Source organism: Choloepus didactylus, chromosome 1 (assembly GCF_015220235.1).
Source record: "Choloepus didactylus isolate mChoDid1 chromosome 1, mChoDid1.pri, whole genome shotgun sequence".
NCBI classification, from domain to species: domain Eukaryota; kingdom Metazoa; phylum Chordata; class Mammalia; order Pilosa; family Megalonychidae; genus Choloepus; species Choloepus didactylus.
The window spans coordinates 206,348,054-207,501,486 of record NC_051307.1 but is presented as its reverse complement, the minus strand read 5'-3'; the positions used below and the strand labels follow the sequence as shown (position 1 = coordinate 207,501,486).

At 40.7% G+C, this 1,153,433-nt stretch overlaps 7 protein-coding genes and 2 pseudogenes across 19 annotated transcripts in view; 5 read left to right on the top strand and 4 right to left on the bottom strand.

Annotated features, from left to right (window-relative positions):
* The window catches only part of CACNA2D3 (calcium voltage-gated channel auxiliary subunit alpha2delta 3), a 1,184,653-nt gene extending 819,148 nt beyond the window's left edge, over nucleotides 1-365,505 (bottom strand). For 4 of the 6 annotated variants that reach the window (XR_005210766.1, XM_037798412.1, XM_037798419.1 and 1 more), the window contains exons 1-2: nucleotides 364,398-365,505; nucleotides 169,057-169,138 (exon numbers count right to left, since the gene is read on the bottom strand). Coding sequence is in view for 5 of the 6 variants with exons in the window: in XM_037798412.1 (XP_037654340.1) it covers nucleotides 169,057-169,138; nucleotides 364,398-364,693 (378 nt within the window). In the remaining variant the exon portion in view is untranslated. Of the gene's footprint in view, nucleotides 1-169,056; nucleotides 169,139-169,804; nucleotides 170,052-364,397 lie in introns of those variants that run through there. The other 2 variants (XM_037798428.1, XM_037798434.1) reach the window with 1 other exon arrangement.
* Nucleotides 68,537-68,798, top strand: PPDPF (pancreatic progenitor cell differentiation and proliferation factor). The gene is made up of 2 exons (XM_037798487.1): nucleotides 68,537-68,669; nucleotides 68,707-68,798. Exons 1-2 carry the CDS (start codon nucleotides 68,537-68,539, stop codon nucleotides 68,796-68,798), a joined length of 225 nt encoding a protein of 74 aa, XP_037654415.1.
* LOC119505613 lies at nucleotides 326,659-328,007 on the bottom strand (annotated as a pseudogene).
* A 96,755-nt stretch (nucleotides 365,506-462,260) lies between the features above and the next one.
* SELENOK (selenoprotein K) lies at nucleotides 462,261-467,634 on the top strand. The gene is made up of 4 exons (XM_037798404.1): nucleotides 462,261-462,408; nucleotides 464,798-464,888; nucleotides 466,976-467,059; nucleotides 467,544-467,634. Exons 1-4 carry the CDS (start codon nucleotides 462,390-462,392, stop codon nucleotides 467,632-467,634), a joined length of 285 nt encoding a protein of 94 aa, XP_037654332.1. The 5' UTR covers nucleotides 462,261-462,389.
* A 7,534-nt stretch (nucleotides 467,635-475,168) lies between these two features.
* Nucleotides 475,169-491,846, top strand: ACTR8 (actin related protein 8). 2 transcript variants are annotated; one of them, XM_037798383.1, is made up of 13 exons: nucleotides 475,169-475,385; nucleotides 479,281-479,451; nucleotides 480,702-480,812; nucleotides 481,457-481,561; nucleotides 481,823-481,996; nucleotides 482,520-482,613; nucleotides 482,837-482,969; nucleotides 484,303-484,456; nucleotides 486,622-486,717; nucleotides 487,187-487,327; nucleotides 488,271-488,535; nucleotides 489,321-489,484; nucleotides 490,323-491,846. In XM_037798383.1, exons 1-13 carry the CDS (start codon nucleotides 475,263-475,265, stop codon nucleotides 490,464-490,466), a joined length of 1,875 nt encoding a protein of 624 aa, XP_037654311.1. In that variant the 5' UTR covers nucleotides 475,169-475,262; the 3' UTR covers nucleotides 490,467-491,846. The 2 variants fall into 2 exon arrangements, with proteins under 2 accessions (XP_037654311.1, XP_037654319.1); XM_037798391.1 differs by lacking the exon at nucleotides 481,457-481,561.
* A 1,353-nt stretch (nucleotides 491,847-493,199) lies between these two features.
* On the bottom strand, nucleotides 493,200-508,034 carry IL17RB (interleukin 17 receptor B). Of its 4 annotated transcripts, none has more exons than XM_037798364.1 (11): nucleotides 507,678-508,034; nucleotides 505,094-505,118; nucleotides 504,230-504,370; nucleotides 501,507-501,634; nucleotides 500,962-501,088; nucleotides 499,056-499,103; nucleotides 497,472-497,614; nucleotides 496,995-497,060; nucleotides 496,437-496,536; nucleotides 495,202-495,300; nucleotides 493,200-493,995 (listed from the first exon to the last, which is right to left on the bottom strand). In XM_037798364.1, the coding sequence occupies exons 3-11, from the start codon at nucleotides 504,351-504,353 to the stop codon at nucleotides 493,457-493,459; spliced, it is 1,374 nt and encodes a 457-aa protein (XP_037654292.1). In that variant the 5' UTR covers nucleotides 504,354-504,370; nucleotides 505,094-505,118; nucleotides 507,678-508,034; the 3' UTR covers nucleotides 493,200-493,456. The 4 variants fall into 4 exon arrangements, with proteins under 4 accessions (XP_037654292.1, XP_037654287.1, XP_037654275.1 ...); XM_037798359.1 differs by having other exon boundaries at nucleotides 507,718-508,034; XM_037798347.1 differs by lacking the exon at nucleotides 507,678-508,034 and adding an exon at nucleotides 507,501-507,595.
* On the top strand, nucleotides 507,734-584,772 carry CHDH (choline dehydrogenase). Of its 2 annotated transcripts, none has more exons than XM_037798317.1 (8): nucleotides 507,734-508,106; nucleotides 576,078-576,852; nucleotides 577,549-577,700; nucleotides 578,488-578,617; nucleotides 579,628-579,762; nucleotides 581,105-581,247; nucleotides 581,635-581,737; nucleotides 582,351-584,772. In XM_037798317.1, exons 2-8 carry the CDS (start codon nucleotides 576,135-576,137, stop codon nucleotides 582,767-582,769), a joined length of 1,800 nt encoding a protein of 599 aa, XP_037654245.1. In that variant the 5' UTR covers nucleotides 507,734-508,106; nucleotides 576,078-576,134; the 3' UTR covers nucleotides 582,770-584,772. The 2 variants fall into 2 exon arrangements, with proteins under 2 accessions (XP_037654245.1, XP_037654252.1); XM_037798324.1 differs by lacking the exon at nucleotides 507,734-508,106 and adding an exon at nucleotides 515,466-515,701.
* Nucleotides 584,773-587,000: 2,228 nt separating this feature from the next.
* Nucleotides 587,001-1,046,890, bottom strand: CACNA1D (calcium voltage-gated channel subunit alpha1 D). 3 transcript variants are annotated; one of them, XM_037798303.1, is made up of 49 exons: nucleotides 1,046,775-1,046,890; nucleotides 1,044,464-1,044,773; nucleotides 1,040,574-1,040,679; nucleotides 759,019-759,158; nucleotides 749,674-749,816; nucleotides 745,521-745,673; nucleotides 744,811-745,007; nucleotides 738,076-738,179; nucleotides 707,148-707,317; nucleotides 693,905-693,992; nucleotides 693,558-693,617; nucleotides 692,492-692,518; nucleotides 688,782-688,942; nucleotides 687,668-687,893; nucleotides 687,369-687,576; nucleotides 684,451-684,571; nucleotides 681,279-681,393; nucleotides 680,698-680,767; nucleotides 679,764-679,830; nucleotides 678,860-679,007; nucleotides 676,641-676,770; nucleotides 673,579-673,638; nucleotides 670,911-671,017; nucleotides 669,198-669,285; nucleotides 668,475-668,582; nucleotides 668,330-668,382; nucleotides 666,979-667,125; nucleotides 663,802-664,003; nucleotides 661,479-661,637; nucleotides 660,014-660,124; nucleotides 637,826-637,909; nucleotides 630,119-630,163; nucleotides 629,583-629,711; nucleotides 625,478-625,543; nucleotides 623,601-623,692; nucleotides 622,495-622,654; nucleotides 621,801-621,928; nucleotides 621,600-621,696; nucleotides 619,134-619,236; nucleotides 617,662-617,763; nucleotides 612,486-612,616; nucleotides 599,118-599,234; nucleotides 598,061-598,428; nucleotides 597,303-597,329; nucleotides 595,942-596,091; nucleotides 594,302-594,465; nucleotides 591,601-591,722; nucleotides 589,708-590,028; nucleotides 587,001-589,162 (listed from the first exon to the last, which is right to left on the bottom strand). In XM_037798303.1, exons 1-49 carry the CDS (start codon nucleotides 1,046,839-1,046,841, stop codon nucleotides 588,869-588,871), a joined length of 6,546 nt encoding a protein of 2,181 aa, XP_037654231.1. In that variant the 5' UTR covers nucleotides 1,046,842-1,046,890; the 3' UTR covers nucleotides 587,001-588,868. The 3 variants fall into 3 exon arrangements, with proteins under 3 accessions (XP_037654231.1, XP_037654239.1, XP_037654224.1); XM_037798311.1 differs by lacking the exons at nucleotides 693,558-693,617; nucleotides 738,076-738,179 and adding an exon at nucleotides 738,757-738,860; XM_037798296.1 differs by lacking the exons at nucleotides 630,119-630,163; nucleotides 693,558-693,617 and having other exon boundaries at nucleotides 1,046,775-1,046,841.
* Nucleotides 830,819-831,811, top strand: LOC119510220 (annotated as a pseudogene).
* Nucleotides 1,046,891-1,153,433: the final 106,543 nt, after the last annotated feature.

The following is a 1,153,433-nucleotide window of genomic DNA, read 5'->3' as shown; positions in this document are numbered from 1 at the left end:
TAAAATGGATTTATTCTCTCCAAAGATCCGTTGAATGAACAGATAAATGAGAATGGATAGACAAATAGACAAAAAAGTGAATGGAAGGCAAAGATCCAATGCAGTTCTCACTCACATGGAAGAAGGAAAAGAAAACAAAGGCTCTCCTCATATCTCAAACACCTGACTCTAAATGAATATAAGACCACAAAGGCCATCAGCCACCTGGCAAGAACTAAAAACCTCTATGCCCTACAGGAGACCTGCTGCCTTCATCATACTTCCCACCCAGGCAGCTTCCAGCTCTACCCATTTGCCTGATTTGTTTTTTTCTTATACTAATACTACCTTACACTTGAAATTCCCCATGAGCTGAATGAATAGCAAGAAAACTGGGATAGCAGAAAAATCTGAATTCACCATAGCCTGGATCATATCTGCAAAGCACAGGAAATGACGCAGTCCCATACCACCACCACCGTCATGCACAAAGGCAAAGTTTCTTCTAGAATTTCTTCCTGGCCCACGTGGTACCATCTACCCTCCCACAGTGGTCACGTAAGCAACCAGACCCGAAGGATGAGCCAATGACTCCACATTCTGGGAGAAGCAGAGGACAGCTACAGGAGAGTGGATGGGCAGCAGGAGAAGGGCACAGGTGGGAGAATGAAGTCTTTGCCTACCTCAAGGGCACACATCAAAATCTGTTCTCACGGAATGTCTCACTGCACACCCATCTATTATACAAGGCTTCTTTGGAAGGCTGTAAAAATACTCCTGTTGGTCTTTGGGCAGAGTTAAGTACACATATGCCCTATGTTGAAAATGAAAGGCACAGGGTGGCCAGAGATTATCAATGTGGTGTGGGCTCTTATTTGTTCTTATTCCTCATTTCCCAAAGCACCGGCACCTACCAGGGTCTCCCTTGTTAGTAACATCAAAAACCAAACTTCCTTATTTCCCCCCTTTCCTACTGCTTTCAATTTTCAGGACCAACTTTCATCATAACATAAGTCTTTAGAACATTACTTTTTTTTTTTTCTTCTTAACAAAGAGTCTTCCTCCTCTGCTTTTTTTAAAGAAATGCTTTCTTGGCCTTTCTTCCCCCAAACATGCCTTTAAATTTAAGTCCTATACTCCCTTGGGTGTATAATTTAATGAGTTCTGATAAATGTATAGAGCTTTGTAACCAGCACACAATCAAGATACAGAAGAGCTCCAACACTCCAAACAGGACCTCAATCTGCTCCTCTGCAATCAACCGCTCCTCCAAGTCTAACCTCTGGCCACCACAGATCTATTCCCTCTCCTACAGATTTGCCTATTCCAGAATGTCAAATAACTGAAATCATATATGTGGCCTTTGGAGTCTGGCTTCTTTCATTTAGCATAATGCATTTAAGATTCACTCATTTTTTGCACATATCACTAGTTCATTCCTTTTTCATGCCAAATAGCATTCTATTGTATAGAGGTATTACAGGTTTTTCATTCACCTGTGGAAGGACATTTGAGTTGTTTCTAGTTTTTGATGATTATGAATAAAGCATTGTTCTAGTTTGCTAATGCTGCCGGAATGCAAAACACCAGAGATGAATTGGCTTTTATAAAAAGGGGTTTATTTGGTTATACAGTTAGAGTCTTAAGGCCATAAAGTGTCCAAGGTAACACATCAGCAATTGGGTACCTTCACTGGAGGATGGCCAATGGTGTTGGAAAACCTCTGTTAGCTGGGAAGGTACATGGCTAGCGTCTGCTCCAAAGTTCTGGGTTCAAAATGCCTTTCTTCCAGGATGTTCCTCTCCAGGCTGCAGTTCCTCAAAAATGTCACTCTCAGTTGCTCTTAGGGCGTTTGTCCTCTCAGCTTCTCCGGAGCAAAAGTCCGTTTTCAACGGCCATCTTCAAACTGTCTCTTACCTGCAGCTACTCTCTCCACTTCTATGCATTCTTCTATGCAAGTGTCCCTCTTGGCTGTAGCAAGCTCGCTCTTTCTGTCTGAGCTTATATAGTGCTGTAGTAAACTAATCAAGGCCCACGCTGAGTGGGAAGGGCCACACCTCCATGGAAACTATCCAATTAGAGTCATCACCCACAGTTGGGTGGGTCGCAACTGTATGGAAACACTCAAAGAATTACAATCTAATCAACACTGATACATCTGCTCAAACAAGATTACATCAAAGATAATGGTGTTTTGGGGGACATAATACATTCAAACCGGCACAACCATCAATAACCATTCAGGCACAGATATTTGTATGAACCTAAGTTTTCATTTCTCTTTAGTAAATGCCTAGGAATAGAATGAATAGGATCACACGGTAGGTGTATGCTTAACTTATAAGAAACTGCCAAATTATTTCCCAAAGTGGTTGAGCCATTTTGCATTCTCACCAGCAATGTGTGATAGTCCCAGTTGCTTTGCAACCTCACTGATAGGTAAGGCAGAGGGGCAGTCTTAGGCATTCTCATAGATGTGTAGAAACATCGCATTATAATATTAAATATTCACTTGCATTTCTTTATTGATTAATAATGCTAAGCACCTTTTCATATGCTTATTTGCCATCCATATAGCTTCTTTGGTGAAATGTCTGCTCAAATCTTTCTCATTTTTATTGGCTTGTTTGTTGTCTTATGGCTGACTTTTAAGACTTCTTTATATATTCTAATACAAGTCCTTTGTCACATACGTGACTTGTAAAGATTTTCTCCCAGTTTCTGAGTTGTCTTTTTGTTTTAGTTAACAGGGTCTTTCACAGAGCAAAATTTAAAAATTATAATGAATTCCAATTTATTATTATTTTTTCTTTATATTCATACTTCTGATGCTTGTCTAAGACCTTTTTGCTTAATCCAAGGTCATAAAGACTTTCTTCTATGTTTTCTTCCAAAAGTATTATACTTACAATTTGCATTAAGGCCTCTGATCTATTTTGATTTAATTTTTGTATAAAGTGTGAAGGTTAAGGTTCATTTTTTAAATACATGAATATCCAATTGTTCTAGCCCCATTTGTTGCGAATTAATGGTTTTTTAAAACTTGATCTTTTTAGTCAATAATTACTCTCCTTCATTATAATTATCTGCAAGTTTAATCTCCCTTCCTGGTTATTAAGAGTTATATTCATTGTCCTACATATAACAGGAGCACACTCATCAGTTGAGTGAATGAATGAATACATGAAAGAATAAATGTGAATGCTCCTTCTTTGAACATCATTATCAATCTATCCAGCACTCTCATTCTCTGGAATAACTATCTCCACCAAATGTCTCCACTGCTCCAGGGACAGATCACAGTTTGGGTTTCAGGAAATGTCAGAAGTTCTCCCTCATTCCTACCACTAACCCATATAAAGTAGACAGTATACACTATGAATAAAAGCTACAGAAAACCAACTGCTAGCCAGATTCTGTTCTGTGCCAATGGGGAGAGGCATGCTTTTTTCTAAAATGTGCTCTTTCTCCTAAAAAAATCACAGACTCAGATTATTTAATGACACACAACACCAACGATTAAAATGACAGGAGATGTTGAAGAACTGAGGCTTGAGCTTTCAACAATAAGAGTGAGTGCGAAAGGAACAGGAAAAAAGACAATATGCTTCGAGAAAAAGCAACTTCAAGGGCTGTTTTTAAAGGACAAAAACAGGACAGTGTTTAAATATGGAGATGCCAGTTTACCCGCATATCTGAAGAAAAGGATATTAATCATTCCTGTAACTGCTTTTTAAATTTCTATGGCAGTGGTGGGGGCATAAACTTCTATTTTTTTTTAATTAACTAAGTGATAAATATTCACGGCAGGTAAAATAGAAAGTTGATATAAGCAATATACAAATAAGGATCACCTGCAAACCCACCCAGTCTGTTATAAACACCCATTTGTATTTTTGTACAGAAGCTGTCAGAATGTTTTCAATCCTCCTTTGTATATAGGTACATATTTTACTCATGCACTCCTTGTGACCTACTTTTTCCACATACCAAGAACATTATTAATACCAAAACTATTTGACATCATCACTATTATTGCTGCATGGCATTCCAGGGTATTCAAGGGCTGTAATTTATTTAACCACCCCCTTATTTGGGGGCATCTTTTACTCTTATAAATAATACTACAATGAACATCCTCCTCAGAAACTAATTTTAGAAAGATAATTGTGGCAGGCAATCTGATAACTGTTTTTTATTAAGAAGCACTAGTACTGAAGGATCTCTGGTCCAACCTAATTCCTTTTCTGTACTTTATTCCTTCACTGAAGTTGTTCATCAAGACAGAGATGTTTCCTGTTCAGCAAATATTAGTATCGTTCTTAAAAGACATTTTAATAACATTTTTTTCTTAAATAGATTTTTTTTAAATAATTTTAGATTTATAAAAAAATTTGCAAAGATCGTACAAAGAATTTCCATAAATGCATCAGCCAATAAACCCTAATGTTAACATTTTACACAACCATGGTACATGTGTCAAAACTAAGAAATTAACCTTGGTACAAAATATTTAAAAGTTTTAAAGATTTAAAAACAAAAATGGAACAAGTGTTCACATAACAGATATCTATGTAAACATGTACCTCAGAGTAGAACTTAAAAAAAAAAATCAGCTGTCTCTTCTTCCGGGGATGTATCAAAACATAGATCCCTCTGTCATCAGAGGATCCACACCCAGGCTGTCATTATCAACTTCCACAGTGTACAAGGGGATTATGCTTTACCACCCATTCATCCCAACTCATGGAATTACTCACATAAACACACTTGCTTTCTGATAACACTGATTAAATCACAACCCCAGAACATCGCTCCACACAACAAAAGCCAGTTATCACACAGTGAGCCCCTGAAGCAATTTCATCCCCCTTACTATTAAAGTCTAAAACAATTTACCTGCTCTTACTGTTATGTATCTGAATGTCATGCTTTTACCCATTTAAGTATCTTGCTCTCCTATTTAAACATGCAGATGAAAAAGCCCAGAAACCCAATCTTCACATTGGGCAATGTGCAAACACACTGCCTAGCATCCTTAGAAAGGTCCCTTAGAATCTATGTCCTCCTGTTCAGACAAAGGACTGTGACCAGGGGAGGGATTTACCCCAATGCCCTTGAAAGCCCAGATCACTGCCAGGATTAGAACCCAGGCCTTGGGACAGCTGGGGTCTTTTCCATGACAGATTCCACTTTCTCTATGAATTCTCTCTGGACAAGATCTCTTCCCACTGAAATTCTAGGAGTCATATCCTATAATTGTAACTGCATTTCAATGGCCCACTAGCTAGAAGCCCAAATCAGTCTCTTTTTTTTTTCCAAGGTAGATATTACTTTAGAGTCACATAAAGCCACATGCTTCAGCACAAAACAGCTTCATCCAAGGGTAAGTTTATCTTTAGAAATAAAGACCTATTTCTCACGTATATTGCTTCCTGTTTGATAACAGACCATAATCTACCAGCACAAACAATGCTAACTCCCAAGAAAAGGTCTGTGATGCAGCTCACAATGACCTTATTCCATTACAAACCAGTCAAAACTGAAAGTTTGTGCCCATTTTAGAGGGCTAATTCCTAGGGGAAGTGATGTCCTAGTCTCTCATATTGCAACTGGGTTTCATTGGTTGTCTCTCTCTATATATACATATAGCATTTATCACAATTTGTAATTTATTTACATATTTATCTGTTCAGTGTCTTTTACCTCAAGACACCACAAGCTCAGGAAGGTATAAATGTAGACGGCATATCCAGAGCCCAGGACACTGACTGGTGACTCCAGAGTCCTGAGGAGAGTAACACCCTTCCCAGAGCTGTCACCTCTCCTTCCGGATCATTTTAGATGTCTAGAAATGCACATGGTACTAACATGAAGACTCTAGGCTTCTATTCCTCAACTGCACAAGCATTTATTGGCCCCTGACTGTGAGACTGTTAGAGCCCCAGAATGATCCACAGAGTATTCCTTTGTCTGTGCCTTGACACGTCTGTTCTTCACAGTTAATGGCTTGTTATTTAACTAATGGCTACTATCCACCGGGGCTATTAGCCTGTCACCTAGTCTTATAAGGTGGTATAAATAGGCTTATCTTTATTCAATTCCACAGCCTACCTCTCCATGCCTTTGTTAGTTTATTATGAAACTAACAAATGGTCAATGAAAAATATTACAGGTCACCAAAATAGAAAAATTGGTGGTGATAATTCCACCAACACACCCCTCTCCCCGAGAAGCAACTTCATATTTTGGTGTGTGCCCTTCCCTTTTCCATGTCAAACATATATTTTAACAAATTGGGATTGTACCATATATGCCCATTTTATGAAGTGATTTTCACATATTATGGGATGAAAGCTTGCTATTCAATAAGTACTTTGGTTGCTACCATTGTGTTTTTTAGTCATGCTTTGATTTACTCAACCACCTAAGGAATAAACCCTTTCTGCTTAATACTATAAAGGTTAGGACAACAATTACTAGTTTATTTTACCACAGATGAAATAGTCCCCACTCTGTGCTATCTGCCGAATGGCGCTAACTCGCATCAGGACAACCTCACATAAAACCCACAGGGACTAAACATTCCCCAAAATATCCATTTATAACCACCAGGAAATTCAGTTGATTCAGATACACCTCTCCTACTAATAAGCTGCACTAATACAGGGCTTAAGTTCCTCATTTGCAGCTTGAATTCTGTACACAAAGTATCATTCCTTTAGCCCCAGGAAGAATCTGCAGAGGAGTGAGGACATCAGTAAAACATGACCGCACCAACTGGAAGTCCTGTGGGCTTCCTGAGGGGCATGAGGTGCTCACAAGACCACCAGAAACACACATCTGTCCACGGACACATATCTGTTTGTGTCGTTCTTGCTCAGCAGTTTAAAGAATGAAGAATCACCTCATTACAGAGCTGCCATGTTTGAGTGAGTGTCGGGGTCTTCCTTCCCTCCTCAGAGCCTGGTGGTCCCCTCCCCTTCACGGTCTACAGTGACCCCCAAGGGCACAGGCATAGGCTTGCCAAGGCCCCCCCAGACATACCCACCTGCTCTAACACAGTTACTTAGCTACCTGGATGTGCCATAGGTGAGATGAGAATCTACATAAAAGTACAATGATATCTTTATGTTTCAGAAAGAATGGCTTTAAAAAAAAGCTGGTTTGGAAGACACTGTTCTCAACGTTGCCTTCTTTTTAATCTACCTTGCTTTTTCTAGATCTAATTGAGAAGAGTGAATTATCTGCATACACTGTCATACTCCCTACAATCCCCTGCAGTGCTACCTTGCTCCTCCCAACTCCTAGTTTTTTGGGAGCCATACTCTCATCTAGCACTCATTCCCATATGTATCTATTCAGTAAATCCTGACCGACTATACCAGCCATGAAAATGGCTATTGGAAATAGAGGAACAATCCTTGCCAGCCAGGAGCTGACGGCCTCATCAAGGCTGTCACTTAACACCATCATGAGGGAAATACAGGAGCTACAGGCAATTTCTGGGAGTGGCACCCATCCCAGGCTTGTGGGTCACCAAAGGCTTCCCAGAGGAAGGGCTATCTAAGCTGAGACCCAAATGAGTAGCAGTTGGCTAAGATAGGTGAGGGTAGGAGGGTATGAAAGCATGATGGGGAGGACTAGCAATGCAAAGGCTCAAAGGCAAGAGACTCAAGGGTCCAAAAGAGAAAGTCGTCAAGAAGGGTTGTTACCACTGAGCTCAAAGGGGAAATTGCCAGTATAGGGCTGCAAGGCAGGCAGAGCCCAAGCCGTGAAGGGCCAAGTCCTCTTTAAGGACATGGGCTTTGTCCTGGGGGCCATGGAGAGCCATTGAAGGATTTCAGTGACGTGGACCCAATGTGTGCCTGCATGAGGAAAGTGGACTACTTCTTGGTATGCACTATTGTACACTACACATTGTCTCAGGACACGGCTGTCCGATCTGATCATAACCATACACTCCCAGAAGGCAGGAAGGAGTCTTGAACCCTTTGGTATCCCCTCACTTGAAAACCACCGCCAAATCAAAGAAGAGGAGGAGGCAGAGCTCCTCATGCCCTCCACACCATTCCCCGCGAGGCCAGGGAGAAGAAGGGCAGCCTCCATTCTCATCCCCCCAGCATAGCTCCAGAAGCTGGGTGAAGTAGACTAGATGCTTGTCTTCTTTGTGTCTCAGTTTCCTCATCTGTAAAATGGCAATGATGACAGCATGCACCTTGGAGTGAGGATCAAGTGAAATTATGTAAGTAAGGCATTTAGCACACACAGTGTATGCCCATGGGAGGGCTAGCTACTGTGAACTTTTTCCAAGAAAATATGTGTTGGGAAATTTTAATAAAAATTAATTTTGCAGATTCCTGACTTCATGTTCCAAGTCACTTGCCTCCTGTTTTCCTGCACCCTCTACTGCCCTCTCCAAATCATTCTCCTAGACAGCGGCCAGAGCGAGCTTTCGAATATGTGAAATGAAACGTCATTCTCCTGTTTCATTTGGAAGGAAATCCCTACACCTTACCACAGCCTCCACCTCCCTCTGTGCCCACATTTCCCTCCCTCTGCTCCTTGCTCTTTTGGCTCTGGCCACGTTGGCCTCTCACATCCTTATACCCTGCCTTGATGCTGCCTTAGGCCCCCACAGCCACCGTTTCCTCTGCCTCCAAGCCCCCCACACTCCCCCGGCCCCTCCCAAGACCAACTCTGTCTTATAATCAAGAACCAGCATTCATGTCACCTCTCCGAGGCCTGTCCTGATGATGTTCCCCTCATTCTCCCTCAGCTAGTATGCAGTTCATGTTCTTCACGGGACCTCACATGTTGAAATTACCAATTTACTTGGGTCCTCCCTTCCACTAGATTAGACCTTCCACAAGAACAGGACTTTTTTTTCCTATGTTGCTTCCTCTGCACACCCAGCACCAAGCCCAATACAATAGGTGCCAATAGTACTTGCTACGTGACAGATAAAGTCATCTTTGTTGGTTTCATTTATGCCTAGTTGTTCTATTAAAGAAAAGAAATCACTGTCAAAGGCTTTACAGGAGGATTGCCTCCACTGCTGGAAACTCAGGGTATAAAATGTAGCTTTCAGAACCTCTGTTTCATGTAAAAAAGATGTTGCAGGCTGCAGGTGCCTGTATACGAATGTGCACACACACACACACACACTCACTCACACACACACACCCAAAACCCAAAAACTCAGGTTATACCCTGACCACGGCCTGCTGACCACAGGGAGGTTGAAGCAGCTACGTCATGGCACGTAATCCCAAGCCAGGGTCCTCAGCTCACCATTTGAAGACAGAGATAGCTCCGTGTACAAGGCTAGAACTCATAAGAATTACAAATATTATAACCAAACCAGAGTTCTACTCAACCACTCATTCCTGAAGGCATAGTACTACTTGCACTAATTAGTGCTTTCCAGTAGACAAGAAAACAGGATGGGAAAGAAAAGATCTAGAAAATCAAACCTCCTCATGTAGACAACACCTCTATGAAAAAATGCTACTTGCCAGGTACAAGCTAAGAGCAGTTTCAGCAGAGCCATGGTCATCTCCAGGCACTGCATAATACTGAAGAGGGACAGACAGAACTTGTCAGGATTAGAATATTTAATAAATCCACCATCCCTGGGGAAATTACTCAGCTCTACCTGGGTATGCAAAATAGTCAGGCCACCACATTTCATCCACAGTCAGGCTCACCCAGGAAGTTCATCACTGCCCACTCACAGCCATGGCTAAAAGGTACCACTGAAATCACATGCAACATTTCAACCTTTAGTCAGAACCAGCACCTCACCAAGGTCTTGGATTTTTGCATTCCACTCATGTAACTGGAAATTAAATGAGCCGTCAAAGTGACACGGCCAATCTCTTCATCGCTGGAGCATAGCAGGGGAGGGGCAAAGCTTTGGGGAATAAGGAAACAAGTTCATTTATAGCAGAGAATTAGATATCTTCGCAGGATCCGTGCACATTAAAGAATACTAATTTGATTTCCATCAGCTCTGTAGCTGGGTCGTCAATATCAGCATGTTTTCAAAAGGTGAAAAAAAAAAAGTACAGAAGTTTAAAAAAAAAATGGCAGCAACACAGTCATGCAAGACCACAGGTGCATGCTTCCACTGGACTGGACTTGCAGGGACATGGCCTGAGGGACAGGATGGTGCCCGGAGTTTCCTGCAGACCCACCTCTACCCCATGGTAACACAGCACCGTTGCACCCAAAGCCGAGAGTCCACACAATACCCAGAATGGAATCAAAAGAAAATATCAAATGGCTGAAACAAAACTTTTAATTCCTAGAAAGCACCAGAGAAACGTATGTTTCCTGGATGGCAGTCATCATCAGTTCTCGAGGCACTGCACTCCTAGGAGAAAAGCAAGACAAGGCTAATCCAAGGGCCCCACCTCTTCACACTCATAGCACTCTGACTCATCGCAATGTACAACAGCATCATCCTTGTTATAAGGACATGTTTTGGAGTCAGGCAGGCTGGATGCAGTGGGCAGCCAATGAATAGTTGTTGAATACATTTGTGGAAGGTACTTAAATCCAGCCATTGTCATCTATTGGCTGTGGACCTTGGGTGATTGGCTTAAAAGCTCTCCACAAATTCATGTCATCATCTGTAAGATGGGAATAAAAGTGACCCCTACATCTTGGGGCAATTGTGAGGTGTGCATGAAATCATGTGCCTAAGGCTCCTCGCGCAGTCCCAGGCATTCATTCACTGCTCAAATGTGAGAAGTGGTATTATTATTTCTGGGGTTACTGCTGCAGCTGGGAATACATTCCTCTTCCCCTCTGGACAGGGGTTTCCTGCAAGATCACTAACAATTATGTTTAAATTCTACAGGGCCAAACCCAGTTCCTGGCAAACAGGCACTCAGGAAAGGTCTGGAATATCAGAAATACAGAACAGCTGGCCAGCTACTAGTAGTTTTATTTGGCCATGGGCTGTTTATTTCCACTTATTTTCTCTAGCCTGATATTGAAATGCCTGCACCCAGGGGCTCTGGGTTTCCACAGGGAGCACTGCTGAGTGGTAGGGTCTGGACCAGGGTAGGGATTCTTTGCTGACACTGGATTCAGACAGCTGACCAGGGCACCCGCTGCCTGGGCTGTAAGATTCACCTGAGACCCCAAGACTGGCAGAGTTCAGCTGAGAGAGGCACACAATAAATGTCAGTCCAACTGACGGGCTGGCTGGTTAAGATCTAAATACAACCCAAGCCTTAGCACAGACACATACATCATTCCAGAAAGCGAAGTCTGACCCTGAGACTCTTCTACATATATTTAAATATTTTTTTTTTAATTTTGGAATAATTAAATAAATGTACATTGAAGAATTTTCAAAGGGACACCTAAGTGTACTCTTTGATGAATCAGAATATTGCCAGCACCCTGAAATCACAAGAGGGAGGGACAAGTTCACAATAATAGTCCAGTTTATCAAACATCTCAGCCAAACACTTGGCATCCGTTCCCCCTCCTCCTCACAACCTTCCTGCACCCTGAGAGCCAAACCTCTTGAAAACTAGAATGAGTCACACACACACACACACACACACACACACACACACACGTGCTTGAGCCAACTCTTTAACTGTAATCAATGTCATATACCTTGGTGGGTATTATCAGCTCAACTTTACAGTTGAGAATTTGAAGCTCAGAGAGGTTAGTGACTTGCTCACAGAACAACTGTTGCAAAGCGAAGGACTAAGCCAGGACAGAGAAACTCCAGAGCCCACATTCTCTGCAGCACCAGTAGCTCCTCAGATTTCCTAGCCACAGGACCTTGCTCACAGGACAACCTGTGCAGCACCCAGTGTATAAAGCAGATTACATGGAGCCGCTCTGCAAGAAGACTGGGAGCCAAGGGCCGGCCCAGGAGTCCCAGAACTGCAGGCACGGCCAGATGCAGGGGTTCAAGCAAGGTCACTGGGCTCCGTCTCTCCCTGTCTGTCTTAGTTTGCCAGGCTGCTACCACAAACTGATTTTGGCTTAAACAATTAGCATTTATTGGTGCATGATTTCAGAAGTTTGCTGCGGCTAATTCTTTCAGATCCATTTTAGAGATGAGGCAAAAGAGACATGGAAGCTGCCGAAAAACCTGCCCAGGTACCTGCTCTTCACCAGTTCACATGCTTACCCGCATTTTGAAAAGCACATATTGCCTGAGAATTGTTCAGGGAGTTGAAGGATTTTCCAGGGGCTCTAAATGTCCCAGGAGAAGAATCCAACGAGATTGAGCCCAGGCGATTATAATTCACCGACACTAAATGTCCCAGGAGAAGAATCCAACGAGACTGAGCCCAGGTAATTATAACTCACTGACAATATTGAGTCCAGAAGCACAGCAGGACGTCTACAGCAATGCATGGGTGACCAATTCATTCAGTGGTATCAAGTACCTAGGCCCTGGGAAGCAAAAGTGAGAAGGAGATACCAGGTCTCTGCAAGGGTCAGCAGATTTTTCTGTAAAAGACCAGTTAATAAACATTTTAGGCTTTGAGGACCATGTGGTCTCCACTGCAACTACTCAGCTCTGCCACTCTAGCACAAAAGCAGCCACAGACAATGCATTAAAGAATGGGTGTATCCATGTTCCAAAAAAAATTTATTTAAATTTCATACACAAGTCCTATGTTACAAATATTCTTCTTAGCTCATGGGCCACACAAAAGCCATGGGCCATAGTTTGGCAATGCCTGGTCCACATAAATTATCACACTACATGGTCATCAGTGAGGAACCAACCAAGGTCTCCTCACAGTCAAGCTCTAACCTACAGACATATTTAGAGACTCAATAGTTAAGCAGCCAGAAAATGAACTATCTTCAGTCTGTCAGAAATACACACAGGCCAACTCCTTGAACATCCTCTTTCCCCATCTCTCTTGACTCTCTCACACAAGCCCTGCAGTTGTGCTTCTGCCTCCTTTCCCTCTCTCACAACTTCTCATTACACAACCAACGTAAGACGTCGCTGGTCTCTCCCTTTCCTCATTTTCTTATCAAGCTGCTCTTCCTTTTCCCTCAGGCCATCCTCATCTTCCTAACGTGAACCCTGCTGGCTGTTCCACTGCGGTGAGAGGTCTCCTCATCATGGTGGGGGGTTGGTGGGCAGATGGAGGCAGCTGCCCAATCCTCAGGGTAAGGGTCTTACCCAGCACTTCAGAGCATCCGAGAGAGAGAGAGAGAAGCTTGTCTGGATTTTCTCTAACCTCGCACGGAAATTTAGCATTCCTTTGAATTTTGAATGTTAGCAAATAAAAGTAGTATTAAAAGAATCTGAGACTTTATCACCAATAGAAACCAGGTATTTTCCTACCACTTTTTGGTTATTGCCAATATCTCAAAACAGTGTTTACTCTCATCACGATTTTGAAATTAAACCTGCTGCTGGATCTTGCTACTTAAGGTGTTAATAAAAAAGTACATGCCTTACTATATCACAAGTTTGGTTTTTATATTTTTAGAACTGTATTTCATTTCATTATAATTGGTTTTCCTTATAATTCTATGGCTTATAGATTTTATGCACTCGAAAATCGTTTTTTAAGAAGGAGTCTGTAAGCTTTAGACTGTCAAAGGGATCACTAGCATTGCTCCAACCTGACTGAACCCCCCCAGACCGAAAAACATGCCAGGCAAAAGTTCCCCATGAATTTTATTAGGGACTTACTTACAGGAGGATTTTTCCCAATGGTGGCCAGTTGGAAAATGGAAGTCAGTGATCCCGGCAATAAGAGGAAGAGGAGTACCTCATAGCTCGGCAGAGCCTCACTAGAGTTGGTAACAAAGAAACCTCAGCTGAGTCTCGTGAAAGTTGATTACCAACAGGGATTAGGCCCAATGACCTTCAACGTCCGTGCTCTGGTCATCCGGCACTCTTGCTCAAGGCTCCACCCTTTTCCCTAAGGCTGCCACAGGCATAAACAAACAAACAACAACAACAAAAAAAAAACAGTTAAGAGCCCCCTGCCTAGTGCAGGGGTGCATAAACTGAGATTTGAAGGCCTGAAAGCAATTAGCCAGAAAAGGCACAGAAGTGGGGTGGGGACGGAGGGCAACTGAGAGGGCGGCCCACCTTATAACAGTCCAAAGCCGGCACAGCAAGGCAGGGTTCTGAGGCCCTACCAGAACTGAACTAAATGTGGAGAGGAGAGGCACAAAGATGAATCAGGCAGGGCTCAGTCCAGTCGGGGAAAGACTACAGGCTCACAGACAAGCCTGTCTGTGGTAGGTGGTAGGAGCTCCAAGTACAGCCTTCAGTGATCCCTGCCTCCAGGTGTGTACACCAATGTGTATTCTCTTTCCCTTGAGCAAGGGCTGGACGTTGTGACCTGCTTCAAATGAATGGAATATGACAGGAGCAGTGGAATGTCACCTCCAAGATTAGATGACAGAAAGACTGCTTCTGCCTTGCTCGCCTTCTCTTGCAGTCCTACTTGACCACTCTGATCTAAGCCAGCCGTCATGGTGTGGGCTCCTCTATGGAGAGGCCCATGTGGCAATGAACTAAGGGGGCTTCCAGCCGCCAGCCAGCCAGGAACTGAGGCCCTGGTCCAACAACCCAGAGTAATCTTGGACACAAATTCCCCACCCGTGTTAAGACTTCTGACACCTTGACTGCAGCCTGTAAGAGACCCTGGGACCAAGGACCCTCCTGAGCCATGCTCAGATTTCTGACCCAAAGAAACTGAGATAACAAACGTACGGTTTTTAGCAGCTATGTTTTGTGGTAAATTGTTACATAACAATAAATAACTAATATGATGCCCCAGAGCACACAGGCATGTGCAGGAACAGCTACATGTTTGGGGAGCTGAGGAAGGCCCCTCTCCTTGAACTGGGAGCTAATCGTCCAGGGAGGTGTCTCAGGAGACTGGCACCCAAAGTGGGCCTTGGGGATGGGAACAGCCCGCAAGCTAATTCATTGGGAAATTGCAAAAAGAAGCCGAAAGAAAAGAAATCAGAATGGTTATAGCCAGAGGATGAAGTGATGGGTGGTTTTTGTTCTCTACCTTCTAAGTTTCTAAATTTTCTGGATATTCTACAATTGATATATATTGCTTTACATTGATTTTTTTTTAAAAAGAATGAGTAAACTTTAGATTTGTAGCTGTCATGAGAAAAGGTCATTTCCAGTAAATTGAACAGCACAAGTAAAGACAGAGGGACATAAGAGGAATACACATTTATTTAATTTATTCCAAGTTATTGGTACATTAAATAAAGCAGTGGGAAATAAAGCAGGGAAATTAGAATGGGATCAGAGGGGGGAGGGATGTGTGTGCATGCATGTGCATCTGTGTGTGCATGTGTGTGAGAGTGAGCAAGAGAGGGAGGAGCAAGAGAACTCTTTTCCAACTAACGAACAGATGAGAAAGGAAGAAGAAGGGCCGGGAACAGAAAGGAACAAGACAGATCCAAACCCTTCTCCCTAGCCAAGAAGCACAGCTGGGTGGGGGGAAAGAACAAACCTGAGGCTTTCATAAATTCCACAATAAGTTTCCTCACCAGAAGATATCCTTATATGGGGCATGTGGAACCACAAAAATCTGCCTTCCGTTCTCAAGTGATGTGTTTACAATGAGAAGTGAAAATATAGATGGAGCTGACTAATACTTTAATCTGTGAGCCAGTAGGAGGGGCTGGCTCCACTCCTGGCCCGCAGCAGAACACAGAACAAGACAGTCCAAGGCTTGGCTCTCAACTTTCACAAGTGTAGGGCTGGGGATAAACAGTCTGGGCAGAGCCAGGCAGAGCCCCTCTTTCCCACTCACCTGCTCACATGTGCTGGCCAGGGACCCGCACACAGTCCACCTAGACTGGAAGTGCTGGGGAGCTCTCAGGGAAACCAAGGGGCCAGACCCAGCTCTGTCGCTCAGAAGGATGCACGGGAAGGAGCCCCAAGCCCTCACAGCCCCTCCTAGGCCCAGTCCAGAGATGCAGGAGGGAAATGAATGAAGGAGCACCCAGACAAGTTTAGGGAACCTGAAAACAGGGGCACCTGTGCTTCCTGTCCCCCAAGCACAGGGCAGGAAGGCAGCCGGGTCCCACAGTCCTCCTGCAGCCAGCACATTAGGGGAAAAACACATGTGTGTGGCACAGGTAGGTTGAAGAGCCATAAACAGCCCCAGGGCTTCCCTGAGCCCAGAGGGATACAGGAGGAGTAGAATGTGCCCCTCATTGGCTGAGAGCAGCTTGAGAATAACACAGAGCCTCCAAAGCTACTCAAGACTTGGACATAGAAAGAGAAGAAACAGAGGCAACTCAAAATGAACCAACAACTGGGGCAGCAACTGGTAATGCTCACCTAATATCCATGCATCACCACACAAACATTTCCCAACCCTTCATGGCTGGGTGGGGCCATTTGTCCAGCTCTGGCCAATGAATATGGGAAGGTATGTGTAATATCCAGGCCAATGCATCTGAGAGCCACTGCATGGCCTTCCAGCTCTTTCTTCCCTGCCAAGTGATTAGATGCTTCAGCTAGTTCTCTTATCCTTGTATGGATGAAAGACACGCCAGAGGGTTACCTGGCCCGTGGAGGACTTGCATGACCACAAAGTAACATATACATTACATCACTGAGCCACTGGGGCGGGTCCACTTGTTAGCTAGCACAAGCTAGACTCTCCTGACTAAAAGTCAAAGACAACCAGGAGCAAGGATGTCTCTACAGATGGCATCCCAGACAGGTGACAGCAAATACCAGAGGCCCCTCCTCCACCATGCCTCAGGTGGATAGGGGCCATTGGAACTTAGATACAAACCCAGGGAGAGCCAGAGGAAGCAGCATGAATTGACTGGGATTTAGTTTCCACAATTTGGTAAGACAGGAGCTCAAACTAGAAATTAAGTTCAATTAGAAGTAAAGAAAGTGATTTTTCTACCACACCTCAATTTGTGGCTTGAAAGCTGAACCTGCTCCCCAGATGTCTGTATGACAAGCAAAGCAAAAGCCAACTGGCTCTTCTCTGGCTGTCTGCAATTAGACCGAGGGAGGTGATAATTTCTCATTTCAGAGAACCGTAGTGTTTCAAGATGAAACGGGACCTCCAAGTGCTGGGCTGACACCAAGGTTTCATCTCCAATGCCAACCCCAGTAGATTGCTGGTGACTTCCTGGAAGGCCATGTCAAAAGGATTCTAGGACCGCATCCAGGCTCAGTGGGGAAGAGAAGGCTGGTTGCCTGCCAGGGGAAAACAGAAGGAGAGCACATGGGCTGGGAAAAAGAAAAGAAGAAAAGAAAGAAAAACAAGCTGACCCCAAGAGCACAGCTCTCATTTTACAGATGGTGAAATCAGGGCCCAAAGTTGCCAGAGAACATGGTCCCAGACCTAGGACTTGAACCCTCACCTCCCACCTCCAGCTCATTGCTCTTCTATTACCAGCAGCTGTTGCTTAGAAATAATAACTTCTAAAAATGCAAAATGAGGTGTGGCTCTCCTGTCTTTCTCCAATGTCTCATGGTAGCTTACTGTTCTTGATTTTATATAAAAGCAATACATAAAACTCAATCTCCAAATGAGGGCCAAACAAAACAGAGACAAGAAGCTTTCTTTTTCTCACTCATATTTGCAAGTTTGGCACATGGGCAAGTGTGCTAAATGCTGCTTTCACAGTTAAACCTGCAGTACTCTTGAGGAGAAGGCTAAACGCAGGTACAAGGAGGCAATTCTGACAAGGCTTTGGAGCTCAAGCATCACACAGTCTACATTAAATAGTGATCGCAAACGACCTCACCCACCCTCAACCTCGGACTAGCTGCTTCACATTCTGGTATAATAAGCCAGATTCTGATAAACAATATTAGCATTATCATTACTTACTGATAACACAACATAATACCATGTACTGAGGCCTTTCCTTATGTGTCAGACACTGTCTTAAGTATTTTACCTAGTGTTAAATGTCTTTCATTAATCAAATTCACGAAACAAACAAAAATAAAAATAAAAGTTATTTCCATCCCTAAAACTGTTCAACAGAGCTACCTAAGGGAACTTGTCCACCTCCTTTCCTACCAGGGCTGGTCTAGATATTGCCACCTTCCCTGACCGCCATCTCCACACCCAGCCTGGTGCCAGCCGGACTCCACCATGCCCTGCCGGGCTTTCTCTCTGTGCTCCACACACTTTACATGATGATGATGGCCTCCCTCCTGTCATCACGCCAGAACAATCACATGCCAACAAGTCCACCTCAATTTCCAGAATGTGCAATTCCCCAGGTGGGATTAGACTTTGCATCTCTAGCTCTTAGTGCCTGGTACACAGTAGGTGCTCGATTTATTATTATTTTTACTCTTTATCATATCACAGAGGAATCACAAGGAAGAGAAAATACATAGGAATGAGAGTAACTATGGAAAAGGCTAAAAGTGATGGCGAAAATGTAAATCATAATATCAAATAGGGACTGACACACATTTCACAGAGATCCCACAACACTTACTCCCCTTTGGTGCTGCAGAACTCCAGGACAGAATGCACCTGCACCTGCACTGATCTCTTACATTTGGCCCTTCAAATTCAGCCCCCAGACCGCGGTTTGCCTTCTAAAATCACCACTGTTTTTCTTGTTGAGCTAAACATGGAATCAACCCATCCCAAAAGTAAAGAATCAAACCGGATCACAGGGAGTCTTTTCTCCACATTAGGTCCTCCTGGTCCAAAACTAAAAGGGATAGAAATTTAAACCAACCAATGGGCTTCCCCATCCCATGGATTCCCCCCTGCACTCACACACTTCTAGCTTTGCTACTTTCTCCCCCAAGCAACTGGGTCTCAAATACTGACCCAAGTTGGTGTTATTATTTGCACTTTTCTCCACATGCCAAGATCTCAACCCTATATGGCAGACCTGTCACTCCATGGAATGCAGCAGATGCCTACATTAAATGGAGCATCAAAAGCAATTTGCCTGTTTCCACTACCAAACTGCCAAGCTTCTCCTTGAAACCTAACAATTTTGGTGGGACCAGGTCATCTTCTATAGCAAAGAATGGTAGCGTGGCCTTAGAGCATTCTCCAACGGAGGCCCATTGACCCAATCACCTGTGATGCTCAATGAAAACAGATTACCAGGTCCCACCCCAGACCTACAGAATTACATTTCTGGAAGTAAGGCCAGGGACTCAGCATGTAACCTGCTCCTCAGAAGACTTACGCCATTTAAGTTTCAGAACCACTGCCTATCAAAGTACAGATTCCAAGTGCTTTGCTTCCATATCCCATTACATCCCATATACATATTCCGAAATCCCATTAGAAAACAAGGAGAGACCGAGGTTTAACTCTCACCTCTGCCCCTCACAATCCCAGAGGCCCTGGACAAGTCCTTTCACCTCACCAAACCTCTGTCTTCCCCTCTCTACAATGGTGACTCTGTCCCTAATTCACAGGGCTATCCTGAGGGCAAAGTGAGATCAGGCACAGACAACAGTGCAGTGCACAGCAGGTGGTACAGCTCAGTAATGGTGATGGGTGGCCACAACATCAGCAGAGACTGAATGACCCCTGACAGCTATTAAGAAAGGCTGTGCCACTCACAACAAAGTGTTTCTTACATGTGGACAGTAGCTTGTTTCCTAGCAAAAATTTGTTGTATGAGCTTTTCCTTTAAACCGTTTTCCCAAATTTCCATTCCACAGCTCAGAATATTAACATTTTCCAATTGTCAAAGCCAGCACAGTGTTCTGATTCTGAATATAAACACATACGTACTAACCCTAGGTTTCAGACCATTAACTTCTTTCCTTTTCCTTCTTTTTGTTTTATTTCCAATGCGGAGCAAAGGGATTTATAGTCTAAACATTACAAAAACACCCCCAAAATATCACTTGTGATTTTTGTGCCATTAGCATAAGGTCAAAGATCATTTTATGGATGAATTCCACACCCCCGAAAATCATGAGGGTATAGACTGGAAAAAATAACTCAGCGCAGCGGGCTCTGAAATAATCACTTAGAACATCCTCTCCTATCCCAACAAAACACTACAAGGTACCTCGTGTACTATGTTTTATTTAGGATATATTTGCTAAGTTTTCAGTCACATACAGCAGAAGAAAAGCTTAAAACCGTTGGGGTTTGAGTGTCTTTTACCTTAACATCAGCCTTCAGTATAAAAAGAATTGAATAATTTCAAACTCATATCCAACTTTGAATTTATGAAGCAGATTCTATCTGGTTCCAAGAGGAAACCTTTAATTCTTTTTTAAAAAAATTAAGTATCTACTATATTCGAAACTTGAGAGCTTTCATCCCAGTTAGTGGAGGAGAGGATCCACACTGCTTCTCCAAAGTTGATTTTATCCACTCTGTATAATCGTGAATTTAAATTGTAACAAGTAACTCGAATAGAAAATTCTGGTTTGTCCGAGCCTCCTTCGCAACTTCAACAGTCGTTCTCATTAAAGATTATATGTGAAGGGCTACGTAATGAGGACAGGTGCACATTGCCTACAGAAAACATCATTTTGTAAGTCCCAAGCATCAAAAGTAAAAATTCACAATTGAGGTTAGTGAATATGCAAAGACAGGGTTTCCCAAACTTCTATCATTTGACTCGCTCCAACACACTTGGAAATGTCTGAACACCACCTGCACTGTTTCTTTTTCAATCAACTCACATTTTCTTCTAATTGCTTACTCTAGCCTCATCCTTAAGCCTGAACAACCATTACATCATGCTTTTGCTGTGCTGATTATATTTTCCCGTTTCTCATTAAAATAAATGCAAACGACTGAATGTAAAATGTCTGTGGTCCATGATCAGGGCAAACCTAAGATAAAGTGTGTAGAGAACCAAGCAGTATTGCTAAAGAGGAAGCTGCTGGTCTCTCTGCTCTTCTTCAAGGGGCCTGATCTGCCTACCCTCTGCAGCCATTTAAATGTGCCCAGATTTCTGCTGATCAGGTTGCTTGGTGCCAAGGGCCACCTAAATGACAGTGCAGTGAGCCAGTCAGGCCCATGGTAACAGAAAGCTAGCAAGGGGCCTGGCCAAGCTGGATGTCATTGTGTGTCATAACCTTGCACTTCCCAAACCAGAATCTAAGATTAGAAAAGACATGTGCTGACTTTGCCAACATCACTCACTCTGGGCTTGAATTTTGTTCCATAAGCATGGACCAGACAGCTACTGCAACCATTCATTCACTCATTCAGCAAGTAGTATTACATAAAAGGTCTTTGCATGAACAAGAAGGTCCTACTCTCAATGTCCTGTGGTCTGCTTAAGTTAGACATCTTATTGGGTCCTCCTCATTTGTGTTCTTTAAGAGACAGCCCACTGTGAGCCAGTAATGCAACAACAAAGCCCTCTGCTCTCCATAACCATAATCCTACACTTTTAGCCAACCTCATTCTCTTTCCAGAGGGCACAATTAACCCCAGGAAACATTAAAGTCCAAAATCCAAAGCATGAGAATTCAGGAGTGTTTATGGGGCAACCAGATGTCCCAACACACAGCTCATTATTTTCCATTAAATTTATCTGGAATAATAGCCAGAAACATATCAGTAAACTTATTGACAGCAGCAAGCATGACATCAATTCTAATTTCATGAAGCATCAAGATCTCATGTTCCAACATCTCTCAGGTGAATTTCATACATCATAGAGATCATTAAAGGATCTTTCAGTTCTAGAAGGTTTGAGTTAGACTAGACCATTTTCTGGGTTTGGCAACCACCAAAATTTTCCGTGAGTCACTGATTTAAGTTCCAATTCTCTAGACCTAAGAACTTTCCCACTGCTTTTAAATATGATTACCCTTAAAGAAAAATTGGCCCATATTTTTCTAATTTCTATATCCTTCATTCATCAAATGTTTTCTCTAAGGGCTATCTGATATCCAAGGAGGCTTTAGAATATTTTATAAGTCAATTTTTCTCTGTCTTTGGACTAGAAAGCTGCTTATTTTGCTAACAGCAAACTAAACTTGAACCTCAAAAGGCTTTAGGTCAGTCTGGAAATTTAAGCCTCCTCAAACTTCAAGTGGGTTCTAACATGAGAGAAAAATATGCTTTCTTCTCTTAAATATAATTTTGCAGTGCTTCCCTCATATGCATACCAAAATGAGAAAGTCGTTATTTAAAAGGATGACATATCTTTTTTAAATGCGGTCTTTACATATTGAATAGAAGCTTGGCAGTTTTTGGTTCAACTGACTAAAAAGTAAAGGTCCCTAATTTAATTTACCCAAGTGTTCCAAAATTAAATAAATAAATAAATAAATAAATAAATAAGATCCAGGTATCCTTCACAGCAGCTGGTTTAAATCCACCGGCCATACCAAGCCTGTTACAGACTAAAACACTGGGTAAGGAATCTGCCAACAGCACCCGTGGGCTCCCCTTCTACTGCATGATTGATAGCGAATTAAAGAAAAAGATGAGACAATAAACCTTTCTCAGCCCTGCACTGCAAGATTATTCTAGATCCAAAGGAGGAGAAAAGATGAGCCTGCCCCCCTCATCTGAACCTTCAGGAGGTCAAGGCCAAGTGATTTACGCTTCTTTCTGTCCTTAACTTTTCTCCTGATTTTCAAAGCAAAAAATCACAGACACTATGATTATCTTTCATCATTACACAAGGCACATTAAGTGTAAAAGAACCTTTCCTTTACTTGGTTTTTCAAAATAAGAGCAGAAAAATCAACCCACAGAAGTGATCTGAGGACAGGAAGTAAGAGCAGTTTCCCGAAATGCCTGGGCTGTAATCTTTGCAATCAGCCAAAGGCACCGCCCACCACATCTGGGTGGGCACCAGAGCCAATTATGTTAATTATGATTGAGCTGGATGAATAGCGAATCTGCCATATTGTGGCTGGGCAGCAAGAGGGGATAAAACACAGGCATTCGGGACACGCTATCGGGGGCTTCCTTCCGCCTATACAGACGTAACGTAGATGGCGACATCACCACGGAACAGCATGCTCCCCTGTAAACATGCCAGGCACCCACATTAATAATACAGTTTAACAAGAGGCATCTAACACTTACAAAATGGAACAATACAAAAACACAGGCTGAAGACCACAGAACACCAGAGGTGGCAAGGTTCCTGCTGGATCAGGTATAGGCACCATTGTCTGCCTTTCACAGATGTCCTTCCATGTTATCCTACCTCACTGTTAGCTTCATGAGGCAGAGCTGTGTGTCCCACTCAAGCTGAAGAAACACAAAAGATGTGTTTGCTGAAACGATGGATTGGCAAATGCATACACTGACAATCAGCTCCCCAGCAAATAGCATACCATCTATCTCACCCTGCGTTAGAGGTCCCAGAGATCATAGGTGCTCTAGAGAACTCTTGGGCTCTCACATCACATGGCCTGGCTTCAAATCTTGGCATCCCAGCTGTGCCACCTTGGGCAAATTACCTTCTCTCTCTCCATGCCTCACCTTCCCTCATCTGTAAAACACTGATAACAATAGCATGTAGTCCACTGAGATGCTGTCATGATTAAATGAGATGATCCATGTAAAATATGTGGGACAGCATCTGGCAAACATGAAGTACTCATTATGTAATTAAGAACTATTATTATTCTTGGTCAGTAGGCAGTCACCAATTTACATCCTTCCAAGAAGAGTTACAAATAAGCACAACTTTCAGTATCTAAAATTAACCAAATATATTTACATGTATCAATATGAACTAATATAAAGATGTTCTACTGAATATAATAAAGTTGCAAAATTATATGTGTGTGTGTGCATTATAGCATATAGTAGGTGCTTAGCAAATATTTGTAGACTGAATGGATGAATTTAAGACAGAAATTCCAAAATCCTCTAAGCAATTTTATAATGTCTTTCAATTTTCCCTATTTTTTGAGGTACTAAAAATCACTTGATTATTTAACTTTCAAACTATGAGAAAAGACCTCTGAATCCATCCAGGTTCTTTCACCACTGTGTTTATAGTATAGACAGTTGTGAGATGGAGGACTAATTGCCTACCTTTGGCTCCTAGCTTGCCTATCATGAGTCCACCATGGGAAGAAACGTGTTCTTTCATCTTTCCACTTTGGGGAACACTCTCTGCCTAAATAGCGCTTTTCCTATTACGATTCCCCCATCTCACATCATGACCTTGGAGACACAATAAATAGCTTTCCTTCCCCAGCCTGAGATTGTGATATGATATGCAGACACGGTCTACTGAGTCTTGCAGGCTGAAGCAAACACGTCAGCAAAATCCACCCATCGTTGCTATAGATTTATGTTGGTCCAGCAATTATACAGCCTGTCACGGGTTCTGGGAACACACTAAAGTGGAATATAGAATTCCTTAGAGAGCAGCCACAAAAAAATCAAAATTCCTGCTCTCTTCCCTTCCCTCCTGTACCTGATTGTGGACACAGCCTCCAAGAAGACCCATGTGGGGCTGCAAAGAACCTCCTGCCTTAACTGGCTTATCGGGGCAAGTCATATGCAAGCACCACAGAGAAAGGATTTGTGCAATCCCTATGGGGAAGTACAGGGGACCACACCACTGCTTTTTCCAGGACTGTCCTGATTTCAAATGTTCCATCCGGCACATTGCCCCTCAAAGCATATTTGCATGTTGTGGACCATAAACTTGACTTTCCCCCTCCCTAAACCTAGGGTGGTGTGGGATAGAATCTAAGACACAGTGTCGCTGAACACGCAAGGCCTTGGATCTTGGTGAACTTAGACTGCCTATGCTAAAGGTGGGAAGACTTTACATATCATTGAACCCCTACAAGAGAATCCACGAATAAAGAATTTTTTAATGTTTCTCCAGCCATGAGGAAGGTTTTTGTCCAAAACGGGTTATTCTTTGTTTGCAAACTCCAGTATCCAATCCAGGCAGAATAAGGGGTATAGCCAGATACTTCCTCTGCCCCAACATTAGCCCCGTGGCCTAAGCATCCACCATGTACAAAGCATTCTACGAGGCTCAGAGGGCTCAGCAGTGAACTTGGCAGTCCAAGGAACAAGCTTAAGCGTCCAGCCAGTGAGGAAGACAGTAAACAAACAATCATGAAACCAGGTAACCCCCATGGTGGTAGGTGCTACAAAGGAATCTGGACACCAAAAAATGACACTGGACTCCAGAAGTGGAGAAAAGATAACTGGTATCACTTGCTCCTAAGGTTCTGAAGGACTGAATGAGATAATTAAAGCATCCAGCTTACTGTACAGTCTCACATTTGAATATCCCATTCCCTTTCCCTCTCAATGACAAAGAAGCTGGAGAGAGATGCTAAGATAAATTGCGTAACTTATTTGTATGAGCTCACTGCTCAAGAGAAATAGGTAGACTACATCATCATTCATTCTTTCTAGAAATGTAACTGAGCATCTACTATGTGCTGGGATGTAGGTGCCAAAGTTACCACAGAGAATAAGACAGGCTAAGCTCTCACTCTCATGTGCTTATACTCTAGTGGGAAGAAAGGGAGAAAAAACAGAAAGAGAGTCAGAATTTCAGACAAAGACTTTATGGAGAAAATGAGGCAGGACCATGTGATACAGAGTTACTGGGCAAAGTACTTTAGATGGCCTGGTCAGAGCAAGCTCCTCTCAGCAGATGACATCTGAGCTGACACCTGAGTGCTGAGTCGGGCATGCAAAGAAGTGGGAGAAGAGCCTTCTGGACAGAGGGAAAGTGAGGAAGAGACAAGGTTTTGAGCAGAAAGGGATTGGCATGTTTAAACAAGTGAAGGAAGCCCGCGTGGCTGGAGCCTTCTTGAACACCAGGGAGAATGGCAGGAGACACAGAGGGAAAGGAAATGGGCCACATCCTGGGTGCCTAGTTAGCCAAGGTAGGAGTTTGAGGCACTCAATTCTAGGGGCCAGGTCCCCAGAGGAAAAAAAGGCATTAATACGAGAGGTTCCAAAGAGTGACATCTCAGCCTGGACACAATAAATGTGGTTTCCATTTAGAAAACAGACAAATTTGTCACCTCCTGTTCCATATAACAAATGGCTTAAGCAGCTAAGTAAATAGCTGACTCAATGTTCAGAAACATCAAATGCTACTGTGTTCTTCTTCTTGGAAGAAGTTAGGGCTAAAGACCCTGGATTCCCGAGGAAGAGAAGGAGAAAACATATTTATTCAAGACTCCTCTGAATCTTAACAGAGCAGCTGGTCCATAAACACAACTGAAAATTCCCGAGCATTGCAAAAGCTGAGTGGCTAGAACATCGTGCTTTGCTTCAGCAGCTGCAAATTTTGTGTCTTCTCAGAAGTCCCTATTTTGCAGCTACATAAATGTATTGGCAGGCTTCTGATTTAACTAAACAGACTTTTAATTTTGTGTGTTTCCTACACAGAAAGCCTTTATAATATATATTTATGATTCTGTCATCATAAAAGTTACTCATGGGGACTCTTCCAGCCACAAGTGCTCCCAGAGACAACAGCATAGCCGAAAGTCCTGAGCACACATGGCTGGGTTTCTGCTCAGCCCTACCCTCCCAGAAGAGTTCTTTCCAACCCCAGTGCACAGTAAAACCCCTTCTATCCAGCAGAAATGAAGCCTCACCAATTAGGCTTAAGTGGGAGCATATTTCAAATTTTGTTTTTGGAGAGTGTATTTTTTTCCCCATTAAATCTATATACCTATTTAAACAAGGCAAAACTAAAGAATCAAGAACTCACAATTGTGGAATATATCAGCATCTGCTATGCCTGTCTCTCTCTCCACCACAACTCTCAGCTCTGCCTGACTTCACTCGGTCGACAAGCCATTGCTGTAGCCATCCTACCAGCTTAGCCATGGTGCTACAAAGGAAAATTTTCCCACTGGCTCCTGGAGAGCAGCCCTGGGGAAGGAAGGCTCTGATTGGCCAGCCTTAGTCAGAGGCCCATTTAAAAAAAAAAAAAATACAGTTTTACTGAGATATATTCACATTCCCTAGAATCATCCACAGTGTACAATCAATTGTTCACAGTAGCATCACATAGTTGTGCATTCATCACCAGAATCAATTTCTGAACATTTTCCTTACTCAAAAAGAATAAAAATACAAGTAAAAAAAGAACACCTGAAACATTCCATCCCCCCATCCCACCCTTTTTTTATTTAATTTTTTCCCCATTTTTCTACTCATCTGTCCATCTACTGGATAAAGTGAGTGTGAGCCACAAGCTTTTCACAATCACACAGTCACACCATGTAAGCTACATAGTTATACAATTGTCTTCAAGACTCAATAACAGGCCCGTTTTTTGAGCCAACTCCTGGGTCCAGGGGGATATGGAACCTTGGCAGACCAAACCTGGGCATCCTTCCTTCTTGTGGCTGGAGCTCATGGGGTTCCATCACCAAGCAGAAGGAGGGGGAGATTCCCAAAGGAACCCAAAAATGGGAGATGGGAAAACATGATAATCAGGCTAATATTTTAGCTACAGCAGTCCACAACCACAGGGGTGTGAGTGAACAAGGTTACCCGCCGTGTGCAACTGAGTAATGTGGAATCCTCCTCCACATCATCTGGGGCTTTGCAACTCTCTGAGTCTTACTATCATAGGTTAGGTTATTTATTATTAATCACTCCTGGACCCTTCAAGTGTGAGGAAAGTGTTCTATCAATACTTGCAAACATTTACATGGCTGAGTATAAATGGAATCACTTACCTCTAAAATCATCCCCAACATTCTCAGTTGGCTATTTTACATCGGCTCTTTCCCTTGCATGGACGCCAGAAGCATAAAATCTCCTCCTTCCAAATTATAGAAGGAAATTACTGCTACTATAACATTTCAAAGGGAAACCAAGTTTAATGATGAAAGTGGCCTCAGGCCCATGCAGGTGGTTGGAGTCAAACCTACCTTAGTTACTTTTGGCCTTTGTTCTCCAACATCAGACAGGCTTGCTGACTTCTATGATCCTCCACCCCTAACACTATTTGACATTACCTTACATATTTGTGTATAGTTTTTGTCTGTCTTCCTAAGCTTTCCCACAAGAATGTTAAGTTTTAAGGGTCCAGGGGTTTGGTCTCATTTACCTGGGTTGCTCCAGGGCCTAAAGTGTGCTTACCCATAGATATTGGTTGACTGTAGGATTAGTTGTCCACATAATCCCTATTTTTCTGATCAGTTTCACAGGATCCAATTCTGAAATGCTATAATAAAGAACTATTAAACAAAAAATTAATACGAAGCCCTAGAAGTACTAGCTTCTGACTTATCCCTAGAATTTAAGACTCCCACCTCCAAAAGAATATCCAAATAACCAGGGTTTTAGAAAGTCTTAGTGGCTCTGAGGGTTACTGTGCTTCTGCAACACTTTTTTAACTTCCTCTACCAGCTATGAATATGTGTACTTGATTTTCTTTTAAAAATATTTTAGAGCACTCTCAAAGCCTACGAAGGTCTTGATTTTATTCAACATAATCCCAGTGTGTTGATGAGGACAGAATATCCAGCAACTCTAAGGACTATCCCCATTTTCCTTCCTCACTTACTCTTCTTGACCTTTTATCAGGAGCATCCTCCTGATTTCTCTATCAACAGACCTCAAAAGACAATTGTATTCAGAAAAGTGTGCATGCTTCTTGCATTACCCTATTGTAGCCATGGAAGAACACTGGGCCCACTGCCATTTGCCTATTTTTTACAGTCACTGAAACCCTTTTGAGGACTTCTTGATTCAATATCAGCCAAGAAAGCCCCTCTTTTTATGAATAAGCTTTCAGATAAGAAATGTATTCTTGCTGCAATCAACCTTTCTAGAAGGAAGCCATTCTCTCTAGCATGACAAGACACACTAAAACCAACAACGTCAGGAACAGCAGCTGTACAACACTGCTGACACCTAAAAGAGTAGGAAAAGAAATAGCTGGTGGGGGAAAAAATAAGTCCATAAACATTGCAGAGACAAGGCTCCCCCAGCTCTCAAGCTACACTCAGCAACCAATTACTCTCTTAAAAGAAGAATGCAGGTCTTACATGAAGTGGAACAATTAATTTCACGCTTGTCATCCTGGCCTCAATAGTAAGGTTGATTTGAATCAGATATTTGTGGTACATTACAGCTTGCAGGGGACAGTTCTGGTGCCTCCTGAGCTGACGAACTGCCTTGATGACTACCATTGTAAAACAATCCATCAATAAGAGTAATTATGGTATTGATCAAAGTGGTTGGCTGCTTCAGATTGGAATCAATTCTCAGGAGTTGCTGAGAACAGAAACGTCTAATGGACTATTCCATCACTAGTCACTGCACCAACTGAAACAGCTAATATTCTGGAAGGTTCTAAATAATTACTCATTGAATCTGCATTTCTGCTTCGGTAGTCATAACTAGACCCTGCTTGAAAGTCAATCCAAGTGGCTAAAGGAAGGGCCAAATGCAGATTTATAAATTGGCAGCATTGGTCAAAAAAAGGTAAAACAAATAATGTGGAAAACTACCTTCAATAAATTTATTAAGCCTTGTTAATCAGAGAAGCTCATTATTTTTTTTTCCATAGAGTTTCTGGGTGAGAGAGGCACTGGGAAGAAGACAGCTCATTTTGTAGTTGCTGCTCTTACAGTGGTCCCTGATGAGAAAATTCTGCATTTCCATGTTGATGGCATCAGCAGCAGAGAACACAAAACTTTGCATGTGAAATCCTCAGGTATGCATTGTTCACCAGATTCTAGCTCATGCTGGGAAATCTGGACTCTCTGGGGAGCAGGATTAACTTGGGGAGACCCACATAAGGCTTTTCAGTAGTACATAAGCCTAAGAAACCTACTTTTTTGTTCCCCCTGCTCAAATGCCTATTGATTTATAATCAGACTCTGCTACATCCAGGGCAGCCCCTATGTGGCCAAAGAGGAACTCGGAAGCTGCCACATTCCTCCCCAGACAACCCTGTGGTCAGCACAAAAAGTGGGAGCGTAGATGTTCAATCTTGAGGACTTCCCTTTCCAGGTCATGGCAAGACTTGGAGTCGAACTTCACACCACACAGCAGAGAATATACACCTCCATGGTGACCAGATTGCAGGTAGGCCAAAAAAGGTGTTGCCAACCTCAGGTTTGGGGGCTGTTTTGGTTTGATAAAGCAGACAAAATGCAATATACCAGAAATGGGTTGGCTTTAACAATGGGGATTTATTAACTTACAATATATGGTTCTTAGGCCGTGAAAATGTCCAACTCAACAGATTGATACCTTCTCTGAAGACCAGTTATCAGCAAGTTTGGGCTCCTCTGTCAAATATGGCCAGAGTTTGCTGGTTCTTCTCTCCCAGGTTTCACTGTTGTCAGCTTTTGGTTGCTCATCTCTCAGCTTTTCTGGGTACTTCTCTGAATTTTATCTCTTAGCTTCCATATGTGTTTTATCCTCTTATTAATAAAGGACTCCAGTTAGAGAATTAAGACCCACCTTGAATGAGGTGGGTCACAACTCAATTGAAATAACCTAATCAAAATGTTTCATCTACAATAGGTCTGTACCCACATGAGAGGATTAAAAGAAAATGGCCTTTTCTGGGTATATAAGAGCTTCAAACTACCACAGGGGCCTTCCAAAGAAGGTATACAACCTTCTTTCAACTATAAGCCCAAGGTGAGTCTTCACGACTTACTTTCTGCCCCTAAATCTGACAGTGACATCCTATTTCCAACTATGCTTTTGCATTTTCATTTTTTTTTTTCATTAAGTATTTCGTTGCCCAACCAGCTCCGGTACTTAACAGATGTGCAACCTTCATTAAGTTCCTTAACCTCTCTGAGTCCCATGAATCCATTTCCACCTCTGTAAAAGAAGATGAAATGATTAATTCTGAGAGTGAACTGTTTAGACAAGCTTTAATGAAGGACGTTGCAATATCCTGAGGGATTCCTAGAGCACCAGGTGTGGAGTTGGGCTGTCTAGAGTAAACAACATAAGTAAAGGCCTAAGTAGGAGAATGTGGGTTCAACCAGCATGTTCTACAGCACAGGGAGGTTGGAATAGAGACCCAGAGTAGGAGAATGGACAGGGAAGGGCCAGGAAAAAAAGCTACAAATATCATACTTTTCCTATAGGCAATGTGTACCCGTGCTGGGCTTCTAAGAAAAGGATTAAACTTATGGGAGCACTGTTTTAGAAAAGGCAAACCCAGAAATTGTTGTGCAAGACAGATTGAAGTAAAAGGGAACAGGAGAATGGAGACAAGTTAGGAGGTTACTGCATTCATTCAGATGACCGGTGATGATAAAACACCAAATTATTTTGAAATAAGTCTTCTAAAATTGGGACGTTATTTCAAATAGCAAGTTGATTAATGCCCGTGTGGACACTTGCCAATGCAAGTTCTCATGCTGCATTTCATTCTGTTATTTGCAGCTGCAGGAGGAGCTGCAAGTGTATTAGGAATTTACGGGATCATAAGTTGTTGTCCTCTTATATATCAAAGCTCTATAAGATGCCTGAGTGAATTCCAAGTTCAGTTTGGAAAGTTTCAAGATAACAACAATATATTTATTTAAAAGCTTTAACACCAGACTGACTCTTAACTCTCCTCAGCTCCATAAACATTACTATTAAATCAAATATGATTCCATTTTAAAAGGGGGGGAGAGTGGGTAAGGTTTAGATATTTCTTTTTTAACCTGAAAGAAAAATGTGTGCAACAGAAACCAAACCGCCATTTCACATGGGAACACTTACAGATGTTCATCTTCCCTCAGCAACCAAATATTAATTTCACTGATGGCGAGATTAAGGAGGCAGACAATAGTCAACTGAGATTACTCCAGCACTTTTATCTGCAACTGGCAGAACCTTCAAGCTGGAGCTGGAGGGCAGGAAGATGTCCTATTAACGCTCCTTTGATAAAACCTCCACACTGTAGATAAGGATTGTGTTCATCCTGGGAATTGCAATGACTCCCTCAGAGTATGCAAAGCTGCTGTGTACAGGGTTCTCCCAAATCTTTCTTATTGATTCCTATGAATTTCTGACAAGGAAGATTTTTTACTTTAATTCAGATTTCAGATGCGTCAATAACAATAACACTAAGAGCAACAATCTCTTATTAGCCCCTCTTATATTGCAAGCACCCTTCTTAGTTAAGCACTCAGCATTTAATCCTCACAAAACCCCAAGCATTAGGTACTGTTACCTGTTTTTCATACAGGGTAACAGAAGCAGAGAGAGGTTAAGTAACTTGCCCAAGTCCCCATCTTTGCCTAACAATACCCACAGGCGCACACATGTAACCACAAAGAAACTACCAGAAGATTGCATTTGGTGGATACACCCTTGCACTCCTGCAGAGTAAATACATTGTATCACTCCAAAAAGCAACAATAGTTTATAAGAAGCTAACTGGCTGAATTCTCACTGGTCCCAAGGCCAGCACACCCACCCAGAGGGAAAAATGGAAGGGTAAGGATTGGATTGTGAGATAATAGGTCATGAATGTTCCAGATCCCTCCTGGAAATGAAAAATGACCTACAAGACAAATCAAGCACATCTGTCAAAGGTTGTCACTGGATGGAGAGTATCCCTTCCTTGGAGCAGTGCTTTTCGTGGTGCCTACAGCATCAACATCTCTAGGGAAACTTAGGAAAAATCCATACTTCTAAGCCCATCCCAGACTTAACCCAATCACTCGCGACAAGGAAACATGGGGAATCCGCATGTCAAACGTGTGCTTTTACAGAGAATCCCCTGTATGATTTTACAGAGAATCCCTGGATTAGACACTGAAGTTAACCCAATCTGAAAGGCACACATGCACACACAAACACAAGAACTGCCTCCAAACCATAACGTGTAACAGGAATAAAGAGACCCATAATAACCTTTCACTCTCAAAAGAATTAATGCCACAAGGCTCACTGAGCTGAGCAAAGAAACATCGTGGAACCCAGTACTGCTACAGTATTTCAAAATGTCATACAGACATGAAGATGCTGTGAGCAGCAGTGCCTGAAAGAGCTGGTCAAACTCGGGGCAGCTTTGAATCTTGAATATTAAAGGTCCCATTTCAGAGCTGCATGTAAACAAGAGGGGCCCAGAATGAACCCAGGAGAATAATAAAGGGGCCCAGGAGAATAATAAATCAAATCCTGACCTTAAAAGACCAGCCAAAGTCACAGGGTCACAGAAAAGGCAAACATTGGGTGGTACTTGGAGGACCAGCAAAGTCTCTGGAAGTGTGGACAGCCTGCTAAGGCCAGGAAATAATTAAGGTAACCAAGAAGCCTGAAAGCTGAAACGCAGCTGCACATCCTAGGGGGCTACTCCCCTTGCTGGCTCTGCCCTCCTGCTCCCTCCAGACTTCTCCACCTCAACACCCCTCTCAGGGTGCCCCCAGAGTGGTAGGAGCACAGAAAGTGTGCTGCAGAGTGTCCCTCAGATGCCCCGGCAGAACAGGCTGGGAGGCTGCAGAAAGAAGGCAGGGGAATGATGGAGAACACCTGGTCTCAGATGAGGACAAAGCAGAGACAGGCAGTTCCATCTCCCAAGCTGGGCCATCTGTGGGGAAGAGGGCAGGGACAGGAAAGAGACAACTAAGTCCTCACACGTACAATGTAGAAACTCCTGGAGAGAAAATGTCTAATTTTAAGGAATCATGGTCAAGTCACAAGTGACTGGCCAGTTGAGCATGTTACAGAGTAAATCCAAAAGCCCCTACAACACTTCTAAAACAAAGGAAAGGAAAATTGAAACATACAGGACCCAAGAGGGCCAAGAAAACTCCCTGCTCACCGCTGATCTCATGTCTCCACCACATTTCTATAGCTGACTTGATCTACCAGAAAGTGTATGTATCTGTTTATCCACAGTATGACTAAATTAATCTCAAATGATTTTTGGTGGAAAGCCCAGTTCAAGAAGCCCAAACTCAATCTCGGGCGAGTCTTCTGACAATCTCATCCCCAGACCATCCTGCAGGAAAGCAGAGGTTTTCTCTACCAGGATCTGCCTGAACTTTAGCAATCTGGTATAAAGGGAATTTTAAAAATGAATAAATAAATAAAAGACGACTGTATCAAAAAGGCAGCTCTGAAAAAAAAAGAAATCAGGACCATCAGGATCCAGGCACTTTGCATCATGTTATCTGGTGATCCCCATTAAGGATGATTTCTGGAGGAAGTATGGAAGGAATAAAAAATTTCATAAGTTGCTCATAGATGATATATAAATACTGGAACCAAGCAGAGTTCAACAGGAGATCAGAAACCATAAAACACTGGGGCCTTGCCATAACCCCGTGGGCCCTCAAATTTCACACTATTGTTCTGCTTTATAAGTGACAATATCATTTTGATATTTACCTAACTAGCCCCTTGAAACCAAGTCACTTTATACAAAATCTGCCCTGAATCATTTCTACACTCATGTTGCAACAGAACAACATTCATGGAGATTCGAGAAAGATAAAAATTTCAAGGACCAGGGCAAATGCAAGATAAACATTGTTTAAGGAGGCGATAAAGCTACTCCATTGCTGAAATCACCATAAGAGACAAACGAGTTGGGATCAGTGGGGAGGGGAACCTCCAAAAGCCCTGTTTGACCAGAATAGGTTGACATTTACAACTCCCACACAGCGTCTAGCACTCACCACAATGCCACATCTGCAGATCCTAATAAACAGTGGCGGATGACAGTAATGTTTCCAAAAGAATCCTGGATTTGTCACTTTATTCCATCCTAAATAATCTACAATTTATACACCTAGACTCGCAACCTTTTAACTTCAAAATACAAAAATACCGACTTTCATAAAACAGTTGAAGATGTTCTGCAATTATGTTTCAGAGGCTGACTCTACTTGCCTCCAACTACAGCAAAGTGACCTCAGTCTGACTTTCCTTCACCTCTTGCAGAAGTCTCTTCACTGCTCTCTCTGCTTTCCCCATCCCTGTCCCAAACCCACCTTATTCCCCTTTTCAAAACACTGCAGCAGGACCCATGCCTTGCAGGCACCAAACCAGTCTGGAATTTCTCCTGGACACATGCTCTCCAGCTTCCCTACTTGATCTGGCCCTAAGTCTCCTCCCTAACCCCTTATCACTCACCCCTTTGTATTATTACCACCACGACAGCCTCCTTTCTGTACTTCATGGTCTGCAAGCTGGTGCTGCCCCAGTGTATTTGTACCAACTGCTGCTTCTCCCTAGAATGCCCTTCACTCAGATCTTCATATGGCTCACTTCTTCTCTTCACTAGATTTCAGATTAAATGTTACCTTCATTGCAGAGTAACTGATACTTGCCCTGACCACTTAAACCAAGTGATTACCTAGCTGGTATCTAGCATATTGCCTATTTCTCTGTCTAGTTATAACCACTCTCTTTTTTTTTTCCTCATTTATTTCTTGTCCCTCCCTCACAAGACTGTTACCTAGGAACAGGCCTTTATCAACCTCGTAAATAAAATGGATTTATACTTTATGTTTTTCACTTATTAACCACATGTTCAGCATTGGCCACAAGACAGAATTCTGCCTGGAATTCCCAGTTTTTATATTAGAACCAAAAGAAACAATCATAAAAATCAAGTCAAAAAAAAAAAAAAAAGAAAGAAAGTAGCAGGGAAATAAAAAGGCTACTTTTGGCAAGGCTCTTGTTGATCGTAGCTGCTTTCTAACAGACTTCATACTTCACACGAATCACATGACAAAGGCATGTAATGATTCAAAGAAAAGCAAAGGTCTCTGGGGAACCTTACCATATGGATCTGCCCACTATAGTTTCAGAGAAGTCCTGACTGTTCCACCACTAATTGAGAGTTCAGGGGCTTCCAAGGGATCAAAAGTTTCATAATATTATGATTTTTTTCCCCAAATAACAAAAAATTGCACTGTGGACCACTTTTATATTATTAAAAGCCAAAAGGATAAATGGTCCTACTTGCCCAAATAAGTCCCACCAATTTTTGGTGTAGAATGTTGAATGTTTGTAATGTCATTTCCAGTCTTGTCCAGGCTAATATTCAGCAAGAAATAATTAAGGAAAATACAATTATTGTATTTCCCAGAAATTTCTGGGGATATTTTATTTATTCACAAAACATTGATCCATCAGACCAATAGTTTGAGCACATAGTATACACGAAGAAGTGTTCTAGGCAGGGCAGATATATGCAGTAATCAAACAAGACAACACTGGAGTATGTGTTGAGTGTTTGTCATTCTGGGTCACTGTCCCCAGGTGTGAGGGGTACTCTCCCAATGTGGAAATTCAAATTCTTTTCATTTCACACAATTTTCTTTAATTGTAGATTTAAAACTAGTTGTGTTCCTTGCTTCTGTTTTCTTTTTCAGGGACTCCTGTTATTCATGTGTTAGATCATCTTGCCTATCTTAATATTTGTCCCTTTCTCTTGAATTCTTATTTTCTATTTTTCTAAAATGTTCCTTGTTTTCACCTTCTATTTCTTTTAAGGCATTATTTGTTGTGGTTTTTGCTCTTGTGATCCTTCTAGTTTAATCTTTATTTCCATTTTTTCTTTTATTTCTACTGCTTGCCTCACTTCTGTCAATTCACTTCTCATTTTTTTCTATTTTATTTTATGTTATTCGTTCATATCTTACATAAATTTATTAAAGAATTTTAGTTCATTATGACAATAGTAGATTATAATTTTAGTCTGTTTTCTTTTTGGTGTGATATATACAGAAATGTTACTCTGTTCCTTATTCTCTTTCCTCATTTTATCTTTGTATGGGACTTTACATGCATCCTTGTCTGTGACTTTCGTTTATGTGAAATTAGTTTTCCTTAACTTTTAGAAGGAAGCATAGTTTACAGCAGCTTTTCAAACTTGAAATCCCTCTTCTGTTTTCATGGAGTGTTAAAAAATATATATGCAGATTAAGACGGTGGAATGAGAAGCTTCAGGGATCCACCCCCACAGAAGATTTGAACAACCAGCAAGGAGGTGATAGAGAGACAATGGTAAGTAAATGCAATACATGATCCTGGATGGGATCCAACAACAGAGGAGAAAAGGCTCAAAAGGACATTACTAGGGCATATGAAAAAATTGGAACATAGATATAAATTTTATATCAATGTAAAATTAATTGAACTTGATAACTGCACTTAAGGTGGTTATATAAATGAACACTCCTGTTCTTAGGAAATGTACATAACAGTATTAAGTGTTCAAGGACCGTGAAATATACAACTTACACCCAAGCATTCAGAAAAAATGGACTGATAAATAGATAAATATACAAATGGATAGAAAGAAAGAGATACAGCAAATGTGTCAAAATGTTAAAATTGGTGGATCTGGGTATCTCAGTGTTAAAATTGGTGGATCTGGGTATCTCAGGGGATGGGGTATGTTGGAGTTCTCTGTATGTGGTTTGTACTGTTTTTCTAACTGTCCTGTTAAGTTTGAAAGTACTTCAAAATAAAAAGTTTAAAAAAAATAGAAAAAACAAAAAGTAGTAAGAAGAATAAGGAAAAATATGTAACTGATTTTTGAGATATCCTGGCTCTACTTCCATCCCCATGTATACGTTCATTACTAGACTTTAAAAAAAATAATTAATTCTTTGGGAAACTAAGCAAAAAGAACGAGTGACTTACAAGGGAAAATATTAAAATCAGATGTTGAAAGTTATAATTTATGCAAAAGCAAAATAAAGTAACACATTTAAGATATTCAAGGAAAGAAAATATGAGCCAAGAATTTTATATCCAGCATAATTATTTTCAAATACAAAGGGCACAGGCAACATGCAAGAACTCAGGGAATATTGTTCCCATGAGCCATTTCTGAGGAACCCACAAGAGAATAAACTTCAGAAAAGTATAAAGTCTAAATAAAGAGCAGAGAATAAGGCTGGTGGTGAGCATTAAATATATAGATACTTATAAAACCAAAACTAAATGAAGGTTAAAAGGGACAGTACAGCAAGCAATGGGCACATGCTCTCAAAATACTGATATGATACAACTAGGTTTTTAATGTGGATAATGGGGAGAACAAATGCAAAAAATGTTTTAAGTATTTTAAGTAATCATAGTCATAGTAGTTATTCTGAGCTGTTTTATACATAATATGAGATCAACCAAACAGGTTATTATGAGATTATCTAATTGTATCATTCCTGTGTCATTAGAACCAAGTTTCTTGGTGTGAAACAAAGGAGACATAGATATAATATTAAAAAGGTTAATTGAAAACCCTGTGGTCCTGTGTTTGAATTGGAAGTATCATAATGAAATCATAAAGTAATTTATATATGTGTGAATGTGAATGTATGTGTGTGTTTGTATTTCTGGATGCCAGCAAGCTTTCAGCTTTGTCCCTAAAAAGGTCTAGAAATAATGATTAACCAAGTGACAATGACCATGCCTAGCACCCAGACTGTGGCCTTAGAAAACTATTTCCAAGTAGGAGAAATCAGGATATCTTTCCAAAAATGGCTGCTTACAGATCTAGGGCAGAAAATGTACAAGATGAGCCTGGAAAATCTTGTCATATCCCATAGCAGGGAAGCTATCAAAGATTCCCAGGGTCATGTCAAAAGGAGATAACTTGAAAAGGTTCTCACACACCAAAGACTTGAGTTTCAATAAAGACGATAATTGCAATTGATTGAAACTTATAAAATATGTTTAAATCCATTTGTTCAAAATGATACAGGAAAGCAAAGAACTCCCTGGTCACCTTCAAAGGATGATAGGGAAAAGATTCACTACCTTAAATGTGGATAAACAAAGACCAAGATTTATCCTGCCTGAGTTTTATAAACTATACTGAAGGAGTAACCAGAAAGGAGGTGAGGAAACATCTCTTTATAGAAGTATTCCAGCTAATAAATAAAAAATAAATCACAGAAGCAGAATATCACCACTTTGCAACTCTAGTAAATTAATGGATGTAGTCACTGAGCACCAACTGCTGTCAACGTCATGGAGAGGGAGAAAGCTGCAGACACCAAGCGCCTCTCAGGAAAAGAACACACTGCTGCCTGGAGTCCTGTCATAAGATCAACCTGAGTCTGGTCAAGCCTCTGACTACAGCTGCCAATTTGCAGGAAATATCAAGGACAGAACAGGTTGAACTCCACTATGAGTGAGCAATCAACAAAACATAGACTGGAAAACTCTGCACGTCAAATGGCCTGGATTTTAACAGATAAATTGTAAGAGAAAAAAGAGGGATGGAAGAGGAACCTGAAGATTAAAAAGACTTAAGACATTAAACAAAAAGAAAATGGGTAAGACTAAGCTATATAAGTGTGTAGGAAAGCACATTTGGGTGGTAAAACTGCAATAAATACAAGAGGGTAATTACTATAAAGAGAGAGAAAGAACATCTGTGCCTTCATTGAGCCTATGGTCTAATGAGGGGAGGGACAAATAAAAATAAATAAAAGGCACTTAAATTTCCAAAACTCTGGGGTTTATTGATAAAGATTTCCTGTCAGGAATTATTAGGTGACGATAATGACAGATATAATCTATCTAATCAAACCAATCATGACGATATACTCTAAAAAATATCCGTTTTTGAGCTGCATGGCCGTTTGAGTACTAGACAGTGGAATGGGCATTGATGCCCACTTTTAGTGTACAGGTGATCTCATTTTCTATAATCAGCAGCCATTTTTGATGACACTGGTGAGAGACTGAGAGACAGTGTAGACTTCCCAGAGCCAGGCCTTCTAAATAGATGCTCTGTTTCTTAAACTCTGCATTACCCCAAGTAACAATTTTATTACACAGAAAGTCAAAAGTTTTCTCTTGGAAAGCATGACCTAGCCCAAGGTGCTTTATGACCATTGCCACATTCAATGCCCACCAACAACCTGAATCGATTAAGGAAGTGGGAGGCCATTCGACACACCAGGCCATGGATGAAGGGTGGGAGGCCACGCATGGCCTTCGGTCAAAAGCCCTAGCCCTCAGATATGAGCCAACCTCACAGCCAGAACTCTGTTTTCTCTTTTCAGCACAGACTGACTTCTGGTGGTTCCAGCCAGGGAGCACACAAGGGAATAATCATTTTTACACATGTACACATACACGCATATGCAATCACAAACAACACTTAAAAAAAATTACTCTTTCACAATCCAACTACTTGTGGACAATGTATAATTTATTGTCCAAACTAAGAAACCGTTGAGAATGAAAGGGAGTGACAATAATTATGCCAAAAAGCTGATACGAACTGGGACCATCCATGGAAAATCAGAACAAAAGATTACCCTAGCTAGGACCCACCCAATACATTTTAAACTGCTCCAATATCACATAAATCCTTCCAAAATTCTTGTTTCGGCCTCCACACAAAAGGATAAACTATGTAATTACCAAACTCTCAATGGATTCTAAAGGGTATGAAAAAGATGATTTTAGGAGAAACAAGGCAATCACTTTTATTTTTTTGTTAAAAGATAAGCATTTATTAGATAAATATTTAAATGTGGATTTAAAATATGGGTAGCTAGCATATAAAACACATGATTTCAAAAACATCATTGAGCTTAATGAAACTAAAGTAGATAGTCTTCCAAAGTATTAGCTGATTTAAATTTAAAAGGTCTAGTAACCCTCTACAGGTGATATCGGTTATGGCATATCCAAAAAATGTGGATGTGGGATGTGGATACCTACTTTGGAGACTTACTGACATATTCAGCCCATCGGTCACCAAATCTTTATTGAGCAGTTACTATCAGCCAAGCAATGTATGTCTGCTCCCCACTTTGTAGGATTAAACCCAAATGGATATAGCAAGTTGTACAAGGTTTGCGGAAAAGGAATTTTATTTGTTGTGATCAAGGTTGGCTAAGGTTTATAAAATTTTTAAAAATTTTCTTATCAGAGAGTATCTTCATGCAAAAGTAGAATTTGGTTTACTCTCTGTTAAAATGACAAAATTTTCTCAGATTCTTGGTCAGCTCTTAAGAAGAGGGTAAAAAAGTTTTTTCTTAACCATCTGAGTAATCTGCCTAGCAAGCAAAGATTCCATATCTTGATCAGAATAATCTCATTGCGTGATATTGATCTTATTCTTTATTCTTTAAGAGAACAAGTCTTCTCACTTTTGAAAGACGTAGCTTTTTTACAGGCATGCTACCTCCTCTCTTTACTTATAAAATATTTTTTGCCTCTTTGGTTAAATAAGGAGCCATGTATTGTTTATAACGACATGATAACTAATTAACCAAGTGTTCAAACTTCCTGACAACTTCAGACATTTTGCTTTCCCAAAACCAAATCCTAAACGGTAACTTTTTTATCTCAAATTTATCTTTGGGATTTTCCAGAGGGCCCTGGAAAGTCACAAAGGATTTGTTCTTTCACTTTGTAAAGACAGAGATGCTAGAAATAGGTTTATTTGATATATTATGAGATGCATGGGAAACACTGTAAATTAAAAAGCATTTTCTAACCATTTGTTGGTTAAATTAGTATGGGTAAAATGTTATTCATATAAATATTTCAGAAATTATATAAAGTCCCTAGAGATTTGTCAATGTTCTCACCATCCATGAGATGTCCCAGTACTGACCTGCCTGATGTTAGACATCAGTATAGTTTTATTGGTCATAATTTCAGTTATTCTTAAAAAAATGTTTAATGAACTCTCACTATATTGTTCACTTTTGCAAAACAGCAGTAAGTTAACCATGCCATTTTAAGTCTTTTGTCATCTACAAGAAGATTTTTCTCTGACGTTTCCCTGAAAACACTTGAAATTTGCTACAGGCCAGAGTGCTTTGTCTTAGAAAAAAAGGACTGTCTCAGAGACCCAGGGAAAGGGTTATACCAGGTACTCTGGAGCACAGGCTTCTAAAGACTCCACTCAAATAACTTTGAGACCATAACACTGGACAGAGTCAAGATCTCCAGAATTCTGGTGAAAAGGACAACAGAATCATGAAATTGCTAACACAAGCTCAAGCAGAACAAGAATTAGTTACCAAGGCCTGAATGAGGTGATAAAGAATGATTACAGGTTTTGTTGGGATTATTGCTAACATTTTAATGTTCTACTTTCTAGATGCAAAGAATCCCTTACTCCATCCCTTAGGCTATCCATAATTCATAAAACATTTGCCTTTTTCTCCCTGCCTGATCCCTCTAGGATTTGGAAACTCTTATTGAATATTCCTATTTTTATGGCAAAATAATCATTTGCATAGGTTCAGTAAGAATCTGTCCTCCTTGTTAACAGAATTTAATTGGAGATACTGGTTATATAATCAAGGCTTTGACTGAAATGTCGTATTTTAGAATAATGCTCACTTAATCAGATACTTTAAAGAACAAGGTTGACTTTATGGAGCCAAATGCTTACAAAACCCTCTTGGAAAAACTGGCCTAGTACCTGGCTCCAGGGTTCCAGCCTTACAGGTGAGAAAGAAAGGTTATTTTCCTGTGGATATAGGAACCAGATTATACTTTGGGGACCTCGAGATAAAGGGAATCACCCAAATCTAACTACAGGTGAAATTTGGCGTCAAGCTCTTGGCTTGGCTTCCTAGACTCTAGAGGCTTTTAGAAGTCCAATCTGAGGTTCCTTATGAAAACTACCAGCAAAGTAAAGTTAAAGAGGCCTACACAAGAATCACAATTCTTGCTGCACCTATGTAAATAATTACGTCAAATCTAATGAAACCAGCCTCATTTTATGATCAAGAATAAACTTCCTTGGGGTTATCTTTAATCAAAGGGAGAGTGACTATAGAGAGAAATTCTGTGTTACAATAGAAAACTATAGCATTCTCCTGTGGGCTATCAGATTCTGCTCTGGTTCACTGTCTGAGCTATTTTGCATCCCTTTTGTAAACTGCAAAGAACAAATGCATGGTTTTGTTACCTACCTGTAAATTGGACTGGATTCTGTGATCTTGCATATATTATCTACCCTAAATGCCAGTCAGATGGCTAACTTAGGATCTTTTGTACATCGGGCCTCAAAACAACAAAAGCGGGATAATACCAATCCCTCGACCTATCGTAATACAGGGTTCCACTCTTTCCTGTGCACCATTCTACCTTCCCTAGGAACATACGGCCTGGAGAGAATGATAATAAATATATCTAGTGTTAGGAAACAGCTGTAACTCCACCCTCTATGCTCTTCAGGCCTCAGGCTGAAGCTGACAGCTTAGCATCAGAGGGCTTGCTAAACAGGCCCCAGGCACCCTGACTGTCCATGAACCGTGTTACTTTTATAATAATATGTCTGGCACAATGATAAATAACCTAAATATTTTAAAGGACCAAGTTAAGGTGTTTCGTGGTATCAGTCATGTTCAAACATTTCAATGGACAAGCCTATTTCCTGACCTAGCTTCTCGGTTTAGCGGCATATGGGGACAAATAATATACTTTAGATTTATGCTTTTAGTTGTGATTATCAGTCTATATGATTTTATTTCCTATTATACAAACCATTTTTCAAGATTCTGTTCAAATCCCTTTTCACCCCCAAAACAGGTGGCTGCCCTTAAGATAGCTGATCAAAATGAAAATGAGATAGAAATGGGTCTGCCTCTGTTGGGCCAAGACTAAAAATAAAAATTAAAATAAATAAAAATAAAAATGAAAGACACCCTGACCCAGAGAGAGGACCTTACCCATAATCCATTCAACTGAATAAGTAACCCCACTTCAAGGGTCTTAAATGTAATTGAGCATCTACCCAACAAACTTCACTACAATCAAGAAAGGAAACAAACAAGATAAACGAAAAGGAAAAAAGAAAGAAAACACACGACCTAGCATACTCAACCACCTGACAAGAAAAGAAATCAATGGTGGTGGCCAGAGTGTTGTGGTCAAATTTCCAGTGAGATCACTGGAAAAAGGACCAAAAGGGGGGACTTGTAAGTAACTTAAAATGGCCACCTGTATTGGACATTGACCAGAGGAGTAACTTGCCAAAAACAGATTTTTCAGAAGACAACAACAACTGACTTGTGGGGCTTTCCAAGAAAATGGAACAATGGAACACACCCTACAGAACTGCAGATGAAAAATACCTCGTGATAAGCCAATTTTGATCTAGGAGAGAAAGCTCAACAGAATGGACAACATACCATACTAATAAATGAATATCTACTCCCCACTTTGTACGAACCTCCCCCTGGGTAAAATGGAAATGTAACCTCAGCCAATCAGAATATTTCCTCACTTGCTTCCACGGTTGCCCTACATCAGCTTCCCGTACACACCCCCTCAATGGCACTCCTTTCCACACATGGTTTGGTTGCTGCCCAATTCATGAATTGTAAATTTCTCAAACTCCCATAAATAATATCTCTAAATTTTATTGTAACAATGTCAACATATTCTATTTTGATTCCACTGATACTGGGTCCTACGGTACTTTTTTTCTTCTACCAAGATACTGCCAAGTATGAAACCACCTCCAAAGTCTCTGAGGGAAAAGCCAGTCTTCACTTTGCCATGGACCCTCTGAGCAACCCCTTATAAAACCAGCCGGTGAGGGACTCGGGCAAGATGGCAGCATAGAGAGGAGTGGAAGCTAAGTAGTCCCCCTGGAACAACTACAAAAAACCAGAAACAACTAGTAAATAATCCAGAATAACTGCGGGGGGACAAACGAGACCATCCATTCATCATACACCAACCTGAATTGGGAGGAATGCCCGAGAACACAGCATAAAATCTGTAAGTAAAACCTGCGGAACCAGGTAGGGAGACCCCCTCCCCCATAGCCTGAGCTGCAAAGCCTCGTGGTGCCAGAGAGAAGCTCTCTCCCAGCAAGCGAATACAGCTCAGCTGAGCTCCAGCTGGGGGTTTTAAGTAGTGAGTGTGAACTGCTCACTACAGGTACGCAGCCCCAAAAAACAGACAGAGGCTTTGGGTGACGACTGACCTGGGAGAGCCGGAGGGTCGCCCTGGACTGGGTCTGAAGGGGACTATCTGTTTCTTTTTTGGCTCAGTGGAGAAAGCCCCAGTCATTTTCAGTTTCCAGGGCTGTGACTCTGGGAAGGGTGGAGACACCACAAGCAGAGAGCGAGACCACTGAAATGCTAATGACCTCCACCTGAGGGGTCTGTCTTCTCTAGGAGGAAAGGGGTGGGGCCCTTTCCATTCTGAACCAGACCCCAGAGCCTGGGGGAACACGGCCATACCTCCTCACATCAGTCAAGAATTATAGGCTAACAGGCGTCACCTGCTGGGCAGAAAAGCACAGTGACCTGAGGCATCACAGGGTGGAGCAGTTTTCTAAGACACACCCGCAGGGAAACCAGATACTGAATATTTCTTCCCTCTGGGACCTGAGCCTGTTCTGGTCTAGGAAAACCTGATTTGGATAACCAAGGAAACCATGCCTAGACAACAGAAAATTACAGCCTACACTAAGAAAAACAAAGTTATGGCCCAGTCAAAGGAACAAACGTACACTTCAACTGAGATACAGGAATTTAAACAACTAATGCTAAATCAATTCAAAAAGTTTAGAGAAGATATTGCAAAAGAGATAGAGGCTGTAAAGGAAGCACTGGACATGTATAAGGCAGAAATCAAAAGTTCAAAAAACCTACTAGTAGAATCTATGGAAGTGAAAGGCACAACACAAGAGACGAAAGACACAATGGAAACATACAACAACAGATCTCAAGAGGCAGAAGAAAACACTCAGGAACTGGAGAACAAAACACCTGAAAGCCTACATGCAAAGGAGCAGATGGAGAAAAGAATGAAAAAATATGAGCAACGTGTCCGGGAACTCAAGGATGAAACAAAGTACAATAATGTACGTATCATTGGTGTCCCAGAAGGAGAAGAGAAGGGAAAGGGGGCAGAAGCAATAATAGAGGAAATAATTAATGAAAATTTCCCATCTCTTATGAAAGACATAAAATTACAGATCCAAGAAGCGCAGCGTACTCCAAACAGAAGAGATATGAAGAGGCCTACGCCAAGACACTTAATAATCAGATTATCAAATGTCAAAGACAAAGAGAGAATCCTGAAAGCAGCAAGAGAAAGGCAATCCATTACATACAAAGGAAGCTTAATAAGACTATGTGCAGATCTCTCAGCAGAAACCATGGAGGCAAGAAGGAAGTGGTGTGATATATTTAAGATACTGAAAGAGAAAAACCGCCAACCAAGAATCCTGTATCCAGCAAAGCTGTCCTTCAAATATGAGGGAGAGCTCAAAATATTTTCTGACAAACAGACAATGAGAGACTTTGTGAACAAGATACCTGCCCTACAGGAAATACTAAAGGGAGCACTACAGGGTGATAGAAGACAGGAGTGTGTGGTTTGGAACACAATTTTGGGAGATGGTAGCACAACAATGTAAGTATACTGAACAAAGGTAACTATGAATACGGTTGAGAGAGAAAGATGGGGAGCATGTGAGACACCACAAGAAAGGAGGATAGATAATGACTGGGACTGTGTAACTTGGTGAAATCTAGAGTATTCAACAGTTGTGATAAAATGTACAAATATGTTCTTTTACGAGGGAGAACAAGCAAATGTCAACCTTGCAAGGTGTTAAAAATGGGGAGGCATTAGGGGAGGGATGCAATCAGCATAAACTAGAGACTGTAACTAATAGAATCATTGTATTATGCTTCCTTTAATGTAACAAAGGTGATATACCAAGGTGAATGCAGATAAGAGGGGGGGATAGGGGAGGCATGTTAGACACTTGACATTGGTGGTATTGTCTGATTCTTTATTCTACTTTGATTTAAGGTTATTTTTCCTTTTGCTGCTTCCTAGCTGTCATTTTTTTTGTTTCCTCTTTCTTTTGCCTCTCTACCTTCTTTCACTCTCCCTCCTGCCTTGTGGAAGAAATGTAGATGCTCTTGCTTAGTATGAGCAGAATGTTCAATTAGGATGAACTTAAATGTTTGGAAATGAACAGGGGTGTTGGTAGCAAGATGTGAGAATAACTAACAGCGCCGAATGGTGTGTGAATGAGGTGGAAAGGGGAATCTCAGAGTCATATATGTCACCAGAAGGAAAGTTGGAGGTCAAAAGATGGAAATGTATAAAACTGAATCCTATGGTGGGCAATGTCCATGATCAACTGTATAAATACTAGAAATCACTTCATGAACCAGAACAAATGTATGACAATACAATTAGAAGTTAATAATAGAGGGGCATATAGGGAAGAACTATATACCTATTACAAACTATATACTACAGTTAGTAGTATTTCAACATTTTTCCATAAACAGTAACAAACGTACTATATCAATACTAGGAGTCAACAATTGAGGGGGGTTGGTTAGGGATAGGGGATGTTTAGAGTTTCCTTTTCTTTTTTTCTTTTTTCATCTTTCACTTAATTTCTTGTCTGGAGTAATGAAAAGTTTCTAAAAATTGAACAAAAATGAAGTGTGATGGATGCACAGCTGTATGGGGGTACCCAGGGGCAAGTGATTGTACACTTTGGATCTTTGGATAATTGTATGGTATCTGAACAATCTCAATAAAAATGAAAAAAAAAAAAAAAAAAAAAAAAAAAACCAGCCAGTGAGAAGAATTCAGAGCTTAAAATCAATTTAGAGAATCACAGCATAAACCATAAAATTCTTCCCCTTACTACTTCCTTTCTCATCGTTAATCACTAAAGGGAAATACATCTCTCAGCCACTGATCCAATATTCTTTTTACTTCACCTAATTAGCATTCTGAGTGGGTACCTCTCACAAGAAAAATCATCCTGCAACTTCTGTCGTTCTGATTATGCTGAAGCAGCAGAAGGTTTTCAGTAACCGCCTTTGACAAGCATTATTATATCTCGTAATTACTGTTCTCTTGGGTAGGCTGGAGCAAAACAGACTGGCTTATCATCTCTGATCTTTCAACCCAAGCTGCGGGGCTTTTGACCTCCAACAACCAACCAATAGGATGTGCCAGGCCCCTTTGTGGCTCCTGTCTGGATTTGTTTTCACTTAAAAGAAAACAAAATCCATTTAATATGACCATCACCAGGTGATTCTTTTCTCATATCTTGAAGGGGTGAATATTCCAAATTTCTTCTTATTAAGAGAGCCCCTTCAACACCTTGGGCCCTGCCACAGATGGTCCTGGATAAATGCCAAGGGATATTTTATATCTAAAAATTGGAAATTAAGTTCTTCATATGGCTCTGTTTCCTACTATGTAGACTTTATTCCTGTTCCCCAAAAAGATCCCACAAGTGTTGTTTACAGTGATTATTATAATAGCTGATGTTTGGTGAGACTTCACCAATTGCCCAGCATAATGTAGTGATTAAACTGTAGAATTATTATCTGATTTTATTCTCATAGAAAATCTAGGCTGGTAGTTATTATACCAATAATATAACTATCCCAGTCTGAATGATGAACTGGAGATTAGGGACTCAGACAACTAGCCCCAAATTCCATGTAAGTTTGATATTTACCCACTATACTCTATTACCTTCTACGCCAATATTTTGAGCAAGGCTCAGATTTCCTGCTTTTCAGAAAATAAAGTTATGGCTCTGAATCATGGCAGCCAGTGGAACCACATTTTTCCTTCTCAAGCCTCTTCTGCACATAGTGACCCTCCCTTTTCTGACTCACATTTTTGGCCTGGACCCCCTCATTTAGCAACCTGGATCACAAAAGATACAGTAACGCTTGTCGAAGGCGGTTACTGAAAACCCTGGGCAGGTTCAGCATTCTTTGGTTTTTGCAATGCCATTGAACTTTATCATTGCATTATGTCTTGTCCCCCATCTGGATCACAAAGCAGACCAGAAGAGTTAGGTTCTTTGCTCTACAACCTTCCTTGGGCATGGTGGCTACCCTACAAATACCTGCTGATTCATTTCCATACTTAATCAACAGTAACGGCATTGTTGCTTGTAGGGCTGAAAGCAAAGTATTTCAAAAATTCAATCCCTACTTTTTTTTCTGCTCTTCAAGAGCCTTTGAAAGGTCTTGACCAAACTCCAAATCAAGTCTACCTCAGAGCTAGAATTTGGCTGATTCAATAGTTACTGTCCAATACTGCCTTGTACTCTGTATCTTAGACACAGGGCCAAACACCCACTCCTTTTTACATATCAAATAATAATATTTTGACAAGCATCAGGAAGAACAATTGATAAAGAATTTATGTGACTTACATCTCCAATGTTTACACTTTGCAACAATAAATACATCTATTGGTTTATATATTGTTGATAAATAGAATATTCAAAAAGATCTAAAAATCTCAAATGAGTTTATTGGTGCTATCATTTATATGTTTGGTAAACACTTCCAGAGGCAAAAGAAAATTAACTTCCTGGAACCACAACAGGAAAGAGGGTTGATATGAATCACCAAGTCTTGGCTTGACCCCCTCCATGGGCACTTTAGATCACGTTATGAGTCATCTTTAGGGGTCTTCTCTTCAACAGCTCTTGCAAAACCTCTCTTTTCATTATTTAGACTAAAACTTAGGAATGACCTTTAATACTTTTCCTTCTCAGAAAAACAGGATCTATTTGCTTAACTGTGTCCACTTTTCCACCAGGTTCTTTAAAAACTGGATGACTTGATATTTACTGTTTTCTCCCTAATAGTAAGAAGCCATATGATTATAGAAAGAAAATAATTTAGCAAGTGTATTAATTTTTGAGTTTTTCTCTATTAAAATAAGTCCATATAGTGGGACTGCCCTAAGGAAGCAATTACAAATACCAAATTGGATCTTTCCCGTAATCACTTGAGGTGATTTGCTCTCCTCTGGGCTCAGCAGCAATTTGCTTCTGCCTTCTTAGTATGCACAGGTGATTGACAACTCACTAATAACTCAATGCCAACACAGGAGATTATGTGACTAAAATAAAACCCAAAGTTCTACAGAAGTTCAACTATGCTATTTAAAAAATTACCAACATATAGATTGGAAGGGAAATGATATGAAGGAAAAATTTAATAATGTGTAAATCATCCCACAGATGAATGGTGGACACGAGAAGAAAGGCAGGTCTGAAGAGTGCAAAGAAATTGAAAAATAGTTTTTTAAAGTACACACGTCAGAATACTAATCATTCAGCATCAATCTTAAGAGATTCTGCAAGAAGACAGCTCTCATGGGAGTTTGGGAAATGAGCCATACCACATACTCCCTCAAAGACTCACAGAGCACATCAGCAAAGTCAAGGCTCTGAAATGTCCTGCAGTAAAGAAGCCTGAGTAACTTGGTCTAACTCTGTATTCTCTAAACCCATTTACCCATGAAACCATTTTTTTCTACCTAACATCTATTTTTTTTTTTTTTTTTTTTTTTAATCATCATTTTATTGAGATAGATTCACATACCACGCAGTCATACAAAACAAATTGTACTTTCGATTGTTTACAGTACCATTACATAGTTGTACATTCATCACCTAAATCAATCCCTGACACCTTCATTAGCACACACACAAAAATAACAAGAATAATAATTAGAGTGAAAAAGAGCAATTGAAGTAAAAAAGAACACTGGGTACCTTTGTCTGTTTGTTTCCTTCCCCTACTTTTCTACACATCCATCCATAAACTAGACAAAGTGGTGTTTGGTCCTTATGGCTTTCCCAATCCCATTGTCACCCCTCATAAGCTACATTTTTATACAACTGTCTTCGAGATTCATGGGTTCTGGGTTGTAGTTTGATAGTTTCAGGTATCCACCACCAGCTACCCCAATTCTTTAGAACCTAAAAAGGGTTGTCTAAAGTGTGCATAAGAGTGCCCACCAGAGTGACCTCTCGGCTCCTTTTGGAATCTCTCTGCCACTGAAGCTTATTTCATTTCCTTTCACATCCCCCTTTTGGTCAAGAAGATGTTCTCCGTCCCACGGTGCCAGGTCTACATTCCTCCCTGGGAGTCATATTCCACGTTGCCAGGGAGATTCACTTCCCTGGGTGTCTGATCCCACGTAGGGGGGAGGGCAGTGATTTCACCTTTCAAGTTGGCTTAGCCAGAGAGAGAGGGCCACATCTGAGCAACAAAGAGGCATTCAGGAGGAGACTCTTAGGCACAAATACAGGGAGGCCTAGCCTCTCCTTTGCAGCAACCGTCTTCCCAAGGGTAAAACTTATGGTAGAGGGCTCAACCCATCAAACCACCAGTCCCCTATGTCTGTGGTCATGTTAGCAACCATGGAGGTGGGGTAGGCGAATACCCCTGCATTCTCCACAGGCTCCTCAAGGGGGCACTATATCTTTTTTTTTTTTTTTTTTTTTTTAACTTTCCCTTCTTTTTTCAAATCACCTGTATGAAAAAAAAAGTTAAAAAGAAAACAAACATACAATAAAAGAGCATTTCAAAGAGACCATAGCAAGGGAGTAAGAAAAAGACAACTAACCTAAGATAACTGCTTAACTTCCAACATGTTCCTACTTTACCCCAAGAAAGTTACATAATATAGCAACATTTCAGTGAACTTGTTCCTACTACAACCATCAGAAATTAACAGACCATAGTCATTTCTGGGCATCCCCAGAACGTTAAATAGCTTATCTGTTCTTCCTGGATTATTGTTCCCCCTTCCTTAATTGCTCTCTACTGCTAGTTCCCCTACATTCTACATTATAAACCATTTGTTTTACATTTTTCAAAGTTCACATTAGTGGTAGCATATAATATTTCTCTTTTTGTGCCTGGCTTATTTCGCTCAGCATTATGTCTTCAAAGTTCATCCATGTTGTCATATGTTTCACCAGATCGTTCCTTCTTACTGCCACGTAGTATTCCATCGTGTGTATATACCACATTTTATTTATCCACTCATCTGTTGAAGGACATTTGGGTTGTTTCCATCTCTTGGCAATTGTGAATAATGCTGCTATGAACATTGGCGTGCAGATATCTGTTCGTGTCACTGCTTTCCGATCTTCCGGGTATATACCGAGGAGTGCAATCGCTGGATCGAATGGTAGCTCTATATCTAGTTTTCTAAGGAACTGCCAGACTGACTTCCAGAGTGGCTGAACCATTATACAGTCCCACCAACAATGAATAAGAGTTCCAATTTCTCCACATCCCCTCCAGCATTTGTAGTTTCCTGTTTGTTTAATGGCAGCCATTCTAACCGGTGTTAGATGGTATCTCATTGTGGTCTTAATTTGCATCTCTCTAATAGCTAGTGAAGCTGAACATTTTTTCATGTGTTTCTTGGTCATTTGTATTTCCTCTTCAGAGAACTGTCTTTTCATATCTTTTGCCCATTTTATAATTGGGCTGTCTGTACTATTGTCATTGAGTTGTAGGATTTCTTTGTATATGCAAGATATCAGTCTTTTGTCAGATACATGGTTTCCAAAAATTTTTTCCCATTGAGTTGGCTGCCTCTTTACCTTTTTGAGAAATTCCTTTGAGGTGCAGAAACTTCTAAGCTTCAGGAGTTCCCATTTATCTATTTTGTCTTTTGTTGCTTGTGCTTTGGGTGTAAAGTCTAGGAAGTGGCCTCCTAATACAAGATCTTGAAGATGTTTTCCTACATTATCTTCTAGGAGTTTTATGGTACTTTCTTTTATATTGAGATCTTTGGTCCATTTTGAGTTAATTTTTGTGTAGGGGGTGAGGTAGGGGTCCTCTTTCATTCTTTTGGATATGGATATCCAACTCTCCCAGCCCCATTTGTTGAAAAGACCATTATGGCTCAGTTCGGTGACTTTGGGGGCCTTATCAAAGATCAGTCGGCCATAGATCTGAGGGTCTATCTCTGAATTCTCAATTCGATTCCATTGATCTATATGTCTATCTTTGTGCCAGTACCATGCTGTCTTGGCAACTGTGGCTTTATAATAAGCTTCAAAGTCAGGGAGTGTAAGTCCTCCCACTTCGTTTTTCTTTTTTAGAGTGTCTTTAGCAATTCGAGGCATCTTCCCTTTCCAAATAAATTTGATAACTAGCTTTTCCAAGTCTGCAAAGTAGGTTGTTGGAATTTTGATTGGGATTGCATTGAATCTGTAGATGAGTTTGGGTAGAATTGACATCTTAATGACATTTAGCCTTCCTATCCATGAACATGGAATATTTTTCCATCTTTTAAGGTCCCCTTCTATTTCTTTTAGTAGAGTTATGTAGTTTTCTTTGTATAGGTCTTTTACATCTTTGGTTAAGTTTATTCCTAGGTACTTGATTTTTTTAGTTGCTATTGAAAATGGTATCTTTTTCTTGAGTGTCTCTTCAGTTTGTTCATTTCTAGCATATAGAAACATTACTGACTTATGTGCATTAATCTTGTATCCCGCTACTTTGCTAAATTTGTTTATTAGCTCTAGTAGGTGTATCGTTGATTTCTCAGGGTTTTCTAGATATAAGATCATATCATCTGCAAACAATGACAGTTTTACTTCTTCTTTTCCAATTTGGATGCCTTTTATTTCTTTGTCTTGCCGGATTGCCCTGGCTAGCACTTCCAGCACAATGTTGAATAACAGTGGTGACAGCGGGCATCCTTGTCTTGTTCCTGATCTTAGAGGGAAGGCTTTCAGTCTCTCACCATTGAGTACTATGCTGGCTGTGGGTTTTTCATATATGCTCTTTATCATGTTGAGGAAGTTTCCTTCAATTCCTACCTTTTGAAGTGTTTTTATCAAAAAGGGATGTTGGATTTTGTCAAATGCTTTTTCAGCATCTATTGAGATGATCAATTGATTTTTCCCTTTCGAGTTTTTAATGTGTTGTAATACATTGATTGTTTTTCTGATGTTGAACCATCCTTGCATGCCTGGAATGAACCCCACTTGGTCATGGTGTATGATTTTTTTAATGTGTCTTTGGATTCGATTTGCAAGTATTTTGTTGAGGATTTTTGCATCTATATTCATTAGGGAGATTGGCCGGTAGTTTTCCTTTTTTGTAGCATCTTTGCCTGGTTTTGGTATTAGATTGATGTTAGCTTCATAAAATGAGTTAGGTAGTGTTCCATTTTTTTCAATGTTTTGAAAGAGTTTGAGTAAGATTGGTGTCAGTTCTTTCTGGAAAGTTTGGTAGAATTCCCCTGTGAAGCCATCTGGCCCTGGGCATTTATTTGTGGGAAGATTTTTGATGACTGATTGGATCTCTTTGCTTGTGATGGGTTGGTTGAGGTCTTCTATTTCTTCTCTGGTCAGTCTAGGTTGTTCATATGTTTCCAGGAAATTGTCCATTTCTTCTAAATTATCCAGTTTGTTGCCATACAGTTGTTCATAATATCCTCTTATAATTTTTTTAATTTCTTCAGGATCTGCAGTTATGTCACCTTTTTCATTCATTATTTTGTTTATATGGGTCTTCTCTCTTTTTGATTTTGTCAGTCTAGCTAGGGGCTTGTCAATCTTGTTGATCTTCTCAAAGAACCAACTTCTGGTGATATTTATCCTCTCTATTGTTTTTTTGTTCTCTATGTCATTTATTTCTGCTTTAATCCTTGTTATTTCTTTTCTTCTACTTGGTTTAGGATTGGTTTGCTGTTCATTTTCTAGCTTCTTCAGTTGATCCATTAGTTCTTTGATTTTGGCTCTTTCTTCCTTTTTAATATATGCGTTTAGTGCTATAAATTTCCCCCTTAGCACTGCTTTTGCTGCATCCCATAGGTTTTGGTATGTTGTGTTCTCATTTTCATTCGTCTCTATATATTTAGCAATTTCTCTTGCTATTTCTTCTTTAACCCACTGATTGTTTAGGAGTGTGTTGTTTAACCTCCAGGTATTTGTGAATTTTCTAAGTCTCTGATGGTTATTGACTTCTAATTGTATTCCATTGTGGTCAGAGAATGTGCTTTGAATAATTTCAATCTTTTTAAATTTATTGAGGCTTGTTTTATGTCCCAGCATATGATCTATTCTGGAGAAAGTTCCGTGAGCACTAGAAAAGTATGTGTATCCTGGTGATTTGGGATGTAATGTCCTGTAGATGTCTGTTAAATCTAATTCATTTATCAGATTGTTTAGGTTTTCAATTTCCTTATTGGTCTTCTGTCTGGTTGATCTATCTATAGGGGAGAGTGATGTGTTGAAGTCTCCCACAATTATTGTGGAAACATCAATTGCTTCCTTTAGTTTTGCCAATGTTTCTCTCATGTATTTTGTGGCACCTTGATTGGGTGCATAGACATTTACAATTGTTATTTCTTCTTGCTGAATTGCCCCTTTTATTAGTATGTAGTGGGCTTCTTTGTCTCTCAAAACATCCCTGCATTTGAAGTCTATTTTATCTGAGATTAATATTGCTACACCTGCTTTCTTTTGGCTGTAGCTTGCATGAAATATTTTTTTCCATCCTTTCACTTTCAATTTCTTTGTGTCCCTGTGTCTAAGATGAGTCTCTTGTATGCAACATATTGATGGTTCATTTTTTTTGATCCATTCTGCGAATCTATATCTTTTAATTGGGGAGTTTAATCCATTTACATTCAACGTTAAAACCGTGAAGGCATTTCTTGAATCGGCCATCTTATCCTTTGGATTATGTTTGCCATATTTTTCCCTCTCTCTATTAATATCCTTTATTGTACCCATACCGAATCTCTTTAGTATTGAACCTTTCTCCAAGTCTCTCTGTCCTGTCTTTGTTTCTCTGTCTGTAGGGCTCCCTTTAGTATCTCCAGTAGGGCAGGTCTCTTGTTAGCAAATTCTCTCAGCATTTCTTTGTCTGTGAAAAATTTAAGCTCTCCCTCAAATTTGAAGGAGAGCTTTGCTGGATAAAGTATTCTTGGCTGGAAATTCCTCTCTCTCAGAATTTTAAATATATCGTGCCATTGCCTTCTCGCCTCCATGGTGGCTGCTGAGTAGTCACTACTTAGTCTTATGCTGTTTCCTTTGTATGTGGTGAATTGCTTTTCTCTTGCTGCTTTCAGAACTTGCTCCTTCTCTTCTATGTTTGACAGTGTGATCAGTATATGTCTCGGAGTGGGTTTTTTTGGATTTATTCTATTTGGAGTTCGCTGAGCATTTATGATTTGTGTATTTATGTTGTTTAGAAGATTTGGGAAGTTTTCCCCAACAATTTCTTTGAATACTCTTCCTAGACCTTTACCCTTTTCTTCCCCTTCTGGGACACCAATGAGTCTTATATTCGGACGTTTCATATTATCTATCATATCCCTGAGGTCCATTTCGAGTTTTTCAATTTTTTTCCCCATTCTTTCTTTTATGCTTTCATTTTCCATTCTGTCATCTTCCAGGTCACTGATTCGTTGTTCAACTTCCTCTAGTCTTGTACTATGAGTGTCCAGAATCTTTTTAATTTGGTCAACAGTTTCTTTAATTTCCATAAGATCATCCATTTTTTTATTTAGTCTTGCAATGTCTTCTTTATGCTCTTCTAGGGTCTTCTTGATTTCCTTCATATCCTGTACTAGGGTCTCATTGTTCATCTTTAGTTCTTTGAGTAGCTGCTCTAGGTGTGTCTCTTCTGGTCTTTTGATTTGGGTGCTTGGGCTTGGGTTATCCATATCGTCTGGTTTTTTCATATGCTTTATAATTTTCTGTTGTTTTTGGCCTCGTGGCATTTGCTGTCCTTGATAGGGTTCTTTTAGGGTTTGTAGACCAGTTGAAGTCCTTATCTCTAATTTATCAGATCTACAGCTTCGTGGAGTACACTTTCTCTAACTAACCAGCAGGTGGCGTCCACGAGCCACCTGTTCTCCACAAGCCAGATCTCCCCTGCTTAGCCTTTTTGGTGAGTGGGGGAGTGAGTCTTGTGGGGCCCAATTGGTGTCCCAAGCTTGCGTGTGTAGTTGGTGTTGCCTGCCCTGTATGTGGGGCGTGTTTCTGGGCAGTCGGGGAGGGGGGGTGGCCCTAACAATCAAATCTCCCTTATGATCCTAGAGTTTTAAAGCTACTGCAATAGTCTAATCCTTCAGTTCAGTCCTGCCACAGTTTGTCTCTGCCACTGACCCACAAGTCTTTGGTATTGGCGTATGGCTCCTGAGACTTGCAAGTGGGCCCCTCTTCCAGGCCGTGCACCCCGGGTCCTCTGTTGAGGGATGACTGTGCTATGTCACAGGTGAGTGCCGTCCCCCCAGGGCAGTTCTGGGCTGCTGGGCTGTGTTGGGAGGCTCCCAGTCTGCTCAAATGATGGCTGAATGGGGCTCTGTTAATTCACACTGCTCCCCCTTCCCAGCTCTGGGACATTCAGCTGAGGTTGCAGGGAAGGCTAATGTCCACGCCCAGTTTTGTGGTGTGTGCCTGTTATTTGAAGCACTTCCGTCACACTGGGTTGTCTGGGGCAGCTCTGGGCTATGGGGCTGGCGATGGGCAGGAGTGTTTCCTGTCCACCAGGATGGTGGCTGTGAGCGGACACCCCCCTTTTCTTGGGAAGTTGTGTTGTTTAGTGAATTTTCTCAGCCACTGGATTATTGCCTTTTGTCTCAGAGCTCTCTTAGTTCTGCTCTTGACTTGACGTGCCCAAATTTCAATTCTTTGAAGCTTTCTGTATTGAGCTTCTTAGAGTAATTGTTTTAGAAAAAGCAAAAAGGATTTAAAAAAAAAAAAAAAAAAAAAAAAAAAAAAACGGCCCTCCTCAGAGATCTAATGGGTTATTGAAATGCTAATAGACGAAGCAACCAGGGCCATTAAGGAAAGGTGCCCTGGGCAGAGAGATCAGCCTTGCTTCGGGATTTGCATATGCGCCTCAAGGCCTGATCTCCGCCCTTCCCCTTTCTGTGTTCACCAGAACTCCAAAAATCCTCTGCTTTTACTTTGGAGCTTCTCGTGTTGTTTTCCTTCTATGCCCGTCTCCTCTCTGCTGGGCTGGCTGCTCTCAGAGTCTCTGGTGTCTGGCCTCAGTCTATAGATTTCGCTGATCTCAGCAGTTCCACGTTTTCATGAGTGTTGTATGAAGTATGCCCAAAGACAGATTGCTCTGTGGTGTCCAGTCCACGCAGTTCCTGGCTTTTTACCTACTTTCCTGGAGGAGTAACTAAAACATACAGCTCACCAGTCTGCCATCTTCCTAACATCTATTAATAGTTGCTAAACTAGTGTAGCTCTGGGGAAACCCCACAATAGAAAAGGAAAAAAAAAAAAAAAAAAACTGGGAAAATGTAGCCAAGGGGGAACTGAGCCAGAGTTGGCATGCTTTGCTACAGCACATGCCAATAAAGGAAACACACTTGGATTTTTAATGGGGTAAAAGACTCTGCTGTAATAATTCCTGCAAGGCAAAAAAAAAAAAAAAAGCAATTAAAAAGTTGAGCCCATTAAATGAAGTCTTACTGGGTCAGCCTGCCTTCTTCTTCATAAAAGTCAAGTTGCAGAGATCCAGCTGCTTGCATAAAGATTAATCTTTATCATACAAATCCATAATTCATCTGCACAACTTAAATAAATCCACACTGCCCAGATAGTTAGATTAACAGGGACTACAAAATACTAATTTTTCTTAGATAAACAGCAACAGGGCCATCGCTTGGTGGATCTAGAGGGATTTGGGAAGTAAACAGGGTACCTGTACAGCCCTCTCTGAAATCCCGAGCTTCCAGGCTCTGATGTGCCCTGGTACCTCTACACAGCAAACTCTGCAAGCCCTTTCAGGCCTGATGTCTTATCCCTCCCCGAGGCACAAACAGCTTGAAAGAGATATGGTAATGTTTAACACGAATTATTTAATACAATTAATTCTTCCAGGGGAAATAGAAGTGTTGATAAGAGATATTTTGCAGGGGAAGAACTTCATCCTACCTTTGGAATCAGTCCAAGGTAGCCACTGGCATCATCTACTGCCCATTAGGCAAAATCATTAGACCATCGTTAATGGAATACTTTTTGCAGGTGAAAAGCAACCAAGTTACCATCCGCAACAACAGCTGCCATTTATGTCACAGTTAATGAATACCAAGTACTATGCTAAGTGCTTTACATACATTAGCAGCCTCATTTCATCCTTGAAACTGCCAATGATATAGCGTTACCATGATATTCATTTTATTGCTGAGATAACTGAAACTCAGAGTATAACCACTTGTGCAAAAATCATTTAGCTACCATGTCACAGGGCTGAGACTTGAACCCATGTCTCCTTAGGCTGCTCTTGGCTGTGACCATTAAGGAGACTTAGGTAACCTTGAGAATTTTGAGAGTACTGCTCAGGTATTTTGTAGACAGTCCCTCAACTGGGATTTGTCTGATGTTCCTCTCATGATTAGACTGGGGGTCTGGGTTTGGGGGAAGAAGACCACAGAGGTAAGGTGCTATTCTCATCAACATCATATCAGAGTTACATATTACCAGCATGCCTTATCACTGTTGACGTTGACCTTGATCTGGTTGAGGCAGGATTTGTCAGACCGCCCGTCTTTATATAAAGTTACCCTTTTATTTTCCCCCTTTCCAATCTGTACTCTTTGGGAAGAAGTCATCCTGGCAAAGCTAACACCTGAGGAACAGGAGTTTTACTCCACCTCCTTGAGTGTATACATAAATTATTTGGCATTCTTTTGCCTGGGAGATTTGTCTATTATCCCATATTTATGCATTTATTTATTCTATTATTTATTTATATCAGTATAGACTCATGGGTATTGATTTTATACTTTAGGTTATAATCCAATACTGCTTTATTTATGAGTTTGCTCGATTTTTCTAGCTGTGACCACAGATGGCTTCTATGGTCTTTCGGCATACCCTCCTTATTGTGAGGTTTTGCTGGTTGGTTGGATGGTTGGTTGTTTTGTTTTATTTTTCTTTTAACATCTCCTTACTTTCTGACACCACAAGATGTTCCAGGCTCAAGTTGTATTTTCCCTGCCCCAGTCCTAGAATCAGTCATTGCTCCAAGAAGCCTGGTTTCTTCAATTGGAGACTGTTATTTGAAACCAAGATCTAAGTGTTAGGTATTTTTTCATGTTCATAAAAATACGTGCATGGTTTTATTTTCACCAGTGGTTCACCCATCTTTACCCTCCGGATAGAATCAATTTCTGTCTAATGTAGCCAAACAATACAACTGAAAATAAATTATATGATAATCAAATCAAGAACTTAAAGCTTTCGTGCCTAATGATCCCCAAGGTTCATTTGAGTTGAGAAGTGATTCAGACGACTTCTTTGCAGACAACTTCTTGGATTAGATTGTCAAGTAGTCCACTTTGTCCAGATTGCTCATTTTACCAATGTTATAAGAATTTTGTCCCAATGAATCAAAGGTACCATACTCCTTTAGAAAATGGAGCATGCAGAGTCATTGCTGCACTCTACCAGTGCTTTTACTGGACATGTTTCCAAAGAGGCAGAAGCCAATAAGGTAAAGCAGCCTCTTAAAAAAACGTACTCAGGAAGCATTCATATGTGCTGTCTAGAGTCTCTGCCTCTGTATAAGCTGTTCCCACGGCCTGCACTTCCTTTCCCCACCCCTTTGCGGTATTCATACTTGTTTAATGGGCAACCTCTAAGGTACTATCTATCTGCAGCCGGTGGTTGATTGTCCTATGGTCCCAGTTAATGACCCCATCTATCACTCATTCATTCTACAAATCCATGGGCATTAACTCTGTGCCAGGCTGGTCCACACCCCAGGGATACAAGAGTGAATGCTAACAGACTAAGCCCCTGCTCTTGTAGAGTTGACATTCCATACAGGAGAAAGCAAAATGCCAGATGGCAATAAGTGCTATGAAGAGAAGTAGAGTGAATGAGGAAGGGGACACACAGTCTCTGTTCAAGTGCCTCCTTATTAGACGGGACTTCCCTGACTATACTCCTACAACTCTCCCTCTTCTTATCCTACTTTGTCTTTCTAGCACTATCAGAGCATTCACTATATTGGGTAAAAATATTTTCTGTCTGTCTGTCTCCCCAGTAGACTGTCAGTTCCTTGGAAACAGGTACGGGTTAGATTTATCTCAGCAGTACAACATTTTGCAGAGAGCCGGCAGCCAGTGAGAATCTGTCAAACTCCAAGGCAACTGATGGGAATGAGATCTGCAAACAATAGAGGCAACACAGCTTTGTACCCTAATTCCATAGTTTTAAGTCTGTAACTTTGTTATAGCCTCTTGTGCCATCATAAATCAAAATGTCCATGGGCTCTACTACATCTGCAGTTCAAAGACTAAGCTATTCACTATTAGGAAATGACTTACAAACGATCTTCTGTTGGTCTCAATCCCTGGTCCTGTGGGTGTGAACCCATTTGTAAATAGGACCTTTGAAGATGTTATTAGTTAAGATGGATCTTAATCCAATATGGGAGAAGTCCTTATAAGCAAAGAAACGAACACTGAAAGAGGAAGCCACGGAAAGAGCAAGAAACCAGAAGTCAACATATTCCAGAGGAGAAAGGAGGGGACATTGCCATGTGATAGAAAAGCCAAGGCACCCAAAAGACCGCGAGCAGCAAGCTCCAGTATGCCACAGTCTTCTGGGAGGAAGCATCACCTGGCTGATGCCTCAATTTTGGACTTCCCTTAGCCTCAAAAACCATGCGCTAATAAATTCCATTATTTAAGCCAACCAATTGTATGGTATTTGTTTTTGCAGCTAGGAAACTAATACAGTCACACAGGGTAAAACTGTAAACAACTGATGAGAAAGAAACAGACCCTGGAAGCATGGTGAGGTTGGGGAATATTCTCACAGTGGGGGTGGAGGAGAGCTCTTCTGAAAATGATGTTTCTGAGAAGGAATCTCTTAAGGCCAACAGAAAGAAACAAAAACCCTCCCACATTCATCTTTTGTGACACGTTTCCTTATGGGTTAACAAATCAGCTCATGGTATTGTTACGAAAATTAAGTAAGATTGTCTGCATAAGTGTTCCTAGCCCAGGACCCAGGTTCTAACATTCCTAAAATAAGTGCTGCTGATATGAGAGCTGCAACAACCAACACTCACATGTTTACAAATATCACTACTCCATTTGCTAAACCTTTGGTGGGCACTCACTCAGTTAAAGCTCACAATAACCCCATGAACCAGATGCTATCAACACCTCCATTTTGTAGATAAAATCCCCAAGCTCCAAGAGGATAGGTAACACTTTCAAGAGCATGAAGCAGCAAGTGGCTGACGCAGGATCAGAACCCTCAACCTGTTTGAATCTAGATCTGAGCTCTTCATGTCAGACAGACATACATGGCACACCACTGTATGATATCTGTATGGTATATACACACATACATGTGGGTACACAGCTGAGGCCACCCCTGAGGCTACAGTGGAGGCCATTCCAGTAAGACATGCCTGTGCTTGGATAACGAGGCAGTGGGCCTGAGGGTCAGGGACTGAGCTAAGCCATGCCACATGGGAACAAGCAACCCTAAGTACACCAATGGCAAGAGGTCTCATCCAATGCAACAGCCTTGGCACTACTGCCTCAGTTTTTGTGAACTCCTTGCCCCCTGCAAGACAATCCCTTCCATTTGCCATGCAGGAGCATGATATTAGGCAGGCTCTCTGCCTCTATGCAATGGAATATGGTAAACATGTCTCCACAACAATGAAGACTGTAACCTTGTACTCAACAAGACTACGTACCACTGACTACAATGCTTGTGAAAGCCATTCAACAAGTTTTTATGGATCCAGGCATATATTACACACTGTAAATGTACAGTAGGTGAACAAACTGGACAAAAATGCCTTTAAACTTTAAGAGGGTGTTTTGGTTTGGTAAACCTGCCAGAATGCAATATTCCAGAAATGGGTTGACTTTTACTATGCAGATTTATTAACTTAAAATTTACAGTTCTTAAGCTGTGAAAATGTCCAACTCAAAGTAGCAATAGGACTACACCTGAACTCTAAAGACAGGCTGCTAGCATCCGGGACACCTCTGTCACATGGGAAGGCACATGGCCAGTGTCTGTTGGTCCTTCTGTCCCAAGTTTCATTGCTTTCAGCTTCTGGCTTCAGTTGCTTTCTCTCTGCTCTTCTGTGGGTCCTCTCCTAGCGCCTCCAAGGTTTTCCTCCAATCTTCTCTCAGTTTCATCTTAGCTTCTGTATTGTTTTATTCTCTTATAAAGGACTCCAGCAAAAGGATCAAGACCCATTTTGAATGAGGCAGGTTGCATCTTAATTCAAATAACCTAATCAAAAGGTCCCACCTACAATAGGTTTGTACCCAGAGAAATGAATTAAAAGAACATGACCTTTTCTTGGGTACATAACAGCTTCAAAATACCACAGAGGGCATGCTAGCAGCATCTCACAAACTTTATATAACATGACTAAACGTTAGTTACATGTATATATGAACCTCTCACTTACAAGGCTGATCCTGGACAGTACCTGCTCTCTAGTAGATGCTTGAAGAGTGTTTGATGAATCAACTAACACATTAACTAAAATACTGCTTTTGATTTTTCAAGGAATGGTGACAATCGTCACTTTAAAGGGTTCCATACATTGACCCAAGAAACAAGTACCATTGCCCCCATTTTCCAAATGATGGATCCATGAAGTTAGCTGGCAAAGTGAAGAGTAGACGGTAGGCTTTCTAATTCCCAGCTAAGGCACAGCATTGGACTTCAGCAAATAGAAATCCTTTAAAAATACCCAGATCCTTGGCAACTATGACAACTGGGACACCTATTTCTTAGAGACCCAAGCCCTAGACCTCTGAGCAACCCCTCTTGCCATCTCAATCTCAGGGTACCCTAAAGGCACCATGTGAAACCACTGACCACCCACCCAGATTATATGTTGGCAGAGTGAATTTTTTTTTCAAACCACATCCTGTGGCCAAAACACTCAGGCAGAACCCAGAAATGGACTCTATCCAAGTCACCATGTGTCCCCTTCACCATCTATCATGTTTACTGGGACTGGATATCTTTTGGCAACAGATTCAATTTATGTGGTTAAAAAGAAGCTTGGAAATTTTACATCATTTCATTAATCTTTATGTATTTTGTCCTATTAAGCAGCAGAGAAAATGTTTAGAGCTCAACTGAATGAATTAGCAATTAGCAATTATAATTCTTCCTTTTACAAAGAGATTTTCCTACATCTATCTATATAAAATATTGTTGAAATAAAAATGTCAAATCTAGATTCCTTGGCAAGATAGGAGGAATTTTATAAGAATGTAGAGGTGACATGTGGCTTGAATAATCTCTCATATGAATTTACTGTGTTTCTTGAGCTGTAAGTATAATCTGCTTAATGAAGCTCAACATTTGCAACCTGTCCCCCACTGAGTCCAGCAGAGTTCGCCTTGAGAATCCCCTGTGTGTAACCATGGCTCAGAAACTATTTACATGTTAAGATGAGCATTTCATGCATACATCATAGTCTACATTCTTCAAAATTATCTACGAAAATTATTATGCCTTTTCAGAAATTAATGACTCCCAATTTACCAACTTAAACATATATTTGCTTAAATAATTCTGGGAAACATTTTCTTGGATATTAGTAAGGTTAAGTCAGAAAGGAGAGTTCAGAGAGTATCATCTCATCTTTTGGGGATCCAAAAAAAGAGGGAAAAAAGAGGAAATACTCCACTGTCAAGAATGTGAGGAGGAAAATGAAATCTGGCATAATTTCCCAACAGTAAAACTACACTAACTTTTTAATTCCTATCTGTTTCTAGGACCAAAAACTAGTAGCACTAATAGATTTAAAATATCTTAAACCATAAGGCAGAAGAAAAATTTAAGCTGAATTATAGTCAATGCTGTGAGCAAGTCCGATGATTTTGGTTTGTTGTTGCTGTTGTTGTTTGGCTTAAAATTAAACTTACCTTGGCATAGTTTCCTACTTGCTAATACTTTGCCATGAATGATCTTTCTTCTACTCTGGGTTACTTAGAAGTACGGTATGTTGAAGTAGCAAAGAACAAATGGCAAGAAGTTACATTAAGATGAGAAGGGAGGCTTCTGCAACCTGCAGGCATCCAAATGATTAAAAATTCCCTCTGTGTTGAAATGAGTGCTCTAAACAGGATTTAATAGAATGGATCCCAGAACAGTAAATTTGGCACATTAAATGAAAAGCTTGCCAAGGCAACTGATACTCAAGGGGGAACTGGCATCTTTATAACTGGGTAAATGCCATGTGAACAAAAGAGTGTAAGATAAAAAGTGAGAATGAACCTAGAAAAATCAGTAAAATTTTCAAATTTCCTTAATTTGTCAAAACACTTTCTGCATAGAAATCACTAGCCCTTCAGGCCTTAACAAAAATCGAGTAAAACAGAGCCACCTGTCATGGAACTAAAGGCCCAAAGAAGCTGCTTTTCTAGTTTAAGAGAGATCCACTCTCCTCCCTGATACTTCAACACAGTACAAAGGCAGCCTCTGATACAGTGGGAGTCACACAGGGCCCTGGAGGTGTCTAGGCCACACAAACACGCAGGCGCAACAGGGCCCACATTCCCACTTGGGAGTCTGCCAGAGTCAGTAATTATCTGTTCAATCATTTTAACATCATTTAGTGGTACCCTGGCAAGGTAGTTTATATGCATGTCAAAACTCAAAGAGGTTAATCCCTCCATAAGATCACAGCCCAATTAAGTGACAGAGCCAGGATTTGAACTCAGGTTTCTGAGCTACCCATTATGGAAACCAAACAGGAGATCTGTTAAGGCTCAAGATGTAGACTTTTGAACAGGTCTCAGTTCTCTAATCTATAAAATCAGGAGAAGGGACCAAATCTCTTTGCACCCTCGTGCTTTGAAAGTCCATTGCTCTATTGCTTCTGACATATGGGCTGCAAGGTAGAAATTAGATCTTAGCAAAGGTCACATGTCATTCCCCAGTCACAAACAGTTCTTGGAACAAAATCATACCAAGAAGATACAAGCCAGTTCCACTTGATCCAAGCTTAGCTGGCTTAGAAAAACAACTTCTCTCAAGATTGGTGAAAGGGTGGAACGGTAAAGACCAAAAGAGTCCTGGGAAATACATGAACTGTTTGGCTTTGCTTTGTTCCCTTTGTCCCTCCACTCTTCAATCTCCTGAAGATCGCTAAAAGCAAATTCAATTTTGTAAAAGACTAAAAGTTTATCTTTTCTTATTCTTTCCCCAAGTCAACAACTTTATGGTTAAATGATGCAACTACAAGCTTAGAAGATTAGTGAAACTTCCTAAGTCATTGCCCTAACAATTCATTTTCCAGCAAGCACATAACAAGGAATCTATCAAATAGTAGAAAACCAGTGGTGGAAATTTCCCCCAGTACCAACCACCCAACCCTGAAGATGAAAAAGTAGCCCCTACTACAAAGTAACATCTAATTATTATCTAAAGACCTTGGTACTTTTCAAAATAAAAGCTCCAAAGCATTTCTACAGCATACTCACTTCACAATGAGATTTTACATAGCATCATGTCATGTAGTATTCACAATGACCCTGCAGACATACCTGGGCAAAAGATATTAGCCCCATGTTTTAGGTGAGATCTTGAGTTCAGAGCTCTCTCCACCAGATAACAGTTGCTTCCTACAAAGATTAAAAACTCTCCCTGTATTTTGCTTTCTGCTGTGATGGACTAAGTTGTAGCAGATAAATGATATGCTGAGGACAACTAGGAAATCTAAATCAAATAGAAATAACATTTATATGGATGAATCATAGAAGACTAACAAGGCAGCCAGGACTTGAAAGGCCGAATTTCTGGAGAGACGGGAAACTCACTGAGGTGAACGCAACATATGACACATCTTCTATATGACGCTTTAGATAAATAAAAATCTGATTAGAGAGAGGCCAAGAAACTAAACACAGTTTGCAGCAGTGTTGTGGGATTATAGAGAAATACTGGAGTTCTGAGTTACTAAGGCAGCCAGGAATCACGGGCCCAAGATCCTACAGTAAAGGGAATTAACAAGGAGGAGAATCTGACAGTTTGAGCCACTTACTTCTTCTAGGGTTTGATTTGTTTAAGTATCATGGGCAGAAGGCAGAGAAGCTTAAAAGAAAGTAGCTATCAATAAGCAGAGAAACTAAGCAGAGCTATCATCATCAGTCTCACTAGACTGGGGAGATAAAAATTGGAGTTCAGGGTCTATCAACATTAAGAAACCCTGGTTAACATCTCATGCTTTCAGTTTGGACCACTGAAGAACTATACCATAGGAGTTAGGGCAATACAGAAATAGACTGGCCACACAAATATTGACAACCAGATTCCCATCAGTTCAACACCTGATAGGATGAATGTGAGTTGGTCCTACTCTGAGTTCTTGCCAGAAGCTAAAGAAAATCCTCTGTGGAGAAATATATCAATGTAATGATCCTGCCCTCTACAATTTCTCATATATAATATCAAGCATTCGATCTAAAATTACTAGGCAGATCAACAGATAAGACCAAGAGAAAGAAACATAATAGAAACAGACTCCCAGTGATACAGATTTTGAAATCATCAGACACAGACTTTAAAATAACTGCAATTAATATGTTTGAAAAATAAAAGATCGTGAATTCCACTAGAGAATTGTTCCCTATAAAAAACAGACATGGTAGAATTGAGAAATAATAAGTGAAATTTAGAACACAACAGATTAGTTTAATAGCAGATTAGACTCAGCTTTAAAGAATATAAGTACACTAAAAGACAGGTCAATAAAACATCCAGAAGAACACAGACAGAAAGTAAAAGATGTAAAACATAGAAAAGTACAAAAAGGTTACACAGGGTATTGTGAAAAAGTAATGTTTTAGAGTCCAGAGGGGAAGAAGAAGAGAGAATTTGGTGAAAGCAATGTTTGAAGACATAACAGCTGAAAATTTTCAAAAACTGATAAAAGTTATCAAGCAATAAATTCAAGAAGCATTAGGGTTCCCAAGTAGAATAAAGAAAACTACACAAAAGCACATCAGAGTAAAATGAAAGGGAATATCTTAAAGCAGCTAGAAATAGAAGACATAATTTTCAAAAGAACATCAATAAAGCCAACTTTTTAACACAAATGATAGAAGACAGAAGACAATGGAAAGATATCTTTAAAGTGCTGATATAAAATAACTGCCAACTTAGAATGTTCTATTCAATGAACTATCCTCCAAAAGTGAAAGGGAAATAAATATATTTAAAGAGAAACAAAAATTGAAAGAACTCCTTGCCAGCAGAACTTCACTGAAAGAAATCACTAAAATTTTTCAGGCAAAAGAAAAATAATCCCAGATAGAAATACTAAATGCAGGAAAAAATAAAGAGCAACCAAAAAGGTAAATATGTACTTAAGTTTAAACACACATTAGGTGCACAAAACAAAAATAATAGTATGGGAATTTAAAACAACATAGAACTAGCATACGTGACACAAGAGACAGGAAAGGGGAAAAGGGAATTAAGGTGTTCCATAAACTCTGAAATAGTCTTAAAGTGTTAAAAGCACAACTTAAAATAGTCAAAGATGCATTTTGTAATTCCTACAGTTACCACTAAAAGAATAAAATAAGAATATGTAATTAGTAAGGTAGTAAAGGTAAAAATTAATGGGAATAACATAAAATGCTTGATTAATCCAAAAGAAGGCAAGAATAGAGAGAAAAGGTAACATAGAGGGCATGGGACAAATTCTATTAAATGTAAATGGACCATCCCCACCCCGGCGCTGGCTCTCTGTGGTAGAGCGGTTCCCTGGGCAAATGGGCTCCATGACCTAGCGACCCTTCGCCCCCTCCCCCGAAATCGCACACCGGGGCCCATCAGCGGAAGCCTCTGAGGTTTCCATCAGCCCACACGCAAGAGCATGGCAGCCATCCCCTCCAGCGGCTCGCTCGTGCCCACCCACAACTACTACCAGTGTCGCCTGGCTTCCACGTCCAAGAACAGCTCCTGCGGAAGGACCGAGTACCCAGGCAAAGCCACTCCCCAGCACCCTGGTCTCCTCTAGGCTGACCCAAGTCACTGGCGGGCAAGCTGCTTCTTCAGGAAGTCCACCCTCCCGTTTATGGCCACTGTGTTGGAGTCCCCAGAGCACTCGGAATCCCCCCAGGCCTCCAGCAGCATGATCGCACGTGACCTGGAGAGGAAGCAGCCCGGCCGCCAGCCCGGCCAAGCCATGGGGGACCCCTTTCCTGAGGGCAAGGCTCTGTCACTGCCACCACCGGCCGCCATCCTTCCGGAGGCTCCAGGCTCAGTCCGCCCCACCCGGCAGACTAGGAAAGCTGCAGTAAGCAGAAGTAGTTGGGTTCTTTTTATGTCAACAAAGCAAAACACCAAAAAGAAAGTTGAGGGAACCCCACTCTGCTCTCCAAGCCACAGTGAGCTTCCTTGACACATGTAACCATTCACCAAGTGCAAAATAAACCCGAAGCAGCCTTGATAAAAAGAAAAAAGTAAATGGACTAAATACACTAATTTAACAAAAGCAAACAAAAAAAAAGTATATTGGCTACAAAAATTAAAACCCAATTATGTATTGCTTAAAATGGAAATATATAAAAAATGAGACTCAGAAAAGTTGAAACTAAAAGGATGTAAAAAGACATAACATGAAAAATCCACCAACAACAAAAATCCGATGTTCCAATACTATTATCAGATAAAGTAAATGTAAAAGCAAGAAGATTATTAGAGATAAAGAGGGACACTGTACAATGATGAAAGTGAAAATACACCATAAAAATATCACAACTCTAAATTTGTATGCACCTAATAGCATAGCTTCAAAATAGATAAAAAAAATATGGGAATAATTAAAGAAGAAATAGACAAATCCATAATAATAGTGGGAAATTTTTAACATACCTCTCTCCATACTGTTAGAAAAGCAGATAATAAAGACATAGAAAGTCTAAATAACAGGGTAAACAAATTTGACCCACTGACACATAAAAACTGTGCCTCCAAAACTTCATAATATGCATTTTTTAAATATACATGGAACATACACCAAAATGGATTATATAGTTAGCCATAAAAGCAAGTCTCAAGAATGTCCAAAAGCTTTAAATCACACAGAATGAAATTAAGGTAGAAATCAATGATTAAAAATATAGAAAATTTCTCAAATATTTGACTTAACTTTCCCACCATCACCATCACCACCCAGAAAATTAAAAAAAAAAAAAAAACAATAATTCCAGACTCAAAGTAACATGGATTTCTTCCAAAAACTTAAGTAAATAAGAAATGCCAATATTTCAGAGAACAGAAAGAGGGAATACTTCCCAGCTTGGTTTATGAGGCCAGCATAATTTTGTTACCCAGATATGACAAGATATTACAAGACAAGAAGATTTTAGGCCCATATCCCTTATGAAAATATATATGGAGTGTTGGTTCCACAATGGCGGTAAAAGGCTGCTATAGTCCATCCCTGACATTGCTTACAACTAAAAACTCTAGACAAAATACAAAAACACAACTATGTAAGAATTTTGAGAAGTAAGTGGAAGCATACAAATTGTGGAGGGGAATCAAAACTTGGAGAAGCAACCCACAGGGGGGTGGGTTTCTTGGCTTTTTCCTTTGTCTCTCACGCCTCTGTCCCAAGGATGGTCCTACACACGGAGCAACATGGTTGCACAGATGGCAAAGATGCCAATAACAACCCTGCCTTTCTGGCCAGAGGAATGAGGAAAAGAGGTTGTTACTGGAGGACCAGAAAGCGTGGGAGAATCCTGGAGAAAAAGGAGTCAGAAAAGGGGACCACCTAATTCTGCCTATAAACTTGCATACATCTCAGACTAATCCCTGAACTCAGCATGAGCAGAACAAATCCAAAAGAGTGTAGAAAAAGCTTTAAGAACTGAATTGAGTTTTGAACCATAATCACATTTCCCAGTCTAACAATGAAGACTGGATTGAGACCTGAGTCACTGCCCACTGAAGGAGCAACTACATCTAATCAGGTTGATTGTATGCTAAAACAAAAACATCCTCATTTCTGGAGTTTACATAACATCACATCCAGAATGTTCAGGACACAACCCCAAATTACTTGATATCCAAAGAATCCGGAAGAAGTAATCAATTCCCAAGGGCAAATACAATCAGATGCCAATCCTGAGATGATCCAGAAGTGGGATTTTTAAACAGAAACTTTAATACAGCTATTTTGAAACAAACTATAATAAAGAACCAAACAAAAAATTTTATAATGAAAAATATAATATCTAAAATAAAACGCTCACTGGATGGGCTCAACAGCAGAATAGAGAAGGCAGGAAAAAAAAGTAAGCAACTTGAAGAGAGATCAACAGAAATTATCTTCTCTGATGAACAGATAAAGAAGAGATTAAGAAAAAATGACCAGAAATTCAGAAACCTTTGGAACAATATCAAAAGGTCTAAACCTTCATGTCACTTGGAGTCCCAACAAGCTAAGAGAAAGACATTTGGGCAGGGAAATAAATATTTAAAAATTATGGCCAAATTTCATAAAAGACATAAATTTACAGATTCAAGAAGCTCAGCAATTCAGAAACAGGATATAATCAAAGAAAACTACATCAAGGCAGATCACAATCAAATGACTGAAAAAGAAAATAAAGGAAAACATCTTGAAAGTAGCCACAGAAAACCAATGCATCACCTACAAGGAAACAATGATTCAAATTACCACAAATTTCTCATCAGAAACTATGCATTGCTCATCAGAAAGTACAGAGACCAGAAAACAGTGGAACAACATCTCTAAAATACTGAAAGAAAATAACTGTCACCCCAGAATTCTATGTCCAGTGAAATATCCTTCAGGGATAAAGGTAAAATAAAGACATTCACAGATGTAAAATTTAACAAAGGTCTATGAATACTGAAACTTTTTATAATTATATATACATGTTTTTGGATGCTGGGGTGTTGGAATGGCTGGAAGGAGGTAAATGACATGGTGAAACTATAGCCTATAGTGTCCTTTGGGATTTGCTCTATAGCTGCTTGTTGAATTGTTCCTTGAAGGTCTTCACCTTTCTGTATATACCTTGTATTGCATAATAAGGAAAGAACCTAAACTGTGGAGCTTTACATCAAGAGATGACACTTTTCTGTATGTATATTATATTTTACAATAATGGAAATGGCTGAAGTTGTAGAACTGTGACCCATGACATTCTTTGAAATCTGCTCTCTAACTACTTGTGAAATCATACATTGAAAGTTATCAGAAATCATACATTGAAAGTTATCACTGTTACGTATATATGCTAAAGTTCTCAATTAAAAAAAAAGACATTCACAGATTGTGCCAGTTTGGATGTGTTATGTCCCCCAAAATGCCATGTTCTTTGATGGAATCTTGTGTTGGCAGATGTATTAGTGTTGATTAGGTTGGAATCTTTGATTGAGTGTTTCCATGGAGATGTGACTCAATCAACCGTGGGAGAGACCTTTAATTGAATAATTTTCATGGAGCTGTTACCCTACCTATTCAGGGTGTTTCTTAATTGAGTTACTGGAGTCCTATAAAAGTTTTCACAGACAGAAGGAGGTACTACAGCTAAGAGAGACATTTTGAAGATGGCCGTTGAAAGCTGATACTGACACTTTGAAGAACGCACAGGAGCTGAGAGTAGAGCTGGAACACAACCTGGGATCAGCAGATGCCATCAGAGTGTCTTCCCAGCTAACGGAGGTTTTCCAGATGCCACTGGCCTTCCTTCAGTGAGGGTATACTTGGGTTAATGCCTTCATTTGGACATTTTCATGGCCTTCAGACACTAACTTTGTCATCAAATAAACCCCCTTTATAAAAGCCAATCCATTTCTGGTATTTTGCATAATGGCAGCATTAGCAAACCGGAACACAGATAAGGAAAATTTGTCGCCAACAAACCTGCCCTACAAGAAATGCAAACAGAAATTCTTCAGAGCAAACAGAAATGATATGCAAGGGAAACAGGTCTTCAAGCATGATGAAGAGCAACAGAAATGTTAAGTAGCTGGTGAAATGTAGTAGATTATCCTTTTTACTCCTACTTTCTTTAAAATTTGTATGAATGTTAAAACAAAAATGATAACATTATCTGGTGTGGGTTTCTGTATATGTAAATGGAAAATGTGTGGCAGCTATAGTTTAAAGGTCAGTAGGTAAAGGGACTTGCAAAAAAAAATTCAGTTACAAAATCCTAGTTTATAAAATATTAAACAATTAATCTATTTCAGAAGACTTCCATTTGGATGGAAGTCTGTAACTTTCACATAGGTGTAAAGTTCACATTTCAAACAACCCCAAATAACTCTCATTAAAACTACCAAGTTAGAAGCTCAAAATTATGACTATACCTCATGCAGATACACAATTTCAAAAGAGGTTGAGTTAATCAACTTTAAATGCCTAGAGGAGAATAAACTACAATCATAAAATATTCTGGTAATCTGTAATGGAAACCAAATAATTAATGGTATTTTTTCAGTCATGAATGGGCCATTTTAAGATCCTACCCTCTTTTCTCTAACATTCGCATAGTCCAGCCTGTGTGCTGTATGAAGGTAAGGACCCGATGATTTTGCTCACTATATCCCAAAACCCAGCAAAATGCCTGCCACAGGGTAGGTGCTAATATTTACAGAATGAATGAAAGAACACCTCTCAGGGTGGTTGTGAAAATGAAATGAGGGAAAGCATTTAAAGCGCTTTACCTGGTTCCTGTCATGAGCAGGGAATCAACATTGGAAACTGAATAGCAAACTCCTCCTCACCTCCAGCCACCCACTTTCTCTCTACCTCTGCTCCCCACCCCCCAAGGCCTCTCTTGTGCAAACTGCCAAATGCCTGACTTTCTTAGATGAGCCAAAGGTCAACAGCAGGAAAGACAGAAAGTCGCTCAAACACTCACTCAACAGATGCTCCCTGAGAACCTACCGTGGGTCAAGAACTATGCAGGGCTCCAGCAAGCAATGCAGAGCAGGACAGCTTCAGTCCCTGCCTTCCAGGAAAGACAGACACAGAAAGGAAACAGCTCACACGCACGTGGTTGTGACCAGAGCCAATGAGAAGACTAACTGGTTGGGTGGTCGGAGAGGACTTCCCCAGGGGCAGACACTTCTGAAGTGAAGTCCTGAAGCCCAAGGAACTTCTTCATGGGCAGAAAACTGCTGTGTGGGGTTGTAAGCCTCCAAACCTCTCTGTCTGAAAGAGGCCACAGGTACAGTAGGAAGAACACTGAATTAGAAATCAGCATGCCTGGGCTGTGGGCCTTCTTGGACCCATTGTCACATCCAAGGGTGGCTGGATTTTCTAAGCAAACATCTTTCATTCTTTAAGCACTAAATGAGTATTTTAACTCTTGTAAATTCAGCCCTATTTTGGTTAATCCTCATTTTTAAGAAACATTTTAAAAAGTTATTTATACAGAGACTATTAGATAACAATAACACACCTAATTAATGAGGCTTTACTGAAAACCTAGCTTAAAAGAGCAATTACATTCCAAATGTGCTTGAGGTCTGTGAGATGAAAATACAGTTCTGATCAGATCATACTGAAACATTCAAAAGAGTCACTAAGGAACAATTAATCCAATATTGAAATCAAAGGAGAAAACTGCAATTTGTTAATATTTTAAATAGCCCATTGGATGGAAATTTTTGATCAAAAAGTTGCTTGAAATTCCTTAAAAAAATAGAATAGCAAACACAATTTTAGAGATTGAAAAGGCACAGTTACCAGAATAAAATGCCAAGTGTAAAAACAGGCTTGAGGTTTTGTTAGAATATTTATTCTATGTGAAATCTTCCAGTTAATAAAGACAGTTATTTCTTTTATTAAGAAGAATCCCTACTTAATTGCCACCACCTTGTTAGCATGCTTCAAGAGGTGCCCCATTCCACCAGACTGAGGGTTTTTAATATGCATAATCGCCAAGCTCTCAAAGCAACTGCCACCACCAGTAAGTGTGCCACGTGTCGAAGAGCACCAGAACACTGAGAGGGACAGTGATGGGCCTGAACACTGGCATGCACAGGAAACAAGTCCAAAATGCTTATGGAGAGAAGAGTTCATTTGTTTCAAGCCCACAAAAGATTACATAAGTTTCCCTTGTGCAGGGGAAGGAGGATTGTAATACCAATTGAAAATGAGCAAAAGTACCCCAGATTCTTTTGTAGGAAGAGAAATCCAAAGAGCACATGTTTCCTTATCCAAACCTGTAGAGCTCAGATGGGCATCATTCCACAAACGAGAGAGGGAGACAGAAGAATCAGAGACAAGAAGGAGCTAGGACAATGGAAGAAAGGTCAAAGCAGCTGGCAGGGGGCCACAAACCAAGGACAGCCTCTAGCTGCTAGAAAAGGAAAGAAACAGATTCTCCCCCAGAGCTGCCAGAAGGAATATAGCTCTGCCAACACCTTGATCTTAGCCCTGTAAGACCCACCTCTGACTTTTGACCTCTAGACCTGTTAAGACCATAAATTTATGTTATTTTAAGCCACTAGTTTTGTGGTACTCTGTTACAGCAACAAGAGGAAACAGAAACACTGACTTAAGCCTGGATCAGACTCTCAAAAATGGGGTAGAACTATGTATGCTAACATCTGACACAAAGAATAAAATACAAGCCAGAAGTTACAAAATAGAACCCTTCCCACCACCCTAGGGCCAAATCAGACTCCCCCCACCCCACCAATTACAGACGCTGTAGGTTTACAGAAAGATCATGCAGAAAACACAGGGTTCCCATATACCTGCCACCATTTTTAACATTTTGATTAGTGTGGGAAATTTTAGGTGATATCTTTGTTGCTAGCCCCAAAATTTTAAACACACACACACATACAACCATACAATGGTACAGCACAAACAGTGAACCCCCATATAAACTATGGGCTATAGTTAAATGTACAATTATAATCAATTGCAACAAACTTACCACGTTAATGTAGATTAAAACTTGAGCTAACATCCAATACAAGGAATTTCACATTTTTTTTAAAAAGCTAGACTTTCCCAGGCTTGTCTGGGAAAACTGCAACACCTGACCCCACTGGGCTCATGTTCCCACAGGGGTGGCAGCCATCCAGGCCTTGTGCCCAGCCAAGTGGCCAAGCTCTCCCCTGCCCGCCATCCTCATCCACGAGGCATCGCCAGTTTAGGTCCTGGAGGCCTGAGAGTGGAAGGCGCCCGCAGTGACGTAAGACTGGAGCATAAACAGGGGAGGGTGTCAGGGTGCAGTCCCACAAAGTCAGAGGGTGCCCATTCCTCCACTTCCATCAGCACCCACCCATGCTGGGATTTGGGAGGTGAAAAATAGTGGCAAATGACACAGCCCAGTCTCCCTCCCTTTCTCCCAAGCTGCTGTATTTGTTTGCTGTGGTTGTTGTAACAGACTACCACAAGTTAATGGCTTCAAACAACGCAAATTTATGCTCTTGCAGTTCTGGTGGCCAGAAGTCTGAAATAAAGTTGTCGGCAGAGCCACACTCCGTCCAAAGGCTCCAGAGGAAAGTCTGCTCCTTGCCCTTCCAGCTTCCAGTGGCTGCTGGAATTCCCTGGAGTTCCTGGCACATAGCCCTCTCCTCTGTGTCTGTTATCTCCCTTTGCCTCTCCCTCATAAGGACATTTGCTGCAGCATCTAGGCACACCCAGATAATACAAGATAATCTACCCATCTCAACATCCTCAACATTCACAAGTTCCTGGGAGCAGGACTTGATGTCTTTGGGTGGCCGTGATGCAACCATCTGCAGTACCCATCACCTCCCTATCCTAGTGTAGGGCATGGAGCAGCCAAAGGAGAGATGGAGCAGAGGAGAAGGGACGCTGCCTCTGGCTGAGGCTGCAGGGACACCAAGGCAGGTGGAGGCTCAAAGTCAGCGACCTGTTAGTCACTGTCCTGCTAACAAACCTTCTGGATGCTCTTCCTCACACCAGAAATAAAATCCTGCCTCCTTCTCAGATCCCGTCTCTCACTCTCTTCCCCTGTGCTTCACCCACTCCAGCCAGTCTGGCTCCGTTTATTCCAGGCGGGGCTGTCTCCTGCTCTCAGCTCCAACAGAACTTCCTCAGAAAGTCCTTCCTTCACCAACCTACCCGACATCACTCACTGCCTTATTTTATCTTCTTCGTGGGACTTGTCACTACTTGGAATTACCCATTTTGTTCCACTTAATTCTTGCTTGTCTCACTCCGCCGAAGCAGAAGCTCCAGGAAACCAGGGAATCTTGCTGAACTTGTTCCCACAGTATCCTTGAAATGCACAAGACTGAGTACAACATAACACGTACCCCTCCTCCTCAAAAAAAAAAAAAACCGATAGCTAAAATGAATGGCTGCCTGTTTTCTCCCCCACTTAGGTGATTTTAAGCCCTGGCTGGTTACTGCTGTCTTCTACTTGGGTTTACTTTTGACAAAAATAAAATAGTTAATGCATTATTTCTGGGTTTGCTTCAAATGTGCTCAATTAAATCACTGATGTTAAAAAGCTTTTCTAACCAGACAATTATGTTGTGCTGCCTTCCAGCTGGAGTGCAAGATGCCATTATGCTTTCTTTGAAATGCTTTCTCCTTACCTAATTAGTTTAAAATGTTGATATTAATCCAGAAGTTCAATTGCATACCTGACACTTTCATGCTCACAGCCCACCCCCATAACTTGGGGGAACAGCTGGTTAACAATATATCTGTTCAACTTTAAAGGAAAGCAGAATATTTCAATAAATATACAAATATTTGCTTTGTTTATAATTATATAAAGTACACATATATTTAGAATATCTGAACATCATCAAAACAGGAATTTTTAAAGAGCATTGAGATGTGAAGAAATAAATATATTATTGCAAGAAAGACTGATATTAAAAAGCCCAGTAGTTCATAATACAAAGATTCCATCTCTCAAGCCTCTGCTTCCTCAGTTATAAAATATTTCTGCAAATGGTAGGCATCAGGCTTCTTAAACTGCGTTCTGCTCCACCTCCATCCACCCAAACTGTAGGCAAATGAGTATAGATGCACACATACAGAGTCCACAGCTCTGAAAGGGGTCTGCAACCCAAAAAGGTGAGAAACAACTAAACTAGGGGACCAACGCAGGACTGACAGGTTTTATTTAACAAAGTAAGGACATTAAAGAGGAAAAAGAATGCACACACACACATTCATATTTACACACATCTATACATACTATGGTGATCATGTATAAAGGATACTTTAAATCAAAAAAGAGCACACTCAGAATAAAGGTCAGCCCTTGAATGGAGTATATTTACATAGATGGATGCCTTCCTGCAACTGAGATCACAGGACATTTCACACCACAGGCACCGGGCTGTGGTCCTGAGTTTGGAAATTATATGGGACAGCCCGTTCTAAGTATAGAAACTGATAACAGAGAAAAAGTAAAAGGTGTAATTGTCCCATCTCCACCTTTATCAGCTTTATTTATTTAGGGAAAAGGGATGGTCCCCAGTCAGCCATGGCAAAAACCAGAGAAAGACAATATAAATCTGGCTTCTAAGTCCCAAAAGGCAAAGCCCACAAATACATAGAATGAACAGAGACCAGTCAGGCAGAGCCTTTCACTCCCCTTTCTCCCATGGGATTCTGAGCTCTGGAAGTTGCTCTCCTGAGGGCTGACATCTGCTAAGAGAACAGGGTGGATGCAACATGGACGGCTGGGCCCAGGAGGGAATGGGAGGGTGTTGCAGCCACATCTCAGCTCACTGATGCACGGAAGAGGTCACATCTGAGGATGATGCCCCTCCAGGGGCCAGTGTTTTATTCAGGATCATTTTCCCCAATCCAGCTTGTTGGAAAGACTGCAGGTCTGCTCCCTGCATGTGGCTGGAGGTGGGTAGGGTGTTAGCATCTGAACACCAAAGAATAAGGACCACAGTGACCACCCATTACTCGGTCATTAACCCTGGTATTTAAGTATCATGAGAAATAATTATGTTTTGATAATGTTTAAATATTCTAAATATATGTGAACTTTATATAATAATAAACAAAGCAAATATTTGTATAATTATTGAAATATTCTGCTTTCCTTTAAAGGTGAACAGATACATTGTTAACCAGCTGTTTCCCCAAGTTATGGGGGTGGGCTGTGAGCATGAAATACCACTCTTGCCATTTTAGTCCGTGTTGTCACTCTAGACACTGGCCTGGCACACACATATCAGAGCTGCCTCTTGCTGACCATGCTGAGGCAGCCTTTACACAACCCTGGGATGTTGCGTCACTCCAAAACTGTGAGCTGTTTAGAATGAGAGGTGTGCCAACCAAGTCCCCTTTCAGCCCTAACACAGGCAGCATAAGTAGGTCCATGTACAACCTGTAGTAAAAAGCAATGGCTCATCAATGACAGTAATGAAGGCTACAGCAGATAAATCCATTCACCTCTCCAACTCACCTTCAGTGACAGCCTGCGGTGTAACAACCAGATTTTGCCCAGAGGCTCCAGATTTTGTCCCTTGGAGCCAAGGAGGATGGGCCTCCCACTTGTCTCCCTCAGTGGCTGTGATATAAAAGACAATTTTAACCCTCCTCTGTGTGCTTGCCAACCAAAAGAAAGGTCTGGGAAATATTAATGAAGTGGCACATGGAAATACTTGCAATATCCAAACTGTAAATACTGGGTGCTTGAGGCATGGTGACTGGTCTAACAAATCAATTAACTCAGCCAAAGGCTTTTGGAATATGAGAATTTTCCTTGATTCTTCAAGAATCATCAGAAGATGCTCCCAAAGCCCCATTACAATAGGGACTGAAGTCCGGAGTACAAGGAATTTCAGCAAATGCCTTCATCCTCGAATTTTGATCTGCAACAGCAAGACTCAGAGGACCCCCAGCATGGTAGGAATGCCCTGGGGTTGACCAGCTGCTCATCTGACTCCTGGGCTGCCTCTTTTCTGGGTATTTGCCAATTGAATAGACCCCAGCAACAGCAGGTACTGCAGAGAGACTCAAGGCCACAGGAGGCAAAACCTTAAACTTTGTTTTTCCCACCAGGATCCAAGGGGACACCGAGATAATTATACCCCTCCCCCCAGTTTGGATGTATTATGTCTCCCAAAATGCCATGTTCTTTGATGCAATCTTGTGGGGGCAGATGTATTAGTGTTGATTAGATTGGAATTCTTTGATTGAGTGTTTCCATGAAGATGTGACTCAATCAAATGTGAGTGAAACGTTTGATTGGTTAATTTCCATGGAGGTGTTACCCCGCCCATTCAGGGTGGGTGTTAATTGGATCACTGCAGTCCTACAAAGGAATTCACAGACAGAAGGACCTCAGAGCAACCAAGAGTGACACTTTAGAAGAGCTGCAGCCAATAGGGACTCTTTGAAGAATGCACAGGAGCTGAAGAGAAGCTGGAACACAACCTGGGATCAGCAGATGCTAGCCACGTGCCTTCCCAGTTAACAGAGGTTTTCCAGAGGCTAATGGCCTTTCTCCAGTGAAAGGTACCCTTTGTTGATGCCGTACGTTGGACACTTTATGGCCTTAAGACTGTAACTTTGTAACCAAATAAACCCCCTTTATAAAAACCAATCCATTTCTGGTGTTTTGCAAAAGGGCAGCATTAGCAAACTGGAACACCTGCTATTTGATTCCATTTATATTTCTATTCTAATTTCATTCTGCCATTATCATGCATCCCCATATCTATCTTTTCCCATTATTAGAGCTACACCTGACCACTGTGTGCTATTTGATTATCATGGGTCGTGCCAAACAACATGAGGGTAGGGGACTGGTAAAGGCAACAGAGCACTCCTTAGATTTAGCAGCAGGTCAGAAGAATTCCTTAATTCAGCCGAGATCCCCTGAGCCATGCACAGAAACACACCATCCAGGTGAGGGCCTCTGGAAGAGAGCAGGAATGCAGTTATCTCCCACAGCCAGCCTCTGATAGTGAACTGCAACCAAGGAAAAATACCCACATATTATCGATGTTCCCAGAGTGGGGGACAGGGCAGGGAGGGAAAGGGGCTTTAATGGCTCAAACCCACGCTGGTAAGTAGCTGCATTAACATTATAGAAATACACGAATTAATACAGCCCCAGAGAGCCTGACGAAAAAAGGCTTTATTATGTCTTTTTAAACTCTCCATTAACAACCTTCCAAATGGGTAAAAATAAGGTTTTCCAGAAAATACCTGGGTATTTTCCTAAAGGAAGGAAATTTGACCCAGTTTTAGTGACCGAGAGCCATAAGTGGAGCATTTGTTGGCTCTGGGCTCTCTTCCCAGCCACTGAAGCTACCCATCCAGAGGCTTCACAATCAACTATTGAAAGTGGATATTCAGATCACCAACTAAGGAACCCACATGATATGCCCAGACAAAATGCCTCTTTGTGAGGAGCCATGAAAATAACAAAGCTAACATACAAAGACGGGTAATAACAGCCCAGGTAGGTTCCCGAGCCCAGGCGCTACAGGAACTGCATTCATGCATTATCTCACTAATCTCCATAGAATATACTGTGAAGAAGGTGAGCATTGTCATCATGCCCATTTCACAGATGAGAAAACTGAAGCCTGCCCCAGAGCCAGAGATGGAGACCTTCCTTCCTCCACTACAGTCTGAGTACAGAACAGACACTCTTAGCTCTAAGCTAGTCTGCTGTGTGACTATTGGTAAGAATATTTTCCTGAGTCCTAAAACAGTAAGATTTCTTCAAGGTGTCTTGGGGATGCGTTGGCAAGGTAAAGGTGGGCAAAGTTAAGATTTCTGTAGCCAAATAAACTCATTCAGTTTCGACTGTGCCTTTGCTTCATTGTTTAGCTCTGTCTCTGTTTTAAACAAATCTAATATCTAAAAACCTAAATGTAAAAAACTAGAAAAACAATGAAATAATTTACATTTTATAAATACAGTTTTAACAAAGCAATTTACAAGTATCTTTAAATAACAGGTTCCCTTTCGCTAAGTAGGCATTAATTCATAGATTACTTTGGTAAAGAAGCTAATGACAGAGAAAATTAAAACTGAAGTATGGAGTAACTGTCAGCTAAGATAGCAATTAAGAATACCTAGACAGCAGGAAGAAGGTATATGGTTTATAGAAAAATAAATGTCTAGTTGAGTTTTACATAAAAAAATAAGGAATGCACCTAGTACAGAGTGGGCTCTGGTTCCTTCAGGGGTAAGGTTCCAAGCTCCTAGGAACCTGCTGTCCTGGGAGGATGCAAAGCAGAGAGGAGTGGCAGACCAGAGGGCCCAAAGGGATTCAGGATATCCCACCTTCTCAAAAACTGCATCCGTTTTCATTATCATGTGGGCAAAAAACTCAAAAGCAGCTAATACTCTATTCTGGCAAGGCCATGGGAAAAACATGATATCATCTATGGTTGGCAGGATATAAATCGATGCAACCCTATAAGGGTCAGGTTAGTAGGATCTACCAAAACTACCACACATACAGCATTTATCACTACATTTCCACTTCTGGGAATACATCCTAAAATAAACATGCCCACATGTGAAATGGCATGTGTGCAAATTATTCACAGCAACACTATGGATAACAGCAAAAGATAGGTCTTTCAAACGGACATGGTTAAAATATCAAGACTTGTTCAAACAATGCCATACTGTGCAGCTGTAAACAATACCAACGAAGTGCTTGTGCTCTAATATGGAAAGACTTCTGGGATGGTTAACTCTATGTGTCCACTTGGCTAAGCATATAGTGCCCAGTTGTTTGGTCAAAGACTAGTCTAGACATTGCTGTGAAAGTATTTTGTAGATGTGATTAACACGCACAAGCAGTTGACTATAAGTAAAGGAGATGACCCTCAATAATGTGGATAGTCTCATCCAATAAACTGAATGCCTTAAGAACAAAGAACTAAGGTTTCTCAGAGAAGAAGAAATTTTGCTGCAAGTCTACAACATCAACTCTCATCTGAGTTTCCATCCTGCTGGTGTGCCCTATACACTTCAGACTTGCCAGTCCCCACAATCCTGTGAGCCAACTCCTGGAAATAAATCTCTTTATATATATCCTACTGATTCTCTTTCTCTATATCTTCATATATATCTACTGATCCTGGAGAACCCTGACTGATAAACTTCCAAAATGCTTTGTTAACTGGAAAAGAGCAGGGCTTACTACCGCATATACTGTGTGCAATATATTACATGTAAAAAAGAGTGAAAACAAGAATATATACATATAGTGGCATAGGCATAAACTTATATCTAGAAGGATAAATTAACTAATATCAGTTATTATCTGTTGGGGTAGGGAGTAGGAACTAGGCAAATAGAAAACTGAGTTGAGAGATAAACTTTGTATATTTCTTTTTAAACTTTTTTTTTTATGAATGCATTACCTACTTTAAAAGTCAAATAATTTTCAATGCCTCTCCCCATCATTATATATAGAATCCCACCATTAAAACATCAGTATCTGGTCCCTATCAATCATTTACACACTACCAAAAACTACTGGAATTTATTTCCTCTCTTCTCTGCCTGGCTCTTAGCCTGGGGACAGACTGGGAGGCGTGAGAGCAAACCTCTCTGATGTGAGACCCTCCAGAGCGCACACAGGCCTAGAGGGAAGCCATGGACAGCAGAAGCCCCAGGGGAAAGAAGCCTGAAGGGCTTACTAAATCCTCCCCCAGGGGCTTCAGTGAATTACAGGGAATGCCACATACCCTCACTCTAGGACACCATGAGTACATTTCACAAAATTTTTTCATACCCGTCACCCCGTTTACTCTACCACTGCCAGTCCATGTGTGACCAGTGAGGACACTGAGTCTGGAGAAGTCCAATGTCCTCCTCCCCACATTCACATATGACCACAGAGAAAATCACAGATCTTTTTTAGTTAGGCCAATTTTTGCTCTCTTGTACTGCAAGATACATAGTTTTGCGTGTGTAGATTTTTAAACTGGATTTGTGAATTTCCCTACAAAGAAGTACCACAGATGGTTTTATTACCTAAGAAATAACAATTGTTAAGTTCAAGCTTACAAGACAATTACAAAACGAAGACCACCTCCTTCTTCAGAAAAACTTAGAAGTCATTTCTCAACATCTTAATTAATTAATTCTGCATTAATCTCTAAAGAGATTTTAATTTTTTAAACAAACTCTTTAGATATCTGATGAAGAGACTGAGGCAAAAAGAACACAGCAAATTTACACTGCCAAATTATAAAAAATTTAGCATCAACGATATTTAGGGAGAGTTAACATATACTTTAGATCATCCTTGGGAGCAGTCTATTAAGGTTATATAGCCCATTAATACAATCTAAGGAAACTGCTTGAGCCCAGGTTGTCAAAAATCTTTGTTCTTGGAGTAGATGATGAGACAAGAGATTCTACCATTACTGACTAAAGCTCCTGTCTTTCTTCTGTCAGAGTTAAAAGACTTTCACATAATGCTTTCTTTAAATAAAGCTGTAAAGGAGCATACATTGGAACGGAACACTGAAAATGTAATTTAATGGGTGAACTCATTTTGGCCTCACTCGGTACAGAATGGATACAGGGATAATTACTTTTGACCTCTATTTTCATCAGTTAAAAGTTCTGTAGAAAGTTCTTTCATATCCCACGAGACCCAGCCCCAGTTAGAGTTTTAATCTGCAGCAAAACCACCAGGTACAGAGAAGGACATAAGGCACAGGGTGGCTGAGAGTGAAAGGTGTGATCTGGCCTTATTAAATGGCCTCTCTGAGCACCAAAATTATTTCCCAATCTTGTTTTGTTAATCTCCAATTATTTCTCCTATTATTTCACTGCACATTTTGAAATCCTCTAAAAATGGTGTGAGTCCTTGGTTCAAGATGGGAACTGACACATGCTGAACTTCCCTCCCCATCCCATTCTCTACCCCAAACACATTGGGGTAAATTGGAAAATATACACTTTTATTAAAATTGCCACTCATGCAGTGATGCTCTAAAATGAGGCAGAGAAATCTTCCTGGACATGCATATCCGAACCAGACATGCCCATCTAAAATGAAAGCAGCAGAGAGAAGCCCACTGGAGGGCCCTAAGCACCACACCATGCTGAGAGCAGAGCCACACCTGACTGGCAGGAGCATGGCACAAGCAAGGCCACCCAGGAGCCAGGCTCAAGTACTCATTACCTAGTGAGAGTGGGGGTGACAGGTGGTAGAGGTACCACCCTAGTCCCTGGCTAGACTTGCAAGCCACCCTGGGCCAAGGTTGAAGCCACCTGAAGACCAATGCCTCCTACACAGCAGGAGCCTTCCCAGCACAGGACTTACACAAATCCGACGCTTTCAGTACCCCAGAGGCAAACCAACATCGTGAAAGACAGCTTACAAACAAGATCAACCAACGGAAAAAGTGCCAGAACACATTCATTACTCAGACTTTTTAGAAAAAGAAAACAGAGAAGATGCAGCATGAAATTGAGTTAACAACACTGAGTTAACCCAACTTCAAAAGGGGCTGGGCATCTCTGACCTCCAATTGCAGGGGACACGAGAAGTAGGATTCACACCCAGGCAGTCACTCATTCAGCAAGGCTCTAGACCACTTTTCTGGACAACACATAAGTTTCATGAGAACAGATGTGCCCAGAGAAGCTAACCCAAATAACCTTGCAGAAATGTTTACTGTCAAGTAGCTCTATCTCATAGCCCCCTGTGATGAAGCTGTGCAGAGAGGAAATTTGTTCTGCCCATGCGATCAGCACTTCCCCACTCTCGAGTGACCACGCTCCATGGCCATTCCATGGCGACACATGCACAGAGCCTGGTTCCTGACATTCCTGAATTAACTCAGACAAATGCATGTTCTTCCTCTTCAGTCTCCTGGAAGACTGGCACCTGGAATCTTAAACCAACTTCCATTCATCCAGGAAGGCCAGCAGGGAGAGAAATGCAATGATCGAAGTCTCAGGCATATATGGAACAAGGCATAAGAATGGGACAAAGAGATTTTTAACTTGGTCTTAAATTTCTTAATGCTCTTTCTTTTTTTATATGATTAAAACACAAGTAGAGTACCACCCAAAAGACCGTGGTATCAGATCATGCAGGGTATGCAGTGATCAGATAGTAAGCAAGCCCAGCTCTGCCACTTGCTAGCTATGTGACCTCAGCAAATGGCAATATCTTTGGGCTTCACTTTCAAGTAGCAAGAGGCAAGGTGGAGCACATTTCCCAGGATAAAGGAGACAGTGTGTGCAAACTGTATAGTTTGTTAACACACATAGAGCAAACTCAGCAAACACTACTTCATATGGCAGACACTGCCCAGAGGCTGACCTAAGACCATTCTACTTCCTGGGCACTAAAGAAGACTACATTTCCCAGCCTTCTTTGCAATGAGGTTAGGGCCACATGACTAGATTCTGAGCAATGAATGGGAGCAGAAGCCATATACATCACGTTCAAGCCTGGCCCTTAAAACATGATCATGTGCCTGTCTCTCCTCATTGTCCATGGCCGATTGGACAGAGGGAATCCAGCCAAGGGTTCCAGGAAGTTCCCAGATAAGAAAAGCCCAGATCCACAAGTCACCCTTTGCAAGTCAACTACCAGACTGCCACAAATAGGAAATAAACTGACATTATGTCAATCCTCTGAGATTTGCAGGACACTTGTTTCAGCAGCTAGTGTTAACTGCCCTGACTAAATCAGCTATTATAACATGGATCTTCATTTATCAAGAACAACCAAATCTCTAAACATAACTGGTGGTACAGCTCAGTACAACATGGTTACTCTATAGGTTAGTATTAGCTCTGTAGGTGACAGCAGAGTTTCACTGCTTCTGATTTCAAAGCCAATTGGTATACCTCAGGAGAATAAGCATGGGGGAGGGCAGAACCATCACAATTAGGAAAAGCCAATAGTAATGAGACCTTCCCCCAGGGACATTAAAGTCTCTAGTATTTTTCCAAACATATTCTCAGGTTGTGTCTTCTTCGTAGTAACATCCTAATAACTACAAGCTCAGTTTAAAATTTCCACCTGGTAAAGTTTTCTTACCTTATGCCCAGCACACAGAGAAAGCTGCCCCCTCCTCAATGCCCCAGAGCACTCAGAACGTGCCTCAAACCCAACACCCCATGGTCAGCAATGTCATTGTCCTACAGCTCTTTCTTTACCCCCAAAATTAACATATGCTGGTGGTAAAACAATTCAAATATAGTAACACAAAAGAAGAAATTGAGACCTCTCCGCTTTCCCAATGCCATCCCAGAGGTACCCACAACTAAGTTGATGTATCATCTCCAAACATTTCTATATATAAATAATTATAGACTCTATTTATTCCTATCAAGGTAATACATGCATATAACACAGGGTTGCCAGATTAAGCAACAAAGTGTACAAGTCAGCCAGTTATATTTGAATTTCAGATAAACAAAAATAAGTTTTCAGTATACATGCATCCTAAATTGTGCACAGGAAACACTTTTCAACTGGGCATCCTGCATTTTATCTGGCAACCCTAACATAATGGGGACTTGAATAAAGGAGGGCGTCCTTTGCCCCTGCCCTCCTTACTTCCCTTTCTGTCCTCCAACCAATCCTCCCTGTAGCATTCCTGCCCCAGAGGCAACCTGGTAACTTTTTCAGCTCTTTACTCTGGTATTTGCCTCCATGTTGTTAAATATTCAGAAGTAATAATGTAGGCACGCTATCAATTACAGACATTATCAATCGACTTCCTATTGTGGTAAATGAATATTTAGCTCTTATCACAACCCCCTACTTCTCCTCCCTCCACTTTCCCATAGAGTTTTCATAATTTTTAAATAGTCAGTGATGTAAATACTGACTATGAGTACATAATTCCAATGCTAAGTAATATACCATGATTACATTTCCTCTCTTGTATAGCTTTGATTTTCCTAGTGTTAATAGCTGCCTTATACTTTCATTTCCTGTCACTAATTCTTCCCAAATGCTCCAACAAATCTATCAAAACTCTATAAATATCTTTGTCCAAATATATTAGTTGACCTGTCAGCTCCATTTACCTTTTTCCTAGAGGCCTCACTCTGGGTCACTCTATCCTTCTGCTCTGACCAGGATGGCAACTGATGGCCCAACTGTCATCCTGGGGGCTTGCAAGGGCCCTCGATCCTATACCCTGCACTTGATGAATAAGAAAAAGAAGTAGGAACCCAACTCCAGTCATTTCTGACTTTTCATTACCCTACCTTTGCTCTTGACGGCAGTTTGGTAGAGTACAAAAGTTTAGTTTAAAAGTCATTGTCTTAGTTTGCCTGAGCTGCTATGACAAATGCCATAACTAGTTTTGGCTTAAAAGATGGGAATTTATTGGCTCAGTTTTGAGGCCAGAGGAGTCCAAACTTGAGGTACTGGCAAGGTGATGCTTTCTCCTCAAAGTCTGTAACATTCTGGTGCTGGCTAATGGCAATCCTTGGTGTTCCCTGGCTTGTATCCCTGCCTCGCATCAGATGGCAACGTCCTCTTCTTTCTCTTCCAGGATTCACTGATTTCCAGCTTCTGGCTCTCCCATGGCTTTCTCCTACATGACTAAATTTCTTCTGCTTATAAAGGATGCCCTCATTCAATTGGGCTGTGTCTTAACTAAAATAACATCTTCAAGAGATCATATTTACGATAGGTTCACACCCATAGGAATGTGAATTAAGATTAAGAACATGTCTAAATTGGGATACACAATTCAATCCAGCAGAGTCATATTTCCCTGTAGATTGTCTCCTAGCTGCCACTGTTACTGTTGAAAACTCTGATGCCAATACAATTCCTGATTCTTTCTCTGTAAGAAAGGGGAGTTCTGAATTTCACTCTTAGGTGCCTAGGTGTAGGCTCTCTATTCCTTCTGATCTTGAGGTTCCCGTCTTTGGTTCTGTCTTGTATTTATTTGGTAATTTCCTCCTCTCTATTTTCCCTTATGGAGCTGTGGTTAGTCAGACATCATGTCACCTAGATCAATCTTCTGGCTTTCATTTCTTTCCTTACCTGATTCCATGTCTTTGATATTGTTATTCTACTTATGGGGAATTTCCTTAATTTTATCTTCCAAATCATCTACTGGGTTTTTTATTATGCCTATCATTTTTCATTTCCAAGTACTTCTTCATATTCTCAGTGTTCTTATTTCACAGCTTCCCGCTTCTGTTTTACAGCCTCAATATATGCTTTTATCTTTGTGAATACTACAAGTTTTTTGGTTTTTAAATTTTCTTGTCTTTCATTTCTCCAGGATTTCTTTTTCCTAGTTATTTGGCTTGGCCTCTCTTTTTCATGTTGGCAGCTTTCCTCAAGTGTCTGGTTATCCTTGGATGTCTGTTCACATAGGACTGGGCTCCCAAGGCTGACTGGAAGCTCTGCCTGTGCCTCAGGTGCTGGGTTCCCCCAGAGCTGGCTTTTCTCTGGGCTCATAATTATCTCCAGAGAACAATCCTCCCACCTCCTACCTAGAGAAACTCTTTGTAGGGTAAAGGTTATGGGGGAGGGGGAGAGACACTATAATAACTACAATTAATAACTATGAATGACTATTAATAAATGCTCTGAGACATCAGGCATACACTGGGACCATCCTAGGACATATGTTCAATTACCCTCTAGTTATTGTCTCCAGTTCCCTGGTTGTCTGTGAGGAATCAACAATACTCTCACTTTGTACCTACTGTTTTTCTCTCAACAGAAGTGAGTCCATATTTTAGCTGTATAATTAAAATACATGTCCTGACGAATGCTGCCTTCCTACTAATCTTAGTAAATAGACCACATGCATGCACTTTTCTCTTCTTGTTGAAAACACATTAAAAGACAATAAAGGAATAATGTATATAAACTCACAGGATAAGAGATGTGGAGAGGACAAGAGTGAACAAGGTTAACACATTTTGGAAGACTGCATGCAGAAAACATGGTAACTGGGCCTTAAGACTGGATTTCTCCACTCTGCCTGCAGCATGAGGAAGCTGGCCAATCCTGCAGGATCCCAGACAGACTTAGCACATGGAGGTTCCCAGTTTTCCAGGAGGGCAAGGCTCAGAAGGGGTAATTAGTTGAGAGCATTTGCAGGACAGTTGAACCCCTGGTTTCTTCTCTACCCTGTGCAGCCCCATGACCCCTCAACTCCTCCTCCTTCCTTTTCCTTCTGCACACTGCAAGTTGGAATTCTCAGACCTTCAGTTGCCAGATACAATGCAGGATATCCAATTAAAGTTGAATTTCAGATAAACAACAAATAATTTTTTAATATAAGTATATCCCAAATATTGCATGGGACATGATTATGCTAACCATTATTTCTTGGAAAATGGTTTGACAGTTCTTCAAAATGTTAAACATAGATTTATCATATGCAGCAATTCCACTCCTCGGTATATACCCGAAAGAATTGAAAACAAGGACTCAAAACATACTTGTATACCAATTATCACAGCAGCATTATTCACAATTGCCAAAAGGTGAAAACAATCCAAGGGTCGACCAACAGATGAACAGAAAAATAAAATGTGGCATATCCATACAATACAATATTATTTAGCCATTAAAAGGAATGAAGTTCTGATACAGTGTGACACAACATGGGTGAACCTTAGTAACATTATGGCAAGTAAAATAAGCCAGACCAGACATAGGAGAACAAATACTGTATGATTCTACTTTTACTAAATACTTAGAATAGGCAAATTCATAGAGACAGAAGGTAGATTAGAGTTACCAGGGGCTGAGGAAGGGAAGATTGGAGGGTTATTGCTTTATGAGTACAGAGTTTCAGTTGTGGTGTTGAAAAAATACGGAAATAGTTCTGATGGTTGTGCAACATTGTGAATATAATTAACACCCCTGAATTATACACTTAAAAATGGTTAAAATGGCAAATTTTATGCACTATTTTACCAAAATAAAAAAAATTTGTTGTTTATCTGAAATTCAAATTTAACTGGGTGCCCTGTACTTTTATTTGTTATATCTGGCAACCCTGTTAATGAACGAAAGATTGGTGGGACTAAGATCCCACTGAATTCTGATGTTCATTAAATTCTGTCTTCTGAACCCTGTACCTTCAGGGATCAGGAGGAATCAAGGCAAATTCCCTATTTTTTTTAATCTCACTTGGTTGACTTCTAATTTTGTTTTGTTTCTTTTAAGGAATTCAACTCGATTCCCATCATCAATTCAATTTTTTCCTTTACAATTTCTTCTACTGCTTTTACTCTAAGAGCAAATATGTATTTGACTAGATGTCATTCTAGTTCTTTTCCCAGGTCTCACCTCTTACATTTATTTTTTTACTCTATCTGGAATTCATGTTGGGGTATGATAGAAAATAAGGCCCTAACTCAAACTGTTTACCAAGTAGTTTAGCAAATATAGATTGTTTATTAAATAATCTTACATTTCCCTAGTGATTTGAGGCCAACTTTACCTTTACCAAACACATGTAGTAGAGTTGGTTTCTAAGCTAGCTGCTGTGTTCCATCAATCTATGATTCTTGAGACAATGCTACCTCCCCCTTTTTGTAATGTTTATGTCACTATAAACATTATGGTAATATTCTTCAGTATCAAGTAAGTCAAGCTTCCCCATCATTGATCCAACCGTTCAAAATTTCCTTAATTATTCTTATTTTAATATTTAATACCACTGTCCAAAAGAAACATAAAGCTAGCCACAAAGGAATTTTAAATTTCTGGAAGCCATATTAAAAAGTAAAAACATAAAAAAACAGGCAAAATTCATTTCAATCTATAGTTTGTTTAATCTAATGCATCCAAAATTTTATCACTTCAACATGTTATCAATATTTTAAAATTATGAGACACTTTACATTCTTTTTGTTGTACTATGTCTCCAAAACCCATTGCATATTTTACACTTACAGAAATCTCAATTCAGACCAGAGACATTTCAAGTGCTCAGTAGTCATACGGAGCCCAGTGGCTTCTGAATTGGACGGTGCAATTCTAAGTAAACCACAGAAACATTTTAGCAAGTTGCCTCTCCCACAAAATATAATAATAATAATTTTAAGCAGTAAAAAAAAAATCTTCCCATCAAAATCTTAAAATCTAAAAAAAAATCTTCCTACTGTCCGAAGCACTTCCCTAAAATATGGGAAAATAGGGAAATAGAAAAGTCTATGGGGTCAATATAATCTTCTCGCTATTTGGTCCTAAATAATCAAATGATATGAAACAGAACACCATAGAACTGTTCCCCCTGCAGTGTTGCTCTTACTCTGACAATTACAGCAGGAATGGAAACAGAAATGAGAAAACCACAAGTATATGCTAGGAATCTTTTGCATTTTATTTTACCTTAATGTTTTCCTCCCAGCTGGATGTCTGCCACTAAACCTAGAGATGAAATTGATTTAATAACATAAAATCATCTCAGTATTCTATGTTAGGAGACCCTCAGAGTATTTTATTTGATGGTAAATTATTCAACTTCATAAATATCCTTCTTACATCTTTGAAATTACCTTTCCTCTAGTCAGTGTAATAATTTGAGGGGCTGGAGCAACAGAAACTTAATATGAGGCACTTTGTGCTAAATTACTGAAAACTACAAATTATTTCTGCTGGAATCAACAAATGTTCAATCAAAGTCTAGACTTGCTCCAGGATGGACTTCATACCCACTAGCTTTGTGATCAGGGCACATCTCCTCTCCCCAACTCCCACCCAACCCCCCTCCATATCCCCCTTCCCCTTGGCCTCAGTTATGTCACCTGCAAAGCAAGAGGTAGGGTCTGATTGGTATTTTCCAAACTTCATGTGCCAAGGTCATGATATTTGCCTCATCCATATACTTTTTAAACTAGGCATCAGCAAACATTTTCTGTAAAGAGCCAGATATTAAATATTTTCAACTTTGTGGGCCATAAAATTTCAGGAGTGCCTACACACCTCTGACTTAGCAACACAGAAGCAGCCATATGTAAACAATATGTAACAATACATAAACAAATGAGCAAGGCTGTGTTCCAATAAACCTTTATTTATAAAAAGCAAACAGTGAGCCACATTTGGCCAGCAGGCCATAGTTTGCCATCCCGTTCCATACTATTATTTCCCTAATATTTTTTTAATTGCTTCACTTTCTTTACCTGATATTAGTTATCATAAATGGAATACCAGTATCACTTGCCATAAAATAGAGTATATTCAGAAAAATAAATACAAAATATTTTGTTGAATGTTGCATGCCACTTCAATCACCTCATGCACTACACTTTGAGGAATGCTGATGTACATGACCAATAAGGGCCTCCTAAGAGCCAAAGCCCATCTCAAAAAGAGAGAACAGGAAAGAATCCTCTTTAAAAGATGCATGCTGAAATGCTGAGAGGTGAGTCGATATGATGCCTGGAAATTGTTTCAAAATAATGCAAGGAGTAGAGAGGAGGGAACGGTGGGAGTACAGATGAAACCAGATTTGGCCAAGAGCTGCTAACTGTTGGATGAGAATAATTTTATTATTTTGTCTTTTGTGTATGTTTAAAGATGTCCAATGTAGTTCATGTAGACTCAGGCCAACAAAAAGACATTTCCTGCCATTCCCAGGCTCAACCTCTCCAGGACCTTAATGCACACTCCAACAAACACCCCCTAACATTTCTAACAGATCCACTTTTCTGCCAGAAGAGCTCAGGATAGAGAACAGGGTACCCTAAACAAGAATTGTCTTTCAAAACTTGGTCTTTTGTATTAAAAAATCTTAAAATGGTTTACTAATAAGTCCTACAACAGCTTTTATATAAACATTAGTGGGGGAAAATGAAAACATTTTACATTGGATCTCATAAATAATGCAAAAGATCTGATTTACCATAATCTCGTCTGGCATTTATCTTCCGTCGATAATGCATCAGGCACACGCATTGTTTTATATAGAGACAATTGCAGGGCAGCAGGACTGAATCCATGTTTGGAATTTGGTAGATTTTGATGCCCTTTGAGCCCATGTGCAAAAAATGCCATCTCTATCTCCAAAGACATGCACCTAGGCAAAGGCTGGAAATGTCATCATTTTCTCTGAGAAATTAACTAAGAATTTACAGAAAATGCCATTTAAATGAGGAATTTTTTCTGTGACATAAATATTCATAACTTGCAAACTGACAAAGCCCTGCAGATACCATAGGAACCACTTCATAAGAAGAGCTGATTCTTCCAGATTCCGCTTGTCAGTGACAAGATAATTTTCATAGCAACAAATTAACATCTCAAAGAGAACTGGGAGGGCTTGATGTGTGAGCAGGAGGCAAGCCGGGGTCTAGCAAAGGCATTTCAAACTTAAGTTTTAATTTAACAACTTTCTTATGAAGATCCACCCATTCCACATCTCTCCCCTGAACTTACCGCACTCCCACCCTTGCTGATGCTTTAAGAGGCCTTATTTTGTAGAACAGTGGTTCTTAATCTGTTCAAACCCAAGACCTCTTTTTAAACAATCACTCTGAGATGTCTCCTTTACTATCCTGAAATGAAACTCAGATAATATCAACATATAAGACAATAAAAAAAATCAATAGTACCCAATCTATAAGATAAAAAAAAAATCAGAAGATGGCGGAGTGGTGAGGTGTGGAATTTAGTTACTTGTGTAGGGCAGCTGGTAAACAGCCAGGAACTGTAGGGAACAGCCATTTCAGAAATGACTGCAACTGATCACACATCGTAGACCAGTCTGGAATGGGGGAAAAGCTGAGACTGTAGTGAAAACATTAATGAATATGTTCAAGTGCTGATTGTGGTGATGAATGCACAACTATATGATGATACTGTGAACAACTGATAGTACACTATGGATAACTTTATGGTATGTGAATATCTCTCTATAAAATTGCAAGGAAAAATATAAACAGAGGGATGCAAGTGCTGGAGAAAACATGGAGAGAGGGATATATCTATTTACTGTTGGTGGGGAGGTAGAATGGTGTAGCCTTTCTGGAGGACAATGAGGTGGTTCCACAAGAAGCTAAGTATGTGGATGCCATAAGGTCCTGCAACCTCATCAGGGGGTATACACTTGGAAGATCTGAGAGCAGTGACATGAATGGATATTTGCACACTAGTGTTTATGGAGGCAGTATTCGTGATTTGCGATGGATGGAAGTGGCCTAAGGGTACATAGTCTGATTAACACAGTGGTGAACTGTGGTGTATGCATACAATAGAATATCGAGCAGCTGCAAGAAGGAATGAAGCTGTGAGACATGCAATGAAGTGAATGGATCTTAAAAACAGCATTTTGAGTATAGTACACCAGAAATGAAAAGACAAAGTTATAAAGCCTCACTAATATGGACTAACTATAATGTGTAAACCCTGAGAATTGAATCTTAGAGCACAGCTTATCAGGGGAATACTTATTGTAACAGTCCCTGGATTGTAAGCTCTTACAGCAGTCATACCTATTCCTGAATTGTAATGGCTATCTCCAAATTCCAAGATGCTGAGCTCTTTGTGTATAACCTGGTCGGTCTCTGGAACTTTGGGTATCTGTGTGACACCTGAAACTCAGCAGCTATGAATATCAGTATTACCTCATGCAGGAAATGTTCAAAAAGCTGAAAAAGAGTTCAGACTTCTATTAGAGATATGAATGAAGCAGATCCAGTTACGACTAATGCAAATCAGGTCAAAGGGTAAAGGATAATACTGTGTTTTAAAACTTCAACTTCTGTGCACGATGAAGGGAAGAGATGTTTATATGGTGCTGGATCTATACTTTCCAAGCAAACTAAATAATTTAACTTGTATGGTCAGTTTATTCAAACACCATAATTACATGGAACTTTGAATAAGAAGTGAGATCTGGTAGGTTTCTACAGATCAGTGTGAATTCCCCATTCTTCCCAAAGTAATTTGGGTAGAGAATAAAAGTATATTTGCAGGGCCCCCCTAAGGAACTGGGGGAAAATGTGGAGATGTTGGACTTCACCACGTGGGTTATTGCTGATATTCTCACAAACTTTGAGGACTAACAATTTAATAGGCTGAGCCCTCAATCTTGGGGCTTGACCTTTTGAAGCTTGTTACTGCAAAGGAGAGAGGCTAAGCCTACTTATAATCGTGCCTAAGAGTCTCCCCCTTAGTGCCTCTTTGTTGCTTAGATGTGGCCCCTCTCTCCAACTAAGCCACCTTGGTGGGTGATCTCACTGCCCTCCCCACTATATGGGACGTGACTCCCAGGGGTATAAATCTCCCTGGCAACACAGGACATGACTCCTGGGAATGAACCTGGACCCAAAATTGTGGAATTGAGAACATCTTCTTGACCAAAAGGGGGAAGTGAAATGAAACAAAATAAAGTTTCAATGGCTGAGAGATTTCAAATGGAGTCAAGAGATCACTCTGGAGGGCATTCTTACGCACTATATAGATATCCATTTTTAGTTTTCAGTGTTTTGGAATAGCTAGAAGTAAATACCTGAAACTGTCAATCTGCAACCCAGTAGCCTTGATTCTTGAAGACGACTGCATAACGATGTAGCTTACACAGTATGACTGTGTAATTGTAAAACCTTGAGGCTCACACTCCCTTTATCCAGTGTATGGATGAATGAGTAGAAAAATGGGGACAAAAACTAAATGTAACATGGAGTGGGATGCGGGGATGGAATGCTTTGGGTGTTCTTTTTTTACTTTTATTTTTATTCCTGTTTTCATTCTTTTTAGAATAAGGAAAAGGTTCAAAAATTGATTGGGGTGAAGAATGCACAACTAAATGATGGTACTGTGAACAGCTGATTGTGCACCATGGATGACTGTATGGTATGTGAATATATCTCAATAAAACTGAATTTTAAAAAAAGAAAGGAGAGAATCAAAGGCAACTGGTTTATAATAAAGTACTACATATTTCAGTAGGTAAATGCTTAGGCCCAACTACACTAAAAGGCAAGCACAGTAGGAAGAAGCTCCTACCTCTACACAGAATCACTGAAACTTCAACATTTGCACATGCAGACGGACACAGGTGTGCCTTAAGGGCTATGAATGGTGTCCTTGGTGATGAAATGGTCCAAAATATTGAATAACTTTTGGTGATCAACATGGTAGCTGTTCCTGGAAAATTCAGCATCAATTAAAACCATGCAATAAAAAGTGTGTGTTTAGATTCTAGGCTCAAATAATTATTATCAGGTTTTTCACCTACATGAATGTCTGGCAGGATGTCTCTCCTGTCCGTGAGGGGTTATGGGACAACTCCTCATTCAGTAAGGCTGACCTGCACACTGAAGGCCGTCAGGAACCCCTGAGCCCCGCACACTGCACACCAACAGTGCCCTCCACTTGCTGAGACAACTCACACTGGCACCACAGGAGTCCAAAGGAAGGTATCATGCCCCTGATACCTGGACTACCTGGGTTCCTCCCTCTGCTCTTCTCCTCACCAGTCACAGGACCTTGGGCAAGTTACTCAACCTCCCTACACCCCAGTTTCTGCATCTATAATGAGGGGGGGAAATATTAGCACTGACTAGTGCCTGGCACGTCATAAGCCTTCAGTGAATACTAGGTAGGATCACGATCTCTATCTTCGCATCAGTCTCTCCCCAAGCTCAATTTTAAAGGAAGCCAGGTTAAAGGAGAAATGAGGTAGGGGATGGGGACCTTGGAACAGAGCGAGTGGCCTAGCAAAGACACACAGGCAGAAAAAGCCAGGCTGGGGAAGTGGCTGGGGCAGACACTGCCAGCACATTAAGGAACTTGGATATGATCTTCACGAGTTAGGGTTTCACCCAGATCACACACATCAGAATCACCCGGATAACCACCAGACACTGCAAAATCCCAGAACTAACCCAGACCTACTGAATTAGACCACTGTGGGGTGGAACCCCAGAATGTGCATATTAGGCAAATACCTCCAAGTGGTTCTGCTGCCTTCTGAGGTTTCAAGAACAGCTGGTTGTCAGAGACATGGTATGACTCAGGACTTTTTTAGCCCAGGAGTAACCAGGTCAGCTGTGCTTTGTTGGCAGAACAACCTGATGGTTGTGTGAAAATGACTAGAGAGGGGGAGGCCAGGCAGAAGGCCAATTTGACAGCCCTTTTGCAGCAGTCCAGTTAAATGGTAATCAAGTAGAGAGGGGGAGACAGCCAGGAGAAATATGCTAGAAAAAATGTTGGAAAGATGGGGGGGGTGTGAGAGAGACAGGAGAGAAAATTGGTTCTGGTTTCTGGCCTTGGTAATTGGGAGATGGTCCCACTATCACATCCCTGCTCTCTACTGTGATTTAAGGATAACTCCAATGTATTGTGAGCTGCCCATGGGCCAGACCCTGAGTTCTAACATCACAGTAAGGCAGATTCTATTCTCCCCATTTTACAGGTGAGAAAACTGAGGCACAGAGAATCAACAACTTGCCCATAGCCACACAATCTGTAAATAGGGCAATCCAAATTGGAACCCAGGTCTCCCAGGCCATGGAGCCGACACTCCCAATAATACACTCTAATTCAGCCTGGAGGAGAAATTCTTCCTGCAAAAGCTCATCCTAGCAGCAAGGCCTAATGGTTACGCGTGGGAGCTCTAGACACAGGCTGACTTCGTTAGAAGGCCACTCACTGGTCCCAAGACCTCAGGCAAGTGACTCAGTTTCCTCATGTGGAGAATGGGAATAATCACAGTTCTTGCCTCACAGGGCCATTATGTAGATCAATGAAGATAAGTTGGAAACATTCTTAAAACAGTCCCTGGCAAGAAGAATTCAAATGTTTATTATTATTATATTATCTAATGCCACCATGGGGGTCAAGAGGGGGGCCCCACTGAATTTAATAAAAAACAAAAACTGGACCCTGAAAAAGGCACTGATTCGGCACATAATTTGTAAGGTGTGCAAAAGGCCCTTCTGCCTGCTTTCTCACTGCAGATTGGGCACAGCATGACTCAGCTCCTGGGTCACCTGGAGGAGCCTCCCTTATCCACGGCCAGGGAGGCAAAGGGCTTCACTGGTGGGCAAAGACTAGGAGAGTCCAATGAATAGGTCTTGCACAGGATCTGGGAACCTGTGTATAAAACCACTTTTTAAATCAAGAATTCCCAGGTGGTTCATGGGCTGAAACCAGGCCCCCCAACCTACTGCACGTCCTAGGGTATGTCACTTCACCCCTCTGACCCCCACGTCCTCACCTGCAAAAGGGGTTTGGCATTAATAGTTCCTTCCTCAAAGTTGTGGGGATGAAATGTGGATCATTTAGCATGGGCCTGGCAAAGGCTATAGGTTGAAGAAATGTTGACTCTAGTCATTACTAGCCTCCCGTCACAGTCACAGGAGGAAGAAATTTGAAGGACAGCCCATACAGTCCAGTAGGGCTATAATTAATATTACTTCACTGCATGGAATTCTTAGATTCCCACCTCCCCACCGTAGGTATCCAACACTGATCTGACTCTGAGTGATGGAGCAGCCCTGTTGGTTCCAAAACACCTACTTGATTAAAATTCGTCTTTCCTCATACTAGCTGCATCGCCGTCAGTGTGCATTTGGCTCATTTCTAGTCTCTCTGTTGGGCTGAGTTGCCTGGAGAGCAATATCAATTGTTCCCAGAGACGACTACAGACAGCATGGTGCAAACACAAATACATGCACACAGACTTCTGGTGAGAGGAAAAGCACATCGGGGGCTAAGGCTGCCTCATGTCTCTTGCTCTCATTCCCCATTTTACAGGGAAGAAACAGACCTGGAGAAGAGTCATTTGCCTAAGACCTCACAGCTGGTGACCAAGCCGAGACCTAAGGCTCTGATACTCAAAACACGTGCCCCCTGTGGTCTACTGGCTTCCCCTGTAAGTCTCTGGTTTTTAAATAGTTCCAAAGTCTGTTTGGGTATTGCTGTGGTTTCCATATTTTTTCAAAGATTAATCCACACATCACACTGACCCTGCCTCCAATATAAGTTATCAGCCCGTGTTGCACGGGGAAACCCAAGTGTCAATGCCCTATTGACAGAAGGAAAGACAAGCACCATTTGTAAAGCTAGCATTTCCCCTTTAGCATAAACTCACCACAGTGATATATTTTTGTCAAAACACTTCATTTATGTTAAAAAAGAAGTCTTCCCCTCCACCCCCAAGCAGTTTTTTAAAGAACTTCTGGGAAGTAGAAGGATGATGGGCCACCCACTCTTGAATCACTTGACACTGCTGACTGACAGGGAACAAAAAAACACTGCACCCCAGGTTTTGTCATTATAGATGTCATAATACATTCTAAAGAAAACTTGCAGGGAGAGCATGGATGTGCTAGAAGGCAGGAGGCAGGTCCTGAATGGATCCAAAACTCTTCCAAATAAACCCCCCACTTCCCAGTTCAGGTTAGACACGTGGATTAGGTTTTATTGTATAATGATAGCAGCATCTGACATGTATGGAGCTCTTCACTGCCTTCAGCACCTGGGCACTACATACCTTCTCATTAAATCTTTACAACAGCCCTATGGAGATAAGTATCATTATCTATCATCATCCCCAAATACCAGAAAACAAAGGCCCAGATAACTAGCCCACCCACACCCACACCCATCCCCCTTGCACGGCTCTGATCCCCAAACTCAGCTCTGCCCAACACCAAAGCTGAGCTCTTTAAAGCCAAACTGCCCGCAGGCTGCTGTCTATGCCACCCCACAACACCGGGAACGTGCATTAGCAGAGAGCATGTCACCAAGTTCCATATACTCGGTCAGTTCAATGAGAAAACTACAGACAAAAAACAGCATGTCTCCTTCCAAGGCACTCCCTGGATACCAGATCAGGAAGTTCATTTATCAGTTTGGAATGCTCAGCATGGTTATAAAACCAAAAATGCTAAACGGAGTATTATGACAATGATAATGATGTTGATGATGTTAAAAAAAAAAAAAAAAGTCATCAGAACATTAAATATGGCCAGAAGGCAAAAAATACTCATTTTAAAATCATTAATCTGATGTGATCTCCCATTACAAAAAAGACATTGAAGATTACATGTTTGCCCCATAATATTCTCCCTGCATGTTGAGCCTGCTCAACTTCTGCTTCTTTTTTAGCAGATGGGAAAGGCTGCTGCGGCTAAGCTCTGGGGTTATCCTCCATTTCCCCAGAGCAGGAATGTGCTTTTGCTCCATGTAAGTTCTTCAAAACTTTCTTTGCATGCGTTCACTGAGACTGATTAAAACAAATCCAACTCAATGAAGGAAACATTGTCTTCAGAATCGACGAACATTGATGAAGCACAACTCCACTCCAAACACTAAGCCAGGTAATATTATCCAACTGGAACCCTGAGACAGTACTTGGAGGATTTTCTTTTCTTTGTTGCTTTTAAACAGAGGTCTCCATTTTACACATGAGGAAACCGGGGTCCTAAGAGTTTAAGAACTTGCCCAAGATCTTATGGCCACCAAATGGCAGAATCAGAATTAGAACCCAGCTCTATAGACCCAAGCCCTACGTTCTGGACCCTCATGCCTCTGCAGTGGCAACCAATGCTTGTAAAATGTTTCTAGGATATTTTATTTATAATCTTAATAAGGAGAACTGGAAGAAAGAGATTTGCTTTCCCTGGAAGCAAAAGGGCTTATTGCCAAAGGCATCACTGTGAAAGAGACGAGAAAGCGCTCCAGGAGGGAGCACTTTGAGGATCACATTCAAAGGTTTCTATAGACAGAAACTCTGATAGTGACATGATTAGATTTAAGCTGGGGCTAGAAATCAAAGGTTAAAAGAATGTAAGGCTTTAAATCTTTGGATTGTGGAAGGAGGAAATTAGTGTATGTGCTCGTGGCGGGGTGGAGGGGGCATCACCTAGAACATAACCTTTAAACCTCTGCCAGTAGGTCCTTAAATTTGCTCTCTCTCATTATCTCTGCCTTCTGCAGAGGGAAGAAGTTTCAAGGAATATTCACCTTTTCTAAGTTCGTCACTACTGACATTGTGTAATAATTCCACCTCTGTGAGTAATACCAGGGAAACAGCATTTACAAGGATCACTGTTCACCCATGAAGATTAAAAAGTAGGAAGTTATGTGTATTCATTAAGTTTAATAACATGAGAATAGAATGTTGCCTTGATAAACTATATAAGATGAAGGCACGGAGGGTGTTAACTTAAAAGCCCTGAAACTGCAGCTGACATGGGAAGACAGGCCTGTCTGTGGGGCCCGGACACTGGTAACAGGCCTCTGGCTAACCCATGTCCGATGCCTTACCACCATGCCCGATGGGGAGGGAAAGGGCTTCCAGCAGGACTCCCAAAAGAGAGAAGATCCAGCAACTTTCTCCTCAAGCTGGGCAAGTAGCATCCCTCATCCCAGTAGCCTGACAATTCTATGCCAGAGCAGCCCAGCCTGCCTGCCTGTTCCACTCCATGCAGAACTTTCATCTCAAACCATACAGTAGGGCTATGACCTGCCTCATCAATTCCTGGGGTCAAGATCTCAAAGGTTGGGGGAGAGAGAGTTGAAAATAAGACTGCTTGGGGAGCCACAGACCACTTACTGCCTGTATGTTGGTTCTGTTCCAAACTGGCCTTATGGCAAAACTATCTACCATGGAGGACAGCTATGCAATGTCTATTAATGGATAGAAAATCTATTATTATCCATTGTACTCTCAATGGACTTGGAAACCCTCTAATCTCTATGAGGTCCTTGTACTTTGGTTATTTCCTTTCTGCACTAGATTATACCCAGGACTGGCTACATAACTTAAGGGACCCATTGCAAAATAAAAATGAGGGGTCCCTTATTTTAAAATCATTAAGAATTTCAAGATGGTGACAGCAGAGCATTAAGCCAAATACACACCATTCTGAGTGTGCGGCCCTGTGCGATTGCAAAGGCTGCACATCTATGAAGCCAGCCCTGACTATGCCGAATTCAGCAGTAACCCACAAAGGTCTGTGAGCACAATTAATTCTAGTGAGTTTGTTTTGGGATATTCACATGAAATTTTATAAAAGACGCAAGCCCTTACAGAACCAGAGAAACCACACACAGCATCAGTGGGGTGGTTCCATGGAAAGCCTCTTTTATCCTTCTAACTATGACTGTACAAAAAATATGACTTTTCAGAGGGTCCTCTTGGGGAACCAAGTCAACACAAAGGCTTCCCAGGACGCTAGCCAGGTGGGAGTGGAAAGATCAGGATTTACACTCACAAAATCCAAAAACTCCTTCAACAAATCTGAGACTTCATTCCCATCAGAACAGGGGTTACTTTAGCTAACGCTTACAATATGCAGAGTTGTGCTTGAGGCTCAGGCATCAGAGCCTCAGTTCTGACTGAGACTGGACATATTAAAGGAGGGGTACAAAAATGCTATCAACTTATCAAAGTCAGTCAAAGGCTGAATCTATTACCCTGAGTTGCTGGGGGAGACACACCACAAATGATATTGGGGTGGTCTGCCAAGTACTAAATGAGTGGCACTCTATATTCTACAGAATTTGGCAGTGTAACATCACCACTAATGCTAACTGAATGATAAGCAGAAAAACTGCCCATTTTGGAAGTTCAGGATCTGTGGGACTATCAGAGAAGGGGCCCCAAGCTCATTGCTAGTGACCTGGAAAAGGAAAGGAAATTGCTTATGTAGAAAGAAAATGCAAGTAAAATGATAATGTTGGGACAATTGTCTGGTAGGAAGCTCAGGGCACGCATGGCTTCCCACGTGCTTCAGCAGCAGGAGATACCTAGTAGCCTGAGCCCAATAGCTGAACAAGGCCAGCTCCAAGTAGTTGATCGCAGGGGAATGTGGGTTCAGAAGTACTTGACCTCTAGCTAAGGCAGATCATAGCCTAACTTGCAACCACCAGTCAAAAGTGGCTTGACATTATGTGATGATATTGTGAACCAGTGACTGTATACTCTGGATGGTTTGTGTCGTGTGTGAATATATCTCAATAAAATTGGGGGGAAAAAAACTGGCTTGGGTGCACTCCTGAGGGCCTGGTGAACACAGACTCCTTGCCGAGAATGTTATTCTTCACCTCTTTCAACACTCATAAACCATCAACAAAGAAAAGGATTTACCAGGTCCCAGAACTAGGTAGCATGCATGTTGCTGTCCTTGGTGCTGAAATCATCACTGCTTTCCTCCACAGTGTTGTCCCTTCAGACAGCCTCTCCTGCAACTCAGATTTTTTCTTAGTTTTCCTTTCCTAGCGTGATAAAAATGAATGTAATAATAGAAAAGATGGAAAAAATACAGCCATGACTAGTGTTTAACAATCTATATAATGAGTTCCATGTACGTATGTTCCACAACTAGAAAAGTTCTTCTGAGCAGCCTGTTGGGGCAGCACATACCTGTATTCCCATAATGTCTGTGAATATGACAGCTATTTGGGAATTCAACTCTCTTTGTTTGGAATACCTGGCATCCTGCCTCCCTATATGGTGAATATCAGATCATCCCTAAATGCCCAAGTCAACCATTCCAGACAGACTAGCGATGCCTTCCTCCCCACCCACAGTACTTTATGCATGCATTATCCCTCAGACCTTGCAGTTATGGGTTTATGTGTCCACTTCCTTTAGTCAGATATGAGCTCCTCAGAGAAAGGGCCTGCATCTTAATGAAATTAAGAACACAAATACGGTGTACAATTATTTCAACTCTCAAGACTTATAAATCTCTGGAGATTCCTTCTACCCAATTCCTACAAGATCAAAGTGAGAGAAAGGCATTTGATACTTAACTGAATACATGAACTTTTAATTGCTAAGATCTAAGACAACCCAGGAGGGCAATCAATCACTCCAGCCTCAGATGGAGTCAGCTGGAGGCTGAAGGCCAAGATGTCAAGTGACTCTCCCAAAGTCACCCCATCCATCAGCAATTACATGAAGATAGGACCTCACCACTGCTCTCCCTGCCAGGACTCAGAATGCCACTACACCCTGCAATCCTTCACAGAGATGTCAGCACAGCAGGACTAAATTGCTGAGAGCTTATCTGATTCCCAGCCCCTTTTCTGGGCTCAGGAAAGTCATCACATCATCTCTTCCAGGCGAATGCAGTTTAGAACTTAGGGAATGTCAGGCAATCCTTTCCTTTTCACTCTCCTCATTAGGCCAACTCAGAGACATCAACTACAGCCTGGAGGTCAGTGGGACTTCCCATCAGGGAGGCAGGTGAAAGCAGGGCTGTCTCGGCTTCAGACATGGGGAGGTCAGCCATTAGTGAGCATTTGGGTTGGATCTGAGATTTTTAGGGGTCATTCCCTTTTAAATCACCTACTTTATTTTAATATTAACTTGGTTAAACTTTTTGCAGAAGTACTAAAAAAGAGGGATATCATTAAATCCAGATACAGCAGAGAGCACATTAAAAATGCAGTTCTTATATTCTTAAACACTAGAGATATAATTAGAACAGTCAGGTAATAAGAAGAGAAATTACCAGAAAAAAAAATATTTTAAAGGCCTGGGTGAAAAGAGAAAAAGGCCTATATATTTTATCTCCATTACATGGGGGGAAAAGGAGAAAAATATGCCTTCAGATCTTTCAAATACTTCCCCATTGCCCTCTAAATTGCCATTTTCACATGGCTTTTCTGTTCCATGCACATAACTTATCACAGTGCACAGCAGACTCATTTCTTCCTTTCTTCACCGAAGAAGCATATATCTTGGGAGGATGTGGAATTCATCCCCAGATTCCATCCGAACAATTCATGTCTTTTGGGATACTTGGAATTATTATTTGAAAAGAGCATTTCCTCCTGATATATTTGCTATTAGCTCAAAGAGTTCACTCAAAAAAAACACTGTGTTTAGTAAACAAAACACTTGTATCAAAGTATCACAACATCACATGCATTCAGCAAGCTCACAGCAAGCACCCACAGTGTGTTGAGTGTTTCATCCTTGGGCTAGAAATACAGACCAGTAATAAGGTCTCTGCCCCCAAGAGCTTGCAGGAGGGGCAGGGGCAAGCAAGGAAATCGGCGATGGCAAAATAGTTGCTTAGGACTATGATAGAGGATAGAGGACCCCACAGAGTGCTATAGAAGGCCACAGGAGCAGCATCGCAAGCTGTCCTGTGAACTCAGGAAGGCCTCTGGGGGAGGGATGCTTGAGTCAGTTGGAGAGGCTGAGTAGGAGTTACTGAATCAAGAGAGGAGAAAAATTGTATTAAAGTCAGAGAGAATAGCATGCAACATGCAGCAGAGTGATCTGTAGATTCAGGATCTAATGCAGAGCCGATGGTTTTGTACATAAAGTTTTATTGAACACAGCCATTGTCAAAGGCAACAAAAACTATATGGTCCACAAAAGTCAACTATTTGCACCTTTACAGAAAAAGTTTGTTGACCTCTGGTCTAAAGAATTTGGCCTTGAATCTGTAGAATAATAGTTTACAAACAAACATAATTTAACTTTTAGAAGTCATGTTACTGATCTCTAAAACCTAAAGCCCATTTCTAGAAGTGTGCTTTGGGCCAAATTAGAATTTTGGATACTAAATAAGTTTGGGAAATGCCAGGGTATATAAAAACAGATTTCTTTCTCAGAACTTCTCAGTCTTTATTATGCAAATGAACCATCACCAAGAAAAGGATGGAGAGAAGGTAGAATTTTCCAAAGTTATTTTATCTAAAAACCCCTTTTTGGTGAAGAACTTCTCTTCTGCAGGAAAGCCATTTAATTCTAACATAAATACTCCTTTTTGTATCCTAAAAAGCCTACATGTCAGGATAAAGCAGAGCTTGGAAGTTTCTTGACTCAGTGAGCCATTTAGAAGAAATGCAATCTGGAAAGAACAAGAATCAAACTTTGTTGGTACTGAATAGGTTTTTCCATTACTTTGCCTTCCAAACTGACAGGGTTCATTACTGTCCTGCCAACAGAAGAATCCCAACATTTATGAACAGAACCTTCAGAAACACCTACACAAAGCTCTCCTGCTTCCAAAACACCTCAGCCTCTAGCCCAGGCCTTGGGACAGCAACACGATGCCAGAATAATTGTCTCTGCTCAGGACTTCTCTGCCTACAAGTCACCAGGTAATCTCAGAAAGTCATTCTCCTCACTGGAACTAGAAATGGTTAGGAATCTCACCCCCAGAATGTTGCTGACAGAGATAAACAGTGCAGCATTCTGCTGTTAGCTCTGGAAAACCCCAGAATCCCAGTTCCAGAGAAATACCTCCTCCCTCCCTTTGCCTACATTCACAACTCTGAATCAGAGGAAAATTAGAAATATGAGCCCCTCTTGGCAGCATGGTTAGGAAAGCAGCTCATCTTCTAAAATGGATTCGGTTTTACCAGGTACAATAATAACTCTTGTAAACCATACAGTGCCTCCACCTGTGATGGCTCATTTTACGTGGGAATCAGCTGTGAGGGTGAGGGGACAACAGGGCTGGGGGCTGCAGTAAAGCCTACAAGGGCTCCTTCAGCATGGGACAAATGCCCTGTTCTTCCCATTGCCAGTGCTAGGCATAGGCTGGGTTCAAATACAGATTTAGGGGCTCCTGGTTGGTGATCCTGAGCAAGTGACAGCCTCTCTAAATCTCATTTCTATGTCTCTAGAGATGGCAAGGGGAGTCACGAGGCCTTAGCTCAAAGCCCGGCACACAAAGGACAATCACAGAAACTGGCTAGAAGTCACTCAGCTATCTAAAGAATGCCTACCATAGTCTGGGGATGCAACAATGCCCAAGGTAGGCCCTACCCTCAAGGATTTGTCAAGCGTACAGTGAGCATTCAAAAGGAACCTCTTAGGGCTCCAATTTCCCCAGCAAGCCTAAAGCTCTGCTCACTCCATTTCTCCAACTCTGTAACAGCACTTGTTTCCTGCACTCAAAGAGACTGGTGGCAACATACTCAGGATGGTTATGCCGCCTCCAAGCTTGACTTCCGAGGGCTGTGTCCCATATAAACAAACCCATCACAAATGCACAGGGAAAAGTAGATGATTCTGCAATCAAAGCATGTTCCCTCAATTGAAAGGATGTGAGTCCAAGACAACAGAACTGCTCCCATCAGTCACTGCTGAAGTCCCCACTGAATGGTCATTTATTTTGTGGCTCTTCTTAAACTCAGGCAAATGTGAACCTAGAAAGCGAGAGAATGCAAAACACCGAGGCTAAAAAATCTATGGGCTTCCTGAAAGTAAAGTTTTGGAGAGGCGAAGGGCACTGTGGCAAACAGCCCCATGTGGCCCTGCCACTGACCTAAGCAGGTGGCCTCCCACCATGGGCTCCAGTTTGCACTCAGCCAAATGAGGGGGTGGCTGCCAGGAACTCCCCAACTGCCTCCCACTCTCAACATCTGCACTCTGCACTATCAGCCAGAATTGGATGCAAATTACTAGGGAATTACAGGGTCTCCCTCTACCTTTTTCAGTATATTTAGTATATTTATTTTTGAATAACAAAAAAGGAAGTTTTTAGCCCTCATTCTCCCAAACCCATTTTTGCTTCTTAACCAGTAGTAATTGTGATAGTTTTTCTTCCAATTTTGTTAGGGTCAAATTATATTTCACAGGGTAAAAAATGTTCTTTTGGGGGACAAGGTCAAATCCAAAGGGAAAAAAATGGAGTTTTGTAAAGCTTTGTCTCTGATTATTTCTCATGAGAATATGCAGATTGTATCTTTTAAATGGAGATGAATTGTAACTTAAAGAAATGTTGTCATAATGCGCTGTGAAATAAACTCAGAAATAGACTTTCTACTCAATGCCTAAAAGATTAGTTCCTCTGCTTGTTAACTGAATTTGTGTCTCAGCTTCTACTCATTGCTCTGATTGTTATTTTCAAATTGTCACTTGAGCTATATGGGACTTCCAAGATTTATTTTGCATCCGTGCCATAATAAGCAGTTTCTGTCATCCCGATGGAAACCTATAGCAAGGAAGTAAGCGCGAGGGTCCACTTTCCTAAAAACTATCCACAACATGTGAAGAGCACTCAGCTATAGCAAGGTAAAACCCAATAAGAATTAATTGTTAAAAGTTATCTAAATGTAGTTACTCCAAATCAAATATGAGAGAAATACCCATTTCAGAATTCAGTTTCTCTCTATAAAATATTAGAAGTGAAAATAAAGCAATTTTCTGTATTTTCAAAAGCAATATCAAATTCCTTCAAACTTACCATCAATATCCTCTTCCCCCCTGCCTAGTAAGAAGGAATGTATTTATTTATGCCAATAACAAATTGTCTCCAAGAATATGATTTTATTTATTATACTATCTGATTGCACAACTGTTTATATCTTTTTTGCACTTAAAATAAAGGGTGACAGTATTTATCAAAAAACTCATTATTATGTGAGACGAAGAGCTAAAATTGGATTTTCAAAATAAAAATAACAATCAAGCAAAATCCCATCTAAAGCAAATAGACTTTTCCACTCTGACGGGGTTAATGAATGCTGATGAGTTCCCCTCAGTGAGTACTGGGACAAGGTTGTACTGCTAAGTGGCTTACCCAAAACATACTCATTTTTCATCAAGCCTGGCATAGAAAACACAGGTATTTGCATTAAAATTATTTTATAACATTGGCTTCAGGGCAAAATAAAGCCGAACGCTGATAAATATTTTTGCCTGCAAATACATTTTGAGAAGGGTGTGTGTATTGACATTTCAAGCTCCACAAGATTATTAAAAATATCAAAACCAGCTTAAAATTTTAGAAGATGGCTTTAAAACGCTAAAAATATCATTTTAAAAATAGCTCCCATGCTCTGACGGCTCACTCTGTGCCAGACTTTGTGCCAAGGGCAGCCATTGTTTCATTTACCCCCCAGTCATGCGATGAGGTCTCCTACCATGAGAAAACAGGGGCTGACAGGGAATCAACTCCAAAGCCTCTTCCATAAAATGCAGCTCACAGGAATTTTAAAATAAATTAAACAGTTTCTGGCAAAGCACGTAAAAATTTTGGTATACATGGGTGACGAGTTCTAATCCTATCAGCTGTGACACTGGAGCAAGTCATGTGACTCTCTGACCTCACAAAAGTATTTTTTTAAATTATTTAATGGAGGTATTGATTAGAACAGATGTTAATAGGCATGTACATTCTAAACCCAAGAATTTATTTGGGATTAATCAAAAATACTTAGCAATATCTCCTGATGTGGGTATGCCCCTGTTACAACCGTTTAAATCTGGGGTTATTACTAACTTTTTAAAAGTCTAATTTGTAAATAGCCAATGTTCTTAATGGGAAGTTAATCAATGAATGGTGTAATTCATCCTTGGGAAGGTTTATTTACTTTTACAATCCCTCACGGTTCCTGTTACTGCGAAATATGAATATCTTGATTAATAGCAGCAATATAATTGGTGTCCAATATCTATTCATCATGGCAGCTCAATTTCTTTATAAAGTACCTCCTTATATAATAAATAAGACCCTCATGTTCTACCTGACAGCTTGATTAACAACCCTCCAGCCAAATCCTTTTCACACAGTGAGTGAAGGGTAAATATTGTGTCAGCTGTTCTGCTATTTCCACTCAGCCTCAGCCCAGCCACCAGTTACAGAGAAGAGAGACGACTCCAGCTTTACATGGTAGGGGCAGGGACCCCAGGAAAGCCCTTGTTTGTTATTCATAGCCATGGTGTCAACCAGATGGTCTGCTAGGTCTGAGAGTCTACTCAGAGCAGCTGAAGTGCTGCTCATCTACCACACAATTTACTGAGCACCTACTGGATGTTAGGGTGGAACACACAGCCCTTGCCCTCCAGAGCTCCCTCCCAAGCCAGGAGGTTTGACAGACAAGTACAGACAATATGCCTGGCTCTTGAATCAATGACCAAGGACATCCCAGCACCTCAGCAGGGGAGCAGCCAGGCCTGCTGGGGCAGGAGGCATTAATGGTTTTTGGAAGACTCCAAAGAGGGAGCAACACAGCACCTGGGCCTCAAAGGAAGACAAGACAGTAGCTACACATATAGCTAGTAACAATGATGGGGGTGGGGGGCAGCAACCGGCTGTCAGGAGGCCTGGGTCCTAACCCCAGCTCTGTGGCTAGGGTATTCTCAGACTGAGGGAAGTCTTGGGTGGGACTTGAGATTCATCGGTGAGTTCATGCATCTCAGTGGCTGTGGGGTGGGGCTTTAGGGTTCACAGTGCTGGACCACAACAGTTGCGAGCCACAGTTTCCCCATCTGTGAAACACCAGATGGTAACATCCATTCACTCACACAACAGATCTTTGCTGCGTGCCCACTATGTGTCTGTGCCCTCAGCCTATTGTGAGGAGTAAATGAGCTAATGCTTTTGGTGCTGCACCTAGCAAAGAGTAAGTGCTCAGCCAGTGGGCCTGCTGTGTGATTCCCAACCAGTAAACTGACAGCCTCACCCGCACTCCACCCACCTCCCAGCAAGGCTCGCAGAAACTTAGGGTCACTATGTCAAGCTAAGGTAGTTTATCCTGTTATGTCCACATTGCTAGATGATTTTCTTTTTCCTTTCACAACTAAGGCTTAACAAAGAAGACAAAAGAAATGAACATCAGTTAAGACCTAGAATTGAGGGGGAGGGGCGGGGGAGTACTCTCAGAAAGTAAGGCTAAGAAAATTTAGCTAGCCCCCATAAAGGGGTCTGACCCATAGACCTAGTGAAAGAATTCTGGGGCACCTCCACAAAATTCCTCCAATGTGAGGTCCCTCCATCATCAGGATGTAGGTGGCCCCTCAGCATATCTTGGCCAAACACCCTGGACTGAAGAAACAGCCTGGGCCAAAGAAGAACAGGGCCAGGTGCCCCAAGAGAGATCCCTGCAGAAGGGGCTTCTATGATGCACAGCAAGGCTGGCAGCTCTGGGTACCATCAGCCACCAACTCGAATCAACATGCAGGCTAATTTTTAGAACTGAGCTCGCTATGCAAAGGAAGCTTCAAGATCATCACCCAAAGTACCTTCCAAACACAGGCCATCTAGAAATTCTGGCAACCAGCCCCTCACCAATGGGGGCCTCAACCCTTAACTGTCTCTGGCCATTCCAGAAGATGATTCTTGTCCCAGAATCTGCCCTCCAGTACCCAGGAACCAAAAGCCCTAGAATCAAAGGAGGAAAATCCCACTCAAACATCCCACTTCATCCTTATTTATTTTAAAACCTCTTTCTTCAAAGGACATCATTTTTTATTTTGACAGATTATTTCTGTTAATGATATCAATTAGTCAGCTCCTGACCACATGTTCTGTTAAAGATGCAGACAGATTTAAATAAAAGCATAAAGCCAATTTCATAATTTCCAGGCAAACAACCCAGACAGCCCTGAAAAATAAGAAAGTGCGGCTCATGACAATGACACTCAACCTTGCCTTTTTGTTCCTGGGTCTGCTTACTAAAGCAGACAGAACACCTGAAAGCTTCTGCTGATGTGTGACTCGGGGAGGCTGAACTCCTGGCAAACAAAAGCTGGCTTCTCTCTTCCTGCCCACCTTGGGAGACCAAAGACAGAAACTGCCAGGCAATCAATACCTGATTGACTCAACTGCTTTATTAGAGACAATCTCAAAAAAAGAGACCAGATGAGTATCCAGGAGGGCTGAATCTGTATCTGAAGCCAATTCTAGAAGACAAAGAGAAGTGAGGAAAACAGCAGAGTCTCTCCTCTGAGGGCACAGGGCATTTTCTGAGTATTAAGCCCTGCGCTTTCAGCAAGTATTAGCATCATGGAAGGTTGGTGACCAAACTGACCAAACATACCCTCCAGAGAAAGGTCTGGAATGCAACCACATGGCAACTCTCCAACTCACTCCTTTATGGAATTGTATTCACCTTGTCTTCTACTAGTTTTGCTTCCATCTCTATGGAAACTGGAATGGGAATTGGGAGCCAGCCTTGAAAACGATCGTCAGAAACTATCGCCTAATTCTATTTCCATGGAAACAGATGACAAATCAGTGGAAACAAGGTAATATTTTTAAATAAAGTAATGCTTTAAAAAAAAAGAAAATTCTCCTTACCTAGCTGTCTACCGGTTTCACAGAGCTGGAATTTGAGAGTGTATATTGCTCATGAGCTACAGAAAGCAGCAACATTCTGTTGAAGGTAAAGATAAATGTAGGGGACAAAGAAGTAAGAATTCAACCATACAGGCAACCAGTGAAATTAAGGAAGTGTCACTGTACAGTCATGTTAAGAACCTGACATAGAATATGCTGCACTCATGAGGCAGTATCCATCTCATGTCCTTCACCAACTTGAATAATGATATGCCCACCATACATGGCATTTTTCACGAACAAAAGCACAGATGTTTCCTAAAAACTACACTCTATGGAAGCTTTACAATGGAAGGGTCAAGTCTGGAGACAGAAATAGTTCTCTGAAGCCAGTAATTCTCTAAAGCCAACTGTCACATAAAAAAGCCCAAGGAGTCGCTATAGTTTGACAGGATTGAAAAAAAAAAACAACACTTACTATATGGGCAGCAACTGGGTCATGAAATGTGACTATAACACCTACAGTTTCTGTTGTCAGGATTGAAACTGAGGAAAGTAAAAGGATTTGTTCTGCCAAATCCTTCTTGTGAGAATACTCGTTGGTCCATTACCCAAAATAGCGAGCCACAGATGAAGAACCTGAATTTGCAGGCTAGAAATGCAAAGAATCACAGCCTTTCAGGTCAAAAATAGACAGGGCTTATAAGAACTGGCACATTCAGATGGATGGTATTTATTCTCAAGTAGACAGGAGAGGCTGAATTTGTAGGAAAGGATTCAAGCTGTGAGCAGATATAAGGGTTTCACCACCTTCTCCTCATTATCATGGTAACAGCTGCCTTTTATGGGGTACTCACTCTTTGGCAGGCCTATGCAAAACACTTTGCATGCATTTGATACTCCAAACAGCTCCCCCTCCCAGGGAGGTACTATCAGCCCCATATTTAGAGGTGGAGCCTGAGGCTCCAGTCACTGAGCCAGGGAGTGGGCCCAACTTTTGAAAACCCAGGCCCCAGTAACTGCAGACTCCAAGCTTCCCAAGCCCTCATTATGCTGCCAGATATAGACATCACTCACACCACCCCGGTGCCCCACCCCAACTAAAGAAAAGCACACTCTCACACAGGCAGGATAAGCAAAAATCCAAGGAAATCAATGGAGGGAAATTTGTTGCACAGAGAAAATGTTTTCTGGGCAGAAATTAAAAATACATTGAAAAGAAAGAATTAAAAAAAAAAGATCAAGAGGAAAAATAGCATAAAAGAGAAGCAAACCATAAAGAGTTTTCATATTTAAATATATATATGGATGTATACATATATATACACACATATATATATATATCTCAAGGTTTAAAAAAAATAAACAGTGAACAAGGGAAAGCTTTAAATCACCCTTGTGATAAGTGAATGTAAAGTAGTTGTAGAAGTGGATATAAATATGCCAAAAGAAAATGTTCTTGCCTTTGATAACGGTGAGATGACAATGACATTGCAAAGCTACACAAGTTAATGATACCACAATATACAGATTCCAACCATGTAGGAAACAGATTTTAAGGCTGAATCAAAGAGAACAACTCAGGTGTGTGTGGGCCATTATGTTTCCAGCATAAGCCACAGTGTGAGCATAACTGAATTAAAACATTACAAAAATGCGCAAATGGGCCACCATCATTATCCCTTCTAAAGAAATCAGAAAATAAGATAATAGCAAGAAATTATCGTGACACAAAAAAGAAAAGCTTCAAGGACGTGAGCAGAAATACATTCTGAAAGCAGCATTAGTCGATGCATTCATGGCTGTGGTCCAGGGAAACTATTTCTTCCTTAAACACGTTAAAAGAAAATTTGAAACTAAGAAAACTATTGGGAAAACAGAATATTGGAATAAAAAAAGCAAAAATGATCATAATCTGGTCGGATGTATACAGACAGGACAAACTAACCCCACCCAATATTACACAACAAAAAAGAGTACATTCTCTCATACTTACTACTTAGAGAATGGGCCCCCTTTCCCTTCAAATACCTTTTAAAAGCAAATAAAAATTAGACATGATAAATGTAAGACAAAATGTGCCACAATGGCATTTGAAAGTGGTGAGAAAAATTAAAGTCGTTGAGCTTCTGTGGCCTCTCAAGGAAGAATTTCAATGTCCTAAGAAGTCACGGTATACTAACAAACCTAACTCAGTGATGTGGAATTTTCTGGGATGCAGGGCAGGGAGGTGGATAATTGCCAGTCACCAAAGGACATGCCCAACAGACACAGCAGGAACTCAGCAAAAAGGACCTAAAGTGGAAAGTGGAGCAGAAAAAAAACAGAAGGGTGACGCTACCTTGCCCGGGTGAGTTCCTTCCCAGTAGGCTCACCTGGGTGGGACCTGGTATTTCACGCCAATTAAGAGTGGAGTCCCTTCACAACTCTCACTTCCACAGCAGGGCACCACGTCTTGGGCTTGTGATATTTATCAGTCTTGCCCCAAGTCACCCCACCTCTGCCACCACCAAACTTCCATCTCCTCTTTGAAAAAAAGCCTATGGTCCTTAAAAACAAATTCACGTCATCAATTCACTTGTGTTATAGCCCCCAAGCCAGGAAATCACCTTATTCACAATTAAGATAGGTGGCAAGAAGATCCCAACTCACTTGGGTTGGCTGGTATCAGGAGGACAATTTTCCATTCCATCATTCAAAAGCACCCCCTACTATCCTTCCCCAGCAAAGGCATCTTATTTTTCTGCCTGTCTTCACGCAGAACTGAAGGGGATGTCTGGATAGGTGGTTGACGTTAAGCACAAACACCTTTGAAAGAAGAAGTCCCATTAAATGGGCAGCACTTAGTATATCCTAGAGCAAGGGTCAGCAAACTACAGCCTGAGAGCCAGATCTGGACCACCAGTTATTATGGTAAATGGGGTTTTACTGGTGCCCAGCTATGCCCATTCCTTTTCCTGTTGTCTATGGCTGCTTTCACGCTACAACAACAGAGTTGCAAAGCTAAACTATTTACTATTTGTCCCTTCACAGAAAAACCTTGGACAAGTGCCAACTACAATGAGCAAGCATCAAAATCAGTTGGGGAGCTTGCTAAAGAAGAAAATTCTAAGACCATACCCCCAGATATTCTGACTCAGTGGGGTCTGGAGAGAGGCCCAGGAATCGGCATTTTACCAAGCTCATGGAAGTTTACAAACCACATTCTGAGAAACTCTATAGACTTAAGACATGTCTTTAAAATTTAAACTTAAAGAGCCAATTACCATAATATTAACAGATTACTTTCCCTGTTACAGTAAGGAAGATTCAAAAGCCTGAGCTTCCTCGGCTGGTCCCAAATAAAAATTTTCTGGGGCTATAAAGTGCAAAGGCCAAAAACACACCTGTTCAATCTTTTAGGCTTACCTGCTTTGCAAACATTAATCATTTCCACTAAAGTTTGCTCAGCCATGCTCTCTAATTATTAGCAATGCACTGTTTTCAGATGGGGGAGACTGTTTCCGTTTCCATAACAACTTGGTTCAATGTTCAGTGCAAAAAAACGCACTTGCCAAAAGAGGTGAGCAGCCAGCCTCGCTGTGTGTGTGTCAGCCAGAAAAAAATAGCTTTGCAGTAGCTCACGACCCTCCAGAGCACATTAGCAACCCTTCTGAAAACCTTTTTAATCCCAAGATTGCATTATTATTACATTTTCTTGTGATGAGCTATTTTAACACTAATTTTTGCCCAAATCATAATAATATAAGGTAATAATGTGCACTTTAGCACAGAAAGTGATGCAATTTTTCCCCCAAAGGACACAAGAGGCAAGAACCAAAGATATTCACAGGGTATTAGCAAGAAAAGAGCTCAAAGGTAAAACAAGTTAGAGAAATCCTGGTTAAGGAAATTAAACAGCTTTCTCCACTCTGAGCATTCACAGAACTTTTATTTTGCTAATGTGCTTTTTGCTTCTCCTGGGGTTGTGGTGGGGGCATCATTTCTAGACCTAAACTCCTTTAGCCACAGAGTTGTTACTGCTATTTTTGCATGGAGCCAAAACAGCTCCCACGCCCTAGGGTGAGTGGGTCCTGGTTTGTCCAGGATGCCCAGTGCTAAAACTGGGAAAGTCCCAGGCAAACCAGGAGAGTCGGTCATCATGCGATGCCCTTAGCACACTCTGAAAGGCTTTCCTTGGAGCACCTGACCCTTATATTGGAGTTGGTTGAGTGTTCGTCTTCCTAGCTAGATGGCCGAGAACAGATGCCATTTCTCTTTGTAATTCTTAGTACCTAGCAAAATGCTTGACACAGGAAAGATGCTCAATAATATGCATGCCTTGACTAGATGAATTAATGAAACAGAACATAGAGAGTCCTTTCAAGCCAGGCCCACACCTTCTATTCATTCAACACTACTGGGTTGAACCATATGAAACTGCCACTTCTGTAGGTCAAAAATAGTCAAATATCAGGAATTTCATGTTCAAACCTAATTCACATACTTTTATTCTAGAACTGAGGTTATACTGTACAAAATAAGTTATATAGAGTTGATAGACAACATTGCACGTACTCAACACTAGGTACTGAGCTCACAGAAGGTGCTAAAAGCCTTACCTGGCTGGGACTATTGGGACAGTGAGACCACCCTTTAATGTACAAATTAGAGTTCAAAGGGAAAAAGCCCAGAGTTCTGCCACATCCTGGCAGAGCGCAGCAACACTGTGCATAGCGACCAGGGCTTGCCAAAGACTACATGTCAAAGGCTCAACAGCAAACAAGCACACAGGCCCAATGGGAATAACATGTTTTCTGCCAAATCAAATGAACATTTTTCAACATGGATTTACATTGGCAGCCCAGGGAGAGTAAAAACAGCACGGCAGGGCTTGGAAGGGAAGAGTGGATGTGGGGGAGCCTGAAGAGAGGCACTGGGAGGGCAGAGCTGCAGGGCAATCATTGCCAAGTCTCGCCACACTCAGCAAACACATGTTGGCAATGAGAATGCTTCACTGACCAGTGGCACTTTCTCAAAAAAAAGAGGCCAGCAGTGGAAATGACAGAGCTTTCTTGGCCATTAGAGGAGAGCACCTGGGGTCAGGAGAAGAGGAAGGACAGAGCATGGCCTTTGTAAGACTATGGCTGAGAAAGGAAGGACACCCAAAGACAGACAGAAACAGAGAGTTAGAGAGACAAACAGACAGGAAGAAGAACAGTGAGAGGGAAAGGGAATGGACAGAATGTGAAAAGGAGAAGAAGCCAAAGAAACGCATAAGGGGATTGTTCTGGTTTGCTAAAGTTGACGAAGTGCAATATACCAGAAATGGGTTGGCTTTTACAATAGATTTATTAGGTTACAAATTTATAGTTCTAAGGCCATGAAAATGTCCCAACTACAGGCATCAACAGAACACCTGGACTATGAAGACAGCCTGCTGGCATCAGTGGCTCCTCTGTCACATGGGAAGACACATGGCCAGCTTCTGCTGGTCCTTCTCTTTTGGGTTTCATTGCTTTCAGTTTCTGGCTTCAGTGGCTTCCTCTCTCAGCTTCTGTGGGTGTGTCCTTGTCTCTCAATTTCTCCAGGACTTTTTCTGCGAGCTTCTCTCAATTTCATCTCTTTACTTCTGTGTGTGTTTTATCCTTTCATAAAGGTCTCCAGTAAGAGGATGAAGTGGGTCACATCTCAATTGAAATAACCTAATCAAAAGGTCCCACCTACAACAGGTCTGCACCCACAGGAATAGATAAAAAGAACACGGCCTTTTCTGGGGTACATAACAGTTTCTGTGCTGGATTGGATATATCATATCCCCCAAAAAGAGCCATTATCTTTTAACCCAATCTTGTGGGGTAGAAACTTTTGATTGACTGTTTCCATGGAGATGTGACTCACCTGACTATAGTAATACCTTTGATTAGATTATTTCCATGGAGGTGTTACCTCACCCATTCAGTGTGGGTCATAATTAACTTACTGGAGTCCTATAAGAGCTCACAGACAGAAGGAGCTCAGTGCTGCAGCTGAGAGAGACTTTTGGAGAGACGCTTGGGAACTGACTACTTCAGAGATGCTAGACCAGAGTTTGCTCTGCAGAAGCTAAGAGAGACAAGCCAAGAGACATTTTGGAAAAAGCCATTTTGAAACCAGAACCCCAGAGTAGACGCCAGCCACATGCCTTCTCAGCTAACAGAGGTTTTCCCGACGCCATCGGCCATTCTTCAGTGAAGGTATCTTCTTGTTGATGCCTTAGTTGGACACTTTTATGGCTGTAGAACTGTAAAGTAGTAGCCAAATAAACCCCCTTTATAAAAGCTTATTTATTTCTGGTATTTTGCATAATAGCAGCTCTAGTAAACTGGATCAGCTTCAAAATGTACTCCTTATACTCTGGCTGGAGACTTGCATGTTTTGTGTCTTTAGGCTGTTTGTGAGTTCCACCTTAACTAATCCTTTGGGCTTCTGGGTGTCAAGAGACATCTGAGCTTCTTTCATTTTCTTCAATAGTTTTGGGCATAAAACATTTCACACCTGGAATTCGGGAGTTTGCAAACTACAGGCCCGTCCTGTCCAACAGTAATTTGCTTGTACATCTCAGAATGACCTCTGACAGCTCTGAATACATCCCAGCATACACATCACCACTGCCAAGGATCAGGCCTGCACCCCAAGAAATTCCAACCACAGAGACTACAAGGCCTACCAGGGGATCGCCCACAGCACCAGGAGCATTCGGTTTAGAATTCACCAATGCTCTGCCTTGAGCTCCTCTCAGGAACTCATCAAGATCACTCTGACACAGCAAATTAGTCAAAACTGCATGAAAAATATCAAAGTCTATGGAATACAGTTAAGAATGCAGGAAATCTCTTATTAAAAAACTTTGCTGATCATATAATTATCCCTAAGAAATGGCCATAATCTTCAAAATGTAAACAGAAGCTCATGAAACAGTCCTGCAAAAGTAACTAAAATAGAGAATTTTCAAGGTTCCAGATTGAAAGGACCTTCAGGGACACTTGGTCCCCATGCCCCCCAATCACACTGACAGGGCACCTCTCTGGGCATTCTCCATCCATGCATTAGTTCTTCAATTATTCAGTCCAAGGTCTTTACAAAATTTACTCCATCCATGCATTTGTTTTCATTTAAAACATCTGGCAAAGCCTAAAGGAAGACTGAAATCCCTTGACATGGCAAAATAAATAAAATCTACTCATCTCTCCAGCTGAGTTCAAGTTTGATGAAAATTTGGTTTCTTACACACAATAGAAGTTTTGAGCCTTAAAATACATACTTCTTGGACTTCCTATTAAAAGTTTTACTAACAAAATTGATTCCAATTGAAGAAAGGTTTACTCACTAATGTGAGGAAAGGAGGGAAGGGAGGAAGCAGAGAAGGAGGGAGGGAGGGACACTTCTTGACCCTCTATCATTCAAGAGGAGGCAATGTTTTGCAATTCCAAACTGTGCCTCAGCATGCCCTAAAATCTAGCCACTAAGCCTTGTTTGAATAAGGCTTGTACATTGTTTGATTTTTAATTATGCTTTAAAATTTGCTCATTATCTATTTTGTACCAGGAATTAGCAAACTTCTGTTCCTAATGGGTTTGACGTAGAAGGTCAACTACCCCAAGGTCAACTGGATCCTGGGGCCTCTTGGCATGAATCCCTTTTCATTGGGTCTCATGAGAAAGCTACTTCCATACCCACTGCTGGACTGGCCTATTCCCAGGCAGGAAGAGACTCCTGGGCCATATGTAGACCCCTGTGCCGTCTATGGCCCCCCATTCCTTACATGAAGCTCCTGGACAGGGAGACTGAGAGATTGCAATAAAGCCCCTGCATTTGCTTCAGTAGGCAGTGACCACTGCACACCCACCTTCTCACCCCACCCTGGCACAGCCATGGGTCAGAGGCTGAAAGGGCAAACAATTGATGGGGGTGGAGGTGGCATTCAGGGGTATTCATTCTTGCTAATAGAGTAGAGATTCTCTGCCTTGGGCATCTGAGCTAAGGCACGGGGCTAAATTGCTAGTCCATGGTGGCATCTGGAGGCCAAGACTCTAGATGCTGGGGCCACATGCAAACTAAGTTGCGGAGAAAGAAACAAGGTCAAAGAGGGAGCAAATGATGGGAGGCAGAACTAGAAGCTAGAAGCAAAACTCAGTCCCCTTTCACAGGGACCTGTGGCTTTGCTAATGAAGAGGGACAACTTGCTCAGGAGGTTCCACCCACTCTCTCCACCTCACTCTTTAGTTTGGATAGCTCAGTCTCATCGCCCAGGTCTTGGCTGAAATGACCCCCGTTCAGAGAAAGGGCTTCCTTCACCACTTTACATAAGAGATATTCCCCACCACCATGCCACCATGCACACATACACACACTCTCAGAGACACATACACACGTGCTCACGTACACGCACACATGCGTGCACACACGTGCACTATTCTCTATCACTATGCCCTATCTGTTTTCTTTAGAGCATTCATCACAATTTAAAAGGTTTATTTGTTTGACTATTTATTTTCTATCTCACCCAGTAGACTGTAAACTCCATGAGGGCAAGTATCCGGCACATAAGAAGGCCTCATTAATAAACTACATGAAGTAAATAAATGCATGACAGAGATTAGTGACGGAAGACCAAGTCCCGCCGAGCAAAAATGGAGCTCGGTCCCCAATCTCTTTCCACAGACCATAAGACATTATTTCCAGTCTCTGGAGTCCAGGAGAACACTCTATATCCTAAAAATGAACCCTCTTGACGTGGACTGAGATCAGCCCTGCCCCCACTCACACAGTCTTCTGTTTCCTTTACAGGTGCAAAACAGACACTGACTATATTCCAGTCTCGAAACTTCTGCTGAAATTTGAAGATGTTTTGCCTTTTTTTTCCTGTTTGTTTTGTTTTCGTCGTTTTTAGTTCTTTAGTTTATTTTTGAGACCGGTGACCCTCAGGGGTCACAACCAGTTTCCTATAGTAAGCAACATCCCCTGCTGGTTTCCACAGCACCTTTCATATTACTGATCATCATGAAATCTCCATTTCATTCTCACTGTCTTGGGATGACACAATACACACTAAAACTGGGAAGGATAAAACCGGCTGAAGGGATCACAGACCAGGGCACGGTAGAACTTGCCAGCAGGACGATGAGAGTTGAGGATCAAGCCCATAGGATGCAGTACTTACAACTTCAGCTTCCATGGCACGGAACGTTAAACCAGCTACAGCCCTGCAAGTCTGCTCTGCTGAGCCTTCGGCTCCCTGCAGCACTGGCCTGGACCACCTGAAGGGGCCTTTCCACCATCGCTCATTTGTATCAATTCATGAATTTATTTGCATGAGCAAACTCTAGAGAGACAACAATCCTGCTCCAAAAGTATGGCACAGCCCCGTGGCCCTGGGCCCGCTGCAGTAATACTCTCAGGAGTGCTGAGAAGGCTGCAGACCTTGGCAGATAGTCCTGCAATCTCGTGTGGATTGTAAACAGAATTAAGCGAGTCTATAGAAGGTGGCTTCCTCAGCACCCACTGCACCATAGGAGGTGAGCATCCTGTGTTCTAAATTTGGGCTTTCCATTTAAAACTGCAAACAACTCCCACCCCCAAAATCACCCTAATTAACTTATTCAACATCACCTCTAGATTGTTCGCTCATCTTCACATTTTAAAAGATAATGAGGGAGACAATGTGAAGGATATTTTTACATGAATTAATAAACACAACCTACTCACCAAAATGCAAATGTGAAATAATGTTAGCACAAGTGAATGAAACTTACAAACTCATTCATTCCACAAGCGTTTATGGAAAACTAAGTGTCCCAGATCCTGTGCAAGAGACTCCCACTGACCTCATTTTCACCAATCACCTTAACTCTTCCCCTTCTCAAGATCTGGTCCTTCAATCATAAGGATTTAAATATAACAGCCCTGTGCTGGCTCTATTGAAGGGTTCACTAATAAGCCAGATATAGGAAAGCAGACAAAGGAAGAGAAATGAAGAAGAAAAATAGAAGTAGTGAAACAAGGAGTAGCAAAAATGAGGAGTGGAGTAGCAAAAATGAAGAATGAAAGCAATGAAGAATCTAGAAATCCAGTGTTCATCCCTAATTAGCCAAGACTTACGCAAGCCACTCAGAATCACAGTGGAAGCCCTTTAAAGTCTTCTGATCCAATTATCCCCTGGACTGCCTTGCCTCCAGACTTGAAGCCCCCTACAACAATCACAGTCAAACGGCCTTCCATTCCAGCTCTGCCTAAGCCTCTCGAGTGACCACCTTCTCCCACCAGGCAGCCCCATCCATCTTAACTGCACTGGGTATCCGTTTCCCCACCTGAGAAACGAAGCCATGAGCAAGATGCTCCCTCGGCCCCATCTCCCTCTTCCACATTCTTGGATCCTTAAAGTTGTTTCACCATTAATCAAAGACACACTGATCTGAACATGGCACTCCTTGTCCTCACCAAGACTCTCCTGGTGTCGGCTATCATGAACACACCATCTCCCAAGCTTGACGTCAGTCACTGCACCTCTCCACAGACTACTGCATATGAGAGCCATAAATGCTTCAGGAGTATTAGGAACCAACAGGAGGATGCAATGTCTGAGGAGAGAAAGACAAAAAGCTGGGGCAGAATTCATCAGGGTTGGAGGGTATGGAATGCAGCCCACCTTTTGCAGGGCTAAGGAAATAATACATTCTTCCATTTGGCAAACCTTTACTGAAAACAATCTACTATGGACCAACTATGTGCCTGATTTGGGGACAGCTAAACATGTTCAGGGAGCTTATAGTATAATGGGGAACTTGGCAGTTTCAATAAGTAGAATATAAGGCAGACGGAATTAAAGATTCAGCCCACACTGTGTAAGAAGAAATTCTCATTTTGAATAGAGAGTGAGAGAAACTTCTCCTAAGACCTGAACAGTGAATTAGAATTCTTTTGCTCAAAACATTCTTCCTTGACTATTTTTTAATTCAAGAAAACAGCAATCCAGATAACAGTAAAAATCATAAACTCTTACCCCCAAATACTAACTTTCATCAGGATATCTTTCATAGGAGAAATGACCTAAAATCTATCATCAGTCAAATATAAATAAAGAAGTCATAATTTTTAGACCATTAAGTCAGCAATCTTCATCTCACCACACTAAAGCAAGACACAGAATATTGTCACAGAGGTCTCTTAAAACTCATTAAAAATGTTCCAGAAGGTTCATAAAATTGTCTTATAAATACAGCAAACTCTTCAAAATTCATTTTTTGATAAATTAAACACCACAGAGGCAGCAGTATCATTAACAGCTTTCTACCTAAGATGCTTGTGATTACAGGTACCCAGGAAGAAAAGAAAACCTTCCCCCAAATTACCAAATCTAAATAATTTAATTAGATGAAACTCCAAGGATAAAGGAAAAATAAAAGGGGGCAATAAACTCCCATATCTTGAAATTAACAATACTCTATTTTTCTACCACGTACCCAATTAGCAAGTGGTATGGGACAGTAGGGTAATTTTCTTTTCTATTCACAGGATTTCAAGGTTAGCAGCTAATAATGTGCAGTAAGTCGCTTGCTTAAAATGCATGGTATTCAGCAAGGAGCAATGGAATTTAGGGCTGTCAACCTCGTGAGAATGAATGGGTGAACAGACATGATGGACGTGGGTTGCTAAAGATCTTCACGACCACAAAGCACCAGCTGAAAAAGAAAAATACCACCAGGGTCAAATTTCCAACCTCAGACTTCCTTTCTGCAGTGTAGAGGTAGTGTGAAACGAAACGTAGTCAGCTCCACCTCGATTCACATGACAGAGAATTTCACTGGTTTGAACAAAGCACCTGCCCATCTCTCCAGTTCTTGGCAAACAGAGCAACAGGGATTTCTGAAGCTGGGCAGCTGCAGTCATTTCATGCCTGAGCTTCTTTCTTAGCTGCTCAAGGAACCGCCCTGTCTTCCTTTTTCTGGGTCTCACACTTCAAATTACACCACTGGAAATGAAATGTACCTTTGGTGATCACATGGTGGTTTCCCCCACTTTCCCAGGAGGGCATCCTATACTAATCGCCAAAAGTGTGAGTAGGGAATAAAGAGGGATCCTTAGAACAAAGTCAGTTTGGGTTTTCAATTGTCAGAAACCCCTTCCTCCCACACTAAACAGACAGAGGGCAGGAAGCTTCCAGGTCAGAGGAAATGAAATTGTCTCGGAATCACAGGAGCAGAGCATCCTGATGAACTAACTGTCCTGCTGGGTCTTCATCTTTCACCACCACAGAATATTAGAGCAGTGGATGAAGTCAGAGAGGAGCTAGTTCAGGGGTTCTCAACCCGGGACATCCAACTCCAGAGGGGCAATTAGAAATATTTGGTGGGGGGTAGAGGGAGGCAAATGGCATTTAGTGTGGACAACCCACCCAGCAAGGAATTGTCTCTCCCTAAATGCCATTAATGCCCTGTTTAGAAGAAAGGTTAAAAAAAAAAAAAAAAAAACCTGACCTTGTTTTACATAAAAGAAAAATGAGATTCAGAGAAGTCACATGTCTTGCCCAAATTCACTCAGCTGGTAAATGGCAGAGCCGTAACTAAAACTGGGCTTTTCTGGCATTTTCTCTCTATTCCACCACAAGAAAAGGTGGAAGCAGAATCACAGTGGTGACGGATATTGTTCATTGAGCCCTTCCCATGGCCCAGGCCCTGGGTTAAGTGCTTTAAACATTTTTTTCATTGAATTCTCCCAAGAACCCTGAGAGGAATTTAAGTCACAACAGAGGACAACAAATTTACCTGAGGCCACACAGCCTAGAAATGGCTGATGTGAAGGTCTGCCCTGCTCAGGAGCCGGGCACTACAGCACACACCACACAGAAAAGTGGGGAGTTTGGGGATCCCCCAAGACATCCTCCCCTTGTTACAAAGTGCCTCCTAAGGCCCTTAAGAAATGCCATGAAGACTGGAAAAACAGGTGACTTTACCCCCCACCACTTCCTGAATCCTATAATGATCTGAAAATTGACCCCAGAGGAAAAAGTCCCTCCTAAATCTTAGGGGCAGTCTGGATATGTTGCAAAGGATCTGGAAGGAAATGAAGGGGTCAAGAAAACAAAATGACAAAAGTTAATTCCAATTGAAACCCCAACCTGTCAATGACATGGAGAAGGAGAATGTGGGTAAGAAGCTCCCGAGCCACGGGGTGAGCCACGATCGTTTGCTCGGTGCATTCAGCCTTGCCACACTTCAGTAGTGTGGGGAGTATTATTAAGGTTGAGATGAACAGATTTGAGGCATGTGGAATCATGAGGCCTACCAGATAGGCACTCAGAGCTCCTAGAAGGACAGGTAGAAGTGTAAGGCCAGGTCCTGCAGGAAAGACAGTGAACATCTGGGCCTCAGCTCTGATTTCCCCAACACTTAGAAAAGGTGACATGAAACCGTCAGAATCCTGTTTCACCTTAGAGCCTTTGCATCCACTGGTCCCTCTGCCAAGATTGTCCTACCACTGGCTCCCCCACATCTCTTCCTTACCTAGTTGACTCCTACTTTATACAGGGTCCCTTCCCTCCCTGACCTACCTGATTGGGTTGGGCACCCCATCATGTGCTGCCATAGCCCCAGGACTGACTTCTATCCAGGAGGGGTCAGATTATTCACTAGACTTTTCCCCAACTAGACATGTGCTCTGAATGCCTCCCACCACACTTGACATTGTGCCTGGCATGCTGGATGAATGGATACACTGCCATCTCCTCATCCTGCATGTCTCCACTGCTCCATCGCTCTTGGGACCAGAGCACCATGGCCCTCTCCTTCCGAAGTCTCATTTTAGTTGCAATGTTATACTTTTGTTTCTCCAGATGATTTCTTGAAAAAGCAAATTAGATCATGTCATTGTCCTCATCAAAACCCTCCAATGGCTCTGAGGTAGAGTGTGATGCTTGTTCTTAACTGGTCTCTGCCCCTCCCTGTGGGAAGATTATTGCTCCCACCCCACTCATGTCAGGCTTGACCACATGACTTACTTTGGCAAATGAAACATGAGAAGCAACATGCACCACTTCAAAGCAGAAGCTTTATGAGCAATCGTAGATTCCACCATTACTCATTCCTCTGCCACCAAAACAGCAAACTTCCAATAAGGGGAGCTCCTTCAGTTGTACCCTGGGATGAAGAGGACATGGAGCAGAGCCACAGCTGGCTCATGACCAACGAAGGACATATAACCACATGGGTCTTGGTTAAAATGTTGGAAAGGTGGACTGTGGCCATCCCTTCAAGTTTCCCTTGTGGTCTTCCTTCACAGTACCTATCATAATTAGTTGTTGTTGTAGGTCACTGGGATTGGTTGTTACTGCAGCACAACCTGGCAAAAGCTGATTCTTACAGGTTCCCATCGCACTCTGTATCACATCCAAAGTCATCACCAGGAATTGCATGACCCAACATGCTCTGACCTCTTACCACTCAACCAACTTCATTTCCAACCACTCTTCTCCTTGCTTGTTCTGTTCTAACCATACCAACCTTCTGACCATTTTACAAACATACGAAGAGTATTTCTGCCTCTGGACCTCAGACTTGTTCTTCCTTGTACCCAGAATGTAGCTTCTCGGTGAGGCCTTCTCTAACAAAACCATCTAGAATGGTGCCTCCCATTTCTCACTATCCCTTTACCCAGCCTACTCTTTTTTAGGCCACTTATCAGTAAATGCCATATGTTGATTTCATTGTTTCTTTAAGGTTTTGTCAATAGCAGGTAAGCTCCTGGAGTCAGAGAGTGCATCTGTCTTATTTATCTCTGAATCCCCAGAGCTTAGGACAATGTCTGGCCAACCACAGAAAGGTGCTTAATAGATATTTGTTGAATAATTCAATGAATGACTATCTTCTCTGGTAAGTTATAAGTTCCATGAGGGCAGCACCTGAGACCCTCTGAAATAGACTATATTTTCCAAAGAAGGCCACAACAATATTGACCACCCAACATATTCTTTTAAAATCTTGAACCTGGATGGACCTTTCCAGCCTCAACCAATATGGCAGAACTGAGTCCAAGTCCTAAAGTGCCCTGCACTTCTGCCTTGTTTCCTTGGGATGCTTGCTCTTGGAAACCAGCTCCCATGCTATGAGAAACCCCAAACTAGTCCACATGGAGGAGAGACCACAGGGAGAGACCATTGGTAGGGTTCCAGCCCATAGCCCAGTTGAGGTCCCCATACATACATGTGAGGGAACCTGCCTCCTTACGATTCCAGCCCCAGCCATCAAGTCATCCCAGTCTTCAAGTCCCCCCAGCTGAGATCCCAGACTTGTGGCAGACAAACTACCCCTGCTGTGCTCTGTCCAAATCCTGACCTGTACAATCCATGAGCACAATAAAATGAAGATTATCACTAAGTCTGGGGATAGGGTGTAATGCAGCAATAATAACTGAAACATCTCTCCCCCCAGCACGTGACACAGATCCATACACAGTAGGCACTCAACAAACATCCCGAACGAAAGGCTGGCTCTGGCCCAGCTCCCTCGCCTTTCGTCTAGTCTCCAAGAAGTAGTGGGGATGAGCGCTGTCTCAGATCTGAGGTCTGGGGCTCTAATCATCTCAGAAATAGCCATGACCATGCATGTAAACCCAGTTTATGAGCAGATGAACCTCTGCACTATGACTGGGGAGGTATAAAAACACACAATGGCCACTCTCTGAGGAACAATCACTGCTGTCTGACTGCCAGGGAATGAAGAGGCTCAGAAGACCACCCAGGCTGGCTTTTGTTCAGCCTTTGCAATATTTCCTAAAGGAGTCTCTTGTCGAAGTACACAGTGGAAACAGGATGGCAACCCAAGAATGATGTCTTTCACATCCAGGCTCATGATATTCTGAAGGTTGTCAAGTTGCTCCCTCGAAAAGCAGCCATCATTTCACATACACTGAAAATGGGAAAAAAGGCAGAAATGTTTGAAATGATTTTTAAGTTTCTCGGACAGAAATGTCACCCATAGCTATTTTATTCCCCCTTAAGCCTCAATTTTACCAGTACACACAACATTTGGTTACTAATTAAATGCAAAACAAAGGTTGCTTAACTATGAAGCAAAAGAGGCTCAAGCTTTGGGAGCCTAGCAATGTGATCACATGGCATATGTTTTCGTAAAAATAACAAACAAAAATAAGATATTTTAACCTGGATTGGTTAAAACAGCCGCCTACTTAGTTCCATTGTCTTCCCAGCATTAGCATGGCCACAGAAATGAAATTGTGGGTATCTAGTGAAGGGGAAGTTGAATTGGAGATCCTTTTGGTTTGGGTGTAGAAAGTTATGTTTATGGCCCATTCCACGTATACTTAAGCCATTGCTGGTTAGTAAAATTGGCAGAGCTGAGAGTCACACGAAGTGGATGATGCCTCTGATAGGAACACTTTTACCACCCCATGACCCAACTTTCATATGCTTGTTGCTCCCTGAACTTAATGGCTCATTGTTCACCCTCCGGCACTGGCCAGCTCGTGACCCCTTCCCACTTGCACCCAGGCTTCCCGCCCGCACACTGCCTTCTATCCACACTGGACTCTTACCTTGCCGGACCTCCTCAGCTTTGCTCATGCTCTCCTTTCGGCTGGAAGGGTCTCACTAAATAACATACCTTTAGGCCATTTAATCTTATTCATTTACCCAAGATTTTGACCTCAGTGAAAATAACAAAACTCATAAAATGTCTCTAAAGTGAGGGCACCTGTTACAAATTGGCTAATGGGTGACTTCAATTCAAAGAGTATTTAAGATTAGTCACTGCACAGAAAACATTAAATGCCCTAAAGTCTCACAGCTCATGAAGGAAAGAAATTTGATAGAGGTTTTCCAAAATTTGGCAACAAAACTTTTTTAAACCATCCATGATGAAAAACAAAAGTTGGTCATTGATTCCAGTGCCATGGTTCTCACCCCAGGGAGCTTTTAACAAGGACTGATGCCTGGGTCCCAGTGGTTCCAATTTAATTGGTCTAGGGAGTATCCTAAGCATCGGGACTCTTAAAAGCTCAGCAAATTAATCTACTGTGCAGCCCACATGGAGAACCACTGCCAGAAAAGACTGAATCATCTCTCTATTCTCTCCAAAGAAAACGACATTACAAAATCATCATCGTATGGAGCACAGATCAATGAGCATTCAGCCAAAAACTGCAAGAAAGGAAACAGATTAGAGAGCATGCCAGGCAGTTAATTAAAATAATAACAAAAATAATAATTTTCCATTATTTTCTGGATTTGATCATCATTTGTGGTATGTTTGTTACATAAAGGACACTTTAAAATTTGATAATGTGCTGTGATTTTATAGTCTTTTTCATAAAGTGGGTGTCCCCCAACTTATATAAGCTTGAGTCCTCCCCTAGGAAAAGAGCTATTTTGGGGTGTTGTTTTTCAAAACAGGTAGACACCATTAGTCAAATAAGACCCCAAAAAACTTGGTGGTTAATACATCCAAACTAGTCCAAAAGGATTTGATAACGAATCAACATTTATCAGCTTCAAGCCCATGAGAATCTGATGATTCTGTCTTATTTATCCCCATTCCCGGCTCCCAGCACAACCCCAGTGAGTGGAAGGCAGTCTGGAGACAGTCACTAAATTTATTTTTCTTGACTTATCTCCTCTTCTTCTACAGAACATATTTCAACCATGCAGAATACAGTTTATATGGTTTTGAAGTTTAAAAATGTTTTACTTAAACTGCATCACTCATTACAGCCATTAAAAGGTGCCCTTATGAAGAGTGTATAATGAATGGTATAATGTCCATGAGAAAGGCCATAAAATTATACATAACAAATAACTGAAACCAAGTTTAAAAAAAAAAAATCTGCACAAAGAAAAAAATCTGAAAGAAAAAAAGAGTATTTATAGTAATGATGTCTGAATATTAAAACTATGGATTTTTTTCTCTTACTTCTGTCTACTTTTACCATTTTCCAAATTATCAGGATGATCATGTACTACTTTTATAACACTGCATCAATCAGGGTCCCAACAGGAAATAAAAGCTCAGGCAAACTAGGAAGATTTGAAGAGGGTTTGGTTCAAAAGGATGATTTAGAATGGAGGGGTTTAGGGGATCACAAGGGACACTAAAGCCCCCTTGGTCCAGGAATGGCAAAGCTTTCACCAGCCCTAAGGCTGAAGGGACAAGACGAGAGAGAGGTTCTGGAACCCAGAAGAGCCAGAGTCTATAGGGTCAGCTGCCTTGGGAGAGTCATAACCTTCTGTCGAGGGGGAAGCCAGTCCAAGGGGCCCAGGCAGGGAGGCAGCCAGAGGACAGACCCTCTGGCTTCACTCCCTGCCTGCCCTCCACCCCCTGCCCAGACTCCTTGCTGGCCAAATCCACCTGGAAGCCAGGGGCCCTGACAACTCTGCTGACACAGCCCTTCCAAGTCAGCCTCCTGGGCAGAGAGCAGGGAGGAGAGTGGGGGCGTACCCGAGGGGACAACAGAAGCTCTCCAGCCTGATGCACCCACACACACACACAAAAATAAGTCATTGGTTACTCTACAGTACCAGGCGGTCCAGGAATTACCCATTTTGACATCTATACTTCAAGTGGCCCGTGGCAAATCCTACAACAAAAACCAAAGAAGGTGAGAAGAGCAGAGGCTCTGCTCCCCACCCAAAACAAAACAAAACAAGCATCTTCTGTGAATCCATACAGACCACACAAATGGGGCTAACGTTCTGACATTGCCATCCATAAGGAATTTATTTTCGAGGAAGATGGTGACACAGATGGCCTCCAAGGCTGTCCACAGGTAGGACAGCCCACCCCCGAACCCGGCTGTGCTGTCCTCTCTAGCCCCCATGTTCTCCCGGGGTCACCGCCAGGTGGGTCACCTTCCTTCCTCCTCTACGCTGACTCCGGTCCCTGCTCTGGCTGCCCTTCATGGCTCCCATGCCTCAGTCTCGTCATCCATAAAATAGAGAGAGTAACATAGTAAAATACATACCACAGAGGAGCATCACAAGGATTAAGGGGGTTAATTTCTATGAAGTGTTTAAAACAGAACCTGACATCTAGAAAGTGTTCAGAGTAAAGTTTCCCCATTTTTCCTGTCACAGAATAAAACAACAAAAAAAATTAATTAAAAAATACCTCAACTCTTTGGATGCTTTAACCCTTATGTGATTGGCTCTCTACTGTTGTCTTCTTACTAATTTAAATTGTAAGATGTCTTTTACACACACATGAACCAGGCAGTATTAGTGAAATGTGATCAGACATCACACTCATTCATCAATTTAATAAATATTCTTTGGAAGTCTTCTATATGTCAAGTAGAGGAGCCAGGGCAGGTATACATCATTAAACAAGGCAGGCAATGCTTTCACCTCAAAAGCTTAAATTATTTTTGGGGTAGAAATATAAGTAAATATGTAATATAATTTAGATCATGTTAAGTCCTTTAAAAAGCAGCAGAAATGAAGGTGTCAGGGATTGATTTAGGTGATGATTGTACAACTATGTAATGGTACTGTGAACAATCGAATGTACGATTTGTTTTGTATGACTGCGTGGTATGTGAATATATCTCAAAAAAATGAAGATTTAAAAAAAAAAAGGCAGCAGAGCAGTGGAGGGGGCGAGGTCAGGGAGGAGGAAGGAAGAAGGGATGCGGGTAACATCTGGGCAGCAGCCTGGTTGAGGTGAGGGGTAGGCAGCAGGGACACCTGGGGTGAGAGTCCCAGAGAAGGAATGCCACATCCAAACTCCTGGAATGCAGCACTTCTGGGAAATGTATTCAAAGACATCTTGCTGGAAAAACATAATTAATCATCCAGTGGTCTTCAGGCAGCTAAGGAAGATTTTCTTAGAAAAACCTGAAGACAGAAAAAAAAAAAAAAAAGGTACTCACAAGTTTTTAAAAAAATCAATCAAAATCTTTATGGCCTGACCCCGCTGCAATGGCTTCTGCCTCTGAGGAGACAGGAAGCGCTCAGGGAGAAGACTCAGGCCCCAGTCAGAGGGGTACGGTGGCCGTAATGGGGCCTCTGCTCACACGGTGCCCAGGCCCGCTGCCCACACCCAGCCCCACTCTCCACCGTCTCCCCAATTAACAGCTGTGGGGTCCAGCCATAGAGCAGGCACCTAGAAGGGCTGAGAGCTGCCCTGGCTCTGGACTAGAGAGAAGGAAAAAACAGAGGGGCCAAGTCTGTAACATCCCCACTCCCACTCGTAGAGTTATGGGAAGGAGGGATGTAAGGCTTCCTCTCCTGACAAGGGCATGCTCATCACACATGGCTTCCAGTTTAAGACCCGGATGTCTCAGCTAGGGAGTGCTGAAGGTTCAAAGTGTCATTGGTGCCTGGCACTCAGCCTGTGGCCCCTCCAGAGCCAACCTTCCCCTGCCCACCCCTCTCCCCTGACCCCCACGTCTGGCCCTAGATGCCCTCCCAAGTCTCACCTACTCAGCAGGTTCTTCTCTTTAAGACCCAGCTTTGGCAGATGACTTCCTCACCACTTTTCTCCTCTAACCTGTGCTCTTCTTATAATAGTGTTCATTTGCTGATGTCAGAAGTCACAACCTGACCTCCATAGATGGACTATGTCTTCACATATGTTCTGTCTGGTCTGCACTGTTTCAAATTTTTTTGAGGCTATATATATAAATATTTAATTTCACGTAAGAATCAGAAGATCTGGTAACAACAGCAGGCCACAGTGACGAGTGCCTGGAGCCAGGCAGAGCAAATTGGTCTCTAGGCTTCCTTGGTACCCACCACTCACTACTGTCTCCCCAGTACTGAGATTGAAGGTCAGTTGCCATTTACCTTTCCTCTCGGCATTTTATAATGCAGAAATATTTGTACCCATGTCCCTGCAAAAAATAGATAAACTAAAGAAAGGGTAAGGCCAGATGTTTCTAGAACAATGGAAAATAGCAATTTTCTTTATAGAAGCGAGGGATATTTCCATATAACGACATGTAAACTCCTGGCCCTTGTCATTTGGGTCTAGAAGGACAAGAGAGTGGAGACTTAAGGGTGCTTTATGTGGCTGCTTGTTTCAACAAATGAGTCAGCCTGGAACCTGTGGTCATGCGGGTTCCTGGCCCCTGCTCATGGGCTCTAAAGGTGCTATGATGGTTTGCCTTGATTAACACCTTGACCAGGGTAGGGGGTGTACTAGGGTAGGCTTGGGAACAAACAACCCCCAAACCACAGAGGCTTAAAACAAGATGGCCATCGCAAGATGAGGTGGCTCTGTGCCATGTGCTCTTCCTGCAGGAGGCAGAAGGAGAGAGCTGCCATCATCTGGAACACCATCAGATGCTGTGCAATGGATAGGAGACATGGCCTTTAAAGGCTTCTTTCCAGAAGTGAAGCACATGACCTCCACTCCCACTTCATTCTCAACAGGATGGGAAGTGCAATTTAGCATGTGTCCCGAAGGAGGACAAAGGGAATATTTGTGGACATCACCAATGACCACTGCAGGGGCAGGACCCAGATAGCCTATCTCTTTTGCATTTATGCAGATGAGCAGGTCTGGCGTGATTCTCCAAGCAGCTTAAGTTCAAGAAGTGCTTGCTGGGTGAACAAATGAAAATCATCTCCCCAAGAGGAAGTGCTCTCTCTCCACTACCTCAAACAACACAGAGACAAGCACAGTGGGTAATGCCATGTGGGAACTGGACCAAACCATCACATGGAAGGAGAGAAGAAGAAACACCAACCCTAGAAAACTAAGCGTGGCCATCAGTTCCCAAGAAGCAAATTAAGCATCTATACTCTTATTACCCAAGAAACTGGGTTTTGTGTAAAGAGGAAAAGTTGGTTTATCCTGGAGAGAAGATGACACCACACAATTCTGACTAGTGAGGGATGAGGACGCGGGAAGCCCACAGCATATTGTTCTGAAAGCTCAGGATGAACTCCTTTGTCCCCACCTTTTCTTCCTGACAAGCTGTGAACTCGGGTATACTATTCAAAGAGACAATCGATATTGAAACATTTTCAAGTCAGCCCAGAACAAAATTTCCACAAAAGGCATCAGAAATAAAACAGTTCACAAAGGGACCTAAACTAACAGGTATGCAGATCTTCTGGCTGCTCCCAGGGTGACCTCATAGCTGCCACTAGAAAATACCCCCCCTAGAGAAGCCAAATAAAAGGTTGCAGAAATAGCAAGCCAGGGGCTCCTGATACCTCCCCAGCCCCTGCCAAAGAATCACAAAGCTCTACGGAGCCAAACAAGGAAACGGAGGCCAAAGATTACAGACAACACGGGACAGGGAGAAGCATCCGGCGCTACCAGCACCACAAAGCTGCTACTACTCCCACCCTCGCTGGCAATTTCCTTCTGAAATAGTGCAGCTTCTTTTAAAATTATACGTGGCATCAGACCCCTCCCCAAAGAACTTCTGAATACAGAGATTACAAGGGAGCTGCTAACCGTTGCACAGAGGGCTGCTTCTTCCTTCTTTCTGTTCCCACCAGTCACCGTCTTTGTCAAACATCACTCCTCACTTGAGGAAATCACTGGAGCACAGGGGCTGGGGACCTGATTTGCAAGCACTGAAACACTCTGGTGAGTGTATTAGTTATCTATTGCTTTATAACAAGTCACCCCAAAAACCTAGTGACTTGAAACAAAAATGACCATTGCATATTGCTCATGGTTTCTGTCAGTCAGGAATTTAAGAAGGGCTCAGGAGAGCAGTTCTCATGTGGGATCTAACGTAGTAGCATTCAGATCTCAGTCAGGAGCTCAGATCTCATCTATAGGCTTAAATGCAGTTGTAAGATCCACTTCCACAGTACTCACTGACAAAGCCAGCAAGGTACTGCTGGCTGTTGGCCAGGGGCCTCAGTTCCTCCCCACGTGGGTCTCTCATGAACACCTCTGAGGAGCAGCCCTCAGCCAATGACTGACAGGCGTTATTAGTGTATAAATGCCCCAACTCCCTCATAGCCTTGAGTGGGATCATTCCGCAGTGCATGTGCTACGCTGGCTCTCAGAGTTTCCCAACAGACTTAAGCTCCAATTGCCCACAAAGATAACGCACACCTTATTGGCTTCCTTCCATCCTGTCTCACTTCCCAACTCCCCTACTGGTGTTTCCTCATTTAACTTGTAAACTATTTGCACTCAGATCACGGTCTCAGGGTCTGCTGCTGAGGGCCCAGCCCAAGGCAATGCAGGGACTGACAGTCTCCTGTACTCACTGAGATTTTGACTAGCTGGGGATACATAACATATGCACATAATTCAGGTTGCATAACCTCAAAAAAAAAACAAAATACAAACTAATATTAGCAGTTATGTTCCTAAAGAGAGTACTATGTTTGGCAAAACCTCAGTTGGCAAGATCGAAATCACATGAAAAGCAGAGGATTAGTGAGAAAACAATTCAAGAGGCGTTCTATGTATTTTTAAACTACAATAAATAAAGGTTCTGGAAAGTACCTGGTCCAAAACAAACAAAATTTATTCATAGTGAATATCTGGTGCAGGAAGTAGCCCTGCTCTCGAACGACCTTCCTCAATTGGTTGATAAACACCACTCTGGTGCTGGGTCTCCTAACACAAGGTTACCTGCAGACTGGATGCAAGAGATCATGGCAAAGAGATGACACTTATCCATACCACAAGGGAGTTTTCCTCTTTACAACTCGCTTTCAATTCTTCTGTTTATGTTAAAGGAAAAAAAAAAACAAAACAAAACTTAATGTTGTACGCAAGTCTACCTTTAACAAAATATCCATATGTTACTCTTTATTTCCCAACGTACCTTGCGGTTAGGCTGAGACCAAGTAAACGGTTCTAGCCAATGGATGTGTGCAGAAGTTACAGACATTCCTTCCAAGCCAAGGCAGGTAGAAGCAGTGGGCATCCTCCAGCTCTCTTTACTCTTCCCTGAGATCCTAAGGTACATTTTTTGCAGCAGCATAACCTAGCAGAGCCCTGACCCATAAAAACTCCTCTCCAGAGTCCCTTTTTCAGAAAGACAGAACAAGTCTCAGGCAAAGAGGCTTCAACAAGCAAAAACATCCAGCTAGAATTTCAGACTGTTTTTTGTTTTCCTAGCCATTATTTCCACTACGGCAGGTGATAATTGTTAGCTATTTATTTATAGTACTGATAGAAGGTTTCCATTTAAATAATTTTATTGAAGTTTGGAAAAAAAGGTAAGTCAGTTTATAGAAAAGCAGCCAATATTATCAAAGCCATGAAAGTAAAACCAAATGACTAAAGAGTAGACAACACGGCATGGACCTCAGAGAAGGAGAGGCTAGAACAGCTGGTGTGTTCTTTTGTTTGATAGAACTGAACTGAACTCTGCATCTGCAGCAATATCACGGATTTTTTTTTTTAGTGAAGTTGAATAAACAGAATGCTATGTTATCTCAAAATTGGATTAGACAAACCTCACTTTGCTAGGCACTGCAGGCAGACAGGGTAAATAAGCCCAGAGAAGGGACCAAAGCAGGGGTGCTTAGAAGTCGGTGGCCATCCCTGAGACAGGCTTCCCAGAAGAGAAAAAATTAAACAGCCATGTTGTGGCTGAAGTTGGGAAAACAACAACAATTTGGGAGGGGAAAAAATGGAGTAAGGGGCATTAGAGGCATAGAATATACTGCTTTAACATAGGTACTAGCATACAGCAATATGGTTAAAAATGCAGGTTCCTAAGTCCAAGAGCTCGGGATTCAAATGTGACACCATCACTTGATCTTGAACCAATTACTTAACCTCCCTGAGCCTTGGTTCTCCACTGCAAAATAGTGATGATGATAATAATAGTACCTTCCTAATTAGGTTATTGTGAGGATTAAATAAGTTATTAAATTTAAGTGCTTAGAATAAATATATATACATGGCCTAGTACATAGTAGGAGCTTAGTAAACATTGATTGAATAAAAGAAAATAATGTTTGGAATGGCAAATAGTATTGAAATTAGCTAGTTGGATTAAGAGAGTCATTTTGTTCATCTACCCCATAAATTTTAAAATCATATGCCCTAGTAATCATATACTGATTCAAACTTCTGTATTTTGGAGCCAAAGGCTGTGACTAGGTCTAGAATTCAAGATTCAATTACAGTCTACTACATTACTTAGACTCTAATTCTTCACTGGCTGGACAACTATATTACCCAAAAAGAACTCCCAGAAATAGTTTTATATTATATTTCACTACACTGTGAAGAGTGCAACAGCCAAATTCCAGATAGGTATTGTTCTATGGAAGTTTTTGAGATTGCAGGTGGCATCCCATTAACAGGTAATAACATTACTTTAGTGGATTGGGACTATCATTTTTTAAATAAATAGAATAAATTACCTGTGCACTGCACATATAAGGAAAAAACTGATTCGTACACACACACACCAGTTTATTATATATTTCTTACAGTGGGTTATGCTTAAAAGTTCAAAAGGTGAATTATAACCTTCCTTAGAGGTTTCTTTTCTTTAGCTATTATATATTTACATCTTTTACTTTAGCAGCTACTCAGCTCCTCTCCCACCCCCTGCAATTAAATTCATTGAGGCCATTTTGTCTTGTTCACCATTCATAAACAACAGCACTAGCAAAGCACCTGACAAACAGAGATGCTCAATATTAATTGAATGAATGATATTTAAGTTATTTCACAAGTACCACAACCTAGAGTACACTCCTTTCTCAGTTAGCACATTTATTTTGACTCCAAAGGAAATATGTGTGCATTTCTCCTTTCCTGTTTCCTTTCATCATCCTAACTAAGGGATTCGGGTGGGCCACTGACATGAATGTATTGCTCTATCAAGCAGTGTGGTCACTGCTTACATATGTGAGCTTACCCTTCCCCAGGAGAATACTGTCCTCTTTTTATAGACACAGAATGAAGCTCAGAATAGTAAGTTAACCTGCCCAAGGTCACAGCTACCAAGTGTCTCTATGACCTGAGATCACCTGCCCTGCATAGTCTACGGGTCCTCAATACAAAAGAACCTACTTGAATTCTCCTCCAGAAGGAGCCTGGGGTCTCAGTGGACCTGTGACCCCTTTACACAATACAATGAGCTTATGAGGAAACCTAGTGTGGTAAAGCTTTCCCAAGGCCCTGGATTCCTGGCTGCTCGCTAGTATCATCTGGGTTCAAGTTAGCTGCAGTTCCTTCCTAGAGGGCCTCTCTTTGTTTCTCCAGCAGTTCATGAAGCAGGAGGAGCAGCCTTGGCAACCTGCTCATAATAAGTAAGCACCAAGTCACACAACCACATTTTTTTCACACTTAGATAAAAATTCTTCTGGTATTAAAAAGATCAATCATAGATTGTACTTTAAAATATCTATAAATGCCTCTTTAAAATATATTCCCTTTTGTTCTGTTCCATAAACACTATTAAAAATTAAGAAGAGCCAGGATGATTACATTATGAGGTTTCCTTGGCCTTTGCCTCTCCCTTCTCTGGGGCCTTCAGGATTCACTTCCTTCTCAGTTTTGTCCATCTCCCACCCCAGGACTCCCTGGGCCACAGTGTGGACAAATGAAACACTTCAGGAAAAATTAATTTAGTCCCTCAAAAATATCTGATGTACCTACCAAGTGCTAGACTGTGCAAAAGTTGGGTTCATGTGCCATTTAATTAGAGAAGGTTTTGAAAAGAAGCCAAACTCTCTAATGGATTTTTAAAAAGTGAGTACTAATTTAAAATCCTACCAAATAAAAGGCTCTATCAATAGAAATGCAGCTTTTAAAGAAACAAGGACAAACTCATAATCCAAATCATGCTAGGTGTGGCATTTAGTCCCAACTCAGCCACAGAACAAAGTCCCTCTCCTGAGATGAGAATGTGTTTCATTTAATGTCATTTGTTTCAAATCTGAAATATTAACCACCCGATGTTGGTGCCTGGACCCATGCGAGACAGAGGAGAAATGGAGGATCTCTGTCTTCCAGGAGCTCAGTGCCTTGAGAAAGAAGCTAAGGGCATAAATAACCACTCACAAGTCAACTTGGATCATCATTCTAACAGATGCAGGGACCAAGCCTGTCAGAGTGGTGTGGACAATCCCAGCAGTATAAACACACTTCTAATTCTAACCCCTTCAAAGAGCTTGGCAGAGGTTTCACAGAGGAGGTGACAGTTGAGCAGGGCCTACAGATATGTCAGGAATATTGGGGGAAAAGGGTTTCCTTATAGGGGATGGGGGCAATTGAGGCAAAGGGATGGAGGTAGAGTCCAGAGAAGAAGGCTGTAAGTAATCTATGAATAAACCTTGTCTTCACAGGAATGGCTGAAGGAACGGGTAGCACATCATAGATCACAGAAGAATAAATATGCCAAGAGCTGGGGACAGACAAGTTCCTTGTCTATTGCTTGGCCATTCCATCAGCACTGCCTCAAAAAAATATCTCTCAGCTAGGGTCACACTGCCCTAGGTGACCTTGCTCACTGTCTCAGCAAAGTGAATGGATACATGCACTTCTGTAAGGGGACAGAACAATTGTACAGGAGAATGGTGAAGAATTCCAGGGCCTCAGAGAACAGAGAACACAAGTTGTTTGAAGGAGCTAGTTGTGTTTGAAAAGAAATTCATCCGCCCATCACCCCTTCACCCATACCCCTCTCCTTCTTTCTATCCATCCATCTACCCACCATCCATCCACTCATTCATCCATCCATTCATTCACGCAACCATGCATCCATTCACCCATCCCTCTGCCTATCTCCACCCATTCCTTCCCTCTATGCAGTCATCCATCTGCTCATCCATTCAGCCACCCATTCATCCCTCCCTCCATCCATCTATTCACCTAGTCATCCATTCATCCACCCCTCCAGATTTCCCTCCATCTATCCCTCTACCCATCCATTCCACCATCCGTTTATTCATTCATCCATTCATCCACACAACCATCCATACATACATCCATCATGTATTAAGTAACATTTCTGCACCTACTTTGAGAGTTATCTCCTCTTAGAATATTTCCTCATCCTCCTGCCTGAATTAGAATTATCATTTTGTATGTTCCTCTTCAATATTTTTGTTTTAATATACGATTCATGCCTCTATCGGGGTAATTTGCCCATAGCTCTACCATATAAAGGAATTGAGCTATAGTAATTATAATAGAAAATTTATTGAGAATTTATCATGTCCGAAGTCATTCTGTGAATCCTCATTTTTTTCTCACAGGCACCTGTGTCATCCCCAGCTTAGACATCATGGGGACACTGTGTTGAAGGAGCAAGGCTGGAATGGGTGCCTGGGCCTGTCAAACCCCAGCCCATGTTCTCAGGACAGGGAAGGGGCAGCTGGGCTTTATTCATCCCTATCTGCCTTTCATTCTCATTATATTTTTCCTTCAAAATTCTCAAAGCATTTCCCAAAAGCTCAGACCTTCAATGCCTAAAGAAGAAACTGAAAGAAAGTAGAAAATGACTAATTCAGTTCCCAGCAGGCAAAATGCAACTTAACTCATTGGAGTTCTAGGGGCTTTTCATCTTTTTGAGTTTTGTTTTTCTCCCCAGGAAACACCAAAAGCCTCTCTCTCTCTCTCTCTCTCTCTCTCTACACACACACACACACACACACATATGCATATTTATATACATATTTATATTTATATATATATACATATCTTTTTTTACAGAGGGAAGGAGACCCTCAAAACTGCACTTCCCAAAAGAAGGTCAAATCTGCTTTTACTCCTTGTGTGTGAGCGTGTGTGTGTGTGTCTATATGAGAGAGAGAGAAAGCTCCTCTAAAAGAGCACCCTCGGTTAGTAAAACAAAACCAAGTGCAGCACCCAGTCAAGAACCAGACACCAAATCCATCTTCCCCTTGATTGAACTTCCGGTAAACACCAGAGCACGGGAAGTATGCCAGGATGTCCTGTGAGCACCCGCAGCTCAACATGCCTGGAAACTCCCTATAAATTGCCCCTCTTCCTGTGTTCCTTGTTTGGCTCATGAGCCCATCTTCACTGAAAGCCCTGCCTGCAGCCCCTTCCCCAGCTGCTCCTCCTGAGGGCAGGCAACACTGCCAGGACATGCAGCCTGAAAGCAGGGGCGGCCAAAAGGTGGCTGGTGGTGGAAAGGGAGTGTGCCCATAGCGCAGACGTATAGGCTGGCATGTCCACACATATGCAGGAGGCCCCTGGTAGTGCTGACAGAGCCAGGGGTGGGGAGGGGAGGGAGAGGAGGGGCTCAGGTCACAGCTGGGAACCTCCACTGGTGCTCCTGCCCTGAGCCCTCAGAGGTTAAGGACAGGCCTGGATTCTCCTCCAAATCATCTCCCCAGAGCCCACTCTCCCTGTTCTCATTGCCTCAATTAAGGCTCATCACTCAGCCTGGTATAAAACCTTCATCACTAGGCTTTCTGCCTCTCCAGGCTGCCCTCCTCCTCCTACAGCACAACACTGATCGAATCCCACCCCCACTCACCCAACACAGACACACACACATACCCTCCAACCAATGGTTAAGGCCTCCTCCTTAGCCTGGAAACAAGGCCACCATCCTGCACAGCCCACCAGCTCCAGCTCCTCCTTTTTCTCTCTACCACATGCAGGGATAAGCCCCACCTGCCTCCACAGAACATGCCAGAGCCCAAACTGCCCCCAGCCTGGGATGCATTCTCTGCTTCGCAAGCCCATCCCAGTTGCCAAGTCCCAATTCAACAGTTGCCCACCTCTTTGAGATCTCCTGCACCCCTGGGCCGCCCCAGGGAGATTTAACCAGGTGAAGTCTCTTTCTGGGGCCCTGGCCCATACTAGGAGGCATTTGCCAACTACTCTGAAGTCTGATTCTGTGTCTGCCTCACCCACTACCCTGTGAGCAATTCAAAGGGAGGGGCCACAGAGTAATCTGCACATCCTAGTACCATGTGTGGCACGCGGAGAGGCAGCAAAAATGAAGGATACATCCAGAAGTCATCCCAAATAAGAGCAGAGAGACTCTGGGGCAACTTAAGAAGCACCATGGGGTCATCAAGGATGTTAACCCTATAGAACCTTCCAATGGTAAACCTTTCTGACACCTTTGGAACAGCCCACGTAGCTCTTAAGCAGAGAGCCAAGCAGAACAATAAAAGCCAGCACTAACATAGTGCATACCATGTGTTAGGCTCTAACTGTATTAACACTGTCACCCTCACAATTATCCCCATTTTACAGATGAAGAAATGGAGGCACAGAGAGGTTATGCAACTTTCCCAAGGTAACACAGACTATGGAATTTGACTGAGATAGTTTGGTTCCAAAATTTGTTGTTGCTATAACCACACACCACCACTAACAAAACCAAAGAGAGATAAAGAAGGAAGGCCCTGTGTTGGTCCCTCTTTGATAGGTAAAAACTTAGTGGGAAATTCTCCAAGCAAGGGCTTCTCTAATTTCTTTCACCTAATTCCATTTATACCAAATACGAGGTTTTAAAGAATCAGAGAAGGTAATGGCTCCTCAAGGCCTAACAGTGCCATGTGCAGCTGACTGCCTTAAATGCACGAGTTCTGCCCTCCTCACAGTGGCCTCGTGACACTGACGCTACCGATGTCCCCATTTTACAGATGAGGACCCTGAGGCCCTGAAGAACGAAGCCACAGGCCCAGGTGACAGAGCCAGTTGACGGTGCACGGGGCATTCACAGCTGTACTCAGCCCCGGCTCTTTTTTGGTAGCTGTGCACTGGTTCTCTTGGAAAGAAAGATATTACTGACATTATTCACTAAAAAGGGGACATTTTCTTTCTTCTCTGGACCTGAAGTGAAGGCAAGAAAAGGTCAGGAGTGATGCGGAGCTTGGGCTGGGGCCGTGGCAGAGCCTGAAGCGTCCAGCCCAGCTCAGTCCGTGGCTACAAGACACAGACCACAGCCTCCGCATCTGACTCTTGCTGCCACCCTGTGACGAACTGCAGCAATCGCAGGTAGGAATCAGGGGCCGACCAGCCAGGCAGGGGACAGAGGGGGCCCCTAGCCATTGTTCCCCCAGAGAGTTCCTCAGGGTTTTCCTCCAAGAGACTCAGAGGCTCGGAAGGCTCAGAAAGACCAGGCCTGTCCCTGACCTTGGGGAAGCGCTTCCCAAACCTCACACCTAGGAGCTAAGCCTGCAGACCCCAGCAGCAGGTGGGGAGGTCATGCAGCCAGGGTGTTGGGACAGAAGACCGGAGGAGGGTGAAGGCAAGAGTACAGCACTTTAGAGGCCCCAAGGGATCCCCCGCCTCCTTTGCCGGGGTACCCAGCTCCTGCACCCTCTGAGGGGTGACGTCTCAAGTCTCCCTGTCAGGCTTCTGGGTGCACAACCGGATGCCATCCCCGAGACCTTGATAACCCTGATCGCTCTGCCACCACCCGTCCCTGCCACATCCCTATGGGGACACGAGGAGCACTCTCACTGCCTTAGGGGGACAGAGGTGGCAAGAAGGATGGGCTGAACTCTCCTGCCACACTCTTCCCTAAACATGCTCTGGGATGTGGATTCTTTTTCACTGCTAGATGAAATCAGACTTTATTAACTTTGCAGCCAGAACAGGGAACCCAGAGCCCTCAAGGTGGGGAAAACATCGTGGGTGTTGACCCAGCTCAGAACAGCAAGGAGCTGGGCAGATCCTGAGCACGCATCCCACCTGCTCTTTCCCTATGTGCCCCTGGCCTGTCAGCTCCCTAAGAAAGGCTCCTTATCTGTAAATTGAGAATCGTGAAACCTGTTCCTCGCTGCCCTTGGCAGAAAGAAGTGAGGAAATGAATAGGGGGCCCTGCAAACAGTGCTTAACACATGGTGAGCAAGTATGGGCTCCATATCACTCGCTGTTATAATGACTGTCTGACTCAAATTCCTCCTGTTTCCATTTAAAGCTAATTAAATTAATTACCTTCTTGCCTCCTCCTCTCCAGAGTCACTGCCTGGGGGGCCTTGAGCAAACTGCTTAACTGCCTGTACCTCAGTTTCCCTGTCTGTATAACAGGCATAACAAGAGTGCACCTATCTCAGAGGGAGGGAGGTGGTGAGGATTAAATGAAATAATGTAAGTTCAGGGCAGAACACACTGCCCACTGCCTTGCCCATAGAAAACCCTCAACATATGTAACTCTGCTGGGGAGACAAGAGCCAGGGAGGGGGGCACCAGCTGCAGCCCCCTGAGGATGGTGTGAGAAGCCTGGGGCCAGGCCTCGTCCAGCCCTCCCAGTCATGATGCCCTTGCAGAGAAAATGGGGCTCCAGCCTCAAGTCTTCTCCAAAAGGACACCCACCAAGCTAACCACAGGATCCTCAATTTGTCCTCCGCAGGAGAAAAGCGAACAGTCTCCCCACTAGGTTGCTAGGCTATAAACCGTCTCAGCCAGCCGGATGTTTCCTTCATGAAGAGAAAAGAGATTTACATAACAGAACAACGGAACATCAGTGGGAAGAGAGACAGTCAAAAGCTGATCCAGCCAGCGCAGGGCATCGGTCACCTGGAGGGGTCAAGGAGCAGAAATCAAAGTAAGGGCCCCCTTGGTTTTTGCACAATCCATCTCCAGTCCCGATTTCCACTGCTGGATCGGTGACTGTGGTCAGTGGTCGGTGGTTGAAAGAGGAGCCAAATGCTCTGAGTGGTGGGCCCCACCCAGTCTGGCCTGTAGGAAAGACAAGGGCTCTGAGCAAGCTCTGGGGTGTCTGGGAGTCGCTTTCCTTGAGGCAAAGCAGCAACACAAGTCCCCATGAGACAGAGGGGCTGCATTCTGGACAACCACCCCAAGGTCTAACCCCTAGCCCAGAATAGTTCACAAAATGCCACCGTGAGCTACCTAATTCTCCTAGCAGGTATGACCAGCACCTTAATTTCTTGAGATGAGGACAGCAAGGCTCAGAAAGAGTCAGTGGTTTATCTAAAGGCAGATGCCACATTCCATGCTCGTTGCCTTAGGCCCTGCCAGATGCATGGAGGGCCCCATGCTGGAGGGAGCCACTCATTAAAAGGGACAATGTGCAGGGACACTCCTGTCACCCAGCCACACCGGGCCACTCACCCGTCTCTCCACGTTCACATGTCAGCCTGTAGAATGGGAACATGCATCCAACCATCACACTCTCTGGCCTCACTCTCTCCTCCCCACAAAGGAAGATGGAGAGACACAGAAAGAGACACTGCTCCCCCTGTCCCTGGCTCCACGTTGGCCAGACAGGATGGGAGAAGCCTACCTACTCAAATGAGGATGGGGGAGGCCTACCTGCTCACCTGCAGCTGAGCCATCAGGCTCTCCTGGTGGTGGGAACCAGAGGGACATCCTTCTAGAAAGGCCTGCCTTTGTCCCCACAATGCCTAGATGTATCAGACCTGCTCTGAACCACATCTTGTGCTTAGGGAATGAGGGGCCAAGGTCACCTACAGTGTAGTGGAGGACCAGTCCAGAAAGAAGTGAAAAAACAAATCCATAACATAGCTACATGTGGTGACCAGTGTCGTAGAGGAAGCCCATCAAGGGCAGGAGCCAAGTTACAGGCCTGTGGATGGGAGGCAAGAGGGATGACCCATCCTGAACCAAGGACCAGCAGACATCAGGCCAATCTCACTAATAATAAGAATAGTTTTTCAAACAAAAAGTATAATAATTGAGGTTTTTAAAAAAAACAGAAGCAAGTTAAATAGGGAGATTAGACCAAGCTGAAGAGAGAATGGGTGAAAAGGAAGACAAACTGATGAAACTGTCCAAAATGCAGTGAAGAAAGATAAAAGGAAAATATGAAAGAGACATTAAGAAATGTGGAGGTTAAAAAGAGCAGCACCAATATCCATCCAGAAGAAGAGAACAACAGAGGGAATGATAAAGCAATAGTCAGAAAGATAACAGTGGAGAATCTTCTATATCTGAAAGCAGAGAGGCATCTTCACATGGGAAAGCAATTTGGTCTGTTTCCCTCAGTCAACTACAGGCAATCATGGATGCTGTGCCCGGGGGCAGGATGAGGCTCTGGTGATTACCACCACCCCAGCATTCAGAAAGCACCTGAAATTGCTCCCCTTCATTCTCTTACGTTTTAGTGATATTAAATGGCTGAGCAGGACACTTCCCTGAAGGGAAAAATCCTACTCTTGACAGTTCTAGAACTCTCATTTTTCAAGCTAGCATTACATGGCTTCTATTTTGGCATCCAGGCTCCAGAGGTCCATGTGTAAGCACCCAGGGGCTTTCATTACTAAAATGCAATGCCGTGGCCTCCTGACACTGTGCATAGCACAAGTGCACATCCACAACTATCTCCCTTCCTCTGGGATTTAGATATCACTACATAATTGGCAACTTACCTCATTTTAATTAGTCATTGTTAATTGCTATTATTACTGTTACCCTTAATTTACTTGACTGCTAAAACAACCACATTTGGGAGATTAAGGAGGCAGCCTGTTCGCCTGTTCTCAGTATATCTTTTTAAAGCCAGTCTTTTAGGGTAGGCACCAATTCAAAATTGCAAACTCTTTTGGGGTTACTATAAGCAGATGTTTAAGGTGAAGCCTGACACCCCAAAATCTCTCCTTAAGCCATACCATGAGTAGCTAAAACAAACCCACAGTTGATCATTAGAACATGTTAAAAGCTGTACTTGTATAAAATTAGTTGTTTTAAAAATATTCCTATATTCCTAAAACCTGAAGTTTGGAATAAGAACAAAAATTATAAAAATAACATTTCATTTGCCATTAATGAGCCCTTACCATGCGTTCGTGGTGCTAAGCACTTGACTTAGAGTATTTCATTTAATCCACACAATAATGCCAACAAGGGGATGTTATTTTTCTTGTGGCAAACTAAAGCTCGGAGAAGCTGAGTAACTTGCTCAAGTCCACACAGCAGGGGGGTGGCAGAACCATGAGACGAACTCAGGTATGCCTGACACCAAACCCTTGCTCTGAACTGCCAGGTGGATCGTCTCACACCATGAAGGGAGAGTAAAGGTCATTTAGTCCAACCAAGCCTCTCTGGTCTCCCAGGCAAGCCTGTGCCAGGCAGAGAGCTGGTGCTACAGGAGAAGCAAAGAGGACATGTGCAAACACAATGCAGCAGCAGCAAAACTCAAAAGCTCTTGCCAAGTTCAACCCTTTAGCACAGTGACTCCACTTCTGAGGATCACTCCGAGGGGCCTAACGGTAACGGAATTGAAAGAGGCAGACAACAATGATCGCCAAAGGCTTGTTCATACTGGGGTAAAACCTGACATTGGGGCAAAGGTGACATAAGTCACACCATATCCACATGTTATAATGTTTTGTAGCCAGAAAACATCATTTTAAGGACTATTTAATGATAAGGGGACATGTTCATGAGATACAGTTATGGGGGAAAAAACAAAACAACTTTATATCTACAGTATGATTCCAGTTTCAGGCAGCCTGAAAGAAAATGCTGCACATTTTAATGTGTTTAAAACATTCCTAATCATTACATTAGGAATAATTCTTTTCTTTTTGTACTACTCGGTACTTTCCAGTTATGCAAAAAAGACTAATTTTATTTTTCATAGGCAAAAGAATTCTTTTAAGTGATCCCTACCTTGGCTGAATCAGCTTTAAAATGCTTTTCCATTATAACATAGTTGGTGCAACATGATCTCACTTACGTAAAATAAATATTCATATATGCAAATAACACATGTGAAAAGAAAAAGACTGGAAGAAATGCACCAAAATATTAATAAGGATCAGGCCAGAATGATGAGATAATGCCTTGTTTCCATTTGTTTTTTTTTTTTTAATTTATCTGTATTTCTGAAATTATCCACAATAAATAGACACCACTTTGTGATTTTAAAACTCCAAGTTTATCACAGTTATTTCTTCCCCAAGTTGTCATCCGGCTCTATGAATGAACACTGCTGTGAAAGGAATTTCTTGTAACCGATCTTTTTGAAGCCTGTGTCATGTACAGAGAATCCACATCTGTAATAATGAACTTGGCACTTCTGTTGAGGGAGAGTCACATGCATGACAACTTGGACTGTCCTCAGGGCTTCTTCAATGCTGAGAAGAATAGCAACTAGGAAAAAAGAATGTGGCTGGAGCCCACGCAGGCCTCCTGGCCTGACCAAAGTGTGTGTGAACCTTGCAACTTACTTCCTGTAGTAGGAACAAATTCTGGAGCACAGGAATCTAGTCACCTCCTGCCTCTCATGCTACCTCGGGGGCCACTATTAGCTACTTAATCTTCCAACACCCAGGTTTGTACCTGGGCACACTCTGGGAGAGGGATGCCTTGCACCCATCACTAACACAATCATTTTCACATGTACAATTCCACAACTGCAGGCCTGCTAGGAAGGCATGGTTATGCTTACAATGGAGTCTAAATGCCTGAACTGGAATCTTGGCTCTGCCACTTCCTAGTCAAGTGACCTCAGGCTAGTTAATTAACCTTCTCTGCGCCTCAGCTTCTTCAGAGGTTAAACAGGAATAATAGAGTTTGCTAGTAGGATTGTTGGTAGGATTAAATGAGTTAATATTATCTGGTGTTTTCAATGGTTTGTGGCAAAGGTTTAATGAGCATGAGTGCGTTGTCATCATCATCATCGTGGTCGTCATCACCTCGACAAGGCTTTGCACTAGGGAGCCACAAGGAAAACAAAGATACTTAAGACAAAAGGGGCCTCAAAGAGGCTGTGGGGCTGAGGAAAAGGGTTTAAGGATAGCACAACAGTGGTTAGAAACCAGTCAAGTATAATGACTACAGGGAGGTGCAGAAGGCAAAAGAGGGCAGAGATTGGAATTGGCTTCCCAAAGGCAGCTGCAACTGAGGGCCCAACACTGAGCCCCTTGCAGGGCAGGAGCTCAAAAGCTGTTTCCTGAATCAAAGAAGCAGGAGGTGAAGACTGGGGAGAATTCACCAGGCACCATAGGGGCAGGGGCAGGAATGCGGGGCAGGGGGAACAACAGAAGCAAAGGCTGAGATGTGAAAAAGTACGGATGTGTTCCCGGGACCCAAAACTCACGCAAGGAGCTACAGCGCAGGCTGGGGTGGGGTGGGGAGGGTCAGGATGGGTCAGGATGGGTAAGCAGGTCCCCTCCTCTGCCTCCTCAGCACATTAGTTTCCGCCCTCCTCAGCACATTAGTTCCCGCCCTCCCTCAGGTCTCAGCAAAGCCTCCCCAAACCCTGAACAGAGCAGATCCTCCGACTATATGCTGTCAGCCTTCCTTCACGGAACTCACTGCAGGGAGACCTCCGTGAATCAGTCTAATTCTCTGAGAAATGCCTGATTGCCACACTGGATTGCAATCTCCACAAGGGTGTGGACTGTGATTAATTTTGCTTGTCCTTAAATCCCCAGAGCCAGCACAGTGCCTGCAATGGAGTAGAAAGATGCAAAAATATTTTTTGAATGATGAATGAATGAATAAGTGAATAAAGAGATCATGAAAATCAGGCTACTTTTTCATGCTTCTGCCGGGAAACAGCCAGGGTCCGAGGCAGCGGTGTTTTCTCTAGAGACACCCACCACTTCCTACACATGAAATAGAGAAATGGAGAAAGAGTGTATTATTGATGTATTTTGACATCCTGGACCAAAAGCTCATACGCCAGAAGCAAAGTATTAATAGCCGTCTTCTCTCAAATTTATACTGTACTAGTCAAGGGCTGAATTCAAAGGCTTTTTTTCAAAAGAATGGAAAGTACTACTCTTCACACTTCAGCCCCTCTGCCCCTCCTTCCCTTTCTCTCTTGGTCCAGCAGTCTTGTCTCTAAAACAGATTTCAGAAAGGATAAACAGTGAAGCCTCACATCACTACAGCACGAGGGTTTGTGGGGTGGGTTGAAAGGTTTAAATCCCCACTGCAACACACAACAGCAAGATAATACATGCACGTGCAGCTCAGAGGGAAAATATTCCCTTACCAACTCCCAGAAAAAGCACCTCAGATCAGGCCTTGATGGAGATGGACTATTTCAACAGCTGAGTGGGGTTCTGCAGTTAACTCGAAACAGAAGCGCTTTCAGGAAGATTTTTTTTCCCAAAAGAGAGAAGAGTTACCAGCAAGTCACTTCACTCCAGGATGAGAACAGACCAAATAATTCGTTTCTAAACAACCACACATAAACAAATTTCACCTTCAGATCAAGAGGATGGTATTTCTCCCAGGAGTTTAGGCAGGACTAAAGCGAGGAGCCAACAGTCCCCAACTGGCTGATGGCCGTAGCTGGAGACGGAGCAGACGTCATATCGACCTCCCTCTGCTCTGTCCCTTATAATCAGACTGACCTCACTGAACCTCCATTTTCTCAGCCTGTAAAATTCATTCATTCCCCAGGATCATTCATTCATTCATTTATTCCACAAATATTTACTGGCAGGGACTGTTACTAGAGTCAAAAATAGAGCAAACAAAAAGCAGTGAACAGCTCTGGAAGGCTGGCATTCTCTGGATGGGGTGACACCACTGAACTCAGAGGATGGGTATACAACCCAAAGACAGTGAGAATTAAAATAATGGTTGCTGCCGTTCCCTGAATTCCTACACATGCCAGATATTGAGCTAAGCATTGTACATGTATGATCTAATTGACTCTTGTAAACAGTAACAGTGAGACAGGGTCCATTTAAAGAAGAGGTGAATGTGAAATGGAGAAGCTAAGTAACTCCTCCTCCTGGAAGCCGTACACTATCCACAGGTGGGAGCCAGGATTTGAACCCACAGTCTGACTTCCTGGCCCACACATTTAACCCCTTGGCTCCACTGGCCATGTCCAGCCCAAGCAGCCAGTGTCCTGGAATGTGCACGTCCCCTTTCCTGAGCTACTCTGATTACTTCTCAGCCTTCCCTTCCCAAAGAGACCAGAGCTCTTCTTTTTTGGAACCAGCCTCAGCTGTGAATGCAGCACACTTATTGAACTGAATGAACGCTTGCTTGTTGTTGTGTTTTGGGTTAGTTTTTTTTTTTTTGATTTGGCAGTTTAAAGCAATTAACATCATTTAGTCAGGCGTGTTATTAAGTCAACATTTAAGGGAGGGTGGATCAGGGGAAATGAATATACCAGGTTATATAAATACTAATTTACTCACTGTCTAAAATATCGCAGAACTTCATCATATGTCAAATATTTTAGTCCCTTTTATTTTGGCCTTTTCCATTCCCACACACAACACCAGATCAAGTCTGTTGTGGACTGAATTGCATCCCCCACAATGTCATGTTCAAGCCCTAACCTCCAATCCCTGGAGCTTAACCCAATTGTAAGTAGGCCCTTTGAAGGTGTTATCAGTTAGGGTCAGGCCAAACTGAATAGGGTGGGCCTTAATACAGTATGACTAGGGTCCTTATACACAGAGGAAATTTGGATGGAGGCAGAGACTGACTTTTGGGTTGCCGGGAAGCCACCACCAGAACGCTATAGACATCAGAAAAAGCATGACCCTGCTGACACCTGGATTTTGGACTTCCAACATCAAAAACTTGAGACCAAAAAAAATGCCTGTTGTTTAAGCCAACTAGTCTATGGCACTTTGTTACAGCAGCCTTGGCAAACTAAGACATCTACGAAACAGGACTTCTGGGAGGTAACATCAGCAATAATATAGAGAATAATTTGCCAACACGGTATGTCATTTCTGCCTCCTCCATCATCGATGTTCCTTTATCTTCTCTTTGCCACTCAGCTAAGTCTTCCTTGCCACCTATTGAGTTTGCACTGGTGTGGGTCTGTGGTCTCTCTGAGATTCCAAGCATCTAGATGAAGGGCCAATGGCATCTCCAAATCCCCCTCTACTCCAACAGATGCCTGGTGCAGACAAAGGCAGGGCAACAGATGCTATGGAATGGATAGACACTGGGACAGAATGAAAAGAGGAAGGAGCAAGAGCCAAGCCCCCCATGGCAGAGCAGAATGGAAAATGAAGTAGGCGCTACCATCCTCTGGAACCACGGTAAGTCTCAGCACAAAGGGACCCTCATGCTCCACTGAGGGCAGGCCCTAGGAGAAGCAGCGAGCTGTCCAGGCCCCTGAGCTCACCAGTGTGAGACCCAGAGCCAGAGCCAGAACCTGGACCTCTGTGACTCTCGAGCCCGGTTGCATCATGCCCCCAACAACTGAAGGAAAAGGGAACCAACGTCAGAAAACCCAGATTCAGGTGGTAAAAAGATAAACTCTTTGGAGGAGGTAAGGTAACCAAATTAATTGTCAGAAAACAAAAAACAAACAAATACAAACAAAAGAGTCCCATTTGTATCTAGGGCTGGTGATCCTCCATCTGGCTTCTCCATCACTAGCTCTATGATCTTGGGTCCAGTTTCCTCAAATGCAACTTGAGGATTTAACACCATCTCATGGGCTCACTGTGGGGATTAAGTGAAAGGATCTCTCCTGTGCCCATTCATTCATCAAACACTCTCAAAGCTTCTCCTCACCCAGGGCCTGGGCATGCAAAGAAGGACAAGGCAACGTTCCTGGCCTCAGAAAGATAACCCCTGGTCAGAGATGGAGATGTGAAGACAAGTAATTGCCCAGCAGGTGCAATAACAAATACCAGATGCAGTGGATGTTCTAAGGAGGAGGCAGCCAATGTAATATAGAACCAAACACTTTAAAGTCTCAAAGTGCTGAGCAACATACCAAATAATCTTAAGACCAGTGCTCACCCTGTGGGTCCCAATTTCCCTCTTCCACTTTCCCCCCTTTCTCTCACAGTTCCTCCCCAGCACTCCCTATCATGCCACCCCCATATTCTGGTTGCCTCTCACTGGGCCTCCCACATTGCAGAGCCGGCAGTAATGCTCCAGACCAACTACAGCGGCTGCTGTCAACAAGAGAGGCCAATGCAAACATAGTTAACAATGCAGGTTTCACAGTCATATAGTCCTGGGTACAAGAGCCACCACCACCACCTAATAACTGTGTGACCTTGGGTAAGTCATTTCACCTCCCTCAACCCAAGAATCCTCATCTAAAAAATGAAGCTATCATAGTATATCTATCTCATTTTGGATAAGGTGAAATGCAATTTATACAGAGAATTTAGCACCGTGGCCAGCTGATAAACCTTAACTATCACCATTCATCATTATTCTTGGGGAAAATACAGGTTTGGTCTCAAAGATCAATGATGCACCTTCCAGAATAAATCTGAACTAGTCCATAATTTACCCTGGTAACATGTAGAGCATTGGTTTTTAAAAAATACTTATTAGGTTGTAAAGTCAATTTATTGGTCACAGCCAGCTTTCTAAATAAGAATAGAATAGAATAGAATATGATAGAATAGAATAGAATACGATAGAATAGAATAGAATAGAATACAATACAATACAATAGAATACAATAGAATAGAATACAATAGAATAGAATAGAATAGGACTAGACCAGACCATATTGCACTGCAGGGTATAAAGTTAAGTAATGTTTCATGAAACATGTTTCACATGTGAGGTTGTGAGTAATGGGTTGCAAGGAAAAATGTATTTCTTGCTATGGGCCACAGTCCAAAAGTTTGAAAGCTGTTGACTTAGAAAAAATGCAATTTTGTGCCCAACATCCCCCTGGGGGAGCAATCCTTGCACCAGGGAGATTAGGGGTAGTGTTTTATGGGAAGCAGATGGTGTCTTTCATATTGATGTTCACCAAACAATTTTCTGTGAAAAGGCTGGTAAGCACAGGTCCCAGTAACCCATTTGGTAAGAAAAGCCAATGGTGACAGGTCAACAAATTTCTCTCCATCTCACAAATTGGAGAATGGCCACTTCAACCCTTCTCAGTGATTTCTAAATAAATTTTTTCCAACAATCAGACGTGTACCTGGGTACCTTCTGACTTAAAAGATGAAATGTCTGACTTGTCCCAAAGCCCTCATTTCAATAGCAGAGAAAGTCTCCATTTGCACCATCCACACTGATGAAGGTGGGACCCAGTGCCAACTCATGCTTCCAGCTGAGTCCAAGGGTAGAGCGGTCACAACCTCCAATCACAGAGAGCACAGACTTATACACACACAGACATGCCGAGCAAGCCACTGTGATGGAAAGATGTGCACAGCCCAGGGGGCAAGGAGGGAAAGACTAGATCTCTGTAGGGAAAGCCAGAAGCCTTCCCACAGGAGGAAATGCAAGCAACATTTCCTAAAGCATTGTCGCTGGACTACCAACATCAGAATCACATGGGACATTTGTTAGAATGCAGATTCCTGGACCCCATGCCATGCTTACTGAATCAGAATCTCTTGGGGCGGGATGCTGGCATGGTGCATTTTAACAAGCTCTCTATTTAGCTCCCCATTTTAGCACACATATTCCTGCATGCTAAAGTCTGACATCCACTAGAATAGGGGTTCAGCAGCCAGACAAGAGCAACTGGGTCAGCAGTGTAGATGTGAAAATGACATGGGTAAAGACACAAAGGCGTGACACAGCCTGATGTGTCTGGGACTATGAGCAGTGTGCTGTCACTGAAGCATTCAGGGTGAGGATGTGAAAGGTGGCCACCAAGCAAAGGGATTTGGCACCCAGCACAGCTCTGCACACCTCATTGAGTATGCAATGGATATTTGTTAAAGCAGGAAGGGAGGGAGAAAGGAAAGGAATAAAGAAAACATTTCCAACATTTGGCCAAAAGCAAACGTGATCTTGGGAGTCAATTAAGATGGCTAAACGTTTTTCAAAATCATGATATTCTACCCAAAATGAAGCATTTGGTCATTTGAACCTCTATTGTGGAAAGGGTTTCCAGATGGGTTCTCAGTATTGAACATACACGTGACTAATATTCTGTCTCCTACTCACTTCATTAGCTAGGCAGATAGTGTTAATAAGGGGAATGTCCTCGGATGACATGCTGGGACAAAATATTTGGTTGTCGAAAAGAGATACACTGGGGGAGCATCTTCTTTAGGTAAAACTCAGGTTTAAATGCAATTTAATCTACAGAAAAATGGCAAACACCCTTTTGCAAGGGCAAGTAGTGCAGACTTTCTGTGGAGTCCAACCAGGGAGCTCGAAAAGGCATGGTGGAGGAAACAGAGGGACATGGGGCTATGGGATGCCTCTCTTTGTCCTGCAAGAAGCCGCTTTGGGACGTGGAGCTCCTGTGGCCTCCACACCCTGCCCCCCACCCCCCAACCCCTTGGTGGTAAGGTCAGGATGCCTGATTTACTGAGAGACCCAGGCAAGTCACCAAGCCCCACACACCCACGGTAGGAGGGGCTGTTTCCCTAGATCACCCCCAGCTCCCAAGGCCTCTTATACCCTTCTAAGTGAATAGGTCAGACCCAACAGGAAGGTGAGCATCAGATTCTGGTCAGTGCAGGGTCATGTTGCAATTTTCAGGCCTGATACAGCACAGGGAGCTCCAACTAGCAGAAATCATTCAGAAAGCTTCACAGCCTCCATAGAGTGGAGATGACCCAGGGAGAAGCAGGACATGAGATGCCTCCAAAACCCTCAGAAGACAATATACAGTGGGTCCTGATATTTGGAGGAAGCAGAGGCTTGGGATAAACATCTTTGGGCAATGCTGTCCCCCATAAATTCATGTAATTTAATTCCCACTTCCCAGCCAGCTGCTTCCCTCATCTCAGAGAGGCTGCACTTGATGCAGGCTCTGAGTACGTCCTCTGGCCAGGCCTGGGGAAGAGAATGGACAATTGCACCTGCAGGATGCAAATACAAAAAAAAAAAACCCAAACTTACTTTAAAGACTCTTGCAAAGATTCCCTTCTGCACCAAGGTGCTTGAAACAGCTCATTTCCAGTACAGCCATGATGTTACCCCTGAAATTGGGCAGCACCGTTCTGTTCTGTGGATGCTGCATGTATGTGCAGTGGACAAAGGAGAAGCAGCCTCTGGTTGTCTGCAATGCACACACTTGGAAATCCAGTCCCAGTGATTAAGTAAATAAATAAATAAATAAGGAAGGAAGGAAGGGAGCCCCAGACCAAGAAGGCAAGATCACACTCAGCAAATGCCTTCCACTTATCTTGATGCTGGCAGAGCCTCAGAGAAGGCCAGGTAACGACCCCACATGAAGGTGAAGGGGACAGAAATTAAAATTCACATTTCTCCCTAATGTCACTGGGAATGTGGCATTCGAGTGCTTTATGGAATTAGCTGCAGCAGCTTCCTAATTGCCTTTGCTGAGTTGCCTCCCCCAGGTTGGTGGTGGCGGCTGCGGCGGCCCCATCAGTCTCGCTTGATGCTCCTCATGCACCCGCCCGGCACTGCGATGCTCCCGCGGCAGCTGCTCAGCTCGGCTCTGCAGAGGCGCCCGGCACCCCTCAGCCCAGCTGAGATGCTTCTGGGAGAGATCTGCCCGTGTTTTCAGGGAGCCGACTGAGATGGGCTGGAACGCTCTGCAAGGGCAAAGAGGTGGTCGCCAGGCTGGGAGAAGTGAGGACCAGCTGGCTCGGCCGTCTGGCAGTCCCTGCTGGCACGGAGAGGGTTGTGGGCATGGGAACTGCCTGCAGGGCTTCAGAGCTGGGCTGCTGTAGCTCGCAGGCAGCCACCACCCTTTGAGGCATCCAAGCCTGATGCTGGGGCTCATAAAACCCAGCACTGGATAGTAAATGGGGTACAGAGTGTGAAGGACTGGTGCTTTGCCTATGCTTAATAGCATTCTTAGCTCATCAAGGGAAAGGTTCAGCTCAGATATTCCTTCCTTTGTTTATCCATTCATTCATTCATCCATTCATTCATTCCACAACCAATCACTGAAGCCCACCCCGTAGATAATTCTGTGCTAAGTACCAAAGGGGGCACTCTCCCCATCAGAAAGAGCAAGCCTGTCCTCAGGGAATTTAAAATCTATCTCACCAGTCTCCTTCTCAGTCCATTAGAAGGAGATAAGGGGTCCTGAGGATATCACACATCCCCAGACATGCCAGGGGCGTGGATGTGTCTATTGAACTCATTCTACAAAAAATAAAACTGACACTACTGGGTCCAAAGGCTGTGGCCTTCAAGTTAGCTGTCAAGCAGGTGCAGAAAAACAGAACTGTGGCTTCACCGAGAAAAAACAAATAAGCACCAACGAACATCCAGAAAGATGGACAAAGAACAGGAATTACAAAAACAGAGGAGCTAACATTTCCTGGGTGCCCAGCTCTGTGCTAAAACCATGACATGCCCACGTGCCTAAACCTCACCATGACATTTTGCAGATGAGGAACCTGAGGCCTAGAAGTGAAGCTCTGGTCTGGGACTCCCCAGTCCTCTAACCTGAGCTGGCTCTTCCAGCACTATCATCCATTAGGATAATGGGGAATACCCAAAGGGAAACTTAACCAAATTCAATTAGATTCTCAGAAAGGCTCCTTAAGAATCAAACCTAATGAGGGGAGGGCTGACCCTCAGAGGAAATCAAAAGACAAGCAGCCTCATTTTATTGTAAAAAAAAAAAAGAGCAAACGACAGAAAGCTAGAGGGTTTACTGGGCCCTTTTGAGTTCCAGCTCTTGTTCCTTTTTAATTCGGCATTATGGAAGCAAATGACAATGCGCCCAAACAGCAACCAGATGAGGAATTCCCGTGGGGAAATGATTAAGGCTGGGAAGAAGTGTCCACCAACCACGCTGATGAGCCAAAACCATGCTGAGACCACAGTGTTGGTGAAATGGCTGGTCCTGGGAAGCAGCAAATGCCATTCCCCTGACCCCCCTCACCCCAGGCTCACACACATGCGCACGCAAACACACATACACACACACACCCTTTACAGGTTACCTGACAGTGATCCCCTTGAAGCGTGCCGTCTGTGCCAGGGTGCAAAAGCACAGCATTCTGTCAGAGGCCCAGGCCAAAGTTGAGAAGACAGCATATTCAAACTTCAGCATTACCATCACAGAAGCCAAATGACTATCATTTATGTCAGTGGGGCAAAAATCTATGCCCCTTGAGCTGTTCGTATATGATGTAATTGTATTACATTAATAGAAATTTCACTGATAAAGGAAACCATTAGGAGGCTAAGAGTGAAGCAGTATGTTATGACATGCAGCTGAAAACTACCTGCATCCAATGGATCCACTGCCACCCACACCTACTATTCGTTTACAATATTTTTCAACCTCTGCCTTCATAAAGCATAATGGAAAAGGCATTATGGATAGCACAGGTACAAAGAGCCAAATACCTGCCCCGTATTTCCGACTTTCACCTTGCTTTGCAAATTACAGTACAATGTTAGAGCACGAGCAAACCTTGAATCCTACAACTGCCCACCTTTACTGTGCAAGGGACAGGGTTAGGAGGATTTGGGAAAGGAAGAGGAAAAAATAAAATCTCCCTGGGGACATAACAAATGCTACTCTTTGCCACTTGGCCCTCTCACAGTAAATGTGTGTGACATACATGACCTTTATTTTATGAACTCATCATGGGATCAAAATAAAAGTTCCAGAGCCTCTCTTGCTCTTCAGCAATAATGTAACAGGGGGGTGTTGGAATGGCTGGAAGGAGCTAAACAACTTGGTGGAACTGTAGCCTATAGCATCCCTTGGGATTTGCTCTATAGCTGCTCATTGAATTGTGCCTTGAAGGTATATACCTTGTATTGCATAATAAAGAAAGAACTGAAACTGTGGAACTGTAACCCAAAACAATTTTTAAAATTACATATATGACTGCTTGTTGAGCTGTTCATCGAGAGATGATACCTTTCTGTACGTATGTTATATTTTACAATAATGGAAATGGCTGAAGTTGTGGAACTGTGACCCATGACATTCTTTGAGATTTGCCAACTAACTACTTTTGAAATCATACATTGAAAGTTATCACTGTTATGTATATATGTTAAAGTTAACAATGAAAAAATTGGAAAAGAAAATGTAGCAGGACAGAGTGAATGAAGAGATGGCCAGAGACTTAAGGCTCCCCATGTGCCACATAGTGTTCTAAACTACTTCACAAGTATTATATTGTTTAACTCTCCCCAAAGCCCTATGACATGGGTGCTTTTATTAGCTACATTTTATCAATGAATAAACCAAGGCCCTGGAGGTTGAGCTAGCAAGCAGCTGGACAGAATTCAACCCCAAAACCTGTGCTCTTTATAAAAAAAATTCTCTTTTCAGTTGTGCAAGGCTCCCTGTAATAGAAATCTAGATCTTTCTAAAACTGAACACTAGGTTCCTTCCTGGAAACTGAGAGTAAGCAGCTGTCAGAAATAGAGAAGGAAATTCAGAGTCAAATTTACTGCATGAGGGGTACACACTTGGGAATTCCCACAGGCCAATCATCCCATTTCAACCTTTACACCAAAGTCTCAGGAAAATAAGTCAAATCATTATATTCTGGACACACACACTCACCATACATATGGATCCAACTAAAAGATGGTTTGCCAGTTTGACTTTAGGGGAAAAATAAGAGGGGAAAGTGCCCCTGGTTTTTGCAAAAGAGTCAAGACCTCAGATCTTAGCTGAGAGAGGATACTGCTCGAGATTTCCACAAGGCTGCCTTCTTCCCGGGCTGCTCCACCTTTCAGGCCAAGAAGAGTCAAAAAGGCTGCTGGACACCAACTCTCCCCCACCAGCCAGGGGAGCCCTCAGTCAACCCTCCATTAGGAACTGTTCCTGTCCCATGGCTGGCATAAGGCCAAATGGAAGGGGGTGAGGAGTCACTCTTAGTCTCCTGGGGGCCAAACAAAGCTGGTCTTCACTGCCACCTGAGAATGTGTCTGAGAGAAAGAAAATGGCAAAGGTATGGACACTCTCCTACCTGCTGCAGCTCCTGCAGACACAACTCCAGACAGTGCTCAGGTGGGATCAGCCAGCACAGAAGGCATGTGCCACAAAGAAAAAGGTACAGGCTCAGGAGCCCAAACAAACCCACATCCAGCCTCTCCACGTGGCAAGCTGTTCCATCTCCCTGACCCACCTACCTGTTAGAGGTAAATGGTATGAGCCACTTGCAAGTGGGGCTAAGGACCAGATCCTTAACACAGAAAACGCTTGGCTCAGACTAAACATTCCCCCAAAATGTCCATTTCCTCCCTCACCAGCCACAGTTGACACCTCTTGTCTACCCTGGTGGGTTTGGAGAAGCTGCCAATGCAATCAGACCCTGTAGTTCTCTAACGTTTGCAGATATAAGTGGCTTTTGGGTACTCTTCTGAACTATTCAGCCCAACTGGAACCAAAAACGCCTGTGCACGTTCACGTTCATTTCTGACTTCTTACTGACTTTCAGTGCTGGCTGTAATGGCTTTATGTATCAACAACTGTTTAAAGTTACGCTGCTACAATAGCAAAAATCCACCTTCATGAATTCATAGTGTTTACACAGACTGAGATGGCAAGTTTCCCTCATTCAGCATCTTCAAGAAGAATAGCCTAGGACTGCAGATGCTCACAGGCAAAAATGCAACATCAAAAAGTGCCAAGGAGATTCTGATGATCAGCAGGGCAGTACCGGCAGGAAGAACCAAGGGGCAAGAGGTGTCAGCTCCCTACCATTTGATGCCTGCGAACTGGTGACAGACAGTAGTCCCCAAGCCTTGGCCACCCACCTACAAAGTGTGCTGACCCTCACCTGGTCTCCAGCACGGCTCCTGGGGAAGGCATTGAGAGAAGACTAGAATTCTTACAGGAGAAAATGTGGAATGCTGTCCCAGAGAGCATCTAGATTAATGGACATCCGTGCCTGGATTCTGGATGTGCTCCCATCGCAGGGCAAGTGGCTGGGTGACTGGGCTCTCCTGTGGCTGAAGAGCCTCACTCTGGGCTGTGGGGCAGATGCAGCCCTTTCCTCAGCCTTCTCCACTGACGAGGATGCAGGACCGAGTGAGGGAGGTGGGAGGGCAAGAAGCAGGAAGACTCAGTTCCTCAGGATGTCTCCTCCTGCTCTGAAGCACTGGGTTCCCAGAGCTCCTCCCCATCAGGTATCAGGCTAGGACCACGCCCCGATCACGTTCCTATGTCCCAACACCTGCACTCACTCACCAACTCATTCCCTCGCTCATCCACTTAATCAGCACATATGGATGGAGCCAGGCCCTTCAGATGCTCAATAAAGGTCATCTGAAGAGCTCATATCTGTATAATGCAACTAATGATAACCACAGCAATTGGCGGGAAGCTTTCATGTGCCAGGCACTGTGCTAAGAGCTTTTACATGTTTTCTTAATTTTTTCCTCACCACAACCTGTGAGGGAGAAGGTATCAGTCTCCTTTGACACTTAAGGAGACAGTCCCAGAAAAGTTAAACCCCATGTCCAGTATCACCCAGCTAAGAAATGGCAGATATGGGGCTCAAATCCAAATCTGTCTGACTCTAAGACTCAGTCCTCTCCACTATTATCCCAGGCTTTAATGGTCTATGAAGTCATTTCCCAGATGTTAACTCATTTAATCCTCCCACACACCTGTGGGGTAGAGAAGTGCCGGTACTATTCACATTTTGTCAAACAAAGATGAAGGAATACAGCACCATGGTCAGGTGGGCATGCTGGAAGCCCAGCTCGGCCACCCACTAGCTGGGTCACCTTGGGGAGGTTGGCGTCGGCTCCCAAATCTGTGAAATGGGATGAATCTGCCTCACTAGGTTGTTGGGAGAAGTTAATAAGACAAAATATGTCGAGTGCTTGGCCTAATACCTGGTGTGCTGGAACTGCAGAACAAGTGCTAACTGTGATTACTATTAGATCAAGCGATTTGCCCAAGGCCACTCAGGATATACATACAGAAAAGATAAGAAGGCAGATACCATCGCTTCTAGGCCAGGGACTTTTCTTTTAACAACTCAGCATCTCCAAAGACGTGCATCTCTGGAAATGCTCCTGTTCTCAACCTATTGCTATGTAGCTCATAAAATAATAAAATAATTTCATTGGTGAAGGAACAAAGGTGGACAAAGGAAGCTTCCAAGACTGAATGGGTCCAGGAATGTTAAGAGGCTGGGAGGACAAGTTACCCAAAAGAGAAAAGAGAGAGCCAAAATAAGGACAGCCTGTCCCACAGGACAGGCCCACTTCAAGGACCCCACACTTGGTTTAATGCTCTGCTGTTGTCATCTTGAAATTCTTAATTTTTTAACAAGGGGCCCTGCATTTTTGTTTTTGCCCTGGTCCTGCAAATTATATAGCTGGTTCTGGTCTTAGCTTAGATTCTCAGTTCTTAGGTCCTCAGATTCCTGCTGCCTTCAAAAACCCACACACTGGACAAATCCATGACTGGTAGACTGTGCCACTCAGCTCTGGCCCAGCACCCTGATTTGCTCTCTCTAGCAGCTGAAGAAGACCAGAACAGTCTTCCCCATCAGCAGGCAGCACCTGGCACATTCTGCAATGAGCATCATACATTTTTATTGGTGCACACATACACATATGTGCACAAAAAATTGGTAAGTATAATGGTAATGACACATCTACAGACCCCAAATATCAATTGCCAGTCGTTTCACCTAAGGTGGATAACCAGAGGTCTGCTTTGTGAATCCACAGTCACTTACCACCCTAGCCAACTTGTCTGTCCAGATCATTTACATAAATAACAGCTCTTTTAACCTTGGGAAGTTTTCCAATACAGGTGCCAAGACAGATAATCTGAAGTGCACAAAGTGAAGAAATGGCTATCTATTTCTTGTCAAGAGATAAGACTCTCCTTTCTAATATGGCCTTGAAATGCCCATTAATAGTTTGGTTCTGAGTTGTTTATTTTCATAATCTTGATCTGGGGTAACTGGGAAGCTACACAAAATGTACAAATTTAATACAACTTATAAATTTAACGCCATATCTAAACAGCTTTGGAACAAGATTCCAAACAGTGTTGTTCAAAGCAAACAGAAACAGAAATGTTTACCATTTATTAAAAACTTACTGGACCCCTTTCAAAGTTGTATTTGTAACATAACTTTCTTCTGAAAGGCAGACGTGCTGGCTACACATGTAGAAATCCCCTGAAACACACCAACAACACAAATGCCTCACATGGCAAGAGTACGTGGTAGCACAGGTGGGAGGACTGCACTGCAAAGGGGTCCCTGAGCCCACCTTTACATTTCAAGAGCAGCAACGTGCAATGGAGTCTTCTGCTCACTAAGACTCAACAAAACCAAGAGAAACCAAGTGCCCTCCTCTTCCTGACTATGTCAGTTTCTCCCCTTGAAAGAGAAGCTAAGTTTTGTTTAATGAAGCAAAGAGCGCTGATAAAGATTTTATCAGTGTTGCCAGAAGCCTGACATTAGGAACTTTTCTTCTCTCTGAATGATACGCAAAAGCATCGCTGCAGTCTCCTGAAAAGGAACACAGGCCATTATGTCTCTTGTATAAAAATTACATTAAAAGGGACAAAAAAAAAAAAAAAAAAAACAAACATGTGTTTTATGTTAATTCATAGGCTGGCATTTTACAATATCTATTTCATTTTTTTCTCAGTCTAAGCCATGGCAAACCTCTAAGTCAAATCATTAGTGTTCTAGGGTATCCACAATTTGCTCAAATTCTCTGTCTAAAAGATGCTCTGGGTCTCAACTCTAGAGGCTCTTTCAGCAAGGGTTGTGACTATGAAAGATGGGCGACCCCTAAAATAAATGCTGCTCAAATCTGATGGAGGATAGGTGCTTGGATAAAGAAAAAGCCCATGTGCTGGCATTTATGGTTGCAAATCTGGATTAATGATAGACCAGAAACAAAGGGCGCTGCAAGAAAATGCATGCTCCTTTAAGTAAGCACAACACACCAAGTCATGTATTGATCAACATAAGTGGGAGCACTTAAATACCAAATGAGGATCAATCAATGACCGAAAAAGGTTAAAATCTCAAACTTGCTCTTTCTGTAAATATATGCTTCAAACTGCAGGAAAACCAAATACCTGGAAGGGCCATAGGTGCTTAGGGTAACAGCTTCACATTTCTATGACTTCTTTTCCTCTGTAAACGGCAAGGTCTTCATCACAAACTGGACACATTTTTTGGCTTGCCCACGCCAGACAGATTTCATAACTATTATTTGGTTGGGTATTCATATATTTGCCTAAAAACACACTGATAGTAACTTCATAGTGAAAAAGTTAGTAGAACAAAACCAGCATGAAGTCACCACACTGATCAGTCAAAATTAGTAACCAACATTGGAATAAAAATCTGAAGTTTTCCTCTGATAAGAAAACCATGCCGATATTTTCATAGGCATCTGTATATTTTCATCCAGCAGCTGTAAATCTCCTGACCAACAGACTTTGTAGCAGTTTTTAGATGAGAGAAAGATCAAAGAAACATTCCCAGCAGAAAAGAAATTTGAAAGAAGAAAAAGAAAGAACTAATTAACAAAAGAGGCAAAGAAAAAAACTTAGCAAATTCATACAAAAAGAACTTTATCTAGACAGCAAGTGACCATTATGAGTTTACAAGTGAAACTGGATATATTGGGTAAGATGCACAAACTGAATCCTAATTGGTTTACCCTGCTCTGTTAATGTCCCCAGTTTGGGGGCTAATGAGGTCTATAAACTGCCTGCAGAGATGAAATCTGTCTTTTCAGAGATTTCAAGATTTTTTAAAAATAATCTTCTGGGGAAAGGTCCAGTAATTTGCAGTGGTGCCATGAATTAAAGAATCTGCAGCACAGGAAGAATGCATTAATCTTGCGGGATGCCAAGGAACCATGTTTATTCACCAACAACGTTCTGCGAAGTAGGCCTCCCCCATAAAAGCAATCTGTAGAGGGTCAGCCTTCCTACAGGCCACACAGAACTGCTACCAAATCCCTGATAGGTGACTTCTTCTATTTAATTATTTGAGCCCCACTGATTTCCACACTGACGAAAAGTCATAATTATCAAAACAGTTTAAAGAACCAATCTTTTGCTTTGCTGACTCTATCCTGTAGAAAGAGACATCAAGTTTATGTATTAAAGCTGCCCTCTCAATAAATAGTTGATAACACAAAGCCTGGTTGCACATTCCCAGAAGTGCATGCTCAGTAAGTGCTGCATGAGGCGTCCAAGGTAAATGTCAATTATTTTCTAGCATTAATGGAGAGACACACTTTACCTATATTTCCGCCGTGTATTTATCATCACGATTCTGGAAAAATGTAATTGGAACCCTTCATTCCTATGAACATTCATTCCCTGAATGCGGGTCTAAGTACAATGAAAAGCCCAGCTCCTACAAGAGTCTCCCCAAGGAGGAGGAAATAAGAATCACACCCTTTTAATATCTTTTATTTTGAATGTTAGAGGTGTGGAAACCAGCGAATTTAACAACCTAGGTTAACAGACCTACTGGAAAGCTTCTCACTGGATCCCAAAACATAGAGGTAATGAAACTACGCCTCCCCAAAGGAACCCAAACAAAGCTCATTCTTTGGGGAAAATGAAGAACGATAGAGGCAGCTGAATGCTGGCATAAATATGTCAAATAGGAAAGTTAATTAAAAGTTGAAGTGAATCGAAACCCCTGCAGTATCTGCCAGCTAAGGAAGAGAGCGTGCATGCACACAGCAGCTCACCAGTGCTGTCCTTTCTGGGGCTCATTATTCTACAACAACCATAAAACCTCGCAAAATCCCACTCCAACAAGCACGTCCTAGGCTATTCCATTCTGTACTGAAAACACACAACTTTGCTAAAACATGGTTTAACAATGTTTTATGAAATCAAAAGTGCCCTCTTTATAAGGAGCTAATAGGCTGCTGTCCCTGAGTTCAGCAAAGACAAAAAGAAGCAAAAATAGGGAAAGTCTGATATCAAATATCTAATACATTAGCTAAGGTATCGTAGTGAAAGCCGTGGTATTAGACACTGAAACAATTGATGAAATATTCTCCTTTCTGAAGCCGTGACAATGAGGTACATTATTAAATGTTTGTAGTTACATTGATGAAGTCAGAAATAATCATGCTACCTCAGATTATATTACCCCTAAAAACCTGTTACCAAAATGGCAGTTTTCCCAGCCTCCAAGCACCTTAAAATAGATGGACTTTTATTATTTAACTCGTTATTCACAATATCTACTTTATAAAGTTTTTGCCTTAGCACAAAAATTACTGAATTCCCATTCTAGAAATGAACATATTACATCGATTCACGGCATGAAGTATCAATTAGAGAAACTAGATATAATACATAAAATTATATGGTGGTATATAGCATATCTTACTTAACTGAGAATCATATTTAACAACCATGCCTTTAAAAGTGCAATTACAGTCTATTGTACAACATGATATTGTTACCTTTGAGTCACCTTAATACAGTGTTAATGCATTTTCCAACCAAGTTTCCTAACTCATTTTGAGAGCATCTTAATTGTTGAGAACACAGTGATGTGATAAAAGGGTGGACGGAGTTTTGACTCAGAAGAGCAATTCCTTGCAACCTCATGCAAATGACCAGAAACATGAAAATGCACAAGTAAGAGGCAACTGTCTCCCTGCTTTTCCGAATGCTGGTATGCCTCCCACATTCTGAGCATCTCAGGTCTTTTCCTATCCATACTCTGAACTCTCTAAACCAATGTTGTTTGCTAATTTTTAAAATATATTCACATTTTGGAGGCAATAGACCAAGACAGCAAAAAGATACCTGTGAAAATGCTCCCCAAGTTGTCTAATATATCCTACCCATCAGTTATGGAAAGTCCTTGCCAAGCAAGCCAAAGCCAGGGGTATTTTAGGACCCCTAAGGCAGACAACTGTAATCCAAGTGTTAGAGCCCATGCCCACCCTGGAATCTAATGCCAAGCAACACCTCACCTTCCCCTTGCATCAGATTACAAAATGCCAGGCAGCAGCAAGAAATGACAACAATGCCATAAACAGCTGGAAATAATTACACAATTGTCAAGCTGCAAACATGACAAAGGCTCATGAATTCAATATCAGAAAGGATGCTGATGAGAAGGTAAGAGAAGCATTTTAGCTGTTTCCAATTTGCTATTTTAGAATAGCTGATAATCGAGTTGATGGGGTTTTGTGCAGTGTGTGTGTTAACTTCAGAGAGAGGGGAAAACATTTTTCATGTGTGCCTAAAAAATGTGAGATAGAAGCTATATAAGCATAACTGAAAAAAAATAAAATAAAAAGCCACAGGCCCTAAAGGCATTCTTTCAGAGTTGCTACAACCAAACTACAATATACAGATGAAAATTATTTCTTTAAAGTTATACAAATGTTCTCTTCTTTAAAAGCATAAGGAAAATACACAGGCAATGTGATAGTCCAGAACTCCACACACAAACATCTGATACACAGGCAAAATGCCAAAACTTGGTAGGGACTTGTCCACATTAAAAGACTACTAGGGAAAGAAGCAATTCCTATAAGCTCTGAGGTGGGTTGCAGGTGTTTAAATTATCATCTTCCATAAAGGCACATTGTAGCCTCAAGTTTTTATCAACTGCCTATAATTCAGTGAACTCCTTCCCAAATAAAAGTTAAACAAACAATCTTTCCAAGGTTTCAGGGAATGTGGCTATTGGCAATTTTTAAGCCAAAATTATTTCTATCATTCCATTTTGGACTGATGCATTATTATAATACTGGATTGTGTGTGACAAAATGTTTCATGTAACGTCCCCCAAAATGCTACTCTTTGAAGCAGAATGCCATAAATAAAATACGTACTCGGTTACCAGGCAGCATGCATAACACATATGGTACATTGGCCCAAAAACCACATTTAAAAATGCTTAAAAGTTAACTTAACAATTTAAGCTGCTTGTCCCCATTTTCAGAGAATTATCCCCCAAAGGCCAATTTATTTTCTATCCTTAAGAGAATATGTGGATTAATTCTATTGATTTGCAAACTTGAAATTCTTTGAGCCACTCTAATCTCTCCTCTCCAGCCCATTTTATGCTTATTTCTTGGAGGGAGGGGAAAGGACCATATATCTCACAATGTAATTTTAAGCATAATGCTGCCTGTTTGAATTAAAATTGATGCAGCTTCTGATAAGAGCCTAATGATCATTCTCCATTCTCATTACTCTCCAGAATTATATGGACGCAGACCAATTTCTTAAGTTTGTGGACCCCTCTCATAGGTTATTACCCGGCAGTGCAGCTGGGTGGAAAGATAACCACATTCATTCTCCTTATCTGTAATGATGTAATGCATCCCAGCCCTGAGTCTAGATGATTGGGGAATAATGGGATTGTACAACTGCAGGGATGACAAACAATAGTGCAGTGTCTTTCTCTGATATGCTGAACCCCACCACCAATGCAATGCGAAAGGCATCATAAAATAGGCACTAATTCTGCCCCTTGGATGAAGTTAGCATTTTTTTGGCCAGAGGAGCATCTGCTTTCACACTGAAACAGCAACACCGACACTGCGAGGAGAGCCATGCAAAAACGCTCAGTTTCCGAGCCCCAGCCAGGACAGTGCGAGTTAGTATCCGGCTTTTCTTTGTGTTTAGAATCAAGTGTCATCTAAAAATAACCGGTTGGTAGAGAGAAGTCACTGCACAGTACAATGCCAGGAAACGGGGAATCAGAGACACCTCTCTGATAACTGATGCTGCTAGAAGCTCACATTTGTTTGGAAAACTAAATCTGCCTCCATTTTCTGTGCTGGAAAAATCATCGCTTCCTGTCACCACAGAAACCTTACCTTTTGAAGAAGCTGGGAGCCAGAGTACTTAGCAGCGATGGATTTTATCTCCCCACCAAAAGCCGAGGCCCAGAGCTTCACCCTGTAGTGAGAAAGGGTACAGAAAGAAATGTAATACCCGCGTCACTGGCAACACGCACGCACACATAGGCAGTGGCTGGAGGAACACAGCAATAAAACATTTTTAAAATATATAGAAAAAAAGGAAAAAGCGCTTTGGTAGAAACTGCCAGGTCCAAACTGCAGAGTGCAGCGCGGGAGGGGCCCGAGACGGGTCATATAGTTCAGAATGCGCAGTCTCCCGGTTTCTCTAAAAAGACCCCTGAGCTTTATTTAAATAGTTGCCTGAAGACTTGACCACCCAAACTGGCCATTACCCGGCAAATTTTGGTCAAAGGACTTCACCCATCCCCCCTTCCTCCCCAAAAAAAGAAATGAAACGGCAAGATAGCAAAGAGGGGTAATTAAATGGCCCGTGGAAGTTGGATTAGGTAAACAGGCTCCAAAGTTGTTGCTGTCACTTGAGGTGAGCTTCTCCAGGTTTCACTCGCCAACCCGAGAAAGGGGCAAGCGGATCTCTCCCCAGCCTCCCCGCCCGACCCGGGTCCTGTAAGGCAGGTGCCAGAGGCGAAACCAACGCCCGCGGTAGGTCCTGCCCAGCCGCACCTGCTGGCGCTCAAACTTGGGCACAGTGGGTCGGGGGGGCTGCCGGATCTCCTCCCCAGGCGGCGCAAAACCCGGCACTTACACGGAGAGTGGGATCTGCTGCTGCGAGCGCACCACGTCCCCCAGCGCAGTATAGAGAAGGGCGGCGGTGAGGAGCGCCGAGGCCCCCCGGGACGAGCGGCGCTGCAAACCCGGCCCGGCCATGCTGGGCTCCCTCCGACGCGCCGGCGGCGGCAGAGACGAGAGCCGCCACGGGGAGCTGCACGGAGCGGGCGGCGGGCGAGCGCTCTGGGCTGCCTGCTCCGCACCGCCCCGCCTGCCTCTCGCGCGCCCGGCTCACTTGGGGAGCAGGAAAAGGAGCGAGGGGTGGGGGGTGGGGGAGAGGTTGGAAGGAGGGAGGAGAGGAAGAAGGAAGCGAGAGAGGTGGAGAGGGAGGCGGTTGGGGGAGGAGGGAGGAAGACGCGCTTCTCGCCGCGGCGGCCACCCGGCCCCGCCTCGGCGGCACGGGGGAGTCCGGCGAGCCGCGGAGGGAGGGCGGGAGGCGCCGCGCGGGCGGGGACTCGCAAACTCCAGTGTCCTTGGCCGCGGCGAAGCGCGCCCTGCACCGCCCCGGTCCACTGCGGCCGCCGAGTTCTTTACAACTCTGCAGTCCGCCACCGCGGACGCGAGTCGGAGACTGGCCCCGGGCCCTCACGACCCGAGCAGGGAGTGGGGGTGGGGGCGCAGGAGGGAGGCCTGGGCCCCGCGCAGCGCCCTGCACTTTACAAGTGCAGCTCTAAGCTTAAGCTGTGCGTCCGGTCCGCCTGTGGGCCTGGCTGGGTCAGGAGCAGCAGGGTCGCATCCTGCCGAACTAGGGGTGGCGTGAGCCCCACCCCCGCCGCCCGTTTTTCCGGACGGAAGGCGGCCGGGTAATAGGTAGAAGTCTGGGGAAGGAGCCGGGGCTCGCGGCGGCTGAAGGGGTTCACATGGGGCGGAGAGGGGTTGGGATAGTACTGAGGACTCAGCCGGTTCTGGCTAGGGCACTGCTGCGTGGCCGCCCGTTGCTGCTTCTCCCGCAGTAGCGCCGGAGAGGGAAAGGCGCGGAGGGCGGTGCTGCCACCGCGGCGCAGGCACTCCAGCGCGCGGGATTCCCCGCAGCGGCCCGCAGCGGCGCCGCCCCTGGCGCGCCCGAACCCCGCCTGGGCAGCATCCGAGCACCTCGCGCTCCTGCCGGCTGAGACCCGGGGACCGTGCAGCTGAGGTGACTGGCGGCGGCCTGGAGATCAGGGCTGGGAGGGGACGCACATGCAAGTCCATCCTGACTGGCGGACTGCCTTGATTTCGGGAATAAAGGATTACTCTGAGTCCCGGGGGTTCACCCGCTCCCCACTCGGATTCCCACCCCCACTGGGTCAGAAGGCTGCTGAATGGGCGGGGGCGCATTCTGCCCGCCCGCAGAGGAAGGGGCGAGGTGAAAGGAAGCTGGAAAACCCCTTGGTGTCCGGGAAAACAGGCTTCCCCCGCGGCCTCTGTCACCGCCGCCCCCCAGCCCCGGACCCAGTTTTTGGAGTCCCTTGTCCCCGTGCAAGGTTTGGGGTGTGACTGGGAACTTTGTGGAGCCTTCGCGCGGGCTGGCAATGAAGACCGACCCGAGTGAGGCTGAGTCATCCTCACCCGGCCGAGCGCAACTCGAGTGACCCTGGGAACCGCGCGCTCTGACAGCGCGCCCGCTGCCTGGGTTCGGTTTATTTACAGATCTTTTTGCAACTGGGGCTTTGCGTGCCTGTCACCCGCCCTCTTTCTCAGCACTCTGAGGTTCTAGAGACGTGGATAAAGGTGTGCTCCAGCCTCCGCCGGTGGTTGGGCGAGAATCCAGGCCGACTGCTGCCCACCAGTCCTAGGAAAAAGTTACCCCAACAGATGCCGGGCTTGATTCAGAGTTGGCTGCGCCAGGAGGACTGCTGAGGGGCCATTTGCTACTTTTTCTGAGGGTGGGAGACTCTGGTCTCCTGCGGGATTCTCCGGCCGCGCTCCCACCCGGGGGCGCAGCGCAAGGAATAGGCCCAGCCGGGGAAGCGCCAGGTGCGCCCCGCCCACGGGCAGCGTCTACAATCTCCACGGATGACTAACTGGTTATAATGAATTCTGCTCTTCTGTGCACACCTCCCGCGGATGGTAGCGTGCCATCCTTTCCCAAACCCAGTCAAGCGCGCGGCCTGACCCCGGGGCAAGAGATCGGGATGACTTTACCGCTCAAATTGGGGGCTGGGAGAAAATTAATTTCCTTGGTTGTCAGAACACAGGAACCTTCTTTCTAAATGAATGAACGAACGAACGAAGGAAAGAACGAATGAATACTAACCCTTATCGTGCCAAGTGCTTCCATTCGTTATCTATACAGCATCTGTGTTACAGCTCTTCATGCATTCACCCATACAAATCAATAATCATCAAGCATCTTCCATGTGACACGCACAGTAGGAAGTGCTGGCAATCCATGTGGTGAACAAATCAGGTGACTTACCCTCCTGGAGCTTATACACTAAGAAGGGAGACAGGCTTTAGCCCTCTCCCCCCCAAAAATATGATAATAAATGCATATTTATAAACTGACAAGAAATGGACAATAGTGTGTATGAAGAAAAAGTATCCATGACATGCATACTATTGTTATATCTATTAATTGATGGGGAAATTGAAGCACAGCAAAATAATGCAGCTTGGTCAGATTAAAACAACAGCTTAACTGCTGGGCTATATTACACTCAGAGAACTAAAGACCACTTGGGTATCAAAGTCATGAAGATGTTTTAGAATGAAGGTGACTAGTTTCAGGGCAACTAGAGAGTTACAAGAAGAGAAGCCTCATCACAGGGAGTCCCAGACCCCAGACCCAGGAGAGTAGCATCTTGAGTATCTAGACCGTCTTAGAGAGTGATGCACTTTACATTTAAGATGGATCACACTGAACATTCCTACTCTCTTAAAAATAAAAATATTTGAACAATCTGCTATTAATAAACTCAGAACTCAACAGTGTCAGGAAGCTTTGGGGTTCTACCAGTTACACAATCTATCAGCCCTTCCAAAATCACAAAATTCAAGGCCGAAAGGGATCTCAAATTTAAGTAGTCCCATACTCCTATTTAACAGAGGAAGACTGTGAAGCTCTCACAGGTTTTGCCAATTATCCAAACACATACAATCATTTTAAATAGGGTCTCTTGACTTTGGTCCAGGGGGCTTGTGCAGCCACATCAGGCCAAGGGACCAGAAGCACGTTCCAATACGCCACACGCAGCACCAGAGCACTGGGTCCCACTTGCCGTTTTCATGTAAAGGTCTGTATTTCAACACCCTGCTCTCAGTTGGAAGCACTGAATCAGCCAAATGAAACTTTCATTGACAGAACCGCATGCTCTGTCCCGGCGGACTGAGGATGTTGCACTTTGCCCGTGACAGTGAGGAGCTGCTGGAGGCATTTGAATGGACGTGAAAGGTGGAAACACACATGAATATTTTAGAAATGTTCACCTGGTCCCACTATGGGGAATGGATTCCAGAGAAGGCTCCAGAGCAGTGGTTCTCAGGGCAGGAGAGGGCATTATGCCCCCCCTCCCCCAACAGCATTTTGAACCGTGAGGGGCTTTGTTTTTTATCAGAATGACTTCAGACTCTACTGGCATTCAGTGGATGGGGGCAGGACAATCCCTTACAAGTCCACTGGACATTCATGGAGGTGGAAAACCTGCTTATAATCTGAATCTAAAACTTAATCCATTTAAAAACAAAGGATTTTTATATGGTTTTAATAAACAGCTAATTTTCCAAGAATATAACTACTATGTAAATAAAGGGAAGGTTGTTTTCTGTTTGGTTCACAACCTTACCAAGAGTTTTTTTGTTTGTTTTTTACCATTTTGGAAAAGATCCTGAGTCACAGCACACCTGCAACAGTCTGCATTTGGGGTGTGGCTTCACGGTGTTTAGCATAGAGATGCAAGTATCTGACGCCTTCACTACACCTAGCTTAATCATGTGCATGTGCAAGCATTCACATAGTGAAATACCTCTTGTTTTACTATAAATTATTTTATTTCTCTTTGACATTATTAAAGAGGGCATTATATTGATTTCTTCTTTTATGCTGACTATGAGTAGGTTGTATTGTCTCTGAATTTCATATCAGGATAGTAAAGTTGGGTCTAACTGGGTGGAGATCTGCTTCAGAGTTGAAAAAGACACCAGCTAAAAGGCTGTGATGTTGCTGGTAGGGATGCAAAATGGTTCTTCCCAAAGGAGCAAAATGACAAATGCCTTTAACCTTTGACCCACAATTCCTCTTCTGGGAATTTATCTATAGCTAATAAATGAGGTACATATATAATTATTCCTTAGCACATTATCTCTAAGAGCAGAAGACGGAAACAACCTATCTGATTATTTGTTACATGATAAATAATGAAACTGGTATATCCACACATGGAGTACTATGTGGCCACTTTAAAATGATGCTTTCTACATACGGAAATGAAAAGATCTCATATATAGTAAATGAAAGGAAAATGCTAGGGACATGGTGTATATGGCATGATACCTTTGTGTAAGAAAGGGGGAAATAAGAATATTTATTTGTGTGTGCTTGTGTTTGGTTAAAGAAACAATGGAAGATGCACAATAAACTAGCAATAGTTATTACCTGTTGGGGGTTAAGGGGAAAAGACCAGATGGGGACAAGATTGAGAGCAACATTTCATAATGTATATCTTTTTTAAATCATTTTGACTTTTGAACCATTTGAATGTGTTACTTACTAAAAACAATTAGAATAAAAATTTTAATAGCTATTGTAACAGCTTAGATAAAAGGCTGGGCTAGAGTGGAAGGAGTGGACATGGGAATGACATGTGAGAGACACTTAAAGTCATTAATTTCCTACAGAAGTGGTTCTCCAATCCTCAGAGGTTCTGAATCAGTAAACTCAAGGTGGCAGGGAAGCGGGAAAGAATCTGGATTTCTAATAAGCTCCTCGGGGATTCTGACGCCAGTGGTCATGGACCACTTTCTGCAAGTACAAGCTCCTGTTACATGAAGATCCTGGTGGCTTATGAACTTTTGGATCAAACATAACCAGGTTCAAGTCCTGGCTCTCCTTCCTAATAGCTGTGTGATGTTGGACAAATCACCTAATCTCTCTGAATCATCCTTTTCTCAACTGCAAAAGATGGGAAACAAAAGAACTGACTTCATGTGGATATAAGGATGAAATGGGATAATGCAGGTAAGTATTAAAAAGAAAAACATTAGTCACCACTTTCATTCTACAAGACCAAAAAGTATTTCCAAACGGGGGCTGCTACTCTGCTTCTTGTTCGCTTTGGAGTGCCAAAGTCACAGGAGTCTCAGCTGGGACCTAGCTTCCTCCTTCACCATCACGATGTGTGTGTACACACATGCACAAACATCCATGCACATGCATGCACGCATATGTGTGCACACACTTGCAGAACCCATCTCTCCATCCCTGCCACCAATGCCTGGCCAGACGTCTGTCATGTTACCTAAACTCCTGCCACTGCCTCCTAATGGGTCATCCCTTCTCCTCTTGCCTCCTTTAAGCACATTCCTTCTTTCCACAATAGCCAGAGCCATCTTTTTAAAAATCAAAAATCAGACCATAAGCATCCTTGCTCAAAATCCTCCCGTGGCTTCTGTTTTAAGCTAAAATGCAAACTCCTTGCCAGGGCACACATGCCCTTGGCTTCCCCCAGCCAACCTCACTTTGGATCCGTCTCTCTATTGCTCATTCTGCTCCAGTCACACTGGTCTCCTTGGAGTTCCCAGAGTAAGCTGAGTTGTCCCCACCTCAGGGCCTGTGCATGTGCTGTACCCTTTGCCTGGAAACTCTTCCTCCGTATCTCCCCACGGCTGTTGCTCAATATAGTCACATTTCTGCTCAAACTCAAATGTCACCTCCATTGGGAGAACCTCCTCTACCGCTCCAGGTGAAATGGCCCCCCATCCCTGTACACGTCTATGCTCCTACCTCACTTCATTTTTCATCCTAGTAGTTAATCATTACTGATACAGTGACTTATTTGTTTAATATGCATCTGCTCCACTGAATGGAATGTGTCCATTTTCTACATCTATGTGACCATAATGCATTCAGCAAGGCCTTTGATGCTGTGGGTGCTCAATAGGCATCTACTAATTGATGGGATGGGTGTCAGCTTGAAATTCCTTTCTCTTGATGTCCCTGCCTATTCCCATTCTTCATCAGGCTTGCGCATCCTCCTCACCCAATACACAGAGCCTTTTCAAAAGCACTAGATTTGCCAAGAAGGAGAGAATCAGGGAAACTGTTTCTCTAAAGAGAAATCCTCACTTGCATTTCTGTGGGAGGACACCAGTTGGGGTAAGAAGAGAAGGAGAAATAAGAAAGTCATTCCTTGAAGGTTTAAAAACACTGTGAAAATGCTGTACTGAATGCTGTTTTCCAAGCTTACTGGAGGAAAGATGTTTACTTGCCATCTTCAAAATTCTATTTCATACAGCAGTGACGTTGTTTCTAGCCCCTCAGTGATGCTCAGGGGCCAGAATATCCTGACAAGACTACTGTGCTACTACAGAAGAGTGTTCTGCTATCAGGAGCAGGGTGGCTATGTCTGAAACCCACTCCTAGCAAAAGATAGTCCTGAAGACAGAGCCAGGTCATTGTGCCAAAGCTCTTTGCCTTAAGGCAACTTCAGCCGAATTCAAGAAAACTGGATGCTCCTTTAAAACATTTCTAAGTCTTCCAATGACTGAGCAAAGGGACCCTTGGGTCCCTAACATGCAAAATGGTGATGGATGGAAACGCAAACCAAGTGAGCTCCCTCGACCACGGAGTTGTTTCCAATCTAAGACAGCTGTCCTGGGTAGTGGCACAGACCCAGCCCAGAGGGAGGACTCAAAGGATCAGCCAGCCCACGGCTGCTAAAGCCAGCTCACCCACTCCTGCTGGTCAAGGGCGAGGACCAAGGACTATGGCTTGCAAGGCTTGTGTGCTCCTCCAGCCATCCCCTGCGCTCTTCCCACCCCGTGCCCTAGCACAAGGTCTGGTGTACGGTGAGCCCTCACAACATTTCATTGAGTGCAATGATCATATGTGGGTGTATATATGGGCAGAATATGTCTCAGTCTGCGGTTGTAATTTGAGTGTAGGTATCTGTGTGTGTGAGTGTATATGTGAGCCTGTATTTGCATGTGTTTGGCTGGCTACAGATGTGAATACACATGTGTGAGTGCCTGTGTGTAAGGGTGTGTGTGTGACTATATATATAAGTGCATGTGTGTGCTGTTTGCATAAGTGTGCCTGCATGTGTGATCACCCATAACATTTCAGTTTCCTTGTCTGCAAAAAGCAATCTGTCCTAGGGTAAGGCAGACCTAGTATTTGTGGGGATTCCTTTAAACCAATATCTACTCACCACCTTTGTCCCTGGAGAACAGTGGCCACTCATGCACATGGCCACATTCACACACACAGTGATGCAATTTCTTGGCAACCAATCTCTCTGGACAGGAGAAGAATAGAATGCTCATGTGAAATGTGCAGCCCTTAAATGAACAGTCGCAACATATGCTGAGGCTACTATTCTGGTTTTGTTTTACGTTCAAAACATTGAGCCAACTGGAGAAAAAAGAAGAAAGTATCCATGCATAACACACCTTCTCCCTCTCTAAATCTAAAGTTGCCCATTTTCATAGAGGGCAGATTGCCTTCTGGAGGCTAGGGATGTAAGAAAATGTCTTTACAGGACTGGATCAGTTTCTTTGAGGATATTTTAAGAAACAGCAAGGTTTCTTAGTGTCCATCAAATGAAGACTAGTAAAATTAGACACATTTGTCATATAATAGAATTTTATGTCACCATTATGAAGGATGAAGCAGACTTCTATGTACTGACATGCCTACATGGCAAGCTGTCTATGATAAGTGGAAGCATTAAGCAGGAAAGAGAACTGCTTGTAGAACAATATGTGTAGTATGAACCCATTTCTGCTTTTTTTTAAAGCATAGGTATATAGCTTGTGATCGTGTAAACATGAAACGAACTGGAAATTCACAAGTTAAACTGTTAATGCTGCTCCTCTCAGACCCTTTGGATGGCAAAGGGTCCCCTCATCAGATGACCATTCTGTTCATCACGATCTCGCATCTGCACGTTTCCTATTACACGCATTGGCGCGGAGTTGACCCCTCATCATATGATAATAGCCTAATTGTTCAAATATTCTAAATGGTCGAATAAATGTGGTCTTTTTTTTCTATAATAGAGCTTTAATAATCACATATTTAAGGATAAATGTTTGAAGTTAAGAAGTACGGCACCTAAAGCACAAACTAATTTAAATAATTAAAATTTACTTGACAAATTTATTCTTTAGATGTTTTGGTGGTTTGAAGCTGTAGGTACCCCAGAAAAGCATGTTCTTAAACCTAATCCATTCCTGTGGGTGTGAACCCATTGTAAGTTGAACATTTTGATGAGGGTATTTCAATTTAGGATGGGTCTTAATCCTATTACTGGAGTCCTTTATAAGCAGAATGAAATTCAGACATAGGGGGAAAAGCCACAGAGGGAGCAGCTGGAAGCTAAAATCAGTGGAACCCAGAAGATAAGGGAGAGACCAGGAGAGGCCACCACGGGCCTTGCCGTGTGACAAGATAAGGACCAAGGATTACCAGCAGCCAGCCCCAGAATACCAGTCTTATGCCTTGATTTGGACTTTTCTCTAACCTCAAAACTGTAAGCAAATAAATTCCCATGGTTTAAGCCAAACCATTGCATGGTATTTGCTTGAGCAGTCAAGGAAACTAAAACAGATGTGAATTAAAGTGACAATATATCATTTAATCCCCAAATTTGAAAACTCTTGGCAAATTTTAATTTTAATAATTTATCTTAGGAAATAATTATGAGCTCAAAAATACTTAGCTCTAACAGTATTTATTATAACATTGTCTATAATAGAAAAATAAGGAACAACTTAAGTACCTAAAAATAGGGTATTGGTTAAACAAATCATGGCACATTTATGTAATAATATGCTGCTGTTACAAATACTACTGATTCTACCTTAACTACAAAAATCATAATGATCTAAAAAATAACTCAGTCATATATATTTTTGCAATAGCAATTCAATGCTTTAAAACAGTTCTTGCCAAACAAAACATATAGACAATGAAAATCTCTCATATATCTTTATTATCAGTGAAATCCCTGTTTTCCTTTCTCTTTTTTATTCCATCACTTCTTTTAAATTATAGAAGCAATGTGTGAGCATAATTTTAAGAAAAGTTCAACCAGTACAGAAAAGTAAAAATGAGATGTAAAGTCCCCCTTCTCTCCACAGGAAATGATTGTTAGAAATTTCTGTTTTTAGTTCTTTTGCAGTTTTCATAATGGCCTTAAATAGTATATTAATATTTCTGCATTTTAATTTATTCACTTATTCTTCCACTTTGCCATGTTTTGGTGCCCTTCCCATGTGCAGGTGCAGTTACAGATGTGGAGGGTGTGCAGGAATAAGAGAGAAGCAGAAATCACCACAGGCACAGCATTAGTATAAAAGTTCTAACTTTGAAAATGTGAAAAAAATAACAAAACTTACTAAAGAACAAAGAGTACTCATGAGGAAAATGTTGCCAGAGAGCAGCTGAAAATCCTAGATAAATATTTCACTGTGCATTTAAAAACCAATGAAGCAGTCTCTCTCAATGCTGGAATCCTACCACAATGCAGAAATGCAAGAATTGGGGAAAGATATGGTGAAACAACAGGAGAGGATGAAATATGAGCTTCAATAATTCAGGAAAAAAATTAGACATAAAAGATAGAGCTGCCAAAGAAATAAAGATTAAATTGGAAGGGACATAAGGGAGAATAACACTGCAGAAAACAAAGTAAAGGACATAGCAAATAAAAATTATAGAAGCAAATAAAATAGAAAGGAAATAAAGAAAGAATTAAAAATATTACCAAGAAAATAAGCTTATTAAAAGCAGGCAAAGGAAATCCAACATATGCATGATTGTAGAGTTCAAAGAAGCAAACAAAGACAATGGGAACAGAACAAATGTTTAAAGATATTATTCAAGAAAATTCCATGGAAATATAAGAAAACTTGAATCTCCATATAGAAATGGCATACTGTAGTATATCAGGAAAAGTTTACCCTAAATGGTTAGCTCTCAGACATGTCAAGATAAAGAAAGTATCCTTTGGGTAGCTAAGCAAACAGACCAAGTTGCTTGTAAGTGGGGAAATCAGGCTGGCTTCAGGTACTTCCTCAACAACATTCAAGGCCTAAAGAGAATGGGGCAAATGCTACTACATTTTTAAGGTAAAAAGTCTAGGTCAAGTATTTTACATCCAGCCAAACTGACATCTAGTGTAAAGGCTACATACAACAGTGTTGAATAAGGAAAATCTCAGGGAATGAAATGAGACCTTCTCACAAAAACTATCAAAAGACAAATTTCAGCCAAACAAGAGATGCTTGGAGAAACTATGGCAAAAGGGAATGGAAGTTAGTGTTGAATGTATTTAACAGAACTAAGACCAAACAATTAGGGCGACAGAACAGAAGGTAAATGCTATTTATGCTAACAATGTAGAAATGAGGGACCTAAAATTTGGGAAGGCAAAGGAAGAAAGAAGGGAGGAGGTAGGGAAATTTGCTGATTGTCACATCTAAAACAGCAGAGTCAAAAGACATCTTTTAAAGATATCTTTATCTTTAAAAGAATCTTGTAATGTGAGTATTGGCATATTCAATAGTACCAGGGTAAACACTAAAAAAGCTAGTAATTATTGCCTAAAATCAGGTGGTGGGATAAGAGAAAAGGATAGGGGGAAGAGGGAAAGTTAATTTTATCTTGGCTCATAATATGTTATTAAATAGATACTGCTCAATGAAATAAAGGACTAAGAGTATTTTATAAACTTAAAATTATAAAAGTAACTGCTAGAACAAAAATCCAAACCTTTCTAAATATTAAAAGAATTACATACTAAGTGAAATAAGCCAGACACAAAAGGGCAAATATTGTATAATTCCACTTATATGAAATATCTAGATTAGGCAAATTCACAACAGAGACAGAAAGAAGACAAGAGGTTCCCAGAGGTGGGGGAGGAGTCAAAAAGGGGGAGTGAAGTTATTGCTTAATGGGTACAGACTTTCTGACGGGGGTGATGAAAAAGTTTTAGTAATTGATGGCGGTGATGGCTGTACACATTGTAAATGTTATTAATGCCCTTTAATTGTACACTTTAAACTGGTGAAAATGGCAATTTTAAGTTATCACCACAATAAACTTTTTAAAGTAAATAAATAAAAGAACTACATAGAGAAATAAAAAAAAAAAAAAAAAAAGAATAGGCCATAAATGAAAGGTTTATTTTTAAAACTACTATATAAACTGAAAAGATAAAATAAAATAATATGAGAAACTAAGATCAAATGCATCATCACATTTTGATAGTTTTAATTCTCCTTTTTAAAAAGAATTGAAGATTGGATTTAAGATTGGGTAACAAAAATCAAAACTTAATCTTAACATAGATGCAAAAAATATTTTAACAAAATATTAGCAAGTTAAATACAGCAATATGCAAAAAGAGTAAAATATCATGACCAAGATGGGTGTAACCCAGGAATGCAAGTTATTAAAAATCAAACAATGTACAGAATAAAGGAGAAAAAAACAAACAAGCATGTGATCCTCTTAATAGAAGCAAAAAACATTCAGCAAATTGTAAGATACAAGAATAATTCTGAAAACTAGGAATAGAAGAGTATTTCCAATCTGATCAACAGCATATACCTAAAAACCTACAAAAAACTTCATATTAATGGTAAAACGTCAACACTTTCCCCTAAGACTTGGAATAAGGCAAAGATGTCCACTCTCACCACTTCTATTTAGCATTTCGGTAAAATTCTTAGCCAGTGCAATAGGCAAGAAAAAGATTGGAAAGGAAGAAGTAAATTTTTCATTATATGTGTACGTAAATATGTGTACATAGAAAACCATATAGAATCTACAAAAAATACAAATATAAAATCAAAAATGGTTCAATAGGTAACCTTAGTATTATCACAGAGCCAAAGTTAATATACAAAATCAATTGAATTTCTATATATTAGTAACAACAATTGAAAATGAAATAAAACATTTATAATAGCATTAAAATATCAGATAGATAGGAATAAATCTAAGAAAAAATGTGCAAAACTTCTACACTGAAAACAACAAAACACTGTTGAGAGAAATTAAAGAAGACCTAATAAACAGAGATATACTATCAATATTGTTAAATATCCATGTTCTCAAAAAGTTATCTCTAAATTCAGCAAATACTGAATCGAAATCCCAGAAGATATTTTTATAGAAGTTGACAAGCTGGTTCTAAAATTTATAGCGACATACAAAGAACCTAGAATAGCCAAAATGATCCTAAAAAAGAATTTGGAGGACTAATACCATCTGAGTTTAAAACTTACTATAAAGCTACGATAATCAAGATAATGTTGCATGGTGTAGGCATAGACATAAAGATAAATAAAAGGAATAGAGAGTCCAGAAAAAGACCCACACTTATGCGGTCAGCTGATTTTCAACAAATATTGGGACGGTTCAATGTGGAAAGAATAATCTTTGGAACAACTGGATATCTGAATGGAAAAAAATGAACCTCGACCCTTGCCTCACACTATACAAAAAAATTAACTGAAATGGATTAAGTCTAAAAGCTAAAATTATAAACTTTCTAGAAGAAAATACAAGATAAAAATCTTTATTTTTTTTGTTGGTTTTGGCAGAGAATTCTCACATAGGACACAGTGAACACTAACCATAAAAGAAAATACTGATAATTTGAACTTTGTCAAAATTAAAAATATCTGCTCTTTAAAAGACACCTTAAGAAAATGAAAAGACAGTATCTGACAAAGAGCTTGTGTCTAGAATATATAAACTCATTTACAACTCAATATTAAGAAGATAATTTTAAAATGGGCAAAAAATTTGAACCTATTTCACATATGAATATTTACAGATGGCAAGCACATGAAAAGATGATCATCATTAATCAAAAGGAAATTACAAATTTAAAACTACAATGAGATACCATTAGATATCCACTAGAATTGTTAAAATTTAAAAGCTAGACAAAAGCAAGTTTTGGTGAGCAGATGGAGCAACTGTTACTCATTCATTACCAATGGTAGGGTAAAAGAGGACAATCATTTTGGAAGTGTGCAATTTCTCCTACATAGACCTATTCCATCACCAAGCATTTCCACTCCAGATAGTTACTCAAGAAAAATGAAAACAAATAGCCACAATTGTACATGAATGTTCATAGCCCCAATATGGAAACAACCCAAGAGTCCATCAACAAGCCATGGATAAACAAATAGCAGAATGTTCATACAATGAAATGCATTAAAAATGAACTACTAATACATGTACCAAACAACATGAATGAATTTCAAAAACGTGCTTGAGTGAAAAATCTGGACACAAAAGAGTACCTACAATTCCAAAATATGTGAAGTCCAAAAACAAGCAAAAACTCATCTGTGGTAACAGAAGTCAGAAAATGCTTGCCTCAGTCAGGGGGACATGGGATGATTGACTACAAATGTTACAATGACACTTTCTAGAGTGATGCAAATGTTCCAAATCTTGTTTTGAGGGGTGTTTGCACAGGTGAATAATCTTATCAAAACTCAACATTTAAGATCTCTGCATTTTATTGTGTATAAGTTACACCTCAATTTTTAAAAAATTATGGTCATTAGATTTAACTGTACAGTATTAGTGTCCAGCAATAAACATGTCATTTTCAAGTGGTAGTAATGGACACTCTTGCGTGGTGATAATTGCCTTTTTGTCTTGTAACTGTTTGTTACTTTATGAAGTCTTCATAAATGTGATGAAATAATAAAGTTGTGAAACATTTTAAAAATGACAACTGACAGGGTAGGGAAAACATTTGCAACTCATCTCTCAGAGGGCTAAGTGCCCTGATATGTAAGAATTCTTAAAAATAGTTCTTAAAAATACCATCAGTTATCAAAGTAAAGACAACTTTTCTCTAAGAGTAGAATGCTTTTTATCATAAGCGGATTCCTCTCTTGGGTGTAGCCACTTTGTTTTGGGTTTTACTTCCATCTCTCTAATGGTAGACTGGAAGGAGGGAGGGAAGCAGGAAGGGAAGGGGAGGGGGAGGGGAGAGGGGAGGAGAGGAGAAGAGAAGGAAAGGGAAAAGGGGGAGGGGGAAGGAAGGAAGGGAGGGAGGGAGGGAGGAAGGAAAAAAAAGACATACAGATATACCAACATATTAATAAAGTACTGGAATTAAGGGAGATTTTTTTCCTCTTATAGATTATCTATGTATTCTATAATGGTCATATATTACTTTCTACTCATTTAAAGGAAATGCTCTCATGCAAATGAAAACTATTTTTAGCGAACCTACTATAAGTTCAAGTCTTTCATTTTTGTGGTGTTCAATTTATGAGTTGAAATTTTATTCCTTCAATAGGCAATGCTTTTATTATTCATTTATCCCCACCCACAGAACATGGATGAATTAAGAGAGCTTCATGAACTTTTTACTTATAAATGCTGCATAATTTTATATTCCAATAGCAGAGAATATTTTTTTAAAGTTCATTTAAATCTACCTAATTTATAGTTGGAGTTTTCTTCCATACTTTTCACCAGAAACAGTATCCATATTATTTCTTAAAAATAAATAGAGAAATGGAATCCACTGGCAATTTATTTGTCCTTTAAATTATAAATTATTTCAAACATGCAGAAATATAGAGAATTGTTTAGTGAACTTTATATTACCATCATCTAGATTTAACAACTATTTTGCCATATTTTCTTCATCTTCAAAAAAAAATTAGAGACATTATTACATTTCACCTCCAAATACTTTAGCATGTATTTCTAAAATTTCTTATATAACCACTAAACCATTTTCACACCTAACAAAATTAACAATAATTTTCTTAATGTCATCTAGACCATATTCAAATATTCCCCATTTATCCCCCAAAAGGTATTTTTGAAGCTATTTGTTCATACTAGGTTTCACCTAAGGTCCAACTGACCATTTCCTTTCTAAGGTCTAGTCTTTTTAAAATCTAGAAGAGTCCCTACCACCATCGCCACTTTTTTAAAAAATTATTTTTGACTTAAGAAATTTCTCTGGTAATTCAAAGAAATTATTTGGGAATACCATCAAAGAAGGGAATGCAAAAATCGCTATCTCTAAATACATCAGATTTGTATTTTAACTTCTAAATCTTGCAAAATCTTGATCTTGGACATTAAGACTTCATGGGGGGAGGGGACCTTAAGAAAAATACTGTGAAACTAGCATACAGGTAGACTGATCTATATTTCCTTATTTTTTGTTATTAAAGCCCTGTTTATAAGAAGGAAGCTGCCTTGTCTTTGAAGCATCTCAACCTGGAAGAGATACCGCAATTTCCCTTCTGGCCTGAATGAACACAATCTTAATATAGCTTGCAAGAAGCCTGACTTGGACTAGTTTTAACACCCCCAGAAGGAGTTAAAATGTGAAAGAACAGCGCTTTCCCTTTCAGGAGGCCTATCTTACAACAGGCTATAGGGATAAGATAAAACATTTTAAGCTAATGATGTTTACAGCAAACCAGATCTGGTTGAAGCAATCCACTGGACTCCAGTTTGCAAGTCTCATTTCTTGTAAGGTTCATTTATCTTAGAAGGCTCCACCACTAAAAATACACCAACTTCACATTTCTCTGAGTATTAAGCTAGAAAATGAACTCTTCTCCCAGCTGGTTAACTATCTTTAACCCTCCAGGCTGTGACAATATTGTGTGCATTAATTCAACTGCATTACAAATTCTCTAATATTCAACAACAGAGACAAATATTAAATAAAATGAAAAGAACGTCACTTGAGAGATTTTTATATGATGCAACCAAGAAAGTCTTCCATGAATAGAAGGAAGAATTCTTAAATCATCCAATATGCAATTATTGAGCATCTATTGACAGGGTCGTGTACTGTTCACGGGGGCCTTGTAGAGGATGTGGCTTTCTTGCCAGGCCTGGGTCACATGTCCACCCCTGAGGTCAGAGGTGGAGTCAATGACATCCAAACCGAATGTTGAGAGTGGGAGACAGAGCATTCCCCAAGGAAAACCAGAGAGCAGTTACCAGCAGAAATGGGGCATGGAACCTGGTTAGGCAAAACCAATAGATGGGCATCCATAGAGAGAGGGTTAAGTGAAAATGGAGCTCCAAAAACACAAAGAGGTCTATGCCAGTTTGAATGTATTATGTCCCCCCAAACGCCATTATCTTTGATGTAATCTTGTGTGGGCAGATGTATCAGTTTTGATTAGATTGTGATTCTTTGAGTGTTTCCATGGAAATGTGCCCCACCCAACTGTGGGTGATGACTCTACTTGGATAATTTCCATGGAGGTGTGGCCCCACCCATTCAGGGTGTGCCTTGAACAGTGGAGCCATATAAACAAGCTGACAGACAGAAGGAACTGAGTGCAGCTGAGAGTGACATTTTGAAGAGGAGCTACAGCCAAGAGGGACACTGAAGAATGCACAGGAGCTGAGAGTAGCTGCAGGTGAGAGACAGTTTGAAGATGGCTATTGAAAGCAGTCTTTTGCTCTGGAGAAGCCAGGAGAGGATAAACGCCCCAAGAGCAACTAAGAGTGACGTTTTTAAGGAACTGCAGCCTAGAGAGGAATGTCCTGGGAGAAAGCCATTTTGAAACCAGAACTCTGGAGCACACGCCAGCCATGTGCCTTACCAGCTAATAGATGTTTTCCAGACACCATGGGTCATCCTCCAGTGAAGGTACCCAATTGTTGATGCATTACCTTAGACACTTTATGGCCTTAAGACTGTAACTGTGTAACCAAATAAACCCCCTTTATAAAAGCCAATCCATTTCTGGTATTTTGTATCCCGGCAGCATTAGAGAACTAGAACAAGGTCATTATTGGTTATCGACCCCTCTTGCCATCTGAATGCATGGGTCCCTAATACTTTTTAACTAACTAGCCTCTGCCTTCTCCCAATGGTGCCCCTTCTCTTAGGACCCTTGGTTGATCAGGTTAGTTGGCCTAATAAACAAGCTTTCTTAATGTATCTCCTCTTCCAGGAAGAAAAACCTTATCACCAACTAAATACATTTTATAAGGTCCTCAAGGGAATGACCTTAATGGGAAGAGTTTTTTGCTCCCAATCCCTGAAAACACATCACAGTCAGCCATCTAGGCTGATGAGTTTAGTATTATTGGGAGAAATCATGTTTTTCTTGATTTGTTCACTCTAGATGTCAGGAGGCAATATAAGAAGCATCTGATTTTTCAGTGAAAGATGAAACAAATGCCTGGAGTTTTCAAGTCACTGCACAGACTTGCCTTTCCAGCAAAAAGAGGTTTCCTACCCTGTTAAGTCTGCTTGGTCCTTGCCTTCTCTTCCCCTCCTGCAAGCAGCTCAGAAGCACCAGGAAAATTGTAAACATAGGCATAAGACAACACCAAGGTTCCTCAGGCCCTCCCAGGGTCACCTATCAGAGCCTTCCAAAGAGAGCTCCATGTGTGCTGAAATGTGTGTGACAAATAATAAAAAGAAAAATAAGTACCATTTGCAAGATATATGTTTATGCAAAATATCTGTGGAAGCATGGCTTTCCACTTTGGAGATTCTAATCCATCACCATGACACTAATGTTGTAAGGAACAAATCCCTTTGGTGGCGACCATCACTTTTTAATAGAACACTCCATTTCCAGAAATTGCACTAACAAAATCAGGACATAGCCCAGTCCGCTTGCAGAAGATGCAAACTCACAAAGATTTTGCACATATGCCCCTATGTATTCAGGGCTTGCTCACAGGTAGTCGAGATGCAGAACAGGAGAATTGTCAAGGGAACATCCAATATGCAGATTCTTCCAGAGCCCAGCCAAGGTCTGTGTGGTGCCAGCACACCAGGGGCCAAGTTTGCCTTTGTTTTTCATAAAGCTGTTCTCATTTTGCCCAGAAAGGCTCTGTTCAAGGGCTGGGTATTTGGCCTTAAATTTCAGGTTATTTAAGATACTAAAACACATGATCTGGATCACAGAAGCCAGAGTATGAATTTAAAACTGCTTACCAAAGGACACTAAAGAGAGAGCTTCCTCGCTCTTTTCTCTTTAAGTCTCTGCTCTATTTCTGATCACAACAAAATATGATTTTCATTCATTCACTAATTTGACAGTTACCTCCTAAGTGGTAGGAACTTGTTATGGAACATGGAAATCCATAAGTTCTTGTCCCTGTCCTCAAATGAAGGGGAAAGACACAAACTATTGGTCATCATAAACATCAGAATTAATTAAGTATAAAACCAGAGGTATAAGTAAGGAGCTGGGGGAGCATAAAGAAATAAATGACTCACAAAGCTTTTTTGTGAATCCAGAAAAACTTAGGGAGTTTTCTCCAAAAGTTTTTTGGAGCTTGACCTTGAAAGATAGCTAGGAGTTGTTATTTTTCTTTTGCTGTCCTCCTATTTCAAAAGCAATATGTTTATATTATAGTACTAGATAGTTGGTCAATAAAAAAAAAAAAAGAAAGAAAAAAGAAGTTAGTGTGAGGAATTTTCAAATCTGATAAAATCTCTGCCTGAAAAGTCTTATTTTAACTTAGAGCACTATTCTTCTGGAGCAGGGCACAGTCTTTTCTGTGACTGTGTGCTCCAAGTCAGTGTTCTGATATAAGCCGACATCCTAGCGCATTATGTAAAATTTCTAGTTTCACATTCTTGAACGTGGAAGAGGAACTTAGAGATACTTGCAGAGCAATCTGGGTGCAAAACCTGCTAGATCTTTACAATTCTCTTCTGGTCTTTTAATTATTTCATCCACCTTTTTTTTTTTTTTTTTTTTTTGGTGACTACCATTTATCCATTCTTTCCAAAACATTCCTTTTTTTTTTTTTTTTTTTTTTGGTGACTACCATTTATCCATTCTTTCCAAAACATTCAATCTCATTATGGTAGAAAGATTAATGGTCTTCATTTTCACCCACTTCCTTCCCCAATTTACCTAATATTTTAAAACATAATTAAACTCATAATTATAATAATCAGTACACCTGGGCTTCAATAAGTTTAGAGAACATGACTCAACCAGCCAAAGCAGGAGATTAAAGTCACCAGCAATTAAAGCACTCAGGCTGCCATGGGCTTCAGTCAACAATTTTTACATATGAAATCTGTCAAGTCCACCAAGTTGATTAAAAGTAATTTTTACTGAATATGACAAACCTCATTCTATGCCATTACTTTCTATTGCTGTCATAATAAATTAACCCAAACTAAGCAGCTTAAAACAACACTATCTCCTAGTTCTGTAGGTCAAAAGTCCAGTGGGCTCAACTGGGTTCTCTGTTTGGGATCTCACAAGACCAAAATCAAGGTGTCAGCCAGCTGCGTTCTTTTCTGGAGGCTCTCAGGAAGAATCCACTTCCAGGATCATTCAGGTTGTTGGCCAAATGCAGTTCCTTGTATGCCTCGGGTCCCTGTTTCCTCGATGGCTATTAGCTAGGGACCTCTCTGAGCGCCTAAAGACCATCTGAATTCCTTGGCATCTTCAAGTTAATAACGGTGTGTCAAATTTCCCTCATGCTTCAAATCTGTGACTTCTCTTCTGCTACAGAAGAGAAAACTCCCAGCTTTTGAAAGGGCTAATGGTCAGGCCCACTTAGATAATCCTATAAAATCAACTATGCCATAGGCCACATGTCCCCCACAGATGCTGGGATTAGAACGGGGAATCTTGGAGGCCACTTTTAGAAGTCTGTCTACCATTGCCATTAAAAAGGAAACAGAAGGGACAAGATGGCGGAGTGGTGAGGTACAGAAGTTCGTCTCTCCCCTAGAGCAGCTGGCAATTACCCAAGAACTATATGAAAGAGTGTTTTCGGGGTCTCCAGTAACCAGTCACACATCAGACGCAAGTTTGGAATTGGAGGAAAAGCTGAGATCGCAGTGAACATTGTAAGTTCCCCGGACCAGGGGTCTGGCACCCCTCCCCACCCAGATCTCACAGACTGTCTTGCTGCTGGCTCTCTGAAAGGGTCAAAAAAAAAAAAAAAAAAAAAACAGCAATCTGCTGACGGGGAGAAGGGAGGCTCAACCCAGCCTCAACTGCAGAATTAATTAACAAATTAATTAACTAATTTTGGGAGCTGGGGGTGCTAAAGAAGGGCTAGGCTCTGAGAAGTGGGGGCATGTAAAAGTGGGCATCCATTCCCAGGCTCCAAAAAAAACATTTTTTCCCCCCTACATTTTGTCCCTTCTGGCTTCTCAGTGATCCCTTATCTTTTTGCATTTCAATAGCCCCTGGCAGGGGTGGAACTGAAGCTGTTGGAGAGTAATTATCAGACATTAGCCCAAAGTATATCTTTAAATGCTCTATTCTGACACTGACAAAACTTCCAGGATGGAGAAAGACTTTTAAAAGGGACTCCTTTTTTTTTTTCCTTTTTCTTTTTCTTGTTTTTCTTTTCTATTTTTCTTTAATCTAAAAGTAACATAGGTGGTTATTTTATATTGGTAGGCCCAGGTTGAGGGACTAGGCTGGGCTTGGGGGGAGACAGAGTACCCACAGCGTCTTTGAGTTCTGGATTCATTTCTGAAGTCTCCACCCCCTTCTATATTGGCAACTCAGGCTGAACAAGGAATCTAGCTGGAGAAACCCCAAAGAGGAGAGGGGAGAAGGGAATAGTGCCCCTGAGAGACAACTGGAGTTCTGAGGATTGGGAGAGTGGAGGGAAGTCCAGCTCAACTGGCAGTCCTCCTTCTGGGAACTCAGACCCCAGGGGCTGGAATTCAGATTCTGGCTTCAGTCAGCCACGCCCCTTACAGAATCAGAGTCACCAGGAGAACTAAAGTCTCCATACCTCCTTACACTGGTGGGGAGCTGCAAGCTGGCAAGCACCACCTGCTGGACAGGAGAGGAAAAGCACCAATTCTAAAGGACTCAGGAGGGTCTCATTCTCAGCAAAACTCCATACCCTCCCAATGAGACCTGGGCCTCACTAGACTGGGAAAATCTGACTAGGGTCGACCATATCTGAGGAGACCCACTCACAAAAAGGCTACATGGAGGCAGAGCAAGAAACAGAAAAAACAAGAGGGGAAAAATTCTGATCAACTAAATAGAACCTAAGTTAGAGGTCTAGAATAAGTTGAACTGAATAACAGAGGCCAGAGAACAAAGCCAACCAACAAGAAAACCCCCCAGTAAAAGATAGAAAACAAGCTCCAAAATAAACTAATCAAGAAAATCAGATGCCTAGACAACTTAAGATAACAAGCCATACCAGGAAACATGAAAATATGGACCAGCCAAAGGAACAAACTAATAGCTCAACTGAGAAACAGGAGTTGAGGCAACTAATGCTAAATAAATTCAATGAAATGAGGGAAGATATAGCAAAAGAGCTGAAGGATATAAAGAAGACACTGGATGACCGTAAAGAAGAATTCATAAACTTAAAAATCAAATGGCAGAACTCATGGGAATGAAGGCCACAATGGAGATGAAAAACACAATGGAGGGACACAACAGTAGATTTGAACAGGCAGAAGAAAGGATCAGTGAACTGGAAGACAGGTCATTCAAATTCATACACACAAAAGAACAGATGGTGAAAAAAATGGAAAAATATGAGCACGGCCTTAGGGAGCTGAGTGACAACATGAAACGCACAAATATACGTGTTATGGGTATCCCTGAAGGAGAAGAGAGGGGAAAAGGGGCAGAAAGAGTAATAGAAGACATATTTACTGAAAATTTCCTAACTCTTATAAAATACAGAAAATTAGAGATTCAAGAAGTACAACGTATCCCAAATAGAATGTATCCCAATAGACCTACTCCAAGACACTTACTGGTCAGATTGTCCAATGTCAAAGACAAAGAGAGGATTCTGAAAGGAGCAAGAGAAAAGTGATCCATCACATACAAGGGAAGGTCGATAAGACTATGTACAGATTTCTCCACAGAAACCATGGAGGCAAGAAGACAGTGGCATGATGTATTTAAGATACTGAAAGAGAAAAACTGCCAACCAAGAATTCTATATCCAGCAAAACTTTCCTTCAAAAATGAGGGAGAGATTAAAACATTTTCAGACAAAAGGAAACAGACAGAGGCGGGGCAAGATGGCAGACTGGTGAGCTGTATGTTTTAGTTACTCCTCCAGGAAAGTAGGTAGAAAGCCAGGAACTGCGTGGACTGGACACCACAGAGCAATCTGACTTTGGGCATACTTCATACAACACTCATGAAAACGTGGAACTGCTGACATCAGCGAAATCTGTAAGTTTTTGCGGCCAGGGGACCCACGCCCCTCCCTGCCAGGCTCAGTCCCGGGGGAGGAGGGGTTGTCAGCTCCGGGAAGGAGAAGGGAGAACTGCAGTGGCAGCCCTTATCGGAAACTCATTCTGCTGATTCAAACTCCAACCATAGATAGACTGAGACCAGACACCAGAGAATCTGAGAGCAGCCAGCCCAGCAGAGAGGAGACAGGCATAGAAAAAAAACAACACGAAAAACTCCAAAATAAAAGCGGAGGATTTTTGGAGTTCTGGTGAACATAGAAAGGGGAAGGGCCCTGAAGGGCATATGCAAATCCCGAAGAAAAGCTGATCTCTCTGCCCTGTGGACCTTTCCTTAATGGCCCTGGTTGCTTTGTCTCTTAGCATTTCAATAACCCATTAGATCTCTGAGGAGGGCCCGTTTTTTTTGTTTGTTTGTTTGTTTGTTTTGGTTTTTTTTTTTTTTTTTAATCCTTTTTTCTTTTTCTAAAACAATTACTCTAAGAAGCCCAATACAGAAAGCTTCAAAGACTTGCTATTTGGGCAGGTAAAGTCAAGAGCAGAACTAGGAGAGCTCTGAGACAAAACGCAATAATCCAGTGGCTGAGAAAAATTCACTAAACACCACAACTTCCCAAGAAAAGGGGGGTGTCCGCTCACAGCCATCATCCTGGTGGACAGGAAACACTCCTGCCCATCACCAGCCCCATAGCCCAGAACTGCCACAGACAACCCAGTGTGACGGAAGTGCTTCAAATAAAAGGCACACACCACAAAACTGGGCGTGGACATTAGCCTTCCCTGCAACCTCAGCTGATTGTCCCAGAGTTGGGAAGGTAGAGCAGTGTGAATTAACAAAGCCCCATTCAGTGATCATTTCAGCAGACTGGGAGCCTCCCTACACAGCCCAGCAGCCCAGAACTGCCCTGGGGGGACGGCACTCACCTGTGACATAGCACAGTCATCCCTCAACAGAGGACCCAGCGTGCACGGCCTGGAAGAGGGGCCCACTTGCAAGTCTCAGGAGCCATACGCCAATACCAAGGACTTGTGGGTCAGTGGCAGAGACAAACTGTGGCAGGACTGAACTGAAGGATTAGACTATTGCAGCAGCTTTAAAACTCTAGGATCACCAGGGAGATTTGATTGTTAGAGCCACCCCACCCTCCCTGACTACCCAGAAACACGCCCCATATACAGGGCGGGCAACACCAACTACACACGCAAGCTTGGTACACCAATTGGACCCCACAAGACTCACTCCCCCACTCACCAAAAAGGCTAAGCAGGGGAGAACTGGCTTGTGGAGAACAGGTGGCTCGTGGACGCCACCTGCTGGTTACTTAGAGAAAGTGTACTCCACGAAGCTGTAGATCTGATAAATTAGAGATAAGGACTTCAATTGGTCTACAAATCCTCAAAGAACCCTATCAAGTTCAGCAAATGCCACGAGGCCAAAAACAACAGAAAATTATAAAGCATATCAAAAAACCAGAAGATATGGATAACCCAAGCCCAAGCACCCAAATCAAAAGACCAGAAGAGACACAGCACCTAGAGCAACTACTCAAAGAACTAAAGATGAACAATGAGACCATAGTACGGGAGATAAAGGAAATCAAGAAGACCCTAGAAGAGCACAAAGAAGACATTGCAAGACTAAATAAAAAAATGGATGATCTTATGGAAATTAAAGAAACTGCTGACCAAATTAAAAAGATTCTGGACACTCATAGTACAAGACTAGAGGAAGTTGAACAACGAATCAGTGACCTCGAAGATGACAGAATGGAAAATGAAAGCATAAAAGAAAGAATGGGGAAAAAAATTGAAAAAATCGAAATGGACCTCAGGGATATGATAGATAATATGAAACGTCCAAATATAAGACTCATTGGTGTCCCAGAAGGGGAAGAAAAGGGTAAAGGTCTAGGAAGAGTATTCAAAGAAATTGTTGGGGAAAACTTCCCAAATCTTCTAAACAACATAAATACACAAATCATAAATGCTCAGCGAACTCCAAATAGAATAAATCCAAATAAACCCACTCCGAGACATATACTGATCACACTGTCAAACACAGAAGAGAAGGAGCAAGTTCTGAAAGCAGCAAGAGAAAAGCAATTCACCACATACAAAGGAAACAGCATAAGACTAAGTAGTGACTACTCAGCAGCCACCATGGAGGCGAGAAGGCAGTGGCACGATATATTTAAAATTCTGAGTGAGAAAAATTTCCAGCCAAGAATACTTTATCCAGCAAAGCTCTCCTTCAAATTTGAGGGAGAGCTTAAATTTTTCACAGACAAACAAATGCTGAGAGAATTTGCTAACAAGAGACCTGCCCTACTGGAGATACTCAAGGGAGCCCTACAGACAGAGAAACAAAGACAGGACAGAGAGACTTGGAGAAAGGTTCAGTACTAAAGAGATTCGGTATGGGTACAATAAAGGATATTAATAGACAGAGGGGAAAAATATGACAAACATAAACCAAAGGATAAGATGGCTGATTCAAGAAATGCCTTCACGGTTATAACGTTGAATGTAAATGGATTAAACTCCCCAATTAAAAGATATAGATTCGCAGAATGGATCAAAAAAAAATGAACCATCGATGTGCTGCATACAGGAGGCTCGTCTTAGACACAGGGACACAAAGAAACTGAAAGTGAAAGGATGGAAAAAAATATTTCATGCAGGCTGCAGCCAAAAGAAAGCAGGTGTAGCAATATTAATCTCAGATAAAATAGACTTCAAATGCAGGGATGTTTTGAGAGACAAAGAAGGCCACCACGTACTAATAAAAGGGGCAATTCAGCAAGAAGAAATAACAATCGTAAATGTCTATGCACCCAACCAAGGTGCCACAAAATACATGAGAGAAACACTGGCAAAACTAAAGGAAGCAATTGATGTTTCCACAATAATTGTGGGAGACTTCAACACATCACTCTCTCCTATAGATAGATCAACCAGACAAAAGACCAATAAGGAAATTGAAAACCTAAACAATCTGATAAATGAATTAGATTTAACAGACATATACAGGACATTACATCCCAAATCACCAGGATACACATACTTTTCTAGTGCTCACGGAACTTTCTCCAGAATAGATCATATGCTGGGACATAAAACAAGCCTCAATAAATTTAAAAAGATTGAAATTATTCAAAGCACATTCTCTGACCACAATGGAATACAATTAGAAGTCAATAACCATCAGAGACTTAGAATATTCACAAATACCTGGAGGTTAAACAACACACTCCTAAACAATCAGTGGCTTAAAGAAGAAATAGCAAGAGAAATTGCTAAATATATAGAGACGAATGAAAATGAGAACACAACATACCAAAACCTATGGGATGCAGCAAAAGCAGTGCTAAGGGGGAAATTTATAGCACTAAACGCATATATTAAAAAGGAAGAAAGAGCCAAAATCAAAGAACTAATGGATCAACTGAAGAAGCTAGAAAATGAACAGCAAACCAATCCTAAACCAAGTACAAGAAAAGAAATAACAAGGATTAAAGCAGAAATAAATGACATAGAGAACAAAAAAACAATAGAGAGGATAAATATCACCAAAAGTTGGTTCTTTGAGAAGATCAACAAGATTGACAAGCCCCTAGCTAGACTGACAAAATCAAAAAGAGAGAAGACCCATATAAACAAAATAATGAATGAAAAAGGTGACATAACTGCAGATCCTGAAGAAATTAAAAAAATTATAAGAGGATACTATGAACAACTGTATGGCAACAAACTGGATAATGTAGACGAAATAGACAATTTCCTGGAAACATATGAACAACCTAGACTGACCAGAGAAGAAATAGAAGACCTCAACCAACCCATCACAAGCAAAGAGATCCAATCAGTCATCAAAAATCTTCCCACAAATAAATGCCCAGGGCCAGATGGCTTCACAGGGGAATTCTACCAAACTTTCCAGAAAGAACTGACACCAATCTTACTCAAACTCTTTCAAAACATTGAAGAAAATGGAACACTATCTAACTCATTTTATGAAGCTAACATCAATCTAATACCAAAACCAGGCAAAGATGTTACAAAAAAGGAAAACTACTGACCAATCTCCCTAATGAATATAGATGCAAAAATCCTCAACAAAATACTTGCAAATCGAATCCAAAGACACATTAAAAAAATCATACACCATGACCAAGTGGGGTTTATTCCAGGCATGCAAGGATGGTTCAACATAAGAAAATCAATCAATGTATTACAACACATTAACAAGTCAAAAGGGAAAAATCAATTGATCATCTCAATAGATGCTGAAAAAGCATTTGACAAAATCCAACATCCCTTTTTGATAAAAACACTTCAAAAGGTAGGAATTGAAGGAAACTTCCTCAACATGATAAAGAGCATATATGAAAAACCCACAGCCAGCATAGTACTCAATGGTGAGAGACTGAAAGCCTTCCCTCTAAGATCAGGAACAAGACAAGGATGCCCGCTGTCACCACTGTTATTCAACATTGTGCTGGAAGTGCTAGCCAGGGCAATCCGGCAAGACAAAGAAATAAAAGGCATCCAAATTGGAAAAGAAGAAGTAAAACTGTCATTGTTTGCAGATGATATGATCTTATATCTAGAAAACCCTGAGAAATCGACGATACAGCTACTAGAGCTAATAAACAAATTTAGCAAAGTAGCGGGATACAAGGTTAATGCACATAAGTCAGTAATGTTTCTATATGCTAGAAATGAACAAACTGAAGAGACACTCAAGAAAAAGATACCATTTTCAATAGCAACTAAAAAAATCAAGTACCTAGGAATAAACTTAACCAAAGATGTAAAAGACCTATAAAAAGAAAACTACATAACTCTACTAAAAGAAATAGAAGGGTACCTTAAAAGATGGAAAAATATTCCATGTTCATGGATAGGAAGACTAAATGTCATTAAGATGTCAATTCTACCCAAACTCATCTACAGATTCAATGCAATCCCAATCAAAATTCCAACAACCTACTTTGCAGACTTGGAAAAGCTAGTTATCAAATTTATTTGGAAAGGGAAGATGCCTCGAATTGCTAAAGACACTCTAAAAAAGAAAAACAAAGTGGGAGGACTTACACTCCCTGACTTTGAAGCTTATTATAAAGCCACAGTTGCCAAAACAGCATGGTACTGGCACAAAGACAGACATATAGATCAATGGAATCGAATTGAGAATTCGGAGACAGACCCTCATATCTATGGCCGACTGATCTTTGATAAGGCCCCCAAAGTCACTGAACTGAGTCATAATGGTCTTTTCAACAAATGGGGCTGGGAGAGTTGGATATCCATATCCAAAAGAATGAAAGAGGACCCCTACCTTACACCCTACACAAAAATTAACTCAAAATGGACCAAAGATCTCAATATAAAAGAAAGTACCATAAAACTCCTAAAAGATAATGTAGGAAAACATCTTCAAGACCTTGTATTAGGCGGCCACTTCCTAGACTTTACACCCAAAGCACAAGCAACAAAAGAGAAAATAGATAAATGGGAACTCCTCAAGCTTAGAAGTTTCTGCACCTCAAAGGAATTTCTCAAAAAGGTAAAGAGGCAGCCAACTCAATGGGAAAAAATTTTTGGAAACCATGTATCTGACAAAAGACTGATATCTTGCATATATAAAGAAATCCTACAACTCAATGACAATAGCACAGTCGGCCCAATTATAAAATGGGCGAAAGATATGAAAAGACAGTTCTCTGAAGAGGAAATACAAATGGCCAAGAAACACATGAAAAAATGTTCACCTTCACTAGCTATTAGAGAGATGCAAATTAAGACCACAATGAGATACCATCTAACATCGGTTAGAATGGCTGCCATTAAACAAACAGGAAACTACAAATGCTGGAGGGGATGTGGAGAAATTGGAACTCTTATTCACTGTTGGTGGGACTGTATAAAGGTTCAGCCACTCTGGAAGTCAGTCTGGCAGTTCCTTAGAAAACTAGATATAGAGTTACCATTCGACCCAGCGATTGCACTTCTCGGTATATACCCGGAAGATCGGAAAGCAGTGACACGAACAGATATCTGCACGCCAATGTTCATAGCAGCATTATTCACAATTGCCAAAAGGTGGAAACAACCCAAATGTCCTTCAACAGATGAGTGGATAAATAAAATGTGGTATATACACACGATGGAATACTACGCGGCAGTAAGAAGGAACGATCTCGTGAAACATATGACAACATGGATGAACCTTGAAGACATAATGCTAAGCGAAATAAGCCAGGCACAAAAAGAGAAATATTATATGCTACCACTAATGTGAACTTTGAAAAATATAAAACAAATGGCTTATAATGTAGAATGTAGGGGAACTAGCAATAGAGAGCAATTAAGGAAGGGGGAACAATAATCCAAGAAGAACAGATAAGCTATTTAATGTTCTGGGGATGCCCAGGAATGACTATGGTCTGTTAATTTCTGATGGATATAGTAGGAGCAAGTTCACAGAAATGTTGCTATATTATGTAACTTTTTTGGGGTAAAGTAGGAACATGTTGGAAGTTAAGCAGTTATCTTAGGTTAGTTGTCTTTTTCTTACTCCCTTGTTATGGTCTCTTTAAAATGTTCTTTTATTGTATGTTTGTTTTCTTTTTAACTTTTTTTTCATACAGTTGATTTAAAAAAGAAGGGAAAATTAAAAAAAAAACAAAAATAAAAAAAACAAGGAAAAAAAAAAAGATGCAGTGCCCCCTTGAGAAGCCTGTGGAGAATGCAGGGGTATTCGCCTACCCCACCTCCATGGTTGCTAACATGACCACAGACATAGGGGACTGGTGGTTTGATGGGTTGAGCCCTCTACCACAGGTTTTACCCTTGGGAAGACGGTTGCTGCAAAGGAGAGGCTAGGCCTCCCTATGGTTGTGCCTAAGAGCCTCCTCCCGAATGCCTCTTTGTTGCTCAGATTTGGCCGTGTCTCTCTAGCTAAGCCAACTTGAAAGGTGAAATCACTGCCCTCCCCCCTACGTGGGATCAGACACCCAGGGGAGTGAATCTCCCTGGCAACGTGGAATATGACTCCCAGGGAGGAATGTAGACCTGGCATCGTGGGACGGAGAACATCTTCTTGACCAAAAGGGGGATGTGAAAGGAAATGAAATAAGCTTCAGTGGCAGACAGATTCCAAAAGGAGTCGAGAGGTCACTCAGGTGGGCACTCTTACGCACACTTTAGACAACCCTTTTTAGGTTCTAAAGAATTGGGGTAGCTGGTGGTGGATACCTGAAACTATCAAACTACATACAACCCAGAACCCATGAATCTCGAAGACAGTTGTATAAAAATGTAGCTTATGAGGGGTGACAAGGGGATTGGGAAAGCCATAAGGACCACACTCCACTTTGTCTAGTTTATGGATGGATGAGTAGAAAAATAGGGGAAGGAAACAAACAGACAAAGGTACCCAGTGTTCTTTTTTACTTCAATTGCTCTTTTTCACTCTAATTATTATTCTTGTTATTCTTGTGTGTGTGCTAATGAAGGTGTCAGGGATTGATTTGGGTGATGAATGTACAACTATGTAATGGTACTGTGAACAATCGAAAGTACGATTTGTTTTGTATGACTGCGTGGTATATGAATATATCTCAATAACATGAAGATTAAAAAAAAAAAAAGACATAATGCTGAGCAAAATAAGCCAGGCACAAAAAGAAAGATATTGTATGTTACCACTAATGTGAATTCTGTGAAAAATGTACAATGTTTTATACTGTAGAATGTAGGGGACCTAGAGATACCAATTAGTGGAGGGGGAATGATAATCTAATAAGAACAGATAAACTATGGAGGGTAATCTCAATGTTATGGGAATGCTCAGGAATGATTATGGTTTGTAAACTTTCTTGGATATAGTAAGATCATGTTGGAAGCAATAGAGTTATTTTAGGTTTTTTTTTTCTCTTATTCCTTTGTTTTCTTAGGGGTTGTTAATTTTCTTGGGGTATGGTAGGAACATGTTGGAAGCAATGTAGTTATTTTAGATTATTTGTTTTTCTTACTCCTCTGTTTGGACATGGTTTATTAATTTTCTTGGGGTACGGTAGGAACATATTGGAAGCAAAGTAGTTATTTTAGGTTATTTGTTTTCCTTAATCCATTGCTTTTTTTGAAATGTTGTGGGGTTTTTTTGGTTCTTGTTTGCCTGTTTGTTTTTAATTTTTTGATAAACAAAGTTAAAAAATTGAAAAAAAATCAGTAGAAAAATGGGAGTAAAAACTAAGTGACAAATAGGGTGGGATGGGGGATGGTTTGGGTATTCTCTTTTCACTTTTATTTTTTATTCTTATTCTGATTCTTTCTGATGTAAGGAAAATGTTCAGAAATAGATTGTGGTGATGAACGCATAACTATATGATCATACTGTGAACAGTTGATTGTATACCATGGATGACTGTATGGTTTGTGAATATATTTCAATAAAACTGAATTAAAAAAAAAAAAAAAAAAAAAAGGAAACAGAAGCGAAGAATTTTCCAGGCTAAATGAAGAGCATAAGCAAAGACTCAAGGGAATGATAGGGCATCAGCCAAATAACTTGGGGACACAATCACATATGATGTCCCTTGGCTTCTATCTTTCCAGCTAAAAACTGACAGAAGAAAGTGAGGTAACGTGGATGTGCTTGTTTGAAACTGTCATGTACCCCATGAACGGTCATGTTCTCTTAATCCATCCCTGTGGGTACAGACCTATTGTTGGGTGGGACCTTTAGATTGGGTTGTTTCCATGGAGATGTGACGCAGCCCATTCAAAGTGGGTCTTAATACCCTTGCTGGAGTCCTCTATGAGAGGATAAAAGGCAGATGAAACTCAGAGAGCTTAGAGAAGCTGAGAGATAAAATCTAGAGTTTGCCTGGAGATGCAAAGAAAGGACCCACAGGAGCTGAGAGAGAAATCCACTGAAACCAGAAGCTAAACCTGGGAGAGAAGGACCAGCAGACTCCAGCCATGTGCCTTCCCATGTGACAGAGGAACCCCAGATGCCAGCAGCCTTTCCTCAGAGGAGGAAGCCTCTTGTTGATCCCTTAATTTGGACATTTTCATGGCCTTAGAACTGTAAATTTGAAACCTAATAAATCCCCATTGTATTTTGGTATAAATCCCCATTGCATTTTGGTATATTGCATTTTGACAGCCTTAGCAAACTGAAACAATGAGAAATCCAAGTATGCTAAGATGTCTCAGTAATATTTCCATGGGTCACATTCTATAATTAGTTTAAGAAATGAAGAGCTAAGAATCTAAGGAAGTGACATCACATTCTTTCTCCAGAGAACAAGAGCAAAGACTTAGAAACAACATCCAGGAAAGAGATGTAGTCAAATCATCCTTTCTACTGAAAAAGAATGATATAACCATATCAAAATGCACCCATTTTCCAGCCATTCAGGTAGAAAAAAGTTTAAATGATAATTTCAATGGTAATGCATGGTAGTAAAACTGATACAGTCAAAACTTGCTGGGGGCAGTGTAAATAAGTACAATCCGTTAAGGATCCAAGTTTGCAATATGCAAAATAGGATAAAAATATGTGTACCCTTTGACCCCACTTTGAGGTCTTCATACCAAAGAAATAACCCCAAAGAATAAAAACAAAAAGCTATGCAATAAAAATATATTTTGCACCAATATTTTTGCAGAAAATATGCTTCAGCAGGAATTTTCATAAGTATGACACCTTAAGTTTTAAAGTAAAATACAAAAGTTTACCTACCCTACTACTACTACTGTGTAAAAATTACTTCAATGCATGAACAAGATTTGGAAGGTAATTCTAAAAAATGAAAACAATTGATCAAGCAGGATTGTGGGTGAATTTTTTCTTTCATTTTGATTTATATTAATAGTGCTATAAGGTTGTTTGTGCAATAAATAATAATGATAGTAAGCTTTAAAAAATCATATATGAACTTCGAAAGACTGACTACTGTGAATGTCTCTGTCTTCTCACTGGCTTTAAAAGGACCAGGGGCAGTTAGTCAAACAAAATATAGATTACAAGTCAGGGCCATCATGAAACAAGCCCTCACCTCTGAGCCCACTGTCCCAAAGCAGCCTGACAAAAGGGAATTGTAAGTACATTTCCCTTCTATGCCTTTTTCATTTTATTTCAGGGAAATAAGCACATGTGGTATTGAAAATTGTATCCTCTGCCATGTGGAGCAATGAGGACTATGGGGGGTAAAAAGAATCAATACAACCCACAATTCCAGGAAAGAGAAAAAAATTGGGGCTATTTGCAAGACTGTGTTACAATGAAGACGGACTAGTGCCTCCTTAATCAGACCTGTCAGATAGAGAGTTATTAATTAAAAGAGGCTTTGTTTTTCACTCATCACTTGGGAATTCCGGTTAACTATATCTCTTAAACAAATTCACACACCTAATCTGGAGTGGGTAGATGTTAAATTCAACAACTGGGAAGTGATTTCAAAAGCAAACAAACCAAATATCATGCCATTTGGCCAAAAGCCGAAACAAACTAACCGTCCCTCCTGTTGTATAGATTTCATTATTTGCAAATACACAATAGTGTCTTCCTCCTCCATTCAGAGATGAAAATTGTTTTCATTCTGTTTTCCTGGGAACTGGCTCTTTTTTTAAATGGGTCTTGTGCTGCAGTGCCCTGAACCCCGAGTCTGGAAATCCGTGAGCAGACCCGTCACGGTGGAGAGACATCACAGTACTCATTAAGGTCAGCACCTCATTCACCTCAGCTCTGTTGGCTTCTAATTCCCTCTGGTTTTACTTCCATCGAAGAGGCAAACATCGTGAGGAAACAGTTCTATTACCATGTTTTAAATTCCTCCACTGCCCAGCAGCACTCAGGGAAAAGTCATCTTCTCCCGTTTTAGGGAATCCATTGCAAATCCTTTAAATTGTCATATCATCGTCTCATTTGCCTCTATTTTAGATTAAAAATTAAACTTTCATTTAGAAGCATAATTATTTTAAAGGATGTCTGGGCTTTGTGTTAAACAAATTTACCTCAGCAAATAGAATGAGGATGTGGAATTTCAATTGGTGAGTTAATGAAATAACTATAATTTGGTTAGGTGAAGCAACCTACATCATCTTATTCATTTAAAGAGATTTTGCTCCTTATTTGCTCAGTTGTCATGTATGTAGCTGTGCTACTTATTTGGTCAGTAAACGTCAGCTTCACAGAGTGAATCAGAGAAACATTTTTGTTTTAAATCAGGACAAGGATTTTCAAGATACATGAAAATGAAAACTAATTAATGTGAATTCCCTCAAAGACAGTGGGAATTTATAAATCATAAAAATAGCAATAATACTAATCTGAATTTCTAATCCTTAAAAATTCCCCATGTGACATGAAATTTTGTTCTGAATAACTGAGATAGACTAGTTTAGAATTATGAGTTGAAGAGAGCCAATGCCTAGCCCTGTGCCTGGAAAGCTCTAGGTTGAATGAATGAATGAACAAATGAACTAATGAATGAATTAACTTTGACAGGCAGCCTTCTAAGATGGCTCTGATGATCCCTGACTCCTGCTATTCACACTCTTGTGTGATCCTCTCCCCTTGAGTGCAGGCTGGATCTAGTGACTTGTGTTCAATGCACAGAATGTGACAAAACTGATGGGTTGTCACTTCTGAGATTAGGTTACAAAAGACTATGACTTCTGCCTTCTGGTACTCCCTCTTTTCTTCTTCCTTGCTCTGATAAAGCGAGCTGCCATGTTTTGAGCTTCCGTATGGAGAAGCTTATGTGGTAGCGGACTAAAGGTGTTCCCCGGCCAATAGCCAGGGAGGAGCTAAGGCCCTCAGTCCAATAGCCCACGAGACACTGAATCCTCCCAAGCACCATGTGAGTGAGCTTGGAAAGTGGATCCTCCCCCAGCTGAGCCTTGAGATGACTGCAGACCTGACCTGATTGTAGCCACGAGAGACCCTGGACCAGGGGACCCAGTTTCCTGACCTACAGAAACTACGAGATGATAAATCCTGTTAGTTTTACAAGCCACTAATTTGAGGGTAATTTGTTATACAGCAGTAGATAACTAATATACTCAGCAAATAAATTCATGCATGATGGATCATCTTTCCCATAGACACATTCATATTGAAATCTCGGGGCTCCATTCAGCAGCTAAATCAGAATTATTTCAGGTGATATGATCTCCAGGCTAATCCACTGAAAACTGTCTAAACAGTCTGGTACCAGGGTGGTGAATCCAGAAGCTGATGGGAAGTGAGGTCACTATGGGGATCACAACTGATACACAATGTAAGTGCTAGCTCTTTATCTCTTCTCCCTTAAAATTGAACCCCCAAATGTACTAGTCCAATAGACCTACCAGATTTAGGCCCTCCCCTAAATTTCTGGGCACAAAGGGAGACTCACATACTCCACATTTACATATTTAAAAGTTATAATCAAGCTACACTTACAGCAACATGTACATTCTCACTGGGGGCTCTCCCACTTTCCAGCTTTTTGCCTCATAGCCCTCTTCTGGCATGGCCACAAGAGTCTGCTCTCTGCTTCAGGGCCAGCCCTTTAGCTTGTGAGCCTGAGTGGGAGCATAGATATACTGGAACAAGGCAGGGAGGAAGCCAAGCTGGTCTCCAGGGCTGTGACTGCACTGGCCCCAATTAGAGGTGCAGAATCATCAAGTCAAGCTCCCCAGGGAGCCAGGTGTGGCCATACAGCCAGTGATAACCGTTATGCTGAAAGACCAACCCACTGAGGGCTGCCCCACCTGCTGGCTCATAAAGACAATGCATGTAAAATCTCAAAACGGCAAGGAGAGCCTGAGGGAGGATTTTACAAAGCAGCAACCAGTTGCTTCACTGGGGAGAGCACAGTGTAGCTTACAGCCTAGTGGGTCTTTCTGTACCTATCAGGTTAATATTCTGAAGAACCAAAGTATCATGCATGAAAGTCTACTTTTATTCAAGATAAAATGAATTTTTAAAATTAATAGTAATAATAACAATAGCTAATGTCCAAAGAGCATTGACTGCATGCCAAGCACTGTGCTGCTTCTTCCCCAGATGACTTGATGACTCCTGGGGACACCCCTGCTCCATAGGGAGAACCGTAAGAGGAGGAAGCAGAGCTTTTGCAGACTCAGTTCCTTGCCCTAGTGAGTGGCAGAACAGGAAAGTCAGCATCATTCAGGAGTGTGCACCCTTAGCCTGTACACAGATCCCCTCATCACCCTGTATTACAGAAGAACACACCATCCTCCAGGGTCTTCCCCTTGAATGAAAGAACATATGCCCTAAGAGAGAAGTAACTTGTCCTAGGCCATACACCCCCTAGCCACTGCTTTCTTCTCCTTCCACCTACTCCTACTTAGTCAAAGGGATGGAGCAGAGCCCTTGAAAGTGAGAACACACAAAGCCTGCTCTATAGCTGACTGGCTGAGAGACCTTGTCAAGATTTCCATGTCCATTGAACAGGTATGATGAAACTATTGGCTCATCCATCTAAAAAGGAAGTACCTGGTCATTTCACAAATGTACATTCCCATTTTAAAGAATTACTTATTTCACATTTATAAGAATATATATAAATCTTATCCAAGATACAGGTCTATACAAAGTTTCCCTGTAAAGTCCAGTGTTTTATTCCATTATCCATAATATACAGAAAAGGGATCAATGACAAAGGGGCTAAATTACTTTCCCAAAACCTCCTAAAAAAGTTAACAGTTGGGCTCTGCTTCTGCTTGGCATCTAGAATGCACTTGATAAACACTTGAATGAAAAAATTGAAAAAGCTTAGATTACATATAAGTTCTATCTAACTAGAGTATATACCATAAAATCAACATACAAAATTTGATTAATATTAACATTTATATAATGTTTGATTAATACCTCTCATCCCCACTAAACTCTAAGTTCCCACAGGGCAGGCCTGTGTCTGCTTAGAAAACCTGCTTTGTATACCTAGAACAGTGCCAGGCACGTAAAAACTCAATATGTACTCAAATATTTACATGAATACCCCCTGTTTGGGATTGACTCATGTCCCCCATAAAGATATGTTCATGTCTTAATCTGTGTTCCTGCAGGTGTGAACCCATTTGTAAATAGGACTGTTGAAGATACTATTACTAGTGAAGATGTGGACTCATTTGTGAATAGGATCTTTGAAGAAGAATTTAGTTACATGAGGCTACATTGAATCAGGGTGGGCCCTAATCCATATGACTTTAGTCCTTATAAGGTAGAGGAAATTCAGGCACAGGCAGTCAGAAGAAGCCAGAAGTCAGCAGAAGCCAGAATCAAGAGAATGAAGCGAGAAAGAGAGATTGTGTGTCAGCAAATTGCTGTTTTGTTCACTGAGGAACCCCAAGCACCCGTAACAGTGTCTTGCATTTTGTAAGCATTAAATTACTGAATAAACTAAACGGACATCAGGGATGATGGCTATAGGATCCTGTATCAAACCCACCTGCTGTAGAGTGTGGGAAGCCATTCTAAAATGGTCAGAGGTACAAAAATGCTTATTTCCAATAGATTCTTCACAGAGTAATCTTTCTGGAACTATTCATGTTTAATATGCTTGCACCACCTCTACCAAGTACAATTACTTTGTCCCACAAATGGGACATATACTAAGGGCAGCCTGTGAGATGATTTCAGTGGAGATTCTCTTTTATTCCTTCATAGTATTCAAGAAAAAGCCTCATTTGGAGATAGTAAGTCTTTGACACTTCTCTAATAACTTGCTGGAATCTGATTTTAAGAAAGTGAGAGCAAGTCTTAGGGTCAACAACTGTAGGTGGCAGCAGAATCTAGCCAGACTTGAATAATATTGTTTTATTTTTAAAATAATCATTTATGGAAATGCATACTGTTTTGCCATTTATGGTAAGCTTATACATTTCCTACAATTAAAAAAAAAAAAAAACGAGTAGCTTTAAACAAAATTGTTATGTCCTCAGATATGAAAAACCCACACTAACATCATACTCGATAGTGAAAGACTGAAAGCTTTCTCTCTAAGATCAGAAATAAGACAAGGATATCCACTGTCACTACTGTTATTGAACATCATACCAGAAGTTCTAGCCAAAGCAATTAGGCAAGAAAAAGAAATAAAAGACATCAAAATTGGAAAGGAAGAAGTGAAACTTACCCTATTTACAGATAACATGATCCTATATACAGAAAATCCTGAAAAATCCAAAACAAAATTATAGAACTAATAAACAAATTCAGCAAAATGGCAGGATACAAGAAAAACATGCAAAATTCAGTAGTGTTTCTATACATTAGGAATGAACAATCAGAAGAAATCAAGAAAAAAATTCCACTTACAATAGCAACTAAAAGATTCAAATAACTACAAATAAATATAATCACAGATGTAAAAGGCTTGTACACAGAAAATTACAAAACATTGCTAATGTAAGGGCATTTTGCATTCATGGACTTGCAGACTAAATATTGTTAAGATGTCCATTCCACCCAAAGCAATTTACAGATTCAACACAATCTCAATCAAAATTCCAAAAGCTTTCTTTGCAGAAATGGCCAATCATCAAATTTATTTGGAAGCATAAGGGGCCCCAAATACCCAAAGTCATCTTGAAAAAGAAGAACAAAGATGGAGGACTTACACTTCCCAATCATAAAACTTATTACAAAGCCAGAGTAATCAAAACAGCATGGTACTGGCACAAGGACAGACATAAAGACCAATGAAATCAAATTGAGAGTTCAGAAATCAACCCTCATGTTTATGGCCAATTGATTTTTGACAAGGGTGCCAAGTCTACTCAATTGGGAAAGAATAGTCTCTTTAACAAATAGTGCTGGGAAAACTGGTTGTCCATATTAAAAGAAAATGAAAGCGGACCTCTACCTCACACCATATAAAAAAACACCTCAAAATGAATCAAAGACCTAAATATAAGAACCAGATCTGCAAAATCCTAGAGGAAAACATAGGGAAGCATCTTCAAGACCTTGTGTTAGGCAATGGTTTCTTAGATTTTACACTAAAAGCACCAGCAACGGTAGAAAAAAATAGATAAATGGAACCTCATCAAAATTTAAAATACTTGTGCATCAAAGGAGCTTATCATGAAAGTAAAAAGACAACCTACACAATGGGAAAAATATTTGGTAATCATATGTCTGATAAGGGTTTAATACCCAGAATATACAAAGAAATCCTACAACTGAACAACAAAAAGACAAACAACCTAATTTAAAAATGGGCAAACTTTGATAGGCATTTCTCCAAAGAAGATATACAAATGGCCAAAAACACACAAAAAGAAGCTCAACATCATTAACTGTTAGGGAAATGCAAAACCACAATGAGATACTGTTTCACATCCCCTAGAATGACTACTATTCAAAAAACAGAAAATTAGAGGAGTTGAGGATGTGGAGAAACAGGAAAACTCATTGATTGTTGGTGGGAAAGTAAAATGATATAGCTATTGTGGAAGACAGTTTGGGATCACTTCTAGATATATCCCCAAAGACTTGAAAGCAAGGGTCCAAACAGATATTTTCATACCAATGTCCATAGAGGCATTATTCACAATTGCCAAAAGATGCAAACAATCCAAGTGTCCATCAACAGATGAATGGTGTTATATCCATACAATGGAATATTATTCAGCCATAAAAAGGAAAGAAGTTCTGATACATGTGACAACATGGATGAACCCTGAAGACATCATGTTGAGTGAAATAAGCCAGACACCAAAGGACAAATATTATATGATCTCACTGATTAGAAATAATTAGAATAAGCAAATTCATAGAGTAAGAAACTAGAATATAGGTCACCAGGAGCCGGGTAGGAGTAGGGAATGGGAAGTTAATGCTTACATTGTACAGAGTTTCTGTTTGGGTTAATGGAAAAGTTTTGGTAATGGATGATGGTGATGGTAGCACAAAATTGTGAATGTAATTAACAGCATGGAATTACATATTTGAATGTGGGTAAAAGGGGAAATTTTAGGTTATATATATGCTACTAAAAAAAAAAAACAAACCTTATAGGAATGTACAGCACAGTGGACCCTAATGTAAACCATGGACTATAGTTAATAATACGATTATTAAAATTTTCTTTCATCAATTATAACAAATGTACCACACTAAAGCAAGGTATAAAAAAATAGAGTGGTATATGGGAACTCTGTATTTTATGCATGATTCATCATAAACCTACAAATTCTCTAATAAAAATAAATAAAAATACATAAATTTGGGAAAAAACGAGCTAGAAAAAAAATGTTAAGCCCCATGTCTGTCTCTGAGCCTAAACCCCTCCCCCACCTCCCCCAGCCTCAGGGTAATCTCATCACTACACCCAGCCAGGCCAAAGAGAGCTTTTCTCCACCAACCTCGGGGCCATAGCTAATTGGCCCATGCTGGGTAACATGCCTTCTCTGCTATGATCCCCAAGCCCGGGATCAAAGGGGCTTAGGTCAATGGAGCCCCCTGCTCCCAACCACCACCACCTCAGAATGAGGTTACCCCCAACCAAACCACACCGCCTGGGAAGAGAGGAAGCGTCCCCCAAAGGAAAATCCGGGTGATAGTCAATGAGTACCACGTACTTGGTGTGTGACCCGGGCTACTCCTGACTTCTCTGTGCCTAGGCTTCTTCATTCTGACCCTAGGGGTGATGCACCTCCTGGGGTGGGAGGGGAGGGATGGAGTTGCAGGTCAACCCTGCCACCGACACAGCTGGGCAATCCAAAGCTGGTCAGAGCGTGGTGCACAGTAGGTGCTCAGGAAGTGTGCATACAATCCGAGAACAAATGAATATTCCGAACTGGTTAATGTCCCCCTGTATCCTGTGTCAGCATTTTGTGGGATCTTGACCTCTCTGCCTCTATCATTTTATAAAAGCAGGGATGGTGCTCCCAAACCTCCTGGAGCTGCGGGGTGAGTTCACACACATCTCTCTCACAAACTCTGCGAGAGCCCCAAAACTGCAGATGCTAACCTAAAGGCTCACTGCTGCCCTCATGGGGCGCTCTGGGCGTCTCTTCTCCCATTGTCCCGCGAGCTCCAGCCCCAGGAGATCAAGGCTATGGCCGCTTCTCCACGTGTATGGATGCTTTGGCGTTTTGCTTGACATGAGAATGTCGGGATTTATAATACAAGACTGGGGATGGAATGCAGAAGTAGGGGAGGGAGAGTCGTATGGTGCCCTGGAGAGAGGAGGTCTCAGATGGTGCAGGAAGAAAAGCCATTAACAAGGAAATAAAGAGAACAGTAAGTTCATTAGCAGCAGACCTATATTTCGAGAGAGCAAGCAGCCATCGAGGGTCCACAGCAGTAAACATGGAATGCAGGGTGGCCAGCCTGGACCTGTAGGGACTGATGGGGCATGGCCACCCGAGGGGGCAGCTGGGGCCATGCAGGGCCACCTCAGGCGCACAGCCCTTCAGGTGACCCTCCTGCCTCGCCATCCCCGGACCCACACCCCATCCCCCCATCCGGGACTTGAAGCTGCGGGTTGGACACCCTGACTCCCAACTCCTGGAACGTGCTTCCTGTCTGAACTGCCTAGTACCGAGAATCAGGGGCAAAGCGGCTTTTTTTGAGGGGTGGGGTATTAGAGCTCAACAATCCAGAGCTAGCCAGAACCCAACATACATCTCTTTTCCTTTCTTTTCAATATTTCTCTCGTTGTAGCCTCCTTCACCCCTGCCTCAACAATCTCTTAAGTGCATTTAGTTGGAGGAAAAATTGACCCGCAGAAGCCTCTTTGCACTGCACCCAAGACAGTAATTGAACTTCCTAATGGCCCCAAGAATACCCTCAGGGCCCTGCTTCTAATAAACCAAACCTTGGAAAAAAGCGCAGAGTCTTCGACACTGCCAACCCTCTTCAAAATTTATAGTCAATGCAATGGGCCGCCCATGGAGTGCCTGGCTCACAGCTGTGCGGCCAGGCATGGGACCTGTCAGCTCTCAGCAACCCCAAGCCATACCACCTTCCTTGGAGTGTGCATTCACCAGGGCTAGGCCTGTGCCGGGCATTCTGCACAACAACCATGCGCCTAGAGACTACTATTAAGCCCATTTTACTGAGAGGAAAGTGGGCCTCAAGGGGGTGAGCCCCTTGTCCAGGGTCCCCTCTTTGGTAAGCTGTGGAGTTGGTCTGGAACCTCCATCTGTGGGTCTCAAATGCTCTTACACCTGGTCCCTTGCCCCTAAAAGATTCTGTGGGTTATCAGTGATTTTAGTTATCATCCAATTCAATGAAATCAGCTACAGAGTGACTATTATTTTCACTCAGTGACTGCATTGATCAATCACCTTTTGTAGGCCACTTGCAGGCAGTTGCAGTTTCTGGAAGGCTGCATTAAAGAAGGCCCTGATTCCTTTTGTTGACTCTCCATAGCAGACATTGGTAAATTTTCCTGCAGGCTAGTACATCTGGGTGTTATCTGGCACTTAAGTGTGTGCACTTTACATAGAAATGCATCTGCCCCCACTGACGTCAGCACCACAGAAAAGCTTAGAATCATGTAAGCACGTTTCCTTGCTTACATGTTCTCTTTAAATGTCCTTGGGCTTAAAGCCTTCATAAAGCATTGTAATCTACAGACACAAAGACAATGTAAATTTCCTTTTCAAATGTGAGAAATGAGAAAAGCCATAATCATAGATTAGTACTTTAGTTTTAAATGGAGCATCTGTCCAAATCTGAGATTTAGAGCAACGTCTTTACCGATTCTCCAGTTTTCCCCTTGAAGAAAATTTTCCATTCTTGCAAGACCTGCTTATTATGTCAGAAAAAATCGCCTGTTTTCTTTAGCTGCACTTCTTTGTTTTGCTTTAATTATGTGGATAAAAACTAAATGTACTAATAAAGGAATACCAAGGTGTCATGAAAGCAGGAATAAAAGGACTGGCAATCTAAGGTAAAAAATTAAATTAAGACAATGATGCTAGTCGGTGATGAACAAACCCCTCACCTCCCTTGTGTTTAATGAGTATCCATCATGGGCCAGATCCAGGGCTAGGTACTGGTTAACAAAGTAGACACAGCCCCTGCCTTACTGTCTCCTATCTGCCTTGTACCACAGGAACCTATTCAGTGGTGTAGACCACAGCGGGTAAGCTCCATGAGAGCAGGGATCACATCTGCTTTTGCTAGCCAATATTCCCAGCACTAGCACAAAATAGGTTCTTACTAAACTTTAGCTATTTCTATGTTGTCACAAATCCTCATGCTTAACAGTCTCCTTTTCTCTACATTTCCTTCCCCCCTTCTAACTAAATCCCATTTTCCTCTTCCTGATTTGAAGATCATGGATTCATAAGGTTTCTCTAAAATATTCTTCCTTGTTCTTTCTTCCCACTTTATCACATAATGTATTTAACAATTCCTTGCAGTGCCAAAAAGAAAAGGGAAACCATCCAACCAGAATATAAAGGGGGAAAAAACAACGCTCTTGTCTCTTAAAGAAATATCCATTCACACTAGGACAGCTCAAATCTGGGCAGGGCTGGTGGGTATTTACATAACCAACTGGCAAAATAAGGAGGACTTTCTAGTTTGTGTTTTAAGTGACAGGTAATTTATACCCAAAGGAAGGGCTCTAATTCACTGCTGAGCTCCTCTTCATTGATTATGATGCCAAAGCTCACAGTGGTACACAGATATTGTTATGTGCCCCCATGTGCCAAATTGGTCCCTCTGGGCCTGGGAAAGCATTTGGAAGTCACACTGAAGGTTAAAATACACACAATTTTCAGGCAACAAAGCTCATCTTTCTACTGTGGCAAAACTCACCAATAACCTTGACTTCTAAAAAAAAAAAAATTGGCATTGCATACTTTCCAGATACTCATGCATATGTTGGCTTTTGTTTTGTTTTGTTTACAAGTACTTTGGATTCTGGGAGATCTTCCTGGAAACCTACTTGATAAACAACACATCTTGAAGGTTTATTTTTAAAGACTGAATTGCCCAAGTTCCTCAGCCTTCTGGGACAATCACCCTTTCTTTAATATCCAAGAAGATTTACATTGTCATCCAACAGTTGGCAGCAAGTTCAAAGACTTCCCCAAGAGATCAAGAACACAGGTTTTGTCCCCTCTTGCCCAGAGTTCCTGCCCAGAGCTTAAGTCTTCAGCATTTTCTCCTCAAGCCTGAGCAACGTCACCTCCCTTTCATTTTCCCAAACACCACCAACCCAAGGTTCAGTGTATAACAGACTTCATAAAATCTGGGATGAACAGGACAGAAAAAAAAAAAATTGAACTGAATGCTTGATGTTGATAATTCTGAAAATTCATCTACCATCTCCCAGTGAAGAATTCTTCTACTGGTTTTAAGTCTCCCCAGGCTGCAGGTCACTGGCCCTGTTTCTTTCACCTCCTGAGAGCTTTTCTCCCCTCTCTTTTTAGCTCCAGATGAGCTCTGCTGTTCCCTTATAATTCAGAAAGCAACTAAGATATTTCATTTCCTCAAATAGCAATATTTTCCTCTCTGTTGCACATTTACTAAGGGTCTTTCAAGAAGAGGAGACTGCTTTTAAAAGCCAAAACCTACTTCTGTTTCAAAAATTCAATAGCTTCCTACAGCCCAGTCATTCTGCCCCTCCATGTCTCTCTCCCCTTGAGAATATTTCTAATATAGATAAATGGCTCTAAAATTGCTATTTATGAGAACTTTCTAGGTACCAGCCACTTAAGAAATCTAACCTTATTTAATCTTTAAAACAGCCCTATATGATTGGGATTATTCTCTCCATTTACACGTTAATTATAATAGAGCTAAGATTTGTTAAGTGCTTACTGTGATCAAGCTCTAGGCTAAGCATTTTCAATGGATCATCTGCTGTATCCTCACAACTCTATGAGGTTGGGATCATTACCATTCCCACGTTACAGACGAGGAAACTGAGGCTCAGAAAGGTGAAATGATGGGTTGACAGTGTTCCAAACAAGAACAGAGCCCAAGTCCTCAAGACACCAAAGCCTGTGATTTTTCACTCCACTATAGCAATTTAGTTGATTGAGCTACTAGAATTTCAGAGAATCATAAGCAACTATCTAGCCCGAACATCTTCCAGGAGGGGTCTCAGAGGAGGCCCTCAGTAAGCAGTTGTCCAATGGATGGGATTCTGGTTCAAGTCCAGAGACCACTCATTTTGGAGTCTTATTGCAGACTCCCAGGAGCATCACTCCCAGTTAAGGGGGCTTGCCCCTCACACTGGACCTTTTCTTGGTTATCAATCAGCATCCCCTGAGATGCTTCAGTTGAGGGAGTGCCCATCTATTAAGGAAAAACCTGCTTGCTAAGAGTGTGGCATTAAATTTTCATGGGGAGAAAAAGATGAATAGTCATTATGGCTAGAATAAACTAAGCTTTTTTTCTAATGAAACTTGTACCAGTATCATCCCTGATTTTCTTGGATCTCTTTAAAGCAGGCTGGACTGTAGCATGATGAAAACACACTATTATTCTTGAGATGCTTGAGAGCTCTCTGTTCTCTGCAAAGTCAGTCTCAGGACCTGCACTTTTATGCTCCCTCCCTTTCCACACTATGTCAGGAACCTGGCATCCTAAGCACACTCACAGGAACACCAGCCTGGTACTAAAGGGAGAAGAAGGTACCTCCCCTGGAACTGGAGACTGGAAAAAATGAAGTACCTGGTCCTTCCAAATCCAGGGTCTGGGTTCCTGCTGGGGGCACCTGCTGCTCTGGTCAGACCCAGAACGGTCTCCTTGTCAGGGAGCCTCTGATGAAGGGAACAGTAGAAACCAACACGTTTTCTTGCCTGCCACTCTTGGCAAAGCTACACCTCCCTGCCCTTTGGATGGACAAAAGGAAAGAAAATGCCAATGACCAGGGTTAGGAAGAGTCTAGAGGAAGAGGCCTTCTGGAGACTCAAGTCACACTAGCAACATGTCAAGGAGCATTAAAATTGCGATTTCGTTTGAACCACAATTCCACTTCAAGGAATTTATCCAAACGAAATGATTCAGAATGTGCAAAATTTTAGCTATAGCAGTGTTCATTCACTGCAGTGTTTCTATAATAGTGTAAAACTAGAAACAACCTAAATGTCCAGCAACAGAAAACTGGTTCCATTTATTTTGATTCAGTCCTAGAGTGGAATACTCAGCACCCATTAAAGCAATTATGTACGGCTCTGTTTGTTGATGTAGAAGGATATGACATGGTGTTCAAGTGGATTGATTCAATATGGTTCCAGTGTGTGTGTGTGTGTGTGTGTGTGTGTGTGTGTGTTACCAGCGATTATTGGATTATGAGAGTTGTAGGATTACGAGAGTTTTTGTCTCTTTATACTTTTACGTATTTCATGAAAATTTTGTAAGCATGGAAGGATTATATCATGAAAAAAATCAATAATCTGTAACTACTTCTTTGTTTTTAAAAAAGGCTACTTATGAAGAAACCCAAAGACAAAGATCAGTCCCAGGATGGTCCCTTACAGGGAAGTCTGTGGCCTCTTAAACCTGAGACTTCCCCCACCAAAACGATAGAAATCAGATTGCTGTTGAATATTTGACAGAACTGAGTTCACCCTCTACTCTTAGGATAGTAAAGCACTCCTTCTTCCACTAGACTGTGCAATCAGCATGAACAATGAGCAAGAGTCTGTGACTTCCCACCCTTCTGCCTGGAGGCCTGGTATACTCTCTAGGAAGTCATTCATCCTTCAAGAATTTACTGAGCACTCTCCATGCCAGGCACTGAGCTGAGTACCTGGAATTTGGAGGACAGGAAGATACAATCTCATGATCAGGAGAGAAGCAGCCTTCCTAAGCCTTCTCCTTGGAGTGTGTTCCCTCTCTAGAATCCCTCTAGCACATGATCTACATCTCTGGGGCACTTTCCCTTCCCACCTTGTTTTACCTTTGTCTTCTGCTTCAAATCCTCTTCCAATCAGGCCATCTGTCCCTTGAGGGCTGCTTCTGAATCTCCCACAGCATGTAGCAGAGTGAATGGCACAAAGCAGAAGCTCAATAAATATTTATGGATTGAATGACTAAATGTAATTACTACCAGAAAAACATATTTTATTTCTTTTATTTAGATTTATATGTGCCTGATGTCTGATATCCGGTGCCAGTTGGAACTTCTATTCAGATGCAAGTGACAAAAAATGCAAACCAAATCATCTTAAGCAAAACAGGGAATGTAATGTCTCTCACCACTATAAAGTCTGTCAGCCCCCCTTCAGGCATATCTGCATCCAGGGGCTCAGACAATGCAGGATTTTGTCTCTTTCTCTTAGCCCTGCCTAATCCATGCTGGCTCCATTCTCAGCAAGTCTTTTCCCTCAGCAAGAAGGCTTCCAGCAATTCCAGGCTCTTACAGATCTAAGTCTAACAGGAGTGAAAAAAAAAAAAAAAAAGAGTGCATCTCTTTTGAAGTCCAAGCAAAGATGTCCAGATTAGCTGATTGGACCTGATTTCTTAGCTCAGGTCAAGTGCCCATCTTGAACTAGTCGCTGAGCTGGTAACACTATGTTCTGACTGACAGGCCGGGGCCACGTGCCAGCAGCAGCTCATGCACTCAGAGTGGGTGACTGGTATCTGCTCCCCCAGCCACACTCAACATGCTGGTACCACAAGGAGAGACGACGGAACTGTGAGTAAAGCCAGTGCCCCTTTCTGACAGAAAGTATCTTGCCTCCGTTCCTTAGTTTGAAACTAAACCCACTCCCTTTTAGCAAAAGCTTCTTTGGTTTCTCCCCCTGCCCAAGCAGCAGAACTGCAACAAGTCCATGTGGGAAGACACGCCTGTCTCTAGCTAAACCTCTTCACTGTAGCCAAACGCCACCCATGGATTTGTGTTTGCATCTTCCAGGGCTTAAAGTACCTGGACATGCGAAGCAATCATTCTCCACCAATCCCAGCTGCATATCCTAATCATCTGGGAGGAGAAGAGTGGTAAAAAAGCAAATTCCTGGGTGCACCCACCCCCGTTCTGATTCAGGTAGTCTGGAGGTCTCCTCAGGTCACTCAAGCCCCTCTGCTGTGAATATGGAGCAGCAAAGGAGAGACAGCCTTGCCCTGCATTCAGGCAGTGCTGAGGGTAGCACACTGCTCTGCCACTTACTAACCCCGAGACAGTGGGCAAGTCTACCTATCTCTCTGAACCTCAATTTCCTCATCTGTAAAATGGGAATGATAACCCTACTTTGCAGGGAGGCAGTGAGGATTAAATGAGCTAAGGCAGATATCACTCTTAGAACAGTGCCTGGCACTGTTAAATGCTCAAAGATTCTGCCATTTAGATTCCAATCAAGATTGTCAAGGGGCATCTATTACTCATACGTGCAGATGCAAACCCTGCTTTGTTCCCAAGTAACTTGTTTTTCAAATGCCAGCCACTCATTGCATGCTTCATCAAGGAAGAACAGTTTGTCAGGATGCTTAATTTAAGAAATCCCTCTTAATATTATCATAATGTGAAAGGATATTAAAAAAGAAAAGATAGTGTGTGCCATGCTCAGATAGCATGAAGTACAAAAGAGACATGCATATGCAAATTAACCTTATAAAAAAGTTACTCCAAAGACACTTTCTGAATAATCAATGTGAATAACGGTGAGGATGTTTTTACCCAAACCCCAAAATCTGTCTCAGAAACTTCAAACATTTGTTATATATTTTGTTGACATTATATAAAAGAAAAGGTCACAGGTGAAATGTAAAAAGATTTTACTATTTGAGACTGTTGCTAGAACAGCCTCCCTCTAGCACAGGAATATGTAGAAGGGTCAAATGTCACCAACAGTCTCAAAATTATTGCAGTGGATTTGCAGAAAAAGGGATATAGAGGGCCTTTTCCATTTAAAATGTTCTTTGATTTTCAGTTGTAGCTTTGGTGGTGTTATTGGCAAGGGAGCGATTACAGGGGAACATTGATCAGAGGGGTGGCGAGAGAAAAGGCTGGGAAGGCATTTGCAGCCGTTTACACATGAAAGGAGTTTTACCTCAAAGAGAAGTGCAGACCAGCCAGCTGTGCTCTCATTGTAGTCATTCTGTTAATTTCTAGAAAGAAAGGAGTTTGAGAAGAATTCTTTGGAGCACTCTCTCCTGCAAGAAAATCATCCTTAAAATGCTGTTGGTAGCCAGGTCCACTCTGCTTGCTCATCCCACAAATACTGACTGATGCTTGCGTGGGCCAGGCCCGGGCTGGGCTCCGAGTTACATCAGGAGATGGCACAGGGTCCTCAAGCAGCTCAAGGTTTAGTGGGGCCTACGAGGGCCATGAGAACGAGCCTGCAGACCTCCCACTACAGGGAGCATAACTGAGTGTCCCAGGTGCTACCTCTGAAATCTTGCCCTGTGTTTGCATTAAGGCTGGGCCTCCCACGGGAGACACAGGGACTCCTCTCACGGCCAGCTGTGGCCCGGAACTCCCCCACGTCCTTGCCGAAATTGCCTTGGACGGCATGGAGTCCTAGAAGGCTTCCTCGGAAGCTTCCTTCCCTCTCTCCTCCACTTGAGGCCACACTGGCCTCGTGGTCCAATGGCTCCCCCAGCCTCTCCAAGCTCTCGCCCCATTTTTCTCATGCAGGTATTTCCCCTAATTATAGCCTCTGCCTATTTAATCCTATTTTGGCATCTGACTCTCAGAGGACCTGGACTAACATGTGGCCCCACAGTTAAACTCACAATTGAGAAACTGGCAAAGAAAACACGAGCCTAAGGAAAGCTTTCTATGTACCAGGCACTGCTGAGTGCTTTATGTTAACCCACTGCCATAATGTTCCCAATACCCTCTAAGAAAGGTATTGCTACATTTCTGTTTTACACAGGAGGTACAAAGGTACAGAGAGGGCAAGTAACTGTGTCCAGCTGGTAGGTGCAGTGCTAAGGTTTGGACCCAGGCCTGAATGGTTAGCTAGTACACCACTGCAGAAGCACCAAATTGAGACACATGTTGTTTCCCCATGGCCAGCAACCCTCCCCACTTCATCTGGTAACAGAACCCCTTTTTCCTAAGGGAACCCATTCATTATGGGGCTGACCAGAATGTGCCTGCCATCCAGGCACATGGCCCAAGCAGGGTCAATCAGACTTCTCTCCAGGACTCCCCTGACCGCATTTTCCACTACTGCTGCTAAGTTCATAGATTCTGAGACTTGAGCTGCCAGCAGCCATCATGACTATCAAATTGAGAGAGCCTGTCCACAGGATATACAGAGAGACTGGGCTGTGATAGTATCACTTGATCCAGCCATGCCTGAAGCTGACCCATCATGGGATAACATGAGATTTTCAATTACAGGTATTGCTGGTTCCCTTTTTGTTTATCTTAATTTGAGTTGGGTTTCATCCCTTATGATCAAAAGAGATCAGAACAAGATAGGTGCACTTGAGTAAAGATTTTAGAGAACATGGGGAACCTTCTTCTATAGCCTAGAAGAGAACAAGTAACTGGATGAATAAGAGTGAAGAATTGTTCTCTATTCCCACTGAGGACAGGCTAAGAGAGAAGGAAAAGATTGCAGTTAGCAGTGCAGAACAACTCCCCTCCTAGTAAGGCTGAGAAACAAGGGAACATATTAACAAAAGAGAAGGCATCTCCATTCCTAAAGACCCTTAAATTAAGACCTTTTATGTAAAAGTACCTGACTTAAGTGCTGTGCATAAAGGAGGTGCTCAATCAGGCAGGTCTGAATTTTGTTCCACTAAAACACTCTGATGTATATATCATATTACTTTATATTTCTAAATCAAATTAAATCCAATTCCCCACTCACTGAGATGGTGAGAAATACAGTAAATTCAATCTCAGTTATAATTAAAGCTTCCTCCCAGCACATCGCTCCCTCCACCAATGCCATTTGAAGGTTCCAGGTCATATCTGATCTAGAACATTCAGAGGGGGCCTTCTGGTCTTGAGTCATCACTGATCATTGCTGCTACACTCAGATCCAATCCAGCACAGTCAATGGAAGGCAGAGGCTCTTCTGGTCCAGGGTCAGGTCTGGGTCCAGAGGTCTTCAGAGAATCACAGTGCTTGTGCCCCAGCCCTCCAGGACCACTGTGAAGCCATCTCCCTCCACTGTGTCTTCACCACAGTGTCCCTAAGGGAACCAGGTCCATCCCGCACTGATACCCTAGGACACAATTCCTGAGGAGGATGAACAAGGGTGATGCTTATGGCCTGGGGCCAACCCTGAAGACAGAAAACAGACCCAAAGCATCAGGATCAAAGAACCAGACAGATGGAAAGTCCAGAAGGCTCTGGGTCATGATGTGGGAAAACCTGCCATTAGCTCCTGACTCTCCAGGCTGGCCTGTGTAGTGGATGCTGCCATGTTTCCACCAATAACGTCTTTACCATTCCCTGGTTAATGGCATCTCTATGTCCTTCTTGAACTCTCCTCTCTCACTGAAGTGCATGTGTTTTTGGTAGAATTGAATCACCCCTGATCAACCTGGTGTCAAATTACCCTAGCAAGGATGGTTGGTTCAAGAATGGGCTTGGGACCCAGTGCCTTAATCAAGTCAAAGAGATGTAGTGAGACTTCTGTAGTAACTATCAAGTAAGACACAGGCCCTCCTTTCCCACTGGACTTGGACCTTTCAGGATGCAGACCTGGAGCCATGGGCATTTATCTTGTTTGAGAAGGAAGCCAACAGGGAGAACAGAACTGGGAAAAGTTTGTATTATTTGAGCCTCTGGGTCCAGCTAAGCCTGAGGCCAGATGCTGCTGGATTTCTCAGTTACCTCAGACAAGAAATCCCATTTTATGTTTTAGGCAGGTTGAGGCTGGTTTACTGAACTTGCAGTAGAAAGCCTTTCAGCTATCCAAGCCTGCCATCCCACATTTTGTCTGCGCCTTCTAACTTTCCTGCTATACCTCAAGGGCCTGACACCCTCGAAGATCCCAGACCTCCCTTTGTGCTCCTAAAATCCTCATCCTTGCCTGAAGATAACCAAAGTCAAGATAAGCAGCACCTCTGGGCCCTTCTTGCTGACCACCTTCTAGGAACTGGTAATACTGGTGACTTTGGCCATCCTGCCCTCTGCCTGTGTCCCTCCTCTCAGAAGAGGTTCAGACTCAGCACCAAAGCCTGAGGTTGCAGCTGGGGCCAACCCAAGGGTTCCCCTGACAAAGTTTAGCCCCTTCCCCCAGATCTTCAAATTGCTGGATGGAGGAAGGCAGGCCTCAGTCAGGCTAGAACAGCAGGCTCTATGGAGGGTCCCAAGGCTCTGGGCTTTTCACTAACGAGGGGCAGGTACATTTACGGAGCAGTGACCACCTGCCAGGCATGGGCTGAGCCCTGATACTCACAAACACCCCCTGATGCAGGGTTATGATTACCCCATTTTATGATGAGGAAACAAGATTTAGAGAGAAGGGAGATTTGCAGAACTTTCTTGTCCCTTACCTAATCCATTAAAACTATGTACCATTGTTACTTTTATCTTTAAAAAATTAATTAATATAAATGCATAATTTTAAAAATCCAAACAGTACATAAGAGTATAGAAGTGAAATGTCTCCCTCCCATCTCTGCCTCCCAACCCCAGTGTTTATTAAATGCTTGCTAGGTGCCAGACCCTCTGCTAAGCTTTTTACATTCTTCATTTCATTAAATTCTCACAATAACTCTATGTGGTGATTACCATCATCATCATCATCATCATTATTTTTAAGGCTGAAGAAGACGAAATAACTTTGCCAAGGACCCACAACAGGTAAGGACAGAGCTGGGCTGCCAATCCTGTCTGCCTTCGAAGCTCCTGCCCTCCACCTTTCCTGTCAGGCCAGACTTTTCCACTGCAGATCCTGTTTGCAAAAGGTACTCCCAAGCCTAAGGTCACTTGGTTCTCTGGATTTATTTCAGAAATAAAAGCAAATTTCTTCCCACTGCATCAGAAAGACCTGTGCATATCTCCTGCCATTCCCAGCTCTTCACTCCAAGCCTGTGTGTGCCCTTCCCCATTCCAGGTCAGCACCTGTACCCAGCTCAGGGGTGACTGGATGCACAGCAGCATTCTGAAGCTTCCCTCCTTCACTGCTTGGGGAAAGATAACCATCTCCAGTGATAACTGGGTCTTCTTTAAAGTCTTCCTGGCACTCTGCCATCTCCACCCACACCAGCAGCCCACATGTGGGTATGGGAGACTGGAATAGGCCAGTTAATTAATACTTGCATGGCATCGTGAGTGATTCCATCCTTTTCCTCTAGGCAGAGGGGGCCAGAAGGTGAAAAACCCTGGCATCCCTCCGGCTCACAGTCAGCGGGGCAGGGCTGGGGCCTCAGCACAGTCTTCTTGGTAGGGGTGAGAGAAAGGGTGGAGTTATTTCCCCTCAGAGCCCAGCTTGGTCTGCATGCCCCCTGGCACTTAGCAGCAAGTGGCCAAGGCACTGAAGACATCTCTAGTTTCCACCTAGACAGTGTCCCAGGTGAGTGAGGGGAAAGAAGGAGAGAGAAGTAGTATCCTGGCTGCTCCATATTAATTAAATTGTAGAGAGTCAGGAATGCAGTGAAGATAAAAAGGCTGTGGGTGGTGAATCGAGTGTATCTGACTCCTAGGAACAGATTGGTAAACCTTTGTTGGGAGGAAATACTAATAAAGGGTGACAACTATAGAACAGGCCATGCCAACTTGCTTGTTGGTGGAACTGAGCCCGGGATACATGTTCCCTAACAATGTACCTCCTGGAAGCCCATCTTCTCCTGGTGCCTAAAGGCAGTGGTGTGCTGGTAAGTGTTTAACAACCAGCTCTGTAGCAGTTGCTGGTGTCCAGATAGTTTCACCATGGTCAATTTCAAGCCATCAACATGAAGTCACTGAACTTGGAGTTGGGAAGAGAAGCACAATAGCACACCATTATATGGTCTTTCCACCATCCAGATACAATAGAAATAACCTCAGGAGCAGAGACTATAGAAAAATATATAAAATAATGAGGGAGTGATGTGTTTCGAGCCTTGTTTCCTTTGTTTGTAATATACTTTAATTATAAGTATATATTATTTAATGTTTATTAATGGCTATGCTTAACAATTGGGTCTCACAAATCCAGAAAGTTGAGCAACCAATTCTTGTGAGCCAGTATGAGGCAGCCCAACGTATTATACAGGAAAGGAAATTGTATTTGACTCTTCAAGGAGTATCCTAGTGACGGGGGTTGAGCATAATGATATGCCAGGGAGTGAAGTAGCCCCAGACACCACCTTAGCAGCCACAGGCCATTTGGGTTTCTAATAGTGGAATGGATACTGGGCCTGGTGAAGAAGTGGAATGATAAACCTGGCATGGCTGTGGATTCAACCTGAGCCCTAGGGACCCAACTCTGAACATTCAATACTATGGAGCACCCCTACTGGAGAGTTTGTACCAAGGCATCTCAGGCGGAGCCGGCCTGCCTTGGGACCACTTTATTTCCAGATGCCCACAGCTCAGGCATCCTCCCTGGTCCAGGAAGTTACAGGGATGGTCCCAAGGGACACACACAGCTGAGTGCTAACAACTTGGAGCAGAAGGCGCCTCTTGGGGCCCTTTCCTCAGACCAGGCTGTGGGCAAGATGGGACCTTGGAGCATCACAAATCCTCTGCTACATCAAGAGCTCTTCCTCTCATCTCACTGGGGAAGTGCCATGAGGGCCCCCTTCAGGGGGAATTCAGGCTCATTTGGTTCTAGAACTAATTTATGTTTCATTGCTAAGTAAATAGAGGGTCAGTTGCTGCTAGACGTTGTGGACCCTGAAATTCAGACACCTGGAGGTAAACACATTGTTTCCAGCCACTACTAGGCTGTGTTTAGGAGAGAAATGCACCATCTTTCAGGTCAAAAGCTAAAGCTGCTATTTTCCATGCCGTGCCCTCTGCCTAAACTGTTGCCGAGCCTTCTTCTCCTTGGTTCCCCGCTTGCCTGCAAACTAACTCCCACTCACTTTCAGGTATTTTGCTAAAATTTAAAAACTGAAGACAACATAGTATACAAAGCATGGTCTCAATTTTGGCATATACTCACACATACCATACTTGCATAGAACTAGAATAGGCATACACCAACATGGGAGCAGACAGCATTTTTGTGTGGGGGGGTGCTTTTCTGTATTTTCTATGTTTTCTCTACTGAACATGTATTGATTTTATGACCAAGAAAACAAGTTTTTTGAATGCTCTCCCTCATTTTCTCTGTGAAGCTTTCTCTTGTGCCCTGCAGCAAGCAAATCTGTCTTCTGCCTACCATCTCTATCTTATGCATCCATGCATAATTGCTTGCACCACAGTGGGTTGTAATTAGCCATGTAACCACCTATGTCTTCCACTAGATCTGAGTGACCTCCCCCAAAAGGGCCGTGGCTTGGCCGCCCGCTCCCACACCAACCTCAGCATCTGTCCCAGTGCTTGGCACAAATAGCCCTCAGTGAATGACTAGAATAGAACCGGATCAGGGCAAAGTCCAACATGAAGTCTGCTTCAGTCTACACCAGAGGAAAGAAATGGTTAACTCTGACTTTCCCAATGTTTCTATATTGGAATATAGATAACATGATTCTATTGAGGCTACAGACTTCATTTATTTTGATCTTCTCATCTGCGCAACCATTTCAGAGATGAGGAAATGGGGGCCCAGAGAGGTTTAGGAATTTTTCCAAATCACACAGCAAGTAAGTGATGGAGTCAAGAGGAAATTCAGGTTCTTTAGGTCAAATAATGATAATAAAAGCTCTCATTTATTAAGAACTTTCTGTTGCCGTTTGCTAGGTCTTTCTTATGTATTACCTCATTTAAGCTACACAACAGCACAATGAGACAGGTACTATTATCACTCTCATTTCACTGATGGGAACACTGAGGTTGGGTAACTCTCCCAAGTTCGCGTGGCTGCTCAGGCTTAATCTATCCTGGGTCCAAGCCCCTGTGCTATTAATCTCTAACGAAACTAAAAAGCCAGAGCTGGGCAACGTAGAAGTGCTGCCCTCAGGAAGACACAGGGCCTCTAGAAGGCTTTATTAGGATTTGGTTGGTGAAGATCAGATCCAGTAATAGCTGGGGAGCAACAGGCAGTCACACCAAACCAGATGGGTCAGAATCACATTTCTCAGAAAAGCTAAGAGGCACCAATAAAGCTCAGCCACATCTCACGTTCCCTTCTTCTTGGTGTCTTTATCCTCTGCTCCATTATTTTGCTTTCCTTTCCTATAAGCTTTGCTCCTTTGGCTTCTCTCCTCTGCTCCCCCCAAAGCCACAGACCTGAGCATCAGCTGGACCCCTCTCATCTCTGGGCTGAGCGGTAGTTCTCGTACAGTATATATTACTCACCCTTCCTAGGATCCTGGCTTTTATACCCTTCCATTTCTTACTTCTTCACTTAGCCCAGGACTCCTTTGTTCTTCTGCTTCAGACTTATATCCCAATATGAGCAGCCATCATCACCTCCCTGCTTCAGTGTCTTTGATGGCAGCTCCCAGGCCTTTCTTTGCTTTAACTGACCTTTTCTTTTCATCCTCATCATTGTAAGCTCAAGACTTCAACAGCCTTTCTCATTTCATCTTCAAATCCTTACCATTTAGGAATCTTTTATGATTTTTGGTACAATGGCCAAAATAGAAGCATTTCTAGCATTTCATAAAATAAAGTCACTAAACTTTCCAAAGTTTGTGGGAGGTTAAAAAAAATGCCCCCAGAGATATTTCCTTAGCACAAAAATCACTTTTTTATACTTAGGAAATATTTTAGATCCTTGTGTCCAAGAATGAGGTGGCATGATGTACTGACAATCTAGGCAGACCTCATTCAAACCCAAGCTCTACCCCTTTTCTGCAAGAGGCAGCTTCTCTGTGCTTTAATTTCCTTAACTATGCAATGGGGATAATCATGGCTGCTCTTTAGGACTTGAGATAATGGCTGGCATACTGCAGTTAGCTAAGAAGAACTGCTGCTCTTGGTAAATTCTTATTCCCTAGAAAACCAGAAGTTCATTTTGAGGGCACTACTTTATGTTTATAGGGCACTTTCCCATCCATTATCTACCTTAGGCCCATATACTCATCATGGCTCAGCTGTATAGAATATGGAAGAAAGTTATTTGAGGATATTAAATGACTTACAGAATCACTGGAAACTTGAAGAAAATGACTCTAGTTTAAGTTTTCTAGAATGCCAGGGTTAGATCCTCCAAGGGACTTCTGCCTTTTCTATAACAGGGAAGCATTGGCTGACCTGGAAACTTCCATTAGAACTACTGGCCCTTTAACCATGCAACCACTACCATGATCAGATTGCCACCACAGTCAAGAAATCTCCACTTCTGCTGCCATCTCCACTACTACACTGCCTGCTACAATCTGCAGCACCAAAATGGAAGCCTTATACATTGCCTCTTAATATACACAAAGCAAGTGCTAATCCTGTCGCACACACACACAGCTTCCTGCCAGAAGCTGCAGAAATATAGCCTCCACCTCCTTTCTACCTTCTAAATCCCACCTGAGTGTTTTTGCTTGGCTGACATTGGATCACACCTGGAAATCTAGGTGCAAGGGAGTCTGGGAAGTGCCATCTTCACCCTTCCAGCCTCTGCAGTACAGGAAGATGCACTACAAGGATGTCAGAATTTCAGAATTCATGCTGAGGGCCAATCTTCCATTTCTGCAACAGCCTGACAAATGATCTTCTGGTAGAAATCCTCTGACATGGGTCCTTATGCATTTGCTTTTTCCCTGATGGTAGTACTACCTGTTCTGGGAGCTAAGGGGTTCCTTGGGGCACAACCTATTTCTGAAATCTGGCTGTCCTCCAAAACACAGCTTTCCTATAAATATCTCAAGTGGGAGCTGCTTTATCTCCCAAACCTGAGATATGTAAACTTCCTTGCTCCTCATTGCTACTGCTAGACCACTTCTCCTTTCTCTCTCCAAAACCCCATGAAACCCAGACCCTCGTGTTCCATTCAACTCTGTAAAACAGTTTTAGTACCTTATCCATTATCTTTCTCTCCAGTTCTAGCTTTTCATCATTTCATTATTTCAGCCACATTTCAGATGATCATTTAGCACCCTCGCCACTGGAGTTCCTTGGTCTTGTCACTTACGCTGGTCTTTCCTTCTGCCCAACTCAGCCACCATCCCCTCTGTACACCTTGTCATTTCCAATATCTGCACTACTTCAAGATCTCCACTTCATCCATCCTACTTTCTGAACATCACTTCCTGTGTTTCCAGCTAACTTACCCAAAGATATTCACATTCTTTGAACCCACCAGAACCTCCAATCCACTGACCCTATTGCTTTTGTATTATTCACCATGCCCTTTCCTTCCTCACTCTTCTGCTTAGATCCCACAGCCCATCACTACACAAATTCCTTCACTCTATCCCATTCATCAAATCACTAAACTTTCTGACTCTCTATCCCATTCATCAAATCACTTTACCAAAACCCCAATCTTAATTAAACCCAACTCACCTCCCACTCTGCACCTGAACAGCTGAATTTGGCTGTAGGGAAACGCACCACATCAACAGGTCCCACTTACCTGTACGACAATGTATCTTAGCACCACCAAGCAATTTCCCAAGTAAGTTTCCCACCCCTTGAAAATATTTTCAGAACTTCTCTTTTCCAGTTAAACATCCCAAATTCTCTAGAAGAGCATTTAAAAGAATAGGTTCCTGTCCTCTTCACACCCAGAAAACTTAAGGCTGCTAGCTGTACCCATGGATGCCACCTTCCTCTTGTTATATGGTTGACCCTCTTCTCCTCCTTGCCGAACTATATCCATTTCTTCACCTTCCATTAATTCCTCTTTAACTCACTCTAGTCAGGATGAATTGCATTGAATCCACAACTGTCAATGTCACCAGGGACCTCAACTTTTGTTCATCTTACCCATTCTAGGAATGGATTGCCCAACCACTACCCTCACCCCAAAAAGCCACTTGCCTGCCCTAGAGGGTGCTTCCCTTGTTGTCTTACCTTAGGAATGCCACTTCCTCCTAAAGACATTTCAGATTAAACTGAATATCCAGACCCATAGGGCCACACACACAGACCCCTAACGGGCCCCAGTCTCTCAAGAGGACCCTGTAGTGCAACTGGGGAGAGAGGAAAAAAAGTATATGTCCACATTTTCTGAGAATATGCCTACCAGAGACAAACTGCCAATCCAAATATCTCTCTTTGGGCACAGCCATAAAGCTAGCTACAAACAGATGAATTTTTAGAAGTGGAAACTCCAGGGACTTCCAGCATCAGAAAAGACTCCAGGGACCATACAATCTAGCCCTCTCATTTTGCAGAAAAAGAACATGAGTCTCAGATATCCAGGGATTTAGCCAAGGCCATACAGACAAGGCAAGGTGGTCCTGTTTCAGTAAGAAGGAGTCTTTCAGCAAATCAAAGCTGATTATTCATACTGGGAGCCAACTTAGCATAGGGGTCGTCTTTGGTCAGATTTCTTAGAAGTGGAGCTTGAGAGGGGATTTGCGTAAAAATCATTTATTAAAGGAGTGATCTCAGGAGAAACCTATATGAGAGGGAGAGAAATACAAGAGGGAAAGGGAAGAGGTTAAGCCAGGATGTAGTTTAGGGGAAGTCTAGCCTTAGCCCAATCCTGTGGGATGCTCTAGAGCATAAATTATATCACTGGGCTTAAAACAACTTAAAACAAGGGAACTGGACTTTTATACTTCTACCCAAGCTAGTCATTGGCTATGACTACTTGCGGGGGGGGGGGGGGGGGGGTTGGGGGGGCAGGGTACTCCAAGTTACCTCCAGGTAAAATGGCTCTAATCTCTACCCTCCAGAAAGTTTCAGTTATGAGCTATTAGCAGCAATACCCACAGCAATCTTGGAGTACATTGAATGGAAAAAGGGATCCCAGGGGAGCTCATTGGGACACCAATAGAGTCTACGACAATGATAAAGAGAAAATCCTCTGGAAACTAGCACAACTGGAAGTCAATGTCAGCCGTGTTACTGTGAGTGAGCAAGTCACTTAACCTCTCTAAGACTCAGTTCCCAAATCTGAAAATTAGGAAAATAATAATCCCTCATAACAACTCTCTTAGGGTTGTTGTGAGCATTCAGTGGGCTAATGTGTATGAGGTACTTAGACCAGCAACTGCATTCAGTAATAATTGCAATTATTAGTAATTATTATCAATATGATATTACTATAATTACTATAAGTAATTATAATAACAAAAATTGATGACTCAAAAAAGTAGAACCTATCTGAAGTCATCATCCATCTCTTACCATCCAAAGGATATGTATCTGTCCACATCTCAACAATGAAATTAGGATCATCCAAGGAGTGGCATTATTTTTATCCACAATGTGCATGTAAATGTGTGCCTTTGGTGCTCCCAGCTCACCACTGAGATAATTAACCAGAAGCAATTACAGTGCACTTGGCAAATTGCAGCTTTGCCCTCTTTGCAAGGGACGTGTTTTATTTATACTTCCTCCCTTGTGGCTTGCTGACTGATCACATTCCAAGTCCAATATTTAAAGGTGAGCTGCTGACACAGACTTTACCTGGGTTTCCCTCAGGATTCTCACATACTGGGGTCTGAACAAGAAATTTCCCCACATCTTTATGAACATGGCCATCCCTCGGACAATCAACACGTCTGGGCGGAGCATGATGCCCCCATCCCAGGCACATGTGCAGAGGCCCTCTTGTCAGGTATCACCAGCGATCTGGTGCAATGACCCGAGCTAGACACCTCCTCTTCTCTGCCAAGTCTTCTTCAATTTCAGAACTGCAGTAAGCCAATGCACTTTTAGAATACGGAAATCACAGAAGGTTTTCAAAAACTGGACATTGAAAGTAGAGATCCCAGCCATTCTATTTCTGGGAATCTGTCTGTAGGATTTAACCTGGACTGTGGATTTATGCTGAGATTTATGTGCGAGATGATCATATAAGCATTATTCACACAAGCAAGTGATGGGGAAAAAAGGAATTGTCTTAACAATTTAAGATTAGATGTGGTATGCAGACATTAAAATGATATAAACAAAAAGTGTTTATGGATACAGGAAAATATTAACCAACTGCTTTTCTGTATAAAACAGATTTCCTTTCCATATTACCCCCAGACCATTTGTATTAGTATTTTTACTGAAAGAAGTTTGATATTAATTCTTTGAAACCTAGAGAACTATTAGCATTTTAATATACAATACTCTTCATATGTACTAACGGTTCGAAATATAGAAATGCATTAATTTCTTAACATAACACCTGTTTTTGTTCATTAAATGAAATAGAAAAATAGTACCTATCAGAAATACCATACCTTGCCTATATTCTCATTTCACACAATAATTCACATCCATAGTTGTCCTTTTTCTGTGCGAAAAGAGATTTACCTTCATTGGGTACCAAAGGAAGAAAGAGAAAGGGGGCCCAGGGTTACCTTATCTCCCCATGAGATCTGCCACAATAATGTAGTAAGTTATCATTTAACATCCTGGTATCACAAACTAACAATCACCACATCCTATGCTCCTCTTGCCTCCACATTCTGACCACCTCCCCTAGTGATGTTAGCTATAAAATACCATCTATATACAAGAAAATACTTAAACACAGATAACACTTTCGATTTTGAACATTAAATTTCACCTTGATATGCGAGCAACTAACCTCTGTTTAAAATGAGCTTCAGTTCCTCTAGAAATTATTTATTGAACACCTACACATTCTAGCAATATATCAGGCCAAGGAAATAAAATAGTAAGCAAATCTCTGGCCTAACGGAGCCTAGAGATAGTGAGAAAAACAAACAAACATTAGTTTAAAAAGAGGCTAGTGAATAAAGAATAAAAACCACCAGGTGATAGAGAGGAGAAGGACAGGGATTTGACCTAGTCAAGGAAGTGAGAGCTGAGCTGGCATTTGAAAGAGGAGGAGTTAACTAAGAAGAGAGAGGAGAAGAGGGAAGAGTATCTCAGGAAGAAGAAACAGCATGGGCAAAGGCCCTGAGATAGAGAATAGAATCAAGAAAGCAGGGTGGGAGTGAGGGGTGCATGGTGCAAGGCGAGGCTGTAGAGGCGGATAAGGAGGGTAGGGGCAACATTGTGAGGCGACCTTTCCCTGGGCAATGTTGGTTGCCTACAGAGAATCCACCCCCACGTTTCCCAACAGAATTACAATGCTATTTAGGTATCTAACCCACCCCATGCAGCCTATGTGATGCAGAAGCTATTGACCCTACCCTCAACTCTAGGGATGGATTCTGATAGATTTAAGCCAATTGTATGATTGCTTCCAGATCCCAGGATTAAACACTGCATGAAACAACTGTTAAAGGTCTGAGGTAGGTATATAACCTGAACTGGACTAATTGGATCCCCTTTTACTCTGTAGATGGTTGAGAGGCTTCTTTTTCTCTCCCCCAAGGCATAAATAGGAGCCTGTCGTCCGCATTGTCATTGTCAGCCTTGGGATGATGCCAACTGGGTGGACTGCAGCAAGGAGAGATGGGAAGAACTGTGGTCCTTGAGGACATAGTCATGTCACTACATCAAGCAACCCCTAATCCTGAGTTGCCTCTGGACTTCTTATAATGTGGGATAATAAATTCTTACTGTTCAAGCCAGTTTGAGCCAGCTTTTCTGATAATTGCTTCCAAAAGTATCCCAGTGGCCACAACCTTATGACTCAGGATTGCTTCCTCTATCACAAGAAGAACAATGTTCTGGAATTTGGGTGCCAGTTTGCATGATTCTACGAAAAAGGTTATGGTACATTATGCAGTACTGCCACCCAAAATACTCTAATGTGTTTTAATTTTTCAGGGATGCTATGACAAATACCACTCACAGGTTGGTTTAAACAATAGAAATTTATTGTCTCACAGTTCTGGAGGCTAGAAGTCCAAAATGAAATTCTTGACGGGTCATGCTTTCACCAAAGTCAGTATCATTCCGGTGCTGGCTTGCCTCTAGCCTTGGGGTTCGTTGGCTTGTATCTTTGCCATCTCATGGAGATCTGCCTCATTCTCTGGCTTCTTACTTCTGCCTTCTCCTTCTGTGTCCAATTTTCTTTGCTAATAACAACTTCAGCCATATAGATTGAGGCCCACCCTGATTCAATCTGGCCTCCTCTAAACAGGATCTTCAAAGATCCTATTCACAACTGATTCTACATCTTAACAAATAACATCTTCAAAGATCCTATGTACAAATGGGACACACCCACAGGACCAGGGGTTAGCACTTAACATGATTTCATGGGGGGCAGGAGTCAATCTCCAACATAATGAAAAATGTAGAAGATAAAATTCCTTATATGTGATTTCAACTGTGTTAAAAAGAAAATGTATTTAAAGAAAGACCGGTAAGAAAAATATTACGTTAAGTGATTGCTCCTAAGTAGTGAGATTAATGCTAGGCTTTTTAGTCTGTTTTGTTTGGTTCTTTATATTTTCCACTACTTTCTGATTTTTCTACAATTAATATGCTTTACTTCTGTAATTAGATATCAAAGGCAGTAACTGTTTTCCATCTAAATTTATATTACCTATACCCAAAAAGGCTACTTTTATTTTTTTTTAATGCAATGGCCAAAAGAAAACTAAAAGGTAGCGTATCTAACATAGTCTATTGGTAACAGAGAAACATTTCTATTCTTTGTGTACTGTGTTCAGACAGTTTAGAATTTATCATTGGGTCATATAATAGAATAAAATATCTTGAGAGCAGGAATACATCCAATTTTCATTTTAAATCCTCCATTTATGAAATAATTACTCTTGCTCATTTTAAAGTCCTATTATATAAAATAAAGACAGTTGAAAATTTTGAGACCCTCAGGAGATATCATTTAGCATCTTTGGAAAACAAAATATTTAATTATCATAGCATGAGGTACTTTTAATGGCACATTGCAACATTGCAATTGAAAACTGATTTCTGAGAGGCAAATTAAGTGACATTTCTATTCACATGCCTGATTTAAATACAACCTATATGCATAATTATCTCTGATCCCCACTGTCACTTACAAACAAAATATGGAAGTGAAAATATAAGATACTCATGGATTTTTTTTTTCCTCAGTAACCACAGTCAGCAAAGAAGTGATAATTACCAAATACCCCGAATGGTTCGTATCTGGTTTAGGAGCCCTGTTTGCTGACTATTATCTACCATAGGATTCAGCTTCCAAAGCTAATCTTCCTGCTATCAGAGCCACTTCAGGTTAAGTTTTATTCCAGGAATGAAAATAGTATTTTTATTAATTACCCTTAAACACAAAGTTTGCATTTTTTTTGTTCAACTATGCACTCCTTCCTTTTGTTCTAAAATCAATCAATTTACCTTCTTATTTTGCATTATCCTTTTGCTCTCTAAGATAGCAGGGACCGATTTAGAGAGACCACAAAGCCAGGCAGCCTAAGGGGGGGCCTCAGAGGCAGGATCTCCCCCACCTGCCTTTGCCTCTGCAATGATAGTGGTGAGATGCCAAAGGAAGAGGTAGTGGGCATTATATTCCAGTTCTCCACCTTTCTGGGGACGTGATAGGATTGCACTTCCCCATCTCCTTTGAAATTAGGATGGCCATAGAAATGGTTTGTGTAGAGTAGTGACATGTGTAACTTCCAGACTGATGCTTAGAGCCAAGGCATGAGTCACCATGCCCCCGCCCGCTCTCAGGGAGACAGTGGAAGCACATGTCAAGGCTGAGCCTCCATCAGCCTGGGTCCTTAAGTGACCACAAGGAGCAGAGGCCCCTTCCCAACTGGCTTGGGAGAAATGCCCTGTGTTGAGGTAAGGCACTGAGATTTGGAGATTGTTTGTTTCTGCTGCATAATTAAGCCTATACTGATTGTACAGAAAGAAAAAAAAAAAAGGAAAGGAGTCCTTGAATTCCTTCAAAGGCCTTCTATGCTCCTGTTGAAGCATTCCTTCCTCATTTGGTGAACTATAAGTAACTCCTTTGCAAAAGTAAAAAATCATTCTAAAAATGTTTAAAGGTCATGACGATATAGTCAAAAGTCTAAACCCATATGTTCTGGTTTGCTAATGCTGCCAGATTGCAAAACACTATCAATGGATTGGCTTTTATAAAGGGGGTTTATTTGGTTACACAGTTACAGTCTTAAGGTCATAAAATGTCCAAGGTAACACATCAACAACTAGGTACCTTCACTGGAGGATGGCCAATGGCGTCTGGAAAGCCTCTTGTTAGCTCGGAAGGCACGTGGGTGGCGTCTGCTCCAAGTGCTGGTTTCAAAATGGCTTTCTCCCAGGACGTTCCTCTCTAGGCCACAGATCCTCTTCAAAATGTCACTCTAAGTTGCTCTTGGGGAGTCTGTCCTCTCTTAGCTTCTCTGGAGCAAAAGTCTGCTTTCAACGGCTGTCTTCAAACCGTCTCTCATCTGCACCTCCTCTCTCAGCTCCTGTGCGTTCTTCAAGATGTCCCTCTTGGCTGTAGCAAGCTCGCTCCTTCTGCCTGAGCTTCTAGAGTGCTCTAGTAAACTAATCAAGGCCCACGCTGAATGGGCAGGGCCACACCTCCATGGAATCTATCCAATCAGAGTTACCACTCACAGTTGAGTGGGTCACATCACCATGGAAACACTCAATGAATTACAATCTAATCAACACTGATATGTCTGCCCACACAAGATTACATCAAAGATAATGGCGTTTTGGGGGACATAATACATTCAAACTGGCGCACCATATTTAATCAAAGTGGGTTGAATTTATGGGCACCTACAAACTTTCCAAGAGGAGTTTTAACTTGGGCTTTTCATGTTGATGATTAAAAATTGCTAATATGAGCATATTCTGAATCCCTTGGATGACTACCCTAACCCAGGCAATGCCAAAGCCCAAGTTTGCATCTGAATTTACATTTAATGTTGACACCCCAATGGTACTACTCTGTCGAGGGCTACTTAGAGAACAGCCGAGATGGATGTAACACAAAAGCACCATGTTTGTGCCAGTGGAGCTCACAAAAAAAGCCAAGGTGGCTGGTACCTTGTCTTGAGCAGTGATTTAGTTTCAGAAAAAAAGACATATCATCTTTCACATTAAATTAATATTGTTAATTTGAATTTTACTGGTTGTATTATTTGGTTTTTAAATTTAACACTATGGGTTAAATGATAGTTTTATAAAACCTGCAAACATAAAATGTTTATATCTGTTTTTCGGTAACATGTTAGAGTAATTTTATAATACAGAGAGTAAAAACCTACACTTCCGTGATGCTAAGAGTCTGGTTCTGAGATCAATTTTCCTTTAAAAGGCTTCAAACATTGTTCATTTCAGGCCATGCTCAAAGTAGTTCTGTTTCTTTAAAAGGGTATATTATTGGATTATTTGAATTTATTCATTCAGATTTTATTTAAAGGAAATATCTGAACACAAAAGAGATATCTCTAGAGCTCCATGAATCTCCAGCTTGTGTTTCTGACAGAGGAAGCCAGAGAAAGAAGAAAGAGGCAAGATGCTGTGCAAACCAAGACAGAAGCAGAAATAATGAAATAAAGGTATTTGTGGCTCTTTTCAAAGGCAGGACCTATTGAAGCAAAATATATCATTCTTTGCACTGACATTAATGGGAAAGGTGGCTCTCACCATCCTTACATACATGACTCTTCATTATCTTGTGAACAGCAATAGAGGATTAATGTGACAGTTAAGAACTGGCATGTTATCTGCTGAAAACTGACCAAAATAGGGTTAACTCAGAGTATTCCGATCAGACATGTCATAACTTTGCTTTTAGAAGTCTTTTCTGTTTAGTTTCTTTTTCTATTAGATATTGTTTATATTATTTTTTTTTGCTAAGTGATCTAACTAATTTCTCTTTTACTTATTTAATAAACAATAATCTTATCTCTTGAGACATGTTTCCTCACTGCACCTAAAATTGCCCATGCCTAAAGATGTGCCTGGAAAACGAACAGAACCAGAGGTGGCTCACAGAACCTTGCAGCAGGGGCCAGAGAAGACAGGCCAATGAGGACCACATCGTAAATGCCAACAGCACCAGATGGAGAGCACAATTGTATACCTTAGATAGAATCATGCCTGTGAAAGTACTTAGAAATTGGCACAATGCTGTCCCAACATAAGAGGAAATCATTAAAGAGAAGAAAAAGAAGATGACAATGAAGGGATGACAATGATAATAATCTGGATTGTTTTCATGGGTTCAAAATCACGCACCACTCACTCTAGGGGGTGGCGGGTGGGGGGAACATGTAAGACACGTATCTTGCCCCCAATGAGCTTCCAGGCCAGGAAAAGAGGCAAAAGCAAGCAAATACATACAACGTAGGTGAAAACTAAAGAACATACAGGGATTACTCCTGTTTAGAACAAAGGTTCTCAACCTTTTTGTTTTCTGGGGTAGTTTGAAAGTACATTTTACACACAGAGCCTAGTCCCTTGGTCACTCTTTTGCTGCCGTCTGACTGGTTCATTCATTCATTCATTCACACATTCATTCATGTCACAGTTAATGATTTGTTGCTGTGCCAGCCCTGTGCTAGGCAATGAGCACCCAGTGCTAGGGGGAAAACTGGATTTCAAGCAGAGCTGCTTGAATAAAAGTGCTTCCTGCCCTGACCACACTCTGTTACATGTTCATGAAGCAAAATTCTCATACAGTTCCCAAATTACACTACCTTTCTTTGGGGCCAGTTTACTATCAAATTATGCCTTTTACTTCCCTCTTGTAGGAGGTGGTAGCTGTGACACTCATCTCTATATTCTGTTTGCTAAAATTTCCTCGGTATAGAGCAAATTACCTCAACACATTGATCAACATTTGACGGGTCACCTGTAAAGGATTGAGGCCGTGCACACCAGTTGAGAACCACTGTCCTAGAAGTATGGGGAGGCATTTCTGCCCTTATCCAGTATGCTGTATTTGAAGAGCACTTCTGCAAAACGCTTCCTCCACCTTCTTAAATCTGTTCAACTCTGTATTTTAAAGGTAAGATGTAATTCATCTGATCCTGATTTGTTTGCACTTAACTCATCACAATGTTGTTTTGAAAAGCTGATGTACAAAAAGCCTTTTCATCAGCTTTTTGAAGAGCTTTTTCTATTCAAGGAGGAAAAAAGAAAATCAGACCATGTTTGCCAATGGTAAACAAACTAAAGCCTAAAAAAAAAAAAAAAAAAAAAAAAAAAAATCAGGTTTCGGTCTCAAGTCTGAACTTACCAAAGGTCAAGGAGGTTTGAAACTTACAGTCGCTGCTCCCTCTCTTGGAAAAGAAGTGTGGCCCGGAATGAACTGCCTGGCCTTGCAGGCTGAAGCCAGCAAGGTCAGCTCTCTTTGAGCAAACCCCACTGAATGCTCCAGAGCTGAGATGTGTGCTTGCTGCAGCCAATAAACACTCCTAATGATGCTCTCCACAAAAACCCGTATTTTGAGCCTTGTTTTCTCTCTTCTTTTCATGTTATTTCTTTCCGTGAAAAGATCAAAGCAATGAGGCTATTTTCCTCCACTCAAATAGACAGGAGTTCTTTGAAGTAAATATGTTTTTTCCTTTGGTATTTTTTTTTTTCCTTTTCTCCTTAGAAAAGAACCTTTATAATCAGAGGCTGACTTTGTAAATTTTCCCTCATACTAGTCCCTTAACAGGTGCACATGTATCTCAAAAAGCAGAGCCTGCAATATCTCTTTCCTTGGATTTCCCCTTCTTGTTTTTCACTTGATGAGAGCCACCGGGTAGATTTTAATGTGCCAGGGATGGAAGAGAAATCTAAAGACATTAATCCATTCACCAAAAACACATGAAATAGAAGACACAAGAGTTCAGCTGAAAAGAAAACTAAATCAGGGAATTTTGAAAAGGCATTTGTAGTTACTGCTTAAGGCTGTCTTGAAAAAAAAAGTATCAAAATAATTCCATTAACGATCATTTCAGAAAGCAAAATGAAGCTGAAAGCTTGCTACTTTGGTTCTCACTTCCACAGGGAATTCAAAACCTCTTATAAAATAGAATGGAATGGTGAATTAAAAAGATGCAGAAGTCAAGTTGAGCATGATTTTTTCAGGAGCCCTTCAGTGGCATATACTGGATAAAACCAGAGGTTCTCTAAGAATGGGTATTTTTCTAATGGTTGATAAATAATAATAGCAGTTAAGACATATTGAGCCTTTATTATGTGCCAGTCATTGTACTAAATGCTTTCATGCGTGATCTCATTTAATCTTCATACAAACCCTATCAGGTAGGTGCTTTTGTTGGCCCCATTTTGCAGAAGAGAAAACTGAGGCTCAGAATACCCACTATCAACACAGCTCAAAAGTGGCAGAGCTAGAACCCAATTCCAGGTTTATTTGACCATAAGTCCAAGCTCTTAACCACTCTTATACTCTTTCCAGGCCCTAGAACTGCTCTGACTACTTAAAGGCTGACGTCACATCTGGTTAAGCAAGCTGAAGCAATAATCTAACTTGGACTAAATTCCATTTTCACTGCTAATTAACTCAAAGAAAGCAGAATTGTTTTACACAAGTCTCCAGACACTGCCTCAACACTCCTTTTTTGTATAGTGGTAGAATAAACCTACTTCCCTGTACTTTTTCTCCATCAAAAAATTAATAAAGTTGTGAAAACCTATCAAACTATACACCTAAATGTAGGCATTTTATCATATGTAAATATACCTCAAAAGTGTTGTTTCAAATAAAGATCCCAGAACACTCACTGTTCAATGCTCCCAATATGTTTGTGGCTTCACTGTTTCCTAGATTTCATATCACATTATTATGTTAAATGATGTGAAATTGCCATATGTGCATGCCAGGACCAGAAGGATCAACTTTTTAAAGCTTTTTAATAGTGTTAAGACACTTGTCCCATGTAATACGTAGCTATTCTCAACCAGTTCTCAGTAATACATTTTGATTTAGATAAAGATTTTCTTTAACAGCAAAAGCACTAGGTAAAAGCAATTTCTTTCATTTTCTTCCTTCCATTCTTCCTTCCAGCTTTTTTATTTTCCTGGACACTCAGCTGGACTACATTTCCCAGTCTCCCTTGCAGTTAGGGTGTGGCCTTATGACTGAGTCCTGGCAAAAGAATGTGAGCTGAAGTGATGTGGGCCATAAAAACCTCCCACAAACTATACTCCACTCTTTTTCCCATTCCCTGGCTAGAAGTGAGGCATTCTGAGGCCTTTGGCTGAGGCACAAGATGGAGAAACCTGGGTCTCTGAATAAGAGTGTGAGAAATCATGTGCTACACCAACCCTGTTAGAGGAGAAAGAACTAAACTTCTGTTGTAGTAAGCCACTGAAATATGGGGATTTATTATTGCAACCAGCCTTATTTTTACTAGTAGTCTTTCTTTTCTTTTCTTTCTTTCAATAATATTTACTGCAGATTTTCTATGTCCTTCAGAGATTAGTCAATGCATGAAAATTAAGCAAATGGCTCTTTAAGGAAATGATATAAAACTTTAGGAAATGGATTATTCAGGGTCACTGCAGCAAATAAACTTCCCATTTGTAGAGGATTTCTGTTTTATGCTGCCTGTTATTCATTCACCCTCTTCCTAGGAACAGCTTCCCCATATTTTCTTTGGGAAACCACCCCTTCTTCATTCTCAGCCATGTGATACAGTTGAAACACCCATCAATGTGTGAGTCCTGACTGGTTTAGGCCAACCAGTACATGCTGTCCTTCTGGCTGCAGGAATTGTCCTAAAGAACAAGAGTTGATGGGGATATATCACTAAATCCTCTAATAAAGAAAATCCTTTGCAAAACTAAGTGCAAGACACTCTCTCTCTCAATCTGTAGAGTGCACTGCAATGATGTCAAAGCCTGGAATTGTGCAGCCATTTTGCTGCTGCCAAAGAGAACCTGAACTGCTGGGATCACTGTATGAAGCCAACAAATGAAGATGCTGCTGCATAAGGACAATCAGAGAAACTTGGAGAAATAGGTCTTGGAAAACCTCTTCTCATAACCTGAATCAATACTGGCCTGACTTCTCGTCTTCTGGACTTCTCAGTTTTATGAGGCTCTTATTTCCTTATTGTTCCACCAATGAGAGTTGAGTTTTCAGTCTTACGTTACACAATTTTGCTATTAATGAAGTCATTCATTCATTCATTCTGAGTTTGGCTGAGTAAGGAAAGATACCTGTTAGTATGATTTTGAAAATGGGCCAAAGAAATCACAATACTGAAAATACTTATTGAAATGTGTATATTATTTTCTGTCTTATGAAGACCTTTTTCTCTCTTCTCACAATTTCTAAAGCTTCCAAACTGAGTCTAACTATAGTGATCCAATCACTCCTGCAGTGATAATTGAACCTCAGCATTCAGGAAAAATTCAAGCTAGACCACTGCTGATTGTCAAAGAAATCCATCTTTACAGGTATTGCATTAATTTGTGCATCCTGTATTGTGATACATACTCATTATGTAAGTTAGAGTTATAATCATTTTATTCTAACACATCACATTTTCAAATATTACATAGAAAATAACATGTAGCTATAGCTCGGATGATATTGCAATCCTAAAACCAACTACTCTTGTATTATTGCTGAATCATGGTTCATTCTGCCCAGGACTCTGGCCTCCAAGGCCATTCATTTATTCATTCATGCTGAAATTTGGTGGATAAAGATTGACGACTTAGAAACAATAGAAAATTTGACTGCAAAAGGAACATATGATACTGGGCATACCATTTGTGGTAGGTTGAATTAGGTACCCCTTCGAAAGACATGTTTTTAATCTTAATCTGCATTCCTGTAGGTGGGAATTTATTTGCATATAGGACCTTTTGAAGATGTTGTTTTCAGTTAAAAGTGTAGCCTAACTGAATCAGGGTAGGCCTTAATCCATATATTGGATTCCTTCATAAGCAAAGAAATTTAAACACAATCAGGGAAGGCCACATAGGAAGAAGCCAGAAGCCAGTGGAAACTAGAAAAACAATACAGGAGGAGAGAGAGATCACCATATGACGAGTCCTGAGATGCCAGCCAAGGAATCCCAAGGATTGTGGCAAACCAGCACCAGAACACTATAGTCTTGAGGAAGAAAGCATGGCCATGCTGATGCTTTGATTTTGGAATTGTAGCCTCCAAATCCATGAGCTAATAAACCATGAACATTGTGTAGGCCAACCCATTGTGTGGTATATTTTATAGCAGCCTGGCCAACTAAGACTGCATTGAGTCTGTATCTGCTTTCATTTTGTTTTCATTCAATTCTTTTTCATCTTTACTTCTTATATAAATCAATGATCTTTTGGTGTTAAATGATCAAAACAAAACAAACAAAACAAAACAAAAAAACAAAACAAAAAAAATTACCATCAAAAAAGAAAGAGAAAGAGGGAGACAATTTATTAACTCAGGTGATTGAAATATCCTGGGGTAGATCTGGCTTCAGAAGTGACTGAACCCAGAGATTTAAACAATGCTATCAGATCATCCCAATCTCCCTCTTGCTGTCAGCTCTGCTCTCTTCTGTGGCCACTCTCAGGCACATTATCCTCAGGTCATGGTCCTCAGCAGTTTGCATTTTGATCTAGCTTCAAATCAATCAGAAAAGTGAGCTCAAAGCCTCTGCTTGGCGCAAATGCCCATTCCTAAACCAATCACTGTGGCTGGGGAGATGCAATGCTCTGATTGGCCAGGCCTCTATTACTTACATATCTTCCGGAGCATACAGACTGAGAGAACAAGAGTGTTTCCCTCAGGCATGGGAATGGACACTGGATGTCTGTATTAGAGTAATTAACATTAGCTGCCACAACAAGCAACCTCAAATATCTGTGGCTAACAAAATATTGCATTTTTACTCATGTGAAGTCTAATAAAGATTTTTCTGGTCAGGCAGCTCTCCTTGGCAGCTCTCTGCCAAGCACTGACTCAGGAATCCAAGACTCCTCCATTTTGGGAATGCTGCTATCCTCAACAGTCGCCAAGGTAGTTGTGGAAGGGGAAGTGAGCTGGAAAAGGCATAACTGCTGTCAGCTGCCTTGACCTCAAAGTGGCTTATCAACCTATTCTTGCATTCACTGGTGAGAACTTAGTCACATGGCCCCACATAGATGCAAGGAGATTGGGAAATTCAGTTTAGCTCTGTGCCTAGGAAGAGAAAACACCTCCTTGCCCTGTACATGCCATGACCACCAACTTGCCAAAGCTTGCTCTTATCAAGCATGATATTGCAGAAATGTGGTGGGTTTCATAGCCCAGTAGACCTGAGTTCAAACCCTAGTACCATCTGTTTCTAGACTGGGCAAACAGTTAAGCTCTCGGAACCTCAGTTTCCTCATGTGCCCAATCCAGAGTAGAGACTCAACAAGCATTAGATTTCTACTTTCTTTTCGTGATTTCCTACTGCAATACCAGTGATACTTAGAGTTTTCCAAGAGTGATAATTAGCCATCTATAGGTCCCAGGAGTATAATAGATTTTTTCCAATATTTTATGATTAAAGTACTAAAATAAAATATACATCTAGTGAAAACTATACAGGCTCTAAGAGTTAGAGAAAGTGTCTCTTAATAGAGGTGAATTCACTATATGGTAAACCTTTTACTCCCAGAAAGTACTTTGCTGATTCAATCATCACAGTTCCTGTTTAAACCTGGCTAGTAAGCTAAAAATGGAGAAATGCAGATAGACCAGCTCCTCTCCATATCTTGAGCGAGGATAATAATCTCTCCCTAGGAGGAAGTGGCTCACGACTGAGGAACTGCCACCTAGTGGGAAGCCTCGACTTTGCCATTTGAACAAGACCCTAACTCCTGCCTGAAGCTTTAAGCAAACTGTTTAACTCTAGGCTTCCATTTCCCGTAAAAGGAAACTAAACTATTTGCAAAGGCAAAGCCTTGACCAGTCCCAGCAGGGCCAGAACAGGAGACCAGCTTTGTTTCCAACCCCCTAAATAGCCACTCCAGTGTTCCTCCCTACAGAAGTTTTCCCACCCCAGGCAACCCCCAACCTCAGGATTTTTCTTCCCTTAACTCATCAAGACTTATTTGTTACATGGCTCATTCCTCAGATCTTTGCCAAGCATTTGATCAGCCAATCAACTTGACAGTGTGATTCATGGTTGCCCGTGATAATGTCCAAACAACATATGTTCCTTTAAACAAAACAACTGCCTCAACATAAAAGAGTACATCTAATAATGCTGGTGAAGTAAGTTTGGTTGAGAAGACATTTCTCTGTCCTAGAAATTCTATCAGTTGAGCGTTAGCTAAAGTATACCATCTATGGATAAATTTGCAAAAGACAACTGCCTTTCCATTTGGCCTTGGGACTTGGGATTAGGAGCAGATAATAATTCTGCAAGGACCATGGCTGCAGATCCTAAATTCTCACATTACATTACGGTAAAGGAAAAGCCCACTGGCATCATAACTGTAAAACTTCTATCATTTTTTTGCATTTGACTGCAGAACTACATAAAAGGTCATTGTAAAGTTTTTATTTGATTTGAAAATTTCTCCTTTTCCTCTACCCATACTTACATAAACATTATGGTTTTGTCTTCCTGAAATAAGCTTTTTGTTAGGATCTCCTTTTTCTCCTCCTGTTTCCTTTAACTGACTTTCACGGACTGACCCATAAAGTGTGTAGGAAGTACAGCAAGCCAAAACTGAAAAGAAACAGGTATTCACTCCACACTGGGCTACTCTAAAACTCTAACTTCTGCTTTTAAAAAGTGTATAGCAATATTACTATGGTGGGGAGATTTCTGTTCAAGATCTTTTCTGATAGACCATAATTCACGGCTTACTGGAAAAAAAAAATGTAAGGGAATACTTCCTGGGGGAGCTTACCACCCTCCCATGGGCCCCAAACCTTGGTGACTTGCACCCTCACTGTTGCCTGATTTCAGTTCCAATCATACCTGGATCTTACTTGCAATTCAGAGATGTCTGAATATTAGGGACAGTTATTAGAAACCGACCTGCTTAAACTTCTATTAGGCTGGTCAGAGAGAAGACAATGACATGACTGAAGCTGCCACCAATTCTGAGAATTGATCTCTAAAAAGCAAGGGCCCTTGCCTTTGTCCAGGTTCTGAGGGATGGAATCTCTGGCCATTCAAACCTCTATCTCGGTTCATACAGTGGAAAAGCTCTGGCTGAGGAGTCAAGAGACTCAGGTTTAAGCCTGTCCTCTGCTACCAACCAGATGCAGTGTGACCTTCTGCAAATTACTCTCCAAACCTCAGTTCCTCTGCTGAAAAATGAGGTGGGGTGGGGGGAGTTTGGCCTAGATCAAACTTGACCTTTTTGTTGGTAAGGGGTAGGGGGAAAGTTTCTCTTTTCTCTCACTAGGAAAATATACATAGACCCAAATGCTACATACAATTGATGGCCTAGTTACATTGAATTGCTAAAGAACCCCCAAGCAAACTACCTACAAAATGTTCTTTATCCTAGTAGAATGACAATAAAACAAATAGTTGATTCTTCTTTCCAAAAATCTGACGGTCATCCCAAGTCTTCTCTTTCTCTCACTTCTGCTCCTGCCACCCCCACATCTAATCCACTGTGGTTTCCTGTCAGTGCTAACAACAAAAGATCCAAAGTGTCCTTTTTTCTTCACCGCCACTGCCACCAGCCGAACCCAAGTTGCTGCAGCATCGCTCACTCGGACGTCTCTCACTCCGATGTCTTATAATCCATTACCTGCCAGCAGCTACAAGGAGCTCCTTCCAACATGTGGCTCCTCTGCACCTTGGCTTCCCATTGCCCTGCTTTATGAGGTTCCGGTCTGATGTACCTGATCCACCACTCTCCACTGTCCAGCCTCGCCTTCTTGATATCTGTTTCTTGTTTTCTCCAAACTCATTCCTGCCTTCACATCTCTCTGCCTAAAACCACTCTGTCCTCAAAGCTTCACTCAACTTTAAGGTCTCAGTTTAAATGTCTGTCTCCTCCTCTTCGGATCCCCCCCCCCTCCCCCCCGTCACTAACTTCCCCATCCACCTGGCTTGTCTTAGGGGCTTCACAGCTTTTGTCAATGTCCTGTCTGTGTATTACAGCCTTGTTTATGCTTTGCATTGCTTCTCTCCGTCTCCCCACCCTTGTCAACGAAATGTAAGTTCTACCAGGAAAGGGTCTTTGCCTGTCTTGTTCACCCTGTACCTTGGCCATAGTAACTGTTTAATATCTATTTGCTGAATTGATTAGTTAAATAACAGTATAGCCATTGCTTTGATTCTGTGGTCTAGCTCCTGTTTTTAAAAAATCTTACTTGATTCTCTTGAAAACATCAGTAGAATGCCATTAATTTAGGCCCTAGAATTATTTCTCCAGATTAAATTACACTTATTCCTTTGAGCTTTCTCACCAGTCTTCCTATTATCCTCTTAATTACCTTCCAGGACCTTCCCTGGAGGTTCTCCAATTTCTCTTTGTCCTTGTGAAAAGCTAAATAACCTTGTTGTTAGATGGACCCACTGTGAACTTTCAGAGGAGGTAGGGAAATTATTCTGAATGGCAGAGGGATTAAGAGTTTGGGTTTTTAACCAGACAAATCTTCAGCTCCAGCCATTCTTGTAAGAAAGGAATAAGTTTCGTTTTCACACAGAGACAGCATGGAATAAGGGAAATGGAGGCAAAACCAGTTTAAACAAGCCCCAGACAAAGAGAAGAGAGAATCTGCCTGATGTAAAGAGACATGAGGTAGTATCAGAGGCGGGAACTCACAGCAAAAAAATAAAAATTTGGGGGGGCATTGGCTAATCAGTTCAAAATCTCAATAATGAGCTAGTTGGCTCTCTGGGATTGGCTGTACAAATTAAAATCTCAAAAGATGAATTAGTTAGTGTTCTCGGATAGGCTGTAACCTCTGTAGTACCCAGTCAATGGGGAAACAGGGGAGGGACTTGCGAATTAGGAGTAGGAGATTTAAACATCGCCATTCTCTTCCTCTGGCGCGCCAGCCTTCCACGTGTTTGGCTGGACGCCCCATCTTGCAAGATCGGAAATAAATTCTTTTCTCCTCCAGAACCGAGAGAGCGTTTATTCCCTTACAGGTACCACTTTATTTCCGACAACTTGGGGGCTCGTCCGGGATCCAAAGCTTCGGAGGGGGACCCCCGAGGTGGACAAAGGGAAGGCGCGCCCCGCTGATTGAGCGGTCTCGGACTCCGCCATTGGGGACCCATCTCCGGCAGCTAAAGGGCCCGAGACCAGATGCTTGGATCTGCCGGTTGTGGATGAGAAAAGGGGGAAAAGAAAAGGCCTGCCTCTGGTTAACCAGGCAACTCCGTGCACGGACCAAGGTAAGGAAAGAAATATTATATTACCTTGGTGGTTAAAGCATTCTGAAAGTCTGGGGCTGATCCTGAGGGAAAGATGCCCAAACAAGACTCAGAATGGGGACATTCTGATGAGCCTAGAGCTGATCCTAAGGGAAAGATGCTCAGGCAAGACTCAGAATGGGGAATAGAGGCAGTCAGCCGGCCGGGAATAAAGGGAAGGGGGTACCTTTAGGGTCCCCGGGGAACATTCCTCTAAATAATCCATTGGGAAACATGTTAAAACATTGGGCTAAAAGTAATTGGACCAAGGGAAAGGGTAAAAGAAAATGATCAAATATTATTGTTATGTTTAGACAAAAAAAAAAAAAAAAAAAAAAAAAGGCATTTTGCTGCCAAATATATTCTGGCCAAAATATAAGGCAGATAAGAGTTGGCTTTGTGCTGACCTCGTGTGTCATGTTAATAAAAATAAACCTTTTTCCAAGGCAGAATTGAACTGTGCCATGTGGTGGCTGCAGGGAAAAAAGAAACTAAAACCTGGGATAAGCATTCCCCCACCTTATGGTTTCCCCTCCCCCACTGGGGCAGGAACCATTAAAGCCTGAGGTTTTGGTGGAAGCAGTCTATGCCCCCAGGCAATTGGAGAGCCAGTTAATGCTGACTGCTCCAGTAATTACAACCCACCAAAAGTTAAAAAAAAAAAAAAAAAAAAATGGAGAGATTTCCAAAAGTTTCTGTTTCTAAAGGCTCTTAAAGAAAGGAAGGTAAGAATCATTAATAAAAAGCCTAGCAAGGCTAGCTGAATAACAATTAACTCGATTCTTAAAATCTGGTTTAAGTAAATATCCCTTTCTTCGGAGAAGAAAGGGAAATGGGAAAGAGGGCGGCTATGAGAGAAAGAGAGAGACTGCATCCACCTAAAATAAAATTGGCTGTACCCATATCCCCAAAGAACGATGAAAGTTGAGGTCTGAAGTCAAGTGGTCTCAGGCTGGGAGAGTGGAGTGGCCCACATGCATGAAAAGGGTGAGTTTGCCCTGCGGGTTGAGGGTGGGCCTTCCGCCTCAATGCTCTAGAAAAGTTTTGCCGCCTCAGGACCCAGAGGGTGGAGCACATTCCCAGGGGAATGGGAAAAGCCTGGCTGCCACCCCACTGTTAGGTAGAGCCTTTACCCCGAAGAGGCAAAGTCTGGGTGGCACCCCGATGTTTAAGAAGGGTGGGGCCAAAAAGGTAATCTCCCCAACATCACCCCAGACTTTGAAAAGAAAAGGGCTGCCACAAAAGCCTCTAAAAAGGGTTGGACTCCCACTCCCTCAAGCCCCAAGAATACAATGTCATTCTGTTAATAACTCAGACTTTAAAAGGTCAGCTATATAAAGGAATTTTAGCCTAATATTCAGAGAAGATCCAAAAATCGATGAATGGCTGAATAAGCCATTAGAGGAAATATTCAGAGAGTCAACAAGCCAGGGAGGAAACAGACAAAAGTGAGATAAAGTAATTGGAGCAGTTTAAAAAAAAAAAAAAAAAAGGAGGAAGGAAATTTGTAGCATGGGGTTTGTGTGATTCTCTATTCATATACTTATGTGGGGCTAAACAGGTATTAATAAATACATTTACATATTTTAGTGTGCTGTGTAATTAAGTCTAAGGCATGTGGAAGCTACATTTAAAGTCCCTTAATGTGTGTATCAGGGTATATAGAAAGTTATATGCACATTTTTTAGGACTGTATTTGGATGCATTCTGAGAGTTAAAACTTCATAAATCTAATGGGAGTTTAAGTTGTATGTTTACACAGGAATGTGGGATAGTTGTATTTGTATGTAATAAAAGCATGTAATATAATTACGTAGGAGTCTTTCAAACTGTTGAAGTTTGTCAGTGTGTAATTTAAAACTTGGCAAAAATTTCCTGTGTACTCATCTATAGTAAACTGAAGCTATTTCTTTGTGTCTTTATAGCATATACTAGTTTGTGTGTACTCTAAAGCTGGGCAATTGTGTGCAGTTTCACAATAGTGTGAAAAATGAAAAAAAAGTGAGAAAAACTGTGTAAAAGTTTTCTATGTATGTGTAACAGTAGTGTATTGGCTATACATGCTTGTAAATGGGAATGTATGTCTGTTTCGTATGGTTATGAGTGTGTATGTAAGTTATATGTGTCTGTATTCCAGATATATGAGACTGTGTATTCTTGTAAAAAGCAGAATAATTTTTCTGATATATTTTGGGCAAAAGCAAAAGGTCCATACTCAAAGTGCAAGTAAATGTTCCTATAAAAGGGTTTAAGGTTCACTAAAGCTGAATTAAACAAACTTAGAACAGTGAATGGTTCATATCTCTTCCCAGGTCTCCATTTGGTAATGCCAGGTTGCTATCTTAACATTAAGTCTAATAGGAATAAAGACACCACATATATTGTCAAATACTACACACCAAGGCTTGTCCTCCTCTCCCTGGAGAGTGGGTTTTTACTCATCTAACAGCAAAACTTGTGTGTATGTTCAGGGTATGCATATATGTGAATCACGTATATTCAAGCATCACTAAACTAGGTGTACTAAAAACTGAATTTTAAGTTAGCATTTAAGAGTGGTAAGCCTTTTTATGTTTATTAATCTTAGGTTATTGTAAATTATTGTTGTCCTTTAGTCTAATTGTTCTAGCCTGAAATGTTGGTAAGTTCTTGCTGCTCTTCATGCACATGACTTCAGGAGTGTCTGTACCTAAAGCAGGTATTAGCAGTTTTACACTAGGGGAGTCATTAGAGGGGTGCAAGCCATGTGTAATTTAGTATTTAGGCAATTACAAGGTGTAGGCCTTTGGTTTTTGGTTTGCCTTTCCCCAGGAGGACTGGAGAGCTCCCCTCCCTAGACACAAAGGATCTTTTTCTTAAGAATTATATACTGGCCTTGTCTTCTACTTTATCATCTCTCAGGCACCGTGGACTGCTGGCTCAGACCCCGCCTCTTGAATTTGCTGCCCATCGACATCAGCCTGGCAGCTGGGTTCTGATCCAGTCGTAGAAAGAATCCAAACTTCAACCGATCTGGGAAGGACCCTGTCAAGTCTTGCTGACAACTGAGACGGCAGTCCGAATGGCAGAGAGGCTGGACTCATTACACACGAGTGAAGGGACCGGTGCCTGAACCAGACGATAAGTATCCAGCAACTCAACCTGAATCCTGGAAAGTGACTCCTACCTCAGATCCCCTAAGGATCACTTTAAATAGGCAACAGTTAAAGGAACATATTAGAAGGGAGAAAGGGCTGGATTAAACCCTATGTTTGCATTGTGCTCCGTGTATAGCTTAATGATGAAATTGCTTATGCTGATCATAATGTTCTATATTCAAGGAGTAACAGGTTCTGCTAAGCTGGTTATAAGTGTAGTCAAAGGCTTAAAGTCTCAAACTGTACAATTTGATGTTTGTCAAGTAATGAGCTGTAAAAATCTAAAACATCAGCAACAACTGAGGGAGGAATATAAGCATTTATGTAAGCAGACTGTTCAAATAGAAAGCAAGATTGTTGGGGGGCGAACATTTGAGAGTATAACTTATGAGACACCTAACCCCTGTTATTCTTGGAACACTGCTTGGTGGACCACACAGTATGAGGGATGGGTCTTACCCAGGTTGGAGAAAAAACCATTAAGGGAAACTTAGCTGGAATTTAACTCTCCAGTACAAATTGACCCCAAGGTCATTAGAATACTTAAGACCAAAGACTTAAAGCAAACCACAGAAATAGACAGGTTATGAAAATACAAATGCCTGGGTAGAATGGGGCAAACATACCATCCAGAGTCTAAACAGAAGTGACTGTTATGCTTGTACAACCAAACAACCCACTGTTCAGATTATGCCCTTCCCCTTGGGGATGAAAAAGCATGAAAGGGAGTTTAAATGTATAACACTCCTCTTTCAAAATGCTACTTCTGGTGAAAGTTGTAGTACGTTGTCTTCCCTTTTCCCTCCAGTCCAGGAGGGAAGTGTCAAAGCCATACCAGCGTCTCACCTTGGTCACGGAAACCACTCTGCCTATCTCTCCAGATGGGAAGAAGGGCTCCAGGATCTTGGTACCATGGCTTTGTGTACACAGGTGTGGAATGTGAGCAAGGATAGTACTGGCAACTTCTCCAGCCTAACTATACCCCGAGCAGACCTCTGGTGGTACTGTGGGAAGGGCATCCTCTGGCCAACACTACCTGAAAGGTGGGGAGGAACCTGTGCTCTGGTTCAATTGGCTATCTCATTTACCCTGGCATTTGAAAGTAATAAAGTACCAACCCAAGGCAAAGGAGAAAAGAAAAATGTACAAAGTGTACCTAGTTCCTTCAATAAAAAAATGTTTGTAGATAGTATAGGGGTTCCCCAGAAAGTTCCTAATGAGTTTAAAGCTAAAAATCAATTAGCTGCAGAATTTAAATCGTCCTTATTCTGGTGGGTCACCATCAATAAAAATGTCAATCATCAGCTAAAATTTATCAACTATACCAGGAATGTCATTAAAGAAATAGCAGAACAGTTAGATGCCACTAGCCGAATGGCATGGGAAAACAGAATGGCCCTAGACATGATGCTAGCTGAAAAAGGAGGCGTCTGTGCTATAGTTGGGGGAAATTGTCGCACATTCATCCCCAATAATACCGCACCTAATGGAACTATCACCAAAGCCCTACAAGGCTTAACAGCCTTATTTCAGATTCTAGCATTAACAACCCACTCATAGAATGGTTGGAAAATTGGTTCGAGAAATGGAAAGAAATTGCAACATCTATTTTAATTTTCCTTATCATTCCAGCCAAAATGTTTATAACAGCTGGGTGCTACATAATCCCGTGTGCTCAAAGGCTAGTTCAAAAAGCCATCAAAACCACTAGAATCAAAAATAAGAAAGATCCCTATGATGAGGAATGTAAAAAAGCCCTTAGCAAATTTGAGAATCTAAAATGTGAAAACTAAAAGTGTTTAAAAAAAAAGAGGAGGGAATCTGTAAGAAAGGAATAAGTTTCGTTTTCACACAGAGACAGCATGGAATAAGGGAAATGGAGGCAAAACCAGTTTAAACAAGCCCCAGACAAAGAGAAGAGAGAATCTGCCTGATGTAAAGAGACATGAGGTAGTATCAGAGGCGGGAACTCACAGCAAAAAAATAAAAATTTGGGGGGGCATTGGCTAATCAGTTCAAAATCTCAATAATGAGCTAGTTGGCTCTCTGGGATTGGCTGTACAAATTAAAATCTCAAAAGATGAATTAGTTAGTGTTCTCGGATAGGCTGTAACCTCTGTAGTACCCAGTCAATGGGGAAACAGGGGAGGGACTTGCGAATTAGGAGTAGGAGATTTAAACATCGCCATTCTCTTCCTCTGGCGCGCCAGCCTTCCACGTGTTTGGCTGGACGCCCCATCTTGCAAGATCGGAAATAAATTCTTTTCTCCTCCAGAACCGAGAGAGCGTTTATTCCCTTACAGGTACCACTTTATTTCCGACAACTCTCCAACTCAGTAACCTTGGGTGAGCCCCTCCTCAACCTTGATTTCCTCCTCTGTAAAATGGGGATGACAAAAAGATCTCACAAGGCTGTGGTGAAGATTCACGAGCTTTCTCCTGCAAAGTACTTATCACAGGGCCTGATACACCCTAAGACCCCAATAAATAGCAACTAGTATTACTAATAATTAAGCTATGACCATAACTACTTTCCAAAAAATAGGAGAGCTGTGGAAAGGAACTGAACTATATATAGAAGTTGTACTATATGATTTCAGATTTTGTAGGGAAGTAAAAGCAAAAGAGGAAAAGTGTTATTCATTGAAACAGGGGAATTCCTAAGGCCAAGAGCCAGAGCAAGCCCAAGACAAAATGCAAGTTCAGAAAAGACAGAGAGGAACCTGCATTTCGCATTCACCTTGGGATGACCTTCTTGATGGGAGGGCTAAATTCTAAATGAGAGCACCAACCAATGCAGAGTCAATTCTCAGAGACCTTGAGAGGAGTATTTTTGTTTTTGTTGTTGTTGTTGTTTTGTTTTGTTTTGTTTTCATTTTTTTTATTAAATTCAGTTTTATTGAAATACATTCACACACCATACAATCATCCATGGTATACAATCCACTGTCCACAGTATGATAACATAGTTATGCGTTCATCACCACAATCTATCTCTGAACATTTTCCTTACATCAGAAAGAACCGGAACAAGAATAAAAAATAAAAGTGAAAAAAGAACACCCAAATCATCCCCCCATCCCACCCAATTTGTCCTTTAGTTTTTATCCCCATTTTTGTATTCATCCATACACTAGATAAAGGGGGTGTGATCCACAAGGTCTTCACAATCACACTGTCACCCCTTGTAATCTACATTATTATATAATTGTCTTCAGGAGTCCAGACTGCTGGGTTGGAGTTTGGTAGTTTCAGGTATTTACTTCTAGCTATTCCAATACATTAAAACCTAAGAGGTGTTATCTATATAGTGCATAAGAATGTTGAGAGGAGTTTTTGCCTTGGTTTGTTTGTTTTTGTTACTTCCTGATATGCAAGGAAATCTCTGTCATATCACTGGCTGGATACAAACTTAAGGTTCAGATAGCTCAGAGATTAATCATCCCAGATTTAACAGTTTAAAATATTAAAATGTACAGTGTACAACAAAATATTATAAGACAAACAATTAAGTAGGAAATGAAGGCCTATGCAAAGGAAAAAGATAAAATTCCAGAAATCCTGAATGAAGACCAGACCTTGTATATACATGACAGGACAAAGACTTAAAAAAAAAAAAAAAAGATATTCTATATGCTCAAGGAGATAAAGGAAAACACAGGAAAAGAACTAAAGGATATCAGAAAAACAATGAATGAACAATAAGATAATCTCAATAAAGAAATACAAATTTTTAAAAGGAATCAAAGAGAAATACTGGCATTAAAGACCACAATAACTGAAATGAAAAATTCCCTAGACAGTTTCAATAGCAGATAGAGGTGGCAGAAGAAAGAATCAGTAGACAAAACAATTGAAAGGATTCCAACTGAGAAGCAGAAAGGAAAAGAGTTTTTAAAAAGTGAACACAGTTGAAGAGACCTGTAGGACACCATCAAATGTACCAATATACATATTATTATGGGAGTCCTAGGAGAAGACAGAAAAGAGCAGAAGGAATATTCAAAGAGTTAATGGCAGAAAACCTCTCAAATTTAATGAAAGTCATGAATACGCACATTCAAGAATCACAAGGAACCCCAAACATGATAACTTGAAGAGAATCACGCCTAGACACATAGAAGTTAAACTGTCGAATGCCAAGAACAAGGAGAGTTTGGAAAACTGCAAGAGAAAGGCAACATGTTAAGTACAAGTGAGGCCCAATAAGATTAAGTGCCTATTTCTCTTCAAAATCCATTGAGGCAAGAAGGCAAAGGGATGGAATATTTAAAAGTGCTGAAAGAAAACAATTGCCAAACAAGAATTTTTAATCCAGTGAGACTGTCTTGCAAAAATAATGGAGAAATTAAGACTTTCACAGATAAACAAAAGTTGAGGAAATTCATCACCACTAGATCTGCCCTACAAGTTATGGTAAAGTGAGTTATTCATTAAAAGGAAAGGACACAGACAATGGATCAAAGTGGCATTAAGAAACAAAGAGGAGACGGGGCAAGATGGCGGAGTGGTGAGGAGCAGAATTTCGTCTCTCCCCTAGAGCAGCTGGCAATTACCCAAGAACTATAAGAAACAGTGTTTTCGGGGTCTCCAGTAACCAGTCACACATCGGACGCAAGTTTGGAATTGGAGGAAAAGCTGAGATCCCAGCGAACATTGTAAGTTCCCCGGACCAGGGGTCTGGCGCCCCTCCTCACCCAGACCTCACAGACTGTCTTGCTGCTGGCTCTCTGAAAGGGGGGGAAAAAAAAAACCAAAAAACAGCAATCTGCTGAGGGCAAGAAGGAAGGCTCAACCCAGCCTCAACTGCAAAATTAATTAACAAATCAATTAACTAACTTTGGGAGCTGGGGTGCTAAAGAAGGGCTGGGCTCTGAGAAGTGGGGGTACGTAAAAGCGGGCACCCATTCCCAGACTCCAAAAAAGCCTTTTTTTTTTTTTCCCCTACATTTTGTCCCTTCTGGCTTCTCACTGATCCCTTATCTTTTTGCATTTCAATAGCCCCCAGCAGGGGTGGAACTGAAGCTGTTGGAGAGTAATTATCAGACAATAGCCCAAAGCATATCTTTAAATGCTCTATTCTGACACTGACAAAACTTCCAGGCTGGGTAAAGACTTTTAAAAGAGACTCTTCTTTTTTTTTTTTTTTTTCCTTTTTCCTTTTTCTTGATTTCTTTTCTATTTTTTTTTTTTAAATCTAAAAGTAATATATGTGGTTATTTTCTGTCAGAAGGCCCAGATTGAGGGACAAGGCTGGGCTTGGGGGGAGACAGAGTACCTCCAGTGTCTTTGAGTTCAGTATTCACTACTGAAGGCCTCCACCCCCGTCTTTAATTGGCAACTCAGACTGACCAAGGAATCTACCTGGAGAGGCCCCAAAGAGGAGAGAGGAGAAGGGAATAGTGCCCCTGAGAGACAACTGGAGCTCTGAGGGCTGGGAGAGTGGAGGGAGGTCCAGCTCAACTGGCAGTCCTCCTTCTGGGAATTCAGACCCCAGGGGCTGGAATTCAGATTCCGGCTTCAGTCAGCCACGCCCCTGACAGGATCAGAGTCACCAGGAGAACTAAAGTCTCCACACCTCCTTACACTGGTGGGGGAGCTGCGGGCTGGCCAGCGCCACCTGCTGGACAGGAGAGGAAAAGCACCAATTCTAAAGGCCTCATAGGAGGGTCTCATTCTCAGGAAAACTTCATACCCTCCCAATGAGACCTGGGCCTCACTAGACTGGGAAAATCTGACTAGGGTCGACCATATCTGAGGAGACCCACTCACAAAAAGGCTACATGGAGGCAGAGCAAGAAACAGAAAAAACAAGAGGGGAAAAATTCTGATCAACTAAATAGAACCTAAGTTAGAGGTCTAGATTAAATTGAACTGAATAACAGAGGCCAGAGAACAAAGCCAACCAACAAGAAAACCACTAGGTAAAAGACAGAAAACAAGCTCCAAAATAAACTAATCAAGAAAATAAGATGCCTAGATGACTTAAGATAACAAGCCATACCAGGAAACACGAAAACATGGACCAGCCAAAGGAACAAACTAATAGCTCAGCTGAGACACAGGAGTGGAGGCAACTAATGCTAAACAAATTTGATGAAATGAAGGATGATATAGCAAAAGAGCTGAAGGATATAAAGAAGACACTGGCTGACCATAAAGAAGAATTCATAAACTGAAAAAAACAAATGGCAGAACTCATGGGAATGAAGACCACAATGGAGGAGATGAAAAACACAATGGAGGGACACAACAGTAGATTTGAACAGACAGAAGAAAGGATCAGTGAACTAGAAGACAGGTCATTCGAATTCATACACACAAAAGAACAGATGGTGAAAAAGATGGAAAAATATGATCAGGGTCTTAGGGAGCTGAGTGACAACATGAAATGCACAAATATACGTGTTATGGGTATCCCAGAAGGAGAAGAGAGGGGAAAAGGGGCAGAAAGAGTAACAGAAGACATATTCACTGAAAATTTCCCAACTCTTATAAAAGACAGAAAATTAGAGATTCAAGAAGTACAACGTACCCCAAATAGAATAGATCCCAATAGACCTACTCCAAGACACTTACTGGTCAGATTGTCCAATGTCAAAGACAAAGAGAGGATTCTGAAAGCAGCAAGAGAAAAGCGATCCATCACATACAAGGGAAGGTCAATAAGACTATGTACAGGTTTCTCCGCAGAAACCATGGAGGCAAGAAGACAGTGGCATGATATATTTAAGATACTGAAAGAGAAAAACTGCCAACCAAGAATTCTATATCCAGCAAAACTTTCCTTCAAAAATGAGGGAGAGATTAAAACATTTTCAGACAAACAGACACTGAAAGACTTTGTGAATAAGACACCGGCACTACAAGAAATACTAAAGGGAGTGCTACAGGCTGATAGGAAAAGACAGGAGAGAGAGAGTTGGAGAAGAGTGCAGAAATGAAGATTATCAGGGAAGGTAAAAGGAGAGGAAAAAATAAGATATGACATATAAATTCCAAAAAACAAAATGGTAGTAGAAAGTACTGCCCTTACAGTAATAACACTAAATGTAAATGGATTAAACTCCCCGATAAAAAGACACAGACTGGCAGAATGTATTAAAAAACAGGACCCATCTATATGCTGTCTACAAGAAACTCACTTTAGACACAAGGACAAACATAGACTGAAAGTGAAAGGTTGGAAAAAGATATTTCATGCAAACAACAACCAGAAAAAAGCGGGAGTAGCTATATTCATATCAGACAAGTTAGACTTCAAAAGCAAAACAATTAAAAGAGACAAAGAAGGACACTATATATTAATAAAAGGGTCAATTCATCAAGAAAACATAACAGTCATAAATATTTATGCACCAAACCAGAATGCCCCAAAATTCATGAGGCAAACACTGCGATCACTGAAAGGACAAATAGATACCTCTACAATAATAGTTGGAGACTTCAATACACAACTCTCATCAATGGATAGAACATCTAGACAGAGGATCACTAAAGAAACAGAGATGTTGAATTGTATGATAAATGAACTAGAGTTGACACACATTTATAGAACACTACATCCAACAACAGCAGGATACACTTTTTTCTCAAGTGCTCATGGAACATTCTCTAGGATAGAACACATGTTGGGTCACAAAGCAAGTCTCAACAAATTTTAAAATATTGATATTATACAAAACACTTTCTCAGACCACAATGGAATGAAGTTGGAAATAAATAAAAGGCAGAAGGTCATAAAATTCACAAACACATGGAGACTAAACAACACCCTCTTAGAAAACCAGTGGGTAAAGGAAGAAATTACAAGAGAAATTAGTAAATACCTCGAGGCAAATGACAATGAAAACACAACTTATCAAAACTTATGGGATGCAGCAAAGGCGGTGCTGAGAGGGAAATTTATTGCCCTAAATGCCTATATTAAAAGAGAAGAGAGAGCAAAAATTGAAGAGTTAACTGCTCACCTGGAGGAATTAGAGAAAGAACAGCAAACTAATCCCAAAGCAAGCAGAAGGGAAGAAATAACAAAGATTAGAGCAGAAATAAATGCAATTGAGAACAGGAAAACAATAGAGAGAATCAACAAGACCAGAAGTTGGTTCTTTGAGAAAATCAATAAAATCGATGGACCACTGGCTAGGCTAACAAAAAAAAAGAGAGAGCAGATGCAAATAAATGCAATCAGAAATGGGAAAGGAATTATAACTACCGACCCTGCAGAAATTAAGGAGATAATGAGAAGATACTATGAGCAACTATATTCTAATAAACTAGACAACTTAGATGAAATGGACAACTTCCTAGAAAAGCATAAACAACCAACATTAACTCAAGAAGAAATAGATGACCTCAACAAACCAATCACAAGTAAAGAGATTGAGTCAGTCATCAAAAAGCTCCCAAAAAGGAAAAGCCCAGGACCAGATGGTTTCACATGTGAATTCTACCAAGCATTCAAGAATGAATTAGTACCAATCCTGCTCAATCTCTTCAAAAAAATTGAAGAAGAGGGAAAGCTACCTAACTCTTTCTATGAAGCCATCATCACCCTAATACCAAAACCAGGCAAAGATACTACAAAAAAAGAAAATTATAGACCAATTTCTTTAATGAATATAGACGCAAAAATCCTCAACAAAATACTCGCAAATCGAATCCAGCAGCACATTAAAAGAATTATACACCACGACCAGGTGGGATTTATTCCAGGTATGCAAGGCTGGTTCAACACAAGAAAATCAATTAATGTAATACACCACATCAATAAATCAAAGCAGAAGAACCACATGATCAGCTCGATTGATGCAGAAAAGGCATTTGACAAAATTCAACATCCTTTCCTGATGAAAACACTTCAAAGGATAGGAATAGAAGGGAACTTTTTCAATATGATAAAGGCAATATATGAAAAACCCACAGCTAACATCACACTCGATGGGGAGAGACTGAAAGCTTTTCCTCTAAGATCAGGAACAAGATAGGGATGCCCACTTTCACCATTGTTATTCAACATTGTGCTGGAAGTTCTAGCTAGAGCAATTAGGCAAGAAAAAGAAATAAAAGGCATCCAATTGGAGAGGAAGAAGTAAAACTTTCACTATTTGCAGATGACATGATTCTATATGTAGGAAATCCAGAAAAATCTACTGCAAAGCTACTAGAACTAGTCAATGAATACAGCAAAGTAGCAGGCTACAAGATCAACACGCAAAAATCTGTAGTGTTCCTATACACAAGTTATGTGCAAGAAGAGGAGGAAATCAAGAAAAAAATTCCATTTACAATAGCAACCAAAAGAATCAAGTATTTAGGAATAAACTTAACCAAGGACACAAAAGACCTTTACATAGAAAACTATAAGAAACTGCTAAAAGAAACTGAAGAAGACCTGAAAAAATGGAAGAACATACCATGTTCATGGATTGGAAGACTAAATATAGTTAAGATGGCAATTTTACCTAAACTGATTTACAGATTCAATGCAATACCAATTCAAATCCCAACAACTTACTTTACAGAAATAGAAAAACCAATAACTAAATTTATTTGGAAGGGTAAGATGCCCCGAATAGCCAAAAATATCTTGAGAAAGAGGAATGAAATGGGAGGTCTCACACTACCTGACATTGAAGCATATTACAAAGCTACCGTGCTCAAAACAGCATGGTACCAGCATAAGGACAGATATACTGATCAATGGAATCGAATTGAGTGTTCAGAAGTAGACCCTTACATCTATGGACAACTGATCTTTGATAAGGCAGTGAAGCCTAAGCAACTGGGAAAGAACAGCCTGTTCAATAAATGGTGTTTGGAGAACTGGATATCCATTTCCAAAAGAATGAAAGAGGATGTCCATCTCACACCTTATACCAAAATTAATTCAAAGTGGATCAAAGACCTAAACATTAGCACCAAGACCATAAAACTCTTAGAAGAAAATGTAGGGCAATATCTTAAAGATCTTGTGAAAGGAGGGGGTTTCTTAGACCTCACACCCAAGGCACGAGCAACCAAAGAACAAATAGACAAATGGGATCTCCTCAAAATTAAACACTTTTCTACATCAAAGGACTTTGTCAGAAAAGTAAAAAGGCAACCTACACAACAGGAGATGATATTTGGAAACCACATATCAGATAAGGGTTTAATATCCCAAATATATAAAGGAATCCTGCATCTCAATAACAGAAAGACAAACAATCCAATTAAAAAATGGGCAAAAGACATGAACAGACATTTTTCTGAAGAGGAAATACAAATGGCTCAAAAGCATATGAAAAAATGCTCAACTTCACTGGCTATTAAGGAAATGCAAATCAAAACCACAATGAGATATCATCTCACACCTACCAGAATGGCCATTATCCAAAAAACAGAAAATGACAAGTGCTGGAGAGGATGTGGAGAAAGAGGCACACTTATTCATTGTTGGTGGGAATGTAGAATGGTGCAACCACTCTGGAAGACAGTATGGAGGTTCCTCAGGAAGCTAAATATAGATTTGCCATATGACCCAGCTATTCCATTGCTGGGTATATATTCAGAGGAACTGAAACTTAAGACACAAACAGACATTTGTAAACCAATGTTTATTGCAGCATTATTCACAATTGCCAAGAGATGGAAACAGCCCAAATGTCCATCAAAGGACAAGTGGATAAACAAACTGTGGTATATACATATGATGGAATATTATGCAGCTGTAAGACAGAACAAAGACATGGATCATGTAATAATGTGGATGAACCTCGAGGACATTATGTTGAGTGAAGTTAGCCAGAAACAAAAGGACAGATTCTGTATGGTCTCACTAATATGAACAGACATTAATGAACAAACTTTGGGAGTTAAAAGCTGACAACACAGGCGACCAGGAGATAGAAAGAGGGCAGAGATCAGCCATTTGATGCTGAAGGACTACAGAATGTTTAGGATTGATTGCACAGATCCAGAAATAGATAGCATAATACTGTGTGATGGTAGCACAGTATTGTAAGTACACTGAACAAAGATGTCTGTGAGTAAAACTGAAAGAGGTGGGATAGGAGAACGTATGACACCAGAGGTAAAGATAGATGATAAAGACTGGGACTGTATAACGTGGCAAAAACTGGAGTGGCCAATGACTGTTACTAAATATACAAATATAAAAATGTTTTTGCATGTGGGAAAGCAAATGAATGTCAACCATGTAGAAATTTGAAAAAGGGATGGTATTCAGGAAAAAACATAATGAAAGCAAACTGGAGTCTATGGTCAACAGTAACATTGTAGTATACCTCCATTAAATGTAACAAAGGCAATATTGCAATGCTAAATGTATATGAGAGGGGGATATAGGGGAGTAATATGGGATTCTTGGTAGTGGTGTTATTTGCTGTCCTTAGTAGTATATTGTATTGTATGACATGTTATTTTTCTTTTTATCATTTTATCTTATTGCTAAAAAAAAAAACAAAACAATTTTTCTTGTAGTAATCAATATGTTCAAGTGCTGATTGTGGTGATAAATGTACAACTTTATGATGATACCATGAACAACTGATTGTACACTGTGGATAAATGTATGGTATGTGAATATAACTCTATAAAATTGTAGGAAAATATATATATAGGAGTAAAAGTGTTGGAGAAAACATGGTGAGAGGGATGATGCCTCACCAATATGGACTAACTACAATGTGTAAACTCAGAATTGAATCTTAGAACATAGCCTAACGTGGACACAATAATTGTAATAGTCCCTAGATTGTAAGCTCTTACAGCAGTTAACTCTATCCCTGAATTGTAAGGCCTATCTCTAAACTTTGAGATGCTGATCCCGTAGCGTATAACCTGATTGGTCTCTGGAACAATGCATATCTCCGAGACATCTGAAACTCAGCTAGAGCTCAGCAGATATGAATGTCAGTATTAGTGCATACAGCCACTGTCAAAAAAAAAAAAAAAAAAAAAAAAAAGCTGAAAAAGAGCCCAGACTTCAATTAGTGATATGAATGAAGCAGGTCTGGTTAAGAACAGGGCAAGCCAGGCCAAAGGATAAAGGTTGAAATTGATTGTGTTTTAAAACTTCAACTTTCATATGAGACCAAGGGAATAGATATCTATTTGGTACAGGATCTAAATTTTCTAAATGGTACAACTCTACAGTCGATTTGTTCAAACACCACAATTGCATGGAACTTTGAATAGGAAGTGAGATACAGTAGGTTAGTATAGGCTGGAGTGAAATAGTGACACATCCTAGAGTAATTTGGGCAGATAATAAAAAATATATTTACAGCCTCCCCCTCCCCAGCCCCGAGGATCTGGGGAAAGGTGCGGATGTCTTGGACATCCTCACCTGGACTGGTGTTGATGTTGTCACAAACATTGGGACTGGCGGTTTGATGTGCTGAGCCCTCGAGCATGGGACTTGCCCTTATGAAGCTCATTACCACAAAGGAGAGTCTAAACTTGCATGTAATGGTGCCTAAGAGTCTCCCCCTGAGTACCTCTTTGTTGCTCAGATGTGGCCCTCTCTCTCTCTAACTGAGCCATCTCGACTGGTGAACTCGCTGCCCTCCCTCCTATGTGGGACCCACTCCCAGGGATGTAAATCTCCCTGGCAATGCAGAGTATGACTCCCGGGGATGAATGCAGACCCGGCATCGTGGGACTGAGAGTATCTTCTTGACCAAAAGGGGGATGCAAAATGAGACGAAGTAGTTTCAGTGGCTGAGAGATTCCAAATGGAGTCGAGAGGTCACTCTGGTGGACATTCTTATGCACTATATAGATAACACCTCTTAGGCTTTAATGTATTGGAATAGCTAGAAGTAAATACCTGAAACTACCAAACTCCAACCCAGCAGTCTGAACTCCTGAAGACAATTATATAATAATGTAGATTACAAGGGGTGACAGTGTGATTGTGAAGACCTTGTGGATCACACCCCCTTTATCTAGTGTATGGATGAATAGAGGAATGGGGATAAAAACTAAAGGACAAACGGGGTGGGATGGGGGGATGATTTGGGTGTTCTTTTTTCACTTTTATTTTTTATTCTTGTTCTGGTTCTTTCTGATGTAAGGAAAATGTTCAGAGATAGATTGTGGTGATGAACGCATAACTATGTTATCATACTGTGGACAGTGGATTGTATATCATGGATGATTGTATGGTGTGTGAATGTATTTCAATAAAACTGAATTTAATTAAAAAAAAACACTGTTCAACTTACAATTATACCTCTCTGAGTAGAAACATTACTTCTAATTAGCATAATTATCTAATGAACATTCAAATAGGAAAAATTAATTACTAGAATCATAGGCTCTCTGATTTGGAAGGAACCTCCCAGGTCAGGTGTAAATAACTTCCCTATCTGCCCCCACCCTACTGGTGCAAGAATCCCCTTTACTATAATCCTATCAGGTGGATGCTAATTCTGCTTGCACATCTCCATTGAAATAGCACATTCCATTTCCGGATAACTACAGATATCAGGAAATCTTGACTCCAGTCAAACTTATACACCTTGGCACCATGTTTGCTCAAATTTTGCCTCTGGAGCCCCATAAATGAGCCCTCTTCTGCATAACTAGCCTTCTCATATTTCGAAGGTGAAGTTATACCCAGTGGCAGACATACTTGGTCACTCACCCAACAGCCATTTCTCATACCCCCTTCTTCCCGGCTAAAAGAACACAGATTTTTGTTATGAGGTGGGGCAGCAATGTGTTTGAGGGAAGAAGTCCCCTTCCCCAGAACTAGGGATCAGAGTCAGTCTTTGTATTAAAGAGCCAAAGGGATAGCCACATGACACAATCGAGCCACTAAGAAAAAATGGAAAGTCTGCTAAGAAACTTCTGGAAAAATTTTTGTTTTCTGACAAAAACATTATGTGTTTGAGAAGAACTTCCTGGCTCTGCCTCTTCCCACTTCTCTCTACCTTGAATGTGGTTGTGTGAGAGTGTGATGCTTGGAGCTATGGCAATCACTTTGGTACCAAGAGGTGACAAACTAAAGGAAGCAAAGCCAACATGCTGAGGATGCAAATCATACATCTAGAGGGAGCCTGGGTCCTGGATGTTATCATTAAGCTATTTCTGCTCAAGTTGGAATGGCCTCCCTCCAAACATTTTGTTGTATGTGATGACCATGTTTTTATCATCTAAGCACCGCCAGTTGAACTTTCTGTAGGTTGTAATGGAACATGTTTTAACCAATAACATGACTCACAAGAGCTTCAGGACACTAGAAGATTTGTGTGACATTTCAGCCCTTTCATCCTGGGTTTTCTCCTCAATACAATCCCTGATTGTCAGGTGTGGTGAAAAAACTCAAAGCAAGTGCCTAGTGATGGCCACCCAGAACAAACCTGGGTCCTCCTCACTCTAAAAATATCCCAGATCTCACTAGCTTTCTTGGAGGCCAACTCACACCTTAAGGTTGTACTTTAATTTACTACGGCTCATGACTCTTTCCCAGACTCAGACTGGGTCCCCTCTCTGCTGCCCTTGTGAACTTGTTGTTTGGACCCAAATGCTGGACTTTGTATTTATCTCTGTTATGGTCCAGATTGCTCCATTTGACCTGGCTTCCCTGACTGTCAACACTGCTTTGGCTCATTATTCTTTCATCCAGTGTATTAAGCTCACTTCCAGTCCCATGGCAGCTTGAAAATGTGATCAACATGCCATCAATATATCCACCCACACAGCTCTAAAAAAGAACTGAATAAGATAGCAATCAGAGATTAAATTCAAACACAACACTACAGTTGGTCGGACAATGATAACAGTGTCCCCATCAGTGTCTCCAAAAATACACCAACTTGATATGCATTTGGATTGAACCTTTCTGTTATTAATGCCAGCAGGAGAAGGCAGCAGAATTCATCCCACAGGAGCTAAAAGTGCTGAGGGAAGAATGATTCAGGGAGGTCAACACCTCCCATGGGTCATTATTATGGCAGCGATCAGTCTCTCCATTCTGGCTATCCTATTATTGCAGCTTGTTAGATCATATACAACACAACATAGGTTGAAAAGAACTCCCAGGATTTAAGAGTGTTGCTCTGAAAAGACTGAATTTTATAGGATGCTGGCATTTGTTCCATGACAATGGAACAGACTTATGATTTATAAAGCAAAAAAAAAAAAAAAAAAGAGAGAGAGAGAGAAGTGATCTGCAATCCTAATAATATATATTTTTATTCTAGACATAAAAAGTAAAACAAAAAACAAAAACAAAAAACACAACAACTCCTAGATGAAAGCAAGTATCCAAGATACTAAGACCATGGGGGATAAAGAGAGAGAGAGAAAGAGAGAAAGAAAGAAAAGAAAGAAAAATAAATTCCAGAATAACCAGAATAACTGCTTTTGCATCACTGAAAATCTGATTTTTGGTCTTATCCACTTTTGAGGATTGACTCATGTTTCCCATAAAGACATTAAAAAAAAGTCTTAAGCCCTGTTCCTGTGGGTGTGAACTTATTTGTAAATAGGACCTTTGAAGATGCTTTTATTGATAAAGGTTTGGTCTCATTTGTGAAGAGAGTCTTTGAAGACCCTATTTTGAATGGGGCCAAGTTGAATCAGGGTAGGCCTTAATCCATATGATTGGAAGCCTTATAAAAAGGGGTAATTCAGGTGCAGTCAGAGAAAGCCAGAGAAGCCAAAAGTCAGCAACAAACAGATAAGCAGACACAAGGAGAGAGAGCTCACCATGTGACGGGAGGCAGAGATGCAAGTCAAAGAACTCCAAGGATTATGGCAAGCCAGCACCAGAATGTAAGGACTTTGGGGAAAAACCCTGGCCTTGCCAGTGCCTTGATGTTGGACTTCTAGCCTCTGAAACCATGAGACAATAAATGCTTATTGTATAAGCCAACCAACCTATTATGTGGTAAAAAACTGTCTTAGTCTGCCAGAGCTGCTACGACATCCAGCATGTTCAGTATCATCTCCAACACCATCTCTCCACACTGTCACAATTCCCAGCAACATCAACACGATCACTGCCATCATTACCATCAAGCCACCCCATCACTCCCACTGCTACCACCAACACCTATACCATGACTACCACTACCAACACCACTAGCATTGCCATTACCACCACCATCACTACCATCTCACTACCACTTCACTGCCACTACCAACAACAGCCCTATCATCTCACTATTACCACAAATACCATCACTGCCACTACCATCACCACCAACCCTATCATTTCATTATTACCAACAACCCACCTCATTGCCTCTCCCACCACCAACACCATCACTGCCACTATCATCATCAGTGCTATTACTTTATTCCATTTACCACCACCCACATCACAAAATGTATCACGTGCCCTGAGCATTGCCCCAGGTTCACTAGAGGACAAGGAGAGCTGGGTTATAGTTCTGGCTCAGCAATTAATTGAACTGGTGACCTTGGGCAAATCTCTTTACCTCTTTACATCTCAGATCAATAATTAAAGGTTGAGTGAATTAAAGAAAGAATTATTATCAAATGGACCTATTTTGTGTCTGTTGTTCTTAAGGTCAACAGTAATGCAATACATATTATACTAAGCTAATATCTGTCTAGTGCTTAAGGTTTTCAAAGTAAACTTTATATACATGATATCATTAAATACTACCCATAAAAGAAACCATGAATTAATATTCCCCTCGGTGTCCTCTATAAGAGGGTTGTTTATTTATTTTGTTTTTGATCCAGGAGCCAAAGATCACATATGGCAATTGGTTTTCTGCCTATTTACCCTGGAATAATTACCCCATTTTTTTGTGTGTTGCTTTTCATTACATAAATATTTAAAGGAATCCAATCTGTTTTACAGAATATCCTCCAGTTTCTATTTGTCTGATTTATTCCTCATGATTATATTCAGGTTAAAAATTGGTGGCAGGAATACAGCATAAGTTAGATTGTGTCCTCCTCAGTGCAAGACATCAGGGGGCACTTCTAATTTGTCCCATTTTTGGTGATGGCAAGTTTGATCACATGGTTAAAATGGTGTCAGTCAGATTTCTCATCATAAAGTTACTGTTTGCTCTTTGTAATTAAGAACTAATCTGTGGGGCATAAAAATATTTTTAATACAAAGAGCTTAAGAAATATATGAGATGCATAAAATACTTTTTAAAAAGAGTTCAGGAAATCTTAAGTGCTATAGAGGCAAGAATTCAGTTCCTACCCCCAGAGAAAAGGCTCTGGGTGAGCTGGCCCTCATCTCCCTGTGTCTTTCTATTCCTCTAGGATAGCAGTTGCTAACCAAGAATTATGAAATCCCCTGAAACTGTATGCAGAAAAGGGTGTGTCTCAGAGACAAGCATCCACAGCTTTTAGTATATTCTCAAAGTGGCCCATGTTCCCAAAAAAACATTAAGAAACTCCTAAATGCTAATGTTGCGTTTGTTTGTTTGTTTGTTTTAATAATAAAGATCTAGAATTCAGGGAGGGAAGTCAGACTGGGGTTAAAAATGAGTTTGGTTTTTGACTGACTGATTCAAAGTTAACATAGGATCATCCAAGTGACTTGTCCCACATGTAGTTGGAAATACTCATTTCTTTCATGGCATTTGATATTTTGAAGTCATTTTTTGTTTACTTGTTTACTGTCTATCTTTCCTCTTAGAGTGAGGCTCCTGGAAGGGAAAGTCTATTTATGAGTGTCTTCTTCACACTTGTATCACTAGGACATTGCAACCTCCTGGCACACAGGAGGTTCTTAATTAATATTTTATTGAAAAAAATAAATAGCTGCATCCATGAGAATAGTTGAGTGTAGAGAAAATAAAAACTGGGAGTAGAAAATGGAAAATTTTTACGTTTAAAAAAGATTTTAAATAAATGAATGAATTCATACATGGGCAATTTTTCTGCACAAGAGATGATGGAAAACAGTTAATATGAATCAACTTCAACCTTATGCGGCACACTGAATTTTGGTGATAAATTTTGATACCACTTGAACCTGAAATAGAAATAAATTTTTATTATATCTCAGATACAACTAGAAATTTTCAATTTAAAATGATGACAAAATTAAATGCAGCCCATGCACAAGAAGTCAGGCATTTTGGTAAACTGATGACCATTAAGAAGAGTATTTTCAGCCCTACTGGTAAGGTGGGCAACATCCCAATAAAAACTTCCCAAACCCAACTATTCCTGTCTGGCTAGGGCCCTTACTGCAAGGGAGGGCTGCTTCACCTGCTTTCATTCCCTCGCTCACAGAACAGGGAAACTGGACTCTGGGAAGAGGATTAGCTTGCTGCCTGAGGACCTGGGGTTAAATGCCTGTCTGCCCCAAACCAGCCAAACGACCCTGGGCAAGCCATTGTCCTCTCCAGCCTCGCCGTCCTGCTCTGATGGATGGCTGGACGAGATTCCTAAGATCGTCTCCAGTACCAAGTCCTCTGACTGTCTCAATGAAAGGCCAAACTAGCAGCCAAGCATCCCTCCTCCCTCCTTCCTCCCCTAGGCATCAATGCCAAGGTCTGATGCAATGAGTTTGGTCAGGAATTCCTTTACTATTTGTATCCTGGAAGCCAAGGGAAAGAGTTAGACTTTGCCTCAGGCAGTGACCTTCTTCATTCAGGCTCCAAAATGGATTGTTTAGAGGGGGAAATCCTTCAAAGCAAAACTGGTGAAGTTTAAGTGCAGCCACTCACATTGACCTCACAAAGCCTTTAGCTAATGTACTAATTCTACATTAAGTCAAGAGTTCATTCCAGGTGCAAGTTCGTGGAAGACCCTAGCAGTGGGTGGACTGTTAATGAGAGGAAACCATCTCACCTCCCTGGCTCCCACCAAAGCGTGGTTAAGCCCGCGGGGGAGCCAAGTCTGGGTCTGCCGCCTGGCTTCACCACTGAGGGTGGTTTAGCCAGACTCACCTCCCCGCAGAGAGAGCAACCCTTCCCTGGAACCCCTGTGTAAGGGAGGCTCTCCTGCACCAGTGAAATTGCCTTTTCCCATTTCACATGGCAGCCTGGGATTCAAAGTCAAAGTCTTCAGAAATGATGCTCTCCTTAGAGATACTCTCATCCCTCTTTCTCTACTCTCATCCCTCTTTCTCTACTCTCCATTAACCTGATTCCCTACCAGGTTGTTCTCAGTAATTTGAGGAGATGGCAAAATGTAAATGTTATTCGTTGCTCACTGAGCATTTTCCACCTGACAGACACTGTTCTAAGTGCATTACACGCATTAAACTCATTGAACGCGAGGTAGGTAGGAATTATCATCCCCGTGTGTTTGAGGAAGCTGGGGCCCAGAGAGGCCAGGAAACCAATAGCCTGGGCTCTGTTAAAGACATTGGTGAACAGACCTGCCTTGAGGAGGCAGCGTTCTAAAGTGGGGGGCCAGAAAGTAAACAAGACAGTTGCAGGAATAAAGAGCGATGAAGAAAGCAAATGGAGGAGACTTGTCTGACCTCACTCAAGGTCACTTAAAGGTTAATGAGTGGTGGGGCAGGCCTGGAATCCAGGCTTTCTGACTCAGGGATGGCCTCTGAGCACCCACATGTTCTTCTTCTCAAAAAAAAAGAGCTTATCTGGCATTTCCAAAAGGCTCCTTTGGGGGAATTAAAGTGAATCACTACATACAAAACAATGCATAAAAAATTTCTTCTAAAAAACTTTTAACATAATAACCAGACAAATGGAAACCTTCTGTGCCAGTTTGGATGTATTATGTCCCCCAAAACACCTTGTTCTTTAATGCAATCTTGTATTAGTGTTGATTAAGTTGCAACCTTTTGATTGAGTGTTTCCATGGAGATGTAACTCAATCAACTGTGGGCAAGAACTCTGACTGGATAATGTCCATGGAGGTGTTACCCACCCATTCATTAAGGGTGGGTCTTAATTAAGTCACTGGAGCCATATAAAAGAGCTTATAAACAAAAGGAACTTAGTGTTGCAGCTGAGAGACACATTTTGAAGATAGCCATTGGAAGCTTATGCGGACATTTTGGAGAATGCCATTTTGAAATGCAACCTGGGAGCAAGCAGATGCCAGCCACATGCCTTCCCAGCTAAGAGAGGTTTTCCAGATGCCAATGGCCTTTCTCCAGTGAAGGTACCCTATTGTTGATGCCTTACCTTGAACACTTTATGGCCTTAAGACTGTAACCATGTAACCAAATAAACCCCCTTTATAAAAGCCAATCCATTTCTGGTATTTTGCATAATGGCAGCATTAGCAAACTGGAACACCTTCTCACCTAAATATTTGGCTTTGGACTCATATTTCCTTAAGATGCAATTCTAGGACTAGGATTTCTGGTTCCAAGGTTATACAAAAATCCCCCCCACACACACACACACAAAAGTTATCTAAAATACAGATTCTTGATACCAACTGTTAAATTCTTCTCCAGAAAGACTATACCAATGCACAGGTCTGTCAGCACCCCTGCCAACACTGAGTATAAATCACTTATATAAACAATTTGATGAGAGAAAAATGGCATCTTATTGTTGCTTTAATTTGCATTTCCATGATTATTAATAGATGTTTTAAATCTTGATTTTAAATAATTTCTCTCTGACATTAACTGAGAATTTGTAAACTCTGTGAGAGAGCATTTGCAAAGGGGATAAGCACCCCACATTTCTAACTTAATCACTACACCATTATAATAAGCTCTGCACCATGGATCAGAAAACAAGCTTTCATCTGAAAGACAGATCACGGTCGATATGTCTTCTTTTCCACATCAGACAGCTGAAGGCCCAAGCAGAGCTGTGTCCTAGAAGCCGGCATTGAACTCCAAGAGGCCTCCTGGGTGAAGACCATGTCAAGCGGCTCTTTGCCCGCTCACAGGAATGCCCATCTCAGTTCTTGAAAGCACAGTAAAGTTTTTAAGAAGAAAGAAACAAAAAGCATGTCTCCAGTTTTCTCTATGGCTAATTTAAGTTGTAGTAATGCAATGATATTTTTCACTTGAATAGCCTTTAAGATTAATTTTGAAAACAGCAGTAACCACCTGGAGACATATTTATTGTGAGTTTTCAGCACTACACCAGTGGGAGTAACAAGAAAAATTCTAAAATAACTTCTTATAAAGCTTAAATGAATTTAATTAGACTATTAACAATGAAAATATACTAAATTATAAACCATTGTAGACATGATTAATTACATTTGCATTATGCAGAAAGCATAGGAATGAAACTACCCCACAGCTTTTTCCTTCCAATTTCAGGGGTATAAATTGTTGCCAGCAGGACAGCTCCTAGGAGAGGCAAACCTAGACTCAGTGCCTGCAATCAAATCAGTAAGAATCTTGAACAGAAGCAGCCTCTGCCTGCCTCTTCAGCCTCCTGCCCACTGAGGCCCTCCTTCCTTGGGCTGTTCACTCGGCCTGCAATCCCTTCCCCACCTGCATTCCGCAGTCAGATTTTGAGCCTCCCCCAATGCCGGGCCAGGCCTTTCATCATTCCCCCCTGCCCCTCTGGACCCAAGATACACCACTGCTTTTGATCTGTCCTGCCTGACTCATTACAGTAGGTGCTCAGTAAATAGGTGCCCCATATATTTTCAGTCATTCATTCAACAAATATTTATCAAGCACCTGCTATGTGCCAGGTACTGCTTTGGGTGATGGGAATATAGCAGTGATCAAGACAGGCAAAATCTTGCCCTAGAGGAGCTTACATTCTAGTAAAGAAAACCAGATGATAAATATAATAAAACAGTAAATCATACCATATGTTAGAAGGCAATGAAGGATATAGGTAAAATGATAAAGGGGAATGTGGTGGGGAAGGCCAGGTGGGCATGAGGTTGTAATTCTAAATGGAGTGGCCAGGGATGGCCTCCATGGCAAGGTGACTTGGCAGACACAAGGGAACGCTCCAGGAAGGTGCCTGGGGAAGGAGCTTCTCTGGCAGAGGGAAGAGCCAGTGCAAAGGCCCTGAGGTGGGAGTGTGCCTGGCACATCTGGCCAGTAGTGAGGCTATAGGAGCAGAGTGAAGATCCAGGTCACCCAAGGCCTTCGAGGGCATCAAGGGAATATAGATCTTACTCTGATAAAAGCAGGGTAACTCTGGAGGGTTCAGAGCAGAGGAGTGGCAGGATTTAACTCATTTTTAACGTACCACACAATTCACCTATTTAAAGTGTAAAATTCAATGGTTTTTAGTATATTCACAGGGTTGTGCAACCATCACCACTATCTAACTCCAGAACATTCACCAACCCATGAAGAAACCCTGTACCCATTAGCAGTGACTCCCCGTACTCCCCAGGCCCTGGGAACCATGAATCTACTGTCTGTCACTGTGGATTTGCCTATTCTGAACATTTGATATAAATGGCCTTTTGCATATGGCTTCTTTCACTTACCATACAGTTTTCAAGGTTCATCCATGTTGTAGCATGCATCAGAACTTCATTCCTTTTTTATGGCTGAATAATATTCTATTGTATAGATACAGCACATTTTGTTTATCCATTTTTCAGTTGATGGACCTTTGGATTGCTTCCATCTTTTGGCTTTTAGAAATAATGTTGCTATGAACATTCGAATATGAGTTTTCAGTGAACATATGTTTTCAATTCTTTGGGGTATATACCTAGGACCGGAATTACTGGGCCACTTGGTAGTTCTATGTTTAACATTTTGAGGAGCTGCCAAACTGTTTTCCACAGCAGCTGCACAATTTTACATTTCCACCAGCAATGCAGAAGGATACTAATTTCTTCACATCCTTGCTAGCACTTATTATTTTCTGCTTTTTAATGGTAACCATCCTAGAGGGTGTGAAGTGCCATCTCAGTATGATTTTGATTTGCATTTCCCTAATGACTAATGATGTTAAACATCTTTTCACATGCTTATTAGCCATTTTTTGGAGAAATGTACATTCAAATCCTTTGCCCATTTTTAATTTATTTGTCTCTTTATGACTTAGGTTTTAAAAGGCTTATACTCTGACTACTGTGCTGAGGCAATGTATACAAGGGATACCTATTACTTTTGAAAAGGTAAGAACAAAACATAAAAGTTATTTTTAGAAAGGCAGTGGTCTTGGAATCAAAGGAGTTGAGTGCAAGTTCTGGTTCCCACTATGCCTCACAGTCCATCCTTGACCAGGTATGGATTCTTGACCAGGTATGGGCCCAGAGAAGCAGGTCCTCTCTGAACTTCGGTATCCTCATCTATGAAATACAAATACTGAATCCCAATTAGGACATCATACTGATGGAAGGCTCAAAATGAGGAAGCTGGGATAATTAGGCCTTGCATACCATAGCAAAAGACACAAGGGCAAGGAGGCAATCTTAAGAACTTTAGACATATTTGATGATTGTATGGGAACTGGAATCTGCCCACTGAGTCACTGAGATCAAAGGTCTTCTGAAACCAAAGAGGTATAGAATAAGAGCTTTGTAGTTTGATCATCATGTTTAACATTGTTCTGGAATTAGATGGTGAATCTGGTCTCACCAATCCTGAAGAAGGATCATAACATATAAGGGAAAGCACAAATACCTAAGGAGAGGATGGGTATGTAAAAATGACAGTATACATACACATAGGAAGGGAAACTAGGAGAAAATGTATGTAGTAGTTAAGGAAAACTGCTATCCTAAAGAGATGCTACAATTCACTGGCCTGAAGTACAAAGAAATTTATTCTCTCTCATGTAACAGTTTCAAGGAGAGTGGCAACTCCCCCAAAGCAGTCTTCCCTTCCCTTCTATGCTCCACCCCCATGGCACTGTCCTCATGAGTGTGGTTGAAGCTGGGTGGCCGCACATGCAGGTTCCAGCCAGCAAGAAGGGGAGAGAGTGTGTGGAGGAGTCACTGCCCTATCTCCAACCCAGGCCTATGGATGGCCTGTTTAGTCTCCATCCCTGTTCCATCCACTCACGCTCAAAGGTGAGTGGCTCCTGTTCACACCTAGTTGCAAAAGAGCCAGGCAGCTGGGCAGTCATAGTCTGGCTACAGTTTTATTTCTATGGAAAAAGGAAAGAATGGCTTTCAGTAGATACCCATAGTCTCTCCCACGTAGACCAAATGCTCGCATGGCTGTGACTATAAGGTAGGATGACATGTATGTTTATTTTCTCCTTTACATAGGTATCTGGATTTTCCTAAAATTGTCATATTGCCCTCTCAACTGATGTGTAAAATAACAGTTGTGGTTATAATCATGGGTTCTGGAGTCAGACTGAGCAGATGCAAATTACCCTTAGTAACTAGGTGACCTTAGACTAATGGCTTACCCTTGCTGTACAGTGAACAGTGTTGGGGGTATCGTTAGCATTACCATAATTATAATGGTGATTATTACTATAAGGCCACCTAGTACACAGGCCCTGGTTGTGTTTGGAGCCCCACTCCCCATAAGTTGCCACCTCCTTTTACTTCTCTCTCCTTCCTTCTCCACATTCCCTTCAACAAATTCATTTATTCAGTAAACACTCAAGGCCCCTTCCTCTCATCTCTCCCACTGACTTTTTTGTAATCATCATTCTCCAACCTGCTTTCTCCTTCACCTCCCTGCAGATGTCCAAGGCTGAAGGTGCACCCATGGGCCTGCTTGGAGATAGACGTGGTGACCTACTTTCAGGTCCCAGAGGCTATTTAGATCTGATCTCAAAGGGTGAAACAGTGCCCCCACTAGCATCCCTGGGAAGTTCTGGAGAGAAGCTAAGCCCTGAGTTGGTCCCCTTCCCGCACCCAAGTTACTGGGACTGAACCCACCTCTCCCGTCAGCAACTCGTCCCCTTCTCTTCTTCCTCTCCTTTCATCCCTACACTCAAACAGGTGCAAGCTTGGATGAGCACAAGTTGAAGAGCCTTTTAAACAGCTCACTTAAACTATTAAAAGCTGGTAATTGACCTTGGGAAATGACAATGCAATAGCTTTGTTAAATTGCTTGTGGAAAAAAAAGTTCAAAAGCCTGGCTGTCTCACTACTGCTTTCTCAGAGTTCTCCATACAAGCTTCTAAATTTGGATCTTAAGAATTACTGAGCTTATACTGGAAAAATAAAACCAGAATCTGAAGTCCTGCCAAAGCCCAGAGTGACTCTTCAGCTTTCTCCCAAAGCCCTTGGAAGGGGAAGAGGCTGGGTTGTTAGATTTGGGGGAAGGCAAGTGGTCGTCGTTGTCATCTTTGGGTTTTGATGAGAGAAGGTGCATGTGGGAGTTGAGGCTTCCCTACTAAACTGACCTCTGACTTGACAACCCTGAACAGAATTTCTACTGACATTCTTGATTGACAGGGAAGTGGAAGGTGAACAAAACACCACAACCAACCTGCTAAAGAAAAATAAACGATCTAAAACATACTTCAAAAACAAAGGCCCAGAAGCAGTTTTTTGTCGTTTTCTAACAGGAGTGTTTTGGAGGTTGGGGCTGGGTTCTTGTAGAAAGGAAATGGGAGTGAACTGAAGACACACAAGTACAAAAGCCCATGTGTGTTTGAAGGATCCAGGCTGGCTTGGTCTGGGTGGCAATGAGGGCCTGAACCAGAGTTCAGAAGACTCCTTGTCCACTCTTCCCAAAGGCAATGAGAAGGGTGAACCCTGGACCTCCAAGATCCCATCACCTCCCACAGTCCATGAAGTTCACTGGATCAGGGTCCATCAGCTTTCCTGAGCACCTCCGTGCCCCATGACCTGCATCAACCATGCCCTTGGGCCCTCGGTACCCACCTAAATCCTCACATCATCCCCCACCAGAAGGAGCACTGGCCCCCATCTTCCAGAGCAGAAGACTGAGGTAAAGCGACTTCTCCAAACCACCCAGCTCTGAAGTGGCAGTGCCAGGTCTCATATCCAGTATGAGGTATGCATGTGTGCACACACTTTTGTTGACGGGCAGAGATGGTTTCTGCCCCATTCACCCAATCCCATGCCTCCTTCTTTGCTTCCTCAGGGCCTTTTTTCTCTAATATTCAAACTTTGACCAAAATCCTCTTTGTGGAGGATCCTGGTTAACGTTCCCTAATGGGGACCAGACAAACTGTAGTCTGGGTCCTGAGCCTTCGTCAGGAGGCATAGGGCTTGGAGGGTCCCCAAGATGATGACCTGTAATTCAGTTTCCACTGAGGAATGGCTAGAATGAGAATTGACACACTCATGTGATTAATGTTGTAAGACTAAAACCAGATACTTTATGTGGAAGGTGAAGTGTGCAAAGCAATAAATATTTCAGTGAAGTCAAAGGAGGTGTTTGACAGAAGAACTCTCATTTAGAAGTCTGAATTTGACAGATTCGTGTCTCTGGGTTGACTCCTCTTTTCTAAAGCCCAATCCTGCCTTATTTTCATCTCTTCATCCAATAATGGAAGGGGGAAAGGGAGGTAAAACATGTTTTCCAATAACATAATAACTGAATTATGAAGTGAAACCTCTTGCGGGTATGACTCCTCGGGAACCCCGGGCTTTGTATCCCACCTCCCAGGCTGCATCCTCCTTGGCCTGAGCCTTCTGAACCTCTTGCTCACTCAGGTTGCCAGGCAACCAGGAACGACCTGTGATAACCCTCTCCTTGCCTTTAAATCCATCAGGAGAGACAAATTGCCATTTCCAGAAGTTCTATAAGTTGACTCCAAGTAAGAAAGAAGGAATGGATCTAGGAGGAGGCTCACCTTTCAGTTTGGGGGTGTCTTGCAGGTTAGGCACCCAGGTTAGCAGGGGAGCCTGGAAGCAGTTTCTGAAAACAGATCACTGACGTTCAAATCCTGGCTCCTTCACTTCCTTGCTAGGTGACCTTAGACAAATTTACTTCCTGTGCCTCAGTTTCCTCCCTTTAAAAATTATATAATGCTACTTTCTTTGTAGGACTATTTGAAGATTAAGTAAAATAATTATATGTGCTGAATGTTAGTTGGCAATATTCTTCCTATGCAAATTTCTTCTTTTATCTATAGCCTTAGGATTCTCCCTGACCCCATCTTCTTTCTAAATTTAATTTAAAGAAATGAAAACTACAATTAGATACCATTTCTCACCTATCAGTCTTTTGGGGAGGCTATGAAGAAATCGATACTCTCATTCATTGCCCATGGGAATGCAAAATGGTACAACCCTTTGAAGGGGAATTTGATAACATTTAGTAAAATTACACGTCCTTATCCTTTTACCCAACAAAATCACTTCTAACAATCCCGGAGATGCACTGGCAAAAATACAGAAAAAGACATAAGATGTATCAACCAATTGCACTGTATGCACCTTATTTGGATCCAGATTTGAACAAACAAATTGTATTTTACAAGCCAATCAGGGGAATGTGAACACTAGTGGGGTATGTGATGTTCCTAAGTAATTATTATTAATATTTTTAGTGTGATTATGATATTGTGGTTACATTTTTAAGAGTCCTTATCTTTTAGAGATACTTAACTGAAATATTTATGAATGGAATATGATGCCTTGGATTTGTTTCAAAATAATGCAGGAGGAGAGAGTGGATGGATGACAGGTACTTGGGGGTGGTGGTATTAAACTGTCCTATTTTTGTATGTGTTTTAAAGTTACCATAATAAAAATAAGACATTATACAAAAAGCTGGAAGCCCCTTGAGCTTTTGAGCCTGCCCTGACCCCTCCTCCTCCCCAGATAACCACTGGGTTTTCAGTTTGCTCTGAAGCCTCCCACACTTTTTTATGGGTATTTAAGTATTACATATACACCCACATGGGTGAGAGGAAAGTTTATTTTTTTAGAGGACTGCTTTTTCCCATTTACAGTAATGATGCCATCCTGCACGTGTTCTCCTGCCTCATGCTTTCCCCCAGCCACATGCCTTGGAGAACTTCCGTATCAGCACACAGAGATCTAGTCCATTCTTCCAACACTACACAGTGTTCCATGGTTAGTGTACCACAGCTTCCCATGACGACGGGCATTTATGTTGTTTCAATGTTTTACAATTACAAGCATTGCTGCAATGAACATTCTTGTACATATCTCCTCATGCACAAGAGAGTGTTTCTATAGGGTAGACAGTAAGAAATAAGGTTTTTTCAGCTCTGCTTAGAAATTAACCTTACCTTCCCTTTACCCTGTCTTCTAACACTAAGGTCTCTGAATCTTGGGTTCCTCCTAGAACAAATGGAGCTCTCAACAAATGGGAATGCTATTTTTATTACTTTCAGCATTCCTATATTTTCATTTTGTCCCCAACTCACCTCCAGCCTCCTTCATCTCTTAGAGTAATTGCTCTAGGTTCACACCTCTACCCCTGGCTTTGTGATCCAATCAGTTCAGCTCCGCCCTCCCCCCAACCTCCCCTCCTTGTTCTCCAGAAGACTCCTTGCCATGGCCCATGCTGGGCCCCCACCTACCTCTCCAGCCTCATTGTGTATCATGAACATTTCCCCTACTTTCTGCCCTCAGCCACACCAGCCTGTTACTCCTCACATGCACCCTGACCCATCCCACCTTGAGGCTTCACACACACTGTTTCCTCTGCCTGGAATGCTCCTGACCTACTCCATCTAGTGACCCCTACTCTTTCTTCTGCTGTCAGCTTAACTGACACCTTCTCAAGGCAGCCATTCCTGACCTGCTTTGGAAGTGCTGGGAATCTTTCATTATAGCACTTAGAGCATTTTAAATAATGCATATATTTTTCAATTAATCTGATCATTAGGACATTAATCTGATCTGTGAGGACAGAAATTGAGTGCATTTTTGCCTACCACTGTATACCCAGCATCCAGCAGTCCCAAGAACACATGAGGGTCTCAAAAAATATTTGGTGAATATGTGAAGGAATTGTGGAACACCTATTCACTATGGACAATGCCCTTCATTTACATATTCTTACTTGTCCCTACTTTTATCAAGTAACAGTTCACCCACTAAGTCCAGTGGTAGAAGAGAGTCAAGTATCCAGTGGGGCTGCTGGCCTGGGTTCCCTTCAAGGCCCTTTTCCAGATCTGAAGTTCCATGTTTTTTATAAAGCAGCAGTTCCTTCATGAAAAACTCCTCCAGCTAGGAATACACTTCACCGTTGTCTCTCAATTTTATCTAGTATACCCATAATTCACAGTAAGGCCTCCTTGACTAACAAAGCTGGTGGTCAGGGTCTGAATCTGAGTCATCTTTGCCTCTCCTGGACCTGGTGGGTGCATGACTCCTAGTAAGTATTCAATAGCATATCACTGAGTGGGAGAGAGTCAACAACTGAATGAAGGAATGATTGCAGGGCCCTTAAGTACCAGTTCCATCCAACCGTGGGATCTCAGCTCAGCTTTGGCCTAAGAGGTTTTTAAGAAGAAAATCCTGGCCCTCTGATTCCTCTCTGCAGCTCAGTCCACTTCTGCCTGGCTGGAATGCCATGCCGGAAAGCCTGTTTATTCCCACAGTGCAAAGGGAGCCCTGTCCCTTGCTGCTGGGCCTGCCTTTGCCAGCAATTCAGAATCCCTGAAGGTGTTCTGTAAGCATGGGCATCTTCTCCCTATGAAGTTCCTTCTTTAATTTGGCTGCTAGAATGCTGAATGCCAAGTTTTTCTGGGCAAGCCCAACAACTTTCTTGGCTGGCATAACTGTTTTCTTCTCCTTAGTCTCCATTTTTTTTCCTTTGAAAATTCTTATTTCCTAAATTTTATTGTTTGACTTTTTTGTAAATTAAAACAAATTTTACAATTCATTTTTTAAAAAAGAGCTAGATAAATGTACTAAATAAAATTTTACATCTGAAGTTTCTACTTTCTGGTTCTATCACATGAACTTAGAGTCTCAAGATTGTAATGACCTCTGAGGACATGCAGTTTATTCTCCCCCTTCTGAAAACTGGACCATTCTTTGGAGAAATGGGTAACTCTTGGGCTGGGACACAGAAAGCACAAGATGAACCTGGAACATCTTCTTCTGCCAGAAAGTAAGGAAATGCTCAAAAAAATGATAAGTATATTTCAAAATTTGGCCAAGCTTGAAAGGGACAAAGCTCAGACAATATGAACATCAAAATAAATAATGATAAATAAGTAAATAAATAATGATAACAAAGGAGCATAACCCATTGAACAAAATAAGAATGAATAAGTCTACTTTCAATTAATTAATAAGATGGAGGGGTTCTCTTTCTAATGGTAGAAAGACAAATAAAAAAAGTAAAAGGAATGATGGAAGTAGAAAATAACCATTTGGTAACCACCATATTAATGATTTTCATGCAAGATTTATCAATGGATGAAAAAAAATGATGGATAAAAGTTGGAGGAGTAAAGATATTTAAATAATCTAAAATTAACAAATGTGGACAGCTGAATACAAATTAAAAACACAGACAAACCCCTAACAAACAACAAAGTACCCTGAGGTCACTCCCAGTGGAGACGAGGTGAAGCTGGCGGAAAAAAAAAAATTAATTAAAAAAAATGTATAGAGGCTTTTAGAGACAAATGACCTTAGAGAGCCACAAAATGCCTGTACCCTGGGAAAGGGAGCCTAGAAGACTAGTTGCTCTCTCTGACTGATGGGTGAAACTGGGGGTCTGTGGACTGGCTCTGAAAAGGGGCTTTCTTTCCTGTTTTCTCTCTCTCAATCTGAGTGGCTCAGTGGAGAAAGCCTCAGCCATTTCAGTTCACAGTGCTCTGACCAAGACAGGGGTGGAGTTAACAGAGTCAGAGAGACAAAGGAGTAATTCAAATGCAGAGGATAACTCCCTAGGAAGTGTATCTCCCCTAAGAGGAAAGAGGTGGGGCCCAGCTCTAGCACCTGCCCTCCCTTCAGAACTCAGACCCCAGGGCCTGGGGGAAAACAATTAAAACAGAAACAACTTAAGCTGAGAACCAAAGGGACCAGGAGTGACAGGCACCACCTGCAGGGCAGGTTAGAAAAAGCACAGCAGCTAGAGGGCTCACAGGAAAGTCTATCAATCTTCAAAGACACACCCTCAGGGAAACTTGACACTAAATATAGCCCCATTCTGAGATCTGAACCCATTCTGCTCTGGGAAAATCTGATTGGGGAAACCAAGGAAACCAGATGTCTAGACAACAGAAAACTACAAATTACACTAGGAAAAATGAACACATGGCCCAGTCAAAGGAACAAACTTACACCTCAATTGAGATACAGTTGAGATATTGTTTCACTTTAATGAAACAATCAATTAAAGATTTTCAAATAAATATGCTAAATCAATTCAAAACCCAAGTCAATATTTTCAGGGAAGATGTGGCAAAAGAGATGAAGGATATAAACAAAACACTGGGCAAACATAAGGTAGAAATGGAAAATTTGAAAAAACAGCCGGCAGAATCTATGGAAACGAAAGGCACAACTCAAGAGATGAAAAACACAATGGAGACATACAAGAGCAGATTTCAAGAGGCAGAGAAAAACATTCAGGAGCTGGAGAATGAGACACTTGATATCCTACACACAAAAGGACAGGGAAAAGAATGGAAAAATATGAGCAACATATCAGCAAATTGAATGAAAACATGAAGTGCATGAATGTATGTGTCATGGGTGTCCCAGAAGGAGAAGAGAAAGGAAAAGGGGCAGAAGCAATAATAGAGGAAATAATGAAAATTTCCCATCTCTTATGAAAGACATAAAATTACAGATCCAAGAAGCACAGTGTATCCCAAACAGAATAGATATGAATATATCTACACAAAGACACTTGATAATCAGATCACCAAATGTCAAAGACAAAGAGAGAATCCTGAAAGCAGCAAGAGAAAAGCAATCCATCACATACAAAGTAAGCTTGATAAGACTATGTGCGGATTTCTTAGTAGAAACCATGGAGGCAAGAAGGAAGTGGTGTGATATATTTAAGATACTGAGAGTAAAACCACCAACCAAGAATCCTATATCCAGCAAAATTGTCCTTAATACATGAGGGAAAGTTTAAAATATTCTCTGACAAACATACAATGAGAGAATTTGTGAACAAGATGCCTGCTCAACAGGAAATACTAAAGGGAGCACTACAGACAGATAGGAGAAGACAGGAGAGAGAGGTTTGGATCACAATTTTGGGTGATGGTAGCACAATGATGTAAGTAGACTGAACAAAGATGACTGAGTATGGTTGAAAGAGGAAGGTTAGGAGCATGTGGGACACCAGAAGGAAAGAGGATAAAGATAAAGACTGGGACTGTATAACCCACTGAAACTAGAGTGCTCAACAATTGTGTTAAAATGTACAAATATGTCTTTACATGAGGGAGAACAAATGAATGTCACCCTTGCAAAGTGTTAAAAATAGGGTGCTATTGGAGGAAAAAAATACAATCAGTGCAAACTGACACTATAGTTAACAGAAACATTGTATTGTGCTTCCTTTAATGTAACAAAGGCAATTTACCAAAGCTAAATGCCTATAAGAGGGGGACATAAGGCAGGGGTATGGGACTCCAGGAATTGGTGGTGTTGTCTAACACTTTTATTGTACTTTAGTTTAATTCTATCTTTCCTTTTGTTGCTTTTTGGCTGTCATTTCTTTCTCATTTTCTTTTGTCTCTCTACCTTCCTTGACTCTTCCTCCTTCTTTGTGGAAGAAATGGAGATGTCTTTATATATAAAGTGGTGAAGGTTGTGAATGCATAAGTACATGATTATACAGGGAACCATCAATTGTTCACTTAGGATGGAAAGTATGGTGTGTGAACAAAACAGTCTTTAAAAAATGGGTTGATGAAGAAACCTTGCAGGCACTATATTGAGTGAAATAAGACAGACACAAAGGACAAATGTTGTTTAGTCTCACTGATATGAAGAAATTATAATTGTAAACTCATAGACATGAAATATAGGGGATTGGGGAGCAGTGACTTATTATGAGCAGAATGTTTAACTAGGTTGAACTTAAGTGTTTAGAAATGGACAGAGGTGACAGTAGCACGTTATTGTGAGAATAACTAACACAGCTGAATGGCATGTGAATATGGTGGAAAGGGGAAGCTTAGAGTCATGTATGTCACTAGAAGGAAAGTTGGGGGTTAAAATATGGGAATGTATAAACAGTGAAACATGTGGTTGACAATGTCCATAATTAACTGTATAAATCTTAGAAATCTCTTTCATGGGCTAGAACAAATGTATGACATTATAACTAGAAATTAAAAATAGAGGGGCATCTAGGGAAAAAATAAACCTATTGCAAACTATGTACTACAGTTAGTAGTATTTTAACATTCTTTCATCAACAGTAATACCAATACCATAAGTCAATAATGGAGGGGGGTCTAGGGGTATGGGAGGATTTGAGTTTTCTTTTTTGTTTTTATTTCTTTTCTGGAGTAATGAAAATGTTCTAAAAATTGAAAAAATAAATTAATTGTGGTGATGGATGCACAGCTGTGTGATGGTACCACGGGCAATTGATTGTGCACTTTGGATGATTGTATGATATGTGCACAATCTCAATAAAATTGAATAAAAAATTTTAAAAAAAGTATGGGAGGGCAGGTCTAGATGGTGGGGTGGTGAGGTGTAGAATTTAGTTACTCCTCTAGGGCAGGTGGTAAATAGACAGGAAATGTATGGAACAGCTTTTTGGGGGACTTCTGTGATCATACATGCATCATACACCAGTCTGGAATGGGTGGAATGGCTAAGAACACAGTGAAGACCTGAAGGTTCCCCAGCTAGGGGGCTGGTGCCCTCCCCACCACCAGTAATGGCAGACTGTCTTGGAGCTTGATCCCTGAGAGAAAAAGAAACAATCTGTGCTGGAAGCAAGGAGGGGAACTCGACCCAGACTGAAATGCAGAATTAATTAACAAATTCGGATTGCTGAATAAAAGCTCCAAGCACAGGAAAATGAAGAGTAGGCATGAAAGGAACCAGGAGGAATAGGTCCGGCAGAGAGGAGATGGGACCAACAACAACAGGGAAAAAGGAAACAAACAAACAAAAAAACAAAAAAACACAAGAGACTTTTGGAATTGGAGGTGTTCAGGATACTGGAAAAGGGCTGGGAACCAAGAAAAAGGGGCACATAAAAATGGATACCAAATCAGGCTCTTGTTTGCAAACCCCTGGAGCTGGGATCCATCTCTGAAAAGGGGTTTTTTCCTTCTTCTTCTTTTCTTTTCTTGCTCTTGGACTCTGTATCTTTTTACTTTTCAATAGCCCAACAGAATTCCTGCTTTAGCACTGCCCCAGGCAAGGGAGGAATTAAAGGTGTCTGAGAGTACCTATTCAGGCAAAAGAGATAATAGCATAAAGGGCATATCTTTAAATAGCCTGTACTGGAACTGACAAAACTTGGGGGATGGGGAAAGGCCTTAAAAAGGGATTTCTTTTTTCTTTTTTTTTTTTTAATAACTCTTCTAAGTAGTTCATTACAGAAAGCCTCAGATATTTGCAATTGGCCACATGATCAGACAAGGGTGGAGCTAAAATAGGTCTGAGCCACAAAGCAATAAGTTTTGTGGGGGAAACAATTCCCTAAAGGGCATAACTTCACCAAGAAAAGGGGGGCATAGCTCAGCTCAAGTGACCACCCTCCTTCACAGAACTCAGATTCCAGGGGCTGGAAAACAGAAGCAGAATGAATCAGCCACACCCCTGGCAGGGACAGGGTCTGCAGAAAATTCCAGTCACCTGTGGCACCTCTTTACTCTGGTGGGAAGCTGTGGGCTGACAAGTGCCACTTGCTGGACAGGTTAAGCTTCACAGGAGGGTCTGACAACCAAAAGAAAAATCTAACACTTCAACTGAGATACAGGAGCTGAAACAACTAATTAAAGATATTCAAACAAATCTCCTAAATCAAATCAGTGAGTGGAAGGAAAATGTGGCAAAAGAGATGAAGGATATAATGAAAACACTGGATGAACATAAAGAAAAATTCATAAGCTTGAACAAATGGCAGAACTTATGGGAATGAAAGGCACAATAGAAGAGATGAAAAACACAATGGAGACATACAACAGTAGATCTGAAGAGGCAGAATAATGGATCAGTGAAATGGAAGACAGGACATTTGAAATAATACACACAAAAGAACAGATAGGGGAAAGAATGGAAAAATATGAGTAGGGTCTTAGAGAACTGAATGACAATATGAAGTGCATGAATATATGTGTTATGGGTGTCCCAGAAGGAAAATAGAAGGGAAAGGGGGCAGAAAGAATAATAAATAATCACTGAAAATTTCCCAAAATTTTATGAAAGATATAAAATTACAGATTCAAGAAGTATAGCATACCCCAAAGAGAGTAGATCCCAACAGACCTACCCCAAGACACTTACTCATCAGATTGTCCAATGTCAAAGACAAAGAGAGATTTATGAAAGCAGCAAGAGAAAAATGATACATCATATACAAGGGAAACTCGATAAGACCATATACAGATTTCTCTGCAGAAACCATGGAGGCAAGAAGGCAGTGGTACAATATATTTAAGACACTGAAAGAGAAAAACTGCCAACCAAGAATTCTATGTGCAGCAAAACCGTCCTTCAAAACTGAGGAAGAGGTTAAAATATTTTCAAACAAACAGAAACTGAGATAGTTTGTGAATAAGAGACCTGTGCTACAAGAAATACCAAAGGGAGTGCTACAGCCTGATAGGAAAAGACAGGAGAGAGAGGTTTGGAGAAGACTGCAGAAATGAAGACTATCAAGAAGGGTAAATGGAGAGTATGAAAAAAAAATAAGATATGACACATAAAACCCAAAAGGCAAAATGGTAGAAAAAATTACTGCCCTTACAGTAATACACTAAATGCTAATGGATTAAACTCCCTAATAAAAAGACACAGACTGGAAGAATGGATTAAAAACCAGGACCTATCCATATACTGTCTATAAGAAACTCACTTTAGACACATGGACAAAGATAGGCGGAAAGTGGAAGGTTAGAAAAAGATATTTCATGCAAACAACATGAAAAAGTGGGAGTAGCTATATTAATTTCAGGCAAATTAGACTTCAAATGCAAAACAATTATAAGAGGCAAAGAAGAACACTATATATTAATAAAAGGGACAATTCATCAAGAAAACATAACAATCATAAATATTTATGCACCAAGTCAGAGTGCCCCAAAACACATGAGGCAAACACTAAGAACACTGAAGGGAGAAGTAGATACCTCTACAATAATAGTTGGAGACTTCAATACACCACTCTCATCAATGGATAGAACATTTAGACAGAGGATAATAAGGAAACAGAGATATTGAATTTCATGATAATGAACTAGACTTGACAGACATTTAAGGACATCCAGATCCCAAACAGCAGGATACACATTTTTAAAAGTGCTCATGGATCATTCTCTAGGATAGCCCACAAGTTGGGTCACAAAGCAAGTCCCAACAAATTTAAAAATATTGATATTATACAAAACACTTTCTCAGATCATAATGGAATGAAGTGGGAAATCAGTAACAGGCAGGTCAGAAAATTCACAAATATATGGAGGCTAAACAACACACTCTTAGATAACCGGTGGGTAAAGGAAGAAATTACAAGAGAAATTAGTAAATACCTCGAGGCAAATAACAATGAAAACACAACATATCAAAACTTATGGGATGCAGCAAAGGCAGTGATGAGAGAGAAATTTATCACCCTAAATTCCTACATTAAAAGAGAAGAAAGAGCAAAAATTGAGGAATTAACTGTTCACCAGGAGAAACTAAAGAAAGAACAGCAAAAGAACCCCAAAGCAAACAGAAGGAAAGAAATAACAAAGATTAGAGCAGAAATAAATGAAATTGAGAACAGGAAAACAATAGAGAGAAGTAAAAAAAAAAAAAAAAAACACAGAAGTTGGTTCCTTGAGAAAATTAAAAAAAAAAAAAAAAAAAAAAAATGGATGGACCCCTAAACAGGCTAACAACAAAAAAGAGAGCGGATGCAAATAAACACAATCAGAAATGGGAAAGGGGACTGTGCCAGGTTGAATGTATTATGTCCCCCCAAACACAATTATCTTTGATGGAATCTTGTGTGGGCAGACTTATCAGTGTTGATTAGATTGTAATTCTTTGAGTGTTTCTGTGGAGATGCGCCCCACCCAACTGTGGGTGATGACTCTAATTGGATAATTTCCATGGAATGTTGGCCCGCCCATTGGGTGGGCCTTGATCAATGGAGCCATATAAATGAGCTGAGGGGCAGAGGGAACTCAGTGCAGCTGTGAGTGACATTTTGAAGAGGAGCTACAGCCAAGAGGGACACTTTGAAGAATGCACAGGAACTGAGAGAGGAGCTGCAGATGATGGGACAGTTTGAAGACAGCCGTTAAAAGCAGACTTTTGCTCCAGAGAAGCTGTGAGAGGAAAAAAGCCCCAAGAGCAACTAAGAGTGACATTTTGGAGGAACTGCAGCCTAGAGAGGAACGTCCTGGGAGAAAGCCATTCTGAAACCAGAACTCTGGAGCAGATGCCAGCCACGTGCCTTCCCAGCTAACAGAGGTTTTCCGGACACCATTGGCCATCCTCTAGTGAAGGTACCAATTGCTGATGTGTTACCTTGGACACTTTATGGCCTTAAACTGTAACTGTGTAACCAAATAAACCCCCTTTTATAAAAGCCAGTCCATTTCTGGTGTTTTGCATTCTGGCAGCATTAGCAAACTAGAACAGGGACGTAACTACTGACTTGGAGAAATAAAGGAGATAATGAAAGGATACTATCAGCAACTACATGCTAATAAACTAGACAACTTAGATGAAATGGACAGCTTCCTAGAAAAGCATGAACAACAAACATTGACTCAGGAAGAAATAGATGACTTCGACAAAAAAATAACAAGCAAAGAGACTGAGTCAGTCAGCAAAAAGTTCCCAGAACAGAAAAGCCCAGGGTCATATGGCTTCACATGTGAATCTACCAAGCATTCAAAAAAGAATTAGCAACATTCTGCTCAAATTCTTCAAAAAATAAAATTGAAGAGGGGGAAAAGCTACCTAACTCATTCTGTGAAGCCAACAGCACCCTAATACCAAAGTCAGACAAAGATACTACAAAAAAAAAAAAAGAAAGAAAGAAAGAAAAGAAAATTACACACCAATCACTTTAGTGAGTATAGATGCAAAAATTCTCAATAAAATACTTGCAAATTGAATCCAGCAGCACATTAAAAGAATTATACACCATGGCCAGGTGGGATTTATTCTAGGGATGCAAGGCTGGCTCAATACAAGAAAATCAATTAATGTAATACACCACATCAATAAATCAAAGCAGAAGAACTACATGATTATCTTGATCATTTCAGAAAAGGCATTTGACAAAATTCAACATCCTTTCTTGATGAAACCATTTCAAAGGATAGGAATAGAAGGGAACTTTCTCAATATGATAAAGGCAATATATGAAAAAGTCACAGCTAGCATAATATTCAATGGGGAAAGACTGACAGTTTTCCCTCTAAGATCAGGAACAAGATAAGTATGTCCACTGTGACCATTGTTTTTCAATATTGTGCTGGAAGTTCTAGCTAGAGGAACTAAGCAAGAAAAAGAAATAAAAGGCATCCAAATTGAAGAAGCAAAACTTTCACTGTTTGCAGAAGACGTGATCCTATATGTTGAAAATCCAGAAAAATCTACAGCAAAGCTACTAGAGCTAATCAATGAATAGAGCAAAGTGGCAGGGTACAAGATCAACATGCAAAAATCAGTACTGTTCCTTTACATAAGTAATGAGCAACAGGAGGAGGAAATTAAAAAAAAATGCCATTTACAATAGCAACCAAAAGAGTCAAGTATTTAGGAATAAAACTTAACCAAGGCCACAAAAGACCTATACAGAGAAAACTGTAAGAACTGCTAAAAGAAATCAAACAGGACCTAAAGAAATGGAAGTACATACCATGTTCATGGATTGGAAGACTAAATATTGTTAAGAGGTAAGTTATACCTAAACTGATTTATAGATTCAATGCAATACCAATTAAAATCCCAACAACTGACTTTGCAGAAATAGAAAAACCAATAACCAAATTTATTTGGAAGGGCAGGGTGGCACGAATAGCCAAAATATCTTGAGAAAGAGGAACGAAGTGGGAGGTCTCACACTACCTGACTTTAAAGCATACTACAAAGCTACAGTGGTCAAAACAGCATGGTACTGGAATAAAGATAGATATACTGACCAATGGAATTGAATTGAGTGTTCAGAAACAGACACTCTTATCTATGGACAACTGATCGTTGATAAGGCAGTCAAGCCAACACAACTAGGTTAGAGCAGCCTCTTCAATAAACGGTGTTTGGAGAACTGGATATCTATATCCAAAAGAATGAAAGAGGACTCCTATCTCACACCTTATACAAAAATTATCTCGAAATGGATATAAGACCTAAACATTAGCGCTAAGACCATAAGACTTGACTTTTAGAAGAAATTGTAGGGAAATATTTAAAGATCTTGTGATAGAAGGTGTTTTCCTTGTCCTTACACCCAAAATGCAACAAATGAAAGAAGAAATAGATAAATAGGATCTCCTCAAAATTAAACACTTTTGTACATCAAAGGACTTTGTCAGAAAAGTAAAAAGGCAGCCTACACAATGGGAGACAATATTTGTATACCAGATATCAGATAAGGTTTTAATATCCAGAATATATAAAGAGATCCTACAACTCTACAACAGAAAGAAACAACCCAATTTAAAAATGGGCAAAAGACATGGAAAGACATTTTTCCAAAGATGAAATACAAATGGCCAAAAAACATGTGAAAAGATACTCAACTCACTGGCAATTAGGGAAATGCAAATCAAAACCACAATGAGATATCATCTCACATCTACTAGAATGGCCATTATCAACAAAACAGAAAATTACAAGTGCTGGAGAGGATGTGGAGAAAGAGGCACACTTCTCCACTGTTGGTGGGAATGTAGAATGGTGCAGCCATTCTGGAAGGCAATGTGGCAGTTCCCTAGGAAGCTAAGTATAGAATTGCCATATGATCCAGCAATTCCATTACTAGGTATATACTCAGACGAACTGAAAGCTAACACATGAATAGACATTTGTAAACTGATGTTTATAGCAGCATTATTCATGATTGCCAAGAAATGGAAACAGTCCAAATGTCCATCAATGGATGAGTGGATAAACAAACTGTGTTATATATATGAGGGATATTACGCAGGTATAAGAGAGAACACATCATGGAACATATAATAAAGTGGATGAACCTTGAGGACATTATGTTGAGTGAAGTTAGCCAGAAACAAAAGGACAAATACCATGTGATCTCACTAATATGAACTAACATTAATGGGCAAACTTTGAGAGTTAAACTTGAGAACACAGGTTATCAGGAGATAGAAAGAGGGTAGAGATGAGGCATTTGATGTTAAGGGAGTATAGAATGTTCAACAGGACTGAACTGCTATCCAGAATGGATAGCACAATACTGTGTGATGGTAGCACAATACTGTAATTACCCTGAACAAAGATGTCTGTGAGTAAAGTTGAAAGAAGAGGGCTAGGGTCATGTATGACACCAGAAGAAAAGATAGATGATAAAGACTGGGACTGTATAACTTACTGAAACCTAGAGTGGTCAATGACAGTGATTAAATGTACAAATATAAGTGTTTTTACATGTGGGAGAACAAATGAATGTCAACCTTCCAAGGTGCTGAAAAAGGGATGGTATTGGGGAAAAATATAATAAATGCAACTGGAGTCTATAGTTAACAGTAACATTGTAATATGCTCACATTAAATGTAATAAAGGCAATATACTGAAGCTAAATGTATATGAGAGGGAGATATAAGGGAAAGGTATTGGATTCTTGGCAGTGGTGTTGTTGTCTGACCTTATTGTTGTATTTTATTTTATTTTATTTTTTATTTCATCTTTTTATTATTCTTTATTTTTGAGTAATGAATATATTCAAGTGCTGATGGTGGTGATAAATGCACAACTATATGATGATACTGTGAACAACTGATTGTACACCATGGATGATTGTATGGTATGTGAATATGTCTCTATAAAATTGCAGGGAAAAAAATAAACACATGCATATAAGTTCTGGAGAAAACATGGAGAGAGGGATGTACCTATTCACTGTTGGTAGGGAAGTAGAATGGTGTAGCCTGTCTGGAGGACAGCGCGGTGGTTCCACAAGAAGCTAAGTATGTGGGTGCCATAAAGTCCTGCAGCCTAATTATTGGGTATATACTTGGAAGATCTGAGAGCAGGGACATGAATGGACATTTGCACACTGGTGTTTATGGTGGCAGTATTAGTGATTTGCAATGGATGGAGGTGGCCTAAGGGTATATTGACTGATGAACAGAATGGTGAACTGTGGGATATGGATACAACAGAAAATTGAGAAACCACAAGAAGGACTGCAGTTGTGAGACATGCAACTAGGTGAATGAATATTGGGGACAGCATATTGAGTGAAGTATGCCAAAAACAGAAAGACAAACTTTATAATGCCTCACTAATATGAACTAACTACAATGTGTAAACTCTGAGAATTGAATCTTAGAGCACAGCTTATCAGGTGAAAGCTTATTTTAATGGTCCCTAGATCGTAAGCTCTTACAGCAGTCACATTAATTCCTGAGCTATAATGCATATCTCAAAATTCCAGGATGCTGAGCAACTTGTGTATAACCTGGTCAGTCTCTGGAATTCTGGGTAACTGTGTGACACCTGAAACTCAGAGCTAGAGCTTGGCAGGTATGAATGTCAGTATTACCTCATAGAGCAACTGTTAAAAAAAGCTAAAAAAAAAAAAAGAGGTTACACTTCAACTAGAGATATGAATGAAGCAGATCTGGTTAGGACTAAGGCAAATCAGGCCAAAGGGTAAAGGATGATACTGACTGTGTTTTAAAACTTCAACTTCTGCCCAGGGGCGAGATGGTGGAGTGGTGAGGTGTGGGTTTTAGTTACTCCTCCAGGGCAGTAGGTAGAAAGCCAGGAACTGCTTGGACTGGACACCGCAGAGCAATTTGACCTGGGCATACTTCAAACAACACTCACGAACATATGGAACAGCTGAAATCAGCAAAATCTGTAAGTTTTTGCAGCCAGGGGACCCATGCTCCTCCTGGCCAGGCTCAGGCCTGTGGGAGGAGGGGCTGTCGGTGCTGGGAACCAGGAAGGAGAACTGCAGTTGCAGCTCTGATTGAAGACTCAGACTGCTGATCAAAAACTCCAGACACAGATAGACAGAGACCAGACACCGGAGAATCTGGGAGCAGTCAGCCCAGCAGAGAGGAGATAGGGTTAGCAAAAACAGAAAAAAAAAACCCAAAAGTAAAAACAGAGACTTTTTGGAGTTCCAGTGAACATAAAACAGAGAAGGGCAGGGCTCAAACAGGATCGGGTGCATATGCAAATCCAGAGAGTGAGGACCCTTGTCTGAAGAGCTGGTTTCTCTGCTTTCTTAATTGTTGGCCCTAATCTCCTTGTCTCTTAGCATTTCAATAGCCCATTAGACCTGCAAGGAGGGCCCTTCTTTTTCTTTTTTTTTTTTTTTTAATCTTTTTCTCTATTTCTAAACCAATTACTCTAAGCCCAATACAGAAAGACTCAAAGACTTGCAATTTAGGCCCAGGCAAGAGCAGAGCTAAGATAACTCTGAGGGACAAAGCAATAAGTCTAGTGGCTGAGAAAATTCGCTAAACACCATAACATCCCAAGAAAAGGGGGGTATCACCTTACAGCCATCTTCCTAGTGGGCTGGGAATACTCCTGCCTGGTGCCAACGCCACAGCCCACAGCTGCCCCCAAACAACTCAGTGTGATGGGAAGTGTTTCCAGCAACACACACACATGCCACAATATCTGGAGTGGACAATAGCCTTTCCTGCACCCAGAGCTAATTGTCCCAGACCTGGGAAGGAGGAGCTGTGTGAAAAAGGGTAAATTAACACGCCCCATTCAACCATCCTTTCAGAGGCCTGGGAACACCCCTACACAGCCCTGCAGCCCAGAACTTCCCTTGGGGGATGGTGCTCACCTGTGACATAGCACAGTCTTCCCTCAGCAGAGGCCCAAGGAGGGCACAGCTTGCAAGGGGGACCCACTCACAAGTCCCAGGGAGTATACACCAATACCAAGGATTTGTGGGTCAGCAGCAGAGACAAACTGTGGCAGGACTGAACTGAAGGATTAGACTATTGCAAAAACTTTAAATCTCCAGGAACACCTGGGAGATTTGATTATTAAAGCCACCCTCCCTCCCTAACCACTGAGACATATGCCCCACATTCAGGGCGGGCAGCACCAACTACAAACACAAACGTAGTGCACCAATTGTACCCCCACAAGACTCAGACCCCCCCTCACCACAAAGACAAAGTTGGGGAGAAATGGCTTCAGGGGACTAGGTGGCTCATGGACGCCACCTGCTGGTTAGTTAGAGAAAGTGTACTCCAACAAGCTGTAGATCAGACAAATTAGAGATAAGTGTTTGAATCAATCTAAATATCCTAAAAGAACCCTGTCAAATAAAGCAAATGCCAAGAGGCCAAAAACAACAGAAAATTTTAAAGCATATGAAAAAACCAGATGATATGAATAACCCAAACACAAACACCCAAATCAAAAGATCAGAGGAGACACAGTACTTGGAGCAATTAATCAAAGAACTAAAGATAAACAAGAGCATGGCATAGGATATAAAAGACATGAAGAAGACCCTAGAAAAGCATAAAGAAGAAATTGCAAGAATAAATAAAAAAAATAGATGATCGTATGGAAATAAAAGAAATTGTCGACCAAATTAAAAAGATGCTGGATACTCATAGTACAAGACTAGAGGAAGGTGAACAGCAAATCAGTGACCTCAAGGATGACAGAACAGAAAATGAAAGAACAAAAGAAAGAATGGGGAAAAAATAGAAAAAATCAAAATGGACCTCAGGGATATGATAGATGATATAAAATGTCCAAATATAAGAGTCATTGGTGTTCCAGAAGAGGAAGAGAAGGGTAAAGGTCTAGGAAGAGTATTCAAAGAAATTGTTAGGGAAAACTCCCCAAACCTTCTAAACACCATAAACACACAAATTATAAATGCCCAGCGAACTACAAATAGCATAAATCCAAGTAAACCCACTCCGAGATATATTCTGATCAGATTGTCAAATACTGAAGAGAAGGAGCAAGTTCTGAAAGCAGCAAGAGAAAAGCAGTCACCACTTACAAAGGAAACAGCATAAGACTAAGTAGAGACTACTCAGCGGCCGCCATGGAGGCGAGAAGGCAGTGACATGACATATTTAAAATTCTGAGAGGGAAAAATTGCCAACTAAGAATTTTTTATCCGGCAAAGCTCTCCTTCAAATTTGAAGGAGAGCTTAAATTTTTCACAGACAAACAAATGCCGAGAAAATTTGCTAACAAGAGACCTGCCCTACTTGAGATACTGAAGGGAGCCCTACGGACAGAGAAACAAAAAAAGGAGAGAGAGAGATGGAAAAAGGTTCAGTACTAAAGAGATTCAGTATGGGTACATTAAAGGACATTAAAAGAGAGAGGGAAAAAATATATCTGACAAATACAAACCAAAGGATAGGATGGCTGATTCAAGAAATGCCTTCACAGTAATAACGTTGAATGTAAATGGATTAAACTCCTCAATTAAAGACATAGATTCGCAGAATGGATCAAAAAATATGAATCATCAATATGCTGCATACAAGAGGCTCATCTTAGACACAGGGACACAAAGAAATTGAAAGTGAAAGGATGGAAAAAAATGTTTCATGCAAGCTACAGCCAACAGAAAGCAGGAGTAGAAATATTAATCTCAGATAAAATAGACTTTAAATGCAAGGATGTTATGAAAGACAAAGAAGGCCACTACATACTAATAAAAGGGGCAATTCAACAAGAAGAAATAACAATCATAAATGTTTAGGTACCCAATCAGGGTGCCACAAAATTCATGAGAGAAACACTGGCAAAACTAAAGGAAGCAATGGATGTTTCTACAATAACTGTGGGAAATTTCAACACATCACTCTCTTTTACAGATAGATCAACCAGACAGAAGATCAATAAGGAAATTGAAAACCTAAACAATCAGATGAATGAATTTGATTTAACAGACATATATAGAACATTGTATCCCAAATCACCAGGATACACATTCTTCTCTACTGCTCATGGAACTTTCTCCAGAATAGATTATATGCTGGGACATAAAACAAGCCTCAGTAAATTAAAAAAAAAATTGAAATCATTCAAAGAACATTCTCTGATCACAATGGAATACAATTAGAAGTCAATAACCATCAGAAACTTAGAAAATTCACAAATACCTAGAGGTTAAACAACACACTCCTAAACAATCAGTGGGTTAAAGAAGAAATAGCACGAGAAATTGCTAAATATACAGAGATGAATGAAAATGAGAACACAACATATCAAACCTATGGAATGCGCAAAAGCAGTACTGAGGGGGAAACTTATAGCACTAAACACATACATCAAAAAGGAAGAAAGAGCTAAAATCAAAGAACTAATGGATCAACTGAAGAAGCTAGAAAATGAACAGCAAACCAATCCTAAACCAAGTACAAGAAAAGAAATAACAAGGATTAAAGCAGAAATAAATGACATAGACAACAAAAAAACAATAGAATAAATAACACCAAAAGTTGGTTCTTTGAGAAGATCAACAAGATTGACAAGCCCCTAGCTAGACTGACAAAATCAAAAAGAGAGAAGACCCATATAAACAAAATAATGAATGAGAAAGGTGACATTACTGCAGATCCTGAAGAAATTTAAAAAATTGGAAGAGGATACTATGAACAAGCGTATGCCAACAAACTGGATAATGTACAAGAAATGAAGAATTTCCTGGAAACATATGAAAAACCTAGACTGACCAGAGAAGAAACAGAAGACCTCAACCAACCAACCATAAGCAAAGAGATCCAATCAGTCATCAAAAAACTTCACACAAATAAATGGCCAGGGCCAGATGGCTTCACAGGGGAATTCTACCAAACTTTCCAAAAAGAACTGACATAAATCTTACTTAAACTGTTATAAAACATCAAAAAAAAATGGAATACTACCTAACACATTTTATGAAGCTAACATCAATCTAATACCAAAACCAGGCAAAATGCTACAAAGAAGGAAAAGTACAGGCCAATCTCCCTAATGAATACAGATGCAAAAATTCTTAACAAAATACAGGTAAATAAAATCCAAAGACACATTAAAAAAATTATACACCATGACTACATGGGATTCATTCCAGGCATGCAAGAATGGTTGAATATAAGAAAATCAATCAATGTATTACAACACATTAACAAATCAAAAGAGAAAAATCAAATGATCATCTCAATAGACACTGAAAAAGCATTTGACAAAATCCAACATCGCTTTTTGATAAAAACACTTCAAAACGTAGGAATTGAAGGAAACTTCCTCAATATGATAAAGAGTACATATGAAAAACCCACAGCCAGCATAGTACCTAATGGCGAGAGACTGAAAGCCTTCCCTCTAAGATCAGGAATGAGACAAGGATGCCTACTGTCACCACTGTTATTCAACATTGTACTAGAAGTGCTAGCCAGGGCAATCCAGCAAGACAAAGAAATAAGACATCCAAATTGGAAAGGAAGAAGTAAAACTTTCATATTTGCAGACGATATGATGTTATATCTGGAAAACCCTGAGAAATCGACGATACAGCTACTAGAGCTAATAAACAAATTTAGCAAACTAGCGGGATACAAGATTAACGCACATAAGTCAGTCATGTTTCTATAAGCTAGAAATGAACAAAGTGAAGAGACATTCAAGAAAAAGACACCATTTTCAATAGCAACTAAAAAAATCAAGTACCTAGGAATAAACTTAACCAAAGATGTAAAAGACCTATACAAAGAAAACTACATAACTCTACTAAAAGAGATAGAAAGGGACCTTAAAAGATGGAAAAATATTCCATGCTCATGGAGAGGAAGGCTAAATGTCATTAAGATATCAATTCTACTGAAACTCATCTACAGATTCAATGCAATCCCAATCAAAATTCCAACAACCTACTTTGCACACTTGGAAAAGCTAGTTATCAAATTTATTTAGAAAGGGAAGATGCCTCAAATTGCTAAAAAACACTCTAAAAAAGAAAAACAAAGTGGGAGGACTTACACTCCCTGATTTTGAAGCTTATTATAAAGCCACAGTAGTCAAAACAGCATGGTACTGGCACAAAGACAGATATATTGATCAATGGAATCAAATGGAGAATTCGATGATAGACCCCAAGATCTATGGCTTACTGATCTTTGATAAGGTCCCCAAAGCCAATGAACTGGGGCATAAAAGCCTTTTCAACAAATGGGGCTGGGAGAGTTGGATAGCCATATCCAAAAGAATGAAAGAGGAATGCTACCTCACACCCTACACAAAAATTAACTCAAAGTAGATCAAAGATCTCAATATAAAAGACAGTACCTTAAAACTCCTAGAAGATAATGTAGGGAAACATCTTCAAGACCTTGTATCAGGTGGCCACTTCCTAGACCTTACACCCAAAGCACAGGCAACAAAAGAAAAAATAGATAAATGGGAACTCCTCAAGCTTAGAAGTTTCTGTACCTCAAAGGAATTTGTCAAAAAGGTGAAGAGGCAGCCAACGCAATGCAAAAAAATTTTTGGAAACCATGTACCTGACAAAAGACTGACATCCTGCATATATAAAGAAACCTTACAACTCAATCACAATAGTACAGACAGCCCAATTATAAAATGGGCAAAAGATATGAAAATACAGTTCTCTGAAGGGGAAATACAAATGGCCAAGAAACACATGAAAAAATGTTCAGCTTCACTAGCTATTAGAAAGATGCAAATTAAGACCACAATGAGATACCATATCACACCAATTAGAATGGCTGCCATTAAACAAACAGGAAACTACAAATGCTGGAGAGGATGTGGAGAAATTGGAACTCTTATTCATTGTTGGTGGGACTGTATAATGGTTCAGCCACTCTGGAAGTCAGTCTGGCACTTCCTTAGAAAACTAGATATAGAGTTACCCTTTGATTCAGCAATTGCACTTCTCGGTATATACCCGGAAGATCTGAAAGCAGTGACACAAACAGATACCTGCATGCCAATGTTCATTGCAGCATTATTCACAATTGCCAAGAGATGGAAACAACCCAAATGTCCTTCAACAGATGAGTGGATAAATAAAATGTGGTATATACAGATGGAATACTATGCAGCAGTAAGAAGGAACGATGTTGTGAAACATATGACAACATGGATGAACCTTGAAGACATAATGCTGAGTGAAATAAGCCAGGCACAAAAAGAGAAGTATTATATGCTACCACTAATGTGAACATTGAAAAATGCAAAACAAATGGTTTATAATGTAGAATGTAGGGGACCTAGTGATAGAGAGCAATTAATGAAGGGGAACAATAACCCAATAAGAAGATGAGCTATCGTGGGTAAATCTAATGTTCTGGGAATGCCCAGGAATGAATATGGTTTGTTAATTTCTGGTGGGTATGGTAGGAACAAGTTCACAGAAATGTTGCTACATTAGGTTATTTGCTTGGGTTAGAGTAGGAATATGTTAGAAGTAAAGTAGTTATTTTAGGTTAGTTGTCTTTTTCTTACTCCCTTGTTATGGTTTGTTTGAAATGTTTTTTTACTGTATTTTTTTTTATTTTTTTATATAGTTAATAGTTAACTTTAAAAAAAGAGTTAAAAAAAAATGAAAAAAATATTTGTGCCTAAGAGTCTCCTCCCGAATGCCTGTTTGTTGCTCAGATGTGGCCCTCTCTCTCTAGCTAAGCCAACTTGGCAGGTGAAATCACTGCCCTCCCCTCTACGTGGGATCTGTCACCCAGGGCAGTGAATCTCCCTGGCAACATGGAATATGACTCCTGGGGAGGAATCTAGACCTGACATTGTGGATGGAGAGCATCTTGTTGACCAAAAGGGGGATGTGAAATGAAATGAAATAAGCTTCAGTGGCAGAGAGATTCCAAAAGGAGCCGAGAATTCACTCTGGTGGGCACTCTTACGCACAATATAGACAATCCTTTTTAGGTTCTAATGAATTGGAATAGCTAGCAGTACATACCTGAAACTATCAAACTACAACCAAGAACCCTCGAATCTTGAAGACAATTGTATAAAAATGTAGCTTATGAGGGGTGACAATGGGATTGGGAAAGCCATATGGACCACATTCCCCTTTGTCCAGTGTATGGATGGATGAGTAGAAAAATGGGGGCAAAAAAAAAAAAAAAAAGGCACCCAGTGTTCTTTTTTACTTTAATAATTCTTTTTCACTTTAATTTTTATTCTTATTATTTTTGTATGTGTGGTAATGAAAATATTCAAAAATTAAGTTTGGTGATGAACGCACAACTGTACTGTGAACAACTGATTGTACGCTTTGTATGACTGCATAGTATGTGAATACATCTCAATACAATTGAATTTAAAAAAAAGAGAGAGATGAAGTCCAGAATTTGCCCTGTAGAAGCTAAGAGAGGACACCCAGACACTTAGAGAGAAATACCTTGGGACAACAAGCAAAGATGCACAAGAGCTGAGAGAGAAGCTAAGAGAGACAGAAGACAGAGACGTTTTGGAGAAAACCATTTTGAAACCAGAACCTGGGAGCAAAGGACAAGCAGACGCCAGCCACGTGCCTTCCCAGCTGACAGATATGTTCTGGATGCCATTGGTCTTACCTCAGTGAAGGTATCCTTTTGCTGATGCCTTTGTTTGGACACTTTTATGGACTTACAACTGTAAATATGTAACCTAATAAATCCTCTTTATAAAAGCCAAATAAAATAAAATAAAATAAAATAAAACTTCTGTGTGTGACCAAGGGAAGGGATGTTTATTTGGTGCAGGATCTGTATTTTCTGTAGCACACTAAATAATTTAACTTGTAGTCAGTTTATTCAAACACCATAAGTACATGGAAGTTTGAATAGGAAGTAAGATCTAGTAGGTTTATACAGGTTAGGCTGAAATCCTGATACATCCCAAAGTAATTTGGGCAGAGAATAAAAATATATTTGCAGGGCCCCCCTTTGGAACTGCAGGAAAATGCAGAAATGTTGCACTTTCCCAACTGGGTTATTACTGATATTCTCACAAACATTGAGGCTACTAATTTAGTAGCCCAAGACCTTGATCTGGGAGCTTTCCATTATGAAGCTTATTACTGCAAAGTAGAAGCTAAGACTACTTATAATTGTGCCTAAGAGTCTCCCCTAAAGAAACTCTTTTGTTGCTCAGATGTGACCTCTCTCTCTAAGCTGGTTACTCGGTTGGTAAACTCACTGCCCTTCCCCCCTACATGGAACATGTCTCTCAGGGGTGCAAATCTCCCTGGCAATGTGGGACATGACTCCCAGAGATAAGCCTGGATCCAGCATTGTGGGATTGAGAAAATATTCTTTACCAAAAGGGGGAAGCAAAATGAATGAAAATGAAGTTTCAGTGGCTGAGAGATTTCAAATGGAGTAGAGAGGTTACTATGAAGGGTATTCCTATGAGCTATATAGATATTCCATTTTAGTTTTTAGTGTGTTGGAATGGCTCGAGGGAAATACCTTCAACTGTTGAACTGCAACCCAATAGCCTTGATTCTTAAAGATGATTGTATAACTAGGTATCTTACACAGTGTGACTATGTGATTGTGAAAACCTTGTGGCTCAGACTCCCTTTATCCAGTGTATGGAAAGATGAGTAGAAAAATGGGGACAAAAACTAAATGAAAAATATTGTGCGATGCAGGGGATGGAATGTTTAAGTGTTGTTTTTTTTTGTTGTTTTTTTTTTGTTTTTTTTTTACTTTATTTATTTATTTATTTTGGAGTAAAGAAAATGTTCAAAAATTGATTGTGGTGATGAAAGCACAACTGTATCATGGTACTGTGAACAACTGTACACTGTGGATGACTATAGGGTATGTGAATATATCTCAATAAAACTGTATTTAAAAAACAACAGTATGCTTTAATTGTGCCCTTGGTGCCCCCACCTCCTCCATCACTACACCAACTTGGCAAAGAACTAGCCTGTGCTCCCAGTGTGGGTCCCTGGTCCCAGTTCTGTAGGGAGCAAACTAATCTTTGTGCACATACTAGGGTGCATGTATGAGTCAATCTGTCTGGTGGCAGCCTGAAGGACTGAACCAGGGCACATGTCTCAGGCTCACCATCCCAGAACTTGCCTTGTTTATAGAGGTGGTTCACAGAGCTCTTAAACAGAATGCTATAGAAGAGTCAAATCACAGTTGCTTGGGGTAAGGAACTACATGCTGTGAGACATACAGTGTGGCATTTGGGACCATGAGGGAACAATGTTTCCTAGAGGAATGGGGACATTTGTATCCATTTAAATGCGGGAATTGTTAGTGATATGCATGCCCAGGAAAATATACATGCACAGAAAAGAGCAGGGAGGACCCTATGCTTTTCATTCAGGCTGTTTTCTAAACTCATTATTAGGATGACTAACTTCTGAAAGAGAGCACTCCCATAGGCCAATTTATAAAGACTGAGAAAGATGTTTCCCTTTCTTGTTTTTCAGGGATTTTTTTTTTTTCATTCCTTCTTGGCAGTCAAGGAAATCTCTGTAATAACACTTGTAGACTATAAGCTTAAGGAACATTTGCCTCAGTGTCTAAATTCCAGGGATAACACATTAAAATATCAAAATGTCTGGGTTGCAACAAAAGATTACAAAGCATACAAAGAAACAGGAAATGATGGTCCATGCGAAGGAGCAGGACAAGGCATTAGAAACCATCAACTAGGAGGACCAGACATGTCCTGAGACATGCCAAACAAAAAAACTTCTAAAAAAAATGGTCCTAAATATGCTGAAAGAGGTAAAGGAAATCAGGAAAATGACAGATAAACACAAAGAGTATATCAATAAAGCAGTTCAAATTATGAAAAGGAACCAAATAGAGCTGAGGACCACAGTAGAAGAAATACAAAACTCCCTAGAGAGTTTCAACAGCAAATGGGAGCTGGCAGAAGAAAGTCAGTGAACTTGAAGATAAGACAATTTAAATCATTCAGCCTGAGGAACAAACAAACAAACAAACAAAAGAGTGGAAAAAAATGAACACAGCCTGAGAAACCTGTGGGAAATCATCAAGCATACCGATACATGCATTGTAGGATTTCCAGAAGGAGAAGAAAGAGAGAATGGGACAGAGAGAATATTCAAAGAAATAATGGCTAAAACTTGACAAATTTAATGAAAGGCACAAATACACACATTCAAGATGCTCAATGAATTCTAACACAATAAAACCAAATAGACCCAAACCAAGACTCAACATTTGTCAAACTGCCAAATACCAAATATAAAGAGAGAATTCTGAAAGCCAAAAGAAAAAAGGAAGGCATCACAATAAGATTAAGTGCCAATTTCTCATCAGAAACCATGGAGGCAAGAAGTCAGTGGAATCACATTCTGAAATGCTGAAAGGAAAAACTTGCCAAGAAGAATTGTATGTCTGAAACAACTGTCTTTCAAAAAAGAGGGAGTGATTAACACATTTCCAGATAAACAAAAGCTGAGGGAGTTCATCACTACTAGACCAGAAGAAATGCTAAAGGGAGTTCTTTAGGTTGAAAGGAAAGGACACTAGTAACAGAGCAAAGCTACATGATGAAATAAAGATCTCCAATAAAGATAACAACATGAGTAAATATAAATGCCAAAAATACTGTATTTTTGGTTTATAACTCCACTTTTTACTTCCTACAGCATCTAAAAGCAAATGCATAAAAAGTAATGCTAAATCAAGGGGTTTGGACTCATAATGTATAAATATGCAATCTGTGACAAAAACTACATAAAGCTAAGGGGAGGAAGGGGTATAGAAACATAGTTTACGTATACTATTGAAGTTAACAATGTTATAGTAGATAAAAGATGTTAAATTTAAGCTCCATGGTAACCATGAAGAAAAATATGCACAGAAGGCAATGAGATGGGACTCTTAAGGGTTCACTACAAAAGGTCAACTAAATAATAAATGGGCAGTAATGGAAGACATGCGGGACAAAAAAGGTAAAAGACTTACAAATACAAAAGAGTAAAATAGCAGAAGAAAGTGCTGCATTATCAGTAGTTAGTTTAAATGCAAAAGGGTTAAACTCTCCAGTCAAAACAAGAAGTTGGCAGAAGGGATAAAAATGCATGATCCACCTCTATGATGTTTACAAGAGACTCACATTAAAGTCAAAGAAACAAATAGGCTGAAAGTGAAAGGATGGAAAAAATATTCCATGCAAATAGTAATCAAAAGAGAGCAGGAATAATTATGCTAACATAAGACAAAATAGACTTTAAGTCAAAAAACTATTAAAATGGACAAAGAAGGACAAAAGGTCAATTCACCAGGAAGATATGACTATGCTCCAAAATATATGAAGCAAACATTGACAGATTGGAAGGGAGAAATAGATGGTTGTACATTAATAGGAGATTTCAATACACCACTTCCAATAATGAATAGAACATCTAAACAGAATATCAGTAAGGAAATAGAGGACCTGAACAATACTATACACCTATTAGACCTAGTAGACCTGTATAGGGCACTTCATCCAAAAACAACAGAGTACACCTTCCTCTCAAGTGCATACAATCATTCTCTAAGACAGATCGTATGCTGGGTCACAAAACAAGTCTCAAGAAATTTAAAAAGATTGAAATCATACAAAGTATCTTCTCCAACCCCAATGGAAGGAAGCTAGAATTTGGTAACAGAGGGAGAACTGGAAAATTCACAAACACATGGAAACCAAACAATACAGTCTTAATCAATAGGTCAAAGAAGAAATTTCAAGTGAAATTAAAAATACCTGAGACAAACGAAATGAGAACAAAACATACCAAAAGTTATGAGATGCGGAAAAGGCAGTGACAGAGAGAAATTTATACCTCTAAATGCTCATGTTAAAAAAAGAAGATCTTAAATCAGTAATCTAATCCTATCTCAGGAGGATCTAAAAAGAAGAGCTAACTAAGCCCAGAGTGAGCAGAAGGAAGGAAATACTAAAGACTAGAGCACAGATAAATGAAATAGAAAATAGAAAAACAATAGAATCAAGAAAACCAAAAGTTGGTTCTTTGAAAAGACCAATAAAATTGATGAACTTTCGGCTACACTAACAAAGGAAAAAAGAAAAAGGGCAGCAAATAGCAAAAATCAGAAATGAAAGGTGGGACATTACTACTGACCATTCAGAAATAAAAAGAATCATAAGAAGATATTATGAACAATTGTTACCAAAATATTACACAATCTAAATGAAATGGACAAATTCCTAAAAACACACACTTCCTAAACTGGCTCAAGAAGAAACAGAAGATTTCAACAGATAAATAATAAGTAAAGACAATGATTCGGTAATGAAAAACCTCCCAACAACAAAAAAATTCCAGGAACACATGACTTCACTGATGAATTTTAATAAGCATTTAAAGAATCATTAACACTAATCCTTTTCAAACTCTTCCAAAAGAATTGAACAGGAGACTTCCTAATTCATTCCATGAGGCAGCATCATCCTAATACCAAAGCCAGGTAGAAATATTACAGGATAAGAAAATTATAGATCAATATCCCCTATGAATATAGATGCAAAAATCTTCAATAAAACACTAGCAAACTGAATCCAACTGCATATCAAAAGGATTATGCACTATGATCAAATGGGATTTAATCCAGGAATGCAAGTGTATTCAATGTGAAAAAAAATCAATGTAATACATCACATTAATAGAATGAGAAAGAAAAAAACATGATCATCTCAATTGAACAGAAAATGCATTTGACCAAACCCAGTACCTTTTCTTGATGAAAACACTCAGAAAAATAGAAAGCGAAGGGAATTTCCTCAATATGATAAAGGGCATATATGAAAAATCCACAGTTAACATCATACTCAATGGTGAAAGACTGAAATTTTTCCTGCTTAAATCAGGAACAAAACAAGAATATCCACTATCACCATTGCTATTCAACATTGTACTGGAAGTGCTACCCAGAGCAATTATGCAAGGGAAAGAAATAAAAGGCATCCACATTGAAAATAAGTAAAATTATCCCTATTCACAAATGACATGATTCTATATATAGAAAATCCAAAAGAATCTACAAGAAAGCTATTCGAGCTAATAAATGAATTCAGCAAAGTGGTGGGGTAACAAGACATTATACAAAAATTAGTGCCATTTATATACACCAGCAATGAACAATCCAAAAAGGAAATCAAGAAAGCAATTCCATTTATATTACCAACTAAAAGATAAAATACCTAGAAATAAATTTTACCAAAGATGTATAGGAATTGTATGCAGAAAACCACAAATCATTACTGAAAGAAATTAAAGACATAAACAAATGGAAAGATATTCCATGCTCATGGACTGAAAGACTTGATATCATTAAGATGTCAATTCTCAAAGCAATTTACAGATTTAATGTAATCCAACCAAAACTCCAACAACCTCCTCTACAGAAATGGAAAATCTAATCATCAAATTCATTTGGAAGGTGAAGGGACTCCAAGTAGTCCTAATTATCTTGAAAAAGAAGAATGAATTTGGAGGACTCACACATCTCAATTTCAAAACTTATTACAAAGCTATAGCAATCAAAACAGTATGGTATTAGCACAGGGACAGACATATAGACTGATGGAATAGAACTGGGAGCACAGGAATAAACTCACATATCTATGACAAATTGAACTTTGACAAGGAAGCCAAGTCCACTAAATGGGAAAAAAAAATAATCTCTTCTGCAAATGGTGCTGTGAAAACTGGACAGCTATAAGCAAAAGTATGAAGGTGGACCCCTACCTCAGACCATATACAAAAATGAACTCAAAATGGGTCAAAGACCTAAAGATAAGAATCAAACTATACAGCTCCTAGAATAAAACATAGGGAAACAACTTTAGGATATTGTATTAGCCAGTGGTTTTTTAGACTTTATACCAAATGCATGAGCAACAAAAGAAAAAATAGATAAATGGGACTTCATAAAAATTTTAAAATTTTGTGCCTCAAAGGACTTCATCATGAAAGTAAAAATGTGTAACCTACAGAATGGGAGAAAATATTTAGAAACCAACTATCAGATAAGGGTTTAGTATCCAGAATATATGAAGAATTCCAACTCAACAACAAGAAGACAAACAATCTAATTAAAAACAGGCAAAAGACTTGAATGGACATTTCTCCAAAGAAGTTATACAAATGGCCAAAAAGCACATTAAAAAATGGTTAACATCATCAGCCACTAGGAAAATGCAAATCAGAATCACGAGATTACCACTTCACACCCACTAGAATGGCTACTATTATAAAACAAAGAAAGAAAGAAAGAAAAAGAAGTGCTGTCAAGGATGTAGAGAAATAAGAACTCTCTTACATTGTTGATGGGAGTGTAAAATGGTGGTTCCCCTGCGGAAAAGTTTGGCCATACCTCCAAAAGTTAAGTATAGAATTCCACATGACCTGGCAATCTCACTTCTTTGAAATAATCAAAAGCAGGGACTCAGACAGATACTTGTGCAACAAAGTTCATAGTAGCATTATTCACAATAGCTAAAAGGTGGAAGCAACCCATATGCCCACCAGCAGATGAATGGAAAAACAAAATGTGGCATACACATACAATGAAATATTACTCAACCTTAAAAAGGAATTTCTGATGCATGCTTTGACATGGGTGAACCCTGAAGACATTTTTAGTTAAGTAAGTCAGACACAAAGGGATAAATATTATATCATTCCTCATATGAAATAGCTAGATGTGGAAATTTACAGAGACACAAACTAGAGTACAGGTTATTAGGGATGGGGATGAGGGAGAATGCGGAATTACAGCTTAAGGGGTATAGGGTTTCTGTTCGGGGTGATGGGAAAGTTCTGGTAATGGATAGTGGTGAAGGTAGCATAATATTGTGAATGTGATTAATTCTACCAATGGTATGCTCAGAAGTGGTTGAGATGGGAAAGTTTATGTTGTATATATGATTCCACAATTTTTAAAAAAAGAACAACTGAAGAGACAATAGGAATTAAATACAATACATGATTCTGGACTGGAACTAATAATGAAGGGAAAAAGGCCCAAGGATATCATTGGGACATATGAATAAGTTTGAATATAGACTGTAATATTTATGTTAAGTTTCTTGAACTTATAACTGTATTTAAAGAAATGTGTATGAAAGTATTATATATCTCAGGAGATGGACATGGTAGTATTCTGTGTTCAAGGAACATGATGTATACAACCTACACTTAAAGGCTTAGAAGAGATGATAGATGATGAACGATAGGTAAGTAGGAAGATAGGTAGATAGATAGATAGATAGATAGATAGATAGATAGATAGATAGATAGACAGACAGGCAGGCAAGCAAGCAAGCAGGGAGGCAGGGAGGCAGACAGGCAGACAGGCAGGTAGGCAGGTAGGCAGGCAGATAAAATATAACAGCAAATGTGGCAAAATTTTAAAAGTTGGAAGATCTGCGTATCTTGGTAAGGAGTATGTTGTAGTTCTCTGTTGGGGGTTTGTATTATTTTTGCAACTCTCTTGTAAGTTTGGAATTATTTCAAGATAAAAAGTTAAAAAAGAAAAAAATCCCTGGAAAAGTTTAACAGAAACTGGTATCATCAATTGCCTGATTGTCAGTAGGGAGAACTGGATGGTAGAGAGCCAGGTAAGAGGAAGAATTTTCACAGTATAGCCTTTTGTATCTTTTGAATTTTGAAACAAGTAAATGAATTGCATAAACTAGAAGCAAATAAATAAAAATCTAAAAGAGAAAAAAATAACTTAAAAGAAAAAACTAAAAAGAAAGGGAAAGGTTTGCACCCAGAACTCCTGCCCTGACAGGTGGACATACTCCAAAACTTTACATGCTTGAGGGGAAAACTTTACATCCTCTCTTGGGAGCCTAGGCTGATTTCCACACTCACTTTCAGTGAACACAAACATAAGGCCCTTCCCACTGTAATGTGAACTCATCCCAACTCCACTATCTTTTCCTCCTTGCCATTGCATGCCTCTTCTTCACTGCACAGATCACATTGATTCATGTCATAACTGGGTTCAAGTCTGTCTCTCTTACTGCAGCATAAGTTTCAGGAAAGCAGGGATTGTGATTGACTTTGCTGAAAATTGTGGAGGCCTGTGTTAAAAAATTATTAAGAATTTCAAGATGGTGACAGCTGAGAATTGAACCAAGTGCAAAGTACTTCTGCACATGGGGCCCTGGGCAGCTGCACAGGTCACGTGCCCAGGAAGCCAGTCCTGGCCAGCACAGTGCCAGGCTCAGTAAATGTTTGTTACAAAAATGAATAAATGAGTAAATAAAACTGAAGTCTCCTGTAGGCAAAACTTCCATATTGGTAATTGAAGTGGGCCTTCATGAACCATCTCTGAATGGATTCTGGACTGCAGGGGGTGTTGATTCCTACCACACAGTGGAGACAGTGTTTAGCCTCGAGCATTCCACATCCCTGCAGCCGCAACCGGGGCAGATCATCCCGGGCTCTCAGACCTTCTGAATCCTCACGCAGGAGCACAGCTTCGCCCAGGCTCCCCTCACAGAGTCTGCTCTTCCCATCTCCCCCTCCTCTGCGTCTCCTCTTCCCACTCAGTCCTACTCAGAAGTTTCTAACTAAGCTAAGCGAGCCCTCTGGGGTGAAGGCACCAAACCCCACTTCACTTGTGACCTACTTTGTCATGGACCGTTCATTCTGGACCTCGAGGGGGGAAATGTTACCATGACAACCACTGTGGGAGCTACAGGGATACAAAACACCTAGTTTAAAAAGTTCACTTACCCATATTGCAAATGGACTTCATTAGTTGTATCTAAATCAACTATCCAAACAAGGTAGACTGAGAAGAGAATATTTTTAAAGGGCAACTTCAGATCGTAACACCAGAGCTACCCATTGAGATATCCAAGAGTGAAGATGGAGTACCATGGTTTTGTTGTTTGGTTTTGTTTTATAAAGACAAATGTTATTACAAATTAGCAGTGTGCTCACTGGTTAATGCGAACTTGTCCATATGGAAAGAAAACCCAAATCTATAAGCAAGGGCTGATTCTCTCTCTTCTCAAACTTCCAGCCTTGGTTGGTTTCTATAACATTCTCCTCAAGGCTGCCTTGTATTTCTAGCTTTTTCCACTGCACCATCCAGCACAGTCTCAGTGTACAATAGAAAGAGAATGGGGTTCTTAGGTGTGAATTCCAGCTTTTGACCCATGTGACCTCAGGCAAGTTATTTCCTTCCTGAGCCCCAGTTTCTTCACTGGAGACTTTTATTTATTCATTCATCCAAACAATTACAAATATTTCTGGAGCATCTACTAGGTTGTTAGAACCTTAAAATAAATGTAGATGTCATGATCATTTGCTATCTTTGTTTTCCTTCTGCAACCCACCACCTAACAAAAGTTAGTAACAGCTTCCTCTGCCTTCTCATAGCACCACCCTAATTTGACTGGTTTATAGTTATTTACTCTGTATTTGAGCAGGCTCCTCAAAGGCAAGGATTGGCTTCTGATCCAGCTTTGGCTCCCCAGGGCCTGGCACATCATAAACCAAATTCTATATAATTGAGGTAGCTGTAGAGTCAGTGTCAGTATGTGCTTTTACACTTTTTTTCACGTTCCTAGTTTACTTACTTTCCAGTGGTAGCTCCAGAATTCCTATATGGGGTTGCTTACAAGGGGCATTTGGTTGGGGTCTAGAGCACATATGGAGAGTAGCACTCTTGTTTTAAGAAGATTGCACCAACATGTCTGAGGGTGCTTGAAGCCATATTTGCATGCTGAGCACTCTGGTTTGGGCTTGGATTATTTGTATTTGGGGTGACTTGGGTGAGGGTGCATGGAGATTATGAATGAGCTTAAACCCTAACCGCCTTTGGGGACCTCAGTCCTTGTCATCTCCCACCTGACTGTCTATTATCTGAACACCAAACAAGACTCTGTGAATATGAGATAGTGAACTGTGACTCTCCTTGCCACCTTCCTCCAAAAGCACAACTTTCTTTCACTTCTTTACTTGGCTGAAAGCCCAATCCCATATGAGCTCCACAGAGAAAAAAACATCTAAACAAAGCAGGGCATCAAAGCTCTGGGAACATGAACCCGAAACCATGTCACCCTTTCTTAATTTCAGAGTCTCCCTCCCTAGCAAGGCTTGTAGAGAAATGTGGAACATCATTCCAGTAATCCCTTCCGGACACAATTATGTTCCAGTTACTGCCGACAAGGACTTATTTGGTATTTCTCATCTTATCGTGGTTGCATTCAAAACTTGATTAGATTCTATTGATTCTGTCATAAAAAAAATAAGGTTGGCCTGATTTTCCCCCTGTAGTCTTTCACTTGCTTAATATAAAAATCTCACCTGTGCCTCATAGGCTTAAACCTACATGTCTTTGCTCCACTCCATTGCTGGTTCTTTCTCTGAGAGCTGACATTTCCCTTTAGCCTTGTGAAGGGGCTTTAGTTTTTATTGCTGTTATTTGCTTCTCCGTTAGGGCTATTTGCTCCCCTAGCTGCCAGAAAGAAAAGGAGACATAGTTCTCCAATTCCCAGATAGTATCACTGGCCAAACAGTTTTTCAATGATTTCTTCTATATTCATGGGCTCTAAGTGTCTTCCCATTATAAGCAAATTCCCTTAGATGAGGGAAAGTCTGACTGTGACCTGCACTTGGGTTCAGGTGCCTTAAGGGTCTCCCTATTCCCTCCCTCTGTTATGTGGCAAATGCTTTTAAGATCCAACTAAATGTCCCTACTGTGTGAAGTTGAAAGCAGATGAGAAAGAAGAAAGATCAAGCTGAGATCCTAAAATGGATCCATGAATGAGGATCAAGGATACAGCTATAAAGAGCTCACACTGGTAAATGATACCTGAGTTAACCCACTTTTTCCCAATTTTCAGTTATTTTTATATCATGTCTTGATGCTTTGCCATATCAAAATATCACTTAAATGTTAATTTACTTACAATTTTTCTTAATATCTCCTTGTTTTTTCAACTTTCTTTACATAAAAATATTTTTAAAGAAATCTTAAAATGATTACCAGGATCTCTTGCCATAACGAGAAGGTAACTAGATAATTAAATATACATATAAATAAAGAAAGCATAACAATTGGATTAGATTTTAGCCTGCTGGGACTTTGACCCCAGGACCTGTTCCTCTCCATGTCAAAAAGAGATGTTAGAAAAATGCTAGGAGTTAAAGATAATCCAGACTTTCAGTCCACCAACATGGTGGTGTAAAACATGCCACGGTGCCATTCCCCGACAGAATCTTTGAACAACTGGCAAATCTGGCAGAGACGTCTACCTCAAAACTCCAGAAAACAGTTAAAGGGTAGCAGTAACTGAGTAAGTGCTAAATCAAGGAAACCCAACTTAAAACCAGTAGGAAAAGCTCACGGCACCCTTGCTGCTCTTCTCCCACCCTTCCCTGGTACAAGGTGGAGTCAACCTGCCCTCCTGTTGAGGGTCCCTCTCCCTGTTCTGGAGGGTGCAAAGGAACCCATATATGCATACTAGGATAACTCATATGCCAATATCAATGCCAATATATAGGGTGGCAGCTTGAAGGAATGAACCAGAACACTTGTTTCTGGATTGCCCACCCAGAATTTACCCCACAAGCAGAAGTACCTTGCAGACAGCTAAAGCAGTGTAAGAAACAATTAAGTCAAAGCAACCTGGGTTAAAGGATCACCTGCTTTAAGATATATTATAAGACACTCTAGTGGAGGAGGGGGCATTTCTATTTCACAGGGAGTAGAGGGGACATTCGAATTCCTGTAAACAGGCGAATTCCAAGGGCAATGAGTGCCAAGTCAGGAAAAGACACAGGCTCAGAAAAGATGGAAAAGATCCTGCATTTTGCATTCATCTTGGGCTGATCTTCTTGATAGAAGGGCTAAACTCGAAAGGCGTGCACCAGTCAACAGAGAGCCAATTTTCAATGAATATGAAAAATGCTTTCTGCATTGGTTTGCTTGTTTTTGTTAGATTCTGGCACTCAAGGAAATCTCTATCATATCACTGGGTGGACATAAACTTAGGGAACAGACAGCTCAGGAACTAAATCTCAGAGTTAACTCATTAAAATATCAAACTGTCCATGTGCAACAAAAGATAACAAGATAAGCAAAAAAAAAAAAAAAAAAAAAAAACAAGAAATGATGGCCCAACCAAAGGAACAAGATAAAAATCCAAAAACCATCAATGAAGAAGACCAGACTTTGAATGTACCAAACACTTTTAAACAAATGATCTTTAATATACCCAAAGAGCTAAAGGAAAATATGGAGAAAGAATAAAAGGATATCAGGAAAACAATAAATGAACAATATGATAATCTCATTAAAGAGATAGAAATTTAAAAAGGAAACCAACCAGAAATTCTGGGGTTAAGGACCACAATAAATGAAATTTAAAATTCCCTAGAGGTTTTCAACAGCAGATTAGAGCTAGCAGAAGAAAGAATCAGTGAACTCAAAGATAAGACAATTGAAATAATTCAGGCTGAAGAGCAGAAAGAAAACAGAATGAAAAATAAAGAAATGAACAGAATCTAAGAGACCTGTGCGACACCATCAAGTGTACCATTAAATTCATTATGGGAATCTCGGAAAGAAAAGAAATAGAGAAAGGGCTGGAAGGAATATTAAAAGAAATAATGGCAGAAAACTTCCCAAATTTAATAAAAGACATGAATATGCACATTCAAAAAACCCAGTGAACGCTAAACAGGATAAACTTGAAGAGATCCATGCCCAGACACATTGTATCAAACTAGCCAATGCCAAGAACAAGGAGAGGTTCTGAAAGCTGCAAGAGAAAAATCAATGTGTTATGTTCAAGAGATCCCCAGTAAGATTAAGTTCTTATTTCTCATTAGAAACTATGGAGGCAAAAAGGCAGTGGGACAAAATATTTAAAATGCTGAAAGAAAATAATTGCCAACAAGAATTTTATAACCTGCAAGACTTGTTCAAAAATGAGGGAGAGACAAAGACATTTCCAGATAAATAAAACCTGAGGGAATCAGTGGTGGGACAGGGAGGATGTCTGATCTTGGGAAGCCCCAATCTGGGCATGTAGCCTAAAATGAGCTCAGTCCTGGCCAAGCCCACTCCCACCCTCCTAGTCATTCCCACTGCCCGGTCTGAGCCACAGACACCTGTCCACCCACAGTGCCTGGCAGGTCAGCTGCATCAGAGGGCTGTCCACCCTCACAGCAGCCTGCAGGGAGGCCTTCCCAAATTCTGCTGCCATGTGAGTTCTGGTTGTTTTTGTAATGAGACTGTTGAATAAAATCACCACCACCCACTAAAAAAATACAAAGCTAAAGAGAGTCCTTCAGACTGAAAGGAAAGAATACTGGACAATTAGTGGATTAATGCAGCAGAAAAAAATAAAGAACTCCAGTAAAGGTAATCATATGGGTAATTACAAATACCAGTACTATTGTATTTTTTCTGTACGTAGCTCCACTTTTTACTCCTTACAAGTTCTAAAATGCAAATACAAAAAAAGTAATGATAAATCTATGGTTTTGGACATACAATGTATACAGATATAATTTGTAACAAGAACAACAAAAAAAGCAGAGAGTTGGAGGATTATAGGAGCAGTATTTGTGTATGCTATTGACGTTAAGTTGGTATCAAAGTGAACATGATTGCTATGGATTTAGGATATTAAATTTAAGCCCCATGATATCCATAAAGAAAATAGCTGAAAATATATAAAGAAGGAAATGAGAAGGAATCAAAACGGTACAGTACAAAAAATCAAATAAATTTGAAAATAGGCATTAACCCTAATGTAAACTATGGATATAGTTAACAGTATAACTATAATAATATTGTTTCATCAAGTTTAACAAAAGTAGCACACTAATGCAAAGTGTTAATAATAGAGAAAACTGTATGTGTTTGACGAGGGATATATGAGAAATCTGTACTTTCTGCAGATTTTTCTATAAAGCTACAACCTCCCTAATAAAAATAAATAAATAAATAAAAGATAATCTAGCACTAAACTCAGACTGGCTCCTTAAAAAACATCAGAAGAACTGAACAAGAATTGAAAAGGGAATTACTTTCTCATTAAGTGATTTATGCTCATAGAACACTGCCTAAAAATCATCTCATGAGCCTTTTCAAATCCATCCACACACTCAGTGGTACACATACTTTGAGAAATGAGCTAGGTGCTCACAGAGAGATGCTCCAAAGCAATACAACTACACCCAATTCTACCCTACTCAGAAATTGCTCCCATATTTGATAAGTTTCCCAAGTCTCACTTGGGGCTCCACTCCTACAAATCAAGGTCAATGCTCAGTAGTCCCAGAACATTACACCCCTCCTGGAGCAGCCAGGAGCTGGGCTAAAATTCTTGTTATGGACACCCAAGATCAAAAAAAAAAAAAAAAAAAAATCCAATTCTGCTGCAAAACCATCCGTCACTTCTACCCTTCTGCCCTTCCTAAGCGTCTATTCTTCCTTCATCTCCAGAATGTTCTTGAGTCAACTTAAACTGGAGAATAAAAATACTTGTGGAGAATCTGTGCAGATACTATTCCCCAGGAAAACCAAGCTTCACATAAGAGGATCTTTCAGGGCATTTGCAATGCATTTGTTAGTTATAATAGTATTAATTATGAAAGCCAAAAATGGGAAAAAATCTAACTCCTAACAACAGGTATTTGTCCTGCAAGCTGTATGACATCCATATAAAAGAATTCTATCCAGTCATTAAAAATTATATTTTAGGACTGTGTAAGTGATATGGAAAGAGATTTACACCATAGAATCAATTCAAGCAGTCAACATAGTTATGACTATATAGACTAGGTGTGAGCAAGAACAGGGATTCCTCAAACATTCCATTAGTTTTTTGGGTTATAGAAAATAAGGATGCCATGCTCAAGGACATTTAAAAACTCATGATTAATCACAGTGAAATTAGCTTCTTCCTACTAGATTTCCCAAATCTAGAAGGTACAGGTAAAATGTTAGTAGTCTTTCTAACTGGCTATCAAAATTACAAGTCATTTTATGGGCTTCTTCTTATTACTTTGCTGATTTTCCACAATGAACTGTTTTGTTTATGTAACTTAAAAATAAGAAAGCTCTTTTGTTATTGTTTTATTCTTAAGATGATGAGAAGAGATGGAGATGGGAAAGACAGTTCTCAAAGCTGTCTGTGGGACTGTCTTGAGCATATGCCAGTGTGGATTATTGCTCTTCTAGAATAATGAAGGAGATTCCCTAGGAGATTTTCCCATGGTCCCTGCTGACCATCAGAGAAAACACTGTATCTTCAACTAGGGTCTAGTCATCACCTTCATCATTATTATCATCAAAGTCAACTGATCACTGATAAGCATTTTTTTTCTTTAAACTTTTTACATGGCAATAATTTCAAATTTACAGGACAGTTGCAAAAATTATACAAACCCCATACAGAGAACTCGAACATATCCCCACCACACCCCCAGTTACCCAAATCCACAAATTTTAACATCTTGCCACATTTGCCATATTTTATCTACCCATCTATAAATGTATCTGTCTAGCTATTTATCTATTTACAGAACATATGAGAGTAGATGTGCTCTGAGCATCTGAGCATCTGTGCATCTGAGCATGCTCCTTCCACACTTAATACTTCTAGTACATTTCCTAAGATCAAGGATATTCACTTACATAACCAAATTCAGCACAGTTATCAAGTTCTAGAAATTTAAAATTGATATAAATCATACAATTTTTTCAATTGTCCCAATAATGTCTTTTTGGGCCTTTTCTCCTTCGTTATTAGATTCAGTCCAGGAATAAATATTGCATTTAATTGGCATTGACTCTTTGATTGCTCACTCTTTTATTTAAATTGTGGAGACATATTTACAACAGAAACTTTCCCATCTCAACCACTCTCAATCATGCCATTCATGGGATTATCACATTCACATTGAGGCAGTACCCTCACTACCACCCATTACCAGAACTTTCCCATCACCTGAAACAGAAACCCTGAACCCATTATGCATTAACTCCCCATTCCCCTTGCTCCCATTGCTGGTAATCTGTACTTTACTTTCTATCTCTGTGAGTTTTCATATGCTCTGATGTTTTCTTTGCAATTACTATGGAGTGTAAATTTAATATCCAACATCTAAAAAATCTCCTTTGCTTTCATACCAACGTAACTTCAATAATATACACAAATTGTATTCCTATAACCCTCCGTCTCCTCACATGTATGTGGTTCTTGTCACAAATTGCATTTTTTGTACATTAGGAGTCCAAACCATTGAATTAGCATTACTATTCATGCATTTGCCTTTTAGATCCTGTAGGAAGTAAAAAGTTACAAACTCAAAATACAATAGTACTGGTATTTATATTTAACCATTTTGTTACCCACACCAAAGACCTTTATTTCTTCATGCAGCTTTGATTTGTTGTCTAGTGTCCTTTCCTTTCAACCTGCAGAACTCTCTTTAGCATCTGTCAGCCTAGTGGTGACAAACTCCTTCGGCTTTTGTTTATCTAGGAATACCTTAATCTCTCTCTCATTTTTGTAAGGCAGTTTTGCCAGATGTAGAATTATTGTTTGGCAATTTTTTGCTTTCAGCACTTTAAATATGTCAAACCACTGGCTTCTTCCCTCCATGGTTTCAGGTGAAAAATTGGCATTTAGCCTTATTGGTGCTTCCTTGTACATGACACATTGCTTCTCTCTTGGGGTTTTCAGAATTCTCTCTTTATCTGTGGCATTTGACAGTTTGATTATAATTTGCCGCAGTGGAGATCTATTTGGTTTATCTTGTCTGAAGTTTGTTGAGCTTCCTGGATGTGAATTTTCATGTCTTTCATTAAATTTTGGAAATTTTCAGCTATTATTTCTTTGAATAGTCTCTCCGCCCCCTTCTCTCTCTCTTTACCTCCTGAGACTCCCACAATGTGTATACTGGTATGCTTGATGGTATCCCACAAGTTCCTCAGATTCTGTTCACTTTTTTCGTTTGCTCTTCTTTCTATCCCATAGGCTGAATGATTTCCATTTTCTCTGATTTCAAAAGTTCTCTGATTCTTCTGCTAGTTCCCATCCGTTGTTGAACCCTATGATGGTTAGGTTCATGTGTCAGCTTGGCTAGGTGATGGTGCCCAAGTGTCTGGTCAAGCAAGCACTGACCTAATTGTTACTGCAAGGACATTTGTGGCTGGTTAATAAACCAGAAGGCTGGTTTATTAAATCATGAGTCAATTAATTGCATCTGTGGCTGATTACATCAACAAAGGGAGTGTCTTCTGCAATGAGACAATTCAATCAGCTGGATTTAATCCAATCAGTTGAAGACTTTTAAGGGAGAAGAGAGAGAACTTTCACTTCTTCAGCCAGCCAGCCTCTTCTGAGGAGTTTGTTGAAGACCTTCATCGGAGTTGCCAGCTCGCTGCCTGCCCTATGGAATTTGGACTTGTGCATCTCCACAGTTACATGAGACACTTGTATAAAATCTCATATTTACAGATATCTCCTGCTGATTCTGTTTCCCTAGAGAATCCTGACTAACACAAACCCCTTTAGGGAATTTTTAATTTCCATTACTGTAGTCTTCAGCTCTATTTGGTTCCTTTTCATAATCTCTATCTCTTTAATGATATTCTCTTTGTCTTTATCTATTGTTTTCCTAATAGTTCTTTATCTATGTTTTCCTTTAGCTCTCTGAGCATATTTAGCACTATTTTTAAAAAGTCCTTGTCTGGTATGTCCCTGGTCTGATCCTCCTCATTGACGGTTTTTAATGCTTTAATCGTCTCCTTTGTCTGGACTGTCACTTTCCATTTCTTTTTATGTTTTGATTTAAACATCCTTTCTTCCTTGGGAAACTGTTTCCTCAGGGTCATGGGCACTGCATTGTATGCCCCACAGCCAGCAATCCTTTGCCCCAGGCATCTGTGATTTGACTGTACTCCCACAGTGCTCTGCAGGAGAGCTGTGTGAGCTGCCTTCTATAAGCATAGCACATTCTGGGCAGCAAATCTGTGACAAGCGTCTTGGTTCCATCTTTCTGCTGCCATCAGACAGATTGGTCCAGGCATACATGTTCCCAGTATGTACACAAGGATCAGGGACTCACACTGGGAGCACGGGTGGCTCCCTGCAGAGCCTAGGAGAGTAGGGGGAAGGGATTAGCCAGGACACCAGAAGATCCTACCTTTTAAAGTTGCCTTTTTTCTTGATAGAGCGCTCACCTTGATATCTCAATCCTTTAATTGTTTTCTGGAACTTTGAGAAAGGTGTGTCTGCCAGGTCTTGCTGGTTGTTCAAAGCTTCTGTGGGGGAGGGGAGAAAGCCCCCAAGCTTCTCACTCTGTCATCTTTGATCAGGGCGGGCTGTGTAGGCATTTTTTTTTCCCAATTTTTTTATTGAGGCAAAATTCACATAACCACTTGAAAATAAAATTAACCATTTTAAAGTACAATTCAGTGGCAGTTAGTACATTCATAGTGTTGCGCAACTATCACCTCTCCTATTCCAACTGATAGGCTTTTGATAAGGATACCTAGCACCATGCCCTAAATTTTTGCCTCTTCCCTTTTCCCAGAAGGAATTAATGTGGGCTTCCAAAAGGAATAAACATGTAACAAGGTTAATAAAGCAGAAAATCAGGGCCACAAGAAGAGAAAGAGAGAAATCATGAGTTTAACATAATACTTGTGATTGAGCATCGAGTCCTGGCAACTAGGACAAAATGGGAAACTCAAAGATAAATGGCTATTATCAGAAGGGAAAAGCTTGGTGTAACTCATGAGAACAAGTTTTTGTGGGGGAAGTTAATCCTAAAATAAATTTTTCACTTGGACTTCATACATAGAGCACTGATATACATAATAGGCAATGTCCTTGACAATAATTTTATAACAAATGCACAAGAAAGGATTTTATATGGTTGTTTTTCAATAATATTTACTAGATGTATTAATAAGTAAATGAATAAATGAATGAATAAAAGATACACCTCCATCAGCTCTCTTGCATTCTTATCATACAAACCTTTCATAAAGTTGTCAGCATGACAGAAATGCCCAATGAGGTTGCAGTCACTGCTAAACTCATAAAAGAAATTATTTTAAAATAAAATGTAAAATATAAGGAAGATATTAAATATTTTAATAAAATGAAAATATTAGAAAAGTTTGTACTATCTCCTGACAGTACAAATATTTGTAGAAAAACCTCTAGTCTTGGAGTACTACAAAATGGCCTTATAATTTTATGGAGCTTTTATGATGAAGTGGTCTCTACTTCCTCCTAGATATGCATAAACTTCTTCCTCCTAGATATGCACAAACTGTTTAATGCTCAATGTTTTAGTTAAAGCAGATTCCCAAAGTGTTCCTGAAATATATCTAATCCCCAGACCATCAAAGTATGAGAGTTGGAACAGTCACCTGGGCAGAACATTACCCTTTAGGCTGTCTAATTCTGTTAGCTGAGTTAACTCCTTCTGTTCCATCCTCCAATTCCTCAGTCACTCTCATCTCAAATTTTAAGAGAGGAAATTCTAGAAGCCAACAGAAGAGTCCTGGTCTTTTGAGGCTCCCGTCTCAAGATTAAGGCTTACAAACAAGGACGCCTCATCCTTCTGCACATCCCAGTTTAAGGAAACATTGAAAGTCCGCAAGGAGAGATACAGGCCATGAAAGGAAAAGGCCTGGAAGATATGTCCACGAGGTTAACAATGGTTTTCTCAGGGGCTGACATTCCAGATTATTTTTTATTTAAAGTTTTCTTTTTCTTTTCTGCATTCTCCAATTTTTCCGTAATAAAAGAAATGACTCATAAAATGCTGTTTGGTTTTGTTTTAATAAGAAAGAAGCAATGGTTGAAAGAACAGGCTAAAGTGAGTGGAGCCATGCATCAGAGCTCATTCCCTTAGCACCTATAGCACTTCAGGTGACTCCTTTACTCTCTCACCCCTAAACCCAGGGTAATCAGCCCTACCTCACAGGGGAGTCGTGGGGATTAAGTGAGATGAGGCAGAGCCCAGTGGCTCAGATTAAGCATCTGCTTTTTAGAAAATGAATATATCACAAATGGTAGCTATTAGCATTATTAACTGATGCTTTTGTTTTGTATAATAGCTGAAACAATAACACAACCATAATAAATGGAAGAAAAAATTGTCTATAATCTCATTTCCTCCAAAAAATCAAACAATTTTCATTTGCCTACAGCCTCTTCTAGTCCTTGTCCATATCCTCGACCTGCATGATTCCTACACTGTTATTATCATCTTGTAAATGCAATTTTGCATTCTGTTTATTTTTCTCCTACCATTATAACGTAAGCACTTTTCTGTTACATATGAATCATTAAATGGTAATTTTAAAAGCCATATGTATTCAGGGACAATAAGATGCAGTAACCCTATCTATAGCATAAGCAGTTTCCTTCATATTTTATAAATTAAAATCCCTCAAGATAACTGATTCTGGCCCTTGAAGTAACCAAAGTTGGTGTAATAAAACTCTTGTCACAAGGAGGCAAGCAAACCAGGGCACTTTGGGTGATGATGGAACATAAACCTTCTATAAGCTTTAAAGCTGATGGGTTTTAGTTTGCTATAATGTACAAATGTTCCTTGGAATGTGATCTGAGGAGTGTACTGCCTTTCTGAATGTGAATGCAGAACCTGACCTCCAGAACCAAGCCAAGAGTATCTGAAACCTACAGACCCAAGTAGGCCAACTCTGGCAGGCTGGCTGCTAATCTTCCTTCCTCATTCACAGAGGTCTGGCCAGGAGGAGGAGGGGAAGGACAAGGCCACAGGAGGAATGGTTTGGGCCAGTCAAAGCAGCAAGTGAGAGAGCACAGAACCTGATTAGAGAAGAAGGCAGAGCTCATTTAGGCAGGAGCATCAGGCATGGGTCAGGAAGTAGTGAGGAAAATATGTTGTCAAAATTGGTTGGCCTAGGAAACGGAAAGCCTTGAATTCTGCTGAAGAGTTTGAATGTAATTGCGTGGGTACTGAAGAGCCCCTGAGAGTTGTTGAATAGGGGAATGAACCTTACCTGCAATGCATAGCTGAAAAGAGACAAGAGCAAAATGGCATGGGAGGAGAGAGAAGAAAATCACTCGGAGAGGAGTACAAAAGAGAAAGGAGTCACCATCTAGATGGTGGCTGATACGTACTGAGTCCTGTGTCCCAGGCGCTGCTCTATGTTCTTTAGGTGTATTTACTAATTCAATTCTTATAACAGTCCTCTGATTTGGGTACAATTATCATAATCCCTATTTTCCAGATGAAAAACCAAGGTCCAGAATTATTAGGCAACTCGAGTAACTTGCCAAAGTCACAAGCAATAAGTGGCATCCCAGGATGGAAATCCAGGCAGCCTGGCTCCTGGGCCTGAGGGCAACCCCCATACCAGACCTTCTCAGCAGAAGAATGAGATCTGTGATCACAGGCCAAGTGAGAGACTGCCAGGAGGATGGGGGAGGCATTCCAGGCAGAGGTGACAACACATGCAAAGGCACAGATATGAAAAACGATGTACTACGTTAAGGGAAAGTATAAATTCTAAAGAAGAAATACACTGGAGAATGAAAATAGATGGTCCAGGGAAGAAAATCTGCTTCTTCAAATCAGTATGACTTACAGTGTGATGAGGCCAGTGACAAAGGCTGAGAAGCTCCTGTGTCCCTCCTGTTTCCCTGGGATAGCTATTCCCCAGCAACCTGCACCAAAACTTGGTTTAACTTACTGTGTTATTTACAGGTGGTAAGGATTAATTTGGGTGAGGCTGCCTCCATCCCAGCTGATCTCAGTGAGGTCATTCATCCTGCCATCAAATACGTATTAAATACCTCTCCTGTGCCAGCCAACTGGCTATACAGAGATTAACAAAATTGGCACAGTACCCACAAAAACCCATCCCTGAGGTGAGCTTCCTTCCACCTAGCACATAACTAGCTTGGGGCAAGTGTCTCCCTTTCCTGTACCTCAGAACTCTTTGTTCTGTTTTGGGAAAATTTCATCCTACAGAGAAGTGAGCTCACCTAGGCTGCCTGCTGCTGGTGAGAATCAGGTTTTACTCACTTGTTGCTGATAAAATAAACAGCCAGAATAAGTAATTTCTCCTTGTTTGTTGCTGCACAGGAGCCAGAGGATGCGAGCTGATCTTTTTCTTGTTACACCCAGAATTCCATAGTCCAAAACATATGCAAGAAGCCAGCCTCACCTCCCTCCAGGCCCTTGATCTAATGGAACCCTGGTTCCTGAGAATCTCAAGGGTGTTTATTCTGGGAGGACGTGTAGGTTCTCTCAGTGGTGGACTCTAAAGGGGCAGGAGATATTCAGAACTCATAGGTTCTGTGAAGCCAGACCATCCATTGGGGCACATCTTGAAAACCACTGCTCTAAACTTTCATGCAATCTTCCCAACGCCCCATGTTGTGAATATCCAACTGACCATTTCTCAAAACTACTGCTCCAATTAGGACTTTGGCTCAAGACTTCAGGTGGCATCATCAGAACTGGTCTGAACCTTCCCTGAGTGAGGGGAATGCTGAGAATCTCTGAGCATTTGCATAACCGTCAAATGGCCCAGATACAACCTGAAACATCGATGAGCAATTATCATGGAAATTGAGGGGCATTTAGAAAAGCAGTGGCAGCAGCAAAGATTTGACTAGCACAGGTTTGCAAAAGGACCCAATCTCTACTCAAGAAAGATTGCCTCTTATGCAATTAAAATGAATCTTCCATCTGTCTAAAAAGCACTTACATAAAGCATCCCTTTTCTCCACCGCCCACATGGGTTTTTCATCTATGCTCCAGGTCATGCTTTTTGGCCAGCTTACACCAGGCCAGCAGCTAATGTGTGCATACGACACACAGCCTAGAGCTAACTGCTAGGGAGAGAAGCCCCTTAGCAGATGACTTGTTTTAAACATACAGAGGAGCAATCCTTATGTGGGGAGCATGCTTCCCCCACGTTCATTAGCATATAGTTCCATCTGCACCCCTGCCACGAGCAGTTTGAAAGCAGGATAAAGTCTGAAAATATTACATATGTATGTCTGTACACACACTCACACAGAGCAAGTCTGAGCAGAATGGATGAAGAGGTGGCTTTACTGGAAAGGGCTCAAATCCACCCTCTCTCTACCTACACACAGATATGCACTCATTTGTCCCTTTATGATGAAGATACTGAGAGGGCTGTTTCTGGACTTTCAGACTCCAGGATAATGTTGGTGGCCTCTATTTGCCACCCACATCCCAGAGGCTCAGGAACTAGCAAACCAAACCAGCTGGCAGGAATGAGAGGGCACTTGTGTCTCACAGAGAGCAGCAGAGATACCCTCCCAACCCTTCCTGATGGTCCACCTTCTAGACTGGCCTTAGGTTCCCACCAGTCCTCCTCCACCCACCCCATCCCACCCCACCCCCAATCTGTGAGAAGCTACAGTGCAAAGGCATAAGTGAGGCAGTGAAGAGATGATCAGTCTGGTCCTAGCAGCCAGGCAGGTAAGAACTCGATCCCAGATCTGCCACTTTCTAGCTGTTTAACCTAAGCATAGGTCACAACATCTTCAAATCTCATATTCCTCCTCTATAAAATAGGGATAGCAATACCTACTTAACAGGTTTGTTGTGGAATTAGATGAGATAATGCATGCAAAAAGCTTACTTCAATAAGTAAGTACACTCTGCAAATGGTAACTCTCATAGCATTCGGCACTCTGTTGTCAATGTCTGTGTAATTATCTTACTAGACTAAGTTCCTTGAAAGCAGGGTTAGAAGCTTATCAATTGCTGTATCTCAATGGATATGCATAGTGCCAGGCACAGAGTAGGTGTCCAATAAATATTTGAGTAACACATTGCTCAATAATAGTTTATTATACACCTGAGCCTATTGTATCTAATCTGCTAATGAAGAAACCAGCCAAAGGGATAAGCATATATTTTCCTTATCCTGGAAATGTAGTCAAGACTGGTTTCACAGTACTTTCGTGGGCTTAAATAGCCATGAGTCACACCTATTCGATCAAATCCTCTCATTTAGTCCCACACAGGCTGCCGGTTAGGGATCATAAGCCGTATTTCAAGAGAGGGGGAAAGTCAAGTTCAGAGAGGTCAGTTCACTTTCCTAAGGTTGCACTGTAGTAAACTGCAAAAAAAAAAAAGACCCCAATCCTTCACCCCTCCCTGGTTACAAGCCATTTGCTACGTAACTTTGGCATATCCATTGTTTTTCTCGCCTCTTATTCACTCCACTGGTGAGGAAGGGATTCTGGCCCTAGGGTTGTGGTGATAGCCAAACACATGACACCTGACACTGGACAGAGGAGATTCAGAGCAGTTTATTAGTCACATATATTCACAGACCCGGGGGAGGAGGACCCTACAGGCCATGAAGGGTCACGTGGGGATTGTACTTGGGAACGGAGTGAACAACCAGGGGCAGTGACAGGCAGGATTTGTAATACAAGAGAGCATGGTCACCCTGGTTCCCACAGGAGGATGTGTTTGGGTTGTTTGAATGACTCCACAGGCTGGCAGCAAACTGAAGATTGTTACTTGCTACTCAGGAGTAAGTGCCTGGCCCCCAGGATAAGGACAGGGAATCTTGCAAAAGGAGACAGGAACCTGCAGTTAGGCCACTCCAAGGCCCCTCGATTTTACCAGAAGTCAAGGAAACACTTAATATTGGTCCTTAATTTCAGGCTTTACACGACATCCATCCAACTCTGCGTTCAGCCATGTGACACTTTAGCCAATGGGATGTTAGCAAATGTACTGCAAGCAGAAGCCTGAAAAGTGCTTGTGGGACTCAGCCTATTCTCTTTCTTCAATTGCTGTTGCCACGAGAACATGCCTAGGCCAACCTGCTGGAGGATGGGAGATGCGTGGCAGAGTCAAGACACCCCATTGCATTGCCACAGCCTAAGCCATTCTAGACCAGCCAAAAGTCCGCTAACCCCTCAAATACATGAGTTATCTCAGTGAAGTCAACAGAGCTGCTTAGCCGACCACCCCTGAAGCAGAAGCGATGAATTCTTTGTATGCCATGGAGGTTTTGGTGGGTCTTGTGACATGGCTTTATCATTGCAATAGATAACAGAGACACAATGCCACTGAGTTACCTAACCAAGGCTGCTTGACCCCACAGTCTGTGCTCTTCCCAGGGCATCAGAGAGTGTTGGCTATCACCTGAAGGCAGGCTCCAGATTTAGACAAAACTTTTTAAAAGTTGAGAAAAGGATCTTTTGAGGTTAGCCGTGAGAGAACACCAGCAGCAGCAGCAGCACGCGCACACACACACACACACACACACACACACACACACACACACAAAAGCGAGAGAGAGAGAGAGAGAGAGAGAGAGAGAGAGAGAGAGAGAGAAAAACTTTTTTTTTTAAGAACTTGATATTTCAAAAAACAGGCATTGAAGTAGTCATCATAACTTTTTTAGAATTCCTTATGCTATTTTATGGTATGGGGTTGGGTTTTTTAGCTTTTTGGTGAGAATTAATCTAAACCCAGTCTGTTGAGGGTTAGAGCCTCTAAAGGGCCAATGTGCCCACCTTCTCTGCACTGTAGGGCAGTCAGAGGCCAAGGACTGCATTTAACTGGAGTAGCCACTGCGAGATATGTATAAATTAGCATATGAAGCAGCTATATGTGTGTGGCAGAGGGGTGAGGGGGTGTGGCACCCAAGTAAGAGGAGATGGGCTTCTGCAATCTGTTTCTAACTGCTTCTGCCTATGAATCATCTATATATCCACACTCCTTCACAACCCTCATGTTACATAAATAATGTACAAAATGAGGAAAATCAAGCCACCACCAAAGATGAGCTTGACCTTGAATTGTCATGGAGGAGCTAGAGGAAAGGGCTGCTTTAGAGAGTTGTGGGCTCTCTCCAGAAGGACAGGTTTTGCTTGGCTTCTTTCTCTCCATCACTCATAGCTTTTAAATAGCCAGTCACCTTCAAAGCCCAAGCCCTTAGGAAGCACCCCTCAGTGACAATTTCTTACCCAGTAAAATCTCTGAAAAGAAAAATAAAAGCTTGCATTCCAAGAAGAAAAAGTGGCACAGAGCATCCCAGAGGATTTGGAATGCTGGTGAAATCCAGTTTAGGATTGGGGATGGGTAGAAAGGGATGAACAGTAAGTAAAAGAGCAAAAATGTAAGTACTGGACTCTTAAAATTTGGGGATAAGAACATTTATGCATTTCCTCTCTGGACACTCAAAAGCTATGCAAGATTGTTACTACCAGGTTGAGCTGAACGTGGTCTACAGAAAGTTTTCCCAGCCATTCCCAGACTCTAACATGCTTCCTGGAGATCAGATGAGGAAGTAAGCAGGGGAAAGTGCCAATGTCCAGGTTAGTCAGAATTATGCAGGAGAGAAAGAAAGAGGAAGAAAAAGGTAAAGAGGGCAAAGAGAAAGGGGAGAAATTTTTATTGAGCATTTATTCTGTGCCAAGCATTTTATCTCCTTCAATCTTCCCAATAACCCTACAAAGTCATTATCATCATCATTCTTATTTTATATATGAGAACACTGATGCACGGAGAGCGTAGGTAACTTACCAGGGGGTATATGTGGTATATGTGCCAGAGCTGGGTTAAAGTTCAGGCACTCTGCCTCAAATCTCATTAGCCTAAGTCATGGATCTATACTGACTCTTAACAAACTCCTTAACCTAAACTTTTACTTGACACATATTTAAATGTTTCCTAGTTGGAAAAATGAATTTAGAGTTGCAAAGCACTTTACTATGTATCAATACAGGAAGTGGTTTATTCTCAAAACATAATATTTATTTTTTTGATAAATCTTCAAAATATTTTATTACCAAATACAGTACAGGGTTCATAGAATGTTTCCAGATATTATTTAATACATACATTGTGAAGCACTACAAAACACTTGGCTTTGCCCCCATGAACCTAACTTCTTCAATAATTTCAGTCTCCTTAAAGTTACAGAAAAATATCTGTATCAGGCCGTGGAATGGAGTCAGCATGTCAGCATGGACAGCTGGGTCCCTGACTGCTGAAAGTGCATGTCGTTTTCTCCACAGACTGTTCCAGCGGCGATGGCTGACCACCCACCAAAAGCTGGGACCCAAATTCATCCAGAGATGAGGCAGAGTGGACAGTAAACAACTCAGATCAGCCTTGAGGTCTCAGGTCATTACCTCTTATTCCTGGGTTTAAGCTCCTCAGCTGCATTAACAAGGAAGAAGTAATTTTTCTTTTGGGGATTATAATATTCATGTCCCTTTGACCAGTCATAGTTAGACACAAATGCAGATAGGTTTCCATTGTGATTGAAGCAGCTAAGTGTTCCGAACAGTTGATCTAAGTGTTCCAAAGTTTACAGTTTTGTTCTGGCGACTTTGTCCCAAAAACTGAATCTACTGTCAGATCCCACAGTTGCCAGAGTGCCATGAACGGGATGAAATGCGATTCCATTTACCACATAAATGTCCTGAGGAGCAAGTATTGGTTCCGTTGGATGGATGACACTTAAAGTTATCTTTGACAGGATTTGGGGGGGTTGCTGTAGTGGATTGCAACTCTCCTCTCAATGCATCCCAGGGCAAAACCAGTCGGCTTGTTCTGTTTGTCTTTAAAAATAGCCACACATGATGCTGATGTTTCAGTGGAGATTCTATCCTCCTGAATTCAAAAGGTTGGTTCTCTAACTGGTAGACCATCAGTCCCCTCTCTGCAGTCGCCACCACTGCCATGGGGTAAATCACATCAGCACAGTAACATCTTTCAGGGAGTTGCAAAACCATCATAGGATTTGATGACTGTGTCCCAAAACTTTAAGTCTTATCCCAGCCCCCATTCATCGCACAGCTGTAGTTTGGTGCTTTGATCCAATGTATGGTTTTAACAGGAGCATCAGGCTATGCAATCTGTATTGCCTAATTACTGTTGAGGTCCCACATTTTGGCAGTTTTATCACATGATGCTGTAAAATACTTTCCTTCTACCATCACTCCAGCAGACATCCAGGACAGTCCCCATGTTCATCTGCTGGGCTTTTGGAATAGTCTGTCCACTGTCTTAAACTCCCTAACAGTGAACTCCCTAACAATGAACATCATTAGCCCATGATACGGCAATTAGAAAGTTCCCAGGCAAGGTGGGTGGGCTAAAAGACAACCAATGCTATTATCTGGAGAAGATGTTACTTCAATATCCTTCGTAGGGTTGTGATTGTCTGTAGTTGTGCTGCCAAACATGCTGGTGCCACCAGTTCCAAAACCTGAGGTTGTTCCAAACAGCCTCATTTTGGTCCTGAGAGTCTAGCCGCGACGGGAGCAGGTGGTGGAGGGCAGGAGGGACCGGGGAGCCTGCGACCCCGCTTTGGTGCAGAGGCAAGGGCAAAGCAGTGTGACCATGAGTCTGGTAAGCCCAGGGTCGACTGGCACCGGCAGTGGAAACTGCCCCTAACATTTGTTTTTGAAGTAAATTTTATTTAACAGAGTCTTCCTTAGCATGCCTTAAATAAATACCATATGAACTCATTTTGGTAGAAGAGGCCTCCATCCCCATTTTGGAAACCCTATTAACTTATATGGTCAGTCTTCCCTCCCATCCTCCCTTCTTTCCTTCCTTCCACAGATACTTGCTGAGAATCTATTAAGTGCCTGGCACTGGGCTGATTCCTAGGATGCAATAGATAAGGTTCCTGCCCGGAAGGAGCTCAGTCTGTATCTGAAGCTGTTCAAGATGAGTCATCCAGAACTCACAGTCTACTGGTGGAATTTACATGTCAAAAGCAGATTCACAGCACAAGAATGGTAGACCTGGGGTCTTAATAACCAAATGTAGCTGTCACTAAATAACTAAATGATTGTCAGACTTCCTACCAAGTCATTCACACTCAAAAAATAAAAGAATAAAACAGCATTGTGTTCACAGCTCACTGCTTCCTCATTTGATTCCACCAGTACAGCATGCTCCTAAAATAAAACAAAAAGAGTCAAATGTTTCAGCTTTCCAAAACTGGCCTAAAGCCAGCACACTGGGCTTCTGCTGTAGAATAACCAAGACCCTTTCTGTAAATCTATAAATAAATTTCAGCAGATGCTTGGAATCAAATGGTCCAAAACGGAAAACCAACTCACTGGTCCTCAGAACCATGGGCATAGCCTCCTTTCCTGACTCCTTTCCAGCTTCAAAAAGCTATGCTTTGGGAAGCTATTAGTGCAGAAAACAGTTTTCTAAAATGATGGGTTACCCCAGAAAACCCTACCAAAGACAGGTAGCCCCACAGAGAAATGAATAAGCACTGTGTCCTAGTTCCAAGATCTCTTCTACTCTGAGGCTGTAAGGGAAGTAAGAGAAGAGAGCCACTAGACAGGCCCTATGAGATACTGTGGTGAGCTCCCTTCAGCTGCTCCATCCCTGTCATTGACCACTCAGAATGCCAAATTACAAACTGTTAATGCCAACCTCATCCTATCACAGGATTAGAATGGGTATTGAGTAGTCTGTTTTCAGTTCCATTTTAAAGTGTCATTGGGGTTACTGCATATCTAAAAGGTGGCACATAATTTTCAAACAAATTAACTTAAATTCATTTAATTTGAAAAATAACTAAGGAATCAGCAACTCTTTTAGGAAGAGTCAGAGCACAAAGAGACCCAATAATAATTAGAATAATAATAATTAGAACAACAATAACTGGTATAAACTAGAATGTTTAAGATTCTTAAGGCCAGAGACTCTTTCCATCCTGTTCTCTGCTGAATCCACAGTGCCTGAACATTTAAGTGCTTAATGCATGTCCATGAATGAAAAAGCAGATGATACTTATAGACAGTATCCGACTTAGACTCCGTGCTAAATGCTTCACCTTCATTATGTCATTTAAACCTCCCAACTCAATAACCAGGAATCTGTATATTCACCAGTCTGTCATAAGGAACCCGAGATTCAGAACATGCATGTTGTTTGTTCAGAGTCACCCAGCTGCAGGGCAGATCCAGATTTGATGGAAGCTAAAACTTACACCATTTGAGAATGCCCACTTTGAAGTAAAGAATACAAAACTACAAATACAAATTTAGGTATGCGTTTTAGTTTCCCAGCTGCTAAAACAAATACCATACAATGGTATCAACAACAATCTTGTTGGTTTAACAAGATTTTATAGTTTCAGAGGCTTAGAAGGCTTTCTTCCTCTCAGGGTCAGTATCTTCTGGCTGGCCAGCAATCTTTGGGGTTCCTTCGCTTTTCCGTCACATGGCAATATACATTGTGGCATTTTCTCCTTTTTCCTCTGGTTTCCCTTGACTTCCAGCTTCCAGCAGCTCACTGTGGCTTCTCTCTTTCAGTCTGAATTTTAGTCTGTGTATAAAGGACTCCAGGAATACAGATTAAAGCCCGATTTGATTCAGTTAGGCCACACCTTAACTGAAATAACATCTTCAAATGAGCCTATTTACAATGGGTCCATACACACAGGACCAGGGGGTTGGGACCTGAATTTGTCTTTTGTGGGGAGTGTGGTTGGATCCTTAACAGTATGTAAGTGAATATTATTTAGAAAGGAAAAAAAGTTACAACAAATTCCAAATGTAAAAATATTACAAATATCATAAAATCCAAAAAATAAAGTAATTTTTATCATCTGCCAACATACTACTATTTTATTTTTTCTTACATTTGGTGGCTGCAGAGTTATTCTATAAAGAAAACAGAAATATAATTTATCTTCCCCCTAGCAGAGTTGATCAAAATTTGTTTATATTATTATCGATAGTTGAAAAAAGTGTCTTTTACTTTCATGACATTATAGATAATATTGGGTAAATTATTAGGATTGTTATCAAATTTGAGGAAAGCTCTATCAAGTTGCTTTTACATCTCAGCTGTAAGATTTTGGGATATTTCAAGATTTCCTGTCAATAACTAATCTTGAATTAACATCACTGAGTTGACAACACTCATTAACCTATCTACTTCAACAGATATCTGCACTATAGTGACATTATGAATTTCATGTTATCTTTGCTCTATGTGAAATGGACAAGAAATGTAAATCTGTCTCCAATATGCTCATATGATTCACTACTCTTCATTAATTGGATTATCAAAAACCCAAGAGCTTTCTCATTATTTCTAGTCAATATTTCTCTCTTGCCGTGAATGAATAAAATTTATTTCTGTAAATTGAGTGAGTTTGATATGATCTGAAAAAAAAAATGTTAAAATTTGCTTCTTGTCTATTGATTTTATTGCTCCTAGTTGTCACTTCTATTTCACTTTTCTATCTTTTTATAAATTTTCTTTCAATTCTTCAACAAGTTTAAAGAAGACCAAAAAATATATAAGTACTTTTCACATATATCTAAATCAAGAGTCTATAAGTTTTTACTTGTTTTATTGAAATATTCCAAAACGACTTTACACATTTCAGTTAAAATGGCGTCTCCACCTCCCCAACTTCCCCTTAGCCAGATTCCCAAAATGCCCTTGGCCATTTCAGTGCCAGCCTATGCAAGGAAGAGGGAAAACGAGAGAAAGTCAGAGTGGAAGGAGTGACCATGTTGGCCACATGGTAAAGGTCCCTTCCAGGGCCTTGGAAAGGGCCTGGGGAGGAGGGGCCCTGGGATTTAATCAGCAGCAGCTTCATGGTAAACTGGCCTCCACACAGCTTGTGCGTGGTGGAGCTGTAATCCAAAGTTTGTCTGGCTCCTAGCCCTGAGCACTTGACCTCTGCTCTTCAAACTGCCTATCAGAGAAATAAACAAAACACAGTGCAACTCCAAGAAAATTAGACACCCAGCCTCTAGCAATGGTCTAGGAATACCCAAAGGAATACTCAAGATTCTTTTTGTAAGGTTACAAACACAAACGAAATTTTCAGAGAATCCTTGGGTTCAAAACGGCTAAGCTAAAATCCAAGTCGTTTTCAGGCAAATTTAAATTCATCAAATACCAAAAATTAAATACAGAAAGGATAGAAGTCATTTCTTCATTCCCTTGTGCTCTTTGTTTGGAGAAGAGCAGCCGAAAGGGCTTGCTGGTCAACCAGGGCCACGGTCAGTCCTTCCCTCTCTCAGGTGGTTCCTGCCTCTAAACGCCGGCAAGTCTTTGTCACCAAACTGGTCGCCTGAGAGCCGAGAACACCAGCCCTCTGGGAATTGCAAGACTTTTACTCAGTGCTAGAATTGGGGCACATCTGCTCCCCTCCTAAAAGGATGCATAGGATGCCCATCCCTCTCTGGGGGGTGTGTGTGTGTGTGTTTTAATGTGGTTCTTTAAATTTTACACATGCCCTGGGAACCACAAACAAATACAATTAACTAAAAAAAAAAACTGTTCTATCCCTGAAACATCCATCTTTTCCTCCTACAATTTATTAAAAATATAAATGGAATATGTATTCTCTATCTCAGAGTCACAAAACATGCATTCTGTGTGAAAACTCTCATTATAAATTATTTTGTACCTCAGTTTTTAAAATCATATTCTTAAAATAAGAACTCCACCTACTCATGCCACTGGAGAATTCACTGTTGATAAAGCAGATACAAGTATATGTCTACTTTCAATAAATTCAGATTCAAGCAAGGGAGTGAAGATATGTACACAAATATCTATAATGCAATGTAGAAAATAAGTAGTGGCCAAAGAGTGGGACTGATACAGAGCTATGGGGGTTCAGAAAAAACATTTCCTAAGAGGGAATGTCAGAGGCATTTAAGCTATCTCAGTCATCTAAATAAGAATTGTATTTATTTTTTAATGAAAAACTAATACAGTTCGGAGAACTTGAAAATATCTTGAAACAAAGAAATGAAAAGGAAAAATGACAAAGCACCCTCCTTTTTTTCCCCTTCTGTGGGTTATTTTTATACAAAAATCGATATTGTATTTATTCCATGTAATTGTGCTTCACTAATCAGAGATCCTTTCCTATCACCCCCTCAGTTATCTTGTTTTCTTGCTTCATTGCTTTCTGCTTCCAAACTCTGGCAATATCATCCCACAACATTATCTCAAAGTAAATTTTAACTGAATTTGCAATTTGAAATCATTGATTTTTTTTTTTTTAAGTTTAAACAAACAGAAGTAACTGCCAGATATTTCATAAGGATAATCTTCTGAAAGGAGCTGTTGGATTATTTCAAGGAATTCCAGTCTGGAAGGAGAATTGTTAAAGGGTTAGGAATGTGAAATTTTAAAATGAATGTGAAAAATAGGCAAGAAGCAGAGGAGCAGGGAGCAGGGAATTTGAGACAATCCTCTTTGACTATTAGTGGGAAGAGAAATTTCCCATGACACACTTTGCAAAGGCATGCACTTGGACTGCAACCGTACTTGGCAGAAACTTGTTCTTAAGTTCATTGAATGGGGAAGCTATAAGAAAATTAGGGAGCAAAAAGTAAGTTTAAATTAAAAGTTAAATAAAAGTTTAACTGATGGAGAGAGGGCTCCCCATCTGAGCAGAAATGGGCTGGGCATCAAGGTCTACAGTTGGAAGAAGCACCAAAATCTATGCCCCATGTCAGCACAATGGGAAAGAACAATATGGTGAAACCTCAGCCACAACATCAAACAGCCAGTGCAGAAGGAGGGGGAAACAGCAGTGAGAAAGAGGCAGCAGCCCTGAGTGGGCAGCAAGAGATAATTTGGAGAGAATTCAAGAGCGCTGGGAAGGGAAGGAAAGGTGTCTTACTAGAGACACAGCTCTTTAGTGTTCTACTCAGGCCCCTAGTTGACATCCACTCTCTGCAAAGCCAAGTGAGGGCTGGGACTCAGCCCTACTGTTGCTACTGGTGCCCTCCATGGGAATGCTGATATCTAAGCCTGGGGAACTGGCTGTACAATCCCAGAGTGATGTCCTTCTGGTGTCAGGAAGGGCCACATTCCCTGGAGTCTTCACTGCATCAAAGAAGCTCTCCCTCCCTCTCTGTGCATCCCTGAGGGTCCAAGCAGTTCCATTCCAGGACTCATAGGTCCTGCAGTAGCACTGCTGGTGCAGCCATGAGCCACAGTCCCTGACTAACGTCCCTCCTTGGCTTGTGTCTGCGGCCCTCTCCGAACAGCTCAGATGTGGTCCAGAGGCCTGGTGGGAGGACTCATACTTGAAACACAGCACGCTGTTCTCCTTCCCTCCCCTGTCCCCTCCTCTTCCCTGATGTACAACTTCCTCTACAAGCAAGTGTCTCTTCTGCATGTAATTTAACTCTTGCAAATAGTCACAATCGGGCCACCTGCCCCACCAACTCATCAGACATAGGGCACAGCCTGGGCCTTCTGTTCCTCAGGGTGAATCATCACTATGGTGCCTAGTCACTTGGATAAAAAGCGGGGCAAGGAGAAAGTGTTTCAGAAGGCTCATTCTGAAATACAGAGAGTGGACAGGGAAGCTGGACTGCTTCCAAGACCCATATGTCTCAAAGCAAGTAATGGGGTCTCAGAGTCAGGAAGAACTGAACCAACTAAACTCCTTGGATGTTCCAAAAGGATGAAGGAACCAGAGCAATTCTTGCAAGTGCCAGAGTAATATGTTTTTTATTCTAAATTTACTAAGAAATTTTGGGGTCAAATCACAGTTTCCCATCATGCACCAGATACCACCCACTTATCACACAAATGTGCAATATATGATCTCCCTGGCAAGTAAACAAAAGCTCTAGATTAGTGAAGTCCAGCCATGAAATTATTAACACTCTTTTGCTTGTAAACTCATGGAACCTGCCAGGCCCAGATGGATAATTGGTAATTGGGATTTATAAAGAGTCTTCTCCACAGCTGGGGGGACCTGGCTGGCTGCCAGTGGGACACCTACATACCCCCTCTAGGCCTATCTCTGCAGTCAGAGCCCCTTGAATGGTTTTTCTGAGTCCCTTTGGCTGTTTGAAAGTTGAACAGCCCATTTGCCTGGAAGCGGATATGGTTTTTAGGCCTGAGTAGCTCACCACCCGTTCCTGCTCCACTCTATACCACCCAGATTCTGTTGATGCTTGTCAAAATCTTATTTCACAGGAACACCCTGAACCAGATTCTTTGGAGTTCTCAGAGATCTGGGATGGAGAGTCAGCTCTGCTGCCAAGACCTCAGAAATAGCACAGAATGAAATCTGCCAGCTTGCAGCTTAAAAAAAAATCAGCTCACCTTTCTTCAGAGAAATTATCACATAGTAGATGAAAATCATTAATGTTCCTATTCATCTGGCATATTGTTCCCCTTGGATACTAAATGGCTCTTTTCCAAGCAACTACTAATGGCTATCTTGACCTCCAACCAACTTGTGAGCAACCAACCACATCAGGTCATCAGCACTGAAGGAGCAGAGCAGGACTGGGGAGCCAAGAGCCAAGAGCTGCTCTCCCAGTGACGGTCTCATCTCATGCAAGCCCTCTCTTTCTCTGGGCCTCCATTTCCCCAGTTCCAGTCAAAGCATTACAAACACTCCTGGCCCTCCTCTCCCCAAGGATGTTAAGTTGCTATGGGGTCTGAGATCTGAACAAATTTTAGATTCTTTAAAGGCAGGAGAGGGAATTGAGCAAGTTCTGGGGTTGAGTACTGACTCAATCACTGGGTAGCACGTGGTCTTAGGCAACACCTATCAGCCCCCCCTCACTACCACCACACACACACACAATTAACAGAAAAACATCAGTTAAAAGATAGTCTAGCTTGGACTTCCGGGAAGATGGCGAGGAGGTGAGGCAGACGGGCTTCTCCTCCATGAAAGTAACTAAAAGGGGCCTGGAGGACGCCAGCGACTGTGGTCCCAGGGTGTGACTGGCCATAGGGGATCCCCACAGTACATGGAGGGGACACTGACAAAAACAGAGGGGAGACGGCGGCTGCAGGGACGGGGTGAGTATGTTCCCGTCTGGACCACTCCCCACCCGCCGGGCAAGGCAGCGAGCAGCGGCTCTCCACCCCGGTGCACCCACCTTGACAGTTGCCTGGGGGGTGACCCTCCACAGCAGGACGGCGGGGAGCTCCGTGAGGGAACCCAGCGGGCAGCGTTTGCTCTCCCCCCACGGAAGTCCAGGGGGTGCACAGCGAGAAGCGGGGGAGGGAGAGGCAATCAGGAGCCCCTCCACACCCCAGAGACCCACGGACGCATGGCAGGGAGAGAACCGGCCGGCAGGGCCCACGTCCCACCTGTGGGGTGCCCTGGATCAAGCCCTGCCCAACTGCTCGGGGCCCACATTGCAGCCCCAGGACAGGGATTCCCCAGAGCACACGGAGATCCTGTGCCCTGATCTGTTCCCACCTGGTTTGGACTCTGCCCACCGCAAGGGGAGGTTCAGGGAAGACTTACTTGAGAACACCACCTGCTGGTAGGATCAGGGAAACTGCACTCCAGCAAACCAAAGTACATATAAATGCTCAAATAATTCTGCGCTTTCCAAAAATAATGTTACCAAGGCAAGCAAATGCCCCGAAGTCAACAAAAAATTGCAAAGTACTTGAAGGATCTAGAAGATATGGACAAGCCAAATGAACAAATTAAAGAGCCACAAGAGACACAAAACTTGGAGCAATTAATTAAAGAAGTACAAACAAATCTCCAAAACAACTTCAATGAGATGCTAAAGACGTAAGGAAATCAAGAAGACTCTACGAGAGCATAAAGAACAATTTGAAAGAGTAAATAAAAAAAGAGCAGATCTTATGGAAGTAAAAGACACTGTTGATCAAATTAAAAATATACTAGAGACACACAATAACAGATCTGAAGAGGCAGAAGAAAGGATAGTGAACTTGAGGTCAGATTAACTGAATGCAAGCACACAGAAGAACAAATGGGGAAAATCTGAAAAATTTAAAATGGACCTCAGAAAAATAATGCACAACATGAAGCAAAAAATATAAGAATCATTGGTGTTCAGAGCTTTAGGGGAAATTTTTGTCCCATGAGAAGTTTGTGGCTCTCCATTAACTCTTTTGAAGCTGAATGGAAGACCAGGGACCTCCCCTTGATGCCCTGTTCTAGGGGGTGGAGGGTCCTCCCCAGCCCTGGGGGTGACTGGACCCGCCCAGTTCTCAGCTCCAGCCACACTACAGAAAACCACCTCAATCCTATCAAATGCGGCAGGTTCTCTGCCTGATGTGCTTAAATGACCAACTCCTGAGACACTGGGGTTTCAAAGACAGAAAGAGTTTATTGCTAGGTGTGAAGCAGGAGAGCAGATGGCCTATTGATCTAAAATCTGTCTCCCCAAACTGCCATAACTCTGATGGGTTTATAGCATCAAAAGATGGGCAGGTTTTAGGATAATGGGCACAATGGCCCCAGATGATGTAGTTAGAGGTAATCTATCAAGCACACACAGACTGATGACAAGCTTAGTCACAGAACAGATGCAAGAAAATGGTGGCCTTAATATGATGATGGGAGTGATTTTTGGTATTTAAATAAGGTATAGGTGACTTGTAGGTTAAAGTCTAAGCTACTGTGCATGTCCTGTGGGCCTGTTTTGGTTAGATCCAGCTCCATCAAGCAAGGTAGGTTTGGAATTGGGTGGGTTAATTCTGGGCTGACCCAAGACCCTTCTTTAATAAACATGAGGACTGTCTTTAGTGAACCTAAGACTCTAAAGTTGAAAAACAGGATAAAGGGGTACAGGTGAGGGTCAGCCACAAGGTTTTTACAACCCCAAGGGCGCAAGATAAAGGCTTTACAACATTATCAGAGATCAAGGCAGCCAGATTACAGCTCAGAGATTTCAGGTATTTCTCTCTGTCTCCTGTTATATACCGGAAAGTAACAAAGGAGTATCTATATAATGATTCAATAGTTTTAATCATCCTCTAAATCCAGACGTCTCAGTTTCACCTGTGAAGTTGTGTTTTTCTTTTTTTTTTTTAATGTCTGGTGAAGGAAACCTCTGGTGCTGACAATCAAGAAAGCAGTCATCCTCGGTGGGGGCGAGTGACAAAGGGGCCGCAAGGGGCTGTGGGGAGGTTAGTAAAGTTCTGTTTCTTGATCTGAAAAAAAAAAAAAAAAAAAAAAAAAAAAAAAAAGATAGTCTACCTAGATTCTGACACTATAGATTTACCAGGGAATCGGGATGGGGGTAGGGAATGAGGAGTCAATGCTTAAATGGTACAGAGTTCCTACTTGGGTTGATCATAAAGTTTTGGTAATGGATGGTGATGATGGTAGCACAGCTTTGCGAATGTAATTAACCACACTGAATTATATAGGTGAATGTGGTTAAAAAGATAAAAAAATTTTAAAAAGCATAGGACTGTACAAGATAAACAGTGAACCCTATTGTAAATGATGGATTACAGTTAATAGCAGAATTATAAAAATGTTCTTTCATGAATTGTAACAAATGTCCCACACTAATGAAAGGTGTTAATCGGAACTCTGTACTTTATGCCTGACTTCTTTGTAAACTTATAACTTCTCTAATAAAAACAAAATCTATCACTGGTTTTGGAGTTGATTTTGGGGTGGTCAGAGGGTGTTCCAGGACACATGAGACTGGCCTCCAGGCAGAGGATAGGAGTGGGCATGGCTAGGCAGACCTGCTAAATTTTGGCTTGAAAATGTGATTATCTGCATTGCAAAGGGATTCTTCATAGTATAAAAGAGAATATCAAGCACCTATACACTTAAACTCTTCAAATCCTGCTGATAAATGCAAATTGGCACATTTCAGAGTGGTATTATGTATTAAAACAGTTGATATTTCCATGTTTGAATTTTTCCAAAGAGAATACGTTGTTTGCTTTTGCAATAACGAAAAATAGATAATACTTTTAAATGTGATCTAGCACAATTATGTCCTCAGGATAAATTCTAAGGAAATTATCATGGATGTCTAAAAATATTTAGTTAGAAGAATTATATGACGGTGTTGATTATAATGGCAAAGTTGGTGTGGCAGAAACCATTAGTTGCTACAGAGTCATCATTCTCCTCTTTATTCCTTAACAATAAAACTTTGACTCCCCTTCACTGCCTCCCTTGCAGCTGAGTTAGGACCACTAAAGGAGAGCAGAAGCGCTGTGTGGGATTTCCAGGGAGGCTGATTTAAAGGCAGCTAACTTGGCTGGGGAGGACCCCTTGGACACTTCTTTTCTTTCTCCTTCCCACTGCCTAGAATTTGAATGTGATGTACAGAGCTCCTGCAGTCATCTTAGGTCAAGAAGTGACCCTGAGGATAGAAGCTATAGGAAGGAGAAAAATGGTGGAAGGGGCCTGAGTCTCTGATGGCTGCCATACCAGCCCTGAGCTGCCCAACTCGGGACTATTTTCTCATTAAGGAGAAATAAACAGTCATCTTATTTAAGCAACTATTATTTGGAATTTCCTGTAAATACAGATGAAGCTTTTTCTAGCTAATACATGGGATTAACAATCTAAAATCCAACAGTAGAAAACTAGTTAAATAAATCACATGGAATCGACATGGTAAAACTTAAGCAGCCATTTAAAATGATAATATATGAAAACATTTTCATGGTGCATTGGTATTTGATAAAAGCAGGTCTAAAAACAATATGTACAATATTATCTCATTTCTGAAAGTAAAAAAGAGAAAATTGGTGTCCATGCATAGAAAAAAGTCTGGAGAGTAATACACCAAAATGTAATAATGGTTACTTATGGATGGTTGGATTATGTTGATTAGTCTACGTTTTATGCAGAGTATCTAATTTCATAAAATAAACCTGTATTATGCATGTAATATGCATAGGCACCTGAAAACCAATTCACTTTCAGTTGAGGGAAGACATGGAGGGAGCCAAAGCTTACTCTTAGGAGGTGTATTCACTCTTGCAGATCACTAGGGAACCACTAAAGAAATTAAAGCTCAGCCCCATAAAATAGCTCCTTTAAAGACCTGAAGGGTTAAAATACAAAGGCACATTATTTTTCAGCAGCCATATGTGTCTCAAGCAAAGGAAGGAGCCTGCAGAGTTGCTTCCAAATGTTCAAAGGACAAGTTTCCAGGTCTACAGCTGTGGTTTATTAGGGGGATACATTCACTATCCATAAGAATTTGGTGTAACTTATTCAAAACATTTAACATGCACTGAAAGCAGATTTAACCTATTTGGGGGTGGGAGGTGTGATCATCCACTGTGGTACACAGAAATAAAAGTCTAATAGGTGTTTTTTTCATCTTGGTAGATCACCTCGGTGGGTCTTCTTCAACTTGGTAGGGATCTTCTACCTCTCTCCATGGAACTCAATTCCCTGATACACTAGGAAATGGATAACTCTGCTCAGCTGAAAGGAATTGCCCAAGAGCCCTGTAATTAGCATGTCACCTCAGCAATGCCATAATTAAGGGCCTTTGCAGAGGCTTCTATTGCAAGCCTCCTATTTTCAAGGGTTATGAGTTCTTGCTCTAGCATCTCTTCTTTAGCAAACAGCAGCAACAGAGCTGGAAGCAAGAACACTTCAGCAGCTCCTCTTTGCTGTGGTCAATCATTTTCCAGTCATGTGAAAATCAACAAGAAAAGACCATTGGGGTTTCAAACAGCTTTATGCTCCCATCTGGAGTCCAAAAAAAGGCTCATTTAACTTAACACAGCCACATTTTTCAAACACCTGGTACTTCATTGGCATTCTGTTGTAAAAAGTTCCTCCAAAACTAGAGCAAAATCTCAGTTATCATTTAACCATTCATCAGTGTGTGTGGTGAGAAAGACTCACTATCCACATGTTTCAACATTTCTGATATGGAAACTCAGATTTAACTATAATCAATTTACCACCATGAGACCACTACCACCACCTCCACCACCATCAGCACCACCCCCATCAGTACCATATACCGATTTTTTGCTGGGTACTGGGCTGGATCATTTGCATCCTACAGCAATCTAGTAACTTAGGCATTATCATCTCCATTTTAAAATGAGAAAGCAGAGATTCAGAGATACTAAGTCACTTTCCCAATTCATACAAGTGGAGATGTTAGAGCTGGGATAAGTATCTAGGTCTGCTTGACTCTTCCTTACCCAGATTTTCTCCATATACAAAGTATGGTCCCAATTTGATATAAATATACATATAGACATACATCTCACGCCCACAAATAGTCTTTTGTTTATTCAGAATGGAAACAGAATGTCCTTTGAATAAGACAGACCTAAGTTTAAATCCCAGCTGCATCACTTTTAAATCTTGGGTGATCTCTTCACCTTTCTGAGTTTTGGTTTCCTCATCCGTGAAATGGGAATAATAAAATCCACCTTGACGATACAAGCTTTTGAGTTCAAATGGGCAAAATGATTAGTATGCCTGGCCAGGATGGGCAGTGGATAAATCGTAACTAATTTCCTTCATGTTATGAAACAGAAGAAGGAGAAGCCTGCATTTTTGATGGGTGAAACACAATGCCTTCTTAGGCCCAATTTATAGGTGATATGTAAAAGCAAAGCAACATCAGGACAAGTCTGGGGAGTTTGGATGCCTCAGGGAGAGGGAGATCCATAGTCCACCAGTTTCTGCCCAGGGCAGTTTATGAGTGGAATGGACATACTCCACTTGCCGTCATTAGCTCTCCCTTGTGCCTTTTCTATAGCCAAGGGACCATGAATCAATCAACCAGTTTTTTAACAAAGCTCCCTCACTACATGTGGCTCCAAGCACTAAACACCTACATCTCCCCAGGAGAAATGAATGCTACATCTCCCCAGAAGAAATGAAAGCCCTTTAAATACAGAGATTATTTGTTAATATAGCTGTGGGTCCAAATTGACTGGAGTCTGAAACCACTTATGACTTCAGTAATATAAATGGAATCCACATCACCAAGGATCCTCTCTCTTCTTTCTTTCTCCCCCTCAACAACAACCAGACACCAGGATTGCTCCCTGTCCTGAGTCTGTTGCCCTTGAAGAGATGAACAGCCAGCATGCAAGAGCTATGATAAGTTGCACCCAGAGGGCACTTCAAGCAATGTGACATGATGAGGATGATTAACTTTCCTGATCATTTTGCTTTGGGTTCCTATGCATACAATGACTTTTATTCCATTTAATAATGATAAGGCTGCTTAACACCATCACTTGTTCCTCAATGTCAGTTTTGCAATTTTGATCTTACTTTGTCGGTTTTCTTTGACCTTCCTAAAGGACTGCTACAGATGGGTCTTCACTTTCCTTTTGTAAAATATGAATGCGTATTGAGAGATAAATATACTTGAAATATAAAATTGACTGCAATCAAAGAGTATCCAATCCATGAACTACAGCCCCAGGTAGAAGCCATCTTCAAAGCATCCAATTTTCCAACCAGAAATCTAAGAGATTTTTTGTTTACATTTGAAATTATAATTGCTCCAATTCCTCTGTATGCAGCATCCCTATCTTGGCTACTTTCCCACCAGAAGGATGAAAGTATGCTACCAAAGTTGGATGTCCACGTTTGGGGTCCCATAACAAGGTTCAGTGAGTCATGTTTGACTTTTGCTTCCTTCCAATAAGTCTAAAGGTTCAGAATGACATTTAGAGCATGTGAATACAACTTCAGCCTCCATCTGTAAGCAGAAAATAGTTCATTAAATAAATGTCTGTCAATAGTACAGCTTGAACATCAAGTCTGGTGTTTTAGTCAACCCTGAAGTTTTCTCAAATGATAGTGAGCTGGTTCATGATCATCCTCATTATGTGAACCCAGAATCCTTCAGGAGAAACCAGGATAAAAGTTGGGGCTGACAGAACCTATTGGTGGATGAACAGAAGTCCATGCCCTCACATGTCTGAAGTGCATGTTGGTGTGACTGAAATGCTTTGTTCCAAATCTTTTGAGCTGTTCCTTCATTAGACATGTACAGCTTGCCCTGACTTAATTTGGCTGGAAACAGCATGCAAATAGTTTGTATTTTAGGAAGGGCAATAAGCACCCAGGAATGTGACTGAAATATTATTGCTGAGCTGATTAGAGAAGTTACAAAGCTGCCTGTGTCTGCTTTGGTCATTATAATATGTGAATGTCCTCATGCTGGGTACATTGACAGCTTGTAAGCATGAAGAAGAAATCAGAGCTGTTATAACATCTTAATCATAATTTCCCTCCCCAGACAGCCTTTTAAGGACCATACCAAGAAAATATTATTATTTTCAGGGAAGTTTTGGACTCCTGAGATTTTTAAAGAGTATGACATTTTAAATTTCCTTGATTTGATTATTTAATTAGTTATATATGTGCAAACCAAACTATTATTGGAGAGCTCATTCATTCATTCATTCACTGACTCAACAAATATTATTTTAATTCAAAAATTATATACACAAAAATTATATATGTATCAAGGACCATTGGTTACTAAGAATAATACAATAAGAAAATCATATCCTCTATCCACAGAGCATTGACAATTTTGTGGATGAGGGAAATAAATAAGCAGCTACAATAGGGAGTGACAAGTACTATGACAGAGGTGATGGAGGCACATAGACACAGTAACCCAGTGAGGGTGTGAAAAGACAAGTTGGGGTGGGGGAGAGGTCAGGAAAAGCTTCCAGAAAACGGTGAAAGCTGAATTGAACCTTGAAGGAAGAGGAGGACTGGCTCCTGGCTCTGCAGGGCTGGCAGAGGAAAATTTGAGGGAGAAAGAAGTAAGTGAGTGCTTGGGGCCTGTGAGTCCCATGTAAGCGGATCAATGTGGCCAGGGATACAAGAAGACACCTTGACATACTGCTAAGGACTTGGCCTTCATCATGAAGGCCCAGAACATTAAATGATAAGATCTTCATTTTGGAGAGAGGAACTTGGTTGCACTGAGGAGAACAACTAAAACCAATAATTGAGTCTCTGGGCAGCCAACCCAGATGCCACAAGGTCTGTGAAATAAAGTTTATCCATTACACCTTAGGAGAGCTTGCTCTCTCCCATCTCATTCCTGAGGGTCTTACTTTGGGCTAACTTGCAGGGCAATTCAATTATCTAGTCCATAGACTATCTGCAATGGAGAGGAGGAAGGGGAAAAGGTCATGCCTCCAACAGTAGGAGCAATAATAGCTATCATATATGGAGTAGTGACAATGTACTAAGTCTTATCTCCTTCAGTTCTCACCACAACTGCTTGGGGTAGATATTATTCTCTGCATCAGACTGATGAGGAAACCGAATTTTTAAGAGGAGAAATTCTTGCTCAAGGCCACACAGTTAGTAAGTGGGGTCAATGGGGTTGTAATGGAGGCATTTACAAGCCAACAGCCACATCCTCAACCATTATGTTACCTTGATGAAGGGACGAGTCAGCTGGCAGCCTGGCCATGATAGAAAGCAAGTCCCAACTACTAGGTAAAGATGGCAGGCTGAACACACCTAACTAATTTTGCTCACTCCTGAAATCCCATTAAAATTACTATTAAGGAAGCATAAACCCACAGGGGAGGAGAGAATAACACATAATTTTGGAAGTTAAAAGGGCAGGTGATTTAGCAGCCTCAAGGGCATTCATTTCTAAGTCAGAAGAGGAGAAAGCAGAGAAAAAAATCAATTTACATAGAGATTCTTCATATGAGTGACCAAACCAGCAACTCCAATGTCCAACTAATAGGATTTCCAGGAAGAGAAAACAGAGAAAATGAAAGGCAGAGAATGAAAAAAATCACTCAAGAACATTTCCTAGAACTAAAAGGACTCACCAAGTACTCAGCATTATGGATGAAAATAAATTCACATCATGTGAAATATCAGAATCCTGGAGTCAAAGAGGAAATCTTATAAGCTCCAGAGATAGAATCAGGTCATATATAAAGGTTCTAGACCCAGGAGAGCTTTATATTTCTCAAGAGCAACACTGGAAGCTGGAAGATGATGAAACTTTCTGAAGAAAAAAATAGTTCCAGCAAAAAATTCTATACTCAACCAAATAGTGAAGTGGAAAAATAAAAACATTTTCATTTTTTTGACATTCAGAGTCTCATAAAATTTATTTTCCACACTCCTTTTTTCAGGAGGCTACTGGAGGATGTGCTCCATGAAAACAAGGGAGTAAATCAAGAGGGAGGAAGACATGGGATACAGGAAATAGGGGAACTAGAACAAGAGGGAAGCAAAGAGAAGCCCCAGGCTGAGGAAGGAGAACCCACGCCCAGCATAACAACAGCTGTGCACCCAGTATAGAAGACAATCAATTCATAGTCAGAAGGCTCTGAAGAGGCTTCAAGAAGACATAACTGTTAGAATAGTTTATGGATTTAAAGTACTGGAAGGAGATTTAGAATAGTGCTACACAAAGTATGGTTGGAGGACTGGTGCTGTCCATGAACTGTTTGTTCTAGGAATTTATTTCTATTATATTTTATAAAAGTATCCATCTGTAACAGACTAAAAATTTTTAAAAAAAACTGTTCCTTCATTACAGATAGTTTGAGATGTGCTGATTTGGATAACAGGTTGAATCAAAAAGAAATACATAGAAAACTGAAGCATATTTAAAAAGAAAAAGACAATTATTAACTTAAGAGAAAAAATGTGTACAGGAAAGAAAAGTAATTATAGTTTTCTACATGGTTGAGCTCTGAAGAGCAGATAGAGTCAAAATAATATAAACACTGAATACTGATGTAACTAAAATTATGATAAATTAGACTGGGTGATGGGAAGTGAGCCTGTGTGGTAGAGATGGGAAAAGGCAAGAGTTAAACCCCCATCTTCCACAATGGGAAATCAATAGACAAAGCCTAGAAGAGGAAAACAAACAAGTATCAACACAAACATGTTATTTACAGATACGGAAGTAAATTTTAAAAGTCAGCTACAAAAATTAAAAGTGGCTGCCTCGAGGGAAGGGGAAACAGGACCAAGGCAGACTGGGGTCTATTGTTTTTCTTAACAAGCGAACCCTGAAGTACTTGTCTCTTTAAACTATGTACCTGAATAACTCTAATAAAAATTAAAATCTGTAGTCTGGGACCAATCAATGTTGGGGCAAACAATTCTGCCTACTGCAATAGGCAATAAGATTATCTAGGCCTAGAGATTATCAAAAACTATTACGTAACACAATATGATAATCAGTGTGTGTGTGTGTGGGGGGGGGGAGGACTATGTTCCAGATAATCTGTTTAAGAAGGAAGTTAAGTAAAGGGCACATTTTAGAAAAACACTTTTCCAAATGGCTAAAGAAAAAGATTTAGCACTTTAAGGGGTGTTCCAGTTTGCTAATGCTGCTGTTATGCAAAATACCAGAAATGGATTGGCTTTTATAAAGAGTATTTATTTAGATACAAAGCTACAGTCTGAAGGCCACAAAAATGTCCAAATTAAGGCATCAACAGATGATACTTCACCGAAGGATGGCCAATGGTGTCCAGAAAACCTCTGTTAACTGGGAAGGCACGTGGCTGGTGTCTGCTTGCTCCTAGGTTGCATTTCAAAATGGCTTTCTCCCAGGACATTTCTCTCTAGGCATCTGGGGGTACTCTCTTAGTTTCTCCGGAGCAAACTCTGAAGTAGCAAAAGTCTACTTTCAATGGCCACCTTCAAAATGTCTCTCTTGGCTGCAGCTCCAAAATGTCACTCTTAGCAGGCTCTGAGGTCCTTCTGTTTGTGAGCTCTTTATAGGACTCCAGTGATTAAATTAAGACCCACCCTGAATGGGCAGGATCCATACCTCCATGGAAATTATCCAATCAGACGTTTCACTCACATTTGATTGAGTCACATCTCCAAGGAAACAATCAAAGGATTCCAACCTAATCAACACTAATACATCTCCCCCCACAAGACTGCACTAAAGGACATGTCATTTGGAGGTCATAATACATCCAAACCAGCACAAGGGGTAAATCTTCAACTAAATGGATAAACATCACTATCCAAACCAAATCATTCCATAAGAGTTTCAGATGGTATTTAGAAAATTAAACTTGAATATCAGGCTACTATTCTGAATAAAAAGTTTTGAATAGCATAGTAGATCTAGTGATCAGTCTTGACAACTTCAAATAATTCTTGAAAATATATATGTATATGCAAACACACACACACACACACATATATACACACAGTATCTGAGTATCTGTGACACATCGGTTCTTAGAGATAAACTTCAGGGGGATAATTTAATTAACCCTGTCTTATAAATTGGAAGCATGAGGTCCCTTATATAATCCCTTAAATGTGTACATCTACTTTTTGTACAAGTTTTTAAAATATTATGAATCTGTTCTGAATTTATCAAGATTTACAGATGGCATTATATCATATTATTATAATTAGGCATTGTTAAGCATCCAACTACATCCTAGCCACTGGGAAAAACACAAAGAAAGAAAGAGACAGCCTTTTGCCCGAGGGATAATACTCTAAATAGATGGTGGGTAAATTAAAGGGGAAAGAAAGAAATGCATCAGCTAAGAAAGGCAGAACCATGTTTACCCTTATTTCTTTGGAAGAGAAAAGTGATTTAAAATGATGAAGAGGGCATATCGCTGTTTATAGAATCATAAAATAACAGAAATTCAGAGCATGAAAGGCTTTAGAGACCATCTAATCCATGAAGGTTGGGGGTGGGAGGGAGGAGGCGTGAAACCCTTGAAAGTGTATGTAAATGTTGCATGCACTTTTGTAGGCAGAGGGTTCTTGGTGTTCATCAGATTAGCAAAGACGGTTGTGAACCTCTGTCTATTCTAACAGCCTCATTTGACAGATGTATGTTTTAGAGCTAACAGGACTCAGACTTCTAGCATATGTTTTTGTTTACAAGAAGGCAAGGAAGGCCCGGGGAGGAGATGGGATCTGCAAAGGTGCCCACCATAGTAAAGTCAGTAGCAGACCAGGGGAGAGGACCTGGTTTCCCTATTTCCAGGTCTGGGTCTCTTCACCCCCTCGCAGTTGCCTCCAGCATGCTATATCGGTCTGTTTACAAATTACCACATGTTTAACTACTTAAATCAGTCACCTCTAAGGAGTTCATTTTCAATAAATGGTCAGCGATTTTCTGTACAACATATTTCTATCCAGTTGTCTGAGCCAGAAACCTGTGCTGCCTCTCAGACTCCCTTTCTCTCTCAACATCGCCTCCTCCACCATCTAATCAATCACGAAATCTTACCTATTCTCTGACCTAGGTAGCTCTGAAATTGCCTCAGTCCCCACATCCATGCCACCACCACCTCTGCTTCTGACTGTAACTGCTTCCTAACTCCTTGGAGAGGTTGTCTAGGAAAATACATAAGGAATTCAGAATCCAATTAGACAGTAAAGAGATATGATTAATCCAATCAAGTGGCAACGCTGGTGATAAAGAGTTGAAGGAGGTTAAGGGGAAATATGATTAATGGTGAAAGCCTCCCAAGGGAAATGAAAAGAGTTGGAATAACTCCCTGTGGAAGGCATGAGTGTGGAGGCTACCCACTAACAATGGGAGACAGAACCTGGCTCTGAGACACACCCAGCAAGTTCCCCAGTGGCTTAGGGAGAATCATCCAAGAAGCATGTAAAACCAGGCCGGGCGATGGCCTCAAATATCTGATTGTTAAGTAACGATATTGTGATCCCAATTTTTTGACCTAGTAAGCATAGCCTGACTAAAGTGGTAAAACTGCTCTTCTTACTTGCATAAGTGACTTTAAAACTGAGAAGAGTTAAAACTAAGTAATTAAGCCTATAATTTAATACTGTTAACTTGAAGAATAAGTTTTGTAAACATAAATAATCTGTGTACTTTCAGTATTTAAAAGGCATTAGATAATATGGCATATTGGTGAATCTATGTAATTTATTTTAGATTTCTGATTTTTTTTTAATGTTTTAAAGGCAGTACTAAAATTTGATAAGGTTGGTAAAGGATTTTGGAACGTTTAACAGAAGATGGTTTGTGATGTTTAAAATTCTGATTTATTATATTTACAAGAAATACTTCAATGCTTGGGAAGCTGTTGCCTGTTAGGGTTGTAAGACTTCCCAATGAGGCACTTGGAGTGTTTGAAAAAGAGTCAAATACATTAAATAAATTTATAAATGTAGTATAACATGTTTAAGGTAATTTAACCTGGCTGATTGTATAATTAGGGATAGTTGTTTAGGAGACTTTAATACACATTAATGAAAGTGATTGCTTTTATTTGCAACTCTAATTTAAATACCTGCCATTGTAAATACTTCTATTTGATGATGAAAAGCCTCCTTCAACACTAAAAATCAAACTGTCTGAAGCGTTGGCCTCTCAGGTTCGTCCTCCATTCTCCAGCCAGAGCATCTTTTATTCCTCTCCCTCAGAATCCGTGGAATCCTCGTCAGACTCTTCCACGCAGCCTGTCCTACCCTGCCTGTGCCATCTCTGCCGCTTGCCTCTTTCCTCTCTGTGCTTCCCTCTCTGTGCTCTGGCTATATCACATTCCTTTCCATTCTTTGCACACAGAGAACCTCTTTCCCATCCCCAATGCGGGGCTGACTCCTCTTTGTCCTTCCCATCAGAGCGTGAATGTTCCTTCCCCCAAGAGAAGCCTTCCTGAGGGCCCGGGCTGGGGTAAGTGTTCTTGTGGGGTGCTCCAGACAGCGCTTGGCACTTACCACACTACTGTTTATTTCTCATTTCTCTGCCTTTCCCCCCACCACCCCATACCACCCCCAACCCCAACCCCAACCCCCAACAGGCAACCCCAGCTACTAGAACCGTGTCAGGCTCACGACAGGCATTCAAAAATGAAGCCACCAGTGGGGAAGCCAGAGTTCCTACGGATGGCATATGGTCGGGAAGATTAACAGGGCTACATAAATGAAAGGGTTTTTACAAGTGTGAAAATCCACACTACTTCCAAAGAGGGAAAATTATAGTTAGCTATTTCAATTGAACAACCATTTTCTTAGTGCCCCCCAAATGCCAGGCCCTAAGCCAGGTGCCAAGGATAGAAAGAATATAAGTCATGAATGAACCCAGCTGTTAACAACCCTGCTAGATACTGGAGACCCAGAGCATGACTAAGATCCTTACTATAATGGTAACAGACAAGCAAATAAATTATTACAACATATAGAATACCACAGTCTAATAAAAGAACAGGTTCAAGGTTTAGAAGCAGCACACACTATGCCCACACAAATTATACCTTCCTCTACACATTATATTTTCCTGAAAGGTTGTGTGCAAATTAAGTGTTTGCAAATCAAATCATTTCAAATGCCTCCCAGGTACCTCTCTCTGTTTAAAGAAACCTTGTGGTGATTCTTTTTAAAATCAATTCCTAATTTGACACTTAAATAGAATAATCTTTTTTTGAAAAGCAATCACAAATTAGATTACATTCTAAGGAGCCAGATGACCATGTCTGGGGGAACACAGTTAACTTTAAGAGGATGGATTTTCACTCTGGAGCTTCCTTTTCTGCATTTTAAAATACTTCATTAGAACCAGCTGTGTGTGGGGAGGGGGCAGGGAGAAGGGAGAGTGGAACACAGTTTGAAGGCTCGATGCCTGCCCTCTTATGCCAGCTCCGGCCCTTACTCCCTAAGTCACCTTGGGGAAAGCACTTGGCCCTTCTGATATTGCCTCCCATCCCTCCCTGGGCTGCTGTGGAATGCTTCCATGCCTGAGAGAGAGCTCTGTCAACTGTGAGTGCTCCAAAAGCACAAAGTAGTTCTCCCATTGCACCTTTCAGGGAGAATTTAAATACAAAGAAAACAGGCTGTAACTTTTCCTAGGGTCTTAAGGTCCAGTGACCAGGAAGCAAATGGTCTTCATCTCCAGCCTTGTAGCATATTTACTCACAGGAACATCTCAGAGGGGAAAGAATGAGACTGGAGACGAGTTATACTTGAGATGTGAGCTCCTTGGCTAGGACTCGGGCAAGGACGTTCTGCCCCTACTCGAAACAGGGACTTCTGGGTGGACAGGAGAGCAGCTCCATTAACCTAGTTCAATGCAGTGCCTCCTGCAGCATGTGCTCATCTTCCAACTGCAGGATACCCTGTGCTGTACTACACTGGCACACAGAGCATAAGAAATGAAGACAAAGCAATACCCTTCCTTAATGTGCAATATACTCGGAGGCTCATGGGGACTCTGAAGGGCTTCCCTTCCTTCAGATGGACATTTTCAGCAAGCCCTGGCAAGCTTCTTTAATGCTATGCAACATCAAAAATGGAAAGTACATTTTAACTTGAAAGACATTCCATTCATTCATTTATTCATTCATTCAATACAACTCTGTAAGTATTTACTGTGTGCCAGATCCTGTGAGGTAGAGATGCTGGAGATACAGTGGAAGAGAAGAGCGAGACAGCCTCTCCCTCCTGGAGCTTACTTCCAGAAAGGGAGACAGACAAAATGCAGAAAGCAAGCAGAAGTAGCTACCTATTTTAATCCTGTGATAAAGACTAATAGGGAAAGCCTTCATCAGACAGGGTGGTCAGGGGCTGCCTCTCTGAGGAAGTGACATTCAGCAGGATTCCTGGAGGATGAGAAAAAGCCAGCTTTGTGAAGAACTGGGAGAACGATGTCCCAGCAGGAGAAAGTCTTGAGGCAGGAATAGGAGCAAGCAAGTAATAGGAACAGACCTAAAGCCATTGTGATAGGGGCAAAAGGAGCAGAGCAAGGGCATTTCTGGGATGAGATGGGGTTAAAGACATGACAGGGGCCAGTTCACGCAGGACCTTACAGTCATGGCAAAAAGCCTGAGTTACCAGGAAGCTGCTGAAGAGTCTGATGCAGGGGAAAGACATGAGCCAATTTCTGTGTTAAGAAGACCACGCTGGCTGCAGGGAATAGCAAGAATCAGAGGAAGGTATAGCAGGATGGCTAAGAATTCCCCAGAATCCTGCTTCTCCTCTTCCTTTGGGGCACAAAGTCAGACTACATTTCCCAGGCTCCTTTAAAGTTAGATGTAGCCTTTTTATCTTTTTTACCAATGTAATATGAGCAGAGGTGCTTCTGGCAGAGATTTTTGAGTAGTGGCTGTGCCTCCACCACGTCCTCTTTTCCCCTCTGTCAGTCAATGCAAATGATGTTGATGGGACCCTAGGGAATGGGGGAGCAACCAGATGGAAAAAGCCTGGGTCCCTGAATCACCACATGGAGGAAAACTGCCCAGTAATCACATGAAGGAAATAGAAACAACCATCTACTCTGTTTGAGACATTATACATTTTTGGCTTTGTTTGTTAAAGCATCTCAAGTTTCCATAACCAATTCAGGGACAAACTTGGAAGTGGACCAGTTAAGCACCTGTATCAGTTCAGACTCTTAAGTGACTTAAGTTACAAGTGACTTAAGCAAAACAGGACTATATTACCTCACTTATATAAAAAGTCTAGAGGTGGGTCTAATTACAGTCAAACCTTAAGCCAGGATTCAAGTAAGGTCCCCCAGGACCTCATTTCACTCTCCATCACCCAGGTTTCCACCCTCTGTGTTGGTTCTAAGACAATCTGTTCCCTCCAGATGGAAACCAGGAGCTCCAGCCTCACAGCTTCCCAAGGTTGAGTCCAGGATTCATTTTGATTGGTCATGTGTCCAAACTAATACTTATGACTAGGCGAATGCATCAGCTGATCATGAGTTCCAACCTGGGAGCCCCAGATCCACTGGACTGAGAATGCAAGAAGAGGCTGTAACAATTAGGATAAGGTCAGCTGCTTATCTAGTTTGCTAACGCTGCCAGATTGCAAAACACCAGAAATGGATTGGCTTTTATAAAGGGGGTTTATTTGGTTACACAGTTACAGTTTTAAGGCCATAAAGTGTCCAAGGTAATGCATCAACAATTGGGTACCTTCACTGGAGGATGGCCAATGGCATCCAGAAAACCTCTGTTAGCTAGGAAGGCACGTGGCTGGCGTCTGCTCCAAGTTCTGGTTTCAAAATAGCTTTCTCCCTGGACGTTCATCTCCAGGCTGCAGCTCCTCTTCAAAATGTCACTCTCAGCTGCTCTTGGGGTGTCTGTCCTCTCTTAGCCTCTCCAGAGCAAGAATCTGGCCTCAACGGCCATCTTCAAATTGTCTCTCATCTGCAGCTTCTCTCTCAATTCCTGTGCATTCTTCAAAGTGTCCCTCTTGGCTGTAGCTCCTCTTCAAAATGTCACTCTCAGCTGCACTGAGTTCCTTCTGTTTGCCAACTCCTTTATACGGTTCCAGTGATTTAATTTAGGCCCACCCTGAATGGGTGGGGTAAAATCTCCATGGAAATTATCCAGTCAGAGTCATCACCCACAGTTGGGTGGGGTGCATCTCCATGGAAATACTCAAAGAATTACAATCTAATCAACACTGATACATCTGCCCACACAAGATTACATCAAAGATAATGGTGTTTTGGGGGACATAATGCATTTAAACTGGCACAGCTGCATATGTCAGAAAACCCCAAATAAAAGTGACATAGGAAGAATGACATCATCAACATGACAATATAAGACATCCCCTAAAAAGCTCCCCCACATACACAGAGTTTTAGTGAATAAAGGACAAATCCCACTTGCTTAGAATTCTGGAGGATGGTAGAGACTGGAAAAGGACTGAATCACTGAATTGAAGAAAAAGAAAAATATCAGGTAGTGTGCCAGTTTGGATGCATTATGTTCACCCAAACACCATGTTCTTTGATGCAATCTTGTTGGGGTAGACGTATTAGTGTTGATTAGATTGGAACCTATTGATTGAGTGTTTCCACGGAGATGTAACTCAGTCAACTTTTGGCAAGACTTTTGATTGGATAATTTCCATGAAGGTGTTACCCCACCCATTCACAGTGGTTCTGAATTAAATCACCGTAGCCATATAAAAGTGCTCAGAGACAGAAGGAGGTGCTACAGCCAAGAGGGACACATTGAACAATGCACAGGAGCTGAGAGAGAAGCTGGAACACAACCTGGGATCAGCAGACACCAGCCATGTGTCTTCGTAGTTAACAGAGGTTTTCCAGACACCATTGGCCTTCCTTCAGTGAAGGTATACTTGTTGACACCATAACTTGGACCCGTAATGACCTTAAGGCTGTAACTTTGTAAACAAATTAACCCCCTCAATAAAAGTCAATCCATTTCTGGTATTTTGCATAACGGCAGCATTAGAAAACCAGAACAGGTAGGCAATGTCCATCCTGGACCCACTGGTCCATTCCCATTCCTCTCTACCTAACTTAGTTCCACACAGCTTGGGAGTTGTTCAGAGGCAGAAGCCCGGGTCCCTCCCACCACACAGAGACTATAGAGCCACTTGCAACAATGAGGTAGAACCTCGTGCATATCCAAGCACAGGAACCAAGTCCACAGAGACTCAGGGTGGGACACAAGCCACCAAGGAGTGCTGCATTAAAAAAAGGGCCCCCATAAAGGAAAAAAGAAAAAAAGAAAGAGACCATGTTAGAGCATCTGGGAAGTACTGTCGTGCCCTCACTCAATCCAGTTTCTGTTGGCTGGACCACCTAAACCCAAAGCAGACTTTTCTTGACCCCATCTGGCTCCCAGGGGCAGGATTCCCTGACAGGAAACAAATCAGAGGCAGTAAAGCCTCACAGAAAAAAAGATAGGGGGAGGGCAGTTAAACCGAACTGCTATTATATAGGATGTGTTCCAGAACTGCAAAGTGTAAGGAAAATGGTTCATGTAGTGAGGGACAGAATTTAAACAAATCATGGGCACTAGGGAGAAAATTCTGCACAAAACAAACAGATCTAATCAAGATTCCTGGAGAAGCAACACAGGAAAGGAAGCTTTCTCCTGGATGTGAAAAAATTGCATAAAAGGTATAATCTTAAACATTGTACTGCATATCCAGGGCAAGAATCAGATGAAGAAGACCTGAGAAAATCTGAACAATTAAACATGGGCTTGTCTAAAGGTCTAGAATAAGTTGGACCAAACATCAAAGAAGAGCCTAAACACAAAGCTAATCAACAATAAAACCCTAGATGAGAGAGAAACAGACCTTCAGCATTAACTCATCAAGATAATCAGATGCCTAGACTTCAGCAAAAAATTAGAAGCAAAAAACTAAGACACAGGAAGATATGGCTCAGTCAAAGAAACAAATTAAAACTTCAGAGGAAACTCAGAAATTGTCTTGACTAATAAAAGATGTTCAAGCAAATCTTTTAAATCAATTCAAGGAGATGAAGTAAAATATTGATAAAGAGCTAAAGAATATTAAGAAGACAATGTGTGAGCATAAAGAAGAATCTGAATGTATAAAAAGAAATATAACAGAAACTGTGGAGATGAAAGGCAAAATAGTAGAGAATTAAAATACACCAGAGGCATACAATAGCAGATTTGAACAGGCAGGAGAAAGCATGAGCAAACTAGATGAAAGGACAATGGAAAAGATACAGTCAGAAGAGCATATAGAGAAAAGAATAGAAAAAAAATGAGCAGTGTCTCAGGGACTTTAATGACAATACAAAGTTCACAAACATACATGTCATGGGTGTCCCAGAAGGAAAAGAGAAGGGAAAAGGGGCAGAAAGAATATTTGAGGAAATAATGGCTGAAAAATTTTCCCAACTCTTATGAATATTTGAAGAAATAATGGCTGAAAATTTTTCCCAACTCTTATATACATACCAAGAAGCATAACATACTCCAAATAGAGTAAATCCTAATAGACCTACTTCAAGACACATACAAATCAGAATTTCAAGTGCCAAACATAAAGAGAGAATTCTGAAAGCAGTAAGAGAAAAGTGATTAGTCTCTTCTACAAGACAAATGCCAATTTCTCATCAGAAACCATGAAGAGATAGAATTAGTCATCAAAAGCCTCCCAAGAAAGAAAAGCCCAGGAGCAGATGGCTTCACAGGTGAATTCTGCCAATCATTCCAAAATTAACACCAATCCTTCTCAAACTCTTACAAAAAATTGAAAAGGAGACTAAATCATTCTTTGAGGTGAAAATCACCATCATACCAAAGCAGTTAAAAGATAACGCAAGAAAAGAAAAATAAAATCCTGAACAAAATACTTGCAAATCGAATCTAACAGTACATTAAAAGAATTATACACCATGATCAAGTGGGTTTTAACCCAGGTATGCAAGAATGTATAACATAAGAAAATCAATTAAAGTAATACACCACATTAACAAAACAAAGGGAAGAAAAAACATGAACATCTCAATGGATGGCAGAAAAGGCACCTGAAAAAAATTCAGCATCCTCTCTTGATTAAAAGCTCTTAAAAACAGGAATAAAAGGAAACTTCCACAACATGATAAAAGTCATATATGAACAACCCACATTTACCATCATATTCAATGGTAAAAGACTGACAGCTTTCCTTCTAAGACCAGGAACAAGACAAGGATGCCCACTGTCACCACTGTAATTCAATATTTTACTGGACAGTCTACCCAGAGCAGTTAGGCAATGAAAAGAAAAAAAAGGCATCCAAATTGGAAAAGAAGAGGTAAAACTTTCACTGTTTTGCAGATGACATGATTCTTGAAAATACAGCAAAGCTACTAGAGCTAATACACAAATTCAGTAAAAAATCAGTGGTGTTTCTATACACTAGTAATGAGCAAGCAGAGGAGGAAATAAAGAAAAAAAAATTCCACTTATAGTAGCAGCTAAAATAATCAAATATCTAGGAGTAAATTTAACCAAGGATATAAAGGACTTGTACACAGAAAATTACAAAGCATTACTAACAGAAATCAAAGAAGACCTAAATAAATGGAAAGACATTCTGTGCTCATGGATTGGAAGACTAAATTTCATTAAGATGTCAATTTTACCCAAAATGACTTACATATTCAACACAATTCCAATCAAAATTCCAACAGCCTACTTTGCAGAAATGGAAAAGTCAATTATCAAATTTGTTTGGAAGGGTAAGGGATCCTGAATAGCAAAAGAAATCTTGAAAAAGAAGAATGAAGTTGGAAGACTCCAACTTCCTGACTTTAAAGCATATTACACAGCTATGGTGGTCAAAACGGCATGGTACTGGCACAAGAATAGATATATCGACCACTGGAATTGAATTGAGAGTTCAGAAACAGACCCTCACATCTCTAGCCAATTGATTTTTGACAGTGCTGCCAACTTCACTCAGTTGGGAAAGAATAGTCTCTTCAGCAAATGGTGCTGGGAGAACTGGATATAAATATGCAAATTGAGAGGACCCCTATCTCACACCATATACAAAATGAACTCAAAATACACCGAAGACCAGGACTACGAAACTCCTAGAAGAAAAAGAAAAAACAGGATCTTCTGTTGGCAATGGTTTCTTAGACTTTACACCCAAAGCACAAGCAACAAAATAAAAATAGATAAATGGGACCTCCTCAAAATTAAAAACAATTGTGCCTCATAGGACTTTGTCACAAAAGTGAAATGACAACTTATTCAATGGGAGAAAATATTTGGAAACCACATATCAGATAAGGATTTAATGTCCAAAATATATAAAGAAATCCTATAACTCAACAATGAAAAGACAAACAACCCACTTTAAAAATGGGCAAAAGACTTGAATAGACATTTCTCCAAAGAGGATATGCAAATGGCTAAAAAGCATATGAAAAGATGCTCAACGTCACTAGCTGCTAGGGAAATGCAAATCTAAACCACAGTGAGATGTGATTTCATACCCACTAGAATAACTACAATTAAAAAAGAGAAAATTACAAGTGTTTGAGAGGATATGGAGAAATAGGAACACTCATTCATTGCTGGTGGGAATGTAAAATGGTACAGGCACTGTGGAAGACAGTTTGGCAGTTCCTCAGGAAGCTAAATATAGTATTATCATTTGACCCAGTAATCTCGCTACTAGGTATATACATACCCAAAAGAATTGAAAGCAAGGACTCAAACAGATATTTGCACACCAATATTCATAGGAACATTATTCACAGTTGCTAAAACATGGAAGCAACCCAAGTGTCTGTCAATTGATGAATAGATAAACAAAAGGTGGTATATACGTACAATGGAATAGTATTCAGCTATAAAAAGGAATGAAGTCCTAATGCATGAAACAACATGGATTAACCTTGAAGATATTATGCTAAGTGAAATAAGGCAGACATGAAAGGACAAAGATTATATTACCTTACCAATATGAACTAATTATAATAAGCAAACTCATAGAGTTAGAATCTAGAATATAGGTTTAGATGGGATGTAGCGAATGCAGAGTTGATGCTTAATTTATACAGAATTTCTATTTAAGTTGATTGTAAAGGTTTGGAAATGGATAGTGGTGATGGTAGCACATTATTGTGAGTGTAATTAACAGCATTGAATTATGTATGTGAATGTAATTGAAGGGGGAAGTTTTGGGTCATGTATGTTACTAGAAGGAATGTTATAAGACAAAACATGAGAGTATGTAACAGTGAACCCTGTTGTAGATGAGGGACTGGGGTTAACAGTACAAGTATAAGAATGTTCTTTCATGAAATATAACAAATATATGACACTAATACAAGGTGTTAATAATAGGGTGATATATGGGAAAAAATATACCTAATATAAACTATGGACTATAGTTAATAGTGCTATTTTAATATTCTTTCATCAATTGTAAGAAAGGTACCATACTAATGCAAAGTGTTAATAATAGGGGTTATATGGGAACACTGTATTTTTTATGATTTTTTCTGTAAACCTACAACTATTCTAATTAAAATAATAATAATAATAGGCCACATATTCCACAGGCCTGTGTATTGGGTGTTTAAAATGAGGTAATCCATGTAAATTGCTTCACACAGTGCCTAGAACATAGAATATCTCAATAAATGCTGGCTACTACTGTTAAAAAGAAAAGTATAATTATAAAAAAGCATCATCATCAATTGTAACAAATGTTCCACATCAATGCAAGGTGTCAGTGGTGGGGTGATATATGGAAATCTTGTACCTTATGCATGATTTCTGTAAACTCACAAATTCTCTAATAAAAAAAATATGTTTAAGTGACAATTTATTTATTTCACACTTGAGAAGTCCAAAGGCAAGAAGCTGGCTTGTATTGTAGTTTTGTAGTTCAGTCACTGGGGACCCAACGCTCCTTTAAACTTCCTGCTCTACCATCCTGATATGTGGCTTCTATCCAAAGTAAGTGCAAAAGCTCCAGCCATCACATCTGCATTCCAGGCAGAAAGAGGAAAAGAGAAAAGATAAAAAACAGGGTTCCTTTCAGCTGAGTCAGTGTCTTTGGATTCCCTTTCTTTCTGGGGTGCCACCCAGTACTTCTGCTTCTCACTGACCCAAACTTAAGTCACATGGCCTCACCTAGCTGCAAGGAAGCCAAGAAAAGACAGTCTTTGTCCCAGGGGCAAGGTGCACAGATAAAAATAAGGATTGTGTTACTAAGGAAGACAGTCCAGATATGGGGTGAGCAAGTTGGAGTCTCTATTACAGATGGCCCCCAGAATAAAAAGGAAAAATGGATGTGAGAAGGGACTACCAATGTATACTTCAGCTCCTGCTTTCCTGAATGACACTGAGAAATAGGGACCAGTTATGAGTACCCCCAAAGTGGGAAAAGCTAAGGGTGACAGCACCTGAACATGGAAACGTCAACGTACCTTGTTCCGGTTTGCTAGAGCTGCCGTTATACAAAATACCAGAAATGGATTGGCTTTTAAAAAGGGGATATATTAGGTTACAAATCTATAGTTCTAAGGCCATAAAAGTGTCCAAACTAAGGCATCAACAAGAGGATACCTTCACTGAAGGAAAAGGCTGATGGCATCCAGAACACCTCTGTCAGCTGGGAAGGCACATGGCTGGTGTCTGCTGGTCCTTTGCTCCCAGGTTGTGTTTCAAAGAGGCTTTCTCTAAAATGTCTCTGGGATTCTCTCTCTCTTAGCTTCTCTCAGATCTCTGCTTGGTTCTCTTAGGGTGTTTCTCTCGAAGCATCTGGGGGTCCTCTCTTAGCTACTCCAGGGCAAACTCTGGGCTTCATCTCTTAGCTTAGTATTTCCAAACATCCATCTGTCTGCATCTCCAAGCATTTCTGTCAGCTCTTAGCTTCTCCTGAGGGGGCAAACTCTGGATTACATATCTTAGCTTCTCTCCAAAATGTCTCTCTCAGCTTCTCTGAGCCCCTTCTCTCTGAGCTCTCTGAAAGAATTCCAGTGATCTAATTAAGACCCACCTGGAATGGGCAGGGTCACACCTCCATGAAAATGATCTAATCAAAAGGTCTCCCCTACAATTGGGTGGGTCACATCTCCATGGAAACAACCTAATCAAAGGGTTCCATCCCACAAGATTGCATTAAAAGATCTTAGCTCTTCTGGGTTCCATAACAGCTTCAAACCAGCATATATGTGGCTCAAAGTTGTTTGCCCTTGAGCCTAGTTTTTTCCCCTAAATGGGTCTGATGAGAACCTAGCTTAACCTAGCCTAGTTCCCTATATCAATACCCTGAGCTCACATCTACACTGTGCAGCAAAGTTTTATTTGAAATGGGATTTTAAAACTCCCAAATTGACAAAGAATCTAGCAAAGAAATGTTGTTTGTAATGCCCTATTTCTAGAGTCACATGTCTACCACCTACACTGTTTGTCCTGAGGGTTTTCCATAAGATATTGCTTGTCCATCAATCCACAATTGAGACTCCAGAATGAAATCTTTAATGGAAAGAAGGAAATTCATGCCGATTGTGTACAGCATAGCCTAAGGTAATATTAGTTGACTAGCAATGCCAAGGAAAATCTATGTTTGGAAGCAACTTATCTTAATAATTAGACAATATTTGACAACTGCTGAAAAATGGACAAGACAATGAGTGTTACAGTAGTCTGGTAGAAGGACAAATGTCTGAGGCCTGGAATGCTCCAGGGAAGAGGGGCTAACACCTGAGTTGTGCCTTGAAGGACAGTTCAGGTTCTAACTGCGGAGGTGGGAAAGGGTGGGGCACATCCCACTGCAGGGGCAGATTGAGTATAGGTGTTAGGGTGGGGTACTACCAATTGTATCCAGGCAATCCCCCACAGACAGTCCATCTACAGCAGAGGATTTGTGCAAGAGAATAGCAGGAGAGAAATCTCCCACAGTTTCTCCTGACTCCCCTGGAGCTTGTGTATGAGCTTGTGAAGATAAATTTGGCCGGAACATTGAAGATGATTGTTAATGTTCCTCAAAGAATAATATTTTTAAAGCACAATTTTTGCAGTCAGTCAGCTCTGGTTGGGTGAGGTTGGTCAAATGATGCAAATTCTGTAAGCCTGTTTTCTCAGCTTGAAGAAAATAAAACCTCTTCACAGAATTGTATTTGTGTGCATCAACTACATAGCAAAGTGGGTGGAACGATTTTAATCCTCTCCAGTTTACCACATTGGTGAGGGAAGGATAGCACTCCACGGTTGTGGGGATGGCTAAACACATGACACCCAACACTGGACAGATGAGACTAACAGTAGTACATCAGCCGCATATACTCACAGCCCAGGGAGGAGCGCACAGCATGCCACACAGAGCCCCACAGAGGTTGCTCTCAAGAACGGAGTGAACAAGCAGGGGTGGCAAGAGGCAGGCTTTGTAGTACCAAGAGGGTGGGGTGCCCCCTGGTTCTTGTAGGAGGATGTGATTGTCTTATTTGAATTAACCCACATGCTAGCAGGGAACTGAAGCCCTACTCTTCAGGGAAAAGCAGGAACCATGTCTGCTCCCTTAAATAAGGAGGGATGTATGGCTAGGGGACCTTATCCTCAGGTGCAGAGTAGGAAGGGGAACTCGCAGTTAGACCATTTGAGGCCCTCCTGATTTTACCAGATGTCAAGGCAGCACTTAATCTTGGGCCTTAATCTGAAGCCTTACACCACAGGCAAGTAGTTGGTGCTCAATAAACAGTGACTATTATTCTGTACTTATTAGTGCTGCTCATTGAATATCACTAGCTTTCCACCAGCACATGGTAAGTAGGGAATACAAGACCATTTCTGGCCAATGAGTTGTGAGCAGAAGTGATGTTCGTCACTGTCAGGCCAAACATTTGGTTGCTGATGTGAAACCCACCAGAGCTCTCTCTGCTACGGCAACTGACAAGTTCCCTTGGCCTGGGTCTCAGACTGAGGATGGTGGTGATGTGGAGCAGAGAATCCAGCCCACCCACCATGGACATGTAATATGAGGGAGTGAAACATCCTGTTTTAAGCCACTATATTTTAAAGTTATTTGTCTGCTCTACATTTATGGTGCTCATATCAGAGAAAAGGGAGCAAGGGAGCAACTGGTGAAAAGTTCCAAATCAAATATCACTTGATCTTTTTTCTTAGTCAAAGATGGTATTAGCTATTCTGTTTACAGATGGCCTAGTGTGTACCAGGAACTGCACCAGCATCTTTATATACATGTTCTCATTTAGTCCCCCTCACAAAGAGAGTGTCATTATACTAATTCACAAGGAGGATTCTGAGTTTGAAGAAAAGTTCAAATCTAACACGTTTTTATTGTTTTTAATGGAAAGGCTGGAATATAAATCCAGACCCGTCTGTTACCAAATCCTTGTTCCTTCCTCTGGGCCCCATCACTGCACATAGAACTTGATCTTCTTTTCCCATCTCAGACCAATTTAAGTCTGGCAAAGAAATGAAGGCAAAAGTATTTTATTTATCAAAGCAAAAGTTCTTTTGATCTCTGCCTGAAACTTTCAAGAGTTTAGTGCAACTTAAAGATAATACTAGGTGTGAACTCATAGACATAACCAAGCAGACAACTGGGAGAGTGGTTGGTCCACAGGGAAGTTTGTGACACCTGCTTCCCCCTCCTTTCTATCCACGACAAATGGAGATCTGACTAGTTGATTTCACGCACTAAGAGGTTACTTGACGCTTTATTGAGCCTCAGTCTGGGCCAGGAATTGCACTGAGCATTGGGGAGATAGTGTTGAAATAAGCCAAAGCCATTGTCTTCAGGACACTCACACCCAAAAAGTGACTGATAACATATAACCTTTGGTGGTTAAAAGCAGGTGGAGGGAAAATTAGTTTAGTGGTTATTCAAAAAGTTAAACATAGAACTACCATATGACCCAGCAGTCCCGCTACTAGGTATATACCCAAAAGAACTGAAAGCAGGGACTCAAATAGATATTCATACACTGATGTTCATAGCAGCATTATTCATAATAGCCAACAGGCAAAAGCAACTTAAGCGTCCATCAATGGATGTGATAGTTTGAAGCTATATGGACCCCAGAAAAGTATGTTCTTAAAGTTAATCCATTCCTGTGGGTGTAGAACCATTGTAAGAAGGATCTTAACTTAAGATGTGACCCAATTCATTCAGGGTGGGTCTTAATCCTCTTATTGGAGTCCTTTACAAGAGAATGAAATTCAGACAAAGAGTGAGAACCCTGGAAGCAGGAGGCTACAGGTAAGGAAGCCAAGGAGGTGAAGGGAGAGCCCAGCAGATGCTGCCATGTGCCTTGCCACGTGACAGAAGAGTCCAGGATCACTGACAGCCAGTCTTCAGGGAGAAAGCATCACCTGATGATGCCCTGATTTGGACATTTTTCTCAACTTTGAAACTGTAAGCTTGTAAGATAATAAACCCCAATTATAAAAGCCAACCCAATTCTGATATATTGCTTTCAGCAGCCTAACAGACAAAACCAGTGTATAAATTGATAAACAAAATATAGTCAAACAATAGAATATTATTCAGCCATAAAAAGGGATGAAGTTCTGTTATATGCTACAACATGGATGAACCTTGGAGGCATCATGTAGAATGAAATAAGCCAGATACAAAAAGACAAATGTTGTATGATTTCATTTATGTGAAATACCTAGAATAAGCAAATTCATCAAGACAGAAAGTACAGCACGGGTTACCAGGGGCTTGTAGGTGGGGCAGTGGGAAGGGAATGGGGAGTTAAGGCCCATGGATACAGAGTTTCTGTCTCTGGTGATGGCAATGCTTTGGTACTGGTTGGTGGTGATGGCAGCACAATACTGTGAATATAATTAACACCACTGAATTGTACACATGAAAGTGGTTACAATGGGACAATTTATGTTATATATATGTTACCACAATAAAATTAAGGAAAAAAAAAGGCAGGTAGGAAGTATGCATATCCCCACTGTTACAATCTTGCCTCCAGGTCACGTGATCAAATCTAGACTAAATTCCAACAAGTAAACATTTTATTATCAGGCAGGAAAAAATCCCCAGGGCGTCCGTGGCCAAGAAGAGCTCCCCTCTACCCGCTGGTGTGCCCGTACCTCACAGTGAAAGACCAGCACCCAGTTCTTTTAGGACAAGATCTACAAGTTCTGCAACAGGATCGTGTGAACAGCAGGGCTGCAGGACCCAGACCCTGGCGCTCTGCACTGCTGCCAACTGTTGGGCCCCGTTTTCTATACCTTATCCTGCCAAGGGGAGGAATCTCCTGAACAATCACATATCCTCAAGGAGCTTCATGGGCCTATGGCCAGTGCTGCCACACAGAGAAGAGCCTGTGCTTGGGGTTTAATGCTCTGCAGTCACTGTCTTGAAATTTTTAATAACTTTATCTTTGAATTTTGTTTTTAAATGAAGTCCAGTGGGAAAATGGAACAGGCACTGGGGGCTTGGAGTCTTGGCTCACCTATGGCCCTGCCTCCTGCCGAGCTACAGGTTCTCAGCCTTCTGCTCCCCCAACTCCTAGTGTCCTCAGACCCCACTCACCTCCCTTGCACCTGGGTGTGAGCAGAAGGATTGCTGGGGTCAGGCACCAGTGTCCTACAGCGTTTCTGAGCAGGGAGTGGTGGGGGTCTTCCCTGCCCCATGCTGGCAGAGCCACAGAGCGTTCAGCTGGACACTCAGCAGGGCCAGCCTCTTACTCACCCCGAATCCAAGCTCCTGGAGTGTCCTGGTGCAGAGGTTGCAACACTCCTGGGGGTCGGCCATCCACCACGGGCTGGGATGGTGGGCCTGTGGGAAAAGGAAATGCTTGGCTTGATTTTTTCACCTGGCTGGGGCATAGTGCACTGGTCTGGCAGCTGGCAGGAGGGAACCCAGCAGCCAGTGGGTCTCCGAGTGGGGGATGAGGCAGTAGAAGGCATATCTAGGAGAGTCTGCACCCACCCACATGTATCCCTGTGCCCAAGGGAGTACAATATTAAATATCGAATAAACACCATGACAGGTCAATTGACCACAGAAAAAAAGAAAGAGAGTTATATTTTAGTATCTGTAGTGGCACTTTTCCCTGCTTTTTGAACAAGGGGCCCCATATTTTCATTTTGCACTGAACCAGGCAAATTATGTAGCAGTCTTGCATACCCTGATAACCACTAATTTCACTAGTCAAAAATTACTTGTAATCTTCCTATGCTTATTAACCAAGCCTAGGGGTTGATTCAGATTAGGACTCTTAATAGGCTAATTAGCCGCCCTCAAGGTGTCAAATGGAATTAATTTATTGGTACCCACCTCCATTTCAAAGCAAAACACCACCGATCCAATAACATAGAAGGAAACAAACAGGGTCTTGAGAGAGGGAGAGTAGAGGAGGAAGTGGGGTGCTTCTTTGGCTAAGGTGGTCAGAAAATACTTCTCTGCAAAAGACACTGCTAGCCATTCCATTCTTTGTTTTGTAGAAATGATTCCAGTTTTGTATAAACATATGAGTATGTTTGTAAAGGTGTGGAAAAGGGTTTAGGAGGATACATACCCAGATTTTTCTGTAGTTACCTCCGAAGAGTGATGATTGGGAGGGTAATGAGGTTAGGAATTTACTCCTTATGTTAGAAACGTCTTCATTGTTTGCATTTTTAATAATGATCACACTCTTTCTCTTTGTAGCAATTGTTAAATCCAGTGACCATGGAGCCAATTCTGAGAAGAATCAACTTTTGTTATGTAAATGAGGCAGCACAGAGCTGGCTAAGAGGCCAGGATTCAAATCCTGATGCTGGAAAATGTTGAGCAGTTACTTTCTCTCGTACCTCAATTTCCTCCTACATAAACTGAGGATAATATTAAGGTCTTCTTTACAGAGAATGTTAAGAATATATATATTAGACAAGATATTATTTATCGGAGTTTATTCGAGAAGTTTACGATTCATGAATTAGACAGCATCCACACATGGAAAGGAGCTCCACTGAGGGAGTGGAAAGGGGAGCTTATATAGGGCAAACACAGAAGCGAGTGAGGAAACATTCTGATTGGCTGACGTTAAGTATCCTTTTTACACTGGGGAGTCTTACAAAGTGGGGAGTAGATATACATTACTTATTATGGTATACTTGTCGATTCTGACAAGCTATCTCTACTGGACCAAACTGGTTTATTGCCAGGGGTTGCTCATGTGCAATTTGCAGGGTGCTTTCTATTGTTCCATTTTCTCAGAAATGATTGCAGGTCAATCGTTTCTGTCTTCTGGAAAATCCTTTCTCAGAAAGGGGTCTTTCTCAGCAGCACCCAATGCAGGCAGTCATTTTATTTTACTTAACAAATTTGAGTGAAGATTCAATGAGCTAATCCATATAAAAGACCCAAAACATTGCCCTGCACATAGTGAGTGCTCATAAATATTAATTATTACTATTAGCAGAAAGGCATGTAGGAAATCATAGTTTTGAAAGGGGCGATCCTTGGGAAGAGGTGGGATATCCTGGTCTTTCTAGGAGGAAAAGAAACAAGAACCTCTCTATGGTCAAAGTCACAGGTATGTGTTAAGGCCTGGAGTGGTCAAAAACTGAGGGCTGGAAGGTGGGGAGACAATAAGATTACAATCAAGTTGACCTTGAGGGACCACAACACCCAATGCACTGGGCTGGCTCCTGGCCCATGAGCAGAGTGGACATAGAGTGAGGCAGTTCTAGGCCCTTGAGTGTTCACCCTTGAAGCTGCCCTGCCCTGGCTCTCCTGGAGATGGAAATTTCATCACTTGGGGCATGACCACCTCACTAGAGTGTTGTAACTGGTTACCCTTGGCTCAGCCTGCAATGCCCAGGGCTGAATGGCCCACTGGGAAGGAAGAAGGGAGATTTCCTCCTTTCCTCCAAACCCTGAGAAACCTTGCAAGACCAGAGGCAATGACATCTGCCTTGGCCTCTACAGTGTCCCCTGCACTGGATGGGAGCTGTGCAGGAAGGCCGGACTCCCTCTGTCCTGCAGTGATGCCAAAGGCAGTGACAGAAGCAGAAGAGAGGAATGAATGCTGACCCCTTGGACTGAGTCAGCCCTGGGGTTCTTGGACTTATTAGAAGAGGGAGGCCTTGGGGAGAGGAGAACCAGACTTTCTCCCAATATTAGAGCAGTGAGGTTGGGACACTAAAGTGTTATCATTTGAGTCATTACTTTGGGTCACTTTTTAGGTTGCAAATTGTAAAGCAGAGGGCCCCAATTTCACAAGTCAAGACACTATTAAACTACTTGGGGATTTTTAGAAAGAGAACCACACTGCTTGAGATGGTGAATTGTATTGCTCCACTTTCATAAGTCAATTACACATGATGTCTGTTCATTCCTTCTTTTCTACCCAGACAATCTGAGAGGTGATTGCCTTTTAACTATTATATGTTCACATCAACATACACACAAAAATTAACTTGCAATTTTTTGACACTTAAAAGACAGAGATGGTTTAGAAAGAAAAAAATTGCATTCACCACCCACCTCCTTGGACTCAGAGGCAGGTGCCAGATGTGCTATGGAGCTGCAATGCCAGCACTAACAGAATGCTTTCTCTCTGCCCCATAAAGTACCAATAACAAGTCTTTAATCAGAAGTCCTCATCATCCAAGATGAGGCTAATGCCTTTACAGGCACCTGTGCTTTATAGATCCTTTCTGCTCACAATGAATGCCTTTTTCTGAAAAAGGAATTGGCGCTTTTTAGAGGGGCCTGCCTGGCAGCAGCAGCAAGGAAAACCTGCTCGCTGGCTCCTATGTATCCAATTTCTTGCACAGTGTGGGGTGGGAGTTTCAAGAGGATGAACTGTCTACATGACCTCCTGTGTCCCCCAGCCAAGCAGTGGCTCTTCTCATTGGGCAATCTCTGCCCAGTGCTGGCAAAAGGGATACAGCAGTGAGCAAGACCATCGCAGTTTTTCCCCTCACAGAGCTCAGCTTCTAGTTGCGTCACAGGCAATTACAATAAGGTGTTTTAGGAGCTTGTGTGCCCACCAAAATCCATGTACCCTTCCATATTATAACAATGTCACTGTACAGCAGCTGCCCCTGACAACTAGGTGGCACTCTGTTCGTGCCAATGGAACGAAGGTGGAGGGGACATGTGATGCCTCCATGTCAAGGCAGTCAAAGGCAGATGTGCCTTCCAACCCTCTCTCCCCTGCCTCAGCTGGATGCTGAGGACTCTGAGCCTCCAGAGGATGACAGAGCTTGGGGCCTTTGATCACCCCGTTGGAGAACCCACCTATCAGCCAGGAGCACCTGCACTGGATGGTTTTAGATGAGTGAGAAATAGAATTCTATTGCAATTAAGTCACTTGAAACGTTGGGATTTGTCTCCGCACCTGGCATTTTCCTAACAAATACAGGGCTACAGTTGGAGAAAACATAGGAAATCTATGGAGCACCTCAATCTAGGCTGAGAGTCCCAGAGGGATTAACTTCTGGGCTATCACCTGAAATGCAGGTAGACATAGGTCAGCCTAATGGACAAAAGAGCAAAAACAGTTTTTCAGGAGGAAGGAATAGCATGTGCCCGGACTGAGGTAAGAAAGAGGGAAAATGGGAACTAAGGGTAGAATAGCAGTGGCCAGGGGGGAAGAGGAAGAAACAGGGGAGGGATGAGGCTGTTGCAGATAAGCTGAGGACCTCGTGAACCCATACTATAAACTTGCAGCTTCATCCTGAGGGACATGGGAAGCTGCTGACAGCTTCTCAGCAGGGAAGTGACACAATGAATTTATGTTTTAGAAAGGTCACTGCAACTGCAGTGTGGAGAATGAATTGGAGTGTTCTTGGAAGAACATGTGTTCATTATTTCCTCTTCCTGCCAAACATTTACTAGGACAATGCCACTGGGAAAATGAAAGTGGCCTACTGACGCCTCTGAGGCCCCAGGATCTTTGGAGAAACAGGTACTGCGCTGCTGAGGGCAGCATCAGTGATCTTTGTTTACAACACATCAGGGAGCCAGGTATAGTATCCAGAGCCTCTGAGGAGGCCTGCATATGGGAGGGAGCCTGAGATAAGGACCTCCAGCCCTCACAGAGCTGAGCAGCCCCAGCCAACCAAGCTCATGGGGCATCCACCCACCAAAAAGCACTCAGCTCAGAGGGGCCTTCCTCCGCCCACTGACTAGCCTGGCACAGGCACTCTTGAAGGTAATAGCACTAAAAGCTGAACTGCTTGTGCCCTGGGAGTGGACTGTTCCCACCCTGGAGAAGGCCAAGAACCAATACCAAACCACACACTCACCCTCCTTGCAATATATCACACATGCCTATGCACCCTTTCTAACTCCCAATCTCATATGCCAAGTGTGACAGGTTAACCTCTTAGAGCCTCCAAACCCAAAAAGGAAGACTGTGCCCTCTTTCCTAGACAGTGACACTCTCTGCAAAGGCCATGGACTTTCTGGCACCTTGTCACTAAAGCACAGGGAAGAACACACACAACTTTACCTCTGCAGGGGCTTAGTTAGCTGAGAGGAAGCAATGTTTATGGAGGACTGCTTGTCCATCCATTTCTCTACATACTCTTTATCTTTTGGTTAAACCAGCAATACCTAAAGAACCAGCAATGCATCCTTTTGATCTCCTGTGGAGTGTTTTACTGAACTTTGCTTGGGATATGATACCACAGGCCTCCACTGAAGGGTGTGACAAGACATAGCCTGAGGAATTTGTCATGTCTTCAAGGAGGGTTTTGTTGAAGACTCTGCTTGCCAAATTGTACAAGGGTCCTCCTTGTTGGAGACCCATGAGAGAAATTTCTCTATGGTCTAAGTCCGGAAGTATTGTGGCTGCTTCTGACCAACTGACTTGTGACTCATTAGACTGATCATTTCCCCCCTTTTGAGTTGGTTGCTAGAAAGATAGGGCCAAATTTGTGGCCACCTCTGGCAAGGGCTCAGAGCCTCAGAAAGCACATTTGTGCCCCTGGTTTTTATATCTCCCTTCCTTACTCTCTCTTTGCCACAATTTCTCACTTGCTATTCTTTGTTTCACCTTGAATTACATGTATTTTTGCAACTCACCTTAAATCCATTTTGGAACAAGGTGTGGGTGGGAGTGAAAATAAATAAATAACAGAACTATTAGATATCTTTTACATCATTATTGAAAAGCAGCTACTAATGCCCAAAATATGTAACACTCTTGAGAAGAACATGGCTCCTGGTAATTATGAATGGGAAGGAGGGAAGAGAATAATGGCAAGTAGCATAGGTTAGCACAGACAGAAAGGATCTTCAGGGGTATTTTTTAAATTCTGTTCAATGCCTAATTTTATCAAGAAGAATAGAAAGGCTGCCTGTCTACTGGGATTGGGTAAAGATAAATGATTGTGGCAACCAGTCCAGTTGGGTGTCTACCATTGGTCCTCTTTGCAGCCTTTCACTGAACATAGCCTACAACTGTTCTTTATCATTCATGCCTCGCTGTATGTTCCAGCCACTAGCTATCCTAAATAACAACTTTGTTGTATTTAACATTCCTTGAGAATCTTTTCAGGGGAGTGAATAATACACACACACACACACACACACATACACATACACAATGCATTATTAAATCATGCATTGATGTCCAGATAGTTTTTATAATGGCACACATAGTCTTCCTTGGAAAACAGGACTTTGCTATCTACCTTGACTACCCTCTAGATTCAAGCCGGACAGGTTGTATACATTATCTATAATCCTAACCTTTTTTTTCCTAACCAAATAAAGGCTTGCAGACAAAGTCATCTTCTGACATATCAACCCCAGCTCTCACCACCTCCAAGTCCATCCATCAGTTGCTCTTTTGAATACTTGAAAAGTTTTGGCAATGAACTCTTAGTTCTCCTAATGCCACATGAAATTCTGATATAATTAATGTTTTCCATTTTCCTCTTCTCCCATTGTTCTGTAAAAGTTTCTCAACAGATTGACAAGCATACTTAGGAGTAGAATAGAAGAGACACTTCTTTGCAGTTTTCCCAGAAAATGTGTCTGTGCTGGTTTAAATCTATTATATATCCCACAAAGCCATGTTCTTTTATTCAAATCTTGTGGGGGCAGACTAATTGTGGGTGGGATCTTTTGATAAGGTTATTTCTATAGAGATATGACCTCACCTGTATCAGGTGGGTCTTGATTAGTTTACTGGCATCCACTATGAGAGGATAAAAGGCAGACACATTTTGAAGACAGCAGAGAGATGCTTAGAGAGACAATGTACAGAGACATTTTGGAGATAGCCATTGAAACAAGAACCAGGAAAGAAGCTAAGAGGTGAAATCCAGAGTTTGCCCTGGAGAAGTTAAGAGAGGACACACAGATGCTTAGAGAGAAATGCCCTGGGAGAAACAAGCAAGGATGCACAGGAGCTGAGAGAGAGAAGCTAAGGAGAAGCTAACCCTGGGAGAGGCCCAGCAGACTCCGGCCATGTGTCTTCCCATGTGACAGAGGAACCTCAGATGCCATCGGCTTTTCTTCCTATTGATGCCTTAATTGGGACATTTTCATGGCCTTAAAACTGTAACTTTGTGAACTAATAAGCCCCCATTGTAAAAGCCAATCCATTTCTGGTATTTTGCATTATGGCAGTTTTAGCAAACGAGAACAGTGTCCTTTATAGGATTCTCTCTTCCCTCCAATTACTTTGCAGACTATTTGGAGAGATACAAACAAGAAGAGAATATAATTCCATATTTTTCATGCACAGCCTTCTAAGAAGTGCCAGCCTTCTGCCCTAGACCCTTCTCCCAAAGAAGTCATGGTTCCTGTGTTAGTTTCCTATTGCTGCTGTAACAAATTACTACAAACTCAGTGGCTTAAAACAATAGATTTATTATCTTACCATTTGAGAGGTCAAAAGTCCAAAATCAGACTCCATGGGCTGAATCTAGGTGCTGATGGGGCTGTGTTCCTTCTAGAGGCTTTAAGGCAAAATCTATTTCCTTCCCTCTGCCAGCTTCTAGAGGCTGCTGCATTCCTTGGCTTTTAAACCCCTTTCCTTCATCTTCAAAGCCAGCAGTGTTAGGTTATGTCTTCCTCATGCTACCATCTCTCTGGTTCTGACCTCCTCTTATGCCTCCCTCTTCCACTTTGAGGGACCCTTAGGATTTTATTGGGCCCACATAGATAATCCAAGACATTCTCCTTAACTTATGATCAGCTGATTAGGTTTTACCTGAAACCTTAATTCCCTCTTGCCATGTAACATTACATATTCACAGGTTCTGGGGATAGGATGTAGGCATCTTTGAGGGCCATTACTCTGCCTACACCAGCACATGAGTCCTCAAAGAGAACATCCCAATATAGTCTCCCTTAAGGCATTTAACAAGTTCATACTTCTGAAACTAGTAAAATATACAAATTATCAATAGCTACCTTTAATTTTTGTGGCACAGTCACTTCAGTAATCCAGAAGCGTTTCCCACATTTATTTCATCACTGTCACACTAAATATCATTCAGGGACATTTATTCCTTTTTCCAGTTTACTTATCTAAGGAGAGACCAAAGGCCTCCTGGATTTTCTAATGGTATGACAGGCCAACAGACACTCATCCTTTTCATCAATATCCAGTTCCCCTCAATTTCCAGGTATCTTACTCCCTTGAAGGTGAACATGGCCGAGTGACTTGAAATACTTCTGTGAACTAGGAAGTGGCACTCATCACCTCCACTACATTTCACTAATGAAAGCATTTGTCAATGCTCAACTCTCTAGACCTCTCTTTCTCTGCCACTATAATCACAGAAAAGCATGTTAACATAGATAGGGCATAAGATTGACACATCCTGGAGTGATGCAGCAACACATTGAGGACAACTACTCTGAAGAGCTGCTCTGATTTACAGCAGATTTTGCATGAGTAGAAACTTGTGTGCTAAGCCAGTGATATTTGAGGTTATTTGTTATCATAAAATGACATCGCCTACCTTGACTGATACCTAGTCTATCTCTATACTTATCTGAATATTGATGAACTTACAAACCAAAGATTAGGGGAAAGATCTTTTGGTTAGATGGTTCTTTGCCAAATGCAAGCAAGGGGTTTCAAAGCATTGACAACAGGCTGTGCTTTGGATCTAGAAATCAATTTCATATTAATTTCTAGTTAAATTTTTGTTTTCTTCACTGCATTCCTAACAACCATCCTAACAACAACCTAACACCTAACACAGGTGCTCTGGGCAAGATAGGAATCTAATCAATATTTGTTGAATGTCAGAATGATCTTCACGGTACCTGATATTCAGAACTAGTCTGTTATTGCAAAGCCACCACCAGAAAATGGAAATTTTGCTCTTGTTGCATGAGTCCAACACTGGCCACTAGAGCAAGTACTCTTTTACAGTATGAAAGTCCTCCTTTTCATTGTGTTTTAGTGACTCAGTAGTTTATTCCATTTGCAACCAAAACTTCTGCTCAAATCAACATGCTTCCTCCTGTTGGCTTAGGCCTAAATGACTGCATAAGCCATATGGAATATTAACATCATATGCAAATGAGACATTAGTAATCACTGACTAGAGCATGCAACACTTTTGGTGAGTAGTGAGCCATTAATTATTTATCAAACACAAGATTAAGAGACAGTTTGGATCAAAAGTTCTGTTGTAAGGAATTTACTTCAATAAAAACTTCTCTAATTTTCAAAATAAAAGAGAATGAATTAGTCAGTCATTACATGATCTTCATTGCCTGAGGAGTTGAGGTGTCCTGGAAACTGCAAATTGGGGTGCCTGCTTCAAGCTTCAGGCTGCTAGGGCACCTTAGGGGGCAAAAAACAAGAGAGAAGGAGCCAGCAGCTCTTGCAGAAGGACACAGACAGCATACTGAGTGCACTCATGCCCATATCTGCTGGGCCACATTTATACGTGCAGCATGTCTCAAGTTCATGAACAGGAAGGGCATGCACAGTCACAAAAAATCAATCTGAGGCTTGTTGGGCCTGATGGGTACAGGGACAGGTGGTTGGTAAGGAAGCAAGCAACTAAAAAGAACCCCTTTTGACCATCTTCTCTCTGTATTTAATGTGTTGATTTTACAGTTTCTTCTAATTTCTTTTCCTCATAGTCTAACATCATGTCAACATCGAGGATGTGCTTAGGGGAAAGGTGCCTCATGCCCTCCTCCTCCCCAGGTCTCTTTCTATACTTATAAATGGAGACTGAGAAGAGCACAGCAAAGGGGACACAAAGGGGGTCCTATATCCCTGGGTGTCCAGTCTAGGGAGTAACAATGTCATCAGAGTGTACAAAGAAAAGAAGCAAACATATACCATAGCTCCCAAGCACTATTTACCTTGACCTCACTGCTAGAGATGGAGCTAAGGTATTTTTAGGCCTGCAATTCGTATATAGCTTGAAGGCCAGATTTAGTTCTATTTCCCTATTAAATGAACCCAAATTGTAAAACTACTCAGCAGTAGTAAATAGGCAGGGAAGATCTCCAAAAAGATTCCCAGCCACGGATCTCTCCATCTGCCACAAGGCTGGGATATGGTGATGAATTTTCATGGGGCAGAAAACGATAACCATACTATATGCTGGGAGTACAGCAAAGAATGAAGGTCACGAGAAATCTCTTTCAAAACAAGAGAAGCTTTGGACACATTCACACTTAGCTGGTATGATCCTGCATAAGTGTAAGTAAGCTCTTTCTCAAATTAAATCTACTTCAAAGAATGCAACTCCATATAATTATAGAGTTAGTTGTTCAAACTTTGTCAATGTCATGCTGAAGTGATAATTTAAAAAGTAAAAACTTTGCTAAAAATTAATTCTTCTTATTTACATGGTGTTCTAGTTTAAAACTAGAATTCACTGATCTAGGAACTGAACAGGCTGAACTGCCTAGAAGTATTGTCAATATATTGATAAATCTTAGAAATGGGATAGGTTTCTTTCTCTGTTGCAATTGACAGGAAGAGGCTACCTGGAGCTCAGTATTCAAAGGAATTCAGAGGTCTTGTCCAAGCTCAGTTGGAAAATGTTCGCTAAATTATTAGTGACGCCCATCACAGATCAGAGGCTGAGGGGTTAAGTGCATGAGGGGGTGGGAAGCAGAGCCCCCTGTTCTATATATGGTGTCATGTTTCCCTGTTAGAGGCAATTAAACCAATGATGATGCATCTGAGGTCCGCAATATTGAAATTATTATTACACTTAAGGGAATCCTTGAATCCTTGGTCCTTCATTTAAAAAAACTGTTACAAAAATGCACATGTACTATTTAAATTTCTCCACTAAACAGCAATTTTTCAAGTACATAGTTTCCTCAATTATTAAATTATTAAATAAATATGACAAGGAACACAACAGCTTCATTCCCGCCACGCAATGCTAACCATGTGCAGATGTTGACTGCCTTTCCATAACTTCTACAGCTGAACTGGCTGTTTGTGTAACTTGACCTTTTTTTCTCTACAAGCTGGTGAAGCTGAAGCATTAAGGAACTAGCAAAATTCATAAAAACTGCAAATCAGAGTCACTCCTTTTTCTGAGAAGTCAACACATTTAAGAAGAATCACTTGTAATTATGAAGCTATTATAAAAACATTTTAAGAATATGGAAATACATTAAATCTACTCAAGAGAACAGACTCAAGAACATGGCCTAATGTCATCTCTTGGAATAAATTTAATGTGTCTAAAGTTCCTTCACTTAAAAATAATAAAAATGTCCAAAAATTGCATAAGACATTTTAAAATTATAAGTCCATACTCAGGATATGAAGACATACCTTTTTTGGCCACCTTAATAATTAATACAAAGTGCCAGATAAATAAAGGAGCCATGATGAGAGAGGAGTCAAAATGAATGAAAGGCTGTTCTTCATACAGGCTTATAATATAAGCTGTGATGGCCTAGCATGAAATCCTAAGTATTTTTGTCTACTTCTAATTCTACATATCAAAATGCTTACAGCACTACAAGGGTAGGAAGCACAAATAAAGAAAATGAAGGGTTAGAAAAATGGGAATTTGATCCTGAACTTCTCTAAAATATTAAAAACAATAATGGCTACCAATTATGAATCCTGACCATGTACAAGACTCTGATCTGGGCATTTTATATATGTTACTTCATTTAATTCTGTAAATTATTATCCCCAAATCCCCAAATTATAGATGAGGAAATCTCCTGTTCTTCAGAGGCGCACTCCAAATTCCCCACAACTGTAATGAAAATTACCTATCAATATCCACAGACAGAATACATATCTGTTGGCAACTACTAGAGATGGAAAACGAACCTTAGACTAAACTGCATTGTGCCTGGGCTCCTACTGGGACTCAGAGAACAATTCAGTTCCCTTTCATGAAATCTTTTCTCAATACATTCAAACACATTATTCTCTTATTTTCTTCTCCTCAAAGACTAGTAAATGTCATTGTAACCATTCAAATACTCCCACCCCATACTAAACACACAGACTGACTTTCAATGTACACATATACACACACCTTTTCTTTTTACAAAATTGAAATTGGATTATAAATCAAGTTTTGCAACATGCTTTTTCACTTAACCATACATGTGTATATTTTTGCACATCAGTAAACCTAACTCTACCTTATTCTTTTTAATGGCTGCCTAGAATTCTCCTGAATGGATGTACCTTTATTTATTTAACTATTTTCCTACTGTTAGACATTGAAGTTGTCTATAGATTTTTGCTATTATAAATATACTACAATAAACATTTTTGTACACTTATATGAGCGTTTCTATACTATTGCTGGCTTAAAAGTTAGCAAACTTAAATTTTTGATAGATACTGTCAAATTGCTCTTGAAAAGACCTTCAAACCAAATTCCTTATTTTTTCTGCATGGATTCCTCTTCCACTGTTGGAGATGGTCTTTAGACTGTGTCCCCCCACCATCTGTCCTTTGCATCTGTCTTCTTCCTTTCACTTCTGTCTCCTTTCCTCTTTCCTGGTCTACTCTCTACTGCTGTCTACTCATACCCTGACATAAAAGCATATTTTCAAGTTTAACTTATTACCAATCAAATTTTCTGTTTCCACTTTTTTAATAATCAGGTAATTTTAGCTTTTGTATGTCTCTCTCTTCAAAAAAAGAAAGAAAAACAAACCACTAATAAAACAAAACAGTAATTAAGTTACTTCCACGTGGTTCTAGATACCAATGACCCATGCAGGGGAAAAAAAAAAGCCCCTCAAACCCAAATACATACATCAGTGAAAGACTGTTCATAGAGCATATACCTAGTACAATGAAATGGAAAGACATAGAAATGCTAATTAAAGATGATACTGGTCAAACAATTTGTAGATATTAATTCAATATTTATATAAGATAGTTAATAAGAACTCTCTCTCAAGAACTTATTTCCAAAATATTTTAGTAGCTTAGAAAAATGAATGATTTCAAAGTGATTCAACAAGCAGGTGCTCCAAAATGAATTTCTTCACAAACAGTACTGGATCGGTTACAATTAGCCATAGCTAGCTTGGCTTTCCAAAGGACAAATTTATTCAGCTACCAAAGAATGTTCATAGTTTGCACCTTAAATTTTCTGCAGCTTCAAGACAATACATAATGTCTTGAAGCATTGCAGCATTATGTATAATAGCAAAAAGACTAGAAACAACCCAAATGATCATCACTAGGAAAACAGTTGAATAAACCATGGTGCATTTACACAATGGAGTACCATGCAGCTGAAAAAAATAAAGAGGAAGATCTCTACCTCCAGGCCAGGAAGGAAAAATTATTAAATGAAAAAACAATGAGCAGGAGAACAAGGTTTATAGTAGGGTATTTTGGTTAAAAAAAGCGGGGGGAGCAGAACATGATAAAATATTTGCTTACTTTGCTTATATTTTTCACAAAGGATAAATGGAAGGATAATCCAAAAACTAAAACAAAGGGTTATCTATAGAGGAAGGGAGGGGGAAAAGTAGAGGAAATTGAGATAGAAGTTAGACTTCTCTGAATGTTCTTTGTATAGTTTTGACTTTGGAACTCCATAAATGTCTTACATACTTAAACATTTTAAGTAAAAGAAAGAAAAACATTTACTATACCTTGATTGAAGTTTACTTCAGCTAAAAAAATCTTTCGCTTTTATTAAGTTGGGACTGAATAAATACAAATGATAGATCTCCCTAGTTTCATTATCCCTCAAACTATTTGCCTACTTGACCTATAAGGCCAAGTTTTATCTGTTTGCTACTGGAGTTTTTGTTTGTTTGTTTTTTTCTTGCCTACCTGCTTTTCAGTGTCGCTGATAGAGAGTTTAGGATTGGAAAAGAGGTAAATGTCTTTTAATATATTAGTATTCTTTCACAAAAGAAACAAACCTCTTATTCTTTAAGATCTTTATTTGGATGTTTCATAAAATCATATAAACTTAATTGAGGGTTTACTATATTTCAGGCACTCTAATTTTAAACATTATGCATATATTATTTCATTTAATCTGCTAAATGATCCTTTAATGTAAATACTCTCATCATCCCTATTTTACACATGAAAAAAAATGAAAGCACAGAAAATTTAAGTCACCTGCCTGAAGGCATCTGCATTTTCTTTTAACAATTTTATTGAACTATATTTTATATCCATAAAATTCACCCAATTCAAGTGTACAATTCATTGACTTTTAATAACGTTACTGATTGGTCCAATCATCAACATAAGCCACTTCTACAACATTTTCATCCCCCTCAATAAAATTCTTCATGACCATTTACAGTTAATCCCTTTTCACACCCCTGGCAATGACTTCAGTCGCCATAAACTTGCCTTTTCTCGATATTCCATAAAAATAGAATCAAACAACGTATGGACTCTAGTGTCTGGCTCTTCCACTTAGCGTAATGTTTTTGAGGTTCATCCATGAAGTATCATGTGTCAGTAGTTTGTTGCTTTTTACTGCTGAATAGTATTCTATTGTATGGATATACCACATTTTGCCTATCCATTCACCAGTTAATGGTCATTTAGGTTGTTCCAGTTTTTGGCTATTAAGAATAATGCTAAATAGAAGACCTCAACAAACAAATCAAAAGTAAAGAGATTGAATCAGTCATCAAAAATCTCCCAAAACAGAAAAGTTGAGGACCAGATGGCTTCGCATGTGAATTCTACTGTGCCGGTTTGTATATTTATGTCCCCCAGAAAAAGCCATATTCTTTAATGCATTCTTGTGGGGGCAGATGTATTAGTGTGGATTGGGTTCGAATCTATCAGTTCAATGTCCATGGAGATGTGACCCACCCAACTGCAGGTGATAACTCTGATTGGATAATTTCCATGAAGGCATAGCCTTGCCCATTCAGCATGGGCCTTGTTTAGTTTACTGGAGCACTATATAAGCTCAGGCAGAAGGAGCTCATAGGTAGCTGGACTGAGACAGACATTTTGAAGATGGCCATTGGGAGCTGATGCAGACATTTTGGATAACGTCATTTTGAAATGCAACCTAGGAGCAAGCAGACACCAGCCACGTGCCTTCCCAGCTAACAGAGGTTTTCCGGATGCCAATGGCCTTTCTCCAGTGAAGGTACCCTTTGCTGATGGACATTTTATGGCCTTAAGACTGTAACCATGTAACCAAATAAATCCCCTTTTATAAAAGCCAATCCATTTCTGGTGTTTTGCATTCTGGCAGCATTAGCAAGCTAGGACATCTACCAACCAACCACTCAAGGAAAAATTAGTACAAATCCTGCTCACACTCTTCAAAAAAACTGAAGAGGAGGGAAAACTACCTAACTCATTCTATGAAGCCAACATCACCCTAACACCAAAGCCAGACAAAAGACACTACAAGAAAAAAAATTACAGACCAATTACTTTCATGGCTATAAATGCAAAAATCTCAACAAAATAGTTGCAAATTGAATCCACAGCACATTAAAAGAATTATACACCATGACCAAGTGTGTTTTATTCCAGGTATGCAAGGGTTGTTCAACCCAAGAAAATCAATTAACTTAATACATCATATCAATAAATTAAAGAGGAAAAACCACATGATCATCTCGATCAATACAGAAAAGGAATCTGACAAAATTCAGCATCATTTCTTGATGAAAACACTTCAGAACATAGGAATAGAAGTAAATTCCCTCAATATGATAAAGGCAATATATGAAAAACTCATAGCTAACATCATACTCAATGGAGAAAGACTGAAAGCTTTTCTTCTAAGATCAGGAACAAGACAAGGATGCCCACTGTCACCATGGTTATTCAACACTGCGCTGGAAATTTTAGCTAGAGGAATTAGACAAGAAAAAGAAGTAAAAAGCATCCAAATTGGAAAGGAAGAAGTAAAACTTTCACTGCTTGCAGATGACATGATCCTATAGGCAGAAAATCTCGAAAAATCTACAGTAAAGCTACTAGAGCTAATAAACAAGTACAGCAAAGTGGCAGGATACAAGGCAACATATAAAAATCAGTTGTGTTTCTACACACTAGTAAGGAGCAATCTATGGAGGAAATCAAGGAAAAAAATTCCACTTACAATAGAACCAAAAGAATCAAATATTTAGGAATAATTTTAACCAACCAAGGACATAAAAGACCTATACACAGAAAACTACAAAAATTGCTAAAAGAAATCAAGGAAGACCTAAATAAATGGAAGGACATACTGTGTTCATGGATTGAAAGATGAAATATAGTTGTCAATTGTCCGGCGCTGCCCCGCTCGGTCCCCGGTTCCCGGCCGGCGAGGGGAAACAGGGAAGGAGAGAGAGAGATGCAGACTGCGCGAACTAACCTGGTCATGAATCACGACTCGAACCACACGGCAGTTGTGAAAGCAAGCCCTTTACTACAGCTAGATGAACATTCTGTGTTACTGGTTCCCACACGGGGCACGGCGCCTCGTGGGAGAGCAGCCTCGATGTGGCCGTCAGGCACGGCTCCTTGTGGGCTGTCTCACCCTACCCCGTCCGGGTAAGACCTTTTATACACAATTAACAACCAATAAGCTTCTAGGCTAGTATCGCGTATACAGGATTTCGATTGGTAGGAGCGGGTGGCGGATACATACGTCACTATGCGGAAACAGGATGCAGGCGCCATCTTGGCTCACTCGATGGGCGGGGGTAACTCTAGAGCAGGCTGCAGCGCATACGCTAGGCCCGATTCGGGAGGCGGCTTTCCACATCTCCCCCTTTCTTATTTATTTTTGACCCAGTGTCTCCAGTGATGAGCGTGCTCCCGTGAACCCAAATGGTTCACAACCTCTTTGGTGCTTTGGGGAGTCTGGATTAGGCCTCAGCCATCCAGCGGCGGAGCCTCTAGCACCAACCAGAATGCTCACGTCATATGGAGACCGGAGAGTCCGTAAGCTGGAAGCAACGTGACTCTCCCTGCAGTGCTTTGCCTGGCAACTGGGGAACAACGACGGGGGCAGGAACAGCAGTAACCAGAGTCGGGGGTGTCACTAGGTGTCTCTGTGCAATGGCTAGGGTCCAGTCTGGCCACAACTAGGACTCTGCCCTAGAGACCCACCTGAGACAAAATTATGACTACTGGTGTCGCCTTTTACACCCGAGAAACAGCCATGCGATTCGCTACAAATTTTGCTCCAAAGCGCCCCACCTGAGGCGACCAGGAAGGGGTATGGTTAATAAATCGGTCACTATCGGGGGTAACAGAGGTGGGAGTCATAGCCATCATAGTGGTAACACGCAATTGCTGCTGCGCTTGAAACAGGCGTTCTAGCAAACATTTAACAACGACTAATCCCACCAATAATCCCACTGCAATGAGGATCCAATTAGTTAAATTGGGCCAAGAGAACCAGGAAGAAACACTGTGCAATAGTTTCTGTAGAACCTCGCCTAACCCGGAGAGATCGACTTTAACGGGTTTTAACTTGATCCCCCCAATTGTGTCTAAACTAGATTCCACCTGTTGGGAGAGATTAACAAATTCAGGAAAATATGACCTTTTCAGCCAATCAGAGACTCTGGAAATGCTTCCGGTCACGTTGGCCCTGACAGGAGTGACACAGAGTTTAACCGTAAGCCACCGGGTGTCACATGTTTGCTGAAGCACTCTCCAGAGTCCATCTATTTCCAGTCCAAGTTCATCTATCTCCGCTTGGAGTTTCTGAATGGCCTGGAAATTTAAGTTCAGCATCTGATTGTGGCGGCGTAGCACGTCTCGGGTAAGGTTGACCAAGCCATTTACCGTTTCCATCGTTATGGCGAGCTGCCGATCTGTCCATGCTTGTAGCACAGCCTGCCCGATCGTTGGGACAAACAAAGAGGAAGCTACACTGGCAGCATTCGATAGCCATTCTTTTATGCCTCTTGGACGCCTAGACTTAGAGAAGGGGATATTGTTAAGTGAAACAACTTGAGAAACAGGGCCAACCCAGTCGGTTGCCTTGACGGGGAGCCAGACATAACTTGGGCGATACACTAGGATAGCGGGGCGGCGAGGCATCCGGGTCTTTGGAACGGTTGCAGACTGTAGGAGCAAACCCCGGAAGGAAAAGGCACCTTTGAGTCTCCTTTTTACTCAAGATCCCTTCACAAGACTGGCGGCTCTTCCCTGTAACGTTAAGAAATTCAAGCAAGACTCCCTTACTTAACTCGCCATTACCAGTTTCACAAGTAGCATTCGCCGCAACTGTGGTGTTGACAACCTTGACAGAGAGGTTAGCAAAAGAGAGGATCAGTGTGTCATTGGTGAGGGGGAAGGACTCGTAGTTCCACTAAAAAGAAAAAGGCAGATTAGAAGGATTGCTATAGGAGAGCAAAGAACAGAGTTACCGATCCTCTTTTTGGGCAACCGCGGGGTGGTCAGTCCTACTATTATCGTCTTGTCGGTCGTCGCCATCATCAGCAGGGTCGGAGGCTTGGTCTAATGGTTCAGGTTGTATATTCGTTGGCGTTTCTGACAGCTGTTCCTTGGCTTCTTCAGGTGATGTCACGGTTCTCACCAGTCTTTCCGGAACCCACACTGGTTGACGTCCTGGTTCCTGGGGAAAAACACAAACAGAGCCTCTGGCCCAGCTGAGCACCGGGTCAGGGCCTTTCCACTGCCCCGACAGGACATCCTTCCAACGGACTAGACCTCTATGCGGAGGACTCGGGGTGGTGTGTTGCAGGGCAGGTGTCATTCCTTGTGAATTTTCGTTTAAAAAATTATATGTGAGCAAGGCTACAGACAGTCGAGCTTTTGGGGACAGGCCGTGGCCTATACCCTCTTTCTGTTTTTTAAGCAAGTCTTTGAGAGATCTGTGCGCTCTTTCAATGATTCCTTGCCCCTGAGGGTTATAGGGGATGCCATGTTTTAATTGGACATCCATGTTGTCACAAAATTTTTGGAAGGATTTACTAGTGTAGGCAGGCCCGTTATCCGTCTTTAACGTCTTTGGCTTACCCCAAGCTGCCCATGCAGCAAGGCAGTGTGCAATGACGTGGGAGACTCTTTCTCCTGGTTCAGCAGAGGCAAATAAAACTTGGGAGCATGTGTCCACCGACACATGTAAGTACTTGATCTTACCATACTCTGAATGATGAGTGACATCCATCTGCCAAGTATCCCCTGGGGTGAGACCCCTAGGGTTGACCCCAACCGAGGGGACTGCTCTCTGCTCTGCACAATTGTTGCAGGCTCGGACAATATCTCGAGCAGCTGCACGTGGTATGCTGAACCGCTTAGCTAGGGTACCTGCGTTGATGTGAAACTTGGCATGGAATTCTCGGGCTTGTTGATACGGTACCAGCGTCGGAAAGATGTGCAGCTGTCGAGTGGCTACATCTGCGCTATGGTTCCCCTGGGCCATAGGGCCAGGCAAACCTGTGTGGGCTCTAATATGGGTTATGTAAAAAGGGTGTTGCCTGGTCCATATAACCTCCTGTAGTTTGGCAAAGAACGTCCTTACTGTAGAGGAATGTTTAACAATGCCCACCGTTTCTAAAATTTGTACAGAGTTCACAACATAAGCAGAATCCGAGACGACATTTAAGGGCTCGGAAAGGCTTTCCAGGACTGCAATGATAACCTGCAGTTCTACCCATTGAGGCTTTTGTGGTTGGAAGAGCACTGTTTTAGGAGTGTCCCCCTCCACACAATACGCCCCTGTTCCAGAGCTGGAGCCGTCCGTGTATACGGTGGGGGCGCCTGCTAGTGGCCTAGGAGAGGTTACTTTGGGAAAAATCACTGGGTGCCGGGTGACAAACTGCAAGAGAGGAGCCTTAGGGAACTGATTGTTAATGGGACCAAGAAATGTACACCGGAGAATGGCCCATTGATCTATGCATCCGGTGAGTATCTCAAGCTGCTGGGAAGAATAAGGCACCCTGAGATTTTTGGGCTGCTGACCGAAATGCTGCACAGCCCTTTTAATGCATTCTAGGGCCAAGTCTGCAACCGCTGTAGGATAGTGCTCTAGGACTTTTTTGGGGGAAACTCCAGGGTGGACCCAGAGCAGCGGCCCCCGCTGCCACAGTACCGCAGTGGGCTGTAATTCTGTCGGCAGCACGCAGGCTTCAAAAGGCTCATCAGGGTCTATTCTCTTCAATGCAGCGCCACTGAGCGCCTGTTCCACCTGGCATAGTGCTCGCCTTGCCTCTGGAGTGAAGCTTCGAGGTGAGTTTATATTAGAATCCCCCTTCAACAGGTCGAACAAAGGTGTTAGTTTGACATTGGGTATTTTTAGGTATGGACGGATCCAATTGATATCCCCCATGAGTTTTTGTAGATCATTGAGAGTGTGTATATTGTCTAGCCTGAGAGACACCTTTTGGGGGGAAACATGAGTGGGTGCGACTTTCGCCCCCAGGAAAGTGGTAATGTCAGTCATTTGGATTTTTTCAGGGGCAATCTCTAGGTTAGCTTCTCTAAGACTAAGGACTAAATGTGACAAAACTGTTTTAAGAAGATCTGTGTCTCTATGGGCTAAGAGAATGTCATCCATATAATGGATGATTTTCACTTGAGGGAACTGCTGCCGAGTGCTAGCTAGCTTCGCAGCGACATACAGCTGGCACATGGTAGGACTATTAGCCATGCCTTGGGGCAGGACTGTCCATTCAAAGCGTTGACAGGGCTCCTCTTGATTACTAGAGGGCACAGTAAAGGCAAACTTAGGGGTGTCTTCAGGGTGGAGCGGAATAGAAAAGAAGCAATCTTTCAGATCTATGATGAAAATCGACCAGTGCTCCGGTAATGCCGAGAGGAGGGGCAGTCCCATCTGAACGGGCCCTAAAGGCTCCATGCAATCGTTAATAGCTCTTAGATCATGTAGCAGTCTCCATTTACCAGATTTCTTTTTTATTACGAATATAGGGGTGTTCCACGGTGACGTGGAAGGGGCGATATGGCCCTTTTCTAGTTGTTCTGATACTAGGGCGTGCAACGCTGCAAGTTTTTCCTGTGGCAAGGGCCACTGAGGCACCCACACCGGAGCCTCGGTTTTCCATTTTAGTTTTATAGGTGTGGGTGGGAATCTCTCCTCAGTGGCCCCTATGAAAAACCCAAGCCTCGTCTGTCAGACTTGGGGGCAGCTTGTATAGGCTCCGCACGTCCGTGCAGTGAAGCTCCTAAACCCTTGCCGGGGGTATACCCCATTTCTTTTAGCAGTCGCTTAGAGGTTGGGGAGTAGCCGCTAATTAAAGTAACGTCCATTTGGGTCAGAATGTCTCTTCCCCACAAAGACACAGGCAGGGCTAATACATAAGGCTGGAAACTGCCTTGGTGTCCTTCTTCATCGGCCCAATGAAGGGCAGCTGCACTGAGCATGGGCGCTGAAATTTGGCCTATTCCTCTAATGGGCTCTTCCGCCCTGCTCGTTGGCCAGGTGGGGGGCCATTCTTGTTGTCTTATGATAGACCGATCGGCCCCTGTATCGAGCAGGCCCAAGAAAGATCTGCCTTGCACCTTAATGGTTAGCATAGGTCGAGACTCCAGGGACATATGGAGTCCCTCAAAAATCGCTCCACTGGATCCGAACCCTTTTTCCCCTCTCTGTCTGATTCTGCTTGGAAAGACTGCATGTAAGCTGGGTAAGAGCAGGAGCTGCGCCAGCTTATCACCTTCTGCAATGACTAAGGTGCCCCGCTGAGATTGAACCATAACTTGGGCACGGCCTGTGAAATCTGAATCTACAAGTCCTGGTATAACTGTTAATCCTTTCAGGGCCGTGGATGCTCTTCCCAATATGAGCCCTACAGTACCAGCCGGTAAGGGCCCCTTGAAGGAGGTCCCTACTAACTGGACACCCATGGAGGGGGTTAGTACGAGTCTGGAAGTGGCACAGAGGTCCAGTCCTGCTGAGCCGGGGGACGCACGAATTTGATCGGATCCTGTGTTGTCGAATGGCATGCAAGGGGGTCCGTCGAAAGGGCGGACCCCCTCTTCCCGTTTTTTGGAATCTGCTCGGGGCGGCCAGAGAGGCGTCTACCCTGCGCATCGAAAACCGATTTACAGTCTTCTGCGCGGTGGGGGCCTTTGTGGCAACGGCCACACGGCCTGGTTGCTGCACCTGGTTCGCCAAACCGTTGAGTGGCAGGGGGTTGACGTCTATTGGGACAATCTCTCTTAAAGTGCCCTGATTGGCCACAGCCATAGCACCCGTTAGACTTTGCCCCTAAGGTTCTCGGGCTTTTTGTAGCCACCTGTAGGGAGCTGGCTAGCATGGCAGCTAGACCTGCATTAGTTAAAGGGCTGCCAGCATCTCTACAGAGCCTGACCCACTCTGTCAAATTTTTTGCTCTGTTTTGTGCCAGGATAACTTTGCACTCCTTGTTGCACTGCTCAAAAATCATTTGCTTAACCACAGTCTCTGCTACTCCTGGATCTGAGAAGATTCTCTCAGCTGCGGTTTGCATCCTGGCTACAAAATCCGCAAATGGTTCTGTGGGGCCTTGGTGTATATTGCTGAGTGAGGCCTGAGCCTCTCCCTCACCTGTTAGCTTTTTCCAGGCACCCACAAAACAGCGGAAGATCTGGGCATAGACCTCTTGTGGGAAACCCGTTTGGTTCTGGGCATGGGCGCCTCTCCCCAACAGCATGTCAGCATTCCACCCGCCACGTCTCCCCGCCGCATTCCTTGCGGCCTGCTCTTCAGCTAACTCCTCAAACCATGCTTTCCAATCTATGAATCGGCCTGACGGCAAGCAAGCATGGGCTAGCTGAAAAATATCTGCGGGTGTATGATTTAGAGCAGAGAGGTTCTCGATCATGTTCAAGGTATAAGGGGCATTGGGGCCATACTGATGGACGGCCTGCCTCAATTCCCTCAATAGTTTGTAATCATATGATTCGTGCCGATTGCCACCTTGGGGATTGATAATAACCGGGTACATTTCTGAGACTGGCTGCGGCTCAAGTGGCTGGTAGCCACCCAGCATGCCAAAAGGTCTAAATGTTGTGAAAGGGTTCCATCTCCAGAAATGTCTCCCACCACTACCTAATGGCAAAGGGTCCTGAGGGCCTGTATACTCGGGCGGGGGGTACGGCAAAGGTTGCCCCTCCCCTGACCGACCCATCGGGGTTTCCGGGTCTGGCAGCAAAGGATAATTACATTTACTGGGCATGGCCACTAGAGGGAGCTCTCGGCAAGGTCCTTTGGTGGGACCGCCCAAGGCGTCAGTTGGGAGCTGGGGTGTCCCTGGGGGTGCAGCGGTAGACATTGGCGGGGCGGAAGGCCGCACGGGTGTGGCGGGAGGCTCCTCCCACTCAATTAGCGGGGATGCTTCCGCCTTCTCGTCAGTATCGCTATCTGACTCTGAGTCAGAGTCACTGGACTCCGGCGGTTTGCCCTTACAGGAGCCGTCCGCTGACGAAACTGACTGGGTTTCTTGGAGCGCGCACCGTGCTTCTTGCAAGACAGAGGACGGGCTTAGGCCGGTAGCCGATTCTAGTTCAAGGACCGCACGGACGGTCTCCCATATGGGTACTAGAATCGGGTCCATACACACGCCCGTCTGGCGCGCTCGGTCTATGTCGCGACCGAGCTTCATCCAAGAGGGTAGGCTAAGGCTGCCGGTGCAGGCAAACCAAGGGGCAAAAGTATCAACATCATCAAGAAAACGCTGAAGGGAGCTTTTCCTGACCGAGATACCCCATTGTTTCAAAAGGTTCTTTAAGGGAGCTAAGAGAGGTGAACTTCCGGACTGCCCCATGATTGCAGTCGGCACTATACTTCAGTCACTCGGAGAGCTCTTCCGAGTCCCCCGGGGTCACCTGAAAACCCACGGGCCCTAACTATCATGTAATAAGACGCACTCACCTTCTCACGTTGATCAGGCGCGGGAAGTCCGCCGTAAGCTCGACGCGCAGCGCTGCTCTCCTCACAGAGGGACCGTCGAGAGCGAGGCAGGAGGAGGAGCTTCCCCGTACGGGCCACCACTTGTCCGGCGCTGCCCCGCTCGGTCCCCGGTTCCCGGCCGGCGAGGGGAAACAGGGAAGGAGAGAGAGAGATGCAGACTGCGCGAACTAACCTGGTCATGAATCACGACTCGAACCACACGGCAGTTGTGAAAGCAAGCCCTTTACTACAGCTAGATGAACATTCTGTGTTACTGGTTCCCACACGGGGCACGGCGCCTCGTGGGAGAGCAGCCTCGATGTGGCCGTCAGGCACGGCTCCTTGTGGGCTGTCTCACCCTACCCCGTCCGGGTAAGACCTTTTATACACAATTAACAACCAATAAGCTTCTAGGCTAGTATCGCGTATACAGGATTTCGATTGGTAGGAGCGGGTGGCGGATACATACGTCACTATGCGGAAACAGGATGCAGGCGCCATCTTGGCTCACTCGATGGGCGGGGGTAACTCTAGAGCAGGCTGCAGCGCATACGCTAGGCCCGATTCGGGAGGCGGCTTTCCACAGTCAATTCTACCCAATTTGATTATAGATTCAATGCAATACCAATTAAAATCCCAACAACTTACTTTGCAGAAATACAAAAACCAATAATCAAATTTATTTGGGAGGGCATGGTGCCCTGAATAGCCGAAAATATCTTGAGAAAGAAAAATGAAGTGGGAGGTCTCACACTACCTGACTTTAAAGCATATTAGAAAGCTACAGTGGTCAATACTGGCATAAAGATAGGTACATTGAGTGTTCAGAAATAGATCCTCTCATCTATAGATAATTGATCTTTGGTAAGGTGGTCAAGTTGACTCAAGTGGGACAGAGCAGCCTCTTCAACAATTGGTGCTTGGAAAACTGGATATCCATATCCAGAAGAATGAAAGAGGACCCCTATCTCACACCTTTTACAAAAATTAACTCAAAATGGATGAAAGACCTAAACATTACAGATAAGACCATAAAACTTTTAGAAGAAAATGTATGGAAATATCTTAAAGATTTTGTGATAGGAAGTGGTTTCCTAGACCTTACACCCAAAGCACAAACAATGAAATAGATAAATGAGATCTCCTCGAAATTGAAAACTTTTGTACATCAAAGGACTTTGTCAGGAAAGTGGAAAGGCAGCCCACACAACAGGAGACAATATTTAGAAAACACATATCAGATAAGGGTTTAATATCCAGAATATATAAAGAGATTCTACAACTCAACAACAAAAAGACAAACAACCCAATAAAAACATGGGCAAAAGACATGGACAGACACTTTTCCTAAGAGGAGATACAAATGGCTCAAAAACATATGAAAAGATGTTCAACTTCACTAGTTATTAGGAAAATGCAAGTCAAAACTACAATAAGATATCTCACACCTACTAGAATGGACATTATCAAAACAAACAAACAAACAAACAAACAAAGCCATAAAACTGCAAGTGCTGGAGAGGATGTGGAGAAGGCGGTATACTTATTCATTGCTGGTGGGAATGTAGAATGTTGCAACCACTCTGGAAGGCAGTTGGTGGTTCCTTAGGAAGATAAATATTGAATTGCCGTATAATCCAGCAATCCCATTACTAGGTATATGCTCAGAGGAACTGAAGGCTAGGACACAAATGGACATTTGTAAACCAATGTTAATAGTGGCATTATTCATGATTGCCAAGAGATGGAAACAGCCCAAATGTTCATCAATAGAAGAGAGGGTAAACAAATTGTGGTATAGACCTATGATGGACTATTAGGCAGCTGTAAGACAGGAAAAAGTCATGATGCACGCAACAATGTGGATAAATCTTGGGGACATTATGTTGAGTGAAATCAGTCATAAAAAAAAAGGACAAATATTGTATGGTCTCACTAATATGAGCTAACTATAACAAGCAAACTGAGCATTCAAGTTAAGAACTCAGGTTATCAGGAGGTAGAAAGAGGGCACAGATAGGACATTTGATGCTGAAGGAGTACAGAATGTTCAACAGGATTGTAAAGATCCAGAAATGGATAGCACAATATTATGTGATGGCAGCACAATACTGTAGGTATAATGAACAAAGCTGAATGTGACTATGATTGAAAGAGGAAGGCTAGAGGCATGTATGACACCAGAAGCAAAGACAGAGGAAAAAAGTGGGACTGTACAACTTAGCAAAAACTAGAGTGGACAATAATGGTGATTAAATATAGAAATATAAGCAAGTTTTTACATGAGAGAGATCAAGTGAATATCAACATTGCAAGGTGTTGAAAGTGGGATGGTATATGAAAAAAATACAATCAATGCAAACTAGGGTCTATAGTTAAAAGTAACATTCTAATATTGTTCCATTAATTGTAACAAAGGCAATATACCAAAGCTAAATGTCAACAGAGGGGGATATAAGGAAGACATAAAGGATTCTTGTTGTTGTTTCTCCTTTTTTATTTTTATTATTTTTTATTATTCTTTATTCCTTTTTTCTCATATAGATTGTGGTAGTGAAAGCATAACTATGTGATTATACAGGGAGCTGTCATTGTTCCCTTAGGATGGTGTGCCAGTTTGGATATATGTCCCCTCAATGCAGTCTTGTGGGGGCAGAGGTATTAGTGTTGATTAGGTTGGAATCTTTGGATTGAGTGTGTCCATGGAGATGTGACTCAATCCACTGTAGGTAAAACATTTGATTAAATTATTTCCATGGAGATATGGATCCCACCCATTCAGGGTGGGTCTTGATTTAATCACTGAAGTCCTACAAAAGAGCTCACTAACAGAAGGAACTCAGAGCAGCTGAAAGGGACATTTTGGAGAGAAGCTAAGAGCTGACACTGAGTTTTAGAGATGCAGACAGAAGGACGTTTAGCTACAAGATGAAGCCCAGAGTTTGCCCGGGGGTATGCTAAGACAGGGCTCCCACACAGAGAGAAATGTCTTGGGAGAAAGAACCAAGAACACACAGGGGTTGAGAGAGGAGCTGGATACAACCCAGGATCAACAGACGCCAGCCATGTGCCTTCCCAGCTAACAGAGATTTTCCAGATGCCATTGGCCATCCTTCAGTGAAAGTATCATCTGTTGATGCCTTAGTTTGGACACTTTTATGGCCTTAAGACTGTAACTTTGTAACCAAATAAGACCCATTTTATAAAACCCAATCCACTTCTGATATTTTGCATAAAGGCCACATTAGCAAACTGGAACAAATGGATTGTATAGTGTGCGAGTAAAACTGCTTAAAAAATAAACAGAAAAATACAAGTGCTGCAAAAGATGTGAAGAGAGAGATATACCTATTCACTGTTGGTAGGGAAGTAGAACAGTGCAACCCTTATGAAAGGCAGTGTGGTGGCACCACAGGAAGCTAAATATAGGATTGCCATATGATCCTGCAATCACATTATTTGGTATATACTTGGAAGAACTGAAAGCAGGGACATGAATCGGAATTTGCACACTGGTATTTACAGCAGCAGTATTCACAATTTGCAATGAATGGAGGTGGCCTAAGGGTACACTGACCAGGTGAATGGAAGGGCAAACTGGTGTATACATACAACAGAATACTGAATGGCTGCAAAAGGGAAGGAAGTTGTGAGGCATGCAATTAGGTGAGTGAACCTTGAGGACATTATGTTGAGGGAAATAAGCCAGAAATGAAAGGACAAATAATTTAAGGCCTCATTAATATAAACTGACTATAATGAGCAAATGTTGAGAACGAATTTGAGAACATAGGTTATCAAGAGATAGAACATGGACAGAGATTAGGAAATTGACAATGCAGGAGTACAGAATGTTCAACAAGGCTTATTGTAAAGGTTTGTAGATTATAAGCTCTTACAGCAGTCACATCTATTCCTGAATTTTAACTGTTATTTAAGAGATGTTTATTTGGTACAAAATTTATATTCTCTGTAGCACACTTTCTAATTTAATGTGTATGGTCAGTTTATGTAAACAACATAATTACATGGAACCTATAATAGGGAAAGAGATCTTGCTATTCTGTACAGGGTAATGTAATACCCAAATACACCCCTGAGTATTCTGGGCAGAAAATAAAAAAGTATTTACAAAGTTCCCTTGAGAGACTGGGGGAAAATGTGGAAATATTAAATTTCCTCACCTGGGGAATTCCTGATATTTCCACAAGCATTACTGACTCCCAATTTAATAAGTCAAGCCCTCAATTTTGGGGCTTGCCCTTATGAAATTTATTCCTGCAAAGGAGAAGCTAAGCCTACTTATAATTGTGCTTAAGAGTCACCCTCAGAGAACCTCTTTTGTTGCTCAGATGTGGCCCCTCTCTCTAAGACCACTTGGCAGGTAAACTCACTACCCTCCCCCTATGTGGGACATAACTCCCAGGGGTGTAATTCTCCCTGGAAACATGGGACATGACTCCCAGGCATGAGCCTGGCCCTGGCATTCTGGGATTGAGAAAGCACTCTTGGACCAAAAGGGGGGGAAAGAAATGAAAAAAATAATGTTTCAATGTCTAAGAGATTTTAAATAGAGTTGAGAGGTCATTCTGGAGATTATTCTTATGCACTATATGGATATTCCTTTTTAGCTGCTAGTGTATTAGAATAGCTAGAAGAAAATATCTGAATCGGTTGAACTGTAATCCAGTAGATTTGATTCTTGATAATTGTACAACTATATAGCTTTCATCATATGACCATGTAATTGTGAAAACCTTGTGACCAACACTCCCTTTACCCACTGTATGGGCAGATGAGAAGTGGTGGATAAGGGGTATGGGATATTTTGGGTGTTCTTTTTAATTTTTTTTTTTTTTCTTTATTTTGGAGTAATGAAAATGTTCTAAAATTGATTTTGGTGATGAATGCACCACTATATGATGATACTGTGAGCCACTGATTGTATACTTTGGATGGATTATATGGTGTGTAAAAATTGCATTTTAAAAAATGTATACTTAAAAAGAATAATGCTGCTATGAACACTTGTGTGCAAGTATTTATGTGGATTTATGTTTTAATTTCCTGGGACAGATAGATACCTAGGAGTAGAATTGCAATGTTGTGTAGTAATTTAATATTTACCTTTTTGAGAAACTGCAAACATGTTTCCAGAATGGCTGCACCATTTTACATTCCCACCAGCAATGTATGGAGGTTCCCATTTCTCCACGTCCTCTCTAACATTTGTTATTGCCTGTCTTATTCATTATAGCCATTCTAGTGGGTGTGAAATAGTATCTTGTGGTTTTAATTTATATTTACCTAATGCCTAATGAACTGAGCATCTTTTCATGCACCTAATAGACATTCATGTATCTATTTCTGGTGAAATGTCTGTTTATATCTTTTGCCCATTTTTTATTGGATTTTTTGTCTTATTATTAATGAGTTGTAAGAGTTCTTTGTAAATTGAATACAAGAACCTTACTGGATATGTGTTCTGCAAATATTTTCTCCTAGTCTCTTTCTTTTCCTTTTCTTAACAGCATCTTTTGAAGTGCAAAAGTTTTTAATTTTGATGAGCTCCAAATTATCCTGACTGTGATTTTGGTGTTGTACCCAAGAAATCTTTGCCTAATCCACGATCTCAAAAAATTTCTTGGATGTTTTATTTTAGAAGTTTTACTGTATTAGCTCTTATATTTAAGTCTATGATCCATTTTGAGTTAATTTTTGTATATAGGGTGAGGTGAGGGTCTAAATTTCTCTTTTTGCATGTGGATATCCAATTGTTTCAGTACTATTTGTTGAACAGATTATCCTTACCCTCAATCAAGTGCTTTTACTAATTTCTCAAATATAAATTTACTGTAGACATAAGGATTTATTTCTGGACTCTCAATTCTATTCTATGTATTTATATTTCTATCCTTATGCCCATACCATATTATCTGGATAGTTTGTGAGCATAATAATTTGTAAGTTTTGATAGAGGGAGGTGAAAATCTTATTTTTCAAAATTGTTTTGGCTATTCTTGGTGCTTGCATTTCCATATAATGTTTTTTTCTTTACTTTTCTTTTTTTAATTCAGTTTTATTGAGATATAGCTACATACCATACAATCATCCGCAGTATACAATCAATTGTTCACAGTACCATCATACAGTTGTGCATTCCTCACCACAGTGAATTTCTAAACATTTTCATTGCTCAAAAAAATAATAAAAATAAGAATAAAAATTAAAGTATAAAAGAACACCCAAAACATTCCATCCCCCCAACCCACAACTATCATATAAATTTTAAGATCTGCTTGTCAATTTCTGTGAAAAAACTCTGCTAGATTCTTGATAGGAACCACATTGCATCTATACATCAACCTGGGGAGAATTGCCATCTTAACAACATTAGGTCTTCCAATCCATGAACGTGGAATGTCTCTTAATTTACTTAAATCTTTAATTTCCCTTAGCAAAGTTTTCTAATTTTCAGTGTACAAATATTGCACTTCTTTTTAAAAATATATTCCTAAGATGGTTGCTGCAAAGGAGAGGCTAGGCCTCCCTGTATTTGTGCCTAAGAGTCTCCTCCTGAATGCCTCTTTGTTGCTCAGATGTGGCCCTCTCTCTCTGGCTAAGCCAACTTGAAAGGTGAAATCACTGCCCTCCCCCCTACGTGGGATGAGACACCCAGGGAAGTGAATCTCCCTGGCAACGTGGAATATGACTCCCGGGGAGGAATGTAGACCCGGCATCGTGGGATGGAGAACATCTTCTTGACCAAAAGGGGGATGTGAAAGGAAATGAAATAAGCTTCAGTGGCAGAGAGATTCCAAAAGGAGCCGAGAGATCACTCTGGTGGGCACTCTTATGCACACTTTAGACAACCTTTTTTAGGTTCTAAAGAATTGGGGTAGCTGGTGGTGGATACCTGAAACTATTAAACTACAACCCAGAACCCATGAATCTCGAAGACAGTTGTATAAAAATGTAGCTTATGAGGGGTGACAGTGGGATTGGGAATGCCATAAGGACCAAACTCCACTTTGTCTAGTTTATGGATGGATGTGTAGAAAAGTAGGGGAAGCAAACAAACAGATAAAGGTACCCAGTGTTCTTTTTTACTTCAATTGCTCTTTTTCACTCTAATTATTATTCTTGTTATTTTCGTGTGTGTGCTAATGAAGGTGTCAGGGATTGATTTAGGTGATGAATGTACAACTATGTAATGGTACTGTAAACAATCGAAAGTACAATTTGTTTTGTATGACTGTGTGGTATGTGAATATATCTCAATAAAATGATGATTAAAAAAAAAAAAAAAAAAAAAAAAAGAAAAGTAGGGGAAGGAAACAAACAGACAAAGGTACCCAGTGTTCTTTTTTACTTCAATTGCTCTTTTTCACTCTAATTATTATTCTTGTTATTTTTGTGTGTGTGCTAATGAAGGTGTCAGGGATTGATTTAGGTGATGAATGTACAACTATGTAATGGTACTGTAAACAATCGAAAGTACAATTTGTTTTGTATGACTGCGTGGTATGTGAATATATCTCAATAAAATGATGATTTTAAAAAAAAAAAACGGAAAAAAAAATATATATATATTCCTAAATATTTTATTATTTCATGCTATTGTGAATGGAACTGCATTCTTAATTTCATTTTTAGATTGTTCATTACTCATCTATAGAAATACAGTTGGTTTTTGTATATTGAATCCTGTAACCTTGCTGTACTTGTTTATTAATTCTAATAGGGTTTTTTTGTGTGGATTCCTTAGAATTTTCTATATACAGGATCATGTCATCTGTGAATAAAATCAGTTTACTTCTTCCTTTCTTATCTTGATGCCTTTTATTTATTTTTCCTGACTGATTTTTCCCTGGCTAGAACTTCCATACAATGTTGAATAGAAGAGGCAACAGAAGATATCCTCATGTTGTTCTCCTGATTGGTCTTGGTCTAATCCTTTTGGTACAATGTTAGATCCAGTTTGCTAATATTTTGTAGAGAATTTTTTACATCCATATTCATGTGGAGGTATTGGTCTGTAGCTTTCCTTTCTTGGCTTTTTATAGCTTTGGCATCAGGGTGATAGTGTCTTCATAAGTAAGTTGGCAAGAATTTGTGCAGTATGAGGTTTATTTCTTCTTTAAAAGTTTGATAAAATTCACCAGCAAAGCCATCTAGCCCTGGCTTTTCTTTGTGGGAAGATTTTTAAATTACTAATACAATTCTTTACTTGTTGTACATCTATTCAGATTATCTGTTTCTTCTTGGGTCAGTGTTCTAGTTTGCTGATGCTGCAGAATGCAAAACACCAGAGATGGATTGGCTTTTATAAAAAGGGGGTTTATTTGGCTACACAGTTACAGTCTTAAGGCCATAAAGTGTCCAAGGCAACACATCAGTAATCGGGTACCTTCACTGGAGGATGGCCAATGGTGTCCAGAAAACTTCTGTTAGCTGGGAAGGCACGTGGCTGGCGTCTGCTCCAAAGTTCTGGTTTCAAAATGGCTTTCTCCCAGGACGTTCCTCGCTAGCAAGCTTGCTCCTCTTCAAAACGTCACTCACAGCTGCACTGCGTTCCTTCTCTTTGAGTCAGCTCATTTACATGGCTCCACTGATCAAGGCCCACCGTGAATGGGTGGGGCCACACCTCCATGGAAATATCCCATCAGTTATCATCTACAGTTGGGTGGGGCGCATCTCCATGCAAACAACCTAATCCAAACGTTCCAACTTAATCCCCACTATTATGTCTGCCCCACAAGATTGCATCAAAGAATATGGCTTTTTCTGGGGGACATAATACATTCAAACCTGCACAGTCAGTTTCAGTAGTCTGTCTTTCTAGGAATTTGACCATTTCATCTAAGTTGTTGAATTTGTTGACATAAGGTTGTTGATCTAAAGTCAAAAGATTTTGAGGAATGGATATGGGATTTAAACAAAAGAAGGTCTAATCCAAGCTATCCACATTTACTGTTATGGATTCTGTCTCCCGTTCATTTATTTATTATTCCATATGCTAATCCAGAAACTAGGCATAAAATGGCAGCCATAAAGAGATTAATTCACCCCCGTTCTCAGGAGCAGAGCAATGACATAACCCATTATTCAGGGACATGATTTTCAAAATAAACTGGTTACATGTTTTACCAATGGAGTGTCCTGGTTTTAAAATTCTTCATAGATGTTCCCAGATGTGGCTTCTTGACTGTGCTCTGAGATCAAAAAGCCCATTCTTGGAATAGTTTGTGAGCATCCTTAGGGTCCATGCACTGAAATGGATGCCATTATTACAAATACAGCATGTGTGATAGTGCGCATTCTCTGTGACAGTGGCTTTAAATGAGCAGCGGATGTCTTTTTTATACTGGTTTTGTTATTGTCCTTAGCCTAAATGGAAAACCATATTAGCGAATAAACAGAAAATTCAGAATTCCAGAACTTTATAGCCAAGACTTTGGAGATCATCTAATCTAACCCCTTCCATCTTTTTATAGGTAGAGAAAATGGAAACCCTAAGATGGCAGTAACTTTAGCTAAGGTCACAGAGCCAGTTGGTGGCAGGCTTTCATTGACATGTAGTCAAGTTGTTGGGGAGCAGAAGTATGGAAATGTATAAGAATCTCAAACCTGTAGTCTTATTATCAGGTTAAGGAGTGTGTGCATTTTTGGCAATTTATGTCTTACAGTGTTTAAGATAATTTAATCGACTTAACTAATTGAATAAGAGGTCAGCCTTGTGATTCTTATTTTAAATGTGTAATTGATTTAGACTTGTGGTTTTAAGTTGAAATCTTAATAGGTTTATATACAGAACTGAATAATTGAAAAGAACTAAAGGTGTAACATATTAATAAGTTTAATGTATTAGATTTATAACAGTTATTTAAATACTCAAGAAGGGTTTTTTAAATAAGACAATTATAGTAATTAAAAGGAAATTGAATACACTAAATTTATAAAAGCAGTTTAAAAGGAGTTTAACTAAGTTTGTAAGTGTAACCAAACATTAATCAAAGGTCCCTTAAAAGTGATGTTATAATTTACTGGGCTTAAAAATAAAATAGTAACATTTTTAATCTAAACTTAAAAGCTTAAGGAAGATGAGTGGTTTTTTTTTAAGTTCAAACTTTAATAAATCAAAGACCAATTCAAAATCAAAGTAAAAAAATCTCTTGTGCACAAAAACTATCATCAAGGACCTTAAAATATCACATTTTAACAAGTTGGAGCAGCATGTCTCTTAGGTAAGAAATGCTATCTTCAATAGGCATGTACAGTGCCTACTGTGTGTCACACAGACACCAAGCCAAGTACCAAAGACTGAGGACCTCACAGGCTTGTGGTGCCCACACTACGAGGCTAAAACAGTCAACCTGTACAGATATTAGCCAGGCAAGCACAGGTATTAAGTTCCTCAGCAGACTCCATAAAATAATATCAAGTTACTGGGGCAGGATAGTATTTTTTAAAACTTTTAAGTTTGAAATACTTTCAAACTTGTGGACAGTTACAAAATAATACAAACCCCATACAGAGAGCTCCCATATACCGCTACCTCTCCCCTCCCCTCAGATACCCAGATCCACCAATTTTAACATTTTGCCACATTTGTTTTATCATTTTATCTATCCATCTATCTGTCTGTCTGTCTGTGTATCAATTCATTTTCTAAACACTTGAGTGTAGGCTGTATACATCATGCTCCTTGAACACTTAATATTGCCATGTACATTTCTTAAGGACAAGGTTATTCACTTATGTAACTATCTTAAGTGCAGTTATCAAGCTCAAGAAATCTAACATTGATATAAAATTTACAGTCTATATTCCAATTTTTTCATATGTCCCAATAATGCCTCCTTGTATCTTTTCTCCTCCCTTGCTAGATACCATCCAGGATCAGGTACTGCAATTAATTCTCATTATTTCTTCAGTTGTTCTTTTTTTTTCAAATTTGGGAACATATGTACAACACAAACTTGCCCATCTCAACCACATCCAAGCATACCATTCAATGGTATTAATCACATTCACAAATAATGTGGTACCCTCACCACATTCCATAACTAAAATTTTCCCATCTCCCCAAACAGAAACCCTATACCTGTTATGCGTTAACTCCCTATTCTCTGTGCTCCCTGAGCTGGCAACCTGTACTCTAATTTCTGTCTCTATGAGCTTGCATATTCTCCAATATTTTCTTTGTAATTACAATGGGGCTTAAATTTGACATCCTAAATCTATAACAATCTTGTTTGCTTTGATACCGACTTAACTTCAATAGTATACACAATCTATGTTCTTATAACCCTCCATCCCCCATCTTTATGTAGTTCTTGTCAGAAATTACATGTTTTTACATTATGAGACCCAAATCGTTAATTTATCATTGAATGTTATACATTTTCCTTTTAGATCCTGTAGGAAGTAAGAAGTGGAGTTACAAATAAAAATACAGTAGTACTGGCTTTATATTTACCCATGTCCTTTCTCTCATCAGGGATCTTTATTTATTCATACAGCATCGATCTATTGTCTACTGTCTTTTCTGTTCAACCTGAAGAACCCCCAATAGCATCTCTCATAAAGTCTGTCAACTAGTGAAAATTCCTCAGCTTTTGTTTATCTGGGAATGTCTTCATCTCTCCCTCATTTTCAAAAGGCAGTTTTGCTGGATATAGAATTCTTGGTTGGCAGATTTTTGCCTTCAGCCCTTTAAATATGTCATCCCACTGCCTTCTTGCCTTCTGGTTCCTGATGAGAAATTGGCACATAATCTTATTGAGGCTCCCTTGTAGCTGGCACATTGCTTAATTCTCTCTTTATTTTTGGCATTCAACAGTTTGATTATAAAATGCCATGGCATGGGTCTATTTGGGTTTATACTGTTTGGAGTTCGTTAAGCATTTTGGATGTGTATATTCACGACTTTCCTTAAATTTGGAAAGTTTTCAGCCATTATTTCTTTGAATATTTTCTCTGCCTCTTTCTCTCTTTCTTCTCCTTCTGGGACTCCAAAAATGTATATATTGATATGCCTGATTGTATCCCACAAGTTCCTCAGGTTCTCTTCTCTTTTCTTCATTCTCTCTGATTTTAATTGTCTTCTATTCAACTTCTCTGATTCTTCTACCAACTCCCACCTCCTACTGAACCCCTCTAGGGAATTTTTAATTTCTGTTACTGTAGTCTTCAGCTCTATTTGTTTCCTTTTCATAATTTCCATCTCTCTATCGATACTCTCTTTGTGTTAATCTATCATTTTCCTGATTTCTTTTAGTTCCCTGTCCATGTTGTTCTTCGGCTCTTTGAGCATATTTAGGAGCATTTTTTAAAAAGTCTTTGTCTAGTATGCCCCACATCTGGTCCTCTTCATTGATGATTTCTCATACTTTAATCTTCTCCTTTCCCTGGTCCATAGCTTTCTGTTTCTTTGTATGTTGTAATCTTTTCTTGCAACTTGGACATTTTATGTGATATCACTGGGAATTTAGACTCTGAGATATCTATTCCTTAAGTTTGTATCCAGCTAATATTATGACAGAGCTTTCCTTGAATGCTAGGAGCTAACAACAACAAAAAGAAGAACATGGGGAAAAAAGAAAACAACTTTCCCAGTCTTTGAAGACTGACCTTAGGGCTTATCCATACAATGAGTTTAGAGAATAGCTCCAGGCAAAAGGGTAGAGGCCTCCTTGACCCTCTCTGTGCATGCTTCTTGTCTTGGGCATGTGTGTGGCCCAGGAATTCCTCTGTTTAAAAGGCTCCAAACTGTTTTTCTAGGAAACAGTTTCCCCCTGGTCCCAGGCACTGCACTGTATGTCCTACAGTCAGCAATCTCTTGTCCCAAGCAGCCACAGCTTGACTGCTCTCCTTCACATTCTGTAGGAGAGCCCTGAGAGCTGCCTTCTACATGTAAGGCAAGTTCTAGGACAGTGAATCCCTCAGGCCACCTCCAGACTATATGTTCCCAGTATGTGCACAACGGTTACTCTGCTCCCTCTAGACTGGGACCAGGGATTCACAGTGGGAGTACAGGCCAACTCCTGCACCAAGCAGGTGAAGGGTAGGGGAGAGGTCAGCCAGGGTACCACAAGATCCTACCACTTTTAAGTAGTTTTTTTCTTGATTCAGTGTTCCTTCTACTACTGCAGTCCTTTATGTGTTTCCTGGAAGTTTGAAAAAGATGTTTCTGCCAGTTCTTTCTGGTTGTTCAAAGCCCTGAAGCATCTTACTCTACCATCTTGATTAGAGGCCAGAACAGTATTGTGAAATAGTAGAACACAACGAATACAGGGGTCAATGCTTTACTTTTGAGTTTCAAAAGGCTATGCATAAATTATTTAAAAGATTTGGAAGAATGCACAGTGGGAGAGGGCTTTCTAGTCCAACAACGCCCCACCCCTGTCCCAGGCTAGGAAAAAATTCCATAGGCTGATGGGAAGGAGGAAGTGAGAAAGAAGGGAAGCAAAACAAAAAATCATCTCTGAGCCAAAGTCCTGGTGAAAGGAGAGCAGACCTCTTGCAGATAATGATGGGCATCTGAGAGAGAGGAGACCCATAACCCTTTGCCCAGATGCCCAGAGGTAGCAACACCCAGAGTTCCCCAGGTCCTGTGTGGTAAGGTGTGTCTAGGCAGAGAGGTCCAAGGTAGCCTTGCCAAGTGGCTTAGGAGCAGCAGCATGATCCCATGTGCTCCTGAAGAGCACAGAAGGGGAAATTCCCCAAGTCAAGAGTGGTCCTGTGTCTATCTTATCTCACCCTGCAAAAGCCCTACGTGGGAGGTAGTTCCAGAATCCACACTTTTCAGATGAAGAAGCAAGGCTCAGAACTAAATAACATGCAAAAGAACACACAGCTCATCAGTGTTGCAGTCAGGGCTTGAACGGATTCACCTAAACCATATGCTATACTGCTATCCATTAAGATATATGTAATAGCTATCACCTATGCATGTCACTTTCTTGAGAGATGGAAACTTGTCTCCATGCTTTGTAGCATGCAGCAAATGGCAGCAAGCCAAAGGCAAGAACTCAAGCAGAGAAAAAGATAATTCAAGTCCTGACTCAGCATTGTTCTTGATGACAGTTAAGCTAATGGAAGCTACAAAACACAGCCAAGAAAATTCTTTTCTTTTCCTCCCTTTGCTGAATAGCATCTGGTTGTTTGAGGTCAATTAAAGGCCCTGGCATGTACCTGTCATTAACAGTAAGCCCTAAGCTGCCCTTGGGCCCTTCTTAGCATCTCATCCCTCACTCCACTTAGTTCTAGGGGGAGAACCCCACAAGAGGCAAGTGAGAATTGTTACCTTAAAAATGAAGATAAACCAGAGCATATCGTTAAATGAAAAAAAAAAATTATAAAACATTTCAAGTAGTAGGATCACCATTTTGTTTACTATGTGCATGTGAATATATTTGCATAGAGAATGGTCTCTCTCTCTGGGATTTAGGATGATGGGTAATTCCTTTAGCATCAGGGCTACGGGTTAAGCTCCTGAGCCAGGTGGCCTGAGTTTGAATCCTGTTGCTACCATTCACTGGCTAAGAAACTGAACCTCTCAGAGTTTCAAATTTCTCATGTGTGTTAATAAGACTAATAACAGAACCTACCCTGGCGACTTGGAGCTATGTAACCCAGAAAAACAAATTCTTAAACTTAATCCATTCCTATGGATATAGACTCATTGTAAATAAGACCTCCTCAAGATGTTACTTCAGTTAAAGTGTGGCCCAAATGAATCAGGCTGAGTTTTAATCCAGATTACTAGAGTCCCTTATAAGCAGTGTAACAGAGAGAGAAAAGCCGGAGGGAACAGCCAGAAGCTGAAAGTCAATGGAAAGTGGAAGAGAAGCTAGAAGCCAGAGAGGCAGCTATGAGCATTGCCATGTGTCAGAAAAGCCAAGGACTAAGGGTTGCCAGCAAATAGCCCCAGAATGCTACAGTCTTCTGGGAGAAAGTATCACCTTGATGATGCCTTGATTTTGGACCCCTCCTAGCCTTTAAGCTGTGAGCCAATAAATTCTGGTTTTAAGCCAAGCCACTGCAAGGTATTTGCTTTAGAAGCCAGGAATCTAAAACACTACCTCACAGGGTTATTGTGAGATTGTATCAAATAATCCCTGAGAGGTTCTTGGTTTACCATTGCTCAGCACATGGTAAACATTCAATTATCGTATGTGGGGAATACTTCCACCTTCTGCCATAGGCCATAATCCAGCTTCCTGGTTTTGTGCCTACATTAGAAACACCACCTGGCCTGACCTTGCTCTTTCTACAGACAGAGAAACTGAGGCTGAGGGAAGGCATGGGACGTGCCCAGAAACCCAGAACCAACAAATGGAAAACCTCTGTCTAGAACCCAGGGCTCCAAAAACAGTTCCAGTGCTCTCTCCACCCCTTCAGGGACTTCTCAACCAGTTTTGGCCAATGGTGGCTGGCACCAGGAGCATGCTCTGCATCAAGGAGTCCTGTTGCCACTTGTTACTCCCTCCAGGCTCAGTGTACTCAGACAGAGAAAATCTGGTTGTAAACAGACATGATCAAAGAAATCCAAACAAACCCTATCAAATACTTCTAATCTGAGAGGAACTGTGTTCCACCTAAATAAGGCACTGACAACTCAGACAGTAGACAGAAACTACTGCAACCCTGTCATGTCACATGTGTAGTTTCTAATGAGAAATCTCTATCAGATAGAGTAGGTGACATTTCAAAAGAGAACTCTATTTCATCCCAGTGTGAAAGTCTGTTTTATTTTGAGTCACATGGGTATCTTACCAGGAGAAATAGAACTGCATGAGACCACTTCTGGTGACCCTGCTTAGATCTCCCATTGAACACTTGCAAAGGGTTTGAAAACAAAGACTATGAAGATGTCTACAAGTTCTTACAGAACTACAAATCTGAGGGCTATGGAAGCAGACAGATACTGGCCTTCTTCTCTACTTGCTGTATGACCTTGGGCAAGTTATGTAACTTCTGTACATCTTTGTTTCCTCACCTGAAAGATGAGAACAATCCCTAACTCAAAGTCTTGTAAGAATAATAAAAGACAATGCATATAAAGATTCAAGCACACAGTAAGATCAAATAAATGATGGTCCCTTACTTACTTAGAAAACTATCCTAAAATCAATTAGCAGTATCTGCTTAAGCCTTATAAATTCAGCTTCATGGTGACTTGTCAGAGGAGAAAGTATACACATACCTTGAGACCTGAAAGTATCCAGTCCGGGATTTAAATCCTCTCTCTGCATCTACTGCCTGTTAACCTTGGGCAAGCTATCTTAGTTTCCTCAAGTGTAAACTGGAACTGATCATCACAACTAACTCAAAGGAGTTAAAGATAAAACTTATAAAGTTCTTGGAATGATTCCTAAAATTCTAAAACTGTTGGCTATTTTTTATGTCTTTTTTTGTTTTTGTTTTTGTTTTTTCTAAGAATTATTCTTATAATTACCTCATATCTTTCCCTCAATTTATGCCTGAAGTCATAGCCACAAATTTTGATTCTTTTGCATTCTATAGCATGGTACATTTCCTCTGCAACAATTTAATCCATGTAAAGCCTGGACAAAAAAAAATATGGAAATGTTTGTTTGGATAAATGTAAGAAACTGACATCAAAATAACAGAGCCAAACAGATTCTTCATTTTAAAAGCACCCTGACCCAGTCTAAGACAGCTCAAAGAGTCCATCTGCAGACTAAAATGTAGAGTTCACAAATGTGTCTGCTAGAAAATTACTTTCTAGTCTGCTCAGAAAGAGCAAGTCTGCAAAGCCCCTGGCAGCTCAATTAAGTGTGGGTGGAAAGGGGATTAATATTTATTAAGTATACTATGTGTCAAGGACTACACTCACATTCTCACTCTCAAGTGTGTCACTGTAGCCTGTGTGCACAACTATACCAGGTACAGTGGGGTTTTTGCTCTGTTGTGTTCTTTTTAAACATTTCATTGAACATTTAACATGTACTAACTCATCTAGTCCTCTCAATAACCCTTTGAAGTAGGAAATACCATCATTTATTAAAAAGGGATTAAGGAATAGAGAAGTCAAGTCAATTTGCCTTAGGTCACACAGCTAAGAAGTAATAGAGGCAGAATTTAAACCCCAGCACTAAATTACATTGTCTTGTCAGTAGCAAGCGCATCCTGGTGTAAAGCTGCAGCACCAAAGTGAATTAATGATGTGTTCGCTGCACTGTGAGAATATTGTGTCTTAGACTACCAAAGACATTATCATAAGTTTGGGTGTTTATTTTTGAGGGCAGGGGAAATCTAGCTATTAATATAAATTACTACTACTACTATTATTATTAGAATAGATCATAAATTCATGTGGTTCAAAATTCAAAAGGTACAAAATGTATACAATAAGTACCCTCTATCCCTGCCCACACAAGTCAGTGTCCTGCCCTGGAGGCAGGCAGTGCTATTTGTTTCTTCGGTACCTTGGGTACCTTTCCATTTACAAGCAGACAAATTAGTGAATACACACATACGAACACAAAAGGTAACATATTACACAGGCATTTCTGCATCGTGCTCTGTTCATAGGCCCCTGTACCTGGAGACCACTCTTTATTAGTTCTTAGAGAACTTCCTCATTCCTAGTGATGGCTGCTTAGGATTCCATTGTGTAATCTGTTCTTAATTGTATAGTTAGGTCATTTCCAGGCTTTGGCTATTACAAAGAATGTAGAAATGAAAAACTGTGTATGTAAATCATTTTTCACATTTGGGAGTATTTCTGGTAACATCCTAGAAATGGAATTACTGGGTTAAATTGGATGTGCATTTGAATGATATTGCCTTATTGCCCTCCCAGATTTTAAAATACGGAATTCCTGCCACTCTTATTTATGAGCTTATGGACTTATTTAATTAAAGGGTTCCTAAGATTCCAACCACTTATCTGCATGATCTGAGATGCTGAAACTTGTAGAAAGGGCAACTTTCGATCATAACTCATGACCTCAAATTTTCATTTTCATTAAAAGGGTATTTCCCACTGATTGGCTATTAAATAAAGGTTCAAAATTGGAATGTACAATTTTTATGTTAATAAAGCATATCATTGCTTCATTTGCTGGGGTGCTGCCCAAGTACCACCTATGGTTAGCAGGCAGCAATATGAGTGATGCCCCCTAGATTTGTGCACAACTGTACGCGCCAATTCTGGCTCTGCCTAAGATTTCATTCAGGGGGAAATTGTACAAGGAGGAAGTGTTCTATTTAGTGTAAAACACTTTTGAGACCTACCCTACATTGGAGTCAGGTAGCTACTTTATAAATGCTGCTTGATGCTAAAGATGGTGGCTAAATCCCAATTTTCCCTCTGAGAGCTTACAAACTCTCAGGACACTTTTTGCAGCAATCTCAGATGACCCAAATGAAACTCAAACCTTGTACCAAAAGGAAGGCGAGGTGTCAATGGCATCCTTATCTTTGTCAAAGAGCAGACAGAGCACAAGAGGTAATCACTGCACCACCAGCTTCCTGACCGCTGGATGTTAAATTACCCATAGGAGGTTAGATGGTGATATCCAGGAGGATCTGTCTTTGAGATGGAAGGGGTCAGCCTTGTGGAGCTAAGCTTTACTAGATTTAGATACCAAACACGAGGGTTTATCACTCATTCTGTGAGATAGGCTGACTTGGCTGTGCTTTGCTTTCCATCAAGCATCCCTATATCCTAAATTAGATTTGAGATCAAGCTGATATACATGGCCTGGCCCTCAGAGGCTGATGCTCGGGGAATAGGAAGCATCTTTTATACTACCAGCAGGGCTGCTTGGCAACCAGGGCATTGGAAATGAAATGCTGTAGAGGCTGCCACATTCACACCTCCCTTATCGCTGGTATCTTATCTTCACCTTCACAGAAGAGTGACCACAAAAGAGGCCTTAGGAAGAGGAAGAGTGTTAAAGTTCTGTGGATGGAAAAGGATCATGTCTAATCCTGAGCAGCCACAAAACCTCAGCTCTAGTAATAAAGGGATCTAGCAGTAATCCAACCTCTCAACAAAGAGATTTAATATTCTGAGGGATGAGATCCATTCAGGCTTGCGGGGTCATCAGCTGATTTAATCCAATCAGTTTTTTTTGTTTGTTTGTTTGTTTTTCACAGATGATATAGTAAGTGACTTTAAGCTCCTCTCTGCTTGGGTTTCCAGGGATGGTAGCATTTTGAGTGAATGAATAAGTCAATTCCCTTTCTGGTCTGATTATGTGAGATTTTCATATCTTAAAGATATAATTTATTAAATAAGCTAATTATACCTAATTTGCTGCTAACCGAAACAGAACCATTTATCTAGCGTCTAAAATTCTTTCACACACAGGTCACTTCCCTTCTTTACTGTGTAGTATGGCGACACCTAGTGGGAAAATAAAGGTTGCACCCAAGCAGGAGCCTGAAAAAATTGTATTTTTCATGACTCTACTTCCATGAAAGTTATGAAGACTGCACCTTTGGGTGGGCAGAACTGCCCTTTGGGTGGGCTGGGACATCAGTTCCAATTTAAAAGCTCTTGCATGTTCCCTCCATTGCTGATAATAAATGTACCCTTATCTCCTTTTTAAACCTTTGTGACCAGAATAAGGCAGAGAAGAAAAGGGAAGTTAATACACCCTGTTCTGTCCCAAACACTTCTTCCATAGAAATGACACTTATTTTTAGGCCTGATAGAAGCCTTAATATAACCAAAGAATAAAATGACTGTGTCAATTAAAGCAAGTGGTTACTTTTGTATAAGTAGGCTTCTCCTGCTCTGTGGCTATCCAGGTAGCTTCAGAATGGGCAGACTAGGAAAGGCCTACTAAGTCTGATACTAGGGAAGCTGAAAAGACTTCTCAACCCCCAAATGTTTCCTTCCTCATCGACTCCAGTGGCCAAATTTCCACCATTTTTAGCTTGTTCTTTGGGGACTTGAAAACTTCTATGGCCTGGTCCTTAATAAAAAACACATCTTAGTACGCAAATGACCTGGAAATGGGTAACAGTTTAAGCCACACTAACATTCTGAGAAAGTCACATTCTGAGAAAAGAAGGTGAATAAAATCTGTGACCAACTACTTATTAAAGAAGCTGGAGGGGGCATTTACATATTGGATAGAACTAATAGTACTAGGTGACTTTAGCATTCCTTGTTTGGTTATAGCAACTAACTGAGATCTAGACCCTGTTGAAAATAGAGCAAAAGCAGCCTTGGGAAGGAGAGAGCCCAGGAAGGAAGAAATCGGAATTGAATTGGGAGGAAAAGCAGGAGGAACCTAGGACAACTTTGTTACCCTCACAGCCTTGCTCAGGCTCTTGATTTAAGAACTCCATGGTAATTTCTTGAAAACCTCCCTCAGTAAATTTTGTCATGTCCAAACTACTCAACTGAGTCTTTTAATTTTTTAATAATAATCAGAAAAATCTGCCTCCTCCTACTTCATGAAGATGAACAGACATTATGGCATCAGGAACAAATGTCAGAGAAGTCTCATGGAGGAAATGTCCAGACAATGTTTGAGTAGGAAGCCAGAAAACTTAAGGGTACAAAGCATCTGCATGTAGCAACCATTCAATAACACATTTTAAAACCAGAGCTAAAATGGAAAAAAGGATGTGACTTCTCGAAGGACAAATCAGAAACAGTTCTAGTCTTAAGGGAACCCAACCATTCCAAAATGTTTTATAGAAATAAGATCACAAGTTACTGCTTATCTAGTTGCAGATCCATGCTTGGGAGAGAAAATGAATGACCCAACTTAAGTTAGATGATTACCTTTGGTTAGGTCAACTGCAGCTAGAGGAGTAGGTTCATATAAAATAAATGACTACCACACCCATCCTGGAGAAGGGAAGTGGCTTATCTGGGAGTAAGAGCAAATAAAAGAGTTGTTTGTTGTTGTTTTCTTGTTGTTTTTCAGTTATAATGACTAATTTGGAAGAAACACTTTTTACTTTAGAAAAGAACATGTCTGATTAAAGCCCCTAATGCAGCAATTTAAACCTATTTCTTTTTGCCACACTCTCAGGGACTATGAGTGAGTTGGAAGTCTGAATTGAGGAAGGTGGGTATTTTAGGGCCAAACAATCAAGAAAAAGTATTAATTATATCCTTCTTGTATCATCCTCCTACCACATCAGGATGGTCTGAGATAAAGGTGGAAATCCAACTCAGACCATGGTCAGGGCAGGGCAGTGTTCTGGAGTTGCACAAACTTGAACTGACCATTTCCTTATTTCTTTTAGTCAATTTAGCCTTTTTGCAGGCACATAGGCTCTGCAGATTTTATTAGGGGGAATGGGTCGAGGGATGCTTAAATCAAAGAATAGTTAGTCGAAGTTGGGTATTCTCCCTTTCATGTCACTTATTTGCCCAAAGATAGTCAAAGGCCTCCATGAAAACTTCAGGTTATCCAGGATAGGGTCAGAACATTGATCTGTATCTATTTGTCTCTGTTGGATCAAGGATATATGCCTTCTGGCAGACCATTGTTCAAAAATATCTACTCCCTATACCCCCACCTCCAACCTCCAAGAAAGGAGTATATTTCCTTGCCTACTGATGTTGGGCTCAGCCCAGTAACTTGCTGTAGACAAGGGAACATTGGCAGACCTGAAGCAAGCCAAGGCTTGAAACGTGATTACATGCTTGTGCTTGCCCTCTTTTGTTTCTGTCATGGCAGTGAAAAGAGCCTCTCCTGGGTAGTAACTGCCCTTTTATCCTGGGACTCAGAATGAACATACGTGGAACATATCTGAGGGTAACCCCTAGTGAGGAGCCAAGCCCAGCTGGACCCAGAGCTTGAAGGGACCTGTACCAGTTTGTATATAATTATGTCCCCCAGAAAAAGCCATATTCTTAAAGGCAATCTTGTGGGGGCAGACATATTAGCGTTGATTAAGTTGGAGACTTTGGATTAGGTTGTTTCCATGGAAATGTGACCAGCCCAGTTATAGGTGATAGCTCTGATCAGATAATTTCCATGGCGATGTGGCCCTGCCCATTCAGCATGAGCCTTGATTAGTTCACTGGAGCCCTATAAAAGCTCAGACAGAAGGAACTCACAGCTAGCTGCATCTGAGAGACACATTTTGAAGATGGCCGTTGGAAGCTGACACTAACATTTTGGAGAACACCATTTTGAAATGCCACAAGGAGCAAGCAGACACCAGCCATGTGCCTTCCAAGCTAACAGAGGTTTTCCGGACACCAACGGCCATCCTTCAGTGAAGGCACCTGATTGTCGATGTCTTACCTTGGACACTTTACGGCCTTCAGATTGTAACTCTGTAACCAAATAAACCCCCTTTATAAAAGCCAATCCATTTCTGGTGTTTTGCAAAAGGGCAGCATTAGCAAACAGGAACAGGACCAATCTTAATATGCCCCATATGCTGGAAGAAGCAGACAAAGATTTTTAAAGCATCTTATAACTATGTTCAAGTAGGAAAAGAAAATGTGCTTCAAATTAAAGAAAATATGGGAAATCTCAGCAAAGAAACAAAAACCATGAAAAAGAATCAAATGGAAATTATAGAAAGGAAAAATGCAATATCTGACATCAAAAATTCACTGTATGGGCTTAACAGAAGAATGGAGATGACGAAAGTAAGATTAAGTGAAGGTGATGAGAGAGGAAAATAAATATATAATATTAAAAAAAAGTTAGCTAAAGATTGGGGAAAAAAAAAAAACCAAACCCAGAGCCTCAGGACCTGTGTACAATTCAGGGACCAATATCAAAAGGTCTTACGTATGAGCAATTGGAGTCCTAGAAGAAGAGGACAGAGAATGGGACAGAAAAAAAATTTTTTGAAGAAATTACAAACAAAAATTTCTGAAATTTGTCAAAAGAAATAAATGTACAGATTCAAGAAGCTCAGCAAACTCCAAGCAGTACAGATACTTTTTTAAAGACCACACCTAAGTACATTATAATCAAAATGCTGAATATCAAAAATAAACAGAAAATCTTAAAGCAACAAGACAAACAACAATTCAAATGATCCTTGGTTTCTCATCACAAACAATGGTGCTCAGAGGCCAGGAGAACAACATTGTTAAAAAGCTGAAAGAACAATACTTGTCAACCCAGAATTATATTTTCAGTGAAAATACCCATTAAGAATAAAGGCAAAATAAGAGAAACCTAAAATAAAAAAGATAAAAGAAACCTAAGATAATTCATTGCTAGGAGACTTGTACTATATGAAATGCTAAAGGAAATTCTTCAGACTGAAGGGAAATGATACTATATGGATAAAAGAATCTTCAGGAAGGAATAAATAGAATAAAAATTGTAAATATACAGGTAAATATAACAGATTATTTTCCTCCTAATTTCTTAAAATAAAAATGAATATTTAAAGCAAAATTTATAAAACTATATGGTGGAGTTTATAACAAATATAAATGTGCTACTTCTGACAACTATAACATAAAGGATGAGGGGAATTAAACAGACCTAAATAGTTGCAAGATTTCTACATTTTAAGTGAAATAATATAAGATAAACTCTAAATGGACTGAAATTAGGGATATATATTGTAATCTCTATATCAAACACTAAGAAATAATACAGAAAGATATAGCTATAAAGCTAATAGAAATTAAACTAGAATTCTAAAAAAGTATTCAAATTTTAAAAAGATAAGAAAAGAGGACCAGAAAAAAACAGAGGGGACAAAAAAGAAAACAAATAGCAAAACGGTAGACATATATCAACCATATTAAAAATTACATTAAATGTTAATGGTCTATATCTCTACAGCCCAAAATAGTAGCCACTAGCCACATATGGCTATTTAAATATAAATTTAAACTAAAATTAAATAAGATTAAAAATTCAGTTCCTCAGTCACATTATCCACTAAAATTTTAACAGCTCAGTAACTACACATGGCTAGTGGTTACCAAATTTCACAGCATAGGTGTAGAACATTTCCATCATTTCAGAAAGTTCTATTGGTTATTGCTAGCCTAAACACACCAACTAAAAGCTAGAAATTGTCAAAATGGATAAAAATTCATTTACCAACAATACACTGTCTACAAGAGAAGCACTTCAAATATAAAGATACAGACAGACAGAGGTAAATGATCAGAAAAAGACATACTATGCAAACAGTAAGAACAAGAAGACTGGAGTAGCCCCAATATCAGATAAAGTAGACTTTGAGATAAAGAGTATTATCAGAGGTAAAAAGCAACCTTTCATAATGTTAAAAAGCTCAATTCATCAGGATTACATAATCATAAATAATGAGTGCCTAATAATGGAGCTTCAAAATACATGAAGCAAAGATTGACAGAATTAAAGAAAGAAACATACAATTCCACCATCATAATTGGAGGAAAGCCATGGAATATTTCACTGACACTATCCTCCACTTTGACCTAATTGATATTTATAGACTAAACACAACAGTTGCAGAATATATATTGTTTATAATTGTACATGATACATTCATCAAGATAGAACATATGCAGGGCCATAAAAGAAACCTCAACAAATTTAAAAGGATTGAAATGACACAGAATTTATTCACTAATTCAAATGGAAATAAATAAGAAATCAATAATATTAACAAATCTAAAACATGCCTAAATATTTAGAAATTAAACAATGATTTGGGATACAGCTAAAGCAATGCTGAAAGGAAAATTTATAGTTTTAAATGCTTATGTTACAAAAGAAGAAAGATCTAAAATCAAAGTTTCCAACTGAAGAAGCTAGGAAAAGGAGAGCAAAGAAATGCAAAGTAAGCATAAAGAAGAAATTAATAAAGATAAGAGCAGAAATCAGTGAATCGGAAAACAAACATTATAGAAAATGAACAAAATGATAACCTGGTTCTTTGAAAGAATCAACAAAATGGATAAACCCATAGCTAGACTAATCAATACAGAAAGAGAGCATGTAAATTACCAAAATCAAGAATAGAAAACAATAAGGATAATAAGGAAATGTTATGAACAAATTTACACTAATAATTTGATTAGATGAAAAAGAAAAATTCCTTAAAAAACACAACATATCAAAACAGTCAGAAGACAAAACAGAAAATATGAATAGCCCTATATCTATTAAAGAAATTGAATTTATTATCAAAAACTTTCCCATAAAGAAAATTCCAGGCCCAGATGGTTTCAATTGTGAATTATATGAAACATTTGAGAAAGAAAAATATGACAGTTAAAAAATTTAAGAAACTAGAGGAAGAGGAAAAACTCCTCAACTTGTTTCTTGGGAACCCTAACCCCCCACCAACAACAACAACAAAAAAACAAAACAATAGAAAAGTAAACTATAAGCTAACATCCTTCATGAAAACAGTTAAGAAAATCTTTTACAAAATATTAGAGGAAATCAAATTCATCAATAAATACAAGAATAAACATCATGATCAAGTGTGATTTATCTCAATATTCAAAGTTGTTTGTTTTACATCCAAAATAAAGCAATGTAATTCACATAATAAAGAAGAAAATCCATATAATAATTTCAATAGATAAAAAAAAAGCATTTAAAAAAATCCAATTCATGATAAAAATTCTTCACACATTAGAAATGGAAGGAAACTTCCTCAATCAGATAAAGGACGTCTATGAAATTCTACCGCTAACAGCATTCTGAATGGTGAAATAGTGAACCCTTTCCTCCTAAGATTGTGAACAAAGCAGTGATCTCTCCTATCACCATGTCTGTTCACCAATGTATAGAGGTTCTAGCCACTGAAATTAGGCCAGAAAAAGAAGTAAAATACATAGATTGAAAAGGAAAAAGGAAAAGTGTCTTTATTTACAAGTGAGGTGCTTATTTACACAGGAAATCCCAAGGAGTCTCCAAAACAACTACTAGAACTAATAAGCGAATTTAGCAAGGTCACAGGATAAAAGGTTAATATTCAGAAATCAACTGTATTTTTACATACTAAGAGCAAACAATTTGAAAATAAAATTTTTAAACAATTCTATTAACAATAGTATCAAAAACATAAAATATTTAAGAATAAATTTAACAAGACATGTAAGACATCTATACTGAAAACTATGAAACATTCTGAGAGAATTTAAAGAAGACCTAAATAAATGGAGAGATATACCATCTTCATGGATTGCAAAGTTCAATATTAAGATGTCAATTCTCCCCAAATTGATCTATATATTCAAAGCAATTTCAATCATAATCCCAGAAGGCATTTTGTAGAAACCGACAAGCTGATCTAAAAATTTATACAGAAATGCAAAGGACCTAGACAATCCAAAGAAATCTGGAAAAAGGACAAAATTGGACATTTAAAATGCATCAAAAACTTAAAGACAGATGGATGGGGGGAGGGATGGATTGATGGAGAGATATGTCATAAAGCAAGTGCAATAAAATGTTAACAATAGAAGCTTGGTGGTGAACTTACAGGTTTTTCCTATAAAATTCTTTCAACTTTCCTGTACATTTGAAAATTTTCATCATAAACTGTTGTGGAAAAAAAAAAGTATATGAGTCTTTTTGAAGGTCTTTAGGGAGGAATAGTTTATATCATGCAACACAGACCAAAACTTCCTTAAAATCCTCTACTCTATTTCCTAAGTCCCACACTCACCTTATCATTGTGAATATCCATTATTCCTCTGTTATATAAGGAAATGTACCTTACTTTTCTGATAAAAAGGGAACTATCAATGACAGAGCTACATGCAAATGCAAAGGCCTAGGGAAAGTGACAAACTGCATTCCTTACTTGTATTCAGAGTATTCCTGACCCCTAGTGGAAATTAGATAGATAGATGCTGATGCTGATAGATGATAGATAGAATGATAGAAAGACAGACAGGTAGGTAGAGATAGATAGATAGATATAGATCTCTATCAGACTTGGTTCCAAGTGACTACAAGCTATTCCCAGAAATCAAATTAACCTTCAAAAGATGAGATCATTCTACCACTAAGGAAATCTGAACTAATATGATGAAGGCCAAGTAAGACATTCCCAAGGAAATGTCTCAAACATGTCCTACACACTAATGACATTGTTAGAATAGTATAAAAACTTCAAAAGATAGATTTTGAAAAGGACAATATCCAATTGGAGGTAAATGTTTAAAGAATCTTCTAAATCAACTGCATTTTTTCACATTCTAGCTAGAACAAAATTGGATGTTCATAATGATAAGCCTGTGTTATCAAGATTAAGTTCCTAGCATACTACTTACCACAACACATGGTACATAACTTTCAAAGACTTCCAATAAAGAGATCAAATCTTTAAAAACTTTGAAAGGCTTAAAACGTAGTTATCTGAAGAATTACTTTGTGGGATAGCTCAATCTATTTTAGAATATAATATATCACTAAATTCACTTCTAGATACATCTTGACATTTTGTTCCTTCTAGCCTGGGATATGATCTTCAAGTTAAAATATCAAAACATCAACTATCTCTACAGATGTATTGGGAGACATCACAATGTGACTGACCCTCAGAGAGATATTTTCTAGCAGCAACAGGATGGTTAAAAGAGAAGAGGACAATTATGTTTATTTCTGTTTGAACAATCCATTGTTTTGATAGCAATTCCAATGAAAAGGCAATATTTCCAAATGGTGTTTAGTGGGATTTGGTTATTTACAACGCATTCCTAAGAGGAATGCCTTTGAAGCAGTGGACTGCACAAGATAGTTATGTGGATAACTCCAACATAACCCTTTGTTCCTCCTCTCTAGGATTCTAGTGAGTGTTTAAGGTGAAGACATTTGTAATACCCTTAGCATGGTGCCTGATGCATTAGGCAAATGCTCAGTAAGTGCAAATTACTGTTATTTTTTTATGGATTATGGGGACAGCATTTTAAAAAGTGCCACATGCAGGTCAGGAAGGAGAAAACAAGAAAATAGTGTCTGTATTAATCAGTCACTTATCATTTACCAAAAAACATCCAAAATGTTTGGGGTTAATTACCCAAGTATTTTGAGTTTTGTTTCATTTTTGCTCAAGATTTACATTTTAATCTTTATTTTAAATTACATAATACAAATGTTTTTTTAAAAAACCATATTGAAGCACATAGAATAAAATATGAAAGCTCTCCTGTCTGCCTCCTAATCCTGTTCCATGACCTCCAGAGAGATGTCAACCTATATCCATACCCCTAAGTCATGCTTATATATACATATATGACAGCATCCGCATTCCACATTCCCCACACTACAGCCAGGCCTCATCACAGGCATTTCAACATAAGATTCAGTTCTCTTAATCATAGCAAAAAGAAAAGTCAAGTCCTCTCACAAGAAAAGTTCTCTCAGCAGCTTTGGATAATAATCTCTATACATTTGAAAGGATTTGACAAACCCATCCACCCCCACCTCCACCAATATACAGAGTATCTCTGGGTTAATTTAGAAATGCAGGAGACTCAGATATAACAAAAGGTTTTGGAAGCCCAATTCACTTGAGGATATCTACAAATCCCTTGAACATCAAAGAACCTGGAAAGGAATAGAATGTTAGCTGCTACAGCCGATGAAGTGTGTCTTGCGATCAGTTGGGACCAGCTAATTTCTTCTAGGTCCGCTGTTCATCTATCTACCTGTTCTGCTCTGAGGAATGTAGTAAAAGATGGGCCACAATTTAATGAAAGTATCAAAGAGATTCCACAAGGCTGGGAGGGTTCTCTTTCTCTCTCTGTTTAAGTGATTACAGATTGTGAAATGTAGAAAGAGGCCTTCAAAATCAAATGAGTCATCGCAAATATGCCAAGTACATGATTAAAAGTTGGTAGAATATACTTCTGCCACTCTACAGGTGGTTGTCTAGGCAGTCATTGTATTTTGTGAGCTGTTGTCCAATAGCTTTTGATATTACAAAAGGATTTATGGGATCCATTTCCTTTCAAATATGGCCGTGTTCAATTTAGCCACATTCAGCAACCCACACTTCAGTCTGCAAAGCACTGTGAAGAAGATGATTTTTAGACCTCAGCTATGTCCCAAGTGGCTCTGTGGAGAACCAGGAAGTACATATGCCCTGCAACCTTTGATGAGTACCAAGTAGAACATCAAAAGTGAGTTTCCTAAATCTCCCTGGCAACGTGGAATATGACTCCCCCGGAGGAATCTAGACCCGGCATCGTGGGATGGAGAACATCTTCTTGACCAAAAGGGGGATGTGAAAGGAAATAAAATAAGCTTCAGTGGCAGAGAGATTCCAAAAGGAGCCAAGAGGTCAGTCTGGTGGGCACTCTTAACGCACAATATAGACAATCCTTTTTACGTTCTAATGAATTGGAATAGCTAGCAGTAAATACCTGACACTATCAAACTACAACCCAGAACCCTTGAATCTTGAAGACAATTGTATAAAAATGTAGCTTATGAGGGGTAACAATGTGATTGGGAAACCATATGGACCACACTCCCCTTTGTCCAGTGTATGGATGGATGAGTAGAAAAATGGGGCAAAAATAAAGGCACCCAGTGTTCTTTTTCACTTTAATTTTTATTCTTATTATTTTGTGTGTGTGGTAATGAAAATGTTCAAAAATTAATTTTGGTGATGAATGCACAACTATGTAATGGTACTGTGAACAACTGAATGTACGCTTTGTATGACTGCATGGTATGTGAATATATCTCAATAAAATTGAATTTTAAAAAAAAGTGAGCTTCCTTTTGAACAAGGTTCAAGCATCATATCCCAGGACTCATTTTAAGTAATGGAAAGAAATGAGGGAAATTAGAACTCCATTAAGAAAAGATGTATGACATAGAATTAATCTGTAAATTTGAGGGAACTTTTAAAATGGCAAAATACAAATATTCACATTTCTATAGTCTTCTATATCTTTGTTAGAGAGGTGGTTGGCTTAAAAAATCATAAAAGTAATTGAAAAACTCTAAAACTCCCTTTAGTGAAATAATATATTTCAAGATGAGACATTACAAATTTTCCTTTTATTCTTTTCCTTTGGAGTCTATTATAAACATAATCTGGTTCAGTAAAATCACAGTTTTGAACTAGCTCATAGTGCCTCACATACAGTAGATGCACAATAAATGTGCTGATTTCAATTTAATTCTATCATACCTTTAATAATTAATCTGCCAAATAACGGATCCCTTGGAACAAAGAAGGTTCCAACTAACTACAAAATACTTTATGTCTCTAACTGTTCAGACAAACATGAATAGTTCAAATGCATTGGCTGTTAATCTTTATAATGTAGAGCTTAAGAGTTAAATAGAATCATAAATTGCCAAAACTTTTTCTACCAAATTAATTAAATGAGACCAGATGACAGACACACATTTGTTCTTGTAACTCCTATTGAAAATGCAGAGAGCCACTTAACCCATGCAATACACTGGCCAATAGCCATCAAGAAAGTAAAGAAGGGAAGGAGAAAGGAAGGGAGGAACTAATTAACTGAGCTACATTATTGTTTCTGCCCCTTTTCCCTTCTCTTCTCCTTCTGGGACACCCGTGAAACCTATATTCGTGTGCTTCATGTTGTCATTTAATACCCTGAGACACTGCTAGCAGTTTTCCATTCTTTTGCCTATCTGTTCTCTTGTGTGTAGGATTTCAGATGTTCTGTCCTCCAGTTCATGAATCCTTTTTCTGCATCTTCAAATCTGCTGTTGTATATCTCCATTGTGTTTTTCCTCTCTTCTATTATGCCTTTAATTCCATAAGTTCTGCCATTTGTTTGTTCAAGCTTACAAATTCTTCTTTATGGTCTGTGTCACCCAGTATCTTCTTTATATCCTTCATCTCTTTTGTCACATTTTCCTTTAGCTTGCTGATTTGATTTAGATTTGTTTGAAAGTATTTAATTAGTTGTTTCAACTCCTGTATCTTATTTGAAGTGTAAGTTTTTTCCTTTGACTGGGCCATATCTTTGTTTTTCCTAGTGAAAGAGGAAGGCTAGGGACATGTATGATACCAGAAAGAAAGATAGAGGATAAAGCTTGGGACTAAATAACTTAGAGAAACCTAGAGTGGTTGTGCCAGTTTGGACATATTATGTCCCCCAGAAAAGTCACATTCTTTAATGCAATCTTGTGGGGGCAGATTGATTAGCCTGTTGATTAGGGTGGAACCCCAGATTGAATTATTTCCATGGAGGTGTGAGCCCCACCCATTCAGGGTGGGTCTTAAATCACTGGAGTCCTATAAGAGCTCACAGACAAAAGGAGCTCAGAGTAGCTGAGAGAGAATTTTGGAGAGACACTTGGGAGGTGACAGAGACCCTCAGAGATGCTTGGAGGTGTGGACAGAAGGATGTTTGGAGATGCTAAGCTTAGAGATGAAGCCCAGAGTTTGCCCCAGGGAAGCTAAGAGAGGACCCCCAGATGCTTAGAGAGAAATGCCCTGGGAGAAACAAGCAAGGATGCACAGGAGCTGACAGAGGAGCTGAAACACAACCTGGGCCCAGCAGATGCCAGCCACTTGCCTTCTCGGCTAACAGAGGTGTTCCAGATGCCATCGACCATTCTTCAGCGAAGGTATTCTCTTGTTCCTGCCTTAGTTTGGACACTTTTATGGCCAAAGAACTGTAAATTTGTAACCTAATAAATCCCCTTTACAAAATCCAATCCATTTCTGGTATTTTGCATAACAGCATTAGCAAATCAGAACAGTGGTCAATAATGGTGATTAAGTGTACTAATATAAGATTGTTTTTACAAGAGGGAGAACAACTGAATGTCAACATTGCAAGGTATTGAGAACTGGATGATACAGAGAAAAAAATACAATCAATGCAAACTAGAGTCTATAGTTAAGAGTAACACTGTAATATGCTTCCATTATTTGTAACAAAGGCAATATACTAAAGCTAAATGTCTATAAAAGGGAGATATAAGGGAGTGGTATGGGATTCCTTTTCATTGTATTTTATTTTATCTTTTTATTCTTCCTTTTTTTCTCCTCTTCCTCTTTCATTGCAAAAGAAATGGAAATGTTTTCATATAGATTGTGGTAGTAAATGTGATTATACTGGGAATCATTGATTGTTACTTAGGATGGATTATATGGTATGTCAATAAAACTGTTTAAAAAATAAACAGGATACAAGTGCTGGAGAAAATTGGAGAGAGGGATGTACCTAATCACTGTTGGTGGGTAACTAAAGGGTGAAGCTCATCTGAAAGGCAGTGTGGTTGTTCCACCAGATGCTAAGTATGGGGTTGCCATATTTTTCTGCAAACCCTGTTATTGGTTGTATACTTGGAGGAACCAAGAGTGGGGACACTAGTGGATATTTGCATACTAGTGGCTGTGGTGGCAGTATTCACAATTTGCAATGTATGGAGGTGGCCTAAGGGTACATAGACTGATAAACTGAATGGTGAACTATGGTATAGATGTACAAAGGAAAATTGAGTGGAAGCAAGAAGGAATGAAGTTGTGAGGTATGGAACTGGATGAATGGACCTCTAGGACAATACATTGAATGAAATAAGCCAGAAATGAAAAGACAAACATTATAATGCCTCATAATATGAGAAAATACTAAGAATTGAATCTTGGGAGCATGGGTTATCAGGGGAAGGCTTATGTAAAGGTTCCTAGATTGTAAGCTCTTAGAGCAGTCACATCTATTCATGAGTTGTAACAGTTATTTCTAAATTCTGAGATGCTGAGCTGTTGTGTGTGACCTGGTTGGTCCCTGAAGCTTCGGTGGTCTGTGTGGTACCTGGGACCTGGAGCCAGAGTTTGGCAGCTGTCAGTGTCAGCACTGCCCCATGCAGCAACTGTTAAAGAGGCTGAAAAGGAGATCAGACTTCAATCGGAGATATGAATGAAATGGACTTGGTTGAGACTAGGGCAGATCAGACTAAAGGGTACAGGAAGATATTAACTGTTATGAAACTTCAGCTTCTGTGTGGGACCAAAGGAAGAGATGTTTATTTGATGCAAAATCTAGATTTTCTGTACCACACTATATAATTTAATTTGTATGGTCAGTTTGCTCAAAAACCATAATTACATGGAACCTTGAAAAGGGAGTGAAATCTGGTTGGTTTGTACAGGTTAATGTGAAGCCCTGATACATCCCAGAGTAATTTGGGCAGAAAGTAAAAAGTATTTGCAAAGCCTCCTTGAGGGACTGGGGGAAAATGTGGAAATATTAAACTTCCCCAGTAGGGAATTCTTGATGTTCTTGCAGGCACTGGGGGCTACCAGTTTAGTCTCACTGCAAGATGTGAGATGGGTATACAAAAGTCACTTAGCAAAGAACAATCCAAAAATGAAGTTAAGAAATCAATTCCATTTACAATAGCATCAAAAAATAAAATAATTAGGAATAAATTTTAAAAAAGAAATGCAAAACTTGTACACTGAAAACTACAAAATATCACTGAAAGAAATGAAATAATACCTAAATAAATATAAATATAAAGGCATTTCACGTTCATGAATTGGAACACTTAATTTTGCTAAAATGGCAATGTCCTCCAAATTGACTTACAGATTCAACACAATCTCTAGCAAAATTCCAAATGTCTTTTTTGTAGAAATTGACAATCTGATCCTATAATTCATATGGAAATTAAAGGGACACAGAATAGCCAAAACAATTTTGAAAAAGAAGAGAAGTTTGAGGATTTTCACCTCCTGATTTCCAAATGTAATACAAAGCAATAGTAATCAAGATAGTGTTGCTGGCGTAAGGATATAAAGATCACTGAAATAGAATTGAGAGTCCAGCAATAAAGCCATATGTCTATGGACAATTGATTTTCAACAAGAGTGCCAAGACAATTCAATGGGGGGAGAAAGTCTTTTCAGCAAACAGATATCCACATGTAAAAAGAATGAAGTTGGACCCCTACCTCACACCTTATACAAAAATTAATGAAAAATGGATTATAGACATAAATGTAGGAGCTAAAATTTCATCAATTTTCTTAGATGAAAACTTGGGCACTCCTCCACCTAAAACACCTAGAGAATTGGCAGAAGCTGCCCAAAGCAGTGTTTGTGGGTCTCGGGAGACCAGGGAAGGACCATTCCAACATATGAGGAAGATCTGGACGAAGAAATGGAGAAATGATGACTGAGAAATTGCAGTGAGTGAACTCAACCGTGGCTCCTGGTGCCTATCTTCTACCCCCAAGGCTGACAGCTGTGGGCTGGCTTGGTTCTTACTGCAGCACAGTCCTGACCCAACTGTTGGCCAGCAAAATTTGAGCATGGGTCCCACAGACTTATTCCTTTCTGGACAGGTGCTCAAAGCACCATGGCACCATTATGTCCACCTGCCTCAGAAACAGAGGGATGAGAGGGTTAAAAGTAAACATTTTTTTAGGGTTGTGGGGAATAGGTTGCCAAAGAGCACTATCTGCTCGGAAGGCTGAGAAAGGGCAGTCTTGGGAAGCGGTTTTCCTGAACCTCTCTCTAGGACCTTTTGGAATGGGTCTGCACTCCTTGCATGGGACCCTGGCCCTGTTCAGGCTGTGAAATAAAAACCAAGCACCAACAAAGACCTTTAACACAAACTGAATCAACAACAAAGGTGAGAGGGAAACCAACTTTCAAAATAATCTTATCAACATAATCAGATGCCCAGATACCAGAAAAAAATTACAAGAAACACTAAGAAACAAGAAGATGGCCACAGTGAACAAAAAAATTTAAAAGTTGGAGAAGCTAAATGTCAATAATAGGGGGATATAAGGGGCATTTTTCTTTTCAGAAGAAATAAGAATGTTCTAATATTGATTTTGATGGTGAATTCATAACTGTATGATTATACCACAATCCACTGATTGTACACATAGGATGGATTGTATGGTGTGTGAATAGAACTGTTTATTTAAAAAGAGTCAGAGGAGTACAAAAAATGGAGGAAAAAAATGGAAAAATTTAAGCTAGGTCTGATAACACCTAGGTTTAGCTAGGTTGACAACAGGAAGCATACAAATGTAGGCATCATAAGTGTCCCAGAAGTAGAAGAAAAGGAAAAAGGGACAGAAAGAATATTTGAGGAAATAATGACTGAAAATTTCCCAAATCTTATAATAGACATAAATACTCAAATCAAAGAAGCCCAAATATAATAAATCCAAATAGACCCACTCCAAGACACATACTAATCAGACTGTTAAATGCCAAAGAGGAGAGAATCCTGAAAGTAGCAAGAGAAAAGAAATTAACCACATAAAAGTGGAGCCACAGAAAAGTAAGTGCTGACATCTCAACATACACCATGGAGGCAAGAAGGCAGTGGTACAATATATTTAAGATACTAAAAGAGAAAAACTGCCAGCCAAGAATTCTTTATTCAGCAAAGCTGTCCTTCAAAAATGAGGGAGAGTTTAAAATATTCAGATAATCAAAAGCTGTGAGAGTTTGTTAATAAGAGACCTGCCATATAAGAAATACTAATGGGAGTTCTGTCAGCTGAAAAAAAAAAAAAAAAAAAAAAAAAAAGGAGAGGCTTGGAGGAGAGTATAGAAATGAAGATTTTCAGTAAGGGTAATGAAAAGGATAAAAAGAGAGAAAAGAAATATATCTGACAAATAAAAGCCAAAGGACATAATGATTGAAGTAAGGACTGCTTTTACAGTTGTAACATTGAATGTTAATGGATTAAACTCCCTAGTTAAAAGACACAGATTGTCAGAATGGTTTTTAAAAATATAGTCCATCTATTTACTGTCTACAAGAGACTCGCCTTAGACCCAAGGAAACAAATAAGTTGAAAGTGAAAGGATGGAAAAAGATATTCCATGCAAGCAGTAAACAAAAAAGCTGGGTAGCTATACTAATATCAGACAAATAGACTTTAAATGCAAAAATGTCATAAGAGACAAAGAACACTGTATAGAAATAAAAGGGACTACTGACCAAGAAGAAATAATCATAAATATTTATGCATCTAATCAAAGTGCTCCAAAGTACATGAGGAAAACACTGGCAAAACTGAAGACAGAAATAGACGTCTCTGCAATAATAGCGGGAGACTTCAACACACAACTATCTTCAACAGACAGAATGTCTAAACAGAGGATCAACAAGGAAACAGAAAACCTAAATAACACAGTAAATGAACTAGACCTAACAAGACATATATATAACATTGTACCCCCAAACACCAGGATATATATTCTTCTCATGTGCTCATGGAATATTCTCTAGGATAGACCACATGCTGGGGCACAAAATGGGTCTTAATAAATTTAAAAAGACTGAAATTGTACAAAGCACTTTCTCTGATCATAAGAGAATGAAGGTGGAAATCAATAACAGGCAGAGAACTGCAAAATTCACAAATATATGGAGGTTAAACAACATGCTCTTCAACAATCAGTGGGTCAAAGAAGAAATTGCAAGAGAAGTCAGTAAATATCTAGAGATAAGTGAAAATGAAAATATAACATATCCAAATTTATGGGATGCAGTGAAGGCAGTGCTAAGAGGGAAATTTATAGCCTTAAATGCCTACATTAAAAATGAGGAAAGAGCTAAAATCAAAGACCTAACTGAACACCAAACTAATCCCAAAGCAAGCAAAGGAAGAAACAAAGATCAGAGCAGAAATTAATGAAACAGAGAACCAAAAAACAATAGAGAAAATCAATAAAACCAAAATTTGGTTCTTTGAGAAGATTAAAACAATTGACAAACCCTTAATTAGACTGACAAAGAAAAAAAGAAAGAAGATGAAAATAAATAAAATCAGAAATGAGGGTGGACGTTTACCATGGACTCCAAAGAAACAGAAAAGGTCATAAAAGGCTACTATGAACAACTGTATGCCAACAAACTAGACAACTTAGATGACATGGACAATTTCATAGAAACACATGAAAAACCTATACTGACTCAAGAAGAAACAGAAGACCTCAACAAACCAATCACAAGTAAAGAAATTGAATCAGTCATCAAAAATCTCCCAACAAAGAAAAACCCAGGACCAGATGGCTTCACAGTTGAATTTTACCAAGCATTGCAAGAAGAATTAATAACAATTCTGATAAAACTTTTCCAAAAAATTGAAGAAGAGGGAACAATACCTAACTCATTCTATGAAGCCATCACCCTAATACCAAAGCCTGATAAAGACACTACAAGAAAAAGAAAACTACAGACCAATCTCTCTAATGAATATAGATGCAAAAAGCCTAAACAAAATATTTGCAAATCAAACCTAACAGCATATTAAAAAAAACTGTACATCACCAAATGGGTTTTATTCCAGGTAATGCAAGGGTGGCTCAACACAAGAAAATCAATTAGTGTTAACATTAACCACATTAACAAATTGAAAGGAAAAATCACATGAGTATCTCAATTGATGCAGAAAAGACATTTGACAGAATCCAGCACCCTTTCCTAATAAGAACACTTCAAAAGATAGGAATAGAACAAAAATTCCTCCCCATGATAAAGTGTATTTATGAAAACCCACAGCTGATATCATGTTAAATGGTGAGAGACTTAAAGTCTTCCCTCTAAGATCGGAAACAAGAAAGGATGCCACTATCACCACTATTATTCAACATTGTGCTAGAAATTCTAGCTAGAGCAATTAGGCAAGAATTATGCTTATTCTAATTATTTCATATCAGTGAGATCATACAATATTTGTCCTATTTATGGCTTATTTCACTCAACCTGATGTCTTCAAGGTTCACCCACATTGTCACATTTATTAGAACTTTTTGGCTGAATAGTATTCCATTGTATGTATGTACCACATTTTGCTTTCCATTTATCTGTTGATGGATACTAGGTTTGCTTCAATCTTTTGGCAATTGTGAATAATGCTATGAACATCAGTGTGCAAGTCCCTGTTTTCAATTCATTGGCATCAACAATTTGTCCACCATGTGTTTGTGCATGGATATCTTTGAGTTTATTATGTTTGGGGTTCACTGGGCTTCTTGAATATGTAAATTCATGTCTTTTGTTAAATTTGGGAAGTTTTCTGCCATTATTTCTTTCAATATTCCTTCTGCTCCTTTCTCTCTTTCTGGAACTCCCATAATGCATACATTGGTATGCTTGATGGTGTACCACTAGTCCCTTACTCCCTTAGTCTCTGCTCACTTTTTTAAATTCATTTTCTTTCATCTCCTCAACCTGTCATTTCAATTGTCTTATCTTTGAGATAACTGATTCTTTATTCCACCAACCCCAATCTGCTACTGAAGCCCTCTAGGGAATTTTTCATTTCAATTATTGTGGAATTCAACTCCAGTATTTCTGTTCGGTTCCTTTTTAAAATTTCTGTCTATTAAGATTCTCATAGTTTTCATTCATTGCTTTCCTGATATCCTTTAGTTCTTTCTGTGTTTTCCTTTATCTCCTTGAGCATACGAAGATCATTTTTTAAAAGTCTTTGTCCAGTACATCCAAAGTCTGGTTTTCTTCATTGATGGTTTCTGAATTCTTATTTTGTTCCTTTGGATGGGCCATCATTTCTTGTTTCATTATTTGTCCTGTAACCTTTTGTTGCACACTATACATTTTAATATTTTTAAATGTTAACTATGAGATTTAGTCCCTGAGCTGTCTGTTCTTTAAGCTTGCATCCAGCTAGTGATATGACAAAGATTTCCTTGAATGTCAGGGGCTAACAAAAACAAAGCAATCAATAGAAAAAGAAAAAAAAAAGAAAATGTCTTTCATAGTCTTTGCAAATTGGTGCTGGTGGTGCTCTCCTTCAGAGTTTAGCCTTCCTATCAAGAAGATCCACCAAAGGCAAAAATGAAGTCCAGGGTCCTTGCCATCTTTTCTGAACATGCCTCTTGTCCAGGCTTTGTGCATGCTCATGGCCTTAGGAAGTCCCTGTTTTCAGGAATCCAAATGTCCCTGCTATTTTCTATGAAATAGGCATCCCCCCTCCTGAGTGCTCTATTGAATGCCTTAAAGCCACTAATCCTTTGCCCCATTCTGCTTTTACTTAATTGTTTCTAACACTGCTTTAGGTGTCTACAAGCTGCTTCTGTCTTCAGAGCAAGTTCTCAGAAGGCAAGCCAGTGACAATTTTCATAGTTCACCTGATAGATTGGCACCAACATACAGACACCCCAATACGTGCATAGGGGTTACTCTGATCCCTCTGGAACATGACCAGAGACCCACAATTGGAGTGCAGACTTGATCCACACCACACCAGGGAGGAGTTGGTGGAGGAGCCAGCAAGAGAGCCACAAACTTCTCCTATCATTTTAAAAGTTGTGTTCTATTGATTTGGCATTCACCCAATTACCATTTCTAGATTGTTGAGGAAGATGGCTCTGCCAGTTTGTGTAGCTGTTCAAAGATTCTATGGGGTAACAAAATGCTGGAGTATCTTACACTACCTTCTTGGTCATCTGGAAGTCAATTTCATTATTTTTATATAATTTCTCTCTCTATTAATATTCTTTATTTTATAAAACATCATACTCACATTTTCCTTTAGTTTCTTAGATATAACTTCCTTTAGTTCTTTTTTTTAATTTTATTTTGAAATAAATTCAAAGTTATAGGAACAGTTGCAAAAACAATACAAACCCCATACACAGAATTCCAGCATACCCTGACCCCCTCCCAATACCCCGATCCACCAACTTGAACATCCTGTCACACCACCATTTCTTTCTTTCCCTCCCTCCCTCCTTCCCTATCATCCATCATCTATTGCTCTGTCTTCTGAACATATGAGAGCAAGCTGTACACATCCTTGAATAAACACTATAATTCACATGTACAATTCCCATGAACAAGAACATTCTTTAATGCAATCTCATTAAGCGCAGCTAAGAAGTTCAAGAAATTCAACATTGATGCAGAGCTTACATTCTGTATTTCCTTTTTTTTTTCTTATGTCTCAACTGTGTCCCTTTGAGCCTTCTGTCCTCCATCCTCAGATCCCATCCAGGATCATCCTTGACATTCAATTGTCATCTATTTAGACTGTCTTTTTTTTTTTTTCAATTGTGGAAACATATATACAGCCTAAATCTTCCCATTCCACCCCCCTCCCTAGCATTCCATTAGTGGGATTAATCACATTTAGAATGTTGTAATGCAATCACCTTCCCACCTTCCATTATTAGAAATTTCCCTTCACCTCAAACAGCAACCCTACACTCATTTCTTAACTCTCCATTGCCCTTTCCCTCACTTCTCATAACCCATATTCTACTTTTTGTCTCTATGGTCATATTCTCTGATAATTTCTTTGTGTTTACTGTGGGGCTTAATTTTAACCTCTTAAATCCATAACAATCTTGTTTTTCTTTGATAGCAACTTAACTTCAATGAACATGTAAACTATGTTCCTATACTCCTCCATTCCCCCACCTTTATATAGTTCTTGTCAAAAATTACATATTTTACATTGAGTCCAAAACCACTGATTTGTCATTGGAGTTTGTGTATTTTATATCATGTAGGAAGTAAATAGTGGAGTTACAAATCAAAAATTATTGACTTCTATTTGTATTCCATTGTGGTCAGAGAATGTGCTTTGAATATATTCAAATTTTTGTTGTTGTTGTTTTTTAATTTATTGAGGCTTATTTTATGTCCCAGCATATGGTCTATTCTGGAGAAAGATCCGTGATCACTAGAGAAAAATGTGTGTCTTGGTGATTTGGGATGTAAGGTTCTATATATGTCTGTTAAAATTCTCTGTATCTCTCTCTCCTTTCTTTGTCTCTCTGTCGGTAGGGTTCCCTTTAGTATCTGAAGTAGGGCAGGTCTTTTATTGGCAAAATCTCTCAGTATTTGTTTGTGAAAAATTTAAGCTCTCCCTCAAATTTGAAGGAGAGTTTTGCTGGATAAAGTATTCTTGGCTGGAAATTTTTCTCTCTGAGAATTTTAAATATGTCATGCCACTGCCTTCTCACCTCCCTGGTGGCCGCTGAGTAGTCACTAATTAGTCTTATGTTGTTTCCTTTGTATGAGGTGAGTTGCTTTTCTCTTGCTGCTTTCAGAACTTGCTCCTTCTCTTCAGTATTTGACAGTCTGATCAGAATATGTCTTGGAGTGGGTTTATTTGGATTTATTCTATTTGGAGTTCGCTGGGCATTTATGCTTTGTGTATTTATATTGTGTAGAAGGTTGGGGAAGTTTTCCCCAACAATTTCTTTGAATACTCTTTCTAAACCTTTACCCTTCTTTTCCCCTTCTGGGACACCAATGAGTCTTAAATTTGGACATTTTATTTTATCTATCATATCCCTGAGATCCATTTTGATTTTTTTAATTTTTTTCTCCATTCTTTCGTTCTTTCATTTTCTGTTCTGTGATCCTCTAGGATACTGAGTTGTTGTTCAACTTCCTCTAATCTTGTATTATGAGTATCCAGAGTCTTTTTAATTTGGCCAACAGTTTCTTTTATTTCTATAAGATCTTCTATTTTTTTATTTACTTTTGCAATTTCTTCTTTATGCTCTTCTAGGGTCTTCTTTATGTCCTTTATATCCTGTTCCATGTTCTTCTTCATGTCCTTTATATCCTGTGCCATGCTCTAGTTCTTTGATTGTAGTCCTTTGATTAATTGCGCCAAGTACTGTGTCTCTTCTGATCGTTTGATTTGAGTGTGGGATTGGGTTCTCCACATCATCTGGTTTTATCATATGCTTTAAGATTTTCTGTTGTTTTTGGCCTCTTGGCACTTGCTTTGCTTGATAGGGTTCAAGTTGTAAAAAATACAGCTTGTGGGGCATGTGTCTGGGTGGTTAGGGAGGCAGGGCAGCTTTAATAATCAAACCTCCTAGGTGTTCCCGGAGATTCAAGTCTGTTGCAAGAGTCTAAGCCTTCATTTCAGTTTTGCCCCAGATTTTGTCTGCCGCTGACCCACAAGTCCCCGGCATTGACGTAGCGTCCCTGGGTTTTCCAAGCAGGCCCCTCTTCTCAGCTGTGATCTTCCAGGACCTCTGCTGAGGGAAGGCTGTGCTACGTCACAAGTGCGCGCCATCCCTCAAGGGAAGCCCTGGGCCACGGGGCTGTGCAGGGACGCTCCCAGCCTGATGCAAAGATGGCTGAATGGGGCGTCTCAACCTCCCCCCACCCCTTTTCGCACAGCTCCACCTTCCCAGCTCCGGGACAACTAGCTGTGTATGTACCCAAGGCCACTGTCCACAGCAATATTGTGGCATGTGCACAGCGCCATGGGATACACTCCCCGTCACACTGGGTTTCCTGGCACAGCTCTGGGCTGTGGGTACAGCCCCAGGCAGGAATGTCTCCAGCCCGCCGGGAAGCCGGCTGCAAGCAGCGTGGTTTCTTTCTCCTTTTGGCTCTCCCCTCTGCCCCCCAGCCCTAAGAGAATCAGCAGTGGTCTATCCTCCATGCCAGACACCAAGAGGTTGGCACAGCCCGCTCCTGCCATGTTTCACTGCGTGGTTCTCACCGTCATAACTGCAGCCACTACTGGTTTTTTTTGTCTGACCGTTTGTTTTTAAAAGAACTAGTCCATCTCCAAATGCCAACCCTCAGTTTCCCCACACCGCAGCGCGGCCATGGGGCTTTCGGCCGGCTTACTCACTTGTTTCAGAATGCAGACTCTCGGTTTCACCAAGTGGTTTTAGCAGACCTTGTCCAGCTGGTGCATCGCTGAAACTGGTGTTCTGGGTCACTTTCTGGTTTTTATCTAGTATTTTTCACAGAGGTGTTTTTTGCCCTGTCAATCCAAGCCACATCTTAGGTTCTCCTCTTCCTCTAGTTCTTAAAATATTAAAACTAGTTGATTTAAAGTCTTTATCTAATAAGTACAATGTCTGGACTTCCTCAGAGACAGTTTCTACTGATTTCTTAAAAATCCTGTCTATGGGCTATAGTTTCTTGTTTCTTTTCATGTCTCATAAATTTTCATTGAAAACTGGACATTCTAAATAATATAATATGGCAACAGCTCTGGATATCAGATTCTTATCCCTCTCCAGGGTTTGTTGTTGCTGTATTTGCTGTTGGTTTATTTAGTGACTTTTCTAGACTATTTCTGGAAAATATGTATTCTTTGGCATGTGTAGCCACTGAAGTCTCTGCTTGGTTATCTTAGCAGTCAATGACTGGAAAGAGGTTTCCTTAAACACTGTGAACCAGGATGTGTCCCAGTCTTTGCCAAAGGGCTCTATGTATGTGTTGGGGAACATCTTCAACACCCAGCCAGGCATTTGGTAAATCAGTTTTAGCCTTCTTTTCCTGCTTGTACAAATATTCAAGGTCAGCTAGAGATGAGAGTTATCCTGAGTATGCACAAAGCCCTACTCATGCAGGTAGCCTTCTAGATTCCCAAGAATAAGTCAAGCTTTTCAAAGCCCTTTGGGCACATCATTATCAAGCTTTTCCTTTAAAACATTTTGGTTAACCTATTATTTACCCCACTAAGGTGACTACTATCAATTGCCTCTAATTGTTTTCAACAAACACCCCATTGAAATGTCTTTTTCACACTGGACATTGCCAAATCAGGTCAAATAAACAGAGTCTTGCAAGTGAGGTCTCCCAGGGAACCACCAGACAGGTCAAAGAATGGCAATTCTCTGTTAGGGGACTGAAGGGAAATCAACCCCATTCTTCCCCCTCTGATGGCTGTCAGCCAGTCAGTTCTCACAGAGATTGAGGGTTTTGGTTTTTACGGTGACTGTGGAGCTGGAGCAAAGGATGGGAATAGAGCAGGTTAAAAATACCACAAAGATCTCTGTTCTTACTGAGATTCAGCCATTTTTCTTTAATTAAATGCTCTCTGGATTGCTGCAAGCTGTAAGCTAATTTCCAGAGTTCTGAAAAATTCATTCTGACAATGTTTGCCAGTTTTTTCAATTTCTGGAGTCCTTACTTTATTATTTTTGCTGATGCCTTCATAATGTATTGTTTTTATGATCTATTTTCTTAACTTAAAAAAAATATTTCTTAACAAGTGCTGTGATAATAGGATGATAGTGAGAGTACTTACACGATATTTGGTACTTTCCTAGTTTCCAAAAAAGATATCATATTATCATTCACCAAATCACCAGAACAATGGATTTTTCCCCCATGGACACAATTTCTATTGATCTCTCTTTCTTATTTTTTTTATTAAAATGATATGTTTACCTATAAATTAAAAGAGACTTGTCAAGGCATGATTCTATCAACCAACTACAAGGTATTTCAATTCTGATCTGAAAACTGGAAACTGTAAAAACAAATTTTGTGACATTTACAAGGGGATTTTGAACACTGAATATTTAATATGCTAAGGAAATGTTAATTTTTTGGAGGGGAAATGGCTTTGAGATTGTATATTTCAAGAGCCCTTGTGTTGTAGAGAAGAGCATCAAAAAATTCATAGATGAAACTACACAGATATCTAGAATTTGCTTCAAAATAATCCAGGGAGATGCGAAAACATGGTTGGGAGTGAAACAAGGTTTGATAATTGTTTAAGGTGGGTGATGGGCGCAAGAAGATTCCTTTACTATTATCCTTGTCAATGTTTCAAATTTTCCATAATAAAAGACTTGGTGAGTTTTTTGTGGTTTCTTTTGTTTTGTTTTACATTAATTTCCTTTAAGCCTGGGCCTGTGAGCAATTTTATTAATTCTAGTGGACGTGTATTAAAGCAAAGATTTAATAAGTGCACAAATGGGCTGTATTTGGCCCATAGGCATATTTACTTGGCCAGCACATTATGTTTAAAATATATGAATTAGTTACCAACTTTTAAAGACAGGGAAATTTCGGGTAATCAGCTAGAGTTTGAATTTCTCTTGAAACCATCAGAACCTCTGGCTTACTGAACCCCCACCAAGCATGGTGTCAACTGTCCCCTTATAACAAGCACTCTCTATGCCACAGTTCTTACTCATCTTTGTCATTTCCTTCTGCTTGGTCTATGCACTCCTGCCTTACTGTATTTAAAAGGATTGTTAACAATAGGAAATGGCAATGAACAACAATCAAAAATATATACAGCTCATTTCTGAAGAACAAAAATGATTTAAGATATAACATTCCATCCATCTATACAGCATTCAAGAGAGACAGAAAAATACCCTACTTAAGACTTGATATCAACTAAAACATTTTTAAGGTAACAGTCCACCAGTAAGGGTTGACACATAGACAACAAATCTAAGTCAATGACAAAACAATAGCCTTTCACAAGATCAGCTATGGAAATAGAATGCTGAGAAAACAGTCAATTCAAGTTAATCTCATTCATAAATCTTATTAGAATTAAGGTATATGATAATTTTAAGATTTGGCTGAAATGAAAGAATTTCTGAAAGACAACAGATGCAATCTCATCATGAATCCTTCATTTCATTTCTAGCTCCTTACTGCTCCTGTCAAAATACTGTTTATCTAAAAAAAGAAAATCCATAGACTATACAACACAAATAGTGAACCTTAAAGTAAACCATGGACTATAGTTAATAGTAAAATTATTAAAATGTGCTTTCATCAATTACTAATGCAAGCGTTAATAACTGGGTGGTATTTTAGTTTCCTAGGCTGCTCAAACAAGTACCATGGAATGTGTTGGGTTAAACAATGGAAACTTATTTGCTCACAGTTTGAGTCTGGGAAAAAGTCCAAATCAAGATGCCATCAAGGTGATGCTTTCTTCTTGAAGACTGGTGTTCCAGGACTGGCTGCCAGAGATCCTTGTCTCCTCTGTCACAAGACAAGGTACGTGGCATGTCTCCTGGTTTCTCCTTTCTCTTCCAGGTTCAACTTCTTGCCTCCTGTTGCTTTCTCTCTCTGTGCCTGAATTCCACTCTGCTTAAAAAGGATTCCAGTAGCAAGATTAAGACCCATCCTGATTGAGATTGCTAATACCTTCTTAACTGAAGTAATCTCATCAAAAGTTCCTACTTACAATGGGTTTACACACACAGGAATGAATTAAGTTTAAGAACATATTTTTCTGGGGTGCTGCTCTAGTTTGCCAATGCTGCCAGGATGCAAAACACCAGAAATGGATTGGCTTTTATAAAAGCGGGTTTATTTGGTTACACAGTTACAGTCTTAAGGCCATAAAGTGTCCAAGGCAACACATCAACAATTGGGTACCTTCACTGGAGGATGGCCAGTGGTGTCCAGAAAACCTCTGTTTAGCTGGGAAGGCACATGGCTGGCATCTGCTCCGTAGTTCTGGCTTCAAAATGGCTTTCTCCCAGGACATTCCTCTCTAGGCTACAGTTCCTCAAAAATGTCACTCTTAGTTGTTCTTAGGGCATTTGTCCTCTCTTAGCTTCTATGGAGCAAAAATCTGCTTTCAAAGGCCATCTCCAAAATGTCTCTGTAAACTGCAGCTCCTATCTCAGCTCCTGTGCATTCCTTAAAGTGTCCCTCTTGTCTGTAGCAAGCTCACTCCTTCGGTCTGAGCTTATATAGTGCTCCAGTAAACTAATCAAGGCCCATGCTGAATGGGCGGGGCCACACCTCCATGGAAACTATTTAATTAGAGTCATCACCCACAGTTGGGTGGGACACATCTCCATGGAAACACTCAAAGAATTACAATCTAATCAACACTGATACATTTGCCCACACAAGATTACATCAAAGATAATGGCGTTTTGGGGGACATAATACATTCAAACCAGCACAAGGTAAACTTCAACTATCACTTCCCAGGAATCCTCTGATTCTTTCGAGGTAGAATGCACTCTCCATCCTCTACACCCCACAGGCACTTAGTGTGTGATTCTCTTATGGCAATTGCTCTTCTTCCATCTTGTATTAGTCATTTGTGCACTTATCAATCCCCCTCGTTCTTGTGGAAAATGAAAATTCCTTAACAGCAGGACTCTGCAGTCAAACTGCTTGGATTTCACCCCTAGCTCCACCCTTTATTATCTATGAACAAGTTACTAAACCTGTCTATGCCTCAATCTCCTTATCTATAAAATGGAAATGATAATCACACCAACTGCCATAAGGTTGTCGTGAGGATTCAGTGGAATAATACCTGTGTAACAGAATGTTAAAATGGAAGTTTTCCTGAGGCATATGGATAAAGTAGATTCAGTATTCCAAAAAAAGAACTAGCGCTGGAGGTAACTTTGCAAAGTAGGCATCTGAAAACCAGTTCCTTGACTCTTAAGCCCCTCCCCACAAGAAATTTCAAAAGGGTTCAAGAGTGGAGACCGTGATCTCTCTCAGGACAGTTATTCTCCACTCCGAGGAGAATGGATAGAGGATTTCACCACTTTCACCTCAATTCATGAGAGAGGCTTTAAGGGAAACACCTAGGGAGCTGAATATTCACCTCCAAGTTTTGGTAGGACAGTAATATGTGTTTTTATTATGTGTTCTAGTTTGCTAATGCTGCCAGAATGCAAAATACCAGAAATGGACTGGCTTTTATAAAGGGGGGTTATTTGGTTATACAGTTACAGTCTTAAGACCATAAAGTGTCCAAGGTAACACATCAGCAATCAGGTACCTTCACTGGAGGATGGCCAATGATGTCCGGAAAACCTCTGTGGCTGGTGTGTGCTCCAAGTTCTGGTTTCAAAACAGCTTTCTCCCAGGACGTTCCTCTCTAGCCCACAGCTCCTCTTCAAAATGTCACTCTCAGTTGCTCTTGGGGCATTTGTCCTCTCTTAGCTTCTCTGGAGCAAGAGTCTGCTTTCAACAGCCATCTTCAAACTGTCTCTCATCTGTAGCTTCTGTGCATTGTTCAAAGTGTCCCTTTTGGCTGTGGCTCCTCTTCAGAATGTCACTCTCAGCTGCAATGGGTTCCTTCTGTTTGTCAGCTCATTTATATGGCTCCAGTGATTTAATTATGCCCACTCTGAATGGGTGGGGCCATGCCTCCATGGAAATATCTCATCAGAGTTATCACCTACAGTTGGGTGGGGCGCATTTCCATTCAAACAACATAATCCAAATATTCCAACTTAATCCCCACTAATATGCCTGCCCCACAAGATTGCATCAAAAAATATGGCTTTTTCTGGGGGACATAATACATTCAAACCAGCACATTATGTTATTTAAGAATATTCAATTCTGTTATAGAAGACAAGAAAAACAAACAGGATGAATGTTTAAAAAGATAGTAAGTTAGTAACCCATAATATATATTAAAGATAAAGAGAATGGATTATATGATTTGAGAGGGTTGGGGGACAAACAAGAGCATGTCTTATGGATAGAAAAGGATGGGAAGTCCAAGACATAATAAGGTAATAGATAATGCCACCTCCAGAAAGACAGTTATATTGTCCCTAAATAGGCCATCCACCGGTGATACCCATTATGATCCCATTATGAACCCACTGAGCTCTGCCCAAGAGATGCACATATAACTCACTGCTGCTCAAAAGGCTGATTGGCAAGCTATAGTGATTGGCCAAGCCCCTATGTCTCTCTGACAGAGAAGCATGTTGGCTCTAGGCACCTTCTGACTGCTGAGTCCCCTTTCTCACTGTCAAATCTGGTTCTCACAACCACACTATCAGTGGGGAGACTGACAGGTCAGATGAGAAAGAATGAGAGGGAGGGAAAACATATGAACATAAAGTAACAAAAGATTCAGGTAGTGTGGTTCTTCCACCCTGCTTGCATCCCGTCCTAAATTGATAAAACCACTCCATGTCTTCCCCCTTGCCTTTCACTGTGTATTTTAAATCAATTCAATAAACCATGTGATTTGAGCATCTTAATTTGGTCTGAGTCACACTATTCTATGACCTATAGGATAGCTTGCCTGGTAGTATACTAGAGGCTACTTCTGCTTCAAGATAATTTCCCCTATAACAGAGACAAGTAGACTGATGTCTGAATCCTGTGTGGAAAACCTAAAAGGTGAGGGATGGTCTGGATGGCTGTCTTAAGGACAGGAGTGAAGAAATATCTGCTGTTTTGGACTTGGCCAGCACTCCCAGATTTGTAAGGCAAAGGATGTGGGAGAGAGATGGCACTGGGTTGACCTGGGTCCTGTCAAAAAAGCCAGCTGGCAGGGTAAAGGGAACTCAGCAGAAAAGGCTAGAGGTAAACTGTGGATTACCAAAAACTAAGAAAAGAGCCATGGGTAAGCCAAGAGCAGCAGATGCTTTGACCTGATCAACGGTACTATTTGTGATAAAACCCAGCAACTGAGTCAGTTTCAAAGAATTCACAAAAAGCAGGTCCAGACAGCACCAGCATAGTTTATGAATGGAAGGTTGCATGGGATAAGACCTTTTATGGTCCTTTTACCTCCCCCTCCCATCCAAGGAAGGCTCAGAAACCACAGTAAGCCAGCTGGGGGAGGCAGAGTAAAAATGTCACCTGCAGGTGGGGTGGGGGGACATCTAGCCACACTCACTTCTTCCTACAGCAAGTCTCAGCTGGGGAAGAGAAAAGCATTAAGTTTAAATCAAAATGAGCAGTTTTGACTACTATGTAGGATTGAGCATTCTAATTATTAAATTAAAACAGTGTGTGACCTAAAAGAAACCAGAGAAGTCATGGAGCTTGCCCAAGTTTTCACTGAGGAGTATGGAAGAATTAGCCCCACTAAATAGAATGTAAAGGAAGAGTGAGAGACAAAAATAAAATTATTAATCACAGCCCACAAGTCTTGCTCATTTAACACAACAGTTACATGTGGAAAGTGCTTAGAACAGTACCTGGCATACAGTAAGTGCTAAATAAATACTAGCTATTATTATTATCTGTTTCATTGCCTAGAATGATGACTTGTACACAGTAAGAGCCTAATAAATGTTTGTCAAATTAAACTGAATTTGTAGGGAGTGACTGAATATTTCAATGAATCTTTAAGGTCGAGAGCAAAAAGTCAAGTGTCAAAACTTTATAAAGCTGTGTACCAGTTAGAATGTATTATGTCCCCCAGAAAAAGCCATATTCTTTGATGCAATCTTGTGGGGCAGACATTTTAGTGCTTATTAGATTGGATTTCTTTGAGTGCTTCCATGGAGATGTGCCCCACCCAACTGTAGGTGATAACTCTGATGAGATAATTTCCATGGAGGTGTGGCCCCGCCCATTTAGCATGGGCTTTGATTACTGGAGCAGTATATAAGCTGAGAGAGAAGGAGCAAGCTGCTACAGCCAAGAGGGACACTTCGAAGAAAGTACAGGAACTGCAGATGAGAGAGAGTCTGAAGATGGCAGTTGAAAGCAGACTCTTGCTCCAGAGAAGCTGAGAGAGGACAAATATCCCAAGTGCAACTAAGAGTGACATTTTTGAGCAACTGCAGCCTAGAGAGGAACGTCCTGGGAGAAAGCCATTTTGAAACCGGAACTTTGGAGCAGATGCCAGCCACGTGCCTTCCCAGCTAACAGAGGTTTTCCAGACACCACTGGCCATCCTCCACTGAAGGTACCCGATTGCTGATGTATTACCTTGGACACTTCATGGCCTTAAGACTGTAACTGTAACCAAATAAGCCCCCTTTATAATAGCCAATCCATCTCTGGTGTTTTGCATTCCGGCAGCATTAGCAAACTAGAACAAGCTGTCTCTTGAAATCTACAGCTAATTAAGAAGGATAGAAAAAAGTCCTGAAGCACCCAGGTCTTTTTTTCTGTCTCCTACCAGAAAAACCAGGCAAACTTCTTAAATAGACCTCACATCACCCAGAGGATCAAAAATACTATTTCCTTCATTGGTCTTAGATTTCAAAAAGAATAATTTCTTTATCCCTAAAGCTGAAATTCTGCCTATTTGGGAGTGAGAGCTAAAGAAAACAAATTGCCCATAGAGGGTGTTTCAGAGCATAATTGGTGTGCACTGTGTGGGATAGCCTCCCCAGATTTCCTTGGCCCTTTATAGCCTAAGCATACTCTGGGGTATCTGCAATTCTTCTCTCTATTCTGTTTTAGAAGGCAGCTCATCATGTGTTGTATTTTGCTATATGCGCACTTAAAAGAAATAACTTATTACATACTATTTCCAAAGAGTGCTTTCCAGCTGGGAGACAAAAATTATTTAGATGCTAGTTTCTTCCCTTAAAAATAAGACTTGGTTGTCACAACATATTTTATATGCCTTCTAAATTCTATTAAAGGAAGACAGATTAGACCAAACACAAAGCATTTTTTTTTAAATTGTGGTAACATATATACAACACAAACTTTCCCATTTTAACCATTCACATGTGTACAAATCAGTGATAGCACTTGCATTCACAATATTGTGCTGCCATCACCACCACCTGTTACTTTTTCATCACCCCAAACAGATACTCTGTACCCATCACGCAATAACTCCCCATCCCCCACCCCCTTCTTGGACCCTGGTAACCTGTAATCTACTTTCCGTCTCTGTGAATTTGCCTATTCTAGGTATTTAATCTAAGTGAAATTATACAATATTTGTCCTTTTATGTCTGGCTTACTTCACTCAACATGATGTTTTCAAGGTTCATTCATGTTGTAGCATGTACCAGAACTTCAGTCCTTTTTAGGACTGAACAGTCCATTGTATGGCTATCATACAATTTGTTTATCCATTTATCTGCTGATTGACACTGGGATTGCTTCCACCTTTCAACAATTGTGAACAATGCTGCTGTGAACATCAGTGTACAAATACTGGGCTTATTTTTCTTTGTTTAGAGGATTTATTTGTTTTGTTTTTTTTGCCATCATACCGAATTCTGTAAATTTTCTTGATTCACAAGTCATTTCTTCATCATTGGTCAAAACATTGGTAACATGAGTCTGCTACCTAAAAGAAGAGCTAAAGATCTATAAAGGTCCTATTTAAAACTTTTTTTTTCAATGGCATGATAAGAGTCTCTGAATGTTTTTATTCAGTAACTTTGCCAATAGGTCATTCACAAATTTTGAATGCACAGGCTTTATTCAAAGTTGATCAGAAAGTTAGGATTATTTTGAGCTAACTAGCAAGAAATTTGAAACTGTTTGCTTGATTCTCACCAAACTCTATTCACACTTAAGGAAACCCAAAAACGACTAAATAACTTACTTGAATGGTGTGCACATGTGTACACTGTGTGAACAAACGCAACCAGGCAAAGTCAAAGACAACTTTATGAAACAAAGTTACCTTTAAAATGTACTCCAAAAGTTAACAAATACTTAAATAAATTCCTTGGTTATTAATTTTTTTATCATTTTGACTAGAAAAAATATTTTTAAGAACTGAAACCATTAAAAGAAAAAAGAAACCATTCAAATGAAACTAGAGGTGAACTCTCAGTTTCTAACAAATGTAACTAAAAATTTGACATTTCTTTCTAATTACAAAAGAAATATATGTTTATTGTAGAAAAATTAGGAACAACAGAAAAGCACAAGGAAAAAAATGTATAGCTCCCATAACCCTAACCCCACTTTTTGAATATTTCCATACACATACATTTCCTTATTTTTTCATCATACTGTACATAGTTTCATAATCTGCTTCCTTCACATACTATATATGAATTGTTTCCATTATTTTAATGTATAGTATGCTATTGTATTCCATAACTTAGCCAATCCCCCCCCCGTTGCATTGTTACATGGCTTCCATTTTTTTCACAAATAAAATGTATTTCATTATAAATATCCTTGCACATAAATATGCTTGAACAGCTCACACTGTTTCTTTAGAATAAATTCTAGAAATGGAAACACTGGCTTAAGGATATAAACATTTTGAGAGATTACATTGAAAAATATAATTTAGCAGGGTTTCTTTGGAATTTTACATTTCTAAAATCAGTGACTCAGTTGAAATGGCAGAGGCATATTCCTATGTGGGCAACAGTCCCAAAGGTGAGCTCCCAAGTGTCGGGTTAGCCTAATAAATCCCAGTGTGAACTGTTTGTGCTGCCACCACTGCTGCAGAAGTAAGCCTGAGTGATAGCTCTCTGCCTTGTGTGCCAGCCCTGTTAGTATCCTCTACATTGGCTCCCCTCCCTTGCCAGTCAGCTGACTGTAGCACAGGAACCAGAGAGACCAAACAGGTTGTTAGCCAAGGCAGCTATATCATTTCCATTTGCTTCTCCACTTTTCTGCACATATGGTCCCCAACAAACCTGTGAAGCATCTCAGTTTGAACATGAAAGACTGGGTGCCACCAAGGAGCAGCAAAATACATTCAAAAAGAAATGAAAAAAATAATATCAAGGCAACACTTTGTTAGTTGCCAGATTCCGTTTTCAAAGTCTGTTCTATACTTCCCATTGAAAACAAGTTAGAGTTTCATCGCAAAAGAATTATTGATAGTTGCGAAAGATGATTTTTTAAAGGTGAGAACCATATTTGACCTTGGGTAATATTAACTGAGCTTTCTGTGTTATGCAGGTAGTAAGAAAAAAATAATGTTGAGGCATCAGCAACAGCTTCTCTAACCATCTAGTTTGGGACACAGGATCCTCCCTAACAGTGGTCCTTTCAAGCCTAGCTAACAATCCCTCTCATGAACAGTCATCTCTGGGCCATGAAGAAAGAACTTTTCCCTAAAAGACTAGAAAATAAACATATTTTCATTGACCCATTAAAAGGACAGAGAGCATCAAATCAAAGTAAGGTTTTGTATTTTTTTTTGGATGCATAAAGATTAAAAATGGAATATTTGTTCACAAAAATGGTTTTTAATTACCCATACATTTTTCATTTACTACTTGTAACTATCCTTTTTGTTTACAAGTAATAATGTGTTCTGTATATATTAGAAAAACAGTGGTTGTTTTGGAAAATTTATACATAAAAAATAGAACTTTTAAAGTCAAAGGCAAAACAGTGCTTAACCTAAACCTGATTCACATTGTCGTGTTGATTTGGTTAAATATATTTATCAAGTTCCACTTGTGTTTTGGAGGATTATATAATTTATACTAACCTTCTGAGGACAACTAAAAAAATGTAGACAAAATAATAGGAAATAAAAAAAAATTCTATCAGCTAATAAGAGAGTGAGAAATTGCTGGGCCAAGATCCAGGAGAATGGAAATTCAGAGGCTTGAGTCTGTTATTTGAGGACACTCTTGCCCAAGGGGGATTTGCCAAGCAGGGCTCATGACAGCCCCAGTGAGACAGGGGATCAAAATTTAGAAACCTGGGTTACAGTGGAGAATGGAAACTTGCTCTTCATGGAAGAGTCGTGCAAATTATGGATATTATAGACAGACATCACAGTAAAACAAACAAAAAAAGATCCAAAGGCCATCAAATGCTCTGCTCCAAACCATTTAGTGAAAAGAATAAAAAATTTTAAGTTTCTTAAAGTCACAAGGGCAGACATCTATACTCGAGATGTATTTCAAACTAGAAAGTTCAGTATTATCTTGATGTCTATAAACACAGTAACAGAAGGTAAACATTTGTTATATTTCTTATATTCCACTTAGGTGTCTAGAGATAAGATTTAGAAAGAAACACATTTTTTGGTACTATAGAATACAATTCTAAAAATATTAAAAAATTTGCTTTTAATGATGAGTAAATGCCCCTAGGCTAAAAGGCAACCAATTCCTAAATCTCTGGGTTTTTCTTTAAAATCTGGACCAGTGTTCCCTTCCATCTAATACTATAACAGTTTCCAATACAATTGCCAAGATTACTGAAACTGGATCACGAGTTTAAAAGATTAACAATTATAATTGGAATAACATTTCTCTTCCTGTAATGGAACCACAAGATTGAGAGCTATATATTCTTTACTCATTCATTTATTCACAGTTTAAATTCAGGCTTACTAATGAAACTCATGATGTCATTAACTTCATGACATACTTTAGAGATTAAAGATGAAACCACAAACTTTTTAATCAACCAAAGTCTCCAAGGAAGACAGCACTGTGAATTTTGGGGGACATTTTCTCATTTTAATGAAGAAATTTAGTTCAGGGATTAAAGAGACTTGTAGAGCAATATAACCACCAATTGAGCTGAAGGGACGAGATGTTTATTGAATCAAAAAGATAAGCCCCTGATTTGTATAGCATATCCAGTTTGAGGCTACATAACTTAAATGGAAAAAAATAGAAGTTGCTGTGGAAAGCAACAATAAAGAGTAACAAGTAGAAAATTGACAGAATTCAAGAGCTAAGATTTCTGAGCCCAGGTGAAGTAAAGAATAAAAAGGCTATAACTATAAGAACAAACACATAAAAGTTTAATTAAAATATATCAACATTGCTTCAGTCGCTGTAAGAAATGTACCACACAAATGTATATAATGCCATTTGTTTCACATATTCCCTAAAGATAGTATTGAGAGCATTTTATTGTTTTGATGTAACCCAGCATTCCTCCACCATCTGTGGCAGACGCTACCCCTCTCCAACTCCCAAGCCATGTGGTTTATGTGGGATTGACTCCAGCTACACCATCCGAGATAGGTGCTGCCTGGACTACTATTCAGACTATTCATCCCTCTCGTCAAGGGACTGTTGCAGAAACGGGAAGGTAATCCACTCAGAGATGCTTAGGGGAATTTTGCTGGGTTGTATATATGAGGAAACTGTTGGCAGCTATTTTACAACTTACAAAAAACTGAAATACATATTTAGACAGTCTCCAGAAACCACCTTCCATTCTATACCAGCAGTACCACATTAGATTTTATCTTTCTATTTTAATACCTCCTATTGTCTGTAGAGAGACAGTTCAGGACAGGGGTTACAAACAAAACTGCAGAGCCAGACTCTTGGTCTTATTTCCACTTCTTACTAGCTGTGTGACCTTGAGCAAGTTACTAGAGCTCTCTCTGACTCAGTTTCCTCATATATAAAATGTGACTAATAATGGAATCCACTTAATAGGGTTGAGGTTTGAATGTATTAATACATGAAAAACACTTGGAACAGTGCCTGGCACAGGGTAGGTGCTATATAAATGATAGTTATTATTACTGTGTTGTTGTGATAAATGAATTCACAAATGTAAAGTGCTTAGACTAGTGCCTGACATACAGTAAATCCTGTAAAACAGTATCCATTAATACTATAAATTCATTCATTAATCCATTCAACAAATATTTACAGAGTGCCTTTTCTGTGTGAGGCCAATAATGTCTACATTCTACTAGATGATCACTATCCAACAGAAATGTAATGTGAACCATACATAAATGCAAGACAGATACATAATTTTAAATTTTCTAGGAGCCACATTATTAAAAAAGAAAAATGATAAAGGTAAAATTACTTTTAATAAGATTTTATTGAATCCAATATCCAAAATATTATCATTGTGACATGTAATCAACATTAAAAAATTATTCATTAGATATATTTTTTCCTTATTCTAAGTTTTTGAAATCTGGTGTATATTTTGCACTAATAGTACATTCAATTCATACTAGCCACATCTCAAGTGCTCAGTAGCTTTTGTGGCTAGTGGTTAATGCAGTTTTCAACCGCAAAGGTTAAGGAGAGAAAGGAAATGTTGTCTTTGTTTCCACCCCACCTTGCTACTAATTATGTACATCTTTTTAATCTTCAAAGTCCTCTTACGTATACTGTTTCATTTTATAGGAATAAGCCTTGACTGGTAGAATGGGTTAGATTTTAACAGGGGGAGAAAATTCCCATCAAGAGGAACCATATGAGCAGCTGGAACAGGACAGGAAAACAAGGGGTCTGTTGGGAAATTAAAAGACAGAGAGGTAAATTTAAGAAGATATATCAGGGAGGCCCTCAATGCCAGACCATGGAGGCCAAGTGTTATTTGACATGTGGTGGGGAGAAAGTGAAGGTTTATGAGTAGGAAAAAGGCAAGAGCTGATGAAACTGGCAGTTAAATATATATAGCATGATACTGAGTGGGGAGAAGCTAGAGGTAGTTCATTAGGACATCACTGCATTAAGTCTCAGGAGGAAATTATCTAGATGGAAGAATGGAAAGGAAGAGATAGCCAGGCAGTGTACTAAGGAGGCCCCAATGTTAGTTCTCCTCCTTCTTTGCTGACTAGGGAATGTGCTGGTTTGTATATATTATATCCCCCAGAAAAAGCCATATTCTTTGAAGCAATCTTGTGGGGGCAGACATATTAAGTGTTGTTTAGGTTGGAACCTATTGATTGAGGGTTTCCATGGAGATGTGACTCAATCAACTGTGGGCAAGACCTTTGATTAGATAATTTCCAGGGTTGGTCTGAATTAAATCAATGGAGCCTTATAAAGAGTTCACAGACAGAAGGAGCTCAGAGCAACTGAGAGGGACATTTGGAAGAGCAGCTGCAGCTAAGAGAAGACACAACACCCCAAGAGCAACACTTTGGAGAACACCATGTTGAAACATAACCTGGGAGCAAGCAGATGCCAGCCACGTGCCTTCCCAGCTATCAGAGGTTTTCTGGATGCCAATGGCCTTTCTCCAGTGAGGATCCCCATTGTTGACGCCTTACCTTGGACACTTTATGGCCTTATGACCCCCTTTATAAAAGCCAATCCATTTCTGGTGTTTTGCAAAAGGGCAGCATTAGCAAAACAGAACAAGAATTTTTAAGGGACTTTTTAGAAGTTTATTTCTCTTTCTTTCATTCAACTAACTAGCCAACAAATATCTGAGTACCTATTACCTGCCAAGGACTATGACTACCTTGAAGATATAAAAAGAAATGAGGCACACAGAGTCTGTGATCTCTTAGAACTTACATTTTCTTGGGGGATAAGGACAAAATTCAAGTCAAGATACAAAAGAAAAATTTTCACATTGAAACAGTATATTAAGAGGACTTTGAAGATTATAAGAAAATAATCATAGGGATGAGTGGCCATGGAAGGGCACTCTGAAATGGTGACACTAAAGCTGATATCTAAAAAATGAAAGGAGCTGGATATGGAAAAAGTCAGGGGAAGAGTGTTCCAGGGAGAAGGAAAAGCATGTACAGAGTCCTGGAAACATGAAATAACTTGGGTGTTTGAGAAATTGAAAGAACAATGTTTCTAGAGCATAATTTGAGTGTGAATGTATAGCATGAGGTATTGTGACATGAGCGATCAGGAGGACAGGTTATGATGGGCCTGTAGCCCATGACAAGGAACTAGTTTAAGAGCAGTAGGAGATCACTAAATATTAGTGTCTAAAAGGTTTAGGCAGGAGAGTAAGATTATGTCTTAGTTTGCCAGGCTGCTATAACAAAGTACCACAGACTGGTTAACTTAAACAATGGAATTTACTGTCTCATGGTTTTAGAGGCTAGAAGTTCAAAATCAAAGTGTTAGCAGGGCCAGGCTTTCTCTGAAGTCGGTAGTATTCTGGTGGTGGCTTGCCAACGATCTGTAACTCAGTATCTGCCTCTGTCACATGGTTGTCTCTTTCCCTGCCTGTCTCCTCCTCTGCGTCCAAATTTCCTGTTTGTAAGGACTTTTCAGTCATATTGTATTAAGGCCCATCCTGATTCAATTTGGCCTCACCTTAACTAATAACATTTTCAAAAATCCTATTTACGAAAGGGTTCACTTCCATAGGACCAGGGGTTATAGACTGGAACATGTCTTTTGGGAGGACATGATTCAATCCACAAGAAATGATTTCCATTTTTAAGACTGCTCTTAGCTGCAGTATGAAAAAATGCTTAAGGCAGGTAAAGGTGTTAGCTGAGATTTCTATTAGAAGGTAACTAAAATATTGAAAATGAGAGATCATAGTGGCATGGTCTAGGTCTAGGGTAGCAGTAGTAGAGATGCACAAAAGTGGAATAATTCAAGAGTTTTGCTCAGAAATTAGAGTAACTGGATTCAAATTCTGGCTGTACAACTTTTTAGCCATGTAATCTTGTTTGCCTCAGTTTCAACTGTTAAAAAAAAAAAGATAATAATCAAGCCTATAGGGTTGGGATGAAGCTTAAATAATACTTATAAAGCCCTGAGCACAGTGGTTGCCATCTAGTGTAAACACTGGATATAACTATTTTATTACTATAATTGATAGGAGTTGCTGATGGATTAGATTTAGGGAAAAAAGGAAAGAAAGGAATTGATAATGAATCCAGAGTATCTGATTTGGATAACCAGGTAGAAGGTAAGGCCATTTACTTACATGGGGAAGACAGGGATATGAATAGATTTTGGGGGAGGAAAGCATCACAAATTCTGATTGTGATATCACAAGCCAGATTACAAAGTTTTAAGGATAGTGAGTGGGTAGAAACCTAGCAAAGGGAGACAGGGGAAGAAGGATGATATAGTCCAATAAAGAGGTTTTAATGTCAAAGCTTTTATTATTTTTTAAGAGGAAAGATTTAAATGTGTTTGCAGGAGAAACAGAAAGAAATAGATTTAATATGTTGATGAGGAAACTCATTGTTGGGTTCCCTAATTTCAGTAAATAGAGAGGAAAGGTTCTATCTGCTGACGACTTGAGAAAAGTAAAAAAGGTATGGAACACGTTAGCCCTCCCTCCAAGGAGAGGTGCTGGAAATTGAGATCACCCACATGGACAGTGAATCAGTCAATCATGTCTACTGGACATTGAGACACTCCAAATGTGTCTGGCATCTAAGTTGTCCTGTTCATCACAGAAGAGTTGCCTACTTCCTTTCCATGCTGAAAAGAACCTCAGGGGAATTAACTCTCAACCCAGAGAGTTTAACAGGTTTTTTTTTGTTGTTGTTGGAGTTATTTCAACCTATCAGACCATGAAGCAAGGAGAAGCTGCAGCTTTGTCCCTCCAAGTTCCCCAGGAGCCTGTGGAGCTTCTAATCCCAAAGCGGGAAGAAGATGAACGTATTTGGAGTAAGGACTCTAGCTTTCAAAGGAAGAAACCCCATCCCAGGAACATCTTTCATCAGCATTTCAGGCAGTTTTGCTACCTGGGCCCCGTGAAGCTCTGAGTCAGCTCCAGGAGCTCTGCAGACAGTGCTAAAGCCAGAGATCCACACCAAGGAGCAGATCCTAGAACTACTGGTGCTGGAGCAATTTATGACCATCCTGCCTGAGGAGCTCTAGGCCTAGATGCAGGAGCAGCACTGAGAAAACGGGGAGGAGGTGGTGACTGTGCTGGAGGATTTAGAGAGAGTTGGATGAGCATGTTCTTGTTAGTACACAGGAAGTGCCCCAGAAGGAGAGAGAACCTATGGAAACAGCACAGGAGTCATCACATTTAAATAAGTTCCTCTCCTCGGCAACCTAATCAAAAGGTGAATCTCCACAGTCCAACCACTCCTTACAAGAGAAGGACAGCAGGCCCAGGGTTGACAATAGGGAGTTGATTGTACAGCAGAAAATTTCTGAAGAAATAAAATCCTAAGTGGAGATATTTGAAAGATTCAGTGGAATCAGTACCCAGAGACCTGACAGCAGGGAAGCCAATAAATACAAGAGAAGCTCTGAAAACCAAAGGAACAATTCTAAAGGGAACAAAAAAAAAAAAACAATTTAAATGTGATGAATGTGGGAAAAGTTTCACACAGAACTCTAGCCTCATTAAGCATCAGAGGATCCATACTGGAGAGAAACTATGAGTGTGGTGAGTGTGGAAGAGCCTTCAGTGTGAGCCCCAGCCTATTTCTGCATCTGAGAATCCATTCCAGAAACCTACCTCACAAATGCAACGACTATGGGAAAAACTTTAGTGCAAGCACACGCCTTATCCAGCCTCAGATAATCCACACCAGAGAAAAGCCCTACATGTGTGAAGAATGTGGTAAGGGTTTTAATGTCAGTTCCAGCCTAATTCTCCATCAGAGAATCCATTCGAGAGACAAACCCTACAAGTGTAATGAATGTGAGAGCACCTTCAGTGCCAAGTCATATCTTGCTCAACATCAGAGAATCCACACAGGGGAGAAACCATATAAATGTAGAGATTGTGGAAAATGCTTTAGTCAAAATTCAGGTCTTTTTCAACAATTGCAAGTCCATAGTAGGGAGAAACCTTGCAAATGTGATATATATATGGAAAAGTTTTCATTAAGTGGTCAAGATTTTATTGACATCAGAAAGTTCATTCCAAAGAAAATCCTATAAATGTAGTATATAAGGTAAAACTTTAGTCTAAGCTCATTTAGCACAAACTTAGATTGAGTGGACAATGGAAACACCAAAAAGAAGGCAAATGTTATAATATGCGTTTTAGTACTATGGAGGGAGTACATTTTGCCAGCCTAGCCACTAGCATCTCCACCAACAAACATCTCCCTCATTTTTTAGAAAATATAGGTAGTCCTCACTTTGCCCAGTTTTGACCAATATGTGTACAAAGTTCACTTACCACAATTTACTTGAATAACACCAGTCCTCCAACAACAAAGTTCAAATTTCAGTTAACATAGCATATTAACTGAATAATTGCATAAAATACAATCTTAGAGGCTAGCTCTTCAAAGCCAAATATCACTACATAAATAACAGATGTGCATCATGATTAGTGCCCAATCACTTGTTTCCAAGTCTGTTAGGGATTGGTGACTACATCTATTATTCATAGATAACAAAGCTTGTAGTTGTGTTGCATCCTTCACTCCCAGTGCACGCCCTTTTACGAAAATGTATAATTAAAAGACTATCTCTTTGGGCAACAAAAATGAAAGTGCAGAAAAGACATGAAAAAAGATAAAACTGGAAGGGAAATTCAAATCGAATGTAAATAGAGTGATAGAAGAAATAGCTGACCATGGGAATGTTGACCCTACAGCTGTTTGAGACTCTAGATACACAGCCAGAGAAGCTAAGTAAAGGCAAATTTAACATAATTAAGGGAAATGATTGTGATGAAAAGGATAAAGATGCCCTGGAGGAAGTGACGCCAATAAAAAACTCCATTATAAAGGGCCTGTGAGAGACATTTCATGACTTTGAGATTGCAAAGGATAAACTGTTAGAAGCTGATCCAAACTTAGAAAGGAGCATAATTCACCAAGGCATAGGAAAGGTGCATTGTATTACAAGTTCTACAACTAGAAGGCAAGCACTGTTGAAACTACCATTGATTAAGCTTTTTACAAAGAAATAAAGCACATCAATTCTCAAAAAAAAAATGGTATGGAACAGTTGTGGAAGGGAATAGATAAAAAGTCAAGAGATGAATTTTATAATCATCAAGCAGAAGTCAGGACCCAAGAATACTCTGATCATAAAAATGTTTTAAATACCTTTTGACGAGACAATCTTTTTAGTAGGTGGACACTTTTCCGATGAATTATGTACTAAAGAAATAAATCCCTTTCCCATTTAAATCCCCAAAGTGTATTAATTATCTATTACAAGGTTGTGCTTGAGAGACAGGGAGGGGAAAGAGAGAGGGGAATTGTTTCCCCTCCCTACACGTTTCCCTATGTGTAAAACAGGATTCATTCTACGTAACAATTGGGCGAGACACTGCTACAACAATCCCTGCCTCTTGGTACATGCCTTTCCTAAAAGACCCAGAGGATCTTTATAACAGGTATTTCTGATCATGTCACTCCCCAACTTAGTACTTGCAGTGCTCTGAAAATGAACCCCAGCTTGTGATATCCTGCATGACTGTGACCCTTTTCACCTTTCTAGTCTTAAACCACACCATTCCTCTTCACACTGTAAGGCAGTTCTTTGCATAGGTTGATACCTTAGAAATGTCTCTTTTACTCATCTTTCAGGTCTCAAATGCAATATCTCACAAAAAGTGTTCCTTGACCCCCAGAGCCTGCTGAGAACCCCAACCCCAACCCCAGTAAATTGTAATAGTACTATATTATAGCACTTACTGCACTGCATTAAAATTGTCTGGTAGTCTCCTCTTTCACTAGCTTACATGTTCCTTCAGGCAGGAACTATTCCTTCCATTTCATCATCATATCTACCAGCTAAGGGCTGGAACACATTAGGGGTTCAATAAACATAAATTAAAACATCGCCTTGGCTAGGGAGATAGCTGTTCACAACCCTATGGCTGCCGAGCTGGGAACTGGCTGCCGAGCATGAAGCAAGCAGCTTTCTAAGCCCAATCTCCACAGTTGGCTAGGGAGATAACCCTTAATAGCGCTGTGGCCAAGAGCTCCCTCAAAGGAATTCGGGATTCAGCAGACTTGTGACAGCATCCACTCTTCCTCCACAGAAGCCGGCTATGTGCACAGCCTAGAGGCAAGGGCATCAGACAACATGCCAGGAACCCTTCCCCAATCCCAGGGACTCACAGGCACACGGCAGACTGGGACTGTAGGGCACTTCAGCTGGAATGTGAGACACGCAGCTCTGCAGTCCCAGAATTTATCACCCGCAGACCCAGGAATGGCCAGAACCACTGTGTCCTGGAGCAGACCCCCTGCCAAACTGCACAGGGCATGCCCCCCAACCACAGGCCTGGCAGTTGCCAGTTCACACAGAAAATTGCTGCACTGATTAGATTTCCACATGGATTGGACCCCCATTCAGTGCATAGATGAAGCTGGGGAAGAAAAGGCTTAAGGGTAAGAATGGCTTAGGAGCGTCATCTGCTGGTAGGACAGGGAAAGTGCATTCCACCAAGCTGTAGCTCTGCCAAATTATAGCTAAATGTTCAAATAATCCTGCATATTTTTAAAGAACCCTATCAAGATAAGCAAATGCCAAGAGGCCAAAAACAACAGAAAATTATAACACATATGAAGAAACCAAAAGATATGGACAATCCAAATATCCAAACTAAAAAGCCAGAGGAGACCAGACCTTGGACAAATTAATCAAAGAAGTATACATAAACATCAATGTCATGGCTAAGGATATACAAAACATCAAGAAGACCTTAGAAGAGCATAAAGAAGAATTTGCAAGAGTAAATAAAAACATAGCAGATCTTATGGAAATAAAAGATGCTGTTGATGAAATTAAAAATATTCTTGGGCCACATAGCAGATTTGAAGAGGCAGAGAAACGAATTAATGAACTCGAGGACAGAGTGATGGATAGCAAAAGCACAAAAGAATGAAAGGTGAAAAAAATCAAACAATTTGAAATGGATCTCAGGGAAAAGATGGACAACATGAAACACACAAACACAAGAATCATTGGTGTTACAGAATGTGAAGAGTAAGGGCTAGGAAGAGTATTCAAAGATACTGCTGGGGGAAACATCCCAACCCTTCTAAGTGAAATAAATATGCAAATCAGAGATGCCCAATGAACTCCAAATAGAATAAATCCAAATAAACCCATTCTGAGACACATTCTGATCGGATTATCAAATGCTGTAGAGGAGAAAGTTCTGAAAACAGGAAGAGAGAAGTGATTCACCAAATACAAGGGAAACAACATAGCGGCACCATGGAGGTGAGAAGGCAGTGGTATGTAAAATTCTAAAAAAGAAAAACTGCCAGCCAAGAATTCTTTATCCAGTAAAGCTCTCCTTCAAAATTAAGGGAGAGCTTAAAATTTTCACAGACAAACAAATGCTGAGAGAATTTGTTAACAAGGGACCTGGCCTACAAGAAATACTCAAGGGAATCTACTGGCTAAGAAAAAAAGACAGGAGAGCGAGATCTGGAGAAGGGCACAAAACTAGAGTATTAGTAAGGGTAACTTAAAGGAAATAAAGAGAGAGAGGGAAAAAATAGACCTAACAACTAAAAACCAAATGACAAAATAGCTGATTCAAGAATTGCCTTCACAGTAATAACATTGAAGTAAAAACTCCCCAATGAAAAGATACAGATTGGCAGAATGGATTAAGAAGTATGAACCATCAATATGCTATTTACAAGAGCCCCATCTTAGACCCTGCAACAAACAGATTGAAAAGTGAAAGGATGGAAAAAAATATTCCACACAAGCTACAGCAAAAAGAAAGCAGGGGAAGCAATACTAATTTCAGATAAAATAGACTTTAAATGCAAGGATGTCATGAGTCAAAGGAGGACACTACATACCAAAAAAAGGGACAATTCACCAAGAAGAAATAACAATCATAAATGTTTATGAACCCAATCAAGGTGCTCCAAAGTACAAGAGACAAACATTGGCAAAACTGAAGGAAGCAATAGATGTTTCCACAACAATCGTGAGAGACTTCAATACACCACTCTCTCCTATAGATAGAATAACCAGACAGAGGACCAATAAGGAAACTGAGAACTAAACAATGTGGAAACTTAACAGACATATATTGAGCATTACTTCCCATATTTCCAGGATACACATTCTTCTCTAGTGCTCGTGGAATTTTCTCCAGGATAGATCATATGCAAGCCTCAATAAATTTAAAAAGATTGAAATTATTGAAGCACTTTTTTGGACCACAATGGAATGCCACTAGAAGTCAATAATCATCAAAGATCTAGATCATTCACAAATATCTGGAGGTTAAACAATACACTCCTAAACAATCAATGGGTCAAAGAACAAATTGCAAAAGAAATTGCTAAATATCTAGAGATGAATGAAAACAAGAATAAAACATATCAAAATTTACGGGATGTAGTGAAGGCAGTGTTGGGGGGGAAATGTATAGCTCTAAATGCATACCTTAAAAAGGAAGAAAGAGCTAAAATCAAAGAATTTACAGAACAACTGAAAAAGCTAGAGAATGATCAGAGAACTAATCCTAAAGCAAACAGAAGAAAATAGCAAGGATTAAAGCAGAAATAAATGATATGGAGAACAAAAAAACAATAGAGAGAATAAACAAAAACAAAAGTTGGTTCTTTGAGAAGATCAACAAGATTGACAAACCCTGAGCTAGACTGACAAAATAAAAAAGAAAGAAGATCCAAATAAACAAAATAATAAATGAAAGGGGGACAGTATTGTGGATCCCGAAGAAATGTAAAAAATCATAGGAGGACACTATGAACAACTGTATACAAACAAACTAGACAATTTAGAGGAAATGGATAATTTCCCGGAAACACATGAACAACCTAGACTGACCAGAGAATAGAAGAACGCAATAAACCAATCACAAGTAAAGAGATCCAATCAGTCATCAAAAAGCTTCCTACAAATAAAAGCCCAGGGCCAGATGGCTTCACAGGGGAGTTTTACCAAACTTTTCAAGAAGAACTGACACCATTCCTACTCAAACTCTTTCAAAAATTGAAGAAAATGGAACACTACCTAACTCATTTTATGAAGCCAACATCACTCTAATACCAAGGTGCTACAAGAAAGGAAAACTACAGGCCAATCTCCCTAATGAATAAAGATGCAAAAATTCTCAACAAAATACTTGCAAATCGAATCCAAAGACACATTAAAAAACCATACACCATGACCAACTGGGGTTCATCCGAGGCATGCAGGGGTGGTTCAACATACGAAAATCAATGTATTACAACACATTAACAAATCAAAAGGGAAAAGTCAAATGATCATCTCAATAGATGCTGAAAAAGCATTTGACAAAATTCAGCATCCTTTTTTGACAAAAACATTTCAAAAGGTAGGAACTGAAGGAAACTTCCTCAATATGACAAAGGGCATATATGAAAAACCCACAGCCAGCATAGTACTCAATGGTGAGAGACTGAAAGCCTTCCCTCTGAGATCAGGAATGAGACAAGGATGCCACTAATATACAACATTGTACTAGAAGTTCTAGCCAGAGCAATCTGGCAAGACAAAGAAATAAAAGACATCCAGATTGGAAAGGAAGAACTCATTATTGGCAGATGATATGATCTTACATTTGGAAAATCTGAAAAACTGAAAACACAGCTACTTGAGCTAATAAATTCAGCAAAGTGGTGGGATACAATATCAATGTACATAAATCAGTAATGTTCCTATACACTAGAAATGACCTAAGTGAAGAGACACTCAAGAAAAAGATTCCATTCACAATAGCAACTAAAAAAATCAAGTACCTTGGAATAAACTTAACTAAGGATGTAAAAGACCTCTACATATAAAATTATACAACTTTACTAAAAGAAATAAAAGGGGACCTAAAGAGATGGAAAGGTATTCAGTGTTCATGGACAGGAAGGCTAAACATCTTTAAGACGACAATCTTACCCAAACCAATCTACAGATTCAATGCAATTCCAATCAAAATTCCAACAACCTACTTTGCAGAGTTGGAAAAGCTAGTTATCAAACTTGGAGGGGAAAGGGGACTCAAATTGCTAAAAACATTCTAAAAAAGAAAAATGAAGTGGGAGGACTTACACTTTGAAGTCTACTATAAAGCCACAGTAGTCAAAACAGCATGATATTGGCACAAAGAGAGACATACTGATCAATGGAATCTAATAGAGAATTCAGAAATAGACCCCCAGATCTGTGGTCGACTGATTTTTTGATAAGGCCCCCAAATCCACCAAACAGGGACAGAACAGTCTCTTCAACAAATGGGGCTGGGAGAACTGGATATCCATACCCAAAAGAATGAAAGCAGACCTCTACCTCACACCCTATACAAAAACTTAAAGTGGATCAAAGACCTCAATATGGGACAGTACCATAAAACTCCTAGAAGATAATATAGGGAAACATCACCAAGAACTACTATTAGGAGGTAGCTTCTTAGACCTTACACCCAAAGCACAAGCAAAGAAAGAAGAAATAGATAAATGGGAACTCCTCAAAATCAAAAGCTTCTCTATGTCAAAGGAATCTGTCAAAAAGGTGAAGAGGCAGCCAACTCAATTGGAGAAAATATTTGGAAACCATCTATCTGATGAAAGACTGCTATTCTGCATATATAAAGAAATCCTACAACTCAACAACAATAGCACAAACAGCCCAACTATAAAATGGGCAAAAGATACGAAAAGACATTTTTTCCAAAGAGGAAATACAAATGGCTAAAAAACACATGAAGAAATGTTCATCTTCACTAGCTATTAGGGAAATGCAAATTAAGACCACAATGAGATATCTCACACCAGTTAGAATGGCTTCCATTAAAGAAACAGGAAACTGCAAATGTTGGAGAGGATGTAGAGAAATTGGAACTCTTATTCATTGCTGGTGGGACTGTATAATGGGACAGCCACTCTGGAAGACACATATGGCAGTTCCTCAGAAAACTAGATATCGAGTTACCCTACGATTCAAAAATTCCACTTCTCGGTATATACCCAGAGATCTGAGAGCAGTGACATGAACTTATATTTGCACACCAATGTTCAGAGTGGCATTGTTCACAATTGCCAAGAAATGGAAACAATCCAAATGTCCTTCAACAGATGAGTGGATAAACAAAATGTGGTATATACATACAATGGAATACTAGGCAGCAGTAAGAAGGAACAAGGTCTTGAAAGATATGACAATATGGATGAATCTTGAGGACATAATGTTAAGTGAAATAAGCCAGACACAAAAGGAGTGATATTGTATGTTACCACTATCATTAACTTTGTGAAAAATGTAAAATAAGTGTTTTATAATACAGAATACAGGGGACCTAGAGAAAGACAGAAGCTAGTAAAGGGGGAATGATAATCTAATATGTAGAGGTATGATAATGAGGGTAAACTTAATGGTATGGGAATGGTTAGGTGTGACTATGGTTTATTACTGGGATTATAAGTATCAGTGATGCATTGAAGGTGAACATGTTTGTAAATGGTTGTTTAAAGGCATGTAACCCACAGAGTAGCAATATTAACCTAAGTAAGTGTTAGCATGATATACTTATAAGGTATGACACTGGTGCAGAGAGTTAGCAACAAAGTGGTATATGGAAAAATTACCCATTACATATTATAGTCTGTATTTAATAGGAATACCTTATTGTTCTGGTTTGGTAATGCTGCCATTATGCAAAACACCAGAAATGGATTGGCTTTTATAAAGGGGGTTTATTTGGTTACAAAGTTACAGTCTGACAGCCACAAAAGTGTCCAAATGAAGGCAACAACACTAGTATACCTTCACCGAAGGAAGGCCAATATCATATGGAAAACGTTTGTTAGCTGGGAAGGCATATGGTTGGCGTCTGCTGATCCCAAGTTGTGTTCCAGCTCCACTCTCAATTTCTGTGCATTCTTCAAAGTGTCTCTCTTAGCTGCAGCTGCTCTGAAGCCCTTCTGTTTCTGAGGTTTTATAGGGCTCCAGTAATTAAATCAAACCCCAAGCTGAATGGGCGGGGCCACACCTCCATAGAAACAATTCCATCAACACCTCACATCCTAATCAAAGGTGTTACTAGTCACATCTCCATAGACACGATCAAAAGGTTCCAAGCTAACCAACACTAATAAATCTGCCCCCACAAGACTGCATTAAAGAACATGGCATTTTGGGGGACATAATACATCCAAACTGGCACACTACCAACACTATAATTAATATTAGGGATGAATAGTTAGCAGCTGATATGAGATCTGGGATGTTTTATGTTACAATAATTGTTTAAAGTTGAGAGTGATGACTGTACAACTTAGTGAAGATAATGTAAGAAACTGATCGCTTATCATGGGATATAAAATATATTAAGTGAAATTAGGAACTCACTACCTAATAAATAAGGCCCTCAACTTGAGGCTTGCTCTTGTGAAACTCATGGCTGTAAATGGGAGGCTGAGCCTTCCTATAATTATGCCTAAGGCACCTCCAGAGAACATCTTGCGTTGCTCAGATGTGGCCTTTCTCTCTCTAAGCCCAACTCAGCAAATAAATTATTAACCTCCCCCAGATGAAGGACATGACTCCCAGGGGAACGAATCTCCCTGGTGACATGGGATATCACTTTCAGGTATGAGCCTGATCCTGGCAGTGATGGATTAAAAATGCCTACTTGATCAAAAGGGGGAAAAAGCCAACAAGCTGAGGTTACAGTAGCTGAGAGATCCCAAATAGTCGAGAGGCTTTCCTGGAGGTTTCTCTTACGCAATTCCAGCCAGACATCCCAAATGGCCACAGTATGCCATGCCCCTATAGTTCCGAAATACCTAGGTCCCCACCTGAGATTCTATAAAAGAGTCACTAAGTTTTATCTCTTGGAAACTTAAGTCCACTAAAGTGTTCCTATGCCAGACAAGTCTTAAAACCCACAAGCAACAGCCTCTTTAACAACAACAATCAGATGCAGCCCCCTTCCCATATTGTCAACATTCCCTTTCAATATGAACTAAGTTAGGGTGCTCACTACCTAGATACCCTTGAAGATGAAAGAGATTAAGTGAGAGGAAGGGGTAGCAACAAACAAGATAAGATTTAATAAAGGTCTATGAATACTGAAACTTTACATTTTTTTAGATGCTGGGGTGTTGGAATAGCTGGAAGGAGGTAAATGACATGGTGGAACTGTATGGAACTATTACATTCTTTGAGATTTGCTCTATAGCTACTTGTTGAATTGTGCTTTGAAAGTCTTCACCTTTCTGTATATACCCCATGTTTCATAATAAGGAAAGAACCTTTCTGTATGTATATTATATTTTACAATAATGGTAATAGCTGAAGTTGTGGAAGTGTGACCCATGACATTCTTTGAAATTTGCTAACTACTTGTTAAATCAAACTTTGAAAGTTATCACTGTTATGTATATATGCTAAAGTTCACAATAAAAATGCATTAAAAAATGAGCATGGTAAAAAAAATCACTAACAAATTATTTCTTACAAGACCCAAATTGTTTCATTAAATGAATATTTTTCTTTTTTAAAAAGCCATCCAATTTTTCCATATATTTGAAAGCATTACCATAAAGAAATTTGCACTACATTTCTATTCAGCAGTCACAATTAATATCTTATAAAGCATTAAGAACCATTTGCAACCAGAATGATTTTTAGCTAAATTGTCCCCAACTCTATGTTTGCTGAACACTATTAAAGAAAAGGCACTGTCCAAAGGCAATTGGGTATGGTGAATATACTAAAATCATAGGATGCTTTTGCAAGTATGAAGGTGGATGTCACTTAAAAATAAGTAATTGTACTCCTTAACACTGATTTATCCTCCACAAAGTAAGAATCATAAAAACATAATAATCGATCAGTTTGTTGGAGGGACAAATAATAGCTGTCCATCTCAAACCTACAGAGATTTAAAATACATTAAAATACTAAACCAAACCTGATCCAGGTACCTAACTTACCTAACTTGTTTTGAATCAATTTTAAATTATGGATTGCTTCAGAAGGAAAATGTACCCAATGATTTTTTTAATGTCAGCAGGAGAGAATACATACAATAGATCAACGCAAACTATGCAAAACATTTTTCTCACTGTATTGAATCCCATATACCTTCATCAAATAGCTGTAGCTGCTATTAAGCTTATTTTTCTTCCTATATATTATGAATTCAAGCTGTTAGGGAAGACAAGCTTAAAAATACGAACTTCATGATATATTGAATGCAAGGTCCTTAAAATTCTACATTAATTCCCATAGTTTCCTATATTATTACCTTCTGATTGGTTAAATTGCCCCAAATTTAGCAGCTTAAAACAACAAACATTTATCTCACTGATGACAGAAGTTGCAGCCCTTTTATAGGCTAATCTTGGAAGTGGTAAATGAGTCACTAAGTCCAGCCTGTGTTCAAGGAAAAAAAAGAATTAAACCATTATACTTCCTTGTAGGACGAGCCCAAACTCCTTGGCAAACCCATAGAAGGTTATCATGATCTAGCCCCTCCCCTACATTTCCAGCTTCATCACTTATATTCCTACAAATGAACCCTATGCTATCCATACCATGTTTGCCATTCCGTTTTTGCACTAAAGTCTAAGGCCTGTGTATTTTTGCAAATAATGTTCCTGCTACCTTATATACCTGGCCTACTCTTTTTTAAAATCTTTTTTTACTGCAATTTTGTTGATACATTCACATACCAGATAATCATCCCAAGTGTACAATCAATGGTTCACAGTATCATCATATAATTGTGCATTCATCACCACAGTCAATTTTTTGAACATTTTCATAACCCCAAAATATAATAAAAATGAAAAAGAACACCCAAAACATCCCATATCCCTTATCCCCCCATTACTTATTTATTGTTTTTAGTTTCCTACTCATCTGTCCATACACTGGATAAGGGGAGTGTCTGTCACAAAGTTTTCACAATTAACAGTCACAACTTAACAGCTATATAGATACACAATCATCTTCAAGAATCAATTAGATTACCGTTCAACAGTTTCAGGTTATTTCCTTCCAGCTATTCTAATACACTAAAAACTAGAATGACCCTCTCAAACTCTATTTGAGATCTCTCTGCCACTGAAACTTTGTTTTGTTTCATTTCTCTTCCCCTTTTTGGTCCGAGAAGGCTTTCTCAATTCCACCATGTGCCTGGCCCAATCTTTCTCATTGTTTTAGACTCATTACCTCTGGGGAGAATTCTCCTAGGCAAAATTAGATCCTTCATCTAATCTACTTCCAGAACACTAACTTTTCATTATGTTACTCTAGTGTTAAAGAGGTTGCATAGATAAGCCAACTTGAAAAGTGAAATCACTGCCCTCCCCACTACGTGGGATCAGACACTCAGGGGAGTGAATCTCCCTGGCAACGTGGAATATGACTCCCGGGGAGGAATGTAGACCCGGCATCGTGGCATGGAGAACACCTTCTTGACCAAAAGGCAGATGTGAAAGGAAATGAAATAAGCTTCAGTGGCAGACAGATTCCAAAAGGAGCCAAGAGGTCACTCAGGTGGGCACTCTTACACACAATATAGACAACCCTTTTTAGGTTCTAATGAATTGGGGTAGCTGGTGGTAGATACCTGGAACTATCAAACTACAGCTCAGAACCCATGAATCTTGACGACAATTGTATAAAAATGTAGCTTAAGAGGGGTGACAATGGGATTGGGAAAGCCATAAGGACCATACTCCCCTTTGTCTAGTTTATGGATGGATGAGTAGAAAAATAGGGGAAGGAAACAAACAAACAAACAGACAAAGGCACCCAGTGTTCTTTTTTACTTTAATTGCTCTTTTTCACTTTAGTTATTATTCTTGTTATTTTTGTGTGTGTGGTAATGAAAGTGTCAGGGATTGATTTTGGTGATGAATGTACAACTATGTAATGGTACTGTGAACAAATGAATGTACGATTTGTTCTGTATGACTGCGTGGTATGTGAATATATCTCAATAAAATGAGTATTAAAAAAAGAGGTTGCATAGAAAAACAAGTTACGATAATGTGAAAACATTAACCAATGACTTGGCCGTTTATAAATTAGTATTCATTCAAATATCCCTCCCTACTAACAGCTAATACAATGCAAATATAACGTTTATCAACTGCAAAGTGAAAATGCATATTTTGCAAAAGACCCAGGATTTCATGAAGCCTATGAAAGTAATGTTGGAGAAAGGTTTGCAACACCTGTAAAGTCATTGACAAATCAGAATCAAACAGATCAGTTAACTGAAAAACAAAAAGCAGGCAAGAAAAACAGAAAATGGGCAAGAAAAACGACAGTATGGAAGCTTTGAAATAAAATGACTTGAAATCAAAAGATTAAGGTCCTTAGAAAAATTAATGAACACCTCTAATACTTTTGCAAAAGTGACCCTCCATGATTGTGCTTCAATAATCTCAAATGAAGTCAAAGTCGTGTTGTCTTGTCTTATGCACTTTTTTTTGGGGGGGGGGGGACACTCTCTAAATAATAACATGAAATTGTTTATTCTAGGAATTAAAGTATACTTACAATTTTAATTAAATTTGTTAATAGAAAATATAATTACTTGCAAAATACAATTTTCAGTTTCAACTTAGCTAAAATGATTGGGAAAAACCTCTCTGAGCAGATGATACGGGGCTCGAGAACCAAATAAAAGGAAGGAGCCATTAGGATTCCAAGCAGAAAGAACAGCCAAGTACCCCGAGAAAGGAATGACATTGCCAGGTTCAAAGAACAAAAAATAGTCCAGGGGTTGGAACAGAGTAAATATCCATCGGCACATGTATGTGGTTCATTTTTACTTGCATGACCAAGAGATATCTTATTATTCATGTTACCGCCACAATGCTGGCATGCAGTAGCCATCAATAAAAAACAAGCAGAGAAAGGTCTGACGCTACAGCACTGACTTTTTCACTGTTGCCTCACAAAAGATGACGTAAAACTTCATTCACTTCTGGTGAACGCAGAACAGAAATACTGGTTAACGAGGGAATGAATACATAAAGGTGGGGCCAACTGTGTATTCCCGAAGGCGTGACAGTACAGTTTCCTAAAGGCAGTTACCGCCTCAGCCCAAAGGGCACTTTCCTGTCAAACCTCACAACCTCCACACCCTCAAACATCAACACTTTTGGAAAATTCTGAGGAATTTTTTCCTGAAAAAAATTCTTCCCACTTACACACGTTAGCTTTGCCTAACCCCGAGTCTGGGCTTATCAAATAACTAAAACGCAGCTCCTCACAAAGAGACAAAAACTAGCTGAGAAGGATCAAAACAGAAAGAAGGCAGGAAGTGGCGCACTTACTGGACGACGCGCAACCGTCACATCCGACCACTCCCCCCGCATCCTCCCTTTACCGGAAGTGTCGGCGTGACGAAGCAAACACGCCCTCTGTGGGCGTGTCTTCCTCGGTAGCCAATGGACTCTGCCCACGTCTCTTTTCTGTCACTGTTTGTCTAATGTTGGCCTGTGACGTTGGAGGTCACAGTTTTTGTAAGTAGAAAAGGAATCCAAGAGGGTGAGGCCCGTCAGTCGCTCCCGGAACGAGGAGCGAGTGGAAAGATGGTTTACATCTCGAATGGTGAGTTTTAGGGGCTGCAGGCGCGGGTTGTGTCTCCGGGCTTTGCGCCTAACGGCCGATACTAAGCCTTCGCGGCTAGCGGCGCGTCAGCTTGTAGTTCTGAACCTGCGGGCTGGGGCGGAGGTCCCCGGGGAGACGACGGTGCCGGATTCCCGGCGCCTTCAGGCTCAGCCTACGGAGCGCAGCGTCCTCGCCTTCGTCTGTTTCTGATTAGGAATCTTGCTGTAGGTGTCATTCTTCTCGGGCTTCAGTGTCCTTAACTACAATTGACATCATTTACTTAGCGCCTCTGCCTCGGGGATAATTTAGCTTATCAACTCATTCAGTCTTCAGAATAACCCTGTTTGGGTATTTTTAGTTATCCCTATTTTGCGGATTTAGAAACTTAGGCGCCGAGAGGTTCTATAACTTGCTCAGGATCACAAAAGTCAGGATTCGAACCTAGGTAGGCTGGCTTCAGAGTCTTGATTGTTATAAGTTATCAGCTATACTGCCTCTTTCTATAACGTGTAAAAAGTCGGAGTCGAATGAGGTTGAATAGTAGATGAGAAATTTGGATGGGCCTTTTCCCCAGGAGAGGGTAGGTAGTCAGAATCATACGTGCACTTTTTGTCCCAATTTAAAGGAGTACGGGAAGAAGCACCATTCCTTCTCGGAGTAAGTTAATTATTCCAGGAATAGACTCTGAGAGAGACTTAATTCGATGATTCCGCAGGGAAAATGACTGTAAAGGAAAGACATCTTGTGCAGGTCAGAACAATGCCAGAGTTGGCTGTACACCTGTTTGATGCAGGTGAAATTCCTTAGGGGCAGTCTTAACAAGTAGCTCCTGGATCTTTGGAACTAGGTTGTGGTTCTATTTGAATCATTTTATCTCCAGAGATGATTGAGCTAGTCGTTAAGAAGTTTTCTGGCTGAGTGCACTTTGCGTTTCTTTGCTCGTCAAAATCTTTCTCTCTCACCTCCTTCCTTGTCTCCCACTTTAAAAAGCTTTCGAGTAAGTAGGTTAATGGGCACTAACGAAAGTCATCAAGGGGTCATCTCAGTTTTGAGCACTTAAAGACTTTAGTTTGTGTTAAAACCTTTGTGGTTGAGGCTTCTATTCTTATATTTGTACTGTGTTTTATTATGTATTCGTTGTTGTGTATGATGCATATATATATCCCTTTAGGAAGGGACCTTTTACAGCTGAGAAATGCCTGTTGCATTCAGGCACTTTTTCTGCCACTGAGGATATTTGGGGAGGGGGTTTCTGCCTTCATCAACTGGGGGGAGTGCAAAGGGCAAGAAAGAATGATGCAAGTGCAAATAATAGATTCTTTAGAATCACAAAGGAAGAATTGATGGGCTCAAATTAGATCCATCTTCTTAGATAGGACTGTTTTTATCAGCAGTTCATAGTTGACAAAACACTTCTGCTGTCAAATGACTTTTTTCTGCAATCCTATGTGATGGCAAGACCTGCAGTACTTTTTCCCAAAGAATAGACATATGTCAGCATAAAGAAGCAGAGCCAGTAAGCAGCAGAACCAAGTCTACCATCCATGTTCTTCAGAGTTTACTTGTAGCCCTTTCATCTCAATAGCTCTGTGAGAATCAAGTGGGTACCTGAAAATAAACTAGTTGAGGAAAGAGGAAAAGTAAATCCTGATGGAAGGAACTAGAGGTGAGCATGGTGAAGCCCTTGGTTTAGTGGAGAGGAGAGGTGGTTGAGAGACAGCTGTTCTTCCCCAAAATAGTCTTCCCTCTTGATTTGCAAAACTGAAACTCTCCAGTACTAACTGTACCTGTTGTAGCTTCTGTTAGTTTAAGTAGTTTGAAAAATAGATCCAGCTTTGCTTAAAATAAAGTTGGAGCCTACAGTTAGAGTCAAGAGCATCTTGTTAAACCATGCTGGTCATTTTAAAGAAGAACAAGCCTTCAGTACTTAGAGCACAGATACTTTGATTTATAAGAGTTTTGTCATAATGATTCTAAAAAGTTGTAAGAATGTATATATAGTCTTTTTATACAGGCAAGAGACTTTGCAAGTAAAAAGAAATACCCTGAACCCATTTAGAAAAATGGAAGTGGTATAAAGCATTCTTTTGTACTCACCCATCCCATCCCAGTTGTTTCCTCAAAATACTTGAACAGAATGAAGTCATCCAACAAAATTGCAAACTGTAGGTAGGCACTTGACATGTTATTAATGGAATAACCCCTGATCATTGAGATTTACTTTTCTGAACCCATCTTAGAATGACTTGCACATAATTGACCTCTCCTTATGGTGATGGAGCAGTGAACAAGTTGAAGCCTGAGTCTATGATTGTTACCTAAATAATTAAATGTAATGCATCTTATGTCAGGGATTTGTAGCACTAACTGAAGTTTATTCTTGTTGTAGGACAAGTGTTGGACAGCCGGAGTCAGTCCCCATGGAGATTATCTTTGATAACAGATTTCTTTTGGGGAATAGCTGAGTTTGTTGTCTTGTTGTAAGTATGGTAGTGCTCTTAATAGCCCTAAGATTTAAGCTGACAGAAGTGTTCAGCTTTCCTGCAGCATTTTTAATGCAATTTTTTTTGTTCATAACTTTGCTGAGAGAAATTAAGACTTGTATAGTGATAATGCTGCCACCAAACATCTTATGATTATTAATATATATTAGTTGTGTTGATAAGCTTTATCATGTCTTAGCCTTGGTGGTAACTGTTTCAACCTACAACTGTGAACCAGACCTGCCCATGCAAATACCAAATGACTGCACCTCCCTTTCTCTCTGCTATTCCTGGGTTTGGTGTATGTATGTAACTTTTATTCTAGATTATGCAACAGGTAAGTAAATAAAGGGGGAGGAATTCTATCTTGATAAAAATGCTCCCAGTTAGTGCACTTTTTAAAAAATTTTCATAATAATTTTATTCACATCAACCAAAATTGGAACCAAACTATAAGCTTATTAACAGATTAAAAGATAAAAATAATTACAGCATATTCATAAAATGGAATTATTACTGCAACAAAAATAAGAGAACAAACCTCTGATGTACACTACAACATGGAAGAATTGCAAATTGATAATGTCAAGGAAAAGAAATCAAACATAAAAGAGTGAATAATGTATGATTCCATTTATATTTCAATTATCCTTTTTCTAAACAATTTCATAAACTATTTATATTTCTCTATCTTCCAGTTCTTTAAATCCTGATTCATTTTTCTCCTGCCTTTCTAATTTTGGTCAATTATCTCTGACCAAAAATGAATGTAAAATATTAAAAATCAACATACGTATATACTACATAACATATTTAAAACAACATTTTTGCTATGAGAGAAAAAATGAATAACTACAAACCCTTCATAATTTGGGGATGGAGAGAGTAAATTTAGTATAGATAGCTATATAAATTGGCTAAAATTATCATAGGCAATAAATTACATCTATATACTCTTAACTTGAAAATGATAAAAAATCACTGCACTTTTTTTTAAATGAAGGGTTAAGGTTAATGACAAGGAGACAAAATTTAAACTTGTCCATAATTTCAAGCAGTTCTTAGTTAAATAAATTTTTTGGTCTTTCACATGCAGTTTCTTCTGTGAAAATTGCTCATCAACTACCAACTAGTCTTAATCATCCTAAGTTTGAATATATATGTGAGAGTCTTCTATGGGCAAAGAACTGCAGAGATACAAGGTTGAGGGAGACAGTCCCTTCATTGACTGTAATGCTCTTCCTGTTACAGGTGGCACTGGAGGTGGGAATGATTGTGGGAGGTGGCCATCAGAGGAAATTATTCCAGGTGGAAGAAACCATGTGAAGATTGGCATAGAAGTTTAGTGTTTGAGGGGGGAGGGGCATGTGAGAAGTGTAGGGTTTTGAATATCAGGTTGTGATCTCTACACTTATTTCATCTTAGCGTAGCCATGGTTTAGAAAGATTAATCTGATGGTAGCATAAATTAGAAAAGATAGAATTTAAAATGGTAGAAATGGTTCCTTGGAAAAATACAGCAAGGTGTAAGAAAGGCCTTGAGTTCAGTTACCCAGTGTAGAACTTCTTTAAAGTTTCTTACAGATTTTACCTACTCCATATTTATTAAAAACCATGTTTTAAGTTAGTTAAAACCTTCCCCTTCTGTAAATAAAGAAAATTCCATTTAACCAGATTCTTAGAAGCTCTGTACCTATGGCACACCAACTTTCTCAAGGTAATATTAGGTAGAGTATTGGCAGGGGATACACAGAGGTGATGAATGTGAGATACTGCAGTAACAGACTCTGGAACCTGACAACAGGTTTAAGTGTAGGACAGGAGTTGGGGATGACTCTGGTTTCAGGCTCCTTTTGGGAGAGTTATTAGCAAATAAGAAAGACAAGGAAAGATGATTCGGCACAGAATATAGTATTATATGCCTGTGCTAGGTGGCAGCGTCCACCTAGCTTTGAGATATGTGGATTTGGTGCTAAGTAGGTTTAGTCATCCTCTCACAGAAATGATAATTAAAGCTTTTGAAATAAACTTTATAGTATTGTTGAAAGAGGTACCTACATTGTTTGTCTCTGCTTCTTGTTTCAGTTTCAAAACCCTGCTTCAGCAAGATGTGAAGAAAAGAAGAGGCTATGGAAACTCCTCTGATTCCAGATATGATGATGGAAGAGGGTATTCAACTATAATACATGTTACACATATAGTTAGGTTTATGGAAATCAAAAGTTTAAATCCTGTTTTACAAAATTAATGTATTACTGTGAATTAAAAGTCAAGTTGTCTCTGATTTGATAATCAGTTAATCTGGCAAAGCTAAAAGATATATCAATATCTTAAGGTAAAATGCTGAAATAGAGGATAAAAACTGGTGGCCAGTATTAAAATCTGGAGATTTCACTTTAGAATCTAGATTTCTGGCTTCCGATGAAAAGCTCAGAAGATGAGGCAACACTGAGCTGGACTCGTGTTTCCCTGAAGCAGGAATAAGCTGGAGGGAGATTCAGTTGGGCATTTATAGGAAGTGCTGTGCAGGCATCACAATCCTTGCTTTAAATTCTGGGTGTTGAAAAAGAAAAAGAAAAGGATTTGAGTGTTTAACCAGATCCAGTTGAAGTTTGTCTACTAAACAGTAGATAATAATGTTTTATTTTATTAGGCCACCAGGAAACCCTCCCCGAAGAATGGGTCGAATCAATCATCTGCGTGGACCTAGTCCTCCTCCAATGGCTGGTGGATGAGGAAGGTAAGTTAAAATCAGAAATTATTTTGCAAGGGTTTTATTTTTATTTCCTAATGCCTCCTTAGGAAGGTTTTCTTTAGGAAAATGGAAATTGCCCAACATTATATAATTATTGAGACATCATTATTTGAAAAAATATTTATATCTTAACCTTTGAAAAATGTATTGGCTTTATTATCAAAATGCCTTTTGGTATGAACATTTAATGATTGTTGGATTTTTTCTAACAGATCCAAATTAACAAGTAACTAATAATAATTTTTCCTTGTAGGTAAATGTCTGCTCTAAGAAGCAGACAACTGAACATGCACATTCATAGTGGAAGGAAACCATCAAGAAGCGGAGGGCAGACCTGCTGGATAAATAGATGAATGTGTATGTCTAAACAAGGATTGCTCTGTGTCCCCACAGATGAATGAGGTCGTGCTGGGAATTCCCTCTGCAGGGATCTGGCATGACTGACATGCAGTTCTATAAATGCACATGTTTGTCTCATCTTTTTTGTATAGTTTATTAAAGTATTAATATAGTTTTAATAAGTAAATATTTTTAGGTTGCAAAACTGACTCCTCATCTTTGTATAATTAAAACACACAAACTCTTCATCTGAAGAAAAGAAATAAAAGGCTATGTACTCAGTACTCATCTTTTTCCACTTCTGAATACTGTTCATTTTTAATGTGTTCTCATTTATAAACATCACATTGTATTTATTTCATAGTATGCATATAGTATCTGTGTTCTTGAATTCATTTTTATCTTGAAACATTTTTGTCCCATGAATCTTTAAATATGTCTGATTTGCTATCAAATACAATTATTAGGGCATTTATAAAGCCATAAGCAATAAGCTGAGCTACACATTGAAGGTTTACTAGATACTCTTTAAAATCTTGGACTTCAATGCTATCTTGACATTTTAATTCTAAACCATTGCTTAAGATACTGCTTATTGTCTTAAACGCCATCCAAATGCTGATAACTCTTTAACTCTCATTCTTCTACTAGAATGGAAGCTTAATAATGTTGGGGATTTTGTCTTGTTTATCCCAGTGCTTTCAACAGCATCTACACCTAATAGGCACTGAAATACTTTACTGAAAAAATGATACAGTGTATCTATTCCCAGTGTTCAGCAGACTTTCAAACCAAAATTTTCAGGTGAAATCCTTTTTATATCCACTTATGTGTATTCAGCCTTGCTGTTTGCCGGGAAATGGGGATGTGGTAGCCTAAACATTGGCATTCATAAAGGAACAAGCAATTGTAACAAGTTGTAGGTTGAGGATAATAGTTATAGGTCATTGAGCACTCAATGCTACATAAGACATTTTACCTTTTACATATTTTTAATTCTGACCAAGGTAGGTGATACCTGTATTACACAGGTAACTGCAAAGGTTCAGTAAAGTTGAGTAAGTGCTCAAATTGTATGACTAGTGAGTGGTAGTCATTCTATCAAACCTCTACCTAATGTGTAGAAGACGATGGCAAATCTTTGGATCCACAGCTCAGTGTTATTGATGGCTTCCCTGTGCACGTGCCCCATTATCCTCTTCCACCCACCCAGGACTTGCTCCAGGGCTCTATCCTCAAGGCTTATCCTAGAGCTCCTGGCTACATTTTGCATTTAGCTGCCCCACTGAGCTGCATGTTAGATAGACTTCTATAAAACTTAGCCTCTTGGGTAGCTTGTGTTCAAATCTTTGCCACTCAGTAGATTGTGATCTTTACTGAGTTATTTTATGTCATTGTATCCTGGTTTATTCACCTGTAAAATGGGGATTAAATCATTTTTACATTAAAGAGTTCTTAACTATGGTATTTTATCAAGTGTTTGTGGGCACGTAACATGTGTTTAAGATTACAGTGGAAAATAAGACAAAGTCCTTCTGGTGGAGCTTAACATTTTGGTGTGGAAGAGAGTGAGCAAGCAGACAAGATGTTCACAGCAAATAGGATGAGAGGATGACTGTGGAAGTCCTTTCTGAGGTGACATCTGAGTTGAGACAGGATTGAGAATGAGCCACCCATGGAAGAACATCCAAGGCAACAGGAACAAGTACAACGACCCAGTGATGGGAGGGGCTTGGCATGTCTGAGAAGCTAAAGGAAGCAAGAATAGCTGGAATGCTGAGAGAGAGTATTTCAGTTTTCTAGCTGCTAAAATAAGTACCATACAGTGGATTGGCTTAAACAACAGGAATTTATTGGCTCATGATTCTGAGGCTAGGAGAAGTAAAAAATCTAGGCATCGGCAAAGCAATGCTTTCTTCTGGGGTTGGTTGTCAGCAATTTGTGGTCCTTGACTTACCCCTCACATGACAATACAACTGGAGGCATTTTCACCTTACTGTTCTGCATTCCATTGCCTTCCAGCTTCTGGCTGCTGCCATGGCTTCTCCCTTGTCCAATTTCCTTTGCTTAAAAGGACTTCAGCCATACTGGATTAAGGCCCACAATTGTTCCATTTGGACACACCTTAACTATCTTCAAAGGTCCTATTTACAAATGGGTTCTCACCTACAGGACCAGTGGTTGGGACCTGAACATGTCTTTGAGGGGGACATAATTCAGTCCCCAAAGAAAGGGAGAATGGTATGAAATGAACTTAGAAATGTAATAGGAACAAAATTAAGTATGGCCTTATAGGTGTGGCTAATTCAGATTTTGTTCTGTGAGCAAAGGAAACCATAAAAGTTTAAAGCATGGTTATGACATTTAATTGTTGTTTTTTTGTTTTGTTTTGTTTTTGAGCTAACTCAATGTTAAGTGGATTTTCAGGTTTGCTGGAGCTGCCATTATGCAAAATATCAGAAATGAATTGGCTTTTATAAAGGGGATTTATTAGGTTACAAATTTACAGTTCTAAGGCCATAAAAGCATCCAAACTAAGGCATCAACAAGAGGATACCTTTACTGAAGAAAGGCCAATGGCATCTGGGACATCTCTGTCATCTGGGAAAGCATGTGGCTGGCATCTGCTGTTCCTTTGATCCCAGGTTGCATTTCAAAATGGCTTTCTCCAAAATGTCTCTGGGTTTCTGTCTCCCTCCACTTCTCTCAGCTCTCTGCTTGGTTCTCCTGGGTGTTTCTCTGTAAGCATCTAGGAGTCCTCTCTTAGCTTCTCTGGAACAAACTCTGGGCTTCATCTCTTAGCATCTCCAAATGTCTTTTTTGTCTGCATTTCTGCGTGTCTCCAAGCATCTGTGTCAGCTCTTAGCTTCTCCTAGGGGCAAACTCTGGATTACATAGCTTCTCTCCAAAATGTCTGTTTTGGCTTCTCTGAGCTCCTTCTTTCCTTGAGCTGTCTTAAAGAACTCTAGCGATCTAATTAACACTCACCTGGAATGGGTGGGGTCACACATCCATGGAAATGATCTAATCAAAAGGTCTCACCTATAGTTGGGTGGTCACATCTCCATGAAAACATTCAATCAAAAGGTTCCACCCAACAAGATTGGATTAAAAGATCATGGCTCTCCTGGGGTCCATAACAATTTCAAACTGGCACAGTGGAGTACTGGGTGCATAGTATTGATTGTCTTAACTACCTCATATTTTTTAACTTTTTATTTTGAAATCATTTCAAATTTACAGAACAGTTGCAAAAATAATAGAAACCCCATACAGAGAACTCTAATATTCCCACTCCAGACACTCAAATCCACCAATTTTAACATTTTGCCACTTTGCCATATCATTCTATCATATATATATATATATATATATATATATAGCTACTATTTTATGAACATCTAAGAGCAGGTTACACGCATACTCATCCCACACATACTCCTTGAACATGTAAAACTCCATGTACATTTCCTACAAACAAAAGTATTCACTTATGTAATCATCTTAAGTGCAGTTATCAAGTTCAAGAAATTTAACATTGATACAGAGCTTACAATCTCTATTCCAATTTTTTTGTGACCCAGTAATGTTCTTTTGAGCCTTTTCTCCTCCATTCTTAGATCCTATCTAGTATCACGTATTGCATTTGTCATTATCTCTTAAGTTTATCTTATTTTTTTAATTGTGGAAAGATATACAACATAAATCTTCCCATCCCAACCCCTCCCAAACATCCCATTCATTGAAATTAATCACATTCACAATGCTGCAATAACCTCACTACCATCCATTACTAGAACTTTCTCTTCACCCCAAACAGAAAACCTACACTCATTTTGCATTAACTCCCTGACCCCATCCCTGGTAACCTGTGCTGTACTCTGTCTCTATGAGTTTGCATAGTCTCCAATATTTTCTTTGTGGTTACCTCAGGGCTTAAATTTAACATCCTAAATCTATAACAATCTCATTTGCTTTGCTAACCAACTTAACTTCAGTAACATACATAAGCTACACTCCTATACCTTTCTGTCCCCGCACTTTATGTAGTTCTTTTCACAAATTCCTTATTTATACATCAAGTCCAAAAACACTAATTTATCATATTCCATGCATTTGCCCTTTAGATCCTCTAGCAAATAAAAAAGTGGAATTACAAATAAAAAATACAATAGTACAACATTTATATTTACCAGTGTCATTATCTTTGGGATCTTTGTTTCTTCATGTGGCTTCAATCAATTATCTAGTATCTTTTCCTTGCAACCAGCAGAACTTCCTTTAGCATTTTTTTATAGGGATGATCTAGTGGTGACAAAGTCCTTCAGCTTTTGTTTATCTGGGAATGTCTTTATCCCTCCCTCATGATTGAAAGATAGTTTTGCCAAATACAGAATTCTTGGCTGGTAATTTTTTGCTCTAAATTCTTATATATGTCCTCCCACTGCCTTCTTGCCTCCATGGTTTCCAATGAGAAATTCTTGTATGTGACACATTGACAGAGATTATAACAAGGCATAGCGTGGATCTATCTGGGTTAATTCTGTTTGGAGTTTGTTGAGCATCTTGGACATATATATTTGTGTCTTCTTAAATTTGGGAAATTTTCAGCCATTATTTCTTTGTATTTTCTCTGCACCTTTCTTCTCCTTTTGGGACTCACACAACGCATGTATTGGTATGCTTGATGGTATCCCACAGGTTCCTCAGGTTCTGTTCACTTTTCTTCATTCTGTCCTCTTTCTGTTCCTCAGACTGGATGATTTCAATTGTCTTATCTTCAAGTTCACTGACTCTTCTGCGAGCTCCCATCTGTTGTTGAAATCCCCTAGAGAATTTTTCATTTCTATTACTGTGATCTTCAGTTCTGTTTAGTTCCTTTTCATGATTTCCATCTCTCTATTGATATTCTCTTTGTGTTCATCTATCACTTTCATGATTTGCTTTAGTTTTTTGTCCATGTTTTCCTCTTCGAGCATATTTAGGACCTCTTTTAAAAGTCTTTTGTCTGGAATGGCCCAGGTCTGAACCTCCTCAATGATGATTTCTAACACTTTAATTTTCCCTTTTGCCTGGGCCATTGCTTCCTGCTTCTTTGTATATTTTCTAATCTTTTGTGGAAACCTGGACATTATTGCTGGAATTTAGACTCTGAGGCATCTGTTCCTTAAGCTTGCATCCAGTAGTGTTATGGAAGAGCTTTCATTGCATGCCGGGAATTATCAAAAAAAAAAAAAAAAAAAAAAATGAAGGAGAAAGAGAAAATACCTTCCCAGTCTTTTCAGATTGACCTATGCAAGTGCTCTCCTTCAGAGTTTAATTATACAATTAGTTTAGAGAACAGCTCCAGGCCAAAGTATAGTGGTCTTCCTGGTCCTTGATGCATATGTGCAACATTGGTCCAGGAATTAACCTGTTTACATGGGTACAAATGTTCTCTTTCCTAGGAAACAGTTTTGTCACTGTGGTTGTTTTGAAAAACGTGTTCTTAAATTTAATCCATTCTTGTGGTGTGAACCTATTGTAAGTAGGATCTTTTGATGAGGTTACAACAGTTAAGATGTGAACCACCCTAAACAGGATGGGTCTTAATCCTATTATTGGAGTCCTTTATATCTGGAATGAAATTCAGACATAGGGAGAGAAGGGAGCAGACAGAAGCTGAAATTCAAGGGAATCCAGAAAAGAATGGAGAAGCCAGGAGATGCTACTATATGCATTGCCATGTGACAGAAGAGCTAAGGACCAAGGACTGACAGCAGCCAGCCCCCAAATACCACAGTCTTTGGGGAGAAAGCATTGCCATGATGATGCCTGATTTGGACATTTTCTCAGCCTCAAACTGTGAGCTAATAAATTCCCATTTATTTAACCTGACCTATTTCATGGTATTTGCTCAAACAGCCTAGGAAACAAAAATACTTATGGTCCTTGGCACTGCACTTTATGCCCTACAGCTAGCAATCTCTTGCCTTAGAGAGCCATGACTTCCCTGCTCTCCCATGGCATTATTTAGGAGAGTGGCCTTCTACATGCAGGGCAAGTTGTGAAACAGTGAGTCCTTCAGGCCACCACCAGACAAATTGGGCCTGACATGCTGCCAGTATGTGCTTGAGGGTTTCTCTGCTGCTTCCAAGACCAGGACCAGGGATCCATAATGGGATTGTGGGCCAGCTCTGGCCACGGTGGTGAGGGATAGAGGAATGGCCTGCCAGAGCCCCATGAGATCCTACAGGTTTTAGGTAGCCTTTTTCTTGATTCAGCATTTCTTGTTATTCCAGCCCTTTAACTGTTTCCTGGGGCTTGAGGAAGGTATTTCTGCCATTGCGATTGTTCAAACTTCTCAAGGTGGATGGAACTCTGAAGCTGCTTATTCTGCCATCTCCATCCGGGCAAGCTTCATAATTTTTTTGAAAAATAACACTTCAACAACTGTTTGAAGAACAGATTATAGGAGCACAAGACTGAAGCAGGGAATCAAGATGCTGCTGTGGTCATCCAAGTGACATGATAGTGGCTTTTACTAGGTAATGGCAATAGAAATGGGATGAAGTGGATGAATTCAAGATATATTTGAGAGAAAGACAACTTAGGACTTGCTGATGGATTGGATGTAGAAGATATGGACAACAGAAAAATCAAATGACATTTACTGAGATGGTGAAGATAGTATAAGGATTTTGGGGGGCGAGGGTGGGAAGACCAGGGATTCCATTTTTGGCATGTTTAAGTTTGCCATACATATAGAAGTCCAAGAGGAGATACCAAATAGGCAGTTGGTTTAGAGTCTGTACCTCAGGGAGAGGTTAAAACTGTGCAAGCAGACATTTGGAAGTCATCTTCATATTTAAAACCATGAGACTGGGTATAATCATCCAAGGAGCGTGTAGAGAGGAGACCTAATACAGAGAACCCCAACATCTGAGGGTGGGCTGAGAAAGCGTGACCAGCGAGGTAACAGAGAACCAGATACCCAGAACCCAGAATGGTATCTGGGTAGCCAGGAGAAGGGACATGTGTGAAGACGAAATGAGGGTTAACTTGTACGTTATGCTGAGGGTACCGTTCAGCTACGACCAACCATAGCAACACCCACCCAATCTGCACTGCCATCCTCCTTCCCGCTTTCCCGGAATGCTCTGGGGGGGGCGACGCCTTTGGCGGCCATTTAACTTGAGGGCAGCCGGCTCCGAGGCCCCGCCTACGCGTTGGCTTTTCCGCCCTGGAGGTTGTGGCGGCGGTCGTGAGGCTATAGACTGGTGGGTGTCGGCAGCCGCTATGACCCAGGCAGAGAAGGGGGACGCGGAGAACGGGAAGGAGAAGAGTGGGGAGAAGGAGAAGGAGCAGCGCGGCGTGAAACGGCCCATTGTGCCCGCTCTAGTGCCGGAGTCGCTGCAGGAGGTGAGGCGCGGGGGGCGGGTCTCAGTCCTCTCGCCGGTTCCGGAGTCGCGGAGCTCCGCGCGGGCACGGGAGGCCTGGCGACGGTCGGAGGTTTTGGCCCCAAATCCTCTTGGGTGATGCTGGGGGTTTTGTTCCCTTCCATGTTCTGCCTGCCTGGACGCGGAAGGCGGGGATGGGAGGCGAATTGCCCCCACGCGGGGTGGCTCCCAGGCCCCAGGGGCCGACGGCCAGGGCACAGATTCTGCGTCCCCACCGCCTGCCCTCACCGGCTGTGGGAGCCCGGGCTAGGGCTTTGTCTCTCAGAGCCGGCTTCTCCGGACTTAAAACAAGGACAGTGATACCACCCAGCTCAAGTTGCAATGAGGATTAAATGATCACAGATAGAGAGTTTCGGACGGGGTCCCTCCAAGAGATTCGGCCTTTGTTAAAGAAATTTCAAGTTTAAAAACAAGGAAAAGGTAGACATTTTCCTAAATAGAAATTAAGAGCTTGTGGTTCATAAAAAAGAACAGGATTAAGTCCCAGACTAACCAGAAAAAAAAAATTCAGTAACAGGACAGGCAAAGAGTAAATAACCTTCATATGTACATATTTAGAAAAACTCTTAGGAATCATTGAAGAAAACACCCGAATTCCAGTAAGAAAATGGGCAAAGACCATGTACAATTCAGAGAAGAAATAAGGAGGCATTAAATGCTCAGAATTTCATGTTGGTCTTTTCAGAGCTAGCTTCTTCATGGGTCCATGGGGTGATGATAATACCTGCATGATAGGCAGCTGCTGAATACAGAGCATAGAGCCTGGTACATAGTAAGCCCCCAGCGTGGTCATTGCTATTGCACAGGTCTTGGTATCTGCGCAGGTCTTGGAATCTGCACCCACCTAATGGGGGGACAGACTGGATGGTCTGTAAGGGCCTTGCCAGTACCCCCTTACTCTGTGGGTGAGCTGACGGATATTGGAGCATGGTGAAGAAAGGGCTAGTGCAGCAGAGGGCCAGACAGGTGTCTTGAACACACTGTATTAGTTTCTTAGCTGCTAAAACAAATACCATTCAGTGGGTTGGCTTAACAATGGGAATTTATTGGCTTATGGTTTTAGAGACCAAAAGACTTGCTTCCTCCAGGGTTGGTGTCTTCTGGGTAGCTGGCAATCTTTGGGTTTCCCTGGCATTTCTATCACATAGCAATGCACATGGCAGCATTTTCTCCTTTCTCTTCCATGTTCTGTTGCTCTCCAGCTTCTGGCTGCTCCCCTGGCTTCTCCTCCTATGTCCTTTGTTTATAAGGACATTAGCCATATTGGAGGGGAAGGCCCATCCTTATTCAGTTTGGCACCTTAACTAATATCATCTTCACAGGACCAGTTTACAGATGGGTTCACACCCACAGGACTAGGGGTTGAGACCTGAACATGCCTTTTATGGGGGATAGGATTCAATCCCCAACACATACATAGCAGGTGTCTTCCCGTGCCCTGATGGTCAGGGATGGATTCTCTAAAGGACATGAACTCTGGACTGAGACCTGAAAAATGATTAGGAGTTCGCTAAAAGGAGGGAGGAATGTTGGAGGAAGAATAGTATGGAAGAGAACTGGGCAAGAGAGGATGTGAAGTGATGGAGGCATATCTAGTAGATCAGGATGTCTGGAATTGAAGAGCGGGGAGCAAGAGGTGAGACTAGAGATTTTAGTGTGGGTCATATCATAAGGGCCATGTAAGCCAAAGAGGCTGGCCTATCTTGAAGACAGTGGAGAACCTTGGAAGATTTTACTCTGTTATTATTAAGAGCTAACCTTCACTGAATGCTTACTTTGGTCAGGGTCTGAGCCACATGATCAACTCATTAAATCTTCACAGTAACTTTATTAAGTAGGAACTTCATCTAGAACAAGGAAGTGGCAGACCTGAACCTGAAGCTAGATCTATGAATCTGGAGCCTGGGCCTTTAACCGCTGTAACATTTCTTTACCTTCAGTGAGTTATATAACACCCTTTGGTTTTTCCATTTCCTCTGTGACACCTGTTTTGTTATTTGGTTAATAACTTTTTTATTCAGTCTTATCTTAAGCAATAGTATCCAGGAAATGATGTGTGGAGTGTACTTTTCTAGTTTCTTTCCTAATATACATTAAAATAAGTAGGTAAATCGTTAAAATAAGAATCTTTGTCTAATTCCTCACTTTGGGAAACTGCATTTACTACCCCTGTATACCACTTGAAGTACTGGTATCCCTGATAGCGAGCAGCCTCATCTAGTTACCCTGGTTTGCTGGACAAATGTTCTTTTCTTTGTCTGCCATAGCACAAAAAAAGGTTGGGAAGTACTGTTCAGCACCCATGCCACGGGAGAGTGGTGCCATCATCATTGAGCAAATACTCCTCAGCATCTGTAGGCTGTGCACTGGGATGGAGTAGTGAACAAGACAGAGGTGGTCCTTCTCATGTGACGTTTATTGTCTGTTGTGAAGGCTGGCAATAAATAATTACAAGAGTGACGAGTGTCATGAAAAGAAAAGTGATGACTGAAGATTGTATTACAGGGGAACTGTCAAACATAGTCTGATGACATCTAACTTCAAACTCGAAGGGAGGAATTTAATTTAGGTAGGAGGAGAAAGAACATTGCAGGCAAAGGGAATCACCTGTGTGAAGGCCCAGGAATCAGAATGGTGATCCACAAATTGGGTGGATCTAGAGCAAAGCTTAAGGGTAGGCAGGGTCTAGATCTTTGAGGGTTCTGGACTTGATGTTCTTGGGAAGCCACAGAAATGGTTTAAATGGAGGCCTGCCAAGTAGACACAGCTGTAGCTCAAGAGCAGGTGCTAGGTAAGGAGTCTGGCTGGACTGGTTCTCAGCTGGAGGAGTGTCCCCTTGAGGATTTTGTAGCTAAAGCAGTTATCCATAAAAGTAAACTCATAGTCATTACTCCTCTCTCCTGGATTTGTGCTGCTTTGTCAGCCCTTGGTTACCCACCTCCCAAGAATGGGTTTTTCAAGATTAAGGGCCCAGGCTGATTATGAAGTACATTGAAGTTTTAAGGGGATGGAATTGTGAACTCTGACTTTTAACCCCAAGCTCTTGCCATATCACCTAAGTAGCACAGAGCCAACAAGAGAGAAGAACTTCTTAAAAAGATGATCAAAATGTAGTTTATCAACATACTCTGAAGTGGTTGATGTATAAAGCCTTACTTTCTGGCATTACAAAATAATAATTTTTTCCTTATATTAATTTCTTCCCTGACCTCTTCAACCAGTGGTTATCAAGCCTGAGTGATTATACTAATCTCAGGAGATTTTAAAATTGCAGATTCCTGAGCTCTTTCTACCTGGAGATTTTGATCCAGAAATTTGTAGTGGAAGCTTCGGATCTGTTTTTACAGAACTGTTTAGGTAATTGAGATTTAAGGGTAGGCTTGGAAACCACTGTCTTGGACAGTGTTCCCTTAGCACTCAGCACATCATCAGTCATAGTACACCCCACACTCTATTATTCCTTGTTTAACTGTCTTCCTTAGTAAATAGAAAGTGCTGTCATGGTAGGGACTTAGTCTTTCCTGGTCACCAGGTACCCACAGTGCCTGGCACATAAATACTCAATAATTGTATGTTGGTTTGCATTGGATAATTTTGGTTTCATTCATGTAAACAAATACTTGCTGAGCTACCAGATCTTGGGAACGCAGATTAAAATGAGTTTTCTTTCAGGCGCAGAGCTGTGGTTGAATACCTCTCAGAAAACTCCCTTTACTAAAAATTGTTTTGATACTTTTGAGTCCGTTAGTCATAACAGGAAACTTAACTTCATGGTTTTAACCTGTTACCTATATGTAATTTAATTGTTACCTGCATATTATTTACTCTGGTCACGCTCTTGTGTTTTATATTTGCAGCAAATTCAGAGCAACTTCATCGTTGTCATACATCCAGGCTCAACTACTTTGAGGATTGGTCGAGCCACAGACACACTTCCTGCCAGCATTCCTCACATCATCGCACGAAGACACAAACAACAAGGGCAGCCCCTGTACAAGGATAACTGGCTGTTGAGGGAGGGACTAAATGTAAGTCAGAAATGGAGGACCTGGAGAAAATGTCCAGGGTTATTTCCCTGGTAGGGCCTAGACACTCAAGCATAGCTGGTAATCTTGAGTAAACATCTTCAGAAAAACATCATTCAGGGTTACAAATATCATTTTTCATCTGAGCTAGTGCTTTTAGGTATAAAGAATTAGTTATGTTATTTTTTAAAAAGTAAAATTTTTTTTAATCCCTCAGGATGAATTTGATGATCAAGACAATCTTTAATGGAGGATACAGAATCAGCACTCATGTAAAATGATACATTCAGGTCTTTATTAACTGACCATCACATTTTCTCTTCCAGAGTTTAAATTGAGCTTACATTTTTCAATCCATTAGCAGATTGAATTGCTTCAATGAGCACTCATTACTGTCTTAGATCAAATCTGAATTTAAAGGCAAAAAAAATCTGTCTCCTTGGAGTAAGCTTTTAGGGTATCCTATTGCGAGTGATAATTATCAGGAAAATTTTTTGTGATAGGTGTTAAATCTGTATATTCCATCATAATCCAAGTTTAATTTTCAAGTTTTAAATAAAGGATAATTTCAGGAACTTGCATTTTCTGTAATTGTAATATAATATTAGAACTTTAGGGTTCTATTTTTTAGCATATCTAACAGACTATATGTAAATATCATTTGATGATTTAAAAGTTAAAATCTCATTAGATCTTTGGATCTTAAAATTCTGCTATAGGGAATAGAATAAAATTCAAAAGAAAACAAAATAACATTTATACAGAGACATTTATGGATGTATTCTTTGCAGTATCACAATAACTTGAGTATTTGTTAATTAAACAAACTGAAATATGTGAAGGTAGATCACTTTGTTACAGAGTTGTAAACATGAGAATTATATAGATGTATGGAAGAGTCTCTGTGAAATACTTTGTAAATATATAGTAGGTATATGCTTTTATTAGTGCTGTGAATATTTTTATCACTCAAAAGTCATTTGAAGTTACAAATTTTTGCAAATAGTTGGTTTATTTTAAGGGTTTCTTTTCTTTTTCTTTTTTTCTTAAGGGTTTCTTTTTTATGTTTGTTTTTTATCAAAAGTAATGAAAGATTACTTGGAGTTCTCAAGAGTAATACATACTACAGATGAATAAGGAAATGCTGGTTGATGAGGGAGCATTTTCTTTTGAAGGATTAAATTAATAGTTTGCCAAATTGCCTTCTCTTTTCACTGAATCCTCTAAAAGGTTCATCTTTTCTTTTTCCCCAGAAGCCTGAAAGTAATGAACAAAGACAAAATGGCCTTAAGATGGTGGATCAAGCAATATGGTCCAAAAAGATGTCAAATGGTGCAAGACGGATTCCTGTGTCCCCTGAACAGGTTCAGTTTCAACTCTTCCTTCAGATTTATTCTTTCACCACCTCTTTTACATCATAATGCCATTTATGTGCTCTTTCTGTATCATGAAATGCAAGATAGGATTTCCTTCAAAAGAAAAAAATAATATAACTACAGAATACTTGAATCAATGTCACAAGTGCCTAGGCAAGCCAAATAATTTATAAGGTGTTGTTTCTTTAAGGCAAGTTGATGAGCATTTACAGTTTACAAACTGAGTTTAATTCAACTAAATGTGTAACTTCAGAACCTTGGTGAGAAGCTGTACCCTTACTATTTTCTTCACTTTAATATGATAAACCAATATGAACTATTAGGAATGCATGGGAGTTGGTATTATATATACATTTATATTCAATTTTAAACAGAGTTTGGTATTAATTTTACTCTGGCTGTGAATCACAGCCTAGTTGTTAAAATTATGGGAAAAATCAAGATTGTGGAAAAGGACAAGATAATCCTTTTGTGATGAGTCAGTATTCTACCAAATATTTTGGATTTGTGATTAAAATTTGCCACTGTCTCTGGTCTGTGTGAGAGAGGAATAAGGGAACTCTTATCCTATACTACCTGCTCCCGTTTTTCCTTCGCATAAATTCAGAGAAGTTTCAAAACTTTTTTTTCAGGCACGCTCCTACAATAAGCAGATGCGGCCTGCGATTTTAGATCACTGTTCTGGAAATAAGTGGACAAATACATCTCATCACCCTGAGTATTTGGTAGGAGAAGAGGTAGGAAACTTCGTTACAATGAAACGGAAGAAAAGAAACCTGATCCTGGTTCTAAAATTCATTTACTTTGCCATCTAGTTCTAGTCCTGTCCTTCCTACTTTGAGGACTAGATGTTTACATTGGCTCCTGAAATTTTAGATACTCCACTCGCAACATTTAGAACATTCAGTAATTTCTGGCCTGAGTTTTTTGGATGTGAATCCAAAAAACCCTGAGAGAAGAGTTTTAATGATGTACTTCTTCCCCTTCCCTTTCTCTAGGCCTTGTATGTTAATCCACTGGACTGTTATAACATTCACTGGCCTATCAGAAGAGGTCAGTTAAATATTCACTCGGGACCCGGGGGCTCCCTTACAGCTGTTCTGGCAGATATTGAAGTAATATGGTCTCACGCAATACAAAAATATTTGGAAATCCCACTGAAAGATTTAAAGGTGAGCTAAAATTCCCAGTTACTTAGGTTTTCTTTAAGATTCTTGGTTAATAAAAGAATGCATTACTGGGTTCTTTGTAATACAATGTCATTCTTTAAGCATTCTTGGCTTTAAGGTGTTGAGGACATTTTTTCTTCTTCACTTAATTCTTAATTCTTTCCTTTTTGATGCTTTGTTTCTTTGGAGTTTCCATGTACTGCTTTGTAATCAACAAATGATGGCAAAGCAAAAATAGAAGAAGCTTGTTCATGTTTATGCTTTCTCTGTAGTCCTTATGGATACATCAGTTATCTTTTATTTCTCAAGTTCTAAATGATTCAAGGAATAAAGAAACCAATTTCCGCCTTTTCTGTTTCATCATAAAATCCAAAGGATAGCAGAGAGAGAGATTTGAGCTTTTATTCTGGGCCTTTAACCATAGCTGCTACTCCTTTTAGGGGATCATCTCTGAAGATCCATGTATTGAAATTTATCTTGACTGGAATTGAGTGTTAACCCTTTTTTTCTGTATTTTCTTTTTTAGTATTACAGATGTATCTTGTTAATTCCTGATATCTATAATAAACAGCATGTGAAGGAACTAGTGAATATGATCTTAATGAAGATGGGCTTTTCAGGTATGTCTGATATTCCAGTGAAATCTACTTTAAATGAATTTGTTTTTCTTTTTTAGTGACCAAGTACATCTGATTCACTGATTTATTTTTAAGTGCTTATTCTGACAGTTTCAAAGATGTTTAGATGCCTGTGCAGAGGTTTTTAGACTCCTGGCTGTAGTTGATTATTTGTTTAAGGATCTTTATTGCTCTCTGTGACATTCCTCTGCCTTTTCTGTTTTAGGGATTGTGGTTCATCAGGAGTCTGTGTGTGCCACCTTTGGAAGTGGCTTAAGCAGCACATGTATTGTAGATGTTGGGGACCAGAAGACAAGCATATGCTGTGTAGAGGATGGTGTCTCTCATCGGAACACTCGGTAGGAACTTGGGAGGTGGCATTCCCTATCTCTCTCCCCTCACAGGTTATTCAACTATAAAGCATCACAAGTTAGAAAGATATCATATATAAAGAAATTACCTATGCAAAACCATTGCATAGGGAACCAACAAGATTGTAGAAGTGAAAATTCTAGCAAGTCTCTCTAAATACATGGCTTGTACCCTTCCTGTTGGACCTCTGTAATAGAAGTTTGCATCAGCAGCTCTTGTAAGTCCTAGTATGTGTTGTGTGGTTCCCCAAATAGTAAGCATATAGGTTAGCAGCATGTCTTTTGCTGTGGTCTGGATTAAAGATTCCAATCACACACTCACAATAAAGCTTTATTTAGGCAAGTCATGCAGGAGAAAATGGATTTTCAGGTCCCAATTCTCTAGCTAGCTGGTGTTTTGAGTATTTGCTTTTCTCGTTAAAATGTTCTGTGAGTGACAAGTAACTTTATGGTGATCAAGTCCATAAATGATGTCATCACTGATACAAGCATTAATAAAATAGCTATCAGGACCAGTTTTCCTGCTTGTCCATCATGAGTTGAGCCCAGTAGAGGTGTGAGCACCCTCAAATTCTGCACTTGGGTTTTCTGCAGCATTTCGCACTCCTCAAATGGCTTCTTCCTGCCCCTCAGGATGCTTTAAATCTTCATGTCCTTCATGTGAGATAGTCTGTTTCTCAGAGTATAGAAGCAAATTTGAAGAGGGCCCAAGCATTCCATGCAAAAGTTTAATCTGCCTCACACCTATATGTACAATGCATTCTAAAGCCCAGTATGATTTTGGCTCATCCATTGTTTGGATTATCTAATGCCAGTGGTTCTCAAATTGTGGAGAAAATGCTTTACCCAGGTGTCTGACCACAAAAAATAATATAACAGTGTTCTTTCCAAGTCCTAGAAGCATTCAGTTAGTAAATAAGTTTTTTTCTCTAACCTTTTCTCCCATAAGTTTGTCTTATGGTGTCAGGGCCTGGCACCTTTATATACTAGTGTATGTAGATAGCCAAACAACATTCATATAGTAAAGACATATTGACTTGGAAACAAGTTGGATCTATAATAGTGTGTATCCTGTTTCTTGGATACTTATTGCAAACAGCATGATCACATCTAGATGCCTCACCACTGGTTTTAGCCAGAGTTCCCTCTCTCCTTCCCTCCCAGCCATCCTTTCTGTCCTTTCATTCTGTGATTTCTTCTTGCTGCAAACATTTTTTTTTGAGACACCCTATGTTTCACTGTGGCTAATTAACTCCTTGAAGTACACTTTGCACCCTCTTGTCTGACAGACGAACAATCTGTCCTCTTCTTTTAACTCTAGGCTCTGTCTGGCATATGGGGGATCTGATGTGTCAAGATGTTTTTACTGGCTGATGCAGCGAGCTGGATTCCCTTACAGAGAATGCCAGTTAGCAAATAAAATGGATTGCCTTCTTCTGCAGCACCTTAAAGAAACTTTTTGTCATTTAGATCAGGTGAGAGCAAAATCAACATTGCTGATTTTTTTTTTCCAGGAAAATTTTAAGTTAAAAATTTAGCAATAATATGCTACCCTTTCAAGCCCAGTTGATAAAGCCTTGAAGCTGAAACTCTTAAGGAATGAATTTCCATTAAGGGCAGAGCAGTAAAGATGTGTTTTTGTCTCTGGAAAACACAGATTGTTATTTTAGGAAAGATTTCTCTCTCCTTAGGAGTCTGATCATTCTGGTAAAAGATGAAGATAAATTAGTAACAGGTAAATATGTAGGTACCAATATGTAATAAGATGGCATAATTTGGAACACAGTACTTTCTTAGTATTGTAAAAGAAGGAACAACATTTGATCATTACTGGATATGGATTTCTACATTTTTATGCTTTTTGTTTTGGAAGTTGTTTTTTTTTTTCCCCCAGCATCTTCAAGTAATATAATTTTGAATTTAAAAAAAATTGAAAAACATAAAAACATCCAGTTAGTGAAGAGCATTTGCTTATTTGTTTGGGCCATTGTTTGTGTTAGTGTACAGTGATAATGAAGAAAACACAGAAATGCAGATAGTGGAAATTTCTGAATTGTTAAGTAGGGAAGAAGGTATAATTATTTTTTTAAGTTACATGAAAATGGTAGAAAGTTGCAGGGCACCATTTTTTTGTTGTTGTTCACAATTTACTTTTTAATTGTGAAATTTAACATATATACCTAACAGAGATAACTGTCCAAGTACGATTTAACAAGTACTTAGAGTAAATTTCAAAGCATGTTATGGGTTACAATTCCACAATTTCAGTTATTTTCTTACTGTAAAATATAACGTATTCAGAAAGGTGATAACTTTCAAAGTACAATTTAACAAGTAGTTAGCAGATTTCAAAGAATATTGTGTGTTACAGTTCCAGAGTTTCAGTTCTTTCCTTATTGTGAAATGTAAGGTATATAAAGAAAGGTGATAAATTTCAAAGTACAATTTAACAAGTAGTATAGGACAAATTTCAAAGAATGTTATGGGTTATAGTTCTACCTTTTCAGTTATTTCCTTCTAGCTATTCTAATGCCCTAGCATCTAAAAAATATTTATATAAAGATACAGTGTTTGTAATCCTTTGTTAAATCCTGTCTTGTCTGTTGCTACCTTTTCCTCTCATTTAATCACTTTCTCCATCTTCAGAGGTGTCTAGGCAGAGACTACTGAAAAGGGGTGTCAACATTATGGGGAAGGGAGCTGCATCTAATTATTGTTCTTAAAGAGGCTATTGCCTCTGGGTTTTAGGCCTTGTCTGGCACAGGAACACTCTGGTGGATTTAAGTTTCTGAGAGATAAAACTTAGAGAATCTTTTATAGAATCTCAGGTAGGGACCTAGGTATTTGGAGACTATTTTTGCTAAGGGCATGGCATACTGTGGCCATTTGGGATGTCTAGCTGGAGCTTGCATAAGAGAAACCTCCAGGATAGCCTCTTTTTTTTTTTTTTAAAATTAAATTCAGTTTTATTGAAATACATTCACACACCATACAATCATCCATGATATACAATCCACTGTCCACAGTATGATAACATAGTTATGCGTTCATCACCACAATCTATCTCTGAACATTTTCCTTACATCAGAAAGAACCAGAACAAGAATAAAAAATAAAAGTGAAAAAAGAACACCCAAATCATCCCCCCATCCCACCCCGTTTGTCCTTTAGTTTTTATCCCCATTCCTCCACTCATCCATACACTAGATAAAGGGGGTGTGATCCACAAGGTCTTCACAATCACACTGTCACCCCTTGTAATCTACATTATTATATAATTGTCTTCAGGAGTCCAGACTGCTGGGTTGGAGTTTGGTAGTTTCAGTATTTACTTCTAGCTATCCCAGGATAGCCTCTTGACTCTATTTGAAATCCCTTAGTCACTGTAACCTTATTTTGTTACCTTTCTTTTCCTCCTTTTGATCAAGAAGATATTTTCAGTCCCTCGATGCCAGGGCCAGGCTCATTCCTGGGAGTTGTGTCCCATGTCACCAGGGAGATTCACTCCCCTGGGAGTCATGTCCCATGTGTAGGGCACCTTTTTATAGATTATATTAGATGGTGGAGAAGCTTAAGTATATTTTGAAGAGTTCCCATATACTTTTACTGATTCACTGATTGCATCTTTTCCTGGAATCAGGATATTTCTGGACTTCAGGACCATGAGTTCCAGATTCGACATCCAGATTCCCCAGCCCTACTTTACCAGTTTCGATTAGGAGATGAGAAACTCCAGGTAACGTATGGGTGTGTATTTCCATAAAGGAAAGCCATCCAGGTTCAGTAAAACTGAGAGAATGTGCACTTGCTGGAAACCTCATGCAGTCAGAATGTCAGATGGTGATAGATTATCCACTAAACCAACATTTAAGCCACTGGTACAGTACAGGTTAGAACAGACCTGACTACCATCTTTTTAATTAGCCACTATGTGATTAGTTGTTATGTAGAGAGACAAGCGCTATTCTTATTAGGAAACCATAAAGTAGATTGCTAGGCACTTATTTTACTTTTGGTTTGAGATTTCTGTCACGTGGCGTCCTATCACCCATTCAGGTGGATGATGGGCGAGTCTGGCCCATCATGCAGTGGGCCAGTCTTCTTGCATTTCATCTGCCAGTTTGTTTTTGGAAGAACAAATTTTAGTGACTCAGTTATTGCAGGAGGTTGTATCTTTTGTTAATTGCTCTTCTTTCCACACATAGGCTCCAATGGCTTTGTTTTACCCAGCAACTTTTGGAATTGTTGGACAGAAAATGACAACTTTGCAGCACAGATCCCAGGGTGATCCCGAGGATCCTCATGATGAACATTACCTTCTGGCCACTCAGAGCAAGCAAGAACAGGTCTGCATGTGGGAGGAGACAATTTGCTGTGCAAGAGAAGTTTGTCCACAATTAATGGATCATTGTAGTCACTGCAGTCTTATAGCATACTGACACTGAGGCTGTTTATAGAGCTGTAGATGAAATGAAGTCAAAATTTAAAATCGGGATGGCATTTTATTACTCAGCAGACATTAATCCATTTTTCAGAATACCAGTCCACACTTTCAAAAGTTGATTTAATGAAGAACTTCCCTTTTGGTGTATATTGCTTATTTGCATTATCTACTTTTGAATAGTTATCCAGTAATGAGTAAAATTTTACCTATTTTTTAATTATATTGTGAAAGTGTGTGGCTTAGGCAAAGAGTTGAATTGGATTCCTTTGTCCAAAGCTGATCCCAGTAATAGGATGTCCAATGCAGGGGCACAAATTAAAGCTCTTTATCAGCTAATGAAATGTCAGCGGCTTATGATAGAAAGTAGAAGGTGGCTGTAAACTTTTTCTAGTGTTTATTCCTGTCCTAGAGGTAAGTATGAGGCAATAAGGTAAGGTTTGAAAATGGGGATTCCATAACAGCCCCTGGCCCATGACTCCCACCAACATATTCTACTTAAAAATAGAATTTAAGGGGGAACAAGTCCTTTTACAATGATATTCCAATTTTAAAATCCAGCCAATGATAGCAGGGTTCAGAGACTTTACCCTTCCTCCTGGCGACTGCTTTGGAATTGTCAGAGCATCCTCACCTTCTATACACCACCTTTCATTCCTGAATTATCCAGGAGTAGGTGCTGGGTGGTTATTACATACTATGGTGTATTTCCTCCCCGAATCACAGTGACAGGTTTTTGTTTTTTACTCACATATAGTAGTGGGGTAGGAGGGGTAGGATTCAGTTTAAGGACATCAGCAGTGTTGTCATAGTCATGCTATCTACTTGATTGTCCTTTCGATTTAAAGTCTGCAAAAGCTACTGCTGACCGAAAGTCTGCATCCAAACCCATTGGATTTGAAGGGGATCTCCGTGGCCAGTCCTCTGATCTTCCAGAAAGACTCCATGCCCAGGAGGTAGATTTGGGATCCTCCCAGGGAGATTGCCTGATGGCCAGCAATGATTCTGAGGAGACCCTCACCGCACTGATGTCCAGGAAGACTTCTATCTCACTGTTTGAAGGGAAAGCCCTGGGCCTGGATAAAGCTATTCTTCACAGCATAGACTGTTGTTGTAAGTACATTTAAGGGGACCAGAAGGTAGAAATTAAATGAATTGGTTCAGGCTAGAGTATAGTTGTGCAGTGTAGCATAGTCATTGTCCTTGAAAAACTCTTAAGGACCTACTTTGTGATTACGTCGCCAAGTGTTGAGAATACAGTAGTGAGGAAAAAGAACTGGTCCCTGGCCTTGTTGAGCATGTAACCTAGTAGAAGACACCAAAATAAGTTGAATAATCACAAAAATGTGAAAATAACATCTATGACTGCTGTGTGTGCTTCTAATTGAGGAACTTAAAGGATTTTTACTACCGGGGGTGGTGGGGAGATGTGGACAGTAGGAGGCAGGGAAGGCTTCCTTGAGGAAGAGAGAAATCTAAGGGGTGAATGGGTGTTAGCCAGTCACAGGTGGGGGTGGTGGTCCAGGTAGAAGAAGCTGCTTGTGAAGGGCAGTGTGGTAGGAAGGCATGAAGCCTAAGTGGAGGCTGGCGTGGCAGGGTGCAGAGAGCTGAGGGAAGCAGGAGTGAGGAGGGGGCTACAGAAGTGAGTGAGTGCCATATCATTTTGGACTTGGTAGGGTCCCTTAAAGATTTTGTTTTTAATTCTAAGAGCAGGGATTGTGGGCATAGTTGGGGGTTGGGGCAACATGGTCATTTGTGTTTTGCAAGTTTACTCTGACTGAAGTGTTGAGGATGGGTTAGTTCCTTGAGATGATCCTTGAGAAGGCTATTATGGTGGCTTGGTCTAGGGTGGTGGTGGATACAAAGAAAAATTGCAAACAATATCACTATCTTTTCAGCATCTGATGATACCAAAAAGAAGATGTACAGCTCCGTCCTGGTGGTGGGAGGTGGTTTGATGTTCCATAAAGCTCAAGAATTTCTGCAGCACAGAATTCTCAATAAAATGCCACCTTCATTTAGGCGAATTATTGAAAATGTGGATGTGATAACAAGGCCTAAGGTGTGTTGTTTCACAGTGAAAGTTGGACTATATACAAATGAAATCACCATTGATTCTAATTCTAATGTTTGTAGACAGATGCAATCTGGGAAGCATGGGCTTGTGTCTGGGAAGCTCTTAAAGGCTTAGGTCAGGTGAGAAAATTACTTTCAATGGGTCACAGATATGATGGCAGGAACTCTGGACTAGGAGACTAGATTCCTGGGTTTAGTGAGTTTAGTCCCTGTTTTGCTCCCTAAACTAGCTTCACTGTCTTCCCCTTTGTAAAAGAACCTGATGGTGCAAGAAGACGGACCAGTGTCTCATTCTTAGTCTTGCCAGAACAGCTCCATTTCTATCTCTTTTTCATATCAAGGATCAACTGCTGGCCCCTGGCCAGATGACTTTTAAGGATCTCTTTGGCTTGAACTATCCTTCTGATAAAGATACATAAACCTAGGAATTTAGAAACAGATTATGTTTCTGTTTATTAAATTTTACCGACCGTTTCTAGACAATGTTCCTATTTAATTTTAATACAGAAGGAATATTGTGGGGATCTATCTATTCCACTCAAACTTCAAAATAATTTGTTTTGTTATATATACATTCCTGGTTGTAAGGCCTGGAAGAGTAGTCAAAAGTAGCATCTTCAGTAATAAAAAAAATTCTTTATCAGTTGATACCAAAAGATGTCTGTATTTTCATGGGTCTTGCTGTCTTTAATACAAGTTGAAAATCTGGCCTATTGGGCATTGACTCAGCACGGCTTTTTCCCCCCTTCCCCAAATTCAAGTAGAAATTAAGTATATCTCCTGAATCATCTACTTATGCTGAAATATCCTCATCACTTCTTTAGGACATGGATCCCCGGCTGATTGCCTGGAAAGGAGGGGCAGTGTTGGCTTGTTTGGATACAACACAGGAACTGTGGATTTATCAGCGAGAATGGCAGCGCTTTGGTGTCCGCATGTTACGAGAGCGAGCTGCTTTTGTCTGGTGAGATGGGGAGAAAAAGTCAGTGTTGAAGACCAAAAAACAAATCTCATGGTATAAAAGATTTTTAGAGAATATATGTATTTTAATTTATTGACCTAGATGCTTAAGTTTCATGGAAAATAAATGAATTTCAACTTAAGTTAAGGACATGACATTGGTTTGAAATTGTAAGCTGCTTTGGTAGTCAGGACATTTGAGAATAAATATGAACTTACTCTTCAGTTCTAAACTCACCTGCCCCTTTCTCAGGATCTCATAAACTGTCTCATGCTGTAAAATGTTGCTGTTGAATGGTTCTCACATGGTGAAACCCTTCGTCTTCTAAGTTTCATAAGCCATCTTGCAACCACAAGGGGTGTGTGACTTGTACACCGTAATCACAAAAAGTACTGTCTGGTTCTTTTCCATTTTTCCCCTTGCTTGGTATAGCACAGTTAGATTCTGAGGTCATTGGGGTTTTGTATCATATAATGTGACTCATGTCCTCTTTGAGTTCCAAATAGGAAAAAAAAAAAGTCTCCCTCTCCCCTTTTTTCCCTTTTATTTTCTATTGGAGGATAAAAAAGATGGGAGCCCATTCAGTTCTAGACTTACAGCTGGGCTGGCTGGCTTTTGTCACTGAACATGCTCTAGGGTGGGCTTGGGAAAGCAAACAGTTATTATTTGACCAAAACAAAGCAAAAGCTGAAAAGGAAATCTCATTTCCTTCATAAAGCTAAGGAGAAATGATTTCATATAATTTATAGAGTTAACTTGTGTTGTATACATAAACCTGTTAACTGTGCTTGTAATTACTACTGATGAAGTCATTAAACCTCCAGTTTCCCTTGTCCTGAAGAACTTAGTGAGAGCTTTTGGAGTTTGTTGTGTTCAGTATGGTCAGTAGACCTTAGCCTGTGAACAGTGTGAAGCAAAATCAAAGCTACTATCACCTGTGGCCCAGGCCTTCGTGAGGCCTTCTGAGCCCCTGGTGAGAGGAGGAGAGTGCCTTGTCCTGAAACGGGAGCCAGTCAGTGAACACAGCCTGCGGCTCAGAGAGCTGGGAGCAGCAGAGCAGGCCTGATGCCCGCCACACATGCCACACAGCACTTCCAGGTGAAGGGGACTGGGGAAGGAGAAATGCAGGGTCCAGTAAGAAATGGAGGTAAGAATGGAATACAGAAAGAAAGATGATCAGAAATCTTAGAACCAGGGAAAATGCTGGTACTGGAGCATTTCACATTAGTAGGTCTTCTCTACATGTCTGCTTAGTAGGTAACAAAGACGAGTCACCCAGATGATCTTAACTTGTTAACTCCATTTGGGATATGTGCCTTCAATTTGAAAATTGCATGTTCTTTTGTTTTTTTATATTTCTTAGCAAAATAAATCTATACAACATTGATTTTATTTGTTTCTGGTCTGTTTCAACACAATTTTCTATTGGCTACCTCAATCCAAAAGTATACTGTATTTCTACTTAAAATAGTTTTTCACATGACAACATAACACATTTCACATATCAACTGGTAAATGCTGATTCATTGGAAGTTGGTTTCTGGTCCATGTTTTGACATAGGCCATAGCTGCCTTGTATTACCAGCACTGACAGCACCGTGAAACGGATCCTGACGAGTGAGTGAGCTCTACCACATTACATACACTGCCTCAGTCTTTCTTTACTGAGTATCTGCTTGTGAAGCTGGGCATGCTGAATTTTCACTCTATGCTTCTTTATTTTGGTTTTTTATTTTATCTATAAATAAGGTAAGAATGGAATATAGAAAGATGATCAGAAATCTTAGAACCAGGGAAAATGCTGGTACTGGAGCATTTTACATTAGTAGGTCTTCTCTACATGTGGCATGGTCCTTTAAGGATAATCTTCAAATGCATACATTTTAATAGTCATCCATCTGAAACTGATCCACCTTTCCCAGCAGAATCAGTATTCCTAGGAAAATATATATGCCAACAAAAATACATTTTCATGACCTGTGCATTAAGAAAAAGATACTTTCAGAAAAATAAAAAGTTGGAACATGTAAAACCCCACACCTCTGTGTGTTCCGTAACTCCATGGTAATTTCTGTTTTTTTGCTTAGGTAAATCATTATAACTCACTTATAAAAAGATGAATCACTTCAAGAGGGCTAACTTTCAATTGAAAAATTATTTTTTGAACATAAAAATCTTGGTAGTAACACAAACCCTGAGATGTCTGACAGTGACCTCTGTTAGGTAACTTCTGGCACAGTAGACATCAGGTCTGCAGGTAATGCATTTTGGTGTCCATGTTCAAGTCACCTGTCACCAGTCAGGTAGGCCATGAAATCTAGTCTGGAAAGGGAACATCCAAGACAATTAACAGATAATACAAGGGTTACATATATACTAGGTCATCTGGTGCATAAAGGCGGGTTCAGCTTGTTGGTCCCTCCTTTTATTATCTTAAAAGTAAAGATTTTTGCGTGTGATGCAGGGTTTTTTACGTAGTAAGCAATTGAGTGAATTAGTGAGGTTTTCTAAAATTTTGTATTTATTAATTAAACTTAACCTTCCAGAGTTACACAATTCTACCTGTAATGCAGTGCATGGACTATTCAAGACGACATTTGGCTGGAAGCTGCTTTATCATTGCATTATCAGAATGGTTGTGGTTTTCTGTTACAGTTATTCTTAGTTTTTAGGTATAAAATTGATTTAGTTTTATAATTATAAATTTAGTTTCAATTCTTTAGTTAACACTAGTTAGTAATATTTGTAACAACAATTTTATTGGCCTGAAATTTTAAATTATGAGACTAAGGCAAGTGTAGTCTGCTTTGAATCTTCCATATTCTTATTGCTAGAGCAGAACTATACACAGTCCTCCCTACAGGAAGCTTGTACAGTAAACTTGAGGATCATCACAAATGCTTTTTTTCACCCTGGAATGGGGGAACTGGTGGGGAAGGAAAGCGTCAAGGTCTCTTGCTTCTCACCGGTGGGCCATGAGCAGCACCAGTAGTTGTGTCAGTCTTGTGAGATTTTACCCACTGACACTTGTTGCTTGATGTGGAGAAGTTCTTTGCGGAAAGCAGTGGCGTCCGTCATGAGGTGGTACGTGGGGCAGACGTTGAGAGCACTGTAGTCATCTTTGGTATCAGCCTTTCTAAAGTAGACCACCATGTATTTGTGCAGATGAGTTTGGCTTCTTAGATCGCTGCAGAAGAAGTTAAAGGCAAGGGGGAACAGGTCTTGAGAGTTCTCACTGGGGCTGCCCTGGTTCTTGCCACAGGCCCCATTACACATGGCACTGGCGTGATTGGACAGAAGGAAGATTACTTTCTCTGCTGCTTTCTTCTGAGTGGCAAGCCACTGCACTGGGCCCATCTCCGCTATTTTCTTTTTCTGCCACTTTTCAAGGATGACCTTGCTTCTGCAATGGTTTTGAAGGAATTCAGTGAAGTAACAAACTGTGTGATGGAAACATATTTCAGAGGGGTAAACCACAAGAACCTTAATGGGAGGCAGTAGTGTGGTAGTAGAAAAGGAAGTTTTCTTGATCCTTTCTGTGGGGGGAAAACGCACGTGTTATTTGTGAAGAGCAAACATCAGGCTCTGTAGTCTAAACCACTGCTGGTAAATGGTCCCTCACTAGAGACCATTTGCTGAGCACAAAGGACCTTGTTATGCCAAGTAGGGAGGATAATATCCCCGATATTCCTTTTGAACACATCACCTTGAAATACTGATGCTTAAACCTTTAAGGTGTTTTAAAATGTGCTTTTTAACTCCCTTGTACTAAATCAGTTCTCTCAATGAAGCCATAAATTTTCAAATAAATTCACAGAAACTGTTTAGGTTTAAGATACTTTATTTTAGGTGGGTTCTTCTAACTTTAGCATTTTTAGCTCTATATAAATAGGAAAACTTTGATCTCTGCACTTCACATCACATTTTGAATTTGGTCAACTTGGTTGTTGTACCATCTTCTACCTGCAGGTGGTAGAGTTTCTTTATTGTTCCATAAAGTTAACCAGTGCCCCATTTCAACCCCTGCAACTTAGCTCTAGAATTCTGCTCTAAACAGAAACTATATATGAAACTACTGCAATACAGGTCAAACAACATTCTTTAAATATAAGTATTCCCGAGGTAATGGCTTTCTTAGCTTAGAACACTGGATTAATGTTCTATCTACAATGTCACAAATGACTCAAAGGGTGCATTCATATTTTCTTTTACACATATGGAAAAGTAGAGAAGCAGAGGTTTTTAATGGGCCTGCCATTAGCTGTGTATCTATACACGTGCTATAATGCCTGTATTCAAATGTTCAATGTTTTTGAGTTGGCAAGGACTTGAGAGCATATCTGAATCCAAACTAATGTTCTTATGCCTTGCAATAACTATTTTTAAAAAGTAGGAACTGGCATAGAGTACCCATCGCAGGTAAAATGCAACTTGTCATTAGCAATCTTAATGCTCCTTACAGTACTTTGTTACATGTCTCAATGGTAAGATAAAACAGGTGCTAGTCAGCAGATCTGGAGGTCCTGATCTCTGCACAAACTTGGTGTACTTGGCAGCTGTGATTCAGTCATTATCACATCTGTCTTTTTAGGGCACTCTAAGGCATTAAGTAAATGCTGCCTAACTCTGGGAAATGCCAAAATGTGACTGCTTCTAGAGGAATTCCTGTTTTAAAAAAAACACAACTCATTTTGTTGTTTCCTCATTAAATTTTCTTTAAAGAATTGAATTCCAACCCTTACCGTGCCTCCACAACAGGAAGATCCCAGCCGCCAGGACCCACGCAGCCACCAGCAGAGCCAGGAGGAGGACAGGCAGCCAGCCTCTGAACATGCTTCTATCTGAGGAAAACATTTGCTTTCAGCAAAACAGAAACAAATTTGTCTCCTACTTGAAAACTTATATTTTCACTCTATATTTAACTTTGTAGAAGTTTAGTTCCCTTTAAAACCAAGGATCAGTAGATCTCTAGGAGGTCTGAGATAGGTGTTTTTTTCTGTAGTTTCCAGCTCATTCCTTAGATTCTCAGAAGAGATGACGGACTCAGGAGGTTAAGAACAGTCCTCTAAAATCACTTTGACTTCTTACTCCACCTATACACAGGCATTTTCAGGGTAGTAACCAGAGTTTACATTCAGTTTTGTTCTTTTATGAATTAGCATTTATTCAGGGTATGGTGATTTTTTACATACATTGTATACATAGTTGGCATTTAAAGGCTGTTTTGTTGGACTGACATTGCCACCCCTCAGAAATGTGAGAGATCAGGATAGCTCACAGAAGTACACACACACAAGTCATGGTTGTTAGGCACTGGGTTGGTTTCAGTTTATTTCAGATTCTAAAAATAACACTTCCCCACTTTTGACTCCATCCTTGGATTAGTTCTAGAAACACTTCAGTTGTCCGTTTGCAGTGAAAGAACTAACTGAAACACCTGTAAGTCCAGAGATATTTTCCAGAACATGTGCTCTCAGGCACCAGTGAGGCGTGTTTTTTGGTGCCAGTATTCTTAATTTGTTATCCAAATGTTGGCTGGGCCGCATCAAGTCACAGTAACAGTTAGGCCTGGGCCACTGAGGCTGATAAGAAAATCAAATGGAAATGCAGTGAACTGCATGTTCCCTTATATACCCAGGCTTTCTATGCCACTGACTTTTTGGCAGATCCTTATAGCACTTTTTTTTTTTTTGAGCATCCATTTTGCTCTGTTTTTTTCCTTACTTGTTTATATCCTGCTTCGTAGAGGGTTGTGAGTGACTTTATAGATAAAGGCTTCGTTCTTACTCCAATTATACGCTCTCTGGGACAGCAGTGACCTCTCTCCCCGTACCCCAGTTCAGCACACAGAAGGGACTCTCCCTCAGATTCCCCACATATACAATGCCCTGTCACAGACTGAATGGGGTTGGTGACAGGTGGGCCCTTCGTGTCCCGAGACTCTTTGGCCATCTTTTGAAAATGACTGGGCACTTACTGTTATCCGGAGGGACAGGAACACCTGTTTGTGGGCAAAGCACAACAGTTCCTTTGCGTCGGATGCAGTCATTACCACAAGTATGGAAATATGGAATCAACTAAGGAAAAATGAGAAATTCAGAAAATTCACTTTGAGTGAAAATTCTAACATTATTTCCACTTCCACCAAAACGTCTCTTCCCTTTTTTTATGGTTTCAACAATCCCACCCCCACCACTGTCCTAGCATTGTAATAGGACATTTTTAACTTGGTCACATTTCTGTAGCAAAGCCCTAAAATCCAAACCCATGAACTACAACTGAAATGTCTTAAGTTTGGTTTCATGGGTACAGACTTTCTGTTTTGGGTGGTAAAAAAGTTTTGGTAATGGATGGTGGTGACAGTAGCACAAGATTGTAAATGTAATTAATACCACTGAATTGTACACGTAAATGCTTAAAATGGGAAATTAGATGGCAAATATATATTACCACAAAAAAATTTTTAAAAAAGCAATAAATGATGGAGCAGTCTTCTAATGTCCCTTGCCTCCCCAAGAACCTCATTAAACTTTACCTGTACCACAGCACCTTCACTTTCCCCAGTCACTGGAATCACCACAGAAGTTCGTTTTACTTTGTTCTGGTGCAGGTAAGTGAGACAAAGTCAAGAATTATGAGCCATATGAGTGAGCAGATCAAAGACTGCCAATGCCCAAGAAGGCACTCTTCACAAACTGACTTAATTCATTAGATATTGTAACTAAGGATTCATTTCATATTCTGAAACTGACTTTTGGTTGGTCTTAGATTCACAGTATCATTTCCAAGGATGCTTATAAGGACTTATTTTTATCCTTCAAATGAATCAATATAGCCCAGCACATATAAACAGTGTACAGTTAGTCCTGTGTTCTCTCAAAACTGTAGATGAGGAAAATCTGAACTCCCCTGGGCCTGCTCAGGGAATCCATGTTTTTCTCCAACAGGGTAAGGAAAGCTGGAGGTCGAGGGTAAGGGTAATTGAGGTTAATGTAACAAGAAGCAGAAGTACCTCCAACACTTCAGAAAACCCAATAATGGTGTTGTTTTGGATGAGAGCCATGTATCTGTTTCCAAGAGGACTGGTTGTAAAATTCAGTTCTACAGTCTTCTCATTCTTCTTACAAGCTGTGATGTTTGGATCCCACAGACTTCCTATGAATCAAGAGAATCTCATGGATGAAGTTGCTAATTTTCTTCATTTAAATCCCCAAAGGGCTTTATAAGAACAAAGAGTTCTCAGGCACACATCCAAGAGCTGGAACTATTACACAGCACACTTATCACTACTCCTAGAATCTCAAAAGTACCTGCTGCCCAAGAAGGTTTGGGGGTTCCCCCAAGTCACTGCTTTGCTGAAAGTAGCTACCCTGGATGGAGAGTGTTGGAGGGACAGATTATGTTTTACTACTCACTTCTATTCTCAACATCCGTTTTGAGTTAAGGGTTGGTGTCAATGTTTTCTCTTTCCCAGGCTGGGGAGAAGGGACCAGAGGTTAGGCATGTCTAAGATTATGAAGCAAGTGAATTCAGCATCAGGACTACAGCTGCTAGACCATTCTGGGTTCCAATGGCTTTAGTAATCAGACCATTCTCCCAGCTTTTCTGGACATGAAGATATAAGGAAATATCACACAGTTTAGAGGATACCCTCACAGGTTGACTCTGTCATTGAGAGTCAGTTGTTTCATTCATGTGACTTGCAAATAAGGACTAAGTTAATTTCCAGGAACATGATATATGAGAGCATGAATTATTTCCCCACCTAGGAGGGCATTTCAGTCTCTAGCTCAGAACTGTCTTCAGGAGTTGAGGTCTAGGACCAACACAAGGCCCTAAGACCTCCTCATGCCCCCAGCGTCCTCCACACTCCTACTGACCTCTCTCCGTAGGGGGCAAGAGAGGAAGCACAGTGCTCCAAGTCTGCCAACAAGGAGAATGCTGGGTGCAGCTCTGTCAGATAGGGTACAAAGGGATGCCTTGTGGGGTGGGGGTGCATTTGCCTAAAAGACTGGGACTGATTCATTAGCATTCTAAGACTATATTACCCAGGAGTTTTTATAAATCCTTGGAAATTGGACACTTAAGACTGATTATCCCAAGTGACTTAAAAATTGAAAGGTTGGGCCCTAATGGTCTAACATGAGGGGCGAACCCCTTTGAGACCCAGTTAGGTCACTAACTCCAGCTAACGCTCCCACCTTGGTTGTTTGCTAATCCAAACAGAGGGTTCTTGGGGGTCCCTGTGGCCAGGGGTCAGCAGTGCTGGTGTCTGAGCAGGTAGAAGGGCCTTTAACCAGCATGAATGTAAGTGCAGTTTAGGCTAAAAATTTAGTTTAACCAAGGGGGTTGGTGTGGTTTTGTGTGTCCTTTGTTCTGCTACATAAGCCTCCTAAAAGTCTTAACTTCCCCAGACAGGCTGCCTAATTCAGGGAAAGAAGCACTGGAGCCAGGTGTCCAGGTGCTTCTGCTGTCACAGTATGAGTGACTTGGACACCTCCTCGTCTAGGCCTCATAAAAAAGTTGGATAGAGCTGTCCTGGTTTAAGTTATCACTTTCTTTTTAGAAACAAAAAGCAAACGCTGTATTTACTTACCTTCCTGGATGCACTTTTTTTTGTATTTCATTATGTGGTCTAGGCAGCCTGGAAATTTGAATGAAAGTTTTTACATTTCAGAAAAAGGGATCTCTGACCCATCCCCATACCTTGCCAACAAGTGCACACACACATACATGCTTACCACACCTGTAATGAACTGGAAAAACATTCCAGATGCGAGGTCAGAGAGCAAATTTAAATGGGACACCAACATTTTACTGTTAAACAGAAGGTTATCTACCTGGGAAGTATACCTGGAGTCTAATTTAAATACAACCTTTATCAGCCCTAATGAAAGATTCAGGACACTGAGCAGAGAGCCAGCCATCTTTCAAAAATAGGTTTGGGAATGTGTGAAGATATTCCCCCTCCAAGAGGCAGAGATTAAAGCTCCCCCCACTCACCCTATGGTGGGGTAGATTTAGTGACTTGTTTCCAAAGACTAGACATGGGAAAGGGAAACGTAGTATCTTTAGCCTAGAGGAAACTGGCAGACACCACCTTAACACCAGTGAGGTCGAGTGGACATCGCATGCCCCCTAATGGGACATGAATGACAGACACTTCCCCTCGGGTTGTATTCTTACTAAGTGCCCGTAACCCCAGTCTAGAGACAAACCCAGACTGGGGGACACTGGACAGGATGCCTGGCCAGTACTCAAGGTCAGGATAAACAAGACGAGACTGAGAAACTGTCACAGGCCAGAGGAGACCAAGGAGACACAATGACAAATTATACTGTGCTTCCCTGGTATGGATCCTGGAACAGAAAGAGGACATTAATTGAAAAACAGGTGAAATCCAGTAAAGTCTGGAGATGAGTTAATAGTAACCTAGCAATGTAGGTTCTTAGTTTTGATAAATGTACCAGGATAATGTAGGATCTTAACAGCAGGTGAGACTGGAAGACAGTCATATGGGAACTCTTTATACTATCTTGGCAACTTTTCTGTAAATACAAAATTATGTCTAAATAAAAGGTTTATTTTAATTAAAATGAAGTTTGGTCTCATGAAGAAAGCTGGAAACTACAGTTTAGCAAATTGTGTGGCACCAAGAACACACTGGACCACAATCTCAAAGAATAACAATGAATTGGAAAGTGCCCCATTTGGCTTTGACGCTTTGCCTGAGAGAAGAGAGGGACTGGGGTACGGAGCAGGAGACCAGCCCAGATTGGGGTGCGGAGAGGCCTGTTGCTGCCAGGCACCATGCGGAGCTGTTATAGACATTATCCTGTCTCATCCTCACCGCAGCCCATGAGTGACACTACAGGTGAGATAGTAGAGAACTGATGTTGTGTCAGATAGCATGTTTAAAAAACCCAGCATTCAACTCAGAACCACCCTGCCTCTCACAGGCAACTCAAGGGACAAGCCTACTGGAGTCCACAGACCCTTACAGACCAGCCACAGGCTGTTAAACACAGCCTGCTAGAAAAGCCAAGCCTGGAACAAACTTTTTGCATCAATGTCATAAAGAGTAACTAAAGTGCACTGATATAGGACTTGAGTTTGAATGCCAGCTTCACCTTTACCATGTGTATAACCCAGGACAATTTAACTTAACATCTCAATTTCTTCATCTATAAAATGGGTTAGCCTAACCTTAATTCAGTTAAAGAAGGCTTAACTGAGACAGTCCATGTCAAGTACTGAGCACAGTGCTTGGCAGGCAGGAATGGAAAACGGGCTTTTTTTCCTGTTATCTTTCCTGACTTAATCCTCATCTCTACTCTGTGAGTGAGGTGTGGTTTCTATTGTGTCCATATTAGAGACGAGGAAACCAAGACTCAGCAAGGCCAAATGCCTTGTCCAAGTTCCTGGGCTCTTAGTACCTAACCACATACCCCAAGCACATGTCCCAGTGAGACAGAGAATAAGAGAAGAGTGAGGAAGTTTACCTGGGGAAGTGAAATTCACAGACATGGAGGGGCCATCTTCATTCATATTTGCAGTAGGGATGTTATGGGCCCCGATGAGATAGAGGGTGTTTAGCTCTATAGGAAAGCCTATGTAGGAGAATGTCCACTGAAAGGCAAAGCAAGGAAGACCTGAATTTCCAAAATACTGTGCAATGCAGAAGAAGTATCTTTCATTGTCACCCTTTCATTTATTATTTCTTTCCTTATGCTACTGCTGAAACTTGTTCTGTCTCTAGGCATATGTCTCTGTTCTTAGGACAGAATCAGAGAAGTGTAAAATTTTAGAACCACTATATAATTTAAGTCCAACTCCTCGTACTTTGCTGATGGGGAAACTGAGTCCCAAAGATGCTACCTTGCCTAACGCACACAGCAGAGAAATGGCAAAAATGGGATTTGAACCCAGACATCCTGCTTCATCTGCACTGCAGCTGCTCACCAGCCTGTTTTAGCAGGACATCAGCCATGTTCCCCAAAGGGCCTAGCTTTTAACAACAACTAGCTAAGTGCCTGACAGTGCTTACTTTTCCACCAGAGGGTCTGGTCTGACTCTGGAAGGCATCTGTATAATTGCACCTCACGCAGCTGTAGGACTGGAAGTTGCTTTTGCCTGTCACACAGATCTTGGTGGCCTTCAACAAGCGGATGCTGGCTGTGGAGACAGGCAAGAGAGAGGTGGTTTATTTAGCACTCACTATGGAGCAGACTTGACGTGAGACACTTTACATGACTCATTGCACAACAGCCATAAAAGGTATACACTATTATTATTATTATTTTATTCATTAGAGAAAATGTGGGTTTGAAGAACAATCCTGCATAAATACAGGACTCCCATATACCATCCCATTATTAACCACTTGCATTGGTGTGGACCATCTGTTACAACCGATGAAAGCACATTTTTATAATTGTACTGTTAACTATAGCCCATGGTTTAACTAAGGGTTCACTGTGTTGCACAGTTCTATGGATTTTTTTTAAATTTCATTCTAGAAACACATATACAACCTAAAATTTCCTTGTAACCACATTCAGATACATAATTCAGTGCTGTTAATTATGTTCACAATGTTTTCCTACCATCACTACCATCCATTATCAAAATTTTTTCATTGTCCTAAATACAGTGTTTATTTTAAGCCTCAAATCCCTAATCCCTACCCCGACTCCAACTCTGTAAACTATATTCTAGATTCTGACTCTATGGGTTTGCTTATTCCAATTATTACATTATCAGTGAGATCATACAATATCTGTCCTTTTGCCTGGCTTATTTCACTCAACGTGATATCTTCAAGATTCATCAATGTTGCTGCATGTATCAGAACTGCATTCCTTTTCACAGCGGAATAATATTTCACTGTGTGTAATACCAAATTTTGTTTTTATCCATTCATTGTTGCTTGACACTTTTGGCAACTGTGAAAACACCACTATGAACATCAACATGCAAGTATCTGTTCGAGTCCTACTTTCAATTCTAGAAGTGGGAAGTTGGATTTCCAGGTCATTTTTAGCTTTCTGAGGAACCACCAAACTGTCTTCCATGGTGGCTGGACCACTTTACATTCCCACCAGCAATGAATGAGTGTTCCTATTTCTCTACATCCTCCCCAACACTTGTAACTTTCTGTTTTTTTTTAAATAGTATCCAATCTAGTTGGGTGTGAAGTGGTATCTCATTGTGGTTTTTATTTGCATTTCCCTAATGGCTAATGGAGTTGAGCATCTTTTCATGTGCTTTTTTCGCATTTGTATTTTTTCTTTGGAGAAATGTCTATTCAAGTCCTTTGCCCATTTATCTTTGTGTGGTTGAGCTGAAGGAGGTAGGAAGACGCTATGATTGTCCCCAATTATGTATGTATATAGTGAAAATGAGGCTTGGGAGTTTCAGGGAGCCTTCCCTAAGCTCATAAAAGCTCATTACTAGCAGAGTATGGATACAAATTCCAAAATCCAAGCTCTTTCCTTGTCACAGATGAGCCTGAAGTTTACAGGGTCCCTGCAAAGGTGACTCTAGCTCTGAACCATTCTAGGTCTCTGAGAGTAGTCCTGCCTTGGGGAAACTGCAAAGACCTTCCAGAGTGTCATCACCAAACCATGCCAGTTATGACTGTACCTTTATCCATGCTGATCCTTCTCCCTGGAATACCCCTTTTTTCCATTCCCCAACTCTCAGAGTTTTACTCCTTCAATGGCTAACTCATGCACAATAGCTTATAATCACAGCTAACAAATAACAAGAGTTCAATCTGCCAGGTAACAGACCAAACGCCTGGTGCATCATCTCATTTGAAATGGTCTCATCAGGGCCCTCCCCTGCTCTGCTGGCTGCCATGCCCCTCAGAGGGAGCACGGCTTCCTTCTGGGATTCCCCTGACACCGGGCCCATGTCTGCCTCCCCCACCCCTTAGAGAACCTACCTGGTAGTGACTATAACTGACTCATCTCTCTGTGCCTGAATTTTAGCAGGTGAAAGCCATAAACATGGGCTTTAGGATTACAGGATTGACTCACTGAAAGGAATCACAAGTTGTCATGTGCATAGTTTGGGGGAAATGCCAAGATTTTCATGATGTCATATGGGAACTGGAACAGTAATCTGCTATCTAAGCAACTGCTTTTCCTAACCTTGGAGGAATCATCTGTGGCCTTGCCCTTTTTTTCTTCCATAAATTTTAACATACAGACCAAAAAGTATGCACCTTATAAGCATAGCACTCAAAAACTTTTCATGCCCATGTAACCATAGCCAGGTCAAGAAACAGAGCATTCCAACCCCAGGAGCCCCTCTCAGGCTTCCTTTTAGCCCCTCCCTAATTCCTAAGAGTAATCACTATCCTGACCTGTCACATTGCTTAGATTAGTTTTGCCTGTGCATTTTGTAAATGGGATCATGTGGCATGCATGACTGCAAGTATATATGTAGATATATGTGTATGAACTTTTTTGAATCTGGCTTATGTTTGTGAGATCCATCCACACTTTTGTGTGTAGTTATACATTGTGCATTCTCATTGCTGTAAAGGATTTCACTTTGTGACTCCATTCTACTGTCGGTGGGCATGTGAGTGCTTTCCAGTTTGGGGCTATCATGGGCAGTGCTACTATGAACATTCTAGCATGTGGCTTTTGGTATAATTTCTGTTGGGTATATGCCAAGGAGTAGGATTAATGGGTCATATAGTCTGAACATGTTCTGCTTTAGTAGACAGTTTAGGACTTACCTTTGATGCAAACTTACCATCTGCCCGGAGTATCCAGCTTATGTTCATCAAAATTGAATGGTCCTCCGTTGCAATGTTGGTTTTAACAGGTTGCACTCGGAGGTCCCGCAAGTCTCCTGGGGTCAGAGCGTGTTGGACCATCCACTCTGGAGATGGCCCTGGGAGAAGGCAAGACCACCCGTGACACTCCCCTTCCAGGCCCAGCTTGATGCCATCCCCTCCACGTGACCCCCGTCCCCCATTCACAATGCATCAGTCCTCTCTGCTGAGGCAGATCAACCACTTCTTGGTACTAGATGGTTTATAGCCAAGGTGACTGCTGACCTGAGAAATACTCTAAACGTGTTTGTGTGAGTATGGATGTGTGTATGTATTTAGCGTATCTGGCATGTTTATTAGAGTCAGTCCTGCCTTCCCCATGCCTCATTCCTGGACTCCAGCCAACTGGCCCACATGCTGCCCATTTACCCACCACCCAGTCTTTGCTGATTCCAGTTCAACCTCCCTTATCTACATTTCCTCGGCAGAAGCCCATTCATTCCTCAAATATCACATTTCAAAGACACTGTCTTCAATAAAACCTTTGCATCCTGTCCCCAACTGTAAGTGACCTCCCTCTCTCAGTACTTGATCTCCCTCTGTAGTGTGGCAGGATTTGCCTTCCATCTTGCATGACGATTTCTCCCCTGCCTTTGCCCCCTTACTGGTCAGAAGGCCAGCCCATCTGAATCACCTGGTTATTCCCCAGAGTTCTGCCTTGGGCAGATGGAGGCTTCATCTGCACCAGTTAACAAAGCAATAGCTCATTTGGGACTGACTGCCAATGACCTACTGCCTGGATTCAGGCCCTTTCCCAAATACCTGTTTCCTGATGCACCTACCGGTTTCAGAGCCACACTGAGTAGTCTGCAAAGGAGAAAGAAACCAAGTGTCATGTTGAATGGCAACAAACCACAAGCCTTCTTTTGCCAAATTAGACAAGACACGATCTTTTTCCTTAAATGCATAAACAAGTAACAAACTTTCAAAGAAAAGATGAGCAGGAAGTCACTTCAGTTTGGGGTAAACTAAGTTGCCTCTTTGTAGGCCAACTTTGATGAACCACAGATTAGCTGTTAGTATACCTGATGCTCAAGCCTGCCTACCCACCTCAGTGAAAGGCCAGAGATGGGTCCTCACCTCTCTGGGCCTTGGCCTTCTTTGCTGTAAGCAGGGGATATCTCTGGACCATCATGAAGCCCCTTCACACTCTAATATTTAACTGTAGGTTTCAGGACAGTCTGGAATATTAGCTGAGTTTCCTCAGGTTAAAAACTGGCTATGCAAAGATGAACAAAAGAAAGCTATAAATGCAGTCCATGGTGCCTTTCCCAGGTTCTTTAAAACAACCCTCTTCTAATACAAAAGGACTCATCTTAGCTATTTAGAAAATCATATGGAATTGCATCTTTTAAAAAGAGCTTTCCAAAAAATGTGTATATTCAGTGTCCAGGAAAGGCCTGTACTAAACTTTTTGGAGTTAACTGCTTATTTCTTTTCATAAGAAAAAAATAATTAGTACTTTGGTTTCAGAAAAAGATACTGACTCTAAAAGGTCTAACTTTTAGGCAGGAGCAAGTTCCAGTGACAAAACTCATTGTGATAAATCTGCTGGCTCTGGAATTTGACCCTTCTCTGCCTCAACATTTCCAAATACCCCCCTCCCTTTTTTTTTCAAAGAGTTAATTATACAATCTTTTATTTCAAGCTTAAAAAAAAAAACAAAACTTAAATTATTAGGAAAATATTTACAGGATTGATCACATTTAAAAGTCAGACTGGACACGAGGGGCCATTTTGTTTCCCTTGTTGGGATAGGCTGGGAGAGGTTGCATGACCTGCCTTAGTTTTCCCAGCTCATTTGCCAAAGTCAATGAGAGAACCCTCTCTCCCGACAGCCCAGACCCAACCAACACTGAAAACATACCAGAGATGAGGCTCAGCCATTTTGTTAAAAAAATAATTACATGCTTTTCTAGTGTTTAAGAAAAACCTTAATTTTCCTGGGTTATCTCTATAGAATCATTCTAGGAACTTGCATGTTTTAGAAAATTCTTATAAAAATAACCTCATCTCTCCCACAGGTCCTACTACCTCTTATCAGGTATGGTCTTTGGAGCGGCAGGAGTATGGAAAGCCATCTGTAAAGCCCAAATGGATTTTTCAGCAGCCTTATTGGCTCAGTGTCCTCTTTCCGGAAGCTGGGAGCCTGGGCCAGTGCTTTGGTTCTAAGTGCTTTGGAGAACATCTTCTTGCTTCCCTTCTGGAAAAGCGACGATGAATATAGTGATATAGGCCTCCTCGTCTGGTGTCCTTGTCCAAGGCCTCTAACACAGACTAAGCCGGGTCCTTTAAATACTTGAAAGGGTGGAAAACCAAAGTCGCCAAACACCTAACTCCAAGGGATAGCATCAGAACATTTTTTTAACAAATGAGACAACAAACTAGGAGCCTAGTTATTGTCAAAGGGCTGGTAAGACAAGTTTTAGCAAGAAAAAAAGCAACTGCTCTAAACTTTACAGAGTTCAAACTCTGGCCTTATAGCAAAGGGAACAAGTTCTTCCTCTGGTGGAAAAGGCCAAAAGGGCCTCCGAACTCAAAGGGCAAGGAAAGTAGCTGAAGACCTCAGGTGTAGTGAATACGATTTGTCTTTCCATAACCATCAACAAGTAACCAGCACATTTATATGCCACATGCAATGCAACCACAGCAGGGTTGTGATTTTTAATGCTGTTTTAAGGATGAGCTTTTTGGTCTTTAGTGATCCAGAAGATTCTCTCAAGTCTGAGGTTTATCAAACAACACGGCAGAATATGCAGGTGATAATAGAGCAGCGGTTCTTGCACCCCAGTATGTGAACAGACCCCAAGACTCAAAACAATAACAAGATTGAGCACCTTCTATGTGCCAGGCTCCCGGCACTGAGTTTCAGGCTGTGTCTTTCCTCATGAAACCTGGTGACTTAGGTGTTTCCCCTGTTTTTACAGATGAGGACACCGAGGTTCGGTGAGTAAAAAAGAATCAAGAGCATCTGATCCCAGGTCTAATTCCCACTGGAGCCAGCGGGCATGTGAAGGTCTGAGACCAGTTGAGACTGCCCCAGAGGGTGCAGACCTGCCTTTTCCAGGGCACCCCCCAAGAACGCTCCGAAGCAGCGTAGGCTGGAGGATCCGGCGCGGACAGGGTCCGGGCTCGAGGAACAGGAACACGGGAAAGAGACGCGGGAAACCGGCGAAGGAGGGAGCTTACCGGCTCTGGAGTCGCGGCGCCCCAGCACAGCGCGGCCAGGCTCAGCAGCGCGAGCGACATCACGGGGCCCCCGCCCGGAGCCGCAGCAAGCCACACTCTGCGCTCTTATCCACGCGCCCCGGGCCGCCCCCCCCGGGCTCCGCCCCCCACCGCCCGGGGAGGGAGCCGCCCCCTCACCCTCTCTCCCTCTCCCGGGATGCGGAACGTCGAAGTGCACCTTCACTTGTCCGGGCGCCGAGGGCTGGGTCGGGGGTGAACTGCTGCCTGCCCTTCGCGGGCACAGCGCGGACAGCCGCGGCGCCTAGCGGGTCCCGCGCACACGTGCGTGCCGCGAGCCAGGTGCGCCCCCTGCACCCACGCCTCGGGCCCTCGTGCGCTTCCCGCCCTGCCCCGCGCCGGGGCCGGCCAGCTCGGCGCCCCCGCCCCTGCCCCGGGGGGACGACCCAGGCCGCGCAGCTCGCGGCCCCCTTCCCGCCCGCGGACGGCGCGCGGTAGGCGGGCGTCACCAGTTAAAGTGTAGCGGGGCGGCCGCCTCCTATCCAGTCCTCCTGCCCCTCCTTCTCCACAGCAGCCAACTTTCCGTGCACTCCGGCCGAGCTGCCGAGGGTGAGTAGCGGGGTACGCGTCCCGACCCCGGGCCCGACCCGTACCACAGCGGTTGCCGCCGGCGCCCTGACTCCCGCCACGCACGGCCCGAGGGCCTCAGCCCCGGAGCCCCAGCGGCCTTGAGGCCGAAGGTTTGGTGGTCGGAGGGACCCGGGCGGGATTTACTTCAAAGGCCGAACCCCGGAAACAAAAGAGGTGGGACGAGCGCAGCTGAAACTTCTTTGAGTTCTTCGGGGAAGCTAGTTTTTCGCAGGAACTAAGTTGTTATACCTTATCAGAGTAATAGATAACCGCTCTCCCACTCCCAGATTTTCTGATAAATGTATATTTCCACCAAATGAGGTCTGCCTGTAATACTAGAGGCTCCGAAGCTCCGTCGGTTCGGAGCTGCCGTTTTCAGTTTTCTCTCTGCCCAGGATCACTCAGCGCTGCTTAAAATGCAAATTTTGAGTCCGCCCTCAGAGGTTCCTGCTCCGCAGGTTCAGGATGGGGTGAGTGGTCCAAGGACCATTCTGTGAGGAACAGTGGTTTGGGGAAGGTCAAAAAAAAAAAAATCAGTTGGTCTAATAGTGGAGTCACAGAGCCAGGAGTTCACTTGTTTCAAGCCCCTCCTTTTATAGACGGCAAGGTTGAGGTGACCAACTCAGAATCACTTAAACTTGTAGGCCCGGTAAGCTCCAGTCTAAGGATAAGAAAACTGAGACCTAGGGAGGAATGTGGCATGTATGGATGGAGCTGTTGACTCGGGAGAGATTGTATTGAGTCTCACAGCCAGTGCTGGCTGAGCCCCTACTGTGTGCTGGGGCTGACCCACTTGCTGGTTCTGGCCTGCACAGCGCAGCGCCCAGGCCCTAGCCTTGGGATCTGCAGGAGGCTTTGGCACAGTGCAGCAGGGTAGCCGGTGGCTGTCCAGAGAACTGGTCTGGTTCTTGACCGAGGAGTGTCACTCACTGTTCAGGCCCTCACTCAACCCCTCTGAGTTGTTTTTGGGCCTTGAGGTCTCTGAGATCAGTTTGTAGTTCTGATAGTCTGTCTTTCTGCCCAGCAAACACCTACTGGGTGCCAGGCATCCTGCCAGGTACCAGGGGTGCAAAGGTGGATGATATGTGGTGCTGGCTGATGGGTACTCTTGGGCTGCGGGGGAGGCCACGAGCAGTCTGTTCTGGGCACATGCACCGTGTCCGCAGAAGGGCAGATGGGACAGCCTCATCTGCCAGCCTGAGATAGTGAACTTTGTCCTGTGGTGCTGAAGAACCATGGAAGTTTTCCATTGTGACCACAATTGTTTTAGAAAGGCCCATCTGGTGCCGACCCTGCTGGGGTGAGCTAGGGGCTGTTAAGTGTGAGTGAGGGCTTTGGGAACAACCAGGGACCCTGAGGTTAGGCCTGGAGACATGGCTTGTGAATCAGCCCTTTATGGGTGTAAGTTGAAACCCCAAGGGGTGGTGGAGCAAAGAAGCTAGGGCCCTAGAGGAGGAGGGCTTTGCGGAGTGAGGACTGTCAGGGACTGCCCCTGGGGAAAACCGAGGGGTGAGGGAGTAGCCCATGGGGCACAGACCAGGGCTAGCCTCTGTCAGGGGTGGCCTCAGGAGGAAGGTATGGGGTGGGTGTGAGAGAAAGTGGGCTCAGAGATGGTTTGTGTGTGCATGTGTGTGTGTGATTTCTTTCTTTTTTTCTTTTCTTTTTTTTTTGAGACATGAGCTTTTATTATAGGGCTTACCTATAGGGTGGGGAAGTCGAGCCATGCTGTCCTGAAATCAGGAGCTTCTCTGGATGGATTCGGGAGCTGCTCTGAATGGTGGCCAGTTCAGAGCACAACATGGAAATAGTCCACCCTTTGAGGGGCTGAATAAGCTGCTTATAAGGGCTTGACATTCCAATGGGTAAGAGAGCATAAGGCAGGGAGCAGGGTTGTACAATGTAGGGAGGGGTTGATTGTAATCAACAGGGAGGAGGGGACGATTATAGAGATAACAATATCTCAGAAAATCTCGGAGGAGCTAGTTTCAGGTATAGATTACAGTTAGCATCTGATATTACAAGGAGAATAGGTCAAACCTCAACTGACCTAGGTCACGCAGCCTGCTGTGTGCAATCTTCAAGGCCGTTGGAGAATGCCCTGTGCCTGGGGTTCCTACATTCCACCCCCACGCAGCAATTTGCGTTGACCATAGGACAGACATCACATCCATAATCCACAACAACAATACAGTGAGCAGCAGGGTACAAGTAAACCAGTACATATGGACAGTAATCCTATTAACAAGTGGCACCATGGCCAAATTAAAGAATTAAATTGTTTGGACAAAGGATTATCAGATAAATGTTCGATATTTTGTATATGATCTGGCATGTGATGATGCGTTATTGAAACAGTAATATACAATTTTTTAACAAGAATTAATAAGACATGTATGAACAATATATATGCTGAGTTTTCATTAGTGGATAGAATAGTTCCAGGTGAGGGTTTTTTTTTTTTTTTCTAATGCCCTACTTTCTCCCCCTGCAGGGAGCCCTTTGGGGTCAGATCTACAGTTAGTTTGGGACTGCAAAATTACTCATACAGTTCCCTAGCGGATGGCAGCCCGAGATGGGAAATACAAATAACCTTTGGCATAGTAAATACCCCATGGGCTTAGGATTCTCAACCAGCTTGGCTGCATGGGCCAGAACCAGAGCCAATTGACCTTATTTTCTCCAATTCCTAGTGTTTGTGGCACTGGCAAGAGCGGATTATTATCGCTGCCTCGCTGCAGCTTGAGGGTAGCTGGCCCTCTTACTTGATTTCGTAAGGCCTGCATGGGTCCCGCAGTTACCATTTCCACAGGAGCGGGAGCCTCTGCTTTGAATCTGGAGTTAATGTTGGTACAGTCCTCGAGTCCATTGTTATAAGGAGTTTCTGTCATCATTTAAGTTTTCCTTTAAAAGGCCGTTCATTCTTTCAATTAACCCAGTTGCTGTGGGATTATAGGGCAAGTGAAACGTCCAAAGAACATTATGTTCTGTAGCCCAGGCCTGGGTTAATTGCCCGGTGAAGGGGGTCCCCGTATTGCTGTCCATGTGTGTGGGGACCCCAGAAAAGGCACTTAATTTTTTTTAAACTACATATGGTAGCTCACTAGTTGGCCTTGACCCCTGGGAAGGCCAGCAGCCGTCCCATAGCTGTATCTACAGTGGTGAAGGTATATTTTGCCCCTTTGGACAGAGGAAGGGGGCCAATATAGTCTGCTTGCCACCAGGTGAGAGGATTCTGGTCTCGGCTGGTGGGTCCAAATTGGTAAGGAAGCATTCTGGGCCATCGCAGCGAGCAGGAGGGGCTAGCATCCTTTACTCCTTTTGACTCTTGTTGGGTGATAGGCAGCTGAAACTGCTGTACCTGCTTCCACAGGGTCTGGAACCCTCGGTGCCTGGTTTTCTGATGCAGCCATTCAGTCACCTCATGCATCATTGGTGTTACGCTGTGGAATTTCGCTAGGGCATCCACATCTGCATTACCTGGCAATGAGTTAACATTATGGGCAGAAATATGGAAAGCAGTTAAAATTTCTGGCAGGCTGTCCAGATGTCTTCCCACATTTCCTTCCCCTGTAGGGAGTGGTTGACCACCATCCATTGCTCCTGCTTCCACGTGACCATCCATCCATACTGTTAGGCCTTGATATATGGCTCAATTATATGAGCAGACAGTCAAGATGTCTCCTGGTTCATGGACAGTTACCATCCATACAGCCTGCAGCTCAGCCCACTGGCTGCTTTGCAAAGTTCCAGTCTCCCACCAGATGATGTCCGTACGTGGCTGGACAGTCACGGCTGTCCAGGTAGCATGTTGCCCAAGTGCCAATCCATCAGTATAACATGCAGAATCAGGTGTACTCCCTTCTCTGTCAACAGAGGGGCATGGGAGGAGCCACCTCAGGAGAATCAACAGGAGGCAGGACATGCTGCTCTTCCACATGGGAGACTGGTCCTGAAATTTCATGTATCTCTGAACTCACAGGGCTGTTGTTAAAAATTCGGCATTGTAGGATGTAGACTTTCCATTTTATCAGCGTGCTTAGCTGAGCACTCCCTGAATGGGGCTTATTTATAGTCGCCTGTGTCCACTCCTGTATGTGTGTGGCCACTGGGCACCTTGGAGTTAAACCTTCCATTTGTAACAGAGCATTATAAGCTGCACACAATTGTTTTTCCAACAGGCTCTGAGTTTTGTGCCCTTCCAAAGTTGGGGCTAGAAACTATTAGTTACACATTTAGCCTGTTGCCTTTGCCACAAATCCCACCCAAAGCCAATATTGGCACTGAGCACATCCAATTCATAGGCTATATCGGGGTCCACACCCCCTTAAAGCCTGTGCTTGTACTTCTGTAAACACAGCTTGCTGTGGAAAATCCCATTCCCATGCTTTTCCTTTTCTAATTAGAGTGTACAAAAGTTTTAAAATTTTTAAATAGAGTATAAACAGTTTCTAATAACCTAATAAACCAAGAAAAGCTATTAATTGTTTAGGAGTTAGCAGTATATGATAACTTTGTATATTAACAACAACAGCTAAAGGAATGGCTTTAGTTTTACCCAACCAGACGATACCTAAGAACTTATAGAATGTCCAGGCTCTTCTAATTCACTTTGATTTATCGCCCATCCTCAATGTTCAAGGTGGGTCACCACTGTGCTTGCAGCAGTTTCTAGTTCTGGAAAAGAATTGCTGGTTAGCATGAGATCATCATTATAGTGAAACACACAGGTTGTCCTTTTCTTTAAATCTTGTAGCTACCAGTCCATGGCAGATGGTGGGAATGTGGAGCTGTCCTTGTGGAAGCACAGCAAATGTCCATTGTTGGTTTTCCCACGGAAGTTGGATGCCGTCTGGCTGAAGGAATCTAAAATACTAAAATAAGCTTTGACAAAATTTAACACAAAGTGAAATTGGTTTAATTGAGTACTCATATCCTGCAACAAGATAGCTATATTTGATACAGCTTAAAACAAAGATGTTATTAAATTAAGTCTAATATAATTAATAATCATTTGCCAGGTACCATTAGTTTTTCCATTGGCCAGACAGGGCTATTAAATGACCCTGGTAATTTATACTGATATATTGCCACAGAATATCTGGGGGAAGGCACCTTTTGTTGGACCAGAGGACATGCATACTTACTTTCCTCAGTTTTAATTTCCCAGTCAGACGGGGGCTCATCATCTTTTGATGAGGAATCAACAGGGTCCTGAGCTTAGGGTCCCAGTCAGGGGAAGCTAGGATATGCCTAACTTGCCCTTTGGGCAGCTTATGCCCTCTTACTCTAGTGTACTGGCATGCCAGTATTTCTAAACTTTTATTCAGAGTGTCTTTCAATTCGGTTTGGTCAATTGCATATCCCTTTCTAACTTCAATTCCTCTTCTGAGCTGCAGACTGCCATATCAGCCATTAAGGCCTTTTCTGTAGCTGCACACACAGCCTCCAAGAACGGCCAGGCTACTGCTGCAGCAGCCTGGTGGCTGTCCTTTTTCTCATGAAATCCTACTAGTCCTGCAGCCTGTAGCAGGGGGACTGTTAGTCCAGCCGGGGAGTCATACGCATCTCCATACTCCCTCGGCAGACCCCATTCATCTAGGAGGGTAGCCACCCCTCCCCACATAAGTGTCACAGGCCACCTCGGTATCCCATCCAGGGACTTCCCCTTTCCCTTCCCCAAGCTCATGTCATCAGTGGCTGGGATTTCTTTAGTCTGCAAGCTGGCATGCGAATTGTCACAGCCCAAGAGGGCTTTTGTAGCCAAAGGACTAAAGAAAGCACCAGACACGTTCTGAGACATGAGCTTTTATTATAGAGCTTATCTACAGGGTGGGGAAGTCGAGCCATGTTGCCCTGAAATCAGGAGCTTCTCTGGGTGGATTCAGGAGCTGCTCTGAATGGCAGCCAGTTCAGAGCACAACAAGGAAATAGTCCACCAATGACTTCATTTTAAGAAAGGGAGAGAACTGAGCTTCTTTCTCCAGGAAGAAACTGGTGAGTGAAGGAGAGAGGAGGGTGAGGTGAGGATGGTGAAAAGGGACCCTACTGCCCTGGGAACAAGAATGGGGGCGTATGAGCACAGGGATCACACCACCATGGCCTTTCGGGGCTTTGGGGATGGGGGTGGTGCCCATGGCCAGCTCTGCAGGCAGGGCTGAGGGATGTGTCTAGGGTGTGAGGAGGGCCCTGCAGCAACCACTGCTGTTCATGGTGGGCAAACAAGATGTGCCTGTCTCCTCAGGTTTCTGCGTTGCTCGGAAGGTCATGCCACCAAGTGTCTCTCTGTGAGAGTCCTTTTTGTATTAAACTTGCAGCCTCCTGAGATGGACTGCTGGAAGGGACACAATTTGTTTGAATGCCTAAACCAAATAGCTTTGTGGCTTTATAAACTGGCGACAGGGCCATTGTGGGTTGAGAGATCTCGGCTTCCTCTCTCTGTGACCTTAGACAAGTTGCTACCCTTTTCAGAGCCTCAGTTTCCTTTTTTGTAAAACGGGCTGGTGAGACAGGTTACTGGCAGTAGCTAGATGAGATGACTCACACCTGTGAGGGAAGTGGCCTTTGGGATGCTGTGACCTTTCCCCTTCGGTCATTGATTCTGAGCAAGCCACCCAGTGCAGGGTGCCTTCATGTCCAGGGTGCTTAGTAGGTGCTCATTAAATGTTTGTGTGAATGAATGCATACCTTCCCCAAAGGCCCAATCCTAAATGTGCCCATCTAGGAGAGCTAGTTTGGGCTTCTTCCTTTTCCTCCCTGGGTGGGATGATGGTCAGGCCTCTGCTGGAGCTTCTCAGGGCTCTGCCCTGTACCCATGGCCTCTGGCCCCAGACACCCTGCGACGGGTACTATACTGCTGTCCAGGGTCTGGGTGCCTGGGTTCCAGAACACCTGGATCTGCTACTCTTTGGGTGAGTCTCTTGGTCTCTTGGAGCCTCTGGTTCCCCATCAATAACATGGGGCTGACATCGGCCCTGCCTGTCTGTGGTAGGGCTATTGGGAAAGTCAGAGTAGATAGGAGTTAAGAAGGCAAGTTGGAGGATTTAAAAGTGCTTCATAAATTTAGGGGCAGGGGGAGCGGGACAATAAAAAGCAATTTTTGTCTCTATGACCCAAGTTGGGAAATTTCCTTGGACTCAAGCGTGATGACAATCCCCATTTCTGTCACTTTTATTCGGAACTTTGTTTCTCTGCCTGACCCATCTCTGAGAGAACAAGGCAAACAGGGTTGTTGACCTGTCCTGGGCAAGGCCCAGCCTCCTCTCACACAGGTGGAATTTTCCACTTCCTTCCTTTTGCAAATATTAATCAAGGCCCTGGCCGTCAACAGTGGACTTATTGTCTTGTGAAGAGCAAGCCAGAATGTCAAATACCGACTGCCTCCTGAGCCGAGGAGGCAGTTGGGAATACTCCCACCCTCAGGGCCCCCCGGCCCCCGTGTTCTGCTCCAGCTCATTGGGCAGGGTCAACTTGAAGGCCAGCTTTGAGCCAGACACCGCGAAGCGATACTGAGGGCTGCACCTCAGCCATTTACTCTGCCCCAGGGAGGAGTGCCTGACCCAGAATAGCCCACAGAGGTAGGCCACGGTGTTAGCTCAGTGTTAGTACCACTTCTGCCAGTTCCTAGGCAGAACTTCTGCCAGTTCCTAGGCCACCCGTCTGTCTTGCCTGTGGCTATGGCCTCCCGGGCCTACTCAGCCCCTGGTGCTTGCCAGTGACCTTCATGTGTGTTATCACATTGGGGCCTCAGAAAATTCAGAACACAGAGAAGGCAGGTTTTGCTGTAAAGGAGGGTGATGGGCTCTGCCCCATGGGGTCGTTAGGAGGATTGCTTGGGATTTCAGGCAGACAGTGGTTAGCACTGGGTGGATGCACATAGCAGGGCTCTGTAAAGCGCTGGTGATATGTTTTTTGGTCAGTGATATTTTAATTAATTTGTTGTTAATAGTATTATTCTTGGTATAGTTGCAGCATTACTACCTGTACTTTAGGGATGAGGAAACAGGCCAAAAGAGGCCATTCAGGGTTGAATAGAGTAGGATGGAATCCAGCCCATGCTGTGAATGTGACATCACCATGCACTTTTGACTTTGCACTTTTAATTCTTTGAAGTGTGTTTTTAGCTATTTTTTCCTTTTACCCTCAGAACAAATCTACAAAATGGGCATCTCGGTTCCCATTTTATAGATGAGGAAACTGAGGCCCAGAGTTGCTAACTGACTGGCTGTGGGTCACAGCAGATTGATGTCTTAAACTTGCCCTAGCTCCTGATTTGTTTCCAGCCTTTAGTTGAGTAGCAGAGGCATATCCAGTTGATACAAAGCGGTTGGAGTTTTTTAGACAGCTCACTTAGGACATTCTGCAGTTAAACTGATCCAGAAGTTTGCAAGGGTGATGGTAGCAGGCATGTGAGTAAAAGCTGGCTGCTATTTAGAAATTAGGATGTCAGGCTGAGAAGCCCCCACAGTGCCCACTATCCGCCAGGCTGCTCTAGGATGCGATGTGGAGAGCCGAAGGGGCCTTGGCCAGGGTGGGGGTTTGCAGAGGGTGGCCCCTCTTGTACCACATGGGTACTCACTTGTATGGTATTGCGTGAGCAGATGTGGGCTTAAAAATCAAACAGCCTTTGTAGCCCTGCTGCTCTCTAGCCAGTGATGTGTTTGTATGGAGGTGGCCCAGCACCCAGTGAGAAGGGAAGCTGTGCCCTGGGGTCTGTGGCAGGCAACCTATGCTGATGGGTTTATGATCTCCAGGACACCATGGGATAATGACAGTGCTTCTCAAACTCTCTGTGGTGAAGGACCACTTGTTTGTTTTTAAAATTTAATCTGTCAAGGGTTGGTACTTAAAAAAAAGTACAGTAAAAATTATTTGTTAGCATAAAAACCGAAACATAAAATTTAAGTCCATATATTTTATGACTAGATCTAGCAGCCATGAGATCACTCTGTCAAATTGCTATAAAAATTTCTGCACTCTAACTTTGAATTTCTGTGGTTATGTGTCATAGACAATCACTGACAGTAGGTGGGCCGGCAGGGTCCGCAGACTGCCTGGAGTGCTGTCATGTGTGTGTGTGTGTGTGTGTGTGTGTGAGGTGTGGTGTTTTCTAATGGGGATTTTTAAAAGTGATTTGAAAGTGTACCTTCAGGAGAAAGCTGTTAACAGGCATTTGCAGAGCACCCCAAACTTCCGTGGCATGGTTTGAAACTCCTTACTCTAGACCAGGCAGTCTGAGTGGAGGGTCTCCCGCTATGGTTTCTCTCTGGTTTCCCACAGTAGGGATACTTGAGATGCCAAATGAACAACAGCAGCAACAAAGTTCTTTATATTATGGAAAATTTGAAACGTGTTCAAAGCTAGCTAGAAAAGATGACTGAACTCCATGTTCCCGACACGCCGCTTCAGTAGTTATCCCTCCAGGGGGATCTTGTTTTATCTGCTCTGCCAAATCCCAAATAGAGTATTTCTTCTGTCCTTTTTAACCATCACCACAGGACCATGATCATATCTGAAAAAATAGAGATCTTTTCACATCCTAATATCTAGTCAGTGATACCCATATTGAGTGCATGCACTGTGATTGGTGGGTGCCTCTCCTATGTTCCTCTTAATCTGTAGGCTCCCCCTCCATCTCTCCCTTACGTATTTATTTATTTTTCTTGATTTTATTGTTGAGGAAACCTGTGGAGTTTCCCGAATCCTGGATTCTATTGACTGTGTCCCTGAATACATTTTAACCTATTCCTCTGACTTTTGACTTTCCTGTGAGTTGGTGAATGGTTTGAATTCTGCAGCAAGGACAGGTTGTAGGTGGTGTTCCTTTCTCTCATTCAGACGTCTACTGAGGTCTTAGGGAGATACTGTTTTTCAATCACAGGCCCACAGCTCGGCCCCAAGTGCTAGGAGTCTAGTTTTTCCCTCTTTGCACTCCACTGTAGGTGAGGGCCACCGTGGGGTTTTAGAAAACAGTGGGGGCAGCAGAGGGGTGAAGGGAGCGCAGACTGTCTTCTGAGGAGCCTTAAAAATCAGGTATGCCCCTGGAGGCTGCAGAGGCCAGTGCCCGGGTGATGCCAACAGGGAAGCCCCTCCCCAAGCCACACCCTAGGTCTTTGGTGCAACATTGTGATGGCTTCGACTTGGCAGCCAGTCTGCCCTGCTGTGTCCCGTCATTAATCCCCAGAAGGAGCCAGAGGACAAGTGGGCCCTTCCAGGCAGCAGGGACAGTGTTGCCAGGGGTACAGGAGCTGAGTGGGAGTGGCCTTATCCACACCCTCTGGGAGTCAGCAGGGCCTGTGGTATCAGATAATTAGTTATTTCAAGAGAAGAGGTGAAATTTTCTGATTTAATTGTTTATTGGCATCAGTATGTGGGAGATGAGGTTCCCAAGAAGACAAACTTGACTTTTAAAGAAAATGTCTTCCTTCCTTTTTTTAATGCAGTTTTATTGAGATATAATCACATAACATACACTCAGAGCATACAGTCAGTTGTTCACCATATCGTCATATAGTTGTGCTTCATCACCACAATCAAACTTTGATTATTTTCATTACTCCAAAGATTAAAATAAAAATTCAAATAAAAAAGAACATCCAAAATATCCCATTCCCCTCTTCCCCCCATTGTTCCTTTACTTTTTTAATACAGTTTGAGATATATTCACACACCCTACAGTCATCACAGTGTACAATCAGTTATTCATAGCACCATCATACAGTTGTGCAGTCATCACCAGAATCAATTTTTGAACCTTTTCCTTACTCCAAAATAAAAATAAAAGCAAAAAAGAACAACTAAATCTTTCCATCCCCTCCATCCCACTCTATTCTTCATTTAATTTTTGTCCCCATTTTTCCACTCATCTGTCCATTCACTGGATAAAGGGAGTGTGAGCCACAAGGTTTTCACAGTTACATAGGCACACTATGCAGTCCACATTGTTATACAATTGTCTTCAAGACTCAAGGTCACTGGGTTGCAGCTCGACAGCCCCAGGTATTTCCCTCTAGCCTTTCCAATACACTAAAGACTAAAAGGTGATATGTGTATACCTCATAGGAATACCTTCCAGAGTGTCCTCTCGACTCCATTTGAAATCTCTCAGGCACTGGAACCCTACTTTGCTTCATCTCTCCTCCCCCTTTTGGTCAAGAAGATCCTCTCAATCTCATGATCTTGGGTCCCCGCTCATCTCCAGAAGTCATTTCCCGTGTTGCAAGGGGTATTCACACCCCTGGGTGTCATGTCCCATGTAGGGGGGAGGGCAGAGTTCACCTGCTGAGTGGACTTGGAGAGAGAGGGGGCCACATCTGAGTAACAAAGAGGCTCCCTGGGGGCACAATTATAAGTGGGCTTAGCTTCTCCCTTGCAGCAACTAGCCTCAAAGGGGAACGCCCCCAGATCGAGGTCTCGGTCCACTAAATTGGCAGTCCTCAATGTTTGTGGAAAAATCAGCAGTAGCCCAGGTGGGGAAGTCCAACACTTCCTCATTTCTCCCCTGCTCCTCGGGGGGCCCCACAAATACACTTATCATCTCTGCCCATATCACTGTGGGGTGTGTCGGGATTTCACCCAAGCCTGTACAAAACTCGCCAAATCCCACTTCCCATTCACCACTCCCTGCACCTGTGGTGTTCAAACAAACTGATCATACAAGTTAAATTATCTAGTGTGCTACAGAAAATATAGATCCTGCACCAGATAAACATCTTCTCTCTTGGTCTCACATGTAAGTTGTAGTTTTAAAACCCAGTCAGTATCGTCCTTTACCCTTGGGCCTGTTTTGCCTTAACCCTAACCAGATCCTCTTCATTCATATCTCTAATGAACGTCTGAGTTAATTTTTGTATAAGGTGTCAGAGAGGAGTCCTCTTTGATTCTTTTGGATATGGATATGCAGTTCTCCAAACACCATTTATTGAAGAGGCTGCTCTGTCCCAGTTGTTTTGGCTTGACTGCCTTATCAAAGATCAAATGTCCATAGATGAGATGGTCTATTTCTGAACGCTCAATTTGATTCCATTGATCGGTATATCTGTCTTTATGCCAGTACCATGCTGTTTTGACCACTGTTGCTTTGTAGGATGCTTCAAAGTCAGGTAGTGAGAGACCTCCTACTTCCTCTTTCTCAAGATATTTTTGGCTGTTCAGGGCACCTTGTCTTTCCAAATAAATTTTGTCATTGGTTTTTCTATTTCTGCAAAGTAAGTTGATAGGATTTTAATGGGTATTACATTGAATCTATAAATCAGTTTAGGTAGAATTGATATCTTAACTATGTTTAGTCTTCCAATCCATGAGCACGGTATGTTCTTCCATTTTTTTAGGTTCTGTTTGATTTCTTTTAGCAGTTTCTTATAGTTGTCTCTGTATAGGTCTTTTGTGGCCTTGGTTAAGTTTATTCCCAAATACTTGATTCTTTTGGTTGCTATTGTAAATGGAATTTTTTTCTTGATTTCTTCCTCCTGTTGCTCATTACTTATGTATAGGAACACTAACTGATTTTTATGTGTTGATCTTGCAGCTTGCCACTTCTCTGTATTCATTGATTAGCTCTAATAGCTTTGTTGTATATTTTTCTGGATTTTCTACATAGAGGATCATGTCATCTACAACAGTGAAAGTTTTTCTTCTCCAATTTGGGTGACTTTTATTTCTTTTTCTTGCCTTATTGCTCTAGTTAAACTTCCAGCACAATGTTGAATAGCAGTGGTGACAGTAGGCATCCCTGTCTTGTTCCTGATCTTAGAGGGAAAGCTTTCAGTCTCTCCCCATTGAGTGTGATGTTAGCTGTGGGTTTTTCATATATTGCCTTTATCGTATTGAGAAAGTTTCCTTCTATTCCTATCCTTTGAAGTGTTTTTCATCAAGAAAGGATGTTAAATTTTGTCATATGCCTTGTCTGCATCGCTCGAAATGATCATGTGGTTCTTCGACTTTGATTTATTGATGTGGTGTATTACATTAATTGATTTTCTTGTGTTGAACCAGCCTTCCATACCTGGAATAAATCCCACTTGATCATGGTGTGTAATTCTTTTAATGTGCTGCTGGATTCAATTTGCGAGAATTTTGTTGAGGATTTTTGCATCCGTATTCATTAAAGAGATTGGTCTATAATTTTCTTTTTTTGTGGTACCTTTGTCTGTCTTTGGTATTAGGGTGATGTTGGCTTCATAGAATGAATTACGTAGCTTTCCATCCTCTTCAGTTTTTTTTGAAGAGTTTGAGCAGGATTGGTATTCTTTCTTGAATGCTTGGTAGAATTCGCATGTGAAGCCATCTGGTCCTGGTCTTTTCTTCTTTGGGAGCTTTTTGATGACTAATTCAATCTCTTTACTTGTGATTGGTTTGTTGTGGTTGTTTATTTCTTCTTGAGTCAATGTTGGTTGTTTATGCTTTTCTAGGAAGTTGTTCATTTCATCTAGGTTGTCTAATTTATTAGCGTATAGTTGCTCATAGTATCCTCCCGTTATCTCCTTTATTTCTGCAGGGTCAGTAGTTATGTCCTCTTTTCCATTTCTGATTGTGTTTATTTGGACCCACGCTCTCATTTTTTTTTTTTTTTGTTAGCCTAGCTAAGGGTCCATCGATTTTATTTATTTTCTCAAAGAATCAACTTCTGGTTTTGTTGATTCTCTCTATTGTTTTCCTGTTATGAATTTCATTAATTTCTGCTCTAACCTTTGTTATTTCTTTCCTTCTGTTTGCTTTGGGGTTAGTTTGCTGTTCTTAGTCTGGTTCCTTCAGGTGAGCAGTTAATTCCTCAATTTCTTCTCTTCCTTCTTCTTTTTTTTTTTTTTCTGATGCATGAACTTTTATTCAGGGCTTACCAACAGGGTGAGAAGCCGCGAAGAGATCATGACGGCTCTTTTACACTGGGCAGGCATCACAGTCGCAGGCAGATTGACCGTGCATTTAAAGAGGATGGCAAGCCAGTTATAAGGGCTTAGGACAAAGAGATTCCTAAGGTTATAAGCGAGGGAAAAGCATCTTGACAGGGGAGGAGTAGGGGGGTGGGTGGTGATCAATAGATAACCACAAGAGCATCAAGAAGGAAGAAACTAGTAACACTTGACAGCGGGAGGTCTGGGGACCATGGACGAATGCTTATTCAAATCTGGGTATAAGACTTTACATTTACATCTCACTCCTTTGGGAGACCAAGGGTTTCTCACCTGCTTTCTTCCCGTTTCACGTTTTAAAGTCACATTTTAAGGTTGATTTACCTTTTTCTCTTTACTGGCTTACAAAGATGATAAGTTAAACATTAGCCATCTAGGTCATGCAGACTGCTGTGCACCAAGGTCCTCAGGTCTGTTCTGTTCAGGCCAGGGGCTGCCACAATCCACCCCTGCACAACAGTTTGCGTTTACCATAGTCAGACTTTACGTCCATAATTCACAACAACAATACAATAAACAACATAGTACAAGTAACCAGTACGTTTGGACAGCAATTTTATTAATAAGTGGCTCCATGGCCAAGTTAATGAGTTTCTGCTATTTAAACAAAGATCATCAGATAAGTGATCAATACTTTGTATGTGATCTTGCATATGATTAAGAGCATGGGTTACATTTTTTGAATTATTAGGCACATACATAGAACATTGAACATTAATTGAGCACAGGTACTGCCTTGGGCGGTGGCCATAATATTTAATGCCATTCTGTTTTGCAAAACCACTTTTTTAAGTTGTGAGGTTTCATCATTAAGCAGTGATATTGCTAGTTTTACCATTTTCCAATCTTGACCACAGAAATAAATTTCCCTTTCTGCAAACTTTCTGCAACTTTCTATATTCATTCAGGTTTTATTCCACATTGTTTCTTTTTCTTCATTCTGAAACAACCAGTCATTTAGGACAAGACTACTTTCCTTTTCCTTCAATAAAAACATCCCTTGTACCCTCTACATTCAAGTCACCAAAACAATCATGGAAACTGTTCTTAAGCAAACATTTCACAACATACTATTACTGTTAAAATTAAACTTGTTAGAATAATGCTAAATACACAAAACATTTTAATTATTATTGAAATAGTAATACACATTTTTTAAAACAAGACTTAACAACAAATGTAAGCATTAAATTGGACAGCTGAGTGGTTTAACAATATATAAGCCATTTTCATTAGTAGATAGAAGAGTTCCGCGTGAGGGACTTTTAAATACCATATTTTCTCCTCCTGCAGGAAGCCCTTCAGGTCTACAGTCAGTATGGGGTATAATGAGTGCTTGCAAAGTTATGCATACCGTTCCCTGGGGGATGGGGAGTCCCAGATGGAAAAATACAAATAACTCTTGGCATCCTATTGTAATTCTAATACCCCCTGGGCTTAGGATTCTCAACCAGTGTCACTGCATGGGCTAGACCCAGAGCCAGTTGACCTTATTTTCCCCAATTTCCAGTGTTTGTGGCACAGGCAAGAGTAAGTTACTATCATTGCCACATTGCGGCTTGAAGGCAGCCAGACCGTTTATCTGAATTAGTAAGGACTGCATGGGCCCAGCAGTTACCAACTCCACAGGGGTGGAAGCTGACCGCTTTGGGTCTGGAGTTAATGCTGATATAGTCATTGTTTCTATTATCCTTTAAGTGTTCCTTTATAAGGCCATTCATTCTTTCAATTAACCCAGCTGCTGTGGGATTATAGGGCAAGTGAAACATCCAAAGGACATCATGTTCTGTAGCCCAGACCTGGGCTAAATTGCCTGGTGAAGGGGTTCCCCTATCGCTGTCCACATGTGTGGGGAACCCAAAAAAGGCACTTAATTTTTCTAAGCTACGTACGGTAGCTCGTTAGTTGGCCTTGCCCACTGGAAAGGCCAGCAGCAGTCCCGTAGCCATATCTATGGTGGTGAAGGTATATTTTGCCCCTTTGGACAGAGAAAGGGGGCCACTATAGTCTACTTGCCACCGGCTGACAAGGATCTGGTGTCCTCGGTGCCTGGTTTTCTAGTGCAGTCATCGTTGGTGTTAGGCTGCAGAATTTCGCTAGGGCATCCACTTCTGTGTTACCTAGTAATGAATTGGTGTTGTGGTCAGAGACATGAAATGGTTACCTTACATTTGGGGCAGGCAGTCCAGATGTCTTCCCACCAGATGGTATCAGTACTGGGCTGGACAGTCACGGCCGTCCAGGAAGCAGGTTGCGCATGTGCCAGTCCATGCAGTTAGGTATACTTCCTTGTCTGTCAACTGTGGTGCATGGGAGGAGCCACCTTGGGAGGATCGACAGGAAACAGGGCATGCTGCTCTTCCACATAGAAGACCAGTCCTAAAATTTCATGCATCTCTGTATTTAAAGAGCCATTGTTAAAAATGCCACATCATAGGAGGTAGACTTTCCATTTTGTCAGCATGTTCACCTGAGCACTCCCCAAATGGGGCTTGTCGATAGCATCCTGTATTCACCCCTGTATGGGTATGCTCTATGGTAAGGTCACTGGGCACCTTTGAGTTAGACCTTCAACTTGTAACAGAGCATTATGAGCTGCTCACAATTTGTCTACATTCTTCTCTGGGAGTCATATTCCACGTTGCCAGGGAGATTCACTCCCCTGGGTGTCTGATCCCACGTAGCAGGGAGGGCAGTGATTTCACCTTTCAAGTTGGCTTAGCTAGAGAGAGAGGGCCGCATCTGAGCAACAAAGAGGCATTCGGGAGGGGGTTCTTAGGCACAATTATAGGGAGGCCTAGCCTCTCCTTTGCAGCAACCGTCTTCCCAAGGGTAAAACCTATGGTAGAGGGCTCAACCCATCAAACCACCAGTCCCCTATGTCTGTGGTCATGTTAGCAACCATTGAGGTGGGGTAGGCCAGTACCCCTGCATTCTCCACAGGCTCCTCAAGGGGGCACTACATATTTTTTTCCTTCTTTTTCTTTTCTTTTTTTTTTTAACTTAACTTTTAAAGAAGGCATTCTTTAGCACACAAAATGAAACAGGCCTAACTTTGTGCTAATATCTTGGAGCAATGTGGTGATGTTCGACATAACTGCAAACAAAGGAGGGTTTACCTTATTTATTTCTCTATAATCAATAGTCATTCTCCAAGAGACATCAGACGACTTTACGGGCCGAGTGGAGGGCTCTGCATGTATCCTGTGTTTGAGCAACCCTTTCTTCCAAGGTTTTAGTGCCTAGTTTAACAAACCTTTGCTCCTTAGGTAAATTACTCCACAGTTTATGGGATAAGTTCCCTGGCCATGCTACTTTGCATTGCTTTACCAGCCAATTAACAAGTGAATGCGTCTCAAAGTTAGTTCCCAGCAGAGTACAGGGGCTGCCACAGGGAAGGGTGAGTGGAGATTGTGGTCAGTTTGCTTATCATCTCATGTCCCATAAACAAGGTACTATTTGTGCCACTGTCCCATTGCCTTAGCAACCAGTTCGCTAATGGCTCTCTAGGTTTTTGTTGATATTGGTTACTAATAGCTCTTAATTTGGCAGGGGAAAACTCCTGGGATGGGACCAAATGAGCACCTTTTGATTAGGAGCTGCTGCTACTGCCCTGTCCTCTTCCTTCCTAGGGGAATCAGGGTGTTGAATTTCCTGTTTTAGCCCTTTGTTGGATCAGAGATTGAGCGTTCTTCTTTCCTTAGTTTTAATTTCCCAGTCAGACTGGGGTTCATCATCTTTTGATGAGGAATTAACGGGGTCCTAATTAGGAGAAGCTAGGATACACCTAACTTTCCCTTCGGGCAGCTTATGCCCTCTTATTCTAGTGTGCTGGCATGCCAGTATTTCTAAACTTTTACCCAGAGCATCTTTAGATTGTGCTTGTGCTAGCTTCATATCTCTTTCTAGCTTTAATTTGTCTCCCAGTGGCTTATAGCCGCCTTTGCTGCTAAAGCTTCCTCATTAGCAGTGCGTACAGCCTGCCTGCTGCAGCCGCAATCTGGTAACCCTTTTTTTCTTTCTGAATCCCCAGTGCACCTGCGGCTTGCTGCAGGATGGCTACTAGTCCCATTGGAGAAGTGCAAGTACCTTCGTACTCCCTTGGCAAGTCCCATCTATCCAGGAGGGTAGCCATTCCTCCCCACACTAAAGTTCCAGGCCACCCCAGTATCCCTCCTGAGGCCAATGCTCCTGTGACCTGCCACAGGACGGCTATTAGTCTAGCCAGAGAGTTATAAGTATTTTCATACTCCCTTGGCAGATTCTATTCATCTAGGAGGGTAGCCACCCCTCTCCACATAGACATCCATTCATCTGGGAGAGTGAGCACCCCTTTCCACGTAAGATGACCCAGGCCACCCTGGTATCCCGCCCAGGGACTTCTCTTTTCCCTTCCCCAAGCTCATGTTAATGGTGCCTGGTATTGCTTTAGTCTCTGGGCTGGTGGCTATTTGATTCTCCTGGCTGGCTCCACCAATTGTAGCAGCCCATGAGGGCTTTGCCAGTCCAGAAGCCAAAGACACTGGGCATTTTCTGATACATGAACTTTAATTCAGGGCTTATCAACAGGGTGAGAAGTCGTGAAGAGATCTTGACAGTTCTCTTACACTGGGTGGGCATTGCATTCACAGGGAAGTTGGGCGCGCCTCTTCTCTTTTAATATAGGCATTTCGGGCAATAAATTCCCCCCCCAGCACTGCCTTTGCTGCATCCCATAAGGTTTGATATGTTGTGTTTTCATTTTCATTTGCCTTGAGGTATTTAATGATTTCTCTTGTAATTTCTTCCTTTACCCACTGGTTGTCTAAGAGTGTGTTATTTAGCTTCCATATATTTGTGAATTTTCCAACCTTCTGCCTGTTACTGATTTCCAACTTCATTCCATTATGGTCTGAGAAGGTATTTTGTATAATATTAATTCTTTTAAATTTGCTAAGACTTGCTTTATAACCCAACATGTGGTCTATCCTAGAGAATGATCCACGAGCACTTGAGAAAAATGTGTATCTTGTTGTGGGATGTAGTGTTCTATAAATGTCTGTCAAGCCTAGATCATTTAACATACAATTCAGCATCTCTGTTTCCTTCTTGATTGTCTGTCTAGATGTTCTATCCATTGGTGAGAGTGGTGTATTGAAGTCTCGACTATTATTGTAGAAGTATCTACTTCTCCCTTAAGTGTTGACAGTGTTTGCCGCATGTATTTTGGGACACTCTGTCTTGGTGCATAAATATTTATGATTGTTATGTTTACTTGATGTATTGTCCCTTTTATTAATATATAGTGTTCTTCTTTGTCTCTGTTAAGTGTTACACATTTGAAGTCTAATTTGTCTGATATTAATATAGCTACTCCTGCTTTTTTCTGGTTGTTGTTTGTATGATATATTTTTCCAACTTTGCACTTTCAGCCTATTTTTGTCCTTGTGTCTGAAGTGGGTTTCTTGTAGACAGCATATAGATGGGTCTTGTTTTTTAATCCATTCTGCCAGTCTGTGTCTTTTTATTGGGGAATTTAATCTATTAACATTTAAGGTTATTACTGGAAATGCAGTACTTTCTTCTACCATTTTGTCTTTTGAATTTTGTATGTCATATCTTGTTTTTTTCTCTGTCTCCTTTTACCCTTCCTGATAGTCTTAATTTCTATACTCTTCTCCAGACCCCTCTCTCCTGCCTTTTTCTGTCAGCCTTTAGCACTCCCTTTAGTATTTCTTGAAGCATAGGTTTCTTATCCACAAACTCTCTCAGTGTCTGTCTGCCTACAAGTATTTTGATCTCTCCCTCGTTTTTGAAAGGCAGTTTTGCCGGGTATAGAATTCTTGGTTGGCAGTTTTTCTCTTTCAGTATCTTAAATACATCATAGCACTGCCTTCTCGCCTCCATGGATTCTGCGGCGTAATCTGTACATAGTCTTATTGAGCTTCTCTTGTATGTAGTGGATTGCTTTTCCCTTGCTGCTTTCAGAATTCTCTCTTTGTCTTTGACATCAGTCTGATCAGTAAGTGTCTTGGAGTAGACCTATTGAGATCTGTTCTGTTTGGGGTACGCTGTACTTCTTGAATCTGCAATTTTATGTCTTTCATAAGAGTTGGGAAACTTCCGGTGATTATTTCTTCTATTGTTCTTTCTGCCCCTTTTCCCTTCTCTTCTCCTTCTGGGATGCCTGTAACATGTATATTCATGTGCTTCATGTCATTCAGTTCCCTAAGACCCTGCTCATATTTTTCCATTCTTTTCCCTTTCTGTTCTTTTGTTTGTGTGATTTCAAACATTCTGTCTTCCAGTTCACTGATCCTGTCTTCTGCCTCTTCAAATCTGGTGTTGTAAGTCTCCGTTGTGTTTTTCATCTCTTCTGTTGAGCCTTTCATTCCCATAAGTTCTGCCATTTGCTTTTTCATACTTTCGAGTTCCTCCTTATGTTTGCTCAATGTCTTCTTTGTATCTTTCATCTCTTTTGCCTTATCTTTCCTCAACTCATTTAATTGATTTTTTTTTCTTTTTTAATTTTTATTGGGATTGTTCAGATGCCGTACAATTATCCAAAGATCCAAAGTGTACAATCACTTGCCCCTGGTACCCTCGTACAGCTGTGCATCCATCACCACACTTAATTTTTGTTCAATTTTTAGAAACTTTTCATTACTCCAGACAAGAAATAAAGTGAAAGATGAAAAAAGAAAAAAAGAAAAGGAAACTCGAATCCTCCCCTATCCCTGACCAACCCCCCTCAATTGTTGACTCCTAGTGTTGGTATAGTACATTTGTTATTGTTTGTGAAAAAATGTTGAAATACTACTAACTGTAGTATATAGTTTGCAATAGGTATATATTTCTTCCCTATATGCCCCTCTTTAATTGATTTTGACTTGATTGTTGACTTGATTTAGGAGATCTGTTTGGTAATTAATTCGTTGTTTCAATTCCTGTATCTCAGTTCAAGTGTTAGTTTGTTCCTTTGGCTGGTCCATATTTTTGTGTTTCCTAGCGTGACTTGTTGTCTTAAGCTGTCTAGGCATCTGGTTTTCTTCATTAATTTATTCTGGAGCTTGTTTTCATTCTTTTACCCAGGGCTTTCTTGTTGGTTGGCTTTGTTCTCTGTTCCTTGGCATTCAGTTCAACTTATTCTAGACCTCTACCATAACTTCTGTTCAGTTGATCAGAGTTTTTCACCTCTTGTTTTTCTGATTCTTGCTCTACCTCTATGTAACCTTTTTGTGAGAGTGTCTCCTCAGGTATGATCAACTCCAATCAGTTTTTCCCAGTCCAGACTTGCAAGTTTCAGGAGGAGGGCATCAAGTTTCCCTGAGGATAAGAATCTGCAGGTTGTAGACCCTCCTGTGAAGCTTCTAGACTCTGTGCTTTTCCTGTGCTGTCCAGCAGTTGGCACTTGTCAACCTGCCACTCCCAACCAGTGTAAAAAGGCGTCACAGGTGCCTTCTTTAATTCTCTGCAGACCTTGTCCCTGTCAGGGGTGTGGCTGACTCAAGCTGATTTCTGTTTTCCAGCCCCTGGGCACTGAGTTCTCTGTAGGAGGGCTGGCCACCTGAGCTGGGCCCCGCCCTCCCCTTTTCTTGGGGAAGTTACATCCTTTAGGGAATTGTCGCCCCAACTAGAGTCATTGCTTTTGTCTTTCAGAGATATCTTAGCTCTTCTCTTGCCTGGGTATAGTGGCCAGTTGCAAATCTTTGAGGCTTTCTGTAATGGGCTACTTAGAATAGTTATTTAAAGAGACAAAGAAAAAGAAAGGAAAAAGAAAAAGAAATGCCTTTCCCCAGCTCCCAAGTTTTGTCAGTCCCAGTATAGACTATTTAAAGATAAGCCCTTTTGGCTATTATCTCTTCCTACTGAAACAGTTGCTCTGAGACAACTTTAATTCTGCCCTGGCATGGAGGCCAGGCAGACACAGGAGCTCTGATGGGCTATTGAAATGCAAAAGATAAGGAGCCAGAGAGCAAGAGAAGAGGAAACAAGAAACCAGAAAAACAAGCTTTTCAGAGAAGGGCCCCAGCTTCCTGGATTTGCATATGTGCCCTTCTCTGTACTCTGAACACCCCCAACTTCAAAAGTCTCTGTTTTTTTGTGTTTTTTTTCCTGCTTTGGCTGGGCCTGTCTCCTCTCTGCTGAGCTGATTGCTCCCTGATTCTCTCTTGTCTGGTCACAGTTTATCTGTTGTTGCAGCTTTTAATCAGCAGTCTGAGTTTGTTAATTCTTCCACTGGGGCCCGGTTGAGTCACCCTCCCAGTTCCCATCACAGACTGCCTTCTCCTCCCTCTGGAAACCAGCTACAAGACAGTCTACTGTGCCTGGAGGGGAGGAGTGTCAGCCCCCTGTCTGGGGAAACTTACTAGTTTTGCTGTAATCTCAGCTGCTCCACCAGTTCCAGACTGTTGTACAGTGCATGACTGATCACAGATTTCCCTGAGGTGGTTGTTCCACACAGTTCCTGGCTACCTACCAGCCGCCCCAGAGGAGTAACTAAAACCCACACCCCACCTCTCTGCCATCTTGCCCTGCCCCTCCCTTCTTTTTTAAACTTTTTAATTGAAATATAGCATATTTATGGATTCCGTATTTGCAAATTTACCTACTTGCTAAAATTTATTTGTAACACAGAGTCAACATTTGTGTGCTTTCCTGGTCATTCACAGACATGGTGCAGAGCTGCAAAAATTGAATCACAAACTGAACCCGTTTCCAGCTGAGTGAAATCACACCACACTCTTATCTTTTTTCAGTTCAGCTCTCCTGCTATACACAAGGGTCCTTGGTCCTTTAAAAAAACAACAACAACAAAAAAGTTTTTTGTTGTAGGTTAAAAAAAACAATGCATTAAATACATAGTCCCCATATACGCGCCCCGTCCCCATTTGTGTGGTACCTTTTTTACAATTAGTGAAAAATACGATTATACTATTAACTATAGTTCATAGTTTACCTTAGGGTTCAGTCCTATGTTGTTACCCTTTTTAAAATTTTTTTCTACTAACATATCAAAACCTAAAACTTCCCTTTCTAACCACATGCAAATATATAATTCAATGGCATTAATTATATTCATAATGTTACCGTCACCACCATCCATTACCAAAATTTTTCTGTCACCCCAAACAGAAATTCTGCGTGAATTAAGCACTAAGACCCCATTCCATACCCCTGCCACAGCCCCTGGTAACCTGTATGCTAGTTTCTGACTGTGAATTTGTTTATTCAATTTCTTATCATATGATGACACAGTATTTTCCTTTTGCGTCTGGCTTATTTCACTCAACATGATGTCTTCAAGATTCATCCATGTTGTGGCATGTATCCAAACTTCATGCTTTTTAATGGCTAAATAATATTACATTGTTTGTATGTGCAACCTTTTGTTTATCCATTCATGTTGGGTTGCTTCCATTATGTGGCGGTTGTGCAAAATGATGCTGTGATCATCACTGTTTTTTAATCCCCGCTTTCAAATCTTCGGGATATATACCTAGAAGTGGAATTGCCAAGTCATTTGGTAATTCTGTATTTAACTTCCTGAAGAACCACCAAACTGTTTTATACAGCTGCTCTGTCATTGTACATTCTCAACAACAATGAATGTGGGTTCCTATTTCTCCACATCCTCTCCAACATAAATTTTATTTTTAAAAATAATAGCCATCCTGGTGGCTATGAAGTGGTGTCTCATGGTTTTGATTGGCATCTCCCTAATGGCTAATGACATTGAGCATCTTCTCTTGTGCTTTTTGGCCATTTGTGTATCCCTTTTGGAGAAATGTTTATTCCAGTATTTTGCCCATTTTTAATTGGGCTGTTTATCTTTTTGTTGTTGAGTTGAGGATTTCTTTATATAGTCTCAATGTTAAACCTTTATCAGATATGGGGTTTCTAAATATTTTCTTCCATCCTGTAGGTTGTCTTTTTCCTTTCAGATGAAGTACTTTGATACACAAATGTTTTTAATTTCAGTGAAGTCCATATTATCTATGTTTTCTTTTTGTTGCTTTTGGTGTGAAGTCTAAGCAACCATTGCCTAACACAAGGTCCTGAAGATGCTTCCCTGTGTTTTCTTCTAGGAGTTTTATAGTCCTTGTTCTTATATTTAGGTCTTTGATCCATTTGGGGTTAATATTTGTATCTGGTGTGAAGTAGGGGTCCTCTTTCATTCTTTAGCATGTGGCTATCAAGTTTTCCTAGCACCGTTTGTTGAAGAGTGGACTTGGTACCCATGTCAAAAATCAGTTGACCACAGCTATGAGGGTCTTTTTGAACTCTCAATTTGATTCCATTGGTCTTTGTGTCTGTCCTTATACCAGTACCATGTTTCCATAACTGTAGCTCTTAAAGTTATGAAGTGTGAGTCCTCTATCTTTGTTTTTCTTCAAAATGGTTATGGCTACTTGGGGCCCCTTGCCCCTGAATAAATTTGGTGATTGGCTTTTCCATTTCTGCAAAGTAGGCTGTTGGAATTTTGATTGAAATTACATTGAATTTGTAAATCAATTTGGGTGGACTTGACATCTTAATGATATTTAGTCTTCCAATTCATGAACACAAAATATCCTTCCATTTATTTAGTTCTTTTTTGCTTTCTTTTAGCAATGTTTGTAGTTTTCAGTGTATTAGTTCTTTACATCCTTGGTTAAATTTATTCCCAGATATTTGATTCTTTGAGTTGCGATTACAAATGGAATTTATTTCTTAATTTCATCTTCAGATTGTTCATTACTAGTGTATAGGAACAGAGCTGATTTTTTTTTAAATTTTTATTGGGATTGTTCAGATACCATACAATTATCCAAAGATCCAAAGTGTACAGTCAGTTGCCCCTGGTACCCTCATACAGCTGTGCATCCATCACCACACTTAATTTTTGTTCAATTTTTAGAACCTTTTCATTACTCCAGACAAGAAATAAAGTGAAAGATGGAAAAAAAAAATAGAAAGAAAAAGAAGAGGAAACTCGAATCCTCCCATATCCCTAACCAACCCCCCTCAATTGTTGACTCGTAGTGTTGGTATAGTACATTTGTTACTGTTTATGAAAGAATGTTGAAATACTACAAAGTGTAGTATATAGTTTGCAATAGGTATATATTTCTTCCCTATATGCTCCTCTATTATTAACTTCTAGTTGTATTGTCATACATTTGTTCTGGTTCATGGAAGAGTTTTCTAATATTGGTACAGTTAATCATGGACATTGCCCACCATAGGATTCAGTTTTATACATTCCCATCTTTTGACCTCCAACTTTCCTATGACATATATGACTCTAAGCTTCCCATTTCCACCTCATTCACATGCCATTCGGCGCTGTTAGTTATTCTCACATCTTGCTACCGACACCTCTGTTCGTTCCAAACATTTAAGTTCATCCTAGTTGAATATTCTGCTCATACTAAGCAACCACTCCCCATTCTTAAGCCTCATCCTATATCTTGGTACCTTATGTTTCATGTCTATGAGTTTACATATTACAATTGGTTCTTATCAGTGAGACCTTGCAATATTTGTCCTTACGTGTCTGGCTTATTTCACTCAGTATATTGCCCTTGAGGTTTTGACAGCAACCCCTTTTTTTTTTTTTAAGACAGTTTTGTTCACACCCCATACATGCCATCCTAAGTAAATAATGAATGGTTCTCTGTATGGTCACATATTTATGTGTTCATCACCTTCACCACTATCTATATAAGGGCATCTACATTTCTTCCACAAGGCAGGAGGGAACGTTAAAGGAGGTAGAGAGGGAAAAGAAAGAGGAAAAAAATGACAGCCAGGAAGTAGCAAAAGAAAAAGCAACCCCAAATCAAAGTAGGGTAAAGAGTTAGACAACACCACCAATGTCAAGTGTCCAACACACCTTCCCTATCCCCCACTCCTATCTGCATTTACCTTGGTATATCGCCTTTGTTACATTAAAGGAAGCATAATACAATGATTCTGTTAGTTACAGTCTCTAGTTTACATTGATTGCATCCCTCCCCCAGTGCCTCCCCATTTTTAACACCTTGCGAAGTTGACGTTTGCTTGTTCTCCCTTGTAAAAGAACATATTTGTACATTTTATCACAATTGTTGAACACTCTAGATTTCACCAAGTTACACAGTCCCAGTCTTTATCTTTCCTCCTTTCTTCTGGTGTCTCACATGCTCCCAATCTTCCTCTCTCAACCATATACATAGCTATCTTTGTTCAGTGTACTTACATTGCTGTGCTACCGTCTCCCAAAATTGTGTTCCAAACCACGCACTCCCGTCTTCTCCTATCACTCTGCAGTGTTCCCTTTAGTATTTCCTGTAGGGCAGGTGTCTTGTTCACAAAGTCTCTCATTGTCTGTTTGTCAGAAAATATTTTGAGCTCTCCCTCATATTTGAAGGACAGCTTTGCTGGATATAGGATTCTTGGTTGGCGGTTTTCCTCTTTCAGTATCTTAAGTATATCATACCACTTCCTTCTTGCCTCCATGGTTTCTGCTGAGAGATCTGCACATAGTCTTATTAAGCTTCCTTTGTATGTGATGGATTGCTTTTCTCTTGCTGCTTTCAGGATTCTCTCTTTGTCTTTGACATTTGATAATCTGATTACTTAATGTCTTGGCATAGGCCTATTCAGAGCTATTCTGCTTGGAGTACGCTGCGCTTCTTGGATCTGTAATTTTATGTCTTTCATAAGAGATGGGAAATTTTCATTGATTATTTCCTCTGTTATTGCCTCTGCCCCTTTTCCCTTCTCTTCTCCTTCTGGGACACCAATGATACATAGATTCTTGTACTTTGTTTCATTTTTAAGTTCCCAGAGACGTTGCTCATATTTTTTCATTCTTTTCTCCATCTGCTCCTTTGTGTGTAGGCTTTCAGGTGTTTTGTTCTCCAGTTCTTGAGTGTTTTCTTCTGCCTCTTGAGATCTGCTGTTGTATGTTTCCATTGTGTCTTTCATCTCTTCTGTCTAGATGTTCTATCCGTGATTTTAAGTGGTATGTAAAGTCTCCTACTATGAATATAGACCCATCTATTTCTCCCTTCAAATCTGCTAATAATTTATTGATATATTTTGAAGCTCTGCCATTAGGTGCACATATTTTTATAATTATTATGTCTTCTTGTTGAGTAAACTCCTTTATGAGTGTAGAGAAATCTTTATCTTTTTGATTTAAAGTCTGTTTTATCTGGATGTTAGTATATCTCCCTAAGCTCTCTTTTGTTTACTATTTGCATGGTATGTTTTTTTCCATCCTTTCACATTCAGTCCACTTGCATCTTTGAATTCAAGGTGAATCTCTTGTAAACAGCATAGAGTGGGGTCATGCTTTTTATCCTTTTTGCCAATTTCTACCTTTTGACAGGAAAGTTTAATCCATTTATATTTAACATAACTACTGATAATGCAGGACTTTCTTCTGCCATTTTGATACATGGTCATTGTTAGTCTTACACCTTCTTCGTTCCTCAATTCTTCCATTAATGCCTATTTTCATATTTATTTGATTCTTTGTATGGTACCATTTTGAGTCCCTTCTCGTTTCTTTCTGTGTATATTTTTCATATGTTTTCCTTGTGGTTACCATGGAACTAAAATTTAACATCCTAAATCTATAAATCGTGTTTGATTTGATACCAACTTGACTTGAATAGTATACACATATACTGTTCTTATATGCCTCTTTCCCCCAAACTTTTTGTTGTATTGCCACAAATTATGTCTTTATACACTGTACGTCCAAACCATATATTTTAAATTACTTTTTATACATTTGAATTTTAGATCCTATGAGAAGTAAAAAGTAGAGTTACAGACCAAAAAATATAATACAGTAGTACTGGCACTAACAGTTAATTCTACTGGAGGTCTTTATTTCTTTATGCTAGTTTGATCCAGTGTTTACTATCCTTTCCTTTCACTCCAAAGAACTCATTTTATCATTATTTATAGGGCACATCTAGGGGTGATAAACTCCCTCAACTTTTTATTTTTATTTATTTTTACTTTTTTATTGTGAACTTTCAAACATATTTACATAACAGTGATAACAATTTCATAAGTAGAGAGCAAATATCAAAGAATGTCATGGCTCACAGTGCCACAACTTCAGCCATTTGCATTATTATAAAATAAAACATGCATACAGAAAGGTATGTAAAGCTAAACAAGCAGTTATATAGGTAATTTGAAAAATTGTTACGGATTACAGTTCACGGTCTCGGTCCTTTACCTGTTATTCAATACATGGTATATACAGAAAGGTGACGACCTTCACAACACAATTTAATGAGCAGCTATAGAGCAAATCCCAAAGGATGCTATAGGCCACAGTTCCACCATGTCATTTACCTCCTTCCAGCCATTCCAACACGCCAGCATCCAAAAAATTTATATAATTATATAAAGTTTCAGTTTTCATAGACCTTTGTTAAATTTTGTCTTGTTTGTTGCTACCTGTTCCTCTCACTTAATCTCTTTCTCCATCTTCAGGGGTATCTAGGCAGTGAGCACCCTAACTTGTTCATATTGAAAGGGGATGTCAACAGTATGGGGAAGGGAGCCACATCTGATTGTTGTTCTTAAAGAGGCTGTTGCCTCTGGGTTTTAGGATTTGTCTGGTAGAGGAACACTCGTGGATTTAAGTTTGTGAAAGATAAAACTTAGTGAATGAACCTTTTATAGAATCAAAAGTAGGGGCCTAAGTATTTGGGAACTACTTTTGGTAAGGGCATGGCATACTGTGGCCATTTGGGATGTCTAGCTGAGCTTGCATAAGAGAAGCCTCCAGGATAGCCTCTCAACTCTATTTGGGATCTCTCAGCCACTGTGACCTCAACTTGTTACCTTTCTTTTTCCCCCCTTTTGGTCAAGTAGGCATTTTCAATCCCTCACTGTCAGGGCCAGGATCATTCCTGGGAGATTCATTCCCCAGGGATCATGTCCCTTATGGTGGGGGGGGTGGTGTTAATGAATTTATTTGCCGAGTTGGGCTTACAGAGAGAAAGGCCACATCGGAGCAAAAGAGGTTCCCTGGAGGTGCCTCTTGGGCATAATTACAGGAGGGTTCAGCCTCCCATTTACAACCCTAAATTTCACAAGAGTAAGCTCAAGTTGAGGGCTTGATTTATTAAGTAGTGGGTTCCTAACTTCACTTAATGTATATTCTATCCCAGGATAAGCAGTTTCTTACATTATCTTCACTTAGTTGTGCAGTCATCATCACTCTCAACTTGAAACAAGTATCATACCATAATACATCCCAGAGCTCTTATCAGCTGCTAATTATTCATCCCTAGTAATGGTGTAGAGTTGGTAAGATATTCCTATTAAATATAGTCTCTAATACTTAATGGGTAGTTTTTCCATACCACTCTGTGTTAACCCTCTGCATGGGTGTCATACGTTATAAATATATCATGCCAACAATTATTTAGGTTTGTGGTGGTACTCTGTGGGTTACATGCCTTTAAACAACCATTTACAGACATGTTCGCCTTCAGTGCCTCACTGATACTTATAATCCCATTAATGAACCTTAGTCACACCTGACCATTCCCATACCATTAAGTTCACCTTCATTATCATATCTGTACATATTAGATTATCATTGCCCTTTCACTAGCTTCTGACTATCTCTAGGTTGCCTATATTCTCCATTTTAAGACATTTATTTTACATTTTTCACAGAGTTCACATTAATGGTAACATACAGTACCTCTTTTTGTCTGCTTATTTCACTCAGCATTATGGCTTCAGGGTTCATCCATGTTGTCATATGTTTCACTACCTTATTCCTTCTTACTGCTGCATAGTATTCCATTGTGTGTATATACTACATTTTGTTTATCCATTCATCTGTTGAAGGACATTTGGATTGTTTCCATCTCTTGGCAATTGTGAACAGTGCCGCTGTGAACATCGGTGTGAACATCGGTGTGCAAATATAAGTTCATGTCACTGCCTTCAGATCTTCTGGGTATATACTGAGAAGTGAAATTGCTGGATCATAGGTTAACTCAATATCTAGTTTTCTGAGGAACCACCAAACTGTCTTCCACAGTGGCTGTACCATTATAGAGTTCCACCAGCAATGAATAAGAGTTCCAATTTCTCCACATTCTCTCCAGCATTTGTAGTTTCCTGTTTGTTTAATGGCAGCCATTCTTATTGGTATGAGATGATATCTCATTGTGGTCTTGATTTGCATTTCCCTAATAAGTAGGAAGATGAACATTTTGTTCATGTGTTTTTAAGCCATTTGTGTTACCTCCTAAGAGAAATATCTTTTCATATCTTTTGTCCATTTTATAATTGGGCTGTTTGTACTATTGTCATTGAGTTGTAGTATTTCTTTATATATGCAAGATACCAGTCTCTTATCAAATATATGGTTTTCAAATATTTTCTCCCACTGCGTTGGCTGCCTCATCAACTTTTTTTTTTTTTTACAGGATGTGTTTTTTATTAAAGAAAAAGAGAGTAGTTTTGTCCTAAAATAAAATAACTGGTTGTTACAAAATGAGAAAAAGGAAAATGTAGGAGAAGACCTGAATATTTATAGAAAGTTGTAGACTGTTTGCCGAAAAGGAAATTTATTTCCTGTGGTCAAAGCTGGGTAAGTTTTGATGGGTCTATCTATAGTTTTTTTTTGTTGTTGTTGTTGTTTTTAATTTTTTTAATCTTCATTTTATTGAGATATATTCACATACCACGCAGTCATACAAAACAAATCGTACTTTCGATTGTTTACAGTACCATTACATAGTGGTACATTCATCACCCAAATCAATCCCTGACACCTTCATTAGCACACACACAAAAATAACAAGAATAATAATTAGAGTGAAAAAGAGCAATTGAAGTAAAAAAGAACACTGGGTACCTTTGTCTGTTTGTTTCCTTCCCCTATTTTTCTACTCATCCATCCATAAACTAGACAAAGTGGAGTGTGGTCCTTATGGCTTTCCCAATCCCCTTGTCACCCCTCATAAGCTACATTTTTATACAACTGTCTTCGAGATTCATGGGTTCTGGGTTGTAGTTTGATAGTTTCAGGTATCCACCACCAGCTACCCCAATTCTTTAGAACCTAAAAAGGGTTGTCTAAAGTGTGCATAAGAGTGCCCATCAGAGTGACCTCTCGGCTCGTTTTGGAATCTCTCTGCCACTGAAGCTTATTTCATTTCCTTTCACATCCCCCTTTTGGTCAAGAAGATGTTCTCCGTCCCACGATGCCAGGTCTACATTCCTCGCCGGGAGTCATATTCCACGTTGCCAGGGAGATTCACTCCCCTGGGTGTCTGATCCCACGTAGAGGGGAGGGCAGTGATTTCACCTTTCAAGTTGGCTTAGCTAGAGAGACAGGGCCACATCTGAGCAACAAAGAGGCATTCGGGAGGAGGCTCTTAGGCACAACCATAGGGAGGCCTAGCCTCTCCTTTGCAGCAACCGTCTTCCCAAGGGTAAAACCTGTGGTAGAGGGCTCAACCCATCAAACCACCGGTCCCCTATGTCTGTGGTCATGTTAGCAACCATGGAGGTGGGGTAGGCGAATACCCCTGCGTTCTCCACAGGCACCTCAAGGGGACACTACATCTTTTTTTTTTTCCTTGTTTTTCTTTTTTTTTTTTTTTTTAACTTTCCCTTCTTTTTTAAATCAACTGTATGAAAAAAAGTTAAAAAGAAAACAAACATACAATAAAAGAACATTTCAAAGAGACCATAACAAGGGAGTAAGAAAAAGACAACTAACCTAAGATAACTGCTTAACTTTCAACATGTTCCTACTTTACCCCAAGAAAGTTACCTAATATAGCAACATTTCTGTGAACTTGCTCCTACTATATCCATCAGAAATTAACAGACCATAGTCATTCCTGGGCATCCCCAGAACGTTAAATAGCTTATCTGTTCTTCTTGGATTATTGTTCCCCCTTCCTTAATTGCTCTCTATTGCTAGTTCCCCTACATTCTACATTATAAGTCATTTGTTTTACATTTTTCAAAGTTCACATTAGTGGTAGCATATAATATTTCTCTTTTTGTGCCTGGCTTATTTCGCTTAGCATTATGTCTTCAAGGTTCATCCATGTTGTCATATGTTTCACGAGATCGTTCCTTCTTACTGCCGCGTAGTATTCCATCGTGTGTATATACCACATTTTATTTATCCACTCATCTGTTGAAGGACATTTGGGTTGTTTCCATCTCTTGGCTATTGTGAATAATGCTGCTATGAACATTGGCGTGCAGATATCTGTTCGTGTCACTGCTTTCCGATCTTCCGGGTATATACTGAGAAGTGCAATCGCTGGATCGAATGGTAACTCTATATCTAGTTTTCTAAGGAACTGCCAGACTGACTTCCAGAGTGGCTGAACCATTATACAGTCCCACCAACAGTGAATAAGAGTTCCAATTTCTCCACATCCCCTCCAGCATTTGTAGTTTCCTGTTTGTTTAATGGCAGCCATTCTAACCGATGTTAGATGGTATCTCATTGTGGTCTTAATTTGCATCTCTCTAATAGCTAGTGAAGCTGAACATTTTTTCATGTGTTTCTTGGCCATTTGTATTTCCTCTTCATAGAACTGTCTTTTCATATCTTTTGCCCATTTTGTAATTGGGCCGACTGTACTATTGTCATTGAGTTGTAGGATTTCTTTATATATGCAAGATATCAGTCTTTTGTCAGATACATGGTTTCCAAAAATTTTTTCCCATTGAGTTGGCTGCCTCTTTACCTTTTTGAGAAATTCCTTTGAGGTGCAGAAACTTCTAAGCTTGAGGAGTTCCCATTTATCTATTTTCTCTTTTGTTGCTTGTGCTTTGGGTGTAAAGTCTAGGAAGTGGCCGCCTAATACAAGATCTTGAAGATGTTTCCTACATTATCTTCTAGGAGTTTGATGGTACTTTCTTTTATATTGAGATCTTTGGTCCATTTTGAGTTAATTTTTGTGTAGGGGGTGAGGTAGGGGTCCTCTTTCATTCTTTTGGATATGGATATCCACCTCTCCCAGCCCTATTTGTTGAAAAGACCATTATGACTCAGTTCGGTGACTTTGGGGGCCTTATCAAAGATCAGTCGGCCATAGATCTGAGGGTCTATCTCTGAATTCTCAATTCGATTCCATTGATCTATATGTCTATCTTTGTGCCAGTACCATGCTGTTTTGGCAACTGTGGCTTTATAATAAGTTTCAAAGTCAGGGAGTGTAAGTCCTCCCACTTTGTTTTTCTTTTTTAGAGTGTCTTTAGCAATTCGAGGCATCTTCCCTTTCCAAATAAATTTGATGACTAGCTTTTCCAAGTCTGCAAAGTAGGTTGTTGGAATTTTGATTGGGATTGCATTGAATCTGTAGATGAGTTTGGGTAGAATTGACATCTTAATGACATTTAGCCTTCCTATCCATGAACATGGAATATTTTTCCATCTTTTAAGGTCCCCTTCTATTTCTTTTAGTAGAGTTATGTAGTTTTCTTTGTATAGGTCTTTTACATCTTTGGTTAAGTTTATTCCTAGGTACTTGATTTTTTTAGTTGCTATTGAAAATGGTATCTTTTTCTTGAGTGTCTCTTCAGTTTGTTCATTTCTAGCATATAGAAACATTACTGACTTATGTGCATTAATCTTGTATCCCGCTACTTTGCTAAATTTGTTTATTAGCTCTAGTAGCTGTATCGTCGATTTCTCAGGGTTTTCTAGATATAAGATCATATCATCTGCAAACAATGACAGTTTTACTTCTTCTTTTCCAATTTGGATGCCTTTTATTTCTTTGTCTTGCCAGATTGCCCTGGCTAGCACTTCCAGCACAATGTTGAATAACAGTGGTGACAGCGGGCATCCTTGTCTTGTTCCTGATCTTAGAGGGAAGGCTTTTAGTCTCTCACCATTGAGTACTATGCTGGCTGTGGGTTTTTCATATATGCTCTTTATCATGTTGAGGAAGTTTCCTTCAATTCCTACCTTTTGAAGTGTTTTTATCAAAAAGGGATGTTGGATTTTGTCAAATGCTTTTTCAGCATCTATTGAGATGATCAATTGATTTTTCCCTTTCGAGTTTTTAATGTGTTGTAATACATTGATTGTTTTTCTTATGTTGAACCATCCTTGCATGCCTGGAATGAACCCCACTTGGTCATGGTGTATGATTTTTTTAATGTGTCTTTGGATTCGATTTGCAAGTATTTTGTTGAGGATTTTTGCATCTATATTCATTAGGGAGATTGGCCGGTAGTTTTCCTTTTTTGTAGCATCTTTGCCTGGTTTTGGTATTAGATTGATGTTAGCTTCATAAAATGAGTTAGGTAGTGTTCCATTTTCTTCAATGTTTTGAAAGAGTTTGAGTAAGATTGGTGTCAGTTCTTTCTGGAAAGTTTGGTAGAATTCCCCTGTGAAGCCATCTGGTCCTGGGCATTTATTTGTGGGAAGATTTTTGATGACTGATTGGATCTCTTTGTTTGTGATGGGTTGGTTGAGGTCTTCTATTTCTTCTCTGGTCAGTCTAGGTTGTTCATATGTTTCCAGGAAATTGTCCATTTCCTCTACATTATCCAGTTTGTTGCCATACAGTTGTTCATAGTATCCTCTTATAATTTTTTTAATTTCTTCAGGATCTGTAGTTATGTCACCTTTTTCATTCATTATTTTGTTTATATGGGTCTTCTCTCTTTTTGATTTTGTCAGTCTAGCTAGGGGCTTGTCCATCTTGTTGATCTTCTCAAACAACCAACCTTTGGTGATATTTATCCTATTGTTTTTTTGTTCTCTATGTCATTTATTTCTGCTTTAATCCTTGTTATTTCTTTTCTTCTACTTGGTTTTGGATTGGTTTGCTGTTCATTTTCTAGCTTCTTCAGTTGATCCATTAGTTCTTTGATTTTGGCTCTTTCTTCCTTTTTAATATATGCGTTTAGTGCTATAAATTTCCCCCTTAGCACTGCTTTTGCTGCATCCCATAGGTTTTGGTATGTTGTGTTCTCATTTTCATTCGTCTTTATATATTTAGCAATTTCTCTTGCTATTTCTTCTTTAACCTACTGATTGTTTAGGAATGTGTTGTTTAACCTCCAGGTATTTGTGAATTTTCTAAGTCTCTGATGGTTATTGACTTCTAATTGTATTCCATTGTGGTCAGAGAATGTGCTTTGAATAATTTCAATCTTTTTAAATTTATTGAGGCTTGTTTTATGTCCCAGCATATGATCTATTCTGGAGAAAGTTCCATGAGCACTAGAAGAGTATGTGTATCGTGGTGATTTGGGATGTAATGTCCTGTATATGTCTGTTAAATCTAATTCATTTATCAGATTGTTTAGGTTTTCAATTTCCTTATTGGTCTTCTGTCTGGTTGATCTATCTATAGGAGAGAGTGATGTGTTGAAGTCTCCCACAATTATTGTGGAAACATCAATTGCTTCCTTTAGTTTTGCCAGTGTTTCTCTCATGTATTTTGTGGCACCTTGATTGGGTGCATAGATATTTACGATTGTTATTTCTTCTTGTTGAATTGCCCCTTTTATTAGTATGTAGTGGCCTTCTTTGTCTCTCAAAACATCCCTGCATTTGAAGTCTATTTTATCTGAGATTAATATTGCTACACCTGCTTTCTTTTGGCTGTGGCTTGCATGAAATATTTTTTTCCATCCTTTCACTTTCAGTTTCTTTGTGTCCCTGTGTCTAAGATGAGTCTCTTGTATGCAACATATTGATGGTTCATTTTTTTTGATCCATTCTGCGAATCTATATCTTTTCATTGGCGAGTTTAATCCATTTACATTCAACATTATAACCGTGAGGGCATTTCTTGAATCAGCCATCTTATCCTTTGGTTTATGTTTGTCATATTTTTCCCCTCTGTCTATTAATATCCTTTATTGTACCCATACCGAATCTCTTTAGTACTGAACCTTTCTCCAAGTTTCTCTGTCCTTTCTTTGTTTCTCTGTCTGTAGGGCTCCCTTGAGTATCTCCAGTAGGGCAGGTCTCTTGTTAGCAAATTCTCTCAGCATTTGTTTGTCTGTGAAAAATTTAAGCTCTCCCTCAGATTTGAAGGAGAACTTTGCTGGATAAAGAATTCTTGGTTGGCAATTTTTCTTGCTCAAAATTTTAAGTATGTCATGCCACTGCCTTCTCGCCTCCATGGTGGCTGCTGTGTAGTCACTACTTGGTCTTATGTTGTTTCTTGTGTATGTGGTGAATTGCTTTTCTCTTGCTGCTTTCAGAACTTGCTCCTTCTTTTCCATATTTGATAGTGTGATCAGAATATGTCTTGGGGTGGGTTTATTTCGATTTATTCTATTCGGAGTTTGCTGGGCATTTATGATTTGTGTATTTATGGTGTTTAGAATATTTGGGAAGTTTTCCCCAACTATTTCTTTGAATACTCTTAGACCTTTCCCTTCTTTTCCCCTTCTGGAATACCAATGATTCTTATATTTGGATGTTTTGTATTATCTATCATATCCCTGAAGTCCATTTTGATTTTTTTGATTTTTTTCCCCATTCTTTCTTTTGTTGTTTTATTTTCCGTTCTGTCATCTTCCAGGTTACTGATTTGTTGCTCAGCTTCCCGTAGTCTTGTACTATGAGTATTCAGAATCTTTTTAATTTGGTCAACAGTTTCTTTAATTTCCATAAGGTCATCTATTTTTTTATTTACTCTTGCAGTTTCCTCTTTATGCTCCCCTAAGGTCTTTTTGATGTCCTTTATATCCTGTGCCATGCTCTTCTTCATGTCCTTTATATTCTGTGCCATGATCTTGTCATTCATCTTTAGTTCTTTGATTAGTTGCTCCAAGTACTGTGTCTCCTCTGATCTTTTGATTTGGGTTCTTGGGCTTGGGTTATCCATATCGTCTGGTTTTTTCATAGGCTTTAAAATTTTCTGTTGTTTTTAGCCTCTTGGCATTTGCTTAACTTGGTAGGGTTCTTTTAGGATTTGTAGACTAATTAAAATCCTTATCTTTAATTTGTGAGATCTGCAGCTTTGTGGAATACACTTTCTCTAACTAACCAGCAGGTGGCATCTGCAAGCTACCTATTCCCCTCAAGCCAGTTCTCCCCCGCTTTGTCTTTGTGGTGAGTGAGGGTGTGAGTCTTGTGGGGTCCGATTGGTGTACCAAGCTTGTGTGTGTAGTTGGTGTTGCCCACCCTGTATATGGGGCGTGTGTCTTGGCGGTCAGAGAGGGGAGGTGGCTCTAACAATCAAATCTCCCTGGTGTCCTGGACATTTAAAGCTGCTGCAATAGTCTAATCCTTCAGTTCAGTCCTGCCACAGTTTGTCTCTGTTCCTGACCCACAAGTCTTTGGTATTGGCGTATGGCCCCTGAGACTTGCGAGTGGGTCCCTCTTCCAGGCTGTGCACCCCCAGGTCCTCTGTTGAAGGATGACTGTGCTATGTCACAGGTGAGCGCTGTCCCCCCAGGGTGGTTCTGGGCTGCAGGGCTGTGTGGGGAGGCTCCCAGTTTGATGGAAGAATGGCTGAATGGGGCATGTTATTTCACACTGCTCCACCTTCCCAACTCAAGGAGAACCAGCTGAGGGTGCAGGGAAGGCTAATGTCCACGCCTGATTTTGTGGTATGTGTGTGTGTTGTTGGAAACACTTCCCATCACACTGGGTTGTCTGGGGCAGCTCTGGGCTCTCAGGCCGGTAAAGGGCAGGAGTGTTCCCTGTCCACCGGGATGATGGCTGTGAGAGGATGCCCCCCGTTTTCTTGGGAAGTTGTGGTGTTTAGTGAATTTTCTCAGCCACTGGAATTATTGCCTTGTGTCTCAGAGCTCTCTTAGTTCGGTTCTTATCTTTACTTGCCCAAATTGCAAGTCTTTGAGGCTTTCTGTATTGGGCTTCTTAGAGTAATTGTTTGAGAAAAAGAAAAAAAGATAAAAAAGAAAAAAAAAAGGGAAAGGCCCTCCTTGCAGGTCTAATGGGTTATTGAAATGCTAAGAGATGAGGAAATTAGGGCCATTAAGGAAGGATCCAGGGGGCAGAGAAACCGGTTTTTCTTCTGGATTTGCATATGAGCCTGACTCTGCCTGAGCTCTGCCTTTCCCCTTTCTATGTTCACCAGAACTCCAATAGGCCTCCGCTTTTATTTTTGGGTTTTTCCGTTAGCTGTTTTTGCTATCCCTATCTCCTCTCCGCCGGGCTGGCTGCTCCTGGATTCTCCAGTGTCTGGTCTCAGTCTATCTATGATTGGAGTTTGGATCAGTAGAATGAGAGTTTCCGATAAGAGCTGCCACTGCAGTTCTCCTTCCTCGTTCCCAGCGCTGACGGCCCTCCTCGCATGGGACTGAGCCTGGCAGGGAGGGGCACAGGTCCCCTGGCCATGAAAACTTACAGATTTCGCCGAACTCAGCAGTTCCATGTGTTCATGAGTGTTGTGTGAAGTATGCCCAAAGTCAAATTGCTCTGTGGTGTCCGGTCCACGCAGTTCCTGACTTTCTACCTACTGCCCTGGAGGAGTAACTAAAACGTACACCTCACCACTCCACCATCTTGACCCGCCTCTCCCCCATTTCTCGATTGGCTTTTATAAAGGGGGTATTTTGGTTACAATGTAACAGTCTTAAGGCCATAAATTGTCCAAATGAAGGCAACAACACAAGTATACCTTCACTGAAGGAAGGCCAGTGGCATCCAGAAAATCTCTGTTAGCTGAGAAGGCGTGTGGCTGGTGTCTGCTGATCCCAGGTTGTGTTCCAACTCCACTCTCAGCTCCTGTGCGTTCTTCAAAGTGTCTCTCTTGGCTACAGCACCTCCTTCTGTCTGTGAACTCTTTTATACGACTCTCTCCTTCATTTTTGAAAGACAGTTTTACAGGATATGGAAGTCTTGGTTCACAGTTTTTTTGCTTTCAACACTTTAAATATGTCATTAACTGTCTTCTTGCATATGTAGTTTCCAGTGAGAAATCAGAATTTAATCATTTTTTTGGGACTTCCTTGTATGTGACATACAGCTTTTCTCCTGTGGCTTTCGGAATTCTCTCTTTATCTTGGGCATCTGACAGTGTGATTATAATATGCTGCAGAGTGCATCTATTTAGATTTATCCTGATTGGAGTTTGTTGAGCATATTGGATTTGTACATTTAAGTCTTTTGTTAAATTTGGAAAATTTTCAGTCATTATTTCTTTGAGTATTCTCTATGCCCCTGTTCTAGTTTGCTAATGCTGCTGTTACGCAAAACACCAGGAATGTATTGGCTTTTATAAAGGGCATTTATTTGGTTACAAAGTTACAGTCTTAAGGCCATAAAGTATCCGAGGTAAGGCATCAAAAACAAGGTACCTTCACTGGAAAAAGTCCATTGGCATCCGGAAAACCTCTGTTTAACTGGGAAAGCATGTTGCTGGTGTCTTCTTGCTCTCAGGTTGCATTTCAAAATGGCGTTCTCCAGAATGTCAGCGTCCACTTTCAACAGCCATCTTCAAAATGTCTCTCTAAGCTGCAGCAGTGAGCTCCTTCTGTCTGAGCTCTTATAGGTCTCCAGTGACTTAATTAAGACCTACACTGAACTGGCAAGCCCACACCTCCATGGAAATAATCTAATCAAAGGTATTACCCACAGTTGGGTGGGTCATGTCTCCATGGAAACACCCTAATCCAAAGATTCCAACCTAATCAACACTAATAGGTCTGCCCCCACAAAACTGCATTTAGAGAACATGGTGTTTGGGGGGACATAATACATCCAACCTGGCACAGCCTCTTTCTCGCTTCTCCTTCTGAGATTACCAGCATGCATATACTGGTATACTTGATGGTGTCCCAAAGGTTCCTCAGGCTCTGTTCACTTTCCTTTATTCTTTCTTCTTTCTGCTCGTGGACTGAATGGTTTCAATTGTCTTATCTTCAAGTTCTCTGATTCTTTCTTCTGCCAGCTCCCATCTGCTTTTGAACCCCTCTAGGGGATTTTTAATTTCGGTTACTCTGGTCTTCAGTTCTGTTTGATTCCTTTTCATATTTTCCTTGGCTTTATTGATATTCTCTTTGTGTTCATCTGTCATTTCCTAGATTTCCTGTAGTTCCTTGTACATGTTTTACTTTAGCTCTTTGAGCATATTTAGGACCATTTTTAAAAAGTCTTTGGTATGGCCCAGGTCTGGTCTGCCTCACTGATGGTTTCTAATGCTTTAATATTATCTTTTGCATAGGCCATCTCTTCTTATTTCTTTGTACATTTTGTAATCTTTTGTTGAAATCTGGATATTTTGGTATTTTAATGTGTCATCCTGGAGTTTAGACTCTGACACTTTTGTTCCTAAAGCTTGTATCCAGTTAGTATTATGACAGAGCTTTCCTGAATGCCAGGAGCTTACCAGAAAAAAGGAGGAATAAAAGAAAACACCTTTCCCATTCTTTGCAGATTGCCTTGTGCAAGTGCTCCCCTTCAGGGCTTATCCGTTCATTGAATTTGTAGAATAGCTCCAGGCTAAAGCATAGGGGCCTCCCTGATCCTTTCTGGTCTTGTGCATGCATGCATGCATGCATGCATGCATGCGTGGCCCTGGGAATTCCCCTGTTGACCTGGTTCTGATGGTCCCTCTTACCTAGGAAACAGGTTCCTCCTGGTCCGGGGCACTGCACTGTCCCACAGCCAGCAATCCCTTGTCCCAGGCAGCATGACTTGACTGCTCTCCCACAGCATTCTATAGGAGAGTTCAGTGAGTCACGTGCTACACATAGGGCAAGTTCTGGGACAGCGAGTCCCTCAGGCCACCGCCAGACAGATTGAGCCAGACATACATGCTCTCTGTACGTGCATGAGAGTTACTTTGCTCCCTTTGGCACTGGGACCAGGGATCCGCACTGAGAGCACAGGCCAGCTCTGCACCAGCCAAGCTGGTGAGGGATGCAAGTGGGGCCAGCCAGGGGGCCATGAGATCCTACTGCTTTTATATAACTGTTTTTTTGTTTTTTTTGTTTTTGTTTTTGTTTTTTTTTGGTGTTTTCCCTGTTACTACAGCTCTTTAACTGTTTTCTGGAGCTTTGAGAAAAATGTTTCTGCTCATTTTTGAGCTTTGAAGTGTCTCACTGTAATATGTTGATCAGGGTGAGGCCATTTTGTGGTATATTCAGTACCATGTTTTTCACATTTTTTGCCCGTGCTTTTTCTTGCTGATTTCACTGTTTAAAATGGCCCCCAAGCAGGGTGCTAAAGAACTGTCTAATGTTCCTTAGGGCAAGAAGGCTGCCACGCGCCTTATTGAGAAAATAGGTGTGTTAGGCAGGCTTCATTCAGGCATGAGTTCACTGTTGGCCATTGTCAGAAATAAAGCGGTACCTGTAAGGGAATAAACGCTCACTCGGTTCTGGAGGAGAAAAGAATTTATTTATGATCTTGCAAGAAAGGGCACCCAGCCAAACACATGGTAGGCTGGCGCGCCAGAGGAAGAGAATGGCGATCTTTAAATCTCCTACTCCTAATTCGCAAGTCGCTCCCCTGTTTCCCCATTGGCTGGGTACTACAGAGGTTACAGCCTATCCGAGAGAACTAACTAATTCATCTTTTGAGATGTTAATTTGTACAGCCTATCCAAGACAGCCAACTAGCTCATAATTGAGATTTTGAACTGATCAGCCTATCCGAGAGAGTTCATTTAGTTTAAAAAAAATTTTTTTTTTTGCTGGGAGTTCCCGCCTCTGATTTTACCTCATATCTCTTTACAGTCCAGTAACCATGGTTACTTTTCCATATAAGGAACTGGCAGATTCTCTCTTTCTTCCCTTTACCACGGGGCTTCTTTAAGCTGGTTTTGCCTCCATTTTCCTTATTCCATGCTGTCTCTGTGAAAGCTAAACTTATCCCTTTCTTACAGCCATGAGTTCAATGTTAATGAATCAACACTACGTGTTAAATAAGGTGACATGCAGAAACACATGAAAGGTTACGTGTTAATCAGTGATAGAAATGTGACCCAGTTGCTTGCAGGAACATAACCCTGTATTTCCCCTACAGGCAGCAGTTCAGTATTTGCTAATTCAGTGCTCATGGGAGTTAATTTAGAAAACATAACTACCCAGACATGAGAATGGCCTGTAATAATTGTGGCAACATAATATATATCATAAAATTTGCCATTTTAACCATTTTAATTGTATAGTTTAGTGGTATTAATTACATTTATAATGTGCTACCACCAACGATCCTTAGCAAAATTTTCCATCACCCAAAGCAGAAATTCTATATGAATTAAGCATTAAGTCCCCATTCCCTACTCTACCTCAGCCCCTGGTAACCTGTATTCTAGTTTCTGAGTCTATGAATTTGCTTATTTTAATTATTTCATATTGTGATCATACAGTGTTTATTCTTTTTTGTCTGGTTTATTTAACTCAACACAATGTCTTCAGGATTTTTCCATGTTGTAGCATGTATCAGAACTTCACTCTTTTTATGGCTTAGTAATATTCCATTGTGTGTATATGCCACCTTTTGTTGATCCATTCTTCTGTTCCAGCACTTGGGTTGTTTCCATCATGTGGCTATTGTGAATTATACTGCTGTGGTCATCGGTGTGCAAATATCTGTTTGAATCCCAGCTTTCAGTTCTTCTGGGTATATACAAGAATTAGGATTGCTAATTCTATTTTTAACTTTTTAGGAACTGCCAAACTGTTTTACATAGAGGTCCTGTCATTTTACATTCCACCAGCAATGTATGAGGGTTCCAATTTCTCCAAATCTTTGCCGACACTTATTTTCTGTTTTTTAAATTTTTTTAATAATAGCTGTCCTAGTGGATGTGAAGTGGTATCTCATTGTGGTTTTGATGGGCATTTTCTTAATGGCTAATGATGTTGACCATCTTTTCACATGCTTATTGGCCATTTGTGAGAAATGTCTGTTCAAGCCTTTGCCCATTTTTAGTTGGATTACTTTTCTTTTTGTTGAAGTGGTAGGAGTTCTTTATACATTCTGGATATTAAACCTTTGTCATATACATGTTTTCCAAATGTTTTCTCCCATTTTGAAGTTTGTCTTTTCACTTTCCTGATAATGTCTTTTGTTGCACACAAGTTTGTAATTTTGATGAAGTCTGATTTGTTTTTTCTTTTGTCATCTAATGGTTTTGCCTAATATAAGGTCCTAAAGGCAGTTCCCTTTTTGTTTTCTTGTGTTTTATGGGTTTTGCTCCTATAATTAGGTCTTTGATCCATTTTTAGTTATTATTTATATATGATGTGAGTTAGGGGACCAACTTCATTCTTTTGCATTAGGATATCGAATTTTTTCAGCACCATTTATTGAAGAGACTGTTTTCCCCATTGAGGGGACTTAGCACCTTTGTTGATAATCAGTTGGCCATCGATGTATGGGTTTATTTCTGGACTCGCGTTTCTACTCCATGGGTCTGTATGTCTGTCCTTATACCAGTACCACACTGTTGATTATTGTAGCTTTGTACTAAGCTTTGAAATCAGAATGTGTGAGTCCTCCAACTTTGTTCTTTTTCAAGAATGTTTTGTCTGTTTGGTACCCCTTGTAATTCGATATGAATATGAGGGTTGGCTTTTCCATTTATGAAAAAAATGGCTGTTGGGTTTTTGATAGAAATAGCATTCGGTCTAGGTATTGCTTTGGGTAGTATTGATATCTTAACAATATTAAGTCTTCTAATACATGACCATGGGATTGTCTTCTTTAATTCTAATTTCTTTTAATTCTTCTTCTGATTACTTAGGGCTTCTTTAATTTCCTTTAGCAATGTTTTATAGTTTCCAGGGTATGCATTGTGAATTTTGATCTATGTATGCACCCAGGTAACCACTTCCAGATCAGGATATAGAAAGTTCCCTGATGCCCTCCTATGTGATGCCCTCTGTCTTGGCACAGATGTGTGAGCTCAGCATCTCACATCTCAGACTGCCTAGGTGGAAGGAGCCCTGGGCCATGTGCAGTCCTGCCCTCCTCTTTTGTCCTTCAGCCAGCAGTACAGAGCACAGCCTCGGACCAGGCCCAGTGCCAGGTGCTAAGCACGTGACGGGGTGGGGGTGAGGGAGCCTTCAGAGCCCCTTGACTGGGGAGATGGGTTTTCTACAGTTCATCTCACTAAGTTTGTTGATATCCCAGCAAGTGGTACAAAAGAGACGTCCCAGGATTGATGTGGCCAGGGATCAGGGAAGGCTCCCTGGAGGAACAACCCCTTAGCTGGGCCTAGGGAGGGTAAGGAGTGAACCAGGTAAAAGGAGGATGGAGAAGTATACCTGGAGGAGGGAGCAGCACATGCAAAGGCCCTGGGTGCCCAGAGAGTAAGACTGAGGGTGGAATGAGAGGTTATGGGTGGGGGCAGGGGCCAGGCCAAAGGGAGATCTTAAGACAAGAGGGGCTATGGGGGCCATGAGGAAGGTCAGCTGTCTGTTTTGGGGGTGGGCTGGTGGGTGGGAGTAGCTGCAATGAGGTTCCTTTGGGAGGCGGAGGCACCAGACCAGGTCATGCAGCGGATGGACTGGCACTCCTTCTCGGCCCAGCCAGGTCTCACCTCTCTGATGAGTTCTTTCCTACCTGGGGCCACCACTGTGCACTCAGTGTTGCCCACCACAGGGCTGGGCACTTAGATGGTTGTGCTGTTGGGAAAGCTTTGTCAGGCTGCTGGAAAGAAGCCAAACCTTTGCCACCTTGTGGATCTGCAGGTCCTGGCATGGGCCCCCAGCTCCCGGCTCCCTTTCTGTGGGCCTAACTGTTGGCTGCTGTGACATGGCCTTGCTGGCCATCCTCCGGCCAGGCCTCCACACAGGGGCTCTGTGATGTGGAGCTAGTGGTGATGGCAGTGGTGACGAAGACCCCCACCCATTGTCTTTGAGGGGATGAAATGTGGTAAGGCTTAGTTACTCAGCATGGGCTAGTTGCTCCTATTATTGTTACTACGATCACAACTCATACTGGTTCCATGGTTAATGGAGTGCTGTGATCAGACAAAAGCAGCCACATAACATTTCTCTTTTCACCTGTACAAAGCCTAGCCCAGCAGTCAGCAGCCCTGTGCTGGAACTGGGACAAGAAGACCAGGTCAAAGGCAAGTGACTGCCCTGAGTCCTCTTGTTTGAGAATGACCCCTGGAGAGCCCCAGACAGGCAGGATGGCCATGGCTCCCACCCCACTCTTTTCAGCTCTCTTGTGGGATGGTCAGCACCTGGGTGCGGTGTCAGGTGTAATCACACTGGTGGGAGGGGTGGGGCCGGCTGCAGGAGACCAAGCCTGAGCTGGGGGCAGTGTCCTGCTGCAGGACGTCAAGGCTCAGGTCTCGAAGGTGCTTTCTAGGCCTTGAACTCATGAGTGGCTTTGTGGTTGGACTACAGAAGCCACGTCTGTGGTAACAGGGCTACATGGTCACTTTTAAAATGAGTTAACAGGGTCCATTTGTGTGAATGGACTTAAGGAGCCCCCCCGTTGGTGGGCAGGTAGGTTAAAAAAATTTATTTTTGCCGGCATAAACAACACAGGTACAGGCCTCTTTGTAGGCTTTCCCGTTGTGCAGTGTTCATGTTGGGTTAAGTTCCTAGAAGGTGGATTCCTGAGGCAAAGATTGCCACACCTTGGACATTCTGTACATCCATTACGTTCTCGAAAGGTTTACACGCTCACCAGCGGGAACTGTCATATGTCTCTCCTGAGCTCTGAGGTCAGAGCTGTCAAGTAGGTCTGTTCATTGGCCAGGATGGCCAGCCCCTCTTCAGAGACCCGTCGTCTCGTCTTGGGTGACTGACTAAAGCCAGGACTTTAGTGACCCAAAGGAAACATACACACACCATGGCATTGTGAGGGAGGAAGGGTTGAGTTGTGAACAACTGTTCAAAGAGTCATTTTGGAAAGTTCTGTCAGTTCCAGGAGACACATTGTGGTCCTGAAATGGTGGGTAAGCATTGTATTCTGGTAACAATTATTTTGCAATTTAGCTAGGCCAAGATTAGAAAATGTGTTATGCAATTAGTCACAAGCTCACAATAACATGGAAATCTGTCTTGTCATCCAACACAGTACTCCGACCACAGAATATTATTTGGTAAATCTTTCAATACCAATCTTCAGCTACTGATTTGCATTTAAAATGGGAATTGTTAGTTTATGCTCCAGAGGACTGTGATGTGGAATGCCACAAGCAGTGATCAGTGGGGCATGGTCCCCTACAAATGTTAACCCTCATTTATTGCTGTCTATGTACGTGCCCCCCTCACTGCCCTGCATCCATCACTTGCTTCCCAGATTGAGATGCTATGGGAGGGTGTTGGCTGCCCAGATGGTAGGTGTAAGTGAGGGTCTTCTCCCCTTAGCTGGAATAGAGCAAGTGGAAACCTCCTCTCCCTCGTGCAAGGAATGCAAGGAGTTTGCTGAGCTCCATCCCCTCCTCCTGCCCAGCCAAGGTTGGACCCAGGAAATGGAGTGGTTTGGGGATATAAGTACCTAGGGTCAGAGGGAAGCCTTGGATACCACCCCCCATTCAACCCCCAACACGTGGTAGGAAGCCTCCTCCCAATACCCAATTAAACACATGCCATCCTTCTTTCTCTGGTCCCATTACCTGCTCACCCCTTCCGTACTGCTAGGAGCTCCTTCCCACAACAGGCAGCCCAGGAAGTGGGAAAGGGCTGCTTCCCTGTGATTCCTGCCCTCCCTGAACTAGGGGCTCAGGGATCCCTCCCTCAAGAAGGTCCCTTTGGGTAGTGGTCTTCTCCCTCTTCTGCCCTGTTTCCCCAAGTTCTTCCCCTTCCGTGTATTCCCATTGCACAGTACATATATGTAGGGCCTGCCACTTTCCCAGACTAGGAGCCCTCGAGAGCTCCCCATAAGCTGAGGCCTGGTGGGCTTCTGAGGGGTAGGGATGGGGGTACGCCTTGAAGTGGTTGGGTGGTTCTCGGGGGCAGGGAAATGTTGTTTTGAGGTAGGACCTTAGCCTGGACCTGGGTTCCAGGACTGCTGGGGAGAAGAGGAAGCCCACCCCACCCCTCATGCATGGGGTGGAGTGCTGGGATACAGATACCTCCAAGAGGGAGAGGTGTGTGGGAAAGTACCTGGGTTCTCCCCCTCTTTTATTTAGCAGATTCCTGTCTGGGGATTCTTAGGCAGGACGCAGATGCACCTGAGAGTGTTTATACTTGTCAAAGGTAAGAGGACAGAAATGCCCCCAGTTTAGTCCCACCCTCCCTCACACCTACCATCTGGGCTGCCAACACCCTCCCATAGCACCTCAATCTGGGAAGCAAGTGATGGATGCGGGGCAGTGGGGGGGGGGCACGTACATAGACAGCAATCAGTGGGGGTTAACGTGTAGGGGACCATGCCCCACTGATCACTGCTTGTGGCATTCCACACCACAGTCCTCTGGAGCATAATCCAAGTCCAGAGGGACTTGGGCCTAGTTCAGGGCCAGAACCAGAACTCTGCAAACAATTAAAGGCCCCCTCTGTGTTGGGAGAGGAAGCATAACTGTGATAGAAGTTGGGGTTTGGCGAGTGATTGGGGGCCAAGGAGGGTAAATGACCTGCCACCACTCTGGGAAGGAGTCTGCCTTAACTTTTTCCACAGTAGGCGCCCATGTCGCCTGCTGATCTTGTCTTTAATTATTATCCATTATTTCAAGTATTTCAAATATATCAATAAAAGCATATAACAAGCATACATGTGCCCATCACCTAGATTAGGAATTACAACATGACAGATACAAATGAGAGCCTCAAGTATGCAACCCTACTCAGAGGTAACCACTGTCCTGAATTACTTTATTCATTTTTTACATGTAGGTTTGATTCACTTAATACCCAGAATTAAATTGCCTCTTTAAAACTTTATGTATAATACTGTCATTCAGGCCATAACCTCTGCAGTTTGCATTTTATTTTCTGAATGTATTTTCAGGATTCATCCATTGTGATGTGAGGTGCTGTGGCTCCTTCATTTTCATTGCTGTGTGGGTTCCTTTGTACAGCTTACTATTCTAGGTCCATTGAATCTTCATGTAACTTTTACATCAGTATGTCTTTCTGCAAAAAAAGAGCCTGCTGAGATTTAATTGGGCTTGTGTTGAATCTATAGATCAATTTGGGGAGAATTGATATTATTACAATATTGAGGCTTCCTATTTGTAACATGAATCTCTCCCCGTTTATTTAGGTCATCCTTAATTTCTAGCAGTGGTTTGTAGTTTTCAGTGTAGAAGTCTTACACATATTTTGTTAAATTTACTGCTAAGTAAATTTCATATTTCCTGATGCTGTTGTAAGTGGTATTGTTTTGCCTAATGGAGGGTGGGATCAACCTCCCACCACCCCAAATGGGTTTGAATGTCAAGACTGATGAGACTATACATGCACCAAGAGGGTATGAAAAGGTTAATTAATACCCTACAGGGCTCTCTTGAGGGAGCAGGGCAGGTACCTAAGAAGGTCCCTGGTGGCTTGAGTGAAGGGAAGGGCAAGTGGCTCTGGTTTTTACTGTGTGCGGGAGTGGGGCCAGGTGGAGGGGTCCTGGGCAGGCCAGGATTTGCAGGATTTGAACTTCCCTGGCGATCCCAAGGCAGGAATGCCTGGGCTTTTGCCCAGAGATGGGGCAAGAGGGGGAGAGGGAGAGGTGGGGCTTGAAAGCTGTGGACAAATATCACAAATGGAGTCAGACTCTTCTGATTCCATTTTCAAAATTTAAAATGTTCAATAATTCATTCCTAAAAAAATTCAACTGACTTCTGTATGTCAACCTTATAGCCTCACCTGTTGATTCACTTAATAAAACCAGTAGCTTTCTTGTAAATTCCTTGGGATTTTCTATGTAGATGATCATGTCTTCTGCAAAGATGTAATTCTTTCTTTCCAGTCTGCATGCATTTTATTTTTACTTTTTTTAATTAATTAATTTACCTCATTTCACTGGTTACGACCTCCAGTACAATGTTGAATAAAAGTGGCGAGATGGAACACCCTTTCCTTGTTTCTATCTTTTAATAATTATTTAATCTTTAAACATTAATTAAATTATTAAAATAATTTTAATAATTATTTAATCTTTCAACATTAAGTATGAATTTAGCTGTATCATATATAGGTTTATCATAGATGCTATTTATCAGGAAGTTCCTTTCCATTCCTTATTTTCATAGAAATTCTGTTAAAGATGTGGAATATTGTCCAATGCTTTCTGCATTTATTAAAGTGATCATATGATTTTTCTTTATTGTTCTTTTAATTGATTCCTTTTTGAATGTTAAACCAATCTTACATTCCTGGGATAAACCTCAGTTATTATGTATTATCCTTTCTCTATGTTGCTGAATTAGATTTGCTAAAATTTTGATGAGTTTTGCATACTTGTTCCTGAGAGTTACTGGTCTGTAGTTTTCTTGTGATGTCTTTGTCTGGTTTGGGTATCAGTATAATGCTAGCTTCATGAAATGAGTTGAGGAGTGAGTCCTACTTCTGTTTTCTATAGCATTCATATTTAGTTCATCTTAAATGTTTGGTAGATTTTACCAATGAAGCTTTGAGTTTTCTTTGTGGGAAGAATTTTAATTATTAATTTAATTTCTTTAATAGACATACAGCAATTTAGGTTACCTTAAGTGAGCTTTGATAGTTTGTGTCTTTCAAGAAACTATCTATATCATCTAAATTATCAAGTTTATTGATATAAAGTTATAATATTCCTTCATAATCCTTTTAAAGTCTATAGGATATGCAGCGATATCTCCTCTGATGTTGGTAATTTATGTCTGCTGTGTTCTTTATCTGTCTGGCTAGAGGTTTATTAATTTTATTGATTATTTTAAAGAACCACCTTATGTTTTTATTACTTTTTTCTGCTTTAAAAATTTATTTTCAATTTTATTGTTTTCTGCTGTTATGTTTAGTACTGATTTTCTCTTTTGGGGATTAATTTTCTCTTTTTTCCTGATTTTTTAAGTTGAAAATGTAGACCATCAATTTGAGATCTGACTTAATTTTTTTTTTGAGGTAACATATATATCACATAATATTCCCATTTTAACTGTTTTTAAATACAATTCAGCGGCATTAATTACCTTTACGTTGTTGTGCTACCATCACCACTATTCATCACCAAAACTTTTTCATTCCCCAGAACAGAAACTCTGTACTCATTAAGCAATAATTACCTCTTTTGCCCTCCCCATAAGCCCTGCTAACTTCTACTTTCTGTCTCTATGAATTTGCTTATTCTAGCTATTTCATATAAGTGGAATCATACAGTATTTGTCTGACTTTTCTAATATAAGCATTTTAATTCTATAAATTTCCCCCAAAGCAATACTTTAACTGCATCCCACAAATTTTGTTATGCTGTGTTTTCATTTTCATTCTGTTCATAAATCTGCTAATTTACCTCGTGATTTCTTCATTGATTGCTGAGTAATTTAGGAATATGTTAATTTCCTAATATTTGGGGATTTTAGGGGTATCTTTTTTTCTTTTTAACTTATTTTTTTTATTGTAACTATATATTTATGTAACATAAAATTTGCCATTTTTGCCAGTTTTAAATGTATAATTTCCTCCTCTCATTCTTTGTGTTATTGTTGTTATACATTTTAATGCTACATATATTATAAACCTTACAGTACATTTTATTACTTTTGCTTTAGACAGTTATCTTTTACAGATATTAAAAGTAAGGAAAAATCTGTTATATTTATCCACTGTGGTAGAATGAATAATGGTGCCTTATAATGATCATGTTCTAAAGCCCAGACCCTGTGAATATGTTGCCTTACATGGAAAAAGAGACTTTGCAGATGTGATTAAGTTACACATCTCGAGCTGGGGAGAGTATCCTGGGTTATCCAGGAGGGCCTAATGATGTAATCGCACATACACTTATCAGAGGAAGACAGAAGGAGGTGCTATGGTAGAAGGAGGGTATGTGACCACAGAAGCAAGAGATGGGAGTGATGTGAGGAAGGGTCACAAGCCATGAATACAGGCGGCCTTCAGAAGCTAGAAAAGGAAACGGAATCCTCGTAGAGCCTCCAGAAGGAACCAGCCCTATCAATACTTAAGTTTAGCCCAGTGAAGCTGACTTAAGACTTAGCATCTCCAGAACTGTTAGAGAGTACATTTGTGTTGCTTTAAGCTGCCAAGTTTGTGATGATTTGTTACAGCAGGCACAGTAAACTAATACACCCACAATTTTTACCATTTACATTACTTTTCATTTCTTTGTATGGATCTAAATTTCTATCTGGTATCATGGCCTTTTGCCTGAAGAACTTCCTGTAACATATCTTGCAGTGCAGGACTGCTGGCAATAAATTCTCTCAGCTTTTCTTTTTCTGAAGATGTCTTTATATCTCCTACATTAAAAAAATTATTTTGAAATAATTTCAAACTGACAGGACACTTGCAAAAATAATACAAAACCCATACAAGTAAAATCTAGTATACACCCCACCCAGATATCCAGACCTACCAACTTTTAACATTTTTGCCACATTTGCCCTTCCTTCCTTCCTTCCTTCCTTTCCTTCCTTCCTTCCCTCCCTCCCTCCCTCCTTCCTTCCTTCCTTCTCTCTTTCTTCCAAACCTTTGACAGTATTTTGTATACAGTATACTCCTTGAACACATACTACTTACATTACATTTTCTAAGAACAAGGACATTCATTTATGAAGCCACCTTAAGTACAGTTATCAAGTTCCAGAAAGTTAACACTGATATAAAGCTTACAGTCTATATTCCAGTTTTTTCATATGTCCCAGTAATGTCCTTTTGGGCCTTTTCTCCTCCATTTTTAGATCCAGTCCAGGATCATGTATTCCACTTAATTGTCACTGTCTCTTTTTTTTCTGAAGAAGTTTTTAATTTTAAATTCAGTTTTATTGAAATATATTCACATACCATACAGTCATCCACAGTGTACAATAATCTGTTCACAGCACTATCATATAGTTGTGCATTCATCATCACAATCAAGTTTTGAACATTTTCCATACTGCAAAAGGAATAAAAATAAGAATAAAAATAAAAGTAAAGAGAACACCCAAAGCATTCTATCCTTCCCATCTCACCCTGTTTTTCATTTAGTTTTTGTCCCCATTTTTCTACTCATCTGTCTATACACTGGATAAAGGGAGTGTGAGCCACAAGATTTTCACAATTACACAGTCACACTATGTACACTACATAATTATACATTCATCTTGAAGAATCAAGGCTATTGGGTTGCATTTCCACTGTTTCAGGTATTTCCTTCTAGCTATTCCAATACACTAAAAACTAAAAAGGGATATCTATATAGCACGTAAGAATGCCCTCCAGAGTGACCTCTTGACTCTATTTGAGATCTCTCAGCCACTGAAACTTTATTTTGTTTCATTTTGTTTCCTCCTTTTTGTCAAGAAGATTTTCTCAAGCCCACGATGCCAGTTCCAGGCTCATCCCCGGGAGTCATGTCCCATGTAGAAGGGAGGGCAGTGAGTTTACCTGCCAATTTGGCTTAATGAAAGAGGCCACATCAGAGCAACAAAGAGATTTTCTGGGGGAGACTCTTAGGCACAATTATAAGTAGGCTTAGTCTCCCCTTTGTAGTAACAAGCTTCATAAAGGGGCAAGCCCCAGGATCGAAGGCTCAGCCTACTAAATTGATAATCCTCAATGTTTCTAAGAATATCAGTAATAACCCAGGTGGGGAAGTCCAACATTCCCACATTTTCTCCCAGTTGCTCAGGGGGGCCTGCAAATATATATTTATTCTCTGCCCAAATTACTTTGGGATGAATTGTGATTTTGCACTAACCTATACAAACCTACCAGATCTCACTTCCTATTCAAAGTTCCATGTAATTATGGTGTTTGAATAAAATGACCATACAGTTAAATTATTTAGTGTGCTACAGAAAATATGGATCCTGCACCAAATAACCATCTCTCCCCTTGGTCTCACACAGAAGTTGAAGTTTTAAAACATAATCAATAACATCCTTTACCCTTTGACATGATTTGCTTAGTCTCAACCAGATCCACTTCATTCATATCTCTAATTGAAGTCTGCACTCTTTTTCAGCTTTTTTTTAAACAGTTGCTATATGAGGTAATACTGACATTCATAGCTGCTGAGCTCTAGCTCTGAGTTTCAGGGGTCACACAGATACTTGAATTTTGAGGGACCGATCAGGTTATACACAAAGAGCGTAGCATCTCAGAATTTGGAGATAACCATTACAACTTGGGAATAGATGTGACTGCTGTAAGAGCTTACAATCTAGGAACCTTTACCATAACCCTTCCCCTGATAACCTATGCTGTCAGATTCAATTTTCCAAGTTTGCACACTATAGTTAGTCCGTATTAGTGAGGCATTATAATGTTTGTCCTCTTGTTTCTGGTGTACTTCACTTAAAATGCTGTCCTCAAGATCCATTCACTTATTTGTGTGTCTCACAGCTTCATTCCTTCTTGCAACTGCTCTATATGCTATTCTATGCATACACCACTGTTCACCATTCTGTTCATCAGTCAATGTACCCTTAGGCCACCTCCATCTATTGCAAATCGTGAATACTGCTGCCATAAACATCAGTATGCAAATGTCCATTCATGTCCCTGCTCTCAGATCTTCCAAGTATATACCCAATAATGAAGTTGCAGGATGTTATGACACCCACATACTTAGGTTCTTGTGGAAACACCACACTGTTCTCCAGATAGCCTACACCATTCTACTTCCCCACCAACAGTGAATAGGTACATCCCTCTTTCCATGTTTTCTCAAGCACTTGTATCCCTCTTTTATATTTTTTCTGCAATTTTATAGACATATATCTACATCATACAGTCATCCACAGTGTACAATCAGTTGTTGACAGTATCATCATATATTGTGCATTCATCACCACAATCAGCACTTTAACATATTCATTACTCCAAAAAAATTTTTTAAAAGAATGATTAAAAAGATGTTAAAAAATATAATACAATAATAATGTCAGACAAAAACACCACTACCAAGAATCCCATACCTCTCCCTTATATGTCCCTCTCATAGACATTTAACTTTGGTCTATTACCTGTGTTACATTTAATGGGAGCATATTACAATGTTACTGTGAACCAGAGACTCCAGTTTGCATTGATTATATTTTTTCCCCAATACTACCCCTTTTTCAACACCTTGCAAGGTTGACATTCATTTGTTCTTCCACATGTAAAAACATTTTTATATTTGCACATTTAGTCACCGTCATTGACCACTCTAGGTTTCACTAAGTTATACAGTCCCAGTCTTTATCGTCTTTCTTTTTGGTGTCATACATGGCCCTAACACTCCTCTTTCAGCTTTACTCACATCATCTTTTTTCATTGTACTTAGAGTATTGTGCTACGATCCCACAGTATTGTGCTTTCCATTTCTGGATCTATACAATTCATCCTGTTGAACACTCTGTACTCCTTCAGCATCAAATGCCTGATCTCTATCCTCTTTCTGTCACCTGATAACCTGTGTTCTCAGCTTTAACTCTCAAAGTTGGTTCATTAATCTTAGTTCATATTAGTTCTTTTGTTTCTGACTAATTTCACTCAACATAACTTCCTCAAGGTTCATCCACATAGTTATATGTTCGGTGTCTTTGTTTTGTCTTACAGCTGCGTAATATTCCATCATGTGTTTATACCACAGTTTATCCACTTGTCTGTTGATGGACATTTGGGCTGTTTCCATCTCTTGGCAATTGTGAATAATGCCACTATAAACATAGGTTTACAAATGTCCGTCCATGTCTTAGCTTTCAGTTCCTCTGAGTATATACCTAGTAATGGAATTGCTGGATCATATGGCAGTTCTATACTTAGCTTCCAGAGGAACTGCCACACTGCCTTCCAGAATAAGTGTAACTCTTTCTCCACATCCTCTCTAGCACTTGTAACTTTCTTGTGTTTTTGATAATGGTCATTGTAGTAGGTGTGAAATGATACCTCATTGTGGTTTTAATTTGCATTTCCCTAATAACCAGTGAAGTTGAGCATCTTTTTATGTTTTGAGCCATTTGTATTTCCTCTTCAGAAAAGTGTCTATCCATGTCTTTTGCCCATATTTTAATTGGGTTGTTTGTCTTTCTATTGTTGAGTTATAGGATCTCTTTATATATTCTGGATATTAAAGCCTTACCAGATATATGTATTACAAATACTGTCTCCCATTGCATAGGCTGCCTTTTTACTTTTCTGACAAAGTTCTTTGATTTACAAAAGTGTTTGATTTTGAGGAGCTCTCATCTATTTCTTCTTTCATTGCTTGTGCTTTGGGTGTAAGGTCTAGGGAATCGCCTCCTGTCACAAGATTTTTAAAGATATTTCCCTACATTTTCTTCTAATAGTCTTATGGTCTTAGCACTAATGTTTAGGTCTTTGATCCATTTCAAGTTAATTTTTTTATAAGCTGTGAGATAGAAGTCCTCACGCATTCTTTTGACTGTGGATAGCCAGTTCTCCAAACACCATTTATTGAAGAGGCTGCTCTGTCCAAGTTGCATTGGCTTGACTGCCTTATCAAAGATCAGTTGTCTGTAGATGTGAGGGTCTATTTCTGAACACTTAGTTAGATTCCATTGGTTGGTATATCTATCTTTATGCCAGTACCATGCTGTTTTGACCACTGTAGCTTTGTAGTATGCTTTAAAGTCAAGTATGTGAGACCTCCCACTTTGTTCCTCTTACTCAAGATATTTTTGGCGATTTGGGGCACCTGCCCTTCCAAATAAATTTGGTTATTGGTTTTTCTGTTTCTGCAAAGTAAGTTGTTGGGATTATAATTGGTATTGCATTCAGTCTATAAATCAGTTTCGGTAGAATTGACATCTTAACTATGTTTAGTCTTCCAATCCATGAGCATGGTATGTTCTTCCATTTTTTTTAGGTCCTGTTTGATTTCTTTTAGCAGTTTCTTATATTTATCTCTGTATAGGTCTTTTGTGGCCTTGGTTAAGTTTATTCCCAAATACTTGATTCTTTTGGTTGCTGTTGTAAATGGAATTTTTTTCTTGATTTCTTTCTCCTGTTGCTCATTACTTGTGTATAGGAAAACTACTGATTTTTGCGTGTTGATCTTGTAGCCTGCCAGTTTGCTGGATTTTCTACATACAGGATCATGTCATCTGCAAACAGTGCAAGTTTTACTTCTTCTCCAGTTTGGATGCCTTTTCTTTCTTTTTCTTCCCTAATTGCTCTAGCTAGAACCTCAAGTACGATATTGAACAGCAGTGGTGACAGTGGGCATCTCTGTCTTGTTCCTGATCTTAGAGGGAAAGCTTTCAGTCTCTCCCCTTTCGGTTTTTCATATATTGCTTTTATAATATTGACAAAGTTCCCTTCTTTTCCTATCCTTTGAAGTGTTTTCATAAAGAAAGGATGTTGAATTTTGTCAAATGCCTTTTCTGCATCAATTGAAATGATCATGTGTTTCTTCTGCTTTGATTTATTGATGTGATGTATTACATTAACTGATTTTCTTGTGGTGAACCAGCCTTGCATACCTGGAATAAATTCCACCTGGTTGTGGTGTATAATTCTTTTAATGTGCTGCTGGATTCGATTTGCGAGTATTTTGTTGAGGAATTTTGCATCTATGTTCATTAAAAAGATTGATCTATAATTTTCTTTTTTTTTTTTTTTTTTTGTAGTATCTTTGTCTGACTTTGGTATTAGGATGATGTCGGATTCATAGAATGTGGTAGGTAACTTTTTCTCCTCTTCAATTTTTTTGAAGAGTTTAAGCAGGATTGGTACTAATTCTTTCTTGAATGCTTGGTAAATTCGTATGTTAAGGCATCTGGTCCTGGGCTTGTCTTTTTTGGGAGTTTTGGGATGACTGACTCAATCTCTTTACTTGTGATTGGTTTGTTGAGGTTGTCTATTTCTTCTCAAGTCAGTGTTGGTTGTTCGTGCTTTTCTGGGAAGTTGTACATTTCTTCTAAATTGTCAAGTTTATTAGCATATAGTTGCTCATAGTATCTTCACATTGTTTCCTTTATTTCTGTGTGGTCAGTAGTCATGTCCCTTTTCCCATTTCTGATTGTATCTGTTTGCATCCGCTCTTTTTTTTTTTTTAGCCTTGCCAAGGGTCCATTGAGTTTATTGATTTTTCTCAAAGAACCAACTTCTAGTTTTGTTGATTCTCTCTATTGTTTTCCTGTTCTCAGTTTCATTTATTTCTGCTCTAATCTTTGTTATTTATTTCCTTCTGTTTGGTTTGGGGTTAGTTTGCTACTCTTTTTCTAGTTCCTCCAGACGAATACTTAATTCCTCAATTTTTGCTCTTTCTTCTCTTTTAATAGAGGCATTTAGGGCAATAAATTTCCCTCTCAGCACCGCCTTTGCTGCATCCCGTAAGTTTTGATATGTTGTGTTTTCATTATCATTTGCCTTGAGGTACTTACTAATTTCTCTTGGAATTTCTTCCTTTACCCACTGGTTGTCTGTGAGTGTGTTGTTTAGCCTTCATGTATTTGTGAATTTTCCAACCTTCTGCCTGTTATTGATTTCCAACTTCTTTCCATTATGATCTGGGAAAGTGTTTTATATAATATTAATATTTTTTAATTTGTTGAAACTTGCTTTGTGACCCAACATGTGGTCTATCCTGGAGAATGATCCATGAACACTTGAGAAAAATGTGTATCCTGCTGTTGGGGGTGTAGTGTTCTATATATGTCTGTCAAGTCTTGTTCATTTATCATACAATTCAACATCTCTGTTTCCTTATTGATCCTCTATCTAGATGTTCTATCCATTGATGAGAGCAGTGTATTGAAGTCTCCAACTATTACTGTAGAGGTATCTACTCCTTTCAGTGTTCTCAGTGTTTGCCTCATGTATTTTAGGCCACTCTGATTATTATGTGTTCTTGATGCATTGACCCTTTTATTAAAATATAGTTCCTTCTTTGTCTCTTTTAATTGTTTTACATTTGAAGTCTAATTTGTCTATTAAAATAGCTGCTCCCATTTTTTTTCTGGTTGTTGTTTGCATGAAATACCTTTTTCCAACCTTTCACTTTCAGCCCATTTTTGCCCTTGTGTCTAAAGTGAGTTTCTTGTAGATATAAATGGGTCTTGTTTTTAATCCATTCTGCTTGTCTATGTCTTTTTATTGGGGAGTTTAATCCATTAATATTTAGTGTTATTACTCTAAGGTCGGTACCTTCTTCTACCATTTTGTCTTTTGGATTTTATATTGTCATATATATTTTTTTCTCTCTCCTTTTACCCTTCCTGACAGTCTTATTTCTACACTCTTCTCCAGACCTCTTTTTCTTGTTTTTTCTTATCATCCTGTAGCACTCCCTTTAGTATTTCTTGTAGCACAGGTCTCATATTCACAGACTCTTCCATTGTCTGTCTGAATATATTTTAATTCCTCTCTGATTTTTGAAGGACAGTTTTGCGGGATATAGAATTCTTAGTTGGCAGTTTTTCTCTTTCAGAATCTTAAATATATCATACCACTGCCTTCTAGCCTTCCTGGTTACTGTGGAGAAATCTGTTCATAGTCTTATTGAGCTTCCCATGTATGTGATGGATCACTTTTCTCTTGCTGCTTTCAGAGTTTTCTATTTGTCTTTGACATTGGATCACTTTTTCTTGCTGCTTTCAGAGTTTTCTATTTGTCTTTGACATTGGACAGTCTGATCAGTAAGTGTCTTGGAGGAGGTCTATTGGGATCTCTTCTATTTGGGGTATGCTGCACTTCTTTAATCTGTAATTTTATGTCTTTCATAAGAGTTTGGAAACTTTCAGTGATTATTTCTTCTATTCTTTCTGCCCCTTTTCCCTTCTCTTCTCCTTCTGGAACACCCATAACACGTATATTTGTGTGCTTCATGTTGTCATTCTGTTCCCTAAGACCCTGCTTGTATTTTTCTATTCTTTTCCCTTTCTGTTCTTTTGTTTGTATGATTTCAAATATTCTGTTTTCCACTTCACTGATCCTGTCTTCTGCCTCTTCAAATCTGCTGTTGTATGCTCCATTGTGTTTTCCAACTCTTTTATTGTGCCTTTCATTCCCGTAAGTTCTGCCATTTGGTTTTTCAAACTTTTGAGTTCTTCCTTATGTTCACCCAATATCTTCTTTATATCCTTCATCTATTTTGCTATATCGTCCCTGAGCTCAGTGATTTTATTTCTGAATTGATTTAACATGTTATTTGAACATCTTTAATTAGTTGTTTCAATTCCTGTATCTCTGTTTAAGTGTTCATTTTTTCCTTTGGCTGGTTCATATTTTCATGTTTCGTAGTATGGCTCGCTATTTTTAGCAGTCTAGGCATCTGATTTTCTGGATTACTTTATTCTGGAACTTATATTCCCTCTTTTATCTAGGGTTTTCTTGTTGGTTGGCTTTGTTCTCTATCTGTTCTTTGGCATTCTGTTCAACTTATTCTAGATCTCTAACATAGCTTCTGTTTAGTTGATCAGCATTTTTCACCTATTGTTTTTTTGTTTCTTGCCCTCCTTCTCTATAATCTTTTTGTGAGAGGGTCTCCCCAGATGTGATTTACCCCAATCAGATTTTCCCAGTCCAGACAGTCCCAGGTCTCAGGAGGAGGGTATGAAGTTTCCCTGATAATGAGACTTGCAGGTTGTCGGACCCATCTGTGAAGCCTCTAGACTCCATGCTTTTCCTATCCTATCCAGCAGGTGGTGCTTGTCAGCCCACAGCTCCCCACTAAGGTAAGGAGGTACCTCAGGTGCCTTTAATTCTCAGTAGACCCTGTCCCTGCCAGAAATGTGGTTGACTCAAGTTGGTTTTTGTTTTTCAGCCCCTGGGGCCTGAGTTCTTTGAAGGAGGGCCGGACACCACTTGTGCTGGGCCCTGCCCCCCTTTCCTTGGGGAAGTTATGCTTTTTGGGGAATTGTCTCCCCTACTAGACTCATTGCTTTGTCTCTCAGACCTGTCTTAGCTCTGCCCTTGCCTGGGTCCAGGGGCCTATGCAAATATCTGAGGCTTTCTGTAATCAACTACTTAGAATAGTTATTTTTTTAAAAAAATCCTTTTCCAAGGCCATTCCCCAGCCCCCAAGTTTTGTCATTCCCAGTATAGACTATTCAAAGATATGCCCTTTAGGCTATTTTCTCTTTCACCTGAATAGTTATTCTCAGACAATGTTAATTCCACCCTTGCCTGAGGCAGTGCTGAAGTAGGAGCTCTGATGAAAACTAAAGATACAGAGTTGGAGAGCAAGAAAAATAAAGAAAAAGAAAACCTTTTCAGACCTGAACCCCAGCTCCCTGGGTTTGCAAATGAGAGCCTGAGTTGGTAGCCATTTCTTTGTGCCCCCCTTTCTTGGAGCCCAGCCCTTTTCCATTTCTGAACACCTCCAACTCCAAGTCTCAGTTTTTTTTTTTTGCTGCTGTTGTTAGCTCTGCCTCCTCAGTGCCTGACCAATTCCTCCAGTTACTTTGGTGTCTGCTCTTGGTTTATCTGTGCTTGGAGCTTGTATTCAGCAGTCCAAATTTGTTAATTAATTCTGCATTTGGGGCTGGATTGAGTCCCCCTGCTTGCTCCCAGTACAGATTGTTTCTTTTTCCCTCGGGGAACCAGCTCCAAGACAGTCTGCCTGCCTGGTGGGGAGGGGCGCCAGCCCCTTGGCTGGGACACTTACAGGTCTTTGCTGCAATCTCAGCCTTTCCACCCTTTCCAGACTGGTGTACAATGCGTGACCATCACAGAAGTCCCCAAAATGGCTGTTCCATACAGTTCCTGGCTATTTACCAGCTGTCCTAGAGAAGTAACTGAATTCCACTATCATTGTCACTTTAATAGCTCCTTTTTAAAACTCTGCAAACATATACATTGTAGGCTTTCTCATTGCACCCACTCCCAAGTATACTGTTCAGCGGGAATAATTACATGTACCATGTTGCACTTCCTTCATACAAACCATCCTTAGAACTTTCCCATCACCCCAAAGAGAAACCCTATGACCTGTTATTCATGAAGCCCCCATTCCCCCGTCCCTGTGCCTGATAACCTGTACTCTACTTTTTTTTTTTTTTTTTTGCAGTTCGATAGTTTCAGGTATTTACTTCTAGTAATTCCAATACATTAAAACCTAAAAAGGTTGATCTATTAGTTTGTAAGAATGTCCACCAGAGTGACCTCTCAACTCTATTTAGAATCTCTCAGCCACTGGAACTTTATTTCGTTTCATTTCGCATCCCCCTTTTGGTCAAGATGTTCTCAATCCCACGATTTTGGGTCCAGATTCATCCCTGGGAATCATATCCTGCATTGCCAGGGAGATTTACACCCCTGGAAGTCAGGTCCCACATGGGGAGGGGAAGGCAGTGAGATCACCGCTGAGGTGGCTTAGCTAGAGAGAGAGGGCCACATCTGAGCAACAAAGAGTGTGCTCTTTTTATCTCTATGGATTTGTATATTCTAGCTATTTTATATTAGTGGAATCACACATCTCTCCCTTTGTATCTGTGTTACTTCATTTAACATGATGTCTTTAAGATTCATCCTTCTAGTAGCATGAATCAGAAATACATTCCGAGTAATATCCTGTTGTATATATATAGACCACATTTTGTTTATCTGTTCATCTGCTGATAGACATTTGAGTTGCTTCCACCTTTTGCCTATTGTGAAAATGCTACTATAAACATTGGTGTACACATTATCTGTCCAAGTCCCTGGTTTCAATTCTATTTGTTATATACCTGGAAGTGGGATTGCTGGGTCATATGGTAACTCTATGTTTAACTTCCTGAGAAACCACCAAACTGTTTTCTACAGAGGTTACACTATTTTACATTCCCACCAACAGTGCTCTGAGGTTCCGAGTTCTTCGTATCCTTGACAGCACTTTTTATTTTCTATTTTTAAAAATATAGCCATTCTAGTGGGTGTGAGGTGGTATCTCATTATGGGTTTGATTTGCATTTCCCGAATCGTTTTAATGATATTGACCATCTTTTCATGTGCTTATTGGCCATTTGTATATCTTCCCCAGGGAGATGTCTATTCAAGTCCTTTGCCCTTTTTTTAATTGAAATTTTATTGAGACATATTCACACACCAAACCATCCAAAGTATACAATCAGTGGCTCACAGTGTCATCACATAGTTGTGCATTTGTCACCATGATCAATTTTAAACATTTCCATTACTCCAGAAAAATAAGAATATTAAAAAAACCCTAAATCTTCCCACTCCCCTTATGCCCCTTCCACCCCCCATTGTTGACCCATAGTATTGGTGTGGTACATTTGTTACTGTTGATGAAAGAATATTAAAATATTAAGTTAACTCTAGTCCATAGTTTTACTAGGTACATTTCCCCCCATATGCTCCTCTATTATTAACTCCTTGTAATAATGTCATACATTTGTTCTAGTTCATGAAATAACTTTTTAATATTTTTTATATTTGTACAGTTAATCACAGTCCATCACAAGATTCATTCTGTTAAACATTCCCATGTTTTAACCCCCCCTCCAATTTTCTTAACATACATGACTCTAAACTTCCCCTTCTACCACATTCACATGCCATTCAGCACTATTAATTATTTTCACAATAATGTGCTACTGTCACCGCTATCCATTTTCAAACATTTAAGTTCAACCTAAACTTTCTGCACATATTAAGCAACTGCTCCCCATTCTTTAGCCTCATTCTATATCCTGGTAACCTATATTCTATGTTTTATGTCTATGAGTTTACATATTATAATTAGTTTATATCCATGAGATCATAGAATATGTGTCCTACTGTATCTGGCTTATTTTACTTAACATAATGTCCTCAAGGTTCATCCATGTTGTCTCATCCTTCATGACTTCATTCCTTCTTATTGCTGAATAATATTCTATCGTATGTATATACCACATTTTGTTTATCCATTCATCTGTTGATGGACACTTGGGTTGTTTCTATCTTTTTGGCAGTTGTGTCTAATGCTTCTATGAACATCAGTGTGCAAATGTCTGTCTGTGTCCCTGATTTCAAATCTTCTGGGTATATCCTGAGTAGCAGGATTGCCAGATCATAAGGCAACTCTTTACCTAGCTTCCTGAGAAACTGCCAAACCAGCCTCCACAGCGGCTGTACCATTTTACATTCTCATCAGCAGGGAATAAATGTTCTATTTCTTCACATCCCCTCCAACACTTGTAGTTTTCTCTTTGTTTATTAGCAGCCATTCTGGTAGGTGTGAGATGATATCTCATTATTGTTTTGATTTGCATTTCCCTAATAGCCGGTGAAGATGAATATCTTTTCATGTGCTTTTCAGTCATCTGTATTTTCTCTTTGGAAAAATGTCTATTCATGTATTTTGCCCATTTTTAAATTAGGCTGTTCATCTTTTTATTGAGTAGTAGGAGTTCTTTACATATTCTGGATATCAAACCCTCATCAGATAAGTAAGTGGTTTCCAAATATTTTCTCCCATTGAGTCGGCTGCCTTTTTACCCTTTTGACAAAGTCCTTTGAAGCACAGAAGTATTCAAGTTTGAGGAGGTCCCCTTTATCTATTTTTTATTTTGTTGCTTATACAACAGAACTGCCTCCTATTACTAGATCTTGAAGATGTTTCCCTACATTTTCTGCTAGGAGTTTTATGGTTCTGGCTCTTATATTCAGGTCTTTTATCCGTTTTGAATTTATTTTGTATAGGGTGTGAGATGGGGATCCTCTTTCATTCTTTTGGATATGGTTATCCAATTCTCCCAACACCATTTATCAAAGAGACTGTTCTGTCCCATTTAAATCAATTTGGAAGACTTGTCAAAAATCATTTGACCATTGATTTGAGGGTCTATTTCTGAACTCTCAATTAGATTACATTGATCAAGCTGTTTATCTTTATGCCAGTACTATGCAGTTTTGACTACTGTAGCTTTGTAATTAAATGAGGAAGTATAAGTCCTCCAACTTCATTCTTCTTTTTCAAGATGTTTTGGCTATTCAAGGCCCCTTACTCTTCCAAATACATTTGATAATTAGCTTTTCCGTTTTTGTAAAGTAGGCTGTTGGAATTTTGATTGGTATTTCATTGAGTCTACAGATCAATTTGGGTAGAACTGATATCTTAATGATATTTAGACTTCCAATCTATGAACACGGGATGTCTTTCCATTTCTTTAGGTCTTTTTAAAATTTCTTTTAGCAGTGTTTTATAGTTGTCTGTGTACAGGTCCTTTACATCCTTAGTTAAGTTTATTTCTACATATTTAATTCTTTTAGTTGCTATTGTAAATGGAATTTTTTTTCTTGATTACCTCCTTGGATAGCTTATTATTATGGAAGCCCTACTGATTTTTGCATGTTGATCTTGAATCCCTCCATTTTGCTGAACTCATTTATTAGCTCAAGTAGCTTTGTCATAATTTTTTTCAGGGGTTTCTAATTATAGTATCATGTCCTCTGCAAATAGTGAAAGTTTTACTTCTTTTCTGATTTGGATGCCTTTTTTCTTGCCTAATTGCTCTAGCTAGAACTTCTAGCATAATGTTGAATAACAGTTGTGACAGTGGACATCTTTGTCTTGTTCCTGATCTAAGAAGGAAAGCTTTCAACTCTCGCCGTTGAGTATGAACTTAGCTGTGGGTTTTTCATATATGCCCTGTATCATATTAAGGAAGTTTCCTTTGATTCCTTCCTTTCTAAGCTTTTTTAATCAAGAAAGGATGCTGGATTTTATCAGATGCCTTTTCTGCATGAATTGAGATGATCATGTGGTTTTTCCTATTCAATTTGTTGATGTGGTGTGTTGCATTAATTTTCTTGTGTTGAACCACTCTTGCTGTTGCCCATTTTTAAATTGGGTTTTTGTGTTTTGGTTGTTGACTTGTAGGTGTTGTTCATATGTTCTGAATATTCAACTCTTATCAGATACATGGGTTCCAATTATTTTATCCCATTCTATTGTGTTTTCACTTTCTTGATAATGTCTTCTGATGCACAAAAATTTGTAATTTTGATGAAGTACAATTTATTTTTGTTGGTGGTGTTGCTCATGCTTTGGTGTCAAGTCTAAGAATCCATTGCCTAATGCAAGGTCCTGAAGATGCGTCCCTGTTTTCTAAGGGTTTTGTAGTTTTAGCACTTTTATTTAGGCTTTTGATCCTTTTAAGCTAATTTTTGTATATGGTGTGAGGTAGAGGTCCACTTTCATTCTTCTGCATGGGGATATCTAGTTTTCCCAGCACCATTTGTGGAAGAGACTATTATTTCCCTATTGATTGGACTTGGCTCCCTTGTGAAAAATCAATTGGCTATAGAAGTGTGGGTTGTTTCTGCTTTCTCAGTTCTGTTCCATCGGTTTATATATTTGTCCTTGTACCAGTACCACACCATTTTAATTACTTGGTAATAAGTTTTGAAATCTGGAAGGGTGAGTCCTCCAAATTTGTTCTCCTTTTTCAAGATTGTTTTAGCCATTCAGAATCCCTTGCCCTTCCTATGAATATGTTCTGGTTTGCTAATGCTGCCAGAAAGCAAAACACCAGAAATGGATTGGCATTTATAAAGGGGGTTTATTTGGTTACACAGTTACAGTCTTAAGGCCATAAAATGTCCAAGGTAACACATCAAGAACTGGGTACCTTCACTGGAGGATGGCCAATGGTGTCCAGAAAGCCTCTGTTAGCTGGAGGGCATGTGGCTGGCGTTTGCTCCAAGTTCTGGTTTCAAAATGGCTTTGTCCCAGGACAGTCCTCTCTAGGCCGCAGCTCCTCTTCAAAATGTAACTCTCAGTTGCTCTTGGGGCATCCTCTCTTAGCTTCTCCAGAGCAAGTGTCTGCTTTCAATGGCCATCTTCAAAATGTCTCTCATCTGCAGCTACTCTCTCAGCTTCCATGCATCTTCAAAGTATCCCTCTTGGCTGTGGCTCCTCTTCAAAATGTCACTCTCAGTTGCTCTTCAGAATGTCACTCTTAGCTGCACTGAGTTCCTTGTGGTGTTTGTCAGCTCATTTATATGGCTCTAGTAATTTAATTTAGACCCACTCTGAATGGGTGGGGTAACACCTCCATGGAAATTATCCAATCAAAGTCATCACCCACAGTTGGGTGGGGCACATCTCCATGGAAACACTCAAAGAATTACAATCTAATCAACACTGATATGTCTGCCTGCTCAAGATGACATCAAAGATAATAGCGGTTTGGGGGACATAATGCATCCAAACCAGCACAGATGGTTAGCTTTTTTCATCTTGTGAAGAAAACTATTGAAATTTTGGTTGTAATTGTGTTAATCACTTTGAATAGTGTTGACATCTTGACAATATTCAGTCTTCCAGTCCATGAGCATGGAATATCTTTCCATTTACTTAGGTCTTCTATAATTTCTGTCAGTAATAATTTGTAGTTGTCTGTCTACATACACATCCTTTATATTCCTAAATTTATTCCTAGATATTTTATTCTTTTAGTTGCTACTGTAAATGGAATTGTTTTCTTTTCAGATTGTTCATTGCTGGTGCATAGAAACACAACTGGTTTTTGTGTATTGATCTTTTACCCTGCCTTTTTTCAATTCAGTTTTATTGAGATATATTCACATACTCTACAGTCATCCACACTGTACAATCAGTTGTTCCGTTACCATAATATAGTTGTGCATTCATCACCACAATCAAGTTTTGAACATTTTCATGACTCCAAAAAAATAAAAATAATAATAAAAATATAAGAACACCCAAAACATCCCATCCCTCCCATTTCCCCCTATTATTTATTTAGTTTTTGTCCCCATTTGTCTACTCATCTTTGTGCATACACTGGATAAAGGGAGTGTGAGCCACAAGGTTTTCACAATTGCACAGTCACACCATGTAAGCTACATAGTTATACAGTTGTTTTCAAGAATCAAGGCTATTGGGTTGCATTTCCACATTTTCAGGTATTTCCTTCTAGCTATTCCAATACACTAAAAACTAAAAAGGGATATCTATATAGCACATAAGAATGCCCTCCAGAGTGACCTCTCAACTCCATTTGAAACCTCTCAGTCACTGAAACTTTATTTTGTTTCATTTCTTTCCCCTCTTTGGTCAAGAAGACTTTCTTAATCCCACAATGCCAGGGCCCGGCTCATTCCCAGGAGTCACCGCCCACATTGCCAGGGAGATTCACACCCCTGGGAGTCAGGTCCCATGTAGGGGGAGGGCAGTGAGTTTACTGGCTGAGTGGTACCCTGCCATTTTGCTGAGCTCAATTACTAGCTTTCTTATAGGTTTCTTGGTTTTCTCAGTTCTCCTCCTCCAGCCTGTCTTGGAAAGGCCCTGTGTGCCTGAATCTCACAGGTGGGACTTTTTCAGATAGTCTGCATCAGTGAGGGGGTCTTGATGGGTATTCTGGTTCTTTTCTACCTTTGTGGTATTGATTTAATCATTGTTGGGAAAGGATCATCCAAAAGCTTGGCATTTTTGTTTAACTCCATCACTCTGCAGCATGATCTTTGAGGATTGTAGCTCTGACCCATCTGCTACTGAAAACCCTCTAGTGCCCCCCATGACATCAGACCAAAGGCTTTGAGCTCTGCAATCTTCATCTCTCATCCTGACCTTTGTTCAGTTCCTTATTTAAGTCTCGTCCATATCCTGCAACCCCCAGACCATCAGCTCCTTGAGGATAGATGTCTTGTTCTCTGTGTATATAAGCAGTACCTGGCATGTGCTAGGTGCTCAGCTACTGTCTTGAATGGAAGGATGAATGAATGCAAGTGCCCAGCTTTCTTTTTCCACCTGGAGAAAGCCCTGCCCTCTCCTCCCTTCCAGCTAGTTGACTCCTGCCCAGCTTCCGAGTTCATGCCTGGTTACTGGGAAGCGTTTCTGAGGACACTGCATTTGGGAGGGGCCTCTCTCCTCCTCCCCCAGTCTGCTGCTTAGCCATCCTGGCACAGATCTCACCGGACTGAAATTCTTGCTTATGCATCTGCCTCCTAGTTCGCAGGGCAGGGAGCATGTGGGCTGGGCCTGCCTCATCCAGCCCTGGGCAGGCGCGTGGCAAGCATGCAGTAGACCTTTGTTGACCGGCATGACACCTACTGCTTTGAGTTGATTCTGCACATGTGTGCTGAGTTAAGATTTTTAAAGCCTTTTTTCCTGTTTTAGGAGGAGTGAGTCGTTCCATTTGCATCCGTGGATGTGAGAGGATTTGGGACTGGAAGCATGTGGTATGTGCTGCAAGGCTGGAGGTGCAGGCCCATTCGCCCACTTGGAGCCCTGGCTTGGGGTGCTCTGGGGCAGGAGCGGCCCCCAGGTCTCTGTGCCCTGTCTGGTATGGGCCCCAGGAGCAGGGAGGAGTACAGCTACATCGTGGTGGGAGCAGGCTCTGCGGGCTGTGTGCTGGCCCACAGGCTCACGGAGGAGCCCACAGAGCGCCTGCTGCTGCTGGAGGCTGGACCCAAGGATGTGCTTGCAGGGAGCAAGCGGCTCCTGTGGAAGATCCACATGCCTGCAGCCCTTGTGGCCAACCTGTGCAACAACAGGTACAACTGGTTCTACCACACGGAGCCGCAGCCAGGCCTGGACGGCCGTGTGCTGTACTGGCCACGCGGCCGAGTCTGGGGCGGCTCCTCATCGCTCAACGCCATGGTGTATGTCCGTGGTCATGCTGAGGACTATGACCGCTGGCACCGCCAAGGCGCCATGGACTGGGACTATGCACACTGCCTGCCCTACTTCCGCAAGGCGCAGGGCCACGAGCTGGGTGCCAGCATGTACCGCGGCGGCGAAGGCCCACTGCGTGTGTCCCGGGGCAAGAGCAACCACCCGCTGCACCGGGCATTCCTGGAGGCAGCGCAGCAGGCTGGCTACCCCCTCACTGAGGACATGAATGGCTTCCAGCAAGAAGGCTTTGGCTGGATGGACATGACCATCCATGAAGGTAGTGTAGCCCCTCTCCCCGTCCCCCGGTTCCTCCTAGCACAGCCCTGATCATGGTCAGCAGGTGTGGACAAATTGCAGCTGGTGTTAGGTGGAGGGGATGTGACAGTTGTACCCCTTACAGGCCACAGAATGCAACCCAAAGCCTCTGAGAAATGATTTAGGGATGGTGATGCCTTGGGCTTTTTCTGGACCACTGGCCCCTGTACATGTGGGTAATGGAGAGTCAGCTCTCTGGTTAAAGAGCCCAAGTCCTCCAGAGACTTACAAATGGGGAAAATGAGGCACAGAGAGAAGCAGCAAGGAACATGTGACCCTCTTTCTTCATCTCCCTGGCTCCTCCTCTCCTCAACTAGGCATTGTCCCACTGTTACAGGCCAGGAAATAGAGCTCTTAAGGGCCTTGCTCACAGCAGGACAGAGGCAAGGCCAGGGTGGACCTGGGGCCTCTGCTGGCCTTTTCAGAGTTCTTGCCCCCTTTTACCAGCTGCTCCTGGCCTCCATGGGATCCTTTGAGGGTGCAGGATATTTTGCAGCTGTGTTCAACCTTGCTTTGAAGACAGGGTTTGCAGGGTCAGGTGAAGGGGAAATTCTCTCTTTATCCTTCCCTTTCTGCCCTCCTCCCCCCCCACCAGGTCCCAGGGGAATTGGGGGGGGGGTAGGGGAACAGTGCCTGATCCCTTTGCTCTGCCCTGTAGGCAAGCGCTGGAGCACAGCCTCTGCCTACCTGCGCCCTGCACTGAGCCGCCCCAACTTGAAGGCCGAGACCCAGACATTTGTGAACAGGGTGCTGTTTGAAGGCACCCGTGCAGTGGGTGTGGAGTACGTCAAGAATGGCCAGAGCCACAGGGTAAGTGAAGTGTGTGTGTGTGTGTGTGTGTGTGTGTGCAAGGGGGGGGGGGCAGCTCAGATGACAGGAAAGGCCTGGGTGGTGACCCTGGCAGTTGGCAGAAGGGACACCCTCCTCCCCCAGCTGCGCACACGCGCCCTGTCAGCACTTGACTGTCCCCATGACAAGGAGCGAGCAGCTGGCAGCAGGAAGGCCAGCCCAGGCACCTGCAGAGTGGATGCCCACCACGAGCCTTCCAACTGTCACTCCCTGCCCCAGAGCAGTCCCCAAGCACCTTCCACCTCTTCAGGGCCTCACAGAGATTTTACAGAGGTTTTACAGATCATAAACATAAGCATACCCTGTACTTCTGCATGTGCCTCACGTGTCCATCTGGCTTGCTTTATTTAAACCACTTACTTGAGTGCCTGTTTTTATTGCTCTCATTTAAGCTCTACAATTCTGTTTTTAAGATCATTTTTACTCTCTGGCTATTGCAGAATATCATAGCATTTGTGCCACATGATCTGTAATCACACACCATAGCTGTGTGTGCAGGTTGCTTTCAAATAGCAACAAAGTGAACCTCGTCCTTGCTCTCAGGACTTGGGAGCCAGGATCTCAATTGGCAGCTGCATTCCCAACCCCCTAGCCAGTCCCCCTTGAGGCCGTGCTCTTGTGGTTCTGTGTGCTGCGCAGGAGCAGCCCCTGCCGTGACCCAGGAGAAAAGCCGGCTTTTCAGGGAGGGAAGTGGGAACGTGTGCATCCCTGTCATCCTGTGACCTGTTCGAACTTCTGGCTGTTCCAGGCTTATGCCAGCAAGGAGGTGATTCTGAGTGGAGGCGCCATCAACTCACCACAGCTGCTCATGCTCTCGGGCATCGGGAATGCAGATGACCTCAAGAAACTGGGCATCCCTGTGGTGTGCCACCTTCCTGGTGAGCTCCCTTCTTCACTGCCTGGCAGCAGCTGTCTCTGCATTAGGGGATTTAGCTTGCCCTGCTCAATAAAATGATTCACTTTGTTTTATTAGTAGGGAGAGGGGCGGGGATGAGAGTCGGTGCTCCCTGGAGCCATTCCCTCCTTCCCAAAAGAGCCTGCAGGTCACCCAGCCTCCCAGGACACTCTTTCCCCTGGGGGCAGGCTGCTACCATTGGTTTTCCTTCCCTAGCCTCCAATCCCACTTAGATGCCAGGCCCCCTGGCAGGGAGTTTCTGCCTGTACAGGCCCTTGGTCAGCCTGGGCATGTCACCAGGGCAGCTCCATGGAGAGAGGGGCCAAGACCTTTGTGTTTTCCATCCACAGGACTCACCAGCTGCCTTGAGCACTAGAGAAGCCAGCTCCATGATCCAGTGCATGCTTTTCATTTTAAGTCAATCCTTCCAGGCCTACAATCTATCTTATAAACTGTCTTTGATGCCCTTGAAGGCTTGGCTCTTTTTAACCAGAGCTCCCAGAGAGCCAAGCCTTTTGCCACTCGGCTGTATCATAAGAGGTCTCTGAAAGTTGTCACTGACTGTGACCTGCTCAACATCCGCTCGAGCTTGGATGAGCTCATGCAGGATCTGCACAGTGTAGCTTAGCATCTTCCCCCCATCCCCAGGCCAGGGGAGAGGCAGGCTGTCAGTCCACTCAGCCAGCCCTTCAGCAACTGCTCTCTGAGTGGGGCCTGCTGCAGGTGTGGACCCACCCACCTGAGCCTGCACTTAGGGCTGACAGGGGGCACCTGGGTGGTTACATGTGCTGCCCTAGGACAAGGGTAGGGGCGCTTTGGCAGTGCCTGAGAGAGGTGTCCTTTGGAGGTGGCCTTTAAACTGAGACCTGGGAAAGAACAGGAACTGGCCCTGCACATAAGTGAGTGTGGGAGAGTTTTTTAAAACCAGGGGTATGCTGAGAAGCCAGCACAGCCCCCTTTGTTGCCATTTTCCTCGTTCCACCCCCATTTCAGGAGTTGGCCAGAACCTTCAAGACCACCTGGAAGTCTACATTCAGCAGGAGTGCACTCGCCCCATCACCCTCCACTCAGCACAGAAGCCCTTGCAGATGGTCCGGATTGGTCTGGAGTGGCTCTGGAAGTTCACAGGTGGGGGTGCTCATCAGTGACCTTGGTAGAGACTGTCTGGGGTGGACGGCCTTCTTCCTGATGTGCCAAGCGAGGTTTGAAGCTGAGCTATGCCTTTATCTCTACTCTCAGAGCCTCAGTTTTCCTGTGTACAAAATGGGGATACACAGTTTTTGCCTGACACGGTAACACATGTAAAGAGCTTAGCAGAGTGCCTGCTCTTCCTTACAGACAGATGGGGTGGCCTGGTGCCCGGATACCATCTGGGGTTCAAAGAGCCAGAAGAAAGGGCCCAGACGGGACATTCTCAGTGCTGGACTATAGAATCAGCATCCATTTTTCAGCATATTCAGTTTTTCTCTAGTTGAATCTTCAAGCACTGCCTAAGCCAGAAAATGTTGCTTTGAAGTCATATTTCTCACACACATACTATGTACTTTGCTAGATGATGATAAGAGTTAGCAAGGTCAGTTTCCTAGGGGACTGTACATGCTTGTAGGAAAAACTCAGAAAGAAACCAAGTAAACAAACATAGTTTAAAACATACCAAACTTTAGGTGTGGTGAAGGAAACATCAGGATGCTAACTCAGACAGAGAATGGAGGGAGGGGACCTGAGTGGCAGGAAGACTTTGTACCAAAACCTCAGGGATAGGCATTTGGTGTTTTCTATTGGGCCAGAGAGGCTGGACCACAGCAAGGAGGAAGCAATGGTGGAAGGACTGATGGGAGAAGGGGCTGGGAGCTTGACAGTGCAGGGCCAGCTGTGTATGAAGAGTGGGCACCAGGAGGCCCTGAGAAGGGCTGGGGAGACCACCAGTGAGGCACCTGATCTGCCTCTGGACTGAGGTAGGGGTAAGGGTGGTAATGATGAGTGGATGGGTTGAAGGTAGATTTTGGCGCTGAAGTTGATGAAGACTTTCTGATAGGATGGATGGTGGGGGACATGGGTTGGTGATGAGGAAGAGGGAGGAATCAGGGACAACTCAAGTTTCTGACTTTAGCTGGTTAGTGAAAGGAACAGGTTGGAGATAGAGGCTCATGAGGAGCGAAGGCTGGGCCGGGATGGGTTTGCGATGCCCGTGCAACCTTCAGGTCTCCCAGGGAAGTCAGCCATGGTGGATTTAGGGGAGAGGGCAAAGCAGAAGACAGGCATTAGGCATGTAGTGGATATTTAAAGCCATGCTGCTAGATGAGTCCACCTGGGGGAAAGAGGCTAGAGAAGAGGGCTTGGGTCTAAGCACAGAATAAGGACAGAAAGGGGAGGAGGAGCTGCCCAGGAGAGAGGAAGGAACCAGGGGTGAATGGCCCTCATCCTACACGCCCTGACTCTCTCTTCTGCCTTGTCCTCTTTTGATCCTCAGGGGATGGAGCCACTTCCCATCTGGAAACAGGTGGGTTCATCCGGAGCCAGCCTGGGGTCCCCCACCCAGACATACAGTTCCATTTCCTGCCATCCCAAGTGACTGACCACGGGCGGGTCCCCCCGCAGCAGGAGGCTTACCAGGTGAGCAGGCATCTCTTCTCCAGTCCACAGGGTACATGGAAAGGTAAGACCCACCCAGCTCAGCTGTTCTAGGTTCTGAGACCTAGAAATGGACAAATGAATGAGACTTAGCCCTGGGATTGGCAAATCCTGCCAGTTTTGGATACTGGTGTCAACAGCGAGGAGGAAGGAGCAATTCTGTCTGGGCAGTCACAGAGGTGGCTTTTCTGGAAAGGTGAGTAAGAGGCAGGCAAATGGCTAAATGCGTCTGCTCTTAACTGACTTTGGATGTAGAGTCCCACCTGCAGGAAACCCAGGGCCTCTTCTGAGCTGCTGAGTCAGTGGGGTTGGTGGTGGCCATTGTGGATGTCTCTGGAGTAACTGTCACTGCTTCCTTGGTTCTTCCAGTTGCATGTGGGGACCATGCGGGGCACAAGTGTGGGCTGGCTTAAACTGAGAAGTGCCAACCCCCAGGACCACCCTGTGATCCAACCCAACTACTTATCCACAGGTAATTCACCAGCCTCCTTCACCTCCCCCGACCCTGGACTTGCTAGCTCACTCATTGAATGGATGTATCCCTGTATGGGGTTCATGTCTGTCCCAGAATCTTACCCCTGGACTGCATTTTCTGAGACACAAGTTACCCCTCCCCTCTATCATTTTAGGCTTTCAACTTGCATATGTTGCTATGTAGTATTTTGGATCACTCGAAGTAATACACTGGGATGTCATTTTACCTGGTAGGAGAGATTTATAGCTTTCAGAACAATCTACCAGAAGGTACATGGAGATTTGTCTGTGTACATGCCAGGTCTGTACATATAGGTCACATAGCATTTTTCCTGCTGTTACTCTGAGCATCCTTTAAAAGGCAATTATATTCCTGGGCCTGTCTCTTTGCATGCAGCAAAAACGAGAGCTCACCATTGGGCAGGTTTTGCGATGGGCCCAGCATCTTAGTAGCAATCTCACCGCCTGTGGGTAGGTGACAAGCAGGTTGGAGGCTTGGTCTCCTTAACCATGTCCCCTAGGGCAGCTTATCGAGCTTCTCCATGCAGGAGTCTTCCAGTAAACCCAGCATAGTAAAAGGACTTGTCTCACCTATTTCTTCTTCTTGACAGAAACTGATATTGTAGACTTCCGCCTGTGTGTGAAGCTGTCCAGAGAAATTTTTGCACAGAAAGCCCTGGCACCATTCCGGGGAAAAGAGCTCCAGCCAGGAAGCCACGTGCAGTCCGATAAAGAGATAGATGCCTTTGTGCGGGCGAAAGGGGACAGCGCCTACCACCCCTCATGCACCTGTAAGATGGGCCAGCCCTCCGATCCCACTGCTGTGGTGGATCCACAGACCAGGGTTCTTGGGGTGGAAAACCTGAGGGTCATCGATGCCTCCATCATGCCCAGTGTGGTCAGTGGCAACCTGAATGCCCCCACGATCATGATGGCAGAGAAAGCAGCCGACATTATTAAGGGGCGGCCTGCACTCTGGGACAAGGACATCCCTGTCTATAAGCCCAAGACCCTGGACACCCAGCGTTAAGGCAGCCACTGCCTGGAGAATGACCAGAGAACCCCCTGCCAGAGGTCAAGCCAAGAACGCCAGCACAGCCCTTCCTCCAAATGCTACTCCTGAAACTGCCTACCATACAGGACCCTGGTGGTACCTACCCAGGGACTAAGAATTAGATGATTTCTTAAGAATGGAGACCAGTACTACTCAGTGAAAAATGTTCTTTTCTCCCAGAATTTCCCTGGGGGCCGTTTAGAGAAGGCCAGTATCCAGGCATGGGCCCCTTCCTGCCCCTTGGAAGACAGCAGAGGGAAGGGCAGGGCCGAACAAGAGGTGGGTTCATTCCTTGAATGTTCTGTCTTGTCTCCAGCCTGGGGGTCCTGCTGCCTGCTCACTTCCTTAGCCTGGTCAGACTTGAGGGAACCGGTTCTTTACCAGGCCTCCCTCTTGGGGCAAGCCCCTAAAAGAACTCTGTTCTAGGCACAGAGGCTGGATTTTCCAAGGAAAGGACCACATCAACCTCAGGCTGCAAGCTTTCTGTTTTACACACTGGGAAATCTCTGGTGTTCCTGTTCAAGAGGGGAAACTTGCCTCCCGGAAGAAAAACAGCCTTTTCCCTTCCACTTCCTGATTTTACCCTCAGAGTTCTCAGCTGGGTCACTCCGAGAGGCTTGTGGCCTGAGTCCTCAGATGCTCTGGCGCCTTCTAAACACAGCTCCAATGGGAGGATTTCTGGACCTTGCTCAAGGGAGTCTGAAGGGAATGTCACTTTGTTTTCACTACCATAGGCTTCAGGATTTAGGGATTTAGTCTCCCTGTTACAGGAAACGCAGAAACCCAGAGCAAAGCATACCAGAGCAGCGCTCCACAGGAAGCAGCTGCTCCCCCCACCCTCCAGTCTAGACCCAGGAGGCTCCTCTGCAGCAGCCTTGGGAAGCAAAGCACCAGAGCTGCCTGGGCAGTGGATGGGGCTGGTTAACTCTTTTTCTCTGGACATCCAGGGGAGCAGACCAAGATAGAGCTGAACAAAAAGCAGTTAGGCAAAACTATGCACCCTGATCCGGTAAAAATGCAGTTCGGTGGAAGAAAAATAAATTGACAGAGATTTGAGTTTTTGGTGGTGGGGGGGGGCGGATAACAACAACAACAACAAAAAACAGATTCAAATGGCATTTTAAATGACTCTTTGATCTTTAAACTTCTTATAATTAAATAATGTTAATCCAGTTATTTTTGAACTGAGATCTCTTATCCAGACTGTTCTTACAAGGTGAGGAAAAGTAAATGCATTTTGGATTGATTTTTCTGAAGATATCCAAAGCCACTGTCTGTGGCAGGGAAGGAAAGAATTGCCATATGGAAACTTGCAGTGCTGGGCTCAGAGTAAGGAGAGGAGGAAAATAGGGTACTCAGCTTCAGCTGGGATTGGAGTGGATTGAGGGCCCTTGCAAATACATGGGAGGCCTGATAGCTACAACTTAAGTTTCTGGAGAAAACCTTCTGCCAGAAAAGTGGAAAGAGAGGAAAACCTCACTTTTCTTCTTCCTTTAAAAAATTTAAGCAGCTCTTGTTTAATCTTTCCTGTTTATCTTGCCTTATGTTTCAAGGGAAGGTCAACAAAGAAAGTTCTAAGTCTGCTAAGGGGCTTATTTCTCCTCTAGAGGTCCCCCCACCTGCCCGCTAGCAGCAATCAGTGGGTGTCAGAGCTTGGGGCCTTGTGGATGCATGTAGGGGAGGGGCCTGCCAGTGGCTGTGAGGGCCACACGTACCCTCATCAAGGAGAGCTTGCCGATTCAGATAAGCAGAAAAAAGTTATGTGACTGTAAAGAGGTGTGGGGATCTTCCCAGGCCTGACCTTTGTTGTGCTGACCCTCCTTCTCTGGTGACCCTCATCACTTGCCAACATGGCAAATGATGCTGTAATTTAGATTTACCAGTTCTGGGTCCTCTGATATTCTTGGCCTCTTAGACAATGACTGATTAGATACAGTGGCTGTATTTTAAGAGAGACAAAATTAAATCTGATAAAATGAGCCTGTGTGGTGTATTGCGTGATTAAATGCAGCCCCCTCCCCCACTCGGTGTTCACTGCTTGTTGTCATGTGATTAGGCATACATGGAAATACATTGTCAAAGAGAAGACTGTGCTTGTCATACCCACAGGAGTCAAAGTGGAAAAGTCTGCTGTTGGCTGTTGGGGTTCAGACACAGACCTGAATATTAGGATGTGCAGCAGTTCTTCAGTCTCCAGAGCCTTGGGCAGAGAGGGAACCATTACTAATACACGGATGAGTCCCCCCACAAATGAGCAGTGGCTCACGCCACAACAGGGCTGCCTCAGAGTTCTTCTGCCATGAGAGGAATCTTTGCCTTGAGAAAGAGGAAGCCAGAGTGTGGGGGACATAAAGACCCAGGATGGGGAGGACGAGGACTGTGCAAGCGAGCAGGAGCTCAATCTTGTGAGGAACTGGGCAGACCTTGTCAGATAAGTCCCTTAGCAAAAAGTCTGCAATGCTTAAAAAATAGAAGAAGATGCTTTTCAGAAAATAATTGACAGAGGTCAACAGAAACCTGTGTCTGCACCTAGTGACCAGAGGGCTTTGGGGAGCAGTGACCCCTTTGAAGAAACCTGTGTTTCAGCTGCATCAGAACGTTCCTTCTGACAGAATGTGGGATGAGCATGCAGGTGGATGGCAGCCTCTGTGAGCCTGACCAGGAGGTGGCAGGTCCCAGAAGTAGAAGCTCAAGGAGGTGCCTTCACATGTAACCTTTCTGCTTCCAGTACTGGCGGGAGGAACAGTGATTTCCATAAATTCAGATAGATTCTCTTCTCTAGCCAAACCATGTCCCTCACCCCAAAGGCTATTCATATTTCCACTGACAGACTGACTTAAAATCAGATCTAATATATAGAATCTTTTTCTTTAAAAAAAAAAAAAAAAAACACACCCTGCCTGGTGACACAGGCAGTTACCTTATCTCACTGCAGGCCAGGCATCCACGACATTGTTCGTCTGACTCTTAGTCCTGTGTCTGAAGCTGGGCCCCAGGCCTGCACCTCCTTCTTTGCTGACTCATAATTACCAGTTAGGGAGGATAAGAAGAAACATCATTTTAGAGAGGTATAATCTTCCTACAAATAGTGGCCAAGCTGTGGTCTGTTCTGTGGCAGTGGGGATGGGCTTCTGCGGCGGTGGAGTCTGCACTTGGCATCAGCTCTATTGCTAACCAGATTTTAAAACAAATCAACTGTCTGTTATAACATTTTATAAATACCTCCATAGGGAAAAAAACAGGCAATTGGCAAAGACGCTTAACACTTTAAAAAACAAACAACACAAAATAAAATGGACTTTCACCAGACTGGGTGTGGGTTGCTTTTTGGCAGTGAAGTTGGGGTGCATCTACAGTCACCCAGGTCACCTGATTCCTGGAGCAGGCAGAGCCCATGCTGCACATTGAGACGCTTCAGTGCCTTCACCTCCTGCTTTTCCTGGCCTTCGGCCGATGTGCAAACATCTTGAAATTCACCTGGGAAACACGACCTGACCGAGGGGTCCTGTGGTCTTGATGGAAATGGAAGTCAGCACGCTGGTCTGAGGCAGTTGCTTAACTAGGTGCTCACTGTCAGTTGATGGTTAAACGATAGCTGCCATTTCCATTTCATGGTACAATGAAAAATACAAGATAATACAGTTATGGTAGACATACCAAAGTGGTTTTTTTTTGGGGGGGGAGAGGGAAAAACCAAGAAAAGAGAGACATTTAATCTTAAAACTTTCCTAAGACAAAGGAAAAAAAAACATGCTCTACAACACCAAATTTTTCTTAGAAAGAAAAATTTAATATTAGATGAGAGGTTGAACCAGCCTCAATTAAAGCAGGTATTAGGAGTGGTGCTGCCTGTAGAAATGCCAGTTGAGGAGTGACTGGAAAAGATGATCGCCTCTGCCAGAGAACGCAGGGTCTTGGCGTGGCAATTCTGGCCTGACTGCGTTGAGCCACATAGTAAGACCAACACTCCGTGAGAGACACAGAGTCCAAGATAATGTTGACAGTGGTTTAGCCCTTGAGGAGAAACAGTGCTCTCTGCAGCTGGCAGTGTTACCACCGGCATCAAAGGAGCTCCGAGGATAGGAAGAAAATCTACATAATTACAGATCTGCCCTCACGCAGGGCCCCTTCTGAAGCTCTCGCTGGCAAAACCCAGCTCTTTGCAAGGAGAGCTCCTAAATATAATAAAATTATTAACACAGTTTTATTCTGAAGAACATTTTGCCTTTTAATAAAAAAGATTTATGTCAGGAAATAGTCTTTTACAAACCTTGGAGTGTTTTTGCCTGGATCTGGAGTAAGAATGTCTTAAGAAGAGGTTTGTAAGGTCTTCATAACAAAGTGTCATTATTTACAAAAAAACATTAACAGGTTATCTATGTAATATTTAAAAATTTGAATCAAAAATTGCTACCTGTCTTTTGATGGCAGGGAATCCCTGCCAAGGTAACTTGACGAAGTCAGCACATTTCTGTTAACAGAAAAGGAAGCCTTGACAGTTCTAATTATCCAAAAATGGGTTTTCATCAGGAAGTACAAAGTATGAGTGCATTCTAATGAAAACTTCAGCCCTCATTCGATTGCATATAAAAGCCCTCAGAGAATACATAGTACAGCAACACTTTGTAAAAAGGCAATGATTTGACAAGTACAGGCCTGAACATTCTCATCTGGGGATCGTCACGTTTGCTCACCACCCCCCCCCCCCCACCATTTCTTAATACAAGCAGCGTCACCAGTCCCCAGGGGACAAGAGCAGACTCATTTCATTCACCTGTCCAATTATTTCTGCACCAGAGATGCAAAAATATCTTGTATGGGAAGCTGAGAAAACCAAAACTATGACTACCACAGGGTCAAAGTAACCAATCTGACCTACTCTGCAATTAATTTATCAGAGGGGTATTAAAACCAAACAAAGACATTTAACAAGCCATGGTAGATCAAAAGGTACAATATCAAACCATAGAACTCTTGCCCAAATAAAAGACTGCAAATAGTCATCTGGTATATTTTGTGTAAAGATAGATTTATAGTGACTCAAAATATTTTAGAAAAATCTCTGTAGTGTCAAGTTCTTTTGAACTCAAAATTTGATCCCCAAAAGATTTTCATTGAATAAATGTGAATTGGCTCTATTTCCTCTACTTATGTATTATTAAAAATACTAATAATTTCTCAATTTCAGAGGGGGACTACGATAATTAGGACCCATAGATATTGCTGCAGTTCAAATACGGTACAATAATTACAAAATATAGACCATCTCTTTACAAATACAAATTATAGTATATTACAAGTCAGGTATGGTAAATCTATAATTTTTAAACAAACTAGCATATCTAAGTTTACCTGGTTGTGAGTGCATTGTTATTCCAGTTTACAGTTGCCCTAAATATGACAGAAACCAACCATCTGAGTGATATTCTTTTATGTAAACTGGTGTCACATAACAGAAAACCTTGACTGCAAGGTCCTACTCCCCTCTCATAATGACCGCTGGTAGGTGGATTCCGACATACACACTGTGTATCAGAATTGCTAAGAAGGAACCAGGAAGCAGTGTATTTTGGGGGAAAGGGTTTAAAAATGGACATGCTGGGCCCAGTGAATGTCTGATATGCTAGACTGATGGCTGAGGTAATGACACAGGCATGGTGATCGTCATCACCCTTAACCCTGCCCCCGGCAGAGCCTGCAGGTGGGCATGTGTGGGTGCATGTCCCCGTGTGCAGACAGGGATGCACTTAGCCACAGCAGTGTGCGTCTGGACACACGGGCGAGGCCTGTCTGACCTCCTCACTGATCCTCTCTGCGTGGGCTGCACCTGCTGTTCCCACAGGGGGCCTGTGAGGGCGGCCAGGGCAGAGGGCATGCAGCACTGCTGCGCTTGGCCACTTGGTGCCTGTTCTCTACTGGTTTTATGGCTTCCTTGAGGCATGACATCGTGTACAAAAGTCTAACTGAATATTTACTCCAAACTAGTGCCTAAACTTTGCTAAATACGAGGCACTTTTTTTCTCTGGCCCTCCTCCGCCCCACCTGTGTCTGGAGCCAGTCTGACCTCGCCAGGTGCTACAAGGTAGTAATGCATATCATCTCATCTGCCAAGTCCTCCTCATATCTCCCAGGGTCTGGCTCTTCATCACTGTAGCCGGGACCAAAGTCTTGTAGCTCATAGTCCTGCCGGTGTGAGATGGAGCCCACGTCCCCATTAGCTTGGGGACTCATGTTCCCATTGAGCAGGTTGCTGGCTGCACTCTCCATCTCATCGATGGTTAGGTCGCAGGCATCGGCAATTTCGTATTTTGTCACCGACACAAATTTTGGGTCCCTTGCATACCGTCCTAAGCCTTCCGATATCAGGACCTGTGCAGGAAACAGGATCAATGGCATGAATGCATTATAAGGCATTGAGGAGGAAAAATGACAGAAACAAATCAACTCAAGGACTATGCGTGACGCACTTTTGGGACTCAAGCCAATCATGTTCACCACACTTTATACGTGATAACTAAATGGAAATGGAAATGGCTTTGACTTTGAAAATGTTTCAGTGCTCAAAAACTAGACAAGGCCCAAAAAGATGAAACCCACTGGGGGAATACTTTAGCATAAACTAGTATTTGCAGGAATAGCTTGTGTAATGCTTTAACAGGTAATTTATGAGAATCAGCAGTGGTGGCCAGTTTTTATATTCATGTTTTAAGTAACATCTGCGTGGCTTTTTTTCTCCTGGATTACCCAAGTTCATGCTAAGAAGTAGGAGGTGTCAAGAATTGAACCGAGGCAGCCTGGCCCCCGAGGCAGCCTGGCCCCCGAGCCTGCTCTCCCTCTCCTGCGTGTGCTTCTCCAGGATGCTCTCTCTGCTGTCGCATGGAGCCTGCCCTCCCCTGGTTGAGAGCTGTACTCACTGCCTCTACCAGGCTGTCTGCGCTCCTCTGTTTATCGCTGTTTTTGTTGTGGAAGCTGCTGGGGACAGTCAGGCTGGCTGGCGTGAAAGTCCGATAGGAGATGTCAGGCTCGTCCGTGTACCAGGAGCTGCGGTGCAGGGATGGCAGGCTGCCGTTGACCTGGTCCAGGGACTCTGACCGCTCGACTTGGATCAGGGGGGTATAGCAGGGCATCCAGTCCCGGTATGGAGGGGTCGCTGGAGGGGTGACCCATGACCTGGTCGAGTGACTCGGTGAGTACTTCTGGGCTTTGCTCGAATCTAGGCCTGCAACTGCCATGATCTGAGGGGAGAGATCAGAGCTGCTCAGTCATTCAACCCCCCTGCTTCCTTACAGCGGGCCAACTCTGCATCACTGTTCCATAGGGGCAGCCTCAGACAAGGGCCTTAGAAAGGTAAAAAGCTTAGAAGACAGTAAAAAGCCGGCTATCTAGCAGACTGTGTTTTCTTTTTCCCCAAATCCATAATGCATTTCCTGGGACTGTTCCCAAGTAGGAATCAGTTGCTAATTCATGAAATTCCTTCAGAGTAGTGAAGAATCAGGGAAGACATAGAAGCTGTGGCGCTTGAACACACCACCCAGTTTACTCTGGGTTTAAATATTCAAGAACATTCAGGGGAAACTAACGATGCCCAGAACTCATAGGAAAACACAGCTGGTTCTTTTTACTCTAGTGTAACTCGGCACATAACCAGTATTCTGTCCATTCTAAAGCACTGGGTACAGTCCTGCTTCCTGAGCCCCTCCTTGGGATTCCCCATCTGCAGAGAGGGACACAGAGGCCCCACGTGAGTAAGTAGCAGAGGTCCTTGGCCAAATAGCGAGCTGTAACCATCCGAGGGAGGCAGTCCAGCAGACAAGATCTGGGCCTCAGCAGGATGGAGCAGGAGAGGGAAGAGTATTTTCACACACATGTCCCGTCTCCATGCCAGTGTGGCCCATGGCATTTGATGGCCTGTGCCTTCCAAAGGTTGGTTCTTCCATGATCACACAGAACCAAAATGAAAATGAACAAAAAGGTGAAGGCAGAAGTAAAAAAGTTGGCAGAGAGACTTCAGAAGAAAATTTGAAATGGCACTGAGCGTTCTTGTGCTTGGGAACTTCAGGGTGATCACATGCAGGGAGGCCTGGCTCTGCAGCGCTTACAGCTGGGGGGTGGGGCTGGGACATGCATTTTACAGCCCGGCTCTCCCCCCAGCCCCCACCTCCCCAGACAAATGGACAACATCTCTGATATGCTATTTTCAGAAAGAAAAAGTACCCTGTTCATGTCCTTGAGGCCAAGTCCCAGTGAGTGGCTCTGGCCCCAGCTTGCTCCCACCCAGCTCCCTCAGCGTTGACAGGTCTTCCTCTCTAGACCACCTTCTCCTTACTGGCGGGGTTGAGGGTCACCCACCCTCCAGACCACAAGGCCCTGCCTGCAGACTGCTCAGTAAACGTGTTCTAGTGAAGGTTTCTCAGAGCAAATACAGGGCAGCACTGATTGATCAGAATCAGTTAAGCAGCCACCACTCCCCGGGTCACAGGTTGCATCAAGGGTCTGTCTTCAATGCCAAGGAGAGATGTAGAAAAAAAGATTGTGCAATGAAGTGGAGAGGCCCAGCTCTGGAAGTTGCAGCCTTGGATTCAAATGCCAACTTGGTCACGGAGCCTGTGTGGACTCAGGCATGTTATATATCCTCTCTGATGTTTTTCTCATGTGTAAAATAGGGTTTGTTACAGTACCTATTTGGCAGGGTAGTTCCAAGGATTAAACCAGACTGTGTGGGAAAGTTCTCTCCTTCCCTCCCGGAGCTGGTGGCCACAGGCCAGGGGTGTCTGGAGGTGGGTTGTCGGGGAGCAGGCCCGACTCACCTGTTGCTGCATCAGGTGCAAGGGCAGGGCCGTGCGGTGGGGGAAGGCAGGAGACAGCGGGGCCTCGTCCTGGCTGCTCTGCCTGCGCAGGCACTCAAAGTTGAAGGAGGCTCTCCGGTGGGCTAAGAAATCAGAGAACATCATTCAGTTGTGAAGCATGTTCTCAGTCAGGACACTGGGGCTCACAGGAATCAGGCCGGCCCACTGGACACTCCACAGGAGGCCCAAGAAGTAGTAGGCAATATGCCCAAGAAAAAGACAGTAGTAAGGGCTCAAAACTTTGGGAGGGGAGAATGAAGGCAGTGAAAAGGCCAACCAGGAATGTTTTTAAAAAGTGCAAGGTTACTACTTTCAAATGCTGTGCCTGTTCTCGAAAGGAGGAGCTAAAAGCGTCCTAGAGGGCAAGGTTTTCTGACTCTGAAGCCTCTGGGCCTAAATATTTTGGGGAGCACACTCAGTTCCAGAACACAACACCATCCTGGAATCCTGCAAACATTTCCTGACTGGCCCGTTCTCACCTTCTGGATACGCTAAGTGACTCTGGGGTGCACTACGTTGCTGGTGCTCCCGTGTTTACACTTCTGGTTTGAAGGGAGTGACTTACTACCTGCCCTGTTCAGTTCAACCAGGTAATAAGCAAATGCTTTTGTTAGGAAACACCCCACTTCTCTAGCATTAAGACAAACAACAAGAATAAAAAGAATACCTGAGACTATAAAGGAAACAGCTGAATTCTGGGCCCCTAAGCACAAGGCCTCCTCCAGGAACCCCCTCCATGCTCTCAGGGGCCTGGCACTGCGGAAGTGGCTTTGGGGAGTCTCCCCTAGAGTTTGTGAGGCAGCGGTTGCGTCATCTCGATAGCACCTTACTTGAACTCTGCTTTCTAAGCTCACAGGCCATTTCCCGTGCCCCAGTAGAACTCCTGCCTGCCCCTAATTCCTGCTTAAGAAACTTCAGGGACTAGGCCTCCCGGGCATTGTGGGATTGAACATGAGGCTCCAGAAACTGGGTTCTGTGAGGGATCTGCTCTAGAGTGCAGGAAGATGACAGAAAGAAGCAAGACAGATAAGCGGTCCTGGTCTCTTGGGCCCAGTGCACACTGGTGCATGCTGGGGCCTGCTCGTTGACTTTGGCTACATGGAACATAGACAGCTGGGCAATGAATGTGGTTTTCATCAGAAGGCTTCCCTTAAGCACCACACAGAGGCCTGCTTTAACAGTGTACTAAGGAGGATGGGCCTCTCTCATTAGCATAACCCCTAGGATCAGATGGTGGGGGCCAGAGGCTCAGAGCTGGGAAAGGGGAGCAACAACCCTTCTCATTTGTACAGTGCTTTTTAGTCTCTACTGTCAGTCCATGTATACCCATCATCTTGTTTGATCTGCACAACAGTCATCTCTGGAGGAGGAAGTAATCCTGCTGTAGCTGAGAGCAGAAGCCTGAGGAGTTAGTTAGTTAAATGTTCTCTCTGTCCAAGGTTGGAGCTGATGGGCAGCAAAGCAAAACTCCCTTACAAATAAAGAGGGTGGCTGTTCCTGTCTGCTCCGGTCCCTCGCCATCAGCAGGACTGTGCCTGTGGACACCGAGGTGGCCACTTGATGGGCCAGGTGGGAAAATGAGCAAAGACAGAGGTCCAAGGATGGCAGGGGACCTCATCTCACGCGGGCCAGGGCCTCTGCCTGGCTGCACTGTACAAGCTTCATCTAGTATTTATGTGGAACAGAATTATAGCACTTAGCAGCATGTGTTTGAGGCTGAGCAAATAAATATTAACCATGGAAATGGGTATGTTTACCCTCCCTGGCAGGGCTATGACAGCTGGAGTAAGCATGCCACTAACCATGCTCTTACCATGTGTGTACATGGCAGACTCAGAAGCCAATGTATCTCCGCTAATTTTAATTCCTGATTAGAGTCCTGCTCAAGAATATGCTTCATTCCTCAAGAAAACCAGAAAGGGACATTCTTTATCATCAAAATGCCCACATAAAACTGCCCAGCCAGGAGCTGGCAGGGATCACTGCTGCCTTTCTCCTGACAGCACCAGGTACAGCACAGCTGAGAGGAAAACCAGGCTGGGGAGCAGCCAGCCCCTACCCCTTTCTTGGCAGTCTGGGGTTCCCCTGGGCCCAGACGGGAGCACCTATTCTAGAGGCCAATGAGCAGAGAGCACTGGCAGACCTGAGGCAAAGATGAGAGAAAAGGAAGATGGCGAGACGAGGAAGGATGGAGATAACCTGATGAGGAACTGGGAAGAGATGGACACTAAGGATTCCCTCGGAGGCATGGGGCCTTGGAAGGCCGGCCTGCTCTGCTAAGTGCCTACCCTCCACCTCTCTGGGATTTGGTTACCCCAGCTGTGAGGGGGAGTTGACAACAGAAGTACACGCCTTGCCTACCTCTCAGGATGGATGAGGCACAAAGGCAGTAACATACACAAAAATCCCTTTATTGGATGTGCAGTTTTAGAGCCACCTACTGCCCTTCTAGTTGCAAAGAGTGTCAAGAACAGTGCTGGATTGGCCTAAGCTTTCTCACATGGCATGGATGAGAAAGGAAAGCTGATACAGCATCCCAACCAGGGGGCTGGCCAAGAGAGCCTGAGGTGCCTGGCCCGGCACTCTCCCCAAGGAGTGGGGCAGGGGAGCAGGCACGCTGTTCTCTGGGACGCTCCCCCCGAAAGAAAAATTCTGGCCTCACATGTTGGGGTGGGAGGTAGGAGGCGCCTCCGTGGAGATCTCCGGGAATCGTAGCAAATGGGCCAGTCATCATCCTCCAGGAAGCCTTGGGGGTGATGGTAGCCTTGAGGCCTCTCGAAGTCCAGGCTGCTGCCTGGGTATCTGTTGTAGTAGTCATAGTTTTGCCTAGCAGTCAAAAAAGACCAAAAGAGATTGAGGGGCATATGAGATTCTAATCAACAAGTCCTACCTCTTGACTCTGACAGACTATCATCTGCAATCCTCCCTCCATCTCCCTTGGTCACAGGTGGACTGAGAACAAGGCAGTCCTCAGCTTCATGGAAGATTCTAGTTGGAGGGCAAGGGCCTTAACAAGAAGGCTCAGGACTAGAGGTTTGTGAGTAATGTATTGGGAGTTTCCGGGAGCCTTGGACCATAGTCAGATTCCACATGCCCTGTAAGCCTCACTATCGTCACTTACTCTTCACTGAGAATCGCTCTCCTGAGAGCCTGCCTCTGCCAGGCGCTGGGCTGGGTATGAGGGACACAAAAATGCACGAAACACAGTCCCCACCCTCAAGGAGCTTAGATAATACACACCCCACGCTACCCCCTGCCCAGGTGTCTAAAGCAAGCTGGAAAAAGTCAGTGCTAGGAGAGAGGAGCTCAGAGTGGGATCCATGAGTTTGGGAAGTGGAGGTGTTGGGGTTTCAGTTCCACTGGAGAAATAAAAGCAAGACTATGGAGCAGGCCCTTGAAGAGACAGTGGAATTGGTCATGCAAAGATGGTGAGGGCATCTAAACGGTGAACATGGTGTGAGCAAAGCTCCCGAAGAAGGAAACACAGAGTAAGTTTGGCTCAGAATCAGTGGTTCCATCTGCCTGGAAGGTGAGCATTGGAGGGAGGCTTATGAAGGAACAGCTGGAGAGGTAGACGGGTCAGATTACTGAAGGCCTGGAATGTGAGGCTAACGTTTCTTGAAAGCTCAGTTGCCAGCAGTTACCTCTGTGCAGTACCACTTCCTTCTCAGGGTCCCCCCCAGTCAAGCTGAGATGTGGTTTACACAGGAAAGGGTTAGTAGGTGACCTCTGTCCCCCTGTACTGTCCCCAGTGTGTCTGAAAGCAAAGTGCCCACTTTCACCACAAGCATTCTTTATGCAGGACAGAGGTTGGGAGAGGCACCTCTGCTGAGGTGATGTCACTCTGCCCTCTTGTCCCCTTCATCCCCAGGAGAGAGCCCTTGACTGGTGCTGTTCATTAAGACCCCAACCACAGCTATGGGCTGGCCAAGCTGCTGTGCAAACATAGCACTCAGTGTTACTGAAATAAAAGCTAATCTCTTTGGATAGGGAATTGATAGAAAGGGGCTAACCAAGCTGTGAAGTAGGCCCAGCTCACATTTCTGGAGCCTTTACTAAAAGGCCTCAGAGGCCTCTGATGGAAATAAGTCAACAGGTCTGAAAGAACAGATTCTCCTCTGCCTCTCTTTGGCCCTGTTTCTCTTACTCTGACTTCCCTGGCCCAAGTCTGTGCTTCTGTTTTGCCTTTCAGGAGAATCAAAGCCCAGCTGTAGGTAGCCCTCGGCTCATGAGTAGGCAGAGCACAAGGGGCAGGGAACGGGGAGGCCTTTTAACTTCAGCCCCAGCCACAGAGCTCCTTACCTGCTTCTGGTGGGTGAGCTGTCGTCCTCGTAGTACTCTTCACTGCTGAAATACTCCTGTTCTCCCAAGCAGCGGGGGTCCCTGAAGTAGCCTTGTAGCTCTGGGTCTTCTCGGCAAATCGTTGGGAGCTGCTCCTCTCCTGAGTCGGACCTGCAGTTGAGAGAGGCTCTGAGAGCCGGGGCAGGCGGTGGACGGTCCGCGCCCTCAGGCCTCCGCCTGCACTGCCTCTCCCCGTGGTGCCTGCCTCCAGCGGGACTGAACCGTCCAGTCCTCTGGCAATGGGGCTATGACTATGGCATGGGGAGGGGAAGGGGTTTCTCAGGACCCTGTACAATGCTGGTGCCAAACCCCTGTGCCCAGAGGCCTTAGAGCCAAAGAAGTAAATGTGATTTGGGGAATAGAGCAAGGAAAATGGATCCAGAGCACTGCAAACAGTGCTCTCCTTCCTGGCCCAGCGCCCACCCAGTGTGACTTCAGAACAAGGAACAAGGAGGCTCCTTTACCACTGACTCTCTACTATATCAAAACCCAAATGGGATGGGAGGGGTGTTGGACCATGTCACAGGGGACTATCATGGAAGATATTTGCCAAGCTTTCAAAGGTTGCCTAACCCAGGACTGTCACCATGTCTCCCTGAAACCCAGCTTGTCCTGGGCCCAATCCTTAGGAAACCCAGCCAGGCCCAGTGACATCAACCTTCTCTCCGAAGAAAGGACTGTGCTTCCTCAAAACTCCTCTCTCTTACCACCCCTCTCGGACTCAAGTTGCTCCTGATTTCACTTGTAATTAAACTGGAAGACCTAGTTCCTTACCCCCAACAAAATGATCATTTCTCTAGCAGCTCAACTCAGTTCTGCAAATGTGGCAAAGAAAATACTGTGCATATGTTGAGGGCTGTAGAGGACACAAAGGAGAAGACCTGGTTCCTGGTCCTTAGAGCTTTGGGTCTTGCATTTCCTAAGCCCCTTCAACCCCCAGTCCCTCCAAACGCAAACAGAAGCTTGACCCCAAAAGAGCAAGCAGGAGAGAAGTACCCAGGACGATGAAACTGCCCCCTGAGGGGCACAGTGGGCCCTCACAGTACTGCCTTGGGCCTGAGGGAACTAGCCCACGGGGCGCACCTGGAAGACGACTATCTGTCCTTGGGTACTGAGTCTATGCAGATACGAATCTGAAAGCTCCTTTACATAGAAAGAAGCAACTACCTCCAACTCTTGAGTCCACCACCCTGAGTTATTATAACCTATTAGGCCAATTGACTCAAAGGAAATTTTCTCTTTCCTCAGCATTCTAAGACATCAGCTGCTAACACTTATAACACCACCTATTTAACACATAAACATAGACAATGAACACATACCTAATGTAAGTCTCATAATAGCGGGTTCTATCCAGGCAAGGCATAAAATAGGAGGGAGGGAGAAGATAAAAGTTAAATATTTTCAACAAAATTTAAATTTCAGATATCAGGCAACCTCCTAGAGCAAGGGTTGGCAAACCAGAGTTCATGGGCTGAATGCAGACTGCCAGCTATTTCTGTACAGCCCATGAACTATAAATGGTTCTTATGTTTTTATAGAATTAAAAAAAAAAGAAAAATGTTTTATCACTTTCATCATTTGAACATATGAAATTCAAACCTCGATGCCCATAAATACAGTTTTTTGGGAACACAGCCACACCCATTCATTTACATGCCATCCATGGCTGCTTTCTCGCTACAAGAGCAGGGTTGAGTAGTTGTGACGAGACCACATGGTCCTCAAAGCCTAAAATATTTACCCTCTAACCTTTATAGAAAAAGTTTGCCAATCCCTGTCCCGGAATATGTCAGCACAATTGGGGAGGGTGGATTTTGTGACTGCTGCTGTTTTAAGGGGCACCACATACGGCAGGACATGGGATGGCAGGTGGTCCTTTACCCATTAGGTTCATCACGTGGCTAGTGCTTGAAGAGGCCACAACCTCAGTAGCGCTTGGAGATTCTAATGGAAATGCCTACCGAGAATTGCCTCCACGTGCCCAATGGGAGAGGAGGAAGAATGACCTTGCTCTATGGGACTGGATGAGACGTGGGCAGATGCTACATTACCAAGCGCAAACACATTTAAAGGTTACCTTTTGATACTGGCCCTTCTGTGAGGCTCACGGTCATGCTTGTGGGAGGAATGATGCCCATTTTCAGACACATGCTCAAGGTTCCCAATGCTGGGCTGCTTTCCACGGGCAGCTTTGGACATATTGGCATTATTGAGATTGGCATTTGTTGAGTTGGGAACGTGCTTTCCTATGGAATTATGGTTATGACGATTATGACACACCGAATTTCCTGCTGGAGGAAACAGCGGTTTCTCAGTATCACTTGCAGGTGGAACTGAAGGCCTTTGGACATGCAGGGGACGGTGGGTGGTATTGGTCTGCTGAAGGGAATCTCTCCTATCACTATTAACATGATTGACATGGTTTCCAAGCAGGGCACCATTTCTCTGCAAAATAATGGGAGACAACACCAGGTAATTCAACAAGTATTTGATGCAGGCTAGCTCTGTTAGGTAATTTTTTCTACATGAAAAACAAATTCTAGGTAAGCTCCATAGGATCCCTGTGAAACAGTCCGCATGTCTGAATGATCAGGGTGAAGTATTTGTGTGGCAGTTGGTCCTCCCTGAAATGAGCAAGGTTACCAAATCCTGAGCTGGGGAGCAAGTTCTCGCCTGCCACTGGAATACACTCTTCCAGTCTCTACAAGTTGAGGTGACTTACACCTATCTGGGCTGGTTGGCAGCCCCGGAGGCCAGGCAACAGGCATGCTCCCGGGGCTGTGGGGCTGAGGGCTGGCAGGCCCATCAAAAAGCTGGCCCGGGGAAGAAGAGGGGTGCTGAGGGCAGCAGCTGGGAGGACCCAGGATGCTCTTCCATAACCGGCCAGTGGCTGGGATCAAGCTGCCCAGAAGCTGACAGTGTAAGGCAGGGGGGACAAGCTCAGAAAGGAGCAGGCCTGGCCCTAGAAGAGGCGCTGGTGAATGGGGAGGGCCTGTCTGGGTCTGTAAGCCCCTCTAGTCCCTGGGGCTGGTTTGTATTCTCCAGGCTCTTCTGTGGACCATTAACTGCCCAAACTGAAGTCCTGCCCCTCTATTTGCAGGTGGCCAGAGTGTAGCTAGACATGGAATAATTACTTTGAACACATCTTCTTCTTCTTCTTGTTTTGTTTCCTCAGGCTCATCATCTTGCAAATCACATGATATAGCACGCCGGATTTCTGGCCCAATGTCGTGAAGTGTCCTTAATCCCGCCTAGATCAATGAAAATGGCAGAACAGATTAGACAACATGTGTACCCTGGACCCAGCCTTGGTCTCGACTTTGCTCCTGCCTGATGCAGCTGTGGGGGTGGGGTGGGGGGGAAGCTTTCTCCAAAGGGAAATCCAGGGAGCTGACTGCTTGGTTGAGTGTGGTCAGGAGTTCTCCAGGGTGGTCAGGGTGGTCCCAGGCTGGAAGGCTTAAGGCCTTCAACCCAGTAACTTCCTTTGCAAGTGCCCCAACTTATGTAACATTGCCTGGTTGTGAGTGTCTGGACGCCAAGGCTCTGGGGGCAGTTCTAGGGTCTACCAGGGCCAAGAGCCCATGCCCTGGTCTAAACAACATTCTTCAACGAGATCCCGTGAAGAGCACCATCTCCCCAAGCCCTGCACAGTGGAAACAGCACAGCCTGGCTGTTCTAAAGCAAAGGTGACAGAGACTCCATGGTGGTGTCCAGGATGAGGAAGTCTAGATGCAGGTCCGGAGGCATAAGCAGACCAAGGAGCCATCAGGGCCACTGACTTTGTGAAAAGCCATGGGAATGAGGGAGTGACACCACACACTGCAGCCACCCACACACTCAGGACCACGATGGGATGGGTTGACAGGCACACACACCTAGGCGCTGTGCAGTATGCAGCCTCCATGGCCATTCGTGGCACCCTGGCCTGCAGCCTGCGTTCAGGTTGAGAACTCTCCAACAGTGGGGGTCATCTTCTTGAAGACCATGTGATTTGAAAATAGCTCACCAACTTCTGGAGGCAGAGCAAGACCCCACCAGGCAATTTCCTCTGGGGCCCTTTTACACATTCTGCCTGTCCTCAAGGATCCCCAATCAGCCTTTCTTCCTGTGGGACCCTGCTCTTTTGGGAAAGGGCCTGCCCCGCTCTGAAGACTGGGAGGAGTCCTTCCCTTGTTCACGGTTTTGTTAGGGAAACAGTCCAGGATGCGAATGGACTGTACGTGGGGGAGGTGTGGGAGCTGGCTGTAACAGATGTTTTGACCAATTTGAAGAAAAACAGCATGCCAACTTAAAGATTAATACAGACGGTAAAGCTCCTTTCTCCTTTTTGACAAAAAGGCTTACATCTGAAAGAGGCGTTTCCTTCCTGCCCCACAGGCAGGCACCTTCTCACTTGCTGGCAGTCTGCAGATCAGCAGCTCCTAAAAGCTTGGGGAATGGTGGTCGGAGACATTGGTTATACAGGTCTCCGTAGGAGAAGTGAGCCAAGGGGCAGGTCATCAGGAGCAAGCCACTTTCCCTTCCTTCCTTCCCAACACCTGGCAGTGGGCAGGCAGCTGTGGCCAGGACATAGACAAAGCATGAGGACCATGCTTGAGACATCACACAGTAGGACTGACACCCAGCAGTGGGGCGGCGGAAGGCAGGGAGAGTCTCACCAGAGCCGGCAGGGCTGCGCTCTACTGCCACAAGAATGCTCAGAACTGGTCTGCTGCAGATGCCAGTGGTGCTGATGTTAATTTAGAATGTAAAGTTGTATGGGAACTTCCCAAGAGGCTCTTATATAAAAAATGGCAACCAGCCTATGTAATGATGCTGTTAAAAATGGCACCCTAGGCTGGGTCTGGGTCTGATTTGAACCACCATTTGAACAGAGGAGTAGCAAGGTCTTGACATTTCATAAACTATGGGAGTGAAAGAACTGTCAGGAGTCACAGCTTTAAGCTTTAAGGGGAGGGTTCTGTGGTCTTTTGGAGGAAAGGAAGTCGTCCCCGGACCAGACCCAGAGCAGTTCTTTGTGTGGCTGGTGCGGCTGCTCCTCACTCTGCAGTCCCTCTGATCACAGGCGCAAGGCACACACGCACACACCCCTGCACAAGCACACATGTGCCCCTCTCTGGATCCCCACGTCTAGAATATTAGCACCTGGGGAATCATTTGGCTCTGGGGCAGATCCACTTGCTATTTTCATGGAAACATCAAGAAGCCAAATCTAATGTCATATTATAAAAGCTCTCACACAGAACTGCAGGAATGTGAAAAAAGGTCAGACGCAGCAGTATTTAACAGCCTGCAATTCACTCAGAATTTTCTAGGGTACATTTATCAAGGAGATATAGGTTAAGCAAGGGTTTGGTAGAGTCTGATTTTGGATCAACTGGGAAGAATGGTCTGTTACAGATTTGAGGTCCCCGAACAAGAAGAGACCAAGTGGGAGACACCTGCTGTCTCTACAGAATTAACACAGTTACAGTGCACTAAGTCACCTCCCTCCCCCCAAGTAAATTATATACATTAATCCATGGGACAAGGCAGTATGTCCAGGAACCCTTTTGAGTTTAAACATCAGATAATCTTAGTTACTGTCATTCAATCGATTAGACTAGGCCTGATTAAAAGAAATAGAAAACTATTTATTTGGATAATTTTTAACATCATCCTTTGTTGACTGGTTGACATTTCACTGAAATACACATGTAACATAATTGCATAATAAAAACAAAAACCGTCTCCAGCAAGTCTTCAATGATATGCAAGATTAGGATTCAGTTGATAGGATAATGCAGTGAGTAGACAAAGGACAGATCATTTGTTTGTAACAGAAATCATGAGAAGGTTGAGAGGTGGCCCACCATGCCATTTCCAAAGACAAATAACAACAACATTTATTAGAGAGACATCCAAGGGGGGAGAAAGCATCACTTTTCCCAGACACAAAAGCAAAGGTTTAGAAATCATGACTCTTATTTTGCTTGTTCCACAGAGGAGAAAACACACCTTTTAAGTCAAGGAGTGACTTTCTTTTACTCTTTCACATGTGCTGTCTGGAAAGTGGAGGTTGCTGGGGGAGGGAAGGGGGGAGTGTCTGCCACAGTGGGGAGCTGAGGGAAACAGATGTTCCCAAACCTGAACTGAAATGAAGCTTAAGCACAGCACCCTGAATTTATTACATATCACAAAACATGATAATGAAATTTTTCTAGCACATGTATCAAGCTAAAAGGTAGCTTAGTCGGCTCCAAAAATTCCATAGGCACAAGTTCTATTCCAAAAAATTCAGAAAACAATCTTAAACTCTTGAAAAAATTACTTTTTTTTCACAGCCCTAAAAAAAGAATATTTTCCCTTGAAATAAACACTTCATAAACAGTAGAATTATCTATGCTTTTATATTTCATATCTGTGTCTATCTCTGTCAGCAAAATACTATTTTAATTTAAAATATGGTCATGAGCACTTAAACCAATTCCCTTAAAGCCATATAAAGTCATTCCATTAACATCCCAGTAGTATTACGGTTATAAATAAACACAGAATTGCTATAAAATATAAACACTGACTTGTTTTAACATGTCCAATCTTATAAAATATTAAACAGAATCAAGCCTTGTTTCTGGTCAATTTTAAAATGCTAGATGTTATCATAAATATTTTTTTAAAAAAGAAATGTTGGCGCTTTGCCTGTAGACTGCTGCTTTAGATTTTAGACACCATTGAATTGAAATTTTATAGATATTAATTCCAATGAATGTTAAGTCACCAAAAATACACACCCACAAAATCTTTCTAAACATTTCTGAAAAGCAATAGCATAAAATTATGATATTTTAACATCAAATATGAACATTCATTTACCTTCCTTTCTCTTGCCCACTATTAGGGTGTTTTCAAGTTTTTCCTACCTGGACTCATTTGAAATGCTTTTGCTGCCTGTTTCCCTAAGTGAGCTCCATCAGACATACCAGTTACCCACCAGCTTCCACACCACCACAGCAAGCAGGTACAAATACTGGAAAAACCCTCACGGACCTACACTGTAACAGTGAAGACTAGAGATGCAAGCCTCGAGTCTGGACAGGGCCAGGCCATTCATCTTCAGGATGTGAGCTCCAGGCTTTCAGTCTCCAGCCAGAGGATCCTATACTGGCATAGCTTGTTCTCCATTGCAGGCAGGTTTCACTCAGCCAAGGCTGGCCCTGCACACCGTCATCTTGTTAAGCGCAAGATCTGGTTAACCCTTTACCACGTTTTCAGCCCATACCCAATTGGAAGGGATAATTTTAGACTAGCTCCATTAGAAGGAAGAACTGGAGATTAAATATGTATAGAATAAACCTTTTCATCTACAAGCTGTCCTCTGCCGCCTACACACACACACACTTCATACACAGACACACCCCTTATTTTGTAATTGTTTTCCTCCAGAGACAATGTGATGGTGTGGCCTTTTTGTCCATTGTTAACAGGCCTCGTATTATACATGAAGGATTAGAATCATGAGCACAACACTCCATTAGTCACCCACGGTGATTCTGGCCCTCATTGCCAAGTCAGCTGTGATGATGTCTCACAAGTTACCCTCCCAGACTTTCCCCACAGTTGCACTCAGCTGTATAAATCAAGTTGTTACCATCACTTTGAAAGACAAAAGAAACTTTAATAAAATTGCTTAAAGTAATGTATGACCTTTCCCTGCATTTTGTTCCACCCTGATTCTAACACCAAAATCGGAGAAATTTTTGCCAGTTTTCCAATTAAATAGAGTATTACTTAAAATTTGGGCTCAGCAGAAGCTGCAGATCACAACTTGGATTTGTGTAACCTCTGCATACCTGTCATTATGGTCTCACATAAGTTATGTCATCAGATTCTGGGAGGGAGGGGGACCAAGACGACCTGCCGCAACTGGTGAGAAGCTCAGCCAGGCCTCTTGATCCTGAGGCCTGCTCTTCCCGTAAGGCCATCTGGCCCTGCCTCTCTCACGCTCCCAACTCAACCACCACCAAGAGAAAGCTGTCCATCTACCAGGAAAGAGTGCTGAAATCATGCACTTATAAACAGGACTGTGGGGTGCCATTAATCAAAGTCAACTTTAAGAGTGACTAAGCAGAGCTCATTCTTCACTAAACCAAAATGGAAATGAAAAATGATCATGAGTTGTCACTGAACTGATCCTATGCTTGGCATATATTCTTAGTTTCAGTCATGCCACTCTTAAGGAACTGACATTTTTAAAAACACTTTCTAAGGTCATGTACTAATTTAGATCATGGTCTCTCCATATTAGCATAAGTAATAAGACATGGGTGATATGACTCTCAGCCTGAACTAAGTGGGACCACACAGGGGCACAGGCAACTCCATGTCTACATGGGTGGGTTGGGATTGGGGAGGGGCTTGGAAGGGAAAGAAGAGTTCAAGAGCAGTGCTACTAGGCAGGGGGACCTTTAACAAGGGAGATCATAAAAAGGCTTCAGTGCTCTCTTTCCTTAAGGGAGATTTTGGATCATTCCCCTGGAACAGTGGTTCTCAAAAGTGTGGTCCAGAGACGCTGGGTATCCCGAAGACGCCTTCAGAGGTCTATGAGGTCAGTGTAATTTTTATACTACTACTAGGATGTTCTTTGCCTGTTACACTCTCATTCTCTCATGAGAGCACAGGGAGTTTTTGAAAGGCTACTTGACATGTGATGAAGTCATCACTGGTGTCTTTGTGCTTGAATATTCTCATGTTTTAAAAATATCTGTTTTAATTTCTAAAACAGTAGGTATTGATACACAAGGGTCCTCGATACATTTTAAGAGTATAAAAGGGTGCTAAAACGAAAATGCTTGAGAATCGCTGCCTTAGACCAACCCATCCTCAGATAGGCAACCCTATGTTTCCCTCAGGCCCCAGACTCTTTGCTCCACCTAGGAATCCTCTGATTCTGTTCACCTTTCTACGTATTGGGATGAAATGCCCTTCACGTGGCTTCCCTAAGCTAGCCTTTGGCCCTTACTGGGTTGCTTTCACTGCTGCCTTAGAGTGATGTACCCATCCATGACCCCAAACAGCCACCTTTCTTAGGTCCAAGGCACGCCAAAGAGAACACATTCCCCCAGGTACTGCCCACCTTGAAACTGTCAGAAAGTTGTAGCAAGCTCCTTTCTGGGGATAACTGGATCATGATACATTTGGGCTAATGAGGGATCCTAAGGTGGGTATTATTAAGTACATTCTACAATAATTAAGACCTTTTACCACTATATAATATAACTTGCCTTGATTTTCTTTTTGTAAGTCTGTCTGCTCAAAAAATTTTGAAAGTAATTACTACCCCCTGAGACGGAAGAGCTCCCCCATCTTTTTGGAAAGAATATAGAGTGCAGTGCACAATAATCCTGTGGATTAATTTACTTTAATTTTACTGGGGTATGCCATAGTGCCAGCTGTTTAAGAATAGCCTGATGCCCAATCTTGTGTTTCCTTCCCTAAAACGGACATTGGCCCAGATTATGTGTTTTATCCAAGAGTTAAGAGTTTAGCATAGTGGGGTCTGGTGTTTGGCACCATGCTTGCTGTGTGTGTGTCTGTGAAGATTCTGAGAAATTAAACTTGAGTTGTCTGTTGCAACTGTTTCTAAATTTAAAGCTGTGTTCTTCTGTCAAGGTTTCAAGACAAAGAACAAAGGCATCTCTGCAATTTAAATTTTAACCAAGTTCCAGGGAAGTCTTAATTCCCTTGCATGTTAAAGCCGGAGGCAGCCCTCACAATTTCTGGCTGTTTCACCAACTGACCTCGGCTATCAGCCACAGCCAATGCTACTACTCAGCAACATGGCAAGTGGGAAAAGAATTTTCTTTTTACCTAATCTAAACAATTCCCTAAGTCCCATCTAGAAAGTTGCCATATTCCAGTTTTTACTTATTTGGAAGGACTGTGGAGAAAGGCGTGTGGAAATCCTACCCCTGTGAAGTGCACAGGGCTTTTCTGCTGAGGTTTTTGCCTCAGTCTGGAGACTTGGCTCTAGAAGCAGCTGGTTACAATAGCCCCCTGAGACAGGGGCCATACAGACAGTGGCAAGTATATACTGTTCTTCAGAGTTTAATAAATTTGACATGAGGGTTTGTCAGAAACAAATGGAGGAACTGTTACTCTGATCAGCCACAGGGCTGACCAGCTTCCCTCTCAGGGATGATACATCCAGGAACCGACCAATCAGAGCAGAAGTAGGCCTTCAGCCAGACAAGGGTCCCAGAGGCCCCCTGCTATGCCAGGCATTAGCCCTTTAGTTTCTGGATCACAGAAGGCTGTGGGAAAAGGGTCAGGGTATTGGCAGTGGATGAAAAGACTCAAGGTGCTAGGGGCAACAGCTTCCAGAAAGAGATGTGTTTCAACATCTTAACAAGTGGTCCAGCCATACTGGAGTGTGCTGGCCGGCTTTCAACCCCATAACCGGCATCACTATACTGGGTGCTGTGTGAAGTCAAACCTGCTCTCAGGCCCTATGGACTCTGCTGTGAGAATTATAAAAACCACTGTGAGCTCCTAGGCTTACCACATTCTGCAAACGTGGGAGTGGAATCTAGGGCTGGGTCCATTCCCATAGTGAGGCTAGAGGGTCCACGTGAGTCTATCACTTGGAATGGTCAGGTCACTTGGAATGGTGAGCCACTTGGGCCAAAGGCAAACATCCCACAGGCAAAAAAGACCTCACTGGAAAAGACCTCAAGGCTGGGAGGGATAGTGTTGGCCATGCAGAAGATGGGCCTGTAGGAAGTGTACTTCCCATTAGTGAAACTGTTTCCACCCTATGCCTGGTCTCCAGGACTCCCTGCACTCCCAGGATGTTTGGAAGACCTTTCACTTCAGCCAGGAACAAGGCTTCCCCAAATTCTGCTGGATTTCTCCTCTCCTGTCTCTCTTTACTTAATCCACCACTCTCCCTTACATAGACACACAGACACACAGACACACACAGCCTCCAGTCTGCAGAGAACTGGGCAGGAGAAAAAGACTCAAAAGCCATCTTTCTTCTAGACAGTTCAGAGATGTCAGATTCTTCCCCATGACATTTGCCTTAAAGTTACTTCTGAATATTGATTGAAAAACTCAGATTGGTCATTTTGTATATCTTGAGCTCAGAGTCGATGTATAGGCTCCTTGTACTACCCCCTGGAACTGGCTGAGAATTTCAGATCGGATGCCTTGATATTTACAGGCAAGTAACTAAGCTCGTCAATCAACCTGCTGAGCAAAAATCTACAGTTATGTGAAAATGCAACCTGTAGATATCTCTGTTTACATCTTTATCCATTTCCTAGCTGTCTTAAAAAGGGGTAGAATTCTTTTTCTCAATGGACAACTACCATACAGAACAGAAAAGAGATAAAAGAAAAACAAGAATTTCTTAAAGTTCTGGTAGTAAACAGGCATATAATATTATTATTGTTGTAGTCTTAATAAGAAGCATTTATACGTTCCAAGTGCTTTACAATCACTTAGCTATTCCTCACAACAGCCCTGTGAGGTAGGTCGACATTATTACCCCCATTTTGCAGATGGGGAAACTGAGGCACAGAGAGGTTAAGTGTCTTGCCCAAGACCATCCAGCAAATGAATGCTGGAGCTGGGACTAGAACCCAGGTTCCCTGACTCCCAGTGTCCTTGAAACTAGACCACACTGCTTCCAAAGAGGCATCCCCAGACTGGCTTTGAGCACGAATTAAAGACGGACAATGTTAGATGAGGTTTGGGTGTGGTGGCATTTCCTGTGGACACATTAAGATGGAACCTGAGGTGTTGCCTGGATTGGTCTGGCATGCAGGTGCGTGTGTTAGTTTAAATGGGTGTATCTGAACTTCCTGTCCTGTCCGTTTCTCACTGCATCCTGAACTGGATTACTGTAGAGAGCAGGAGCCAGATGGTCAGGAGGTCATGGTGCACTGGCAACTCAGTGCCAAGGGGCCTGCCAGTCTTTGGTAGTTCAGGCAAACTAGGGATGCAGGACTTTGGAACGGAGTCAGCTGCCCACCTTAGGCAGGTCTGCTTAATCCTTTTATTATAATTCTTTTCTTTCTTTTCTTTTTTTTTTTTTTAAACTGGCCAGCATCAGGATGTTGTGTTCATTCCATTTTTCTGTGGGGCAGCTGTCCCCCACTTTTGCTCTCTCTCACTCTTTCCCTTTCTCTTAGTCTCTGCTTGGAAGGCAAAACTGTTAGGCCTTGTACGTTCCCCTTCATGAAAAAGAGCCACCATGAGCTGCATCCGTGGCAGGCGGCCGTGGCTCCGCAGACGGGCCACAGCCCTGCTTCCACCTTCTGAAGGAGTATTTTGCTTGGAAGGGGTCTCCCTGGGACCTTGGGTTTGCTTTTTCCTGCATTTCTCCCGAAATGCTGTTTCAGTAGAAATAAGCCCACTTGAGACTTTTCCCTTTCAAGGCCTTAGCCACAAACGCCTTCCGACTAACGAGCTTGGTGTTGTAGCTCAGGCAGAAAACTCTAAAGCATCCGTTCAAGCATCTGAAACAAATGAATCAGCCAGTGAAATCTCATCTGTTAGCATCTGTTCTCCTCTTAGATTAAAAAAAAAAAAAAAAAAAGCCTTTTTATGGCTTTAGAAGGAATCATGCTTTTAAAAAAGAAAAAAATCTTGCTACATTTTAGACTAAGGTGACTAGATAGTAGGTGTTTGATACTGTCAGTTTAATGTCTGTGGAGTGTCCCATTTTCTTCAGTCTTTATGCACTGAGCCTCCCTAAGAAGGCCACATCAAGTCACATCAAGGAAAGAGCCATTTGCTTCTTGTGTCCACCCACATTTCCACTTGATCGCCTACATCACCATCTGTTGGCGGGGGCAGGGGCTTTAAAATGACACAATCTAACAACCTAATTATGTATAGCTAGAAATAATAGTCTCCCCCTTAAACCCAACTTCCAAACAGGTTAAAAAAAAACTCTCTTTATAAAGTTTTACTCTCATTAAGATCAGCACGCTCCCATCTGAGATGAGTGGGGACAGAGTCTCCTCGGATTCCACCAGAGCACAAGCTTTTGCGTAAAGGACATTCTTGAATGTTGAAAAAGAGAAATGAACAAAATTTTCCCACTTAGGGATCTCTCCTTTTTCTTATCCTTGAGATACTGGACTCATCCATATCTGGATCTTGCCTAGAAATCCTTATCTAGAATGTATAATGGGACATTCAACGTGCATTAATATTTGCTGTGAAGGGGACTGAAAGGTTTCACGGCTGCATAGCTGTGTTCCTTTATTTATTTGCTCCTCCTGGAAATTTGCAGGTCACTTGGATGCAGCAACAATGGATGAAGAGCAAATGTGGAGTCAAACTAAAGTGAATATGGCATGTAGGGGGTGGATGGAAAAAGAAAAAAATGCCTGATGCAGCTTCTCTCTTTCCTTCTTTGTAGAGGGACTCAAGAGAAGTTTGGTTTTAATGATGAAGATGGATGGACAGATGGAAACTACACACTCATCCAGATCATAGAGCTCAGAGGACACCAGATGCTGAGCTCCTACCCACACAAGGAGCCAGGGGCTCCTCTAGTCATGCCCCTTTACAAAGAAGACAACATCGCAGTGGTTGAGAGGAAAGCAGATGGTGCCCACAGAGTTGAAAATCATAGTACTTCTGTGAGCCCCTGCAAACCATCCCACAGAGGGATACAGAGAATTTGTACCAGTTCTGAAACCTGTTCAGACAGACTGCATGCTACGCAGCACAAGCACACACATGCCTATGTCTTCTGTGTTCACACTAGGCTGCCCATTCTCCACCTTCTGTTAGCAGTATGTTAACCGTAGGGCGCCCCCGTCATGGAAGTAGCAGGTCACCCCATTGCTCAACAAGCGAGGCTCACTTTCAGGGGCTTTGTCGAGGATTTGTGCACTTGCCCTAGTTAGTGTTGGTACGTTTCTCCCATTGCCATTCCACCCCATTCCCCTAACTGCTGTATTGTCACATAGCACTCCATCACACAGAGAGGAAGAGCCTTTCTCCACTAATTAAATGCAGAGTAACAAATCACATTTAAAGCCATTGCTACAGCAGAGAAAGCCAAAAATGTAATTAGAATTATCCTTCAAGGAGACAAAAATTTTCTATTTTCAATGTTTGTGTCAAAATCAAATGCATTTTTAGAACCTGTCAAGATTATGAACACACTTAATTTTCTCGACTGTGTACTCAACATAAATTATAGACATAGCTTCAACTCCCAATGGAACCATATTTGAATTTCACCAAGGAAATAAACTTCTTTCTATAAACATTAAAATGAGAAACATTTAAAAGAAAAAAACTCAACATTATTTTAACACAATGTTAAAATAAGTCTTTTAATCCATGACCTATACATGTAGTTTTAGTACCATATGACCCTTCAGTTTAAGCTTCAGTGAGCTGCATACATGAACTGTGCTAATTATTTAGCCGTAAGTTGCTTCTGCATGTTCTAAAACAAAAAACAAAACAAAACAAAACAAAAAACCTAGATCCAGCCACCTCAGCAAACACTTAAGCCATCTAATTGGGAAGTCTTGGGAGTTCAGAAAAGGTATATCCCTGCATCTGGGTGGTTATCATACATGCCTTCCACAGAAAATAGAAGAGTCTCATAATACAGAGCTAACTTTATTGATGCAAATTATGACACAAGCCATTGATGAAAGAATATGTTCCCCCTCCAGAAAATTTGAGTTCCAGCGCCACCAGCTGGGATCCTGGAACAGCCAGCAGTTTCCTCTAAGTAAAGGGCACCGCCTAACTGAAATCTGACCAGCCCTCGTTCTCCAGACCCAAGGCTTCTTTAGGGAAGAGCCTTCAGAAACATAACAATCACTCCTCCTTGCTCCCAACTTGGCCATGCTGCTCTCAAGAATGTATGGACCAGATAAACTTGCAAGTACATTTTTTCAGTTTGCTCTATCTCTCTAGGGCTAGTTAACAATCCCTCCTGGGATCCAGGAGGACTGTCACTTTCGCAAACCGGATTGGCCAGAGGTAAAAGAGTTTACTCACAAATTCCACAAGCTGAGGTGGCAATTAGCTGTTTAACTGAACCTGTGATTCACTGAGCTACCTCTAGGATAGCTGATGAGAGAAAGATAGATCAGAGGTTGTCTTCAGTCAGATTCCAGTGTCCATCCTTCCCCCCACAAATGCCTCTTCCCCCAGCCCCTGCAGTGGTCCAGGCAGAGCAGAGGTTTCATCAGGAATCCACAGGTCATCTACACTCATTCATTTCCCTCGTACTCATATTCTTTCTCTCTCAGCAACCCACAGACAAGCCTTCACTTTGGTAATCATCACCACTTTGAACACAGAACAATGCTGGGTATTTTGCCCCAGAAAAAAAAAAGTGAGTAACTGTTCCACATTGAACTTACAAGGTCAGATTTAAGACACATTATGTTAACAGGGACATAAAGTAATTTTAGGGTAAATAATTAAAAAGGAAAAAAAATATTTATCTTATTCATGATAGATTTAAAGCACTTTGGATAGCAGAGATGACAGGGCTTTCAAGTGATTTGGACAGTTGTTTCTGACAGATTACTGACCTCTGTAGTTGCCTTTTTTGGGTTCTTAGCATCCTTTTCCCCATTCCCTCTTCATCCTGCTTTTTCTATCACCAGCACTCACAGACCATCCTTCCCAGCCTGTCTTTCTACAGGTCCCTACTGTGATTCCCTTTCTCCCACATTCACCTACATCCCATCCCAGAGCTTTGGGCTTACTATTCTCATTCTACATCCCTTGAATGCACAAACCCTGGTTGATACCAGAGATCCCTCAAAGCTACATCTACACTCTAGGAGCTCAGGGCAGGGCCAGGGATGGAGCAGCAGTGAGGGACCAGAGGCTGGCCTGGGTGTAAAAGCAGCAGTAAGCCTCATAGCCATCAGGTGACCACCTACAGAGAGAGAGACACACCACACACGCTCACATACACACATACACACACGGAACACATTAGGAGGTGATGGATGTTGAAGGAAATGGACCGAAAACCAACAAGCAGTGGGGTAAGAAACAAACAGAAACAAAACAAAGCACTTGCGTTCAGATGGAGAGCTGTTCACTGGGCGGCTACAACCCCTAAGCTGGGGGCCATGGGGAATGCCCCGACCTTGGCACAGTAGCCACACTTCAGTGTGGGTGCCCGTTTGGAGGACACCACCTTTGGAGAAGACTGGAGGAGACAGGGTACAAAGGGCAGTGTCCTTCCCTTCAGGGGTGTGCCTGCCATGGTCGTCCTGGGGGGCTGGAGTGGGGGGCTGCTCCAAGGCCAGTAGCAGATTTGGGGCATGACAGAGAAAACAAGCACTTACCTTGTGGCCCCGGAATGCTAGTCCACACTTTGGGCAGTGTGCAGTATCTCAGTTTAAACAAAATCCTTGCAGTACTGCTCAACCATGAATAGTCAGCTCTCTAGTATTTCAAATAAGCTCGCAAAATTGTTAGTGTAAAGAGAGAGAATAAGAACAACAATTCACCTGTAGGGCAATTGTGGTGTTCTTCGCAGGGTATTTTCCCACCAGTCCTTGTTCTTTCCGTTTCTTGAATTTCCTAAAGTAGTCCTGTATCAGGAAAGTGGCATAGAACTTCCCCACGGTTACCTCATCATCTAAACGGAGAGACCAGACAGAGCTCTCCCAAATCAGCACATTTGGACCAAGAGCCTAAACACTCACTTCTGGGTGGGGGCAGGGGTGGGGCGGGACAGGGGCTGTGCAGAATGCACTAAACACTCAGCTTACCATGTGGGAGACTAAATCTAGCAAAAAGCAAGGTTTTGCAAAGCAGTTAAGGTTCAAAATTAGAGTCAGTTAAATGCATTGATACTCAAAACTGCAGAAAATAATACAGTTGTAATGAGTTTAATAGAGCAGCATATTAGTAAATCTATGAAATGCTGTCTTGGTTATTTACTTAGAATAAAAATTACAAAACAAAAAGAGACTCCCTGGGCCATATTTTCTCTCCTACGTGTAGAGATTTGCATGTGTAATTATTATGAACATCAAGTACAGTTAGCACCTAAATCCCAGTGCCTCAAGATAAAGACAACAAACTTCCGTAAAGTTCATACAAGCTCAGAAGGTTCAGAAAGGTGACTGACAAATCCAAATTTTCATAAGCCCCCTATTCTCTGCCAATCACCTTTGTAAACCATTTCCTAGTTTGTAATTCAGAACTGCTTGTTTTCTGCCCTGCAGTGACAGTTCTGACTAACCTCAAAGTTGAGTTGAGCTAATTTCTGCTTTGTTCAGAAACAACTCGCAACATGAATCTTTGGGGAATGGGAACTTTGCTGGCAATCCTACAGGTGATGCATGAGGCAGAATAGAGGCTCTGGCTGTCTCATGGTAAACCACCTTGGAAGTGGAAATGTGCCCCCAAGGTATCCATAAACCCTGTTCTCCCAAGGGTGGTTGCTGCCGTGTCTGCAGTGTCCTTCAGTCTCCTGGGTGTAAAGCTTAAGGCCACCTTAGCAGCAAAAACCCCATGTCCCTAACTTGCAGAGGCGGAAGGAGGAATATCCTCAGGACAGTGAAACTTCAGACAGGCTGCCCTTGCAAGAGCTACATGCTGATCTCAGACAGGAGCCCAATCTCTGATCTTGTGGTCTCATCTGTGAGAGGGGCACAGCACAAGAATCAGCCTCTCAGAGTAGCTGTGAGAACTCTGAGGGAAGAGGCATGTAACGCACTCAGAAAGGCTCATCCTATGTGTCAGGTGCTCGATGACTGTGAGCTGTCAGTAACTACCATTTTACAACCTGCCAACAGTGGCACCCTGGAAATAGATCCTAGAGCACAACAGTTGAGGGGAATACTACGACCCACTCAGGGCTGCTTCTCCAAACTTTCTTGTCGAAGCTATTTAGTGTGATGGTGTGAAAAGGGTGGCTTGGGTGTTCTTGCCTCAGAGAAGTGTGTTGTGTTCCTTTCAAACCCAAAGTCCTGAAGTAGAATAGGAGCCAACAAAGTGAACTTAAGGCTTTGTGAGACATGCAAAACCATCATCCCCAGTTGGTCCCAGGGTTGTCTAAACACAATGTAATGATGCACTGTCCACAGGGGAAGAAGGTGACATTCTTGACAAGTCTTGACATTTCACCCCTTGCTTCGCTCTCAAGCCTCTCTCCATTTTGCCCAGGATGCAGTTCTAGCTACTGCCTACTACTAGGCACCTACAGGTGCCAGGCCCCATGTCAGAGGAATTCTGTGTGCATCTCATGGCCTCTTCACAGCAACACTGAGATGGTGGGCCTTCTCACCTGCTTTTACAGATGGAGAGAAGTGGAAATGACTTGCCCAGGTTGGTAGAGCTGGGATCTGAGCCCATGCAATGCTGCTCCTGAGCCTGGCTCTTCTCCTCCTCCACAGCACCTCTCTGAGGGATGGCCAAGCTCTGGCCACAATGGCCACTTGCTTCTTTGGAGTTTTCTCTCGCGAGTACAAGTCTACCTCTCTATCAGGCTGCACACAGGAAGTGGGCTAACTGCTCACTAGCCAGCGGATCCTGAGGAACTCAGGGGATTCTCCTCCTGGTGTGCTACTGCCTTTTCTAGTCTAGTCTTCCTAGTCTTCCTCACGGGCTCCCAGAAAGGGCACTGGTTCTATCTACAGAAGACCTACCTCACTGGACCCTGGGATGCTTCTAGCAAATGTAGGCCTAAGAACTGCTACCTCCCTTCAGCCTGGATTGTACTTGTCTGGAGATGTGCAGAAGGGTCTCAGCTCTCCCTGGCCCAGAACCTAGGGTGGCAGCATACTCGGTGCAGAGGTAACCATATTTCTGCCTGTGGGGTGACTCCAGAGCAGGGACAGGCCCACTTGGGGCCTTCAGGGCAGGATTCAAGAACCATTTGGTCTTCTCTATTGAGATACTGAGCTAATTGGGAGACTGGGCCCTAGGAAGAGTTATTAAGAACAAGAGAAGTCAAATCTATAGCAGGATAGAAAAGGAAGGAAGAGAAGGAAGGGGATGAGATGCTGTGAGGACTTTTGGCCTCAGGACTGGAGAGAGAGAGAGAGAAGGTGCACACTCTGTGTGCGCCTCAGGGCCAAGATGCAAAAGATCCAGGTCAAGGAACTAAGGCCCAAAGACAAGGAGAATCTCTGGGGGAGGAAAGAGGGTTTCTAACAGAAAACGGGGAGGATTCCTGAAATGGCAGAAGACTGAAGAATGGAGGTGAGACCATGAGCTGAGATTCAGGGTTGGGAAATGAGCAGCTCAGTACTGATGACAGAGAGCGCATGAAGGCTATTCCCACAGCCACAGGCCCCTGGACCACTGAGAGCAGAGAAGGAAAGCTCTCAACTCATATTCCACAGTTCATTCTTGGGTATTATCTTATTATCAAGTTCATGATGACCCAGGTAGCGCCTAAGATCACATCCATGCCAGCAAAGCCTCCTAAGACAAGCATCTTATTCTGCTCTGTCACCAGGGTTATAAGGGGCTCCCTGGGCACATCACAGCTGCCAGTCCCAGGTGTTAGGGAGAGACTGGCCCTGCCCAGTCTGCTGCTCTCTGACCAGGCTACAGTGTGCAGAACACTGAACCCTTCAGACTTGGGGGACTGCCCTATGCCCTAAGTGTGCCACAATGTGGGAAAAGTTCAGAACTACTGGTCTACTGCAAGATAAAAGAGACAAAATGACAAATGCCAGATACTAAAATCCTACCCTGCAACTGTTCCAGGGTCTGTTCAGCGATGCCTGAAAGTCACTGCCTTTTGAATTTCTTTGGTGATAACAGTGCTTATTTGAGAGTCAACCTGGATAGGCACTATACTAGGCACATAAATAAAAAACTGACATTGAACCTCTGGAGCAATCAATGTCCGCTAAAGCCCTGTTTCTTCTTGGGTGCCACAGCGCCTGTTGCTGCCATTTTGTAATAGAGTGACGCTTATCTTAAACCCAATTCGTTTTAACAAATACGGAGAAAAATTCAGGTCCAGTTATTGGACCAAGAAAGCGGAAGAATATTTAGCCTTTATTAGATGTCTAATGGAACTGAAAGTTGGCCTAGCTTTTCAAAGGAAGGGAGCTCAGATGATGAGGCAAATTCTGGACTTTTTTTCTGATAAAGGTAAGAGAAATGAAACATGACAGTAATGCAAATGTCTCTCCCAGTGAGGCCCGCAGGATGGGTGTTAATGTGCGAGTTAGAGAGGTGGTAATGGGGGGGTGTCCAGAGGTGGGGGGAGAGGAGCCAGGGCCCTCCGCAAAGTGAGGAAGGTTTACATAGACAGGCACAGCCCGCTATTCTGAAGCATGCATCTGTATTTCAAGAAACATTGTAGGGGAATACAGTTGGCAAGAGATAACTCTGATTCCATGCCACCACCCTAAAACAGAATTGCTTCAGAATATTCTGAAAGACTGAGAGTTGAAAAGGATGGAGGCTGCAGAAAAAGCTCAAGCACATTGTTACAACAATTTTTAAAAAAGCAATTCATCTAAGCCATGCAAGCACTTGGGAGTGCAGCTAAAAGGAAAAGAACTAAAACCAAAAAATTGTTTTAAATGTGCAGTATCAGTTCTCCTGTGGAGAGCCAGGGCTCTCTGAGTGGGAGTTTTGTTTTGTTTTGTTTTCCCTTTTTCTTTTCTTTCTGGACCATCTTCCCCAGCTTTGAGCCAGTGGCTGTGCCAGCTATGAGTGGCTCCCTCCAGTGACAAAAGCTCATACTGCTTCTCGCTTCATGCTGAGGGGCAGAGCTGGCCAGCATGCTGCTCTCTCTGCCCCCCGAGAGCCAGAGTGTGTCACCTGCTCAGAGAGAGCGGCCTTGGCCACCATCCTGGCCCGGGGTCCCGGAGTCGACATCCAGACCTGAGCCAGATCAATCTCGAAAGCTGCAGGGGCAGTAACACTATAAAAGTTCTGCTGGTTACAAAACAAACCATGTGCTAATAATGTGCCCAGGGCTAGGGATGGCTAAAATGCTAGGTAAACGGATCCTGCACCTTTAAAACTTGAAAATAAAAAGTCAAAAAACAACCACCTCAATGTCTAAGTCCATGTGCATTTAAACAAAAAGGGAAAAACATTACGTATTATATATATATATGCGCATATTATATATATATAAAATCTGAAAAAAGTTTAGTCAGTTATTTTATGATAAACAACAAAAGGAAATAAACATGCTTGTTAGTTTGGTGTCTACTCTAAATTCTAATTAAAGGGATGTTTCTGGGGTGTGCATGTATATGTATATATATGGAGGTAAATCCAGTCTTGATAGGAACATTTCAAAATACTATTTCCTGAAAGATATCTATTTTTCATGAGAATTTTTCAACAATATTGTTGAAGGACAGATAGAAACTACTTTTAAACATTTCATTTTGGATGAAAAATAATGCAGGCTTTTCCTTTTGAGGTAGCAAGCTTGTTCTCGAACATTACCTCCTCCACCAATGAGAAAACCCCACTCAGGCTATCTGGGTCTTGGTTTCCTTCCCACATGAAGCTTTTGTCTGGAATGGTCTTCATGTTACCCCAAACAATCACAACAAATGGTCAAAGGTCTTTTTGTAGCTGTTGGCCTCAATGCCCTAGCTGATACAGAAAAGCTCTTTGGACTTTCTGGAAACACTGTCATTAAAACCGATGCCCTGTCTGAGAACTACTTAGGAAATAGATTGCACTGACCACCGGCTGGAGGGACAACTTGGTCAAGTAGCTTCATGCTCGTTTTCTTCCAAATTTTCTTTATCACAGCTCGCAGTTCTTCATTAGCTTGCTCCAGGTTTCCTGAATTCAAAAGGCAAAAGGGGAAAACAAGCTTTGTTTCTTATACCCAGCCCTCCTCTCTGTTCTCACCACGGCTGCTCCCACCCCAGCCTGAACCTGGCTCTCCCCAGTCAGGGTCCTATACACTTCCTATACTCAGCACAGAGTTTTCCAGAACTCCCAATGGGCCATCACTTCACTGAGGAAACAGTGATGCTTCACCCCAGGATTCAGACCTACTGCAATCTGGCCCCATCCCTTTCTCCCTTAGCCAAGAACTACTGGTTTCCTACTGGCTCCCAGCCTAAAATGCCTTCTCCTCCTCCTCTGGCTGTTCCAGATCCTGCCTCCATCATTGAAGAGCCAGCCTAAATTCCAGCTTACTGAGACTTCTCTGAATTCCTCCAGCACGTACATATCTTGTTTTTTATTATATAGTTTAATGTTTCACACATACATGCTTTATTTTCTCAACTAACATGTCATATATAAGACTGTCCCTCCTCTGCATCCCTTAGTGATGCCCGCCGGCCCAGGACCAGGTACCGATAAGCACAGTCTGAGGAGTCATGTTAGTTAGGCTTTGAAGAGGCTGACTTTTCTGGATCGATTCACCCTGAGCTCTGATATTGTGAGAAAACAGCTGTCCACTAAATTCCTACGTGTCCCTTGCAGCCAATTTTTCCCTCTCCTCTGCCAAGTGCTTCAAAGAGTCAGCCCCTGTCATGATTGCCACTTCTTTACTTCCCAGTCACTTCTCAACCTGCAGCAATCTGCTTTCCATCTCACCAATCAAGTGACCATTGAACCAAACCCAATGGCCACATTCCAGTGCTTGTTTTACAGGTTTTTACCAGGGCTGAGTGTGGCCGTGAAGACCACTCTGATTAGGTCTCTCAGCCAGGAACATACTGATGTGACACAAGTGCTGACTATGTGTGAGGAACCATGTAGGTGCTTCTGCAGACCTCATCTCATCTAATGCTCAGGACTTGCCGTGTCATAGGTATACTGACTTCCTTTTCATAGAGAAAGAAACTACAGCTCAGAACAGCAAAATTCCTTGCTGAAGGTCACACAACTAATAAGTGGCAGCTGGAGTGAGCTCATTTGTGACAGTTCTAGTCTCTGCCCTGATCCCTCACCTGTGTCTCCTATTATGGAACTGGGAGTGGTATGAGTCACCACAAAACTTTTTGGTACAAGATGAAGCACAAAGGAAGGGAAGAAGGAATGAAGGAGGAAGGGGACAGGGTGATTCTCATTACACTCACCACCCCCTTCACCAGCGCTTCCTCTCTGGCAAGAAAAGGCTGACATGGGGGAACGCAAGGTGGGAGAGACACCATCTCCTCCTCCTTTCACCACCTGTCCTTCCAGGGAATGCTTACCTTCAGTTTTGATTTTAAGAGCAGTTCGAACCAAGGCAAAGAGGGTTGCATTAAACATGACTGTTCCATCACTGTTGAGAGGCATGTTCATGGCAACTAATCTCTGTAAACAAAAAGAGAAGTTTCTTAATAGAATGTGAATGACTGATGATAGCCATCTCCCTTTTCAATGTTTGTTCTGTTTATCCTTCATCTCTTTGCTAGCTAAACCTCAATTCAACAGCCATTTGGGGAGCACCAACATCTGGGGGCTCTGGGATGATAAAGATCAGAACTTTAGTCATGAAAGATACATGCTGGCACTTGGGTGGTGTGTTAACCTCATTTTTCAATCATTCTTCTCCCTTTCTTATTAACCAGCTTTCTGGGTCTTGGAGGTGGGCCTCCATTCTGGGCAATCCTCAAGGCTGCTGTGAGGGGTAACTGAGGTAACAGGTACAGAGGGCTGGCCACAGGGCCTGGGACTTAGGTTCTCACCCAACAGTGTCCATCACTATTTCTAACATAGGGAGTGTTGCTCAAGGAACCTTCCCTCTAATAAGACCATTGTGCGGTGTTTTTGTACAAGTCCACATGTTTTCTCTGAGAGTTTGGTGTTTCACAGCAGAGTCCACATTTCCCACTTATATCTCTCCTGGTTCCTCTAACACCAGCAACAAGAGTCAGAGAGAACCTGAGTTAGTAACTCATCCTCTCTGGGCCCAGTCACATCATCTGTAAATGCAGCTGGCCCTGCCCACAGGGATTAAAGATCACAGACAGCAGGATTTTAGCCCTGTGCCCAGCACCTGGTAAGCGCCAAATAAAGTAAATAAATGGTAATTGTTACTGTTCTTATTGTTGTCTGACAGGGCGTCCAAAGAGAAAGATTTTTGGTTTTTCTGCTGCTATTCATGGACTGGGATTTTGCATTCTCATGGCCCATCCACCTAAATTCTTAGTCCTCTTACCAACCATCCCCATCCAGAACAAGCTCGGGCAGCCAGAAAATCCTGAACATTCATTCAGTTTTCCCAGGAAGTTCCTGAGTCAGCAAAATAGACCACTTCTTTTCTTGAGGATACTTAGGTCCTTTACATAAAAGGATTTGGAAATCCAAACACAAGAAGATATCAATGAACTGGAACCCATCTTTTTATTGTAAAACAGAAAAGAGGCTGATACTGGGAAATTTATGAAAAAAGCCAACTTCTATGGTTTATTCTCTGTACTTACATCCATAGTCTAGCCTGAGAAGAAAAAAAAATGTGAGCGAGGACCCTGAGGACTTGCCCTGGGCTTTCTGGATCTTTAGGGCAGGGTGCAATAAAAGTTTGGTTCAGAAGATTTCCTCAAAAGGCCAAAAATACATTTTAGACTCTGCTCTGTTACCTTGGGTTCTGTCTAGAGCTGGTCCAGAAACCCTGGAGTGGAAAAACCCCTGACCCTGGGATACTCCTGGGTCACAGGGGAGAGGGGACCAGCTGTGCTGCATTCTGGCTGGAATTCTAAAGGGTGGAGTTTCAACAGGCAGATCTTACACTGATCCTTTAAAAAGGGGAATCCTTTTCCGCTGTTACAACTGACTCAAGGTGATTCACTGTGAGCTCTATGAAAAGAAAACAAGTCTCAATGAAGGTTCCCAGAGAGTGTGGCCAGGTGTGAAAACTACAGAATTGAGGATGGGTTGGGAGAAATGGATCTGCCCCGGAGAGGTCAGAGCCTGATGCATGGTTTTCAGAGTTGTGGGCATTTACCAGGAAAGGGGGCCCTCACACCCTATGATTGCCACAAAGTCCCAGAAGCAGAGGGGCTGTGTGAACCACAGCTTCACCGAGTACCCCATCACTCAAGCTAGGAAACATGGTCTCCTCTCATTCTTCCCTCCTGTCATCCAGGTCACCCAGTCCTTTCTATTCTATTTCCACTCCCTCATCCAGTGCCCTCATTCAGGCTCTTATTATTTCACACTGAAGACAATCACAGGAGCCCTCCTGGTTGGTTCGCCTGCCTCCAGTCTACTTCTGCATTGTCAACAGAGTCAACTTGCTAAAATGGCACTATGTCTGTGTTCTTTCCCCAGGGTCTCTCCATTCTCCTTCTGCCACTTTCACTTGTGTTCCAGCCACATCAAATGACTCACTGTGTGCCAATGTGACATCCTTTTCCTGCTTCCGCATCTGGGCTCCCTTTCTGGAATGCCCTTTCCTCCTACTTCTCCTTCTGGACTTGACTCAAATGTCATCTTCCCCACCATCTACCCAGTGACACATTAAATAACCCACTTCCTATTCTTATTGTTGGCAGACAGGGTGTCCTAAGAGTTATGAGTCTGAGAGTTCCTCAAGGGCAGGAGCCACATATTGTTCATCTCTGCATCCCCAGCACCTGACAGAGGGCTTGGCAGAGGGTGACTCAGTAAATGTTTATTGAATAAAGCATTAAGCCTCCCAGAGAGAGGCAGTGATAGGCAAATGGGACTCTTACCTTACATGCTACTCGATGTGGGCATAATTTCCCAAACCCTAGGGGAGGCTGGATGCGTCGGAGCAGAGTGACCACGTCAAGGTGTTTTATCCGTCCCCTGGAAGCCAAGTCCAGCATGAGGTCCAGGGCAGTAATGACAGAAATCACAGCCAACATTCCAAAGCAGCCCACCCAAGCCAGGTGGAATCCCTTTCAACCTACTTTGCCTCAGGGTCGTATTCTGACCATATTCTTTTGAATTCGTCTAAATGGTGAGGTCCCAGAATAGACCAGTCCCGGGTCAGATAATCAAAATTGTCCATGATGACGGCCACAAACAGATTGATGATCTGAAAAGAAAACAAATCAGGAGGGAGCTTCAGCTGCAGCAGGGATGGATTGGATTAGGTCCTAGTAAATGCTTCCTAAATATATGGGCCATGAAACACTTAAACCCATTTCTCCAAGAGAGGTTGTAAAAGCATTCCTTCCGGAGAACATTTAAGAAAAGGGCAAGCTTCTAGCCTCCCAAATTACCTTTGGTATAGTCTCAGGGAAGAAAGGGGGATGCATTAGCTGGCCTTTGAAGCACACTGCAGTTTTATAATTTCATTGCCACCAAATAACTCACATTCTTTAAGAGCCCACGTTGAAATTCTTAAAAAGGAGCCATCAGCCCTAAGAAGCTGGGGTGGTAACTACCCCCAACCTGTTTACCCCTAAACCCTGCTTACATCAAAGGTGGTAGTGATATGCGCCTCATTGAACAAAAATCTCTGACTGCACAGTGGAATCTTGAGTACTTGTCAACATACACTATCCCCAGGTGATCTGTCAGGGCAACATCATTAACCTGAGTCCAAAATGCTGCACACACATCTCTAAATTGAGAGGGGAAACTATTTTGATTACTTACCAGAAATGCACAGAGCATATAAAAACTGATGAAGTAAACAATGGCAAAGTTGCTCCCACACGAGGACTCCTCCCCAGGGTTATAATCCGACTCTGGGTCGCAGAGCTTCCCAGGGAGGCAGGCCAGCATGATCTCCTGCCAGGCCTCGCCAGTTGCACACCTTTTTTAGAGTAAAAGAAAGAAAGGACTTCAGTATGGGAGGGAAAGATTTATGGCTTGGACCTTTGGTGGGAAAATGTCTTAATTCGAGCAAGACCTAGGTAATTTGGAGGAAAAGCCAATTCAGTTTGAATTAGTGAAAGTCTGAAAGTCCTATGTATTTTCAGATGTAACACATTTCAATAATGGTAGATGCTACTACAATTCCCTTGACTTTATAACAATAATTCGAAACAACACACCAATTCTTTTTGTATAAGTGGATGTTTGCCTTTGTGTCTTATCTCCTTTAAACACTTACATTACAACCTCTTTTTTGACTACTATTAACATTATTAATTATTTCAAATGATCTAACATGTGAAACTTGATTAGATCCCTGTTCAATTTTGTTGCGAATAATTTCTAACTTGCAAGTGATCTGTTACCTGGTCAAAAATTACTTCCATAATTTCTAGGAAGTTCTCTCACTTGGCAGCATTTTGTTTACAGAGTTAATAACTTAGGGTTAAAGACAATCCCATAAAATTGAAATTGCACCTCTTAGGATGTTCCCCACTGGCTGTGTAAAAGACCTCTACGTTCCTGCTAAATTTCATTTTTCCCAATTATGTTTAAGTGTGTGCTCCCATACATAAGCATATATCCTACAATTTTTCTGGGGGCCTTAGATCTGCTAACTCCCAAATGGATAAACTTTAAACCTGGTGTAACCTGAATTACCACAGCAGTTTCAACAATCCAATGAACTTCTCTGGGAAAGAAATGCTCGGATCTCTGTTTAAAAGTACAATAAAAACAAAACCAAAAATCCACCGTGACCTAAAGGAAAAGATCACACTGCTTTAATAACATGTAGCCTCTGTCACTCTGGACAGTTGCTAGGTTGCCCGAGAGCCCAGAGCTGGGGAGACTGAACCCCCCAGCCCAGGAGCACCGCCTGTCACCTGAAGAGCAGCAGCACGGCCTGAGGAAATGTCTGGAAGTTGTTGTTCCTATTGATCTGGTTGTTATCTCTCATAGCAACTTTCCCAAACATCTGTGCACAGAAAATATTAGGGAAAAAAAACAGATTTGTCACACGCAAAATCCCACGCCAACAGGGTGATCCCATGGGGTGTGGCACCTCACTCATCGAGATCAACTGGGCGTGACCTTGGGCCGGGTGCTATGCTGAACACCCGGACCACAGCACTCAAGGCAGGCACAGTCATGCCTTCCCAGGGTTCCCCACCTCGAGGGAAAGACAAAAAGGTAACTGGCAAGGTCAACCTGGCCTGATGAGTGCTAGGGTAGCCCAGGCGGGCAAAGAAGCATATAACAGACTCATCTCTCCAAGGCTAAGGGGGCTGGGTCCGGAAAGCCTCCAGGTGGAAGTGACATTTAAGCCAAGAACTGCAGGATAAGTAGAAGTTAGTCAGATGAAAAGGTGGTGAAGCACATGTGAGGCAGAGGGGTTACCACCCACAAGGAGCAGAGGCCAGGCAGTATAGGTGCTCCAGGAAATAAGACTATAGGTAGAGGGCAGACAGGTGAAAGATCCAGCCCAGGGTGCAGGGGCTTTGGAGCCACAGTAGGGAGACTGGGCTTGACTTTAAGGACAATGGAAGGACTTGTAGAATCAGATTGACATTTTAGAACAGCTTGATGCTGTCAAATGCCTCCTGAGTGAATCTGTGGAGGTGTTGGCAACACAGTTTGCAGCTCTCTCAGATACCTCTTTTTAATATAAGAACACAATGTCATAAAACTATCCTTCAGGGCATGCAGTATCACATGACATTTAACAGGGCACACATAACAAGGGCTCCAGTATGTTGACACTTGTTTCAGAACTCCTGGTAAAACTCCCCAAGAGACTTGCAAATGTTTCCATGCCTTTGGAATAAAAAATAAGCACAGCCATGTCTCTAACTCTAGAATCACTTCACTTCATTTTCACTCACATCCCTCCCTTATCTGAAAGAAAGCATCTGAACAAGTGGAGAATTTGGCAAATATCTCACAGAGTCTAGAGCTGCATGCTGCTCTCCAACTGCCTCTACTTATGGACCCTCCCCTCATCCACTCACTTCATGTCAGGGCCCTGAGGGCCTGGACCCAGTTATTAATACAGTTTCAATTCTTTTCCCAACCTCAGGAGCAGTTGGAAAGTACCCTACCACCTCTCTAAAAGGTCTGGCTTCATGTCTTATTAAAGAGACATGAGACTTTTGGAGACAAAATAATGGTTTCAGTTCAGTATCAGCCATGGCATCTGGAAATATTTTGTTTCAAGTAAGAATCTCCCTTGGTTATGATAAAATATAATTCTTCAAAATATAAACAGGCTTTTGTAACATTAAATTTCTTCTGAGTAACATCAGTGCAGCATATGCAACACCCACGTGAACAGTAATGGCTTCTTCTAGCGCCCCATTTCCTGTTCTGTTGGGCCTCACATCTTTTGCTGCTGCTCTCTGTGAACACTGCTCAAATCAACTATGGCTTTTCTCAACCAGTTGACTCTCCCAAGATTCAGGTTAGCGTGGGTGGTGCCACCCAAACCAGCTTTTCCTGGCACTTTCCAACCTCTCTATGAGCTTTTCCCCACCAGCTTGTCTTACTAAAGTGCTCTTCTGAGCTGAGCACAAGGTATTGCCTCTGGAGTTCTCTCCTAAGGAGCCACATCTTTCTCATCTCTGTATTTCTTCTGTAGCCAAGGTATTTGGGTTGAAAAAATCATAACCTTGTTTTTCCATTTCACTTGGCCAAGGTGCACATTGTCACAGACTTGGAGCTACTCAGCAAAGGGAACCTTGGGGAAAAGTTGGCTGGAGCTTACCTGCATGCCGATAACTGCATAGATGAAAAACAACATGGCTATGAGAAGGGCGACATATGGGAGTGCCTGGAAGGGAGAAAGCATTTGGCTCAGTGCTGGCCTCCTGCCCCACAATTCCTCAAGAGTAGACTGAGGAGACCAACACAGGGACCACACGCTTCCTTTCTGTTCCATGTGTCATATTGAAAAGACACCAGCAGTCAGGAAGAACTTTTTAAATCCCGTATCTTACCATCCTAGCACCACTGTTTCCAGTCCTGAGTACACCAACCACGTGCACACCTGGTGTTCCGCAGCTGCAGCCAGGATATGCTTATCTCAGTCACCAACATGGTGTCCTGAGCATTTCTCAACATAGACCTAACGATTTCTAAAGTCACCATCGGATCCCTTTGTGAAATTATCATAACCAGCCATTCCAAAACCCTGGATATTTAGATTACTTCCACTTTCTTTTGTGGGCATGTTTGTCGGGGGCTATGGTAGATAATGTTGGAAAGGAATACCTTTATGCAAAATCACCTTGCTTCTGCTGAAGTATTTCCCTAGGGTGAAGTCTTAGGAGTGGAAAATACTGGGTCAGAGGGGAAGAGCCACTTTCTGGCTGTTGCTATATAATGCAAGACAGCTCTCTTAAAATGTACACTTTCTGGAAGAACCACAAAGTTTGGAGGCTGAGCCAAGGAAGAAAAGGAGGTGGCCAAGTGGTTACCTCATCTGGGCTCTCCTCAGTAGCATCCAACACAGGCATGTGCTTCAGATCAGACCCCTGGTCCTTCAATCCAGTACTCCTCAACTTCTTTTCTACCTCATCACACATGACTGAAGATGTTCATATGCATTGCATACCTCCAGTGGATGCCCAGATCATTATACTTAATTCCTAGCACCCACACTCAAAGCATCCTGTGCCGGTTTGGATATATTATGTCCCTCCAAAAGCCATGTTTTAATCCAATCTTGTGGGATATTTGGATTAGGTTGTTTCCATGGAGATGTGACTCACCCAACTGTAGGTGACACTTTTGATTAGATTATCTCCATGGAAGTGTGGCCCCACCCATTCAGCATGGGTCTTGAGTAGCTTCCTGAAGTCCTTTAAAAAGAGCCATCAAAGGCCCAGGCTGCTTCAGCTGGGAGAGACATTTTGGAGACGGCTGTTGAAAGCAGACTTTCGCTAGTCCAGAGTTTGTCTGAGAGAAACTAAGAGAACACCCCCCAGACACTTAGAGAGAAATGTCCTGGGAGAAAGCCATATGGAAACCAGAACCCCAGAGCAGACACCAGCCACATGCCTTCCCAGCTGACAGAGGTTTTCCGGACGCCATCAGCCGTTATTCAGTGAAGGCACCCTATTGTTGATACCTTAGTTTGGACACCTTTATGGCCTTAGGACTGTAACTTTGTAACCAAATAAATTCCCTTTATAAAAGCCAATCCAATTTTGGTATTTTGCATAATGGCAGTATTAGCAAACGGGAAAACATCCACTTTCTCTCCTACCTGAAACATTATCCAAAACCCAGTGGCCAACAACCTGTGATAGTTATGCCATATTCTAACTTACACCGCGACAGCCAGACTGGTTACCACAGTTTCAGAGCACTAGTTTCAATCTTTCCTTCCCATACCCATATGCATTTTATTCCTAGATTACCAAATGTTTAAAGGCTTTGTTGCCAGTTTCCCAGTTTTTATGAACTGCTATTCTGTAATATGTGTTGCCTACTGTGACCAAATCTAAGAAAAGGTTTTATAATTTCTTTAAAAGAATGGCATTACATAAAAAATATGTTTACAGCCTCCCCCTCCCCAGCCCCGAGGATCTGGGGGAAGGTGCGGATGTGTTGGACATCCTCACCTGGACTGGTGTTGATGTTGCCACAAACATTGGGACTGCCGGTTTGATGTGCTGAGCCCTCGAGCATGGGACTTGCCCTTATGAAGCTCATTACCACAAAGGAGAGTCTAAAGTTGTATGTAATGGTGCCTAAGAGTCTCCCCCTGAGTACCTCTTTGTTGCTCAGATGTGGCCCTCTCTCTCTCTAACTGAGCCATCTCGACAGGTGAACTCGCTGCCCTCCCCTCTACGTGGGACCCGACTCCCAGGGATGTAAATCTCCCTGGCAACGCAGAGTATGACTTCCGGGAATGAATGTGGACCTGGCATCGTGGGACTGAGAGTATCTTCTTGACCAAAAGGGGGATGCAAAATGAGACGAAATGGTTTCAGTGGCTGAGAGATTCCAAATGGAGTCGAGAGGTCACTCTGGTGGACATTCTTATGCACTACATAGATAACACCTCTTAAGTTTTAGTGTATTGGAATAGCTAGAAGTAAATACCTGAAACTACCAAACTCCAACCCAGCAGTCTGGACTCCTGAAGACAATTATATAATAATGTAGATTACAAGGGGTGACAGTGTGATTGTAAAGACCTTGTGGATCACACCCCCTTTATCTAGTGTATGGATGAGCAGAAAAATGGGGATAAAAACTAAAGGACAAATGGGGTGGGATGAGGGGGTGATCTGGGTGTTCTTTCTTCACTTTTATTTTTTATTCTTGTCCTGGTTCTTTCTGATGTAAGGAAAATGTTCAGAGATAGATTGTGGTGATGAACGCATAACTATGTTATCATATTGTGGACAGTGGATTGTATACAATAGATGATTCAATAAAACTGAATTTAATTAAAAAACAAAACAAAACAAAACAAACAAAACAGTACCAAAAAAAAGCTACTCTGCCCCTAAGCAAAGCCAAATCATATATTCCAAGAAAAAGTCAATGGGTAAGAAGCTTAGGAGGAACTTCTCATCACTTTTTTTAAACTTACCTAATTTTTAAATTAAAATGCACAATGTTATTAAGTCGCTAATAAAATCAATAAGCTCATAAAAAAAAAAGAATGGCATTATAGATATAAGAATGAATTCATTCTATTTTATAGCAGTTCATTCACAAACTTGGGTACTTTAATATTACCAATTGTGATTTCACCCATTACAGCTGTTCCAAACTCACCTGCTTGAGACCTTGCTCCACCCTGCCACCACTGCTCCATCCCGCCCCTCTGAGAGATGATTCTCACTTCCTCCTACAACCTCATTCTCCTCCAATAGGGCTTGTGATGTTCCTTCTTTGAACTTTTACATTTACCCTCTTCCCCCCAGACGCCATCCCCTCTCCTCTCTACCTGTTAAAATCTATCCACTGTGGAAAATGCATACTTGGATGCTGATAGTGGTTACTTCAGAGGTAGGTGAAGGGCAAATTTGAATTTTTTCTTTGGATAACTTTGTAATAATAACTGACCATTTATTACTTTTGAATTAAAAATAATAAAGAAACGAAGATTCATGATTCACTTTCTAATGTTTGTGCATATACATAAATTTCCTTCATGGGTGAACCATTTAGCAAGAATGTGTATCTCCCACTAAGGATTCAGTCCACAGGACTAGACCATCCAGGGTGGGGTACTGAAAGGTACAGGAGAATATGGGCTCTACTCAGGAACAGACTAGGACTAGGCTGTACTAGCTTGGAAAATCAAAGGGGATGACTGAGGCCTGGCTATACCCAGATGTTCTGAATTCTGTAATCCTTCCAGGCACTGAAGGATAACCTAGAGAATGAGGATGGTGTGCTGACCCAGGGGAGGTAGTCTCTGATTCATATCTAGCCAACAGACAGGACTATTGCAGCCTTCTGAGGAGAAGCCATCCCAGAGAGAGGCCATTGGCTTCTAGAGAGGCTGCTGTCCCTCACTCTCTCAGACATCTCCCTTCACCACTGGGCACCTCGGGGAGGGTGTGGGGCTCAGAAGTCAGCATTTCTATCAGTCTTGGAAAATGTTGCAGTTGGCTCAGTTATGTGTCCTGACTGCTTTCTCTTCTGTTTTCTTTAGGCAAGTAATCCTATTTGACTTTACCCAAGTAACGTTGGGCCAAGTCTCTCTAGCATTCCATAATCTCTATTGACCAGGTCCACACAGTGGTTATGCAGAAGGGAGTCTGGGTCCTTCAGGAGAGGGGACAATCACTGACTTATGTATGATCTTCCAAGACAAAGAGAGAAGCCTGTCGAATGGCTCTTACCTGAAATGACTTAATAAATGTCCACAGCAATGTCCGGATGCCTTCTCCCCTGCTGAGAAGCTTCACCAATCGCATCACTCGGAAAAGACGGAAAAAGGTGATGGAGATTCTATTGCTCTCTTCAGAGTTCTGAAGGGTTATCATGGAGAGGTCAAACCCAATGGAAAGTAGAACATGCAACACTTTCAGAAAAACAGTAACAAACGCAAAGGTGACAGAGGTAAGAATTGAAGATGTTTCTAGGGCCTTTTCACCTTGAAAAGCATGATGTGAAAGGAAAAGTTACATGCTAACAACACAGGGCTTGAAAACTGCGTCCACACAGCACATGCATGTCCATGTGTTCTACTGTGTTAAGAGGAGAACGCTGGGTTGGTCAAGAGTACCGGACACCGATGATGAACACAAACCACTGCAGACACTGTTCTGGAAGGACAGTCATGGAGAATACAGAAAAACCAGTGGAAAACTTGACATGGTCAAATAATAAACTCAAGGAAAAGGCCCAGCCCCTGGGGACTAGTCACTGATCTTACCCCAGGTGCAGCAGTTGGGACAGGGACATTTTCACTTTCAGATGGCTTTAAGAAATCAAAGATTGAAAAGTGCATTAATGAACTGGGAAGGAAGGAGTGGTTAGGGAAGACACTCCCCCTTTTAAAAAATGGTTGCTGTCTTAGGACAACATACCTGCTCCCTCCCTGGGAAAATTCCAGTGGCATTGCTTAGAACTGGACTTGAGAGCGGGCAGCCATTGACATGGGCACAGCCACACTACTTTCTAATTCATATCCAAGGGTATAATGTTCCAAGCTTGACAGGCATCTAGTGAAAGATAATGCTGAAGACCTGTTTTCCCTAAAATTGAAATGCAGAGTGTGATTCTGCTTCCCATGGGGAGACTAGTTCTCTTCCCTTAGGGCCTTGGGTCTTGGGAAATGACTGGCTCTGCAGCAGGCCACTCCTGGATCATGGGGAACAGAATGACTCTAGCAAACAGGGCAAAGAGAACTGCCCTTCCTTGTGGCCAAAAAAGCCTCTGTTCCAATGAGACTAAATGCCAAGTGTGCATCCAACAATGCCATCTCTGGCTAGCAACTGAGGAGCTGGACAGACTGAGTCAGTCCGAGTAGGAAAGATGCTAGATTCACTACAGAAGCCTTCATTGTCCAATCTATAGCTCAGAGAGAGTTTGAAGATTAGACAGCTCAGGGCTGTATAACTCTTCAGAAGAAACAGCATAGGACCAGGTTGGCCTGGGCTTCAGCATTCTGCCTCATCTGAGGTCTCTGGCTAGGCTCCTGTCACTTGGCCCAGGATGTGGAATCTGCCTCCTCCCTCAGACAGGGAGTTCCTAGGGGGCGGGGATCTGGTTTTACTCCACTTAGTGCCCAGCATGATACCTGACACTTACTGGATGTTCAATAAATGTTAAAGAGAATGCAAAGAGTTTGTAAGTAAACTCCAACAAAACACTAGGTGGAATCTTTGAATTAAACAGTAAGGGGTGAACAAAGAGTCAGTAAATTATGGCCTCCTTTCCTTCCAGTGGTGTCACTGCCACCAAAGCATCTGGTATATTTGGTAACTGACAAAGAGTAGTTAATGGCCCAGAATTGCTGAGTGCACCCCAGGGCTCCTCAGGAGGGCTTTCTGTGTGTGTCCATGTGTGGACTGTAGGCTGAGCTGGGGGTCCTCCTGTTAAGAATTACAGTGACATAAGACCTCAGTTCTGAAGGCTCAATTAATTCAAGGATTGCCTCTTGAGACTGAATATAATATAAAGTCACAGAAACTAAAAGGTTTGGGCAAACCACAGGACAACTGAAATTCAGCAAAGTGACCAGGAATGCAAGACTATTAGACTTCAGCTGGGACACTGCAATACCTCTGTCAAAGCCCCTGGTTACTACTTCTATTTCCCTCTTCTATCTCACCTCAAAACAAAGGACCTCTCCTTAAAGGGACAGACGATAATTTTTAACTTACAAGTTTTAACACATGAAGGAACCAGTTTTCCAAAATTCTCCTTGTCTCCTGTACTATCTCCCCAAGGACTATGCATAGGAAGGTTTCACTCTTGCCTATGTGGCTAGAGTGTGAGTGTGTGTATGTGTGTGTGTGTGTGTCTGAGAGACAGAGAGCAAGAGAGAGAGAGAGAGAAAGCGAGAACATGTACATGCATACCTCTGCCTGCCTATGCTCAAGGGGACCAGAGAGTATGCATAACACAGAACATTCCACAGTTACACTTTTAGAAATGTCCATACTTGTATCAGAGAAGCTCAGAGAATAAGAAGGGCTGTTGGCCAGGGAAGACACTCTGGCCACAACCTGGCTCAAGTCCCTTGTGCCCCAAGTCTGATGGTCCATTCACCAACCCCTTCCTTATGGTATGTGAAAGTAGACAGCCAAACTGACTTCTGAAGTGCACATCTCTTTTTCAACTGCTGTCTTTGAAGTATGTCAAATCATGGGCAATGAACTTCAAACAATGGGTATTCTTTGGTTTAAAAAAAAATAAAAAGGAGGAAACAGCATTTGTGAGGTACCAGGCACCACAACATGCAAGAAGGAAAAGAAACAGCAAACAGCACACCAAGCTGCATGCACCCCAGCAGGGCCGGCAATACCTCCTCACCACCACCACGTGCCACATCGGGCAGGGAGGATTGCTTTAGGGGAGGGTGTGGCTGGCAGCATTGGGAGACAGTGCAAGTTGCCAAAATATCTTACAAACTGGAAGGACCCTAAGGATGGCTTTACCCAAACTACGAATGCCAGCCAGGTGGAAAGGTCAGGTCAGTAGGTCTCTACTTGGGCTCCATATTGAAACTGCCTGGAGGATCTTGAACCAAATCTGATGCCTAGGTTCCACCTCAAAGCTTTCTTATATAATTGATCAGGGGTGAACCAGGGCTTTGGAAATTTAAAAAGTTCCCAGTTGATTCTAATGTGAGGTTAGAGCTGTCCTAGGTCAGTAAAGCTGGACCAAGTCTCCAACTGGTCACCCATGCCAGCCAATTTCCTTTAGGTCTGTTTGGTGTAGCTGCACAGAGTGGGTCACTAGACAAGCCCACTCACACTGTTTTGGTTAAAAAGTGAGTTCTTTTGGAGTTGTTGAGGATTCAGTACTCAGATGGGCTTTGCCATACTCTAAAGAGATTAGACTCCATCCCCTTCTTTCTTACAAGGGATAGTGGTGGCTTGGAAACAAAGGGAGCTGGGAAAAGGTGGAAGTGGTGCATCAGTGAGCTGAAACTCTGCTGGACTCCTGGGATCAATGGCAGCCCATTTCTTCTAGCCACAGGACACCCCTAGAGGACTTGAGATTGGGGAAGGGCTCACTCTCCAGGTAGCTTTACTAAAGACAACTGCTAAGGGCTGGGTGATCAGTTCTCAGTAGAGAGAATTCCTGTGTCATCTGAGGTCTTGAACTAGATGACTCAGTAGCTCCTTCCAACACTGAGATGCTGTATTTTTTAGTTAGGAACCCTTATAAGGAGATGGCCCCTCAGCTTCAGGAGGCCAGGTGACATGGCAGGGTCCAGAAAGCTCCTCAGATGGCTAGGGCTCTCCTGATGTTCCTGTCAGTCCTTCCCCATGGGAATCCTAAGCAGGCTCTTTAGATACAGGCTCTGAGTCAACATCTGGAACTGTGGAAGCCAAATTGGCCCTGAATTTCCCAAGGAAAATCAAAGAGATTATTGCACTTTCTTCAATAATTTCCATCTTTCCCTGGAACTGCTGAGTGGATGCAGTTTTCCAATTTGGATGAGAAACAAACCGGCATCCAAGAACAGTAGGCAAATTCTGCTGAGGCATCCTGGAGAACCCAGTCCTTTGGGGAAAGACACTAACACAGACTCCTAGTGTCTACTTCTGACCTGGCATGTAACACCTCTGGGAGGGTGGGCCTCTGGGGACTGCTGGTCCTAAACACACAAATCAATGCCTCGATGACCTGGTTCCTGGTCATAAGAAATGGGAAGGCCTGAACAATCTGACCACTCAGATTGATGCTTCATTCAATCTGTAGCTGGACAAATTTGTTGGCTGCCTGGTCCAAACTGGGTATTTGACAAGTCAGGGACAATTCTCGGGTTCCTGAAAGTAGGCTTCCTACAGACTTTTTATACATTCTTCAATAAGTGATAACAAGGCAGACATGGCTTCTAAGTATTTTGCCTCCTAGGCAATAATGATAATAAGAAAAGTCTAAATGTCAGAGGTAGCTATCCCCCACATTAGGGAGAATATGTTGCTGGGTCATTTTATCATTCAAGGAATAAACAGGCATGAAAAAGGAAACACAAAAAGTGAGCCTGCCAGTCATCATCTGATATTTTAGCAGCTTGGTGATGTTATGACCACATGTGATGAAGACAAGTGCATGGGAGCTATCAAACCATGAATGGGGGTGGAGGGTGGGTGGACCAAAGGGGACAGTAGGATGGAGAGAGCTGGGTGAGCATGCAAGCAGGACAGTGGAAAGGGCCATCTAAAATGTTTTTGCAAAGAAAACAAACACAAGCTTTCTTCCTCATTTCCAGGTCAGATAATGCATTCCTGGAGACTGTGTTGGCAAGTCAGAAACAACTGGGGCTAACCAACATTCCCCAGCTCAGGCCCAAGGCTGGAGAAAACAAAGCATGGAATGGGAAACAATTTAGATGACCATGACCAATCCCTAGCACATCCTGTGAAACTCAGTGAAAACCAAGAGTGGGTGAGCCAAAAACAGGTATGCAGTTTTTAGAAGTGGTTTTGCTTTAACAATGACTTCACCGTATATATGTTTATATATACTTGCCGCTACGATTTTCTAAAAATAAAACCAACATGAAAATCAATTAGGCAAAAGAAAAGAAAGATCAGCAAAGGTTTGGGTTCAGAGCACAGCAGATTAACGCAAACAATGATGACTTATGGCAGCTAAAAACAGCCAACAATGGACTGAGGGTATTCATGCTCAGCTAACCCAGGAGCCCAGGAAGCAATGGGTACTACTACCTGGGGAACCATGCATGTATATGGAGAGGGGGTGCAGGAATCACCAGTTTTTTGTTTTGTTTTGTTTTGTTTTGTATTTATACCTTCAGAGGTTAAAGATACTCAGTCTTTTTTCATCTTTGTATATCTCCCCAAAGATGAAAAACCCAGAGTGGGCAAATAGTAGATGCCAAATAAATGCGTGCTGAAAGACTGAATAAATGAGAAGGTGGCTTTGAGCATTCCTTCTGTGCTGAGACCCACAGTTTAACAAGGATCCAGCACAGAAGATCTGAGATCCCCTAAGATGGTATTCTACCAGACCTGGATGGAGACCTGGCATTGCTGCTGGCTGAGGAGTTCAGTCTCTAGCTACATCTGACCAGGGGAAAGGTCACTAACTGAAAGAACAGTGTGATTTTGAAAGTCTAATTGAGGGCCCGAAATAGGCCCAATAAAAGCCTATTTGGTACAGATACCCAATGTCAAATGCTAACTAGAAAATTTAGCATGGGCTTTTGTAGACTTGCTACTGAGGAACGGTGAAGGACGACAACACTGAAACACTGACGAGCAAGGCTGGACCACAGGGAACAGGCACAGTGAGCATCTCCTGCAGCAGGAGGGGAGGGCCAGCTCCCAGCACCCCGTGAGGCAGCCAGGAAGCCAGGCAATGCTGTCCCTGAGCACACCAGCGCCACATACAGCCAGCCAGCAGGTGCATCAGGCATTAGAAAGCTGGGCTGTCCATTTGGTGGACAAACCCTTGGCCACATCCTGGTGCCCACACACTGAGCATTTACACCTACCACTGGCGCAACACAGTAAGCACTGAGCCCTCCAGGAGACCTGCTGAAATTATAGTCTATTATTTTTTCACTTTCATTATAGACTGTCTCTGACTTACATAAGGGCCTGTTCCAGAATTTTCATGTAAGTACACTTTCATGTAGATTGCAAGCACTTTACACTGCAAGATAATTAAGCAGGCAGATGTTTGGTCATAAACACTTGGAAAAGAGCCTATGGTGGCCGATTAGGGTCCTGCTGTTCTCCCATCAGCATTAGATTATTTTCTAGCCAGCATAACATACACATTATGAACCACAGCAGTTTTATAGATGACTTATGAAGTACTTCGCGTAAAGTGAAATTTACATAAGTCTGGTCTTATGGAGGTTGGGGGATGTACGTGTGTAGATCTTGTAAAATAGCATTTTAGTATCTTGATGTGGCATAAATTAGGGTATGATGAGGCTTAAATCATACCCCCATGGATATGATAATGTTTTATAATCCATTTCACTTATTATAACATGGAAAACTTATATTTGCAATATTACCCTTGTATTGCCCTAACACTTGGAGATTTTAGCAAGTATTTTCACAAATATCCGTATCATTTTATCATCACAACACATCTATAAAGCAGGGAGGGCAGATATTGTTCACCCCATTTGACATAGGAGAAAACTGAGGCCCAGGTCCAACAAGTCACTTCGGAACTGTAGCTGCCAGGTCTTGGGATTGTCACTATTCTACACTACAGAATTAGCTTGGTCCCCAAACTGGTGGCATAAAGGATTTCAATGTCCTTATATTTGATACTGTCTGGGCACCAGGGTGGACCTTATAATCCTGCAGATGTCAGCCAGGCAGAGCATAGTGGTCCCTTCCAGGCATGGGAGGAGGAGGGCTGGACTGGCAAAGTGGAACAGAAAGCCAACACTGCACAGAGGCCCTCCCCATGCAGCCCTTGTCCCTGGGAAGGGCTTTACACAGCCTGGACACAAACACACTGGACGTCCATTAAGATGTCCTGATGAACCACTGACAGACCATGTTGGACAGGGCCGTTCTGCCTGCCTCAGACCCTTCTGGCCTAGGCATATATCATATCCAAGAGAAGCCAGGTGGGAGGTGGTGCTCTCCTTTTTTGAACCTCTTAATTTTAAAAGGGTGCTTCTTGACGAGGGTCTATCACCTTCCCTGCTGCTACTATACTTTTCTCTTATAAATAGTTCCATTGGATATAACAAAGGAATATTGCACCAGGCCCTCCTTCCCCTGGCACTGAGCAGGCGGCTATCCAGGGCAGCCTTCTAATCTGCATCACCCTTTGGGGAGCTAGAAATAAGATTTTTACAAGTGTCATCAGTTGGATACAGAGAAGACACAGGATACAGGTGAGGTGTCCATCAGCAGCAGCCACATGCCTATAGCAAAGCTGTGGGGCTCCTTTCCTGTGTCTGCCCAGCACTGCTGTGGGCACACTAGGCATGTATTATGAACTCCTTTTTACAGCTGGAAATACTGAGGTGCAAAGCAGTCAAGTGACCAGCCACGGTCACAGAGCCAGTGAGTGATAATGTTCACACAATTAATTCCTAGCTAGCCCAAAAAACTTTAATAACATCTTCTGTAAAAATATTGTTTTAGTTCCAAGATGGAAATTTCAATCCTATTTTCATTTTCTCACTCTCTTTTGGGGGACTGGCTAGGGAAGGAGAGACTACAAATTGTTCTTAGTCTTTAAAAAAAAAAAACCTTGTGTCTGAATTTCTAAATTGTACAGAGATTCGAAGGTAAGGGTTCTAGTCTCTTCTTTGTTAGACTTAACGAAAACAATTACATTATAGGACACAAAGTCTGCTACTTACATTCACTTCAGTTATAGCAATATCAACGACGCTACCAACAACAATTAAGGCATCAAAAGTGTTCCATGCATCAGTGAAATAGTGCTGTAAGGGCAAGCATTCAGAAGACACAGAGGAGAGGAAGCACAACAGGAAAAAAAAGAAGAAAAGGACAGTGTTATAAAAGGGAACATTCTAGCATTATGCTATCCGGATACTTGAAAAATGTGCCCTAAAACAAACATGTTTTAGATATGTTGGTTTGGGTATTGCTTCTGACACAGCAAATAAAAACAAGTGGAGACACCCTATCTTGTCTTACCTACCAGTGATTTGAATAAATGCTGCAAAAAGTCAGTCCTCCAAAAGGTGATCTGTGTCTAAAAAGCCTTAGGATAAAGCTCCACCTAATTTTCTCAACAAGAATATCTATCTTTGTACACTTGCCTCTATTCCACAGCTTTCATCAGGACATTCCTAGTTTTAGATCAAGTGAAATTGGGATCTGTGACTTGTCCAGGTGATGCCACTGCAGGGCAGGGAGGAGAATGTGTGCAGACAGAGGAGAGAGGACACAGAGGCGGAGGGCGCCACGGCCTGGTGCATACTCACGTCAGCTTCACTGAGGGCCACGTCTATAATGCTGCCGATTACGATGAGCGAGTCAAACGTGTTCCAGGCGTCACTAAAATACCCCTGAACAGAGCAGGCAGGGGGCAGACGTTTATGAGCATGTATGAAGGAAACGTCACACGGACCATTTGGGGATGCATCCGAGTCCCCACAGCACCCATGGCAACCAGGCAGGGTGGGAAAGCCAAAGGGGAGGTAACAATACTGTCCACTGGTGGAAAGTGACACAGAGGGGTGGCTGTGCACCCATATGTGTGACAGAGTGCACTCGTCCACTTGCACGCCCGTGCCGCACACACACATACCCCACAGACCCACAGTCCTGAGCAGCACCAAAACAAATGGAATGTCTGCAGGCCAGAGGGAGACATTTTGGCAATCCTGCCCTACCTAGAGGGATTACCCCAAGTCCTCATAAGCTGACAAAAGAGTAAGGCTCTCCCACTCCTTCCAAAGGACCCCCAATCACCCCACTTATCTTCCTTCCACTTAAAGAGCACTGTGACCAGGCATTTCACACATTCTCACTTCTACAAATGAGCCAGTATGTCACTTTTGAAACCAGCAACCTGTCTCTTCTACTACCTGTCCAACAAGCATTCCAAAGTGTGTACCTGTAACAGGATGACTGAGCTCTCAGTCTAACAGGGACAGACATACAGGTAACGGCTCATAGGAACACAAGCACAGGGATGCACCCAGGTCTGAGGTATAAAACTGGGGCAGAGGAACTCATTCTGGGCTATGGAGTTGGGGGTGGGATGTGGGTAGGGATCAGACTAAGGAAGACAGGGTAGGTTTTATAGGAGAAAAGAATACTGAAGGATGAAAAGGATGTTTAAGGGTACCCACTTCCTTGGGAGAAGCCCTAAATCACCAACAGGTTCAAGGGCTCCCCACGGTCCTTGGGAGAAACCCTAAATCATCAACAGGCTCCTTCTCCCAAACCAACTATTGCTCTCTTCCCCTTCTTTTCTCCCCTCTCCAGGCACACAGGACTCCTTTTTATCTCTTAAAAACGCCATCAGGTTCTCCTCCTGTGCCAGTTTGGATAATATTATATCTTCCCCAAAAGCCATATTCTTTAACACAATCTTGTGGGGGCAGACTGATTAGTCTGTTGATTAGGGTGGAAATGTTTGATTAAATTATCTCCATGGAGATGTGGATCCCATCCATATAGGGTGGGTCTTAATTAAGTCACTAGAGCCCTATAAGAGAGCTCACAGACAGAAGGAGCTCAGAGCAGCTGAGAGAGACTTTTGGAGAGACACTTGGGAGCTGACAGAGATGCTTAGAGATGCTTGGAGTTGCAGACTGAAGGACATTTGGAAATGCTAAGCTAAGGATGCACAGGAGCTGAGAGAGGAGCTGAAACACAACCCAGGACCAGCAGATGCCAGCCACATGCCTTCCCAGCTGACAGAGGTGTTCTAGATGCCACTGGCCTTTCTTCAGTGAAGGTAACCTTTTGCTGATGCCCTAGTTTGGACATTTTATGGCCTTAGAACTCTATATTTGTAACCAAATAAACTCCCTTTATAAAAGCCAATCCATTTCTGGTATTTGGCATAATGGCAGCATTAGCAAACCGGGACACCATCCTCCCTGATGTCTCTGCATTCCCTACCCCAAACTCCTTCAAGTCCAGACAAAATGCCAGCTCCTATGGAAACTTCTCAGACCCTCCTGATTTCCCACCTCCATCATGTTGACTTTAAATCTCTCTCATGTATCGATCACTGACTTTTATGTCTTTGCTGCAGGTCTACCAGGCTGAGAGCCTTCTGAGGATGAGGACTGTGTTGTTTATTCTTTCCCACCACACCCCCAACCCAATATCCAGCCCAGGGTCTTGAACCCTATTATTGCTTGACACATTAGGATGTCTCTTTCTTCTATCAGTTATGAACCCTACTGGTCACTTGGTTTTGCCTGGCTTTTTTTATTCAGGTCCTCGTATCTTGCAACAAATCTGAACATACATCTTCAAAATTATGATTTACAAACCTTATATACATGATATGCATGTCATATGTTTTACATCATCTGGGCTTAGCACAGTAGGTGCTAAATTAGTGCCTGTCATCTCCTGACACCCTGGGAAGTCCTCAATCAAAGGTTATGGTGGGAAAGTCCTGAGAACAGAGCCAGGAGGCTTGTGGTTGCAAGGGAAGGACTGTCTAGGTCAACAACTCTGTCTATAAACCAACTGTGCCTTTTCAAAAAGCCAGAACATGTTTTGGAAATAAAAATTCAGGTCAGAATTATATAAAGGGGCCCAGCATGCTTACAACTTGGGTACATTTAGTGCTGTTTAAAGAAAACTAGCACAAAAGGTACTTTGAAGTGTCAGGTCCCATAAACTTGTGAGCGAATGCAGGCCCAGAATAAGTCACCACAGAGCACTAGCCTTTTGTGATACACAGAAAATGTGGATATGCCACTTTTTCTAATAACTGGAGTAGGAACATTTATTCTAGTCATTGTTAATCACTCCAGGTACATTTATAGGGGAGCTATGACACTGTGGTGTTTCTTTTTTTTTTAAATATCATCTTAGATAACAGATATATTTTTTTAAATATCATCTTAGATTTTCCTACTCAACTACCATGAGTTCTGACCCCCTTGTAACCCCTTCCCTGCTCTCCTATAGTCACAGTGCCTTTCTCATACTTTACCCATGTTAACTGCTACCTTCCAGACCCCTATCTCAGCCATCTAATAGCTAAGTGAAAGGAAAGACATCTAACAGCCTGCACAAATTTTGATGATCTGTGTATAAAAGTCTAATGGGAAGACCTATTTAAAAAGCATGGCATTTCACATCTTCTAGCTTTTCTTCTCATGATTCATGACTCTTGGCTGGCAAAAGTGAGGAAAGATGGGCTGTCCTGAGGCTAAAGCTACTCATCTACCAGTCAGAGATGAGATAAAGAGCATACGCCAGGACATAAACAAACTGCTTCCTTCATCAAGAAAGTCTTATAAACAAAAGTGAGCTGAATCTAACAGTGTGCTTAATGTTGCAATTGATGTACCTCAGTTCTAAGCACACTGGGCCCTCTTTTATATTATTTATGTTGTCATGGATGGGCAACCAGACAGTTCACTGATTGGCAGCCATAGCACAGACTACACTTCGAGGGGCAGAGCCTGCCCTTTTCTTCATGGATTTGATGGAAACTCAAAAGTGGAAGAGAGTGTGGTAATCCTCTCCCCTTCCTGTAAAAAAGAATTTATGCCTTAATCAGATGCTTGGTCACCAGTAGCAATCAGACCTCCAGAGTACTAATACTGCAGTAGAAGACCAAGTATTCTGCCTTCTTTCCTGCTATGGTACATGATCCTACCAGGGGACAAATCCATCACCACTGGATGCCATCCACTCTCACCTACTTTGGGACTTTATTCCTAAACAGATTTCCTCTCCCTCAAGAATTATCAAATTTCCCAATTTTGGATCTTCCACATCAGCTTACAAACTGTTCTCAACTAAGGCAATTCTGGCTCACTGTGATGCAAAAATCACTTGAAAACGTCAAAATAGAGGCTTAAAACCAATTTGGGGTCATGAAAACTTCTGGCAATTCCGTTAACTCTCTCTCCAGAAATCCCATCACAGTCACAAAATTGTGCCTAAATCCAAGAAGGTTCACGGCCCAAAGGCTGACATCCCTAATCTAGATGACAGGAGGTAGAATTGGTGCAGGTGGCTGAAATCACAGGCTGTGACCAAGTGGCTCAGCAAGGGGTCCAGGGGAGGCAGAAAATGCCAGCCCAGCCTTTCTTCCCACATATGGTTTCCTTGTTTAATAGCCAGCTATTTAATAAATTCATTGTTAAATGAGCATGACTCAGTTCCCCTACACTTTTCCCCACCAAAGTCACCACACTGTCTGGGTAACCAGAAGATAAGATATGGGCTCCTAGCAGAGGGCCTGTCTCCACACCCTCTCCTCTTAGCCAGTGACGATGTGTTCTCCTACCACTGAATTCTGAGGCCAAGACCTCTCGAGTAGACTCAGCAGTTGAATTTGTATGACTTTTTTGCCCAGCCCCGCCTTGCCTGAGAAGGCCAAGCAAGTCAGCCATATGCAATAACATCTATTACTCAGACATATTTCTGACTCTAAAAATTTGATATCAAAACTAGACTAACGTGGGTCTTAGGAAGCTCCATTATCTCTAAGAACACCATCTGATTATTGATTCCTGTCTCGTCCAGACTGTGGGCTCCTGGAAGGCAGAGCCTGTGCCCTAACTCTTCCTCGCCCATAAGAGTTGGCATAGGCTTGGGACATGGAAGGGGAACGTTTGTGGAATGGTTAGAAATAGAAAGCAAGAAAAGTAGACTGATTATCTTTTTGCTCCAGGATTATCTCTTTTTGCTACTTGAATTCTCTCTCATCTGCACACCTGAAGAAGCAGTACAAACGACCTGCCTTTTGTTGTTTATCTTGGTAACCAGATCAATTACCAACTTCTGCCAGGAATTGTTTGGGTAGTATTTGACCCAAATGATGATCCATACTGCCAACTTTTGGTAGAAAGTATAACTGATGATTTCTTACATGCATTAGGACACAACAGCTGAATAAATACTATCTTTACAGTAATAACACTGAATGTTAACGGATTAAACTCTCCAATCAAAAGACAAAGGTTGGCAGAATGGATTTAAAAAAGCATGATACAACTGTACATTGTTTACAAGAGACTCACCTTAGACCCAAAGACACAAACAAGTTGAAAGTCAAAGGATGGAAAAAGATATCCATGCAAATAGTAATAAAAAAAGAGCTGGGGTAGCTATACTAATAGCAGACAAAACAGACTTTAAGTCAAAAACTTTAAAAGAGACAAAGAAGGATACTATATGTTAATAAAAGGGGCAATCCACCAAGAAGAAATAACAATCATAAATATCTGTGCACGTAACCACAGTGCCCCAAAATATATGAGGCAAATACTGGCAAAACTGAAGGGAGACATAGATATCTCTATAATAATATTTAGAGACTTCAATACAAGTTCAATAATAGAACATCTAGACAGAAGATCAATAAGGAAACAGAGAACTTGAATAACATGATAAGTGAACTAGACCTAACAGACATACAGAACATTGAACCTCAAACAGCAGGATATACATTCTTCTCAAGTGCACATGGATCATTCTTCAGGATAGACCACATATTGGGTCACAAAACAAGTCTCAATAAATTTAGAAAGACTGAAATCATACACGGCATCTTTGACTATAATGGAATGAAACTGGAAATCAACAACAGGCAGAGAACTGGAAAACCCACAAAGATATGGAAGTTGAATAACACTCTCTTAAATAATTAGAAGGTCAAAGAAGAAATTGTAAGGGAAATCAGTAAATATCTTGAGACAAATGAAAACTAGGACACAACATAACAAAACTTACAGGATGCAGCGAAGGCAGTGCTAAAAGAGAAATTTATAGCCTTAAAGACTTACATTAAAAAGAGCTAAAATCAAAGATCTAACTGCATACCTGGAGAAACTAGAAAAAGAACAGCAAATTAACCCTAAAGCAAGCAGAAGGAGAGAAATAACAAAGATTAGAGCAGAAATAAATGAAATCGAGACTAAAAAGACTATAGAGAGAATTAAGAAAACCAAAAGGTGGTTCTTTGAAAGGATCGATAAAAGTGACAAACACTTAGCAAGACTGACAAATTAAAAAAGAGAGAAGATGCAAGTAAATAAAATAAAAAATGAGAGGGGGAACATTACTACTGTCTCCGCAGAAATAAAAAGGATCATAAGAGGATACCGTGAACAACTGTATGTCAACAAATTAGATAACCATAAGAAAAGGGTTAAGTTTAGTGTTCACATAAAGGAGCTGTGGAATAGGGGAAATAGAAGCTAAACACAAGTAGCACAAACTGACTCTGTGATTAGAGAGAAAGGGCCTCTGACGTAAGCCTACAGTTAATGCCGGTAACAACGAAGGTCACTGAAATGTGAAGGAATATGAGGTGTAATCAAAGGTGGGCTAGTCAGTTCTCTTGGATAAACTGTACCCTCTGGAGTACCCAGCCAACAGGGAAACAGGGGACGGACCTGTGTGTTAGGCTTAGGAAATAAATCGTGCTGCTTTTCTTTGCTTGGGGCACCGACCATTCCATTTTCTTTTGGTCGTGCGCCCAAATGAAAATAAATTTCTTTTCTCCTCCACAATCAGGTAAGCCTTTGTTTTCTTCCAGGTACAACTCTGTTTCTAACAATAACCTAGATGAAATGGACAAATTCTTAGAAACACACAAACTACCTACACTGACTCTACAAGAAATAGAAGACCTCAACAGACTAATTACAAGCAACAAGATTAAATCAATCATCAAAAACCTCCTAACAATGAAAAGCCCAGGACCAGATGGCTTCTCAGGTGAATTCTACCAATCATTCCAAGAAAAAGTAATACTAATCCCGCTCAAACCCTTCCAAAAACTTGAAGAGGGGGGTATACTACCTAACTCATTCAATGAGGCCAACATCACCCTAATACCAAAGCCTACAGATACTACAAGAAAAAAAAATACAGACCAATCTCTCTTATGAATGTAGATGAAAAAATCATCAACAAAATACTAGCTAACTGAACCCAACAGCACATCAGAAGAATTATACTCCATGATCAAATGGGTTTTGATCACCCAGGTATTCAAGGGTGGTTCAACATGAGAAAATCACTTAATGTAATGTATCACATCAACAAAATGAAGGGGAAAAAAAACCACACGATCATCTCAATTGACAAGAAAAGACATTTGACAAAATTCAGCATCCTTCCTTGAAAAAACACTTAGAAAAATAGGAATAGAAGGAAACGTTCTCAAAAAGGTAAAGGGCATATAAGAAAACCTTCAGCTAACAACATACTCAATGGTAAAAGCCTAAAACCTTTCCCTCTAAGATACGAAACAACACAAGGATGTCCACTGTCACCACTGTTATTCCACATCGAACTGGAAGTTCTAGTCAGAGCAATTATGAAAAAAAGGAAAGGCATCAAAATTGGAAGGGAAGAAGTAAAACTTTCACGATTTGCGGATGACATGATCCTATATAAAGAAAGTCCCAGAACACTGACAACAAAGCTACTAGAGCTAGTAAATGAATTCAGCAAATTTGGGGGGTACAGATCAAAACACAAAAATCAGTAGCATTTCTAGACACTAGTAATGAACATTCTGAGGAAGAAATCAAGAAAAAAATTCCATTTAAAATAGCAACTAAAATAATCAAATATTTAGGAATAAATTTAACCAATGATGTAATGGACTTGATACAAAAAAAAAACCATAAAACATTGCTAAAAGAAATCAAAGGAGAGCTAAATAAATGGAAGGACATTCTGTGTTCATGGATTGGAAGACTAAATATTGTTAAGAAGTCAATTCTACCCAAAATGACTGACAGAGTCAATGCAATTCCAGTCAAAATTCCAACAGCCTACTTTGCAGATATAGAAAAGCCAATTGTCATATTTGGAAGGGTAAGGGGCCTTGAATAGACAAAAACATCTTGAAAAAGAAGAACAAAATTGGAGGACTCATACTTCATGACTTTAAAGCATATTACAAAGCTAAGTGGTCAAAACAGCATAATACTAGCAGAAGGATAGATATACAGACCAATGTAATTGACTTGAGAATTCAGAAACAGACACTCACACCTATGGCCAACTGATTTTTTACAAGGCTGCTAAGTCCACTCAATAGGTAAAGAATAGTCTCTCTTCAACAAACGGTGCTGGGAGAACTGGATATCCATATCCTAAAGAATTAAAGAGCACCCCTATCTCACACCTCATATAAAAATTAACTTGAAATGGTCAAAGATTAAATATAAGAGCCAGGACTATAAGACTGACTCCTAGAAGAAAATGCAGGGAAGCATCTTTAGGACCTTATGTTAGGCAACAGTTTATTAGACTTTACACCCAAAGCATAAGCAAGAAAGAAAAAATAGATAGGACCTCCTCAAATTAAAACCTTTTGTTCAATCCCAAAGTAATTTGGATAGAGAATTAAAATATATATGCAGGGCCTCCCTGAGGAGCTGGGGGAAAATGCAGAGGTGTTGGGCTTCCTCACTTGGATTGTTGCTGATGTTCTCACCAACACTGAGGACTGGCAGTTTGATGTGCCAAGCCACCTGTCACAGGACTTGCCCTTATGAAGCTCATCACTGCAAAGGAGAGGCTAAACCTGCTTATAATTGTGCCTAAGAGTCTCCCCCTGAGCACTTCTTTGTTGCTCAGATGTGGCCCTCTCTCTCTAGCTAAGCCAACTTGGTGGGTGAACTCACTGCCCTCCCCCCTATGTGGGATCTGACTCCCACGGGTGTAAATCTCCCTGGCAATGCAGGATATGACTCCTGGGGATGAATCTGAACCTGACATCATGGGATTGAGAACATCATCTTGACCAAAAGGGGGATGCGAAATGAAACGAAATAAAGTTTCAGTGGCTGAGAGATTCCAAATGGAGTTGAGAGGTCATTCTTATGCACCATATAGATAACCGTTTTTAGGTTTTAATGCACTGGAATAGCTAGAAGTAAATACCTCAAACTATCAAACTGCAACCTAGTAGCCTTGACTCTTGAAGACGATTGTATAGCAATGTATCTTACAAGAGGTGACTGTGTGATTGTGAAAGCCTTGTGGATCACACTCCCTTTATCCAGTGTATGGATGGATGAATAGAAAAATGGGGACTAAAAACTAAATGAAAAATAGGAGGGGGGGTGTTTTGGGTGTTCTTCTTTACTTTTATTTTGTATTCTTATTTTCCCTTTTTCTGGTATAAGGAAAATGTTAAAAAAATAGATTGGGGTGATGAATGCACAACTATATGATGGTACTGTGAACAACTGATTTATACTTTGGATGACTGTATGGTATGTGAATATATCTCAATAAAATTGAACTAAAAAAACTTTTGTGCATCAAAGGACTCTGTCACAAAAGTAAAAGGACAACCTACTCAATGGGAGAAAATATTTGGAAACTACATATCTGATAAGGGTTTGATATCCAGATTATATAAAGAAATCCTATAACTCAACAATAAAAAGACAAATAACCCAATTAAAAAATGGGCAATTGCCATGTGACAGGAGGCAGAGATGCAAGCTGGGGCAGAGATGCAAGCCAAAGAACTCTAAGGATTGTGGCAAGCCAGTACCAGAGCTCTACAGACTTTGGAGAGAAACCATGGCCTTGATTTTGGACTTCTAGCTTTCCTAACCATGAGGAAATGAGGTCAGAGAGGCCACCTAATCACATAATTTGGCCAAGACTCCAAGCTCATATAGAGGACCTGAGATGTGATACAACTTGGTGTACCACTGCCATCCTGTCCTGTCATTCTGAAGAAAGGCCAGATTGTTTGTATCATTTGGTTTTGTATAGGAAAGAACACTGAATATGGCCCTGGAAGACCCTGATTTCAAACCCTGTCTTCTTGGTCAAGCCACAACCTCTGCATCTATGTTCCCCAAGATATGAGAGTGATATGAGAATCAACATATTTGCGTTGTGGGATTAAGAAGCAAATGAGTTCAGAGATGCTCAGACTCAGTGAAAAGAAGAGATCCCTACTGGGTCAAAGAACAAGTGAGTCTGCAAGGCAGTGGTCCTTATTCCCTATCCAGAACTAACTCAATACTGACATATTGTCTCTGGCTGATTATCTTAACTAGGCTGCCACTACAGCAGTCAGCATTTCCTAGGCTCGTATCTTCTCAACCTACACCACAAAAGAATTTACTTCAACAAATTTAGGAACTTATTTGACTCATGTGTCAAGGACTACAAATAAAGTGAATTGCACTGCCAGGAAAAGAGTGCCCACACAATAAAAATGTGCCAACTGGATTTGAGGAAATCTTAGTGATAACACTAGCTGGATACAAGCTTAAGGGACAGACACTTCAGAATCTAAATTCCAGTGACAACACATTAAAATATCAACATGTCCAGGTTTCAACAAAAGATTAAAAAATATACAAAGGGCGAGTGACGTCATCAACATGGCAATGTAAATACATACTGAAAACTTCTCTCCAGAGATTCAGCTAAAAAAAAAGAAAAAAGAAAAAAAAAGGACAATTCTGATTTGTTCAGAACTCTGGAGGAAGGTATATACTGGAGAAGGATCCCAAAAATGCTGAATCAAAGAAAGAGAAAAACCTCTGTCCCAGACCAGCTGGTCCTCCCCCCATCCCTCACTTGGTCCCACATGCCTTGGGATGTGCACAGAAGCAGCAGCCAGGATCCCTCTCCCACTGGGGACACAGACTATAAAATCTCTCAAAGCAGTGACACAGATCCCCACCTATATCCAGACACAGAGACTCATGCCCATAGAGACCTACACAGAACTTAAGCCATGGGGAAGGGTGGAATACAAAAGGGCAGCAAGGACGAATTCCCAAAATGGAAGAATAGTGAGGGTACCACAAAATCTTCCCTAAAAGCAGCAAGAAGCCAGGTAGAAAATACCTGAAACAACTGTTTAGGGACCCGGGGGACAGGGAAAGACATTTCAAGGCCCAGGTCAGTCAGGGATGAAGAGTGTGAGAAAACATGGACAAACTGTTTCCAGCCCTGGGTCCTGAGGCTTTGAGGGAAACAGCAGCCAATGGCCTGATCCTTGCTTGGGGGACAGCTGCAGACGAGGGCACCTGGGGGAATACTGTGCCACAAGTAAAGTGGGAAACACAGCCACACACTGACCCAGATTTTGGCTGGCGAAGTAGGTGCACAGGAACCCCACAGTTTCAGCCCTGCCCAGTCAGACATACCTGGGCTCCAGGAGGTAAACAGCTTCTGAGGATGATTAAGTCACCAAATGGCAACATCTGTTGGGCAGGCCAGAAACTGCAGAGGAATTGCAGGGCTTTCCAGAGCCTCTCCAGACCCTATTCTAGGCCCATTGGAGCTGGTCTACACACTCTGCATGGAACCCAGCCCTGTTTTGGCTGAGAAATATGGACAGCACAACTGTCAAAGCAGTGCCCTAAAATAATCCCAGGTCTCAGCCAAGGTGTACAACGCCCATGCCTACCCCTAGAGATGGAGGCTTCTAGTGGACATGGAGAACTGTTGCCTTGACTGGATTGTTGTCTGGTTGGGTCTCAGTCCAACAGGCTACCGCAGTCAGGGAGAGGTGGGATTGTGGGGAAGAGGTGGCCCAAGAGCCCTCCTCCCATATGGGACATGACTCCAGGGATGAGCCAGGTCCTGGCATTGTGGGATTGAGAAAGCCTCTTGACCAAAAGTGGGAAGAGAAATGAAACAAAATAAAGTTTCAGTGGCTGAGAGATTTCAAATGGAGTTGAGAAGTCATTCTGGAGGTTATTCTTATCTATTATATAGATATCCCTTTGTAGTCTTTAGTGTATTGGAACAGCTAAAAGGAAATACCTGAAACTGTTGAACTGCAACCCAGTAGCCTTGATTCTTAAAGACAACTGCATAATTATATAGCTTACATGGTGTAATCGTGTGATTAAAAACCTGTGGCTCACACCCTTTATCCAGTGTATGGACAGATGAATAGAAAAATGGGGATGAAAATTAAATGAATAATGGGGCAATGAGGGTATGGGATGCTTTGGGTGTTCTTTTTTACTTTAATTTTAATTTCTGGAGTAATGAAAATGTTCAAACATTGATTGTGGTGATGAATGCACAACTCTATGGTGATATTGTGAACAACTGATTGTATACTTTGGATGATTGTATGGTATGTGAATATCTCTCAATAAAAAAAAAAAATTAAAAAAGGAAGAAAGAACTAAAACCAAAGACCTAAATGAACAATTAAAGAAGCTGGAGAACGAACAGCAAACTAACCCTAAAGCAAGTAGAAGAAAAGAAATAAAAATTAAAGCAGAAATAAATGATCTGGAGAACAAAAAAAACAACAGAGAGAAAAAATAAAACCAAAAGTTGGTTCTTTGAGAAGATCAACCAGAATGACAAACCCTTAGCTAGACTGACAAAATCAAAAAGAGAGAACACCCAAAGAAACAAAATCAGAAATGAGAGTGGGTTCGTTACTATGGATCCCAAAGAAATTTAAAAAATCATAAGAGGATACTATGGATAAGTATACGCCAACAAACTAGACAACATAGATGAAATGGACAATTTTCTGGAAACACATGAACAACCTAGACTGACCTGAGAAGAAACAGAAGACCTCAACAACCCAATCACAATTAAAGAGACACAATCAGTCATAAAAAAATCTTCCTAAAAAGAAAAGCCCTGGGCCAGATGGCTTCACAGGGGAATTTTACCAAATATTCCATAAAGAACTAACACCATTCCTGCTCAAACGCTTTAAAAAAATTGAAGAAAGAGAAACACTACCTAAATCATTTTATGAAGCTAACACCACTCTAATATCAAAAGCAAATACAGATACTACAAGAAAGGAAAACTACAGGCCAATCTCACTGATAAATATAGATGCAAAAACTCTCAAAAAAAAAAAAATGTTTGCAAATCAAATCCAAAGGCACATTAAGAAATTATGCACCACAAACAAGTGGGATTCATTCTAGGAATGAAAAGGTGATTCAACATAAGAAAATAAATCAATGTAATACAACACATTAGCAAATGAAAAGGGAAAAATCAAAGTATCATTTCTATAGACACAGAAAAGGCATTTGACAAATTTCAGCATCCTTTTTTTGATAAAAACATTTCAAAAGGTAGGAATTGAAGGAAACTTCCTCAATAGGATAAATGGCATATATGAAAAACCCACAGCCAGCACAGTACTCAACAGTGAGAGACTGAAAGCCTTCCCCCTAAGTTCAAGAACAAGACAAAGATGCCCACCGTCACCACTATTATTCAACATTATGCCAGAAGTTCTAGCCAGAGCAATTAGGCAAGAAAAAGAAACAAAAAACATCCAACTCAGAAAGGAAAAAGTAAAACTGTCACTATTTGCAGATGCTATGATCCATATTTGGAAAATCCTGAGAAATCAACAACAAAGCTACTTGAGCTAGTAAACAAATTCAGCAAAGTGGCGGCATACAAGATTAACATGCAAAAGTTAGTAATGTTCTTATACACTAGTAATGACCTAACTGAAGAGGCAAGAAAAAAAAACTCCATTCATAATAGATATAAAAAGACTCTACACAGAAAATTATAAAACTTTACTAAAAGAAATCAAAGAGGACCTAAAGAGGTGGAAAGATATTCTGTGTTCATGGATAAACGTTGTTAAGATGTCAATCCTACCCAAACTGATCTACAGATTCAATGCAATTCCAATCAAAATTGTAACAATCTACTTTGCAGACTTGGAAAAGCCAGCTACCAAATTTATTTGGAAGGGAAAGGGGCCTCGAATTGCCAAAAAACATTCTAAAAAAGAAGAACGAAGTGTGAGGACTTTAACTTCCTGACTTTAAAGCCTACTATGAAGCCAAAACAATACGGTACATCCACAAAGATAGACATATTGATCAATGGAGTTCAATCAACCATTTGGAAACAGACCCCCCCAGATCTATGGTCAACTGATTTTTGACAAGGTCCCCAAATCAACTGAACTGGGACAGAACAGTCTCTTAGATAAATGGGGTTGGGAGACTGGATATCCATATCCAAAGGAATGAAAGAAGACCCCTACCTCACACACTGTACAAAAATTAACTCAAAGTGGATTGAAGACCTCAACATAAGAGCCAATACCATAAAACTCCTAGAAAATAATACAGGGAAACATCTCCAACACCTAGTAACAGGAGGTAGCTTCTTAGACCTTACATCCAAAGTACAAGCAACAAAAGAAAAAATAGATGAATGGGAACTCCTCAAAATTAAAAGCTTCTGAGCCTCAAAGGACTTTGTCCAAAAGGTGAGGAGGCAGCCAACTCAATGGGAGAAAATACTTGTAAACCATATATCTGATAACAGACTGATATCCAGCATATATGAAGAAATCCTGCAACTAAACAACAATAGTACAAACAGCCTTACTATAAAATGGGCAAAAGATATGAAAAGACATTTTTCTTAAGAGGAAATACAAATGACTAAAAAACATGAAAAAATGTTCATCTTCACTACCTATTAGGGAAATGAAAATCAAAACCACAATGAGACACTATCTCACACCAATAAGAATGGCTGCCATTAGACAAACAGGAAACAACAAATGCTGGAGAGGATGTGGAGAAATTGGAACACTTATTCATTGCTGGTGGGAATGTATAATGGTATAGCCACTATGTAAGACAGTTTGGCAGTTCCTCAGAAAACTAAATATGAGTTACCCTGCAATAACACAATTCCACTACTCGGCTACCCAGAAGATCTGAAAGCAGTGACATTAACAGACATTTGCACACTGTGCCGGTTTGAATGTATTGTGTCCCCCAAATGCCATTGTCTTTGTAGTCTTGTGGGGAGACGCTTTTGGTACTGGTTAGGTTTGCTTGGAATGTGCCCCACCCAGCTGTGGGTAATGATTCTGATGAGATGTTCCCATGGAGGCACGGCCCCACCCATTCAGGGTGGGCCTTGATCGGTGGAGTTATATAAATGAGCTGACTGGGGCGGGGGGGAGGAGATGGGGAGGAAATACAGTGCAGCTGTGGGTGATGTTTTGGAAGAGGAGCAAGCTTGCTAGAGAGGAACGTCCTGGGAGAAAGCCGTTTTGAGGCCAGAGCTTTGGAGCAGACGCCGGCTGCCTTCCCAGCTAACAGAGGTTTTCCGGACACCATTGGCCATCCTCCGGTGAAGGTGCCCCGTTGCTGATGTGTTGCCTTGGACACTTTGTGGCCTTAAGACTGTAACTGTGTAGCGAAATAAACCCCTGTTTTATAAAAGCCTATCCATCTCTGGTGTTTTGCATTCTGCAGCATTAGCAAACTAGGACACACACTGATGTTTATAGTGGCATTATTCACAATTGCCAAAAGATGGAAACAATCCAAGGGTCCTTCAACAGATACGTGGATAAACAAAATGTGGTATATACATACAATGGAATACTATGCAGCAGTAAGAAGGAAAAGGTCCTGAGACATGTGGCAACATGGATGAACCCTGAAGATACAAGGCTGAGTGAAATAAGGCAGACACAAAACAAGGGATATTGCATGTTATCACTACTATGAACTCCCTGAACAATGTAAAATCAATGTCTTATAATGTAGAACATAGGGGAACTAGAGATAGAAGCTACAGAAGGGGGAATGATTACCTAATATGTACAGACCTGTTAACAAGGTTGAACTTAAGGGTATGGGAATGGACAGGGGTGAGAATGGTTTGTTAACGTAAGTATCAGTGTCCTATAGAAGGCGAACATGATTGAATGGGGTTGTTTAGAGGCATGTATCCCATAGATTAGCATTACAAATATAAATAAATGCTTGGAGGATCAAATTCTAAGGTCTGACACTGGTACAAAGAGTTAACAACAAAGTGGTATAAGGGAAACACTGCCTATTGCATGCTATGGATTATGTTTAACAGGAATACCTTACTAGTACCACACTAATATGAGGGATAAATAATTAGGGGATGATAACTTTGGGGTGTTTTGAGTCATAATTGTTTAAAATTGAGAGTGATGATGATTGTACAACTAAGTGAAGATGTTGCAAGACATTGATTGTTTATCATGGACACAACATATGCTATGTGAAATTAGGAACCCCCTATTTTATAAGTCAGGCCCTCCATCTTGAGGCTTGCTCTTATGAAACTTATGGCTGTAAAGAGGAGGCTATGTCTAAGAGTCACTTCCAGAGACCCTCTTTTGATGCTCAGATGTGGCCTTTCTCTCTCTAAGCCCAACTCTACAAATAAATTCATTACCCTTGCCCCTATATGGGACATGACTTCCAGGGGAGTGAGTTTCCCTGGCAACGTGGGACACGACTCCCAGGAATGAGCCTAGCTCAAGCATTAAGGGATTAAGAGTGCCTTCTTGACCAAAAGGGGGAAAAGAAAGGTAACAAAATAAGTTTTCAGTGCTTAAGAGATTTCTGAGTCAAGAGGCTATCCTGGAGGTTACTTTTATTCAAGCTCCAGCTAGATATTCCAAATGGCCACATTATGCCAAACTCAAATCAATAGCAGTCCTGAAAATCCTAAAGAATAACCAGGTCCCTATTGGAGACTATATAAAAGTTTCATTCACTAAGTTTTATTTCTGAGAAACTTAATTCCTCTAGAGTGTTCCTATGCCAGATAAGTCCCAAAACTCAGAGGCAACAGCTTCTTCAAGAACATCAACCAGATGCATCCCCCTTCTACCTGATAATACTGACACCTCTTTTCAATATGAACAAGTTAGGGTAGTCACTGCCCAGATATCCCTGAAGACTGAGAGAGTGATCAAACGAGAGGGAGGAGTAGCAACAGACAAGATAGGATTTAACAAAGGATTATGAATAACGAACCTTTATATAAATATTTCTATTTTTTAGTCTCGAGGGTATTAGAAAATCTAGAAGGAAATAACTGAAATGGTACAACTGTAACCCATAACATTCCTTGAAATTTGGTCTACCTGTTAAATCATACTTTGAAAGTTATCACTTGTTCTGTATATATATATATGTTATATTTCACAAAAAGGAAACAACTGTAATTGTGGTACTATAAACCATAATATTCTTTGAAATTTGTTCTATAACTACTTATTAAATCATATTTTAAACAATTATCACTTTTCTGTATATATATTTCACAATAAAAAATATTTTTAAAAAGTGAGGGAGAGTTTAAAATTTTCACAGATAAACAAATGCTGAGAGAATTTGTTAGTAAGAGACCTGCCCTGCAAGAAATACTAAAGGGAGTTCTATAGGCTGGAAAAAAAAGACAGGAGAGACATGTCTGGCGGAGGGCATAGAATAGAAGAGTATTAGTAAGGGTAACTTCAAGGATTAAAAGGGAGAGAAAAAATAGGTCTGACATAAAAACCAAAGGATAAGATGGTTGAATCAAGAAGTGCCTTTATAGTAATAACTTTGAATGTTATTGGAGTATACTTCCCAATTAAAAGACACAGATTAGCAGAATACATTAAAAAATATGATCCATCTATATGCTCTTTACAAGAGACTTGTCTTAGACCCAAAGATACCAATAGGTTGCAAGTTAAAGGATGGAAAAAGATATTCTTCACAAATCGTAACCAAAAGAAAGCTGGGGCAGCTATACTAATATCAGACAAAATAGTCATTAAATGTGAAGATGTCATAAGAAACAAGGAAGGACACTATATATTAATAAAAAGGATAATTGACCAAGAAGAAATAACAATCATAAATGTTTATGCACCCAATGAAGGAGCTCTGAAGTACATGAAGCAAACACAGGCAAAACTGAAGGGAGCAACAGACATTTCTAAATAATAGTGGGAAGCTTCAACACACCACTCTCTTCTATAGAAAAGAACAACCAGATAGAGGATTAATAAGGAAAAGGAGAATGTAAACAATATGATAAATGAATTAGACCTAACAGACATCTATAGATTGTTGCATCCCCAAAAAAAGGATATACATTCTTCTCAAGTGCTTACGGAACATTCTCCAGAATAGAGTATGTGCTGCGGTACAAAACAGTCTGAATAATTTTTAAAAGATTGAAATTTTTCAAAGCACTTTCTCTGATCATAATGGAATGAAGCGGGAAATCATTAACCACCTGAAGAACTGGAACTTTCACAAATATATGGAGGGTTAAACCACACACTCTTAAATAATCAGTGGGTCCAAGAAGAAATTGCAAGCGAAAGCAGTAAATATCTGGAGATGAATGAAAACGAGAAAACAACATATCAAATCCTATGGAATGCAGCAAAGGTGGTACGATGTATAAGAATGTTTTTTCATGAATTATAACAAATGTATGACTATTACAAGGTGTTAATAATAGGGTTGTATATGGGGAAAAATACACCTAATATAAACTATGGACTATAGTTAACAGTACTATTTCAGTATTCTTTCACCAGTTGTAACAAAGGCACCACACTAATGCAAAGTGTCAACAATAGGGAGGTGTATGAGAGCACTGTATTTTTTACATGACTTTTCTGTAAACTTACATCTCTTCTAATTAAAAATAACAATAATTTAAAAAACATTATGCAAAGTGAAAGAAACCAACACAAAGTATTACATATTAAATGATTCCATTTATATAAAATGTGAATATAAATAAATTTATAAAGACAGAAATAGATTAGTGGTTACGTATGGCAGGGGAGGACAGAGGGATTGAGAGGTGACTGCTAAGGGGTACGAGGTTTTCCTTTTTGAGGTAACATGAATATTCTAAAATTGATTGTGGTGATGAATGCACAACTCTCAATATACTAAAAGCTTTTGATTGTATAGTTTGGATGGATTGTATGGTATATGAATATATCTCAGTAAAACTGCTTTTAAAAAAAAAGCAAAATAGAAGAGCATAACCAGCTTTGGTTTTACAATAGGAGTATGTGAAGGATGAATGGAAAAAGGCTGAGGCCAGAGAGGGAGAGCATTTACAAAGCAATCACAGTGGCTCAGGAACGAGGAGGGCAGTACAGGTTTGGATGACCTGGAGGTGACCACTGAAGCCCTAGGCATGTATGCTCTGGAAACTCCAGGCTGAAGGGGCAGGCCAAGGGCATGGAACCTGTGAAGAAGCTTGATGTAAAGTTCTAGTTAAGGACTAGAGTATCTGGCCTCAAGTATTATTTGGTAGTAAATCACCTGGAATACACATGATCACCAAAGATTGAAAAGACAGATATCAAACTTTCTTTCCGGAAGGTGGAGAATATACTTAGGAAAGATTGCTGGGCTTTTATGGAGACACCTTATTCCAGCCAGGGACTCCAGGAACAGGAATGCTGCCCTGGGAGGCAGACGAGACCAGATGACCCAGTGCCCTCCGTGCATCCTCTCTGAACAGAAGCATGGGGCAGCACCAACACACTTCCTTCTTCCCCAAACTCTACTCGCCTTTACTTTTTCCAAGTCCAAGTAGCCAAGAGTGTAAATTAGATGGTTTCGGGATAGAACCAAGACAAAATATTTTAAGGACTAAGACTCAGGAACAAGAGAGAAGCCCACAACTAAGGCCCAGAACACGTCTCAAACAAAACACCAAATGGGTGACATCTAGTAGAACATGGAGAACCTCAGAGAGACCAGGCCCTTCCCTGACTCCACAGAAGGGCTCTTTACACCCAGGAGAGAGTACTTTGGAAAAGCCCTTCTTCCTGAGTCTCCCTCCCCAGAGCAAGGGATTCATTGGAGAATTCCAACAGCTTCCCCTGGGGGTACTGGAGGAAAAGGCAAGGGATCAGGCTTAACTCTTGTGTAAAATATGGCCAACTTTTCCAAACTCTATGAGGGCATGGCCAATTCCCAGTAGAAAGCAGAATCTAGAATGCATGAGGTCAATTCCCAACTGGTGGATTTTCCCTTGGGGAGCCGATACAATAAACTAAATAACCTGCTCCCTTTTCTCTAGTTCTTTTTCTCTTTGGTTTCTCTTCATCCTCCACTCCTGCGCTCACAGGCAACTCTTCCCATGGAGTGAGTCTACCTCTTCCCCCATGGAAGCTCCCAGCTCTGTTTTCTACCTCAGCTCCCCATCCTTCCCACTCAGAGATGTTGGATAAGCTCACCTCACTGTACCTTACACACCGTTTCCCTCTAAATGTGCTCTCTGTAGGAGGTTCTACTCCTCAATCAGGTACTATAAAACAAGTATCCAGGGTTGGGTTTCTCAACAGGTTTTAACCCTTGAAATGCCTTCTTACCTATGAGTAAGGACTTCGTCTGGCTTTACGTTTTGTATTTGTCCTACAAATAACTGCAACCCTGTCTCTCCTGACAGAGATGCTAACAAATCCTCCTAGCAGATATGCCCCACAGAATGAAGAACACAGTCCCAAGACAGCCTGGGAAGGAGGCCCTGTTACAGAGCTCCTCATAACAGAGAAAGGCTTTCTTGAGAAGAGACTGATGGGCTACAATTTCTCAATCCTTTGTCCCATGTGGCCATCTCCTTAGAAGATTCTTCCCTCTGCAACTTTTATAACACTGTTTCTTAGCCTGGCTACTCCACTGCTTTGGAATGGAGTGGGAGGGTCTCACTGACCTGTATTGGAGAGACCACTCATTTAACCTTGGTTTGTTAACACTGAAGAGAAGAATGAGGGAAAAAGACAGGAAGGGTTTTAAGAAGGGCTTTGATTCATGACGAACTGATTCTTCCCCCCTTCCTCCTGGCATATTGTAACATAAAATCTATCCACCCTGGTTCCAGAGAATATAGTGACAGTACCCTTCAAGTGTAGGGATGCTGCTATTGTTTAAAACTTCTCTCAATTGTCAGCTGAGACTGTCTCATGCTTCTAAAATATCTTGCTGAGTAAAACTATAGAGCAGAACATTTTCTAACGGAAATCACCCACTTAAAAATTCTGATCTGTCACTACTGATTATAAAGTATCTACTCATTTCCCCTTGGTATCAGTGATCTGTTCTCACGCCACCGAACTCTCCTCCTAGATTTGGTATCAGCGGTTTTCTGGGCAAAGCAGTATGCTATGAGTGTACTGATGCAATGGCCTGCTAGAGGGTTCATATACACACACACTCCCACACACACAAATACAAACCATGGGTGAGTGTGCTTTCTCCTCAGCCTGGAACAAGCTTTCAAAAACTCCAGAGCTTAATTACCAGGAAAGGGAAGACATGGCCCAGGGTATCTAGGAAACATTCCTGCTGTATTCTCAAGTACTTTCAGTATTTTAACTCTGTAACCTTTTCCATCAGTACAGACAAATATTGTTCAAAGGAGTATAGGAGAGAGGGAAGCAAACCAAATTCTCAAAAGAAATTAAGATGAATTTGGAAAAGGAGGAAATGTTTATGTATGTAGATATGGACAAGTCACAGTAAATAACATCTGGCTGGCCATGCATAAAGTGCCAAATTTGACCCCACTGCAATCACCCCAATTAATCACTTACAAATGTCCTTTCTTTTTGGTCCACAAAGATCTGATAAAGATTGCACAGAAATTAATTGAAATTAAAGAAAGGAACATTTTTGAATTGGAATACTGTGTAACTGTGGAGGGAGTATGTGCAACCCTCCATTTAATAATCCATGTGTTACTTAAATTAGTGCTGTCAGAAACCTTACACACAGTTAAATAAATAACTGTTATTTTCTAAGTCTGATGGTTTGGGGCTTTGCTATAAAAGAAACTGAGGCTCAGTCAGGATTTGTTCCTCTGTTTAGGGTTATATAATGAGGAACCACTTTAGGGGATATCATTGCTTGATGATGGTGGTGGTGATGGTGGTGGCAGTGACAGTAGCAGTAGCTGACACTTCTATAGCACAGTACTACATGCCAGGCACTCTTCCAAGCGCTGCAAATATATTAATTCTTTACTCCTCACAACAACCCTCTGAAATAGAACTATTAATATCCTCATCTTATAGAGACACAATATGCCAAGAAGTCGAACACAGTTCAACAAATTCTGCATCTTGCTTTGTTTTAAAGTCAGGTGACATTCTTCTGAATTCAGGTTTCTCACTTCACATGGCTGTGAGAGGTCTGTAGCCAGTGTTAGAACTTTCCATAAAGGGTGAGAAGGATGCTGTAGACCAAGAACAAATAAAGTTCAAGTCTTTATTCTGGAAATTTGAAAGTGAAATCAGGGCCTAATTCTTTCTGATGGGTTATGTTAAAACATTTTCTCCAGTGCTCAAGTAATGAGGTAAGTTTCCCTGAAACAGCATGAAGCATGCTATTCTAGAAACAGAAAAAGAGATTTCATAGCAAGCTCTATTCTACAAATTCCCAATTCTTTCCTCCTTACTTCCGTTTCTCAGAATTGTTTTTATGAGGCTTTGCAGATTTATTTTCCCCTATGTATATAGATGCCCTAATGAGATTTTGCCATTCTAAGGTGATAACCCAGTTAGCAGCCAGAACAATTCAGCATAATTCAGTAACATGAGACTAACAGGAAGCAGGTGCTGCTCCGGAGTGATTGAGCACCACCTTTGAAAAGTGGGCTCAGCAACTCACCTTAGGTTTAAATGCAATGACTTTCAAAACCATCTCGACGGTGAACACCCCAGTGAAGACCATGTTTAGAATGTCCATGGCATCATTAAACATCCTGGACTGCTCATAGTGCTATAAATGAAGACAGAGCACAATTCTCAAACGCTCATTCCAGAGACTCATAAAAGAAGACTCCCCCAGCCCTCTAAGCCCTGCAGCTGTGCTGTGCTCACACATGGAGGCAGCCTCTACCAGTCCAGCACCTTTTCTGAACAATTCAACAGGCACTGAGAGGCCACGTGGTTAACCCCCTACAAAGCTCAGGTGGTCCTTGGCAAGATGAGGCATAGGGAAATTATGATGTAATAACGAAGGGGAAAAATACATCAATTTTCTTTGCTCAGGATAAACAGAATTTACCCTTTTCTTATAGCAGGCTTCACATTTGAGGCCTTGACCAAGGCACCATACAATAATTGCCAAAATGTCTATGAATAAAGGCAGAATTTGGTTAAGGAAAAATTTTATGTCACTCAGGTCTATATTTAATAAAAGGCAGTACTACCTTGAATTCGCACCTTTCCCCAGCACAAAACACTAACAGCGTATGGTCCTTTTCATTCATAAGGAATTCTTAAATTTAAGAAAAGTGCCAGAAAATGTATCCTTGACTAACCTTAGACCACTGAGGGGGGTGATCTGATCTGTACAAGTTCATAAAGTCAGTGAGAAAACTGGATTTATACCTTGGTCTCTGCTTCTTCTCCTACTGTAGTATCTACTGGCAAATATAACTTCTGAAAAAGTCTACTGCTAATATTGCATTGTAATCTGACTTAGCCAATTAAACCTGCATTCCTTGCCCCTAAAGGTAAGCAAGAAGTAACTGAAAAGTGGGTCAAACTCAACACTTTCTGAATTAGGAAACTCCCCACCACCATACTAGGAGCTCCATGAGGACAGGAATGTGACATGTTTTGTCTGTCAACATTTAGTGTTTAACACTCAGACAGGGAGTACCTAGCTTAACACTTATCTCTGAGGTAAGTACCATAGGTATTCTCATTTGACCACTAAAGAAAGCAAGTCTCCGGGAATTTAAATAATTTTCTCAAGGTCACACGGCTGGTAAGGAGTAGAATTAGGATCCAAACCTCTAACCCTAGAGCTTTAGTCCTCAACCAATACCTGGCCACAAGAGACCCATAGTATATGTTTACAGAATTGAGTGCTACACTCAGGCTCCATGGAAATATTCTCTACAACGATGCTGAACACTCTTTTAAACAAAAGAGCAACCTTAAACTCCTACCATGACAATGTTAATTAGCATGGAAATATGGCCAGACTATAGCCCAGACCCAGCAGAAAATCAAACTCATCTTCTTGCAAGTGGGGTGGCATTTCACCTTCAGAATTAAGGGCATGGGGCATGGGGCTGTGCAGAAGGCCCAGACTTCATCCCCACAGCTGTCTCCATTTTTACCTGCATGGCCAAGCAGAGTGTGTTGAGCATGATGAGGACAAACATCATGTATTCAAAAGGCGAGGAGTTCACCACGTACCAGAATTTGTACTGGTAGGGGTTTTTGGGAATGTATCTTCGCAAGGGACGGGCTTTCAAGGCGTATTCAACACACTGACGCTGCAATGGCAGAAAAGAGCAAAATAGGGTTCTGAGTACTAATCTGGAAAGAAGACAGAGTTTCTGCTTTGAAAAGGCCAATACAACACCTACTGGGAAAGGACCATGGATGACGGCAGAAACTACTATGAGCAATCATCCTTTCTCCCACTGGCACTGCTCTGAGTCACAACAAAGGGTCCCTACCTCCTACTTGCATTGCCTTATCTGATCCTCACACCAACACTGAGGGTAAACAGAGCACCCATTTGGCCTCCATTTTACTGATTTACAAAAGTGGGGTTCAGAGCATTTAACTGTCTTGAGTGAGGTCCTGCAGTGAATAAGCAGAGGAGTGAGCACTTGACTCAGGCCTTTTCCTTTAGACCAGTGAACTATCTCTGTAGTTCTCAAGCCGCTACTGTCCTCCAGGAAAAGAAACAATGAGAGGCACAGGAATCCTCAGGAACCAGAGAGGCTGGGCTTACTCCCTGAGACTGACTGATATGAGGCACCTCTCAGCAGCCAGAACGTGTTGACCATAGCATATCATCATGAGCTATCAATGTGTCTCTCTGGGAGCTTTTGAGACTAGGGACCTAGCTGTGCTAATATCATGTGGTAAGTAATGATGGTTGAAGTGAACTCAGGTCAAGGCCCAGTCAGAGCATTCTCGTCCCACTCACACTGGACGCTATTTGTCCATTCTATGCAGCAAACCCAGAGGGGTCCTCCAGTCCTGAGAATCTTCAGCTCAGCACCAGAGCCCTAGTTGCTTTAGACTCTAGTCCTGTCAACCACTCCTAGTTTTGACTCTGGGTTCTAATTTCAGGCCAGTTCCCTATGTCTGGGACCTGGTTCTGCCCTGACCTCACATGCTGACTCCAGGGACCCCCAATTCGAGCCTATTATAGAGCATATTTACATCTCTAGCTCTTCATGGTGTCCTGGGCCTGGGCCTTGCTCTGATACCCCTCTTCCTAGGGCAGGCAAGGAGCTGGGCCAGACCTCCCTCTGTTACTAACGCGCTCTGCAGGGACATCCTGACCCCTCAAAGCAGTATCTTCCTACAAACCAAGCCAGCATTATCCTCCAGTTTCCCCCAGTAGGTTCACCTGCAGCCCAGGACAGACTGCCTCATCATGCAATGGCCATTTCCCTTCAGGAAGCCCAGGCTTGCAGAGCATTCTTGTTCACTATGTCATCATCAAAACAAAGATGCTACTGATAGATGACCTAGGGAAACTCCTCAGAAGAGAAACTAGAAAGCACAGATTTACTTTACAGCTGAAAGGAACCCCAATTTCAAGTTAAGGAACAAGCCCCAGAGAGCACTGATGATGTACCCAAAGTCACAAGCAGGTCCAGGTAGAGCTGGACTAGAATTCAGGCCTCCCAGTTTCCTTGCATCATCATATAATCAGAATGAAAAGCCCTACTTTTTCTACTTTTTTTTTTTTTTTTTTTTTTTTTTAAATCAGATTGGCTAAAACAACGTGCTAGGTAAAGAGAGACTGATGTCAGTGCAATCTTAGTCCCAAGTTAATAGTTAGCAACTTTCCGTGAGGTAGTATTATAGGGTAATTCCCCCTAAGTCAGAGATTCTCAACTGGGGGCAATATTGTTCCCCAAGAGACATTTGGCAATGTCTGGAAATGTTTTTGGTTGTCACAACTCAGGGAGGGGTGCTACTGGCATCTAGTGGGCAAAGGCCAGGCATGCTGCTAAACATCCTACAAAGCATGGGAAGCACAACAAAGAATTACCCAGTCTAAAATGTCAATAGCTCCAAGGTGAGAAACCCTGCTCTAAGTGGATATAAGATTGTCCCTCATTAAGGACTGTGGACACTTGAGTGGGGGCTTTCTGGCTCCTAGCCATAGCACCCCTAAAGATTCTGGACTGTCACTAGTGGGTAGTGACCTTGGAAAGTGGCCTATGTCTTCTTTGATTTCTCACCCACAGGTCTAGGGATGGATTTCATAATTAAGTCTAATCTGTATTTGGGAACCTAACTGACAGCAGTGATGACTCAAAACGTCTGAGTGTGCTCTGAACAGGACCCAAGCACCAGGGACAGACAACAGGTAGGTGTCCTTCTCTGTGCATGGGGGAAAGCAGCCAAAAGACAGGGCACTTCCCTCTTACTCGAGGGACAGAAGCCCAAACAGTGTGTGACTTTAACCTGATTTTTGTCCAGCTCACAGTTCTTATACTCTTTTTCTCCCTGCTCCTGAAATGTAACGATGACAAATCCCACAAAGATGTTCATCATAAAGAAAGCCACGATGATGATGTAGATGATGAAGAAGATGGAGATCTCCACTCGATAGTTGTAAATCGGGCCGACATTCTCTCCATTTGAGTCAATGGCTTTATACAGTAACCTGGAGAGCAGAAAAACAGAGTGAGCACCTCTCAACCCCACTCAGCCTCAGTAGCTCAGCCCTGCTGTCTTCCCAGATGTCTCCCTCTTTCGTACTCTTCCCATGAACACTGACTGTCAAACACCTTGCTGAGGGCCCACTCTGAGGCCCCTGAACACAAGCCTGGCCTCTGGGGTGTCACCCTCAGCATCAGGTCCCGTCAGCCCAGCACTTGGAAAAAGGAGCATCTGGGGTATGTTAGAAATGACTGACTGTTTTAATGACTAAAAACCAAAAGATTTTGTAAATATTCAATAATGCAACTTTTTGTTATAAATAGGAGAATATCACATGCAAGACAGTAGTGGAAGTAAAAACTGTATACACAACTGGAAAAGACATATAAGCAACAAACCAGTGTATCTTCAAAGAACTAGGAGAGGTTCCCCAAACTTAAAATTAAATATATACCAAAAATAAAGTTGAATATATGCCAAGAAGAACTCTTAACAGGAGGAGGGATGTAACTGTGACACCCCCGGATTCCATTTACTCCCATTCTGATGCTGATTCAACACTTCTGGGGCACCCACCCCAAGGGTGGCACTGTGCTAGACACTTATACATCCTCTCACTTAATCCTCACATCCACTGGAAAGGCAGACATTACTCTCATCCTCATTTTACGGACACTCAGAGAGGGAAATAAGTGCCCAAGGTCATATATTCTCTCAGTGGCTGAGCCAGGAGTTAAACCCAGTTTTTCTGAATTCCAAGTCCCATGTTTGTTTCATTACCCCTCATCTGCTGCCCTGATTTGCTCAAACACAGTCTTCAAAACCTGAGACTGCAGCCAGTGTCTCTGTAGGGACAAGGGTCTTACTCCATGCTTCTCTTCTCTCCAAGACCAGTTTCTTAATGAACAATCCCTGCCCAGCTGTCGCTTTACTTCACAGAAAGTCCTGTAAATAGTCCTGACTCTCACATGCATCCAGAGAGTCCCACCAGCATGAGAGGAGCACCCTTATGTACATGTGTATGTTCTGATGGCAGGAGCTGGGGATTTGTGTAGGGGGCTTCTGAGGGCAGAGGGTAATGCAAAGAAAGGTATGAGATAATTACATGGAACTTTGAACAGGAAGTGAGATCTGGGGGGTTTGTATAGGTTAGTATGAAATAGTGACACATCCCAAAATAATTTGGGCAGAGAACAAAAATTTTCCCCCTGAGGAGCTGGGGGAAAATGTGGAAGGGTTGGGACTTCCTCACCTGGGTTGTTGCTGATGTTCTCACAAACATTGAGGACTGACGATTTGGTATGCCAAACCCTCGATCTTGGGACTTGCCCTTATGAAGCTTGTTACTGCAAAGGAGAGGCTAAACCTGCTTATAATTGTGCCTAAGAGTCTCCCCCTGAGTGCCTCTTTGTTGCTTAGACATGGCCCTCTCTCTCTCTCTAACTGAGCCACTTTGGCAGGTGAACTCACTGCCCTCCCGACTATGTGGGACCTGACTCCTAGGGGAATAAATCTCCCTGGTAATACAGGATATGACTCCCAGAGATGAATCTGGACATGGCATCATGGAATTGAGAACATCTTCTTGACCAAAAGGGGGATGTGAAATGAAACAAAGTAAAATTTCAGTGGCTGAGAGATTTCAAACGGAGTCAAGAGGTCACTCTGGTGGGTATTCTTATGTACTATATAGGTATCCCTTTTTAGGTTTCAATGTATTGGAATAGCTAGAAGTAAATAATTGAAACTATCAAACTCCAACCCAGTAGCCTTAAATCTTGAAGACAATTGTATAACAATGTAGCTTACAAGGGGTGACAGTGTGATTGTGAAAGCCTTGTGGATCACACTCCCCTTATCCAGTATATGGATGAAAGAGTAGAAAATGAGGACAGAAACTAAGTGAAAAATAGGGTGGAATGGTGGGAGGGGGTGATGATTTGGGTGTTCTTTTTTATTTTTATTTTTTATTCTTCATTTTATTCTTTCTGATGTAAGGAAAATGTTCAAAAATAGATTGGGGGTGATGAATGTGCAACTGTAAGATGGTACTGTGAACAGTTGATTGTGTACCATGGATGACTGTATGGTATGTGAATATATCTCAGTAAAACTGAATTAAACAAAACAAAACAAAACAAAACTGAGGGTTCCCTGGTAAAGAAAAAAAAGAAAGAAAGATATGAGAGACTCTCCCTTGTGTATTCTACCTTCCTCCTTCTTTCTGGTTTACTTACTTTATCCATCAAAATCCTTGCCATTCTCCTATTCAGTACATCTATGACACACCAGGCTCTCCTGCCTACTTTCACCACCTGACACCCTGACCAGATTTGGGGTCTCTGAAGGGAGGAACCATATTTAGACAACTCTGTTTTTCCCACAGTGCTTAATCCAGCCTGTTCCGTGGAACAGGTATCAGGAGCATGCTTTATGAAGGAGTGAGTGAATGCATCAGTGAAAGAAATGGTACACTGGCAGCAATCCATGCCTGGAATATGTTAGTACTCAATAAGTACCTATTGAGCGAATGAATGAATGGCTTAGGACACTATCAAGACTCTCTTTAGGAACCATGGAATGGCAGCTTTATTATGTGACTACCAATGGGAATTTGCATCACAAATACTTCTTCCACTTCCTATTCCCATCCAGAGTGGCTCCATGGGAGCCAGCTGACACAACCCCTGCCTGTATCCTATACTATCCCTGCTTCAAAAATTCAGAGCCCTGCCAGGTGGTCACAAGGGTTAATCACTTGCCTAATCAGACAGAAGAGCCCTGTGGGCCAAGAAGTGATTGATAAGTGATTCAAGTTAACAATCACAGGGAAAGCCTGTGACTATGGAGAAAAGAAATGGGACTCATTCCAGGAGAGATGGTTCAGCCCAGGGTCCCCAGAGAAGCAAGATGGAGAGGGAAGCAGAGAGAACCCTTGCTCCCAAAGCCTCCCCCAAAGACTACATTCTCTACACTTACGCAGGCCAACCCTCAAATGTGGAGACTGTGAAAAGCGCCATCATAGCAGAAAGGACGTTGTCAAAGTTGAAGTCACTATTTTGCCAGATCCTCTCACGAACCACAGGGTTATCAACCTCCCCATCCTTGTAGAGAATGAAAAGCCCCCTAAAGAGGAAAGAGAAGTGTGGGTCATCTTGGCTTCTTATGTGAATGGTAAAAATAGCATTAAATCAGTCCCATGTGGCCAAATCTCCACCTCCACACACTGCCACACTCTGCCTGTCTACTCTAGTGTTCAAGTAACTACTAGGGTGATGTGTAGTCTCCAGACCAACAAGGTGGATACCCAGCATATTGCTGTTAACAAATGAAAACTACCCAACAGTAAATATTTCCCATATACAATGGGCTTAAAGTATATTTTGAAGAATCAAAAGCTTCAGCAATGGAGAATTCCATAAACTCTGTGGAATAAGTACAAGTATATTCTTATCTGCATTTTAGTTTTAATCAAATTCCCTCTCTTCATACTAACTATATTCCTAATTTTCTTTCTAAGAGAATTCCATACCTTCTGGCACACAACATTTCTCACAGAATTTCACTTCTGGAGGAACCAAAGAGATAAAGTCCAATGTTTTTATTTTACAGATGAAGAAGCAGAGACAGAGAGAGGAAAGGAAGAGTGTCTCCATTTTGCCACCCATTGCTCAACTCCAGGAGTGCCATCTGCCGCACAGCCTGTGTGATGGTGCCTCTGGAGTCGCCCAGTCCACAGTCAACTTTGTAACTGGTGCTCTTTGCACCATCCCATCTGCTCACAAAGAAACCCCAAACCAACACAAGGGGTGTAAGCAGCCAAACCTCAGTTACCTCTCTGAAGGACAGAAACATGGACTCCTACACAGTCTAAAAAGTGTAGGCAATGGTTTCTGTGTCTGCTTTACTATTCTTCTGGATATCTGTTAATAAGAAGTGTGGATATTTACCACCCCGTTTCTCCTCTGCCTGCTCTTGGGAATGGAAATACACCCAAACTGTGGGCATGAGGAGCAAGAGCAGAGAGGAAGCCTGGAAAATCTGTCAGAGAGGGGAGCTGGCTCATGAACACATGGGAGACGAGCTTTGAGTTTTGATTTGGGGAGAAATCATCTATGTTGCTAAAGGGGGATTTCTTTGATATTTCATAATTGTTAGGTCAGTTTTATCCAGTTTTAGATTCCATACTAAACATCAAAAGACATCTATCTAGAATGAGCTGGTTTCGTCTCCTTTATGACAAAAGCTTCTGAAATGCTAGCATGAGCAAATCCTTGGGATTTTCTACTTGTTCTTCCAAATTTTCTACCCTCACTTCTAAGGCACTCACTTGCATTCTTCAGGGTTACTTTTGGCTTCATCTGTGCAGCGATAGAACTTTCCCTGGGTACAAAACAAATAAACGGACCAAGTCAATAGGCGTCTCTCTAAAGAAATCAGCTGGGATTTAATGCTTGAAGGCATTTTCCCTCTACCTTGAACAACTGGACTCCAATGCAGGCAAACATGAATTGGAGAAGGGTGGTGACGATCATGATGTTGCCAATTGTCCGGATGGCCACAAAGACACACTGGACAACGTGCTGCGGAGAAAAGAGTGGGGAGAGGATGGAGAAGCTTTACTTTCCCTTGTTATTTTAGCCACGAGGGAAACTAAGGTTTATGAATACCAGGCAAGAGTTTCAATATTTGTGTGTATTTTTATATGATTTTCCAATTTTTCAGTGCCTTGTGCTTTGCTTTTTAGGTAATCTGAGAGAACTTCCCACAGTGTACCATGGGTACTTATGAGGAGCACTCTGTAAGTGGGCCCCTCCTTGGTTTCCTCCAAAGCAGTTAATTTAGTCAGAATAAATGTTATGGAGTGTACACTGCCTGGCACACAGGCCCAAAGGCTTCCCCCACCCCATGAAGGAAAATATAACCTCCCACTGGCCTTTGTACAACATGCATGAGAGTAAATTTAAGGACTAAAAGAAAGGCAAGGAAATATTAACAATAAAAAGTAAATTAACAGCAATCATGTAGCTAAAAATATCTTCATAAAAATAAAGAAAATAAATAATAATTTTAAAAATCCTATTGGCACTCTTTTCAAATATGTAACCCACTTTAAAATCCACCAAGCCTCAGAAAAGTCAGTAATTACAGCTAACCCCAATCCAAGAAAGCCCAGCCTGGAGGAGAGGAATCAAAACCTTAAGTCCTTTAGCTCTGTTGATTGCCCTTAGGGGCCTCAGGACCCTTAAGACCCTCAGAATCTTCACAACGGAGATGGCACTGGATCTAAGGAAAAGAGCAGATAAAAAGTAATCTCAATACTTTGAGATTAATTTTTTCACTTGAACGTTGCCTTAGTACCACTACACAACTTGCATGGGACCTACGGGGAGCTCAGCTAATCTCTCCCATGGCTTATATACAATCACTAGTCTTCTCCTTCCAGTCCTAGACAGGACTTCCCAAGCCAGGTGTGTGAGCACTCACAGAAGCCCTGATTTAAGTGCAGCTAACCTTGGCAGACATATAATTTATGAATTTGCTTTGTCCTTTTCTCTTAATGTAAACATTAGGCAGTACTTGGGTTTTAGGCTTTAGTTTTGGGGGTTTGTTTAAGTTTAGAAACCTACTGCAATGCTTTGGTGCTAGGTATTCTCTGGCCTTCAAGAAGTTCACAGTCTGGTGGAAGAGATGGGCAACTGCAACCCAGACAATAGGGGTAATTGTAGTGTACTCTGCTAAGGGAGTACAATCTGGGGAGATAGCTTGGAAGGCCCCCTAGGAAAATGGTGTCCAGGTAAGTCCCAAAGGAGGAGTAGGGGTTAGCTAGTCAAAAGAGAAAGGGCTGTAGGCTGAGGCACCAGCATGTACAAAGGCCCTAGATGAGAGTGAATGTAGCACATACGCAGCCCCACAAACGGTTTGGTGTGGCTAGAGCACATGCCCAGGAGGAAGGGGCAAGGGCTGCAGCTCGCAAAGATAAGTACAGCCTGCGAGTTTATTGGAGTTGCAGAGATACAAGTGAGAATGTCCTTCCAAGCTATGACTACATGGTTCCCTCCCTTTAGGCAGCAACAGTGAACTAAAACAGAAGGCTTTTTCGGGCAGGGGTCCTTGGTATTCTGAGGGAGAGAAAGTCTCTCCATCTGCCTTTAACTTAGAAGTCACGGGCGTCGGCTCTTATAGGGAGTACTGATGGTCAGCACCTGAGCAGAGATACTTATACGCCAGCAGGAAAGCGAAGTCACACCTGGAAGCTCCCACTGGTGCTGTTGCATCAGAACCCTGGGCATGGCAGGCAGGTAGTGTTCAGTCTTGGAGATTCCCCATCAGAAATCCCTAACTGCCATGGAAAGGAACTGGGGCCCTGATTTTCAGCTTCAGCCTCCTCCTAGCAGAAACATTTTAGAGGCCAAATGAAAAGGGTCATAGCAGATGCTGCATCCTGGAGATCAAGGGATGTCTTGAATGTCCAAGCTAAAAGAGCCGAGGAGGTTGTCTAGTCCTGGCCCTCCTCTATATAGAAGGGAAACTGAGAGCTGAGTGGGAAAGATGCCCTCAAGGTCTTGGAGCCAGCCTCTGGAAGAACCCAGGGCTAGAACTAGCTTTCTTTCCTCCCAGTCAGTCAAAACCTCTTTCACCCTCTGTTGAAAGCACATTTCACAGAGAATAAGAAACACAACTTAGCAGTAGGAATGAAAAGAAAACAGAAACACAAGAAAATATTCATTGTTCCAATGCTTAATTTCTGCAAATTAAGTATCCATGGATAACTACATGTAATCATCAAAACATTGCCCTTTATAATTATGTTGGAATTCCTTATGAAACCATCCTGCCAATAGTCCTGGGAACAAATGAATGAATGGACAAACATGCACACACGTGCACACACACACCAGAATACTCACTGGATCCCAAATGACACCAGAGACACTCCAACAACCAGCATATCCAGCAAATTGAAGTAGTTCCTGCAGAATGCCCCTTTGTGGAGGAAAGCTCCAAAAGTCGTCATCTATAAGCAGAATCATGGGTGATTTATTGTTTTTTCTCTCCAGAGGGAAAGAAACCTTAGCTCTCTACAAAACCTTGAGAAAATTATGACTCTATTAACAAGGTATATTAGGAAGCCAGAAATGTAAATCCAACAGGGCTGAATAGCCAACTAGTTTGCTTAAACAAAAGTGAAAAAGGGGCAGCTTATTTCAGTTATATTTTAAAAGAGGCAAATTTAGACTTTATTACAGTGATGACAGATTTCAAATACAAATACATTGTTAGCACGTCCAAAGAGCCCTGGCCCAGGAGAGAGTCCATATGACTCTGTCAGAATGAAATCACTTCCCAGACAATGCAGCTTTCCCACAAAACGCCAGCTCCTGGCTTCAATCTTCCCAGTGTAGGCTAGAAAGAGAGCTGGAGTACAGAGTGCTCACTGGTTCTATTTACACAGAAATCATCATTTTCTCACGTTAGCCCTTTCTTGCTCCTAAGGGTCCTTAGTGATACATCCATTTTAAACTGCTCCTCCAAGTCAACTTACTCTACCATGTGCAAGCTGTGGCTAGGAAGCTGTCATATGGAGCCCCACCTAAGTGATTCGCAGTGCTTTCTAGGGACATGCCACATGTAACTGGAGCATGTACTATGGGTACTCCGATGAGGTTTCTACTGGCTATGAAAAAACTCAGAGTTTACTGTTATATTAAAAAGGCGGGAGGCACGCTCATTTAAGTACAGGAAAGGAGAGGCAGGGTTGAAATAATTACATTGAACCATATGCTACTGCTAATATTCAACCATTTTTAACCTACAAGAATAACAATTTTATATAGTTTAGCCAAATAACCAAATAGCCCTCTAATCTTCCACCAGGAGCAACCACTTCTGATGTTAGACATTTTTCCATTTTCTGAATCCTTTTTGTTCTAGTTTATTTTCCACTCTCTGAAAATACCTTTAAAATAGAGAATGGCTTACACGGGTTAAATCGCTGAGACAAATATACAGAAATTAAAAAGCCACAATCTTTTTTTTTTTTAATAAATAATTTTGTAACTCATTTGCCCCAAAGCCCAAGATAGCTATATTCATTTAGCAACTTAAAAATGTGAGAAGTAAAATAAAAACTCAATTAACCAGGCTAACAGACTAAGTAGAGTATTTCTCCATTGAGTTCACAGAGAAGGCAATTTACCAAAAAAGGCAGCAGCTGTTCTCAGGAGCAAGCGAAAGCAGAGTGTCCCCACACCCCAACCCCTGTGCATTCTGCATCTTTACTCTATCATGGAGACCACTGTTAGAATCTGGTCACTGACTCTCTTAGGAGAGAACTGTCAACCAAATTCACTGGCTTAAAGGCAGAAAAGTAAGCTCGAATTTTTAGAAGATTTCTAACAAAGATTTAAACAGAGATTGGTAGGTTGGTTGGTTTTGTGCTAACGTTTTTATTAACACCACAACTGAATACCTCATTCCCTGACAATGTTAATTGAGCCTTCATTTAATAAAAGATTTTGTGAAGAGCCCAAGTTCCACAGTGGTCTAGCATGAAACACATTTTTCCTGAGACGCACACAAAAAAACTCAAAACAGTTTAAAGGAAATGGTGGTGGGAAGTCTTCACTTCCTAGGATGTCTCCCTGCGAGGAGCCATGACTGTCCTGACAGTTCCCATGGGCCCCGTTTCCCCAGGAGCGCAATGACCCATGACCCATGGTGCTCAGCAAGTCGTAGGGTGTCTGAGCTCTCTGCTGTTGGTTTCCAGAACTCTGAGTATTTAAGAAATGAGGTCACCCATAGGATATGCTTCAAAATCAGTACACAAACTACATGCGGCAAATGGCAACTGTTGGTTTATGCATGGGCAGTACATTTAGGTTGCTCTGTCCAAAGGGTACTCTTTTCCTTTGTGTAAATGTAAGCCCATCCATTACAACAGATATAAGATATATTAACACAAATAGACTGAAGTTATCTTGCAAGTACTGTTGCAAGAAAATAGTGTATTACTATTTCAGGCCACTAAAAACATGATTCAGTCAGACAAATGAAAAAAGATATGTTCCCTTCATAGGACAAATGTTTTTCCTCTGACTTTGATGTTAGGAAGGAGGGAAGAAAGTTCACACATAGTGATATATCTGTTATCAGCTGACAAATGTCAGAGGATATAAAAACAAAAAGGAACAAAATATAATTCCCAATCACTTTCATGAGCAAAGGTAGCTAATACATGCATTCAAAGGTTAAAAAGAAACAGCAAAAACAAGTTGGCATGGTTACAGAAAAATTCTTTGGTTAAAAAATAGTTTAGCTTGATCACAGAAGACAAAAAAAAAAAATGAGAATGAAAGTCAAACGCACTTCAAGCTTTTTTCCTGTGTGCCACACACAGGAGTGGGTCTCTTAAACACACTGCTATGTAACCTGTTACCTTCAAAATGATCTCAAATGCAAAAGCACCAGTGAAGACATAATCTGCGTAACCTAGCATCTGGAAGGTAAACAAAGAATTGCAACTATTATTGCTACAGCTGCTTTAAAATACATGAGGATCAATGAAAAATCCATTACCTTTAACAGGATTTCGACAGTAAAGATGGCTGTGAAAGCATAGTCAAAGTAACCCAGTATCTGCAAGGTACAACATGTGGAAATGAGAAAAAGACATCCAGACAAACTTTGACAGCTACGTGCCCAAGAGGAGAACCCATGCGTGCATTCAGAGACCAGTTCTCCCAGGATGACCCTGCCACTCTGGAGTTAAGTGCAGAAATCCTTACAACTGCTCCACATTCGTCTGATTACAGCTCCTCTTTATGACCAAAAAAGAGTGTTTTGTAATCCTTACCTCCTTTAAACACTCATGCTGACTCACTTACCAGTCTCCTGTCTGGAACAGATAGAGGCTCATTTCTAAAAGTGCTTTATTAATAACCACTTATCAGAGCACTATATCTACCGATTCCTTGTGGAACCAGATAAATTAGACTCAGTATTATTTTGGATTTGTAACTGCTTTTTTGGCAGAATGAAGTAGTCTGTCATTCAGCTGAACTTCAGATTGGTTGAGAAATGTAAATAAAGATGTTAGTGGCATCAAACAGATCCAGAAGCTTCCATGTGTCCTCTCTCATTCCAGCCCATTTAATAGGGAGTAAACACTGATGGGCTAGGTTGGTTAAGTTTGCAAGGAATAGCTTATTATCCTTTTCCTCCTGCCCATTGCTTTCCATCTAATTCTGCTCTCTCCCAATACTGGTGTTTTACCTCACTGGGCTCACTCAGATAACAGACTGACTTGGCCTTTGAATAAGAATAATTAACAGTCCAGGCTACTTCATCAGCACTCCTGGAAATACCATCTATTATGCAGCTACAGAGGCCTGCTAACCCCTTCTGGGCTCCCAACATCTCCTCAGAGCTGGTGGTGGGAGTTAAGGGGAAGGTGAGCCAGAAGCAAGAAGACCGACCATTCATATGGGGCTGTTCACAGGAAACTGCTTGCCTACATGACAACTCTGTTCTCTAGTTGTGAAAGAACTGAAAAGATCAGAGCTGGGAGGGACCTGGAAACCACCCAGGTCAACTCCATTCATTTAACAGAAGTGCATGCTGGGAACAAGGTGGGGGACACTTGCTCAGGACACACAGCAAGCTACAAGCCTTGCTGAGCAAGAAGCTGAGCCCCTGAAGTTTGGTCTAGAGCCACAGGGCACTCTTTGTTTTAAGTAGGTGGTCCACCCTAGGGTAATGCTTTACTGCATCTGTTACAGTAAGGTGAGGACCTCTGCTCCAAAGCCCAGCTCTCCTTTGATGACAGTCTCTCTTTAAAGGGTATTCATTTTCCAAACAGCTTCTGGTTCTGGATCTATAAATTTTATCTGAACACTTCCCTGTATTTTTGTTTCTGGTCAGGCAATGAAAGGCATTTTCCATTACATTATCAGGACCCTCTCACTTTCTCCTCATTCCTTCCTAGGTCACAGCAAAACCATTACTGTTGAAAGCACTTGGGGTAGCCAAGAAGACACTGTTGCCTACAAGTCAACAAGTCAAACTGATGCCTAGGGGTCAAAGTTCTTACACTTAAGTAGTTCTTACCTTCCATTCTCTTTTTTTCACTAAGAATTCAGCTAAGGTTATTTTAAAAACACAGCAGTGTTTTAAAATTAATATACATCCATATACATCCATTTTTAAAAAGAATAGTAACATTCTTGGGAAGAAGCAACAGGGAGATAACTCATTGAGAAGTGATTATAACAAAAAACTAAGAACATGAGGTTCCAATGTAAATTAATTCCTTGTCAATCTAATGTACGAGACTAGCTCCTAACCTAGGTGTCACCCAGGTTACAAACAGCAAAAAGCTGTGAACTCTTGTGTCTCATTTTTATGATGGAACTCAAAGACCCAGAGGTTATTTTTCCATTTGAATGTTTAGATAGGATGGCCTGGGGAATCTCTAACAAAAGCCCTAATCTGTGAAATACAGGCCTAAGACAGGCTCAAGGGCCTTCATCTTTACATCGGTACCAACAAGCTGCCTTGGGGGGAAGTTCCTTTCACCTTCTTCACATCAGAGCATGTGTTTTATCAATCTGATAGATTGGAATTGCCAGGATTCAAAACCAAGAACACTAGAAATGGAAACAAACAGCATAAGGGCTTGGCTGTCAGGACAGAGTGATCTGGTCATTTGATTTCATCCTCAAGTCTCTAAAAATCTGATGGATGGAAAGCAGCACCAACCAGGCACAGGAGCAATGCCTGATGGCCTCACACACTTGCTAGGCTTCCTTCTCCTTGGAGGGTTTCTTGATAATAACCTGAACTTTCACTGTAATATCTAGGCCACACAGTCACCAGGCTACTGGCCTTCTGAAACCATCTTGCCTTCAGATTTTCTCAGTGCTGAATTGGCTGCACTGCTAAGAAGGAACTGCTTAGGCAAGAATTAATTTATGTACAAGTTTCTTTCCAACCTGGGTACAGTGAAAGGACATCCCTAACTTTTGAAACTGAATAATAATAGAAATCGTAACCCTCTACTTGTTTTCTTAGTATAATCACCTTCTGCCCAACCAAAACATACAGTTGTTCCTCTCCACTAAACCACTCAATTCAACTACCTATCATTTCACTAAGATGTTTTTCTCTTCAGGAACAGAGCCAAGTAACTTTATGAATTTAAGTCCATGTAAGATATGTCTTCCCCACCAACCCTAAATAAGAGCTCCTGGACATGTGACACACCTAGTTTCAATTTTACTTTTTCTCCCTGCTGTATGCTTCCACTGGGCAGAAATCTCCAAACAGGTGTGGATGTGAATTTCACTTTCACTAGGGAGGGAAAAAGAGGGCCAAAATGTTGGCAGCAAGGGGTGAAGAGGGAGAGAAGCAGGGGCCACAAACACAACATAAATTACTGCAGAATATTTAAAATGAAGCTCAAAATAATAATTCAATAAAAATTTGTACAGATAAAACCAAACCTCTCTGACACTGACAAAACTCAAGCATAAAATGTTTCAAGATGCATGGTAAGTCTACTCTAGCTTTTAGCCTCACAGGATTCCAAAGTCCCCATCTTGATGATGACCCCTCCCGTCCCTCCCCTCTCAGAGGCTTACGGTGTTCCGGAAGGAATGACTGCGGATGGGGTCCTCAGCAGCGAGGGCAGCACTGCTCAGCATGATGAAGACCAGGATGAGGTTAGTGAAGATGTGGTGGTTGATGAGCTTGTGGCAGCCCACGCGGATCCTGTGGGGGGAAAAGCCACAGCATGGACACAGTCCCAGACGGGGCCCGAGCAGATAGGCCAGAGCCTTCAGCATGCTGGGGGTCCTTGAGAGTGGGGCCACTCTGTGTGAGAGAGCAGGCAGAGGAGAGCTGTCTGCTCTGCTGCCCACGCCCCCAGCCAGGCAAATCGGAATGACCCATTTGCCCATGGACAGCAATCCCTGAGTTGTGGGCTGGGTGCTTCCACAGAGACTATTTCATTTATTCCTCAAAATTGGGTATTGCTAGTCTTCTAAAGACGGGGGTTAACTGAGGCTTAAGGATGTGAAGGAAATTTCTCAAGGTGGCAAAGCTAGTAAGGACCAGGGGGTGAGTGCCAATCCAGGTCTGTCTTATTCTGAAGTTTTCCACTATAACCTGAAGCCCAGTTACTTACTTTCCCTGCTTCTAGAAAGGAAACTGAAGTTAGATGTCATCTCAATAGCTCACAAAGAATGGGACAAATCCCTTTCTTGTGCTGCAGTTTGGCTGTATTAAAATATGCTCTGCAATATAATATAGGCTGGGTGAAATCTGGTACGTGGAGAAATTCTGACACAAATGTAATTTTTTACATTTTGGAGTTGGTCCATAAAAATCATTCCGTAGAATGTTAAATGAAAGTGACATTTGCTAAAATGGAAGAGTCTTATTGCACCATGTGATAGAACTCAGTCCTGAGGTCCTGTGAAGGAGGTAGGGCAGCACGTGCCCAGCACCCCATCTAACGATGGTTCTGTGGACCATCAGAACCTACTCTTGCTGTTTCTTGGTGTCCCACGGGCTAGTAAGTGACTGACCATCCTTAGCGTCAGTACTTGACTTTGTCAGTACTTGACTTCAGAATTTTAAGTTTAATTTTTTTTTGTCCATAGAATACATGTAGGTTTTCCTTCAGAAGATTTTTTTTCATCTTTAAAATTGGGGTCAATTTTATATGAAAATGACTCCTCACTTCAAATTCCCCCTTTGGGGTGGCTTAATACTTAATGCTAGAATGCACCCCCTGGAAGTCTTGCCAGCTGTTAGCAACCAAGTCTGGAGAAGACCTTCCAAGGCAGTGAGAGCAGGAGTGCTCATTGCTTTTAAGGGAAACAAACTATTCCTTCAACACAGGTACAGACAGTGAGCTGTAGGTATCAGTAACATTGGTTTAACCCCCTCTTGTTTTTAAAAGGACAGTTAAGCTCCTTACAGTGATGAGCTATAAAAACTATCACCACTTCTTCCAGTCCCTAAGGACTCTGGCCTGCTTTGCTTCCCACCTGCATCTCCCCTGAGCATGTGAATTATACAAAGTTCTCTGACAGCCAAGAACATGTCTGCAGTTCTAGAAACCTTTCCAGGAGCCATTTATTCCCCCTGGCCTTTCACTCAATCCCAGATGATTTAAAACCTAGAAACCAGCTGGTAAATAAACTTCTTACTCTTACAGTATTTGTAATTACCATGTTCCTGGTGAGCATCTTATCATGTTAATATGAGAAATGCTATTTCAAGCAGGGTATCACAGAGCTGAATTAAATAGCTGCAACCTTATAAAGTATTGTTAAGCAATATTACTTTATCATAAAATCCAATATGGAAAAAATGGTCAACTAAACTAGATCTCAGGATGAAGATGGTGGGAAGAACTTGGTTCCAAAATTCTCATACCACAAATCATGTTAACAGAAGATCTACCCATTAAAAAAGGGTTTATGGGATGGGAAATACTGCCCAGGTTGACAGTGCAGGGAATGCCAGATTGGTGGGCTCACTGGACTCTCTTGATGAGCACAAGGCTGTTTTGCCTGTGCAGGGCTCCAGGTGGGAGAAGAATCTGGAATGGCGCTCCTCCCAGAACCTGGTCCCGCCCTTGTGGTCCCTTTGTCCAGGAAACAGAAGGCTAAGAAGAGATGAACAGGAAGAAAAGGCAAGGCTGGAGCAGCAGAGGGGCCGGAGGGGTCCTACTTAGGGAGAAGGATGTTGTGAGCCGCCTTCTCTCATTCCATCCCTGGCCACCCTCAAGCAACCAGGTAGGGTCACAGACAAGAAGCAGAAAGGATGGGACCAGAAGGGGTGTATTTACGGGTTAGTCTTGCTAAGAATGAAGAAAGCACTTCCTTCTGGGATGGGGGCGATTTTCTCCTTCATGTTCAACTCCGAGATTCTGCGAGGACGGGGACCAGCAGGAACCTCAGGTTCATCCTCCTCCTCCTCCTCCTCCTCTTCACCTACTTTAAATGAAACACTTTTTTTTTATAGACATGAAATAAACAAAGGTTGCATCTGGGTTTTAATTATTTTTCTCTGTTTCACACTAAGATTTGGCTTAAACTTTCACAACATTCACTTGCATATATGAATCAAAACCTTCCCGCTTCTTCGGAATATGGGACTGAGTGTACCCAGGAGTGGGGGGATGGGAGGGCTGAGAAGCACCCTCAATTTGGTGTGTGTTTAGTCGTGGGAAGAGCTGACCACAGATAAAAGGTGGCAGCAGCAGGATTCTCACTGCCATCCTCCTAGCACTGGCTATTTCCTAGGTAACCTTTCTCAGCTTCACTCTGAAAGAGGTGTGGAGGACTTCAAGGTCACATACCATCAGTGCCTCACACTCCCCAACTCCACAGTCCTACTTAAGTCAGCCAACTCAGTGAAAGACACCAGTCAAATGTAAGTGTCAGGTGAGTCATTACAACTGGTTTTGTCTTAAGAGTTTTCTCAGCAAGGAGTGGGATTGCCCTGATCCACCCACACTTTTTCTTCCTGACACTTAGAATTTGGGTTACATATGCTGCCTGGGACCAAGGAAAAGCAGAGCTAACTGGCACACAGAGGGACTAGGCCCACAACCAAGGTGGCCTCAGTGGCCCAGCGTGCAACATAGCTAGGCAAACCAGCCACAGACACAGCAGCCATCCCAGCACGGGGGGAAAACCACACAGGGCATGAGCTGACAGTCTGTCTCTCATGAGCTTCTGCCACCATACCTGGCACATCACAAGGCGGGTAGGGGTCCTTGTCCTCATCTTCGTCTCGATAGTCATCAATTGTAACCTAGGATGACAGAGATGTCTTGGGAGGAGGGGAGACTCTGACTTAAATGAACTTCAGAGGATCCAAGTGAAGAATCAACCCCGCTATTCACCACAGGAAAGAGAAGTTCCCTCCAAAGTATGTCTGTCTGTGAGTGACAGTGTCCCCAGGCAAATGTCCCCAGATGGTGATTTTACTTAAGACAGACAGCCTGGGAAAGAGTACAGATGAGGAGGAAAGTGGGTTATAAGCCCTAACCAGTCACGATTTACAAGCACCATCCAAACATCTGGTCTTTCCCTATCCTGGCACTTATCACACATACTGTATGATTAACTGCATTTTTGTTTCCTGCCTCCCTACTAGACTATGAGCCCTATGAAGGGAGGGACCATTCATCTTGTTCATTCCTGAATCCCCAGTGCCTGACACACTCAGTAAGGATTTACCAAATTCAATGACAAACAAACGAATGAAAATCCCAGAACTGTCATAAAGGGGAACAGTTCAAGCAGGGTAGCCACCTGATTCTGAGATCACCTCTGAGAAGAAACATCCATGAACAATTCCTGATTTGAATCTCCACTCAAGAAGTTAACATAATCTTGCCCACAGGTCTGCTCTGACCACACAATTCCAATAAGGAAAAAATAAGTGGTTAAACCAGCTAAAATATTTAGCATATTAGTTCTATAGTTATATATTGATTAACAACCTGCAGACTGCCTAAATCAATCATAACCCCCCTGGGAAGCCAGCATCTACATGGTGCGCCATATTCTCACACCAAAATATAACACAAGGCACTTGCATGGTGTAAATGGTACATTTACGGAGATACTAACAGAATCATTTGAAAGAAAGTGAGAAGTATTTTAGAACAAATACCTTGTTGTGACTTTTGGCTATCTGGTTGACTTCTGGCTTGTTGTTCTTTTTATTCTCTAGGCTCTCTTTTCTAAGGAGAAAAGAACATGAGAAACCAAATAACCATATTGCTATGTATAAAAATGCTAATCAGGATTCTGAATCAACAGTGCCCCAATGAAGGACAGAATTTAATTAGAAACAACACTGACAGCAAGAACATAGCATGATCCAAACTCAGAGCTTCCTGTTAATCTCAGTGCAATGGATTCATTATACAGATCATCTTATCAAAATTCTCATCCAAAAGCTAAACAGCATTGAATGCATCATTTATTTTATGATGCCAAAATTAACTGCAGCAATTCTTTAATCATGGGAATGGGCAATTCCACTCTCAGCTCTGAGGGAATGAGAGCCAAGAGTCTGGCTTCTACCCAAGACTCCATCCTTTTTGGTCTGGCCTACACAGTCCTCACATCACCACAAAGCAGCAATGAGGGCTGTAGTATTGTGGGGTGTGCATGACTCCAGGAGCTGCAGGCCAGGCCTCAGCTGTGGTCAGCCCCCTGAGCAAACACCTCTGGTGAAAATGGCATTACCTAGCAATCTTTTTCCTTTCCTTTTCTTCAGCTTCCTCTTTCTGAGCAGTATTCAAGCTTTCAGCATCAGCCAAATTGTCCACAGCAATGGCCAAGAAGACATTCAGTAGAATATCTAATTTGAAAAGTTTAAGGGAACAACACATTTCCAAATACAACTATATCATGGTCAACAATGCCAAAGTCACACCCTCTGCATTCCAGGAAGCACTAGTAGCAGCTTGGTGCTGTATTGGCTTGGTAATGCCAGAGGAGCACAGCTACAAGAAACCTTGGTTTTCAAGAAAACTAGAAACCTGGAGAAGACAGTCTGGAAAGAAGCAAAATTAAGATTCACTAAAGCCAATGAAAACCTACAAACATTCGACATTTCCCTTTATGCATGTGTGTACATATTTCTATGTATCTATAGCTATTATATACATCATATAGAACAATCTATAACGTAAACGTATCCTAACTAAAAAGTTGTATGCTTTGCTTTGTCTCTTTCAAAACAGGCAAATTGTAACATATATATCCAGGGGAGTGCTGCCTCTTTAAAAATAGACCCCTTTATATTGCACAAGATAGTTGGAGGCATTCTCCTTTGAAATGCCCTTCAGAGTCTGCAGGTAACTCATTTATCCATTCACTTCACAAACATATACCGACCATCTATAGTGCGCCTAATTATAGTATGCCAGATAATCGTCTATTCTTTTGAATATTTCCACTGGGGCTAAATCTTTGACTGTTGTGGTTGAATTTTGTTTTTGAAAATAGTCAAGAGTTAGGTGATTGAACAAGTTGGTTATCAAGTTTTTTGGCTTTAACTAAAGTTGTATGTGTGGTTTCCTTTAATTGTTTTTTTTTTTTTTTTTTTTTAAGTATTCTGAATGAGATTCCCAAATCACAAGATGCTTATTTCTACTCCACCAGCAGTTAACTACATTTCTGAGAAGGACAGGAATCAGAGGGCAGCCCGTCAAGATGACCCCTTCTCTGACTTCGGTTTGTCTTTGGCAGATGCACTGCCGTCTGCACACAAGACTGCCAGGAGCCCAGGGACCCTGAGACAGGAGAGACACCACTGTCCCACATGCCCTCTGCAATCAGAAACCTCAGGCGGGATTGCTGAGCACATAAACAGACACAACCTAACAAGCGACTGATGATGAAATATCTGAGAGGGAATATTGTGCTTGACTAATCTATTCAAGTCTTTAAAGAGGATAGAAACATGAGAGAATTATATTTAGGCTTTCAAAACACCTTTGATACACTAGACTATTTTTTAAATGGAGCTGCTATGAGCCTGGAGAAGCAATTTTTCCTGAGCTGGGAAAAGGCCTGGTAACACGAGCACACCTCTGGATGGACACGGGGAAATTGTGACTTACGTAAGGGATCAGTGCAGGGACTAACTTTACTAAGTAGTCTCATCAATGACCCCAATGAAGAAATAATATCATGTCTTGCTTTTCAATAACACTAAACTGTTTTGGATGATGGAAAGCAAATCCAGAGTAACAAACCACAGGAAAATCTTCAAAGCTTGTAACAGATGGTTTTCAAGAAGAAGTAAATACCTATCATCTGCATTTAGAGGCATTACCCAGACCTTCCTAAACAGTGGTATGGTCTGGAATTCATTCAAAAAGATCTACCAAGCACATCCAATGTGCCAGATACTATTCTGGGTACTGGGGAGATGGGAGGAAACATAACAGACTAGAGTTCCAGCTTCCAAGAAACAACCCTTCCAAGTGGGAGAGACAGAACATTATCAACTATTTAAGTTTTTCAGTTAGTGATATGTGCTACAAAGAAAACACAATATATAATAGGATAGAAAATGGACAGGGGATACTCTGCTGTGGCCAAGAGAGTCAGTCATGGGGAAAGGAGTAAAAAGAAAATACTGACTATTGACTTAACAAAGTCATACCAAGGGCTGACTATGTGGAAGATTCTTATTTTCATGTAAGCCATGAATGATATGAAGAAGAAAAACAAAAGATTCCTGACTCAAGAAGCTTATCATCTAGTTAGGGTAACCAAGAAGTGCTCACCTCTTACTTCAGTACACGACTGAACTTACATGTGGTTAAAGACATAAAGTCTGATGGGTACTCAGAGGTGGAAGAGCTCCTCTTTGGGCAGGAGACAGGGCACTGGTGGCTCCCTGGAGGAGAGGACAGTAGAGCTGAGATGAGGGACTAGTAGGATTTATGTATGTTGAGATAGGCGTTTCCACAGAATGCCTTCTAATGCACAGCATTGTCCTTTCAGAAAACCAGAGCAGGTTTGCACTGGGGTTTCCACACCGAGAAAATTCAAGACCAAAAGAAGATTAAGAGGAAAACAACTAAATCTGGGATTCCTGAGGAGAAGCATCCAGATTAGGATTCTTTAAAATGGGAGGGTGAAGACTTAGGTGGTACTTATATATTTGTACAATCACTCATTCACCACACAATACTGAGGGGCTTTGTATGCCAGGTCCTGTGCTAGGCATTGAGGATAGGGACAGAGATGAAACAGACTCACACAAAAGTTACAGGATCATAAAGAGTCTGACTGAGGTTAATAGAGACCTGAGGGCCAATTTTAGAAGTCTAGAATTAGAAGGTAACTCTTGGCAGGGAAAAGGGGTAGAACAAGTCAGCGAAAAGTTACTAAGTGTGACATGGCAGCTAGCCAATGGACATGACCCCAAAGATGTACAGATCAGCCAAGAACAATTAGTTTCAGGGAAGCTTAGGTCAATCCACTGAGGATGGCTCCATGGCAGTTATGAAGGGTCTTAAGAAGACACAGAGGTACGCTTAACCTCCTAAGGATGATGACAAGGAGAACAATCTGCTATTGCCCTAAGCTATCCCTTTGGGCCCGCACAGGAGTCGCACCACTGAGCTGGATGACCACTGGCCCAGCACGTGAGCAGTCTCATGCTTTCTCCCCATCCTGCTCTCACTTAACCAGCTTTCATTCCTCAAAACCTAACTGGAACTGTGCTTACATGATACCATCCCCCCAGCAACGCCGAAGGAGAGCAGATAGTGAGCTAAGAAGGCTAGAGCATTCACCTCCCCACCACAATGGTTACTACCACCAGCACTCCAGGGAACTTCAGAGAAAGAAAAACAAAAGAAAACAAGAACAAATCCCTGGCCAGCTGGAAGGATACAGTTACCACAGATGAAGAGGATGATGAAGTAGATGCAGACGATCATTCCTGAAGAGGATGGACCGCCGTAGGCCATAATGCCATCATACATCACAGCATTCCAGTCTTCACCTGTCAGAATCTAAGAAGCCAAAACTGCAATCACTTGGCAGGTGGCAGTGTCACAAGACTCAGTTGCTGTCCCAGGGTTTCTTGGCAGCTGCTAAATCTGGTTTAAGCTATGTTTTACAGTCCATTGTGCACTGAACAAATCCATCTGTTATTCCACAGAGTTTTCAAAACAATATTATTATTTTTGAGGATTTATTTCATTTTATTTTGCTCTGGAATGCTTTCTATACCAAAGCTCTGTGGCAGTGCTGGGTGAGTGGGAGGAAATCAGACTTGTAAAATGTTAACCTTGAACAAAGAAAATACCAAAAGCTTCATGTTGTCTGCTATGCTGAAAGCTTCAAAACATTATTTTTAAGTACACAAATACATGAGTTAATTCTTCGCATGAAAAAATATATCATTACATATAAGACTTATATCCTTGTGTACCTTGGACATATGTGTCATTCACCCACTTTTAGTCCCTTCCCCAGAGAGCATGCTGTTGCTGTATCTCTCTCAGGATCTTTATCAAGGCATCTATTCACATATATACACACCCAGAGCAAACAGACAATATGGTAGCCTCTGACTTTTTAAACATAAAGGGTACTAGATTATATGGATTTTCAGTAACTTGTTTCATTTAATAATTTACGCTGGAGAATATGTCAGTAGGTTCATCTCATTCTTTTAAACTGTTACCTAGTATTCCACATAGTTAATGAATTGTGGAAATAGAGAATTACATCTAGGAGGTTAGAAGCAGGGAATTCCAAATGCCTCATGTAGATTTACAAACTATCTCATGAATAGATACTACCACCACTTGACATATCACATTTCATCTTCCTTACTGATGATACTGAATAATTCAAACTATCATGAAATAGAATCAGATGAACATGGACAGCAATATAAAAGCGCTCTATCTTCCAGAGAGAGAGCTACTTTATCTTCAGTCTGGCCTAGATATTTTAAAAATTTAAACTGTCACAGATTGTAACCAAACAGAAAAATGAGCAAATAATCTGAAAAGATAAAGCAATTCACAGAAGAGGAATTATAAATGACTCTTAGCTATATGAAAAGACATCCAACTTCAATCCTGATAAGAGAAATACCAATAGAAACTATAAGATACCATTTTCACTTATCAGACATGCAACAATCAAAAGTTGAAAAACCCACTGTGGAGGAAAGGGAGTGAGGCAATAGGCATCTTCCACATTGGGGGTGAAGTATATATTAATACAACCCTAAAGATAGAGTACTTTGGCAATGGTATCTAAGTTTAAAATGGACATACCCCTTAAATCCACAATTTCACTTCTGGGAATTTATCATATAGCTCTACTCTCACACATGGACCATGTGATGTTCATTCCAGGTCCCCCACTGCAGCCTTCTTAATATGAGCACTAACCTGGACATGACCCAAGTATTCATCAGTAGGAGACTGGGTACATGAATTATGGCACATTCACACCCCAGAATTTATGCAGCCCTTAAAAGGAAGAGGCAAATTTTTATGGACCAATAAAGAAGGCTTTTAATAACACTTCAAGTGATAAAAGCAAAACACAAAACAGTATGTAGAATGAGCTACCATTTGTATAAATTCATCTTATAGGTAGGTAGGTTGATTTATATATAGGAGCAAATACACAAGAAACTTTTTTGGTGATTGTTTCCTAAAACAAGAAATGAGTAGCTGGGTGAGAGGGGAGATTTATTTGTCACTTTATATCCTTCTGTAACATTTGAATTTTGTTACTAGAGGCATGTACTATCAATGAATGAATAAATGAATGAATGAATGGTTTCTCTGAAAGAAATCAGATCAGAAAAAAAGAATAACTGATGAGTGGCCAATGAATCTTAGATTTCATTTCCTTTAGTCTCCTGTTTTTCCAAGAAAAGGATCAGTGACTCATTCAACATCATAGAACTGAAGATAGAAAGAGCTATCACAGAACCCAAAGTTCATTGTCTTTCCCACTACGCCGTCCTGCCTCTCCAGCAGGACTCTGATGCTTGCTGACACTGTGGCATGTGACAAAGGTAGATGGCTCTTTTAAACTCATCTGTCCCACTCTACCCAAGGAGGGGGTTCAGATCACAACATAGGACAAAGGGTAATAACACCTAAGCTTAGAGGACGAAGGGTAAGAACACCTAAGCTTAGAGGCAGGTGTGGTGGGGAGAACAACGCTGCTCTGTGCAGCTCTAAGACACTGTGGCTCCCTCTTCAGCCCAGGGCCAGCAAAGCTCCATTAGCACAAGTGTCCTCAGAGTCTCTGAGGGTCCTCCTTACATCAAAGCAGAGAGAACATAAAGGAACAACAGAGGCTGTGCAACTCATTACCCAGATTCCTATGCCTATACACCAAAGCACTAGGGCTTTAGAATTCACTTCTTTGCATAAATCAGCTATAACCAGGATTACAAAACTTGCCTGCAATTAGATATTAGGAAAGAATAAGAAGAGAATTTTAGAGCCTATCTCACAGGAACCTCAGAAATCTCAAAACCAAACAAAAGTTGATTTACTGCTTTGTTATATGTCTAGTGGTCTCTAAAAAAAAAAAAAAAAACAGAGAAAAAGAGAGTTGAACTAATGAAATCACATCACAAAGTTAACTAGAAAATAATGCAAAAGGAATAACTTAAATTGCACAAAATTTACCACACTAGTATTAGGCAGAGATGACCAATAAAAATTGATTTTTTTCCTTACCAAATTGTTAAAAGACAGGAAGTATAGAAATTTTAGCTGCTGCTCACAATGAGATTTTCAGGGAGAGGGAGAAGGGGAGACTCACCTGGAATACTGTTAAAAGTGCTTGAGGGAAATTGTCAAAGGTGCTCCGCTTGGTTTGCGTTTCATCAAAATTAAACTTGCCGCCAAACAGCTGCATCCCAAGCAAGGAAAAGATGATAATAAAGAGAAAAAGCAGAAGCAGCAGTGAAGCAATGGACTTCATGGAGTTCAACAAGGATGCCACTAAGTTGCTCAGGGAAGTCCAGTGCCTACAAATCAAAATGAGGGTGTGAGCACAGAACATCCCAAGAAGACAGAGCACAGAACCCATCTTGACCAGCTGACCACCACCTTCTTTACCTGGTCACTTTGAAAATTCGTAGGAGGCGCACACACCGAAACACAGAGATCCCCAGGGGAGACATGATTTCCAGTTCCACTAAGATTGTTTCAGTAATTCCACCACATACCACGAAGCAATCAAACCGATTAAAAAGAGAGACGAAATATGCCTGGAGACCCAAGCTGTACATTTTTACCAGCATCTCGCAGGTAAATAGAGCCAAGAGGACTTTGTTAGCGATATCTGGAAAGACAAAGAGGGCACACATCCTTGGGATCTCATTGTGGGTGACACTCAGACTTCTTGTTTGTCCTCACACCTCCTCGTACTTTCTTCTTCATCAGTTCCTGCAGGATACACCACCTTCTCAAGCATACCTGTTCTAGTCCTGCTTCCACTACTACCTGGATGTGTGACCCTGGAGAAGTTACTTGATTTCTCTGGGCCTCAGTTTCACTGACTATAAAATGGGGAGGGGAGGTTGGCTGCCTAATCTCTGAAGCTTTCCAGGCCTAAATGTCTATGATTCTGCATTTAGACCATCATATATTTTGTGCTCTAATCACATAAAAAAAGACCTGTCTGTTCTTGCCGACAGCACTACGATACAATAAACAGCTGCCTACCGATATCATTTTTTAACAGCAGAAAACACCACCAAGCAGCCGGAGAGTTAGAAGGAAACAGATTTGACTTGATGTAAGGATGCAAAACTGTTAATCCCAGAATGGGCTGTCTTGGGAGAGGAGTTTCTCCTGCCCATTGATAAGGTTTTTAAGGCAGGGAAACAACAATCATTTTCCAAGTATACAATAGGAGAGAATAAACCTTCCCATGGGGTCAGGGAGGAAGGATATGAAGCCCCTTCCAACTCCAAGATTTCTTGATCTTAGGTTGTCACAGGATTAGGATAGTGAGGTGTGTTGGCATTAAACAGCTTCAAGGAGTTTACCTCCAGGTACACAGGGAGGGAACCACCAGTGTTTGGACAGTTCCTATTTTCTTTCAAGTCAGTCTTCAGCACAAATGCTCCTATACTTTATTAAACATTGCTCACATAAGACTAAACTGCAGTTGGACGGCCTTAGGAATCTCTAATTCATAACAAAAGAGAAGAGCTTCTACTTGTACCTTGAATTTGCGTCAACCAGTCAGGCTGGTTGTAGTGCTCAGAGGAAATGGTTAATGTGTTGAGAAATACCAGGACAATAACCAGCCAATAAAACGTGACAGACTTCACCGCAGCCCTACATCTTCTGCGATTAAATCGATTCCAGCGACGCCAACGTCGGCTGAAAGAGAAGCAAACATTACCCGCTGGATCACTTGTATAGCATCTAATGTCCAATAAACATTACTGAGAAATAATTTGGCTTTCACTCTGGAGATCTAGATTGGGGTAGAAATGCAGGAAGGAAAGAAGAGAACAAATGGCATAGAAATTAACAGAGCTCATAATATAAAATTGTGTTAGTCATAAAATCCAACCTTTAAAAGTATAATACATGGAATTGATTATGCTATCAATTACCTCTCTGGCCTTAGAAAACTCTAGAATGTGTCATATGCAACCATGAAATGGGTTAGGAAAACCTACATATTTATCGATCCATATGCAGACACAAAGCTGCACTCGCACACATATGCAGTTCATATACCCACCATATGGGACATGGCTCTGTTTGTGCTGTTGGTGCAGAGTGTCATTTAGCTTACTATATACATCTCTCCCAGCATCTTAATCATCACAAAGAATTTATCAGGCAGCAAAGTGCTCCAAAACCACTTTTCCTTTTAGGGCACCTTTCAATCCATTCTTAAATCTTTGGAGTTCCTCTGGAGCCTGGCAGTTGTCAAAGCTGAGTAGGACATGCGTCTTCATACTGAGTCATCAGGTGCCCTTTCTAACTAGTGATGCTCAAAATATAACTTTAGGAAAAGAGCCAATATTGAATCGTGTTTTCATAAAAATATAATGAGCTGAGTCAAACAGACAAGTAACATGTCCTCCACCCACTTCTAGTTCCTGTTTGTAATTAGGGAAAATATTCCTTCCCTTAGCCTGTCTCTTGTGGAAAATGTTCCCTGCCACAAGGGGATGGTTTGGTGAAGTGTGCCATGAGCTGTGCTCAGTGCCCTGGACCCCAGGGAAGGGCCAACTGAGTTGTGATGTCAGTACTCTCCAGACTGTGCTCACTGATGGGAATGGGCCTGAGTCAAAATGAATATCCAGGCTGTATCCAAGCTGCAGCCCTTGCTGACTCAGCTGAGTTGCTATGCTAAAAAAAAAATTGCAAAACTGTAACCCAGAAATCATGCAAAGAAAGAATTCTGCTAACTCTTCACCAAGATCTGGAATAAGTAAGACGCGTTTTGTGACTGCTCGTGTTCTGTGATTTCCAATGGTAACAGCAGCCAGAAACATGATGATCATCACGGAAAAATTCTATACTGAGGACACTGAAGGCTCTGTCTCACTCGAAGCTGGTTTTTTCCTGTGATGCATGATTCAGCACACACAAGCAAGGTGGCTGGAACAAGACTCAGTCTTGGGGGTGCTGCAGTGACAAGTCACATGTGTCTCCCAAATCCAAGAGGCCTCATTGTCCCAGCCCCTGAATCCTGCAGCGCTCCCCATCTTGCCACTCACATGGTTTCAAGTACCCGTGTTGCCAGGCCTGTTCTTTCTTGAGACCAGTGTTTCTAGGCACTGACTTTATGCCAGGCCCTGTGCCACGCACTGGGCATATGGAGATGAAGAAGGCATGGTCCCATGGTCCCTGTCCCTGGAAAGTGTACAGGGTTATGGCAAATCAACAATTACAAATACCTGTACCCAGGTGCTGGGTATAGGAGCAAAGACAAGGGAGCCACAAATGCTCTTTGAAGAGTGAGGGGAGGCTCCTCAGAAAAGCTGACACTTGGACTGGATCTTCATAGTTGAGTGAGGGTTACCTGGGGGAAGAGTGAAGGACACTCTGTCCAGAGGAGACTGCATGGCCAGAGGCACTGAGGTGGGAAGAAATAGAGTATGTGGTATGTCTGAAAACTGAGAGCAGTCCAGTATAGCTACTAAATGGGGAGTATGGGAGAGTATCAAAAGATGAGGCCAGAGGGTAAGGCAGGGGCCAAAATAAGAAATAATTTATATATCCTCTGGCAAGGGGGAATCATGGAAAAATTTTTAATTTTTTAAGTCAGGATTATTGAGATACAATTTACATACAGCAAAATTCACCCTTTTTAGGTATATTGTTGTGTAACCACAAACCCCAATCAAGATACAGAATATTTCCATCACTCAAAATGGTTCTTTGATGACCCTTTGTAGTTAATCCATTCTCCTCACCCTCAGCTCCTGACAACTACTGATCCTATCGTTTTCTGTTCCTATCGTTTTGTTTTTTTCCAAAATGTCACACAGATGGAATCATACAACATGCAGCCTTTTGAGACAGGATTCTTTCATTTAGCAAAATAATTTTGAGATTCACTACACGGCCGCTTGTATCAGTCGTCTGTTCCTTTTTATTGCTGAGTTGTATTCCCTGGGGTGAATGCACCACAGTTTGTTTAACCATTCATCATCTGATGGCCATTTGAGTCATTTCCAGTTTTGGGCAATTATGAATAAAGCTGCTAGAAACAATCACATAAAGGATTTTTTTGTATAGGCATATGTATCCATTTCTCTTAGATAAATACCTTAAGAAGAGGGATTGCTTGGTCATATGGTAAACATATATCTAACTTTATAAGAAATTGCCAAACTGTTTTTAAAAAAACGTTGTCATTTGACATTTCACCAGCAATGTATGAGTATTCTTGCTGTTCTGTATTCTGTATTGTCAGATTTTTAAATCTGATAAATTCTAAAAGGTGTATAAAGGAATCTCATTTATAATTTTAATTTGCCTTTCCCTAATGACCATGGTATTAAGCATCTTTTCATGTGCTTATTTATCATCTGTGTCTCTTCTTTCATGATATGCCTGTTCAAATCTTTTGTCTATTTGTCCATGTTGTTGATTTTTCTTCTTTTTTACACTAGTCTTTATATATTATTCTTTACATATTCTGGATACCAGTCCTTTATCAAAATAAGTGTTTTATAAATATCTTTCTCCCAGTCTGTGGCTTGTCTCTTTCTTTTCTTAACAATATCTTTCAAAGAGTATAAGCTTACATTTTGTTGAAATCTAATCTATCAATGTTTTCTGTTATGGATAGGGTTTTGATGTTGTATCAAAGAAATCTTTGCCTAACCCACAGTCACAAAGATTTCCCCCCTATGTTTTCTACTAGAATTTTGATAGTCCAATTGATATGTCCAATTCAAGTTAATTCTTGTATATGGTGGCCATGTGCTATTTTTAATCAAAAACAGTTATATGGAAAAGCACACAAATCATTGGCATTGGGATTAATGAGATTTTAACAACTTTAACAAGAACCTGTACCCACCTAGGTCAAGAACCAGAACTACCAGTACACCCCCCAAAACCTCTCGTACCCTCTCCTATGGAAAGCTTTTCAGCAGAAAAGTGGCAAGAAGTATCTTTCTTAGAGAAATGACTCTGAGAGGACATATGAAGGGTTGATTGGTAGGCAGACACAATTGCTCATTTCTGTGTTTTGTTGATTTGTTTGTTTTGGGGGTGGATCTTCAGCATCTGCTCCCCAAGGCAGGTGCTTAATGTTTAATGGATAGACTAATCTGTAATATCAATATTACAACCCATATAGTAAAAATCAAGACAGAACAATTCTACCTATAATTCAGAAGTTAGAAGGGAAAAAAACACACACACAGGCCAAAGAGAAAACAGGAAAATACTTACCTGAGTTTGGATTTTGAGATGGCTTGACTGAAAGAAAAACAAAAAGAGATTCCCATTAGGAAGGCTTGAACATAATCTCCTTCAACACTGCAGCTATCATAAAATCCATGCACAGAAGCTTGGACTTAGCATCCCCAGGTTACCGCAGCAGGCTGGCTGGGTTACGAGAGGAGCAGAAGGCGAGGGGCTGCCAGGGCCAGGCAGGCCAGGCTGAGCACTCTTGAGGGCCCAGACAAGAAAAGACCCTGAGGGGCCCTGGCAACCAGGGGTGATGCCAAGGGCTCTTTACCAGCACCCCATATTCCCCAAACTCTAACCAGCAGGGTCTGTCCTGCGCATAACTCAGCCACTCATCTCAACAACAGCATCTGTTGCTACTATAGCAAAAGGAACCCTGGACTAGGAGTGAGAAAAGCCAGTTAAAATCCTAGCCCGGTTATCACTACCTGAGTGAGCATATGCAAGCAGTACACTTTTTTGAGCCTCAGTGTTGTCGTCTATAAAATAGGGAAAACAAACTCATTCCATGCTCACTTGACAACTGTTGTAGGGAGGGCCAAGCGAGAGCATGGAGGCAAAATCACTTTGTAAACTGTTGAGTATCCTGCTCATAACACATGATTTTTATGAAACTTTGCCAAGGAGAAAATAAAATTCTCTTGACAACTACATCTGGGCTTTATATATAGAGTTAAGACCTAAAGGATATCAGCAGGAAGCAAACAAAATAAAACAAAATAAAACTACCCAGGGGCTCCCCCAAAGCAGGCAGCACTAGGCACATTCCATACCAGATTCCCCTGCCAGTGCAGTCCAGATTATCTACAAAAAAGCCAATGGGTGTTAATGTGATGGTGTCCTCCTTTGTCAGGAGAGGGTGGTGCAGCACTCCGAAGAAGAGCCGTGAGCAGAGGAGGGCAGGGCTTCACTATCCAACCACTATGTATGAGGTTGGAAAATCCCATTAGTGAAAGAAAACAAATATGCAGCGCATTCTAGTCAGCAGCGGTGCCATTCAAAAGCACTGATGCCAAAACCACACTTTAAGGAGAATCAGGCCTTTTACCCCCACCGCCGACAACCCGAGGGCTCGGCCTTGGCAGTGCCTCTTCTTCTCCACCAGCACCTAGTGAACACAGGGGAATTGCTGGGTTAGCTGGTATGCTCTCCAGCAGACTCCACCTCAGCAGGGCAGAGTGATTACTTTTTAGAAAAAGGCATGTGAAGTGCTGGGGTGCCCAAGTACCTTGGGATAGGAAAAAGAATGCTGAGGAGTCCAGAGAGAGCCCACCCTCCCATCTTGAGCCCAAGGCCATGCTCCAAATTTCCATGGAAATCTTGGGTGTCTTTCTCACCATTTGCTTCTCTAAGAAGATATGAAGAAAAAAGAGAACAAATGGCCTCTGTACTCACCAGAGATTTCCACAGCAGCCTTGGTTCTCGCCTTCACCACTTACATTCTCTGTGTTCACAGATTCTGTCTCACTGGTAGGCATGCTTGCTGTGGGGAGAAGAGACTGCCTTAGACAGCTCACTGGAGGCACGACATGCCTGGAAGCAGCTCAGATACAGAACTCTCGAGAACCTGGGAGGAAGGCCCCCTCTGGGGCCTTGGCCAGCAGAAGTATGTGAAGAGAAGGGAGGTATCTCCATGGTAGCAGAGCTTCTGCTTCTGTGACATCTGCCAAGAAGGTCCACAGAGATCTCCACCAGAAGAAAATTCTATCAATCCAGACATTTCCAAAGAAAAGAAGTCTAGGGCCCAAACTGAGTCCTGTTGCTGTGCCTGGCAATGGCTTATCCTCCTGATTTCCAGGTTTAGATTGAGGCACCACCAAAATATCTGTTACAGCTACATCTTTGCTTTCCTCAACAAGTATACTCTAGAAAATCTATAGCATTAATACTTCATAAATATATTCCTATTTTAAATATCCTTGAAGGAGAAGAGGTATTGTGAGTGGTGGCTGGAGTATATAAAGGTACCATGCACAAAATCTTCTGGAAAATCTAAGAACTTTACTCATTTTTAACTAATTTATCTGATGTCTATGTTCTCTGAGACCGTGAAACTGATACGCAGAAGACATTTGCAAATAAGCTGGCACTAGAGTGCCAAGGAAGTACAGTCTTAGGAGTAGGAGAAGGGGAAGAGGAAGGTTTCCTCCCAACCAGTGACCAGAAGGCAGAGCTGACTGTAGTCCCAGGGCCGCTGGGGTCCCTGGGCATGTCTCACTCCTCCACAGGAGGATTCTGAGCGGGAGAAGTGGAGGAAATGTGGAAATGTGCCTACTAGGGTCTGGAAGTTGAGGCATGCCTACCCCCGCCACTACCACCTCCACCCAAAGCCACCATATGGCATGGGACATTTTTCTCATCTATTTGACTCAACCCTACACACATGACAAACATGTATAGAGACCAGGCAGTGAGGAAGGCATGGAATTACAAAGAGGAACAAGGTACTGCACCTATCCTTGAGGACCAGTGGGAGACACAATACCCAGAGATTTCAACGAACTGCCAAAAGTGCTACCTCAGGGATCTGTGCAAGGAGTTCTAGAAGCACAGAGTAAGGAGTAACTAATTCTGCTTGCAGGGGTGGAAGAGGAGGTCACTGAAGATTAAAATGGTAGTGAGTCACTCAAACACACGTATTTCTCTTTCTTGAAGCATAATTCTGAGTTGCATCTTGTGGTGTCAATAGGAAGGTCTTTGCAAGGATGCTTCAAGTTTCATATGTAAGAAACTGGTAGTGATGCTCAAGTACTATGGTGAAGATTTTGAGGCCAAACCCAGGCTTGGAGGTAAAAGGTGCTGGAATCAATTAGCTGTCTACATAGCTGCATGGCTGCTGACTCTGCTCGGTGAGACACAATAAAATTAAGGACATGGATGAAAGTGGACCTGACTGGAGGAGTCCAGAGACCTGAAGATACTAAAGAAGCATATCCCTTTCCTTTTGTGAGTACTCAAGGAACTGTGCCCACCTGGGTGACAGCAATAGACAAGTCCAGGAAAGTTGAGGTAAAGCTTTCAAAAGCAAAGACCTCATCTTCTCATAACAGAATTACGTTACACTGTTGGTGTTCTCATGTAGTAACCTTTTTATCTTTCCTTAGCTAAATCAAAAGACACCAATTTGAAATCTTGGTTCACTTTTTACCATTCCATGCAAAAAACAAACAGACAAAAACAACCAAAAAACACCACAATCCAATTTGAAAAAACCTTTAACAAAAAACCCCAGTAGGATGCACACACAGACACACAAAGAGGAAGCTGCTCATGCAATTCTCTTTTCCATGACTGCTCCATGCTCTGACTTCAGCAGAGAGACTACAAGATTGTAAAACTCAATGAAGTCCCTTGTTAAGGTGTTCTTCTCACTGGGTCACCCTTCTCTTCAGATACAGGTCAAAGAAAATCACAGCGGGAGACCGTTTACAAATAGGTCCATGAGTCATCTCTCTTTATAGGTTTTCTCAGTGCTTATTAATTATTACAATTACTAAGGGGACCAGAGGTTGAGGGCAGCATGATACAAGGAAGAGCCACTACAGACAATCTGCAGGCCCTGGTTCTGTTTTAACTTTCCCCTGGCAATGTCCCACCTCTCTCCAGGCCTCAGTTTCCTGTCTACAAAATGGTGGTGCTAACTCCACAATCTTGAGGGTCATTTCCATCTCTAACAGTTTAATATTCATGATTCTAATATTAATCATATTGGAAGATCAGTCATTATTTCCAAAAGGGCAATTTCTTTTGAACAGACTAAATCTTTGTGGTTTTTCAACTTTTGGGGCCATGTCTCATGCTGACTTCTGTTCAGTTAGTTGCTGTATTTCATTCCTAGGCAGTGTTTCAAATGATCTGATTAAAACAAATAAATTATATACTGCCTATTTGAAAATGGGGGCATTATTTTGCATTTCTGACTGGTTGCCACAGCATCATGGCTGCCCATTCAGGGTGACCACTTTGCCCCCTTCAGCAGGGTTTCAGTATTATTTGCTGACAAGTGGCAAAGCCTCATCAGCAGTATAGGCAGAGCGGTCTCTCAGACTCCACAAATTCACCTACATGCGGAAAAGCTCTAAGTCCTTTTCCCTGACACATTCCAAGGAATCTTAGGACTTTGTGGGGGAAATTTTGTTTTATAAATTTAAAAACTATTTTCAGTGATTCTGGGTGGAATGTGGAATCAGGATAAGCCTATCACCTGTAATAGGATGCTGATTTCTCCAACAATTTGCCTGCTAAAAATTCGGGGAGGCTCAGAGCCTGTGCTTTGCAATCTATTCCAGGCATTGGGATCGCAGGAGAGCTCAGGGTAGACTCTAAGGCTTAGAGTGTTGCACTAAGAAGAGGCCCTGTGTGCTGCTGTTGGTAAGGAGATGGTACCAGACAGCAACCAGCACATCATGGACTGTAGCTGAGAGCCACAGCCTGCCTGGACAGCCTGGGCTGGGCCCCCATTTGGAGTACTCTATGTGGATGGTAGGTTATGTCATTTCTCTTCAGCATCTTGTACTGGTCCTGGATGCCATCATGGCAATGTCACACAAAACAAACCAAGGAAATACATTGTTTTTCAGGTCAGCGAAACAGCTAGCAGTTTTTCACCAATGAGCAATTGTTCACCAATAAGCAAAGATTTCTCTATTCTTACTCCAAAGAACAACATACTTCTCAATCATGCACACACACACAGTGAATGAGACTTTCTGTGGGTTCAAGTAGGCAAAATTATTTTTACCATTAAGAGGCATATCAAAATCTCAGAACAGCTTCCTTCCCTGATGGAGGCTAATATGGTCATAGACGCTAGACAAGATGTCAGGAAAGCTCAGTCTTCATTATCAGGTGCTGTGGAGACAAGCCCTTTTTTCCCTCTGTGGGCTTAGTTACCTGACCTGTACAATGAGATGCTAGGCAATATCATCTCCAAGATCCATTAACTTCTGACCCGCAAGCTGTCTGGTTTTATCACCAGCTTCAAGAGGGTTTCCCTTGTGTTCTACCAGCTCTTCAAGGACAGCAGGGACCAGGAAGTACTGCAAAGTTCCTGCCTGCCATCCTGCAGGAGGGTAAGCCAGGAGTCCATTAGCCTGTCCAGGAGAACTGATTTCAAGCCATGCCTAGGCAGAATATCCTGGGAACTAGAATGCATCATAGGAGCAGGCCTCAGCCAGCCACAGACACTTGGATCCTGTAATCGAGATATCCCAAAGGGAAGGCCTATTACATGCTAAGCTGAGCCCAAAGGCTCCCCAGCCTCCTGCAACCTATCACATCAACTTCTTTGTTCACAGACGTCCTGGGTCTCTATGAGCCTCAGTCCTCTGTTCTCCATTGGACAAGCTTTCTTGTATACTTGGGGGTTTCTTTTAGCATTTCTCTCCATGTCCCTGCAGCCTAAACCTTCTCACTTTTTCCCTTCAAAGCAGTGGGGATATCAGATTGGACAAATGAGCAGTGGCAGAATCATGGCTGTCTTAGTACGAGCCAGAGGATTTGAAATCAAGATTTTGTGATTTTTTTCTTATTTTCATGACAAGCATGAGCAGTGCCATGATGTAACATGCCTGCCAAATCCAAAAGGGCTCCAGACATCCCCTGAAGGAATTTTAGTATGCTAGTGGTGACAGGCTTGGCTGACACAGGGTAACAGACTCTCACAGTAAAGAGGCCAGACACTTCTTAGAGAAGGTGGGTCAAGGGCAGATCAAGGTTTCTGTGTCTAAAGCAAGAATTATGCTCAGACAATAACTATAACTATTTCCGTAGAACCTAGTGACACGAGTAGTGCAACATCCAAACAAGGGTCCCTGCCACAATCCTTGCTAGCAGCTTCAAGGTCCTTCTTTAAGTCGATGGGTATTTCAGTCAATAACAGACCATTCCCACTCAAAGTTTCCTGAAAATATTTGGCTGCTACCTCTTCCTGCACATCTCAGAAAGCTAATAGAGAAGCCAAAAGAATTCCTGAAAAGCTACAAGGTCCAAGCCCCAATTCAAGAGCATGGGCATCTATGTGTCTGAGGAGAGGTCTCTTCTCTTCTGGGGGCAAGCACCACTATGTTCCTATGGTGTACTCCTAAGCCAGTCTTTAAAAACATTTTTCTTATTTCCATGACATAGCCCATTATTCCTGTAGAAGTTTTCAGGAAGCTAGTCTTCATAAACCCTCTGTAAGCAGTATGGCTAAATAAGCCAGCCCATCTCTGTCCTTAAGTCTCTGCCCAACCTCAGACAAGCTCCTGCTCCTCTTCTCCAGGCCACACTGTCCTCTCTGAATGGCGAGGGGCATGTATCTGACAATCTCTCTGCTCCTTTCCACTTCAGGCCTTCTGCTGAGACAAGGACTCGAATACAACCTTCAGTCAGACCATCTGTGGGCTGTCCAAGCCCAATTCCCATAACCTCTGAGATCAGCATTCTCACGGGTGGCAGATGCTGCTTCAGAGTAAACAGTGCAGTGCATCTTCTTTGCTCTCTTAGCAGCTGGCTTTGAATCTATGCAGTTTGAGTCTTTTCAGAGGTTCTCTCTCCAGATTCGTCCAACCAGGGCTGATTTGGTGGCAGAAAATCGGTCGGTTGTGCCAGTGTGCACAGGCAAAGCTTTGTGCTGCTGGTGAAACACAGTGGTAACTTCAGCAGGGCAGTCAGGGAGCCAGCTGTTCGCATAGCCACCCTGCATGAGAATGGTCCTAACTGCTAACCCCAGGGTTTCTGACAAGGGTCAGAACTCTTGGTATTATTTTATAGTTTGTAACATAACTGTTTGTCACATGAACCCTTTCCTTAGTCCCCTAGCAAAGGCAAGTGCCCAAAAAGTATTGCAGAAGTATATTTTTTACTTCATTCTTGAAAGTGCCACTATTAGCTTAGCATGCTCCTGGGAAAACCAGCCAGAGACTGGATGATCAAGAGGCCATTTGAAAAACGTAATCTGGAGAAAGAAATCAATCAAATAGCAAATTGCACTTTATAAACACTTCAGATTAGAAAACATTATTTGCAGAAAAGTATTTAAAAAGTTTGCCTTTCAGTCTAAGAATAGTCATGCCTCAATAAATTAAATTTTCTGAACTGGTTCAGCTGTTTCTTTAAAAGGTATAATTCAAACAAAGAAGCGACTGCTATGCTGTCTTGGTAAACACACATTTTGGGGAAAGACAAGAAGAAAACAACATGCCCAAGTTTCAGACAAATCAAGAAATTAAAATGTAGGCATCTTACAAACATATCACACTGGCACATGCATTTCACACAATGCCTATGTGAAAAGAAAATGCATCACAGATCTTGGAAAAAGAGTCTTCTGAAGAGCAAGCTCAATTTCAGCAATTTACCGTGATCTTTAGCCCTGCGTTGGCGAAAGCAGCAAAACTTCCTTTTCTTCTTATCCTCTTTTAGCAAGTCGGCCACTGTAACCCCTTCAGGGTGAACACAGGCAATTTCATTATGATACAGTAGAGGACAGCAAAAGCAATGCAAACAAGGGACCAGGAAGGCAAGTTCAGACAGCTAGATACAGCCAAGTCCCAAATGAACTCAAGAGGCTCCACATCGATGGGCCCTGATGCACAAAACCTAAAACTGCCTTCTTCCCCAGCAGAAATCTTCAGTTCAGGATCCGAATGGTATACAGTTATTATACAAAATGTTCTTTTTAAGAACCTGTCCTAAATAAACAACTCACTTGACACAAATGTTTCCATTATTTGGCCTTCCATCAAAGATGGGTATTCAGGAAAGGGCATTTTGGGGGGGAGTCAGGAGTCCTGGGTACTGACCGGTGGTGTGAGTCTAGCCAATATGGCTTATGGGACAGAACACTGGGGATTAAAAAGATGGGCTCTGGACTCTGACAGATGAGGTCTTAACCCCATCTACCACTTATTGGCTGGATGACCTTGACAGGTTACCTAAATTTGTTAAGTCTTAGTTTCCTCAGCTGTAAGAAGTTTATAATAGTTGGATCTGTACTTCATAGGGCTATTGTAAGAAATAAAGATAATACAAGCAACGTGCTCAGCTTTCACAAGGCATAGTATACACACTCAACATTTGTCAACTGCTTATGTTATCATGACTACTGTGACTCTCCTATGATCATTAGGTCAGGGCAACATGATGCTAGGCTCTCTAACCCCCTTCCAGTTCTGTGCATTCCCAGATCACTCACTCTAAGCTGGCTAATCTTTGTAGTACAGACCATACACTGAAGGGATGGGAACTGCAGAGGCAGTATGGGGCAGCAGAAGGAATGCTGGAGTACTGGAGTCAGCAAGAGTGTGGAGAAATGGGCACTTACACTACTGGTGGAAATGTAAACTGGTATCACTTTGGCAGTAACACTCACTAAAACAGGTATTCTCTTTGACCTAACAAAACACTTTATTGTAACGTCTATGTTCTTTTATTCAACAAATAGCCTTTGAGTGCCCATATGCATGATAAACACTGTGTGAGGTGCTAGGGACACAATGGAGAGCAGGAGCAGACCCTGTTCCTGTCCCCATGGAGCTAATAATCTCATGGTAGAGAAAGACATTAATCAGGTAATCACACAAACAAGCGTAAAACCACAATTCTGACAACCCTGCTATTGAGGTTTATGTGCTATAGAGCATATAGTTAATTGCAGCAATTTTTATAGTAGGAATTCATTGAAAATAGCCAAAATGTTGTTAAAAGACATAGAAAGATATCTGTAACACATGGTTAAGTGAAAGGCAAGTTGCAGAACCATCTGTGCTGGGTCATCTAAGGGTGGGAACCAATATTCATGCTGTATATGAAAAATCATATGCTCTCATATGCACAGAATGAAGCCTGAAAGAATATGTCCCAACTGCCAGGTCTTTCCCCTCTAAGGAAAAGGGGGAGGAGGAGAGTTTTATTTCTTATTTTATGTACTTTGGTAATACATAAATCATTTATAGTGAGCAAATATTTGTAATTAAAACATATTTTAAAACAACAACAAATAAACCTGATTTGGAAATCCCCAAACCTGGCTGCAGTGCTTGCTCCTTCTCATGTCCCTGGTGGGGCAATGATCCCTAAACCCATCTCCCACCAGCTCTTATGAGGCTTAAGGCGATGACAGATGTGAAAGTGCCTTTGTAAACTACCCAGGGCAGGCAAGCGTTCCCAACACTAGCCGATAAGAAGCATCGGCTGCCAACTTTGGCGCTGGGTCCTCCCCGCCAGCCTTCCTAGCTGTAGCACTTCCAGCTGCATCTCCAGAGAAGGCAGTTGGCCTGGATACATGTGTACCATATGCAGCTGCTTGCTTTACAGCTTTTATTTGAATATTTTCAGTTTTGAACTTGTGCTCTGAGGTGACTTAATTGTGATGCAAGCAGTTTTATAAATCAAAATTTAAAAACATAACCTTTCTAAACAGGACCAGCAAATTGCCCTGTGTTGCTTGCAAACAGCCATGCCATCAATGGTTTTATGCCCAGCCCCAAATCCAACATCCCCATAAAAGGCATCCAGGCAGCACATGCAGAAGAGAGGAGGTGGCTACAGCACCCTTGTGCTCTGAGACCTGGGCAGGCCGCGTCCCAGTGGGAGCCAGGCAGGGAAGTGTGCACAGCCTCCAGAACCAGTGAGGAACCCGTGGACAGAGAGGCGCTCCTCGTGGTCAGAGCTGGAGCTTCAGGTATTCCTTCCCTTTCTTTGGGCATCAAATATCCCTACCTGCAGGGATTATTGATCACTAATAGTTCTTGCTGTCAAACTGCCCTGCTTTTCTGGACAGAATTTCAGAATGAGCTCCCTTGTAAAACTATTCATTATTTTCAGAGCTTTTTTTTTTTTTTTTAAGACTAATCACTGACAATGAGAAGGGTTTAAAATAGAATTTTAGGCTCCCAGATTTTAATGGCCCTAGAAAAACTCCATTGTTAACTCAGAAGCAGCTGCATGTCTAAAAAATCACTATGCTATTTGGCAGGCTTTCTTAAGAAACTTGAAGCTCAGCAAAATGTTAAATAAATTATCTTTGAAAATTTCCCAAATGCTTGGGAACTAACTTCCAAGGGAATTTTGTCCATTCAAGTAATTGGGTAAGACTAGCTTTCTAACAGCAAATTTACGGAACTGACATTTTAAATAGCTTTTGAATGCACCAAGCTAGAGCTACCTGTCACTGCAGCCACCAGGCAGCTCAGTTAGAGACCTCATTGCTGCTCCTTTTCTCTGCTTTCAGGGAAAGTCTGGAACATTGAGATAGTCAACTGCTAACAGCATTAGGACTCAGGAGTTCCCAACCCTGGCTTCACATTAGCACCTCTTCGGAGCTTAAAGGAAAAATAGCCATGCCTGAGTCCTAACCCAGATCAAGTAAATCAGAGTCTTGGAAGGGTAGGGTCTGGCAGCAGTAAGTGTTCATGATACCCAGGTGATTATAAGATACTGTCAGTGTTGGGAACTACAGAGACAGGCAGTGACATTTAGTAGAGAAGAGAGAAAAGATAACATGAGTTAATCCTCAAGAACTGATTTGACATTTGTCTTCCGACAAGTACCCACAAACTAGAAATGGACTTCAAGAGCCAGAAATCTGTATTACCATGGCTCGAAAATGACGAAGTCAACAGGCTTGCTTTCCATCAATGCTTGAGAATCTTTTAGTTTCTGAACAGCAAAGTATAGAGAAGTGGCCCTAAAAGGTGTCCTCAATCTGAGACTGGTTAGAGGTCTAGTGGAATCTGCAAAAAATATTCTATTTAGGTCAAGTTTGACTCAAATCTGATGACAATAACAGCAGTATTATTACAGCTACAATGACTTCTACCAGTAATGGAACATTTAATCTCACAAGATAACTTTATCTCTGCCTTGCAGTTAAGGACACTGGGTAATCTGTCTAACACTAAAGTCCAAATTCCAAATCACAAAACTCAGTCACAGTCTATTCTGAAGAAGGGGCATCAAAATGCCATCCAGCCTAAGCCCTTGCCTGCTGTGGTTGGATGTATAGACATCCACTGCTATTAGTGACTTCCTATAACCACTTTGCTCATCCAGGCAGAGGCTCAGCCATCAGGAAGGGCTTCTCATACTGTTGCTTAATTCCTCCATATCTGGGAGGAAACTACTCAAATCATATCAGTGACCCAGCTTAAGAGGGCAATCAGTCGATTTACTAACCTTAGCCAGTGTGGATAAAGTCAGGATCCCTGGGCAGCACAACACCCCCTGCCCCAGATAATACAGTAAAGCAGACCTGGGGTGTATCTTACACAGCTGGGGAAAATGCTGACCACCAGACCGCCAGCATCAGCAATACTCACACTTTCATTTCCTTATTTCCTGCTAAATTAGATGCACAGAGGCAGGTCCCAGATATACAAGACAAAACGTAGGACTGCCCGGTGTGCCTGAGAGTGCCTAACTGGGTATGTGTAGCTGGTTTATCAACAACTGTCTGTCTGGTGAGAAGGACCATGTAAGGTCCTCGGTGAAATCCTCTCCCCCTGTGGTTTTCTGACTATGACAAGAAGAAAAGGGCTGGCAGCTACAGGAGGCTCCAGGGAAACCCCGACAGTGCTGCTGTCACCAGGAGGCCTGGGCTGCCAAGGTCTACATATAGGGAGGTTCACCTCCTCATCAGGAGAAGTCTTGGGGCTCTCTTCTTGAACCTGTTAAATCTCAACGTGCTTGCACAAAGAATTCTTTATTTAAACTCTAATCATCAAGGTTCTGGAAATCTGATGACTCAGGGAACACTTACTGTGAACCTCACACCACAGGAAACTCCAGCACCTGGCCAAATGAGCTCAATAAAGAACAAGGGTACACCAAAAAATATTTGCTATTCTGGATCAAACAAGCCAGTTAATCATTTGGAGTCACACATCACTGTATTTAGCAGAAATCATAGTGCTGATGTTCCAAAGATACAGTGCAGCTTTATGGGGTTTGGAGCCCCAGTTGCAAATTTAATTCTGAAGATCTATGACTTTTAAAAGAGCTTTATTTCTTTCCTCAGTTATATCACTAAATAATGCTTTGAACATTCGTAAGTCCCTGAACTTCATTCATGCCATTTCCTCAGCCTGAAAAGCCCCTCCCACCTTTTGAAGCCAAAAGCTGCTCATCTTTCAGAAACCAGTAGGAGAATCATGCCTTCCTTGCATTCCCACCCATACACTGCCACCGGCATCCACTGTGTCCTTCTTGGTTCCATAGCATGCTTCTGGTCCTTGATTACAGTGCCAGCTTATCTATTCTATCTCACACTAAGGCACCGCTTCTCTGTCTTCCTTCCTTGGCAAGTTTTCCGAAAGGCAGAGGCATTGATTTTGTCATTGTCTGATCAGGTTCTTTACAAACAGTGGCAGGACATATGAAATGTTGGGCTAAGATAAAAGAGTGAACCCTCAGAACTACTAGAAGACACTGCTTCAAGTCTTACGAAAACTCTTACTCCTCAAATCTCAGGCCATTAAAACAATTCCAGACTTTGTAACTGATGTTAGCAACACTAGAACATGGAAACCTGTCTATTTCTAGAGATAGAGCAATAAAGAGATAAAGGGACATCAACCTGCAAGATGTTTTCAGCTCCCTACAGGATGCATCTAAACAAAGAAAGGTGCTCTGCTCAGAAGAAGGGACAACACTTTTGCTGGTTTACACATAATACAGTACATCCTGGGCTTAGGAGAGGTGAGTCTGATCTGGTGGAGCTTCAAAGGTCAGTATCAAAGCTGCAGTTTGGAAATGAAGAGGAAAAGAGCAGGGCAGACACTCCTAAGCCATGCCTAATTGGCTTGCTGACACTACTGGCAAGTGTAGAAGCTCTGTGGAAGGCCAGAGGATTCAGGTTGGCTCAAATGCTCAAGAAAGAACTGTGCTGAGGAAGTGCAAACACTCTTCTTAGGTTTAACCACCTAGAAGGCAGACCACCATGTTTGAAACTCAATTGAACACCCATTTATAAACCACAACCTCATATTTAAAAACAGTCAACAGCAAACTTCATAACCCTCAGCTGGTGAACCCCCAGCTAACTCAGGGCCTCTTCCCTGAACCACCAGTGGGTGGAGGCCTGGGAAGAAGCACGGAAGGAGAGGAGAAGAGAGAGGCCTATATTCCGCTGGCTCCCCCGACCAGCACACAGGTTTGGGTCAATTGCATGCACATCAGAAATAGCAGAAAAATTCACTTCCCATAGAAGCACAGACTCACAGAGTCCAGGCTAGAAGAAAGGTAAAGGCCATCTCAGTCAAGAATCCCCTCCATCACGGGTCTCTCAGTCTCCACTTCCACACTTCACTGCCTACGAGAAGCACAAATTTGCCTCACCCAACCTTCCTGCTTCATGTTACCCTGACCTGCATTCCCTCCATGCTCCAGCCAAACCCACGGTTTCCACCCTGGACCTCGCATGTGTCCCCCTTCCAGGTCCTTGCTCATGCCATTCCCTTGGATCACCATTATTTTCTTACTACTACATTGTGATATACCTCAGCCCCATCCATCCTTCAAGACCCAGGACAAATGCTCCTCACAGCTCTCTTCTGGATTGTTGCAGCCAGCTCTTCCTCCTCCCACAGCACTCTGTCTGTCTCCTCGTGTCGTATGTCCCTGTCTCCTCGTGGTGCATGTATTTGCGTGCAGGCCTGACTTTCACTAGAAGGGAGCAAACCTCCCAAGGGGACAAACCACGACCTCTCCATGTCAAAGTTTCTCCTAGTTTCTAGCATCAGGCCTTGCTGAATGAATGAGTGACTACATGGTGTCTGAGGTGCTCTGCACAAGTGGGGACTTGCTTAGCCATCTTCTACAAAGCAGGGCCTAAGTCAGTTTCCCAGGATCCTCAATGGATGCATGCCCTTGAAATATGCTCTCTGTCCTTCCTATCAACTGTTCAAGATTTGAAACAAATCACAAACATCTTAGTCAAATCCATGGCAGCATTTCAATTTCCATTTTTACCTGAGGTACAGATAGGGAAGAGTAAGAGCATGTCTGAGGGATAAGTATGTGATAAAAGAAACACTTCGGTTGACAATGGCAATTAATTCCTGTGGTTGAGACAGCATCAGGCCCTGCCTGCCACAGGACAGTGCTCGAAGGTACCTAGTATCACAGTGTGGGATACTGGGTGGGTGGGCTCCAAAGCAGCCATCACTGAATCGCATGCTTCTTAACTTATGAAATGATGAACTGAGATCTTCCCAGCCCCTGATAAGCTAAGCATTTGGTTTCCTGTGGAAGGCAGTAAAGGGGTCAAGAGGGACCCTGCTCTTCAAATACTTGCCCAATAACACTGAAGGAAACCACAATTTCCTCTTCTGTAGCACAAGATGAATAGTTGGCTTACCATGTCCTCTAACTTGCAGAGAAACAGGCTTCCTGGATTCTCAAGGCAAACAGAATCTGTCTGGCCCTATTCAGTTACAAAGCCACATTAATAAATATGAATCTAATCCCCAAACTTCAGCCAGAAATTCAGTCAGGTTAAATGCACTTGGTCTCTCTGTCATATGTGCAGAAGGAACTGGATGGCTGAGAAGAGGTCATTCATCTCACACACTGGCTCAGAGGTGAGAAATGCCTGCTCTCGGGATCCTGAATTGCACACAAGGTCTGTCTAGTCAGGAGTAGGATGGACACTACATACTATTTCGTTTGCCTTCCTCTCCTGCTTCTTCCTCATTCTCAGGATCAATATCTTCTGCTTGGGTAATCCAATCCAAGTAGCCCTTTAGATCCTCTTCTAGCTGCTGCTTCTCCCGGAGCTTCTGGAAATCTCCTCGTGCTTTAGCCTTCTCTCTTTCCTTTGAAAATTCTCTGAGGGAGGCAAACAGAACAACCACATGTCAGGACATCCTCAGGGTCCTGCATCATAAGCCATCTGCCCTGCTGCACAACAGTCTTGTGGCAGGACACACAGCATTGAGTACAGCCACATTAACACAGCAACAGGAACACACACGTGTACAGACATATGACAGTGCCTTCCTAAGCAAGACTGTGGGTGTCAAAGTTGCAGAGACCACACCAACACACATGCACCATTTCTTAGAAAATGAATTCCCTTCAGGATGACAGCAATCCCAATGAGCCTAGGCCCAAAATACCTTGTGCTATCATGGCAGGCCTCTTGACACCCACCAGGGCCCTGAACTCAGAGATGTCTATCTCCCCCAGAGCTTCCTAAGATACTTCAAAGAGAAAGGGCCCAAGAGGGCTGAATTATGGTCAAAGAGAGCACCAAGTTTAGGACTTTTCAATACTTTTAGGTAAAATTTTGCATTCATAATGCGTGCTGACCCCTTTGTCCAAGCCAAGAGCTCTGAGATGGGGGGAGGTCCTTCCTACTGCCCACACTAGGTCCCCTCCCCACCACCTGCAGGTTCACACTAGAGCACTGAACAGGATCAGGGCAGGTCCCCCTCCCAGCCCAGTTCTCCCTTCCCAGGTAGGAAATTGAGCACTGATGTATTTTTCCTGGCCTTTGCTTCCCCTGAAAGTCTTCCCTATAGGGGGTGAAGAGGCAGTACAGTATGTTGCCCATCTATGGGAACATCTGCCATGGAAAGGCTTTGGCAGATGTGTAAATGCTCCCAACTCTTTGTTGTTTACTCTACCTTTCGTGTCTACAATCCTAAATCTATGCATATATGCAAAATCTCACAGTTGCTCAGGCAAGTCTGAGAGTCAGGTGGATGATTACCCAATTTTCATAAACAAGGGACATCTGCATTTCCAACCATGAACTGTTAAGGGAGTCAAGATATATGAGTTATAAATTTAGTAAACTACAATTAAAAAGTTGCTAAGAAAGCAGGTAAGGGTGCAGGCAATGCAGTTTCTACACACAGGCGCCTGGATTCTGATGGAGATTACCTCTGTCTTTCTTCTCACCTTCCTTCCAATCCAAAGCCAGCACATCTCCCTTTCAAGGACCTCATTAACCCAAACCCAGCTGGCAAACAGGGAAATGACTTGACTACATAAAAACAACCTCCTATTCTCCCAGTTCCCTCCTCTTCCTCAATTCCTGGCTGTTGAAGGGCTCAACAGATAACACTCAGTGACACTGATGCTTCAGGTAAGAAACTGGAATCTTTGCCAAGGTACCACACTCTGCCCACATTTAGCAAGGACCCCACTCATTGCTCCTAAATTACTCCATTTTCAGAACCCACCCCCACCACCCTAGAACCTATCAGTTGGCTCTGGGAGGACTAGTCTGTCTACACCATCACCCTCTGGGAAGTGAGAAGGAGTGAGACACGGCTGCAGGGCATCCGGCTCATAGGGTTGTCAATTTCAGGGGATTTGAAGAGAGAACCTTTGCCCTGAAGTCTTTCCTCTTGGGAGAATACCTTCCTATCTCAAAAAAAGGGACTTGTACCTTGTTGCTCAAGCAAACCACACCCTGGAATGATTTGGGGCTTCCAGACCTGTTAACTCATTTTCCTGAGCAACAGTATAGGAGCTTCAAGTGTTGTGTTAAAATGTCAAAGCATTACATAATCTGTTTTCTTAAATACAATGTAAAGAACAAGTAAGTGGGTCTTCAATTCTATTATCTACCAGAAAAAGTATCCTCGTATAAATCTTGGTGTGTGTTTTGATTCTGAACTCGCATTAACATACCAAAGCTCTTAATACAAACCCTCAGAATTAATTTTAGACAGTTCAGAGAGACCTAATACTTACTAACGACCACATATACCATTTACTGATTTGGACAGAACTGAGATTTACAAGGCATAAATCTCCCTGTCAGCAATGAGACAGGGTGGGGTAAAGGACACAGGAAGGTGGGGTCATTGTGATAAACCCAGGTGCGCCCTTGGTTCTCCCAAACCCACACTGGGCTCTATCACTAAAGACCTGTATTCTAGTTCCAGCTCTGTCACTTTTCTCTTCTGAGCATCAGTTTCCTCTCCTGCAAAATAGACATAATAATAACTGGTCTGCTGTTTCCCAGGGATTAAATAAATACTAAACATAATAATCCTGTGAAAAATTACAGAGTACTGTAAAAGTGTAAAGTTCAGATGTAAAATAATATTTAGTTGTTAAATCTAGGCATACAAAAAAATTTTAAAACGGCAACTATAGGAGCTTTCTCAAATACCAGAGGGAGAAAACTTGGGAATAGCTCTGAATGGGTCTAAGCTATCATGACTGCATCAGAGCTTGGGAGACACCCAGAAGGACCCATGGGCTCCCAGGGCTCAGAGTGACTGCAGAGAGCCAGCAGTACCCTAGCAATGCTGCATCACTATCTGCTCAGTGAAAAGCAACCCACTGCCATTTCAACAAATCTTTAGTTCCCGGAAATCTCACTTCAGTCTACCATAATTCGTATCAAACTTAGCAGATGACAGAAAATAGACAGCTATTTCATTTTGTACAATAATTTATCATATTCTAGAAGCCTATTACTAAGGGATTAAATAATCGTCATTATCACAAACGTTCATTTTACAAAGCTATTGATAGAAACCATCAGACTTTTGCAAGTGCCTAAAATCTAACTTGTTCCAGAGAAGAATTTTGTTTAGAGTGTGTCCAACAAAAGAACAAAAAAATGTGTTGTACAAAAGAGCATATATAGTGTACTCTTTGCAGATGAAAGAATGGGAAATAAGAAAACATGCATATTTCTGCAATGCATATGAGGGATAAAGCAGAAAACAAGAGATGGGGATGAATTAACTAGAAGGGATAAAAGATGGAGCGATACTTCTAAGTATATCTTTTTCTACAGTTTTGACTCTTGGAGGCATGTTAATATTCTAAATATTGAAATTTGGTGGGGGGGGGGCAGGGAGTAATAATACTGAAAGCAAACTGAGACCAATGAATCTCATTTTATTTCAAATGAGTACAATAACCACACTCTGTGTACTCAGGCAGGGTTAGAGTGAGGGAAGAACTATAAACAAATCCTTGTTTTTTAAAGTGATTTGGCTGAAACTATTTTAGATGCAATAGAAAATTGAACAAATGAGTACATAGGTGAATGTTGTTGGGAGCCAGGGTCCTCACTGTAGAAGAAGGGACAGAGAAATATGGAATGGAGGAAGACCAGAAAGAACTGTCCTGAGGTGAACTGGAATCAAAGATACTGGTGTGGACTTGCAATTTCAAAGAGATGTGTATATATGTATGCATGTGTACATGTGATATGTGCATGTACACGCATATACTTCCTAGCTCTGTCCGATTAAAGTATTTAGAAGCAAAGACACCCTAGATGCTGTGACCACGCCTGGCACCAGACCTTGGTCTCAAACAGCATTCGCCACTGAAAGGAAGGAGGAGTCTTTGAAGAAAATGGCTGATTCCATACCTGGGTTTCCACCTCTTTAAACCAAAATTGACTCTGGGGAATATTTATTAATTGAGTATTCATTTCGTGATCAAACATGTTCTAGTTTTGCCATAATCAGCCTCCCTGGACATTGATCAAGAAGATACGAAGCAAGCAGAGTGATATAATTAAGATTCCTGGACATATAAATAGCCCTGAGAAGGGCATTTTCTGGTGGGCATCTATCTCTCTGCACAATACTGGAACTGAAGCTGCCCCCACCTTCACTAAGCTAGGACTGGTTGCCCTGAATGAATTATAAAGACTGTTGAACTATCCATGAATGTGAGGATGTGTTCTTGTGAATATTAAGAAATATTTATGAGTAATAAATACTTAATATAAAAAGAAAGGCTGATTCCAGAGCAGCGGCAAGGTAGGTAAAGTAAGGAAGAGAAAAGCAAAAAGAAACAAACAAAAAGAGAATGGGGCATGACATAAGGATATGGGAGCCAGAGAAGGGATACTGGTCAAATCTGAGATAATTTGAGCACCAAAATAATTAAGGCCAGTAATGAATTATAAAATTTAAAAAAATCAATCTACATCCCTAATAGATAGATAGATAGATAAATGGAGGACAAAGAAGAGCACCTTCTTACAGTTAAATTTTGTGTGCTAACTGGTAAATGTGGAGGGAGTGCTGGGTTGGAAAATCATTTTGAAACCATTGTGGTAAAGACTGGTTCAGGTAATAATCATCAAGGATATTAAATCTAGGGGGAACTTGTGATGGATTGGTTATTAAGTGCAAGGGGGAAAACAGGATCTATACAGTGGGTAATCAAACTTAACATTAATCATGAGAGGAAGATGGGCAATATGTGTCTCCAGATAACATGCTCTGAGAAAGACACTATATCGCTTATGTAGTATTCCATCTGGGAATCATAACCTGAATCTAATCATGAAAAAACATAAGACAAACCTCCACCAAATAGAGGATACTGTATTCTTCAAAAAATGTCAATGTCAATAAATAAATAAATAAAAGCTATGGAAACATTCCAGGTTAATTGAGACTAAGGAGATATTAAAACTAAACGAGACGGTTTATTTTAGGATAGAATATATATTAAGTCAAGTTAAGAACCCACTTCATAATAAATCAAGCCCTTTACTTGAGACTTGCTCTTGTGAAATTTAGGGTTGTAAGTAGGAGGCTGAGCCTTCCTATAATTATGCTGAAGAGGTGCCTCCAGGCAACCTCTTTGTTGCTCAAATGTGGCCTTACCCTCTCTAAGCCAAAGTCAGCAAATAAACTCATTAACCTCCCCACCACGAGGGACATGACTCCCAGAGGAATGAATCTCCCTGGCAATGTGGAACATGATTCCCATGAATGAGCCTGGCCCTGGAGACAAGGGATTGAAAATGCCCACTTGATCAAAAGACGGAAAAAAGAAAGGTAACAAGCTGAGGTCACAGTGGCTGAGAGATCCCAAATAGAGTCGAGAGGCTATTCTGGAGGTTTCTCTTATGCAAGCTCCAGCTAGACAATCCAAATGGCCACAGTATGCCATGCCCTTACCAAAAGTGGTCCCCAAATACCTAGGTCCCTACCTGAGATTCTGTACAAGATGCACGCACTAAGTTTTATCTTTCAGAAACTTAAATCCATCAGAGTATGCCTATACCAGACAAATCCTAAAACCCATAGGCAACAGCCTCTTTAAGATCAACTATCAGATGCAGCCTCCTTCCCCATACTGTTGATACCCCCTTTTAATATGAACAAGTTAGGGTGCTCGCTGGCTAGACACAGCTGAAGATGGAGAAAGAGATTAAGTGAAAGGAAGGAGTAGCAATAAACAAGGTAAGATTCAACAAAGGTCTATGAATACTGAAACTTTATATAAATATATACATATATTTGGATGCTGGAGTGTTGGGATGGCTGGAAGGAAGTAAATGACATGCAACTATAGCCAATAGCATCCCTTGGGATTTCCTCCGTAGCTACTAGTCGAATTGTGCCTTGAAGGTCTTGACCTTTCTGTATATACCTTGCATTGCATAATAAGGAAAGAACTGAAACTGTGGAACTGTAACCCATAACAATTTTTGAAATTACCTATATGACTGCTTGTTGAGCTGTACATCAGGGGATGACACCTTTCTGTATATATGTTGTATTTCACAATAATGGAAATGGCTGAAGTTGTGAAACTGTGACCCATGACATTCTTTGAGATTTGTTCTCTAACTATTTGTGAAATAGTACACTGAAAGTTATCACTGTTATGTATATGTGTTGAAGTTCACAATTTAAAAAATGGAAAAAAATTGCAGGTAAAATACAAAAAAAAAAACTAAATGAAATATCTGATCTCAGCTAGATCTTGTGCTAGGGAAAGAAATAATGCTATAAAGAACATTATTTGGTCAATTAACAAACTTGGAATATAGATATAGTAGATTGGATAAAAGTTTGCATCAATGGTAAATTTACAGAAGCTGATAACTACTGTGGTTATGCAAAAGCATATCCCTACTCTTAGGAAATACACACTGAAGTTTGTAGGGGTAAAGGGCCATGATATATACAATCTACTCTCAAATGGTTCAGAAATATCAGATATGTAGATGGATAGACAGATAGACAAAAAATAAATAAGATAAAATATTAAGAACAGGTGAATTTGGGTAAAGGGTACATGGATTGTTCATCATGCTAATCTTATTCTTTCAACTTTACAATTTTTCTGTATGCTTGAAATTATTTCCAAACAGAAAAATTTTTTTAAGTTTAGAAAAATGTAACTGTACTAATCAAATGTAAAATTATGTCATTACATATTTGTCTTGGCTTACCAACTAGATTGTAAACACCTGTGGGAATGGGCAACATTGTCCATTTCTTGTGTATTTCTTTCTACACACCTCTGTCTCAACCATGGTGCCTCCCTTCAAGCAGGCATGCAGGACAGCTGTGTTCACAACAAATGCACACAACAAAATAAGCCCTACTTCTAAAGAGACCAGAATGCATCGCTACAAGACAAAAAGTCCACGATTCCCAGGAAACAACTGTGTCAGTGCCCGGACATCCACCTGAAGTAGCTTCCTGCACCAGCCTTCCATTTTTCCTTATCACTTATAGGCCTTGTGTAGTGGATTTTCTGTCTTTTGGTTGTTATAAAACCTTCCCTCCATATCTCTCCCCTTTTAAGAAGCAATTACTCAGTGAGGAATCTCCCTGGCAGTCTGTTATGACAACAACCATCTTGCACTGGCCAGTCTGCACCAAGGTAGCTGAAGAGGTCGCAGACAGACCATTTTATTAGGGCTGCCTGCTCTCTGCTTCAGGTCACGATTCCAGGCCTGGACCTCATCGTGGTGCTGTCTTGCTCAAATGCCTCATGATTCCTTACTGCTGCTCTCAAGAATCAAGGTCAAACACCTCAACCAAGCCACTTAAGGCCTTCTAGGTTTCTCCCATCTGTTATGCCAGATTTACATTCCCTTTCTCAGAAACACAACACCCAATAATTTGGCCATGCTCCTCTCAATTTCTCAATCTTCTGAGCCTTTGTCCACAGAATTCCACCTACTTGGACAGCCTTTTCCCATCTTTGAATTCCAGCTCACCTTTCAAGACCCAGCTCACTTCATGTTTTTGGTGACACTTTCCCTGGTTTCTCTCATCTGTGAGAGCACTCTACTTGTTGCACACCAAGACATAGATATGTGTGTGTCCCCTCATCCAGCTACCTCCTCACTGTTGTATCCTTAACAGACCCAAGCAAGCACAACACCTTACCCCAACCTCTCTGGCTAGTACCTGTTGTAAGGTAGAAACTTGTTATTATCCTCATTATACAGAAACTGAGGAGACTGTGGCTCTGGGAAGTGGAGCACACAAGCCCATCTTATTACAGAATCCTCACTCAAGTACCTCAACATGGGTACAAAGAAGGCAGAAGCAGGATGCAGAGGAAAAAGAGTGTAGAAGCAAGAAGATATGAGGGTCAAAAAACAGGTTAAAGTCAGTCGGTCAGGGGTCTTAAATAAAACCTGAGGCACTTGGCACAATATGGTGAGTTTAATTAACAGCATTGAATTATGTGATGATTGTCATTGAAAGGGGTGGTTCAGAGTACAGTATGTCACTAGAAGGAAAGCTAGAGGATAAAATGGGACTGTATAATACACTGAATCCTGTGGTGGACAATGACTACGATTAATAGTACAAATATAAAAATGTTCTTTCGTGAATTAGAACAAATGTATGTCAATATTACAAGAAGTTAATAATAGAGTGGTATATGGGAAAAATGCACCTACTACAAACTATAGACTACAGTTAACAGTAATGTTTTAATATTCTTTCATCAACAGTAACAATTATACTACACCAATGCTAAGGGACAATAATGGGGAGATAAGAGGTATGGAATGTGTATGGGTTTTTTTGTTTGTTTGTTTCGTTGAGTAATGAAAATGTTCTAAAATTGACTGTGGTGAGGAATGCAGAATTATGTGATAATACCATGAACCACTGATTGTACACTTTGGATGGACTGTATGATATGTGAATATATCACAATAAAACTGCTGAAAAAAGGTTAATAAGAATTATAAAAAAAAAATCTGAGACACTTGGATTGTATCCTTGCAGGCAATGAGGGACGCATAGAAGTTTTATAGGAGATAGCCATTTTCAACTCTGTCATACAGACATTATGTGTGAAGATGACATGGAAATAGGGAGAAAATGGTGGCAGGGAGGCTAGAGACATTCAGTAAACACTGGATGATGGGCTGGATTTGACAACAATAAAAATGTGAGTCAAAAACAACATGGTTCTAGCAAAAATTCCCAACTTTCTTACACTACTATTTGTCCTTGGTGATCCCCTGACCATCCCCATGCTACCTTCACTTTCACTTCTCTCCTTCTCATGCTGGTCCCCTAGGTCTGGTACACCCAGGGTCTTCCTCTCTGCTAATATGGACCTTCTTCCTCAGGACTGGATGATGCCCCATGTGCCATGTAAATATTCCTTTCCTTAGTGTTCAGGAAAGACTGAGCAGGGTGGTTGGGGTAGATGCAGGACTAAGGGGGTTAGATGGAGAAGAGATGCTGCAGAAGAGCCATGTCCCTGGTCCTCATGTTCTGCAAGGCTGTCATGTGGAAGAGGAATCAGACCAGCTGTGTGGCCCCAGGAAGTGGGTGGAAGTTTCGAGTTTTAAGAAGACACAATGTAAGGCAGAGTTTTCTAGTAGTCTGAGCTCACCAGGGATGAAATGGGTTGCCTTGGGAGAGGAAGCAAACTCCCTGGAGAGGTGCAGACAGGGATCTTTGGTAGAATTGAAGGGACAAAAGTCTGAGCAGGGAAGGAGGAGCAGAGGATGCTCTAAAGACACAGGCCCCACATGATGTGACATCCCCTCAGCCCCAATAGCACATGGCAACACACTGCCCTGCACCATGTTCAACCATTGCTACAACTATACTCTCCTTGGCCTTCTCTGTGGCTCACAGGCAAGCAAGAAACCTGACTGCCATGAATTGGCCCCTTCCTCATTTCCTGCGCCTTTCCTTGAATAGCAGTCTAGCACCCTCTCTTAGATCTTGCAGCCAAGAATCTTTGGTGGCATCAACACTCAAGAAGTGTAAGGGCTGCGAGTTCAGAAATGGCTGAAAGGGGGTGCTGACACCCTTACTATACTCACACTTCCCCCAATAAGGACATTATGACAGGGAGGATAAACAGAGCAGAACAAGCCAAAGCCTCCGAAACAAGCAGAGACTGGGCCCACTGCCACTTTCAGCAGTCCTCCACCCATGACTGCACCTGCCCTGGGTCCCATCCGATAACTAACAGCAGCTTCAGCAGAACGTGAGCCTGAGCAGCTGGGGGAACTGGCTTGGTTCTCTGTGGCAGAACCCAAGTTTATGCCATGTCCTCTTTCTCTAGTAATACCAGGAATAAACCTTTAATTTAGAATCCTCAAAGTATTTTTATATTCACCATCTCACAGGCTCCTCAAAACTCTTGTGTGGGATAGCCAGGACAAGGATTCTCAAGCCCATTTCACAATGGCCAAAATTGAGGCTCAACCAGTAAAGCTTCTGGGAGGGGCAGAGCAGAAAGCCCCTGCTTACCACCAAATTCTGATTTGCTTCCACAGCCCCACCCAGGAACAGAAAAGGGTAACAGCACCCTTTCTGCTCAACTCTCCACCTGCTATCCCTCACCCCTTCTCAGGAAGCACTGCTCCAGGGAGAGAAGCTCTACCCAGAATCAGCCAGCCTCCTCCTCAGGAAACCCTAGAGACTCCCAGGGCTTGGGCACAAGCCTCATACTCTGGCAAAAGCCCCCCAAACCCTGACATTCCCCAGAATTTTCAGGTCCTGACATCCTGAGCTCTGGGAGTCCTGGCTCAGCCAACACTATTGCACAGAGGACGTTTAGCCTGAAGCAAGCTATCACATACAAATGGAAATGCAGATTAAATGTAGCTACCATGAACACAAACAGATAATATGCAGTTTGCTCTAGAATTTTTTATTTCTCGAATGGCCCTTAAAATAAATGGGCCCCTGGAAATCACCTTGATCTAGAGAAAAGGTTTTTCTTGGGTTGTAATGTTACTTGCTTTAACCAGACTCACATAAATAAAATTTAGATAAACTAAATGCTTTGAAATTTACACACACACATACACACACACACACACAAATGCACACACACAGAGAGAAAACTCAAACAAATCTCCAATGAGTAGGACTTCAAGAGCTTCCATCTTTTGGGGAGACAACCGTTTTTGAACTAGGTGTCTCCTAGCTTTTAATGACTAGATTGAGCCATGAACAGAATACAGGGATTCACAGCTAAGCAAGCCAGTTACAGGCCAGACCTTGGGAATGGTCGACCTCTGACAATTACCCTGAAAGAGGAGTGAGATAGGGATGAAGTGAACAAATGCATGATCTATTGGTCTTCTTTTATCTCTGCTGCTTCCTTTCCGACCTCCTCCTCTGTGCTCGAGCCATCCTAAAGTTTACTTAGTTCTCCAAGACACTGGGCTCTCTTCCAGTTCCTGGCCACTGTGAGTGTCGTTCCCTTAAGTAAGACTCAACCACTCTTCCAGGTATTCCCCTGCTTGCTCAGATCAGCATTAAGGACATTTCTCTAATGCCCTTCTAGTCCCCTGGACTAGAGTGCCGCTTTTGTAGAATTTATTACACAGCCCTGGAATTGGGTATTTAATATTCTCTTTTACCCACTAGACTGTAAGCTCTGTATACCAATTTCTCATCACAAACCCTGGCCCATAATAATTGCTTGCTAAGACTCAGGTAACTGAATGAATAAATACACTTTTAGAAGCATGACATGATAATCACGTCAAAGACATGGACATGTGGGTTTGGCAATGGATATATCTGTCCACACCTAAAACTGTATTCATCATGGCATTAAAAATAAACAAACAAACAAAACAAAATAAAAAAAGTCCTGTACAAGTCTAAAATTATCACCCATAGAAATAAAGTACCTCAGACATTTTAGAATAAAATATGCTTTCTTTTCACTCCAGCTCCTTGTTTCAGGACAGAAGAGCGTCTCTCTCTTTGAAAGGTTAATTCTTTCCTTTCTACCAAAGACATCCCAATGCTTCTAGCAGACAATTTCTTCTAAAGAAAAGAATTCATGCTAAAAGTTACAGACTTTAGTTTTAATCTGTTTTTAAATACACACACACACACACACACACACACACACACACACACACACATTTTAAGAGGCATTCTTCAAAAAACACCAGCTCTCTTTCTGACATCACTTTCCCTGACTGAAATCTATCACTTAACCAAATGAGCCAAACAACCATTGTCACATCTTTTTATGACAGGTTTCAAATATTGCCTGCTACTGAAGTCTACACCTTGCTAGACTTGGCAGATTCCAGTTTTTAGAGGAAAATAAGGGAAATGTGCACCTGAAGTCTGAGTGGGGAGGGTGGCAGAATCATTAAAGGTCCCAGCAACCCAGGGTGCATCCTATTTAGGCACCAACAGTTTACTGTGTTAAGGGCCTGGTTAAGTTGCCTGAAGTGGACTGAGAGAGGGAGTTGCCTGTTCAAAGAACTGCTGGTGGGTTAAGGATGCAGATGAGCAACATGAGCCCAAGGAAAAAGCTGGAACTAAGTCTATCTGTCCCTAAAGCAATACTTAGAAAGTTCAGTCAAAATCCCATTCACTGACCATGTAAAATGCAAACCACCTGATGAGAGGCACTAAGGGGAGTTCTTCACTGAAGGGTAGGATAGTGGGAAGTGCCCTCTGGGCTATCAGACTTTGTTGAGAAAGAAAAGATGAGCATCATATTATAGGGATTCAGAGGTACCCCAAAGGACCACTTGAGCCAGAATGGGCCCTGTTGATAAGTAACTTTGAGAGAAAAAAGAAAACAAATATTCTGAAGTCGCAGTATTCCACTATTCCACTTTGCTTTGGGCAATTACTTTGGGTGGGGAGAGAAACTAATAGAGTATGAAGAACAGAGCAGGTCAGGATGTATCAGCACAGACTGAGTCTGAATGGAAGAGATTCTGCAGGGCCTGGGAGTTTCCCCTCACCAGACATAGAAAGGGCTTCCAGATTCTGCAGGGCCTGGGAGTTTCCCCTCACCAGACATAGAAAGGGCTTCCAACTGATGAGAAAAGCAGCATGGGCTCTGGAGACAAATCTAGATTTAATTCTTAGCTTTATTATTTACTAGCTGTGTGACTTGGCAAAAACTGATAAACCTCTCTGAGCCTTGCTTCCCTCACCTGTAAAAATGAAGCAAAGAACACTGACTTCCCTAGAGTAATAGAAAAGACTGAATAAAATTATCTATATAAAGTACCTAGCCTGGTGCCTAAGATATATCCTAATCGCTATATTAAAAACAATTATAAGCAATAAAGAAAAATTCTCTCTCACGATCCTTATCACAGACTTGACAATCAAACGCACACACCTCTCCTTGTCTGAGAGGCACTGGTCCACAGTGTCTTCCATGCCTACTGTCTTCATTTACATCACACCAGTGCACACCCAAGCCCAGACTCTCTTCACCTCACACCCATCCCACTGTCACAGCCCTCAACTCCAGGTTCTCCTTACTCCATTATACCTGCCAGGCATCAACTTTACCTTCTAGGCCCAGCTCTCACCAATTACCTTACTGTTTGAACAGCTTAAAGAAAACAATCCTGACTCCCTCATTGGGCATGCCCAACTTAACATCCATTCTCCTCCCCTCCTGCTCACCAGTCAGCATGGAGCGCCCCTGTAGCCACACTGTCACACTCACTGGTTCCTGATGGGCATCATGCACCAGGCCCTCCTGTCCTCACAACAGTCCTCTCTTCTCAACATCCTTACAAATCCTGTCCTTCCTCCAATGCCCTATTTGACTTCAGCTTCCTCTGAAGAGCCTACTCTGACCTGCCACCCTCCCTCACACTCCTAGAGCACACTGTTAGGTACAGATTTGATGCTAAAATATACTCAACTGATAGTCGATGAGGGAGTGGGTGCTAGTGCTGGAATTCCATATGGGGCCCTGAATTTCCTCAGCACATCTCTGTAGGTCTATTCAAAAGTAAAAGCTGATGATTACAGGACAGGTGGGCCTTTGGGGGACAGCACACCACCGGGCAGGCAGTGTGCTCTTACTCGCTGAATTCAGATGCAGAGAAAGCCTCCCTGATTCAAGAGTTAAAAAGCCCAAAACACTTGGAGATAACTTAAACCAAGATTTATTTTAAAGCAGCATTTCAAGGAAATGCTCTCATTCTGAGCGGATTAATATTTTATCCCTCAATCCAAATCAAACTCGTATGACCATCAGACTTAAAAAAATCAGGTCTACTCCAGGTCCTGGAAAGATGTGGGGCCCTGGAGAGAAACGTCAGCAAGTGAATGTTCAGACTACAAATAAGGCTTTTCAAACTCACAGAAATCCTCTCTAAGAAGGGCCCACAACCAGGCTAATGTTGAACACTTCACAACTGGAAAGGCCTTTCCAGTTTACAAAGTCCCTTTCATTTCTCTCCTTGGTACTTAGGACAGCTCGGTGACGAAAATTACATGGCAGATGGGGCTATCCAATTTTAGGGGTGAGAAAAGCTTAGCCTGGAGGAGAAGTGAAGTATACTGACTGAAGTCACATCTCTAGTAAGTATAGAACCAGGAACCAGAGCCAGGACTTCTGGTGTCTGGATTTGTGTTCTTCCCACTAAAATATGTAACAAACCAATAACTACAGCAGCTAGTAACCCTCTCCACCAAAGAAGCCACCTTAGGATGGAACAACACACAGATATCAAAACCATGAGCACTGCCATAACCCCAGGCCAGGTGGGCACTGAGCGCATACTCCCAGAAATAACCAATACCACAGACTGTCTCTGAGACCGAAGTTTCCAGGATCCCCACACCCCTCAAGCTGGATGAGCCCAGACCACAGCCACGGGGCAGCATCACCCAACACCAAGTGAGCCAGGGCCACTGTTAGCCAAGGGCCATCCCTCATCAGAAGACTTTACCAGCATCAGAGTCTCTCCTCTCTTTGCTGATGCCTTTGATCACTGCCCGAAGTTTAAGCCACACGCCCAGCTCCTAAACACCTGTACCTAGTGTACTGTCACTCCTGTGTTACTCTGAACTTTCTAGTCACAAACTCAGCCTTCTCCTCATGCTTCCCCCCACTCCTCAGTCATTCCCTCTGCCCTCTGGAATTGCTGCTCCAGCAGCAACAAGTTCTCCTCTACCCTCAGTCTCTTCAAAGGGATCCCATAACCTCCTTGCTTTACCTGAAACCTGGGTTACAATAGAGCTCACTGCTTTACTTCCCTTACAGTCCTTTGAAACCCCTCTACCTCAGGTTCTTAAGGTGGGGGCTGAGAGCTTCCTGGCTTCTCTGTTCCTCTTCACATTTAGACCAATACTCCCTCATCCTACTATAAAAATCAAACAGACAAAAATCCCGTTCCTTTGAGGATAGTGCCATTGGCTACGTGACCTTCTCCTCTTCCTCTGTCTTGTCTTCTAATACCCTGAACTCATGACTTAGCTCCTGGCTCCCAGTCATCCTTTCTAGCTCAAGTTCTACGATCTTCTGGGGGATTCCAATATCCCTTGGTTGTCTTGACCAATCCCTGACTTCTCAATTCCTTGAAGTAGTGATTTCCAATGACCATCTCCTCTATGCCTCCTCAGTCACCCACTTCCACTGTCACACCCCAAATTTTATCACTCATATCATGAATTCAAGCCTTCTGCTCTCTGACCACAACCTCCTGACTTCTTCAACTACTTCTACTATAAACATTTGTAACCTTTCTGAGATGTCTAGTCATTTGGTAACTCCATTTTCTCCCAATTAGGCCTCTCCTTTTCTCCTTATCCACACTAGATTTCATGACCCATCTTTTCAGTAATGCTCTTGCCAATACCCTAAACTCTGTTCCATCTTTTTATTACACACAGCTAGCAAAACTCTCATCCTAGATGTGCTCAAATATTCCCTTTCTCCATACCTGGATAAGAGAACCAAGCTCTTCTACAGTAAGTCATATAATGGGATAGATTAACATCACTATAAATTCATGATCACCAACCTTAAACAGCCTCAACACTACCTGATAACTTACCTTGTTTCTCTAGCCTGCTGCCTCCCTCTCTACAATGATCATTTCAAGTCTTCACTTTCCTGAGACAAACAACTCTGCCACCTACCCCCCTATCCTCAGCAGTTAATCCTTTCCCTGGCTTCAGAAAAACTAAGAACTCCCATCAGGAGTTCTTACTCTCCGCTTCCCACCACCAAACCAACCTTCTATTTGCCCCATCTTCTCTTCCTATTGCCTCACTGCAAAGAAGAGTAAGGTACCTTCTCTTAATACTACCTGTCTTCTGACATCTTATTGAGTTTTCCAACCCATGAATTAATTAGATGTATTCCTAGGAGCTTGATATTTTTATAGTAATATTTTTATCTTTCATGTCTCTACTTCTTAACATTTTGAACATACGGAAAACAGTTATGATGACTGTTATTACATCCTTTTCTATTAATTCTAACATCTGTGTGAGTTCAGAGTTGGTTTCATTTGAATGATGAAATCTCATTATAGGTCATGTTTTCCTGCTTCTTTGCATGCCTGGTAATCTTTGACTGAATGCCAGAAATTGTAAATTTTATCTTATTGGGTGCTAGATATTTTTGCATTCCTAAATATTCTTGTGCTTTGTTAAGTTACTTGGATCAAACTGTTTGATCGTTTCGATCTTGCTTTAATGATATATTAGGTGGGTCAGGAATAGTGCTCAGTCTAGGGCTAATTATTCCTCACTACTGAGACAAAAACTTTCTGAATACTCTACCCAATGTCCCATGAATTACAAATTTTTCCAGTCTAGGTGGTAGGAACAGGCACTATTCCTGGCCCTGTGTGAACACTGAACATTGTTCTCTCTAATCCATTAGAATGTTTCTTTCCCCAACCTTGGGTAGTTTCCTCACACACATAGTCTGAAAAGTACTCTGCTGAATACTCAAGAAAGACCCTTTGCTAATCTCTGGAGTTCTCTTTCTATGCAGTTTTCTCCTCCTTGATAGTTCATCTGTGTACTCTAGCTACCTCTATCTCCACAGACCCTTAATTCAGTCTCCTCTACTTGCTGTGGCCTAGACACTCTCCCAAATCAGTAACTGGGACAATCATAGGGCTCATTTCATTTGTTTCCTGTTTCTCAGGGATCTTTGTCCTTCATTGCCTGATATCCAGTGTTTTGAAAACTATTGTTTATATGTATTGCCTGTTTTGTTTTTGGTGGTGTTTCAGATGGGAGGGTAAATCCAGTCCCTGCTACTCTATCTTGATCAGAAGCAGAAGACTCTTTCAATCCTATTTAATGGTATTTTAAAATCATAAAGAATAAAATGCACACAATTTAAGTGTAGAGTATGATTAATGCAGATACCCATGTAAACACACCAATCAGGATACAGACCATTTCTGTCAGCTCCAGAAAGTTCTTTCATTCTCCTTCCCAGTCATCTCCACCTCAGAAAACCAATGAACTGATTTCTTTTGGTACAGATGACAAGCATACCTTATTTTATTGTGCTTTGCTTTACTGTGCTTCTTAGATGTTGCATTTTTTAACAAATTGAAGGTCTGTGGCAACCCAGTATCGAGCAAGTCTATCAGTGTCATTTTTCCAAAAGCATGTGTTCACTTCAGCCTCTGTGTCACATTTTAATTAAGTTATGTGCATTGTTTTTTTTTTAGACATAATGCTAGCACATTACACTACAGTATAATGTAAACATAACTTTCATAGGCACTAGGAAACCAAAAAATTAGGTGACTCGCTTTTATTGCAATATTTGCTTTACTGCAACATAAACCCACAATATCTGCAAGGTATGCCGGTAGTTAGGCCTATTTCAGAACTTCATATAAATGGAATTATACCATATGTTCTCTTTTGTTTCTGGCTTCTTTCCCTCAGCAAAATGTTTTTGAGCTTCGTTGATAATGCTGTATTAGTAGTTCATTCCCTTTTTTACTGCTGAATACCATTCCAGTGTCTGGATATACCTCAATTTATCTATTTACCTGTCGATAGACGTTTGTTTTTTCCAGTTTGGAGCTATTATGAAAGCTCTATGACTATTCACTTATAAGTCTTTTCATGGACATATGTTTTCATTTCTCTTGGGTAAATACCTAGGAATGGAACTGCTGGGCCATATGGTAAGTTATTTGTTTAACTTTATGAGAAATTGCCAAACTGTTTTCCAAGTGGTTATACCATTTTATACTTCAATGAGCTCTACATGAGTGTTTCAATTGCTCTATATCTTAGCTAACACTTGCTATTGTCAGTCTTTTTTATTTTAGCTATTTTACTATATACGTAGTGGTATCTCATTATGGTTTCAACTTGCACTTTATTGATATTGAACATCTTATATACATTTTTTAGTTATTTGCATGTATTCCTTTAAGTATCTGTTCAACTCTTTTGCCAGTTTATCTTATTATTTAGTTGTAAGAGTTCTTTACATATTCTAGATATAAACCTTTGTCATATACATGTATTGTGAGTACTGTCTCCCAGTGTATGGCTTCCCTTTTCAATTTCTTAGTGTTTTTTAAAGAACAGATATCTTTTTAGAAAATATTTAAATTTAACCTTTTAATTAGATTAATGATCCACTCCAAGTTAATGTTTGTGTCTCATGTGACCTAAGCATCACGCTTCATTTTTTCACAGAGAGATATCCAGTTGTTTCTGCATGATTTTACTGAGAAGGTTATCCTTTCTCCACTGAATTATGTTAGCACTTTTGTCTAAAATCATATATATGTTTTTCTAGATTCTCTATTCTGTTCAATTTTATATATTTATCTTTATGCCAAAACCATACTGTATCTATTGGAGCTTATGGCAAGTCTTGAAATCAGGTAGTATAAGTCCTCCAACTTTGTTCTTCCTTGTCAAAATTGTTTTGATTACTATAGAGCCTTTGACAGTCCATATAAATTTTAGAATCAGCTTGTCAATTTCAAAAAAAAAAAAAAAAAAAGAAAAAGAAAAAGAAAAGCCTGTTATGGTTTTTGAGTGGGACAGCACTGCATATGTAGATCTATCTGAGACAAACGGACATTTAACAATATTGAGCCTTCCAATCCATTAGCATGGTATATCTTCATTTAGATCATTTTTAATATTACTCATCAGTGTTTTGTAGTTTTCAATCCAGAGGTCTTATGTATCTTTTCTTATATTTAATCCTAAGTTTTTAAGTTTATTATGCTGTTGTAAATATTTTTTTAAATTTCACTTTTTCAAATGCTTGCAGCTTATATATCATGAAAAAATTGATTTTTGTACAGTGATCTTGTATCCTGTGAACTTGCTATATTCACTTACTAGTTTCCAGCAGGTTTTTGGTTGATTCATTGGGACAATCACGTTGACTATAAACAGAGATAGCTCTTTACTTATTTCTTTCCAATCGTTATATGCCTTTTACATGTTGAATAAAAGGGGTGCGAATGGAATGCTTATCTTGCTCCCAACCTTAGGAGGAAAGCATTCAGTCTTTCCCCGTTAAGTAGTTTTTTGTAGATTACCTTTTTAAGGTTGAAGAAGTTCCCTTATATTCCTAGTTTTCTAAGAGTTTTTTAAATTATGAATGGTTATAGAATATTGCCAGTTGCTTCTTTTACATTTACTTGGGTGATATGATTTTTCTCCTTTATTCTGTTAATAATGGTAAATTACATTGTTTAATTTTCCAAAGACAAACCAACCTTGTATTTCTGTTCTAAATTCCATGTGATAATGACGTATTACTCTTTTCATATGGCTAGATTCAATTTGCTAATATTTAATTTAGAATTTTCTTGTCTATATTAATGAAGGACATTGTTCCATAATTTTCTTATAATATTTCTGTTAGGTTTTGGTATCAAGCTTATTTTGGCCTCATAATATGATTTGTGGCATGTTCCTTTCTCCTCTATTACTTGAGTAAATCTTCTAAGAATGGTGTTATTTCTTTCTAAAATGTTTGATAGACTCTACTTTTGACCCCATCCAGATCTCTAGTTTTCTTCAAGTTAAGGTTGGTGATTTTGAATTCCATTAAAAAGTTGATATAGGGCTCTTCAGATCTTTTATTTCTTCTTGAGTTAGTTCTGGTAAGTGGAATCTTTCAAAGAATTCATCAATTTCTCCGAAGTTGAATTTGTTCTAAAATTGTTTATTATTCTCTTGTTATTTTAATGTCTGTAATATCAGTAGTGATGTATAGTATTTCATTTTCAATATTGGTCATTTGTAATTTGTTCTTTTTTGTCTTATTAGTGGCTTATCAATTTTATTAAGCTTTCAAGAAGCTCTATTTTGGTTTTGTTAACTTCATCTATTACTTAACTGTTTTCTAGTCTATTGACTTCTGCTTTTTATTATTTCTTTTTTCTACCTACCTTTGACTTAATTTGCTCTTCTTTTTCTAGATTCTTAAGTTGGAAATGTAGAGCATTGATTTGAAATCTTTCTCCTTTTCTACTATACATATTTAAAGCTATAACTTTCCCTCTAGTACTGCTTTAGATGAACACACGAATTCTGATATTTTCATCATTCATTTTTAAATATTTTAAAATTTTTATTGTAATTTTTATTTGAATTTGAGGTTACTTAGAGATGTAATATTCAGTTTCCAAATATTTGAGAGGTTTTCTAGACAGCTTATTGTTATTGATTTCTACAATAAATCTACTATAATTAGAGAAAATATACCTTGTAACATTTTAATCTTTTGAAATTTAGTGAGACTTTTTTTACGATCCATCTTGGTAATGTTCCATGTGCCCTTGAAAAGAATGCGTATCCTGCAGTTACGCATTGTAGAGTTGTTCTATAAATATCCATTATGTCAAGTTGGTAGATAGTATTTAGATGTTATCTATTCCTGCTGTTTTTGTCTCCTAATTCTACCAGTTATTGAGAGATGATTGTATCTATATACATATATTGCATCTATGATTATGGATTTATTGATTTCTCTACTTAATTTTGACAGCTTTTGATTCATTTATTTTAAAGCTTTTTTAGGTACACATTTAGGATCATTGTGTCTTCTTGATGAATTGATCCTTTAATGATTATGAAATGTATCTGTGAAATACATGTTTCTAGAAATACTACTTGTACTGAAGTTCATTTTATGTGGTATTAATATAGTTACTCAAGCTTTCTATTGATTAGCATTTGCATGGCATATTATTTCCCATCCTTACTTTTAATCTGTCTCCAAATTTACAGCATATAGTTACATCTTGTATTTTTATTAAGTCTGATAATTTCTGTCTTTTAATTAAAATGTATCCATTTTTGCTTACAATTACTGATGTGTTTGAGTTTACATCTACCATATTGTTTTTATAAATGAAAATATTTATAAAAATATAAAATTTATTTGTCCCATATATTCTTTGTTCCTTTTTTCCTCCTTTCCTGCATTGTTTTGGATAATTGAGTATTATTTAGTATTCCAAGTATTCTCTTCTTTTGACTTCTCTGATATAACATTAGGTTTTATTTTTTAACCATTTATCTAGAGATTATCATATGCATCCTTAAGTTAACAGTCTACCATGAATGCAGAACAGTCTACATGTTATTTCACACAAAATGTAAGAACTTTACAACCGTAAAGTTCCATTTAGCTCCCTATCTTTTGCGCTATTGTTGTCACATATTTTACTGCTATATATGCTATCATCTTTGTAATACCCTGGTATTCTTTTTACTTTAAACATTTATCTTTTAAAGAAATTTAGAAATGAGAAAAATTATTTTATACTTACCCATATTTACCATTTTTGGTGCTCTTCATTTTTTTAAACATGTATCTAACTTTCTCTTATTATTTTCTTTTAGCCTGAAGAACTTCCTGTAATCTTTCTTGTAGTGCAGATTTGACAGTAACAAATTCTCTTGGTTTCTTTCATTTATCTGAAAATTTCTTTATTTTGCCTTAATTTTTGAAGAGTATTTTCACTGGGTACAGAAGTCTAATTCTTTCTTTCAGCTCTTGAAAGATGTCATTGCATTGCCCCTTAGCTTATACTATCTCTAAAAATAAGTCAGCAGTAGTTCTCACTATTTTACTACAGTATATGTTTTTGTTTTCCCACTGGTTTCTTTTAAAATATTCTCCTTATAACTGACTTTCAGTAACTTGAATTTGATGTGCTTAGGTGTGGCTTTCTTTGTATTATATACTACTTGGGATTTGCTGAGCTTCTTGGATCTGTGAACTTACAGTTTCCATAAACTTACCATATTTTTTGCTATTATTTCTTTAAATATTTTTCTTCCCAAATCTCTCTTCACTCTCCTACTGAGATTCCATTTTCATGTATATCACATTGCTTATTACTGTCCTAGAGATCATGAAGCCTTCACTGCTTTTTTTCCCTATAATGTCCAATTTATTGCTTTTTTGTGTGTCAGACACTGTATTTTTGAGTCCAAATCTTTCTATTTTGTTCTTTTTTATAGTCTCTATTCCTCTGTCACTATATGAGTTTAAATCTTTGAACAGACTTAAAACTGCTTCAAATCTTTAACTGTTGATTGCAACATCTCTGTAATCTCTTGGTTTATTTCTATTGACTTTTTCCCATTAATTATAGATTATGTTTTCCTGATTCTTTTCATGTCTTATAATTTTTTATTCTGTGGGGAAATATATGGGGAAAGTGTAGATTTGGGTTTCTTCCTTTAAAGAGTGCTGAATTTTGTTCTGGCAGGTGTTTAATTTATTGGCCATTTGGCCAGATCTTTTTGAAGCTTATTCTTAAGCTTGATTAAAGCAGCACTCACTCTAGGCTAGAGTAGTCCTAGCTTCTCTGACGTCTCAACTGATTGGCCAATGCATTCATAAATTTAATCTGCTCCAACTGGTCAGAACCCCTAAATTGCCCAGTACTGTGAGACTTCTGGCAGCTCATGGCTCAGTAAGTCTCACCTGGCATATAAACAGCTTAGTATATGGCCAAAGGTTTAAGGAATCCCTATGCAGATTTCTGGACATTTCTCTCCAGTTACTCTTTCATGAAAATTCCAGCTGTCTTAGTAGCCCTGAACTCTGCTCTTTGCCTCCTCAGCAGAGAGACTACTGTGTTCTGATGGGCTCTGACTCCCTGTGCCACAACTCTAAAAGTGTCTACAGGAAGAAAGCCAAGACAATTGTGGGGCTTACCTCATGTGTTTCACTCCTCTTAGGGATCCAAGTTCTGGGCTGCCTATTTCCATTTTCTGAAAACAGTTGTTTCACATATTTTGTACAGTTTTATACTTGTTTTTGGTGAAAGATCCAGTCTGATATTATTACTATATGGAAGCAGCTTACAATAGTCTTAAACTGGTCTCCCCAAATCCAGTCTTGTATCCATCCAGTCCATTCATACTACTGTAGTCAGAATGATTTTTATATGCAAACTTTTTCAAAATTTTATTAAGAAAAATGTCAAACAATTATAAAAATAGAAAAAATTATACAGCAAACACCCATATGCCTACCACTTAGATTCCACAGTTAACATCTGCTATATTTTCTTTATCCTAAATCTATCCACACCTCTATCCAATCTACCAATTCACCTTATTTTTTGAACAATTTTAAGTTGAGCTGCAGATACTAGAACACAGAATAATTTTTATTAAACACAAATTTAAATCACATAACTTCCTACTTAAAAGTCAATGATCAAAATCTGCAATATGGTCTAAAAGGCCTTATGTGATCTGGGGTCTACTGACCCCTCCAGTCTCTTCTCCACTCTCCTCTCCCAGCACCTAGAGGTCCTACCTCCCTGGCTTTGTTCAGTTCCTCCAATGTCCTCTGATGCTTCTTACTGTATGGTCTTTGTGCGGATTCTTCCCTTGACTGGAACGCTATATAACTAACTATTCATTAATTCTTCACTGCCTCCAGGATGCTTCCATTCACCCTCTAGATATCAGGTCTGCCCATTAAACGTTCTCACAGCATTATGTAACTTTCCTTCAGAGCACTTACAAAAGTTTTTAATTATAATTTTTGCCTTCTCCATTTAGATATAAGCTTCATGAAGACAGGAACTCTGTTTTGTCTCACAATTGTAACGCCAGTGCTTAGTAAGGTACTTGGTCAATATTTCTACTACTGTGTAGGCACTCAAAAATACTCATTAAATGAATGAATAAGTCATTCTTTCTTAAGAAATTTAAGACAAAGAAAAAAGTACCTTGCTGGAATTTTTGCTTCTTAGTAGCCTATTAGATTGGACCCAACCAGGTGGTACAGAAGTATTTAGGGCTCAGCTGTAAATACTGCCTCCAGATCAAGCACAGTTGCCCAATCCCAGAGAGTAGAGGAATAAATTCATGCAGAAAACTCTCCAAAGACAGAGAATCCACGAACTGTCAGTCCTCTTCTAGACAGCCAATCAAAACTCTCATAATACTGTGGACCCGCATCCTTATTCTATTCTCATAACTACAGCTCTGAGTCTGAGTTTTGTTGTGTTTTTATTCAGAGAAAATATCTCTTTAAAAATGAGTGTTTTTAAGGGTTTAAAAATACAAAGTGCCCAACAACTCACATGTGCCTCTCCCGTGTGCTCCCAGCGCATATACGGGGGTAATAATGATTTTGCTTTGTGGGGCTGTGAATGCATCTCAAATGGGGTAGAGGATACTTATGTTTTGGGTGTTTACATTTACTGAAAGGAAAATTGAGGAAAGGAACAACTGCTGAACTTTAATAAAGAAGAGTTCCCTGTACTACAGACATACCAGTCTTCATACACTAAGTTGCCATGCTATACCACTATTTGATCTCTGTAAGCAATTTTATCAGTATGTAAAATAATATTGCACAGAAGAAGACAGGCATAAGGTTGATAGAGGAAGTCATCAATGATTCTCAAAAGAAGTTCAATTATTATTCATAAACATCCTTTGCATTGTGGAAGTGATAGGAACTGCTAACGACACCAACTGAATAGAGAACAGAGGAAAATCATAGTTTTAATGTGTACCATTAAGGTACCAGAGGCTGTATAAAGAGCTAGGTCTGTGCATGGAGGCACTGGAATGAATTCTCCTCCCTCAGGATTTGGGACCAACAGACTCAAGGACCTGCTCTGCAGCACTGATGCCCTCAACAATTCTGCCCTTCTCCTAAATTTCACACCAACAAACCAGAGGGTGGATGGGAGGAAGGCTGCTGACAGAGCAGTCTGTTCAGTACGTACATAGCTCTCCATTGGCAAAATGGGCACCCAGGAGGACACAGATGGCCAGAGGTGCCTCCTGGGTCTTCAGAGGTCTTTGCTGTGCTCTATAAAGAAGAACTTGGTCAGGAACAGATGATAGCCGCAGCTGACAAGTGAGAGAGCGCTAATGAATCTGTTGCTAGTGCCTAGCTGCTGTCCACTGCTGTTGCCAGGGAAACAGACGTCAGCTTGATGGAAACCAGGATCAGCGAAAACTTTCACTTACCTCGTTTCCACTGATCCCGACAGCCATTTCTATGGAAACAGTAGCTGGGGGCCAGCGGCAGAGAGGTTACCACTCACTTGTTAATGCCGGGTGTGGCTACCAGCCTGTGTCCTTCAGGTGCTGTGGTACCAACAGCACCAGAATCCAGCTGTCAACTACCCCCGACAGCCTCTTAACTCTGCAACAAGAAAGTTCAGTATTTAACAGTATATATAAACGTTTAGTTTGGTTCTCTATTAGAAAAAGGAAATTTAGCATTCTTCCATTTAAACCAAATCAGGGTTTAAATTCTTGTTCTACAAATGCCAAACCATGTTGAGGTTACTAAAGTACCCAGGGTCTCTCCAGCACCCTGATCTCACCATTCAACCCCATTCACAGCATTACCTCAAAGTTCAAGAAAAAGGACATTCAACTGTGTGGACAAATCTTTCATGTATTAGCCTAGTCAAATCAAAGGCAAATCCAGCTAAATGTGAGGCAATAGGAAGTATTTTGCTACAGTGATCATTAAGGGTGTCTTTGTCCGGCACTCTGGAAGTTTGATCATCACTAATTACACACAAGAATTTTTTTTTCCAATCATATGAACTATCTACATTGAGCCCTCCGCTGTCCCTTTGCTTTTATGCCTTCTTAGCCATTTGCCAAAAATTCTCTGTTGGACAAGATATGAAATTAACTCATTAAGTCAGTATATTTTTATTCTGCAATATAGTGGTAACAAATCACACTATAGCCTGGTTATCTCATGACATCAACAATATCCCTTTCAATTCCATAAGCAATTCATCTTCTAAGATGCAGATATGCCATGGTATATGTATAGAAGGAAAGTGTGTTGTTCATTTTCTATCATCGGATGCCAATAAGGTGCTGAATGAAAGAGAAATCCAATCCCAGCCATGAATAATTTCTAAGAATGCCTATTCCCGGAAGCTATGTCTACACTAAGAAAAATATTCACAAACAATACAATAACCATCCACCTAGTGTGTTTCACCCACTGAGCCAATATTCAAGAAACAAAAATCAGAGACAATCTCTGATTACCATGGCTCATGATGGTGCTGATTTGGATGGACCATAGTGCAAATTATGATTCCACTGTATAAAATTCTGACATAACACATCATACAGGGGTATAAGTTCCACCACAAGCATCACCACCTCCCCACTCCCCTCTCTCTAAAATAACATTTACAAAAAGGTTTTATAAAAGTAACCATGCCTGAGTCTCTCTAGGGCCTGGCATTTGATGTACCCAGAATAGGGTGCAAGAGCTCCCAATAGCAAGACTCAGAAACATGAACTGGTCTGAAAATGACCCTTGCTTTTCTATAATGCTTCACCTCACCACTGTTCAAAACTTCTGAAGTTAAGATAAATAGGCCTCTAATAATATAATATTGGATTAAAGATTTAAAAAGATACCTATTACCTGGTAGATCTAGAATTTATTGGGATATAGAGAATACAAATTAATTTAGAGCTGAATGACTTTGAATTTAGTGACATAGGCTGGGTTCACATTTAATTTTCTATCATAAAAGCTGACTTACTGAGAACATTTATCTTCCAACAATATACAAGGCATTCCTAAGAAAAGAAAATGTTCCAAATATTTTGCATAATATTTTGGCAAAACCAAAGCTTTGAATTCATGGGCTAATTATAAATGATTTTAATCTATTCTTTAAAGCAAGCTTGGGAGGTGATTCATGTAGTGATATCCTTTTGTAATTGTTGGCTTATGTCAGTACATATATACAATTATGTAACAAAACACTTAAAATATTATATAACTCTGACTATTCACTTATTCAGGAGTACCTTGGCCAATTATTATCAATTAGTTCAAAAGGACTTCTCTTGCATCAAATCCCACTTTATATGCTCCTATTTAAGCCATCATAATAACAATGACCAAGTACTCTACATTCTTTAGTTCACTGAATCCTCACAATACTCCCCGGGGTTGGTATTATTATAAGCAAATCTCAGAGAGGAGCAAGGACGGAAGTCCTGGTCATCTGTCTCTAAGTCTAGTGTGTTTAACCACTATCTTACTGAAATGCCATTCTCCTCCCTTTGTACAAAAAAATCACTGTCAAACGTAATTTCATTAACAACAATTTAGTTTGCATAACACTTTATAGCTGACAAAGAACTTTCCCGCTCCCCTCAGTCAACTCTTTGGTGGCACAGAGTATAGTATTGATGTGTGCGTGAATCATGTTTCTCTTGGTCACTTCCTGTGAAACTTAGAAAATGCTACACTTTATGATTTCCAAAGAACCCTCTTGGCCGTTCCACTTCACTAGGAAGGGGAATGGGAGGAGATCAAGAGTATTAAGATGAGGATACATTAAAAGGAGTAAAATCTTTTATACATTTTTCAAAGAACTGCCATATTCATTAGCTGACTGAGGCAAACCACCTGGTGAAGTAGCTAGTACGATAGGATTATCCCCGTTTTGGGGAAAAGGAAACTGAAGCTCAGGATGATTACATGAAATCTTAGGGTTAATGTGCGACACTGGTGTTCCTTTCCAATCTACCAGTCCCTACTCAGGAGTCTGAACCACATCTAGGGAGCCTAGAGAGTCTGATTCGGGAGACTGGACATCACTGCTGCCAAGCATGGTCCTGAAAGCAAAGAAGCAGGCACCAATTACACCAGCCTACCTCCCAGGGCCACCTTTTGTTCCCTTGGGAATCTAGCAGTGATTCTAAAGGAACAAAGCATTGACACACCAACGTATCCTCTTATTCTGCCTATTTACTGATGAAAACCTCAAAAGGGACAAGGAGTTAAGAGAACAATTTTAAAACAGAAAAATCACCGTGCTTTTAAAAAGCCAGCATGAGAAGATGAGACATAGTCTGCTGAATTGTACACTTAAATGAGACATTCTTCCCCATTCCTGGACATAATGGGGCCATCTCCTCGGTGATAACTTAATGTTAAATTGCAGCATTATTTATAGACATTCTCAGCTCCTCCCACAGAATGCTTTTCATTACCATCATGTTCATGCTTGGCTACTCGGCATACAAGTTTATAAACTTCATACTCACCTTGAGAAAAAAGGTTTTGTTACAAAACCAAAGATTCTTCCAAAGCATCAGTCTTACAATACTTTAAAAATATATAAACACTAAATCAAATATGCAGATTTAAGTCAGTTCAAGAATACAATAGGATGACATGGCCATATGAAAAAAAGAAAGGACCCAAAGAGCATAAACAAATATTTCAGAATGGTTAACAGACTTAAGGACACACAGCATCATCTAACGTTTCTCCATTAGAAGGCAATAACATGGTCTTCAGTTAAGTTTCTAAAATGCGAACCCTTTAATTCACTGTTTTTGGGGTTACATTTATACTGGTCTGATTGTCTCTAATGGGCTATGCAAGATAAACCAGCTTCCTTTTAATATTTAAGTCCTTCTGGTTTTGCAACATCTCCAGTGCTCCTTTAAAAAAAAAAACAAAAAACAAAACTGTGAAGAATCTTAAGGTTAAAGTAAAAAAAATTTTAATTTGCTTTAACAAGAAAATAAATACAAATGACCTATTTTGTTGTTGCTGCTCTGGGGGTAGAGAGTAAAAGGGGAGAACAGGACATAGAAGCGAAGGGAATTATTAGGGGGAGGTGGCAGGATGCAAGTCCCTCATCAGTTTCTCGTAGTCGATGTCGCTTCATCTTTCCAGATCCAGCTCATAGACTCATGGCTTTCACAGCCCCGTGAGTGTACACCTCTAGGCTAGCAGGTACCATACTGCACTGTTTAAACAAGTTTCCCCCACTCGACACTGACTGCTTGAGCACAAGGTCTCTGTCCATGTCTTAGGACATCTTCACACTCCTGGCCTCTGGCCCAGAGCTGAGAATTCTATAGGAACTCAGAAAATGCTGGCAAAATTAGTGAACATTGCTAAAAGGCTCTGCTTTGCAGACATGGTTCTTACTTTACACAAAGTGCCCCTCAGCATTTCCTACCTTAAGTCCTACTTGTGGCCTTACTGGTGGAGAAGAGCCAGTGTGGAGCCCTAGGAGTTGGAGCACCAGCATGAACTAATGGTTAAAATACTGGAAAGTATTGCGTTTTATTTTAAAAATTCAAGTGACATTTGCATTGTATCTTGTAAGAGATCTAGTTTTGTTTTGATATAAAAATAGTATTTTAAAATTGCTTATTAATTAAATTATTTTTCCCCAAAATATATTTCAGTAAGCTGGTTGTTTATTCCACAAAGGTGTGGGTGCCTTGTTTTAATCCTCCAGCTTTGGATACTCCCATGAGGTGGCATATTTAACCCCTACCATTATAATGAGGAGCCTCTCCTCCCATCTTTCTTTCTTTCTTTTTTTAAAGACTTTGTGATATGGCTCTAACCTCTGCTTCATCCTGCTGGGGTGATGACTCCTGCTTGGGGAAGATAAAAGATAAGCCACGTCACTGGCACCATTAAATTTAGTGGTTTCCATGGCCTCAGTCAGTTAAGTTGGGTTTGGGAGACATGGGGCACCAAGGAATTCACAACAGAATTGGTGTTAACCTTGTATGGGCAGTTCCTGTGGCAAAATCAAATGCAATGTTATTTCTCCAGGGATAAATTCCACCCTAAACACTAACCTAAGGCCCAAGACGTCCAATAAGAGGAAGTCACTTTTAAAGTTTTAAGTAAAAGAGCATGAGGCTTTAGAAGCCATTTATCTATACAGGGAAGCTTTGGTAGGAGAGGGGTGTGCCATTGCACCTCCAGCTCACTCCCAGCCCTGCCACTCTTCTCACTGTGGGACGCTGGCTCCAGGGATTTTTTGAGGTAGGGTCTTCATGAGGCAGTCTGCATCCATGGTGTAAAACTAACCACACTCATGGAGAATTCAAAATGTGTTGTCTTCTGAAAGTTTTAAAGGAAGATGAAGAAAAGAAACAGAGATGGATTACTAGCTCTGCTTTCTGCTCTGGAAAAGGCAGTATTTAGGAAAATGTGATAAAGGTCTCTCCTCTGACTCAGCACACATGAAGACATCACTTCCCTGAGGTACAGTCACAAATACTAAGATAAAGTGAATGAGGAGTAGATAAACTCACTTGAGATCAAGTCTGTCAACAAGCATTTCCTGAGGATGCCTGGCTGGATGCAGTGGCAAAGGCTCCTCTGCGGGAGGTGGGCACCTCCTGGGCCTCTAGCTGGGCCTACCTGGGCAATGGTGGAATGCATGAGCTGCTTCTTAACCCAGATACCCCTCAGCTCCCTTCTCTGGGACAATGCCCTTTTGGGGATGTCTTAGGGATACTGAGGATGCAGAGCTATCCAAAGGGGCTCTGGGAGGGCATCATCAACTCCAGGCAGGGGCAGAGCCCTGTTAACATGATGAGTCACCTTCTGGAGCCTGTCTCTGTTGCACTTCTTTTAAGGGGGGTTAGCTCTTCAAAGAGACTGAGGCAGTAAACAAAAAGAGATTTAAAAAATGGTGACTGATTGGTGAGAACCATAAGGCCACAGAAACAATTGCTCAAAAGTTGATCATCATTCTGCAGATTCCACAAGTTAAGATTAAAACTGATTTAGAGGGAAAATTTTCACAGTAACAACAGCAGAAAACCAAATTAATAAATGATCCTGATCTGAAGGATGTTAAGATTTTGAAATTATTTAGTATTTACATATTAATCTAGACTTAATTCTCCTTCACGATAAAATCTGAAACACTACCAGAAATATTTGATATGTTATGGGTGACTTAAAAGGTCTGGGTTATGGAAACAAAAGCACACAAGACAAAGGCCCCTTCCTGAGAGAGACCAAGACTGGGGATCCTTTTAACCAATTGTAATCCACCTCTACATCTTTATATACTAATATGACTGGTGACTGGCTTTGGGGCAGCATTTTCATTTAATTAACAGTATTTGGCAAGCATCAGAAACACAGAATCTCACAGACAGGTACAGGCAGAAAGAATCACGGTTCAATCCAAAAGCAACACACTGAGGAGACATCAGAGTCCAAATGCATGCAGAGAAGCTGTCAGGGAGCAGCTGGGAGACACGCAGAGCTGCCTTACATGTGGCAGCAGGAGAATGTGCAACACGAATCCAACTGCTTACCCACTAAGGACACCAAGAACCAGGTTAAGGACGAAAAATGAGCCAAGGATGATCAGACTAACAAAATACACCCATGGCCATTCCCATCCTATCGCATCATTTACCTGTAAAATGTAAGGAGATCAGTTATCAGTTAACCATTTACTAAAGAGCAGAGCCCCAGTTGCAGCTGCCAGACCACCCAATGCTTTGGCTGAAGTTTAGTGCTCCTAAAACAGGAACTGAGCCTAAGAACTTCCACTTCTTTTTCTGAAAATAAGGTCAAATTCTGCTGCTGAAATCCACAAATCCGGCCTATCCAAAGCCAGGCCTGAACGAGCTCATTTAGCTACTGTTTTGTGCCAATTAATCTGCATTAGATTTGGAACCAGACCAATAAAGCAATTATAAATGCAACTCATTTTAGGACAGACAAAAGGGCAAGCGGAAGAAACGATTTGAATCTCAAGCAACAAAGTTGATTAATTTCTGGTCAATAATCTTTCTACAGCTTTCTTTCATGAAGGCTGGAGAGGTTCCAGGAAACAGCTTGATTTGGGAAGCCTCAGCAGAAAAGAAAATATCTCAGAAGACACATAAAGTGTTTGGCACCCACCCGGCAGCTCCCATCTAGCAAAGCCTGTGTGGTCTTGGCAACTGTCCTCAGGACTCTGCTTTCAAGATGAAAGAGGTATAGCTTACCCGCTCAATACACCAAGTACAAGATTTAGTACGAAAAATGACCCAAAGATGACGAGACTGACAAAATACACCCAGGGCAATTCAAATCCCATAGCATCATTCATCTGCAAGAAATAAGATGATCTCATAGAAGTGGGTTAATAAGAAACGCTAATAAAGGAGAGAGGGTCACATTAGAGACAGCATTCTATACATTTAATTAAACATTTATTTAGATTCAAATCAGAGACAACAATAGCCAATACACATTCATTACATATTCCTAACACACACGTACACACACAAGTACACAAATACACACACACACACACACACACACAGGAGAATCATCAAGGCTTTCAGGCCAAATTAGAGCAGAGTTTGACCACAGGTAGGGAAATCAGCTGGGATTTTGCTTTCTGTCACAGGAAACTGCCTTTATAAATGATTTTCAGAAAAGATCTTGGTAGAGGAGGAAAACTAGTGCTTAGCTAGAATCTATTTTCCACTCTGCCCAAGTTAGTACTTTTTTCCTTCTGAAGTTTGTGATGGTGGAAAAGTCTTAATTATAGAGACAAAACAGCAACATTTGACTCTATAAATTTTTTCTTTAAGAAAACTCAAACTATTAGCTTTCAACAGGAAGCCAACCTTTCAGAAGAAACCTACTCAACCTTAAATCTGGATTATCTGTGATCGGTAAGTACAGGCACAGCTAAAGTTATGCAAAAAAAAAAAAAAAAAGAGAAAAGTTTTTAGAGGTCAAATAGATGGCATATATTGAGAAGTGCTTTTGAAATGCGAATTTTCCTAACTGCACTCACACTCCCCCACACCTAACTTTGACTTAGCTGACCCACCCCAGGACAGCTGACTCAAACTGTGGGTTGATGGGATTACAGGAGACGAGGAACCCCGTACCCCTACTTCTAGGAACAGCTCAAGCAACACAGTTAGATCTGGACTCCCTAACAGACACTCCCAGAGGAGGTTAGATAAACAGCGCCTCACAAGCTAGAGTAAACAGGTGCTTTAAGGTTTACAGACGGATGGAAGTTTCCAGCAGCACAACTGCTGTTGTTAAATTGGGCAAACATCTCTCCCAGGAGGGAGGATTCATTAAGGACCAATTGGAGAGAAAGAATGGATGACCCTGGGCCTGACTTTTCTGAAACACCCAGAATCTTCAGCTAATGCGAGTTACATATACTCTGGGCAGAGTCATGTCTCTTGCCTTGCAGGTGAAAGCCCTTAGGCCTTTCCAAAGCCCCGCCTTAAGCATGTGCTTTCCTGCACATTATATGGATCCAGGTTTTAGCTTTACAGAAAGAGACTTGTGCATTTCACTATGTTTGCCTCATGCAGCAGCCAAACAGGAAAGGAGAACATTAAAAAAAAAATTGCCTAACATCTGTTGCTGAAGTCTAGGGAGAGGGCACTAAATCCCTTATGAAACACCTGTTTGGCCACATGAAAACTGATGTGCTTAATAGAATTCATAACAGCCTGCACATCTTACATTGCCAATTAGAGTAATGAATGAGCCAGGGCCATGTTGCAATTGTTGGTCTAATTAAGTTGGATAAACTAATTTGAGCAGGAAGGCAGAGGGTAATTCTTTCAAAGCAACAACACTGCTAAACTTATTTTAAAACCCACATGTACAGAAGAAACAGGCTGCCTGGTGTAGGGGCCAGAGCCCAGCCTAGCATCAGGACCTGAGCCAGAGACCTTTCTAGGACTGTTTTGTTCTCTGTTGGAAGAAGAATGCATGTTACAGGGGAGAGGTGAGCATCAACGTGAGGAAAGGATGTGCATGGCCAGGGCTTGCCCTGTGAAACCTCACTGTTCTACAACTCAGAGCCACCTGCTTCAGCAACCCTCATTCAGGTCTCAGTCTCCTGTTCTGGAGAATGGCTCTAGTAACAGCTGCCTGCTCCACTTGGGAAAGAAAATTTACACTAAAAAAAAAAAACCAAAGAAGACTTTGAGTACTTAGGAGTAGGTGGTGGTTGGCAGATTCATATTTGCTCAAATCTGAAGTATCACCTGGGATGTCAGCTAGGTGGTAGAGGGAAGGCAGGAGCTAAGCTAAGGCCACAGGAGACTAGCTTGAAGTGTCTATGCCAGAAGGTAGAGGGGAGAGACAAACCGTGAGCTTCAAAGGCCAGTCTTTCTTCTAGTCAAACCTTCTCACTACAAGCCTTTTTAGAGTCTACTACTTCTTCAACCTTTCCACATACACAAGGAAAAGTCAGAAGTGGCAATGTGTTCCAAAAAGTTCCCACGTGAAAATAAAGATTCTGTTTAGGATTTTGTCTGTATGGTTTTCGTCAATGACGCAGAAAGCAGCATGAACCAAAGCACTTCAATTTGGATTTTTTTTTTTTTTATTTCAAAGCCATCATGTGGTGACACCTGGTGCTCAGGAATAATATTCTATTTAGCTTCAGGTTACCTTCATCTTAAAGGCACATTCATGGCTAAAATTAAAGGACAATGTAAGGCTTTTTGTTTATTTTTAATTGTTGAAAACACTACTGGAAACTTGGTATACTGGTTGTAGCTTCTCTGAGTCAGGAATAAGAGGAGGACACAGAAAGGCAAGCCCTTGGCTGATTAACTGTAGAGAATTTCCCAGGTGCCCTGAATGAAGACACTTCCTGTTAGGGTTTGACAGCTGGTACCTCCAGAGGTGTGAGGTGTGCTCATTTAGAAAAGGGCCTGGTGCTAAGATAAGAGGCCATGGTGATTTGTACAGTTAGCTCTCTCTCCTGAAACCAATAATATTTTAATGAATTTACTACATTTGAAAACTGGTCCTCTGAGTTGAAAGAAAATAAATTTAGATCATCTAGTCTAATCCTGCATCTTGTAAATGAGAAAATTAATGCTCAGAGAGGTTCAGTGACCTACACAACCAGCTTTACCCAGCCTTAATACTCTTTCTTTATACTAAACCCTACCACCTCTGTGGACATCAAATATGTATAAATCAAATGACAGCTTATTTTTATGGAACTCACTTTATAAAAGAACGCTACAATAACTTTTTCCCATCAGAAGTTAATAATTCCACCCCCCAAACATCCAAATGGTTCTATGCATGTCTTTTTGCATATTGGGACTGCCTGTACTTCCCTTCTCAAAACTCTCTTAGCCATTTACTAGGCACTCTTGAAAATTAAGGTATAAATGAGTTCGAGAACACTGACTGAATTTAAACTTGACTAGATGCAAAACAATCCCCAGCAAAGACTTTGTCCACCATATACAACTCCTAGAGGATTAAGAAATTTGCTTGCAATCAATACTTACAACCTAATTTCCTTCTTTATCTCTCAAGATACTCCTTTTATGCCCCAGTTATGGATAAGAACAGGTATTCAAGCATGGCCGATCTACACTAATGAGGCAATGGGACTGGTACACTTGAGGGATGATAATAGTCACTAGTATTTGCTGAGCACCTGCTTTGGGCCAGGTACTGCGTGGGGTACAGAGGTACTGTTTGAACACAGCTGTGTGACTTCCAGCTTTCCATGGCGCATAAAATATTAAGAAGACTTGGCATCTTTGCTCCAGTCTAATCTATGATGAGTTAATAAATGCAATAAACAAGTGATAAAAGCAATCCTGATATGCTTCAGAGTAAGATCGTAGTGAACACTCTAGAAGACATTACTTAGCTGCCCCCTAGTGTTCTGGAAGGGTTTACAAACCTCTGACAAGTGGAAGAATGCAAAAGTGCTGGGTTCTAGTCTAGACCAGGGGTTGCCAAACTATGACCCACTGCATGCTCTTGTATGGCTCTTCAGCTAAGAATGGTTTCTATATTTTTAAATGGTTGAAAAAAATCAAAAGAAGTATAATATTCTGTGGCATGTGAAAATTATACAAAATCCAAACTTCAGTGTCCATAAACAAGGTTTTATTTTGGAATAGAGCCATACCCATTCATTTATGTATTGTCTACATTTATGTATTGTAGCACAAAACCAGCTTTTGTTTTACAATAGCAGAGCTGAGAAATTGTGACAAAGATTGTAAGGCCTGCAAGGTCAGAAATATTTACTACCTGGTCCTTTATACAAAAAGTTTGCTGACCCCTATCCTAGATCAGGAATCACAACCACTTTCTGTAGGATATATGGGGTTATTAAGTGGCCTCTCTACATCCCACACTTTCCATCTTCAAAATCCCAGACCTTCTATAAAGGGATATATATACTGAGATAATGCTTATAAATTACTTTGAGTTCCTCCATCAGAATAAATATGCTATGTAATGCATGGGAAATATAATTATTATATTGTCACATTATTAACTATGTGATTGTCATAGTAACAATAAAGATAAAAATTATATCATTCTAGGTAATGCTTAAAGGTTATCAAGAAAGAAAGTAGAAAGTTTTTTTTCTGGGTGCATGGAGTTGTCACTCCTTTAATCATACACTCCCAGAGTTTTCACTTGCTTGACAACAGGAAAATTGTCACTAGAGAATCAGTGTGCAGAAATATAACATATAGTATAAAATTGTCCATTAGCCAAGGCATGTTGGATCAGCAGCTGACAATTTACCATGACAACAGAGAGAAAAACAAAGCTGAGAGGAGTCATACATTTTTATTTTAAAAAAGAAAAATGGTTTTTTGTACTGTTTGGGGGAAGGATCAGAGTTTGGTCTATTTGTATCGGGTCATCCAATATAATCTCCTTCTTTCTCTTCATGAAAAAGAGTTGTTTTATGAATATAAATAACAGATGTGCATACCCACACAGACACACACACACTCTCATATGACAGTCAGAAAAAGGAGGGGAAAAGAGAGAAACAAGAGACACCATGTTGGTGATAGTTAAACCTCATCAAAGTAGACTCACACTTTGGGGACTAAAGATAAAAACATACCTTCTTTGTATAACATTGAATATATAGAGACCTGTATTATCCTGCAAGCATAATTTTCACTGGTGAAGGGAAGCAAAAACCTATTTATAACCATTATATACTATATTCTCTTAAGTTATGGAGTAATATGAAATTATATAAAATATCAATTTGAGAGACTGTCCGAAGCCACTTCTCAATTCTGTAGGCGTTCTAACTAGACGCTGCCCATTCAAGAAATACTTTACTACTAATTGCCTTCTAGCAAGTCATTAATGGAATTCTGGTTAATCCCATTTGGACTTGGATTTAGGCTCAAAATCTACATGTTTGTTGATTTTCCCAGCAATTTGGTACCATGGAAAACAATTTCCAAACTTTTGGTGAGCTTTCTCAACTTCTACTTAACAAACAAAGAAATTCAGCTCTGGAAAATGGTTGTTAAAATACTATGTAATTTATTTATAGCAAATTCTTCTGGCTCTGTTAGGAACAAGAGGAATTAGATCCTTCAAAAGCCACTAAAAGGGTGTCCAAATGTTTTCATAGCAGGATGGATGGGTCCACCAGCCCCGGAAGTTTGGCATGCCATTTCTATGCTCTCTGCCAGACTTCTATAGCTCCAAAGAGAAAGAAGAGAGCCAAGGACCTGTGCTGAGCTGATTTATGGTAATGGCAAATGGGCAGTATTATAATAGGAAAAAAATTCATTTTGGGCTTAAGGTTGTACTACGGTATGGCAAGCATGAAGATGATCCAGTTTATCTTCCCAATAATTGTTCTTTAGGATCTATTAGAGCAACCTGACTTAATATATAAACAATCTGGGAAATGACCCTCTGGTTCTCTTAAGAGTTTAATCAGGACAGCCCTAGCTTTCTGGGGTTCCTCCAAAGGGGATTGCTGGGCACACTCAGCAACAATTTCTCAGGCAACCCTGGGAACTGGAGAACTAAAAGGCCAAAAGCCAACCTCAAGCAGTGGCTTTCCAGAACTGAAACTAAGGCTCCTGAGGTGACAGGATGATGAGGCCTATTGAATGAACAAAGTGTCTGCTTCCCTTCCCGAAGAACTTACTTCCAGGGTCTCTTTTTCATTCAACTCACCAATAGTTCTAGACAATAAAACACTTTTATCCAACGAAAGAAAACTCCATAAATCCACTCCTCAAACTGCTTACCCAGTAGAGTACATCTGTCCAGCCCTCCATGGTGATGCACTGAAACACGGTGAGCATGGCAAAGGCAAAGTTATCAAAGTTGGTGATGCCACCATTTGGGCCAACCCATCCACTCCTACACTCTGTGCCATTGGCGGTACACTGGCGTCCATTCCCTGAGAATGCACATGGTGCTGGGTCCTCTTCAGCTACTATATCTGCAAACAGAGCAAGAAGGCTTCAGTATTCAGGAGAGGGACATCAGGGAACTCAAGCCAGTGGGCACTAAAGCACCCTTGCCAGAGCTTGGAACTCCACCTCCCAACTGTGCTGTCTCAAATTCCTACTTGTCCTTAAAAATCCAGTTCAACTACTCCTTCCTCAGTGGAATTTTCCTTGTTTTCTCTAGTCAAAATTCATTGCTATGTCCTCTGAACACTCTTACAGCATCTTTCTTAAGCCTATTTTGCCTCATGTTTTGCCTCATGTCCTTGTTTTGGGGGCCCTTCATCTTACTTGCTGGGACACATGACAGAGGAAATCAGGATTGAAAAGAAGATTAAATTCTCCTTTATTCTGGACACAATCACACAAGGAAATGTCTCAGTGGACTTTCTGGTATATTTGTCTTTTTTCCCCTCTCATTTTGTTTTAGATGTTGCCAAACCACAGAGGTTTTGGGAAAACCAAATTTTTCTAATGTTAGGCTAGCTACCATTTTCATTACTCACCAGAGTCAGCAAAAAAACATGTTTTGTGCATTTTTCCAATAAAAAGTTCCAATCCTATAATAGCATAGATTATGATTACAAATAATACCAAAAGGGCTATGTGAAGGAGGGGAACCATGGCTTTTATAATGGAGTTCAGGACAACTTGTAAACCTAAGAAAGAGAAAAAGAAGTTTGTGAGCCAGGAAGACACTTCAATGATATGTTTATATAATTCCTATTGGTACCTGCTCCATGTATGACATACAGTCAAAAAAGTCAAAGACATATTTAAAAATTTTAATTTACATTAAGCCTGAAGCTAAAAAGGAACCTTAAAAATCATCTAATCCAACTCCCTCACCTGACAGGTGGAAAAACTAAGGCTTAGATAGGGGACTGCCAAATATCAAAGTCAGTTGTTCATTTATGCTTCATTCATTCATTCCACAAAATCTCTAGAACATCTACTATGTGGAAACCGTACATTTTAGTGCTTTGGGGAATACTGAAGATATATTACAAAAAGTACCTTCTGTCAAAGAGATTACCAGGAGACTTAAGAATTAAATACAAGTAAGTTTACTCTAAGACAGCACATATCATATACTACTGGGTAATATCAAACAGTTAAAACTAGAGAGGGAAAGTCACTGCTTCTGGGTAGGGAGAATAAAGAAGACTCTGAATCAGTTTCTCTCTAGGCAGGGCCTCAAGGCTGGGTAGGATGAATTGCCATAGAAGAGCATAGGAGAGAGGTTACTCCAGGAAGACAGAACAATACACAAAAGGCATGGAGGTAAGCAAGCAAAATGTGGGTTTGGGAGTGGTGAGCCTTGGTTGGAGATCACATAGTGGAAAAGAATATCAGAAAGGAAAAGCAGATTGCATCCAGGTAGCTTGCGGTTTTGAATTCATGTTACAGAGCAGACCTTACTCCATCAGTAAAACGCAACCACTTCAGAAAGACAAAGAGGGTAGCAGTAGGCGAGACAGAGTAGTTTCAGAGTGCTGTGGCTCTCTAGGTAGGTCAGGATGAAGAGCATCACAAGTTCAGACCTTAGCAATTGAATTTGGACAGAGCAAGTAAGGGACAGGTGGATACCTATGGAGCACTCCAATTATTTCAGCTAGGGTCATGAGATAAATCATAGTCCTGAACAAAAACAAGCATGTCAAAAGGACACTCCCCTGGAATAATGCAGATAGGAGAGGGAGGGCAGAGAAAAGAGAGGGGTAAGAGTGACTTTAGATGCATTTTGAACACTAGCATAACAGCAAGATGGAAATGTCTGGCAGCTGAAATGTGGGCCAGGAGAGCTGCAGGAGGGAAATGAAAACCTGAAAGTTATCCACAGAGTAATAAGCAGAGCCATCACGTGTGTGAGGCTGCCAAGCAAGAAGAAAAGAGACAACAGAAAGAGAGATGTTGGGGCAACACTCAGGTTAGGATTAGGTGGAAGAAAACAGGAGACCAGAACCCATCCTAGAATCCAGGTGTCTTGGACTCCCGTGTTTGGTAGCCCACATTCTCCCACTACCCCATAACCTAGCTTCTGCTCTGTATGTGGCTCACTTTTTCCCTTTTTTTTTTTTTCCCTTCTCTCCCACTGTCTCTCCCTCCTTCAAACTGCCCCTTTTCTAGTATCTTCTCAGTTCCCCAATACATATTCAAAGAAAGAAAGAAGAAGCTGGGACACTTAGAGTTAAATAAATTAGAAACTGGAATACACCAATCAAAAAGAGGAATACTTATCAACAATAAAAAGACAAGTTCACCATGATAAGAAGCACATGGGGAGGGGTGGGGACAGACTAGGGAGGGAAGAATGATGAGAAGATTTCAGACTGATGAGGACTCTGTCTTTCCAAAACCTTCTAGGTGCTGCCTTCAGCTATTTAAAAGTTCAAATGGTTTATTTTGAAAAGAATGATCAATGGGATGATTTTCAATGTTTTTGCCTCCTATAATGAATAAATGGAAACAAAAATACCTGCTGTAATCTACTTCGTTTTTTGTTTTGTTTTGTTTTGAGACATGGATGGGCCATCCAAAATCATCAACCAAAAGTTATCTCTTCTAAATTCTGTGGCAGTGACCCATATGTTTAACCAATATTTTTATGTTTAGAGTATCAATATTTCAGATGGGTCAAATTTATGAGCTAAAGATGTCTAGTTGCATTTTAATGTGAGCATGTACACTTTTATTACATTAGGCTCTTGTGTACATAATGAATGTGCACAACAGATTGATGTCTATCTCATGACCTCTAGTCCAGGAGGAAGTGGAATGCATTGGAAAGAACACTGGGCAGAGGAGGCCATGGGTGTGGTCCTGTTTGGCCACCCACTAGATGTGAGAACTTGCACAAGTCACTCCCTATTAACGGGTCTCAATTCCCTCATCTAAAGGATGATACAGATGAACCAGATGATCTTTAAGGGCCTGAGCATTCCAGAGCATTTTAAACAACTTTAGGTACTTGAGAAGAAATCACCAGGCCACAGCAGCCAACCAGTCCTGCAAACAGGATGGCCTAGAAACCCCAATGCCCCTACCCCTCAAGCCCATTTGAGTTCGGTGAGAAACTTTGATGTTTACCAACAAGTTAAAATATGGACTTAAAAGTCCTCACACAAGATTCAGATCCCCCTTTCTCCCTGTTGACCTCTGGGAGAGTGAGATGCAGATCTCTGCCAAATTTCAAAGTGCTTTTTTTAGGGGGGTGGGGTGGAAAGAAACACTCATTTTAAAACTCATTTTCAAGAGTATCTGGGAGTCCTGCATTAGTCAATTAGCAACAACTTCATTAACCAATGGAGCCAAAACAATGCTATGCAAGTTCTGAGAGTTCTCACTAGCCAGAGGCTTGTATCCATGTGTCTGCTCGTAGCATGTACCACAGGCAGGCTGTCCTGTCGTTTGCTCTTTGGGTGAAAAAAAGTTGACATGGTTACTTTGAAATTAGATTAGTCTATAACAACTAAATCTGAAAGAGCATACTTGCTCACTGAACTTCTCATTTAATCACATTGCACTTAACAAAGCTAGTCATTTTCAAGGTATTTCTATTTCTCTTAATTGCTTCCAGATAGTTCTGTGGTTTTGACTTGTGCTGATCTTTTTCAATGAAAATAAATGAAGCATCTGGAAAAACAAGTGCACATAAAACACCACTTCCTACATTTTACAATGTTAAATTTGGGAATAGTTATTTTTTTTTTTCCCCAGAGAATTATTGGTATATTCTGAGCATCAACGAGTTTAATAAAATTTTATGAAGAACTTCTGGAGAAGTGTACTTCTCCTGATGGCTTTATGAGTTGTGAAAAACAGGCACACCCTGCAGTCCGGTGTCCTTCCAGCTGTGAGCAGGCAACTATCTCAGAACTACTGTTTCTTGGAAAGGTGTTAAGACTTCTACCTTCTGAGGCCCCAACATTGGGAGGTCTATAAGGCGGCAAAGCTCAGTGAAGAAAGCCCCATGCTCCAATAGAAGATGAGAGTCCCATGGCTCCTGGTTGGGGCACAGACAGGGCATCTGTTCCAACCAATGTGACACTCAACTCTACCCGGAGGTCTGGTGCTAGGGGCCAGGGAGCAAAATAAGGGCTGCCACTATCTATGAATAATGGAAACTGAGGCATTCACCTTTCTCAAGAGTCGGAGAGGCAAAATTCCTAGCAGTGGGAGAGCTAAGCAGAATTTTCAGAGCCCAGCCCTCTGTTGCTCCCTACTTTGAAAAAAGGCAGTCATTTGAGCCCTCCAACACCCTCATTTATAAACCCATCACTTTCAGAGAGGCAAGCCTGGGAATGAGGAGGAGATGATGGCAGCATGTTGTCTTAGAAGGAAAATTAGAACGGTATCAGCAGACTTGAACACAAGGTCTCATGCCACCACTTAACTTATTAGTCTCTCTGTAAGAGAAGAACATCTCTTCTACAAATTCAAAAGGACAACAACTGCTACTTGCTCCCCCTCTCTAGGTGGTCATGGTGATCAAAAACAAAGCAGGTGAAAGTATTTTGTAAACTGTGAAGGCCTACATGGTCATCTCCTGAGCCCTTAACTGGTTCACGGCAACTCAGCTCATAGCATATAATTCTGACTCCCACCCAGAAGCAAAAATCAGCAAACTCTGGACTTTCAGAAACAAAAAGTGCTTACTGGGCACTCCTGATACTAGTCGAAGTGGTCGTAACACTCGGAAGGCTCGGAGGGCTTTGACATCAAAGCCCCCTGATTTGCCACTAGAGTGGTTACCGCCTTCTGATTCTTTGGTTAATTGTTCCAAAATTACACTAAACAATCTGAAAGAAAAAGAGAGGAAGAAATGTTAGAGTCTGTCACCCAGAGAAACAAAACAGGACGATCATAGTAGTTATTTCTGAACACGGGCTAATGCCATGTGGCTGCTGTTTAAATTAAAGGAAGGTAAGGCTAAGCAGGAATGGGCTCTGAAATCTGCACATGACTCTACATCTAAAATGATTTGGGAGAGGGATTAATCTCATCTTTTTCATGTCAACAGAGCAGTCTAGAGAGAGTCACCTCCTATAGAAGAGGGGATTCACCAGGCATCCAAGGGAGACAAGTGGAATTGCCCCAAACAGAAATAACAACAATAATCACAGAGCTACCATTTCTTGACAGCTCTCTGGGTGCTAAAGCACTTTAGTTTACATACAGTCTCTCAATCTTCACAAAACATTATGCAGCAGAAATTATTATTAACACCATTTACAGATAAGGAAATAAACTTGATGAGATCAAGTAATTTGCCCAAGGTTATACTAGTAGTGGTGAACTGACCATGAGCCCAAGTTTGTCACCCCCGGCTAGAATGTGGGCCTCAAGGGCAGGAATTTTAATGTTTTGTTCATTGTAGTATCACCAGTGCCTAAAATAGTTCCTGACATCAGGAAGTACTCAAAAATATTTGATGAATAAATCAATGAATGAATATTGACTTCCAAATCCCAAATCTTAATCGATAAGTTATACTACTTCTAATACAGTCACAGACTTGCCTTATTTTGGCAACACTGAAACCTCTCCCTATCCCCCACTTTCAAGCTTATAGGGATATTAGGAGAAAAATGTAGATCATAGATGTTAAGGAGCTTTGAAGAGGCTAAAAGCAATAACCTACAATAAGGCATTAATATCATTATTTTCTCTTTTGAAATATGAATAATATTGTATCTGGCAGCCACAGTAAATTTTTTTCTATTCTCAGAAGATTTTTTGGATAAAGCTATTTTTATGCAATCTGTTCATTTGACAGTTACTTTTGCTCTTTCAAATAAATATTTATTCTTTGGAATTGTTCTTGTTTTTCAGAATAAATATAAATTTGCCCATTTCAAACAGAATTATCTCTGGCCAATCAGATTGTGGGAATTACTGGCCCAGCAACAAAGCAAAGGTTTCTAAAATTTAATTAGCAGCCCAAACAGAAACTTTGCCCTCACTGGCATGCCTCTGGATCACCGAGACACTGACTCCATAAAATACAGGGTGGTCTGATTGCAGTCCTGATTGGGCATGGTAATGTCATCCTGGAGTATTTGTAGACCAGCCATTTGTTTTCATAACAGTACAGCAATTGGGAACGAATCCAGCCAGTGTTGGAAAATAAGTAGGTCTCCACCTTTTCAAGGATTCATACGGTGGGTTCTCCCTAGTTATGACTAGGAAAATATATCAAACTTATGACAGGTTTCTCTCTCATTAATATAGTATCTTAATGACTGTAAACCCCTGTAGCAAGGCTAAAGTTAGAAGTTTCCCCTTCAAAACAAGTTCATAGCTTCACAAACACAAAAAAACAGGAAGGAAGAAACATCAGAATTCTGAAATGTGGCAGCCACAGGAATTTTCATCCCAAAGGGTAAGGGAAATCATTTATACAAGTGGTGATTTAAGATTGTTTTCAAGTATCAGTGATCTGCAATGTACACTCCATGGTCTTTTATCCCTCATTCTTCATCAATGCCCTTGAAAACAGGTGAATACTATCTCTATCCCATTTCAGAGGAGCCTGGGTCAGAAAGAGAAGGTAGCTGCTGCTGTTACATTTATAAGCAATTTATTCCTCTTTATTGTTGAGTATACCCCAATGAGTTTATCCATTTACCCTTGAAGGTATTTGGATTGTTTCCATTTTTTTCTTCTATCACGAATAAAGCTGCTATGAATATTAATGTACAAGTCTTTTTGTGGACATGTGTTTTCATTTCTTTTGGGTAAATGCCTAAGAGTATAATTGGTAGTTAGGACATATGGGAAATATATGCTTAATATTATAAGAAACTATTGAAATATTTTCCAAAATGGTTGTACTATTTTCCATTTCTACAAGCAATGTATGAGAGTTTTACTTGTTCCACATCCTGGTTAACATTTGGTATTGTCAGTCTTTTTAAGTGTAGTAATACTAGTGGATGTTTGGTGCTATGTCATTGTGGCTTTAATTTGCATTTCTCTAATTACTAAAGATGTTGAACATCTTTTCAGGTTGCTGATCATTCATACATATTTCTTCTTTTGTGAAGACCTGTTCAAATCCTCTGCCCATTTGTTTATTGGGTTGTTTGCTTGCTTTTGAGTTTTAAGAGTTCTTTATAAATTCTGAATACAAGTCCTTTGTCAGATATATGTATTAAGAATATTTGTCACCAGTCCATGGTTTGCCTTTTCATTTTCTTCACACTATCTTTTGAAGAAAAGTTTCCAATTTTGATAAAGTCAAATTTTTCAATTATTCTGGCTAGTACTTTTGTGTTCTAAGAAATCTTTACCTACCCCAAGGACAAAAAGATTTTCTCCTATGTTTTCTTCTGGAAATATTAGGTGTTTTACATTTAGGTCTATGATCCATTTTAAGGTAATATTTGTACATGGTATTATGTAAAAATAGAGATTCTTTTTCTCCCCATATAAACAGTTGTTTCTGCATCATGTATTGAAAACTTTCCTCAACCCACTGAATTATCAAGGCACCTTTGTCTAAAATCAATTGATCACATGAGTGTGGATCTATTTCTAGACTCCCTACTCTGTTTCATCGATCTATATGTCTATTCCTTATGCCAATACTATTATCTTGACTTCTGTAGATTTATAGCAAACCTTAAAATAGGGTAGCATAATTCCTCCAGCTTTGTTCTTAAAGATTTCTTTGGCTATTCTAGAGCCTCTCTAACTCCCATATAAATTCTGGAATAAACTCATCAATTTCTACAAAAATCTTACTGGGATTTAAATTGTTGTTATGTTCAATCTGCAGATCAATTTTGGGGAAAAATGATGTGCTAACAATATTGAGTCTTCCAATCCATTCATTTAAGTCTTCTCTAATTACTCTCAGAAAGGTTTTTAAATTTTCAGAGCAATATTTTGTTAAATATATCCCCAAATATTTGATGTTTTTGATGTTATAGCAAATCATAGGAAATGTTTTTAAATTTCATTTTCCAATTGTTCATGGCTAGTATATTAAAATGTGATTTCTATACTGATATTTTATTCAGAAACACTGCTAAATTTGGTCCAAAAAACATAACTTTGTATTTCAATCCTTATAAGTTAATTGTTTTATATCCTATAATATTGTCTCTCTTGATGAATGTTACATGTGCATAAGAAAAGAATGTATATTCTACTCTTGTTGGGTGGAGTGTTCTAAAAATGTCAATTCGAATTGGTCAGTGGTCTTGTTCAAGTCTCCTATAACCTTACTGATTTTCTCTCTACAGGTTCTATCAAGTACAGAGAAAAAAGTAGTAAAAGGTACAATTATAATTGCTGATTTGTTTATGCCTCCTTTCAGTTCTGTTCTTGCTTCACCTACTTTGAAGCTCTGCTATTGGGCAACTAAACATTTAAGAATGTTACATCCTCTTGATGGAAGACTCCTTTATCATTATGGAACGTCTCTCTTTAGCCCTGATAATATTTCTTGTCCTGAAGTCCACTTTGTTGGATTTTATCTAGCTTCTTTTTGGTAAGATTTTGTATAGTATATCTTCTTCTGTTCTTTTACTTTCAATTTATTTGTATCTTTATATTTAAAGTAGGTTTCTTGTAGACACTATAAGAGTTGGATTTTTTTTTTATACAACTGATAATTGCTGGATTTTAATCAGGGTTTAGCTGGGTTTAAACCTACTATCTCACTATTTTCTATTTGTCCTGTCCATTGTACCTTTTTTACTCTTCCCTGCCTTTTTAAAATTGATTGAGATTTTTTCTTATGATTCCATTTACTCACCACTCTAGGCTTATTAGCTATACCTCTTTATTTTTATAGTGGCCCCTCTAGGGCAAGGGTCAGCAGAAGTGTTCTGTACAGTACTGGATATTAAATAGTTTAGACTTTGTAAAACCTAGGTTCTCTGTTAAAAATACTCAACTCTGCCATTATAGTGCACAAGTAAGCATAGACATGAGTGAATGTGGCTGTGTTCCAATAAAACTTTATTTAAAAAATCAGGTGTTTCAAAGTGATTTATAGATTCAATGCAATCCCAATAAAAATTCCAATGGCCTTCTTTGCATAAAAAGAAAAGCCAGTCATCAAATTCATAGGGAATGGAAATTGGCCCAAAGTAGTAAAACATATCTTGAAAAAGAAGAACAGTTTCCAATTTCAAAACTTATTACAAATTAACAGTAATCAAAACAATGTGGTAGTGGCACAAAGACAGATATAAAGACCAATGGAGTAGAATTGAGAGATCAGAAATAAACCACATTGTCTATGGTCAACTGCTTTTCAACGAGGGTGCTAAGTCCATTCAATCAGGAAAGAACAGTCTCTTCATCACATGCTGCTGGGAAAACTGGATATCCACATGCAAAAGAGTGAAAGTGGACCCCTACCTCATACGAAAAAAAAAAAAAAAAAAATTAACTCAAAAGTAGATGAATAACCTAAATATAAGAGCTAAAACTATACAACACTTAGAAGAAAATAGAGGGCAATATCTCAGGACCTTACATTAGGCAATGGATTCTTAGACTTTACACCAAAAGCATGAGCAACAAAAGAAACAAAATAGAAAAATGGTATCTCATCAAAATGAAAAAACTTGGGAAAAAGGACATTATCAAGAAGGTGAAAAGACAACCTAGGGAACAGGAGAAAATATTTGGAAACTGTGTATCTGATAAGGTTTAATATCTGGAATATATAAAGAATACCTACACTCAACAACAAAAAGATAAACAATCCAATTAAAAAATGGGGAAAGGACTTGAATAGATATTTCTCCAAAGAAGATATACAAATAGCCAATAAGCACAGGAAAAGATGCTCAACATAATCAGCCATTTTGGAAAAGCAAATAAAAACCACAGTGAGATATCACTTCTTGCCCACTAGGATGGTTATTATTAAAAGAAAAAAAAAAAAAAAAGAAAATAACAAGTATTGGCAAGGGTGTGGAGAAATAGGAAACTTAATACATTGTTAGTGAGGATGCAAAATGACGCAGCCACTGTGAAAATGGTTTGGCAGTTCCTCAGAAAGTTAAGTATAGAATTATCATATGACCCAGAAATCCCACCTTCTAGGTATATATCCAAAAGGACTGAAAGCAAGGACTCAAGCAGATATTTGTAAACCATGGTCACAGCAGCATTATTTCCAGTAGCCAAAAGGTGCAAGCAACCTATATGTCCATCAAGAGATGAATGAATAAACAAAATATGACATATGCATACAAGGGAATATTATGCAGCCTTAAAAAAGGGATGAAGTTCAGATACATGCTACAACATGGATGAAACTTGAAGACATCAGGTTGAGTGAAATAAGCCAGACATAGAAGGACAGATATTGTATGATTTCACTTACATGAAATAGCAAGAATATGCAAATTCATAGAGACAGAAAATAAATTACCAGAGGTGGGCCAGAGGGGGGAATGCAGAGTTAATTCTTAAGTACAGAGGTTCTATTTGGGGTGATGAAAAAGTTTCAGTAATGGATGGTGGTGATGGTAGCACCACATTGTGAATGTAATTAATACTACTAAATAGTATGCTTGGGAGTGGTTGAGATAGGAAGTTTTGTTGTATATATGTGACCACAATTAAAAAAAAAAAAGCAGCAAATAAAATTCCTTGTCAATGTGAAATGGAAAAGCAGGCAATAAACCAGATTTGGTCTATAGGACATAGTTTGACAACCCATGTTCTAGAGTTTACAATATGCATCTTTAACTGATCACAGTCTACCTTCCAACAGTATTCTATTACTCCCTGTACTGTAAGAGAACTTTTCAATAGTATATGACGATTACACTGTTTCTGTCCTTTCCCTACTGTTGTTATATATTTTACTTCTAACATATGCTATAAACTCTACATACATTGTTATTATTTTTGCTTTAAATGATCAATTATCTTTAAAGAGAATTTAAAATTAGAAAACCCGTTTTTGTATTTACCCATATATTTACCCTTTGTGGCACTCTTCATTCCTTTTGTGTAGATCCAAATTTCTATCTGGTACCATATTCCTTCAGCCTGAAGAATGTCCTTTAACATCTCTTAAAGGGCAGGTCAACTGTTGATGAATTCTTTCAGATTTGGTTTGAATAAAAAAGTTTTCATTTTAAGTTCAATTTTGAAATATATTTTCATTGAATACGAAACCTAGGTTGACATTTTTCCTGTAGTACTTTAAGATGCCCCTTGAACGTCTCCTGGCTTGCTAACAAGAAGTCTGTGATATCTTTTGTTCTCTGGCTGCTTTCATGCTTTTCTCTTTATCTCTGGTTATTAAAAATTTTATTATGATGTACCTTGGTATGCTTTTTCTTCATGTCTATTTTGCTTGGGCTTTGTTGAGTGTCTTGGATTTGTGAGTATATATTTTTCATCACATTTGGAAACTTTGGGGCCATTATTTCTTCAAATATTTTTTTCTATCTCTCCTCTCTCTCCTCTCCTTCTGGGACCCAAAATACACATAAGACCACTTGATATTTCTCCACAGGTCATTGAGGTGCTGTTCATTTTTTTCTTAATCATTATTTTTCCTGTTATTGCTGCATCTTCAAGTTCCCTGATTTTTCCTCTAATCTGCTGTTAAGCCAAGCCCATGAATTTTTCATTCCAGATATTATATCTTTCAGCTCTCAAAGTTCCATTTGGTTCTTTTTATATCATCTTTTCTCTCTTCATTATAGCATGTTTTCCTTTAAATCCACAGACATTTATAATAACTGTTTTATCCTTCTTTACTAATTTCATCATCTCTGTCACTTCCGAGACTGCTTCTATTGATAATATTTCTTCTTCACTAAGGATCACATTTCTTCACATGTCTAGTAAGTTTTGACTGGATGTGATGTTACTTTGTTGAGTATCTGGATTTTGTTGTTTTCCTTTAAAGAATGTTGAGTTTTGTTTTGACAGGCAGTTACTTGCCTATAAGTTTGATCCCTTTCAGACTTGCTTTCAGGCATTATTAGCAAGGGTACAGAGCTCTACTCTAGCAAACTTTTTCTAAAAAGGGCCAGATACTAAATATTTTAGGTTTTGTGAACCTAAAGTTCTCAACTCTGCCAAAGTAGCACAAACACAGCCACAGACAATGTGTAAACAAATGAGTGTGAATGTGTTCCAATAAAATGTTATTTACAAAAATAGGTAGCAGGCTGGATTTGGCTCATTGGCCATAGTTTGTCAACTACTGCTCTAGAACTAGTTTAGCACTATCACTAAAGCATGGCCCTTCTAGGGTCTCTACTGAAAAGTCCAGGGTGTTTTTTGAGGTCTTTCTACTGTGGTTGGTCACAAGTTGAACATCTCCCATACCTGCGTGATCTATGGTTATTATCCTGCTTATGCCCCCCAGTTTTTCTTTGTTCTCTAGTAGCTCTTTGGCCAGCCTCATGGAACCTCAACCTAAATAAGTGTAGCTTAGTCTTCAGCCCAAATTCAAGAGGACCCTAAGACATAGTCATGGAGTGCTTTTTCTGTGTAGCTCCCTGCTTTCCCATATGCTGCCTCTCAAATTTCAGCCACCTCAGCCTCCCTGAACTCTTTTCTCTATCTCCTCAATTCAGTGAGAACACTATGTTCTGCTTGGTTCCCCATCCTTGTGCTGGGCTGTAGTTTGCAAAGTGCCTCTAGGAAAAAAGCTGGGGTGATGCAGGGTTAGGGCAAAAGAAATGGAACTAAGCATCTCCACTCTCTAGCTGACTAGAAAGTCCAGGGTTAAGTGAGGCACAGAAAGATTATTCCAGAATGAAGAGCTCTGCAAGTCTTGTTTGCCATTCTGGATAGAGTTCACCAAATACAGGAAGGCAACTGAATTTGGCACATATCTGCCACCTATTCACTTCAGCTGTACTGTCCTTGCATTAATTCTAAGTAATGTACTGAGGTGGGTTTTGTGAAAGCTAAGTTTTTTTCCTGTAAATGTAATTATTCCACTCTCTGGACCACTACTTTGGATCCCATTTTAACTTTCTAGGTTGAAATGGAAGGATCCCAAATTGATCCCACTCTCCCAATATCTAGCAATATTACTCTCCCGTGAAAAGCCATAGGATGCATAATCACCTTGCTCAACTATAAAGGCAGTTGAACAAAGTCATGGAGATGCAAACAGGTCATTTAACAATCTCTCCCTACAGGAACAAACATAATTTTAGGAGCAACTTACTTTACAGCTGAGGTAACTAAGACTCAGTGAAGAGATAAATATATTAACTTCCTAAGTAAGTATATGACCCAAAGACCCAGCATTCTGCTGACAATGATTCATTTTTCTCTTGCTGGCAATATTTTCAGGTGTGAAAGGACCAGAACAACACAGGCTCCCACTTTTAATTTTAACATTGTCCTTTAACTAATGTTTCCTCCCTTGGACAGATTTCAGAAAAATGCCCGCTTCTTTAAATTTTTCTGGCTTATTTGGTTACATGCCAGATAGCTGGCATTATTCAGACACTGTTTTTGTTATTTAAAACGGGATAGTAGCATGCCAGATATTTTCCCCACAAGTCAGCAGGAAAAATTTATAGCCTTGCTCAAGGGATGTTAAATAGCAGAGTACACTGTTATAAAGGCTTTATTACTTTTTCTTTCCTTCCTTCTTTCCTTTTTTCCTTCCTTCCCCCCTCCCTCCCTCCCCTTCCTCCCCTTGTGTCCCTTCTGTTCCTTCCTTTCCTTCCTCCCTTCCTTCCACTTAACAGGGTGATAAGTAGTGGAAGCCTTGCTGATTTGACTCTTATCAGTGGCAGACCTGGCCTATTTGTGGAGCTCTAAGCACATTACTGAAAAGGGGAATAACAATACTGAGAGAATTTCAAACCAGTTGCTGCCTAGAGATTAATAGCAGCATCACTGGTCTTAAAAGAACTCCTGACAGGTTCTTACTGTGATCATGAGCATAAAAGAATAGCCGTATTTCCTCAAATTCTGTGTTATCTGTTTTCCCCTGCCTCCCATTTTCCAAATAACCATTTCCCCAAAATAGAAGGCACTTACCCTACTATTACTATAACAAAATCCAGTAAATTCCATCCATTCCTAACATAAGCATTAGGATGTAGCAATAATCCATAGGCTATAATCTTCAAAAATGTCTCGACTGTAAAAATAATCAGGAAGGCATATTCTACTTTTTCCTGTGAAGAGAAACAATGAAACAAACAAACAAACAAACAAACAAACAAAAGGAGGAAAAAGAAGAAAGGAAAAGAGACAAGGATTAGAATCAACATCTCAGAGATCTAAGCATTTTTCTTCAAGCAAAGTTTTATCATGGAAAACGAACAATTATACTGCACCTGGGCCAGGAAGGCATTTTAATTCTAAAACGGAATTTCTCATAAGCAACTAAGTATGAAACACTTTTCATTCCAGGCTGCATGATGGCATTTTGTCACCTGCTCTGATGCATGTGCAATGAATCTGCCTAGGACATAATGGACATGTTTGTTATTTGCACACATTTGCAAAACGCAATATGTTTTCCTCCTGAGATTGCCAAATCAGGCCCAGAAAAGCACAACGCTGCAACACAGATTCCAACGGCAGCTCTGAGCAGAATGTCCTTTGGAAGAAATGAAGATGCATCTGTTTTGGCCCTCTCCTCCTCTTGGGTTTAAGTTAGAGTCAGCTTTGTCACTGAGCAGCTGGGTGACCCTGGGCAAGTCCCTCCCTTCCTCTAGATATAAATTTCCTTATCCATACAGTAAGAGGATGAATTCAGTATGGTGAACACATTGCCTGCTTGCTGTCATGCCACCTCTCCATGGCCAGGACTACTGCCTGGTCACCATGCACTTTCCTAGGGACCTGGCCTCAGCCCCAATATCTTTCTCCTGAGAAGTCCTAGCAGCCATCTCCGTCTGATTGCCATCCACCTCTGAGGTGCGGACCCCCAGGCTACATGAGTTTTAGAACCTTTCCAGTTCTGCCTCATGCAACTCCATGAGCTATGGAATACACATCAATCAGCAGTCTAAAAATTCTGACTCTTTTCTCTTTTGTAAAGGTTTCTTTAAAGCCCCAGTTTCAATAGAAATATGGACTGGCTGGGTATGTAATTAATTTCACAAGGAGAATTCCCTGGCAAGAAACTACTTAAATAATAACAAAATGAAAACCAATATGGTATGGGGCAGAAAGTCCTCTACTGGTATTAATTAATTAATATTAACATTAATTCTACTCTGTAGTACCTGAGAAAAGTTACCAATACTTCAGGGAAATGGAAGGCACAGAATTCACTTATTAAGATGCATAGTACAAGGGGTCAAATATGTTTGGCTCAGGAAGAACTAGTTGCGGGTACTGGTGATAGGTTCCAACTTGGCGGACCCGGGCTAGGGGACCTGGCCAGCCCCTAGGGAGGGTAGTGGGCACGGGCAGTATTACCCTCCACAGCCCCCCGGATCTGAGAAAGTGAAGCCGGTCGCAGGCCCCATCTCCCTTACCCAAAATACAACCGTTAGGGAAGGCTTGCCAGGAGAAACCGCCCCCTTTATCTTGCCCGCCCTCCCCGTTGCCAAAGCAACTCCCGCCACCGCCAGTGCGCATACACCGTTGCCAGAGCAACTCCCGCCCTATTGCAAACGACCTCCACGCCCTCTCAACCAATCCTAGCCTTTATCCCCTCAGCATTACCATGTAAGGGCCCCATGCCCCTACACCAACCCCGCCCTCTATGCCACCTTATATAACTTGTGCTCACCCCTGAATAAAGGCTTCTTTTGTTCTACCACGCCAAAGGAAGGGTGTCTCGCGTCTCCCTCTCGCCGCCCTCCACACCTTGCACGCCTCCGCCGGGGACTCGGCCAAGTCCCCCGCCTCACCCTCGCCTCCGAGAAGAGCTGCCGCCGGTACCCCTCAAGCAACGCTGAACGCAGAGGGTTCCGTGGCTGCCCCGCCTTTAGCTGCGACCGCAACTGGTGCCCCGTGTGAGGCTCTACTCGTCCCCTCTCCACACGACGGTCCAGCAAATCGCCCGCTCGCCCGGACGCCTCTCCATCTCCCCTTCCCCTCGCCTGCAAGGTAAGGGCCGCCTCTCCCTCGCCGCTCCGCGCCCGGAGCCGCCTCTCCCTTACCGAATTATCCCGGCTACAAATACTATTGCCCCCGACTACCTCTCGTCTTCTCTCTCTATGACCCCCATTCCTACTAACACTCTCCCTCTACCCCTTCATTACTTTGGTGTAGTCCTCTGTGTCTTCGTTTCTCTGTTCAGCGCAGTGTGCCTCGCCGCGACCGCCCCCCCAGACTGTTCCCGTTACCAGAGAGTCCTGCTTTCTGTTCTCGCCGTCTCCTTCGGCCTCGCGGCCACGGTTTACCTCATTCTCCTTGCTCGGTAGACGACCCCCCCCCCTTCCCCTCCGCTATGGGTAATCGTCTATCCGCACGCCAAGCGCCTCAAGTTCGCGCTCTGGCGGGTCTTCTGGACACACATCGTTGCAAGGTGTCTGTCTGGCAGCTGCAAGTATACTGGGACCTCCTGCTGCCCTTTAACCCATGGCTCACCACTTGCCATCTTTGGGACCCCGTCACTTATGATCGCCTTATTGATCGGGTCACCAACGCCATGGAACATGAAAGCAAGCGCTTCCCTCCCGGCTTGCTCCCCACCTTAATAACCGTCCGCTCCTGCCTTCAAGGCTCCCTCCCCCCTGATCGAGGCCCCATTAAATCCAAGGAGGCCCTGTCAATTCAATCGACAGATTCGGACAGTGAGACCAATGTGGACCACGATTCGGACACAGAATCCTTAGTCGAGCAGATTAACAACGCGCTCGAAGTCACCCCCCAAAAACGAAACAATACCGAGTCTCGCCAAGATGGCGAACTTCCTCCTTCTTCTTCCATCGAAGGGAGGAAGTGCTCTAACAATGACGTCAGCCCTGAGCCGGGCCGGAAACCGCATGCGCTTTACCCGCCCTTCCACAGGATGGAGCTAACCCGCCATCTTATGCCTTAGCTACGCTCACCGCGCCGCCATCTTGCAACACTTGGGGCCCCCCGCTTCCGCTTCCCCCTTCGGCGAACTCTTGGATGGCGCCGCTGCAACCCACACCCACCCCCCACTCACAACCCGCCTTCCTCTCCCCCTTAGAGCCGCTGCCGGCGGCTGCCGCCGCCCCTCCCGCCCCACCGGCAAACAACCCCTGGCTGCCTTCTACACCTCAAGGCAACCCTTGGGGCAACGCTGCCCCTGCCCCCACTCCCGTGCCAGGCCCTCTGCAAGCACGTCCTCCTTTCCCTCGCGCTTTTCGCTGCTTTCCCCTTAACATTACCCCCACACTGCAAAAACCGTACGACTGGTATCCCATTGACTCAGACACTATCAAGCAACTTCGCAGGGCCGTCAAGGAGGACGGATTAGGTAGCCCATATGCTTCTCAAATACTGCAGGATATCGCCATGGACTTTTGCCTCCCCCAAGACTGGGCCTCGCTTGCCCATACCATCCTTGGCCCCGGCCAGTTCGTTGATTGGCGTGCCCACTTCCAGGCAGAAGCAGCTAGGCAGAGCGAGCAAGACGCAGCCACTGGGGCCATTCATCCCCCCGAGGCTTACTTGGGCACGGGAGCGTTTATACAAGCATCCGCTTATATCAATGCACCCGCCACCTTTTGGCCTATCCTTCGGGGAACTGCCTTACGGGCGTTTGCCAACTGCTCCGCCTGTCGGCCTAATAAATTCACCAAGCTCCTCCAGGAGCCGAGTGAGCCTTTCGCCACCTTTGTCTCCAGGGTCGAAGAAACCTGCGCTCGAAAGGTTGGTGATCCCCAGGCCCAACTGGCCCTCGCTCGAGAACTCATTCTCGAGGGAGCCAGTCCCCCTTGCAAGCAGGCTATCCTTCCCTTGCGGGAGAAGAGCATACACAATTGGGTACTTGCCTGCAGCGCCTTTGACCCAGCTGCTGCGTCCCTAGCCCAGGCTGTCTCTGGCGCTGTCACGGCCGCCTTAGCCGCCACCGCCGGTTGCTTCAAGTGCGGGCAGAGCGGCCATTTTGCCCGGGAGTGCCCCAATGCGGAGGTCAACCGCCCAACTTTCATGCCGCACAATGGGCGCCCCCCTCCCACTCCTTGCCCACGCTGTCAGCGTGGCTATCACTGGGCGCGCGATTGCAAATCTAACCCCAAACCCCTCCGCCCCAGTCAGGGTCAGCACCAAGGCGCTGAGCAAGCTTTAAACTCCAGGCGGGGCAAGCCTCAGCCCCGCCCCTAAGAGGCAGCGTCCCAGCCGGTTCTAATGAAACTAATCATCCCACCGGGGACCACAATGGTGGCCCCAAAGGACTTCCCGAGTGCCCCTACCATTGTCATCCTTCCTCCCCTAGGGGGGATTGCCCGTACCAGTGGCATGTAAAAATAGGGGGGCAATGGTACACGGGCACGCTCGATTCAGGGGCAGAAGTCTCTTGCATGCCCGCTCAGTATGCCACCATGTGCATGGTTCTCGATGGTCCCTCGGTAGTAGGAGCCACCGGTACCTCCACTTCTCTTCAGGCCATGGGACCCATTAAGTGGGAGGATGAAGAAGGCCACTCAGGCACCTTCCACCCGTTGTTCCTACACACCATAGACCAAATTTTATGGGGCCGTGATATCCTCGCCGCCTCTGGGGCAGTGCTTACCACGCAGCCCCCCCAATAATGTGCGCCACTGCTCGTTTAACACCTCCAGCGCCCGTTCCTCTGCAGTGGGATACTGAGGAACCTATATGGGTGGAGCAGTGGCCCCTTCCCACGCACAAATTAGTTGCACTCCAAGCCCTTGTTCAAGAACAATTGGACGCAAGCCACATAGAACCTTCTACTAGTCCCTATAATTCGCCAGTGTTTGTTATTCATAAAAAAGCCACAGGAAAATTTAGGCTCCTCCATGATCTGCGGGAGATCAATAAGCATATTCTTCCCATGGGTTCCCCGCAGCCTGGCCTCCCCCATCCGGTGGCCATCCCGGCTCACTATCATGTAGCCACCATTGACATCAAAGACTGTTTCTTTTCCATCCAGCTACATGAGTGAGACCGCCCTCGCTTTGCCTTTACAGTCCCCGTCCCCAATCACGCGGGCGCGGCTAGCAGGTACCAATGGAAAGTCCTCCCTCAAGGGATGCGTAACAGTCCGGCCATCTGCCAAATGTATGTTAATCACGCAGTGGCCCCCCTGCGAAAGCGGGCCATGCTCATCCATTACATGGATGACATCTTGGTGGCCTCTGAGGACGCCGAGGCGCTTCCTCTAATCCTCAGAGACCTCACCACTAATTTAGCTGACCTCGGCCTTACGGTTCAGCCCAAAAAGGTTCAGATTGTGCCGCCATTAGCCTTCTTAGGGTTTAGCATTGATAAAACCATTGCCCCGTCCGCTCCCCAGCTAGACATACCAGATCGGGTCACCATCACTGAGCTCCAACAGCTCTGCGGTCAAATCAATTGGCTCCGCTCTGCGTTGCCGATCACCACCGCGCAGCTCCAACCACTCTTTATGCTGCTAAGTGTCCCAGAAGCCCCGCCGCTAGCAGTCTCCCGGCGCATTAAGCTCACCCAGGAGGCAAAGGAAGCCATTGCCACCATTAACAAGGCGCTCGCCGCCTGCTGTCTCAACAGGTTCAGCACTAGAGGGGGCAATCTTATGGCACTCATCCTTCCTACACCCGGAACACCCATGGGCTGCCTGTGGCAAGATGGCCCTCTACTTTGGGCGCACCCCGCTAAAAGCCGGCTTAGGAAAATCTGCCCCGCAGTGCGGCTCTGGATCAGCCTAGCTTCAGATCTAGTCACCCTGGCTGTTCATGTATTTGGAGCGCCGCCGGAAAAAATTGTTTGGCCCCTGGATGCAGGCCAAACCCGCCTGCTTATACGTGATAACCCGGACATGCAAATCCTTTTAGAAGGATTTCATGGGGAATTCAGCTGCCACTATCCTAGCCATCGACTGTTACAGGGGCTCGCCAAGCTTCCCTTCCGCAGCCCCTTCCACCCTTTCCCCTCCTCTGCACCCATCCTGGGTGCCACTACCGTCTTTACTGACGCCTCCAAAACCCGTTTCGCCTTCCTCTCTTATCCCCCGAACCACCCAGAACCCCGCCTATTCAGCTATGTCAACCTTCATTCAGTCCAAGTGGGTATGTCAACCTTCAACTAGTGAACACCTCTTCTGCATGACAGGCACTTTACCAGGAGCTAGAATTAGAAAAACGTCCTCACTATGGACCCTGTCCAGTAGACTGGGAGGCAGTTCAAATGTACACACAGAGGACGTCCTAAGAGTACCAAAGGAAGTAACTGACAAAGAACAATTCTGTGTTTTTAGCCCTCGAAAGATGCCAAAGTGATTAGTCCATGTCTCTCCATGCCCTTCCTTTTCACAAATGATTACCAAAATAGAAGAGGGGATGTTGCTGTGTTGTATGTGACTACTATTGTAGACATGTTTTTATAAACACAAATTCGTGTGGTTTTTTGTTTAAGGAAACTTAAGTTTCTGAAGACAACACACTTTTAAAAATAAGCATTTTAGGATGATTTCCACAGCCTGAACCCCTGCAAAATCGTCACCTGCTCTTTGCTTGCAGCAGTTCCGAAGCCCTTTAGCTTTAAATTTCACTTCTGCTTAAGCCACCCCGGAGCTCTAGCCCTCTGCTGCCAGAGTGCCACCACTCGGGTCCTGAAGTATGCCAGGCTGACCCTCTCCATCTGACCTTTCCTCTCCAACACCAGGGCAGCCATTTAACCATTCCGGTCTATCCCAGCCTCCACCCCCATTCTCCACTCCCCACTGGTCAGGCTCAAAACACAAGGTCATCAGATACCAGAGCTATCTTGGTTCCTGTCACTTCTAAACCTACCCTCCAGAGCTCCCTTTGATCCCAAGTACACTCTCATAGCTATCTAATAATCTCTTTTTTTGGTGTGATTTAGCCAGAGTAAAAGCATTTATGATTTTAAAAGCCTTGCCCATCCCCAACCTTTATACTCATGCCTCCTTCAGACCTTCAGTCAGGTCGTGGTCTCGGCCTTGTTCCTCCTCTGACCCCAGAACCTCACCTGGCTGCCAAGATGTCCCTTGGCCACCACACCACTCCCTTCAACAGTCACGCCCTTCAGGCTGGGTAGAGAGGCCATGTGAAATGCTTCAAGAGCAGTGGGTGTGGCCCTTTTATACCACACAACAGACCTACAAGAATCCTTTGTTTAACTTCTCTGTTCTCTGTAAGTTTCACCAGAGCAGGGCTCTGTCTTCCGGACCACTGCCATACCCCCAAATGGAGTGCTCCCACAGAGTAGGCACACAATAACCATCTGTTGGATGAATAACCATATAGTGACACTACTGTGGATATGCTGAAGGAATGGGGATGAGAGATCCAGGGAGGCTTCACTGGGGCAGTGACACTAACTTCGAAAGGTAAAACAAAAAGTAATCCTGTTACTTTAACAGGAAGCAAAAGTCCCTAAAAATACCAATCCACTGTGCTCAGATTAGACCCTGATCACCAAATGTGGATAGTCAATATGGTTTTGAGACTGAGAGTTCTAAGGGAACCAGATAAGCTAAAAGCCGCACAGTGACTTTACAATTCCTCTTTCCTTTTTTATCCCTTCTGCTTTATTTACTAGCCAGCCAGAAAAAAAAAAGGTGTATACTGCCTTTAATATTCATAGCAGTTACATCCCTATGTCACAATGACACTATACTTCACAGCAGAAAAACAAGGCAGAGAACAGAGAGTACACCTACCAAACACAGCTTGTTTTTCCTCTTTGGCATTTATTTATATGTAATTTTGCCATAAGAATACAAGGGCCATTAGTATAACTGAATTGTTTAGGGTTCTTCGATCACTCTCCCTCTCCACTTCTTGCCCTCTTCTTCCTTTTTAAAAATTTGGTTTCTCTTTCCAGACTCCTTAGTGAATTACTTGATGGAATTGATTACATGAAAAATAAACCTTTCTTTAATGTGATTCTTTATTACAAGATTCTACCACAATACAAATTGAACAATCGCTGTCTGTATAGCAGAACAGACTAGTTTGCCTAGAAGCCAGTGCCATCCTATTCCCCAGTGCTGCCATCAAAAAGGACTTCTATGAAACAAGTATACTTCCACATTAAGCAAATGTAGGGTTTAGAAAAATCTTACAAAACAACATAATCAGGGGAAGTGAAGGTAATGGTTTGCTTTACAAAAGGATTGTTCATTTGAGAAAAGAATGTGGAGTTAGTAATTTGAAAACACAGCCAAAAAGAAAGGTTGCTAACTGAGCAAGGTGGAACTGTGCACCCAGCCGAAAGAGCCAGGTGAGATGGGGCATAGGAAAGACACCTATGTTTGTGGCCAGGATGGACAAGAGCAAAGAGGAAGAAACAATGGCAAGGATGAAAGAATGAGATGGCAGGAGGAGAGGCAAGCAGGAACCCTCAAGAACCAGATGTGAAATGAGGAATCCCATCTATATGAGTCCAGGACATGGGCTGTACTTTAAAAGCTCCACCCCAGTCTAAATAAAAAGAGTAAATGATTCCTGCCTCCCAATCTCACTCCATTTGCCAAGCCAGAGCCATGTGCTGCTGGCACCCACCCACCAGCAGGGATTTCTTCTCACTGGCAGCAAAGCCTGGGTTGGCAGGGCCAGCAAGCCTCCTTTTAAGTAACCATCAATTCCTCCTAACAGAGATCTATGTATGGATGAAAGGAGCCCACAAGGCCTCAAGCCACCAGAGAAACAAAGGCTCGAGATCTAATTCTGAAACCTGATTTATCTTCTTTAAAAAACTAAAATTTCACCAAACAAGAATCTAAAAACCAACAGTTCACTCTATCTACAACCTTGAGAAACAGAAACCCCCATCAACTGGCAAGGGGTGGGAGAAGCTAGGATCCTTAATTGTACTTGGTTCTCTCCTTTCTATTCTCAGTGATCCTTTTACTAGTGCTATGGTATGAATGTCCACCTGCCTATCTATCTATGTATCCATCCACCCACCCATCCATCACTGAGCATCTGGATCCTCCTTGGCAGAACCTCATCCCTACTCTTACAGAGCTCTCAGCCTGCTGTCGGAAGGTCTTGATGCAGTCAAGTAAGACTCACCTCTTTGCTTTTGCTCATCCACCCACACAGCCCCAAGTCTTGGAAAGGCTTTTCTGGCTTATATCCTGGCAGTAGCTGTTCTCCTCCCACCTACCCATCTCCTCATACATCCCTTCTGTGTGGTACCAAAACCCTTCATCCGAGGCTCCCTGTCAGTAGGGATCACTAGTCTTTGCAATCACAGCATCTAACACCACGTCAGCATACATAAGGTACTCGGTAGGTGCTAACAGGAGGTAGGGAAGAAAAAAAGAGAGGGAATAAAGCAACAAAGCTAGACATAAAAAGGAGCTATAAAAAACCTGAGGTTTGTGATTATAGTATATGTATCAGAAAGCAAAAGAGTTTGGTATGTATCTTTCTAAGTTGCCTTAAATCCTTTCTAGAATAAGCCTGGAAATAAATAAATACTCAAACTGCTGGGACAATAGCTGATCTTAACATATCACCTGGCCATCTCTTTCAATCCCAACTTCAGCCCCCTGGTTAAGGTCCTGTAGCTTCCTCTGCCAACTTTTCCACTTCTCTTCCGTGACAGCCCTCCACTCCAGGTTATGGGCCAACCTGGGGCACCACACACATGCCGGAAGCTTTCCCGCCTCCATGCCTCTGCCACCTGCTTCACCCACCTAGCATCCTGCCCCATGTACGTAAGCATCCCTCTTCATATAGTTAAGCACACGATTCTGTGACACGGGGTTGAAAACAAGCACACCATGGTTGAATGGAAAGCACACAGGGCTTGGAGCCATAATATCTGTTTTCTGCTAGCCCCAGTTCAGCCACTGATTCATTCTGGGCCTCAGTGGAACCCATCTCTCTTTCCAGAATTGTTGCTCCCGCCTTAGTTTTCATCAGGCAAAGTTCTACTTACTCTTCGAGAACAAAACCTCCCAAACAAAATTAGGGTATGCTGTTATATGTTGTCAACATAGACCCATTCACAATGGAAATGTTAAGTTTTTCAAGTTAGCTCTTTAATATGTGTCTCGACCAATAAATGATAATTTCTCTCAGAGACCATTTCTATTTCATGTATCATTGTATTCCCAAGATCTGTCATAAAAATAAATACTCATATTCATAAATCATTAAGTAAAAGCATCAAATGAAAGTTTTTAACCAAACATTATTGAATGTCCTTTCCAGCTAAGGAGTTCCATAATAAAAGGGCTGCCTTGATTTTGCCCTGTTCCCAGAAAACTTCCATGATTAAATGCCAGGGAAAAGCCTCCTACGGTAGACATCCTACTCTCTAACTCATCCCTCCCTGCTCAAGAAGGTGGGACGGGGTACTCTGGCCAGAGAGAGGCTCACACACAAAGGCTGGCTATTCAAAGGTGATGAGAGGTCTGTGGTGGATGGAGCACAAGATGTGAGGGATGGGTGAGAAAAGAGAGGTGACGCTGCAGGGGCAGACTAGGAGGAGACCACGAAGGGCCTCATGTGCTGTGCTTAGCCTCCAGTTCTCATTTATAAAATGAACCAGATGATCTCTTTCAGCTGTAAAATTACAATTCTCAATGACCTGAAGAGCAAAGTCCATACACAAAACAAACACACAGGCGAGGTTCTGGAAGGGCCCAGAGATCCCCGGATAAGACATCCATCCAAGAGAAGCAAGAGGGCAGGAGCAGCTGCTGATTCTTCAAGTGGCCGGGCCACCTGAGGTCACTGCAGAGTGGCACATTCAGACCAGGCTTACTGAGGGACCCTCCCACTTGCTGCTTTACACATTTTAGGAGGTAACTTCAGGGAACCATGGGGTTACTATTCATAGCTTCAATAAACCAATTCAACTTCTAGTAAAACCCTGGTGGGTAAACCATGGGAGGGTGACCAGTAGGAAGGCCTAGGCTCAGAGCTGTGCGGACATAAACAGAGGTAATTCTTTTCCCCTGCAGGTATTAATGAAGCATGTACTTAGAGGGCCTCCAATGGATAGTTTAACATCAGATTTATAAGAAGAAACTGGCTAGAAGAGTCAATTTGCCTTCATTTTTCTTCGTTTGTTTTAAAAGTACAAATTTTAGATGGTATTTGTGTCCCCTCAATCAAATTCTAGTCTCCAGAGCAATGTGACCTTACTGAGTCATTTAGTCCTTCTGATTCTCAGTTTCCTCATCTATAAAACATAATCATCTTTGCTTTGCCCACCAAAGGTATGGCAACAAAAAGATTAAGGAAAAGGTTGGAAAGAGCTCTGCAAACTGTAAAACATTTTACAATCAAAGGATCATCACTGCAGCATGAAGGCTCACCCTGAACGAGGACACAGAGGCAAGACAGCTCTCCCAGACCCTGTGAAATAAACAACTCCCTTCTCTGTGAGCACAGTCCTAGTAGGAGGACCTGGAGCTTCTCCAAGACAGTTTCTCCTGAGATCTCACATTAGTTCAGTGACTCCAGTGACCACCCAGGCAGGGCAGGACCTCCACCCAGCATGTCATTCAGAACATGCCTAGAGATGACAAATGGAAGAGGACAAGGGTGTCCTGGCTGATGGCTCCGTGGAGACCAGTGTCAAAGACATCCAGTCTGAGGGAAGTGGGACAGCATCATTCCTGGGGCCTAAGAGTCTGACAAGGAACTCTCTCTGGTTTGGGTCACAGAATAGCCTCTGGGTGTAGCCTCCTCACTCACCAGCAGAGTAGAGGCAGGTGCTGCTTTGTTGCCAAGGCTAAAGCAGTCAGCTGGGGTGGGGTGGGTAACTATGGCTTTTGCCAGCAAGCGCAACTCCCAGATCAACAGCACCCTGATTTTACTCCAGGTGCTCCTTTCCTACAGTTAGTCCAGAGGCTACAGGAGTAGGCATGTGGCCTAGGTTACTGTTTCTGGGACAGGCATATGACCCAACCCCGGCCAAACAGGGTCAATGAGAGCTAATCCTGAGATTTTCATTTCAGCAACAAGATAAGAAGTTCTGTCATTGGCTGGAGTTAAGTCTGAGAGACTATAAGTATCCAGGGGGGACATGGAGGGGAAGGGTCAACACCAAGGCAAGCCAAGCCCAACACACGGGGAGAGAATGAGACAGAGACAGTCAAACAAATCCAGACAGAGGCAAGCACTTGGCCCTGATGACACTGAAGGAGTCATTAAATCAAGCTGAACCTGAGGCCAAAATCTCGCCCCAACTTGGATTTTTTCAGGTACAAAAGGCAATAAATCAAACCAGTATGCATTGGGTTTTTGGTCAACTGCAACCAAAAGAGCCCTAGCTAATACACTGGGTCTGTAGGATCCCTCTGCTTTTCGAAAAAGTTGAATCATTTAGGAGATTCTTCAGGCTCCTAAATTCTCAAGAGATTCAACTCCTTTGATGATTCCCCTTGACCCTCCGGCTCAGCTATGATACCTTATGCCTAAGACCCATTAGCCCTACAAGTCACTGACTCTGGGAATTCATCTAGGCTCAGTTTTCCAAATTTACTCTTTTCATCCTATTTTCTGTTGCTATCTTCAAATGCAGTTGGGTTCCTGTGTTCCACATAGTCTTGTACATTTGATTCTTTGGACTTGTCTTGCTTCCCATCTTCCTCATGCTGGGGACATAGGAATGTCAATTCCCTTGGAATGGGTGCATTTTATGGTTGGTAGTAATCTCTTTCTTTACCCATCTTTACCTCTAAAGCACTGTCCATCTTGCTTGACACTTTGGATACCCCATGTCAATTTAATTCAGTAACATTTACTGGGTATCTACTCTACCAGGCACAGTCCTAAGCACCAGGGATTCAAAGATGACTCAGTCACTGTTCATGTCCTCAGGGGAATGGTAGATGTATAAACAAAAATTTCAAGATGCAGCAGACAACTATCAAAGTGAAAGCAGAGTACTGGGAATCTCTTGTGGGGAAATGGAGAAATTAATTGTGCCTGGAGCATTTGGGAAAGCTTCCTTGAAAGCACAGAACTGTATCATATCTAAATTCCTCCGTATGGAATCCTCATGGACCTCTACAATCTGTCTACATTCTACCCACTAACAACCAGCTAATGTCTGTTATAGTCCCACCATGTATAAGACCACTGCCCTGTTTCCCTTCCTTCTCCACACCTTCCTCCACTCCACTCCATCATCAGTTCCCACAATGTCCCCACATACACCATATTCACTGGAACCTCTGGTTTTTGTGATTGCTCTTTTCCATGACTGAAAATTCTTCTCTCTGTTTATCTAAATCCTGTTCCACCCTTTAAGGGAAAAGTAAAGAATTTCATTTCCTCTAAGCACTATTTTTCCTCCTCTTTTAAACGCATGATGCGCTTAGCAGAGTAGACAAATGGTCACCACATGTCTGTTGCCTCTGCTCCCCACCCATCCCTGTAGCAGACCTCATTCACCAGGCATCAGTCAACACTCTTTTCCTCTGTGCTCTAATATAGCCTCCCATGGTGCTCCAGTCAGGCATCACCCATCTACTGGAGATGGTATATGAGTTGAAACTGTTTGCCATCCCAGAGTTAAAAGTTGTCCCACATGTACTGGCATTCAATCATGAAAGTAAATTATACTAGCAAACACTTGTTGAGTACCAACTATGTACAAGGACATGAAAGAGAATAAAGAAGGTCATGTTACCATTTCTTTTTAGAATCTCTTAGTCTAGTAGGGAAAATGAACATACTGATATGTTGACTTGCATTATTTGCAGACAGTCAGTGCCTTGAGGGCAGGTATCACTTCAATCTGCCTTTGCAGGATCCTCTCTCAGTACCAAGTAGAGAACTCAGCCTCAATAAATACCAAGATGCCACCATCCACACAAAAGGAACAACAATGCTATGTTCTCAAGGCTGCATTTCTATATACCTGGGCCAGAGATCTTGTCTCACCATGAGGGAGCACTAACAGCAGTTATAAGACCAAGGCCAGAATTTCATTTCACCTTCTCCTACTGAGAGTTACAGTTACACTCTCTCCCTAAACCATGTCAGGCTTTTTTATCTCATCCTGATAGCTAAGGTCAAGTTGGATAACAATCAGATGATGTCATTCTGCATGGGGATGGTCAAAGTAGCATGCTGTCTTCCTGGGAATCTATAGGACTCATGTTATGTAACAAATACCAAATACCCATCATCGTAGCCAAATGTTCCAACACGTCTATCTCCTTGGCTGAAAAATGAGAAATGAGCAATCATTTCCAAATGGCAGGAACTGGGTAAGTCAAACATTTTCATTTTGACAAGAAAGGAATTATTCCTTTTCTTCACTAACAGATTTAAAGGAAAGCTTTACAAATCTGTATGTGGTTAAACTCACTAACATCTGAATTATAAATGAAACCTCATTTTTTTCCCTGATGCTCACTAATTCCTATAAATCTACTTGCACACCTGCATACAGCACACGGGCTTAATGAAACACTTCCAAATCTCTTATCTCATTTGATTATCCAAGCTACAGTATAAAATAGGCAGAGAAGGGATTATTATTTACATTTCATATATGAGCCTCACAAACATTGAGCTATTTCTGGCCACAGTCAACAGGAACAATTAAGAACAGCAATAGCGCCCTCTGGTTTAAAGAGATCTGACTATGTCCACCTGATGGGAAAAGCCACATCTCCACCCTAATCCCATACCTGTCAAATTGCCCCTGGGATTCTAAGTTGTTTCACCTAAATCAGACAAAGATGATCTCAGCCACTTGAAGGAAAGTCAGTCAGAGTCATCTAGCCACCTTCCACTGAGCAACCTGAGGATGCACCTTGGAGGTGGAGTCACCCAGTCATAGCCACTAACTGTAAATGTATCTGTACCCTGTGGACAAGGCTGCTCCCATTTGAAGACATTTGCTGAGCTGCTACCACAAGGTAGTCACTGTGCCAGGAAGCACTTTTACCTTGAACAGTGGAGGCAAAGGGTCACTTACTGGCTGTGTGGACTTGGGCAAAATGACCTTACCCCTCCTCACCAATGATTATTCATTTTAAATAAGAGTAAGAGCAGAAACTGCCCAGGTTTGTTCTTAAGTGTAAATGAGGCAGCACGTATAAAACACATGGCTCAGGGTCTGAGCATAGCAAATTCTCATGGAATGTTGGCTATTACTGTTGTGTTCATGTAAATAATTCTCTGCACTTCCCTGGCCACCACTCAGCATAGTGCCTGGCACATAGTAAATGCCAAATATTTACTAAGTTAATACAAGACAATGTGCTGAACTTACTGCTGACTCTGTAGGTCTAAACACTGGTAAGTGCAGACATAATCCCTGGGGTAGGCCCTTCCCCAGGTTAGGGCTGACTCCACTTTGAGGGAAATGCTCATACACCTTCCTTTTGCTGGTCTGTCCAGCAAAAGTCTGTCTGTGGTCTATCAGAGACAGAACAAGCTTTAGTCAGAAGGTAAAAAACAAACAAACAAAAAACAGATCCCTGAGCCTTGTACCTTTACTGTGAAGGCAAAGGAATGCATATGTGGGTTAGAGGCGAACAGGAGGCAATCCCCTCACGAGATGTTAAACTCCAGCATAAAAATTATTTTGGCATGAACAACCCTAATACATGGACAACTTTTAGCCAGTGAATGTGCTGAGGAACAAAGGTACATAGTACTTTCTCTCTAAATAAATTTATGAATCCAAGTTTTAAAATACGTAACTGTAGAGTCTATAATTGAGATAAAGTGTTTGATATATTTACTCAGAACATTCATAACTCCATGTCTATAAGTCACCACTGCTTTAGTATTAGAAAGTAAAATGAAACTAATCAAGAGATATCAGGAGGCTTAAAAACCAGGCACCACCCAACTGTGGCCCAGAAAAAGAAATCAATATTCAAGTCAACAATGAACAGAACTATCTGCAAACCCACTCTGAGATGGGGAGCATCTAATAAGTTCCACTTCAATCCCAACATTACTTTTATAGTCTTGCCAGTTCCATCTTGTCCTTATCCATTTCTTAGCACCTCCCAGAGACTAGAGGGAGAGCTTTGCCACCATTCCCCAAACTCAGGATTCACAATAGCTTTCTACAAGCAATTCCATTCCCAGGAAACTTGATGCATAGTATTTAGTAAAAATATATATATTTTTTCATCAAACTCATATTTCAGATGACACATATGTATATGTTTGGGAATGAAAAAGTGAAATGTATTTATTACTGTTGGCCAAGGTAAAAAAAAAAGTTGAAAAATACAGCTCCAGATGCCAATAATCAGGACCTACCACTGGACACCAGTGGGGATAAAAATCAACTGTCATACATACTCTTATCCCCTACACACTCATCCACACAAAACTTCAAGTAAAAAGATATTAAAGAGCCCCTCTGTGCAGAGTCAAGCACCCAAGAAGCATACCCAATGACCAGAAGGAGCTAATCTAGGAAGTGATGGAGATGGAGGTAAATTTCCTGTGGTTGCTTTCTAGAAGAACTGAATCTCCAGATAAGGAAATAGAGATACAGGCCAGGTTCAGACAGAGAGTTAGTTCCCTGCCCTTCCTAAGAGATCAAAGGAGTGGGACCAAGATGGGAGTTTGTATGAGAAGGAGAAATACACAATGTTTGCAATGGGGCATGGAGGCAGAAGGCAGAGTGGGGTGGGGAAGAGCTCCAAACTGAAGGTTTTGAATCACAGATCCAGAGTACCCAAACTAGAAGGCACTCCAGAGATCCAAGGATACTTTGCTTTAATAGACAGATAAACTGAGACAAGAGAGGGAGAGGTAAAGGGAAAGGAAAAGAGCAGCACTAGCACACTGAGCTCCTGAAGGCAGGAAAAGAAACATCAAATACCTGGGAAGTAGACATAGAAAGGAGGGAATGTGCCTAGCAAACTTTATCTACCTAACAACCTGCCCACCTTTCCTGATCCACCTCAGGCATAAAGAAAACTAACCGGGACAGGAGGTGAAACCATACCATCTCTAGGCCTTAAGCTCGGGGCAGCAGGTCAGAGATGAGCAGGGTAGGGCGGCACGGAGGCAACTAAAGACCTGGGTCATGGGCCCCAATCAAGACTGGAGCTTATAGGCCAAGGAGGGTCCAGAGAAGCTGTGCATCCCATGTGTCCTCTGGTAGGAACAGGGCTGCTTGCAGTCAGGCCCAGGAACACCTCTTAGCTGAGAAAATGGCTGCCTGAGTAAGGGACATATATAATTCACAGAGTGAAATGAGGGAAGAGAAACAGCTTGTGTCATCCAGCTGCTTTATGGAAGAGGTGGTCAGCAAAGGAAAAAAGTCCCTCCGCAACCTGGAAAGGCTCTACAGAGCTGGAGGCTGTACTTTTTAAAGCATGTTTTCATGTCTTCATTCACTGAGCGAGATAAATTCTTCCTTCAGCCTTCTTGTGGCAGACTGAGGAGTCCTACCAAAACAACAGTCTTTTAAGGAAGCACAAGGATGCCATTCAGGCAGCAGCGTAGATAATGAAGAACATGTTCAAATCCTGGTTCTGTCCCTTCCCAGCTGTGTGGCCCTAGGCAAAGCACTTAAATTCTCCAAGCAGCGACTTCCTCTACCTTTCAATGGAGACAACTTCCTGGCATTAAGGATTAATGCAAATCGCTATCACCATTTGGTTTGTATCCAGTATAGTGGCTGCTACCACTTTGTTGTTGTTGTGTTGTGAATGTGACACAGAAGAGTCTCCACAAGTTCCAGGCCGGTGGGGGAGTGGGGGGTGGATAAGGGGAGGATCTCTTACAAATCAGGGGCTGAGGATTCTGGAAAGTTGAAAAGCCATCCTACTCAACTTCACTTTACATTGCTACAAAGCTAAGGCCCAAAGGGGAACTAAGCACCCTGCCTTCTCACGTTTGTACCTTATGACAAAAAAAATAGTATTGAAGGCTCAGAAAACACACAAATGATCATAAATAAACAAGCCCCTTGGAATCACAACCCATTAAAGTCCTGTTTGGCTGGCTGAAAGCTCAAAAGTACATCAAAACTACATCCGTCCTGCTAATTCGGACACAGGCAGATGCCTTTTTAATGATTTCATAATCACTGAGATTAATCATTTTAGCAATGATTATTGTTGGAAAAGGCAAGAGGCTTAAACACAACTGCCTCAATTCAAAATTCATTACCACTTGGTGACCAACTAAAATCATTACAGTTGAGGTCTATGCTTCATAAATGTACCTTCTGAGGGAATTGTCAGGCTACTTAATTTCAATATTCTGCTTTTTAAAGCTGCCTTTATATGTTAATACAGTTCAGTTTCTGTAGCCATTCACTCTTCTCTGAATTTAATCTTCAGGCATAGTTGTATCATTAGGATAACTTTGAAACATTTGAATATGACAAACCTATGCAACCTTAAGCGGCTAAACAGTGCTATTTTCTAAGTATCTAGGCTTATTATTTATCAAACATCCTAGTGAGTTAGGATAAAATGGAGCAAACAAATACAGGTTTTCTTTAATTACAGTAATGCTGGTGAATCAGACCTCGAATGTCTGGAAATTACTACTTTCTACAACTTGGGATTCTGTTCAAATGCCAAACTTCAAAACCCAAATCCAGAACAAAGAATTCACTGTAACATCTAGTCTTGCCTTTTTCATAGCCCAGACATAAGGGAGAACAAAGAGACAAAGATGTGGGTTCTGAAAAAAAAGTGGCCTGTACCACCTCCAGGGCGTCTACACTCCACTGATCTGCTACTGATTTTTAAACAATCAGACATCCATTAAACTGAGAAGAGATAAACTAAAACCTAGACAGATGAGTTCCTGACCACAGTTTGTTGTAAGCTGGGTAGCATAGTGAATCTGGAGTCACACAATCTGGGTTCAAAATCCCCACTTGGACAAGCTACATAACCTTGGGCAATTGCTTCATCCTTCTGAGCCTTGGTTTCCCAATCAGTGAAAGGAATATACTTTAAAGCACTGTTCAAAGGAGTAAAGGAAACAATGTGCAATGCCCAGCACAGTGTGTACACAATAAATGTTTGTTGTTGTTATTATACTGGGACTTGAAAGAAGTTCAAGTCTTGAATCTCTTTTCTGAAACAGGAGACGCTCTCTAAACTGATTTCCTCTTAACCAACTCATCAGATGAACTGCCATACTGCCATTCTGAAGTGCCATGCCATACTGAAATCTCATGGCTCTTAGGTTAATTTCTAGGAAGGGCACACATTTTTTTGTTCCCAGCATGAATTTAGTTGTGTGTTTACCAAGAGTGAGTTAAGTTTGTTATATCTGTGCCCAAGTTTATGTCCCTCCATAACTAATAATTAGTTGTTCTTCTAACTACCTAACTTAATGGCATACTACTTCAAATGGTGAAATAGGAATACAAAAAAAGGAGTTGCTGTTTCCACAAAAACTCGGCTGAATCCTTATGTTTCTAAAGGTTTTGTTGTTGAATCAGAAGTGGGACAGATGACAGCAAAAGGTAAGAGAAAAAAATCAAACTTTTGGAATTGCTTTCAGCTTTCTTTGCACATTACCTTATAGTCTTGTTCTATTCTTAAATACAATGCAACTGGAAATTGTAGGTACATTATAGGTATAGTTTATACAAGAAACAAAACAGACACCCTGTTCAGCAGAGGCATGAAGACTCAAAGAAAGTCTTTGGCCCCACTTCAGAAGATTAGCAAATAAATGTCCATAAATTCTGAGCTAAAATAGTCTTAAAGGTGGGTTTATATCTTTTTGAAAGAATGTTCCTATATCTGACTGCTTAGAAAACCAGTCAATCAGGTCAGACTTAAGGACAAGTACACCAGTTGCCCAGGAAGACAAACCAGTGCTCACTTTGTCCTCATTTCCACTCCAAGGTCTAGCATTTTACCATGTTTGCCATGAGTTTGTCTCTAGTAACTGGATAACGAAGGGTAAATGTACTGATCAGTCAGCAGTGCAATATGTATTTAAACAAAAACATACTGCTCTTAATAATGAACAACTTTTGAATGCATTACCTATGTACCTGAGCTTGCTGTTGGCAAGTTTTCCAGAATTGCATGTTATGTCACCAACCTCTGTTCTCTTAGTGTTTCAGAGTGGGGAAAAATACTGGTGTGTGTGTGTGTGTGTGTGTGTGTGTGTGTGTGTGTGTGCACACATGCACATTTGTGCATGCATGGTATTATGTGTTGGAGGAAGAAAAAGAGGGAACGTGTGAGAATGAGTGAGAAAGTGAGAGAGAGAGAGAGAGAGAGAGAGTACTTGAGCAAGAAAGAGATGCACACATCATACATGGGAAAGGAGGATACTTGTGGACATTCACAACTGGTTAGAGTTCTCTAGAAAAACACCCAGGTGCCAGGCTGCTAATTCCCGACTTTAACCATAACTTCATTTAAATTGTTGGGAATATTTTTCATTCTGTATTTTATCCTATGTTCAATACAAAGTTCCTAAGAAGCTGCTGTATGAGAGGCAGAGTGAAGAAAAGCAGTAAGGTTCTCTCTCAGAAGCCTATGTAAATTTCTACAGATGTGATCACTTTCTGTTTTGGTTTGGTAAAGCAGCCAAAATGCAATATACCAGCAATGGGTTGGCTTCTACAATGGGGATTTTTAACTTACAATTTATAGTTCTTAGGCCCTAAAAGTGTCCAAATTAAGATATCAACAGGATGATACTCAGATTCTGAAGAAAGGCCGCTGCCATCTGAGACACCTCTGTCATACGGGAAGGCACATGTCCGGGATTCTGCTGATCCTTCACTCCAGGGTTCCACTGCTTTCAGCTTTTGATTCCAGTGGCTTTCTCTCTGAGTGCCTGTGGGTCCTCTCTTAGCATACCTGGGGCTTTTCTCCCTCTGTGCTCTCTCTCCACGTGTCCCTCTCTCGGATTTTTCTGCCTTTTATCCTCATAAAGGACTCCAGTCAAGGATCAAGACTCACCTTGAATAAGGTGGTTTACATCTCAATTGAAAGAAGCTAACTAAAAGATCCCACCTACAATAGGTCCACATACAAGGAATGGACTCAAGGAATGGATTAAAAGAATATGGCCTTTTCTGGGGTACATAACAGCTTCAAACCAGCACACTTTCTTAAACTCATCCTGAAGACCAGCCTAACCTACCCATGTTAATGACAGACTGGAGAAGCCCTGGGCTGGTGTGAAGGCAATCAGGGAAGCAGAGCCACTTTCTTGGACTAGACTATCAATGACAAATCAAAACTTGTACTTCTCACTAGACCAGGGATAGGCAAATTATGACCTGACTGGCCAGATTTTTGTAAATAAAGTTTTATTGCATCACAACCACACCCATTTGTTTATGTATTGTCTATGGCTGCTTTTGCACTGTAACAGTAGAGATGAGTTATTGTAAAAGAGACCTCATGGCCCATAGAGCCTAAAATATTTACTAACTGGCCCTTTTCACAGTAAGTTTGCTGAACCCTGTTCTAGACCCTTATGCCCCTGAGATATAATGCGCTCAGCTTACACTTCTCTACCAAAAAAAGAAAAGGAAAATGCTAGTGATTTTCTAGCCCTGTTACTTCTTCTAAGATGAATGTTGCAACATTTCCCCTTAATAGCTAAGATACGTGTCTTTGCAAACACAAACTTCTTTAAAAACAGGTCTGACAGTCCTTCCTTATTGCTTCCTGTGAAAATTTACAGGCACTAAAATTACAGTGACCGCTGAGGCTTGTCAAAACACACACATGCACAGTCACACATGGTGCTTAGCTTTTTTTGGAGGTACACAACACAATTCTGAATTGCAGGCAAAAAAGAAACTGTTACTTAGGGAATATTTGTTAAAAGACCTTGAAGGACCTGATCCACCATTATTTCCAAAGAAGCTTTCAGTTTTTACTCTGTATTTAACCAAAGTTCCTACGAGGCTTAAAAAAAAACCTGTAGCCACTGTGAAAATGAGTTAAAATAATAGTTTCTGCAAAACACTTTAAGTGACATGGCATTCATCCTTTAGAATTGGGGTAGGGAGTACTATAATTTGATCTGTCAGCACTGATGTAAGCATATAAGCAGACCCAGAACAGTGTGTGTTGACTCTGGGAAGGGAGATTGTAACAGCCTTAAATCCATCTTTCTATAAGAAATTACCCTCAGACTTTGATAAATAAAACCATCAAAAACAGAATACCAAAACCTTGAAAAGACAGCCCCAAAGGCCATATTTGATACTTGTGCATATGTGTGTCTTAGAATAAGATGGATTAGGACAGAATTCTTCATTTTGTACATAACAAGTTGGATGAGATGTTTCCTGCTACCTAGATATTAGAGAACAGGCTCCCTGCTGAAAATAAGCAGCACTAAGTACTTCTTTCTCTAAGAAACTACCAACTGAAACTAGCCATCTTCCTGACCCCAGCCCTCTACAGTCAACCCCCCTTTCCCACTTCCATGTCCACAGTCTACTTGAGGCCTGAGGAGGGGACAGAGAACATCATCACGTTGTCAGTCTTGTGGGAACTGCAGGGTTGGGAAGGAGAGATGCTAAAGAGTGGTCACCCTTCCTAAAACCAAGTAACAGGGACTAAAGAGAATCATAAAAAATGGTCATGCTTGCAAAAAGGAGAAATCAGCACCTCATCACCCAGGGGACTCTTTGCTTCAACAACAGTCCTGAACTGTCTGCTGCTCCACTTCCCGAGCAGAGCAAAGCAAAGTAGAGCAAGACGGCAAGGGGGAAAAATCCAGTCATACTCAGACAAGTAAAAAGATGCTCACCCTTTCACTGCTGTCCCTCCTCCCCTTCCTCAAAACTGGAGGAGTTAGATAGAGCTCATAAGGTACTGGGTGAAGGTGAAGAGGAGAAGGACATGGAGGAGAAGAGCAGACCATACTCCCTTCCAACAGTGGCAGAGGGGAAGTCTTAAATCAGATTATAATATTGGAGTTTTAATAACTGGAAAGATAAGGAATCTACCCAAGATGTGAGAAAAAAGAAAAGAAGAGTCAACATGACACAGTTGAAAGCAGTGATTAGAAATATAAAACCATTTTATGTTGCAAACTGAGACTCTTCGAGAAACCAGGAAAATACAGATGGGTAAACTGAGGCTCAGAGAGAGGAGAGAACTTATTTTACATCATAAACAAGATGGTGAGTAAGCTGAAAATAAAACCCCAGTCACCAGTCTCCTCCTTTCCCCTGCAAAATGATACTTCAGCATGGCTTTATCTATATTTGACTTAAAAAAAAAAAAAAAAAAAAAAATCAGAGCAACTGACTCAAGGCCTTGGGCCAAGTTAACAAGTCTTCCTCCTGCAGGGCTTTTCCTAGAGTTCCCTCTGTTCCTCTTCATTTCACAACTTTCCCTTTCTCCTCTCTTTCTGCCATCTTTCAGGCAAATTCCCTCCATCATCTAGCACACCTACCCAATTTTCCCCTCCATCTGGTAGATTCTGATTTTTAAAAACCTGACTGTATAGCTGGGTCCCTAATGCTCTGGTCCCAGTCACAGTTCTGAGCTATTTCACAGAACTGGGTAACCAGTCCATGACTCTAGACAAGGCCTTTTGGAACCTAGCTATCACCACCTTCTCTTCATCCCTTTGACCATGAGGGAGTAAGCAAGGGTAGCACTGACCAACCCAACCCTGCATGGAAGCATCTCTGCTGAGCTCCACTTTTAATTAGAAGAATACAGCAAGATTCAGAATTCTGGTCCAGAATTCCACCAATTCTGGAAATCTTGCTGATCAGATTCCTGCTTCTAAGCTTATTCTCTGCTGAGCTCCACTTTTAATTAGAAGAATACAGCAAGATTCAGAATTCTGGTCCAGAATTCCACCAATTCTGGAAATCTTGCTGATCAGATTCCTGCTTCTAAGCTTATCTAGAGAAATCCAAAGCAGCAGAACTACAGATAAAAGTCTTCCTCTCCCCTCAGCACTGGGCCCAGTGTGCAAAGTTTCTCAGGTGGTGCCCCTCCTGCTCTGGAGGCAGGCAGCTGGGCCAGATGACCTCCATGTATCTCCAAGTTCTCTCTCAATGTATCTTCTGAACCTCTACTACAACCAATTAACCCACTCACCCAACAACACATCATTAGGAAACCAGCCACTCCACGGTATGATTAATTTTCTTAATCTGTTGGAAACCCATAAATAGATTTGAAGGTCAAATAGAACTCTGAGTGGTGATGGATTATAGTTTACAGTTTTAGCAAATTCCTTTTGCCTACACCTGACACAACATAGGCATTTAACAGCTGTTAAGTAAAATAAAATGATCAGTGCATTGGGTGTTGCCAGGAGAAGGCCCCTTTCTGAGAAGGGCTCTTCCAGAAGACAAAAACAATTGACCTGACCTGCAGGGGTTTTCTGAGAAAATGGAACACACTCTACAGGGCTGCTGATAAGCAACACCTGGTGATAAAAGTAGTTTTGGTCCAGTAGAGACAGTTATCAGATTGGACAAGCATACCAAACTAATCAATATATATCTGCTGACAACTTTGTAAGACCCCCATAGGTAAAATGGAAACTTAATGGCAGCCAATCAGAACAAGTCCTCATTTGCTTCCATATTCAGTCTATGTGAGCCTGCCCTTTCTACTCCCTTGGCAGAGCTCCCTTCCACTTTCTGGATGGGATGATGCCCAATTCAAAAATCACTCAATAAAGCTATGAGATCCTAAACTGCATTTAAATTTTTTTATCAAAGCTAATGAACAAATAAATGAATGCATGTCTTTCCCCCTCCTAAAGCTGACTATATTAGGAAAAAGGGCACAAACCTAGCAGACAATGGGGGTGTTTGTGGGGTGATATAGAGGTAGATTTAGGTTCAAATCCCAAAGCCGCAAACCTTCCTGGGAGACTGAATGGTGTCGCTATAGCTCAAATGCCCACAGCTAAAGAGCAATAAGGAGATCAAGAAAATCATCTTCAAGAGAAGAGCTGGAGACAAGAGGCATATGCAGATGCTGCTGGAAATCACATCTATATCGTCAAGAGAAAAGTACAGGAGACATAGTGGGTTCACCTCCATCAACTCATTTATATCTAGGTGGCTCTTCCAAATGTAGGGAGGGCAGATGTTGGAGTCTATCTCCCCAGCGTCAGTACCAGCCACCTGAATGCCCTTCCCAGTTACCTTGTTCAAAAAGGTTCCACGGCACACACTCGATGCTGGGACTTTAAGACTCAGAGAAGAATGACAACTGTTCTTTGCTTCTTAGATGCTCTGTACTCAGCATAGTCTAGTGTGCTGAGCTTCGTCTACTGTCAGTGATTCAGAGAAAGGTTGAGCCCTCTTTATTCAGGGCTGAGAACAATGGAAGAAACACTCAGCTACCAGGACACTCCTATGCAGAATGTCTGTCTCTCTCCCTTTCTCCTTCCCTTGCTGCCTTAGTTTCCTAGGCTGCTTAAGCAAATACTGTTGCTGGATTGGATTCCTAGGTTCTTGGCCATGCTGTGAGAAAGGATGCAAGGACACAGCACAGACTGAGTAAGCAGTTAGAAAGTTTATTAAGCATGCATGTGAAAAGACAGGTGGGCACTCTTACAGGAAAAGAGGTGAGAGGTGAGAGGCCCCAGCATTGTGGCGCAATCTTGTATAGATTTTTGTTCCTTTTGTGATTTTTATTAACTGTTTTACAACTCTCCCTTTCTCCCTCCTTTGTGGATGCTTGACCACAGATGACTCACTCAAGTGCAACTGTTGGCCCCAGGTGCTATTTATCCCTTAGCTTTACTAATTCCCCTGCCCCCTTCCTTGTTTGGGGCTCTTCCTCCTCCCCTCCCTTCTCTTCAGGGCTGCGCCTGGTGGTAGATAGTGCATTTGGGCCAGTCAGCTGCAGCCAGGTGTTTGTGTAGGTGGGTAGCCCCCAGGCAGGGTGTCTGTGAAGGACAGGCCCTCCTGACCTTAACTAACCATCCTTGCTCAAGGACTTCTTCATGGTATCTTCTCTCCCTTCGCAGGTCCCTGTTATGGCCTGCCTCAATACCATGATATGATTCAGGTTAAACAATGGGAATTTATTCGCTCATGCTTTTGAGGCTAGGAAAATGTCTGAATCAAGGCATCATGAAGGCGAGATGCTTTCTCCCTGAAGACTGTGGTGTTCTGGGGCTGTCTGCTTGCAATCCTTGGTTTCTCTGTCTCATGGCAAGGAACATGGCCACATCTCCTGTTCTCTTCTTTCTCTTCAGTGTTTCACTTCAGCTTCTTGCTTCCTGTGGCTCTCTCTCCTTCCGTCTGAATTTCATTCTCTTATAAAGAACTCTAGAAATAGGATTAAGACCCATCCTGTGGGTCGCACCTTAACTGAAGCAGCCTTGTCAAAGGTCCTACTTACAATGGTTGCACATCCACAGGAATGGATTAAATTTAAGAACCTATTTTTCTGAGGTACATACAGCTGCAAACCACCACACTTCCTCTCTCCCTCCATGCAAATACTGGCTTTCTAAAGCCCCTAATCTATCAATGCTATTTTCACCAACATCGAAATGTTGAGTTTCATAATGTATCAACAGGACATCCATCTCCGTGAAGCCCCTGTACAAATTCCACTGTGTCACCTGCACCAGTCCCATTGTATGCCTATCACCTGGGAAACTCTTTGTCCAACACAGAAATTCTATTTCCAAATTACTGATCCAATTACTGGATAATCAAAGTAACTGTTAAATCAATCAGGGACTTGTGGGGGCACAGCCGAATGCCTCCCTTGGAGTATTTCCTAAATGAAGAGTCACAGAAAGGGAGGTAAACACCATGAGAACACACTTCCAGATGGACTATTACAGCTGAGTGTGGGCAAGAAAAAGGAGAGTAAAGGCCTCCCCCTACCCCTTTTTGTGTGTCTCTCTCCCTCTGTCTGAATTTCATTCTCTTATAAAGGAAAACAGTCCTAAATAAGCAGGATAGTGGGGATGGGATTGGTAGGAAGAGTCAGCCTTACTGGCCAGAAAGGCTTAGGTTTGCTTTCTTTTGTTGTTTACATTATCATGCAAGACCTAACTAGCCAATAAGCTGAATCTCCTTTATCACAGTTTTCCTTTCCTCTACCTATTATTACACAGATCAGTTCAAAAATTAGGTTCACTGCAAATAAAAATGAGAAAAAATGTTGCTTCTGACTTCATTCCAAGAAAACAAACAAAAAAAGGAATGAATGTTGATCTAATCTCCATCCTCAATTCATTCTATGATTATCTACAGTGGTTTATAACTTCCCCTGCCCACAAAGGCTTGCCCTGAAATTGCTAACTTGAACAATGTATCTGACATTTTTGGCAAAAGTCCTGAAACTTAAAATGAACAACCATTTCAGCTCTTGCACATGATACCCATCTTTGCACTATAGGTGGATAACTTTCATCAGAGGAAAAAAGATGACTTATTTCATCTTTTTTATAAAATCTCTATTAAAAAGTCAGAATGTTGTTTTCATCATGAAGTATATATCAAATTATTCAGCGAACTACATGCATTTCCTCTATCATTATTTCCTAATCTTCTTTTACTTGCTGCTTCTTTATTCTCCAAATGACAGTGAAAGTAACAATTCCAATGCTACTCCAAGCACTCAGCACTTAGGGAAATACACCTTTAGAATGATCATACTCAAAGTGGGGGAAATAATCAGATGCTGGGGTGGGAATTAACTCAAAGGGATCCAGGTGATATCAATAAGTCTGAAAGGCAGGAAGGATTCTTCTGAATTTGATGAATCACTGCTATTACAAGGCTCCTGTGGTGAGTTTTCATGGAATTTAGAAGAAGACAAGCAAAAATAGCACTGCATAACAAAGGGTAATAAAATCACATTTATCTTCTATTCATGCTATTACAACTTGCATCCTCCACCTGAGCATATTTGTTAACAACATTTATTATGAACAAATTCAAACATGCCGAAAAGTTGAAAGAATTTTACAGTGAATACTCATATATTCACCACCTATATTCTACAATTAAGATTTTGCTCTACCTGCTTTATCACGTAACTAGCCACCTCTGGATTCATCCATCAATTCACCTTAATTTTTGATGAATTTCAAAATAAGCTGCACACCTCATTACACTTCACCCTTAAACACTTCAGCATGCCTATCATTTTCTAGAGTTCAGTATGTGCTCACCAGCTTTTCTTTTAGTAAAATTTATACATCGTGAAATGCATAAATCAAAGTGTACTCTCTTCAATGAGTTTGGACAAATGTATAACTACCATCAAGATACAGAACACTACCATCACCTCGAAAAGTTCTGGCCTCTTCCTAGCCAAATCTCTATACAACATTTTCTAGAGTTATCACTATTTTGACTTTTCCCATCTTAAGATTAGTTTTGCCTACTCAAAACATCATATAAAATGCACTCATACAATATTTACTCTCTCATGAAAGGCTTCTTTCACTCAGCATAATGTTGTTGAATGTATCAGGAGTTCATGACTTATTGCTGAGTTGTAATCCACTGTATGAATATACCACAGTTTATCCATTCACCTGTGGATGGACGATTAGATTGTTTCTACTTCTTTCCTATTATAAATATATCATTTGTTTATAAGTCTTTTTGTGGACATATGTTTTCATTTCTCTTGGGTAAATATCTAGGAGTAAAACTGCTGGGTCATAGGTCATATCAGAAACTGCCAGAGGTTTTTCCAAAGTGGTTGCAGCATTGTACAGTTCTGCCAATAATGTATAAGAGTTTCAGTTGTTCTACATCCTCACTAACATTTGTTGTTATCAGTCTTTTTAGTTTTAGCCACTCTGATGGGTATGTAGTGGTATGTCATCACGGTTTTAACTCACATTTGTCCGACGACAATGGTGTTAAGTATCTTTTCATGGACCTTTGTGCCATTTTATCTTCCGTTAAAAAATAACTGTCAAATCTTTCCCCCATTTTAATAACTGGATTGCTTGCCTTTTTATTATTGAGTTATATGAATGCCTTATATGTTTTGGATATAAGTCCTTCATCCGATATATATTTTGCAAACACTGTCTCCCAATTGGTGGCTTGCTTATTCATTTTCTTAACAGCATCATTTGATGAACACAAGTTTTTAATTTTGGTGAAGTGTATCATGTTGATTTTTCCTTTTATGAATATTGCTCACAGTGCCCTGTCTTAGAAACCATTGCTTATGCCTAAGTCCTCTGTTTTCTTCACATGAGCTGATTTAACTCATTTATACTTATTCCCTTAATTTGTTGCATCTCATTCTTCTCTCAAGGCAACTTTTGAAGAGCACCCATTTAGCTTTCCTTATCGTCACCATCCCCTCTCCTTCCTAGTCCCAACCACCTCAGCTCTACATAAGGAAAAGCTGGAAAAACAGGCAGGGCTGGCTCTGGAAACTAAAGTGACCTCCATGGAGCTCTCTCTCAGTTCTAGGACAGAAATTTTGAAAACAAGATACTCAGTCAAACCAAGGGCCACCTAGATTTGGCCTCAAATTGGGGCCACGGAGAGATAAGCTGAGGGAGATGCAGCCGCAGTTACATCCATACTGATTTCCACGAATTCACATCTGATTTATTCTGTTCTCCTTTACTTGCATTTGCAGGTATCTGTCAAAATATTTAAAGTAAGATTTGTTTACTTGGAGGAGTAAAAGAATATCCTGCAAGCTTTTACTTATTCGGAATGGGTGCGATGCTGAAGAGGAAATGAAATTTCAAACTAGTGTTTGAGATTTTACGTGCCACTATGTATCTTCCTCCTAACTTAGGAAATGCCCTTCTTGGTCCTGGTGTTCCTGGGGGTCTAGGCTCCTAACTTGCCCTCTGGGAATGGGAGCATTTCCTCAGGCCTCAAAGCCCGCACTTTCCCCCTTGCCTCTCTCTTCCCCTTTCCTCCCAGGCCTCACCTATTGCCTTTCAAACAGCAGAGGAATCTTCCAGAAGTCATACAAAACTAGTCCTTTCTATTGTGCAAATGCGGTGTATCTGCTTACGTAATAAATACATCCCCAAAATGTAGGATGCAAACCAAGTTCGTATATAAATCTATGATTGCAAATACTGCTGGGGAGTTCTCAGTTGGACAGACTAGTTCCACACTAAAAAAGTGTAAGTTTTGTTCCTGTAAGTTTTCTTCTGTGAGTTTTGCTTTAGAATGGGGACAAGAACTAGACTGAAATGGCAGAAATTAAAGATCTCAACAGCCTTCTCAAAAAGGCCACTCCCGCTCCTCCAGGGCCCTCTGCATATACTGCCCATGGAAGGCTTCTAATTAGAAGTGCCTCTACCCTCTCAGAGCCTTGATTTCTCTGCTCGTAAACAGAGAAAGGCCGCATCAGAGCCTTTCGTGAGCATTATGAATCTACCATTTATCTTAGTGAATTCATATTTTATTGTGTTCTACTTGTACTGCTGTTTAATTTTTCATACATTTTCTTCATGGTACTTATAACAATCTGTAACTATCTTGTTTATATCATTCCCTGTTAATTGTCTTTTCCTGTGACTAGAAGTTTAAGAGACATTTTCTCTCCCTAGTTTTCCACTGTAATTTAACCTCGTTTTACTGAGGCTTAGTCTATGTAAAGCACTGTGCAAGGTTGAGGGGTTGTGGGGTTGGGAGAGGATATGGAAATTAGAAGTAAGGGGTGGGTACCAGTTTTATTGATATGGTTTCTGCCTCCTGACTGAACATGACTTATATGGGTGGTATCTGCTTTGAAGTACATTAAGTTGGCTGGTGAAACAGACTTGACACCAACACAAGAGAGATGATGGTGATGGGAACTATGTGAAGACCTACTAATTGCCATGTGCAAAGGGCCACATAAGTATTATCTCACAGAACATTATGACATAAGAATGATTAACCCCAAATCACCAATAACAGTACTAAGGCCAGAGAGGTGAAGTGACTTGTCCAAAGTCACACAGCTAGTAAGTGGCAGAGCCAGAATTTGAATCCCAGCCTATTCAAGAGCAAAGCCAACATTTGAGCCCTAGAGTATATTACCTCACAGACATAAAAAAGTGCTAGGAGGAAGTAAGTACATTCTAGGTGCTATGGGTTTATATGAAAGGAAAGAATTCTAAACAAGTGGAGGGAACTTGTTATGAAGGAAGACATATGAGCAGGGATGGATAGAAACCCAAAGAGGAACGGTATGCACAGAGGAGGGACATGTGCAACGAATGGGCTATGAGAAAAACCAGGAGAGAGAGGGTTTTGGGTATACTTGGGGACCAGCAAATAGTCAAGGCAGCTGCAACATGGGTCTGGTGATTGGTAGTGAGAAGTAACAAGAGAAAGCAAGTGGGAGCTAGAACATCTCAAGTGCCTTAAAGACCACATTCAGAGGTTTTATCCTGCAGCCAACACGATACCAGAGGTTTCACCCAGTGGAGAGGCAGTGAGGTGTGGCATCTATTGTCAGAACTGTCTTCTGACTCTGACTAGGCAGTAGCAACAGCAGCAGAAAATCTGGCTGTCAGGGATGTCTTTCATCATCAGCACAAATCAAGGCTGTCCACAAACTGAAGTGCTCTTACAAAGCCCAGCTAGCCCTGGGCCATCTGAGGACAGCTCAGCTACATGCTGTCTGCAGTCCTGCCAGCACCTGGGCAACCCTGTGGCCAGTCAGTCATGCTCTTACCTCTCCATCTAGTTCTCCAAAAGCATAAATGAGGTAAAGACACACACTGGTGGTGTGCGGTTGCCAGGAAATTTCAAGCCTGTCAGGTCAGAGAACTGTAGACCGTAAGACCTGGCAGGGGCCGTGAAGGTCCAACTCTACCATGTACTGGGGAGATTCCTGAGACTTGGAGGACCCAAGGTGCTGTCCAGGATTACCCAAGTCACAGGTCCAGCCAGCACTGGGGCTCAGGGCACCTGGTCATACCTTCAACAGACTCATTGAGCACCTACAATGTGCCTGGCCCCATCCTAAGTGCTGGGGACAAAAGAGTAAAAATGACACAAAGGCATGTCTACAAACCAACTACTCTTCCCACTTCAGGCAGGTCTTTCCCTCACATCTCTCCCAGTTAGGGGCTCACCTGTGTGAATCCTTTCTCCCCAGCTGCATCCCTCATTGAGTACTAGTCACCTACTCCAGCTCAGTGCCTAGCACTGGGATAGGCTCAGCGCTAACACTGAATAATCCTATTTAGCTGACCATCTATAATCCTTGCCAGGTATAGCCAATGACTGACTGTACAACTGGACTAAGTCATCTACTCTCCCTTTTCCTCAACTCTAAAATGGGATGGTGATTGTTATAATTAACACCTAACATTTATTGGGCACTTACTGTGAGCCAGCCATTATACTTACAGGCATTGTGTCATTTAGTTGTCACAACAACCTTAAACCTTATGAAACTGGAAATATTACTCTGTGTTTTACAGATCAGGAAACTGAGGCTCGGAAGGTAAAGGAAAAAAATAAGGGTCACAGAGAATTGGTAAATCTGTTACTCCAAAGCCTGTGCTCTCAATCCAAACACCAAACTGCCTCTCCCTGGGTTTCCCCATGACTGCCCCCTCTCCCACCCCATACCTTTCCACCCATCCATCCTTTTTAGTATTAGCAGGCTTTGGGGAGAGTCAGGGGAGGCAACAGAGAAGAGAACACACTGTAAACTCTGCAAACACAAGCACTGTGCGATGTATGAGGAGGTGGCTGTTTCTGTGAGGCAATTGTCATTACACATGGTTCATCCTGGACCCTGAGGGATGTGCAGGATTTGTTTAAGCAGAAAGGAAGGGAGAGGGCATTTTAGGACTTGTGGTAGGGGAGGTAGGCATTATATGGAAAAAAGGCCTAGAGGCTGAAACAGATTCAAGACACAGTAAGTCAAATTGTCTCAACTGTATCAGTAGGACCTATGAAAGCCAAGCCTTGCTCTTTCCCTTCAACCCACCAGGTAGACATAAAGTCAGTATTCAGTGTCTGCCTCCACAGAAACCCACCCAGCATATTCTTCAACCCCCAAACCTAGATCCCAGGAGAGACTTGAAAAAAAAAAAAAAAAAAAAAAGGAAAGGCAAAGATGGCATGATTCCAAATATCAAGCCTCCTGCCTCATTTCCTATAGGCTCTGGCACAGTGCTTATTTGCATGGTTGATTGGAAAACCAATTATACAGTGGAATATTTTTAGGTCTTCATCTAAAAAAAAAAAAAAAAAAAAAAAAAAAGGCAAAAAACCAGGGAAATCTCAGCGTATTTTCTCGTAGGCCTTTTGCAACTGCCAAAGCCCAGCAACAGGCCAGAGAGTGGGATAGGAGGAAGAAACTGGAATGGCTGTCTCCTCACTAAATCTAGTTGACTCCAGAGCAGTCTGCATCTGTTTGGAAAGAGAGTGTGTGGCGCATATGTGCATGTGTGCCTCTGTGTAGGGGAGAGCGAGAAGAGAGAGGGACAGGAAGGTACAGACTGGAAGTGTCAAAGTCCTCCACATTCCTTTTCCAGCCTTCCCTCCACAATGCTGCCCCTTTCCCACCCTTTTAAATAAGTCCTGATCAACTTCCACAGGAATGAGTTCTGGAGCAGAGACATATATTGGAAGACCAGTATCATTTCCTTAACTCCAAACAGGACTGAAGTCAAGCCCTGGACACTGACATTGATAATGACAGAATGCACTATACCTTGACCTCTCCCACCAACCCTTAGTGTTGACAATTCACTTTTAGCTACACTGTCCCACTTGATTTCACAACAAACTTGCAAGGTCACTGGAGCAAGAACACAAACAAGTGAAACGTTCTTAAAAGGACCATTAAGTACAAACCCCCCACTCTTCAGATAGAGACCCATTGGTCCAGAGACAGGAAAGGACTTACCTAAGGTTGCACATCAAAGCATGGACGAAAGCGGGTAAGATAAGCAAGTGTGAGGTTCAACAAACCAGCTGTAAAAAATATATAGAAACTGCAGGAAACCTGATATCAATAAGAACTGTTAATGCCCGGTCACCCTAAAGCAACTGGCCTAACAAATGTGAAGTGGCTTCCTAAAGACTCAGTTACAGCACCAGTGGGGCAAAATACCCTGAAAGGATGGGATTCTGTGTTATACGATGCAGTATACACTTGCAGTCAGAAACCATTATATGGTGCAGTCTCTCCAACAGCCAAACTACATGCGCCCAGAATTCAAGGTATAGAAATAAGCTGGCTCCTAATATCCCACTCACAGAAGTTTTGATTCCCATCTCAGCAACAACTTTGGGCCCTGGTCCCCAGCGAAGAAGCTTAGTCCCCATGGGGGGAATGCTTCCAACCAGGTACACAATGGTTTCAATGAATTTGAACATGACACCTGGACATTTTGGGCCCCTTATGTCACTGAACTAACAGGCAGGAAAAAAAGAGAGTTAATCTATTGGCTTTAGTGATGAGTTCTGATTACCAAAGGGACATTGGGTTGCTTCTACATGATGGAGGCAATGAGGACTATGTCTAGAACCCAGGGGATTCTCTGGGGGCCTCTTTTAGTACTTCTATGCTCAATAGTAAAGGTTAATGGAAAATCACAGCACCTAAAAACAGACAGGGAATTGAAGACTCAGACTTTTCAGGAATGAAGGTTTGGGTCACTCTATCAGATAATGAACCCTAATCTGCTGAGGTTGTGGATGAGAGCAGTAGAAATACAGAATGCGCAGTGGGAAAAGGAAGCTACAGATGTCAATTATGCTCTTGTGACCAATTAAGGAAATGAGAACCATAGTAGCTTTGCATATTTGTATATGTTAATCATGTTCTTCTTCTCTGTCCTTCCCAGTTTTATTTTATATACAAGTTGCTGGAAGTTAATTTAGTTAACATGTTGTATGTATGATTCACTCTTTAGGTAACAGAATATTCAATAGCGCTGTGACTGACTTTGAGGGAGGGGTATAATGACTTTGGGGCAGTGTGTCTCCTCATTTTGGGGGAATGGGTGAGAACTTCACTTGAAAGAAAGTTAGCTGTGTCATATTACATAGAAACAGAGTTGTTTTGATGTACAGGAGTTCAAATGTATGGAAGCTAAATGGCCAGAAGAATGGACTATGCCCATTCCAGATCATTTTAGTTTCCTTGGCTGCACAAGCAAATATCATGAAATGGATTGGCTTAAACAATGGGAATTTAATGGCTCACAGTTTTGAGGCTAGGAGAATTCCAAATCAAGTTCAAACCAAGGCCTCATCAAGGCGATGCTTTCTTCCAGAAGACTGATGTTCTGGGGCTGGCTGCTGGCAATCCTTGGTCCTTGGCTCCTCTGTCACATGGCAATGCACATGGCAGTCTCTCCTGTCCCTTTTCTTCTGGGTTCCAATGATGTTCAGCTTCTGACTGGTCCCTCTGTGGCTTTCACTCTATCAGTCTGAATTTCATTCTGCATATAAAGGACTCCAGTAATAGGATTAAGACCCATCCTGATTGAGTTGGGCCACTTTTTAGTTAAAGTAATCTCATCAAAAGGTCCTACCTGTAAGGGGTTCACACCTGCACAATTAAGTTTAAGAACGTGTTTTTCTAGGGTACATGGTTCCAAATCACCATACAAATTAAATGCTTCTCAGCTCCAAATTCATCCTTTCTGCCTATCCTACGACAGTGGATCTGGGTCTTTTAAGTATTTTTCCTGTGTCAACTGAAATGATGCTAAACTTTGTCACTAGAGGATGCTGGAAAGAAACTGAAGGAAAGGTTTTGCCACCTGGTTCCAGTGTGCTCACTTGGCAAGCTTCTGCAGTGCCCACAGCTTCTCCAGTGCCCAGCTCCTACAACATACAAGGCTTTTCCAGGAACTGACTCCTACAGTATGTGGTGGACAGCAGTACCAGTAGTCAGCACTTGCCCCAGAACCCCATCCCCTACCTCAGCAAAAGTGCCTCCAGTACAACATCTCCCCATGAACAGCTTTCCTCGACACCCTAGGGGTGGATTTCTAACATTCCAAAGGGCAGATTTCCAGCAAGTTTCCCCATCATAGCACCACAGGAACTTTTCCACATCCAGTGTGACACCAAAACGACATTTTGCCATTCAGTGAACCATGGCTGAGCCCTTTCCAATAAGATCTGGATCTTAGTCCTGATAAGGTATCCTCTTTGAGTGCTGTATTTCAGCCCTAGGGGCAGTGCCTATCCCTTATTATCTGCTATTCCTATCTTTAGAGTTTTCTCTACTTCTTACTAGCCAATCCCTCATTATTGTAATCCTATTATAGTTAATGATTCCTTATATTAAACTTTACCTGTTAAAACTGCTGTGTGATATCTATTCCCTGCTTTGTGACAAAAACTGATACAGCAAGTATGAGATTCAATAACCCAACTATAACAAAACAGAAGAAGCTGCAGGAAACTTTTTATCAGTACAATGTAAAAAAGAACTGTCAAAAAGTGAAAGGTAGTGGATTCTAAGTACAAGCAAGGGCTGGATGATAACTTTGCAGGGATATCCGATCAGACTAGAAGACATTTCCACCTAGGGTTATTCAAGTTTCAATGATGGGGGAATTCACAGTGACCTCAAAAACACCTGACAATCACAGCACGTCTTAAGTTTTCCAAACGGCTCTCATATACTGTTTTACTTGAATCTATACCCACTAAAACAGCTATACACAACATGGGTGACTATGCCAATTATACAAATAAGGAAAATGAAGCAGATGTTGAGGACTTAAGTGCCTTGTCCTGAGACACACAGAGAATCAGACGTAGCTCCAGTATTAACATGACTTCTTTCTTATTCAGGTCCTAGGCTCTGTCCACTATACTAGAAAACAAGGAAAATTATCGTTATTGGGAGGTGGAGGCTGGAGGAAGGAGGGGGAAAGTGAGAGAAATAATAACATGAGACATTCTGAAGAAAGGAAGCCTTAAGAGGGCCATTTTCCCTGTGGTCAAAAGGGGAAATGAAACTAATTGTCAGAATCCAACATGAAATATAGAGAAATCACAATAGTTCTGTCCTGCAAGAGATAAGTACTCCATGTTACAAGCAATTTAATTTACATGTTTAAGTTCATTTGTTTAGGATTAGATAAAGCAATTCCTCAGCACTCTCTATGGTGTTTGCAGAAGCAAGGTGTGGTCTCAGCTGCATGGCATGGTTATTAACTCTTTCATTTTTTAAAAACCTCAGATTTGAGATCTGCCTTTTAATCCTACAAAACTGCATTTCTCAGACTGTTCATGGCCTGTTAAAAGAGTGGTAACTAACTTCCACCTCTGGCCATGATGAATTTCCCTCCTGCTTTAAACTAGAAAACTGGACAAAAGAAAAAAGTGAAAAATATATGTTTCCAGACATTGGACAAAAGAAAATGAAGACTAATTCCTGAGATAGGGGAAATAAACTAGGTGAGTCCTATGACCACCCTGGCTCTCTTCCTGGAGATACATTCTTGAACATGGAGCAGGGAGGAAATCAAATGGAAACTTGAATCTACAAAAAGAAATGAAGAGCCCTGGAAATGACAAATATGTTAAAACATGTAAATATAAAACATATGTTATATAGAAAAGAGTTATATAAAACAGGTATAGCTAATATGGCAAGAGCAGAGATATAATGGAATGCTAAAGTATACCCTATTTTTCCAAAAGAAGGTAGAAAAAGAGGAGAAAAAGAAAGAATTCTTGACTGAAAGAATACAAAGAACATTCCCTGATCATAACATAAATTAAAAATCAATAACAGAATAATATCTGGAAAACTCCACATATTTGGAAATTTAAAAGCACATTTTTAAATAATGCAAGGGTCAAAGGAGAGAAATAAGAAAATATTTTGAACTGAATGAAAATGATATGCAACATATCAAAAAATTTTAGAATATAACCAACTCAGTGCTTAGAAGAAAATTTATAGTTTAAATTCTGACATTAGTAAAAAAGAAAGGTCTAAAATCAATTATCCAGGCTTCTACCACAGAATCTAGGAAAAGATGACCAAAATAAACCCAAAATAAGTAGAAAGAAGGAATATAAAGGCAAGAATAAAAATAACTGAAACTGAAAAGGGATACAGAAAAAAAATCAAAGAAACTCTAAGGTATTTTTTTTAAAACATCAATAAAAATTATAAATCTCCAGACAGACTGATCAAGAGAAAAAGAGAGAAGAAACAAATTACCAATATCAGAACTGAAAGAAAGGACATTACTACAGATCCTATAGACTTTGAAAATAGAATAAGAAAATATTATGAACAATTTTATACCAATAACTGACAACTTAGATGAAATGGACAAATTCCTTCAAAGATACAAGCTACAAAGCTCAGTTGGGAAGAAATCCAAAATCTGGATAGTCCCATATCTATTTAACAAATTGGATTCTTAATTAAAAACTTTTCCAAAAAGAAAACTCCAGACACAGATGGCTTAACTGGTGAATTGTATCAAAAATTTAAGGGAGAAATAATACCAATCCTACATAAAGTCTTTCAGAAAACAGGAGGGGACACTTTCCAACTCATTTTATGAGTCCCCTAAAACCAAAGACATTTAAAGAAAGACTACAAATCAATTTCCCTCATGTACAAATATTTAAAAATCCTTAACAAAATACTAGCAAATTAAATTCAACATTATATAAAAAGGGTAGTCCACTACAATGAAGTGAGGTTTATCCCAAGAAATTCAAGGTTGTTTTAACATTTGAAAATTAATATAATTGACTGTACTAATAGACTAAAATAGAAAAATCATGTGATCATTTCAGTAGATGCAGAAAATGAATTTGAAAAAAGTCAACACCCATTCATAGTAAAACAAAAAAAGAAACAAAAAAACAACTCTTGGCACATAGGAATAGAAGGAAATGTCCTCAATCTGATAAAGAACATCTACAACAAACCTACAGCTAACATCATACGTAATAGTGAAACAATGAATAGCTTCTCTTAAAATCAGAGATAAGGTAAGGATCCCATTGTCACTACTCCTATTCAACACTGTAATGGAGGTTGTAAAGAACACAATAAGGCAAGAAAAAGAAATTAAAGGCCTAAAAATTGGAAAGGAAAAACTAAAATTATCTTTAGTCAAGGTCACAGGATACAAAGTTTATTGTAGAAGAATTACTTTTATTTCTGTATACTAGCAATGAACAATTGGAAATTTGAATAACAAATACCATTTACAATAGCATCAGAAGTCATGAAATACTAAGAGATCTATTTGGCAAAATAAGTGTAAGACCTGAAACTGAAAACTGAAAAACATTTCTGAGAAACATTAGATCTAAGTAAATGATGAGAAGTATACAGATTCATGGATCACAAAATTCAATACCATTAAGATGTCAATTCTTCCTACGTTGATCTATATAGATTTAATGCAACAGCAGTCAAAATTCCAGCAAAGTTTACTTGCAAAAACTGATGAGCTAATTCTAAATTTGTGTGTGTGTGTGTGTGTGTGTGTGTGTGTGTGTGTGTGTGTGTATAAATACAAAGGACCTTGTATAGTCAAATCAATCCTCAAAAGGAAGACAAAAGCTAGAGAACTTACAATACATGATTGTCAGACATACCAAAAAAAAAAAAAAAAAAAAAAAATCAAGACAGTGTAGTACTGACATAAGGATAGATATGCAGATCAATGGATCAGAATAGAGTCCAAAAATAAACCCGAGCAAACGTGGTCAATTGATTTGACAAAGAGGCCAACAGGTAAAGAATAGTCTTTTCAACAAACGGTGCTGGAACAACTGGAAATTTATATTTAAAAATGAACTTCCGAGAGGCGGGGCAAGATGGCAGACTGGTGAGCTGTATGTTTTAGTAACTCCTCCAGGAAAGTAGGTAAAAAGCCAGGAACTGCGTGGACTGGACACCACAGAGCAATCTGTCTTTGGGCATACTTCATACAACACTCATGAAAACGTGGAACTGCTGAGATCAGCGAAATCTGTAAGTTTTTGCGGCCAGGGGACCCGCGCCCCTCCCTGCCAGGCTCAGTCCTGGGGGAGGAGGGGCTGTCAGCTCCAGGAAGGAGAAGGGAGAATTGCAGTGGCTGCTCTTATCGGAAACTCATTCTACTGATTCAAACTCCAACCATAGATAGACTGAGACCAGACACCAGAGATTCTGAGAGCAGCCAGCCCAGCAGAGAGGAGACAGGCATAGAAAAAAAACAACACGAAAAACTCCAAAATAAAAGCAGAGGATTTTTGGAGTTCTGGTGAACACAGAAAGGGGAAGGGCGGAGATCAGGCCTTGAGGCGCATATGCAAATCCCGAAGCAAGGCTGATCTCTCTGCCCTGTGCACCTTTCCTTAATGGCCCTGGTTGCTTTGTCTATTAGCATTTCAATAACCCATTAGATCTCTGAGGAGGGCCCTTTTTTTTTTTTTTTTTTTTTAAAATCCTTTTTGCTTTTTTCTAAAACAATTACTCTAAGAAGCTCAATACAGAAAGCTTCAAAGAATTGAAATTTGGGCACGTCAAGTCAAGAGCAGAACTAAGAGAGCTCTGAGACAAAAGGCAATAATCCAGTGGCTGAGAAAATTCACTAAACAACACAACTTCCCAAGAAAAGGGGGGTGTCCGCTCACAGCCACCATCCTGGTGGACAGGAAACACTCCTGCCCATCGCCAGCCCCATAGCCCAGAGCTGCCCCAGACAACCCAGTGTGACGGAAGTGCTTCAAATAACAGGCACACACCACAAAACTGGGCGTGGACATTAGCCTTCCCTGCAACCTCAGCTGAATGTCCCAGAGCTGGGAACGGGGAGCAGTGTGAATTAACAGAGCCCCATTCAGCCATCATTTGAGCAGACTGGGAGCCTCCCAACACAGCCCAGCAGCCGAGAACTGCCCTGGGGGGACAGCACTCACCTGTGACATAGCACAGTCATCCCTCAACAGACGACCAGGGGTGCACAGCCTGGAAGAGGGGCCCACTTGCAAGTCTCAGGAGCCATACGCCAATACCAAAGACTTGTGGGTCAGTGGCAGAGACAAACTGTGGCAGGACTGAACTGAAGGATTAGACTATTGCAGTAGCTTTAAAACTCTAGGATCATCAGGGAGATTTGATTGTTAGGGCCACCCCCCCTCCCCGACTGCCCAGAAACACGCCCCACATACAGGGCAGGCAACACCAACTACACACGCAAGCTTGGTACACCAATTGGGCCCCACAAGACTCACTCCCCCACTCACCAAAAAGGCTAAGCAGGGGAGATCTGGCTTGTGGAGAACAGGTGGCTCGTGGACGCCACCTGCTGGTTAGTTAGAGAAAGTGTACTCCACGAAGCTGTAGATCTGATAAATTAGAGATAAGGACTTCAACTGGTCTACAAACCCTAAAAGAACCCTATCAAGTTCAGCAAATGCCACGAGGCCAAAAACAACAGAAAATTATAAAGCATATGAAAAAACCAGACGATATGGATAACCCAAGCCCAAGCACCCAAATCAAAAGACCAGAAGAGACACACCTAGAGCAGCTACTCAAAGAACTAAAGATGAACAATGAGACCATAGTACGGGATATGAAGGAAATCAAGAAGACCCTAGAAGAGCATAAAGAAGACATTGCAAGACTAAATAAAAAAATGGATGATCTTATGGAAACTAAAGAAACTGTTCACCAAATTAAAAATATTCTGGACACTCATAGTACAAGACTAGAGGAAGTTGAACAACAAATCAGTGACCTGGAAGATGACAGAATGGAAAATGAAAGCATAAAAGAAAGAATGGGGAAAAAAATTGAAAAACTCGAAATAGACCTCAGGGATATGATAGATAATATGAAACGTCCGAATAAAAGACTCATTGGTGTCCCAGAAGGGGAAGAAAAGGGTAAAGGTCTAGGAAGAGTATTCAAAGAAATTGTTGGGGAAAACTTCCCAAATCTTCTAAACAACATAAATACACAAATCATAAATGCTCAGCGAACTCCAAATAGAATAAATCCAAAAAAACCCACTCCGAGACATATACTGATCACACTGTCAAACATAGAAGAGAAGGAGCAAGTTCTGAAAGCAGCAAGAGAAAAGCAATTCACCACATACAAAGGAAACAGCATAAGACTAAGTAGTGACTACTCAGCAGCCACCATGGAGGCGAGAAGGCAGTGGCACGATATATTTAAAATTCTGAGTGAGAGGAATTTCCAGCCAAGAATACTTTATCCAGCAAAGCTCTCCTTCAAATTTGAGGGAGAGCTTAAATTTTTCACAGACAAAGAAATGCTGAGAGAATTTGCTAACAAGAGACCTGCCCTACTGGAGATACTAAAGGGAGCCCTACAGACAGAGAAACAAAGACAGGACAGAGAGACTTGGAGAAAGGTTCAGTACTAAAGAGATTCGGTATGGGTACAATAAAGGATATTAATAGAGAGAGGGAAAAATATGGCAAACATAATCCAAAGGATAAGATGGCCGATTCAAGAAATGCCTTCACGGTTTTAACGTTGAATGTAAATGGATTAAACTCCCCAATTAAAAGATATAGATTCGCAGAATGGATCAAAAAAAATGAACCATCAATATGTTGCATACAAGAGACTCATCTTAGACACAGGGACACAAAGAAACTGAAAGTGAAAGGATGGAAAAAAATATTTCATGCAAGCTACAGCCAAAAGAAAGCAGGTGTAGCAATATTAATCTCAGATAAAATAGACTTCAAATGCAGGGATGTTTTGAGAGACAAAGAAGGCCACTACATACTAATAAAAGGGGCAATTCAGCAAGAAGAAATAACAATCGTAAATGTCTATGCACCCAATCAAGGTGCCACAAAATACATGAGAGAAACATTGGCAAAACTAAAGGAAGCAATTGATGTTTCCACAATAATTGTGGGAGACTTCAACACATCACTCTCTCCTATAGATAGATCAACCAGACAGAAGACCAATAAGGAAATTGAAAACCTAAACAATCTGATAAATGAATTAGATTTAACAGACATCTACAGGACATTACATCCCAAATCACCAGGATACACATACTTTTCTAGTGCTCACGGAACTTTCTCCAGAATAGATCATATGCTGGGACATAAAACAAGCCTCAATAAATTTAAAAAGATTGAAATTATTCAAAGCACATTCTCTGACCACAATGGAATACAATTAGAAGTCAATAACCATCAGAGACTTAGAAAATTCACAAATACCTGGAGGTTGAACAACACACTCCTAAACAATCAGTGGGTTAAAGAAGAAATAGCAAGAGAAATTGCTAAATATATAGAGACGAATGAAAATGAGAACACAACATACCAAAACCTATGGGATGCAGCAAAAGCAGTACTAAGGGGGAAATTTATAGCACTAAACGCATATATTAAAAAGGAAGAAAGAGCCAAAATCAAAGAACTAATGGATCAACTGAAGAAGCTAGAAAATGAACAGCAAACCAATCCTAAACCAAGTACAAGAAAAGAAATAACAAGGATTAAAGCAGAAATAAATGACATAGAGAACAAAAAAACAATAGAAAGGATAAATATCACCAAAAGTTGGTTCTTTGAGAAGATCAACAAGATTGACAAGCCCCTAGCTAGACTGACAAAATCAAAAAGAGAGAAGACCCATATAAACAAAATAATGAATGAAAAAGGTGACATAACTGCAGATCCTGAAGAAATTAAAAAAATTATAAGAGGATATTATGAACAACTGTATGGCAACAAACTGGATAATGTAGAAGAAATGGACAATTTCCTGGAAACATATGAACAACCTAGACTGACCAGAGAAGAAATAGAAGACCTCAACCAACCCATCACAAGCAAAGAGATCCAATCAGTCATCAAAAATCTTCCCACAAATAAATGCCCAGGGCCAGATGGCTTCACAGGGGAATTCTACCAAACTTTCCAGAAAGAACTGACACCAGTCTTACTCAAACTCTTTCAAAACATTGAAAAAAATGGAACACTACCTAACTGATTTTATGAAGCTAACATCAATCTAATACCAAAACCAGGCAAAGATGCTACAAAAAAGGAAAACTACCGGCCAATCTCCCTAATGAATATAGATGCAAAAATCCTCAACAAAATACTTGCAAATCGAATCCAAAGACACATTAAAAAAATCATACACCATGACCAACTGGGGTTCATTCCAGGCATGCAAGGATGGTTCAACATAAGAAAAACAATCAATGTATTACAACACATTAAAAACTCGAAAGGGAAAAATCAATTGATCATCTCAATAGATGCTGAAAAAGCATTTGACAAAATCCAACATCCCTTTTTGATAAAAACACTTCAAAAGGTAGGAATTGAAGGAAACTTCCTCAACATGATAAAGAGCATATATGAAAAACCCACAGCCAGCATAGTACTCAATGGTGAGAGACTGAAAGCCTTCCCTCTAAGATCAGGAACAAGACAAGGATGCCCGCTGTCACCACTGTTATTCAACATTGTGCTGGAAGTGCTAGCCAGGGCAATCCGGCAAGACAAAGAAATAAAAGGCATCCAAATTGGAAAAGAAGAAGTAAAACTGTCATTGTTTGCAGATGATATGATCTTATATCTAGAAAACCCTGAGAAATCAACGATACACCTACTAGAGCTAATAAACAAATTTAGCAAAGTAGCGGGATACAAGATTAATGCACATAAGTCAGTAATGTTTCTATATGCTAGAAATGAACAAACTGAAGAGACACTCAAGAAAAAGATACCATTTTCAATAGCAACTAAAAAAATCAAGTACCTAGGAATAAACTTAACCAAAGATGTAAAAGACCTATACAAAGAAAACTACATAACTCTACTAAAAGAAATAGAAGGGGACCTTAAAAGATGGAAAAATATTCCATGTTCATGGATAGGAAGGCTAAATGTCATTAAGATGTCAATTCTACCCAAACTCATCTACAGATTCAATGCAATCCCAATCAAAATTCCAACAACCTACTTTGCAGACTTGGAAAAGCTAGTTATCAAATTTATTTGGAAAGGGAAGATGCCTCGAATTGCTAAAGACACTCTAAAAAAGAAAAACGAAGTGGGAGGACTTACACTCCCTGACTTTGAAGCTTATTATAAAGCCACAGTTGCCAAAACAGCATGGTACTGGCACAAAGATAGACATATAGATCAATGGAATCGAATTGAGAATTCAGAGATAGACCCTCAGATCTATGGCGGACTGATCTTTGATAAGGCCCCCAAAGTCATCGAACTGAGCCATAATGGTCTTTTCAACAAATGGGGCTGGGCGAGTTGGATATCCATATCCAAAAGAATGAAAGAGGACCCCTACCTCACCCCCTACACAAAAATTAACTCAAAATGGACCAAAGATCTCAATATAAAAGAAAGTACCATCAAACTCCTAGAAGATAATGTAGGAAAACATCTTCAAGACCTTGTATTAGGAGGCCACTTCCTAGACTTTACACCCAAAGCACAAGCAACAAAAGAGAAAATAGATAAATGGGAACTCCTCAAGCTTAGAAGTTTCTGCACCTCAAAGGAATTTCTCAAAAAGGTAAAGAGGCAGCCAACTCAATGGGAAAAAATTTTGGAAACCATGTATCTGACAAAAGACTGATATCTTGCATATACAAAGAAATCCTACAACTCAATGACAATAGTACAGACAGCCCATTTTATAATTGGGCAAAAGATATGAAAAGACAGTTCTCTGAAGAGGAAATACAAATGGCCAAGAAACACATGAAAAAATGTTCAGCTTCACTAGCTATTAGAGAGATGCAAATTAAGACCACAATGAGATACCATCTAACACCGGTTAGAATGGCTGCCATTAAACAAACAGGAAACTACAAATGCTGGAGGGGATGTGGAGAAATTGGAACTCTTATTCATTGTTGGTGGGACTGTATAATGGTTCAGCCACTCTGGAAGTCAGTCTGGCAGTTCCTTAGAAAACTAGATATAGAGTTACCATTCGACCCAGCGATTGCACTTCTCGGTATATACCCGGAAGATCGGAAAGCAGTGACACGAACAGATATCTGCACGCCAATGTTCATAGCAGCATTATTCACAATTGCCAAGAGATGGAAACAACCCAAATGTCCTTCAACAGATGAGTGGATAAATAAAATGTGGTATATACACACGATGGAATACTACGCGGCAGTAAGAAGGAACGATCTGGTGAAACATATGACAACATGGATGAACCTTGAAGACATAATGCTGAGCGAAATAAGCCAGGCACAAAAGAGAAATATTATATGCTACCACTAATGTGAACTTTGAAAAATGTAAAACAAATGGTTTATAATGTAGAATGTAGGGGAACTAGCAGTAGAGAGCAATTAAGGAAGGGGGAACAATAATCCAAGAAGAACAGATAAGCTATTTAACGTTCTGGGGATGCCCAGAAATGACTATGGTCTGTTAATTTCTGATGGATGTAGTAGGAACAAGTTCACTGAAATGTTGCTATATTATGTAACTTTCTTGGGGTAAAGTAGGAACATGTTGGAAGTTAAGCAGTTATCTTAGGTTAGTTGTCTTTTTCTTACTCCCTTGTTATGGTCTCTTTGAAATGTTCTTTTATTGTATGTTTGTTTTCTTTTTAACTTTTTTTTTCATACAGTTGATTTGAAAAAGAAGGGAAAGTTAAAAAAAAAAAAAAAAAGAAAAAAGACAAACAAGGAAAAAAAAAAAAAGATGTAGTGCCCCCTTGAGGAGCCTGTGGAGAATGCAGGGGTATTCGCCTACCCCACCTCCATGGTTGCTAACATGACCACAGACATAGGGGACTGGTGGTTTGATGGGTTGAGCCCTCTACCATAAGTTTTACCCTTGGGAAGACGGTTGCTGCAAAGGAGAGGCTAGGCCTCCCTGTATTTGTGCCTAAGAGTCTCCTCCTGAATGCCTCTTTGTTGCTCAGATGTGGCCCTCTCTCTCTGGCTAAGCCAACTTGAAAGGTGAAATCACTGCCCTCCCCCCTACGTGGGATCAGACACCCAGGGAAGTGAATCTCCCTGGCAACGTGGAATATGACTCCCGGGGAGGAATGTAGACCCGGCATCGTGGGATGGAGAACATCTTCTTGACCAAAAGGGGGATGTGAAAGGAAATGAAATAAGCTTCAGTGGCAGAGAGATTCCAAAACGAGCCGAGAGATCACTCTGGTGGGCACTCTTACGCACACTTTAGACAACCTTTTTTAGGTTATAAAGAATTGGGGTAGCTGGTGGTGGATACCTGAAACTATTAAACTACAACCCAGAACCCATGAATCTCGAAGACAGTTGTATAAAAATGTAGCTTATGAGGGGTGACAGTGGGATTGGGAAAGCCATAAGGACCAAACTCCACTTTGTCTAGTTTATGGATGGATGTGTAGAAAAGTAGGGGAAGCAAACAAACAGACAAAGGTACCTAGTGTTCTTTTTTACTTCAATTGCTCTTTTTCACTCTAATTATTATTCTTGTTATTTTTGTGTGTGTGCTAATGAAGGTGTCAGGGATAGATTTAGGTGATGAATGTACAACTATGTAATGGTACTGTAAACAATCGAAAGTACAATTTGTTTTGTATGACTGCATGGTATGTGAATATATCTCAATAAAATGATGATTAAAAAAAAAAAATAAAAATAAAAATGAACTTCCAAAGACACCATTAAGGACATGAAAAGGCAAGCCACAGGTCATGAGAAAATATCCACAAAACATGTCTTATAAAAACTTGTACCCAGAATGTATTTAAAAACTCTTACAACTCAAGAAGATAAACAACTCAATATAAAATGCACAAAAGATACTAACACGCACATCACGCTAGAAGATACAAAGACAAAATGCAAATTAAAGCCATACCGACATACCACTATACACCCACTAGAATGGCTAAAATAAAACACATCTGACAATATCAAGTGTTGATGAGGATATGGTGCAGGTGGAATTCACACACATCAGTGGCAATGTAAAATTTTGCAATCCATTTGGAATACAGTTTAGCAGTTTCTTATAAAGTTATATATATAGTTACCAGATGTATTAGTTTCTTATTGCTGCACTAACAAATTAAAACAACAAACTTTGTGGCTTAAAAAAACATAAATTAATTATCTCACAGTTTTCTAAATCAAATGCCCAGTAGGCTTGGCTGGTTTCTCTGCTCTGGGTCTCATAAAGCCAAAATCAGAGTGTGAGGCAACCCGAGTTCTTATTCAGAAGGCTCTAGGGGAAAATCTGCTTCCAAGCTCATTCGATTGTTGTTGGAATTCAGTTGTAGGACTGAGGTTCCCCTTTCCTCATGGAGCAGCCAGGGGGCACTCTCATCTTCCAGAGGCTGACTGCACTGCCTGGCTCGTGGCCTCCTTTCTTCATCTTCAAAGCCAGCAATGATGGGTTGAAACCTTCCCATTCTTTGAATCTTTCTGACTTCCTCTGCCTTTTCTTCCACTGAATCTCTGATTCTTCTGCCCTCTTCTTATTTTAAGGGTACATGTGATTATACTGGGCCCACCCATTTAATCAAGAATAACCTCCCTATTTAAAGTCAGTTGATTAGCAACCTTAATTTCACTTGCAAAGTTCCTTTTTCCATGCAATGTAACATACTCATAGGTGTATCACCAAAGGTGCAAAGACCATGGGGGTCAAAATCCTGCCTATCCCCAGACAGGGGTGTGGCACAGGCAGAGAGACCACTGAAATTCTAATGACCTCCCCCTAAGGCATCTATCTTCTCTAAGAGGAAAGGGGTGGGGCCCAGCTCTACTACTTGCCTTTCATTCAGAACGTACACCAGTCAAGAATTATAGGCTAATCTTTGCATCAGGCAGAGAGTGCCCCTGCACGGCCCGGCGGCCAGGGGCTTCCCTTGAGGGATGACACGCACTAGTGACATAGCACAGCCTTCCCTCAGCAGAGGTCCTGGAAGATCACAGCTGAGAAGGGGGGCCCACTTGGAAAATCGAGGGATGCTACGTCAACGCCGGTGGTCTGTGGGTCAGCAACAGAGAGGGTCTGGGGCAGAACTGAAATGAAGGCTTAGACTCTTGCAGCGGCCTTGAATCTCCAGGAACACCTGGGAGGTTTGAATATTAAAGCGGCCCTGCCTCCCTGACCACCCAGACACACGCACCACATTCAGGGTGAACAGCTCCAACAACACACCCAAACTGAGTTACCAACTGAACCCCACAAAAATCATTTCCCCACACACCACAGAGACAGAGTTGGGGAGAACTGACTTCAGGGGTATAGGTGACTCACAGACACCATCTGCTGGTTAGTTGGAGAAAGTGTATGCTTGCAACTTCTATTTCTGAAAAATTAGATTGGTATTTTTTTTTTTACAACCTGAAAGAACCCTATCAAGCAAAGCAAATGCCAAGAGGTCAAAAACAACAGAAAATCTTAATGCATATGATAAAACCAGATGATATGGAGAACCCGATCCCAAACACCCAAATCAAAATATCAGAAGAGACACAGTACTTGGCACAATTAATCAAACAATCACAATCGAGGAACAAAAACATGGCACAGGATATAAAAGACATGAAGAAGACCATGGAACAGGATAAAAGGGACATAAAGAAGACCCTAGAAGAGCATAAAGAAGAAATTGCAAGAGTAAATAAAAAAATAGAAGATCTTATGGAAATAAAAGAAATTGTTGGCCAAATAAAAAAGACTCTGGATACTCATAATACAAGATTAGAGGAAGATGGACAATGACTCAGTGTCCTAGATGTCCACAGAACAGAAAATGAAAGAACAAAAAGAAAGAATGGAGAAAAAAATAAAAAAAATCGAAAAGGATCTCAGGGATATGATAGATAAAATAAAACGTCCAAATTTAAGACTCATTGGTGTCCCTGAAGGGGAAGAGAAGGGTAAAGATCTAGAAAGAGTATTCAAAGAAATTGTTGGGGAAAACTTCCCAAACCTTCTACACAATATAAATACACAAAGCATAAATGCCAAGTGAACTCCAAATAGAATAAATCCAAATAAACCCACTCCAAGACATATTCTGATCAGACTGTCAAATACTGAAGAGAAGGAGCAAGTTATGAAAGTAGCAAGAGAAAAGCAATTCACCACATACAAAGGAAACAACATAAGACCAAGTTGTGACTACTCAGCGGCCACCATGGAGGTGAGAAGGCAGTGGCATGACATATTCAAAACTTTGAGAGAGAAAAATTTCCAACCAAGAATACTTTATCCAGCAAAACTCTCCTTCAAATTTGAGGGAGAGCTTAAATTTTTCACAAACAAATGCTGAGAGACTTTGCCAATAAAAGACCTGCCCTACTTCAGATACTAAAGGGAGCCCTACCAACAGAGAAACAAAGAAAGGAGAAAGAGATATAGAGAATTTTGACAGACATATATAGAACCTTACATCCCAAATCACCAGGACACACATTTTTCTCTGGTGATCACGGATCTTTCTCCAGAATGGACTATATGCTGGGACATAAAACAAGCCTCAATAAATTAAAACAAAGAAACAAAAACAAAAAAACAATTGAACATATTCAAAGCACAATCTCTGACTACAAAGGAATACAAATAGAAGTCAATAATTTTTGAATTGTAACTCCACTATTTACTTCCTACATGATATAAAATACACAAACTCTAATGCCAAATCAGTGGTTTTGAACTCAATGTAAAATATGTAATTTTTGACAAGAACTATATAAAGGTGGGGGAATGGACTATAGGTACATAGTTTGTGTGTCCTATTGAAATTAAGTTGGTATCAAAGAAAAACAAGATTGTTACGGTTTTAAGAGTTTAATTTTAAGAGGCGGGGCAAGATGGCAGACTGGTGAGCTGTATGTTTTAGTTACTCCTCCAGGAAAGTAGGTAGAAATCCAGGAACTGCGTGGACTGGACAGCACAGAGCAATCTGTCTTTGGGCATACTTCATACAACACTCATGAAAATGTCGAACTGCTGAGATCAGCGAAATCTGTAAGTTTTTGCGGCCAGGGGACCCGCGCCCCTCCCTGCCAGGCTCAGTCCCGTGGGAGGAGGGGCTGTCAGCTCCGGGAAGGACAAGGGAGAACTGCAGTGGCAGCCCTTATCGGAAACTCATTCTACTGATCCAAACTCCAACCATAGATAGACTGAGACCAGACACCAGAGAATCTGAGAGCAGCCAGCCCAGCAGAGAGGAGACAGGCATAGAAAAAAAAAACAACACGAAAAACTCCAAAATAAAAGCAGAGGATTTTTGGAGTTCTGGTGAACACAGAAAGGGGAAGGGCGGAGCTAAGGCCTTGAGGCGCATATGCAAATCCCGAAGAAAAGCTGATCTCTCTGCCCTGTGGACCTTTCCTTAATGGCCCTGGTTGCTTTGTCTATTAGCATTTCAATAACCCATTAGATCTCTGAGGAGGGCCCTTTTGTTTTTTTTTTTTTTTAATCCTTTTTTCTTTTTCTAAAACAATTACTCTAAGAAGCCCAATACAGAAAGCTTCAAAGACTTTCAATTTGGGCACGTCAAGTCAAGAGCAGAACTAAGAGAGCTCTGAGACAAAAGGTAATAATCCAGTGGCTGAGAAAATTCACTAAACACCACAACTTCCCAAGAAAAGGGGGGTGTCCGCTCACAGCCACCATCCTGGTGGACAGGAAACACTCCTGCCCATCGCCAGCCCCATAGCCCAGAGCTGCCCCAGACAACCCAGTGTGACAGAAGTGCTTCAAATAACAGGCACACACCACAAAACTGGGCGTGGACATTAGCCTTCCCTGCAACCTCAGCTGATTGTCCCAGAGTTGGGAAGGTGGAGCAGTGTGAATTAACAAAGCCCCATTCAGCCATCATTTCAGCAGACTGGGAGCCTCCCTACACAGCCCAGCAGCCCAGAACTGCCCTGGGGGGACGGCACTCACCTGTGACATAGCACAGTCATCCCTCAACAGAGGACCCGGGGTGCACAGCCTGGAAGAGGGGCCCACTTGCAAGTCTCAGGAGCCATACGCCAATACCAAGGACTTCTGGGTCAGTGGCAGAGACAAACTGTGGCAGGACTGAACTGAAGGATTAGACTATTGCAGCAGCTTTAAAACTCTAGGATCACCAGGGAGATTTGATTGTTAGGGCCACCCCCCCTCCTCGACTACCCAGAAACACGCCCCACATACAGGGCAGGAAACACCAAATACACACGCAAGCTTGATACACAAATTGGGCCCCACAAGACTCACTCCCCCACTCACCAAAAAGGCTAAGCAGGAGAGAACTGGCTTGTGGAGGACAGGTGGCTCGTGGATGCCACCTGCTGGTTAGTTAGAGAAAGTGTACTCCACGAAGCTGTAGATCTGATAAATTAGAGATAAGGACTTCAATAGGTCTACAAACCCTAAAAGAACCCTATCAAGTTCAGCAAATGCCACGAGGCCAAAAACAACAGAAAATTATAAAGCATATGAAAAAACCAGACGATATGGATAACCCAAGCCCAAGCACCCAAATCAAAAGACCAGAAGAGACACAGCACCTAGAGCAGCTACTCAAAGAATTAAAGATGAACAATGAGACCATAGTACGGGATATAAAGGAAATCAAGAAGACTCTAGAAGAGCATAAAGAAGACATTGCAAGACTAAATAAAAAAATGGATGATCTTATGGAAATTAAAGAAACTGTTGACCAAATTAAAAAGATTCTGGACACTCATAGTACAAGACTAGAGGAAGTTGAACAACGAATCAGTGACCTGGAAGATGACAGAATGGAAAATGAAAGCATAAAAGAACGAATGGGGAAAAAAATTGAAAAAATCGAAATGGACCTCAGGGATATGTTAGATCATATGAAACGTCCAAATATAAGACTCATTGGTGTCCCAGAAGGGGAAGAAAAGGGTAAAGGTCTAGGAAGAGTATTCAAAGAAATTGTTGGGGAAAACTTCCCAAATCTTCTAAACAACATAAATACACAAATCATAAATGCTCAGTGAACTCCAAATAGAAAAAATCCAAATAAACCCACTCCGAGACATATACTGATCACACTGTCAAACACAGAAGAGAAGGAGCAAGTTCTGAAAGCAGCAAGAGAAAAGCAATTCACCACATACAAAGGAAACAGCATAAGACTAAGTAGTGACTACTCAGCAGCCACCATGGAGGCGAGAAGGCAGTGGCACGATATATTTAAAATTCTGAGTGAGAAAAATTTCCAGCCAAGAATACTTTATCCAGCAAAGCTCTCCTTCAAATTTGAGGGAGAGCTTAAATTTTTCACAGACAAACAACTGCTGAGAGAATTTGCTAACAAGAGACCTGCCCTACTGGAGATACTAAAGGGAGCCCTACACACAGAGAAACAAAGACAGGACAGAGAGACTTGGAGAAAGGTTCAGTACTAAAGAGATTCGGTATGGGTACAATAAAGGATATTAATAGACAGAGGGGAAAAATATGGCAAACATAAACCAAAGGATAAGATGGCTGATTCAAGAAATGCCTTCACGGTTATAACGTTGAATGTAAATGGATTAAACTCCCCAATTAAAAGATATAGATTCGCAGAATGGATCAAAAAAAAAATGAACCATCAATATGTTGCATACAAGAGACTCATCTTAGACACAGGGACACAAAGAAACTGAAAGTGAAAGGATGGAAAAAAATATTTCATGCAAGCTACAGCCATAAGAAAGCAGGTGTAGCAATATTAATCTCAGATAAAATAGACTTCAAATGCAGGGATGTTTTGAGAGACAAAGAAGGCCACTACATACTAATAAAAGGGGCAATTCAACAAGAAGAAATAACAATCGTAAATGTCTATGCACCCAATCAAGGTGCCACAAAATACATGAGAGAAACACTGGCAAAACTAAAGGAAGCAATTGATGTTTCCACAATAATTGTGGGAGACTTCAACACATCACTCTCTCCTATAGATAGATCAACCAGACAGAAGACCAATAAGGAAATTGAAAACCTAAACAATGGGATAAATGAATTAGATTTAACAGACATATACAGGACATTACATCCCAAATCACCAGGATACACATACTTTTCTAGTGCTCATGGAACTTTCTCCAGAATAGATCATATGCTGGGACATAAAACAAGCCTCAATAAATTTAAAAAGATGGAAATTATTCAAAGCACATTCTCTGACCACAATGGAATACAATTAGAAGTCAATAACCATCAGAGACTTAGAAAATTCACAAATACCTGGAGGTTAAACAACACACTCCTAAACAATCAGTGGGTTAAAGAAGAAATAGCAAGAGAAATTGCTAAATATATAGAGACGTATGAAAATGAGAACACAACATACCAAAACCTATGGGATGCAGCAAAAGCAGTGCTAAGGGGGAAATTTATAGCACTAAACGCATATATTAAAAAGGAAGAGCGAGCCAAAATCAAAGAACTAATGGATCAACTGAAGAAGCTAGAAAATGAACAGCAAACCAATCCTAAACCAAGTACAAGAAAAGAAATAACAAGGATTAAAGCAGAAATAAATGACACAGAGAACAAAAAAACAATAGAGAGGATAAATATCACCAAAAGTTGGGTTCTTTGAGAAGATTAACAAGATTGACAAGCCCCTAGCTAGACTGACAAAATCAAAAAGAGAGAAGACCCATACAAACAAAATAATGAATGAAAAAGGTGACATAACTGCAGATCCTGAAGAAATTAAAAAAATTATAAGAGGATATTATGAACAACTGTATGGCAACAAACTGGACAATGTAGAAGAAATGGACAATTTCCTGGAAACATATGAACAACCTAGACTGACCAGAGAAGAAATAGAAGACCTCAACCAACCCATCACAAGCAAAGAGATCCAATCAGTCATCAAAATCTTCCCACAAATAAATGCCCAGGGCCAGATGGCTTCATAGGGGAATTCTAACAAACTTTCCAGAAAGAACTGACACCAATCTTACTCAAACTCTTTCAAAACATTGAAGAAAATGGAACACTACCTAACTCATTTTATGAAGCTAATATCAATCTAATATCAAAACCAGGCAAAGATGCTACAAAAAAGGAAAACTACCGGCCAATCTCCCTAATGAATATAGATGCAAAAATCCTCAACAAAATACTTGCAAATCGAATCCAAAGACACATTAAAAAAATCATACACCATGACCAAGTGGGGTTCACTCCAGGCATGCAAGGATGGTTCAACATAAGAAAAACAATCAATGTATTACAACACATTAAAAACTCGAAAGGGAAAAATCAATTGATCATCTCAATAGATGCTGAAAAAGCATTTGACAAAATCCAACATCCCTTTTTGATAAAAACACTTCAAAAGGTAGGAATTGAAGGAAACTTCCTCAACATGATAAAGAGCATATATGAAAAACCCACAGCCAGCATAGTACTCAAAGGTGAGAGACTGAAAGCCTTCCCTCTAAGATCAGGAACAAGACAAGGATGCCCGCTGTCACCACTGTTATTCAACATTGTGCTGGAAGTGCTAGCCAGGGCAATCCGGCAAGACAAAGAAATAAAAGGCATCCAAATTGGAAAAGAAGAAGTAAAACTGTCATTGTTTGCAGATGATATGATCTTATATCTAGAAAACCCTGAGAAATTGACGATACAGCTACTAGAGCTAATAAACAGATTTAGCAAAGTAGCGGGATACAAGGTTAATGCACATAAGTCAGTAATGTTTCTATATGCTAGAAATGAACAAACTGAAGAGACACTCAAGAAAAAGATACCATTTTCAATAGCAACTAAAAAAATCAAGTACCTAGGAATAAACTTAACCAAAGATGTAAAGACCTATACAAAGAAAACTACATAACTCTACTAAAAGAAATAGAAGGGGACCTTAAAAGATGGAAAAATATTCCATGTTCATGGATAGAAAGACTAAATGTCATTAAGATGTCAATTCTACCCAAACTCATCTACAGATTCAATGCAATCCCAATCAAAATTCCAACAACCTACTTTGCAGACTTGGAAAAGCTAGTTATCAAATTTATTTGGAAAGGGAAGATGCCTCGAATTGCTAAAGACACTCTAAAAAAGAAAAACGAAGTGGGACGACTTACACTCCCTGACTTTGAAGCTTATTATAAAGCCACAGTTGCCAAAACAGCATGGTACTGGCACAAAGATAGACATATAGATCAATGGAATCGAAGTGAGAATTCGGAGATAGACCCTCAGATCTATGGCCGACTGATCTTTGATAAGGCCCCCAAAGTCACTTAACTGAGCCATAATGGTCTTTTCAACAAATGGGGCTGGGAGAGTTGGATATCCATATCCAAAAGAATGAAAGAGGACCCCTACCTCACCCCCTACACAAAAATTAACTCAAAATGGACCAAAGATCTCAATCTAAAAGAAAGTACCATAAAACTCCTAGAAGATAATGTAGGAAAACATCTTCAAGACCTTGTATTAGGCGGCCACTTCCTAGACTTTACACCCAAAGCACAAGCAACAAAAGAGAAAATAGATAAATGGGAACTCCTCAAGCTTAGAAGTTTCTGCACCTCAAAAGGAATTTCTCAAAAAGGTAAAGAGGCAGCCAACTCAATGGGAAAAAATTTTTGGAAACCATGTATCTGACAAAAGACTGATATCTTGCATATACAAAGAAATCCTACAACTCAATGACAATAGTACAGACAGCCCAATTATAAAATGGGCAAAAGATATGAAAAGACAGTTCTCTGAAGAGGAAATACAAATGGCCAAGAAACACATGAAAAAATGTTCAGCTTCACTAGCTATTAGAGAGATGCAAATTAAGACCACAATGAGATACCATCTAACACCGGTTAGAATGGCTGCCATTAAACAAACAGGAAACTACAAATGCTGGAGGGGATGTGGAGAAATTGGAACTCTTATTCATTGTTGGTGGGACTGTATAATGGTTCAGCCACTCTGGAAGTCAGTCTGGCAGTTCCTTAGAAAACTAGATATAGAGCTACCATTCGATCCAGCGATTGCACTTCTCAGTATATACCCGGAAGATCGGAAAGCAGTGACACGAACAGATATCTGCACACCAGTGTTCATAGCAGCATTATTCACAAATCCCAAGAGATGGAAACAACCCAAATGTCTTTCAACAGATGAGTGGATAAATAAAATGTGGTATATACACACGATGGAATACTACGCGGCAGTAAGAAGGAACGATCTCGTGAAACATATGACAACATGGATGAACTTTGAAGACATAATGCTGAGTGAAATAAGCCAGGCACAAAAAGAGAAATATTATATGCTACCACTAATGTGAACTTTGAAAAATGTAAAACAAATGGTTTATAATGTAGAATGTAGGGGAACTAGCAGTAGAGAGCAATTAAGGAAGGGGGAACAATAATCCAAGAAGAACAGATAAGCTATTTAACGTTCTGGGGATGCCCAGAAATGACTATGGTCTGTTAATTTCTGATGGATATAGTAGGAACAAGTTCACAGAAAGGTTGCTATATTATGTAACTTTCTTGGGGTAAAGTAGGAACATGTTGGAAGTTAAGCAGTTATCTTAGGTTAGTTGTCTTTTTCTTACTCCCTTGTTATGGTCTCTTTGAAATGTTCTTTTATTGTATGTTTGTTTTCTTTTTAACTTTTTTTTTCATACAGTTGATTTAAAAAAGAAGGGAAAGTTAAAAAAAAAAAAGAAAGAAAGAAAGAAAAACAAGGAAAAAAAAAGATGTAATGCACCCTTGAGGAGCCTGTGGAGAATGCAGGGGTATTCGCCTACCCCACCTCCATGGTTGCTAACATGACCACAGACATAGGGGACTGGTGGTTTGATGGGCTGAGCCCTCTACCATAAGTTTTACCCTTGGGAAGACGGTTGCTGCAAAGGAGAGGCTAGGCCTCCCTATATTTGTGCCTAAGAGTCTCCTCCTGAATGCCTCTTTGTTGCTCAGATGTGGCCCTCTCTCTCTGGCTAAGCCAACTTGAAAGGTGAAATCACTGCCCTCCCCCCTACGTGGGATCAGACACCCAGGGGAGTGAATCTCCCTGGCAACGTGGAATATGACTCCCGGGGAGGAATGTAGACCCGTCATCGTGGGACGGAGAATATCTTCTTGACCAAAAGGGGGATGTGAAAGGAAATGAAATAAGCTTCAGTGGCAGAGAGATTCCAAAACGAGCCGAGAGGTCACTCTGGTGGGCACTCTTACGCACACTTTAGACAACCCTTTTTAGGTTCTAAAGAATTGGGGTAGCTGGTGGTGGTACCTGAAACTATCAAACTACAACCCAGAACCCATGAATCTCGAAGACAGTTGTATAAAAATGTAGCTTATGAGGGGTGACAATGGGATTGGGAAAGCCATAAGGACCACACTCCACTTTGTCTAGTTTATGGATGGATGAGTAGAAAAATAGGGGAAGGAAAGAAACAGACAAAGGTACCCAGTGTTCTTTTTTACTTCAATTGCTCTTTTTCACTCTAATTATTATTCTTGTTATTTTTGTGTGTGTGCTAATGAAGGTGTCAGGGATTGATTTAGGTGATGAATGTACAACTATGTAATGGTACTGTAAAGAATCGAAAGTACGATTTGTTTTGTATGACTGCGTGGTATGTGAATATATCTGAATAAAATGATGATTAAAAAAAAAAAAAAAGTCCTTACTTTAACAGTCCTATCTACCATGATTTTTAAGACTATGAATAGAAATAATGAAGCAACTCTGAACTTATCTGTATATGGATGTCATTTTATATGCTTAGTAATACAGATAAATATAGTAATAAACAACCTGAGTTTCTTATGTCATTTTACAAAATGAAACTGTATTCAAGTTGTTCAGAACAGCAAAAATCGCTACTTTTCATCTGTTTCTGAGATGTGCTGTTTTTATTCCCACATAAATTTGCAGAGGGCTTATGTATGCCACTTGCCTTTCAATATTTTAGAACTTGGCTAGATTCCCCTCATGCTACTTAACTAATTCAACTTGCGTGGAAAGTTTAACTACTACTGAAACTTTAGATTCTGTCTCCTTACCACTTCTTTCTGGTCTTTTAAATTTTACATTCATTAGCTACTTGCTGTTATTTTAATTAGATATGTTTAATTAATACTAAAAATGTATCTGAATTTTGAGCTAGTATGTTACAAGCTTAGTTAGAAATGCCCAAAAAAGGTTTAAAAATAATTTGAAACTACAACATTGATCTACAATTGAAAAGAAACTCTCTCAACTATAAAAATTTCTTACTACTGTGCTTATCCAGTGAAGAACTGAATCTTTATATAAATAAATTTTTTTAGTTTCTAGGGGACTAGAATAGCTGGAATGAAATAACTGACAATGTGGAACTGTAACATATAACATACTTTGAAATTTGCTCTATAGCTACTTGTTAAACTATACTTTGAAAGTTACCAGATTTCTGTATATATGTTATATTTCACAATAAGGAAATAACTGAAATGGTGGAACTGTAACCCATAACATTATTATTAATTTACTCTCTAACTACTTGTTAAATCATACTTTGAAAGTTATCACTTTTCTATATATATATGTTATATTTCACAATAAAAATGTAGGAAAAAAAAAAAAAGAGTTTAATTTTAAGCTCCACAATACACACAAAGAAATTATCAGAGAATATGATCATAGAGATGAAAAGTAGAGTATGGGTTAAGAGAAATGGGGGAAGGGGCAATGGGGAGTTAAGAAATGAGTGTAGGGTTGCTGTTTGAGGTGAAGGAAAATTTCTAGTAATAGATGGTGGTAAGGTGATAGCATTACAACATTCTAAATGTGATTAATCCCACTAATGGAATGCTAGGGAATGGGTGGAATGGGAAGATTTAGGCTGTATATATGTTTCCACAATTGAGAAAAAAAAAAAAAAGTCTAAATAGATGACAATTGAATGCCAAGGATGACCCTGGATGGGATCTGAGGATGGAGAACAGGAGGCTCAAAGGGACACAGTTGAGACATAAGGAAAAGGAAATACAGAATGTAAGCTTTGTATCATTGTTGAATCTCTTGTACTTCTTAGCTGCGCTTAATGGGATTGCATAAAAGAATGTTCTTGTTCATGGAAATTGTATATGTGAATTATAGTGTTTGTTCAAGGATGTGTGCAGCTAGCTCTCATAGGTCCAGAAGACAGAGCAATAGATGATGGATGATAGATAGGGAGGGAGGGAGGAAGGGAGGGAAAGAAATAGCGGTCTCACAACATGTTAAAGTTAGTGAATCAGGGTATGGGGGGAGGGTCAGGGAATGCTGGAGTTCTGTGTATGGGGTGTGTATTGTTTTTGCAACTGTTCCTATAACTTTGAATTTATTTCAAAATAAAACGTAAAAAAAAAAAAAATCCTGCCTACCACATCATATGACCCAGGAGCTATTCTACCCAAGAGTAATAAAAACATATGTCTGCATAAAGCCATCAATAAAAACATTCATAGTAGTTTACTTGAAATGGCCAAAAACTAGGTACAACCCAAATGTTCAACAGTAGGTTAAGTGAATAAACAAATTGTGACATCACACATTGAAATACCACCCAGCAATAAAAAGAACAAACTTTTGATACATGCAAAAGACTATACTCTGTAGCATTTCATTTACATGAAACTCTAAGAATCACTAATCTAATGTATAATAGTAAAAAGTGGATCAGTATTTACCTTAGGTCAGGAATTGGGGGTGGGGACTGGGTGGGTAGAGACACGAGTGAACTTTATGGTATCGTGGAAATACTCTATATCTTGACTAGGCTGGTTACGTGGGTGTATACATACATATCAAAACCCACCAATCTTTTCACTTAAAGGTGCACATTTTATTGTATGTAAATACCTCAATAAAGGTGATTTTTTTAAAAAACTGTGTAACTGTTCCTTTCTCAAGTACTTGAAGCAATCAGATGCCAAACCATACACAATCTCTGGTGGAGGTACAGAAAGCCCACATTCTCTGACCTGTACTGTGACCCAGATCTGAGGCATCTGTCATTTCCAAGTTTTCCCTCTGTTTTTTCCTCCCATGGTCAAGGCTACCAAAGCAGCCAGCTCCTACTAAGGTGTGTGGGCAATAATGTAGCTAAATGTAGTTGACTATAATTGAAGGTAATTCACACTGTCACATTTGCTTGTAACCAAAGGTCATATCTCGAGAGCAAGAGAGGCTGCTCACATGAATCGTAACTGACACCACTCTCTCCTTCAGGGGAATCCAGCCCCAAGGAAGAGGTTTCTTCACTTTGGGTTCAAGTAGCCCCATCTGGATCTCTGGATCTGTCTCTTTTTACTTTTTTTTTTTTTTTTAAGAGAAAATTGACTAACATGGTTAAAAGATAAAAAGGAAGGGACAGTTGTGAAATCTCAAATTAGCCAATTAAACGTGATACCAAAGCTGATTTCAGACTTTGCACCTATTATTAGGTCCAAAAGGATCGAATATTGACACAGTTGTTGGCTTTCTGACTCCCGCATCAGCCTTGCTATTATTTCCCTGCCTTTTCCTCCGGGTCCATTTAAGAAACTGAGAAGAGAAGAAACAAACAGGCTTAGAGGCCCATCTCCCCAGAGCTGGGCTCAGAGAATAATTGGGACAGCTCTGGGGAGAGAAGGCAGACATGTTTGGAAAGCTCAAAATCTTCTTCCTAAATGGCACAGTCCTGAGAGCCATGGCCTCTAGGGGAAATGTCTTACAGCTATGGAAATTGGCAATGCAACCCCACGCCACATGGTCTTATCACCTTTATTTGATTTTTAATGCCTCTCTGGGCTAGGTTTTCTTGTCTTCGGAAGGGGAGAATAAACCTGCCTCAAAAGGATTCTGAAAACATTAAATGAAATCATATTAGTAAAAGTTATTTGAAAATCAGAAGTAGTGTGCGATGCTTTTGTTTTAAATTTTGTATTGCCATGTTTTAAGGTGGGCCACACTTTTTCTGGTTTGTCACAGTGCCCACCAATCTAACAGTAGTATTCCTGTTTGCCTCATTTTTGCTACTCGTCTGGCTCCTGAAGGCATCAGAGTTCACAATTCCTATAAAAAAACTATAAAATGTGAAATGCTATGCATAGAAATTATTTTTCATATTATTGATAGTCAGTTACCTGTATTTCAGTGTGCTGATCAATCAGACAACTTGAATTCTTTTGAGTTTCTTCTTTCTCTGAACAATTCCTATAGAAACTAGGAGCCTACCATTCATTTGAGCACATGATGATTTACTGTGTTCCTGGAAAGACAAGTAGTTCAAAGGGACAGAAAATGATACCCCATCTTTCTCCCAAAAGAACTTTACATAGTACCAGGTACATGTGGATCCCTCCATGGTAACCTCACAGTACTTGGTAACTGCTGATGTCTGGAAGGATCTGCCTATCCGGAGTAGAGGTTCTCACCTTGAGAACTGCTGTGTGGTGTAGTGTATGCAACTTATTTCTAATACTGTGGTATCTAAATCTGTGAACAGTCTACTGAGCTTTTTTAAAATCAGGTGGATTCACGGTTAACTCTTTAATGGTGTCACTCTTGCTTACTATAGTATGGCATGCTTTCTTGCATAGGAGAAAAAGGGTTGTAGTTATAGCATGAACTCTGGGAACTGGGCATAACCAGCCACCTAACTGCAACAGCCCACAGTGAGCAACCATTACAGACATATGGTTACCAGCTGTAACCATCACGAATTATAGCAGTGTTTTACTCTGTAATAGATGTTAGGAAGGTCTATACTCTTACATTTCAGACCATGAAATTGAGGTGCTGCTAAATGTTTCTAGATCTTATTAGATTAGAGGTTCTGCCCCTGGTAGCAAGTACCTGCACCTCCACCCAGGGGCCTCTAGAGACAACTGTCTCTTACCAATATCACGGGGCATGTTGTGTTCATATCATAGACAAGGCTTCATATCTTTGAACGGCACTTTATAGTTAGCAAAGCACTTGCATATCCATCATCTCATCAAACTCTTATGGCAACTCTGTAAAGTAGGCATATTTATCCCCATTTTATAGCCAGGAGCAACAAAACCAAACCAGCTGGTAGATGCCAGTTCAAGAGCTATATCACTGACCCATACTGACATCTCATCTAACTTTTATGATCTCTTCATTAAGAAGCTTTAAAAGACTTTTTAGCTACAGGGAGAAGGAGGGAATGGGGGGAGTGGTGAGGAGGCGTTCAATGACTCTTCCAACAGCTCTCAATTTCTAATCTTTCTCCTCCTTCTCAACAATATTCCCATTTTTTTAATTTAGCACATAGTTCTCAGTCTTTTCCTTGCTCCCAGACTAATGAGTTTAGAATGACTTTACATTGAGCTCCACTCCCCATCTGCTGGCCAGTCATCCAAATGCCTTCTTCTACACTGTTCCTCTATGTGCAGCTTCCATTTCTGCAAAATTCTACACCCATGTAACCATTTTATCTGCACATTCAGACGTGGGAATCCACTGTGCCAATCACCAACCAGGATCCAAAAAAATACTTACTTCCAAATCCTTTTTCAATTACTCCTGCTTTCTAGTCCTCACCCTAGTTAGCAAATTCCATCATCATTTTGTACCATGGCAAGGGAATCAGCCAGTCTGCAAAAACTGACTTCAATAAGAAATAGAACTAGAATCTCTGCCCTAGGCTTTAGGTGTCTTTAGATGTCAAGAATTTCTCTCAGACAAACCTGCCTCTGTAGCTTCTCCCACATGACCTAATGAAGATGTATTTACACGTAGATATCTTTTTCAGACTACCCCAGTCAGAGGTTCCCAAACATTGGTCTACAAGCCATCTGCCTGGAAAACTTTTTATAAAAAAAGAATTGCTTCCTGGGTCCATACTTTCCTATGCACATCATAATTTGGATTCAGCTAGTTTGGAAAGCAACCAAGGAACAGGTACTTTTAAGTTCCCCAGGGGTTTTATTGCACGGCTAAGCTGGGCATCATTGCTCTGAGGAGCTCAGTCATGTTGATGGGCTCTTCCCAAATTGCCAATTTTATTGTTGCTCCATGAACTGGGATCATCAGCTACTATTTAGGATAGAACATTCCATTTCTTCACCTTTAGTCACTAAGAATATTGAATGGTATTTTACAATTTACAAAGCATTCTCAGTTTAGAGAATAAAATGATATAATAATATAATATCATCTATCACATATACTATGTTCCAGGAACTATCCCTAAGGGCTCTGTATGTAAAAAGTCATTTACTCATCAAAAGAACCTCATGGGGTACATTATTATCTCCCATATTCCAGATGAGGAATCCAAGGCATAGAGATATTAAGAAACTTGCCCAAGGTCTTATAGTTAGTATCAGGGCTGGGATTCAAAGCCCAAAAGTTTTGCCTTCAGAAACCTTGCTTTTGACCACTCTGTTCTGCCTCTCATGACAAGCATGAATATTATTCCCACTTTAAAGAGTTTAGGTGACTGTCTCAAATTCATCAAAACATGTGGAACAGTTCCTCAAGAAAGAAATGCATCTGTTCCATGTGTCAGCTCAGGACTCTCAGAAAACTCCAGATGCAAAACCACAATCAAGAGCACAGTTTCATTATGTTTAAGTCTGTGCTTTGCAACCAGCCCTCCCAGCATCATGGCTCTAGAGAGCCTCCCTGTGCCACATGCTCAACAGGGGACATAACAAGACTCAACTGCATCTCACTTTCCAAGAGGGACTCCTTGGTTAGCCAGAGAGAAAGAACTTGTCAAAATTGCACCAGTTACATGATCAGATGAGTGTTCTAGAAATGGAAGGAAATATAAAACCATCAAGTTAGGAAACAGCAAAAAGATTCCATCCTATGCGCCAACTCTAATAAACTGGTAAAGGCTGCCTGAAATAGTGTTAAGGTTTGTGACTTAGCAAAGAAAAAGAAAGGAAAAAAGGAAGAAAGAAGGGAAGATGGGTGAGAAAAGAAAAGGAGAAGAGGGGAGGTGGAGGGCAACAAGGAGTAGGGAAGGAAGTGTTTCTAATGTACTACAGAGTTAGACAGTGAATAACTCAATATGATAGAATTTCCAATAAAAGAAAGAATCAACAGGCTCTAAGTAAAAGCCTGAGGTGAGGGAGGAGGTGCTATCTGATGCATAAAGAACACATATGTGTATTATATAAGGATCATCACTTTGACCATTCAGACCAAAATTCTTCAGAGAATTTGGGGTTTGGTACTCTGTATCAGACAGCAGTGGTATTTTTATACTATAATTTATAGTTATTTTGTTGCTTCTACTGTTATCATCACATGAACATTCCCTAGTAACAACCATGTCTTTTTCTCTTTGCATCCTCCCATGCAATAATTTTGTATTAATTAGTGAATGAATGATAAATCCCATATGTAAATAGGTACGAAATGTTACAAAAGGCAAACCTTCCATTTTAAGGAGAGATTCAAGAAAGAAATACACTCAACATTTATTTAATATATATTAATTGAAAGGTGGCATAGTTTAGTGTTAGAAACACTGACAACAAAATCATAAACAGCAAAGATTCAAATCCCTGTTCTGCCATTTACTAGCTGTGTGTCCTTGGGTACAGTACTCTCAGTATCTTAGTTTCCCTGTCTATTCCGATCTCATGGGTTGTTGTAAAAATTTATTAAGAGATGTTACATATAAAATGCTTAAAACAGAAGCATTTCTGAGAAGGAGGGAAATAAAGTTTAGAGCATAGATAAATGAAATAGAAAATAAAAAAACAGCAGAGACAATCAACAAAACCAAAAGTTTGTTCATTCAAAAGATTAATAAAATCAACAAACCTTTAGCTAGACTGACAAAGAAAAAAAGAGAGGACATAAATACCTAAAATCAGAAATGAAAGGAGACATTACTATCAACCCTACAGAAAGAAAAAAAGTATTATAAGAGGATACTATGAACAACTGTATGCAAACAAACTAAATAACCTAGATGACATGGACAAATACCTAGAAACAAACAAACTACCTATACTAACTCAGGAAGAAACAGAAGACCTCAACAGACCAATCAGAGGTAAAGAAACTGAATCAGTCATTAAAAACCTCCCCAAAAAGGCAGGCCCAGGATCAGATGGTGTGCTGGTTTGGATGTATTATGGCCCCAAAACACCATTATCTTTGATGCAGTCTTGTGGATTAGACTGGAATTCTTTGACTGAGTGCTTCCATGCAGATGTGACTCAATCAACTGTGAGTGAATGGTTTGATTGGATAATTTCCATGGAGGTGTTACCCCACCCATTCCAGGCGGGTGTTAATTGGATCACTGGAGTCATATAAAGGAGTTCACAGACAAAAGGACCTCGGGGCAACTGAGAGTGACATTTTGAAGAGGAGCTGCAGTTAAAGGAGGACAAAACGTCCCAAGAGCAACATTTTGGAGAATGCCATTTTGAAACGCAACCTGGGAGCAAGCAGACGCCAGCCACATGACTTCCAAGCAAACAGAGGTTTTCCGGACACCAGTAGTCATCCTTCAGTGAAGGATCAGCAAACCGAAACAGATGGCTTCATTGGTGAATTATATCAATACCACTCAAACTCTTCCAAAAAAATTGAAGAGGCGGAAACACTCTGTAGCTCATTCTATGAAGCCAATGGCACCTTAACACCAAAACCAGAAAAAGATATCACAAGAATATTACAAATCAATATCCTTTATGAAAATAGATGCAAAACCCCTCAACAAAATACTAGCAAATAAAATCCAACAGCATTTTGAAAGAATGATACACCATGATCAAGTGGAATTTAACCCAGGTATACAAGGATGATTCAAAATTTTAAAAACCTATTAATTAATATACCACATTAATAGAATGAAGGAAAAACCCATGTGATCATCTCAATTGACACAGAAAAGGCAATTGACAACATCCAGCACCTCTTCTTGATAAAAAGACTTAAAAAAACAGAAATAAAGGAAACATCCTCAACATGATGAAGGGCATATATGAAAAACCCACAGCTAACATCATACTCAATGGTGAAACACTGAAAGCTTTCTCCCTAAGAGCAGGAACAAGATAAGGATGCCTATCACCAATACTATTATTCATATTGTAGTGGACATTCTAGACAGAGCAATTAGGCAAGAAGAAGAAATAAAAGGCATCCAAATTGGAAAGGAAGAAAAACTTTAGGGAAGTAAAACTTTCCCTAATTGTGGATGACATGATTAAAACCCAAAAATCAGTAGTGTTCTATACACTAGTAACAATCTGAACAGGAAATCAAGAAAAAATTCCATTTACAATAATAACTGAAAGAATCAAATACCTAGGAATAAATTTAACCAACAATATAAAGGACTTGTAAACAAAAAACTAAAAAACATTGAACGAAATCAAAGACCTAAATAAATGAAAGGACATTCAATGTTCATTGATTAAAAGACTAAATATTGATAAGACATCAATTCTACCCAAAACAATTTACAGATTCAATCCAACATCAATCAAAATTCCAACAGTCTTCCTTACAGAAACGGAAAGGTCAATCATCAAATTTATAAAGAAGAATAAGAGGCCACAAAGAGTTAAAACCATATTGAAAAAGAAGAAAAAAGTTAGAGGACTCAAACTTCCTGATTTTAGAACTCATTACAAAGCTACAGTGGTTAAAACTATGTGGTACCAGCACAAGGACAGACATACGGACCAATGGAACTAACTTAAGAGTTCAGAAATAAACCCTCACATCTATGGCCAATTTATTTGTTTATTTTTTATTAGAGAAGTTGTAGGTTTACAGAAAACTCATGCAGAATATACAGTCCCATATACACCCCCCCCCATACACACACGCATCTTTCCCTATTTTTAACACCTTGAATTAGTATGGGTACTTTGTTACAACTGATGAAAAAATATTAATTTAATTATACCATTAACTATAGTCCACAGTTTACATAAGGGTCCACTATTTGTGTTGTACAGTCCTATAGTTTCTGAAAATTTTTATTCTAGTAACACAAATACAACCTAAAATTTCCCCCCTTTGACCATATTCAAATATATAATTCAGTGGTGTTAATTACATTCACAATGTTGTGCTACCATCACCACCTTTTGACAAGTGTGCCAAGTCCACTCAACGGGGAAAGAATAGTCTCCTCAACAAATGTGCAGGGAAAACTGGATGTCCATATGCCAAAGAAGAAAGGTGGTTTCCTACCTCACACCATATATAATAACTATGGATCAAAGTTATAAATATAAGATGGATCAAAGATCTAAATATAAGAACCAAAACTATAAATCTCATAGAAGAAAACATAGGGAAGCATCTTCAAGACCTTGTGTTAGGCAATGGTTTCTTAGAATTTACACCAAAATCATAAGCAACAAGAGAAAAAAACAGATAAAAGGGACATCACCAAAATTTAAAACATTTGTGCATGAAAGGACTTTTTCATAAAAGTAAAAAGACCTATAGAATGGAAGAAAATATTTGGAAACCACATATCTGATAAGGGTTTAACATCCAGAACATAAAAAGAACTCTTAAAACTCAACAACAAAAAGACAAACAACCCAATTTTTAAAATGGGGAAAAGACTTGAATAGATATTTTTCCAAAGAAGATATGCAAATGGCCAATACAGACATGAAAAGATGCTCAATATCATTAGCCATGAAGGAATTGTAAATCAAAACCATGAAATACCATTTCTCACCTACTAGAACAGCTAAGTATTAAAGAAATGGAAAATAGCAAGTGTTGAAGATACGGAGAAATGGGAACACTAGTTGATTGTGGTAGGAATGCAAAATGGTGCTGCCACTGTGGAAAACAGTTCAATGGTTCCTCAGAAAGCTAATTATAGAATTATCATATGACCCAGCAACCCCACTTCTAGGTATATACCCCAAATAATTGAAAGCAAGGACTTGAACAGATATTTGCACACTGATTTTCACAGTGGCACTATCCACAACTGCCAAAAGATGAAAACAATCAAAGAGTCCATCAACTGAAGAACAGTGGTGTATACACACAATGGAATATTATTCAACCATAAAAAAATGAAGTTCCGACACATGCTACAACATGGATGAATGCTGTAGACCTCATGTTGAGTGAAATAATTCAGACACAAAAGGACAAATATTGAATGATCTCACTTACATGAAATAATTAGAACATGCAAATTCATAGAGTCCAAAACTAGAATACAGGTTACTGGGGGCCAGTGTGGGGCTAGAGAATGGGGTATTAATGCTTAATTGGTACAAAGTTTCTATTTGGGGTGATGGAAAAGTTTTGGTAATGGATAGTTGTGATGGTAGCACAAGAGTGTGAATGTGGTTAACACCACTGAACTGTAAATTTAACGTGGTTAAAAGGGGGAAATTTTAGGTTAGATATGTCACCAGAATAAAAAATTTTAAAAACCATAGAATTGTACAACATAAACAGTGAACCCTAATGTAAACTTTTGACATAGTTAACAGCATAAATATAATCATATTGTTTCATCAATTGTAACGAAGTTCCCACATCAATGCAAACTGTTAATAATAAAGACAACTGTGTGTGTATGTGAGTTGTGTGTGTGTGTGTGTGGGGGGTGTATATAGGAACTCTGTATTTCCTGCATAATATTTCTGTATACATACAACTTCTCTTAAAAAAAAAAACAAAAAACAAAAAACAGAAACTGGCACATAGTAAGAGTTCCAATAATGTTGGTGATGCAGCTATTGATAATATTTTTTATCACACTTCTACCAGGTGCCAAGCCTTCTGCTGTGAACCATACACACAAAACAGTGAACAGGAGAGAGATGGTGTCCACCCACACAGCGCTTACGGTTAACTAGGGGATCCCAAAAAATGAACAAGCAACTGTAACAACATATGATGGAAAAAGCCCCATGGTACCAGAGCCCCTCAAAAGAGCACCCAATCTAGACCTGTCAGGAAAGCAAATGAAGAACAAAAGGCCAGTTACTGGGGAAAGTGTGTTCCAGGAGGAGGGAAATGGGACTTTGGGCTGAACCACAAAGAACAACTGGCTACAAACAGGTAAAAGAGAAGATGATTCTTACATTTTTGAGTGCTATACATTCCTTGAGACTGAAAACAAAAACTCCTTTCCTCAGAAGAGAGGTACAGACACAGAATGCTGCCCCCAGAAGCCCTGAAGCCTAGCAGTGAGCACAGAGTAAGAAACATACTCTGGAAACTGGAGTCTTAAAACTCAACTCAAGCCCTCCTGCCCTACAGCCCTTAGTGCCAGCCCAAATACTGAACTTCAACAGACAGCAATTATTTAAGCGCTTCCGGGACTCTCGCTTAGGAAAAAGAGAAACAATCAGCAAATGTTTCTTCCCTATCAACCAACGGGGAAGCTGAAAGAAGAAAGAAATAAAAGTTCTTTTTTCCCAATGAGACAGGAAAGTTCCTTGAAGCTCAGAGTTCCTTAAAGGGTAAGATAAGAAGTAACTTTATGATGTAAGCTGGCCAAATGAAGAGCTGAAACTTGTGTTGGGTGCTTGGGGGTACTGCCAGTTTTGCCAAGGACAGGGGCTCTGACCAAGGGCATACCCAGGCCCCTTAGTTTGAGTTCACCAAGCTGGCTCTGATGTCTGTCTATACATTAGTATCTGCAGAATTTCTCAAGACTGAGAAATCAATTTCTTCCATGCCTGGGTGATTCCAAAAACAAAATAGATTGCTTCATCTAGCTGTAAATACGCATGAGAAATTTCAGCCTGATTAGTTTGTCTAAACATATAAATGTCTGAAGGCAAGCTTTCAGAATTAGGACAGAAATCTCAACCCTAAGATGGCGAGCAGGCCTCCTTGTGCCTGAGGTGACTGCTAGCGAAGTCAAGGGTAGAGTGGAGAGGAGACTGTTTAAGATTTCATGTTCTTCCAGTGAATAAGGAGAGATTCAGGTACAAATTAATAATAAGAACCTCCATACAGAGAGTTCATAAATAGTCCAGTGTTTTACTTCTATTATTTAGTTCAATTAATGCTCAGATTTAGTTTTAGGATATGATAATGTCCATTTCATGAAAGAGGAAACTGAGGCTATTTTGCCCAGGGTCTCAACACTGGTTATGGTGGAGCTAGGTTTCAAACCCAGGTGTAGTTGACTTGAAAATCTGGGCTCTTGACCATTCAATTATTTTAATATCAAAATTTGTAGTTTTTAATCTCTTTTTAAAATCAACAAAGCAAATACTTTGTGACTAATATCAAAGACTATAAAATTCTTTAAATTCTTTGCTGCAGCAAGTTCATACCTAAGAATGTACTCCAAGTAAATAATTATGGGTGTGCAAGATGATTTTTCTACCAAGATATTCAATGCAACATGGTTTATAGGGAAATGCTGAAAGTCATCTAAATCTCTAACAACAGAACATGGATTAAATGGAACAGCCATATTAACAAAATACCATGCAGTCAGTAAAAACAGGTACAGATCAGGCAACATTCCTAAAGACATTCACAATACATTGTTTGGTTTCAAAAAAGCATGTTTTAAATGATCTCATTTCGATAAAAGATATTTTACTGTATTTTGTTTATCCATGTTTTCTATATGTTCTGAAGTCAACATGTATTACCTTAAAATACTTTTAAACTACTGTGAAAATAATAATGCAGGTGGAGTCACCTCCATTATATATATAAATAAGTGAAAGATTCCCTTTCTTGGAAAACTACTTAAAGTTCAATTTACACACTGTTTTATCAAAAATGTACCTGTGGTATAAAAAAAAAAAAGATACATCAATAGCATTAAAATTTGACCACCCAAAACTTATTTACTGCCTTGATGGGCTAATCTGCTAGTGCCCTCAAGAACATTTAATGGGGCAGTGGCGGAGGGGCAACACGAGGGCAGCTGCTAACCCGGATTGAGCACCCAATGACTGCAGTTCAACACTTGGGTGGTTTAGCAAACCACATCTGCCTCAGGTTTCCAGCCTGCAGGCTAGTTTTAGAAAAAGCATTTTCACTACATAAAGCACATTCTATAAAGGACAAGGAAAATCCTTTTCAGTTGGTGAGAAATACTAATATTAATGCCTTATCTAAATACCAAAAAGCACAAAGAACAAGATGGAAGAATTGGCATAGTTGGAGGCTGTCAAGAGTACATTGGAGCCCCATATTTTGCAGCAATCTCGCCTCTCAAAGTGGGTGCAGATTTATCCCACATGTTCTGTACCAAGGAGGCTGCACCTGTGATAAAGTCACACAGCCCGGAGCAGATTGTTCAGCCAGTACTGGAATTTTAGGAAAACCAAAGGCCAAGGGTATCCCTGTTGTCATTGAAGTGGACAGATTGTGGCTGATTGCTCAGCAGCCTTTCCTCATTCAAGGGTAGCGGAAGGCTATTCTTACTTCTAACTATATGGAGTCCAACAGACTCTATGAAGCTGTGCTTAGGGATCCTGTGGACAGCAATGATGATCACCGATCTGTCTTGTGACTCAGCCAAGCCCTAGGGAATCTGACAGTTGTTCAGAAAGGACAGAGAGATGTGAATTCAGATGATGAAAAGGTGCTCATGTATAGTCAGGAAGGAAGCAAGCAGTCACAGGTGTGGCGGGCAAGATCTGTCAGGCTCCCTCAGCGTCCTGGTACACTGGGCACCACTTGCTCGATCTGAGAAAACAAATGGTTTAAATCTTCTCCTCTTGTGGCAGGGTTTGGCGCCTGCTCTCTCACGAGGCACTGCGACAGCCACGCCTTTCAGAAGCAGTGGCATGCCATGACCACCATCAACCTGATCACTGAAGTTGAAAACTGAGCCAAGTGCAAACAGGAAGTAAACGGGCACCATTGATAGAGGGAAATTATGTTTAAAATGGGAGAAATAGGTATTTGTATATGTGAGGAATCATTTGAATACTCTGGGAGCACAGATTGCTTAGTAGATTTTTTAATTCTAGGATAAACTAGTCAAGGTAGAGGCTTTTAAAGGATTTTTGAATATAAGAATTTTGGGGCTAAAATAATATATAGTTGGAGATGTTACAAGAAAACTACAAGTATTCCTGAACTTTTGTTAGTTTCTCACCAATAACTGAAAAAAAAAAATGAAGAGAAATCATGAGAATGAAAAATTCTTTCACCAGCTCAACTGAATTTCTTGACTTGCCTAAGATAACCTGAGTTATTTTCAGTCTTTCTCTACTTATTTCTTCTCATTCTCTTCACCGATACTCAATTGTTCTTTTATTTATAAAAGTAGTACTCTTCTTGGACATACCTCTCAAAGAGAACAGTTGTTTTCAAATATCTATATGAATAATGAATTTTTGTGTGCTCAGTTTTTTTTAATAGACATCCACCAAGGGATCTGACATTCATTCTTCAGCTCATTTTGGTTTTTAAAAGGTGATTAGGTTGAATATGTCTAGGCAGAAATACTAAGCATTGGTTGTTTTGGTTAACTTATTAAAGTACCTCAGAATAAAGTAGTAAATTTGACCTTGGAAATGATTTTAGAGGCAATACAGGACATCAGATAAGGGAACTTAATCTGACAATTAAAATGGATGGGTGAGAAAAGGCTGTCTTAAATGCTGTCTGAAATGCTTCTCAGGTCTTATACTCTTCGTTTTCCGTTTCTGCATGCAAGTAAGTACATGAATGCCCAACAAGCTTCAGCAAAATGAACATAACTTGGAAGAACAGCAGTGGGACGGCTGCAGTACCATTGTTTCTCAAATGTGGTCAGGTTAGCGTATTATCTTGGGAAAAAAGCAGAGTAAGTTCAACTTGGCCATGCTGTTCTTGCTCATTTGGAAGACTTCAAACTTACTCTATCTGGCCTGGTGTCGGTTCTAAGGATACTCAGAAGGACATACTAAATGGCATCACACCATCTTATGAAACAGGACAGCAGTGTCTATCTGGTGTGAAAGTGAGTCTGTCCTTAGCAATATTTATAATCCATAAAAGAAATTGATTTCTGAAATTTTAGTAAATGGGGATATTTTATTGTATTGTTAACCTCACTTACCTCAGTTATTTTGTATGGATAATTTTCTTAGAATGGCATCTGCTTTTTAAAATGGTCTGACATTTACTTATTATCTAGAACTATTTTTCAATGGGATTTGGTATGTAATGCATGCCCTTGAGTGTACTTTTTTATACTTTTAGTAACGCCTTTCTACAACAAATGCAAAACCTGTACAGTTCCCTTAAAAATCTTTTTGCCCTTGATGATTAATGTTTTGGATGAGTCAAACTCCCTCACCACAAACTGAGTTTTTACTTTCTTTAAAACTAGTAATCAACTTTTAGGATTAAAAAAAATTGCTACTTTTATTTCACATTTAACTTTAGGAGCTTTACTAGCTACATGTCAACTTCTCTGGAAAAATTGGCAATGGGTATTTTTTCCTTTGGGGAATTAATATCTGAACCCTGGTAACAATTTTTTTTTTTAAAAAAAAAGAGCTGATTTATTTAAAAGGAGAGTTTTGTATTTTTTTTCTAAATTAGTCAGAAACCACCTTGCAACTCTTCTAAGTGAGGACATTGTCAGAAACTAGGGAGGATAAAGTACATAAGGATGGTTTATACATGAAATTTATGATTTTCACAATTCCTTTCCAGCCAGCTAGTCCCAAGGGTTGACTACATAAAGCCTCTGAAATAAGCCTTATTTTGGGCTTCACTTAGGGATAGTAGCAAAAAGAAAAAAAAAAACAAAACACACACACAAAAAGGAAATGCAGTCTCAAATTTAGTATAAAAGGACAACAAGGCTTTTCCACAAACCCCCTTCAATAAAATGTAATCCAAAAACCACCCTGAAATCTACTGCTTGAATCTATGAGGGAACCAAACGTTAACCCTTATTAATTGCTTACTAATTATTACTAATGTTTAATACCGAAATTTTACTTCCATTTTTCTTACTGTCAGCAACTTTCATTTTCCAATCAGAAGTTGGTGAGAGAGGAGCTCTAAGGAGCACATTTTAGAGTTTTCCCCCTAAAGAATCTCACAGTTCTCTAGGAAAAAAGGATTCCTACATGAGCATAAATGATAAATATCAAACTGCCAGATATTTATCAATTACAAAAAAGGCAAGGCTGAAAGAAAATAATAGTAATTGTTGATTAACGAACACCATTCCCCCCTCCCCTCCGAGTTAGAGCCTCGCGTTAAGGCCTCCAACGCATTGAAAGCAAATTGTGAGTTCTGACCTGAGCCACTGGTGCCACATCCACTGTGTCAGAGGGAACAGAAACAGCGGCCCATGTGCATTCTGCATAAGCCTGCCAGAATTCATGAAAATCACCTGGGCAAATTGCATTCCTTGGCTTGTTAGCAGTATAAGAGCTGGCCCTAGATTTCTAGTATTTTTTATTGAAGAGATGGGAAACGAGTTAAAAATATGAAACTCAGAACAACAGCAATATTTCCAGAAATAGCTGGCAGTAAGGGCTCTTCTCCCTCAGTCAAGTACGGGAATCCAAACAGGCAGAGCAGAGCAGAGCCACAATATATTTGAGGATTTTGGATTCCAACAGATCTGGGTTTATTTCCAGCTCCACCACTGATGCTGTAATTTTGGGCAAATAAATGTTTAGCCCTCTGAGCTTCTATTCTCTCATCTATAACATGGGTGAACTGCTCTCCCTAACCTGCTACTGTTTTTCTCTTTTTTTCCACAAGACTTATCAACTTTCAACATAATTTATAATTTATTTAGCTATTCTGTTTATGGTTTATCATCTGTCTCCCCTATAGAAAGTAAACTTCAAAAGGGCAGAGAGACTTGTCAGTCTTATTCACTACTGTATCCCCAACCCCCAGAACAGTATCTGCCACAGAATGAGCACTCAAATACTTGTCGAATGAATGAGGGGAAAAAACCTCTAAAATGGGGGCGAAATATTTTATCTGTCTGAAAGCTAAGAACTGGGCCACATGATCTGTGTGAGTTCCTCTCAGTTCTAAGGTCCATGAAATGAGATAACAGACCTGGAATTTCCTTGAAAAGTTGAAAAGGAAAGAGAAGAAAGAAATGTACAATTACTGAATACCTATGTGTGTCCGGTGTTTTCCTATATCATTTAATTTTCACAACCATCTGAGAGACACTTTAGAATTCTCATTCTGCTTACCACAAGTGAGTTTTTCCCAAAGTGACTGGTAAGAAAATGACAAAAAGAAGGGCACTGCTTAGGACCCCTGCTCCCAGCAGAATCTCTCCTTATGCTGGAGTTCTCTCTCCTCAAACTCCTGGGCACACATGAGTGCACACACACACACACACACACACACCTGTACACACATGGCAGAGGTCACTACTTCAGAATGAGAAAACAGGGGTGCTCAAAGAATAGAGGACCAAGCTGAAAGTCACACAGTGAGCCTGTGGCATGGCTGGGCCTGGAGTCCAGGTTCCCCATCCCAGATACCCTTCTCTACTGTCTGCCAGAAAAGAGTGTTTCTGTAGTGCACATGCCACAAGGCTCTTGGCACCCATGGAACTTGACCTCATTCTCCACATCTTTTTTTAATCTAAAGAAACAAGTGGTCAAAAGGCCTTCTTTCTTTAATGATAACAAAATTCTGTAACTGAAAAGAAACCCCAGGAGATCAAGGTTTACATTCCTGCCAGCCTGGGTTGTTGACAACAAACAGCCTGGGTTGTTTAACAACACATTTTACCAAACACATCTCAGCATTGCTTCCTGCCCATCCAGTCTGCACGAACCACCCTCTGAGCACATAACACAAAATGCCTTTAGAGTTAAATGATCACATGTCTTGCCTCCACAATTAGACTGTAAATTCCTTGAAGGCAGAAACCATGAAAACACTTTGGGGAAAAAAAAAAAAACAAAACAAAAAACAATTCTGGTGAATTCTTACCCTGAATCTCCCTTGCTACAATTTCAACTCCATTCTAAACAAACCGAATCAGGGCAGGCAAGTGTCACTAGAAGCCAGAGTCAGGATGGAATGGGTGACTGAAGGCAGGCAGCAAGGGTCCAAATTGACAGTGGGTCTACTCTGAGTCAGTGGGCTATCCCAGGGAAAGCAACTGCAGGCACTGGATAGCTCCTAGGGCCAGCTGAGGACTGAGGACAAACTGAAGGTTCTTCCTCCATGATACAGGCTTTCAAATATGACCCTGTACTGAGGGTTAGGGTTCGGGTGGGGTGGGGTGGGGAGGGAAGGGTTACCCTTTCCTTCACTCCTTGGTTCAAACTCTGGCATTCACCCTTTTCTTCCAAATGTGGAGCAAGCCAAGGATCCAAATTCTGACCCAGTAAATACAGTCAATTCTTAGTATCCACGTGAAATCCCTCCAAACCCCTTTCCCAATGTCCTCTTGTGACTGTGTCCTTTGCATTCTCCAGTGAGAAGGAGTTTGAGGAGGAGCTAGCTGAGCTGGCTGTCACACATCTAACTCAAAGATGGGATGAAACTAAAAAGTTTAAACTCCCTATTAAACAGCTGTTTATATAATAATGTTAAACTAATACACCATTTTAATAGTTAAACAATTAATTTCACTAAAACAGACAACAAGTGAACAACTTGGAAGAAATACAAATTGAAATCTGAGGAAAGAAATCAACAGGAAAATAACAGGGCATCAAAGCTGCAAGGAAATGAACTCCTGCCATGTATAATTCCAGATCAATAGAGAAATTGAAGATGACCTAATATTCATATTTTGGGAAATATGATTCCCAAACGATTGTGAGAGAAATGACAAGAAAATCTCCAAGTCTTAAGGGACTTCATGCTTTGATCAGAAATATTTACATCTTGGCCAAGGGGACAAAAAGAGCTTAGAAAAAGAGGGTCTCCAGTGCCCACATCAATACCTGACATATATATACATATATGTTTGTGGAATGGTCCTAGAAAGTGGAAAAGTAAGACAGGTGCAGTGAGACTGCTGCTCTCTTCTGCATGCAAAGAGCACTGTAGATTGGCTTTCTTTTTGTTCCATGAAGTCACTTCTTTCTGCCTCAAAGCTTTTGCATCTTCCCTCTGTCTGCAGAATTCTGTGCTCAGAGACCCATGTGGCCTTCCCTGACCACCCTATCAGGTACTATCATGTCACCCCATTTTATCCTTCAAAAGGTTGGTCTCTGTGCAATTACCTTCTCTATTTATGTGTTTATTGTCTGTCTTCCCCCATATGTAAGTTCCTATATGAGGCCTGCTCACCATGTATCTCTAGTACCAAGAATAGTGCCTACTACACAGTAAGTGCTCAGTAAACATTTGTGGAACTGGCTGGGTTAGCTAATGGGAAAAGCATGGCCTTCGGAACCCGGGACCTGACTTCTCTTCTTGACTTGGGTCTCAGTAAGCCCAGAGCATTTGAGTGACTTTGTCCCCAATCTCAAATAAGGCCTGAGGCAGCCACCCTTTAGACCAGCTCTGGTTACTTGAGATGCTTTAAAGTAGTAAATTATGCCTTAATGCTGTTCTGTAGGTTTTGCTACTAATAAGAACCAGACTTCACACCTGTGGGTGAGGACCTTTCTGCTGAAGGGAGGCCCCCATTCTCTCAGCCTTTACAGGCACTAAAATGCACACACACTCCCTCCTCACACAGTCCTAGTAAGACAGACTTTGCCAGGCCTGGTGGGTTCTGTCACTGAACTTGATTTCTTTTTTTCTTTTTCTTTTTTAATAAGAAATTTTATCTTGAGATAAATTCAAACTTACAGGAACAGTTGCAAAAACAGTACAAACCCCATACATAGAGCTCCAGCATATCCTGACCCCCCTCCCCCGATACCCCTATCCACTACCTTTAACATCCTATCACAGCACCATTTCTTTCTTTCTTTCTCTCCCTATCATCCATCACCTATTGCTCTGTCTTCTGAACATAAGACAGCAAGCTGCACACATCCTTGAAAACACAATATAATTCACATATACCTTTCCCATGAACAAGAACATCCTTTTATGCAATCCCATTAAACGCAGCTAAGAAGTTCAAGAAATTCAATCTTGATACAAAGCTTAAATTCTATATTTCTTTTTTTTTTTTTTCTCTTAAGTCCCATCTCTGTCCCTTTGAGCCTCCTCTCCTCCATCCTCAGATCCCATCCAGGATCATCCTTGGCATTTAACTGTCATCTATTAAGACTGTCTTTTTTTTTTTTTTCAGTTGTGGAAACATATATGCTGCCTAAATCTTCCCATTCCACCCCCTCCCTAGCATTCCATTAGTGGGATTAATCACATTTAGAATGCTGCAATGCTATCACCTTCCCACCATCCCTTTCTAGAAGTTTCCCTTCACCCCAAAGAGAAACCCTACACCCATTTCTTAACTCCCCATTGCCCCTTCCCCCACTTCTCAGAACTACTCTACTTTTCATCTCTATGGTCATATTCTCTGACACTTTGTGTTTACCGTGGGGCTTGAATTTAACATCTCAAATCCATAACAATCTTGTTTTTCTTTGATACCAGCTTAACTTTAAAATGACACATAAACTACGTTCTTATACTCCCTCATTCCCCCACTTTTATGTAGTTCTTGTCAAAAATTACATATTTTACATTGAGTCCAAAGCCACTCATTTGTCATTACAGTTTATGTATTTTAGATCCTATAGGAAGTAAATAGTGGAGTTACAAATCAAAAATACAGTAGTATTGGTATTTATATTTACCATGTGATCTTTAGTGGTACCCTTTATTTCTTAATGTAGTTTCAGTCAATTGTTCAGTGTCCCTTCCTTTCAGCCTGCTCAACTCCCTTTAGCATTTCTTATAGGACTGATTACTGGTGGTGAAGTCCTTCAGCTTTTTTCTCTGTCAGTAGGGCTCCTTTAGTATCTGAAGTAGGGCAGGTCTTTTATTAGCAAAATCTCTCAGCATTTGTTTGTGAAAAATTTAAGCTCTCCCTCAGATTTGAAGGAGAGTTTTGCTGGATAAAGTATTCTTGGTTGGAAATTTTTCTCTCTCAGAGTTTCAAATATGTCATGCCACTGCCTTCTTGCCTCCATGGTGGCCGCTGAGTAGTCTCTACTTTGTCTTATGTTGTTTCCTTTGTATGTGGTGAATTGCTTTTCTCTTGCTCCTTTCAGAACTTGCTCCTTTTCTTCAGTATTTGACAGTCCGATCAGAATATGTCTTGGAGTGGGTTTATTTGGATTTATTCTATTTGGAGTTCACTGGACATTTATGCTTTGTGTATTTATATTGTGTAGAAGGTTGGGGAAGTTTTCCCCAACAATTTCTTTGAATACTCTTTCTAGACCTTTACCCTTCTCTTTCCCTTCTGGGACACCAATGAGTCTTAAACTTGGATGTTTTATTTTATCTATCATACCCCTGAGATCCATTTCGATTTTTCCCCCATTCTTTCTTTTGTTCTTTCATTTTCTGTTCTGTGGTCCTCGAGGAGGCTGAGTTGTTGTTCAGCTTCCTCTAATCTTGTATTATGAGTATCCAGAGCCTTTTTAATTTGGCAACAGTTTATTTCCATAAGATCTTCTATTTTTTATTTACTCTTGCAATTTCTTCTTTATGCTCTTCTAGGGTCTTCTTTATGTCCTTTATATCCTGTGCCATGCTCTTCTTCATGTCCTTTATATCCTGAGCCATGCTCTTGTTGCCTGTCTGTAATTCTTTGATTAACTGTGCCAAGTACTTTGTGTCTTCTGATCTTTTGATTTGGGTGTTTTGGTTTGGCTTCTCCATATCGTCTAGTTTTATCATATGCTTTAAGATTTTCTGTTGTTTTTGGCCTCTTGGCATTTGCTTTACTTGATTGTAATTTGACAGAACTGCAGCCTGGTGGCGTACGCTTTCTCTAACTAACCAGTAGATGGCATCCGTGAGTCACCTATTCCCCTCAAGTCAGTTCTCCCCCACTTTGTCTTTGTGGTGTGTGGGCATCTGATTCTTGTGGGGTCCAATTGGTGCACCAAGTTTGGGTGTCTTGCTGGTGCTGTCCGCCCTGAATGTGGGGCGTGTGTCTGGGTGGTTAGGCAGGCAGGGGAGCTTTAATAATCAAACCTCCCAGGTGTTCCCGGAGATTTAAGGCTGTTGCAGGGGCATAAACCTTCATTTCAGTCTTTCCACTGTTTGTCTCTGCTGCTGACCCACAAGTCCTTGGTATTCGCATAGGGTCCCTGGGATTTCCAAGCGGTTCCCCCTTCCCAGCTGTGCTCTTCCAGGATCTCTGCTGAGGGAGGGCTGCGCCACGTCACTAGTGCGCGCCGGCCCACCAGGTAAGCTCTGGGTCACTGGGCCGTGCAGGGGTGCTCCCAGCCCGCTTCAAAGATGGTTAAATGGGACGCATTAACTTCCCCCTTTTCACACAGCTCCGCCCTCCCAGCTCCGGGGCAATCAGCTGTGGGTGTATTAAAGGCCAGTGTCTATGACTGATATTGTGGCTTGTGTGTAGTGCTGCGGGAAAGATTCCCCATCTCACTGGGTTTCTTGGCACGGCTCTGGGCTGTGGGTCTGGCCCCGGGCAGGAGCGTCCCCCACCCGCTGGGGAGATGGCTGCAAGGAATGTGTTTTTTTTTCTCCTTTTGGCTCCCCTCTGCTCCTCTGGTCTCGAGACAATCAGCAGCGGGCGTGGGAAGGGGTATCCTCCACACCAGACACCGAGGCGTTAGCCCAGCTTGCTCCCGCCATGCTTCACTGCGCGGCTCTCCCTGTCGTATCTGCAGCCACTCCTGGGCTTATTTTTTTTTTAAAGAACTAGTCCGTCTCCAAACGCCAGCCCACCGTTTCCCCACACCGCAGCACGGCCACGGGACTTTCAGCCAACTCACTCACTCATTTCAGAATGCAGGCTCCTGGTTTCACCAAATGCACGTTCCCTGTGGATTTAGCAGACCTTGTCAACCTGGTGCATTGCTGGCAGTGGTGTTCTGGGTCACTTTCTGATTTTTATCTAGTATTTTTCACACAGGTGTTTTTTTGCCCTGTCTCACCTAGCTGCCATCTTAGGTTCTCTTGAACTTGATTTCTGTCCTTCCTTCTTTTAAGACTCCACCCTATTCACATCTTTTCTAGTTACATCTTCTAAGAAAAGTACCAGCTCCCTGAAGAATGGATTCTAACATCATCATTTCTGACTGAAGCTCTTGAAAAACTGGCCGGGATGATAGCCGAAACTGCTGGTGACCCAGTTGCTGAGGTAGCATATAAGGCCATACTTCTCAGCTCATCAGCAAACAAAGCATTTTCCTCTGCCCATATGCCAGTTTAGGGAGAGGGGTAGATTAAGCTTAGAAGGAAAAAGTTCCAACTATTTGGGTAGCATTGGAGCACTACCTTTCCCATATTTCAAGGGTGAAGAATAACCACTGGCCTTTCTTCCCTCTCTTTTTCCTCATTTGCTCTTCCTGATAATTTTACAATCCACAGAGAAAGGGGACCATATCCTTATATAGAGGGCTACAATTAAACAACATCCTCATCACCGTCAAATGCTCAAATGCCTGTGAGACTAAAGTGAGCACACTGGGCTTGGGTATATTTCTTCCAAAATGTTTACCACTTACACATCTACTGTGAGAGAGAAAAGCAAGACGCATTTTGGGGAGTTACTTAATTTCACTTGTGCTATATTCTTTTTGCTTACCATTTTGGCCTGAAACAATTCCCAGGGAAAAAACACAGAAGCAAAAAACACCAGCTGAAATTTGGGGGATATAAAGTTCCATATTTCTCACCCCACCACTATTCTTTCTTGGCAATAAGATGCTTAAAAACTCTCTTTTCCTTTTATATTCACAGGTAGTGACACAGACTCAAAACAGTGACTATAAAGTTTCTTTCAAATGACTGCTTCTGGGTCCCACCTGGTTCAGTTCATTTATCTTCACCTGTCTTAGCTCTTCCAGATCATGAAAAAGGTATGAATTTATTAATTCTTGACTAAGCATTATAGTTACTTTCAAAAACTGCTAGCCCAAGACCTCACGCATAGCAGGAGGTCAATAAAATATTTGCTGAATGAACTGAAGTCTCCCTTTCACAAAATGGGACTTTACCCATAAGGTAATTAGACAAATGCTCTTCTGTTAAAATACAAGTAACTTCCCTCCTCCTACCAATGAGTTTGTTAGTTCCATTTCTTTTGGCTCATGAGGTGACATTACATAAATTAGATTGTGTCCCTCCTCTCCTCAAAACTCTCAAATGGCTCCCCATGTAATTCAGAATAAAATCCAAAGTCCTTATTGGGGCCTAGAAGGCCCTGTACAAAGTGGCCTCAAATAATTCTCTGCCCCAGATCCTTCCACTCCCCCTTTCTTTACTCTATTCCAATCAAACACCCTTGCTGTTTTCCCGAGACAACAGGCACCTTGGCACTTGCTATCCCCCAAAACAAAGTCTTTCCCTGAATCTCCATTAGGACTTGATCTCTCACTTCATTCAGATCGCTGCTCAATTATCACCTCATCAAAGGAGCCTTCCCCGACAACCAACAGACACTAGCACTGCCCTTCCCCTCTTTTCATTCCCTCACTCCCGTCTGTCTTCCCCAACTAGAATGTAGGCTCCAACTATGTTGTGAGTATGTATGTGTGTGCATTTATTGTCTGTCTCTTCCCACTAGAATGTAGCTCCACAAGAACAGGAGCCCTACCTATTTGGTTAGCTGTTGCTCTTTGACACTTGGATTAGGGCTTGTCACACAATGGGTAGGTGCTTGGCAACTCCTGTTGAACTATTGAATAACTGAGGGCAATAACACCTTAGCGTAAAGAAGAATCAGTCATCCCTGAAAAGGAGCAGGAAGAAAAGAGTTCTGCTGTTCAATTTTGCCAGAAGACGTTGATGACAAAATATGCTAAGTGGCATGGGGTCACTAGGTATTCCTGATATCCAGGTATTAATAAGTTAACAACGAAACTAGGCCAACTGTTATCTCTCCCATCAAACAAGCTTTTCCTAAACACCTAAGAAGAACTGAGTTCTATGCTTTATGTGGTTCTCAGGGAAGAGAAAACATCCCTCCTGCCTTCAACAATTTATCATCTTAGAATTAAAAAGCAACAAACTAGGGCAAATCAACAGGGCACAGAGTAGACACAGAGCAATACATACAGGATCTCAACACAGTCAGTGAAGGCATTCCGAAGGACATTTGTGAAGGTGGTATTAAAGGAGTTGGTGGACAAGATGATGGGACTCAAGGAAAGAAATGGAGTATTCCAACAGAAAGAAAAAAATACATGAAGAGCCACTTGTGTGGGATGCAGGGATGCTGAGAAGATGAGAGTATAGATACTAAGAGGGGTAGATCCAAGGCATGTGAGAAGTAAGGAGCTATTATATATATGGAAAAGGTTTTGAATCATAGGTTCAAAAGTCAGAGTTCAATGCCTTTTCTAAATGTTTATTTCAACACACAAATGCTTACAGAAAGCCTACAAGTAAAAGCAATAAAGTAAGCACAAGGAAGCAGAGCCTTATATACCCCACAGGATGCAGTGAACAGCTCACAATAGCCAGCATTTCCCAGATGCTCACCAGGTGCCTTGAATGCCTCCATGTGCTCCACACCTGCATCAACTCAGTTAATTCTCATAGCAATACCAGGAGGTGGATGTTATTATCATTTTATAGATGTGGAAACTGAGGTTCTGATTAGGTACATGACCCAAGATCATCCAGTTATAGGTGATGAGGTCAGGATTCAACGTGAGCAATTTGGTCCAAAGGCCACACCCTCCACTAATACTCTGTACCACATCTCCAGACAGCAGAAATTATAACGATGGTGACAATATTTTGGGAACTAAAAATTAGGACGTTCATGCTGACCATATATTTTTCAGTAGCTTCTGAGTATGAGAGACAGTCTGGGAGATGGGCTTTAGATGCCAAAGTAATAGAATTTCTAGGACATTTCATGGGTATAAAGGAACAGAAGGTCTGAAATCAGGTCTTCTCTGTGAAACCTGGGTCAGATCTCAAACAGATAAGCACACAAAATAACCAGTGATAATCTTGAGTATCGGAAGACCAGGACAGGATGCTAAGAGATCATCCAGCAAGACAGAAAGCTGATCTCAACCAGGCAGTCAGGGAAGGCTGCCTTAGGAAGTGACCAACGATCTTAAACCCAAAGTAGCAGCAAATAGTAGATACATCAAGAAATGAGGGAAGAGCAATTCAGAAAGAGGGATCAGAATGTAAAAAGGCCTGAGATGAGATGGAAAGGAGCTTGAGTCATTAGAGGAACAGGGAAAAGGTTAACGCGGCAGAAGAGTAAGGAACAAGGGGCAGTAGCATGGGTTGAGGCTGGAAGGACAGGCAGGGGCAGAACAATTAGGTGAATTCATCCAAGACTGGAAATTTCTTGGGCAAATGAAATGAAAAGCACACAAGGAGAAAGGATTTAGGGAAGTGGCCTGAGAGTGCTTTAAAAGCCTAAACTCTAAGATGGCCAACGAAGTCTGCAAGGATTACAAAAGAGGGAGAGCAGGTCTGGGGCTGGTACCACACAGGCAAGCTAGAAGGAGGGGGCACAGGTATGGTGGGGTTGTCAAGTCAGAGGTTTAAGAGCTGTAATAATCATCTGCGACTATGAGCTCCAAGGTATGAGAGTGGGAGCATGGGGGTCAGAGGGTGGGGGGAGGGCAGAAGGTCCCAGAATGTTGGATGGAACCATCCACATAGTTTAGCCAAAACAGTGGAAAGGAAGATTACAAGCTAGTTGCCAGGGTCATCGGTGAACCAGAGGGACTGTCTGGGCAGTGGGGCAATCAAAATGACCATGAATGGGAGAAAGGAAGACTTGGCTAAAGACACCAAGCTAGGAAGAGACCAACTTTGATGCACACTCAGCTCTTCTGCCTCCACAGCCCTGCTCTTTCCATGCTTTCTCAGAGATGCATTTCACCCCAAATGTTACAGGAATGATTACACATTTAGGACAACTCACGTCTCACAGAATCCATGTGTTCTATTTGCCACCCCAGGTGAAGCACACACTTCAGCAGCCCAATTTTCTCCTGCAGCATCTTTAAATGCCCATTTAGAAGGAGGTACAGCTGTCCTCTCACCAACTCCCATCCACTGTCTCTAAAATATGATTCCCCCTTTAATAATCTTTTATATATTATACTAATGAGGAAAGGGTCTCATAAACAACATAAATAATGAAACACAGACATGGAGCTCCTTTGATAAAAAATTTATTAAAGATTTAATTAAATTGGGAAAAAAGACACTAATTTCTGCATGAGATAAAACCCTACAGATTTGAAGAATTAAAGAATCACATATCTGCCTCAATTTGGAAGCTTTAGTAATTACAGCTGCAGTGCTGTACAAAATGGAAATGTACACAGAATGTTGAAGAAATGAAAGGTGCTCCTCAAAAAAAAGTGAACGTGACAAAATATTAATCAAGACCCTTTCTCTCATTTTTCTACTTGAAAAGATCTTTACATTTTTCACAAAGGAAATCAAAATATTATGGTTATCGATGGCTCAACTCAGTAAATAATAAGAACTAAAAAATTTCCAATTCTCCGAATGATTCCTCAGGATCATTAAATAACTTTAAGGTCAGGTAGTATCTGGTTAAAAGTCCCTGACTGCCTGGTTGAGATCAGGTTTCTGTCCTGCTGGGTGCTCACTTAGCACCCTGTCCTGCTCTTCCTATACTCAAGATTGTCACTGGTTATTTTGTATGCTTACCTGTTTGAGACCTGACCCCAGGTTTCACAGAGAAGACCTGATTTCAGACCTTCTGTTCCTTCATACCTATGAAATGTCCCAGAAATCCAAGTACTTTGACACCTAAAAGGTAAAAAAAAAAAAAAAAAAAAAAAAAAAAAAAAGCTAGCCTAGCATGGTGGCATTGGGCATGCCTCACATGGGCCTTGGCCAGGCTGGCCGCCACAAGCCCTGCTCGGTTAGAGTTCTCCGACTCTGCCAAGAGACAATGTAACACTGAAACGAGGGCACAAAGCCACTAGTCACCTCCACAAATTCAACTTATTGTCAGAACCTCTGTGAAGCACTTCTCTGAACTCTCCACCATTTTATATATAACTCAAAGCAGAGCTCAGCCTCGGTTGCAATTATCTGTGTAATATCTACCCCTCTATTAGGTTCCATCCTCTGTCTATAAGCAGCGCTCAAATCTGAGTTTTGTTTGTGCCCCTGGTGGCAAGCAAGAAAGAAAGCACAGAGGGTCTCAGTGAACACTCATGAATGAGTCAGTGACTGAGTGCTTGCTCTATCTGCCTCACAGAGGGGGGTCTTTTGAAATCCACAGAAGTCAACACTTTGAGGGTTTCAGCGGAAGATACCACAAAGCTCTTTCCCCCACAAGTCTAGAGTTCTTTTTGACATAACCAACTGGTTGCTTCAATAACAATAAAGAGTCATAAAAATGTTTGTCCCGTATGACTGAAGAAGGCAGTATCTGTATTTATCCTAAAGAACAAACTCAAAATTTGAAAATACAATGAATATATTTCAGAATTATTTCTAATTGTAAAAGGTACCACAAGGATCTAATTGAGTAAATCTTGGTAGAACAGCTTGATGGACTATACATAGACATAAAAAAATATCACTATAGAGTTCATGTGCTAGCATTCCTTCAATCAAGTTTTAGTTATTAAATTAACAACACTCAGAATATTAAGTACTTTTGTTTGTTTCACTCACCTACTGGATTTTCCTTTTACATTGCAATCCTCCCTGGGACCTAAGGAATAGCATTTTAAAATTAAGCTCCAAACATGGTTATATCTTCTTTAAAGCTGTGATTCCTAATCTTGGCTTGAGTGATAACATTCTCTCAAGAAATGTGGTAAGGATGAAAGAACACAGAATTTGGTGGCCTAATTCATACCTATAGTTTCAGTTATTCAATGAATTGATATGTGCCAATGAATCCAAAATTTGCACCTTTAGCCCAGTTGTCTCTTCTGAGCTACAGATCCACTTGTGCAAGCTCCTATCCAATGTCTTCACTTAGATATCTTACAGGTATCTCAAACTCAGCATGTCCAAACTAAGCCCATGATCCTGCCTTCTTTCTCCACGGTTTCCTAATTCTGTGAGGCCCACATTCTGAGAGTCTGTCTTTACTTCTCCTTCTCCTCCTCTACCACAACCAAACAATCCCAAACTCCTCTTCATTCTGCTCCTTGATAATTCTTGAGGAAAAGTCTCTCCGCTGACCCCACTGTAGTATAGATCACCACCATTTCTTTCCTAAACAACTCCAATGGATTCATGATAGGGCCTCCCAATTTCATTCTTGCCCCACTCCCCATATATTCTCCACTCAAAAGCCAAGGCAGTCTTTTAAAAACAAATGCGATAACATCACTCTTCTGGTTAAAGCCCTTCAGTGGCTTCCCACAGCCCTTAGGACAATATCAGAGACCTTGCCGTAGCTTGCAAGGCCCTCCACAATGTGACTCTTGTTCACTCTTATCCAGTTCCTTGAAGGTTCATGCCCTGAATAATCTTCATGCCTCTTTTCACCTGACAAAAGCCTACTTAGCACCCAGGTCTCTATTTACCTACTATTATCTCAGAGAAACCTACCCCAACTCCTCAGACCAGGTTTGGTCCCTTGTCACATACTTTTCAGTATCTTATATTTCTCCTTGTATTGTTAATGCCTTTCTTCGCTATTAGATTATAAACTTCATGAAGTAAACGATAATGCCTATTGTGTTCATCATTGTATCCACAGCACTTAGTAGGTATCCAAAAATGTTGACTGACTGACTTACTGACTTAAAGGATTTGGGTTCAGCTCAATTATTCACCAGCTGGCAAGTAATCCTGGGCAAGTACCTTATCTTCTCTAGGTTTCAATATCCTCTTCTGCAAGATGGAAATATTTATTATCAGTTTATCTAATCCACAGGATTGCTGGAGTGACAAGAAAACAGAAGTAAAAAGAGCTGCTTAGATTTCTGAAGCTCTCTATAAAAATATAAAGAATTATTATCATAACTGTTAGTTTTTTAATCCTAGCAAATAGCCTCCAATTCTTATACATATATTTTTTGTGGACCACAGTGACTTTAAAAAACTGAAGTGGATTATGTTTGCTTTCTGTTTTTTATGATATCAATTCTTATCATTGGAGTAAGCCTAGAGTGTCACAAAAACTGGGTGAGAAATCTCTGCATCAGAGAATCAAAAAAGTGAGGTAGCAGACCAGGAAGCTACTGATAAACAGGATACATTCTCTTGGAATTAGGAGCTGTCTTCCAGGTGGAAAAAAAAGAAAAACAAAAACAACAAAACAGAGGCTAAGAAGAGTCAGTGGAAAAATCCTCTCATCTACTTCCCTTTACATGAATTCCTCTGGCCTAATGCACTTAGCATTGGGTTGTCTCCCCAGCTTATGAGGAACTGAAACTTTTTCCCTTGAATCAACAAGGGGCATAGCTATGTCACTAGGCTTCTCAGGAGAGTCCACTTTCAATGTTTACCAAAGGAGTGAGCTTTCTAGCCTTTTATATACAGATACAATCGAACTCCTACACACAGTTTGGGGGTTACTTTGTTCCTGAACCCCATAGCTGAAACTGCTTGACTGAACAAGGAAGGGTCCAAAGGATCTGGAAAGAAGAAACTCCTGGAGGCAGGGACTCTGGGTGGGTGCTCTGATATGTCCCTGTGATGTGACAGAGTTGACTCTTCTCATCTATGCCTCCTCATTACCATGCTTGTGTGAATTTCCTCCTCTGTGGAAAGGGATAACAATGCCTGCCCTGCTTTTCTCACTGGGCAGCTGTCAAGGTCATATAGAGGGATGAAAATGCATTTGTAAAAGGCAAAGCCCTAAATGCAGGGGGTAGGTAGTGGCCATTCTCTTCTAGGAGGCCCTCTCATAAGCAGAGAGCAACCGCTAGTATGTTGGCTCTGAGGAGGCATTATGCTGAGGCTCAGCCCCAGCCCCAGTGGGAAACTGAGCTCCCCCAGACAAGGTCTTCACTCTTTCTCCTGCTTGAATCAGGTGTTGAATTCATGTGACACCAATAAAAGCACGTTCGTGAGGTAGAAACACAAAGTAGGCTTTGATAACACTGTGATGAAAATAGGTCAACCTGCTTTAAGATTCAAACCTGGCTTCAACCCAGAGTCTGATTTTTTTAACTCTTTATTTATTTATTTTTTTAAGATAATCACAATTCTTCTGGCATTAGGACTGTAAGTGGGCCAGCCATATCTGCTAAGAAGCAAGTACAAATCTATGCTATACCTTGTTGATGAATGCCCCGGCCTGACTCCCAGAACTCTGGCCCTCTATGTGCAAATCTGCCTCAGACAACAGGCTTGGGAGGGATGCTGACCCAAACGCCTCTATGGGCAGGCAGGAAGTCATGTCTCACCAGTCATCAGCCTCATATTTCGCCTTCCCATTTCCATTAATTAAACTTAATTTATGAAGCAAGCATTTCAGCAGAAGCCTAGGTGTGATTAGACAAAGGCATGTGAAGATGGCAGTTCTGACCCACATTAAAAATGAATTTGGGAGCTTAAATTGACACATCCCTTTCTTAAGAAATAGAAGATAAAGAAGGAGGTGGAGGAGAAGAAGAGGTGGTGGCAGCAGCATAGAGAAAAGGCATGAATTGACCTTTTCATACTTCAGGAAAGCCTCAAGCCCAGATATATTTTGGGGGGGTTTGCCTATTGAGACATTAATTTTTTTCCACATCTTTCCCTTTTCTCCCACCATTCTGGGTTTCCAAACAAAAACTAAGAGCCTCTAATAGAGACATCTTTGCAACATGGCAAGCAGGAAGGCAGGTATGCTTTGTAGACACACTCTCTTGTAAGCCTTTCATTAAGCAAATACCTAGAACTATGGTTCCAGTCCAACAAATCTTTTAATTTTCCAAGAAGATGGAAAACATACAAGATAGTCTTTGGCCTTTGGTGAGATTACAGTTAAGCTGGGGAACAAAACTCCCAAAATACCTTGAACAGTGAGAGAGCAATGAAAGGTGAGCTCCCTTAGAGTAGTGTGATGATTAAATTTACGTGTTAATTTGAGCTAGGTTATGGTGTCCAGTTTCTTGGTCAAGCAAACACTGGGCTTGATTGTGGATTTTAATCAGTTGATTGCATTTATGGTGGATTACATCTACAATCAACAAATGAAATTGCCTTCAGCAATAAGAGAAGTCTCATCCAATCACATGAAGGCCTTAAAGGGAGAACTGATGACTTCAGGAGTCAAAGAAGCATTTCTAGCTCTACTTTAACCAGAAAGCTTTCTCCTGGGGAATTCATTGGAAACTGTCATCAGAGTTCCCAACTTGTGTCCTGCCCTACAGAATTCACACTTACCAATTTCCCAGGGTCACATGAGCCTATAATATATATATGCCTATAATATATCTCATATGTACTGGCTCTATTTCCCTGGAGAACTCGGACTAATACAAGCAGGAACTGAGTCTTCTTTCTGCATTCCTGTCTTAGGGCCCATAAATGTTAGGTGATGAAGGGATGGATGGATGGACAGGAAGATGAATGGAAGGGGCTAGAAATGCAGTAAGATGTTAAGATGGAAATGAGGAGTGTGCTCTAATTCTTAAAGATTCCACAGGTTTTGGATAATAAAAGGAAAATAAATGGGGGCATCCCAGAAGGGAAGAAGCAGCAGAATCAGTCTGATCACCTCTCTTCCCCCCACACCACACTCACCCTGCCAACATACATCTCAAGGTTTCTTATGACACTTACGTGCTGCCATGCATTATAGCCATTGGTGTCTATTCCCTCCTCGTCAGAAATCTCCCCAAGGGTAGGATCTGTGTATCTGCTCACTGTCTCCATCTCAGCACATACTGGACACTCATTAATGAGTTAGTGAATTAATGAGAATGGCTTAGCTAGTGGAGAGGGTATGTAAGCATAATAAGGGGGTGTCTAGATCACACCTGGACAGGACATATCTGACCTGACCCATCAATGTAAAATACCGCACACCACAGCTACTGTCTTTGCAAGAAGCCTGATGCCTTTGACAGCAGGGAAACCAAATGCTCTCTTTGCGCTTTTCTAATACAGAAAAAATGACTTTGTAAAACTGTGAAGGGAGCTACTCTTCTCCCTTGATTCTCACCCACTGTGTTATAAAGCTGTCAGACAGGAAAACAAATGACTCTGCCAATCAGGCACCTTGCAGCTCCCTGGTGAGCCAGCAACTTGCATATCTATTTAACAAAATGCCAAGGCAGCTGTCAATGCCCCTATCCTTTGCTGAACACCTCACCTGGCAGATCCACCTGGCAGATCTCCTGATTATAAACAGTGCAGACTCACCCAAGAAGAAAGCCCCCTAGAAGAGTCCCAACTTATGGTTTTTCAGTCACGGGAATCCCTACTAAGAGGAGCTTAAGAGGAGCATGAAGCTGCTGCTGCACGTGTCATTTTCAAGTCAAGGAGGGAGCTAGATGAGATTCCCAAGCATTCCTCCCTTTTAACAGGTGGAGAGGCATAGTTGGTTCCTGCCCTATACCTGGGATCCTGAGGCTTAAGAGACCTTTTGAGAAAAAACAGTTCAGACTGCATTTGGTAGGTGCTGGGCGGACAGCTCCAGCCCTTGGCCTGCAGGCAGAATGTGCTAAGTTTCTTCCCCTGTGCTGTGGAGGGAGGCCAGGCAGAGAACTGGCATTGGAAATGTCTGTCCCACACAGGGTTGGCCTCAGGATCCTAGAGGTGGTAAAATGGTCTAAAATATCCCACTCTATCACAAATCAATGGTACATATGGATTTATGTCCACATTAAGGCTATTTTATTCCCTGAAAAATAACGAGTGTCAGAGCCCAAGTCCTGGGGACAAGGGGGACAGAAAATGAGATACAGTCCAGCCCATTAGAGTCATGTAGTCTAAGGAGTCTAAGGAGTGGACAGTCTCTGAGAATAGTGAAGGTTTTAAAGTTAAATGAAACTGTCCCCAATAAACTATACATGCTTTGAAAGAGTTTTTTTAAATAAATTTCAAAATTGAATCCACATGCCAACTTTCTTCCTCCTCGACTCTAAGGTACATATACTTTCAAGTATAACAAAGACCTCCGAAAATTGGAGGGAAAAGGTACACACACATACAAAACTGTGCACACAATTTCAGGCAGTTTCTATAACGCCTGAGGGTTCCACCAGAGGGTTCCAAAGGAGTCCACAGACCCATGGTCAAGAGCCCCCTCCCCGAACAAAGTTAATTATACCAACTTGCTGGGCTATTTGCGCCAATAGCATTAGACCAGGAAGAAAAAGGTGGGGGAATTCTTGGGAGATGAGGTGTTCCCTGAGTCAAGACCTGCTAAACCCTAAGTTGCCTCAGTTGAGCTCCGAGGTCCTAGGATTCCTTCAGTTCCATCTTGGCTGCCCCCCACCTAGTCATTCACCCTTATCCCTTCTCATCTTATACTCTTTCCTCTGCCTGAAATGCTTTTCACGGCAACCTGCATATGTGAAATTCTAATCATCCTTCCCAAGCCAAGTTCAAATGCCCTTCTTTAAAGAAGTCCTGCCTGCCGCTTTCCCTAAGCCCAATAACCATGAGTAAAGCCTCTTACCCCAAGTATCCAGAGCACTTCCTCTGCCCCTCTCTTGGGTCACCAGCCACATTCCAAATTGAGTTAAAATTTTTCTATATACCTGTCACTTCTGTCTTCAGACTCAGGTCCTTACGAACAGGTGTTTTATGTATACTTCACTGCTAATCTTCCCTATTATAGCCTAGCTGAGGGCCTTAAATATGAAATGTTTGCTAGTGTATGAACAAGATAGCCAGAGACAGAAGGGGATTTACATATTAGTGAGAATGCGAGAGAAGAACCTCCTATATAAAGGAGGATCCCTTTCACTGTGCTTGACAGGACAAGAAAGAAAAGAGATTGTTGGGATATTCAAATGAAAAACCGGAAGGAATACAAGCACATATTTCTACCTAGACTAAAATTTTAAATAAAGTGTGCAGAGTCTGTGCACATAATACAAATGATGATAACCAGGAGTAATGTAGGCTGATACAGAAATTGACCAAAGACAACAAGTTACCCAGACTGTCCTGGTAAAAGCAGTAATCACAAACATAGAGATACAGGCAAAATTCACCAAGTATTGGATTCTCTGCTATGAACAATCTAATGGGCCTTTGTGAATTTGCGCTTTAACTTATGAACGGGGAGTAGGAGTGGGAGAACAGATGACAGGCAGGGTTTTATGTTCCAGCTCTGCCACTGTCCAGCCCTGGGACCCTGGGTCCCTTTTCCTTCCTGGGCCTCAATTTTCTTGTCTTTAAAGTGAATTATACCATAAGTCAGAATCTTTCCAGCTCTTCAGTTCTAGAAATCCATGAAGTGTTCAGCAAACACCTGCTTTGTCTCACAACAGACAACTGTAACTGAGGAAGTTACAGAAGAAATGATAAGACAAGGCTCTTTCTTCTCCTGAAACTGAACATCTACTTGGGAAATGAGATCTAAAGATAACTGATAAGTGACGGAAATCATACCATGTGTGTGTTTGCATATGTGTGCACATGTGACATGTGTGTCTATACAGGTCTAGGAAAGGTATTAAGAAAAATGCTTCACAAGGTTAATACTTGTTACTTCTGGGTTATTTCTTAAAGGCAACTATTGTTTTTCTTATTTACACTTCTCTGTGATTTCCAAATTTTCTACACTGAAAATGTATCATATTTATTTAGGTAAAGTATAGCCACCAGTTCTCAGAATGGACTGGGAAAGAGGTCATACATATTAACAGCACATTCAATATAACAGAGGATTCCATCATACTTTGGTGACAAGAAGGAGCCCTCAGATGTATTCAAGGTCCAACTTTTCCCAAGCATTTCACATCTATTCTTTCTCTGGAGCCACCTAACAACCCTAAGTATAAGCAGAGCAGCAATTAGTAACCCCATTTTACAGAGCAGGACTCTGATGACAGGTCCATACAGGATATCTGTTCTACTTACTCAAGGTCTCCAGACTGGTCAAGGAGCCAAACCTGGACTTGAACCCAGGTCTTCCAACTCCAAGTCAGTGCCATTTCCTTACCTATTACCACCTACTAAACTTCATTTCCTGAATAAATACTGATTGACCATACATGCAAAATCACTATATTGGGCATTGGAGACACCAAAACACATCTTAAAGACTAAAAGAACTTGGATGGAGACATTCACACATGACTATTTTACAAGTCAACATCTACTGTAATGATAAATTACTATAACATAACAAGCCAAGTGTATCCAATTCACTTATTCATTCATTCAACAAATATTTATTAAGTACCTGCTATGTGCCAGGCACTGTTCTAGGAACTGGGGGAAAATGTGGACAAAATAGAAATGGTTCCTGCCCTCACAGTCTTGATGCCAAAAAGGGAAGCGAGGGTGCGAGGGTGCTTCAGCACAGAGTTGTCCCTGCACCTATAAGAAGTCACAATTCATACTCTATTGATGATGAATGTCTCTTTCTTCAGACAGGTTTAAAAAAAGATTAATTCAACTGCACATTATTATTCACAACAAACGATGTCTATTGTGCACAAGACAAGATACTTAGTACCCTAGGAAACACAAAAGATCTGCCTAACAGTCTACCAAGTATTTCCTCTATCTGCAGTACTAGGTATTGTGAGAGATACTCCTAACTTACCAGTGCTAAGCATCAGGGAATGCTGGAGTTCTGTGTATGGGGTGTGTATTGTTTTTGCAACTGTTCCTATAACTTTGAATTTATTTCAAAATAAAACGTAAAAAAAAAAAAATCCTGCCTACCACATCATATGACCCAGGAGCTATTCTACCCAAGAGTAATAAAAACATATGTCTGCATAAAGCCATCAATAAAAACATTCATAGTAGTTTACTTGAAATGGCCAAAACTAGGTACAACCCAAATGTTCAACAGTAGGTTAAGTGAATAAACAAATTGTGACATCACACATTGAAATACCACCCAGCAATAAAAAGAACAAACTTTTGATACATGCAAAAGACTATACTCTGTAGCATTTCATTTACATGAAACTCTAAGAATCACTAATCTAATGTATAATAGTAAAAAGTGGATCAGTATTTACCTTAGGTCAGGAATTGGGGGTGGGGACTGGGTGGGTAGAGACACGAGTGAACTTTATGGTATCGTGGAAATACTCTATATCTTGACTAGGCTGGTTACGTGGGTGTATACATACATATCAAAACCCACCAATCTTTTCACTTAAAGGTGCACATTTTATTGTATGTAAATACCTCAATAAAGGTGATTTTTTTAAAAAACTGTGTAACTGTTCCTTTCTCAAGTACTTGAAGCAATCAGATGCCAAACCATACACAATCTCTGGTGGAGGTACAGAAAGCCCACATTCTCTGACCTGTACTGTGACCCAGATCTGAGGCATCTGTCATTTCCAAGTTTTCCCTCTGTTTTTTCCTCCCATGGTCAAGGCTACCAAAGCAGCCAGCTCCTACTAAGGTGTGTGGGCAATAATGTAGCTAAATGTAGTTGACTATAATTGAAGGTAATTCACACTGTCACATTTGCTTGTAACCAAAGGTCATATCTCGAGAGCAAGAGAGGCTGCTCACATGAATCGTAACTGACACCACTCTCTCCTTCAGGGGAATCCAGCCCCAAGGAAGAGGTTTCTTCACTTTGGGTTCAAGTAGCCCCATCTGGATCTCTGGATCTGTCTCTTTTTACTTTTTTTTTTTTTTTAAGAGAAAATTGACTAACATGGTTAAAAGATAAAAAGGAAGGGACAGTTGTGAAATCTCAAATTAGCCAATTAAACGTGATACAAAGCTGATTTCAGACTTTGCACCTATTATTAGGTCCAAAAGGATCGAATATTGACACAGTTGTTGGCTTTCTGACTCCCGCATCAGCCTTGCTATTATTTCCCTGCCTTTTCCTCCGGGTCCATTTAAGAAACTGAGAAGAGAAGAAACAAACAGGCTTAGAGGCCCATCTCCCCAGAGCTGGGCTCAGAGAATAATTGGGACAGCTCTGGGGAGAGAAGGCAGACATGTTTGGAAAGCTCAAAATCTTCTTCCTAAATGGCACAGTCCTGAGAGCCATGGCCTCTAGGGAAATGTCTTACAGCTATGGAAATTGGCAATGCAACCCCACGCCACATGGTCTTATCACCTTTATTTGATTTTTAATGCCTCTCTGGGCTAGGTTTTCTTGTCTTCGGAAGGGGAGAATAAACCTGCCTCAAAAGGATTCTGAAAACATTAAATGAAATCATATTAGTAAAAGTTATTTGAAAATCAGAAGTAGTGTGCGATGCTTTTGTTTTAAATTTTGTATTGCCATGTTTTAAGGTGGGCCACACTTTTTCTGGTTTGTCACAGTGCCCACCAATCTAACAGTAGTATTCCTGTTTGCCTCATTTTTGCTACTTCGTCTGGCTCCTGAAGGCATCAGAGTTCACAATTCCTATAAAAAAACTATAAAATGTGAAATGCTATGCATAGAAATTATTTTTCATATTATTGATAGTCAGTTACCTGTATTTCAGTGTGCTGATCAATCAGACAACTTGAATTCTTTTGAGTTTCTTCTTTCTCTGAACAATTCCTATAGAAACTAGGAGCCTACCATTCATTTGAGCACATGATGATTTACTGTGTTCCTGGAAAGACAAGTAGTTCAAAGGGACAGAAAATGATACCCCATCTTTCTCCCAAAAGAACTTTACATAGTACCAGGTACATGTGGATCCCTCCATGGTAACCTCACAGTACTTGGTAACTGCTGATGTCTGGAAGGATCTGCCTATCTAGTAGAGGTTCTCACCTTGAGAACTGCTGTGTGGTGTAGTGTATGCAACTTATTTCTAACACTGTGGTATCTAAATCTGTGAACAGTCTACTGAGCTTTTTTAAAATCAGTGGATTCACGGTTAACTCTTTAATGGTGTCACTCTTGCTTACTATAGTATGGCATGCTTTCTTGCATAGGAGAAAAAGGGTTGTAGTTATAGCATGAACTCTGGGAACTGGGCATAACCAGCCACCTAACTGCAACAGCCCACAGTGAGCAACCATTACAGACATATGTTACAGCTGTAACCATCACGAATTATAGCAGTGTTTTACTCTGTAATAGATGTTAGGAAGGTCTATACTCTTACATTTCAGACCATGAAATTGAGGTGCTGCTAAATGTTTCTAGATCTTATTAGATTAGAGGTTCTGCCCCTGGTAGCAAGTACCTGCACCTCCACCCAGGGGCCTCTAGAGCAACTGTCTCTTACCAATATCACGGGGCATGTTGTGTTCATATCATAGACAAGGCTTCATATCTTTGAACGGCACTTTATAGTTAGCAAAGCACTTGCATATCCATCATCTCATCAAATCTTATGGCAACTCTGTAAAGTAGGCATATTTATCCCCATTTTATAGCCAGGAGCAACAAAACCAAACCAGCTGGTAGATGCCAGTTCAAGAGCTATATCACTGACCCATACTGACATCTCATCTAACTTTTATCTCTTCATTAAGAAGCTTTAAAAGACTTTTTAGCTACAGGGAGAAGGAGGGAATGGGGGGAGTGGTGAGGAGGCGTTCAATGACTCTTCCAACAGCTCTCAATTTCTAATCTTTCTCCTCCTTCTCAACAATATTCCCATTTTTTAATTTAGCACATAGTTCTCAGTCTTTTCCTTGCTCCCAGACTAATGAGTTTAGAATGACTTTACATTGAGCTCCACTCCCCATCTGCTGGCCAGTCATCCAAATGCCTTCTTCTACACTGTTCCTCTATGTGCAGCTTCCATTTCTGCAAAATTCTACACCCATGTAACCATTTTATCTGCACATTCAGACGTGGGAATCCACTGTGCCAATCACCAACCAGGATCCAAAAAAATACTTACTTCCAAATCCTTTTTCAATTACTCCTGCTTTCTAGTCCTCACCCTAGTTAGCAAATCCATCATCTTTTGTACCATGGCAAGGGAATCAGCCAGTCTGCAAAAACTGACTTCAATAAGAAATAGAACTAGAATCTCTGCCCTAGGCTTTAGGTGTCTTTAGATGTCAAGAATTTCTCTCAGACAAACCTGCCTCTGTAGCTTCTCCCACATGACCTAATGAAGATGTATTTACACGTAGATATCTTTTTCAGACTACCCCAGTCAGAGGTTCCCAAACATTGGTCTACAAGCCATCTGCCTGGAAAACTTTTTATAAAAAAAGAATTGCTTCCTGGGTCCATACTTTCCTATGCACATCATAATTTGGATTCAGCTAGTTTGGAAAGCAACCAAGGAACAGGTACTTTTAAGTTCCCCAGGGGTTTTTTGCACGGCTAAGCTGGGCATCATTGCTCTGAGGAGCTCAGTCATGTTGATGGGCTCTTCCCAAATTGCCAATTTTATTGTTGCTCCATGAACTGGGATCATCAGCTACTATTTAGGATAGAACATTCCGTTTCTTCACCTTTAGTCACTAAGAATATTGAATGGTATTTTACAATTTACAAAGCATTCTCTCAGTTTAGAGAATAAAATGATATAATAATATAATATCATCTATCACATATACTATGTTCCAGGAACTATCCCTAAGGGCTCTGTATGTAAAAAGTCATTTACTCATCAAAAGAACCTCATGGGTACATTATTATCTCCCATATTCCAGATGAGGAATCCAAGGCATAGAGATATTAAGAAACTGCCCAAGGTCTTATAGTTAGTATCAGGGCTGGGATTCAAAGCCCAAAAGTTTTGCCTTCAGAAACCTTGCTTTTGACCACTCTGTTCTGCCTCTCATGACAAGCATGAATATTATTCCCACTTTAAAGAGTTTAGGTGACTGTCTCAAATTCATCAAAACATGTGGAACAGTTCCTCAAGAAAGAAATGCATCTGTTCCATGTGTCAGCTCAGGACTCTCAGAAAACTCCAGATGCAAAACCACAATCAAGAGCACAGTTTCATTATGTTTAAGTCTGTGCTTTGCAACCAGCCCTCCCAGCATCATGGCTCTAGAGAGCCTCCCTGTGCCACATGCTCAACAGGGGACATAACAAGACTCAACTGCATCTCACTTTCCAAGAGGGACTCCTTGGTTAGCCAGAGAAAGAACTTGTCAAAATTGCACCAGTTACATGATCAGATGAGTGTTCTAGAAATGGAAGGAATATAAAACCATCAAGTTAGGAAACAGCAAAAATTCCATCCTATGCGCCAACTCTAATAAACTGGTAAAGGCTGCCTGAAATAGTGTTAAGGTTTGTGACTTAGCAAAGAAAAAAAAGGAAAAAAGGAAGAAAGAAGGGAAGATGGGTGAGAAAAGAAAAGAGAAAGGGGAGGTGGAGGGCAACAAGGAGTAGGGAAGGAAGTGTTTCTAATGTACTACAGAGTTAGACAGTGAATAACTCATATGATAGAATTTCCAATAAAAGAATCAACAGGCTCTAAGTAAAAGCCTGAGGTGAGGGAGGAGGTGCTATCTGATGCATAAAGAACACATATGTGTATTATATAAGGATCATCACTTTGACCATTCAGACCAAAATTCTTCAGAGAATTTGGGGTTTGGTACTCTGTATCAGACAGCAGTGGTATTTTTTACTATAATTTATAGTTATTTTGTTGCTTCTACTGTTATCATCACATGAACATTCCCTATAACAACCATGTCTTTTTCTCTTTGCATCCTCCCATGCAATAATTTTGTATTAATTAGTGAATGAATGATAAATCCCATATGTAAATAGGTACAAAATGTTACAAAAGGCAAACCTTCCATTTTAAGGAGAGATTCAAGAAAGAAATACACTCAACATTTATTTAATATATTAATTGAAAGGTGGCATAGTTTAGTGTTAGAAACACTGACAACAAAATCATAAACAGCAAAGATTCAAATCCCTGTTCTGCCATTTACTAGCTGTGTGTCCTTGGGTACAGTACTCTCAGTATCTTAGTTTCCCTGTCTATTCCGATCTCATGGGTTGTTGTAAAAATTTATTAAGAGATGTTACATATAAAATGCTTAAAACAGAAGCATTTCTGAGAAGGAGGGAAATAAAGTTTAGAGCATAGATAAATGAAATAGAAAATAAAAAAACAGCAGAGACAATCAACAAAACCAAAAGTTTGTTCATTCAAAAGATTAATAAAATCAACAAACCTTTAGCTAGACTGACTAAGAAAAAAGAGAGGACATAAATACCTAAAATCAGAAATGAAAGGAGACATTACTATCAACCCTACAGAAAGAAAAAAAGTATTATAAGAGGATACTATGAACATGTAGAAGAAATGGACAATTTCCTGGAAACATATGAACAACCTAGACTGACCAGAGAAGAAATAGAAGACCTCAACCAACCCATCACAAGCAAAGAGATCCAATCAGTCATCAAAAATCTTCCCACAAATAAATGCCCAGGGCCAGATGGCTTCACAGGGGAATTCTACCAAACTTTCCAGAAAGAACTGACACCAATCTTACTCAAACTCTTTCAAAACATTGAAAAAAATGGAACACTACCTAACTCATTTTATGAAGCTAACATCAATCTAATACCAAAACCAGGCAAAGATGCTACAAAAAAGGAAAACTACCGGCCAATCTCCCTAATGAATATAGATGCAAAAATCCTCAACAAAATACTTGCAAATCGAATCCAAAGACACATTAAAAAAATCATACACCATGACCAAGTGGGGTTCATTCCAGGCATGCAAGGATGGTTCAACATCAGAAAAACAATCAATGTATTACAACACATTAAAAACTCGAAAGGGAAAAATCAATTGATCATCTCAATAGATGCTGAAAAAGCATTTGACAAAATCCAACATCCCTTTTTGATAAAAACACTTCAAAAGGTAGGAATTGAAGGAAACTTCCTCAACATGATAAAGAGCATATATGAAAAACCCACAGCCAGCATAGTACTCAATGGTGAGAGACTGAAAGCCTTCCCTCTAAGATCAGGAACAAGACAAGGATGCCCGCTGTCACCACTGTTATTCAACATTGTGCTGGAAGTGCTAGCCAGGGCAATCCGGCAAGACAAAGAAATAAAAGGCATCCAAATTGGAAAAGAAGAAGTAAAACTGTCATTGTTTGCAGATGATATGATCTTATATCTAGAAAACCCTGAGAAATCAACGATACACCTACTAGAGCTAATAAACAAATTTAGCAAAGTAGCGGGATACAAGATTAATGCACATAAGTCAGTAATGTTTCTATATGCTAGAAATGAACAAACTGAAGAGACACTCAAGAAAAAGATACCATTTTCAATAGCAACTAAAAAAATCAAGTACCTAGGAATCAACTTAACCAAAGATGTAAAAGACCTATACAAAGAAAACTACATAACTCTACTAAAAGAAATAGAAGGGGACCTTAAAAGATGGAAAAATATTCCATGTTCATGGATAGGAAGGCTAAATGTCATTAAGATGTCAATTCTACCCAAACTCATCTACAGATTCAATGCAATCCCAATCAAAATTCCAACAACCTACTTTGCAGACTTGGAAAAGCTAGTTATCAAATTTATTTGGAAAGGGAAGATGCCTCGAATTGCTAAAGACACTCTAAAAAAGAAAAACGAAGTGGGAGGACTTACACTCCCTGACTTTGAAGCTTATTATAAAGCCACAGTTGCCAAGACAGCATGGTACTGGCACAAAGATAGACATATAGATCAATGGAATCGAATTGAGAATTCAGAGATAGACCCTCAGATCTATGGCCGACTGATCTTTGATAAGGCCCCCAAAGTCACCGAACTGAGCCATAATGGTCTTTTCAACAAATGGGGCTGGGAGAGTTGGATATCCATATCCAAAAGAATGAAAGAGGACCCCTACCTCACCCCCTACACAAAAATTAACTCAAAATGGACCAAAGATCTCAATATAAAAGAAAGTACCATAAAACTCCTAGAAGATAATGTAGGAAAACATCTTCAAGACCTTGTATTAGGAGGCCACTTCCTAGACTTTACACCCAAAGCACAAGCAACAAAAGAGAAAATAGATAAATGGGAACTCCTCAAGCTTAGAAGTTTCTGCACCTCAAAGGAATTTCTCAAAAAGGTAAAGAGGCAGCCAACTCAATGGGAAAAAATTTTTGGAAACCATGTATCTGACAAAAGACTGATATCTTGCATATACAAAGAAATCCTACAACTCAATGACAATAGTACAGACAGCCCAATTATAAAATGGGCAAAAGATATGAAAAGACAGTTCTCTGAAGAGGAAATACAAATGACCAAGAAACACATGAAAAAATGTTCAGCTTCACTAGCTATTAGAGAGATGCAAATTAAGACCACAATGAGATACCATCTAACACCGGTTAGAATGGCTGCCATTAAACAAACAGGAAACTACAAATGCTGGAGGGGATGTGGAGAAATTGGAACTCTTATTCATTGTTGGTGGGACTGTATAATGGTTCAGCCACTCTGGAAGTCAGTCTGGCAGTTCCTTAGAAAACTAGATATAGAGCTACCATTCGATCCAGCGATTGCACTCCTCGGTATATACCCGGAAGATCGGAAAGCAGTGACACGAACAGATATCTGCACGCCAATGTTCATAGCAGCATTATTCACAATTGCCAAGAGATGGAAACAACCCAAATGTCCTTCAACAGATGAGTGGATAAATAAAATGTGGTATATACACACGATGGAATACTACGCGGCAGTAAGAAGGAACGATCTGGTGAAACATATGACAACATGGATGAACCTTGAAGACATAATGCTGAGCGAAATAAGCCAGGCACAAAAAGAGAAATATTATATGCTACCACTAATGTGAACTTTGAAAATGTAAAACAAATGGTTTATAATGTAGAATGTAGGGGAACTAGCAGTAGAGAGCAATTAAGGAAGGGGGAACAATAATCCAGGAAGAACAGATAAGCTATTTAACGTTCTGGGGATGCCCAGAAATAACTATGGTCTGTTAATTTCTGATGGTTGTAGTAGGAACAAGTTCACTGAAATGTTGCTATATTATGTAACTTTCTTGGGGTAAAGTAGGAACATGTTGGAAGTTAAGCAGTTATCTTAGGTTAGTTGTCTTTTTCTTACTCCCTTGCTATGGTCTCTTTGAAATGCTCTTTTATTGTATGTTTGTTTTCTTTTTAACTTTTTTTTTCATACAGGTGATTTGAAAAAAGAAGGGAAAGTTAAAAAAAAAAAAAAAAAAAAAAAAAAAAAAAACAAACAAGGGGAAAAAAAAAAAAAAAAAAAAAAAAAAAGATGTAGTGCCCCCTTGAGGAGCCTGTGGAGAATGCAGGGGTATTCGCCTACCCCACCTCCATGGTTGCTAACATGACCACAGACATAGGGGACTGGTGGTTTGATGGGTTGAGCCCTCTACCATAAGTTTTACCCTTGGGAAGACGGTTGCTGCAAAGGAGAGGCTAGGCCTCCCTGTATTTGTGCCTAAGAGTCTCCTCCTGAATGCCTCTTTGTTGCTCAGATGTGGCCCTCTCTCTCTGGCTAAGCCAACTTGAAAGGTGAAATCACTGCCCTCCCCCCTACGTGGGATCAGACACCCAGGGAAGTGAATCTCCCTGGCAACGTGGAATATGACTCCCAGGGAGGAATGTAGACCTGGCACCGTGGGACGGAGAACATCTTCTTGACCAAAAGGGGGATGTGAAAGGAAATGAAATAAGCTTCAGTGGCAGAGAGATTCCAAAAGGAGCCGAGAGGTCACTCTGGTGGGCACTCTTATGCACACTTTAGACAACCCTTTTTAGGTTCTAAAGAATTGGGGTAGCTGGTGGTGGATACCTGAAACTATCAAACTACAACCCAGAACCCATGAATCTCGAAGACAGTTGTATAAAAATGTAGCTTATGAGGGGTGACAATGGGATTGGGAAAGCCATAAGGACCAAACACCACTTTGTCTAGTTTATGGATGGATGTGTAGAAAAGTAGGGGAGGGAAACAGACAGACAAAGGTACCCAGTGTTCTTTTTTGCTTCGGTTGCTCTTTTTCACTCTGGTTATTGTTCTTGTTGTTTTTGTGTGTGTGCTGGTGGGGGTGTCAGGGATTGATTTGGGTGGTGAATGTGCAGCTATGTAGTGGTGCTGTGGACAGTCGAGGGTGCGGTTTGTTTTGTATGGCTGCGTGGTGTGTGAATGTATCTCAATGGAATGATGATTTAAAAAAAGAAAAAAAGAAAAAAAAAAAAAAAAAAAGCCTACCACAGAGTTTGGTTACAAAGGAAAAAAAAAAAAAAAAAAAAAAAAAAAAAGAAAAGACAAAATAACTACTTATGAAACCTCAGAAAGGATATCATTTCCTAAATGATAAGGTTTTTTGGTTCACATGTCATGTACAAGGCATCTTTAACTGGAGTGTCCCTATAATAACAAGGTCTTTCAAGTAAAAGAAACCAAAATAGAAAACTACTTAGGAAAATCTTTCAAAATTAAATGAGGAAAGAGAAATTGGATTATGATTAACTGAAGTTCAAGTTGTGATCGACTGTTTCAACATGATTGCTTGGTCCATCTGTTTGATTCCAGAATGCCTTAGAATGTCTTTTCTGGTTATTTTGCATTCATTGAATGAGCCTGCCAATGTCAGCTTTAGCTTACTGTTGTGAGTAAAAACATTAAGACAGTCTTCTAAGTTTAATTGGGAAAATCAGCATTCTTCACTGGAAATCACCTGCAGGTCTGGCTCAGAGAAGCAGCACTGAACATAAGAAGTCCCCCAGACGGAAAGCTGAAGGCTGATTCCGGGTCCTCCCTGCCTCAACCCTTCAAGTTCAGACAGCTAGCTGCTCTGGCCTGGCCACAGGGGGTCAGATGTTTTTCCTCTCTGGCCTCAGTATATGAATCCTCCTCTAAACCCTTATTATCTCTTCCTCAAAACTATGTAAACAGTTTTCCAACTACTGTCCCACCTCTGATCTCACTCTCTTCTTCATACCAGCTGGACATGTCCTAAAGTACAGCTCAGATTGGTCATATGTCAACCCCTGCCACGACTGGCTATATAATTTGCAAGGCCTAGGGTAAAATGAAAATGCACGGCCCCTTGTTTAAAAAGCGTTAAGAATTTCAAGACAATGACAGCCAAGCATTAAACCAAGCACAGGGCCCTGCACTTAGAAGCTGCATAGGTCACACGCCCTTGAAGTCAGTCCTGTCCCCCACACTCAAGCCTTCTTCATAACCGAACTTCTGAGGCTGGCAATCAAGGCCTTCTGCTACACTGCCCCATTTTATCCTTACCTTGTGAACCTCATGCTTCAGAAACTCAAAAATACTCACCATTTCACAGATTCATCTTTCATCATCCACCTTTATGCCTTAGGAATACCATCGGGAATGAGAGTTGACCATTCCCTCCTCCATGCCTTCACTGGACTCTATACAGACTTCTGTCTGAGAACCCAAGATCCTGTATGACATTAGCCCTCTACTAGAGCAAGGAACTACTGTTGTCTTTGAATGTCAGTGTCAACTGCAGAGCTTGGCACAGAGTGAACCCCAAGAATGAATGAATTTGCTCCTTCCCCCTCACCTTTGCTTGTCCACTCCCTCCCTCCACTCCATTCTGCTCCCTATGCCTATAAAACCACATATCTTCTTAATATACCACCTCCTCCATCAAGCCATCCTCTGTTCTCCCAGCTGGATGGGATCCTGTTCTACTCTGTGCTCCCTACAGATTCCTACTTCCTTTACAGCACTTTCCCATATTTTACCTTATACCACAGAATCTACACACTTGACTTACCAACCAAACCAACTGGACTGTAGATACCCCAGGAAAGAGGCATTCTCTTGTTCCTTTACCGCCCCCACAGAACTCACAGGGTGATTTATGTATGGTAGGTTCTCCATGAATAATTGTTGACTGGATAACAAAAACAGATTAAATGAAATTTCTTCCTACCATGCCCCAAACCCCTTAAAATAGATTTTTTTCAAAACACTTCAAGGTTGAAGGTAAATGAAATTAAAAATTTATAAAAGCATTAAAGGTAGAATATGCCATAATGTTTTAAAGAGATTTGGGACCAATATAAAGAAGCTTCATTCCTCAGATAGTAAAATGTGGAAAAAGAGAGGATGGATTCCATTTATCAGGAATTCTATATGCCAGGCACTGCACAAGGTTCTTTGCCTGCATCGCCTCACAGTCTTAGCCACTGCCAGGGTAGCCACTGTTGTTATCTCACACTGCTGTGTGTGCTCTACACCACTTCTCCCGGTGAAAGAATCCTCTGTAGGGAATCCTCTGCTCATGTGGTTTGGGTGGAGATTACTCCATCCTCTGGCCACTACAAATGCAGAAAACTCTATGTCCCCTGACCACAGTGAACAGGACAAGAAGAGACCTGCTCCAATCCAAGCACTCAGAGACCTCTCTGGATTTCCCTGATTTTTCTGTCTCTTTTGGCTGTGTTTTCTGAGCAGTACGACATGAATTTGGGGCTTACAACCATATCTGAGAATAAAGCCAAGCAGAGACAGCTACTGCCAAGAGACAAAGAAACAACCCCCTCATGGCACCGTTTGAGCCCTGATATCTAGCACACCTGAAGCCAACTACATGCCTGACTTCTTGACTACATGAGCTAATAACTCCCCTGTTTTGTGCAAATCCATTTGTATTGGGCTTCTGTCACCTGCAACTTAGAGAGTCCAAATAAAGACTAATACCCCTACCTTTCAGATGAAGAAGCTGAACCTTTGTGAAATTTGGTAAAGCACCCCAGACCACACATCCAGTAAACAGTGGGTCCAGGAATTAAACCCAGGACTCTCTGATGCCCACATCTCACTATTTTAAGATGGGAGCTACCTACCAGAGGCTCTAAAGCTCTGAGAGAACCTATAGCAAGGTGAAGGCAGAGAAAACGTTAGTATGACCTGTGTGCTAGCGCCATGATTTAAAGTGATATGCTCTTAGAAACATCCAAAATAAACACATAGGTGAACATTGGAAGCATTTATCAATTCTACTTAGTGAAATGAATAAGGTATGAAAATTGAATAGAAAAGACTGCAATCCTTTGTTGATAACATGTAAATTCTGAACAGCTGCTGCTCAGACTGACTGTCCAGTTGCCCAGGTGGTAAGGGCCAAAAATAAAAACTGCTACAAAAACAATCTAGACTAATTCAAGAGCAGTATGAATAATGGCTCCATAATAGCTTATTAAAGAAAGTTAACATATATGTACCATACCCCCTAAGTTTTTATGGTGATGACAGAAAGGGACATCAGGTTCTCCCATCTTGACTCTATTAATTCCACTATCAGAAGCATAATGCTGGAAAGGGAAAACCATTAGTCTGACAAATGATGGAGACTGTCATGTTCTTTTGAGAAAACACCACAGAAAGCAATGACTCCCTGAACATAATGCTTTTAAGTGTGCAGAATTAAGAAGTGTCTCATCCACAAACCAAATTTTATTTAAATCATTTAAAATTGCAGAGAATACTTTCATAGGTTGCCATTTTAAGAAAGCAAACTGACCTACAAGTCAGACTATAGGAGTCTCATTACTTTTGTAATGTAACAAGTGTCAGTAGCATCTTCCAATTCCTTCATGGGCTGTTCTGATGGAAACAGATGGTAACATTTCCCAGGTGAACGACAGCAACACACTCACTATGTTGATCATAAATCTTTCCTGAATATGACATCCAGGAGAACTAATCAAGCAAAAGACGCCAACGAGGACCATCAGTACTCTGTGCTTTGTCAGGTTTCAATGGTAAGGGTAAGGTTTCCATGGGACACGAAAATTTCTTCTCAGCTAGGACCTGACAGAGAGCCTTGGAACAAAGGCCATTTATAAATTTAATTTTAGGAACAGAAAAAAACATGGCAAGTTAAGGGACATCTTCCCCTTTTCCAACAAGACATTTCAAGGGTTCTTTTTATGACTTCTGTTGATCAGAAGGTAAAGACATGTGGGAGTACAAGTATTATCAAATGTTGCAATGAACAAACACCAAGCATCTTGTGCATGAATAACTAACTACAAGTCTGATATCTAGCACTCTTTAAAATAAACGAGAATTGACTGGTGACTTTATAAATGGCCTTGACCAATAAAACTATCTCAAAAAAGATTAAAGCAATTGGTATGTATCTTTTTTCTCATAGCCATAGATATGAATACCTAAAGGAACACTGGACTCTCTCATTTATATTTCTACTGGGCTGGGTAATTCTGGGTTAGTTTACATAACACTGAATACCTTCATTACCCAAAAAATGCTGACTGACCTTGGTCCCTGCCAGGGCGTGCAATGCTGCCACACTTGTGGAAATTCTGAAGTTTCCTGATAGGTACTAGTATCTCTAATGAAGGCAGAAAGCTGGTCAAACAACAATTGAATAGAGTTGACAACAGAAATGAACCATAACCCCAATTAAATCCAGTTCCTATCCATCACCGACAAGACAAACTAGGAAGTTGCCCTGAGCCACAGTTCCCAACCTGCACTCGGACTCTCTGCTCCCCCTCCCTGCCCATGGACTGACTTATCTCTGAGCCTCTAGCCTTGATGAATACCTTTGTAAATTCTTCCTCCTCCTCTACCCCACCCCACACAGCAAGCCTTTCTCTCTCTCTCCTTAGCATTCCCACAACTTTTTGGGCACAAAACAAGTATTATACTCATGACATTGTGAAGTAGGGAGGTACAGTTACTTCTGCTTGCAGCATTATACTATAAGCTCTTCTGGGGCCTGGCCTATGCTCAGCTCCTCTCTGAACACCCCAGTCCAAAGTGTGAGGTACATCACGGGGACAAAAGAAAACTGGGGAATTCAATAGAGAAGACCCCAAACTCTTAGATGGACCTGCTTTATGCTTCTGTCTTAAGGTTTCATTGGGGTCATGAAGAAAAGACAACACCATTGTAATGTCCCTGAAGAATCCAGAGCAGCAGACATGATGGAGAACATCAGGAGCTGTCAGGTGGGTTTGAGCAGGAGACTTAATCCACAGGCGTTGTAAATTTTAAGTCATCTCATGGCTTGCTTTGAGGTCTATAGACTGTTTCATTACACATCCCAAAAAGACAAAAGCAAACTGACAGGATGAGCACGATTGTATGAGTTCATCATATGAGTGACCTGAGTGAGAATATCTGTAGGAAAGAATGCACACAAGTAATAGTGAACATACTAGAACATTCCTATCTTCTGGGGTATGTGTTTAGGGGGGAAGTTACAGAACACACATCCAGAAAAGGGCTCTTCCCCATTCAAACTACAGCTTTCTGAGGGAAGGCCCTAAGACGGTGCAATGTACAGAAGCAGGGATACCCGTAGAATGCAACAAGCCCATGAGAAGAAACTTAAGGGCCTGCAACAATCCTCCTTCCCATCCATCTGGGAGAATTTCATAATCAGTGATTCTGACCCACACTTAACATTTGATTTTCAATGTGGACTGGTTTACTTTAGAATTAAAAGTAAAAACTGCCCTATCATCAATGGAATAATCTCCAAAGGGGCTAATTAGAGTACTAAGGGAGACAGACCGGATCCTCTCGTGATTTGGATCCAGTAAGAAAGTTTCAAAGGAGAATGGGGCAAATTCCTTTCATCTCATCCCATGAGCTCTAAACATTACAAAACCACATCCTCAGGTGTAGATGAGAAGGTATGTGTGTACACATGGTACATGTGTGAGTGTGAGTATGCATGGCGGAGAGGAGAGACAGGGCAAGACCCTCATCATTTAGAGCAAAGACCACATAAAACATGTATTGAATTTTTGAGCATCTTTGCTAAATAACTCCATGTACTTAGACTCTTCTTCTCACTGACCCCCTCCTCCTTAATTATCTTATCCATAGCAGTGGAAAGAACACTGGGCCTCAAATAAAGAAACCTGTATTTTAAATTTTCTTTGCCAAGAGTCATTCTGCCTTTCATTTATTCATTTACTTGCTTATTCCTTCAATTCTTTCATTCTGCAAAAGTGTGTAGTAAGCATCCACTATGTGTCAGGCACTGAGCATACAATGTTCATGCAATCATTTATCCACTCAACAAACAATTATAAAGTACCCAGGTACCTCGACTATTCAAGATACTGGACATTCAGCTGTGAATCTCCCTGCCCGCATGGAGTTTTCATTCAAGTGAGAGAGACAAACAATAGATAAAAGCAGAGAAGGACAATATAAAATGTCAGGAGTAGGTGCAGTTTTAGATACAGGGGCAAAGGCATCTTCACTGAAAAGGTGAGTAAAGGCCTACTCAAAATGGGATGAATTGGCTAGGGTAGAATGAAAGAAAGGCAGAATAATAGATGAGTCAGATACAAAGGGGGATTCACATGGCAAAGCTAAATAGATATAAGCCCTTGGAACAGTAATCAGTATAGAAAATAACCAAATTAACAAATAGACAATTTTAAATAATGCTATCAAGAAAATAAAATGGGGACAGTAAATGAGAAAAATACGGGAGGACTCATTAGAGGAATTAATGAAGGTCTAAGCAGGTACATTTAAACTAGGAGCTAATGGATAAAAAGGAGTTTTCAGGTGGAAGAAATGTTTGAAGCCTCTGTGACAATAAGAGTTTATTATTTTAAAGGAAGTAAAATGCTATTAATGTGGTTGTAGTATCATGGAAAAAGGGAGAGTGGACCAAGTATGCAGGAGGACAAGCAGGGATCACACAGGGCCTCCTAGAACCTGACATGAAGCCTTAGTTCTATTAGATTAAGAACCATCCAGAAAAGAGTGTTTAAGTAGGTGAGCAACATGATCTGATTTATGTTTTTAAAAAGCCATTCTAGCCACTGCATAGAAAAGAGACTGGAGGTACAAAAGATGACAGTAGCTTAGATTAGGGTGATGGTAGAAGAGAGGAAGAAACATGGCGAGGTTCAAAATAAATCCAGAGGCAGAGAGGACAGGAATGGTTAATGATTTTGATGGTAGAATCAGAGACAAGAAGGGATCAAAAAACGTCCCAGGTTTGCTTGTTAGTACCTAGGTGGATGGGACGCCATCCTCCGGCAGGGGAAAACTAGGGGTGGACAGGCTTGGAGGGAGATCTGGATTCCATTTTGGACGTGTTGAATATGAAGTACCTTTGAAACAAACAAGCCAAGATGACAGCTAGATCAGCGGTAGAGCTATAAATTTAGGAGTCAGCAAATAGATAGCAGATAAAAAGAGAGAGACAGACACACAGACAGATAAGAAGAGCTTTGTGACTTCAAACAAATCAGTCCACAGCCTGAATAGTAATTTCCTCATTCGTAAACCAGAGGCTTGAACTTAGGTGATCCCTAAGGTTCTTCTAGAAGTTTACCACCACCTATTCTTTTAGAGAATATTTGCCAAGCAGCCCTAACTTAGATATCCATAAGGGATCAGCCATAGTCTGGAGCACCCCCATCAAAGTGGAACAGCTGGAGATAGGCACGATCATTGTCACACAGGCCATGCTTTTTCACAATTAGCCTTTGCAATGAAGCTCCTTGTCTTATACAGAAAGACAGTTAAATTGGGAGGTCTTAAAGAGAAAAGGTTATTTTCCTGCTTAGGGTTCATGTTTAATTTAAATCCACACCTGCAGCTGCAGTTCCTCTGAAGAAGTATAGCTGTCACCATGTGAAAAGGACAATCATGGTCCTTCTTTTTCCATTTCCCCCACCTCCATCTCAGCCTCTCTGCCAATAGAAAGCATGTCATGATTTAAAATAAAAGGCCTGTGTAAGACTATGGGCTCTTGGGCACACACTCCCAGCTAGTACAACCAATTATCAACAGCTACAGGTCGCAAGTCAACAATCCAGGGAGTTGGGCAAGAGATCAATATATGACAACTCTCTCCAGCCATCCCACAGTTTTCGTCCCTGCCACATGGCCTAATATACTTGTTTGGTTTTCAGTAGATGGGGAAAAGTATTTATGAATGGTGTCACTTTTCCCCCTCTGTAAAACCTGAATCTCCTTTTCCTTCTTTCCCATAATCATCCATCACATCAAATCACATCACCAGAGAGAAACCCACAGCCAAAAGTTGCCCTCCTGGGCCCATCGTCAAAGAGTCAGACACACAGAGGACACTAATGGTGAAAATACTTCCCCACAAAAAACTTGGTCCTCCCCTACTAGTTTAAGAACCCGTCTTGACCCAAAGCCCACAAAGCATGAAACACCCAAAATCACAAGTGGCACACAGGCTGTGACATAGGGATAATGAGCTGTGTTCACAGGGAAGTTGTGAGGAGATTACCAGACTTGCACTGGTTCACCCAGAGGTGGATATAGACTGCCCTGAGGGCCATCCACCTGTCCCTGGCTTGGGCCAACCTGTAAAATGGCATCACAGGAGGCGGGGCAAGATGGCAGACTGGTGAGCTGTATGTTTTAGTTACTCCTCCAGGAAAGTAGGTAGAAAGCCAGGAACTGCGTGGACTGGACACCACAGAGCAATCTGACTTTGGGCATACTTCATACAACACTCATGAAAACGTCGAACCGCTGAGATCAGCGAAATCTGTAAGTTTTTGCGGCCAGGGGACCCGCGCCCCTCCCTGCCAGGCTCAGTCCCGTGGGAGGAGGGGCTGTCAGCTCCGGGAAGGAGAAGGGAGAACTGCAGTGGCAGCCCTTATCGGAAACTCATTCTACTGATCCAAACTCCAACCATAGATAGACTGAGACCAGACACCAGAGAATCTGAGAGCAGCCAGCCCAGCAGAGAGGAGACAGGCATAGAAAAAAAACAACACGAAAAACTCCAAAATAAAAGCGGAGGATTTTTGGAGTTCTGGTGAACATAGAAAGGGGAAGGGCAGAGCCCAGGCCCGAGCTCAGGCCCTGAAGCGCATATGCAAATCCCGAAGAAAAGCTGATCTCTCTGCCCTGTGGACCTTTCCTTAATGGCCCTGGTTGCTTTGTGTCTTAGCATTTCAATAACCCATTAGATCTCTGAGGAGGGCCCTTTTTTTTTTTTTTTTTTTTAAATCCTTTTTTCTTTTTCTAAAACAATTACTCTAAGAAGCCCAATACAGAAAGCTTCAAAGACTTGCAATTTGGGCAGGTCAAGTCAAGAGCAGAACTAGGAGAGCTCTGAGACAAAACGCAATAATCCAGTGGCTGAGAAAATTCACTAAACACCACAACTTCCCAAGAAAAGGGGGGTGTCCGCTCACAGCCATCATCCTGGTGGACAGGAAATACTCCTGCCCATCGCCAGCCCCATAGCCCAGAACTGCCCCAGACAACCCAGTGTGATGGAAGTGCTTCAAATAACAGGCACACACCACAAAACTGGGCATGGACATTAGCCTTCCCTGCAACCTCAGCTGATTGTCCCAGAGTTGGGAAGGTAGAGCAGTGTGAATTAACAAAGCCCCATTCAGCCATCATTTCAGCAGACTTGGAGCCTCCCTACACAGCCCAGCAGCCCAGAACTGCCCTGGGGGGACGGCACTCACCTGTGACATAGCACAGTCATCCCTCAACAGAGGACCCGGGGTGCACGGCCTGGAAGAGGGGCCCACTTGCAAGTCTCAGGAGCCATACGCCAATACCAAGGACTTGTGGGTCAGTGGCAGAGACAAACTGTGGCAGGACTGAACTGAAGGATTAGACTATTGCAGCAGCTTTAAAACTCTAGGATCACCAGGGAGATTTGATTGTTAGAGCCACCCCCCCCCCCGACTGCCCAGAAACATGCCCCATATACAGGGCAGGCAACACCAACTACACACGCAAGCTTGGTACACCAACTGGACGCCACAAGATTCACTCCCCCACTCACCAAAAAGGCTAAGCAGGGGAGAACTGGCTTGTGGAGAACAGGTGGCTCGTGGACGCCACCTGCTGGTTACTTAGAGAAAGTGTACTCCACGAAGCTGTAGATCTGATAAATTAGAGATAAGGACTCCAATTGGTCTACAAATCCTAAAAGAACCCTATCAAGTTCAGCAAATGCCACGAGGCCAAAAACAACAGAAAATTATAAAGCATATGAAAAAACCAGACGATATGGATAACCCAAGCCCAAGCACCCAAATCAAAAGACCAGAAGAGACACAGCACCTAGAGCAGCTACTCAAAGAACTAAAGATGAACAATGAGACCATAGTACGGGAGACAAAGGAAATCAAGAAGACCCTAGAAGAGCATAAAGAAGACATTGCAAGACTAAATAAAAAAATGGATGATCTTATGGAAATTAAAGAAACTGTTGACCAAATTAAAAAGATTCTGGACACTCATAGTACAAGACTAGAGGAAGCTGAACAACAAATCAGTGACCTGGAAGATGACAGAATGGAAAATGAACGCATAAAAGAAAGAATGGGGAAAAAAATTGAAAAAATCGAAATGGACCTCAGGGATATGTTAGATAATATGAAACGTCCAAATATAAGACTCATTGGTATCCCAGAAGGGGAAGAAAAGGGTAAAGGTCTAGGAAGAGTATTCAAAGAAATTGTTGGGGAAAACTTCCCAAATCTTCTAAACAACATAAATACACAAATCATAAATGCTCAGCGAACCCCAAATAGAATAAATCCAAATAAACCCACTCCGAGACATATACTGATCACACTGTCAAACACAGAAGAGAAGGAGCAAGTTCTGAAAGCAGCAAGAGAAAAGCAATTCACCACATACAAAGGAAACAGCATAAGACTAAGTAGTGACTACTCAGCAGCCACCATGGACGCAAGAAGACAGTGGCACGATATATTTAAAATTCTGAGTGAGAAAAATTTCCAGCCAAGAATACTTTATCCAGCAAAGCTCTCCTTCAAATTTGAGGGAGAGCTTAAATTTTTCACAGACAAACAAATGCTGAGAGAATTTGCTAACAAGAGACCTGCCCTACTGGAGATACTCAAGGGAACCCTACAGACAGAGAAACAAAGAAAGGACAGAGAGACTTGGAGAAAGGTTCAGTACTAAAGAGATTCGGTATGGGTACAATAAAGGATATTAATAGACAGAGGGGAAAAATATGACAAACATAAACCAAAGGATAAGATGGCTCATTCAAGAAATGCCTTCACGGTTATAACTTTGAATGTAAATGGATTAAACTCCCCAATTAAAAGATATAGATTCACAGAATGGATCAAAAAAATGAACCATCAATATGTTGCATACAAGAGACTCATCTTAGACACAGGGATACAAAGAAACTGAAAGTGAAAGGATGGAAAAAAATACTTCATGCAAGCTACAGCCAAAAGAAAGCAGGTGTAGCAATATTAATCTCAGATAAAATAGACTTCAAATGCAGGGATGTTTTGAGAGACAAAGAAGGCCACTACATACTAATAAAAGGGGCAATTCAGCAAGAAGAAATAACAATCGTAAATGTCTATGCACCCAATCAAGGTGCCACAAAATACATGAGAGAAACACTGGCAAAACTAAAGGAAGCAATTGATGTTTCCACAATAATTGTGGGAGACTTCAACACATCACTCTCTCCTATAGATAGATCAACCAGACAGAAGACCAATAAGGAAACTGAAAACCTAAACAATCTGATAAATGAATTAGATTTAACAGACATATACGGGACATTACATCCCAAATCACCAGGATACACATACTTTTCTAGTGCTCATGGAACTTTCTCCAGAATAGATCATATGCTGGGACATAAAACAAGCCTCAATAAATTTAAAAAGATTGAAATTATTCAAAGCACATTCTCTGACCACAATGGAATACAATTAGAAGTCAATAACCATCAGAGACTTAGAAAATTCACAAATACCTGGAGGTTAAACAACACACTGCTAAACAATCAGTGGGTTAAAGAAGAAATAGCAAGAGAAATTGCTAAATATAGAGAGACGAATGAAAATGAGAACACAACATACCAAAACCTATGGGATGCAGCAAAAGCAGTGGTAAGGGGGAAATTTATAGCACTAAACGCATATATTAAAAAGGAAGAAAGAGCCAAAATCAAAGAACTAATGGATCAACTGAAGAAGCTAGAAAATGAACAGCAAACCAATCCTAAACCAAGTAGAAGAAAAGAAATAACAAGGATTAAAGCAGAAATAAATGACATAGAGAACAAAAAACAATAGAGAGGATAAATATCACCAAAAGTTGGTTCTTTGAGAAGATCAACAAGATTGACAAGCCCCTAGCTAGACTGACAAAATCAAAAAGAGAGAAGACCCATATAAACAAAATAATGAATGAAAAAGGTGACATAACTGCAGATCCTGAAGAAATTAAAAAAATTATAAGAGGGTACTATGAACAACTGTATGGCAACAAACTGGATAATGTAGAGGAAATGGACAATTTCCTGGAAACATATGAACAACCTAGACTGACCAGAGAAGAAATAGAAGACCTCAACCAACCCATCACAAGCAAAGAGATCCAATCAGTCATCAAAATCTTCCCACAAATAAATGCCCAGGGCCAGATGGCTTCACAGGGGAATTCTACCAAACTTTCCAGAAAGAACTGACACCAATCTTACTCAAACTCTTTCAAAACATTGAAGAAAATGGAACACTACCTAACTCATTTTATGAAGCTAACATCAATCTAATACCAAAACCAGGCAAAGATGCTACAAAAAAGGAAAACTACCGGCCAGTCTCCCTAATGAATATAGATGCAAAAATCCTCAACAAAATACTTGCAAATCGAATCCAAAAACACATTAAAAAAATCATACACCATGACCAAGTGGGGTTCATTCCAGGCATGCAAGGATGGTTCAACATAAGAAAATCAATCAATGTATTACAACACATTAACAAGTCAAAAGGGAAAAATCAATTGATCATCTCAATAGATGCTGAAAAAGCATTTGACAAAATCCAACATCCCTTTTTGATAAAAACACTTCAAAAGGTAGGAATTGAAGGAAACTTCCTCAACATGATAAAGAGCATATATGAAAAACCCACAGCCAGCATAGTACTCAATGGTGAGAGACTGAAAGCCTTCCCTCTAAGATCAGGAACAAGACAAGGATGCCCGCTGTCACCACTGTTATTCAACATTGTGCTGGAAGTGCTAGCCAGGGCAATCCGGCAAGACAAAGAAATAAAAGGCATCCAAGTTGGAAAAGAAGAAGTAAAACTGTCATTGTTTGCAGATGATATGATCTTATATCTAGAAAACCCTGAGAAATCGACGATACAGCTACTAGAGCTAATAAACAAATTTAGCAAAGTAGCGGGATACAAGGTTAATGCACATAAGTCAGTAATGTTTCTATATGCTAGAAATGAACAAACTGAAGAGACACTCAAGAAAAAGATACCATTTTCAATAGCAACTAAAAAAATCAAGTACCTAGGAATAAACTTAACCAAAGATGTAAAAGACCTATACAAAGAAAACTACATAACTCTAGTAAAAGAAATAGGAGGGGATCTTAAAAGATGAAAAAATATTCCATGTTCATGGATAGGAAGACTAAATGTCATTAAGATGTCAATTCTACCCAAACTCATCTACAGATTCAATGCAATCCCAATCAAAATTCCAACAACCTACTTTGCAGACTTGGAAAAGCTAGTTATCAAATTTATTTGGAAAGGGAAGATGCCTCGAATTGCTAAAGACACTCTAAAAAAGAAAAACAAAGTGGGACGACTTACACTCCCTGACTTTGAAGCTTATTATAAAGCCACAGTTGCCAAAACAGCATGGTACTGGCACAAAGACAGACATATAGATCAATGGAATCGAATTGAGAATTCGGAGATAGACCCTCAGATCTATGGCTGACTGATCTTTGATAAGGCCCCCAAAGTCACTGAACCGAGCCATAATGGTCTTTTCAACAAATGGGGCTGGGAGAGTTGGATATCCATATCCAAAAGAATGAAAGAGGACCCCTACCTCACCCCCTACACAAAAATTAACTCAAAATGGACCAAAGATCTCAATATAAAAGAAAGTACCATAAAACTCCTAGAAGATAATGTAGGAAAACATCTTCAAGACCTTGTATTAGGCGGCCACTTCCTAGACTTTACACCCAAAGCACAAGCAACAAAAGAGAAAATAGATAAATGGGAACTCCCCAAGCTTAGAAGTTTCTGCACCTCAAAGGAATTTCTCAAAAACGTAAAGAGGCAGCCAACTCAATGGGAAAAAATTTTTGGAAACCATGTATCTGACAAAAGACTGATATCTTGCATATATAAAGAAATCCTACAACTCAATGACAATAGTACAGACAGCCCAATTATAAAATGGGCAAAAGATATGAAAGACAGTTCTCTGAAGAGGAAATACAAATGGCCAAGAAACACATGAAAAAATGTTCAGCTTCACTAGCTATTAGAGAGATGCAAATTAAGACCACAATGAGATACCATCTAACACCGGTTAGAATGGCTGCCATTAAACAAACAGGAAACTACAAATGCTGGAGGGGATGTGGAGAAATTGGAACTCTTATTCACTGTTGGTGGGACTGTATAATGGTTCAGCCACTCTGGAAGTCAGTCTGGCAGTTCCTTAGAAAACTAGATATAGAGTTACCATTCGATCCAGCGATTGCACTTCTCGGTATATACCCGGAAGATCGGAAAGCAGTGACACGAACAGATATCTGCACGCCAATGTTCATAGCAGCATTATTCACAATTGCCAAGAGATGGAAACAACCCAAATGTCCTTCAACAGATGAGTGGATAAAGAAAATGTGGTATATACACACGATGGAATACTACGCAGCAGTAAGAAGGAACGATCTCGTGAAACATATGACAACATGGATGAACCTTGAAGACATAATGCTGAGCGAAATAAGCCAGGCACAAAAAGAGAAATATTATATGCTACCACTAATGTGAACTTTGAAAAATGTAAAACAAATGGTTTATAATGTAGAATGTAGGGGAACTAGCAGTAGAGAGCAATTAAGGAAGGGGGAACAATAATCCAAGAAGAACAGATAAGCTATTTAACCTTCTGGGGATGCCCAGGAATGACTATGGTCTGTTAATTTCTGATGGATATAGTAGGAACAAGTTCACAGAAATGTTGCTATATTATGTAACTTTCTTGGGGTAAAGTAGGAACATGTTGGAAGTTAAGCAGTTATCTTAGGTTAGTTGTCTTTTTCTTACTCCCTTGTTATGGTCTCTTTGAAATGTTCTTTTATTGTATGTTTGTTTTCTTTTTAACTTTTTTTTCATACAGTTGATTTAAAAAAGAAGGGAAAGTTAAAAAAAAAAAAAAGAAAGAAAAACAAGGAAAAAAAAAAGATGTAGTACCCCCTTGAGGAGCCTGGGAGGAATGCAGGGGTATTCGCCTACCCCACCTCCATGGTTGCTAACATGACCACAGACATAGGGGACTGGTGGTTTGATGGGTTGAGCCCTCTACCACAGGTTTTACCCTTGGGAAGACGGTTGCTGCAAAGGAGAGGCTAGGCCTCCCTATAATTGTGCCTAAGAGCCTCCTCCCGAATGCCTCTTTGTTGCTCAGATGTGGCCCTGTCTCTCTAGCTCAGCCAACTTGAAAGGTGAAATCACTGCCCTCCCCCCTACGTGGGATCAGACACCCAGGGGAGTGAATCTCCCTGGCAACGTGGAATATGACTCCCGGGGAGGAATGTAGACCTGGCATCGTGGGACGGAGAACGTCTTCTTGACCAAAAGGGGGATGTGAAAGGAAATGAAATAAGCTTCAGTGGCAGAGAGATTCCAAAAGGAGCCGAGAGGTCACTCTGGTGGGCACTCTTACGCACACTTTAGACAACCCTTTTTAGGTTCTAAAGAATTGGGGTAGCTGGTGGTGGATACCTGAAACTATCAAACTACAACCCAGAACCCATGAATCTCGAAGACAGTTGTATAAAAATGTAGCTTATGAGGGGTGACAAGGGGATTGGGAAAGCCATAAGGACCACACTCCACTTTGTCTAGTTTATGGATGGATGAGTAGAAAAATAGGGGAAGGAAACAAACAGACAAAGGTACCCAGTGTTCTTTTTTACTTCAATTGCTCTTTTTCACTCTAATTATTATTCTTGTTATTTTTGTGTGTGTGCTAATGAAGGTGTCAGGGATTGATTTGGGTGATGAATGTACCACTATGTAATGGTACTGTAAACAATCGAAAGTACGATTTGTTTTGTATGACTGCGTGGTATGTGAATATATCTCAATAAAATGAAGATTAAAAAAAGAAAAAAATGGCATCACAAGCACAATCTGACTCATCCTTCAATGCCCAGCTCCAATCTCACTTTTTCCAAGAAGACTTCCCTGACCAAATACTTTTAGCCTTTGCTAATCTCTCTGTCTTTGAAATCATAGTACTTAAGTTTGTCCTGATCATTTGGCACTTAGCACATATTACCCAGTGATATATATAGGACTGCATCTTGCACTTAATATTTGGTTCTTGTTATCATGTAACAGTGTGTGAGTGTATGTGTGTTTGCATGTATTGTCTCAACTTGCTTTGAGCTGGGGCAATTCGCAGTCCTTCTTCACCTAAGTAGATATAATCAATAATTATCATGAATGTGGCCACTGCTGATATTAGGGGTCAAAGCCAAAAGACTCCTTCAAGTTATTTTTAAGCCTAGGGTGTGTTTGTGTTTAGTAGTATTAACTATACCATAGCTATCACTCAGGGCAATCAAACAAGGAGTTCAGGTAAGTAAGTGTCTCTGGGTCAAAGACAGGCAACCAACAAGTATTTATTGAACACTGTACACTTTGGAATTATGCTCAATGTACATATAAAAGCATTTTAGAAAGAGTCTCACCCACAAAATGAGTTCCTTTCTCATTAATTAGGAGATTCGATTCCTCTAGTACATTCGGTCTCTAAAAAAATCTAGTTAAGTACATTTTATTGAAAAGCAGTCCTTGAATTTTGTTGCAAAATAAAATTCTGAAAAGGCTCTGTAAATTGAAATGTAAATCAAATCTAATTTTTACCACAGAAAAATGTTATATTAAACAATTATGTTCTTGACCAAAGATATTTAAAAGAAAGAAATGCAAAACTTTCATTTCAGAAATTATAGAATTACAAGCAATCCTAAATATCATCTATACAACCAAGTTCAGGATTCCTAATAACTATTATCAAACGTCTATTATGTGCCAGGAATTATGCCAAGTGCATTCCATACATTCAGCAATTCTCCCAATAGTCCTATAAAACAAATAACATCTCACTTTAGAAATAAGAAAACTAAGGTGTAGATTTGCTATGTTTTGACTAAGGCTATGTAGGTATCTAGTGGCAGATCAAGAATCTGAACTCAGGGGTACCTGGCTCTAAAGTTGAAGATCTTTCTACTACCCTAAATGGCCTTAACAAATCAGTCATAAAGAATGTGCTTAATGCTGCATACTAAACAGATCTGATATCAATTAACCAAGATTATAAAGAGACAATCACATCATTTTACCAAATTGATTTATTAAGAGATTTCCAAGACAAGAACCATCTGTGAAGGACTAGAGTACCAGTAGGGGTAGGGAGGGATGAGACAGGGAATGAGAATCATGAATTATTATAATAATCACTATGTATCAATAGCGAACACTTAAATATGTATTAAGCACATACACCATGTGCCAGGTAGTCTTCTAGGTGCTGTGGATACAGCAGTAAGCAAAAAGTCCTCCCTTGTGGAGTTTACATTCTATTAGCACAGAGAGGACAGCCACCTACAGACAAAAATATAGCTTGTCAAGAGGTGCTAAGTCCTTTGGGGGAAAATAAGCAGCCTAAGCAGACAGGGCATACCTCTGCAAGGGCAGGTGGATATATAAGACTGAAGCACAGAAGGCAGGCCTGAGCTGGAGGTGAATGAGATATTAACTTCCAGATGTCTTTAAACCCACAAACTGAAGGAGTAAACGCTGAAGGAAACAAGAGGAGGTCCAATGGCTGTACCCTGGAGCACTCCAACACGAAGTGGTGAAGAATCAGAGAGGAAACAACCAGTGAGGTAGGGGGAAAACCAGGAGAGTGTGTTGTCCTGCAAACCACAAGAAGAAAGCATAAGTATGTTATCTGTGGCAGATACTACAGATGGATCACAGATAATGACGGCTAAAAAATTGATCACTAGATTTAGCAACATGAAGATCATTAGTGATCTTGATGAGAATAATTTTGATGGAGTGATGGTAGCAAAAGCATGATTAGAATGAGCTCAACAAGGAATATGAGAGGAGGAATTGGCAATAGTGATACAGAAAACAGAGTTTAGCTATAGAGAAGGAGAGAAATGAGGAAGTAGCTAATGGCTGAAAAGGGATCAATATAGGAAAAAACATAGCATGTTTGCATTCTGATAGGAAAGACTTCTATAGAAGTATAAACTGACAAAGCAGGAGAGCAACAGGAGAACTGCAGTGCCATATCCTTGAGCAGGCAAAACTGGATGCAATCTGTCATGCAAGTGAAGAAGCTGGCATTAGCTAGTGGCATGGATGGTTCATCCATGTTAACATGGGAGGCAGCAGCACCTGTGGACAGAAACGCACACAGTGGTAGATGTGGCAGTGGGAGCCAACAGAAGATCTCTTTTGGTGGCATCAATTTTCTCAGGGAAATGAGAAGCAAGGCCATCCGTTGATAGTGAGGATGGGAAGGAAGTATTGGAGGCTTGAGAAGAGAGGAGAAAATATGAAATCTTTATTTAGAGATGAAAAAGAGAGAATGGATTTGATAAACACAGTACCAGTGCCAGAGGCATTAAGTGCATGCTTGAGATAAATGATCATTTTAAAGAATATCACTCATGATGATGACTACATGATGTTTCCAGTCATACTCAGCTGCATAAGTACTGGCACAGAAGAGGTGAATAGTTGCAGTTAATCAAACTTTCGGTCTTGCCAATCTGAGGCTAAATTAGGTTAAATGACCCGCTCAGGGTCAAAGGCTGAGTCTTCTGACTCTTAGTCCAGTGATCTTCCCACTGTGCCATGCCACTTTCAGTCATAAAGAAAACCAGAAGTCCTCATTCTCTAGGAATTCCTGAAAAAATTCCACCTTGCAAAATTGGCACAAGCCTTGGCTCTTGATTCTATCTAAGCACCATCCAGCCCCAATCTCAGGGAACATATACAAGATATATGTCTACAACTCCATGGAGATTAACTCAATAAGCAAACATATTTTATTAATGAGTTGTTCTGAACTTATTTTTTTATGAATACAGAGTTTTCTACCAGTGGTATGTTGTCTGCCCTTGATCTCTTACATTAGTCCTAAAGCAGAGGTTCTCATTTCTCTGTAATCAAATGCTTGAGCCTTGAACACTTTTTTGAGGAAGGACTAGGAAAATAGCTCTATTTTGGAAAGTGTTTGGATTCTTTAAGCCCACAGGACAACTTTAAATGATGTGAAAGCAGTAATTTACTCAGAGGAGGCTTTGAAGTCTGAAAGTTTATGAATTCCCCAATGAGGGAATGGGAGCATGTCTCTCTAATCCCTTTTGTCCAACATCACAGCAAGTCAGGTGAGCAACAAAGGATCTTATGCAATAAGAAACAGTTTTTTTCCTACAGTTCCTGTATAGCTAGTGTAAATAATTCCCATAATTTTTAAGTATAATGTTTGACATTAATAACAACAAATTTCACTTAAGCCAAAGTTAGCTTCAACAATGAATTATTAGTAAACATGTACTGAGTGTGGATACCATAAGCCAGGAACTGTGCTAGGTACTGGATATATTGCAGTGAATAAGAAAGTCTGATCCCTTCTCTCATCGAGATGATAGTCAATGGAATTTTCTGATACAAAACTCAAGAAAAGTACATATAGGAATTCAGAATGAAAATCCTCCTTCAGTCAGAAGTTTACATAAGAAAGTACAATGTTGCCCAATGTACCGCTCTCCTCCTTGGGGAAGACAACTGCCACCTGCATCCCTTGTTAAAAAATCACTGAAGAGTCTACCATGAGCAAAGTAGCATGCAAAGCTCTTTGACTCCTGAAGAAAGACCAAGTGAAGGACAGAGGGGAAAAAATTTAAACAGGCCTTGCCTCAAGGACCTTAGTGTGTATTGGAAGAAATACTGCTGGGAAGAACTACCTAAATGGTGCAGACGTAAGCAAAATGCTGGGGGAGCACTCAGGTATGAGCCTGCTGGTTCACAATGGGGCACAAGCTTGAACCAGTGGTGCTCTCTCTGCCCACCTCCTTTCAGCAAGCAGCTTCATTCATTCAACAGTTATCAAGTGGCTTCCATGTGCCAAGCACTGAAGATATAGCAGTGAAGAGGACAAAGCCCCTGTCCAAGTGTGTGTGTGTGTGTGTGTTGGGAACGAGGTCAGCAATTAACACAGCATGTCAGGTGGTCATAAAACAGAGTAAGGGGGGTCACATGGGAGTGGAGGGCAGGAAGGAGTATGGGTGCTGGTGTTTGATACTATGTTCAGCAAAAATCTCTCTCAGATGGTAACATGTGAACAGAAACTCAAGTGAGTTATCAGGAGTGAACCAAAAATATATGTGGGAAATACATTCCAGGCAGGAGGAGGAACAGGGAAGAGTCTGAAGTGAGAGTATGCTTGGCATTTTGAAGACCAGCAAAGAAGCCACTTTGACTGGAGTGGAATGAAAAGAAGACATTAGTAAAAAATGAAGTGGAGCAGCCCTGGCAGATCTCATATTTCCTTGGGCCAAATTAAGACCTTTCTACAGTCTGAAGGCTAGAAATACTTCAGAGTGACACGTTTTACTTAGGGCAATGTTTCTCCATTGTCTACGAGTTCGCAGCCTTGTCAAAAAGAAACAGCAAATTATAAATTTTCACAAAGCCTAATCATGTTTCATTTTGACCAACCAGGTTGGGAAAGGCTATGATGTAAAGTACTGCTGTTATTTGAAAGTTGGCGGCTATTTACAGAATAAACAACACTTTCTGCAAAAAGGAGGGTCACAGGAGAGAACAGTCTGTGCCTGAATAGGGGTAATACATGTACTATGTGATATTACTCTAAGATTTGGGGAGCAGAAATATTCCCAGAGGAGACTCCATGTATCGTAGTTCAAATTCCTCCAATACCAATCAAGACAACATAAACACCAAAGTGTATCAGTCGTTTAAGTCCAGTTGGGTGCAGTTACCTCCTACTTGTTGAATGAGGCAATTTAATCATAAAATATGCAATATTTTGTATTTCAAATTTTGGAATCAAACAACATAAGGTTCTATACATCTCTGTGTGTTGAAAACCTTCAATTTTGAAGTTATTCAGCATGTGTTCTAGGATTAGCAATGTATCTGAACTTAAGCAGAAAAGAATATTAATGCACAAAACCTTTCCCCTCCATTTAATAAGATTCAAGTCTTTTACAGGTAAGCATTTGAGGAGATTTATGCAGGAAGGATAAAGTGAAAACTCAAGCCATTCAAACGAAATTGTGTCTCCTTTACTTTTAGCAAACAAGCAAGCCCAGCGGCCATGACAACCCATTTTCCAAAAGCCCAATATGTGGACATTACTACAGTCAAAAATTCTCTTTTAATTTTGCTTTCAAAGAATAAGAACCTTTCCAAGATATGTCTGATGAAGAAAAGGGAAGAAGGACTTGCCTTAATAGATGTCAAAACTTACTATAAAGTCATAGTAACTAACACAGTGTAGTACTAACATAGAGACAGACAAATTCACCATTTAAAAAAAAAACAAGAGAATCCAGAAATAGTCTCAGGATATAAGGAAATTTGATTTGTTATAGAGCTTCTATTACAGAGGAGCGGGGAAAAGGTTATTTAAACTTTTAAATAATCTATACTGGAAAAATCAATTAGCTATATGGAAAGCAAATTAAACTAGACCCCTTCACCTCATACCAAATACAAAAATCTATTACAAAGGAATTGAAAACCTAAATGTTGGCAGAGAATTGTGGGAAGATGGCAAAATAAAAAGCTCCAGGAATTGGTCACTCCTTCAGAACAACTATTAAACAGGCAGGAACTGTCTGAATCAACAATTTTGGAACTCTGGAGTCTAGCAGAACACTGCAGCATCTGGGGAGGAGTGGTAGTTAAGAAGTTGGTAAATTGCAAAAATACCAGTGAGCTGCTCTCTGTCATATATTCCCCACTCTTATGGGAGGCAAGAGTGGGGTCTGGCCCCTGATACAGCTTTCTGGTGCCAGAGAGGGACAAAAAAACCTAGGTCCCCATTGGGTGTCTGTGTGACACCTGAAACTCAAGAGCTACAGCTCGGCAGATATGAACGTTCATCAGTATTAATGCATACAGCAACGGTTTAAAAAAAAAAAAAAAAAAAAGCTGAAAAAGAGCCCAGACTTCAATTAGAAATATGAATGAAGCAGATCTGGTTAAGACTAGGGCAAATCGGGCCAAAGGGCAAAGGTTGAAACTGTGTGTTAATACTTAAACTTCCATGTGAGACCAAAGGAAGAAATGTTTATTTGGTATAGGATCTATATTTTCTAAACAATATAACTTCTACAGTTAGTTTGTTCAAACACCACACCTACATGGAACTTTGAATAGGAAGTGAGATATGGTAGGTCTTTATACGTTAGAGTGAAATACCAACACAGCCCTAAGTAATTTGGGCGGAGAATAAAAATATATATTCGGGGCCCCACAGAGGAGCTGGGGGAAGATGCGGAGGTGTTGGACTTCCTCACCTGGATTGTTGCTGATGTTCTCACAAACACTGGGGACTGATGGCTTGATGTACTGAGCCCTCTGTCTTGGGGCTTGCCCTTATGAAGCTTGTTGTTGCAAAGGAGAGGCTAAACCTGCTTATAATTGTGCCTAAGAGTCTCTTCCTGAGTACCTCTTTGTTGTTCAGATGCAGGCCTCTCTCTCTAACTAAGCCACCTTGGCAGGTGATCTCACTGCCCTCCCCTCTATGTGGGACCTGACTCCCAGGGGTGTAAATCTCCCTGGCAACGCAGGATATGACTCCTGGGGATGAATCTGGACCTGGCATCATGGGATTGAGAACATCTTCTTGACCAAAAGGGGGATGTAAAATGAAGTGAAATAAAGCTTTAGTGGCTGAGGGATTTCAGATGGAGTCGAGAGGTCACTCTGGTGGAAATTCTCAAGCACTATATAGATAATACTTTTAGGTTTTGATGTACTGGAATAGCTAGAAGTAAATACCTGAAACTATCAAACTCCAACCCAGTAACCTTGACTCTTGAAGACGATTGTATGACAATAAAGATTACAAGTGTGTGAATGTGAAAACCTTCTGGATCGCACTCCTTTTGTCCAGTGTGTGGATGGATGGGGACAAAAACTAAATGAAAAATAGGGTGGGATGGGGGGGGATGATTTGGGTGTTCTTTTTTACTTTTATTTTATTCTTATTCTGATTCTTTCTAGTATAAGGAAAATGTTCAAAAATGGATTGGGGTGATGAATGCACAACTGTATGATGGTACTGCGAACGACTGATTGCATACCATGGATGATTGTATGGTATGTGAATATATCTCAATAAAACTGAAAAAAAAACCTAGTTCCCCAAGAGCCAGTAGGAGGGGAGCCCAACTGCTGAGCGCTGCTTTTGATTAGCCACTTTGGATCGCTGGGGGCCCAACTCTGAGGGAGACCACTTGTTCACCCTACCCCAGACAAAACCACTGGAGGAGACTTAAAGATGATATGCTTCCTCAGAGCTATGGAGAACAGCTGAAGGGCTGTATTTGCAGGGCAAGTGCAAGTCCAGAAAGCCCAGCTTTGAGGAGATGTGGGAGCAGCTCCTAGTGTCCTTCCTGGACTCTCCTTCATCCCCTCTCGAGGGCAGTTTGGAGCCAGCTGGGACTCCCTTTTTTGGTCCCTTGCCTTGCTCTGAATAGGAAAGACTGACTTGGGAAACACCTCTCTGGTGTGCCCCCTCTCCCAGAATGTGATGTCCAGGCAAAAAACAGCTTCGAGACAATGAAAGAAGTGTAAGAAACAACTGACATAGTTGACCTGGAGCAAAGACTGCCTGCTTTAAATCCTTAAGTAGAACACCTGGAAGAGGGAGAAGGTCTGTTTCCTGAGAAATAGAGGGAGCATTTAAACCCTGTAAACACGGGAACTCCTAAGGCCACCAGGGGGCACAAGCCCAGGACAACACACAGGCCCAGAAAAGACCCTGAAATTTACATTTGCCTTGGACTGACCTTCATGATGGGAGGGCTGAACAGTGATGGAGAGCACCAGCCGATGCCAAGTGAATTTGCAAAGATGGTGAAAACTGTTTTTTGCATTGGTTTGCTTGGTTTTGGTAGTTCCTGAATTTCAAGAAAATCTCTGTCATATCACTAGCTGGATATGAACTACAAACAAAAAACAGACACCTCAGGGAATAAATCCCAGAGGTAACATTTTAAAGTATTAAAATGTACAGAGTGTAACAAAAGATTACACAACAAACAAAGAGACAGGAAATGATAGCCTGTCCAAAGGAAGAGGACAAAAATCCAAAAAACATTAACAAAGCAGACCAGACTGTGGCCTAATGGACAAAGACCTTAAAAAAATAATCTTCAATATGCTCAAGAAAAATAAAGAAAGAGCTAAAGGATATCAGGAGACTCTCATTCAAGAGAAAGAAAATGTTTCGTGCCAAGGCAAGGTGTCAATAATAGCGTGATATTTGGGAATTCAGTATTTTATGCATGATTGTTCTGTAAATCCACAACTTTTCTAATAAAGAAAAAAGTCACCATCAAAAAAATAAATAAAAAGTAAACAGACTACTAGAGTTGAAGACTGCAATGACTGAAATAAGGATTTCAACAGCAGATTGGAGCTGGAAGAAGAAAGAATCAGACAAATCAGAACAAGGCTGAAGAGCAGAAAAAAAAAAGTTATAAAAAATGAAAATAGCCTAAGAGATCTGTGGGACATGATCAACCATATCAACACAGGTATACCTTGTTTTATTGTGCTTCACTTTATTGCACTTCTCATATAAGGTGTTTTTTTTACAAATTGAAATTTTATGGCAACCCTGTGTAAAGCAAGTCTATTGGCACCATTTTTCCAACAGCATCTGTTCACCTGGTGTCTCTGTGTCACATTTTGGTAATTCTCGCAATATTTCAAACTTTTTCATTATTATTACATCTGTTTGGTGATCTCTGATCTTTGATGTTACTATTGTAATTGTTTTGGGGCGCCATGAACTGTACCCATATAAGACGTCAAGCTTAATCAATAAATGTTGTGTGTTCTGACTGCTCCACAGACCAGCAGCTCCTCATCTCTCTCCCTCTCCTCGGGCCTCCCTATTTCCTGAGACACAACAATATTGAAATTAAGCCAATTAATAACCCTACAAGGGTATATGTACTGCTATATATTTAAATGTTAAATTTTAACCTATGGTAACCACAAGAAAAATATCTAAACAAATACATCCAGACAGAAATGAGAAGGTACTCAAAATGGTATAATACAAAAAAAATGGATATGAAAACAGGCATTAATGGAAGACTTGAGGGACAAAAAAGTATAAGACTTACAAAGACTAAATAGCAGAAGAAAATCCTGCATTATCAGTAATTACTTTAAATGTAAATGAATTAAACTCTCCAATCAAAATGCAGAGATTTGCAGAATGGATAAAAACATGATCAAACTATATGCTGTTTACAAGAGACTCACCTTAAATTCAAAAACATAAGTACGGTGAAAGTAAAAAGATGGAAAAATATATACCATACAAGTAATAGCCAAAAGAGAGCTGGGATAGCTATTCTAATATCAGATAATACAGACTTTAAATCAAAAACAGTTATGAGGGTCATTATATACTGATAAAGGGGTCAATTGAAAAAGAAGATGTAAAATAATTATAAATATATATGCACCAAACAGCAGAGCTCCATTACATATGAAGAAATTAATGACAAATTTGAAGGAAGTAATAGATAGTTCTACATTAACAGTAGAAGACTTTAATACACCACTTCCAATAATGAATAGAACATCTAGACAGAAGAACAGTAAGGAACTAGAACACTTGCAAGATACTCTAAACCAACTAGACCTAACAGACATAATATAGAACACTTCACCCAACAGGAACAGAATACACATTCTTCTAAGGAGCACATGGATGACTCTCCAGGATAGACCATATGTTAGGTCACAAAACAAGTCTCAAAAAATTAAAAAATATTGAAGTCATACAATGCATCCTCTCTAACCACAGCGGAATGAAGTAAGAAATCAATAACAGAGGGGGAAATGGAAAATTCACAAACGTGGAGATTAACCAACTTACTCTTAAACATCAATAGGTTAAAGAGGAAGTCACAAGGGAAATTAGACATATGAAAATGACAAACATACCAAAACTTATAGGTACAAACTGCAACAAAGGCAGTGCTGAGAAGTAAATTTATAGTTCTAAATGCTTACATTAAAAAAAAAAAAAAATTCAAATCAGAAACCTAACCTGAAAACTGGAAGAACTAGAAAAATAAGAGCAAACTAAACACAAGATGACAGATGAAAATAAGTAACAGATACTAAAGTGGAGATAAATGAAATTGAGAATAAGAAAACAGAATCAACAAAACCAAAAGTTGGTTCTTTGAAAAGATGAATAGAACTGATAAAACTTTAGCTAGACTGACAAAGAAAAAAAAGAGAGAGGACACAAATTACTAGAACGAGGAAAAAAAAGGGGACATTACCACCAACTTCACTGAAATAAAAGACTATAAGAAACCACATGGTCAGTTTATTTAACCAACATGGTTGCATGAAACCTAGAATGGGGAATGAGAACTTGTTATTCTAATCAGGTTAATATGATACCCCAAAGCACCCCAGAGTACTTTGGGCAGAAAATAAAAAAGTATTTGCAAAGTCCCCTTGAGGGACTGGGGGAAAATGTGGAAATATAAAACTTCCTCACCTGAGGAAATCCTGATATTTCTGCAAGCATTAGGTAATCCCAATTTAGTAAGTCAAGCCCTCAATCTTGTGCCTTGCCCTTATGAAACTTCTTTCTGCAAATGAGAAGCTAAGTCTACTTATAAGTATGCCTAAGAGACAACCCCAGAGAACTTCTTTTGTTGCTCAGATGTGGTCTCTCTCTCTCTAAGCCAACTCTGCAAACAAACTCACTACCTTCTTCCCTACGTGGGACATGATTCCCAGGGGTGTTAAGTCTCCCTGGCAACATGGGACATGACTCCCAGGGATGAACCTGGCCCTGTATCATGGGACTGAGAATGCCATCTTGACCAAAAGGGGAAAAGAAATGAAACAAAATAAAGTTTCAGTGGCGGAGAGATCTCAAATAGAGTCGAGAGGTCAATCTGCAGATTATTCTTATGCATTATACAGATATTCATTTTTAGTTTCTACTGTATTAGAATAGCTAGAAGGACATACCTGAATCTGTTGAAGGGTAATCAGGTAGACTTGATTCTTGATGACAATCATATAACTATATAGCTTGTATCATGTGACCATGTAATAGTGAAAACCTGGTGACGGATACTCCCTTTAACCAGTGTGTGGGCAAACAATTAATAAAATAATGACAAAAACATATAAATAATGGGGGAATGGAGGCATGGGATGGTTTGGTTGTTCTTTCTTATTTCCTGTTTAATTTTTTAATTTTTTATATATTTTTTCTTTATTTTGGAATAATGAAAATGCTCTAAAATTGACTGTAGCGATGAATGCACAACTATATGATGACAATGTGTGCCACTGATTGTATACTTCAATTGCATTTTTAAAAAAAGACTATAAAAGGATACTACAGGAGGCAGGGCAAGATGGCAGACTGGTGAGCTGTATGTTACAGTTACTCCTCCAGGAAAGTAGGTAGAAAGCCAGGAACTGCGTGGACTGGACACCACAGAGCAATCTGTCTTTGGGCATACTTCATACAACACTCATGAAAATGTCGAACTGCTGAGATCAGCGAAATCTGTAAGTTTTTGCGGCCAGGGGACCCGCGCCCCTCCCTGCCAGGCACAGTCCCGTGGGAGGAGGGGCTGTCAGCTCCGGGAAGGAGAAGGGAGAACTGCAGTGGCAGCCCTTATCGGAAACTCATTCTATTGATCCAAACTCCAACCATAAATAGACTGAGACCAGACACCAGAGAATCTGAGAGCAGCCAGCCCAGCAGAGAGGAGACAGGCATAGAAAAAAAAAAAAAACAACACGAAAAACTCCAAAATAAAAGCAGAGGATTTCTGGAGTTCTTGTGAACACAGAAAGGGGAAGGGTGGAGCTCAGGCCTTGAGGCGCATATGCAAATCCCGAAGAAAAGCTGATCTCTCTGCCCTGTGGACCTTTCCTTAATGGCCCTGGCTGCTTTGTCTGTCAGCATTTCAATAACCCATTAGATCTCTGAGGAGGGCCCTTTTTTTTTTTTTTTTTTTTTTTTTAATCCTTTTTTCTTTTTCTAAAACAATTACTCTAAGAAGCCCAATAGAGAAAGCTTCAAAGAATTGCAATTTGGGCACGTCAAGTCAAGAGCAGAACTAAGAGAGCTCTGAGACAAAAGGCAATAATCCAGTGGCTGAGAAAATTCACTAAACACCACAACTTCCCAAGAAAAGGGGGGTGTCCGCTCACAGCCACCATCCTGGTGGACAGGAAACACTCCTGCCCATCGCCAGCCCCATTGCCCAGAGCTGCCCCAGACAACCCAGTGTGATGGAAGTGCTTCAAATAACAGGCACACACCACAAAACTGGGTGTGGACATTAGCCTTCCCTGCAACCTCAGCTGATTGTCCCAGAGTTGGGAAGGTGGAGCAGTGTGAATTAACAAAGCCCCATTCAGCCATCATTTCAGCAGACTGGGAGCCTCCCTACACAGCCCAGCAGCCCAGAACTGCCCTGGGGGGACGGCACTCACCTGTGACATAGCACAGTCATCCCTCAACAGAGGACCCGGGGTGCACGGCCTGGAAGAGGGGCCCACTTGCAAGTCTCAGGAGCCTTACGCCAATACCAAGGACTTGTGGGTCAGTGGCAGAGACAAACTGTGGCAGGACTGAACTGAAGGATTAGACTATTGCAGCAGCTTTAAAACTCTAGGATCACCAGGGAGATTTGATTGTTAGGGCCACCCCCCCACTCCCTGACTGCCCAGAAACACGCCCCATACACAGGGCAGGCAACACCAACTACACACGCAAGCTTGGTACACCAATTGGACCCCACAAGACTCACTCCCCCACTCACCAAAAAGGCTAAGCAGGGGAGAACTGGCTTGTGGAGAACAGGTGGCTCGTGGATGCCACCTGCTGGTTAGTTAGAGAAAGTGTACTCCACGAAGCTGTAGATCTGATAATTTAGAGATAAGGACTTCAATAGGTCTACAAACCCTAAAAGAACCCTGTCAAGTTCAGCAAATGCCACGAGGCCAAAAACAACAGAAAATTATAAAGCATATGAAAAAACCAGACGATATGGATAACCCAAGCCCAGGCACCCAAATCAAAAGACCAGAAGAGACACAGCACCTAGAGCAGCTACTCAAAGAACTAAAGATGAACAATGAGACCATAGTACGGGATATAAAGGAAATCAAGAAGACTCTAGAAGAGCATAAAGAAGACATTGCAAGACTAAATAAAAAAATGGATGATCTTATGGAAATTAAAGAAACTGTTGACCAAATTAAAAAGATTCTGGACACTCATAGTACAAGACTAGAGGAAGTTGAACAACTAATCAGTGACCTTGAAGATGACAGAATGGAAAATGAAAGCATAAAAGAAAGAATGGGGAAAAAAATTGAAAAAATCGAAATGGACCTCAGGGATATGATAGATAATATGAAACGTCCAAATATAAGACTCATTGGTGTCCCAGAAGGGGAAGAAAAAGGTAAAGGTCTAGGAAGAGTATTCAAAGAAATTGTTGGGGAAAACTTCCCAAATCTTCTAAACAACATAAATACACAAATCATAAATGCTCAGCGAACTCCAAATAGAATAAATCCAAATAAACCCACTCCGAGACATATACTGATCACACTGTCAAACACAGAAGAGAAGGAGCAAGTTCTGAAAGCAGCAAGAGAAAAGCAATTCACCACATACAAAGGAAACAGCATAAGACTAAGTAGTGACTACTCAGCAGCCACCATGGAGGCGAGAAGGCAGTGGCACGATATATTTAAAATTCTGAGTGAGAAAAATTTCCAGCCAAGAATACTTTATCCAGCAAAGCTCTCCTTCAAATTTGAGGGAGAGCTTAAATTTTTCACAGACAAACAAATGCTGAGAGAATTTGCTAACAAGAGACCTGCCCTACTGGAGATACTAAAGGGAGCCCTACAGACAGAGAAACAGAGACAGGACAGAGAGACTTGGAGAAAGGTTCAGTACTAAAGAGATTCGGTATGGGTACAATAAAGGATATTAATAGAGAGAGGGAAAAATATGGCAAACATAATCCAAAGGATAAGATGGCCGATTCAAGAAATGCCTTCACGGTTATAACGTTGAATGTAAATGGATTAAACTCCCCAATTAAAAGATATAGATTCACAGAATGGATCAAAAAAAATGAACCATCAATATGTTGCATACAAGAGACTCATCTTAGACACAGGGACACAAAGAAACTGAAAGTGAAAGGATGGAAAAAAATATTTCATGCAAGCTACAGCCAAAAGAAAGCAGGTGTAGCAATATTAATCTCAGATAAAATAGACTTCAAATGCAGGGATGTTTTGAGAGACAAAGAAGGCCACTACATACTAATAAAAGGGGCAATTCAGCAAGAAGAAATAACAATCGTAAATGTCTATGCACCCAATCAAGGTGCCACAAAATACATGAGAGAAACACTGGCAAAACTAAAGGAAGCAATTGATGTTTCCACAATAATTGTGGGAGACTTCAACACATCACTCTCTCCTATAGATAGATCAACCAGACAGAAGACCAATAAGGAAATTGAAAACCTAAACAATCTGATAAATGAATTAGATTTAACAGACATATACAGGACATTACATCCCAAATCACCAGGATACACATACTTTTCTAGTGCTCACGGAACGTTCTCCAGAATAGATCATATGCTGGGACATAAAACAAGCCTCAATAAATTTAAAAAGATTGAAATTATTCAAAGCACATTCTCTGACCACAATGGAATACAATTAGAAGTCAATAACCATCAGAGACTTAGAAAATTCACAAATACCTGGAGGTTAAACAACACACTACTAAACAATCAGTGGGTTAAAGAAGAAATAGCAAGAGAAATTGCTAAATATATAGAGACGAATGAAAATGAGAACACAACATACCAAAACCTATGGGATGCAGCAAAAGCAGTGCTAAGGGGGAAATTTATAGCACTAAACGCATATATTAAAAAGGAGGAAAGAGCCAAAATCAAAGAACTAATGGATCAACTGAAGAAGCTAGAAAATGAACAGCAAATCAATCCCAAACCAAGTAGAAGAAAAGAAATAACAAGGATTAAAGCAGAAATAAATGACATAGAGAACAAAAAAACAATAGAGAGGATAAATATCACCAAAAGTTGGTTCTTTGAGAAGATCAACAAGATTGACAAGCCCATAGCTACACTGACAAAATAAAAAAGAGAGAAGACCCATATAAACAAAATAATGAATGAAAAAGGTGACATAACTGCAGATCCTGAAGAAATTAAAAAAATTATAAGAGGATATTATGAACAACTGTATGCCAACAAACTGGATAATGTAGAGGAAATGGACAATTTCCTGGAAACATATGAACAACCTAGACTGACCAGAGAAGAAATAGAAGACCTCAACCAACCCATCACAAGCAAAGAGATCCAATCAGTCATCAAAAATCTTCCCACAAATAAATGCCCAGGGCCAGATGGCTTCACAGGGGAATTCTACCAAACTTTCCAGAAAGAACTGACACCAATCTTACTCAAACTCTTTCAAAACATTGAAGAAAATGGAACACTACCTAACTCATTTTATGAAGCTAACATCAATCTAATACCAAAACCAGGCAAAGATGCTACAAAAAAGGAAAACTACCGGCCAATCTCCCTAATGAATATAGATGCAAAAATCCTCAACAAAATACTTGCAAATCGAATCCAAAGACACATTAAAAAAATCATACACCATGACCAAGTGGGGTTCACTCCAGGCATGCAAGGATGGTTCAACATAAGAAAAACAATCAATGTATTACAACACATTAAAAACTCGAAAGGGAAAAATCAATTGATCATCTCAATAGATGCTGAAAAAGCATTTGACAAAATCCAACATCCCTTTTTGATAAAAACACTTCAAAAGGTAGGAATTGAAGGAAACTTCCTCAACATGATAAAGAGCAAATATGAAAAACCCACAGCCAGCATAGTACTCAACGGTGAGAGACTGAAAGCCTTCCCTCTAAGATCAGGAACAAGACAAGGATGCCCGCTGTCACCACTCTTATTCAACATTGTGCTGGAAGTGCTAGCCAGGGCAATCCGGCAAGACAAAGAAATAAAAGGCATCCAAATTGGAAAAGAAGAAGTAAAACTGCCATTGTTTGCAGATGATATGATCTTATATCTAGAAAACCCTGAGAAATCGACGATACAGCTACTAGAGCTAATAAACAAATTTAGCAAAGTAGCGGGATACAAGATTAATGCACATAAGTCAGTAATGTTTCTATATGCTAGAAATGAACAAACTGAAGAGACACTCAAGAAAAAGATACCATTTTCAATAGCAACTAAAAAAATCAAGTACCTAGGAATAAACTTAAACAAAGATGTAAAAGACCTATACAAAGAAAACTACATAACTCTACTAAAAGAAATAGAAGGGGACCTTAAAAGATGGAAAAATATTCCATGTTCATGGATAGGAAGGCTAAATGTCATTAAGATGTCAATTCTACCCAAACTCATCTACAGATTCAATGCAATCCCAATCAAAATTCCAACAACCTACTTTGCAGACTTGGAAAAGCTAGTTATCAAATTTATTTGGAAAGGGAAGATGCTTCGAATTGCTAAAGACACTCTAAAAAAGAAAAACGAAGTGGGAGGACTTACACTCCCTGACTTTGAAGCTTATTATAAAGCCACAGTTGCCAAAACAGCATGGTACTGGCACAAAGATAGACATATAGATCAATGGAATCGAATTGAGAATTCAGAGATAGACCCTCAGATCTATGGCCGACTGATCTTTGATAAGGCCCCCAAAGTCACTGAACTGAGCCATAATGGTCTTTCAATAAATGGGGCTGGGAGAGTTGGATATCCATATCCAAAAGAATGAAAGAGGACCCCTACCTCACCCCCTACACAAAAATTAACTCAAAATGGACCAAAGATCTCAATATAAAAGAAAGTACCATAAAACTCCTAGAAGATAATGTAGGAAAACATCTTCAAGACCTTGTATTAGGCGGCCACTTCCTAGACTTTACACCCAAAGCACAAGCAACAAAAGAGAAAATAGATAAATGGGAACTCCTCAAGCTTAGAAGTTTCTGCACCTCAAAGAAATTTCTCAAAAAGGTAAAGAGGCAGCCAATTCAATGGGAAAAAATTTTTGGAAACCATGTATCTGACAAAAGACTGATATCTTGCATATACAAAGAAATCCTACAACTCAATGACAATAGTACAGACAGCCCAATTATAAAATGGGCAAAAGATATGAAAAGACAGTTCTCTGAAGAGGAAATACAAATGGCCAAGAAACACATGAAAAAATGTTCAGCTTCACTAGCTATTAGAGAGATGCAAATTAAGACCACAATGAGATACCATCTAACACCGGTTAGAATGGCTGCCATTAAACAAACAGGAAACTACAAATGCTGGAGGGGATGTGGAGAAATTGGAACTCTTATTCATTGTTGGTGGGACTGTATAATGGTTCAGCCACTCTGGAAGTCAGTCTGGCAGTTCCTTAGAAAACTAGATATAGAGCTACCATTTGATCCAGCGATTGCACTTCTCGGTATATACCCGGAAGATCGGAAAGCAGTGACACGAACAGATATCTGCATGCCAATGTCCATAGCAGCATTATTCACAATTGCCAAGAGATGGAAACAACCCAAATGCCCTTCAACAGATGAGTGGATAAATAAAATGTGGTATATACACACGATGGAATACTACGCGGCAGTAAGAAGGAACGATCTCGTGAAACATATGACAACATGGATGAACCTTGAAGACATAATGCTGAGCGAAATAAGCCAGGCACAAAAAGAGAAATATTATATGCTACCACTAATGTGAACTTTGAAAAATGTAAAACAAATGGTTTATAATGTAGAATGTAGGGGAACTAGCAGTAGAGAGCAATTAAGGAAGGGGGAACAACAATCCAAGAAGAACAGATAAGCTATTTAATGTTCTGGGGATGCCCAGAAATGACTATGGTCTGTTAATTTCTGATGGATATAGTAGGAACAAGTTCACAGAAATGTTGCTATATTATGTAACTTTCTTGGGGTAAAGTAGGAACATGTTGGAAGTTAAGCAGTTATCTTAGGTTAGTTGTCTTTTTCTTACTCCCTTGTTATGGTCTCTTTGAAATGTTCTTTTATTGTATGTTTGTTTTCTTTTTAACTTTTTTTTTCATACAGTTGATTTAAAAAAGAAGGGAAAGTTAAAAAAAAAAAAAAGAAAAGAAAAACAAGGGAAAAAAAAAAAGATGTAGTGCCCCCTTGAGGAGCCTGTGGAGAATGCAGGGGTATTTGCCTACCCCACCTCCATGGTTGCTAACATGACCACAGACATAGGGGACTGGTGGTTTGATGGGTTGAGCCCTCTACCATAAGTTTTACCCTTGGGGAGACGGTTGCTGCAAAGGAGAGGCTAGGCCTCCCTATATTTGTGCCTAAGAGTCTCCTCCTGAATGCCTCTTTGTTGCTCAGATGTGGCCCTCTCTCTCTGGCTAAGCCAACTTGAAAGGTGAAATCACTGCCCTCCCCCCTACGTGGGATCAGACACCCAGGGGAGTGAATCTCCCTGGCAACGTGGAATATGACTCCCGGGGAGGAATGTAGACCCGGCATCGTGGGACGGAGAACATCTTCTTGACCAAAAGGGGGATGTGAAAGGAAATGAAATAAGCTTCAGTGGCAGAGAGATTCCAAAACGAGCCGAGAGGTCACTCTGGTGGGCACTCTTACGCACACTTTAGACAACCCTTTTTAGGTTCTAAAGAATTGGGGTAGCTGGTGGTGGATACCTGAAACTGTCAAACTACAACCCAGAACCCATGAATCTCGAAGACAGTTGTATAAAAATGTAGCTTATGAGGGGTGACAATGGGATTGGGAAAGCCATAAGGACCACACTCCACTTTGTCTAGTTTATGGATGGATGAGTAGAAAAATAGGGGAAGGAAACAAACAGACAAAGGTACCCAGTGTTCTTTTTTACTTCAATTGCTCTTTTTCACTTTAATTATTGTTATTTTTGTGTGTGTGCTAATGAAGGTGTCAGGGATTGATTTAGGTGATGAATGTACAAGTATGTAATGGTACTGTAAACAATCGAAAGTACGATTTGTTTTGTATGACTGCGTGGTATGTGAATATCTCTCAATAAAATGATGATAAAAAAAATATTAACTATAAAAAAAAAAAAAGGATACTACAAACAACCATATGAAAACAAATTGGATAACCGAAATGAAATGAACAACCTCCAAGAAACAAACTACTTATACTGACTCAAGAAAAAACAGAAGATCTCAATAAACCAATAACTAATAAAGAGACTGAATCAATAATCAAAAAACAATTAACACAGAAAAGTTCAGGACCAGATGGCTTCATGGAGAATTTTGCCAAACATTCCAAGAAGAATTAACACCAATCCTGCTCAACCTCTTCCAAAACTTTGAAGAGGTGGGAGCACTCTCTGATTCACTCTACAAGGCAAACATCACCCACATACCAAAGCCACAAGAAAAGAAAATTATAGGCCAATCTCTGTTATGAATACAGATTTTTTAAATCCTCCACAAAATACTAGCAACCAAGACCAATAGCACAGTAAATGAATTATAAACTACGAGCAAGGTGGATTAACTCCAGGTGTGCAAAGGTAATTCAGCATAAGAAAATCAATTAACGTAAATATACCACATGAATAAAATGAAAGGAAAAACCACATGATCATCTCAATTGATGAAGAAAAGGTTTCTAACAAAATCCAACACCCCTTCTTGATAAAAAAAAAAAACCTCAGAAAACTAGAAAAAGAAAGGAACTTCCTCCACATGACAAAGGGCAGGTATAGAAAACCCATAACTAACATCATACTCAATGGTGAAAACTGTAAGCTTTCCCTCTGAGATATAGGAACAAGACAAGGATGTCCATTGTTAACACTGTTATTCAACATTATACTGGAAATTTTAGCCAGAGCAATTAAGCAAGGAAAAGAAATAAAAGGCATCCAAATTGGAAAAGAAGAAGTAAAACTTTCCCTATTTGCAGATGATATGATCCTATATTTAGAAAACCCTGAAAAGTCCACACCAAACCTATTAGAGCTAATAAACAAATTTAGCAGATGGCAGAGTACTAGACAAATGCACAAAAATTAGCAGTGTTTCTATATACTACTTATGAACAATCCAAAGTGGAGACCAAGAAAAAATTCCATTTCCAATAGCAACTAAAAGAATCAAATACCCAGGAACAAATTTAACCAGGGATGTAAAGGACTTATACCATAATAAATACAAAACACTGTTGAAAGAAATTAAAGAATACCTAAATAAATGGAACGACACTCCATGTTCATAGAATGGAACACTAAATATTGTTAAGATGTCAATTCTACCCAAAGTGATTTACAGAGTCAAAGCAATCCCTGTCAAAATTCCAACAACCTTCTTTGTAGAAATGAAACAGGCAATCATCAAACTCTTATGGAAGGGCAGGGGACCCCAAATAGCCAAAAACATCTTGAAAAGGGTGAACAAAGTTGGAGGACTCACACTTCCTGATTTTAGAATGTATTACAAAGTTACAGTTATCAAAACAGTACGGTACTGGCACAAGGACAAATACTGTGCTGGTTTGAAACTGTTATGGACCCCAGAAGAGCCATGACCTTTTAACCCAGTCTTGTTGGGTGGAAACTTTTGACCGTTTCCATGGAGATGTGACTCACCCAACAGTGGGTGGGACTTTTGATTAAATTATTTCCATGGAGATATGACCCTGCCCATTCTGGGTGGGTCTGAATTAGATCACTGGAGTCCTTTAAGAGAGCTCATGGAAACAAGGAGCTCAGAGAAACTGAGAGACATATTTTGGAGAGAAGCTAAGATATGTAATCCAGAGTTTGCCCTGGGAGAAGATAAAGAGCTGACACAGACCCAGATGCTTGGAGATGCAGACAGAAGGATGCTTGGAGATGCTAAGCTAAGAGATGAAGCACAGAGTTTGCTCCACAGAAGCTAAGAGAGGACCCCCAGATGCACAGAGAGAAACACCCTGGGAGAAAGAAGCAAGGACGCACAGGAGCTGGGAGAGAGGAGTGAAGACAGAAGCCCAGAGACATTTTGGAAAAAGCCATTTTGAAATGCAATCTGGGAGCAAAGGACCAGCAGATACCAGCCATGTGCCCTCCCAGCTAACAGAGGTGCTCTGGATGCCACTGGCCTTTCTTTGGTGAAGGTACCCCCTTGCTGATGCCTTAGTTTGGACACTTTCATGGCCTTAGAACTGTAAATTTGTGACCTAACAAATCCCCTTTATAAAAGCCAATTCATTCCTGGTATTTTGCATAATGGCAGCTTTAGCAAACTGGAACAGGTATATAGAACAATGGAATCAAATTGACAGTTCAGAAAAACCCCTCACACCTATAGCCAACTGATTTTTGAAAAGGGTGCCAAGTCCACTCAGGGGTAAGTAAGGTTTCTTCAGCAAATGGTGCTGGGAGAACAGGATAGGTATATGTAAAAGAATGAAGGTAGACCCCCTATCTCATACCATATACAAAACTTAACTCAAAATGGATCAAAGACCTAAATTTAAGAACCAAAACTATAAAACTCCTACAAGAAAACACAGAAACACTTTTAGGACCTTTTGTTAGGCTGTGTTTTTTTAGACTTTACAGAAGAAGCACAAGCCAAAAAAGAAAAAATTGGTGAGACTTAATCAAAATTTAAAACTTTTGTTTCATGCAAGGATTTTCTCAAGAATGTTAAAAAAAGAAAAGAAAGGAAAAAACACCACAAACTACAGAATTGTAGAAAATATTTGGAAACTATTTACCCAATAAGCATTTAATATCCAGACTATATAAATAACTCCTAGAGGGCAGCAACAAAAAGGCAACCCAATTAAAAATGTGGAAAAAGACTTGAACAGACATTTCTCCAAAGAAGATATACAAATAGCTCATAAACACATGAAAAGATGCTCAACATTATTATTCATCAGGGCAATGCAAATCAAAACCACAGTGAGGTAACATTTCACATTCCCTGGAATGTCTACTATTAAAAAAAAAAAAACAGAAAATAAGTGTTGGAGAGGATGTGGAGAAATAGGAATCCTTGTGCATTGCTGGTGGGAATGTAACATGATGCAGTCACTGTGGAAAATGGTTCGGCAATTCCTGAGAATGTTAAGTATAGAATTACTAGAAGACTGGCATTCCACTCTAAGCTTATACCCAAAGGAATTGAAAGCAAGGACTTGAACAGATACTTGCCCAGTGATGTTCACAGCATCATTATTCACAATTACTAGAAGATGTAAGCAACCCAAGTATCCATTAACAGACGAATAGGATAATAAAATGTGGTAAATACATATGATGGAATATTATTCATCCATAAAAGAGAATGAAGTTGTGATACATGTGACAACATGGATGAACCTTGAAGAAGTCATGTTGAATGAAACAAGCCAGACACAGACAAATACTGTATGATCTCACTTATATGAAATAAACAGAATATGCAAATTCATAAAGTTAGAAAGTAGAATACAGGCTACCAAGAGCCCAGTGGGGGTGGGGAATGGGGAGTTAATAACTAATTGGTAGGGAGTTTCTTTTTGGGATACTGGAAACGTGTTGACAATGAATGACAGTGATGGAGGCACAACGTTGTGAATGTAATCAATACCACTGAATTGTATATTTGAGAGCAGAAAAAATGAGAAATATGAGACTGTATACAAATTCCCAGGAAAAACCAAACCCATAGAACTGTGCAACATAAAAAGTGAACCCTATTGTAAACTATGGGTTAAATAGTTACTAGTGTAATTATAATATTGTTTCATTTATCAAAACAAAGACACCACACTAATGCAAAATGTTAATAATAGGGGGAAATGTGTGTATGAGAGGGGAGTATATGGGAATGCTGTACTTTCTGCATGGTTTTTCTATAAAACTGAAATTGCTCTAATTTTTTAAAAAATGAAGCAGTTTTATACATTTTTGGATTTGAAGGTGCAGATCAGGGAATATGGACCTGTTTTGTAGAGCTCTTCGAACATATAATAGAAGTACTCAATACACAACTGTTATTATCATTATTATTTTACACAGCCAGTGTTTTCAACAGTGGCTCAGTGAGAATTTGGGGTGGGACAATTCTTCACTGTAAAGCAATGCCACACATTAAATTACAACAGCAACCCTTGGTATTGTGACTACTAAAACTGCCCCACACATTTCAAAATGCTCTCGAAGGAGAGTAATATCCCAGTTAAAACTATTAAACCTATTTAAGTTCCTTAAAGACAGGAACTAGTCTGACTCATCTTGGTAAAATGGGAATAATACCCTGTACAAGGATATGTACAAAAATATCTAGCACACAACAGCATTCAAAACATGACTTCATTCCCCTTTCTTTTGATTTTTATGACAGTTTATATTTTCCTCTTTCATCACATCTGAGAGAACATTTAACTCTCAGTGACATCAGCTACATTTGATGAATGCATGATGAATGTATGCAACATGGAAATGATTGTTAAAAAATATAGCATGTACAATGAAAACAATGAACATTTTCATACTATCACAAAGTATTTTAAAACTGCTTTCCTATTTGGAGACAGATTTCAACCAAGTTATACAAATACTTCAAGGGGCCCATGGTTTCTTTTTTTTTTAAATGCAATTCTATTGAGATATATTCACATAACTTACAATCATCCAAAGTGTACAGTTGTTCACAGAATCATCATATATTTGTGCATTCATCACCACAATGAATCTCTGAACATTTTCATTACTCCAAAAAATAAAAATTAGAATAAAAAAGAACATCTAAAAGTTCCCCCATTCTCCTCCTCCCAATTGTTCATTTACTTTTTTTAATAGTTTTATTGAGATACAGTCACACATCCTACAGTCATCCAGTGTACAATTATTGACAGCATCATCAGACAGCTGTGCATTCATCACCAGAATCAATTTTTGAACCTTTTCCATACTCCAAAATAAAAATAAAAGCAAAAAAGAATACCCAAAACTTTCCATTTCTTTCATCCCACTCTATTCTTCATCTAATTTTTGTCCTCATTTTTCCACTCATTTGTCCATACACTGGATAAAGGGAGTGTGAGCCACAAGGTTTTCACAAGCTACATAGTTATACAAGCTACAAAGTTATATAATTGTCTTCAAGAATCAAGGTCACTGGGTTGCAGTTCAACAGCTTCAGGTTTTCCCTCTAGCCATTCCAACACACTAAAAACTAAAAAGTTATATCTATATAGCACATAAGAATACCCTCCAGAGTGACCTCTGACTCCTTTTGAAATCTCTCAGCCACTGGAACCTTATTTTGTTTCATATCTCTTCTCCCTTTTGGGCAAGAAGATTCTCTCAATCCCACAGTGCTGGGTCCAGGCTCATCCCCTGGAGTCATTGCCCACATTACCAAGGGGATTCACACCCCTCAGAGTCATGTCACACACAGAGGGGAGGGAAGTGAGTTCACCTGCCAAGCGGGCTTACAGACAGAGGGGAAGGCCCATGGTTTCCTACATTTATCACTGATTTCTAATAGTAAGAGTTTTTTTTTAAATGGCACTAGTTTATGAGGCAAATACTAAAGCAAACTATACCCTAGGAGATAACAGAGAAACTGAATTTCAAAAGGAAGTAATATGTTTATTTTCCTTTCTTGTTACAGAGCTGTAGGTCAATGGCCACTGCAGCAGGGTCTTACAACTAGGCTTGCTCGCTGTAAGTCTCCTCACTCTCCAATGACAAAATGTACCAGCAACTCTTCCCAGGGTCCCCATCCACAGTTATGACACTCACTGCTGAAACCCACAAAACTATGACAGAGAAACAAACAGTGAATGTCCAATTTCCTACTTTATAGGGAGGAAGACTTATACCCAGAGAAATGAAGCGACTTGCGCAGATTCATGGAATCAGCTACGAACATGCCTGGACCAAAACACAGCGCATTGAGTACCAGGACTTTCCCTGACCTGTAAAGCTGCTGATGAAACTTTTTGTACAGAGACAAGCCAAAAGAGAGAAAGGAGATTTGCACTGTGCTAAAGTATAAAGAGCTTAGGTGAATCCAGGGCTCAAGAACCTTAGTTAGCTACTGGAATCATTAATCAACAAAATTTTTATTGACTGCTCACTGGGTACAAGGCCATGTGCTGGTTCCAGAGTTGTTACAAAGGGATAACATCACCTGCTAACATCTTTTATCCTCCTTCAGTGAAAGCCACATAGACTGTACTATGAGAAAAGAAATAAAGGACAAACAAATCTCTACCTTGAGTAGATTAGCATATACCTGAAGAGGGAAGATTAATACATTTGAAAAAGATCTGGGAAGCGATAAGGAAATCCGAGTGCATATTCAATCCAGTGGGGATCTTGTTCACAGGCAGAAAGATGGTGGCATGATGTCTCTATAATTCATCAGGGCAGGTTCACAGAAAAGTTTGGTGGTGCTCCCTCCTGTTCAGTTTTTTGGAAGAGTTGGAACAGGAATGGTATTAATTCTTGGAATGATTGGTAGAATTCAGCTGGGAAGCATCTGGTCCTGGGCTTTTCTGGATTGGGAGTTTTTTGATAACTGATTCAATCTCTTTGCTTGTAATTGGTTTGCTGAAGTCTTCTATTTCTTGTAGAGTTAGGTAGTTTGTATGTTTCTAAGAATTTGTCCATTTTATTAAGGTTATCTAATTTGTTGATACACAGTTGGTTACAGTTTGAATCCGTTATGTACCCCCAGAAAAGACTATATTCTTTAGTATACTCTCGTGGAGGCAGACTTATTATGGGTGGGATCTTTTGATTGTGTTGTTTCCATGTAGATGTGACCCACCGAACTGTGGGTGACACCTTTTGATTGCATTGTTTCCATGGAGGTGTGACCCCACCCATTCAGGGTGGGTCTTGATTAGTATACTGGAGTCCTGTAAGAGAGCTCACAGAGAGAAGGAGCTCAGAGAAGCTGAGAGAGACATTTTGGAGAAAAGCTAAGCTATGTAATCCAGAGTTTGCCCCCAGGAGAAGCTAAGAGCCGACACAGACCCAGACAATTGGAAATGCAGACAGAAGGATGTTTGGAGACATTAAGCCAAGAGACGAAGTGTAGAGTTTGCCACAGAGAAGCTAAGAGAAGACCCCTAGACACTTATAGAGAAACTCCCTGGAAGAACAAGCAAGGATGCACAGGAGCTGAGAGAAAGAAGCTAAGAGAGACAGAAGCCCAGAGTCATTTTGGAGAAAGTCATTTTGAAACCAGAACCCTGAAGCAAAGGACCAGCAGATGCCAGCTACAGGCCTTCCCAGCTGACAGAGGTGTTCTGGATGTCATTGGCCTTTCTTCATTGAAGGTATCCTCTTGTCGATGCCTTAGTTTGGACACTTTTATGGCCTTAGAACTGTAAATTTGAAACCTAATAAATCCCTTTTATAAAAGCTAATCCAGAGGCAGGGCAAGATGGCAGAGCAGTAAGGTGTAGGTTTTAGTTACTCCTCTGGGGCAGCAAGTACATAGCCAGGAACTGTGTGGAACAGACACTTGAGGGAAATCTGTGTTCAGTTACACATCACACAACAGTCTCATACACATGGAGCAGCTGAGGTCAGTGAAACCTCTAAGTTCTCGCAGCCAGGGGGCTCACACCCCTCCCTGCCAGACACAGCAGACTGTTTTGTGGCTGGTTTTCCAAGGGAGAAGGGGCCATTGGTACTGGGAACCAGAAGGGAGGCTCAACCCAGGCCCAGCTGCAGAACTGAATAACAAACTCTGACTGCTGAACAAAAACTCCAACTACAGATAAACTGAGATCAGACACTGGAGAATCAGGGAACACTCAGCCCAGCAGAGAGGAGACAGGGCTAGCAAAAACAGCAAAACAAAAAACAAACAAACAAAAAAGAGATTTTTGTCTCTTTTTTGGGGGTGAACACAATACAGAGAAGGGCCAGACTCAAACAGAATCAGGCACATAGGCAAGCCCGGGAAGCCAGGGCCCTTCTCTGAAAAGCTGGTTTTTCTGGTTTCTTGTTTACTCCTCAATTGCTCTCCAACTCCTTATCTTTTTTGCATTTAAATAGCCCATAAGAACTGCAAGGGTGGAATTAAAGGTGTCTCAGAGTAACTATCCAGTATGAAGAGATAATAATACAAAAAGTGCTTTTCTTTAAATAGTCTATAAGGGGCTTTTTTTTTTTTTTTTCTTTTTCTATCTTTTTTTTATTTTTTAACAACTATTCTAAGCAGTCCATTACAGAAAGCCTCAAAGACTTGCAATTGGCCATTGGGTACAGACAAGAAGAGAGCTAGGATAGCTCTGAGAGACAAAGCAATAAGTCTAGTGGGGGAGACAATTCCCTAAAAGGCATAACTCCCCCAAGAAAAGGGGGGTGTGGTCCAGCTCCAGTGGCAGCTCTCCTCCAGGGGCTGGAATTCAGAAACCAACTTCCGTCAATATGCCCCTGACAGGGGCAGAGTCACCGGGAGAATGAAAGGCTCCATACCTCCTTACACTGGTTGGGGAGCTGAGGGCTGGCAAGGGCCACCCACTGGACATGACAGGAAAAGCACAGAGTCTAAAGGCTTTGCAGGAGGGTCTCATTCTCAGTGAAACTCCATATCCTTCTCCGGAGACCTGGGCCTCTCTGGACTGGGAAAATATGACTGGGGTTGACCATATCTGAGGAGATACTTTCACAAAAAGGCTACATAGAGGCAGGGCAAGAAACAGAAAAACAAGAGGTAAAAAAAACTATGATCAACTAAATACAACATAAGTTAAAAATCTAGAATAAGCTTGACTGAACACCAGAGGTTAGAGAACAAAAACCAACAAGAAAACCCTAGGTAAAAGAGTGAAAATGAGATCCAGAATAAACTAACCAAGAAAGTCAGATGCCTAGACAGCTTAAGATAATGAGCCATACTAGGAAATACGAAAATATGGACCAGCCAAAGGAACAAACTAATAATTCAACCAAGATACCGGAGTTGAGACAACTAATGCTAACTCAATTCAATGAACTGAGGGAAGATATAAATAAAGATGTTCAAACAAATCTCCTAAATCAATTAAAAAATCAAGTCAACGAACTGAGGGAAGATATGGCAAAAGAGATGAAAGATATAAGACACTGGATGACCATAAAGAAAAATTAATAAACTTGAAAAAACAAATGGTAGAACTTATGGGAATGAAGGGCATAATGGAGGAGATGAAAAGGACAAAGGAGGGATACAACAGTAGATTTGAACAGGAAGCAGAAAAGATCAGTAAATTGGAAGACAAGACATCTGAATTCATACACACAAAGGAACAGATGGTGAAAAGAATGGAAAAATACAAGCAGGATCTTAGGGAGCCGAGTGATAACATGAAGCACATGAATACATGTGTTATGGGTGTCCCAGAAGGAGAAGAGAAGGGAAAAGGAGCAGAAAGAATAATAGAAGAAATATTCACTGAAAATTTCCCAACTCTTATGAAAGACAGAAAATTACAAATTCAAGAAGTACAGCATACCCCAAACAGAATAGATCCCAATAGACCTACTCCAAGACACTTACTGGTCAGATTGTCCAATGTCAAAGACAAAGGGAGAACTGTGAAAGCAGCAAAAGAAAAGCAATCCATCGCATACAAAGGAAGCTCGATAAGACCATGTACAGATTTCTCCACAGAAACCATGGAGACAAGAAGACAGTGGTATGATATGTTTAAGATATTCAAAGAGAAGAACCACCAACCAAGAATTCTATATTTGGCAAAACTGTCCTTCAAAAATGAGGGAGAGATTAAATGTCCAAAAATGTTCAAAAATTTAAAAATGAGGGAGAGATTAAAATGTTTTCAGACAAAATTGGAGAGGAAGAAGTAAAACTTTCACTCTTTGCAGATGACATAATTCTATATGTAGAAAAATCTACAGCAAAGCTATTAGAACTAAAAAATGAATACAGCAAAGTGGCAGGCCACAAGATCAACATGTGAAAATCTGTGATGTTCTTAAACACAAGTAATGCGCAACAAGAGGAAGAAATCCAGAAAAAAATTCCATTTACAATAGCAACCAAAAGAACCAAGTATTAAGGAATAAACTTAATGAAGGCCACAAAAGACCTATACAAAGAAAACCAAAAGAAATTGCTAAAAGAAATGGAACAGGACCCAAAAAAATGGAAGAACATATTGTGTTCACAGATTGGAAGACTAAATATAATTAAGATGTCAATTCTACCTAAGCTGATTTATAGATTCAATGCAATACCAATTAAAATCCCAACAACTTACTTTGGAGAAACAGAAAATCCAATAACCAAATTTATTTGAAAGGCCAGGTGCCCCAAATAGCCAAAAATATCTTGAGAAAAAGGAACGAAGTGGGAGGTCTCACACTACCTGATTTTGAAGCATATTACAAAGTTACAGTGCTCAAAACAGCATGGTACTGGCATAAGGATAGATACACCAACCAATGGAATCAAATTGAGTGTTCAGAAATAGACCCTTGCATCTACAGACAACTGATCTTTGATAAGGCAGTCAAGCCAAAGCAACTGGGACAGAGCACCCTCTTTAATAATAGTGTCTGGAGAACTGGATATCCATTTCCAAGAGAATGAAAGAGGACTCCAATCTCACACCTTATACAAAAATTAACTCAAAATGGATCAAAGACCTAAACATTAGTGCTAAGACCACAAGACTCTTAGCAGAGAATGTAGGGCAATATCTTAAAGATCTTATGATATGAGGATCTCCTCAAAATCAAACACTTTCGTACATCAAAGGACTTTTTTCAGAAAGGTAAAAAGGCAGCCTACACAATGGGAGATGATATTTGGAAACCACATATCAGATAAGGGTTTAATATCCCGAATATATAAAGAGATCCTACAACTCAACAACAGAAAGACAAACAACCCAATTAAAAAATGGGCAAATGACATGGATAGACACTATTCTGAAGAGGAAATACAAATGGCTCAAAAACATTTAAAAAAATGCTCAACTTCACTGGGTATTAGGGAAATGCAAATCAAAACCACAATGAGATATTATCTCACACCTACCAGAATGGCCGTTATCCAAAAAACAGAGAATTACAAGTGCTAGAGAGGATGTGGAGAAAGAGGCACACATTCACTTTTATTGGGAATGTAGAATGGTGCAACCACTCTGGAAGACAGTGTGGCAGTTCCAGAGGAAGCTAAATATAGATTTGCCATATGACTCAGCTATCCCATTACTAGGTATCTACCCAAAGAAACTGAAAGGTAAGACACGAACGGACATTTGTAAACCGATGTTTACTGTGGCATTATTCACAATTGCCAAGAGATGGAAACAGCCCAAATGTCCATCAACGGACAAGTGGATAAACAAACTGTGGTACATACACATGATGGAATATTACACAGCTGTAAAACAGTACAAAGACACAGAATATATAATAATGTGGATGAACCTTCAGGACATTATGTTGTGCGAAGTTAGCCAGAAACAAAAGGACAAATACTGTATGTTCTCACTAATGTGAACTAACATTAATGAGCAAAGTTTGAGCATTAAAAGCTGATAACACAGGCTATCAGGAGATAGAAAGAGGGTAGTGTTTGGGCATTTGATTCTGAAGGACTACAGAATGTTCAACAGGATTGACTGTATAGATCCAGAAATAGATAGCATAATACTGTTTGATGGTAGCACAATATTGTAAGTACAGAGAACAAAGATGTCCGTGAGTAAGACTGAAAGAGGAGGGCTAGGAGCATGTATGACACCTGAGGTAAAGATAGATGACAAAAGACTGGGACTGTTTAACTTATCAAAAACTGGAGCGGTCAATGATTGTGACTCAATGTACAAACATAAAACTGTTTTTGCACGTGGGAGAACAAATGAATGTCAACGATGCAGAGTGGTGGAAAGGGGATGGTATTGGGGAAAAAATATTATCAAACCAAACTGGAGTCTATGGTCAACAGTAACACTGTAATATGCTTCCATTAAATGTAACCAAGGCAATATACCAAAGCTAAATGTGTATGAGAGGGGGATATAAGGGAGGGATATGGGATTCTTGGTAGTGGTGGTGTTGTCTGACCCTACTATCATATTGTATTGTGTGACATTTTATTTTTCTTTTTATTATCTTTTTTATTATATGTTAAAAAAAATTTTTTAAAGTAATCAGTATGTTCAAGTGCTGACTGTGGTGATAAATGCACAACTGAATGATGATACCATGAACAATTGATTGTACACTGTGGATAATTACATGGTATGTGAATATAGCTCTGTAAAATTGTAGGGAAAAATAAAAACAGGAATAAAAGTGCTGGAGAAAACATGGAGAGAGGGATGTATGTATTTACTGTTGGTTAGGAGGCAGAATGGTGTAGCCTTTCTGGAAGACAGTGGGAAGGTTCCACAAGAAGTGGGTGCCATAAGGTCCTGCAACCTCATTAGGGGCATATACTTGGAGGATCTGAGAGCAGGGACATGAATGGACATTTGCACACTGGTGTTTATGAAAAGAGTATGCATGATTTGCAATGGGTGGAGGTGGCTTTAGGGTACATCAACGGAGGAAAAGAATGGTGAACTGTTGTGTGTGCACACAATGGAATACTGAGAACTGCAAAAAGGAGTGAAGCTGTGAGACACACAAAAAGGTGAATGGATCCTGTAGACAGCATTTTGAGTGAACTATGCCAGAAACAAAGGCAAACACTATAATGCCTCACCAGTATGGACTAACTACAATGTGTAAACTCAGAATTGTATCTTGGAGCACAGCTTATCAGGGGAAGGCTTATTGCAATGGTCCCTAGATTGTAAGCTGTTATAGCAGTCATATCTATTCCTGAATTGTAATGGCTATCTCCAGATTCCGAGATGCTGATTCCTTTGTGTATAACATGATCAATCCCTGGAACTTTGGGTATCTGTGTGACACCTGAAATTCAGAGCTAGAACTCGGCAGTTACAAATGTCAGTATTAGCACATATAGCAAGTGTTAAAAAATCAGAGATATGAATGAAGGAGATGTGGATAGGACTAGGGTAAATTGGGACAAAGGGTAAAGGACAATACTGACTGTGTTTTAAAACTTCAAATCCCATGTGAGACCAAGGGTAGAGATGTTTAGTTGGTGCAAGATCTATATTTCCTAAACAATTTAACTCATACAGTTTGTTCAAATACTATAATTACATGAAACTTTTAATAGGAAGTGAGACCTGGCAGGTTTGCAAAGGTTAGTGTGAAATAGCGACACATCCCAAAGTAATTTGGGCAGATAATAAAAATATATATGCAGGGTCCCCCTGAGGAGCTGGGGGGAAATGCAGAAGTGTTGAGCTTCCTCACCTGGATTGTTGCTGATGTTCTCACAAACACTGAGAACTGGTGGTTTGATGTGCCGAGCCCTCTATCTCGGAACTTGCCCTTATGAAGCTCATTACTGCAGAGAGGCTAAAAATGCTTATAATTGTACCGAAGAATCTCCCCCTGAGTACCTCTTTGTCGCTCAGATGTGGCCGTCTCTCTTTTTTTTTTTTTTTAAAAGCTCTTTACTTCATAATCACTATAGCAACAGTAAATTATGGGGTTTGGAAAATCAGCCTAATTTCAACAGGGTTAATTCTTTTTTTTTTTTAATCTTCATTTTATTGAGATATATTCGCATACCACGCAGTCATACAAAACAAATCATACATTCAATTGTTCACAGTACCGTTACATAGTTGTACATTCATCACCTAAATCAATCCCTGACACCTTCATTAGCACACACACAAAAATAACAAGAATAATAATTAAAGTGAAAAAGAGCAATTGAAGTAAAAAAGAACACTGGGTACCTTTGTCTGTTTGTTTGTTTCCTTCCCCTATTTTTCTACTCATCCATCCATAAACTAGACAAAGGGGAGTGTGGTCCTTATGGCTTTCCCAATCCCATTGTCACCCCTCATAAGCTACATTATTATACAATTGTCTTCGAGATTCATGGGTTCTGGGTTGTAGTTTGATAGTTTCAGGTATCCACCACCAGCTACCCCAATTCTTTAGAACCTAAAAAGGGTTGTCTAAATTGTGCGTAAGAGTGCCCACCAGAGTGACCTCTCGGGTCCTTTTGGAATCTCTCTGCCACTGAAGCTTATTTCATTTCCTTTCACATCCCCCTTTTGGTCAAGAAGATGTTCTCCGTCCCACGATGCCAGGTCTACATTCCTCCCTGGGAGTCATATTCCACATTGCCAGGGAGATTCACTCCCCTGGGTGCCTGATCCCACGTAGGGGGGAGGGCAGTGATTTCACCTTTCAAGTTGGCTTAGCTAGAGAGAGAGTGGCCCTCTCTCTTTAGCTGAGACAACTTGGCAAGTGAACTTACTGCCCTCCCCCCTATGTGGGACCTGACTCCCAGGGGTGTAAATCTCCCTGGCAACGCTGGATATGACTCCCAAGGATAAATCTGGACCCGACATCATGGGATTGAGACCGTCTGCTTGACCAAAAGGGAATGTGAAATGAAACAAAATAAAGTTTCAGTGACTGAGAGATTCCAAATGGAGTAGAGAGGTCACTCTGGTGGGCATTCTTACACACTATATAGATAACCCTTTTGGGGTTTTAATGCATTGGAATGGCTAGAAGTAAATACCTGAAACTATCAAACTGCAACCCAGTAGCCTTGACTCTTGAAGATGATTGTATAGCAATGTAGCTTTCAAGGGGTGACAGTGTGATTGTGAAAGCCTTGTGTATCACACTCCCTTTATCCAGTGTATACATGAATGAGTAGAAAAATGGGGAGGCGGGATGACTTAGATGTCCTTATGTACTCTTATTTTTTATTCTTATTTTTACTTTTTCTGGTATAAGGAAAATGTTCAAAAAAGAGATTGGGATGATGAATGCACAACTATATGATGGTATTGTGAACAGCTGATTGTACACCACAGATGACTATATAATATGTGAGTGTATCTCAATAAGCCTGAATTTTTTTTTAAAAAAGCCAATCCTTTTCTGGTATTTTTATAATGGCAGCTTTAGCAAACCAGAACACAGTTGTTCACGGTACTCTCCAGAGTGTCAGTAGTAATGTCGCCCCTCTCATTTCTGATTTTATATGCATCTTCTCTCTTTTTTTGTCAGTCTAGCTAAGGGTTTATGTCAATTTTATCGATCTTTTCAAAGAACCAACTTTTCATTCTTAAAATTCTACTGTTTTTTGATTCTAGACTTCATTTATTTCTTCTCTAATCTCTGTTATTCCTTTCCTTCTGTTTGCTATGGGGTTACTTTGCTGTTCTTTTTGTAGTTCCTCCAGGTATGCAGTTAGGTCTTTGATTTAGCTCTTTCTTCTTTTTAATGTAAGCCTTTAGGGCTAAAAATTACCCTCCCAGCACTCCCTTCATTGCATCCCATAAGTTTTGGTATGTTGGGTTCTAGTTTTCATTTGTCTCAAGTTATTTACTATTTTCCCTCACAATTTCTTCATTGATCTACTGATTTTTTAAGAGAGTGTTATTTAATGTCCATATATGTGTGGATTTTCCAGTTCTCTGCCTGTTACTAATTTTCAGCTTAATTACATTATGGTCAGAAGGGATGCTATGCATGATTTCTATCTTTCTAAATTTAGTGAGACTTGTTTTGTGACCCAGTATGTGGTCCATTTTGGAAAATGATCCATATGCACTTGAGAAGAAGGTGTATTGTGTTTTTGTTGGGTAAAATGTTCTACATATATCTATTAGATCTAGTTGGTTTAGAGTATCATTCAGTCTTGTATTTCCTTACTGATCTTCTGACTAGATGCTCCACTCATTATTGAAAGCAGTGTAGTAAAGTCTCCTACTATTAATGTAGAAACGTCAATTTCTCCCTTCAATTCTGTCAGTATTTGCTTCATATATTTTGGGATTCTGCTCCTAGGTGCATAAAGATTAATAATTGTTAAATCTTCTTGTTGAGTTGTCCCCTTTCTGTCCCTCATATCTGTTTTTTAAAAATGATTTTATTCACACATCATACAATCCATCCAAAGTGTACAATCAATGGCTCTTGGTATGATCACAGGCTTGTGCGCTTATCATCCCAATCAATTTGAGAACATTTTAATTGCTCTAAAAAGAAAAATCTCAAACCCTTTTACCTTCTGTCGTTGACACTTAGCATTAGTATGGTACCTTGGTTACTTGATGAAAGAATATTAAAATATTACTGTTAACTATAGCCCATATACCCAACCCAATTAACACTGTAATAGTAACAAACATTTTTCTAGTTCATGGAAGAACATTCTTACATTTGTGCTATTAACCACAGTCATCATCCACAACAGTTTACTATGTTATACAGTGCCATGTTTTCTCCTCTAGCTTTCCTTCTTAGAGACATACATGACTCAAAACTTCACCTTTCAACCACAATCACACTCATAATTCAGCACTATTAATTACATTCACAATAATGTGCTACCATCACCTCTATCCATTTCCAAACATTTACCATCAACCTTATTAAAAATTCTGTAAAAATTAAGCATCAGCACCCCATTCTCCACCCTCATTCTACCTCCTGGTAACCTATATTCTATATATTACCTGTAATATATTACCTGTAAGCCTCAAAATATGGTTTTAGAAAAATGTATTGTGTATTACTCCCAGCATCTACCACAGTAGGTCACAAATATTAAATACATTATTGTTCATTTACAAACACCTATAGGGAGCAAGCACATAAACATGTGAGCCAGTGACTCGTGCCAGTAACCCCGAATGGGTGCAAGATGAAGGCTGGGTTGTACTCAGCAACAATGTAGGCTTCTGTACCCACTCCTCCTCTGGCCTGGATTATCAGACACTTAGGAATCTAGATAACTTCCTCTAAAAGCTTCACTTTGGGAGAGTTTTAGAGAATTCTGGCTCCTCAGGATGGAAGACAAACTGGGGCATTCAACCTTAATCTTGCCAAACTCCAAAACCAACCAATTCTCTGGAAAGTCACCATGTGACCTTGGCCAAGGAAATCTACTCACATCTGTGCTAAGTGTGTATCAGCACTAAACTGATGGAGAGCTTTTTTTTTTTTTTCTGAATTGAATTCTGGCACCCTGGGGCTTAGACCCAATGCAAATGTATTTCCTCAACTATGAAACAGTCATCTGATTAAAAAAAACAGCCAAAATAAGTGAAGAGAATTACATGTTCATCAGTTTAAGATGTTTTTTGGCATAAAATCCCAAAACTGTAGCTTTAAAGAAAATCTGGCAAACAATTAGGCCCTAATCACTTTGCCTTGATACCTTTTCAAACATTTTAAACAGGAATGATATCATCACTATAATTTTATTTATTTCCGAGAGAGCTGACAAAACAAATTTCAGAACTTATTTCCATCCCCAATTTAAGGGTAACTGCTTCTTTAGGTCTAAAATGACTGCAAAAAAGACTGAAAAACAACCAATCTCAAAGAACAAATGAAAAATTTCCCAATATTCTAAAACTATGTTGTGTGTCCACGTTTCAAGAAACTTCAGAATGATCCGTGAAGAAACGTCTTTTCAAAGAAGTTGGCTGTGAACAGGTCACCTGGTTCCCCAACCCACTATAGGGTAAAGCATTATAGTTTGTTAAAGGCCAAGGAGGAGGTGGGGCAAGATGGTGGCACAGGGAGGTGTGGAATTTAGTTATCCTCTAGAGCAACTAGCCAATAGTCAGAAATAACAAGAAAATAGTCTGGAACAACTAATGGGGGGACGTCTGTGACCGAATACACACAGTACACCTGTCTGGAATGGGCAGAACAGCTGAGATCACAGCATAGAACTATAAATAAAATTCCCCAAACTGTGGAGCTGGTGACCCTCCCCCACTGGCATGGCAGACTGAGTTGGAAACTTCACTGTGGGAAAAAGCAGCAGTCCCTGCCAGAAGCAAGGGAATGTAGCTCAACCAAGCTCCAAATGTAGTTTTAATTAACAAACCTGGACTACAGAATACATGCTATAAGCACAAGATAAATCCAAAGCAAACAGGAAAGGAATCCAGAGGTTCCTCCTGGCAGAGAAAAAACGGGGCTAACAGAAATAAAAATAAATAAATGAATAAAAACAGAGGCTTTTGGAGTCCACTGAGCTCAGAATACTGGAAAAGGGCTGTGTCCCAAGAAAAGGGACGCAAAGAACCGGGTATCAACTCCAGTTCTTGCCTGGTGAAGTGGAAGGCTGGGGACTGGTCTGAAAAGGGACAAGTTCTTTTTTCTTTTTTTTTTTTCCTCCTCTCATTCTAAGTAGCTCATTACAGAAAGCCTCAGGCATTTTCAATTGTCAGCACTGACTCAGGCAAGGGTGGAGTTAAGACAGTCAGATAGTCAAAAGAAAAACTTAAGTGTAGAAGATAATTCCCTAAAGGCTTAAATCCCCCAAGAAAAGGGGGGAGGTGGGGCCCAGCTCAAGTGGTGGCCCTCCCTCAGAGAACTCAGACCTCAAGGCCTGGGGGAAAAATTAAAGAAACAGAAGAAACAGCTTAAGCCTGGCTTCTGACACCTTGGCTCCTGGCCAGGACAAGATCCACTGAGAATGAAATGCACCACACCTCTTTAGGCCAGTGGGGAGCTGCAGGGTGAAAAGTGTCACCTGCTGGGCAGTATAGGAAAAGCACAGTCTAGAGGCCTCACAGCAAAGTGTGAAATCTTCTGGGATTCACCCTCAGGGAAACCTGATACTGAAAACAGCTTCCTCCTGAGACCTGAGACCATCTTGTCTGGGAATATCTGATTGGGATAATCAAGGAAACCAGACACCTAGACAACAAAAAGTCACAAATCACACTAGGAAAAACAAAGATATGGCCCAATTAAAGGAACAAACTCACAGGTCAAATGAATACAGGAGTTGAAACAACTAATTAAAGATCTTCAAATAAATATGCTAAATCAATTCAAAAATAAAATCAATGAGTTGAGGGAAGATATGGCAAAAGAGATGAAGGATATAAAGAAGACACTGGGCAAACATAAGGAAGAACTCGAAAGTTTGAAAAAACAATTGGCAGAACTTATGGGAATGAAAGGCACAAGAGAATAGATGAAAAACACAATGGAGACATACAACACCAGATTTGAAGAGGTAGAAGAAAGGATTCATGAACAAGGACATCTACTGTACCGAGCTGTCCTCTGAACACCAAAGCAGCAGTGAGAAGACTGCATTTGCATTTTAATTTAATTTGTAGACTATTTCCATCACCCTTAAAGCTTTTTATATCTTTTAAAACAGCACATAGATTTATGAAGCTTTGTAAATAACCAGATAATTTACTCAAGAATATTCCATTATTCAAACTTTTTACTATTATTGCTCAACACCCACCACCATCAATTATTTTTAATTAGTGATGCTTAACAAGCAAAACAGAAGCTCACATTGAATGCCTGTCGAATTGATTTCCTATATTTCATGCAAGGAGGATACATGGTCACCCTAATCTCTGCCACTCAGTCCACCCCTCTGTAAAATAAGGATAACAACAGTACCTATTTCATAGCACTATCCATGTGGGCATTAAATGAGAACATTCATGTAAAGCACTATTTCAGTGCCTACAGTAAGAACCCAGTATATCAGAGATGTTTTTCTTATAATTCTAACTAAATTGCTCTTGAACACACATATTAGAAGGTGAGAGAAATTAAAAGCCAAAGAAAAACTTAACAGTGCCAGGGGAAAAGCAGAGAGGACAAAACCAGACACATGAATCTACACAGTACAAGACTCTAGAGCCATTTCCTATAGGGGCAAACAACCTGAAGGGTATCACTCTTACAGCACAGCATAACCTTTGATGCTCATTAACAATGACCAGGCATGATGGAGAAAACATCAAATGAGGTTCCAAACAGTGTGCTTAAGAAACATCTAATACGTTTATAAAATTTCCTTACAAATAGATTTTTTAAAATAAGGAAAAACTTCATTGCTTAAAACAGATAAAAATAAGCTTCAATACTCTGGAAATTCAGTTTTGTAAAAGGATGCAATCTGTGAAGGGACATAGTTCTGTTTTCTTCTTCAGCTATTTTGTGCATCATCAACTAACCATTCACAAAGCTAATGTACTTAACATAATTCTTTCTAACCATTCTGCCAAATGACATTTCAGGAGAAAAAGGTACAAAGAGGAAGAGCAAAGAAAAGGCATAAGGCATAACGAATCAAAGGATCAAGAGAGGAAGAAGAAAAACAAAGCACAGAGAAGTTTCCAAGTCATGTCAGTTCTAATCCCTGATAGAAGGAAAAGAAATTTTTATTTAAGGGCCCAGAGCGTCCTTCCACCCACCCATCTGTGAAATCTGGGGAAATCCTCCTCAGCCTGAACCCCCTCTTTTTTGGAACTACACCTGTTGCTCATATGCTGGAAAGATGGTCTGGCAATGGCAAAGAAATGGTAAGCAGTTTAACACAACTTCAGGGGAAAATTTCCAGAAGGAAAAGGACATTAGCAGGACATACATAAGACTTTCCCTTGTCAATTCCAACTCTACTCAGAGAAAGTAAAACAGTCTTAATTTTTCACAAATAGAACAATGAAAGTTCTCAGAGAAAAGGCTGCAAATGCCCCACCATACAGTCATGTCAGCCATAAAGAAAGGCAGCTACCCCCAAGCGGCCACTCCACATTCCCTCCTCACCAAGCTGTCTGTTTCATAAGAACTGGTTAAAAATATACTCCCTTGGGACCTCCAAGAAGCTGGCAGAACAGGAAAGGCAGAGCAAACTTCTTCTCCTTGGAATAACTAGAGAAAAGGCAGACAATGACCAGGATAGAGGTGCCAGGATATGAGCAACAAGAAAAGGACCTCTACAATATAGAGGGAGATCCTGGATGAAAAAATGGAGAAATTAAAACTGAAAGGATGGGGTGCGTTTATTCAGTCATGCCAGGACTGGCAGCTATGTGCAGACCAAGGTGGGGAGAGGGAGGAGCTCTGCACACACACCCACGTTACAGTCTCAGCAACCACCTGGGGAGATAACCGTTCTCAGCCCTGCAAACAGGAGTTCCCCTGAGGGAACTCGGGAACCAGCAGACTTGTGTTGGCCACATGCAGAAAGCTTGGTACAGTGTGCAGTGCCTACACTTCAGCCCTGAGGCAGGCCACTACAGGGGCCTGGCTCTGGGGAGGACTGGGAAGGCCCCCTCGGAAGAAGAGGGGAAGCAAGCTGAGCAGAGCCAACCCGACAATTAGCAGGTGAGATAGTCTGTGTTCTGCTGCCTGTCTCCCTTCTCCACAGAGGCCCGTGGCATGCGTGGGGGAAGAGGTGGGGATAAGAGAGGAAGCACCAAGAGCCCCATCCTCACCCCAGAGGTCCACGGCACACAGCAGAAAGGGATCTTATGGGCCATCTAAAAACACACCTATGGGCCAGCTGAGGGCTGCAAAAGATGAAATTTGCAGCCCCACACCCGGGACTGATCCACTAGGAGGCATGGGAAACACTAACCTCACAGTGCCCTTAAGTAGATTCTCCATTGTACTGCACAGTGCCCATCCCCACTCCTGGAGCCGGGAGTCTTCAGTGCACATGGATAACTACTGCACTGATTGGCTTTCCACCTATTTGGACCCTGCCAAGTGTGCAACTGCAGTCAGGGAAAAGTGGGCTTGAGGGGAAGAGGTGCCTCAAGAGCGCCACCTGCTGCAAAGGCAGAGAAGATGCACTCTAGCAAGTTGCAGTTCTACCAAACTTTATACAGATGTCCAAATAGACTTGCATTTCCCAAAATAACCTTATCAAGATAAGAAAAAGCAAAGAAATCAAAAGAAAATCACAATGCATATGAAGATCCAAGAAGATATGGACAAGTCAAATGATTAAATTAAAAAGCTGTAGGAGACAAAGAACTTCTAACAACTAATCAAAGAAGTACATACAAATCACGAAAACAACTTCAATGGATTGGCTAAAGACATAAGGACATAAAGAACACACTAAAAGCTTAAAGAAGAATTTAAAAGAGTAAATAGAAAAATACCAAATCTTATGGAAATGAAAGATTCTGTAATTCAAATTAAAAATATACTAGAGACACACAACAGCAGATCTGAAGAGGCAGAAGAAAGAATAAGTGAACTAGAGGACAAGGAATTGAATGCAAATGCACAAAAGAACAAATGTTGAAAAAGATAAAAAAAGCATTGAAATGAATCTCAGGGAAATGATGGACAACATGAAGGTGGGCACAAATATAAGAATCACTGGTGTCCCAGAAGGAGAAGAAAAAGAACTAGGAAGAGTATTTGAGGAGATACTTAGGGGAAACTTCCCAAACCTTAAAAAAGACATAAATAAGCAAATCAAAGAACCCAATGAACTCCAAATAGAATCAGACCAAGTAGACCCACTCTGAGACACATACCAGACTGTCAAATGCAGAAGAGAAGGAGAAAGTCCTGAAAGCAGCAAGAGAGAAGCAATTCACCACATATAAGGGAAACCACATAAGATTAAGTACCAACTACTCAATGGGCAGCATGTAGGTGAGAAGACAGTGCTATGATGTATTTAAGATTCTGAAAGGGAAATATTGTTAGCCAAGAATTCTCTATCCAGCAAAGCTGTCTTTCAAAAGTAAGGGAGAGTAAAATTTTCACCAAAAAACAAATGCTGAGAGAATTTGTTAACAATACATCTGCTCTGTAAGAAATACTAAGGGAAGTTCTGTCTGATGAAAAAAAAGAAAGGAGAGAGAGGTCTAGAGACTGGCAAAGAACTGGCAAGTATTAGTAAGGGTAAATTAAAGGAAAAAAAAGAGAGAGGGGAAATATATCTGACAAATAAAAACAAAAACATAAGATGGGTGGTTCAACAACTGCCTTTACAGTAATAAGTTTGAATGTGAAAGGATTAAACTCCCCAATTAAAAGCTACAGGCTGGCAGAATGGATTAAAAAGGAAGATCTATCAATACATTGTTTACAAGAGACTCATTTTACACTCAGTGACACAAAGTGATTGAAAGTGAAAGGATGGAAAAAAATATTCCACACAAGCTGTAACCAAAAGAAAGCTGGGGTAGCTATACTAATATAAAACAAAATATTCTTCAAATGAAAAGTTGTCATAAGACACAAAGAAGAACACTATACTTTAATAAAAGGAGAAATTCACCAAGATGATATAACAATCATAAATGTTTATGCAACCAATCAAGGAGTTTCAAAGTACAGGAGACAACATTGTTATAACTGAAAGGAGCAATAGATATTTCTACAGTAATAGTGGGAGACATGAATACACCACTTTTTTCTATAGACAGAACAACTAGACAGAGGATTAATAAGGAAATTGAGAACCTAAACAATATGATAAATAAATTAGACCTAACAGATATATAGAGATCATTGCACCCCAAAATACCAGGACATACCTTCTTCTCTAGTGCTCATCGAACATTCTCCAGGAGAGATAATATTCTGGGGCACAAAACAAGTCTCAATGAATTTAAAAAGACTGAAAATATTAAAAGCCCATTGTATGGCAGTAACTGAATGTAGCTGGAAATAAATAACAACCGAAGAACCAAAACTTTCACAAATATATGGAGGTTAAACAACTTACACTTAAACAATCAGTGGGTCAAAGAACAAAATGCAGGAAAAATCAGTAAATATCTGGAGATGAATGAAAACAAGAACACAACATATCAAAACCTATGGGATGTAGTGAAGGCAGTGCTGAGAGTGAAATTTATACCTCAAAATGCATACACTAAAATGGAAGAAAGAATAAAACCAATGACCTAACTGAAAACTAAAGAAGCAAGAGAGAGAACAGCAGACTAACCCCAAAGCAAGCAGAAGGAAAGAAATAACAAAGATCTAAGCAGAAATAAATGACCTGGAGAAAAACACAATAAAGAGAATAAATAAAACCAAAAATTGCTTCTATAAGAAGACCAAAAGATTGACAAACTCTTAGCTAGACTGACAAAATCAAAAAGAGAAAAGATCAAAATAAACAAAATCAGAAATGAGAGGAGGGTCATTATGGATCCTGAAGAAATTTTTTTTAAAAATCGAAAGAAAATACTTTGAAAAAGTCTAAAACAACAAACTAGACAACTTAGAGGAAATGGATAATTTCCTGGAAACACATAAAAAAACCACACTGACTCAAGAAGAAATACAAGACCTCAACAAACAAATTACAAGGAAAGAGATCCAATCTGTCATCAAAAATCTTCCTGCAAAGAAAAGCTCAGGGCCAGATGGTTTCACAGGGAAATTTTACCAAACATTCCAAAAAGAACTAACACCATTCCTTCTTAAACTGTTTCAAAAAATTGAAGAAAAAGAAACATTACCTAACTCATTTTATGAAGCTAACATTACTCTACTACCAAAATCAGATAAAGATACTGCAAGATAGGAAAACTACAGGCCAATCTCCTTAATGAATATAGATGCAAAAATTCTCAACAAATTACTCACAAATCAAATCCAAAGACACATTAAAAGAATCATATATAACAACCAAGTGGAATTCATTCCAGGCATGCGAGGGTGGTTCACCATACATAACAAAATCAATGTAATACAACACAATAACAAATCCAAAGGGAAAAATCAAACAATCATTTCTAAAGATGCTGAAAAAGCATTCAACAAAATTCAGGATCCTTTTTCTGATAAAAACACTTCAAATGGTAGGAATCAAAGGAAACTTCCTCAACATGATAAAGGGCATATATGAAAAACCCACAGCCAGCACAGTACTCAATGGTACTGAAAGCCTTCCCCTTAAGATCAGGAATGAGACAAGGATGCCCATTGTCACCACTATTATTCAACATTGTGGTAAAAGATCTAGCCAGAGAAATTAGGAAGGAAAAAGAAATAAAAGGAATTCAATTTGGAAAGAAAGAAATAAAACTGTCATTATTTGCAGATGATATCCAATATTTGGAAAACCCTGAGAAATCAACAAATCTACTTAAGAAAATAAACAAATTCAGAAAAGTGGCAAGATACAAGATTAATGCATAAAAATCAGTAATGTTTCTATACACTAGAAATGAACTAGCTGAAGAGGCAATTAAGAAAAAAATTCTAGTCACAACAGCAACTAAAGAATAAAGTATTTAGGAATAAATATAACCAAGAATGTAAAAGACTTCTACACAGAAAATTACAAAACTTTACCAAAAGAAATCAAAGAGGACCTAAATAGGTGGAAAGATATTCCATGTTCATGGATAGGAGGGCTACACATCAAGATGTCAGTTCTACCCAAAGTGATCTCCAGATTCAATGCAATTCCAATCAAAATTTCAACAACCTATTTGGAAAATCTAGTTATCAAATTTATTTGGAAGGGAAGGGGCCTCGAATTGCCAAAAATATCCTTAAAAAGAACAACAAAGTGGGAGGACTTTCACTTCCTGACTTTAATGCCTAATATAAAGCCAAAGTGGTCAAAACAGTATGGCACTGGCCCAAAGACAGACTTATTGATCAATGGAATTGAAATGACAGTTCAGAAACAGACACCCAGGATGTATGTCAATTGACTTTGACAAAGCACCCAAATCCACTGAACTGGGACAGAACAGTCTCTCCAAAAAATGGGGCTGGGAGAACTTGATATCCATATCCAAAAGAATGAAAAAGGACCCCTACCTCATAGCCTATACAAAAATTAACTAGAAGTAGAACAAAGATCTAAATTTAAAAGCCAGCACCATAAAACTCCTAGAAGATAATATAGGGAAACATCTTCAAGACCTAGTAATAGGAGGTAGCTTCTTAAACATTACACCCAAAGCACAAGCAACAAAAGACAAAATAGGTAAATGTGGACTCCTCAGCATCAAATGCTTCTTGATGATGCCATTAACATGGTGTCGTAAAAAGCTACTGAAAATCTCTACCCGAAAATCAACAAAATAAAAAGACAGTTCTCAATTGTTCAGCACTCTGGAGGTACAGATAAACTAGTGAAGGTCCCTACAAGTGTCAAATTGAAGACAGAGATAAATACCAAGTAGGAAAATCCTGTCCCAGTCCTCTCCCCTCCCCAACACTTGGTCTTCTCACAGCAGCTGGGATCCCTCACACCGGAGACATAGAATACAAATTCTCTCATAGCAGTGAGACAGACCTTCACCATTTGGAGACCTAGATCAGTCAGGGACAAAGAGTCTGAGAAAACATGGGCAGAGGCTATTGTTCCAGCCCTGAGTCCAAAAGCCCTTCACCGGTGGCCTGGGGGATGGGTGAAGACTGGTACAGCTAGGGGAGTCCTCTGCAACAGAAAGTGGGAGGGAGGGCACAGCCCAATATTGAGCCAGACTTTGGCTGGCAAAGTGAATGCACAGGAAATCTGCAGTTTCAGCCTGCCCAGTCAAAGGCAGTCTGGACGCTGAAGCAGACGGCTTCTGAGGATGATTAAGTTACTGAACAGCACAATCTGCTGGGCAGATTGGAAAGTTCAAGGGAATTGAAGGGCTCTTCATAGACTATCCAGATGCTGTTTCAGTCCCACTGGAGCTGGTCTAGACCCCCTGCACAGGAACCCACCCATTTTGGCATGGACATACAGATGATCCACCTATTAAAGCAGTGCCCTACGATAAACCCAGGTATTGATAGCCATTGAAAAATAGAGCACCGCTGGGAGCTAGCATTTTTTTACACAAAGAAACATTGCTGTGGTGCCCAGTGCCTACCCACTATTGCAAAGGCAGGCAGCTGTGGGAAGCTGGTTTGGGGGATGGGAGGGATTCTGGGGAGGCAGAGACAATCTCACAACTGGCAAGTCAGAGAAACAAAGAACAGATAGAAAACAAAGCCAACCTACAAGAAAACCCTAGTCAAAGAGAGAAAATGACCTCCAGAATAAACTAAGCAAGAAAATCAGATGTCTAGACAACAAAAAATCACAACTCATACCAGGAATGATGAATATATGGCCCAGCCAAAGGAAAACACTAATACCTAAACTGAGATAAAGAGTCAAAACAACTAATTAAAAATGTTCAAAAAATCTTCTAAATCAAATCAAAGAGTTGAAGGAAAATGTGCCAAAAGAAAAGAATGATATAAAGAAGACAAAGGGTGTCCATATAGAACTTGAAAGCTTAAGAAAAGAGACAGCAGAACTTATGGGAATGAAAGGTACAACAGAAGAGCTGAAAAACACAATGAAGATATACAACAGCAGATTTGAAGATGAAGAAGAAAGGATCAGTGAACTAGAAGACAGGACATCTGAAATAGTATATACAAAAGAATAGATAGGGAAAAGAATGGAAAAACATTAACAGAGTCTTAGGGAACGGAATGACAACTTGAAGCACACAAACTTGTTATGGGTGTCCCACAAGCAGAAGAGAAGGAAAAAGAAAAATAAAGAATAATGGAGGAAATAATCACTGAAAATTTCCCAACTCTTATGAAAGACATAAAATTACAAATCCAAGAAGCACAGTGTACCCCAAACACAATTGATCCCAACAGACCTACACTTTTAATCAGATTGTCAAATGCAAAGAAAAAGAGAATTCTGAAAGCAGCAAGGGAAAAGTGATCCATCACACACAAGGGAGGCTCAATAAGACTAAAGGCAGATCTCTCAACAGAAACCATGGAGTCAAGAAGGCAGTGGTATAATATATTTAAGATACTGAAAGGCAAAATCTCCCAACTAAGAATTCTATATCTGGGAAAACTGTCCTTTAAAAATGAGGGTGAGTTTAAAATATTTACAGATAAACAGACACTGAGAGAGTCTGTGAACAAGAGACACGCTCTACAAGACATGCTAAAGGGAGTGCCGCAGACAAACAGGAAAAGACGGGAGAGAGAGGTTTGGAAAAGAGTACAGAAATGAAGATTAGTGGTAAGGGTTACTAATAGGGTAAAAATAGGGAGAGAAATAAGATAAGAAATAAAATCCAAAACACAAATGGTTGAAGAAAGTATCGTCTTTACAGTAGTAACATTAAATGTTAATGGATTAAACTCCCCAATCAAAAGATACAGATTGGCAGAATGGATTTAACAAAAACAGGATCCATCTATAGGCTGTATACAACAGACTCGCTTAAGGCCTAAGGACAAAAACAGTTTACAAATGAAAGGAAAAAGGTATTATATGAAAACAAAACCAGAAAAGAGCAGGGGTAGCTATACTAATATCAGACAAATTACATTTCAAATGTAAAACAATTAAAGGAGACAAGGAAGGACACTGTGTATTAATAAAGGGATAATCCATCAAGAAGTCATAATCATAAATATCTATGCACCAAGCCAGAGTGCCCAAAAATACATAAGGCAAACATGGACAACAATGAAAGGAGAAGTAGATTTTTCTACTATAATAGCTGGAGACTTCAATACAACTCTCTTATCAATAGATGGAACATCTAGACAGAGGATCAATAAGGAAACAGATTTTGAATAATTAGATAAATGAACCAGAATTGACATTTACAGAACAATGACTGCAGGATATACATTTTTCTCAAGTGCTCATGGACCATTCTCCAGGATATACCACATGTTGGGTAATAAAGCAGGTCTCAATAAATTTTAAAAGACTGAAATCATACAAAGCACTTTCTTGGATCATAATGGAATAAAGTTAGAAATCAGTAACAGGCAGACGGTTGGAAAATTCACAAATATATGGAAGATAAACAATATACTCTTAAACAACTAGTGGGATAAAGGGATAAATTAAAAGAGAAATCAGTAAATATTTTGAGGCAAATGAAAATGAGAACACAACATATCAAAAGTTATGGGATGCAGCAAAGGCACTGATGACAGGGAATTTTTTTGCCCTAATCATTTATATCAAAAAAGAAGAAAGAGCAAAAATTGAGAAATTAACTGGTAACATGGAGGAACTACAGAAAGAACAGCAAATTAACCCCAAAGCAAACAGAAGGAAAGAAATAATATAAGAGAAGAAATACATGAAATTGAGAACATGAAATTGAGAACATGAAAAAAAAAAAAAAAAGAGAGAATCAATAAAACCAGAAGCTGCTTCTTTGAGAAAATTAACAAAATCGATGGGCCCTTAGCTAGGGTGACAAAGAAAATAAAGAAAGAACATGCAAATAAATAAAATCGGATACGAGAGCGGGGATGTAACTACTGACCTCTCAGAAACAGAGATAATGACAGGATAATGTGAACAACTCTATGCCAACAAACTAGGCAACTTAAATGAAAAGAAAAACTTCCTAGGAATCATTAACAACCAACAAAGAGATTGAATCAATCAACAAAAAAAATTCCTAAAAAAGAAAAGTCTAGGACCAGATAACTTCACAGGTGAATTCTACCAAGCATTCAACAAAATATTAGCACCAATCCTACTCAAAACTCCTCAAAGAAAACTGAAGAGGAGAGAAAACTACCTAACTCACTCAGTGAGCCAACATCACCCTAATACTAAAGCCAGACAAAGAGACTGTACGAAAGAAAATCACAAACCAATCACTGCCATAAATGTAGATGCGAAAGTCCTCAACAAAATACTCACAAATCAATACAGCAGCACATTAAAAGAATTATACACCATGACCAAGTGGGATTTATTCCAAGTATGCAAGGCTGGTTCAACATAAGAAAATCAATGAACATAATATACCACATCAATAAATTAAAGAAGAAAAAACACATGATCATCTCAATTGACACAGAAAAGGCATTTGACAAAATTCAGAATTCTTTCTTGATGAAAACACTTCAAAGCATAGGAATAGAAGGAAATTTCCAAAACACGATAAAGGGAATATATGAAAAACCCACATCTAACATCATCCTCAATGGAGAAAGACTGAAAGCTTTCCTTCTAAGACCAGAACAAGATAAGGTTGCCCCCATCACCACTGTTATTCAATATTGTGCTGGAAGTTCTAGCTAGAGCAATTAGGCAAAAAAAAAGAAATAAAAGGCATCCAAATTGGAAAGGAAGAAATAAACCTTTCACTATTTGTAGACATGATCCCCATAAGTAGAAAATACCAAAATATCTACAGCAAATGTACTAGAGTTAATAAACGAGTACAGAAAAGTGGCAGGATATAAGATCAACACACAAAAATCATTAGTGTTTCCATACATCAGTAATGAGCAATCTGAGGAGGAAATCAAGGAAAAAAATTCCATTTACAAAAGCAATCAAAATAATCAAATATTTACAAATAAATTTAACCAAGGACATAAAAGACCTATACACAGAAAACTACAAAACATTGCTAAAAGAAATCAAGGAAGACCTAAATAAATGGAAGAACATCCTGTGTTCATGGATTGAACGACTATGTAGAGCTCAGAGTCTAACCAAATTGACTTACAGATTCAATGCAATATCAATTATAATCCCAACAACTTACTTCACAGAAATAGAAAAACCTGTAATCAAATTTAATTGAAGTCGGAGGTCTGACACTTTCTGACTTTAAAGCATATTACAAAGCTACAATAGTCAAAAGAGCATTGTACTGGCATAAGAATAGATATACTGACCAATGGAATCAAATTGAGTGTTCAGAAACAGAAGCTCTTATCTATAGACAATTGATCTCTGTCAAGGCAGTCAAGTCAATGCAACTGGCACAGAGCAGCCTCTTCAACAAATGGTGCTTAGAGAACTGAATATCCATATATAAAAGAATGAAAGAGTTGGAGAAACTAAGATGGTGGCTAGGTGAGACAGGGCAAAAAAACACCTCCATGAAAAACACTAGATAAAAACCAGAAAGTGACCCACAATACCGGTTACAGCAATGCGCCAGCTGGACGAGGTCTGCTAGCACCATAGGGGCCGTATACTTGATGAAACTGGGAGTCTGCATTCTGAAACAAGTGAGTAAGCTGACTGGAAGACCGGCAGCCATGCGGCAGTGTGGGGAAGCCAGGGGTTGGCGTTTGGAGACCGATCGGTTCTTTAAAAAAAAAAAAAAAAGAAAAAGGGAAAAATCCAGGAGTGGCTGCAGTTGTGACAGTAGCAACTAAGCAGTAAAACACAGCAAGAGGGGGCTGGGCTGGCCTCTCAGTGTCTGGCCTGGAGGATAGCCCGCTGCAGATACCCCCGGGGCTAGGGGAGCAGACGGGAGAGCCAGAAGCAGAAAGAAACCCTGTGGCTAGCAGCTGGCTCCCTGGAGGGCTGGATAAACTCCTGCCTGGGGCCATGCCCACAGCCCAGAGCCCTGCCAGTTGTCCCGGAGCTGGGAAGGAGGAACTGTGCTAGGAGGGGGGGGTTGAGACACCCCATTCGGCCATCTTTGCATCAGGCTGAGAGCGCCCCTGCACGGCCCGGGGCTTCCTTTGAGGGACAGCGCGCACTGGTGACATAGCACAGCATTCCCTCAGCAGAGGCCCTGGAGGATCGCGGCTGGGAGGGGGCCCCACTTGGAGAACCCAGGGACACTATGTCAAGTCCGGTGGTTTGTGGGACAGCGAGAGAGAGGGTCTGGGGCTGAAATGAAATGAAGGCTTAGACTCTTGCAGTGGCCTTGAATCTCCGGGAACCTGAGGGATTTGAATATTAAAGCTGTCCTTCCTCCCTGGCCACCTGGACACATGCCCCACATTCAGGGCGGATGGCTCCAGCAACACACCCAAACTGAGTTCTCCAACTGAACCCCACAAGAATTATTTCCCCACACCCCGCGGGGACAAGGTGTAGAACTGACTTGAGGGGTATAGGTGACTCACGGACGCCATCTGCTGGTTAGTTAGAGAAAGTGTACGCCACCAAACTGTGTTTCTGAAAAATTAGATTGGTATCTTTTTTTTACAACTTGAAAGAAACCTATCAAGCAAAGCAAATGCCAAGAGGCCAAAAACAACAGAAAATCTTAATGCATATGATAAAACCGGACGATATGGAAAATCCAATTCCAAACACCCAATTCAAAATATCAGAAGAGACACAGTACTTGGCACAATTAATCAAAGAACTACAATCGAGGAAAGAAAACACGGCAAAGGATTTAAAGGACATCAAGAAGACCATGGCCCAGGATATAAGTGACATAAAGAAGACCCTAGAAGAGCATAAAGAAGACATTGCAAGAGTAAATAAAAAAATAGAAGATCTTATGGAAATAAAAGAAACTGTGGGCCAAATTAAAAAGACTCTGGATATTCACAATACAAGACTAGAGGAAGCTGAACAACATCTCAGTGTCCTAGAAATCCACAGAACAGAAAATGAAAGAACAAAAGAAAGATTGGAGAAAAAAATAGAAAAAATCGCAATGGATCTCAGGGATATGATAGATAAAATAAAACATCCAAACTTAAGACTCATTGGTGTCCAAGAAGGGGAAGAGAAGGGTAAAGGTCTAGAAAGAGTATTCAAAGAAATTGTTGGGGAAAACTTCCACAACCTTCTACACAATACAAATACACAAAGCATAAATGCCCAGCAAACTCCAAATAGAATAAATCCAAATAAACCCACTCCAAGACATATTCTGATCAGACTCTCAAATACCGAAGAGAAGGAGCAAGTTCTGAAAACAGCAAGAGAAAAACAATTCACCACATACAAAGGAAGGAACATAAGACTAAGTTGTGACTACTCAGCGGCCACCATGGAGGCAAGAAGGCAGTGGCATGACATATTTGAAACTCTGAGAGAGAATTTCCAACCAAGAATACTTTATCCAGCAAAACTCTCCCTCAAATTTGAGGGAGAGATTACATTTTTCACAGACAGACAAATGCTGAGAGACATTGCCAATAAAAGACCTGCCTTACTTCAGATACTAAAGGGAGCCCTACCAACAGAGAAACAAAGAAAGGAGAAAGAGATACAGAGAATTTTAACAGACATATATAGAACATTACATCCCAGATCATCAGCACACTCATTTTTCTCTAGTGATCACGGCTCTTTCTCCAGAAGGGACCATAAGCTGGGACATAAAACAAGCCTCAATAAATTAAAAAAAAAAATTTGAATATACTCAAAGCACATTCTCCAAACACAATGGAATACAAATAGAAGTCAATAATTTTTGAATTGTAACTCCACTATTTATTTCCTACATGATATAAAATACACAAACTCTAATGACAAATTAGTGGTTTTGATCTGAACGTAAAATACGTAATTTCAGACAACTATATAAAGGTGGGGGAATGGAGGAGTATAGGAACATAGTTCATATGTCCTATTGAAGTGAAGGTGGTATCAAAGAAAAACAAGATTGTTATGGATTTAAGAGGTTAATTTTAAGCCCCACAGTAAACACAAAGAAATTATCAGAGAATATGACCATAAAGATGAAAAGTAGAGTTTGGGTTAAGAGAAATGGGGGAAGGGACAATGGGGAGTTAAGAAATGAGTGTAGGGTTGCTGTTTGAGGTGAAGGGAAATTTCTAGTAATGGATGGTGGGAAAGAGCATTACAACATTCTAAAGGTGATTAATCCCACTAATGGAATACTAGGGAGGGGGTGGAATGGGAAGATTTAGGCTGTATATATGTTTCCACAATCGGAAAAAAAAAAAAAAAAAAAAAGACAGTTTAAATAGATGACAATTGAATGCCAAGGATGAACCTGGATGGATTGGAGGATGGAGGACAGGAGACTCAAAGGGACACAATTGAGACATAAGGAAAAGGAAATATAGAATGTAAACTTTGTATCATTGTTGAATCTCTTGTATTTCTTAGCTGTTCTTAATGGGATTTGCATAAAAGAATGTTCTTGCTCATGGGAATTGTATATCTGAATTATAGTGTTTGTTCAAAGATGGGTGCAGCTAGCTCTCATATGTTCAGAAGACAGAGCAATAGATGATGGATGATAGATAGGGAGGGAGGGTGGGAAAGAAATAGCAATGTGACAGCATGTTAAAGTTGGTGGATTGGGCTATCGGGGGAGGGGGGTCAGGGTATGATGGAGTTCTGTGTATGAGGTTAGTAGTGTTTTTGCAACTGTTCCTATAACTTTGAATTTATTTCAAAATAAAAATAATAATAATAATAATAGCAATAGAATCACTAAAAAAAAAGAAATAAAAAAGAATGAAAGAGGACCCCTGTACCAGTTTGTATATATTATGTCCCCCAGAAAAGGCCATGTTCTTTGATGCAATCTTGTGGGGGCAGACATATTAGTGGGAATTAGTTTGGAACGTTTGGATTAGGTTGTTTCCATGGAAATGTGCCCCACCCAACTGTGGGTGATGACACTAATTGGAGAGTTTCCATGGAGGTGTGGCCCCGCCCATTCAGCCTGGGCCTTGATTGGTTCACTGGAGCACTATATCAGCTCAGACAGAAGGAGCAAGCTTGCTATAGCCAAGAGGGACACTTTGAAGAATGCACTGAAACTGAGAGAGGCGCTTCAGCTTACAGAGACATTTTGGAGATGACCTTTGAAAGCAGAGTTTTGCTCCGGAGAAGCTAAGAGAGGACAAACACCCCAAGAGCAACTAAGAATGACATTTTTGAGGAGCTGAAGCCTAGAGAGGAACACCCTGGGAGAAAGCCATTTTGAAAGCAGAACTCCTGTGCAGACGCCGGCCATGTGACTTCCCAGCTAAAAACGTTTACCAAACACCACTGGCCATCCTCCAGTGAAGATACCTGATTGTTGATGCATTACCTTGGACACTTTATGACCTTAAGACTGTAACTGTGTAACCAAATAAACCCCCTTCTATAAAAGCCAATCCATTTCTGGTGTTTTCCATTCCAGCAGCATTAGCAAACTAAAATAACCCCTGTATCACATCTTTTACAAAAATTAACTCAAAATGGATCAGTGTCCTAAACAGTAGAGCTAAGAACATAAAACTTCTACAAGAAAATGTAGGGAAATAACTCAAAGATCTTGTAATAGGAGATGGTTTCCTAGACCTGACACCAAAAGTAGGAGCAATGAAAGAAGAAACAGACAAATGGGAACCCCTCAAAACTGAATACTTTTGTGCATCAAAGGACTTTGCAAGAAAAGTAAAAAGGCAGCCCACACAGAGGGAGAAAATATTTGGAAACTGCATATCAGATAAGGGTTCAATATCCAGAATATATCAAGAGAACCTGCAACTCAACAACAAAAAGACAAAGGACCCAATTAAAACATGGTAAAAATACAGGAACGGACACTTTTCCATAGAGGAAATGCAAATGGTTCAAAAACATATGAAAAGATGCTCAACTTCACTGGCTATTAGGGAAATGCAAATCAAAACCACAATGAGAAATCATCTCACACCTACTAGAATGGCTATGATCAGAAAGAAAAAAGAAAAAACTACAAGTACTGGAGAGTTTGTGGAGAAAAAGGTACATTTATTCATTGTTGGTGGGAATGTAGAATGTTGCAACTGCTCTGGAAGGCAGTGTGGCAGTTCCTCATGAAGCTAAATATAGAATTATCATACGATCCAGCAATTGCATTATTAGGTATATACTTGGGGGAACTGAAGGCAGGGACATGAACGGACATTTGTACACCAATGTTTACAGTAGCATTATTCATAATTGTCAAGAGACGGTAACAGCCCAAATATGCATCAACAGATGAGTGGATAAACAAATGATGGAATATTATGCAGCTGTAAGACAGAATAAAGCTATGACACATATAACAATATGAATGAACCTTGAGGACACTATGTTAAGAGAAATTAGCCAGAAACAAAAGCAAAATACTATATGGTCTCACAAATATTAACTATAATGAGCAAATTCTGAGAGCTAAAGTTAAGAACACAGGTTATCAGGAGGTAGAAAGAGGGTAGAGAGTGGGCATTTAATGCTGGTGGAATACAGAATGTTCAACAGGACTGACTGCAAAGAATCAAAAATGGATAGCACAATATTATCTGATGGTAGCACATACTGTAAGTATAATGAACAAAGTTGAGTGCAAGTATAGCTGAAAAAGAAAAGCAAGAAGCATGTATGACACAGAAGGATAGATAGAAGATAAAGAGTGGGACTATATAACTTAGCGAAACCTAAAGTGGACAATGATGGTGATTAAATGTACAAATATAAGAAAGTTTTTACATGAGGGAGAACAAATGAATTTCACCATTGCAAGGTATTGAAAATCAGATGATAAACACAAAAAATAAAATCAAGGCAAACGAGGGTCCATAGTTAACAGTAACAATAAAATATTCTTCCATTTATTGTAAAAACGGCAATATACTAAAGCTAAATGTCAATAACAGGGGGATATAAAGGAGGGTTATAGGATTCTTCTTGTGGCTATCTCTCCTTTTTATTTTTATGTTATCTTTATTTTAAAATTTTTTTCCTCTTCTTTCTTTGAAGAAGAAATGGAAATGTTCTCATATAGATTATAGCGGTGAATCCATAACTATGTGATTATATCAGGAGCCATTGATGGTTCACTTATAAAGGATTGTATGGTGTTTAAAAAAATAAACAGAAAGATACAAGTGCTGGAGAAGATGTGGAGACAGAGATATACCTATTCATTGTTGGCAGGGAAACAGAACAGTGCAATCTCTCTGTAGGGCAGTGTGGTCATTACACAGAAGGCTGGGTTTAGGGCTGCCATATGATCCTCCAACCCGTTATGTGGTGTACACTTGGAAAAACTGAAAGAAGGGACACAAATAGACAGATATTGATGGCGGCATTATTCATGATTTGCAATGGATGGAGGTGACCTAAGGGTACATCAATGGATGAAAAGAGGGATGAACTGTGGTGTGTACATACAACGGAATATTGAGCAGCTTCAAGAAGGACTGAAGTAGTGAGTTGTGCAACCAGGTGAATGAATCTTGAGGACATTATGCTGAGTGAAATAAGCCAAAAATGAAGGGACAGATATTGTAAGGCCTCACTAATATAAACTAACTATAACAAGAAAATGCCGACAATTGAATTTCAGAGCATATTACCTAAGGATACAACCGGGGCAGACATTGGGCAATCGATGAGTATGGAGTACAGAATGTCCAAGAAGGCTTATTGTAAAGGTTCCTGGATTGCAAACTCTTACAGCAGTCACATCTATTGCAAAGCATTAACTGTTAGTCCTAAATTCTGAGATGCTGAGCTCTTTGTGTATAACCTGGTAGTTCCCTGGACAATTGGGTATCCGTGTGACACCTGAGACTCACAGTTAGAGTTCTGCAGCTCTGAAAGTCTGCATTACTACATACAGCAACTGTTAAAGAAGCTGAAAAAGAGATCAGACTACAATTAGAAATGTGAATGAAATGGACTTGGTTAGGACTAGGGTAAATTAGAATACAGGGTAAAGGATGATATTGACAGTATTTTAAAGCACCAACTTCTGTGTGAGACCAAAGGACAAGAGGTTTATGTGGTACAAAATTTGTATTTTCTGTAGCACACTATCTAATTTAACCTGTCTGCTCAGTTTATTTAAACAACATAATTACATGGAACCTAGAATAGGAAATGAAATCTTGTTATTCTGAACAGGCTAATGTAATACCACAATACATTCCCAGAATATTTTGGGCAGAAAATAGAAAATGTTTTACAAAGTCCCCTTACGGGACTGGAGGAAAATGTGAAACTATTTGCCCTTATGAAACTTATGTTTCCAATGGCGAAGCTGAGCATACATATAACAATGCCTGTCACCCCCAAAGAACCTCTCTTTGTTGCTCATATGTGGTCTCTCTAAGCCAACTCTGCAAATTAACCCACTACCCTCCCCCTTACACGGGACATGATTCCCAAGGGTGTAAGTCTCCCTGGCAACATGGAACATGACTCCCAGGGATGAGCCTGGGCCTGGCATTGTGGGATTGAGAATGCCTTCTTGACCAAAAGGGGAGAAAGAAATGAAACAAAATAAAGTTTCAGTGGCTACAAGATTTCAAATAGAGTCGAGAGATTATTCTGGAGGCTATTCATATGCATTATATAGATATTCCTTTAAGTTTCTAATGTATTAGAATAGCTAGAAGGAAATACCTAAAACTGATGAACTGTAACCCAGTAGCTTTCATTCTTTTTTTAATGTAATTTTACTGAGATATATTCATATACCAGATAATCATCCAAAGTGTACAATCAATGGTTCACGATATCATCATATAGTTGCACATTCATCACCACCATCACTTTTTGAACATTCTCATTACTCCAAAAAATAAAAATAAGAATAAAAGGACCTAGAGAGAGACAGAAGCTGGTGAAGGGGGAATGATAATCTAATATGTAGAGACATTATACAGAGGGTGAATTTATTGGTATGGAAATGGATACGAAGGTGCGATTATGGTTCGTTAATGGGATTATAAGTATCAAAGTCATGTTGAAGGCGAACAGGTTCAAAAGTGGTTGTTCAAAGGCATTAACCCATAGAGTAGCGCTACATACACAAATAAGTGTTAACATGATAAACTTATAAGGTATGACACTGGTACAAAGAGTTAACAACAGAGTGGTATACAGAAAAGCTACCCAATACACATTATAGACTACATTTAATAGGAATATGTTACCAGCACTACACTAATACTAAGGGATGAATAATTAGTGGCTGATAAGAGCTCTGGGATGTTTTATGTTATGATGATCATACAACTAAGTGAAGATAATGTGAGAAATTGTTTATCTTGGGACAGAATATATGTTATACATATATTGAGGGCATGGCATACTGTGGCCATTTGGGATATCTAGATGGAGCTTGCATAGTTATATAACCATCTTCACATAGTTATATAGCAACAAATAACTTCAGTTGATTGAGTCACATTTCCATGGAAACAATCAATAGGTTCCAACCTAATCAACTCCAATACGTCTGCCCCCACAAGACTGCATCAAAGATAATGGCGTTTTGGGGGACATAATACATCCAAACTGGCAAAGAGGAAAACAATCCAAGTGCCCTTCAACAGACAAGTGGATAAACAAAATCTGGTATCTACATACAATGGAATACTATGCAGTGATAAGAAGGAATGAGGTACTGAAACATGTGACAACATGGATAACCCCCTGGATAATGTAAAATTAGTGTCTTAAAATGTAGACTACAGAAGATATAGAGATAGACAGAAGCTAGTGAAGGGGGACTGATTACCTAAAACGTACAGACTTTTTAAGGAGGTTATACTTAAAGGTATGGGAATGGACAGAGGTTATGATAGTTTGTAAATGGGATTATAAGTATCAGTGCCATACTGAAGGTGAATATGATTGAAAGGGGTTATTTAAAGTCATGTACCTCAAAGATTATCACTATAAATAATAAATAAATTCTTGCATGATCTAATTCTAAAATATGACACTTGTACAAAGAGTTAAAACAGAGTGGTATTAGGAGAAGCTACCTATTACATACTATGGACTATATTTGGTAGGAATACCTTACTAGTACCACACTAATAATAAAGAGTAAATAATTGAGGGCAGGAGGTAAGAGTTATGGGGTATTTTGGGTTATGATAATTGTCTAAAATGGAGAGTGATGATGATTGTACAACTAAGTGAGGATAACTGATTGTTTCTTTTGGATAGAACATATGCTATGCGAAATTAGGGACCTCCTACTTAAGTTAAGCTCTTGATCTTGAGGTTTGCTCTTATGAACCTTACTGCTATAAAGGAGAGGATAAGCCTACCTATAATTATGCCTAAGAGTCACTACCAGAGAACCTCTTTTGTTGCTCAGATGTGGCCTTTCTCTAAGCCCAACTCCGCAAATAAATTAATTACCCTCGCTCCTATGCAGGACAAGACTCTCAGTGGCATGAGTCTCTCTGGTAACACGGTACATGATTCCCAGGAATGACCCTGGCCCTGGCATCATGGGATTTAGAATGCTTTACTGACAAAAAGTGGGAAAAGAAATGTAACAAAATAAGGTTTCAGTGGCTAAGAGATTTCAAATAGAATTGAGAGGCTGTCCTGGAGTTTACTGTTATGCAAGTTTCAGCTAGATATTGCAAATTACCAGAGTTTGCCAAGCACAAACCCACAGTATTCCTGAAAATCCTAAAGAATACCCAGGTGTCTATCAACACTCTATAAAATTTTCACTAAGTCTATTTTTCAGAAACTTAAAACCTCCAGATTATTCCTATGCCAGGTAAGTCCCAAAACCCAGAGGCACCAATCTCTTCAGGAATATCAACCAACTGCATCCCCCTTCCCCATAATGATGACACCTCTTTTCAGTATGAACAAGTTAGAGGGGTCACTGCACAGACATTCCTTTAGATTGAGACAGTGATAAAACAAGAGGAAGAGTAGCAACAGACATGACAGAATTTAACAAAAGATTATGACTACTATTATATAGATTTTTTTAGTCTCTAATGTATTAGAACAGTTAGAAGGAAAAAACTGAAATTGTAGAACTGTAGTCCATACCATACTTTGAAATTTGTTCTGTAACTATGTGTTAAACTGTACTTTGAAAGTAATCAATTTTCTATATATACATTTCACAATTAAAAATGTTAAAAAAAAAAGTACCCTCTTGGAAAAACTTCCCTCTTTTCTTCTTCAAATCCCTTCAGTGCAGAGAAATGTAACCTCCATGGTCTCTAACTACTGAGTACACAAAGTCTCAAATGCAGGCAAGTAGAACCCTAATGGAGGAACCATCTGAAGAGCTGTCTCAGGATTTCCCAGAAGGAAAGAGAAAGTAAGACAAAGCCCAAGAAAAGGGGACCTCGCTTCTCTCTACCTGGCCTCTTCACATCCACGGGATGCAGAAAAGAAAGAGGACCAACTGACAATATGATGATTTTTCAAAAGTCTTCCTCCCCCTCTAGATTATGGGTTTCAAGAAAGTAAGAGCCACATTTACCTTGTTAACATTTCTATCACCCAGCAGAAGACCTAGCTTATAGCTGCCCTTAGTAAATAGCTACCAAGAAAATGAATGAGGGGAGGCGGGGCAAGATGGCAGACTGGTGAGCTATATGTTTTAGTTACCCCTCCAGGAAAGTAGGTAGAAAGCCAGGAACTGCGTGGACTGGACACCACAGAGCATTCTGACTTTGGGCATACTTCATACAACACTCATGAAAACGTGGAACTGCTGAGATCAGCGAAATCTGTAAGTTTTTGCGGCCAGGGGACCCGCGCCCCTCCCTGCCAGGCTCAGTCCCGGGGGAGGAGGGGCTGTCAGCTCCGGGAAGGAGAAGGGAGAACTGCAGTGGCAGCCCTTATCGGAAACTCATTCTACTGATTCAAACTCCAACCATAGACAGACTGAGACCAGACACCAGAGAATCTGAGAGCAGCCAGCCCAGCAGAGAGGAGACAGGCATAGAAAAAAAACAACATGAAAAACTCCAAAATAAAAGCGGAGGATTTTTGGAGTTCTGGTGAACATAGAAAAGGGAAGGGCCCTGAGGCGCATATGCAAATCCCGAAGAAAAGCTGATCTCTCTGCACTGTGGACCTTTCCTTAATGGCCCTGGTTGCTTTGTCTATTAGCATTTCAATAACCCATTAGATCTCTGAGGAGGGCCCGTTTTTTTTTTGTTTGTTTGTTTGTTTTAATCCTTTTTTCTTTTTCTAAAACAATTACTCTAAGAAGCCCAATACAGAAAGCTTCAAAGACTTGCTATTTGGGCAGGTCAAGTCAAGAGCAGAACTAGGAGAGCTCTGAGACAAAAAGCAATAATCCAGTGGCTGAGAAAATTCACTAAACACCACAACTTCCCAAGAAAAGGGGGGTGTCCGCTCACAGCCATCATCCTGGTGGACAGGAAACACTCCTGCCCATCGCCAGCCCCATAGCCCAGAGCTGCCCCAGACAACCCAGTGTGACGGAAGTGCTTCAAATAACAGGCACACACCACAAAACTGGGCGTGGACATTAGCCTTCCCTGCAACCTCAGCTGAATGTCCCAGAGCTGGGAAGGGGGAGCAGTGTGAATTAACAGAGCCCCATTCAGCCATCATTTGAGCAGACTGGGAGCCTCCCAACACAGCCCAGCAGCCCAGAACTGCCCTGGGGGGACGGCACTCACCTGTGACATAGCACAGTCATCCCTCAACAGAGGACCCGGGGTGCACAGCCTGGAAGAGGGGCCCATTTGCAAGTCTCAGGAGCCATACGCAAATACCAAGGACTAGTGGGTCAGCGGCAGAGACAAACTGTGGCAGGACTGAACTGAAGGATTAGACTATTGCAGCAGCTTTAAAACTCTAGGATCACCAGGGAGATTTGATTGTTAGAGCCACCCCCCCCTCCCCAACTGCCCAGAAACACGCCCCATATACAGGGCAGGCAACACCAACTACACACGCAAGCTTGGTACACCAAATGGGCCCCACAAGACTCACTCCCCCACTCACCAAAAAGGCTAAGCAGGGGAGAACTGGCTTGTGCAGAACAGGTGGCTCGTGGACGCCACCTGCTGGGTAGTTAGAGAAAGTGTACTCCACGAAGCTGTAGATCTGATAAATTAGAGATAAGGACTTCAATTGGTCTACAAACCCTAAAAGAACCCTATCAAGTTCAGCAAATGCCACGAGGCCAAAAACAACAGAAAATTATAAAGCATATGAAAAAACCAGACGATATGGATACCCAAGCCCAAGCACCCAAATCAAAAGAACAGAAGAGACACAGCACCTAGAGCAGCTACTCAAAGAACTAAAGATGAACAATGAGACCATAGTACGGGATACAAAGGAAATCAAGAAGACCCTAGAAGAGCATAAAGAAGACATTGCAAGATTAATAAAAAAATGGATGATCTTATGGAAATTAAAGAAACTGTTGACCAAATTAAAAAGATTCTGGACACTCATAGTACAAGACTAGAGGAAGTTGAACAACGAATCAGTGACCTCGAAGATGACAGAATGGAAAATGAAAGCATAAAAGAAAGAATGGGAAAAAAATTGAAAAAATCAAAATGGACCTCAGGGATATGATAGATAATACGAAACGTCCAAATATAAGACTCATTGGTGTCGCAGAAGGGGAAGAAAAGGGTAAAGGTCTAGGAAGAGTATTCAAAGAAATTGTTGGGGAAAACTTCCCAAATCTTCTAAACAACATAAATACACAAATCATAAATGCTCAGCGAACTCCAAATAGAATAAATCCAAATAAACCCACTCTGAGACATATACTGATCACACTATCAAACACAGAAGAGAAGGAGCAAGTTCTGAAAGCAGCAAGAGAAAAGCAATTCACCACATACAAAGGAAACAGCATAAGACTAAGTAGTGACTACGCAGCAGCCACCATGGAGGCGAGAAGGCAGTGGCACGATATATTTAAAATTCTGAGTGAGAAAAATTTCCAGCCAAGAATACTTTATCCAGCAAAGCTCTCCTTCAAATTTGAGGCAGAGCTTAAATTTTTCACACACAAACAAATGCTGAGAGACTTTGCTAACAAGAGACCTGCCCTACTGGAGATACTCAAGGGAGCCCTACAGACAGAGAAACAAAGAAAGGACAGAGAGACTTGGAGAAAGGTTCAGTACTAAAGAGATTCGGTATGGGTACAATAAAGGATATTAATAGACAGAGGGGAAAAATATGACAAACATAAACCAGAGGATAAGATGGCTGATTCAAGAAATGCCTGCACGGTTATAACGTTGAATGTAAATGGATTAAACTCCCCAATTAAAAGATATAGATTCGCAGAATGGATCAAAAAAAATGAACCATCAATATGTTGCATACATGAGACTCATCTTAGACACAGGGACACAAAGAAACTGAAAGTGAAAGGATGGAAAAAAATATTTCATGCAAGCTACAGCCAAAAGAAAGCAGGTGTAGCAATATTAATCTCAGATAAAATAGACTTCAAATGCAGGGATGTTTTGAGAGACAAAGAAGGCCACTACATACTAATAAAAGGGGCAATTCAGCAAGAAGAAATAACAATCGTAAATGTCTATGCACCCAACCAAGGTGCCACAAAATACATGAGAGAAACACTGGCAAAACTAAAGGAAGGAATTGATGTTTCCACAATAATTGTGGGAGACTTCAACACATCACTTTCTCCTATAGATAGATCAACCAGACAGAAGACCAATAAGGAAATTGAAAACCTAAACAATCTGATAAATGAATTAGATTTAACAGACATATACAGGACATTACATCCCAAATCACCAGGATACACATACTTTTCTAGTGCTCATGGAACTTTCTCCAGAATAGATCATATGCTGGGACATAAAACAAGCCTCAATAAATTTAAAAAGATTGAAATTATTCAAAGCACATTCTCGGACCACAATGGAATACAATTAGAAGTCAATAACCATCAGAGACTTAGAAAATTCACAAATACCTGGAGGTTAAACAACACACTCCTAAACAATCAGTGGGTTAAAGAAGAAATAGCAAGAGAAATTGCTAAATATATAGAGACGAATGAAAATGAGAACACAACATACCAAAACCTATGGGATGCAGCAAAAGCAGTGCTAAGGGGGAAATTTATAGCACTATACGCATATATTAAAAAGGAAGAAAGGGCCAAAATCAAAGAACTAATGGATCAACTGAAGAAGCTAGAAAATGAACAGCAAACCAATCCTAAACCAAGTACAAGGAAAGAAATAACAAGGATTAAAGCAGAAATAAATGACATAGAGAACAAAAAAACAATAGAGAGGATAAATATCACCAAAAGTTGGTTCTTTGAGAAGATCAACAAGATTGACAAGCCCCTAGCTACACTGACAAAATCAAAAAGAGAGAAGACCCATATAAACAAAATAATGAATGAAAAAGGTGACATAACTGCAGATCCTGAAGAAATTAAAAAAATTATAAGAGGATACTATGAACAACTGTATGGCAACAAACTGGATAATGTAGAGGAAATGGACAATTTCCTGGAAACATATGAACAACCTAGACTGACCAGAGAAGAAATAGAAGACCTCAACCAACCCATCACAAGCAAAGAGATCCAATCAGTCATCAAAAATCTTCCCACAAATAAATGCCCAGGGCCAGATGGCTTCACAGGGGAATTCTACCAAACTTTCCAGAAAGAACTGACACCAATCTTACTCAAACTCTTTCAAAACATTGAAGAAAATGGAACACTACCTAACTCATTTTATGAAGCTAACATCAATCTAATACCAAAACCAGGCAAAGATGCTACAAAAAAGGAAAACTACCGGCCAATCTCCCTAATGAATATAGATGCAAAAATCCTCAACAAAATACTTGCAAATCGAATCCAAAGACACATTAAAAAAATTATACACCATGATCAAGTGGGGTTCATTCCAGGCATGCAAGGATGGTTCAACATAAGAAACTCAATCAATGTACTACAACACATTAACAAGTCAAAAGGGAAAAATCAATTGATCATCTCAATAGATGCTGAAAAAGCATTTAACAAAATCCAACATCCCTTTTTGATAAAAACACTTCAAAAGGTAGGAATTGAAGGAAACTTCCTCAACATGATAAAGAGCATATATGAAAAACCCACAGCCAACATAGTACTCAATGGTGAGAGACTGAAAGCCTTCCCTCTAAGATCAGCAACAAGACAAGGATGCCCGCTGTCACCACTGTTATTCAACATTGTGCTGGAAGTGCTAGCCAGGGCAATCCGGCAAGACAAAGAAATAAAAGGCATCCAAATTGGAAAAGAAGAAGTAAAACTGTCATTGTTTGCAGAAGATATGATCTTATATCTAGAAAACCCTGAGAAATCGACGATACAGCTACTAGAGCTAATAAACAAATTTAGCAAAGTAGCGGGATACAAGGTTAATGCACATAAGTCAGTAATGTTTCTATATGCTAGAAATGAACAAACTGAAGAGACACTCAAGAAAAAGATACCATTTTCAATAGCAACTAAAAAAAATCAAGTACCTAGGAATAAACTTAACCAAAGATGTAAAAGACCTATACAAAGAAAACTACATAACTCTACTAAAAGAAATAGAAGGGGACCTTAAAAGATGGAAAAATATTCCATGTTCATGGATAGGAAGACTAAATGTCATTAAGATGTCAATTCTACCCAAACTCATCTACAGATTCAATGCAATCCCAATCAAAATTCCAACAACCTACTTTGCAGACTTGGAAAAGCTAGTTATCAAATTTATTTGGAAAGGGAAGATGCCTCGAATTGCTAAAGACACTCTAAAAAAGAAAAACGAAGTGGGACGACTTACACTCCCTGACTTTGAAGCTTATTATAAAGCCACAGTTGCCAAAACAGCATGGTACTGGCACAAAGACAGACATATAGATCAATGGAATCGAATTGAGAATTCAGAGATAGACCCTCAGATCTATGGCCGACTGATCTTTGATAAGGCCCCCAAAGTCACTGAACTGAGTCATAATGGTCTTTTCAACAAATGGGGCTGGGAGAGTTGGATATCCATATCCAAAAGAATGAAAGAGGACCCCTACCTCACCCCCTACACAAAAATTAACTCAAAATGGACCAAAGATCTCAATATAAAAGAAAGTACCACAAAACTCCTAGAAGATAATGTAGGAAAACATCTTCAAGACCTTGTATTAGGCGGCCACTTCCTAGACTTTACACCCAAAGCACAAGCAACAAAAGAGAAAATAGATAAATGGGAACTCCTCAAGCTTAGAAGTTTCTGCACCTCAAAAGGAATTTCTCAAAAAGGTAAAGAGGCAGCCAACTCAATGGGAAAAAATTTTTGGAAACCATGTATCTGACAAAAGACTGATATCTTGCATATATAAAGAAATCCTACAACTCAATGACAATAGTACAGTCGGCCCAATTATAAAATGGGCAAAAGATATGAAAAGACAGTTCTCTGAAGAGGAAATACAAATGCCAAGAAACACATGAAAAAATGTTCAGCTTCACTAGCTATTAGAGAGATGCAAATTAAGACCACAATGAGATACCATCTCACACAGGTTAGAATGGCTGCCATTAAACAAACAGGAAACTACAAATGCTGGAGGGGATGTGGAGAAATTGGAACTCTTATTCACTGTTGGTGGGACTGTATAATGGTTCAGCCACTCTGGAAGTCAGTCTGGCAGTTCCTTAGAAAACTAGATATAGAGTTACCATTCGACCCAGCGATTGCACTTCTCGGTATATACCCGGAAGATCGGAAAGCAGTGACACGAACAGATATCTGCACGCCAATGTTCATAGCAGCATTATTCACAATTGCCAAAAGATGGAAACAACCCAAATGTCCTTCAACAAATGAGTGGATAAATAAAATGTGGTATATACACACGATGGAATACTACGCGGCAGTAAGAAGGAACGATCTCGTGAAACATATGACAACATTGATGAACTTTGAGGACATAATGCTAAGCGAAATAAGCCAGGCACAAAAAGAGAAATATTATATGCTACCACTAATGTGAACTTTGAAAAATATAAAACAAATGGCTTATAATGTAGAATGTAGGGTAACTAGCAATAGAGAGCAATTAAGGAAGGGGGAACAATAATCCAAGAAGAACAAATAAGCTATTTAACGTTCTGGGGATGCCCAGGAATGACTATGGTCTGTTAATTTCTGATGGATATAGTAGGAGCAAGTTCACAGAAATGTTGCTATATTAGGTAACTTTCTTGGGGTAAAGTAGGAACATGTTGGAAGTTAAGCAGTTATCTTAGGTTAGTTGTCTTTTTCTTACTCCCTTGTTATGTTCTCTTTAAAATGTTCTTTTATTGTATGTTTGTTTTCTTTTTAACTTTTTTTTCATACAGTTGATTTAAAAAAGAAGGGAAAGTTAAAAAAAAAAAGAAAAAAACAAGGAAAAAAAAAAGATGCAGTGCCCCCTTGAGGAGCCTGTGGAGAATGCAGGGGTATTCGCCTACCCCACCTCCATGGTTGCTAACATGACCACAGACATAGGGGACTGGTGGGTTGATGGGTTGAGCCCTCTACCACAGGTTTTACCCTTGGGAAGACGGTTGCTGCAAAGGAGAGGCTAGGGCTCCCTATGGTTGTGCCTAAGAGCCTCCTCCCGAATGCCTCTTTGTCGCTCAGATGTGGCCCTGTCTCTCTGGCTAAGCCAACTTGAAAGGTGAAATCACTGCCCTCCCCTCTACGTGGGATCAGACACCCAGGGGAGTGAATCTCCCTGGCAACATGGAATATGACTCCCGGGGAGGAATGTAGACCTGGCATCGTGGGACGGAGAACATCTTCTTGACCAAAAGGGGGATGTGAAAGGAAATGAAATAAGCTTCAGTGGCAGAGAGAATCCAAAAGGAGCCGAGAGGTCACTCTGGTGGGCACTCTTACGCACACTTTAGACAACCCTTTTTAGGTTCTAAAGAATTGGGGTAGCTAGTGGTGGATACCTGAAACTATCAAACTACAACCCAGAACCCATGAATCTCGAAGACAGTTGTATAATAATGTAGCTTATGAGGGGTGACAAGGGGATTGGGAAAGCCATAAGGACCACACTCCACTTTGTCTAGTTTATGGATGGATGAGTAGAAAAATAGGGGAAGGAAACAAACAGACAAAGGTACCCAGTGTTCTTTTTTACTTCAATTGCTCTTTTTCACTCTAATTATTATTCTTGTTATTCTTGTGTGTGTGCTAATGAAGGTGTCAGGGATTGATTTGGGTGATGAATGTACAACTATGTAATGGTACTGTGAACAATCAAAAGTATGATTTGTTTTGTATGACTGCGTGGTATATGAATATATCTCAATAAAATGAAGATTAAAAAAAAAAAAAAAAAGACATAATGCTGAGTAAAATAAGCCAGGCACAAAAAGAGAGATATTGTATGTTACCACTAATATGAATTCTGTGAAAAATGTACAATGTTTTATACTGTAGAATGTAGGGGACCTAGAGATACCAATTAGTGGAGGGGGAATGATAATCTAATAAGAACAGATAAACTATGGACGGTAATCTCAATGTTATGGGAATGCTCAGGAATGATTATGGTTTGTAAACTTTCTTGGATATAGTAAGATCATGTTGGAAGCAATAGAGTTATTTTAGGTTTTTTTTTTCTCTTATTCCTTTGTTTTCTTAGGGGTTGTTAATTTTCTTGGGGTATGGTAGGAACATGTTGGAAGCAATGTAGTTATTTTAGATTATTTGTTTTTCTTACTCCTCTGTTTGGACATGGTTTATTAATTTTCTTGGGGTATGGTAGGAACATATTGGAAGCAAAGTAGTTATTTTAGGTTATTTGTTTTCCTTAATCCATTGCTTTGTTTGAAATGTTGTGGGGTTTTTTTGGTTGTTGTTTGCCTGTTTGTTTTTAATTTTTTGATAAACAAAGTTAAAAAATTGAAAAAAAATCAGTAGAAAAATGGGAGTAAAAACTAAATGACAAATAGGGTGGGATGGGGGGATGGTTTGGGTATTCTCTTTTCACTTTTATTTTTTATTCTTATTCTGATTCTTTCTGATGTAAGGAAAATGTTCAGAAATAGATTGTGGTGATGAACGCATAACTATATGATCATACTGTGAACAGTTGATTGTATACCATGGATGACTGTATGGTTTGTGAATATATTTCAATAAAACTGAATTAAAAAAAAAAAAAAAAAGAAAATGAATGAAGGGCATGTATGGAGAGGGAAGTGAGCAGTTAAAGCCATGGCTGATGAGCATGCACCTGCCTTAATCTCTTGCAGTCAGCACATACTAGTGATGAGAGCACAGGACTAACACTCAGAATGCCTAGTTATAGTACTGATTTTGGCATTTTTTTTCAGTAAATAACCCTGAGGAAGTCACTCAACATCTGTAGGCCTCAGTTTTCCTCATTTGGTAAAATGGGGAGGGGAGGACAATTCCTCCCTTGTTCTTACACCGGATTGTTGATGGGATCAAAATGGGGCAATGAAATATAAGCTCTTTGGGCAAATGTTAAGTACTATATACACGTAATATGTTATGTAATTTACTACAAACCACTTTCTACAATAGATCTCAGTTTACAAAGTCCTTCACTTGTGAGGTCATCTTTATTTGTAAATATTTCTTCATTTTGATTATTTTTTATTGAGATTGTTCACATTCCATACAACTATCCAAAGATCCAAAGTGTACAATCAATTGCCCATGGTACCATCATACAGCTGTGCATCCATCACAATTAATTTTTTTAATTTTTAGAACATTTTCATTACTCCAGAAAAGAAATACAGACAAAAAAAAAAAAAAAAGGAAACTTAAATCCTCCCATATCCCTAATCACCTCCCCTCCATTACTGACTCATAGTATTGGTATAGTAAATTTGTTACTGTTGATGAAAGAATGTTAAAATACTACTAACTGTAGTAAATAGTTTGCAATAGGCATACTTTTCTCCCAATATGCTCCTCTATTATTAACTTCAGTTATAGTGTCACACATTTGTTCTAGTTCATGAAAGAGATTTCTAATATTTGTACAGTTAATCACGGACATTGCCCCCCACAGGACTCAACTGTTTTATACATTCCCATCTTTTAACCTCCAACTTTCCTTCTGGTGACAGACGTGACTCGGAGCTTCCCCATTCCACCACATTCACACGCCATTCAGCACTGTTAGTTATTCTCACAAAGTGTTACTGTCACCTCTGCCCATTTTCAAACACTTAAGTTCAACCTAGTTGAACATTCTGCTCATAATAAGCAACTGCTCCCCATTCTTTAGCCTCATTCTATATCCTAGTAACTTATATTTCATGTCTATGGATTTACATATTATAATTAGTTCATATCAGTGAGACCCGGCGATATTTATCCTTATGTGTCTGACTTATTTCACTCAATATAGTGTCCTCAATGTTTCATCAACCCATTTTTTAAGACAGTTTTGTTCATAACCTATACATTATGTACTAAGTAAACATTGTTGGTTCCCTGTATAGTCACATATTTATGTATTCACCACCCTCACCACTATCTACAAAAGAACATCTCCATTTCTTCCACAAAGAAGGAGGAAGAGTCAAAGAAGGTAAAGAGACAAAAGAAAAAGAAAAAAGAAAGAGAAAAAAACAAAAAACATGACAGCTAGGAAGCAACAGTAGGAAAGATAGCATTAAACTAAAATAGAATAAAGAGTCAGACAACATCACCAATGCCAAGAGTCCTATACCCCTCCCTTATGTCCCCCTCTTATATGCATTTAGCTTTGGTATATTGCCTTTTTTACATTAAAGGGAGAATACAATGTTTCTCTTAATTATAGTCTCTAGTTTGCACTGATTGTATTTTTCCTGCAATACTACCCTATTTTTAACACCTTGCAAGGTTGACATTCATTTGTTCTTCCTCATGTAAAAACATTTATACATTTCATCACAATTGTTGAGCACTCTAGGTTTCACTGAGTTATAGAGTCCCAGTCTTTATCTTTCCTCTTTCCTTCTGGTGTCCCACATGCTACTAACCTTCCTCTTTCAACCATACTCACAGTCATCTTTGTTCAGTGTACTTACATGGCTGTGCTACCATCACCCAAGATTGTGTTCCAAACCTCTCACTTCTGTCTTTTTCTATCTTTCTGTAGTGCTCCCTTTAGTATTTCCTGTAGAGCAGGTATCTTGTTCACAAACTCCCTCATTGTCTGGCTGTCAGAAAATATTTTAAACTCTCCCTCATTTGAAGAAAGTTTTGCTGGATATAGGATTCTTGGTTGGTGGTTTTTCTCTTTCAGCATCTTAAATATATCACACCACTGCCTTCTTGCCTCCATGGTTTCTACTGAGAAATCCGCACACAGTTTTACCAAGCTTCCTTTGTATGTGATGGATCACTTTTCTCTTGCTGCTTTCAGAATTCCCTCTTTGTCTCTGACATTTGAGAATCTGATTATTAAGTGTCTTGGCATAGGCCTATTCAGATCTACTCTGTTTGGGGTATGCTGTGCTTCATGGATCTGTAATTTTATGTCTTTCATAAGAGATGGGAAATTTTTGTTAATTATTTCCTCTATTATTGCTTCTGCCCATTTTCCCTTCTCTTCTCTTTCTGGGACACCCATGACACATACATTCACACATTCTATGTTGTCATTCAATTCCCTGAGACATTGCTCATATTTTTCCATTCTTTTCCCTATCTGTTCTTTTGTGGGTAGGATTTCAGGTGTCCTGTTCTCCAGTTCCTGAGTGTTTTCTTGTGCCTCTTGAGATCTGCTGTTGTATGTTTCCATTGTGTCTTTCATCTCTTGTGTTGTGCCCTTCATTTCCATAGATTCTGCCAGTTGTTTCTTCAAACTTTCAATTTCTACCTTATGTACGCCTGGTGTTTTCATTATACACTTCATCTCTTTTGCCATATCTTCCCTAAACTTTTTGAATTGATTTAGCATTGGTTGTTTCAATTCCTGTATTTCAGCTGAAGTGTAAGTTTGTTCCTTTGACTGGGCCATAACTTCATTTTTCTTAATGTAGGTTGTAGTTTTCTGTTGTCTAGGCATCTGATTTCCTTGGTTACCCCTATCAGATATTCCCAGACCAGAATGGGCTCAGAACTCAGAAGGAGGCAATATTCCATATCAGGTTTCCTTGAGGGTGTTTCTTAGAAGATTGACATACGCTGTAAGGCCTCAAGGCGCTGTGCTTTTCCTAACCTTCCCAGCAGGTTGTGCTTGTCAGCCTGTAGCTCCAGATGGGTGTAAGAAGGTGTGGCCCCCTTAGTCCTTAGTTTCTGTTTTGGCTGTTTTCCCCAGGCTCTGGGATCTGGTTCTGAATGGGAGGCCAGTAGTAGGGCTGGGCACCACCTCCTTCCTTTTAGGGAAGATGTACCCCCCAGGGAATTTTCATTTGCATTTAAATAGGCTCTTTGCCTCTCTGACTCTGCTATCTCCACCCTTGTGTGGGTCAGAGGGCTGCAAACTGAAAATGGCTGCAGATCTCTCCACTGAGTCACCCAGGTTGACAGAGAGAAAAAGGAACAGAAAAAGCCCCCCTTCAGGGCCATCCCATGGTCCCCCCAGCTTCACCTGCCAGCCAGAGATGGCACCTGGTCCTCTGGGCTCCCCCTCCCAGCACAGAGAAGTCTGCCGGCTCTTTAAGGTCAGTTGTCACTAAAAGCCTCTGTCTGCTTGTTGGGGACTTATAGCTACTATTGAGCAGTCCACATTTCTTAATCAAAACCCCAGTTGGAGCTGGACTGGGGTATATTTGTTTGTTCAGAGAGTGCTGCTCTCTATCACAGTGGGGTTTGGCAGTTTGGGCTCCTGTGGGGGAGGGGCTCTCAGCATGGGTCCGCAGTCTTTACTTACAGATTTTATGCTGTGATCTCAGGCATTCCTCCCAATCTAGGTTGGTGTATGATGTGTGGACAGTCACATTTGTCCCCCAGCAGTTATTCCAGATTGTTTACTAGTTGTTGCTGTTGTTTATTAGTTGTTCCAAGGGGACTAACTAACTTCCACTCCACTCTATGCTGCCAACTTCCTTCTCCTCTTGATTAACTTTTGCATTTGTTTCTTCATAACCATGTTGTGAATTGCTAGTATTATCCCCATCATGAAAGTGAAAAAAACTGAGACTCAGAGAAGTCAAATCATTTGCCCACTGTTAGGAAGCAGGGCCATTTACCATCCATTTACTTTGCTGTGTCTCTGTGTGATGCAGTGTACTTAGTAATAATTATGCTGAGGAGTCTAGGCTGGTGAGTTAATTCCTATAACACAAAACTTTTAGTATTCAACGGCATAGGTGGCTTGGAGTTGGAGATAAAGGGCAAAAAATAAATGCAGAGGAAATGCCCAATCATAAATGCAACAAGATCTTCTACTTTCACTAACTAAATCTTGGCTTTAACAGCCTTCCAAAAGCTAAATTATGGTGGTCCTGAACAGTTAGTCATCAGAAGCCTAAGCCAAAGCTACTCTAAAATGGCAAAAACAAGGAGGGAGCAGAATCTGAATCCTGACCCATAAAGAGCTATATACTCAATGTCTATTCATAAAGGTGCAAACACAGTTTGGTTGGGGAAACTCAAATTCTGACCCACTGAGGTAAGGACCTAGCACCACTCTACTGGGTGCTGGAAACAGAGTGGATAGAATGGATTTGGAAACTCCAAATCCAGCAGCTAGTTTCCCCCAGGGCCCACATCTCCTTCCCAGCACTATGACACAGCGGCCTGATCCTGACCTTTCATGGTTTGGCAATGGTAACATATGAATTATAAGCTCAGGTGCTATGACTAGCACAGCAACCACAGCCCTCATGCTTCCTGTGAGCAGCTCAGAAGGAACTTAGGTGCTGGAGGACCTGGCTGAAAAAGACCCATACACAATATATGTGACCTCTTGTGATCCCTGTCATTCTTCGAAGAATCGCTCTTTCCCCATCCACAGACATTACATATTCTTCACCTTCTACAAGAAGAAACCTGGTTTGCATCAAGCATCCATTCAAAAAGGCACTGATTCTCACTATTTTCCCTGCTTCTGTAACTGCTTTACAAGAAGGGCGCACGAAGTTGAAAGTGATAAACCACAGAGGGCACACAGAAAAGGAATTATATTGCTTACAACAAAAACAATCTGGACTTTCACTGCTGCCTCCTCTCAATCTCTTATCTCCACTGTTTTATCCTGTTCCCTAAATCCCAACTGCTTTTAAAATACAGGAAAGTGCCCAGATCTGGCTAACTGCCTCAAACAAATTGAATTTTTACATACTAACAACCAAGGTTATTCTAAAGTAAGACTTTATAAGCCCTTACATTTTTCCCTGAACCCCAAGTTACTTTATTTTTTCATTTATAAATAAAGAACAGCACGATCCTTTCAAGCTGTCAGAAGCCCATAAATTACTCTTCTACTATGACAATCCTAGCCTGAAGCTCCCCTGGGAACCATCTCTCCTGAAATCCTCACCTAACTTCTTTAAGAATCTCCTTGAGGCTTGGTTTGATGACAAGGGCAGAAATGCTTCAAAGTGCATCCATATTACACACATTCATTTTAAAGTAAACCTGGCCTTAATTTTCTAGACCATACTTTCTCACAAACTCTGAGGCCTTGCAAGGGCAAATCTTTAAATGTCTCCAAGCCTGCTTCCTCATCTGGGAAAATGAAAGTAATAATCACTGCCCTGTGAATGTTTTGGGACAGATCAAACAAGGAAATATTCTGAGAAGTACACTGAATTCAATAAGACATACTTTAAAACTACAGAATCATAGAAATATAGCCATAGATAGAATCTAAGAGATCAGTTAGAGCCACCACATCATCTCACTGTTGAGGAAACTGAGACCCAAAAACATAAAGTAACTGCCCTAAGATCTCGTAGCATGGTTTTCTTTGTGAACAAAGAGAAGAATCTAAACATTGCCTTCAAGCCTTAATATCTATCTCTGCCCCTCCATGGAATTATGAAATATTAGCTAATCTTTGAGCACTTACTCTGTGTCACACCTTGTGCTAAATGCTTTATGTGTCTTATCACATTTAATCATTGCAGCATCCTATGAGCTTATGAGTTAGGTACTATTAGTGACCTCACGTTCTACAAATGAGAGACGAAGCAATTTGCCAGGTCACACAACTAGAAAGTAGCACAGCTGAGATTAGAATCAAAGTCTATAAAATATAAGGAACCTAAGCCTTTAACCAATGTGCCTCACTACCCTCAACCATTCCATTCACTATTCCAACTTTCACATTTAAATATGTCATACATCTGTGAAATGAATAGTGACCCATAATATACAGCTCTTCATTTGAACTCCTAATCTCCTACTGGAAAGAGGCACAGCATGCAGGTGACCCCAAGCATCAGTGGTTAGGCAATTAATTGATGAGTCACTGACTGGGTCAAGTCCCACCTGATTTTTCCCTCAGCTAGATCCTCCAGGACAGGAGGTTCTTACGGCCATTGCATAGTTCATGGAACTTTGTCTCCCATATTTGCAGGTTTTCTACTGCATGAGGGCAGTTCCAGCCCAATCTGTCCAGGAAGCCTTCCCTTCTGACTCCAGCCATCCCTTACTGCTCACCAACCACCTTACTTCTCTATGAAATCCCAAATAGTTGTTAGCCCTGCACTTTTCTATACTGTACTATATACTTTCTGTAAGTGTGCCTGCTGCAGAATTTGCACCTTTACAGATTTTTTCTTTATTTCATAGGAGAGACAGTATAACTGTTGGAGGAGTACAGAAAGATTGTGGGGACACTTGGGGACAAAGTGAGTTGGGTCATGGAATCAACTTGTCAAGTCTGTGTCCTCCCTGCTCCCCTCCCCAATCCCTAGCCCATGCAACATCCTGATTTATGACATGTATGTCCTCAGTCCCAAGGTTCTTTAATGAATTAGTAATGGCCTTCACTGATGGGCAGACAGAGGTTGGGTATATATAAAAATAAATTAGAAGGCATAAAAAAAGCAGATTAGAAGGAAATACATAAAAACAAAGATGAGCATCTCTGTGTGGTAGAATTATGGGTGACTTTAATTTTCTTCTTTTCCTTGTGTTTTAATTAGAATTAATTTTAATAAAAATATTTAAAATTCCATGTCTTCTCTCTTCCCTCAAACAAAAGAGTTCAGACTCTGGTGCTGGACATATCTAAGCCTGAATCTACCACTTATAGCCACGTGACCTGGGCAAGTTACCTAATCGCTCTGATTCTGTTTCCTCACCTGTAAAATGAGATGAGTGCCTCCATCTTCAGACTGAGAACTAAACAAGATAATGACACCTCTCAGACTGCTATGGATTTTTTCCTCTTGTATAACAACTTTAAATTTTATAGGCCTAGCACCCATGAGCTATAATAATTATTATTCACATGTCTGTTTCAGGTCAAGTGCTATCTTCCTTGGTATTCCCACAGTGTCTTACTGACAGGCCACAGCAAGAACTCAAAAAATAAGCATTGATTCCTGAATATATACCATACACCTACCCAAAGACAGGGCCTTGAATCTTTCATATTTGTAGAATAACGAATACTAAATCAACTGCCAATGCTCAAGTTCTTTACCCCTTCCCCAGCCCCTGACAGCAGAAAAGGCTTACCTGAACAAAAAGGGGTGGAAGGGAGTGCCCTTTAAAACTCTTATTAATTATAAATTCAGAGAAGTTACACAGCTTTGAGTTAAAAGGATTAGAGGGGTTGGTTAGTGGGGAGTTTTTTGTTTTATTTTGTTTTATTTGCCCGAAACAAAAACTAATAATGTTGGCTCCCTTTTTAAAGAGACTCTGAACAGCACTGACTCATATTCAGTGAAGAAGGAATCACAAGAAGCTACTTTTCCATCTCTTGGTAAGTAAACTGGCCTTTTCACTTATTTCTAACTGGCATCTGTTTTAGGATTCTTCCTACAGAACTGAGAATTTTGTATCAACTATTCTTTAACCACAGAACCCATAGGGGTTGATTAGCTGAGCCAGTGAGTAAAATGAGCTGCTTTGATTTTTTTTTAATATTTTAACAGCTTTATTGAGATATAATTCACATACTATACAATTCATCCATTTTAAAGAATACAAGTCAATGACTTTTATATATTCACAGGTATATGCAACTATCGTCAAGTCAATTTTAGAACATTTCCCATTAATTCCTAAAGAAACCCCATACCTCTTAGCAATTACCCCCATCCCTCCATTCTTCCCACCCCAGGTATAAGCAACCACTAATCTACTTTCTGTCTCTATAGATTTCCCTATTCTAGACTTTCATATGAACGGAATCATACAACATGCCATCTTTTGTGAGTGGCTCAGGTGCTATGATTTAAATGATGTTCTAAAGAAAGCAATTATCCAAATAATGGTAAAAGTCCACTACACAAATATATTCCATAAACAACTCGATAAGACAATAAGCTGCTTGACAAGGAACAGTAAATCTCATCCTCAATCCTTCACATTCTCCACAGCATCTACTATTCCCTAGAACACAGTTAGCTGTTCAGGAAATGGATGGTACAACAACAGATATACTGGAGTCACGAAGGGAAAAAGTACTTCAATTTGAATAAAATCAAAGATCCAAAAGGCTGGTGAGAGTCTCTCCTTTGAAGAAGATGATACTTAGGAACCCAACAGTTCTCAAGTTAGTTGTCACAAAAAACATTAGAAAAGGCTTCTCTGTGCTGTCTTGACAGCATAATTAAGCATCCGCTTGCCTCCCTGTTCCTTAAGATGTACACTATACAAACTCAGAACTCTCTCATGAAACGTGCTCCAAACCAGAATTTGGTTAAGGGTACAATAACAATTTCTTCCTTCAAAACATGGAGAATGGAAGGTTTCAATCTTTTTAAAACAATCATACTGCAATTAATACAGAGTAGTTCTAAAATCACTCTACATCTAGACAATTTCTCTAGATATGGCCAGTTAGATTTTCTAATTCAGATTATATGAACTGCTGATATTTTGACATGTATTAACTGAGAGTAATTTGGTAATACCTACCAACTTATAAAATAGCTAAATTGTTTGACCCAGAAATTCCACTGTGAAGAATGTGCTTTATATATATACTCACAGAATTATGCTAAGATGATGTACAAGAGTTTTTCTGTGGTACCATTTTAATAGGAAATGAAACTGGAAACAACCTGAATTTCATCAGTGAAATACTATGCACTACAAAGAGTACAATCAATCAGTATTTGATGTGGAAAGACCACCAAAACAAAACTTCATGTGAAAAAGTGAGATGCAGAATGATATGACAGTATTATTCCTTTTTTATTAATATTTAAAAGGTAATATGCATGGAAAAGCAAAACTATAAAGTTTTTCAAAAGATAAGATCTTACATAATTTTATTATATAACACGTTTTTATGCTATATATATATAAAAAAAAACACTTTATATATTTACTATATGTCCTAACCTATCTCAGGGTAGAGGAAAATTTCCTAAAACAAGACATAAAAAGCACAAGAACTTCTGTTAATCAAAAACCACTATAAAGAAAGTGAAAAGACAAGCCTCAGAATGGGAGAAAATATTCACAATACACACAACCAATGATAACCTATATCTGATACACCTAAAAACACCTACAAATCAATAAGAAAAAAAAGCCCAAAACTTGAAACAGAATTTCATAAAGGAAGAAATTCAGTCAATTAAACATATAAAAAGGTACTTAATTTCACTGGTAGTTTCTGGGAAAACTAAACTACATCAGTGAAAAACCACTTCCCATCAACAGACTGGCAAAAATCTAAGTCCAGTAATTCCAGATGTAGGCAACAAAGTGAAAACAACAGGAACACTTATACACTATCCAGGAGTGTATCAATCCGTACAACTTTTTGGAAAGAAAATGCACATGACTGTAGACCCAGCAATTCTTTTACTATATTCATACTATTCAGAAATACACACATATATACACCAGGGACAGGTAGAAGGATAGCCCTAGCACCACTTTTTAACAGCTCAAAATAAGAAACAATTCAAATGTACATCAATAGAACAGATAGAATATATTGTGGTCTACTCTCCAATAGAATATCATTTTCCAAGAAAAAGGTACTGTGGCTACATGTAAAAACATGACTGAATCTTATAATGCTGAATGAAAGAAGCAAGATATAAAGGAATGCATGCATTATGATCCATTTTTACAAATTTCAAAAACAGATAAAACCAAGATATATTGCTTAGGAATGCATATATAAATAATGAAACAAAAGAAAAACAAGGAAGTGATTACCATAAAAATTGAGAAAGTTGCTATTCAGAGGGCAAGAAGAAAAGAACTGTAATCAGAAAGGGACCCATTAGGTGGCTTCTGAGCCTTTGTCATGGTCTATTTATTGACTGGAGTGGTGGTTACATAGGCACAGTATTTTATGAGTTTTCTTTATGTGTTGTTTTACTATAAAAAGCTGTTTGTTTATGGATATGCAACTCTAAATCCAGACTGTGATCTTGAAACACTATTTCACATTAAAAAAAAAAAAACAAAAAAAAAAAAAACGCAGAACTCCTTGGAGAAATGGCTGCTTCCAGATCTGGGGCAAGAAACGCATAAAGTGAATCCAGAATATCTTGTCCTACCAAATCTACTAGGGTATGTCAACTTCAAAAGGCTCACACTAGCCAAAAATGGGACAATTTGAACATCAATAACTTCAAAGGATTAAAACACATTAAATATGTTTAAATCCATAATACTTAAAAAAAAAAATAACAAGAAACCCAACACCAGTCACTGCTAAAGGATAATAAGCCAACATGTTACTTTGAAAACTAGTAAACGAGGAAAAATCAAATATTTCAGTCAATAAATGACAAGGGAATGATAGAATCAGGGTGTTGCCATTTTACAACCCATAATGAATGAATGGATTTAGGCATTCAATATCAGTGAGTGCTAATATCACACATACAAAAAAAGACAGTCGGTTATTAAGTACCTCTCTTTGGAAGAACCCACCATCATGTATGAATAAGCCTAGTGATGAAGAGAAGAAGGAGGGGAAAGCCTGAATGTGATCAAGCCTGGAGATCCAACTACCAATTTATAGGAACTTCAGAGGACAGAGGAACATGTTAAGTGATGCCACATGGATGTGAAACCTCAATATAACAACTCCATTTCTTTGAAAAATAAATGGCAAGGGGATAAAAGGATATAGTGTAAACCTGTAGGTTAAAAATCAGACAAATGATAACAATTAATCACAATGTGTGAACCTTATCTGGATCCTAACTCAAAGAGTAAAAGTAATTATGACATTTAAAAAGACAATTATGGTGGGGGGGGGGCTTCTGGGGAAAATGGTGGAGTAAGGAGCTAAAGGACACACTCCTCCTATAAAAACAGCTAGTAGACAAGCAGAAACTGTCTGAATCAATGGTTCTGGGACTCCAGGGACCAGGGGAGCCCAAACAGTATCCAGGAAAGAGCAGAATGGGGAGCCTAAGAAACTGCAGCAAAAAATTATGAGCGAATCACTACCACGACAGTGGCCAGCACCCACCTGCCACCCTTAAGACTTGCCTAAGATATGGTCTGAGGCTGGATGTCCCAACAGAGAGAGGCATGAAGGTCTTCCTCCCTGGGAATGGGGGAGAGTGAGAGGGGATGAGGAGTTGGGGCAGACACAGTTGAGTGCTAAGCATGGCTGCTGATTGGCAAGTTTGGAATGCTGGGTTCCCACTCTAAATCATGGTTCTAGCCTTCCTGGATCACGGATCCCTGACACAACTGTTTCAACACTGTCTGGTCTAGAGGCTGAAAAATTACATTCCCCCCTTAAGGCTGCAGGTAAAGGTCTGTGAAAGAGTACCATCTCCTGAGCAAGCCAGGAAAGTATAGCTTAGGGGAGACAAAAAAGCAAAAAAAGAAAAGGAAAAAAAAAAAGGCTTTTGGGCATCTTTCCTGGGATCTCTCTCCAGGACCCTTTGGAATGGGTCTGTCTCCCCTTTGTGGGTCTCTGGCCCCATTTCAATTAGCTAAACAGGGGCAATTCTAAAAATCTAGAATAAGTTTAACAACATGTCAAAGAAGAGCCTCAACACAAAGCCAATCAACAATGAAACACCAGTCAAGAGAGAGAAACTAACCATCAGAGTAAACACATCAAGATAATCAGATGCCTAGACATCAGCAAAAAAAATCACAAGAAACAAGAAAAAAAGGCCCAAAGGAACAAATTTAATGAGTCAGAGGAGACACAGAATTTTGAACATCCAATCAAAGATGTTCAATCAAATCTCCTAAATCAATTCAAGGAGATGAAGGAAATTTGATTAAAGAGATAAAAGATATTAAGAAGACACTGAGCATAAGAATTTGAAAGCTTGAAAAGTTACAGAACTTACAAGAATGAAAGGCACAATAGATGAGATTAAAAATACACTAGAGGCAAACAACGGCAGATTTCAACAGGCAGAAGAAAGATCAATGAATTAGAAGACAGGACATCTGGAAATCATCCAGACAGAAGAAAAGAGAGAAAAGAATGGAAAAATTGAGCAAGGTCTTACAGAACTGAATGATAGCATGAAGGGCAGCAACATATTCATCATGGGTACCCCAGAAGGAGAAGAGAAGGGAAAAGGGACAGAAAGAATATTTGAGAAAATAATGGTCAAAAAATGAAATCCAAGAAGCACAATGTATTCCAAACAGAAAAAAATCTGAATAGACATACTCTGAGATACTTACTAATCAGAATGTCAAATCTCAAAGATAAAGACAGAATTCTGAAAACAGCAAGGGAAAAGTGATCCATGACAAACAAAGGAAAACTGCTAAGACTAAATTCCAATTTCTCATCAGAAACCATGGAGGCGAGGGGCAAGATGGTGGCATAGGGAGGTGTGGAATTTAGTTAATTCTCTCGAACAACAAGCAAATAGCCAGGAACAACTAGTAAATAGTCTAGAATAACTGTTGGGGGACATCTGTGACCAGACAAATATCATACACCAGTCTGAAATGGGTGGAATGGCTGAGACTGCAGCATAAAAACTTTAAGTAAAGCTCCCCAAACTGCAGCGCTGGTGCCTCTCCCCCACTGGCAGAGCAGGCTGAGTTGGAAGATGTCCCCATAGGAAAAAGAAGCAGTCAACTAGGAGGAAGGGAAGGTAAACAACCAAGCACCAATTGCTGTTTTAATTAACAAATATGACTACTGAATACAAACTATGAGCACAGATAAACCCAGCAGAGAGGAGGCAGGGCTGACAGAAAAAAAATATATATAAATAAATAAAAACTGAGACTTTTGGAATTGACTGAGCTCAGAATACTGGAAAAGGGCTGTGTCCCAAGCAGAATTGGGCACCAACTCCAGTTCTTGACTGGTAACTGCGGGGTGCTGGGGACTGGCTCTGTAAAGGAGATTGCTTTATTTTTTCCTTTTTTTTCCCTCTCATTCTAAATAGCTCATTAGAGAAAGCCTCAGGCATTTTCAAATGTCAGTGCTGACCCAGGCAAGGGTGGAGTTAAGATAGAGAGTAAAAGGAAGAGGTCAAGTATAGGAGATAAATCCCTAAAGGGTTTATCTTCCCTAAGAAAAGGGGGAGGCAGGGCTCAGTTCAAGTGGCTGCCTTCTCACAGAGAACTCAAACCCTAGGGCCCAGGGGAAAAAAAACAGAAACAGCTTAAGGTTGGCTTCTGACACTCTCAGCCCCTGGCAGGGACAGGGTCTATTGAGAATTAAAGACAATGCACCAATTTACACCAGTGGGGAGCTGCAGACTGACAAGTGCCACCTGCTGGGCAGGATAGGAAAAGCACAGAGTCTATAGGCCTCACAGAAAATCTGACAACTTGCTGAGTCTCATCATCAGGGAAACATGATACTGATTACAACCTTTTCCTCAGACCTGGGCCTGTCTGGCCTGGGAAAATCTGACTGACGTAATCAAGGACACCAGATGCCTAGACAACAAAATATTACAAATCACACAAGAAAAAATGAAGATATGGCCCAGTCAAAGGAAAAAACTTACACTTCAAATGAAATACAGAGTTGAAACAACTAATTAAAGATCTTCAAACAAATATGCTAAATCAATTAAAAAGTCAAATCGAGTTGAGGGATGATATGGCAAAAGAGATGAAGGATATAGAGAAGACATTGGGCAAACATAAGAAAGAACCTGAAAGTTTGAAAAACAATTGGCAGAACTCATGGGAATGAAAAGCAGAATAGAAGAGATGAAAACACAATGGATACTTACAACACCAGATCTGAAGAGATAGAAGAAAAGATTCATGAAGTAGAAGAAAGGACATCTGAAATCCTACACAAAAAAGAACAGATAGGAAAAAGAGTGGAAAAACATGAGCAGGGTCTCAGAGAACTGAATAACAATACGAAATACAAGAATATACATGTCACGGGTGTCCCAGAAGGAGAAGAGAAGGGAAAAGGGGCAAAAAGAATAAGGGAGGAAATAATCACTGAAAATTTCCCATCTCTTATGACAGATATAAAATTAAACATCCAAGAAGTACAGCATACCCCAAACAGAAGAGACCCCAACAGACCTACTCCAAGACACTTAATAATTAGATTACCAAATGTCTTTGTCAAAAGACAAAGAGAGAATTCTGCAAACAGCAAGAGAAAAGCAATACATCATATACAAAGGAAGTTTGATAAGACTATATGCAAATTTCTCAGTAGAAACCATGAAGGTGAGAAGACAATTGCATGATATATTTAAGATGCTAAAAGAGAAAAACTGCCAACAAAGAATTCTATATCTGGCAAAACTGTCCTTCAAAAATGAGGGAGAGAAAAAAAAATGAGGGAGAGTTTAAAATATTTACAGACACACAGACACTGAGATAGTTTGTGAACAAGAGACATGCGCTACAAGAAATACTAAAGGGAGCACTACAGGCAGACAGGAAAAGACAGGAGAGAGAGGTCTGGAGAAAATAGTAGAAATGAAGACTATCAATGAGAGTAAAAAGAGAGAGAAAGAGGGAAAAAAATAAGATATGACATATAAAATCCAAAAGACAAAATGGTAGACAGTAGACATTACATTGAGTGAAATTAGCGAGAAACAAAAGGACAGATACTCTATTGATTCACCAATATGAACTAATATTGATGAGAGAAATTTGAGAGTTCAAGTTGAGAACACAGGTTGTCAGGAGATAGAGAGAAGTGAGAAAAATTGGCATTTGATGTTTAAGGAGTATGTAAGGTTCAACAGGATTGATTGTATAGCTCCAGAAATGGATAGCATAATACTGTATGATGGTAACACAATATTGTAAGTACTCTGAACAAAGATGAGTGGAAGTATGGTTGAAAGTGGAAGGCTAGGGGCATGTATGACACCAGAAGGAAAGATAGAAGATAAAAACTGGGATTGTATAACTTAGTGAAACCTAGAGTGGTCAGTGATGGGGATTAAATGTACAAATAAAAGAATGTTTTCAAAAAAGGGAGAACAAATGAATGTCAACATTGCAAAGTGTTGAAAATTGGATGGCATGGGTAAAAAAAATACCATCAATGCAAACTAGAGTCTACAGTTAATAACACTGTAAGATTCTTCCATTAATTGTAACAAAAGCAATATACCAAATCTAAATGTCTATAAGAGAGGGGTATAAGGGAGTGATATGGGATTCTTGGTGCTGGTGATGGTGTCTTACTTTTTCATTGTATTTTATTTTATTTATATTTTTCTTCTATCTTTTGTATTTTTATTTTTCACTTCTTTCTCCTTTTACTCTTTCTTTGTGGAAGAAATGTAAATGTCCTCATATAGATTGTGGTGGTAAATGCATAATTATGTGATTATACTTGAAATCACTGTTTACGTATAACGGATTGTACGGTGTGTGAGTAAAACTGTTTTAAAAATAAACAGAGGTATACAAGTGATGGAGAAGATGTGGAAAGAGGGATGGACTATTCACTGTTGGCAGGGAAGCAGAATGGCACAGCCCATCTGGAGGGCAGAGTGGTGGTTCCACAGGAAGCTAACTCTGGGGTTGTCATATAGTTCTGCAACCCCATTATTGGGTATGTACTTGGAGGAACTGAGAGCAGGGACATGGATGGATATTGCACACTGTTATTTATTGTGGCAATATTCATGATTCACTATGGATAAAGGTGACCTAAGAGTACATTGACCGATAAATGGAATGGTGAACTCTGGTGTATACATACAATGGAATATTGAGCAGTGGCAAGAAGAAATTAAGTTGTGAGGTACACAACTAGGTGAATGCACCTTAAAGACAGTATGTTGAGTGAAAGAAGCCAGAATTGAAAAGACAAACATTATAATGCCTCATTAATATGGACTAACTATAATGTGCAAACTCTGAAAATTGAATCTGAGAGCATAGGTTATCGGGGAAGACATTACTGTAAAGGTTCCTAGACTGTAAGCTCTTATAGCAGGCACCTCTATTCATGAACTGTAATGGTTATTTCTAAATTCTGAAATGCTGAGCTGTTTGTGTATAACCTGGTCAGTCCCTGTAACTTCAGGTATCTGTGTGATATGTGAGACAAAGAGCCAGAATTTGGCAGCTATGAATGTCAGCATTATCCCAGGGAGCAAATGTTAAAGAAGGTGAAAAAAAGATCAGACTTTAATCAGAGATATGAACAAAATTACTTGGTTAAGACTAAGGTAAACCAGACGAAAGGGAAAAGGATGATACTTACTGTGTTTTGAAACCTCAACTTCTGTGTGAGACCAAAGTAAGAGGTGTCTATTTGGTGAAAAATCTATATTTTCTGTAGCACACTATAAAATGTAACTTGTATGGTCAGTTTACTCAAACACCATAATTACATGGAACATTGTAGAGGGGGTGAGATCTGCTTGGTTTCTAGAGGTTAGCATGAAACCCTGTACATCCCAGAGTAATTTGGGCAGAGAATAAAAAGTATTTGCAAAGCCCCCTTGAGGGACTGGGGAAAAATCAGAAATATTAAACTTCCCCACCTGGGGAATTCCTGATATTCTCACAAACATTGGTAACTACCATTGTAGTGGAGCATGCCCTCAATCTTGAGGCTTGCCCTTATGAAGCTTGTTACTGCAAAGGAGAGGCTAAGCCTACTTATACTTGTGCCTAAGAGTCTCCTCCACAGAACCTCTTTCGTTGCTCAGATGTGGCCCTCTCTCTATAAGACAACTCTGCAAATAAACTCACTGCCCTCTTCCCTATGTGGGACATGACTCCCAGAGGTGTAAATCTCCCTGGCGACATGGGACATGACTTCCAGGGATGAGCCTAGACCCAGCATAGTGGGACTAAGAAAGGCTTCCTGAACAAAAGGGGGAAGAGAAAATGAAGCAAAATGAAGTTTCAGTGGCTGAGAGATTTCAAATGGAGTTGAGTGGTCATTCTGGGAGTTATTCTTATGCCTCATATAGATATCATCCCTTTTTGGTTTTTAGTGTATTAGAATAACTAGAAGGAAATACCTTAAATTGTGGAACTGCAACCCAGTATCCTTGATTCTTGAAGGCAATCATATAACTATATAGCTTATATGGGGATATAGGGTGACTGTGTGATTGTGAAAACCTTGTGGCCCACACTCTCTTTATACAGTATATGGACAGATGAGTAGAAAAAAGGGGGACAAAAAGTAAATGAATAATTGGGGGAGGGGGGAATATGAGATGTCTTGGATTTTTTTTTACTTTTATTTTTATTCTTATTTTTATTTTTATTTCTTGGAGTAATGAAAATGTTCAAAGAATTGATTGGGGTGATGAATGCACTACTATAAGATGGTACTGTGAACAACTGATTGTATACTTTGGGTAATTTTAAGGTATGTGAATAGATCGCAATAAAATTGCATAAAAAAAAGAAACCATGGAGGCTAGAAGGCAATAGTATGATATATTTAAGATACTGAGAGAGAAAAACTGCCAGTCAACAATTCTTTATCCAGCAAAACTATCCTTCAGAAATGAGGGAGAGTTTAAAATATTCACCAATCATCAGAAAATGAATTCAATAGAAAACGAATTCATCAACAAAAAACCTGCCTAACAAAAATTATTAAAGGAAGTTCTATGGGCTAAAAGGAAAAGACAGGAGAGAGAGGCTTAGAGTAGACTGTAGAAATGAAGATTACCAGTAAAGGTAACTAAAAGGGTAAAAAGAGAGACAAAAATAAGATATGACATAAAATCCAAAGGATAAAATGGGTGAAAATAAGTATTTCCTTTACAGTAATAACACTGAATGTTAGTGGATTAAACTCCCCAATCAAAAGATACATTTTAGCAGAATAGATAAAAAATATATAAGCTATCCATATGCAGTCTCCATGAGACTCACCTTATAACCGAAACACATATAGGTTGAAAGAGAAAGGATGGAAAAAGATATTCCATGGAAACAGTAACCAAAAAAGAGCTGGGGTACACATACTAACATCAAGCAAAATAGACTTTAACTGCAAAACTGTTATAAAAGACAAAGAAGGACATTATATATTAATAAAGGGATAATCCAACAAAAATAAATCATATTCATGCCCCAAATCAGAGAGCCCCAAAATACATGATGCAAGCACTGGCAAAATTGAAGGGAGAAATAGATATCTCTACAATAATAGTTGGAGACTGCAATATACCACTCTCATCAATAGACAGAACATCTAGACAGAAGATCAATAAGGAAACAGAGAATTTGAATCACAGGATAAATGAAGCAGACCTGACATATATAGAACAAAACAGTAGGACGTACATTCTTCTCAAGTGTTCATGGATCAGTCTCCAGGATAGACCACATGTTGCGTCACAAAACAGGTCTCGATAAATTTTAGAAGACTGAAATTACACAAAGCGCTTTCTCTGATAATAAAGGAATGAAGCTGGAAATCAATGACAGGTGAAGAATTGGAAAATTTACAAATATATGGAGGTTAAACAACACACCGATAACAATCAGTGAGTGGGTCAAAGAAAAAACTACAAGAGAAATAAGAAAATACTTTAAGACAAATGACAAAAACATGATATATCAAAACTTAAGTGGAACTGTAACCCAAAACATTTTTTGAAATTATCTATACAACTGCTTGTTGAGCTGTACTTTGAAAATTAACACCTTCTGTATATATGTTATGTTTTCAATAATGGAAATAACTGAAATCGTAGAACTGTAACCCATAACATTTTTTGAAATTTGTTGTCTAACTACTTGCTAAATCGTATTTTGAAAGCTGCCACTGTCATGTATATATATGCTAAAGTTCACAATTTTAAGAATGCATTTAAAAAAACAAAACAAAAAAACTTACGGGGTGTAGCAAAGGCAGTGCTAAGAGGGAAATTTATAGTCATAAATGACTGTATTAAAAAAGAAGAAAGAGCTAAAATCAACAATCCAACTGTATACCTGGAGAAAACTAGAAAAAGAACAGCAAATTAATCCCAAACAAGTAGAAGGAAAGAAATAAACATTAGAGCAGAAATAAATTAAATTGGGGAAAAAAAATAAACATGAGAGAATCAAAAAAAAACCCTTAGCTAGACTGACAAAGAAAAACCAAGAGAAGATACAAATAAATAAAATTAGAAATGAGAGGGGAGGACATTACTTCCGACCACACAGAAATTAAAAAGATCACAAGAGGATACTATGAACGACAGCACCCAACAAATTAGGCAACTTAGATGAAATGGACAATTTCCTAGAAAGACATGAACAATCTACACTGAGTCCAGAAGAAACAGAAGACTTCAACAAATCGATCACAAATAAAGAGATGGAATCAGTCATCAAAAACCTCCCAAAAAAGAAAGCCCAGGACCAGATGGCTTCTCAGATGAATTCTGTCAATCATTTGAAGAAGAATTAACACCAATACTGCTCAAACACTTCCAAAACTTTGAAGAGGATAGAACACTATCTAACTCATTCTGTGATGCCAACATCACCCTAATACTAAATAAAGCCTGATAAAGATACTACACGTGAAGAAAATTATGGACCAATAGCTCTAATGAATACAGATGCAAAAATCCTCAACAAAATACTTGCAAATTGAATCCAACAGCAGATTAAAAGAATTATACACCATGACCAAGTGTGTTGTATTCCAGGTACGCAAGGGAAGATCAACACAAGAAAATCAATTAATGTAATATATCAGATTAACAAACTGAAGGGGAAAAACCACATGATCATCTCAATTGTGGCAGAAAATGCAACTGACAGGGAGGAACCTAAGATGGTGACTAGGTGAGACAAAGAAAAAAACACCTCCATGGAAAACACTAGATAAAAAACCAGAAAGGACCCAGAACACCACTTCCAAAGTAGCACCAGCTGGACAAGTTCTGCTAAAGCCACAGGGAATGTGCTTTTGGCGAAACCAGGAGTCTGCATTCTGAAACGAGTGAGTGAGTAGGCTGAATCCTTCAGCCACGCTGCACTGGGGGGAAACGGTGGGCTGGACTTTAAAAACAAAAAACAAACTATATATATATATATATATATATATATATATATGTATGTATGTATGTATGTATATAAGAAGCCCGGGAACAGCTGCAGACAAGACGGGGGTGGTCTGGACTAACGCCTCGGTGTCTGGGGTGGAGGATACCCCTTCCCACACCCACTGCTGATTGTCTCGGGTCCAGGGAAACAAAGGGGGGTACGCACGGCTTGCAGCGGTCTTCCCAGCGGGCTGGGCCACTCCTGCCTGGCTGAACACACAGCACAGAGCCCAGCCGAGAAACCCAGCCTGACAGGGAGTCTTTCCCGCAGGATCACTCACAATCAGCCGTGGACAGTGGCCTTGAATACACCCACGGCTGATTGTCCCGGAGCTGGGAGAGCGGAGCTGTGCGGAAAGGGGGAAGTTAACGCATCCCATTCAACCATCTTTGAAGCAGGCTGGGAACGCCCCTACACAGCCCGGCAGCCCAGGGCTTCCCTGGAGGCTGGCGCTCACTTGTGACGTGGCATGGCCCACCCCACCCCACCCCCAAAAGAGGTCCTGGAAAAACACAGCAGGGAGGGGGAACTGCTTGGAAATCCCAGGGAACCTATGCCAATACCAAGGACTTTTGTGTCAGCAGCAGAGAACAGCCTTAAATCTCCAGGAACACCTGGGAGATCTGATTGTTAAACCTGCCCTTCCTCCCTAACCACTCAGGCACACGCCCCTCATTGGCGGCAGACAGCACCGACAACACACCCAAATTAAGTGCACCAATTGGACCCCAAAAGAATCAGATTCCCACATACCACAAAGTCGGGGAGAACTGACTTGAGGGGAATAAGTGACTCACGGACGCCATCTGCAGGTTAGTTAGAGAAAGTGTATGTCACCAAGCTGCAATTCTAACAAATTAAAGACTTACAGATGCCATCTGCTAGTTAGTAAGAGAAAGTGTAGGTCACCAAACTGTGTCTCTGAAAACTTAGATTGATATCCCCCTTTTTTTTTTATACAACTTGAAAGAACCCTATCAAGCAAAACAAATGCCAAAAGGCCAAAAACAACAGAAAATCTTAACACATATGATAAAACCAGACGATATGGAGAATCCAGCTCCAAACACACAAATCAAGATTTCGGAAGAAACATTATACCTTGCAAAATTAATTAAAGACCTATAATCAAAGAACGAAAACATGGCAAAGGACTTAAAGGACATCAAGAGGACCATGGCCCAGGATATAAGTGACATAAAGAAGACCCTAGAAGAGCATAAAGAAGACATTGCAAGAGTAAATAAAAAAATAGAAGATCTTATGGAAATAAAAGAAACTGTTGGCCAAATTAAAAAGACTCTGGATATTCACAATACAAGACTAGAGGAAGCAGAACAACATCTCAGTGTCCTAGAAATCCACAGAACAGAAAATGAAAGAACAAAAGAAAGAATGGAGAAAAAAATAGAAAAAATCGCAATGGATCTCAGGGATATGATAGATAAAATAAAACATCCAAACTTAAGACTCATTGGTGTCCAAGAAGGGGAAGAGAATGGTAAAGGTCTAGAAAGAGTATTCAAAGAAATTGTTGGGGAAAACTTCCCCAACCTTCTACACAATATAAACACACAAAGCATAAATGCCCAGTGAACTCCAAATAGAATAAATTCAAATAAACCCACCCCAAGACATATTCTGATCAGACTCTCAAATACTGAAGAGAAGGAGCAAGTTCTGAAAGCAGCAAGAGAAAAGCAATTCACCGCATACAAAGGAAACAATATAAGACAAAGTAGTGACTACTCAGTGGCCACTATGGAGGCGAGAAGGCAGTGGCATGACATATTTAAAATTCTGAGAGAGAAAAATTTCCAGCCAAGAATACTTTATCCAGCAAAACTCTCCTTCAAATTTGAGGGAGAGCTTAAATTTTTCACAGACAAACAAATGCTGAGAGACTTTGCCAATAAAAGACCTGCCCTACTTCAGATTCTAAAGGAAGCCCTACCAACAGAGAGACAAAGAAAGGAGAAAGAGATATAGAGAATTTTAACAGACATATATACTACCTTACATCCCAAATCACCAGGACACTCATTTTTCTCTAGTGATCACAGATCTTTCTCCAGAAGCGACCATAAACTGGGACATAAAACAAGCCTCAAGAAATTAAAAAAAAAAAAAAAAAAAATTGAATATACTCAAAGGACATTCTCCAAACACAATGGAATACAAGTAGAAGTCAATAATTTTTGAACTATAACTCCACTATTTACTTCCTACATGATAAAAAATACACAAACTCTAAGGACAAATCAGTGGTTTTGAACTCAATGTAAAATATGTAATTTTAGACAACTATATAAAGGTGGGGGAATGAAGGAGTACAGGAACATAGTTTATCTGCCCTATTGAATTGAAGGTGGTATCAAAGAAAAAGAAGATTGATAGGGATTTAAGAGATTAATTTTAAGCCCCACAGTAAACACAAAGAAATTATCAGAGAATATAACCATAGAGATGAAAAGTAGAGTTTGGGTTAAGAGAAATGGGGGAAGGGGCAATGGGGAGTTAAGAAAGGAGTGTAGGGTTGCTGTTTGAGGTGAAGGGAAATTTCTAGTAATAGATGGTGGGAAAGAGCGTAACATCATTCTAAATGTGATTAATCCCACTAATGGAAGTCTAGGGAGGGGGTGGAATGGGAAGATTTAGGCTGTATATATGTTTCCACAATTGAAAAAAGAAAAAAAAAAAGACAGTCTAACTAGATGACAATTGAATGCTAAGGATGAACTTGGATGGGATTGGAGGGTGGAGGACAGGTGGCTCGAAGGGACACAGTTGAGACATAAGGATAAGGAAATATAGAATGTAAGCACTGTATCATTGTTGAATCTCTTATACTTAGCTATGCTTAATGGAATTACATAAAAGAATGTTCCTGTTCATGGGAAGTACATATGTGAATTATAGTGTATGTTCAGGGATGTGTGCAGCTAACTCTCATATGTTCAGAAGACAGAGAAATATATGATGGATGATAGATAGGGAGGAAAGGAAGGAGGGAGGGAAAGAAATAGTGATGTGACAGCATGTTAAAGTTGGTGGATTGAGCTATCGGGGGAGGGGGGTCAGGGTATGATGGAATTCTATGTATGGGGCTAGTATTGTTTTTGCAACTATTCACATAACTTTGAATTTATCTCAAAATAAAAAAAATAAAAAAATAAAGAAGTGAAAAATAAATAAATAAATAAATAGTCATGGTGCCTTCTAGGCATATATCCTGAAAAAAAAAAAAAATGCAATTGACAAAATCTAGCATCCTCTCTTGGTAAATTTACTTTGAAAAACAGGAACCAAAGGAAACTTCCTCAATATGATAAAGGGCATATATGAAAAACCTACAGCTAATACCATACTCAATGGTAAAAACTGAAAGCTTTCCCCCTAAGATTGGGAACAAGACAAGGATGCCCACTGTTTCCACAGTTATTCAAATTGTGCCAGAAGTTTGAGCTAGAGCACTTAGGAAAGAAAAAGAAATAAAAGCCATCCAAATCGGAAAGGAAAATGTAAAACTCTCACTATCTGAAGATGACATGATCCCATATTTCAGAAAGTCCCGAAAAATCAACAAAGCTACTAGAAGCAATAAATGAATTCAGCAAGGTGGTGGGACACAAGATCAACATGCAAAAATCAGTACTATTTCTAAACACTAGCAATGATCATTCTGAGGAGGAAATCAAGAAAAAAAATCCATTTACAATAACAACTAAAAGAATCACATATCTAGGAATAAATTTAACCAAGGATGTAAAGCGCCTGCACACAGAAAACTACAAAACCTTGCTAAAAGAAATCAAAGAAGACCTAAATAAATGGAAGGACATTACGTGTTCATGGACTGAAAGACTAAATATCATTAAGATGTCAATTCTACCCAAAATGATTGACAGATTCAACAACAATCCCAATACCCTATTATGAAGAAGTGGAAAAGCCAATTATCAAAATTATCTTGAAAAAGAAGAACAAAGTTGGAGGACTCATACTTCCTGACTTTAAAGCTTATTAGAAAGCTACACTGGTCAAAACAGCATGGGACCCAAAACAGATGGGACCAGCATTTCTAAAAGAGAGATATACTGACCAAGGAATCAAATTGGGAGTTCAAAAAAAGACCCTCACATCTAGGGCCAGTTGATTCTTGGACAATGTTGCCAAGTCCATAAAACTGGGACAGAACAGACTCTTCAACAAACAGTGCTGGGAGAACTGGATATTCATACGGAAAAGAATGAAAGAGAAACCTTATTTCACACATACAAAAATTAACTCAAAATGGATTAAAGACCTACATATAAGAGCCAGGACTATAAAACTTCTAGAAGAAAATGTAGGAAAGCATCTTTAAGATGGTAGGCGGTGGTTTCTTGGACTTTATACCCAAAGCACAAACAATAAAAGAAAAAAATAGATAAATGGGACCTTCTCAAAATTAAATACGTTTGTGCTTCAAAGGACATGTCAAGAAAGTGAACAGGAAGCCCATTCAATGGGAGATAATATTTGGAAACCACATATATAGTAAGGGTTTAATATCCAGAACATATAAAGAAATCCTACAACTCAATGATAAAAAGACAAATAACCCAATTTAAAAATGAGTTTGAATAAACATTTTTCCAAACTTGAATAAACATTTTTCCAAAGAGGAAATACAAATGGCTAAAAATCACATAAAAAGATGCTCAAACTTCACTAGTTGTCAGGCCAATGCAAGTCAAAACCACAATGAGATAACATTTCACACCTACTAGAGTAGCCACTATTAAACAAACAGAAAACTACAAGTGTTCGAGAGGATATGGAGAAATAGGAACACTTATTCACTGCTGGTGGGAATGTAGAATAGAACATCCACTATGGAAGAGAGTTTGGCAGTTCCTCAGGAAGTATAGAATTGGCATATGATCCTGCAATCCCACTACTAGGTATATACTCAGAAGAACTGAAAGAGGGATGGGAACAGACATTTGCACACCACTGTTAACAGCAGCATTATTCACAATTGCCGTAAGATGGAAATAACCTAAGTGTCAATCAACCAACGAATGGATAAACAATATGTAGTATATACATATGACAGAATATTATTCAGCTGTAAGAATGAATGAAATCCTGATGCATGCAACAACATGAACGAATCTTGAGGACATTATGTTGAGTGAAATAAGCCAGACAACAAAAGAACAAATATTGTATGACCTCACTAATAAGAACTAATTATAGTGAGTAAACTCATGGAGTTAATTTTTAGAATGTTGGTTACCAGGAGATAGAATGAGGGTAAAAAATGGAGAGCTAATGCTTAATCTATGAATAATTTTTAATAATGCAGATTGCAAATGTTTGGAGATGGATAGAGGAAATGGTAGCACATTTTCGTGAGTGTAATTAACAGCACTGAACTGGGTATGTGACTGTGGTTGAAAGGGGAAATTTAGGGTCATGTATGTCACTAGAAGGAAAGCTACAGGATGAAACATGTGACTGTATAACATCATAAACCCTGTTGTAGATGATGAATTTGGTTAATAGTACAAATATAAGAATGTTCCTCCATGAACGAGAACAAATATACATCACTATTACAAGGTATTATAAAAGGGTGGTATATGGGAAAAATACACCTAATGTAAACTACAGATAACAGTTAACAGTAGTATTTTAATATTCTTTCATCAATTGTAACAAAGGTACCATACCAATGCTAAGTGTCAATAATAGGGGGGTATAAAGTGTATGGGGTTTCTCTTTTTGGAACTATGAAAATGTTCTAGAATTGACTGTGTTCATGAAAGCACAAATCTGTGCTTGTGCTTGAGAGCCATGGATTGTACACTTTGGGTGGATTGTATAGTGTGTGAATAAAACTTGCATTTTAAAAAAAAAGACAACTGTGAAGAATAAAAGAGACAACTGTGAAGAAAAAAAAGACAACTATAAGTATACCTAGTGTTCAAATTTACATTAAGGAATTACTATTATTTTTTCAAGGTGTATTTGTGGTTATGTTTTTAAAAAGTCATTGTTTTTTAGAAATACATACTGAACTATCTATAGATGAAACGATGTACCTGGGATTTGCTTCAATATAATATGCGAGGGAGAGTAGAGAAGGACATATATGAAATAAAACTGGCCAGGAGTTGATGAGTGGTAAAGCTGAATGATGGTCACATGGGTTCATTATGTTTGTCTGTCTTGTGCTGCATGCATTTGAAATATTTCCAAATAAAAGATTAAAAATTAACTGATAAGTATTTTATTAGTAAATCAACCATATTATGAGAAGCTTCTTTAACAAAGGATATACATATGTATCTTGGTATAACCTCAAAAAAATGTGCAATGTAAAATATTAAACTATTAACAGTTTAGGTAGAAGAATTGAGATGGAGAAAATGTAGGAGACAGGTTTTGACTTTATTTTATACCCTCTTATACTGTGAAAAAGAAATTTTACCATGTACATTTATTGTTTTCATTACCAAAAATGTTAAAATGTCAGTCTGGGTAGTGGGGTTAATGGGCCCCATTTGATTTTCCTTCCTTATATATTTTCTTTATTAATAAAAATTAAAATTAAAATATAAAAATAAAGTTTAAGGCTGAACTTCAGAAAGAAGTCATATAAATTAATACATATTAAAACTAAAACTCCTCACTATCGAGCCAAGAGATTAGCAAACTTGTTCTGTGAATGGCCAGGCAGTAAAAATTCTAGGCAGCCACTCAATTCTGCCATTATTCTATGAAAGCAGCCAAAGACAATATGCAATCAAATTGGTACAGCTGTATTCCAATAAAAATTTATAGGCACTGAAATGTGGTGAATTTTATATAATTTTCTCATGTCACAAAATATTATTGTTTGGATTATTTTTTAATCATTTAAAAATGAAAAACATCATAGCTACAACAGGCAGCAAGCTGGGTTTGGTCAGTAGGTCACAGGTTGCCGACCCCTGCTCTACACAGTTTCTCATGTCACTTGGATCCTCCAGTCTGGAGATAACATCGGACTATATGGATTGTTGTCTATTTTTATACCTTTAACCTGGTAGTTAACCATGCATTTCAACAATGCTTCTGTGAAAAACCAGTACCATATGTTAGCAAGACTGTTTGCAATTATTTCATTAGAGATATAATCTATTCCCTCAGTTAAAAAAAAAAAAAAAAAGCAACTGGTCAAAAAGACATGGATTTACTTCAACCCAAGCTAAATTCAGCTTAAAAATGACCGGAATAAGAGAAAAGTCTCTGACTTTCAACCCCTCCTGTTATTAATTACATGATTTAAGCTTTAAAATTGTTTGCAAAGAAAGAAAAAAGGAAATTCAAAGCTTTTCAAGTCCTTTTTAGAACCATGACTACTTTCAAAATTTCCATGAAAACAATATAGTTAGGACCCTAAAAGCACCAGTGTCCAAAGAAGCACAAACAGTATGTATTACTTTAGGTCCAGCCACACATTATAACAAACAAAACCAACAAGCAAACACAAATAAACCACCCAGGGCTTCAGGAGGCCCTTGAAAAGGCTCATCAGTTACTAATATTTATTCAACATATATTTATGTCATTTAATCTTCATGAGCACCTATGAGGCACAAATTTTTATTCCCCTTAGCCAATGAAACCAGGGCCCAGGGAGGATGACGACTTGCCTGTCATCGTGGTATAAAACTCAAGACACTATAAACTTAATCCAGCGTTCTTTATATTTAATATCCTAAAAACTTGACCAAATTATCTAAGTCCAAAATGCAGTTTTTCTCTTCCAGAAAAGGAATTAAAATTTGTGGTCCAGGACAGATCAAGATCTTCTAATATAACTGCCCCAGCTTTCATCTAACTTTTATGGCTGATGAAACAAGATTTCAAATAATTAGTTTACTTCCCACTAGTTAGCTTTTTGTAACCTCAAAAGAAACATGTTCTAATTCCACTCAGCAGAAAACACTCAGAAGACATATCCAATGCTGAGTTCTAATTTATAGCCCTGCACACAAGCCTTTTCTAATGGAAGGTATTGCCTGTCAATCAATATTCACCCCCACAGACCAGAAGGCTAGAATTCTAAGCCAAAAAATGGATTTTTATTTACCTTTAAATGGAAGTGACAAGCAAATACCACATAACCTGTTCTAAGACTGGATCCTCTGCTTTCTGTCATTCCACTCTCAGGGCCTCACAGGTGGGATGGTTTCCCTACCATTCATCTGGTCAAGGGGATCACTTGGGACCCACAGCCAAAACTAGGCTCTGATTGCTCTTGCCTTCCTACCTTTGCATCAGCAATGTACTCAGGGGAGATTGTCAAGGCTCCAAGTTACTAACAGTGCTGACTTACTAGTGAACGTAGCAGGAAGGACAATAAAGATGTGGGTTGGAAGTTCTAGTTCTCTACTAGTTTTACTAGTTTTTGTGTGCAGCCACTTGACTGAACTCGTTTTCAAGTTTCTTCCCAGTCACTCAGCTGTCTGTATGTGCCTATAAACAGGGATTAATGGGGAAGAAAATGTGTGAGCCTATTTCTGTGTGATTTGTGTCAGAGACATACACAGGGCAAACAGGACAAACAGATGCAAACACAAAGAGACAGAGAGAGATTCAGAGACAGAAACCCATAATCAGACATGCACAGAGACTGAGAGAGAACAAATGAGATGCATAATAAACGTTCTGAGAAGGAACCGGCAGGACTGGTCATTTGCACATAGTGATTCGTTCCAGTGCTTACAGCCAAGTCCCTTAATAATATATGTATTAAGTGGCATATTGATATTCAAATAAACATATTACATATTTAACTATGCCAACTGGCATTCATGATTTAGATGAACAGATGCGTGAAGTAAAAAGAAATGCTGAACACATAAATGTGACAGAAAGTAAGAAAAAAAGCAAGCATCAGGGGCAGAATGAGGATGGGAAGGGGTTGAAAGAAATGGAGTGGGCTAAGAGAGACAGGGAAAGAGGAAAGAGGATCAGGTCCTGAAAGAGACAAAATATAGCAATGGAGGAGGAGAGGCACACAAAGGAGAAGTTCCAGAGGGTGAAAAACACCACACCAGCCACCTTCCCCTGCACAAATGCAGAGATTATGCAAATTCAGTCCCTATCCCTGCTCTGGGATTGCAGAGGGAGCACAAGAGAAGTGAAAAGGACAGAATGAGCACAGGCCCTAATGATGTACAAGGTTGGAAGAGACAAAATTAGAAAATATAAGCTTAAGCCAGCAATTTAGAAAGAAAAGAGCAATCAGTTGAATTACAGAAAGGAATAAATAGCCATGAGGACAGGAGGAGAGTGAGGAGACAGTCTACGTACTCCACACCATCCCCCCCCACCCTTACCACACACACACACACACACACACACACACACACACACACACAACTTCTAGAAATAACTCATGTATCTCTGGGGGACAGGCAAAGGGCTGAGGGATCCCAGGTATTTTTGTTTGTAAACCCAAATATATGGAATTACTGTGAAGAAGGGTCCAAGGAGGACTTTACAGACTAAGAACATATCTAGAAATGTAAATTCTGCTCTCCAACATTGTCCCCAGGGTAAGTGAGCTCTTGGTTTCTACAGAGTCTTTGGTTCCTCTACTAGAGCTGCATACAACTGCTACTATGAGATTTTTTCAATATTATTCCTCTGAAATTTGTTGCCTATATGATGATTCTATCATATTTGGAATTATTAACGATGCTGCCATCACCATCAAGTGACTAAAAATACAGCATCCATATCAGTGTCACATAGGGGGTGCCAAATAATTGTTTGTTGCATAAATAAATTCTTCTTCTAACAGCTAGGCTGAAAAAAAGGGCCAGTGACAACCACTAACTATGCCCCAAATCCTTTCCTCCCATATTCAAGGATAATTAGCCAGCAGCTGCACACACTCAGTGCCTCCTACCACCACCACCTCTGTAGGAGACAGGTCTGGGCCTCCTGGGAAGCTGAGCAGGCCTGTCACAAAGAAGAGCGAGGGTTGTGGTTCCCACAACCTCAAGAAATCACAGGTCTGCCTATAAGATCAAAACTGTAAATTACCCACCAGTACTTTCTTAATCAGGAAAACAAATAATTTTTATTAAGGAAAACTTTTCTCTGATGCTTGTCTCAGGTAAGTAGACAGAAACATGAGCTGTACAGTCCATTTGATAAAGAACATCAAAAGAGCTTTAAATACAAAATCTGTCCCAAACTTTTTTTAACTAAAGCCACCCAAATCTATTTTCTATTTGCCTCATGGCCCTTCTCCTAGAGAAATTCTCAAAATAATTTAAGGTGATATAAAATAAGGACACAGAAACAGTAAGATTATAATAAAAATAGACAAAATCTCATAAAAATGTGAATAATATATACTTAAAACTTTTGCCAATCCAGCAACCATAATTAAGCAATAAATTCAGCTCTTAAGCTTCTCTGGAGCCAAAACAAAAAAGAAAACATGATGGGAAAAAACAGATATATTAACAAATTTTATAGAGAAGTATCTTAAAAGGAGCCTGCCTAAGACATCAAAAGAAGTTTGGTCTAGTAAAGAACCGGGGTTGGCTCTTTACTAGTCAAGTTCTCAGTTCAAATCTCAACCATCTTTGCTAAGTGGCTGCACAGTTGTTGTCAATACCACTATAACAAAAACCTTCTCATAACTCTAGGCAAGTTTGGTCAAGGATCCCAGAGAAAAGGCCACTGGGCCAAACTTCCAAGCCTGATGCTGAGTATTAGCCCTTTCACTTTAATGACATAGTATATCAGCTATGAAGTTACAAGGCTGGGTAACAGCAGAGAAGTGAATTGAATCTAAGTTTTTAGCATTCTGTTCAGGACACTCACAGCCTCTCTACTCCTCCCAGCTATAAAAGTTTCCACCTCATCAAACTTAAGAAGAATACATATTCCAACAAATTTAAAAGCTTTTGGAAAAAAACAAATATCAAAAACAATAAACATGAAAGAAACAAACATGCAAAAGCCAATTTTACAATATAATTAAAATCTCAAACTCTAGCCAATGGGCCACTTATTTTAAAAATCAAGAAACGTGATAGTATGGAATGTACATGACAGTATTGAGGGTTCAAGGTTATAATGTATATATAAAACCTACACTCAAGGTTCAGAAAAATGGATGCATAAATAGAGACAGACTGATGCATAGATAGAATGATATGGCAAATGTGGCAAAACGCTAAAATAGCTGGATCTGGGTGTCTGGATGGATAAGGGTATGTTGGAGTTCTCTGTATGGGGTTGTTATTATTTTTGCAACTGCCCTGTAAGTTTGAAAGCATTTCAAAATAAAAAGAATGAAGTTTAAAAATTCTACTGTTACAAAAGAATGCTTAAAATTGCTAATCTTTATCCATCCCTTTACTGTCTTCCCTATCCTGAAATGCCCACTCTATATTTGTCTCCAAATTTCACACACATCTCAATACAGCCTCTTGGTGCCTCCGTTTACTCCCCAATTGAATAGAAAAAAATTATATCAGCCCTATGGATACAGAACTCCTGGAGACAGTGCCTGGATGAGAGAAGTTACTCCATAAATGGGGCTTAAAGTCCCACCTCTTCCAGGAAGCATCTTCTGGCCAGTCCACATTTCCTCTCACCCTTAATTATTTATTCTCCAAACTGGACACAGGACACAGAGTAAGATATCCATTGACTTCTTGTGGCCTTAACTACCTCTTAGATGTTGTTTTAATGGCTTTTGTCATAATAGACTAGTATTTTTTAAATACTAGTCCATGGTTTGCACTGGGTAAACAGCATGAAATATGCCTTTGCAAAAATTCAGTAATTTTAAGTGTACAAACCTGAGTCCATGATACTCACCTCCCCTTAGCTATAAACGATTAAGGCCATCCATATTTGTAATGTAAATAATACACTGGGAGAGTACTTACTGAATGCCTATGGTATCTAAGGCCCTATGGGACCCCTGGTTCAGAACAACTAGAGACCTGTTACAAGCTGCCATCAGAGCTTCTGCCACATGCCAGGCATTGAACATACATTTTCGCAAATTCTAACCACCACCATGCAAGACAGGTTTTCATCATTTTTCTTTTAAAAAAGAATAAAAAGAAGACCAGCAAGATTAACTTGCTCAGGATTACACACCCTGGGATCTAACCCTGGGAATATCTGGCTCCAATACTAATACTCTAAAGAATACTGGCCAGAGGAGCCTCAGCAAGAACAAAGTTGAGACACAGAAACCAAAAGGGGAAATTAACTTAAAAATGGGTGTGATGGGGAAAAAATCATTAGACAAGAAGGTACTCTCTGTACAAAATTTTATCATATAGAATGAAAGTAAAGGAAATAAGGCAATAACCTAGGGGACCAAGCCAGAGAATTCAAGCCCTCAAATAATTTAACTTTATTTTGCTCTAAATTATCTGCTCTAATAATCATTATAATCTAAATTTTCTGGTTGTTTCAAATACTTCATTTCCTATTGTGTAGTATAAGAACAATTTTTGTTCCTGTCCCCAAATAACTAAAACCTACCTGAGAATGTAAAGAAAAAAAAAAGCCTCCATTTTGTGTCACTTTTTTTTTAATAAGATCTAAACTATATCTGCTAATATAAACCTTGTCCTCTCAATTAAGGGTATATTAAACCACACACATGCAAAAAATAGATCCTAAAGGAAAGAAACGGCAGGACCTGAGTAGTAAGAAGGGTTCCTGAAGGAGGCTGGACTTGAAATAAGCCTTCAAGACTGTTTTTGGACGAGTAGAGAGCAAGGAGGGAGGGACATTCTATGCTGAGGGCACATTATATGCAAATATGGAAATGGTTACCAATCCCAAGACCCTTTTTTTTTTTTTTTTTTAATTCAGTTTTATTGAAATATATTCACAAACCATACAGTCATCCATGGTATACAATCAACTGTTCACAGTATGATCATATAGTTATGCGTTCATCACCAAAATCTATTTCTGAACATTTTCCTTACATCAGAAAGAATCAGAATAAGAATAAAAAATAAAAGTGAAAAGAGAATACCCAAACCATCCCCCCATCCCACCCTATTTGTCATTTAGTTTTTACTCCCATTTTTCTACTGATTTTTTTCAATTTTTTAACTTTGTTTATCAAAAAATTAAAAACAAACAGGCAAACAACAACCAAAAAAAACCCCACAACATTTCAAACAAAGCAATGGATTAAGGAAAACAAATAACCTAAAATAACTACTTTGCTTCCAATATGTTCCTACCATACCCCAAGAAAATTAATAAACCATGTCCAAACAGAGGAGTAAGAAAAACAAATAATCTAAAATAACTACATTGCTTCCAACATGTTCCTACCATACCCCAAGAAAATTAACAACCCCTAAGAAAACAAAGGAATAAGAGAAAAAAAAAAACCTAAAATAACTCTATTGCTTCCAACATGATCTTACTATATCCAAGAAAGTTTACAAACCATAATCATTCCTGAGCATTCCCATAACATTGAGATTACCCTCCATAGTTTATCTGTTCTTATTAGATAATCATTCCCCCTCCACTAATTGGTATCTCTAGGTCCCCTACATTCTACAGTATAAAACATTGTACATTTTTCACAGAATTCACATTAGTGGTAACATACAATATCTCTCTTTTTGTGCCTGGCTTATTTTGCTCAGCATTATGTCTTTTTTTTTTTTTTTTTTAATCTTCATTTTATTGAGATATATTCATATACCACGCAGTCATACAAAACAAATCGTACTTTCGATTGTTCACAGTACCATTACATAGTTGTACATTCATCACCCAAATCAATCCCTGACACCTTCATTAGCACACACACAAGAATAACAAGAATAATAATTAGAGTGAAAAAGAGCAATTGAAGTAAAAAAGAACACTGGGTACCTTTGTCTGTTTGTTTCCTTCCCCTATTTTTCTACTCATCCATCCATAAACTAGACAAAGTGGAGTGTGGTCCTTATGGTTTTCCCAATCCCCTTGTCACCCCTCATAAGCTACATTTTTATACAACTGTCTTCGAGATTCATGGGTTCTGGGTTGTAGTTTGATAGTTTCAGGTATCCACCACTGTTGGGGACGATTAAGGTAGCATGTATAAAATCCACCCTCAGCGATGCTGGAGATATGCAACATAATAGCTGGGGCTAATGTAACAACAGTTTAAGTTGCCCTCAGCCTTCTATGGAAGTGATAGCCGTTTGCGCCTAAGATTCACATCTAGGGTGCTAGCTTTACTACCTGCCTTCTACCCGGCAACAGCATCTACCAATCCTGTGCTAGCCTTACATCTGCCATCCGCCCTAGCAACAGCAGCAGCCAATCCTAGGCCGCCACCCGTTCGTACTAGCCACTCCCTCTACCTTAGGGTATATATACCCTGCCTCTTCAATAAAGTTTTGCAGCTTGATCAGAAACCTGTCTTGCTGTCGTTCCTCGCGTCTCTTGTCCCATACCATTCCTCCCTCACAGGATTTGGAGCTTCCGTTGAACGTCCCGCCGGCCGGGACACACCACCAGCTACCCCAATTCTTTAGAACCTAAAAAGGGTTGTCTAAAGTGTGCGTAAGAGTGCCCACCAGAGTGACCTCTCGGCTCCTTTTGGATTCTCTCTGCCACTGAAGCTTATTTCATTTCCTTTCACATCCCCCTTTTGGTCAAGAAGATGTTCTCCGTCCCACGATGCCAGGTCTACATTCCTCCCCGGGAGTCATATTCCACGTTGCCAGGGAGATTCACTCCCCTGGGTCCAAGACCCTTTTTATAATGATCCCCCAGAAGACCAAATAAGACTGCCGCAGGAGGCGGAACAGAGGTCAGGCCTGTGGCGTCCAGGCATACACACACCCCATGGGCATCTTGCGAACTCAGCCCAGCACCCATGGAACTGGTGACAAGAGGAAGGGGAAACCTGTCAACCAGACATCACCAGTTGCTCCTGGCAACGTGGCTCCTGCTTACAGAGAAGATCCTTCTAAATCAAATGGGGACTGAACTCCCCCAGCGGTGCCATCCTTTAGAGTCCAGGGGCTAACAAGGAACACAAGTAGTACTGCTGAACACATTGTGTTGGATATGTGTCTAAACATGGCATGCAGAAGACAAAGGTTTAGAAGTTGGCGTGTTTCCTCAAGTATCACAACACATACCTGAAACACTTCCGTAACGACTCTCTTTTATCTTATACTTTTACTGGATGTTCCTAATTCCCCCTCCCACTACTTATTTAACACAAGACTTCTAATTCACACATGCAAAAAATAGTGTATTTTCTTACAAATCCATTCTATACTGAACCTCTGCTCTGAGTTAGACTGAAATTATAATCTTTGTTTCTGAATAAAAAATCTACCCAAAAGAGAAATCACAGCAATAGTGGCTACCTAGAATGTCACCAATACAAATGAAAAACAATATTTTTATTTTATCTGAAGCCATATAGTCAACTTTATACAAAATAACTCAACAGGTGAAAACATTAGCTGACTTTTCTGCACATAAGCTTTTATCTGGGAGAAAAACAAGAGAAGGCAGAAAGAGGGAAAAATCCCTAAAACTCAAATATTAACATACAATAAAATCTTATTAATTGACTACTGCATAAATTACAAATAAATGACAATCAGATGGGTAATTCATTCCCTCAGTGATAAAAGAAAATTTGTTAATAAAATATAAATGTAATTGTAGCATAAGGGAGGGTCTGAGTTTTTCAATCCACTTAAGATAAAATATATTCTAATATCTTTAATGCATTACTTCAGACACAAATATGCTATTCCATATATGTTTTGAATGTTAATAAAAATATATTCTTAGCTGAATGTTAAAACAATTCCACCTCTTTTGCCTAACAGCCATCAGTAGACACACTTAAAAGTAAGAAAACTAGAATTCTGCTGCAGGACATGATTGAGTAACTGGTACCAGATTACTACTCATTTTATGAGGTCAGCATAACCCTAATAACAAAACCAGAAAGAGACATTACAAAAAAAGAAAATTACATACTCAATATCCCTCAAGAATATAAATGCAAAACTTCATATCAAAATATTAGAAAATCAAATACAGCAATATATAAAAGGGATAATATATCAGGACCAAGTAGGGTTTATCCTCAGAATGCAAAGTTGGTTGAAAATTCAAAATTCAATGAAATTCCACTGGTATAAAATAACTAGAATATGCAAATTCTTAGAGACAGAAAGTCAAGTAGCGTTTACAGGAAGGAGGGAGGTGGGAGGGATTGGAAGTTAATGCACAGTGGGTGCAGGGTTTTTGTCTGGAGCAATGGAAGTTTTGATAATGGATGGTGGTGAGGAGAGTATAACATTGTGAATATGATTAATCCCACTGAATTGTATCCTTGGGAGTAGCTGAGACGGGAATTTTATGTTTTATATAAGTTGTCACAATTTAAAGAGAGAGAGATTGACCCTGAATAAAGAGATAATGACAATTAAATGCAATACATGATCCTGGACTGGATGTAATAATAGAAGGGAAAAGACACAAATGGATGTTACTGAGACAAATGGAAAAATGGAATACAGATTGTATGCTTTACATCAGTGTTAAACTTCTGGAACTTGATAACAGTACTTAGGAAGGTCACATATGAGAAGATCCCTGTTCTTGGGAAATGTACATGGAAGTATTAAGTGCTCAAGGAGCATGATGTATGTGACATATGCTCAAATTTAGCAGATAGGCAGAGAGAGTAGACAGATAGATAGATAAATAGATAAAATTGGAAAACAAGAAGTAAAACTAACTTTATTTATAGAATGATAGTGTTCACAGAAAATCCTAGAGACTTACAGGAACTAGTAAGTGAATGTGGAAAAGTGACAGGACACAAAGCCAATATTTAAAAATCAAGCACATTTCCATATACTGGCAATAGACAACTGGAAGATTATTTTTTAATTCCATTTACAATAGCATAGAAAAGAAAATATTACAGATACATGTAATAGAATATGTGTAGGACCTCTATAGTAATAATACTGCCAAGAGAAATTAGAGATCTAAGTAAATGGAGAGACACACTATGTTTGGTGACTGGAAGACTCAATATTGTCAAGATATCCTTCTCTCTAAATTGATCCATGGATACAACAATATCCCAATCAAACTCCAAGAAGGCTGTTTTGTGGAAATTGGTAAGTTAATTCTAAAATTTATATGGAAAAGGGCCTAGAATAGCCAATACTTTCTTGGGGGATGAAGGGATAGGACAAAAATTAGTGAACTTATACTACATGATTTTAAGACTTTTAACGATAAAGCTTCAGTAATCAAAACAACATAGAAATGGCAGAATGATAAACAAATAGATCAATGAAACAGAAAACAGATTCTAGAAATAAAACCGAATTTAGATGGTCAATTGATTTTCAACAAAGACACCAAAACAATTCAATGGGGACAGGAAAGTGTTTTTAGCATATGTTGCTGGAACAACTGACATCCAATGGGGAAAAAAAATGAACCTTGAATATTACCTCATCAGAGAAAAAAAATAATTCAAAATGGACCGCATACCAAAATGTAATGCTAAAACAATAAAGCTTCTAGAAGAAAACATAGGAGAATATCTTTACAACCTTTCTTAGGACCAGAAAGTATTAACCATAAAAGAAAAAGTCAAAAACTGATTTCAAAGTTAAAAGTGGTAAAACTAGATTTCTTTTCAAATATTCTAGAATTCAAACACAAGTCTTCCCTTTAGTTACTAGTGTGATTTAATATGGTCTGGCTGTGTACATACAAGAACATTTCCTGAAGGTTCTAAGATCTTTGGAATGAAAGGAGCAAAGTGGTTGCATGGATCATATTTATTTAACGTTATTGAAAAATACATCCAAATATTTCTAAAGCTCTAACTTCTCCAAGTTAAGCACCACAGTTTAATAAAATAGAGAACGGTTCTTCGGGCTTTATTGAAAAAAAAAAAAAAAAAAACAACCACAAACACAACAAATGTCGAGAGTAGAGAGGGGACTTATAGAAGAAAAATAAGTAATAAGAAACAAAGAAAAAAGTGGCTGCCAATAAACTTGAGTTCTATAAGGTCTTTTACAACCATTTACATTACTGTGCCGGTTTGAACGTATTATGTCCCCCAGAAAAAACCATACACTTTGATGTAATCTTGTGTGGGCAGATGTATCAGTGTTAATTAGATTGTAATTCTTTGAGGGTTTCCTGGAGATGCGCCCCACCCAACTGTGGGTGATGACTGATTGGATAACTTCCATGGAGGTGTTGGCCTGCCCATTCAGGGTGGGTCTGAATTAAATTGCTGGGGCACTATAGAAGATCAGACAGAAGGAGCAAGGAGCTACAGCCAAGAGGAACACTTGGAAGAAAGCACAGGAGCTGCAGATGAGAGAGAGTTTAAAGACAGCCATTGAAAGCAGACTCTTGCTCTGGAGAAGCTGAGAGAGGACAAATACCCCAGGTGCAACTAAGAGTGACATTTTTGAGGAACTGCAGCCTAGAGAGGAATGTCCTGGGAGAAAGCCATTTTGAAACCAGAACTTTGGAGCAGAACTTTGGAGCAGCACATGCTTTCTCAGCTAACAGAGGTTTTCCAGACACCATTGGCCATCCTCCAGTGAAGGTACCAGATTGTTGATGCATAACCTTGGATACTTTATGGCCTTAAGACTATAATTGTGTAACCAAATAAACCCCTTTTATAAAAGCCAATCCATCTCTGGTGTTTTGCATTCCGGCAGCATTAGCAAACTAGAACAATCACATGTAAGGGAATTTTTCCAAGATCAGGAAGAGATAATTGATTCAAAATACCAGCAAAAATATTCATGGACTCTATCACACATTCATTCAAATGTTATCTATGAGATGTGACGTTAAAGCCAAGTAGCCAGGGCTATACAGTGTCTGTGCTAAAGACCTGAGGTTAGGAGAGAATCCCCAACATCAGGTAAGAAAGGATGTGCAGCACCCACAGCTTCCAGTTCCAGAGAAGTCCTTTCTTATGTCTGCTTTCTTTGCACTTTACATGAATTCATTTCATGATAGCTCTAGGGCATCTCTATTATCTCAGAATGTATGCTGCCCACCAGTATAAACCAAGGTTTCTCAAAACCTTTTTATTCCTAGTAAGTTCACAAATCACCCGTGCAGAAAACCTGTGTTTTGGGCATTATATTATGAAAGAAGCCAGACATACACACTGTATGATTCCATTTATGTAAAGCTCATAAACAAGCAAAACTTAATTGACATGGATAAAAGCCAAAATAGTGATTACCTAGCTGAGAATCGGGGGGAGTGGGATGGGCAAGGACATGAAAGAATCCTCTAAAGTGATAGAAATGCTCTGTATCTTGATCTGGGTGGTGGTTACATAGGTATACATGTGTAAAAATTCATCACTAAGCTACACACTTCGTATTTGTACACTTTATGAACCTCACAGTATGTATGGCATACCTCAGAAGCCTTTTATAAAAATATATGCTTTGGTCTCAGGTACTTGGTATGTACTCCTGTAGCAGATGCCTTTACAGAGAGATCTGTATACCTTCAGACTAAAGGTCTGGGTCAGGGCTTTGTGCATCTTCACAGAATATAGTACACATCAGTTCCTGGTGTATCACGAGGAACTGATGTGTAATCTGGTTTTGAAGTTATCCCTCAGATATTACTCACCTACCCTAAAAGTGCCTAACAACTATTAAATGTGCCCCAGAGGATCTGGCTTTTGCTGGTTCTTATGACCATGCCACTGACACATAAACGAGAGAGCACAAAAATAGACACTTATTGTTGCCAATCTTTTTGACTATTCTGGTCTACATTTTCAAATATCTTGAAACAGAGGCCTATCCAAAAGACCTATATAATAATATTAATAATGTTCTAACAGTAGTCTAATAGCTGCTGGGCACACTCAATTTTTCTCAACATAATTAATACCATCATTATTATTATCCAGTACTGTAAATACAAGTGCATTAATGCTTTAAAGAGGAGAATAGAGGAAGAAATGGGCTAAATGTTAACAGATTAAGAATTTAGGGTTTAACTATCTTTTATAGGGGTTCAACCTCAGCTAGGCAAGTTTTTCAGGTTCTAATTAGGAAGCTACTGAATATAACTTTGAGATGTCATAAACTTGACTTATATTATTTCTTACAACACAAATTGAGTTAATTTGTTTTAATAGAAGGAGAGGTCTACAATACAGTACTAATAAATATGGCCAATAAACAAAGATAGAAGTAAAAAGGCAATCTTTTTTTCCATTACATGAATTCAAAGCATCTTATTTTGAAGAGCTACACAATATGGCTCCCTAGTAAAATCCATTTGAAACTCTAGCAGATATCTGAAAAATTCAATGAATCAAGCTAGAAAGGCAAATCCACACTAGAACAACAGAATGCTACAATGGGCACAGGATACCTGCGATGACCCATACACTAGGCTTTTCCTTACCTTTTCCAGCTTCTATTACCTTGGGTAAGTCTTTGATCTCTCTAAGCCTTGAGTTTCCTCATCTAAAAAATGGGAATTGTGATTCCTGCTTTGCTTCATTAGAGGGCTGTGCTAAGGATCATATAAGAGAATGAACACAAAAGTACTCTGTAAAAGTGTTGTACCCTGAGGGCTATGATAGTTGAAAATTTTTTAACATCCCAACCTCATTGAACAGAAACGAAAAGAAATTAAACAAAAAGTTTCAATGGCTGAGAGATTTCAAATGGAGTCGAGAGGTCATTCTGGAGGTTATTCTTATGCATTTTATAGATACCCCTTTTTAGGTTTTAGTATATTAGAACAGCTAGAAGGAAATACTTAAAACTGTTGAACTGCAATCCAGTATCCTTGATTCTTGAAGACGATTGTATAACTATATAGTTTATATGGTGTGACTGTGTGATTGTGAAAACATTGTGGCTCACACTCCCTTTATTCGGTGTATGGACGGATGAGTAGAAAAAAGGGAGACAAAAAGTAAATAAATAATAGGGAGGAAACGAGTTTGAGATGTTTTGGGTGTTTTGTTTACTTTTATTTTTATTTTTATTTCTTGGAGTAATGAAAATATTCAAAAAATTGTGGTGATGAATGCACAACTATATGATGATACTGTGAACAACTGATTGTACACTTTGGATGATTGCATGGTATGTGAATATATCTCAAAAAAATTTTCATTAAAAAAAAATAAACTATACCTGGCATGGAAGAAGGAAAAGAAAACCCATATGGTAATAAGATGCTCTATATTCATGATGGAATACATTCTGACTCAAGGGTATGTCAGCAGGGAATGTAGCCCAGGTTCAGCCTGCCCTAACAATGCATCAGGCTAGAATTCAAGCCTGACACTGTTACCTTTCCCTAGTAGTCAATACCTCAATTTCCCTCCACTTTCAGCCCAGGGGCTTAGGGTAGAGATGGCTCCAACCTGGATGCAGGGTGAAGCACATGACCTGGTCTTAAGTCCATTAGTACTTCATATGCTCCTTGCCATGTGACTGGTTCAAGATGTACACATGATCCAATCTGAGTCAATGAAATGAAATAACTCTGTACGACCAGAACAAGGAGTCTCACACTCTTTTGCTGGAAGTTGGTAGAAGGACTTAGACCAGAACAGCTGGCAGCCATCCTGAAATTTCAAGAGGAGGGTATGTCTGAGAATGGAATCAATGCACAGGAAGTGGAGCCAGGATGGGAGAGAGAAACCAGATCCTGATGACATCATTTGAGCCCCTTCACTGACTCCAGATTTATCTCTGGACTGGTCAGTTATATGAGTCAATAAATTCCTCTTTTACTTAATCCAGTGTGTGCTGGGTTTGGGCCTATCACTGGCTACCAAAGGAATCCTGTTGCACAGGCTCGCTAAGGACCATCCATCCTCCACAGAACTGTGAGCTCCTTGCAGTCCGGAACTGACTTCTGACTCACTTAATCAACATTCAGTGAATCGGGATGATCCTTGGTACATTAAGACTGCTCCAAATATACAGGGATTATATAGGTCACTCCCAGGCTTTGCAGAACAAAACCTACACCAAAGCAGAAAATAACAAAAACTTGCAAAGTCCTACATTGATCATTTAACCCTTAGTTCTAGCTTATTCCTGCTGTTTTCTCCACTTCCCTGGCTTCCAAGCTGCCATGGTTTATATAGCCTACTACTGACTCTTCAAGCTTGGATCTTCTCCTTAGGGATACAGTCTTAGAACAAAATAGGTATGAGCTCATACCCTGATTTAACCCTTTTCTCATACATAAAATGGAGATAACAATATACTTTTCAAGATATCAACAATACACAGAAAGCCCTTATTATAGGGCTTTTGCTCATTCATAAAACCAAGCTTCTTACTTCTGCTGCCCAGGAAAACAAAGCAATAGCCATGAGTTAGAGGCAGAAGTGTGACCTGTGTACTGAATATAGAATCTACCCTGTGGCTCATTACTGGGAAGAAGGAACAAGAGCCAAGTACTAAATGTTCAGTCCAGTGAGGGTCCTTGCTGTTTCAAGTAAGGAGAAGACAGAGACCAAGCTCTCCTCTACCATCTACAACAGAAGTTTTCAAAAACTTTTTCCCCAAATGAAATCTTCTGTGAGGGGAGAACAGGGAGAGAAGGAGAACTGCTCTATGGGAAAGCACAGTTCTGCTCTCCTTAGCCTCTCCCCACAACTCCAGGCCCCTGAGGTACCTCCAAAGGACCTCAGATTCTGTCTAACTAATTTGAAAACAGAGATCTGCCCCAGTGTCATTTCTCTGCTTCTCAGAAGATATGAAAATCAAAGACTAAGTGGCAATTAATACACAGTTGAAATTCATGGCTCAAGTGAGTGTTTAAAACCATTTCATTTTCCTTGGCTGAAAAGGCCAAATATTCACAGGCTATGTGAAAAAGAAAACAAAGGCAACGTTCCAAGTTATTCAGCCTAAAAACTTACTCTGCTCCAACCAGAGAAACTTAATCCCTGGTAAAAGCTGAACAAGGAATTAATTAAGTCAAACTCAAAAAAAGGCTTCAAAGGCCAGGTGGGCAAGTCCTCTGACCTGGGTCACATCGTTGCTCCAAGATCTCCTCCCTAGAGCCCTGTACCTAAAAACTAATCTAAAAGTACACCAGCTGAGCCTAAGATGCTTTCAACCCTGTTTTTAAGATTTTCATAAATCTCTGTAAACTGCATTTCTAGTGTTAAATTGGTACATAAATTTACCTTGTAGTTTTATGTGTTGGCACAGTAGTCATTAAGCTTGTCTTTGAAAAGAACTGTTTTCCATCTATAGAGGAAAAAGCTGAAAACTTCCACTATGAAATGAAATAGTCTGTGTTTATGGCATGGAATTCCTTCCACAATTCTGTGCTTGCCCCCTTAATGCTCTGGGAATCCTTCCCAGGATGTCCTGTTAGGCTAGGTCCACCCACTGCTCAATTCAGCAAAAGAGTAACCCTTACATTCTCAGCCCAAATTTAAGGGTTGAAAGTTCACTGACTCTTACAAAGCTCAAAGGCAAAATGGGCCACTCCCCCTTAAATGGACAAAAAAAAAAAAAAAAAAGTATCCCATTTCTTCTGATCACTATTTCCAAAATGGAACTGACAAAGTTTCAGGACCATAAGGAGAAGGGACCACACACCTCAGAAGCCCATCAAATGGGAGCTTTCCTGAAAAAGGGAAATTCCACAGATATTAACTAAATAAACATTTGATGCCAGTTCCTAAATGGCAAAAGAAGATGACATTGTCCTTGCCCTCAAGAATTTTACAGTCTGGTGGAAGAAGCTAACCTTCTCAAAAATAACAACTCTTCTTGTTTTCTAGCACTTTCTTTCAAGTCAAGGACGTACCTCCCTGCAGAAAATTGATCCTAGAGATAAGCTGGAGAGCAGAAATGAGGTTCTTTTTGTAGCCCTGGTGACCTTGGGATCAATATCACAGATGCCCCCAGGATTATAGACACCTGAACAAGAGGCAACCATGGCCCAGGGCACCAAGCAGACCTAGGCCAGAATCTCCCATGTCACTGCCTCAGAATACTCCCGATACTTCTTGCCTCCTGCCATTCTTCACTTAGTAATCTTGCAAATTCTTGGAACCAGTTGCCTCTAAAAGGAAGCATCCAACCAAAAGGCCACCAACCAATGCAGCCAAAAGAAATAAACTCAAGTTATTCAACCTCCTCCCCTTGTCCAAAGGGCAGATCAATTTATTTATTTATTCATTTTTATGAGTTAGTCCTTCCAAGAAAGAACACATTCCTCTCAAGCATTTTCCAGCAATATTTCTGCAAGTAACATCTCTCAGTTGAGGTGAAGAAAGACACTAGTCTCTCTTTACTAGTACCCAAGCCCAGAAACTACTAAAAAGAAGTGTCTCTGCCAGCAGGGCCCACTATGAGTAGGGGGCTTGCCAGGAAGCCCAGAGAAAGCTACATAAATAGGAAGACTGAGTGGCAGAGGACTGAGGAACATACATTAGATGGATCAAAGCTTTGAGTCCAGGGCACCAACATGGGTCAGGAGCATGGGAAGAATGCCATGTGGGTTGGAGACACAAATCTCTCCAGGCAAGCAGTGTCCAACAGAACTTACAGCAATGATGGAAATATTCTGTAAATATGTTGTCCAATGTATTAGCCACTAGCCATTTAGGTGAACCATTCAAGGTACACTTGAAAATGTATCTTGTGTGACTAAGAAACTGAATTTAAATTGTATGTAATTTTAATTAACTTCTAATGTCACATGTGACTTGTGACTACTATTTTGGATAGGTCCACTTTACATTATTCTCTAACATACTGCATACTCTAAAAGAAACAACCAAATTTCTGACAGGACCATTCTCCACTATTTTAAAAGTAATGAACTATGGGAAGGGGCTTTAGGGTCAGTCCCACCTATAAGCAGAGTGTGTGAGCTTCGAGGGAGACCAGAATGGCTCAAAGCCTGCCAGTTCTCTTTCCCTATACACATACCCCCACCTTGCCCACCTTTAGAAGCAATGGAGAAGAAATGAGAATGCCCAAAGATGAAAGACAGGAGACTCGAACTCCAGTCCTGACTTTTTTGGTTGGTGACCTTGAGCAGGGCCCCTCCTCTCTGAATCACAGAGCTTCCTGTCACAGAATTGGAACAGAAAACCTCAAAAGTTGTAAGATTCTAAGAAAAGAATGTACATGTTACTTCATCAAAATTTAACACCTTTGTGCTTCAAATGACACCATCAAGAAAATGGAAAGACACCTACAGAATGGGAGAAAATGTTTGCAAATCATATACCTGATAAGGGACTGGGTATGCAGAATATATAAAAGAATTCTTACAACTCAATAATAAAAAACAAATAACCCAGTTCAAAAATGGGAAAAGGATCTGCAGAGACATTTCTTCAAAGAAGACATATAAGTGGACAAAAAGCACATGAAATGATGCTTAACATCAATACTCATTAGGGAAATGAAATAGAAACCAAGAGATAACACTTCACACCCACTAGAATGGCTATAATAAAAAAGACAGACAATAATGAGTATACTGGCAAGGATATGCAGAAATTGGAACTTTCACACATTGCTGGTAGGAATGTAAAATGGTACAGCTGCTTTGGAAAACAGTTTGGCAGTTCCTCAAAATATTAAACATAAAGTTACCATATTGCCCAGCAATTCCATTCATAGGTATATATCCAAAAGAATTGAAAATCTAAGTCCACAAAAAAGCTTGTACATGAATGCTCATAGATGAACACTGAAAACATTATGCTAAGTGCAAGATACAAAAGGCTACATATTACACAATTCCATTTACATGAAATGTCCAGAATAAGCAAATCCATAGACACAGAAAGTAGATTAGTGGTTGCCTAAGGCTGGTGACAGGGAGAGAATGACTGCTAATGGGGATGGAGTTTCTTTCTGGGGTGATGAAAATGTTCAAAAATTTATTTTGGTAATGGTTACACAACTCTATGAATATAGTAAAAACTGTTGAATTGTATAATTTAAATTGATGAATTGTATGGTATGGGAAACAGGTATCAATAAAACTGAGATTGCTAAAAAAAGAAAGAAAAAAAAAGAATGCACATGCCATCATCCCATCTACTTAGCAACGCCCATTTAATTTTGTTACATATTGTCCCCAGGTCCCAAAGCCAGGTAAAGTGGCCAAGGTGATTACCTAATACCAGCTAAAAACACTGACTTAGTCAAAGATGCTTCACTTATAAACAAAGGGGGCTATTTTTAGAGCAGTTTTTGTTGTCTCGCACAGCTTCACACCCAGCAAGGGTGCAGCTCTCTCTGTTATAGCTAAGATTAAAATGTCTAACTTTTCCTGGTATCAAAAATGTTTTTTTTAAAAAGCCAAGAAAAAAAAGAAATACAGAAACACACGTATTTTTCTAAATCAAGCCCAAGAAGCCCAAATGGGAACTGAAGTAATTCTGTCTACCTTTGTAAATCACCAAAGTATGACAGCTGTGGATGGTACAACTGTATCTGTCCCCAAGGACCCTCAAGTCCCTGGCCAGGGTCATAGCACTGCAGAACCCCAGAACCAAGTCCTTTGTCCAGGGAATGAGGTAGGCCTTTAAAATCCAGGCCATGGCCAGGAGTACAACATCCCATGTTCTCATTTTTCTGAGGTCAAAGGGTAAAGAGAAAAGCCCAGGTGGAAGAATTCTTGACATGAGGACAAAGTCAGACCAGATGAGATTGCAGACTTAGAAAAGTGTGACCAAGGTAGTAAGGCAGTTCTGTTTAATAAACACACCAGAATCATGCAAGTAAGTGTCATTCCCGTCAAAAGGAAGCTGCATACGTAATTGTGATAATGCTGCCATTCCTCAGAACATTTCCAAAATTCTGATTAAAGGCCTTCTTCAGAGTCCATAACACATTCCTCTCAAAATTCTCAAAAATAAGAAAAGTTGGTTCTCTGAAGATAGATTTGATTCTCTTACAAATAATCAAGAGTTTATTTAGGGAAAGACTGGTGAATAAGGTCAGTGATCAACCTGGATCACCCCACTTTTAGGCAGAAGCAAAGTGATATGAAAAGTATAAATTAGCTCTGAAAGCATTTCCAAAGACAAGCATTCCAGCATCACTGGGGTAAGGGTATAGCCCTTAGAATGACTTTGAATGGGGCACTATTGTTTTGGTTGTGCAAATTTCTGATGTTTTCATCAAACAATCACAATCTCACTCAAAGGGGTCCTCAATCTACCACCATGATTTTTGTTCGTAGGGTGGGAAGAGAGACCATCATAGCATGTTAAGAAAATAGTGAAAGCAATTAAAGCAACCTCTGGGTACCTGATATAGACACAGCAATGCTTTATTAATTGGCAATCATTTACTGAACACTCCATGCCAGGAGATGAGGAGGATTAGGAGAGAGGGAAGACTGAGTCCTTGCCCACAAATAATTCAGACTCTTGTTAGAAATAACATGAAAACAGCTTAAGATCTAACACAAGCAAGTCCATGGTTCAGATGACAAGGCTGCTTTCACCCCAGGGGACAAGCTCATCAAATTCTACAGAGAACATTCCAGCCAATTTCACTGCCCCAGCTTTATTTAACACACCACATGCAAAGCCAGGATGGACAAGAAGGTGTCAAGGCCCACACATCAGGATCTCCAGTCTAGGATGACTATTTAGATTCAGGCCAAGACCATTACTTCAGTTTTTCATCACAGACAAAATGAAGAAAGATTTAGGAACAGAGTGAAGATGTGACACATCCAAAGAACAAAGCAAGATATTAACAATGTTCTGTCTCACACTTAAAACCAGGAAATATAGTTTGCTTGCATAGAGGGCTGGCCTGGGTTACACACCTATCCATTATTAAGCAAAATTGTTTGTGGTTTGTACTTCACAAGCACAGTGAATTCCATAAATCTCAAGGAGCGCAAAGAAGTCAAGACTTCAAATAACAGCTGGCCTTTGAAAAACATAAAGCAGCCCTCTCTGGAGCCCTGGGGGTTGGGGGTCATCTCAAGTTCTGAATCTGATCGGCTTTTTCAGTCCTCTATGCCAACCTTCTCTCCACTCCCCTAGCCTCTCCCCAACAGCCTAAACATAATCACTGACCGTTGCACTGATGGGTGTACCTTTTATTCTGAGTGGGGGCCCAGAATACGGCACTAGCATTCTGGAGAGAGGAGACAGATTTGGGGCTTAAGGTCTTGCACTGTACTCTAAAGGGATTAGAGGAAAAGGTGAGGCCCAAGTAATTCCCTTGTAAGTCACTCTTTCACCAGACAGCAATAATAGGACAATACCTTACATGCGTATGCTGCTTTCCAGACTATAAAACATGTTCACACATGATATCCCATTTGAATTTTGACTTCCATGAAAATCCTGTAAGGTAAATAATATCTCTATTTTATGACCTATGAGCAAAGTGGGGTTTTCACAGCAGTAAAATCATAGAACAGGAAATCAAAGCCCAATCACTTGACTCAAATTCAAGTCTTTCCATTACACTCCTCATGCACACTGCTAGGCACAGTGCTAAAACCACAGGCCCAGTTTATAATCTTATGAACTTACTCCCTCAGCAAAGAGCCAGTTTAGTTAACCCCTATGACCTTCATTTGCCTATGTGCAAAACAGTGATAGCAGTAATTACTGTTTGACTTACTGTGAAGACCAGACAAGAAAACACAGAAAAGTCTTAGCCTGGTGCCTGAAATCAAAGGGTGCAAGCCATGAGACACAAAAGGGGGCATATTCCCATATGAAAAATCAATGTGGCCACAAATACCAACCCAAGAACCTCCAAACTAACTTAGTTTTTCTGCTTTCGGTCACCAAAGACTATGAATACAGGGCTCCCTGCTGCTGAAAATGCTGACCTCAGCACCTCTACAAGAACAACAGGCAGTCTTACTGTTTCAGCACTATTCACTCCGGCTGCCCCCACCAGGCTCCCAGCAAGCCCTGAGCTATCAGCAGTCAGGTGTCCCTTGCTGAAGAAAAGGGAAAGGACATGCTCTTCTTTCCATCTCCATGGACTGAGCCACAATGAGGAGAAGGAAAAAACATCATGGGGCCAAAGAAATGCAACACTAATGGAAAAACAGAGGGATTTAACAAGCATGACCTGTGACTGATTTTTAAAAGCTCTACAGCACCCCAAGGGGGAGGGGGAGAATAGGAAGATGAGTACATAAGGATCCCCCAATGCTCAGACATCACCAAACCCCAAACTTCACTGGAAAGTAGAAGAGTATCTAGGACCCTAGTTAACCAATTATATTATCTTTTGGTAAACTAGGGCTCACTCATACATTATATTATTGAATTCTCACAACAACTCCATGCTAAAGGATTACATTCCCTATTTTACAGATGAGGAAACTAAGAATGGGTGTGTGTGTGTGTGTGTGTGTGTGTGTGTGTGTGTGTGTAAAATAATCTGCTCATTCACAAAGCTAGTCAGCAGCAAACCTGGAACATATCCAGATCTGCCTTCCTCCAAAGTCTCTGTTTTCCTAAGAATGAGACAAGCTGAAGACAAGTGAGTCAGATCATGGCAGGTCCTGAAAGCCCCAAGGTGAGGCTTGATGTGTAAGAAAGTTAATGGTACAGCACTTGCAGTTCACAGAAGGTTCTTTTACAAAATCATTTTTAATCCTCTCAACAAGGTGAGGCAAGTGTAATAAAAATCTCTTCCATCCTACAGCTGAGGAACTACAAGGCAAAGAAAGAACACTAACCTGGGTTTTGGCGACTCCTAGCTCTGATAAATCATGACCATCTGTAAGCCTCAATCTCCCATACCATACGATGTGCATGGTGGACTCTATGATGCCCAGGAATGCAGCCACCTCCTTGCTGCTTGACTTTGAACAGCCCCACACCTCAGCAGCCTCATCCATAAAATGTGAACCCTCTTCTGCCCCATATTTAGATGGCATTTTTTACATCAGACAATATGACAAAAACACAGTTTAGTCTGTGTATGACCACATAGGCAGTAATGATTATCACCATTATTCCAATTCTAGGGATTTCCCAATCTTCCTTTCTAAGATCACAGCAACCAGGCCAGAGTCCCCCGACATCTGTTTTGCTCCTTAGCTCTTATTTTCTTTCATCTTGTGGGCAACATTTAAGTCAAGAGATGACCAAGGATCTTCCTAACCTGGGCCAAGCAGAAACAGGTCAAGTGGGTTCCAGGTTAGCTGAGAAAGTAGCCTGTGTAGACACAACCAAGCCTCATGAGCTTTCGATTTTTTCACCCTGAGCCAAGTATAACTCACTATAGAAGCAGGCTTCAGTTTTCCCTGCTATGGTAGTCAGATCCTGGCCATGAACCTAGGCAACTTTCTGTCTTCAATGTTCCAAGGGAAATAAATAATCTCTTCTCGTTGTTTAAATAAAGATAGGGTACATTCAAGTCTGGGTTCTCCTATGACCAGCTAGAGAACTTTCAGCTCACTCCTCCTCCAGGTCCACCCCAATCACATCTTAGTGACAACACCCCCCATGACTACTACTGTATTAGGCTATTCAGTGGGAAACATGGAATGGGTCGATCTGGTGAAAACATCCTCCTTAAAATGGCTTTGGAAAGCAAACCTCCAACCTGGTGAACTGTCCAGGAAACGTTTCTGATGTGGCTGGAGAGATCCTAACCTCAGCCAATCCCCATTTTGCCACTCCTTCACTGGGTGTCCTGGAGCAAGTCAGTTAGACTTTAGGAGCCTCAGTTTCTTTATCTGTAAAGCTGAGGATCTACCTCATACTCAGGACTGTTGTGAGGCTTAAGACAGGTAAAATCCCTGGATCACAGTAACAGTAACGGTGATAGCCCCCATTACTGAACGTTTTCCAGGAGCCAGGGCCTTGGCTACACTTTTAGGCACTTTATTTTCTCTTTTACAGAAGAGGAACAGACTCAGAAAGGAATGTCACTTGCCCCAGTTACACAGCTAGTGAATAGCAAAGCTGGGGAACTGAATCCAGATGTGACTAACTCCAAAGCTGTAACCTTAAATGCTTAATGGACAACCTCCCAGTGCTCAGCAAATACCTTGGAACTGAAATTAAAAGAGCCCCTGGACTAACCATTCACAAGTAAATACTTTTCAAGGAATTAAAATGCAATAAAAATCTACTTAATGCCTAAATTTAAACTCCTACTAGTCATTCCCATTTTAATTTGATGATTCAGAAGGCACTTCAGAAGGTCAGCAGAAGGCTGCAAGGTTGCTAAAAACCTCTGCCCTGGTTCTCTCTAACCACAACCCCTCATTCTTCCCCCTAAGCCAGGTAAAGTCTCCGAGTGGTGGGAATAAGACGGTATGGAAACAGTCTCCAACCCCAGGTTCCAAGACCTAACCAAAATCATGACCATGAAGACTGCCCAGACAGACCCACCCTGAGGTTCTGACGTCAGCTCTCTAGGCTCTGCCCATTGGCCTGACCCTCTTCTGCCCCGTATTTAGACGGCATCAGCCTGTGAGCCTTGACTTCCCTTCATGACCTAGTGACTGAGTATGGACTCTTGACTCAGAAAGCCCAGCTATGAATCTTGGCCCTGCCAATTACTTGGAGCTTGATCTTGCACAAGCAATTTAACCACTCCCAGCCTTATTTCCTCACTGTAAATGAGGATTTTAACAGTACCTTCCTCTGAGCTTATGGTGAGGATTAAATGAGATTATTTATTGAAAGTCCATGTAACCCAGTAAATGTTAGCCATTAGCTATTAACAAAGGCAATTATCTCTGTGTCACTAGTAATGGCAAAAAAAAAAAAAGACATGCCATACTAACCACACTAAAACAAGATAACTAAGGAAAGACCTGCTACATTTGTTAACCAGCTCTGCTTATTCTCTCTTGCAGTACCACATCCACTGGCCAGTGCCCTGACTATTACCATAAAATAATAAGGCAATCTACAACCAAACGATTTCTGTATGCTGATAATATAATGAGGAAAGTAAAAGAATAATTTGTATAATTAAATGAGGGCAGAGGACTGATAGAAACTATCTGTTAAAAGTTATTCAAAGAAAAAAAACTGAGATAATTCAAGTTGACACAATCCTCTGCTTGCTTTAAAGTGACAATCTTTAATCAACTTTATTTTCCAGATGTCACTACTACCCCTGGTGTTCTCAGACCATGCTCCTAGGTCAGATGGGAAGTGCCTGGCTTCAACCCAGATTCAGAACTGAACTGGAGTCATTGGGAAGAAAACAAACTAGGAAACTGAAGCCCAGGCCGCTTGGCTCCTCTCTCTCTATGTGACCCTGGGGAAGTCATGTCACTGCTGGGTCCGAAAAAGGAACTGATCCACATGAAGGTCTCTGGGGTCTTTTCCAATCCCAACCTCATCTGGTCTGTGATTCACATTCAGTACCATTCAGCGTAAATCAAAACCAGGCCATCTAACCTACTATGGCTCCATCTGGCTTTAATGAAATCAATTAGCTTATTCATTTGGCTGACCTGAAATACAAGCAGTTTTCACTTGGCCACCAAAGATTTCTCTTCTAGTACCATCCCACTTGGCTTTCTATAAAAAAGATTTATTAAATGCTTCTTTTTACCAAATTCCTGCTGGGTATCTCCATTTCCCTGCACTCCAACTTAAGAATATTGGGTGTTTTATTTAACCTCCTACCAGAAAAAAATTCTGAAAACAGCCCACCATTAATTTACATTTCAAAAATTCAGAATCTGTGAAAGACCAAAGAGAAGTTCTCTTTTGTATTATCACGGAAAAAGGGACTAAAGGGTTAATCACTGGTATAAAAGGGCAGCATTTTGCTCATTTAAGCTGTTTTTATACAATTTAGATACATTTATTTAAATATAAATAGTTTCATTATACCTTATTGTTATCTATTTACTGAAGAACATTCAAGGGTATTTTCTTTTAAAAATACTGTCCATTTTCTCAGTTTACATTAGAGTAAAATAACAAAAACACGTCTGTTGAAAAATGATTTGGGTTTTTTTTCTTTTTGTCTTTAATCCTTTAGTACTTTGATTTAAACCAAATTAGGACAGTGTTGGAATGTGTTTAAGGGACTATATTTTACTTATAATAAATGCTCAAAAGTGTTTTATGTTAAATGCATGTTTATTCTTCTCAGCTTTAATCCTAAATTAATTTAAATAATCAAAAAACGAAGTTCTCATCGAATAGAGAAGTGCCTTCATTATATCACAGCTGAATACTGTGCCCTAACCCTTTAGAAATTAAGAACCTAGAGACCATCTGCTTGCACAGCATTTCTGACTCTTAAAAAAGCACAGCTGAAGACATGGTTCACCATGCCTCAACAATACACCTTACACAAGGATCCATGCTGCAGAGAGTCCTTCTTGGGTTTGGTTCCTAGAAAGTGCTTCTCTGAATGAAAGTGTCCTGCTTCCCTTTGTTAAGAGGATAAAACCCTTGTAAGCTAGGACATGTTCCCTTTTGCCTAGCTGTTGGGAAACCTATAGGCCAGTTCAGTGCCCAGGTGCAGCAATCAGTTCACCTTGAGCACCCTGGCAGAACTACTTTGTTCCAATTTCCAATTGCCAAATTTTCCATCAAGTTCCATTTTCTAAGCCACCTCACAGCTCTTGGAAGTAGGAGGGGCATAAGGCCTATAGAAATACAATAATAATAGTGAGAATTTACTGTGTGTGAAAATAAAAGCTAATAATCAAACAACACAGGACAGTAGAAACATATCATTGGATAATTTTCTTCCTCGACTATTGGAGAAGACTATTCTACCTATTAGCTACCTAGAATGAATATTTCACTTGAAAAAACTACAGTATCCATGTGTGTGGCACCCAAAGCAAGGGAAAGAATAATAAGCTTTGGTGCCTTTTATCTGGGTCAGTCGGTTCAAAAGAGATTATAAAATCTAGTGCTCAGTGTTTGTGAACTTTCTGCTCCAACCAGATGCTCCAGATGCCCAACAGCTCCAAGAAGAGAGGCAGTACCCTATCCCCAAGATATCCCTTCCTATAACCTAAGATAGCGAACAGATGAGGTCACCCATCAGAATTAAATGACTTCTGGTCTCAATGAGATATGGTGTGGGAATGTAGATTGGTACAGGCTTAGTAGAGAAAAATGTGGCAGTTAAGTATGGAAATTGAAAATGCACATACCCTCCAAACCAGAGAGTTTACTTCTAGGTACCTAACCCAGAGAAATGTTTACATATATGCAGAGAATCATCTACAAGAACAATCATACAGCACTCTTTGAAAAAGCAAAACTTTAGAAACTAACCTCAATGCTCATCAGAAAATAAGCAAATAAACCATGGAGCATTTGTACACAGAATATTTTATGGCGATTAAGAAACTGTTAGATCTCTACACACTGATATGGAAAGATCTGGCAGACACATTAATGGGAAACAGGAAGCCATATTATCCATGTATTATGGTCCCACTTGCATAGAATTTTTTAAAAAATTATATATATATATATATATATATATGTATATATATATACACACACAGATTACATATACAAACATGCACTCACACAGTGAAAAACAATTGAGAGGATCACACTAAACTTATTACTGTAATTAGAACAAGTTGGGTAGGAAAGGGAGCTGTCACCTGTATTGTGTCAATTGCTAGAAGAATGTATCCATGTATTACTTAGATAGATTTTGAATGATGATTTATTATAAGAATGCAAAATATGAAAAACTAAGAAGGCTAGTCTCTGAACCCATGTTAGGATTTTTCCTTTTTGAAAAGATGGTAGCATGGTAAGTCAGCAGCAACACTGGCTCAAAGTCAGGGACACAGGGGCCTGGTGTGTTCTGCATGGTCAATACTCTATATGTAAACTCTTGCAAACAAGGGTGCTTATGACCCAAAATTATCCATAATCTACGTTGTGCGAAACTTCTCCATAGACACGTGAAAAAGAGGCAGGCTTGGCCTCTCAAAAAATGACTGAAGCTGAGAAAAAGAAAGAATGCATGCCTCTCACCAGCTTGCTTTGACTCCCCAGGCAAAGCTTACCAAAGATATCTCTTGTACTCTTCTCCCTCTGTCATTCCCAGGCTGGGTTCTTCATGGCTATGGCTTCTACCTCTCTATCCCTGAGCAGTCTGCAGCCCACCTTCCTTCTCTCAGGTCAGCCCCCCAATTCCCTCCAGCATGACCCACACATTCACTCAATTCAATAATTTCAACAGATTTCAAAAATTACCACTCAGTCAGCAGGATGGATGAAACAAAAATTAGCAAAAATAACTATTTTGAGGTTCTGAAGAAGACGACATTTTTCCCAAACTGGGCAGGGTCTGGGGCCCTGCTTAGTTCAAAGTGCAAAAAGGCTTCAGCCTGCAAGGTGTCTATGTCTACAACATCCATCCACATACCCACATGCACTTGCTTTTCCCCCAGCTCTCCGACCAGGAGACAGACAGACAGACAGACAGACAGACAGACACACACACACACACACACACACGCACACACACGCACACACACGCACACACACATTGTGATTGCCTATAAGGTTAGATCACCTCAAGCAGCTCCTCCTCCATTTCCACCTTAAGTTCTTCTGTTTCCTCCTCCCCATCACCCATTCCTGGCTTTGCCTGACCAGCCAAACAGCTTTCTTGCCCACAAGAACCTCAGCTAGGAGAAAAACAATCTCACTTGAATTAAAAAGGGAAGCACAACATTGTGAATGTAATTAACACCAATGAATTGTATACTTGAAAGTAGGTAAAATGGGAAAGTCTATGTTGTATATATGTTACCAGTGTTAAAAGAAATAAAATATATAGTTACTACAGCTCAGGGATTTAAAATGGAGTTCAGGGATTGAGGCGGGGCAAGATGGCGGAGTGGTGAGGAGCAGAATTTCGTCTCTCCCCTAGAGCAGCTGGCAATTACCCAAGAACTATATTAAACAGTGTTTTTGGGGTCTCCAGTAACCAGTCACACATTGGACACAAGTTTGGAATTGGAGGAAAAGCTGAGATCGCAGCGAACATTGTAAGTTGCCCAGACCAGGGGTCTGGCGCCCCTCCCCACCCAGACCTCACAGACTGTCTTGCTGCTGGCTCCCTGAAAGGGGGGAAAAAAAAAAACCAAAAAACAGCAATCTGCTGAGGGCAAGAAGGGAGGCTCAACCCAGCCGCAACTGCAGAATTAATTAACAAATTAATTAACTAACTTTGGGAGCTGGGGTGCTAAAGAAGTGCTGGGCTCCGAGAAGTTTTTTCCCCTACATTTTGTCCCTTCTGGCTTCTCACTGATCCCTTATCTTTTTGCATTTCAATAGCCCCCAGCCAGGGTGGAACTGAAGCGGTTGGAGAGTCATTATCAGACAATAGCCCAAAGCATATCTTTAAATGCTCTATTCTGACACTGACAAAACTTCCAGGCTGGGGAAAGACTTTTAAAAGAGACTTTTTTTTTTTTCCTTTTTTCTTTTTCTTGATTTCTTTTCTATTTTTTTTTTTTTTTTTTTTTTAAATCTAAAAGTAATATATGTGGTTATTTTCTGTCAGAAGGCCAAGGTTGGAGGACTAGGCAGGGCTTGGGGGAGACCGAGTGCCCACAGTGTCTTTGAGTTCCGTGTTCACTACTGAAGACCTCCACCCCCATCTTTAATTGGCAACTCAGGCTGACCAAGGAATCTACCTGGAGAGGCCCCAAAGAAGACAGGGGAGAAGGGAATAGTGCCCCTGAGAGACAACTGGAGTTCTGAGGATTGGGAGAGTGGAGGGAGGTCCAGCTCAACTGGCAGTCCTCCTTCTGGGAATTCAGACCCCAGGGGCTGGAATTCAGATTCTGGCTTCAGTCAGCCATGCCCCTGACAGGATCAGAGTCACCAGGAGAACTAAAGTCTCCACACCTCCTTACACTGGTTGGGGAGCTGCGGGCTGGCCAGCGCCATCTGCTGGACAGGAGAGGAAAAGCACCAATTCTAAAGGCCTCATAGGAGGGTCTCATTCTCAGGAAAACTCCATACCCTCCCAATGAGACCTGGGCCTCACTAGACTGGGAAAATCTGACTAGGGTCGACCATATCTGAGGAGACCCACTCACAAAAAGGTTTCATAGAGGCAGAGCAAGAAACAGAAAAAACAAGAGGGGAAAAATTCTGATCAACTAAATAGAACCTAAGTTAGAGGTCTAGAATAAATTGAACTGAATAACAGAGGCCAGAGAACAAAGCCAACCAACAAGAAAACCACTAGGTAAAAGACAGAAAACAAGCTCCAAAATAAACTAATCAAGAAAATCAGATGCCTAGACAACTTAAGATAACGAGCCATACCAGGAAACACAAAAACATGGACCAGCCAAAGGAACAAACTAATAGCTCAGCTGAGACACAGGAGTGGAGGCAACTAATGCTAAACAAATTTGATGAAATGAAGGACGATATAGCAAAAGAGCTGAAGGATATAAAGAAGACACTGGCTGACCATAAAGAAGAATTCATAAACTTAAAAAAACAAATGGCAGAACTCATGGGAATGAAGGCCACAATGGAGGAGATGAAAAACACAATGGAGGGACACAACAGTAGATTTGAACAGGCAGAAGAAAGGATCAGTGAACTGGAAGACAGGTCATTCGAATTCATACACACAGAAGAACAGATGGTGAAAAAAATGGAAAAATATGAGCAGGGTCTTAGGGAGCTGAGTGACAACATGAAACGCACAAATATACGTGTTATGGGTACCCCAGAAGGAGGAGAGAGGGGAAAAGGGGCAGAAAGAGTAATAGAAGACATATTGACTGAAAATTTCCCAACTCTTATAAAAGACAGTAAATTAGAGATTCAAGAAGTACAACATACACCAAACAGAATAGATCCCAATAGACCTACTCCAAGACGCTTACTGGTCAGATTGTCCAATGTCAAAGACAAAGAGAGGATTCTGAAAGCAGCAAAAGAAAAGCAATCCATCACATACAAGGGAAGGTCAATAAGACTATGTACAGATTTCTCTGCAGAAACCATGGAGGCAAGAAGACAGTGGCATGATAGATTTAAGATACTGAAAGAGAAAAACTGCCAACCAAGAATTCTATATCCAGCAAAACTTTCCTTCAAAAATGAGGGAGAGATTAAAACATTTTCAGACAAACAGACACTGAGAGAGTTTGTGAATAAGACACTGGCGCTACAAGAAATACTAAAGGGAGTGCTACAGGCTGATAGGAAAAGACAGGAGAGAGAGAGTTGGAGAAGAGTGCAGAAATGAAGATTATCAGGAAAGGTAAAAGGAGAGGAAAAAATAAGATATGACATATAAATTCCAAAAAACAAAATGGTAGTAGAAAGTACTGCCCTTACAGTAATAACACTAAATGTAAATGGAATAAACTCCCCAATAAAAAGAAACAGACTGGCAGAATGGATTAAAAAACAGGACCCATCTATATGCTGTCTACAAGAAACTCACTTTAGACACAAGGACAAACATAGACTGAAAGTGAAAGGTTGGAAAAAGATATTTCATGCAAACAAAAAACAGAAAAAAGCAGGAGTAGCTATATTAATATCAGACAAGTTAGACTTCAAAAGCGAAACAATTAAAAGAGACAAAGAAGGACACTATATATTAATAAAAGGGTCAATTCATCAAGAAAACATAACAGTCATAAATATGCACCAAGCCAGAATGCCCCAAAATTCATGAGGCAAACACTGCAATCACTGAAAGGAGAAATAGATACCTCTACAATAGTTGGAGACTTCAATACACCACTCTCACCAATGGATAGAACATCTAGACAGAGGATCACTAAAGAAACAGAGGTGTTGAATTGTATGATAAATGAACTAGACTTGACAGACATTTATAGAACACTACATCCAACAACAGCAGGATACACTTTTTTCTCAAGTGCTCATGGAACATTCTCTAGGATAGACCACATGTTGGGTCACAAAGCAAGTCTCAACAAATTTTAAAATATTGATATTATACAAAACACTTTCTCAGACCACAATGGAATGAAGTTGGAAATAAATAAAAGGCAGAAGGTCATAAAATTCACAAACATATGGAGGCTAAACAACACCCTCGTAGAAAACCAGTGGGTAAAGGAAGAAAGTACAAGAGAAATTAGTAAATACCTTGAGGCAAATGACAATGAAAACACAACTTATCAAAACTTATGGGATGCAGCAAAGGCAGTGCTGAGAGGGAAATTTATTGCCCTAAATGCCTACATTAAAAGAGAAGAGAGAGCAAAAATTGAAGAGTTAACTGCTCACCTGGAGGAATTAGAGAAAGAACAACAAACTAACCCCAAAGCAAGCAGAAGGGAAGAAATAACAAAGATTAGAGCAGAAATAAATGCAATTGAGAACAGGAAAACAATAGAGAGAACCAACAAAACCAGAAGTTGGTTCTTTGAAAAAATCAATAAAATCGATGGTCCACTGGCTAGGCTAACAAAAAAAAAGAGAGAGCAGATGCAAATAAATGCAATCAGAAATGGGAAAGGAAATATAACTACCGACCCTGCAGAAATTAAGGAGATAATGAGAAGATACTATGAGCAACTATATGCTAATAAACTAGACAACTTAAATGAAATGGACAACTTCCTAGAAAAGCATAAACAACCAACATTAACTCAAGAAGAAACAGATGACCTCAACAAACCAATCACAAGTAAAGAGATTGAGTCAGTCATCAAAAAGCTCCCAAAAAAGAAAAGCCCAGGACCAGATGGTTTCACATGTGAATTCTACCAAGCATTCAAGAACGAATTAGTACCAATCCTGCTCAATCTCTTCAAAAAAAATTGAAGAAGAGGGAAAGCTACCTAACTCTTTCTATGAAGCCATCATCACCCTAATACCAAAACCAGGCAAAGATACTACAAAAAAAGAAAATCATAGACCAATTTCTTTAATGAATATAGATGCAAAAATCCTCAACAAAATACTCGCAAATCGAATCCAGCAGCATATTAAAAGAATTATACACCACGACCAGGTGGGATTTATTCCAGGTATGCAAGGCTGGTTCAACACAAGAAAATCAATTAATGTAATACACCACATCAATAAATCAAAGCAGAAGAACCACATGATCAGCTTGATTGATGCAGAAAAGGCATTTGACAAAATTCAACATCCTTTCCTGATGAAAACACTTCAAAGGATAGGAATAGAAGAGAACTTTTTCAATATGATAAAGGCAATATATGAAAAACCCACAGCTAACATCACACTCAATGGGGAGAGACTGAAAGCTTTTCCTCTAAGATCGGGAACAAGACAGGGATGCCCACTATCACCATTGCTATTCAACATTGTGCTGGAAGTTCTAGCTAGAGCAATTAGGCAACAAAAAGAAATAAAAGGCATCCAAATTGGAGAGGAAGAAGTAAAACTTTCACTATTTGCAGATGACATGATTCTATATGTAGGAAATCCAGAAAAATCTACAGCAAAGCTACCAGAACTAGTCAATGAATGCAGCAAAGTAGCAGGCGACAAGATCAACACACAAAAATCTGTAGTGTTCCTATACACAAGTAACGTGCAACAAGAGGAGGAAATGAAGGAAAAAATCCCATTTACAATACCAACCAAAAGAATCAAGTATTTAGGAATAAACTTAACCAAGGACACAAAAGACCTTTACGTAGAAAACTATAAGAAACTGCTAAAAGAAATTGAACAAGACCTGAAAAAATGGAAGAACATACCATGTTCATGGATTGGAAGACTAAATATAGTTAAGATGGCAATTTTACCTAAACTGATTTACACATTCAATGCAATACCAATTCAAATCCCAACAACTTACTTTACAGAAATAGAAAAACCAGTAACTAAATTTATTTGGAAGGGTAAGGTGCCCCGAATAGCCAAAAATGTCTTGAGAAAGAGGAATGAAGTGGGAGGTCTCACACTACCTGACTTTGAAGCATATTACAAAGCTACAGTGCTCAAAACAGCATGGTACTGGCATAAGGACAGATATACTGATCAATGGAATCGAATTGAGTGTTCAGAAGTAGACCCTTACATCTATGGACAACTGATCTTTGATAAGGCAGTGAAGCCGAAGCAACTGGGAAAGAGCAGCCTGTTCAATAAATGGTGTTTGGAGAACTGGATATCCATTTCCAAAAGAATGAAAGAGGACATCCATCTCACACCTTATACCAAAATTAACTCAAAGTGGATCAAAGACCTAAACGTTAGCACCAAGACCATAAAACTCTTAGAAGAAAATGTAGGGCAATATCTTAAAGATCTTGTGAAAGGAGGTGGTTTCTTAGACCTCACACCCAAGGCACGAGCAACCAAAGAACAAATAGACAAATAGAATCTCCTCAAAATTAAACACTTTTGTACATCAAAGGACTTTGTCAGAAAAGTAAAAAGGCAACCTACACAATGGTAGATGATATTTGGAAACCACATATCAGATAAGGGTTTAGTATCCTGAATATATAAAGGAATCCTGCATCTCTATAACAGAAAGACAAACAATCCAATTAAAAAATGGGCAAAAGACATGAACAGACATTTTTCTGAAGAGGAAACACAAATGGCTCAAAAGCATATGAAAAAATGCTCAACTTCACTGGCTATTAAGGAAATGCAAATCAAAACCACAATGAGATATCATCTCACACCTACCAGAATGGCCATTATCCAAAAAACAGAAAATGACAAGTGCTGGAGAGGATGTGGAGAAAGAGGCACACTTATTCATTGTTGGTGGGAATGTAGAATGGTGCAACCACTCTGGAAGACAGTATGGAGGTTCCTCAGGAAGCTAAATATAGATTTTCCATATAATCCAGCTATTCCATTGCTGGGTATATACTCAGAGGAACTGAAACTTAAGACACAAACAGACATTTGTAAACCAATGTTTATTGCAGCATTATTCACAATTGCCAAGAGATGGAAACAGCCCAAATGTCCATCAAAGGACGAGTGGATAAACAAACTGTGGTATATACACATGATGGAATATTATGCAGCTGTAAGACAGAACAAAGACATGGATCACGTAATAATGTGGATGAACCTTGAGGACATTATGTTGAGTGAAGTTAGCCAGAAGCAAAAGGACAGATTCTGTATGGTCTCACTAATATGAACAGACATTAATGAACAAACTTTGGGAGTTAAAAGCTGACAACATAGGCGACCAGGAGATAGAAAGAGGGCAGAGATCAGCCATTTGATGCTGAAGGACTACAGAATGCTTAGGATTGATTGCATAGATCCAGAAATAGATAGCATAATACTGTGTGATGGTAGCACGGTATTGTAAGTACACTGAACAAAGATGTCTGTAAGTAAAGCTGAAAGAGGTGGGATAGGAGAATGTATGACACCAGAGGTAAAGATAGATGATAAAGACTGGGACTGTATAACGTGGCAAAAACTGGAGTGGCCAATGACTGTGACTAAATAGACAAATATAAAAATGTTTTTGCATGTGGGAAAGCAAATGAATGTAAACCATGTAGAAATTTGAAAAAGGGATGGTATTCAGGAAGAAACATAATCAAAGCCAACTGGAGTCTATGGTCAACAGTAACACTGTAATATACCTCCATTAAATGTAACAAAGGCAATACGCCAATGCTAAATGTATATGAGAGGGGGATATAGGGGAGTAATATGGGATTCTTGGTAGTGGTGTTATTTGCTGTCCTTAGTAGTATATTGAATTGTATGACATGTTATTTTTCTTTTTATCATTTCTTCTTATTGCTAAAAAGAAAAAAAACAAATTTTCTTGTAGTAATCAGTATGTTCAAGTGGGGGAATGATTTGGGTGTTCTTTTTTCACTTTTATTTTTTATTCTTGTTCTGGTTCTTTCTGATGTAAGGAAAATGTTCAGAGATAGATTGTGGTGATGAACGCATAACTATGTTATCATACTGTGGACAGTGGATTGTATATCATGGATGATTGTATGGTGTGTGAATGTATTTCAACAAAACTGAATTTAATAAAAAAAAATGGAGTTCAGAGGTCATTCTGGCATTCTTAGATGGTCTCAGGCAGATATCACAAACTGCAAAAGTATGCAAAGGCTCAAGCAACAGTGTTCCTCAAAATTCCAAGGACATCCAGACCATAAAACAAACCACAAGATAAAGAACTCAGTTAACTATCTAACCTGAAGGACAGTGAGAATACCCCAAATATCCACCAACCACAAACAACTTGAGTAATCCTCCTTTCCTTTAAAAATCTTTGCCGAGAAATGCCAAGACAAGACGTGATTTGGGAAGCCACCTAAATCTGTGCTTCCCAAATTGTAATTCTAAGACCCAAATATTGTCTTGCAGCTTAATTTGTTATTTCTAGGTTGACATTACATAATGTCAGAAGTGGGACCTGGGGCAAGCAATGCCCTGACTCCAGAGCAGCTGTTGGATTTGAGCGTGGTACTAGCCAGAGCCCCTTGAGTTCTGGTGTCTCCTTGATGGCCCTGGGTTCCTGTAGGTGAGTCCTCTCAGCTCCAAACCTACCTCTTTTGGTTTGAGGTTCTAGATTTTCTTTGGGTGCCTTCTGATAGAGGACAATTTGAACTCGGGTGTTTTTGGTTTGGGCTGTTTCTGGTTTGTGCAAGTTGCCATTATGCAAAATACCAGAAAAGGATTGGCTTTTTAAAGGGGATTTATTAGGTCAAAATTTACGGTTCCAAGGCCATAATCGTGTCCAAAATAAGGCATCAACATGAGGATACCTTCACTAAAGGAAGGCCAATGGTGTCCAGAACACCTCTGTCAGCTGGGAAGGCATGTGGCTAGCATCTGCTGGTCCTTTGCTCCCAGGTTATATTTCAAATGGCTTTTTCCAAAATGTCTCTGGGCTTCTGTCTCTGTTTGCTTCTGTCAGCTCTCTGCTTGGTTCTCCCGGGGCGTTTCCCTCTAAGCGTCTGGGGGTCCTCTCTTAGCTTCTCTGGGGTAAACTCTGGGCTTCATCTCTTAGCCTAGCATCAACCAATGTCCTTCTGTCTGCATCTCCCAGCGTCTCCAAGCATATGTGTCAGCTCTTATGTCTCTCCAAAATGTCTCTCTCAGCTTCTCTGAACTCCTTGTTTCCATGAGCTCTCTTAAAGGACTCCAGTGATCTAATGGAGACCTACCCAGAATGGGCAGGTCACTTGCACGGATATGAGCTAATCAAAAGTTCTCACCTACAGTTGGGTGAGTTGCATCTCCATAGAAACATTCAACCAAAAGGTTCCACCCTAATCAAAATACTAATAAGTCTGCCCCCACAAGATTGCATTAAGGAACATGGCTTCTGTGGGGGACGTAATAGATTCAAACCAGCACAGGCTGGGACCAGCAGTCCAGTTTGTGAACTTCATTCTTTTATTTTGGGCTTGTGGCAGAAGTCCAGTTTGTGTTTGCCCTTTTTGGTATACAAGGAAAATGTCCCTGTCTGGTGAGTACTCAAATGGGACTTCAAAAATTCTCACTTTGGTAATGAGCTCTTTTCAGAGCAGGGACACCTACCTAACAATCAATCTGAGCTCTGTTCTGACAAGAAGCAATCAAATAATTATTTTGGATGGGCATATAAATGCTATTAGAGCACCCCACTACCTTTTGACGAGAAGAACAAGACTCCCATGAAAGGATAAATTGGTCACAGATGGGCTGCCACCTTTAAGACAATTCTGTACAGCTAAGGACATCTGGTCATGGGTCATACAACTAGAACACAGGCTGTCTGCCAGGTAAAACAAGCATACTGTGACAGGAACACTGTAAAACATCACACTTGCTCAAAATCCAGACAATTCCCCTCAGGCTTTACAACTGCTCACAATCAGAACTAACTAAACGAATGGGTTCCAGTCCACCTGAGAAATCTAACGGCATACTGCCATCCAGCACACCAGTTGGTTTCATGTACAAAAATTTGGGTCCTGCCTCACATTAAATTTTATTCTGCTGGACCTGGCACACTAGAGAGAATCTTGAATTATAATGGCCACAACGAGGATGTTTTGATATGCCTAAATTGGTATATTTGAGTGCTAACTAGAAAACAGAGGCTCTAAAACTAAGCAACCTGAATAAGATACTTATTTTAATTGCTACCTGGAAGCTTGCAAATGTATAATTCTAAAATTGCCTCCCTTCAGAAAACAAATACTAAATTAACAAAGACTAACAAAGATTTATCTAAGCACATTATCAACCTTGAAAAATTATCTGGAACTCCTGACTCTGACTATTCTAACCCTCCTTTAAACCCCTCCTGTCTTCCTCCTCTATGTCCTAGCTTAGCATAACTGTCCTAGAGAGGAAAGATTTCCCAAATCCTGCTGAAGACCCAGTAAATTTTGCTAGAGAATTCAATCTTATCATTCAGACTTAAAAGCCTGGATACTCAGACCTTTACCAATTAATTTACATGACTGCTGGAGAAGATCATGCCAAAATCTGGATAAACAAAGCCAATTGGAAAACTATCTTAAATAACTTTTCAAAATGAAGAGCTACTGACAGAACTGAAGCATTTAGGCTAGCTAAGGAATTTCAAATGGACATTCCTGAAGTTTTTTCCCAAAATTATTGATTGGAGAAAAATCCAACAATGTACCCAAAAACCCCAATGAGCCCATATATGAATATTAAAACAGGCTCAAAAAAAAAAAAAAAAAAACTTTAAACAATTCTCAGGTCTTGACCATATTAACTAAGAAATTCCTACCCCTTTTTAATTCTACTTTTGTTAGCGGCCTCTCAGAAGAACTAAACACTACTCTAAAATATAAACAACTAAATTGAGCCACAATGGAACCTAATGATTTAGAAATCTTACAGATCAATTAGATCACACCTTTTAAAAAGCTGAGGAAAAGAAATCCTTCCAAGCTAAAACAGCAACTAAATAAGCCTTCAATAAACCCTTTAGTCACCAGGATTCAGGACACCAGTACTTGTAATTACTGTAAATAACCCCAGACATTGGAAAAGAGACTGCCCAAAACTTCCCCAAAGCAGCAACAATCCCCGCCCCCCCACCATCCCCCCAATGCTCTCTGCCTTCTAAGAGAATAAGGTGCCTTTCAATCTGACTGCTATTGTTATCCTGGGAAACGGCAGAGGCTTTTCCAATCGTCCACCTCACCACTTAAGTCGAAATAGACCTGATAATTGGAAACAACTGAAACAATGGCATATAGGCTCTAATATATACTAGGGCCACCTTGTCTGTCTTAAATCCCAATGCCCGATTTTGAAACAAGATTACAGAGGAGGCGGGGCAAGATGGCGGACTGGTGAGCTGTATGTTTTAGTTACTCCTCCAGGAAAGTAGGTAGAAAGCCAGGAACTGCGTGGACTGGACACCACAGAGCAATCTGACTTTGGGCATACTTCATACAACACTCATGAAAACGTGGAACTGCTGAGATCAGCGAAATCTGTAAGTTTTTGTGGCCAGGGGACCCGCACCCCTCCCTGCCAGGCTCAGTCCCATGGGAGGAGGGGCTGTCAGCTCCAGGAAGGAGAAGGGAGAACTGCAGTGGCAGCCCTTATCGGAAACTCATTCTACTGATCCAAACTCCAACCATAGATAGACTGAGACCAGACACCAGAGAATCTGAGAGCAGCCAGCCCAGCAGAGAGGAGACAGACATAGAAAAAAACAGCAGGAAAAACTCCAAAATAAAAGCGGAGGATTTTTGGAGTTCTGGTGAACATAGAAAGGGGAAGGGCAGAGCTCAGGCCCTCAGGCTCATATGCAAATCCCGAAGAAAAGCTGATCTCTCTGCCCTGTGGACCTTTCCTTAATGGCCCTAATTGCTTTGTCTCTTAGCATTTCAATAACCCATTAGATCTCTGAGGAGGGCCCTTCTTTTTTTTTAATCCTTTTTTCTTTTTGTAAAACAATTACTCTAAGAAGCCCAATACAGAAAGCTTCAAAGACTTGCAATTTGGGCAGGTCAAGACAAGAGCAGCACTAAGAGAGCTCTGAGACAAAAGGCAATAATCCAGTGGCTGAGAAAATTCACTGAACACCACAACTTCCCAAGAAGAGGGGGGTGTCTACTCATAGCCATCATCCTGGTGGACAGGAAACACTCCTGCCCATCGCCAGGCCCATAGCCCAGAACTGCCCCAGACAACCCAGTGTGACGGAAGTGCTTCAAATAACAGGCACACACCACAAAACTGGGCGTGGACATTAGCCTTCCCTGCAACCTCAGCTGATTGTCCCAGAGTTGGCAAGGTGGAGCAGTGTGAATTAACAAAGCCCCATTCAGCCATCATTTCAGCAGACAGGGAGCCTCCCTACACAGCCCAGCAGCCCAGAACTGCCCTGGGGGGACGGCACTCACCTGTGACATAGCACAGTCATCCCTCAACAGAGGACCCGGGGTGCACAGCCTGGAAGAGGGGCCCACTTGCAAGTCTCAGGAGCTATAGGCCAATACCAAGGACTTGTGGGTCAGTGGCAGAGACAAACTGTGGCAGGACTGAACTGAAGGATTAGACTATTGCAGCAGCTTTAAAACTCTAGGATCACCAGGGAGATTTGATTGTTAGAGCCACCACCCCTCCCTGACTGCCCAGAAACATGCCCCATATACAGGGCAGGCAACACCAACTACACACGCAAGCTTGGTACACCAGTTGGACCCCACAAGACTCACTCCCCCACTCACCAAAAAGGCTAAGCAGGGGAGAACTGGCTTGTGCAGAACAGGTGGCTCGTGGATGCCACCTGCTGGTTAGTTAGAGAAAGTGTACTCCACGAAGCTGTAGATCTGATAAATTAGAGATAAGGACTTCAATTGGTCTACAAATCCTCAAAGAACCCTATCAAGTTCAGCAAATGCCACGAGGCCAAAAACAACAGAAAATTATAAAGCATATGAAAAAACCAGACGATATGGATAACCCAAGCCCAAGCACCCAAATCAAAAGAACAGAAGAGACACAGCACCTAGAGCAGCTACTCAAAGAACTAAAGATAACAATGAGACCATAGTACGGGATACAAAGGATATCAAAAAGACCCTAGAAGAGCATAAAGAAGACATTGCAAGACTAAATAAAAAAATGGATGATCTTATGGAAATTAAAGAAACTGTTGACCAAATTAAAAAGATTCTGGACACTCATAGTACAAGACTAGAGGAAGTTGAACAACGAATCAGTGACCTGGAAGATGACAGAATGGAAAATGAAAGCATAAAAGAAAGAATGGGGAAAAAAATTGAAAAAATCGAAATGGACCTCAGGGATATGATAGATAACATGAAACATCCGAATATAAGACTCATTGGTGTTCCAGAAGGGGAAGAAAAGGGTAAAGGTCTAGGAAGAGTATTCAAAGAAATTGTTGGGGAAAACTTCCCAAATCTTCTAAACAACATAAATACACAAATCATAAATGCTCAGCGAACTCCAAATAGAATAAATCCAACTAAACCCACTCCAAGACATATTCTGATCACACTGTCAAACACAGAAGAGAAGGAGCTAGTTCTGAAAGCAGCAAGAGAAAAGCAATTCACCACATACAAAGGAAACAGCATAAGACTAAGTAGTGACTACTCAGCCGCCACCAACGATCTCATGAAACATATGACAACATGGATGAACCTTGAAGACATAATGCTGAGCGAAATAAGCCAGGCACAAAAAGAGAAATATTATATGCTACCACTAATGTGAACTTTGAAAAATGTAAAACAAATGGTTTATAATGTAGAATGTAGGGGAACTAGAGATAGAGAGCAATTAAGGAAGGGGGAACAATAATCCAAGAAGAACAGATAAGCTATTTAACATTCTGGGGATGCCCAGGAATGACTGTGTTCTGTTAATTTCTGATGGATATAGTAGGAGCAAGTTCACAGAAATGTTGCTATATTAGGTAACTTTCTTGGGGTAAAGTAGGAACAGGTTGGAAGTTAAGCAGTTATCTCAGGTTAGTTGTCTTTTTCTTACTCCCTTGTTATGGTCTCTTTGAAATGTTCTTTTATTGTATGTTTGTTTTCTTTTTAACTTTTTTTTCATACAGTTGGTTTAAAAAAGAAGGCAAAGTTAAAAAAAAAAAAAAAAAAAAAGAAAAACAAGGAAAAAAAATGTAGTGCCCCCTTGAGGAGCCTGTGGAGAATGCAGGGGTATTGGCCTACCCCACCTCGATGTTTGCTAACATGACCACGGATATAGGGGACTGGTGGTTTGATGGGTTGAGCCCTCCACCATAGGTTTTACCCTTGGGAAGATGGTTGCTGCAAAGGAGAGGCTAGGCCTCCCTATAATTGTGCCTAAGAGCCTCCTCCTGAATGCCTCTTTGTTGCTCAGATGCGGCCCTCTCTCTCTAGCTAAGCCAACTTGAAAGGTGAAATCACTGCCCTCCCCCCTACGTGGGATCAGACACCCAGGGGAGTGAATCTCCCTGGCAACGTGGAATATGACTCCCGGGGAGGAATGTAGACCTGGCATCGTGGGACGGAGAATATCTTCTTGACCAAAAGGGGGATGTGAAAGGAAATGAAATAAGCTTCATTGGCAGAGAGATTCCAAAAGGAGCCGAGAGGTCACTCTGGCGGGCACTCTTATGCACACTTTAGACAACCCTTTTTAGGTTCTAAAGAATTGGGGTAGCTGGTGGTGGATACCTGAAACTATCAAACTACAACCCAGAACCCATGAATCTCGAAGACAGTTGTATAAAAATGTAGCTTATGAGGGGTGACAATGGGATTGGGAAAGCCATAAGGACCACACTCCACTTATTCTAGTTTATGGATGGATGAGTAGAAAAATAGGGGAAGGAAACAAACAGACAGTGTTCTTTTTTACTTCAATTGCTCTTTTTCACTCTAATTATTATTCTTGTTATTTTTGTGTGTGTGCTAATGAAGGTGTCAGGGATTGATTTAGGTGATGAATGTACAACTATGTAATGGTACTGTGAACAATCGAAAGTGCAATTTGTTTTGTATGACTGTGTGGTATGTGAATATATCTCAATAAAATGAAGATTAAAAAAATAAAAATAAAAAATCCCAATGCCCTCATTAACCCTCCTCCCCAGTGTACAGAAACAATTCAAATGGTGGAAGTCTCAAACAAACCCATGACCACTGTTCCGGTTCACTAATGCTGCCATTATGCAAAATACCGGAAATGGATTAGCCTTTATAAAGGGGGTTTATTAGGTAACAAATTTACAGTTCTAAGGCCATAGAAGTGTCCAAACTAAGGCATCAACAAGAGGATACCTTCAATGAAGAACGGCCAATGGTGTCCAGAACACCTCTGTCAGCTGGGAAGGCACGTGGCTGGCATCTGCTGGTCGTTTGCTCCTGGGTTGCATTCCTCTCAGCTTCTGATTCCAGAGGCTTTCTGTCTAAGCATCTGGGAATCCTCTCTTAGCTTCTCAGAGGCAAACTCTGGGCTTCTTCTCTTAGCTTAGCATCTCCAAACATCTTAGCATCTTGAAGCATCTACAAGCATCAGCTCCCAAGCGTCTCTCCAAAAGTCTCTCTCAGCTGCTCTTGGGGCATTTTGTCCTCTCTGCTCTCTGTGTGAACTCTCTTTAAAGGACTCCAGTGATCTAATTAAGACCCACCCTGAATAGGTGGGGTCCACACCTCCATGGAAATAATTCAGAGTTTTCATCCTAATCAACAGACTAAACATCCTGCCCCCTCAAGATTGCATTAAAGAACATGGCTTTTTCTGGGGAACATAATATATCCAAACCATCTTTAATTCCCCCAATTCCCTTTCAATTAGGACATTTACAAGGCATTCATCAATTTTATTATCCCACCTACCCTATCTCTGGGAAGAGACTTCCTTGGATTATTCCAAGCACACATAACTTTACCCCAAAAGGAGGAAATTAATTTGGAACCCTTAGAACCAGATTCAGCAGAACACGATAAGGAATCAAGTCCCAAAGATATAACTGTCTTTTCAGTCAAAGAAATAAAATTTAAATGCCACCCTCTTTTAGATACTATTCCAACCCACTTAGCCATTCTTTCTGTCCCACCTACCCTGCCCCCAGGGCTTCCTCCTAGATCCTGGTCAAATCCAAATTATTCTAACTTTCTCTCCTCCCAAGATGTCAATTAAGAAAATGTTTAAGCCTTTCAGGATATTATAAAAATTGGATTCCTAGATTTTATTTGGTGGCTCAAACTTTATATGCCTTGTTTAAAGCTAAGATAATTGAGCCCCTTATTTGGAATGAAATTAGCCAAAATTCCTTCAAGGAAATAAAGCATAGTTTACTCAGCACTCCTGCTCTAGAACACCCTAATTACAAATTATCCCTTTTTCCCCTTGTCCATGAATGAGAAAGGAATATCTTCAGGTTTCCTTACACAAAAGCATAGAGACTAACATAAATCTCCAGGATATTATAGCCAATACTTGGATACCACAGTGCTGCAACAGCAAAACTTTTAGAGTCAACTGAAGAATTAATTATGGTATCTCCATGAACTATTTATGCCCTTCATTCTGTTGAAGCTCTCTTCACCAACAGATTAACTTATTATGAAACTCTCTTACTTCCCCTCCCAATGTCATCTTTGTTCACTGTCACAACCTTAAGCTGCTACTTTACTTCCTACTATTTCTGACAAAATTCCCCCATGCCTGCATGGCTTTAACTAACCCATGTGCAGCTAAATTAGAAGGGACTGATTCTTGGATTCATAATTCTTAATTAAAGAAAGGTCCCAGCCCTGCCTAGAAACCCATTCCTTCTGGAGACCTAAAGCTCAAAATTACCAAGGATGAGAAGTAGACAGTATCTGATGTAGACAGCTATCCCAAGACTCACAAACAGGCTTGCATACTTAATATTTACTGGTGATCTTAGGCTTAAGTCACCCAGAAGTAGATGGCTCTGACACAAACAAAGAACCAAGACCAGACCTTATTTTCATCAGATTGAAATGAATTCAATAATGCCTGCTGTAATCTTCATTATTATCCTATTAGTTCTCATTCCTATTTTTTCCCTCCCTCACCCCTTCTTTGTACCCCAGTCCATCTCTCCTGCAACGAATCGTACCCCTTTTAAGCTCATTCTCACTCTTACTCTCTCTTCCTGGTCCCTTACCATTCATCATCCTTTTCCCCAGCCATACAAAAAGTTGCTGACCTAGACAATCTATTAAATTGCTGGGTGTATGCTAATTTAGATGCCACACAAGTGTCACAGTTATTGGCTACACTCATCGGCACTTAATTAATTCACTAAATCTTAGATCTTGGGGAAACTAGATTCGTAACATAATTCAAACTGTGCTAATCCTTTTTATTTTAGTCACTACAGTGTCTCTTATTTGTTGTCTCATCTCCAGAATAACAGCTGCAACTACCTCCCAACTTATGCTAATGAGACAAACCTGCTATCTTGAAACTTATTTCTGTAATGATGAAACTAAACCTAATTATAATTAATGCCTACAGGTCACCCCCTGAAAACCTCCTTGTTGCTCAAATGTGGCCCTTCTCTAAGCCAAACTCTGCAAATGAATTCACTACCTTCCTTGCTTCATGGGACATGAATCCAAGAGATGAACCTCCCTGGTGCTGAGGGATTAATACCAAAAGTTGATCAGCAATGCTTTCTGAGAAAGATCTTGATCAAAAGGGAGAAATGTTTAAAGAAGTTAAATAAATACAGCTACTATGGCTAAGAGACTTAATATGGAGTCAGGAGGTCACTCCAGCATTCTTAGGCAAGTCTCAGGCAGATATCACAAACTGCCAAAGTATGCAAAACCTCAAGCAACAATGTTCCTCAAAACTCCAAGGACATCCAGACCATAAAACAAATAAAAAGATAAAGAACTCAGTTAACCATCTAAATTGAAGGACAATTAGAGTACTCTAAATATCCACCAACCACAAACAACTTGTCCAATCATCTTTTCCTTTAAAAACCTTTGCCTGGAAATGTCAAGATGAGATGCAACTTGGGTTGCTACCTGAACCTGTGCTCCCTGAATTACAATTCTAAGACCTCCAAAAAAAAAGTTTTTATTGCCTTTCAACTTAATTTGCTATTGCTAGGTTGACAACAGAATAAAAGTTTATATTAAAAAAAAAAAAAGAAAAGGTTGCAGGGAGACACCCTCTACCACTTGCCTTACTTCAATCACATGGACAGGGCAGGACTTTGGGGCCACACTCTGAGACTACTGAGAGTTGAGAACCTCAGGAGTCTGCGCACCATAGAACACAGCAGTGGGAATGCTAACATTCATTCTTCATCTCTTGCCAGCCCCAATAGCTTGGGCAAGGCCAGGAACACCTCAACTGCATCCCTCCCCGCAGTGTATCCATCCACTCAACAGCAGCACACCAAACATGGTCCTTTGCTCTGTGCCTCACTACGGGAATTCTAGAGGCTCTGTAATTTCTTTAGGAACTTTCCTTGGTAAGGAGCTGCTGGGTTTGTTTGGGAGTTTTTCCCAAGCAAAATGAGACTTAACTGTCTCTACTTCTGGCCAAGGAACAGGTACTTCTCAAATTATGAAGTTAAATACAGATAGAGGACTCTCATTAAACAAATACTGATGGGGAAGGTTAAAACATGGGAACTACCCATTGACCTGTTTCTCAAAAAATCACGTTTAAATATTGACCTTAAGCTAACATTAAGAAAGGAATGCATTTCCCCACATGCCCTCTCCCAAAAGAGCTGAGGAGGATGCACATTTAAGGCAGGGTGTGAGTCTGGCCCACTGGAGGTCCATCAGATTCTGGCTTCAGAAACCTGAGGGGTGAGGTGGAGAGACGGAATCATGATGATACCATTGAAGCACGCTTTCCAGCAGTGGTCTGATGCAATTTCTACCCCCTAGACTTTTCAGTTGGCTGAGCTAATAAATTACACACAAGCCCACGACATACACAGTTTATTTTCAGCTAAACCAATTTGAGTTGTGTTTTTGCAACTTGTAACTCAAAGAGTTCTGGTTATATACCAAATAGTTCTAACATACCAAAATATCCTCACTCTAAGGAAAGGTAGTCTCATCTGTTACAAGGTCTAAAAGCAGGGAGATTCCACTGTGTAAGGCGTGATTATTAAAAAGTATAAAACTTGTTTGTTTCAACAAACAAACCAAATGAGTGAGGACTCCTTTGGATTTCTTTTCAAGGAACTTTAATAGCAGCAAATCTGAATTCTTTAAGAGTTGGGTTTGATTTTTGGAAAACAATCATCACACCATAAAGTAATGTCTGCTCCATAAAGATCAAACTAGGTAGCCTGTTCTTCATCAAATGAGATAAGACAACAAAAGAGATGCAATCACTTGAATAGCGCATACACTGGTGCACATTTTATTACTAGGAAACCAACCTGGGGTTAAGTTTTACTAAATAAATCCACCTGCTGTAGTCATTTTGCTGCTCTCCTTCCACCAATCCTTACCCGAAATGTGATAGTCACACATCCATCCAAATACAATTATTTACAATATTGCTAATGTACAACAATGAAACAGAAGCCAGCTTACGGCTAAGGGATTAAAAAAGTATCAACAGGTACAAAACAGTCTTTCTTCTCTCCTGCTTCAGGTGTAAAGAGTTAAATTTGCCAATTTAATCCTGAAATTAAAGGTGAACACTGACAGGTGTTTCCTGAGATTCTCACTAATACTGGACAATGAAAGTCAGCTTCTCAGGCAAACATTAATCATTAGCCAATTGTTGAAAAATTAACTAATGATCTACAAAGACATACCATGGAGCCCTTGTATCATCATTCATTAATTTACTCACTCATTCACCATACATATCCTGATATGCCTACCACGCACCAGCTACAGGGTTGGTTCACAAAGTACAGAAACAAATGAGACTCCAGTCTTGTCCTCTAGGAACTCATGTTCTGGTTTCATCCAAAGTCACTCAGCTTCTCAACCAAAGAGCCAGGATCCAAATCCAGGCTGTCAGACCCCAAAGCCCATTGTGCAGAACCATCACACACCAAGCCATTTCCTGGTAACAGCTACAAAACAAGGTGGAAAGGGGTCAATGTCTGTAAAGAGAAGAGTTTACCATGCTTATGGGAATAAAGAGGGAAAGCAAGTACTTACACTTAGGCAAGTGGGGGTGGGAAGTGAAGACTGGACAAGGATCAGAGAAGGCTTAATGGAGGAGGCAGCATATAAACTGCCAGTTTGAATATATCGTGTCCCCCAAATGCCATTATCTTTGATGTAATCTTGTGTAAGCAGATGTAAAAGGTGTTGATTAGACTGTAATTCTTTGAGTGTTTCTTTGGAATGCGCCCCACCCAGATGTGGGTGATGACTCTGATTGGATATTTCCATGGAGGTGTGGCCCCACCCATTTAGGGTGGGCCTTGATCAGTGGAGCCATATAAATGAGCTGACAGGCAGAGGGAACTCAGTGTAGCTGTGAGTGACATTTTCAAGAGGAGCTACAGCCAAGAGGGACACTTTGAAGAAAGCACAGGAGCTGCAGATGAGAGACATTTTGAAGACAGCCATTGAAAGCAGGCTCTTGCTCCAGAGAAGTTAAGAGAGGAAAAACACCCCAAGAGCATCTAAGAGTGACATTTTTGAGAAACTGCCTGGAGAGGTACGTCCTGGGAGAAAGCCATTTTGAGCCAGAACTTGGAGCAGACGCTGGCCACGTGCCTTCCCAGCTAACAGAGGTTTTCCGGATGCCATCGGCCATCCTCCAGTGAAGGTACCCGATTGTTGATGCCTTACCTTGGATACTTTATGGCCTTAAGACTGTAACTGAATAACCAAATAAACCCCCTTTTGTAAAAGCCAATCCATCTCTGGTGTTTTGCATTCTGGCAGCATTAGCAAATTAGAACACCATGCTTATGGGAATAAAGAGGGAAAGCAGGTACTTACACTTAGGCAAGTGGGGGTGGGAAGTGAAGATTGGACAAGGATCAGAGAAGGCTTAATGGAGGAGGCAGCATATAAGCTGTCCTAGAAAAAGTGAAAGAATTTCAGCATGCAGAAATAAAAAGGCACAATTTAAATGGAAAGACAACAGAACAACAGAACAAAGACCAAATGTAGATGAGGTACAGAACTGACACCTATCTAAGAGGCTAAGCCCAAAGAAACAGGTTACGAAATCATGTTTCAGATATTAAAATTCACCCTACTACGTGCAAAATTATGAGATGCTAAATTATATGACCACCATGCATACCCAACGAACTTGCTTAAACCCAGTTAACACTGTACACTGGGATCTCAGCCATGGAGGTGGGTATGTAATCCAGTAGACTGTCCCATGCCATTCCTTGCCATTGCATCCAGTCCCACTGACAAGAGACCAGCACTACTCCCCAGAGATTTTCTCATCTTTCTGCCACTCTGAGTCCTGGAACCATATCACAGAATGTGCTAGACTGCTCAGCTCTGAAACCCAGCTCTGGGAGCTCCTTCAACCAGAGCTACACGAGAAGAAAAGTCACAAGACCCTGAGCTTTTCAGGGATAAATGCTTATAACTTCCCACCCACCCTAAGCCAAGGATCTCTCAAGGAGTAGTAACTCAGGATGTGCCACCCAAGCAAATCCTGAATATGACCCAGAGGGAAGAACAGTGAAGCTGCTTCTCCTGAGAGAGCTGTACACTTGGTAATCATTAACAACACATATTTACTGAGCATCTACCATGCACTATCATGCCAGGCACTGTTAGGGATTCAAAAATAGTTAATTACAAACTGTATTCTGAAGACATTTGACATCTTGAAGGAAAGGTAAGATGCGCATATAAATAACTGAAATCTAGGATAAAAAATGCAAAGTGACACAAGATACGTTCAGATAAAGCTGATACTTTGATTCAGGGTAAGAAAAAGCTTCGTGGAAGAGACATATTTGAGTTTATTCTCAAAGAGCTCTAAGGACGGCAACATGTGAATATAGGGTGGTAGGGGGAGAGAGGCATTTCAGATGGAGAAAGTGGCAGATGAAAAAAACAGGAGACAGAGCCCCGCCCTGGTCAAGATGGTACAGTGAGAAGCTTCGGGGCTCTGTCCTCAACAGAAACCTTGAACAACCAGCAAGAACTGGCATAAACATCTTTCTCAATTCTCCAGAAAACAGCTAAAGGACTGCAGTAATTGTAGTAACAGGACAAGCTCCAAATCAAGAAAAGGCAACTTAAAAGCAGTAGGATCTTGTGGCACCCTGGCTGGCCCAACCTCTATTCCCTTGTTGGCTCAGCACAGAGCCAGCCGCACTCCCAGTGCAGGTCCCTGGTCCTGGTCTGCAGGGAGCAGAGTAACTCTCCTGTGTATACTAGAAACATGATGTCTAGCCCAATCTCTCTGGTGGAAGCCTGAGCAACTGAACCAGGACACTCATAGCAGGATCACCATCCTTGAACTTGCCCTGTGTGTGTAGAAGGCAGATCACAGGGCTCTTCTACAAAATGCTGTGGGAGAGCAGTCAAGACATGCTGCCTGGAGCAAAGGATTGCTGGCTGTAGGACATACAGTGCAGTGCTGAAACCATGAGGAAACTATTTCCTAGAAAGAGGGCTACACAAGATGTATGTGAGGAAAGGATATCAGGGGGGCCCCTTGACCTCAAGCTATTCTCTAAATTCATTGTACAGATAAGCCATGAAGTCAGCACTGGCACAGATCAATCTGCCAAGACTAGTAAAGGTGTGTGTGTGGTTTTTTTCCTTCTTTTTCTTTTGTTAGCTCCTGGAATTCAAGGAAAGCTGTGTCATAACACTAGCTGGAAAAAAGCTTAAGAAACAGAAGCCTCAGAGTCTAAATTCCAGTGGCAACACATTAAAATATCAAAATGTCCAAGTTGCAACAAAAGATTACAAAATATACAAAGAAATGGGAAGCAATGGCCCAGGCAAAGGAAAAGATTAAAGTACTAGAAACCATCAATGAGGAGAACCAGACCTGGGACATTCTAAAGACTTTTTTTTTAAATGGCCCTAAATGTGCTCAAAGAGATAAAGGAAAACATGGACAAAGAACTAAAGGAAATCAGGAAAATGATACAAGAACATAAAGAGAACATCAAAAGAGAAATGGAAATTATGAAAAGGAACAAAACAGAGCTGAAGATCACAGTAATAGAAATTTAAAATTCCCTAGAGGGATTCAACAGTAAATTGGAGCTGGCAGAAGAAAGAATCAGTGAACTTGAAGATAAGACAGCTGAAATCACCCAGTCCAGTATGAGGATCAGAAAGAGGAAAGAATGAAGAAAAGGGAACAGCGCCTAAGGAATCTGAGAGACACCATCAAGTATACCAACATTCACATTGTGGGAGTCACAGGAAAAGAAAGGGAGAAAGGGACAGAGACAATATTCAAAGAAATAATGGCTGAAAACTTCCAAAATTTAATGAAAGATAGGAATATACACATACAAGACACTCAACAAACTCCAAACAGGATAAACCGAAACAGACCCACACTAAAATATATTATAATCAAACTGTCAAATGCCTAAGATAAAGAGAGAATTCTGAAAGCTGCAAGAGAGCCTCAATAAGATTAAGCACCAATTTCTCACTGGAAACCATGGAGGCAAAAAGGCAGTGGGATGACATATTTAAAGTGCTAAAAGCAAACAACTCCCAAACAAGGATTCTAATCTGGCGAAACTGTCTTTCAAAAATGAAAGAGAGAGATTAAGACATTCCCAGATAAACAAAAGCTGAGGGACTTTACCACCACTAGACCACCCTTAAAAGAGATGCTAGGAGGTGGAGCAAGATGGAGGAGTCATGAGGTCTAGGTTGTAGTTAACTCCTCTGGGGCAGTTGGTAGAAAGCCAGGAACTACATGGATTGTACAGTGCAGAGGAATTTGGGATTGAATAAACTTCATACAACATTTGCGAATGTGTGGAACAGCTGAGATCAGCGAAATTTGTAAGTTCTCACAGCCAGAGGGCCCGCACCCCTCCCTGCCAGGCACAATCCCGAGGGAGGAGGGGCTGTCCATGCTGGGAACCAGGAGGGAGAATGAAAGCTGCAACCATAGATAAACAGAGCAGACACCGGAAAATCTGGGAGCAGTCAGCCCAGCAGAGAGGACATAGGGCTAGCAAAACAGCAAAAAAATAGAAAACAAAATAAAAACAGAGACTTTTTTGGAGTCAGGTGAACATAATATGGAGAAGGGCAGGGCTCAAACAGAATCAGACACATTATGCAAATCCGAGGGAGAGCCCTTGTCTGAAAAGTCAGCTTCTCTGCTTTCTTGATTGCTCCTTAATAACCCTCAACTCCTGGTCTTTTAGCATTTCAATAGCCCACTAGATCTGCAAAGACTGTAAATAGCCCATACTGGGCCCTTCCTTTTTTTCTCTCTCCCTTTTTCTAAAACAATTACTCTAAGAAGCCCACTACAGAAAGCCTCAAAGACTTGCAATTTGGGCCCAGGCAAGAGCAGAGCTAAGATAGCTCTGAGTAACAAAGCAATAAGTCTAGTGGTGGAGAAAATTCGCCGAACACCATAACTTCCCAGCCCTTTTGGGAACTCAGATCCCAGAGTATGGAATTCATTAACCAGCTTCAGTTAGCCATGTCCCACACTGGGTTAGGGTCATCTGGAGAACTAAAGGCTCCCCACCTCCTTACACTGGTGGGGGAACAGCGGGCTGGCAAGCACCACCTGCTGGACAGCATAGGAGAAGCACAGAGTCTAAAGGCCTCACAGGAGGGTCTCATTTTCAAGGAAACTCCATACCCTCCTCCCAAGACTTGGGCCTCTCTGGACTAGGAAATTCTGACTGGGGCTGACAATATCTGAGGAGATCACCACACAAAAAGGCTACATAGAGGCAGGACAAGAAACAGAAAAACAAGAGGTGAAAAACTCTGATCAACTAAACAGAATCTAAGTCAAAGGTCTAGAATAAAATGAACTAAACACCAAAGGTTAGAGAACAAAGCCAACCAACAAGAAAATCCTAGGTAAAAGAGTGAAGACAAGCTCCAGAATAAACTAATCAAGAAAGTCAGATGCCTAGACAGCTTAAGATAATGAGCCATACTAGCAAACATGAAAATATGGATCAGCCAAAGGAACAGACGAATAGTTCAACTGAGATACAGGAGTTGAAGCAAATATTGCTAAATCAATTCAATGAGCTGAAGGAAGAACTAATTGGAGATGTTCAAACAAATCTAAATCAATTGAAAAATCAAGTCAATGAACTGAGGGAAGACATAGCAAAAGAGATGAAGGATATAAGAAGGACACTGGATGACCATAAGGAAGAATTCATAAACTTGAAAAAACACATGACAGAACTTATGAAAATGAAGGGCATAATGGAGGAGATGAAAAAGACAATGGATGGATACAACAGTAGATTTGAACAGGCAGAAGAAAGGATCAGTGAATTGGAAGACCAGACATCTGAATTCACACACATGAAAGAACAGATGGTGAAAAGAATGGAAAAATATGAGCAGGGTCTTAGGGAGCTGAGTGACAACACAAAATGCACAAACATATGTGTTATGGGTGTCCCAGAGGGAGAAGAGAGGGGGAAGGGGGCAGAAAGAATAATAGAAGAAATAATCACTGAAAATTTCCCAACTCTTATGAAAGACAGAAAGTTAGAGATTCAAGAAGTACAGCATACCCTAAACAGAATAGACCCCAATAGACGTACTCCAAGACACTTACTGATCAGATTGTCCAATGTCAAAGACAAAGAGAGAATTCTGAAAGCAGCAAGAGAAAAGCAATCAATCCATCACATACAAGGGAAGCTCGATAAGACTATGCACAGATTTCTCTGCAGAAACCATGGAGGCGAGAAGACAGTGGTGTGCTGGTTTGATGTATTATATCCCCCCAGAAAAAGTCATATTCTTTGATGCAATCTTGTGGGACAGATGTTTTAGTGCTGATTAGACTAGAATTCTTTGAGTGTTTCCATGGAGATATGCCCCACCCAACTGTGGGTGATAACTCTGATTGGATAATTTCCATGGAGGTGTTGGCCCACCCACTCAGGGTAGGTCTGAATTAAATTACTGGTGCACTATACAAGCTCAGACAGAAGAAGCAAGCTTGCTACAGCCAAGAGGGACACTTTGAAGAATGCACAGAAGCTGAGAGTAGCTGCAGATAAGAGAGAGCTTGAAGATGGCCACTGAAAGCAGACACTTGCTCCAGAGAAGCTAAGAGAGGACAAACACCCCAAGAGCAACTAAGAGTGACATTTTTGAGGAACTGCAGCCTAGAGAGGAACATCCTGGGAGAAAGCCATTTTGAAACCAGAACTTTGGAGCAGATGTCAGCCACGTGCCTTCCCAGCTAACAGAGGTTTTCCGGACACCATTGGCCATCCTCCAGTGAAGGTACCCGATTGCTTATGTGTTACCTTGGACACTTTATGGCCTTAAGACTGTAACTGTGTAACCAAATAAACCCCCTTTTATAAAAGCCAATCCATTTCTGGTGCTTTGCATTCCAGCAGCATTAGCAAACTAGAACAAGTGGTATGATATACTTAACCTACTGAAAGAGAAGAACTGCCAACCAAGAATTCTATATCCAGCAAAGCTGTCCCTCAAAAACAAGGGAGAGCTTAAAACATTTTCAGACAAACAGACACTGAGAGAGTTCATGAATATGAGACTGGCACTACAGGAAATACTAAAGGGAGTGCTATAGGCTGATAGGAAAAGACAGGAGAAAGAGGTTTGGAGAAGAGTGTAGAAATGAAGATTATCAGAAAGAGTAAAAAGAGAGAGAGGAAAAAATAAGACATGACATATAAAATCCAAAAGACAAAATGATAGAAGTACTGCCCTAACAGTAATAACACTAAATGTTAATGGATTAAACTCCCCAATAAAAAGACACAGAGCAGCAGAAAAGATTAAAAAAACAGGATCCATCTATATGCTGTCTACAAGAAACTCACCTTAGACACAAGGACAAAAATAGGCTAAAACTGAAAGGTTGGAAAAAGATATTTCATGCAAACAGCAACCAGAAAATAGCAGGAGTAGCTATATTAATATCAAAATAGACTTCAAAAGTAAAACAATTAAGAGACAAAGAAGGACACTATATATTAATAAAAGGGTCAATTCATCAAGAAAACATAACAATCCTAAACATTTATGCACCAAGCCAGAAAACCCCAAAATTCATGAGGCAGACACTGAGAACATTGAAAGGAGAAGTAGATACCTCCACAATAACAGTTGGAGACTTCAATACACTGCTCTCATCAATGGATAGAACATCTAGACAGAGGATCAACAAGGAAACGGAGATGTTGAATTACATGATAAATGAACTAGACTTGACAGACATTTATAGAACACTACACCCCCAACAGCAGGATACACATTCTTCTCGAGTGCTCATGGAACACTTTCTAGGATAGACAACATGCTGGGTCACAAAGCAAGCCTCAACAAATTTAAAAATATTGATATTATAAAAAATGCTATCTCAGATCATAATGGAATGAAGTTGGAAACAAGTAACAGGGAGAAGACTGAAAAATTCAAAAATAGATGGAGACTAAACAACACACTCTTAGAAAACCAGTGGGTAAAGGAAGAAATTACAAGAGAAATTAGTAAATACCTCGAGGCAAATGACAATGAAAACACAATATATCAAAACTTATGGGATGCAGCAAGGCAGTGCTGAGAGGGAAATTTATTGCCTTAAATGCCTATATTAAAAGAGAAGAGAGAGCAAAAATTGAGAAATTAACTATCCACCAGGAAGAACTAGAGAAAGAACAGCAAATAAACCCCAAAGCAAACAGAAGAAAAGAAATAACAAGGATCAGAGCAGAAATAAATGAAACTGAGAACAGGAAAACAATAGAGAGAATCAACAAAACCAGAAGCTGGTTCTTCGAGAAAATCAACAAAATTGAGCGACCCTTAGCAAGACTAACAAAATATATATATAAAAAGAGAGAGAGCAGATGCAAATAAATGCAATCAGAAATGGGAAAGGAAACATAACTACTGACCATGCAGAAATAAAGGAGATAATGAGAAGATACTATGAGCAACTATACGCTAATAAACTGGACAATTTACATGAAATGGACAACTTCCTAGAAAAGCATAAACAACCAACATTGACCCATGAAGAAATAGAGGACCTCAACAAACAAATCACAAGTAAAGAGAGTGAGTCAGTCATCAAAAAGCTCCTAAAAAAAGAAAAGCCCTGGACCAGATGGTTTCCCATGTGAATTCTACCAAGCATTCAAGAAAGAATTAATACCAATCCTGCTCAAACTCTTCAAAAAAATTGAAGAGAAGGGAAAACTACCCAACTCATTCTATGATGCCAACATCACCCTAATACCAAAATCAGACAAAGATACCACAAAAAAAGAAAATTATAGTCCAATCTCTTTAATGAATATAGATGCAAAAATCCTCAAGAAAATACTTGCAAATCAAATCCAGCAGCACATTAAAAGAATTATACACCACAACCAAGTGGGGTTTATTCCAGGTATGTAAGGCTGGTTCAACATAAGAAAATCAATTAATGTAATACACCACATCAATAAATCAAAGCAAAAGAATCACATGATCATCTCAATCAATGCAGAAAAGGCATCTGACAAAATTCAACATCCTTTCTTGCTGAAAACACTTCAAAGGATAGGAATAGAAGGGAATTTTCTCAATATGATAAAGGCAATATATGAAAAACCCACAGCTAACATCTTACTCAATGGGGAGAGACTGAAAGCTTTCTCTCTAAGATCTGGAACAAGACAGTGATGCCCACTGTCACCACTGTTATTTAACATTATGCTGGAAATTCTAGCTAGAGCAATCAGGCAAGAAAAAGAAATAAAAGGCATCCAAATTACAGAGGAAGAAGTAAAACTTTCACTGTTTGCAGATGCCATGATTCTATATGTAGAAAATCCAGAAAAATCTACAGCAAAGCTATTAGAGCTAATCAATGAATATAGCAAAGTGGCAGGCTACAAGATCAACACGCAAAAATCTGTAGTGTTCTTGTACACAAGTAACATGCAACAAGAGGAAGAAATTTTTTAAAAATTCCATTTACAATAGCAACCAAAAGAATCAAGTATTTTGAACTTAACGAAGGCCACAAAAGACCTATACAAAGAAAATTACAAGAAACTGCTAAAAGAAATCGAACAGGACCAAAAAAAATGGAAGAACATACTGTGTTCATGGATTGCAAGACTAAATATAATTAAGATGTCAACTCTACCTAAACTGATTTATAGATTCAATGCAATACCAATTAAAATCCCAACAACTTACTTTGCTGAAATAGAAAAACCAATAACCAAATTTATTTGGAAGGGCAAGGTACCCTGAATAGCCAAAAATATCTTGAGAAAGAGGAACGTAGTGGGAGATCTCACACTACCTGACTTTGAAGCATATTACAAAGCTACAGTGCTCAAAACAGCATGGTACTGGCATAAGGACAGAGATATCGACCAATGGAATCGAGTTGAGTGTTCAGAAACAGACTCTTGCATCTACGGACAACTGATCTTTGATAAGGCAGTCAAGCCAAATCAACTGGGACAGAGCAGCCTCTTCAATAAATGGTGTTTGGAGAACTGGATATCCATTTCCAAAAGAATGAAAGAGGACTCCTATCTCACACCCTATACAAAAATTAAACATAAGCACTAAGACCATAAGGCTCTTAGAAGAAAACGTAGGGCACTATCTTAAAGATCTTGTGATAGGAGGTGGTTTCCTAGACCTTACACCCAAAGCACAAGCTACCAAAGAACAAATAGAAAATGGAATCTCCTCAAAATCAAACACTTTTGCACATCAAAGGACTTTGTTAGAAAAGTAAAAAGGCAGCCTACACAAAGGGAGTCAATATTTGGGAACCACATATCAGATAAGGTTTCATATCCCGAATATATAAAGCAATCCTACAACTCAACAACAGAAAGACAAACAACCCAATTAAAAAATGGGCAAAAGACATGGACAGACACTTTTCTGAAGAGGAAATACAAATGGCTCAAAAATATATGAAAAAATGCTCAACTTCACTGGCTATTAGGGAAATGCAATCAAAACCACAATGAGATACCATCTCACATCTACCAGAATAGCCATTATCCAAAAAAACAGAAAATGACAAGTGCTGGAGAGGATGTGGAGAAAGAGGCACACTTATTCGTTGCTGATGGGTATGTAGAATGGTGCAAACACTCTGGAAGACAATGTGGAGGTTCCTCAGGAAGCTACGTATAGATTTGCCATATGACGCAGCTATTCCAGCTAGGTATATACTCAAATGAACTGAAAGCTAAGACACAAATGGACATTTGTAAACCGATGTTTATTGCAGCATTATTCACGATTGCCAAGAGATGGAAGCAGCCCAAATGTCCATCAACAGACGAGTGGATAAACAACTGTGGTATATACATATAATGGAATATTATGCAGCCGTAAGACAGAACAAAGACATGGAACATATAGTAACGTGGATGAACCTTGAGGACATTATGTTGAGTGAAGTTAGCCAGAAATAAAAGGACAAGTACTGTATGGTCTCACTAATATGAAATAACACTAATGAGCAAACTTTGAGAGTTAAAAGCTGATAACACAGGCTACCAGGAGACAGAAAGACGGTAGAGATCAGGCATTTGATACTGAAGGACTACAGAAATGTTCAGAAGGATTGATTGTATAGATCCAGAAATAGATAGCATAATCTTGCATAATGGTAGCACAATATTGTAAGTACATGGAACAAAGATTTGAATAAAGCTGAAAGAGGTAGGATAGGGGAATGTATGACGCCAGAGGTAAAGACAGATGATGAAGACTGGGACTGAACAACTTGGCAAAAACTGGAGTGGCCAATGACTGCTGCTAAATGTATAAATATAAAAATGTTCTCACATGTGGGAGAACAAATGAATGTCAACCATCCAGAGTGTCGAAAAAAAGAGATGGTATTTGGGAAAAAATATAATCAAAGCAAACTGGCGTCTATGGTCAACAGTAACATTCCACTACGCTTCCATTGAATGTAACAAAGGCAATATACCAAAGTTAAAAGTGTATGCGAGGGGGATACAAGGAAGGGCTATGAGATTCTTGGTAGTGGTAATCTTTTTTGTCCTTACTATTGTATTTTATTGTGTGACATTTTTATTTTTATTTTTATTATTTTTTATTATTTACCAAAAAAAACCAAACACTTTTTCATAATAATATGTTCAAGTGTTGACTGTGGTGACAAATATACAACTACGTGATGATGCCGTGAACAACTGAGTGTACACTGTGGATGGTTGTATGTTACGTGAATATATCTCTATAAGATTGTAGGAAAAAATTATATATATCTATATCTATATATCTATATCTACATATATAAAGAGATGCTAAAGTGAGTTCTTGGTTGAAAGGACAATAGACAATAGACCAAATAAAGATCTCTGGCAGGTGTAATAACATAGGTAAATATAAATGTCAGTACTATTGTATTTTTAGTTTGTAACTCCACTTTTTACTTCCTAAAGGATCTAAAAGACAAATGCATAAAATGTAGTGATAAATCAATGTTTTTGGATTCTTAATGTATAAACATGTAATCCGTGACAAGACCTATAAAAAGGCAGAGGGACAGAGGATTCTAGGAATACAGTCTGTGTATAATATTGACATTACATTGGTATCAAAGCAAATGAGAATGTTATAGATTTAGGATGTTACACTTAAGCCCTATGGTATTATAAAAAAATAACAGAGACTACACAAGCTCGTGCAGTCAGAAGGCAAACTAGAGGTTATGGGGGGGGGGGGCAGGGACAATAGGGCAGTTAATGCATAATGGGCATGGGATTTCTGTTTGGGGAGATGGGAAAGTTTTAGTAATGGAAGGTGGTGAGTGTACCGCAATATTGTGAATGTGACTAATCCCATTGAATTGTAAGCTTGGTAGGAGTTGGGATGGGAAAATTTATGTTACATATATGTTCCCACAATTAAAAAGAGAAAAAGAGAGCAACTAAAAAGACAATGACAATTAAATGCAATATGTGATCCTCAATGGGATCTAATAAGGGAGGAAAGGCTCAAAAGAACATTATTGGGACATATTAAAAATTGGAATGTAAACAATGTTTAAATTTTTTAAACTTGATAACTGCACTTAAGGTGGTTACATATGTGATTATCCTTGTTCTTAGGAAATATACATGGCAGTATTAAGTGTTCATGAGCATGATGTATACAATCTACCCTCAAGTGTTCAGAAAATGATGATAAACAGACAGGTGGGTGGGTAGATGGGAGGGAGGGAGGGAAGGATAGATGGAGGGAAGAATAGAAGATAAGTAGAATGGTAACAGCATATGTGGTAAAATGTTAAAATTGGTGAATCTGGGTATCTGGGGGGATAAGCACGTTGGAATTCTCTGTATGTGATATGTAAAATTTTTGTAATTTTCCTGTAAGTTTGAAAGAATTTCAAAATGAAAAGTTTAAAAATAAGAAAATTTTTAAACAGGAGGTAGACAAGTTGGGAAGAGGTGTTTGAGAACTTTTGGTAGACAAATGGGCAGGTTTGTGAAAGGGAGGAGAGGGAAGATAAACCAAAAAAGGTAAAAAAAAAAAAAAAAAAGGTAGGGCCAGACCAGGGAAAACCTGGCCATGGAGGTTGATCTTTCCTTGGTGGGCAGTAGGTGGCCACTGAAACCTCTCAAGATCACTTCTCTAGCAAAAGTCATCTGACGGTGGTGTGAGATGTAGATTTAAGGAAGGAAAGCCCTGGAGTTAGAATTGAACGCGTAACTGGAGAAAAAAAGAAAGACATGAGGGACTTTGTAGAGGCGAAATGTTAAAAGGCCTACAAACACAAACAAATGGTCCTCAACAAGATTAAAAAAAAAAAAAAAAAAAAAAAAAGGCAGGGAAGGAGTCAAAGATGACCCACAGTATCAAGACCAAGGATCCCTATTTTGGGCATTTCTAATTCGAGGCAGTTCAGCACTACTGGAGGAAGGAGCCTGGGGAAGGTGAGTGCCAGGAACAGGTAGGTGGCACTGACTGTTTAACCACACCAGTTTGCTTATGAGAAACTGAAGTTTGAGAAAACAAAATAACATGTTTTTCTTCCACAAAAAGCATTTTTCAACACAGTGAAATATAATAGTTGTAATCATTCCCATTCTGACACCTGATACAGAAAAGCTCTTCCCCATGTTGTGTTAAGAAAATAAAATAAATGATATATGCTTTCAATAAGTGGAACTGAGGAAATACTGCTACTGACTGAACTAAGAGGGATAGTACTGTGGGAACTGAGTTGTACCGTTTCCATGACTTCAGCCTCCACTGCCCCTGCAAGTCCAGAAATGAAAGCTGCATAGAAACTTGAGATTGTTTATATTAAAAAAAGAAATCTAACCCTGGGAAAACTTGCTGCCCCCAAGGTAGTCCCCAAGTCCCCAAAGCTGGTTGAATTACTTACAACCCAGACCATACACACATTGGACCAATGGAGATGGCCACTTTTCTTATCCAACAAAAGCAATAATTTCAATACAAACAATCTTCAACAGGCTGAAACATATTCCACAAAGCTGGCCCTGAATTGCACACTAAGTGCTTGACATATGCACTTCCCATAGAGCATAAGGCAAAGAAAATCACCAGCTCCCACGATACGCAGAGCTTTGCAATCCCTATCAGTCTTTGCCCTTTGTTTTGCCATTCACATTAGTTGAAAGGTATTTACTACAGATGAAAAATAAGCTTGGTTCAGCTGCCTCTAAACTGATCCCAAAAATAGAACAATCACTTTGGTACAAATTGGGTCAGATGTATTAAAAAAAAAAAAAAAAAAACAGCTCCCTGGTGGGAGAACTAACATGGCATGGAACCTTGCTAAGAGTCAAGGGAAGTCCAGAAAGATCTTCCCTTCCCACAGTGGGAAAGGAAATATTTAGAGTCAAGCAGAGAGTATAAACTCATCTGGTCATGTGACCTTCCAAGTGAAAATAAGAAACAGGCTTGAATGCCGTGAGCTTTAGTATACTAAGTAAAAAGGTCAAAGCAATACACACTGGTTTTTAGGAGGCTTGCCAAACTAATAATAAACACCCTCTCCCTGAAAAAAAAGTCCAGTGTTTAAGAATTGTTAAGAAAGATCCACTAAGGAACAGTTGCAAGAAGAGAGATTTACCCATTTCCTATAATATTTTATTTCCTCACTTCTCAGCTGAGAAAGTCAAATGGTCTGACAGCACTTATATTAGTGCTCTGAATTTCCCAGGGAAAAAATCAGAGTATTAATTGGCTTACACATGCAGCTACATTAATTATTCCATTGATCTGAATTAATCTTCCTTTCTGAAATGTATTTATTTTCCAAGTTCGTTTAATCATGTTCTCTTGAGCTACAAAAAACAACAAACTGGGTCACCATACACGTTGTTAAATTTGGTAACAAGGCTGACACCATCTGTGGCCTAAACTATGATGATCTATCTCCACTGATGGGAGGCTTTTCACTACTTTGACTTTTCCTTCAAAAAGATAATCTAATATCACATGTGTACAACCAAATCAAAAGCTATTTTAAAAATATCCGAAGTTATGCAAATAATCTCTAACACAGTAAAAATAAATTCTATACTAAGAGTAAGCATTTAGGGGTGCATCCAACTTTCATTTACAATTGTACTTTCAGTAGCAATATCTAAAAGTTTTTTTTAATTCTCTAGAAATCAAACTACAAAATCCCATACCTGAATAGACTCATGTTACAACCAGAATATGCCACAAATTTTTAAAAATAACATGAAATCCTGTACATAAACCCATAAACCATTATGGTTAAATTCATAAGCACATAACCACAAGAAGCCAGTAAAACTCTCCCCACACTAGTCTTGTCTTTACAACCTCATTTTAAGTTATAACATCCAGCCCTACTAAAATATAGCCTCAATGTGAAAAACTGAAAACAAAGGAACAAGCTAAAAGAAAACAAAGCAAAAATTCCAAAATAAAGGGAGTTTCCTATTATCCAGCATCGGCTCCCTCTAATTATAAAAAGATTGATTCTTGCAAGAAGGATCCTTCAGCACCAGAAAAATCCTGAAATAGTGTCTGAATCATCAAAAAAAAAAAGATTACAGGATATAAGAGGTAAAAACAATCCTAGTGATCTTCCCATCCAATCCCTTAATTGACAGATGGTTGAATGGCAATTCAGAAAGGCTATCGGAAAACCCAAAACACAACTAGTTGACAGCCAAGTGGGGCAAGTTCCTAGGCCCAATCTAGTTGCTCTTCAGTGCCTTTTTTTCTTCCCCGATATTAGCCTTTCCCCAAAAAAAGTCCCCTATAACAGTGGTTCCATGATGTTAAAAGTGTTCTGCCAAAAAAATGTTTAAAAGAATCCATGGCCAATTACTTTTAGGGACTAGTTGAGTTAAACAAAAAGAAACTTGTTTTTTATCTGCAGACCTTCCCAGAGCTTTTCCTAAGCTAATGTGCACTGTAAATCTTCAAGAGGGTAATAAAGTAAATGGAAGTATCCAAATTCATTTAATCAGAGTCATTTTATCTTGAGGCATTTCATAGGTCTAGGAATTTTAATACTATAATACTGTATTTAATACTGTATAGTCTCAAAATGTAAATTTTAGTTTTGTTGTATTCTAAAAACGAATAGTTCATAAACAAAGTCTATGATAACTCTCTACTTATCAGAAAAATGACCAAAGGACCACCACTCCCAAATAACACTGGATTATAAAAACCAAAAAGCTAACATCAGGAAAAGAATGGTAGATAGCAAAAGCCTCTGTGAAAAGGAAAGTTATTTTTAAAAGCTGCTACAAACCTCTTCCATAAAAAGTTCACATCTATTTACACAAGATTCATAACTTTAAACACTTTCATTCAGTATGAATTTGAGAATACAGGTCAAAAAAAAAAAAACACTGTTGCAAAGCTCCAGAAACATCACATGCATGACTGTAAACCTCAGGCTGAAAAAGTTAGAGCTAATTCAGGTATAGAGGCAAATGACAGCCACACATCAGAACAAGCAGGAACTCTGAGGACACTTACCAAGTTATGATTTGTTGAATTAGAATCATCTTCAGGGAATGGGATGTAAATAGCTAAGGCCACACAATTGGCAAAAATAGCCAATAATATAAATATGTCAAATGGTCTGAAAAATTTTGTTAAGGTACATATGTGTTGAGCAAACATAAACCATCTCTCTCATCAAACTCCCAATCACACCACTTTTGAAGCACTTTTAAAATAAAAGTGACATATACAAATAACTTTTTGACAGACTGTTGTGAATACAAATAACTTTTTGACAGACTGTTGTGACTACTAAGTTTCAGCAAAAGTAATCATCAGTGGTCATCTCACAGTATATCTTCCAGGCAAGTGACCTCTCCATGACCTTTTCTTCTGTTGCAAGGATCATGTTAACTCATTCTTCTGCTGTATATTTTATGCTGAAACCAAAAGCATACCCAATCAGGGTACTGCGTGAAACAGGTTTTTGTGTCTTGTTCTTTTAAAAACCACAAGGGCCTTGGAAAGCTAAATTCCTGGCTGTTGTAGACACAGAAGTCACCATGGAAAAAGCATCTTTCACAGATCCTTGCCACCACGTGTTAGGGCCATTTTCTTGGGGACTATTCTTGGCTGGGTTAGTCTGAATCTCCTATCTGGATTGAGGCAGGCCAAGTCACTAAGACTTTCCCCATTCTACCTGTGACTCTCTTGTGGCATATCCCAATACCTTAGACATTATAGTAAGCAAGCGAAGCTTCAACCGCTTCCTCTGCATTCTTTATGAGAGAAATCAACGGCTATAACTGTTTCAGATTAGAGCTAGACTGGAGCTCAATTTATAATACATTGTTACTGTGTTCAATTTATAAACAAATTAAATAAAAAGCCACAAGAAATCAGCACCAGATACTTTTAAAGTACTATTAAACAATTCTAAATCTCAGGAGTCTGTCTAGAAGAATCACTTTAAGATCAGCCTTCAACAGATACTTGCTTAAATGTTCTGGTGTTATTAACAGACATTGTTGAAACTGGCAATACAAAATTTGACATCTGCCAAAATGACCATTTTTCTCCTTTTGGTTTTCAGCCTTTCCAAATGTGAGGTTTCAAGAGCAACCTATCTAACCTGCAGTTCTTGTGCTTGATTTTACAAGAGTGTGTCTCCCATACACTCACCCCCAAAAAGCAAGGCTATCACACACTGGTTTGACTAAATATCTCAAGACACTAAAAATTTGAGGACATCAACAAACTATTCTCCAGTCACCTAGAAATCCTTTTGGAAATCCAAAAATGCTCCCTTACTTCTCTGGAGATGCTTTGGGTTTCATAAAACCTCAGTCCCTTGAGAACCTCCAATAATCTCTGATATAATGATATGAACATTATTCCTCAACCAATTTTGGTGGCTTTATTTTTAATACACTTAGCTTTAATTTATATTTATTCTTTCAACTCATCTATCATGATAGTTTCTTATCCAGAGATCCAACTTTAAGAAAGTCGACCTTAAGAAAACTTCAGAATCCCTTTTTGGCTTTTCCTTTTGGCAATTCCCCACTGAAATTTAGAAAGTTCAATGCACCAATTTTATTCTCTATAGAAACACACTTACTTTCTCTCTCCTTCGCCAAACCACCATCCTTCCTTTTTTTATCATATTTTTTGTAGAATATAATAGATATAAAAGTATCCTTCCTTTTTAATTTCCCAGTACCTAAATGATAAGCCAGCAAATACGAGAAATACCAAGCATAAGGTATATATCTTTTCTTTATGTTGGCCCAGTTTCAGTCTCCAAGTACTGGTGGATACCATCATCACTGCCAAAAGAATTTTACAAGCCAAGCAGAACAGAGCAATAGAGAAATAGGTGAGTCTGATCCTAATCACTCCTTCTGAAGTAAGAACATCCCTCACTCCCCACAACGTGCAGGACACTATGCCTTACCTGCCTGCGAAAACAAACTAGGCTCTCACTCTCCCAGTGCTAACTGGATCTGACAGTGCTGGCTTTAGGAGGATTTCTATAACCTACTTCCTGAATTAGAAGGAAACTGTCATGCAGAAAAACAAACAGTTCATATATTGTTTAAGGATCTATCCTACACACTATCCCACTTGTAAGCAGGCTTCTCCTTGAATTAGGAGCCACATTCCCTGATTCCATGTCTGGCAATGTAGGAAAGGGAGACAGCAGGATGATCCAGGAATTTACTACATACACCTACATTGCCATATACAAATTACTCTGCACAAGGAGAAACAGCACCAGGTCTCCCACTTCACTCCACATAAAATTAATTACCCCACTGAGAGGTCTCTGCATACTCAGAGCCATGTCAAGCCAACCTAAGGAGGGAAGAGATCTTTCTGGCTAAGTACAACCACTGCCTGACTCCAGGGATGCCAATGAAGTATGTCAATTTACCTAGCTCCCTCCCCTTCAATGGCACTAGGATTCTGCCCTCAGACTAGAGAAGAACGTGAAGGGAAAACAGACACTCACAACCCCAGCTATGTAAGAGACACCATAACTCACTCTAGAGAAGAGACATCTGTTCCAAAAACAAAAAGCACATGAAAAACTCCCAAATCCTACCCTAGCATTTGGCTGCTCTCTTCAAAACCTTTCTAGATCGTTACCTCATTTTAACTCCTGTCTATAAGCAGAGAATTTAGCCACAGAAGACAGAGGGCATGCAAAGAGCTGCCTAGCTAGGTACTCAGATTATATCCTTCCCATTTATCATGGCCTCTCCACCCTTCTGGGGGTGACTAGAGGAGAAGCTCCATACTCTTGCTCTTTCCAATGGTTAGGAACTGTTCTAAGGCCCCTGTCAACCCCAAATACATTTCTGGGAAGGAAATGTTTTATTTTACTTAGACCAATGAATCATCTGACTAATTAGAAAGCCATTTGCTCAGAAAAAAGGCCTTAGTCAACCTTTCCTAAAAGAGGGCAGTGGCTGGACCTTGCCTCCAGATTTTGGGAAGGGGATACACAGGCAGAAGCACAATACTTTTCCAAGATCTGGGACATATCAACCATCCTGGGGCATTTGGAGTTCAGTTTTAAAAATACAAAGGAGACACCCAGAAATATAACTTCAGTCCAAGGACAGACAGAATTTTTTTATACAGGCACCAACTGCAAATTCCTCCACTGAAAGGGCTGTTCTATAACTCATAAAGGCTCAGGGAGGAAAGGCACACACAAAACTTCTCCCTTCACACACTCCCTCTCACTCATGTTTCAAATGCTTTTTTGGAACTTGTCGAAAGGAAATTCCAGAAAGTCATAGCATTTTGATTGGAAAAAAAAAAAATTTTTTTTAAAGTACCCCTTCCCTACAAAGCAAGTGTTCATATATTTGTAGCTACCTGAACAATGAGAAACACCAAATGTCAGAACGAGAAGTAGCCTCGGCCTTAATCCAAGTTGTAGAAGCAAATTCCAAAATATCAGAATGAGAAGATTCTACTACAAGTCAAAAATGTATTCACTTCTAAGAATCTCACGCAGTCTGTTTTTTTTTAATTGGCATACTTTATTTGCAATAGGTTCAATGCCCCAAAACAACTGGATTTAGAAACTATCTAATGTTAAGTAATCAAAGGCTAGTTTCCTATTTTAATTATCTACCACTTTGAAGTTTCAGGCTGTCACTCTCTCCCACCACTACTGTCTATATACACACACATACACACATCAATAAGCTAAATATACCCACGGAGCCACCTCTCTGCAATCCAAGGAGATATAAAGGTACATACAATGAAATCCCTCACATACAGCTTCTCTTGCTCACATTCCAGACTGCAACTGCTTTGTAAGAGCCATTTCAGAAAGCAAATTCCTTTAAAGAACAGATGGTAAAAGAGAAAATGGGAAAGACTTCCCAAAAAAAGGATACTTCCATTCCACTATACTAATGCAGGCTCTTCGGATGGGGTTATTGAGTGATAAACAGAAAAGGGCACGGGCAGGTCGGCTGTTGGACGAGTTACCCTGTTTTTTGCTCTTGGTGTATTGCTGACGTTTTCTTTGGGAGAGAGATCCTACAGGTGGGGGTACGGAGGTGCTCATAGTTTGGGCAGCCTTGGCCTGTCTTGCAGCATCAATTGCAGCTTGCCAAGACAAGACAGTTTGCTTGGAGCTATTCGGCTGAGAAGTTGGTCCTTCACCAGAAAGAGGGAGTCTGGTGCCTCTTGCATAGTTTGCTTCTGGGGAGAAGGAGAAAAAGAAATAAGAAACAATGAGAATCCAGTGTCTGGGGAAAAAAAGCAAAGGTTGTGACCCATCAAAAACAGGGGGCATCATGCCCATGTCCCCATTCTGAACCTCATGCCCTATATTTCACAAGTAGCATCAGCCAGAGCAGCTAGAAAAGTCCACATGCTCTGCCCTCCCTAAGTGTCAGTCACACAGGATCACTGCTACCTTACACCCAAGATTAGTACCTCTCTACATCTACGGCTCCACAAGGAGTCTTTTAGTGTATTTCCTCTGACAAACTGAGGTCATCCACACAAATATTCCATTTTCTTTTCCTATTTGTAAAACCCATGTATGTCTAATGAGTCACTAGATATATATAACCGTTTTTCTCTAAAATTATTACCCCTATCACACAAAAAAAGGACAGGGCCAATAATCCAATAGTCAATCATTTTCAGGGTATTACTCAAACATCTCTCCATGGCCAAAACTGCAATTCTTTCAGCATTTAAAAAAAAAAAAAAAAAAAGTCCACTAGCACTGGGCAATACCAAAAGCCCCACAACAAATATCTAGATTATGCACTGACACTTCCTGCAAATGAAAATTCATGATGCTTGAGACTTATTTCCTCCACAGGCTTCCCAAAACAGAAAACATCTTCAGAGCTTTTTTGCATTTTAAATTGCAGCAAGAGTAGCCAAGTCAGCAGCCAGAGATAGACCAGGCAGTCAGCCTGTACCCCCATAACTAGGATAAACCGACTGCCAGGGGCCCTCAGGTCTAAGAGGGAATCACATCAGTGTAGCCTGGATCCAGGTGCACACAGGGCAGAGCCCTGAGGGTGCCTGTTTAAGAAGCCCACACCAGCTCTGGGTCAGGCTACCATGGAGGCAGTTCTCCCAGGCGCTTGCCCCCTTCAGTCAAAATCTCCTTACTGAGGCAGAAGCCAAAGTGCAAGAGGTGGCAGAGTAAGAGGGAAAGGGATGGTTGTTTCAAACACCAATTACTAAGAGAATAACAAAGGAAAGTTAAAGCAGCACAGATATGCCTGCCCAGCAGCCTGGGAAGGAGGCAAAACAGGCGGCCTACAGTGGCTCCCGGGGATGAGTCGTGCCAAGCCCTTCCTTAGGGAGTAGGCAGCACCCAGGAAGGCTGTGTGCCCGCAGGGGAGGGGTGTGTGTGTGTCTGTGTCTGTGTGTATGCGCGGGCTCCCGCAACCTCCAAGGAAGTGGGGGAGGGTTGGCCAAGAACTGCTCCAGCCTCCCCAGACCCAGCACGAGCTGGTATGGAAACTGCACGTGGTCCCCGGGCCCAGCAGGGGAGAGGTGCCCCACAGCGGCAGCGACTCCCCGGGCATTGCTAGGTTACCGATGTGTTCACAGTCGGCGCTGGGAGCGGGAATACACTCTCCACTCGTCCCCCTTCCCCCGATTCCGAGATCCGCACCACCACCCCCAAAGGGAAGGATGGGCTTCACCCACCCGCGCTAAAGGTGAAACCGGACAATCCTAAAATTTTCCGGATGCCACCAGAGATCTTCCTGGCCAACCAGGGGTCGGGGGAGGATAGAAATGGGAGAAGAGGCTGGAAAGGGGGCTCCGGTTGAACACTAACTCCCTCCCCCCCAAAAAAAAAACCACACACATACACCTTCCATCGCTCGGGTGCGTTGGAGGAAAGTTGAGCCCGAAGGCACTAACTAGAATCACCTGGGCTCGCCGCCCCTCCAGCTGCACAGCACTCCACAGACTCAACGGGCACCCCCACCCCACAAATGCAGAATTTAACTCTGACTCTCAGGGCCTGAAGGGGAAAAAGGAGTTCCAGCTGTCACGCATCTCCCCTATCTCTATGGATGATACCGAGCTAGAAGCATCCTCTCCATCGCCTCCAACCCCCTCAACCCACCCAGAGCATCAAAAACGGAGGGGGGCGAGGGTGGAAGAAGAGCACCAGGACAAGGATTAGATTTGGCAGCGGGTGCCCAAGCTCTGGTTGCTCACCGTTCGCGTGGTCCGCTTGCTGCTGCCGTTGATGCTGCATTTTTTTCATCATCATCATCATCATCATCCACGAACATTTATTGAGCGCCTACTGTGTGCAGGGCACTGTGCTGGGCGTTGGGGCGGAGGAGGAAGGGGGAAGGGGATTACCAATAGCTGGGAGCCGCGGTCCCTGCCCTTATTTCTCGATTCAGCAGGGGGTGAGGGGGGGACGGGGACAAATAACAGAACATAAGGATAATTTATTTAAAAAAAAAAAAAGCTAGCCACCCACGCTCCCTTTTTTAAAAAATGGAGCAAAATAAACTTTTTAAAAAAATAAAACCAGACGTATATATTAATAATATATACATGTAATTTTTTGCTGCAAAGGAAAATTGGCTTGGTCCCCTCCTTTAGCGGAGGGACGCCGCGGAGATGCCAACCCAGCTGCTGAGACCGCTCGGAGCGCCCCCCATGCCCGCACCCCCACCCGCCGCGGTGCCGGGTGCCCGCCGCCGCCTCCCGCGCGGCCGCTGGCTCAGGACCTCGGACAACCAGAGCTCACATCCGGGGACGGCGGCGCTCGCTCGCTCCGCGCCCGCCGCGCCGCGCCGCACGCCGGTTTCGCCCTAGCGACGCTGCGCGCCCGCCGCCGTCTTCCCCCTCCCTCCCCCTGCCCGCCGAACCTCCCACGGGCCGCACAGCGCCCTAGCTGTGGGCAGCCGGGCTCGCGGCTCTCGCCGCACTGCCCGCGCGGTCGGGGTGGCCGCCGCTTGGGTCTTGGGGTTCCGCCACCCCAGCCTGGCTCGGCTGACCTGCGGGGACGACAGGGTTAAGCGCGCTTCAGCCGCGGACCGCCCGATTAACCCCCTCCATGCCGCAGCTCCCAACCCCCCATTTCCCCAAAGGAGGTGGGCGGGGCCTGTGGATTCCGCCGCGGTGCTGTGTGGATTAACCGCTCCTCCCCCTGCCTTTATTTGGAGCTGAATTGGGGGGGAGGAGAGTGAGGGTGGAGAGGATGCTTAGGCACTTGCGAATGGCCATGGTCTCAGCATAGTCCTCCGCCTCAGCACACCTGAAAGGAGGCCCCACCCCCTGGGGGCACAGGTGCAAAAGAACGCTTGTCGCTGAGCAGTCGAATCGCGCCCCTTATGAGACTCTGCCTGGCTCCGCTACCACTCTAAGAGGGGACAGGAGCCCCCTCCTTCCTCCGGCTCTTTCTGGTTAAGGGGGTGGGGGGGAGCCCAGCTTCCTGAGAATACACACTGCCCCAGGTAACCGTACCTTTGGAACCAACCGGGTTTCCAGGGCGCACCACCCACTACCCCCTTCCCCCAGGCCCTCAACTTGCGGAGTCTGGCACCGCTTTGGGCTCAAAGGCGATTGGGGGGAGGGGGTAGCTCTGGCTCGCGCCTTCTATGCGCTTCTTTGGAGGCAATGGGAAGTAGAAGCCAAGGTCTTTCAAACCGCTCTGTTGCTTAAATAGGTGATGTTGCTGAAACTGTTGACTCCCCTCTAGGAGGTAAGTAGTTTGTTTTATACCTTCACTGTCTCTTTTATTTGAAGTGAGGATAGGATTTGGAAACGACAGGTCCTGTCCAGAGGAGAAAATACTGTATCTGGTGGATGACGGATATTTTTCATTTAGCTTTGTGCTATCATAGAAGGGCGTCTGCTTTGTTACTTAACAGGATTTCAACTGTTTGCTTTTGTTCTGATCCACGTGTTCCTTCTGTGTTTTGGAACGGTTCAGCACAGTGTCTTTAAAGAAAAAAATAAAGCAAAAAAGTTCACTATGAACTAAGAAAATAAATGTTTATAGGAAGGTGCTCCTTGGCCAAAGAAGACATACACTGGGCATCCTCGATTGTTGGAGGGCACCTGGGGAAGCACCCTCAATTGGCAGAGGGGCACCTGGGAGACACTTTGAATTGCTGAGGGGCACCTGGTAGTGGGGACCAGACAGATTTTCTGAGAGGGATGTCCTAATTGGAAACACAAAAACAACCAGACTATCTTTTTCATTTTTTTTCTTTTTTTTTTCACTGTTTTGGAAAGGAGAAGAGGCAAAGGAATAGCCCCTTGGCATACAGTAATATAAAACTGACCTGGGCCACCTCACCTAATCTGTCACCTCACCTCATCTAAGTCAAAAGCTGAAGGGATAGAAAACAGTTCCTTCAAAGAATTTACCACCCAAGGCCCCTGAGTCCAGAAACATACATGAAAGTCACAAGTACACTTGTCACTTTCAGAACTCTAGAACTAAATTCATGTCTCTTGAGACCTCTATAAAATTGCACCCTGATCTTTGCTCACAATTCAATTCATTTCAGCCAACATTCATGAAGCACCTGTTAAAAACAAGGGTCTGGGCTTAGTATTGTCAATAGAAATCTAGGGCACAGCTGCTCTCTCAAGGACATACAATCTAGTGGAGGAAGAAAAGTGTGTATACATCTCTAGTACCATGCAGAGCATAAAAGCTATAACAGGTATGAAGAAAGTACTATGCAAGCATCAAAAAGATTAATTATAATTGGAGAAATCTGAGAAGTTTTCAAGAAGAGATGTCACAATTGCTTCTTTAAAATATGACTAAATTTATAGGGCAGAAAGGGGTAAAAGGAAAGAGTTTGGGGGCAAAGGAACAAGAATGAAGGCATGAGAGCAATCAGAATGCAGCCCCAGAAGTGTTTGAGAATAAGCAGAAGTGCAGTGTGGTTGAAGTGCAGGTTGCCTGAGCTGTGGGGAGGAGGGAGGCTGGAAAGATCAAAGACCTAGTGGAAGAAGGTTTATGCACTTGCTAAGGAGACCAGATTCATCCTGTCTGCAGTGGGAATCAGTGAAGATTTTCAAGCTGAAAAGTGACATTATCAAAATTGTGACTCAGGTCTCTGAATTTTACACTTTAGATATTAATGAATTTACAGAATTGGCATTTTTAAGGATTTTCCATCCTAACTTCTAAATAAGTCTCATTTTTGCAATGTCTCCAGCAAGCTTTTTAGGGCCTTGATTCAGCAACACAGCTCTGGATGCTTTGGTTAATTGTGTAATTTAAATATTCATATTCCTTTGTTAATGTGAATTACCGAATAAATGAATAATGAAGGTTAATACTTTTTAAAGGCTTCCTGTGTGCCAGACCCTAGTGTAAGCACTTGTGGTGGTTTAGAACCATGTACCCCAGAAAAACATGTTCTTAAACTTAATCCATTCCCGTGAGAAGCTGAAAATCATGGAACAGGGAAGAGGAGAGGTCAGGAGAGGCCACCATGTGCACTGCCACATGACAAAGGAGCCAAGGACCAAGGATCATCAGCAGCCAGCTCCAGAGTGCCAGTCTTCAGGATAAAGCAACACCTTAATAATGCCTTGATTTGGACTTCTCCTAGCCTCAAAACTATGAGCCAATAAATTCCTGTTGTTTAAGCCAACCCATTGATGGTATTTGCTTTACCATGAGGAAAGTAAAACAGTACTTTGCATGTATTAACTCATTGAAATCTCATAAAAAGTCTATAAGACAAGTACTATTAATATCCTCATTTTACAGAAGACAAAGCCAAGGCACCAAGGAGTTAAATAACTTCCAAAACCACCCAAAATTTCTTAGTGGCTTATACAATAAAACATAAGAAAAAGACAAGAATAAACTATTTCATCTCTAAATCAGCCACATATGATAAGACCCAATTAGTCCACTAAAACACTGTTAGGTAGTCTTAATCTGCATGCCCTTGTGTATGAAACATTCCCATTTAAAGGCATTGAGATGGCATTTTAGGCATGGTTACCCTGCATGAATTTCATCTAAAATGTTTGCTGATACCCCAGTCCAGAACCACACCACATCACACCCCTGGATCATTAACTTGATACCCCATCTCCTTTCCTCTTTTAATCCATCTTATAAACACTGTCACCATGTGAACACAAACACTATGTGAACACTAAAACACCATGTCACTCCCCTAAACAAAAAGTGTTGGTGATGGCCCTTTCCTTCCATGTCCAATCTAAACTCCTCTGACTAGATTTCAACCTTATCATTTCGCACCAGTTATCTTCACTGTGATCAGCAGTATCCTCATTAGGCTGTGAACATGCTGTGCTCATTTCTGACTTTCTGCCTTGGCTCATGTTTATTTGATAACCTAAAATCTCTGCCTTGCTGAACTCTAACTAAACCTTCCCTATTTAACTAGACACCGTTCAAGTCCCCACTTCCTCCCAGAAGCCTCCTCTGATTACTCCAGACATGCACACCTGCTCCAGTTCTCCCCCCCTCCCTCCAACCTCCCCTACCCAGAAGGCCTATAGCATCTAGTTTGTCCTTTGATTACAAACCTTCTTGTGTCTTGTTTGATTGCTTCTTAGCAATAAGTCCTGTCTCTCCACCCACAGAGCAGGTCTGTACCTCCTTAGCCCCCTCCCTAACTGCCAAGTGTTATGCTCACAGCAAGCACTAAATACTGATTGATCTGAACAGGATCATAAAAGCCCACAAATATAACTAGAAATTGTCAGCTAATATTTACAAAATTGCCATAAAGTTTATGACAGCACACTTGGCCCTCAGATGGTAAGAATATAACAGAAGGGAAATTGGGTCCTTTACCCTCCAGGAATTCTAATTAAGGAAGACAGATTCTAAAGGTAATTGTATAGAAGTTGGGTCTAAACGAATCTCTTCATCCACAGGCACTTGTGCTAAGAGGATAGCCCTAACCTGCTAACAACCGGAACTCGTGGGTAAAGGAAACAGGGACATGTGTTCCAGTGGCACACACAAAGTCAGAGGCAGAAAAGTTCAGAACACCTACAGAAATCAATAAGTACATAGTGGTTGGGCTGGAATCTGGGGGTACTAAGGAGATAGTGGTAATAATTGAGGTTACAAAGGCAGGTTGGAGTCAGATCATGGAAAGTCTCTAATGTGTAGCTCACAAGTCTGGGTACTATCCTGTAAGCCAGTGGTTCCCAAACTCTTTCTTCTCAGCACCCTTTTACACTCTTAAAAATTATGGAAGACTCCAAATAGCTTTTGCTTAGGTAGATTATATCTCTATATTTACCATATTAAAAAAAAAACCTGAGAACATCTTTAAAATTATTAATTCATTTAAAAATATTAAGTCCATTACACATTAACAGTTTTTTTCTTAATGAAAAGTAGCTATATTTTCCAAAACAAAATAAATTACTGAGAAGAATGGCACTCGTACATTTTTTGCAAGTCTCTTTAATGTCTGGCTGAATAGAACACAGCTAGATTCTCAGATCTGCTCCTGCATTCAATGATTCAATGTGCAGTCACAGAGTGCTTGAAGTATATGAAGAATATCCAGCCTCATACAGATATGTAATTGGAAGGGGAAGAGTATTTTAATAGTCTTTTCAGACAACTGTGGATAATCTTCATTGCTAGGATAACAAAACTCTACTTTTTGTTTTCCTTCTTTTTTTTTTTTAATTAAATTTTTTTTATTAGAGAAGCTGTGGGTTTACAGAACAATCATGCATAAAATACGGGATTCAAATATACCACTCCACCACGAACACTTGCATTAGTGTGGAAAATTTTGTTACAATTGATGATAGCACTCTTTTTGTAATTATACTATTTTTTAACAATGGTTCTTTTGTTACAATTGATGAAAGATTATTAAAGTAGTACTAAACCTACTATCCATAGTTTACATAAGGGTATTTTTCCCCATATTCCTTACCTATTACTATTATTTATTTTCATGCATGTCTTTATTACTCATCTACCCATCCAGTAGATAAAGGGAGTGTCAGTCACAAGGTTTTTACAATCACATGGTCACACAATAAAAGCTATATAAGGAGTCTAGTCATGGTCATCTGTTAAATCTTAATTTCTCAGTTACTCCTCCTCCCTCTCATTTCATCATTCTCTCAATCTTCAGGGGTATCTGGGAGTTGACCATGTTAACTTCTTCGTGCTGGAAAGGGGTATCAACCTTATGGAACAGAGGAATGAAACTGGTACTTCTGGGTTTCAGGGCTTATGTGGCATAGGAACAATATGGAGGCTTAAGTTTCTGAAAAAATAAACTTACTTAGTAAAACTTTTATAAAAACCTACTCTTAAAGGTTAGTTGAAATGTGGAATTTGAAACAATATTAATGAAATTTTTCATATTCTCTAACACTGAAATCTATCAATCTATCTTATACATTAAATGGATTTTTTTACCCATGTATGATTTGGTATCATCATGCATTGGTCATTTGAAAAATACTGGTTCACTGAGTTATGGAGATTTTCCAAATGTTGACATATTTCATTATACAATATCAAAAGATCACATTAATCTCACCACCAAACTCCTCAAAAAAGTCTTTTAAGTATTGGGAAGCTGTCAAGCTCTCAGTGATAGTTTACTAAAATTCTAAATTTTCACTTGAAAGCTCAAATTGTATAATTGGTACAAATGCTGTCAAGTTTTTCTTTGAAGTTACTGGTTTACTTTATTCATTTTCAAGAAAATATCTGCCAAATACCTAAGTTTGAATAACCAGAGTTTGTCTGTTAAAAAAAATGGAGTTCCACGAAAAAGAAAGCTGTTCAGCTTTACACCTCAAACCATCACGCGAGTGAGGTAATTATTGCATGCAGCAGAAGTACTTTATGCATAACTCCTAATTTGTCATGCAGAATAATAAAAAAAGACATCTAACTGAGGGTAAAGATTTAATAAAATTTTTTTTTCTTCTTCATCAAGGATATTCTTCAGTGAAATTGGCAATCATTTTGACTGCAACTGCATGGCAGAAAATAATGCAGTGACCATTATTAGTACAATTTGGTGTCACTACCTTCATTTATGCTAACACACCAGCAGTTGTAGCCACCTTTTATTCTGCACCATCAGTGCAAATGTACGTACAGTGGGAAAGGCAAACAAAAAATAGTTTTTACCTTTAGAACCCCTTGAAAGGGTCTCAGAGACACCTATGTAAGGTTGCCAGATAAAATACAAGTTGCCCAAATATTGCATGTGGAGAATATTTATACTAAAAAAGTGTTTGTTGTTTATCTGATATTCAAATTTGATTCAGCATGTTGTATTTTTAATTACCACAACTGGCAAACTTACCCCTCTAAGGGGTTCAAAGACTAGACTTTGAAAGCAGCTGCTCGAGGCCATTTTTGAGCAGAGGAGTGATTTCAAGACTTGTGCATCATGAAAACATCTCTGACCCCAGTTGGCACGATGTAACAGAGGGTGGAAAGATTTGTAGGGTGCAAGAAGTTCTGATGGATCAATTAAGATATTGCTTCTTAACCTGTAGTTCTTAAGAGGAACAATGCTATTCTAAGCATGGGCAGAGAAAGGAAACCCTGCAAAAGGCAGCTCCCATCCTAGTTTACAAATACCAAAAAAAAAAAAAGAGTAAGGGTTCCCTATCCCCTGGTGCTAACAAGCTTCCCTCCCCCAACCACAAGCCTCCCACTACCATCAGGAGTTCTTAATTATAACTGTCTTATATCACACCCAGCACAATTTAAAGTACTTTTTTGTTTTTTTGCTTTGGCTTCATTGGAAGTAGAGTCCAGCTGGCCTTTACCCCTCATCAAGTAACTGTTCACTTGAAGAGTGGGATTTATGTTTCACAGCAGACTAATTCCAGTTCCTTCAACTGGTTCATTCCCATTCTCCTTGAGCTAATTCTTAAATCTTTTCCTTCACTCTCTGATGCATCACATTCTCTCCTTACATCTCCAGGTGGGAAATCCTGGCAGTCTAGTATGTACCGTCAATACCCCACTATCCACACTAAGTGAGAGAAGCAGTGAAGGGGACAAGTCTTAAGTTTCTCCAACTGTGAAATAAATTTGCTTACAAAACATGATCTCTAGGGTTCTTAACATTCTAATATGGTTTACTGAAGAGTCTGGACTTTGGAGCCAGGAAGATCTGGGCTCAAATCCTGGGGCTGCCAACTATATACCAGCTATGTTGCCTTCTTTGGGCCTCAGTTTCCTCACTTTTAAAATAGGGATAATATCGCCCACCTTACTGATTTATTGTGAAGACTAAAAATAATATTGTACTCCCAGGGGTGTAAATCTCCCTGGCAACACAGAATATGACTCCCAGGGATAAATGTGGACCTGACACCATGGGATTGAGAACATCTTGACCAAAAGGGGGATGCGACATGAAACAAAACAAAGTTTCCATGGCTGAGAGATTTCAAATGGAGTCGAGAGATCACTCTGGCAGGCACTCTTATGCACTATACAGATAACCCTTTTTAGGTTTTAGTGCAGTGAAATAGCTAGAAATAAATACCTAAAACTATCAAACTATAACCCAGTAGCCTTGACTCTTGAAGACAATTGTATAGCAATACAGCTTACAAGGGGTGACAGTGTGATTGTGAAAGCCTTGTGGATCACACTCCCTTTACTCAGTGTATGGATGGATGAGTAGAAAAATGGCAACAAAAAAATAAATGAAAAATAGGGTGGGGGGGATGGTTTGAGTGGTTTTGTTTTTTACCTTTATTTTTTATTCCTTTTTTCACTTTTTCTGGTACAAGGAAATTGTTCAAAAAATAGATTGGGGTGATGAATGCACAATTATATGATGGTACTGTGAACAACTGATTGTACACTTTGGATGACTGCATGGTATGTGAATATATCTCAATAAAAATGAATTAAAAAAATATTGTAGAGCCTCTGACACATACCATCAAGCTGAATCATAAAACTTATTTGAAATTAACTAACCCAGTTAGAGGCAACCATTTAAATGGTGCTGCCAGAAATAAATCTGGTTGGTGTTAGTTCTTGCCTTCATGCCCTGACTTTAGAACTACCCCATTAGGAAACAATTCACTGTAGTGGCTCTCCTTTATAACAGCAATCTGTCATTCAGTATAGTCCCAAAGCAATAGAATGCAGTGAGCTTTCTAATACTCTTTGTATTTTGCTTAATTTTAATTTCCAGTACACACCTTAGTATCTAAGATTCAACAGTCAGTACTGATAACCTTCCAAGCAGATAAATAGAAAGACAGAGATAATGAAAATAGATATGAACACACATACATTTGACTGCAGTCCCATGATGTGAAAATGGACAGACACACACACAGAACATGGTCAGTGGGTTTAGTCAATATTATGGCACAGCCACCTCCATGTTAAGAGCATTTGCTGCTGCATGCTGCTCTCCACAGGGAGAGTCATCTGCCCTAGGGTCAGCAGGGATGTTGCTCTGCCCACCGGGCCCACCCAGGGCTTTGCCTTCCTCCCTGCCTCTGGGCCCGGCCAACCCCTCACATCTCCACCTCCATATCCCTGGGTCCTCTGTATCATGCCCAGAACTTGTCCCTGTGCCCCTGCACCACTGCCTGGTGGAGTCCCAGCCAGGGCTGGCTCCCAGGTCTGTTCCCTGCTGTGGGTGGAGAAGTGGTCGTACAATGCCCACCTCCCGCCAGCCTTACCTACCCCAGGACTCCTTCCCAGGGAACACCCTACCAGCAATAGCTGCAGGAAAGGGTGTGGGGGAGCATTTGCTGGCCATTGAAAATACAGCTGATACATTTCACACAATGTGATGGAAAAACAACACTAATCTGCATCTTATCAACCACAGAAGCAAATTTATGAGGGCAGGAAATTGTTTGGGAGCTCTAAAGAGTCAGTAAATGTCAGAAACTTTATAGTTCAAACATCACAGTTTCCTTTTTGTTTCTTCAGAGCAGTTGTTTAAATATTCAATTCACAAAACAAAAACTGACCTGGCACTTACTTTAGGTGGACCTGTTTGCTTTTTTTACTACTTGAAAAAAAAAATCTAAGTCACAAATCCTTGATAATGGCATACTTTTCAACTTTTAAATCAATATTTTGGGGGAGCACTAAAAAGGAAATCACAAAGATACTAGGGATCTTTATTTCCCTGATTTTGCTAATAAAACCATAGAAATAAGCAGCTCAGATCCTGAGTGCTACGCACCCCTTGGATTCCCTATAATTCACAAAGTAGAAAGTACTTAGCTAATTTAGAAACATTTTCTTTCTGTCTGCAAAAATGCAATAAGAAAATGCAGTAACCTCTCAGCTTCATGATTATTGTCATAAATAGATTCTAAACATTGGGAATTGGATGGTGGGTACTTTATATTTCCTAGGTTATTAGAACATAGACATAGAAGAAAATGCAACTTTTAAAAAGCTTCCAATGTGAGAAACTGTTATAAATGAAAAGGAACATTGTAGGAGCCAGAAAAAAAACCTATTTGGAGATGACTCATTACACAAACTTAGATAACTCACTGAGGATTATCTGTTTCATGCTTTAATAACCAGATTGGCACTACATAGCATCCAAAAATATGGCACTTTCTATTTATCAGTTTTATCTTTTTTTAGATTGCTATTTTTAATGTGTGTTTATAATGTACTGACATCTCAGTCAATCATGTATTAAGCAAAATAATCACCATGGCAGGGAGACACACATGGCAGTCGTTATTGTCAACACGTCCATAAAATTGAATAAATATTTGTTAGTGTTCCATTTTGATAAATACAAGGAACACATGAGCTGAAAGTAAAACATTTTAAGAGCTCTATAATTTTTCAAAGACTGATACTACTTTAACGGCAAATAACAGAATGACAGGGTGTAGGGAGGGGTTTTGCAAACACAATTGTTCATTGTTACACTACATCACGAACAGACTAGACCTTTGACAATGAGGCAGGGTAACCAAGTGGCTAAAAGGCTGGAGATTGGACATTATGTCCCATAATGCTGAATGCCTAAGTGGGATAAAGGATCTTTCAGGATTCTTAACATTCTGCCCTGAGCTTGCTCCCCCTTGCCTTCAGCAGGCCTCTCCTTGGCTTCCTTTCCCAGCTCCTTCTGCCTAATTTGGTTCCTCCCATCACTCATAAACTTATTGGAAGTTTCTTCCCTACAGTCCCTTTACTTCCTCCTCCAAACATTTCTTCATAAATCTTCAAAATGCTCCAATTATTATGACTCACTATAGACTGCTGACAGTGGGTGACCATGGCAGTGAATTTAATAAAAAGAATTCTACAAGAAGAGTCAGAAGATTGAGGTTCTCAATTTCACCACACTCAGCTGCCATCCTAGAATTCTGCAATGGTACAAGTTCGAACTAGATAAACAACTGAAAGAGTGAGAGGCTCAGAATCCCAGCACTGTTCTTCACTGGCTGCGTGAATTTCAGCAGTCATAGTCTTTCTGAGCTTGCTTCTTTATCTGTGAAGTACCTGCCTTTTGAGGTCACAAATTGTATGAGGATCATGGGAGATTGGTGTGGGAAAGCATCTTCTAAATTATAAAGCACTAGACCCGTGGTTCTCAAAGTGCAGTTCCCACAATAGCAGGATCAGCATCACCTGAGAACTTGTTAGAAATGCAAATTATCCAACTCACCCCAGACCTATTCATCAGAAACTCTGGTGGGTCAAGCCCAGAAATCTGTGTTTTAACAAATCCTCTAGGTGATTCTGATTCATGCTAAAGCATGAAGACACTGAACTATGTAAGATGAATTGCTTTTCCTATTTCTTCTGTTTGTTGCTTTGTATGGTTCTGAAAAAAGTCTGTCCATATAAAGAATGTGAATGCCCTTGTGTTGCAATGGTACTTATTGTGCAAAGAACACAGAGCTTAATCTCTTCTGTTCTCTTCTTGATTCTCACAAAATCCCTACAAAGTAATGCAATTGGTTCTATTTCACAGAATCTCATAGCATTTATAATGTGGATCATACAATTTATGTCATCTTTGAGGGCTAGGAAATATTCTACCACAAGGCCAGCCCAATAACATCATAGAAGCCTATATACTATAGTTCCAAGGGTACCAGAAAGAAGAGATTCTCCACTTCTCCACCTAGTTCACTGAGCCATAAAATTCCATTATCACAGCTTAAAGCTTTGGTCTTCCACCTGAAATGCAAATATCCCTAGAAATATCCCCTCTTTACTTCTCTCTTAAGAGAGAAGAAAGGAAGGAAGAGAACCTAGGCACCTTGTACTCAGGAAGTGGGATGCCCAGCCCTGATTTGGGAAGAATACCCCAAAGGGGGTATTTAGGAAATGTTGTTTTCTTCACAATTTTCCCAAAGACTAGGTCACCCTAGCACAACGCGCACACAGGTATGCATCGTGGGTGTATAAAAGCCTTCAGGACTGACTAGGCAGTCTCAGACTGAAGGAGAAAGAATGAGTAGACCACAACAGAGATAGAGTCAAATGGGCAGATTCCTCCTTTTTTGGTGCGGTAGGAAAGAGAAAAACCCCAAAACTATCATGAAAATGGTTCCTCCAATTTCATTCAATCCTCTTCTTCCTTAACTATCTATACATTTGACATTCTAGCATCCGTTTAAAAAAACATTGCTTTTATATTGCACCTCATAGTTATAAAGCACTCTCACATACAATATTCCATTTGCTTATCACAACCCTACAAGGAAGATAAAACTCCTTATTTTACCAAGGAAGAAACTTGTGCAAGGCCACTTCCAGTAGTGGCAGAGCTTAAGTTTTAATCCATTTACATTAAAGCAACTACTGATAATGCAGGACTTTCTTCTACTGTTTTGTTATTTGGTCTTTGTAAGTCATGTATCTTTTTTGTCCTTCAATTTTTCCATTAATGCCTACTTTCATTTGTATTTGATTTTTTGTGGTGCACCATTTTGAGTCCCTTCTCATTTCCTTATGAATATATATTTTTAGATATTTTCATTTTGGTTACTGTTGGGGATTGAATCATGTCCCCTGCAAAATGCATGTTCAGGTACCAACCACTGGTCCTATAGATGTGGACAAATGGTAAGTGGAAAAACAGGATGTCTTAAAGATGTTACTTCAGTTAAGGTGTGGCCTACCAGAATCAGGCTGGGCTTTAATCATATTTTGGAGTCCTTTATAAGCATAATAAAATTCAGACAGAGTAAAAGAGAATCCAGGAGAAGCAGCCAAAAACTGGAAGTCAATGCAACATGGAAGAAAAGGGAGAAGATGCCAGCATGTTCATTGCCATGTGATGGAAAAGCCATGTGATGGTTGCCAGCCAGCCAGAAGATACCAGCCCTGGGAGGAAGCAAGCCTTCTAGCCTCTGAAAACAGTAAATTCTTGTTGCTAAGTCAACCTATTGTATGGTATTTGTTTTAGCAGTCAGGAAACTAATATAGTTTTCATGGGGCTTAAATTTAACATCCTAAATTTATAACAATCATGTTTGATTTTACAGCAACTTAACTTGAATAGTATTCACAAACATCATTTGTATACCCGTCCATACCCTCACCTTTTCTGTTATGCTTGTTACAAATTATATCTTTATACGTTGTATGTACAAAACCATAGATTTGTCATTACTTTTTATGCAGTTGCATTTTACAAAAAAGTAAAGTAAAAAGTAGAGTTGCATACCAAACATACATTATAATAATACTGGCATTTATAATTACCCATATAGTTGCCTTTACTGGAGATCTTTATTTCTTTATGCCACTACGATCTACTGTCTAGTGTCCTTTCCATTCAATCTGAAGAACTCCCTTTAGCATTGCTTTTAGGGCAGTTCTAATGGTGATAAACTCTCTCAGCTTTTGTTTATGTCTTAATATCTCCCAAATTTTTGAAAGAAAATGTCACCAGATAGAAAATTCTTGGTTGGCAATTATTTTCTTTCAGTACTTTATTATTTTGTCCCTCTGCCTTCTTGCCTTCATAGTTTCTGATGAGAAATCCACTTATATCGGGGCTCCCTTATACAAAATACATTGCTTTTCTCTCACACCTTTCAGAACTCTCTCCTTGTCCACGGCATTTAACAAATTGACTACAATGTGCCTGTGCATAGTTCTCTTCGTGTTTATCCTGATTAGTGTTTGCTAGGTTCTTTAATGCGTACGTTCATGTCCTTTGTTAAACTTGGGAAATTTCCTGCCAGTATTTCTTTGAATATTCCTTCTACCTCTTTTTCTTTCTTCTTCTTCTGGGACTCCCATATGATTATACTGGTACACTTGATGGTGTCCCACAGGTCTCCTAGGTTCTGCTCATTTTTTTTCATTCTTTTTTTCTTTTTGCTCCTCAGCCTGAATCATTCCAATTGTCTTAATTTTGAATTCACTGATTCTTTCTTATGCCAGCTCTAACCTGCTGCTGAAACCCTCCAGGGAATTTTTTTTTCAGTTATTATGGTTTTCAACTCTAGTATTTCAGTTTATTTCTTTAATATTTCTAGCTCTTTATTGAGAGTCTCATATTGTTCATTCATGGTTTTCCTGATATCCTTCATTATGTCTCTGTATTTTCCTTTAGTTCTTGGAGCATATTGAAGATCATTTTTTTAAAAGTCTTTGGCTGGTATGTACAAATTCTGTTATTTTTCATTGATGTTTTCTGAAGTTTTATCTTGCTCCTTTGGATGGACCACCATTTCCTGTTTCATTGTTTCTCTTGTAACCTTTTGTTGTACACTGAACACATTAATATTTTAATGTGTTAACTCTGGGATTTAGTCCCTGAGTTGTCTGTTCCTTAAGTTTATATTGAGCTAGTGACATGACAGATTGCCTTGAGTGCCAGGAACTAACAAAAACAAATCAATGCAAAAAAAAAAAAAAAAAAAAAAAAATCTGTTATAGTTTGAAAATTAGCTTTGTGTTAGCCGGTTCTTTCTTTTGGAGTTTAGCTCTTCTATCAAGAATATCAGCCTGAGGCAAAAGTACAAGGTCCTCTCTGTCTTTACTGAGCCTGCATCTTGTCCTATGCACGCCTTAGGAATTCCCCCATTTACAGAACTCAAAATGCCTCCTTTACTCCCTATGAAATAGCCTCCCCCTTGCCTCAGGTGTTCTATCATATGTTTGAAGCCAGTAATCCTTTGCCCCAGATCACCTTGATTTAATTGTTTCTTATATTGCTGTAGCTGTGAGTAGGCTGCTTCTGCCTGCAGGCAATTCTGGGAGGGCAAGCCAGAGATGAGTGTCCTGATCAGTCCTTCATGCTGCCTACTGATAGATCCACAGAACCATACAAGCACCCAGTATGCACAAAGGGGTTACTCTGCTCTCTGCAGAACAGAGCCAGGGACCCATAATGAGAGTACAGGCCAGCACCACACCAAGTGTTCCAGTTTGCTAATGCTTCATTATGCAAATTACCAGAAATGGATTGGCTTTTATAAGGGGGGTTTTTTTTGGTTACAAAGTTAAGTCCTGAGGCGATAAAAGTGTCCAAACTAAGGCCTCAACAATAGGACACCTTCATTGAAGAATGGCCAATGGTGTCTGGAAAAACTTGTCAGCTGGGAAGGCACGTGGCTGTTGTCTGCTCATCCCAGGTTGTGTTTCGGTTCCTCTCTCAGCTCCTGTGAGTCCTTGTTCTTTCTCCAGGATGATTCTCTGCACCTGGGGGTCCTGTCTTAGAATACCTCAGGGCAAACTCTGAGCTTCATCTCTTAGCTAAATGTCCTTCTGTCTGCATCTCCAAGCATCTCTGAGCATCAGCATCAGCAAGCATCTGGGCCTTGTGGCTCTTTTTAAAGGACTCCAGTAAACCAATCAAGACCTACCCTGAATGGGCAGGGCCAAATCTCCATGGAAACATTCAATGAAGAGGTCACACCCTAATCAAAAAATTAATCAATCTGCCACTACAATAAGCCAATAAGAATATGGCTTTTTCTGGGGGAGATAATATTCCAAACCAGCACACCATGCCAGAGAGGAGTTGGGGGAAGGGCCAGCAGGGCACCATGAGCTTCTCCTACCATTTTTAAGTTGTGTTTTCTTGATTCAGCACTCATACAGTAACTTCTGAGGAAGATGGTTCTGCCAGTTTTTGCTACTTGTTCAAAGATTCTGTGGGAGGACAACACCCTGGAGCATTGTATGCTGCCATCTTGGTGTACTCAAAGTCCAGAACTTAAACTGACTTTTTAACTCCAATTCCAACATTTTCTACTACACACTTCTTTCACCTTGGTGTCTATTTTCTATTTGGTTTACACCCTAAAGATGAGATGAATTATGGCGGTCAGAAGCATCACTGCTCAATCCCCACAGACCCTTAAAGAGAAGAATACTAGGGCCATGGTGCTCTAATACAGATCATGAATCCCAGGATCCCATCATTCAAGCAAGTTCCCAATTTGTTCCCACTGTATACCTGCTCCCTGCTTTTAGAGCACAAGAGCTTAATGACTTCCCAGATGGGCAACACTGTTAGCCATGAAAAAGAATTCTGCTAAACATAATTGTACTCCAAAAATATCACTGCAAAACTGTGTAAATCAGTCAAAGAGTTGGCAGGGAACTTCACCCAGGCCAGGCCCTTCTGGTAACGAACTCCACGGAGCTCTGCAGGGTGGGCCAGGGCCTTGTCCATCTTCAACTCTAGGCAAAGGGTTGCTGAGGCCAGGCTGAAAAGACATTCCTTGCACTTTCAGTGAGGTCAGTACATTTGACTCATGCATAGAATTGGCCTAACCTTTTCTAAAATCCGTTCCCATTTGCAATTCTAACTTAAACACAACAAAAAGCCTTTATTCTGTTATCTGGTCAGCCTGTACCATTTATTTAACTCCATCTCCTACCTCCTTAATAAAATTCATATTTCTTGTCCTGTTCTGTAACCTGAGCTCCAGTGCCACACCTTCTAACACCTGCCAGATGTTGTCACCATCAAATCTAAGTGGAAAGGTCTAAAACCAAATTAACTTCGTCTACAAATCAGCTCCCCACAGCAACTTCTAGCCCAACCATTTTCTCAACCATCAAGACTCAACATGATGGAATTGTCTTTTCCCTTATTCTATATATTTAGTTTGTCACCACTAATTTGTGTTTCCTGATTATACTCTCCATACTGCTACCTGGTCGATCTTTATTAATCTTATTTCACTGTGTTATCCTGATCCAACATTTTCACTAAAGCTTTAGAGCAACAAAAACAGTAGTTCTCAACCCCAGCTACAAGTAGAGCTTTTTACAAATTCCAGCATCCAAGCCCCATCCTCGGAAATTCTAATTCAGGTGGTCTAGGGTGGATCCCAGTCATTAGTATCACTGAAAATTACTATTCTGAACTACAGCACTTTACAAACTTTAAAGTATACTTGAATTACCTTCAGATCTTGTTAAAATGCAGATGCAGATTCAGTAGGGCTGAGGTGTGCCTGAAATTCTGCATTTCTGACAAGCTCCCAGATAATGCCAATGCTCCTATTTCCCAGACTACACTTTGAGTATCAATATCCTACAGCTCTACCACTGACAGCAGGAAAATAAAAGCAACAGAGATATGGAATCTGGGCACACTGTAACTGCTGGCAAGTTATTTTCATTTTCTGAAAAATTCCCAAAATGGTAAAAATCCATTTAGATCAGTTGTGGTGTTTCTTTTTTGTTTTGTTTTGTTTTAATTTTTATTGGGATTGTTCAGATACCATACAATTATCCAAGGATCCAAAGTGTACAATCAGTTGCCCCTGGTACCCTCATACAGCTGTGCATCCATCACCACACTTAATTTTTGTTCAATTTTTAGAACCTTTTCATTACTCCAGACAAGAAATAAAGTGAAAGATGGAAAAAAAAAAGGAAAAAAAAATAGAAAGAAAAAGGAAAGGAAACTCGAATCCTCCCATATCCCTAACCAACCCCCCTCAATTGTTGACTCATAGTGTTGGTACGGTACACTTGTTACTGTTTATGAAAGAATGTTAAAATACTACATACTGTAGTATATAGTTTGCAATAGGTATATATTTCTTCCCTATATGCCCCTCTATTATTAACTTCTAGTTGTATTGTCATACATTTGTTCTGGTTCATGGAAGAGTCTTCTAATATTTGTACAGTTAATCATTGACATTGCCCACCATAGGATTCAGTTTTATACATTCCCATCTTTTGACCTCCAACTTTCCTTCTGGTGACATACATGACTCTGAGCTTCCCGTTTCCACCTCATTCATGCGCCATTCAGCACTGTTAGTTATTCTCACATCTTGCTACCGACACCCCTGTTCATTTCCAAACATTTAAGTTCATCCTAGTTGAACATTCTGCTCATCCTAAGCAACTGCTCCCCATTCTTAAGCCTCGTCCTATATCTTGGTACCTTATATTTCATGTCTATGAGTTTACATATTACAATTAGTTCTTATCAGTGAGGCCCTGCAGTATTTGTCCTTATGTGTCTGGCTTATTTCACTCAGTATATTGCCCTTGAGGTTTTGACATCAACCCATTTTTTTTTTAAGATGGTTTTGTTCACACCCCATACTTTCCATCCTAAGTAAATAATCGATGGTTCTCTATATGGTCACATATTTATGTGTTCATCACCTTCACCACTATCTATACAAGGGCATCTACATTTCTTCCACAAGGCAGGAGGGAACGTCAAAGAAGGTAGAGAGGTAAAAGAAAGAGGAAAAAAATGACAGCTAGGAAGTAGCAAAAGGAAAAGTAACCTTAAATCAAAGTAGGGTAAAGAGTCAGACAACACCACCAATGTCAAGTATCTAACATGCCTTCCCTATCCCCTCCTCTTATCTGCATTTATCTTGGTATATTGCCTTTGTTACATGAAAGGAAGCATAATACAATGATTCTGTTAGTTACAGTCTCTAGTTTACATTGATTGCATCCCTCCCCCAATGCCTTCCCATTTTTAACACCTTGCAAGATTGACATTTGCTTGTTCTCCCTCGTAAAAGAACATATTTGTACATTTTATCACAATTGTTGAACACTCTAGATTTCACCAAGTTACACAGTCCCAGTCTTTATCTTTCCTCCTTTCTTCTGATGTCTCACATGCTCCCAGCCTTCCTCTCTCAACCATATACATAGCTATCTTTGTTCAGTGTACTTACGTTGCTGTGCTACCATCTCCCAAAACTGTGTTCCAAACCACGCACTCCCGTCTTCTATCACTCTGCAGTGTTCCCTTTAGTATTTCCTGTAGGGTGGGTGTCTTGTTCACAAAGTCTCTCATTGTTTGTTTGTCAGAAAATATTTTGAGCTCTCCCTCATATTTGAAGGACAGCTTTGCTGGATATAGGATTCTTGGTTGGCGGTTTTTCTCTTTCAGTATCTTAACTATATCACACCACTTCCTTCTTGCCTCCATGGTTTCTGCTGAGAGATCTGCACATAGTCTTATTAAGCTTCCTTTGTATGTGATGGATTGCTTTTCTCTTGCTGCTTTCAGGATTCTCTCTTTGTCTTTGACATTTGATAATCTGATTATTAAGTGTCTTGGCATAGGCCTATTCAGATCTATTCTGTTTGGAGTACGCTGTGCTTCTTGGATCTGTAATTTTATGTCTTTCATAAGAGATGGCAAATTTTCATTGATTATTTCCTCTGTTATTGCCTCTGCCCCTTTTCCCTTCTCTTCTCCTTCTGGGACACCAATGATACGTAGATTCTTGTACTTTGTTTCATCTTTAAGTTCCCGGAGACGTTGCTCATATTTTTTCATTCTTTTCTCCATCTACTCCTTTGCGTGTAGGCTTTCAGGTGTTTTGTTCTCCAGTTCTTGAGTGTTTTCTTCTGCCTCTTGAGATCTGCTGTTGTATGTTTCCATTGTGTCTTTCATCTCTTGTGTTGTGCCTTTCATTTCCATATATTCTACTGTTTGTTTTTTTGAACTTTCAATTTCTGCCTTATATATGCCCAGTGTTTTCTTTACAGCCTCTATCTCTATTGTGAAATATTCTCTAAACTTTTTGAATTGATTTAACATTAGTTGTTTAAATTCCTGTATCTCAGCTGAAGTGTACATTTGTTCATTTGACTGGGTGATAGCTTCGTTTTTCTTAGTGTAGGTTGTAGTTTTCTGTTGTCTAGGCATCTGACCTCCTAGACCATCCCAATCAGGTTTTCCCAGATGAGAACAGGCTCAGCTTACAGAAGGAGGTAATATTTCAATATCTGGTTTCTCTGATGGCTTTTCTTAGAGAATTGAGACGCCTGTGCTTTTCTGCCCGGCAAATGCACCTGTCAGCCTGTCACTGCCTGTGTAAGAAGGTATGGCCTGTGGCTCTCCTCCCCCAGGCTTTGGGGTCTGATTCTGGAAAGACTGAAAGACAGGCAGTAGAGCTGGGCCCCTCCCTTTCCTCTTGGGAAGCTATGCCCCCTCCAGAGATGTCATCTGCATATCAGTAAGTTCTTTGTTTCTGTGACTCTGCTGATCAAAGTGTTTTGATTTTTAAATGGCTAAGGGTGTCTTTACTGCAAAGCACTGTGGACTGAGAATGGCTGAGGTTTTCTCCACAGAGAGAGAAAGGGACAGGAAAACTCCCAGGCTCACCCATCCGCCAGAGATAGCACCTGATCCTCTGGGCTCCCTGTCCTGAGACAGATATGTCCCCCGACTCTCCCAAGGTCAGTTGTCACCAAAAGCCTCTGTCTGCTTGTTGAGGATTTGCTGTCTGTATTGAGCAGTTAACATTAAAACCCCACTTGGAGCTGGGCTGAGAGAGTGTACTACGTGGCTTCTGTGAGGGAGGGGCTCTTGGCTCTCGGCTCTCAGCGCAGGTCCGCAGTTTTACTTACAGATATTATGCTGTGATCTCAGGCATTCCTCCCAATTCATGTTGGTGAATGATGAGTGGACAGTCACGTTTGTCTCCCCGCTGTTATTCCAGATTATTTACTAGTTTTTTGGTCATTTATGACTTGTTCCGGGGGGGGGACTAACAGTCTTCCACTCCTCTCTATGCTGCCATCTTAGCTCCTCTGTTTTTGTTTTTTTTTTTAAGTCATTTATTTATCTTTAAAACATCCTTACAAACATGGTCCAAGAGAATGATCCTATGGACATGTAAGGCAAATGGCAACAAACAAAATGTAGATACGCCAGTAGCTGAGGCTATTCCCAAGAAAATTAGTTAAGAAGAACTTCAAAGATCCCTCAATCTAGCTGTCCCCTTCAACTTCCTACTCAATTACCCATTTTACTGATAAGGAAGCTGACACTCTGCAAAGAGAAATAGCGACCCCACATACCCAACTGTCTAGTAGCAGATTCAAGACCAGAGTCAGGACCAACATCCAGGTTTCTTCCCTTCTTTTGTCCCTTCCTTCCTCCCTTCCTCTCTCCCTCTCTCCCTTCATCCCTTTCTTCTTTCTGACTTTCATTCAATAATCATGTAGCATTTATTTTGGAATGAAAAGCCTTTGATTCTTCCGGAGGTAGCATCTTCCTAATTGTTTAAGAGGAGCCATTATATATTCATACATATAAACAAGCAATGTGCCAATGCAGTGACTAGCTGGCCCAGATAAACCTCAGGAAACACATTCAATGGCAAGATGTTACCAAGATGACAAACTGCAGGGTAGGACATTCTATCCATAGCAGAATATGGACCCTACTGCTCAGTAAAAGGCACCTGATGATGATGCTACAAAAAAGTTCAACTTTTTACCCCCACTACAAGATCCCCTACAGTCTGGCCCCAGCCTATTCTTCCAGCATCCCTCACTGGTTCACTCTGCATTCCATTTAAACTTGTTTCTCATACATACTTTACGCCATTGCTTATTCTTAAACCACCATAAGTTCATCTGCACACGATTAAATCTGTTACCTTTTAAGGTCTTGAACTTTGAAATTGTCCTAACAATTGATCAATCTGAAAATGAGTCCAAACCTCACAATGGTTCCACCCTTTAAGGAACTGTGGACATGATCTTTCCATGATAAAGGAGCTTTTCTTTTCTCTTCTGGCTTCCTAATGCCACCTCAGGTGAAGTTCCACTGTGTGGAGTCCAAACAATTGTCATGCTGTGGCCAGAGATGTTTAATTGGATTCCAAAAGATGAGGAAGCAGCAGGGAGCTGATTGTCTGCCCTCTGACAAGACTGAACAGCATAGGTAGCCTCGTAGCACACAGGAGGAGTGGTCTACCCAGTGTCACTCTTGTCTCCTCCTGCGAGGCTGTAAAATTTGAGGGAATGGAAAGTCGATGGTGTGGTAATAAAGCCTTTGGCAGATTCAATGCCAGCTCGTCCTCTATTCTCTTTTCACCCCAAAAATTGGACTCTCTCAGGAGTCCCTTTTCCTGTCATTTTTAAATTAGGAAAATACGAATAAAATATAGAATTCCCATATACCACCCTATTATTAACACTTGTATTATTATGGTACATTTACTACAATTCATAAAAGAACATTTTTATAGTTGTAATATTAACTATAGTCCATCAGTTACAATAGGGTTCACTGATTATGTTGTAAAGGGAGAGTTAAAAATATTCACAGATAAACAGAAACTGAGAGAATTTGTCAGCAACAGGCATGCCCTACAAGAATTAATAAAGGGAGTTCTACAGGTTGAAAGGGAAAAACAGGAGAGAGTAGCCTGGAATAGTGTAAAGAACTGAAGATCTTCAGTAAGGATAATTAAAAGGGTACATGCAAAACCCAGTAATACTGTATCCTCAATATACAACTCTACTCTTTAATTCCTATCAGAGTCAAAATAAAACATAACAAGAAAAAGGCATATTTCCTGATAATGGACATGCAAAATATAAAGAGGAAATATGGGACAAAAACAACACAAAAAGGGTAAACACAGGGATATGGGAACGATAGAACATGCATGCTATCGAAGCTAAGTTGGTATCTTTACGAATTAGTAGGCTACAGATGTAGGTTGTGTAATACAAATCCAAGGATAACCACATAGAAAGTATTTTTAAAATATAAAGAAATAGTAATGAAAAAGGGATCAGTCAGATACCTCACAAAAGATCAACTGTACAGAAAAGGAGGTTACAATAAGGAAAAGAAAGACAAAAAAAGATATGACATATAAAAACCAAAGGACAAAATGGCTGAACCAAGTATTGCCTTTAGAGTAATAACACTAACGTTAATGGATTAAATACCCCAATCAAAAAATAGAGATTGACAGATTGGACAAAAAAAAAAAAAGCATGATCCAACTATATGTTGTTTACAAGAAACTCACCTAAGAGCCAATGAAACAAATAGGTTGAAAGAAAATGGATAGAAAAAGTTATTCCATGAAAACAGTAACCAAAAAAAGACCTGGGGTAGCTATACTAATACTGGACAAAACAGACTTTAAGTCAAAAGCTGTTGTAAGAGACAAAGAAGGATGCTATATATCAATAAAAGGGGTAATCCACCAAGAAGAAATAACAATCATAAATATTTATGCACCTAACCATGGTACCCCCAAAATACTTGAGGGAAACACTGGCAAAACCAAAGGGAGAAATGGACACCTCTACAAAAATAGTTGGAGACATCAATACACAACTCTCATCAGTAACAGAATATCTAGACAAAAGATCGATAAGGAAACAGAGAACTTGGATAGTATGATAAATGAACTCAACCTAACAGACATACACAGAACATTGCACCCCAAAACAGCAGGATATATATTCTCCTCAAGTGCACCACATGTTGGGTCACAAAACAAGTGTCAATAAATTGAAAAAGATTGAAATTATACAAAGTATCTTCCCTGGCCATAATGAATTGAACCTGGAAATACATAACAAGTAGAGAACTGGAAAATCCACAAATATATGGAAGTTAAATAACACTCTCTTAAACAATTAGTAGGTCAAAGAAGAAATCTCAAGGGAAACCAGTAAGTATCTTAAGACAAATGAAAATGAAAACACAACATATCAAAACTTATGGGATGTAGCGAAGGCAGTGCTGACTGAAATTTATAGCCATAAATACTTACAATAAAAAGAAAAAAGAGCTAAAATCAAATACCTGACTGCACACCTGCAGGAACCAGAAAAGGAACAGCAAACTAATCCCAAAGCAAACAGAATAAAAGAAATAACAGAGATCAGAGCAGAAATAAGGGAAATTGAGAATAAAAAAGAATAGAGACATTAAGAACAACAAAAGTTGGTTGTTTGTAAAGATCAATAAAATTGACAAACCCATAGCGAGACTGACAAAGAAAAAAAGAGAAAATGCAAATAAACGAAATTCGAATTGAGAGGGGAAACATAAGTACTGACTCCACAGAAATGAAAAGGGTCATAAGAGGATATATGCACAAATGTATGCCAAAAAATTAGACAATCTAGATGAAATGGACAAATTCCTAGAAACACACAAACAACTTAAACTGACTCTAGAAGAAACAGACAACCTCAATATACCATTGCAAGTAAAGAATAGAAGCAGTCATCAAAAATCTCCCAATGAAGAAAAGCCCAGGACCACATGGCTTCACAGGTGAATTCCACCACCCATTCTCTGAAGAATTATCAATCTTGCTCAAAGTCTTTAAAAAACTGAACAAGAGGGAACACTACCTAACTCATTCTATGAAGCCAACATCACTCTAATACCAAAGCCAGATAAAGATACTATAAGAAAAGAAAATTATGAACCAATTTCTCTTATGAATATAGATAGAAAAGTCCTCAACAAGATACTTGCAAATTGAATCCAACAACATGTTAAAAGAATTATACACCATGACCAAGTGGGTTGTATCCCAGGAATGCAAGGTGGTTCAACATAAAAAAGTCAATTAATATAGTACATCACAATAACAAAACAAAGGAGAAAAACCACATGATCATCTCGATGCAGAAAAGGCATCTGACAAAACCTAGCATCCTTTCTTGATAAAAACACTTAGAAAAAGAGCAATAGAATGAAGCATCCTCAGCATGATAAAGGGCATATATGAAAAACCTATAGCTAACATCATACTCAATGGGGAAAGACTGAAGGCTTTCCCTCTAAGATCGGGAACAGGACAAGGATGCCCACTGTCACCACTATTATTCAACATTGTACTAGAAGTTCTAGCCAGAGCAGTTAGGCAAAAAAAAGAAATAAAAAGCATCCAAATTGGAAATGAAGAAGTGAAACTTTCACCATTTGCAGATGATATGATCCTATATACAGAAGGCCCCGAATAATCTACAACACAGCTACTAGAGCTAATAAACATGTTCAGCAAAGTGGTGGGATACAAGATCAATATGCAAAAATCAATACTGTTTCTATATACTAGTAATGAGCAAGCTGAGGATTAATTCAAGAAAAAAATTCAATTTACAGTAGCAACTAAAAGAATCAAATATCTAGGAATAAATTTAACCAAGGATTTAAAGGACTTGTACACAGAAAACTACAAAACATTGCTAAAAGAAATCAAAGAAGACCTAAATAAATAAAAGGACTTTCCGTGTTCATGGATTGGAAGACTAAATATCATTAGGACATCAATTCTACCCAAAATGATTGACAGATTTAATGCAATCCCAATCAAAATTCCAACAGCATACTTTGCAGAAATGGAAAAGCCAATTATCAAATTTATTTGGAAAGGGGCCCTGAATAGACAAAAACATTCTGAAAAAGAACAAAGTTGAAGGACTCACACATCCTGACTTTAAAGCTTATTACAAAGCTACAGTGGTCAAAACAGCAAGTATTGGCATATGGATAGATATCCTGACAAAAGGAATCAAATTGAGAGTTCAGAAATAGACCCTCACATCTATTGTGAAGTGATTTTTCACAAGCCTGCCAAATCCACTCAATTGGGAAAGAATAGTCTCTTCAATGAACAGTGCTGGGAGAATTGGATATCCATATGCAAAAGAATGAAAGAGGTATCCTATCTCACACCATATACAAAACTTAACTCAAAATGGATCAAAGACCTAAATATAAGAACCAGGACTATAAAACTCTTAGAAGAAAATGTAGGGAAGCATCTTCAGGATCTTGTGTTGGGCAATGGTTTCTGAGACTTTACGCCCAAAGCACAAGCAATGACAGAATAAACTGATAAATGGGACCTCCTCAAAATTAAAAATTTTTGCTTATCAGAGGATTTTATCACTAAAGTGAAAAGAAAACCTACTCAATGGAAGAAAATATTTGGAAACCACATATCCAATAAGGATTTAATATCCAGAATATATAAAGAAATCCTTCATCCCAACAATAAAAAGACAAACAACCCAATTAAAACATGGGCAAAAGACTTGGACAGACATTTCGCCAAAAAGGATACACAAACGGCCAAAAAGCACATGAAAAGATGTTCCACATCACTACCTAGTAGAGAAATGTCAATCAAAACCACAATGAGATAACATTTCATATCCATTAGAATGGCTACTATTAAAAAACAGAGAACTACAAGTGTTGGAAAGGATGTGGATAAATAGGAACACTCATTCATTGCCAGTGGGAATGTAAAATGGTCCAGCCACTGTGGAAAACAGTTTGACAGCTCCTCAGGAAGCTAAGTATAGGATTACCATATGACCTCGCAATCCCACTATAGGTATTTATCCAAAAGAATTGAAAGCAGGGACTTGGACAGATATTTTCACAACAATGTTCATAGGAGCATTATTCACAGTTGCCAGAAAGGTGGAAGCAACCCAAGTGTCCATCAACTGATGAATGGATAAACAAAATATGGTATACACACACAATTGCATATTATTAAGCCATAAAAGGAATAAAGTCCTCATACACATGACAACATGGATGAACCTTGAAGATATCATGCTAAGTGAAATAAGCCAGACACAAAAGGACAAATACTGTATGATCTCACTGATTTGAACTAATTATAATACACAAACTCATAGAGTTAGAATCTAGAATATGGGTGTGCCAGTTTGAATGTATTATGTCCCCCAGAAAAAGCCATATTCTTTGATGCAGTCTTGTGGGGGAGACATTCTGGTGCTGATTAGATTTGCATGGGGATGCGCCCGACCCAACTGTGGGTGTTAACTGATGGGATGTTTCCATGGAGGCATGGCCCCACCCATTCAAGGTGGGCCTTGATCAGTAGAGCCATATAAATGAGCTGACAGGAAGAGGGAATGCAGTGCAGCTGTGAGCGATGTTTTGAAGAGAAGTTACAGCCAAGAGGGACACTTTGAAGAAAGCACAGGAGCTGCAAATGAGAGACAGTTTAAAAACGGTCGTTGAAAGCAGACTCTTGCTCCGGAGAAGCTGAGAGAGGACAAATATCCCAAGTGCAACTAAGAGTGACATTTTTGAGGAACTGCAGCCTAGAGAGGAACATCCTGGGAGAAAGCCATTTTGAAACCAGAACTTTGGAGCAGACTCCAGCTGCGTGCCTTCCCAGCTAACAGAGGTTTTCTGGACACCATTGGCCATCCTCCAGTAAAGGTAGCCAATTGCTGATGTGTAACCTTGGACACTTTATGGCCTTAAGACTGTAACTGTGTGACCAAATAAACCCCCTTTTATAAAAGCCAATCCATAATGGGTTACCAGAGAATAGACTTAGGGTAGAGAATGGGGAGTAATGCTTAATTTGTACAGAATTTCTATTTAAGTTGATTGTAAAGGTTTGGAAATGGATGATGGTGATGTTGGCACATTATTGTGGGTGTAACTGGCAGCACTGAATTATATATGTGAATGTGGCTAAAAGGGGAAACTTTAGGTCATATATTTCACTAGAATAAAAATTAAAAGATAGAACATAGGACTGTATAATACAGTGAACCCTATTGTAAACAATGGACTACAGTTAATAGTACAAGTATAAGAATGTTCTTTCATGAATTATAACAAACGTACAAAAGTAAAATAGGGTGGGGGAAAGTACACTTAATGTAAACTATGGATGATATTTAATAGAACTACTTTTAATAATCTTTCATCAATTGAAAGAAAGGTAACTACTATTACAAAAAAAAATTGTACAAGTACAAAAAAGTGTTATCAGCAATTGTAACAAATGTTCCACACTAATGCAAGGTGTTGGTGTTGGTGTGGTATATGGGAATTCTGTATTTTATGCATGATTCTTCTGTAAACCCACAACTCCTTTAATAAAAAAATTAAACCAAAAAGTAAGTACTTCAAATGTATAAAACAAAAACAAAAACTACACTACAAAAAGTACAAAAAAATTTGTTTAGGCTGTAGAGAAGTTCTTTAAACACCAGATGAAAAATTGAATCTAGGTGAATGAAGAATGCCAAAAACAGTAAATATTAGGTAAATATACAATACTAAATTTTATTCTTCTGTTTATTTGTTTAAAAGATATATGACTATCTAAAGTTAATATTATAAGGAGGACGGGGCAAGATGGCAGACTGGTGAGCTGTATGTTTTAGTTACTCCTCCAGGAAAGTAGGTAGAAAGCCAGGAACTGCGTGGACTGGACACCACAGAGCAATCTGACTTTGGGCATACTTCATACAACACTCATGAAAACGTCGAACTGCTGAGATCAGCGAAATCTGTAAGTTTTTGCAGCCAGGGGACCCGCGCCCCTCCCTGCCAGGCTCAGTCCCGTGGGAGGAGGGGCTGTCAGCTCCGGGAAGGAGAAGGGAGAACTGCAGTGGCAGCCCTTATCGGAATCTCATTCTACTGATCCAAACTCCAACCATAGATAGACTCAGACCAGACACCAGAGAATCTGACAGCAGCCAGCCCAGCAGAGAGGAGACAGGCACAGGGAAAAAAAAACAACACGAAAAACTCCAAAATAAAAGCAGAGGATTTTTGGAGTTCTGGTGAACATACAAAGGGGAAGGGCCCTGAGGCGCATATGCAAATCCCGAAGAAAAGCTGATCTCTCTGCCCTGTGGACCTTTCCTTAATGGCCCTGGTTGCTTTGTCTCTTAGCATTTCAATAACCCATTAGATCTCTGAGGAGGGCCCTTTTTTTTTTTTTTTTTTTAAATCCTTTTTTCTTTTTCTAAAACAATTACTCTAAGAAGCCCAATACAGAAAGCTTCAAAGACTTGCAATTTGGGCAGGTCAAGTCAAGAGCAGAACTAGGAGAGCTCTGAGACAAAACGCAATAATCCAGTGGCTGAGAAAATTCACTAAACACCACAACTTCCCAAGAAAAGGGGGGTGTCTGCTCACAGCCATCATCCTGGTGGACAGGAAACACTCCTGCCCATCGCCAGCCCCATAGTCCAGAACTGCCCCAGACAACCCAGTGAGACGGAAGTGCTTCAAATAACAGGCACACACCACAAAACTGGGAGTGGACATTAGCCTTCCCTGCAACCTCAGCTGATTGTCCCAGAGTTGGGAAGGTAGAGCACTGTGAATTAACAAAGCCCCATTCAGCCATCATTTCAGCAGACTGGGAGCCTCCCTACACAGCCCAGCAGCCCAGAACTGCCCTGGGGGGACGGCACTCACCTGTGACATAGCACAGTCATCCCTCAACAGAGGACCCGGGGTGCACAGCCTGGAAGAGGGGCCCACTTGCAAGTCTCAGGAGCCATATGCCAATACCAAGGACTTGTGGGTCAGTGGCAGAGACAAACTGGCAGGACTGAACTGAAGGATTAGACTATTGCAGCAGCTTTAAAACTCTAGGATCACCAGGGAGATTTGATTCTTACAGCCACCCCCCCCTCCCTGACTGCCCAGAAACACGCCCCATATACAGGGCAGGCAACACCAACTACACACGCAAGCTTGGTACACCAATTGGACCCCACAAGACTCACTCCCCCACTCACCAAAAAGCCTAAGCAGGGGAGAACTGGCTTGTGCAGAACAGGTGGCTCGTGGACGCCACCTGCTGGTTAGTTACAGAAAGTGTACTCCACGAAGCTGTAGATCTGATAAATTAGAGATAAGGACTTCAATTGGTCTACAAATCCTAAAAGAACCCTATCAAGTTCAGCAAATGCCACGAGGCCAAAAACAACAGAAAATTATAAAGCATATGAAAAAACCAGATGATATGGATAACCCAAGCCCAAGCACCCAAATCAAAAGAACAGAAGAGACACAGCACCTAGAGCAGCTACTCAAAGAACTAAAGATGAACAATGAGACCATAGTACGGGAGACAAAGGAAACCAAGAAGACCCTAGAAGAGCATAAAGAAGACATTGCAAGACTAAATAAAAAAATGGATGATCTTATGGAAATTAAAGAAACTGTTGACCAAATTAAAAAGATTCTGGACACTCATAGTACAAGACTAGAGGAAGTTGAACAACGAATCAGTGACCTGGAAGATGACAGAATGGAAAATGAAAGCATAAAAGAAAGAATGGGGAAAAAAATTGAAAAAATCGAAATGGACCTCAGGGATATGATAGATAATACGAAACGTCCTAATATAAGACTCATTGGTGTCCCAGAAGGGGAAGAAAAGGGTAAAGGTCTAGGAAGAGTATTCAAAGAAATTGTTGGGGAAAACTTCCCAAATCTTCTAAACAACATAAATACACAAATCATAAATGCTCAGCGAACTCCAAATAGAATAAATCCAAATAAACCCACTCCGAGACATATACTGATCACACTGTCAAACACAGAAGAGAAGGAGCAAGTTCTGAAAGCAGCAAGAGAAAAGCAATTCACCACATACAAAGGAAAGAGCATAAGACTAAGTAGTGACTACTCAGCAGCCACCATGGAGGCGAGAAGGCAGTGGCACGATATATTTAAAATTCTGAGTGAGAAAAATTTCCAGCCAAGAATACTTTATACAGCAAAGCTCTCCTTCAAATTTGAGGGAGAGCTTAAATTTTTCACAGACAAACAAATGCTGAGAGAATTTGCTAACAAGAGACCTGTCCTACTGGAGATACTCAAGTGAGCCCTACAGACAGAGAAACAAAGAAAGGACAGAGAGACTTGGAGAAAGGTTCAGTCCTAAAGACATTTGGTATGGGTACAATAAAGGATATTAATAGACAGAGGGGAAAAATATGACAAACATAAACCAAAGGATAAGATGGCTGATTCAAGAAATGCCTTCACGGTTATAACGCTGAATGTAAATGGATTAAACTCCCCAATTAAAAGATATAGATTCACAGAATGGATCAAAAAAAATGAACCATCAATATGTTGCATACAAGAGACTCATCTTAGACACAGGGACACAAAGAAACTGAAAGTGAAAGGATGGAAAAAAATATTTCATGCAAGCTACAGCCAAAAGAAAGCAGGTGTAGCAATATTAATCTCAGATAAAATAGACTTCAAATGCAGGGATGTTTTGAGAGACAAAGAAGGCCACTACATACTAATAAAGGGGCAATTCAGCAAGAAGAAATAACAATCGTAAATGTCTATGCACCCAATCAAGGTGCCACAAAATACATGAGAGAAACACTGGCAAAACTAAAGGAAGCAATTGATGTTTCCACAATAATTGTGGGAGACTTCAACACATCACTCTCTCCTATAGATAGATCAACCAGACAGAAGACCAATAAGGAAATTGAAAACCTAAACAATCTGATAAATGAATTAGATTTAACAGACATATACAGGACATTACATCCCAAATCACCAGGATACACATACTTTTCTAGTGCTCATGGAACTTTCTCCAGAATAGATCATATGCTGGGACATAAAACAAGCCTCAATAAATTTAAAAAGATTGAAATTATTCAAAGCACATTCTCTGACCACAATGGAATACAATTAGAAGTCAATAACCATCAGAGACTTAGAAAATTCACAAATACCTGGAGGTTAAACAACACACTCCTAAACAATCAGTGGGTTAAAGAAGAAATAGCAAGAGAAATTGCTAAATATATAGAGACGAATGAAAATGAGAACACAACATACCAAAACCTATGGGATGCAGCAAAAACAGTGCTAAGGGGGAAATTTATAGCACTAAACGCATATATTAAAAAGGAAGAAAGAGCCAAAATCAAAGAAATAATGGATCAACTGAAGAAGCTAGAAAATGAACAGCAAACCAATCCTAAACCAAGTAGAAGAAAAGAAATAACAAGGATTAAAGCAGAAATAAATGACATAGAGAACAAAAAAACAATAGAGAGGATAAATATCACCAAAAGTTGGTTCTTTGAGAAGATCAACAAGATTGACAAGCCCCTAGCTAGACTGACAAAATCAAAAAGAGAGAAGACCCATATAAACAAAATAATGAATGAAAAAGGTGACATAACTGCAGATCTTGAAGAAATTAAAAAAATTATAAGAGGATATTATGAACAACTGTATGGCAACAAACTGGATAATGTAGAGGAAATGGACAATTTCCTGGAAACATATGAACAACCTAGACTGACCAGAGAAGAAATAGAAGACCTCAACCAACCCATCACAAGCAAAGAGATCCAATCAGTCATCAAAAATCTTCCCACAAATAAATGCCCAGGGCCAGATGGCTTCACAGGGGAATTCTACCAAACTTTCCAGAAAGAACTGACACCAATCTTACTCAAACTCTTTCAAAACATTGAAGAAAATGGAACACTACCTAACTCATTTTATGAAGCTAACATCAATCTAATACCAAAACCAGGCAAAGATGCTACAAAAAAGGAAAACTACCGGCCAATCTCCCTAATGAATATAGATGCAAAAATCCTCAACTAAATACTTGCAAATCGAATCCAAAGACACATTAAAAAAATCATACACCATGACCAAGTGGGGTTTATTCCAGGCATGCAAGGATGGTTCAACATAAGAAAATCAATCAATGTATTACAACACATTAACAAGTCAAAAGGGAAAAATCAATTGATCATCTCAATAGATGCTGAAAAAGCATTTGACAAAATCCAACATCCCTTTTTGATAAAAACACTTCAAAAGGTAGGAATTGAAGGAAACTTCCTCAGCATGATAAAGAGCATATATGAAAAACCCACAGCCAGCATAGTACTCAATGGTGAGAGACTGAAAGCCTTCCCTCTAAGATCAGCAACAAGACAAGGATGCCCGCTGTCACCACTGTTATTCAACATTGTGCTGGAAGTGCTAGCCAGGGCAATCCGGCAAGACAAAGAAATAAAAGGCATCCAAATTGGAAAAGAAGAAGTAAAATTGTCATTGTTTGCAGATGATATGATCTTGTATCTAGAAAACCCTGAGAAATCGACGATACAGCTACTAGAGCTAATAAACAAATTTAGCAAAGTAGCGGGATACAAGGTTAATGCACATAAGTGAGTAATGTTTCTATATGCTAGAAATGAACAAACTGAAGAGACACTCAAGAAAAAGATACCATTTTCAATAGCAACTAAAAAAATCAAGTACCTAGGAATAAACTTAACCAAAGATGTAAAAGACCTATACAAAGAAAACTACATAACTCTACTAAAAGAAATAGAAGGGGACCTTAAAAGATGGAAAAATATTCCATGTTCATGGATAGGAAGGCTAAATGTCATTAAGATGTCAATTCTACCCAAACTCATCTACAGATTCAATGCAATCCCAATCAAAATTCCAACAACCTACTTTGCAGACTTGGAAAAGCTAGTTATCAAATTTATTTGGAAAGGGAAGATGCCTCGAATTGCTAAAGACACTCTAAAAAAGAAAAACGAAGTGGGAGGACTTACACTCCCTGACTTTGAAGCTTATTATAAAGCCACAGTTGCCAAAACAGCATGGTACTGGCACAAAGATAGACATATAGATCAATGGAATCGAATTGAGAATTCGGAGATAGACCCTCAGATCTATGGCCGACTGATCTTTGATAAGGCCCCCAAAGTCACTGAACTGAGTCATAATGGTCTTTTCAACAAATGGGGCTGGGAGAGTTGGATATCCATATCCAAAATAATGAAAGAGGACCCCTACCTCACCCCCTACACAAAAATTAACTCAAAATGGACCAAAGATCTCAATATAAAAGAAAATACCATAAAACTCCTAGAAGATAATGTAGGAAAACATCTTCAAGACCTTGTATTCGGCGGCCACTTCCTAGACTTTACACCCAAAGCACAAGCAACAAAAGAGAAAATAGATAAATGGGAACTCCTCAAGCTTAGAAGTTTCTGCACCTCAAAGGAATTTCTCAAAAACGTAAAGAGGCAGCCAACTCAATGGGAAAAAATTTTTGGAAACCATATATCTGACAAAAGACTGATATCTTGCATATATAAAGAAATCCTACAACTCAATGACAATAGTACAGTCGGCCCAATTATAAAATGGGCAAAAGATATGAAAAGACAGTTCTCTGAAGAGGAAATACAAATGGCCAAGAAACACATGAAAAAATGTTCAGCTTCACTAGCTATTAGAGAGATGCAAATTAAGACCACAATGAGATACCATCTAACACCAATTAGAATGGCTGCCATTAAACAAACAGGAAAGTACAAATGCTGGAGGGGATGTGGAGAAATTGGAACTCTTATTCACTGTTGGTGGGACTGTATAATGGTTCAGCCACTCTGGAAGTCAGTCTGGCAGTTCCTTAGAAAACTAGATATAGAGCTACCATTCGATCCAGCGATTGCACTTCTCGGTATATACCCGGAAGATCGGAAAGCAGTGACACGAACAGATATCTGCACGCCAATGTTCATAGCAGCATTATTCACAATTGCCAAGAGATGGAAACAACCCAAATGTCCTTCAACAGATGAGTGGATAAATAAAATGTGGTATATACACACGATGGAATACTACGCGGCAGTAAGAAGGAACGATCTCATGAAACATATGACAACATGGATGAACCTTGAAGACATAATGCTGAGCGAAATAAGCCAGGCACAAAAAGAGAAATATTATATGCTACCACTAATGTGAACTTTGTAAAATGTAAAACAAATGGTTTATAATGTAGAATGTAGGGGAACTAGCAGTAGAGAGCGATTAAGGAAGGGGGAACAATAATCCAAGAAGAACAGATAAGCTATTTAACGTTCTGGGGATGCCCAGAAATGACTATGGTCTGTTAATTTCTGATGGATGTAGTAGGAACAAGTTCACTGAAATGTTGCTATATTATGTAACTTTCTTGGGGTAAAGTAGGAACATGTTGGAAGTTAAGCAGTTATCTTAGGTTAGTTGTCTTTTTCTTACTCCCTTGTTATGGTTTCTTTGAAATGTTCTTTTATTGTATGTTTGTTTTCTTTTTAACTTTTTTTTTTCATACAGTTGATTTAAAAAAGAAGGGAAAGTTAAAAAAAAAAAAAGAAAAAAGAAAAAAGACAAATAAGGAAAAAAAAAAAAAAAAAAAAGATGTAGTGCCCCCTTGAGGAGCCTGTGGAGAATGCAGGGGTATTTGCCTACCCCACCTTCATGGTTGCTAACATGACCACAGACATAGGGGACTGGTGGTTTGATGGGTTGAGCCCTCTACCATAAGTTTTACCCTTGGGAAGATGGTTGCTGCAAAGGAGAGGCTAGGCCTCCCTGTATTTGTGCCTAAGAGTCTCCTCCTGAATGCCTCTTTGTTGCTCAGATGTGGCCCTCTCTCTCTGGCTAAGCCAACTTGAAAGGTGAAATCACTGCCCTCCCCCCTACATGGGATCAGACACCCAGGGAAGTGAATCTCCCTGGCAACGTGGAATATGACTCCCGTGGAGGAATGTAGACCCGGCATCGTGGGATGGAGAACATCTTCTTGACCAAAAGGGGGATGTGAAAGGAAATGAAATAAGCTTCAGTGGCAGAGAGATTCCAAAACGAGCCGGGAGATCACTCTGGTGGGCACTCTTACGCACACTTTAGACAACCTTTTTTAGGTTCTAAAGAATTGGGGTAGCTGGTGGTGGATACCTGAAACTATTAAACTACAACCCAGAACCCATGAATCTCAAAGACAGTTGTATAAAAATGTAGCTTATGAGGGGTGACAGTGGGATTGGGAATGCCATAAGGACCAAACTCCACTTTGTCTAGTTTATGGATGGATGTGTAGAAAAGCAGGGGAAGCAAACAAACAGACAAAGGTACCCAGTGTTCTTTTTTACTTCAATTGCTCTTTTTCACTCTAATTATTATTCTTGTTATTTTTGTGTGTGTGCTAATGAAGGTGTCAGGGATTGATTTAGGTGATGAATGTACAACTATGTAATGGTACTGTAAACAATCGAAAGTACAATTTGTTTTGTATGACTGCGTGGTATGTGAATATATCTCAATAAAATGATGATTAAAAAAAAATGACAAAGAAATAAAAAAAAAAAAAAAAAAAAAAAAAAGGGGCAGCCAACTCAATGGGAAAAAATTTTTGGAAACCATATATCTGACAAAAGACTGATATCTTGCATATATAAAGAAATCCTACAACTCAATGACAATAGTACAGTCGGCCCAATTATAAAATGGGCAAAAGATATGAAAAGACAGTTCTCTGAAGAGGAAATACAAATGGCCAAGAAACACATGAAAAATGTTCAGCTTCACTAGCTATTAGAGAGATGCAAATTAAGACCACAATGAGATACCATCTAACACCAATTAGAATGGCTGCCATTAAACAAACAGGAAAGTACAAATGCTGGAGGGGATGTGGAGAAATTGGAACTCTTATTCACTGTTGGTGGGACTGTATAATGGTTCAGCCACTCTGGAAGTCAGTCTGGCAGTTCCTTAGAAAACTAGATATAGAGTTACCATTCGATCCAACGATTGCACTTCTCGGTATATACCCGGAAGATCGGAAAGCAGTGACACGAACAGATATCTGCATGCCAATGTTCATAGCAGCATTATTCACAATTGCCAAGAGATGGAAACAACCCAAATGTCCTTCAACAGATGAGTGGATAAATAAAATGTGGTATATACACACGATGGATTACTACGCGGCAGTAAGAAGGAACGATCTCATGAAACATATGACAACATGGATGAACCTTGAAGACATAATGCTGAGCGAAATAAGCCAGGCACAAAAAGAGAAATATTATATGCTACCAGTAATGTGAACTTTGAAAAATGTAAAACAAATGGTTTATAATGTAGAATGTAGGGGAACTAGCAATAGAGAGCAATTAAGGAAGGGGGAACAATAATCCAAGAAGAACAGATAAGCTATTTAACGTTCTGGGGATGCCCAGGAACGACTATGATCTGTTAATTTCTGATGGATATAGTAGGAGCAAGTTCACAGAAATGTTGCTATATTATGTAACTTTCTTGGGGTAAAGTAGGAACATGTTGGAAGTTAAGCAGTTATCTTAGGTTAGTTGTCTTTTTCTTACTCCCTTGTTATGGTCTCTTTGAAATGTTCTTTTATTGTATGTTTGTTTTCTTTTTAACTTTTTTTTCATACAGTTGATTTAAAAAAGAAGGGAAATTTAAAAAAAAAAAAAGAAAAACAAGGAAAAAAAAAAGATGTAGTGCCCCCTTGAGGAGCCTGTGGAGAATGCAGGGGTATTCGCCTACCCCACCTCCATGGTTGCTAACATGACCACAGACATAGGGGACTGGTGGGTTGATGGGTTGAGCCCTCTACCACAGGTTTTACCCTTGGGAAGACGGTTGCTGAAAAGGAGAGGCTAGGCCTCCCTATATTTGTGCCTAAGAGCCTCCTCCCGAATGCCTCTTTGTTGCTCAGATGTGGCCCTGTCTCTCTAGCTAAGCCAACTTGAAAGGTGAAATCACTGCCCTCCCCCCTACGTGGGATCAGACACCCAGGGGAGTGAATCTCCCTGGCAACGTGGAATATGACTCCCGGGGAGGAATGTAGACCTGGCATCATGGGACGGAGAACATCTTCTTGACCAAAAGGGGGATGTGAAAGGAAATGAAATAAGCTTCAGTGGCAGAGAGAATCCAAAAGGAGCCGAGAGGTCACTCTGGTGGGCACTCTTATGCACACTTTAGACAACCCTTTTTAGGTTCTAAAGAATTGGGGTAGCTGGTGGTGGATACCTGAAACTATCAAACTACAACCCAGAACCCATGAATCTCAAAGACAGTTGTATTAAAATGTAGCTTATGAGGGGTGACAATGGGATTGGGAAAGCCATAAGGACCACACTCCACTTTGTCTAGTTTATGGATGGATGAGTAGAAAAATAGGGGAAGGAAACAAACAGACAAAGGTACCCAGTGTTCTTTTTTACTTCAATTGCTCTTTTTCACTCTAATTATTATTCTTGTTATTTTTGTGTGTGTGCTAATGAAGGTGTCAGGGATTGATTTGGGTGATGAATGTACCACTATGTAATGGTACTGTAAACAATCGAAAGTACGATTTGTTTTGTATGACTGCGTGGTATGTGAATATATCTCAATAAAATGAAGATTAAAAAAAAAAACTATATTGTAAGGTTTATAATTATATAGATGTAAAATAGATGAAAATAATACTAAAAAGAACAGGGAGATAATTGGAACTATATATATATATATATACATATATATATATATATATATATATATATATATATATATGCAAGTTTCCCGTATTTTATGTGTAGTACAATATGAACTCTAAACTGATTGGGATAAGTTTAAAATGCATATTGTAATCCCTAGAGCAACCACTAAAAACTTGCAAAGAGATAAAGTTAAGAATACTTAAATGGAATACTAAAACAAATTAACCTCCCAAAAAAGGTAAGAAAAGGGGAACTGAAGAAAAAAAAGTCTCAAACAAATAGAAAGCAAATTCAAATGAGAAACTTAGATTCAACCATATCAATACCTACTTTAAACATAGATAGACTAAATACTCCAACTAAAAGGAATAGATTTTCTTCAGTTTGGATAAAAAGTCTGGTACAATTATATGTTGTCTATAAGAGACACACTTTAAAATGCAAAGACAAATATAGGTTAAAAGTAAAAGGACTGAAAAAAATATCATGTAAGCACTAATAATAAGTAACCTTGAGTGACCAGATTAGTATCAGTCAAAATAAGCTTCAAGATAAGAAGTATACCAAAGATAAAGAATACTTCATATTGACAAATGGGTCAGTTCATCAGAAGCCATAACAATTATAAATAAGCATATAATAACAGAGCTTCAAAATACATGAAACAAAAACTGAAAGAGCTAAAGAAATAAAGAAATAAATCCACAATCATAGTTGGAGACTTTAACAAACCTCTTTCAGTAATTGACAGAATAACTAGATTTTATTAAAAATCAGAATGGACAAAAAGTGAATAATACCATCAGCCACCTTAACCTAATTGATGTTTATACAACACAAAGAACAACTACAGAATGCACATTATTGAAATACACATTAAATGCTCATTAAGAGAGACCATACACTGAACCGCAGAACAAGTCTCAAGATTTAAAGACTGCAATTTTGCAGAATATGTTTTCTGGCCACAATGTAATTAAATTAGAAATCAATAACAATAAGATGTCTTCAAAAATCCCACACACTTGGAAATTAAACAGCACATTTCCAAACAAACTATGTGTCAAAGAAGAAATCACAAGGGAAATTAGAAAATATTTTGACCTAAATGGAATAAAAAAATTTTTAAATGCATATCAAAGTTTATGGGATGCAGCTAATGCAGTGCTTAGAGGAAAATGTTCAGTGCTCAATGCTTATATTAGAAAAGAAGAAAGATTTAAATCAATGATCTAAACTTCAATCTTAAGAAGCTAGAAAAGGAAAAGCAAAATAGAACCAAAATATGTAGAAGGAAGGAAATAACACATAGACGAGCAGAAATCAATAAGATAGAAAACAAACAATAGAGAAAAAATGAAACATTAAATTTGAAAAATTTAATGATATATATAAAGAAAATGCATAAAATTAATGAACCGGAAGATAGCAGTGTATATATATTTCTAAATATGGAGAACAATTCAAGTGGGAAAAACAGTTAAGAATTAAGAAGCAGTTACTTCTTGGGAACAGACTAGAAGGTATGGTCACCAAGGACTACTGTTTTCATAAGCCTTTTACCACAATTTAACTTTTGAATGTATCTTTTTTTTTTTTTTTACTTTGTTAAAAATAAAAATTTTAAAAGAATAACTGAATACATACAGAAGACATCTCTCTAACCTTCAATGCAGAAAAACTTGGCCCAGTTATGCATAAATACCACACATTTCTGGTGCCTACAGTATAAATCACTGTTATGTGCTATGGGATAACAGATGTGCATACACATGAGTCCAGCCCTTGAAAAACTTGTAAAGGGGTAGGGGAGAAAGAAAATGGAAACGCAAAAAGTAAATAGCAAATGTTACTCTGATTTAATCAGAGAAGTAACGACTAGCCAGTGTTACAGGAATTGAGAAGCTGACAGTGAGCACCAAAGACTAGAAAGAATCATTGAGGGCAGGGGGCCCTTATCTTGGGACTAAAGATGGGATCTGGTGACCATGTCTTATTTATTAGCCCCCTCACATTCTTTGGAATCTCAGATACCTCAGTTCCACTCTATTTCTCCGCCCACTCTGCCGCTATTCTTGCAGTACTTTTTCAACTGTATTCCAGTGAACCAGCCAGTCTCAGATGACTCTCACTGGTACCATTAATGTTAAACTCATGGAAAATCAGCCACAACAGCAATAGTAATGACAAAGATGGCTTATGTACATATAGTCCTTTAGAGATCACAAATTTATTTCATTTCATCCTCATAACTCTGTGAAGTAGACAAATTATTATACCCATTTTATAAATAAGGAATCAGGAGACTCAGAGAAGTTAAGTGAATACCCTAATATTCCACAGCAAATAAATGGCAAACTGGGATAAAAATGTTTACCTTGTGACTGACTCCAGAGTTGGTGGATAAATTGAATCCATACAAAACAAATTGGTATAATTCTATGCATGCTCCATCCAGAAAGGTAAGAAATGGAAATAAAGGCAAAAAGGTAACGCCTAAAAACTCAACAAGAGTATTTGACCCAAAGTACAGGAGTTAGGATATTAATAACTTGCTTTGGAAGAATCACAATGTACAACATTCACTGACTCTAACTAAAGGCAAATAGGGTTGACGGAAGCAGTAACAGTTGGAAAATAGACTACCAGAGAGAAGAAAGAAAACTGCAAAAAATGGTACTCAAGTAGTGTGCTCAATTCTGAAAATATAAGGGAAAGGATATCTAGGAATGAGCAGTCTCTCATAGATCTGGAGGAAAAACAGAACTCAAGAACACTCCCTGCTGGAGACAGAGAATTAAATGAGTTCTCTAACTGAACAGATCTCAAGGGAGAGCAGAAATTAAAACAGCCAGATATATCAGCACCACCCTAGGAAACAAAAGGCCAGGAGCCCTGACTCAGCAATAACTTTTAAGCCTGGAATTAGCTTTCAAGAGGATAGTATGGCCAGAAAAGAGATCCTCGATGATTCTACTGTTGCCATCAAGTGCCTAAAACAGGTGCAAAAACCAAACAAACAAAAGCAGAAAGAGCCTGACCAAATTCCCAAAGTAGTTGTGAGCTATGGGATATTTACCAAGACTCAAACCACAACATTAGTAATACCATCTAAAAGTCATATGGCTCTTAGGAATTTACCAAGCACTTTCACATACACTAATTCTTACAGTCTTTATCCTTTGATGAGGAAACTGCGAAAAGTAGAATACTCATCTAAAGTCATCCAGCTATTTAGTAATAGGATTGGAAATAAAACTCAGATCTTTGGAATCTCAGTTCACTTTAGATTGAAAAAATATTTCTGAAAAGATTTTCTTTTCTTTCTGAAAAGAATTCAATTTTTCTAAGTATTTGGACAGATTCTATTTTAATTTGAAGATTGATTAGACCCTGTATAAACTGACTCATTTCTACATACATGGGCCAGAAGGAATAGTTGAAAAACTGAACTGGAATACATAGAGATAAAAACCAGAAGAGCATAGAATTCTCAAATGAGCATTTGAAGAGATGTGGATTTGACAGGCCAGGTGAATTCCTAGAGAAGAGAGAGTAAGGGAACACAGCCTCAAAAGGACCTAAATATTTCTACTTGCTTCAAAATCATTCAGAGAGCCACAATGTGACCAGAATTTACAAACAAGGTTCACTGCTAAACCCCACAATCCAGAGCCTCACAGATGACAGAGCCAGCACTGAGCAAAAAGCTTAGTGCCTGCACCTCAGCTCCTCCTCTCCATCTCCTCAGGGCAATTTTCCCCAACACCCACCCTATCACTGTCTGCTAACCCTCTCCTCAATATACCATTCTCTCAGAAGAGACTCTAGTCTCAGTCATTTGCACCTTAGCATGTATTTAAGGCTTTATATTATTTTTCCCCAGGAGTTTGTACTTTAAGTTCTCTTTAATAAAAATATTGTATTAGTGAAAAGAATTTCCAACATTAGCCACTCTAAGGAACCTCTTGCCCCTACCTCACAACAGATATGTGCACTCCAGTTAAAGAAGCTATATCAAGCCAAATCAAAGAAATATTTGTACAGGCTCTCCTTGGCATTAAAAACAATGAACCAGACAATTATAAAGAAGAAAAGAAGTAGGTTTGGAAATAATACACTGCAACAAAACTCTGTAATCATTCTGCATTCTAGTGCTGCCTCCTTATTCCCTCATCACCGTGCCAAATACAAACATCAAAAATAGCCAAATCTATTCTCCATCATCAAATCTATTTTCCATCACTTCTTCTCTGACCTTCTTACAAACTCTAACACTGTATCTGCTCACAGTGAAATGCATCACTGTATACCTGGATTAAAGAGCTCTAGCTCGTTGGTATGGAATCTCAATTTTTTCTTTCCATGTGTAACATGAGATCCTAAGGCTCTTCCTTTCATGTATATGTTGAATCCTTACTATGGGCTCAGCATTATGTCAAATGCAAAATAGAAGAACTTAGAGTCTAGTTGGGAAGACAAACACGGCAATGAAATAAATAACAAACAAAACAGAAGAGGGTATTGACCTCTCCATCTTCTAATTTCAAATGACTCTTCACTCCATTGCAGCAACCCACCTACTCTTCTGATGACGCCTTGGACTTTCTCATTCTCTGTCTCTCTCCTTCTCTCTCTCTCTCTCTCTCTCTGTCTCTGTCTCTCTCTCTCTCTCTCTCTCTCTCTCTCTCTCTCTCTCTCTCTCTCTCTCTCACACACACACACACACACACACTCACACACACAAAGTCGCTTCTGTTTTCCAAATTCAAAAATGACAAACCACAACTCCAATTCCAACCTCCTATTGTTTTGGTTACTTGCTCAAGTACCCTAACTACAGCAATCCTTCGACATCATTTTGGAACTACGTTGCACTTTCTCACATCAATCAACCTCTCTCTCCACTTCCCTCCTTAAATTCTTTAGATTTCATGTCCCATCACTATAATCACTTCCTTGCAAATCCCCTCAACCCTCTTGCCCTCTTTCCTTCTACTGTAGTACTCCCCTTACAAACCTCAACCCTCCTTGGATATCTTCAGGCATTTTCCTTCAACAAACCTGCCCCTGAATAACTGAAGTTGGCCAAAGAAACTCCATAAACACGCAGAAAGGTTTCAATTTAAATTCATGATCTCTGTTCTCAAATGGGCTCTCAACACCATGGAAATCCGAATACATTTCTATTTAATCTTGCTTTTACCCTCTTTAAAAGGAAGATTCCTTTTACCATCTCCTGCCATCTACTGTCCCTCTTCCTCACTCTTGGTTGATGACCTTGCCTCATTTTTGAGAAACCAAGAGTCATTTCATGAGAATTCCTTCATCTCTCCACCACTAAATCCAGTAACCTACTCACAACTGAACCCATATGCTCCTTATTCTCTGTTAAAATGGAGGAAGTGTCTTTCCTTCTTGACCCATCCCTCAATTTGGGCACTGGACCCTTACCTTCTTTTCTTCTCAAATATAGCCTTCCATAGGTAATCTCCTCACTCTCCATTATTGGTCTATCCCTTGTTACTAAATCATTACCAACAGCATATAAAAACTGTAGTATTACCTGTCCAAAAAGTAAAACAACAAACAAAAAAAATTAACAAAAACAAAATTCCCTTGACACCACATCCCCATCCAGTACCATTCTATTTCTCTGCTTCCTTTCACAGTATAACATCTACATAAACTGGTCTCCTCATGCTAGTCTCACTTTCTCAGCTCTCATTCACTCATTCATCATCCCATTTCAGGTGAATTTTATGCCCAATACAGGGCCTGTTCAATGACTCACAAATAGCTAAATCTAATAGCTATTCTCTCCTTATCTTTCTCAAAGTCTTAGCAGCATTTGATGCAGGTGATCACTCCCTCATTCTTAAAAAACTCCTCTTTCTTGGCTTTAAGATACCATTCCTGCTTGCTTTCCCATCTACGTCTTAGCCTGTTCCTTTTAAACCTCCTTTATAGGTTCCTCCTCCTCTACCTGATTTTTAAATATGTGTCCTAGGACTCAGTCCTGGATCCTTTTTCTTCCCCAGTTACACTCTCTGGGCGTTTTCAATCAATCTGTAGCTGAAAGTGCTGGGTGACTCCCAATATCTATTCCCTCTTCCTTCTACAACAAGAGAACCTGCAATTGTCAGCTGATCACATGGCCATCTAGAATAAAAACTGCATTCCTAGCCTTCTTTTCAGTTAGGTGCGGCCAAGTGATATGTTCTGGCAATAGGAAATAAGTTGAAGTGGTGTCCAAAACTCCTTCAAATGAAGTAAGAGTGTGGCGTTCATTTATTTTCTCCATGCTACTGGTTGGAAATGCAGATATGATGAAGATACGATGGAGGGGCTAGTGTGGTCTGGAGTGGCCTCCTTGAGCCATGAAGTGAAAGGTGAGGATGGTCATGAGCCCAACTAACAGTGAAGAAAGAGACTGTATTCCTGATGACTGAGAAACTGCCTTATTATCCCTGGACCATCTACCCATATTCTTACATTAGAGAGAAATAAAATTCCATCCTGTTTAAACAACTGTCATTTGGGGTTCTCTTATATGCAGTCAAATATAATGCTAACTAATCCTTATTGCTTTAAATAACATCTATCTGCTAGTGGTAACTCCCAAATTTACATCTACAGTCCAAACTCCTCTTCAGACTCTAAAAACGTATGTCTAATTACCTACTTGATATTTTCACTTTCAGAAGGAAGCATAATACCTGGTAGACCTCTTTGGATTCTGGAGAAAGTATATTCCATATCTGGAGATACTTGTAACAACCCATTTTCTAAGTGGCATGGAAGGCTTCAAGTTTTAAGCATTCCAAAATAAAGAAGGCTCTACTCTACTCTTGGCTCTAGAACAAATCCAAGCAGTGATGCATTCGGCTCCGTAAACTGGACCATCCAACCTGGCAGATCCTAAGATTCTAGAGGTATCTTAGGTAACATGGGAGTTTATGGTAAACCCCTATAGGAGAATCACAGCAAAAATGCCAAGGATTTTAGAGTAAGTCCATGATATCTGCAGCAGTGAACTATACATCATTTGAGAAACATCTTCTAGTATGCTACTGAACTATGAGACAAATAGAATGTTTGGCTATAAGATATCAAATAACCACGCGGTAAAAGCTGCCCATCATGAACTAGGTTCTGTCAGACCCAGCAAGTAATAAAGTAGGATGGGACCACCAGTCATATATTATAAGTCTGAAGTATTACATCCAGGATTGGGTATTAGTAGAGACAGAGGACACAAATAAGCTGCATGAAGCAGGTAGCCCAGATCCTACATTATCCATCAATATTTCAAGCACTTCCCCTCAATTCACATCTTATGGCACCTGGGAGGTCCTCTGTGACCAGCTGACAGAGGAGGAAAAAGGCAGAGCATGGTTAACAGATACAGTGACTTGATATGTAGGTACAAGTGAAAAATGGACTGCTGCTGCACTCTGGGGTGACATTGAAAGATAGTAGCTATATGTGTCGCACTTGATCATTCACTTCATGTGGAAAGAGAAGTGGCCTGAAGTAAGAATATACATAGACTCACGGATTGACCGGTTGTTCAGTGGCATGAAAGGAGAAAGTTTGGAAGATCCAGGACAAGGAGGTTTGGGGAAGAGGCCTATGGATAGACTAATAAAGAACAGCACAAAGTATGAAGACTATTGTAGCACATATTAATGCTCACCAGATAACATCCACCACTGAAAAGGCATTAAAGTAGACAGAATGTGGCCAGTTGACATCAGCCAGTGTCTGTCACTGGCCACCCCAGAGCTGGTACAATGGGCTCATGAATTGAGTATCCATGATTCAGGGATGGAGGATATACATGGGTCCAATAGCATGGGCTCTCATTCACCAAGACTGATCTTGCTTCTGATGCTGCCAAAAATCTAACCTGCTAAGAAGTGAGACAAACTCTAAGTGACCAATAGAGCATCTTTCTTTGAGGAAATCATCTAGTCACCTGGTGGAAAACTGGTTACATTGAAACCTTTCCACCTGAAAGGCACAATTCATATTGTCAGGACTTGACAGCTTACCTTTGAATTTCCTGCCTATGAGGCCTCAACCAGCACTATTACCCAAGGGCTTACAGAGTGGTCAGTCCACCAACACAGGATGTTGCATAATACTGCATTAGATCAATGGACCCATTTTACAGCAAAGGAGGTGAAGCAGTGGGGCACATGATCGTGAGATCTGCCAATATTATCACATTCTTCATCTTGCCAGAAGCTGCCACATTGACAGAGTGATAGAACAGCCTGTTAAAGGTGAAGCTTAGGTACCGGGTTAGAGATGATACCTACAGGGTACATACATAGTATATACCTAAATCAATGGCCATGATACTGTGCTGTCCTCCCAAGAGGTAGAATGCATGAGTCTTGGAACCAAGGGATAGAAGTAGGAGTGTCCCCACTTACCACAATCCTCAGTGACTCCCTAGGGAAATTTGTGTTTCTTTTCCCTGCAACTTCAGTCTCTGAGTAGAGGTCCTGTTTCCCATAGGAGTAAAACTTCTACCAGGTTACACATATGAATCCCATTATACTCTAAGCTACACTGCTATACAGTCACTTTGAGTTTCTTGTACGGGCAAGAAAAGGCATCACCATACTGACATGGGTTTTTGATTGTGCTCATCAGGAGGAGATACGCCTGTTATTAAATGAGGGACAGGACACCCAGGTGATCCATTGGTGGTTCTTTTGGTATTCCCTGCCCAATAAGATGATGCATGGACAAGTACAGCAGACTTGGACTTTGGATCTTCCAGGATGGCCAGGAACTTGGACTTCACCATATAATGTAACACCTAAACCAGTCTATGTGCTAGACAAGAGTGAGGAGAATTTAGAATGACTACAGAGGAGACAGTATCATCTGCAGCCTTGGGACCAGCTGCAGAAGAGGGATTATTTCATCCCACTAACTTTCCTCTTATAGGTTTTTCTCAGGAAAAAAGGCCAACCAAATTCCTTGAGGATTTCTTCCCAGACTGGATGAACTTACTATACAAAACAAATGATGCAAGGAGTGGACTGTAATGGATGCTATGGTGCACCACCCAGATGCCCTACTTCAGGATCAAGGCTTTATCAATATGAATAAAGGGCATATATGAAAAACTCACAGCCAGCATAGTTCTCAATGAAGAGAGACTGAAAGCCTTTTCTCTAAGATCAGGAATGAGACAAGGATGCCCGCTTTCACCACTATTATTCAACATCATGCTAGAAGTTCTAGCCAGAGCAATCCGGCAAGACAAAGAAATAAAAGGCATTCGAATTGGAAAGGAAGAAGTAAAACTCATTATTTACAAATGATGGGATCTTTTATTTGAAAGATCCTGAGAAATCAATGACACAGCTACTTGAGATAATAAACAAATTCAGCAAAGTGGCAGGATACAAGATTAATGCACGTAAGTTAGTTATGTTCCTATACACTAGAAATGACTTAACTGAAGAAACACTCAAGAAAAAGATTCCATTCTCAATAGCAACTAAAAAAATCAAGTACCTAGTAATAAATTTAACCAAGGATGTAAAAGACCTCCACACAGAAATTATGTAACTTTACTAAAAGAAATAAAAGAGCACCTAAAGAGATGGAAAGATATTCGTGTTCATGGATAGGAAAGCTAATCATCATTAAGCTGTCAATCCTACCCAAACTGACCCACAGATTCAGTGCAATTCCAATCAAAATTCCAACAACCCACTTTTCAGACTTAGAAAAGCTAGCTATCAAATTTACTTGGAAGGGAAAGGGGACTTGAATTGCTAAAAACATTCTAAAAAAGAAGTGGGAAGACTTACACTTCCTGACTTTGAAGCTTACTATAAAGCCACAGTAGTCAAAAAAGCATGGTATTGGCACAAAGATAGACATATTGATCAATGGAATCAAATTGAGAATTTGGAAATAGTCCCCCAGATCTACAGCTGATTTGGGACAGAACAGTCTCTTCAACAAATGCAGCTGGGAGAACTGGATATCCATATCCAAAAGAATGAAAGAGGATGCCTACCTCACACCCTATACAAAAATTTACTCAAAGTGGATCAAAGACCTCAATATAAGAGACAATACCATAAAACTTCTAGAAGATAATGTAGGGAAACATCTTCAAGGCCTAGTATTAGGAGGTAGCTTCTTAGCCCTTACACCCAAAGCACAAGCAATAAAAGAAAAAATAGATAAATGGGAAATCCTCAAAACCAAAAGCTTCTGTACATCAAAGGAATTTGTCAAAAATGTGAAGAGGCAGCCAATGCAATGGGAGAAAATATTTAGAAACCATGTATCTGATAAGAGACTGATATCTTGCATATATAAAGAATTCCTACAACTCAATAATAATAGTACAAACAGCCAAATTATAAAATGGGCAAAAGATATGAAGACATTTCTCTGAAGAAGAAATACAAATGAATAAAAAACACATGAAAAAAATGTTCATCTTCAGTAGCTATTAGGGAAATGCAAATCAAGACCACAATGAGATGATTTTGGGGCTTGCCCTTATGAAGCCTATTACTGCAAAGGAGAGGCTAAGCCTACTTATAATTGTGCCTAGGAGTCCCCTCCAGAGGGCCTCTTTTGTTGCTCAGATGTGGCCTCTCTCTCTAAGCCAACTCAGCACGTATACACACTGCCTTCCCCCCTACATGGGACATGACTCCCAGGGATGTAAATCTCCCTAGCAATTGGACCCTGCATCATGTGATTGAGAAGGCCTTCTGGACCAAAAGGGGAAAGAGAAATGAAACAAGAAGTTTCAGTGGCTGAGAGATTTCAACTAGAGTCGAGAGGTCATCCTGCAGGTAACTCTTATGCATATATCCCTCTTTAGTTTTTAGTTTATCAGAATAGTTAGAAGGAAATACCTGAAACTGTTGAACTGCAATGCAGTATCCTTGATTCTTGAAGGTGAGTGTATAACTATATGGCTTATATGGTGTGACCGTGTGATTGTGAAACCTATGGCTCACACTCCCTTTACACAGTGTATGAACAAATGAGTAGAAAAATGGGGACAAAAAGTAAATGACTAATCGGGGGAGGAGGGGTATGGGACATTTTGAGTGTTCTTTTTACTTTTATTTTTATTCTTATTTTTATTTTTTGGAGTAATGAAAATGTTTTTCGAGTAACGAAAATGTTCGAAAATTGTGGTAATGAATACATAACTATATGATGATACTATGAACAATTGTTTTACACTTTGGATGACTGTATGGTATGTGAATATATTTCAATAAAAATAGTAAAAAAAAAAATCACCATAATGAGATATCAGATATCATCTCACTCCAATAAGAATGGCTGCCATTAAACAAACAGGATACTACATATGCTGGAGAGGTGGAGAAATTGGAACTCTTATTCATTGTTAGTGGGACTGTATAATGGTACAGCCACTTTGGAAGACAGTTTGGCAGTTCCTCAGAAAATTAGACTTAAAGTTACCTTATGATCCAGCAATTTCACTTCTCAGTATATACCCAGAAGATGTGAAAGCAATGACATGAACAAATATTTGCACACTGATGTTCATAGGAGCATTGTTCATAATTGTCAAGAGATGGAAATAATCCAAATGTCCTTCAACAGATGAGTGGATAAACAAAATGTGGTATATACATACAATGGAATACTATACAGCAGTAAAAAGGAATGAGGTCATGAAACATATGACAACATGGATGAACCTTGAAGACATAATGCAGAGTGAAATAAGTCAGATACAAAAGGAGAGATATTGTATGTTACTCTAATGTGAACTCTGAAAAATGTAAAATAAGTGTCTTATAATGTAGAATAAAGGGGATCTAGAGATAAAGCAGAAGCTAGTGATGGGGGAATGATAATCTTATATATAGAAATATGATAATGAGGGTGAGCTTAATGGTATGGGAATGGTCAGGTATGACTATGGTTCTTTAATGGCATTATAAGTATCAATGATGCATTGAAAGTGAACATGTCTGTAAATGGTTGTTTAAAGGCATGTAAACCACAGAGTAGCACCACAAACCTAAATAAGTGTTAGCATGATATACTTATAAGATATGACACTGGTACAGAGTTAACAACAGAGTGAGTGGTACATGGAAAAACTCCCCATTACATATTATAAACTATATTTAATAGGAATATCTTACCAATTCTACACCATTACTAGGGATGAATAATTAGCAGCTGATAAGAGCTCTGAGATGTTTTATATTATGATAATTGTTTAAAGTTGAGAGTGATGATGACTATACAAATAAATGAAGATAATGTAAGAAACTGACCATTTATATATATTAAGTGAAATTAGGAATCCACTACTTAATAAATCAGGCCCTTGACTTGAGGCTTGCTCTTGCAAAACTTAGGGCTATAAATGGGAGGCCACGCCTTCCAATAATTATGCCTAAGAGGCACCTTCAGGGAACCTCTTTTGTTGCTCAGATGTGGCCTTTCTCTCTCTAAGCCCAACTTGGCAAATAAATTCATTAACCTCCCCCCCGCCCCATGAAGGACATGACTCCCAGGGGAATTAATCTCCCTGGCAATGTTGGACTTAACTCCCAGAAATGAGCCTTGCCCTGGCAGAGAGAGATTGAAAAGGCCTACTGGACTAAAAAGGGGGAAAAAGAAAGGTAACAAGGTGAGGTCACAGTGGCTGAGAGATCCCAAATAGAGTCGAGAGGCTATCCTGGAGGTTTCTCTTATGCAAGCTCCAGCTAGACATCCCAAATGGCCACAGTATGCCATGCCCCTACCAAAAGTAGTCCCCAAATACCTAGGTCCTTACCTGAAATTCTATAAAAGATTTGCTCACTAAGTTTTATCTCTCAGAAACTTAAATCCACCAGAGTGTTCCTACACCAGCAAGTCCTAAATCCCAGAGGCAACAGCCTCTTTAAGAACAACAATCAGATGCAGCCCGCTTCCCCATATTGTCAACACCCCCTTTTAATATGAACAAGTTAGGTGGTCACTGCCTAGACACCCCTGAAAACGGAGAAAGAGATTAAGTGAGAGGAAGGGGTAGCAACAAGCAAGATAAGATTTACAAAAGTCTATGAATACTGAAAGTTTACATATATATTATATATATAATATATATATATGTATTTAGATGCTGGGGTGTTGGAATAGCTGGAAGGAGGTAAATGACACAGTTGAACTGTAACCTGTAACAGTCTTTGAAATTTGCTCTATAGCTACTCGTTGAATTATTCTTTAAAAGTCTTCACCTTTCTGTATATACCCTATATTTCATAATAAGGAAAAAACTGAAACTGTGGAACTGTAACCCATAACAATTTTTAAAATTACCTATATAACTGTTTGTTGAGCTGTACATCAAAAGATAACACCTTTCTGTATGTATATTATATTTTACAATAATGGAAATAGCTGAAGTTGTGGAATTGTGACCCATGTCATTCTTCGAAATTTGCTATCTAACTACTTGTAAAATTACCACTGTTATGTATAAATGTTCAAATTCACAATAAAAAATGCATTTAAAAAAGTACACTGAGATTTGCAAAAGTGCAACATTTGACAAAGTATTCTGAAGTCAAGGCTGTTGGAAAGCAAAGCTGATGAAAGTACAAAACTATAACTCCATGGAGGGAACATTTTTTCATATATACTAAAATTATAAATGCCCTTCCAATTTTTCAGTTACACTTCTAGACGTTTACACTACAGATATGCCTGCTTATATCCAAACTGATGTACAACAAGGCTACTTAAGGCAGAATAAATAAGGTACTGATCAAAACCAAGGAGAGAACACAATGATATGAAGTAAAAATAAAAGTAAGGTATCAAAGAGTTATAGATTATGCAAACATTGATTTATGAATGGGAGGTAAATTATATACATTCTATTTGTTTACATATAATTAAATATTAGAAAACATGTAATTATAATTGAATACTTGGGAAATACATTAAAAGGTAAGGCTAATAGGAAGCACATGACACTGAAGATTAAGTTATAAGGCAACATCAATTAAATAAAAATGTTATGGGCACAGAAAAGTTCAGTCAAAACAATTGTATAGACTGCCAAAGTTCAATATAAGAAAATTGCATATCTCACAAATAAATTGTGTTTTTCAATTAAAAATAAATAAACAGAAAGATACAAGTGCTGGAGAAGATTTGAAGAGAGAGCTATATCTATTCACTATTGGTAGGGAAGTAGAACAGTAGAACCTTGCAGCACCTTTGGAGGGCAGTGTGGTGGTTCCACAGGAGGCTGGGTATAAGGCTGCCATAAGATAAATTAGAATACAGGATAAAGGATGATATTGACTGTATTTTAAAACTCAAAGTTCTGTGTGAGACCAAAGGTAAGGAGGTTTATTTGGTAGAAAATTTGTATTTTCTATAGCACACTATCTAATTTAACCCATCTGGTCAGTTTATTTAAACAATGTAATTACATAGAACCTAGAATAAGGAATGAGATCTTGTTATTCCGGACAGGTTAATGTAATACCCCCATATATCCCAGAATATTTTGGGCAGAAAATAAAAAAGTACTTGCAAACTCTCCTTGAGGGACTGGGGGGAAATGTGGAACAATTTAATTTCTCTGCCTGGGGAATTCCTGCTATTCTCATAAGCAATAGGAGCTCCCAATTTAATAAGCCAAGCCCTTGATCTAGAGGCTTGCCCTTACGAAACTTATTTTTCCAATGGTGAAGCTAAGCTTACTTACAACTATGCCTAAGAGTAACCGCCAGAGAACCTCTTGTGTTGCTCAGGTATTGCCTCTCTCTCTCAGCCCACTTGCCTGGTAAACTCACTACCCTCCCCCTGCATGGGACATGATTCCCAGGGGAGCACTTCTCCCTGGCAACATGGGACATGACTCTCAGGGATGAGCCTAGCCCTGGCATCATGGGATTGAGAATGCCTTCTTAAACAAAAGGAGAAAATAAATGAAACAAAAGAAAGTTTCAGTGGCTAAGAGATTTCACATAGAGCTGAGAGGTCATTCTGGAGGTTATTCTTATGCATTATATAGATACTCCTTTGATTTTCTAGTGTGTTAGAATAGCTAGATGTAAATACCTGAAACTGTTGAACTGTAATGCAACAGTCTTGTTTCTTGATGACTGTATAACTATATAGCTTTTATCATGTGACTGTGTGTGTAAACCTTGTGACTGACACTCCCTGGATCCAGTGTATGGGAATAATCACAAACATATATATATATATATATAATAGGGAAGATAGTGGTTATGGAATGCTTGGAGTGCTTTTTAAATTTTTTAAATTTTTGTTATTTTTTTTGGAGTAATGAAAATGTTCTTAAATTGATTGTCGTGTTGAACGCACAACTATATGATGATCCTGTGAGCCACTGATTGTATTCTTTGAATGGATTATATGGTATGTGAATGTTCCGGTTTGCTAATGTTGACTTTTTGCAAAATACCAGAAATGGATAGGCTTTTATAAAGGGGGTTTATTTTGTTACAAAGTTACAGTCTCAAGGCCATAAAGGGTCCAAGGTAAGGCCTCAACAACAGGGTACCTTCACTGAAGGATGGCCATTGGCATCTGGAAAACCTCTGTTAGCTTGGAAGCATGTGGCTGGTGTCCACTTGCTCCCAGGTTGCATTTCAAAATGGCGTTCTCCAAAATGTTGCTCTTGGGGTGTTTTGTCTTCTCTTAGCTGCAGCTCTTCTTCAAAATGTCACTCTCAGTTGCTCTGCTCTAAAATGTCACTCACAGATGTTTATCAGCTCATTTATATGGCTCCAGTGGTTTAATTCAGACCTACCCTGAATGGGTAGGGTAACATCTCCATGGAAACCATCAAATCAAAGTCATCACTCAGAGTTGGGTGGGTCATATCTCTATGGAAACACCCAATCAAAAGGTCATACCCTATCAAAAAGATTAATCAATCTGCCCTCACAAGATTGCATCAAAGAAAATGGCATTTTGGGAGCCATAAAACATCCAAACCAGCACAGTGAATATATCTCAACAAAATTGCATTAAAAAAAAAAAAAAAAACAAAGTTGGAAGGGATCCAGACCTCATAAAAGAAGGTGTTATTTGGCTACTGGATAGCAGAGAAGTTCACCTACACAGAGGTCTGGAGTTGCTAGGCAAACAATAGGCCATCCTCCAGAGTGCAGGCAGGGGAACAGGCAATCAGCAACTAGTGGCATGGAAATATAGCAAAAGTGTGGGAACCAGCAGGGGCAGAGACCTTCAGAGCACCAGAAGTGATAGAAGGAATGACTGCTCCCTCTGTGACCCTCTGGACGACAGACAACTGCATGCAGGCTACATAGGAGTTTTCTAAGGGAGGCTTGCAGGTGGCTGAATGCAGGCTACACAGGCCTTCCAAGGAAATTCAATAGACTGTTATGTGTAGGCTGCATAAAGACTTGGTTTCTGTGTTAATAGTGTAGCCAGACTGAGGCTGCAAGGGTCACAGAAAATACATTCTAGGTCTGTGGCCTGGACAGGAAATTACAGGCAGCCTCTTCCTCCTGAAATGTCCCTCCAGCAGCCACTACTGAGAAAGCTTATCACCATGCTCAATTTAAAGGAGAAATGCTTAAAGGAATTTGGTTGTTTCATCACATAGAATATATTGAAGATTGCATTCAGATCTGAGCAGCAATAGATTGATTACAGACATACTTGATCATGCTTCCCATGACCAACTCTTACTGGAAGCATGAGGGCAAGTGAGTCTTGGTGATGCAGTCCATAGGAGTCAGCATCCTATAGCAAAGTAGCTACAGAAAGGTGGAGAATGGATCTTCAGGGAAAAACAGCAAATGGTCAGTGCACATGTATGTTTTAACTTTTTACTGTATCCTCTGTGTCTTTTACCTCTCCTCTTTTCTTCTGCTCTTTTATCCCTTCATGCATCATTTTGGGATTTTCTTCTGGCCTATCTTCCAATTCACTAATTTCTCTTCAGCTGGATCTAATCTGCTATTAAAATATCCACTGAATTCCAGTTCTTGTATTGGCATTTTTCAGTTCTGGAATTTCTATTTGGCCCATTTTCTTAGTTTCTAGTTCTCCATTGAAAATCTCAAGCTTCCCTTTCATCTCCTTGAACACAGTAAACCTATTTATTTTAAAGTCTGTGTCTAATAATTCTCATATACTGTTCCCTGTGCTTCTATTTATTTGTCTGTTGTTCCTGCTGATTTTTGTTCATATTATCTTGTCCCTTTATTCGCCTGCTTGTTTTTTAAGTATGGTCTGGATAGTCTATTTGCAAAGCTGCCCATAGAAAGAATTGCAAACCTAGGATGAGGTCATTTTCCTCCAGAGAAAATTATATTTGATTCTGTCACATGCCTAGAACATAAACAATCTAGGATCACCTGAAATCAGTTTCAAGGATTAAAAAATTAGAAACTGAACTGTAGTCCCCAGAAGATACTGTTTACTTGCAGTTCATATTTATTCCCTGGGTGCAGCCCTTCAGGGTCCCTACATGAACTAAAGGGTTTTTAGCAGGTCTTCTACCCTTGGAAGTCTCTACACTCCATTTCCTATCCCCCTAGTCTTACAAGGCTATTACAACCACCACTCAGCCTTTCAACTCCCCCCACCCCTTTAGAATGAACAAACACTCCCAGGGGAACACTCAGAGCTCATCTCCTGAGTCTTTATTCTTTCCCAAATTACTCTCTTGGTAGTTTCCAAATGCTTTCAACAGAGTTTTAAAGAATTTTATCCAGGTTTTGTAGTTTACCACTAATTATTTCTTTGTTTATAGAACTGTATTTTTTTTTTTTTTTTTTAAAGAGCATTTTGTTTATTTTTCCTACATGTACATTTTTTGAAGTCCTGTTTACTTTTTTTTTTTTTTTTTTAAATCATCATTTTATTGAGATATATTCACATACCACGCAGTCATACAAAACAAATTGTACTTTCGATTGTTTACAGTACCATTACATAGTTGTACATTCATCACCTAAATCAATCCCTGACACCTTCATTAGCACACACACAAAAATAACAAGAATAATAATTAGAGTGAAAAAGAGCAATTGAAGTAAAAAAGAACACTGGGTACCTTTGTCTGTTTGTTTCCTTCCCCTACTTTTCTACACATCCATCCATAAACTAGACAAAGTGGTGTTTGGTCCTTATGGCTTTCCCAATCCCATTGTCACCCCTCATAAGCTACATTTTTATACAACTGTCTTCGAGATTCATGGGTTCTGGGTTGTAGTTTGATAGTTTCAGGTATCCACCACCAGCTACCCCAATTCTTTAGAACCTAAAAAGGGTTGTCTAAAGTGTGCATAAGAGTGCCCACCAGAGTGACCTCTCGGCTCCTTTTGGAATCTCTCTGCCACTGAAGCTTATTTCATTTCCTTTCACATCCCCCTTTTGGTCAAGAAGATGTTCTCCGTCCCACGGTGCCAGGTCTACATTCCTCCCTGGGAGTCATATTCCACGTTGCCAGGGAGATTCACTTCCCTGGGTGTCTGATCCCACGTAGGGGGGAGGGCAGTGATTTCACCTTTCAAGTTGGCTTAGCCAGAGAGAGAGGGCCACATCTGAGCAACAAAGAGGCATTCAGGAGGAGACTCTCAGGCACAAATACAGGGAGGCCTAGCCTCTCCTTTGCAGCAACCGTCTTCCCAAGGGTAAAACTTATGGTAGAGGGCTCAACCCATCAAACCACCAGTCCCCTATGTCTGTGGTCATGTTAGCAACCATGGAGGTGGGGTAGGCGAATACCCCTGCATTCTCCACAGGCTCCTCAAGGGGGCACTACATCTTTTTTTTTTCTTTTTCCCCTTGTTTGTCTTTTTTCTTTTTTTTTTTTTTTTTTTTTTTTTTTTTTTAACTTTCCCTTCTTTTTTCAAATCACCTGTATGAAAAAAAAAGTTAAAAAGAAAACAAACATACAATAAAAGAGCATTTCAAAGAGACCATAGCAAGGGAGTAAGAAAAAGACAACTAACCTAAGATAACTGCTTAACTTCCAACATGTTCCTACTTTACCCCAAGAAAGTTACATAATATAGCAACATTTCAGTGAACTTGTTCCTACTACAACCATCAGAAATTAACAGACCATAGTCATTTCTGGGCATCCCCAGAACGTTAAATAGCTTATCTGTTCTTCCTGGATTATTGTTCCCCCTTCCTTAATTGCTCTCTACTGCTAGTTCCCCTACATTCTACATTATAAACCATTTGTTTTACATTTTTCAAAGTTCACATTAGTAGTAGCATATAATATTTCTCTTTTTGTGCCTGGCTTATTTCGCTCAGCATTATGTCTTCAAGGTTCATCCATGTTGTCATATGTTTCACCAGATCGTTCCTTCTTACTGCCGCGTAGTATTCCATCGTGTGTATATACCACATTTTATTTATCCACTCATCTGTTGAAGGACATTTGGGTTGTTTCCATCTCTTGGCAATTGTGAATAATGCTGCTATGAACATTGGCGTGCAGATATCTGTTCGTGTCACTGCTTTCCGATCTTCCGGGTATATACCGAGGAGTGCAATCGCTGGATCGAATGGTAGCTCTATATCTAGTTTTCTAAGGAACTGCCAGACTGACTTCCAGAGTGGCTGAACCATTATACAGTCCCACCAACAATGAATAAGAGTTCCAATTTCTCCACATCCCCTCCAGCATTTGTAGTTTCCTGTTTGTTTAATGGCAGCCATTCTAACCGGTGTTAGATGGTATCTCATTGTGGTCTTAATTTGCATCTCTCTAATAGCTAGTGAAGCTGAACATTTTTCATGTGTTTCTTGGTCATTTGTATTTCCTCTTCAGAGAACTGTCTTTTCATATCTTTTGCCCATTTTATAATTGGGCTGTCTGTACTATTGTCATTGAGTTGTAGGATTTCTTTGTATATGCAAGATATCAGTCTTTTGTCAGATACATGGTTTCCAAAAATTTTTTCCCATTGAGTTGGCTGCCTCTTTACCTTTTTGAGAAATTCCTTTGAGGTGCAGAAACTTCTAAGCTTGAGGAGTTCCCATTTATCTATTTTCTCTTTTGTTGCTTGTGCTTTGGGTGTAAAGTCTAGGAAGTGGCCTCCTAATACAAGGTCTTGAAGATGTTTTCCTACATTATCTTCTAGGAGTTTTATGGTACTTTCTTTTATATTGAGATCTTTGGTCCATTTTGAGTTAATTTTTGTGTAGGGGGTGAGGTAGGGGTCCTCTTTCATTCTTTTGGATATGGATATCCAACTCTCCCAGCCCCATTTGTTGAAAAGACCATTATGGCTCAGTTCGGTGCCTTTGGGGGCCTTATCAAAGATCAGTCGGCCATAGATCTGAGGGTCTATCTCTGAATTCTCAATTCGATTCCATTGATCTATATGTCTATCTTTGTGCCAGTACCATGCTGTTTTGGCAACTGTGGCTTTATAATAAGCTTCAAAGTCAGGGAGTGTAAGTCCTCCCACTTCGTTTTTCTTTTTTAGAGTGTCTTTAGCAATTCGAGGCATCTTCCCTTTCCAAATAAATTTGATAACTAGCTTTTCCAAGTCTGCAAAGTAGGTTGTTGGAATTTTGATTGGGATTGCATTGAATCTGTAGATGAGTTTGGGTAGAATTGACATCTTAATGACATTTAGCCTTCCTATCCATGAACATGGAATATTTTTCCATCTTTTAAGGTCCCCTTCTATTTCTTTTAGTAGAGTTATGTAGTTTTCTTTGTATAGGTCTTTTACATCTTTGGTTAAGTTGATTCCTAGGTACTTGATTTTTTAGTTGCTATTGAAAATGGTATCTTTTTCTTGAGTGTCTCTTCAGTTTGTTCATTTCTAGCATATAGAAACATTACTGACTTATGTGCATTAATCTTGTATCCCGCTACTTTGCTAAATTTGTTTATTAGCTCTAGTAGGTGTATCGTTGATTTCTCAGGGTTTTCTAGATATAAGATCATATCATCTGCAAACAATGACAGTTTTACTTCTTCTTTTCCAATTTGGATGCCTTTTATTTCTTTGTCTTGCCGGATTGCCCTGGCTAGCACTTCCAGCACAATGTTGAATAACAGTGGTGACAGCGGGCATCCTTGTCTTGTTCCTGATCTTAGAGGGAAGGCTTTCAGTCTCTCACCATTGAGTACTATGCTGGCTGTGGGTTTTTTCATATATGCTCTTTATCATGTTGAGGAAGTTTCCTTCAATTCCTACCTTTTGAAGTGTTTTTATCAAAAAGGGATGTTGGATTTTGTCAAATGCTTTTTCAGCATCTATTGAGATGATCAATTGATTTTTCCCTTTCGAGTTTTTAATGTGTTGTACTACATTGATTGTTTTTCTGATGTTGAACCATCCTTGCATGCCTGGAATGAACCCCACTTGGTCATGGTGTATGATTTTTTTAATGTGTCTTTGGATTCGATTTGCAAGTATTTTGTTGAGGATTTTTGCATCTATATTCATTAGGGAGATTGGCCGGTAGTTTTCCTTTTTTGTAGCATCTTTGCCTGGTTTTGGTATTAGATTGATGTTAGCTTCATAAAATGAGTTAGGTAGTGTTCCATTTTTTTCAATGTTTTGAAAGAGTTTGAGTAAGATTGGTGTCAGTTCTTTCTGGAAAGTTTGGTAGAATTCCCCTGTGAAGCCATCTGGCCCTGGGCATTTATTTGTGGGAAGATTTTTGATGACTGATTGGATCTCTTTGCTTCTGATGGGTTGGTTGAGGTCTTCTATTTCTTCTCTGGTCAGTCTAGGTTGTTCATATGTTTCCAGGAAATTGTCCATTTCTTCTACATTATCCAGTTTGTTGCCATACAGTTGTTCATAATATCCTCTTATAATTTTTTTAATTTCTTCAGGATCTGCAGTTATGTCACCTTTTTCATTCATTATTTTGTTTATATGGGTCTTCTCTCTTTTTGATTTTGTCAGTCTAGCTAGGGGCTTGTCAATCTTGTTGATCTTCTCAAAGAACCAACTTTTGGTGATATTTATCCTTTCTATTGTTTTTTTGTTCTCTATGTCATTTATTTCTGCTTTAATCCTTGTTATTTCTTTTCTTCTACTTGGTTTAGGATTGGTTTGCTGTTCATTTTCTAGCTTCTTCAGTTGATCCATTAGTTCTTTGATTTTGGCTCTTTCTTCCTTTTTAATATATGCGTTTAGTGCTATAAATTTCCCCCTTAGCACTGCTTTTGCTGCATCCCATAGGTTTTGGTATGTTGTGTTCTCATTTTCATTCGTCTCTATATATTTAGCAATTTCTCTTGCTATTTCTTCTTTAACCCACTGATTGTTTAGGAGTGTGTTGTTTAACCTCCAGGTATTTGTGAATTTTCTAAGTCTCTGATGGTTATTGACTTCTAATTGTATTCCATTGTGGTCAGAGAATGTGCTTTGAATGATTTCAATCTTTTTAAATTTATTGAGGCTTGTTTTATGTCCCAGCATATGATCTATTCTGGAGAAAGTTCCGTGAGCACTAGAAAAGTATGTGTATCCTGGTGATTTGGGATGTAATGTCCTGTATATGTCTGTTAAATCTAATTCATTTATCAGATTGTTTAGGTTTTCAATTTCCTTATTGGTCTTCTGTCTGGTTGATCTATCTATAGGAGAGAGTGATGTGTTGAAGTCTCCCACAATTATTGTGGAAACATCAATTGCTTCCTTTAGTTTTGCCAGTGTTTCTCTCATGTATTTTGTGGCACCTTGATTGGGTGCATAGACATTTACGATTGTTATTTCTTCTTGCTGAATTGCCCCTTTTATTAGTATGTAGTGGCCTTCTTTGTCTCTCAAAACATCCCTGCATTTGAAGTCTATTTTATCTGAGATTAATATTGCTACACCTGCTTTCTTTTGGCTGTAGCTTGCATGAAATATTTTTTTCCATCCTTTCACTTTCAATTTCTTTGTGTCCCTGTGTCTAAGATGAGTCTCTTGTATGCAACATATTGATGGTTCATTTTTTTTGATCCATTCTGCGAATCTATATCTTTTAATTGGGGAGTTTAATCCATTTACATTCAACGTTAAAACCGTGAAGGCATTTCTTGAATCGGCCATCTTATCCTTTGGATTATGTTTGCCATATTTTTCCCTCTCTCTATTAATATCCTTTATTGTACCCATACCGAATCTCTTTAGTACTGAACCTTTCTCCAAGTCTCTCTGTCCTGTCTTTGTTTCTCTGTCTGTAGGGCTCCCTTTAGTATCTCCAGTAGGGCAGGTCTCTTGTTAGCAAATTCTCTCAGCATTTCTTTGTCTGTGAAAAATTTAAGCTCTCCCTCAAATTTGAAGGAGAGCTTTGCTGGATAAAGTATTCTTGGCTGGAAATTCCTCTCTCTCAGAATTTTAAATATATCGTGCCATTGCCTTCTCGCCTCCATGGTGGCTGCTGAGTAGTCACTACTTAGTCTTATGCTGTTTCCTTTGTATGTGGTGAATTGCTTTTCTCTTGCTGCTTTCAGAACTTGCTCCTTCTCTTCTATGTTTGACAGTGTGATCAGTATATGTCTCGGAGTGGGTTTTTTTGGATTTATTCTATTTGGAGTTCGCTGAGCATTTATGATTTGTGTATTTATGTTGTTTAGAAGATTTGGGAAGTTTTCCCCAACAATTTCTTTGAATACTCTTCCTAGACCTTTACCCTTTTCTTCCCCTTCTGGGACACCAATGAGTCTTATATTCGGACGCTTCATATTATCTATCATATCCCTGAGGTCCATTTCGAGTTTTTCAATTTTTTTCCCCATTCTTTCTTTTATGCTTTCATTTTCCATTCTGTCATCTTCCAGGTCACTGATTCGTTGTTCAACTTCCTCTAGTCTTGTACTATGAGTGTCCAGAATCTTTTAATTTGGTCAACAGTTTCTTTAATTTCCATAAGATCATCCATTTTTTTATTTAGTCTTGCAATGTCTTCTTTATGCTCTTCTAGGGTCTTCTTGATTTCCTTCATATCCCGTACTAGGGTCTCATTGTTCATCTTTAGTTCTTTGAGTAGCTGCTCTAGGTGTGTCTCTTCTGGTCTTTTGATTTGGGTGCTTGGGCTTGGGTTATCCATATCGTCTGGTTTTTTCATATGCTTTATAATTTTCTGTTGTTTTTGGCCTCGTGGCATTTGCTGTCCTTGATAGGGTTCTTTTAGGGTTTGTAGACCAGTTGAAGTCCTTATCTCTAATTTATCAGATCTACAGCTTCGTGGAGTACACTTTCTCTAACTAACCAGCAGGTGGCGTCCACGAGCCACCTGTTCTCCACAAGCCAGATCTCCCCTGCTTAGCCTTTTTGGTGAGTGGGGGAGTGAGTCTTGTGGGGCCCAATTGGTGTCCCAAGCTTGCGTGTGTAGTTGGTGTTGCCTGCCCTGTATGTGGGGCGTGTTTCTGGGCAGTCGGGGAGGGGGGGTGGCCCTAACAATCAAATCTCCCTGATGATCCTAGAGTTTTAAAGCTACTGCAATAGTCTAATCCTTCAGTTCAGTCCTGCCACAGTTTGTCTCTGCCACTGATCCACAAGTCTTTGGTATTGGCGTATGGCTCCTGAGACTTGCAAGTGGGCCCCTCTTCCAGGCTGTGCACCCCGGGTCCTCTGTTGAGGGATGACTGTGCTATGTCACAGGTGAGTGCCGTCCCCCCAGGGCAGTTCTGGGCTGCTGGGCTGTGTTGGGAGGCTCCCAGTCTGCTCAAATGATGGCTGAATGGGGCTCTGTTAATTCACACTGCTCCCCCTTCCCAGCTCTGGGACATTCAGCTGAGGTTGCAGGGAAGGCTAATGTCCACGCCCAGTTTTGTGGTGTGTGCCTGTTATTTGAAGCACTTCCGTCACACTGGGTTGTCTGGGGCAGCTCTGGGCTATGGGGCTGGCGATGGGCAGGAGTGTTTCCTGTCCACCAGGATGGTGGCTGTGAGCGGACACCCCCCTTTTCTTGGGAAGTTGTGTTGTTTAGTGAATTTTCTCAGCCACTGGATTATTGCCTTTTGTCTCAGAGCTCTCTTATTTCTGCTCTTGACTTGACGTGCCCAAATTTCAATTCTTTGAAGCTTTCTGTATTGAGCTTCTTAGAGTAATTGTTTTAGAAAAAGCAAAAAGGATTTAAAAAAAAAAAAAAAACAAAAAAAAAAAAACAAAAAAAAAAAACGGCCCTCCTCAGAGATCTAATGGGTTATTGAAATGCTAATAGACAAAGCAACCAGGGCCATTAAGGAAAGGTGCCCTGGGCAGAGAGATCAGCCTTGCTTCGGGATTTGCATATGCGCCTCAAGGCCTGATCTCCGCCCTTCCCCTTTCTGTGTTCACCAGAACTCCAAAAATCCTCTGCTTTTACTTTGGAGCTTCTCGTGTTGTTTTCCTTCTATGCCCGTCTCCTCTCTGCTGAGCTGGCTGCTCTCAGAGTCTCTGGTGTCTGGCCTCAGTCTATCTATGGTTGGGGTTTGAATCAGTAGAATGAGTTTCCGATGAGAGCAGCCACTGCAATTCTCCCTTCTCCTTCCTGGAGCTGACAGCCCCTCCTCCCCCGGGACTGAGCCTGGCAGGGAGGGGCGCGGGTCCCCTGGCCGCAAAAACTTACAGATTTCGGTGATCTCAGCAGTTCCACGTTTTCATGAGTGTTGTATGAAGTATGCCCAAAGACAGATTGCTCTGTGGTGTCCAGTCCACGCAGTTCCTGGCTTTTTACCTACTTTCCTGGAGGAGTAACTAAAACATACAGCTCAGCAGTCTGCCATCTTGCCCCGCCTCCAGAACTGTATTTTGAGTGAGATTTTTTCTACTGTCCCAGAATTGTAGCTAAGGACCAAAATTGAAAACAATTGCTAAGCAGACAATATTCTAAAAAGACACCAGGAAGATGCCAACAAAAAGGACCTTCCCTCAATATTTAATAAATCATATATATATATGGAAAACTGGGGAAAGTAGAATAGCCAAACTATTCAGCCTTGTGGAGATTACACAGTTAATGGTTAAAGATTACTTCCTATACTCCCTATGAGGAAGATAAGAAGATACAACTCTGAATCCAAACTGGGAATTCCCAAATAGACTAACTTCCTGAGACTGTGGCACCTCTCTATTTAGCTAGATGCTTGCTAAGCTGCTGAATCAGCTTACTATTACTCTAAGACCTCCACGTGGAGAGTTCTTAAAAAAGCTTAACTTGTGTCCCCTGGACTTTTGTGGTGTGTGGGAACACACTTTTAGAAAACACCTGTTTCTGGTACAAGGATTGCTGAAGACAGAAGGCCCACTGTAGCAGCCAATGACAGCAGGATTTGAATGGGCCATGGTATTGATCCTGATACGAAAACAGGAGCAACCCTCTGTCCATCCCAATTCTCAGTGACCTTCTTAAAGTACGGAAGAGGACTTAAGCAGTTCCCTCGGCTCCATGATAATGAGAAAGGAAGTGACACCATATCAAAGTAATATCCCAACTGGAGAGGGTATTGTAGGTAACAAGGAAATATATTAGCCCCTCTATGAAATAGTCCTCAGTAATAGGGAGAGCCTCCTCATAAAACCATATGCACATTCTATGTAGAGACCATTACATCAGCAGAAGCCACCATCATCAACTGAACCAAAGTGAAAATGAGCAAAGCCACCAATGTCTGGCCAGTTCAGTTAAGACAACCCTTGCTTCTAGACCCCAAAGAAGATGGGGTGGAAGAAGTGAAAACAGACCATACCTCACTCTGAGTCCCTCAAGCTAGAAATACAGCATATAATGGAGGGAGGGATTCACTTTAAATCAGAAGTCAGGTGGAATTTTAAACTTGACTGGACTGCATTTTAGCCATTCAAATTAACTAGAAAGTTATAGGATGTGTCAAACAAACTCTAAGAGATGAGAAATTGAGAGAACAAGGTTGAAAGTGTTCACTGGAAAAAAAAAAACTGTTTCAAAATTATATTCAAATGAATTAAGAATCCTAAACGAACTGTTTATTCTTGTTATTTGTTTCTTATCTGTCTCTCCCACAACTTTGTAATATCCAGGAGGGCAGGAATAACTATTTTGCTTTCCTCACCTAGCACCTAGTACAGCACCTGGCCCAAAGCAATTACCAATACATAGATGTAGCTGTTATATGTATAAATGGAGTGATAAATTGTATGCAGAGGCTAAGAGACTGAAAGCTGAGGGAACACAATAAGCACTTAAGTGGACAGAAAAGGCTTCATGGGGTTAAACTGGGTTCTGAAATGCTTCTAAAGTTCCCTTCTTTCTCCTCAGAGGGTAAGGTAGGCCCTCTTTATTTTCAGCTGTAACTTCTCAGTCATATGTAACTACACAAACAAGTTGTTCAAAAAGTCTTACATGATATATGGAAATTCTTCAGAACTATTACAGCATTGCTCCCAAAAGATTCATCAGTTGAAGGACCACTATATTTTAAACTCCCGAATGCTAGTGTTGTGCTAAGTGCCTTTCAGTAAATAAATCCCCTTGTGAAGGTCCAAGACAGACTAAGTTAATACTGAATTCATCTCTACAACCAGAAGTATTGCAGTGGGGTTTTAGGATGATTTGCTTTATATTTAAAGACCAGTGAACAAAATTTAATAACTAGATTATGGAAATACTACTATCATCCCAAACCTCCTGCAGATGTAAACTGTAAGTACCATAATCTCTGCCACCTTGCTCCAATAATATTAAAGAAACACTACATCTACCAAGGCAAGTCACAGAAATAAAAGAACTGGAATATGGAAGCTCCAAAGTGACCAGTTTGGATATTTGACTATGGCCACTACAATTTTCTCAACAAAGAAACCTCAAGTGTTTGAAACATATAAAATCTGAGAAAGTCAACATATTTTATTCGTCCAGCTTCTTTACTTTTAGTCAAAGCACCTGTGTCAAACATTTCCACCAAACAAATACACGCATTCTTTAGAAACTCAGAGAAAGTTCACTTCTTTAAGTTTTCAGCAGTCTATATACAGCTGACTAACTTCCTGAGACTAATTTCCTGAGACTGCCAACTTGTTTAGGCAGAAAAGTCTGTTTGCTAAGCCTAGGTCCAATATACACACCTTCATGGAGTACATACAAAAACACAACTGTAACAATAAAACGCAAGCGAATGAAAGAGGAGAATCCCCCTATTCCAAAAAGCTAACTATCCACAACAGAAGCTATTTTCTGATACCTACCAATGACTATCTCTCTCCCTGTCTACCAATACCATTCTCAGTAGATACTGAACTATCTTGAATTGTTCACTCAATTGTAAATGCCTTAGGGCCATGTTTGTCACAAAACACCTTGCATAGTAAGATACTCTTTAAACGTATATGGCGGACAGTGAGAGTGGGGCAAGATAGCAGTGTTGAGTGGTGTGGACTTTAATTAGTTCTCTAGAGCATCTACTTAATAACAAGGAACTGTCTGGAACAACTATTTCAGGAACATCAGTGACCAGACACACATCATACATCAGTCTGGAATGGGTAGAAGGGCTGAGATAACAGCATAGAACTGTAAGTAAATCCCCCAAACTGTAGAGGCAGGTAGGTGCCCCTCCTCAGTGACATGGTAGGCTGAGTTGGAAACACTTCCCTATGGGAAAAAGAAGCAGTCACTACTAGGAACAAGGGAAGGTAGCTCAACCAAGCTCCAATTGCAGTTTTATTAGCAAATGTGGACTACTGAATACAAGCCACAAGCACATATAAACCTGAAGCAAGCAGGAAAAGATTCTTAAAGTCTCTTCCAGCAGAGAGGAGGTGGGGATGATGGAAAATAAAATAAAATAAATAAAAACAGAAGATTATGGAGTTGGCCAAGCTCAGAACACTGGAAAAGATCTGTGTCCCAAGAAAACGGGAACACAGAGCCAGGTACAAACTCTGGCTCTTGATTGGCAAACTGTAGGGGCTGGGGACTGGCTCTGAAAGGGGGATTTTTTTTCTTTTTTTAAACTATTCTAAGTAGTTCATTAGAGAAGGCCTCAGTCACTTTCAATTGTCAGCTCTGACCCAGGTAATGGTGGAGTTAAGATAGGTCTGAGAGACAAAGTAAGGAGTCATGTGAAAGAGATAATTCCCTAAAAAGCCTATCACCCTCAAGAAAAGTTGGGGGGAAGGGGCAGGGCTCAGCTCAAGTGGTGACCCTTCTTCAGAGAATTCAGACCCCAGGGGCTGGAAAAACAAAACAAAATACAGAAACAGCTCAAGCTTCCCTTCTACCACCACCTCTGTCTCAACCAGGCAGGTAGAGGATCTGCTGAGAATTAAAGGCACTGTAATTCTCTAGGCTGGTGGGGTGCTTCAGGTTGACAAGTGCCACCTGATGGGCAGGATAGGAAAAGCACAGAGTCCAGAGCCTCACAGGAAAGTATGAAAACCTGCTGGATCTCATCCTCAGGGAAACTTGATATAGATAGCACCCTCCTCCTGAGACCATAGCCTGTCTGATCTGGGGAAATCTGATGGGGGTCAATCATATCTGAAAAGACCTTGCTCAAAAAAAAGGGGGGAGCTTCATACAGGAAGAGCAAGAACCAGAATAACAAGAGCTGAAAGATTCTGATCAGTTTAAAAAAAAAAGCAATGCTAGAGGTCTAGAATAACTTGAACTGAACACCATAGAACTGAAAGAGAACAAAGTCAACCAACAAGAAAACCCTAGAAAAAAAGAGTGAAAACAACCTCTAGAAAAAACTAATAAAGGAAACCAGATGCCTAGACACCAACAAAAAATTACAAATCACACTAGGAAAAATGAGGATATGCCTAGTCAAAGGAACAAACTAACACTTCAAATGAGATACAGAAGTCGAAATAACTAATTAAAGATGTTGAAACAAACATGCTAAATCAATTCAAAAATCAAATCAATGAGTTGAGGAAAGATATGGAAAAAAAAAGGTGAAGGATACAAAGAAGATATTCAGTGAACATAAGGAAGAACTCAAAAGTTAAAAACAAATGGCAGAACTTATGGGAGTGAAAGGCACAATAGAAGACATGAAAAACACAATAGAGACTTACAGATTTGAAGAGGCAGAAGAAAGGATTAGTGAACTAGAAGAAAGAACATCTGAAATCCTACACAAAAAAGAACAGATAGTGAAAAGAATGGAAAAATATGAGCAGGGTCTCAAGGAAGTGAATAAAAATATGAAGCACACAAATATATGTGTCATGGGTGTCCCAGAAGGAGAAGAGAAGGGAAAAGGGGCAGAAAGAATGATGGAGGAAATAATCACAGGAAATTTCCCAACACTTATGAAAGATATAAAACTACACATCCAAGAAGTGCAGTGTACCCTAAACAGAATAGATACAAACAGACCTACTCCAAGATACTTACTAATTATATTGTCAAATGTAAACACAGAAAGAATTCTGAAAGCAAGAGAAAAGTAATCCATCATAATAAAGGGAAGCTCAATAAGATTATGTGCAATTTCTCAGCAAAAACAAGAAGGCAGTGGTATAATATCATTAAGATTGTGAAAGAGAAAAACTGCCAACCAAAAATTCTATATCCAGCAAACTGTCCTTTGAAAATGAGGGAGAGTTTTAAATATTTCCAGACAAACAGACACTGGGAGAGTATGTGAACAAGAGACCTGCTCTACAAGAAACACTAAAGGGAGTGCTACAGGCAGATAGGAAAAGACAGGAGAGAGAAGTTTGGAGAATAGTGTAGAAATGGGGATTATCAGTAAGGGAAAAAAGAGAGAAAAATAGGATGCAACATATAAAATCCAAAAGACAGAGCAAGGGAAGATGGTGGCATAGAGAGGAGTGGAAGCTAAGTAGTGCCCCTGGAACAACTGAAAAAAACCAGAAACAACTAGTGAATGATCCAGAATAACTGCAGGGGGGCAAACGAGACCGTCCACTCATCATACACCAACCTGAATTGGGAGGAATGCCCGAGATCACAGCATAAAATCTGTAAGTAAAACCTGCGGATCCAAGTCATGAGACCCCCTCCCCCATAGCCCGAGCTGCAAAGCCTTGCCAGAGAGAAGCTCTCTCCCAACAAGCGAATATAGCTCAGCTGAGCTCCAACTGAGGTTTTAAGTAGCGAGTGTGAACTGCTCACTACGGGTACGAATCCCCAAAAAATAGACAGAGGCTTTAGGTGACAACTGACCTTGGAGAGCTGGAGGGTCACCTTGGACTAGGTTTGAAGGGGACTATCTGTTTCTTTTTCAGCTCAGTGGAAAAAGCTCCAGCCATTTTCAGTTCCCAGTGCTGTGACTCAGACAAGGGTGGAGATAGCACAAGCTGAGAGATAGACCATTGAAATGCTAATGACCTCCCCCTACCGGGTCTATCTTCTCCAAGAGGAAAGGGGTGGGGCCCTTTCCATTCAGAACCAGATCCCAGAGCCTGGGGGAACACGGCCATACCTCCTCACACCAGTCAAGAATTATAGGCTATAAAGGGGAAAAAAACGCACGACTTGCAGCCATCTCCCTGGCGGGCGGGGGCACTCCTGCCTGGGGCCGAACACACAGCACAGAGCCGTGCCAGGAAACCCAGTGTGACAGGGAGTCTTTCCCGCAGCACCGCTCACACGCCACAATATCAGCCATGGACAGTGGCCTTGAATACACCCATGGCTGATTGTCCTGGAGCTGGGAGGGTGGAGCTGTGTGGAAGGGAGAAGTTAACATGTCCCATTCAACCATCTTTGAAGTGGGCTGGGAACGCCCCTGCACAGCCCGGCGTCCCAGGGCTTCCCTGGAGGCCAGCACACACTTGTGATGTGGCATGGCCCTCCCTCCCTCAGCAGAGGTCCTGGAAGAGCACAGCAGGGAAGGGGGAACCACTTGGAAATCCCAGGGAACCTACGCCAATACCAAGGACTTTTGGGTCAGTGGCAGAGAATAGCCTTAAATCTCCGGGAACACCTTGGAGGTTTGATTATTAAAGCTGCCCTTCCTCCCTAACCACTCAGATGCACGCCCCTCATTCAGGGCGGACGGCACCGACAGCACACCCAAATTAAGTGCACCAAGTGGACCCCACAGGGGTCAGATCCCCACACACCACAAAGACAGGGTTGGGGAGAGCTGACTTGAAGGGAACTGGTGACTCACGGACACCATCTGCTGGTTGGCTGGAGAGAGTGTACGCCACCAAGCTGCAATTCTGACAAATTAAAGATCAAGTAAAGCAAATGCCAAGAGGCCAAAAACAACAGAAAATTTTAAAGCTTATGATAAAACCAGATGATATGGAGAACCCAAACCTAAACACCCAAATCAAAAGATCAGAAGACACACAGTACTTGGCACAATTAATCAAAGACCTACAGACAGGCAACAAGAGCATGGCACAAGATATAAAGGACATGAAGAAGAGCATGGTAGAGGATATAAAAAACATAAAGAAGACCCTAGAAGACCATAAAGAAGATATTGCAAGAGTAAATAAAAAAATAGAAGATCTTATGGAAATTAAAGAAACTGTAGGCCAAATTAAAAAGACTCTGGATACTCATAATACAAGATTAGAGGAAGGTGAACAACAACTCAGCCTCCTCCAGGACCATAGAACAGAAAATGAAAGAACAAAAGAAAAAATGGGGAAAAAATCAAAATGGATCTCAGGGATATGACAGATAAAATAAAATGCCCAAATTTAAAACTCATTGGTGCCCCAGAAGGGGAAGAGAAGGGTAAAGGTCTAGAAAGAGTATTCAAAGAAATTGTTGGGGAAAACTTCCCAAACCTTCTACACAATATAAATACACAGAGCATAAATGCCCAGTGAACTTCAAACAGAATAAATCCAAATAAACCCACTCTGAGACATATTCTGATCACACTGTCAAATACTGAAGAGAAGGAGCAAGTTCTGAAAGCAGCAAGAGAAAAGCAATTCACCACATACAAAGGAAACAACATGAGACTAAGTAGTGATTATTCAGCGGCCACCATGGAGGCGAGAAGGCAGTGGCATGACATGTTTAAAATTCTGAGAAAGAAAAATTTCCAACCAAGAATACTTTATCCAGCAAAACTCTCCTTCAAATTTGAGGGAGAGCTTAAATTTTTCACAGACAAACAAATGCTGAGAGATTTTGCTAATAAAAGACCTGCCCTACTTCAGATGCTAAAGGGAGCTCTACTGACAGAGAAACAAAGAAAAGAGAGAGAGAGATAGAGAATTTTAACAGACATATATAGAATATTACATCCCAGGTCACCGGGACACACATTCTTCTCTAGCGACCATGGATCTTTCTCCAGAATGGACCATATGCTGGGACATAAAAACAAGCCCCAATAAAAAAAAAATGAATTTGTTCAAAGCACATTCTCTGACCACAATGGAATACAAATAGAAGTCAATAACCATCAGAGACTTGGAGAATTCACAAACAGCTGAAGGATAAAAATGAGGGGGAGATGAAAACATTCCCGGATAATCAAAAGCTTAGGGACTTCATCACCAGTAATCAGTCCTATAAGAAATGCTAAAGGGAGTTGAGCAGGCTGAAAGGAAGGGACACTAAACAATTGACTGAAACTACATGAAGAAATAAAGATTTCCAGTAAAGATCACATGGTAAATATAAATACCAATACTACTATATTTTTTATTTATATCTCCACTATTTACTCCCTACAGGATCTAAAATACATAAACTGTAATGATAAATCAGTGGTTTTGGACTCAATGTAAAATATGCAATTTTTGACAAGAACTACATAAAGGTGGGGGAATGATGGAGTATAGGAACATAGTTCATGTGTCATATTGAACTTATGTTGGTATCAAAGAAAAACAAGATTGTTATAGATTTAAGATGTTAAATTCAAGCCCCACAGTAAACACAAAGAAAGTATCAGAGAATATGACCATAGCGATGAAAAGTAGAATAGGGGTTCCAAGAAGTGGGGGAAGGGGCAATGGAGAGTTAAGAAATGAGAGTAGGGTTTCTGTTTGGGGTAAAGGGAAACTTCTAGAAATGGATAGTGGAAGGTGATAGCATTGCAACATTCTAAATGTGATTAATCCCACTAATGGAATGCTAGGGAGGGGGTGGAATGGGAAGATTTAGGCTATATATATGTTTCCACAATTGAAAAAAAAAAAAAAAAAGACAGTCCAAATAGATGAAAATTAAATGCCAAGGATGATCCTGGATGAGATCTGAGGATGGAGGAGAGGAGGCTCAAAGGGTCACAGATGGGACACAAGAAAAAAAAAAAAAAAGGAAATACAGAATGTAAGCTTTATATCAATGTTGAATTTCTTGAACTTCTTAGCTGTGCTTAATGAGATTTCATAAAAGAATGTTCTTGTCCATGGGAAAGGTATATGTGAATTACATTGTTTGTTCAAAGATATGTGCAGCTTGCTCTCATATGTTCAGAGAACAGAGCAATAGATGATGGATGATAGAGAGGGAAAGAAAGAAATGGTGGTGTGACAGGATGTTAAAGGTGGTGGATTGGGGTATCGGGGGAAGGGGGTCGGGGTATGATGGAGTTCTATGTACAGGGTTTGTACTGTTTCTGCAACTGTTCCTGTAAGATTGAATTTATTTCAAAATAAAATTTATTAAATTAAAAAAAAATCCAAAAGAAAGTACTACCTTTAAAAGTTAAGAACACAGGTTATCAGGAGACAGAAAGAGGGTGAAGATTGGGCATTTGATGCTGAAGGAGTAAAAAATGTGAAACAGGATTCACTGTAAGGATCTGGAAATAGCACAATTGTGGTAGCACTTTACTGTAAATACAATGAACAAAACTGACGGTGAGTATGTTTTTACATGAGGGAGAACAAATGAATGTCACCATTGCAAAGGGTTAAAAATGGGATGCTATATCGAAAAATACAATCAATGCCAATTAGAGTCTATAGTTAACAGTAACATTGTAATATATTTCCATGAAATGTAACAAAGACAATATACAAAAGCTAAATTTTCATTTTATTTCTTTATTTTTTATTCTTCATTTTTTTTGTCCTCTTCTTTCTTTGTGGAAGAAATGGAAATATCTTCATATAGATTGTGGAGGTCAATGCATATCTATGTGATTATACCAGGAACCACTGATTATCTACTTAGAATGGATTGTATGGTGTATGAATAAAGCTGTTTAAAAATAAACAGAAAGCTACAAGCACTGGAAAAGATGTGGAGAGAGAGATATACCTACTCACTGTTGGTAGGGAAGTAGAACAGTGCAGCCCCTCTGGAGGGCAGTGTGGTGGTTCCAAAGGGGGCTAAGTATAAGGTTGCCATATGATCCTGCAACCCCATTATTTGGTATATGCTTGGAAGAATTGAAAGCAGGGACATGAATAGACATTTACACACTGGTTCCTATGACAGCACTATTCATGATTTGTAATAAATGGAGGCAGCCTAAGGGTACATTGATGAGTGAATGGAAGGGCGAGCTGTGGTGTATACAAACAACAGAAAACTGAACAGCTGCAAGGAGGAATTAAGTGATCAGGCATGCACCTAGGTGAATGAACCTTGAGGACATGATGTTGAGTGAAATAAGCCAGAAACAAAAGGACAAATATTGTCAGGCCTCACTAATATAAAATTACTATAAAGAGAAAATGATGAATGTTGAATTTAAAAGCATAGGTACCAGGGGATAGAATGTGGACAGAGATTGGGCAATCAACGATGCTGGAGTGTGGAGTGTTCAGTGAGATTTGTTGTAAAAGTCTGTAGATTATAAGCTCTTATAGCAGTCTTATAGTTTTGACTGTGCACCAGTTTGAATATATTACATCCCCCAAATGCCATTATCTTTGATGTAATCTTGTGTGGGCAGGCCTATCAGTGTTAATTAGATTGTAATTCTTTGAGTGTTTCCATGGAATGTGTCCCACCCAGCTGTGGGTGATAACTCTGATGAGATAATTTCCATGGAGGCATGGCCCAACCCATTCAGGGTAGGCCTTGATCAGTGGAGCCATATAAATAAGCTGACAAGCAGAAGGAACTCAGTGCAGCTGTGAGTGACATTTTGAAGAGGAGCTACAGCCAGGAGGGACACTTTGAAGAAAGCACAGAAGCTGCAGATGAGAGACAGTTTGAAGATGGCTGTTGAAAGCAGACTCTTGCTCCAGAGAAGCTGAAGAGAGGACAAATATCCCAAGTGCAACTAAGAGTGACATTTTTGAGGAACTGCAGCCTAGAGAGGAACGTCCTGGGAGAAAGCCATTTTGAAACCAGAACTTTGGAGCAGATGCCAGCCACGTGACTTCCCAGCTAACAGAGGTTTTCCAGACACCATTGACAATCCTCCAGTGAAGGTACTTGGATTGTTGATGTGTTACCTTGGACACTTTATGGCCTTAAGACTGTAACTGTGTAACCAAATAAACCCCCTTTTATAAAAGCCAATCCGTCTCTGGTGTTTTGCATTCTGGCAGCATTGGCAAACTAGAACAGACTGTTACTAAAGAGATGTTTATTTGTTACAAAATTTATATTATCTGTGGCACACTTTCTAATATAACCTTTATGGTTAGTTTATTTAAACAACATGGTTGCTTGGAACCTAGAATGAGGAATCAGAGATGATTATTCTATGTGGGTTAATATGATACTGCCATGCACTGCAGAGTACTTTGAGCAGAAAATAAAAAAGTATTTGCAAAGTCCCCTTAAGGGACTGGGGAAAAATGTGGAAATACTAAACTTCCTCACCTGGGGAATTCCTGATATTCCCACAAGCATTAGGGAATCCCAGTTTAATAAGTCCCTTGACCTTGGGGTGTGCCTTTATGAAATGTATTCTTTCAAAGGAGAACCTAAATCTACTAATAATTATACCTAAGAGTCACCTCCAGAGAACCTCCTTTATTGCTCAGGTGTGACCTCTTTCTCCCAACCAACTCTGCAAATAAACTCACTACCCTCCCCACTACATGGGACATGACTCCCAGGGGTGTAAGTCTCCCTGGCATCCTGGGATTGAGAATGCCTTCTTGACCAAAAGAGGGAAAATAAATGAAACAAAATAAAGCATTAGTGGCTGAGAGATCTCAAATACAGTTGAGAGGTCAATCTGGAGGTTATTCTTTTTTTTCTTTTTTTATTCATATTTATTGAGATATAGTCACATACCATGCAGTCATACAAAACAAAGCATACCTTCAGTTGTTTACAGTACCATCATATAGTTGTGCATTCATCACCAAAATTAATTTTTTGACACATTCATTACCACACACACAAAAATAATAAGAATAAAAATTAAAGTGAAAAAGAACAATTAAAGTAAAAAAGAACACTGGGTGCCTTTTTTTTTCTTCCCCCATTTTTCTACTCATCCATCCATACACTGGACAAAGGGGAGTGTGGTCCATATGGCTTTCCCAATCTCATTGTCACCCCTCAAAAGCTACATTTTTACACAATCGTCTTCAAGATACATGGATTCTGGGTTGTAGTTTGATAGTTTCAGGTATTTACTGCTAGCTATTCCAATTCATTAAAACCTAAAAAGTGTTGTCTATCTTGTGCATAAGAGTACCCACCAGAGTGATCTCTCAGCTCCTTTTGGAATCTGTCTGCCACTGAAGCTTATTTCATTTCCTTTCACAACCCCTTTTTGGTCAAGAAGATGCTCTCCATCCCATGATACTGGGTCTAGATTCCTCCCTGAGAGTCATATTATGCATTGCCAGGGATATTCACTCCCCTGGGTGTCAGATCCCACGTAGAGGGGAGAGCAGTGATTTCACCTGCCAAGTTTGCTTAGCTATAGAGAGAGGGCCACATCTGAGCCACAAAGAGGCATTGGGAGGAGGCTCTTAGGCACAATTATAGGGAGGCCTAGCCTCTCCTTTGCAGCAACACTCTTCCCAAGGGCAAGTACTGTGGTAGAGCGCTCAGCCCATCAAACCACCAATCCCCTATGTCTGTGAGCACATCTGCAACCATAGAGGTAGGAGAGCCCAACATCCCTGCATTCTCCACCAGCTCCTAAGGGGACTCTGCATAATTTTTTCATTGTTTTTTGTTGTTGTTGTTAAACTAACTTTTTTTAAAAATCAACTATATTTAAAAAAAAATTTTTTTAAACATACAATAAAAAAAAATTCAAACAAACCATAACAAGGGAGTCCAACATGTTCCTACTCTACCCCAAGAAAATAACCCAATATAGCAACATTTCTGTGAGCTTCTTCCCATCACACCCACCAGAAATCAACAAACCGTAGTCATTCCTGGGCATTCCCAGAACATTAAACTCACCTACGATAGCTTATCTGTTCTTATTGAGTTATCGTTCCCCCTTCACCAATTGCTCTCTATCGCTAGTTCCTCTACATTCTACATTATAAACCATTTACTTTAGAAGTGTGTTGTTTAACCTCCAGGTGTTTGTGAATTTTCTAAGTCTCTGATGGTTATTGACTTCTAACTGTATTCCACTGTGGTCAGAGAATGTGCTTTGAATATTATCAATTTTTTTAAATTTATTGAGGCTTGTCTTATGTCCCAGCATATGGTCTATTCTGGAGAAAGTTCCGTGATCACTACAGAAGAATGTGTATCCTGGTGACTTGGGATGTAATGTTCTATATATGTCTGTTACATCAAATTCATTTATCCAATTGTTTAGGTTTTCAATATCCTTATTGGTCTTCTGTCTGGTTGATCTATCTATAGGAGAGAGTGATGTGTTGAAGTCTCCCACAATTATTGTGGAAACATCAATTGCTTCCTTTAGTTTTGCCAGTGTTTGTTTCATGTATTTTGTGGCACCTGATTGGGTGCATAAACATTTACAATTCTTATTTCTTCTTGTTGAATTGCCCCTTTTATTAGTATGTAGTGGCCTTCTTTGTCTCTCATAACATCCTTGTATTTAAAGTCTATTTTATCTCAGATTAATATTGCTACTCTGCTTTCTTTTGGCTATAGCTTGCATGAAATATTTTTCCCCATCCTTTCACTTTCAATTTCTTTGTTTCCCTGTGTCTAAGATGAGTCTCTTGTATGCAACGTATTGATGGTTCATATTATTTGATCCATTCTGCCAATCTATATCTTTTAACTGGGGAGTTTAATCCATTTACATTCAATGTTATTACTGTGAAGGCATTTCTTGAATCAGCCATCCTATCCTTTGGTTTATGTTTGTCAGATATATTTTTTCCCTCTCTCTTATTGTCCTTTAATGAACCAATATTGAATCTCTTTAGTACTGAACCTCTCTCCATCTCTCTCTCTCCTTTCTTTGTTTCTCTGTTGGTAGGGCTCCCTTTAGTATCTGAAGTAGGGCAGGTCTTTTATTAGCAAAATCTCTCAGCATTTGTTTGTCTGTGAAAAATTTAAGCTCTCCCTCAAATTTAAAGGAGAGTTTTGCTGGATAAAGTATTCTTGGTTGGAAATTTTTCTCTCTCAGAATTTTAAATATGTCATGCCACTGCCTTCTCACCTCCATGGTGGCCTCTGAGTAATCACTACTTAGTCTTATGTTGTTTCCTTTGTATGTGGTGAATTGCTTTTCTCTTGCTGCTTTCAGAACTTGCTCCTTCTCAGTATTTTACAGTCTGATCAGAATATGTCTTGGAGTGGGTTTATTTGGATTTATTCTATTTGGAGTTTGCTGGACATTTATGCTTTGTATATTATATTGTGTAGAACATTGGGAATTTTTCCCCAACAACTTCTTTGAATACTCTTTCTAGACCTTTACCCTTCTCCTCCCCTTCTGGGACACCAATGAGTCTTATATTTGGATGTTTTATTTTATCTATCATATCCCTGAGGTCCATTTCAATTTTTTCGATTTTTTTCCCCATTCTTTCTTTTGTTCTTTCATTTTCCATTCTGTGACCCTCAAGGTCGCTGATTCATTGTTCAGCTTCCTCTAGTCATGTACTGTGAGTATTCAGAATCTTTTCAATTAGATCAACAGTTTCTTTTATTTCCATAAGATCATCTATTTTTTTATTTACTCTTGCAATTTCTTCTTTATGCTCTTCTAGGGTCTACTTCATGTCCTTTATACCCTGTGCCACACTCTCATAGTTTGTCTTTAGTTCTTTGATTAATTGCTCCAAGTACTATGTCACCTCTGAACTTTTGGTTTGGGTGTTTGGGTTTGGGTTATCCATATCATCTGGTTTTCTCATATGCTTTAAAATTTTCTGTTGTTTTTGGCCTCTTGGCATTTGCTTTACTTGAGAGGGTTCTTTTAGGATATGTATGATTATTCAAAGCCTTATCTCTAATCTGTCAGATCTACACTTGGTGGAGTACACTTTCTCTAACTAACCAGAAGATGGCATCCACGAGTCACCTATTTCCCTCAAGTCAGTTCTCCCCAACTTTGTCTTTGTGGTGTTTAGGGGTCTGATTCTTGTGGGGTCCAATTGGTGCACCAAGTTTGGGTGTGTTGTTGGCGCTGTCCACCCTGAATGTGGGGTATGTGTGAGCAGTTAGAGAGGGAGGACAGATTTAATAATCAAACCTCCCAGGTGTTCCTGGAGATTTAAGGCTGTTGCAAGAGTCTAAACCTTCATTTCAGTCTCACCACAGATTGTCTCTGCTACTGACCCACAAGTCCTTGGTATTGGCATATGGTCCCTGGGATTTCCAAGTGGGTGCCTCATCCAAGCCATGCTCTTCTAGGGCCTCTGCTGAGGGAAGGCTGTGCTACATCACAGATGCGCACTGTCCATCAAGGGAAGTTCTGGGCTGCCGGGCCGTGTAGGTGCATTCCCAGCCTGCTGTAAGGATGGCTGTATGGGGCGTGTTAATTTCCCCCTTTTCACACAGCTCCGCCTTCCCAGCTCCGGGACAATTAGCGGTGGGTGTGCGAAAGGCTGTTGTCCACGCCCGATATTGTGGCATGTGCATGTGTTGCTGGAAACACTTCCTGTCATACTGGGTTTTTGGCTCAGCTCTGGGCTGTGGCTCTGGCACTGGGCAGGAGCATTCCCAGCCCACCAGGAAGATGGCTGCAAGAGGTGTGGTTATTTTTCCCTTTTGGCTCACCTCTGCCTGCATTGCTCTGAGAAAATTAGCACCCGGTGCATGAAAGGCTATCTTCAATGCCAGATATTGAGGAGTTCGCACAGCCCATTCCTGCCACACTTCACTGTGCAGTTCTCGCTGCCAAATCTGCAGCCACTTTTGGGTTTTTTAAAAAAGAACTAGTCTGCCTCCAAACATCAACCCACAGTTTCCCCACACCTCAGCATGGCTGCCGGACATTCAGCAGGCTTACTCACTCGTTTCAGAGTGCAGAATCTCGGTTTCACCAAGTGCACGGTCCCTGTGGATTTAGCAGACCTTGTCCAGCTGGTGCATCACTGGAACTGGTGTTCTGGGTCACTTTCTGACTTTTATCTAGTATTTTTCAAGGAGGTTTTTTTTTTGCCCTGTCTCTCCTAGCTATCATCTTAGGTTCTCCTCTGGAGGTTATTCTTATGCATTATATAGATATTCCATTTTTAGTTTCTACTGTGTAAGAATAGCTAGAAGGAAATACCTGAATCTGTTGAACAATAATCCAGTAGACTTGATTCTTGATGATAATTGTATAACTATATAGCTTTTATCATGTAACTGTGTGATAGTGAAAACCTGGTGACAGACACTCCCTTTAACCAGTGTATGCACATATGAGTAATAAAATAATGACAAAAATATATAAATAATATAGGAGATAAGTGGCATAGGATTATTTGTGTGTTCTTTGATATTTATCTTTTTTTATATGTATTTTTTCTTTATTTTGTAGTAATGAAAATGCTTGGAAAATGATCGTGACAACAAATGCATACCTATCTAATGACACTGTGAGCTATTGATGGTACACTTTGGATGGATTATACGGTGTGTGAGTGTATCTCAATGAAATTGCATTAAGAAAAGAAAGATACAAGTGCTGGAGAAAATGTGAAGAAAGGGATGTACCTATTCACTGTTGCTAGGGAAAAAAATGGTGCAGCCCATCTGGAAGGCAGTGTGGTGGCTCCATAGGAGGCCAAGTATAAAGTTGCCATATGATCCTGCAACCCTGTTATTAAGTATATACTGGAAGAAATGGAAACAGGAACATGAATGGACATTTGTGTACTGTATTTAAGGCAGCAGTATTCACAATTTGCAATGGATGGAGGTGGCCTAAAGGTACATTTACTGATGAATGGAGTGTGAACTATGGTGTGTGCATCCAATGAAATATTGAGTGGCTGCAAGAAGGAATGAAGTTGCGAGGCTTGCAACTAGGTCAGTGAACCTTGAGGACTGTATGTTGAGTGAAATAAGCCAGAAACAAAAAGACTAACATTATAACACCTCACTTATATGGAATAAATATAATGTACAAACTCTGGGAATTGAATTCGAGAACATAGGTAATCAAGGAAAGCAGTCACATCTATTCCTGAGTTGTTACAGTTATTTCTAAATTCTGAGATGCTAGGCTCTTTGTGTATAACCCGGTCATTCTTCGGAACTTAGGGCATCTGTATGACACCTGAGATGTAGAGCTAGAATTCTTCAGCTACGAAAGTCAGCATTACCCCATACAGAGACAGTTTAAAAAGCTGCAAAAGAGATCAGACTTCAACTAGAGATTTGAATGAAGCTGATCTGGTTAGAACTAAGGCAAATCACACTAAAAGGTAAAGGACAATATTGACAGTGTTTTAAAACTTCAACTTCTGTGTGAGACCAAAGGAAGAGATGTTTATTTGGTCCAAAATTTATATTTTCTGTAGGGCACTATCTAATTTAACTTATATGGTCAGTTTGTTTGAACACCATAATTACATGGAACCTTGAATAGGGAGTGAGATCTTGTTGCTTTGCAGAGGTTAGTGTGATGCCTTCATACATCCCAGAGTAATTTGGGCAGAGAATAAAAAAGTATTTGCACAGCCTCTGTTCTAGTTTGCTAATGCTGCCCTTTCCCAAAACACAGGAAATGGATTGGCTCTTATAAACGGGGGTTTATTTGGTTACAAAGTTATAGTCTTGAGGTCATAAAGTGTTCAAGGTAAAGGGGTACCTTCACTGAAGGGTGGCCAATGGCTCAGAAAACCTCTGTTAGCTGGGAAGGCACGTGGCTGGTGTCTGCCCCAGAGTTCTGGTTTCAAAATGGCTTTCTCCCAGGACGTTCCTCTCTAGGCAGGATCTCCTCTTCAGAATGTCACTCTCAGTTGCTCTTGGGGCATTTGTCCTTTCTTAGCTTCTCCGAAGCAAAAGTCTGCTTTCAAAGGCCATTTCCAAAATATTTCTGTAAACTGTAGCTCCTCTCTCAGCTCCTGTGCATTCTTCAAAGTGTCCCTCTTGGCTGTAGCTTCTGAGACTCCACCCCCTGGAAGCCCAGAATTTTCCAAACCATCAGCTTCTGGTTTCTTTGAATCCAAGAGTTCAGTTCTAAGTCCATCTCTCTCCTCTCGCATTTTACTATAAGCTGCAAGGTGAGGGCACATCCTCCAAATGTAGTCTGGAGATCTCCTCAGCTAAGTATTCCAGGTTGTTGCTTTCAAATTCTGCCTTCCATCCAACACCAGGACACAATTTTGCCAAATTCTCTGCCACTTTAAAACAAGGATCACCTTTCTTCCAGTTGGCAATGACACATTCATTGTTTCTACTCAAGGCCTCATCAGAAGTATCTTCAGAGTCCATATCTCCACAAACAGTCTCTTCAAAGTAGTTTAGGCCTTTTCTATCAAGCTCCTCACAGTTCTTCCAGAATCTTCCCCTTATCCATTTAAAAAGTCATTCCAGAGGGGCGGGGCAAGATGGCGGACTGGTGAGCTGTATGTTTTAGTTACTCCTCCAGAAAAGTAGGTAGAAAACCAGGAACTGCGTGGACTGGACACCACAGAGCAATCTGACTTTGGGCATACTTCATATAACACTCATGAAAACGTCGAACTGCTGAGATCAGCGAAATCTGTAAGTTTTTGCGGCCAGGGGACCCGCGCCCCTCCCTGCCAGGCTCAGTCCCGTGGGAGGAGGGGCTGTCAGCTCCGAGAAGGACAAGGGAGAACTGCAGTGGCAGCCCTTATCGGAAACTCATTCTACTGATCCAAACTCCAACCATACATAGACTGAGACCAGACACCAGAGAATCGGAGAGCAGCCAGCCCAGCAGAGAGGAGACAGACATAGAAAAAAACAGCACGAAAAACTCCAAAATAAAAGCGGAGGATTTTTGGAGTTCTGGTGAACATAGAAAGGGGAAGGGCAGAGCTCAGGCCCTCAGGCTCATATGCAAATCCCGAAGAAAAGCTGATCTCTCTGCCCTGTGGACCTTTCCTTAATGGCCCTGGTTGCTTTGTCTCTTAGCATTTCAATAACCCATTAGATCTCTGAGGAGGGCCCTTTTATTTTTATTTTATTTATTTATTTTTAATCCTTTTTTCTTTTTCTAAAACAATTACTCTAAGAAGCCCAATACAGAAAGCTTCAAAGACTTGCAATTTGGGCAGGTCAAGACAAGAGCAGAACTAAGAGAGCTCTGAGACAAAAGGCAATAATCCAGTGGCTGAGAAAATTTACTAAACACCACAACTTCCCAAGAAAAGGGGGGGTGTCCGCTCACAGCCATCATCCTGGTGGACAGGAAACACTCCTGCCCATCGCCAGCCCCATAGCCCAGAGCTGCCCCACACAACCCAGTGTGATGGAAGCGCTTCAAATCACAGGCACACACCACAAAACTGGGTGTGGACATTAGCCTTCCCTGCAACCTCAGCTGATTGTCCCAGAGTTAGGAAGGTGGAGCAGTGTGAATTAACAAAGCCCCATTCAGCCATCATTTCAGCAGACTGGGAGCCTCCCTACACAGCCCAGCAGCCCAGAACCGCCCTGGGGGGATGGCACTCACCTGTGACATAGCACAGTCATCCCTCAACAGAGGACCAGGGGGTGCACGGCCTGGAAGAGGGACCCACTTACAAGTCTCAGGAGCCATACGCCAATACCAAGGACTTGTGGGTCAGTGGCAGAGACAAACTGTGGCAGGACTGAACTGAAGGATTAGACTATTGCAGCACCTTTAAAACTCCAGGATCACCAGGGAGATTTGATTGTTAGAGCCACCCCCCCCTCCCTGACTGCCCAGAAACACCCCATATACAGGGCGAGCAACACCAACTACACACGCAAGCTTGGTACACCAATTGGACCCCACAAGACTCACTCCCCCACTCACCACAAAGGCAAAGGGGAGGAGAACTGGCTTGTGGAGAACAGGTGGCTTGTGGATGCCACCTGCTGGTTAGTTAGAGAAAGTGTACTCCATGAAGCTGTAGATCTGATAAATTAGAGATAAGGACTTCAATTGGTCTACACATCCTAAAAGAACCCTATCAAGTTCAGCAAATGCCACGAGGCCAAAAACAACAGAAAATTATAAAGCATATGAAAAAACCAGACGATATGGATAACCCAAGCCCAAGCACCCAAATCAAAAGAACAGAAGAGACACAGCACCTGGAGCAGCTACTCAAAGAACTAAAGATGAACAATGAGACCATAGTACAGAATACAAAGGATATCAAGAAGACCTTAGAAGAGCATAAAGAAGACATTGCAAGACTAAATAAAAAAATAGATGATCTTATGGAAATTAAAGAAACTGTTGACCAAATTAAAAAGATTCTGGACACTCATAGTACAAGACTAGAGGAAGATGAACAACGAATCAGTGACCTGGAAGATGACAGAATGGAAAATGAAAGCATAAAAGAAAGAATGGGGAAAAAATTTGAAAAAATCGAAATGGACCTCAGGGATATGCTAGATAATATAAAACGTCCTAATATAAGACTCATTGGTGTTCCAGAAGGGGAAGAAAAGGGTAAAGGTCTAGGAAGAGTATTCAAAGAAATTGTTGGGGAAAACTTCCCAAATCTTCTAAACAACATAAATACACAAATCATAAATTCTCAGCGAACTCCAAATAGAATAAATCCAAATAAACCCACTCCAAGACATATTCTGATCACACTGTCAAACACGGAAGAGAAGGAGCAAGTTCTGAAAGCAGCAAGAGAAAAGCAATTCACCACATACAAAGGAAGCAGCATAAGACTAAGTAGTGACTACTCAGCAGCCACTATGGAGGAAAGAAGGCAGTGGCATGATATATTTAAAATTCTGAGTGAGAAAAATTTCCAGCCAAGAATACTTTATCCAGCAAAGCTCTCCTTCAAATTTGAGGGACAGCTTAAATTTTTCACAGACAAACAAATGCTGAGAGAATTTGCTAACAAGAGACCTGCCCTACTGGAGATACTAAAGGGAGCCCTACAGACAGAAAAACAAAGAAAGGACAGAGAGACCTGGAGAAAGGTTCAGTACTAAAGAGATTCGGTATGGGTACAATAAAGGATATTAATAGAGAGAGGGGAAAAATATATATGACAAACATAAATAAGGTTATGCGTCATTTGTGTTAAGTAAACCATTTGGTTAGCTGAAAAAAAAAAAAAAAGTCATTCCAACATGTTTAGTATTTGCAAACACAACAGCACCCCACTCTGGGTACCAAAATCTGTTCTAGTTTGCCAATGCTGCCAAGATGCAAAATACCAGAAATGGATTGGCTTTTATAAAACGGGTTTATTTGGTTACAAAGTTACAGTGATAAGGCCATAACGTGTCTAAGGTAATGCATCAACAATCAGGTACCTTCACTGGAAGATGGCCAATGGTGTCTGGAAAATCTCTGTTAGCTGGGAAGGCATGTGACTGGTGTCTCCTCCAGAGTTTTGGTTTCAAAATGGCTTTCTTCCAGGATGTTTCTCTCTAGGACACAGTTCCTCTTCAAAATGTCACTCTCAGTTGCTCTTGGAACATTTGTCCTCTTACCTTCTCCAGAGCAAGAGTCTGCTTTCAACAGCCATCTTCAAACTGTCTCTCATCTGCAGCTACTCTCTCAGCTTCTATGCATTCTTCAAAGTGTCCCTCTTGGCTGTAGCAAGATCGCTCCTTCTGTCTCAGCTTATATAGTGCTCCAGTAAACCAATCAAGGCCCATGCTGAATGGCAGGGCCACACCTCCATGGGAACCATCCAATGAGTTATCACCCACAGTTGGGTGGGGTGCATTTCCATGGAAACAACCTAATCCAAACATTCCAACTTACTCCCCACTAACATGTTTGCCGCAAAAGATTGCATCAGAGAATATGGCTTTTTCTGGGGGGAATAATACATTCAAACCAGCACAGCCTCCTTGAAGGACAGGGGGAAAATGTGGAAATATTAAATTTCCCCACCTGGGCAATTCCTGATATTCTCGCAAGCATTGGGGACTACCAATTTAATAGACCAAGCCCTTGATCTTGGAGCTTACCATTAGGAAACATATTGCTGCAGAGGAGAAGCTACGCCTACTTATAATTATGCCTAAGAGTCACCCTCTAGAGAACCTCTTTTGTTGCTCAGATGTGGCCTCTCTCTCTAAGCCAACTCTAGCAGGTAAACTTGCTGCCCTTCCTACTATGTGGGACATAATCCCAGGGATATAAGTCTCCCTGGCAGTGTGGGACATGACTCCCAGCGATGAGCTTGCCCCTGGCATCACGGGATTGAGAAAGGATTCTTGGACCAAGAAAGGGAAGAGAAATGAAACAAAATAGAGTTTCAGTGGCTGAGAGATTTGAAATAGAATCAAGAGGTCATTCTGCAGGTTATTCGTATGAATTATATAGATATCCCTTTGTAGTTTTTAGTGTATTGGAATAGCAAGATGGAAATACCTGAAACTGTTGAACTGTAATCCAGTAGCCTTGATTCTTGAAGATGATTGTATACCTATGTAGCTCTTAAGGTGTGACTGTGTGACTGCATAAACCTTGCGACTGATACTCCCTTTATCCAGTGTATGGACAGATGAGTAAGAAAATAAAGTCAAAAACTAAATAAATAATAGGGGTGGATAAGGGGTATGGGATGTTTGGGGTGTTCTTTTTTATTTTTATTCTTATTTTTTTTTGGAGTAATGAAAATGCTCAAAAATTGATTGTGGTGATGAATGCACAACTATATGATACCATGAACCATTGATTGTACACTTTGGATGACTATCTGGCATGTGAATATATCTCAATAAAATTTCATTAAAAATGTATATGGGAGATGAAGGGTGTGTCAGTTTCTGAGTGTTTGAAAAATAGTCTCTGAAGCTAAAACAGAGAATACAAATAGATACTACTTATCCTTCTCAGTAATAATGGAGGTGGGGGTAGAGCTCGAAGACAGAAAGAACAAAAACAGTAGGAGAAAGGAATACACACATGGACACAAAACATACCCTAATTCAACTTTTGTCATCTTAGCTCTTGCTTACCCCAAGGGCTAGAGTTATATCCTCCAAGAACTTAAGTAGTTACCAAGACTGTAAATCAGGTAGATGTATGCAGGCCAAGCTGAACAGTTCATTATGATGATTATTTTCTGAGCCATGGTATTTCCCAATATCCATTTTATATACTGAAGAGTTTAGATATATGAGCTGACATCTTCACTAACAATTTTTTCCTAAATTAAACAGATGTAGCATTAATAACAAATAATAGTATAGTACATGCCATTTGCATACTCTGAAAATCCTGCAAACGGGATCATTTTCTTATGATATGAACACACTGGTTTTATGTGAAGTGAACATTTATGTGTTTTTCCAAACTTGGTCAAGTATAGTTCTTTTTTTAAAAGCTTGGCAGACTATTGAAAAAGGTCATTCTTTTAAAGTACATACAAAGATTATTTTGGAAAGCTGGAAAGTGAAGGCTTATAAGTTTACCAAACAGTCTGATGGAAAGGTAATTAGCTGCTTGAAAAGGAGTAACTCCTTTATACCTTCTCACTTCTATCTGTAGGACTAATAAGTATAAAAGAAAGGAAGCAGATGTTTTCTTTTGAACTAATTTATCAAACATAATTTGGTACTTTCTATTCCATGCAATACTCATCTTGTGTACCTTAAGAATCTTTTTAAATAGGTGAGAAAAAATTAAATGATTTCTAATTTAGCAATGCCTTTAAAGTTTTCTTACAAGAAAGGTAATAAGTACTAGTCTTACTAGTCTTGTTTTTATCATTTAATATATTGTGAGCACTTTCTCATGTCTTAAAAATACCTTCTGTCTGCATAATATTCTAATGAATATACAATATTTTATTTTCCTATGGTTTTTCCAATTCTGACCATATGAGTACTATTTTGATGAACATAACTATACTTCTATTTTTGCCCAAGATTCTGATCATTCACTTAAGATAGTGTCATGGAATGGCAATTGCAGGGTCAAAAGGTTTGAATTATCTGAAAAGTGTAGACTGTAGAAGGCAATTCTCACCTCTCCCTCTAATCTCATTTAACATTTGGGTTGCCTTGAAATCTTTTCCTAATGATCACTTTCAATACAGAATTAAGCTACCTCTGATAATATTTTTCATTTGCCATTAATATTTATAGACATTAACCTATACCTTATACATCTGGATGATTTTGTTTTGTTTTGTTTTTAGTATCAACATGGTCTATTTCTCTTCTTAAATCCCACTCCAAAACAAGGAAGAAGAGAAATAGAAACAGAAACTCCATATAAAGTCATAAAGTGGATGCAGGAAGGCTAAATGACTTAACAGAACAGAAAGGTCAAACCTGAGGGAATACCAAAGAAGACGCCAGTGAAATAGAAGCTTATTCACCCTCAGGAACTCAAGAAGAGCTCAGGAATACCACTATCAGATAAAAGGCAGATGTGAGCCAGAAGCAGCATGTAAACCCCCAGATCTCAACCTTTACCTAGCATATTAAATGATTCCCCTTCACACAGGAGATAAAAGGTCTCTGGAGAGACTGAACCAAAGATCAAAGTCTAGAGGACAATAGGCATACGCTGGGGGTAGAAGGGGGATTTGAGGATTGCTGGGGAAGAGCAGAACTAAAATCTAGAAGATAAAGTTGAAAACCTGCATACTAAAAATGAAAACCCCAGCCCCCTCCCACTGCGTAGCTACAAAGTAATAGCAGCTAGGCTGCTTATACCCCTTTGTACAAGAGATCGGCTGATACTTTCTTGGAGACACTAAATAACACATCAACAAAGACCTGACATTTGGGAGTCTCCAACAAAAAAGCCAGCCAGCCACCAAACTGTCTTATTGTAAATCCCATTAGGCAACCATCTTGCACATAAACATTCATTTGTTCAATAAATTTATGAAATGACTACATTGTTTTAAGTACAAGCAATTTAGCAGTAAACAAAACAGACAGAAATCCCTACCTTCATCAAGCTTCCAGTCTGGTAGAGGATAACAAACAATAAACAAAACAAATAAGTAAATTACATGGTATATGGGGAAAAGTAAAGCTGGAAAGAGGTATAGGAAGTACAAGTAATTCTAAATAAAGTGTTCAGGGAAGGACGCTCTGAGAAGGTGACACTTGAATACAGACCAGAAGGAAGTGAAAGAGTGGGCCAAGTGGATATCTGGAGAAGAGAGTTCCAGGCAGAGAACAAAAAGTTCAAAAGCCTTAAAGCATGAGCCTGACTAGCATTGGAATAACAGCAAGGAGACTCCTGTGGCTGTGGCAGAGGATAAGGATGACAGTTGTCAGAGATGAGATCAGAGAGGTGATGAGGAGTCAAACCATGCAGGGTCTTGTAGGTCTTTTGAAGCAGAAAGAATCTTAAGATGGTGCCCCATGACCCCTTGCCTCCTGGTATTCATGCCTCTGTAATTCTTTCCTCCCTGAATGTAAGTAGGACCTTGACTTCATTCTATTAAAAACATTAAAGTAAAGATGATGGGATGGAAGATAATGGAGTGAGACACTTCAGGGCTCCACCCTCCACAGAAGCTTGGAATAACCAGCAAGAACTGGAAGAAACATCTTTCTCAAAGTTCAAGAAAACAGTTAAAAGATTGCAGTAACAGGGCAAGTACTAAATCAAGAAAAAGGCCACTTAAAGTGGTAAGATCTCATGGCACTCTGGCTGGTCCCTCCCCTCGCACTCCACCAGCTTGGCATGGAGCCAGCCAAGCTCCCAGTGTAGATCCCTGGTCCTGTTCTAGAGGAAACAGAAGTAACCCACACGCACCTGCTCAGAGTATGCACGTCTGGCCCAATCTGTCTGGAAGTGGCCTGAAGGACTCACTTTTCCAGAACTTGCCCAGTGAGAAGGTGGCACACTGAGCTCTCCTACAAAAGGCTGTGGGGAAGGCAGTCAAGTCATGCTGCCTGGGGCAAGGGATTGATGGCTTTAGGGCAAGCAGTGTAGTGCCTGGGACCATGAGAAAACTGTTCCCTAGAGAAGAGGGGACATTCAAAACCGAACCAAGTAAACAGGGGAATTCCTAGGGCCATGTACCCATGCCCAAGAAAACTGTACAGAAAGGATCAGGGAGCCCCTATACTTAGGCCTGGAGCTATTCTCCAAACTCATTGAAAAGATAAGCCCTGAAGGAGAGCACTTACAAAGGTCAATCTGCAAGGACTGGGAAAGATGTTTTCTTTTCTCTTTTTGTTTTTGTTTTTTGTTGTTGTTAATTCCTGGCATTCAAGGAAAGCTCTGTCATAACACTAGCTGTATAAGATTTTAAGGAACAGACATCTCAGAGTCTAGATCTCAGCCATAACACACTAAAATAACAAAATGTCCAAGTTTCAACAACAAAAAAAAAAAAAAACAAAGAAACAGAAGTAATGGCCCAGGCAAAGGAGACAATTAAAGCATTAGAAACCATCAATGAGGATGATCAAACCTGGAATATTCCAGACAAGGACTTTTTTAAAATGGTCCTAAATATGCTCAATGAGCTAAAGGAAAATATGGACAAAGAACTAAAGGAGAAGATGGCAGACTGGTGAGCTGTATGTTTTAGTTACTCCTCCAGGAAAGTAGGTAAAAAGCCAGGAACTGCGTGGACTGGACACCACAGAGCAATCTGTCTTTGGGCATACTTCATACAACACTCATGAAAACGTGGAACTGCTGAGATCACCGAAATCTGTAAGTTTTTGCGGCCAGGGGACCCGCGCCCCTCCCTGCCAGGCTCAGTCCCGTGGGAGGAGGGGCTGTCAGCTCCAGGAAGGAGAAGGGAGAATTGCAGTGGCTGCTCTCATCGGAAACTCATTCTACTGATTCAAACTCCAACCATAGATAGACTGAGGCCAGACACCAGAGACTCTGAGAGCAGCCAGCCCAGCAGAGAGGAGACGGGCATAGAAGGAAAACAACACGAGAAGCTCCAAAGTAAAAGCAGAGGATTTTTGGAGTTCTGGTGAACACAGAAAGGGGAAGGGCGGAGATCAGGCCTTGAGGCGCATATGCAAATCCCGAAGCAAGGCTGATCTCTCTGCTCAGGGCACCTTTCCTTAATGGCCCTGGTTGCTTTGTCTATTAGCATTTCAATAACCCATTAGATCTCTGAGGAGGGCCGTTTTTTTTTTATTTGTTTGTTTTGTTTTTTTTTTTTTTTAAATCCTTTTTGCTTTTTCTAAAACAATTACTCTAAGAAGCTCAATACAGAAAGCTTCAAAGAATTGAAATTTGGGCACGTCAAGTCAAGAGCAGAAATAAGAGAGCTCTGAGACAAAAGGCAATAATCCAGTGGCTGAGAAAATTCACTAAACAACACAACTTCCCAAGAAAAGGGGGGTGTCCGCTCACAGCCACCATCCTGGTGGACAGGAAACACTCCTGCCCATCGCCAGCCCCATAGCCCAGAGCTGCCCCAGACAACCCAGTGTGACGGAAGTGCTTCAAATAACAGGCACACACCACAAAACTGGGCGTGGACATTAGCCTTCCCTGCAACCTCAGCTGAATGTCCCAGAGCTGGGAAGGGGGAGCAGTGTGAATTAACAGAGCCCCATTCAGCCATCATTTGAGCAGACTGGGAGCCTCCCAACACAGCCCAGCAGCCCAGAACTGCCCTGGGGGGACGGCACTCACCTGTGACATAGCACAGTCATCCCTCAACAGAGGACCCGGGGTGCACAGCCTGGAAGAGGGGCCCACTTGCAAGTCTCAGGAGCCATACGCCAATACCAAAGACTTGTGGGTCAGTGGCAGAGACAAACTGTGGCAGGACTGAACTGAAGGATTAGACTATTGCAGTAGCTTTAAAACTCTAGGATCATCAGGGAGATTTGATTGTTAGGGCCACCCCCCCTCCCCGACTGCCCAGAAACACGCCCCACATACAGGGCAGGCAACACCAACTACACACGCAAGCTTGGGACACCAATTGGGCCCCACAAGACTCACTCCCCCACTCACCAAAAAGGCTAAGCAGGGGAGATCTGGCTTGTGGAGAACAGGTGGCTCGTGGACGCCACCTGCTGGTTAGTTAGAGAAAGTGTACTCCACGAAGCTGTAGATCTGATAAATTAGAGATAAGGACTTCAACTGGTCTACAAACCCTAAAAGAACCCTATCAAGGACAGCAAATGCCACGAGGCCAAAAACAACAGAAAATTATAAAGCATATGAAAAAACCAGACGATATGGATAACCCAAGCCCAAGCACCCAAATCAAAAGACCAGAAGAGACACACCTAGAGCAGCTACTCAAAGAACTAAAGATGAACAATGAGACCCTAGTACGGGATATGAAGGAAATCAAGAAGACCCTAGAAGAGCATAAAGAAGACATTGCAAGACTAAATAAAAAAATGGATGATCTTATGGAAATTAAAGAAACTGTTGACCAAATTAAAAAGATTCTGGACACTCATAGTACAAGACTAGAGGAAGTTGAACAACGAATCAGTGACCTGGAAGATGACAGAATGGAAAATGAAAGCATAAAAGAAAGAATGGGGAAAAAAATTGAAAAACTCGAAATGGACCTCAGGGATATGATAGATAATATGAAGCGTCCGAATATAAGACTCATTGGTGTCCCAGAAGGGGAAGAAAAGGGTAAAGGTCTAGGAAGAGTATTCAAAGAAATTGTTGGGGAAAACTTCCCAAATCTTCTAAACAACATAAATACACAAATCATAAATGCTCAGCGGACTCCAAATAGAATAAATCCAAAAAAACCCACTCCGAGACATATACTGATCACACTGTCAAACATAGAAGAGAAGGAGCAAGTTCTGAAAGCAGCAAGAGAAAAGCAATTCACCACATACAAAGGAAACAGCATAAGACTAAGTAGTGACTACTCAGCAGCCACCATGGAGGCGAGAAGGCAATGGCACGATATATTTAAAATTCTGAGAGAGAGGAATTTCCAGCCAAGAATACTTTATCCAGCAAAGCTCTCCTTCAAATTTGAGGGAGAGCTTAAATTTTTCACAGACAAAGAAATGCTGAGAGAATTTGCTAACAAGAGACCTGCCCTACTGGAGATACTAAAGGGAGCCCTACAGACAGAGAAACAAAGACAGGACAGAGAGACTTGGAGAAAGGTTCAGTACTAAAGAGATTCGGTATGGGTACAATAAAGGATATTAATAGAGAGAGGGAAAAATATGGCAAACATAATCCAAAGGATAAGATGGCCGATTCAAGAAATGCCTTCACGGTTTTAACGTTGAATGTAAATGGATTAAACTCCCCAATTAAAAGATATAGATTCGCAGAATGGATCAAAAAGAATGAACCATCAATATGTTGCATACAAGAGACTCATCTTAGACACAGGGACACAAAGAAATTGAAAGTGAAAGGATGGAAAAAAATATTTCATGCAAGCTACAGCCAAAAGAAAGCAGGTGTAGCAATATTAATCTCAGATAAAATAGACTTCAAATGCAGGGATGTTTTGAGAGACAAAGAAGGCCACTACATACTAATAAAAGGGGCAATTCAGCAAGAAGAAATAACAATCGTAAATGTCTATGCACCCAATCAAGGTGCCACAAAATACATGAGAGAAACATTGGCAAAACTAAAGGAAGCAATTGATGTTTCCACAATAATTGTGGGAGACTTCAACACATCACTCTCTCCTATAGATAGATCAACCAGACAGAAGACCAATAAGGAAATTGAAAACCTAAACAATCTGATAAATGAATTAGATTTAACAGACATATACAGGACATTACATCCCAAATCACCAGGATACACATACTTTTCTAGTGCTCACGGAACTTTCTCCAGAATAGATCATATGCTGGGACATAAAACAAGCCTCAATAAATTTAAAAAGATTGAAATCATTCAAAGCACATTCTCTGACCACAATGGAATACAATTAGAAGTCAATAACCATCAGAGACTTAGAAAATTCACAAATACCTGGAGGTTAAACAACACACTCCTAAACAATCAGTGGGTTAAAGAAGAAATAGCAAGAGAAATTGCTAAATATATAGAGACGAATGAAAATGAGAACACAACATACCAAAACCTATGGGATGCAGCAAAAGCAGTGCTAAGGGGGAAATTTATAGCACTAAACGCATATATTAAAAAGGAAGAAAGAGCCAAAATCAAAGAACTAATGGATCAACTGAAGAAGCTAGAAAATGAACAGCAAACCAATCCTAAACCAAGTACAAGAAAAGAAATAACAAGGATTAAAGCAGAAATAAATGACATAGAGAACAAAAAAACAATAGAAAGGATAAATATCACCAAAAGTTGGTTCTTTGAGAAGATCAACAAGATTGACAAGCCCCTAGCTAGACTGACAAAATCAAAAAGAGAGAAGACCCATATAAACAAAATAATGAATGAAAAAGGTGACATAACTGCAGATCCTGAAGAAATTAAAAAAATTATAAGAGGATATTATGAACAACTGTATGGCAACAAACTGGATAATGTAGAAGAAATGGACAATTTCCTGGAAACATATGAACAACCTAGACTGACCAGAGAAGAAATAGAAGACCTCAACCAACCCATCACAAGCAAAGAGATCCAATCAGTCATCAAAAATCTTCCCACAAATAAATGCCCAGGGCCAGATGGCTTCACAGGGGAATTCTACCAAACTTTCCAGAAAGAACTGACACCAATCTTACTCAAACTCTTTCAAAACATTGAAAAAAATGGAACACTACCTAACTCATTTTATGAAGCTAACATCAATCTAATACCAAAACCAGGCAAAGATGCTACAAAAAAGGAAAACTACCGGCCAATCTCCCTAATGAATATAGATGCAAAAATCCTCAACAAAATACTTGCAAATCGAATCCAAAGACACATTAAAAAAATCATACACCATGACCAAGTGGGGTTCATTCCAGGCATGCAAGGATGGTTCAACATAAGAAAAACAATCAATGTATTACAACACATTAAAAACTCGAAAGGGAAAAATCAATTGATCATCTCAATAGATGCTGAAAAAGCATTTGACAAAATCCAACATCCCTTTTTGATAAAAACACTTCAAAAGGTAGGAATTGAAGGAAACTTCCTCAACATGATAAAGAGCATATATGAAAAACCCACAGCCAGCATAGTACTCAATGGTGAGAGACTGAAAGCCTTCCCTCTAAGATCAGGAACAAGACAAGGATGCCCGCTGTCACCACTGTTATTCAACATTGTGCTGGAAGTGCTAGCCAGGGCAATCCGGCAAGACAAAGAAATAAAAGGCATCCAAATTGGAAAAGAAGAAGTAAAACTGTCATTGTTTGCAGATGATATGATCTTATATCTAGAAAACCCTGAGAAATCAACGATACACCTACTAGAGCTAATAAACAAATTTAGCAAAGTAGCGGGATACAAGATTAATGCACATAAGTCAGTAATGTTTCTATATGCTAGAAATGAACAAACTGAAGAGACACTCAAGAAAAAGATACCATTTTCAATAGCAACTAAAAAAATCAAGTACCTAGGAATCAACTTAACCAAAGATGTAAAAGACCTATACAAAGAAAACTACATAACTCTACTAAAAGAAATAGAAGGGGACCTTAAAAGATGGAAAAATATTCCATGTTCATGGATAGGAAGGCTAAATGTCATTAAGATGTCAATTCTACCCAAACTCATCTACAGATTCAATGCAATCCCAATCAAAATTCCAACAACCTACTTTGCAGACTTGGAAAAGCTAGTTATCAAATTTATTTGGAAAGGGAAGATGCCTCGAATTGCTAAAGACACTCTAAAAAAGAAAAACGAAGTGGGAGGACTTACACTCCCTGACTTTGAAGCTTATTATAAAGCCACAGTTGCCAAGACAGCATGGTACTGGCACAAAGATAGACATATAGATCAATGGAATCGAATTGAGAATTCAGAGATAGACCCTCAGATCTATGGCCGACTGATCTTTGATAAGGCCCCCAAAGTCACCGAACTGAGCCATAATGGTCTTTTCAACAAATGGGGCTGGGAGAGTTGGATATCCATATCCAAAAGAATGAAAGAGGACCCCTACCTCACCCCCTACACAAAAATTAACTCAAAATGGACCAAAGATCTCAATATAAAAGAAAGTACCATAAAACTCCTAGAAGATAATGTAGGAAAACATCTTCAAGACCTTGTATTAGGAGGCCACTTCCTAGACTTTACACCCAAAGCACAAGCAACAAAAGAGAAAATAGATAAATGGGAACTCCTCAAGCTTAGAAGTTTCTGCACCTCAAAGGAATTTCTCAAAAAGGTAAAGAGGCAGCCAACTCAATGGGGAAAAAATTTTTGGAAACCATGTATCTGACAAAAGACTGATATCTTGCATATACAAAGAAATCCTACAACTCAATGACAATAGTACAGACAGCCCAATTATAAAATGGGCAAAAGATATGAAAAGACAGTTCTCTGAAGAGGAAATACAAATGACCAAGAAACACATGAAAAAATGTTCAGCTTCACTAGCTATTAGAGAGATGCAAATTAAGACCACAATGAGATACCATCTAACACCGGTTAGAATGGCTGCCATTAAACAAACAGGAAACTACAAATGCTGGAGGGGATGTGGAGAAATTGGAACTCTTATTCATTGTTGGTGGGACTGTATAATGGTTCAGCCACTCTGGAAGTCAGTCTGGCAGTTCCTTAGAAAACTAGATATAGAGCTACCATTCGATCCAGCGATTGCACTCCTCGGTATATACCCGGAAGATCGGAAAGCAGTGACACGAACAGATATCTGCACGCCAATGTTCATAGCAGCATTATTCACAATTGCCAAGAGATGGAAACAACCCAAATGTCCTTCAACAGATGAGTGGATAAATAAAATGTGGTATATACACACGATGGAATACTACGCGGCAGTAAGAAGGAACGATCTCGTGAAACATATGACAACATGGATGAACCTTGAAGACATAATGCTGAGCGAAATAAGCCAGGCACAAAAAGAGAAATATTATATGCTACCACTAATGTGAACTTTGAAAAATGTAAAACAAATGGTTTATAATGTAGAATGTAGGGGAACTAGCAGTAGAGAGCAATTAAGGAAGGGGGAACAATAATCCAGGAAGAACAGATAAGCTATTTAACGTTCTGGGGATGCCCAGAAATGACTATGGTCTGTTAATTTCTGATGGTTGTAGTAGGAACAAGTTCACTGAAATGTTGCTATATTATGTAACTTTCTTGGGGTAAAGTAGGAACATGTTGGAAGTTAAGCAGTTATCTTAGGTTAGTTGTCTTTTTCTTACTCCCTTGCTATGGTCTCTTTGAAATGCTCTTTTATTGTATGTTTGTTTTCTTTTTAACTTTTTTTTTCATACAGGTGATTTGAAAAAAGAAGGGAAAGTTAAAAAAAAAAAAAAAAAAAAAAGAAAAAAGACAAACAAGGGGAAAAAAAAAAAAAAAAAAAGATGTAGTGCCCCCTTGAGGAGCCTGTGGAGAATGCAGGGGTATTCGCCTACCCCACCTCCATGGTTGCTAACATGACCACAGACATAGGGGACTGGTGGTTTGATGGGTTGAGCCCTCTACCATAAGTTTTACCCTTGGGAAGACGGTTGCTGCAAAGGAGAGGCTAAGCCTCCCTGTATTTGTGCCTAAGAGTCGCCTCCTGAATGCCTCTTTGTTGCTCAGATGTGGCCCTCTCTCTCTGGCTAAGCCAACTTGAAAGGTGAAATCACTGCCCTCCCCCCTACGTGGGATCAGACACCCAGGGAAGTGAATCTCCCTGGCAACGTGGAATATGACTCCCAGGGAGGAATGTAGACCTGGCACCGTGGGACGGAGAACATCTTCTTGACCAAAAGGGGGATGTGAAAGGAAATGAAATAAGCTTCAGTGGCAGAGAGATTCCAAAAGGAGCCGAGAGGTCACTCTGGTGGGCACTCTTATGCACACTTTAGACAACCCTTTTTAGGTTCTAAAGAATTGGGGTAGCTGGTGGTGGATACCTGAAACTATCAAACTACAACCCAGAACCCATGAATCTCGAAGACAGTTGTATAAAAATGTAGCTTATGAGGGGTGACAAGGGGATTGGGAAAGCCATAAGGACCAAACACCACTTTGTCTAGTTTATGGATGGATGTGTAGAAAAGTAGGGGAGGGAAACAGACAGACAAAGGTACCCAGTGTTCTTTTTTACTTCAATTGCTCTTTTTCACTCTAATTATTATTCTTGTTATTTTTGTGTGTGTGCTAATGAAGGTGTCAGGGATTGATTTAGGTGATGAATGTACAACTATGTAATGGTACTGTAAACAATCGAAAGTACAATTTGTTTTGTATGACTGCGTGGTATGTGAATATATCTCAATAAAATGATGATTTAAAAAAAAAAAAAAAAAAAAAAAAAAGTAAAGGTAGATATACATCTCATATTTTTTAAGTTAATTTAAAGAAAGACACACAATAATAAGAGCTTACATTCAGGGTATTGTCTTAATTTTTAAAATACTATAAAGGTCCCAAAGCATATAAATGCCAAGAATACTGAAATCATTAACAGCTACTTTGTTGACCAATGGCTCCCTAACTGCAGGACTATTTCCTCCTCTATCAGTTTAAAAGCAAGTCATTAAGGTGAAATCACTGCCCTCCCCCCTACGTGGGATCAGACACCCAGGGGAGTGAATCTCCCTGGCAACGTGGAATATGACTCCCGGGGAGGAATGTAGACCCGGCATCGTGGGACGGAGAACATCTTCTTGACCAAAAGGGGGATGTGAAAGGAAATGAAATAAGCTTCAGTGGCAGAGAGATTCCAAAAGGAGCCGAGAGGTCACTCTGGTGGGCACTCTTACGCACACTTTAGACAACCCTTTTTAGGTTCCAAAGAATTGGGGTAGCTGGTGGTGGATACCTGAAACTATCAAACTACAACCCAGAACCCATGAATCTCGAAGACAGTTGTATAAAAATGTAGCTTATGAGGGGTGACAATGGGATTGGGAAAGCCATAAGGACCACACTCCACTTTGTCTAGGTTATGGATGGATGAGTAGAAAAATAGGGGAAGGAAACAAACAGACAAAGGTACCCAGTGTTCTTTTTTACTTCAATTGCTCTTTTCACTCTAATTATTATTCTTGTTATTTTTGTGTGTGTGCTAATGAAGGTGTCAGGGATTGATTTAGGTGATGAATGTACAACTATGTAATGGTACTGTAAACAATCGAAAGTACGATTTGTTTTGTATGACTGCGTGGTATGTGAATATATCTCAATAAAATGAAGATAAAAAAAAATAAAAAAAAAAAAAAGAACTAAAGGAAATCAGGAAAATAGTAGATGAACTCAGAGAAAGTATCAATAAAGATAGAAATTATGATGAGGAACCAGTGTTGAATATCAAAGTAACAGAAATAAATAATTTCCTAGAGGGGTTCAACAGCATATTGGACCTGGTAGAAGAAAGAATCAGTGAACTTGAAGATAAGACAATTTAAGTCATCCAGTCTGGGGAGGAGAAAGGAGAAAGAATGAAGAAAAGTGAACAGAACCTGAGGAACCTGTGGGACACATCAAACACACTGATGTATGCATTACGGGAGCTGCAGAAAGAGAAGAAAGAGAGAAGGGGCAGAGGCAATATTCAAAGAAATAATGGCTGAAAAGTTCTCGAATTTAACAGAAGACATAAATATACAAATCCAAGATGCTCAACAAACTGTGAATAGGATAAACCCAAGTAGACCCACACCAAGCCATGTTATAATCAAACTGTCAAATGCCAAAGATAGAGAATTCTGAAAGCTGCATGAGAGAAGCAACATGTCAGACACAAGGAAGCCTCAATAAGATTAAGTGCTGATTTGTCACCAGAAACCATGGAGTCCAGAAGGGAGTGGGAAGACACATTCAAAATGCTGAAAGAAAAAAAAAAAAAACGCCAACCAAAAATTCTGTATCCAGGAAAACTGAAGGTAGAATAAAGACATTCCCAGATAAACAAAGCTGAGGGGCTTTGTCACTTCTAGACCAGCCCTACAAGAAATGTTAAAAGGAGTTCTGCAGGTTGCAAGGAAAGGACACTAGAAAACTGACTGGGGTCACATGAAGAAACAAAGGTGTTCATAAATACCAGTACTATTGAATTTTTTATTTGTAACTCCACTTTTTACTTCCTTCAGGATCTAAAAGGCAAATGCCAAAATTTAATGATAAATCAATGGTTTAGACTCATTGTATAAATCTATAATTTGTGACAAGAACTAGATAAAGTAGCAGGATGGAGAGTTATAGGAACATAGTTTACGTGTGCTATTGAAGTTGCTAAATTGGTATCAAAGTAAACAAGATTGTTACAGATTTAGGATGTAAGATTTAGGATGTTAACCACAAAGAAAATATCAGAGAATATGAAAACTCATAGAGACAGACATTAGAATACAGGTTACCAGGGGTAGGGAGCAGGGGCAATAGGGAGTTTATGGAAAATGAATGTTGGGTTTCTGTTAGAGGTGAAGGGAAAGTTATAGTAAGGTATGGTGGTAAGGGTACTGCAATATTGTGAATGTGATTAAGCCCGCTGAATGTTAAGCTTTGGAGAGGCTGGGATGGGAAGATTTATGTTGTATATCTGTGTGCCAGTTTGGATATATTATGTCCCCCAGAAGAGCCATATTCTTTAATGCAATTTTGTCAGGGCAGACTGATTACACTGTTGATTAGGGTGGAATCTCTGATTAAATTATTTCCATGAAGGTATGGACTCCGCCCATTCAGGGTGGGTCTTGATTAGTTCACTGGAGTATTCAAGAGAGAAGCTAAGAACTGACACAGACCCAGATGCTTCTGGACACTTGGAAATGCTTGGAGATGCAGACAGAAGGATGTTTGGATGCTAAGCTAAGAAATAAAACCCAGAGTTTGCCCCTGAGAAGCTAAGAGAGGAACCCCAGATGCTTAGAGAGAAATGCCCTGGAAAAACAAGCAAGGATGCACAGTTGCTGAGAGAGAGGAATTAAGAGAAACCCAGAGACATTTTGGAGAAAGCCGTTTTGAAACGCAACCCAAGAGCAAAGGAACAGCAGATGCCAGCCACATGCCTTCCCAGTTGACAGAGGTGTTCAGGATGTCCTCGGCCATTCTGCAGTAAAGGTTCACCTTGTGGATGCCTTAGTCTGGATGCTTCTGTGGCCTTAGAACAGTAACTCTGTAACTGAATAAATCCTCTTTATAAAAGCCAATCCATTTCTGGTATTTTGCATAATGCATTAGCAAACCAGAACAATATGTTTCCACAATTTTAAAAAGAAAGAAAGAAACAATTAAATGCAACACATTATACTGCATGGGGCCTAAGAATGGAGGGGGGAGAAAAGCTCAACAGGACACTATTGGAACATAAGAAAAAAGTTGGAATATAGAATGTAAGCTTTATGTCAATGTTAAATTTCTTGAACTTGATAACTGTACTTAAGGTAATTATGTAAGTGAATATCCTGTTCATAGGAACTGTACATGGACATATTATGTATTCAAGGAGCATGATGTGTGAAACCTGCTCTCAAACATTCAGAAGATAAGTAGATAAATATATATATAGCAAGTGTGGCAAAATGTTAAAACTTAGGGATCTGGGTATCTGGAGGTGGGGATGAAGTGGGGGTATGTTGGAGTTCTTTGTATGGGGTTTGTATTATTTTTGCAACTGTCCTGTAAGTTTGAAATTAATTCAAAATAAAAAGTTTTTTTTAAAAATGATGATGGGATGTCACTCACATGATTAGGTTACATACATGATTCTGTCTTGATAGCAGACTCATCATAGTCTCTCTCCTCTTGCTGGCTTGAGGAAGCAAGCTGCTTTAAATCCTACAACTGCAAGGAACTGAATGCTGCCACAACCACACAAGCAAGAAAGCAGATGCTTCCCTAGTCAAGCCTTCAGGTGAAAGCCTAAACCTGGCCATTACCTTAATTGCAGCTTTGTGATACCTTAAGCAGAGAACCCAGCTAAGCCTTCCCGGACTTCTAAACTATAGAATCTGTGATATGACAAAGGTGTGTTGTTTTAAGCCATAAATTTGTGGTAACTTGTTACACAGCATGGAAAATAAAAACACCATTGTCAGAACTTTAATAGCTATTGGAGAGTTTGGAACAGAAGTGAAACAATATGACTTACATTTTTCAGATCACTCTAGTTTCTATTTTGAGAATAGTCTATAAGGGACAAGTATGGGAACAGGACAAATTAGGATGATATGGAAATAATCTAGTTAAGAGATGAAGGTGTTTTGGACCAAGATGGCACAGGCAAAGGTGGTGACAAGTGGCTGGATTCTAGATATGTTTTCAGATACACAACAGTTCTATTCATCCTTAAATATGAATAAGCAGTCTGGAACCATCAGACATTTGAGAAATATTAGAAATACTTCTAACATGATAAGAGAAAATAAATGAAACCAAAAAAAAACTCAGTAAAAAAAAAACCAGACAACTCAGCAGGACTCATTTAAAACCCCAGAAAAATAAGAAAAAATATTTCATCATTGAAATAACAGGATGCTATATAAAAATCTTAAAGTAAACATTCCAAGAACCCTTCAAAATTAAAAATACATGAAATTTTTAAATCTAGGAAAATCTCCTAGAAAGTAGAAGTAGAGCAAAAAGACCAAGAAATGGACAATAGAGAAAAAGAAAAAGAAATTCAAAACAATCCAGGAGGTTCAATTTCTAAATAATAGTTCCAGAAAGAAGGAACAGAGAAAACTGTGAAGAGGAAATAATCAGAAAAACAATGCAGGAAAAATTCCCAGAACTAAAAGACATGATCCTCCAGCCTGAAAGTGCTTGCCTGCTAAGTGTCCAACCCAATGACTAACAAATGACACATACCAGGCAAATTACTGTTAATTTTCAAAAACTTAGAGTTAAATAAAAATCCTAAAAACATCCAGAGAGAGGAAACAGGTAACCTACACAGAACTGGAAGTCAAATGGTATCAGACTTCTCAACAGCAACATTGAAGCTGTTAAAACATTGGAACAATGCTGACAAACAAGAGTGAAAAATATGCAGTTTTTTTTTTTTTAATATGCAATGTTGTCTAAAGACTTATCTCCCATACACCCTTTTTCAGAAAGTTACTAGAGGATGTAGTTCACCAAAATACAGTCACAAACCAAGAAAAAAGAAAGATATGAGAACCAAGAATCAGAGGATTGAACATAGGAGAGACATGGTGTCTTCTCAGGGTCATGGCAAAGAGAAGCCAAAGACAGAGAGATTTCAAATGGAGTCAAGAGGTCACTCTGGTGGACATTCTTATGCACTATATAGACAACACCTCTTAAGTTTTAATGTATTGGAATAGCTAGAAGTAAATACCTGAAACTATCAAACTCCAACCCAGGTGTCTGGACTCCTGAAGACAACTGTATAATAATGTAGATTACAAGGGGTGACAGTATGATTGTGAAAACCTTGTGGATCACACTCCCTTTATCTAGTGTATGGATGGATGAGTAGAAAAATGGGGACAAAAACTAAATGAAAAATAGGGTGGGATGGGGGGATAGTTTGGGTGTTATTTTTTACTTCTATTTTTTATTCTTATTCTTATTTTTTCTGATGTAAGGAAAATGTTCAGAAATAGATTGTGGTGGTGAATGCATAACTATATGATCATACTGTGAACGGCTGATTGTATACCATGGATGATTGTATGGTATGTGAATATATTTCAAGAAAACTGAACTTACTTTAAAAAAAAAAAAAGAGAGAGAGATGCCTCAGAAAACAGCTGTACAGCAGGTCCTAGAGAATGATAGGTCCAAATTGGAAGAGAATGATGGAAAGCTCAAGAAAGGGTGCCTCCAGGAGGGAAAAAAATTGAACTGAAAGCTAAGCTTTGCATGTATTATAATTGAAAGTCAATTAAAAAATGACTTGAGATAGTAATGTATCGCATTTTTTTTTAATATAAAGAAAAATCTGAAGAAATGGCTAAAGGTGTTGGGATTGGAGGGCACTGCTGATTTTTGTTATTAGCCTTACTTGAACTTTCAAAATATATGCATATATTATTTTGCCAATAATAAAAATTATTAAAAATCATTTCTAAAAATTTATGCTATCACTAAGAATTTGGCAACATCACAGAAAAAAATGAAGTAGGCTATATAATTAGAGGAGAAAATTCTGTCTTATAACAAATAGGCCAAGCACCTGTGCCGGTTTGAATGTATTATGTCCCCCAAAATGCCATTATCTTTGATGTAATCTTGTGTGGACAGATGTATCAGTGTTGATTAGATTGTAATTATTTGAGTGTTTCCATGGAGATATGTCTCACCCAACTGTGGGGGATGACTCTGACTGGATAATTTCCATAGTGGTGTTACCCCACCCATTCAGGGTGGGTCTAAATCAAATCACTGGAGCCATATAAATGAGCTGACAAACAGAAGAAAGTCAATGCAGCTGAGAGTGACATTCTGAAGAGAAGCTACAGCCAAGAGGGACACTTTGAAGATGCACAGAAGCTGAGAGAGTAGCTGCAGATAAGAGACAGTTTGAAGACAGCCATTGAAAGCAGATTCTTGCTCCAGAGAAGCTAAGAGAGGACAATGCCCCAAGAGCAACTGAGAGTGATATTTTGAACAGGAACTGTGGCCTAGAGAGGAACGTCCTGTGAGAAAGCCATTTTGAAACCAGAACTTGGAGCAGATGCCAGCCACATGCCTTCTCAGCTAACAGAGGTTTTCCAGACACCATCGGCCATCCTCTAGTGAAGGTACCCGATTGTTGATGCATTACCTTGGACATTTTATGGCCTTAAGACTATAACTGTGTAACCAAATAAACCCCCTTTTTAAAAGCCAATCCATTTCTGGTGTTTTGCATTCTGGCAGCATTAGCAAACCGGAACAGCACTATATGTAATATAATGTGAGAAGCCTTGGGAAGGCTCCCACCCTAACTCCCCTCATCTTCAACATTAAGGATTAATTCATAGAATTACAGTATATTAGACAGAGTCAGATTTATCATGAAGCAGATTAACCCTAAATTCGCACAAGCCCCTTTCAACACCCTGGAACGGGCTCTATGAAATGTGTTTATATATAAATACATACACGTTTGTTTGTTTGCTTTTGTTTGTATCCAGGTCATTTGAGAAGTAAAATATTTCAGACATATGTCTCTTTCACCTTGACTTCCTTTCCATCACTCTTCTTCTAGAACTGAACACCATCAAGAGTATGGGTCATTTTGAGAATCTAGATAAGGGAAAGCTGAACTGTGGATACATTCCGTTTTGCTTCAATGGGCAATGTTTATATGGTTCACAGTCATGTCTGTGTAATTAAACCTTTGCTTTCACTTCCAATGTATAAATGACTTCCAGGAATATTCCCACTACCCACCATGCTGAATCACCTGAACTCTATCATGACATGAAGATTGTGTCATGATATGAACATGTGCTATGGCACCCAGCACTGGAAGTATGTGGGTAGTGGAGGAAAAACAAGGTTTGAAATGTAATTACTGAGAAGCTAGTCTGTGGAAAATTCTTCCAGTCACCAGACACGTAAAATCACAAAGAAGAATAAAGTCTTCAGTGGACCAAGTCAAAAGAGTTCTCTCCTAAAATAAATATACTTGCTAATAAAGCAAATACAACTATAAACACACCATTTTTTTCTCTTTAATTGGTGGGAATCACATAAAATAGAATTTATCAGCATTCTTGTTTTTAAAATTCTTGTTGATTTTACATGAAATACCAACCTTGATGAAGATAATATAAAATTCATTTTAAGCTACCAAAATAAGAATGTGAAGGATGAATTGGTTAGAGAGGACTGTCAGTACAAAAAGTACTTAAGATTGGTCACTGTACAAAATTTTTTTACTCTGACAGCTTATATATGAAAGAAGCCTTAGAGTTTATATGTGAAAGAAATAAGTTTTCCCAAATTTGATAACAATCCTAAAAATTTACAAGATAACCAATTATGAGCTGTAAAGCTAATAGAAACTTTTCTAAATTATTACTAAAACAAATTTTAATCAATAATGCTAAAAGAAAGACCGAATTATCTTTCTCTTATCTCTACAGAAAATGATATGCACTGTCATTTATAGAGACAAAGTACAGCCAAAAATGTAGAGGAAAAGTATTATAGAGGTGTGTTAATTAATTAATGAAATTAATTTTAAGCAGTTGATTAATAAAAAATACTAGATGTTTCTGATATTAATGCTATTTACCAGGTTTTTTAAAATGCATATTTTGTTGCAATTTCTTTTCTCATAATGAATAAATGCCCACTTTCATACCTAATTTAGTATTTATAATTTTTATTCTTTTTCTAAAGAGGGGCCCCCAAATTGAATAGATGTTGCACACATGAGAACTAGATCTGCTCTTGGTAGAGCCTATACAGATTTAGAATATCATCTAGTTCAATAAGTCTCAAGGGAGATAGTACCACCCTCCTTCCCTAGAAAGGTGTTTCTGTTGTTATGCCAATAATTGGAGGAGAACCTAGTAGCATTTAGAGGTCGGTGGTAAGGGAAACTTGACATCCTGTGTTCTGGTTTCTAAAGCTGCCATGATGCAAAACACCAGAAATGGATTTGCTTTTATAAAGGGGATTTGTTATGTTACAAATTTACAGTTCTAAATCCATGAAAGTGTCCAAACTAAGGCATCAACAAGAGGATATCTTAACTGAAGAAAGGCCAAGGGCATCCGGAATACCTCTGTCAGCTGGGAAGGCACGTGGCTGGCATCTGCTGGTCCTTTGCTCCCAGATTCTGGTTTCAAAATGGCTTTCTCCAAAATGTCTCTGGGCTTCTGTCTCTGTTAGTGTCTCTCTCTCAGCTCCCGTGCATCCTTGCTTGTACTCCCAAGGTGTTTCTCTCTAAGCATCCGGGGTTCCTCTCTTAGCTCCTCCAGGGCAAACTGTGCTTCATCTCTTAGCTTCACATTTCCAAATGTCTTTCTGTCTGCATCTCCAAGAGTCTGGGTCTGCATCAGCCCCTGAGATCTCTTAAGGAGCCTAGTAACTAATCAAGACCAACTTGAATGGGCGGGGTCACACCTCCATGGAAATAATCTAATCAAAAGGTCTCACCCACCATTGAATGGGTCACATCTCCATGAAACAACCTAATCAA

Coding starts and splice junctions, on each gene's coding strand:
- PPDPF (XM_037798487.1), top strand. CDS start 68,537: ATGGCAGCCATCCCCTCCAGCGGCTCGCTCGTGCCCACCCACAACTAC. Junction 68,670..68,706: donor AGCCACTCCCCAGCACCCTG/GTCTCCTCTAGG, acceptor CTGGCGGGCAAG/CTGCTTCTTCAGGAAGTCCA.
- ACTR8 (XM_037798383.1), top strand. CDS start 475,263: ATGACCCAGGCAGAGAAGGGGGACGCGGAGAACGGGAAGGAGAAGAGT. Junction 479,452..480,701: donor TGTTGAGGGAGGGACTAAAT/GTAAGTCAGAAA, acceptor CTTTTTCCCCAG/AAGCCTGAAAGTAATGAACA. Junction 481,562..481,822: donor AGTATTTGGTAGGAGAAGAG/GTAGGAAACTTC, acceptor CCCTTTCTCTAG/GCCTTGTATGTTAATCCACT.
- IL17RB (XM_037798347.1), bottom strand. CDS start 507,560: ATGTCGCTCGCGCTGCTGAGCCTGGCCGCGCTGTGCTGGGGCGCCGCG. Junction 497,615..499,055: donor AAAAAAGTGCATCCAGGAAG/GTAAGTAAATAC, acceptor CTTGATTCATAG/GAAGTCTGTGGGATCCAAAC. Junction 493,996..495,201: donor CTTCCTGTTGTGGAGGCACG/GTAAGGGTTGGA, acceptor TTCCCCCCACAG/AAAGGATCAAGAAAACTTCC.
- CHDH (XM_037798317.1), top strand. CDS start 576,135: ATGTGGTATGTGCTGCAAGGCTGGAGGTGCAGGCCCATTCGCCCACTT. Junction 578,618..579,627: donor TGTGGTGTGCCACCTTCCTG/GTGAGCTCCCTT, acceptor CCCCCATTTCAG/GAGTTGGCCAGAACCTTCAA. Junction 581,738..582,350: donor ACCCAACTACTTATCCACAG/GTAATTCACCAG, acceptor TCTTCTTGACAG/AAACTGATATTGTAGACTTC.
- CACNA1D (XM_037798303.1), bottom strand. CDS start 1,046,841: ATGATGATGATGATGATGATGAAAAAAATGCAGCATCAACGGCAGCAG. Junction 692,519..693,557: donor TCGGGTTGTCGGCGGTGGGG/GTAAAAGGCCTG, acceptor TTTTTCTTTCAG/TCAAGCCATCTCAAAATCCA. Junction 619,237..621,599: donor CACATCGAGTAGCATGTAAG/GTAAGAGTCCCA, acceptor TTTTGTTTACAG/AGATTAGTTGCCATGAACAT.